The sequence below is a fragment of the Scyliorhinus torazame genome, chromosome 17, assembly GCF_047496885.1.
Source record: "Scyliorhinus torazame isolate Kashiwa2021f chromosome 17, sScyTor2.1, whole genome shotgun sequence".
Taxonomy (NCBI): Eukaryota; Metazoa; Chordata; class Chondrichthyes; order Carcharhiniformes; family Scyliorhinidae; genus Scyliorhinus; species Scyliorhinus torazame.
Genome location: NC_092723.1, coordinates 167548789 through 168479782, shown reverse-complemented (window position 1 = coordinate 168479782; position 930994 = coordinate 167548789). Strand labels below are relative to the sequence as shown.

The following is a 930994-nucleotide window of genomic DNA, read 5'->3' as shown; positions in this document are numbered from 1 at the left end:
TGTTGCCAGTACTTGCAATCATTAGTTTGTATTTTAATATAAGTAGATTTGTTTGATCTCCAGTACAAAAGTTGTACAACAACGATTGTGCTAATCAGTAGAAACCTAACACTATCACATAGTAGCTTGAAATTGTGAGTCTCAATCTCATTTAACATCATGCCTTTGTAAATGAGAAGAACTGGTCTATTAAGACCTAAAACCAGCTTTGGCCTGCTAATTTCAAGAACCAAGGTTACTTCTGATAAGTACAAAAGCAAAGTACTCTGGAGTCTACGTCATATAGATTAGACAAATCAGTTGGCAAAGGAGGCCTTGAAGATTAGTTAATAGAGCGTATTTGGGACAATTTCTTAGAATAGTACATTCTAGTGCCAACTCATAGTAAAAGAGACTCTAAGTAACAGTGATCATCACATGATGATATTTCACAGTCAGTTTGAGGGTGAGAAGTATGGACCTAAGACTAGAGCCTTCAACTTACATTGAGCAATTACAAAGGTATGAGGACAGAATTGCCAAAAGTGAATGGATATTTCCTAACTCTCAATAATGGTACATTCCATTGAGAAAGAAAAAATTGTTGAGAAGGATGCACCATCACTGGTAAAGTAAGGAAGTTAAGGCTCATGTCAAATTAAAAGAAAAAGCATACAGTACTGCGGAAATGACCAGTAGGTCAGATAATTGGACAGACTATGAGAAATCATCCAAAAGATAATGGGTAGAAATTGGAATATGAGAAAATGCTATCTAGAAATCTTTAAAAATAGTCATAGTATCTGCCGGGGTAGCATGGTAGCACAGTGGTTAGCACTGTTGCTTCACGGAGCCAGGGGCCCAAGTTTAATTCACGGCTTGGGTCACTCTCTGTGCGGAGTCTGCAGTTCTCCCCATGTCTGCGTGGGTTTCCTCCGGATGCTCCAGTTTCCTCCCACAAGTCCCGAAATATGTTAGGTGAATTGGACATTCTGAATTCTCCCTCAGTGTACCCAAACAGGTGCCAAAGTGTGGCAATTAGGGGATTTACACAGTAACTTCATTGCAGTTTTAATGTAAGCCTACTTGTGACAATAATAAAGATTATTATGTGGTGACTCCTGTCAGGGCGCTCAATTTTCAGTCCTTTCCGCCCATTGTACGCGTGTTTTTGTTTGAGAAAAGCGAATAAATCAGTAGTATAGGATCCCTCCATTCTTACCATGTCCAGTAGAAGCAGCTCCAAACAGAAGTCGCACAAGGGAACGTCAATGGAGTCCGGAGCTCTTAGAGCCTAAGCAGGGCAGTAGTGGCCTCTGCTGAGGCTGGGGCCCCTCAACGGATGACCGAGAAATTGGTTAGCTTCCTGGCCGATAAATCTAGGGAGCAGCGGCAGGAGATGACCGAGGATCTAAAGAAGGCAATGGAGGTGCCTTTGGCCCAAATCCGGGTGACAATGGAGAAGTTGGACCAGCGGATGGAAGTACATGAGGAAGTACATGAGGAGACCATTCAAAAGCTCTCCGAACATAGTGATTGGATTGCCTCATTGGAGGAAGAGATGACAGTGCTACGGAGGAGTGGAGGGAGCTAAAGGTCAAGGTTGCCAATCAGGAGAACCACTCCAGATGACAAAAGGTAAGGATTGTCAGGTTGCCGGAGGGCCTGGGGGATCCAACTGCATGGACGATATGTCCAAGGTGTTCGGAATGTTGGTGGGGGAGAGGCTCCTCCTGAGTAGGACCATACCCATAGGTCGCTGAGGCAGAAGCCCAGATCGGTAGGTCGGCATGGTGGCACAGTGGTTAGCACTGCTGCCTCATGGCGCCGAGGACCTGGGTTTGATCCCTGCCCCAGGTCACTGTCAGTGTGGAGTTTGCATGTCTGCGTGGGTTTCACCCCCACAACCAAAAAGATGTGCAGGATAGGTGGATTGGCCACGCTAAATTGCCCCTTAATTGGAAGCAATAGAATTAGGTACTCTAAATGTATTTTTAAAACAAGAAGCCCAGATCGGGGGATCCACCTCGACAATCATAGTCAGGATCCTTCGTTATCTGGATAAGGAGTGGGTCCTGAGATGGGCGAAGGATCATTTGGAACTGTAGATGGGAGGGCCATGCCATCAGGATATACCAAAATCTTGGGACATAGCTGGCGAAAAGATGTGCGGCGTTTAATGAGGCCAAGGCTGCGCTGTACAAGAACAACGTGCGGTTTGATGTGGAACACCCACCTCAGCTTCGGGTAACTTTCAAGGACAGAGACTATTATTTTTAAAAATATTTTATTTAAGGCATTTTCATATAAACAAAGAAAAGCAGAAGATCAACCAAACACCATTATAAACAACCAATACCCACTCTCCCCAACTCTAATACCACCCCCTCAAATATCCCACCTCCCCCATTTTATCCCCCACACCCCTCAAGCCTCCTTAAATAAATCAATAAACGGCTTCCATCTCCAGGTAAACCCATCCACCGATCACCTCAAGATGAACTTTGGCCTTCTCTCCAGCCTCAGGTCGCTCACGCACCCCCCCCCCGCTTTCGGCACCTGCAAGTCCCTCCTCCTGAGCAAAATTCACCTCCGGGCTATCAAGGAGGCAAAGGCCTAAACATCGGCCTCTCTCATCCCCTGGACTCCCATGTCTTCTAAAACCTGAATACCTCCACCTCTGGACTCGGGGTCATCTCAGCCCCCAGCACCTCGGACATCACGGCCCTGAATCCCTGCCAGAACCCCTTCAATCCTGGACACCCTCAGAACATGTAGACGTGATTCGCGCCCCCCCCCCCCCCCTCTCCACACACAGCCCAGACCTATCCTCTACCCCCCCGCCCCCCAAAGAACCTACTCATCCTTGCTATTGTCCCTCCCCTGATGCTCCACCCCCGATGGGCTAACTTCCCGACAGCGTCGGTTGCGTATCCTCTCAGTTTTTGGAGACCTCACATGGCGGTTGTGGTCCAGTGCCACCAGTCGGGGTGGGGGTCGTTCTGCTGGCAGGGTGTGGTTTCGGCGGGAGCTGTGGGGAGTGGTGGGTGGGGGGGGGGTTGGCCCGGGGTGGCAAGGGGGGTTACAGGGTGGCACAATCTGGCAGCGGGGGTCTGCGCGCGGCTGGTGCCATGTTGTACGCCACAGCTGCCGCCGTGCGCATGCCACTCTCCATCGGCATCGACAGGTAACGTGGCGCGGCTGTCAGCCCCCAAAGGGCGGAGCATCAGTGTGGGGGCGGCACCAACCTTTTGGTCATAAGACCAGACACTTCCTCTGGACATAGCCTCAGACCGAGAATCCAGTCCCCTATTTTGGCCTATGCCACCATCCCATCCCATCCCACCATCCCATCCCATCCCAGTAATCCCACCTAACCTTTTGGACACTAAGGGACAATTTAACATGGCCTATCCACCTAACCTGTACATCTATGGTCTATGGGAAGAAACCAGCGCACCCAGAGGATGACAGTAAAACAGGTGAGATGGTAAGTTGCAATGAGAAAATAAGAAATTAACAACTAGATATAGGTACGTTAAGTAGATGGGCCAAGATTTGGCAGATGGAGTTTAACGTGGGTAGGTGTGAGGTTCCCTATTTTGGGAAGAAAAATGGAAAGGCAACTTATTATCTAAATAGAGAGTAACTAGAGAATGCTGCAGAGAGGACTGGGTGTCCTCGTGCATGAATCTCATAAAATTAGTATGCAGATACAGCAATTAATAAGGAAGGCAAATGGAATGTTAGACTTCATAGCTAAAGGGATAAAGTATATAAGTCAGGACGTGTTGCTGCAACTATACAAGGCATTGGTGTGACCACACATTGAGTGTTTTGTACAGTTTTGGTCCGTTTATTTGAGGAGGGATGTAGTTGCATTAGAGGCAGTACAGAGGAGGTTCACTAGATTGATTTCAGAGATGAGGGGTTTGTCTAATGAAGAAAGATTGAGCAGTTTAGGCCTATACTCTCTCAGGTTTAGGCAAATTCGAGATCTAATTGAGTATATAAGATGATAAAAGGTGGTGACAACGTAGATGTAGAGCAAATGCTTCCTCTTGTAGGACAATCTAGAACAAGAGGTCATAGTCTTAGAATAAGGGGTAGCAGATTTAAAAGAGATGAGGAAAAATTACATCTCTCAAAGGGTTGTGAATCTGTGGAATTCACTACCCAGAATGCAGTGAATGCTGGTGCTTTGAGTATATTTAAGAATGTGATAGCCAGATTTTTAATTAGTAATGGTTGAAGGGCTATGATGAACCGGCTGTAAAGTGGAGTTGAGGCTGACAGGAAATCAGTCATGATCATATTGAATGGCAGAGTGGGCTCAAGGGGCTGAATTGCCTACTCCTGCTCCTAGTTCTTATGTTCTAACTAGACTGACAACTTCCCAGGACCAGATGGTTTTCTGAAAATAATTGAATGCGGAGTTAGTGGATGCATTGGTTGCAATATTCCAGAATTTCCTAATACTTCCATTCAAGAAAGGGCGGAGATAGAAAACAGGAACTTGTTTTTTCATTTGGTAGTACAGGACGAGTTTTGCTGAAAAATTGAGACATTTTTGTTGAAGCTTTTCATCCTCCATTTATCAGGATTATGGGCAAGAATATACTATAAGGGCAATCAAAAATTCATGTTATATGAGAAGAGAGTGCTGATTGGTTGGCAAGTAGGTTCTAATTGGTAGAGGTGTTGCCCTGGATAATGCACCAGTTGATGGTGATTGACAGTTAACTGCCAAACATTATTTGAAATTTAACCAGGCAGGTTGACTCTGATTGGTCCCTGAGGAATGAATCAGTGAATGGCTGTTCACTTGTTGGTTTAGCTGAAACAGGCGTGATGGTGTTCCCATGCATCTGCTGTCTAAGTCTTTCTAGGTGGTAGAGGTTGTGAATTTGGAGGTTGTCGTCAAATGGAACCTTGATGAATTGCTGTAGTGCACCTTGAAGTTGATACTGCTGCCACCGTATATTGGGGTGGAGGGAGTAAATGATTAAGGTGGCAGATTTGTTGACAACCAAGCAGGTTGCTTTGTCTCAGAGTCTGTCAAGCTTATTGAGTGTTGTTGGAGCTGCACTCAAATAGGCAATTGGAGGGTGTTCCATCCCATTCTTGAATTAGAAACATATGAACAGGGATAGGCCATTCAGCCCCTCGAGCCTGCCCCAGCATTTAATGAGAACATGGCTGATCTGTGGCCTAATATCTTTGCTTAACTGAGGTACCCTCAATAATGATGCTTAGAGATTAAACTGTAAAGAAGGCTTTATTAGGCTAATAACTATGCTACAGATTTGGACGAGAGCTGACTGCTATACAGACCATGAGGCAGGCCTTTATGTATGGCTCCCAGATGGGCGGAGCCAGAGGCGGAGTCCCCAGGGTTTCAAACCTGGTCTTAAAGGGGACATCACCTTACATGATGATAAGGCAGTAACCGTTCATCACATTCACCCCCTGTTTAAAAAAGGAGTCCGGCGGGGGTGAAGTGCCATCATAGGTCCATCCGTCTCGGCGGCCGGATCGTCCTCCTCGATCTCCTCAGTTCGGGCGGTGGTGCGGCGGGCACGGACGTCACGGTTGAGGGCACATCCGGGAGCACAGCGGTCGGAGCTTCGGTCCGGGTCGGGGCAGAGGAACTAGGCAGGGCCGGGGGTAGCGGAGCCGGCGCCGGCGGGGTGTGTAAAGGGGGGGGCGCACGGTAGGAGCTCACCAATGGGTGGTAGGGCCAGAAGGGGGCGTGTTGTAGGGGGCGACGGGTCCTGCAGGGAAGCGGCGCGGGAAGGGGCGTCTGTGGTGGAGGATCCAGCGGGCGCCAGATCCCGGAGGGAAACCGTATCTTGCCTGCCATCGGAGTACTCCACGTAGGCGTAACTGGGGTTGGCGTGGAGCAGTCGGACCTTTTCAACTAGGGGGTCCGTTTTATGGCTCCTCGCGTGCCTCTGGAGAAGAACAGGTCCCGGAGCCGTCAGCCAAGGTGGAAGCGAGACCCCGGAGGTAGACTTCCTGGGGAAGAGAAACAATCGCTCATGAGGGGTCTCATTTGTGGCCGTGCAGAGGAGTGACCTAATGGAGTGTAGGGCATCGGGTAGGACCTCCTGCCAGCGGGTGGTTGGGAGATTTCTCGACCGCAGGGCCAGAAGGACAGCCTTCCACACGGTCGCGTTCTCCCTCTCCACCTGCCCGTTTCCCCGTGGGTTATAGCTGGTCGTTCTGCTCGAGGCGATGCCTTTGCTGAGCAGATACTGACGCAGTTCATCGCTCATGAACGATGTACCCCGGTCGCTGTGGATATAAGCAGGGAAACCGAACAGGGTGAAGATGCTGTGCAGTGCCTTAATCACCGTGGCTGAGGTCATGTCGGTGCAGGGAATGGCGAATGGGAAACGGGAGAACTCATCGATCACGGTGAGGAAATAGGCATAACGGTTGGTGGACGGGAGGGGCCCCTTGAAGTCCACGCTCAGTCGCTCAAAGGGGCCCGAGGCCTTCACGAGCCGAACCTTGTCTGGCCGATAGGAGTGCGGTTTGCACTCCGCACAGACCTGGCAGGCCCTGACCATGGCCTTGACCTCCTTGGTTGAGTAAGGTAGGTTGCGGGACTTGATGAAATGGACGAGCCGGGTAACCCCCGGGTGGCAGAGGTCATTGTGGATGGCTTGCAGGCGGTCCTCCTGCGCGTTGGCGCATGTGCCGCGGGACAGGGCATCTGGGGGCTCGTTGAGCTCCCCTGGACGATACTTGATATCGTACGAGTAGGTGGAGAGTTCGATCCTCCACCTCAAAATTTTATCGTTTTTTATTTTGCCCCGTTGCGTGTTATCGAACATATAGGCGACCGACCGTTGGTCGGTGACGAGGGTAAACCTCCTACCGGCGAGGTAGTGTCTCCAGCACCGCACAGCCTCCACAATGGCTTGTGCCTCCTTTTCGACTGCAGAGTGTCGAATCTCGGAGGCGGTGAGGGTTCGGGAGAAGAACGCTACTGGTCTGCCTCCTTGATTGAGGGTAGCAGCCAGGGCGATGTCACCATCTCTCTCTACCTGGAAAGGGATGGTTTCGTCCACCGCGTGCATGGCGGCCTTGATGATGTCGGCCTTGATGTGGTTGAAGGCCAATTGAGCCTCAGCCGAGAGGGGAAAAGTGGTGGTCTTTAGGAGTGGGCGGGCTTTGTCCGCATACTTGGGGACCCACTGGGCGTAATAGGAGAAAAGCCCCAAGCACCGTTTGAGGGCCTTGAGGCTGCGGGGGAGAGGGAGTTCCTTAAGGGGGCGCATGCGGTCGGGGTCGGGACCTAGGACCCCGTCTTCCACGACATAGCCGAGGATGGCCAGCCGGGTGGTGTGGAAAACGCATTTGCCCTCGTTATAGGTCAGGTTAAGGGCTCGGGCGGTCTGGAGGAACTTTTTGAGGTTAGCGTCATGGTCCTGCTGATCATGGCCGCAGATGGTGACATTGTCCAAGTACGGGTATGTAGCCCGCAAACCGTACTGGTCCACCATTTGGTCCATCGCCCTTTGAAAGACGGAGACCCCATTTGTGACACCAAAGGGGACCCTGAGGAAGTGGAAGAGCCGGCCGGCTGCTTCGAAGGCAGTATAGAGGCGGTCTTTTGGTCGGATGGGGAGCTGGTGGTAGGCAGATTTGAGGTCGACCGTGGAAAAGACTCGGTATTGGGCGATCCGATTTACCATTTCCGCGATGCGAGGAAGGGGGTACGCATCAAGCTGCGTGAATCGGTTTATGGTCTGGCTCCACGACCATCCGTTTCTTCTCCCCGGACCGGACTACCACCACTTGCGCTCTCCAAGGGCTGTTGCTAGCCTCGATGACCCCCTCTCCCAGTAAACGCTGGACCTCTGACTTGATAAAAGCCATATCTTGGGCACTGTAGCGCCGGCTCCTGGTGGCAACGGGCTTACAATCGGGAGTGAGGTTAGCGAATAGCGAGGGGGGTGCGACTTTCAGTGTCGCAAGGCAGCACACCGTGAGGGGGGGCAAGGGTCCACCGAACTTCAGTGTCAGGCTTCGGTGGCTGCACTGGAAATCCAGTCCGAGCAGCAGGGGGACACAGGGGTGAGGGAGGATATAAAATTTGAAACGGGTGTATTTGGCACCCTGGATCGAGAGATCCGCAATACAGTACCCAGTGATTTGTACAGAGTGGGACCCAGATGCGAGGGCTATGGTTTGGGATGTGGGATGGGTGCGTAGGGAGCAGCGCCTTACCGTTTCAGGGTGGATAAAGCTCTCCGTGCTCCCGGAGTCGAAGAGGCATGCAGCGTCGTGCCCGTTGACCTGGACCTGCATCATGGAGTTCTGCAGGTGTTTTGGCCGAGTTTGATCGAGGGTGATCGCACCCAGTCGCGGGTAGTCGGAGTCGTAAAATGGCCGCTGCCGTTGGTCGCACGTGTCGGGTCGAGAAGATGGCCGCCGACCAGATGGCCGCTCCCATGATTCGCACGAGGCTGATGACGCGTCAGAAGAGGACGTGTCGGGTCGGTGCGCAGCAGCATTGTGAGGCCTGCGGGCCTGAGAGCCTGATTTTCGGGCCGGCTGTTCTTTGTTTTTCTGGCCCCTGGGTCTGGCCAGGCAGACCCTCGCAAAGTGCCCTTTCTTCCCGTAGTCGCTGCAGATCGCGGAGCGGGCTGGGCAGCGTGGGCGTGGGTGCTGGCCCTGCCCGCAGAAGTAGCAAGGTGTGCCCCCATGGTGAGCGGGTCGCCGCGTGGCGCAGGCCTGTAATACGGGCGAGTCTGAGGAAGTCCGGGGGGGGGGGGCTGGCAGAGTCCGCGGGGTACGTACCCAAGTTATGTCGGGCCACTTCCAGCGAGGAGGCGAGCGTTAGCGTCTCCTGGAGGTCTTTTGCCCCGTTTTCAAGCAGTCGCTGCCGGATGTAGGTCGAGCGGATGCCGGACACGAAAGAATCTCTGATGTGCAGGTTCATATGGACTTCCCCAGTCACATCCTGATGGTCACAGTCCCTGGCCAGCGCGGTGAGTTTCTCAACAAACTCGTCGAGCGATTCCCCCGAGCGCTGCCGGCAGGTAGAGAGCAGATGCCGGGCGTGCACCTCATTGACGGGTTTGACAAACCGCTTGCGGAGCAACTCAATCGCTTCCTCATAAATCATCGCCTTTTCGAGCGTGGCGGAGATTCTGTGACTCACCCGGGCGTGGAGTAGACGCAGCTTGCGTGGCCCCAGGATGGGAGTCTCTGCGGAGTCCAGGTAGGCCTTGAAGCACCGCAGCCAGTATTTGAAAATTTCCTTTGCCTCCGGCGTTCGTGCTTCCAGATTGAGCTTCTCTGGTTTTAGGCCTGCGTCCATCCTGAATCTAGTTTAGCCTAATAAATTGAGGTACCCTCAATAATGATGCTTAGAGATTAAACTGTAAAGAAGGCTTTATTAGGCTAATAACTATGCTACAGATTTGGACGAGAGCTGACTGCTATACAGACCATGAGGCAGGCCTTTATGTATGGCTCCCAGATGGGCGGAGCCAGAGGCGGAGTCCCCAGGGTTCCAAGCCTGGTCTTAAAGGGGACATCACCTTACATGATGATAAGGCAGTAACCGTTCATCACATTAACACTGGCTTGTAGATGGTGGATAGACTTTGGGGAGTCAGGAAGTGAGTTACTTGCCGCAGAATTCCCAACCTCTGAACTGCTCTTGTAGCCATATTTAAATTGTTGGTCCAGTTCAGCTTCTGGTCAATGGTAATCTCCAGGGTGCTAATGGGGGATTCAGCAATTGTATGCCATTGAATGTCAAGGTGTTATATTTTCTCTTGTTGGAGATGGTTATTGACTAGCACTTGTGTGGTATGAATGTTACTAGCCACATATCAGCTCAAGTGTGAATATTGTCTAGGTCTTGTATCAGGGCAGACAGCTTTTTTATCCGGAGTCAGGAGTTGTCAACTTTTGCAATTATCAATAAACAAACCCACTTCTGGCCTTATAACGGAAGCAGCTGAAGGTCTCAAACACTACCCCAGGTAACTCCTGAAGCAATATCCCGGGACTGAGATCATTGACCTCCATTAACCACAACCAGTATGATTCCAACCAGTTGAAACCCCTGATTCTCATTGACTGCTAGGGCTCCTTGGTGCCACATTTGGTCAAATGCTGCCTTGATATCAAGGGCAGTTATACCTTTGAGTTCAGCTCATTTGTCCATGTTTGAACTAAGGTTATAATGAGGTCAGGAACTTAGTGGCCCAAACTGAGCACCGGGGAACAGGTTATTGCTGAGTAAGTGTCACTTGATAGCACTGCTGTAACCCCTTCCATCACTTCTGACATGCCCAGGTGAGCAGCGATGAACTGGCTCCCCTCTATTCGACCTCGATTGATCGCAACAAAGATTTAAGTTTCTTTTTCACAAGGATATGGTTTCCCCAAATCAGAACATTTAAATCTATTTATGCAGAGCAATAAGGAACCACTCAAACAGTTTTCCTAAGTCAAAGGAAGAACAAATATAGCAACCCCTATACTCAAAAAGAAAACGTAATAAAAACACAATGCCACACACACATTATCAAAAATAAGGAAAGGAGCATCCAATTTTAAAAATGATTAAGCAAGCTATTGATTCTCCTGGTGGCGTGGATTTTTCAACCTAGCGGTCAATTTGGTTTTAGTTGGGCTATTTATTGACTACAGCTCCGCCTTCAACACCATAATCCCAGCCAAGCTCATATCAAAGCTCCAAAACCTAGGACTTGGCTCCCCACTCTGCAACTGGATCCTCGATTTTCTGACCAACAGACCACAATCAGTAAGAATGAACAACAACACCTCCTCCACAATAGTCCTCAACACCGGCGCCCCGCAAGGCTGTGTACTTAGCCCCCTACTCTACTCCCTGTACACACACGACTGCCTGGCAAAACTTGGTTCCAACTCCATCTACAAGTTTGCTGACAATTCGACCATAGTGGGCCGGATCTCGAATAACGATGAGTCCGAATACAGGAGGGAGATAGAGAACCTAGTGGAGTGGTGAAGCGACAACAACCTCTCCCTCAATGCCAGCAAAACTAAAGAGCTGGTAATTGACTTCAGGAAGCAAAGTACTGTACACCCCCTGTCAGCATCAACGGGGCCGAGGTGGAGATGGTTGGCAGTTTCAAATTCCGAGGGGTGCACATCTCCAAAAATCTGTCCTGGTCCACCCACGTCGACACTACCACCAAGAAAGCACAACAGCGCCTATACTTCCTCAGGAAACTAAGGAAATTTGGCATGTCCACATTGACTCTTACCAACTTTTACAGATGCACCATAGAAAGCATCCTATCAGGCTGCATCACAGCCTGGTATGGCAACTGCTCGGCCCAGGACCGCAAGAAACTTCAGAGTCGTGAACACCGCCCAGTCCATCACACGAACCTGCCTCCCATCCATTGACTCCATCTACACCTCCCGCTGCCTGGGGAAAGCGGGCACTGTAATCAAAGATCCCTCCCACCCGGCTTACTCACTCTTCCAACTTCTTCCATCGGGCAGGAGATACAGAAGTCTGAGAACACGCACGAACAGACTAAAAAACAGCTTCTTCCCCGCTGTCACCAAACTCCTAAATGACCCTCTTATGGACTGATTTCATTAACACTACACCCTGTATGCTTCATCCGATGCCAGTGCTTATGTAGTTACATTGTATATGTTGTGTTGCCCTGTTATGTATTTTCTTTTATTCCCTTTTCTTCTCCAAAAGGTCAACTGCTTGAGGATTAGCTCCAATGAATACATCTTCAAAGCTCTGCTTTGGCATATGCAGTAAGGATTGTATGTAGTTTCTACCAGAATCAGATGATATTGTCATCAAAAGTTCTGTTGAGCTGCTCGCAGAAAAATACTTTTCACTGTACCTCGGTACACGTGACAATAAACAAATCCAATCCAATCATGAATGTGGTTGCAATTATTCCGAGACCTCAGTTCACTGTCAGATTTCTAGCAATGTTGGCTTCTAAACTGGTTGAACATTTCTTCCAAAAGGGAGATCTTTCAGTCCGTCTCTTCTCCTGAAGTCTTTCTTGCAATCTCTGCAGTGTCCAAAGCCAGGCCTGTTAGACATAGAGTCAGAGAGTCTACAGCATGAAAACAGGCCCTTCGGCCCAACTGGTCTGTGCTACCCAGATTTTACCACTAAACCAGTCCCAATTGCCCGCATTTGACCCATATCCCTCTACACGCATCTTTCCCATATAACCGTCTCAATGCTTTTTTAAAAGACAAAATTGTACCCGCCTCTACTACTGCCTCTGGCAGCTCATTGAAGACACTCACCACCCTCTGTGAAACAATTACCCCTCTGGAGCCTTTTTGTATCTCTCCCCTCTCAACTTAAATCTATGCCCTCGACTCCCATACCTTTGGGAAAAGATGTTGACTCTCTACCTTATCGAGGCAAGAGTGAGGATCGAACAATAGAGTAAAAGGGTCGAGGGAGAGAAAAAGGTGGGAGGGAGAGCGAAAAAGGTAAGAGGGAGAAAAGGGGGAGGGAGAGAGAAAAAGGTGGAAGGGAGAGAGAAAAAGGAGAGGCGAGAGAAAAAAAGGGAGAGAGAAAAAGAGGGAGAAAGAAAGAGAAAAAAAAAAGAAAAAGGGGAAGAGAAAAAAAGAGGGCTACTGAAGGCATCCCCCTTGGATGGGCCATGTGATGCCCTGCTGGCGGATGGTGCCCAGTTCTGAGGTGAGGCAGCCATACGGCTAGTGTCACTCTGCGTAACCATGGGCCACGGTGGGAGTCCAGTGGGATGCGCAGCAGGATGGCTGCCTTGCAGGGTGTGGCAATGGACGATGGACACCCCGCTGGACAGGCGTGGTCACACCGACCGAACAGCCCATTCCCTGGTCATTCCCTACCTCCCAGCCATGTCAGCTGCCCACGGTCACGCCTCTGGGAACATGACCTACCTCTTCTCTCTCCCTCAGCAACCATGGCGCCGGTTTCCCAGTTTTTAAAACCACAAGTGAAACTCGGTCAGTAATTCCTTCTGGCAGAGGTGGAGCATCGTTGAGGCAATGGAGAATATCAATGGCGTTTACTGTACAAGCAGAGTAGAATGCATTGACGTTGCTGTTAAAGGCACCAGAGCATGGCATTCCATAGGGCACCAGCCACGATTATCAGCTCACGCGCGATTCTCTGCCCAAATCGCTTTTTGCGATTTTGCAGTTGGTGGATGGGGAAGCCTGAGCCATCTCTTTTAATTGGGCAAGTTGCAGCCTTTTGGAATCAACATAGAGGTCAACAACTTCATATCACAACCTCTTGTTCCCAAATTAAATTTTTATTCTTTTTCGATAGTGGTGCTTTTCCAATTTACATCTCCTCCAAACCTTTTTTTGTCTCATTACTGGTCTCATTACCACCTGATTTTGCCTTCCACCACCATCCCTTTCATAATCACCTGCCTCTCATTCAACTGTAATGTTTCCCTTTGTTCCTTTCCCTGCCTCAGTAGTTGCTTAAAACCGGTCATATCACTGAATTTCACATGCTGATAAAAGGTCTCTGAACCGAAACAGTAACTGTTTCACTCTACACAGATACAAAACACAAATGTTTCCAACATTTCCTTTTTCTATTCCCTTCGGTATATGTTCTGCATTATTTGTTACTAAGATTTGCAGACAAAGAGGGTCCTTGAGTCTTTGGTCGATCTCTCAGTTTAGTCATTTACCTCAGTATCCTTATGCATAGGGAATTTAGCAGGGGCCCATCCTAGAGAACGGATGCCAGATGAAATTGAAAATCAGGCTTGGGTGTCATGTGCCTCTACCTCCCCAATCTAGGGTTCAAAACACCAACACTGCTCACACAGGCGCAGAGGTCATGGGGAATTTTCAGCTTAAAAGGGCATGAAATCTATTTTATGTCAAAAACAAGTTGGAACATTGTAATGATACTGCTCGTTCTGCCCCCATATTTACAGTATCTTCAGTTGCCTCGTTTTTGACTGAATTATGCACAATCCAACCCCTAGAGGTCCAGAAAGCGAGAAGCATGTAAAGTTAGTGAAAATAAAGTTAGTGAATGTTAAAAGTAGATATTAGGAAAAACTCAATTACTCAAGAGATTTAAAATAGTATCTAATCCTCGGCTGAGCATGCTGTGTGGTGGAGGGGGTGGGGGAAAGAATTGATCTTTCAAAATATTCTACCATCCTGCAAGGTTGAAGTTGGCTACTATTTATTTCCCATCCACGTCTTTTATCCATTTAAAGAGATTCTGAATTTTGAAATGCTAAATATATAGGAGAGAGCAGTCTATTAAAGCCAATCCTTTCAATGGTCTGTCACCTCCCCTTTGCTATAGGTTAAAACTAAGTATGTCAGCCAGTATGTAAACAGCATAACAACCTGCCAGCTGGTCACTTTACAGTACCAGACAAGATTAATGGAAAACGTGTTATGCTTACCAAAGCTTAAATTATGCTTGGCTAAGCTAACAGGTACTTTATGTTACATTTTTATCTGTAAACAGGTCTCTAAAAAGATCTAGCACCAATGAAATAAGACATTTGTCAGGTAAGACAAATGGAAGAAAAAAAACAAGGTCTTCTAATCTACACCAGGCAGCATTTGGACAAATGATTAGGTGAAATGGTCAGTCATTAATACTGTGGATATCCCCATCTTAAAACTCCCATAACTTAAAACAATGTGCTATGAAAGGAAACACCAGTTTGATGCTTAATTTTGTTAATTTAAATTAATTTTGCATACTCAAAAATACCCAATGAAGTACATACAAAGAGGCAATGAGCAAGTACAAAGCACTGAATACTAGTTTGCCTTTATTTTAGAAGGCTGGCTTTTGTTGACAGAATGAGCCAAGATCTCTCAAACAGTTAAACGTCACACAATTACCAGTTCACAAAAATATCACAAGGATATTTTAAAATGTATACCATGAAGTGTTAGCTACAACCAGAATGACAGTTATCGCTGAAATGCATTTTTTAGATCCAAAGTGCTGCAGAGGAGATACTACCGAATGGTCACCTGGAAAATTAACTTCAATCAAGTCTCTGCTTTTCCAGTTTTTGTTTTATATAAAAGGCCATTTCAGTTTGCATCAAAAATGATTTGAAGGTTTGGAAAACCCTGCGAGCTGAAATTTATATATACACCAAGCACATTATTCCAATCTTTTGTGAACAAACCTCAATCACAAAAATTCTATGAAATCATATTTCACCACAGTAAAATCTTATACATGTATATATATATTTTTTAAAAAGCTTTCCTAGGCAACAACTTCCAAACCCACAACCACCTGGAAGGACAAGGGTGGCAGATTCATGGGAAAACCACCACCTGGAGGTTCCCCTCCAAGTAACTCACCATCCTGACTTGGAAATAGATCACCGTTCCCTTACTGCCACTGGAACTTCCTCCCTAAAAGCACGGAGTACCTACATCATATGGACTGCAGTGGTTCAAGGTAGCAGTTTACTCATCACCTTCTCAAGGGATATTAGGGGTGGGCAATAAGAGGGGCCTACTCAGTGAAACCCATATCCCTTGAATGAATATTAAAGGTGGGATTTTCCAATCCCAGGGCAGTGTCCACACGGTCGTAAATGCCGTCGCGTTTTATGACGGCATGAACGGGCTGCTCCCACGACTAATTCTGGCCCCTCCAGTGGGCCAGCATGGCGCTGGAGCGTTTGCATCGCTCCAGCTTCAGATCCCGGCGCGAACTGTGCGCCTTGGGATCCGCGCATGCGCAGTTGCGCCGCGCCAATGAGGACATGCGCAGTGGCACCGGCGCCAACGCGTTCATGCGCAGTGGCCTCCTTCAACGCGCCGGCCCTGACGCAACATGGCGCAGGACTACAGGAGCCAGCACGTAGGAAAGGAGGCCCCCAGACACAGAGGCCGGCCCGCCGATTGGTGGGCCCCGATTGCGGGCCAGGTCACATTGGAGGCCCCCCCAGGGTCGGACCCCCCCCCCCCCCCCCCCCCCAAAAGTCCACCACCCAATCCTTACACGCTGTAGCCACCTGGGTTGGCGAAGACCCGATTTAAAATGGAGGACAGCAAAGGCTGCAGGGAAATTCAGCCAACACAGGCAGAAACCAGCAGGTGAACGTTACTGTGTATTAAACTCTGCAAAAGCCCAGACAGCATCGATACAAGCAGCCATCTACATACTAATAAGCAATCCCCGGGAACAATCGCAACATTTGGGACAAACAAAGCTAAGCCAGACTCCCCAGTGCCAGCAGGAACCAACACAAGAGGTTAACGGACCCCTCAAGTCCGCCCATCGATCAGGGAACCGCTCCGGTATTGGAGTAATCGAACCAAGCGATTGGAACGAAGTCCAATCACTTGGAACCAGGTACAGGGTCCACCCCGAAAGGCGGGAAGCCCCTGGGGACTATAAAGTTAAGCCCCCAAGTTCAAATCGTTCTTCTTGACCGGGTCCCTCAGCAACGCGAACCAACCCTTGACCGTGACCGGTGCAACTGCCGCCGATATCCAGTAAGTCTTAATTCAATGCTCGCTACGAGATAGGCGCTCCTAGCTACCAATCCGTACCAACTTCGAATCCCGCAGACTCAGAACCCGAACAAAAGGCCATTTGTTCCCCTGACCTGGTGGGCCAGTCCGAAGCTAAGTATAGGCCTGTTAGTTATAGAAGTAGCTTAGACGTAGAATTTGTGCATGAGTAGCGATTACTGTGTATAATAAATGTGCTTTGATTTGAATCTTACTATTCGGTGTATTGAGTTATTGGTCATTACTTGAACTTGAACCTCGTGGCGGGATCATAAAGATACCTGGCGACTCGAGAGCAAAGGTTATAAAACAGAGCCAATTGAACCAACCAAAAGTTAGCAACGACGCCGAGGTCCCGCCGGCCCAGAGCAGGTTAGAACGGCGCCGGCGGGACCCGGCTCTTTTTTTTTACGGCCGCTCGGCCCATCTGGGCCTGAGAATCGGTGGGCGGGCCGCGTAGAGCGGACGGGACCGGCAGCGCGCCAACCACGCCGGCGTCAATTCTCCGCTCTGAAGAGAATAGTGTGCCGACGCCGGGGCGGTGTGGCGCGATTCGCGCGGCCCAACGACGATTCTCCGATCCGGCGGGAGGTCGGAGAATCCCACACCAAGTTGTTTTTTAAAAAAAAAAATAACATTGCAATTTAGTGCCTTTTTCAAACTTTTAATCAATTTTGTTACACTTCAGCTAAATGCAAAACTTACAAACAATTACTAATATTCCATGGAAACATAGCCCAATGACCTTTGTATAGCAACCGATGGGCGATTGCACAGAATCTTTTTGTAGTAGTTTCAAGTGTTTTGCACACCTTTGCACAGCTACATAATGCTCAGGTTCCTATTATAAATATACAAACATTGTCAATGAAACATCAAAATCTGAAAAAATAAATTAAAAGCATACATCTTTCCTATTAAAGCTTTATTTTTGGATATTATCATAACAGCGTTGGCGAGAGATGAAACATAAGTCCTTTTACTTCAGGGACCTTGGTGTTGATTTTGCCCAGGCTCAAAGGCAAAATCTCTCTTCAAGCAGATCAGTCCTACATAAAAAGAATATGAACAACCTCAATTTGTTTTCCAGCAAGGTCCCATTGCAAATTGCCATTGAAAAAAAAAAACACAAGCAGTAGTAACTTACTCTGTCTGTCTATTTGTGTTTTTTTTTTTATTTTGAAGTTTTGGTTCAGTTGAGCAGTAATCACATCAGTGAAACTGGATGGGCGAGTCTGAAAGCACTCAAAAAAGAATACACACAGTTGAAATGAAGTTTTAAAGCCCTTGCATCACTGACCATTACTATTGATCATAACAGCTTGATCAGCAATGGTTCTTTCTGCAAGTCCTTCCAGCCAGTTTCACTGATAAAGAATGCCAGAATTACCTGTAAAACACAAAGTCCAATTTAAAAGGGAGGAGGAGGAGGAGATGGGGGGAGGGGGTGGGAGATGGGATAGTGACGATAAACCGCTCTTTAAATTGACACATTTGCACAGATCAAGTAATAAATACAATAAAATCAAGCAATTAAAATGTCATTTAATGGCAGTACTGCACGACTCCCACTGCCAATTATGTAAATACCAATTTTAAAAATTGTCATGCCAGTCAAATATATATATTTCACCACTGAATAAATTTACCAGCCGATGAGTATATTGGGAATCAAATTATATAAGGTGATAAATTACGTGACATTCAAAGTTTCCTCACACATAAAAAAACACCCTATTTTCTCATGATATTGTCAGTTCTTATTCAGTGTTCAACTACACAGTTCCATCACAGCAATATAATGACCAGATATTTTTTCTCCAGGGAGAATGCTTGATCATCGCAGGCAATGCAAGTTTGACACCCAAACAGGGCATTACTGAAATTGTTTCAGGGCACAGTTAGTGAAGCTCTCAATCTATTAGAAAAGCCAGGGAAACGTTCTGGTTTTGGATTCTCGAGGTGGAGACATTTACTATGCTGTACATGACAGGAGCAGGGGTGTCTTTGGTGCGATCCCTGGGGTCCACTCTTCAGCAACGTTACCTCAAATACACACAAAAAGTCTACCTGCTTCAATGGTCACTTGACCATTAATCAGGAAACTTTCCTGAAGTTTAAAGGAAACAAGAACAGAACACACAAAGTAAAAAGTTACTTTCAAAGACGGCTTATTTTATCTGCACATGACATTTTACAATTATGTACCCCTTCATTAAATTCCCTCATGCATTATTAAAAATGTATTTTATTAAGCTTGCAACTTATTTCCATTAGATTTACAATTTTGAAAGCAACAGCCCAACTACCTTCAGGATCTCTAAACGAGCAAGATTTTCTAAGAAAATTGCTCAGGAGTTTGGATTTCATTCAAATGCTTAAATCATGAAATGAAAATCCAAATAGAAACATGCAACTCCCAGCCACAAAGAAATTAATATCATGCAAAAATTAGTATCACGCAAAAATGAGGGGGTTGCAGGGGTGGATAATTACACAGATTAAAGCGGGGCAGATTGGAATACTTTAATTTTCTCTTGAAGCAATTCCAAATTAAAACTTTCCAAGGTTAAACAAAAACGGCTGGTGGCCAGGTAACCTCCTCCAAGCACAAGACAAGCTGTGAAAAATATTTCCAGATGTAGAGTTGAAAAATACTGTACTGCAATTGAAATAAGGAGGATTGAATTTAACATTAGTCTTTTTCACTAAAGCTAGAGAATTATATGAGCTATGGAAAGTCCCTAGCATGCCAGTTAAAATAAAAATTAGCCCAGTCTGCTCAGAGGAAGTCACTTACAAACTTCAAAGAAAAAGTGTATGACATATGGGTTAGTGCGCGCAATTTTTAGACAACACAGAAACCAGACAAGAATCCCATTCAACGCGGTGAAAAGCGGACCGGAGAACAGTTGAGAAGAAATACGGTGCCCAAATACATGAAAACATTCCCAGTTTTAATATTCAAGCCAATAGTCAATCGTATGAGCTGCTTAAACCTGGTGAAAAGATGAATTAACAGCAAGATAAGCTTTCTGCATTTATTGACATAATAAAGGAACTACTATGGTGTTGCTTGTGGGGTGTTGGAGGATTCGCTATGTTAAGGATAGTGGTAGTGCATTACTTATCATCATCAGCTATCTACTGAAATCGGTTTGCCTTTAAAGGGAAAAAGGTCTAATCTTTCTAAACAGGTCCGGAGGTCAATTAGATGCCACTTCCTTTGATAAGACATCCTGAAGTAATAAGGCAAAGACTGCTGACTACCTATTTGCTACGGATGCCACTGGTTGTAAAACCCAAGCTTCTCACTGTTTAGAAACAACCAGATAGTTTCCTTTTCTCTTTTGATTTTTGTGCCTGTAAAAAACATGACACAATCCCAGTCTGATGGACAGCACTAGATGCAAGATTCCTAAAATATATATCTCCCTGCACAAGCCCACCTTGCCATTATGCAATAGCAACAACTGCTAGTTTTAAATCCTCCAGAGGATGGTGCTGTTACCTCAAGAATAATGAAGCAACATTACCGGTTAGATTTACTTACTCCAAAGATGGTGCTGCAACATCAGCCTGTTACAATAATCACAGGTAAAAGGCGTGCCTGTCCCTCCAACTAACAGTGAGCAAGGTCATAGGAAATTCTTTATTAACAAAACCACCAATGGCGCCCAAACTATCCAAGTACAAAAAAAATATACAAATCTAAGACTTTCAATTTGCTGGGGAGACAAATTAAATATTTGTGGTAGGACATACCACCCAGACCTCCTCAAGTGGCAGGAAGAGGCATTCTCATTAAAATGGGACAGATAGAGACAGGTCCTCACAGAACTCAAAAAGGGCAAGGCAGCTTCTGAAGAACCAAGCGGTGAGTGGTACCAGCAACAGGTTCCTGATCTGTCTTGTTCGATCAGGAAATGGTACATGAAGCCAGAAGCCCAAGACAGCATACTCATTGTGGTTCTCAATTGGAAACTAACAAAGGATCGGGAGAATAAAGTATCCGGTTTCTGTTCGCTGAGGTGTGTTTCCTGCGAGGACCTGCCTCTATCTGTCCCATTTTAATGAGTATGCCTCGTCCCTGCCTCCTACTGCCACTTTCATCTGAGTTCTGGGATAGTATGTCCTTCATATTGGGAAGTCTTCCAAGATTTATTCTTGGGCTGAAAAGTGGCTGTTTAAGTAAATTCAGTACCGAGTCCGCGTTATGTGCTACACATATAATGCCAAACAATTACATCACATTTCAGAAGACACCAACATCCACTTCTGCACCAATAGTTTTCTCCATTAAAGCTGCACGCCCTGCAATTTTCATCCTAGATTTTAAATTATCTGTTACATATCACCATACCGTGTTGCTCATGTAATGTTTACATCTGTAAGTCAATCTCCTTGCAGACCGAAAAGTGTAGAATTACAGCATTAATCATAACACACCAAAAAATGATTCCCTTCAGAATATTTAATCTTCAAATGCTTGAAATCTGTTCATTACCACCATGCCAACATGAGGGTTAATCTCTTCTTCACATGCTGACTGATGGGCTGTGCTGTAATTGATTATGACTGATAGATCAAGGGATTCCTAACTACGTTCCACATTCACTGAAGCAGACCAGCACAAATATAAATTGTACTAAGCTAATTGGTCCCTGTGAATCTCAATAGGTCCAGAGCAGACAGTTCACAAAATGTTCCTTATGGCCCACAGAGGAGGATCCTCGTTGCATGATGAATGAGTGTAAATTATGTGGCAATCTAATATTTTTAGAAAAAAGAACAATCCAAAGTTATGGGAGCACAAGTGCAAACAGCAATCCAATTAAAAAGTAACAAAGCACATATTCGAATATGCGCACTGATCTCGTGTTGATTTATGAGCTAGTGTCTAGACATCTTTGAACACTATTATTTTTAATGGCTCTACAGATTTTACAGAAAGTGTGTCTTCTTTTTTATGAATGATCCAGGCTATAAGCTTGGAAACAAAAATCTTTTGGAATAAAGGTTAAAAACTCTCAACATGGCTTAGTGGATTAATATACCATGTGCGGTGGAATTTAGCAATGAAGTTCAACAGGCTTGCTGATTTATCCTTGGTTTCTGCAGTTTCCTGATCTCTGTAGTTTCCAGGTTCCTTGGGCTACACAGGGCAGATAGAAAGTATAACAAGCTGTCCCACTCTTAAGTTGTTATCCAGTGTATGTCCATGTGCACCCACAGTTACTACATAAGCAGAGTATCTGACTCTTGTGAAGCCTCCCCCACCCCACCCCCGCTGGGCCAAATAAACAGGTGGCACTAGGTGCATAACAACTATTTGAGAACCAGGTTAGCTGCAGAACTGCACCCTTTCAGAAAAAAACAGCACAAAGTAAGAGTTTCATCAGGATCATCTGGCAGGTAGGTGGGTGGGGAGACAACCCAAAACTATCTTGTAACTAAAATGTTAACGGGGTTCAAAGTTGCATGGAACATTCAGAAATGTTATTCCTTACGTAGAAAGGAAAGACCAAGCGGTTCCAATCAATTAATTCATCATGTGGAATATTTAAACATTTACTTAAAAAAAAATCCCAGGTTAAATACATTAGAAAGAACTTGCATTTATAAAGCACCTTTCATGACCGCAGGACATCCCGAAGCACTTTACATCAAAAAATATTTTTGAAGTGTAGTTACTGTGATAATGTAGGAAATTAGCACAATCTAGGTTGGCTATTTCACGTGTTTATGTTTATTACTTTTTATTGTGCTGCCATCAGCCTGAAGCATATTATCTTCAAGAACAAAGATGTAGCTACGATATGAAAACATAGTACAATACTCCTAAATACAAAAGCAATAAAAACAAAGAGGGATTTTGGTCATACTTCTGAGCTTACAAAACAGCAAGGAAATCTGAAGTATCAAATAGATAAGTCTTCATATTCAGCATTGTTTTTCCTAAAAATTCACTTTACAAAGTCGGCCTCTTTTTAAAGACACTTTTTTTGCACCAGTGAATCACGACACTTGCTTGCCAAGTTAGGTAAAGGTACACTTCGAGCTGGCCTTAGGGAACACCATTTCAATCATCCATACCAATATTTCGGAATAGATATGACATTGATTCACCATTGTGGATTCTTCGAATGGCCTCAGACAAGATCATGCTGATGTCAACGGTCTTTATTTTATGGCATTGGAGTTTCTGGATTTCATGCGGGATCGTATTGGTTACTACCACCTGCAGAAGAGCAACGTACATGATTAACAGGAAAATGCTAACTCAATACCCAATCTCTGCCAATGTTTTCCAATAAGTATGTTGAATAGTCAATTACAATTAGGAATGGCTATATTTCTCTAACAAATGGAATGAAACATAGGCCATTTTGCAAAATGGCCTTTGAATTATAACTTTTTCCAAGTACTACGAAAAATAATCTAAAAATGCTTAACTCAATATCGTGAAATACCAATCAACAGACTATGGTTACCTCATCAATTGCTGATTCTTCTATCAATCTGGGTGCATCAGATGACAAAAGACCATGGGTAGCCATTACATAGATTTTGTAAGCTCCTCTTTCCTTCAACGTATCGGCAGCTGCTATAAAGCTAGCAACGTCATCAATTATGTCATCCTGTCAAAATTTCAGATGAAAACAATTTCCATCAGCAAATCCTACTTCACCATAATGGAAGCACAATTCTTTAACTGCAGAAGGGATGGGAACAAACCAGTTTTGTTTATGGAGCAGGGCAATGACATTCTAGAAATGCACCACCTCACTCCAGGTTTACATTTATATTTCCCGAGCTGCATTACAGCAGTATACCCAATGCAAATCCAGTTTACTATACAATAACAGACTACTCTAATACTATTGTCAATGCATGTCTTAAGTTTTGCAATGTGACAATAGATGATAACCGTCCTAAAAAGCAATCAAACTACACCCATTACATTAAGGGCAACTAGGGAAAAGTCTCCAAACTTTCCAGACAGCCACTCTCCATCATTAGCCGTGTATGACAGACAGCAAAGAGATGTCACATGTAGGCTTGTGGTAGTGCCCGCCCTCCCACCACCACAACAAGTTGAAATGAAGTACACAAGTCTCTTCTTACAGAGCTTCTAAGAGGGAAGATGCTACACCACACTGTTCTTCCAACTCCCGGTTTAAGCAGAGATTTAAATTAACCACAAACTGACTGAAACAAGACCAGTACATTTGAAATGGGGTCAGACCACTAATACTTATTTTTCTATACACTAAAAAGTGCCTTTCTTGCATTACATGTCTTGTTTTAGGCTTTTCGACATTAGCACAGGAGTCTCCAGATCCCAACAAAACAGTTTGGAAATAACTGACAAAAGTGAAAGTAGTTTAGAACAACATTAACACTTGTACTTTGCAGGAAACACCAGTCTAAGGCATAAAACTGCTCGCCATTTGGTGCCAACACTAAGAAAACGAGCGATACAGGAAATTGCAACATGTAGCTCTGGAGCAGATAGATGCTCAAAATTAAGGTTAATGTAAACTCCTGCAGCACAGTAGGAGCCTCATTTTACAGGATTTATTGGTTAAAGATCCGTATGATTTCTGTAGAAATGACTACAGTATAGTGGGTTCAAAGTTCATTTAGACGTTAAATAGACAGGCAATTTTCAAGCATTAATTCAATTTAATAATGGGCTATCTCTGGATTGCAATCCAATCTCAAGATTCCAATTAGTTTTTGTTTAAAATTCCCCAGGCTATCCTTCCCTTTCCTACTGCTCCTCCCTCGCTAGATTATTCAAGAGTGATTACAAGCAGCACTGATCATTTCCTTCTACAAAGGAAGCCATTAGGAGTTTGCAGAAAAAAGATTCCAAGAATGGTCAGCATTAAAAAAAATGAACATTCTATTCCCCTCCACTCTTGAAGTCAAAAAACTTGAAAGATACTGACAATTAACTGAAATAGGATGAAAATCCAATTATAGTTATTTGTTTGACAATACAGGACAAACTTAGTACTGTTGCCAACGTAGAATAACAAGAACCTCATTGGTTCAGTGCCAATTTATAGTGAAGCCTGTATGTTACAAAGCCAACTTGTTTATTTACAAAGAAGCATGATGAATTACAGGCTTCACCACCAAACTTCAAGCGTTTAAGTCAAATTAACATGAATGAAATGAATGTTTCTCGTAAAAGGTAATAAACTGCGACTGAATGGTTAGCCCATTTTACAATCATAAAATTCTTCCTCAATATAGTTGTCTGTTTTACCAACTTTAAAACCTAGGTCAAAATTCAGAATGTCCAATTCACCTAACAGCGAATACAGATGTTCCAAAAAGCTGAAATTCTACATCTGAACTTATTCATGTATAATTATTGCACTATTAACTTTTTTTTTTTAAAAAGGGTTTGGGGTGGCAAGCAGTATTAAATTTGACTCACCAAAGTCATTAACTGAATTTAATTAACCTTGAAGGATTCTAAATTTATTCTGGAAGTCCTGGTTTATATCAAGGTTTGGGAATATAAATATACATTTATATGTAAATATCAACATAAAAGACCACTTTGAATTAACTTTCATTCCAAAAGTCAAAAAACAAGTTTATTCTGGAAGTCACCAGTTACTTTGCTCGGAATATTTTTGCAAATGAAATGCCTTCTTTTAAAAAAAAAAGTTTCCTATTTTGCAGTCTCCTTTCCCAGTATTAAACTAGTTGTCTTGTTGCTACAGCGTGCAAGTAAATTCTAAACGATCACAATTAGTAATGTCAAAAAGAATTAACACCCCTCCCCCATTCAATATCATGGCTGATCCCATTGCGGCCTCAGCTCCATATTCCCGCCTCTTAATTTTCTAGTTAATCAAGAATCTACCCACCTCTGCCTTGACCTTGTTATTGCCCCTCTCTGGGGGAAAAAGGTTCCAAACACTCACGACTCAAAAGAAAATTCTTCTCATCTCCACCTTATTTTTAAAACGGTGTCCCCTAGTTCAAGTCTCACCCACAAAGGGTAGATCCTTTCAGCATCTACCCTGTCAAGTCCCAGAATATGTTTCAATAAGGTCACCTCTCATTCTACTAAACTCCAATAGATACAGGCCCAATCTTTCCTGTATATACATGTGTTTACATTTCTTCCTACCTTTTTGCTAGTTAATAAACTTACTCCATCGTAACTCAAGAAAGACTGGTTAAGTTGGCTCATTTTTAAGCATGAAAGGGAAAGGGAACCTTTTTAGATTGTTGCTACCAGGAGACGGCATGTTGGCAGCAAGTCATTCCTCCTCACCCAGGTTCGTAATAATTTTGAGGGTATCCCAGCTGGACAGTGACAAATCGAGGGGTGTTGCTCGTGTAGCCATCTGGGATGGCCCACGTCCCGGTTACAAAATGGACACTTGCAAAGAATGCAGGGAAAATTGGACAATACTAAGAAACAAGCAGGTGCAAGCTCAGTCTGTTGATTAGAACCTTAAACTCTCAGACAGGACAGAAACTGCCAAGCAATCTACATACTAATGAGCCATCTCCGGGGACAAAAGGGAAACATTTAGCTACACAATGTTAAGGCAGACATCCCGGCTCCAGAAGAGGCTAAGACAAAGCAGACCAACGGTCACCAGGACACGCCCAGCAATCAGGGAACCACCCCTCTATTGGAGGAAGATTGATACGACTGATTGGGAAAGACCCAATTAGTTGAGGCCAAGTTCAAGGCCCGCCCAAAAGCACGCAAAGCCCTTTTTAGTATAAAAGGTATTCCCCAAGGGAGAATCTCTCTCCTTTGGCTCTCAGAGAAGAGAGACCAGCCTAGCAGCTACAGCAGACCAAGTAAGTTCCAAGTCAACGCACGCGACGAGATAGACGCTCCTAGTTGCTACCCTGTAAACAGCTCAACCCAGCAGCCTTAGAACTGAGCAACGGCCATTGTTCCTCTGACTGAGTGGGCACCTGAAGCGAAGTGTAGGCTTTAATAATGGTGGTAGTTTAGTTTGTAGAGTTTATGCATGAGTAGATTTGACTGTGTGTAAATAAATGAGCATTGCTTTTGAACTTACTAACTGGTGTATAGAGTCATTGATCAGTATTCGGTTCTGAACCTTGTGGCGGTGTCGAAAGATACCTGGCGACTCTTGAGCAAACGTGATTAAACAGAGCCAAATTAAGAGCCAACCAAAGAGAGCAACATTTGGATGAATAACTTTTGGGGAATCTCACCTAGGGTTGGTCATGACAGTAGCACCACTGCAGATCACCGAGCTTGCCAAGTCCTAAAGGACAAAGCTGCTAGACTAGATGTGTGGCAGGTGGTGAGGGAATCAACACGAGGGAAGAAAATACTTGACCTCATCCTCACCAAACTGCCTGCAAGATTCATCAATCAATCCATGAGTATCGGTAGGAGTGACCACTGCACAGACCTTGTTGAAACAGAGTCCCAGCTTTACATTGAGGATATCCTCCATTGTGTTGTTGGCACTAACTACCGTGCTAAATGGGACAGATTACAAGCAACTCAAAATTGGGATTCATGAAGCGCGGTGGGCAGTAGAATTGTGTTCAACCACAATTTGTAACCTCATGGCCTGGCATACCCCTCACTACCACCACTCCCATGCCAGGGGATCAACTCTGGTTCAACGACGAGTGCAGGAGGGTATGCTGGGAGCCACAACAGGCATAGCTAAAAATGAGGTGTAAACCTGGTGTAGTTACAACACAGGACTACTTGCCTGCAGCAAGCAATAGACAGTACAGTGATTACACAACCAACGGATCAGATAAGCTCTGCAATCCTGCCACGTCCAGTCCTGAATGGTGGTGAACAATTAGGTAACTCACTGGAGGAGGAGGCTCCACAATATCCCCATTCTCAATGATGGAGGAGCCCAACACAGCACAGGGCAAAAGATAAAGCTGAAGCATTTGCAATAATGATCCATCTCCCAAGGTACCCAGAATTACAGGTGCACATCTTCAGCCAATTCGATTCATTCTCGTGATATTAAGAAACAGCCAAAGGCACTGGATAAATAAAGGCAATGGGCCCTGACAATATTACTTAAGATTTCTGCTCTAGATCTTGCTGCGCCCTGAGATAAGCTGTTACAGTACAGCTACAACACTGGCATCTATCCAGTAATGTGGAAAATTGCCCAGGTATGTCCTGTACACAAAGAACAGGCAAATCCAATCCGGCCAATTACCACTCCATCAGTTTGCTCTCGATCAAAGTGATGGGAGGAGTCATCAACAGTGAACAGTGCCATTAAGCAGCACTTGCTTAGCAATAATCTGCTCACTGGCTTTTAGTTTGGATTCTGCAGGGTCACTCAGCTTCTGACCTCATGACATACAGCCTTGGTTCAAACATGAACAAGAACTGAACTTCAGCAGTGTGGTGAGAGTGACTGCTCTTGACATCACAGCAGCATTTGACAAGAGTTTGACATTTAGGAGCCCTGCCAAAACTGGGGTCAATGGAAATCGAGGAGGGAAACTCTCCAATGTTGGTGTCATACTGAGCACCAAGGAAGATAGCTGTGGTTGTTGGAGGTCAATCATTTTAGTTCCAGGCGATTACTGCAGTAGTTCCTCAGGGTACTGTACTCAGTCGTACTATGTTCCCCTGTTTGATCAATGATCTTCCTTCCACCAGTTCAGGTGGGGAAGTTCGCTGATGACTGCACCATTCACAACTCCTCAAGCACTGAAGCAGTCCAAATCCAAATGCAGGAAGACCTGGACAAGATCCAGGCTTCAGCTGATGTAGTCACAACATTTGTGCCACACAAGTGCCAGGCAATGACCATCTCCAACAAGAGAGAATCTAACCATCACCCCATGACGTTCATTTGCATTAACTTCACTGAAACCTCCACTATCAAAATTCTGGGGGATACCATTGACCAAACATTGAACTGAACCTACTGTGGCTGCTAAAGGAAGTCTTGAGGCTAGGAATCCTGGGCGAATACCTCACCTCGTGACTCCCTCAAGTTTGTCAGGAGTGTGATGAAATACTCGCCATTTGCCTGGAGTGCAGCTCCAAGGGAAGGTTAGGTGGATTGGCCATGCTAAATCACCCCTTAGTGCCGAGGGATGCGAGGGTTAAGTGGTGTTATGGGGATAGGGCAGAGGAGTGAACCTAGGTAGGGTGCTCTTTCAGAGGGTCGGTGCAGACTCGATGGATCAAATGGCCTTCTTCTGCGCTGTAGGAATTCTACGGTTCTATATGCCTCCTTAAGGAGGCCAAAACTGTACACAGAACTCCAGATGTGGTCTCATCAATTCCCTCTATAACTATAGTAAAACATCCCTACTTTAACCATTTGCCTTCCTAATTGTTGTATCTCCATACTAACTGTGATCCATGCACCAGAACACCCAGATCCCACAGAATTTCAATTCTGTATTAAACTGCCATTGTAATAATGTGTTGCATTTCTATTCTTCCTGCCAAAGTGGATTATTTCACTTTTCTCCCACATTATACTCCCATCTACCAAACTTTTGTCCACTCACATAACCTATGCCCTCTTGGAGATTCCTTACATCCTCTTCACAACCTGATTTTTTGCATAATCAGCAAATTTAGCAACCGTACCCATTCATCCAAGTTATTGATCATAAATTGTAAGTAGTTGAGATCCCAGCACTGATCCCTGTGGCAGTCCACTCGTCACATCTTGCGAACTGTAAAATGATCCATTTATACATTGATTTCTGAAACCAGTCTATGGCACCTATCAATGTCTTTTGGAAGTACAGTATAATGAATAGTACAGACGCATTTAAGGGGAAACCCTTAAGCCTATCAAGAGGCTTACAATGATCGATTTAGGTGAAGAAGGGTGGTATCTCAAGTGGAATATAAACACCGACAAATCGGCTTGTCGCAATGCTGTATACCCCATTTAAAAATTGCCACGTCAATTTTTTTATTATTTGATATTTTCAGCAAACCTCTGAATGTATTTACTGAAAAGCAGAAAATAACTTTCCTTACTTGCACTTTTACAATAAAGCATTTCCCAATTATGTACAATTTCCATGTTTTGTGTAGACTTTCACGTGCCAACTCACCACAATAATAGCTATTCTTCCTCCTACATCTCCAACAACTGTGATTGGAGGTTTTTCCTTTGGAATGGCCACTGATGAGGAAAAATAAAGTCAAAATAATTACATCTGTTGTACTGCACAAACCCCATTTCAATAGACCTACGCAATCCATTTGCATCAACAAACTCTCACTGCAGCTTCACAGTGGGCTAAACAGCTGGCTTGTAAAGCAGAACAAGGCTAGCAGCGCCGGTTCAATTCCCGTACCAGCCTCCCCGAACAGGTGCCAGAATGTGGCGACTAGGGGCATTTCACTGTAACTTCATTTGAAGCCTACTTGTGACAATAAGCGATTTTCATTTCATTTCAATTATAATTAGAAAGTACAAACATAATATAGAATGTGTCAATGCTTTAAACTCTTCACATCCATCCAATTAACACCATTGTACAGTTACCAATAGATAACTATTTGGACTGGCGATATCAGAATTAGAGATGTTTTTAATAGATATAATGGGCGGGATTCTCCGCAATCGGCGCGATGTCCGCCGATCGGTGCCAAAAACGGCGCAAATCAGTCTGGCTTCGCGCCGTCCCAAAGGTGCGGAATTCTCCGTATCTTGAGGGGCTGAGCCCTCACCTTGAGGGGCTAGGCCCGAGCCGGACTGATTTCCGCCCCGCCAGCTGGCGCGGAAAAGACTTCGCTGGGCGACGCATGTGCGGGAGTGTCAGTGGCCGCTCACGGCATCCCCGCGCATGCGCAGTGGAGGGGGTCTCTTCCGCCTCCGCCATAGTGAAGACCATGGCGGAAGGAAAAGAGTGCCCCCACGGCACAGGCCCGCCCGCGGATCGGTGGGCCCCAATCACGGGCCAGGCCACTGTGGGGGCACCCCCTGGGGCCAGATCGCACCCCCCCCCCCCCCCGGGGCCAGGACCCCGCCCGCGCCATCTGCTCCCGCCGGTAAGAAAGGTGGTTCAATCCACACCGGCTGGTGTGGGTTGACAGCGGCGGGACTTCGGCCCGTCGCGGACCGGAGAATCGCCGGGGGTGGGCCAGCCAACAGGCGCGATTTCCGTCGACCAGCGCGATTCCCGCCCCCGCTGAATCTCTGGTGGCGGAGAATTCGGGATGCGGTGGGGGCGGGATTCACGCCAGCCCCCAGCGATTCTCCGACCCGGTGGCGGGTCGGAGAATCGCACCCCAGGAACCTGGCTTGGAATAATAACCCTAAACTGCTTTATTTCAGCACTCGATTTGCTTATCAAAAATAGCAAGGAGCATGTCACTGTAGACTTACTAGGGATTTCCAGACTGGGATGTATGGCTGCTGCATTTTTCACTGTAGGTGGTGAATGTCGGCCATCTACTAAATCTGACTCTGCATCTTGCACTTCACCATGAATCACTGCGATCCCTAAACGTAACCGTTCAGCAAAAGACTGTGCTCTGAAACAGAACAGAAAAGGCCTTTGAGAAACAGACCTCCAAAAGAAACTCCCTTGCTTGTTACATTATATGGTAGAGGAGTGTCTGCTTTGAATGCGATGGGTGGAATTTTCCCAGAATTTGTCAGTGTTAGACTCTGACTAAAAACTGCCGCGTTTCTGGAGAGAAACAACTGAGTTTGCAGACCAGATTTTCTGGCAGTGCGCAGGAAATCTGGTGTGGTTTACACCGTCACTCTGGCAGGCTGGGGCCTAAAACCAGTTCCACCGAGATCTGATGCCCGATCAGTGTTGGAAGACCACCCCCAACAGGGAGGTATTGGGGGGCAGCACTCTCTTCTCTCTTTCCACCCCCCCCCCCAAACTCTATATGGAGGGTTGCCCTCCCCTGACAGTGCCCACTTGGCACTGCCTCCTGGAAGTGCCCCCTGGCAGAGTGTAGGGGTCAATTCCCAGCCTTGGCTCTCAACTCCTTGGGTCTCTAGGCACCTCCGCACCAAAGGCGTGTCATCATGACTGATTTGCGCTTTTGGAAACCAACAGTAATTCACATCGGCATGATGGGACTGGGTGGTGAATCCAACATGGGAGGACACTCCACGTATAAAGCCATTTCAGTACATTCAAATTTATTCAAATTAATGGAAATCCTTTCTGGGAGTGAGCCTAATCATGTCGTGGTGAAGATCTCAAACAGAGATCTAGCTGGTGAAAATTCAGTTTTCGTCCTCTCACGATTTAATGGCCATAACACAATTTATGCCAGCGGCCAATGGGGCCGCTGGATCTCGCCCAATATGTCTAATTTGAAATTAACGAGTTAGAAACATTAAAAGAATAAGGAAAATATTGTTGCATTTGCTAGGATTTCAGTGGAAACTTAATTACTGTAACCGTATAATATATCAACGTTCCCTCCCTAACAGCGGGTGTAGCTACACCACAAGGATTGCGACGGCTCACCACAACCTTCTCACGGGCAATAAATGGGAACCTTGCCATCAATGCCACATCCCACAAATGAATAAAAAAAATTCCCTATCCTGGTTCACACCTTTTGGCAGATGCAGGTGACTTTGCAACAATAACCGCATTTCTGTAGTCGGGGATCTGCACAATGAGAAAGAGAGAGTCAGGTATGTATTCCTTAAACCCTTACATAGGGTGAATACCACCAACATTATTTGATACTCAACTCATATCACATTATAACTACTGTTTAATATTTTACAACCAACATAGATCTATTACAAAAGGTACATGCTGTAAATGCTGGATTTAGTTACTGGTTTTCAATGCCTTGGAAGTGCAATTTTAAAAAGGTGAAACCAACACATCTGTTAATGGCATATCAAGGCACACCTGATCCTTGCATTTATATTGCGCTATACATATCTGCTGGTCCGTGTTGCCTGGTCAGTGCTTCTTGTACTGTTATAGTTCGCTTTGTACAACAAATTTCAAAATTAGCATTAGAATCCAACCCTGTAATGTGCTTTTCTTAGCAAAGATGCACAATATAGAATAGCAACATGCCATTTTTGTAGCGAGATCACTTTCTCAAGCAGCCTTTCTACCTTAGTTGCTAATGATTGAAGAACAGTGTCGGCTAATTATATGGTTAAAATAAACTTTTGGGGCGAGTTACTCAACATAGAATTCCAGAATTCCTAGCCTTTGACCTGCCCTGGTAGCCACAGTATTAATATGGATCGTCCAATTTAGATTCTCATTAATGGTAACCCCATGGATGTTGATTGTAGGATGTGGATTCAGTGATGGTAATGCCATTGAATGTCAAGGGCGATGATGGTTAGATCCTCTCTTGTAGGGGATGGCTTGTCTGTCACTTGTGTGGCACGAATGCAACTACGCAATAGTACATTTGGTAATCTAGTAAGCATTGCCATCCATGTTGCTACGCTTAAAAGTAATTTTAAAAACCGCACAGCTCTCATATTATACTATATTAATATCATACAAATATTAAAAATAGCTCTCAATATTGACTCACCAGCGACTTTATGTACTTTCAAAGTACAACACTGAGCAGTATGTAAATCTAAAAACCGGTTAAGGAAGTCTTCACATCCTTATTTCAGTAACTCGAAGGCAAGTAACTATAGTTTAGTGTATATTTGATGACAGCTAATTTCTCATATCTGAAAACAGTGCATTGTCATGCAATAACGACATCAACCTCACCTCTTCTTGAATGTATTGTAACAGGAATGGGGACGCTCGCAGGTTATCAACTGGAATATTGAAAAATCCTTGGATTTCTTTCTGATGCAAATCCATTGTAATCAAATGAGTCAAGCCTGAGGAGAGTATGGAAATAAATACAAAACCTGCAACAGAAACTCAGGTTCTTATGCGATCAAATCACATAAAGTCAACTAAATTACTATGGCTGGATTATGGCCCAAAATACCTTTCATGTGCCTTAAAAACTGCATGTGTTTCTTAATGTCTCATTCCTGAGTGTTTCATTCACCTCATACTTTAAAGTGAGACAGCCTCCTACACCAGGAATAGAAAATTTCATAGAATTTACAGTGCAGAAGGAGGCCATTCGGCCCATCGAGTCTGCACCATCCCTCGGAAAGAGCGCCCTACCCAAGCCCACACCTCCTTGTAACCCAGTAACCCCACCTCACCTTTTTAAGGGACAATTTAGCATGACCGATCCACCTAACCTGCACATCTTTGGACTGTGGGAGGAAACTGGAGCACCCGGAGGAAACCCACTCCAACACGGGGAGAACCTGCAGACCCCGCACAGTGACCCAAGCCGGGAATCGAACCAGGGACCCTGGAGCTGTGAAGCAACTGTGCTAACCACTGTGCTACCGTGCTGCCCCAAAATGACGGGACACCGTTACTCTTTCAAAAATAATTTTAGTTTCTGAAGTGCAACCTTCCCCACCTCAGTCTTCATATTCAAAATACTCAAATACTGGGAACAAGATAAATCTGCGAGAAAGAAATCTCCATGATGCATTTTTGTGCCGAAAAAACAATGGTGCCAAAAATGCCCATGATAACATGAAGGTTTGAAGATTTTTTAATGTGATTACTTTATATAGAGGCAATAATGAGTCAGTAAGGTTATGTGAAGTCATGTAGAATAAGCTTCATCTTAGTCTGTTATTGAATTCAATAGATTCACAACACACTTATCTCTATCTGCTGTCACTTGATAATGCAGTAATAAAGTTTTATTGCCCGGTAAACCAAATTGTGCTTAATCCCAAAACTGCAAAAGGGTCTACATTTTTCTCAAAACCTTCACCAACACAAGAGATTTGTACGAAATACTGGATCAGTCAATTCGGTATTAAAACATTTCCAAAGTATCTCAGCATGTGTCCGAAATTCTAACTGACTAAATCCTTCAAAATTGCAAACAAACTGTTCAAATTTATTTTTGAAATACGTTACAGGTGCAAAACCTGGTGAAAAGCAAAACACTGCAGAATTAGCTTCAGCTTATTTTCTGCCTATTGCAACCTGATTACACAGATTTCCATTGTACTCAACATTATTGCAGGAAGAGTGAATTGGACATTCTGAATTCTCCCTCCGTGTACCCAAACAGGCACCGGAGTGTGGCGACGAGGGGCTTTTCACAGTAACTTCATTGCAGTGTTAATGTAAGCCTACTTATGACAATAAGACTCAAATTTTAATTCAGGTTCTGATGAAGGGTCACCAACCAAAATATTAACTCAGTTTCCCTCCACAGATGCTGCCTGATCTGCTGAGTATTTCTAGCTTTTTATTTTCATTTCAGGATTTCTAGCATCTGCACTATTTTGCTTTTATAGGTGCCATTTTCATGTTAAAAGCATTTTTGAGCATCCATGCTAATTACAAAGGTTGGCTGGGGAAGGGGGATTGGGCCTAGGTAGGTGCTCAATCGGAGCAGGGGCCGGTACAGAATCAATGGGCTGAATGGCCTCCTTCTGCACTGTAGGGATTCTATGATTTCTATGATTCTATACATTAAATTTCCAGGCCTGCTGTTCTGGATATAGTAGCATTAACAACTAAATAAGACTACTGATAGTGAGTAGCATCTCAACACATCCAATGCTTAACCAGATGGACAAACAAGGAGAGATTTGAAAGAGCAGATTCATTTAGCCCATCAAATCTGCACCAGTGTTTTCTCCACCATTCACTTGGTCTAATCAAAATCTCTGCTCACTTTTTCCATAACCTTTCATTTTTTTTCAGGCAATAGTGTTTTTTTAAAACAATGCAAGGATCTTGAACTTCAACAAAGTTTGGATTGGATTATTGTCACGTGTATCGAGGTACAGTGAAAAGTATTTTTCTGCGAGCAGCTCAACAGATCATTAAGAAGAAAAGGGAATAAAAGAAAATACATAATAGGGCAACACAACATGTAACTACATAAGCACTGGCATCGGATGAAGCATACAGTGTGTAGTGTTAATGAGGTCAGTCCAAAAGAGGGTCATTTAGTGGCACCACTTAGTTTGCGGCACCAAATTTTAACTACGCTCTGTGGATCTCCCCTGCAATACTTTATAGTATGTGGGCAATGTTCAAAAATATCAAAACCCCCACTTTTTAAATTTGTAAATTAACTAAATAGAAAACTCAGCGATGAGGAAAGATGGCATACATAAATATATACTTTTATGGCTTGTGACCACCATTACTTCCCAGCTCATAGCTCACTCAGTTGGATGAAAATACCATTAGAATTCCTCCCTATAGTGAACTGAACAAGAACATCTTTCCTATTCGCAGACATCCACCCAAGAGGATATGGGGTGGCATGGATAGTTGTCTATTCTCCAAAAGGCTCAAAGAAAAGCCTGAATGTAAATTTAGAATATTCAGACTGTTTCAATGCCCTAGCCACAAATATGCCAGGATATATATTTTACGGTCTCTCTATACCATACCTGAATAGAGTCTTGACTCAGTGTTGGCTCGCTCAGCAAACCAGAAGATCAGACATTCAGTCCCCACTCTAGGATTTGAGCACATAACCTATATTAACACATCAGTGCAGCACAGAGAGTACTACATTGATGGAGGTGTTGTCTTTCAGACAAAGAAATTATCAGCCCTCAACTGAATGCAAGAGCTCCCATGGACAACATTGATCACTTTGTCATCATCATAAACAGATTAACTGGTCATTCAATCAGTGCCATTTGTGGTGTTTGCTGTTGCACTTGCCTACAAGACAATGAACACACTTCAGAAATAATTCACTGGCTATAAACTTGAATGTCTCAAAGGCTACACAAATTAAAGTACTTTTTTTAACTAAAGAAAAAGTATGTTCTCTAAAACAGTGTACAGCTCCCATGAGCAGAGAACTTACCAGCTTGGCACATCATGGATGCCAGAAGCTTGGACACAATAGAACCTCTTTTCCTCATCTTACATTGCTTGCTGTATGGAAAGTAAGGGATTACACCAATGATATTCTTGGCACACGAGGTCTTAGAGGCATAGATCATGATAAGGAGTTCCATAATGTTGGTATTGACATCCCTGTTGTACAAGGAAAAGCAAGTTATAATTTTAAAAATATTTACATACTCATATTAATGACATGTATGTTAATTTAATTCCCCTACTCTCCACCTCATTTTCGCTCTTAAAAAGCTATCCTCAATCAAGAGCAATAGAAGGTCTATTTGCAGGTTATCGTCACCACTCCTTAGGCAAAGGAAGAACGAGTTAAACCTTACACCTGCCTCTCACCTCATTCCAAGAAACTCTACCATGCAAGGTGACTTATGACTAGGCTTCAATGATCTGGTCAAACCTGAAGATTCAGCAAGATAGCTACTAGCTATTCACTATAACACTGTTCTTCTCGTGGTCACTAAAGCTGAAAAATGGAAAATGTAGACATCCTGGGTAGGATTCTCTGGCCTCCCAGCTGCGTGTTTGTCAGTGGCGGGAGGTGGCACTCCGTTCACTGGCGGCTGGATTCCCTGCTCCTGCCACTGTCAATGAGAATTCCCATTGAAGCCATGCCACCAGAGAACTAATGGGTGGGGGTGCGTTGCTGGTGGGACCAGAGAAACCCTCCTGAATGGACCTCTTATAGACTGAACTGATCTTTCTATGCTTATTCTTTACAGTTGGAGCACTATATTCCGTATGCTGCATCCGATGTCTTATGTTTACGTATTTGCATTGTGTATTTATAGTATGTTCTATATATTCATGTATGGCGCATTCTGCCTGGACGGTACACAGAACAATACTTTACACTGTACCTCAGTACACGTGACAATAAAATAAATCAAATCAAATCCCACCACCAGTGAGCTGCCAGCAAATCCCGACCCCCAACTTAAGCCTGCTCAAGTTAGTTTCATTTAAAAAGTTTGTCAACAACGTTTTGGCAATCCAGCATTATGCAGCACCTGTGCACACACATTAGTTTTCGCGCAGTCAGGCAAGTTGAACAAGATCACGAAAAAAAAAGGCACTGTTGCTTGCACTTTTATTTATTTAAGAGGCTTGTGAAACAAAGTAACACTTCTTCGAAACGATCATGGGTTTCAACTTACACCGGAACTGTGGTCGAGACTGGCTTCCTGAATAGTCAGAACAGATGTACAATAGCATGACAAATACTCATGAAAAATAACCCATTAACCCAGATCACTGGAATCAAGATAGATGCTTTATAGACTGATTTTGCCCTGCGTTTCTATTCTAAATTTGGTATTTTGATGCAGCTCAGAGTTCGTACCTTTAAAATGTATGTGCACTACCTGGAGAAGAAAAAGTTACTTAAGTGATCCTTCATCAGAGTTGTACACTGAAGTTACAAACAATCAAAGATATCACAGAAGATAGGAATTCAAGCTTAATTTTCAAACTATGCCTCACTCCCAGATGCAAATTGTACAAGCTCATGTTCACTGCTTAATGAATAAAATGCACAGTAGATCAAGTTACATTTCACCACAGTACTTACTTTGAAACAGTCTGAATAATAAATACATCCTTTCCTCTGACAGACTCCTGAATCTGTACTCTTGTTTCTATCAGAAAGAACAGAAAATCACCAAAAGTTAAGTAACATTAAAATGGAGTTCAAACTAATTTCACATTGCTAATCCCAATCCCTATTCTTCTACAGCTCAATCCAAACAGCTAATGCAACATCATAAACACAGTACAAATGTTACAAATATGGGTGGAGGTAAGAAATAACATGGGGAATATGATGCTGGTGGGAGTAGTCTATAGGCCCTCAAAACAGTAGCTATACTGTAGGACGGAGAATAAATCAGGAGATAATAAAGGCATGTAAAAAAAAAAGGCAGTACTTTAATCATGGGTGACTTAATCTTCATGTAGCTTGAGAAAATCAAATTGACAGAGGTAGCCATGAGGACAAATTCAGAGTGTGTATTCAGTAGTTTCCTAGAACAATATGTTGTGGATCCAACAAGGGGTCAAGCTATTTAATAAACAATCTCCGAGTAAGGAGTAAATTATCCACTAGGAAGCAATGACCATAACATGGGTAGGATTTAGCATTCGATTTGAGAGACTTGGATCAGAAACAACTGCACTACACTTAAATAAAGGTAAAGGAACCACAAAAGAATGAGGGCAGAGCTGGCTGGAGCAGGCTAGGAAAGGAGTTGATCAGCAATGGCAGACCGTTCTGAAATTAGTTCAAGGCTCACAACAAAAATATATCCCAGTGAGGAAGAAAGGGGATTAAATCAACCATGGTTAGCCAAGGAAGTGAAGGACAGCATTAAACTTAAAGAAAAAAAACATAATCTGGCAAATACCAATGGTAAGCCAGAGGATTGGGAAAGTTTTAAAACCAACAAAAGATAACCATAAAATTAAGAGGGAGAAGATAAACTAGCAAGAAAGATAAAAACAGACAGCAAGAGCTTCTTTAAAAACATAAAACGGAAGCGAGAGGCCAGTGAGCGTAGAGAATGAGACTGGGGAAATAATAATGGGGATCCAGGAAATGGCAGGAGTTAAACAAACACTTTAAGTCAGCCTTCATGGTGGAAGACACTAATAACATTCCTAAATATTAAATAATCAAGGTGCAGAAGGGAGGTGGGGAGGGAATAAATACAATACGGAAAATATACTGGGAAACTAAGGGGGCTGAAGGCCATAAGTTCCTTGGACCTGATGCGTTGTATTCCAGGATATTAAAGGAAGTAGCTACAGAGATAGTCGATGCAGTGATAGTAATCTTTCAAGAATCCTTAAATTCTGGAAAAGTCCCAGAGGATTGGACCAATATAATGCCTTTGTTCAAAAAAGGGGGGAGCAAATAACAAGTAACGTTAGGCCAGTTAGCTTAACATTTCCCCAATCACAGAAGTTAAGAGTCCATTACAAAGGATGTAATAGCAGATCATTTAGAAATACATAATATAATCAAGAAAAGCGAGTGTGGCCTCATGAAGGGGAAATCGTGCCTGACAAATTTATTAGAATTCTTTTTGGGGGTAACAAGCTGGGTAGATAAAGAGGAACTAGTTGATGTAATAAACAATTTCTAAAAAGCCTTTAATAAAAGGTACCACACAAAAGACTACTTAAAGATAAGAACCCATGGTGTTGGGGGTAGTATATTAACATGGATAGAGGATTGGCTAACTGATAGAAGACAGAGTTGGGATAAGAGGGGCATTTTCAGGATTGCAACCTGTAACCAGTGGAGTGCCACAGGGATGCAAGCTGGGGCCATAATTATTCACAATATATATTAACGGCTTGGACAAGTGAAGTGAATGCACTATTGCCAAGTTTTCAGATAGCACAAAAATAGTTGGAAGGCAAGTGGTGAGGTGACACAAAGTGTCTTCAGAGGAATATAGACAGATTAGGTAAGTGGGCAAAAACTTGGCAGATGGAATATATGGAATATAATGTAATAAATTGTGAAGTTATGGGCCTGTACTTCATGGAGTTCAGAAGAATGAGAGGCGACCTTATTGAAACATTTAGTATTCGCAGGGACTCGACAGGATAGAATCATAGAATCATAGAAGTTTACAGCATGGAAACAGGCCCTTCGGCCCAACCAGTCCATGCCGCCCAGTTTTTTACCATTAAGCTAGTCCCAGTTGCCCGCACTTGGCCCATAACCCTCTATACCCATCTTACCCATGTAACCATCTAAATGCTTTTTGAAAGACACAATTGTACCCGCTTCTACTACCACCTCTGGCAGCCCATTCCAGACACTCACTACCCTCTGAGTGAAGAAATTGCCCCTCTGGGCCCTTCTGAATCTCTCCCCTCTCACCTTAAACCTATGCCCTCTAGTTTTAGACTCCCCTACCTTTGGGAAAAGATGTTGACTATCTACCTTATCTATGCCCCTCATTATTTTATAGACCTCTATAAGATCACCCCTAAGCCTCCTACGCTCCAGGGAAAAAAGTCCCAGTCTATCCAGCCTCTCCTTATAACTCAAACCATCAAGTCCCGGCAACATCCTAGTAAATCTTTTTTGCACTCTTTCTAGTTTAATAATATCCTTTCTATAATAGGGTGACCAGAACTGCACACAGTATTCCAAGTGTGGCCGTACCAATGTCTTGTACAACTTCAACAAGACGTCCCAACTCCTATATTCAATGTTCTGACCAATGAAACCAAGCATGCCGAATGCCTTCTTCACCACCCTGTCCACCTGCGACTCCACCTTCAAGGAGCTATGAACCTGTACTCCTAGATCTCTTTGTTCTATAACTCTCCCCAACGCCATACCATTAACTGAGTAGGTCCTGGCCTGATTCGATCTGCCAAAATGCATCACCTCACATTTATCTAAATTAAACTCCATCTGCCACTCGTCGGCCCACTGGCCTAATTGATCAAGATCCCGTTGCAATCCTAGATAACCTTCTTCACTATCCACTATGCCACCAATCTTGGTGTCATCTGCAAACTTACTAACCATGCCTCCTAAATTCTCATCCAAATCATTAATATAAATCACAAATAACAGTGGACCCAGCACCGATCCCTGAGGCACACCACTGGTCACAGGCCTCCAGTTTGAAAAACAACCCTCTACAACCACCCTCTGCCTTCTGTCGTCCAGCCAATTTTGAATCCAATTGGCAACCTCACCCTGGATCCCGTGAGCTTTAACCTTCTGCAACAACCTACCATGCGGTACCTTGTCAAAGGCTTTGCTAAAGTCCATGTAGACAACGTCTACTGCACTACCCTCATCTACCTTCTTGGTCACTCCCTCAAAAAACTCAATCAAATTTGTGAGACATGATTTTCCACGCACAAAGCCATGCTGACTGCCCCGAATCAGTCCTTGCCTCTCTAAATGCTTGTAGATCCTGTCTCTCAGAATACCTTCTAGCAACTTACCTACTACAGACGTTAGGCTCACCGGTCTGTAGTTCCCAGGCTTTTCCCTGCTGCCCTTCTTAAACAAGGGCACAACATTCGCCACTCTCCAATCTTCAGGCACCTCACCTGTGGCTGCCGATGATTCAAATATCTCGGTTAGGGGACCCGCAATTTCCTCCCTAGCCTCCCACAACATCCTGGGATACATTTCATCAGGTCCCGGGGATTTATCTACCTTGATGCGCTTTAAGACTTCCAGCACCTCCTCCTCTGTAATATGCACACTTCTCAAGACATCACTATTTATTTCCCTTAGTTTCCTAACATCCATGCCTTTCTCCACCGTGAATACCGATGAGAAATATTCATTCAGGATCTCACCCAACTCTTGTGGCTCTGCACATAAATGCCCTTGTTGATCCTTAAGAGGCCCTACTCTGTCCCTAGTTACTCTTTTCCCCTTTATGTATCTGTAGAATCTCTTTGGATTCTCCCTTGCATTATTTGCCAAAGCAATTTCATGTCCCCTTTTTGCCCTCCTGATTTCCCTCTTAACTCTATTTCGACAATCTCTATACTCTTCAAGGGATCTACTTGATCCCAGTTGCTTATGTACGTCATATGCCTCCTTCTTCTTTTTGACCAGAGTCTCAATATCTCGAGTCATCCAGGGTTCCCTACTTCTACCAGCCTTGCCCTTCACTCTAAAGGGAATGTGCTTACCCTGCACCCTGGTTAACACATTTTTAAAAGCCTCCCATTTACCAGCCGTCCCTTTGTCTGCCAATAGTCTCCCCCAATCTACCTCTGCAAGTTCCTGTCTGATACCATCAAAATTGGCCTTGCCCCAATTAAGAATTTTAACTCTTGGGCCAGACCTATCATTCTCCATAGCTATCTTAAAACTAATGGAATTATGGTCACTTGTCCCAAAGTGATCCCTCACTAGCACTTCTATCACTTGCCCTTCCTTATTTCCCAAGACGAGGTCAAGTTTTGCCCCCTCTCTAGTCGGTCCATCCACATACTGAATGAGAAATTCCTCCTGAATACACTCAACAAATTTCCCTCCATCCAAGCCCCTAATGCTATGACTGTCCCAGTCAATGTTGGGAAAGTTAAAGTCCCCTACTACTACCACCCTATTATTCTTGCAGCTATCTGTAATCTCCTTACATATTTGCTCCTCAATTTCCCGCTGACTATTTGGGGGCCTGTAGTACAGTCCTACCAAGGTGATCTCTCCCTTCTTATTTTTCAGTTCCACCCATAGATGCTGGGAGGATGTTTCCTCTTGCGGTAGAAGCAACAGAAGCTGAACAAAACTAGTTTCAGCACAAGAGTATAGGGACTAGAATTTGAAGAGTAAATAATGGTTCGTACCATCCAGCTGATAATCTCAGATGAGACGAGGAAGAATTTCTTCTCCCAGACGGTAGTGAATCTATAGGATTCTTTACCGCAGAGAGCTGGATCATTATGTCTGTTCAAGATTGAGATGGACAGATTCTTAATCAGTAAGGGAATCAAGGATTATGCGAATAAGGCAGGAAGCTGGAATTGAGGATCATCTCAGATCTGCCATGACTTAATTCAATAGCAGTGCAGATTCATTGGGCTGAATGACCTGCTTCAGCTCCTACGTCTTATGGTCTTATACATGGAAACAAAAAAGATGTTCAAAAGGTTTCAACAATTAAGGAATAAAATCTTTAATGCAGGTGAAAAGATTTCCAACAATCAATAAAATGCAAGTAAATATTGTCCATTAAAAGCAAATGGAGATGGGAAACCCTGGGCGAAATTCTCCCGAAACGGCGCGATGTCTGCCGACTGGCGCCCAAAACGGCGCCAATCAGACAGGCATCGCGCCGCCCCAAAGGTGCGGAATGCTCCACATCTTTGGGGGCCGAGCCCCAACATCGAGGGGCTAGGCCGGCGCCGGAGGAATTTCCGCCCCGCCAGCTGGCGGAAACGGCCTTTGTTGCCCCGCCAGCTGGCGCGGAAATGACATCCCCGGGCGGCGCATGCGCGGGAGCGTCAGCGGCCGCTGACAGTTTCCCACGCATGCACAGTGGAGGGAGTCTCTTCCGCCTCCGCCATGGTGGAGACCGTGGCGGAGGCGGAAGGGAAAGAGTGCCCCCACGGCACAGGCCCGCCCGCGGATCGGTGGGCCCCGATCGCGGGCCAGGCCACCGTGGGGGCACCCCCCGGGGCCAGATCGCCCCGCGCCCCCCCCCCCCCCCCCCCCCCCCCAGAGTCCGCCCACGGTGCCTTGCCCCGCCGTTCAAAAGGTGGTTTAATCCACGCCGGCGGGACAGGCAATTTATCGGCGGGACTTCGGCCCATCCGGGCCGGAGAATCAAGCGGGGGGGGGGGGGCCCGCCAACCGGCGCGGCGCCATTCCCGCCCCTGCCGAATATCCGGTGCCGGAGACTTCGGCAACCGGCGGGGGCGGGATTCACGCCAGCCCCCGGCGATTCTCCGACCCGGCGGGGGGTCGGAGAATGACGCCCCCTATATTGGTAAACTATTCCATGGTTATTTAATCTCCATCAAAGAAAGACATAACAATTTGGGATCACATCCACTGCTGATGTTTTCAGGATGTTATTGCACAAAATAAAAGGAGGCAAGTCATTTGCCAATGTCACAGAGTGATGCAACCTTTTCTTTGCACTTTATTTCAGTTCCTATGCAATGGGCCCCATTTTACAGTGGCATGATAATGACAACAGAACAGTCAGCATTTTCTACCATTAAAAAGATAGCAAGTTCTGGAGTCCACCCATGCACAGAAGAATGTGGAAACCAAGGAGTTGCTGTCAGTGATGTTGAGATTGTGTTAGGCACCTCCAGGCAGCAACCAACTGAATTAATGAAAGCTTCCACTCTTACATAGTCAATATCAGTGCAAAAACAGCATTTTGTTGAATGAGGCCCAACTGGGAAGGGACAAACTGGTACAGGACAACTACACAATTTTTAAAAATTCATTCACAAATGTGGTCAATGGCAAGACTAGCATTTATTGCCCATCCCAAATTACTTTGACAGTGATGATTCTAGAGCATAGCCGAGTGTTTGTTTTTAATTCCTTCATGGGAAGTGGGTTGTCACAGGCGGTGTCAACATTTATTGCCCATCCCTAATTGCCCTTGAGAGGGGGCAGTTAAGAGTCACCCACATTGCTGTGGGTCTGGAGTCACATGTGGGCCAGACCAGGTAAGGATGACAGATTTCCTTCCCTAAAGGACATTAGTGAACCATGGATTTTTACGACAATCGGCAATGGTTTCATGGTCATCATTAGACTTTTAGTTCCAGATATTTTATTGAGTTTAAATTCCATCACCTGCTGCGGTGGGATTTGAACCTGGGTTCCCAGATCATTATCCTGGGTCTTGGATTACTAATCCAACGACAATACTACTATGCCACCGCCTCCCCTATTCAGGGGAGACAGAGGGCAGCTAAGAGTCAACCACACTGTTGTGGGTGTAGAGTCATCTAGCTAATATTTTCACGAGAAAATCATGTTTAGGATAAGCGAGATCAAAAAGGATTCAAATACTTTCAGGAAATTAATTTTAACTCCTCAGCCATAAAATATTTGAATACTTTAGGAGATGAAAGCTGTTGGCAAATACAAATTGGAGAAATACCTTGGGTTGATGATGTATTTTGAAATTCCAAGGTAGATAGATGTCTCACCAAGCAAAAAAGATAAAATGCCCATTGTGAGGAAGGGGAAATGAAGCAAAGAGTTATATAATCAAATTGATTTTTCATTTCGGAGATCTGGTGAAATGTACACCCAAGGGATAAATATATTTTATCTTCTTATGTTTCAGTTATGTGAAGTAAACTGACACCTCTCTATGTCCTACTGGTCAATGGTCCACAGCACAAAACTGCTCACTGTTCACAATTTGGCACTACAACTCACTCATTACAACTGGAGTGAGGAAGGGAAAAATATTATTCTGGCACAGGACACACGCTGTTCTGTGACAAAACTGCTAAAGGCACGGAGTATTTTATTCTGCAATTGACTACAGCGTGTTCAGTCTGGAAGGGATATTTATCTTGCACTTACATTTTGCAAATATACCATTTCACACCAAGAGGGGTTTGGCTTTATTCAGCCATTACATGTTACAGCGATCAGTCCATGCAACCAAATCCACCCACGCAAACCAAGCTCATTAGCACAACATATTCTGGCTTAAGTCAATTTACTACAGACCATTACTTAACGCAAAGAGATATATTTCTGACTGCCAATTTGCAGTTCACACTATTTAGCCCAATTCACAAACAGTTCGAAAGAACCAAATTAAGTGACACTCTGAACAATTTTTCTCCCCAACTTCAATGTAATGGAGCAGTACCAAGTGATTGTTCCCTTTATAGCAGCTGTGTAAGCATGACTTTCCTGTGGAAATATTTACTTTAAAAATACTCTGAAGCATTATCATTGATTAGGAGCACAGATTAGTAAACAAGTGACCTTGAAAACAGGTCCAGGAGACAAAACCTGCAAATTTTGGGCCTCCCTGAGGGTGCGGAGGGGTCGGCGGGAGTTCATTTGTGACCACGATGCTGGGGACTCTGATGGGGACTGGGGCATTCCCTCGGCCTCTGGAACTGGACCTTGGCAGAGTCCTTGTAAGGAAGCACAAGACTAACGAACCGCCGAGGGCGATGGTGGTACGATTTCACCGCTTCTCAGACAAGGAACATGTTTTGCGGTGGGCCAAAAAGGAGCGGAGCAGCAATGGGAGAACAATGTAATTCACATATACCACGATCTGGGAGCAAAACTGGCCAAGAAGCGTGCTGAATTCAACCGTGCTAAGCCGGCCCTCCACAACAAAGGGGTGAAGTTCAGGCTGCTGCATCCGGCGAGGCTTTGGGTCACGTATCAAGACCGGCATTACTACTTCGATACACCGGAAGAGGCGTGGACATTTATTAAACAGGAAAACTTTGATGAAACGCTCTGGTGGGGATGTGTAACATGATGTTGTCCTAACATAAGATCAGGAGTAATGTTAAATGCTTGAGGGGGCTGGGGAGGTGGCTGGAGGGAGCTATGTTCTGTTGTTTCCCTTTTTGTTCCCTGTTTCTCTGGCCATGCTCTCTGCTTTTGCGGAGCTCAGCCACAGAGGGGGGGGAAAGAGGGGTCCTAAACTTAGGGCTGCTCTTCAGGCATCTGGAGCCATTTCTTGTTTCACTGGGGGGAGGGGGGAATTCTTTGGGGGCTGTAAAGGCAGTTAAATTGGGCTTTCCGTGGGAAGAGAGGGGCCCGAATAACGAGACAACAGGATGATCGGAGACAGAGGCGGGATCGTCCAGGGTCAGCTGACTCCGAAGCGTAATGGGGGGAGAATTAGTGTTAAGCTGGTGCTTGACGTGGGGGATTGGGATTGTGGGGCTGCTGGGGCGGGGGGGGGGGGGATGCTGCTTTGCTGACAGAAGAGGAGCCAACTTTGGGGAACAGATGGAGTCGGGTGGGGGCCTCCAGTGGGAGGGCTTGAGTAAGCGGGGGGGCGCGGGCTCGTGGCTGGCCGAAAAAGGAGGATGGCTAGTCGGCAGTGGGTTGGGGGGGGGGGGGGGGGGCTATCCCCCCGTCCAGGCTGATCACGTGGAATGTGAGGGGTCTGAATGGGCCGGTCAAGAGGGCTAGCGTGTTCTCGCACCTAAAAGGGGTTAAAGGCAGACGTAGCCATGCTACAGGAGACTCATTTAAAACTCACAGATCAAACAAGGTTGAGAAAGGGGTGGGTGGTCCAGGTGCTCCATTCGGGGCTGGATTCAAAGACCAGAGGGGTAGCAATTCTGGTCAGTAAACGGGACTTGGGGGAGTATTGTGGCTGATAAAGGGGGCAGGTACTTAATGGTGAGTGGAAAGCTGCAGGGGACCCTGGTGGTTTTTTTGAATGTCTACGCCCCGAGCTGGGATGACGTGGATTTCATGAGACACATGCTGGGTAAAATCCCGGATTTATAGAGTCACATAATTTGATCATGGGGGGTGACTTTAACAGTCATTGACCCTGTATTGGACTGGTCAAAGTCCAGGTCAGGAAAGTGAGAGGCTAAGGAACTGAGGGGTTTCATGGAACAGGTGGGGGCGTAGACCCATGGAGATTCGCTCGGCCGAGGGCAAAGGAGTTCTCTTTTTTTCTCCCACATTCACAAAGTTTATTCTCGTATATATGTTTTTGTTGTGAACAGGGCGTTAATCCCAAGGGTGGAGGGGACGGAGTACGCGGCCATTGGAGCCTCTGACCATGCTCCTCACTGGGTGGACTTGCGCCTTGGTGAAGAGAGAGGGCAGTGCCCACTCTGGAGGCTAGATGTGGGAGTGCTAGCGGATGACGAGGTTTGCGGCCGGATAAACAGGAATATCTGAAACTACTTGGAAACAAATGATACGGGAGAGGTAACAGCGACTACGGTTTGGGAGGCTCTGAAAGCAGTTATCAGAGGGGAGTTAATTTCTATCAGATCCCATAGGGAGAAGAAAGAAAGAGCGGAGAGAGGCTAGGAGAGGAGATACTCAGAGAAGACAGGAGTTACGCGGAGACCCCCGAGACGGGGCTACTGAAGGAGCGCTGGAGACTGCAGGCGGAGTTTGATCTGCTGACCACAGGGAAAGTGGTAGCACAGCTGAGGAAGGTAAAAGGGGCAGTCTATGAGTATGGGGAGAAAGCGAGTAGAATGCTGGCGCACCAACTTCATAGGAGAGAGGCGGCCAGGGAAAATGGGGAGTTGGGGATAAGGAAGGGAACACTGTCTTGGACCCAGAGGAAGTGAACAAAGTTTTAAAGAGTTTTATTGTAAACTGTACGAGTCAGAACCCCCGGCGGGAGGGGAAGGGATGAAGCAATTCATGGACCAATTGAGGTTTCCAAAGGTGGAAGAGGATCTGATGGAGGGACTGGGAGTCCCGATCGAGTTTGAGGAGATTGTTAAAGGCCTAGAGAGCATGCAGTCGGACAAGGCCCCGGGGCCGGATGGCTATCCTGTAGAATTCTACAAGAAATTTTCGGAACTGTTGAGTCCACTACTGCTAAGGACCTTTAACGAGGCTAAAGAGAGAGGAACCCTCCCCCCAACAATGTCACAGGCCTCGATCTCACTCATTCTCAAATGGGAGAAAGATCCGCTACAGGCTGATATCGCTTTTGAATGTAGATGCCAAATTGCTGGCCAGGATTTTGGCCACTAGGGTAGAGGACTGTGTCCCAGGGGTGATGGGGGAGGATCAGACAGGCTTCGTTAAGGGCAGGCAACTGAACACCAATGTCCGGAGGCTCCTAAACATTATCATGCCCTTAGAAGGAGGGGAGGCAGAAGTAGTGGCTGCGATGGATGCAGAGAAAGCCTTTGACCAGGTGGAATGGGAGTACCTGTGGGAAACGCTAAGAAGGTTTGGATTCGGTGAGGGATTCATAGGGTGGGTCAAACTACTTTATCAGGCCCCCGTAGCAAGTATATGGACGAACCGGGTGAGATCGAAGTATTTTAGGCTTCACCGAGGGATAAGGCAGGGGTGCCCCCTCTCCCCGTTACTATTTGCCCTTGCAATAGAGCCGTTGGCCATAGCGCCGAGGGCTTCAAAGAACTGGCAGGGATTGGTTCGGGTGGGGGGGGGGGGGGGGGGCATCGGGTCTCGCTCTACGCGGATGATCTGCTCTTGTATATTTCGGACCCACTGGAGGGGATGGGGAGGTCATGCAGATTCTGAGGGACTTCAGTAGCTTTTCGGGGTACAAATTAAACGAGGGGAAAAGGGAGATGTTCGTGATCCAAGCTAAAGGGCAGGAGAAGAGACTGGGAGTGCTTCTGCTCAAGATGGCAGAGAAGAGCTTTCGGTACCTATAATTTCATTCATTTCATACAGGTGGCTCGAAACTGGGATGCCCTGTATAAGCTTAACTTTTCCCGACTGGTAGAGCAGATGGGGGGGGGACTTTAAAAGGTGGGAGTGGGACATGCTCCCACTTTCTCTAGCGGGGAGGGTGCAGACCATTAAGATGACGGTCCTCCCCAGATTTTTGTTTGTCTTCCAGTGCCTTCCCATCTTCATCCCCAAGACCTTTTTAAAGCAGGTGAACAAGATCATTTCAGGATTTGTATTGGCAAATAAGACCCCACGTGTAAAGAGACCATTTTTAGAGCGCAGTCAGGGGAGCCTCTGTGTGGACCCCGATACGCAACAATCACAGATTTGTTCCGGGCAAGATAGACGGAGGGTTTCAAAGCTGGCATTGTGCAGGTATTAAAAGGATGGGGGACCTGTTCATAGACAGGACTTAGCCCAGCTTGAAGGCGTTGGAGGAGAAATTTAATCTGCCCCCTGGTAATGCCTTCAGATACCTTCAGGTACGCGCCTTTCTAAAAAAAAAAAAACAGGTGGTGGCATTTCCGTTGCTACCCCCACATAGGATACAGGATAGGGTGGTCTCTGGCACCTGGGTACGGGAGGGGAAGGCGTCGGACATCTACCAAGAACTACAGGAGGCGGAGGAAGCCCCAGTGGTGGAATTTAGGGGCAAGTGGGAGGAGGAGCTAAACGGGGAGCTGGATGCGGGCCTGTGGGCTGATGCCCTAAGCAGGGTTAATTTCTCAGCATGTGCCAGACTTAGCTTAATTCAGTTTAAGGTGGTCCATCGGGCACACATGACGGCAGCAAGAATGAGCAAGTTCTTTGGGGTTGAGAATAGATGTGCAAGATGTGTGGAAAGCCAAGCGAACCATGTCCATATGTTCTGGGCATGTCCGGCTCTCAAAGGATTCTGGCAGGGATTCGCTAAGGCAATGTCCAAGATCCTAAACACGCGGGTGGTGCCGAGTCCAGAGATAACGATCTTTGGTGTGTCAGACGATCCAGGAGTTCAGGAAGTGAAAGAGGCCGAGGTTTTGGCCTTTGCTTCCCTGGTAGCCCGGAGACGGATCCTTTTAATGTGGAGAGATTCAAAACCCCCGAGTGTGGAGACCTGGGTTGGTGACATGGCTCGGTTTCTCAATCTTGAGAACATAAAGTTTGCCTTGAGAGGGTCTATGATGGGGTTCTTTCGGAGGTGGCAGCCATTCCTCGACTTTCTAGGAGAGCATTAAAATGTCAGCAGCAGCAGCAATCCGGGGTGGGGTGGGGTGGGGTGGGGGGGGGGGGGGGCGCGTGGGAAAGGTCGGGAAATGTTTACTCACTGCATATTCTTTTTTTAAAAAATATATATATATATATATAGTGTTAACGTTCACCTTGTTTTGTTAAGTGTTGATAATGGTTATGTAAAAATTTTGTTTCGATAAAAACCTGAATAAAAATAATTTTTTAAAAAACAAGTGGCAAGGTTACTGGTTAGAGTTTTCACAGCAATTGCCAGAATGCTAACCATTGTGCCACCCAACGTGTTTAATCACTAATCCAGTAGTTCTTCTGCCTTTTGTTTTAAAAATTAACCGTAAACCTTTGTAATTGAGAAATGTTACTGCATTTGAAAACAAGTGCATTTGAAAACAATTCATCCTCTATTAAAAATGGTCTACAATTCTTTCACTTCTCAAATTCCACCCAAAAGTAATTTTGCTTCGTCATTGTACCATAAAATTCTCCTCCATCATAAAAAAAATTGCACAATTTAGATTTGAACTGGCAACAATTTTTAAAACCTCAAGTTCAGTACTGGGGATAATGATCACCACACAATCTGTACTTCTGAAAGCTGCAAATGCTTCACCCTTGACACTAACTATGAAAACAAAATGTAATGTATTTGGCAAGTGAAGCTCATATGCTTGTGTTCCCAATAAGCCTGTGCAGAGTAACTACAAAATCAGTCTATTCCAAATGTGTTAACTAGCTTCCACTTCACATTTTTGTCTATATAGATCATTCAAGATTTAAAAATTCTGTTTTATGTTTATACATTGTAATGTAAAATTTCAGTTTGCATCTATGAATAGATAAAAATACCAGTTACTGCCACAGAGAGTAGGTCACCTCATGGTCCTCTCTTCCCCAGAATAAAAAGAGCTCCAACTCCCTCAGGTCATCCTGATCAGAATGTAATCATCCTTGCATCGTCTCCAGTGATTCTATATCTTGTGTAATATGGGGAGCAGAACCATGCTGTGTGGTCTAAACAGGGTTCTGCGACACCAATTTAACAATTTTAAATTCTAGTCCTTTAGAAATGAACCTCAGTGCTTTAATTACATTTTTCATATCTTGTTAACACATGTTGCTAATACAAAATAACCTGGATTTCTGCTCTTAAAATGTTCATTGAGCCTGGCCAGTGAGTTGTCACTACACAGTTTGACAAAATAAGAGAGCCAGATTTAAGAGGGGGTCTTCAAAAGGAAGAAGTGAAAGTTTTTTTTTAATTCAGAGGTCAGGATCAGCTGGTCTGTGACACTGGCAGAATTACTGTTGAGAGACTTGTTAAATTAGGATACCGATAGCTCAAAATTGAAATACATGTCTTCATTCTGCCTACACATACAATCTAACTTGAGGAGAGCTAACTTGAGGAGAGCTGACTTGAAATCCAAACCGCAACTCCCAGTATCATTTGGAAACACATTGTATAACTGAACAGGTGCAATCTTTAGTCTATATCCAGTTAAAAGTTCATTTCAACCATGGCAATGATTGCTGACAGCTGGTCCTAGCAGCCTCCTTTAACTAGTGGAGGAGAGCGGGGAGGGTGAACCAGAGTTTCTGCTCCAGAATGCTATGAAACAAATGCTTGTATAATGGGTGAAAACAATATTGATCATGGCCGCAATAGCCCTCATGCTCCATGGCATCAGAGTGTGTGGGACCGAAAGCAAATACACATCAGTTCCTCAGAAACAAATTAAAGACAAATTGAAAGGGGAATCAATTTAGAATACAAGAGCAATCCACATGCACATGGTTGTCAAGAGGCTGACCCTCAAACTTTGGATTCAATCGGTCCTATAAATAACACAAACCAGATTGAACTGATCTAATTAATCAAAATTCAATTCAAATGAAAAAGGGCTCTTGCATTCCAGCTACTAAAAGGATATAATTGTTATAGAGATATATTTAACAATATTGCACTGGCCAAACACCAGTCATCACATAATTCACATCACTCTTCACAAAAGCAGCTGTGATAACAAGACTGTCTCAGAAAAGCTGCTGGACTCTATTCTCTCGGACAATATAACGACTATACTACCAACAAATTAGGCATCAAGTAAGGAAACCATCTGCCCGAGGGAGAAAATGTACAGAACAGGACATTTGGCCCATCATGTCCAGGCCAGCAGAAAAAGAGCTAGTCATACTTTCCAGCTCTTGGTCCTTAAAGTTACAGCAACCCGTTAGGATCCCATATGAGAAATTCCAACAATTTGCAATTTGTAAGACTGAGGGACTAAACCATGGGAGTAATAGCACAGACCAATGGATATCTTATATGAAAACAAACTTCAATTTAAACACAGAATCAAACACAGTAATAGCTTTCCAATTTACAGCTTAAGACTCACTATCAACACCTGCCACTGTATATTCTAGTTCAGTGACCCAATAGCACAGTGGTTAGCACTGTTGCTTCACACTGCCAGGGACCCGGGTTCGATTCCCGGCTTGGGTCACTGTCTGTGCAGATTATGCATTCTCCCAGTGTCTGTGTGGATTTCCTCCGGGTGCTCCGGTTTCCTCCTACAAAGTCCCAAAAAGACATGCTTGTTAGGTGGATTGGACATTCTGAATTTTCTCTCAGTGTACCCGAACAGGCGCTGGAATGTGGCGACTAGGGGATTTTCACAGTGGCTTCATTGCAGTGTTAACATAAGCCTACTTGTGACACTAATAAAGATTATTATTACAGCTCAAATGCCACAATTAGGATTACTTGTCGCGCTGTGCAGACCTTTGGAGACAACACCCTTCAAGAAACAACCTGAAAATTCTTCTCTCCACAGCGGATGCCATCTCCCTGGCCCTACTCTCTTTCCTGGAGCATTTCAACAACAAGGACTCCTACGTCAGAATCTTATTCATTGACTGCAGCTCCACCTTCAACATCAATCCCAGCCAAGCTCATATCAAAGCTCCTAAACCTAGGACTTAGCTTCTTCCACTGCAACTGGATCCTTGACTTCCTGACCCATAGACAACAATCAGCAAGGATAAACAACAACACCTTCTCCACAATGATCAATAATACTGGAGCCCCGCAAGGCTGCGTACTTACCGCTACTATACTCCCTGTACATACACGACTGTGGCAAAATATGGCTCCAACTCCATCTACAAGTTTGCTGATGACATGACCATAGTGGGTCGGATCTCGAACAAAGATGAGTCAGAATGCAGGAGGAAGGTAGAGACCCTAGTGGTGTGGTGTAACGACAACAATCTCTTCCTCAACACCAACAAAACTAAAGAGGTGGTCATTGACTTCAGGAAGCAAAGTATTGTACAAACCTCCGTCTGGATCAATGGTGCAGAGGTGAAGATGGTTAGCAGCTTCAAATTCCTAGGTGTACACGTCACCAACTATCTGTCCTGGTCCACCTACATTGACGCTATGACCAAGAAAGCACAATAGCACCTATACTTCGTCAGGAAACGAAGGAAATTTGGCATGTCCACATTAACTCTTACCAATTTTTACAGATGCACCGTAGAAAGCATCCTGTCTGGCTGCAACACAGCCTGGTATGGCAACTGCTCGGCCCTAGATCGTAAGGAACTAGAGAATCGTGAACGCAGCCCAGTCCATCACACAAACCCGCCTCCCATCCACTGGCTCGGTCTACACCTCCCACTGCCTTGTGAAAGTAGGCAGCATAATCAAAGAGCCCTCCCCTCCAGCTTATTCTTTCTTCCGTTGGGCAGGAGATACAAAAGTCTGAGAACACACACTAACAGGTTCAAAAACAGCTTCTAACCCGCTGTTACCAGACTCCTGAATGACCCTCTTATGGGTCGAACTGATGTCTTCACACATTTCTCTACTGAATAGTACTACAGTCTGTATGCTCACCCGATGCCTCTGCCTATTTACTTATATTATATATTTAAGCATGTCCTATGTTTTTTCATGTATGGAACAATCTCTCTGGACTTAGGCAGAACAATACTTTTCACTGTACCTTGGTACACGTGACAATAAATAAATTTAATTGTCAAACACTCAACTGTTCAACTTAAAAGTCTTATAAGCAGACTGCAAAACTACAGAGACCTGGCTCCTCCCATTAATTATATAATCTTTATCCTCAGCATAAGGCTTTCGCCAGCCTCCTCCACTGAAGGTGTCCCATGACCCGCTTAGCAGAACAAAACACAATTCCTCTTTAATTAATGTACATCCCAAGGAAACTCCAAAAATCGAATGTTCCATCAGCCATTTCAATAAACAAGTAAATGTCTGCTTTACTGCCTACATCTATTGGATCCTAAGTTTTTAAATAATATTACTACAAAATAGGAATATAGAAAAATCTCCGACATTCACACAAGCCATGTTCATAGCAAATGCCTTTTGCAGAACAAAATATGAGAGTACCTGCTTCGGCAATTCAGGCAGCTAGTTTCAGGCAACCATCACACTCTGGGTAAAATCAATTACTCAACTCCCTTCACCAAGTGTTCTGTCAATTACATTAAATCTATGGGGCGGAATTCTCCGTGCCCCGCGCCAAGCCGGAGAATCGGTGTAACCGTGCCGTGCCAACCCGACGCCGGCACGCGATTCTCCGAGGAGCGGAGAATCGGTGCCGTTTGCGCCGGCACGTTTGGCGTGGCGCCGGCCGCTGTTGGCGGCCGGGCCCCCGATTCTCCGGCCTTGTTGGGCCGAGGGGAAACGGCAGAGTCCCGCCGCCGCTGTCCACACCTGCTCGCAGCTGGCGGGAACTCTGCGCGCAAGGTCGGGGGGCAGCCTGTTGGTGGGGGCCTCCGATGGGGTCTGGCCCGCGATCGGGGCACACCAATTGGCGGGCCGGCATCTCCAGCCCCGGCCATGTTGCGTCGGGGCCGGCACGTTGAGGAAGTCCCTCACGCATGCGGGTTGGCGCGGCGCCACTGTGCATGTTGGCGCGGCACCCAGTTGGCGCCGGGAAGAGAGGCTGGTGCGGCATGAACCACTCCAGCACCGTGCTGGCCCCTTGCAGGGGCCAGAATTGGTAGTGCCCGCGCCCATTTCGCGCCGTCGTGAAACGCGCGGCGCGGACACTCGGCCTCCATTTCGGAGAATCCCACCCATTGGACTCTGGCCGTATTGGCCTCTTGGCCAAGGGAAATTGGTCCTGCTGATCCAGCCTATCTGGGCTTTTCTATCTCAATAAAATCTCCTCTCAGCCTCCTCTATTTAAGCCCGTCTAATCTTGCCTAATAACTAAAATTGTTCAGTCCTGGCAATAACCTCAAATCGCTTCTGTACCCGAATGCAATCACATCCTTCCTCTAATGGGGTGACCAGAACTGTATACCGTGCTCTAGTCTAGTGTTCTATACAGTTCCAACACAGCTTATTATATTCTATGCCTAAATATAGGAAATATCCCAAATGCTTTAACTCCCTTATCTGCCTGCTCGATACTTCGGAAGCTGCAGACATGCACTCCAAGGTGCCTATCACTACTTGGTCACTTCCTTTCCCTGTTAATTTACTAATGCAAGACCACAGATTTTCAGATTGAATTCCACTTGCCATGTTTCTGCCCACTTGACCAGTCCATTGTTATATCCTGCACTGCACAGCTTTCTTCTCATCACCTGGAAATTAAGTCTAATCCATGGAATATATCACAAAAAGCAAGGAACCCACCGAGCTCCGCAGAACCCCTTTGGAAACAGTCACAAAAACACCCAATCATAACCCTTTGCTTCCTGTCACTGAACCAATTTTGGATCCATCTTAATACCATGGGTTCTTATTTTATGGACCAGTCTGCCGTGCATCAAAATTCATGCATTCTATGTCGAGTGTGTTGTCCTCAATTACTTAAAAAAATTCAATCAAGTTGTCAAACATGACTTTCCTTTGACAAATCATGTTGACGGCTTGATTAATTTGTGTCTTTATAAAAGGCAATTTATACTGTTCCTCAGAAAGTATCCAATAATTTGCTCACCCCAGGAGGTTAGGCTTACCCAGACTACTCTTTTCTATTTTGTAAGAAATGGTACAATGCTAGCAATCCTCCAGTCCACCACGACCATACCAACAGTAGAAAGAATCGGGAATTTATGGTTGTAATTTTTTCCTCTTGCCCGGTTTCTATTAGCAAGAGATACATTTCATCTGGGCTGACAACGTATCCAATTTCAAAGAAGCCAATTCCTTAATACTTTCTCTCACTATCTATACTGTTCAATTGTTTCACACTTCTCCCTCAACTGCCAAGCCCACATTATCCCCGACTTCTGCGAAGACAGATGCAACGCTTTCATTCAGAACAATGCTCATGTCTTCCACCCCTACACACAAGTTGCCTTTCACATCACATTGGTCATCTCCCTGGTGATTTCCTTCATCCTACGCCTTTGCTTTCTGAATTTCCTTTTTAATTTCAACCCTGCACTTTCTATACTCTAGTTCCCTGCAGCATTGAGCCCTTGGTATTGAACATTATCCCTTTTTCGGCCTCATCGTGTTCTGATGTCATCCAAGGATCTTAATTTGAGAGTCTCATCCTTTTCTTTTATTGCGGCAACATATTTTTCTAAACATTCACTCTCTCTCCTGCTTCAAGTAGCTGTTTCCAACCACAATTGTAAAATTGGTCTTCCCCCCCCCCAATTGAAAGCTTTTATTTTGGGTTATCTTTGTCGTGTTCCATAATTACACCAAATCTAAATGATTATGATCATTACCGACAAAATTCTATTCCACTGACATCGCTACCACCTGCCCAGCTTCTTTTCTTAAAATTAGATCCGGAACAATCCCTTGTCTGGTTGACTTGAAAGGTTCTCCTGATGCATTTTAAGAATTGTGCCTTCTATACCTGGTTAATATTAACTGGCATAAAAACAGTTTGAGGCATTTGAAATACCCTATTGCTGCTCTATTCTTCAATTCTCAATAATTTGCCTACAATTTTGCCCAATCTACGTCAACGGTGTACTCCAACCCCTCTTTTCTTCCCAAATCCATATGGACTCATCCGATGATCCTTCAAACATATCATCCACCCTTCAGCTGTGATTGTTTCATTAACAAATATGGTGACTCCCCAATCCTTTTTTACCCCATCTATCCCATCCTGTCAGTAGGAATGTTGAGTTGTCATTCCTGTCACTCTTTAAAGCATGCTTCTAACAGCTACGATAACATACTTCAAAATCTACCTGTGCCCTTGGCTCATCTGTCCGATTCACAAGATTCCTTGTATTCAAGTGAATGCCGCTAATCACTGGACAACTCGTTTAATTTCTAGCTACTGTTTTCTCTTGCCTTCCAACTTGCATACTAATTTTCTACTTCTTCATCAATGTCATGTCTCTCGTTTCAGAATCTACACAAGTTCTAACCCATCCCCTATGAAGCTAGTTTAAACCCTCCCTACCAGCACTGACAAAATCCCCTGCAAAGGTATTGGTCACAGCCCTGTTGAATTGCAGCCCATCCAACTTGTAAAGATCTTATCTTCCCAGATGTCGTCCAAGTGCCCCAGGAATCAAAAGCCCTGTCTCCCTATCAGTTCGTTATCCATATATTCATCTACACTATCCTCCTTTTTCTGTATTCATTCGCATATGACAAAGTAATCCAGAGATTACTACCTTCAAGATCCTACTGTTAACATTTCCTTCCTAACACCCAACATCTGCCTGTAGGACCCACTTTATTTTTCTACGTAGGTCATTAGTACCGATATGAACCACCACAATCTCCAGCTATTCATTCTCCCCACTTTCAGTTGTTTGACCCTGACACCAGCGAGACAACCTATCATCCTGGAGTCATATGTGCAACTGCATAAAGGCATGTCTACTCTATCCATTAAATCCTCAGCATTACTGTTTTTTCCTAATCTTCTCCCACTAGTACAGCTGAGCCACTTGCAGTGCCATGGTCTTGGCTTCAGTCGTTCTTCCCAAAGGGAACCAACTATTCAGGGAACTCCTGCTCTACCTGCCAGTTGAGTTTTAAAAGTGACTTACAAACCTTGTAGTTGACACAGATATGGCTACACTAAATCCTGCATTTCGAAAAGTGGCAAATGTCAACTTACCGTTTCAAATCCCCAATGACAAAGAAGTACCAAGTGAAACTCAAGCACCACCAAAAATGGAGAGAAGAAAAACCTGGAGGGTAAATCATACCCAGCTTTTTCCTCTATTGCTTCTAGAAGGTAACTGCAGTGCAGCATTGAAAGTATCTGGCGAGCCAATCACTGCTCCACAGGGGCTGGTTTAGCTCACTGGGCTAAATCGCTGGCTTTTAAAGCAGACCAAGGCAGGCCAACAGCACGTTTCAATTCCCGTACCAGCCTCCCCGAACAGGCGCCGGAATGTGGCGACTAGGGGCTTTTCACAGTAACTTCATTGAAGCCTACTCGTGACAATAAGCGATTTTCATTTCATTTCATTCTGGCATCCAAATAATGGGATATGATTGTTACTTTAACAGGTTTGTGAGATTACTCATAATGGCCAGACTCCTATACTTTGGAATTAGATGTTATGAGAACAAGATGTTTCAATTTACAGTTTGAGTTAAGTTAATGCAAGTGGATCATGCAATCATTAATTAACACCAAATGTCAGCCAAGATTCTGCACAGACATGAGCTGTTCAAGAGGTTTTCATTCATTTACACCATCCACACTTATTTGTGGGCAGCTGCCTAAGAGGCACTAATCATTTGCTATTTCCACGGAGGTCAATTATCAAGGCACTGCTTTATAACAGCACCAGCTATTTCAGGCAGCAATGGAAGATCCTTACCATATCACGTACATAGATATTAACAAAACTCAGATTAATTATTCAAATGTAGTAAAATCTCCAAATGTACCAAATAATGTCTTGAAAGTTGGATCTGTACTGCGCTGTTATGATCTATGTGAGCAGCAGATGCCTCCGGGATCATTGGCTTTCTCGGTTGGCCACAGCTGTCCAATTAGATTTAGAATCATGAATCCTTTGTTTCTTATTTCCAGGAGAACAATTTCACTTAAACTAACAGCTGTTTCCAAAATGACTTCTCACAATATTATTAGATATTTTAAAATGTTGCTAGCAGAATTATCCAAGAATACAAAGTCTATTATAAGATCAGATCAGCCATGCTCTTTTTGAATGGTGGAACAGGCTCGAGGAACAGTATAGCCTACTCCTATATTTAAGGTTATAATGCTTTGATGTCTATCATAACTACTCATGCACATGACTGCTAGATGGCATTTTACCATCCTTTGCTAATAGCTGACAAATCACCTTAATATTAGCACTCCCACAATAAGCAATGGGGAATGTATATGGATGCGTGAATTGTACAAAAAAAGCAATTTCAGAATTGGATTCTTCAACCCCAAGCAAAAAGAAAAGTTCATACTATTTATTTACAAGCGAAGACGATACAATTCAGCAGAGAAATTTCCTTTAGGAGTGTACTTCCATTACTTAGCCAGTGGTGATAATTGAACAGCTGCAAAGAGACTACCAAAACAATCTGGTAAAGCTCAACTCCCCAAAAATGACAACTCATCCAGCCATTTACAACCATCAAAAACAATAACTTGGTGTGAAATCACATGGCTCAATATTAGCATATTATATTGCTGCTTCATGATTGATGGGATACCATCTTTGTCTCTATTTACCAACCAGAAGTCAGAAAATGCACCTTTTTTTAAAATTTAAGTGTACTCAATTATTTTTTTCCCAATTAAGGGGCAATGTAGCGTGGCCAATTTACCTACTCAACACAACATTTTGGGTTGTGGGGGTGAGGCCCACACAGACACGGGGAGAATGTGCAAACTCCACACGGACAGTGACCCGGGGTCTGGATCCAACCCGGGTCCTCAGCGTTGTGAAGCAGATGTGCTAACCACTGTCCCACCGTGCTGCTCCAGAAAATGAAAAGTTTCAGAGAGCTTTTCAGACAAGCGAATCTTAAACAAACAAAAACTATCACACCACACAAATAAGTAAGAAAGCAGCAGAGTAATTTGGTTGAGGAACTCTTTTGTGGGTACATTGAAGACAAATTATAGGGATGTAGTTGGAAGAGTTGTGTCTCTGGAAACCCCAGAATGTCAAAAAACAAAGCAAATTTAGTGTTATTTGTGAAGTATTACTAGCAGTTTGGTGCTGTGAACTGCTTCCTCCTAGAATATGGATCAAGGGTGCCCAAACATTTAAATCATGACTCCTGCATTAGTCAGATCATGACACGTCAATCCAATTACACAAATACTGGTTACAGAGCAACTGTTATAAACTTTCAGTAGGAAAATCAAGAGGTTTCAGGCCATGAGGAACCCGGGGAACAAATAAAATAGAAAATCATTTAAACTAAAGGAAAGGAAATGGAAGATCTAATTTACATAATGCCTCATTACATCCTCAGGCTAAAAGTGCTACTCATATTAATTACTTTTACAGGATATTCAATGTTGCTACACAAACACATGCAAAACCAGCCTGTGCAAACGCAAAATGAGCCTGTGCACAATGAGATTCCACAAAGTTAATGGAGTATTGGTCTTGTTTCAATAACTCATTCGTGATTTTTTTTTTTTTTAAAAACACATTTTTCAGTACAAATTGTTGCTATGGCTTCACCACTGGTCTTGGGGGGGTAAATTTATCTTTGAGCTCATGCAGGGTTATTCTGCTCTAGGGGCCCCAAGTATTTATGTTAACCACTTCAACAAAATGTGTGCTTATGACAAATAACCTGCCATCTTAATTCCTTCCCAATTAAAATCCTACATACAAATTTGATCTGTCCCAAAAATAAAACCTGTTGACACATCAGCCACAAGGTCTTTGTAACACATGCATGCACACTGGTTACACAACCACTCTGGCAACAGGCTCATCAGTCGGTCACTGTCCTCCCTTTCAATCACAAAAATGGGATGTGAAGGTGATGAAGAGAGGAGCTTAACCACAAATCAAACATCAGCATACCCGTGGCCGCCTGCGCAGCTTTTAATTTAAAAACCGTCCTCGGAGAAAGCTTGCTGCTACAAATCACACTGAACTTTAAAGGTTGGAGTCTTGTATATTCCTATGTTCCGAACCATGACACTTGTCCAGTAGTACAGGCAATACAGATAAACATTAGCTTTGCTTTACATGTTCCTGAAAATATGCAGTTGTACAACATAGACACTAATAAATGTTCGACCTGGAACCCATGTACAGACTATTGTAGGTCTAATTGCAGGAACAACCACAGTAATTGCAGTGAGGTTTCTGAAGTTAATCCTTTTAAGTAAGTAGAATGTCAGATACAGACTTACTGTAGATGTTGTTAACGGTTAAATTTGGCCCTGTGGTTTTTTTAAAAAATAGCTCAAGAGAAAACTTTTTCTCAGTCTGCGAATGAGATTCAAAATCAGCTTGAGAGGCAAGAGAACCTAGATAACTGAAAACGATCTTGCCCAAACCCTCTGACAGTGAGGCTGGGGGAAATGTCAAAGGGACCTCAAAGCTTCTGTTGAGTCACTCCTGCTAGCCCAGTCTGAAGAAGTATCAGCAGATGTCTGGGAGCAGTACAGTCATTGCGTACTGGTGGAATTTTTATTAAAGCCTATAATAAAACAAAACAGTTAAAATCCAAAGTAGGAAGGATATTCCTGTCATTCCAACAGAACAGTAATTTCCAATATGTACAAATTAAAGGAACAATGCAGATATACTCTGCTACAGGCCTGTAGTTTTATCTAGTTTCACCAGGCAGTACACGGACAAATTAGATAGGGTCATTACTGTATATATCCAAGTACATTACTGTATATATCCAAGTAATAGATCAGCAAGACCATTGTAATGGAATGATTTACTATATTCTGGCCAATTTTCTCTCCCCTTCCTTCTGAAAGCATTAGCCTATCCAGTCATTTGGTATCTTCTAGTATTTCAGCAAAATGGTTGTTCGTTTTCAAATCAAAAATATCTTAAATGGAATGCATAATAAAACATCTGCTCCTTTGACACTTTCTATCAAATGCTTCAAGCTGTGCCAATATTTTGTAGTATGTCTGCTTTGAAAAGTTCTCATTATTTCATCAGTGTTGACCTTACAGAATTCAATTAATCCTTCAAAGTATGCATCTGTCACACTGACTGAGCAATTTCACCTCTTGCATAACCCCAGTGTCAGATCTTATTTTTAAAGAGACAAAAACTATACATGCGCAAGAGCCATTCCTCGTGAAGTAATGCTCACGCTACAGCTAAGCCTTAATGCATCAAAATTCCCAAAAGGCTTTTTGCGACTATAATATGTTACATTGTGCACTTACCTCTGTTAGCTTCTTGGTAGACTTGAACTTTACCCGGTTCTACGCCAAGTCGCCTAAAATTGAAGATGAGGAATAACCCTCAAAAAAATCGTTCCTCAAAAACCACATTGCTGATTTTTACACAAAATTAGGGTAAAGGCACAAGAAATGTCTTCAATAGGGAACTGAAGATATTGAGACAAAAAAAAATATGGGGTAACATAGTTTTCGGAGGGGGGGGGGGGGGGGGAATAGCAGGGAAGTACTAAAATCTTCCCATCAAATCTGCACCAAGTATTGATTATTACCTATAACCATTATATAGAATTACATCGACACCAACAGGCAATCATATTTTTCTCTTGAACACAGAAACCTAAAAAAATCATATTTAATCAATGGCTCAGCAGGTGAGTGGCCCAACATAATGAGCCACATGAGCCCAGCACTGCTTGTTGGTCTGTACTGCAATGCTTTGTTTTAGTGGTGATAACTTGGGTGGGCACTACAAATAGGCTTGATGTTCCAAGAATTGGGCTGGGGGAGGGGGAAAAGAGTGTAAAAGCTTTGACGGCTTCCCGACAACTTGTCACTGACCTCCATTAATGGAAACGGCGAATGCTGCTTTGCGGGGTAAATTACATGTCTAACTTACCTGTAATGGCACACTATGGTCGAATAGCCCACTCCCATTTGAAAACCTGACTATTTAGCTGAAGTAATGGGAGAGTGTCTGCACTGGTGGAACACCTTAATAGGTATTACCATGTTCAGTACAGGAGGAAAGAAAGCTGGAAATGGGGAAAGCCGGAGGTAAAAGGTGCATTTCTATAATACCCCCAAAGCAATAAAGTCATACTGATCAAAACATTTTATCATATTTTTTTTTTTATATATTAAGGGTGGCGTGGAAAGATGAGCCTTATGCTGAATGACTCTAGATGAATAATCTGAATAACTGTGGCAAAAAAGAAAATCAACAGCAAAAATTTACTATCCAGGAAGCCTATTGGGAACTGTTTGCCTGGGCAGGATTTGACGATTCATTCTATAAACAGAAACAATTGACTCACGACACATCATAACAGTTCTGTATCCAGAAGAAGATTTTAAGTGCTTCACAAATCTGGAGATCAATGCCCTTCTGCCCCTCTGAGACAAATCGGACCATTTAAAAGTCCCACCTTCTATGTAAAACGAGCATAAACTGTTTTTTTAAATGCTAAATCTTTTAAACTACTGTAGCATTTATTTCATGCACTTCAGCAGTGATAACTTGCTGAGGCTGGAAGGGCCCTTCCTGTTGATTCCCTAATTTCCTATTTCTTTTACTTTGTCGTTATAACTGAGCATTCGGAAAGCGGGGACAGGATCAGTCCAAGTCAGCATGGATTCACTGAAGGGAAATCATGCTTGACAAATCATCTGGAATTTTTTTGAGAATGTGACCAGTAGAGTGGGCAAGGGTGAACCAGTGAATGTTGTGTATCTCGACTTTCAACATGCTTTCGAGTAGTGAGCAAAATCAAAGCTCATGGTATTGGGGGTAATGTATTGATGTGGATAGAGAACTGGTTGGCAGACAGGAAGCAGAGAGTGTGAATAAACAGGTCATTTTCAGAGTGGCAGGCAGTGGCTAGTGGGGTACCACAGGGTTCAGTGCAAGGACTCCAGCTATTCACACTACACATTAATGATTTGGACAAAGGAATCGCATGCAATATCTCCAAATTTGCAGACGACACTAAGCTTGGTGGCAGTGTGTGCTGTGAGGATGATGCAAAGAGGCTGCAGGATGACTTGGACAGGCTGGCTGAGTGGGCAAATATAATGTGTGAGTGAATGTGAGGTTACCCACTTTGCTGGCAAAAACAGGAAGGCAGATTATCTGAAGGGTAAGAAGTCTTACAACACCAGGTTAAAGTCCAACAGGTTTGTTTCAAACACTAGCTTTCGGAGCACTGCTCCTTCCTCAGGTGAATGAAGAGGTATGTTCCAGAAACATAGATATAGACAAATTCAAAGATGCAGGACAATGCTTAGAATGTGAGCATTTGCAGGTAAGGAAGAAGCAGTGCTCCGAAAGCTAGTGTTTGAAACAAACCTGTTGGACTTTAACCTGGTGTTGTAAGACTTCTTACTGTGCTCACCCCAGTCCAACGCCGGCATCGCCACATCATATCTGAATGATGGCAGTTTAGCAAAAGGGGAAATGGAACGAGACCCGGGTGTCGCTGAAAGTTGGCATGCAGGTACAGCAGGTGGTGAGGAAAACTAATGGCATGCTGTCCTTCATAGCAAGAGGATTTGAGTATAGGAATAAGGATGTCGAACTTCCGGGTGCGGCGATGACCAGCTGAGTCGCACGTTTCGGCAGCTCCCTGTGAAACGGACTTTTGGGCTCTTGATAGGAGCCCCAACGGCAATTTTGACGGCTAAAAACACTGTGCGGTAAACCAGAAGGGAATCCCCCCTGGATACGGATGGAAAAAGGAGGAGAAAGTGGCCAGATTGCAGTGGATCCTTTAGAACAGCGGCAAGGAAGGCAAGCAAAAACCAAGATGGCGTCAGAAGGTGGCAGTTTAACATGGGGCCCTGAACAACAAGAGTTCTTGAAATGCTGTGTGGAAGAGCTCAAAAAGGAAATGAAGAAAGAGCTGTTGGCCCAGATACTACAGGCGATCGAAGGGCTAAAAGAGGAACAAAAGACCCAGGAGCGGGAGCTTCGGGTCGTGAAGGCAAAGGCAGCCGAGAATGAGGACGACATACAGGGCCTGGTGGTGAAGACGGAGACGCAGGAGGCACATCAGAAACGATGTGTGGAAAGGTTGGAGGCACTGGAAAACAACGCAAGGAGGAACAACCTGAGGATTCTTGGTCTTCCTGAAGGTGTGGAGGGAGCGGACGTCGGGGCATATGTGAGCACGATGTTGCACTCGTTAATGGGAGCGGAGGCCCCGGCGGGTCCATTGGAGGTGGAGGGAGCATACCGAGTGATGGCGCGAGGACCGAGAGCAGGAGAAATTCCCAGAGCCATAGTGGTGAGATTCCTCCGTTTTAAGGATAGAGAAATGGTCCTTAGATGGGCGAAGAAAACTCGGAGCAGTAAATGGGAGAACGCGGTGATCCGCGTTTATCAAGACTGGAGTGCGGAGGTGGCGAGAAGGAGGGCGAGCTTTAATCGGGCCAAGGCGGTGCTTCATAAAAAGAAGATAAAATTTGGAATGCTGCAACCGGCAAGACTGTGGGTCACATATCGAGGGAGGCACCACTACTTTGAGACGGCGGATGAAGCGTGGACTTTTATTGTGGAAGAAAAACTGGAATGAGCGGGTTATTAAAAAGAACGTTCGAACAAAGTGGTGGGGCGAATGTGGGGGGCAAAGAGGGGTTTTATGTACTAATCCTGCGATGTGGTAACTTTTCTCTCTCCCACAGGTGGTGATGGGGGGAGGAGGGGAGGTGGAGGAGATGGGGCGTTGGCCATTGGGGGCGGGGCCAAGGGAGAAGCGCGGGCTTGGTTCCCGCGCTATGATACTCATGGCGGGAATAGAGAAGCAGGAAGGAGGGGGCGTCGCACGGTGCGAGCCGAGGTCAGCCAGAGTTTGCTGACTTCTGGGAGCAACATGGGGGGAGTAATTACGCTAGCGGGGGATCTAGCGGGGGGAGTGGGAGGGGGGAATTACTGGGTTGCTGCTGCTGGGGAGAGGGGGGAGCTGGTATGGGAGAGGATGGGCGGGGGGGCACCGCCTGGGGGAGATACAGCTGCGTGGGAACCGGGTGAGGAGCTGGAAAAAGGTGATGGCTAATCGACAAGGGGGGGGGGGGGGGGGGGGGTGGGGGTAGGAAGCCCCCCAACTCGGCTGATCACATGGAACGTGAGAGGGCTGAACGGGCCGATAAAGAGGGCACGGGTACTCGCACACCTTAAGAAACTTAAGGCAGATGTGGTTATGTTACAGGAAACGCACCTGAAACTGATAGACCAGGTTAGGCTACGCAAAGGATGGGTGGGGCAGGTGTTCCATTCGGGGCTAGATGCGAAAAACAGGGGGGGTGGCTATATTAGTGGGGAAGCGGGTAATGTTCGAGGCAAAGACTATAGTGGCGGATAACGGGGGCAGATATGTGATGGTGAGTGGCAAACTACAGGGGGAGACGGTGGTTTTGGTAAACGTATATGCCCCGAACTGGGATGATGCCAATTTTATGAGGCGGATGCTAGGACGCATTCCGGACCTAGAGATGGGAAAGCTGATAATGGGGGGAGATTTTAATACGGTGTTGGAACCAGGGCTGGATAGGTCGAAGTCCAGGACTGGAAGGAGGCCGGCAGCAGCCAAGGTACTTAAAGATTTTATGGAGCAGATGGGAGGTGTAGACCCGTGGAGATTTAGCAGACCTAGGAGTAAGGAGTTCTCGTTTTTCTCCTATGTCCATAAAGTCTACTCGCGAATAGACTTTTGTGTGCTGGGTAGGGCATTGATCCTGAAGGTGAGGGGAACGGAGTATACGGCTATAGCCATTTTGGATCACGCTCCACACTGGGTGGACTTGGAGATAGGGGAGGAAACAGGAGGGCGCCCACCCTGGAGAATGGACATGGGACTAATGGCAGATGAGGGTGTGTGTCTAAGGGTGAGGGGGTGCATTGAAAAGTACTTGGAACTCAATGATAATGGGGAGGTCCAGGTGGGAGTGGTCTGGGAGGCGTTGAAGGCAGTGGTTAGAGGGGAGCGGATATCAATAAGGGCACATAAAAGGGAAGCAGGAGAGTAAGGAACGGGAGCGGTTGCTGCAAGAACTTTTGAGGGTGGACAGACAATATGCGGAAGCACCGGAGGAGGGACTGTACAGGGAAAGGCAAAGGCTACATGTAGAATTTGACTTGCTGACTACAGGCACTGCAGAGGCACAATGGAGGAAGGCACAGGGTGTACAGTACGAATATGGGGAGAAGGCGAGCAGGTTGCTGGCACACCAATTGAGGAAAAGGGGAGCAGCGAGGGAAATAGGGGGAGTGAGGGATGAGGAAGGAGAGATGGAGCGGGGAGCGGAGAGAGTGAATGGAGTGTTCAAGACATTTTATAAAAAATTATATGAAGCTCAACCCCCGGATGGGAGGGAGAGAATGATGGGCTTCTTGGATCGGCTGGAATTTCCCAAGGTGGAAGAGCAGGAAAGGGTGGGACTGGGAGCACAGATCGAGGTAGAAGAAGTGGTGAAAGGAATTAGGAGCATGCAGGCGGGAAAGGCCCCTGGACCGGATGGATTCCCAGTCGAATTCTATAGAAAATATGTGGACTTGCTCGCCCCGGTACTGATGAGGACCTTTAATGAGGCAAAGGAAAGGGGACAACTGCCCCCGACTATGTCTGAAGCAACGATATCGCTTCTCTTAAAGAAGGAAAAGGACCCGCTACAATGCGGGTCCTCTCGACCTATTTCCCTCCTAAATGTAGATGCCAAGGTCCTGGCCAAGGTAATGGCAATGAGAATAGAGGAATGTGTCCCGGGGGTGGTCCACGAGGACCAAACTGGGTTTGTGAAGGGGAGACAGCTGAACACGAATATACGGAGGTTGTTAGGGGTAATGATGATGGCCCCACCAGAGGGAGAAACGGAGATAGTAGTGGCGATGGATGCCGAGAAAGCATTTGATAGAGTGGAGTGGGATTATTTGTGGGAGGTGTTGAGGAGATTTGGTTTTGGAGAGGGGTATGTTAGATGGGTGCAGCTGTTGTATAGGGCCCCAGTGGCGAGCGTGGTCACGAATGGACGGGGATCTGCATATTTTCGGCTCCATAGAGGGACAAGGCAGGGATGCCCTCGGTCCCCATTATTGTTTGCACTGGCGATTGAGCCCCTGGCGATAGCATTGAGGGGTTCCAAGAAGTGGAGGGGAGTCCTTAGGGGAGGAGAAGAACACCGGGTATCTTTGTATGCGGACGATTTGCTACTATACGTGGCGGACCCGGCGGACGGGATGCCAGAAATAATGCGGATACTTGGGGAGTTTGGGGATTTTTCAGGGTATAAATTGAACATGGGGAAAAGTGAGTTGTTTGTGGTGCATCCAGGGGAGCAGAGTAGAGAAATAGAGGACCTACCGTTGAGGAAGGTAACAAGGGACTTTCGTTACTTGGGGATCCAGATAGCTAAGAATTGGGGCACATTGCATAGGTTAAATTTAACGCGGTTGGTGGAACAGATGGAGGACGACTTCAAGAGATGGGATATGGTATCCCTGTCACTGGCAGGGAGGGTGCAGGCGGTTAAGATGGTGGTCCTCCCGAGATTCCTCTTTGTGTTTCAGTGCCTCCCGGTGGTGATCACGAAGGCTTTTTTAAAAAGGATTGAAAAGAGCATCATGGGTTTTGTGTGGGCCGGGAAGACCCCGAGAGTGAGGAAGGGATTCTTACAGCGTAGCAGGGATAGGGGGGGGCTGGCACTACCGAGCCTAAGTGAGTATTATTGGGCCGCTAATATTTCAATGGTGAGTAAGTGGATGGGAGAGGAGGAGGGAGCGGCGTGGAAGAGATTAGAGAGGGCGTCCTGTAGGGGGACTAGCCTACAGGCTATGGTGACAGCCCCATTGCCGTTCTCACCGAGGAACTACACCACAAGCCCGGTGGTGGTGGCTACACTGAAGATTTGGGGACAGTGGAGACGGCATAGGGGAAAGACTGGAGCCTTGGGGGGGGTCCCAGATAAGAAACAATCATAGGTTTGCCCCGGGGGGAATGGATGGGGGATATGGAATGTGGCAAAGAGCAGGAATAACGCAACTGAAAGATCTGTTTGTGGATGGGAAGTTCGCGAGTCTGGGAGCGCTGACCGAGAAATATGGGTTGCCCCAAGGGAATGCATTCAGGTATATGCAACTGAGGGCTTTTGCGAGGCAACAGGTGAGGGAATTCCCGCAGCTCCCGACACAAGAGGTGCAGGACAGAGTGATCTCAAAGACATGGGTGGGGGATGGTAAGGTGTCAAATATATATAGGGAAATGAGGGACGAAGGGGAGACTATGGTAGATGAACTAAAAGGGAAATGGGAAGAAGAGCTGGGGGAGGAGATCGAGGAGGGGCTGTGGGCAGATGCCCTAAGCAGGGTAAACTCATCGTCCTCGTGTGCCAGGCTAAGCCTGATTCAGTTTAAGGTATTACAAAGGGCACATATGACTGGAGCACGGCTCAGTAAATTTTTTGGGGTGGAGGATAGGTGTGCGAGGTGCTCGAGAAGCCCAGCGAATCATACCCAGATGTTTTGGTCATGCCCGGCACTACAGGGGTTTTGGATGGGGGTGACAAAGGTACTTTCAAAAGTAGTAGGAGTCCGGGTCGAACCAAGCTGGGGGTTGGCTATATTTGGGGTTGCACAAGAGCCGGGAGTGCAGGAGGCGAGAGAGGCCGATGTTTTGGCCTTTGCGTCCCTAGTAGCCTGGCGCAGGATATTGCTAATGTGGAAAGAAGCCAAGCCCCCGGGGGTGGAGACCTGGATAAATGACATGGCGGGGTTTATAAAGCTAGAGCGGATTAAGTTCGTCCTAAGGGGGTCCACTCAAGGGTTCACCAGGCGGTGGCAACCGTTCGTCGAATACCTCGCAGAAAGATAGACGGAATGGGAAAAAGAAGGCAGCAGCAGCCCAGGATGGGGGGGGGGGGGGGAGAGAAAGAGGAACAACCAGAAGGACTCTCAGGGTTGTTAATATATACTGTATAGTATGTATAGGTCGTTGCTACAGATAATTATATATTGGACTGTTAAATTATATTTTTGGAGAGTGTTACTTGTGACAAGGCAGTTGCCAATTAGGGCTAGTTTTCATTTTTGTTATTTATTATTTATTCATTTTTTGTTTATAAAATAGGTCATTGTTATTTGTGTTGTTATAATATTGTGTAAAGGATGCACAATGTACTGTGTTGGTTGACCAAAAATTTTCAATAAAATATTTAATTAAAAAAAAGAAAAAAAAAAGGAATAAGGATGTCTTGCTGCAGTTATACAGGGTCTTAGTGAGGCCACACCTTGAGTATTGTGTGCAGTTTTGGTCTCCTAGTTTGAGGAATGACATTCTCGCTATTAAGGGTGTCCAGTGAAGGTTCACCAGACTAATTCCCGGGATGGCAGGATGGACATATGAAGAAAGCCTGGATCGGCTGGGCTTGTTCTCACAGTTTAGAAGAATGCAAGGGAGTCTCACAGAAACATATTAAATCCTGATGGGACTGGACAGGCTAGATACAGGATGAATGTTCCCAATGTTGGGGATGTCCAGAACTAGGGGTTACAGTCTAAGAATAAGGGGTAAGCCATTCAGGGCTGAGATTAGGAAGAACCTCTTCTCTCAAAGTTATGAACTTGCAGAATTCTCTACCACAGAAAGCTGTTGGGGCTAGTTCATTGGATACATTCAAGAGGGAGCTGGACGTGGCCCTTGCAGCTAAAGGGATCAAGGGGTAAGGAGAGAAAGCGGGAGTGGGATACTGAATTTGTGTGATCAGCCATGCTCATATTGAATGGTGGTGCAGGCTCGAAAGGCCGAGTGGCCAACTCCTGTACCTATTTTCTATTATTGTTTTGGTACATGGATCTTTAATGGAGACATACCTTTAAGTCAAGCTGGGGAAGTGAGAAACTCTATAAAGTTGAAAAATAGAACACTGTAGAACAGAAGAACTCAGACTATATGGCACCCAAGAAATTGGAGGGATTCAGTTTGATTGGTTGGCTGATGACCAATGGATGGCCAGGGATCATATTCTGCCCGGCAACCGACAGCGATTGGGTCCTACCAGGTGAGGCTTTTTCAGAGAACCCAGCAGAAAAGCTCCTAGACGTTGAGAGGAGAGGCTGTGTGTTGCTCTCTCTCTCTCAAATGTTTCCGGACCTCTGCTTCGGAGTCTGCAGAGAAGTCTCACGATCCTGATGAGTTTACAGTGAAAATCTTTACAAGACTGAAAGCAAATACATCATCCAAATGCAGGCCTAGATTGAAGAAAAATCAAACTGGAAGACATCCATCTGAAGCAGAGACCTTTATCCTTTTACTTTTAGTATTATTCTTACATCCCTTATTATACACGAGGGTGGGGTGAGTTCAAGAAGGGGAGGGGGTTAGAAATTAAATAATTAACCAATTATATTTGTTGCCTATTTTATTATAGTTATTAATAAAAGTTAATAAAAGTTTAAATTTACAAACTCGGCGGCTGTAGTTATTGGACAGCAAGTCTTTGGGTATTTTTCCAATTTAGAGTTAATTTCAACTGTGTTGCGACTCTGGGTCAAATGGGACTGGAATTGACCGCTCACTATCCCAGGGTGTCGTAACAATGTACATGTACTAATGCAAATCAAGGAGATGTCAGCAGCTGGATAAAAACATTTTTGAGAAACCACCAAGAAATTAAAAGGTACATTCATAAGTTTAAAAAAAAACATTGTCTGGAATTAACTTCTGGCTCAGAATCACGTTAAAAACCACCAAAGAGAGATGGATTGACCACTGCATTTAAATAGTGGGTGGAGATAAAAGTCCCTCCAAAATTTTTTAAAAAGGCACTTATCAATAGAAGCAATGTACATGACATATTGACACAAATTCATTAACGGCTTTTAGCGTTATTATGCAACATAGTCAAAAGACTCAAATTTCCATTGGACACGTTGTCAGTGTTAGCTGAAAGAGGCTTATCCAATCTAATACCACCTCCCAGCACTTGGTCTGTAGCCCTGTAGTGTTTCTACCTCTACCATCTTTCAGACAGTCAGTTCCAGATCCTACCATCCTCAGTCAAACTATTTCTGCTCAACTTCCCTCTAATCCTTTTACCAATAACTTTAAAACTATGCCTCCTGGCTATTGACCTTAAAGATTGGAAACTTTCCCAGCAAAACCATAATTTCAATTTTTAAAAGAAGTTTCATCCATGAAGCTCAAACTTTTATAGCCCTGTACAGCGGCTCCCCTCCCTCGCTTTTCAAAATATTGCAAGACGCCCTTTTCTGAAAACGCAGTCTCATGGCTACATGATTATTGACTGCCCTCTGTTAATCTTCAATTAATTAATAGCTTGCGTACTCTAAGGAGGGTAGATCGGACTTAGCTAATGAACCATTCCCCCATGGAGAAAAGGAGCCGAGTCTTTATGCATTGGGGCCATTATACAGGTGTTTTCACATGGCATCTGCACACACCCACTTACCAAGCAGGTTCACTGGATAGTGAAACAGAGCAGGAAATGCTGCCTACTTTATTAAGTCTGCCAAAATCGAGGGTATGGGTCCCCAAGCACCCCTATTAGAAACTCTTACTGCTGAGGGTCTGGTAACATGGCAGATTCCCAATCTTTACCATTCTATAGCACAGTGGATGGGACAATTGTTCATCGAGTCAGTTGGTAATGGTGCTACACAGAAGAGAAGTACTGGGAAAATGTTAAAAATCAATGCAAAGTTCTCCTGTTACTCCAAATTACTCTCCACAAAAAGACTGCATTACTCAAAAGGGAAACTCAAAAGAAAACCTAGTTTCTCTTACCCAATACCTGAATATTAAATGAAAATGTGTACTTTGCTCTATTGCTATACAACATCTTGCAACCGCAAAAGGCTGAACTTACTAATATGGAATCAAGGGTAAAAATCAACCCTCAATGAAACAAAAAGACACAAATGATAAAAAAGTTGAAATAATTCAATACTTTAGCACTGTTCATTTAGCAAAATATATGAAAATCGAAACAGTACATGGATTGAAGATCCGAACATCAGGAAAACCTTTGTGCCCAAGCAGCACTTTCATGTATTTTGGTTTAAGTAAAACTCTGCAGGCTAATTTATAGTTTATAGAATTTATACTAACCCCGTAAAAATACTGGAGATTTGCAGGAGAGATTTTAACAAAACTATAAAATTTATGCCAATAGGTTAACAAATGCTATAATTGTGGGTGATTTGCAGTTTTAGTACTTTTATCAAACATGGAATGTCAAAAGTGTTGGGCAGTCTCAGGAAGGAAACTATTTTTAATCACCTAATGAGCTGTATTAAACTAGCTGTCTCAAAGCTAAACCCACAAATAGAAAAAAATACGCAACCGGGTGTATAGCTATCAAAACATAAGCTAACATTTTCATACGTATTGAAGAAAAAAAAACTCCGCAATTAGTGATGTCTGCCCACATCACCATGCTTTAAAAAAAGTAAACTGTAAAATACCAAATCTCCTGCTGATTACATGGCACACTCTTTTGGCATGGGTTGGTTGCCCTTAAAAATCACAGATTATTCACAAGAATAAGAATCAGGGTGGGTAAACTGCACCCCTCAATCTGATGTTGCAATGGCTTTGTAAGAAAAAAAAGTCTGTTTACTTACTCTGAAATCTTCTTAGCCAATTCTGTGTAGGCTAGACACGAGTTGGCAGAGAACAGTGCCAGGTCTCCTTTGGTTACATTCATGGCCGATAGGTCCTGTTAAGTTTCCTCACAGGATATTGTTAACCCAATGCCAATTCACCTGCAATATCAAAAAGAGGGAAACATGTATTATATATTTATACACATATTGCACAGTGGGCACCTTTATAATAAAATCACCTGTGAGCTTCAAGAGCAGTAACTACACCTGGGAGGTTGAAACATTTAAGTCTTTGCAAATGTAAAATTCACTTTAATGTTTTTAAAAGAAATTGAAAATAAGACGTGCAGCTGTAGCGGCTGCATCCTCCCAGCTCAGCAGCACACTCTGAACACTTGCAAAGCCACACTGCTGCAGTTCCTGTCACATGTGGCCTGCTTGGAAAGAACCCCTTCACCATGTGATTCGGATCAGCGCCCATTTTAAGGCACCCCGAATATTGGGCGAGGCCCAATAGACCGACATCAACAACCCTCACCATCCCCACCGGCCGGACGCACGCTGCCCACCCCGAGCCTCCCGGTTTACCGATGATCGATTAAACGCGCGTCCCTACCCACTCAGCGGTCTTCTACCTACTGGGCGGGTTGGCCACTGTGGCCGTAATGAGGACCAAGGGGGCCTCCTGAGAAACCGCTTCTCACCTGCCGCCACCGCCAGCTGCCTCGAAGCTGCTGCCGTGCGCTACCCTCCACTCAGCCAGCACGCGCCGCCCCTGGCAACTCGCCCCACCCCCTGGCAACCGAAGCCCCAGCCCCTGACAACTCGCCCCACCCCCTGGCAATCGAGGCCCTGCCCTGACAACTCGCCTCGCCCCCGAGCATCCGAGGCCCCGCCCCCTGACCATTCGCGAGTCACCCCGACCGACTTAGACCCCGTCCCTGACAACAGCCCCTCCATCTGACAACCCAGGCCCTGCCCCTGACAACTCAGGCCCGCCCTCTCGCAACCCAGACCTCGCCCCTGACAACAGCCACTCCATCTGACAACCCAGGCCCTGCCCCTGACAACTCAGGCCCGCCCTCTCGCAACCCAGACCTCGCCCCTGACAACAGCCTCTCCCTCTGACAACTCAGGCCCGCTCTCTCGCAACCCAGGCCTCGCCCCTGACATCTCGCTCCGCCCCTGACAGCCTGCACCCTGACAACTCAGAGTCGTTCCCGGCAACCGTGCCCCGCCTCCCCTAGACCAGCGATACCCACCCGTTCCCCTTGACAGCGCAGGCTCCCCGTACGCCCCTGGCAACTGAGCCCCGCCTCCATGACAACCCAGCCCCGCCCCCTGACAACCCCGCCCCGCCCCCTGACAATCCAGCCCCTCCCTCGCACGTGACAAAGCGTGCCGTCCGCTGACAACTCGGGCCCATGATAACCGCCGTCTCGCCCCGCCCTCCCTCTGACAGCCGGCTCGCCGCGCCCCCCATCCTGCCCCGCTTGGGGGCGGGGACAGGGTTCCTAAGCAACGACGTGGTGTGAGACAGCGCGTCACGCCAGCTCGTAGCGCGAGGCGGGGTTTCGCCGGGCAAGTGCAGGTTGCAACTTCTGTTGTCATGGTCAAGTTGCAAAGATTTGATTTTCCGATTTTGCAATTTTTGTAAATAGATTCTTTCACTGACATAATAAGAATGCAGTCCCGTAGCCGTCTTTTTAAAAATAATTTTGTCCTGTGATTATGCAATTTGGGGAAATTAAAGCCATCAAAGAAAGGCAATCTTCCCTCTAGATACAGGTGCTGATTGCTACATGTTTAGCTATTATCGAGCCAGAATAGCCCAAAAATGTGTTTTTATGTATTGCCCGTTAGTTTGGCAAAATGACCCATCTGCGTGACAACGTTGACCTGCAAAAGACGGTTTTGCGTTGGGGCCAGGCAGATTTTACTAAAATAAGGCAGGATCTGGCCAAAGCTGACTGGTGACAGCTTCTTGCGGGAAAGTCTACTGCAGAGCAGTGGAGGGCATTCAGAAAAGAAATGGGGGAAATTCCAGGTCCGACAAGGTTCCCCACAGGGGGAAATGTAGGAGCAACAAGCCCAGAGGACAATCCAGGACGATAAGGAGGAAGGGAAAGGCTTGTAACAATCCCAATGGGAGAAATTCAACTGCAGTCCTGGAGGAATATAGGAAGTGTAAGAGGGAGCTTAAAACAATTAGAAGAGCAAAAGGGGGGCATGAAAATTACTTGCAAATAAGATTAGGGATAACCCTAAGATATTTTATAAATACATTAAGGGCAAAATATTAACCAGGGAAGGAGCTGATCCAATTAGAGACCAAGGGGGCAATCTGTGTGTGAAGCCACAGGACATTTTGCTAGGGTGTTAAATTAATACTTCTCATCAGTCTTCACTCAGAAGAAGGAGGACGTGGGTACAGAAGTCAGGAAATGTGACTGTGGGGACCTTGAGCAGTTTGACATAGGATGTGAAGAGGTATTGGAGACTTTGACAAGCGTCGGCGGCACGGTAGCACAGTGGTTAGCCCAGTTGCTTCACAGCTCCAGGATCCCAGGTTCGATTCCTGGCTTGGGTCACTGCCTGTGCGGAGTCTGCACGTTCTCCCAATGTCGACGTAGGTTTCCTCCGGGTGCTTCGGTTTCCTCCCACAGTCCAAACATGTGCAGGTTAGATGGGTTGGCCATGCAAAATTGCCGTTAGTGTCCAAAAAGGGTAGGTGAGGGTACTGGGTTACAATAATAGGGTGGAGGTGTGGGCTTGGCTAGGATGTTCTTTCCAAGGGCCGGTGCAGAGTCGATGGGCTGAGTGGCCTCCTGTACTGTAAATTCTATGAATATTGACGGGCTTAAAAATAGACAAATCCACAGGCCCGGATGAATTGCATCCCAGGCTGCTGTGGGAGGCGAGACAGAAAATTGCAGGGGTTCTGAGGCAAGTGTTTAATTCCCCTCTGGCCACAGGGGAAGTGCCAGAGGACCGGAGAACAGCTAATGTTGTTCCACTTTTCAAGAAGGGTGTTAGATATAAATGTTAGATGTAAACCAGGGAATTACAGACAGGTTAGTCTCACGTCAGTGGTAGGGAAACATTTGGAGAAAATTCTGAAGGAGAGAATTAATTTCCACTTGGAAAGGAATAGGTTGGTTCGGGATAGTCAGCATGGCTTTGTCAGAGGGAGATCATTCCTAACAAATTTGATAGAATCATTTGATAAAGTGACTGAGTGTGTGGATGAAGGAAGTGCAGTTGGGAGACTAATTGACAAGGTTGAAGCACATCGAATTTAAGGAAATTTGTCGAGATGGATCGAAAACTGGCTCAGTGATAGGACACAAAGAAGGCTGTTTGAGTAACTGGAGGCCGGTGTCCAGCGTCGTACCACAGGGATGAAATGAAAATGAATGAAAACTTCAAATGAAGTTACTGTGAAAAGCCCCTAGTCACCACATTCCGGCGCCTATTCGGGGAGGCTAGTACGGGAATTGAACCGTGCTGCTGGCCTGCCTTGGTCTGCTTTAAAAGCCAGCTATTTCGCCTGGTGTGATAAACCAGCCCCAGTGCTGGTTTTGGATCAGTGCTGGGTCCCTTATTATTTATTATATATATGTAAATGATATAGATGAGAACGTGGGGGGAATAATTAGTAAGTTGCAGATGACACCATGATTGGTAGGGTGGTCAACTGTGTAGAAGTCGGTCGTAGGCTACAGTAAGATATAGATTGGTTGGTCAGATGGGCAGAGCAGTGGCAGATGGTATTTAATCCTGTTAAGTGCGAGGTGATGCACTTTGGAAGAAGAAACAGGACAAGGGAGTATGTAATTAATGGCAGGACACTAGGAGGCTCAGAAGAACAGATGGATCTTGAGTACTTGTTCACAGATCACTGAAGGCAGTAGAACAGGTGAAAAGGGTAGATAAGAAGGAATATGGGACACTTGCCTTTATCAGTCGTGGCATAGAATATAAGAACAAGGAGGTTGTGTTGGAGCTGTACAGAGCATGGGTTAGGCCACAGCTGGAGTACAGTGCGCAGTTCTGGTCACTTCACTATAGGAAGGAGGTGATTGCACTGGAGGGGGTACAGAGGAACTTCACTAGGATGTTGCCTGGGATGGAGCATCTGAGCTGGATAGGAGAGACTGGATAGGCTTGGATTGTTTTCTTTAGAGCAGAGAAGGCTGAGAGGGAATCTGAGTGAGGTTTGTAAGATCCTGAGGGGTTTGGAGAGAGTAAATAGGAAGCAGCTGTTCCCCTTGTTTGAGAGGTCAAATACAAGGGAGCATAGTTTTATGGGGAGGAGCAGGACGGGATTTGAAAAAATAAATTCACTCGGAGGATGATGAGAATCTGGAATGCAGGGCCTGGGAAGATAGGGGAGGCTGGAAACCTCACAACCTTTAACAAGCACTTGGATGAGAACTTGTAACGCCCCACATTCCAGGATATGGGACAAGTGCTGGTAAGTGGGATTAGTGCGAGATATGGGGTAGTTATTGTAGGTGCAGATTCAATGGGCCAAAGGGCCTTTTCTACGCTGTACGACTCTGTGAGGTATAATTAAACGAACGCCAGACCAATGGACTAGATGCTGCAATCCTCAATTGACGCATCTGTTATGAGCGAGACGATTTCAGAAGCCCAAAATATATCATGGAGTTCAACCAACCTCTCCCTTTAATGGATTTGTTGCTTTTCCTAGCACACGGCTTGTTCCCTAGGTGTGGGATTACAATTATGGACACGTAGGTTTTTAAACACAAAACACTGTTTATTCCATGAACTCAACATCTTAAATAAACATTGGATCTCTTAACACCCCTTACTTCAAAGATAACTCAGAAAATATTGCAACAGTAAATAACTCCTTAAAATGTTCTTAAAAGATATATATATTTTCTGTAGAATGGCAGAGATATATTAGCTTGGTTGATTTCAGCTCCAGCACCTTGCTTTCTTCTTGCAGCTCTCTGGACACACACATACACACAAACTGCTTTTTCCAACTGGCTTTCTCCCTTCAAGCAACTCACAGCAAACCAGAACGTCTCAAGCTGCTGTCCCAAACTGGCTTTCCCCTTTTAATCAGCTCACAGCAAAACAGCCAGGCACTTTTAAACTGCTCTCAGCAAAACCAGCCAGGCACTTTTCAAACTGCTAAACCAAACTGCAAAATGGCTGAACTGAGCTGAGCTCCACCCACTCTATGACAGCACTGTTTTCTTAAATGTACATTGCTTAAACATCCAGTTCTTAAAGGCACTCTCGCATGACACCTCCCCCCCCAAAAAAAAAACAACCATCAACTTCAAGATGGTTTCATTTTTCATCTTTGCGCCATCAATTAAGAAATACACACAAAAAAAACAACACACGCAAACAGGCATAATAATATAGTCCATTTTTCTTTGCTCTTCTTCCTCCAACCAAAATCTTTCTCGATTGACAGTCTCTTTGAACAAAGTTTCTGCACGATCCATCCATTCCTCTACTCCTCGGCATTTCTCTTTGGAATCAGATACTTTAGTTCAATCTGACCACAGAGTCCCTTGCAATTCTCCAGTACAGGAACATTAGTGATCACAGCTTTCAGGCAGTCAAATGCCTGTTGAAAGTCCGCTGTCCATTGAAATTTTTTAGGTTTCTTTAGCAAGTCCATCAGTGCAGTAATCACGCCACAAAACTTTTGCACAAAGGTTCGATCAAATTCATTCATGCTAGGAGATCGCATTATTTCCCTTCGTCTTTAGGGTATCGGAAACTCCGCATGGAAAGTGATTCGGGCTTCTCCAAATTCACTTTCAGCTAGGTTCATCACCAAACCTGCCTCCTGAAGTCGATCGAAGAACTCCATATGATGTTTTAAATGTTCTTTCCATTTCTGGAAGTTGGAAATAAAAGCAGATTGTCCCACTTTCTCAATGCAATCCTTCAAATGTGGGATAGGATAAGAGTCCGTTCTTGTAACTACATTCACCTTTCGATAGTCCACACACAACCGTTGGGTACCATCTGATTTAGGTACCATCACTATGGGTGAGCTCCATTGGCTGCAACCCACTTAAATTATGCCATTCTTCAGTATACTCTCAATCTCTCTGTTAACCTGTGCCAATTTTAAAGGATTAAGTCTATATGGATGTTGCTTGATAGGAACAGCATTTCCCACATCTACATCAGATATAGCCATTTTAATACTTCCCAATTTATCTCTACAAACTTGCCCATGTGATATCAATAACTCTTTCAGGTCAGTTCGTTTTTCCTCTGGAAGGTAACTTAACAATTCATCCCAATTTTTAAGAACATCCTCATTTTCCAATTTAATTTGAGGTATGTCAAATTCACAGTCATCTGGATTTGGTTCATCACTTTGAGTTAGAATCATTAAAACATCCTTTTTCTCTCCTTCCCTTTCAAAGTACCTTTTAAGCATATTCACATGACACACTCGGTGAGTCTCCTTCTATCTGGTGTTTTTACCACATAATTCACCTCACTTAATTTCCTTTCAATCTGATACGGTCCACAAAACCTAGCTTATAAAGGCTCACCTACCACTGGTAACAACACTAAAACTTTATTCCCACTGGCAAAACTACAAACTTTGGATTTCTTGTCCGCTACCCGTTTCATCACATTTTGTGCAACTTACAAATGTTGTCGAGCCAATTCACCTGCTCTATTTAATCGTTCCCTAAAATTTGACACGTAATCCAATAGTGTAATTTCCGATTTCTCACCCACCAATTTTTCCTTAATCAATTTAAGTGGTCCTCTTACCTCATGACAAAAAATTAGTTCAAAAGGACTAAATTTGGTAGACGCATCAGGTGCACCCCTAATTGCAAACAATACGCATGGGATTCCTTTATCCCAATCCTCTGGATAATCTTGACAATACGCCCTCAACATTGTGTTTAATGTCTGATGGCAACTTTCTAACGCTCCCTGCGATTCTGGATGGTACGCAGTTGATTTAAAGTGTTTTATTCCTAAGCTATCCATAACTACTTTGAATAACTTTGAAGTAAAATTTGATCCTTGATCCGATTGAATTTCTGTGGGTAGTCCATATCTAGTAAAGAATTTAAGTAACTCCTCCACAATCCTTTTAGCTGTAATATTACATACTGGAATGGCCTCTGGAAATCTGGTAGACACATCCATTACAGTCAAAAGATATTGATTCCCACTTTTTGTTTTAGGAAGTGGTCCTACACAATCGATTAGGACCCTTGTAAAAGGTTCCTCAAATGCTGGAATGGGTATTAAGGGCGCTGGTTTTATCACTGCTTGAGGTTTCCCTATCACTTGACATGTGTGACATGATTGACAAAATTTAACTACATCTTTATGTAGTCCAGGCCAATAAAAATGTTTCTGGATTTTAGCTTGAGTTTTCCTTATTCCCAAATGGCCTCCCATTGGTACCTCATGTGCAACTCGCAACACCTCCTTTCTATACCCTACCGGCAATATTACTTGGTGAACTTCTGCCCACTTTTCATCCGCCTGCATATGTACAGGACTCCATTTTCTCATCAAGACATCATTTTTACGGTAATAACACTCTGGTATACTCTCAGATTCCTCTTCCGTATATGCTTTCTGATATATCCATTTTATTTCTCCAGCTTTCTGTTGTAACTCCGCCAATTTTCCTGAACTAAAAATATCCACCTCATCCTCCGCCTGTTCTTGTTCTTTTTCAACCATCTGATCAAAAATCGTTTCTGATAATTGCACTTCAACTTCATCTTCACTCTTTGATTTCTCCTCTTGTCTTAACCTGTGTCTTTGCGACCTTGTTACTACACAATCCGGAAAAGTCCCAGGATATTCGTCCTTCAACACTTCAGTTGTCTGATTTTCCAATGGCTTATCAACCACAGCAGGCATCACTCCCACCTGCGATCCAGCTATATCATTACCAAGATAAACTGTATTCCTGGACAAGATAGTTTATCTATTACTCCTACTACCACTTCACCACTCTTCACTGGACTTTCCAACCTTACTTTATATAATGGGACACTACTGCTCTCACCCTGAATTCCACATATCACCGCCTTTTCTGGCAACATTCTTCCCAAACTACATAATTCCTCATCTCTTACCATTAAAGATTGACTAGCCCCTGTATCTCTTAAAATTGTGACTTCTTTACCTGCTCCTCCTGATACACATGAATAAACTTTACCCACACAAGTAAATTCTTTAAAGCCATCTGGCACCTTCTTAACAATTACTTCTTGAACAGGCTGTACAATTGTTTGCACCTCCTTCGCTTCCCTTGGGCTTTCCTTTACCACTCTAACAAACCCCACCGTCTTATCCTGTTTTACCCCATCAGCCTTCCCAGTGCTTTTCTTCAACCACCAACACTGTGACTTTACATGGCCTAGTTTATTACAGTGAAAACATTTGAAACTTTTCATTTCTTTTCCACCCTCCTGGATTTCTTTTTTAATCTGAGGTACACTCTCGTTATTGTCGCCCATCAGATTTACCTTTACCACTTGAGTATTTCTCATGTCCCCAGTTTCTATCCCTCACCGGCTGAAACTGATGTCGGAAACCAATCTTTGATTTATGAACTAATTCATAATCATCTGCCATTTCCGCTGCTAATCTCGCAATTTTAACCCTCTGTTCTTCCACATGAGTTCTCACTACACCAGGAATTGAATTTTTAAACTCCTCCAAAAGTATAATTTCTCTGAGAGCTTCATACGTTTGGTCTATTTTCAAAGCCCTGACCCACCTATCAAAATTACTCTGTTTGAGCCTTTCAAACTCCATGTATGTTTGACCAAATTCTTTCCTTAAATTTCTAAACCTTTGTCTGTATGCTTCAGGCACTAGCTCATATGCACTTAAGATGGATTTCTTCACCTCCTCATACGTTCCCAATACCTCCTCCGGTAGTGATGCAAACACTTCACTAGCTCTACCTATCAGCTTTGTTTGAATCAGTAACACCCACATGTCCTGTGGCCATTTCATTTGTTTAGCTACCTTCTCAAATTAAATGAAAAAGGCTTCCACTTCCTTCTCGTCAAACCTTGGCAATACTTGGACATATTTAAATAGATTCCCACCAAGCCTTCGACTATGACGCTCTTTCTCACTATCCTCATCACTATCATCCAACTGTACGTTTCCCTTTACGTCTGCCAATTTTAACTGATTGTCATGTTTCATGGCCATTTTCTGAAGTTCAAACTCCCTGTCTTTATCTTTTTCCCTGATCTGTATCACCCTTTCTTTTTCTTTTTGTTCTGCTAGGGCTAATCTTTCTTTTCTCCTTTCCTCTCTCCTTTTCTTTTTCCTCTCTCTCTCTTTCTCTTTCTTTTTCCTCTCTCTCACTCTCATATTCCAGCCACTTTAATTCTTTCTGATGTTCCATGTGTTTAATTTGCAACTGAATTTTTGCCATTTCCAATGAGTCAAACTTTATCTCAGGCAATTTTAAATGCTTAACCACTGCCATAATTACCTCACCTTTTCGCATTTTGTCAGGTAATGTTAACTGCAATGTTCTTGCCAAATCTAACAGTCTGCTTTTTGTTTCTGTCCGTAAAGTACCACGTGTGACATTCTCCACCCCCAAAAACTTCTGAGCCTCTGAAAGAGTCATTATTCACAACACTCTCCCCACTTAAATTAAAATACCACACCGGAAAAGCAACAATCCTTCACTGTCTTTAAGTTCACAAAAGCCAATCCAATACATAGACTTTTATCCCCCTCGAGCCCCCAATTGTTATGGGTGAGGGGTGTTCAAAACCCCAAAATGTATCATGGAGTTCAACCAATTTCTCCCTTTAATGGATTTGTTGCTTTTCCTAGCACACGGCTTTTTCCCTAGGTGTGGGATTACAATTATGGACACGTGGGTTTTTAAACACAAAACACTGTTTATTCCATGAACTCAACTTAACATCTTGAATAAACATTGGATCTCTTAACACCCCTTACTTCAAAGATAACTCAGAAAGCATTGCAACAGTAAATAACTCCTTAAAATGTTCCTTCAAACTTCCAAGGGACTTAACACCTTTAAACAGTATCACATCAGTTTAAAGGATATATATATTTTCTGTAGAATGGCAGAGATATATTAGCTTAGTTGATTTCAGCTCCAGCACCTTGCTTTCATCTTGCAGCTCTCTGAACACACACAGACACACACAAACTGCTTTTTCCACCTGGCTTTCTCCCTTCAAGCAACTCACAGCAAACCAGCATTTCTCAAGCTGCTGTCTCAAACTGGCTTTCTCTTTTTAATCAGCTCACAGCAAAACCAGCCAGGCACTTTTCAAACTGCTAAACCAAACTGCAAAATGGCTGAACTGAGCTGAGCTCCACCCACTCTATGACATCACTGTTTTCTTAAAGGTACATTGCTTAAACATCCAGTTCTTCAAGCCACTCTCGCATGACACATCTAATTGGCCTTGATTTTGCCAGTCAGCAGTGAGCCAGCAGCACTCGCCATTCATTCCAGTTACATTTTCCCAAAGATTTTAAGAATCTTTACTGAGGCATGCAGAGTCTGAACCAGAATGTGTCGTTAGAATATTTAATTCAATGTAAAATCATGCACAGAAAGCAAAACAAAGAACAATATTGGAAGAAGAGATTGGGAGAGAGATTTTAAAAAACTCCAACAATAATCAAAATCTGAAGGAATGAGACATCACACCTGTAAAAGTTAATTTTCAGTGCCAAATAGCTGGCTTGGCAATAAATAAGACTTATCGTGACATTAAAGTTCAATGGATAGAACCTTTATGGCAGGTGAAGTGAGCAACGGGATTTTCATAAGGGACCTTAGGGGCTGAGAGTACAAAATCAAGGAAGTTATGATAAACCTGTATAAAACACTGGTTTGGCTTGAACTGGGGTACTCTGCCGTGTTCTGGGTACCACACTGGGCATCACAAGATGGCGCCGGAGCGTGGCGTCTCTGCCAACTCTCCTGAACAGATCCTCTTTTTACATATCTTATAATTATACTAATCTTTTAAAATTGAATTCTAAGACTACATTGTGTACCTTGTGTGGCCCTATTAAGTATTTTATTTTAATTTTATTTTCGTGTACTTAATGATCTGTTTGAGCTGCTCGCAGAAAAATACTTTTCACTGTACCTCGGTACACGTGACAATAAACAAAATCCAAATCCAATTTAGGGAGGTTGCGAAGGCATTAGAGAAGGTGCAGAAAAGGCTCACGGGGATGGTTTCAGAGATAAGAAACTTCAGTTACCCAAATAAATTGTTCTCCTTTGGAGAAAAGAAGGTTAAGAGGAGATTTGATAGAGATATTCAAAATCACGAGAGCACTGAACAGAGTAGATAAAGAGAAACTGTTCCCATTGGTGGGAGGATCGAGAACCTGAGGGCAGAGATTCAGGGTAATTAGCAAGCAAAGCAATGACACGAGTGAAACCTGTTTTATGCAATGGTCTGTCGGATCTGGAATGTGCTTCCTGAGAGTGTGGTAAAGGTAGATCCAAACATGGCATTCATAAAGCAGTTGGATCATTATCTGAAAACAAAAGATCGCGGGCTGTGGGGACAACACGGAAGTGTGCCTCTCAGTGAATTGTTCTTGTAGAGAGCCAGAATAATAATAATAATAATCTTTATTATTGTCACAAGTAAGCTTACATTAACACCGCAATGAAGTTACTGTGAAAATCCCCGAGTCGACACACTCCGGCGCCTTTTGCAGGGCCGATATCTTCCTTCTGTGCGGTAACACATCAATGATTCCAATTGTATTTGAATAGCAAGTTTCTCAGTCAGAAGCGGCAGCATGGTGTAACCTCTGGACGCAGGGCATCTCAAACAACAACCACCTGATTAACTGTGCATTTGTGGTTGCTTCAAGTTGCTGTCCAATTTACTCCTTGCCATTAAGATGTAATTGCAATAGAAGCAGTTCAGAGAAGATTCGCTTGACTGATGTCTGGGATGTGCGGTGGGGAGCAGGATACCTTAAGAGGAAAGGTTGGACAGATTGGGTCTGTATCCATTAGAACATAGAACATACAGTGCAGAAGGAGGCCATTCGGCCCATCGAGTCTTCACCGACCCACTTCAAACCTATCCCCTTACCCCAATAACCCCTCCTAACTTTTTTTGTTTGGACACTAAGGGCAATTTAGCATGGCCAATCCATCTAACCTGCATGTCTTTGGACTGTGGGAGGAAACCGGAGCACCCGGAGGAAACCCACGCAGACATGGGGAGAACGTGCAGACTCCGCACAGACAGTGACCCACCTGGGACCCTGGCGCTGTGAAGCCAAAATGCTAACCACTGTGCTACCGTGCTGCCCTAGAGTTTAGAAGATTGAGAGACAATCTTATTGAAACATGTAAGATCTTGGCAAGGAGGACGCTGAAATAATGTTTCCCCTTTGGGACAGACTAGAACTATAATAGGTTAAAAATAGGGGATCTCCTATTTAAGACAAAGTTGAGAAGAATTTTTTTTTCTCAGAGTCCTTTGGAATTACTGTCTGCCCCAGAGAGCAGTGGAGACAAGGTCATTGAATATTTCTCAGGCAGAGGTAGATAGATTCTTGATTCTCAAGGGAGTCAACGGTCATTGGTAGGCAGAATGTAGAGTTGAGGCTACACTCCGATCAGGCATGATCTTATTGAATGGCAGAGCAGGCCCGAGGGGGCGAATGACCTGTTCCTGCTGCTAATTCAAATGATGGTATTATTTCCATCACAATATCTGGGCCGATGCTTTTTAAATGTTTGCAGGGATTATCACAGTACCCCTCGGCCCAGAAATACATTCTGATCATTTAGCACCATCTGTGTTTGATGGACTTCCATCGTTATGTTTTGTGAGTTTCACAAAGTTTAAAATATTGTTCTGGGTTAACCATTTCCATGCCACTTTATATGATAAAACTATCGCTCAGAAGCGTGCTTTCCAAGCTGAAACCCAAGTCTCTCCGATCTTTTCCTCGAACTGAAATCCTGATGTTAGAGATCAGCCTTATTGTTCTATTTTGTTCTGCTCACAGTAGGTGAATGTGACCAGAACTGGGTCAAGATTAAAACTCAAGATTAAAGTGTGGCCTGGATAGACTACTGCACCATTTATGTGTCCATTATTGCTTTGTACTTCTTATCTTAGAATCATAGCATGATGTTCTTTTTATTCATCCATGGTATGTGTTTTTTGCTGGCTAGGCCAGCATTTAATGCCCATTCCTAACTGCTCTCAAGAAGGTGATGGCTGCATCGATGTGTAGGTACACCCATAGTGCTGTTAAGGCAATTATAGGATTTTGCCCCAGTGACAGTGAAGGAACGCCGATATATTTCCAAGTCAGGGTGGTGACTGGCTTGGAGGGGAACTTCCAGCTGGTGGTGTTTCCATGTGTTTGATGCCCTTGTCCTTCTAGATGGTAGTGGCCTTGTGTTTGGAATGTGCTGTCTAAGGAGCCATGGTGAGTTACTGCAATGCATCTTGTAGATAGTGCACACTGCCGCTACTGTGTGTTGGTGGTGGTGGGGGTGAATGTTTGTGGATGAGATGCCAGTCAAGTGACTTACTTTATCCTGGATGTGTCAAGATTCTTAAGTGTTGTTTTAACTGCACTCATCCAGGCTAGTGTAGAATATTCTATCTGTTATGAACCAGGGTTTAGAGAACCCCAAAGTGTATCATGGAGGTCATCTGACCCACAACGTAATAGATTGTGGTTATGGGGAGCCACGGGCCTACCTTATAGGTGTGATGCACCAGAGATCCACAGTACTTTTAAATTAAAACAATGTTTATTTATGAAACCAGTTAGCACTTTATAAACCCACAATAAACATCTTAACAACTATCAACACCAATAAATCCCCAAAGAATACAGTACACTATAGATAACCCTTAATAAATTCCCAAACAACACCCGGAAGACAAAAGATCCTTTTTGACACAGAGATCAGGTTTAAATTCACTATTGAGAGCAGTCAACACTTTGAAATCACCCAATTGATTTGGAGACAGTCTTTAGTTTGCAGAGAGAGATCTTATACAGCTCCTTGCTTTGCCTGCAGCTATCCCGCTCTCAAAACGAAACTAACCACATCCTGTAGCAAAACAGCCTAAAATGAAAGTAAAGCAGACAGATAGCCCAGCTCCACCCACACTCTGACATCACTGATAAACACCCATTCCTTAAAGGTACATCCAGTACAGCTATTTTTATAAACACCCATTTCTTAAACACCCATTTCTTAAAGGTACTCTCACATGACACATCACACCACCTGACTTGTGCCTCGTAGATTGTGCCTTGTAGATGCAGCATAGCAAGTGGCCATTTAACCCATTGTGCCATTGTTGGACCTCCAATGGGGTTATCCTATTAATTCCCCTCCTCTGCTGTATCTGCATAGTCCTTTAAGTATGTATCAAATTCTTCTGTTTGATACTATCATGGGCGGGATTCCCCATTCCCCCAGTCGCGTGTTTCTCGGAGGCACACCATTCGCTACCGGTGGGATTCTCTCTTCCTGTTGCTCGTCAATGGGATATCCTATTGAAGCCACCCCATGTCTCCGGGAAACCCACGGCTGGCGTGCCCTGCCAGCGGGAAAAGCGAATCCCTACGGCTGGAGAATTCCAGCCCTTGTCTACTTTCACCACCCTCTCAGACATTGCATTCCTGATCGCATCAACCCGCCATGTAAAAGAAAGGATTAGCATAACTTCTTTGCTTTTGCACTCTATCCTTATTGGCACGGTAGCACAGTGGTTAGCAGTGTTGCTTCACAGCTCCAGGGTCCCATGTTCAATTCCCGGCTTGGGTTACTAGCTGTGTGGGGTCTGCACGTTCTCCCTGTGTCTGCGTGAGTTTCCTCCGGGTGCTCCGGTTTCCTCCCACAAGTCCCGAAAGATGTGCTGTTAAGTAATTTGGACATTCTGAATTCTCCCTCTGTGTACCCGAACAGATGCCGGAATGTGGAGACTAGGGGCTTTTCACAGTATCTTCACTGCAGTGTTAATGTAAGTTGCTTGTGACAATAATAAAGATTATTATTATTATTCATGTATCTACCAAAATCATGTTCTTGAGGTGTCAGTGCAGTCTAATGGTATTTCCTCATTAGCAGATGTTCCTGCAAAGTTGATTTGTGCAATACTATCAATTCTGAATCCATAAAAGGAGCGTCTTGAAAATATTGCATTGTGCATTTCTTTTACTCATTCCAATATGGTGCTCTAATTCATTTCTGACACACTTTACAAGGACATTTATAAAGCAGAATGAGACCCTTCCAACTCATGACAATTTAGCTCGCTGGACACCTGACAGCAGGAAGTAGAAGCTGAAGATAATTGCAAAAGCTGCCATTTGGTGATCGTAACTGGTGAAATTCAGCAGATGTGTTTTCTCCGTATCCTGCACCTCACACCATTTGGAAGTGGCAGCTGGTCACTGAGCCCTGTGTGGAGTGCTGCGTTGTTGAAGGTGCCGTCTTTAAGTTGAAACGTAAAACTAAATCTGCTCTTGTGGGTGGGCGCAAAAGGATCCATGGTACCTTGCGAAGAAGAGCGGGCGGATTATTCCTGATGTCCTGGCCAATGTTTATCCCTCAATCAACACCACATAAACAAATGATCTGGCAATTACCATATTTTTGTTGTCGGAGCTTCCTGTACGTAAATTGGCTGTTTTGTCTTTCCTACATTGCAACAATGACTCCACTTCAAAAAGTACCACATTGGCTGTCAGCACTTTGGGACAGTCTGCTGTCATGAAAGATGCTACATAAATGCAAGTTCTTTTTTTTATTAGTTAGTTATCTAACTTGTATTTCCCAGTTACATTTTCTAATGATTTCATTTGTATACTATTTGCTTAATTTTTTTAAAACATCTACATGCAAAGAGTGCTTTGCATAACAATTTGGTCTTCAGATTCCTATATGTCCACTTTACCTGTCTGGTCTGATGATCTCACTGCAGCAATCAAATTATCAGTTTGCAACACAACAGGCTTGAGCTTAAAAAAGCTATTTCAATGAAAATGTAGTTGTTAAAACTGAACATGATATGGATTTTTTTTAAGTCCTCACAGCATATGGAGCTATTTCAATTCTCAAATGTTATCTTTCAAATAAAAACAGATTTGCTGCTTAATGTTAAGAATTGTGCCACATCCGAGTTCTGATTTGAAATGCACTGTAATAGACTCTGCTCAGAATAGAAAGGGGAGTAGAAGGCTATGTGTCATTACCATATTCACGTGCGTCATAAGAGTACTCTAAAATTAAGGAAACAGCAGCACTTTGAAGCCAACTGTGTCAATAATGAATATTCTGATAAGCATAAGAAGGAAGACAAACATTTTACGTGTACTGTACAAAAGAGGGTGGATTAAAATCAGCATCCTGACTGAATGTACTCTTTAGTTTTCTACTTCTTCAACCTTTTAAACTCCACTTAAGCCTGAGCTTGCAGTTGTCCAGTATGTACACTTTATAACTGATTAATTGGACGGATTATTCTGCCCTCATTTTTCAGGATGTTCAGCACATGATTGTCCGTTCATTGGTTCCAGATGCTACAATTGGTCTTTGAAAGAAATGACAAAACATGCAAGTTCAAAGGGCATTCGATACACTTTACTCTCAATCTAGTGTGACCTGGTAAATACTTTCCATCCAGTTCATCTATGAATGGCTATTTTAGACTTCCATAAAAATGGGAAAATTAATGAACAGCAGAACAGCATTTGAGACTAATTGGCCGGGATTCTCCGAGCCCATGCCGGGTCGGAGAATTGGCGGGGAGACAGAATAAACCCTCCACGCTGGCCCGCCGATTCTCCGCGTTGAAAGCAGTCCCCGCGGCGATCCTCCGCGCTCGACGGGCCGAGTGCCCGCCGAGTCCCTCCCGCATGGTTTACATACGGTCCCACCTGGCGGAACCTCGGTGTTCTGGCTGCGGGGGCCGTCCTGGTGGGGGGGTGGGGACCCGACTCTGGAGGGGGGGAGGGGCCTCCACGGTGGCCAGGCCCGCGATCGGGGACTACCGATCGGCGAGTGCGTGCATTCCGGGGAACCTATGTTCCTTCACACCAGGCCCCTGTAGGGCTCCGCCATGTTGCCCGGGGGCCGGCGCGGAGACGGCAACCACGCGCATGCGCCGGCGCGGAGATGGGCATGGTACGCATGCGCGGATCCGTGCTGGTCGTGTAGAGCCGGTTTTCGGCGCCGGAGCAGCGCATGGCACTCCAGCACCATTCTAGTCTCCGAGGAAGAGGAGAATGACTGGGCCTGGAGGCCCGTTGAAGCCGGCGATGCTCACGCCAGTTTTGGCGCTGGTGTCAACACTTGGCCGTGATATCGGTGAATCCCGGCCATTAAGTTTTTTCACCGTTGTAGCTGGTTCCAACAGAGACAATCTGACATAACATTGGCTCCATAATTTACTTTGGCCTAACTGTTTGAGGGAGGCATCGAACAAAATATAGAAACAATTAACATTGAATAAGAAAGGGACCCCTGGCTCATGAGACCTCCACTTGTCCCTTTAAAGGCAACACACCAGCATGATGGTCACATGGCCTATGTGACTAATTGGGACGCTGAGCAGTGAATCGCACCCGGGAGTGGAGTTCTCTTTGGTAAAGAGACACGTTGGGCACGATCTTCCCAAAAGGGAACAAAGCCCCCGAGTGAGCACGTTTGGCCATGTGTTTCCCGACACACTCAGTGCTGAGAAACACATGCCTATTCAACGCGACTTGCTTTGAATAAGGGCCTGAATCGGGAACGCGCAGCCAAGGCCGCACATAGCCCCGTTTTTTACAATGGAAAGATTCCCTCGCCGGAAGATCTCCCCCCTTCCCAGGCCGAACGCAAATATGTGAGGGTCCCCGGCCCCCCTCTGCACCCCCCAACATCCACACCGGGCAATCCCAGCCCGATTGTGCACACACACAAAATGCCACCTTGGCACCGCCAACCTGGCACCTTGGCAGTGCCTTGGCCAGCTGGCAGTGCCACCTGGGCACCTTGGCAATGCCAGGCTGGCACCCAGGTGGCACTGCCATGGTGCCAGGCTGGCACTGCCAGGGTACTCATGTGGTACCAGCAGTGCCAGGGCACCACCTTGCCCAAAGGCCATGCAGCTGGGAGCCGCCAATCCCTTTGGAGACACCCACGAGTGCCGTTCCGTCTGGTCCCTGTTTGAGGGGATCAGTACCAAAAGGCGCTCGCCCGAGGTCCCCAAGGCGAAGGGATTGAATCTCAAAGCCTCAGGTACCTCGGAAAAAGTGCAGGTAAAGAAAAATGAACTTGTCACACATTGGTCATTTAGAAAAATATTTTTTTTAAAACAAGAAGGCATAAAGATTTGGGTAGGTCATGTTGCCATGTCCTGCCGAAAGGTTCAGCTAATTGTTTGCAATTAATTCTGGAAAATCCTATACAACCGACCACCCAACGCTGTACTCCAGCCCAAAGTCAGGTTCCTGAACATTATATATGCAGTTTGTAAATAATATACCAGATATATCTTTCTGTTTGGCAGTGACACTGGAAGTCCCATCTTTGTGACAAAATAAATTACGAGTTCCAGACCTGTTGCAGTGTACACTGAGTTTTATTGCTTCTTGTAAAACCTTCAGATTTCATCATGAATTATTAAGGTATTAGCGGCTTGGTTGTCTCCAGCAGTTTTAATTGTTCCTATCATTGGGTGAAAGATAATGCCCTCCTCCCATAGTGCATTTGGTGGTGAGGGGGCATCAGGCAGTAGGGTGGTGGATCGGGATTCCATCATCTTCCTGCCATTGCCTTGGCCCGGGAATGACCTTCCTACCCTGATGCCAATGGAGACCCTTATGTGTACTTAGTGCCCATTTAAGGGCCTCATGCTCCGCTGGTGCCTATTCACCAAATGGCAGGCAGGGGTCTCACCAGACAGGGACCCTCAAAAGCAAATTCTTTTAGTGTTACTATGGGCTCCAAGTGGGAGGGGGGTCCTTCTTTCAAAGATATTCAGTGCCTCATTGAAGGGTCAGCCCTCAGGAAGGGGGACATCTACTCTCTGCCCTTGCTCCTGAGTGTGACCCCACGACCCCCATCAGGTGATCCTGGGCCTTGAGCGGGTGTAGTACCAGCAGTGGCCACCACCCCCTGGAGGTGTCGCTAAGCAATGAAGAGTCACCGGTCTATGATTGGCCAGCAGCTCATGGTGGGCAGGACTTCCACCCCCCCAGGCTCCATGATCCCTGGGAAGGTTCGCAGCTGCCCAGTTAAGTGCCTTCTTTTTCTTCTTTCATTCCTTCCCCAGTCCAATGCCCTGCTGGAGAACAAATGTAACTCCAGGATGTTACCTTCAAACTTGCACTGGGGGCAATATGTTATTATATGCTCCATGGTTTGGTCAGGGTTCCACTGTTGCAGCCAGACAAAGATTTGAGGTGCCACTTGTACATGAGGTGCTCACATCAGTCATGCCCGGTCTGTATTCTATTGAGCATTGTCCATTTAATAAGGACACGGGGAGTCCACACAGAGTAAAATAAAGAACTTTGATTTATTTACAATTATAGTATATACACTTGCTGGTAGATCCATACCTTGTCTCTTTCTGATTGGTGTCTTACTGGCCGACTTTTTACACAATGCTATTCCTCCGCCCCTCAGCGGGGGAGCTAATACTCCGTGAGAACCACAGGGAAGATAATCATTCACACCCCGTAAGTCCCTTATTACATTCCTGCCAACCTTCCCCCAAAGTTCGAAGACGCCCTCGACGACTGATGGGAAGGAGGAGCAGGTGGAGGACATCGGACTCTATTCAGTTCCGACGAATCATCGTGTACCTGATGTGCTGGCTCAGTTGGCATATACATCGCAGGGGAACATCTGTGGCAAGTATGCCATGGTGGACGATCGGGAGGAAGCAGCTGAATAGTTTAATGGGCATCCGAGACCTCAGATGGCTCCGTCTCCAGTTCGCAATCCGAAGATTCAACGTCGGGCTTGTTGGCATGCACATAGACTGGAGGTGTCAGAGTAGGCTGGTTCGGCAATGGAGTCGGAGGATCCAGAGCAGGTCTCTTCTGAGGAGTGACCAACCTCCGTGAGCAGATATGATCCAAATGTCATCTCAATAGTTGCCCCCGGACTTGCACCTTTTAAGAGACTGGTCCCCTTTGGCGGGCGACAATCGCAGAGAGCCAGCGAGCACCGTCATTGAACTTACGAACGAACACCGCATCGTCGGGTGCGAAGAGTCAGAGAGGTCAGCGTCGAACTGGACAACACCCTTGCAATTCCTGGTTACAGCGCACCTTTGCGCCGATGTCTGGAAAATCAAACTGAGTCGGGGACGAAACGTACAACCCATTAGCATCTCAGCGGGGACTACCCCAGATACTGCGCGCAGCGTGGTCTTGCACGAGAATAGAAAACATGCCAGACTGGTGTCCATCGAGCTCAAAGTCTGCTTCTTTAGCCCCCCGTTTGACTGCATGCGTGGCATGGGGCAGTGTGGACATGCCAAATCCCGTTGACTTTCATGAAGGTGGTGAACTCTTCACTCGTGGAAGAGGCCCCATTATCTGTTACGAGCACCTCCGGGATTCCATGGGTGGAAACAAAATGTGCAATTGCTCGACAGTCGCCCAGGAGGTGATTGTCACCATCTTGTGGACCTCCAGCCACTTGGAGTGGGCATCCACCAGGACGAGAAACATCGAACCCATTAATGAACTGGCACAATCAGAGTGTACGCAGGTCCAAGGGCAACCCGGCCCCTCCCAAGGGTGTATGGGTACCACCGCAGGGTCCATTGAGCCAATGTTTCGATATCCATGTCCAAACCCGGCCACCAGACATAACACCTCGCCAACATCTTCATTTTGGACACTGTGGGGTGCCCACTGCGAAGGTCCTTCAACACGATTGCCTGGTCTTTCGCCAGAACAACACCCCTCATGCCCCACAGAAGGATACCGTCTACAGTCAGCTCTGAGAACTTTGAGGAGAAAGCCTTCAACCCCCCTGGTAGCTGTCGATGCTGGCAACTGTACAGCACCAGATGCCGCACCTTGGCAAGGACAGGGTCAATTTGTGTCCAGTCATGAATACACAATGTAATGACGGGAAAGGAGTGCATAAAATTCAGGACAGCAACCACTTCATCCGCCGTAGGGGGGTTTGTGGATTTGGTCTGGAGAGAAAGATAGCTCAATGCATCAGCATGCACAATCTGAGTCCCTTGGGGTGCTTAAAAGATTATTCATAAGCAGCCAATAGCAAGGCCCAACGCTGGATCCTTGCGCAAGATGACAGAGCCTTATCCTCATGGAAGAGGCCTAGCAACAGCTTGTGATCCGTGACAATAAAGAAATGGCGGCCATAGGCATACTGATGAAATCTCTTCACTCCAAATACGATCGCCAGACCTTCCTTTTGTATTTGAGCCTGCTTTCGCTCAGCCACAGCAAGCGTCCATGAGGCGATCGGACGTTCACAGCTATTGTTCATCCGGTGAGACAGGACTGCACCAATCCCATACGCCATGCATCACATGTGACGAATAATGGCTTTGAAGGATCGAAATGCATCAACTCCCCCAAAGAGGACAACCGCCATTTCATTTTTTTAAATGCCTCATCCTGGGCCTTGCTCCACACTCAAGGCTGGTGCTTTTTGAGGAGCAAATGAAGGGGGGGACCAGGATGGTTGCCAAATTCGGAGCGAACCTGCCATAATAATTGACTGATCCAAGAAAAGAGGTAAGCTCTGTGGCGTTCCACGGAGCGGAGGCCTGTTTTATGGCTCTCACTTTCACAGTGACCGGGTGCAGGCCGTCCCAGTCCAGCTGATACCACAAACATACGGCTTATTTCACTGCGAAACGCGGACTTCGTGCGGTGCAGGCAGACCTCATATTCGGAAAAGTGCTTCAACACTACTTCAAGTTTCTGTAAATGCTCCTAGTCTGTGGTCCCCATGACTAGCACGTCATCTAAATAAACAGCAGGGCAGCAGCACAGTGGTGCAGTGGTTAGTCTCACGGCACCGAGGTCCCAGGTTCGATCCCAGCTCTGGGTCACTGTCCGTGTGGAGTTTGCACATTCTCCCCGTGTCTGCGTGGGTTTCGCCCCCACAACCCAAAGATATGCAGGATAGGTGCATTGGCCACGCTAAATTGCCCCTTATTGAAAAAAATTAATTGGATACTTTAAATTTAAAAAAAAAATCTAAGTAAACAGCAACTCACAGTAATCCACACAGGATGTTCTTCATGATGCGCTGGAAGATTATGCATGCCGAGGATACTCCGAATGGTAGTTAGTTACACTCATGGAGACCCTTGTATGTATTGATCGTGACGTACATCCGTAAGGATTATCAAGCTCCAGCTGTAGATAAGCATTGCTCATATCCAATTTCGTAAATTTGCAGCCACCGGCCAATGTAGCATTAAAATCCTTGATGCAGGGATAACGGCCTAATCTCGCAGTCATGTTCACTGTCAATTTATAGTCTTTGCAGAGGTGGAATGTCTTATCCAGCTTCATGACAAGGAACACGTCCCTGTCCAATCGGCGAAGCACACAGGTTTAATGATGCCCAACCCTTCAAAGCGATGAAGTTTGGTCTCGACTTTCTCCACTAAAGCGCAGGGAACTAGACGGGCACGGAAATATCGGGGCTGGGTCTCTGGGTCCACCTGGATTTTGGTCACGGCCCCTTTAATTGTACCCAAGCCAGGCTGGAAAACTTCGGGGATCTGGCTCAGTACCGCACACAGACTGCCAGATGCCACTTGGAGGATGTGTTGTCAATCCAGCTGCGCCTGGTGTAGCCAATCAGAGTGCAACAGGCTAGGGCAGCTTCCTTTCATGACAATAAGGAAAAGGCGAACCAATTAGCACCCATAAATTATCGGGGTAAGCGCCTCCCCATAATATTAAATTGTTCCCCAGTATAATTGGCCAATCGATCGCCGTGTCAGCCAAAGTCAAGGTGTGTGCACCCCGTTTAATAAGATCAAAGGTACTAAGCACAGGTGCGTTCCAATCCCATCCTCGTCGCCAGTTTAATAAGGACATGGGGAGTCCGCACCGAGTAAAATAAAGCATTTTGATTTATTTACAATTATAGTATATACTATAGCCACCTGGGTTGGCCAAGTCCCGATTTAAAATGGAGGACAGCAAAGGCTGAAGGGAAATTCAGCCAACACAGGAAGAAACTAGCAGGTGCAAGTTACTGTGTATTAAACTCTGCAAAAGCCCAGACAGCATCGATACAAGCAGCCATCAGCATCAGAATGTAGCAGCCATCTACATACCAATGAGCGATCCCCGGGAACAATCAAAACATTTGGGACAAACAAAGCCAAGCCAGACTCCTCGGCACCAGCAGGAGCCAACACAAAAGAGGTTAACGGACACCTCAAGACCGCCCATCGATCAGGGAACCGCTCCAGTATTGGAGAAATTGAACCAAGCGATTGGAACGAAGTCCAATCACTTGGAACCAGGTACAGGGTCCGCCCCGAAAGGCGGGAAGCCCCTGGGGACTATAAAGTTAAGCCCCCAAGTTCAAATCGTTCTTCTTGACCGGGTCACTCAGCAACACGAACCAACCCTTGACCGTGACCGGTGCAGCTGCCGCCGATATCCAGTAAGTCTTAAGTCAACGCTCGCTACGAGAAAGGCGCTCCTAGCTACCAATCCGTACCAACTTTGAATCCCACAGACTCAGAACCCGAACAAAAGGCCATTTGTTCCCCTGACCTGGTGGGCCAGTCCGAAGCTAAGTATAGGCCTGTTAGTTGTAGAAGTAGCTTAGAAGTAGAATTTGTGTATGAGTAGCGATTACTGTGTATAATAAATGTGCTTTGATTTGAATCTTACTAATCGGTGTATTGAGTTATTGATCATTACTTGAATTGAACCTCGTGGCGGTATCATAAAGATACCTGGTGACTCGAGAGCAAAGGTGAAAAAACAGAGCCAATTGAACCAACCAAAAGTTAGCAACAATACACTACCCAGTGGATCTGTACCGGGTCTCTTTCTGGCTGGTGCGTTACTGGCTGACCTTTTACACAATGCTAAATGGAGTTCCCCCACTCCTCAGCGGGGGAGCTTGTACTCCGCGAGAACCACAGGAAAGATAATCATTCCCACCCTGTATGTCCCATGTGGGACAGTACAGTCCTCATGCGCCGGGGGAGATTGAAGGCTGGTTGTTGAGATGTTGGGTTGGAGGCAATTGCTTACTTGGGAGGGAATTTTCTGCCTAAGCTTTCTTCCAGGTTTCAGTGTTCTGGAGTTGGAGATTATTGATTCATGCCCAGAGGTAGTTTTGTAGCGTCATGTGGTGAGTTGGCGGTATTGAAGCTATCTGTGGATGGGGAGGACCAAGTTCCTGCTGATAAGAGTTATTTCTGTGTATGTTGCTGAATCCGGTCCAGCGGAGGGAGGGGAGATATTTGAGAGGACTGGCAACCACTGAATTGGAGTTGATCTCGGAATTCCAGAGATTATCCTCACTACCAACTGAAGTTGTGTGTCGATGGCTGGGATTTTCTGGCCTCCCCGTGGTGCATATTCCGGTGAAGGAAGGTAGCCTGCCACTGGCCTTGGCTGGATTTTCTGGCCTTGCCGAAGGCAATGGCGCTTTCCATGGCTCGCCGGCTGTGTTGCCAGGGAGCCCGCCGTGGAAAATCTGTCCAAAGAATGTGGTGTGTCTGATTGAAACTTCCTTCCTTCCCGAAAAGAGAAGATGGAGGGCTTTCGCCTGCTCTCCAGCCCACAGTTGAGATGCCCGCCACCTCCATTAAGTATCGCCTATTGTGTGAGAGCTATTGCTAATTGTCCAGTAAATCACACCAAAAGTCTTTCTTGGTTGAAGAAGATGTTATCGTTGCATATACGTCGACAATGTGTTTTGGTGCTTCCGGTGGCAAAGTTGTTAAAATATGCAGAAGCTCCAAGAAACTGCTGCCAACATTTGTCATCATAGATTATCATAGAATTTACAGTGCCATTCAGCCCATCAAGTCTGCACCGGCTCTTGGAAAGAGCACCCTACCCAAGGTCAACACCTCCACCCTATCCCCATAACCCAGTCGCCCCACCCAACACTAAGGGCAATTTTGGACACTAAGGGCAATTTATCATGGCCAATCCACCTAAGCTGCACATCTTTGGACTGTGGGAGGAAACCGGAGCACCCGGAGGAAACCCACGCACACACGGAGAGGATGTGCAGACTCCGCACAGACAGTGACCCAAGCCGGAATCGAACCTGGGACCCTGGAGCTGTGAAGCAATTGTGCTATCCACAAGGCTACCGTACTGCCCGCGGTTATCTCTGCTCCCTCGTGGTTACATTCTATTAAGCGAAGTTTAGGCCTCAGGGTTTCTCGACTACTTTTGAATTGCTTGACAAAAAGCTTTTTGAGAAAGTGGATGAAGCCTACAAAAAAATGGCAACAGCAATTTGGAGTTTATTAATAGGTGCACGGGATACAAGAGTGAAATAGCAAATGCTAAGTTGGTGCTAGTTGAGCTAGGTTTAGAATATTACACACAGTTTTTGATGCCCCGTTTTGCAAAGAGTTTTCTGAAAGATCTTTTTCATAAGATGTGAGTGCGGCTGCCTCAACTGTCCATCAATTGTTGCCTTGAGGTGGTAGTAAATGGGCCTGTTCGTGACTTTCCTTGTCACTTTTACAAATATATATTTTATGCAAGATATCTTCATATAAACAAACAAAAGCAGAAGAACAGCAAAAAATATTATGAACAACCCACCCCTACTGCCCTCCCTGCTCCTCTAATACCACCCTCTGCTCATCTTCTGCCTTCCCCATTTTAACCCCCTTACCCCACCCACACCCCCCACACCCCCACCGACCCCTCAAACCTCCTTAAAGAAGTCAATGAACAACTTCCACCTCCGGGCGAACCCATCCACCGATCCCGACATTACATCCGCAAACCCATGCCAGAACCCCTTCAGCCCCGGACATTCTAAAACATGTGGACATGATTCACAGGCCTCCTCGTCCATCACCCACAACCATCCTGTTACCCCCTCAAAGAACCTAGTCATCCTTGCTACTATCATATGCACCCTATGTCTTACTTTCAACTGGATGAGGCTTAACCTCGTGCACAACGAGGATGCATTCACCCTCTGCAGGGCCTCTGCCCAAGTCTCGGCCCCCACCTCCCTTCACAGCTCCTCCTTCCACTTGTGCTTTATGACCCACACCAGGGCCCCCTCCCAATCCATCAGCTCCATATAGACATCGGACAAGCCTTCGCCCCCCCCATCTCGTCCCTCAACAGCACCTAGGTTTGCAACGCCAGGGGCGGCAGCCCAGGAAAGGAGGGCACCTTTCTCCTTCCAAAATCCCGGACCTGCAGGTACCTAAAACTTTCCTTGTTACTTACAGGCCAATGGATCATCCATGGCGTTGCTTGGCTCAAGTCACATGTACACTGGTCTGTAGCAACAAAAGCATTATATTCAAAGCACCATGTATTATTTTGCTGCTGACATGTTGCGTTGAAGGTGGCCTGCCCCTTTAAGGCCACATTTACTTGCTGTAAGTGAACACAGGAAAGTGGGTAACTTCAAGTGCTGTTGCTGCAAATAGACGCAAACCATGAGCCACTTTGATTGTCCAGTAAATCACACCAAAAGTCACACAGTTTAATTGCTGCTGAGGAAGAAATTTCCAGGGCTCTAGATGCTTGTACATTTTCAGTCCAGGTCAAACTGCAACATTTTCCTGCCAGTCGCAATAACTCCATTTATGACCAAATTTGATTTAATTGACTTTCTCTTTAACGTCCGACATCATCACCACCTGTGGTAACAGGCTCGGTACACATGTTCCTTATCATCTTCCTCTATTCCTATTAAAGGTGGTGCCAGTAAACATGCAAAAACACCCAGTGTAGCTGAGTAATCTTCCCCTCTCCTCCTTGTCAAGAATGTCTCTGACAAGTGAATAGCACTTCTCTGAAATACTCCATCTGAGATTGGGAATCATCGGTATTCATTGGGGATTGCAAACTTTTTTCGGGACGTGGGCTTTGTTGGCCAGGCCAGCATTTGTTGCCCATCCCTAATTACCTTTGAGAAGGTGGTGATGGGCTGCCTACTTGAACTGCTGCAATCCATATGGTGTAGGTACACCCACTGTGCTATTAGAGAGGGAGTTCTAGGATTTTGACCCAGCGACAGTGAAGGAACGACGGTATGTTTCCAACTCAGGATGGTGAGTGACTTGGAGGGGAACGTCCAGGGGGTGGTGTTCCCATGTACCTGCTGCCCTTGCCCTTCTGGATGGTAGTGGTCATGGGTTTGGAAGGTGCTGCCTAAGGAGCCGGGTGAGTTCCTGCAGTGCATCTTGCAAATTTACTTTAATACAACATTATCTCGAACAATAAATGGTACCAAGATTACAGATTAATATTTGGAGATTTTAAATTATTCACCATACTGTGACAGAAATATAATAATTAGCAAACTTTTGTTTGAGAAGGTTTATTTAACGTTTGTGGCATTATCAGGTATTGCAGTACCCGAGAGGCTGTAGACCATTGGGTAAACCTAGGAGTTTACCATTGGCTGTTTGGTATGTAGCTCCACCCTGACAGGCGGGGTATAAGAACCGGTGCCGTCCCAGCAGCCCTCATTCTGTACCGAAGCTGCTGGGGAACAGATCTAGTCTATTAAAGCCTTCAGTTATGTTACAACTCGTCTTTGAGTTTAATTGATCGTGCATCAACGTTAAAATGTCTGTCAAAGTTGGTTTTATTTTTATCATTGACGATCATTGGCTTGTGAAAGAGACAGTGACCAGGACACAGCAAGTGGCTGAGGCCACTGGCAAACAGGATGCCGCAAGCTCAAACCAGCACTGCCACCAGTTTCTCAGTGCTGGGTGGGACTGCGTATGTGCCAGTGGACACAGTGGATGTTATAGTCACAGGCGCAACTGTTCCTGTTTGGCATCAGGATTATGCGTCCCACCAAGTGGGGGAAATAGAAATTTCATAATGGAAGAGGCTGGCACAGGAAGTATGAGAAAATTCAAGACATTTATTACAATATAAATTTATATACTTGAATAGCCAAGCAGTTTAAGAAGCAGAAAAATAAAGTTGGTCGCAGGATAAGAATCTCTCTGCAGTGTTGACTCAGCTTGGTGGGAGATGCCAAGTTAAGATACTGCAGTGCCATCAATGGAGGGAGGGTGTAATTGTAATGCGACAATGTCCATGGGCAATGTTCATGTATAAATGTGGACATCGGAATTTATAAAGGAAAAGATTGGCACAGCTGTGAGAGAAGTGCGACAGCAGCATGGTTTAGGAGACAAAAATTGCACAAAGCAGCGGGGGAGGGGGAAAGGAGGGAAAAGTATGTTGGGGTTGGGGAAGTTCTATGAGTTTCCATAACCTGTGTTGAGGAAAGACTGGCTCTAGATTCCTCCTTTACTCAATGAATGAGCAGTGCATTATAACAGATGCATGCAAGGACTGTATGAAGGAAAGTGAGGCAGGAGAAGCCAGGACCAGCAACACTTCTTTCTGTAAACCATCGCTGAAATAGAGTAGGAATCAGAAGGTTTCTTCATGCACTGACCTGCCCTATTCATGAATATTAAACTGTGCACAATTGATTTCTAGACATCACAATTCTCCCAACTGTTGTTAAGCAGTCTGTCTGTAATTAGCCATATTCCACAAGAGAACATGGGCATTGCTCTCTGTTAGAAAGAGAGAGGGAAAGACAAATTATTATACCTTGAGGGACACCACTCCGCACCAAGCATGGTTGATCAGGAATCTCTCCCGCTCTCACCACCTGCCACAGGTGTGTTGAAAGGATCAAACAATTATAAGCCTGTTTGGCTGCATCACATGCTCTGTTTCCTTGGTCAACTAGTCCTGGAGTAGGACTTGAACCAGGAATTTGTGGTTCAAAGACATGGGTGCAACCTACTGAGCCACAGGACCTTCCCGCTTTCAGTAATATCTGTAGTTTTTCCAGAAAATGTTGAGTTCCTCATCATTGTGAAAGTGACAATTCCATTATAATCGCTTTGATAAAAAGTAAATATTTATTGGTTCAATATAAACTTTAAGTGTTCTCATAAAATGTATTTTTGTTCCTTCCAGATATCAATATAAATAGGACAGAGATAGATATTTTAGTGTTCAATTAACTTACTGGAGTTTTTCATAGAGTTGACAGAGAGGGTTGATAAAGAACAAAGAAAAGTACAGCACAGGAACAGGCCCTTTGGCCTTCCAAGCCTGCGCCGACCATGATGCCCGTCTAAACTAAAATCTTCTACATTTCTGGGGTCTGTATCCCTCTCTTCCCATCCTATTCATGAATTTGTCAAGATGCCCCTGAAACGTCACCATCGTCCCTGCTTCCACCACCTCCTCCGGCAGCGAGTTCCAGGCACCCACCACCCTCTGTGTAAAAAACATGCCTCGGATATCTCCTCTAAACCTTGCCCCTCGCACCTTAAACCTATGCCCCCTAGAAATTGACCCCTCTACCCTGGGAAAAAGTCTCTGACTGTCAACCCTGTCTATACCCTCATAATTTTGCAGACCTCTATCAGGTCACCCCTCAACCTCCAGTGAGAACAAACCAAGTTGAGTTAATTTCTCCTTCTTGACTATCTTCTCCACCTGTGTTGCCCCTTTCAGTGACCTGTGGACCTGTACACCTAGATCTCTCTGACTGTCGATACTCTTGAGGGTTCTACCATTCACTGTTTATTCCCTACCTGTATTAGACCTTCCAATATGCATTACCTCACATTTGTCCGGATTAAACTCCATCTGCCATCTCTCCGCACAAGTCTTCAAACGATCTAAATCTTGCTGTATCCTCTGACAGTCCTCATCGCTATCCGCAATTCCACCAACCTTTGTGTCGTCCGCAAACTTATTAATCAGACCAGTTACATTTTCCTCCAAATCATTTATATATACTACGAACAGCAAAGGTCCCAGCACTGATCCCTGCGGAACACCACTAGTCACAGCCCTCCAATCAGAAAAGCACCCTTCCATTGCTACTCTCTGCCTTCTATGACCTAGCCAGTTCTGTATCCATCTTGCCAGGTCACCTCTGATCCCATGTGACTTCACCTTTTGTACCAATCTACCATGAGGGACTTTGTCAAAGACCTTACTGAAGTCCATATAGACAACATCCACTGCCCTACCTGCATCAATAATTTTTGTGACCTCCTCGAAAAATTCTATCAAGTTAGTGAGACACGACCTCCCCTTCACAAAACCATGCTGCCTCTCGCTAATACGTCCACTTGCTTCCAAATGGGAGTAGATCCTGTCTCGAAGAATTCTCTCCAGTAATTTCCCGACCACTGACATAAGGCTCGCCGACCTGTAGTTCCCTGGATTATCCTTGCTACCCTTCTTAAACAAAGGAACAACATTGGCTATTCACCAGTCCTCCGGGACATCACCTGAAGACAGTGAGGATCCAAAGATTTCTGTCAAGGCCTCAGCAATTTCCTCTCTTGCCTCCTTCAGTATTCTGGGGTAGATCCAATGGATGAGGGTAATGTTGTTGATGCTATGTACATGGACTTTCAAAAGGCATTTGAAATAGTGCTGCACCGCAGACATTTGAGGACATTTATAGCTCATGGAATAAAAGGGACAATAGTAACGCGAATACAAACTTGGCTGAATGGCAGGCAAGAGAGTGCAGTGGTTAATGGATGTTTTTTGGGCAGGAGAAAAGTTTGCAGTGGAGTTCCCCAGGTATTGGTATTAGCCCCCTTGCTTTTCCTGGTATACTACTGATCTAGGTCTCGGTGAACAGAGAACAACTTCAAAATTTGAGAGCAATACAAACTGGGAAACATTGTAAACAGTGAGGAAGACTGTTTAGAAGTTCAAAAGGGCATAGGTATGTTGGTGGGATGGGCAGATAGGTGGCAGACGAAGTACAATGTGGAGAATTGTAAGGAAGAGCATTGAAAGACAATATTAAATAAAGGATACTATTCTAAAGTGGGACTTTGGTGTATATATGCATGAAGGTGGCAGGTTGAGAGCGCGGTTAGTAAAGCGTACAGTATCCTGGGCTTTATTAATAGGGACAGAGAGCACAGGAGCAAAGAGGCTATGCTGAACTTCTATAAGGCAAAAGTTAGATCTCTGATGGAGTATTGTGTACAGTTCTGAGAGTCACCTTTTAGGAAGGATGTGAATGTATTGAACAGAGTGCAAAAGAAGTTTATGAGAATGGTTCCGGGGATCAGGAACTTCAGTTATGAAGTAAGATTGAAGAAGTTGAGTCGCTTTTTTTCCTCAGAATAAAGAAGGCCAAGAGGAGATTTGGTCGAAGTATTCAAAATCATGAGGGGTCTGGACAGCGTAGATAGGGAGAAACTGTTCCCACTCGATAAAGGATTGCAGATTTAAAGTAATTGGCAAAAGAAGCAAAAGCGATATGAGAAAAAAACGTTTTCACACAGCGAGCGATGAGGGTCTGGAGTGCACTACTTTAGGATGTGGTGGAGACAGGTTCCATTGAAGCATCCAAGAGGAAATTCGCTGATTATTTGAAAAGAGACAATCTACAGGATTAGCAAGAGAAGACAGGAGAATGGGACTAGATGAAAAGTTCATTCGGAGAATCAGTGCTGATACGATGGGCCAAATAGCCTCATTCTATGCTGTAACAATTCTGTGACGTTTCCCCTGACTGCCTGCCATTATCACATGGGAGCAGGTTAGGTGACATGGTGTCTGTTACAATATGTGAACTGGAATTGATTATTTTGTAAAGTGCAATTTATTACGTTCTGTAATTTTAAGGACTGTTGCCCCCTGTTCAGAAATGCTATCTTTCTCGGCAGTATTTAAAAAAAAAACACAGCTGGAAACTGTTTGAAAGTGCTTCCAAGATTATTTAAATTTGTTTCTTAGTCTGCCAAATGAAATAATCAAAAGTAATTTCCACAGAAACCTGCGACAGAGATTAGTGCCCTGTGGAACTTGAAAGACGCTTAGTCATGGTAATCACTGTGCCTATGCAGAAAGAACTTCGACTTTTGCTGTTCCAGGAACATGAAATAAAATTTTGCTATCACCAATATGCCTAACAGCAAGAATCGAAATTAAGGTCAGGAAATAAAAGCAAAATTATTTTATGTGATGAAGATGCTATTCAAAGAGTGGCTCAACATTAATGAAGGAATTGGATGACCCAAGCAAATGACAATATAACAGCAATCCTTTATTTCTTCAGATCTGCTCGCCATTGACAGCTTGCATCGTTACAGTGCCAGCCTGGCACAGTGGGTAGCACCCTTGTCTCTCAGTCTGAAGGTTGTTGGTTCAATTTTCGTTCCAGAGCCATAAACAGGTCCAGGCTTATACTTTCGTGGAGCTCTGACTGAATGTTACAACATCAGAGATACTATTTTCTGGATGAGGTATTTTTAAAAAAACAATATTTTTCCAATTTAGGGGCGATCCAACTTTATTTGGTCGACCACAAAAGAGTGGCCAATCGACCTACCCTGCTCATCTTTGGGTTGTGGGGGCGATACTCACGCAGACACGGGGTGAATGTGCAAACTCCGCATGGACAGTGACCTGGGGCCGTGATCGAACCCAGGTCCTCGGCGCCGTGAGACAGCAGTGATTTTTTTTTCTTCTTTTTTGAACCGCATTTTGTTAAAACTTGTATCAAAGTAGGTTACAGCAAATAAACACCCCGGGAAACATTCTTCCCAACAATCAACTATACAGTTTGTACAGATTTTTCTTCTTTTTCACCCCCCCCCCCACCTTCCCCATAACCCCCCCCCCCGCCCCCCCCACGACGAACAGCTCCTCAAACACGGTCACAAACATCCCCCACCTTTTCTCAAACTCCCCTGCCGAGACTCACACTTTATCTTCTCTAACTGCAGGAAGTCGTACAGGTCACCCAACCAAGCTGCTACCCCCGGTGGCGATGCCGACCGCCACTCCAGCAAAATTTGTCGCCGTGCAATCAGAGAGGCGAAGGCCAAGACATCGGCCTTCCTCCTCACCATGAGCTCCGGCTTCTCTGAAACCCCAAATATCGCCACCAAAGGGTCCGGGTCCACTCCCTCCTCCACTATCCTGGCTAAGACCGCGAACACTCCCACCCAGAATCTTCCCAATTTTTCACAACCCCAAAACATGTGCCTGTGATTCGCTGGCCCCCGCCCACATCTCTCACACTCATCTGCTACCCCCTGAAAGAACCCACTCATTCTCGCCTGAGTCATATGCACCCTGTGCACCACCTTAAACTGTATCAGGCTCAGCCTTGCACAAGAGGAGGTCCCGTTTACCCTTTGCAGTGCCTCACTCTATACCCCCCAATTGATCTCCATTCCCAACTCCACTTCCTATTTCTCCTTGATCTTCACCACTCGCTCGCCTCCCTGCTCCCCCAGACACTTATATATATCCCCAATTCTTCCCTCCCCTTCCACATCCGGAAGCAGCAGTTGCTCCAGCAGGGTGTATCCCGACAACCTAGGGAACCCCTTCCAGACCATTCGTGCAAAGTCCCTAACCTGTAGATACCTGAACTCACTACACCTCGGCAGCTCTACCCTCTCCCTTAGCTCCTCCAGACTGGCAAACCCTTCCTCCAAATACAAATCCCTCACCTTGACCAGCCCCACTTCCCTCCACCTCCTGTATACACTATCCACCCCCCCCCCCCCGACTCAAACCCATGATTCTCGCACAGCGGCGTTAGCACCGACATCCCTCAGCTGATTCCATATCTTCACCGTGGACTGCACCACTGGGCTTCCTGAGTACCTGCTTGGAGCCATTGGCAATGCTGCCGTCACCATAGCCCTCAAACTAGACCCCTTACAAGATTCCTCCTCCATCCTACCCACTCTACCCCTTCTCCTTCCCACCACCGCCGCACCTTCTCCACATTCGCCGCCCAATAATAATGAAGCAGGTTTGGCTGACTCTGCCTCTGTAGCAGGGTCCTCCCCACCCTCGGCACCTTCCCCGCCCATACAAAGTCAGAGATGATTGTGTCCACTTTCCGAAAAAAGGCCTTTGGTGTAAAGATCGGGAGAGCCTGAAAGATAAACAAGAACCTCGGCAGAATATTCATTTTCACCACTTGGACCCTCCCCGCCAACATTAAGTGCAGTGTATCCCACCTCTTAAGATCCTCCCTGGCCTCATCCACCAGCTTCGTTAAGTTCCACTTATGGAGCCCCGTCCATTCCCTCGTGACCTGAATCCCCAAGTACCTAAACCTATCCCTCGCTACGGTAAATGATATCCCCCTCTAAGTTAGCCCGCTGTGCCAGCTCATTCACCGGGAATACCTCGCTTTTCCCTGCATTCAACTTGTATCCCGAGAACCCTCTAAACCTCCCCAACAGGCCCATAATCCTTCCCATACTCTCCAACAAATCCAAAACATACAGCAAGAGGTCATCGGCATAGAGCGACACCCGATGCTCCCTCCATCCCCTCATTATCACCTGCCACTCTGCCAACCCCCTGAGAGCCATCGGCAATGGCTCTATGGCCAGCGCAAACAGCAGCGGTGACAGCGGGCACCCCTGCCTCGTAACCCTGTGTAAGTCAAAGCTTCGTGAGCTCGTATCATTCGTCCTCACCCTCACTCTTGGCGCCACATACAGCAACCGCACCCATGCCACAAATCCCGGCCCAAACCCAAACCTTCCCAAAACTTCGAACAAGTACCGCCACTCCACCCAATCAAATGCTTTCTCCGCGTCCATAGACACCACCACCACCGGTACCAGAGTTCTCGACGGATTCATCACCACATTCAACAGCGAGCTGCCTGCCCTTCACGAAGCCTGTTTGATCTTCTGCAACCACCTCCGGGACACAATCCTCCATCCACCCCGCCAACAACTTAGCCAATACTTTCACATCCGTGTTCAATAGTGATATGGGTCTATACGTCCCACATTCCACCGGATCCTTCCCTTTTTTGGGGATTAGTGTGATTACTGTCTGCTTCATCGTCTCTGGCAACTCCCCCTTCTCCAGTGCTTCATTAAACGCCCCCAACGGATGTGGTGCCAGGTCCGCCGCAAATTCCTTATAAAATTCTGCCGGGTACCCAGCCGGCCCAGGGGCCTTCCCCGACTTCATACCCCTGATACTATCCAGCACCTCGCTCAGCCCCATGGGCGCCTCCAACACCTGCCTCTTTGCTGCCTCCACCTGGGGAAATTCCAGCTCGTCCAGAAACCGCCCCATGTCCCTCTCCTCTCCTCCTGGGCCTGCCTCATAAAGTCCCTGGTAATACTTTCTAAATGCCTCATTTATCTTCCCTGGCTCTGACAGCACATCCCCAGCCCCAGTCCGGATCTTCAATATTTCCCTGGACGCAGCCTGCCTCCGCAGCTGGTGTGCCAGCATGCGGCTCACCTTCTCCCCATACTCGTATTGCACCCCTCTTGCCCTACGCAGTTACCCTACCACCCTCCCCATTGTCAGCCTGTCAAATTGCCCCAGCAACGTTTTCCTCCTCGCCAATCCCTCCACGGTGGGCACCCTTGAATATTCCCTGTCCACCTCCACCATCTCGCTCACTCGACTGTCATGTTCTGCCCTCCTTTCCTTATTCGCACGAACTGTAAGTAAGATAATTTCTCCCCGGACCACTGCCTTCAGTGCTTCCCAAAAAATGCCCGCCAACACCTCCCCATTCTGATTGAATTCCACATAATCCCTAATTGCCAACCGCACCTTATCACAAAAACCTCCATCCGCCAACAACCCTGAGTCAAACCTCCGCTCCAGCCTCTGCTCTCGTCCCGTTGTCATGTGAGAGTACCTTGAAGAAATGGATGTTTCAGCAATGTACCTTTAAGAAATTGAGCTGATCATATTACTGAAATGATGTCAGAGGGTGGGGTGGGGGGGAGTTGAGCTAACTTCTGCTTTTGGTTTCAGTTTGAGGAGGCAGCTGGGAGTGTCTGGGTGTTTTGCGGAAAGCTGCAGGAAGAAAACACAGAGCTGGTCTGTTGATGTCTGCAAATCCAAAGACTATAAATATATTGAATGTAACCTCATGTCTGTTTTTGAAGGTTTGAAGTCTTTTGGATGTTTAAAGGAACAGTTTGAAGGATTATTTAGTGTTGTAGTCTTTTGGGGTTATCTTTGAAGAAATGGGTGTTAAGATATTCAATGTTTGTTTTTAAAAGGTTAACTTGAGTTCATAGAATAAACATTGTTTTGTTTTAAAAACCATTTGTCCATAATTGCTGTAGCACACCTGGAGAGTACGCTGTGTGCTTCCCACACCACAATCTATTAAAAGTTGTTGGTCGGTTGAACTCCATGAAACACTTTGGAGTTCTGTAAACCCAGACCCATAACACCGTACTGAACCAAATATCCAGCCAGTGGGGTGCATGGTCCGAGATAACTATCCCCGCATATTCTGCCCTTTCCACCCCAACCAAAATCTCCCGACTCACTACAAAGTTATCAATCCTCGAATACACCTTATAGACATGTGTTCTGAATGCGCCATGGATCCACCATACCCATCCTCTCTACAACCCCCCCCCCCCCCCCCCAAGCTCCCTTGCCATTCGTACCCTACCCATCGACCTGGGGCTCGATCTATCCACCCTCGGCTCCAGGACAAAGTTAAAATCTCCTCCCATGATCAACTGGTAGGTGGTCAAATCTGGGATTTCTGCCAGCAAGCCCCTCATAAAACCCACCTCATCCCAATTTCATAGATTATCATAGAATTTACAGTGCAGAAGGAGGCCATTCAGCCCATCGAGTCTGCACCGGCTCTTGGAAAGAGCATCCTACCCAAGGTCAACACCTCCACCCTATCCCCATAAACAAGTAACCCCACCCAACACTAAGGGCAATTTTGGACACTAAGAGCAATTTATCATTGGCCAATCCACCTAACCTGCACATCTTTGGACTGTGGGAGGAAACCGGAGCACCCGGAGGAAACCCACGCACACACGGGGAGGATGCGCAGACTCCGCACAGACAGTGACCCAAGCCGGAATCGAACCTGGGACCCTGGAGCTGTGAAGCAATTGTGCTACCCACAATGCTACCGTGCTGCCCTTTTGGGGCATACACATTTACCAACACTACCGGTGCCCCTTCCAATACCCCACTCTCAATCACATATCTCCCACCTGGATCCCTCACCTCCTTCGCACTCACAAATCCCATTTTTTTGCTTATTAAAATCGCCACACCCCTCGATTTCAAATCAAACCCCGAGTGATAAACCTACCCGACGCAACCCTTCCTTAACCTAACCTGGTCCTTCACACGGAGGTGTGTCTCCTGCAAAAAGACAACCCCCGCTTTCAAGCTCCTGAGGTGCGCGAACACCTGCAACCTTTTAACCGGCCCATTCAGTCCCCAGACGTTCCACGTTACCACCCTTACCGGAGACTTGCTCCTCCAATCCCCTCTACCGTCTGTCATCTTCCCCATTTAACTTGTGCCCCTTTAATTCTACTCTGTACCTAGCCCATCCCAGATGGCCACTTTCTTCGCCCTTAACCATGTCATCTCTCACCCCCTGCCACGCCGCAGAACCCCCCCCCCCCCACCCACTTTTCCCCTTCCTCTTCTTCCCCCCCACTTCCCCTTTCCCCCCTCCCCGGGCCACCCCTCATGGCCTTCATTGATCGTGGATCAATTTATTACAGTCAGATTTTCCACAGAATGGATATCAGAATTAAACCCGATCGCCTGCAGCTGGATCCGCACTCGCCGGATGCCAGAAAAGACTTTACTCACTGGCTAGCATGACCAGATGCAAAATGTGGTCAGTGATAACTGGTGCTGGGTGTGTCAGTGTGTGACACAGAAGGAAAGATAGCAGCAGATCCCTGCAGGTTCTGTGGGAAACTCTCTCGATGATTGCTAAAGCAAGCCAAGTCGGCAAAGCCACAACTGATATGGAAGCGGGTCAGTTTCTCAGCCAAGCTCCAGAACACCAGAATCTCAAAACCAACTATTCACCCGCTGAAGTCAGCACAACTGGAACCACGAATCGCGTTCAGGATATCCAAGGTCCCTCGAGAACCACCACTGTTGTGGTTGCCTCAAAACGCGTTAGCGCTCCTCCCGGCTAGACCACAAATGCAAATAAATTTGCCAATCCCTGCTTGACCCACGCCCTATTGCTTCACTGAGGGCTGTTGTCGGTGAATTAGAAACCTGAAATCTAAATACATTTGCCGGCAAGCTGCTTGTGATCGCACATCAGGGGCGAAATTCTCCGTTATCGGCGGAAACTCCGCCGATCGGCGCAAAAAACGGCGCAAATCCCACTTGCGTCACGTCATAAAAATGGGCCGATAGTCTGCGGCCCGAAATGGGCTAGCAGCGACGTAACGGGATCCGCGCTTGCGTAGTGGTTCATGCCATGCAGCGTCATACGCGCTGCACGGCGTGACGGCTCATAAGGCCGCGCAGCTCCCCCCCACCCGACCGGAACAGCCGACCGCAACACCCGACTTGCTGGCTGGCCGTCGCTCAGCCCCGAGGTTCGAGTCACGCGATGTGGAGGCGCTCCTGGATGCGGTGGAGCAGAGGAGGGACGCCCTGTATCCCGGGCACGGCCGCAGAGTTGCCCCACGCCACAGCCGGCGTCTGTGGAGGGAGGTGGCTGAGGCCATCACCGCTGTGGCCCTAACACCACGGACAGGCACCCAGTGCCACAAGAAGGTGAACGACCTCGTCAGAGCAGGCAGGGTGAGCCTCCCCCATATCCCCCATATCCCCTCTCCCCCAAATCCCCCCCTCCCCCATATCCCCCCCTCCCCCATATCCCCCCTCCCCCATATCCCCCATATCCCCCCCTCCCCCATATCCCCCCTCCCCCATATCTCCCATATCCCCCCTCCCCCATATCCCCCATATTCCCCCCTCCCCCATATCCCCCTCCCCCATATCTCCCATATCCCCCCTCCCCCATATCCCCCATATTCCCCCCTCCCCATATCCCCATATCCCCCATATCCCCCCTCCCCCATATCCCCCATATTCCCCCTCCCCCATATCCCCCTCCCCCATATCCCCCATATCCCCCCTCCCCCATAGCCCCCATATTCCCCCCTCCCCCATATCCCCCCTCCCCCATATCCCCCCTCCCCCATATCCCCCATATCCCCCCTCCCCATATCCCCCATATTCCTCCCTCCCCCATATCCCCCCTCCCCCATATCCCCCATATCCCCCCTCCCCCATATCCCCCCTCCCCCATATCCCCCCTCCCCCATATCCCCCATATCCCCCATATCCCCCCCTCCCCCATATCCCCCCTCCCCCATATCTCCCATATCCCCCCTCCCCCATATTCCCCCCTCCCCCATATCCCCCTCCCCCATATCTCCCATATCCCCCCTCCCCCATATCCCCCATATTCCCCCCTCCCCCATATCCCCCCTCCCCCATATCCCCCATATCCCCCCTCCCCCATATCCCCCATATTCCCCCTCCCCCATATCCCCCTCCCCCATATCCCCCCTCCCCCATAGCCCTCATATTCCCCCCTCCCCCATATCCCCCCTCCCCCATATCCCCCCTCCCCCATATCCCCCCTCCCCATATCCCCCATATTCCTCCCTCCCCCATATCCCCCCTCCCCCATATCCCCCATATCCCCCCTCCACCATATCCCTCATATTCCCCCCTCCCCCATATCCCCCCTCCCCCATATCCCCCCTCCCCCATATCCCCCCTCCCCCATATCCCCCATATTCCCCCTCCCCCATATCCCCCTCCCCCATATCCCCCCTCCCCCATAGCCCTCATATTCCCCCCTCCCCCATATCCCCCCTCCCCCATATCCCCCCTCCCCCATATCCCCCCTCCCCATATCCCCCATATTCCTCCCTCCCCCATATCCCCCCTCCCCCATATCCCCCATATCCCCCCTCCACCATATCCCCCATATTCCCCCCTCCCCCATATCCCCCCTCCCCCATATCCCCCATATTCCCCCCTCCCCCATATCCCCCCTCCCCCATAACCCCCATATCCCCCCTCCCCCATATCCCCCCCATATCCCCCCTCCCCCATATCCCCCTCCCCCATATTCCCCATATCCCCCCTCCCCCATATCCCCCCTCCCCCATATCCCCCATATCCCCCCTCCCCCATATCCCCCATATCCCCCCCTCCACCATATCCCCCATATTCCCCCTCCCCCATATCCCCCATATTCCCCCTCCCCCATATCCCCCCTCCCCATATCCCCCCTCCCCCATATCCCCCATATCCCCCCTCCCCCATATCCCCCATATTCCCCCTCCCCCATATCCCCCCTCCCCATATCCCCCCTCCCCCATATCCCCCATATTCCCCCCTCCCCCATATCCCCCCTCCCCCATATCCCCCCTCCCCCATAACCCCCATATCCCCCCTCCCCATATCCCCCATATTCCTCCCTCCCCCATATCCCCCCTCCCCCATATCCCCCCTCCCCCATATCCCCCATATTCCCCCCTCCCCCATATCCCCCCTCCCCCATATCCCCCCTCCCCCATATCCCCCATATCCCCCCTCCCCATATCCCCCATATTCCTCCCTCCCCCATATCCCACCTCCCCCATATCCCCCATATCCCCCCTCCCCATATCCCCCATATTCCCCCCTCCCCCATATCCCCCTCCCCCATATCCCCCATATTCCCCCCTCCCCCATATCCCCCCTCCCCCATAACCCCCATATCCCCCCTCCCCCATATCCCCCATATCCCCCCCATATCCCCCCTCCCCCATATCCCCCCTCCCCCATATTCCCCATATCCCCCCTCCCCATATCCCCCATATCCCCCCTCCCCCATATCCCCCCTCCCCATATCCCCCCCTCCCCCATATCCCCCCTCCCCATATCCCCCATATCCCCAAGTGAATCCAGCCCTAACCTTAACCTCTGCAATGCACGCGCAACCGATGGCGTGCATTCATATACCTGCCTAACACTGTTGCCTTTTACCCCTGCCACCACCCCCCCCCCCCCCCCCAGGAGAAGCGCGCACACAACAATAGGGAGCATGTGAGGACTGGAGGAGGGCCCGCTGATGAGAGGCCACTGACCGTACACGAGGAAAGGGCCCTGGAACTGGCTGGCGGACCTGAGGACCGGGAGGTTGCTGATGCAGAGGTCGGGGCCCCACGAGCAAGTGAGCCACCAACAGCCCGTCCCCATATCCCCCCTCCCCTATATCCCCCTCTCCCGTATCACCTGATCACTGCCTGATGTCTAACCATGCATGCTTCATTGTGTATCGCAGGACCAAACGTCCAGGCACCCATCCCCGCAGATGCAGACCGCCGCAGGATGCCCCTCGGAGACCACAGGAGACGGAGAGACCCGCACCCTCCAGCATGCGACGCCCGCAGGATGCCCCTCGGAGACCACGGGAGACGGAGAGACCCGCACCCTCCAGCATGCGACGCCCGCAGGATGCCCCTCGGAGACCACGGGAGACGGAGAGACCCGCACCCTCCAGCATGCGACGCCCGCAGGATGCCCCTCGCACACCACGGGAGACGGAGAGACCTGGAGCAACAGGGAGACGACACCCCCGTCACGTGCGGGAGCGACCACCCAGCGATGAGGGGGGCAGCCACAGGCCCCCGTCACACCCGAGCCAGGACACCACTACCCAGGACACCACTATCCAGGACACCCCTACCCGGGACACCACTACCCAGGACACCCCTACCCGGGACAGCACTACCCGGGACAGCACTACCCGGGACAGCACTACCCAGGACACCCCTACCCGGGAAGACGAAATACCGGACAGTGACTCAGAGTGGATGGGTGGAGACGAACCCCCACCCCAAAGTGCCATGGACTCAGAGTGGGACGAAGAGCACGACACAACGCCACTGCTGTCACCAACACCCTCCACCATCGCAGAAACACTCACCACGGTTGGGCACTTTAGTGATGAGGCGTCTGGTACACTCACTGGTGCGCACAACACAGCCGTCCCGGTACAGCAGGTGGAGGTAGGAGCAGCAGAGGGACCGGGCGGTCGGAGGGCAGCCCAGGCCAAGCGAACATCTGCCGCCCAGATGGATCCCGGGTTCCTGCAGTTACCACACCCACACATAGATCCGATGCAACCACTGACACGGAGACGAGCGAATAGGGTGACGGGTGGCTTGCGGCGGCTGCGGTCACAGGTGGAGGAGTCCACCCGCGTCCAGGAGCTGGGAGTGGTCCCGGTCATGCGTGCCACCCAGGCTGACACCGCACGGGTGGCGTCCGCGGTGGAGGCAATGGGTGCGACGGTGTCAGACATGGGGAACGGTTTGCGAGGCCTGGGGCCTTCCGTGCAGGCGGCGTCTGTGGCCCAGGAAATGGCTGCCCTCTCACAGGAGGCCATGAGCCAGTGCCAGCGCCAGATGGCAGAGGCGCTCAACGCCATAGCCCAGTCTCAGCACGCCATAGCCCAGTCTCAGCAGGCCATGGCCCAGTCTCAGCAGGCCATGGCCCAGTCTCAGCAGGCCATAGCCCAGTCTCTGCAGGCCATGGCCCAGTCTCTGCAGACCATCGCTGAGGGCATCGGCGCCAGTGGCCATGTGCGAGCTGGCGTCGCACTGTCGCAGACAGGGTTCGACAACCCCCTGGGCTCCATGGCTGCAAACCTGCAGACCCCTGTCGATACCAGCACGGGCCTCCAGGACTGGCAGCGCCAGATGTCGGGGGCGCGTCGGATGGCCAGTCCGTTCGCATCCCCCACCCATGTAGAGGCCTGGGGGCCATCGGGCACCCCGAGGGAGGAGGAGGTGGTGTGGTCCGTCCCGGCTCCCTCTGTAGGGGAGGTCCCGGTACACCGCGACACCTCGGACTCCCCCCCTTCCGTCCCAGGTGCATCGGGTGGGCAACGGGCAGGACAGGCTGGCAGCTCGCCATCCCAGTCGCCCGGGCCGCAGCCTGGCCCATCTAGGCCAGGACGCCCCAGGAAACGGCCGCCAAAGGGATCCAGTGTCAGAGGGCAGGAATCACAGGAGTCCACCTCCAGTTCTGCTGGACCGTCTGGGGAACCACGTAGACGTAGTCAAAGGGCCCGTAAGGCCAAACAATTAGACACTGAGTAAGTTGGCACGGGTGCAGGGCACAGATGAGTTTTAGGCGCTAGGGCACGTGCATGAACTCCTTTGGTTATTAAAGTCAATGTTACACCTACCGAAGCTGCCTTTGTGCTCTGTCCAAAGTGTGCGGGGGGTGTCATGTACGTTGAGCGCAAGTGTGTGTGTGAGGGGTGGTCTTACCTCAGCCCCAGGTGAGTCTGCCCCCTTCCCCCTGGGCCGCCATCAACATCCCCCGGGCAGAGGACGGGACCGTGCGCTGCAGTGTCACAGCCGCATGCAGGGATGGTCCGGGTGGATGGTGGTACTGTGGCCATGGGTCAGACATAGTCCAACGATGTAGAGCCAGGAGCTCATCGGAGGCGGGTTGTCATCATTCTCCATGGCCTGCGATAGACACGCGTCCACCCGCAACTGGGTGAGCCCGGCCCGTTGTGCCGCCGGTGGATCGGCAAATGGGGGTGGGGGGGTGGTGTGCATGCGGGTGGGGTGTGTGGGGTTGGGGAGGGGGGTGAGGGTGCTGGGTGGGTGGATGGGTGGGGGGTGTGGGTGGTCGGCTGTTGTCATGGTGTGCGGTCTGTGGCCATACTACCCGATTCCCACGCCCATCTAGTCAGTGAAGCGGGCGGCTATCAGTCTGTCCCGTGCCCGCTGGGCCAGCCGGTAACGGTGGACAGCCACCCGTCTGTGTCTACCCCGTCTGCCCTGACCATTGCCCCCATCCCCCTCATCTGGGGAGGACTGGGCCTCTTCCTGCTGCTCCTCCACTCCGCCCTCCTCTGCCTGCGGCACATCGCCCCTCTGCTGGGCTATGTTGTGCAGGACGCAGCACACCACAATGATGCGGCCGACCCTATCTGACCGATACTGGAGGGCGCCCCCAGAGAGGTCCAGGCACCTGAAACGCATCTTCAGCACGCCAAAGCACCTCTCGATCACTCCCCTTGTCGCTACATGGGCATCATTGTAGCGGTTCTCCGCCTCATTGCGTGGCCTCCGTATAGGCGTCATCAGCCACGATCGCAATGGGTAGCCCCTGTCGCCCAGCAACCAGCCCCTCAGCCGGGGATGGCGTCCCTCGTACATGCCGGGGATGGATGACCGCGACAACACGAATGAGTCGTGTACACTGCCTGGGTGACGGGCGCAGACGTGCAGGATCATCATGCGGTGGTCGCAGACCACCTGTACGTTCATCGAATAGGTCCCCTTCCTATTAGTGAACATGGCCCTGTTATCTGCAGGTGGCCGCACGGCGACGTGCATCCCATCGATCGCGCCCTGGACCATGGGGAACCCGGCAATGGCAGAGAAGCCCACGGCCCGGGCATCTTGGCTGGCCCGGTCCACGGGGAAGCGGATGTAGCGGTGCGCCATGGCATAAAGGGCATCTGTCACTGCCCGGATGCACCGATGCACCGATGTCTGCGATATGCCGGACAGGTCCCCACTCGGTGCCTGGAATGACCCCGTTGCATAAAAGTTCAGGGCCACCGTAACCTTGACGGACACGGGGAGAGGGTGTCCCCCGCCAGTGCCACGCGGTGACAGGTGTGCCAGCAGGTGGCAGATGTGTGCCACGGTTTCCTGGCTCATCCGGAGTCTCCTCCTGCATTCCCGGTCCGTGAGGTCCTGGTATGACTGCCGGGGCCGGTACACACGGGGCGCCCTCGGGTGCCTCCGTTGCCGTGGGGCCGCGACGTCCTCCTCCCCCTCCTCGTCCTGTCGGTCAGGTGTCCCTCCAGCCTGGGCGGCTGCCGCCTGCCCCTCTGCGGCAGCCTGCGCCGCCTCTCTGGCACGCTCCTCCTCCTCCTCCTCCTCATCCAGGGCAACATAGACACGAGCGGCTGCCACCACGGCGGCCAACATCGCTGGATGGTCTGAAAACATGACGGCCTGGTGGGGGGGAGGGGAACGACGACATGTCATCATTGCCCATATCCCCTCCTCCCCCCAGCCAGGTGGCATGGACCGCATGGGTCCAACTGTTGGAGGCTGGCACCTGGCCAGGTGGACCAACTCATTTGCCCTCCCATCACCCACCCCAGCACGGACCAACCCCCAACCTCCACCCCGGCACGGACCCCCTCCCCAACCTCCTCCCCCAGCACGGACCCCCCCCCCCCAACCCCCAACCTCCATCCCGGCACGGACCCCCTCCCCAACCTCCACCCCAGTACGGACCCCCCCCCCAACCCCCAACCTCCACCCCGGCACGGACCCCCTCCCCAACCTCCACCCCAGCACGGACACCCCCCCCAACCCCCAACCTCCACCCCGGCACGGACCCCCTCCCCAACCTCCACCCCGGCACGGACCCCCTCCCCAACCCCCAACCTCCACCCCGGCACGGACCCCCCCCCAACCTCCACCCCGGCACGGACCCCCCCCCCCAACCTCCACCCCGGCACGGACCCCCTCCCCAACCTCCACCCCGGCACGCCCCCCCCCCCAACCTCCACCCCGGCACGGACCCCCTCCCCAACCTCCACCCCGGCACGGACCCCCTCCCCAACCTCCACCCCAGCACGGACCCCCCCCCCAACCCCCAACCTCCATCCCAACAAAGAACAAAGAACAAAGAAATGTACAGCACAGGAACAGGCCCTTCGGCCCTCCAAGCCCGTGCCGACCATACTGCCCGACTAAACTACAATCTTCTACACTTCCTGGGTCCGTATCCTTCTATTCCCATCCTATTCATATATTTGTCAAGATGCCCCTTAAATGTCCCTATCGTCCCTGCCTCCACTACCTCCTCCGGTAGTGAGTTCCAGGCACCCACTACCCTCTGCGTAAAAAACTTGCCTCGTACATCTACTCTAAACTTTGCCCCTCTCACCTTAAACCTATGCCCCCTAGTAATTGACCCCTCTACCCTGGGGAAAAGCCTCTGACTATCCACTCTGTCTATGCCCCTCATAATTTTGTATACCTCTATCAGGTCGCCCCTCAACCTCCTTCGTTCCAGTGAGAACAAACCGAGTTTATTCAATCGCTCCTCATAGCTTATGCCCTCCATACCAGGCAACATTCTGGTAAATCTCTTCTGCACCCTCTCTAAAGCCTCCACATCCTTCTGGTAGTGTGGCGACCAGAATTGAACACTATACTCCAAGTGTGGCCTAACTAAGGTTCTATACAGCTGCAACATGACTTGCCAATTCTTATACTCAATGCCCCGGCCAATGAAGGCAAGCATGCCGTATGCCTTCTTGACTACCTTCTCCACCTGTGTAGCCCCTTTCAGTGATCTGTGGACCTGTACTCCTAGATCTCTTTGACTTTCAATACTCTTGAGGGTTCTACCATTCACTGTATATTCCCTACCTGCATTAGCCCTTCCAAAATGCATTACCTCACATTTGTCCAGGTTAAACTCCATCTGCCATCTCTCCGCCCAAGTCTCCAGACAATCTAAATCCTGCTGTATCCTCAGACAGTCCTCATCGCTATCTGCAATTCCACCAACCTTTGTGTCGTCTGCAAACTTACTAATCAGACCAGTTACATTTTCCTCCAAATCATTTATATATACTACAAAGAGCAAAGGTCCCAGCACTGATCCCTGTGGAACACCACTGGTCACAGCCCTCCAATTAGAAAAGCATCCCTCCATTGCTACCCTCTGCCTTCTATGGCCTAGCCAGTTCTGTATCCACCTTGCCAGTTCACCCCTGATCCCGTGTGACTTCACCTTTTGTACTAGTCTACCATGAGGGACCTTGTCAAAGGCCTTACTGAAGTCCATATAGACAACATCTACTGCCCTACCTGCATCAATCATCTTAGTGACCTCCTCGAAAAACTCTATCAAGTTAGTGAGACACGACCTCCCCTTCACAAAACCGTGCTGCCTCTCACTAATACGTCCATTTGCTTCCAAATGGGAGTAGATCCTGTCTCGAAGAATTCTCTCCAGTAATTTCCCTACCACTGAAGTAAGGCTCACCGGCCTGTAGTTCCCGGGATTATCCCTGCCACCCTTCTTAAACAGAGGAACAACATTGGCTATTCTCCAGTCCTCCGGGACATCCCCTGAAGACAGCGAGGATCCAAAGATTTCTGTCAAGGATCCAAAGATTTCTGTCAAACACCCCGGCACGGACCCCCTCCCCAACCTCCACCCCAGCACGGACCCCCCCCCAACCCCCAACCTCCACCCCGGCACGGACCCCCTCCCCAACCTCCACCCCAGCACGGACCCCCCCCAACCCCCAACCTCCATCCCGGCACGGACCCCCTCCCCAACCTCCACCCCAGCACGGACCCCCCCCCCAACCCCCAACCTCCATCCCGGCACGGACCCCCTCCCCAACCTCCACCCCAGCACGGACCCCCCCCCCAACCCCCAACCTCCATCCCGGCACGGACCCCCTCCCCAACCTCCACCCCAGCACGGACCCCCCCCCCCCAACCCCCAACCTCCACCCCGGCACGGACCCCCCCCCCCCCCAACCTCCACCCGGCACGGACCCCCTCCCGGCACTCCCCCGGAGCCCAACCTACTCTAACCACCCCCCACCCTCCCCCCCCCCCCCCCCCCCCCCCCACGGCCGCACACACACACACACACACAAGCCGAGACACACCTCTCCTCAGGCAATCAGTCTGCGGCCACGCCATTTCCTGCCCAGAGCCAACCCCCCAGGCCGTCACTCACCTCCTCGCTGGTCGGCGTGAGCCTGGAGCACCGGGTCACGCCGATGAAAAGGAGGTTTGATTCACGTCGACGTGAACGGTCATCACGTCGACGGGACTTCGGCCCATCCGGAAGGGAGAATATCGGCAGGCCGAAAATCGGCTGCCTTGCGCAGACCCGTGACATTCTCCGCGGCAGCGGCGCCATTAACGCCCCGCCGACTTTCCTCCCTTCGGAGACTTCGGCGGGGGCGGGGGCGGGATTCACGGCGGCCAACGGCCATTCTCCGACCCGGCGGGGGGTCGGAGAATGACGCCCCAGACGTCTGCAGCTTACAGCTGTGAGGTTAATTCAAAGCTGGCACCGTGCTCCTATATTTCTTTCACTGGCTCTTAAGTTTTGAAAGTTTGACCACCGGTAAATGAGAGCAATCAAATGCGTAAACTGTTGCCTCTGATCACCTAACCTGTCCAAATTTTATGTTGCTCTGCCTGTGGTATTGTGCTTTGCCACAAACTTCTTCCGATTATATATGAAACATAATCTTGTAACCCACGTTGCCGTATTCATCTGTGGCTAATTTGGTAGCACATTTGCCTCCGACTCTGAAGATTGTGGGCCCAAGTCCCACTTCAGGATGGGAAGCACTAAAATTAGGCCTACTGACACAATGCATGTGCTGTCTTTTGGATGAGATCTTAAAGCAAGGCCTTGTTTTCCATGTCGGGTGAACGATTGGGTGGCACTATTTCAAAGAGGAGCAGGATAGTAATCCTTGATGTCCTGATCAATAGCTGTACCTCGGTCAACTATGATGGACAACTATCTGATCGCTATCACATTGCTGTTTGTGGGAGCTTGCTGTGCGCATATTAGCTGCCATGTTTCCTACATTGCAGCAGCGATTAAACTTCAAAAATATTTCATTTGCTATAAAGCACTGTGGGATATCCTGAGGAAAGGCACTATATAAATGCAAGTCTTTTTTTTTATTTCCAGTTACACTCAACTAGAGGAAGATTGCAACATTCCTCAAATAGAACACGCTTAGCAAAGAGATTTGTTCATTTTTGCATGAAGCAAACTGATCAGTGGCTCTCTGTAGCTAGTCTGACTAATATCCTTGTTAAATATTATATATTGAATTCGCTTTGGAATATTCCTGCACGCTACTCACTCTGCCTGCTAATTTGTAATTTTACAGAGTGAAATTCTGGTTTGTAACTTGCACCACTGTGAAGCATGGGATTTTTCAGTATTACCACTGTATTCTTCCCTGAGGGTATCTCAGCTGTGATTTCTGTTGTTGGCAGCGAGCCTGTTATTTCTATTCTGCACTATGTTGTCATCTTTGCTGTGCTATCAAAACCCTAAGGGGTTGAAGAGCATCCTTGACCAGCTGATTATGTTTGCTGCTTGTACGTTCCTACCCCCTTCCAATTTTCTCCTAATCCCTGTCTCTGTGGTCCTGTGATTGGGTTAGTTAAATGCAGTGCGATGGAGAATATAACTCTAATCTACAGGGACAAATAACCTCAGTTGCCAGTGGATATAAGGAGGAGAATTTTGAACCCCACCAATACCCCCCAAACAGGTGTTCTTGGGTCAGATGTACGTAAAAATTATTAACGTCCTAGAATTGAAGCTAACACTTGAATCTGCTCACTTCCGGTTTTAACAGAGGCAAGTTGCAGAGCAGGCAACAAACTTTAAAAAAAAAAAAATTTTAGAGGATCCAATTTTTTTTTTCCAATTAGGGGCCCACGCAGACATGGGGAGAATGTGCAAATTCCACACAGACTGTGACCCAGGGCCGGGATTCGAACCCGGGCCCTCAGCGCTGTAGTCCCAGTGCTAAACTCTGCGCCACCGTGCCACCCTAGCAGGCAACAAACCTGATCCCAGGAGGCGGGCCATTCATTTAAATATTTTAATGAGGCTGTGCGCCTCAGACTGTATCTCTCTTCCAGGGTTAACCCTGGCCGACTGGGTTTCACGGGTCTTGGGGAAGACAGCAGCTAAAGGGAAGCAAGTAGCACTGTGCGGAAGTGTTAAGTGCCTTTGCAGCAATGTTTATGGGCCAGGAGGAGCAGGAGTGTTTCCTCCCAGCCCCCAAGATAATCTGTTCTTCTCCCAGGATCAGACACCTCACTGACCCCCTCCCCCACCCCCTCACCAGGATCACCGAACCTCCCCCCACGTTACCCACGTTTCCTTGTTTCATTGAAACCCCTGCAATCACTAACCTCCCCCATGGTGCCTATCCTCTAAAACTCCCATCCATGCCCCTGATATGTCTCTAATGTCCTGTGTTTACTCCCTGATCCTGAAAGCCATACTGTACATAGCCATTCCCCCCACCCTCGCAATCTCTACCAGAGTGACAAGACATGTACCTGCTCTTCAGCTGTAGTCTCTTCTGTTATGCTCTCCACCCTGTCGATAGTGAGCCAAGCCTGTTGGAGATTGAATCTAAAAATCAAAGACAAGTCCTCCAATAATTAAATTAACAAACACTTCTACACGGTATTAGAAGTTTTCAACGCTCTTCCACAAACAGCAGTTGATGCTCGGTCAAGCCTTAAATTTAAATTGAGATGGGTAGATTTTTGTTATTACAGATATTGAGGGATGTGGGGCAAAGGAGGGAATATAGGGTTCGATCGTAGATGAGCTCACATTCATTGAATGGTGGAACAGACTTGAGGGGCTGAATGGCTTCATCCAGTTCCTGTGTTCCTCTCAGGATGGTTTTCGGGCATGCATCCTACGTGGGGAAAAAAACAGGAGCAGTGAATTATGGTAAATGTTGAAATGATTATTTTTCAGATTGGAAGATGGTAGATGGTGATGCTCGCCAAGGGTCAGTGCTAAGGCCACTCCATTGTTGATCTACATAACTGACTGGCATATCGAAATCCAAAGTAAAATGACAACATTTAGCAATAAAGATCAACAGCATGTCACATTTTACAGCAACAACAAGGTTTACCTTAATCTTATTCTCGATTCTCCCACATTTTCTCCCTATCCCTGCCCAGGTCCCTCATGATTTCAATACACCAGTCAAATCTCCTAACTGATGATGTTCCTCATCCCTGGGACAATTTTTGTGAACCTTTTCTGCATGCTGTCTAATACCAACACATCATTCCGAAAGTGCGGTGCCCAGAACTGACGCAATAGTCCATTTGAGGCTGAAGCAATTTGAACATAACTTCATTGCTTATACCCCTATTAAAAAAGCCTAGTCTGCTGTATGCTTTATTAGCATGCTCTCAACCTGTCCTGTTACCTTCAATGACTCATGCACATATACACCCAGCTCCCAGGATCCCATGCACCCCCCTTAGAATTGTACCTTTTTTTATATTGTCGATCCACATTCTTCGTACCTGAATTAATCACTTCACACTTTTCTGCATTAAATTTCACTTCCACTTGTCCGTCCATTCTGCTGACCTGTCCGTACCCTTCTGAAGTTCTCCGCTATCCTCCTCATAATTCGCAATGTTTCTGGGTTTCATACCATCCGCAAATCTGGAAATTATGCCCTGTAACCCTAACCCTTACACATATCAGAAAGAGCAAGGAGTCCAACACCGGCCCCTTGGGAACTCCACGACAAATCTTCCTCCAGTTTGCAAAACAACCATTCACAACTGCTATCAGTTTCCTGTCACTCAACTTCCCTTGCATGCAACCAGTATTGTAGAGCTGATTTGGTCACACAGAGGAAATCTTCGTATAAACTGGCCATTCATAACTGCTTGAAAGCTTGGTCGAGTAAAGGTCGAGACTGGAATCATAGAATTTACAGTGCAGAAGGAGGCCATTCGGTCCATCGAGTCAAAAGTAGCACATAGTGTGAGAGCAATTAATGAGCGAAGAGAAGAAGCAAAATGGCATCTGCTGTTTGTACATTCTGTGCTGTAAACACTTGTTCATAAAGTACAATAATAAAAATGTGGTATTACAATAGGATGAGCACATTAATCAAATGTTGCTGCTCTTTTTCTGAGCGACATATTATTATCCAAACGCTGCCTCCTTCAAAAATCTTTGCAAACAAACAGACTTTTAATGGAAAGGATTGCAAGATGCCTGAATAGGTGGTCAGGAAATGAAGGAGTTTTAAAACCCACTGCAACTAGACTTGTGACTTATTGAATTGTGCAACTTGAGCAATCACCAGCAAGGTAATGTGCAGCTCAGTAACGCTTCGTGCAAGCCAACCGAAAGGCCACACAGTGGAAAAGATAAAATAAAAGACTTGCATTTATAGACTGCTTTGCATGACTACTGGACATAGGGACACAGGAAAAGGAGTACGCCATTCAGCCCGTCGAATCTGCTCCGCCATTCAATGCAATCATGGCTGATCAGACACTTCAATGCCCTTTACACCCGTTATCCTCATAACACTTTATGTCATTGTTAACCAGAAACCTATCAATCTCTACTTTAAACATACACAATGACTTAGCCTCCATGCCCTCTAGGGTCGAGAATTCCAAAGACTCACAGCCCTCTGTGAAAAGAAAATTCTCCTAATCTCGGATTCCCTTTATTTTGAGATTGTGGCCCCTGGTTCTAGACTCCACAAGCAAGGGAAACATCTTACCTACATTTACCCTGTCTAATTCTTTAAGTATTTTGTAGGTTTCAATGAGATCACTTCTCATTCTTTGAAACTCTGGAGAATTTCCCCAATATCTGTGATACAGTCCCGCCATCCCTGGAACAAATCTGGTGAACCTTCGTTGCATTCCCTCTATGACAAATAATATAATTTCTGAGGTAAGGGGGCAAAACTACACACAGTACTCCAGGTGTGGTCCAACCAACCAAGCTCCGACACAATTAAAGCAAGGCCTCACGACTCCTGTACTCAAATCCTCTTGCGATAAAGGCTAACAGTTCATTAGCCTTTCTAATAGCTTGCTGCATCTGCATGTTAGCCTCCACTGACTTATGGACAAGGACACCCATGTCCCTTTACAGCCAATGGAATACTTTTTGAGATGTAGTCATCGTTATGATGCAGGAAACAAGGTGGCTATATCCCTCAAACAGCAATGCCAAAATGATCAAATATTTTGTTTTTATGATGTTGACTGAGGGATAAATATTAACTCATTCAATCATTTTGATTTTATGAATGATCTTAAGCATGTATTTGTATATCGTATGTGGAAAAAATGTACATTGTGATTTAAATGACAAAAAAAATTAGGGTACATTTTACCGCCCTCGAGCGCAGGTTGGCAGGTATTGGGGGAGGTATGTATAATTGCGTGCTATGCCATGGCAAGCTGGTAGCTGGGCAAGAGAGAAGTTGCCACTTTTACATTCCCACTGTGCGATTGGAAGTCCCTACCCATCAAACTCTTCCCATCCTCACGTTTCCCTTCCTCCCGGCCATGCCCACTCTGCCATCCCGCCTCACGTTAAAAAAAAAATGTTATTGAAGCATTTGTAATTTTCACAATTAAACATATTGGCATTTCTAAAACAACCGCGCGGGTCGACGCACAAAATGCCCCCTAAAATAACACCAAACAATAAACCACGTACCCCACTTCTCCCGCCCTATCCCCAATTACCCGTATACTAAATTCCCTGTCCTTATTTAACATTACCATGCCTCCTATTTTCCTCCCCCCCCCCCCTTTTCCCTTTCCCCCCTTACTGCTGACGTTCAGTTTTTGTTAAAGAAATCGATGAACGGCTGCCAACTCCGGGCGAATCCCTGTATTGATCCTCTTAAAGAAAACTTGATTTTCTCCAGACTGAGAAACTCTACCATATCGCTGACCCACACTCCTGATTCCGGGGGGCTCCGAGTCCCTCCATCTCGGCAAGATCCGTCTCCGGGCCACCAGGGAGAAGGGCAGGATACCAGCCTCCCTCCCCCCCCCCTTTGCCCCCGGATCATCCGACACCCCAAATATTGCTAATTCTGGACTCGGAGTTATCCTACCTTCCAGGACGTCCGACATAACATCAGCAAATCCCTGCCAGAATTCTGTCAATTTCGGACATGCCCAAAACATATGAACATGGTTGGCCGGGCTACCCCCACACCGCCCACATCTGTCCTCCACCTCCTCGAAGAACCTACTCATCCAGGCTACTATTATATGAACCTTGTGGACTACCTTGAACTGAATCAAGCAGAGTCTAGCACAGGACGAGGATGCATTTACCCTTTTCAAGGCTTTTCCCCACAGTTCAGTTTCCAGCTCCCCTCCCAACTCCTCTTCCCACTTCCTCTTCACCTCTCTGATAGGGGCCCCTTCCCACTCTAACAATTCCCGGTATATATCCAAAACCTTCCCACCTCCAACCCCTGTTTTTGACAGCACTTTATCCTGTGGTCCCTTCAGGGGGAGGCGAGGAAAGCTTGGGACCTGTCTCCGTACAAAGTCCCGCACTTGAAGATACCGAAACCCGTTCCCTCCCGGCAAGTCAAACTCCTCCCCTAATGTCTCCAAGGTCGGGAAGCCCTCCTGGATGAATAGATCCCCAAACCTCTCAATCCCTGCCCGCTGCCATACCTTAAAGCCCCCATCCAGCCCCCCCGGGGCAAACCGGTGATTGTCACAGATCGGTGACCACACTGACGCCCCCTCCAGTCTCCTATGCTGCCTCCATTGCCCCCACACCCTCAGGGCTGCCACCACCGCAGGACTTGTGGAGTACCGAGCCGGTGAGAACGGCAGGGGCTCCATCAGTAAAGTCTCCAGATTCGTACCTTTCCAGGCTGCTGCCTCCATCTCCCCCAGACCGACCCCTCCCCCACTACCCACTTTCTGACCATCGATATGTTGGCAGCCCAGTAATAGTTAATAAAACTCGGGAGAGGCAATCCCCCTTCCCTGCGGGCCCGTTCCAGGAGCGTCCTCTTTACTCTCGGGGTTTTACCCGTGCATATAAACCTCAATATCGCTGTGGTATTATCAGGTATTGCTGTACCTATGAGGCTGATGACCATTGGTTAAACCTAGGAGTTTACCATTGGCTGTTGATACGTATCTCCACCCTGACAGGCGGAGTATAAGAACTGGTGCCATCCCAGCAGCCTTCACTTTCTGTACCGAAGCTGCTGGGGAACAAGTTCTAGTCGATTAAAGCTTTCAGTTATGAAATCACTTCGTCTTGAGTGTAATTGATCGTGCATCAATTTAATCGACTAGACTTAAGCTGGAAGGATGGATCTCCGAATCAAACCGGAGTGCCTACATACAACTCAGCCCCCACGTGGAGAATTCGGCTGCAATATTTAAACACTAGCTGGCGTGCTTTAAAGGCTACCTCGAGACGGCCGGAGGCACCCCCTCAGAAGAACAGAAAATGCATCTCTTGCGCTCAAGGGTCAGCCCTGGGATCTACACCCTTATTGAAGAGGCGGAGGACTATGATACCGCAATCGAACTGTTAAAAGGACATTATATCCGTCCTGTAAATCAGGTCTACGCACGTCACCTGCTTGCAACTAGACGGCAAAGTCCCGGGAAATCGTTGGGGGATTTCTACCGGGCGCTACTGGTGCTGGGCCGAAACTGTGGCTGCCCGCAGGTTTCGGGGAGCGAGCACATGGAACTTTTAATCAGGGATGCCTTCGTAGCAGGTATGAGCTCCTCAGAGATCCGCCGAAGACTCCGAGAAAAGGACACCCTGGGACTTAGAGAGGCACGGGCCCTGGCAGGGTCCATGGACGTAGCCTCCCAAAACGCGCAGTCCTATGCGCCCGACCGTGCGGTGGCACCCTGGGCTGCGTGGAACCCTGCAGCGGCAGCTCCACAGACCTTCCCCCAACCCCGCAGGCCTGCGCTGCGAGACGGCACGCTAACGCCGCCGGTCCCCACTGTTTCTTTTGTGGGCAGGCGAATCATCCCCGCCCGTGCTGCCCGGCCCGCACCGCCACCTGCAAAGGGTGCGGCAAGAAGGGCCACTTTGTGGGTGTCTGCCAGGCCCACGCCGTGACCGCCGTCTCCAGCGACTCCGGACTGCCGTGGCAACCCCCACTTCAGGGCCCGACTGGCCAGCGCTCACCGCCAGCCCCCTATCCTAGGGCCACGTGCGACCCACGGGCACGGCCATCTTGCCCCCCGGACACCACACTGGATGGGTGGGCGCCGCCATTTTGTCCTTCCCCGCCGCCATCTTGTCCATCCCCGGCCACCATGTGCGACCCATGGGAGACGCCATCTTGGATGGGGCCCCAGGCCCCCAGCACGGCCGACTACACGCTGCCCAATCAGAACTCGCATCTGCTTCATCTGGCCTCGGTGACACTGGACCAAAGTCGACCTCGGACACTCGCAACAGCAACAATGACGGTCTTCATCAACGGCCACGAGACGTCTTGCCTGATTGACTCTGGGAGCACGGAAAGCTTTGTTCACCCCGACACGGTAAGGCGCTGTTCACTTGTTACCCACTCTGTAAACCAAAGGATCTCCCTGGCCTCCGGGTCACACTCGGTGGAGATAAAGGGGTTCTGCCTAGCGAACCTCACTGTCCAAGGCAGGAGATTCAACAATTTCCGCCTTTATGTCCTGCCGCACCTCTGTGCGGCTACCCTCCTGGGGTTGGACTTCCAATGTAACTTGCAAAGCCTGACCTTTAAATTCGGCGGCCCTATACCCCCCCTTACTGTCTGCGGCCTCGCGACCCTTAAGATCGACCCGCCTTCCCTGTTTGCGAACCTCACCACGGATTGCAAACCCGTCGCCACCGGGAGCAGACGGTACAGTGCCCAGGACCGGTACCTTCATCAGGTCAGAGGTCCAAAGGCTGCTGAGGGAAGGGGTCATCGAAGCGAGCAACAGTCCCTGGAGAGCTCAAGTAGTGGTGGTAAAGAGCGGGGAGAAACATAGGATGGTCATTGACTACAGTCAGACCATCAACAGGTTTACGCAGCTGGACGCGTACCCTCTCCCCCGTATAGCCGACCTGGTAAACAGGATCGCTCAATACAAGGTCTTCTCCACGGTGGATCTCAAGTCCGCCTATCACCAGCTACCCCTCCGTAATAGTGTCCGCAAGTACACTGCCTTCGAAACAGATGGGCGGCTCTATCAACTTTTAAGAGTTCCCTTTGGTGTCACTAATGGGGTCTCGGTCTTCCAGCGAGAGATGGACCAAATGGTTGACCGGTACGGCTTACGCGCAACGTTCCCAATGGTCATCTGGATAACTTCACCATCTGCGGCCATGACCAGCAGGACCACGACACCAACCTCCGCAAATTTCTCCAGACCGTGAAAATCCTTAACTTAACGTACAATAAGGATAAATGCATATTTAGCACCGACCGTCTAGCCATTCTAGGCCAAGTAGTGCGAAATGGAGTTATAGGCCCCGACCCTGAGTGCATGCGCCCCCTTATGGAGATCCCCTCCCTCACTGCCACAAGGCCCTGAAGTGCTGCCTAGGGTTTTTCAGTTACTACGTCCAGTGGGTCCCTAACTACGCAGACAAAGCCCGACCCCTAATCCAGTCCACAACCTTCCCCCTGTCGACGGAGGCCCGCCAGGCCTTCAGCCGCATCAAAGCAGACATTGCAAAGGCCACGATGCGCGCCATCGACGAGTCCCTCCCCTTCCAGGTCGAGAGCGATGCGTCCAACGTAGCTCTGGCGGCCACCCACAACCAAGCGGGCAGGCCCGTGGCCTTCTTCTCCCGTACCCTCCATGCTTCCGAAATTCGCCATTCCTCGGTCGAAAAAGAGGCACAAGCCATAGTTGAAGTTGTGAGACATTGGAGGCATTACCTGGCCGGCAGATCCACTCTCCTCACGGACCAACGGTCGGTTGCTTTCATGTTCGATAATGCACAGCGGGGCAAGATTAAAAACGACAAGATCTTGCGGTGGAGTATAGAACTCTCCACCTTCAACTACGAGATCTTGTACCGTCCGGGGAAGCGAAACGAGCCTCCTGATGCCCTGTCCCATGGCACTTGTGCCACTGCACAAGTGGACCGCCTCCGAGCCCTCCACGAGGACCTCTGCCACCCAGGGGTCACTCGTTTCTTCCACTTCATCAAGACCCGCAACCTGCCCTACTCCATCGAGGAGGTCAGGACAGTCACCAGGGACTGCCAAATCTGCGCGGAGTGCAAACCGCACTTCTACCGGCCAGAGAGGGCGCACCTGATAAAGGCTTCCCGTCCCTTTGAACGCCTCAACATGGATTTCAAAGGCCCCCTCCCCTCCACCGACCGCAACACGTATTTCCTGATCGTGATTGACGAGTACTCCCGGTTCCCATTCGCCATCCCCTGCCCAGACATGACCGCAACCACCGTCATCAAGGCCCTCCAGGGTATCTTTACACTGTTCGGTTTCCCCGCATACATTCACAGTGATAGCGGGTCCTCCTTTATGAGCGACGAACTGCGTCAATTCCTGCTCAGCAGGGGCATTGCCTCAAGCAGGACGACCAGTTACAACCCCCGGGGAAACGGACAGGTGGAGGGGGAGAACGGAACGGTCTGGAAGACTGTTCTACTGGCCCTACGGTCCAGGAATCTCCCAGTCTCCCGCTGGCAAGAAGTCCTCCTGGTGGCCCTCCACACCATCCGGTCGCTGCTCTGTACAACTACCAATCAGACACCTCATGAACGTCTCCTTGTTTTCCCCAGGAAGTCCTCCTCCGGGACCTTGCTCCCAACCTGGCTAGCGACACCCGGACCCATCCTGCTTCGGAAGCACGTGCGGGCGCACAAGTTGGACCCGTTGGTCGAGAGGGTCCACCTGCTGCACGCTAACCCCCAGTATGCCTACGTGGTGTTCCCTGACGGCCGGCAAGATACAGTCTCCCTTCGGGACCTGGAGCCCGCCGGAACCCCACGCGCACCCGAACCATTACCCCCCCCCCCCCCCACAGCACCTCACGGGAGGGTCAGTAATCCCGACGCTCCTGCCTAGGCCCGCCCACCCACCGACACCCCTACAGCGCTGCCTAGGGGTGATGAAGCTGCCAGGGAGGCCGAAACCACGCTCCTCTGGAGTTGCAACCACCTGGACCCCCACCAGAATCACCACCAAAGCCCAGACGATCCAGAAGGACGACCAGGCCACCCGATCGACTGATTGCTTCGCTGTGACTTTAACCGTGAACGAACACTTTGTAAATATTCTCGACAGACCTGTAAGGAGGTATCACGGTACCTCCATATCTGATCATACCATGTTAAAGGAGACTGTTACCACTGGCCACCCCCCCCCCCCCCCCCCGCCGGACTCTTTTTTAACAGGGGGTGAATGTGGTATTAGCAGGTATTGCTGTACCTAAGAGGCTGATGACCATTGGTTAAACCTAGGAGTTTACCATTGGCCGTTGATACGTAGCTCCGCCCTGACAGGCGGAGTATAGGAACCAGTGCCGTCCCAGCAGCCTTCACCTTCTGTACCAAAGCTGCTGGGGAACAAGTTCTAGTCGATTAAAGCCTTCAGTTATGAAATCACTTCATCTTGAGTGTAATTGATCGTGCATCAATCGCCACATTCATACTTCTGAAAAAAGCATTTGGGACAAAAATCGGGATACACTGAAAAAGGAAAAGCAGTCTCGGAAGGACAGTTATCTTCACCGTCTGAACCCTCCCCGCCAGCGTCAGTGGGAGCATGTCCCATCTACAAAAATCTCTTCTCATTTCATCCACTGCTTTGCCCAAATTTAACTTGTGAAGCTGCCCCCAATCCTTGGCCACTTGAATCCCCAGATACCTAAAATCCTTCCCAACCACTTTAAAAGGTAGCTCCTTCAGCCTCCTTTCCGGCCATCGTGCCTGAATCACGAACATCTCACTTTTTCCTATGTTTAACTTATAGCCTGAAAATCGCCCAAATTCTCCTAATACCTCCATGATTTCGGTCATCCCCCCCACTGGGTCCGTGATATAAAGCAGCAAATCGTCGGCATAGAGAGAGACCCTGTGCTCCACCCTCCCTCTCACTATTCCCCTCCAGGTATTCGCTGCTCTCAGAGCCATTGCTAAGGGTTCTATGGCCATGGCAAACAGTAATGGGGAGAGCGAGCATCCCTACCTTCTCCCCCAACAAAGACTAAAATATTCTGACCGAACTCGGTTAGTTCTTACATTTGCCACCGGGGCCTGGTACAGTAGCCGGACCCACTGCACAAATCCCTGCCCAAACCCAAACCTGCCTAAAATATCCCATAGATACTTCCACTCCACTCGGTCAAAAGCCTTCTTCGCGTCCATGGCAACGACCACCTCAGCCTCACGCCCCTCCGCTGGCATCATAATTACATTAAGAAGCCGTCTAATGTTGGATGTCAGATGCCTGCCCTTTACAAATCCCGTCAGATCCTCCCCAATTATCTGCGGGACACAATTCTCTATTCGAGTGGCCAGGATCTTTGCCAATAATTTGCCATCTACATTCAAGAAGGAGATTGGCCTGTATGATCCACAGCTCTCCTGATCCTTGTCCTGCTTCAGGATGAGAGAAATTGATGCCTGTTATAACGTTGGGGGGAGTACTCCCAGCTCCTTTGACTCGTTGAAAGCCTTAACCAGGAGCGGCCCCAGTAACCCAGAGAACTTCTTATAAAATTCCACTGGGAACCCATCAGGTCCCGGGGCTTTACCCGATTGCATCGCCCCCAGTCCATCTATCACCTCCCCAAGCCCAATCGGTCTCCCCCGGGCCTCCACCAGCTCCTTATTTACCTTCGGGAACTCTAGCCTCCCCAGGAATTGATTCATGCTCTCCTCCCCATCCGGGGGTTCCGACTAGTATAGTCTCCCACCCTCTGACTGCCAGATTCTATTATACCTAGCAATAAAACAAGCACCCAACACAGTAACAACAATCCCAAAAAGCAAACATACCCTCCCCCAGTGCGCAGGCAAAGAGGCAAACCCCTCCCCCTTTAACCAATTCTTATCAGTCCTATCACCTTCAAACAGAATCCAACACAAAGGAAGAAGCTTCAAGCAGCTTAAGTGAAATTATGCATGCAAGAATCAACCATCATTCTTGCAGAAACTAAAACACCCCATCGCATCTTAAAAGTTCTTCCCTCTGTGATATCATACATAAAGCAGTAAATCAAAATCAAATTACACAAGAGAGGAAAGAAAAAAAAAAAATCAAAACACCAAAACCCTTTTCTTCCCGAACATCGCAACTTAACTCACAGAATTAAAAGACCGAAAATTTAAACAAGACAAGGCAAAACACAGAACCATTTTTCTCACCTCCCCTCCATCCTGTCTCCCTCCCCCAAACTCAGACCCCCACAGTTTGAGTTTAAGAGTCATTACACCAGATTGCCAGGTTCTACCCCTCCCCCTTTGACCGATTCTTATCAGTCCCATCACTTTCAAAGAGAATCAAACACAATAGAAGAAGCTCCAAGCAGCTTGATCAAAATTATGCATGCAAGAATCAACCATCTTTGTTACAGAGTCCAAATCAAAATCAAATTACACAAGACGAGAGAAAAGAAAAGAGCGAAAAACATTTTTTTTGTTGCTATAAAACACCCAAACCCTTTTCTTCTCTAACATCGCAACTTAACTCACAGAATTAAAAGACTGAAATATTAAACAAGATAAAGCTGAACACAGAACCATGTTTCTCTCCTCCTCGCCACTCCATCCCGTCCATCAAACTCAGCCAACCACAGTTAGAATTTAAGAGTCCTTAATTTAAGAGTCCTTAAGCCAGATTATTGTCTTTCATGAAAGTAACCACCTCTTCCGGAGAATCGAAGTACAGCTCCCGGTTCTCGTAGGTCACCCAAAGATGTGCCGGTATAACAGTCCGAATGTAATGTCTTTCTCAAACAGGGCCGCCTTAACTTTGTTGAAACTTGCTCTCCTCTTTGTGAGTTCTGGTCCCCAGTCTTGGTACACCCGGACCTCTGATTCTTCCCACATGTACCATTTTGTCTGCCTGGCCCACTTCATGATACGCTCCTTGTCGAGGAATCGATGTAGCCTCATCACCATGGCCCTGGGGCTTACGTATGAGCACCCTATGTGCCCGGTCCACCTCCAGCGGCTTGTCAAACACATCGGCCCCGACCATCTCCTGCAACATCTTCCCCACATACGCTCCTACATCTGAACCCTCCTTCCCCTCTGGCAGCCCGACGATTCGGATATTTTGCCTGCGAAACCGGTTCTCCAAGTCTTCCAATTTATCTAGCAGTCGTTTCTGGCTGTCCTGTAGTATGTTAATTTCCAAAGCCATTGCAGTGGACTCCTCCTCTCGTTCAGTCGCCAGCTCCTGCAGCTTTTGAATCTCCTGTCCCTGGGTCGTCATTTTCTCCTCCACCCGGTCAACCACCTCCTTAATCGAGGCTATCGCGTGAGTCATGTCTTCTGCACACTCCTTACAATGCCGGGCGAACTTCTCATCCAGGTACTCGACCCATTGCTCCATCGACCAGTGAGCTGGCGTGGACATGCTTTGTCTCGTTACCATTGAGCTCGATGACCTCTGATTCTTGCTTTCATTCATCTTTTGGTTCCTCCTTTTTTGACTCTTATTTGGACACGATTCCATAAATTGAGGGTCACCTCCTTTTCCTCTCCCTTCGATCAACTTATGTTGAGAAATTTTCTGAAAAATCCGGCTTAAACACCATTAAAAAAAACACTAAGGGCGAGAGCTGCTGAATGTGTGACCGTTTACTCCAAGGCCACCACCAGAAGTCCCCATCCCACCTCACTTGCCCACCTCGCCAGTGCCTGCCAGCGTGGCCCTGGCGAGATCCTGGACTCACTTTTCATTCCAGCTCCATTGCAGCACGCCTTTCTCAGGTACTATTGCAATCCCAGCAGCGGCCAGCGCTCCCGGCGGGATGTTGGGACCAGAGAGCTGTCAGCCATTTGATTGGCTGGCAGCTCTTAGGGCAGAACTTCCTTCCCAGCTGGAGGCCGAAGACCCCACCTTAAGCTATGTAATGGCCGAATGACTTTAAATGGCTGCAGGGTGAGCTGGCAAAGCAGGACCAGCCCCTCAGATTTACCACATAAAATCCAGTCCAATGTATGATCATTTGCCGCCGCTTGGATGAATCACTTTGCGATCGGGGGGGTTTCTTTGCAATTTTTTTAATCTTACGATGCATACGTTTGTGCACTTTACATTTTTGACTTTCGTGTCATGCTGTACCAGAGATGAGGTTTATTAGTTTTCTGGAGGCAGAGACGTTGGGATTGTTCTCCTGATAGAAGGCAGAGTTAAGGAGAGATTTAGTACAGGTATTCAAAATTCCGAACAGATTAAGAATCCCACTGATGTTATCTGTGGGAGTATCTCAAAACCCCAAAGATAACTTCTTAGTGATGTATATTTGTTTGGAATAACACTGTACAACCCAGTGAGGAATCAAGCAAGTTAAAGAATAAATAAAGAATATTTATTAAAGTAAAGGAAAATAAAAAAACACAAGACAAAAGATTAATATACACTATGACACTTAAGTATATTAATAACTAAACACTCCATACTATCTGAAATTGTCTCTTGTCCCAAAATATATCCACGTCCCCTGAACTGACTGAGACACCCCTTTTTATAGAATTTTCATAGAATTTACAGTGCAGAAGGAGGCCATTCGGCCCATCGAGTCTGCACCGGCCCTTGGAAAGAGCACCCTACCCAAGCCCACACCTCCACCCTATCCCCATAACCCAGTAACCCCAATTTTGGACACTAAAGGCAATTTACCATGTCTAATCCACCTAACTTGCACATCTTTGGACTGTGGGAGGAAACCGGAGCACCTGGAAGAAACCCACGCACACACAGGGAGAACGTGCAGACTCCGCACAGACAGTGACCCAAGCCAGGAATCGAGCCTGGGACCCTGGAGCTATGAAGCAATTGTGCTAACCACTATGCTACCGTGCTTTTCCCAAGCAATATCCAATATTAGTAACTCAATAAAGGTCAAATCCAGCTAATAGTTACCACATGATACTGCTTTGGTTACCAAGTCTGGGAAAATTCTCTTCCTGGTTCAGCAAAGGCACAAAACTATGTATTTTAGAGGAGAATATCTCCAATCTGATGTGGCTTTAAATGTTAGATGGAACAGGCCTCCATGGCTCGGATCTTAGATGGAATTCATCTGTCTGGTTGTTGGATGGAGAACCAGCCTCTTTCCCCAATGAGGGTGTTAGCAGTTATACTGTTCAGTCTCTTTGCTTTTCCCCTCTGTGAATTCTGTTGTCTGCCTCTCTCAAATACCTTGCCTTTAGAATTTATCATTTGCGTAGCCCCCTGATCCATGGTAAACAATGTTTCTGAGATGACGATTTGCATCTCAAAGTCTCTAGACTCCTGCTAATCTTGTTACTGGGCAATTTGTATCTCATTATTCCCCTAGATGCCTGCTAATCTTGTTACTTGTCTGTTCTTCTGATTTTCCTTTCAAGTTCACTGTTAATCTCATTAACATCCCACATATAGGGGAAAGCATTTCCTCTTGTAGAAAACAAAGGATACAGGTTTAAAATAATTCACAAAAGAGGCAGAGAGTTGATGAAGAGAAACATTTTTGTGATGATCTGGAACACACAGCCTGAAAGGGTGGTGGAAGAAAATTCAAAAGTAACTTTCAAAAGGGATGGGTCTCTATCTCACTCGATCAAAGAGGAAAGGTTTTCATGCCTCGATGGGGTTGGGAAGACCTAGGATTAATTGGTGGCTGTTTTGGAAAACCAGCATGAGATGATGGGCCGAATGGCCTCCTTCTGTGCTCTGTGATTCTATGATTGTTCTAATGCCTTCCAGTCTTGCACACCAGGCAACTGACTACACGCACAGCTGTTTACGCTGAGATTTATGTGCTGCTGTTTAATGTTTAGCAAAGGGAGGCGTGCTCTTCGCTGATTTCAAAAGTGTTGCTGCATGTAACATTATACACAGCCATCTGGTTAATGTAACAGATTACTGAGGTGTGTGTGTGTGGTCCCTATCCTCTGGGACTATCTGTATGTGTCTTTGCGGCAATGCACCTAATAATCGTACCAGCTCAAAACAACCTAGGGAAATACATGCACCAGAAAGTAATAGAAGGATATGCAGACTGGCCTAGATGAAGTAGGATGGGAGAAGACTCACGTAGAGCAAAGCCAGCAGCACAGGCCAGTTGGGCTGAATGGCCTGTTTTGATGCTGTAAATTCAATGTCATTTAAGGTAACAAAGGATTCACTATGGGTTTGCAATTTATCCATTTAGCAATGTGCAATACATACTGAATACTTTCTTTACTGATAATCCATTGTCCCCTCATATTATCAATTAAATAACATCACGTATCAGCATGTCCTACATAATTACTAGCTTGATTACGCTGCCTTTGATCGACATGTAAATACAGAAGACAAACGTTATTTAAACCGTTATAAATTTACGCAAATAGCTGGCAAGCAGATGAAGGTCGTAATTCAATTGCAAGCTCCTATTCTTCATTAAACAATATTCACCATCAATATTCATAATGGTATCAGAACAGCTCAATTGAATTACAGCCCGGTTGCGCACTGTCAGCCAGCCATTATCCCTGTAAGTCTACAGAATCAGTCACAAAAAGAGTGCACATTTCCTTTCGTGATTTGGAGGTACATAGGAAGCCATGTTGTAAATAAATGTGGATGTTGTGCAGTGATGGCAAGATATGCCTGTTCCAGCCCACACTATCCAAGATAATGAGGATCTGTGAGCAGACATGCACAAAGTGTTGTAGTTTGTCTGGGAATTGAAATGCACTCAATCAATTCAATGTGGATTGTTTATGAGAATGGTTTAGCACTAAAACTGGGGATTGAGAGCATTGCAAAACCAATGATCATAAACAGCCAAAGTCTCAGACAAGTCCATGAACCTATTCAGCATAACATCAAAGAATATAGCATTTTTCCCCCCGTAACATCCACAGATGACGGTGAATCAAAAAGTCACGGCAGCTCTGAATGAAACCCAAAATACCCACGGCAAATAGTGCATCATTTGAGTTGAGGCTTCTAGGGAGCAGCCCGTCCTTCCTTGCAAACAAGGCTATATTTACCAGACACAACAGGCTGTATTCTCCGATTTTGGAACGAAGTGCTGACGCCGACGTGGGAACGGTGGTGTTTTACGACCGAAAAAATTCACAAAACGGGCACCGATCCCCCGCCTGGTGGGGGGCTAGCAGGCACGCAGTGTAGAGCACCCAGCTCTAGCTGCGAATACGGCCGGAGAATTGCCAGGTTAGTGGCCGCGCTGCGCACAGCCTGCCAAATAGTGACCCCCTTTGGCCAGGCTTGCCACCCCCGGACCACCCCTACCTGTGCCCCCAGCCCACGCCAAAGCCCCCCCGACCGCGGATCAGCTCCCCCCCCACCGACATGTGGCGGCGCTGGACTTAGTCCGCAGCCGCCATGCCGAGTCCCCGAACAAAATACCACACGTGACCGACGCTGTCGGGAACTCGGTCCATCGGGGGTGGAGCATTGCGGGGCAGAGGGCCTGAGGTTGTGCCGATGGCGTGCAAAGTCCGAGAGTACACCATTTTGGAGAGGGCGGAGCATCGCAAATGCGGCGCCGCCCCCGATTTCGGCACCAACGTGGATTCTCTGGCCTATCGTCGAATGCGATTTCAGCGTCAGAGACCGGAGAATTCCATTTTCAGACCAGTGCTGCCTGACCTGTAGGTTATTAAGTTTCACTCAATGCAATACATAAATGTTAAGTATGGTCCTAAAGTAAAGAAAATTTATGAACTTAACCCTGCCAATAATAATTCTGAAAGGAATGCGAGGAGTTATCTCACATGCTATCCTTTTTTATTACACTGTGGTTCATGTTCTCTCGACTAGTCTGAAATGGGTTCCTTGGGCGGAGGAACGGAATATATTGGCTAGTTGTTCAAGTTCACTTCCCAATGTGTTTGAAGAAATACAGACCGCTCCTCGACAACATTACAAGGTACTGTCCGCAATATACATCAGTTGCTGCAATTCCCACAGGGTTTTTTCTGATTGACAGAAAGAATGGCCATTCACAGAGCATACGTGGATTTACAGGACATCCCCTTTCATTTCCATTTATTGACAAAATTACTGTTTTTTGGAGCATTGAAAATAATTGAAATGAGGGCATTTTTGCATAAAACATTAATTCAATTTTTTATTTAAAAAGAATATTATGTGTGATAAATTAAACTTCTTATTTAATCTTTATAATGGTAACACATTCTAAATGGTTAAACCAGCTGCATTTCTTTTATCTATGTTAACCTCAGAGCACAAAATAGCAAACAATTATGCAATGAAAGCCGTGAATTTAAATATCACAGATTATCATTGAATTTACAGTACAGCAGGAGGCCTTTCGGCCCATCGAGTCTGCACCGGCTCTTGGAAAGAGCACCCTACCCAAGGTCAACACCTCCACCCTATCCCCACAACCCAGCAACCCCACCCAACACTAAGGGCAATTTTGGACACTAAGGGCAATTTTGGACACTAAGGGCAATTTATCGTGGCCAATCCACCTAACCCGCACATCTTTGGACTGTGGGAGGAAACCGGAGCACCCGGAGGAAACCCACGCACACACGGGGGAGGACGTGCAGACTCCGCACAGACAGTGACCCAAGCTGGAATCGAACCTGGGACCCTGGAGCTGTGAAGCAATTGTGCTATCCACAATGCTACCGTGCTGCCCCCTATGTTTAGGTAATCAGAATACTTGAACGATAAATGCACTCGCATGGATTTTGGTTAATAAGGAAGGATGTGACTTAACTTAAATTTGAATTATATCTTAAAGGCACTTCGGCCCTCTCTATAGCGAGCTACGTCTTTATTGGATATAGTGTAAAAGTGAAGAGATGCTCCTCCATTTTATATCCAGAGATTTATTTATTGAACAGACATTCATGAAGTCTCTATTACTGTGTTATCCAATGAATAATTTAAAAGCAAAGATCTTAGAGGATGGTTTAATTTTTCTGTTAAGGCATTTGTTTCTGCACTCGTACTTGAAGTGTAAGAGTTACTATGGCATTTATTGCCCATCCATTGTTACCCTTGAGAACGTGGTGGTGAGCCTTCTTTTCAATCTGCTGCTGTGGTGAAGGTGGTCTCACAATGCTGTCAGGTAAAAAGCTAGAGGATTGTGACCCAATGTCAATGAAGGAACAGTGACATAATTCCAAGTTGGGATAGCGTGTGACTGGGAGAGGATCCTGGAATTGATGGTGTTCCCATTTTTACTTATTCCGTTGCAGATGTGGGCATCACGGACTAGGCCAGCGTTTATTGCCTATTCCTAATTCTCCTTGAGGAGGTGCCTTCTTGAACCATTGCAGTCTGTGTGGTGAAGGTACGTTCACAGTGCTGTTAGGGAGGGAGTTCTAGGATTTTGATCTAGTGACAGTCACGGAAAGGGGATATAGTTCTGATCAGGTTTGGAGGGGCACTTGAATCTTCTGATGTTCCCATGCATTTGCTGCCTTTTTCCTTCTAGGTAGTAGAGGTCGCAGATTTGTGCTGTCAAAGTAGCTTTGGTAATTTGCTGCAGTGAGGGGCACTCACTGCTGTCACTGTGCTTTGGTGGTGGAGGAAGTGAAATTTTAAGATGGCAGATGGGGTGCCAATCAAGCATACTCCTTTGACCTGGATGGTGTTGAAACTTTTGAGTTAGAATGTTGGCCCGACCAGGCAAGAGGAGATTCTTCCATTACACTCTTGACTTGTGCCTTGTAGACAGTGGATAGGCTTTGGGGAAGCAGGAGATGAGTTACTTGTTGCAGAATTCCTAGCTTCTGACTTGCTTTAGTAGCCACAGTATTTATATGACTGGTCCAGTTCAGTTTCTGGTAAATGGTAACCTCAAAAATGTTGACAGTGGAGGTATTCAACTATGGCAAAACCATTGAATATCAAGGGGCAATGGTTTGATTCGCTCTTGTTGGAGTTAAGTCATTGCTTGGCACTCACGTGGTATGAATGTTACTTGTCACTTATCAGCCCAAGTTGACAATATTGCCCAAGTCTTGCTGCATATGACACAGACTACTTCAGTATCTGAGGAATCATGAATGATGTTGAACATTGTGCATAACTCAAGAAGTTCAACACCATCCAGGTCAAAGGAGTATGCTTGATTGGCACCCCATCCGCCATCTTAAAATTTCACTTCCTCCACCAGGTTAGCACACTGGGCTAAATCGCTGGCTTTTAAAAAGCAGACCAAGGAGGCCAGCAGCACGGTTCAATTCCCATACCAGCCTCCCCGAACAGGCACCGGAATGTGGCGACTAGGGGCTTTTCACAGTAACTTCATTGAAGCCTACTTGTGACAATAAGCGATTTTCATCAGCGAACCTCCCCAGTTCTGACCTTATGATGGAAGGAAGGCCATTGATAAAGCAGCTGAAGCTAGTTGGGCCTAGGGCATTATCCTCAGGAACTCCTGCAGAAATGTCCCGTGATTGAAATGATTGTCAACATTTTCTTTTGTGCTAGGTGTGACTCCAACCAGTGGACCTTTCCCCCCGGATTCCCATTGAATCGGTTTTTCCAGGGCTGCCTAATGCTATACTCGATCAATTGCTGCCTTAGTGTCAAGGGCAGTCGCTCTCAACTCATTCATGTGTTCAGCTTTGTGCTGATATGCCTCTAGGCAATATAATAGATGGATGATGTGTGACCTCCAACCAGCAGGTGGCGGTGCAGACACACCATGCGGTCTCAAGACCGTGGTCATGTAACCAGGTACTCCCATATAAATGGAGACACATCTGACCATCACGAGATGGTTGTAGGAGATGGTAGTAAGAGATACAGTTGAACAGTCGTGCTAGGTGTAGTTCCAGAGGAGCATAAAGTAACTCCATGTTAAAGTTCTGTTACGCTTGGTCCACGTTGACTTCTCGGCGCTGGGCAAACTTGGCTCCGGGTGTTTAAATGAATCATTAGGCTCATTTAAATATTCAGATCTAGATCGCGCCCTCACTGGACAAGATCCAGATCGCGCTGGGCAGAGCATGTCGGGTGGCTCGTGATTGGCCCGGCGCCCGGTGGGGTACAATTTGGGACTCGCGTGCGATTCACCTGTTGCACCCGGATCCGCGCCGGGCACAATGGAGTCGCTGAATCGAGACCTTGATTAGTGTTTAAATAGCAACAAAATAAGGGGCGGGATTCTCTGACCACCCGCCAGGTCGGAGAATCACCGGGGGGGGGGGGGGCGGCGTGAATCCCGCCCCCGCCAGCGGCTGAATTCTCTGGCACCGAAAATTCAGCGGGAGCGGGAATCGCACCGTGCCGGTCGGCGGGCCCCCCCCCCGGCGATTCTCTGGCCCGCGATGGGCCGAAGTCCCGCTGCTGTCATGCCAGACCCGCCGACGTGAATCAAACCACCTACCTTATCGGCGAGACTGGCGGCGCGGGCGGACTCCAGAGTCCTGGGGGGGCGCGGGGCGATCTGGCCCCGGGGAGGGGGTGCCCCCACGGTGGTCTAACCCGCGATCGGGCCCACCGATCCGCGGGCGGGTCTGTGCTGTGGGGCACTCTTTTCCCTCTGCCCCGCCCACAGCCTCCACGATGGCCGATGCGTAAGAGACACCCCCCCCGTGCATGCATGACGTCGGCAGCCCCTGACGCTCCCGCGCATGCGCGGACTTCCGCCGCCCAGCGCAGTCCCTTCGGCCCCAGCTGGCGTGGTGCCAAAGGCCTTTCCCGCTGGCTGGTGGCGCGCCAACCACTCCGGCGCGGGGCTAGCCCCTCAAGGTGAGGGCTTGGCCCCTAAAGGTGCGGAGAAATCCGCACCTTTGGGGCGGGGCGACGCCGGAATGGTTCCCCCCACTCCATCCTGCCGGGACCCCCCACCCCGCCGGGTAGGGGAGAATCCCGCCCAAGGTTTCTAATGTTTCCTGAGCATGCCAATTTGAGTGACTGGAGTCTGTTGTGCAGGGGTACAAGGAAAAGGCAGAGAAATGACACAAAATCATGATGCTCGTTTGGAGAGCTGGTGCAGACGCAATGGAGAAAATGGCCTCCTTCTGCGCCGTAACAATTCTGTGATTCTGCGACTGAGTGTGACAGATGCAATCCATTTGAAACATGGAAACGGTGGAAAGAAAACTTGAAGTGGATTCAGCCTCCGTATTCCATTGTTAACTTGAATGATAATCTTCAGACACGTTAAAATCAAAGGAATAACTCATCTAGCTATCCTATATATATCCATATATATATATATATATATATGTTTTATTAAAAACGAATGTTAGCACATGTTTCATCTCCATCATGTCACAATTCAAGTTTGCGTTTTGGTATCACACTTCTTCTATTGTAATATTTTAAAAAAACATCACGGCAGGATTAACAAAGAACAAAGAACAAAGAAATGTACAGCACAGGAATAGGCCCTCCGGCCCTCCAAGCCCGCGCCGACCATGCTGCCCGACTAAACTACAATCTTCTACACTTCCTGGGTCCGTATCCTTCTATTCCCATCCTATTCATGTATTTGTCAAGATGCCCCTTAAATGTCACTATCGTCCCTGCTTCCACCACCTCCTCCGGTAGCGAGTTCCAGGCACCCACTATTCTCTGCGTAAAAAACTTGCCTCGTACATCTACTCTAAACCTTGCCCCTCTCACCTTAAACCTATGCCCCCTAGTAATTGACCCCTCTACCCTGGGGAAAAGCCTCTGACTATCCACTCTGTCTATAGATCCACTCTCCCACCCACTGCTGACACCTCAATGCTCCTTAAAGAAGTCAATGAACGGCTTCCACCTCTGGACGAACCCATCGACCGACCCCCTCAAGATGAACTTGATCATCTACAACCTCAGGAATTACGGTAGGTCGTCACCCACACCTCTGTTGGCTCCGAGTCCCTCCACCCAAGCAGAATCTGTCTCTGGGCTATGAGGGAGGCAAAGGTCAAGACATTGGCCTCTCTGGCTCCCGGGTCTTCCGACACCCAAAATATCACTACCTCTGGGCACGGGGCCACATTCAGCCCAAATACCTCGGATATTACGTCTGCAAACCCCTGCCAGAACCCCTTCAGTTTTGGACATGCCCAAAACATGTGGACATGATTCGTGGGCCGCCCTGTCCTCTACTCCCTCAAAGAACCTACTCATCCTCGCCACCATCATATGCACTTTGTGAACTACTTTAAATTGAATACGACTGAGCCTTCCATACGGCGAGCATGCAGTCACCCTCCGCAGAGCCTCCTCCCACGTCCCGGCCTCCATCTCCCTGCCCCCCCAATTCCCCCTCCCACTTCCATTCCATGTAATGTCTCCCATCAGGGCCCCCTCCCAATCCGTGAGCTCTTTGTAGACCTCAGACACTTTCCCCTCCCCTACCCCCCTCCCTTGACAACACCCTACCTTGCAGTCCCATGGGTGGTAACCGGGAAGGAAGGCACCCCCCTCCTCACAAAATCCCGGACCTGCAAGTGCCTAAAACCATGTGCAACTCATATTGTTCTCCCAGGTCCTCGAATTTTGCAAAGCTGCAAATCTATGATTATCACAGGTCAGTGCCCAAACCGAGGCCCCCTCCAGTCTCATAAGGTGGCTAGCCAACTGGAAGCCATACCAGGATGTGTGGCCACTGCCAATATTGCAGGAGGCCCAGGTTGAACCTGTTGGGCAACACGCTGGATTCAGGCCTTCCTTGCCTCCTGTAAATTCGTAACCGGGTGGGGAGGCCTACAGCAGGCATACTACCAATGACATGTCATCCTAATTTAAGCTTCCACCCGACTCTATTTCCACCCACAGGTGGGCCTGTAAAGTCCAGCCCTTTAAACAGCAATCCAATAATTCCCACTTTCCTGCTCATTTTCTACCTCTTTCAGTAGAAAGATATTTTCTCAGATTTTCACATGTTTGCCTGAGGTGGTCTTCTTGCCAGGGTTTCCTGCTTTGCTGGAGACTCTGTGCCCAGCCAACCCTGTCCTTACACTGGTAAATGCATCTGGCTAGGTTGTGGGGTCTGCTCTGCACTTCATACTTGAGATATTTCATCTTCTGTATTCAAACAGTGAATGTTAGCATTGCACATCTTTTGACAGTATCTTAAATAAAAGCAGAGTGCTGGAAATACTCAACACATCAGGCAGCATCGTTGAAGAGAGAAACAGAGGGCAGAATCCTCCTATCTGGGACTAAACCCTATGGAGGCATGGCTGGCTGTTTCCCGCTGCAGAGGATGATGAGTAACCATGCCATATCTTCTGGTCCTGACCTAAGCAATTATGCATCCGGGAGCTTTGCGCCATCTTCCATGGTTGTGCAGGCTTGATGGCACGTGTCTCGCCTTCATATCTGGGTGCCAGCTTTGAAAAGTGTCCATCATCACTGACCCACCATTAAAAAAAGAAGATGGATCTCTGGAAAAACTCTGAGGCTGGAAGATGGACCTCCTCGAAGGCACGAAAGCTGGAAGATTTTTCCACCTGATGGATGTCCCCCCCACCTCTCCCACTGTTGTGGTGTTCCAGGGTTGTTGGCGGCCTCCATCCTGGATTCCGGAGGCAGCCCCAGCTTTCTTCAGGTATTTTAGCACACTGTGTTGTTCCAGATGTTTTCTGGACTGGCATGGATTCCCGCTGGCTTTGTGGAGAATCGGCCATGAGTGGAAGATTCCGGTCAGGCCTTCATCTGCATCCTATTCGTGGGATACAAATTGGTTTGTTGCAGGCTTCTAGCAGGAGTCCCGATCCCCCACATCTGGCAGTATTGGAAGATCCAGCTATAATGTCATGCCAGCATGAAACTAATTTTCGGGTCTCCCACTGAATTCTTCCCCACCCCACTAGCCATTAATTCCACTGGTGGGGACATGGGAGAATTCCACCTAGAGTTTCCACTTGCCCGCAATTTCAGGTAAATTTAGATGATGCGCTCAGTTTAATGAACAGAAAATTGCCTTGATAACGGGATCTATTCTGTGTTTCCATCAGATCTTCCTGAGGTCGCTGAGAAATATTTAAATGTAACAAAATCAAGATCCTGTTTTGAACTTTCACTGGAATCTATTAATATAGATGAGCGGGCAAATGGATAACAATTCAATGTTTATACACAGAGAGGGAGAGAAAGAGATTGAGAATCTGACAGTGAGTGTTAACCCCTCAGAACAGGAAAAATAATAAATGGCTTTTCATTTGCCACACCAAACTATGGGTGGAATCTTGTCCTTTTGTTCCTGTTGACCCTGGAAGTGGGAAGAGTATGTATTTAAGTGGGATGGTGACGTACTGGAACTTTGCCACCTTCCCAACTCCACCAGAATTAAGCTCTGGGCACAAAGGCCCATGATCAACCTTTACACCCCACCATCAATTGAGGCCCTTAAGTGGCCAATTAATGAAGACTTAAGTGCCTCAACTGACATCATTGGTATTAATTCAGCAGTAGGCGGGTCTGTCACCATAAGCATGCACGCAAGCTAAAACTATGGCTGGCCTCTCTCATCATGAGGGAGGGGATATCTGTCCCTCGATCAAAGGCACGTGGTGCCTGATTGAGGGCTGGACATCAGGAAGGGAAGGGCCTGTTGAGAGCCACTCCCTTTCCCTTGCTGCCAGCCCCCCTGCAACCCTCTACCCGTGATTCTAACCCCATGAAAGTGCCCCCACATTACCAACCTCTGGCCTGGGTTGCTCCGCGATCCTGGGATTCCGGTTCCCATCCTGCTGGCACCAGCCACCACCTCTCCATTAGCACTGCTCAGCACAAGGGCGGCTACCCTCTGATTGGCTGGGAACTCTCGGTCGGCGAGACCTCTGCACCCCCTGGGGCCTTGATTCCAGGGGAAGGCCTGCCGCTGGCCTCGATACTGTGGCCCGGTGGGTCTTCCCAAAATGAAGCAGAGGGGGCCTTCCCCTGGAAGCCAGCAGGCAGACCTCTGACACCTAAACAAAATTCCAGCCAAATGTCTTATAATTTTGTTTTTATATTTACACAGTGATTCTTGGCAACTAAAGTAGCTAATTGGCCTGACATACTTCCTGTCAAAAGTCCAGATTGAGTACTGAATGGGCCGTGCTTACAGACATCACTCAAATAGTTACTGAATTCCCAGTGTTAGGGTTAAAGGACGCAAGAGACTCCTGCACTGCAGTGACATTCAGTCCAGGAGTATGATTAATATTTGGTTCACCCACTATCCTTCATTGGGCTAAGTTTAACTCAGGTTCCACAAACAAAATTGTTTCAGCAGTCCAAATATTAACCACACCCTATAAATCATGGAAATAGTTCCTTCTTGATCCGAGCTCACCATTATCATTTTAACCTTCAATAACATGAATTTCTGATGCTGAGAAGTGATATTCTAAAATAATAGAATACTACAACTGATTAAAAATTGAGCTGGGAAGAGGGTTTCGGAAATAATTTCAATAAATAGGAAACTGTTAAATTTCAATAATAATCTTTATTAGTGTCACAAGTATGCTCAACATTGCAATGAAGTTACTGTGAAAACCCCCTGGTCGACACACTCCGGCGGCGCCTGTTCGGAGGCCTATTGAGAATTCAGAATGTCCAATTCACCTAACAAGCATGTCTTTCTGGACTTGTGGGAAGAAACCGGAGCACCCGGAGGAAACCCATGCAGACACATGGAGAACATGCAGTCTCCACACAGACAGTGACCCAAGCCGGGAATCGAACCTGGGACCCTGGCGCTGTGAAGCCACATTGCTGACCACTATGCTACCATGCTGCCCATGTCGATATGTCGATAATGCATGAAAGAGATTGTGCGTCATTATGTATGTTATGCATTCCATTATCAGGCTCATGAAGAATAGTTCCCTAAAATATTAAATGAAGCTTTATTGATTTTGACACCCCAAGTGTCTCCCGTTGGCCCCCCTTCTGTTTCCCATCTGCATCCTGCACTTAAGTGACATTGGGATGAATATAATGATTGCAGCTCCAACAACACTGGAGAAACCCAACCAGCACAAACCATCAGGCACAAAGCAACCCACTTACTTGGCACCCGTTCCACAAACATTCACTCCCTCCACCACTGACGCACAGTAGCAGCAGTGTGTACCATCTACATGGTGCACTGCAGGAACTCACCAAGGTTCCTTAGCCGGCATCTTCCAAACTGACAACCGTCAGTCACCACCCTGACTTGGAAATATATCGGCCGTTCCTTCTCTGTCGCTGGATCAAAATCCTGGAACTCCCTCCCTAACAGCACCGTGGGTGTACCTACACCTCATGGACTGAAGTGTTCAAGAAGGCCAGCTCACCACCACCTTCTCAAGGGCAATTAGGGATGGGCAATAAATGCTGGCCTTGCCAGCAATTCCCACATCCTGCAAATGACTACTAAAAAATAATGCCAGTGAGTGTGTTGACAGTTTCCAGCTCTACCTCACCAGCACCTCTTTCAGTCCACTGAACTCATTGGGAATACAATTGAGGAGAGATGTAAAGTGAGCTGCCAAATTGCTATGATGCGTTTTACAATACTGCCTAAACTTAAGGTGGGCTGCAGTGTATGGAACTTAACAAGCATGGGTGGAGGAGCAGTGGGGTTAGGTCACAAGAGCGGACGTGAGTGTAGAAAGCAGTGGAGACCAGTAGCTGTCAGTGAATGGCCCCTGTGCCATAACATGGACAGAATTGCAGCTGGAGACCTATTCAGGCACCCATGTGGGTTGCCATTGCATTCGAGCAAAAATATGGTGGTACAGTGGCTCAACATCAAAGCAAATTCAGGGTCAATGGTCAAGTGGAAAAGAGAGAGGCAAGCACTGGAGCTGAGAGGCGAAGGTAGGACTGAATAGAGGTGATCAAAAAGTTGTGAAAGGATTTGAGATGGGAAGTATGAAAGATTCTTAATTGGTGTCTTGGCAATCAGGAGCACACACAGGATTATGATGTGAAGTGTAGAGAGAAGGCTTGAAGGAATTGGATGATGCCAAAAGCATATTGTGTTAGAAGCAGCTATTGAAACTGGAGTTTTGGGAAGGTCACTGATATTGGAGGGTTTGTGAAAGGAGCACGGGGATGGTTTTGCACAGATAGTGCCAACAATACATGTAGCACTGGCTCAGTGAGCCAGATTGAATCCTTCTGCACCAACTTTTTTAAATAATTCTTTATATAAAATGAAATGTTGCCAGCCCTTCAGATCAGATTAGCAGACAGGCATTTTTCTCAGTCAAGATTCAATTTTACAGTGTCAGTACCTCACATTCTTCAAGCTGGGATACACATTGTCCTCCACAGGGCACTTTGGTGGTGGTGATGCTGTGGGACTGGAGACGGAACAATCGCAATGAAAGTTGCAATTATAAACAGGTAACAAAAAACTGGAATGATACTGAACTAAACAAAAGAACTGTTGCCAGTCATCTGTACGAAATTATGTATGTTCTGCACAGGGCCTGAGACTAGGGTTGAGTTGGGTTGTGTGGTATATATGTAATTCCCCTTTGGAACTGGCGTTTACGTGTATTTTCTTTATTTTATTTTCTATCGTAAGGGTGGGTATAAAGAATCCGCAATTGGTTCCTGCATGGGTGCAGAAGGGTTTGATATCCGAGAGGAGAAGGCTGTGGTGTGACATTGGTGCCTTAGGTGCTGCTAGAGTTGAGGGAGATATATATTGGTGCGTGCTGTTACGACACCCTGGGATAGTGAGCGGTCAATTTCAGCCCCACCTGACCCAGAGTCGCAACACAGTTGAAATTAACTCTTAATTTTAACCATACCCAAAGGCTTTAGCCTTTGGCTGCCCATTAACTACAAGGTTTGTAAATTTAAACACAATTAACTTTTATTAATATCAATAACCATAATTAAATACAACTGGTTAACTATTATCTAATTTCCAACCCGCCCTCTTTAACTCACCCCGTCCTCTAGACACACACACAAGACAGACAAACCAAGTGGAAAGAGGAGTGTAAAACAAATAATACTAAATGTAAAAGGATAAAAGTCTCTGATTCAGATTGACGATTTCCAGTTCAATCTTTCTTCAACCTAGGCTCCATTTGGATGACGTCTTTGTTTTCAGTCTTTAATGGTTTTCGCTGTAGACGCATCAGGATCTTGAGGCTTCTCGAGAATTCCCTGTTCGACTCAGACGCAGAGGACAGGTAACATTTGGGAGAGAGAGAGAGCAACTCACAGCCTCTCCTCTCAGTGTCCAGGAGCTTTCACTGTGGGTCCTCTGAATATCCCCACCTGGCAGGACCCAATCGCTGTCTGTTGCCAGCCGAATATGGTCCTTGGCCAAACTATTGGTCATCAGCCAACCAATCAAACTGAATCCCTCCAATCTCTCTTGGGTAAACAAAGGCAGGGAAGCAAGACCAAGTAATCTGCTACATTTTCCCTAGTTCCAGCTGATAAATCCACCAATCGCAAGGACGGCCTGGAGCAGAGTCCTTGGGGTAGTGAAAATAAATCTCAAAGTGACGGGGAAGAGAGAGAATGTTATAGGACTGAAACCCAATTCTGGGCCACTCCGTTGCCAAAGAGTGACAGAAAAACAAAGCCCTCGTGGAAAGTCAGCACCAAAACCTACTCTTGCTTTTTTTGGAATATAAATTGGTTTGGTTTCTTCTTTCTCCACTAGATGTCAGCCTTTGCTCGGAGGCATTCAAGAACCAACATGATGAATCACATTGTGATGTTTCCAGTGTTTTCTAGCCAGTGAGCAATTGTTAGGAACTACATGTAAAAGGTCTAAAAACAAGCGGAAACAATAAATGTTCACATAAAGGTATAAACATAAACTAGAAAGTTGTAATTTGACACAGTTACTGCACTTGGAATCACAGTGAGTGTGATTGAGAATTGCACATTTGCATTTAATTTCTTTTTCAAATTAAGTATCTAACTGGGAGAGTGACATGCTGTATTTCACTTTAATTACTCATATATGTCGTTAGTGGAAACTGCGCTGTCAATGAAGTTGGTGCTCGTGTGAACTTCTTTAGTTATTATTGAGGAAGGAGAAGCTCACGTGTTCAGGAAAAGCCAGTCCTTCATCAGGACACAATGCAGGAATACACAGGATATGTCTTCACCAGGACGAGCAAACTGCAGATGTTGCCAAGTGAGAGGTTGTAAATCAAGATTTGTCTTTAATGAGCAGCATCGAATTGCAATGGTCTCTCCAACTATCATAGTGCAGAAGGAGGCCATTTGGCCCATTGGGTCCGCGTTGACCCTCCGAATGAGCGCCCTATGTAACTCCCCCCTCCTCCCCGCCCTGCCCGATCTCCGTAACCCAGTAATCCCATCTAACTTTTGGACACTTTGGGGCAATTTAGCATGACCAATCCACCTAACCCGCATATCTTTGGACTGTGGGAGGAAACCGGAGCACCCGGAGGAAACCCACGCAGACGTGGGGAGAACGGGCAAACTCCTCACAGACAGTGACCCAAGGCTGGGAATCGAACCCAGGTCCCTGGCACTGTGAGGCAGTAGTGCTAACCCCTGTGCCACTGAATCCTGTGGTGATTTTGTTTTGTTTGGATTGATGGAGCGCGCGCACCGCTGTCGAGGTTAGCATATACTGCCCATTCCTAATTTCCCTTCATAAGGTGGTGGTGCGCCAATGCCGTTCATGTGCTGAAGGAACTCCACAGTGCTGAAATAGGGCCTTCCAGGATATTGATCCAGCAACGATGATTTATTTCCAAGTGAATATGGTGTGTGACTTGGAGGGAGGCTTACAGGGCCTGGTGTTCCCAAGCGTCTGCTGCTCGTATTTGTCTAGTGGGTAAAGGTGGTGGCTTGGAAGATGTTACCTAAACGCTTTGGCAAATTGCAGCAACACATCCTATAGATGGCTCTCACTGTGTGCCGGTAGTAGTGGAGATGAACACTCGCTCCAGTCTAATTTATTCTTTCCCAGATCCTTACTGTTGTGTAACTTCGGACCTTTCTCAGTTCTTTGTCCTTCCCTTCAGGCGCAGATGGTTAAACGTATTGAATTGGGTGCTGCCTTGCAATTCATGGGCCATTTTCTTTAGACTGCATGTTAATGGAACAATTAACTGCACTACCTATACTTCTGCCATTTCAAGTCAGGCCTTCAGCAGTCTATTAGCTTACTCTTTCATCATCATATATTGACACACCCTGCCATGAACACTGACATAACCCAGGTATTAATGTTTTATAACATGTGGAATTACACCTGTTGGAAGGGAAACCACATAATCTCTCTACAGCATTACTGGGTCTCTAATGATTAAGTGCCGTATAATGTAGTCAGTGTAGTGACACCACAAGATCATTTTGTCTTGTAAAGGTTGTATTCTTCCGTCAGTTTTTCTGGTTGTTTCTGATCTGTATATTTTTAGCATCCCCCTGCTGTTTAAAGGTTTTATTTTCACCCGTTTCTAATAAGAAAATTTACAGATCTATTTGCTTTGTGGCATCCGGAGTTTATGAATTAGAAATTGTCACTTTGGTGCTCGCAGGTTGCTTCCCAATATTGTTGAAGTGTGGCACTGGTTTATAAATATTTCAATGGTTGTGAATTTGGAGATACTAATTTCTCAAAAGACTACCTAATACCGATCTCTCTCCGTGACAAATACCAGCCATCTTTACCTATTCTTCAAGTCTTACTCTTCCACCTCCTGCGAGTGATTTTAAAACATTTTTTGACACGGTTTTGGAGAGCAAGTGGAATAGTAAGGGAAATTCTAGGACCAGAGGAACGCAAGGACAGGAAAAGGCCATACAGCCACTCTTCTGGCATTCAGTGGGGTTATGGCTGACTTACAGCCTAACTCCATACACCTGCCTTCACCCCACATCCCCGATAACCTTTAGCTGACAAACAACATCTATCAACTTCAGTTTTCAAATTTAAGGCCATCAGAAATCAGAGCAGGAGGAGGCCATTCGGCCCATCATTCGATCCATCATTTGGCTTTGCCAATCACCAAGATCACGGCTGATCTGGGGAGGGATTCTCCAATCCCTCGGCAGAGTGTCCACGCCGTCGTAAACGCCGTTGCGTTTTATGACAGCGTGAACGGGCCGCTACCACGTCTAATTCTGGCCCCTACAGGGGGCCAGCATGGTGCTGGAGCGGTTCACACCGCTCCAGCTGCAGATCCCGGCGCAAAATGTGCGCCGCAGGATCCGCGCATGCGCAGTTGCGCCGGCGCCACCGAGGACATGCGCAGTGGCGCCGGAGCCAACGCGCGCATGCGCAGTGGCCTCCTTCAACGCACCGGCCCCGACGCAACATGGTGCAGGGCTACAGGGGCCGGCGCGTAGAAATGGAGGCCCCCAGCCACAGAGGCCGGCCCGCCGATCGGTGGATCCCGATCGCGGGCCAGGCCACATCGGAGGCCGCACCCCCCCCGGGGTCGGACCCCTTTCCCCCCCCCCCCCACAGGCCCTTACTCACCGAGGTCCCGCCGGCCCAGAGCAGGTTAGAACGGCGCCGGCGGGACTTGGCTCTTTTCCTACAGCCGCTCGACCCATTCGGGCCAGAGAATCGGCGGGCCAGCTGCGTAGACCGGGTGCCCGCGACCGGCGCCGTGCCAACCACGCCGGCGCCGCTCCAACCACGCGTGCCAGCGGCAGGGCGGCGTGGCCCGTTCTCAGGGATTCTCCAGCCCCGCGCAGGGCTAGGAGAATCCCGCCCCTGATTGTGGCGTTAACTCCACTTTCCTGTCCGTCTCCCATATCCCTCACATGGCAACCCTTTCATCCAAGGAATTAGCCTCGTGAGCCTCCGCTGAGCTGCTTTCAATGAAAGTATATCCCTCATTAAGGGAGCAGACCAAAACTGTACACAGTACTACATTTGCTTCTTCACCAACGCCCTGTACAATTTCAGCAAAATAGTCCTGGCCAGGATTTTTAGGATGACGGTGATGGGTGGAGTCCTGAAGGGAGGGGGTGCCGGAAAGGGGCTTGTGGGCCTGAAGAGGTTGGGGCCCCCAGGGACCCCATAGCGGCGTGTCCTCACTTGGGGGTGTGGGGTAGTGCCCATGTGTGTGGGGGTGACATTGTCTATGGTTGGGGGGGGGTGGGGCCCCACAAGCTCACTCAGAGATCGGGGCACCCTTTCAAAATGGTGGCCCGATCTCTGAGTTTAGCTCCCCAGTGCTGTGTGGGCTCAACCTGTGAGAAACTCCCCAGGGCCCAAAAAAGTGACTTAGCGTCATTGAGTAGCAGTGAGGAACCGAAACTCCCTGTAAAATCTGCCACAAATGAACTTAGAAATCTTTTGGGAGAACCGCATCCAATATATTGTCCATTTCCATTTTTAGTACAGAACCTGCAGTCATAATTATTAGTTTCTGACACCTCAGTTCAGCCTCACAACCAGATTTCAAGGCATGATTGGGTCTCCACACGGTTCAGAAAGACAACCAGCCTTAAAAAAGGCGACTTTAAACAAGGGGACAGGCATGCAAAATTGACGGGCCACAAGTGAGAAGGGATTAGAAGAATCCGTTTTTCTCGACTGATATGCATCGTTAACACAAGGTAAAGTTCTTTCCTAATCACTTCTCAGAAAAGGAGCAGAATTCCCAAAGAGAATTGTATTAAAATTGTGAATGTCAGCAGAAAGAACCTATTTATGATTTTTCTTCGAAAAGCAAAACAGAGGAAGCCTACCACACTGCCTGCAGCCAGGAAAGAGATTGATGTTCATGAGGACAAGCCTCGACATCAAAAAAAGCATTGTGCACGATTGTTCAAGCGCTGTTAAGGCAATATCATTCATGAATGCAATCAGTTAGGAGTGAATAATGCAGATTGCAATGTTAGGTTAACCTCAAATTTGACTCAATTATCTTTTGGTTACAGGAGGAATGATCGAGTTTTTCTTTTCATTCCTGGGATGTCAGCATCACTGGCGAAGCCAGCATTTATTGCCCACGCATAGCTGCCCTTGAGAACCTGCCCAGGTTCGATTCCCTGCTGGATCACTGTCTGTGCGGAGTCTGCACGTTCTCCCCGTGTCTGCGTGGGTTTCCTCCGGGTGCTCCGGTTTCCTCCCACAGTCCAAAGACGTGCAGGTTAGGTGGATTGGCCATGCTTAATTGCCCTTAGTGTCCAAAAAGGTTAGGAGGGGTTATTGGGTTACGGGGATAGGGTGGAAGTGAGGGCTTAAGTGGGTCGGTGCAGACTCGATGGGCCGAATGGCCTCCTTCTGCACGGTATGTTTTATGTTCCATGTTCAGAAGGTGACAGCCAGTAACAGAGAGTAGGTGAACTGAGGCTCTGTTGGTGAATGGAGAATTCGGGTTGGGCTTACTGGTATCTCTTTCTCATGGGTTTCCACGGACAGCCTGGCCAAAAATGGACTGCTGATGGTTGCCACCTCCCTTCGACCTCCCCTTCCTCAGGTGCCCGCTGTAAAGCTGGTGGCTAGGGCTGTTTCCTCGTTATGTCCAGGACCCAGCAGAGACCCAGAAAATCTTGACACTAGCTCCGACTAGTGTTTCCAGGTTATTCACTGGTGGTCCGGGCAGCTGAAACATTGTTTTAGCATGCCAATGGGCCACTCCAACACATTTCATGTGGCAGTATGGTATCCATTGACCGCATGTCACCCACGTATGCGTGGGTTGTGAATGGGCTTGCCATCAACAGAGAGCCCTGGCTGCCCAGTGGGCGACCTTTGGTTTGTCGGGCTGGTTAAAATGCAGATGGCACGCAGAGGACCACCTCAGAATGAAGGCATTATCAGCTGCCAGGATATTGGCATGGCGTGCATAATTTGCTACATATGGTCATGCAACAGCTGGACATTGAGGGAGTGGAGGTGGGAAAGTGGCAGGATTCTGACCTATCGCCCTCCTGTCTGACTAAATGCCCTCCCCCCCCCCCCCCCCCCCCCCCGCCCCCAACCTCACCGCAGGGGAGGGCACAAGATTCCCTCCAGTGTATTAACTTCAGTGACACAAGTTCGCATCAATACAAAGTCCTTTAATTTAATGAAATTACACAATATAAATAACATTTAAAATTAATGCAATTTGGGCCTTTTCTTATTACTTAAAAAATATCAATCTTACAAGCACACCAGTTTCATTTTTACCTCTAAAAGCATCTAAAGGTAAAATCACAAACTGGGACAGACTGAAAAAAATAGATGTTTGGGAAAAGCAAATATGGACACAGTTTTCTGATCTTTGGATTGCAATTTACTATGTGTTTTTATCCTCATGGAGAAACTCCCATGTTTGAATGGATTTCAATCTATGGCATTGCTATGAGACACATTAAAAATTGAATGGTTTCCCCGATAGTGGATCCCTAAATGTATTGAGCTTGTTATGTAAGAATGATGGTGAAATGCTTTGAAGCTTAAATTTCATACATAACAAAATATGTGGGCCTAAATCTTAGAACCATTGAAATGCAGAAGGAGACCATTCGGCCCATCATCTGCACTGACCCTCTGAAAGAGCACCCTACCAAGGCCCACTCCCCTGCTATCCCCGTAATCCCATAACCCTACATAACCTACACATCCTTGTGCACTAAGGGGCAATTTAGCATGACCAATCCACCTAACCTGCACATCTTTGGACTGTGGAAGGAAACCGGAGCACCCGGAGGAAACCCACGCAGACACGGGGAGAACGTGCAGACTCCTCACAGACAGTCATCTGAGGCCGGAATCGTACCCAGGTCCCTGGGGCTGTGAGGCAGCAGTGCTAACCACTGTGCTGCCGCCCCGCCCACACTCCATCCTCATTTGCCACTGGGATTTTCCGGTGCCTCTGACTGCGAATGGCTGGAACGCCAGATTTTCTGTTCTCGCTGCCGACGGGTCCCTCCACGGATGAGTCTGGAGAATCCCGCCCGATGATGCGGGTTCTGCACTCTCCTTCCCCACCCCACAGAAAATAGGTTCCCCTGATCTACTCACAGTTTTAATTTGGACATATTCTAATGAGATTGGGAAGATATTTGAGGCTTACTTGACTTCAACAAAACGCGCCCGCCATTGGGTGTGCCCGTTCATCCAACGTCTGAGCTTTGACCAAGGAGAAAATATGGCCGCTCGTAATTTGGAAACCTCAAGGACATCATAAAGTGCTGAAGATTCTAACAACCGGAGGTTATCCTGTTTTGTTGTTTTATCGCACAGAGGCAGCATCCCAGTTGAAAGCATCTTCTGTTTAAATGATCAAATATTTACACTTGGCACCAGTCTTAAACTATTTGCCAGGTTTAAAGATGCAAAATCTCGACGCTTTTTCATGTGCTTCAGTAACGCAATGGAGAAGTAAATTCTTTAAATAAATTGGAATCCCTATCAACTCTTTTAGTTTTGTTTTCTCACACTGCAGCTTTAAGAAAGAGTCTACATTCGAAATAGTGAAGACTTAATCTCACTGAGGTGCGAGTATCTGCTCTGGTGACAGATGGGATGCCTCTTTAATGGTGGTGTCCGAGAAATCTCCCTTGGAGCTGCTTGTGTCTTTGGTCTCCAGTGGGTGCCAGGGTGATGCAGGCTGGTCGACTGATTGCCCTGCAAGGGAAGGGAGATGGTACTGGTACAACAGGGGGGGGGGGGGGTGATAAATGATGGGACAATATTTACTCATGTGAGGCTTGAGGAATGACTTTGTGTCCTGAGGGTTCTCACTTTTTCCTGCAATCGCCACGTCACCCTCAGAACAGGTGTGGTCTTGCTCCTTGCTGGCCAGTGCAAGTGCTCTTTCTTCAAAGGGTGTGAGGCATCTTAGCTTCTGCATGATTCCGAATGGCTGTGCCTGTTCACGCCTGTTATGCTGTGATTTGTCCTGCAATGAGCAGGGGTGCGAGGAGCAGAGTAGATAGATACTGGGGAGACCATGGGTATTGGGCCGGGGAGGAAAGAGGCCCTCTTGACAAATGTTGACAGCCCGCGGGGTGGCTGAGTAAGAGAAGGCCTTGGAGTTGCAAGGGGTGTGTGAGGGGATGCAGCGAGGGACTGAAGGTAGCAGACTTACCCTGGCTGCACAAAGAAGGTAATTCATCTTCTTGCGGCACTGCTGCCCATTCTCTTCTGCAGTGAGCTGGCACAGACTGGGGCTGCCACTGCCTCCAGGCGGGGGGAAGTGGGGGGGGGGTCACTTTGCTAGAAGGACGTATGCGTGACCGTGGATAGAGGGCATCCCGCCTCTGCTGCACGCCACCCTGGAGTCTGTTCAGGACTCTCTCTGAGAAACTTGGTGCTGGAATCCTGGCAGCTATCCCCTCGAATGAATTCGGAACAACTGCTGAGGAGGTGTTTGTATGGAGTTCCCCACTGATTGCCGAGATTAAGATGCCCAGGGGGCAGTGAATCAGCGGGAAACCATCACGAGCGCGGCGTGGTTCAAAAAAATTTGTTAAATAGGCTCAATATTCCGTGAGGATTCCCCCCGATGACACTGGTGGGATTCACACCGGAACCGACACGTTGCCCAATTCTGGTAAGATACTGCCCCTAATTGCGTTTCACAACATCTCTTCCTTTTGACATTGCTGGCTTCGTTTGCTTTTCCAGGAATGGACATTTTCTTCTGATGAAAAGTGAAGGAGGAAATATAATACCACAGAAAAGAAGACAGAATCTCACTGCAGACTAACTAGCCTCACCCAATCCCTGCAATCGCAAGAGCTCTTACCATGACGATCATATTTTCTAATTGAACAACCTCCTCGAAACAGATGTTGCCTAAGCCCGAGCAGCTGCAATATACTTTTGTTTGCCGAACAGAAAGCAGAGACTCAGTGAAGGGTGAATGCCTGAGTGTTTCTGAAAATTAATTCTTGGGAGGTGGATCATAAGCGAAGGCCAGAATTTATTGGCTATGCCCCCCCCCCCCATCCCCCGCCCCCCGACTGCCCTTGAGAAGGTGATGGGCGGCCTTCTCCTTGAGCCGCTGCAGCCTGTGTGGGTCGAGGTGCTCTCGCAATGCTGTTAAATGAGGAGCTCCACAATTCCGGTGATGAAGGAATGGTGAGATGTGCCCACTTCAGGGTGGTGTGTGCAATCTGGGCGGGAACGTGAAGGTGATGCCATCTCCATGCCCCTTTTCCTTTCTAGCTGGCTGAGGTGCTTTGGTGATGCCGTCGAACAGGCTACCTCCCAAACTCTCTGTACCACAGATAATTTGTCACAAGCAAGTATTCTTATACACACGCTTAGATCAATGGCTGTAATTTTACCCATGCTGATCCACCACAATATTAAAGCTGGCATCTAAAAATGACCTTTCACCTCCCAGTTATTGGCTCTGTGAACTGCCGAATCTAAAGCATTCCTTGTAACATACTCTTCTGTGCTTTAGGCATGTGAGGTCATGCACTTCAGTACGAGGAATCAAAAGGCAGATTATTATCTGAATGGAGAAAGACTGCAAGTGAGTGAAGTACAGAGGGATCTAGGTATTCTAGTGCATGAATCACAAAAATCTGGCAGGCAGGTCCAACAAGTAGTTAAGGCGAATGGCATTTTGGCCTTTATTGCAAAGAGGTTGGAGTTTAAAAATAGGGAGGTTTTGTTGCAATTGTACAGGATGTTGGTGAGGCCTCACCTGGAATACTGCATATAGTTTTAGTCCCCTTACCTAAAAAGGGATCTTGTAACATTGGAGGCAATCCAAAGGAGATTCACCAGGCTAATTCCTGGAATGAGAGGGTTGTCCTAACAAGAGAGACTAATTAGTCTGGGTCTGTATTCCTTGGAGTTTAGAAAAGTGAGGGGTGACCTTATTGAAACATATAAGATCCTGAGGGGGCTTGACAGGGTAGATGATAAGATGTCTTCACTCGTGGAAGAGTCTCGAACAAGGGGGCAGAGCTACAAGATAAAGAGCCGGTTGTTTAAAACTGAGATGCGTAGAAAATCCTTCTCGCAGAGGGTGGTGAATCTCTGGAAGTCTCTGCCTCGGAGGGTGGTGGAGGCTGCATCATTAATCCAGACAAATGTGAGGTAATGCATTTTGGAAGGTCTAATGCAAGTAGGGAATATACAGTGAATGGTGGAACCCTCAAGAGTATTGAAAGTCAGAGAGATCTAGGTGTACAGGTCCACAGGTCACTGAAAGGGGCAACACAGGTGGAGAAGGTGGTCAAGAAGACATACGGCATGCTTGCCTTCATTGGCCGGAGCATTGAGTATAAGAATTGGCAAGTCATGTTGCAGCTGTATAGAACCTGGGTTAGGCCACACTTGGAGGAGAGTGTTCAATTCTGGTCGCCACACTACCAGAAGGATGTGGAGGCTTTAGAGAGGGTGCAGAAGAGATTTACCAGGATGTTGCCTGGTATGGAGGGCATTGGCTATGAGGAGAGGTTGAATAAACTTGATTTGTTCTCACTGGAACGATGGAGGTTGAGGGGCGACCTGATAGAGGTCTACAAAATTATGAGGGGCATAGACAGAGTGGATAGTCAGAGGCTTTTCCCCAGGGTAGAGGGGTCAATTACTAGGGGGCATAGGTTTAAGGTGCGAGGGGCAAGGTTTAGAGGAGATGTACGAGGCAAGTTTTTTACAGAGGGTAGTGGGTGCCTGGAACTCGCTGCCGGAGGAGGTGGTGGAAGCAGGGACGATAGTGATGTTTAAGGGGCATCTTGACAAATACATGAATAGGATGGGAATAAAGGGATTCGGACCCAGGTAATGTAGAAGATTTTAGTTCAGACGGGCAGCATGGTCGGCATGGGCTTGGAGGGCCGAAGGGCCTGTTCCTGTGCTGTACTTTTCTTTGTTCTTTGTTCTTTGTATTCGAAGTGGAGGTGGATAAATATTATCGAACGAGGAATAGAGGGCTATGAGGAAATGGCACGAAAAGGACATGAGGCCGGCATAGATCAGCCATGATGGCATTGAATGGACGGGCAGGCCATGGTCTACTCCTGCTTCTAATTCTTGTGTTGTGTTCTTGCAATATTCACATAAGGCAATATTCCCAGGCAAAATAAAAAGTTTAATGATTTGAGGAAGGTTGAAATGATGGAAGGTTTAAAAACTGAGATAAAAAGAACAGATGATTTGTTTATTTGGCCTTTCAGGGCACAGTGCTTTCCCTCTTTCAACTAAAAAGTGATGATAATTCTGTCTGACATATTCAATGCTAATTTCAAAATAGTAAAAGACGCTCATTTTGTTCATGAATGAGAAGCCCTTTTCTGAGGGAAAGGCATCACAGTGCAGATCACCGCGGGCAAACAAGAGACCCCCACCACTCCAACAAGTTATGTCCAAAAACCATCCGATCGTTTGATCAGGTTAAAGGGGCGGGTGGAAATGACTGTCTTGGTTCAAATCAGCCAATCTCTATCCCGATGTTTAATCCTATTATTGTCCCCTGCATCAACACTTGAAATCAGAGTGATGAACAAACCTTTTCTCTGTGTTTGATGCCTTTCTGCATCTTTAGCACGGCAATTGTCTAAATTCAGTGGAGCTGGTCTGGAGTTGGGGGGGGCTGAGGTGTATAAAATTCCTGGTAATTCTCTGTGTAAAACTCTGCAACCCCAGGGACATTAATGGAAAACCCCTACGATATTTTAAATTCAATATTCAGTGTTGGAGTCAGCAGCTGTTCCACGGGAAGGAAAATAAACACGGTTGATGTGTAGCAGGATTGTGGTAATTCTCAATAAATGGCATTTATTTTTCAGTAATATTTACTTTGCTGAGGTTTCCTTTTATAACCCCATGCTAAAGGCTTTTTTCCCCCTGTCTGACTCTTAATGGCGTGAGCGAAGCAACTTGTTCTCCTTGGCAGGTTTCAGCTAAACCGTTGCCATAGTGACAGATTGGGCACAGCATTATCTTAACAACAAATAAATTATACCTTTATCCAGTGTTGCTATATCCACCTTGCCACATGCTAAAGAAATGCTGTTCCTCACAGCTGCAGTAGACGTACGTAAAGGGAATATGCGTTGAAAAGGATGCTTGAAAGGTTCTTGGTGAATCTTTTCAATCATCCCTCTCAATCATCAAAATGGCACCTCGTTGAGATTTCGAGCGTGCTGACTGATTCCCGAACATTTGGAAGCTACACTTCCAAAAGACGTTGGTCTTGTTTACACTTTGACCAACAACTTGCATTTCCACAGCACCTTTTACAAAGAGCAAACAGCCCGGGGAACTTCCCAGAAGCACAACCAGCCATGGACTGAGGGAAAACCTTGGGCAGGACACCAATTCTTTAATTCTGGCCCCTTCGCCACCATTTGAAGAAGGCCCTGGTTTAACATCCTTGTGGAAAGATGACAGCTCTCGGTTAGTCAGCCCGATTTTGTCACAGGTTTGAACCCAGGATATTCTCAACCAGGAACCGAACAACGGTGTCAGACTATCCACGAAAACATGGCATTAGAAACCTGTACAAATTCCGACGTTCTGACCATGTGCCAATCAGCTGCCTCCCATGGATCAGTGGGCAGAAACTATGAACTCGTGAATGGTGGCACTAATTGATCTTTAAAAAGCGAACCTGCTGAAGGAAGAGCAAAAGTTCATCAGTGCCAGGGTGTATCAGAAACACTTCTTTGTCCTACTTTAAAGTTGTTTCCACTGTGCCTGACAACGCGCAGAGAAACTTTGCATTTAACTGGGAACAGATGTCCCAAGGAACTTCACAGAGGCATAAGCAGAAATTTAATAAAAAGGAGTTGAGAAGATATTGCTTTAGCCTGAGTCGGATTAACCATTCTTCTCCAGTTTCTGGACAATTCCCAAAGAGCTTTCTTTTTTACATCTTCCTTCCACCTGGTACGCAGTTTGTTTGTAAGCTTAAAAGACTCCCTTCACAGTAAGACAACACCTACTTAGTCTCCCATGGGAAGCAACAGAAAATAATACACCCTCATCAAAGATCCAGAACACTTTTATATTCCAAATTAATTTTAGATATGCATGCATCCATCCATGCAACAGCCCTCCATAACCCATATAAACACAGCATATTGCTTTTCATCACAACAACCCTCAGATCAGTTTGTAACTCTCGCCTTGTTTTCTGAAGATTGTGTATTCAAGTTATACTCCAGAGACTCGAGGCACAAAATCTCAGCTGACACTCCCAGCGCAGTGTTGAGGAAGTGTTGCCCTGTTGAAGGGCTGCCTTTTGAATGAGACCTCAATTGGCATCTCGCGTGGGTATAAAAGAGTGCGTGGCAATATTCAAAGAAGAACTGGTATCCCGCCCAATGTTTATTCCTCAACCAACATCGCCTGAAAATAAAACTGATTAGCTGCACATTGTGTGATTTTACTGTGTGCAAATTGACTTCTGTGATTTCTACTGCGATAACCCTCACGGTGACCATGGGGGATCGCTTGATTGATTTCCCCGTGGGCTTTGTAGAATATGAGTTCTCATGGTGGGCGGGCGGAGGTCGTCCCACTGGGGTTTGTTACCGGGACCTTTAAATGTAGCACCCAGACCAACAGTTCCCGATAGCCCTGAGCTGGGAAGATTGTTTTGTGATCCGGGGCAGTAACTTTATTTTCAGTTTATAATAAACCAGTTTGGCTTTTCACTCCGCACCCCTTGGAACTATTACATTGGTGACGAGGATTAAGCACGGAATTCTGAGCCGCCTTTTTGAAACTTCTTGATGACAACTCGGGTAAGAATCAAAGAAAAAGGAATAACCCGGAAATGCCCCTGTTTGGGAAGCTCGAGCCGTATGATGCGGACTTATGGGACTGGTGCCAATATGCCAAACTTAGGCATTACTTCTTCCGCACCAACTGCATAGAAGTGGATGACAGACATAAAGTAATCCTTTTGACAGCATGCGGGGCCCCGATGTTCAGCATTATTAAGAGTTTAACTTATCCTGCAGCCCCTGACACTAATTACATTCACTGAGCTTATGGACCTAGTAAAAGAACCATTACGACCCATAGCCATCCGTACCCCTCCAGCATTACCGATTCAACACAGGTAGAAGGACCCCTGGGGAACCTGTGACAGAATTCCTGGCCCGATTGACAAAGCTGGCTGAATACTGCAGGTTTGGCCCATACCTGACCGAGATGCTACGCAACCGGCTAGTGTGTGGGATCAATAACGGCCTTCCCTTAGACTTTGACTTTGTAAGAAACGTAACCGGTCTTTTCCAGCACAGCTGGATCCATTGAGAGCCATCTCCAAAGTTCTGCATATAGTCGTCTTGTGTGGCGTGGTTCTATAATCAAAGAGGAACTGGCCCAATTTCATATCCAGGGAACCAGCAGGCTGCTTCTTCATCCCGGCTTTGAATGTTTGAACTGCCCATTCGGCCAGGCCGCTAGACGATGGGTGGCACCCCGCAATGCGGCTGTGTTTAATGCCATTCGACTTCTCCACTGGAACAAAGTGGTGGTTGCATTTGCTTGTGGAAAAATAAACCAGAAGATCGCCGTCCTCATGGTGTTGGATTTGCCATTAAAAACAAAACAGTTGGTCGTCTCAGAGACTCTTCTTGCGGGATAAACAAATACGTCCTGACCCTTCAGCTCACCCTAGCCCTGAACCAGTGCACTACAGTCCTCAGTATGTACGACCCAACACCGGAAGCGACAGACAGACCAATAATCTATCACTCCCACATGAGCCCGAGACCGCAGAGTGGATTATTGCCAAGAACCATCTGCTTTTATTAAGCAAGGAAATGTATCAATATCCATAATGGTAATGTTCTCCAAATTGCCTGGACATATAATTTATCACCCTAAAACGTGTTTTCAAGGGCAGCACGGTGGCGTAGTGGGTTAGCCCTACTGCCCCACGGTGCTGAGGTCTCAGGTTCGATCCCGGCTCTGGGTCACTGTCCGTGTGGAGTTTGCACATGAAATGAAAAAAAAATGAAATGAAAATCGCTTATTGTCACAAGTAGGCTTCAAATGAAGTTACTGTGAAAAGCCCCTAGTCGCCACATTCCGGCACCTGTTCAGGGAGGCTGGTACGGGAATTGAACCGTGCTGCTGGCCTGCCTTGGTCTGCTTTAAAAGCCAGCTCTTTAGCCCTGTGCTAAACCAGCGCGTTCTCCCGATGTTTGAGTGGGTTTCGCCCCCACAACCCAAAGATGTGCAGGCTAGGTGGATTGGCCACACTAAGTTGCCCCTTAATTGGAAAAAATGAATTGGGTCCTCAAAATGTTTTGTTTTTAAACTTGTTTTCAAAGGGCAACTGCCATCAATTTGATATAGGTTTCCTTTGCTTAACTCAAGCGTTCCGTATTTTTTGGGCAGCACGACAGCACAGTGGTTAGCACTGTTGCTTCATAGCTCCAGGGACCCAGGTTCGATTCCTGGCTTGGGTCACTGTCTGTGTGGAGTCTGCACATTCTCCCTGTGTCTGCGTGGGTTTCCTCCGGGTGCTCTGGTTTCCTCCCACAAGTTCTGAAAGACGTGCTTGTTCGGTGAATTGGACATTCTGAATTCTCCCTCAGTGTACCCGAACAGGTGCCGGAGTGTGGCGACTAGGGGCTTTTCACAGTAACGTCACTGCAGTGTTAATGTAAGCCTACTTGTGACAATAATAAAGGTTATTTTTATTATTAAACAATTGTTACGCTTGGATATGTGTTTTAAACATTTCCTCGTCTCAAGCACATTGGCCTCCTGATTTTTGAAGCCTTTTACCTAATTCAAGTCTGTTTGTGTGTATGTGACTATTGAGCAAATCAGGTGGGATGTTTGTCTACTTGAATGTGTGAAGAGTTACAGTTGGGTGTTTATTTAATGGTGTCATGTAACCTATGTGCGATGGAAGGGGAAGGCACACATTCTCCTCTTGCCATTCTTTACATAACAAATGAGCTGATATCAACTGATAAGTTGGTGCTGAAAACAGGTAAGTGTTTTCATCAGACAGAATGGAGGGAAATGCAAAGGGCGAGGTGGCCAATGTTACTGGAGGCCTGAGAGACTGGAATATATAAATATAATAATTTTTGTTTCAAGCGTCTTGAGGTTGAGGATAAAACGCCAAATATTGAAGTAAGTAAAAATAAACCAATACCCCAAACTCTCTGAGCTGAAGATTGGACTGTATAAACATGCTGCAGTGTACAGATTCCAGATTCACAGCATAATAAAATCAACTGGAGACATAGAAAGCTGACTTCTGAAATATTAATGTTTGATAAATATAGGAACTTATAGGAACAGGCATAGATCATTTAGAGCCTCTGGCCCATTTCCCAATTCAATGAGATCATGGCTGATCTGTCGCCTAACTTCATATACACACCTTCATCCCTTATCCTTTAATACCATCATACAACAAAAAATCTTGCAATCTCAGTTTTTAAATTATCAGTCGATCCTGCATTAATTGCCATGTGTGGAAGTGAGTTCCAAACATCTACCACCCTTTGTGAAGGAATGTTTCATAATTTCACTCCTGAAAGATCTATCTTTAATTTTTAGGAAATGTCCCCTAGTCCTCAGCCCTCCAACCAGCGAAAATAGTTTCTCACAATCTACTCGGTTACTATCTTATTAAATGGCGGAGCTGGCTCAAGGGGCCGAATGGCCTACACCTGCTCCTTCTTTGTCTGTGCTCTTAATTGTTCCCCTTGATATTTTGAAAACTGTTCCAAAATGTTCCAGCGAAACACAGTCATGGTTTAACGTCATTCACAGAAGTAAACTTAACCCCAGAGAAACAAAATTATACGGTGGAAACAACAGAAATCAGCCAAGACAAATATCTTAAATATGAGTTATTCCCTGCTTGTTGGAATATTACAGATTGTTGCACAAAGCTGATGCACTACAGGGGAAAGGTTCAGGGTGCGATAGAAACAACAAATGAATGTTTTTCTATAGATCTCAATTTACTTTTCTTTGATATGTGTTTTCTCTTACCAAATGATGAACACAAAGATCATTTAAGGTTGGCATTGCAGTAATGTAGTGAGGAGGTGCTGTCCTTCAGTGACATTTAATGGTCACTTTTAATGAAAGATTGAAACAAGGGCCTATTTTCCTCTCCCTATGATTTAGGTGATGTTACAATGGCATCATTGGAAGAGGAGTAGGGAGTTTTCCCAGCGTCCTGTCCAATGCTGTCCCTGCCAGTGAACAGATCAACTAGTCTTTGATCTTATTGCTCTTTGTAGAGTTTTGCTGTGTTGGAAAAAAATGTTTGTCACATTGGCCTACTTAACAATAGCCTCTCCATTTCTAGGGTATCTAATTCCCCACAAAGAACTCGGAGGTCTTTCTGAGAGATGTGTACATATTGTACAATACTTTAATATTTTTCTTTAATCTATTTTTGCTTACAGAATATGGGGCCAGGATTTAATGGAACCTGCTGGAATGGGCTGTGTGTGGGCGGGGCACACATAATTGTGATGCTGGTCACATGGCCCATTCCTGCCAATGGGAATACTGACACAGTTAGCCAATGGCGGGACTAGGCATGAAGAAGGAATCTGCCCCCTTGTTAATTAGACTAATTGTTAAGACATTTAACGGTCACTATTCCTGAGCATGCTGAGATTTAGTGGTGGCTCAGGGAGTCTCCTGCATTTGTTTGGTCTCCCATACCTCCTGAAGGCGATTCAGGAAAGCCCTGCCAGGTTTGCCAGCGGCATCCTGGGTGTTCCTCTTTCAAAGGCATGCAATGCCCATTCGAGGGACCCAGAATTTGGAAGGGGCTGCCCACTGAAAACCAACCCCTGCCCTTGCATCCAACCCATCCCACCAACCCCCCCCCCCCCTCCAAACCACCCCATTGCAGCAAGAACCTTCTGACAACCTCAAACTTGCTCCACTCACCAGATCCAGGGATCCAGCAATGATCCCCGGTAAAGGCCCAATTGCATTACCGACTGTGGCCACTGCTTCCGATGGCGCTGCCTGTGACGTAGAGCTGCTGGGATCTTTGACCAGCCCGATTGGAGCCCTGATTCTGTGGGAGGGCCACACTGCCCACTTAAGTGCCTGATTTTACTTTAAATATAGTTGGTGACCCTGTGATGAACTGACAGATTTCCCACCGGTTCTCCCGCCAGAGACCAGAACCCTTGACACCAACACTAAATCTGCTCTCGGAATCTTCTCAGTCGTGACATTTGGAATCCAGTGCATTAAGCTTTCTGTCACCACTGGGGAACACAGATGTATCCAATTTCCCCGCAAAGCCAGAACAGTGGTCAAAACCTAGACTCCAAAAGATCTATTCTTTATCAGTTTTTTTCTTTTTGCACAACATTTCAACTTGCATGACATCATTTCATTTGAGATTCTGAGACTGTAATTTATTCAATAAAAATACTGCAATTTGATTGCAATCAAATCCGCTTGATTGTGCAGTTGAATAGTTGAATTCAGCCCACAGTTTCCATGGTCATTGCATGCAAGTAAACGTTTTTCTCCCATTGTTCCTGATTGCGGCGGGATCTGATGTGTTTACAAGATCATTCATTTTGCTGATACCCTAACAGTGGAATGTTGAAGGCCAGCATTTTACTGATTGGATACTTTGGGCATAGCGTGGAATTAGCACACTCAAATCTAATGTTATTTCTGTTCATGGTGAAGAGGCCTTCCACGGCAAGATGCTGAGATGGCTATAATTATATTTGTTGCAAGGTAGATGTTACCTAACCTGGAGACGAACTTGCAGTGGAAGGCGGAGTATCCCATTGTCGTGTAGGTACCAACAACGTGGGTAGAATGAGGAAAGAGGTTCTGCATGGAGAGTTTGAGGAGCTAGACACTAAATTAATCAACAGAACCTCCAAGGTTGTGATCACTGGATTATTTCCTGAGCCACGGCAAAGTGACATAGGGTACATCAAATTAAAGAGATGAATACAATGGCTCAAAGACTAGTTTTTGATTTGATTTGATTTATTATTGTCACATGTATATTTATACAGTGAAAAGTATTGTTTCTTGCACGCTGTACAGACAACGCATGCCGTATATAGGGGAGGAAGGAGAGACTGCAGAATATAATGTTACAGTCATAGCAAGGTGTAGAGAAAAGATCAACTTAATACGAGGTAGGTCCATTCAAAAGTCTGATGGCTGTAGGGAAGAAGCTGTTCCTGAGTCGGTTGGTACGTGACCTCAAACGTTTGCATCTTTTTCCTGACGGAAGAAGGTGGAAGAGAGTATGTCTGGGGTGCGTGGGGTCCTTAATTATGCTGGCTGCCTTTCCGAGGCAGCGGGAATTGTAGACAGAGGATATGGATGGGAGGCTGGTTTGCGTGATGGGTTGGGCTACATTCACAACCTTTTACAGTTTCCGGCAGTCTTGGGCAGAGCAGGATCCATACCAAGCTGTGATACAACCAGAAAGAATGCTTTCCATGGTGCATCTGTAAACGTTGGTGAGAGTCGTAGCTGACATTCCAAATTTCCTTCGTCTTCTGAGAAAGTTTTGTACATTGGAGAGCTCCGCTCACTGGAACTCTCCAGCGTAGCGAGAGAACGGGATGCCATTTTAACTGGCATCTCAATCTCCAAGGCCACCTAAATAATCCCCAAGCTCCCCACCCCCCCACACTCCCCAGCCCGAACAAACTATGGGAGGGTCCCCAGCCCACCCCAAAACCCGGCATGCCAGCCTGATCACAAGTGCACAAAAAAATGCCAGATTGGCACTTTGGCAGTGCCAACCTGGCACCACCCATGCCTGCTGACAATGCCACCTGAGCACCTTGACAGTGCTAGAATGGCACTGCCAGGGTGCTAAGCTGGCACTGCTAGGGTACCCAGTTGGCACCAGAGGTACCAAAGCACCACCCTGCCCAAAGGCAGCTGGCAGCTTCCAATCCCCTGGGGACCCCCCACAAGTGCCATTCCATCTGGTCCCCATTTGTGGGGACCAATGTTGAACAGCGCTCATCCAAGGTCTCTGAGGTAGAGTGACATCACAGGAGTCTGTGACCTGATTGGCTGAAAGGCCGGTCAAGGCAGCCTTGAGGAGGAGTTTATAGAATGTGTCCGCGATAGTTTCCTAGAACAGTATGTAATGGAACCTACGAGGGAACAAGCGGTCCTAGATCTGGCCCTGTGTAATGAGACAGGATTGATTAATGATCTCATAGTTAGGGATCCTCTCGGAAGGAGCGATCACAATATGGTGGAATTTAAAATACAGATGGAGGGTGAGAAGGTAAAATCAAACACTAGTGTTTTGTGCTTAAACAAAGGAGATTACAATGGGATGAGAGACGAGCTAGCTAAGGTAGACTAGGAGCAAAGACTTTATGGTGAAACAGTTGAGGAACAGTGGAGAACCTTCCAAGCGATTTTTCACAGTGCTCAGCAAAGGTTTATACCAACAAAAAGGAAGGACCGTAGAAAGAGGGAAAATCGACCGTGGATATCAAAGGAAATAAGGGAGAGTATCAAATTGAAGGAAAAAGCATACAAAGTGACAAAGATTAGTGGGAGACTAGAGGACTGGGAAATCTTTAGGGGGCAACAGAAAGCTACTAAAAAAGCTATAAAGAAGAGTAAGATAGATTATGAGAGTAAACTTGCTCAGAATTTAAAAACAGATAGTAAAAGTTTCTACAAATATATAAAACAAAAAAGAGTGGCTAAGGTAAGTATTGGTCCTTAAGAGGATGAGAAGGGAGATTTAATAATGGGAGATGAGGAAATGGCTGAGGAACTGAACAGGTTTTTTTGGTCGGTCTTCACGGTGGAAGACACAAATAACATGCCAGTGACTGATGGAAATGAGGCTATGACAGGTGAGGACCTTGAGAGGATTGTTATCACCAAGGAGGTAGTGATGGGCAAGCTAATGGGGCTAAAGGTAGACACGTCTCCTGGCCCTGATGGAATGCATCCCAGAGTGCTAAAAGAGATGGCTAGGGAAATTGCAAATGCACTAGTGATAATTTACCAAAATTCACTAGACGCTGGGGTGGTCCGGCGGATTGGAAATTAGCAAACGTGACACCACTGTTTAAAAAAGGAGGTAGGCAGAAAACAGGTAGTTATAGGCAAGTTAGCTTAACTTCAATAGTAGGGAAGATGCTGGAATCTAACATCAAGGAAGAAATAGCAAGGCATCTGGATGGAAATTGTCCCATTGGGCAGGTGCAGCATGGGTTCATAAAGGGTAGGTCATGCCAAACTAATTTAGTGGAATTTTTTGAGGACATTACCAGTGCGGGAGATAATGGGGAGCCAATGGATGTGGTATATTTGGATTTCCAGAAAGCTTTTGACAAGGTGCCACACAAAAGGTTGCTGCATAAGATAAAGATGCATGGCTTTGAGGGTAAAGTAGTAGCATGGATAGAGGGTTGATTAATTAATAGAAAGCAAAGAGTGGGGATTAATGGGTGTTTCTCTGGTTGGCAATCAGTAATGAGTGGTGTCCCTCAGGGATCAGTGTTGGGCCCACAATTGTTCACAATTTACATAGATGATTTGGAGTTGGGGACCAAGTGCAATGTGTCCAAGTTTGCAGACGACACTAAGATGAGTGGTAAAGCAAAAAGTGCAGAGGATACCAGAAGTCTGCAGAGAGATTTGGATAAGTTAAGTGAATGGGCTAGGGTCTGCCAGATGGAATACAATGTTGACAAATGTGAAGTTATCCATTTTGGTAGGAATAACAGCAAAAGGGATTATTATTTAAATGATAAAATATTAAAACATGCTGCTGTACAGAGAGACCTGGGTGTGCTAGTGCATGAGTCACAAAATGTTGGTTTACAGGTGCAACAGGTGATTAAGAAGGCAAATGGAGTTTTGTCCTTCATTGCTAGAGAGATGGAGTTTAAGACTAGGGAGGTTATGCTGCAATTGTGTAAGGTGTTAGTGAGGCCACACCTGGAGTATTGTGTTCAGTTTTGGTCTCCTTACCTGAGAAAGGACGTACTGGCACTGAAGGGTGTGCAGAGGAGATTCACTAGGTTAATCCCAGAGCTGAAGGGGTTGGATTACGAGGAGAGGTTGAGTAGACTGGGACTGTATTTGTTGGAATTTAGAAGGATGCGGGGGGGATCTTATAGAAACATATAAGATTATGAAGGAAATAGATAGGATGCATGCGGGCAGGTTGTTTCCACTGGCGGGTGAAAGCAGAACTAGGGGGCATAGCCTCAAAATAAGGGGAAGTAGATTTAGGACTGAGTTTAGGAGGAACTTCTTCACGCAAAGAGTTGTGAATCTATGGAATTCCTTGCCCAGTGAAGCAGTTGAGGCTCCTTCATTAAATGTTTTTGAGAAATAGATAGATAGTTTTTTGAAGAATAAAGGGATTAAGAGTTATGGTGTTCGGGCCGGAAAGTGGAGCTGAGTCTCAGAAAAGATCAGCCATGATCTCATTGAATGGCAGAGTAGGCTCGAGGGGCCAGATAGCCTACTCCTGCTCCTAGTTCTTATGTTCTTATGTAAAGGGGATGAATCCCAAAGCCTCAGGTACCTCGGGAATCTGCACATTAGAGTGAGGCAAGCTAGCAAAAAGCGATCCCGCCCACAATGGGCAGGATTTACATCGCAACCTCTCGTGAGGTCATATTGGATCTCGCGAGGTGTTGTGAGCTGGGTAGATCCAGGGAGCGGTGTCTCCCGGCTTTCATTGGCAAAGCTGCACCACAGCGAGCTGCTTTTCCTGTGCAGTGTGGCCATTGGATTGCGCCCTCGGTCTTGCACATGCGCAGACAAAAATTGGATTCAGATAAAGATAGTGCACTTTTCCAGATTACAGTTAATTCAGTCTCTGATTTATGATCCACCCCATGGCAGGCCTGTGGTTTCTTGGATGTGTTTGATTATTTAAAGTTGAAGTGAGGGCCTTGTAAACGGCAAAGGATTCACAGCAGGTTGTGAGGTTTCTTGTTGTCGAATATCAAGGAGGTTGGTGTCTCAGGTAAACTTTTGAAACTGGAACAGGTGAAGTACTTTGGCTGCTTGGTGGCTCTGGTTTCAGAGTCTGCTTCTCAGACTGGCTGGCAACTCATGGTTCTGATGGGCGGTACAGTAGCACAGTGGGTAGCACTGGTGCTTCACAGCTCCAGGATCCCAGGTTCGATTCCCGGCTTGGGTCACTGACTGTGCGGAGTCTGCACATTCTCCCTGTGTCCATGTGGATTTCCTCCGGGTGCTCCGGTTTCCTCCCACAAGTCCCGAAAGACGTACTGTTAGGTAATTTGGATATTCTAAATTCTCCCTCTGTGTACTCGAACAGGCGCCGGAATGTGGCGATTAGAATCTTTTCACAGTAACTTCATTACAGTGTTAATGCAAGTCTACTGGTGACAATAAAGATTATTATTATCTGCTGGATCCCAGGGTAATAAGGGAGCAGTGGCTGGGAGCCAGCATTTATCACATGACTGCTGGGGTTAACGTCTCTGAAGTCCACCTGGTGTCGTTTGCATAGGGGATGGCGGGGGGGCGATCGTGATGCAACAACAACGTTGAGTTTCGATCTTCCCTTTCGTTCAGTATAAAACGTGGGGACAGGCAGTCTGGAAAATCCATAGGGCGGGATTCTCCATCCCGCTGCACCAGTTTTCAGCGCCCTCCCCGTCGACAGTGTGATTCTCCGTCCTGCCAGTCGGCCAATGGGGTTTCCCATTGTGGGCAGCCCCACGCCGTTGGGAAATCCCCAGGCCATTGCCGACGCAATGGAGAATCCCGCCAGCAAAGAATCCAGCCCATAGTCTTTAGGTGTTGGTCCATCCTTATAACAATGAGATGAGTGAACTTCACAAATGGCTGTGAGCTGCCCACACCCATGTCCATATTTAATTAGGTAATTGCTGACGACATAACACAGTCTGTGGTCCAAAAATGCCCAAAGTCACATGATTTGTGGCAGCCATTTTAAGGAGTTGGTGTCCCATTTTTAAAACCAAATTGACTGGAGGTTCATAGTATGACATGCCCTGTACTGGGCATGACAATGGCAAGGGCAGGGGAATGGGATTAGCTAAATGGCTCTTGCGCAGGGCCAGCATGGGCACAGCAGGCCAAATGGCCTCCTTCTGTGCTGTGACCAATCTAGAATTTCATGCTTCTAAATCATTTCCTGCATTGCAACAATGGCTGCACTTTAAAAGCACTTTGTTGGCTGTGAAGTGCCTTGGGAAGTCCTGAGGTTTTGAAAGGTATGATGAAAAGTTCTCTTTCCTTTTCTTCAAAGCACACTGTGGAAAAGCCTCAAAGCCCATACATAGTGCATTGCTTTTAGGGAGCACAGTGAACTCTTAATGCCCAGTCATTTAATTCACATGATTCAATAATTTAATTTTTAATCACAAGAATCTCACTTGCCTGTGTTATTCTAACCACCCAAAGAAATGACTGAAAATACAATTTTTCTTTGTGCCGATCAAATTGCCTGAGAATTATCAAGAGTAGTCGAAGCAATTGTAGCAGCCTTTTTGTGCCAGCGACACCTTGCAAGTAGCAATGATGCCAGGAGCTAATTTTCTGGCGACACGTATTGAGAGGGAACCATTTGCCACAATACCAGTTCTTCAAGTAGTGCCAGCAGATCTTTCATATCAATCCGAACAGGAACTCAGGTATACTTCTCTTTGGATAGGTGGCATCTCTAATAAGGGACAGTCAGCCTAGTTTAGTCACAAGCTTGAATCCATGATAGAGTCACAGTCGTAGAAAGATTTACAGCACAAAAAGAGACCTTTTGGCCCATCCGGCCATCAGGCACCTATCTATTCTTATCCCATTTTCCAGCACTTGCTCCATAACCTTGTATGCTACGGTGTTTCAACTGCTCATCTAAATGCTTCTAGGGGTGGAGGGGGGGGGGGGTGGGGGGGTGGAGCACTATTTTTTGTTACTTTGTTAGTTCACTATTTTATTTAAATAATGTTACTTATTAGTTATTGTGTTATCTTTCATGTTGATTTGTAAGGTGGAAAAATTGTGTTTGAAAACTTTAATAAAATATATATATTTTAAAATCTAAATGCTTCTTAAATGTTGTGAGGGTTCCTGTCTCTACCAACCTTTCCGGCAGCGAGTTCCAGATTCCCAGCACCCCCTGGGTGAAACTCGAATCCCCTCCAAATTTCCTGCCCCTTAGCTTAGATCTATCCCCCCTGGTTATTGTCCTCTCCAGTGGGGGAAAAGTCCTTTCCTATCTACCCTGTATATGTCCCTCATAATTTTGTAGACCTCGATCATGTTCTCCCTCAGCCCTCTCTGCTCCAAGGAAAACAACCCCAGCCGAACCAGTCTCTCTTCATAGCTGAATCGTTCCAGCCCAGGCAACATCCTGGTGAATCTCCTCTGCACCCCTTCTAGAGCAATCACATCCTTCCGATGGTCTAATCTACAAGGGAACCGAACTTTAATGACCGAGGAAGCCAGCGGTAGGAAACAAAGATTTATTTTAACTGTTTGTAATAATTTGCTTGTGGCAGTAACTATCCACAATCACAATCCCCGTTGGGACAACCAACTGCCCGAGTCCTGGTTGGGCCAGTATTTATACTGAGTTCCAATAAACCCCAGCTGGGTGGCCCCTGCCCCCTAACAGTGAAGCTCGTACTCCATGCGCCCCATGGGGAGATAGACAGTGGTTACCCTATGGGCCACATGGGGGTTATAACACTCGCCCCCCCGCAAAGTTCAAAAATTCCCCCTCTGCTGCCACCAGTGGGGGCCTTCTGTGCCGCTTTGCCAGAGGCTGAGCTTCCGCTTGCCGCGGTTCTGTGCCGGGTGGCGTATACCAGTTCGTCAATCGGATTTTTCTGGCCAACCTCCCAAGGGCTATCGCTGGAACCTCGGTCTGGACACAACATCGTCCATCTGTGCAGATGCGTCTGTGTCCATATCTGAGCTGGAGTCACCTTCTTCCCGCTGGTCTGGGCGTTGGGTCATGGCCAGTTGGGTTCCCTGGCTGAGGGGCGCTTTGCGCCATGGAGGAGGTGTCGATGTTGTCGGATGGGCATCATTCAGCACGTTCCCCTGCCAGTATCCTCCATGCTTAGCTCCGGAGGTTTCTGGACATGAGACTGTAGGACTACGGGGGAGAGTTTTGCCAGTTTAGGATCCTGCTGTGTCCATGTTTGAACCTGAGCAGCCGTCACTGGCAACGCATCCATAAAATTGTGGACTGCAACCACTTCATGCAGGCAATGTTGGAACGATAACTGGTACGCGGCGAGCAGAAGCACCCAATGCTGAATCCTGGCCTATGCAATGGGTGGAATCCCCTTATCTTCCCTAAAGAGTTCGAGCAAAGGCTTGTGATCAGCCGCAATGGTGAAGAGCCGCTCGTGTTGCTTCACAGCGCCAGGGTCCTGGGTTCGATTCCCGTCTTGAATCACTGTCTGTGCGGAGTCTGCACGTACTCCTCGTGTCTGCGTGGGTTTCCTCCGGGTGCTCCGGTTTCCTCCCACTAGTCCCGAAAGACGTGCTGTTAGGTGAATTGGACATTCTGAATTTTCCCTCAGTGTATCCGAAAGGCGCCTAATGTGGCGACTAGGGGATTTTCATGGTAACTTTATTGCAGTGTTAATGTAAGCCTACTTGTGACAATATTAAAGATTATTATAGACATATTGGTGGAATTTCTTGACTCCAAAGATCACCACCAAGCCTTCTTTCTCTACTTGGGCAGAACGTTGATCCAGGTTTGCCAGGGTCCTTGAAGCAAAAGCAATGGGGCACTCTGTGCCATCGGCCCTACAGTGGGCCAGTGCCACCCCGATGCCATAAGGGAAGTCATTGCACGTTAGGATTAATGGCCAAGCTGGGTCATAATGAGTGAGGAGCTGCATGGACAATAGACGCTTTTTTACTCCGGCGAATGCTTCATCCTGTAAGGCACACCAAACCCAATCTGGTCCTTCTTTAGCAGTATATGGAGGGGCTCCAACAGGGTGGACAAGTTGGAGATGAATTTCCCATAACAATTCAACAGGCCTAAAAACGACCGGAGTTCAGTGGCATTCCTCGGAGTTGGAGTCCCTTTTCTTGCCTGAACCTTTTCCTCCACAGGGTGTAGGCCATCCCTGTCCACCCTGTACTCTGAACGCACACTTGTTCCTCTTCGGCCTGGCAGCCACTTGGGAGAACGGCCTGAGCACCTCCTGCAGGTTGTCCATGTGCTCCTTAATGGTGGCACCCGTGATGAGCTCATCATCTAAGTAAACGGCCACTTTCGTCAGACCCTGAAGACTACGTTCCATCACATGCTGGAAAATTACTGGGGCAAAAGAGACCCTGAACGGGAGGCGGGTGTATTCAAATAATCCTCCATGATGTTTATGGTTGTAATTTCCTGGATGCAGGATCTGATCCACCTGCAGACAAGCATGGTTCATGTCGAGCTTTGTAAAGGAACACCCTCCGATCAGTTATGCACAGAAGTCTTCTACTCTGGGCATCGGGTAATGGTCCAGGCGCGAAGTCCTGTTTACTCTGAGCTTGTAGTCGCCGCAGAGTCAGACATATTTGTCCAACTTTGTTACCGGCACCATGGGTGCAGCAAACTGTACTGCGCATATGATCTCCAGATCCTTTAGGTGTTGTAGTTAAGTGTCAACTTTGGTGAGCAATGCGTAGAGAACAGGCCTCACCCTAAGGTATCTGGATTCAGCCTCAACAACGATGTAGATATGGGCCTTGGCCCCTTATATCTTGCTCAGACCCTCCTGGCACACTTAAAGTTATTTGCCCATGATGTCATATAATTTTACGGTGTTGCCAACTAAAACGGAGGACTCTCAACCAGTCACGCCCAGCAGATTGGGCCCCCGTCCCCGTACCAGCACCAAGGGAAGCCTGACGGTTACTGTCCATGTGTTGCCGGAGTCACACTTGCTCCCATGATGCTTAGCGGCTCACCGGTATAGGTTGCCAACCTCAATGTCAGCAGCAAGATCCCTGCATGAAGCTGGTGAAAGGTACGTTGGCCCACAATGAAGACAGCAGATCCAGTGTCCATTTCCATGACGAAAGGATGCCCATTCACTTGCAATGTAATCCTGATTAGCATTAACAGCTTCGGGGAGTGACGCAGTTCAACTGCACCATACACTCCTCTTCACCTGGAGTGGCCACCTTTGGACGGGGTTCCCTTTGCTGGTTCTGGTGGCTCAGACCACCATGTGGCCTCCAACCACACGTCTGGCTATGTGGTCAGCTCTCCCGTTTGTCCTCAGGGGAGGTATCCTACATGTCAGCAATCGCTCCCGAGTATTGGGCCCGACTGCGGAATTGCGCCTGAGATTGCCTCTTGGGAGATGATCTGGCCAGTCCGGCATTGCCCCACAATGCAGCGGGAGTCCGAAATGGAGGGAGGGCCAACTATGAACGTCCACAGCTACTGCATCCTTTTCTCAGCATTTTGTCAGGACAGTGACAGCTCGATGACCCGCTTCAAGTCTAATGTGGGCTCCAACAGTTGTGTGGTCATGTTGTTTATTCCACAAACTAGGTCATCCCTCAACATTTCCAAGAGCGTCAACCCAAACTGGCAATGCTCTGCCAGTCCCCTAAGGCAGGCCAAAGAGTCAGCGACCGACTCGCTTGTAGACCGCACAGCCGTGTTGAACCTATACCGTTGCGTTATAACATAAGGTTTTGGATCATGATGTTCAGCGACTAGTGCAACCAACTCATCAAATGATTTGGAGTCTGGTGCAGCTGGGGAAGGGAGACTCTTTTTAAGCCAAAGGTTGGTGCCCCGCAGGCGGTCAGGATGGTCACTTTCTGTTGGTCTTCCTCAAGATATCAAGTTGGCCTGAAAGAAGTACCTCATACGTTCAACATCTTGGCTCCAATCTTCCAGACCTGTGTCGAAGACTTCCAGCTGACCAAACAGCAGCATATTTAAACTTTATAACCTCAGATTTTTGCACGGTAATAGTCCGGGGCGGCTGGGCATTTTCACAAGCGAGTCCAGAGTCTCCTTTGTCCTCGTCGCCAGTTAGTGACCGAGGAAGCCAGTGGTAGGAAGCAAAATTTATTGTAATTATTTACAATACTCTGCCCACAGCAGTAACTATCCATAATCACAGTCCCCATTGGGACAACCAACTGCCCGGGCCCTGCTCGGGCCGGCTTTTATGTTTGGTTCTAACGAGCCCCAGCTGGGTGGCCTCTGACCCCCTACCTGGGAAGTTCGTACACCACAAGCCACACAGGGAGATGGATAATGGTTTCCCCTGGGCCTTGTGGGGGAAATGACACAAACTAATCATGAAAATATGGCAGTAAGAACCTTTGCCAATCAATTTGATTAAAATCTGATATTTTGGCCAGATATAATGCTTTTTCAGCAGACAAACAACGTAATATTGCAAACAGCAACAACTTCATCTTTAAAATGTGAATTTCATTAAGGAAGAACTAAAGCTTATCAATATCAGGGTGCATCATAAATAAATTATTGCCCGCCTTTGTAATCTTAACTGAGCTACTGTCCACTCTCAACACCCCAACATGGTTGGACTTATTCACAAACCTCAATATCTACCATAATTTATAATGATGAATAGGAGAAGATGTTCCATCCAGCCTGTCCCACACAACCATGATGACTTGTGTACCATGATATTCACACTCCCACCCCGCTCCAGAACCATGCGATCTCCTAGGAGAGGTGAAAAACCAGGTCAATTTGTATTTTAAAAATTCAGGAAATTGCCTGCAGTAGACATTCCCCCAGGGCAATTAACCACGTTCTTAGCGCACTATCCGGTGGTCAGCACGGTGGCGCAGTAGTTAGCACCGCTGCCTCACGGCGCCGAGGATTTGGTTTGATCCCGGCCCTGGGTCACTATCCATGTGGAGTTTGCACATTCTCCCCGGGTCTGCGTGCGTCTCACCCCCACAACCCAAAGATGTACAGGGTAGGTGGATTCGCCATACTAAATTGCCCTTAATTGGATAGATAGATAGATAGATACATAGATAGATAGATAGATAGATAGATAGATAGATAGATAGATAGATAGATAGATAGATAGATAGATAGATAGATAGATAGATAGATAGATAGATAGATAGATAGATAGATAGATAGATAGATAGATAAACGCGCCATCCTTTGCCAATGGTACACCTGGCTCAGTGGCAGGGATGCTACCCATTATGCCACAGGACCTTCAAGCTGATAGTTTTTTGCTCTACCCATATTTAGTATTAGGTGATTTCCACCCCAGACAGAAAAAGGTTCAGCTCGCACTTACAGTGTTCTTTCGTCTACTTAGTGTTTGATTACTACTGTTGTGAATTATTCCCATCGGTTGAAAGTGAAAGCTGTGAATTTCACAAGAGATCATTAAACATCTTGATGTCAATTGAAAGGAACCAGAGCTGGTAAAATCTTATTCGTAAACACTGATCATAGTTCTCCAGATTTAGTAACTGCTATTTAGTAATTGCTATTTTAAAAGCTCTCACACAGTTGCCTTTCACTGATCATGATTACTCCTCACCTGCCAACAGCCCATGCTGCCTCCTGGGACAGGAAAAAAACATATTTAGAAGAAACTCTGCAATTCAGGGGAAAAGAAGAATTCTAGAAAATTCCGCCGCCCGAATTCTCTACCCTAATGTGTGCCATAATCCCATTCCCATCACCCCTGTGCTCGCTGACCTACATCAGCTCCAAGTTCAGCAAAACCTCAATTTTAAAAATCTCATCCCCGTCTTCAAACCCTGAACCCCTCCCCCGCTCTGTCATGTCCTCGAATCCCACAACCCCTCAGAGGTATCTACACTCCTCTAGTTCAGGCCCTTGAGCAACCTTGACTTTTATCACTTCACTGGCAACTGTGCCTTCAGCTGTTAAGGCACTAAACACTCGGTTTTCCTTCCTAACACACTCCACTTCACAACCTGCCTTTCCTCTTATGGCATTGGGCATGTGCAGGGGCTAAAGGGCAAGGGTAGCAAAGATTCCAGCTCACCAGAGGCCGAGGTCACACACAAGTTCAGCTGCAGAGGATTTGGATGGAGACTGCAATGGGGTGGCCTACAGGACAAGGCCCGATGAAAAGTTTGCTGCATTGTGTCAAGGAGCCTGGACGACTACAGCACCATCCTGGTACAGGGATTTGCCCAGAACGTGGAATCCATTCCCTTCAGCTAACTCCACAGAGACACAAGCAGATCCAGCTGTGACCGATGTCTCAGCTTCCATTGCAGTGTGAGCAGAAGCCACCCAACATCTGGGAGTCGATGTCATGCAAGCTCAGTGTGGTGAACGTATTGTACTAACCATTCACCACTGTATCACGCTGTCGCCCATGTGGGCTCCACCTATGGACCATTGTACTGTACTACATGGAATGTATCATGTCGGTGCCCTTGTGGGCTCCGCCCCTGGCTCCGCCCCTTTGAGGGGAGGTATAAAGAGCAGCTGCTCTGTAGGCGGCTCTCACTAGCAGAGCAGTCGCAGGCAGGCACTGTTCTAGTCGATTAAAGCCACTGTTCACTTCAACTCGCTGTCTCGCGTGAATTGATGGCCGCATCAATCAGGCTGCCGCATCAGGCATGTGGATAGCCTTGCTCAAAGAGAAGGTATCACTGCAGGACCCACAATCTGCCCTCTGGCACATTGCTGCCTCAGGGATTGGGGTGGGGGGGGGGGTGGTACAGTGGTGGGTAGTGACCATCACCATGGAGTATGAATCTACTGTCCGCTCTCAGTGACAGTGCTTGTCCTTCCTAACACCAACACCCCGCCAGTCCCCTTGGTATTGCCTGTCAATCAGCCAGCCCGGGCTGCTGCTCTGCCCATGCAGAAGTGGTACAACCTGAAGACAGGTCTTCTGGAGCCAGAACAGCTCAGGAACATCCTGCAAGGCCGCCTGCTGTCTCCCCCACTGAAAATCAGCAGCCTTCCACCAGGCATGCATCAGCCACTGGGGTAGCACTATGTAGAAGCATAAGGTCGGACAAAAGCACCCACAGGGCCAGTATTAAGGGAATACACAAAGGTGATTAGTTGAACTTACACACAAAATGGTGTACCTTGATTTATGAAGTTGGTATTTATTTTGTGTTGCCTTTTATTTTTGTATTGGATACAAATGAACACACTGAGTAACGGAAGGTGGGTAAGCTGTTGGTAAATTGGAGCTGTGTTTACTGGCGTTACAGTTGGATGAATGGATTACAGACAGTGCAGCCAGAAAGGGGCTGGGTTGATTGCTGCCTGCATTTGTCCGGCTCCTCCTCCTCCACTTCCTTCTCTTCCCTGTAGCTCATGGCAAGGGTGGTGCCCTCATAATACCGAGGCTGTGCAGCCAACAGCAGGCCGCCATGAACCTTGACACCTGCCCTGCTGCTCCTTTAGAGCGCTCAAGGCAGCAGAAGTGCTACTCAATCACCCCAAATGGTCTATTCTTATTACATTTCTTGCAGCAGCATAGAATTTATTATCTGCCTGCTGTCCCTCCGGGTGTGGAATATGCACCAGAGTCATAAATCACGTCATCGCCTGATGGCCAATGTTGCTCAATGTTTTTGTTGTGATGGCTCAAATGCAGATGGCATTTGCAGAATCCTCACAAAGCCATCTCCTCGCTATGTCCGCTGCTCCCTGGCACAGGAAAATGAATTGTGTTCAACTTGTTTGGAATATGGAACCTCAACGTAGAGGCTCAATCAACGGGGGAGAGCAAACTGGGAGATGTTGCAAATATTGTTTCCTCCAGCCTGAAAGAAGCCAGAAACATAAAGGTTCATCCCCCATGGTCGCCTTCACAGCCTCTGGGAATGGCAGCCTCGGCCGGCTCTGAGGATGCAGTGGTGGATGCAGAAAGTGATTGGTTTTCAATGAGGACATCCTTACTGAAGTGGAGAAATCTCACACACAGTTCCTCACTGACCTTCAAACAGGAGAATTGCTCCATTCATACTCTGGGGCGGGGAGGGTGGGGACGGAATACGGCCCCTTGCTGAGAATTCTTCTTCCTCCCTCTTCCAGCAACTTGTCCTACTCTATGCAGCCTCTGTCCATTCTCCCAGTCATGCCTATTTCAGAGGGAATGGCTACTACTGTAGCCATGGCTAGGAGCAATTGGTTTGTGTAGTATCCTCAATCTCAGGACATTGTTCTTCAACACATGCTACGTCACTCGCTCTAGAATCATAGAATTTACAGTGTAGAAGAACCCCATTCAGCCCATTGAAACTGCACCGGCCCTTAGAAAGAGCACCTTACTTAAACCCACACCTCCAGCCTATCCCCGTAACCCAGTAACCCCACCTTACCTTTTGGACACTAAGGGAAATTTAGCATGGCCAATCCACCTAACATGCACGTCTTTGGATTGTCAGTGGAAACTGGAGCACCCGGAGGAAACCCACGCAGATACAGGGGGAAGGTATAAACTCCACACAGACAGTCACCCAAGGCCGGAATTGAACCCGGGTCCCTGGAGCTGTGAGGCAGGAGTGCTAACCACTGTGCCACCGTGCCGCCCTTGGCTTCAGCAAGTAACTCTGGGAACCACCAAATACTTCTACAATTGCAGCACGAGTCAGTTGAAACAAATCAGCAAGAACCTGTAAGTAGTTGATGATAGAATTAAATGATCTTGGAGGTGGGGTGGTGGGGGATCCTTCACCCTGATGAACGCATGCTCAACTGTGCAAGATTAAGAGAGGATTTTAACTGGTGTGTTAAGGTTGGACATTGCACTGCTAGCAGCAAATCAGTGATACACACTGGCTGATATTAGGTCCTTCCTGCTTCCGGCTGAATTTAATCCGTGAGACTGGGGGTCTTGCCAATGGCCGAGAGCCAACGAGAGCCCTGTGTTGCCTCCTTTAGGGAAAGACCAATCTCTCCATTGCAAGCCCGTTCAACTCTGTCTGTTTCTGGCAATGCACCCACCAGAGACATGGGATCAACATGGGACTGAGGTCACTGGTACATGAGGGTCAGAGGGGGGGGAGGGTGGGGGGGGGGGGGCGGAGGTTACAGGGTGAGGACTGCTAGCTAAGGGTTATGGGATTTGGAAGAAAGTGGATGAGGGTGGTTCGAAGTAGGCCCCCATCCTTCCCGATGCTGGGTCTCTCGAACAAACACTGAGCGTCTGACAACAAGGGACCCTCGTCTGGAAGCAGGCAATCAAACCCGTTTGGGTTTCCCTTTCATGCTCCTGTAAGGTAGCTGCCCTGCCCACCATTGGTTGAATACTAGCAGCTCTTAAGTGGATATTGATTAGAGTTAATTAGGGCAGAGCCAGGAAGGTGAGGGCATCATCATCCGTAGCCTCTTGCCCAATGAAAGACATCCTCGCCTTCAAACTCACCTCAGGGGCGGGCATTAAATTCTGTGCTTGCTGTGCCTGACCCAAATGCCCATGCTATTGCCGCACAAAAATGCCATCCTTTGAAACCTGTGCCAGAGGTGGGTGCCCCTACACCATGGGCTGTAACTGTTCCAAGAAGACAGCTCACCAACACTTGCTCAAGGGCAATGAAGGATGGGGAATAAATGCAGGCTGAGCCTGCAATGCCCACAACCTGTAAATGAATAAAAAAGTAGCACCAGAAGTGTGGCTTGGGCCTTGGAGACCACTTTGGATCCAACGCAGCACCAAGAAGAACTGAAAAAAATGGGTACAAAGCAATCGAATTCTGAGCCCATTGAATCTTGAGATGCGGAAAATTATCCATTGAGTTATACAGTCTCTTAAATGAGCAATTTCACAGGTAGTTACATGTGTTTGTCCCAGCAATAGTTTACACATGCGATGGCATACACTTTGAGCCCATCAGTCACTCCCAGTAAACACTCCCAGTTAATTGCCTTTCTGTGCACATTGCACGTTCAAATCCCGATGACAAACATGACCCAGAGTCAGAGGACAACTTCCAGGTTACAAATAATCCATGGAAAAGACGACACTGCGTTTCAGACAGGTGTGCAGTTAACTTGCAAATAGCTAACTTAATCCCAGACCACAGATGTGATGTACAATTATGGGTTATCCAACTCCTACACTGTGCTGGGGACCGAGACTGTTCAATAATAACTGGTTTAGCCAAAAAAGAAGTCAAGGCATGTGTGTGTTCAACAGAATTGAAATGTAATCGTGTGTTAAGTGTAATTGAAGAGGCGTAATGAAGTGGGAGCGGGCTGTGGTGACAGGATGGATGATTGATGGAGTCAAGTTTGCCTCATCTTGTCCACAGTTTATTAAAATAAAAACCTCCGGAGACGCCGGTCTGCTACCTTTCCAAGTGGGAGGCTAATTTTCAGCGCTCTTTGCGCCCGGGCGCAAATTCAAAGCAAAACACTGCGGAAACGCAAAATGTTTTGACTTTTGCTTCTGGCAAGGCAGGTTCATCGCTGAACGACATCACTGCCATTGACAGACAGCGCCAGGTACCAAAAACTGCATCATCTTGCGAAGGAGGTGCAAAGATGGACACAGTCCCCTGTCTGAGATCACTTGATTTAACAGCCTCTGCATTTATATCGATTGCAGTTAAAAAAAAAGGTTGTAATGACATTTTAACTTACAATTTCACCTGTTAAATTCTTGTCCACGGACCAAAAATGATCCGATATAATAATTTTGCAATGGAGTGGAGAATTAGGGGAAACATTGGAAAGTAAAAAGGAAGTTGCAATTTTGAAAATGATTCGAAGCTAAGGGATATTTTTTTTTAAAAGAGGGATTTATTTCTCTCTCTCTGACTCCCTCTTGCAGGTTTCCTTTAAGAGCGTTTCCAGAAATAACCATGCCTTGTCCCAGGCTCTGTCCTATTTGGTATGAGAGGGAGGTGATAGTTTGGAGCATTGTACAATCTCCCTCCGCCATGCGGCAGACTAGGAGCATTGAGAGTGGATCTCAGCTCTTGGTGAGCTGGGGGTGGGGGGCGGTGGAAGGGGAAGGGAAGGCAAATACAGCGATGGGACTGAAGACGGACTGAAGCAAGAGCCAAAGAGGGGGGGTCGCTGGCGTTTATTGGAGTGCTGCCCCCTCTCTCCCCAGAGAGAGAGAGGAGGCTGTGTTGTCCTGTTATTTTTTTTAGAAGGGGTTAGGGGGGGAAGGTTTGCCAAACAAGAGGCGAGGTGTTTGATGCTATGTCATTGACCCATCGGTAGCTCTCCTCTGGCACAGCCTCACAAGCTCTCGCTTACTGCCGTGTACAGCAGCCGGAGGATGCATCGGATGTAACAAAAAAAAAACCTCCACACACACACACAACACAACACGCCACAAGCCATGGGGAAAGATCAGGAATTACTGCAAGCTGTCAAAACGGAAGATATACCTGCAGTGCAGAAGCTGTTGCAGAGGCCGAAACAAGGCAAAGCAAGTGAGTAGCATTTCCATCGATGAATTGTATATGTGAGTGTGTGTGATTTTAATGCCCGGTTGTTGTTCACTGTTGAGAGGAGGGAGTTTGTGTCGCTTGATCAATATGGGCTCCGGCTGCCTGGAGATGCTGTTACCGACTCTGCAACTGAGCAATCGGTGGTGTAGCATTAACCTGGACAGTATCTTCTTTCCCTCTCTCTCTCCCTCTCACACACACTGGTTCGGGCTCTTGTGCATCACTTCACAATACAATCCGGCTTATTGTGGTCCCCCTCCCCCCTCCTGCAGTGTAGTAAGCAGCAGCTTTAATAACGCATGTTGGACGGTGCCATTGATATGGCCAATTCTGGGCTCTGTAACTCCCATCTCACTGTGAATTCTCAATGGAGCAGAGGAGATTGCAGATGGATCGTGTCGAACCCTCAATAATATAGAGCCGTTTAGAATGGGGAGGCGAGGAGCGGTGCGATATTCCTGTTGCAGTAAGAAGGGGTCGGTCAGAGAATCTGGTCAGTGACTTAAAAGTGCCTCGTATTCCAACGGGAAGATGCTTAAAGAGGGCAGGGTGGGAATAGCTGGGAGCCTGTCCTCTTCCCCAGGAGCCGGCTGTGTGTAAACTAGAGGCTGCTGACCTGCTTGCACTGTACAGGTCGGGGCTGCTGTGTTGAAACGGGAGGCTGGGGGCAATTGCATGTGACAATTGGAGTTACTGCACGCCCGAGCAGTGTGTTTGACAACTGATTCAACCCCGTTAGCTCGGAGCATGTCCGCTCACTGCCAGAGGTGGCGGATGCTCGCTAGCTAGCTTGTAAACTAGGCCCTGGCTAGAGCTATTTTAGATTTAACCCCTTGACTGATGGGCTGACAAGTGCGCGTTGATTACAAAGCAATGGATGATGCAGCTCTGGTAATTAAAGAGCATTCTGCCGCGAGACTATTTCAATGATAGATTGCAGCATTGGACAGAGGAAGCGCTGGCGAACTGCATTATGTAGTAATAACAGGAATTTCAGAGGGGTTGTCTGGGATGAAGGAAAGAGGTCTCTCTCCTTTCCACTCTGTCCAGTTGGAGGAACAGATGAAGGTGAATCTATCCCCCTTTTCAAGAAAGGCATAGAGGAGATTACTTAAGAATTTAGGTGTTACTTAACTGCAAACTTGAGACATACATGGCAATGTTTGGGGAAATTGTATTCAATTCTAGATCTGCCCCAAGCTTCACTTGACCAATCGTTTTTTATGTGACATATTGCTTGAAATCATGATTCGAAGATCACATAGAAGTCTGAGAGCATATCGTGAGAAGTCTTTCGGTATAATTTTAGTTGCATGGGAATTAAGTATGTGCTGATTAAGAATGATGGGGTCAGTTAGAAGTATTATTGCTGGAGTGAGATGCTATTGAAGTGTGGAGATGGGCTGCTCCACTTTCCATTTATTCAGAGCGACTGCAATTGTCTTCCAGAAGCATCCAATTGGTGGGATGTCCTTTCAAGAGAGGACATCAAGCCCCATTTAAAAATAGTTCCTTGCTGATTTATCCTTGTACAGGAAGTTTTACACACACACTGCTTTATTATTTTCTGCTGTATTCTTTGAACCCTTCTGGTGTGGAGGACCTCTGAACTGGCTCTCCCTTTGATTTCCGTGTGACCCCCTGTCAGGCATAGTTTTCCAAGGTGAGTCCTGAGGGGACCTCGCGGTTCTACCTGTCAGATTTCTGGGTGAGTTGGCTGAACAACACACTCTTATACACTTTATAGAAGAATTCAAAGGGAGTTGAGGACAAATATTTAGCCTCCAGAGGATGGTGGGAATCTGGAATCTGAAGGATGGTAGAGACATGAACCCTCATCACATTTAAAAATGACTTGGATATGCATTGGCCAAGAGCTTTATAGTAAACTTCTATGATGCTACCAGACCATGTCAACGAGGCTGGATAGATTGGGACTTTTTTCCCTGGAGCGTAGGAGAGTTAGGGGTGATCATCTACAGGTCTACAAATTAATGAGGGGCATAGATAAGGTGGATAGTCAACATCTTTTCCCAAAGGTAGGGGAGTCCAAAACTAGAGGGCGCGAGTTTAAGGGGAGAGATACAAAAGGGTCCAGAGGGGCAAATTTTTCCACACTGAAGGTGGTGAGTGGCTGGAATGAGCTACCAGAGGCAGTAGTAGAGATAGCTACAATTTTGTCTTTTCAAAAGCATTTAGATAGTTATATAGGTAAGATGTGTGAGGGGTATGGGCCAAATGAGGGCAACTGGGACTAATTTAGTGTTAAAAACTGTGCAGCATGGACACGTGGAGCGAAGGGCCTATTTCCATGCTATAAACCTCGATGGTAAAGTGCAACTGTATTCCACTGTCAACTTCGTATAATGATGTATTATCAGCATGCAATTGTCTTGCAAATTGGGACGATGAACTGAACATCACCTCGCTTTTCTGTTTCCCTAAATGGTAAAACACAAAACACCAACTGCAGCAATGCCAACTACTGTGATGTGACACTTGCAGGTTAAAAGCCACAGTCTATTTGAGGGTTATCAAAATGTGGGTCATGACCCCTCCCCCCCACCCCTCGCGGCAGCAGGGTGAGATTATGGGGTCACGAGCTCCGAGACACCAGTGGCTGCTGTGGAGCTCGGACTGGTTGCTAACAACTGAGTAGACCCTTTAAATGTCTGTGCGGTTTTCTAATGTTGGGCATGGCCTCACGGACAGATCTTTGTGGTCTGACTGCTGCTGTAAGAAAAGAGCCAGTGCAAAGGTAGATTGTGTTTCCCCCCCCCCCCCCCCACCCCCACCCCCACCCCCACCCCTACCCACCCTCCACCCAATATTTCACACTCAGGGTCACACAAAGGCTTGGGCATTAAAATGGGGTCACACTGAGGTTTGGGAAGCATTAGTCTATTTCAGCTTAAATGATCCTTGGATTTCTGCCACTCTTTAGCACTGTGGGGTTTGCTGTGATTATATCATGCCTTTCAATCTTCGACACACTCACAATGGAATTACAACACGGTAAAAGGCCTTTTGATGCTTGGGGGCTGTCTCCTTACTGGTCTAAAGCCACCCAGCTCTGGTATTCATTCCTTAAAAGAATGTGTGTGTCTCTCTCTCTCTCTCCTTTTAAGACTCAACTTAAAATGTACTGCTTTGATCAAGTTTCGGTCCCCTCTCCTCCTTACACATAGCTCAGTGCCAAATCCTGTCTGATGGCATTCCCGTGCACCTGCCAGGGACATTTTACGATGTTAAAGGCACGATATAGATGCAACAATTCTTGTTGTATGGATGTAACCAGTGGTCTGGTTTGGTAGAGGTTTTGGTCTCCCTGTCAAATATTGCCGTGGAATCTGCCAAAAAACAACCTTTTCCAACTGTTGACTGATGGAATATCAATCTGCGGAAAACCATCCCCCCCCACATCTCTGAATATCTGCTTATTAGCTCTGTGTCACTTCCTGGCTCATTTCATCCCCGCAAAATGCCTTGGAATGCTTGACTAAATAAATGCAAGTTGTAGTTCCTCTCCCCACCCTAGTTGTGAAACATTTGCACCCTCCACATGGGCAATTCGACATAAATACTAATCGCACATAATAATAATCTTTATTGTCACAAGTAGGCACCCACACTGCAGTAAGGTTACTGTGAAAATCCCCACACTACGGCGCCTGTTTGGGTACACTGAGGGAGAATTCAGAATGTCCAATTCACCTAACAAGCACGTCTTTCAGGGCTTGTGGGAGGAAACCGGAGTGCCCAGAGAAAACCCACGCATAGACAGTGGCCCAAGCCAGGAATCGAACCCGGGTCCCTGGCGCTTTGAATTAACACGCTAATCATTGTGCTACTGTGCCGCCCATAAAGTTATAGAGGACCATAGGCTAGTTACCCTTTGAGAACCTCAGGTGAGGTGCAACGTCAGCAGGTACGGGAATTGAACCCGCACTGCTGGCCTTGCTCTGCATCTCGAACCAGCCATCCAGCCACCTGAGCTTAACCGGCCCCACAGCCACCCTGTTCCTAGAAATCCCGTTATTCACCCTTTCTAGGATCACTGACCTAACCTGTTCTTAAATATTGACACAATCTCTTCTTCAATCATTAATACTGGGTGAAGATTTCACTGCTTTTGAACTCTGCATGTGAAAAAGCTGCAGTTGGAAGCAAGGGCTTGTGATGTCTCACTTATATCATCATAGGAGTTGTTGAATAGTCAATAAAGAAAGGGGAGAACTTGCATTCTAATAATGATAATAGTAATAATAATCTTTATTAGTGTCACAAACAGGCTTACATTAACACTGCAATGCAGACTCCGCATAGACAGTGACCCAAGTGGGAATTGAACCCGGGACCTTGGTGCTATGAAGCAACAGTGCTAACCACTATTATTATTGGAAGGTTTTAGGTTAGGTGGACAGCATGGTCAGCGCAGGCTTGGAGGGCCATAGTTCCCTGTTCCTGTGCTGTGCTTGTCTTTGTTCTTTGTTCTAAAAAGAACAATGTGCGGAGGGACAGGGAAAAAGCAGAGGAGTAGTACTAAGTCATGATGCTCATTTGGAGAGCTGGTGCAGGCAGGATGGGCCAAATGGCCTCCTTCAGCGCCGTAACAATTCCATGATTCTGATTCTGTGAAGCCCCTCTTTCCTGATATTGCGTCTTTCACCACCACGGGACATCCACTTTAAGGTACAGTCACTGTTGTAATGTCGAAAACACGGCAGCCAATTTGCGCAGAGCAAGCTCCCAACACGGCAATGGGATAATGACCAGAAAATCTGTTTTCGGATGTTGGTTCAGAGATGAGTATTGGCCAAGACACCAGCATCACTCCCCACTGGCCACAGGATCTACCTGGGTTTAAGGAGGGAACATCAGATCTCAGCGGCTAGATGGCTGAAAACACAGCCCCCAAGGTTGGTGTGGGTTAGTTAGTTCAAATGGCCAAATCTAAAAGGCAACCCCTCCAACAATGCAGCATGAGGTGCTTTAGTCTAGATTTCTCCTCAAGTCTAGACTCAGATTGGACCACAACATTCTGTCTTAACAGTCAGAATCAAACTCATTGATCCACAGCCAACACGCTATGCTGGTTCTGCACTGGGAGTGGAGGGAAAATAGCAAAGGAGACTTACTCTAGCCTGTTCCTATTCACAGCACTCTTTCAGAAGTCTTTCTTATTAAACCAGGGGAGGTTGAGGGACAAGAAAGTGAAGAGTTGCTTATTCTCATTTTTAAATAAATCTTCTATAAAACTCCTTAGAACTGTTGGGGTGGGGGGGGGGGGGGCTTATTGGTGGGAACTTTCTGTATTATGGTGAGGAAAAAGAGGTGTATTAAGATTGAGGAAATGAATGCTGACCTGGACAGAATGAATTACTTTGCACAGTATCTTATTGATTTTTCTTACCTGTAGAACTTTGCTGTATTTGTCATAAAACTATGTATGACTTCAGATAAGCAGAGTAGCAATTGCTGTGGGGTTTGCAGTACATCTTGGGGTGTATATATGGATTGTTTTTCTTGAAAGGGCTACAAAACCAATTTATTGGAATATTACAGCATTGTACTATAAATCAGTCGGAAATGGGACCATCCAGTTGCTTGTTGAAGCACTTAGCCATTGTTTTGTGCTTTAGCACCTACTTACTCTCCAGGGTGGTGAAAATGGGAGATTCTTACAGCACACAAGGTGACTGTTCAGCCCATTGTGCCTGTGCTAGCTGGTCGACAGTGCTTTCCAATCTCTCTCACTTCCCACTATTTCACCACATCCCTTCAAATTTTCCCCACTTTAAACTACCTCACTCCTCCCCGCCCTGGGAGTGCTGCTTAATGTTGCCCTATAAATATTGGGAACGCCACCGGCAAAATAATTGATTTGTTCGGGATTCCTTTTTATTCATTTATTTGTTTGTGAAATGTCAGCGTCGCTGGCAAGGCCAGCATTTATTGCTCACAAGAAGGTTGCTTTGTAGAACAGTCCATGTGGTGTGGCTACACCCACATCGCTTTTAGGGAGGGAGTGCCTGAATTTTGACCTAGCGATGGTGAAGGAATGGCAGTGTCAGGATTATATGTGAATTGGAGTTGCTGCTGTGCATCTTGTAAATAATGACTGGAGATTCATCCATGGGAAGCCTTATATCTGCATCCTCCCTTGAATTCCCGTGTGTTCTGAATGCGGAGGCCATCAATCGTACTGTCACAGTGTGGTGCAGACTGTTTACACATTGCTGATCAATATAATTTGTTATGAAGAACAAGTTGCATTTGCAGTTCACAATGTATAGATACACAACTGCCTACATTGTTACTGAGTCCAGTGTTGGCTTAGTGGCAGTAACACTCTCTCCTCTGTGTCAGAATTCTAACTGCAGAGATACGAGCATGTAATCCAGGCCAAGTCTCTATTGCAGTACCCAGGGAGTGCTGCATTGTCAAAGGTTTTTCAGATGTGACATTAAACTGAGGCCTGGTTTGAACCAAAATGTACTTCTTTGGCGGTACTGTGAAAGGTGCTCAATAAATCCAGGTTATTTCCAGAGTTGTATTTTCTCAGGAGCTTATTATTGCCTGGCATTTGAAGCTAATATTCGCAGAATTTCAAAATTTACAATCCATTATTAAAATGTTTGGTACAGCTCTAATACACTATGTATTGATCATCTTTTAGAAAAATACATCAAGAGAAATTCTATTGCCTTAGGACACTTTTGTGGCTACTAGAATATTGGACGTAGTATAATTTCCTTTGGAAAATATGATCAGATTGCAAACATATTTAATAACTAAGCACCAGGCTTCACCTCGCAAAGGATATGATAATGTAAGTGACATGGCTTTTTAAAAAATAATGTGGGGTACATTGAGCAATTAAATAATTTTGATGAATGGATTCATCTTTGTAGAGTCTGGTCCCATTAACGAGAATACAGGGACGTTCATTGTGTTTGGACCAAAGATTGGAGGGGAGGGGAAAGCTGAGATCATTTTGTCAGAGTTTATTATTGTTTCCAGAGTGCTGGAGTTTATCAACCCTGAGTATTGCCTGACATGTCAATGTGCTGATTTATCCACTGCTGAAATAGTATATGAAAGTGTACCGAGAGCTGTAATAAAATAAATGAATTCCCATCAATTTCCACCCCCTCCCTCTCAGTACAAACAGTTAATGTGGGTTGTAGTTCAGTGGAGCTTTCAACTTAAAGAAAAAGAGTGCTTTATTCTGCTGAACCATTGGACAAACATCATATCAGTTTGTAGCATTGAGTGACATGTCTTATTGGTGTTTTAAGAATGAATGATCCTTCCTGATAGAAACAAGAGACTCCTGCCCACTGATGCTTGATGGCTGACTGTAGCCAATTACTTGTGAGTGAATTTGAAAAGCTGTCACTCTCCATGGTGGGGCTGCTGCACATTTCAAATTCAGTAATTGTGCTTTGTTACCACACCGGGACTTCCGCATTGAGGCACAAAACCGATCTTCCTCCCTGACCTCTCCTCTTCTGCTGAATACACTGGGGCTGCGGTTCATTATGAAGCAATCACCATCAAGTCACGGGATCTAAAATCATTTCCCAGCCGGCTTCACCCAACTTGGTGAAGCACTGAAAGCGTCGTGTTGCATACCTTTCAAAAAGTTGTCAAAATATAGACTTCTGAAATTGAACTACAGATGGGCTAAAAGTGGGGTAATGCTGTTGAGGTAAAGTATGATGGATATATTTTTTCCAGGAACAGAGCAGGATCCATAGTCTTAAATACTAAGATGCACCACTGTGTGATCTCTTTTTATGAGCTGTCAAGCAAAGGTTAAGAATCATGGCATTTGCATTCAACACAGCACACAGCATACCAGCACAGATCGCAAGGCTCATGTGTCTTTAGCACATTTTATACACCTTTCCTTTGAGAAAGAGCAATGGACAGCCAGCCTCTGGTTCTCCACTTGGGCACCTACTGTTTATAATTGTGACGCCAGACCGTGGGCGGCATTTTCCAGACCTTCCTATTGGCAGGATTTCCATTCCGCCGAAGGTGCCCCCCCCCGCCCCCACAGTGAGTTCCTTAGCGGCGCAGCGAGCAACACAAATGGCCATTGACGTTGGCGGGACGGAAAATCCTGCCGGCGACCAACAGCAAGTCACCTACGCCGCCGGAAACCACAAGCCCTGCCAGGGGGCCAGAAAATCCAAGACCATGTGTTGACCATTTGACTGTGGGGGCGTCACAAGACAATGAATAGTGACTTTATATGTACCCTTCCAAAAAAAGGATACCAATTACGAGCAGGGGCCATGGGTGAAGCTCTGGGGCTGGATTCTCTGCCCCGCCATGCCACATTCCTACCTCGACCCGCCAGCGGGATTCCCCGTTACGTCAGCCGGTCAATGGGGTTTCCCATTGTGGGACAGCCCCACGCCGTCGGGAAACACTCGGGCTGCGGCAAAATGGAGAATCCCGCCCCTGATTTCCATTCCTCCCTTTAACTGGACGCCCCCCCCCCCCCCCCACCCCTTGCTGAAGACTAATTCTCCGCAAAGAAGTCAATGAATGGTTGCCACCTCCGGGCAAACCCTAACAACGACCCTCTCAAGGCGAACTTGATTTTCTCTAGGACCAGGAAACTCGCCATGTCTGACAGCCAGGCTTCCGACTTCGGGGGCTTTGAGTCCCTCCAAGCTAGAAGTATCCGTCTCCAGGCTGCCAGGGAAGCAAAGGCCAATACGTCGGCCTCTTTCTCCCCCTGGACTTCCGGGGCCACTGAAACCCCGAAAATCGCCACCTCTGGACTCATTGCCATCCTCGTGTTCAGTACTCTAGACATGACGTCCTCGAACCCCTGCCAGTATCTCCTAAGTTTTGGACAAGCCCAAAACATGTGGACATGGTCTGCCGGTCCTCACAGACACTTTACACACCTGTCCTCTACGCCGAAGAATCTGCTCATCCGGGACAGTCATGTGGGCCCGGTGGACGACCTTAAATTGAATCAGGCTGAGCCTGGCACATGTTGCAGTCCCATTAACCCTGCTCAACGTGTCTGACCACGGGCCTTCCTCATCCTCTCCTCCCAACTCCTCCTCCCATTTATGCCTCAGCTCCTCGTTCTGCGTCTCCACCGCACCCATGAGCTCCTTCTAAATATCCGAGACACTTCCCTCCCCCACCCATCCTCTAGACACTATCTTGGATCCCCCTTAGTGGCAAGAGTGGAAAAGATGGCATCTGCCTACGCAAAAAGTCCCGCACCTGAATATACCGGAATTCATTCCCCCTCGTCAACCCACACCTGGCCTCCAGCACCCTCAAGCTAGGGAAGCTCCCTTCCAAAAACAAATCTCCCATCCGCTCAATCCCCGCCCTCCGCCATACCCCAAACCCCCTGTCCAACCTCCCCGAGGCAAATCGATGGTTGTCACATATCGGGGACCAGACCGATGCTCCCGTTGCTCCCACGTGCCTCCTCCACTGTCCCCAGATCCGAAGGGCCGCCACCACTACAGGACTGGTGGAGAAGCGCGCCGGCGAGAACGGCAGAGGCGCCGCCACCAATGCCCCCAGACTGGTACCCTTACATGAGGCTGCCTCAACCCGCTCCCAAGCCGACACCCCCCCCCCCCCACTTCCTTATCATGGCGATGTTAGCCGCCCAACAATAGTTGCTGAAATTCGGCAGTGCAAGCCCCCCTTCCCCCCGGTTCCGCTCGAGCATCACTCTCTTCTCTCGCGGGGACTTGCCCACCCATACAAAGCCCAAAATGATCTTGCTTACCCTCTTAAAAAAGGAACGTGGAATGAAAATGGGGAGACACTGGAACACGAATAAGAACCTTGGGAGGACCGTCATTTTAACTGTCTGTACTCTCCCAGCTAACGACAGCAGGAGCGCATCCCACCTCCGGAACTCCCCTCGCATTTGATCTACCAGCCGGGACAGGTTCAGCTTGTGCAGTCAACCCCAATCCCGCGCCACTTGTATTCCCAGGTACCTGAAACTGTCCCCAACTAACCGGAACGTCAGCTCCCTCAGCCAGTCCCCTTGGCCCCTCTCTTGAACTACAAATATTTCACTTTTTGTCATATTCAATTTGTACCCCGAAAACCGGCCGAATTCCCCCAGGGTCGCCATGATTCCGTCCATCCCCGCCATCGGGTCCGAAACGTACAAGAGCAGGTCATCTGCATACAATGAAACTCTATACTCCACCCCCCCCCCCCCCCAACCAGCCCCTTCCAACCCTCTGAAGCCCTCAGAGAAATTGCCAGCGGCTCTATAGCTAGCGCAAACAGCAGTGGGGAGATGGGGCACCCCTGTCTCGTCCCGCGGTGCAGTCTAAAATAGTCGGACGTCGTCCTGTTTGTACTCACACTTGCCTCCAGGGCCAGATATAGCAGCCTGACCCAGTCGATGAAACCCACCCCAAATCCAAACCGTCCCAGCACCTCCCATAAGTACTCCCACTCTACTCGGTCAAACGCCTTCTCCGCATCCATTGCCACCACTACCTCCACCTCCTTTCCCTCTGGGGGCATCACGATCACATTGAGCAATCTTCTTATATTCACCACCAGTTGCCTACCTTTAACAAACCCTGTTTGATCCCCCCTAATAACACTCGGCACACAATCCTCAATCCTAGTGGCCAAAAGCTTTGCCAGCAGTTTAGCATCCACGTTAAGAAGGGAGATCGGCCTATAAGACCCACACAACTCCGGGCTCTTGTCCCGTTTTAGAATCAAGGAGGTGGTAGCCTGCAACATTGTCTGGGGCAACACCCTTCTGTTCCTTGCCTCATTAAAAACCTTGACCAACAGCGGCCCCAATATCCTGGAGAACTTTTTATAAAATTCTACCGGGTACCCATCCGGTCCCGGAGCTTTACCTGACTGCGTGGCCTTTAAGCCCTCTAATAGCTCCTCAGCTCTGATCGGGGTGCCCAGCCTTTCTACTAGCTCCCTGCCCACTTTTGGGAATATCAGGCCATCTAAGAAGCGTCTCATCCCCTCCAGCCCCGCGGGGGGCTCCGAGCTATAGAGTCTGCTATAAAAGTCCTTGGGCAGCACGGTAGCATAGTGGTTAACACAATTGCTTCACAGCTCCAGGGTCCCAGGTTCGATTCCCCGCTGGGTCACTGTCTGTGCGGAGTTGGCACGTTACCCCCGTGTCGGCGGGGGTTTCCTCCGGGTGCTCCGGTTTCCTCCCACTGTCCAAAGACGTGCAGGTTAGGTGGATTGGCCATGCTAAAATTGCCCTTAGTGACCAAAAAGGTTAGGAGGGGTTATTGGGTTACAGGGATAGGGTGGAAGTGAGGGCTTAAGTGGGTCGGTGCAGACGCGATGGGCCTAATGGCCTGCTTCTGCACTGTATGTTCTTATGTTCAAACAAACACACCAGAATACGGCTCATGTTCTGATGCAATTACAGCTTCAACCGGCAACATCAGTGTGGTATAAAAAGCCATTATCATCCCATTGGACTGGACAATGGATAACGGACGATTGACTGACTACTTTGGCCCTTTGTGGCGTTGGTCAATAAAAGTTGCCAGTCAGTCAGCGATTAACAATGATTCATATTGCCGAGTATTTTTATTTCCGATTTATGCTCAACCAAAGAATATCTACAGACACAAATGTTTGCAAATAGATCACTAGTGAGAAAAGGAAAAGATGACTCTCAATGAAACCTAAATGCAAGAGTCCCATTTTTAACGCCTCATATTTCATGAAGAACAAAGTGTTTGTTTTTCTTGAATGAAAAGCTTAGAAGATTTGATTGAATGTTTTTGAACATGTGGCTAGCTGTGTAGATGAGGGTAGTGCAGTTGTTGTAGTTTACAAGGATTTCAGCAAAACCTTTGACAAGGTCCCACATGGGAGACTTATAAAGAAGGCAAATGCATATGGGATACAGGGTATAAGGTGAATTAAAAATTGGCTTAGCTGTATGACACAGAGGGTGATGACAGACGGCTGCTTTAGTGACCTGAAGCCAGTGGCTCCTATTGTTTGTAATTTGTAGAAACGGCATAAATGACTATGTGGGGGATAGGATCATAAGTTTGCGGATGACACAAAGATTGGCCGGATGGTTAACAATGATATTGAGTGTCTTGGGTTACAGGAAGATATAGACGGGATGGTCAAATAGGCAGAAAAGTGGCAGATGGAATTTTACCCTGAAAGGTGTGAGGCGATACACCTTGAAAGGAGTAATGTAACAAGGAAGTATTCAATGAACGGCATGACGTTAGGAAGTTCTGAGGAATAAAGAGGCCTTGGCATGTTTGTCCATAGATCTCTGAAGGCAGAAGAGCAAGTTAATAGGGTGGTGAAAAGGGCATACGGGACACTTGCCTTTATCAATCGAGGCAGAGAATACAAAAGCAGGGAGGTCATATTGGAGTTGTACAGAATTTTGGTGAGGCCACAGCTGGAGTACTTCATGCAAGTCTGGTCGCCATATTATAGGAAGGATTTGATTGCACTGGAGGGGGTTCAGAGACTATCCACCAGAATGTTGCCTTGGATGGAACATTTAAGTTATGAAGAGAGGTTGGATAGGCTTGGGTTGTTTTCACTGGAGCGGAAATGACTGAGGCGCGACCTGATCGAGGTGTACATTATTATGAGGGGCATGGACAGGGTAGATAGGGAGCAGCTGTTCCCCTTAGCTGAAGGGTCAGTTACAAGGGGACACAAGTGTGGTAGTCACCACTGTTGTATTATATTGTATATATGGGTATTACGGTAAGCCCATGTACTACAGGTACGGGGGTAGATCCCTGGCGGAGTATAAATGTGTGTGCTCTCCGAACAGCAGCCATTTCATAAGCTGCTGTAGGAGGCCACACATCTCTGTGTAATAAAGCCTCGATTACATTCTACTCTCGTCTCGTCGTAGTTGATAGTGCATCAACAAGTTCAACGTGAGGGGCAGGAGGTTTGGGGGATTTGAGGAAAAATGTTTTTACCCAGAGGGTGGTGAGGGTCTGGAACGCACTGCCTGGGAGGGTGGTAGAGGCAGGTTGCCTCACATCCTTTATAAACTACCTGGATGAGCACTTGGCTCGTCATAACATTCAAGGCTATGGACCATGTGCTGGCAAATGGGTTTGGTAGACAGGTCAGTTGTTTTTTATGCGTCGGTGCAGATTCGATGGCCTCTTCTGCACTGTATTATTCTGTGATTCTGTGAAGATGCACCAACTATGCCCCACTGTGTGCAAATACATAGAGTTTTGCTTTTATATGACCAACTCATAAGATATAATACAATGGTGTGCATTAGAATTTCAGTGGGAGGATTCTGATTAGCCCGTGGAAAACATATTATTCAAACATTGCCCCAGAGTATTGCCACACTTTCCTTGTGTATATAGGTTAATTTCAAAGGGTATGTTTTGACAACTTAAATATGATACCTCCTATCGTATTAATTTTTTAATTACGGAGGATTGAATTCTCGGTATGGAACTAAAGTAGGTAAACCTGGCTTTTAGATATTATTTCCTCTCTATTCAATTGCTTCATAAATTTGATGGAATTTCTCTGTGCACTGTGTCTGTTTCATATGCATTCCAGGCCTCAACTGCCTTTAGTATTATATTTTATTAATAAGAATAGTACAATCAGACTTATTTAGGGTGGTATTTATTTGGATTGAAGGGATTACTCATTGATAATGATTAAGTACCATTGATGGAATTCCCCCCTCGTTTGTAATGGTTGATGGGTTCTATCTCCTTGTCACTATCAATTCTCATACTATTTTATTGGTCTCTGTATCATCGGAATATGAGGAGACCATTCAGTCTCTTGAGCATCATAGAGTCACGGAGTTTAACAGCACAGAAAGAGGCCCTTCGATGCACCATGTCAGCACTGGCTAGCAAGCACCGATCTATTCTAATCCCATTTTCCAGAACTTAGTCCATAGCTTTGTATGCGTTTCAAGTGCCCATTTAAATGCTTCTTAAATGTTGTGAGGGTTCCCGTCTGTTCAGGCAGCGAGTTCAAGATTCCCACCACCCTCTGGGTGAAAAAGTTTTTCCTCAAATCCACTACGCATTACCGTAAATCTGTGCCCCTCGGTTATTGATAGATGATAATTTCATCGTCACTGATGGAACATTTAAGTTACGAAGAGAGGTTGGTTAGGCCTGGATTGTTTTCGCTGGAGCGGAGAAGACTGAGGGGCGACCTGATCGAGGTGTACAAGATTATGGGGGGCATGGACAGGGTGGATAGGGAGTAGCTGTACCCCTTAGTTGAAGGGTCAGTCACGAGAAGGCTTAACGTACAAGATGAGGGGCAGAAGATTTTGAGGGAATGTGAGGAAAACCCTTTTTACCCAGAGGGCGGTGACGGTCTGGAATGCGCTGCCTGGGAGGGCGGTAGAGGCGGGATGCCTCACATCCTTTAAAAAGTACCTGGATGAGCACTTGGCGCATCACAACATTCAAGGCTATGGGCCAAGTGCTGGGAAATGGGACTAGGTAGTAGGTCAGGCGTTTTTCATGTGTCGGTGTAGTCTCGATGGGCGAAGGGCCTCTTCTGCTCTGTATTTTCTGTGATTCTGATTTCAATTAGAGATTGTGTTATTGGAATTTGAATTCCACCAGCTGCCTGATGGGATTTGAACCCATATCCCCAGAACATTCGCCTGGGTTTATGGATTCCTTGTTCAGTGCCATTACCACTTTACCACTGTCCTCCCACCTGTTTCACCTTTCATTTAGATCATGGATAAACTGTATCTGAACTCAATTTACTTGGTTTGATTCTGTAACCCCCTAACACCGCTGCCTGGTGAAAATCTATTAATCTCTCAGTTTTTAAATCTTCAGTTAAAACTCAACGTGAAAACCATTTTTGGGAGAGATTTCTAGGCTTCCGCTACTGGTGTAAGGAAATGCTTCCTGACATCACCTATGAATGCTTTGCTCTAAGGTAAGGTAGTGGCCACCTTCAGAATGGGTACACTGAGGGAGATTTCAGAATGTCCAATTCACCTAACAAGCACATCTTTCGGGACTTGTGGGAGGAAACTGGAGCACCTGGAGGAAACCCACGCAGACACAGGGAGAACGTGCAGGCTCCGCACAGACAGTGACCCAAACCGGGAATCGAACCTGGGTCCCTGGCACTGTGAAGCACCAGTACTACCGTGCCTTCCTGAATTCTGAATAGGATTCGTAATAGGGGGAGGCTATTTCGCCCCTCGAGACTGTTCCGCTACTCGGTGACCTAACTCCATTTACCCGCCTTTTCCCCATATCCTTTGATATCCTTGGCTAACAAAAATCCATCAATCGCAGTTTTGTATTGAACAATTGTTGAAACGAGTCCCAAACGCGTGTGGCAGTGTTTCCATAGGTTCCCTTGTCTTAGACTCCTCAACCTGCAGAAATGGATTCTCCCAATCTGCCCTATCCGCTCCCCTTAATGGCCTGAAAACTTTGATCAAGCCATCCCTTAAACTTTCTGAATTCCAGGATGTTGGAACACTTCCAGATGTTGAAACTGCTGCATTTATTATCAAGAGCATTAGCCTGAGAAGAAACAACTGATTTTGATCAGGTTAAAATTTGAATATCTGTAAGGTATGTATGTGTCCATTGCGCTGCAGTGCGTAAGAATTCCAACCCTTGTTTGTGTCATCTCTCCTCGTAATTTCACCCTCGGAGTCCAAGTATCATGCTGGTAAATCTCCGCTCCATTCCTTCCCGGGTCAATATATCCTTTCAAAGGCCTGGTCCCCAAAACTACCCACTGAAGGTGTGCCCTAAACAGGGCTTTGTGTAACTGAAGCACAACTTCCAATCCCTTGTATTCTACTCCTCTGAGGGTGAAGACCAGCATTCCATTAACCTTTTTGATTATTTTATCTCTCTCTATCTACACTTTCAATTCCTTGAACCATTTTACACAATATGCAGCTATATGAGATCTGTTGACCTGTTAACCCGGGGTTGGATTTTCCTCGGTGAAAATTGCTTGCCTCAAGTTGCTGTCCTCCTGGTCTGGGTGGCAAGCATGCGGATCTCGGGTAGGTAAAGAAGCCACAGTGTGTCCTTCATTACATGGTTCTGTCGACGGAATTATTTGCTCCTGTGTAGAAATTCAGATTCGATGCACGTTCGACAAATGGAATTCTTTAACTCTCTCCATTTACGACTTTTTCCACTTGAAAACACAAGTTTAGTGTTGGCTTCCCACTGCTCCATTTTCTCTGCTTCTCTTAGCTACGTTGCCCATACATATCCTTCAGGACAAGCCCCAGCCTTTCTATTGGGTGGCACAATGAAAATGGGGCGAGTATCTCAGAGACATGGGTGGGGGATGGTAGGGTGTCGGATATATATAGGGAAATGAGGGACGAGGGGGAGATCATGATAGATGAGCTTTAAGGGAAATGGGAGGAAGAGTTGGGGGAAGAGATCGAAGAGGGGCTATGGGCTGATGCCCTACGTAGGGTAAACTCATCGTCCTCGTGTGCCAGGCTAAGCTTGATACAATTTAAGATTTTACACAGGGCGCATATGACTGGAGCACGGCTCAGTAAATTTTTCGGGGTAGAGGATAGGTGTGGGAGATGCTCGAGAAGCCCAGCGAATCACACCCACATGTTCTGGTCATGTCCGGCACTACAGGGGTTCTGGGTGGGGGTGGCGAAGGTGCTTTCGATGGTGGTGGGGGTCTGGGTCGAGCCAAGCTGGGGGTTGGCTATATTCGGGGTCGCAGAAGAGCCGGGAGTACAGGAGGCGAGAGAGGCTGATGTTTTGGCCTTTGTGTCCCTAGTAGCCCGGCGCAGGATATTGCTTATGTGGAAGGAAGCCAAACCCCCGGGCGTGGAGATCTGGATAAATGACATGGCAGGGTTTATAAAGTTGGAACGGATTAAGTTCGTTCTAAGGGGTTCAGCTCAGGGGTTCACCAGGCGGTGGCAACCGTTCGTCAACTACCTCACAGAACGATAGAGGGAATGGAAAAGAAAGAAGGCAACAGCAGCAACCCAGGGGGGAGGGGGGGGAGGACCCGGGCGGGCTCTCAGGGATGTCATTGTATATGTATAGGCATTTGTTTTAGGTAATGTATATTGAACTGTTAGATTGTACTTTTGGAGAGTAACTATTTTTGATAAGGCAGTTGCCATTTAGTTTTTATTTATATATTATTTATTTATTTGTTTAAAACTGGCCACAGTTATTTATATTGTTTTATTGTTGTTAAAAAGAAAAACTGTGTACTGTTATGTTTGGCCAAAAAATCTTGAATAAAATATATTTAAAAAAAAAGAAAATGGGGCGAGTAGACTTTTGTGGTGGGACCGTATGAATTTTTAAATCACAGTTTGAGGTATTGAACACACCACCATTGCTTATATTTAAAATTCTCATTGTTGTGTCCAAATCCCTCCCGGGGAATTCTTTCTCCCTATATGTGTAACCTCCTCCAGCCTTAAAACCTTCTGAGACATTCTTCCAACCGAGGGCTCCTCTGCATCCCGCATTTTCGTTGCCTCCATCGTTGGTGGGTGTGCCTTCAAATGCTTGGGCCCTAATCTCTGGAATTCCCCTTCTAAACTCTTCAACCGCCTTTATCTGTCTCTCCTCACCTCAGGTGCTCACCATTTGGTCAACTCTCCTAATATACCCTGATGAGGCTCAGTGATGGAATTTGTTCGATAACATACGTGTAAAGCACCTTGGGACACCAAAGGCGCTATATAAATACAAACTGTACTACTTGTACGTTGACAGCGTTTATGGAGTGAGTGGGCTGGCTTTGCAGAGGTTTTAGTCTCCCTTTCCAATATTAATAGAATGTTCATGTGGAAAAACTGTTCCAGATGTTGGAACTGTTGCATTTATTGTAAGGAGCATTAGTTAGAGAAGAAGTGATTGATTTTGATCAGGCTAACATTATAATACCTGGAAGGCAGTGCCATTGCACCGCAGTGCGTATGATCCCAAGACCCCCTCGCACACTCAACGCAAATATAATTGGCTCTGCATTTTTTGTGTGGTTGACCTTATAGCTTAATGACTTAATTATTCATTTAATCAATGCATCAAGGTGCCTTCTAGGTTCCGAACCTTTTGTGTTCCAGTTAATTTGAACCAGCCTCTTTCTCCCGACTTTTATCATGGCTTTATCCTTGCACAGATGGAAAGGTTAAAAGATAGACTAGAAAGAAATGTTCTGCTTTCATGTGACATTTTTCATGTGCTCGGTTTGTCTCAAAGCACTTTTTGTAGCGTAGCCACGGTTGTAGGAACGTGCAACAGAACAAGTTCCACAAACAGCATTGCGATAATGAGCAGGACATCAGTTTTTTTTAGTGGCGTTGGTTAAGGGAACCAAAAAGAACTTGGAAATAGGAGCCATGGGATGGATCTTTTATGCTGACAGGGCCTCCGTTGATTGTCCCGTCTGAAAAACGGCACCATCCAAGTTCAGCACTCTCCCAGTCCTGCACTGCACTGTTAGTCAGACGCCCTGGAGTCTATTTATCAGGTGAGCTGATATTTTACCCACTACCTAGCGTTGGCGGTGGGACTGTTGAAGGCCCTTTGCAATAAGACCAGACATGGATTATCTCTGGGTCCCCATCTCAGGAACATTATGATTCGCCCTATTCTTTCAGAGTCTCCAAATAATCAAATAAACTAAAGGAAAGTAAACAAACCGAGGGACAAATTAAAATGGGCAGACTTAAACAAAAACGAATCACAAATGAAGCTAAAAACATCAAACTAAAACCTGATTAAAAGGCTCAATAAATCACCCCAGTACCTGTTGGGCCCAGCGGGCAGGAAGGCCTCAATGATGCCCGTGGACACCACATGCTCCCTCTCCAGGGACACCCAGCTGAGGAGAGGGGCAGACAGTCAAGTCGGGCAACTCCCTCGGTTGCCCTGGGCCTTTTTATGGCAAGTTTGGCCAACCCCAAGAGCAGATTTCATTCAAGGTCCCCAGTGGAACTTGATTTGCTCTGCCAACATATCAGAGTAATTGAATGAAGCTCGAGTTTCTTTGTTGTAGAACGTTTCATGCTAAATGCATTAAAAAGGGGCTAGTTTATGTTTTGTTTTTATAATGTCATAAAGGCCTGATCATCATAAGGTATTGGGTAAACACATTGTCGATTTGTTTATTAAATCTAGGTAATGGGAACAGACATACAAAGACAGAAAGATTCAAGATACATAAGCAGAATTGTCTACGTTGTCCTCTGCTTAAAAGCAACAGTGAAACTAATCCCCTGAAGACATAGTATAACAGTTTGGTGAAAGCATCTGAATGCTAAGGTGACAAAACCTCCAGTCCTACCCAAAATAACCAGTGCACTTAACATCCCAGAAGCGGCACCTATTTAATTGGTATCAATGGTAATCGCAAACGGATGGTGGCATTTGCCCAATATTGGAGACTGCGGCCAACATATGTGGTGGGAGCTGAGTCAGGATTCATTATGCACTGCACTGCAGCTGCAGTATTCGCTTTCTGCCACGAGTTGTCCTCCAGTGGACAACAGGAAGCCAGAAGTCCCTCCAGTGAGCGAAACCAATGGACACATTCCAATCTCCTCAACAGAACCAACCATCATATGGAAAAATACACCAGTTTATCACAGATATCTTTTGGAACACTACATAGAGTAGAGCACCTTACAGTATAATGACTGGTGTGTAGACAAGGCTGACAGCCACTGATGCACAGGTGAGATCCCACAAACATGGAAAGAGATGAATAGGCAGTTACATTGAATTTCACAATGCAGAAACAGGTCATTCAGGGACCATGTTGTTGCTCTTGGTTGATGCTTATTTTGGTGGTGGTGGGGGTCATGGAAGAATGATTGAAGAAGGACTGTGGTCAAAAACATTAAACAAATGGGAAAAGGGAACTGATTAACGTTTGCTTTTCATCCTTGCTTACAACATGCCAGGTAGATTCTGGTAACAGACTGTAATGTGATTTATCTCATTGTTCTCTGACCAACTGAGATTTGAACACTTGCGGGGGTGGGCTCTCCCAGGTGATTGGAGGCCTGCAGGTGGGGGCTCTCCCAGGTGATTGGAGGCCTGCAGGTGGGGGCTCTCCCAGGTGATTGGAGGCCTGCAGGTGGTCGACCTCTGAGCAGGGGGGGAGGGAGAGGGGGCGGGGGCACAGACCCCCTTATGGTGAGTTGAGGAATGGGGGGGCGGGTGGGGGGTGGTTCAAGGGTCACATTGGGGGGGGGTCAGGAGATCTGGGCGCTTCGTGTAGCGTTCCCTGCAGGGCCCGAAACAGCAACAGAGTGTCGTAAGATAGCGAGGTCATTCTCGGCGCTACAAGCAAATAAAGTGTTTTCTCGTTGATCATTGTAAAGTGGCTGTAATTAACCGAATCTCACATTGTGGGATCATTTTCTGTACGAAAGACACTATATAAATTATTTGTTGTTCGAAGCAAGCAGCCACAAGTTAGTTCTTCGTGGGTGTATGCTGCAGCATTAAGCTGCTCTAATTTGGCATTAATTGCCACTACATTGGCAGTCTTAGAATCCCCAAAGCAGTAGTTAAAGTGATATGATGTACAGTTCAGGGTGGGACCAATCACATTTTGGTTGGATGTTTTAAGTCTCATTTCTGATTCAAATTTTTTCTAAGGCAGTTTCCCTTTAAGGGACTGTCGCTTTAATTTGTCCCTCAGTTTATTTGATTTAGTTTCCTTGATTATTTACATTGATCAAAATAGTTGGGACCAATATTGTACCACAAACTCATCTACTACCTGACCTGGGAGTACTTGTTGTTGCTACCACTCGCAAGAGCGTGAGAATCTTTCCTCTCTCCACTGTGACATCCCTCACCCCTCATAATTTCTGGGACATTTTGAACGGTGCTTAATCAGGTTGAGAATTTCCCCTCTTAAGATGCACGTTCTTGAATAATAGCCGGACAGGAATTGCTCATTGCTTTAAGCGACTCTCTGAAAATAAGCCTCTCGCAGGAAGGATGGCACATTTTAGAGGGGGGGGGGACCTCTGCTGCAGACCTGTTGCTTGGCAACCCCGTCACTAGTTGCCATCAGATCAGCCATTAACGTTTGTTGGAATTACATTCTTAAATAAAAAGAGCATTATATTTTTTTAAACTGAGGGGTTGCAAAGATTTATGCTTTACCTTCTGCAGGGCCTTGAATGATATTTTAAGATCGAACTACTCACAGGAACTAAAAATGCCTGAGCAAAATCCATTTGGTCATACTCAGACACCGTCCCTTTAAAAGATGATTCCACCCCCATCCTCTGGTTGATTATTAGATCACATTGATTTTTTTTTTAATGAAGTGTTTTTGTCATTCTTTCTCCCCAACACTTGAGCAGAGGAGAGCTCTCTACAGCTAATTGGTTTTTTAAAGTTACTGCTAAGAGTGGCAAGATCTGTGATTCGTGTCAGTAAACCTAATTACACAAGATGGGGCTCCACCTTTAAGGAAATATGAAGTGTGCAGCTCTCCCTCTTTCTGCCCCATCCCCCATCTCCCCCCCACCCCCCCCCCCCCCTCCCCTCCCTCTAAACCTTGCTCTGTTCTTTTGCCTTTTGCATGCCAAGAATAATTATAGTTTTGTGGATGGAAGGGGAGGACAGATTTAGAAAGAAATGGAACATTAAGTATACCCCGATCTCGGAGCCTGATGTTTTCCATCCAGACTCACTGATGACCTTAACCAGATGTACAAGTGTATGCTGATCTCGAACAACGTCAGTAATGCTTTTTAAAGAGTGTTGCAGAATTGGTGTTTTATAGTAACAGGGATAATTCTAAGCGCCAGGTTTGACTGATAGTCTGCAAACAAATTCTTGCACTTGAAAGGACATCGTCTGGTGGAAATTAAATGCTTTGCAATGGTGCTCCTAAGCTCTGAGAGGACATTAATGACAATGTAGGATACTGGAGTGCAACAATGCTTTTGAATAATGGCGAGAGCATCGCTGCACAACCAGATTTACATCTGCTAAACAACCTCATTAAATGGCCACTTCTCTCTTTTGCTGACTCTTTGTCGAACACATGAACTGGTATAAGCCATTCAGCCCCACGTGCCTTAGATCAAGACTGAGTAATATTTTAAACTTTGTTATCCCTTAGGACCCTTGACAAAAAAGCCTTCCATAATCTCCGTTTTGACATTTTTAATAATAATAATCTTTATTGTCACAAGTAGGCTTATAGTAACACTGCAATGAAGTTACTGTGAAAAGCCCCTAGTCGCCACATTCCGGCGCCTGTTCGGATACACTGAGGGAGAATTCAGAATGTCCAATTCACCTGACAGCACGTCTATCGGGACTTGTGGGAGAAAACCGGAGCACCCGGAGGAAACCCACGCAGACAGGGGGAGAACGTGCAGACTCCGCACAGACAGTGACCCAAGCCGGGAATCGAACCTGGGACCCTGGCGCTGTGAAGCAACTGTGCTGACCACTGTGCTACTGTGCTGCCCCTTAGCCGCAACAGTTTTTTTGCTTTGAAGATAAAAGCAAATTACTGCGGATGCTGGAATCCGAAGCAAGAATTGAAAATACTGGACAACCTCAGCAGGTCTGATAGCATCTGACTAGAGTCAGCCAGACCCGAAACGTTTGCTCTCTCCTCTCTCCACAGATGCTGTCAGACCTGCTGAGATTGTCCAGTATTTTCAGTTTTTTGCTTGGGGTGGGGGAAGGGGTGTGAGTTCCAGATTTAACCTCTGCAGTGCCCAAAGGCAGGTCCAACCCATAATACCACGACCTGCGCCTTCCATGGCTACCATGTTCTGGAGTGGAACTTGAACCTAGACCTACTGGCTCAGAGGCAGGGCCTATTGTGCACAACAAGACCTCAATGTTGTTATGCCCCTTCATTCTGGACTCTTCCTCTCGAGAAAATTGTTGCTATCTACCGATCAAACCCTTTAATCATTTGAGGCCAATCGATTCGTTCCCCTGTCATCGTAGTTTCAACCCTTTTAGCCCCATCATTTTGGTGTACAGAACACTCTGTTAATCACAAATCGCTGCGACAATCCAGAAGTTTTAAGCAAAACGAAGAGAAGAAACATTAACCTGTGGTTAATTTGTATGTGGGCAGTGTCTATTTAATTTTATTAATGTAAAACTCTCAAATCTTCAAGCTATTGCGGAGGTGGATGTTGAATAATCAGATCCAGAAAAAATTGTCGCCTGACTGTGCAGTGAATAGTTTGAATGACTTAATGTTTTAACAAACACTTGTCTCTGGAGACGCAACATGGCCACCGACACCAGTCTGCACCTGTGTAAAGATCCAGTGCCATCACTACAGGAGCTTACAGAGAAGCGAAAAGAATGAGGAGAGACAATATAGTCCAATGTTCACAGCAACCTACACTCCACTTACATTACTGGGATACTGGGACAGTTTAGAAATAACGACCAGAATGACTGCCGTAAAATATCCCACAAGGAAAAGATCCTACTTTCCCGACTGCAAATCCTACCCTTTTAACCTCCTGTAAAGGGAATTTCCAAAATCCATCACTGTCAGTCCATGATAGGAACTCACAACATTCTCTCCTCCTGCAGCCAGGGACAATGATGATCATGAAAGTGGCCTGCTGCACATTGCTCCGTATAAAGACTGTAGCCGTGAGCCTGGGTCTACCACCTGCATATAACGTATTGGCAGTAAATGCCGCCTTTAAGGTACAGGAAACATTGCCTAACGCATGTGTAGAATTACATTGAATATACAGCACAGAAACAGACCTTTAGACAAAACTAGTTTATGCTCCTCATTAGTCTCCTCCCACCCTCCTCATCTCATCAGCACATCCCCCTATTCCTTTTTAATTCATTCCCAGAATGTGAGCATCACCAGCCAGGCCAGCACTTACTGCCCACCCCTAATTGCCCTTGAGAAAGCGGTGGTGAGCTGTCTTCTTGAAACATTGCCGCAGTCCATGTGGTGTAGGTACACCCTCACTGCTGTGGGAAGGGAGTTCTGGGATTTTGACCCAGCGACATTGAAGGAACGGCATGTTCTCGTCATGTGCAGCATGCAATTCATGCACTGGTCAGTCTTGAATGGTGTTCACCATATGGTAGAGAGTTTTACACTCTTTGCCACTCTCTGGGTAAGGAGGTTTCTCCTCAATTCGGATGTAGCTCCAGGTGATGTGTTATGTACTCTGGGATAACACAGGCTGCAACTCGATGCAGCTTTGACCAAAAGATACTCCAGATGTTGAAATAAGTTCAGTGTGATTTTTTTTAAATTTTAAATGTTTATTAAGAATTTTTAACAAAATTTTCTACCATATAAACAACTCCACCCCCCCCCCACCCCCCCCGGTAACAAAAAAGAAGAAAAAACTCGCATAGCAAGACGTAAACATGGCAAATCAATATGATACAGAACTTTGTACATTGGATTCCTCCCGTATATATCAGTTTTCCGGATTGTTTATGTTTTTCTTGCTCAGATGCTCCCCCGAAGAACCCCCCTTCCCTATCCCTCCCTCTTCCCCCCCCCCCCAGAAAGAGATGTCTCCCCCCCCCCCTCGGTCCGTGTCCCCCCCCCCACCCCACCCCCCAGGTTGCTGCTGCTGTCGACCGAACTCCACCTCACGCTCCGCGAGATAGTCTAGGAACGGTTGCCACCGCCTGGAGAACCCCTGCACAGACCCTCTCAGGGCAAACTTTGTCCTTTCCAACCTGAGAAACCCTGCCATATCATTTATCCAGGCTTCCACACTGGGGGGGCTTCGCATCTTTCCACACTAACAAGATCCTTCGCCGGGCTACCAGGGACGCAAAGGCCAGAATGCCGTCCTCTTTCGCCTCCTACACTCCCGGCTCGTCTGCTACTCCAAATAGTGCTAGCCCCCAGCTTGGCTTGACCTGGACTTTAACCAACTTAGATACTGTTCTCGCAACTCCCCTCCCGAACCCATCCAGTGCCGGGCATGACCAAAACATATGGACATGGTTCGCCAGGCTTCCTGAGCACCTCCCACATCTGTCCTCCACCCCAAAGAACCTACTCAGCCTCTCCCCCATCATATGCACTCTGTGAACAACCTTAAATTGTATCAGGCCAAGCCTGGCACACGACGAAAAGGAATTAACCCTACTTAGGGCATCAGCCCATAGACCCTCCTCAATCTCCTCCCCCAGCTCCTCTTCCCATTTACCCTTCAGCTCCTCTACCAAAGCTTCCCCCTCTTCTTTCATCTCCTGGTATATCGCCGACACCTTGCCCTCTCTGACCCATACGCCCAAAATCACCCTGTCCTGAATCCCCTGTGCCGGGAGCAGCGGGAATTCCCTCACCTGCCGCCTCACAAATGTCCTCACCTGCATGTACCTGAAGGCATTTCCCGGGGGTAGTGCAAATTTCTCCTCCAGCGCCCCTAAGCTCGCAAACGTCCCATCGATGAACAGGTCCCCCATTCTTCTAATCCCTGCCCGGTACCAGCTCTGAAACCCCCCGTCCATCCTTCCTGGGACAAACCGATGGTTATCTCTGATCGGGGACCACACCGAGGCTCCCATCGCGCCCCTATGTCGTCTCCACTGCCCCCAGATCTTTAGCGTTGCCGCCACCACCGGACTCGTGGTGTACCTTGTCGGCGAGAGCGGCAGCGGTGCCATCACCAGCGCCCCCAGGCTCGTTCCTTTGCAGGACGCCATCTCCAACCTCTTCCACGCCGCCCCCTCTCCCTCCATCACCCACTTACGGATCATCGCCACGTTGGCTGCCCAGTAGTAGCCACCCAGATTCGGCAACGCCAACCCTCCTCTATCTCTACTACGCTCCAGGAACCCCCTCCTTACCCTCCGGGTCTTGCTCGCCCACACAAATCCCATAATGCTCCTGCTTACCCTCTTAAAAAAGGTCTTGGTAATCACAATTGGGAGGCATTGGAATACAAAAAGAAACCTCGGGAGGACCACCATTTTAATCGACTGTACCCTGCCCGCTAGCGAGAGTGGCAACATGTCCCACCTTTTAAAGTCCTCCTCCATCTGTTCCACCAGCCACGTCAAATTAAGTTTGTGCAGTCCCCCCCCAGCTCCTAGCTACCTGGATCCCCAAGTATCGAAAGCTCCTTTCCGCCCTCCTCAACGGAAGGTCGTCTATCCCTCTTCCCTGATCCCCAGGATGCACCACAAAGAGCTCACTCTTTCCCACATTGAGCTTATAGCCCGAGAAGTCCCCAAACTCCCTTAGGATCTGCATGACCTCAACCATCCCCTCCACTGGATCCGCCACATACAGCAACAGGTCGTCTGCGTACAGCGACACTCGATGCTCCTCTCCCCCTCGGACCACCCCCCTCCATTTCCCCGACTCCCTTAACGCCATGGCCAAAGGTTCAATTGCTAATGCAAACAGCAGAGGGGACAGGGGGCACCCCTGCCTCGTCCCACGATACAGCCGGAAATACTCCGACCTCCGCCGGTTCGTGACCACACTCGCCACCGGGGCTCTATACAGGAGCTTAACCCAACTAATAAACCCTCCCCCGAACCCAAACCTCCTCAACACTTCCCAGAGATATTCCCACTCTACTCGGTCAAAGGCCTTCTCCGCGTCCATAGCTGCCACTATCTCCGCCTCTCCCTCCACCGATGGCATCATAATCACATTCAGTAGCCTCCGCACATTGGTATTTAGCTGCCTGCCCTTTACAAATCCCGTCTGGTCCTCGTGAATCACCCCCGGGACACAGTCCTCAATCCTCGTAGCTAACACTTTTGCCAGCAACTTAGCATCTACGTTAAGGAGCGAGATCGGTCTATACGACCCACATTGCAGTGGGTCCTTATCCCGCTTCAGGATCAAAGAGATTGTCGCCTCTGACATTGTCGGGGGCAGGGTCCCCCCCTCCCTTGCCTCATTGAAAATCCTTACCAGCAACGGGGCTAACAGGTCTACATACTTCCTATAGAACTCCACCGGGAACCCATCCGGTCCCGGGGCCTTCCCTGCCTGCATGCTCCCCAGTCCTTTAACCAGCTCCTCCACCCCAATTGGCGCCCCAAATCAGCCACCTCCTGCTCCTCCACCCTCGGGAACCTCAGTTGGTCCAAGAATCGCCGCATCCCCTCTTTTCCCCCTGGGGACTGGGACCTATACAGCTCCTCGTAGAAGGCCTTGAATGCCTCATTCACTTTCACCGCACTCAGCACCGTAGTTCCCCTTCCATCCTTGACTCCACCTATTTCCCTCTCTGCCATCCTCTTACGGAGCTGGTGTGCTAGCATCCGGCTCGCCTTCTCCCCATATTCATATATCGCCCCCTGTGCCTTCCTCCACTGTGCCTCTGCCTTCCCTGTAGTCAAAAGGTCAAATTCCGTCTGGAGACTTCGCCGCTCCCTAAGTAGTCCCTCTTCAGGGGCCTCTGCATATCTCCTGTCCACTCTTAAAATCTCCCCCACTAACCTCTCCCTTTCCCTGCCCTCTCTCTTATCCCAATGAGCCCTGATGGAGATTAACTCTCCCCTGACCACCGCCTTCAGCGCCTCCCATACTACTCCCACCTGCACCTCCCCGTTGTCGTTGGCCTCCAGATACCTTTCGATGGACCCCCGCACTCTCCCACACACTTCCTCATCTGCCAACAGTCCCTCATCCAACCGCCACAGCGGGCATTGTTCCCTCTCCTCCCCCAGCTCTTAATTCCACCCAGTGCGGGGCATGGTCTGAAATGGCTGTGGCCGAATACTCCGCCCCCTCCACTTTTGAGGTCAATGCCCTGCCCAGAACAAAAAAATCTATCCGGGAGTAGGCCTTATGTACACGGGAGAAAAAAGAGAATTCTCTGGCCAAAGGCCTGGCAAATCTCCACGGATCTACTCACCCCATCTGGTCCATAAACCCTCTAAGCACCTTGGCTGCAGCCAGCCTCTTTCCGGTCCTGGATCTGGAGCGATCCAGTGCTGGGTCCAACACAGTGTTGAAGTCCTCGCCCATTATCAAACTTCCTACCTCCAAGTCCGGAATACGCCCCAACATACGTTTCATGAATCCAGCGTCGTCCCAATTCGGGGCGTATACATTTACCAATACCACCCCCGTCCCCTGCAACCTGCCACTCACCATCACGTATCGGCCTCCGTTGTCCACCACTATGTTCTTGGCCTCAAACGACACCCGCTTTCCCACCAGTATTGCCACCCTTCTATTCTTCGCATCCAGCCCCGAATGGAACACCTGTCCTACCCATCCCTTTCTTAACCTGACCTGATCTGCCAGCTTCAGATGTGTCTCCTGAAGAATGACCACGTCTGCCTTCAGTCCCTTTAAGTGCGCGAACACTCGGGCCCTCTTAACCGGCCCATTTAGGCCTCTCACATTCTACGTGATCAGCCGGATTGGGGGGCTACCCACCCCCACCCCTGCCGACTAGCCATCTCCTATTTTAGGCCAGTCTCGTGCCCACATCTCCCGCACCCTCCAGTCCCCCAGACGGGGAACCCCCGCCCCGACCACCTCTTCCATTTTCAGTTCCCCCTCGGCCATTGCAGCAGCAACCCTATTGTCGTCCCCCCCCCCCCCCCCTCCGCTAGATCCAAATCTAGCTCTTTTGCTCCCCCCATAATACTTCCGTAAGTCAGCTGACTCCTGCTGACCCCGGCTTCCCCCGCCTTCCCGTTGACCCCCCCCCCCCATGTGGAAATCCCTCCTCCTCCTTGCGCTCCTCCATCCCCCCCCTCCCTAGCGCGGGAAAAAGCCCGCGCTTTCCTAAGCCAGCCCCGCCCCCTGTGGCGCAGCTCCTGTTGCGGCCTTATCCTAATTCCCCCATCCCCGAGTCTCACCTCCCTCCAGCACCGACGCCCACATTCCTCACTGTCCCCCCTTCAAAAACTCTTCCCCCAGCCCCATCCATCGTCCCACCCGTAAAACATTCTTTACCCAGATTTACAACCCTGTATACAGTCAACATCTCCCCCACTACGACAGCCCCTCAGTTCGAGTCCAATTTTTCGGTTTGGATAAAGATCCAAGCCTGTTCTGGCGTTTCGAAATAGTGGTGTCGATCCTGGTACGTGACCCACAGTCGCGCTGGCTGCAGCATTCCGAATCTCACCCTTTTTTTATGCAGCACCGCCTTGGCCCGATTGAAGCCAGCTCTCCTCCTTGCCACCTCTGCGCTCCAGTCCTGGTAGACTCGGATCACCGCATTCTCCCATCTACTGCTCCGCTCCTTCTTGGCCCATCTCAGGACACTCTCTCTGTCCGCGAAACGATGGAACCTCGCCACTATCGCCCTTGGTGGCTCACCAGCCTTGGGTCTCCTCGCCAGGACCCGGTGAGCCCCTTCTAGCTCCAGGAGGCTCGGAGAGGCCTCCGCACCCATCAGCAAATCGAGCATCGTGCTCAAATACACCCCAGCATCAGCCCCCTCCGGGGAGACCCAGAATCCGGAGATTCTTCCTCTGTGACCTTTCTCCAGGACTTCAAATCTCTCGGCCCACCGCTTGTGCAGCGCCTCGTGCGCCTCCATCTTCACCGCCAGGCCCAAGATCTCGTCCTCGTTCTCATTAGTTTTTTCCTTCACCTCTCGGAGCTCTATCGCCCGGGCCTTCTGGGTCGCCTTCAGCCCCTCGATCGGCAACAGCATTGGCGCCAGCACCTCCTTTTTAAGCTCCTCCACGCAGCGCCTGAGAAACTCCTGCTGGTCCGGCCCCCATGCTGCTCGATCTCCGCCCTCAGCCATCTTGTTTTCTCCCCCTCGTTTCTGCCGCTGCTGCAAAGCCTCTTTTTCTGTCCCTCCACTTCCAGTCCCCTCCATACACGACGGAAGGGGGACCTTACTTCACCTTCCCACACGGGATTAGATCAAAAAAGTTCCGTTGGGGCTCCTCCGGAGAGCCCAAAAGTCCGTTCTAGCGGGAGCTGCCGAAATGTGCAGCTTAGCTCCGCATCGCCGCAACCGGAAGTCGTTCAATTTGATTTATTGAACCATTGGCACAGTTCTCTATGAGTTCGACTCTCCTGCTAATCTTGCTATAGTAACTCAGTCTAACTAACCAGTCTGCTCTAAGCCATGCGGTGGGTGTGATGCTTCTGATCTGCCCCTGTCCTTCTCTCTAAGTGTTGCCTGTGGAAAGAGGCAGAGCATGTGTGCCCTGTCCTTTTATATGGGTTGCCCCCTTGTGGTAGTGTCACCTCTGGGTGTCTTGACTGCCCATTGGTCGTGTCTTATTCTATGTGTTCATTGGCTGTATGTCTGCATGTCATGAGATCTCCGGTGCTCCCTCTAGTATTTACTTAGTTTAGTGTATTTACATTAAACCTTTGTGTATATACAGTGATGCATATCACCACACCAGGTAAGGTCAGTGAGTGACTTGGAGGGGAATTTGGAGGTGCTGGTGTTCATGTTCATCCTTGTTTATCTAGCTGGTTGAAGTCACAGTTTTAGAAGGCGATTGAGATCAGTAAGATTTTTTTTGGCAGGCAAGAGTATTCATGATTATGGAACCAAGAGAGGTAGATGGAGTTAAGACACAGAACAGCAACACGTAACTGAGTACTAGATGAAGCTCAAAGGGTGGAATGGCCTCCTGGTCCTATGTTCTACTATCTGGCTAGGTTAAACACTGCACGTGCCCACACAGCTCTGCTCACCTCTGTTCAAATGACCTTCATTCTCATTTAAAAAGACAAAAATGAATTTGTGTTTCACACAATGCCAAAGCTATCAGATTGCAATGTTGAATGCCAATCCTCCCGATTTGGGCACAATGGTTCTTTCTCCTAATTCGTGAATGTTGTTTGCAAGTTTTCTTCTTTGTTCTTTCAATGTACCGTGTATCTATTCGTTTCTCAGTTAAATAAAAATAGCGTCGTCCGGATGAGGCATTAGATTTTCACCTCCAACCCAACAAAACACCATGCACAGATTCAGATGTGACCTATTTTTCAATCAGCTATTGTTTCAAAGGCGCTCCTACTGTTCCAATCTGTCAGAAATCTAATGGCTTTGATGTAGCATTTTATTTTGGAAAGCTGCTGCTGTTTCTAAGACACAAGGAACCTAAAGGTTTGCCGTGACTTAAATAGACCTGCCAACAGCAACACAGCAATGTAACATGCTGACTATTAGTTGCCACTCTTCTACTGACAAAGCAAGTGTTGTTGTTTTGCATTGTAATTAGTTCTGTTGAATGAAATGTGTTTTCTCAGTTAGTTCAATGGGTGCATGAGGATACCTACTCCTGTAGCTCGAGGTAGATATCAGACAAAGGCATTCTGACCTCTCTTTTTCAGGGCAGAATGATTTTTTTGCTTTCTTAATCTATTTCTATTTTGTTCAATCATTATCAAACTTTCTGCTAGAGCAGTCAAAGCTCCGAGTGTGACTATTATTGATAAGTTGATCAAATTAAAGCGTTGAAGATAATGCAACAATGTGGCTCGATCATCACTCAGGGCCAATCTATGGAAGTCTGTCTTTAACATAAATAGAACTGGAAACAACTAACTGTTCACCAGGTTCGTTTGCCTTCCACAACCAAAATTTACATCTATATAATTTTATAGTTTTAATGTCCCAAACGGAATGACTGGCGCGTAATCAGATCCCCCTCTCCCCCCCACCCCCAATAAAATGTGGCTGCTGTGCTTTTCGTACCTACCCAAAATCAAAAATGTTTTTAACCTCGGCTGCTGTTGTACAATAGCTGTTGATTGTTGATACATCGTCCGCATATAATAATAAGAATCCTTATTATTGTCACAAGTCGGCTTACAGTAACACTGCAGTGAAGTTACTGTGAAAATCCCCTAGTCGCCACACTCCGGCGGCTGTTCGGGTACACGGAGGGAGAATTCAGAATGTCCAATTCACCTAACAAGCACGTCTTTCGGGACTTCTGGGAGGAAAGCGGAGCACCCGGAGGAAACCCACATAGACACGGGGAGAACGTGCAGACTCCGCGCAAACAGTGACCCAAGCCGGGAATCGAACTTGGGATCCTGGTGCTGTGAAGCAACGGTGCTAACCTCTGTGCTACCGTGCCGCCCAAATCACTCAGTCTTGCTCAATGATTATTCAGTTCTTGTTCATCAGAAGCTGATTTTCTTCACCTCTGTCCTATTGCTTCCAAGCCAATGCAACTCAATTAACTCGTCCCATTTTCCTTGGTATGTGTTTCCAGATGCTCTGCTGTATCATTTCACATGAGCTCCCCCTCCCACCTCCAACTAGTGGCCTCTTCTTTTCGCACACAATAGCAGACGGTGCCAATACAGCTCTTTGCACGGTCTCCGAGTCCACGTTGGACCTCTTCAGAATACCTTCCTCGCAAGTGCATGTTCTGATGGTACAGGACCAACTTTGGCAGCAGAAAACAGAACTTGTTTACTTCCAATTGTTTCTTGTAATTGTATTGCTTTGTATCAGGTTTTTTATTCAGGAATGGCAAATGATGATTCAACCAACCAATGCCAAATGTACCACGTAAAATGGCTCGGAGGTTCCATCCCTGGGATCTATTACACTCCAGTCTCGCTACAACAACTCACCCTAGGCACCCCAGATATTTTATGCACTAGGCACTATGGAGCTTGTGATCACAGACATACAATGTGCTCGAAGGCTGTGATCATGACGGTATATTCATATTGTAAAGTACTGTACTTCCACCTTGGGGTATTATCATAACTGTAAGAACTGCAAGGGTTAATGAAGTGTCTAGAGTAGCCACTAGAGGGAGCTGCAGTTACAAGTATATAAGGCAGTGATGCTAAGCATTGTGGGAGAGTGCGCACGGGAGTTAGCGAGAGAGAGAGAGTCAGAAGTACCAATAGTGTGAGTGAGAGCAGATAATAGTTTGTATCAGTATAAAGATTAGCTGTAGATGAGTGTTGTTTAAATGTTAATAATCAACTGTGTATTCTTTAGGAGTATGTGTCGAATCCAAATTAGTAGTGTTAATAAATGTATAGCTTTGTTTAAGCTCAAGCTATTGTGTGGTCTTTGTAAACACTATGCCAACCATCCTTAATTTAGCAACACAACAAACACCACACACCTCAATCCAGCCTCACACAAAGTGATGTTTGAGATACTGCAAAATTCCCCCACTGGCAGCTCTAATGCAAAGAACAGCGGAGAACCAGAACCATTGTTTTGATGCAGCTTTCATCAACTGACGTTGAGGAGAGTATTTTTGCCTTGCCTCTAATATTGCAGTGTAATGTTATTTATAGTGTTTGGACGCTAAAAATATTCTTGTGTCCGAATTACGGTGCTTCTGTTTTCCATTATTACTTGATGAATGTCCGAGCTCCTGAAAGCCTGTGCTTGCAGTATTATTACTATGGCTATTATATAAGGAGTCACACATTGTGCTTGATTCCTCATCTCCCTTTAATTGTAGTTCTATTTTATATTATAAGCTATGTCTTCAGACCGAACACAAACTGCACTCCCCAGTCACTGACTTCTTCCTATTCCCTGGTAACTGTCTGAGACTGAACCAGTCGCTTTGCAGCCGTGGTGGGGTCATATTTGATGAGCTTCCAACCACATACCCGTATGGTGATTAAGACTGCCGATTTGAATTTCTGTAAGATCGCCTGACTTTGCTCCTGCCTCAGCCGTTCCCCGTCCCCAACTATCCCGAACATTCGCCAGTTCTGGTGAGAGGACATCGACCTGAATGGTTAACGTGTTCCTCTCTCCGCAGATGCTGCCTGACCTGCTGAGCATTTCCATTACTTCTTTGTTTTATTTTCAGATTTCCAGCAACTGCGGTATTTTGCTTCCACAGAAGTATTTTTGTTTGTGTTGGTTCTGTCTGGCCAGACTTCACAGACGCGTGTCTGTGCAAAAATGGATTTATACGTCTTAAAAACTCTCCGTTACACGCGATGACTCTCCGAAGTCCAGATTCAAATTCCAAATATCACTCATTCACAAATAATGCTCACTAGTCCGTACAAAAGAAAAAGCACAGTATTACTCTATTCAGTCAAGTTGCATTAACTCTGGTCGGGGGTGGAGGGGAAGGGGACGGGGACGGGGTGGGGGGGGGAGGGTGCAGGAATGCAGGAGACTGGATTCTGAAACACATCTGAAATCAATTTCTCATAATCACACTTTCTCGTTGTTTGGTCAATCGCCGTGTGTGAAGCCAGTTCATTCAGAAAAACTTGTTATTGAATTCTGCAATGTGGCTTGATCACTGCCGATGCGAGTGAGTGTTAAAATTACCCCATGAAGTCTTTACTATGAGTGTCTCACATTTTGGATAACGACGATAATCTAAAAACAGCTTCAAAAGTGAAAGGTTGTGAAAATTCTGCGGGCAGTCTATGCACGTTGATTTTTTTAAAACACAAATACTGGTAGAAATTTGGATCTCCCACCATCGGAAGGCTGGAGATACTGAGGGACAAAGAGCTGGATTTTCCTGCTGGCTTTGGGACCCCAACATGGGACCAAATGAGGGCCCTGATAGGTACTTGCCAGCAGTTCGTCCAACAGAAGAGTTTTCTTAGAGGTGGTCTCCTAATTGGCCATCTCCGATTTCAATGTCCTACTAAGGACAATGGGGTTGGAGAGGTGGGGGGTGCTCCCAATGCTGCAGGTCCAATCAGAGGACTGGAGGCTTTGGCTGGGAGAGTTTGGGGCCCGTGAGGGTACTTCAACACGGAGGCATGGTAGCATAGTGGTTAGCACAATTGCTTCATAGCTCCAGGGTACCCGGTTCCATTCCCGGCTTGGGTCACTGTCTGTGCGGAGTCTGCATGTTCTTCCCGTGTGTGCGTGGGCTTCCTCCGGGTGCTCCGGTTTCCTCCCACAGTCCAAAGATGTGCAGGTTAGGTGGATTGTCCTTGCTAAATTGCCCTTAGTGTCCAAAATTTCCCTTAGTGTTGGGTGGGATTACTGGGTTATGGGGAGATGGTGGAGGTGTGGGCTTGGGTAGGGTGCTCTTTCCAAGAGCCGGTGCAGACACGATGGGCCGAATGGCCTCCTTCTGCACTGTAAATTCTATGATTCAATCAAATGGGGCTCTTCTTTTTGGCCTCGCTGGGGAATGCCACGCGGACGCCATACTCACTTCCTCAGCTTGTCAGAAGTCCTCTCGCAACAAAGGTCAACATACCATTTGCCTTCCTAACTGTTTGCTGTACCTGCATGCTTGCTTTTCCTAGCGGACTAGGACACCCAGGTCCCCTTGTATGTCAACATTTCACAATCTATCACCATTCCTTTTCTCCGATCCGAAGTGGATAACTTCACATTTATTCACATTATAATGCATCTGTCAAGTGCGGCATGATGGCCCACTGGTTAGCGCTGCTGCCTCACAGCTGCAGGGACCGGCGTTCAATTCTGGTCTCAGCTGACTGCCTAAGTGGAATTTGCAGGTTCTCCCCATGTCTGCGCGGGTTTCTTCCGGGTGCTCTGGTTTCCTCCCGCAGTCCAAAGATGTGCCGGTTAGGTGGATTGGCCATGCTAAATTGCCTTCATGTCCAAAAGGTTAGGTGGGGTTACTGGGTTACAGGGATAGGGTGGAGGCATGGGCTTAAGCTTAAGTAGGGTGTTTTTTCCAAGGGCCGGTGAAGACCCGATGGGCTGAATGGCCAACTTCTGCACTGTAAGTTCTATGATTCTATTTGCCCATTCACTCAACTTGTCTCTTAACATTCTCCTCACCACGCACATTCCCACCAAGTTTTGTGCCGTCAGCAAATTTGCAAATATTACATGTGGTTCCTGTAGCGCACAAAGACTCCGTGAGACGAATAGAGTGAAGTCGATGAAGCTCTATTAAGCGTGTCTGTTCCCCCGCAGCTCGATAGTAGAATGGCCTGCGGGGGAGGACTCCGGCTTCTTATACTCCGCCTTCAGGGTGGAGCTAGAGGTCAACGGCCAACCAGGACCCGGGATCTGTCAGCCAATGACATTAGGGCTTCCAGTCCCACATGACCCCTAATACATACTACCACATTCACCCCTTGTCAAAAATGAACCCGGCGAGGTGATGCTTCGTATGGTGGTAAGGGTTTACAGGGCTGGTCCTGGGAGGAAAATATTCACATGGCCATACAGTATTGTACAATTTTGTCCTGTTTCAACTATTTACAGAAGGTATCGGGAGAAAAGCAAAATGTTCTTGTGAAAAGTCCATATATTGATTTAGATCGACGCCACGAGTCGGTCGGGCGGTCTGGTCGTCCGTGTCGATCGCCTCGGCCCTAGTGGTGGTGGTGGTGCTTGTACCGGTGTGGTCGTCTCCGCGAGCCTTACGGTTTCAACTTGGGCTTTATTCTTGGTTGGGCCTGAGGGGAGGGGAACCGATCCTCCTGGGAAGGGGGCGGTCGCGGGGTGCGGCGGTGGCAGGAGGGGGGGGGTTGGGTGAATGGTGTCGGGGGGTTGTGTGTGTTGCCGGCGGGCGCCAGATCCCGCAGGGAGACCGTGTCCTGTCGGCCGTCGGGGTACTCCACGTAAGCGTACTGCGGGTTCGCGTGGAGGAGGTGAACCCTTTCGACCAACGGGTCCGCCTTGTGTGCCCGCACATGCTTTCGGAGCAAGATGGGTCCTGGGGCCGCAAGCCAGGTCGGCAGCGACGTTCCAGAGGAGGACCTCCTAGGGAAGACAAGGAGACGCTCATGAGGCGTTTGATTAGTGCTCGTCCATAATAGCGACCGGATGGAGTGGAGGGCGTCCGGGAGGACCTCCTGCCACCGTGAAACTGGGAGGTCCCTGGACCGTAGGGCCAGTAGGACGGTCTTCCAGACCGTGCCGTTCTCCCTCTCTACTTGCCCGTTCCCCCGGGGGTTGTAGCTGGTCGTCCTGCTTGAGGCTATGCCCTTGCTGAGCAGGAACTGGCGCAGCTCGTCACTCATGAAAGAGGACCCCCTGTCGCTGTGGACGTATGCGGGGCAACCGAACAGTGTGAAGATGGTGTTCAGGGCTTTAATGACTGTGGCCGCGGTCATGTCAGAGCAGGGAATGGCGAATGGGAAGCGGGAGTATTCGTCCACCACATTAAGAAAATATGTGTTGCGGTCGGTGGAGGGGAGGGGCCCTTTGAAATCGAGACTAAGGCGTTCAAAGGGGCGGGAAGCCTTAATCAGGTGCGCACCATCCGGCCTGAAAAAATGCGGTTTGCATTCCGCGCAGATGTGGCAGTCCCTTGTGACTGTACGGACCTCCTCTAAAGAGTATGGGAGATTGCGGGACTTGATAAAGTGGAAAAACCGAGTGACCCCCGGGTGGCAGAGGTCCTCGTGGAGCGTTTGGAGGCGGTTAATTTGTGCGTTGGCACATGTGCCGCGGGATAGGGCATCGGACGGCTCGTTCAGCTTTCCGGGACGATACAAAATCTCGTAGTTGAAGGTGGAGAGCTCGCTCCTCCACCTTAAGATCTTGTCGTTTTTGATTTTGCCCCGCAGTGCATTATCGAACATGAAGGCTACCGAGCGTTGGTCGGTGAGGAGAGTGAATCTCCTGCCGGCCAGGTAATGCCTCCAATGTCGCATAGCTTCCACTATGGCTTGGGCTTCCTTTTCCACTGAGGAGTGGCGGATTTCTGAGGCGTGGAGGGTCCGGAAGAAAAAGGCCACGGGTCTGCCCGCTTGGTTAAGGGTGGCCGCTAGAGCTACGTCGGAGGCGTCGCTCTCGACCTGGAAGGGGAGGGACTCGTCGATGGCGCGCATCGTGGCCTTTGCGATATCCGCTTTGATGCGGCTGAAGGCCTGGCAAGCCTGTGTCGACAGAGGGAAGGTCGTGGTCTGTATTAGGGGGCGGGCCTTGTCTGCGTACTGGGGGACCCACTGGGCGTAGTATGAAAAAACCCCAGGCAGCGTTTCAGGGCTTTTGGGCAGTGCGGGAGGGGAAATTCCATGAGGGCGCGCATACGTTCGGGGTCGGGGCCTATTATCCCATTGCGCACTACGTAGCCCAGAATGGCTAGCCGGTTGGTGCTAAAAACGCACTTGTCCTCGTTGTACGTGAGGTTCAAGGCTTTGGCGGTCTGGAGGAATTTTTGGAGGTTGGCGTCGTGGTCCTGCTGGTCGTGGCCGCAGATGGTTACATTGTCGAGATACGGGAACGTGGCCCGCAACCCATGTTGATCAACCATTCGGTCCATCTCCCGTTGGAAGACCGAGACCCCGTTTGTGACGCCAAATGGGACCCTTAGGAAATGGTATAATCGCCCGTCTGCCTCGAAGGCTGTGTACTTCCGGTCACTTGGGCGGATGGGGAGCTGATGGTAGGCGGACTTGAGGTCCACGGTGGAGAAGACTTTATATTGGGCAATCCGATTGACCATGTCGGAAAAGCGGGGGAGAGGGTACGCGTCTAGTTGTGTGTACCTGTTGATGGTCTGGCTATAGCCTATGACCATCCTTTGTTTCTCCCCTGTCTTCACTACTACCACCTGTGCTCTCCAGGGACTATTGCTGGCCTGGATTATGCCTTCCTTTAGTAGCCGCTGGACTTCGGACCGAATGAAGGTCCGGTCCTGGGCGCTGTACCGTCTGCTCCTAGTGGCGACGGGTTTGCAAACCGGGGTGAGGTTCGCAAACAAGGACGGGGGTTGCACCTTGAGGGTTGCGAGGCCGCAGATAGTGAGTGGGGGTATTGGGCCGCCGAATTTGAACGTAAGGCTCTGTAGATTGCACTGGAAATCTAATCCCAGTAAAGTGGGGGCGCAGAGTTGGGGAAGGACGTTTAGTTTGTAGTTTTTGAACTCCCTCCCCTGCACCGTTAGGGTAACTATGCAGAAACCTTGGATCTGTACGGAGTGGGATCCTGCAACTAGGGAAATCTTTTGTGCGCTGGGATAGGTGGTCAAGGAACAGCGTCTTACCGTGTCGGGGTGGATAAACCTCTCCGTGCTCCCGGAGTCGACTAGGCATGGTGTCTCGTGGCCGTTTATTAGCACCGTTGTTGTCGTCGTCTGGAGTGTCCGGGGCCGAGCTTGATCGAGCGTAATTGAAGCGAGACGTGGTTGTAGTAGTGGAGTGGGGTCCGTTGTTGCCGTCCAAGATGGCGTCGGGATGAACAAAATGGCTGCCCCCATACATCGCACATGGCTGGGGGGGTCACAAGATGGCGGCGGGGGTGGACAAAATGGCTGCCCCCACGCGTCGTACAGGTCTGGGGTGGTCCAAGATGGCGGCGCCCTTCCTCCCCTCGTGGTGGCCGGGACCCAAAATGGCGGCATCTGCGGGTCGCACATGGGGCGCTGGGGGGGTTGGGAGCGTTAGGACCGCGCGGGGCTCCCTCATCTCTGGGGACAGCGGTGGTCGGGAACCAAGTTGGTAGTGCCGGCGGGTCAGACGTGGGGCGCGGGGGGGGGGGGTTTGGGGGGCGTTAGAGACGCGCAGAACTCCCTCTTCTCCGGGGAGAGCGGTGGTCGGGACCCAAAGTGGAAGCGCCGGCGGGTCATACGTGGGGGGGGGGGGGGGGGGTGTTGGGGAGTGTAAGCGGCGTGCAGGGCTCCCTGTTCTCCTGGGACCGCGGTGGTCGGGACCCAGAGCGGCTGCGCCTGCGGGTCGTACATGGGGCGCTGGGGGGGTTGGGCAGCGTAAACGGCTTGCAGGGCTCCCTGTTCTCCCGGGACAGCGGCGACCTCGCGGGACCGGCACACAACCGCGAAATGGCCCTTTTTCCCTCAGCTCTTGCAGATTGCTGCGCGGGCCGGGCAGCGCTGCCGGGGGTGTTTTGCCTGGCTGCAGAAATAGCAGAGGGCGCCCCCGGTGCGACTTGGCGTTTGGACCGCGCAAACCTGTGGGGTGTCCAGTGGGGGGGGGGTGGGGTTTGTCGCGATGGGTACATACGGAGCCCAATGGGCTGCCGCGCGGTCGGGGCTGTAGGCGTGGGTATTACGCGCGGCCACGTCTAGGGAGGCTGCTAGGGCCCGGGCCTCTGAGAGTCCTTGCGACTCTCTTTCTAGAAGTCTTTGGCGGATTTGGGAGGAATTCATACCTGCCACAAAAGCATCGCGCATTAACATGTCCGTGTGTGACTTGCTGACCACAGGCACTGCAGAGGCACAATGGAGGAAGGCGCAGGGTGTACAGTATGAATATGGAGAGAAGGCGAGTAGATTGCTGGCACACCAATTGAGGAAAAGGGGAGCAGCGAGGGAAATAGGGGGGGTGAGAGACGAAGATGGAGAGACGGAGCGGGGAGCGGAGAGAGTGAATGAAGTGTTCAAGACATTTTATTAAAAATTGTATGAAGCTCAACCCCCGGATGGGAGGGAGAGAATGATGGATTTTTTGGATCGGCTGGAAATTCCCAAGGTGGAAGAGCAGGAAAGGATGGGATTGGGAGCACAGATCACGGTAGAAGAAGTGGTGAAAGGAATTAGGAACATGCAGACGGGAAAGGCCCCGGGACCGGACGGATTCCCAGTTGAATTTTACAGAAAATATTTGGATTTGCTCGCCCCGCTACTGACGAGGACCTTCAACGAGGCAAAGGAAAGGGGACAACTGCCCCCGACTATGTCAGAAGCAACGATATCGCTTCTTTTAAAGAAGGAAAAGGATCCGCTACAATGCGGGTCCTACAGACCAATTTCCCTCCTCAATGTGGATGCCAAGGTCCTGGCCAAGGTAATGGCAATGAGAATAGAGGAATGTGTCCCGGGGGTGGTTCATGAGGACCAAACTGGGTTTGTGAAGGGGAGACAGCTGAACACGAACATACGGAGGTTGTTAGGGGTAATGATGATGGCTCCACCAGAGGGTGAAACGGAGATAGTAGTGGCGATGGATGCCGAGAAAGCATTTGATAGAGTGGAATGGGATTATCTGTGGGAGGTGTTGAGGAGATTTGGGTTCGGAGAGGGGTATGTTAGATGGGTGCAGCTGTTGTATAGGGCCCCAGTGGCGAGTGTGGTCACGAATGGACGGGGATCGGCATATTTCCGGCTCCATAGAGGGACAAGGCAGGGATGTCCTCTGTCCCCATTACTGTTTGCACTGGCGATTGAGCCCCTGGCGATAGCACTGAGAGGTTCCAAGAGATGGAGGGGAATACTTAGGGGAGGAGAAGAACACCGGGTATCTTTATATGCGGATGATCTGCTACTATATGTGGCGGATCCAGCGGAGGGGATGCCAGAAATAATGCGGATACTTGGGGAATTTGGGGATTTTTCAGGGTATAAACTGAACATGGGGAAGAGTGAGCTATTTGTGGTGCATCCAGGGGAGCAGAGTAGAGAAATAGAAGACCTACCGTTGAGGAAGGTAACAAGAGACTTTCGTTACCTGGGGATCCAGATAGCTAAGAATTGGGGCACATTGCACAGGCTAAATTTGACGCGGTTGGTGGAACAGATGGAGGAAGATTTCAAGAGATGGGATATGGTAGCATTGTCAATGGCAGGGAGGGTGCAGGCGGTTAAGATGGTGGTCCTCCCGAGATTCCTCTTTGTGTTTCGGTGCCTCCCGGTGGTGATCACGAAGGCTTTTTTCAAAAGGATAGAAAAGAGTATCATGGGTTTTGTTTGGGCCGGGAAGACTCCGAGAGTAAGGAAGGGATTCTTACAGCGTAGTAGGGATAGGGGGGGGCTGGCACTACCGAGCCTAAGTGAATATTATTGGGCCGCTAATATTTCAATGGTGAGTAAGTGGATGGGAGAGGAGGAAGGAGCGGCGTGGAAGAGATTAGAGAGGGCGTCCTGTAGGGGGACCAGCCTGCAGGCTATGGTGACAGCCCCATTGCCGTTCTCACCAAGGAACTATACCACGAGTCCGGTGGTGGTAGCTACACTGAAGATTTGGGGACAGTGGAGACGACATAGGGGAAAGACCGGAGCACTGGGGGGGTCCCCGATAAGAAACAATCATAGGTTTGCCCCGGGGGGAATGGATGGGGGATATGGAATGTGGCAAAGAGCAGGTATAACGCAATTGAAAGATCTATTTGTGGATGGGAAGTTTGCGAGTCTGGGAGCGCTGACCGAGAAATATGGGTTGCCCCAAGGGAATGCATTCAGGTATATGCAACTGAGGGCTTTTGCGAGGCAACAGGTGAGGGAATTCCCGCAGCTCCCGACACAAGAGGTGCAGGACAGAGTCATCTCAAAGAAATGGGTGGGGGACGGTAAGGTGTCGGATATATATAGGGAAATGGGAGACGAAGGGGAGACTATGATGGACGAACTAAAAGGGAAATGGGAGGAAGAGCTAGGGGAGGAGATCGAGGAGGGGATGTGGGCAGATGCCCTAAACAGGGTAAACTCGTCGTCCTCGTGCGCCAGGCTAAGCCTGATTCAGTTTAAGGTATTACACAGGGCACATATGACTGGAACACGGCTCAGTAAATTTTTTGGGGTGGAGGATAGGTGTGCGAGGTGCTCGAGAAGCCCAGCGAATCATACCCATATGTTTTGGTCATGCCCGGCACTACAGGGGTTTTGGATGGGGGTGACAAAGGTGCTTTCGAAAGTAGTAGGAGTCCGGGTCGAACCAAGCTGGGGGTTGGCTATATTTGGGGTTGCACAAGAGCCGGGAGTGCAGGAGGCGAAAGAGGCCGATGTTTTGGCCTTTGCGTCCCTAGTAGCCCGGCGCAGAATATTACTAATGTGGAAAGAAGCCAAGCCCCCGGGGGTGGAGACCTGGATAAATGATATGGCGGGGTTCATAAAGTTAGAGCGGATTAAGTTCGTCCTAAGGGGGTCGGCTCAAGGGTTTACTAGGCGGTGGCAACCGTTCGTCGAATACCTTGCGGAAAGATAGATGGGGGAAAACAAAGAAGGCAGCAGCAGCGGCCCAGGATTGGGGGGGGGGGTGGAGGGATGGGGGGGGGATGGGGGGGTGGTGGCCTGAGACAAGGCAGTTGCCAATTAGGGCTAGTTTCTATTTTTTGTTATTTAATATTTATTTATTTGTTGTTGTTTTTGTTTAAATAAAAAAGGTCATTATTATCTGTATTGTTACAATGTTGTGTAAAGGATGCACAATGTACTGTGTTGGTTGACCAAAAATTTTCAATAAAATATTATTTAAAAAAAAAAACATGTCCGTGTGTTCATTTGCGTTCACCGAAGGGCAGCTGCAGGCTCGTCCCAAAATCAGCAGCGCGGCGTAGAATTCGTCCATCGATTCTCCGGGACCTTGCCGTCTCGTCGCGAGCTGGTAGCGAGCGTAGATTTGGTTAACTGGGCGGACATAGAGACTTTTCAGTGCTGCGAACGCCGTCTGGAAATCCTCCGCGTCTTCGATGAGGGAGAAAATCTCCGTGCTCACCCTTGAGTGCAGGACCTGTAGTTTTTGGTCTTCTGTGACCCGGCCGGTGGCCGTTCTGAGGTAGGCCTCGAAACAAGTCTGCCAGTGCTTGAAGGCTGCTGCCGCGTTCACTGCGTGGGGGCTGATCCTCAGGCATTCCGGGATGATCCTGAGCTCCATAGTCCTTTTTAGGCACGCTTAATAAATTGTAGCGCACAAAGACTCCGTGAGACGAATAGAGTGAAGTCGATGAGGCTCTATTAAGCATGTCTGTTCCCCCGCAGCTCGATAGTAGAATGGCCTGCGGGGGAGGACTCCGGCTTCTTATACTCCGCCTTCAGGGCGGAGCTAGAGGTCAACGGCCAACCAGGACCCGGGATCTGTCAGCCAATGACATTAGGGCTTCCAGTCCCACATGACCCCTAATACATACTACCACAGTTCCCTCATCTAAATCATTGATATCTATTGCGAAAAGCTCATTGCCACAGCATTTGTCATTCCTTCGACCTTACTTTAGCCCTTAAAACCTACCACTTTGGCAATCCTAATAGCATTATCTTTCTTCAGCGTTAATTTTTTTGCCTTATTATGCCTCTGCGAGGCACCTTGGAGCATGGGGCTGGTTTAGCACAGGGCTAAGGAGCTGGCTTTTAAAGCAGACCAAGGCAGGCCAGCAGCACGTTTCAATTCCGGTACCAGCCTCCCCGAACAGGCGCCAGAATGTGGCGACTAGGGGCTTTTCACAGTAACTTCATTGAAGCCTACTTGTGACAATAAGTGATTTTCATTTCATTTCGTTTCATTTCATATCGCCGTGTGAGTGTCGCCACGTAATCACAGCTTGCAGCTATGGAGCCGGCAGAGAACAAACCACAGGAAGTGGAGATGGGACTCTGCAGTATCGAGCTCCCTGAATGGCCTGAATCGTGTTGTTAAATTAAATATACTTCAGGCCCTTATTACTGTCCAAAGTGAAAACCTTTCTGCCAGCCTCTTGTGTAATTACTTCCAGGCATCCCATAAGTCAACAATCCTGAGGATGTGGAGTGAAAAGCAGGAAAGCCATTTATAGATAAAAGATAATTAGGCTTCACTTCCAATATTACAGTGTGATTCAATCTGAAGGTATTATTGGCTATAAGACAGAGAGGTGGAATCGAAACACTAAAAGTTGTTGTTTCCATGTAAAAGAGAATAAAAATCCACGGCATGGCAAATTTACAATCAGTAAACCTACCTCGATAAGGTACCACTGAGTAATTGTATATAATGATATACACTGTAAGCATTTTATCCCAGTGAGGTGCTGCTGACTGCGACATGATGGCATGCACACCAGCGGTTTCGTCACCTGCATAATGTTGCCTTCGCTCAATGACACCAGTTTACATAGGAATTGGAAAGAAAAGGGCCATTCAGTCCCCAAGCTTGTTCTGCCATTCAGTTCGATCATGACTGTTGTCCGCCTCAAGTTCTTTTGTCCGTTACTCAATATGGCTTGTCACCCAGAACCACTGAATTCTGACGGCGCAGAAGGAGGTCATTTGGCCCATCGAGTCTCGGCTCTCCAAATGAGCATCATGACTTTAGTGCCGTTCCCCTCCCTTTTCCCCTGCACATTTTTTCCTTTTGCCCGCTTGAATGCATCCTTACCCAACAAAAACCTACCAATCTCCGTCTGATTGACCCCGCACCATAGCTTTTCGGTGAGGGCAGAGTCTATTACTGTGTGCGAAAAGGTGATTCCTGATTTCATTGCAGAATGCCAATCTCTGATTTTAAGTCTATACTGGGATTTTCCCTGTTTTCCATTCAGCACTTCCATTTTCCTTTGGATGACGGGCGTGTTAGGATCCATTGCAAAAGATTGATTGTGGAAAGTTCAAACAAACACCCACATTGACCTATCTGCCAGAATTATCGGGCCAGCGTTGCGTTCTTGTGTGACGATATTGGCAGTGATGCTTGATTCCAGGTCTGAACGCCATGTAGAACATTGGAGAACACAGTAGCTGAGAGTAAGTCACGTAACTCCACAGAATTTAGTACCCTCCCCCATGGTGGGTTTGGTGACGGGAGGGTATTTAATCAGGTGGGAAAGTGCCAAACACCTTCCCAACCACTGCCCCAATTTAGTCCTTGGCAGGACGGCGCATGGACAGACATCTCACACCACCACCTGTGGCTCTTCAGTGGCAATTAATGCCCACTTCCCACCGCCGCTCACCCAATGGCAGGAGGGGGACTCACCCTGCGGGGAGCACACAAAGAAGCCCTGGCATGCTTACTTGCGGGCTCTCGGGGGTGGTCCCTCATTATCAAGCAGTCAGTGGCTTAGTAAGAGACCCAGCATTGGGAAAGATGGTCTGCTGAGAGCCATTCCTCTACCCTTGTTGCTGGCCGCCCTCCCTCATGACCACCACCTGCCTCCCACCATCTCTCACCTATGCCTGGGCGATGGCTGTCCTCGGCCTAGTAAGAAGTCTTACAACACCAGGTTATAGTCCAACAGGTCTGTTTCGAATCACTAACTTTCAGAGCACTGCTCCTTCCTCAGGTGAGTGCTTCCTGAGGAGCAGTGTTCCGAAAGCTAGTGATTCGAAACAAACCTGTTGGACTTTAACCTGGTGTTGTAAGACTTCTTACTGTGCTCACCCCAGTCCAACACCGGCATCTCCATATCATATCCTCGGCCTCGGATAGATGTAGTGTTGGCAACAACCAACAGCTCCCCAGTGACGCTGCTGAGCAATGACGACCTGCTGACCTTTAGCTAACACTTCTTGGTGAGTACAGAGGAGGGAATCTTCCTTCCCGCTCCCACCCGACAGAGTCCGTGAACTTGGGGGGAAATTCCCCCATTGTTTGGTTAAGTTCCAATTGGCATTAATGTGACAAACCTTCCCAAAAAGAGGTGACGCGGGCTCTTGCCAGCTCTCTAACTGCCAGGCAAGAGCCATCACCTCCATGAAATACCACCCAACATGTTAGAGTAAGAGTTCAAATCTGGGACAAGTAAATATCCTTTGGAGAAGTGATTGCTTTCCTCTCCTTCCCCTTTGATACAGTGAGATACCACACAGTTAGCTGTTGTGAAAACAATACTATTACCTGAGTTGATTACTTTCTGCACTTGAGCTCAGGGAGAAAATACAATCATTTTTCCTGTGCATGGTTTCCTTTCTATTCCCTCAGGTAAGAGATTACTTTTCTGAGCTGCGATGGTTTCTGGATCCAGCCCCGTATGACTGAACCAAACATATTTTTGAATTTGTGCTCACTTTTTGTCAGCTGGAGCTTATTCTAATTAGTGTATAACCGCTTCAATTAATAGGGAACATCCCAACTTAACGGACAACAGGGGTGAATAAGAAAGTTCATCGTCTTCGTGAAATAAAAAGAGGAATCCAATCACCAGGAGCAATCCCACAAATAAAACCAGGATTTAATTTAGTCCGTCAGCGCTTTCAAATGATTCTTTCTTTACGAAGTGCGTTCTTAATTAATATGACATTTTGGTGTGCTCAGGTGCACCATCGTCCATTGATACTGTTCCAAAACACGTCCCTCTTCTGGTTATCTCTTCCCTTGTCCCAAGAGTATAGGTTGACATGGTGGTGGGGAATGGGATCACCAGTTCATGAAAGCTGTAAGTTTACACAGGTATAGACTCACGTGGGGTTGAGATCTACAGATGCCAGTAGCCTATTTCCAAGCTCAGAGACATCGTTCTTGGTGTATGAACCCATTGAGTGTCAGAAGGCTATTCAAACAGAGGGCATTACAGAGGAGCACAATTTTATCCTTGCCTATTGATCTGGATAAAAATTGGGGAGCAGGAACTTCTATTAGTTTTCCCCTTCCTACCCACACATTCAGTGACCAATTGTATAACTGTTTCTGCTACTCTGGTGCACATCAATTGAACTGGGACATGTGGAGACCAAACATTTGGACCTCCCGGCTCAATTGTGCCCAGGTCATGCTGAAAAAGGAGGAAGGAATAATTATGTGTTGTTCATGGCAGTTATACTTTGAAAGAGATTGGCATCTTTAAAATTAATCCTATTTTTCTGTAGCCAGTATGATCCTTTCCCCAACCAGTTAGTGGACCTTTTAGTTTGTCTTCCTGACATGTATTTTTCTGCATGGCAAGGTAATCATTGACCTCTACCAGCACCGTTTCTGAGCTTTAATGCAGTGTTAATGTAAGCCTACTTGTGACAATAATAAAGATTATTATAATGTGTTAATTGTTCATATAGTAAGAAGAAACAAAAATAAAAATAAACGCTGGAAATGTTCAACAACTGTGGAGAGGGAAAGTTAAGTTGAATATGACTTTACTCCAGAACTGAAGGCAGGCGATGGGTTATATGCTATTGAACGGGACAGCATCCAAACTATCACATTTCTACCTTACTTCAGTTCTGAAGAGGAGTTATACTCGAAACGTTAACTCTGTTCCTCTCTCCACAGATGCTGCCAGACCTGCTAAGCATCGGATTTTCAGCATTCGCTGTACTTTGCTTTTATGTTAGTAAGAAGGAACCGCTTTAAAAAAAATGTTTTCTGACCCTGGATATGTTGCACTGCTCTGTAACTGATGAGGGATGCATCTAATTCCGATCTTGAATCACAGAATTGGTCCTAATTTCTATATGCCTGGAGGAGTTTGTACACATGTCTGGCCTGCTATAAGAACTGTCTGTCGACTAATGGCTAGGATTGCACTGTCTCCATTATGAAAACACAGCTGTATTGCAGCAGCCAAAGTGCTCAAATATTTGTCTGAACAACCTGTTCAATTCAATAAGGCTGGAAGGAAGGGTCTGTTTCAACTATCCTCAGTAGCGTATGATTATTATTTTATGGTGAACTTAAAATTGTACAAAACAACATTTGCTTTTATAAATCTAGCTGAAGACTTGGTAGACAATTTTGGGCTAAAATATTGAAAAACAAAAACATCTTTCAGAGAAAATCACCACTTCAGGTTGTTTCAATAGCTTGCCTCATTCAGTAACTGCTGCTCAGTGAATGCCTCCCTTGATTTTAGTTTCTGTTACTGCACGTCTCACCCTCTAGAATTCCTTCTTTTTCAACTTTTCCATCTGCCTTTCTTCTTTTGTATGAATCTCCTTGAATTCTAGCTGTTTGAGCTCTTTCAGTGACCCCTCCCGGCCGTGCCACATTTATGCCACATTTCTAGCATGTTTCCATGCTAGCCACTTGACACCATGCACCCATTATCCCTGAGCCCACCACAATTTAGCTTAGGCTTCGGGATTTCACATGGGCCTCCCTTCACCTTCGGAAAGCTGCCCAGTAAAACCTGTTGGGTTATCAGTTGAAAGCCACGTCCTCTTGCTCTCGTCTCTGACCTCTATCCCATGACTTCCACTCGCCCTCATCCATCCTTCACCAGGGTGATCCTCAGTGATCCGAAGTGCAGTACCACCAGCGACCACCGCATCCACTGGTAGCACTGGCGAGCTGCCAGACTGATTGGCTGACAGCTCTCAACAGACAGGGACCTCGAACCGAGGGGGAGGCCCAAAGGTAGCCACTTAAGTGCCTGAAACGCATTTGATTCCATCAGGCCTCCCCGAAAAACCGATGGGGGTTCCCCTGACAACATTCTATCATAGCCTTTTATTTCAGATTTATTTAATGAATTGAATGTAATTTCAAATGGGGTGGATGGTTACATAGTGATCTTGAGACATGAGTTCAAATCTCACCATGGCAACTAGAGGAATTTAAATTCAATAATTAATAAATCTGGAATATAATTCTAGTCTAATTAATAAAGATCATGAGACCGCAGGATTATTGTAAAATCCTATCTGGTTCACCAAAGTCCTATAGGGAAGGAAATCTGTCTTCCTTATCCAGTCTGCTTTATGCGTAACTCCAGACCAACAGTAATCTGCTTGACCTTCTTCAGCCCTAGCATGGTACTCCGCTCCAGGGCAATACAGGGCAATATGTGCTGACCTTGCCAGCAAAACTAAAGAGGTATCGCTGTGGTACTATGGTGTCTCCCAAGCTAGACCCCTGGATTACTAGTCCAGCCACACAACCACTATGCTTTCATATTCCCCCCCCACACACACTGCCCTCTCACTCACTCTCCTCTTGTCCTCTCGCTCACTCCTCGCACTTTTTGGCTGCCCTGGCACAAGATGGCAGAAGCATTTGGAACACACTCGGCAAGTGGGCGATTGAAAGCAGTGGGCGAACGTGCAGCCAGGCAAAGAGAGAGATGGAGTGGGAGAACGGAAGGACGAAAGGAGAGAGGAACTAGAGATCAAGATGAAGCAGGAGGCGATGGGGAGCTGAGAGATTTGGGAAAGGGCAAGATGTGAGCATCAAAGAGAAGATAAATGAGTGTTATAATTGGTCTTTGCAGAAAGTCAAGACTGTTCATTTTTGAACAAAGGGCGCTTTGAATACTTCATTTGGCTGGATAACAGTGAGGTTGTCTTGTATATGGATTACTCTTTACAGATGAGTATATATAAGATGTTAAGCAACTGAGGTAAGAACTCCCCTTGTGATAGCGAGGATGACTGAAGATAGAATAGAGATGATGGAAGATTAAATGGTGAAATAAATCAATGGCCCGAAGTGGGAATTTTCTCTAGTTCTTGTAAAGGAAAGCTAATACGACTAAAATTTGTCCAACTTTACCTAAGACGTTTTCTAAAGTTAAGTGGACTGCTGTTGCCATCTCTCTATCTGTCTTAATGATTCGACCATTGCTTGTCCTAAAGAGGGAGGAGTGAGTCGCCCCTCAGAGTTCTTGGGGAACTAATTGAGTGCACTGTGGAATAGCTGTATTTATCGGCTGGTTATTCTGAGAGTGTCGGTGCACACCTTTCTCTAATTAAATTTGAGCACAAGCTCAAAAGCTATTTATTACTACATTCTGACCCATTAAATGTTCTGGAAATGAGTCCGGCTGTACAACTCCATTGCATCACTTCCTTTGGTGGTTAGGAGGTGACTTAACAACCATTTTGTACAGTGAATAGAAATGGGGCACAGAAGAAGGCCATTCAGCTTACCATGGCCATTCTCTTGCGCAACTCTTCAACTGGGCGATCTTCAATTTCACCTTTTCTTTTTGAAATGAAAGAAATAAAAGTGAAATATAAAGGAACCACAGTGAGCACTGCCATTTAGCTTTGCAAAGGCATTAAATGGAATGAGCATAATTGGAAAACTCAGTATTCAGAAATTCCCGAAATTGTTGTGCCTGATGGTGAACATCATTCCACTGAAGCACTGCTCTTTGCGAAGATCCCGGTTTTCATTTCCTGACCTCTATCAAATTCTACATCAAGCAGGAACCATGAGAGCAAAGGATGTGGTGGAAATACATGATTAATCCATCTGGTCGTGTTCCTCTGTCCTGTCAAAGTGGTGGTAAACCATTTCTAAAATGGCTTCCAAGCATTTAGTGACTGAAATGGCGACTTGGGGTGGATTGTCTGTGTTATAAATATAAACGTCAGAAATATTTGACGAATAATTAGCCGAGTGAAAGGTTATTTCTGAAGGGTAACTATTTTAAATGCTAATTCAGTAGTCAGTGACCTGTATAGGAATGTTGTTTCTAACTGGTGTCAGAAGGGAGTGTATTCTTCTGGCTATGAATTAACTGTGTCAGCACGTGGTCATTTGTTCGCGACCTTTCTGAGGAGAGGAAGTCATTACAAATTGTAGTTTAGGATTGTTGGTGTTCTCATGGGACATGACATTTGCTGATTTGATGCGCCATGAAATCAGGTTGCGGGTTTGAAAATGAAATGAAATGAAAATCGCTTATTGTCACAAGTAGGCTTCAAATGAAGTTACTGTGAAAAGCCCCTAGTTGCCACATTCCGGTGCCTGTTCGGGGAGGCTGGTACGGGAATTGAAACGTGCTGCTGGCCTGCCTTGGTCTGTTTTAAAAGCCAGCTCTTTAGCCCTGTGCTAAACCAGCCCCTTCAGAAATAACCTTTCACTCGGCTAATTATTCATCAAATATTTCTGACGTTCATATTTATAACACAGACAATCCATCCCAAGTCGCCATTTCAGTCACTAAATGCTTGGAAGCCATTTTAGAAATGGTTTAATGATCTTCAAAGAAGTTGTTTGATTTCAGTTGGTGAAATGTCGTTGAAATGCAGGTATTGTCGAGTAATCTTTCGTTTCCATCCATTATGGCATTATTGATGGAAATAGTTGGAACTGTGGTATATATACCGCACCAGAGACTGTGGACAGAACCATGCCGAGGCACCGGGGTCTCGCCTGCCAGCTGGAGAGCCAGCAAGGGATTTGTGCTGCCTCTTTTCGGGAAGGCCCGCTAATCAGGCTATGGCGAGGCCAGTGGCAGATTTTGCCCTGGAATCGCGACCCCAGGGACGGAGGTCTCGCCTAAGAAGAGCTGCCAACCAATTAGAGGTCAGCTGAACTCATGCTCAGAGGCGCCACTGTGGAGGCCGTGGCCGCTGCCGGAAGGACAGGCAACGGAGTTCCTGGATCAGCTCACAGGCCAATAATGTGGGGAATGTGGTGTTTCGCAGGGCGAAGGCACGGGGAGAGTGTTCAAGGAGGTTGGCAGTAAGCACAGGGATGTTCCTCACAGCAGAAGTCCCTCTCAGCGCCCCCCGCCCCCCACCCCGCGCGGCAGAAATGACAAGGTGGTCACAAGGATTTAGCTGCCATGCATGTTGCACGGCAATAGGTGGGGGGTGGGAGGCCATTAAGTAGTGAACCACAGACCTTCCCACTCAGGGTTTAACTTGATGGAGGCAGGAAGGTACGCCACTATCCTGCTCAATCAAATACCTGTCCTACCTCCAGGCTCGCCATCAGACAGAATGGAACATTCTGCCCTATTTCATGCCAAGAACATTCCAGAAGAGTTGATATGCAACTAAAATCTTTTTTTTTTAAATATATTTTTTGAGGCATTTATATATGTACACATCAAACACGCAACTAAAAACTTTAAACGATTATTATTCTTGCATACAGATTTTGCTATATATTACTTGCTTAAATGCTGGTTTCGATATTTTTTTATTAATAAATCTGGGTTTGGGGTTTAGATTGCGCAATCAAACTAGGCCGATCAAACTGCTCCCAAATTAGATTAACCATTTTTTACTCGGGAATTCGAAGTCTTTCTGCTGGAATGGTCACCGTGGCTGGAAATTTGAGGAGAGAGTGATCATTCCAGTAATTCCAGAATGCTAACCATGCTAAAATTATTGAAATCAATAATTAATTAAAGATCCACCTGGCTTAGAACATACAGTGCAGAAGGAGGCCATTCGGCCCATCAAATCTGCACTGACCCACTTAAGCCCTCACTTCCACCCTATCCCCGTAACCCAATAACCCCATCTAACTTTTTTTGGGACACGAAGGGCAATTTAGCATGTCCAATCCACCCAACCTGCATGTCTTTGGACTGTGGGAGGAAACCGGAGCGCCCGGAGGAAACCCACGCAGACACGGGGAGAACGTGCAAACTCCGCACAGACAGTGACCCAGCGGAGAATCGAACCTGGGACCCTGGCGCTGTGAAGCCACACTTGTGCAACCGTGCTGCCCATATTCTCCAGTAATTGGGAGCAGTTTGATCGGCCTAGTTTGATTGCGCAATCTAAACTCCAAACCCAGGGCGGGATTCTCCGCAATCGGCGCGATGTCCGCCGACCGGCGCCAAAAATGGCGTGAATCAGACCGGCATCGCGCCGCCCCAAAGGTGCAGAATCCTCCGCACCTTGAGTGGCCGAGCCCTAACCTTGAAAGGCCTTTGGTGCCCCGCCAGCTGGCGCGGAAATGACATTGCCGGGCGGCGCATGCGCGGGAGCGTCAGCGGCCGCTCACGGCATCCCCGCGCATGCGCAGTGGAGGGAGTCTCTTCCGCCTCCGCCATGGTAGAGACCGTGGCGAAGGCGGAAGGAAAAGAGTGCCCCCACGGCACAGGCCCGCCCGCGGATCGGTGGGCCCCGATCACGGGCCAGGCCACCGTGGGGGTACCCCCCGGGGCCAGATCGCCCCGCGCCCCCCCCAGGACCCCGGAGCCCACCCGCGCCGCCTTGTCCCGCCAGTAAGAGAGGTGGTTTAATCCACGCCGGCGGTACAGGCGTTCCAGCAACGGGACTTCAGCCCATCCGGGCTGGAGAATCGCCGGAGGGGGGGTGCCAACCGGCGCGGCGCGATTCCCGCCCCCGCCGAATATCCGGTGCCGGAGAATTTGGCAACCGGCGGGGGCGGGATTCACGGCAGCCCCTGGCGATTCTCCGACCCGGCGGGGGGTCGGAGAATCTCGCCCCAGTTGTCAGTTCACAATAGACACGTTAAACTATAGAAATGATTTAGAGCTGCTCACTTGAGGCAAGGCGTTGGTGGAGGACTAAAGCCCAATAGTCATTTCCAGCACAAATAATTACTTTGCAAGGTCGCTTGCCTCAGAAGCACTTCCTGGACTGCGTTCTGGAATTATTGGAACGATCACTCTCTCCTCAAGCTTCCGACCACTGGAAACATTCCAGTGGAAAGGCTTTGGATTCTCGAGTGAAGAAGGATTAATCTAATTCTGGAGCAGTTTGGTCGGCCTGCAAGGTAAACAGTGGATCGTTTTTCTCGGCCAAATCTCGGGAATTGTGCTGCCGGGTTTGGAAGCCTTGGCTTCAGAATTTCTTCAAGTTTGGCGCCGGCCTGCAGACTTGGCCACGGAGATATTTGACCTGTTTCCTAATAACAGAATAAAAGAATGGGAGATCGAGGCAGATGAGAGTCAGAGTTTTTGTACTGACTCCACCTTTGTTGCACATGGCATGCACTCAGCAATAACCAGCTGCTTAACTTGGGAAGGAAGGCGAGATATCGCCACTGGTCAAGGGTGAACATCTGTGACATATTGGCGGCTTTAAGTAGTTAATAGGCAAACACAATTTTCTTCCCTCATTTAGAATGTGTGCAATTTGGAATTTGCTGCTTTGTCAGTGAGCTGGTAGAGGGCGTTGTTTACCTGTTATAGAGCCCACCCAATTTCATTTTCATTGCTCAATCAGTTTACTCCCCCAACCAACGCAGGTCAGAATGAGCTCCAATGTGTCCTCATGGCCGAGACATCTACGATCAGAAAGATTCTATCCCAAATCTAAATGGGGATGTTCGGTAGTCTGCCCGGGCATCTTTGCACCAGGCTTTCAAATACACCCAATGCAAGACTGAATTAGTGTGAAGTATATCGCACCTGGCACATAGCGAAAGTCATATGAGACAAAAGGCCTGATTTTAAGGCTCTGTCAGGTCGAGGAGTGGTGTCAGGTGGGTGCTAAAGATAGTGCTGCCGGCCTATGTGGCAGCTGCGTCCCCCCTACCCCCGCCCTGAGCCATATTCCTGGCAGGATGAGGGATGGAGCCATGAGGCAAGGCTTAGATTTTTAGTTGGCCTCTAGCTTCCCGCAAGCCAAGGGGTCAGTTTAACCGTCTTGCGATGGCCTTATGGTGGCAAAGCGGGCAGAGACGGCGCTCCAGGCAGGCTTAGAGGCCCTCCTTGTCTCCCTGGTTTCAAAAGCCATCTTCAATTTAAGGATCGAAAAAGCTGGAGAGCTGATGCCTCCACCTGAATCCTGTTGCTGCTTTCAAGCTCTTACTGGCCCCTCAATTTCAAGACCTAGCCAGCCAAGCCCGTTAACCTGATTGGACAGCAAGGCTGCCTACTGGCTTTTCATTGGCTCTGGGAAAAATCTCATTGTGTTTCCCACACAGGCCAAATCCTTTCTGAGGCAACAGGAGTCTCCCCTGTCGGCTGGAGTGCTGGCGAGAACCCGGCCCAGCCCCTTCAGGAAGGCCCACCAAACCAAAGGCCCCAGGGGTTGAGGTCTCATCTACCAAGAGCGGCCAGACAATTAAAGGCCAATAGCTCTTGGCCAAGGAGCTCTTGTGTTTAGCAGCATTACTGGGGAGGCCGTGACTGCTGCCAGAACGAGAGGCTCCAGCGTCCCGGGATTGTGAAGCGACCCAGGCCACAGAGGAGTAATGAGGCAGGGGGGATGGGTGGGGGTTCGAAGGGTGGGGAGTCAGGGGCAGAGGGGTGCAGGGGGCTATGCAGAAAGGGCTGAGTGGTAGCTCTCATTGGATGTTCAGTCCCTCAATCAGACACTGAACGTTTACGATCGCATCCTCTTCGGCTCTCCGGAGATGACCAGCAGTCCTCACAGGATTAACCGTCATGCACACTGTGGGATGACAGGCCCACTTGCCGCTGGTTAATACCAGTGGTGACAGGATGAGACCTTTAGAACATACATAGAACATACAGTGCAGAAGGAGGCCATTCGGCCCATCGAGTCTGCAGCGACCCACTTAAGCCCTTACCCTATCCCCGTAACCCAAAAACCCCTCCTGAGCTTTTTGGTCTCCAAGGGCAATTTAGCATGGCCAATCCACCTAACCTGCAGGTCTTTGGACTGTGGGAGGAAACCGGAGCACCCGGAGGAAACCCACGCAGACACGGGGAGAACGTGCAGACTCCGCACAGACTGTAAGTGGTCATTAATTGGCCAGTTAAGGGCCTCAATTGGCGGCGGGGTGGGAGAGTTGATGATGGGCTTTCGCACCCAGAACCTAATTCTGGCAGATGCGGGAAGGCAGTGGGGCTGCGGTACGTCACCATCCAACTGAAATACATGTCTTTCGTGCCTCCAAACGCACCACCAATGAGAGCACGAGAGTTCGTCCATGGTGCAGGCTCCTGACACCCTCTTGTTCCTGACAACAGGATTCTGAAGGCAGCAGGGAAAATCCTGCTCAAAATCTCCCCATTTTATGATGCCCAGAAATCCCATCAGACTCTGACTTTTGTCTCACATTGCCCACCTTGCATCAAGCGGGAACGGAGACAGCTTTAGTAAGCTGGTCGTAAAGTGGTTGAAGAGGAACTGGGCAGCTTCTTACGCCCCATCGACTGGAACAGTAGTGAAAATCACAAATACTGTAAAATCAAAACCCCTGACGGCGTTTTGAATTTCAAGAGATAGGTTGAGCAGGGAGATCTTAAGAGGTGGGATACACTGCACTTAACGTTGGCGGGGAGGGTCCAAGTGGTGAAAGTGAATATTCTGCCGAGGTTCTTGTTTATCTTTCAGGCTCTCCCGATCTTTATACCAAAGGCCTTTTTTCGGAAAGTGGACACAATCATCTCTGACTTTGTATGGGCGGGGAAGGTGCCGAGGGTGGGGAGGACCCTACGGCAGAGGCAGCAGGGGGGGTTGGCTTTGCCAAACTTGCTTCATTATTCTTGGGCGGCGAATGTGGACAAGGTGCGGCGGTGGTGGGAAGGAGAAGGGGTAGAGTGGGTTAGGATGGAGGAGGAATCTTGTAAGGGGTCTAGTTTGAGGGCTATGATGACAGCAGCATTGCCAATGGCTCCGAGTAGGTATTCAGGGAGCCCGGTGGAGCAGTCCACGGTGAAGATATGTCGGTGCTAACGCCGCTGTGCGAGAATCATGGGTTTGAGCCGGGGTTGGGGGGGGGGGGGGGGCGGTGGATAGTGTAGACAGGAGGTGGAGGGAAGTGGGGTTGGTCAAGGTGAGGGATTTGTATTTGGAGGAAGGGTTCGCCAGTCTGGAGGAGCTAAGGGAGAGGGTAGAGCTGCCGAGTGGGAGTGAGTTCAGGTATCTACAGGTTAGGGACTTTGCACAAAAGGTCTGGAAGGGGTTCCCTAGATTGCCGGATACACCCTGCTGGAGCGACTGCTGCTTCCGGATGTGGAAGGGGAGGGAAGAATTGGGGATATATATAAGTGGCTGGGGGAACAGGTGGTGAAGATCAAGGAGAAATGGGAAGCGGAGTTGGGAATGGAGATCAATTGGGGAGTATGGAGTGAGGCACTGCGAAGGGTAAATGGGACCTCTTGTGCAAGGATGAACCTGATACAGTTTAAGGTGGTGCACAGGTTGTATATGACTCGGGCGAGAATGAGTGGGTTCTTTCAGGGGGTAGCAGATGAGTGTGAGAGGTGTGGGCGGGGGCCAGCGAATCACAGGCACATGTTTTGGGGTTGTGAAAAATTGGGAAGATTCTGGGTGGGAGTGTTCGCGGTTTTAGCCAGGGTAGTGCAGGCGGAGGTGGACCCGGACCCTTTGGTGGCGATATTTGGGGTTTCAGAGAAGCCGGAGCTCATGGAGAGGAGGAAGGCTGATGTCTTGGCCTTCGCCTCTCTGATTGCACGGCAACGAATTTTGCTGGAGTGGCGGTCGGCATCGCCACCGGGGGTAGCAGCTTGGTTGGGTGACCTGTATGACTTCCTGCGGTTAGAGAAGATAAAGTATGAGTTAAGGGGCTCCGCAGGGGAGTTTGAGAAAAGGTGGGGGATGTTTGTGACTGTGTTTGGGGAGCTGTTCGTCGCAGGGAGTGGGGGGCTGAGTGACGGGGAGTGCGGGGGGGGGGGGGGGGGGGGTGGGGGGTGGGGAGGGGGGAAGGAGAAAACTCTGTACAAACTGTAGAGTTGATTGTTGGGAAGAATGTTTCCCGGGGTGTTTCTTTGCTGTAACCTACTTTGATACAAGTTTGAATAAAATTCGTTTTTAAAAAAAGAGATAAGTTGAGCACCCTTGAAGTGGAATGAGCAAATGATAACTGCCCAGACATCAGGGAGCCAGACTTTTGATTGATTGGTTGGTTATAGTTGAGAGTGGCTTAATTGCTTGGCGTCAAGAAAATTGATGAATTATTGTTTGAAGAGGAATAACAGGGATCATTAAATTTTGAGAAAATGCCCATTATTTGTATCAAATATAAGTACGTAATCATCAGGAAAACTGATATGATTAGCCGGTTTTGGGTCTCTTTTTCTCTGTTTATTTTTCCAGCAGTGTCAGGCTGGAGTACATCATCACAAGAACCCCATGGCCAAATAGTTTTCACCAAGTTCTACCGTCATCCCAAGTCTACGCTCACTCCGTTTCTGCACCGGAGTGTGATCAGGAGTGGGAAGCCCTGCCAATTATCCCCTCATCTTACTACAGGGATGCAAAGCCAGGAGCTTCCCCACCCGGCCTGGCGAACTTGACTCAAGCTTGGGTCTGCAGCTGGTGTTCAGCACCACACCACACCACACCACATTCGAGCCCACTGAGGCAGAAGCAAACGTTGCTTTTGGCTCACTTGGGTTATTCCTGCCTCCTTCCCCACTTGTGCCTTGGGGGAGGCAATGGTGTCTTGGTATTGTCACTGGATTAGTAATCCAGAGACCCTGAGTAATGGTCCGGTTCATTAAAGTCCTTTACCTGATAGCCATTTGTCTGACTCCAAGGACCTCTGTGCCCACGACACTTCCTGGCAGCCGATTCCAAATATTGATTATTGTTTGTGTGAAATCATTAATCCCAATACCAATAAAGTTCCATATTTAATATCCAACAGGAAATAAACTCAATATTAGTATAGAAACCGAAAGGGATGTTTTTTTCGTATGAAGGGGTACTACAATGGGGGAAGCAATGGTACAAGTGGATATTGAGGCTATTAAATCATGACATTTGAAAGGGACTTCGATAAAGGTATGAAAAGAATATAGGGAAATGGCTCGCTTGTTCTGCCCCAGGGAAGCCCCCCCCCCCCCCCCCCCCCCCCCCCGTCCTCCATGAGGGGTCGCCTTTGGTGGGACTGGAAGATTGGAAAACCCTGCCGCGAGTGTTGTTCTGTCCGATTGTTGCATCGGGAAACATCCATGACTGGATTTCTTCATTAAAAGAAAGAGTTAACTTCAATTTTTGTATCATGTTCATGAACCCAACAGGGTGCAAAGAGCTCAATGGATTATCTTCAAAGTGTGGAGTCTCCTGCTGAAATATAGGAAGTGCAGCAGCCATTTTGTGTGCAGCAGGCTCCCACAAACAGCAAAGGAGATAATGGCCAGTTAATGGTCTGGCTTCTCCATAGCCCGTCGCCGAAATCGTGAATGGCAATTGGGCGGAGAATGGATTCCGATGCCGCAATCGGGGCCGGCGCCGGTTTGACGCCAGTCCGCCATGCTCTGCCCCTTCCAAATCGGCATCACCATGACGCGCGCCACGTGCCGTTTCAATGCCGTTGGCGCGCCATCTGCCAACCCACCCGCTATGCTCTGCCCTCGATGGGCCGAGTTCCCGACGGCACAGGCCACGTGTGGCCCCTAGCGCGCGGGAACCCGCCGTGCCGGCTGCAGACAGTGTCCAGCGCTGCCACAATTGACCAGCATCCGTGCCGCTGGCCGGGGGGGCTTCTGCTAGAGCTGCGGGGACTGGTGGGGTGTGACCAGGGGGTGGGGCATGGGGTCGCGGTTGACAGCTTGGGTTCGCACACGGCCGGCGCCATGTTTTACGGCATGACCGGTGGAGGCCGTCAACCGTGCACATGCGTGGCCTGGGACCCGGCCGTTCTCCAGCCGCTTTTGACACGGTCCGTGAGAGTTTCACTAGCGCCGGTGCTAGCCAATCACTGGTACCGGATTCGGTGAAGGTTTAGCGCCGATTTCTCAGTCATGAAAGTTCACACATGCTCTGCTGGCGTCAACACTTAGTCTCCCAAACGGAGAATCCTGTCCAATGTGTTTTGTATCAATGGTGGTCGAGGGATACATTTTGGCCAGGACACTGGGGCGTATACCCTAACATTCAAAAGGACGTAGAGAAATATTTTATTTCCACCTAAAAGGGCAGATAGTGCCTCTAATTTAATGACTCAACTGAATGTAATGAAGGAAATGCCTTGGATTACAAATGACTCTTTATATTGACCTTTAGTCCTGGTTAATTGAGTCTCTGATGCTGAAAATGCCAGTACATTATTTTCTGTATGCAAGAGATGGCATCGTGTCCGCAGAATGTATTGCACACATGGAGCCAGTTTTTCCAAGTTCTGCTATGAATCTGCTGCTTAAAAAAAAGTACGCTGAATGGGAAAGTCTTAGAGAAATCTTGGAGGCAATTTTATCCATCTATTTTGAAACTGGTAGGATTGCATGGGACCCTGGTTGAAGTCAATATTTGGTGGGAGATGAGACTGGCATTAACCAGATCCCGTGGATTTCCTGCTGACCAACCTGAGCTAAAACGGATGCTGTTTTGTTGAGGGCTCGATGCAGGTTTAGGCCAGAGTTTCAAGGGGGGTGGGGTGTGTTGCCCCCAACAACCAGGTGGAGCGCTGAGTGCAAGTCAAAGGTAAATGTTGAGAAATTAGCTTAAACACATAGCGGCAGGGAACCCAGAATAATGAAATGCCAGCATATATTCCTGGAGTTTTTCTCACAGGATCTCTGGCGTCCAACTTCCCCAGCCAACCTCCTCACCACCCACCCATCCCATCATTCCCCTACAACCAGTCCAGTATTCCAGTATTTCCATAACTAATATGAACAAAAACGCTGAATGAAAACAAGAAATAAGCAGGCATATTTATTTTTAATGACCTACCCCCTCCTCCCCGATAAGTTCCCCCCCACATTGTGCTTGTGTGGTTAATTCCTGAAGATGCCCTGGAGGTTTAGCGACCCAGCGTCAAGCCTCGTTCTATTTGGCTGGAATCCACCTCGAGAAACGATCGTCATAAAAATAGCATACCACCGACTGTTAACAGAGCAGTTTCTTTGCAGCATCACAGATGAAAGATTTATTGTAGATAGTGTGCTTAAACCCACACGGGACTCCCTTGTTAGATCCTGCAGCTGCTCACAAGATGACCTGACTGGGAGAGGCAGAAATAGAGATTGTTACAGTAATATACTTTTAATAAGTGATTGCGTATCAGCTTACACAGGAGAACTATCTAACTCATCATCAATGCTGGGAGCCGAGATGTTAACAACACGTGTCCAGGAGTTTAACCAGATGATGTTTCAATTTTTTTCCCCCCCTCAGTGTCACAGAGATCCACTTTTATATGAAGGGTTTGCATTCGGGGAAGAGGCTCGGCAGGGTCAAGGTCAAAGTCTGTCTGGGTTACTGAGAGGGAGCTATGGGGCAGAGATACACCAGAACAGACAGTCACATCGCCATAATTACATGCTTGTCTTACAATAAGAAATTTGTGGCAGGCCTTGCTTTACGATTAGAAGCCGCCTATTTAGCTATCATACATTCAAACGGGGAAAGTAAAACAACACGTATGTTAGAAATTGAGGCAGGACAATGTGGAACATGAGTACCTTTTCAAACGCAAATAAGCGCAACTAAATATGATTCTAATCTCTCTCTTTGTTGACTAGAAGGGAGGTGAGGGTGGCTGCCCTTGACATTAAGGCACGATTTGACCAAGTGCAGCATCAAGGAGCTCTGGCAACATTTAAGTCAAATGGCATTCAGGGGAAAACTGTCCACGGGTTGGAGTTATACCTAGCGCAAAGAAAGATGGTTGTGGTTGTTGGAGACTAATCATCTCAGTCCCAGGGCATCGCTGTTCCTCAGGATGGTGCCCGAGATCCAACTGTCTTCAGTTGACCTTCCCTCTGTCGGATCAGTATTGGGATCTTCTCTAGTGATTCCACAACCACCGCATGCGACTCCTCAGAAACTGAGGCAGTCTGTGTCCATAGACGTCAAGATCTGGACAATGCTCAGGCTTGGGCTGATTAGTGGCATGTATCATTCCATAGAACCATAGAATCTCTCCAGTGCAGAAGAAGGCCATTTGGTTCATCAAGTCTGCACTGACTCTTCAAATGAACATTCTACTCATGCTCACTCCCCCCATAACCCCATAACCTAAGCTGCACATCCCTGGACACTAAGGGGCAATTTATCATGGCTAATTCACCTAGCCTGCACAGCTTTGGACTGTGGGAGGAAACCCACGCAGACACGGGGAGAACATACAAACTCCACACAGACAGTCACCCAAGGCCGGAATCGAATCCGGGTCCCTGGAGTTGTGAGGCAGCAGTGCTGACCACTGTACCATTTGCACCACACAAGTACAAGGCATTGACCATCTGCGACAAGAGAGAATCTAAACATCTCCCCTTGAATTCCCCATTATCAACATCCTGGGGGTTATCATTGACCAGAAACTGACTGGACTCGCCATATAAATAAATAGCAACAAGAACAGGCCAGAGACTAGGAATTCTGAACCGAGTAACTTGTCTCCTGACTCTCCAAAGCCTGTCCACCATATTTTAGAGAGCAAGATCGCACAGATGACAAGAGTGATCTGTTAAATCAGTTGACCGCAAGAGGTCTCACTTCTCTTCGGTGAGTATTGCCACTTACACATGAATGGACAGACGGACCTCGGTTAAACTTCTCCTTCACTGCATGACTGACAACGCAATGCTCCCTTAGCACTGCAGGGGGTTATGAACCAAAATGGGCTTGAATACACAATCTTCAGACTCTTTGGTACAATTCTGTATTCCTCCAACTGCCTCTTGCGCGTTCCCCTATTCCCCTATTCCATCACCTCACTACTGGTTGCCGTGCCTTTGGTTGTGTGAACCCTAACCCTCTCTACCTCTCCTCTTTGCTCCTTGCTACCCCTCTGGCAGTGGCGATTGTCCCTTTAAGGGCAAGACAGCAGAGTCAGCTGGCCCAGGTGACCAATCGGGTCTCAAGTGTGGGGAATCACCCCAGGGGTGGAAGCTCTTTTAGGCCGAGGCTTTCCAGAACTAGCTGCAGACATGTTGCTGCTCTTGTGGATCACGGTAAATAAATCCTTTGTTCTTCACTAATGAAGGCAGAAATCCTCTGGGCATTGGGATTCTCTTTTCCCGCCGGCAGCACACCCCCGCCCATGAGTTTCCTGATGGTGTGGGGCAGCTTCAGTGGGAAATCCCATTGACCAGTGGCGGGAAAATAGAATCCCGCCACCAGCGAATGGCGTGCCGATGAGAAACACGCGACTGGGGGACCCAAGAATCCCGCCCAAAGTCTCTGAAAGTGCATCATTACACTGGCCAAGCATTTGGCCACTTGTCCGAATAGGACTTGTTGCTTGGTGTTAGCTGCTCCTCTGATGGGCTGTGGGATGTTTATCTACCTGAAAGATGCCAGAGAAATGCAAGTAGTTGTTAAAATACCTAAGCTTCCAGGAGATTTGTAAACCTAATCTGAGGGAAAAATTATTTTCCCGTGGTTCACTTCTCAAAATTATTTCTTCCTGAAAGAAGCCTTCACTCCAACGCCAATTTTAGAAATTGGGAAAATATGTCAGGGTGGAAGATTTCGATCCGTGCAGTGAAATCGTAAAACCAGTTTATGGGCGCGATCTTATCGGCCACACTACACCTGAAAAACAGCGCGCATCGGCGCAATATGACTGGTAACAGGGAGCTGTGAGCGCCGGGAAACACACGGTTAAAAATGCTCGCTATGGGACTCTGTTCCCATTTGGTTCGATCGGGCCCTGTTGCTTTCAAATTGACATTTTTGCTCCAAAAGGCAACCTATTTGGCGGACCATAATACTATTCAGATGTGGTTTATTCTGCAGCAGTAGTTTGAGACTGATAGGGTGACAGATAGTTAGCAGACCAAAGGTACGCGGACAGATGTACCAAGGGAAAAGGGGAGCTCTCCCCAAGGCCCTGTCGTCAAAAAACAATGATCCCACGACTATCACAATTGCCTCTTTGGCAACATTATAATTTAGCAATTGCAGTTTTAATAAGTTCAGGCCACTAAGCCTCGTCGGGACTTCTTCAGGTTTCCTTTCAAAGGGGCTATTTAGCACAGGTCTAAATCGCTGGCTTTGAAAGCAGACCAAGGCAGGCCAGCAGCACGGTTCAATTCCCGTACCAGCCTCCCCGAACAGGCGCCGGAATGTGGCGACTAGGGGCTTTTCACAGTAACTTCATTTGAAGCCTACTTGTGACAATAAGCGAATTTCATTTTCAATTGCGAAGCCACGATTGCAGGAGGCGTGGCCTTGAATTCGCTCTCCTCACACTTGGGCCACATTAGATTCTGGGGGTGGGGAGGAGGAGCGGTGCTTGGTGGGGGGAGGGGGTGGTGGGAAGAGAGATATGGGAGGGCGGGCATTCAACACTACTCCAACCTCCTTGTTGCCTATCAACAGATGGTGCTGACCTGTTTGAGCAGGCTGTTTACATTAGCAACACAAACTCAGTTAACCTGTGGAAACACACGCGCACCATCCAACAAAAACAAAGTTTGACATTTCTCCAAACTCTAGACTTTCTCTGATATTTGCTGACTCTCCAGCCCAGGATAAACAGAACCCTCTCCTGTTTGCAAAGGCCCGTCGTGCTTGTGGTATTATTTGCTTTGATTTCTGCCCCGCAGAATCGTGCTCTGCTGTCGGGGAGGGTGGAACTTCCTGAAAATGTGAACAGATACCCAGGGATTTCAAGGTTAAACAGTGCTACATTGTGAACTGTCCTTGGGTATATAGAAGCAAAAATAACAAGCTGGTAGAAGCAATCGATACAGATGTTTCACCATCATAGGCCACCTCCTCTATTGGACCCCCTCGCTGTCTCCAGTTGATGAATCTGGAACATACAGTGTACCAGGAACAACGATATTATTTCTGCAGCAATTTCATATTTCTTTCTGGTGGAGGAGCAATCTGCAGCAATGAAAATCAATAACTTGACATTTACATGGCACCTCGAACAGAGAAAAATGTCTCAAGGCGCCTTACAGAAGTGTATGGCTAAACAATGTAATGGTTGCTGAGTCAAAGAAGGAGACATTAGGAAGGATGACCTCGAGCATAACCAAAGAAGTGGTTCTTCAGGGTCTTAAAGGGAGGATTTAGGGAGGGGACTTGTGTTGCTCTTTTTGGCCTTAGTTTATTAGCTCTGATTATGTCACCTTTGCTCACGAGTCGCCAGGTATCTTTCTGATACCGCCACGTGGTTCAAGCTCGAGTTATGATTAATAAGTCAGCACACCGCTTAGTAAGATTGAAATCAACGGTCATTTATTATATACAACAACTAATGCTTACACAATAATCCTACCAGCTATATCGAAACCTACCACAATTGGCCAATACTTAACTTTAGGAAGGGCCCACCAGGTCAGGGAAACGAATGGCTTATCGAATCGGATCTGGCCCGCGGAATTCAAAAGGCTGATACGGGTCGATGGCTAGGCGTCTTTATCGGGTAGCGATCGCTGGAGTCAAACTTACGGTTCTTTGCTGAAGGTTCTTACGAAGGCTGCGAGCAGGTGAAGAAGGGAGAGAGAGAGATCTGAACTTGGCCCCTCACTTTATAGGGCCCAGGGGCTTCCCGCCTCTCGGGGCGGCCCTTGACCCTGAGTCACAAGTGATTGGACTTGTTCCCAATCACTGGGTTCGATATGCTCCAATATTGGGGCGATTCCTCGATCGGGGGGGGGGGGGGGGGGGGGGGGGGGGTCGTTCACCTGTCTTTGTTTCGGCCACTGCAGGCGCTGACAGGTCTGGCCCGGCATTCAATTGCTAATATGTTGCAATTGTTCCCGGGGATAGCTGATTACACTGCAGATGTCTGGGTTGATGTGCTGCTAATAGTCTTGAGTATCGATCTGGGCCGACTTCCCCAGAGCCAAATACGCTATTCTGTCTGCAGCTGTCCGTTTGTGTCCTGTTGGCTGCTTTTCCCATCAGCCTTTTCGGTTAGCCATTTTAAATCAGGTTTTGGCCAAATTAATAAGGAATCAGCCATTTTAGGTTGGTACACTTGTTAGGTGGTGGAAGGCACAGCCACCGACAGTGGGGTAAAGGGAAGGGCTAGGAATACACAAAAAACTGGAGGCAAAGCAATGAAGTGTTCCGTCGGGGTTTCAGTGTCGGAATAGGGGCAAGGCCATGAAATGATTTAAACACAAAGATGGATGTTTTAAATTTGAGGGGCTGGGGCTGGCAGGATAATTGATATTGGGGGGGTTGTTGCGGGTGGGACCAACCGTTATTAACCACCATTCGAGTTGATGTAAATAAATGTGGCAGCACAAGTTTTTTGAGCCCTTGCCCAGCTTTTATTTGGAGCTGTGAATGTTCTAAAATGCTGTGTAAAATATTTATCTCATGTTGTAAATAAACCAACCTACACTCTGCTTTTTCTCTCTGGGTTCTCAGCACTTGTCAAAGTGCCTCCTGTTCTAACTCATTATTTCCTGTGAATCGAAGCCTCTGGGATCCCTTTACACTGGCTAAGCCTTCCCTTCCTCCTAATATCAGCCAGGCTTCAAACATACGTGGTGGCACCAACTGCAACACTGCTGCAAGCTTCTCCCTTTCCCCTGGGCTCTTGGTGTTGTACAACGGCACCAGCCTTGGCCTGTCAGCATTTTTAGCACGTTTTCCTGAACCCTTACTTGGCCATTGTGGCCAGCAAGCAAACACGATGCCTAGGATTACACTGGTTTGGGAAGGAAATCCCTCCATGCCATTCACACTTCTTGCCGATAGCCATTCTAAACCGCATACTGAAATGGACCTGCCTTTTTTATAACCAGTGCCATTATGTTCCACACATATAATTCGATACACCGGCAATATTTTCGGGGGTCATCCATAAGAGAGAACAGGATCATTGGCTGGGATTGGCTTAAATTCCATTTTGAGAGTCAGTTTTGAATCAATGGCTGAACTCATAACCTTGTTGCAAGTGTTAGCCTCAGCTGAATTTGTACCACTCTTGCCTCAGGGACGTGGAAGTTTTGGGTTTAGGTCCTGTCTAAGGGTTTGCGAATATAACCCAGTGCTCCAATGCGGTAACAATACTGAGGGTGGTGTCACCTTTCAGGGTAAGATGTTAAACTGAGGCATAGTCTGCCTTCTTGGGTGGACACTGATGACTACATGGCACGATTTGCAAGGAAGACCAGGTTCTCTTTGTTAGCCCAGCACATCGGTGCAAAAGACAAGGCTGAAGCATTCGCAACAATCTTCACCTTGAAGTGCCAAGTGGATGACCCATCTCGGTCTCCTCTGAAGGTCCCCACCAACACAGATGTCAATCTTCAGCTAATTCGATTCCCTCCACATGAAACGGCTGCAAGCACTGGATGCTGATGGGCCTTGAGCATATTCCGGCAATAGTACAGAAGACTTGTGCTCCAGAACATGCCGCACCGCTAGTCAAGCTGTTCCAGTACGGCTACAACACTGGCATCTACTCGTCAATGTGGAAAATTGCCCAGGTGTATCCTGTAACAGAACAAGAAACAGGACAAATCCAACCCAGCAATTACCACCCTATCAGTCTACTCTCCATCATCAGCAAAGTGATGGAAAGAGTCATCAACAGTGCTGTCAAGCATCACTTACTCAGCAATAACCTGCTCATGGATGTTCAGTTTGGGTTTCGCCAGGGTCACTTCGCTCCTGACCTCATTACAGCCTTGGTTCAAACATGGGCAAAAAAGCTGAATGCCAGAGGTGAGGCGAGAGTGCTTGTTCTTGACATCAAGGCAGCATTTGACTGAGTATGACATCAAGCAGACCAAGCAAAACTGGAGTCAATCAGGGGGAAAACTCTCCACTGGTTGGAGTCATACCTGGCACAAAGGAAGGTGGTTGGAGGTCAATAATCTCAGCTCCAGGATATACCTGGAGGAGTTCCTCAGGGTAATGTCCTAGGCCCATCTTCAACTGCATCATCAAAGACCACTTTTCCATCATAAGGCCAGAGTGGGGATGTTTACGGATGATTGCACAATGTTCAGCCCCATTCACGATTTCTCAGATAATGAAGCAGTCCATGTTTAAATGCAACAAAACCTGGACAATATCCAGGCTTGGGCTGACAAGTGGCAAGTTACATTTGCGCCACACAAGTGCCAGGCAATGACCACCTCCTACAAGAGGGGATCTAACTATCGCCCTTTGACATTCAATGGCATTACCGTCGCTGAATCCCGCACAATCAACATCCCCCACAATCAACATTGAGCAGAAACTGAACTAGACTAGCCATATTAATACCGTGGCTACCAGGGCAAGTCAAAGGCTAGGAATCCTACGACGAATAGCTCACCTCCTGACTCCCCAATGCCTGTCCACCATCTACAAGGCACACATCAGGAGTGCAATGGAATACTCTCCACTTGCCTGGATGAGTGCAACAACACTCAAGAAGTTCGACACCACCCAGGACAAAGCAGCTCACATAGTTGCTACCCTTTCCACAAAAGTTCAATCCCTCCACCACTGACGCACAGTGGCAGCCGTGTGTACCATTCACAAGATGCACTGCAATAACTCACCAAGGCTCCTTAGGCAGCACCTTCCAAACCCACAACCACTACCACCTAGAAGGACACGAGCAGCAGATACCTGGGAACTCCACCACCTGAAAGTTCTCCTCCAAGTCACTCACCATCCTGATTTGGAAATATATCGCCGTTCCTTCACTGTCACTGGGTCACAATTCTGGAATTCCCTCCATAACAGCACTGTGGGGTCCCTGCACCTCCGAGACTGCGGCAGTTTAAGGAGGCAGCTCACCACCACCTTCTGAAGGGCAACTAGGGATGGGCAATAAATTCTGGTCTAACCAGCGACACCCACATCCCGTAAATGAAGTTTAAAAAAATTATCCCACAATTAAGATCATTAAAAAACAAATTAAATGGTCATTATCTCATTACTGTTTGTGGATTGTTGTATGCAAAATTAGTCACTGTATTTTTAACATTACCACAATGACTAAACTTCAAAAATGGTTGTGAAGCACTTCAATCATTTTGAGGTGCTGAAAAGCTGCTACAAGTCTTGCTTTCTATTGAGCAGAATATACCTCAACATACATCACCCCGTGCAAATTCTACCCTTCATGTCTGATTAAGCAGTCTAATATATTAAACCCCAATAACATGCTACATCCACCGTGACCCTGCCACCATTAAAGGACTATATAGTTGGGTTGTGTGGCAGGTAATTTGATTGGCATGTCTGTGTTTCAATTGATTGTCTCGTCAATGAAATGTTCGATCAATTGTCTGGGAACCCCACCACCTGGATGCATCAATAAGTTTTAACAATGCAGCCAAGGTATATTTTGAACATTTATACCTCTTGGACGTATATGGAGCTCATTACTTACCAAAATGAAGAATTTATATTTTGTAGTTGGGTTATTCATACCCGGGCTTCCCTTCATGAATGGAATTGTGCCCCGGGGTGGCTGAGCAGTCTGGTTTTGTTCATGATGATTGGTTCAGTTCCTGATGATTGCTTCCATCTGAAGGTGCCTGAAAATGAGCTACCGTTTTCAGTCATGAGCCACGGACTTCAAAAATAAATAATAACGTTACACCTAGCTGTCCCAACTGTGGAGCTTGGACACCCCTTTTTTGAGAAGTCATCTAACATCAAACCAAATGGCAGGCTTTGATTCCTCCCCCAGTCACCCGCTCGATCTACCACATCTCCAGGGAGCGGAGGGGGAGGCATGTCGAAGCTGTGATTAATAAATTGCAGCTTTGGCGTGTGGAAATGGTCAGAGTCTCAGCTTTGATGTTTAATAGTCTGACTTTATTGATATCTTTGATGTTTAAAAAGAGCAAATTTTTTTTGAAACCATTTCTAAAACCTGATGTAGAAAAATGATGCCAGCCTAATTGCAACGAGCATTTTCAGCAGTTCACAGTGAATCTGCGGCAGAGAAATTCAGCATCCATGAGGGGACTTTTATGTTCCTTCCCGCCAGCACATTTCCAGGCGGGCAGGGGGGGGGGGGGGGGTGGCGAACATGTAAAATAGAACGAGGCGGCCATCCTCTTACCAAGTGCAGATGGGTGTGCCACCTGTTGCCAATCAACGCTCATGAGAAGGTGAAATGGCAGTGAGCCTGTTGGAGGCAGCAGGGATGCGGTCCTCGCCGACTCCGCATGGCAGGGATTGAGCTCCCACCATCGGGAAAATTTACGCCAATGATTACTTTCCCCTGTAATCCCAGCGCTGGCCACTACATGCTTCTGGCGCTGCTGGGTATACTCTGCTGCCAGGAATCAACATGGCTGGCCACTCTTGAGAGTGGGTCTTCCTTTCCCTGAAGGGCAGAAGTCCCACTCTCAGCTTGCTAAGACTGCCTCAAATGTAATATTGGGGCAGCCTTTTTTTAAATTGGTGGGGCTCAAAATTCACCCCCTGGTGTTTCAATCCTTGTTGCTAGTGATTGAGCGGTTGTAAAGTGTGCCAAGATTTAAGAGTCAAAGCTATATACGAGAAAGCATGCTAAGCCATTGATTATTACATTGTACGGCAATTAGGCTGTTAGTTTATAATTTGGGAAATTGCGCCGCCTGTGGTAGTTTGGCAGCTTTCTAGTATTACTGGAAGAAGCACATTGATCTCCCAGCTTCGTTTACCTTACTTATATTTTGGTCCTGAAAATGAAAAATGAAAATCGCTTATTGTCACGAGTAGGCTTCAGTGAAGTTACTGTGAAAAGCCCCTAGTCGCCACATTCCAGCGCCTGTTCGGGGAGGCTGGTACAGGAATTGAACCGTGCTGCTGGCCTGCCTTGGTCTGCTTTCAAAGCCAGCGATTTAGCCCTGTGCTAAACCAGCCCCTTAAAAGTGCTACTTTAAGTCAGATTTTCCTATTGCAACCAATGTAACAGCTGTTAGAAGATTCCGCAGGATATTTCCGATCAGAAAAGACAATAAAAATTTTTAAATAAAAATAGAAAATGTCAGAAAAACTCAGCAGATCTGGCAGCATCTGTGGTGAAAGAGCAGAGTTAATGTTTTGAGCCTCTTCAGAGCATTTTACCCTTTTATAAATATTGTTTTACTACTGTGTATTCGTTTAAATACTGGACATTGCTAAATTGCTATATAACTGTTTAATAAAAATAAATTTTGAAATATGAACAAATTGTGCGAACTCTTTCTACTTCCTCCTGCCCCCTGACCCTCAAGCTCAGTTATGGGCAACCTAGGCTAGTGAATGGGCCGTATGAGTGTCCCTCCTTCATCTCAATGGGCCGCAAAGTTGAAATCAGGTTTGTTCACTAATCATTACCCCATGAATAGGATCAACTATATTTAATACATGCCAAATATTTCATAACGAGTTGTAGAAAATGCTTAACCATGCATATATTAATTGAACTGTCATCAACTTCAAATGGTGAACACAGAAATATTTACCCTCTGATTGGATGCACAGGGAGTCCACAGCTCTCTCAGTCAATGTTATGTGCAAGCAGCATGCACCTCACTTCACGTGTCCTTGCTTTATGTGCCTAAAGCATAAAAATCTCTGTGGGTAAAAACCAGTGGAATCTGGCAACCTAGCGTGTGGTTAACAGTCAACAAAATGCCTCGTGGCCCACACTAAGTCCCTTGATTGACTGGATGTGCCCCAATGGGCTGCATGCTGCCCACTGTTGCTCCAATTTACTGCCTCTCCCACTTGCCCACCCTCCTGCTCACTGTCCCTCCCATGTGCTGGCCCTCCCTCTGGCACAACCTTCCTCTGGTTGACCCTCTTGCTTGCCGCTTCCCTTTCAACCCTTGCGCTGTGAGTGAGTGTTCAGGAGATGAGCGCGAGAAGCAGGGAGCGACCTACAGAATGAGAGCAGCTTTTGAGTCGTAGGGTTGGAGACGTAAGCCAGAAGGCTGGAGCGATGGCGAGCAGGAGGATCGGCCATCAGGAAGGGTTGAGGAGTGGAGAGGCCAATCCGAAAATGGCACCAATTGGGTCATGTGACTCTATGTCCCACTGGGCATAAAACAACGTTAATACAAATTCACAGTGCTTGACGTGAAAACCAGCCTCATTTAGAACACAGTCAATCAAAACAACTTAGAATGGGACGACTTAAAATGAGGCCTTACTGTCTCTACTTAAAGCATGTTAAAGTCCATCCTATCCTCACCTGCACATGACAAAAACAAAATCATTGGCTGATATTCTATCTCCCTGCTCAAACACTACTTAAAAAAATCACGATGGTGTTACTTTAACAAATGGAAAAATTTGACAAAACCTGAATTTAAAATTATGTATCGTAGATTTGCCTGCAGTCGATATTGTCTTTGTCTTAAAGGCTCTGCCTTAAATAAAGGGTTGATGTATTCCAGCTTTATGTCACCCTCAATAGGAGGACTCCCGAGACTAGTAACTGTCCTCATGTGCTGCTGGCTGTGCTTTGTAGATGTACTACAGAATGCACCCAAACCTTATTGGGCGACATTGCATGGAGTGGTTCCATGAAATATTTATGTGGATTGTTCAATGAATAATTTACATGGATTTTTTTGCATAAGATTAATAATTTCATTTTTCTTAAAAAGGATATCTAAGAGTGCAGAGCAGTTACCTGTGGGTCAACTCTCAGTAGAGAGGTGGTGATGCTGTGGTAATGTCACTGGGATAGTAATTCTGGGGCCCAAGCTAATGTCCTCAAGTTCAAAACCCATCATGGCACCATTTTGCGTTGGATCCCGCGAGGCAATACGAGCCGGGTAGTTCCCGAGCGCGGGGCTTCCCGGATTCTATTGGCTGCGATGCACTGCTTTTCGGGCCCAGCATGGCCATTTGATCACGCCCAATATATTTATGCATTTGAGGTGGTGGGACAAGCAGAGGTGAAAATCCACAGTTCTATTTACAATGATTGGGGAGATGCGCAATGCTCAGTATTAGTAATATTAGTAATATTTCCACCAGCTAGAGATGGAGCTAGTTAATGACTAATGAGGTGTTAAACTGATCTGTTGAGATGACTACTAACTACTTAATCCACTCCATAAGCGTGTGTTCTGCATAAGCAACGGCAAGCCATAAATTTAGATAACCTTCCATCAATGTATTTGCAAGTAATAGGCAAAGGAATTCTCCTAAAGTGAGGGATTAATGGATCCCTGGGAATGACCACATCACACCCATGGCGTTTAAACATGTTCTAAACCATGGTGGGGAAAACCTGCAGCAGATTGTAATTGTTGGCTGAATCTTTGACTAAATCACCATGCAAATCACTGCTGGGGTCAAGCTTCTCTTTCTGCCTTCCTTTTCCAACCCATTTCCCTTTTCTCTTCCTCCTTTTTCTTTTTCATTCTGAAAGTTACGAATGTGTTGGATAGAGTAATTAAGGAATAACTATTTCCAGTGGCAGAAAGGTCACAGCCGGAAGACAGAGACAAATAGGCAATTAGTAAAAGAAGCAGAGAGGAGGTGAGGAGATGCTTTAAAAATGCAGTTGATCTGGAATGTACTGTCTGAAAGGGTGATGGAAGCAGGTTCAGTTGGAGCTTTCCAAAGTGAATTGAATACATAGTTGAGGGAGCCGATTTAGCAGGGATTTGGAAAAAGGGCGGGAAAGTGGGACTAATTGGATGGATCTCCTGAAGTGTTGACACAGGTGTGAAGAGCTGAAGGAACTCCTTTCTGACCTGCATCATTCCATGATTCTGGCATACATTCACTGTATCTCTTTTCCAATAACCAGGGGGCGTAGATTTACAGTAAGGGGCAGGGATTTATGGCGGATTTGAGGAAGAACTTTTCCACCCAGAGAGTGGTGGGAATCTGGAACTCGCTGCCTGAAAGGGTGGCAAAGGCGGGATCGCTCACAACATTTAAGAAGCATTTAGATGAGCAGTTGAAACACCATAGCGTACAAGGCTACGGACCAAGTGCTGGAAAAAGGGATTAGAATAGATAGGTGCTTGATGGCGGAAGCAGACATTTTGTGCTGTAAAGCTCTATGACTCTATCATTCCAGAGGTGTGTACAACCAAGCATCCCTTAGCATGCCCTGAGTACACAAGAAGATCAATGCCATAAAACATAGAGAACAATTAAATTTGCCTCCGTGTGTAGTGTTGCTAAAGAAAAAGGAAGTACTTTTACTGGAGAAGAACGCCAGATACATTCCAATGGTACTATATAATCACTCTATGTCTTCCGCAGCAATATGATTGACTCTTAACTGCCCTCTGAAATGGCAGTTAGGGATGGGGCAAAAATGTTGGCCTTGTCAGCGACGCCCACATACCATGAAAGAATACATTCTTAAAAATTCCTGCTAACTTAGTAAAATGGTCCTTAATCGAGGTTTTGGATATTTAAATTGGCTTCCAGCTTCCTCGTGGTGCCTCTGGTAAAATTCCTTAACGGTTTGGATATGGTGATGCAGCCCATCCACAATAGCTCCCCGTGATTTAAACCCCACCTCCTTGTTCCCACCTCATTTTGGCTGGTAAAATTCTGCCCATTTACTCTGTTTCTCTCTCCGCCCAGGTGCAGCCTGAGGTGCTGAGTATTTGCAGCATTTTCTGTTTTTCTATTGGATAACTAGTAAAAGATGGTAAGTCTAGATGATGAGTGCAAATATTCAATCAGTAGATAAAACAATCTCTTCGGATACCAAGGATTTGGGGTTCAGAAGATGTTGTTTGTTGTGGACATGCATTAACTATAAGGCACAGGAGCACAAGTAGGCCATTCAGCCCATCAATTCTGCTGTGCCATTCAATGAGATCATGACTGATCTGATATGATAATCCTCAAATCCATTTTCCCGCCTTATCTCCATAACCTTTGATCCCCTTACTGTTTAAAAGTCTGTCTCTCTCAGCCTTAAACACTTAACCGTCCAGCCTCTACAGCCCTGTGCAGTAAAGAATTCCACAGATTCACTACCCTCTGGGTGAAGGAGTTCCTCCTCATCTCCGTCTAAAATGGGCGACCCCTTACCCTGAGATTATGCCCTCTGGTCCTGGACTCTCCCACAAGAGGAAACAACCTCTCAGCATCTACCCTGGCAACACGCCTGAGAACCCTATGTTTCAGTAAGGTCACCTCTCATTCTTCTAAACTCCAATGAGTTTAGGCCCAATCTATTCAACCTTTCATCATAACAAAATCCCTCCATACCTGGAGTCAACCTCGTGTACCTTCCCTGGACTGCCTCCAATGTCAGTATATCTTTACTTGAATAAGGGGGTGAAAACTGTTCCCAGTATTCCAGCTGTGGTCGAACTAGTGCCTTGGTTATAATTGGGCCAAGATTAATTCTGAAAGCTTGAAGGGGTGATTAAAAGTAACTTTGCCCACACAGAGTTACTTGGAGGTGGAATCTCACAAATGGTTATTGAAAATGATGTAATTTGAGAGCAATTGGATGAACATTTAATGAAAAAAATAATAAAAGAGGAAAAAGGCAGGAAAATTGCATCGGAACAGAGAAGTTTGCCAGTTAGACGGAAGCTAGAGAACTGCGTAAAATTCTAGCTAACGCGTTACATATGGATCGCACTAGAGAGGAGATTTAAATGGTGATGCCAGGAGTGGCAAATTTTAGCTGTGAGGAAAGATTGGATAGACGGGGTTTAGTTTTTGGAATGGAGGAAGTTTAGGGGAGATTAAGTTGAGGTGTATCAAACTATGAGAAGCCAGGAACGTTTAGGTAGAATGGACTTATTTCTTTAGCAAAGAGATAAATAACCAGAGGCATAGATTTAAAGTTATTGCTTTAAGTTAAAACTGTGGAATACCCTCCATACATCTTTCTGTCTCTCCATCTTGATCTCCTTTAAGACCAAGGTTTTGGGCACCTGTCTTAACATCCACTCATGTGGCTTGATTTCACATTTTGTTTATTATGCCTCTGTGAATCACCTTTGGACATTGTATTATGTGAAAGGCGCTATGTAAATAGAAGTTGTTGTTAAGATTTGACCCCTGTAATGTATTTCTATCTTGGTGAAGTTCCTGGTCTCCACAAACGTGGACCAGGTGTGCCGCCACTTGAGGGGTCTCCCAAGGAATCGGAGGTCCCTGCTTGGCCAAGCTCTGGATAGGGGGTTAACCTGGCACCCCAATGCCACCCAGGCACTGTCACTTGACACTCTGGCAGTACCACCTGGCTGGCCGGGGGTGGGGAGGTGCTCTGCCCTGATGAGGTGGGGTGCGGGGGGCTTGATGACCCCATTCTAGGTGAGTGGGGGCATTAGGGTGGTTCGGAGGCTGCTGTGGGGGGTCTAGAAATCGGGGCGCTATTTAAAAATGGCACCCCAATCTCTTCCTGCATGGTGAGTGGAGCCAATCGTAAACCTTCTTGTTGCAAAGAGAAATTATGGATTAAGTGAGATGTCCTCCTTTTGTTGTGGTGAAGGTTTTCAGCAAGTTGCCCTTTTGACAGCCCCAATCTTTGTGGAATGAGATTACTCATTCACCCTGGTTAATAGGCCATTGTCTATAGATCCAGCGTGATGATCCCTCTCAGGATATGGGATAGACTATTTAGGAGGGAGATGAGGAAATATTTCTTCACTCAAAGGTTAGTGAACCTGTGGAATTCTCTGCCACAGAAGGCTGTGGAGGCCAAGTTACTGGCTATATTCAAGAAAAAGCTAGCCAAACTTTTAGATTTTAATGGCATCATGGGGTACATATATTTTTAATCTTTCCAATTAAGGGGCAATTTAATGTGGCCAATCCAGCTACCCTGCACATCTTTTGGGTTGTGGGGCTGAAACCCACGCAGACACGGGGAGAATGTGCAACTCCACACAGATAGTGACCCGGGGCCGGGATCGAACCCGGGCCCTCAGCACCTTGGGGCAGCAGTGCTAACCACTGTGCCACCGTGCCGCCCTGCTAATTTATATTTTACTCCCTGAGTGTGGGCATTGCTGATATTTATTGCCCATCCCTAGTTTTCCTGTCAAAGTTAGAGCCAACCTTATTGGTTTTGAACTGGAGTCACATATAGGCCAGAACTGGTAAAAAAGCTGAGGGTTTCCTGTCCTGAAGGGCTTTGGGTTCTAGCAGTCTGACAGCTTTGATGGTTAAAAGGGCTTAGTTCAAGAAATGTGCCGATTCTGTGAATATGGCTTGGGGGTCATTTTTAGACCTTATCCCCAGGATCTTTGGGTTACCGGCTATAATTGAATTTTCTTCCTATGGGAAGTGGACATCACTGGCAAAGCCAAAACATACTGTCCATTCCTCACTGCCCTGTGGGGGGGGGGGGGGGGGGGGGGGGGGGGCAATGATGAGGCACCATCTTGACAACTGAGTGGCTTGCTAGGATTGCAGAGGATTGACAAGGGACAACCGCTGTGCTGTGGGCCTGGATATGCATAGAGACCCAACTGGACAAGGACAGCACATTTCCTTTCCTAAAGGGCATTAGCAAACCACATGGGTTTTAATGACAATCCAACAATTTCACGATCAGCATTACAACCAGCAGATTTTTAGTTCTAGGGTTATGTATTTAATTGATTTTAAATTCTCCTGCTGCTGCTGTGGTGAGATTTGAACCCATAGCCTCAGGTTATTAGCGCGGGCCTCTGAATTACTAGTCCAGCCACTACCATGGTACACCTCTGCTGTATTCCTGAGGTTTCATCATTGATCCCTCTTGCCACGATCTGCAACACACAACCTGAAAGAGCGACACAACTAAATTTGATCGTTACCTTCAAAAGGGAGTTAGATATATTCTTGAGAAAGACATATTTGCAAGGTTATGGGGGAAGTAACAGGGATGGCAAATGCCCACAGTTAGAGGGAGGGTGTCTAAGATGCTTCAAACTGTAGCTGATACAGAAGCATTTAATGGAATTATTGATCCTGTAGTTCCTCTGTTTTGCAGGCCTCATCCTGCCCAGAGTGCCAGGATTGAAATCTTGATCTTTAACCAGGAATCTCGATGTAGAACGAGGTCAGGTCGCTCTCTTGGGTTTGTGCCACTTGGTTGAAACTATTAGTGAGTATACTGCCACACTAGAATCACTGGGCAGTAAAGCTGGCCTTCGTATCACCAGACTGCAGTAAGTCAGAAACGTACATGCGAGTCACTCACAAACTCCTTTAGTTCTCCAGTCAGAACTGGTTGCACTGTAACTGTTGAGGGAGTTTTGAGAGTCTTATTGCTATTCATTATCCCTAATCAAAGCATTAGAAATACAAGTGGGAATTGCTGTATTAGGTCTGCAAAATTAACAAACCGCTTCCAGATACAGATGCGATCCAAAATGACCTTGTTAATCACTGGAATGAGCAATGAATAAGTGTAAAAACAAATGCCTCACAGAATTTCATTGAAACTTGCTCCCAAAACATCCTGTTCTAATCTTCCCAGTCTCTTCTCTCAGGTTTGGACTGAATTCTCCCATTTTAAAGTAAGTACCGAGGTGGGGGGCGGGAATGTGGAGCTTTCCTGCTCCGGTAGCCGGCGGGAAAACATGTCAAATCTCCCGGGCCCGACCTCATTAACCATGCACCCGGATGTGGGGGGGGGGGGGGGGGGGGGGGGCGGCCCTGGATGGTGCGTGGTCCGTCGTCATGTCGGGATGCCATTCTAAAAAGGCACCCACATCATTGGCCCACCACTTAAGAAAGAAGGTGGAGATCCTGAAAATGAAGATAGATCTCTGACATAACTCTGAGGCTGGAAGATGGGCCCCCTCCAGGACACTGGATCTGGAAGGACCACCTGCAGATGCACCCCCCACCCACTGCTGTGGTGCTCCAGGTTTCTGGGTTGCCAGGCAGCCTCTAACCTGAACTCAGGAGGCAGCCCCAGGCTTTGCTCAGATGAGTCCTGACATCTGCACGCCACGTTGGCGTGTTTTCCCACCAGCGTCGTGGTGAATCTGGCATGGGGAGGGTGTCAAGCCTTCCCCTGCATCCCATTAACAAGACGCAAATGAGATTCACGCTAGCCCCTCGCAGAGATTCCCACCTACTATGGCGGGCACCAGCAGAAGATCCTGCCGTAAATTCACGTGAACCAATTTCTGGCCCTGCCGCCATATTCTCCCACCGTCCCCGCCACCGAACATGCCGGCGGGGGCTTGGGAGAATTCCACCGCATGTTTTGTGAAGCAGGGGGGGGGAGTGATGATTTTTGTAATATTTTTGAAAAGTAACTTCTGAAATTCTTCAACAGCTTCATCAAGTTAATCTGCTGCTTACTTTCTTTTGCAATAACACTATGAGGCCTATTGTAGATTCTACCGCCAGCTTCAAGCAAGGAAATCTTCAAGCTTCTGTTCCAAACAAGAATTAAACCTGAGATTAAGGTTCATGCGTCTTCCACACGATGAAGCTAGTATTTTACTCTGCTTGCAGTCTCGGCCTGTCTAACTGCCTTCGATTTTAGCTATCTTCCCTCAGAAAGCTGCAAACCACATAAGGTTTAACATAACCACATAAACTTGCAGCAAACATCCAGCCAAACTGAAACCAGGGATCCTTCCTGTGCTTTCGCCCGTGGACATGGGGACATGGCTTGCCCTGGGCTATCTTTAAACTGACCTCCAACCAATTATCCCTCAATTACAATTTCTCTAACTCAGTAAGCTCACCTGCTGTTTATAGCTCTATCTCCTCTATTCTGGCTCTGTTAAACAAACATGAGCAACCTTCTAAACTGCCATCTCTTTAGGTGATCTGGCAGTCACTAAAGCTCAGCATTGTAATAAACTTACCTTTACAACAATATCCTTCCCAGAACTAAACATTACCTCTTAGCATGAACTAGATGTTTGTAACAAAGTCACTGTTGAACCTATTTCCACCACCGTTTCAAGCACCTTCCCAGATCACAACAACTTGCCGTGTTAAAAAAAAAAATCAAAAATACCAATTAAAATCACTTCCACAGCAAGGTGTCCCTGACACAAGTTGCAGGAAGACCCATTATGGACAAATCATAGTTCTGGACTATTTCAACCATCTTAAGAAATCAGAGAGGAATGCTATTTTTCCCGCAAATTGGCCGGGGATTTTTAATCTGTCCATTCTCATCTCTCCCTGGACTTTACCTAGTTTTGAGACAATGTCAAGTGTATATATTGTGGTGCACAAGGCATCACCATTGTGAGGGACAGGCTGGTTGGATTAGTCGGCCTGTTCTTGTCTGTCGTTGTTCGTATGTTGACTTGGTTAAGGCCAGTGCCTTTTCAGGTATGTGCCTGCTCTTTGCTGCAGCAATGGGCCTCATGCAAGACTGCTTTTCAACAGTTAATTTGTAATACCGCTCTCTGCATTTTTCATGACTGTGGTTGACCATGTGATGCTCTTCTCTTGCATTTAATTGAGCAGTGAGCTCCATGTGATGCTAAAGTGCTGTTCCTCAAGGCTGGGGTAATGTGCCCTGTCGGACATTCCTATCCTTTTATGATGGGAGCAATGGTCCCTATGTGACATTATTCTGTTCTCCCTGGAAGGAACAGTGGATTCTCGATAGCTCTAGCTCACTGATCTGATGGCCAGATGTTTTTCAGAGTAAAAGAGTGAATTGTGCAATGCCAACATCACTACAGCTCATTCTGTGTTAGCCTCAAAGAACTCTTGGCATCCATATTGTTCAATGAATTATCCCACCGTCTATTGTTAAGCAAAGCCTTTCAACAGCCAACTGCTAATTACCTAATGTGTAGTGAGTCAGATGATTTGTGGCTTTAATCCCCGACCAGAGACTTGAGAACAACACCCCGGCTGGCACTCTAGCGCAGGACTGAGGGAGCACTGCACTGCCAGAAGTGCCGCTTTTCAGTCAGATGTTAACCCAAGGCCCCGTCTACCCCCACGGCTGGATGAAAGGTCCCGTGGCACTGTTTGAAGAAGGGTCAGTATGCCAGTTGGCTCAGTTGGCTGGACAGCTGGTTCGTGATGGGGAGCCTTCAATTCCCGTACCGGCTGAGGCTTTTCATGAGGGCCCCGCCTTCTCAACCTCACCCCTCACCTGAGGTGTGGTGACCCTCAGGTTAAATCACCGCCAGTCAGCTCTCAAAGGGGCGGGTAGCCTATCGTACTCTGGAGTGTGGTAACCATTACATTTACAATATTTAGCAGGGTATCTCCTTTGAAAACTCTTTGATGGGAGTTGTTCCATTCTGCAAAGGCAATCTGTATTGTTGTGCTGTCATTTCTGTAAAAGTAGATGATACAGGGAGAAAAAAAAAGATTTTCCATAGATTTTCCATGGAGATGAACGGATAGACATCTGCACTTGGGTAATGGAGTCCTGGCAATAATTCAATCGGAGGCTCTTAATTGAGATGTCCGTAATGACATCATGATGAACCACAATAGAAGCATCGCAGGGTTTAGGAATGTCAAGAGAACTGGCTCACAGCCAGTTGCCGGTTGTTCGCTACATGTTGCACTCACATAGGATTACATAGAATTAACAGCAGATCCAGGTCATTTGACCCAATAGGTCTATGCCAGTATGCTTTGCACAAACCTCCTCCTGCTGTTCACTTCATCTCATGGACCCGGCCATTCTCCGACTGTTTCTGACGCGGGAGCCGGGAGTTTTACCCAGTACGGCTGCTAGCCCCTCACCGGTCCCAGGATTGGCGAGGATTCGCACCGGTTTTGCCGTTGTAAATGCCACAGTTCCCACGCTGGCGTTGGCACTTAGCCGCTTTAACGGAAAATCCCGCCCTGTGTGTTCCTCTCTCGACCAACCGGCGGAACGTTTAGATCTTCAGCCACTCTGACAAAAAGTAAATCGGGGGCGTGGTTTATGCCACCTGTCCGGCGGGCAGGACAGGGCCTGATAGAGTTGGCAAGTTGGCTCTGCAGAGATCGGTGCACCATCATCAGCAGTGAAGTTAAGCACCCCCCGCCCCCCGAGAGGACAGGGAAGAACCCCTCTCCCGCAAGTAACGGGGCGACCCCACCGCAAAGGTATAGGGGGCTCTCCCAAAACCCCCCCACCCCCCCAGGTTCTTCCCCTGCCCTCCCCAACCTCACCACATATAATGGGAAGCCCCCCTCCCATGTGGCTCCCAAATGGGCCCGGCACTGACACTGCCCTGACACAGGTTGGCAGTGCCAGGTTGAAAGTGCCAACCTGTGCCAGGGCACTGCTGTGCATGCCCTCTCCTCCCTGGGGGATATACCTACCTTGGCACTCCCGTTGGGACCCCCTCGACCGAAACCCATTCTTCTGAAGCTGATATAAACCTCACTGTTCTGATGTCACATCGGTGAAGTTCGAAAATTTAGTGAGGGTAGATTATATGGCGGGCGGTCCATTAATTATATCAATTTATTAAAATGCATTTAAATGATGGGCGGGAATCTCGTTCTGTCACCGGTGAGGGACGTAGAAAATCGGGAAACAAGATCTTATTGGCGAGAATCTTGGGTAGGATTCTCTGATCCTGAGGCTAAGTGTTGATGCCGTCGGAAACGTTGTCGAGAAACTCGACGGCGTCTACACGGCCCCAGGATCAGCAATTCTGACCCCTACACTGCTCCAGCTGCTGATCCTGGCGTGAACTGGGGCGCCGCGGGGTTCCGCGCATGCACAGTGGCATCGGCGCCAATGCACGCATGCACGGTGTCTCCCTTCTCCGCGCCGGCTCCGACGCATCATGGCGTAGGGCTATAGGGGCCGGCGCAGAAGAAGGAGGCCCTCAGCCAGAGAGGCCGGCCTGCCGATCAGTGGTCGGGCCAGAGGCCCCCCTGGGGTCGGACCCCCCCCCCCTCAGCCCCCACAGGGCCCCCCCCCGACCTTCCACTCCGAGTTCCCGCCGGCTGAGAGCAGGTGTGAATGGCGCCGGCGGGACTCGGGTTTTTTGACACGGCCGTTCTGCCCATCCCAGGCCGTGAATCGCTGGGGGGGGGGGGGGGGGGGGGGGGGGGCCGTAGAGCAGCCCGTGGCCGCGCTGCAACCGATCACGCCGGTGCCAATGACGGCGATTCTCTGCTCTGCGGAGAATCGCGTCCCGGCATCGGGAACGGCATGGGCGCGATTCGCACCGGTCGCAGAGATTCTCTGGCCCAGCCTCGGGCTGAGAGAATCCCGCCCCCTGTTTCCAGACTCGAGGGGGATTTTGTGCCCACATCGCCAATTTACTCGTGGCGAATGTGCGGACAGAATCGCCCCCATTTTGTGATAGCGTTCCTGTTAAAATGTTGCTGCTTTGTGCACAGCCAGTTCATTCAATGTGGTACTTCAAAATATTTTGCCGAGTTCAGCATGGGTGGAGTGAAATATGGAACAGAGCTTGTGTGGTACCTTCCTGACTGCTGTGTGGCCACATATAGATACAGAAGATAGGAGGAGGCTTTTTGGCCCTTCGAGCCTGCTCCGCCATTTATCACGATCATGACTGATCATCCAACTCAATAGCCTAATCCTGCTTTCTCCCCATAACCTTTGTTCCCATTCTCTCCAAGTGCTATATCTAGCCACCTCTTCAGTGTTTCTTCTTCCTGTGATAATGATTCCACAGGCTCACCACTCTTTGTGTGAAGAAATGTTTCCTCATCTCTGTCCGAAATGGTTTATCCTGAATCCTCAGATGTGACCCCCCTGGGGCGACATTCTCCGACCCCCCGCCGGGTCGGAGAATCACCGGGGGCTCGCGTGAATCCCGCCCCCACCGGTTGCCGAAGTCTCCGGCACCAGAGATTCGGCGGGGGCGGGAATCGCGCTGCGCCGGTTGGCGGGCCCCCCCGCTCGATTCTCCGGCCCGATAGGCCGAAGTCCCGCCGATAAATTGCCTGTCCCGCCGGCGCAAATTAAATCACCTACCTTACCAGCGGGACAAGGCGGCGCGGGCGGGCTCCGGGGTCCTGGGGGGGGGGCGCGGGGCGATCTGGCCCCGGGGGATGCCCCCACGGTGGCCTGGCCCGCGATCGGGGCCTACCGATCCGCGGGCGGGCCTGTGCCGTGGGGGCACTCTTTCCCTTCCGCCTCCGCCACGGTCTCCACCATGACGGAGGCGGAAGAGACTCCCTCCACTGCGCATGCGTGGGAATGCTGTCAGCGGCCGCTGACGCTCCTGCGCATGCGCCGCCCGGAGAAGTCATTTCCGCGCCAGCTGGCAGGGCACCAAAGGCCTTTTCCGCCAGCTGGCGGGGCGGAAATTCCTCCGGCGTCGGCCTGGCCCCTCAATGTTGGGGCTCGGCCCCCAAAGATGCGGAGCATTCCGCACCTTTGGGACGGCGCGATTCCCGTCTGATTGGCGCCGTTTTGGGCGCCAGTCGGCGGACATCGCGCAGTTTCCGGAGAATTTCGCCCCTGGTTCTGGACAAACCCATCATTGGTGACATCTTCCCTGCATCTACCCTGTCTAGTCCTGTGAGAATTTTATAAGCCTCTTTGCGATCCTCCCTTATTCTTCTGAACTCCAACGAGAGCAAATCTAACCCAGTCAATCTCTCCTCATATGATAGTCCCGCCATCCCTGGAATCAGTCTGGTAAACCTTCGCTGCACTCCCTCGAGAGCAAGGACAGCCTTCCTCAGAAAAGGAGACCAAAACTGCACACAATATTCTAGGTATGAACTCACCACGCACAAATGCAGCTTAGCAGGGACATCGCTGGCGGACACAGAACCTCATATGAAGTATTGTGGTGATTGTTCCTTTGAGGGCAACACAGCAGAGTAAGGGTCACATGGGCTCTGTGACCAATCGGGACTCAGGGTGTGGAATTACCCCATGTTGAGAGAGGCTCCTAGGCAGAGACATTTTGGGAGTTAGTTACAGCAGTGAGACTGCTTTGCAATTTTTATTAGTAAATAGCTTTTGTGCTCGTTAATGAAGCCTGTGAAAGTGCATCTTTACAAGTACACTGAGCAAAATATGACAGTGCCAAGAATATTAAATGAAGTATACAAGCCATTATATTTGATATTAGAATTCATAAAAGAATGCAAAACATTTGTAAAAATCCGACACACAATATGGGGGATTGAGGTCATTATGTGAGAGGCACAATGCAGGAAGAATAGAAATATCGAAAGTGAGTGCATAATTGTTTTCTAATTTCTTTTTTGAAAAGGATGATTCTTTTGACCCTTTTCAACTCAGTCGGAGCATGACTGAGACTAAAGAACAATAAATGTGGCACCGACATAGGACTTGACCCTATATGGCCACTGGCTGATTGATCTGTCGATCCCTGGCAACAGAGTCATCGGGAAATAAATTATACCTATGTTCATACTCAGCTGTGAAGCCCTTTTACAATGTGAAATGCGGATTAGTAAGGCCACATCAGTGTGCGTGTGTGTGTGTCTGTCAGTCTATCTTGCAACAACCATAGAAAAGTAATGGCACAGAAAGAGACCATTCTGCCCATTGCCGGCCATAGCAAGAGGACTTTGACTGACAGCTTTGGTTGTTCATGCTCATTGGCTGAGGTTAAACTTTGATTTTAAAGTTTAAGAGAAAACAAAGCTGTATTGTAGAATGGCAGAATGTTTTCACAGAGCGTCATGGTGGGACAGTGGTTAGCACCGTTGCCTCAAAGCGACCCGGTTTGATCCCCCCCCCCCCCCCCCCCCCCTGTTTCTCTCCCATAGGCAGATTGGATGGATTGGACATGCTGAATTGACAAAAAGGTGAGGTGGGGCTACTGGGTTACAGGGATAGGATAGGGGCATGGGCCTAGGTCAGGTGCTCTTTCGGAGGGTCGTGCAGACTCGATGGGCCGAATGGCCTCTGTGGTGAACCACTGTTACACCTTTATTATGTGATGTGAGGTAGGACCTGTACTACAGGTTCGCCGGTAGCCCCTGCCTGCTGGCTCCACCCAGTAGGCGGAGTATAAATATGCGTGTCCTCCATTCAGCAGCCATTTCACCAGCTGCTGTGGGAGGCCACACATCTTAGAGCAATAAAGCCTCAGTTGTATCCAACTCTAGTCTTGTTCAATCGATTCGGCAGCTCCCGCGAAAACGGACTTTTGGGGCCGCTAACGGAGCCCCAACGGCACTTTAAAAAAAAAACAACCCGTGGGGAAGGAAGGAGAAAGGTCCCCTACAAACCTGCATGGATCGGACCCGCAGCGAAACGGCGAAAAAAGCGGCCCTGGAGCAGCGGGAGAAGAAAGAAGAAAAAGAAAAAAAACAAAATGGCGGCGCCCACGGACAGAGAGGAGATGAAAGAGTTCATCAAGTGCTGCTTCGAGGAGCTGCGTAAGGAGATGGTGGCGCCTATACTGGCAATGATTGAAAGACTTGGAGCAACCCAGAAAGCCCAAGAGGTGAAGATCCAGGAGATCCAGGAAAAAGTGAGTGAGAACGGCGACGAGCTCGTGGGCCTGGCGGAGAGAGTGGAGCGGCACGAGGCGCTGCACAAGACGTGGGTGGGAAGACTCGAAGAACTGGAGAACAGATCAAGGAGAAACAACTTGAGGATCCTGGGTCTCCCAGAAGGAGTGGAGGGGGCCGATGCCGCGGCATATGCGGGCACAATGACCGGGACGCTGATGGGGGCGGAGGCCCCCCCGGGATTGCTGGAGCTGGATGGGGCGCACCGAGTGCTAGCGAGGAAGCCCAAGGCTAAAGAGCCGCCAAGGGCGATGGTGGTGAGATTTCACCGGTTTACGGACAGAGAGAGGGTCCTGAAATGGGCCAAGAAGGAACGGAGCAGCAAGTGGGACAATGTGGAGATCAGAATATACCCGGACTGGAGCGCGGAGGTCGCTAGGCGGAGAGCGGGTTTCAACCGGGCCAAAGCGGTGCTGCATCGGAAATGAGTGAAATTTGGAATGTTGCAGCCAGCGTGACTGTAGGTTACACATAATGGCCAACACCACTACTTCGAAACGCCCGAAGAGGCATGGACATTTATACTAGCTGAAAAATTGGACTCTAACTGAGGGTTTGTGCGGGAGGGAGGTGTTTGAGGGTTGAAGTATGATGGTTGTTGTACATAGGGGGTCAACCACGCGTAGGAAATGTTATATGGGCTGGGAGAGAGGGACAAGGCCACGACAGGATCTGCGCCATGGGGGCAGGCTTTGGAAAGCGCGGGGGTCTTTCCCGCGCGACAAGAAAGGCGGGAAGGGGAACAAAGGAATGTACATTGATTGGGAGATTCCCACACGGGGGGGTCAAAGGGATGGCGGGGGAAGCCGGGGTCAGCAGGTGTCAGCTGACTTACGGGAGGGATATGGGGGGAGCAAAAAAGCTAGACGGGGATCTAGCGGGGAGGGGGGGGGGGAGAGGGGGGGGAAGGGGGGGGAAAGGGTTGCTGCTGCACTGGCCGAAAGAGAACGGGACACAGAAGAGGTGGCTGGGACGGGGGTCCCCCGGCTGGGGGACTGGAGAGTGAGGGAGACGCGGACAAGGGACTGGCCCAGAAAAGGAGACGGCCGGGGGGGGGGGGGGGGGGGGGGGGGGGGCTGTCCCTCCAATCCGGCTGATAATGTGGAACGTGAGGGGCCTGAATGGGCCGGTGAAGCGGGCTCGAGTGTTCGCGCACTTGAAGGGACTGAAGGCAGACGTGGCAATGCTCCAAGAGACACACCTGAAGGTGGCGGACCAGGTCAGTATAAGAAAGGGATGGGTAGGACAGGTATTTCACTCGGGATTGGACGCAAAAAATAGAGGGGTGGCAATTCTGGTGGGAAAGCATGTGTCATTTGAGGCCAAGACTATCGTAGCGGATAATGGAGGGAGATATGTGATGGTGAGTGGTAGGTTGCAAGGGACGAAAAAAAAAAGAAGAAAAAAAAATAGTTATGGAACCAAGTTGAATAGATGGAGTCACGATGCCCATTTGCAGTGATATAATTGAACCGCAGAACAGGGCAAGGGTTGACAGATTGCTTCTGTCCCTTAGAAGCAATTAGGTCCCATTTAAAGGTTATTTCTGTTCCAAAATTCAAAATGTTCATTAATATATGGTGAAAGCAACTCTGTATCAGAGTCCCTGTTATAATGTGTCTGTGTTTTTATATGTGACATGTTTCAAAATCATATTGGGAGTGCATGTTAAACTTACAGCGAACTTTGGTTCGAGCACACACATGGAGGACTGTGCAGAGTTCCTGATCTCCATGTTAGAAAAAGGAGATAGAGGCACTTGAGAAGGTGCGATATAGATTTTACTGGGACGATACCAGAACTGAGAGGTTGTATCTAGTAGTAAAGATTGAATGAGATGGAACTCTTGTAGTGTCAACTGTGGTTCAGTGGGCAGTGCCCTCAGTTCTGAATGGGAAGGTTGTCGGTTCAATTCCTGTTCCAGGGTTTGAGCACAAAAATAAAAAAGCGAGTGTTACATTGCCCTTTTAGTTGAGATGTCAAACTGAGGCCCTGTCTATCTTTTGAGGTGGGTGTAATAGATTTCTGGCATTATTTCAAAGAAGAGCAGTGTCCTGGACACTATTTACCCCTCAAGTAACATCACACGAACAGATTTTCTGGTGGTTGTGTCCTGTGGCGTTGTCTTTGCAATGATTCACACAGAACTGCTGGTGACTTAACTCGAATGATGATTTATTGATGAACACGTGGAAAGATAAACAGAATACAAAATTAATATAATAATAATAATCGCTTATTGTCACAAGTAGGCTTCAATGAAGTTACTGTGAAAAGCCCCTAGTTGCCACATTCCGGCGTCTGTTCAGGAAGGCCGGGACGGGAATTGAACCCGCGCTGCTGCCTTGTTCTGCAATGCAAGCCAACTATTTAGCCCACTGTGCTAGACCAGCTCCAAAGTTACTATTTGAGTTTTGTGAATGCTCTTGGAACTACCCTATGTGCGACTGTCCTGTTGTCCGCCTTACTATCAACTGGCGAGGGTCGGGTGTCACATGGCTGATGTCTGACGCCACCAGCTGGTTGGAGGTCGCATTGCAATATTATACAATATTATTCACAGGCATATCGCCACACTGGTCATTATCACATTGCTGTTTGTTAGAGCTTGCTGTTGTAAATTGGCTGCTTATATTACAACAGTGACCCCACTTCAAAAGTATTTCATTTGACTGTAAAGCACTTTGCGATATCCTGATTCTCCGGTCCCCCAGCCGTGTGTTTCTCGGGGTTCCGCTGATCGCTGGCAGTGGGATTCTCTACTCCCGTTGCTTGTCCATGGGATTTCCCATTGAAGCCACCCCACGTCGCTGGGAAACCCGAGGGTGGGAGTGCCAGCAGGAAAAGGGAATCCTGTCTCAGGAAAGATGCTAACGAAATGCAAGTCTTTCTTTACTTTCCTCTGGAAAAGAGAAGGTGGACAGCTGACCTGATGGATATCTTTAAAATAAGCAAGATAGTCAACTGGGTAGACATGAGTTTCCATTTGTAGGCGATTCAAAAACCAGGGGCCATAAAGATAAAACAAATGCACCAATAAATCCAATAGGGAATGCAGGAGATTTTCCCAGAGTGAGAAGTGCCTGTCACAAGTAATGGTTGATACAAATAACAGAGAGGCATTTAAAAGGAGGATAGATAAACATAAGAGAAAGAAAGGAAAAGGAGGATATTTTGATTGGATGAGACGAAGAGGGGCAGGAGAAGGTTTGTGCAGATTATAAGTGCCAGCACATGCCAGTTCTAGTCAGGTTGAATGACCTGTTTTTGTGTTGTACAATCGATGTCCTTCGACCTTAATGATGCATTTCAAGCTGTGTTATTAAAGCACTTAAGATGGATATTGTTCAGTGATCTTGGGCTGTTTCCGTGGTTGTTTATCCCTCAGCCGACATCACTAAAAGAGTTTATCTAATGATTATCACATTGCTGTCAGTGGGTCCCTGTTCAATGCAAAATGACTACCCCATTCCCTACATTCCCACAGCACCTACGCATCAGAGGGCCACTTCACTAGCTGTGAAGCACTTTTGGATGCTCAGGGTCATGAATGGTGCTTAATATTGCAATTTCCACATATAAAGGACTATTACTAAAATAAATTGCCCGTTCGATGAAAACTGGGATGGGGTGAAGAGGAGGTTGTTGCGGGAGAGATTGTGGAGGTGGGGCATGAGGGTGACCAGTGTTAGCTTGTTGGATCTGAATGAAACACACCTGCTACTCTTGACTCACAAGCAGTGCTGTAAAGGCTGATGTGTTCAGACTTTCTTGTCTCCTTTTACTTCCCCGATTTCCTGAGAGTAGAGAAACATGGCTGACTGTGGTTAATGGGCTCAGGCATCTTGAGGTTGCGTTTCTTCTTCTTGGTGTGTTTATCTCCTACCAGCTCCAAGGCCAATTCATTTTTGAGGGTTAAAGCTACCGAGGTGTAATTAAAAAATTTATTTGCTCACTTTTGTTTATTAATTCTAAAACATTGGAGATGTGAAATAATTGCTGTATTTTGGGGTGGGTTAGTTGGAGATGGGAGAAAATGTCGAAACAGAGCTGGCAACCCAAAGTTTGGTACGAGGTGCGGAGTGAGGCAATTGAGAAGGTGCTCAGAAATCTGCCCAGAAATGCTTGCCAGGGGAGTTGTGCTGGTGTGTCGATGTTTGGTTGTGAATTCAAAGATCCCCTCTGAAAGCAGTGCTGTGAAATTCTTCCCAGGGGAATAATCACTGCAGACGCCTGTGGATGAGTAATAGATTCCCAACGAAAGCTCGGAAGGCAACACTCTGGAGTAAAATTCCCTAAGGGAGGAGGAAGGACAATCTCTTTCCAGCTTTCAAATTTATGTGTTGCTGACAATCTTTTTTGCGTAGTGTCTTCAACATAATTAATTCTCCTCAAGGTGCTTCAATGGAGTATTAAAGAACAGAATAAAAGACTGAGTCACATCAGGGCATGTTAGGTCAGCTGACCAAACGTTTGGTCAAGGAGGTAGGTTTCAAGGAGTGTCTTAAAGAATAAGCGTGAGGGAGAGAGGTGCAGGGATTGTATTCCAGAGCCTTTTTAGCATTTTAAATTTGAAAGATTAGAAATTTCTTGATTGAAATGCATGAAATTCGATAATACGCAATAAATACAAATTAATCAAACCATTTTTAGGTGCTTGTCAAGGTTATCAGCATCAAGAACACAGGTTATGGATAGCAGGAGTTAAGTATAAGATGCCGCAACTCTTATACTGAATCAAAGCCCAGCCTGAGAAGGGGTACACCCTCATATCACGAGCTCAAGGTTCCCGCTTCTCTGCTTTTTCCATATTTATCGCACCTTTAGTCAGATCACTGCATTTCATGTTGTCCTGTGGACTTCTCTGTGGAGGAAGCATTGTCTCAATCCTTCCCGTTTTGGATTCAATAATGTTCAAAATTTAAGCTAAATGCTTGAGCGGAAAAAGTCGTTCCCTCGATCAAGTCTTCTTTCCTCCGAAAACTATTTTTAAAATTCTTTCGTGGGATGTGGTATTTTATTGCCCATTTCATAATGGCCCTTGAGAAGGTGGTGGTGAATCGCCTTCATGAACCATTTTGGTGTAGGTACATCCACGGTGCTAATAGGAAGTGAATTCCAGGATGCGCAGAATGTATTCTATTCATTTATTTTACCTCCTGAGGGAGGTGTGGCTGATGTCATGCAGGACGATAGTTTGTAGGAGCTCTCTTCGAGATTTCACAAAAGGACCTGGCATAATCCTGGGCTATCAATTTAATCTTACAATACCCAGGTGGGGATTCTCCATTTTGAGTCCGCCCCGCTATCGCTGCGAGTGAGGACGGATAATTTGGCCGTGCCATTGTTGCTGATTTTCTTCTTGGTTCAATTGCTCTGTTTTATTACCTTTGCTCTCGAGTCGCCAGGTATCTTTATGATACCGCCACGAGGTTCAAGTCCGAGTAATGATCAATAATCCAACACACCGATTAGTAAGATTTTAATCAAAGCACATTTATTACACAGAGTAATCGCTACTCATGCACAAATTCTACGTCTAAGCTACTTCTACAACGAACAGGCCTATACTTAACTTCGGACTGGCCCACCAGGTCAGGGGAACAAATGGCCTTTCGTTCGGGTTCTGAGCCTGCGGGATTCAAAGTTGGCACGGATTGGTAGCTAGGAGCACCTATCTCGTCGCGAGCATTGAATTAAGACTTACAATTTCGATGATCACTGGAGTCACTGCACCGGTCACGGTCAATGTTGGTTCGTGTTGCTGGGTGACCCGGGCAGGAAGAAGAGAGCGATTTGAACTTAGGGCTCAACTCTTATAGTCCCCAGGGGCTTCCCGCCTTTCGGGGCAGACCCTGCACCTGGTCCCAAGTGATTGGACTTTGATCCAATCGCTTGGTTTGATTTTCTCCAATACTGGAGCAGTTCCCTGATCGATGGGCTGTCTTGAGGTGCTCGTTCACCTCCTTTGTGTTGGCTCCTGCTGGTGCCGAGGAGTCTGGCTTTGCTTTGTGTGTCAAAATGTTACTTATTGTTCCCGGGGATTGCTCATCAGTATGCAGATGGTTGTTACTTTGTTATGCTGATGGTCGCTGGTATCGATGTTGTCTGGTTTTTGCAGAGGTAAATACACAGCAAACCTGCAGCCGCTGGTTTCTGTCTTGTTGGCTGATTTTCCCATCAGCCTTTGCCGTTCGCCATTTTAAATCGGGAGTTGGCCAATTTAGGTGGCTACAGCATACGCTGGTAGAGGGATTCCCTACTCCCGCTGCCTGTCAATGGGATTTCCCACTGAAACCACCCCATGCCACTGAGTAACCAGCAGGTGGGGGTACCCTACTGGCAGAACCAGAGAATTCTACTGCCAGCAAACTGCTGGAGGACCCCACCCCCAGTGTTCACCTCAGGCCAGTTGGCAATGCGTGACCCCATATTTTCTGGACAATTCAAGAATCTACATTCATATTCTACCCTTCAATTCTATTGTTAAGGAGATGTTTGTTCATTTAAAAAAATAAAAATGAAGTTAATTAATTTAACATTGAGTAGAGCGACTGCACTGGCTTATTACCAGAAATGCAAGGACAATTGCTCTTTGCTACTGTGCCAGCCAGTTTTAATTTACATTTTTAAAACTATTATAAGCATCATCAATCTGTGCAGCCAAGATTTGATTTGACCTGGGTTTTAATGAAAAGTCTCATGGCGAATAATAATGAAGTGGGATAGCTAAGCATTCTTAACGCTCAACAGCTGTGTGGGAGTGAGAATGGATCTGCACAGTACTGAGGGACCGGTGCACTGTTGGAGGTGCCGACTTTTGGCTGGGATCTTATCTGAGGTCTCTCGGGTGGATGTAAAAGATCCCACGGTACTATACGACAAAATGCATTTATATATCACCTTTGAGAGTTTCATACAATGAAACAGTTGAAGTGTAATCACTGTTTTAATCTAGGAAATGCAACCAGCAATTCTGCGCACAGCAAGATCCCGTAAACAGACACGGGGGGGGGGGGTGAATTCTCCGGGCCCCAGCCACAGGTTTCTCGGCAGCGTGTTGTTCGCTGCTGACGGAATTCTCGGCGGGGGCGGGAATCGCGCCGCGCCGGTTGGCGGGCCCCCGCGATTCTCTGGCCCGGATGGGCCGAAGTCCCGCCGCTAAAATACCTGTCCCACCGGCGTGGATGAAACCACCTACCTTACCGGCGGGACAAGGTGGCGCGGGCGGGCTCCGGGGTACTGGGGGGGGGCGATCTGGCCCCGGGGGGTGCTCCCACGGTGGCCTGGCCCGCGATCGGGGCCCACCGATCCGCGGGCGAGCCTGTGCCATGGGGGCACTCTTTCCCTTCCGCCTTTGCCATGGTCTCCACCATGGCGGAGGCGGAAGAGACTCCCTCCACTGCGCATGCGCGGGAATGCCTTCAGCGGAAATGTCATTTCCGCGCCAGCTGGCGGGGCGGAAAATCGTCCGGCGCGGGCATAGCCCCTTAAGGTTGGGGCTCGGCCCCCAAAGATGCGGAGCATTCCGCACCTTTGGGGCGGCGCGATGCCTACTGATTTGCGCCGTTTTGGGCACCAGTCGGCGGACATCACTCCGTTTCCGGAGAATTTTGCCCAAGATATAACAACTTTGCATTGAGACAATAAATGTATGGGATATTTTTTTAAAAGGGGGGTTAAGTTGGAGGAGAAAGGTCACAGTCTGAAGTTGCTGAATTTAATGCTGAGTCCTGAGGGCTGTAATGCGCCCGATTGGAAGATGAGGGGCGCGATTCTCCACTCCCGCGCCTGTTGGGAGAATCGCCTGGGCCGCCAAAATTTCCCGGGACGCTGGTCTGACGCCCTCCCGCGATTCTCCCAAGCAGCGGGAACGGCCCGGTCGAGTTCCACGGGCCGCAGGCTGGAGAATCGCTGGAGACACCCAAAATGGCGATTCTCCGGCACCCCCGCTATTCTCAGGCCCGGATGGGCCGAGCGGCCAGGCCAAAACGGCGGGTTCCCCCCGGCGCCGTCCACACCTGGTCGCTGCCGTCGGGAATAGCGCGCGAACGCTGGGGGGGCGGCCTGCGAGGGGGGGGATCCTGCACTGGGGGGTACCTCAAATGTGGGGTGACCCGCGATCGGTGCCCACCGATCGTCGGGCTGTCCTCTCTGAAGGAGGACCTCCTTCCTTCCGCGGCCCCGCAAGATCCATCCGCCATCTTCTTGTGGGCGGACTTAGAGAGGACGGCAACCACGCATGCGCGGGTGACGCCAGTGTTGCGGCGCCGGCCGCGTCATCTATGCGGCGCCGCCTTTACGCGGCGACAAGGCCTGGCGCGTGTAGATGACGCGGCCCCGATCCTAGCCCATTGCCGGGGCCTGAATCGGTCGGGATAGGGGCCGTTTCGCGCCGTCGTGAACCTCGACGGCGTTCACGACGGCGTGGGCACTTCGGCGCGGGAGTGGAGAATCCCGCCCGAGATGCTGCTCCTCCAGTTTGCGTTTCATTGGAGCACAGCTGCAAGCCAAGGATGGACATAAGTTCATAAGATATAGGAGCAGAATTAGGCCATTCGGCCCATCTTGTCTAGTCAACCATTCTATCATGGCTGATATGTTCCTCATCTGCTACCTACATTGTTACAGATCAAGAGCTAGATTGCGAAATCAGCCAAAGCATCTCCTCCCTCGAACACATGGCCTAGGAGCGGGGAGTGGGCAATTTAGCCTCCCGAGCCTAACACCCTCAATGTGATCATGGCTGATCCCATGTGGGCAGGAGAACAAGATGCTGAGTTGAAATAGCACGCACCAGGGAGGTTGCAGGATGAGCGACGCTGTTCCACAAAGCGGGCACCTAGTCTGCGTTTAGTCTCCCTGATGTAGAGTACCTGTAAACAGACAGCAGATTGATAATGACCAGATCATTTGTTTTGGTGATGTTATTTGAGGAATAAATGTTGAACAGAACGCTGGGGGAGGGAGCATTCCTGATTTTCTTCAATATAGTGCCACTGGGATTTCCTGTCCACCTGAAAAGATAAATTCACTTTAACATCTCGGCCGGAATTCTTCGGCCGTTGGGATTCTCTGCTACCACTGGCAGTGCACTCCACCCGTGGGTTTCCCGGCAGAGTGGGGTGGCTTCAACAGGAATTCCCATTGACAAGCGGCAGGAGTAGAGACTCCCATCGCCAACGAACGGCACATCAAAGTAGTAGCGCTGGCGGAGCAGACTCGCAACGGAGAATCCCGGCCCTCATCTAAAAGGGGACAATTGGCAGTACTGTGCATGAGTAATAGGTGGATCTCTCGTCGACACTTCATTTCTTGTTATGATGGTTGTTTGCAAGGTGTGTGTGCATGATTTCAATTCCGATGGATCAGGCGTTTTTGAGGCTTAGTGACTTGACCTGCTGGATTACAACACCAAAGCTTGGGCGGGATTCTCTCAGCCCTGGAATCACGCAACACTGCCCCGACGCAGGTCCGTCGATTATCCGGAGAGCGGAGGCGTGGCGCCAGTCGGGGTCTGCTCAACGCAGCCCCCCTCGGCTATTCTCCGCCCGGGATGGGCCAAGAGGCCGCACAAAAAATCCGAGTCCCACCGGCGCCGTACACGTGTGGTCTTACCCGGCGGGGCCTCGTCATGCATGCATCCAGGGGCAGCCAGGGGCGGGGGGGGGGGGGGGGGGGGGGGTGAGGGGGGGGCGACCCCGGGGGGGCCTCCGCTGTGGCCTGGCCCACGATCGGGGCCTACCAATCGGCGGGCCGGCCTCTCGGGCTGGGGGCCTCTTTTGTTCCGCGCAGGCCCCTGTAGCCCTACGCCATGTTGCGTCGGGGTCGGTGCGGAGAAGGGAGCCACTGCGCATGCGCGCATTGGCGCCGGTCCCACTGTGCGTGCACGCATTGCCGCTGGTCCCACCCGCGGCGTCCACCTGACACCAGGATCGGCACCTGGAGCGACTTGGGTCGCTCCAGGTACCGTGCTGGCCCCCTGTGTGGGGTCAGAATCGCTGATCCTGAGGGCATGTTGACGCTGTCGTGAAATGTGACGCCGTTTACAATGGCGTCAACACGTAGCCTCAGGATCAGAGAATCACGCCCCCTGTCTAGACTGCTCTTTACCAATCTCATCTTCAGACTTCACACTGTTGGCTTTGTCAGCTCAAGGCTGCAGTATGGGCACACTGATATGGGAAGCTGACTGGATATGCCAAGTTATGTTCATGAAATGTTTGAATTCAAAACCCAGGATGAACACAGGAACTGGAGGCTCACATTCGGCCTCTCACGTCTGTTCCATGATTCAATTAGACCATGGCTGATGAACCATATTTTCACTGCATCAGCCCACACTGAGTCCACAAATGCCCAACAAAAATCTAACAGCTTCCAGTGTGAAAATGTTGAGTTGTCGCGCCTTCTCAACAGGTGTTTTGGGGGAGAGAGTTCCATATTTTTGCGACCATCTCTGTAAAGAAATGTTTCTGGGCATCACCTCTAAATAGCCTAGTTCGAGATTTTGCATTTTGCCCCCTTTTTTCTTGATCATAGAATCATAGAATTTACAGAGCAGAAGGAGGCCAATCGGCCCATCGAGCCTGGAAAGAGCACGCTACTTAGGGCCACACCTTCATAACCCATACCCCATAACCCAGTAACCCCACCTAATCTTTTTGGACACTAAGGGCAATTTAGCATGGCCAATCTACCTAACCTGCACATCTTTGGACTGTGGGAGGAAACCGGAGCACTCGGAGGAAACACGGGGAGAACGTGCAGATTCCGCACAGTCAGCGACCCAAGCCAGGCATCGAACCTGGGACTCTGGAGCTGTGGAACAACAGCACTTACCCCTGTGCCACCGTACCTCCCTTACCCGCCTAAGGGAACTGGATCTCTCTATATTCCCGAGCAAATCCTTCAGATGTCGAGAAAACACAATAGAAAGCAGTGAGTAGACTTGCCAATTACATTTATCCCGTTTCCACTTGAGGAGCTGTTATAATTCACTGCTGTGGAAAGGAGGAATCTGGAGCCAGGGTTTCATTAACCTAGGGTTAGTCACAAAACCCAAAGAACAGAGGTGCAACTCCCTTTTCCTTCTCTCCATCCAGCCCCCCCCCCCCCCCCCCCCCCCCGGCGTAATTAACTATGCATATGGAGATTTTGTAGTGGCTTCTGTGGCGGGGTGCTGTGTCCCATTGCCATATCTGAGTGCCATATTTAAAAAGAGCCCAATCTCACTGATCCACCATTGAAGAAAGAAGATGGATTCCAGGAAAACTCTGAGGCTGGAAGATAGACCTCCTTGATGATAATGAAACTGGAAGATCCACCTGATGGATCCAGCCTGAACTCCGGAGGCAGTCCCAGGCCTTCTTCAGGTAAGTCCACGCCAACTTGGCCCACACATGTTCTGGACCAACATGTTGTCTCACAGGTGTTGTGAAGAGTTGGGCATGGGGGGAAAGATTTCGCTCAGGCCTTTAACTACATCCCATTACCAGGGTGCAAATCACTTTCATGCCGGCCTCGAGTGGGAATCCCGATCTGCCATGGGAAGCAGCATCGGAAGATCCTGCTCTAACTTCACACTGGTGCAAAACTGGTTTTTGGGTTTTCCCGCCGAATTCTTCCCAACCGCAGCTCCCCGCCATAGATCCCACTGGTGGGGGAATGGGAGAATTCTTCCCAGTCTGTGGAGGAACTAAGGGAAGCCCACGCTTTGACAGTAGCTGATTGCTTCACCAGTGCAACTTATTGCCCTATTGAAGCAGGCCGAGACTAGGCCCTGGCTAGATTTGGGGCTGGAGAGGGGCAGCCAAAACATGCAACTGCTTTCAAACAAACAGCTTCTAATTTCTGCCACTCTAGCGAGGAAAGTCCAACATTCAAAAGAAAATGCGTCTTGGCATCACTTTGTGATGTGAATGTTAATTAAAGTCAAACTCTTCCTGTATGTTTAGAACTAAACACAAACATTATTGGTAGGGTGCTAATGTTTGTGCCCACTGCAGTCTCAGTTAATTGTCTGCAAGCTCTTCAAGGTGGGTGGTTTGACAAGGGATTAGCGATGGGCACACTTCAGACAGATTAACTAAGGTCATCGATCTTGTATGGGTGGTAACTGTGTGACCCTTTCAGCCTTTAATATCCACACATGGCCTCGATCACGTAACACCGACAAGAATACGTTTCTGCAACAGGGAAGCATCAGATAACAGCCCATTTGACAGAAGCCCCTCGATTAATCATCGTTGTTGACGTTGACAGAAATGTATTGTTTTGACATAATGTTGTGTAAAATGGTCCTATCCCTGCCTGTTACCTCTTGCGTGCTCTTCTTTCATGTCTGAACAATGTTTTTTCAATTAGGTTTTTCAATTTATTTATACAATGAACCCAACAAAGTAACAATCAAAACAGTGCCAAAACATGCACGGCGTGGAATAAGAGTTACAGTGAACATAGGAACATGCGGGACAGGATAATTTCCACGGTAGCATTGTGGATGTGGGCAGCACGGTAGCATTGTGGATAGCACAATTGCTTCACAGCTCCAGGGTCCCAGGTTCGATTCCCGGCTTGGGTCACTGTCTGTGCGGAGTCTGCACATCCTCCCCGTGTGTGCGTGGGTTTCCTCCGGGTGCTCCGGTTTCCTCCCACAGTCCAAAGATCTGCCGGTTAGGTGGATTGGCCACGATAAATTGCCCTTAGTGTCCAAAATTGCCCTTAGTGTTGGATGGGGTTACTGGGTTATGGGGATAAGGTGTGGAGGTGTTGACCTTGGGTAGGGTGCTCTTTCCAAGAGCCGGTGCAGACTCGATGGGCCGAATGGTCTCCTTCTGCACTGTAAATTCTATGATATGATATTTCAGAACAGTATACTTCAGGAACCGACGCTTATATAGTTTGTATAGCGGATTAACTCAACTAAAGATTCACAAATTGAGTGGAGGAAAGGAAGAACAGTTCAGGACGCTTGCCTTTATGTATTGCGATATCAAGACATGTCATTCCCTGGATTTGGACATGATGGGCAGGGCTGGCATTTATTACTCACCACTCGTTGCCCCTGAGAAGGCGGTGGTGGTGAACCATCTCCTTGAACCGCTGCGGTCCATGCGGTGTAGGTGCTCCCATGGTGCTGCTGGAGCTGCATTAACCCGTCCCCACCTGCACTGCACATTGTGCACGGTAACTATCAGAGTTTAAAAAGGTATTTACAATCTGTCTGCGAAGAGAGGCCTCTGCGTGCTCAATTACTCTAATGGTGCTCAGTAAAGCAGACAGCAATTGAGAATCGGGCAGAAAGTACAGAGACAAATTGTCGACGGATAGAGCCGACTAAATAAAAGAAAGACTTGCGTTTCTTTAGCACCTATTGTGACCTCAAGGCACCCCAAGCATTTCAACAATTGTGTACCTCTTGAAGTGCAGTCGCTGCTGTTGTGCAGGGAACACAGATCCCACGAACAACAATAAGATAATGACTGGAACTTTCTGATTTTAGCAATGTTGATTGAGAGCTAAATATTGCCAGGGCACTGTGGAGAATTCCCCTTCACCTTTTCTTCAGGGCATGAGATCTTCCATGCCCAGCTGAGGGAGAGGCAGGGATTTGGTTTGAATCCTCATATGGCGGATAGCACCTCCTACAGTGCAGTGCTCCCTCGGCTCTGCACTGGGATAATGCACTCACAATTCGAAGCACCCAGCTTGCAATTTTCAGGCTATACTGAGTTTGCTGAGGCTGTATAAAGTGGGAGCGAGCCGGATTGGTTGAGTGAGGGAATTCCGGAAACTAGGGCTCGGGTAGTTGAAAGTTTCCAATGATGGAGTGATTAAAATGGAGAATATGCACATGGCCAGAATCGAGGTAGCACAGATATCTTGGCGGGTTAATGGGCTGGGAGAGGTTACAGAGAGAGAGAGAGAGAAGATACCCCCAAAGAACAATCCCGAGCTTCAGATGTATACGGTGAGATAATTGGCATGAAATATTCCTGCGAAAATGTGTGTAAGATTTTTCCCTAGAAGTCATTATATTCACCAACGTGATTGTAAGAAGTATTTGTCTTGACACTGGGAGGTGTTTCTTTTCAAAAACACAAATCAACATTTTATTCTCCTGACGGATTTCACTGTCTCCCAACGGGATTCTGTGGAAAATCGGCTATGAACGCACTCGGGACCAAAACAGATTTGATAGGCTCCTCGAAATTCCACCCCCACTGCCCTCCCCCCACTTCCACATCCCCATCCCTCTCCACTACTAGCGGCTCAGCTGGTTAAGTGAATACAGGAACTGTACAGATCATGGAAGGTCCCATGTTTGAATCCCACTGCGTTCAGTTAGGAATCTCAGCCCTCCTGAATAGGACAATAACAACTGTCACAATTAAGAGGGTTTGGAATTGTGCCTTCAATTTAATGTAAAATGGTCGGGTTCATGTGACGGGTTCTGAAGTCTGCTTGACAACAGTCCTGAGGTGGTTCGAGATCCAATGGAGGACCAGACTGTTTCCAGGATAAAGGTGCAAGGTGTTCATGGTTTGAGAGAGTGGCAGCACTCTGAGTCTCCCATAGTCCCAGAAAGGTGTCGAAAGTATTCGAATTGTCAGCAGTTGTGCTGTAAACTGTCCATTCCCTTCTAAGATGAAACAGAGTTGGGTCAAGAATGGCTAATCAGCATTTCTAGTTGGATGGGTGCAAGATCAATGTGTTTCACGTTGCTGTGGGGAAAAGTGGAGTGGTTTGAGATCATTCCCTGCAAATCAATGAATATCAGAGACTGACGGGAGCTTTTGTGTCTGCAGGAGAGAGAAGAGGCTGCTTGGCTTTGTGAACTACTACAGCCAGATATGGGAGGGAGGCAGTCTCTAGTTGAAGAGCTGCATCATCGAGCCATCTGAGCATTCGGAGAGGTTCGTCCTGGCCTAGCTGAGAGGTTTGCCCTGGCCTAGCTGAGAGGTTCGTCCTGGCCTAGCGAGATGGGAAGAATCATTGGGACAGGCTTTTAAACTGGTCATCGATTTAGGAAACTTCCCAAAATCTAAGGGAACCTGGACGTTCATTCAATATTACTACTCCGTGAAACTGGGAAATGCAAACCCATTGGTAGGTGGGGACAACTATGGACAGTTCAGTATAGGACTATAATTCCATGGATAGTGTGACGTACGATAAATATAAAAGGGGAATGTTCCATTCTGTAGTTTAAAGTATAAAGTTGCCTACAAAAATAATGGTTAGTCAGTAATGTTGTCCGGTGGCTCAGTGAGTGGCACTCCCACCTCTAAAGCAGAAGGTCATGGGTTCAAGTTCCATTCTAAACTCTTGAACACATTATAGGGCTGAGGGAAGTTCAGCACTGTTGGAGATGCCAACTTTCACATCCATCTGCTCCCTCAAGTGGACTTAATTATTTCGAGAAGGGCAAGGTTGGTTGTCCTTGGTGTCCTGGCCGATATTTTCACTTAAAAGGTATCTAATTGGCTGTAAAGCATTCTGAGATGCCCTGAAGTCATGAAGGGCTAATGAGAAGAAACATCTTTAACCGGAGGGCAGTGTGAATGTCGACTCGCTCCCAAAGGGAGTAGCCGAGGAAAATAGGACAGGTAGATTTAAGTGAAGCTGAATAAGTACAAGGGATAAATGAATAGATGAGTTCAGATAAAGAAGAGTGGGAGGAGGTTCCAGTGGGGCATAAACGCTGATATGGACCAGTTGGATCGAATAACCAATCTCTGTGCTGTAAATACTTCATGTAAGATTAGAAGTACTTTGTAGGTGTTAGTCCTGGTTCATTTGGTAGTGTTGTGATATGCATGTACCTTTAAGGTCCTCTACCTTTCTGAAGAGGAAAGAGCTGTGATAGCTTGTCAAGTTTCCCTGTGGGATTTGCTTTGCGCGGCATTTACCACCTGCTGGATCATAACAAAGCGTATGAGGTACTGAGGGGACTTGACAGGGTGAATCAACATCGCCCATGCAAGAGAGACTAGAATTAGGGGGCACAGTTTAAAAATAAGGGCCGGAATTCTCCGTTCCTGAGGCTCAGTGTCGGCCCCAACGAGGGATCCACGTGTGTTTCGCCATGGGAAAATCGATTCCGGTACCGGATCGCATGGAAAACGGCCGGAGAATCGGCGGGTCCCGGGCTGGGACCATATGTGGTCCCCGCCTTTGGGAACTCGGCCCATCGGGTGCGGAGCATTGCGGTGGGTGGCTGATGACGCGGCAATAGTGTTGCGACTGCGCACACCGCGCGTCCCAGTGACTCCGATTTGGAGGGGTGGAGCATTGCGAACCAGCGTCGATTCCGGTGTCGGAAACCATTCTCCGCCTGATCGCCGAACCCGATTTCAGCATCAGGTTACGGAGAATTGCGCCCAAGGTGTCTCCCATGTAAAACGGAGATGAGAAGACGTTTTGTCTCTCAGAGGGTTGTGAATCTTTGCAACCAGATCCTACCTCAGAGAGCGGTGGAAACAGCGTCACTGAATATTTTGAAGGGAGGGGTAGAAAGATTCTTGACTAACAAGCGAGTCAAAAGTTATTGGGAGCCAGCAGAATGTAGAGTTGAGGCTTGAGGGACTGAATAATCTACTCGTGATCCTAATTCATATGTTCGTATTAGTCCCATGACTTGTAGTCAGCCTGCAAGCAGCAGGATTAGGAATCAGGGGCGGGATTCTGCCGTAATCGGCGGGGCGGGCAACTCTGGCGGGACGGAGTGGTGTGAACCTCTCCGGCGTCGGGCCACCCCAAATGTGCGGAAACATCCACACCTTCAGGGGCAAGGCCCGCCCCGGAGTGGTTTGCGCCCCGCCGGCTGGCGGCAAAGGGGCTTGGCGCCACGCCAACCGGCGCCAAAGGGCCTCCGCCAGCCGGCGCGAGTTGGCGCATGCGCGAGAGTGCCAGCGCATGCTGGCGTCATCCTCGCGCATGTGCACAGGGCTTCGTTTCCACACCGGCCATGGCGAACGGCTACAGCCAGCGGTGCAGAGCAATAGAGTGCCCCCACGGCACAGGCCCGCCCGCGGATCGGTGGGCCCCGATCGCGGGCCAGGCCATCGTGGGGGCACCTCCCGGGGCTAGATCCCCCCGCGCCCTCCAAAAGAACCCCGGAGGTCGCCCGCGCCGCCAGGTCCCGCCGGTAAGGACCTACTCCAATTTACGCCGGTGGGACTGGCAAAAAACGGGCGGGACTTCGGCCCATCGCAGGCCGGAGAATTCGGGCAGCCCCGGGGCCCATTGAGTCGCGCCGGTCCCCGCCATTCTCTGAGGCGGGCGGCGTGATTCACGCCGGGCCGATTTTTTGGGGGGTGGGAGAATTTCGAGGATGGCGGGGGCGGGATTCATGCCGACCCCCGGTGATTCTCCGACCCGGCGGGGCGTCGGAGAATCCCACCCCACATGTCAGACACTTAACCTCCCAGTTAACTCTGTTTATATATGGTCTTATCTTCAAATAAAAAACCCATTCTTTATCACCTGCAAGTAGCCTACGGACTGGGAGCAATTAACTTCCCTGTGCCCCTTGCAGGATATGAGCTCCCCCATTAAGGGGGTGCACATCCTATAAATAATGTACAACTGTACCCTATATAAACCCAGCCAGTATAGGCACTGGCTAGAGAGAAGACCTAGTAGGGAATTACGGAGCTGTATGTGGTAATAATAATTGTAAAATAAAGTAAGTTTGCTTGTTTCGAACTAATCAGTGTGGACACCCTCGTTGCCCTTACAAAACCCACAATATTGTTTCGTCAATCCTTGTAGCGTGATTAGTATGTTTCTATCGAATAGAAGAAAATAGCAGGTCACACTCTTGCCCTCAGACTCAGGAGGTTGTATGTTAGCGATATAAGCCAAGACCTTGCCTGCTCTCCAAGGTGGATGCACCGTGAACACCAGGGGGAGTTCTTGGGCGTCATTCTCCGACCCCCCGCCGGGTCGGAGAATGGCCGTTGGCCGCCGTGAATCCCGCCCCCGCCGAAGTCTCCGCTCCCGGAGATTGGGCGGGGGAGGGAATCTGGCCGCGCCGGTTGGCGGGACCCCCCGCTGGATTCTCCGGCCCGGATGGGCCGAAGTCCCGCCCAGGAATTGCCTGTCCCGCCAACGTAAATCAAACCTGGTATTTACCGGCGGGACCAGGCGGCGTGGGCGGGCTCCGGGGTCCTGGGGGGGGGCACGGGGCGATCTGACCCCGGGGGGTGCCCCCACGGTGGCCTGGCCCACGATCGGGGCCCACCGATCCGCGGGCGGGCCTGTGCCGTGGGGGCACTCTTTCCCTTCCGCCTCCGCTACGGCCTCCACCATGGCGGAGGCGGAAGAGACTCTCCCCACTGCGCATGCGCGGGAAACTGACAGCGGCCGCTGACGCTCCCGCGCATGCGCTGGGAAACTGACAGCGGCCACTGACGCTCCCGCGCATGCGCCGCATTTCCGCGCCAGCTGGCGGGGAAACAAACGCCATTTCCGCCAGCTGGCGGGGTGGAAATCCCTCCGGCGTCGGCCTAGCCCCTCAATGTTGGGGCTAGGCCGCCAAAGATGCGGAGCCTTCCGCACCTTTGGGCCGGCGCGATGCCCATCTGATTGGCGCCGGCCTTGGCGCCAGTCGGCGGACATCCCGCCGTTGGGGGAGAATTTCGCCCCTTATGTCCGGTGTCCTGGCCAATATTTATCTTTCAATCAAGATCAGAAAATCAGATTATCTGGACATTATCACATCCCTATTTGTGGGAGTTAGCTGTGTGCAAATTGGCTGCCATTTTCTCTACATTGCTGCGGTGACTATACTTTATTGGCTGTAAAACACTTGGGGAAGCCCTGAAAGGTGCTATATAAATACACATTTGTCTTTTTTTGCTTCTCTATTCTGTTCTAAGTAGTCCACCAAGCTTTGTTGGACGGTAGGAGGATGTTGAGATGTGATTCAAAGTAGCACAACAGTGAGGTTGAGAATTAGAAAGAAGGTTAACATAACCGACGAGCTTTCCGAGGCTGCGGACTTACAGTTCACAGAAGAGACACAAAACACGTTCTTCTTTCCGCATCTTCACAGCACATCAGCTTGTTCAGATCTAGACAAGCTGCACGATCTCTTGTCTGGAATGAAATTTGCTGTATGGCCAATGGATGCCAAGTCAGCGGCGGTTAGCACAGAACTGCAGAAATGCATTTATCAGTGGCCCCCTTGGAAAACCTCCTTAAATATAGAGAGCCGTGGTCATCTTTTTAAGAGCTATGTAAATCCAAGTAAGTTATGCATTTAAATCACTATAAATAAACAGCATTCTTAATTATTGGCATGTGTTGGATTAGTTGATTATTTTAATCCTTGGTGTCTGGTCCAGATTGTTTTGAAGCAATGCCTGTTATGAGAGCAATTTAGTAAATTAAAGCTAAATTAATGCAAAACTATTTTTGCATTCTGAATTGATGTTTGAAATCATGAATGTATTATAGAGAAACTGTACTCACCAGAGTGCACTCTGAACTTCGAACAGTAAACAGAGTCATCCATTGTGCACCGAGACCTGCTGTGTATGACTGGCCGGAATGGTATGTTAGTGCAAGTTTGATGGTCAGGAAGGCGAAATTCTCCGGTATCGGCGCAATGTCCGCCAACTGGCGCCCAAAACGGCGCAAATCAGTCGGGCATCGCGTCGCCCCAAAGGTGCGGAATGCTCCGCATCTTTGGGGGCCGAGCCCCAACCTTAAGGGGCTAGGCCGGCGCCGGACGAATTTCCACCCCGCCAGCTGGCGGAAAAGGCCTTTGGTGCCCCGCCAGCTGGCGCGGAAATGACATCTCCGGGCGGCGCATGCGCGGGAGCGTCAGCGGCCGCTGACGGCATTCCCGCGCATGCGCAGCGGAGGGAGTCTCTTCCGCCATGGTGGAGACCGTGGCGGAGGCGGAAGGGAAATCCCACACAATGACATACAAATAGGAACATCCTCTTCAGCCCTTCCAAGCTGTTACACCAACTCATAATGCGCCTGAAGTGGCACAGCTCGCCACTCTGCTCGAGGTGGGCAATAAATATGGGCCGAACCATCCTCACGCAAATTCCACCAATTGATAATGAAAGGTCGGCACTGTGCAAAGCCATTGTAAAGGACAAGGCCCCCGGCATTCAGTGGTAATTTTTCCTCTTAATGTAGGCCACCCCCATTAAATTCAGCTTTCAGATTAAGAAGCTGTGCCTCAGTGTTTGAATTTAATTCAGAAATTCTGTGTGTTTCTCACTGAACCGTATCTTCCTGCAGTGTATTCTCAGCCTGTGGCACTATCTCTCTGACAGGGTCCCAGCTATTGCCTGTTCTTTGAATGTAGAAACTTGAAAGTGGTGTCCGCCATCTCGGGCAGATCTGGGACAAAAGTGTTCTTTGGCTATGGGGAAGTCCATTTACATCTCTGGATAATTCCTTAGTGTCCTCAGAGGTGAAATCGGTGAAGTATTTAAAACTATTTACAGTACCCAATTCATTTTTTCCAATTAAGGGGCAATTTAGCGTGGCCAATCCACCTACCCTGCACATCTTTGTGTTGTGGGGGCGAATCCCACGCAAACACGGGGAGAATGTGCAAACTCCACACGGACAGTGACCTGGGGCCGGGATGGAACCTGGGACCTCGGCGCCGTGAGGCTGCAGGGCTAACCCACGAAATAGGTGAAGTTGATGAGGCAGAATGACCGTGAAGACCGTGGGTTCACGTCCCACAGCAGGCAATACCTGACGGGATGCTTCACTGCCTGTGGTAACGTAATTCAGATAAATCCATAGAACCTCAGCAGAGCAGAAGGAGATCATTGGCCCATTGAGTCTGCACCAACCTGCTGAAAGCGCACTCTACCGAGGCCCACTCTACCTGTCCCTGTAAGCCCACCTAAACTGCATGTTTCTGGGAGGACACCGGAGCACCCGGAGGAAACCCACACACACACACGGGGAGAAAGTACAAACTCCACACAGTCACCCGAGGCCGGAATCGAACCCGGTTCCCTGGTGCTGCAGTGCTAACCGCTGTGCCACCGCGCAGCCCTCCCAGATAACCGGGGATGACATCACAGTCCTATTTGAAGAGGAGCTGGAGGTGTTCTTCCTGGTGTTCTGGCCAATATTCCTCCCCCCGCCCAGTAAATATGACTAAAGAAGCACCAGATTTTGTGGGAACTTACCGGTAGGAATTTTCCGTTTGGGAGACTTTGTTCTCCCGCTGCAGCTGAATCACACCTGTGTGAGCGCAAATCTGAAAACCAGTCACAACCCGCTGCAGCTGAATCACACCTGCGAGAGCGCAAATCCGAAAACCAGTCACAATCCTTAGCCATACAAATTTATGGTTCGCGCCCGTGCCGGTGGGGGCCGGGGCGGGGGGGGGGGGGGGGGGGGGGGTGGATCCCGTTTTTTGCCCGACATTGGATTCTCCGTCCGATCGCGAAACAGGGAATCCAGCCCGAGGTCAGTGAATGCTCAGCAAGTAGTCCTCCCGCCTCTGTGACCATCATCACAGTAACTATGAAGGTGTCCACTCATATTTATTACCGGGCAATCAGTCTGAAGGATTTTGTTGAGGGAAAAGTCTAAAAGGTTGAATCTAAAAGGCACAGAAAAGCAAATTATCTCAGATTTCAAATAGCCTTGGCTTCCCTGTCATCTGAAAAAGACTAAAATTCCATCCTTGGTCTGACTATCATCCAATGCTATTTTAAATGTAATTCCCAATTTGTTTCGCTCAACTTGATGTGTCCTGTGCTATTTTATTCTGAATGAAATTTTCCTTTCAATGTCACGAGGTAATATATTACAAGACCATCACCAACATCTTTGCCTTGGTAAACCTTGTCTAGATTACTGGAAATGTGCCCTCAGTTCTCAGCTGACTGCTGGAGTGCTCTGAGTAGATATGTGGACCATCGAATCAGTTACAGACGATGGAAGGATGATAAAATGGCCATAAGATAATCTGCGGGAATTGGATTCGTACTGGTTTGGAGCTGAAAGTTTCTCTTTGTGAACATAAAGTATGTTGGATTTTTCTTGTTGCTCAGCTATGAGAGTATAAATTGTCTTGGGCCGACTAATTGGGGATATGGTAGAAAAATGGTTAGGTCAGTGGATTTGTAATCCTAGTCTTGTGGCACAGCGGTGTTTTTGTTGGAAACTCAGCAGTTCAGGCTGTGGAGGAAGAAACAGGGTTAACGGCCAGAATTTTCCAGCCATTCCGGCCGGATCTTCTCGCCCCACCAAATGGTGATCGCGCACCATGAGTTCCCCGGCGCCGGAGGGTTCAAACAAGCATTGGCAGCAGTGGGACCGGACGATCTTGGTGTCGGCTAGTGGCAGGCCACCTCCACCCCTGCAGAGGGCTGGGGGTCAGAACATCCTGCCCAACGTTTCAATCGTTACCTTTCCGCAGGATGGCAGGAAGGTCGCGACCTGAAACATTCCTCTCCACAGCTCCTGCATGACCTGCTGAGTGTTTCCGCCATTTTCTGTTCCTATGGAATCCCTTTGGCGCAGAAGGAGGCCATTCGGCCCATCGGGTCTGCACCGACCCTCCAAAAGAGCACCCTACCTCGGACCAATCCCCTGCCCCATTCCCGTTACCCCACCCAACTCAACCTTTGGACACTGAGGGGCTGTTTTAGCATGGCCAATCCACCTAACATCCATCTTTGGACTGTGGGAGGAAACTGGAGCACCCAAAGGAAACCCACGCAGACACGGGGAGAACGAGCAAACTGCGCACAGACAGTCACCGGCATCCGTGTCACTGTGAGGCAGCAGTGCTAACCACTGTGCCACCGTGCCGCCCTTATTCCTTTCCAGCCTCCACAGTAGTTTGCTTTTGAGTTGGCCTTTCTTTTTCTTTCTGTGGTATGCTGTTAAAATTAGAAACGCGTGCAGTTGTTGACTGTGATCCTTTATATACCTGCAGCAACCAGTCTGGGGCAGATGAGATGAGGTCGGGGTACAATGAATTGACAAGTGAATTGGGTTAATTTATGACTTAGCGAACCTTTCACCTTAATATGCCACAAACGAGGCCGAATCCAATTTATTTATTTTTTCCATGTGTTGTGAGATTTTTTTTCTCGGCCGGACTGCTGGCTTTGAAAGCAGCATTATTGATTTCAGTGGGGGGAGAAAATGGGAATTTAGATGGCATGCAGCTTTAAACTGCTCGCTGACAGAATGATGGAACATTCCAGAGCACGACGAGTGGCTAAGTGAAACTGAAAAGCAGATTCCTGTTGAACGGGCAAACTGTAGGCAGGCTCAGGTAACACCTGCCCTGAGGCGTGGAGAGGATGCTTCGTAACAGATTTTTATTCCAACCGACGTGTGATGCACGATCAATTGCACAAAGACTAAAGTTGGGTACAACTGTGGCTTTATTACAGTCAGATGTGTGGCCTCCTGCTGCAGCTGGCGAAATGGCAGGGCACTGGAGGTCACGCATATTTATACAGTTCTCACTGGGCGGAGCCAGCCGGCAGGCGCTACCGGCGAACCTGTAGTGCAGGTCCTACCTTACATCCCCTAATACAGTGGTTCACCACAACGTGTATGGGTATAAAAGCAGCTGCTTCGCAGAGAGGACTCTGCAGAAGCAGGAGCATTGCTTTCATTAAGTCACCATCTCCTGCAATGTGGACCCACGCTCACATCAGCACTGTAGTGATAGACCAGTGAGTGCACGAAGTTGGCACGTTCCATTGTTGAGCTTTGATACGGAAGAGAAGAAAAATAATCACTAAGGTTGCAATATTAATTATAATGCCCATGTGCCCTGCTTTCATGCTGAGGGCCTGGGTATCGGCAGCATTGTCGATGCCCGATCGGCCTGGCAAAGCTGGTGGTGAGCTGCCTTCTCGAACCGCAGCACACTGCAAGTTGAAGGTCCTCATTTTGATTCAGCAGTGATGGATGATAGATGTCCAAGATTTGAAGAGAACTCTGGAGTGTGTGCTGTGCAATGTGTTAAGACCCGGAAACAACCCCCCCCCCCCCCCCCCCCCCCCCCTCCCCCCCCCCCCCCCCCCCCCCCCACCACCACCACCACCCCAAAAAGTTTTATGTTGCAGCATATGGGAATTTTAAAATGATGACTAAGCTGCTTGAAAAAGAAATCAGACGAATAAATGCTTCTTCATGCAAAGGTGAGAGGACGCGGAAAGCGCAGACTAGAGGGACAGGATCCTGTCTCCAGTCCACATTTAAGTATTTCTTTGAAACTTAAAACATTTGTTTTTGTTTCAGGCAATCCAGGTTGCACAGTGGTTAGCACTGCTGCCTCACAGCACCAGCGACCCGGGTTTGATTCCGGCCTCGGGTGACTGTGTGGAGTTTGCACTTTCTCCCTGTGTCTGCGTGGGTTTCCTCCGGGTGCTCCGGTTTCCTCCCAGAGAACCAAAGATGTGCAGGGTAGGTGGATTGGCCACGCTGCATTCCCCTTAGTGTGCAAAAGGTTAGGTGGGGTTACGGCGATAGGGCAGGGACGTGGGTCCATGCACGGTGCTCTTTTGGAGGGTCGGTGAAAACTCGATGGGCAGGGCCTCCTTCTGCACTGCAGTGATTCAATGGCATTCAACCTCGCAAGCTATTAATAAATCTGATTCAGTTGCGGTCATTTTTATTTGTTTGTGCGATGTGGCTGTCACTAGCTCGGCCGTCATTCATTGCCCATCCCTAAATACCCTTGAGAAGGTGGTGATGGGCTGTCTTCTTGAAATGTGCAGTCCATATGGTGTAGGTACACCCACTGTGCTGTTAGGGGGGGGGGAGTTCCAGGATTTTAACCCAGCGACCGTGAAGGAATGGTGATTTATTTCTAATCAGGATGATGTGGGCTTAGAATCATAGAATCATAGAAGTTTACAGCATGGAAACAGGCCCTTCAGCCCAACCAGTCCATGCCGCCCAGTTTTTACCATTAAGCTAGACCCAGTTGCCCGCACTTGGCCCATAACCCTCTATACCCATCTTACCCATGTAACTATCTAAATGCTTTTTAAAAGACACAATTGTACCCGCCTCTACTACTACCTCTGGCAGCACATTCCAGACACTCACTACCCTCTGAGTGAAGAAATTGCCCCTCTGGGCCCTTCTGAATCTCTCCCCTCTCACCTTAAACCTATGCCCTCTAGTTTTAGACTCCCCTACCTTTGGGCTTGGAGGGGAACTTGTTGGTGATGAATTTTCCATGCATCTGCTGCCCTTGCCTATCTAGTTGGTAGAGCTTGGTGGTCTGGAAGGTTCTGTTGAAGGAGCCTTGATGAGTTACTGCATTCTATCTTCTAGACAGTACACACTGCTGCCACTGTGGTGGAGGGAGTGAATGTTTGAGGTAGTGGACGGGGTGCCAATCTAGTGACCTGTTTTGTCCTGGGTGGCATGAAGCTTCTTTAGTGTTGTTGGAGCTGCACTTATCCTGGGCATGTTCGAACAGCCTATCCCAGTTCTTATTGTTTCCAATGACTGTTTTATATTTGTTTTGTTCTAGAAGAATTTTAATTGGAATGATACAAAGTCTCAAATTGATGTGTTGTTCCCCTTCCCTGCCCAGCAATTATTCTGTTAAGCACATGTCTTTGAAATAACCACTACAAAGAGCTGGCTCGGAGTTTTCTCAGTCTAAACTTTAAAAAGAATTTAGAGTACCCAATTCATTTTTCCAATTAAGGGGCAATTTAGCGTGGCCACTGCACCTACGCTGCACATCTTTGGGTTGTGGGGGCGAAACCCACTCAACACAGGGAGAATGTGCAAACTCCACATGGACAGTGACCCAGAGCCGGGAACGAACCTGGGACTTTGGCGCCGTGAGGCAGCAATGCTACCCACTGCTCCACCGTGCTGCCCTTGCCTCAGTATAAACAAGGAGGTCAGTGGTAAACCACATGTCTGTCAGTTGACCTTAGCAGATCCTGAGGTCGTGGACTGATCTGGGCATCCAGCAATGATGAACTAGTGCACAATTCCATGACGCCAGGGAAGGAACACTGACATTCTAATTTCTCCATGGGCCAGACATGTCTTATTTTTGCCATACATGGGCGTGAGCACGGTGGCGCAGTGGGTTAGCCCTGTTGCCTCATGGCGCCGAGGTCCCAGGTTCGATCCCGGCTCTGGGTCACTGTCCGTGTGGAGTTTGCACATTCTCCCCATGTCTGCGTGGGTTTCGCCCCCACAACCCAAAGATGTGCAGGGTAGGCGAATTGGCCACGCTAAATTGCCCCTTAATTGGAAATAATGAATAGGGTACTCTAAATGTATTTTTTTTTAAATTTAAATTTAAAATTCTGCCATACATTATCTGCCTGCAGCTATCCTGTGTGCATTTGTAGGGAAATGTCTTTGATATTTCTGGTGCCCATGTTCCCCGTTTGTTTTGATTTGAACTCTCACTTTCCCTTACACTCATGCAGGCTCTTTCCTCCCTCTCTCTCACGCTTGTATTCTTTATCTCTCTTTTATTCCCTCTCTCTCCACCTCTTTTAATCACCTCTCGTTTTCGTTCCCTCTTCCTCTTGCTCTCTTCCTGCTTGCTTTTTCTTCACTCCTCTCTTTCCCCTTTGCATTACCCCCTCTCCCTCTCTTTTTCCCGTTGTTCCTTCCCCCACTCCTGCTTCCTCTCTCTTTCTTCCTCTCTTTTTTCTCCTCTCTCATCCCCTTTCCCTTTTTTGCACTTGCTCTCTTCCTTTTCGCTTTTTCTGCCCCCCCCCTGCCCCCCCCAAGATCTCCTTCTCTTTCCCTTCACTCTCTCCATCTTTGAGCCTTTCTTTTCTTCCCCCTCTGTTTTGCTCTCTTCTGTCCTCTTTTTGTCTCCATTTAATCTTTTGTTCTATCTTGGTTGACTCCAAAATAAACTTCTGCATGTAGCCTAAATTTGACACTTTTGAAGGAGCTTTGCTAATTCAGAAATTATCAAACTAAAGTATGGCAGAAATGAGTATGGGCATAGAGCAAAAGACAATCTAGAAATGTTTTGAAAACTGGGGGTGTTATCACAATTGGAGGAATATGATAGTGGCGTTTCTTACAGAAAAGGAGCTGTGGATTTATAGAACATCTTTCAAGATATCCAAAATGCGATAATGCAGCATGGTCACCGTTGTAATGCACGACATGCAGCAGCTGATCTGCGCACAGAGAAGCTCCCATAGACAGCAATGTGATAATGACTAATAATCTCGTTTAGGGATGTCTGAGAGATACAAAATGACCATTAAACAGGAAAAACTCCCCTGTTCTTTGAAATGATGTAAGAAAATGTTTTACATCAATCTGAGAGAGTAGGCGGATCTAGGGGATGGATGGTGGGGGGGGGGGGGGGGGGGGGGGGATTGGGTGCCTGGTTTCAACTTGTCACCCAAAATTGGCATATCCTATGCCATCAACGATACACTGAGGAGTATTGGCCTGGAATTTTTTTCAGCCAGGAGTGAGACTGTGACTCTCAAATTTGTGAGGCAGACGTGAGAGTGCTGCCCCACAGAGCCATGATGGCACAATCAAAGTAGCGGAGAAGGTTTTAATTCAGCTCCCAGTTTTCTTTCTGCATTCGTCAGATCACACCTCGAACATGGTGTACAGTTTTAGTCTCCTTTATTTGGAAAGGATATAAATGCACTGGAAGCTTCAGAGAAGGTTCACTTGACTGATGCCTGGGATAGGGGAATGGAGGTTATCTTATGGAAAGTGAAAACGTGTGAGGTAATGCACTTCGGTAGGAAGAAGAGAGGCACGGACTATTTTCTAAATGGGGAAAGGCTTTGGTAATCTGAAGCACAAAGGGACTTAGGAGTCTTGGTTCAGGATTCTTTTAAGGTTAATGTGCAGTTCAGTTGGCAGTTAGGAAGGCAAATGCAATGTTAGCATTCATTTTGATAGGGCTAGAATGCAAGAGCAGGATGTACTTCTGAGGCTATATAAGGCTCTGGTCAGACCCCATTTGGAGTATTGTGAGCAGTTTTGGGCCCCGTATCTAAGGAAGGATGTGCTGGACTTGAAAGGGTCCAGAGAAGGTTCACAAGAATGATCCCGAGAATGAAGGACTTATTAAATGGGAAGTGGTTCAGGACCCTGGGTCTGTACTCGATGGAGTTTAGAAGGATGAGGGGGGATCTCATTTAAACTTTCAGATTACTGAGAGGCCTGGATAGAGTGGACATTTCCACTGGTAGGAGAGGATAAACCACCCAAGGGCAGTGCCCTCAAACTGAAGGACAATGTTTTAAAACAGAGATGAGGAGAAATTTATTGAGCCATAGAGTGGTGAATCTGTGGAACTCATTGCTGCAGAAGACTGTGGAGGCCAAATCACTGGGTATCTTTAAGACAGAGGTAGATAGGTTCTTGATTACTGAGGGGATCAGGGTTACGAGGAGAAGGCAGGAGAATGGGGATAAGAAACATATCAGCCATGATCGAATGGCAGAGCAGACCTGATGTGCTGAATGGCCTAATTCAGCTCCTTTGTCTGATGGTCTAATGGTCTTATGGTGGGGCGGCACGGTAGCAGAGTGGGTAGCACTGTGGCTTCACAGTACCAGGGTCCCAGGTTCGATTCCTGGCTTGGGTCACTGTCTGTGCGGAGTCTGTACGTTTTCCCCCATGTCTGTGTGGGTTCCCTCCGGGTGCTCCGGTTTCCTCCCACAAGTCCCGAAAGACGTGCTGTTAGGTGAATTGGACATTCTGAATTCTCCCTCTGTGTACCCAAACAGCGCCGGAGTGTGATGTCTAGGGGATTTTCACACTAACTTCATTGCAGTGTTAGCCTACTTGTGACAATAAAGATTATTATATTATTATTATATTATTATAAAAGGTTGGATAGGCTAGACCTGTATCCATAGGAGTTTAGAACATTGAGAGGTGATCTTATTGAAACATACGCGATCCTGAGGAAGGGACCTTGTTGGTGGTTGCTGAGAGGATCCTGCCCCTTGTGGGACAGACTAGAACTCGGGGACACAGTTTAAAAGTGAACGATTTTCTTTTCTCTCAGACGGTCCACAAATCTTTGCAACTTGCTGATCTTGGGCGGGATTCTCCGACCCACCCCTGGGTCGGAGAATCGTCGGGGACTGCGTGATCCCTCCCCCGCCAGTTGCCGAATTCTCCGGCACCGGATATTCGGCGGGGGCGGGAATCGCACTGGTCGGCGGGCCCCCCCCGGCGATTCTCCAGCCCGTGATGGGCCGAAGTCCCGCTGCTGGAATGCCTGTCCCGCCGGCGAGAATCAAACTACCTCTCTTACCGGCAGGAGTGGCGGCGCGCGAGGCAGGCTGCGGGGTCCTGGGGGGGCGCGGGGCGATCTGGCCCCGGGGGGCCCACCGATCCGCTGGCGGGCCTGTGCCATGGTGGCACTCTTTTCCCTCCACCTCGGCCACAGCCTTCACCATGGCCGACGCGTAAGAGGACACCACCCCCCCCCCGCGCATGCGTGGGGATGACGTCAGCAGCCGCTGACGCTCCCACGCATGCGCGGACTTCCGCCAGCCGGCGAAGACCTTTCGGCCCTGGCTGACGCGGCCAAAGGGCCTTCCACGCCAGCCGGTGGAGCAGAAACCACTCCAGCACGGGCCTAGCCCCTCACGGTGAGGGCTTGGCCCCTAAAGGTGCTGATTTCTCCACACCTTTGGGGCGGCCCGATGCCGGAGTGGTTCCTGCCACTCACCATCCCGCCGGGACCCCCGCCCCGCCAGGTAGGGGAGAATCCCGGCCCTTGCCTCCATTGCTCTCTGGGAAATTAATATGTTTAAGATAGGGGTAGATTCTTGCCTAACAAGGGCGTCAAAGATCATCAGCGTTGACAGAATGTGGAGTTGAGGCCACAATCAGATCAGCCATGACGGAGCAGGCCTGTGGGGCCGAAATGCCTACACCTGCTCCTAATTCGTATCTTCATATGTTCTCCCATGATGGCTGCGCAAGCAGATTCAGGTGTAACTGGACTGGAGACAGTTATCGGCGTGATCTTTACTTCTGTTGCCTTAGCTGGCCTCACTGAGACATGGGGAGGGATTCTCCCATCTGGGACTAAGTCCTACGGCGGGGGTGGGGAGTGTTACCTGCTGTGGGACTGATGGGCACCACGCCATATCGTCCGTCCCTGGTGTAATTAATTATGCGTCCGGGGGTATGGGTTAACGACAAGACTGGGTTTCTCAGGCTCGAAATATTAAGTTCGCCCTAAGAGGATCAAAATTAGGGTTCGTCCGGAGGTTGCAGCATTTATCGACTTCTTCGGAAAAACCATGGGCGAAATTCTCCCCAACGGCGCGATGTCCGCCGACTGGCGTCAAAAACGGCGCCAATCAGACGGGCATCGCGCCGGCCCCAAAGGTGCGGAATGCTCCGCATCTTTGGGGCCGAGCCCCAACATTGAGGGGCTAGGCCGGCGCCGGAGGGATTTCCGCCCCGCCAGCTGGCGGAAATGGCGTTTGGTGCCCCGCCAGCTGGAGCGGAAATGCGGCGCATGCGCGGGAGCGTCAGCGGCCGCCGACAGTTTCCCGCGCATGCGCAGTGGGGAGAGTCTCTTCCGCCTCCGCCATGGTGGAGGCCGTGGCGGAGGCGGAAGGGAAAGAGTGCCCCCCACGGCACAGGCCCGCCCGCGGATCGGTGGGCCCCGATCGCGGGCCAGGCCACCGTGGGGGCACCCCCCAGGGTCAGATCGCCCCGCGCCCCCCCCCCCAGGACCCCGGAGCCCGCACACAGCCGCCTGGTCCCGCCGGTAAATACCAGCTTTGATTTACGCCGGCGGGACAGGCAATTTCTGGGCGGGACTTCGTCCCATCCGGGCCGGAGGAATTGAGCTGGGGGTCCCGCCAACCGGTGCGGCCCGATTCCCGCCCCCCGCCCAATCTCCAGTACCGGAGACTTTGGCGGGGGCGGCGGGGGATTCACGGCGCCCAACGGCCATTCTCCGACCAGGCGGGGGGTCGGAGAATGATGCCCCATAACTGTTAGCAGATACAATAGGGGAGGTGAGAGGTATTAGGGAATGGGGGGGGGGGCGGGGGTAGGGGAGTTGGTGTAGTTTAGGCGGGATTAGCGAGAGGAGGTGGTGGGTCTGGGGAATTGTGTTTAGAAGCCATGTTGGCTGGGTTTGGGCGTTGGTTGGGGGGTGTTATTTACTGAGTTATGTTTACATATGTATTTGTTGTTATAAAATTATAAATGCCTCAATAAAATGTTTGCAAAAAAAAAATGTGTCCGGATTTATCGCGCCATCTTCCATGGCAGCGTGAGCTTGTTGGCACACGGCTTGATGGCCGTCATATCCCGGTGCCATAATTAAAATGTGCCCAACATCACTGATCCACCATTGAAGAAAGAAGATGGATCTCTGACAACACTCTTGAGGCTAGAAGACGGACCTCCTTGAAGACACTAAAGCTGGAAGACTCAATTAATATATGCTCCCCCCCACCCAGGCCTCCACCTTGAACTTCGGAGACAGCCCCAGGCCTTCTTCAGGTTACTCCCGGTTTCTGCACTCTATGTTACTCAAATCTGTTCTGCACTGGTGTGTTTGTCTGCTGGCATCGTGAAGATACAGGCATTAGCGGAAAGATTTCAGTGGGGTCTTCACCTGCATCCATTAGCGGGATGTAGCTCAGTTTCACCCTGGCCTCCAGCAGAATCCCTGATCTGCCCTGAGGGAAGACCCCCACTGTAATTACACATCGGAGCGAAACCAATTTTCAGGGCCTCCCACTGAATTTTTTCCCCCCTTCCTGCCATTGATCCCATCATGAGGGCACCGGAATATTCCGCCCAGGGGATGTGACTAATATAAGAAATTGCCATGCTTTATAATTTGTATTTTTGCGGTAATATTATTAAAAACCGTGGTTAAAATGCTTACAGACAGTCTGCTTGCCAGAGGTGTGATTAGAAGTGAGGTGATCAGTGATTTTTGCTGGGGAAGTGTTTTTCGAATGGATATCAAAAGCCATTTTACCTGTTTGCACATGGAGACCTAATGTAATGTAACAGTTTGAGGCTGGCTAAACAAATCAAGGCACATCTTGTGACAAGAGACATAGGAATGCTGTGGGCTTTGAGTGCTGATGGTGTAGCTAATGAGGCCCAGTCTGTCTAGACGAAGCAATTGCTTCCAGGGCTCTAAGCTGAGCAGAAGTTTTCCAGCTTCGCCCTAAATAAAGGTTTCTCTCTCCAAGGACTCTGCACCAAGATAAGCAAGTAAAACCAGGTTGTTAGCTTTGTATATAAGTGGTTTGGGAAATATATGGGTTGCTTATTTTGAATGTAAAGGCAGGTTTCAGGAAGCAAGTTAAGATGTTGTACCTGTTAACTGTAAAGCTATGTTTGTTGCTAATGTGTTTAATTCTGGGTTAAGACTAAAGCTGTCTACTCTTTTACTCTTGTGGTGCAATAACCTTTCCTTGCAGTTTTACAAAATGCAAAATAGTTAGATGCAGTCCAGGATTTTAACCAAATTGGGGGTCTGGTCTGGACCCATAACAGGGGTAGGAAATTTCAGCTGGCATGTGCTATGTTAAGAGCCTCGCTGATATTAAATGCGAGGGTGTCTAAAAACCCAGAAGGTTAACTTCGAACACTGAGACTCAGTGGTGTATATTTTCAATTTGGTATACTGTGAGAAAAGATGTGCAAACCAGGGAGGAATAGTCTAGTCATTTTGTGATCAATTATAAAGAATATTAATTAACGTGAAAGAAAACCATGTCATGAAGGACTATAATACCCGACAACAATGACTTGACTGCACTGCTGGCTACACACAAACAGTATTACATGAAATTACCCGTGTTCCTATATATCTAAGTTTCCTGAACTCTGAGACGCCCCTTGTTCCCAAACAATATCCAAATTATATAACTCCATGAGCCAAATTCAGCAAAATAATTACCACACATAGGTTATTGGTCCATGTTTGGGAAATTGTCTTCAGTTTCACTGAAGGCGTAATCTTCTTGGTTCGAGATTTGGATTTTAACCGGTTGCCCTTTTAGCAGTATAAACAGCAAATTACCGCGGATGCTGGAATCTGAAACGAAAGAGAAAATGCTGGAAAATCTCAGCAGGTCTGGCAGCATCTGTAGGGAGAGAAAAGAGCTAACGTTTCGAGTCCAATGACTCTTTGTCAAAGCTAACAGACAGAGAAAGTGGGAAATATTTATACTGTGGAGTGAGAATGACTCATCTTTCCCACTTTCTCTGTCTGTTAGCTTTGACAAAGAGTCATCGGACTCGAAACGTTAGCTCTTTCTCTTTCGCCCTTTTAGCAGTAACTTGTTTTCAGGGAGGTTGTTTTGTGCAGCTGGTGTGTCGGCGATGGAAGCTGCTGCTATTGTGTCCCTTTCTCCAGTTATTTTGCTCTGGATGTATCATTCTTTCCCTTTGATGTTACCCACCTTGTGGACCCAGCTTTTCAAGCATATAAGTGTCAATTCCTTTGTCTCTCCACTTTGAAGTTAAGTTGTCTTTACCCCATTGTTTCCCCCTAGTCACATAGGTAAACACTTGCTTTTCTCACTGGCATGCTAATTCGAATATCAAACCCCCTTCAGAAAGCAGCCCTTGTCAATTCCTCTTTTTATTTTATTTTATCCAATTTCATTTTTTAATCTTAATTTTCCCCAATTTCTTAACAGCTAGGCAAAGAAGAATGTAGGTTTCCTGCTTCGGACTTCTGTTTGGTCAACTCTGGCGTTGGACGCACAGGCAAATTGACTCCGTGTGAAGCCTCCTGTAGTTGAAACACCTGTTGACACTTACTGCCAAGGCTTGCAGGTGTAAAATGGCAGCTTGTCAGTTGGGGGGACTTTGTGGCACCAGAAAGATTCAACTCCTTCAGGAGACAACGATTTGAGGAGAGATGTGTGGTTGGGAAGAGAAGAAGAGGATCAAAAGAACACAAGAACATAATTAGTTTGACATGCAGAATGGAACCAATGATGAACTAAAGTAATGTGGTGGAGATTGGGTTCCTGACTTCCAAAAGACATTTGTTAAGTTGCTTGTAAGAAGGTGTAATGGTCGAATGATCCCACCACCAAATACGTCTTAGTATTTCCTCTCAGTTTCGCAGAGGATATTCCCTCTGTAGTATCTTGGGTTCACCCTTCCGCTATTAGTTGCTCTTCCTCCAGCGCCCTTCCCATACAGCTACAACACCTGGGCACCCCTAGCCCCCACTACACGTGTATATCTCCCAAGGCCCCAAACACCCCACTGTGCTGTTGGGTGTCGTGGCACAGTGGTTATGTTGTTGGACTGACAATCTGGAGATCGAGACTAATATCTGGAGCCCATGTGTTCAAATCCCAGCATGTCTGTTTGAAAATATGAGGAATAAGCCTCTATCAGTCAGAATGCCTGTGAACTACTGGATTGTCTTAACAGCAGCCCCCTCCCTCCGCCCCTCCCCCCTCACCACTCCCGGTTGTCCCTTGGAGAATGAACCTTCTTCTTAACTCTGACCTAAGTGTCTCTCCTGGGGTTGGCTCTTACTGGAATGTTGAGCAAACCATGCAGTTAGAACATAAAACATACAATGTAGAAGGAGGCCATTCAGCCATCGAGTCTGCACCAAACCACTTAAGCCCTCACTTCCACCTTATCCCCGTAACCCCTCCTAACCTTTTTGGACACGAAGGGCAATTTGTCATGGCCAATCCACCTAACCTGTACACCTTTGGACTGTGGGAGGGAAACCGGAGCACCGGAGGAAACCGAGTTGGTCCCCTACCAGCACCTTCTCAGTGGCAACTGGGGGTGGGGAGTGGATATTTTAGTTCATTGACACTCGACAATGCAGCAACATGCAGAATACGGCATAGTCCAAAAGGAGCACCCCCCCCCCCCCCCCCCCCCCCCCGTCTCCCAATGGCAGCCCCACATCAGCAGAAAGGTGCCCAACGAGCAGCACAGACCACCGAAAAGGACCGCTATAGGGCACAGTGTGAGAGAGAGAGGGAAAACCTCTCCCTCCCACGAAAGAGCCATGGTTCAATCCAAAACAACAGTTCCTTTAACCAGGCCATCAGCTTCAGAGCCTGCATACGGCCACCTCTCCCCCCCTCCCCGCCGGTAGCCCCAGATTAAAAGAAAACATTAGATAAAAAAAAGAGTTGGTTGCTAGGCTGACAGGTATGCTTAATTAACTGTGCCAGAGGGACACCTGAAACAGCATCCTTGTGTGGGGGGCAGTATAGTCACCAACACTTGAATGGGTGTATTGAAATGGTCAGCTGTAGTAAGCTATAACGCGACAGCTGCACCCAATGAAAGGTGACCTTCAATTGGACAATACATCCATACACTGGGCTGACAGACCACAGCGTTAAAAACAGTCAACGTTTCTTTTGGATGTCCGCTGTGTTTAGTGTGGGAGAATTTTAACCTTGTCTGCAAAGAGTGTTGATTACAGGCTTGCCTGTCTCGTGAATTGCCAGCATGGAATAATGCAATCCTTGTATGTGCCTACAAATCACTCGATTGTACTTAAATTCCAATTTCCATCTTCCTCCACAAATGGTTTTAATTAATTACGGACTAGAAGTCTTGGCTGTGGCAGCATATTAAAAATTAATTAAATTGATGAGCAACTTCAACCCAGTTTCTTTTCAGAGTGAATTATATCCCCCCCCTCCCCCTTCCCAAGCTGGAGACCTTTGATCACATGCTCAGCCATTGCTGCCAGTTCTGGTGCAACTGTGTCAGCTCAGTTTTGTCGTGTTTTTTGAGAGCTGATGATTGCACGTGACAGATCTGCAAGCGCCCCGTATAGTTTTTTGTCTGATCCAGCGCCCGCTGTGCTTCGAACTGTTTTTGCTGGGGCAAAGGATGCTATTTCCAACCAACCTCTCCCCTCTGGTCCCCACTCCTGTCAAATGGCCTGGTGATTGTTAACCTCTGACTGGTTGGCTGTCCGACCTGATTGACCGCACTTGCTTGTCATCAGATGAATATCAAGCACTCCCAGCCTCTGGCTGACTGTTTTTGACGACTGGGATTGCTTTCTGTGGGAACCTCGCCTTCAACTGACTACGTTTCAGTGCAAAGGATTCCGGAGATGAATGTGAATTGTAAATGTGCGGCAGAGGGTGGAGTTCAAGTTGGAGCTTTGCAGGCAGGTGTGTTACTCTCGCAGAATTGAAGGATAATCATCCTTCCCCCGCCCCAATATTCTCCTCATTTAATGTTCCCGTGTTCTCTGACTTATGTGAGGATACAATTAGAATCATAGAAATGAAGCAGCACCAAGTGCCATTTGACCCATGCTGACTCAAAGACTCCCAGGTGCCCTGTCTAATCATGTAGGAAATATGGCGGCTGCCTTGCACACCTCTCGCAAACAGCAATATAATGATTGGGTATCTGTCTTTTGCGAAGTTGGTTGAGAAAGAAATATTGGCCAGGACACCTGGAATAACTCTCCCGTAACAGCCTCCCCGAACAGGCGCCGGAATATGGCGACTAGGGGCTTTTCACAGTAACTTCATTGAAGCCTACTTGTGACAATAAGCGATTTTGTTTCTTTCTTTTCTTTCCTTATCTTTGAAATTGCGCCGTGCGATCTTTCTTTTCACCAGACGTAGAAGGGAGCTTGCTTAATGTCTCTCCTCTGAAAGACGACGCCTCCGACAGTGCAGCACTATCTCAGCGCTGCATTGGAGCATCACCTTTTGCACTGAAGTCCTGGAGCGGGCTTCTCTGCTCTCCCCCCCCCCCCCCCCCCCCCCCCCCCCCGGGGGGATGCCTGAATCTTCTGGTCCTGCTGATGGTAACCCCATCTGCCGCGGCGGCACCCCGGTATTGGAGGGTGCAAACAACGGGAACCCTCCCGTTGACAGCGGCGGGACTTGATGATCTCGCCAGCCACGGGGGTTGGGGGACACGGGAAATCGTATCCCTTGGAATCGGACTTGAATCAGAGACGCAGGGGAAAGGATGCTACCAACTGAACCACAGCTGGTAACACCAAAAGGTGGAGGTCATTCATCCCCTCAAACCTGTTCCACCATCCTGTTAGATCATGGCCAGTCTGTGTGTCAGCTCCTTGCGCAGGGAAATGCAAAGAGTGAAATTAACTAATTGAACACAGACGTGGGGGGTGGGGGTCAAACCTCAGATGGTTCTGGTTTGTATAAACTCGCTGTGTCAGCAGAGGAACAGAGCTGTCAAAATGTTAGTCGCTGCTCGCAAAACATGCCCAGAGAGTCGAGTGCTGACCTCTGGCTCGTATTTCTTGCTCCCACAGCGAGAGCCGGGCCCAGGTGACCGCCTGCCAGGTTTTAATTGAGGAGAGGGAAAGATCAGCTTTCTCGACCGTGCAACCTGGGGTTTAGCTGCTGCTCTCCAAAGCCCACTGACTGCAGTCATTCACATTGACAAACATTCCTGTGTGATTGAAAAAGTGTGGCCCTCTTTACATTTATGGCACTGATTGTAAACGCAGCACTGCATCGTTTTAAATTATTTAATGTAAACGCAGCACTGCATCGCTTAAATTACTTCTTGCAATCTGTGTCATTCTTTGGAACTCATAAATGGCATCATTAAAATGGGACAGCCCTGGTAGCTCTGCCCTGGAACTTTACACATTCTGGTGGGTTCCTCGATCGGTCAATTTTGCCCATCACATCCAACTACACCCCCCCCCTAAAAAACGTGCACGCACCAGACGCGCACACAATAAAACACACAAATGAAATTTCCTGGCAGGCCCTGCGTCTTTCTGACCTTTTGACTGTCACCCAGGGGGGGTCAGAGAGGAATTTTCCATGGATTTCTTTCTGCCTTATTGGCCATGTTTCTTTTACCACCGCCCCAGGAGATGACATGGCTGCATGAGTAGGGCAGGGTTGATGTACCAGTTGATCTTTTCCTGCCTCTTAATAATGTATGCATGCTTGAACGGCACAGTAGCAAAGTGGTTAGCACTGTTACTTCGCAGCGCAAAGGTCCCAGGTTCGATTCCCGGCTTGGGCCACTGTCTGTGCGGAGTCTGCACGTTCTCCCCGTGTCTGCCTGGGTTTCCTCCCACAAGTCCCAAAAGACGTGCTGTTAGGTCATTTGGACATTCTGAATTCTCCCTCGGTATACCCAAACAGGCGCCAGAATGTAGCGACTAGGTTCTTTTTACAGTAACTACATTTCAGTGTTAATGGAAGCCCACTGGTGACAATAAAGATTAATATTATATCCAAGAATTGTGCATTTTCAATAGTGGGGAGAGGGTGGGGGTGAAAATGAGGACAATGGTAGGTGCCAAAATGGCAAAGGGGCTGGCTGAGGGCTGTACAGGTTAACAGGTCGCTCTTAAAATAAATTAAAATAAATAAATAACCTTTATAGTCACAAGTAGGCTCACATTAACACTGCAATGGCGTTACTGTGAAAAGCCCCTCGTAGCCACACTCCGGCGCCTGTTCAAGTACACAGAGGGAGAATTCAGAATTCTCAAACCTTTGGGATGGGCATCAAGTCCATCCCAGATCACTGTGGTGGCTTCTCTGCTTCTGATATGTATGGCATTTGTACTTTGTTAACTCAGAACTAGAAGGCCCTCTGATGGGAATAGGCGCATTATAACAAATACACTTCCCATTTATTACTTTGTTATTCACTGTCAAAATGTTCTAGAGGGCCTGGAAATAAAAGCAGTTGGTTATTAGTGCACCAATTTCATTGTTTACTTGGACATAACGGTTAAGAATTCAGTTCCCATTTGACAGAAGACAAATGGATGAAACTGCCCATAATTTAACAGTTGGCACTAAATCAATAATGTTCACAGAGACTATAAATTGGATCTGGGAGACAGAATTGTCACAGGGCTGCCTTGGGGTTCAGGGACAGGATAACAGTAACTGGAACTTCAATCCTGATACCTAACCTGGAAGTGTTTAGTATTGAATCAGGTGACGAGAATGGAAAGCTGTTGAATTCCCAGGACAGACATCTTGCAAACCAAATTCCCCAGGTGCGTGGCAGGTAAAAGTCTGCATCGACATGATCCTTTTTACAGAAAGTAAAAGCGATGAATAGGCTCAGGCTTCCATTTGGACGCTGTTTCCAGAGGCAGCGTTTCACTGATCAGCTCATTTGTTGGGCGGATTGCCCAGAAGTGCCTAAAATTAAAATTGGACGAAGGAAGTCTGTGTTTTCAGAAGTCTGTTTTCCCACTTAGTGCTTAGTCGCATGATGTGGAGACAGCAGCTTGTAAATGGCAGAATAAATGAATTTCCACAGCCACAGAGAGAAGCTTGCCAACTTGTGTCCTTCCACCCAGTGCGATGGGCCGTTCAGAAAGTGACCCTGTGCAAGCACTCGCTGACAGACCTGCGCCATTACTTTATGCAGTCCATTTTATGCAATGGAATGAACAACCTGAAATGTTGCTACAAACTAACACTAACTAAAACTTCAATCCTGGGAGCCAAAAAGCAGAAATTCGCCAACGTCAAAGTACGCTGCAATTCTCCCAATGGCGGGTCAGTCATCCCATCGGCAGGTGGCACAAACAGCATTTGCATTCATTTGCATATCACGAATGCTCATTAAAGCAGCTGCCCGCTGGTGTCCCGTCGGGCCGTCCAATCTTGCGTCACGCCAGCGGGAAATCACGTCTGCATCAAACCGGATTGCGGTGGGGCGGCACGTTGGCACAGTGATTAGCATTGCTGCCTCATAGCTCCAGGGACATGGGTTCGATTCCGGCCTCGCGTGACTGTCTGTGTGGAGTTTGCTCTTTCTCCCCGTGTCTGCGTGGGTTTCCTCTTGGTGCTCTGGTTTCCCCCCACAATCCAAAGCTGTGCAGGTTAAGTGGATTGGATGTGCCATATTGCCCTTTAGTGGGGTTATGGGGATAGGGTGGGGGCATGGGCCTAGTTGGGGTGCTTTTCTGGAGGGTGATTGCAGACTCGATGGGCTGAATGGTCTCCTTCTGCACCATCTATGATTGCCGTGCACAAGGCGGTCATCAGTTCACCAGAGACCTCGAGGTGAGTGCAACAACTTTCTGCCGTACAGCTGCGCTGCTCCTGATGCACTGGTCACTGCTCTGCTGGGGAACACCGGTTCCTGCCCTCCATCTCTATGGCAAGCTGGTCTTCATGGACAGCATCGTGCTGCTGGACCCATGGGCCCTCTTGTGTCACCGTCTCAGTTCAGTCCTGCACCTGGAGTTGGGGAGTACAGGATTCTCCATTCCCCTCTCCCGGTGCCACACAACAGTGTCCGTCTGGACAGCACCCCCCCCCCCCCCCCCCCCCCCCCCCCCCCACTTTACTGCATTTAGTTTCAAAATGGGAGAATTACACCCTGTCCGTTTAGTTCAGCAGTGCTCAGCAAGTTCCCTCTTTGCTTGTCCAGCAGTTTTTTTTAATGCAGTCGACTGTAACATTCATGGGACTGGCAGGCCTGTCTGTATCTGGGCGAGACACATTCAGATCTGTAATGATTAGACACATACCGGAGCTCAGATTCAAATGCAAACTGTTTAAGTCTGGCTCCAACTCGGGTCTGGTCTGGTCTGTTCTTTTGCACCAGACCTTCTTTTGAGGTGGATTTCAGCAAATTATAAACAGAGCCTCTGTTTTGAAAGTAGTAGGTGGGTGACATCTTTGTTCTTGCTGTTGTTGTGAAGGCAGGTTGCTTCATGGTAAGTTGATTTAATCAAATGCTGCAGTTCTGGTCCCAGCAGAATGGCAACAAAAGAACTTGTGCCATTCACAACATTGGGACATCCCAAAGAACTTCAAAACGAATAATGTATTTTTTGAAGTGTAAGTACCTCTGTTAAGTAGGAAATGCAGCAATTTGCACACAGCGAGCTCCCACAAACAGCAACGGGATAATGACCAAATGAGCTGTTTTTGTGATTTTGGATGAGGCATAATAAATGGTGAAGGTAAAGTTGCCATCGTCCCAGATGACTACTGGTTGCTTTCCCCCTTGACGGGGAAGAGCTTACTGGTGGTGATTTAACCTGAGGATCACCACACCTCAGGTGAGGGGACAAGGTTGAGAAGGCAGACCTTAATGAATAACCTCAGTCGGTACAGGAATTGAACCCGTGTTGTTGGCCTTGTTCTGCATCACGAACCAGCTGTCCAGCCAACTGAGCTAAACTGTTTGTTTGAGTCTCTGCTGAACTGGTTGTAGAATAAACTTGTTGAAGGTAAAAGGCACGCTGCTGTATTACTCCTCCATCATATGCGAGCATTGGAATTAACTTAGGGCAGGGGGACAGTCTGCCTATAATTTTCTCCACAAGATGGCACCTCTGACAGTGCTGCACTGCCTCAGTATCAGCCTAGAATAGATGATATGTTCCTGCCTCTGGAATAGGATTTGAATGCACACCTTTGGATTCAGAGGCAGGAATACCACAGCTGACAATGTAACCTCTATGCTTACTGCCTTTTATGTGCTCAGTCACCAAGACAGGGCCTGGCGAATACTACAGTCATTCACAAACCCCCCCCCAAAAAACCTTAAAACTCCACTGTCGCCAAACAGTTTGTACCTCTGGCTGAAGCCAATGGCAAGAGAGTAAGTAACAGGTTGTTAAATCCTGTTATGCAGGTCCTCACTTGCACGACGCCCAATACAACCAAAGGCCCTGTGATTGCTACTGCATCGGCTCCCTGTACAACATTGTCTCAACTCCCTCCATGGCCTGCTCCCCCGCTCCCCTCCCACCCACACTCGCCCCATCTCCTCCTTCAGCCCTGAAACCCTCTGAAAGCTTCAGCGCTGCTCCAACTCCTCGAACATGCCGCATTGTCATCACTCCACAACTGGTACCTGCGCCTACTTCTGCTGTGACCCGAAACACTGTGATGAAAGCAAATTGCTGCAGATGCTGGAATCTGAAACAATAACAGAAAATTAATTAATTAATTAATTCATAATCTTTATTGTCACAAGTCGGCTTACATTAACACGGCAATGAAGTTACTGTGAAAAGCCCCTAGTCGCCACACTCCGCCGCCAGTTCGGGTACACAGAGGGAGAATTCAGAATGTCCAAATTACCTAACAAGCACGCCTTTCGGGACTTGTGGGAGGAAACCAGAGCACCCGGAGGAAACCCACGGAGACACGGGGAGAATGTGCAGACTGCGCACAGACAGTGACCCAAGCCGGGAATCGAACCTGGGACCCTGATGCTGTGAAGCCACAGTGCTAACCAGCACATCTGACAGCGTCTGTGCAGAGAGAGAGGGGAGCTAACGTTTCGAGTCTGGGTGACTCTTTGTCAAGGCTTTAACAAAGAGTCATCCAGACTCGAAACGTTAGCTCCCTTCTCTGTCCACGGATACTGTCAGACCTGCAGAGATTGTCCAGTACTTTCTGTTTTTGTCCCTAAACTATTCCGTCTCTCTTTTAAGATATTCCTTAAAATCTACCTCGTTGACCAAGCCTCTGGCCGCCTTTGCTCTTGTCACTTCCTGTGGCCGGGTGTCAACATTTGGCTCATTCGGGCCCGTGAATTACTGAGGGACACTTTCCTGCATTAAAGGCATGGTTAAAGACAAGTTGTTGTTGCTGCTGACAGCTGCAAGTGGTTGTAGCACACCAGAACCTTGCAGCACGCGCTGTCGCGAAAACTGCACCAGAATCTAAAACAGCTCGTCACTCATTATTGTTGCAAATTTGCAGCTGAACAATGTGAGGTGCTAATCACTGTAAATGTTGTGTAAACAAGTGACATTCCAGCAAAACTTCCCCCGTTCTCTCGTGCCTTCTGTCTGTACCTGTGTGCAGTGTGGCTGCAGATCAACCTCTTATTTAAATTCACTGCGATATTTACACGTGAGCCATGGGGATGTGGCCACCGTTGGCAAGGGCAGCATTTTGTGCCTATCGTTCGTTGCACTTGAGCAGATGCCGGTGGTCTTGAGCCTCTATTGTGACAAAGGTTCTCCCACCATAATATTTCCGGGTGAGTTTCTCGGACTCAAAGCCGGTGACGAGAAAGGAAAGGGGATATTGGTGGAAGGTAACCCAGCACTCATCGGTCTATACAGAGAGATAACAACACAAACACTGTACAAAATCTGAGAAAGCTGGAAACACCCAGCGAGTCAGTTAGCATCTGTGGAGTATCATGTGAGTGTCCCTTTAAGACAGGTTTGGTCTTACCACATAGCTACAGTGATGTCATTCGTGGGTGGAGCTGGGCTGTGGCTGTCAGATGAGAGGAGGTTTCGTGTTCTGGGTTTCAGTTTCGGTTTGTTGGTTTGGACTGCAGAAGAAAGAAGCTGTGTTTCCCTGATTTCTCTGTTTTTATTTTAAAGCTGTTTCAGTGTACTGAAACCACATTGGGTGTGGCAAACTCTCTTGGTAACTTTTAAGGTAGAGTTGCTTTCCGGAAGGAATTTTGAATCTGCTGGTTGGAGGCTGGACCAGAATCAGGACCAGTCCCATTCAAGTGAGATTATAGTGTTCTGGGCCACGTCCTTGAAAGGGGTTTTGGTTTGTTGGATTTTGTATTAAATTGGAACAGCTACTAAGGGGGATTCATGAAGAGTTATATACATAGATTACTGTAGCTGTTGTGTGTTTTTTTCATGTTTATAATTGAGAACAACGTCTTGATAACCGTTTTATATATGTTAACTACATTCTTATAATAAACTCTGTTTTGATAAAAGCGCCGAAGCAGTTCTAATGAGTCACACCTGAAGTGAAGGCTGTTGTGCTCATCCTAGCCAAATTCAACATAAAAGTTATAGGTCAGGTGAGCTTCTTAATACAGTTTGGAGTTTCTAATCCCTAGCCCATAACAGGAGGAAACAGACCAGTTAATGTGGGCCCTAACCTAGGCCGAGCTAGCACTGTTGCAATGCAGGAAACAAGATAGGCAATTTGCATACATCAAGATCGCACAGACAGCAATGAAATAATGATCAGAAAATCAGTTTGTTTTTACCTTTTGTTGGCTGAGAGCTATGAATTGGCCAAAGACACCAGCCAGAGATTTCATGCCCTTTCAAGTGTGAGAGGATTTTTTGCATGGAATTGGAGGGCGCCTTGTTGAATGCCTCGCCTGAGGGCCAGCACCTCCTCCTGTGCGGTACACCCTCAGTACTGGTTTGGGAGCGTTGGGGTTTACTTCTGTAGAAGGGGCTTAAACCCATGATCTTCTGCCGCAGACTGTCCAAACTATCGAGCCACAGCCATCGGCTCACCTTGCTGATATCAGTGCTCCTCACACTCACCGGGGGGAACTGATTGACCCGTCGGGAGAAGGTGAGGGGTCTGACAGAGGGCGGAAAACCAGCAAATTGTGGTTTACCTCATGCGGTGCAATTGTAACTCCGCATTGCGCGTGTGATGTCAATGCCGGGTTTGCCACCCACAGGTCAGTGGCTGCTGGACCAGTTTAACCTGGGCTTTGACCGAAGGGAGCAGAGCGTGGAGGCCTTGGCGGGGAGTTTGGGGCACAGACTGAAGGAAAGATAGTGTGAGAGAGAGCAGGTCATAGTTAATGTTATAGTGTCGAGATTAGTAGTAGATGAGTGCAGATTATATGTTTATTATCAACTGTGTATTATATAGGAATAAGTGTCGAATCCAAATTAGCAGTGTTAATAAATTTATAGCTTTGTTCAATTTAAAGCTATTTTGTGGTCTTGGTGAACACGACGCCAACCATCCTGAATTTAGCAACACAAAGGACACCACAAGTGTGTTGAAAGGTCGATCAATTCAATATGCTTCGGATTGGATTCCGGATCAGATAGTGAAATGGCCTAGCTTAATCAACATTTACAAATTGGCAATTCTGCTCTGGACACAACTTCTGATCTAAAATGAATTCCACTCTGAGCACAGTGACCTATGACCTACCTGTTCTGAAGTTTCTGAGGATCTGGCTGCACAGTAATACAGTTACCCCCCCCCCCCCCCAAGCCAGCAGCACTGAATATCTTGCCTACGTAGGAAGATGTTTTGTGGAATTTATGCCAATCGGAAACTGGGCCCTAATGGAACCTTTAAAATGCACCCTGTGACTTGATTCTTCCTGACGCATAAATCCTCATTATAACCCAAACAAAAACCCATCCACTTACATCAAGTTAAATTCAGGTCCACATTCGTGCAACCTCTTGACCATTGATCCAAATCTGTTATGATTTGTAATTAATAATGAGGTAAGCCAGGGGGAGTTGGGAGGTCTCCTTACTGTACCAGCCCATTCCTACCCACATCATGGGTCAATGGATTCTTATCGCTTGATTCTGCCAGATGGGGTATAATTTGGGAAAACCTGGGGTGGGATTCTCCGCCGGCGGGATTCTCCCTTTTGCCGGTGCCCAGCGGTTTCCCGACGGCGTTGGGCTGACCCACAATGGGAAACCCCATTGACCAGCCAGCATAATGGAAAATCCCGTTGGCGGGTCGAGGCAGAATTGTGGCGGGGCGGGGTGTAGAATCCAGCCCTGAACTTGTCCACTTCAGCAGGAAGAATAGAAAAAAGCCGTGTATTATTTAAATGGAGAGAGAATCCAGAACTCTTGAGTTACGGAAATTGCTGTCGGTCCTGGTACATGAATCACAAGGAGTTAGTACACAGGTGCAGCAAGTAATTAGAAAGGCAAATGGAATTTTGTTGTTTATTGCTAGGAGAATGGATTATACAAGTAGGGACGTTTTACTACAGCTGTACAGGGCCGTGGTGAGACCACATCTGGAATACTGCGTACAGTTTTGGTCTCCTTATTTGAAAAAAGGTATAATTGCAATAGAAGCTGTTCAGGGAAGATTTACTTGACTTCCTGGGGTGAGGAGCTTATCTCATGGAGAAAGGTTGAACCGATTGGACCTATACCCACTGGAGTTTCGAAGGGCAAGAGGTGATTTAATGAAACATATAAGATTGTGACTGTGAGCGGATTTCATAGTGTGGACACTGGGAGAACATTTCCATTTGTGGGAGAGGCTGAAATCAGGGAGCACAGTTCAAGAATAAGAGGTCGACTATTTAACATGGAGGTAAGGAGAATCTTTTTCTCTCAAAGGGTCGTTATCATACAGAACTCTATTCCCCAAAGAGCAGTGGAGGCTGGGCCATTGTATTTATTCAAGGCAGCATTAGACAGATTTTTGAAGGACAAGGGGGTTGAGGGTTATCGGGGATGCGGGGGGGGGGGGGGGAATGAAGACAGGGAAGTGCAGTTGAGACCAAATGATCATGATCTTATTGAATGACGGAGCAGGCTTGAAGTGCTGAATGCTGACTTCTATTCCTACGTCCGAAGTTGCTGTGATTTCTGTCACGATTATTGTCTGGTGACTGGGCTTTATCACCTCACCTCACAGAATTAGATAATGCTCCATAGAGTGCTACTGTGCAGAAGGAGGCCATTCAGCCCAGTGCTACTACACTGGCTCTCCAAAAGAGCATTCCCCTTAGAACCACATCCCCGCCCTATCCCCGTCACATTGATTATGGCCAATCCACCTGACCCGCACATCTTTGATGCTCACCCACCTCCATTCCCAAACAGCAGTATGATGGAGCACTCTCCAATTGACTGTATGGGTACAGCTCCAATAACACAACATTCACAACAGCAATTAGCATTTATATTCAGCAGTTTCAGCCTATACTCTCTAGGGTTTAGAAGAATGAGAGGCGATCTAACTAAGGTATTTATGATGATGAAAGGTATTGACAAAGTAGACGTAGAGCGGATGCTTTCTCTTGTGGGGACATCTAGAACAAGAGGTCATAGTTTTAGGATAAGGGGTAGCAGATTTAAAACAAGAGATGAGAAGACATTACTTCTCTCAAAGGGTCAGGAATCTGTGGAATTTGGTGCGGTGGATATGGGGACATTGAGTAAATTTAAGAAGGCGATAGACAGATTTTTAATTAGTAATGTGTTGAAGGGTTATGGAGGCCAGGCTGGAAAGTGGAGTTGAGGCCGGGAGGGGATCAGTCATTTACGTATTGAATGGCGGAGCGGGCTTGAGAGGCTGAATTGTCCACTCCTGCTCCTAGTTCTTATGTTCTTACACAGCAAATTTCACATATTGAATGTCTCAAGGCACTTTGTCGTAGCATTATAAAACAGAAATTGACACTAAGTCACATGAAGAGATATTAGGGCAGATGATCAAAACCTTGGTCACGAAGAGATAGGTTTAAAGGATCACCTTTAAGCAGATAAGAGAGGTGGAGAGCTGTATGGGAGGAATTTCAGATCTTAATTCCTCAATAGCTAAATGCATGGCCACCAATGGTAGTGGGATTGAGATGCTCAAGAAGCCACAATTAGAGGAGTTTAGATACCTCGGAAGATTGAGGCAGGAGGAGATAACAGAGTCGGGGATAGGCGAGACCGTGGAGGGATTAAGAAATAGGATACAAATTTTAAAATCAGGGGTTGCCAAACTAGAAACCAATGTAGATCAGCAATACAGGTGTGAGAGGTGAACAAGACTTACAGCAAGTAAGGACACCGGCAATTGGATGGCCTCAAGTTTAAGTAGTGTACAATATGGGAGGCCAGATAAGAGTGCGCTGCGATAATCAAGTCTAGATGTAACAACGGGAAGGGTGAGATTTTCGGCTGCAGTTGAACTGCATGATAAGTATATGGAAATTGATGGTCTTGGTAGTGGTGCCGATATGTGACGAGAAGCTCATCCCAGGGTCCGGGTTGTGGACTGTCATATTTAGCTGTGGATAGTTGCCAAGGAGAAGGATGGAGTTTGTAGCGAAGACAACGGCTTCTGCCTCTCCAACATTTAGCTGAATTAAAACTCAAGAAGCTCAATGCCATCCAGATAAAACCACCTGATCAGCCCCATTCATCACCTTAAACATTCACCCCCTCCACCACTGACACACAGAGGTAGTAGTGTGTACTATCTACAAGATGCTTGCAACAACTCACAAAAGCTCCCTTGACATCACCTTCCAAACCCGTGACCTCTATCACCTGGAAGGACAACGGCAATAGATGCATGGGAACACTGCCACCTGCACGTTGCCCTCCAAGCCACACATGACCTTCACTTGGAACTATACCACGTTCCTTCACTTTCGCTGGGTCAAAATATTGATACTCTCTCCTTCACAGAACTCGTGGGTGCACCCACATCATGTGGACTGCAGCGATTCAGGAGGACGGCTCACCACCATTTTCCCGCGGGCAATCAGGACAATAAATGATGACCTTGTCAGCAATAGTACATCCCATGAATGAATAAGAAGAAAGTTCAAGAGTGTACTGAACTAAAAATAATCGTAAGGAATTTCTGTATTTGGAGAGTTCAATTTGGAATCTCTCTCGTTTTTGGAGGGGGTGGTTGAATTACTTTGTTGGAATTTGAATGTTAAACCACACTTCCACTCTCAATAAGGAGTCGAGTCAGAGACACCTGTTCGATTAATTGTGAAGTAAACTGAAAGCAACAGGTTATGACAATTGGTGAATTCAATTTGGGTGAGATACAGTGTTCTGTCTGAATGTAGCATCCTCATTAAGTTATAACCGTGGCTTAGGTCATGATATCTTCATGGGGCAAAGCAAAGGAGAGAGACCTCAAGAACTCCCTCAACCAGTGCAGGAATTGAATCCACACTTTTGCCTCTATCCTGCACCATCTCTGACCATTTAACCAACTGAGGCCACCGGCCCTGCTCTGCGAGCTTATCATTTTGAATTTCCAAACCATCCTTAGGATAAATCAAGTATGGAGTAATACTATCTTCAAAAATAGTTTTGTAATTCAACTGTGCTCTCACACTCTTTACATTTTGGAAATGAATGGGTTGGAACTTTGTTTCCTGACTAGATGTTAATCGTCCTTCCCCTGCCGCAATGTTGTATGTCCCATTCCCTCCAAATGCAGCAAGATAACACGTGTTCCTCGTTCCTCATCCCAAATGTTGTGAAAACAACTGGAAGTTCAAAGCCTTGAATCTGCCTCATTATCTCTTGTAGTAAGTGCGTGGGAAAGGAGAATGGGAGTGTCATTTTAAAAAAAGACAGAATGGCGGAATGGAAGACAGGAAATGAATGCAAGAGACATACAGATATGTAGAAAGAGAGAAAGAAGGTGCACGCAACAAAAGATAGCCACATATACTGAAAAGGACAAAGTGATTGAGGCATACAGAGATCCTGAGGCATACAGACTAAGGCAGGGATATGATTAGACACATGCAGAGAAAGGTAAATTAAAATTACAAAATGAGAGGAAAGTAGGAAGACATTTATGAAATTGTTGGCCAGGCAACCACTGCAGGAGTTCAACAAATAACTTTTATAATTAATATTGCCTTATCATAGTTTGTGTTAAAACTGAGGTTTGTGGTATAGAGCTTTTGTTTAATAATATTCTGTACATTAAATCTGCACTGTGTTTCGAATAATATTGTTTCGGCTGGAATTTTAATATTCACAGGAGGGAAACTGGAATTAGATGCAGGATAAGTATTTTGACAAGTTGTCAAACGTAATGATCAACAAAAAGGGATTATCCAGTGCGTTGGATTCTACTTATTATCCCAGTCGAACAACAAATGTTTATCAGAGTGGGAAACGGAGTGGTCTGCGGGTGCAGTCGTGTTATTGGCCTAGCTGGTTGGGAGGCATGTTGCCACGGTGATGAGAAGTGCAGCCTGCACTGCATGAAGCACCGTGGCTTACTTCGTAGCATTTCATCCTATCGCTAATTCTGAAGCGGAGAAACGTGCTATTCCATGAACGTTGGCATCTTTTCTTCTGCCAGTTAAAATTAAAATGCATTAAGTCCTCACCCCTGATTTGAAATCACCCTCCCATATCTCTGTAATGTCCCTGAGTCCTACAAACCTCCAGGATCTCTGCGCTCCTCTAAATCTACATCCCCAATTTCCCTCGCTCAAATATTGATGGCCATACCTTCAGTTACCTGGGCCCTAACCTCTGGAATACTCTCCCGAAATCTCTTTGCCTCTCTATTCCTTCAAGTCACTCACTTAAAACATAACTTTTGACAAAGCTTTCAATCACCCATCCTAATATCTCCGTCTTTGACTCGGCATCCGTTTTTGGCTGCTTATATTCCCATGAAAAGCCTTGAGGTTTTTTCTCCCAATGTGAAGGCGTTATATAAGTGCAAGCAGCTGTTGTTGGTGAATGCCAAAATAAACGTTGCAGTGGATCTGGAGTCACAGGTAGACCAGACCAGGTAAGGATGTCAGAGTTCCTTCCCTGACGGACATTCATGAACAAGATGTTTTTTTTATGACAATCGTTTCATGGTCATCATTAGAGTTTTAATTCCAGATTTTTATTGAATTCAGATTTCACCGTGGTGGGACTGGAACCGGGCATTCCCCTGAGTCTCTGGATTTACTAGTCCGGTGACGAATGCAATTACGCCACCGCTTCCCCTTGCTCGATATTGTGCAGTTATTATGAATAAAGACAGTGAAAAATCAGACGTGAATTGTAGGAGAGTTGAGGAGAATGGCCCCTCACATTTATTTCACATCTTCCAATCCCTGGGGTATTGCTCCTCACCTCTGTCCACGCCAAAAACCCTCTAGTTGTTCCTGTGCAATATGACAGGGAAGTCTGAAAGGCTTGACAGGATGTCTCTAGCGGTTTGCCTGGCACCTGATACTACATCCATTCCCTCTCATCCACTGTGCTGGGGAGTCTCCCGTGAGAATTTGTGTATCCCTCCCCCCCCCCCTCCTCTCTCCAGCTCAGGGTGTTAGTGAATTCGTACACTTCTCCAACACAGCTGCACCCATCCTCCGTGAAACTCCGGACTCTCTTCAAACTGGGATGTAGGACGTTGGGCATTCATCCTGCAGTTTCCAAGGTCACGCATGCCTGGAATAATCCCCCTTGGGGATGGGGCTAAATACACCACAGATGACATTGGCTTGACAGAGGAATCTGACCTGGAGCGCAGTGCAACGGTGTTAATTCCTCCCCGGTGGATTCTGAGTCACCTCCTCTCTATACTGAGTGGGGTCCATCAGGTCACCCGAAAGGTGATGAGAGGGCGATTTCAATGGTGAATGTTTAAATAACTGCCATTAATTTGACATTAGTTGGTGACACAGTGAGCTGGCAGTGCAAGCATATGAACAGTGATGACGAGGGAAAGACCCTTTGGCCTTTCCAGCCAGTTCCACACGGTTAGTGATGCTGTATTGACCCATAATAATAATCTTTTATTGTCACAAGTATGAAGTTACTGTGAAAAGCCCCTAGTCGCCACATTCCGGCACCTGTTCGGGTAAGCCAGTGCGGGAATTGAACCCGCGCTGCTGGCCTTGTTCTGCATTACAAACCAGCTGTCTAGCCCACTGAGCTAAACCGGCCCATAATTGACCATTTACGGTTATTTTGTGAGGCGGGGTGGGGGTGCGGTGCTGGTGGTGGTGGTGGTGGGGGGGGGGGGGGGGGGGGGGGGCGCAGAGGGAGGAAAGAACATTCCACAATTTTTCACCATTAAACCCGAGGATAAAAGATTCACTGTTCTTGTCCCTCCCCAATCTTGCAGTGTATGTTTATCACTGACCTTACTTGCTGTTCATCGATTTTACGTGGTGCTTGTCTCTGTGATTGGGGATTTATTGAGAAGTGTTCCTGTTCAAGCTGCAGGGAATCTCTGCAGCACCACAGATCCTCCAATCACAGGGTTCAATGAATCAATATTTTGTGTGGATTCATTTTTGTTTTTGCTTGCACACTCGAGAGGGATAAGATTGGAGAGTCACTTAGAGACATCGAAGCAAGGCATACGCCCATTACAATCTTGAGACCTCAACATCAAGGAGGAAATGAAGAATTTGCATTTATATAGCACCTTCAATGACATTAGGATGTCTCAAAACGCTTTACAGCCAATGAAGTAATTTTGAAGTGTAGTAATGTCGGGAACATGGCAGCCAGGTGTGGTGGCCAATCAAACAGACATTTTAATGTTGAGTTTTAGAGTAGTGGGACATTGCTACATCTGTGACGCCATAAGTTGCATCAGCTCATCTGCCACTTCCATCTGTGTCCTTATCACCTCCAGATGTGACTCTTCCAATAATCCGTAGTTAGAATGCCACTCTACGCCCTCTGAAATCTGCAGCTCTTCAAAATTCTGCAGCCCCTATCCTCTCCCGCACCCGGCAACCATGTCTTTGCGAACTTGCATTGGTTCCCAGTTTAAAATGATCATCCTTGTGTTTGAATTCTTCAGTGGCCTCGCTCCTCCCTATCTCCTTCCTGCCGACAGCCCTCTTATGACTCTCCATTCCTCAGATTGTCCCTCACTTTGGCCCCACCATTTCTGGCCATGCATTTGGCTGTTTAACAGGCCCCAATATCCGGAGTTATTCCCTCCCGTAATCCCTCTGCTTGTCCAACTTACTTCTTTTCCAGGCCCTCTGTAAACCCCATCTTTTTGGCCAAGCTTTTAGACGCAGAAGGAGGCAATTCAGTCCATCTTGTCTGTGTGCTCAATGAATAACATCTAGGTAGTCCTCCTAATATCACTGGCATTAGCTTGGCATCCATTTGTTCTGATTCCAAACAATGAAATGTTGTTGAAGTATGCACATTATGATGCAAAATATTGGACGGGATTCTCCATTAGGGAGACTCCGTTCTCCCGCCGGAGTTGAATTGCAACCTGGTTACAATCCTCCTGGGAGCACAAACTGATAAGTAATTCAGTGTCTCACACCATGCAAATTTATGCACAGCATGGAATACAATGGATTCCCAGGGAATCCCGCTATTCGGCCACCATCTTGAGCGGGCGGCCCGACAGGAAGGTCCCGCAACCAGCCAGCCCCATCCCTGCACCACAAATCGGTCCCCAACAACTCCCCCCGCACCGCACCCCCACCCCCGATTGACTGGGTGCCTCCCCTACCCCCAAGTATGGGGGTGACCTGACTCCCCCCCCCCCCCCCCCCCACACCAGAGACCCCTGAAAATGGGAGACCCCTCCCCCACAGGGATCCTGTAATAGTGAGACCTCCACATGGACCCCCTGCTTAAAGGGACTCCCCCACTCAGACCCCCTCCCCCCAAAAATAGACCCGTTTCAAGAAGTTAGAGAGCAGTTCAGACAGGGGCAGTAAGGAGAATTACAGCTGTAACACTTACCTTTCAGTTCCAAGTTTTCACTTCTTGAAGGAGAGCAGCTGTAATCTGCATTTGGTTCCCATAGATCCATTGGCTGCAAGCCATTCATAGCTTTCTCCTAATGGCCTGTGATTGACAGCTTCTAAACACCATCTGCAAATTTGATTTATTCATCTCCCTTCATGGTTGAGTGGCTAAGTGATGAAATCCCAAGGTTTGTAAACATTGACCACATCAAAGGGAGATAAGTACATCCTAAGCACTAAGTGCATTCGAGTCACTCAACATGTGATTTCACGGTGAGGGGCAAGCTAACTAGATGCAAAGGTATCATTTAAGACACATTTGCATGTATTTACAGGTTCCCGTTGGTGTGCAGTGTGGATCTCGTTCCCGCCACCAGCGGGGGGGGGGGGTCAGAGCATTGCGATCGGGTCGGCGCCTGGCGGCGATCCCGATTTTTCCCCGACGCCTGATTCTCCATCCCATTGGGGAAAGTGATCCAGGCGTCCCAGGAAGGAGAATCCCGCCCATAGTCCTTGAAAGAGATAAAACTAGGGAGGGTTAATTCTTTTGGAAACCTATCAGCAGAAATTTGTAAATGTATCTGTTCAATGTTAATACAAACATTTCCAATAAACTGCCTAACAGAAAATGGGAGTTCTGCAATATTGTTCTTTTTTTTTTAAAAGGCAAATTTGAACTTTACAGCACATTGTTGCAGTCACTAGAAAGTAAATTACGAAGCTCTTAAGCTTTCCTTTCATTATTTAGTATCTCTTCCGCCAACACTTTAGGATAACTTCAAAACACATTGAAGCATTTGTTAGTCAGAATCCAGCATCAGTTGATTATTGAATGGCATGTTCTGAAATGCAGGCAGGACTGTCGACAAGAAGACTGAGTGCAAGCTCCGATCTGCTTGAGGTCGCAGAAGATGACATCTCAATTAATTTTTTCACTGAGTAGCATGTCCTATTTAACATTTAGACTGGCAGTCATATATATATATTTGACCCCGCCGACTCTACCATTTTGATATGAAATCATCATTTTACTAAATTATGTGCCATTGAACGATCATTCATCATGCTCTAATTTATCAAACACACTATTAAAATGAAGGTCTTGAACTACGCTTGATATACAAATGGAACAGAGTATTCAATTCTTCAGATGAAGACTGTCGAGCACCAGGACTTGGGTTATGAGTTCAGGTGCAGTGAAGGAATTTGTGTTTATTTCCGTTTCAGGGGATAGCTTATTGCCTTTTGAAGACATGCCAGGGATGACAAAGGCCTTTACAACCACTTGAAGCCCGCCCCCATCTTGTATGTGAACTCTCCAGTCATGAGAAGTGGCTGCACTTTGAATGACCTGCACTGTTTTTGGCTCTGTTACATTCTGCCGTGGTCGCTTCCCAAACAACCTTCCGTAAAGGCGCCTTGTTTTCCTTGATATCCGTTCGAATTGCAGTTATCGACGATTCTCCTTTGAGACCCTGCTCGAGAAAGAAATTTGGTTACAAACCTGCAATCGGCAACCAGGGAGAAGAGAAGTAAATTGTTTCCTGCTGACACACAGAAGGGGTGCACTTCTGGAAATCTCTCAATCGAAATGCATGACACTTTCTGAGACTGAGATTAATATTTATTAATATGTTTGGGGAGACCAAACGCGCACTGGGTGCTCACTTTTTGGAACATCTGCGCTCAGTTCGCAAGCATGACCCTGACTTTCCCAGTCGTCTGCCATTTCAATTCACCATCTTGCTCTCATGCTCGCACTTCTGTCCTTGGACTGCTCCAATGTTCCAGTCAATCCCCGTTCCAGTTAGACCCATCATGCCTGCGCTAACTTATTGGGAGAGCTATGTAATTAGTCCCACAGCCCTGCCAACGTTTCCTTTTCAAGTATGCGTCCAATTCCCCTTTGGAAATGACAATAAAATCTGCACATGGAACAGGGCCCCTCACTTCATAACAATTCTCTTCCTTCAAAAGATTCCCCCTCATTTCTTCCTGATGCTTTTTGCCCATGACGACAAATCTGTTTCCTCTGGCATGGGGTTTCTGATCAACACAATTTAAATATTACACAAAAATATATTGTGCCCTTGAAGTTGACCAATGGGCCTTCTGCTACCAGGCCTCCGAGACTGGGGTGCACTTTGATAACCAACTGGAACAATAACTAAAGGAGGAAACCTTGCATTTCTATAGCACCTTTCACAACCTCGGGCGATCCGATAGGGCTTCTGAACTTGCGTCATTGTTGTAATGTGGCCAATTTTTGCACAGCAGGTTCTCACAAACAACAGCTTTAGTGATACTGGTTGAGGCATAAACACTGACCAGGGCACCCAGACAGGGGATGGAATTCAGTGCCTTCGTACAAGAGGCCAGTTTGGAGGCGGAGGTGGGCATTTAATCAGGCGGGTGGGTGCAGTTAGGGGATCCTGCTGCCTACCCACCTCCGCCCGATCAAGTCAGCAGATGAGTCGCCATGTGGGGAGCCTGCGGAGCAAACCCCGTGAGCACCTGGGGGCTGCCTCAATCTGTGGCACTCAGTGTTTGATCGAGGGACCCAGCATTGGGAAGGGCGGGACTGCAAAAAGCCACACCCCACATCACGCTTCTGACCTCCCCCCTCCTCCCACTCACAGTCACCACCCCGCCCTCACTCATCTTTGGCCTTGGTCTCGTGTTGATTGTGGACCTCTGTGAGGTGTATTACCAGCAGCTGCCATTGCTTCTTGTGGCACTGATGGGTAGAACATAGAACATACAGTGGATCGAGTCTCCACCGGCCCACTAAAGCCCTCACTTCCACCCTATCCCCATAACCCAATAACACCTAACCTTTTTGGTCACTAAGGGCAATTTATCATGGCCAATCCACCTAACAGCACATCTTTCATAGAATTTACAGTGCAGAAGGAGGCCATTTGGCCCATCGAGTCTGCACCGGCTCTTGGAAAGAGCACCCTACCCAAGGGCAACACCTCCACCCTACCCCCATAACCCAGTAACCCCACCCAACACTAAGGGCAATTTTGGACACTAAGGGTAATTTATCATGGCCAATCCACCTAACCTGCACGTCTTTGGACTGTGGGAGGAAACCGGAACACCCGGAGGAAACCCACGCAGACATGGGGAGAACGTGCAGACTCCGCACAGACAGTGACCCAAGCCGGGAATCGAACCTGGGACCCTGGCGCTGTGAAGCTACAGTGCTATCCACTTGTGCTAACATGCTGCCAGGTTTCTGATTGCCCGACAGATGTCGTGGGGCAGCATTTCCAGCACCGGGGTGGTTAATCGCGGGGAAGGCCCGATGCCGGCGACTTGACAAAGCAGACCATCAGTGGTGGTGCTATGGAGCTCCTGCTGGCTCTCTAGAATGGAAAGTGGGGTCCCACCTTCGCAAGCATTAAATCCCGCCCCACACGTCACATTTACTTCATTGGCTCCACAGCACTTTGGCATGTCCTTAGGGGATGAAAGGCATCACATAAATGCCTTTCAATAATATAGAATAAGCTGAGATAGATGGCTGCCTTAGATTTATTTTATAATGATGTTAAAGGCGGTATGTCAATGTAAAATGTTGTTACTCAATAAATGCTCAGTACAAAAGGGTTCCGCCATCTTGTCTTTTCCCTTGTGTGGTAGATTTGAGAGATTTGAGGTAGTGGGAAAAGGGAATTATAATTACTGGGAGATTTGTGTATTTGCATTAATTATTCTGATGGCACACCTGTTGTCCAGTGTGTTTTACAATAATAACATCTGCTTCATCCACTGGTTTAAAAGCTCCACTTGTACTGAACAACCTAAAGGAGAATTTGCAGCATTGGCCGATTGAATGTTTAATTTCATCTATCAAATGTTAGCAATTAGCCACAGTGATATGTAACTGTTTCCAAAGCCCTCTCTGCCTTTATTAAGGAAGATTACAACTTGAGGAGTGTTCTGTGTAGACTGTGTTGGGACTGGGCCAGAGAATTACAGATGTTTGGTTTAATTAAATCACTGTTTGCACTGGATTATCGCTGGAGCGAATCCAACTACTCATTTCAATAACCTAATAATGCATGTGTGCCAGTGGCAGATGAAATAAAATCATAACTTATAGGAGCAGGAGTAGGCCATTTGGCCCCTCGAGCCTGCTCCGCCATTCAATAAGATCATGGCTGATTTGATTGCGGCCTTAACTTCACTTTCCTGCCTGTCTGCCCCATAACCCTTGACCCTTTTGCACAGAAGTCTGTCTAACTCAGCCTTGAGTCCATTCAGTGACCTAACCTCCACTGCCCGCCGTGGATGGGAATTCCAAAGATTAATGATCCTCTGAGAGAGGAAATTTCTCCTCATCTCGGATTGAAAGGCGAGACCTTTTATTCTGAAACTGTGCCCCCCGCTGGTTCTAGATTTCCCCATGCCGGTGACATCCACTCAGCATCTGTCCTATTAAACCACCTCAGGATCTTATATGGTTCAATAACACCATCACTCAACCTACTAAACTCAAATGAGTATAGGCCCAACCTGCTTAACCTTTCCTCATAAAATAACCCCTTCACCTCAGGAGTCAACTTAGTGAACCTTCTCTGAACTGCTTCCAATGCAAGTACGCCCCTCCTTAATAAGGAGACCAAAACCACACACAGTACTCTAGGTGCAGTCTCATCAATGTTCTGTGCAGCATCCCTACTTCTATTCATAGAATTCATACTGTGCAGAAGGAAGCCATTTGGCTCATCACGTCTGCACCGACCCTCTGAAAGAGTACTCTACCCAGGCCCAGTCCCCTGACTACCCTGTAACCCAAGGCCAATCCACCTAACCTGCACATCTTTGGACTGCGGGAGGAAACCGGAGCACCCGGAGGAAACCCATGCAGACACGGGGAGAAGGTGCAAACCCCACACACACAGATTTTGGGCGGGATTCTCCCAGCCCTGCGCTGGGCCGGAGAATCCCCGCGAACGGGCCACGCCGCCCCGACGCTCAATGCGGCCGGCCCGCCGATTCTACGGGCCGAGGGGCGGTAGGAAAAGAGCCAAGTCCCGCCGGCGCCGTTCTTACTTGCTCTGAGCCGGCGGGACCTTGGCGTGTAAGGGTCGGATGGCGGCATGTGTGTGGGGGGGGGGGGGGGGGCGGGATCCGACCCCAGGGGGTGCCTCCGATGTGGCCTGGCCCGCGATCGGGACACACCAATCGGCGAGCCGGTCTCTATAGCTGGGGGCCTCCTTTCCTACGCGCCGGCCCCTGTAGCCCTGCGCCATGTTGCGTCGGGGCCGGCACATTTAAGGAGGCCTCGTTGGCGCCGGCGCAACTGCGCATGCGCGAATCCCGCGGCGCACAGTTCGCGCCGGAATCTGCAGCTGGAGTGGCGCAAACCGCTCCAGCGTCGTGCCGGCCCCCTGTAGGGGCAAGAATTAGACACGGGAGCGGCATGTTCACACCGTTGTAAAACGCAACGGCATTTACGACAGCGTGGACACTCTGCCGCGGGATTGGAGAATCCCGCCCTTTGTGTCCAAATTTGCACGGAGGAACTTGAATCCACAACCTTCTCACTCAGTAGATGAATGTTACCTAGCCAAGGCTGACACTAAATTGAGGCATCATTTGGTGTGTCCTTCTGGTAATTCACATAATTTTTAACTACGACTTTCTGTTGAAGCATCCCCAATGTTAAATAATATATACAGATATGCCACAGTCTTAGGAAAAGAATCTGAAGGTTTCGCCTGGGCAGAAACATAAGATAAAGTACTTTTCACTCCCATCTTAAACATTTGTGCCCCGGCACCAGCAAACCTCACAGAGATTCAGGAGGAATGGGTAGAGATGTGGGGCGCGATTCTCCGAAATGGAGACTTTGGGCGAAATTCTCCCCCAACGGCACGATGTCCGCCGACTGGCGCCAAAGACGGCGCCAATCAGACGGGCATCGCGCCGGCCCAAAGGTGCGGAATGCTCCGCATCTTTGGGGGCCGAGCCCCAACATTGAGGGGCTAGGCCGGCGCCGGAGGGATTTCCGCCCCGCCAGCTGGCGGAAATGGCGTTTGGTGCCCCGCCAGCTGGCGCGGAAATGCGGCGCATGCGCGGGAGTGTCAGCGGCCGTCAACAGTTTCCCGCGCATGCGCAGTGGGGAGAGTCTCTTCCGCCTCCGCCATGGTGGAGGCCGTGGCGGAGGCGGAAGGGAAAGAGTGCCCCCACGGCACAGACCCGCCCGCGGATCGGTAGGCCCCGATCGCGGGCCAGGCCACCGTGGGGGCACCCCCCGGGGCCAGATCGCCCCGCGCCCCCCCCCCAGGACCCCGGATGCCCGCCCACGCCGCCTGGTCCTGCCAGTAAATACCAGCTGTGATTTACGCCGGCGGGAGAGGCAATTTCTGGGCGGGACTTCGGCCCATCCAGGCCAGAGAATTGAGCGGGGGTTCCAGCCAACCAGCGCGGCCCGATTCCCGCCCCCGCCCAATCTCCGGTACCGGAGACTTCGGCGGGGGCGGGATTCACTGCGGCCAACGGCCGATCTCTGACCCGGCGGGGGGTCAGAGAATGACGCCCTAAGTGTTTGCGCCGTCATGAACGCCGTTGCGTTTCACGACGGCGCGAAACAGGGAGCCAGCATGGCGCTGGAACGGTTCACGCCGCTCCAGCCTCCCTTCCCAGCGCCAAATGGACGGCGCGCCAACCCGTGCATGTGCGGGGGACTTCCTTAGCGCGCCAGCCTCGACGTAACAGGGGGCCCCGATCGCAGGCCAGACAAAATCAGAGGCCCCCCCCGGGGACAGAGCCCCCCTCACCCCCCCCCCACCCATAGACCGCCCCCCTCCACCCTTCACGCAGAGTTCCCCCCAGCAGCGACCAGGGGTGAACGGTGCTGGCGGGACTCTGCTTTTTCCGCACGGCTGCTCGGCCCATTCGGGCCGGAAAATTGGCGGCCCTGCCGCGGACAGCGGCCCACGACGGGCGCCGCGCTACACGCGCCTACGCAAATGGTGCCGATTCTTCGGACCTCGGAGAATCACGCGCCGGCATCGGGGCGGCGCGGTTGCGGCGATTCTCTGGCCCGGCGCGGGGCTGGGAGAATCGCGCCCGTGATCTCCAGTGCAGTCTAACAATGTATTCTGTATCTATTTTAATCAATTATGTCGATTAGGCGGGAGAATTGGGGAGGATGTTCAAGCATCTTTACAACGATGGTCAGTGCTCGGCTGAAGTGCAAAATGTTGAGTTTTAATTTCTTCCCTTGTACATTATTTAAATTGAATTGCAATGTAAATTTGAGACTCCCCCACTCCCCCTGACTGATGAGTGTGCAGGTCGGAAGACATTCAAGGGACATGTTCCAGTGAATAATTCTCCCAATAAATAGCTGACGGTGAAAATGGATTCAAAAGTGAAATCTCATTTCCTACCAAAACAACGTTCTGTCCAAGGACACAATTGATGGTTAATTAAATTCTGCTCTTTGGGCAAAGAATGCTTGCAACAGGATCATCTGTTGTTTCACCGATGGATCTCTCACTGGTCTGTAAGTCCTTTGTTTAGTCCTCTCAATTATTCCTCCCATAGAGTCGCCACCCATGCAGCCAGCTCTCAGCAAAGTTTTCATCAACCTTCTTTTGCTGGTCAACAGAAAAGTGACCATCAACCCCGCTGATTAAATATTTCTTGTAATCTCACCCCCTTCCAAGGGCAGTGCTTTTTGTTGATCGGTGCAGTCACAGATACTCAGAGACCTTTGGATTAACTGGAAATGGCAACAGGTTTAATTTCGAGGACCACTTTGTGCCATTACAGGCAGCCATCACTTGCAGCACCTTCAGCGTAGTCGCGTGACCCGAGACGCTTCACGGGTGTGCTATCAAACAAAAGTTGACACTGAGCTCCACGGAAACTTGGAAGAATTACAGTTCAGAAGGAGGCCATTTCGCCCATCAAGCTATTGACATCTCCTGTGCACCCCTTGCCTCCTTTGGCCCTCCCCAAATGCGTTGGCTCACACTTCTCCGGGTTAAATTCCTCTTGTCAATTTCTGTCCACTTGACCAATCCAGTGGTCTTTCCCTCGGGGCTATGGTTTTCCTCCTCACTATCAACCACACAGGCAATTTTTGCATCTCATCCACAGATTTCTTAATTGTGCCCTGATATTTACGTTTGCATCATTGCTAAATACCATGAAAAGGAGCCTTGCAGAGCCCCACTAGAAACAGCCTTCCTGTCACAAAATACCCCGTCAACCATTACCCTTTGTCACTGAGCCAATCTTGTATCCATTTTGCTCCTACATTTCCTTGGATCCCATGAGATTTTACCAGTCTACCATGTGGGACTTTGATAAAAGCACTTCTTTATACCCACGCAGGCTACATCAACTCCAAGCATGCCCTCCATGTTACCACCTCAAAAAAAATAATTAATTCAAGTTAGTCAGATACGACTGAAACCAGGAAATACCAGAAATACTGTGCAGGTCTGGCAGCCTCCGTGGATAGAGAAACAGCGTTAACATTCCAGGTAAATGATCTTTCTTCAGAGTTATGATGAATACATCCGAATAGCATCTATCGAAGACAACCATCAGCCAAGATTGCTTCTCTGTGAATCAATCTTGAGACTCTCAGAGGAACAGCACAATACGATCAGCGTTACTGTTGTGCAATGCCTGCTGAATCCTTAATGAGTACTTTAGTCTCTTGATCAATGGATGTATCAGAGATGCACTTGAGCTCTCCTTACCTAGTTAGTGCTCCATGGAAAAAGTTGAGGAAAGTTGCTCGCATCTCATAATTTCACTTTTGGAGTCTTCAGCCTTGAGTCCAGAACAAAGAATGTTTCCTAAATATAAATGTAAGAGAGTCACAAATAGATACAACAGGGAATGCAGGGGAAACCTCTTTGCCTAGAGAGTGGTGAGAATGTCAGGGGAAACTTCCTTGCCTAGAGAGTAGTGAGAATGTCAGGGGAAGCTTCTTTGCCTCGAGAGTGGTGAGAATTTGCAAATTGCTACCTCAAGGAGTGGCTGACGTGATAGTGGAGATGCATCTAAGAGGAGGTTAGAGAAGCACATGAGGGAGAAGGGAACAGAAAGTTACACTAATAGGGCTGGATGAAGAAGGGTGGGAGGAGGCTGGTCTGGAGCATAAACACCAGTTTGGGAGGGAACAGTGGCTCAGTGGTAATGCCACTGGATTAGCAATCTGGAGGCCCAGGCTAATTCTCTGGGGACACGGGTTCAAATCTCGCCGTGGCAGCTGGTGGAATTTATATTTTTAAGTTAATAAATCTGGAATTAAAAGCTAGTCTCGGTAATATGGGCAGCACGGTAGCACAGTGGTTAGCACTGTTGCTTCACAGCTCCAGGGTCCCAGATTCGATTCCCGGCTTGGGTCACTGACTTGTGGAGTCTGCACGTTCTCCCCGTGTCTGTGTGGGTTTCCTCCGGGTGCTCCGGTTTCCTCCCACAAGTCCTGAAAGACATGCTGTTAGGTAATTGTAGACATTCTGAATTCTCCCTCTGTGTACCCGAACAGGCACCGGAATGTGGCAACTAGGGGCTTTTCACAGAAACTTAATTGCAGTGTTAATGTAAGCCTACTTGTGACAATAAAGATTATTATTATTATTATTAATAATGCCCCTGAAACCATTGTCAATTGTCAAAAAAACCCATCTGTTTCACTAATGCCCTTGAGGGAAGGAAATCTGCCATCCTTACCTGGTCTGGCCTACATGTCACTCCAGACCCACAGCAATGTGGTTGACGTTTAACCGCCCTCTTCAATGGCCCAACAAGCTACTCAGTTGCAACAAACTGCTACAAAGCCTAAAAAAAGGAATGTAACTGAATGGATCACTTGGCATCGACAGTCTCCTGAAACGACAATGGCAAACCAAGCCCTGTCTGACCTGCAAAATTCTATTTACTAACATCTGGGGGTTTGGGGCAAAATTGGGAGAGCTGTCCCACAGACTAGTCAAGCAACAACCTGACATAGTCACCCTTACGGAATCACATCATACAGATAATGTCCCAGATGCCACCATCACTATTCCTGGGTTTGCCCTATGACAGGGCATACCTACCAGAGGTGGCAGCACAATGTCATACAGTCAGTTGTCATGGGAGTTCTCAACATCGACTGTGGACCCCATGAGGTCACATGGCATCAGGTCAAACATGCCTCATAACGTTCCCTCTCAGCCCTCCTCCATGTTGAACACCACTTGGAGGAAGCACTGAGGGTGGCAAGACTGCAGAATGTACTCTGGGTGGGAACTTCAATGCTCATCACCAAGAACGACTGACCGAGCTGGCCAGGTTCTAAAGGACGTAGCTGCTAGACTGGGACTGTGGCACGTGGTGAGGAAATCAATAAGAGGGCAAAACATACTTGACCTCATCCTCACCAACCTGCCTGCTGCAGATGTATCTGTCCATGACAATATCATAAGGAGTGACCACCGCACAGTCCTTGTGGAGACAAAGATCTGTCTTCACATTGAGGATACCCTCCATCTTGTGTGGCACTACCACCGTGCTTAATAGGACAGACTTCAAATAGATCTAGCAACTCAAGACTGGGTATCCACGAGGCACTGTGGACCATCAGCAGCAGCAGAATTGTACTCAGCCACAATATGTAACCTCATGGCCCGGCATATCCCTGCCATTACCGCCAAGCCAGGGGATCAATCCTGGTTCAATGAAGAGTGCAGGAGAGCATTCCAGGAGCAACATCAGACATATCTGAAACTGAGGTTCCAATCTGGTGAAGCTACAACACAGGACAACTAGAGTCCCAAACAACCGAAGCAGAAGGTAATAGACAAAGCTAAGCAATTCCACAAGACCATAAGACTATAAGACATAGGAGCAGAATTAGGCCACTTGGCCCATCGAGTCTGCTCCGCCATTCAATCATGGCTGATATTTTTCTCAACCTCATTATCCTGCCTTCTCCCCATAACCCCTAATCCCCTAATTGATCGAGAACCTATTTATCTTTGTCTTAAAGACACTCAGTGATTTGGCCTCCACAGCCTTCTGCGGCAAAGAGTTCCACAGATTCACCACCCTCTGGCTGAAGAAATTCCTCCTCATCTCTGTTTTAAACCTGAGGAAGGAGCAGCGCTCCGAAAGCTAGTGACATCGAAACAAACCTGTTGGACTTTAACCTGGTGTTGTAAGACTTCTTGCTGATCTCACCCCAGTCCAACGCCGGCATCTCCACATCATGGCTGTTTTAAAGGATCGTCCCTTCAGTCTGAGATTGTGTCCTCTGGTTCTAGTTTTTCCGACTGGTGGACACATCTTCTCCACATCTACTCTATCCAGGCCACGCAATATCCTGTAAGTTTCAGTAAGATCCCCACTCATCCTTCTAAACTCCAACAAGTACAGACACAGAGTCCTCAATCGCTCCTCATATGACAAGCTCTTCATTCCAGGGACCATTCTTGTGAACCTCTTCTGGACCCTCCCCAAGGCCAGCATATCCTTCCTTAGATAAGGGGCCCAAAACTGCTCTCAATATTTCAAATGGGGTGTGACCAAAGCCTTATACAGCCTCAGCAGTACATCCCTGCTCTTGTATTCTCGCCTTCTCAAAATGAGTGCTAAAATTGCATTTGCCTTCCTAACTGCTGACTGAACCTGCACGTTAACCTTAAAAGAATCGTGAACCAAGGCTCCTAAGTCCCTTTTGTGCTTCAGATTTTCAAAGCCTTTCCCCATTTAGAAAATAGTCTTTGCCTCTATTTTTCCTACCAAAGTGCATAACCTCACACTTCTCTACATTGTATTCCAGCTGTACTTTGCATTGTTTCAACCATTATCCGGGTTAAACCATGTGTTTCTGTTTAAAGTGGTGGTAGTAAATTTTAACCAATGTTCTTTGACGTTGTATATGGAGAGTAAGCAATTTAAATCCTTTTTAACTTTACCCGCCCCCTCATATGTCTAATCTCTCCCTGTTGAACAAGATCATTTTTTGCATGGGTAAACCCATTGGTAAATTGTATGGATTCATTCAGGAGCTAAATTTAACAAAAATGTTAACAAATTGTGAGTATGATTCCTCTTGAGGGTAATTTTACTGAAAAGGTAACAGGTAAGCATTAACATGATTGGTTTTGAAGCACTATGTCAGGACAGGTAGATAGCGGCTACACCCCAATCTTTAATTAGTTCACATTTCACCGGAAATTGGTAAATAAGAGAGTTCCTTACACCCATTCTGTGAACGCATCCCTATTCAACCAGAGGCAATATTACAACAATATACACTTCAAAAAAAGTACTTAGTTGGTTAAAAAGTGCTTCGGTGCTGAGGTTGTGAACGGTGCTCCATAAATTTACTTCATTTCTTTTATTCATAGCCAAAACAGCTCCTTGTGTGCTGATGGGATGTGTCAGCGATAATCCGAACGGTGTCAGTATTACTGGAACCCAAAGTTTCAGATTTAGCCTACTTAGATGCTCAACAGAGCAGCAAGTACCTGGGAACCCAACCACCTGGCGGTTCCCCTCCAAGTCACTCACCACCCCGACTTGGAAATATATCGCTGTTCCTTCACTGTCGCTGGGGGAACATCCTGGAACTCCCTCCCTAACAGCATAGTGGGTGTACCTACACCTGAAGGACTGCAGCGGTTCAAGAAGCAGCTCACCACCACCTTCTGAAGGGCAACTGGGGATGGGCTATAAATGCTGGCCTAACCAGCGACACCCACATCCCCTAAAAAAATGTTTTTAAACACCCTGGGCGGCATTCTCCGACACCCCGCCGGGTCGGAGAATCGCTGGGGGCTGGCGTGAATCCTGCCCCCCGCCGGTTGCCGAAGTCTCCGGCACCGGAGATTGGGCGGGAATCGCGCCGCGCCGGTTGGCGGGCCCCCCCGCTCGATTCTCCGGCCTGGATGGGCCGAAGTCCCGCCGATAAATTACCTGTCCCGCCAGCGTAAATTAAATCACCTACCTTACCGGCGGGACAAGGCGGCGTGGGCGGGCTCCGGGGTCCTGGGGGGGGGGCGCGGGGCGATCTGGCCCCGGGGGGTGCCCCCATGGTGGCCTGGCCTGCGATCGGGGCCCACCGATCCGCGGGCGGGCCTGTGCCGTGGGGGCACTCTTTCCCTTCCACCTCCGCCACGGTTTCCACCATGGCGGAGGCAGAAGAGACTCCCTCCACTGCGCATGCGCGGTAAACTGTCAGCGGCCGCTGACGCTCCCGCGCATGCGCCGCCCGGAGATGTCATTTCCGTGCCAGCTGGCGGGGCAACAAAGGCCGTTTCCGCCAGCTGGCGGGGCGGAAATTCCTCCGGCGTCGGCCTAGCCCCTCAATGTTGGGGCTCGGCCCCCAAAGATGCGGAGCATTCCACACCTTTGGGGTGGCGCGATGCCCGTCTGATTGGCGCCGTTTTGGGCGCCAGTCGGCGGACATTGCGCCGTTTCCGGAGAATTCCGCCCCCTGTCACAACAAGTAACTCACAATGTGCTGATCATTCGAGCAACGGCAAGATAGGAATCTGGTTGGGAATAGTTAATGACTAGTTGGTGCGAACAAAAATTAATACCTATACATGGAGAAGTCAGTGCCAATCAGACGTTGAAGGGAACAATTGGGAGGGGAAATGTTGGAGTTGACATGTATTGGTGATTTGGAGCTGGATAGGATATTCTGGTGTTTTTTTGCACCAAAATAGCTTGCAGAAGAAGTGTTCAGATCGGCGCCCACCAATGCTGGCATCGATACCGATTTTTCGACTCTCTGCTTCATCGCGGGCCCCTCTATCAGCGGTGGGTCGCGGAAAACCCAGGCCCAGATTTATTTAATTAACTGAAATCCATTCACAGACTGCCATGGTGGAATTTGAACTCATGTTTCTAGATTGATAGTGCAGGCTACCGGCTCATTAGTTCAGTAACATAACCACCCTGCTACTGTATCTGTATGTTCTCAGGCTGGGAATAATCAACTCTGTTGATCAACAAATCAGAATCGTGACTTCCGGTAGCGGCCATGACCTGCTAGGTCACGGCAACAGCAGCTCCCGCCGGGATCGGTGTTTCGGGCCGCTAAAAGGAGCGGCGTCGGCAATTAACAGGAGGGCCCGGCGTGGGAACAGACGTGGGAGAGCCCCCCCGCCCCCGCTGGTGCATGGAGAGGACCAGGAGCGGAGCCGGCAGACGCGTGAACCCGGCGATGAAGGTCGAGGAGGTTCGGGAGGACAAAATGGCGGCCGGAGAGGATCGGGAGGTGTGGACCCAGTGGGTCAGAGAACAGCAGGAGCTCCTTAAAAACTGCTTCATGGAGCTGAAAACGGAGGTGCTGCCTCCATGGAAAGAATTGTGGTGACCCAGAAGGCGCAGGAGAAGGAGATCAAGGAGGTGAGGAGGAAGGTGGCGGAGAACGAGGACGTGACCCTGGGCCTGGCAGTGAAAGTGGAGGTGCACGAGGCGCTCCATAAGCGATGGCAGGAGAGGCTGGATGGCCTTGAGTGCAGGTCTCGGAGCCACAATCTGCGGATCCTGGGCCTTCCTGAAGGAGCGGAGGGGGTGGACGTAAGCACGTACGTGGCCACAATGCTGGGGACGCTGATGGGCGTGGGGGCCTTCCCGTGGCCCTTGGAGCTGGATGGGGCGCACAGGGTTCTCGCCAGAAAGCCGAGGGTAAACGAGCCACCGAGGGCGATGGTGATATGGTTTCAGCGCTTGGCAGACTGGGAGCGAGTCCTGCGGTGGGCAAAGAAAGAGCGGAGCAGTAAGTGGGAGAATGGCGAGATCCGAATTTACCAGGACCTGGGAGCTGAGCTGGCGAGGAGGCGTGCAGGTTTTAACCAGGCGAAGGCGGTCCTCCACAGTAAAGGGGTGAAGTTTGGGCTCCTGCACCCGGCGAGACTGTGGGTAACATACCAGGACAGGCACCACTATTTTGATACCCCAGACGAGGCGTGGTCGTTCATCAGGCAGGAGAAGCTGGACCTGAACTAAGGGACTGTTGTGTGGGGTGAAATGTGCGGGTGGGGAGGGACCGAGGGGAGGATGGCGGGTAAAGCATAAGTTTATGGGCATGTCTGCCCTAGTTTGGTTGGGGGTTTTGTTGTTTGTTTTGCTTGTTTTCCAGGTGTTTTGTTTTCCAGGTGTTCAATGCTAGGGGCGGGAAACGCCCTGGACCGGCTGTCCGGCACACGGGGAGATCCCAGATGGCGCTTGCCCCTCTACCCTGCGGGGGAGGGGGGGAGGGTGGCCCGAAGGAGGCAACAAGTTAAGGGTTGGTTTATAGAGGTGGGAGCGGCCGGGGTCAGCATGGGTGAGCTGACTCACGGAAGCACAATGGGGGGGTAACCAGAGCTAAGCGGATGCTTGGCGGGGGGAAGGGGTGCTGCTTTGCTGACTGAAGGGGAGCCAAGTGAGGGGTATGGATGGAGAGTTGGGCGGGGGGTCCGCCGGGGGGAGAGCTGGAGGAGGGAGGCGGGGGCACACGGTTGGCCGAAAAAGGGAGATGGGGGCGTGGTTAACCCCCCCGACCAAGCTGATCACATGGAATGTGAGGGGCCTGAATGGGCCGGTCAAGCGGTCCCGCGTATTCTCGCATTTGAAGGGGTTGAAGGCGGATGTGGCCATGTTTCAAGAGACGCACTTAAAGCTCGCGGACCAGACGAGGCTAAGGAAAGGATGGGTGGGACAGGTGTTTCACTCGGGGTTAGACTCAAAGACCAGAGGAGTGGCCATTTGGTCAGTAAACGAGTGGCGTTTGGGGCGGCAAGGGGGGCAGCTATATAATGGTGAGTGGCAAGCTGCAGGGGGCCCGGGTGGTGTTAGTGAATGTATATGCCCCGAACTGGGAAGATGCGGACTTTATGCGGCGCGTACTGGGTAGGATCCCGGACTTGGAGATAAGTCACCTGATAATGGGAGGGGACTTTAATACAGTCTTGGATCCGAGCTTGGATCGTTCCAAGTCCAGAACGGGAAAGAGGCCGGTGGCGGCCAGGGCCTTGTGGGAGTTCATGGTCCAGATGGGGGGAGTGGACCCCTGGAGGTTTACGTGGCGAAGGACGAAGGAGTTTTCCTTTTTCTCCGTCCATAAAGTCTATTCGCGAATAGACTTCTTTGTGTTAAGTAGGGTGTTAATCCCGAGGGTGGAGGGGGTAGAATACTCGGCCATTGCGGTCTCGGACCATGCCCCGCACTGGGTGGACCTGGGACTGGGGGCGGAACGGGGCCAGCCCTGGCGACTGGATGTGGGGCTGCTGGCGGATGAAGAGGTGTGCGGGCGGATAAGGAGGAGTATTGAGAATTATGTGGGAGCGAATGACACAGGAGAGAGGTGACGGTGGCAGTGGTTTAGGAGGCTCTGAAGGTGGTCATTAGGGGAGAGTTAATCTCCATTAGGTCCCATAGAGAGAAGAAGGAGAGGGCGGAGAGGGAGGGACAGGTGGGAGAGATACTCAGGGTAGATAGGAGGTACGCGGAGGCCCCAGAGGGGGGGCTGTTGAACGAGCGCCGGAAATTACAGGCGGAGTTTGACCTGCTGTCCACTGGGAAGGCGGAGATGCAGCTGAGGAAAGCGAAGGGGGCAGTTTATGAGTATGGGGAGAAGGCGAGTAGGATGCTGGCGCACCAGCTGCGCAGGAGGGAGGCGTCCAGAGAGATTGGGGGAGTACGCGATAGGGAAGGCAACATGGTGCTGAGCCCAGAGAGGGTCAATGAAGTCTTCAGGGAGTTCTACGGAAGGTTTTACGAGTTGGAACCCCCTGGGAAGGGGAAGGGATGAGGCGGTTCATGAACCGGTTGAGGTTCCCAAGGGTGGAAGCAGAGCGGGTGCAGGGACTGGGGCCCCCGATTGGGTTGGAGGAGGTAGTCAGGGGGCTGGCAGGCATGCAGACGGGCAAGGCCCCGGGCCCGGACGGCTTCCCCGTAGAATTTTATAAGAAGTTCTCGGAGCTGTTGAGCCCGCCCCTGATGAGAACCTTCAATGAGGCAAAGGAGAAAGGGACCCTCCCTCCGACAATGTCGCAGGCATTGATCTCGCTTATCCTGAAGAAGGAGAAGGATCAGCGTCAGTGTGGGTCCTACAGGCCGATATCGCTCCTGAACGTGGACGCCAAGCTGTTGGCAAAAATATTGGTCACCAGAATAGAGGACAGTGTCCCGGGAGTGATTGGGGAGGACCAGACGGGTTTTGTTAAGGGCAGGCAGCTGAACGCGAATGTGAGGAGGCTCCTGAATATTATCATGATGCCCTCGGAGAGGGGGGGGGGGGAGGTGGAAGTGGTGGCTGCGATGGACGTGGAGAAGGCCTTTGACAGGGTGGAGTGGGAGTATCTGTGGGAGGCGCAAGGCAGTTTTGGATTTGGGGAGGGATTTATAGGGTGGGTAAAGCTGCTGTATCAGGCCCCTGTAGTGAGTGTGTCCACAAACCGGCCTAGGTCGGAATATTTCAGGCTGCACCAGGGGACGAGACAGGGGTGTCCCCTGTCCCCGTTGCTGTTGCCCTGGCAATCGAGCCGTTGGCCATTGCACTCAGGACTTCGGGGGATTGGAGGGGGCTGATGCGCGGAGGGGAGGAGCACCGGGTCTCCCTCTACGCGGATGACCTGCTGTTGTATATTTGGACCCGTTAGAAGGGATGGGGGAGGTCATGCGGATCCTGGAGGACTTCGGGCAGTTCTCGGGGTATAAGTTGAACGTGGGGAAGAGTGAGCTGTTCGTAGTCCATGGTAGGGGCCAGGAGGAGAGACTGAGGGAGCTCCCGCTCAGGATAGTGAAGAGGAGCTTTCGGTACTTGGGGATACAAGTGGCCAGGAACTGGGATGCCCTGCACAGGCTCAACCTGGTAAAGAAGATTTACCAGGATGTTGCCTGGAATGGAGAGTAGGTCTTACGAGGAAAGGTTGAGGGTGCTAGGCCTTTTCTCATTAGAGCGGAGAAGGATGAGGGGCGACTTGATAGAGGTTTATAAGATGATCAGGGGAATAGATAGAGTAGACAGTCAGAGACTTTTTCCCCGGGTGGAACACACCATTACAAGGGGACATAAATTTAAGGTGAAAGGTGGAAGATATAGGAGGGATATCAGAGGTAGGTTCTTTACCCAGAGAGTAGTGGGGGCATGGAATGCACTGCCTGTGGAAGTAGTTGAGTCGGAAACATTAGGGACCTTCAAGCAGCTATTGGATAGGTACATGGATTACGGTAAAATGATATAGTGTAGATTTATTTGTTCTTAAGGGCAGCACGGTAGCATTGTGGATAGCACAATTGCTTCACAGCTCCATGGTCCCAGGTTCGATTCCGGCTTGGGTCACTGTCTGTGCGGAGTCTGCACGTCCTCCCCGTGTCTGCGTGGGTTTCCTCCGGGTGCTCCGGTTTCCTCCCACAGTCCAAAGATGTGCGGGTCAGGTGAATTGGCCAATGATAAATTGCCCTTAATGTCCAGGTTGCCCCTGGCGTTGGGTGGAGGTGTTGAGTTTGGATGTGGTGCTCTTTCCGGGGGCCGGTGCGGACTCGGGGGGCCGGGTGGCCTCCTTCTGCACTGTAGATTCAATGATAATCTATGATTAATCTAGGACAAAGGTTCGGCACAACATCGTGGGCCGAAGGGCCTGTTCTGTGCTGTATTTTCTATGTTAACTTAACCCGGCTCGTGGAGCAGATGGAGAGAGAGTTTAAAAGGTGGGATAAGCTCCCCCTTTCCCTGGCGGGAAGGGCGCAGGCTGTGAAGATGACGGTTCTCCCCAGGTTCCTCTTCGTATTTCAGTGCCTCCCCATTTTCATCCCCAAGTCGTCCTTTAAGCGGGTGAATAGGATTGTTACGGGATTTGTGTGGACGAATAAAACCCCGTGAGTCAAAAGGGCATTCTTGGAGCGTAGCCAGGGGGAAGGGGAGGACTGGCTCTGCCGAACTTCTGCAGTTATTACTGGGCGGCCAATGTGGCCATGATCAGGAAATGGATGATGGAGGAGGGGGCGGCGTGGGGGCAGTTGGAGGCGGCGTCGTGTAGAGGCACCAGTCTAGGGGCACTTGTTACGGCTCCGCTGCCGTTCTCACTGGCGCGATACACCACTAGTCCGGTGGTGATAGCGGTGTCACAATATACATCAGTATATCATGGTGCAGACACACACTGATGGACACACAGTGGGACCAATCAACACACACAACACCGCAGCCAATCACCAGTGACAGCACACGCACTATAAAGACAGGGGACATCATAGTTCCCGCGTATTCGAGAAGCAGCTAGCTAGGAGCACAGAGCTCACAACCTGCGACACAGACATTCACCATGTGCTGAGTGCATCAACTGGTTAGGACAAGGCAAAGGTCTTTAGTTAAAGCTGGTATCGTATTTACCCACAGTTCAAGTATGTTTAAATAGTTAACCTTTTAATAAAATAGTGTTGCACTACTTCAAGTGTTGGTGACCTGTATGTGATCCCGAACACCCAACACATCAGGCGGCACTGAGGATCTGGGGCAGTGGAGGAGACACAGGGGAGAGGAGGTGGCTTCGGTGTGGACTCCGATACGGAATAGCCACAGATTTGCTCCAGGTAGGTTGGATGGGGGATACCAAGGCTGGTATAGGGCAGGTTTAGGAGGATGGGGGACCTGTTTATAGACGGGGTTCTCCCCAGCATGCAGGTGCTGGAGGAGAGGTTCGGCCTGCCCCCGGGGAATGCATTCAGGTACCTTCAGGTTCGGGACTTCCTTAGAAAACAGGCGGGGACATTCCCACGGCTGCCCCCACGTAGGATCCAGGATAGTCTGGCGTCTGGGTAGGGGAGGGGAAGATGTCTGACATATATCAGGAGCTGCAGGAGGTGGAGGAAGCCTCAGTGGAGGAGTTGAAGGGCAAGTGGGAGGAGGAGCTGGATGAGGAGCTGGATGAAGGCCTGTGGGCCAATGCCCTGGGCAGGGTGAACTCCTCCTCATCATGTGTCAGGCTCGGATTAATCCAGTTTAAGGTGGTGCATTGGGCGCATATAACGGCAGCAAGAATGAGTAGGTTTTTTGGGGTGGAGGACAGGCGCCCGAGGTGTGCCCGGAGTCCGGCGAATCATGCCCATATGTTTTGGGCATGCCCGGCTCTTAAAGGATTCTGGCAGGGGTTTGCAAGGGTGATGTCTAAGGTTTTGGATGCTCGGGTGAAGGCGAGCCCAGCGGTAGCGATATTTGAAGTGGCGGAGGATCTGGGAGGGCAGGAAGTGAAAGAGGCCGAGGTACTGGCCTTTGCCTCCCTGGTAGCCCGGAGACGGATTCTGTCAATGTGGAGGGACTCAAAACCCCCGAGTGTGGAGACCTGGGTTAGCGACATGGCGGGGTTCCTCAGCCTGGAGCGAATAAAGTTCGCCTTGAGAGGGTCCTTGATGGGGTTCTCCCGGCGGTGGCAACCTTTCCTTGACTTTCTAGGGGAGCAGTGTCAGCAGCAGCACCCTGGGGGAGAGGGGGTAGGGGGGGGTTCAGATGGCGGGGGGGGGGGGGGGGGGGGTACTGTTGATATAATGTGAGTTGGGCATGGAGACAAAACCCATCTTGTTCTGTTTAAAAAATGTTTTTCTGTTGTGTAAGTAGTTTCATTGTAAGCTTTTGGGCTATGTTTATTGTTATTTTTTTATTATTATCTGTATTTCTATTTTTGTTATGTGAAAACGCTCATTGGAAAAACTTTAATAAAACATTTATTTTTAATAAACCAAATCAGAATGGTGTAATTCCTCATGGAAAGTGCACTGAGCAAATCTTGGTCACCAGTCTGGACATTGATATTTACTGCCCATCCCCAGCTGTGTCTTGAGAAGGTGGTTCTTTATTCTTTCGTGGGATGGGCATCGCTGACAAGGTCACCGTTTGTTGCCTCTGAACGGCATGTATTGTTAAAGCATTTCAGAGGGCAGTACATGGCCTAGACCAGGTAAGGACAACAGATTTCCTTCCCGAAAGGGGCATGTAGTGAGACCAGATGGGTTTTTGCAACAATAGATGATAGTTTGTTGGTCCCCATTAGTGATCAAACTTTCAAATCTGGACTTATTAATTGAGTTCAAGTTGGACCAACTGCCGTGGTGAGATTTGAATTCATGTAATCATCATAATAATAATCTTTATTGTCACAAGTAGGCTTACATTGCAATGAAGTTACTGTGAAAAGCCCCTAGTCGCCACACTCTGGCTCCTGTTAAGGTACACGGAGGGAGCATTCAGAATGTCCAAATTACCAACAGCACGTCTTTTGGGACTTGTGGGAGGAAACCGGAGCGCACGGAGGAAACCCACGCAGACACAGGGAGAACGTGCAGACTCCGCACAGACAGTGACCCAGCCGGGAATCGAACCTGGGACCCTGGCGCTGTGAAGCCACAGGGCTAACCACTGTGCTACCATGCTGCCCATAGCATTGTCCCCAGCATGGTCCTCTTGATTACGAGTCCAGTGACATTACCACTGCACCATCATCTTCGGTGGTGAGCTTTCTTCTTGAACCACTGGAATCCATGTGATGAAGATGTTCCTACAGTGCTGGAAGTAGGGATCTCCAGAACATTGATCCAGTGACGGTGAAGGAATAGCCGACAGATGTGTAACTCGGGATGGTGCGTGACCTGGAAGGAAAGGTGGGGAGGTGATGTTCTTCCCATATGTTTGTGGGCCTCGGCCCTGCAGGGTGGCGGACGCGCTGTCAAAGAATTCTTGGCGAGTTGCTGGATTGAATCGTGTGGACAGTCCGCACTGCAGCCAGTGGGATCCAGTGTGGGGAGGGGGGATGGTTACTGAAGATAGTCGCTGGGCTGACGTTCAAACGGGCTGCTTTGTCCTAGGTGACCAAATGAAATTTCATGAACTGCTGAGCACACCATTGCATAAATCAGAGCGGTACACTTTGTCAATTGTTTTGTGAGGACAAGTTTACAGTGACAGCAGTGGCCCTATTAAAATGATTTTACTGCCTAATACTGTTCACTGTGTCATCAAATATTGTTCAGATGTTGCACTTTCCCTTTTGGTTTATGCTTACAGATATTGTAGTTATCGCTGCAAATGATGTGTTTTGTGCTCAATTTAAGTCCACTTTGTCTTTGGTTGTCATTTTATTTTGCTTGCCTCAGGCATCATTAGCATATTGTTACCAAAAGCAAATTTAAGCAGACATCTTAACCTTGACTTCAGTCATCAATTAATTGTGGCATTTTATCGCCCAAAAGTTCGATTATTGGCTGTATATCAATCAATTTCCATAATTCCAAGGTATCAATCAACAACTTCTGTCTGTGATATCTACAATTGTAAAATAAGTTCCGTCTTCTGCTTATGATACCGAATGAAATGCCAAAATCCATTACGCGTAAATATGTCATTTTCCGAACTCTGATGGCCCATTACTATCTTTTAAAATCATTTTCCTGATTGTTTTATGGACTATTCATACAATATATGGGTCAGACAGCACAGGCGGCAGAGATGAGAATCACAGCCTAATTCTAAACTCCCCACACATGTTGCAGTCTTAGGCAATAGTCCCACTCATCGGAAACCACCGGCAGATTCCTTTCATGTTAGAAGTTGCCTTAATTTGTACAACTTTAGAACAGATCAACACAGAATGAGGCCATTCAGCCCATCAAGTCTCTGCTGATTCCTTAAAAGAGTAACCCCCATATTTTGCCTTCAAGTTATATCCGATTCACTTTTGAATCTGTTTCCACCATCCTATTAGGGCAGTACATTCCAAATTCGAACCACCTGTTGTTTAAATGGTTTTTCCTCATGTTGGCTCTGATATTCTTCCTTACAAAAGGTCTTCTGCACTGAATTTGTTACACAATGAACCTGGAATTTTGAGAATGAGAGCAAGATTAGGGGAAAATGTGGAATGGACTCATTTCCAAGAGTGATTTTAAGTGATGCACAACAATCTTACGAAATAATCCATTACTCTTATCGAGCAATAAACAATAATGGTGGGAGAGAAGGAACCATAGAATCCCTGCAGTACAGAAGGAGACCATTCGGCCCATTGAGTCTGCACCGACCCTCTGAAAGAGCACTCTGCCTAGGCCCACTCCCCCGCCCTATCCCCGTAACCTCATGCATTGATCATGGTACAAAGGGGCAATTTAGCATGGACAATCCACCTAACCTGCACATCTTTGGACTGTGGGAGGAAACCGGAGCACCTGGAGGAAACTCAGTCAGGCACGGGGAGAAGATGCAAACTCCACACACACAGCTACCCAAGGCCGGAATCATAGCCGTGTTCCTGGCACCGTGAGGCAGCAGTGCTAATCACTGTCATACCCTGAGAAAGGATTCATTTGAGATACTGGGAGCAACGTGATTAGCAGTGATTCTGAGACAGGTTTCTTGAGCTAACAGCTTGTGGGTGATGGAATTGCAGACAGATCTTGAGCAATTTAGCAATGCACACTTCACCAAGTCGCAATGCCACAACAGTGCTCTGCTGCTAAGTGTAGGAAGGGTCTGAAAGATTGAAGTTTGTTAGAAATCTGCTCAAACTTTCTAGTAATCTTGTACAGTAAAAATATCTGCTCTCTTATTTCTCTCACCAGTGGTCGATTATATCACTGCCTTGTACTCTCGTTTTGACAAATTAATACTGCAACCATATCCAGACATTCCTACTCTGACTAGCTCGTGGCACTGGTAGCAATCCTGAGATTACTACCTTTGAGGTCCTACTTTTTAGTTTAACTCCTAACTCCCTGAATTCAGCTTGTAGGATCTCGTCCCGTTTTGTACCTATATCGTTGGTGCCTATGTGCACCACGACAGCTAGCTGTTCACCCCCCCCCCCCCCCCCCCCCCCGGCCCCCCGAATGTCCTGCAGCCGCCCCGAGACATCCTTGACCCTTGCACCAGGGAGGCAAAATGCAATCCTGGAGTCTCGATTGCGTCCGCAGAACCGCCTGTCAGTTCCCCTTACAATTGAGTCCCTTATCACTGTAGCCCTGCCATTCTTCTTCCTGCCCAGCTGCGCAGCAGAGCCAGCCACGGTGCCATGAAGCTGGCTGCTGCTGCCTTCCCCTGGTGAGCCATCTCCCTCCACAATATCCAAAGCGGTATATCTGTTTTGCAGGGAGATGACCGCAGAGAACAGCTGCACTGCCTTCCTACTCTTGCTCTGTCTTTTGGTCACCCATTTTCTATCTCCCTCAGTACCTTTCACCTGCGGTGTGACCAACTCGCTAAACGTGCTATCCACGACGTCCTCAGCATCGCGGATGCTCCAAAGTGAGTCCATCCGCAGCTCCAGAGCCGTCAAGCGGTCTAACAGGAGCTGCAACTGGACACACCTCTTGCACGTGAAGTAGCCAGGGACAGTGGACGTGTCCCTGAGCTCCCACATCGCACACGAGGAGCATGACACGGGTCTGAGATCTCCTGCCATGTCTTAAACCTTCGGTTAACTTCAACAATTACAATTTCCCACCCAAAAATAATAAATAAATAAATAAACAACAAAGAAAAAAATAAATAAACACACCAATGACAAGGAAAAGAAAACAGAAACACTACTTACCAGTCACTTACCAGGGAGAAAAAGCACCTCCTCCCCACCCAGCTTCGAATTCCCACCTAGATTCAAATTCCCAAACTCACTCTTGGTTCTGTCTCACTCTGGCTGTGTCTTCTCTGGCTCACTGGGAGTGAGTTTACAAGTTGCTCTTTTTAAATTGTCCTGAATTGACTTCCCTCCCCCCCACCTGCTGTTAGATGGAAAATGGAAATGGAAAATCACTTATTGTCACAAGTAGGCTTCAAATAAAGTAACTGTGAAAAGCCCCTTGTCTCCACATTCCGGCGCCTGTTCGGGGAGGCTGTTACGGGAATTGAACCGTGCTGCTGGCCTCAAGGTAGGTTTAAGTGACTGACACTTAACTGCCAACCAGTTGACTTCCGGGTGCGGCGATGACCAGCTAAGTTACACGTTTCAGCAGCTCCCGGTGGAACGGACTTTTGGGCTCTTAATAAGAGCCCCAACGGCAATTTTAACGGCTAAAAACACTGTGCGGTAAACCAGAAGGGAATCCCCCCTGGACACGGATGGAAAAAGGAGAGGAAAGTGGCCGGATTGCGGTGGATCCTTTAGAGCAGCGGCAAGGAAGGCAAGCACAAACCAAGATGGCGTCGGAAGGTGGCAGTTTAGTGTGGGGCCCTGATCAACAAGAGTTCTTGAAGCGCTGCATGGAAGAACTTAAAAAGGAGATGAAGAAGGAGCTGTTGGCCCCGATATTACAGGCGATTGAAGGGCTAAAGGAGGAGCAAAAGACCCAGGAGCAGGAGCTTTGGGTCGTGAAGGCAAAGGCTGCCGAGAACGAGGACGATATACAGGGCCTGGTGGTGAAGACGGAGATGCACGAGGCACACCATAAAAGGTGTGTGGAAAGGCTGGAGGTGCTGGAGAATAATGCGAGGAGGAAGAATTTAAGGATTCTTGGTCTTCCCGAGGGTGCAGAGGGGACGGACGTCGGGGCATATGTGAGCACGATGCTGCACTCGTTAATGGGATCGGAGGCCCCGACGGGTCCGTTGGAGGTGGAGGGAGCCTATCGAGTTATGGCGCGAAGACCGAGGGCTGGAGAAATTCCCCGAGCCATAGTGGTGAGATTTCTCCGATATAAGGACAGAGAGATGGTCCTCAGATGGGCAAAGAAAACTCGGAGCAGTAGGTGGGAGAACGCGGTGATCCGCGTATATCAAGATTGGAGTGCGGAGGTGGCGAGAAGGAGGGCGAGCTTTAATCGGGCCAAGGCGGTGCTTCATAAAAGGAAGGTCAAATTTGGAATGCTGCAGCCGGCAAGACTGTGGGTCACACATCAAGGGAAACACCACTACTTTGAAACGGCAGATGAGGCATGGACATTTATTGTCGAAGAGAAATTGGAATAAGTGGGTCATAAAAAAGAACATTTGAGACAAAGTGGTGGGGCGAATATGGGGGGCGAAGAGGGGGGAAAAGGGGGGAGAGATGATTTTTAAGTTGTTCATCCCGCGACCCTGTAACTTTTTTCTCTTCCCCATGTTGTGGGGGAGGGAGGGAGGTGGAGGAGCTGGGGGCGCCGGCCATTGGGGGCGGGGCCAAAAGGGAAGCGCGGGCTTTGTTCCCCCGCTATGATAATTATGGCGGGAACAGGGAAGCAGAAAGGAGGGGGCGTCGCACACTGCGAGCCGAGGTCACGGGGGGAAGCCGAGGTCGGCCAGAGTTTGCTGACTTCTGGGAGCAACATGGGGGGTGCAATTACGCTAGTGAGGGATCTAGCGGGGGGGGGGGGGGTTAACTGGGCTGCTGCTGCTGGGGAGAAGGGGGAGCTGGTATGGGGTGGGGTGGGGTGGGCGGGGCGGGTGGGCGCCGCCTGGGGGGGACACACCTACGTGGGAACCGGGTGAGGCGCTGGATAAAAAAAGGGGATGGCTAGTTGACAAGGGGGGTGGGGGTAAAGAGCCCCCCAACCCGGCTGATCATGTGGAATGTGAGAGGGCTGAACGGGCCGATAAAGAGGGCACGGGTACTCGCACACCTAAAGAAACTTAAGGCAGATGTGGTTATGCTGCAGGAGACGCATTTGAAACTGATAGACCAGGTCAGACTACGCAAAGGATGGGTGGGGCAGGTGTTTCATTCGGGGCTAGGTGCAAAAAACAGGGGGGTGGCTATACTAGTGGGGAAGCGGGTAATGTTTGAGGCAAAGACCATAGTGGCGGATAGTGGGGGCAGATACGTGATGGTGAGTGGCAAATTACAAGGGGAGGCGGTGGTCTTAGTGAACGTATATGCCCCGAACTGGGATGATGCCAACTTTATGAGGCGCATGCTAGGATGTATCCTGGACCTAGAGGCGGGGAAGCTGGTAATGGGTGGAGATTTTAACACGGTGCTGGAACCAGGGCTGGACAGATCGAGGTCCAGGACCGGAAGGAGGCCGGCAGCAGCTAGGGTGCTTAAGGACTTTATGGAGCAGATGGGAGGAGTAGACCCATGGAGATTTAGTAGACCTAGGAGTAAGGAGTTTTCGTTTTTCTCCTATGTCCACAAAGTTTATTCACGGATAGACTTTTTTGTTTTGGGAAGGGCACTGATCCCGAAGGTGACGGGGACGGAGTATACGGCTATAGCTATTTCGGATCACGCTCCACATTGGGTGGACTTGGAGATAGGGGAGGAAAAAGAACAGCGTCCACCCTGGAGAATGGACATGGGATTATTGGCGGACGAGGGGGTGTGCTTAAGGGTGAGGGGGTGTATTGAAAGGTACTTGGAACTCAAGGATAATGGGGAGGTCCAGGTGGGAGTGGTCTGGGAGGCGCTGAAGGCAGTGGTTAAAGGGGAGCTGATATCAATCAGGGCAAATAAAGGAAAGCAGGAGGGTAGGGAACGGGAGCGGTTGTTGAAAGAACTTCTGAGGGTGGACAGGCAATATGCGGAGGCACCGGAGGAGGGACTGTACAGGGAAAGGCAAAGGCTACATGTAGAATTTGATTTGCTGACTACGAGTAATGCGGAGGCACAGTGGAGGAAGGCACAGGGTGTACAGTACGAATATGGGGAGAAGGCGAGCAGGTTGCTGGCCCACCAACTGAGGAAAAGGGGAGCAGCGAGGGAGATAGGGGGAGTGAGTGATGAGGCGGGAGAGATGGAGCGGGGAGCGGAGAGAGTGAATGGAGTGTTCAAGGCATTCTATGAAAGATTATATGAAGCTCAGCCCCCGGATGGGAAGGAGAGAATGATGTGTTTTCTGGACCAGCTGGAATTTCCTAAGGTGGAGGAGCAGGAGAGGGTGGGACTGGGAGCACAGATTGAAACGGAGGAAGTAGTGAAAGGAATTCGGAGCATGCAGGCGGGTAAGGTCCCGGGACCAGACGGATTCCCAGTTGAATTTTATAGGAAATATGTGGACTTGCTGGCCCCGCTACTGATGAGAACCTTTAATGAGGCGAGGGAAAGGGGGCAGCTGCCCCCGACTATGTCAGAGGCAACGATATCGCTCCTCCTAAAGAAGGAAAAAGACCCGCTGCAATGTGGGTCCTATAGGCCTATTTCCCTCCTGAATGTGGACGTAAGATTCTGGCCAAAGTAATGGCAATGAGGATAGAGGATTGTGTCCCGGGGGTGGTCCATGAGGACCAAACTGGGTTTGTGAAGGGGAGACAGCTGAATACGAATATACGGAGGCTGCTAGGGGTAATGATGATGCCCCCACCAGAGGGGGAAGCGGAGATAGTGGTGGCGATGGATGCCGAGAAAGCATTTGATAGAGTGGAGTGGGATTATTTGTGGGAGGTGCTGAGGAGATTTGGCTTTGGAGATGGGTATATTAGATGGGTACAGCTGCTGTATGGGGCCCCGATGGCGAGCGTGGTCACGAATGGACGGGGGTCTGAAAATTTTCGGCTCCATAGAGGGACGAGGCAGGGATGTCCTCTGTCCCCATTATTGTTTGCACTGGCGATTGAGCCCCTGGCAATAGCATTGAGGGGTTCCAGGAAGTTGAGGGGAGTACTCAGGGGAGGAGAAGAACACCGGGTATCTCTGTATGCGGATGATTTGTTGTTGTATGTGGCGGACCCGGCGGAGGGGATGCCAGAGATAATGCGGATACTTGGGGAGTTTGGAGATTTTTCAGGGTATAAATTGAACATGGGGAAAAGTGAGTTGTTTGTGGTGCATCCAGGGGAGCAGAGCAGAGAAATAGAGGATTTACCGTTGAGGAAGGTAACAAGGGACTTTCGGTACTTGGGGATCCAGATAGCCAAGAATTGGGGTACATTGCATAGGCTAAATTTAACGCGGTTGGTGGAACAGATGGAGGAGGACTTTAAGAGATGGGACATGGTGTCCCTATCACTGGCAGGGAGGGTGCAGGCGGTTAAAATGGTGCTCCTTTCGAGATTCCTTTTTGTGTTTCAGTGCTTCCCGGTGGTGGTCACGAAGGCTTTTTTCAAAAGAATTGAGAAGAGTATTATGAGTTTTGTGTGGGCCGGGAAGACCCCGAGAGTGAGGAGGGGATTTTTGCAGCGTAGTAGGGATAGGGGGGGGCTGACACTACCGAGCCTAAGTGAGTACTACTGGGCCGCCAATATCTCAATGGTATGTAAGTGGATGGGAAAAGAGGAGGGAGCGGCGTGGAAGAGATTGGAGAGGGCGTCCTGCAGGGGGACTAGCCTACAAGCTATGGTGACGGCGCCGTTGCCGTTCTCACCGAAGAAATACACCACAAGCCCGGTGGTGGTGGCTACACTGAAAATTTGGGGGCAGTGGAGACGGCACAGGAGAAAGACGGGAGCCTCAGTGCGGTCCCCGATAAGAAATAACCATAGGTTTGTTCCGGGGAGAATGGATGGGGGATTTGGAGCATGGCAAAGAGCAGGGGTAACACAATTGAGAGATCTGTTCGCAGATGGGACGTTTGCGAGTCTGGGAGCGCTGACGGAAAAATATGGGTTGCCCCAAGGGAATGCTTTTCGGTATATGCAACTGAGGGCTTTTGCGAGGCAACAGGTGAGGGAATTCCCGCAGCTCCCGACGCAGGAGGTGCAGGATAGAGTGATCTCAGAGACATGGGTGGGGGACGGTAAGGTGTCAGACATATATAGGGAAATGAGGGACGAGGGGGAGATCATGGTAGATGAGCTGAAAGGGAAATGGGAAGAAGAGCTGGGGAGGAGATTGAGGAGGGGCTGTGGGCTGATGCCCTAAGTAGGGTAAACTCATCGTCCTCGTGTGCCAGGCTAAGCCTGATACAATTTAAGGTGTTACACAGGGCGCATATGACTGGAGCACGGCTCAGTAAATTGTTTGGAGTAGAGGATAGGTGTGCGAGATGCTCGAGAAGCCCAGCGAATCATACCCACATGTTCTGGTCATGCCCGGCACTACAGGGGTTTTGGGTGGGGGTGGCAAAGGTGCTTTCGAAGGTGGTGGGGGTCCAGGTCGAACCAAGCTGGGGGTTGGCTATATTTGGGGTTGCAGAAGAGCCGGGAGTGCAGGAGGGTTCACCAGGCGGTGGCAACCGTTCGTCGAATACCTCACAGAAAGATAGAGGGAATGGAAAAGAAGAAGACAGCAGCAGCAACCCGGGGGGGGGGGGGGGGGGGGGGAGGAATCAGAAGGACTCTCAGGGATGTTATTGTATATGTATAGGTATTTGGTATATGTAATTGTATATTGGATTGTTGGATTGTATTTTTGGAGAGTATTTATTTTGGACAAGGCATTTAGTTTTGTTTTTGATTTTGTTCATATATTATTTATTTATTTGTTTAAAACTGGCCATTGTTATTTATATTGTTTTATTGCTGTGTAAAGGAAACACTATGTGCTGTTATGTTTGGCCAAAAAATCTTGAATAAAATATATTTTTAAAAAAAAAACTGCCAACCAGTTATGTGAGTGGGTGGGGCAGCCCTTGTTAACCTACACTGCACAATTCTAGCTTAATTTAAATTTATTTAAACTCCTGAAATTTAAAAGTAGCTGCCTTACTGATTTGATTCAATTCCCACCTAGATTCAAATTCCCAAACTCACTCTTGGTTCTGTCTCACTCTGGCTGTGTCTTCTCTGGCTCACTGGGAGAACTCAATGACCACTAAAACGAGGTTGTAGTCCAACTGAAGGCTTTAATAAGCTAGATGTTTCCCACAGCAGCTCAGGTACAGAATGAAGGCTGCGGGGGCGGCACGGGTTCTTATACCCCGCCTAGCAGGGCGGAGTTACCATACATTCTAACCAATAGAAAGCATACAGTTTCCACCAATGGTGCTTTAGCCTATCAGGTACCGTAATACCTATAATACCACAGAGGTCTTGTGGCGCAGGTGGGTAGGGTCCGTGTCTCTGAGCCGGAAGCTCCGGGTTCGAGCCCTACCCCAGGACGTAATGGCCAAGGAAGGTGTGTTCATAGCTCGGTCAAACAGGTGAGTGTGTCAGCCGACAAATCCTTCCAACATACCAATGCCTGCTGGTAAGAGCGAGAGAGACTCCTGCTCAGCGGCTCTTTGTGTGGAACGGTGCCCCTCAAGCTATAAGCCTCTGGCAACAGACTAACTACCTGTTCCGGGAATTACGAGCCATGCAAACAGACGGAAATCTGTGGAAAGAGAATTGGAATAGACTTGTGTAAAACAAGACTCCGGTCATTTGGCCGAACCGGTTAATTCCAGTGTTTATACTGCCCTACTTCACCGAACTTGATAACTGTGGTGGAGGGGCAGCACGGTGGTGCAGTGGTTAGCATTGCTGCCTCATGGCGCCGAGGTCCCAGGTTCGATCCCGGCTCTGGGACATGTCCGTGTGGAGTTTGCACATTCTCCCTGTGTTTGTGTGGGTTTCAACCTCACAACCCAAAGATTTGCAGGGTAAGTGGATTGGCCACGCTAAATTGCCCCTTAATTACATAAAATGAATTGGGTACTCTAAATTTGTTTTAAAAACCTGTGGTGGCTCGAGGCAATACTAAGGCGACTTCCGGTATAATGGAACAAGGGTTTATTGGCAAGAAGCAAAGGTAAACTATACACAGGCACAGAGTCACTACACAGACCTTTATGCTTTGATTCCATGGTCCACTCTGCCTGGAACCACTCACGCAGGTTCTCCCATTGGTTGGGATTCACATGCTCTGGCATGATAGGCCCTGAACTGGTCACGTGGACCCCGAGGGCTCACCCCTTAAAGGGACCAGCACGACCACAATAACCATATCCTATTATTATATCCCTCATGCAATTATCTAGTTTCCCTCTCAACTATTCCATAGCCTCATGACTTCCACATTGTAACCACTCTCTGGGTAAAGCATTTCACCCATAAGATTTATTCGTGTCTATCTTACCTGATGGCCTCTCAATTTGGCTTTCACACAACGCCTTCTCTGCATCTACCCTATCAAACCCTTTCATGATTTTAAATCCCTGTATCGGCCATCTTGTCGGAGAAAGAGTAGCAGCCTGTTGGGTCTTTCCTGTTAGCTGTGCATCAAGTTGTTCAGGTATCATCTTTGAAAACCTTATTTGCACCTTCCCCTGTGTTTCCAAATGCTGCTTGCAATAAGGAGACTCCGTGAGTGCACGGTACACGGCCTGCAATTCCCAGTGCCGGCTGGCTGTTCCGTCGTAAAGTGGCGGCTAGTATTGGAGAACAGGATAGACTTCCATCCCAGTGGAAATCTGCCTATGTCAAACCCTAATATAGAGGCTGGAATATGGCCACTTCAAAAAGCTGAGTGTTTAACTGAAATATCAATTTGCAGGGGTGGGTGGGGGGGGGGGGGGGGGGTTCAATCCTATTTGCAGAACGAGGTTTGCTGGGCCAGGGGGCGAGGACATGGGCCTGGGACTAACTGAATGGCTCTTTCAAAGAACAAGATGGCCTCCTTCCATGCTGAACCTTCCAATGGGTGCCCAGGTTGTTGGGTGGTAGTAAATACCCTGGTGCTCGTGGAAAAGCCACGGTTACACGCTGGTAAGAATATTCCATCCATTTGTTAATCATGTTCTTCGACTTCATGTTTTCCCCTTGCCGGCACTTGTTTGTTGTCTGACTGGAAATTTCCCGTATGCGAATTCTTTGAAAGAACAGATGGACCAAGGACGGGATGTCAGGTGGCTCACGATGCTGTGCGTAGTTCACCCCCTGCACACCATCTTACACAATACTGCCAAACAAAGGTGAACCTGCCTTGCTTTGGCAGATGATCTATTGACTTTGGAGAAACAGCAGTCCAGGTTGACAGCAATGACGCCGGGGTTTAAAGGATTGTATTAAGACAGGCTGCACAGAGTTGTTTTGTATTTCCCTGTGTTTAGAGGGTTGCAGAGAGTTTAAAATGATGAAGAGCTTCGATGGTGTGATAACCCTCACGAGGATCATGAGGGATCACTTATTGTTCTCCCTGTGGGGCTCGTGGAGTAAGGGCTCCCATGGTAACGGGTGTGGAGGCCTGTCCAGCTGGGACTCGTTATCGAGCCTTCCCAGACCCAGAAAGGGAGTCCCTGTTAGTCGCGGGCTGGGTCACTAGTGTTTTACGCAACAGGTGCGGTTTTACTTTTCAGCTATAATAAATTTGGTTGAACCTTTATCTTCGTGTCTCCTGGATTACTCCAGATAGGATCTGTCCTGATAAACTATTTCCTCAGGTTTGTGGTTGGGGGGTGGGGGGATGCTGGTCAGAGGCCAGTTTCAACACTAAGATTGATAGATGTTTGTTGGGTAAAGGCATCCTGCCATATGGAGCAAAAAGAAAGTCAAGGTACAGTTCCTCCATGATCTAACTGAATGATGGAACAAACTCAAGCATCAGAATTAACCTCCTCCTGTTCCCATGCTTGGTATGCATGCAGAGAAATCTTATTCTCAAAGAATACTCTGACAGATGACCCCATGGCACCATGAAGGAATATCAGTGTCTCACTAACTACACTTGGATGCTTCATCAGAATTCATCCCACTCACAGCATGTCACACTTTTAGTAGCACTGCATGCAGGAAGCTATGCCAGGGTAATTGGCCAGTGTATCCTGAATGCCCTAACCCTTCAAAATACCGCCAACCATATCTGTCGGCCCTGGCATATCTACTTGGCAACTATTGTGAAGACGCAGGGTCTGTTCAGCAGCGAGCATGGCACTGAGCCATGCCATCTGTTACACGGGTATTTACAACAACCAGCATAGAGCTGGTATATCATGTGAGAGTAGCAGTTAGTTGTGCCCTGTAACCTGGCTCCAACACTTAACACAGAGATAAAGGAAGAAAGACTTGCATTAACGTGGCGCCTTTTACAACTTCAGGGCATGCCAAAAGCCTTTTACAGTACTTTTGAAATATAGGGTGGGATTTTCCAGTTCCACCCGCTGCCGGGATTGTCCAGTCCTGCCGAACGTCAGTGGACTTTAGGCCAGGGCCACCAAGTTTCCCGCGGTGAATACTGCCACGACGGGCAGGGCTGGAAAATCCCAGCCGTAGTCACTTTTGCAGGAAACTGGGCTTCCAATTTTCCCACAGCAAGATCCCACAATCAGCAATGTGATCATGACCAGATAATGTGTTCTTTTATTTTATGTGATGTTCAAACACTCAATTACCCTGGTTTTTGTGCCCTCTGTCAGTGCGGGCATGTCCCATCTGAAAGACAGTGGCCGGGATTCTCCAATCCCGCGGCCAAGTTCCGAAGCCGCCGTGAAAAGTGGTGCCCACCACTCCGGCGTCAACGGTCTCCGATAATGGGGAATGCTCCCCTTCCTAGGAGACTAGGTCTATGCCGGAGTGGTCCCCGCAGCTCCAGCTGACGCGAGTTTGCACATGCCACTATTGGCGGCGTGATTCCGCGCATGTACGGAACGGCCAGCGTGATTCCACGCACGCGCGTGGGTTCCTGTCGCCGCGCCGGCCCCCGGGCAATATGGCGGAGCCATACAGGGGCCGGCGGGGTGGAACATAGGCCCCCGTGGAACCAGCCCGCCCGCCAATCGGTAGGCCCCGATCGCGGGCCAGGACAACGTGGAGCCCCCCTCTCCCCCCCGGGGTTGAATCTCTCCCCCCCCCCTCCTCCCACCAGGACAGCCCCCACAGACACACCTTTCAGATCTCGCCGTGTGGGACCTGAGTGACCCACGCCGGCAGGACTCGGCCAAACTCGCCGGCCACTCGGCCCGGAGAATTGCCGGGGGGGGTGCGCTTTCAACGGCCCCCCCGAGCGGCGCAGCGGCGATCCCGCGGGCGCCCGAGAATCGGCGCCGGAGATCCTGTAATGCGGCGGGGCGCAATTCTTGCATCCCTCCAGGGATTCTCCGACCCGGCGCGGGGTCTGAGAACCCCGGCCAGCATCTCTGACAGTGCAGCGCTCGGAGGGTCAGCCTGGACTGAGTGTTTGAGTCTCTGCAGCAGGACCACTTCTGACTTGAGCATGATGGTGAGTCGCACTGCTCACTATTCCACTCACAACGAACATCTGGGGCTGGCTGTACTCTCTGGGAGGGCTCCAAATGGTCATCTCGCTAATGACCAGCTAGTAACTATTATTTCGACAATTATAGGGCCGAAGGAGGGTCCTTCAGGAAGAGGGCTTGTCTTCCCTTTAAGCACACCTGAGGAAGGCAGCGGAAACCCACCCATGTATTCTTTCCCTTGTCATAATGGTTCCTTCCCCAGGTTTGATTGAAAATTGGAGGCTCTCACAAGCAACCGAAGAGATAAGTGCAAGATTGCGAGGTGTGGAGAAGACCTGCCCTTGGGAAGGTCATGACCATCTACAATTATGGGGGTGAATGGCCTTGAGGGGAGAGGGTGATAGGGGCATGGTGTTGGTGCTTGAAGAATTGAAGTCACTTCAAGATTGCATACCTGACAATGGACATTCAGAACCACGTAACTCTTCACCTGAACCCGGCTGGTTACAGTACTCCAGGCCTCTGATCATTGATTCGCCATCTGTTTCACTATTGGAACCTGAGGAGATAAGCATGTCACCAGGGATTGGAATTCTTCCCAGTCAGCTCCAGACAAAAAAAAGAAACACTTTGCATTTATACAGTGCCTTTGGCACCCTCGACATGTCCCAAAGTGCTTTACAATCAATGAAGTACCTTTACAGCATTGCCACTGTTGTAATGCAGCAAGCTCTGCACAGCAAGATCCCACAAAATAACAATGTGATCACGATAGAGGGATAAATTTGGCCAGCACACCGGGGATACCTCCCTGCTCTTCTTCAAAAATAGTGCGATGGGATCTTCCGCATCCAACCGAGAGGGGAGACATTTAAGCCTCGGCTGAAAAGCAGCACCTCCGGCAATGTGGCACTCCTCCCGTACTGGAGTATCAACTCGAATTCTGCTTAAACGTTTCAGGAGTGGGGCAAACACTCGCTCACAACCACTTGACTCCAAAGCATGACAGCTAACTGCTGAGCCATGGCAACATGACCCAGAATCACCCGAGGTGCTCCTCGCTCAATGAACAACTGGGAGCTCGGCAGGAACTTTTGCAGTTTTAGCTCGGTTAAATCCGCCAGACTCCTCCCTATGTAGATTTCTCAATCTTTGGCTCAGAAACATGGTCACGAGTTTCCCACCGGGATCAGATACCTGACTGAGCAAAAATTGTCGACATTAGGACTAAATGGAAGAGATGGGTTCTTCATTCCATTAGTCTGGGAACATTTAATTGGCCCTCGCCTTCACCGACCTGGTTTGCTTATTTCTCTATCACTTAGCTCATGTAATTATTCAAAAACTGATTGTTAATTAATCTTCAATGGCAATATTTACTTGCCCTCATTTGAAATGACGCTCTTAATTATCTTCTGCTGGTCTTTTATTTAATTTACTCCTCCTCTCCATTCCTGGGGAAGCCTCTCATACTCCCGATGAGGATATGAAAATATTTTGATTACGATCTGTCTCTTGTCCCTTGTTTCCAACGTCTTTTCCATCACATTCCTTGTTGCCTGAGGACCACTATGGTGATTGCCCCCTTGGCTTCCGTGGCAAAAAAATTACATTTTAGTCCCCTGTTTGAGTCTTTTTCATCGGTACTGAATTTCTGGGTATCGGAGGTCGGGCCTTATGAATTGCACCTCTTTTAAGACATCACAAAATGAATTTATGGTCTGGAGTGATCCTGGCACCAAAATTTTCTGGGAAATGCATTTGCATATGCGGAGAGACTAAGTCGGTTAGAATTATATTCATTGGAGTTTAGAAGAGTGAGAGGGGATCACATAGAAACTGACAAAATCCTAACAAGATTAGACAGGCTAGATTCAGGTCGATTGTTCCCGATGGTGGGGGAGTCCAGAACTAAGGGTCATAGTTTGAGGATAAGGGGTAAAACCTTTTAGGACTGAGGTGAGGAGAAATTACTTCTCCCAGAGAGTGGTGAATCTGTGGAATTCACTACCATAGAAAGTAGTTGAGGCCAAAACATTGTGTAATTTTAAGAAAGAATTAGATATCGCTCTGGGGGTTAAAGGGATTAAGGGATTGGGGAGGGGGGGGGTCAGGGTATTGAACTTGATGATCAGCCATCATAGATCATAGAATTTACAGTGCAGAAGAGGCCATTCGGCCCATCGAGTCTGCACCGGCTCTTGGAAAGAGCACCCTACCCAAGGTCAGCACCGCCACCCTATCCCCATAACCCAGTAACCCCACCCAACACTAAGGGCAATTTTGGACACTAAGGGCAATTTATCATGGCCAATCCACCTAACTTGCACATTTTTGGACTGTGGGAGGAAACCGGAACACCCGGAGGAAACCCACGCACACACGGGGAGGATGTGCAGACTCCGCACAGACAGTGACCCAAGCCGGAATCGAACCTGGGACCCTGGAGCTGTGAAGCAATTGTGCTATCCACAATGCTACCGTGCTGCCCAGCCATGATCATAATAAATGGCGGAGAAGACTCAAAGGGCCGAATGGGCTCCTCCTGCTTCTATTTTCCAAGTTTATATGCATTCCCGTTGGAGTAGTGACGGTTATGATGGAAGTGCAGATATGTGCGCAGTGGGGGTGGTAGGGGGGCATGGACGTTAGAGTGTGGAGTGCTTGATGCTGGAGATCATAGCAACCAGCTGGGAGAGCAATGGGTAAGGTGCTTAGCTCAGTCAGTTAGCTTGACTGGACTTTCCCTGCCAAGATCTTCATCCTTTTTGCATCTTTACTGTAGTCAATTTCATTGCGGTGTCTCCTATTCTAACTCAGTTCCGACAAAGCCTACCTCCCTCATTGCCCCCTCCCCCCACTCCTATAGTTAATGGGTTTTCAAAACCAAAGCTTGCAACCAACTCGTATCAATGGCCTTGAAATTCCAGGACATACAAGTGGCTGGGGGAGCAGGGAGGCGAGCGGGTGGTGAAGATCAAGGAGGAATGGGAAGGGGAGTTGGGAGGGGAGATCAATTGGGGAGTATGGAGTGAGGTACTGCGTAGGGTAAACAGGACATCCTCCTGTGCAAGGATGAGCCTGATACAGTTCAAGGTGGTGCACAGGGTGCATACAACTCAGGTGAGTATGAGTGTGTTTTTTCAGGGGGTAGCAGATGAGTGTGAGAGGTGTGGGCGGGGCATGCGAATCACAGGCACATGTTCTGGGGTTGCAAAAACTTGGGAAGATTCTGGGCGGGAGTGCTTGTGGTCTTAGCCAGGGTAGTGGAGGAGGAGGTGGACCCGGACCGTTTGGCGTCAATATTTGGTGTTTCAGAGAAGCCGGAGCTCATGGAGAGGAGGAAGGCCGATGTCGTGGCCTTCGCCTCTCTGATTGCACGGAGCAGAATTTTACTGGAGTGGCGGTCGGCGTCGCCATCGGGAGTAGCGGCTTAGTTGGGTACGATTAAATATGAGTTAAGGGGCTCTGCAGAGGGGTTTGAGAAAAGGTGGGGGATATTTGTGACCATGTTTGAGGAGGTGTTCGCCACAGCAGGGGCGGGGCAGGGGGAGGGTGAAAAAGGGGAAAAGATTTGTATAGACTGTATAGTTGATTGCTGGGAAGTATGTTTTCCGGGTGTTTAGCGAGGCATCTGGATGGAAATTGTCCCATTGGGCAGATGCAGCATGGGTTCATAAAGGGCAGGTCGTGCCTAACTAATTTAGTGGAATTTTTTGAAGACATTACCAGCGCGGTAGATAATGGGGAGCCAATGGATGTGGTATATCTGGATTTACAGAAAGCCTTTGACAAGGTGCCATACAAAAGGTTGCTGCATAAGATAAAGATGCATGGCATTAAGGGGAAAGTAGTAGCATGGAAGAGGATTGGTTAATTAATAGAAATCAAAGAGTGGGGATTAATGGATGTTTCTCTGGTTGGCAATCAGTAGCTAGTGGTGTCCCTCAGGGATCAGTGTTGGGCCCACAAGTGTTCACAATTTACATAGATGATTTGGAGTTGGGGACCAAGGCAATGTGTCCAAGTTTGCAGACAACACTAAGATGAGAGGTAAAGCAAAGGTGCAGAGGATACTGGAAGTCTGCAGAGGGATTTGGATAGGCTAAGTGAACGGGCTAGGGTCTGGCAGATGGAATACAATGTTGACAAATGTGAGGTTATCCATTTTGGTAGGAGTAACAACAAAAGGAATTATTATTTAAGTGATTAAATATTAAAACATGCTGCTGTGCAGAGAGACCTGGGTGTGCTAGTGCATGAGTCGCAAAAAGTTGGTTTACAGGTGCAACAGGTGATTAAGAAGGCAAATGGAATTTTGTCCTTCATTGCTAGAGGGATGGAGTTTAAGACTAGGGCGGTTATGCTGCAATTGTATAAGGTGTTAGTGAGGCCACACCTGGAGTATTGTGTTCAGTTTTGGTCTCCTTAGCTGAGAAAGGATGTACTGGCACTGGAGGGTGTGCAGAGGAGATTCACTAGGTTAATCCCAGAGCTGAAGGTGTTGGATTACGAGGAGAGGTTGAGTAGACTGGGACTGTACTCGTTGGAATTTAGAAGGATGAGGGAACTCTTATAGAAACATATAAAATTATGAAGGGAATAGATAGGATAGATGCGGGCAGGTTGTTTCCACTGGCGGGTGAAAGCAGAACTAGGGGGCATAGCCTCAAAATAAGGGGAAGTAGATTTAGGACTGAGTTTAGGAGGAACTTCTTCACCCAAAGGGTTGTGAATCTATGGAATTCCTTGCCCAGTGAAGCAGCAGAGGCTCCTTCATTAAATGTTTTTAAGATAAAGATAGACAGTTTTTTGAAGAATAAAGGGATTAAGGGTTATGGTGTTCGGGCCGGAAAGTGGAGCTGAGTCCACAAAAGACCAGCCATGATCTCATTGAATGGTGGAGCAGGCTCGAGGGGCCATATCGCCTACTCCTGCTCCTAGTTCTTATGTTCTTATGTGTTGTGACCTGTTTTGATAAATGTTTGTAATAAAAGACATTAAAAATAAAAATAAATTCCAGGACATGGACAATGTAATAGGTTTGATTTTCAAATGGGACGGTGTGAGCATCCATTCAATTCTCTTATACCATTCTATTGATAGCTCAATCTATGAAGACCAATCCTTGCAAAGATTTAATGTTGTAATGACCCTGCTGTCAGCGATGCAACACTTAGTGCATAATGCACAGAATCGTTACAGCGAGCGCCGAAGGAGGCCATTCAGCCCACCATGTTTGCACCAGCTCTCCAAAGGAGCAATTCACTGCGTCCCACCGCCCCACCTAACACCCTGTAACCCTGCACAATTCTTCCTTTTCAGATAATAATAATAATCGCTTATTGTCACAAGTAGGCTTCAATGCAGTTACTGTGGAAAGCCCCTAGTCGCCACATTCCGGCGCCTATTCGGGGAGGCCGGTACGGGAATTGAACCCGCGCTGCTGGCTTTGATCTGCATGACAAGCCAGCTGTTTAGCCCACTGTGCTAAACCAGACCCTGATTCCCTTTTGGGTGCTTTGATTGAATCCGCCACCACCGCACTCTCAGGCAACGCATTCCATGCTCCCAGCGCTCGTTGCGAAAAAGTTTTTTCTCATCTGTCACTTTTTGCAAATGCAGATAGCTTGCATAGCTGGATTTTGCAAGCAACTTGCGAAAGATAAATTCAACCTTTTGGAAACTTGGAAAGCATAACTGTTTTGGGTAGCATGTTGATTAATTATGTTAATTAGACACTATTAACAGTTTTAAATTATGTAAATAGTCCCCTACACTACCTCTAAATCAATTCCATATCTCAAAAATGAATCATGTCACTGTGTAGGTAATCTTACCACTGACCTAAATTGAGGAACTGCGCTGTACTGTAATAAAACATCGTATCAGCCCCGAATATATTTGAGCTGATTAAATTAAATTAAGTGTAATTTACATGTCATGCTGCTGGTAAAGAGGAATCATGTTTAAAGGGATTATACCATCGGAAAAAAAGAACGTACCCAGGGCTTACTGACACTCACAGGAGCCCATTGTCAGGTTCATAGCAAGTTGAACGCTTTGCAAGGACTGTGCAGGAAATACAGCTTTGAACTGGTTCCGAAACTGGTTCCGAAACAGCCTACCAAAGTTCCATGTTGGGTCCAGCTGTGGTGATTTGGCTGAAGTGACGGCTGTGGCTCAGGAGCTGTGGCTTGCTTCCCGTCCCATTGTGGCTAATCAAGCTTGAGACCGGTGTAATACCTGTTCTTATCAGCTTAGATCTAGTGTGTCTCTCCTGTGGGGGTCTGTGAATTGGATTCAATTTGAATTTGTTCTTGGAGCACGCAAGGAAAAAAGCTTTTGTCGAAGAAGGTGACACACAAGCCTCCGGGTCAGAGGGTCATGAGTTCATGTCATATCCCCAAGACCTGAGCATGAAGGTCAGGTAACGTTGCCGCAGTCCCAGGTGACCATAGGCTGCTTTCCCCTTGGAGGGGGAGAGTTGACTGGTGGTGGTTTAACCTGAGGATCACCACACCTCGGGCGAGGGGCAAAGTTAAGAAGGCAGGTCTTCATGAATAGCCTCTGAGCACTAAATCAAGGCTGCAGCTCCGGTTTGATGCTGAAGGAATGACGTATTATTAGAGGTGCTGTGAAGGGCTGCACGTGGCGCAGTGGTTAGCACTGGGACTACAGCACTGAGGACCCGGGTTCGAATCCCAGCCCTGGGTCACTGTCCGTGTGGAGTTTGCACATTCTTCTCGTGCCTGCGTGGGTTTCACCCCCACACCCAAAGATGTGCAGGTTAGGTGGATTGGCCAGGCCAAATTGCCCCTTAATTGGAAAAAAATAATAATTGGGGACTCTAAATTTAAAATAATAAATTAGAGGTGCTGTCTCTCAAAGTAGATGTCAAACTATGGCCCTGTCAACCTTTGGTGGACATAAAAGACCCCATGGTATTATTTCACGAAGAAGGATAAAAAGCCTTATTTTTTAATGGTATAAAGGCACCAGTCACTCATAAGGGACTGGGCAAATAGGTTGAGGGTTCATTTATTAAGACTAGGTACTTGAGAACATTTATGCATAGGCAGAAAGCTTGAGGACATCAGCAGTGGAGGGGAGGGGGGGATTGTGTGTGGTCTAATGATGTGTTTTGCGCAAAAGCAAAAGTAAAACCAAGACTGAAACACACGACACACTTCCTGTCTAGTAATTCCATGCTGATATCCCTTCCCATCTAGTGATGCCATGCTGATATCCCTTAAAGGCATACCAGAACAATATTCACTTCAGGAATAATCTGGGCCCTCTAAATTCTGGGAGAAGAATTCCGCCGCCATGTGAAAGGGATGATGTCTGAGGGCTCTCCCAGGAATTCTGCCTTTTATATCACCTGTTGGCCTGAACACAATAAATGTCAGCAAATGGGATTCTTGCAGAAATGGATGGATTAGTTTCCCCAGCCGACCCCATATGTGCCCTTCAGAACATCCATCATAGGCCTGAATTTGTGTTAGCAAGTTGGGAATGCAAAAAAAAGGGAAGTTCCCATTTCTGTAAACCTGGCTCGGGGGAAAGTGCCCTGGACAGTCAGATTCCCACTGAACTTACGCCTGGTGCATGCATCAGATTATGGATTCATCCAGGTCAGCCATTACAGAGCCCCTGTAATGATTGGGAGCAGAAGGTGGGATACAGAGGAATTTCTCTGGTGCCTTGCTGAACCTCTTGTCCAGTGTTGGCACAGCACAGCACTGCACCCTGATATTTCAGACGGCAAGTGAGAGCGGACAGTCGGGGCCAATCAAACAACACTGGCCCTATCACGTATTCCTTAGCTGCTGTCTTTGAATTTCGGGAGATTTTTGGCAGTGGTTATCCTTATTACTGTTGCATTATTGGCAGATATGCCCTACATCAGTATGCCGAGATTTGATCGTATTAACGGTTTGTATTATCTGCACATCAAAGAGAGACAGTGATTTAACACGATGCCCTTCATGGTATCCCCCTAAGCTTCAGACCAATGGCAGTGGACGCATGCGACTACCACCAACTAGAAGTTCACCTCTAAGCCACACACCATCCTTCGCCATTCCTTCACTATCACTGGGCCAAAAACCTGGGACACTGTTCCTAACAGCACCATGGTTGTACCTACACCACATGGACTGCAGAGGTTCAGGAAGTGGCACACCACCACCTTCTGAAGGGTAAGTAGGAATGGGTAACTCATGCCGGCCTAGCCAATGATGCCCACATACCATGAAGGATTCTGTTTTAAAAAAATCAGTACCATCTGCAAAAATGGCAAATCTTTTCCTATGGATAGAATTCAGATTTGCTCAACATTCTGACATATATCTAACGACAGGTCTACCCAAGTGTGGGCTCTGAGTTCTGACGGTATGACGACACTTAGATTACAGCAGTAGCCCCATAAAACAATGACCAACATGTCTTAAGCAATTGTGCTTGTCATGGGCCTGAGAGAGGAATATGGCATAAGCACTGATGTGTACATTATTTTTCTCTTGCACATCACAGTCTAATCCAGTGACGCATGATCGTCAGTGAAATGTTCTTTCCATACAGGGTTGTATTTGCTATGCTTCACTGTCTAATTGGAGTGACATTCTTCAGTTTTCCATGGAGTTGTGCTGACTGTGTGCATAATGCCGCTTCGAGGGGCTTGTGCTGATTAAAATGGGGACAGATGTAAAATGAGCTGCTGACTGACCATCACTGATTTTATACTGTAGCGTAAGGGCAAATACTCCTTGTGTCTGTTCAATTCGACATGAGACCATGTTAAATCAGCGCTGCAAGAGATGTGCCAATTACTCACAGGGCGAGAAACTCCGGGCTCACGTCCTACTTCATGACCTGATGACCATGAAAGGTGTTCATAACGTAGCCAAACAAGTTGATCATCAGCCTGTAAATCATTCCAACAAATCTGATGGCAGGTGGTATTAGTGGGAGGGTTTCCTGGTTAGCCTTACTGCAATGACAAGGTACTGCAGTGCTTTGCCAAGAATGATCATGGACCAATCCAATGGAAGTCCATGATTGCCAATGCCTTCCAAGGGCACGTTACCAGATTCCTAAACGACCCGCTTATGTCGGAGGCCTCCGACCTGAGTAATACTACACTCCTGTATGCTTCACCCGATGCCAGTGTCTATGGGTACCCGCATGGGTCCTGGCTACACTTGCCTTTTTATGGGGTATGTGGAACATTCCTTGTTTCAGGCCTACCCTGATCCCCTCCCACAGCTCCTTTACCGGTACATTGATGACTTCAGATGCCAGTGTCTATGTATTTCCATTGTGTACCTTGTGCTGCCCTTTTACATATTTTCTTTTCTTGTACTAAGTGATCTGTTGAGCTGCTGGCAGAAAAATACTTTTCACTGTACCTCGGTACACGTGACAATAAACAAATCCAATCCAATCCAACCTGAAGGAGGAGATTGAGGGGGGTTTGTGGCGCGGTGGGTCGAGTCCCTGCCTCTGAGTCAGAAGCTCTGGGTTCCAGACCAACGCGCGATTTGATGGCCAAGAATGGGCAATAAACATTGGCCTAGCCCGCGAGGCCCTCATCCCATGACTGAAAAACAACTGTATAAGTATAAATACACTTGAATATCTGCATGGAGAAGATGGGCAGGATGTCCTGTTTCTGTGCTGCATAATCGATGGGCGGGATTTCCCCCCCCCACTTCCCCATTCCCCCACTCCCGCCTTCTCCTCCCCTCTCCTCTCCCTCCCCCTCCCTTTCCCCCGCCCTTCCCCCTTTCCCCCCTCTTCCACCCTTCTGCCCTCCTCCTTCCCCTCTCCTCCTCCCCCTTCCTTCTCCCCCTCTCCCCCTTCCTCCCCCTCTCCTGCCCCCTTCTCCTCCCCCTCCCTTCCACCCCTTCCTCCCCCTTCTTCCCCCCTTCCACCCCTTCCCTTCTTCCCCCCTTCCACCCCTTCCCTTCTTCCCCCCTTCCTCCCCCTCTCTTCTTCCCCACTTCCTACCCCCTCCCTTCCTCCCCCTTCCATCCCCCTCCCTTCTTTCCCCCTTCCTCCCCCTCCCTTCTTTCCCCCTTCCTCCCCCTCCCTTCTTTCCCCCTTCCTCCCTTCTTTCCCCCTTCCTCCCTTCTTTCCCCCTTCCTCCCTCTCTCTCTCCGTCCCCCCTCCTCCGGTGGGCTCCCTGGCAGTGAGATGGGCGAGCAATGCAGCACACCGTAAACATCGGCAGGACTGGGCGACTCTGCTGATGGCCAATGGCAAGTTGCCTCCGCCGCCTGGGAAACCCCGCCCGATGTCTGAGCGTGGAACTGGGAGCATTCCTTCTTTATTTATATTGCTGATTGCTGCAGTCAGTACATGCCTTTGAATCTCAGTTATGAACATCCTTTTACAAAGTCATGGTTCTTTGAAGCTTATCATTTCTGACAATATAAAACAATCTAATTTAATTTTCCAATTAAAAATTTTAATTGAACTCATCCAAAAAAATCCATCTTTGTTCGAAAGCCCTCGCGGTCAAATATTGGGTAAGTACTCAAAACTTGGCATCTAATTAGATGCGCTGCTCTGTAGCCTATGATAATGTGCAGATGAAATTTGTCATTACTGTTAGTTTGAGGAGCTCCTACTTTTCTTCTGACATTTCTGATCTACTTTACATACAGGTCATCCGATAACTAGAGTAGGCCAGGCAAAGTAGGTAGGCTAATAATAACTCAGCACCTAAACTAAGGCATATGGAAACAGAGGGGTCTGGCCCCTTAACGAGGCGATCGGCCGATAGGGTCCCATGATCAAGGGGCCAGGGTGGGGGTGCACCCCAGCTAGCACGGGCTTTTGCCTCAGATCAATTCCTAATGCTGACGAGCAGCCACAAAGCTGCAAGACTCAGTAAGATAGTACATTGTAAATAAACGTTAATTGTTTCTTCACGAGTTGGTGAGTCAAAGTTATTACTTTGGCGATGAGGGCACAGCAGAGGACGTGTGGTCCCGAGACTGTGACCCAGAGTCCATTGCGGTCGAATTCAGATCGCAAATCAGAATTGTGCAGCAGGAGAAACGTCTCTATTCGGTCAATTTGATCCCTTTGATGCCTCCATTGAGGAATGGACACAGGGGGCTGGATTCTCCACCAGCGGGGTGCTCCATTTTGCCGGTAGCCCAGGGGTTCCCCGACGGCGTGGGGCTGCCCCACAATGGGAAACCCCGTTGACCAGTCGGCATAACGGAGCATCCCGCCAGCGGGTGGAGCCTGAAATGTGGCGCAGCGGGACGGAGACTCCAGCCCAGTATATAGAATGTGTAAATTATCTACGTTATTATTTTATGGCCAATGGAATAAAGAAGGAGGGAATGAAGGGAATCCTTTTAAGAACATGTGGAACCCAGGCCGACAGTCTAATCCACAGTCTTGCGTCCCCAAATGCGTCCGATTTTTGTTCATTCACGGGGGTGGATTTGGTGAAGCACACTATTATCCAAAGCCCTCAGTCATCCAGCAGCGTTTTATGTTTAATTCCACGGCGTGAGCCAGAGGAGAGAGACCATTGAAACCTACATTATAATGGTAAGGCAAATTGGAGAGCCCTGCGACTTTGGGACCATGCTGAAAGATATACTGAGAGATCGCTTAGTTTGTGGAGTCAATAATAGGCCATCCAGAGAAAGCTGTTCGCAGAGACATGCACCAATTTTAGAAAAGGCATTGGGACATAGCACTAGCGATAGAGACCACTTAGAAGGGCGCACAGGGGCCTCAGAGCACAGAAAATGACAGCACGGTTCATCAGTTAGGGTGGGAAGCTGCAGTCAGCAGTGGCACCAAAAGTGAAAATGTTAGTTTTACACTGGAAGCAAATGTAGCAGGAAGCAGAGTTTGAGGATTTAGGAGAGTGAAGGCAACACTAAGGATCGTAGCAGAGTGTTACCGATGTGTGCGAATCACTCACCAGAAGCTTACAGATTTAAGGAATCATAGAATCCCGACAGTGCAGAAGGAGGTCAGTCGGCCCATTGAGTCTGCACCAACCCTCTGAAAGAGCACCCTCCCTCAGCCCAAACCCCAACCCTATCCCTGTAACCCAGTAACCCCACCTAACATTTGGACAATGAGGGGCAATTTAGCATGGCCAATCCACCTAACCTGCACATCTTTGAACTGTGGGAGGAAACCGGAGCATCTGGAAGAAACGCAGACACGGGAAAAGGTGCAAACTCCTCACAGACATTCAACCCAAGGTTGGAATTGAACCTGGGTCCCTGGCGCTGTGAGGCAGCAATGTTAACCTCTGTGCCATGTCTAAAGTGTTATTCTTGTTAATACAAAGAATTAGTATTTTGTATCCCGTGGTACTTGAGTGCAGAAGTATTTTAGAAGCATGTTTTTTATATTGTAACAAACAGCAAATGTATATTTTGTCAAGTGTATGACTAAAGATACCTTAAGGGGCCTTCATCTGCTATTTAGTGACACTTGGGCCTGGCTTTTTGGTTTGCAAAAGCATCAAGTTCTGAACAATTTTGCAGTGTAGCATGACAGAAAGTGATAATTGATACCACTCCTTGAAGCACTGTTACTTGGGCACAGGCGTTACTTGGGCACAGGCTCAGTGAGCTATTTGTAGGAATGCAGAGATTGACAATAGCCCCAAGGAAGCCCTGAACGTGCCATGCGGTTGTATCAAAAAGCTTGACTCGGGTGAAGGTGCTACAAACCCAGGCACAGCTGTGAAGAACTGGCAGTTCAGTCAAAAACCATTGAAAGGCTTTGAGGTTTCACATAAAGCTGAAAGTAATTGTGGTCTCCCTTCCCTGCCTTTACCAAGACCCTCCTTGGCACTTTCCCTCTCTTTCTTCCCATCTAACCCAGCCTTACCTTTGTATCTACCCGAGAGTCGCAATGCTTGGCTGCCTTGTCATGCTCACAATGTTTGAGGCAGATTAATTCCTCCCTCAGTTGCCTCCCTAGAATCCATAGAATTCGTACAGTGCAGGAAGAGGCCATTCGGCCCATCGAATGTACAGCGACCCTCTGAAAGAGTACCTCACCTCGGCCCAATGCCTGACCTATCCCCGAATTCCTGCCTAGACTGCACCCCTTTTTGGACACTAAGGAGCAATTTAGCATGGCCAATCCACCAAACCTGCACATCTTTGGACTGTGGGAGGAAATGGAACACCTGGAGGAAACCCACGCACACACGGGGAGAACGTGCAGACTCCACACAGACAATCACCCAATGCCCTCTCAACAACAACTCATAATTATTTTGGTACACCAAAAAGGGAATTATTTACAAGTCAGTTACAGGAGATACATGCTCGCAGCTAATCCAAAGTGCCTCTGCACGAGGAGAACTCCTCCCCCATGGAGAGATTCCACGAGCTGAGTCCCAATTGGTCACTCAGACCATGTGACCCTTACTCGGTTGTGTTGCCTCTTAAAGGGACAATCACCACAGTGACCAAAAAACACTAAATCTATTCCTCTCCCTGTCTACTGCCTGAGACTGAACCAGCCTGATCGCAACCTTGGTGTTCGACTTGGACCTCAGCTGAGTTCAGGATCCTCTTTGTAGCATCTTTGTTGATCAGCTTTGTAGCATCATCGAACTTTGCCACTGCTGTTGACGAGGCTCTCTTCTAATCAGGTATTCTCTCGAGACTTGGCTATTTATAAAAAAAAAACAGCTGTTTTTCCAACTTTCACAAACTTGAGCTCATCCAAAACTCCATAACCCAGACCCATGCTCGCACCACCAAGCCCTGTGTATGCGCATTGCATGCAGGTCAGGATTTTCACATGTCGGTGCAGATTCAATGGGCTGAAGGGTCTCTCCTGCACTGAGATTCTGAGATTGGCAGCTGAACGTGTTGTCACATTGCCTGTCAGCAGTTAATTGTGAACGGTGCGGCTTTTGACTACCCAGTTAATGACAGAAAAGACATGAGATGAAGGGAGGTGAGTGATGCCTCCATCATTCCTACAGGATATGGAGGTTCCTTACCTGGACTCTGAGGATTGCCAGCAAGTATTTGGGAAACACATGTATTTCTAGAGTGATGGATTGGGTACCCTATCGCCATCACTCTTCCAGGCCACAATTGTCACTGCCAGCTGTTTTCTGTGCCTTGTTCCACTCTTATATGGAAACCAGTGGGCCCGTGTTAGCACAAGCAATACCATTGCCTGAAAAGGGCATGAAATCTTTCTTCCTCGGAGGCGGAAAGAGTGTTGAAAACCACCTTGAGTTCTGATCAAATCCTAGTCATTACCCAAAACTAACACTATCCATTACACGCCATTAAAACAGAGATTCGACAGCAGGATAAATGACAAGGGCAATTGGAAATCATTTAAGAAAGCACAAAATTGTCTGTGTAAAAATATATCATGTCCCTTGATTTATTTATTTTTAATTTAAAAGTTAATATGAGCAACACTCGACAGAAGATGAATGACAAATCTCATACTCATGAATCCGGAATGAAAATCGATCCATATCGAGCACTAACTTGGCACACCATGCAGAATGGGCACAAAGAGACTGACACTGAGATTTGCAGCCTCCATATTGATAATTTTCAGCTATTAAGGATGAAATGAAGACAGACGGAGAGTAAAGTCCTTGTCTTTGGCAAAGTGTGCAAAAAGGATTAACGAGCAGCAAAATGGGAGGATTCCTTGAATTCTCCTGGCCAACTCCAACAAGGGTTCTTGCACATTTTAGCTGATCCCTGCTATTCCTGAAGCTGTTTTATTATTTCTTTGGAGTGTAGTGGTTTCAAAAACAAAATTCTTTCATCGGATGTGGCCGTCGCTGTCGAGGCCGGCATTTGCTGTCCAGCTCTAATTGCCCTTGCTGAGGTAGGTGGTGGTGAGCTGCCTTCTTGAACCGCTGCAGTCCATATGGTGTAGGTACACCCACAGTGCTGTTAAGGAGGGAGTTCCAGGATATTGACCCAGCGACAGTGAAGGAACGGCCGATATATTTCCAAGTCAGGGTGGTGAGTGACTTGGATGGTGTAACAACTCCGCCCGAGACCCATGGAGCTAGATCTCCCCGTGTGACTCAGAGAATATGAGCTTTCCCGCTAGTGGGCGGAGGTCTGCCCAACTGGGGCTCGCTATTTAGCTCATTAAATAACGTTCAAGTTTATAATAAACTTTAGTGATCCTTCTTTCTTTGGTCTCCTGGACCATTATGGAGGAGAACGTGTGGTGTTTCCATGCAGCTGCTACCTTTGTTCTTCAGAGGGATCTTGGGGTCCACGTACATAGATCCCTCAAAGTTGCCATCCAGGTTGATAGGGTTGTTAAGAAAGCGTATGGTGTGTTGGCTTTCATTAACAGGGGGAGTGAGTATCAGAGCCGCGAGGTTTTGCTGCAGCTTTTTAAAACCCTGGTTAGATCACACTTGGAATATTGTGTCCAGTTCTGGTCGCCTCATTATAGGAAGGATGTGGATGCTTTGGAGAGGGTGCAGAGGCGATTTACCAGGATGCTGTCTGGACTGGAGGGCATGTCTTATGAATAAAGTTTGAGGGAGCTAAGGCTTTTCTCACTGGAGCGAAGAAGGCAGAGAGGTGATTTAATTGAGGTGTACAAGGTAATGAGAGGCATGGATAGAGTAGATAGCCAGAGACTTTCCCCCAGGGTGGAAATGGCTGTCACGAGGGGACATAATTTTAAGGTGATTGGAGGAAGGCATATGGGAGATGTCAGAGGTAGGTTCTTTACACAGAGAGTGGTGGGTGTGTGGGATGCACTGCCAGCAGAGGGGGTGGAGTCAGAGTCATTAGGGACATTTAAGCGACTCTTGGACAGGCACATGGACAGCAGTAAATTGAAGTGGTGTAGGTTAGGTTGATCTTAGGTTAGGATAATTGGTTGGCTCAACATCGTGGGCTGAAGGGCCTGTACTGTGCTGTACTGTTCTATGTTCTATGGTAGAGGTGGTGGGTTTAGAAGGTGCTGCCGAAGGAGATGGCATGTTGCTGCAGTGCATTAAGGAGATGGTGCACACCACTGCCACGGCCTGAGTGGTGGAAGGGGTGAATGTTTACGGTGATGGATCAGGCACCAATCAAGCGGGGCTGCTTTGTCCTGTATGGTGTCGAGCTTCTTGAGTGTTGTTGGAGCTGCGCTCATCCAGGCAAGTGGAGAGGAAGCGGTGCTGGGTATTCTCCAGAATTAAATTCTTCCTCAGAATAATCAGGACAATTGGAAGCTGGAAATCCAGACCAATCTCACAAGGACAGAGCGATCCAGATAAATAACAGAGAGAGGCAGCAACTAAGTCATCAACTGATCGCATAAGATCTCATCTCAACTGTACCCTTTGCTGCCAGAAGCTAAGAACATGTTTATAAATCACCCAGACAATAGTATTCATTGAATATGGCATTCCTCACACGAACAGCTACGCACAAAGGACAGTCAGTGAGAAATTCTTTATTGTTGAGCACCCAGGATTCCAAATCAGTCCACAGCGCAGTATGTTCAAAGTGTTTTGACTCATGAAATTTAACTTCAAATTTCCCTCCCATCTGATGATAAACTCCTTGCTTTATATTTGACCAAGCTTCTTAACTGTCGGGGGCATCACCATGTCCCCATATTCCCTTCTCTTCACCAACACCCATCCACTCAACCCATTCTCGCTTAAGGGGAGGGCCATTGTAAACATCGTTACTGCTGCCTCAGCGACAACTAACTATCTAAGCCTGGGCCAATGGCCATCGGATCTGTCTGGTTTGTACGATGCAAGTTCACAAATCCTCAGCAACTTGAACTTTATTCTCAAGGTTTGTGACATTACCAAAACCCAACAATGCAGCAGAATGCCAATCTATTCCTTATCCTTAATGTGATCCATATTTGGTGTATTCTTTCACGGGATGTGGATGTCGTTGGCTGGGCCAACATTTATTGCCCATCCCTAATTGCATGTGAGAAGGTGCTGGTGAGCTGCCTTCTTGAACTGCAGCTGTCCATATCACAGATCACAGAATTTACAGTGCAGAAGGAGGCCATTCGGCCCATCGAGTCTGCACCGGCCCTTTTGGAAAGAGCACCCTACCTAAGCCCGCACCCCCACCCTATCCCCGTAACCCAGTAGCTCCACCCAACCCAACCTTTCTGGACACCCACGGCAATTGATCATGGCCAATCCACCTAACCTGCACATCTTAGGACTGTGGGAGGAAACCGGAGCACCCGGACGAAACCGACGCAGACACGGGGAGAACGTGCAGACTCCGTACAGGCAGTGACCCAAGCCGGGAATCGAACCTGGGACCCTGGAGCTGTGAAGCAACTGTGCTAAACACTATGCCACCGTGCCCCCCCCCCCCTATTGTGTAGGTACACCCACTGTGCTGTTGGGAAGGGATCTCCATAATTGTGACAGCGATCAGTTCCATGTCAAGATAATGTGTGGCTTGAGGGGAACTTGTTGTTGGCAAGTACGTTTACTGATTTCTGATCTGTTTTCTGATCTTGTTCTTCAAGGTGGTAGAGATTATGGGCTTGGAAGGTGCTGTCGAAGGAGCCTTGGTGAGTTGCTGCCACTTATATGGTACGCACTGCTGTCACTGTGCATTGGTGATGAAGGGAGTGAATGTTTGTGCAAAGGGTGCCCATCATGCGGGCTGCTTTGTCCTGGATGGTGTCAAGCTTGTGTGTTGCAGGAGTTGCACTCATCCAGGCAAGTGGAGAGTATTCCACTCCTGACTTGTGATGTGTAGATTGCAGACAGGCCTTGGGGAGTCAGGAGGTGAGTTGTTCGCCACAGGATTCCTAGTGAATGTTGAAGGTAATGGATAAAGTGTCAATCAAGTGGCTTGATTTGTCCTGGATGGTGTTGAGATTCTTGTGTTATTGGAGCTGTATTCCATTGCATACCTGACTCCAGGGGAAGGGTTACTTGCCACAGAATTGACACCCTCTGACCTTCTCTTATAGCCACAGTATTTATATGGCTGGTCCAGCTTCAGGTCGGCACGGTAGCACAGTGGTTAGCACTGCTGCTTCACAGCACTAGGGTGCCAGGTTCGATTCTCAGTTTGGGTCACTGTCTGTGCGGAGTCTGCACGTTCTCCCTGTCTCTGTGTGGGTTTGCTCCGGTTTCCTCCCACAAGTCCCGAAAGACGCGCTTGTTAGGTGAATTGGACATTTTGAATTCTCCCTCTGTGTACCCGAACAGGCGCTGGAATGTGGCGACTCGGGGCTTTTCACAGTAACTTCATTGCAGTGTTAATGGGAGCCTACTTGTGACAATAAAGAGTCAGTGGTGATCCTCAGGATGTTGATAGGGAATTCTGACAATAAGCACTGAACCCGAGTCAATATTTTTGAGGAATGTTACAGAATGTAAACTAATTATTAACTCAGAGAAAGGGGGAGGAGACCAGAGCAGGAGGGGGGAACCATGAATTATTCAGCATCTGTGGTATTATCAGGTATTGCAGTACCCGAGAGGCTGAAGACCATTGGTTAAACCTAGTAGTTTACCATTGACTATTTAGTATGTAGCTCCGCCCTGACAGGTGGGGTATAAGAACCGGTGCCGTCCCAGCAGCCCTCATTCTGTACCGAAGCTGCTGGGGAACAGTTCTAGTTTATTAAAGCCTTCAGTTATGTTACTATCTCGTCTTTAATCGTAATTGAGCGTGCATCAATTTAATAGACTATACATAAGCTGAAGGGATGGATCTACGAATCAAGCCAGAGTGTCTACAACTCAGCCCCCACGCGGCGAACTCGGCGGCGATATTTAAGCACTGGCTGGCGTGTTTTAAAGGCTACCTCGAGACGGCCGGAGTCACCCCCTCAGGAGAACAGAAACTGCATCTCCTGCACTCAAGGGTAAGCCCTGGGATCTACACCCTCATCGAGGAGGCGGAGGACTTCGACGCTGCGATCGAACTGTTCAAAGGACATTATATCCGCCCTGTAAACCAGGTCTACGCACGTCACCTGCTTGCAACTAGACGGCAAAGCCCCGGGGAATCGTTGGAGGAGTTCTACCGCGCTACTGGTGCTGGGCAGAAACTGTGGCTGCCCACAGGTTTCGGGGAGCAGGCACACGGAACTCCTAATTCGGGATGCCTTCGTAGCAGGTATGAGCTCCTCAGAGATCCGCCAGAAAAAGACACCCTGGGACTTAGAGAGGCACGGGCCCTGGCAGGGTCCATGGATGTTGCCTCCAGAAACGTGCAGTCCTATGCGCCCGACCGCGCGGCGGACCCCTGGGCTGCGTGGCATTCTGCTGCGGCAGCCCCACAGACCTTCCCCGTGTCCCCGCAGGCCTGCGCTGTAAGACGGCCCGCTAACTCCGTCGGGGCCCGCTGTTTCTTCTGCGGGCAGGCGAAGCACCCCCGCCAGCGCTGCCCGGCCCGCACTTCCACCTGCAAAGGGTGTGGCAAGAAGGGCCATTTTGTGGGGGTCAGCCAGGCACGAGCCGTGGCCGCGGTCTCCAGCGACTCGGGACCGGCGCGGCAATCTTCCCTTCAGGGCCCAGGCGGCCAGCACTCACCGCCACCCCCCTATCCTAGGGCCACGTGCAACCCACGGGCGCAGCCACCTTGCCCCTCGACACCACGCTTGACGGATGGGCGCCACCATTTTGTCCATCCCCGCCGCCATTTAGTCCATCCCCGACCACCATGTGCGACCCATGGGAGACGCCATCTTGGATGGGGCCCCAGGCCCCCAGCACGGCCGACTACACACTGCCCGATCAAAACCCGCAACTACTTCATCTGGCCTCGGTGACTCTGGACCAAAATCGTCCTCGGACACCCGCAACAGCAACGACGACGGTCTTCATCAACGGCCACGAGACGTCTTGCCTGATCGACTCTGGGAGCACGGAAAGCTTTGTTCACCCCGACACGGTAACGCGCTGTTCACTTGTTACCCACCCTGTAAACCAAAGAATATCCCTGGCCTCCGGGTCACACTCGGTGGAGATAAAGGGGTTCTGCCTAGCGAACCTCACTGTCCAAGGCAGGAAATTCAACAAGTTCCGCCTTTATGTCCTGCTGCACCTCTGCGCGGCTACCCTCCTGGGGTTGGACTTCCAATGTAACTTGCAAAGCCTGACCTTCAAATTCGGCGGCCCTATACCCCCCCCTTACTGTCTGCTACCCTTAAGGTCAACCCGCCTTCCCTGTTTGCGATACTCACCCCGGATTGCAAAACCGTCGCCTCCAGGAGCAGACGGTACAGTGCCCAGGACCGGACCTTCATTATGTCGGAGGTCCAAAGGCTACTAAGGTAAGGGGTCATTGAAGCCAGCAACAGTCCCTGGAGTGCTCAAGTAGTGAAACGTAGGATGGTCATTGACTACAGTCAGACCATCAACAGATTTACGCAGCTGGAATGCGTACCCTCTCCCCCGCATATCCGACCTGGTAAACAGGATCGCGCAATACAAGGTCTTCTCCACGGTGGATCTCAAGTCCGCCTACCATCAGCCCCTCCGTACTAGTGACCGCAAATACACTGCCTTCGAGGCAGATGGGCGGCTATCAATTTTTAAGGGTTCCTTTTGGGGTCACTAACGGGGTCTCGGTCTTCCAACGCGAGGTGGACCAAATGGTTGACCGGTACGGCTAACGCGCTATGTTCCTGTATCTTGATAACGTCACTATCTGCGGCCATGACCAGCAGGACCATGACGCCAACCTCCGAAAATTTCTCCAGACCGCGAAAATCCTTAACTTAACATATAATAAGGATAAATGCGTATTTTGCACTGACCGCCTAGCCATCCTCGGCTACGTAGTGCGAAATGGAGTCATAGGCCCCGACCCTGAATGCATGCGCCCCCTTATGGAATTCCCCCTCCCTCACTGCCCCAAGGCCCTAAAGCGCTGCGACAAAGCCCGACCCCTAATCCAGCCCACAACCTTCCCCCTGTCGATGGAAGCCCGCCAGGCCTTCAGCCGCATCAAAGCAGACATTGCAAAGGTCACGATGCGCGCCATCGATGAGTCCCACCCCTTCCAGGTCGAGAGCGATGCGTCCGATGTAGCTCTGGTTGTCACCCTCAACCAAGCGGGCAGACCCGTGGCCTTCTTCTCCCGTACCCTCCATGCTTCCGAAATTCGCCATTCCTCGGTCTGAAAAGAGGCACAAGCCATAGTAGAAGCTGTGCGACATTGGAGGCATTACCTGGCCGGCAGGAGATTCACTCTCCTCACTGACCAACTGTCAGTGGCGTTCATGTTCGATAATGCACAGCGGGGCAAGATAAAAAACGACAAGATCTTGCGGTGGAGGATCGAACTCTCCACCTACAGCTACGAGATCTTGTACCGTCCTGGGAAGCTAAACGAGCCTCCTGATGCCCTGTCCCGCGGCACATGTGCCACTGCACAAGTGGACTGCCTCTGAGCACTCCACGAGGACCTCTGCCACCTGGGGGTCACTCGTTTTTTCCACTTCGTTAAGACCTGCAACCTGCCCGATTCCATTGAGGAGGTTAGGACAGTCACCAGGGACTACCAAGATGCGCGGAGTGCAAACCGCACTACTACCAGCCAGAGAGGGCGCACCTGATAAAGGCTTCCCGTCCCTTTGAACGCCTCAGCATGGACTTCAAAGGACCCCTCCCCTCCACCGACCGCAACACGTATTTCCTGAACGTGATTGACGAGTACTCCCGGTTCCCATTCGCCATCCCCTGCCCAGACATGACCGCAACCACCGTCATCAAGGCCCTCCAGGGTATCTTTACACTGTTCGGTTTCCCCGCGTACATACACAGCGATAGGGGGTCCTCCTTTATGAGCGACGAACTGCGTCAATTCCTGCTCAACAGGGGCATTGCCTCAAGCAGGACGACCAGTTACAACCCCCCGGGGAAATGGGCAGGTAGAGAGGGAGAACGGAACGGTCTGGAAGACCGTTCTACTGGTCCTGCGATCCAGGAATCTCCCAGTCTCCCGCTGGCAAGAAGTCCTCCTGGAGGCCCTCCACGCCATCCGGTCTGTACAACTACCAACCAGACACCTCATGAACGTCTCCTTGTCTTCCCCAGGAAGTCCTCCTCCGGGACCTCGCTCCCAACCTGGCTAGCAACACCCGGACCCATCCTGCTTCGGAAGCACGTGCAGGCGCACAAGTCGAACCCGTTGGTTGAGAGGGTCCACCTGCTGCACGCTAACCCCCAGTATGCCTACGTGGCGTTCCCTGACGGCCGGCAGGATACAGTCTCCCTTCGGGACCTGGCGCCCGCCGGAACCCCACGCGCACCCGAACCATTAGCCCGCCTCACCCCCCCCCCCTTCCACAGCACCTCACAGGAGGGTCAGTCCTCCCGCCGCTCCTGCCTAGGCCCTCCCACCCACCGACGCCCCCTACAGGCGCCCCCCTCTCGTGTCAACCGTTTGCCCCACCAGCGCCGTCTAGGGGTGACGAAGCTGCCATGGAGGCCGAAGCCACGCTCCCGGAGTCGCAGACGCCCGGACCACCACCAGAATCACCACCGAAGCCCAGACGCTCCAGGAGGACGACCAGGCCACCCAACCATATCTGATCATACCATGTTAGATGCAATTGTAACCACTGGCCACCATCCCGCCGGACTCTTTTTTAACAGGGGGTGAATGTGGTATTATCAGGTGTTGCAGTACCCGAGAGGCTGAAGACCATTGGTTAAACCTAGGAGTTTACCATTGGCTATTTGGTATGTAGCTCCACCCTGACAGCCGGGGTATAAGAACCGGTGCCGTCCCAGCAGCCCTCATTCTGTACCGAAGCTGCTGGGGAACAGGTCGAGCCTATTAAAGCCTTCAGTTATGTTACTATCTCGTCTTTAATCGTAATTGACCGTGCATCAGCATCCCATTACAGCAAGACTAATTTGGTACCATCACTGGCTTGAAGAAAGGCACTTGCATTTTCTTTCTGATAAAGGAATGACAGAAATGGAGTAGGATTGGGGCATAGTGAGATGTAGAGAATAAAACCATTGTGGAGAGTTTAGAGGTGTGAGTGCACTGACTAATACAGAACTGAATCACCCAACTGCAAATGCTTTGTTAAATTTTGCCAAGTGAGTATTGACGTCACCATGCAAGTCCGGGGTTGTCCCTCTTCAGCATATTCAGAGACTCGTAAGGACAAGACACGGAAGATTGCTGCACTGAAGCTCTCAACTAATCTCTGTTCAAAAAATGTACTTGAATTGTGATATTAATGAAGAGTAAATGGTTTGGTGTGTGGGAACTGTGTTAACAAACTCACTATGATCTATATGCGTGTGTAATATTGTTCAACAATAACATATGCCTGACAGTATGTTCCAGCCTGTTCATTCATTTCCAGCATCTGCCATGTTATCTCAAACAAACAAAAATCCAAATAATTACAGGAAAGTTTTCAAAGTTCCAGCAAAGAACATCGAATCTACAGCACAGAAACAGACCACTCAACTCAACAGATCCTTGCTGGTGTGTATGATCATCATGAAACTCCTCCCATCCTCACTTAACTCACCCTATCAGCATGACCATAGAATCCCCACAGTGCAGATGCTCTGAATGAACTCACCACCTCAGCCCACTCTGCTGCCCTGAACCCTTTGGAGGAAACCCACGCAGGCACGGGGAGAAAGTGAAAACTCCACATAGACAGTCACGCAAGGCCGGAATTGAACTCGGGTCCCTGGCGCTGTGAAACAGCGATGTGCCCTTTGCCACACATGACGTTTTTATTCCTTTCTCTCACACATCTTTATTTAGCATCCTCTTAAACACATCTATATGATTTGCCTCAACGACACGGTGGCTGGGATTCTACTCCTCCCTCCCCCAGCCCACCCCCGCGGCAGGTGCAGTGAGCCATTGGCCAATGGCGGGATCATCTGGTCTCACCAAATTGTACGGACCTTTGCACCGTTCCCCTGCCCCACCACCTGAGGACCCGCCACGGGTAGGAGGGGAGGGGCAGCGGGGTGATTGGCTTTGGTGGGACTTGAAGATCTCACCGGTAGGAGGGTCCGGGAAGTGTTCCGTCCTTTGTTTCTCCTGAATTCCCTAATGGATTTATTAAGACTATCTCATACTTGCAGCATCTAATTTTGGTTTTCCCAACAAATGGAAATGTCTTTGATTTGTCTATCATATCGAATCTCTTCACCATTCTGAAGAGCTTGACTTGGACACTTGCACCCTCCTCTTTTCCAGAGGACAGAGCACAATCATTCCAGTCTTTCCTGACGAGTTTCATTAATACCCTCAGCTCTGGTATCAGGGCTTTTCACAGTAACTTCATGGAAGTTACAGCAGCGTGGGTTCGATTCCCGTACCAGCCTCACCGAACAGGTGCCGGAATGTGGCGACTAGGGGCTTTTCACAGTAACTTCATTGAAGCCTACTTGTGACAATAAGCGATTATTATTGTTATCATCCTTGATTACACATTTCCCAAGTGCCTCTATATCCTAGAATATAATGACCAGAACTCCAATCCTCCAGATGCGGCCTAACCCAGGCTTGATACAAAGTTGTGCTGAGTTGCTATTTATAGGATCACTGTGTGCGTTTGTTGTGTTCTGTATGATCCTGTCTGAGGGAGAGTGGTGCTGAAATGTATAAGCGTCCATTCAGTCAGTTACCACGTTATGATGCAAGCAAACCAGATGAAAACAGGTCTTGGAAGTAGATCACCATTCTTTTATCATTGCTGCGTCAGAGTCCTGGAACTCTCTCCCTAATTCAGAGTGACAGCATCTTTGCCACATGGACGGCAGTGCAAGGGTACTTAGCAATGGGCAACAAATGCTGACCTTGGCAGTCATGCTCACATCCTGAGGATTTCTTTTATTACTGTTTATGGGAGCTTGCCGAATTTAAATTGGTTGCAACTTTCCCCACATTGGATGACATTTTGAAAGAGCTTTGTTGGCTGAAATGTGCTTTGGGACTTCCTGGGGCCATGGAAGGTTCTATATAAATGCATTTTCTATTCATTTTTAATTTGTTGCAACAGGCCACTTCCAGGATGGCAAAAAGATGAGTGAGGTGGACCTCAGTCTGTCATCCACCAATTGGCGTGTCATTTGTGTACCCTGCTTTGAACCAAATGCAACACGTAACATGGGAATCAGAGTTATCTGATACACAAGATAGGTTGGGTATCGTGCGGAGCATTAGAAATAAAATTGCATTCAGAATACAGTATCCTCTGAAACACATGTCTTACCCGAGTCCCACGTCGTCCTGTGTTATTGCAAAACGGGCGCCTGTGCATTCGTTTTGAGCGTTGTAGTGAAGTCTTTGTACAAACTGCTCTTTGACACTTTAATCTGTGAGACATAACAAGAGGACACCAGGTGTTCTTCCCAGCTACTCCTGCCCTGCTTTTTGTAAGTAATTCATCCCATATGAAAATCTGCCTCACAACATTGTTCCCCCCACCCACCCTCCACCCAAGCAAATCAAGATACCCAGAAATTGCTGGTGTAATCCAGTAGACCCAGGAGTTTGCAACATCTTTTCAAATGGATTGAATTTGCCAGAACATTCTGTGTATTAACTTTACCAGCTGAGCAAAACTCGGCAAACAGGATAAATCCAAATGAAAAATGAAACGGCATTTTTTTTTCTCCATCTTCCATTCTGCCTGCAGTTTGAATGATTGGATCTATATTATGTAGTTGATTGTGCTTCAGCCAGGAGGTTAAAGGTCATTTGATGCTGTGTCCTTCACGATATAGAGCAACATGTTGTTCCTTCTTTTGACTGAAGGATATCCCACGTGGGTGCAGTAAAAAGATGAAGCAAATGGCAAATGATACAGTCGCTGTGCATGAAATAAGACTCCAGCAGAAGAAACTATCACTTGTGAGCAGACTAGAGTAGAGCTGGGGTGGGCAATCATTACTTAATGACCTTCTTAGCGTGAGGCGACCTGGAGACTGACTGACTGACAGAAACCCTGTGGGACAAAGGAGATTCTCTCAATATTGAGCTTCAGAAATCACATGGGACTCATGTTGGGCAGGATAAAGTAACACACCCTGAAAATCACAGTCCCTTAAAGAGAATAGGCATGATTTCAACTTTGTGTTACAGGACCAATAGTTGATAGTGAGTCAGCAAACTATATTGTTCCTCCTTCCCAATTTTATTTCCATTGGTTTCATTGTGTTGGAAGCTGCGAATTTCACACCAACCCCTTTCAGAATTCTTTGTCTTGACTGCTGTGCAAACTACTCACAATTGCTTTAGCTTTTGATTCCCAGACTGTATTAAAATTGCATCAGATGTTTGTTGTACCTTTGAACGCCGCTGTCCCACTTTAAATCTGGTTACTGCAATTGTCTCTTAACAGTTTGTTTATTCTTCCTTGAATTCTTACGAACAATACTTTCATTTCTGTTCACTTTACTCCAGACTTCTTGGACTCTTCACTTCATTTCTCTAGTTTCCTTAACTAGCTGCTCTTCAGATTTCTGCATTTGTTTTCTTAACCATTACTCCATGCTATGGATTTTCCTATAGAAAAGCTGAGAGAGACGTTCCTTCTCTAGCCTTCTAATATGTGGAGATGCCGATGCTGGAGTGGGGTGGGCACACTAAGAAGTCTCACAAAACCAAGTTAAAGTCCAACAGGTTTATTTGAAATCACAACCTTTTGGAGCGCTGCTCCTTCATCAGCTGCTCCTTCACCTAATGAAGGAACAGTGCTCCGAAAGCTTGTGATTTCAGATAAACCTGTTGGACTTTAATCTGGTGTTGTGAGACTTCTTAAACCAACTACTTCTCGCAGCCCTGTGAGAGTTGCTGTCTCGCTCATGACATACCTCCAACTGCAATCAAATTAGCTAAACTAAAACGTGAAAGTTTTTCTACCTTTCAGGGCCCCAGTTGCTAAGCAACACCCATCTGCTTATGCCTTTTTTTAAATTCTTCATGCCATAGCCCTCTTTATGCACAATAGAAACATATTTGTAGCTTAACCAACCCCCACACATGCAAACACCTTTGTCCAGCATGAATCTAACCACAGGCTTTATCCTTCCAGGTACAGAAACATTAAATTAAACCCACTTAAAACTATACCTTATTTCTAATGTTTACCAATATATATATGTAAATCCCTTAAAACTACCTTTGTTTTCCTAACACAAGATTGGCAGCTTTTACTTATGGTAGAGTTATCATGAAGTAGAATATCACCGCATTGAAGTAGTGCAGAAGGAGCTTAGGAGCATATCCCAAGATAATTTGGAGCAAATGGAACTGAAGCACAGATTGGCTTGATCTGACTGAATGGCAAATCAGACTGAATGAGATACTCCTGCGCCGACCAACCCTGTGAAGGCTTGTTTAGGACACATTGGGTAGGATTGTCCGCACCACCCACCGCGTGTTTCACAGTGGCGGAGGAGGCCTATCACTGTCTGGTCCTATCACTGTCAATGGGGTTTCCTGATTTATGCAACCCCCTCCCCCGCGCCAGGAAACCCGTGGCAAGAGTTGGCCGGTCAATTCCTGCCTTGATTTCAAAGGTGGAAAAGTTTTACATTTCAGGTTCTTCTGAAAAGTGTACATATCATCCACAAACTGGAATTACAGCGCTTGAACTAAACTGCAGCAACATCATGAGCATGTGAAAATAGTGCAGGTAAGGGACTGGGAATTCTGCATTGAGTAACCCACCTCCTGACACCTTACCACCACCTGCAAGGCACAAATCAGGAGTGTGATGGAATGCTGTCCATTTGCCTGCGTGAGTGCAGCTGCAACAACACACAAGAAGCACAACACAGTAAGCAGCTCGCTTGATCAGTGCCCCATCCACTATCTTAAATATTTGCTTCTTCCTCCACTGGCACATCATGTGCTTTCTAGAAGATGCACTGCAGTAACTCAACAAGGCATGTTTCAATGGATCTCCCAATCCCAGCTTGTAAAACCTAGAAAGAAATGACGAGCAGGTGCATAGGAATACCACCATCTCACAGTTCACCTCAACATCACTCAGCATCCTCAGCTGGACCTATATCATCATTGTGTCACTGGACCAACATCCTGGATCTCCCTCCCGAGCAGCACCATGGGTGTATCCACACCACAAGGACTGCAGCGGATCAAGGAGGGGGCTCACTGCTACCTTCTCGAGGTCAATTCGGGGTGGGCAATAAATGTTGGCCTTGCCTGCCCACATCCTACGAATGAATAAAAAAGAAACATTACTCGATGCCAGTTTTCACGGATATTCGGAGAACGGTTCAGCAGTGAAACGGTAGAAGACCTCAGTGGAAATTGTATTTTAGGTTGAGTACAAATGTCGGCCTAGATCACACATTTTGTGCTTGGCAAATAAAGTGGAATCTTGTGATAGATATTAATTTGGCATTTCATTGTTTAATCATTTTTTTCATGTGATCATGATGGACGTTCAATTGACAAGTGGAAGAAGTGCATTTAAACAATGTGTATAAAATCAGGTCTTGGGGTATGAGAGAAGGCCACAGCAGTCTCTCTGTAGCATTGAGCAGAAGATCGATAGTAATGGCGGCTCATTCTTCCAAATCCATTGTTACCAAGTCACAAACAGAGCCACCAATGAAGTAGAGCAAAGGGACGATGTTTATACTGACATACTGATGCTTTGTTGTTAGCTTGTGGAATCCTTTTTTATTGGACCGGAACTTGCATCAAATAGAATAGCTTCATGACTCTAAAGAAGAGTCAACTGACTCGAAACGTTAACCCTGTTTCTCTCCCCACAGATGCTGCCAGACCTGCTGAGTTTTTCCAGTATTTTCAGTTTTTCTCTCAGATTTCCAGCCTCTGCAGGATTTGACTTTTATTTGTACACCTGTGACCCGTGATCTAAAAATACTCGAAGGAATAACAAAATCGCACCCTGCCCAAGAGGTGTAGAATGTAAATTGCAAATGTCTGTTGTTACTTAATTCCCAAACAGAGAGTATTCACAGATAAGACTCGTTCTCTAAAAACACAGTGCAATCTTGTCTCTTACTTACTGCTCAAATTGCACAATGGAGTGACTGAACCAAGCCATCTTTTGCTGGCAGAGATCGACAGAAATAAATACCTTGGCACAGTTTCTCAGCGGACATTAAAGCTGCATCCTGCCACACTGGAAACAGATTGGCAAACTCTGCAGTCCTCAATTATCCTCTGTCTGTTCAGCCTCCTGTCAATACCCTCCCTCACTGAGACAATAAGGAGAATGCTGCAGTTTGTCTCTCCATTAGTACTGTGGCTGTAGAGGTTGGCTGAAGTATCGCTAATAATCACAGCGGCAGCGCTCATCTTTTCCAAATCAAGTTACGTCATTTGAAACATTTCAATCTGCTAATTGTTTTTTCCTTCTTCTTGGGATCGCGAGGGCTTTGAGACTGTCATATTGGTCAGAAAACAAAGGCCCCCCACATTCAGTCGCTGCAACAGTTAAGCGACCACTTGTGGACAGTAAATCAATGAAGTCATTAAGGGATGTTGGGAACCGATTGGGGAATGTCGGAAAAGAGATCTCCGTCACGATCAATATCATTTGCCGGGCCATTACTGACTTAAACACGGCTTTTAATGAGAAAGCATTGATCAGACAACTTTTCAGCAAAGCTTTGAGACAATTTGCAGAGACTTGCAAGTCTTTTCTCCCATATTAATGGCAAATAGTTTTGCACTCTAGCTAATTAGCATCAAGATATCAAGATCTTCAGCTCGGAGACACAGCCGCTCATTAAAGGCTGTTGTCTAGCCTCTAGCTATACAGGATTTCACACTTGCTGTTGTTATTTTATTTATTACATCTTACGCTGTGGCACATCGACCCCGAGAGTCCCTAATAGCAGCCTGAACTGGTAATAAAAACCAGCGACGCTTGACTGTATTGGCTGCCTTGTTCTGGAGCTTTTTCAACCATTTTGCTGCAGTAACGTCATTGCAGCAATTCAGCAGGAGCAGCGTTGTACATTTACACTTTAAAACAAAATCTCCCAATAGCAGTGGAGAAAGTCAAACTGACTACAGAAAGATGGACTGGGTGACGTACATATAAACCAGGCAGTTACCAGTGATCAATGCACAATGTATTCACCACCGACCAGCCTCTCAGTTATGCCTACAGCATTCCTGAGATATTTCCCTTTTCAAGATAGGAGAGAAATTGCTCTGTGTACAAAGAACAAAGAACAAAGAAATGTACAGCACAGGAACAGGCCCTTCGGCCCTCCAAGCCCGTGCCGACCATGCTGCCCGACTAAACTACAATCTTCTACACTTCCTGGGTCCATATCCCTCTATTCCAATCCTATTCATGTATTTGTCAAGATGCCCCTTAAATGTCCCCATCGTCCCTGCTTCCACTACCTCCTCCGGTAGCGAGTTCCAGGCACCCACTACCCTCTGCGTAAAAAACTTGCCTCGTACATCTACTCTAAACCTTGCCCCTCTCACCTTAAACCTATGCCCCCTAGTAATTGACCCCTCTACCCTGGGGAAAAGCCTCTGACTATCCACTCTGTCTATGCCCCTCATAATTTTGTATACCTCTATCAGGTCTCCCCTCTATCAGGTATGCAGCAGCGCCAGGGTCCCAGCTTTGATTCCTGGCTTGGGTCACTGTCTGTGAGGAGTCTGCGCGCTCTCCCGGTGTCTGGGTTTCCTCCGGGTGCTCCGGCTTCCTCGCAGAAGTCCCGAAAGACGTCCTGTTAGGTAATTTGGACATTCTGAATTCTCCCTCCGTGTACCCGAACAGGCGCCGCAATGTGGCGACTGGGGGCTTTTCACAGTAAGTGTTAATAATGTAAGCCTACTTGTGACAATAGAGATTATTATTGTTATGAGGGGTGATGCTGAACCATGACCTTGAAGGTCACCAGTTCAACTGCGGGTTAGAGTAAGCAGAAAGATACTGCAGATGCTGTAAATCTGAAAGTTTGACTCAAAAAAAGGAAAGGCCTGTGCTGAATGAACTGATTTCAATAGGCATGGCGATAGAGGTTAGAATACTCTGAATAGACTCAAGAAAGGTGGTATTATTAAGCAACATTTCCACACCTCAGAGCTAGAAGTTTGACATGTGTAAATATTAGGGAGGGTCTAGACTGAGTTATCTGCAACCCAACTTTCAGATCACATTTACTCTGTCCATCCAAAGTCAGGAGTGTGATGGAATACTCTCCACTTGCCTGGATGAGTGCAGCTCCAACAACACTCAAGAAGCTCGACACCATCCAGGACAAAGCAGCTCCCTTGATTGGCACCCCTTTCATAAACATTCAATTCCTCCACCAGCGACGCACAGTGGCAGCTGTGTGTATCATCTACAACAGTGTTCTTCAAACTCGGGGGCGCGACCTGCAGGTGGGTCGCGGGCGGGTGTCAGGAGGGCCGCGGAGCCATCCTTCATGGCGCACCCGATCGCGCAAATCCCTTTAAAATGGCCGCGAACGTGTAAAAAAATTTGGCAGCATTGCGCATGCGCACACAATCATCGGCGCGCATGCACAAAACTATGCGCATGCGCGCCGATGATCGGGCGTGCATGCGCAGTGCGGCCGCTATTTTTATAAACAGTCGCAGCGTTTTGTTTTACAAGTTTGGGTTTTTTAAAATTCATTTTATTCATTTATTTTATTCATTTTTTTTTATTTTTTTACAAGTTCGGGGGGGTTTTATTTAATAAATATTTACGAGGAAAAATGCAGAACTTTGGACAGATGGAGACTCCATGCTTTCCGACACCGGAAGGCTTCACCTTCATCCAACAGGTTCCATTGGAGGAGCGTGTACGAGGGCCAAAGGGACCCAAAACCATTTCCTCCATTTTTATCAGCAGCAAACAAGGTAAGAGAAAATGGTGGGTTGCTCAGGTCGGCCGGCGTGGGTCGCGATGGTCGGCCAGCGTGGGTCGCGAAGGTCGGCCGGATTGGGTCCAGAAGGTCGGCCGGGTTGGGTCCCGAAGGTTGGTCGGTTGGTAAAAATGGGTCCCCGGACAAAAGGTTTGAAGAACACTGATCTACAAGATGCACTGCAGGAACTCACCAAGGCTCCTTAGGCAGCATCTTCCAAACCCATGACCACTACCATCTAGAAGGACAAGGGCAGCAGATACATGGGAACATCACCGCCTGGAGGTTCCCCTCCAATCCACTCACTATCCAGACTTGGAAATATATCATAGTTCCTTTACTGACACTGGGTCAAAACCCTGGAAGTCCCTCCCTGACAGCAGTGTGGGTGTATCTACACCACGTGGAATGCAGCGGTTCAAAAGGCAGCACACCACCACCTTCTCAAAAGCAATAATAATAATCTTTATTATTGTCACGAGTAGGCTTACATTAACACTGCAATGAAGTTACTGTGAACATCCCCTCGTCGCCACATTCTGGCACCTGTTCGGGCACAATGAGGGACAATTCAGAATGTCCAATTCACCTAACAAGCGCGTCTTTCGAGACCTGTGGGAGGAAACCGGAGCGCCCGGAGGAAACCTACGCAGACATGGGGAGAATGTGCAGACTCCGCACAGGCAGTGACAAGAGCGGGAATCAAACCCGGGACCCTGTCGTTGCGAAGCAACAGTACTAACCGCTGTGCTAATTAGGGATGGGCAACAAATGCTGGTGAAGCCCACATCCCATAAAAATTAATTAAAAATAACTAAAAATGTAAACCACTGATCTTGTCTCAATGTGCAGAGGTGAAAAAGCCCTTTGATCCATTTGTTTTCCTCTTTCCAAAGTAGCAAAATCTCCAATCTTTTTGTTGCAACATCCTGCTAGATCTTAAACCTGCCTGGTGCCTCAGTCTACCTGGCGGCGAGCTATTCCAGCTTCTGTAGTTGTAGTGCATTGAAAAATATTCCATGTTCTCAGTCTTAAACCTTTTCTGTATAATCTGGAACTTTCGACCCCCTTCACCAACTGCTGTTTTCAATATTTGACAGCGTGGTTGCAGTTTACTGCGCTTAACTATTTCCCCATAAATATCTTATAAAACCATTTAAGGATTCTGCCCAGACATGTTCTGCACTGTAAATTCTATGATAAATTCTATGTGTTTTAAGGCTTATTTACTTTGATTTATGTCTGCAATTATGTGTGGCTTTGACTGGCACAAAACGCATAAGGGAAGTGGCAGCCTGGACCTTGTGTAAATACTTGTGTCTCTGAGTCAGACGCTGTAAGTTCAAGTCCCCCCTCCAGGGCTTGAGAAAAGTCACTTTTATTAAAGAAGTGCTGTTGTTTAGATGAGATGTTAAGCTAAGGTGTTGTGTGCTAGCTTGGGCGATGCAAAATGTCGCATATGACTGTGAGGCTGCCAAGTTTGCTACATTACAACAGTAAGTATCCATCAAAAATGGCTCCTTGGGGCGTGCTGAAGACATGAAAGGTGGCATCTAAATAAATGCACTTTCTTGCTATTCTTCACTGGCTACCTTGTGAATGTCAGAAAATATAATCGACTTTGCGTACCGCAGATAAACAATTTGGGGCAAATTTCCCAGGAGCTGCTAGTTTTTAAACACATGTAATCAGAGAGTGGTTGTATGCTGCCATTCAGCTATAAATGCAGCAGTTGATAAAGATTGACGCGCAGCATCCTGCGGAATCATCACTGAAGACTGCTAGGTTATCCCATCAAGTTCCAATCTTAAGATATGAAGTTTAAAAATATATATTTTTATGAAAACGTACACTTAAAAAAATGCGCACAAGACTTCCGGTGGCGGCTATGAAGGGGTAAATTGCACATTTGTTGGCTCCCGCTCGGGTCGGACGTTTGGACCTTTTCCCCCGATTTTCTACCGGACTTGAACTGTAAAACTGAAGACAGAGGCAATTGTGTACTGAATTCCCACATCGGTGCATGGAGAGGAGGACTCGTAAAGGTAGAAACAGAAAGACAGAGAAGGCTTGGGCTGAAGCTGCAGTGGGAGACAGCATGGCGGAGGACCGGACCTCTGGCTGGTCGACCCAGCGGTCAACGGAGCAGCTGATGCAAGTTATTCAGGAAGGCTTCGCTAAGCAGAAACGGGACTGCTTGGACCCGATTAAAGAGTCAATTGAGCGGCTGGAGCTGAGATTGGACACCCAAGATCGGGGATCCAGAAGGTGGAGAAGGCGTAGGCTGAGCAGGAGGAACATCAAACGCAGTGGAGTTGGAGGTGGGGATGCTGAGAGACCAGCAGAGGAAGCTCCTGGAGAAAGTGGAGGACCTAGAGAATAGGCCCTGCTGGCAGAACTTGAGAATCGTTGGGCTCCCGGAGGGGTCCGAAGGAGCGGACGCTGGGGCATACATCGCAGACATGTTTGTGAAGCTGCTGGGGAATGGGGCATTCTCCCGGCCCTTGGAGGTGGAGAGGGCTCACAGAGCACTCGCGAGGAAGCCGCGAACGGGAGATCCCCCCCCCCCCGGGCAGTGGTGGTGAGATTCCACAGGAGCGCATTCTACAGTGGGCCAAACAGACACGGAGCTGTAAATGGGACTATAGTATCCTGCGGGTCTACCAAGATTGAGTGTGGAGGTGGCCAGGAGAAGAGCAGGCTTCAACCAGATTAGCTCGATCCTTTTTAAGAAAAAGGTGAAGTTTGGACTGTTGTATCCGGCCCATCTCTGGGTCACGGACGAGGAACAGCACTTTTATTTTGAGTCGGCTGAGGACACGCTGAACTTCGTGAAAAGTAAAGGACTCGTGGGAGACTGAGAACTTTTGAACTTTGCTGCAGCGTTCATGGTTTTTTTTTTCTCAAAAGTTTCTCGTTTTTCGTTTTGTGGAAGCTGTCTGTAATGCCTTCTGTATTGATTTGGGGCAAGAGCTGAGTGAGTTAAGGTTTTCATTTGCACTGTTGGGGATGGAGGTGTGCTTGTTTAGATTTTGGTGTTTTTCTGTCGGGCAATTATGTGGGGATTGTTTGATGTTGGAGTATGTTTGTATGAGAAGGGGGGAGGGTGGGGAGGGAACAATGGATGGGAGACTATCCGGCACCAGGGATGGGGGCCACCAAACTAGCTGGGCGGGCTAGCTCGCGGAAGCGCAGTGGGGGGTATGCATATGTTCGGGTTATCAAAGGGGTTGGGGTACAGAGTATTGTTACTAGGGGGGGGAGGAGGGGAAATGTTGCTGACGAGGGAGGGACTTGGGCCAAGGGACAGAGAGGGGGCTGGGGGCGGAGGCTGCCTGGGGGCGGGCCGGTGGAGGCGCGGAGCATGGGCTGGATGTGGGCCCAAAAATGGGGATGGCCGATTGGCAAAGGGGGGGCAATGTGCCCCCCAACTAGGCTTATCACCCGGAATGTTTGAGGGTTAAATGGGCCGGTCAAGAGGGCACGTGTGTTCGCGCATCTCAGGGGACTGAAGGCGGACGTGGTAATGTTGCAGGAGACGCACCTTAGAGTAACGGACCAGGTTAGACTGAGGGAAGGTTGGATCAGTCAGGTCTTTCACTCGGGACTAGATTCAAAGACTAGAGGGGTCGCGATCCTGATCAATAAGTGGGTGGTGTTTGAGGCGGGTAGAATAGTCTCGGACGCGGGAGGTCGGTGGGAAGCTAGAGGGGGTGCAGGTGGTATTAGTAAATATGTATGTGCCAAATTGGGATGATGTGGAGTTTATAAAGAGGATGCTGGGGAAGATACCGGACCTTGACTCGCACTGGTTGGTCATGGGAGGGGACTTCAACACAGTTATGGACCCTGGCTTGGACCGGTCAAGCTCAAAAATGGGCAGGGTGCCAGCAATGGCACAGGAACTAAAAGGGTTCATGGAGCAGATGGGTGGGGGGTGGGGGGGGGGATCCATGGAGATTTGGGCAGCCGAGGGTGAAGGAGTTCTCCTTCTACTCACACGTGTATAAAGTGTACTCCCGGATCGATTTCTTCATTCTGAGCAGGGCCTTACTGACAGGGGTGGTGGACACGGGGTACTCAGCGATCACAATCTCAGACCATGCTCCGCACTGGGTTGACCTGCAGGTTAGTAAGGACAGTAACCAGCGCCCACATTGGAGGTTAGATGTGGGGCTTTTAGCTGACGAAGGGGTGTGCGAGCGGCTGAGGAAATGTATTCAGAACTACCTGCGGTTCAACGACACGGGGGAAATGTCAGCAGTGGTGGTGTGGGAAGCACTGAAGGCGGTGGTTAGAGGGGAGCTGATCTCGATACGGGCCTACAGGGAGAAGGTGGACAGGGCAGAGATGGACCGACTGGTTAAGGAGATACTACAGATCGATAGGTGGTATGCGGAGACCCCAGAGGCAGGGCTTTTAAGGGAATGGCGGAGGCTACAGGCGGAGTTCGGCTTGTTAACCACAAGGAGGCGGTGGAGCAGCTGTGAAAGGCCGGGGGGTGATCTATGAGTATGGAGAGAAGGCCAGCAGAATGCTTGCACAGCAGCTTAGAAAGAGGGAGGCAGCCAGGGAGATAGGGAAAGTAAATGATGGAGATGGGAACCTGGTTGGAGATTCAGCAGGGGTGAATAAGGCGTTTAGGGAATTCTACAGTAGGCTGTATAGGTCGGAACCCCCTACGGGGCCGGAGGGGATGAGGCACGTCTTGGGGGGGGGGGGGGGGCTGAATTTCCCAAAGGTGGACGGGGAGCTGGTAGAAGGGCTGGGGGCCCCGATAGGGTTGGAAGAGATAGTGGAGGGTCTGAAGGCCATGCAGTCGGGTAAAGCCCCGGGGCCGGACGGGTACCCAGTGGAGTTTTATAAAAAGTTCTCTGGGATATTGGGGCTGGTGTTGAGGATGTTCAATGAGGCAAGGGAAAGAGGGGTGCTGCCCCCGACGATGTCACAGGCAACGATTTTGCTGATTCTGAAGCGGGACAAGAACACGGAGCTGTGTGGGTCCTACTGGCCGATATCCCTGTTGAATGTGGATGCCAAGTTGCTGGCCAAAATCTTGTCCTCCAGGATTGAGGATTGTGTTCCGGACGTTATTGGGGAGGACCAGACGGGGTTTGTTAAGGGTAGGCAGTTGGTGGCCAATGTCAGAAGGCTATTAAATGGGATCATGATGCCCCCGGAAGGTAGGGAGGTGGAGGTAGTGATCGCAATGAATGCAGAAAAGGCTTTTGATCGGGTAGAATGGGATTATCTGTGTGAGATACTGGGACGGTTTGGGTTTGGGCGGGGCTTTATTGACTGGGTCAGGTTGCTGTATCAGACTCTTGTGGCAAGTGTACGGACGAATAGGACAACATCGGACTATTTTAGACTGCACCGGGGGACGAGACAGGGATGCCCCCTCTCCCCACTGTTGTTCGCGCTAGCAATAGAGCCGTTGGCAATTGCTCTGAGAGCCTCAAGGGGCTGGAGGGGGCTGGTCCGGGGGGGGGAGGGGGGGGGGTGGAGCACAGAGTCTCGCTCTATGCAGATGACCTGCTTCTGTATGTATCGGACCCAATAGAGAGCATGGAATAAATCATGAGGATTCTGGAGGAATTTGGCCGGTTTTTGGGGTATAAGCTAAATATGGGGAAAAGTGAGATGTTTGCGGTCCAGGAGAGGCGATTGGGGGAGCTGCCGTTTAGATTAGTAGGGGGAAGCGTTAGGTACCTATGCATTCAAGTGGCGCAGGAATGGGACCGGCTGCATAAATTAAATCTGACCCGGCTCGTAGGCCAAATGAAGGACGATTTTCAGAGATGGGACACGCTCCCATTGTCATTAGCTGGGAGGGTGCAGACGGTGAAGTTGACGGTCCTCCCGAGATTCCTGTTCGTGTTTCGATGTCTCCCCACCTTTATTCCGCGGTCCTTTTTTAAACGGGTCAACAAAGTGATCTCTGGCTTTGTTTGAGCGGGCAAGACCCCGCGAGTAAGGAAGGTAATGCTTGAGCGGAGTCGGGGAGAGGGTGGGCTGGCGCTGCCAAATTTTAGTAATTATTACTGGGCGGCGAACATAGCCATGATCAGGAAGTGGGTGGGGGGGGAGGGGTCAGCGTGGGTGCGAATGGAGGCGGCTTCATGCAAGGGCACCAGTTTGGGGGTGTTGGTAACTGCGCCTCTGCCGTTCCCGCCGGCACGGTACTCCACTAGCCCCGTGGTGGTGGCAGCCCTGAGAGTCTGGGGGCAATGGAGGAGACATGTGGGAGCAGAGGGAGCATCGGTCTGGTCCCCAATCTGTAATAATCACCGGTTTGCCCTGGGAAGTATGGATGGGGGGTTCCGGATATGGTGGGGAGCAGGGATTGAGAGGATGGGGGATATGTTTAAAGAGGGGAGCTTTCGGAGTATGAGGGCGCTGGAGAAGAAGTTTGGGTTGGCGAGGGGAAATGAATTTAGGTATCTGTAGGTGAGGGACTTCCTACGTAAACAGGTGTCAACCTTCCCGCTCCTACCGCTAAGGGGGATTCAGGACAGGGTAGTTTCCAGAGGGTAGGTAGGAGAAGGGAGCGTCTCGGACATTTACAAGGAACTTGTGGGGTCAGAGGAGATACAGACCGAGGAGCTGAAGCGTAAGTGGGAGGAGGAGCTGGGAGGAGAGATAGAGGATGGTCTATGGGCGGACACGTTGAATAGAGTCAATGCGTCCGCAACATGTGCCAGGCTCAGCCTGATATAATTTAAGGTCATTCACCGGGCTCACATGACAGTGGTCCGGATGAGCAGATTCTTTGGGGTGGAAGACAGGGGCACAAAGTGTGAGGGAGGACCAGCGAACCATGTCCACATGTTCTGGGCATGTCCAAAGCTTAGGGGATTTTGGCAAGGGTTTACAGATGTCATGACTACGGTGTTAAAAACAAGGGTGGCACTGAGTCCAGAGGTGGCGATTTTCGGAGTGTCGGGAGACCCGGGAATCCAGGAGGAGAAAGAGGCAGACGTTCTGGCCTTTGCTTCCCTGGTAGCCCGGAGACGGATACTATTAGCATGGAGGGACGCAAAGCCCCCGAAGTCGGAGGCCATCGGACATGGCTAGCTTTCTCTGTTTGGAGAAAATCAAGTTTGCTTTGAGAGGGTCACTGTTAGAGTTCGCCTGGAGGTGGCAACAGTTTGTCGACTTCTTCGTGGAAAATTAATCGTCAGCAGAGTGGGGGCGGGGGGGGGGGGTTCGTTTAGCTTAGAGTAGGGGGTTAATAAAGGTGGGACCTGTCAGGGAGGGAGACGGCTTTTGCACTATGTTTATAGTTTCATGTACATTGTTTATTGTGTTGTTATAATACCAAAAAATACCTCAATAAAACGTTTATTAAAAAAAAATGTGCACAAAGCCAAAAGCCATTTCGCACCATGATAAAGAGATAGCTGAGGGGTCTCTCCTGATTTTCTTGCTGGACATTTCTCTGTCCCATTGTTACCACAGTTGGTTATGCTCTGCATTCATCGCAGGAAGGGTTTGGTGGTCTGCGTCAATAACCTCTGTATCAGAGGCACCTGGACTCCTCTCAGTCTAACAATCAAGGGTTCAAGGTCAGTGAGTTGAGATGACAAGCATTGAAGCTTTGACAAAGGATCATCTGGACTCAAAACGTTAGCTCTTTTCTCTCCCTACAGATGCCGCCAGGCCTGCTGAGATTTTCCAGCATTTTCTCTTTGGTTTCAGACTCCAGCATCCGCAGTAATTTGCAAGTCAGAGATCCCATGCAATATTTGAAAAAGAGCAGGCAGGTTCTCTCCATGTCCTGGCCAACATTTGTCCTCGGTCAACATTAGTAACAGGTGGTCTGACCATTATTTCATTATGTTATGGGATCTTGCTATTATCTGACCATTACTTCCGACAATGCATGGTTGATTGACTACACTTCAAAAAGTGCTTGGCGATGTCCAGAGGTTGTTAGAGGAACCGTATGATTGTTGTAATGGTTACAGAATAAACATCTTAAACCTATGCCCCCTAGTAATTGATTCATCCATCCTGGGAAAAAGTCTCTGACTATCCACTCGGTCCATGCCCCTCATAATTTTGTAGTTTTCAATTCGGTCGCCCCTCAACCTCCCTCCAAATCGAGTTTATCCAACCTCTCCTCATAGCTAATGCCCTCCTTATCGAGGCAACAGCCTGGTAAACCTCTTCCGCGCCCTCTCCAAAGCCTCCACATCCTTCTGGTAGTGTGGCGACCAGAATTGAACACTATATTCTAAGTGTTCTAAGGAGAAGGAGAAGAGACCGACAGTCAGCAAGGCCATCGACCCCTGAACCCTCAGTAACCCCCCCAACCCACTCTACAACCCCCTGACCTCATGATCCTGGAAGCTGACCACCCATCACTGTGCCTGGTGCTCTCGGCTACCACACAAGCTGCCTGGCCCGTGACCCTCAGCCCCTGCCATTGAGGGAGTCTTCCCCTGACCCAGACTTGGACAATGATGGAGCTGAGAGTGGTGAGGCATAATGGTGATGATGACCAAGTGGTTGTAGTGGCCTGACTCGTTGGACTGTGAGGGGACACACAATCTAACAGCATCAATGAAGGGTGATACAGCTAAACATGGTCAATACCCAAGATCTTATTGCTGTCATGCCATCATACTCAAAGCACCTGGGCAGCCAGAGCTTGCACTCCACCTTCAAACCCAACAGGAAGTCCGTGTTGCAACCCACCCCTGCCCTTAACATGACTATCCCATCTTCTCTCAGAGTGCCATCCAGCGAGCCACTTGTGCTGGCAACCTTTGCTATGCACATTCACCCCCACCCAGATCAGGGGCCCTCACTGCACTTCTGTCAGTAAGCCCCCGTCCATGGAGCCAGACATCCAACTCCTAGGTACTGCCAGCAACATCAGGGAGGCCATGCTCAGCTCTCTTCCGCTCATCCAGTTAATTGACCGTTGTCCGCGAGTGGGTCCTCAGTGGTGAACCCTACTCTTTAATGTATGAGTGTTGCCAGCTGCCTCTATGATGCTGATGCACCGACAGTGCAGGCACGCTGTTCAGACAGCAGAGGCTGCAGGATATCCAGTCGAGAACTATTTCTCGAATATAGAGCACCTGTTCTTTCGAGGAGGCACTTCAGAGTTCAAGGACCATCACGTGATACCATAACTAAACAGGCTAACATCCCTCCTTTGAGATAGTCTTCAGCTATCAGGCTAGAGGCTTGTCACAGTCAATGGGGTGAGAAATGGACTTTAACAAACAAGAACAAAGGGGAAAACATCAAGGGGACTGATATGGACTTTAGACAGGCTAGTACAAAGGGGAAACTTCAAGGGGGCTGAAATTGACTTTAAACAGGCTCAGGGGAAACTTCAAGAGGATTAAATGGACTTCCAAGAGACGAGCTGGAGCATGGCTCTGTCCGTGAGGGTTTTGTACAGGCCGAAGCTGTAGTTTGTCCTGTTATGGGTGTTCACATGAAAGAAGGCAGGCTTCAATGCTTCACAGATAAAAAGCCCCCCGACATGGCCCCCTCCAGCCCCCCAACCCCCTTGAAGGACCCCCCCACCCTCAACAGCACCTGGCCAGCAGCTACTGTGCTCTTGTGCTGCCCCCATGGAGTCCATGGCGCCCGATCCCCGCTTTTGTAGAGCAGTACTGAATGACGACCACGTGGTTTCCCATTGGGGGGGGGGGAGAAAACGGGTGACTCCCGCGAGGCCGGATTTCTACTTCAATCACGCTAATTAAATGAAAATGAATGCAAATGAGGTGTGATCAGGTGCCTGCTCTTTCTGGATGAGATCCTGATCATAGCAGCTGGAGTGGGTCAGGGGAATGGCAAACTGTTTGGCGTCTGCCACAAATCCCGTTTTGCGGCTCTCCCACTATTCTCCCAACATAGCGAGATTGGCACCGGGCGCAACGTGGCCAGAGCATTTCCTCCTAAGTCCGAGTCATGTCCATACATCACTATGTGGGCTGTACCGCACTCAGTCCCACATTAACCCTGTATGTGCCAGACCTTTATACTACACCTCCCCCAAGTCTTTATCGCATGGATATGGAGTTACGTTAGATTACTTCACGTCTTATATCGTTACTAGTATTATGCAATTTCCTTGTGGTAATCATCTTAATATTGTTCCAGCTACTATTAGTGTATTAACATTATTACAACATTCTCACTGCCGCATCTTGCCCCTTCACGTCCTTGAAGTTAGAGGTTCAGGTGGTCTGGATGCTGTATAACCCACATCTCATTCAGAGGAGCGGTAAGCTTTTAAAGTTAGTGGTTCTTGTTGTTGGTTTGGAGTTTGGATTGGCAGTGCTTTCATTCTTTACTTCCATTTCTTTATGTTAAACCATGGAGGTCGGTTCAGCTGTTGCACTGACGAATGGTAGCTCTTACTGTTGCGCATTTCTTACAAGGTGGACAAAGATGGTATTTGCCTCCTTGGCACCCATTTTTTCTCTTGTGTGGGCTGTCTGGAAGCCTTCTGAGACTGAGGAAGAAGAAAGTTGAGTGGTTCGCTCACCTCGGTGTTATATTGCCGTTGGTGATAGACTGGTGTCAAGGTCCCAGCATCCTTTGCGGTTGTGGCATGCTGGTGGAGATTGCAGGATGTGCACAGAGGTTGGTGTGTCGACTCGGCCGTACCATCATCGTAGGTGGAGGTAGAGGCTTCTCAGACTGCAGATCATTCTCTGGTGCCACTTCCATGGTAATCTCGTGGGTGGTAGGTTGGGAATTTCCAGGACCTGGATTGATAACAGCCAAAGCTGCTCCACAAATACAGATGAGAGATCGAAGGTGAAACCCGAGTCTGAATACGCTTTAGTGTTTGAATACTGAGGGCTATGGTGTTCCAATATTGGTATCATTAATTCAATTACTCGGCCTCTCGGAAATGCCATGACCACCTGATTTGGAACACGCAAATTGTTGAACTTGGCTTCCTCATTCCTCATATCAGTAAATCGCTGAACGACATCCTCTGCTGTCTGGAGGAGATCTAGGGTGATGGAGGCATCCCTACTCAGGAGAGAGAAGGCTGGTTATGGATGACATAAATCGGCTCAAAGATCTGTTTTCCACCATTGAGATGACCGGGAGTTAGACTCCCCCTGCTCTGTAAAGTGGAGTGTCCATTGTTCGAAGCCAGGCATCTTGGAGCATGGTTCCCCGTCTGAAAGGACTGTCTAGCAGGTACCTGAGCCTAATTTAAAATTTCTGAGATGGCTATTGACCAAGGGGTCGGCATTCCAAAATGAAAAACTACACTCTTTGACCGCACCCAAGAAGCAGGGCTCTGTGCCCTCTGGGTTTTCAGTCTCGACCTTGTGGATTACTCTTGGGCGATCTGTGCAGAGTTTGGGTTTTGAATTGCACAGTTTGCCAAAATTTGTTGCCGTGGAAGCATTGAGCTGTACTTGCAGGACACCCATCTTTTCTGTGAGGACATTTTGTACCCCAGCACTTGCTCGGGCCCTCTGTTGGGCGGTTCAGGGATTTCTTTCCCTGACTTGGATTGTCACTGCGTCTTTGAGACCTGATAAGCCGGATTGAAAGTTGCCTTCTGTCCCATGTTGTATTATCTCCCCGTAGAAATGTTCCATTTTGTTCACGGAGCTGAGACAATCTAGCGATCGGGATTGCCTTGTCCAGGGTGAGACCACCTTCTGGTTGCGGAGGGTCAGAGAGTAAATTGTCTGCAACACCTACCATTATTCTCACTGATGAGTTCAGACTTTAAATCGTCACATCACCTCCCTTTGTCACCTGGCAGGGAAAATGTACAGGTTCCCTCAGCAGTTGGACTTTATTGCTGAACTTATGTTTCTCTAATATTTTGTTGGATTGCAAGTTGAAATAAATGTCAAAAGATTTTAGAACCTCATCAAATTTGACAGCTGACTCATTAATATCCTGTTGTGCAATGATGGCATCTGCAATTGTCCCTATTGAGTAAAGAAGCGTATTTTCGTGCTCTTCTTATCTTTTATTTAAACCAGAAGCAATGTTTTCCTCCAAAGACCCCAATTTTCTGACTGGTCTGGGCCTCGGGCGAGTCCAAGTGGATTTGGAAATGTGGTATTGTGATCCATTTTAAAGATGTTTCAAGTGTGGGCCTTCACAGACTTTCAAGATGGCGTCACTGTTCGCTGCAGTTCAAAGAATTTCTCGCACTTGCCGGCTTTGGTGAGCTTTGCAAACTGGAGGCGGGGCACTTCTGGAAGAACAATGGCTGTGAGAGTCGGCTGTCTGTTGACTTGGGTCATTCGGCGATTTGCTGTCTGTCGTGAGGAATGAGGCAGCCAAATTGAACGATCCGTTTTTTGCCAAATCAAGTGGTCGTGGCATTCCCGCGAGGCCGAGTAATTTAGTGAATCCTTTAGGCGGTAAACGTTTTGATTTGCCGCTGCTTCGTTGTGTTCAAGGTAGTGATAAGGGGCTTCCTCACACGATGTTGGGGCCTGCCTCTGAAGAGCCTTTCACAGTCCTGCCTCTGGATGTAGCATTGAGCCTATTCGCGAGTGGGATGAAACACCACGTTCGGCAGCTTCATCAGCAGCCTGCTTTCCAACAAGGCATTTAACTAACATCATTTGAGAACAGGCCATTTTGCAGCAGTTGGAGCTGGGGCGGTGTTGACTCTGGGCTGCAACCTTAGAGCTGCCCCAAGAATGGAGGCTAACCGTAAACCTCCTCAATCTTTTTATAAGTACAATACTGACTGGGCCGCAATTTAGCCTGATCAAAATCCGATCACTTTTGGCACATTATTTCCTTGTTGTAACACTCTGTCACAAAAGCATGTGATTTGATATTAAAGGGGGCTATAATGGTTTCTGCAGCATTGTTGCAGCTTCACCTACTGCCAACAAGTGATTTGGGCAATAAGATGTAGTCATCAAACCCATCATTAACATCTTGCCATTTTTTACTTAAGTGCGATATTTAACGTACAACGTTTAGACAGTGAGGTGAATGGGTATAGAATGGCTGGTTTGCCCAGTTCTGAGGGGACGGTTACGCTTCATACCTCGTACTTCCCTCTAATAGAGATCAAGAAGTCGAGATCTGTGGAATCTCAAGAACAAAGTCGTGTTGGGATGCATCCCCATGCTGTCTGCTTCTGGGCACGTTTCCCAGTGGTGGGCAGAAGCCGGGTTTAAGTGTGGTTCAGCTTCCCGCTCCATTTGCACACTAAAGGCCCCAATTCGGGGCCATTAAGCAGGGCAGCCGACATTTAAACAGGTGATCCGACAATTGTTACATAGTTGTTCGTGGGAACTTGCTGTGCAAAAATTGGCTGCCACATTTTCTACCTTATATCAGCGACTACACCCGGCTGTGAGGCCCCGGGGTTGTGAAAGGTGTTGTGTAAAAGTAAGTTCTCTTTTTATTGTTTACTCCTCCTCAAACAGAACTGGGGGAACAATGAAAATAAAAACTGCCGTCATTAATTTCCATTCATGACCACGTGTCTAAATTGTCAAAAAACCAGAGCCGTTATTTATGTGGTAATTGACCAGAATTGCATTCCAATCTGGAAAATACCAATTTGTAGGAATTTAAAAAAAAACAGTAATCAGAGCCCAGTTACGGAAAAGCTTTCCGCTCATCACATCGAAACCTGGAGGGCCGAGCGCAGAATTGCAATTGGTTTAATCAATCCCGTTGGAAGTATTCAGATTACTTTGCGGGTTACACAGTGAGGAGATGGAAGATTACCTGATGTGGCTCTGCCCCTTGCCACCAAACATCACGGATTAGTCTGCTGAACAACAGTGTAACCTGGGGGTTGGGATGTTGGGTTGCAGCAGCCTGAGACAAGGGCCCGAAGAACAGTGGGGGGAAGGGAGGGGGGGGGGAGCGCGGTCACAGCATCCAGAATGCTTGGCCAATAGGGTAGGAGCTCTTATTCCCATCATGCATCAGAGAAAATGAGTACATTTGCTCTGGAAGACAGGAAAAGCAGATTGAAAATAAATTGTCCAAACATTAACCTTAAGCTGAATTCTTTGTGCATGGTATTGATTCACATCCTTGTTCTCCAAGGTCTCCCTTGGCAGGACTTTGGGCTTTAGGTTCAGGACCCTGATGTTGAGGGTCAAATGGGGGCTATGACACTGTGCAGTCAATTGTCAGTGAATTTCCCTGAATTGGCCAATTAATGGCCAGAGAGTAGGCTTACCCTCCAGTTAAGGACAACAGACAAGCTCTCGAAGATGGCAAGGGGTGGGGTGGGAGGGGGGGGGGGGCTGGGGGTTAAAGTGGCATGCCCACCAGTTGTGCAAATTTTCACACACATCCAGCTGTGCACTTGCCTTTCGCCCCCTAGCTCTGTGACCTCCTCCAGTCCTACTACAAGCCTCTCAGATCCCCGAGCTGCTCCAATTATGGCGTTTTTTGCATATCCCCAATTTTCATCATTCCACCATTGGCAGCCCTCCCTGTCTTCAGCTGCCCAGGCGCTAATAGTCCAGAAATCTAGATGATGAAGGATGTTAGTGGAGCCCATCTTTACACACCATTAGACAATTATTTACACAGTTACAGAGTGCTAGCCAGCACCTCGCAACCAGATTTAAGTTAATGTCTATTTCTAGGGGCACAGGGGAATCCCCAGTTAATTCCCACTACCTGCATATAATTAAATACAATGAATATGCAATTAACACTGAGCTCTGGAATTGTCTGCATGGCCTTTTAGCTAAGATCAAGTGTCAGAACCAGCCCAGGATGAGGTGTGATGTCTTTTCTTGCAGTCTTGCATCTTGTAAGCCTCTCTTGTGGAGACCATGAACTGGCTTCAATGTGAATTGGTTTTTGGAGCAGATCATGAGATGGATAAAGGGTTTGCCCTGCCCACTCTGCATGTTGGCTCTGTAACTTTAAGGATGGGCTCAAACATTTAAACCTCCCTACTTCCCTCTCCTCCTCCAAGACGCTCCTTCAAACCCACCTCTTTGACCAAGTTTGTCCGAAGACCTTCTCATGTGACTCGGTGTCAAATTCTGTTTATATAATGCTTTAGCGAGGCGCCTTGGGGCATTTGACTACATTGAAGGCACTAACTGAATGCAAGTTATTCTTTTTCTTGACAAATAGATCTGTGACCTCAAAGTTAAAAATAAAGCAAGCGTATTTTAAGCAGAAATGAATATGCTTTTGAAACAGTTACAGAGCCTTTGAAAACGACAGTGGGAGGACAAAAAGACACAACGAAACATGCAGCAAGTACAAAGTGAAACATCACAGTGTGCTTGCTGGATCAGATTGTATTCAGCCCTGAAGACATTTAATAACCTTTAACCAAACTCTGCTGGTATTGTCTATCTAACCTTTCAATTATCTTCATATCTTGCTCATGAATCCCTGGCGAATGTATTTACGATGCTACTTGCTTAGTTGTGTGTAAGTGTTGGCCAATTTTGATTTTAAAAGTTAGTCCAATTCTGCATTGAGCTCTTCATGCGGCTATAAAATAGAATGCTCTGCAAAGGAGTTACAAATCCTTGTGATAATGAACACTTTGAAGTTTTGGATACCTAATCTATCCCATGGGCTGGAACGTGCAGTTGCTAAGGATCTTGAGCTGCTTCATACTTTAATTATTTAAGTTTTATCCTTTTGGCATAACAATCATTTAAAATAAAGTAACGCATATTTCCGGGCCTGTGAGATTAGGCCCACATCCCAAACTCCCCAAGTTCATTGTGCCAACAGTTTAATGATGCCTATTTTCATGAGGACGGTACCGCTTTCACTATCAGCATCTATCTCGTGGCTCCAGCAGCAAAGAGATAAATGGGGGGTAAATTAGAACGAGAGGATTTTCTCCGTTAACGATCACTATGGGGAGATGCCAGTTCCCTGTAAGTAGTGTCCCATTATTTCTCACACATTGAGAACTGTGGGTGGAAACGAATTGCAGAGGCAGTGAAAATGGATCAATTGGGAAAATGCTGCAGGAGGGTAGGTCGCAGGCAGCTGTGCAATATAAAATAGTCTCTGCCAATGCTCATTTTTGTGCTCATCAATATGAGAAATGCTGTACAGGGAAATGAAACCATTGCATTTCAGCTATCTGCTTTCACCATCAGGGATTGCTTGGTTAAGTATGGCATGGATACATTAAAAAAAATAATTTTAATTTCAGAGTACCCAATTATTTTTTTTCCAAGTAAAGGGCAGTTTAGCATGGCCAATCCACCTAACCTGCACATCTTTGGGATGTGGGGGTGAAACCCATGCAAACACGAAGAGAATGTGCAAACTCCACATGGGCCCAGGGCCAGGATTCGAACCCGGGTCCTCAGTGCCGTAGGCAGCATGGCATGGATACATTCACCTGTAGGTACAGAGTAATTGTCCCTCCGCTACCTCCCAGTCCATAAAGCCAGGCAATCGACACTAGGGGGTAATTGATCGTGGTCAATCCACTGAATGAAGGCGAACCTTCCAAACCTGCGACGCCTGCCACCGAGAAGAACAAGGGCAGCTGATGCACGGGAAGACCCCACCACCTCTACATTCCCCTCCAAGCCATGTATCACCCTGACTGGGTACAATACTGCTGTTCCTTCACTGTCGCTGGGTCAAAATCCTTGACTTCTCTTCCTGACAGCCCAATGGGTGTTCCTACCACAGCAGTTCCTGAAGGCAGGACGCCATCGCTTTCTCAGGGGCAATTATGGATGGGCAATAAATGCAGGACTAGCCAATGACATCCACATCCTTGAACTAATTAAAGAAAAAACAAGTGACTCGTACTTACACACTTACAAGCTTTTATTTACAGGACACACATTACAAACATCACAGAGTGAACATATTCGTCATTATCCATTTGGCTGATTCTTGATTGTCAGTCAAACATTCTTTCTTCCCAATCCAATGTTTTTATAACAAGTAAACCCAGTTTCAGTCTGCTCCTACTGAAAGTCCCCCAGTTTGCATTCAGCATGGCATTTATTCAGTTGCAAATGACTTCAGCATTCAAAACCAAATGGCAAATAAACCAGAATTTTATTTCAATTATTTCTGTGGCAGGGCATGGGTGACTTTTGTAAAGCTAGAATCCATTTATTGCATTTGCAAGAAATAAAACATCTTTGTTGGTGTTACTGGGGTAGTTTCGTATCACTGTGATATTATTCTGAGTGCGGCCCTGCCAGAAATGAAAGATGAATTAGTCAGTGTGGCTGGGATTTTTCTGGGATATGAGATGTAATGAGTTAGCCGTGCTTTGAATCCAGAAACGCACTGCAAGTAAGGGCTCCAACCAGAGATATGGGTTTGGTTTGTTTAAAAGGTCAGGTGCTGAATTCCCGTTGCGACTCCATCCCGTTACCACTGCTAGCAAGGATGGGGAATTTGGCTGCGCCACTCTCTGCGACGGGATTCTCTACTCCCGCAGCGTGTCAATGGGATTTCCCATTGTAGCCAACCCAGGCCTCCAGGAACTCCGCAGGCTGGGGTGCGTTCCCGGCGGGACCAGAGATCCAACCGCCAGAGAACGGCTGGTGAATTCCAGCCCAAGTGTTCCTACACGCAAAAAGATCTATCAGAAATGCACCAAACATCTTCCTTTGGGGGAAAAAGTAGCAAATGTTTTTGCAGAATCACAGAATTGTTACAGCGCAGAAGGAGGCCATTTGGCCCATCTGGTCTGCACCGGCTCTCCGAACGAGCATTTTGGCTTGGTGTCATTCCTCTGCCTTTTCCCTGTTAACTCTGCCAGTGTTTCTAATCAAGTAATCATCTAATGCCCTCTCGAATGCCTTTCAAAAACATTGTGTGGGTTTTATGTGTTTTGACCCAAAGTATCCTTGAAGTGTAGAAAAAGCCTTTTGTGAAAAGACCCTTTGAGGCATTAATTAGTCAGAGTACATTTAACTTTGTGTGAAAACAGATACTACATGTGCCTGCACACGTACATGCATTATGCTGGAATGAATAAGATAGTTGTTTTGATTGTGCAGTGCTGTTGTGTTTGTACAGAATTACATAATCAGAGACACATGCCAAGGCCAGATTACACTCCTGCTTACACTGCAGGTTTTCACCGGGTTTCCCACTCTAGTCTGGACCTTTTTCTTGCATTTGCTCTTCCCCGGTGCATGCATACACACATGCACACACACATGCGTACACACATGTGCACACACATGCACACATACATGCAAACACACATGCATGCATACACACAGGCACACACATGCAAACACACGTGCATACACGCACATGCGCACACACATACATACACACATGCAAATATGCATGCTACATGCGTGTATACACATATGCACCTTTGCATGCTTTACTTGCTAATGGGTGACCAAGATTTTGGGTTGCCGTCAAACTCGGACAGCCAAACCTGCTTTGACATGTTCATGGAGGTCTCATCACGTGACCTCCTGTCTCCATACACCCGTCCCACCCCATCCCACCCACAACATTGGTCATCCAAAAAGCCCATCCTCCCGAATACACCAATCATGTGCGTGAATAGATTCTTCATTATCCACTTGGCTGATTCTTGATTGTCAGTCAAACCTTATTCTTGCAATCTGACTTTTTTTATCACAAGTTAACCAAAGTTTTCAAAGGAAATTGAAATAACCACACAGTTTATTTAATGCCCCAGTGATTTTTCTCCCAGAGTTTTTTTAATAATCTTTTTATAATCGTTTTTGTCACAAGTAGGCTTACATTAACACTGCAATGAAGTTGCTGTGAAAAGCCCCTAGTCGCCACATTCCAGCGCCTGTATGGGTACACAGAGGGAGAATTCAGAATATCCAATTCATCTAACAGCACGTCTTTCGGGATTTGTGAGAGGAAACCAGAGCACCCGGAGAAAACCCACACAGACACGGGGAGAACATGAAGACTCCGCGCAGACAGTGACCCAAGCCGGAAATCGAACCTGGGACCCTGGAGCTGTGAAGCAACAGTGCTAACCACTGTGATACCATTTTGCTGGAATCAGCATTGTGGAGGATGAACCTTTAATTACTGGAATATTCAAGGGCAATCCAAAATCAATCATTAATTTGCTAAAGACTAATTCAGAAACTGCGTATATCTTCAGTGATATCACCAGGAGGTGTGAAATGTATCAATTGTTACATTGCCTCGTAAAGAAATCCACACTTTGGTCATCTTCTCAGGTCCGTTAACATAACAGGAAAATAAGATGCCCAAGTACCTAGGCCTAGAGCTCGACCAATCTTGATGTGCCATTTTCATTTTGTTTTATTCATTCATGGGATGTAAGTCTCTTGTTAAGGCCAGCATTTATTGCCCAACCCCGATTGCCAAGATGGCGTGTGTCATAATATGCACCCATGCACATCATGAGGTAAATGCAGGCAGTGACAGACACCCAGGTGAGCCAATCAACATACAGAACAGAACATGACCAGTCACCAGACAGAACACCAGAGGGGGGCTTCCAACTATAAAACACACGAGACATCAGCACTCCGCCTCTTTCCACTGGTGACAACTGTAGTGACAGTCAGGGTGTACAAATCATTCAACACCTTCTACACGTGGATCAGAGCTAGCCTGGTCTAGATAATTAATGTTAGTTTACTTAGAGTAGTAGAGAGTCAACCCACAGGCTGCTGTGTGCTTCGTTACTGAAGTTCAATACATTTTATTGAACCAACGCCTACGTTTGGTGTATGCTTGATCATTTCACTGCATCATGTTGCAGTCCGTGTTACCCCAGGGTGAATAACACGACAGTGTGTAACTAGAAGGGAGATTTACAGGCAGTGGTCTTCCCATGCGTCTCTTGTCCTTGTTCTGCTAGATACTATGGTGGTTGGTTTGGAAGGTGCTGTCAAAGGGACTTTGGTGAAGAATGAAAGCAGCAGGATCTGTTGATTTTAAGTTTGTCCGTGTCGGGAACCACCAATGCAGTGCTTCCCTCTGGCCATCTCAGTGATTTGCCTGAGATGAGCTATCGCCATGTGAAGAATTGCAAGCATGAACCTGTTTAGGAATGCAGCTTTAAATACAAAGTTATAAGAGAATCCAGTTATAAATAATGAATAATAAGATTAAAAAAGAGTGATTCTCCTAAGAAGTAGGGATTCAAAATTAAAATTCATCTCCTGAACAAAGGTTTATTACCTTGCCTGGAAATAATAATACTCTTTATTAGTGACATAAGTAGACTTATATGAACACTGCAATGAAGTTACTGTGAAAATTCCCTAGTCGCCACACTCCGACGCCTGTTCGGGTACACTGAGTGAGAATTCAGAATGTCCAATTCACCTAACAAGCTCGTCTTTCGGGACTTGTGGGAGGAAACTGGAGGCACCCGGAGTTAAGAAGGCATATGGGATACTTGCCTTTAACAGTCATGGCATTGAATAGAAGAACAAGGAGGTTATGTTGCAGCTGTACAGAATGTTGGTTAGGCCACAGCTGGAGTACTGTGTGCAGTTCTGGTCACCTCACCTCAGGAGGTGATTGCACTGGGGTGATGGGGGAGGTACAGAGGAGATTCACCAGGATATTGCCTGGGATGGAGTATTTGAGCTATAAGGAGAGACTGGATAGACTTGGGTTGTTTTCTTTAGAGCAGAGAAGGCTGATGGGGTCATGTTTGAGGTGTATACGATTATGAGATGTTGGGACAGTGTAAATAGGAAGCAGCTGTTCTCCTTGGTTGAGGAGTCACAAGGGGGCATGCGTTAGGGTGAGGGGCAGGAGATTCCGGGGGGGACTTGAGAAAATGCTTTTTCACTCAGAGGGTGGTGAGAATCTGGAATGCACTGCCTGGGAAGGTAGTGGGGGGTTGGTGCAGATCCGATGGGCTGAATGGCCACCTTCTGCAATGTAGGTATTCTATGGATCAGCAAGATGTTAATAGATCATTTATGCACCACACATGCCTTCTTTTGTGTCACTTCATCTAACTCCATGAACATATCCTTCTATTTCTTTCTCTGTCCACAAAAATGCATCTTTCATCCCAATGGCCCCAACGTTTCTTCTTTCGTTCATGGGACGTGGGAGCCGCAGGCTGTGCTTGCCCATCCCTAATTGCCCTTAAGGGGCATTTAAGAATCAACCTCATTGCTGTGGATTGGAATCAGACCAGGTAAGGATGACAGATTTCCTTCCCTAAGGACATTAGTGAACCAGATGGGTTTTTATGACAATCGATTCATTGTCATCAACAGATTTTTATTGAATTCAAATTTCACCATCTACAGTGGCAAGATTTGAACCTGGTACCCTAGAGCATTAATTTGGGTCTCTGGATTACTAGTCCAGTGACAATACCACTATGCTACCACTCCTTGTGCTGGTAAGTTCCACATTCTAACACATGCATGGATATGGAAATTTCTCCTGAATTCCCAACTAGACTTCTAAGATTGGATATTAGATTCATTTTATCTTCAATGACCTCTAGTTTTGGATGACCCCACAGAGGAAAATATCTTGGGCGGGATTCTCCAGCTGGCGGGTTGGAAATCAGTCCGCCGCGGGCCTAGCCCCTCAAGGTGAGGGCTCGGCCCCTCAGGATGTGGAGAATTCTGCACCTTTGGGGCGGCGCGATGCCGGACTGATTCGCGCCGTTTTTGGCGCCGGTTGGCGGACATCGCGCCGATTGCGGAGAATACCGCCCCTTATCTATGTCTCCCCTATTGAACCAGTTTATGACTTTTAAAATGCCTATTAGGTCTCACTTAAAATTGTAAATTACTAGTCCAGTAACTCGTACTAGTTAAAATAGGGGGATGGGAATCGACGCAGGAAGGCGCAGGGAAGTAAAACAGGGCCAGAAACAAAAAGCAGTAAGGGGGGAAAGTGGAAGGCAGAGAAGCCATAGTCAAAAATCCAAAAGGGCCACAGTCCAGGGTACAGTGACTGAGGAGAAAGTGAAAAGGGAGGTGGCCAATGCAGGATTGAGGGTGTTGTACCTAAATGCACGCAATATACAGAACAAGGTAAATGAGCTTGTTGCGCACATTGAAATTGGCCGCTACGATGTTGTGGGCATCACAGAGACGTGGCTGCAAGGGGATCAGGGCTGGGATCTAAATATCCAAGGATATATGTCCTATCGAAAGGACAGGCAGATGGGCAAAGGGGGCGGTGTTGCATTGTTAGCAAGGAATGAAGTTAAATCGATAGCAAGGAGCGATATAGGATCAGAAGGCATAGAATCTCTGTGGGTGGAGTTGAGGAATCGCAAAGGTAAAAAAACCCTGATGGGAGTTATGTACAGGCCCCCCTAGCAGTAGTCAGGATTTGGGTCAGAAAATAAATCAGGAGATAGAAAAGGCATGTAAAAAAGGCAATATTACAATTAAACATGGGCGACTTCAATATGCAGGTGGACTGGGAAAATCAGGTTGGTAGTGGATCCCAAGAAAAGGAATTTGTGGAACGTCTAAGAGAGAGTTTTTCGAGCACTTGTAACAGAGCCTACTAGGGAACAGGCAATTCTGGATTTGGTGATGTGTAATGAGGCAGACTTGATTAGGGAACTTAAGGTGAAGGAACCCTGAGGGAGCAGTGACCACAATATGATAGAATTTACCCTGCAGTTTGAGAGGGAGAAGCTGGAATCAGATGTAACGGTATTACAATTAAATAAGGGTAACTACAAAGACATGAGGGAGGAGCTGATTGATTGGAAGTAGAGTTGATTGGAAAAGGAGCCGAGCAGGGAAGACAGTGGAACAGCAATGGCAGGAGTTTTTGGAGGTTATTCATGAGGCGCAACAGAAATTCATCCCAAGGAGGAGGAAACATGCTAAGGGAGGACAAGGCATCCATGGCTGACGAGGGATGTCAAGGGCAGCATAAAAGCTAATGAAAAGGCATACAAAGTGGTGAGCATTAGTGGGAAGCTAGAGGATTGGGAAGCCTTTAAAAGTGAGCAGAGGACAACGAAAAAAGCAATAAGGGGGGAGAAGATGAAGTATGGAGTGCAAGCTAGCTAGTAATCTAAAGGAAGATAGTAAGAGTTTTTTTCAATAGATAAAAGGTAAGAGAGAGGCAAAAATAGACATTGGGCCACTGGAAAATGTGGCTGGAGAAGTAATAATAGGAAACAAAGAAATGGCAGACGAACTGAATAGTTACTTTGCATCAGTCTTCACGGTGGAAGACACCAGTGGGATTCCAGAGCTCCAGGAGAACCAGGGGGCAGAGGTGAGTGCAGTGACCATTACTAAGGAGAAGGTTCTGGGGAAACTGAAAGGTCTGAAGGTGGATAAGTCACCTGGACCAGATGGACTACGCCCCAGGGCCCTAAAAGAGATAGCTGAGGCATTGGTGATGATCTTTTAGGAATCACTGGAGGCAGGAAGGGTCCCAGAGGACTGGAAAGTGGCTAATGTAACACCACTGTTTAAGAAGGGAGGGAGGCAGAAGACGGGAAATTATAGGCCGGTTAGCCTGACTTCGGTCATTGGTAAAATTTTAGAGTCTGTTATTAAAGGTGAGATCGCAAAGTACTTGGAAGTGCATGGTAAAATAGGACTGAGTCAGCACAGCTTTGTCAAAGGGAGGCCGTGTCTGACAAATCTGTTAGAGTTCTTTGAGGAGGTAACAAGAAAGTTAGACAAAGGAGAACCAGTGGATGTGATTTAGATTTCCAGAAGGCCTTTGACAAGGCGCCACACAGGAGACTGTTAAATAAGTTAAAAGCCCATGATGTTAAGGGTAAGATCCTGGCATGGATAGAGGATTGACTGACTGGCAGAAGGTAGAGAGTGGGGATAAAGGGGTCTTTTTCAGGATGGCAGCCTGTAACTAGTGGTGTGCCTCAGGGGTCTGTGCTGGGACCACAACTTTTCACAATATACATAAATGATCTGGAAGAAGGAACTGAAGGCACTGTGGCTAAGTTTGCAGATGATACAAAGATCTGTAGAGGGACAGGTAGTATTGAAGAAGCAAGAGGGCTGCAGAAGGATTTGGACAAGCTAGGAGAGTGGGCAATGAAGTGGCAAATGAAATACAATGTGGAAAAGTGTGAGGTTATGCACCTTGGAAGGAGGAATTTAGGCATAGACTATTTTGGAAATGGGGAAATGCTTCGGAAATCAGAAGCACAAAGGGACTTGGTCCTTGTTCACGATTCTCTTAAGGTTAATGTGCAGGTTCAGTCGGCAGTTAGGAAGGCAAATGCAATGTTAGCATTCATGTCAAGAGGGCTAGAATACAAGACGGATGTACTTCTGAGGCTGTATAAGGCTCTGGTCAGACCCCATTTGAAGTATTGTGAGCAGTTTAGGGCCCCGTATCTAAGGAAGGATGTGCTAGCCTTGGAAAGGGTCCAGGGGAGGTTCACAAGAATGATCTCTGGAATGAAGAACTTGTCGTATGAGGAACGGTTGAAGACTCTGGGTCTGTACTCGTTGGAGTTTAGAAGGATGAGGGGGGATCTTATTGAAACTTACAGGACATACTGCGAGGCCTGGATAGAGTGGATGTGGAGAGAATGTTTCCACTTGTAGGAAAAACTAGAACCAGAGGACACCATCTCAGACTAAAGGGACGATCCTTTAAAACTGAGATGAAGAGAAATGTCTTCAGCCAGAGGGTGGTGAATCTGTGGAACTCTTTGCCGCAGAAGGCTGTGGAGACCAATTCACTGAGTGTCTTTAAGACAGAAATAGATAGGTTCTTGATTAATAAGGGGATCGGGGTTATGGGAAAAAGGCAGGAGAATGGGGATGAGAAGAATATCAGCCATGACTGAATGCGGAGCAGACTTGATGGGCCGAGTGGCCTAATTCTGCTCCTATGTCCTATGGTCTTTTGGGTAAAGAACTACTCCCTCTGCATCATGACGGAGACAAGTGAGGAAAAATGGACTGGTTTTAAAAGGGCACATTATAGTGTCAACATTTCCAAACACCTCACTGAAAAGGACTGATTGTCTGGTTCCAACTGGGCAAAGAGTAGTCGTGTATCTGAGCAGCAGACACGACCAGCGACATTGCGCCACTCTGAACACTCCATCCCATTGCCTGCTGTGATAAAGCCGGACAGTCTACCTGTTGGACTGCCAGGCATTTCTCATGTTAACAGATTAAGGATGTCTGTGATGGGATGCTAGGTGCATCCCAATGGCCGGTCGCACATCATCAGTGAACAGTGTTCTGCAGGGGCACACCATCATGAGATTTTTGTGAGCCCTTCATAGAGGAATGTGAGAATAAGCCTGGGGCACAGCCATTTGAGTTTTATTGCTTTCCTAGAAATCTACTGGACTGGGAATAATTTGGAAAATCCCACCGGTCAGCTGCCAGGTAGTCAGGTGTTTTCGAGCACACACATACCTGTTTTGAATGATTGCTTCCCAAACCACTGCCACTGTGCGGCATGGGCTTCTGTGTAGTTGAAAATAAATTAGTGACAGCAACTATGGAGGGGGGGGGGGGGGGATCAGGTATTTATTAAAGCTGCTTCTGCAGAGTGTATGACCTACGCATCAAAGCTGGCTACCTAAGGGAAAATGACAGACACAGTGTAGTTCAGGAATCAAAACAGATACAACACAGGCAGCATCTGACAGTTCATCCTCGTTAACCGAAAGCTACTGTTATTGTGTTAATATTGGTTCATCTTTGTTTAAAATGTAAGAGAGCAGGCCTGGGAGCACATCAGCAGGGATACGATTGCATTGTGCTACATGAAGGAATGGTTTGTTGTTCCTATAGAGACATACAGATTAGTTCTAATGCTGTCTGGTGAGTCATTCATTTATTAGTTTTATTAAACACTCCTGCCTCAGGTTCCAGCCTCATAGTTGGCTAAGGTTAGCAATCTGCCATCTCACCTGCTCATCGTAGAGAAGAGGATAAGATTTGGTTCCCTTTATGTGTAATAAGTGAAATCCTTTGTGACATCAGTAAAAATCATTGTGCATGGTAAGCATTCTCCTCTTTAAAGTAAAAAATAAACCTGTACTGAAATGGATGAATTTCTCTTCCCCAATCCACAATGGTGTGTGGTGTGGAACTAGAAGGTTTGCCCCTTACAGTGCAATATACTAATTGATTAATTTCATTAAGACGCAGAAAACGTAAGCCATTTAAGCTACGTTTTTATCCCCCAACAATGTTTGGGGCTTTTAATTTGCTGCAAATAATATTATTAATCTCCTTTCTGCTACATATGCATTATATATGGATCATTATTAATAAGCGAGGCGATGATATAATAATAATCTTTTATTGTCACAAGTATGAAGTTACTGTGAAAAGCCCCTAGTCGCCACATTCCGGCGCCTGTTCGGGTAAGCCGGTACGGGAATTGAACCCGCGCTGCTGGCCTTGTTCTGCATTACAAACCAGCTGTCTAGCCCACTGAGCTAAACCGGCCCATAATGTAATGCAGTATTAGTTTGTGTGCACCTTATCGGTGATCCCACCGTGACGTTAAACAAACCAGAGAATACAATATCTACTTTACCACCATCGTGCAATATTGTTAATTTGACAGTTAAATATAACACTGTGCAGATGATAACACTGATTTCAGTGACTGTCTCAGCCCTCATTAACATGTTTTGTATGTTGCACTATCTGGCCCAGTGACAGTAACTTCATATTTGGATGAAAGATTCAATATTTGCAACCGGATAACTACACAAGATCTTTCAATTCAGTCGAAGAAGACTTTCTTCTGCCTAGGTGCATGATATTATTCAATATAAATATTTCACAGAAAGGGTGTTTCATCAGCAATCTCATAGAATACAAAGATCAAATGACTCCAGAGCAACAAAGTGGTATGATTGAACAGCATAATTCTTCACTGGAGGTGAGAAGTGTTGTAGCCTTCAGGTGTCTCTGTGTGACAAAGATTTCAAGAGGCCAGAGGACAAAGACTGAATGATTCACAGTTGTATCTGTGTTTTCTTGATTTGCAAGTCTGATGATTGCTGATTCTCACTATAGTATATCTTCTTTTTTTTTAACAAACAATTTTTAATGAGGTATTTTTGGCATAACGAACAACCACAGTACAAAAAGCAATAGAGTACAAAGAACAGTAATCAAAAAACAGCCACCGACATCCGTCCCTCTAAGGCCCGCCTATTTAACCCCCTACTCTATATTATCCTAGCCCCCGCCCCCCCCCGCCCCCCCCCCCCCCGCCCTGCCGACGATTAATTCTCCGCAAAGAAGTCAATGAATGGTTGCCACCTCCGGGCGAACCCTGACACCGACCCTCTCAATGCGAACTTGATCTTTTCCAGGCCAAGAAAACTCGCCATGTCGGTTAACCAGGCCTCTAACCTCGGAGGCCTAGACTCCCTCCAAGCCAGTAGTATCCATCGCCGGGCTACCAAGGAGGAGAAGGCCAGAACATCTGCCTCTCCCTCCTCCTGAACACCCGGGTCCTCCAACACCCCAAAGATCACTACCCCTGTCTTCAATACCCTGGACATGACATCCTCGAACCCCTGCCAATATCCCCTAAGTTTTGGGCATGCCCATAACATATGGACATGCCCAGAACATATGGACATGCCCAGAACATATGGACATGGTTCGCTGGTCCACCCGCACACCTGACACACTTGTCTTCCACCCCAAAAAATCTGCTCATCCGGGCCGCTGTCATGTGTCCCCGGTGCACCACCTTAAACTGGATCAAGCTGAGCCTTGCGCATGTAGCGGTCGCGTTGATCCTGCTCAGCGCCTCCGCCTATAGGCCGTCCTCCATCTCACCCTCCAGTTCCTCCTCCCACTTACGCTTCAGCTCCCCTGTGTGCGTCTCCTCCGCCCCCATTAATTCTTTGTAGATGTCTGAGATGCTCCCCTCCCCCACCCATCCTCTAGACACTACTCTATCTTGGATCCCTCTTCGTGGCAGGAGTGGGAAGGATGGTACCTGCCTGCGCAGAAAGTCCCCCACCTGAAGGTATCTGAAATAATTCGCTGCTGTCAGCCCTAACTTGTCCTCCTGCGCCCTCAAGCTGGGAAAGCTCCCTTCCAGAAACAGGTCCCCCATCGTCTCAATCCCCGCCCTTTGCCATATCCGAAATCCCCCATCTAGGCTCCCCGGAGTGAACCGATGATTGTTACATATTGGGGACCAAACCGACGCCCTCCCTGCACCAACGAATCTCCTCCACTGACCCCAGATCCTCAGGGCCGCCACCACCATGGGGCTGGTGGAATATCTCGCCGGCGGGAACGGCAATGGTGCCGTTATCAACGCTCCCAAGCTGGTGCCCCTGCATGAGGCTGCCTCCATCCGCTCCCAAGCCGCCCCCGTCCCCACCACCCACTTCCTTTTCTTCGCAATATTGGCCGCTCAGTAATAGTTACTAAAATTTGGCCGGGCAAGCTCCCCCTTCCCCCAATTCCTCTCGAGCATCACCTTCTTCACCCGTGGGGACTTACCCGCCCAAACAAAGCCCAAAATGATTTTGTTGATCCTCTTAAAACAAAGGATGAAAATCGGGATGCATTGGAACACAAATAAAAATCTCGGCAATATCGTCATCTTAACCGTCTGCACCCTCCCCGCCAGTGATAGCGGGAGCGCATCCCATCTCCGAAACTCGCCCCTCATCTGTTCAACCAGCCGGGACAAGTTCAACTTGTGTAGCCGGCCCCAGTCGCGCGCCACTTGTATCCCCAGATATCTAAAGCTGTCCCTCACTAACCTGAACGGTAGCTCCCCCAGCCGACCCTCCTGGCTTCTTGCCTGGACTACATAAATCTCACTCTTCGTCATATTCAGTTTGTATCCCGATAACCGGCGAAATTCCCCCAGAATCGTCATAATCTCCCTCATTCCTGCCCCTGGATCCGCCACATGTAGGAGTAAATCATCCACATACAGCGATACCCTATGCTCCATTTCCCCCCCCCCCCCCCCCCCAACCAGCCCTTTCCAGTCCCTAGAAGCTCTCAGAGCAATTGCCAGCGGCTCTATGGCTAGCGCAAACAGCAGCGGGGAGAGGGGACATCCCTGTCTTGTCCCCCGGTACAGCCTAAAATAGTTTGAGGTCGTCTAGTTTGTCCTTAGACTAGCTAGCGGAAAGCCTGACCCAGTCGATAAAGCCCCTACCAAACCCAAAGCGTCCCAACACCTCCCATAAATAGTCCCACTCTACCCGGTCAAACGCCTTCTCTGCATCCATGGCCACAACTACCTCTGCTCCCCTACCCTCCAGTGGCACCATAATCACGTTAAGCAACCTTCTAATATTGGCCACCGACTGCCTACCCTTGACAAATCTGGTTTGGTCCTCCATAATCACCTCAGGCACACAATCTTCAATCCTGGAGGCCAACACTTTGGCCAGCAGCTTAGCGTCCACATTGAGCAATGAGATCGGCCTGTAGGACCCACACAGCTCCGGGTCTTTGTCCCACTTCAATATTAACAAAATGGTGGCCTGTGACATCGTCGGGGGCAGCACCCCTCTATCCCTCGCCTCGTTAAAAACCTTAACCAGCAACGGCCCTAATATCCCCGAAAGTTTCTTGTAAAATTCTACCGGGAACCAATCCGGCCCCGGAGCTTTGCCCGACTGCATTGCCTTCAAGCCCTCGGAAATATCTCCGGCCCAGATCGGAGCCCCCAGCTCACCCACCTGCTCCCTGCCCACCCTTGGGAAAGCCGGCCCGTCCAGAAAACGTTTCATCCCCCCGGGTCCCGAGGGGGGCTACGAGCGGTAAAGTCTGCTATAAAAATCCCTGAACGCCCTATTTAGCCCAGCTGAATCCCCTACCAGGTTCCCATCCCTGTCGACCACCTTATCGATTCCCCTGGCCGCCTCCCTCTTCCTCAACTGCTGTGCCATCATTCTGCTGGCCTTCTCCCCATATTCATACAGCGCCCCCCTCGCCTTTCTAAGCTGCTCCACTGCCTTGCCCGTGGACAGTACCCCAAACTCCGCCTGCAGCCTCTGACGCTCCCTCAACAGTTCCACCCCTGGGGTCACCGCATACCTCCTATCTACCCGTAGGATCTCCTCGATCAGTCCGTCCGTCTCAGCCCTATCCGTCCTGTCTCTATGAGCTCGGATTGAAATCAACTCCCCTCTCACCACTGCCTTCAGCGCCTCCCAGACCACCGCTGTTGAGACTTCCCTTGTGTCGTTGATCTGCAGGTAGTCCTGCATGCACTTCCATACTCTCTCGCACACCGCCTTGTCCGCCAACAAGCCCACGTCCAGTCGCCACTGCGGGCGCTGGAAGCTCTCCTCACTGACCTGCAGTTCCACCCAATGTGGGGCATGGTCCGAGATAGTGATGGCCGAGTATCCCGTGTCCACCACCCTCGCCAGCAGATCCCTACTCAAAATGAAAAAGTCGATCCAGGAATACACTCTGTTTACATGCAAGTAGAAAGAAAACTCCCTAGCCATCGTCTGTCTAAACCTCCATGGGTCGATCCCCCCCATCTGCTCCATGAACCCTATCAACTCCTTTGCCATCGCTGGTACCTTCCCCGTTCTCGAGCACGGCCGGTCTAGGCCGGGGTCGATAACCGTATTAAAATCCCCTCCCATCACCAGCTTGTGCGAGTCCAGATCCGGTATCTTTCCCAGTACCCTCCTAATGAAATCAACATCGTCCCAGTTTGGCGCATAGACGTTAACCAATACCACCTTCCTCCCCTCCAGCTTTCCGCTCACCATGACATAATGGCCCCCCCCCATCCGAAACAATACTACCCGCCTGGAATTGCACCCGCTTATTAATAAAAATCGCCATCCCTCTAGTCTTGGTGTCCAGCCCCAAGTGGAAGACCTGACTGACCCAACCCTTCCTCAGCCTAACTTGATCCGCCACTTTCAGGTGTGTCTCTTGCAGCATCACCACGTCTGCCTTCAGAACCCTCAGGTGCGCGAAACCCCCCCCCGCCAATCAACCATCCCCCTTTCTGGGCCCGCCTCCCGCCCATGCGTTGCGCAACCAACTGCCCGCCTCCAGGCAGCCCCCGATCTCCTTTCCATCCCCAGACCCAAGTCCCTCCCTCGTCGGCAGAATAGCTCACCCCTCCCCCCGCTAGCAACATCTCTCTATAGCACAACCCCTGCCCTGTATGGAACCAGTATACACCCCCCATTGTGCTTCCATGGACTAGCTCGCACAGCTAGCCTAGTGGCCCTCGCCTCCGGCGCCACAAAGTCTCCCACCTATTGTTTCCTACTCCCCTCCCGCCCCGCCCATCGAAACCACTTCTCTCATCAGATCAAGACCGAACAATCTCCTAATTACCATAGGAGACAGCCCAAGACAGACAGAGACCCCCACAGCACACACCTCAATAGTGCAAGTTAAAGTAAAACAAAATAAAACATAGAAAGCCCCCACCAACCACCCCCATCAAAACACCCAAAAAAAAACAACAGCGCCCGAATATCTTTTACTCCCCCGTCATTCACTCAAACGTCAAAGACAAACAAAAAAGAAAGGACAACAATCAAACCATATATACATCGTTCAAATAAGAAAAAAGAGAAAGACGCTGCCGCTTAAGTCTGAAAAAGTCCTCAGTTCTGCGCCAGACTCTTCTTCTTGGCAAAGTCCATCGCCTCTTCGGGCGATTCAAAGTAGTGGTGCTGGTCCTCGTGGGTGACCCAGAGGCGTGCCGGATAGAGGAGCCCAAATTTCACTTTCCTCTTAAACAGGATCTCCTTCACCTGCCTGAAGCCTGCCTTCCTTCTGGCCACCTCCACACTCAGGTCCTGATAGACACGCAGTATACAATTGTCCCACTTGCAGCTCCTGGTACGTTTGGCCCACTAGAGGACACACTCTTTGTCCAGAAATCTGTGGAACCGAACCACCATCGCCCTTGGGGGGACACCGGCCGTGGCTTCCTTGCCATCGCCCTGTACACCCTGTCCACCTCCAGCGGCCTGGAAAAAGCCCCCTCCCCCAGAAGCTTCTGGAACATATTTACCACAGAAACGCCCGCATCAGCCCCATCAGTCCCTTCGGGGAGACCGACAATTTTCAAATGCTGCCAGTGCGCACTGTTCTCCAGCTCTTCCACTTTTTCTAACAGCCTCTTCTGCTGATCCTTCAGCATCCCCACCTCCAGCTCGTGCACCGTTTGGTGCTCTTCCTGGTCCGCCAGCACTTTCTCCAACTTCTGGATCGTCCGATCCTGGCCATCCAGATCAATCGACTCCTTTCGTGGGTCGAGACAGTCTCGTTTCTGGCTGGCGAAGCCCTCTTGAATGACCTGCATCAGCTCCTCCATCGATGGCTGGGCCGTCGCAGCAGGGGTCCGAACCTCGGCCATGTTAACTTCAGCAGCCACTTCTATCCAGCCCTTGCTTATCTTTCTGTTTCTTCCCTTACGGTCCCTTGGGGTTCTCCGTTCCATGCACCACTGTGTGGATCCGGTACTGAAATGTCCGCACTTTCCAAGTCAAGACTCAAAACCATGAAAAAGTCGGGGAAAAAGGTCCAAAAGCCCGGCCAGAGCGGGAGCCACCAAGTATGCGACCTACTCCCTCATAGCTGCCACCGGAAGTCCTATAGTATATCTTCAATATTGACCATGTAACACAACTTTATCACGATGAAATGAAATGAAATGAAAATGAAATGAAAATCGCTTATTGTCAATTCAAATGAAGTTACTGTGAAAAGCCCCTAGTTGCCACATTCCGGCGCCTGTTCGGGGAGGCTGGTACAGGAATTGAACCGTGCTGCTGGCCTGCCTTGGTCTGCTTTAAACGTCAGCTCTTTAGCCCTGTGCTAAACCAGCCCCTCAAAAACTCATAAAAAGCACCAAGATAAAATAGGTTAGTAAGTAGACAAAAGGACAGCTTGAAGTCAATGGAAAAGGCGCCAGAGAATCGTGTGTAGTGTAAAACAGACTGTTGATTCACAACCAGCCATCCCACCATCTTGCCTCCACCCTAAACTACCATCATCCTCCACCCCAACCCCCTCTACACTCCCTCATAGTACCTCCAATCTCGCCCTCAAATCCCTCCCCGAACCTTCATCCAACCTTGCCCCAACCTCTCAGCCCTCCTCTAAACTTCTCCCAACCTGACTGCAACAACCCACCAACCTCCTCCCCCAAGTCCATTCTAACCTCCTCGTAACCTCGCCACAAAGTCCTCAACTCTTTCCCCATCCCCAGAACGTCCTAATAACACCTTCCAATCTCCTTCCAAACTACCCCCCAAACCACTCTAACCTCCCCACCAAACCCCAACTATCACCTTCAAACCCCCTCTAACCTTCTCCCAAAGCTCCCCTCCGACACCCCTGCAAACTCCCTCTAACCTTCTCCCAAAGCTCCCCTCCGACACCCCTGCAAACTCCCTCTACCTTCCTCTGCCAGGCCTTGGTCCTCCAGAGGTTGCCTGCCAAAGTCTTTAAAGATAAGAGGGCAGAGCAGTCAGCAAGCTGCCTGACCTGTGCTGTGGATGTTAGGAAGGCACGGAGACATACTGGTAGGATAAGAAAAATTAAGTATTAAGCTCACACTCGAGCATTGGTGTACCATCAATCGGTAGAGTTATTGCACCTTTGTAAATATATTAATTATTTCATTTCACGGCGGTCTCCTGGGTTTTTCTTGCTACTGATTGTGTTATTGGCTGTGCATACTCCCTTCCCCTTCCAGGGATAATCCAAAGCTGTGTTTATGTCCCTTGGAATGACACTTGCACATGGAAGCATCGCTCTTTGTCAAGGCTCATGTGAGCCATGTGTGAGAGCCTCCCAGCCCTTCCCTTCACTGTCCTTTGGATCCTATGGAGAGGCCTTTATCTTGTCAGAATGGATTGTCAGGGCCAGCTCCACCCACACGATAGCCCACCTCCTATCTGGCATTTGTTGCCTCAGAATGCATGTCATCTTCCAGACAATGTCTTACACCTTCTACCTTCCCCCGTAATCCACCCCTCCCCCATCACCATTGACTCCCCCCCCCCCCCACCTCGTGTTACCCTCACCCTCCCATCAATCACCTTGGAACCTCCCCAATCATCCTAGAGCCCATCATTGTCACCCTTCAAGTGCCTTCCCTCCCCCAATGAGCCCACACCTGTCACAATACCCCATGCCCACCCTAATCCAACCCACTCCCAAGATACATGTTAAACTTCTTACCCCCTCCAACAACTCCTGATGAGAACCACTCTTGTCACAGCCAGACCCTTACCCTTCCACGCATTGCCCCCAATCCCTCTCGCAGTGCCCTCTGTTCAACCCCCACCTCCCCTCCCCCAAAGATTTTAGCATTGACACCACTGGCCTCTCCCTCTGAAAATTCTCCTCACCCACTCCCCCCTTCAAGGCTTTCTGGTTCTCCCTCCCCATGTCTTCCCACACCCTTCACCGTGTGTTCAGACGATCCCAAACCAAACCATTCCCCCCCCCCCCGCCATGTATTTCAACACCCCCACGCCTATTCCCGAATCCCATGGCTTCCAGCAGCCCCACTGGTTGTTTTGTCAGCACGCACCATACCTTGGTTCATGGGACCCATTCGTACTCCAGGCCATGACATCTCAGTTAAGTGCTGTCTCGCCATGTGAACACCACGTTGGCCGGCTCGTGAATGGGACCGGTGTGAATTCTGACTGGAATATGCCGGGCGGGGATGGAGAACATTCCACTCTGTTGCTGATTTAAATAATGTTAATCATATGCAAATCTAATTCCCAACAACCTTCAAAAGGAATGGTGACCCACCATTACCTCGTCGTGAGAGTCAGGCCCACAGGTTCCCGCCATCACTTCTCACCATTGGGAAAACAATTATCTTCCCTCCCGGCATATTATCCGCTGCCGCCCACCGCCAACTCTGGCACTGGCAGCAAGGCAATATTCCAGCTACCATCTCCAGATCATTAGTCCAGGCCTCTGAATTAGCAGTACTATAACATAAACACGGTGCTGCCATTACTTCGTGAATATGGAAAATATACATGTTCCAGATTATTCTCTAATATGTTTTTCCAGAATTTGAGAATCTGCCTCTAATTCCATCGCTATGTTATTATCTGCAAATAGTATGTTTACGGGCACTGAGCGTTTAATACTCAGCACGAGAGGTAACCCAGGACAGTGTTTGCTGTAATCCTAAAGACATTCCATTGAACACAGTCAATGATATTTCTATGGGACCGTGTGTACATGACTATAAGACCATAAGACATAGGAGCAGAATTAGTCCACTCGCCCATCGAGTCTGCTCCGCCATTCAATCATGGCTGATATTTTCTCATCCCCATTCTCCTGCCTTTTACCCATAACCTCGATCCCCTTATTAATCAAGAACCTATCTATCTCTGTCTTAAAGACACTCAGTGAATTGGCCTCCACAGCCTTCTGCGGCAAAGAGTTCCACAGATTCACCACCCTCTGGCTGAAGAAATTCCTCCTCATCTCTGTTTTAAAGAATCGTCCCTTTAGTCTGAGATGGTGTCCTCTGGTTCTAGTTTTTCGTACAAGTGGAAACATCCTCTCCACATCTACTCTATCCAGGCCTCGCAGCATCTTGCAAGTCTCAATAAGATCCTCCCTCATTCTTCTTAACTCCAACAAGTGACATGGTTGCCGGTTTTCTAAATCAGTGTGTTGGCAACTGAACGCATTATGATGTTTTCATGCGCACTAATTGTGAAGCGTTAAGCGCTGGAGGATTACACTCCTTAACTGATTTAAGCACTTAAGCTATTGAACTGCTCACTCTGTAACCTCAGTCACAGAGTTAATAGAGAAGGAAGGTGCGCCCTATTTAACAGACAGTTTCTTCCCCTTTCCAATCGACTCTCCTCCACCTTTCTACCAGGCTGAACAAACTTTACTCTGCCACTTCAACTCTTGGGCCTTTGGAATCCAGGCTCGTCACAAGGGGTAAAATGTCTCTCCTCCCAGCACTTTTTAATGGATCTGAAACTAGTTTGGGCAGTGTTAACCTACTTTTATTTTGAGTGGACAAAGATTTGCAGCATAAAAGTGACCACAATTCAACACTAATTGCTGTACCAGCAGACAGCGCCCCCCCACCCCGCTATCAGAGCAGCTAGTGTTTGAAGAAGGTTTTTGTGCCCCCCCCCCCACCCCACCCCCAGTGCAAAACGTGGTTTTAACATCGTCACCAGATGAATAAAGGGAGTTATTAGGGCGAGGTTGTTCAAACATGTGAATTCTCTATCAGAAACAGTGGTGGGAGCAGAATCCGTGGGTTGGATTTTACGACCCCCCCTGTGGGTGGGCTGACAAGCGGGGTGGGGCTGGGGGGCAGGCTTATACATTGGTGCCATAGCGGATGTACCATTCCTGGTACCTGGCTGCCAACCCCCACCGCAATTGTACCAGCACTGAGAGAAGCATCAGGAAGCCAAAACACCCACGGCCCAATTGAGGCCCTTGAGTGGCCAATTAATGGTCACTCGAGAGCCTTATCCCTTCTAACCTGGAGTGGGAGAGGTCCATTCCAAGTGTGAAGCTGAACAGTTCACAGAGCTCAGCTAGTGGCCAGGCAAGGATGGACCTCCTTTATGCGCCCCTGTGCGCATTTGATGTCCCCATGTGGTATTCCCAAACATGCGTTTCCGCGCTCCCCCCACTGCCCTTTACCTTCATGTCCAGCTTCATCGACGATCGCTGTTGTAGACTGCTTGCAATCACAGAAGTGGCCACCACTGCAGTTGGTGTTATTATAACCAGAGAACTGAGGACCATCTGGCTTGCCATTATCTCTCAAAGGCAGGTCTTCCTCACCAATGAAAAAGAAAGAGGCCAATTAACTAATGAGCTAATTGCCAGCCCAATAGCTCGTAAATGGCTATGGGATGAGCTGGACAAGTGGGGGCCGGCTACCCCCGAATTCCGCCCCCCCCCACACACACACACATACAGAAAATCCAGCCCTATAAGGATGGGTAAGGGATGGATACACATCACTCTTTCAGAGAGATAACATGAGAGAAAGGCAGGTTTCGCACATCCATTCTGGCCAGAGTTGGGAAATTAAAACAAATGGCAGCCGAGCGGCGAAGGCGGAATATCGCCTCCATTTCCGTGTCTGGCTATTTTCAGCAGAGCGGGAATGGTGATCAGGAAACCCCTGTTTAGAAATTGCTGGCATGATTCTGAAAGTGCGCATTTCAGAACTGCTGTAATTTCCAGTGAGGTTGCTGCAGTTTGGAAGACTTCCTGGATCACACCTGCAGAGGGCACTAAAGGTGGGAAGAGTTCTAAATGTGACTACAAATTGTGTTGCCTCCAGTGGTGTTGGACAGTTATCCTGGAACCTGACTAAATGCAAAGATATGTGATAAAGTATAGATTGGCATAGATTAGTACAGATTAGTATAGACTGGTATTTGATGGACAGCATAGACCTGGTGGGCTGAAGGGTCTGTTTCTGTGCTGCATGACTCTCCGGCCTTGTTGTGCTTTTGTTCAAGCGTAACAAGACCGGTGAATAGCGGGAGAGGGCAAAAACGAGATCCACGCCAGGCGCCAAACAGTTTGCGATGCAACCGGCCCGCTGCCGTAGGCGAAATCGGGATGGCGAGAAACCAATTATCACCACTTAAGCCCCATTTCCATACAAGTAATGGGCGCCACCCCATATCCATAGGCCTCCTGTCATTCAGCCGCCTCCCCAGCGAGTGGTCACGCTCGTGCCGATTAGTAAACCTTTTGAAAAACGTGAACCTGGCAGAAGGGCTTCTGTGGGGAGCCGAGGAGGTGAGTCGCCACCTTTGCTCACAGGCAAAGAGTCCGGGGACGCTGGGCTTGCTGACCCAGTGCTTGGCTGGGGAAGTGGGGGACCCTCGGCTGGTGGTGGGGACACTCTGCAGGAGTGGGTCGCAATGGGAGCTTGGGGGGAGGCACTGGGGGGGGTAACCGGAGGGGGCAACCACTCACGGCACCACCATGCCAACCCCTGGATCGTGTGTTCCGGTCCCGGGGCAACCCTTGACCCTGCCCATCTGCCCCAAAACCATCTGACTGGTCATTAGCTCTCAGAGGCAGGGCTTCCTCCCCGATGTAAAAGCAAGAGGCCAAATAACTAATGAGCTGATTAACAGCCCAATAACTCATAAATGGCTACGGGATGTGTGGTGTTCTTTGTGATTTTTATTGTCAGGATGGATGTCGTGGTGTTCACAAAGACCACAGAAGCTGAGTTCAATAACAAAGCTAACATTTATTACACTACTTATTGAAGCTCGGCCACTTACTCCTATAGCAAGCAATAATCTAGTAATCTACACTCTACTAACACGAGTCTCTACACTCTATCTATAACTGTACTCTGCACTCTCTCGACCTCGCCTCTGCACTCTCTCCAGCCCTCTCCCAGAAGCCTGAGAGTCAGTGCTTTGTATAGTTTTGCACCTAGCTCCATCTAGTGGTCAATTATGATATTACATTAACCCTTTATATTCTAGACATTCTACATAATGTCACATCCCCCTTTCTTCGGAAAAAATGTTTGAATACTTTCAAACTTTTGATAGATACATATACGAGAATGCGTTTATACATAACATATACAATGTCATATCAAATATCATATTTACAATTACAGAGTGGCAGGTATCATTGTTTACAAGTTCAGATGATTAGGTTATTTCCTTGTTCTTTTGGACCTTCTTAATACACTCCAAGTGTCATTAGAATTAGCCCTTGTCCGTTCATTAGTTCTATTTGATCAGGTTTACGACTTGTTGAACCACCTTTGTTGTCTGACAAGGTCTTTTTTCTGTGCTTGTGTGTCGATTTCTTGTCTCCTTTGTCTGAAAAAACGGTTTGCTTTCTGGTCTTTGAGCAAATACCAACTCTTTCAATTTATTGGAATGATGCTGTTTTCTAAACAATGTCCTGCAGTCCCTTGCTCGATTGCTATCTGCTTTCCATACTGGATGGTTTGTCAAGTGGGACTGCAAGTCCCAACATTTTGTTTCCACTGAATTGCAATGCATTGGCTAGTCATTCTTTTGATTCATTGCTCAGGATCTGGCAATACCCCAACATCTCAAATGAGTCTATTCCCACAAAGAGAGGCATTCGGGTGAGTACTTCTTTCTTTAGGCTCACAAGAGTCGGGCCAGAGGCAGTGTCATGATAATTCCATCCTTGTCGCCAGGTGTAATGATGTACTTTCACTGACTTTATTAGAAACACAAATATAGTTATTAATAAAAACTGCACAGTAGCCAGCATAGCACAGCACCTCATCCCTTATATGTCTGCTGCCTAGAAGAACACTCCACCTCCTGGGGTAATTCCCTCTCTTGAGTCCTAATTGGTTGTACAGGCCATGTGACCCTTACTCTGCTGAGTTGCCCTTAAAGGGAAAATCACCACAAACACCACACCTTGCATCGACCATTTGGGCCCAATGTCCAGTTTCTGTGCATACATTCTCTGTAACTCCACATAGGATTCAGAGAAATTATTTCTCTGTTGGGTGGGTCCAGCACAAGATGGGATAATCTTAAAGTTAGAACTAGACCAATTCAGGCCTCCAGAAGTACTTCTTCACACAAAAGATTCTAGAAATTCGGTACTGGTTCTCCGCAAGGATGCTGAATCAATTGAAGTTCTTAAACATAGAAAATACAGCACAGAACAGGCCCTTCGACCCACCATGTAGTGCTGAACTTTTGGCCTCGATTAAGAACAAATTAATCTACACCCCATCATTCTATCATAATCCATGTATCTATCCAATAGCTGCTTGAAGGTCCCTAATGTTTCCGACCCAACTACTTCCACAGGGCAGATCATTCCATGCCCCCACCATTCTCTGGGTAAAGAATCTACCTCTGACCTCTCCCCTATATCTTCCACCATTCACCTTAAATTTATGTCCCCTTGTAATGGTTTGTTCTACCTGGGGAAAACCCGGGTTCTACTCTATCTAATTCACTGATCATCTTATAAACCTCTTTAAGACCGAGATAATTGTTTTTGTTGGGCAAGGACATCGAAGGATATGGAGGCACGATGCAAATCAGCCATGAGCTACTTGAATGGGGCAACAGGCTCGTGTTGAAGGATCTACTCCCATTCCTAAAGTTCCAGAAAGGGAGCCAAGATCCACCAGGCATTGGCAGCTTCATACAACGTTACCTTGATAAATTAGATGACATTGCTTTTTAAAAATATGTATTGTGTTTCTAGTGAGGCGGTAGGACTGCTTTGAATAACAATGTGCTGAACAATCAGTCATAATCTCATCGTTTCTACTGAGGTAACCATGGTAACTGTTCGGGGTTGCATTTGGCCAACAGGAGTTGGAGAAGCCAGTTATTCCCTTATCCTCCGAGGTGAACATATTGATGCAGCATAAACACATGCTCCATTCAAAGATGAGTTGCAATAAATACTTATTACTACTTGTCAGTCAACCGCGTGAGATGAATGCCACAAAAGCAGGCGGTTCTGGGAAAGAAGGCCAGTTGCTCTGGGCTTTAATCCTTTTCCAAATCTTGTTATTGGGAATGCCGTAACCTTTTAATGCTTCTCCTGCTAATTTAACAGGCAAGAGGCAACAAGAGCTTTATTAATGGGCTTAAGATTTTTGCAATAAATGTGAACATGTTAATAAGCCAAGAGCAGTGACTGTCTATCTGAAACCAAATATATTAGGGTGGACTGGGCTGGCAGTATGTGAATATTTCGCTGTCTATCCCATGTCAGAGCCAGATAGCCTGATAACGAGCTAACTGGGCTCTCGCCAGTCCACCGAAGGATTCCATACCGGCGTGGTAGCTGCTGAGGGAGAGAGAGCGGTTCCAGAAAGTGTCCAACATCGCCAGCGCTGGGGGGGGAGTAGCAGGGAGTGGCCAGGAGGTGGGCTGTGGGGTCAGGGTGGACAGGCATGGAACACCGTAGCTAGCAAGGCAGCCGTAAAGCTGTGCCCACCACTGACTGCCCACTGTGCATTTAGGCCCATGGTGTCTCCTCAGGCCACCTCTCTGGGTGCCCTCTGGCCTCAGCCGACCCATCAGCTGCATGGGAGCGCTCCAGTGCAACTAGTGCCATCTTGTTGGCTGGGATGAATGTGTGTCGGGATTGTAATATACATGTGTGGCTGCAGCTTGTCAGCCTCACAAGTGTCAATCACGGTCCTGGCGAATCCCGCACTGTTTTTCATTGGAATGGAATGCGGCGCCAATGCTAGCTCCTTAATCGTAGCGGAATCGGTCCAGGTGGGGCGCCAGTTTTTCTGTCTGAACGGCCACTCATTCTGTGTTGTGAGACTCATTCTTAGTCTCAGAAACTGAGAATCCCGCCCAGTGTATTTGGCAAGTGTATAATGGAATGGATTTGGGCCTGGTGCTTCCTGGTAGGATTGGGTTGAAGAGAATGACTGTGGTATGAATATCACCTGAGTGATAGGTGCCTGGGACACTGGTACCATCTATTTATTTATTTTTATTCATGGGGTGTTAGCATCGCTGGACGGGCCAGCATGTATTGCCAATCCCCGAGGGCATTTAAGAGTCAATCACATTGCTGTGAATCTGGAGTCACATGTAGGCCAGACCAGGTAAGGATGACAGATTTCCCACCCTAAAGGACCGTCACCACCTGCCATGGTGGGATTCGAACCCGAGTGCCCAGACCATGACTCTGGACCTCTGGATCATTAGTCCAGCGACAATACCACGACGCCACTTCCCCCTGATTGGTGATTCATTTTGGGGTGTGACACTTTGCCATTTTTCTTTCACTCATTTCTTGAAGATGTAACTCTGCACTCCATGGAATGTTGTACTCGAAAGCTCAAACCCTTTCCGTGCAGATGGTCAACCTACCGTCACATGTATAGTGTTCAATTCTGGTCGCCACACTACCAGAAGGATGTGGAGGCTTTAGAGAGGGTGCAGAAGAGATTTACCAGAATGTTGCCTGGTATGGAGGGCATTAGCTCTGAGGACCAGTTGAATAAACTCGGTTTGTTCTCACTGGAACGAGAGAGGTTGAGGGGCGACCTGATAGAGGTCTACAAAATTATGAGGGGCATAGACAGTGTGGATAGTCAGAGGCTTTTTCCCAGGGTAGAGGGGTCAATTACTAAGGGGCATAGGTTTAAGGTGCGAGGGGCAAGGTTTAGCGGAGATGTACGAGGCACGTTTTTTACACAGAGGGTAGTGGGTGCCTGGAACTCGCTACCGGAGGAGGTGGTGGAGGCAGGGACGATAGTGACATTTAAGGGGCATCTTGCCAAAAACATGAATAGGATGGGAATAGAGGGATACGGACCCAGGAAGTGTAGAAGATTTTAGTTTAGACGGTCAGCACAGGCTTGGAGGCCGAAGGGCCTGTTCCTGTGCTGTAATTTTCTTTGTTCTTTGTTCTTTGTAAAACCAGGATGAAGAGAGATAGGAGGGGAAGTTGAACATGTACAGCCAGCGAAACATGTCAAGGAGAGTGGGTGACTTGGCATGACAGGACAACTTGGGACTTGATATGTCCAAGGGCCTTGTGAATAATCTACTTGACGCCAGGCACTGTGGCATGACCAGCCACGGAAGCCCAGTCTTCCTGGGCAAGCTGGTGCATTCAGCCTGCCAACCAGGGGGAAGCCAGCTAAAGCTGTCATGGATGTCAACAGCCATCTGGTCGGAATTCCTGGCTAATTCACACACAAATGTTGCCTTTGTCAGGGTCTGTCTGGTTAATGGGTCAAGTGGCTGAGCATTTGGCTCCAGGAAGAACGTGGATCGGCAGCTCCAATAAATCAAGGCCGCTGGGAATCCAAATGCACCAACAAAGAGTACAGGGACCTGTCTTGCAGTCTATTCCCCACAATAACTTAACCTGTTAGCTCGAATTGGAGGTAGGCCCGGAGTAGGTGGAGAGCCATTTAATGACTATTGTCAATCAGAAGCCTACCTCTATTTTCAGAAGAAAACCTCTGTTTTTCTTTCACTTGTCTGCTTTTCGATTTTAAGCCGTGGGCGCGGCTCGCAAGCTAACTCTCGTTGCTGTTTCCTGCCGTCAGCAGTTAACGCCAGACACTGGCAATCGTGGGCTGCAGCATGGCAGAATGAGAGATCTTTGCCAACCTGGGTGTAAAATTTAAAAGGAGGGAGGTTGAGTGAATGGGGTGTTCGGTTGGGGTGGAGGGGGGGTGGGGGGGGTTGGGGGGGGGGGGGCACGTACAGGGTGGGTATCTCTTTCTGCGAGAGGGAATGACGGGTATTAAAAATAAATCAGCAAAACCGGCAGGCTTCTCCAATGTTCTTCATGGATATTTGCAGATTGTAGATCGCGAGGAGTCCAAAACTAGGGGCTGTGAAGATAAAAGACAGACATAAATAATTCCATTGGAGAATTGAGGAGAAATGTTTGTTTTCCCAGAGCGTGGTTAGGATGTGGAACTCTTACTGCTGCAAGGAATAGCCGAGGTGAATAGCATGGATGCAGTCAAGTCAAGATAGATAGGTGCACGATGGAGGAAAGAACTGAAGGATGTACGGAAGTTCATCTACCTGAATGGTTAATTCTCTTTCATTCTTCATTGAACTGCCAGATCTGCCGAGCATTTTCAATATTTGCTTCTTTCACTTCCAATTTCCAGCATCTGCTGCCTTTTGCTTTTATAGAAGGGCATGTTGACAGAGTGAGATGGTGAGAGGGAGCTCATGTGCAGCATAAATGTTAGTATTGACCAGACCCCAGTGGCCTATTTCTATGCTGTAAATTCTATCAAATCCTGTGCAGTGCAACATGTGGGCCACACCAGTTTCAATGGCAGTGGCTTCCACACTTTATTAGACTGCCTGCGTAAGGAGGTCCGGTGGTGTGGTGAGCAAGAAGCGCCGGGTTAGGCGGATTGGCCGTGCGAAATTGCCCCGTAGTGCCCAAAACGATGTGCAGGTTAGGTGGGATTATGGGGATAGGGTGGGGCAGTAGGCCTGGGTGGGGTGCTCTTTCGGAGGGTCAGTGCAGACCCGGTGGGCCAAATGGCCTCCTTCTACACTGTAGGGATTCTATGGTTCGTGTCCCACTCTGGGACTTGATGACCACAAAATGTGTGCTGATAGTGTGGCCAAACAGGGTGATTATCAACCTGCAAATCCTTCCGGTGCATCTATGGCAGAGGGTAAAAGTGGAAGGGGCTCCTGGTCAGCCAGAACCCCATGTGCAGTTGAACAACATGTTAAAAGACGGCACACACAGGTTCTTGCCATGGCCGTTCTCCGTGTCACCCGTCCTCTTTACTTTGAGGGACGTCCATGTGAAAAACAGCTTACGTTTCATTCTCTGGATCACATGGTAGGAGGTGCCACATGGTTGACCTCATCATTCTCCAATGGGAGGGGAGGGGCTGAGATTGCCGCCTGAAAAGACCGTGGAAGAGAGAGTCCCTTTCCATCCAACGGGGAATTGTTGCTTCACGTGTTGCTGTGGTCTGGAATACACTGGTGGATGCAGATTCAATAATAATTTTCAGAAGGGAATACTTTGAAAAGAAAATAATGTCAGCCTTTGGGTAAAAGATCAGGGGCTGGATTCTCAGATTTTGAGGCTGGGTCCGTGGCCGCGCATGCACACGGCGCCGACCTGCAGCGGTCGCACCGTACAGCATGCCGTCGGCCGTGCGCCACGACCTGCCCGAAAGTGGCCACTTGGACACCCCCTTGCCATCTCCGGGCCAACCCCCACCAGTCCCTCCAGCCCTCGTCGAAGCCCCCCCCGGGCCAGCGGCATGGCCCCCATCAGTCCGCAGCTGCATGCCGGGTTCATGAAAGCTGAGAGCACACGTGTCCCGCGCCATCGGGAACTCAGTCCATCGAGCGAGGAGCATCGGAGGAGGGCCTTCACGTAACGTCATGAGGCAGTTCCAACGGTGTGCGGCATACTCCATTTTGGAATGGGTGGAGCATCCGAAAACAGGCGCCTCCCTCGATTCGGTTGTAAACAGGGATTCTCTGCTCGATTGCTGATTACGACATTGGCGTTGGGCAATGGAGAATCCCGCCCAGGGAATATGGGACTGATTGAATTCAAGGCAATGGCACAGGTGCAATGGGCCGAATGGCTTCTGATGCTGCTTGATTTTCTGGTTCGAGATTCATGAAGAAACCATTTGTGACGAGTTATAAATTCCTGGATTATTTGGCATGGTTAGCAGTAGTTTGTCTGGAGTTGTGTAGGGTACGCAACGCCAACGAGTGTCATCTTCCGGTTCTGGTTGATTTATTATCACAACTGTTTGGAGGCACTGCAGAGAAGATTTTACAGGGATGATGTGTGGTTAGAAATATCAGGAATATGGCAGCACAGTGGCGCAGTGGGTTAGCCCTGCTGCCTCACGGCACCGAGGTCCCAGGTTCGATCCCGGCTCTGGGTCACCGTCCGTGTGGAGTTTGCACATTCCCCCCGTGCTTGCGTGGGTTTCGCCCCCACAACCCAAAGATGTGCAGGCTAGGTGGATTGGCCGTGCTAAATTGCCCCTTAACTGGAATAAAAATGAATTTGGTACTCTCAATTAAAAAAAAAAGAAATATCAGGAATGGATGGGCAAACAGGATTTGGGTGGGGGGAGGCTGAGGGTGACGACATGGGTTATTTACCTTTCCCAAAGGTTTTGATAGTCTTTGAAAGAGAAATTCTTTGAGTATTTGTTAAATGGTTTGAGGCTGGGAAGTGTTTAACTGGGTGTCCTTGCCCATTAGTCACTGGAAACTAACATGCAAGTACGGCAAGCAATTAGGAAGGCAAAAGGGTTTGTTAACCTTTATTACAAGAGGGTTTGAGTACAGGGGTAAATGTGTCTTGCTGCAATCATATAGAGCCTTGGTGAGGCTGCATCTGGTGCAGTTTGGTCATCTTACTTCAAGAAAGACATACTTGCCATAGAGGAGACGGAACAAAGGTTCTCTCCACTAATTCCTGGGATGGAGGGTGGCTTATGAGGGAAGACTAAATAGACTGGACCTTTATTCTCTGGAGTTGCTAAGCAATCTTATTCAAACATATAAAATTCCTTGATAGAGTAGATGCAGAAAGGTTGCTTCCCCTGGCTTGGAGGGGGTGGCGGTGTCTAGAAACAAGGGGTACAGTCTCCGCTTAAGGAGCAGTCCATTTAGGACTGAGATGAGGAAGAATTTCTTCACTCAGAGGATGGTGATTTCTGGGAATTCTCTGCCCCAGAGGCCTCTGGGGGAACAGTCACTGAATGTGTTCAAGACTGAGATTGATAGATTTCTCCATATTAAGACCTGCCGTTTTTGAATGGCGGTAATCTGAAGATTCGACAGGTAAATAATCCTTGCTAAGTCCAGCTACCCCACTGCCATTCCACACACTCATGAACATTGATTGGCATTCGGCAGGACGTCGGCTCTTCATTCGGGAGAAGGTCTCGTCATGGAGAGCTCTCGGCCAATCAGACGAGGAAGGAAGGAGCTCTGGAGGCCATCGGATCTTAAGGGGAGGGTGTCACCAGCGAGAAGAGGACTGAATTTGAGGGGGAAGGGAACAGAGGGTTACGATGACAGGTTTAGTTGAGTAAATATCAGAGGAGGCTCGAGTGGAACATAAACATGAGCATGGGCTGGTAGAACTGAATATATATCCTACGTAATCCTCCAAAGCAACTTTGTTTCATGTCGACTTTCCACAAACTCAATGAAGAATTTAAAAGTGGAAGTCGCCACAGTCCCAGAGGACCATAGGCCCTTTGAGAGAGGAGAGAGAGGACAGAGAGAGAGAGAGAGACAGAGGGAGCTGACCGGTGATGATTTGACCTGAGGAAATTTAAAAAGCAGCTCGTCTCACGAATTGCCGAAAATCTGAAACAAAATGTTGGAAATATTCAGCAAGGCAGGCAGCATCTGTGGAGAGAAGAGCTGGGGTAAGGATGCAGACCCATCGCTAAAATGGGAAATGCAGCTTTGACTAATAGTTGCTAAATCTGGTTGACTGTATCCCCAGTGCTTGTTACACTTAGGCTCCTCTGTTCCTTGTGGAAGAGAATTCCAAAGACTAACGGCCCTTTGAGAAAATAAATTCCTCCTCATCTCTGTTGTGAATAGCAGACCCTTTATTTTTAGACGCTGTTCCCTAGTTCTAGATTCCCCAGTGAGAGGAAACACTCTCTCAGCCCCTATCTGTCAAGGCCCCCTCAGAATCGTGCGTGTTTTCATAAATTCCCCTTTTGTTTCTCCACTCGATTAAGGACTCCGGCGCGATTCCCGCCCCCGCCAAATCCCCGGTACCGGAGAATTCGGAAGCCAGCGGGAGCGGGGTTCACGCCGCCCCCCCCCCCCCCCCCCGCCGATTCTCCGACCCGGCGGGGGGTCGGAGAATCCCGCCTCGGGTGTCTGTTCAACCTGGAAGCCCTATTTCCTGTCAGCTTGTCGTTACCATAGAGTCTTACTGTTTTGGCTGGTTTAAGCACGGGAACCTCTGATGCCATCCAATTGGCGAACTGTTCCAGCCTGATAATCGCGAGGTCCTCTAACCGGCTCAATTCGGTGTTGACCTTTTGCAATAGTGCATAAGGAACCAGGCGGGCCCAAAAATATTTTGGCTGTGCGTCTGGATCCACCTGTATCGTCCGGACCCACCTGTATCATCCGGATCCACCCGTATCATCCGGATCCACCTGTATTGTCCAGATCAACCTGTTTCGTCCGGACCCACCTGTATCTTCACCAGGGACCTCTTAATTTTTCCTAATCCTGGCTGGAAAACATTGGGATACTTCTCCAACAGCTGGTAGAGGTCTCCAGTACCCATCTGAAAATTTGTTGCCTGTTCAGGTGGAGGCGCTGCAACCAGTCGCGGCCTAATAGGCTGGGACCGTGTCCTTTTACTACAATCAGTCTCAATAGAGCTGCTATTTAAGACCCATTCTTCCATGTAGCCATCCCATCCCTATCTAACAATAACTGAAAAGCCTGACTGAGTTGGTCACGGGCCATTTAATACATCTTGCTTTGTGTCTAACTTGAAATTGACAAGATGCGGGCACAATTCATTTAACGTTATAGCAGCAGTTGTCTACCCACCGTTGGTGCATCATCGGAAGGCCCCACCCGATGCTCCGCCCCCGATGGGCCGAGTTCCCGACCGCGCGGTTGACATGTCCTGAGCGGTCGTGAACCCGGCGTGGCGGCTGCGAACTGTGTCCAGCATCGTCACACTCGGCCGGGAGCCATACCACTGGCCAGGTGGGCTTCCGCAAGGGCTGGGCAGACTGGTGGAGGGTGGCCATGGGTTGGCCAGTGGGGCAGTATTTGGCGGGTCAGGTCCGTGCATGGCTGCCGCCATGTTGTACGGTGCGATCGCTGCAGGTCGCCGCTGTACGCATGCACGACCAGGGACCCGGCAATTCTCTGGCTGGCTTTGGCATGGGAGCCAGGGGTTTTACCCAGCGCCATTGCTGGCCCCTCACTAGTCCCGGAATCGGTGAGGGTTCACCACCAATCTTGGCATCGTAAAGCGCCTAGGAATTCTCAGTTTCAGCCGGTGCTTAGCCGCTGAAATAGAGAATCCAGCCCTTGGTGTCCGGGGCTGCGGGATACATCAGGCTCTTTATCACCCCATAGGCGTGGGCCCACAGGCAGTGAAAAGGATTACCATCTGTCGGTCTTCACCGTGATAGCATTTGCCTGAAAAAAATAACACATATGTCCAGCGTACTGCATCTAATCCTTTATACTCGCATCCAGTCTTCCGAATGGCAACTTTGTGGGAAAAAAAATTCCAACCTTAGCCTAGTGGTGCAGAGTAGTGTTGTTCATCCAATGGTCAGCTGCCTTGACTGTAGCTCCACTTTTATTCTCGTCGCCAGTTTAGTGACCACAAGTGAGTACGAGGCAAGTGGATAAAGAGAAACACCTGGCCGACTTTATATCAAAGACTATCCATGGGCTCCTGCTCCTCAACAAGGGAGCTCATACTCAACAAGGCTCACAGGGAGATTAATTGCTTCAACCCCGGAGGACTCGTGTGGGTTATTGCAGATCCAATGACACTATTTATAAGAAGAGTTCTCCCTCGAGTCCTGGCCAATATATAACCTAAACCAGCATCACTGTCGTGTGTGGGAGCTCGCTCTGTGCAAATTAACTGCTGTGTACCCGACATTACAACAGTGACTACACTTCAAAAAGTGCTTCGGTGGATGTAAAGTGCTGAGGCTTCCTGAGGCTGTGAAAGGCGCTATATCAATGCAAGTTGTTTTTATTATGTCCAATTTGCTCAGTGGACATATTCCAGGATAATTTCTTCCGAGCTAGCTTTAGTTTTCCAGTTATGTTTTATTTGAAGATGGGATAAAAAGGTGATGGCCTTTGATGGTCAAGTCTCCATAGAGCTGCTATTTGAGACCCATTCTTCCATGCAGCCCACCCTACCCTATCTAACAACTGAAAAGCCTGACCGAGTGGTCACGGGCCATTTAATACTTCTTGCTGTGTGCCTAACTTGAAAATGACAAGTTGCGGACACAATTCATTTAACTTTATAGCAGCAGTTGTCTCCCCACCTTCACATACATTCACGTTGAAGAACAAATACATGAGACTCCAAGCACCCCAGTTGGAGTGGCTCTCGTTGGTGGCAATCCTGAACCCAATGTAACTGGAGCCATCATTGAAACGTTTCACAGGTTATTTTGTCACAGGGTCAGACTTGAATGAGTGCAGCCACAGAGGCAGCAATATATCATCGACGCAGTGCTTGCAACCCCATTACCCCCTCAAGGTTTTTATTCGTGTGCACAAAGCAGACTGCCTGCCATGTTAATTAGTGGACGTCGCATCCTGCCCGAGGTACATTGGGTCCCCAAATTTTTAGATAATCTGTGACATTCCCCAGATATCAAAGGAATACCCTCCCCACCAAACCTTATGAAAAAACTACCCTTTCCGTGTTTCCTTAGCAATGAAGGTATTTGAACCTGAAATGTCAGTAGTTCAGGTTGTCATTATGGTTGTGACTTGTGATCTATTTTGAGGCAATTCTCCGCAAAACAAATCCTCTGGGCGGGATTTACCGGCCGTTCACATCGGTGGGAAATTCCAGTCCCATGGCGGCGCACGGGTTTCCCAGCGATGAGGGGGTGCTGACACCAGGAAATCCAGTTGACAACGACGGGGTGGGTAGATACCGCTGACGGGCTGCCTCCGCCGCCGAAAAACACCCGGCGGAGTGGAATCCCACCCTCTATATTTGAATTCCCAGATGGCCCACTATGCAGAGTGTACATATACTCTCTTATGCAAAGGTCTCATGGTCGAGCAAGCAACCATTCAAATTGGTTGTTACATTGATATTCTCCGACCACATCACATTTAATCTCATATGATGCCACGTTTGTCCAATTTACAGGCATCAGTGTTACCGAAATTAATGATAAGGGCAGGTCTAGTTGGCTAATGTGCATTAGTCACTGGTCTGTCATTTTTACATGCATTGCCTAACGTTCTGACTAATTTTTAGTCATTATTTTTCTGGCTCAAATGGCAACTGTCTTGGTACATCACCTAGTTACATGACGTCCACATACCCTGCTGTCCCATTAATTCCACATCTTCCAGACGTCCTGTATGTCATAATATACGCCACTATATCATGGTGCAGACACACACACACACACTGATGGACATGCAGTGGGACCAATCAGCATACACAACACCGCAGCCAATCACCAGTGAGAGCACACGCACTATAAAGACATGGGACAGGAGAGTCCCTGCTCACTCTAGTAGCAGCCAGCTCGGAGCACAGAGCTCACAGCCTGCAACACAGACATTTACCATGTGCTGAGTGCATCACCTGGTTAGGACTAGGCAAGGGTCAACAGTTAAAGCTTGTATTGCATTTACCCACAGTTCAAGTATGTTAATACAGTTAACCTTATAATAAAATAGAGTTGCACCACTTCCAGTGTTGGTGACCTGTTTGTGATCCAGAACACCCAACACATCACTGTACATCTCTTACACCAGACTTCATTCTTCAGGCTATTCGGTGAAGTGTGTGAGAAACAGACCCAGTGCATGTGTGAGCGGGAACAACGGACCAATGTGTGAATGCTAATTAGAGTACTCTGGGCGAATGTGTTCCCGACAAAGAATTGTGCAGAATGTACAGCACAGAAATAGGTCATTCAGCCCAACTGGTCAATGCCAGGTATTTATGCTCCACAGGAGCGTTCTCCCACTCCTCTTCATCCAACTCTATCAGCACATCCTCCCAGTCCTTTCTCCCTTATATACTCATCTACACTTAAATGCACCTCAACTACACTTTATAATACTGAGTTCCACAATCTAACCACTTGCTAACCTATTAAGTTTCTCCTCAATGCCCTTTTGGATTTATTGATTATTGATTTGTTCATCATGTTGGCTGGTTTGATGCGATATCACATTGCTTTTTACATTGAGGAGTAATTCTATCTCTGCTCTCATAAGATTGGGAAAAAATGCCAATTGTACTAGGGGATTTATACTGCAAGAATAAGTTTAGAAGTAACAATTTAGAAGCTGCGATCTGCCTGATAGTACCAAGTCCATAATTTCATTCCTGCACTGGGAGATTAGTTGCTCTGCGATGCCTCTAAGTATTACAAATCTAAGAGTTGGACTGTGCTTCAAAACAATAATCAAATCATTAATTAAAGTCTGCCAGTAACGTGAGACTACTGTAGCAGAAGGCTCAAATGTTTAACCGCACACCGTTTCTCATTGATTTTGCAACTGAACCAATTGAAATTCCAAATCTAGGGAGGCTATATTGACTGTTAGGCCCCTCAAGATATCAAACCTTGCAGTCGGTTCTTTGTTTGACAGCAGACTACATGCTCTTCTTCAGTTCTCTGCCCGGAGACAGGTCTGACCCACAGAGCCACCATCTCCACCAGCGGCAGATCCCGAATCCACCCCAGGAATCCACCCCAGCCAGACTGGTGATCACAGCCTGTTCCGACGCCTCCACACTGCCCGTCCAGCTGACTGAGTCAGTTGACCCACCAAGGATTCCTCAATTGGAATGTCTCTGATTTTAATGTTTTGTCGCCAGGACTTGGACTCTGCCCCGGGCACAATTTCTCTCTCTCTATTTTATCAATTCCTTTCAAAATCCCAAGAACCTCTACCAGGCCACTCCTTTGGAGAATACAGCCTTGTTTAGGCAATCCCATAACCTAACTCTTTGTGCCCTTGGTGACATTCACATGAATCTGTGCTTCAATCCTGCCAAGGCTAATACGTCTTTTCTGGAGCACAATGATCAGAATTATACACAGTGCTCCAAATCTGGCCTAAACCAGAGGTTTTGTTATACAGATTGGAGGGTAGCTAATGTAACCCCGCTATCAGCACGGTAGCACAGTGGTTAGCACTGTTGCTTCACAACGCCAGGGTCCCAGGTTTGATTCCCGGTTTCTGTCACTGTGCTGAGTCTGCACGTTCTCCCCGTGTCTGCGTGGGTTTCCTCCGGGCGCTCCGGTTTCTCCCACAAGTCCCGAAAGACGTGCTGTTAGGTGAATTGGACATTCTGAATTCCCCCTCTGTGTACCCGAACAGGCGCCGAAGTGTGGCGACGAGGGGACTTTCACAGTTACTTCATTGCAGTGTTAATGTAAGCCTACTTGTGACATTAATAAGGATTATTATTATTTTAAAAGGGAGGCAAAGAGAAAACAGGGAATTATAGACCAGTAAGCCTGTTGGCCATTGGGAAAATTCTAGAATCCATTATCAAGGATTTTTAACAGAGCACTTGGAAAACAGTGGCAGGATCGGACAGAGTCAGCATGGATTTATGAAAGGGAAATCAGACTTGACAAATCTACTATAATTCTTCAAGGATGTAACTAGTAGAGGTGATGAAGGGGAGCCAGTGGATGTGGTTTATTTGGGCTTTCAGAAGGCTTTTGACAAAGTCCAACATAAGAGATTAGTGTATAAAATTAAAGTGCATGGGATTAGGGGTAGTGTTTTGAGATGGGTAGAAAACTGGTTGGCAGACAGGAAACAAAGAGTAGGAATCAATGGATCTTTTTCCAAACGGCAGGCGGTGATTAGTGGGGATCGGTGCAGGGACCCCAGCTATTCACAATATATATTAATGATTTAGATAAGGGAACAAAATGTAACGTCTCCAAATTTACAGATGGAGTTGGGTAGGAGGATGAGCTGTGAGGAGGATGGAGAGATCCTTCAGTGTGATTTGGACATGTGGAGTAAGTGGGCAAATGAATGGCAGATGTAGTATAATTTGGAAAAATATAAGGCTTTGGTAGCAAAAACAGGAAGGCAGATTATTATGTGAATGGCCATAAATTAGGAGAGGGGAGTGTGCAGTGAGACCTGGATGTCCTCGTACACCAGTCGCTGAAGGTAAGCATGCAGGTGCAGCAGATGGAAAAGAAGGCAAATGGTATATTGGCCTACATAGCAAGAGGATTAGAGTACAGGAGCAGGCTGCAATTATACAGGGCCTTGGTGAGGCCACACCTGGAATATTCTGTGCAGTTTTGGTCTCCTTATCTGAGGAAGGATGGTCTTGCTATAGAGGGAGTGCAGAGGTTTACCAGACTGATTCTTGGGATGGCTGGGCTGACATAAGAGGAGAGCTTGAATCGGTTAGGAATGTATTCGCTGGAGAATCGTGGGGGGGGGGGGGGGGGGTTAGAAACCTATAAAATTCTATCAGGAGTAGACAGGGTAGATGCAAGAAGGATGTTCCCAATGGTGGGGGTATCCAGAAACAGGGGTCACAGTCTGAGGATACATGCCTAGACCATTTAGGATAGAGATGAGGAGAAATTTCTTTACCCAAAAAGTGGTTGGCCTGTGGAATTTACTCTCACAGAAAGTAGTTGAGGCCAAAACACTGTGGGCCGGATTGTCCGATTCTGAGGCTAAGTCCGGAGGATCCGTGGCATTTTACGTGGACACAATCGGCGGCGCCCGCTCACCGATGCTGTGACCTGTGAGGGGCTAGCAGCCGCGCCGTGTAAAACTCCCGGCCTCCACATAATAAACAGCTGGAGAATTGCCGGGTCCATGGCCACGCACGTGCATGGCAACGCCCTGTAGCGGTCACGCCATGCAACATGGAGCCAGCCATGTGTGGACTCGACCTGCCAGATAGTTCCCCCCTGGCCACCCCCCCCCCACCCATCCCCCAGCCCTTGCAGAATCCCGCTCAGCCAGTAGCACGGCTCCCGCCTGACTGGGGCGGCGCTTGGCACAGTCCGCAGCCGTCACGCCGGGTTCCCGCACGGCTGCGGCCACATGGCCCCCTCACCGTCGTGAACACGGCCCATCGGGGACGGAGCATTGAGGGAGGAGGGCCTTCAGGTGACGCGCTGAGGCCGTCCCAACGCCGTGGGACCTGCGCCGCGATGATGCCATTTCCGAGGGGGCAGAGCAAACGAAACCTGCGTCAAACAGGCGCCGCGCCCGATTTCGGCCTAAAAAGGGATTCTCCGCCCGATCGTTGATTGCGAAATCGGTGTTGGGAAACGGAGAATCTCGCCCTGTATGTTTTTAAGAAGCAGTTAGGTATAGCACTTGGGTTGAAGAAGATCAAAAGATATGGGTGGGAAGGCGGGATCAGACTGTTGAATTGGATGGTTAGCCATGATCATAATGAATGGCAGAGCAAGCTCGAAGGGCTGAATGGCCTACTTCTGCTCCTATTTTCTATGTTTCCCAATCTTAACAGCAGTCAGCACCTTCAGGAAATTGGGAGGTATAGAGGGGAGAGAGACAATTGGGAATGTGGCTCTGATCAGTTCACTGGTACATGTGGACACTGTGCAAGTCAATAGTGAAACGTATTTGGGTAAATATATTACACTGGTGATGATGGCAACACTACACAGGTGACTGAGTTAATTATCGATGCTCATGAGGTCCAGGTTTGTTAGAATGGTCTTATATTTCGGGCGGGATTCTCCAATAATGGGGCTATGTCCCCACGCCCGCGAAAAAACGCGCGGGAATCACTCTGGACTTACCTGGAGAAAGTCCAGGGTGAATCTCCGATTTGCAGGGGGCTTGCAGGGCCCCGGAGTACTCCTTGCAGCTCCGGTTGCCGATACGAAGCCCTGCAAGCCCGGTCGGGGGTCTGCGCATGTCACGGCGGCGGCCTGTGTCAGTGCCGACCCGCACCGTGGACAGATTTCACACGCGCGCGCGCGTGCGCCGATCGGTGGCCCCGATCAGTAGCCCGGACGTCCTGGAGGATCCCCCCCGGTGAATGATCCCCCCCCCCCCCCCACCCATCAGGCCACCATGCCGAGTTCCCGCCTTGTGGAACCATGAGAGAACCACGCTGTCGGGAACCCGGCCAGCTGCACTTGGAGAATCACCGCAGGGGCCGCTTTCAATGGCCCCCGACCGGCGCCGCGTTGACCACGTGCACACGAATCACGGGAGCGGCGTCGGACCCGATCTTTGGTCTGACGCCCATTCTCCGCCCCCGCGCCAAGCGCGATTTCGATGCGGAGCCTCGGAGAATCCCGCCCCTCATGTCATATTGGTTAGAAATGGGCAGCAGCAGCTGCTCCCTCGCTGAGCTGGACAAAACCAAAGGCTTTTCATTTCCCGATTGGATTCGGTGCGGCCATTGGGCATGTTTCTGCTGCGTAATGAGATTTTTCTAACCAGTGAATGTGCCTGCGAACCATTCAAAGGTTTATGTAACATTCTGTGTCCTCAGCAGTCAAAGCAAAGCGTGAGGATTCTCACTCTGCAAACCCCTTGAGACATGCTAAATGACAGCTATTACTATCTGTTATCACTGGTAAGCGAAGTAAGCCCCTTAAGGGTTTGCGAAGCGGGTACCAGCCCTCCGCTTAGTTGAGCTGCATGAGGGACGCATTATAAAGGCAAATTGTTTCCTTTGATTAACCCCAGATTTCACATGCTGCGTTTCTTAAAACATTAGAAGAAAGGGACTTGTGTTGATATAATCTTTCGCAACTGCAGGATGTCTCAAAGTGCCTTACAACAGACTCTTGAAATGCAGTCACTGTTGCGATGCGGGAATCTCTCTCCCGTGCGTCAGGCCGACACAAAGTCCAACCCGAGAGGCTTGAGCACATAATCTAGGCCACCATTCCCAGTGCAGTTACTGAAGGGATGCCCAACTGGAAGAAGAAACATATTTTGGATGAGACTTCAATCTGAGGACCCGTATTTGAAGAAGAGTAGAGGAGTTCCCTCTTGTGTCTGGGCCAATATTTATCCCTCAACCTGCGTCACTAAAACAGATGACCCCGCTCATTCTCACGTCACTGTTTGCACAAAATGGCTGCTGCATTTGTCACATTCCAACACTTCAATAAGTACTTCATTGGCTGTAGCGGGCTAAGAGGCTTATTGAGGTTGTGAGAGGTGCTACTTGAACGCAAGTCTGCCTTTCTGTAGCGCAGCGATGGGATGTCTTGCTGAATAATGCCCGACAGCAGCGAGAAAGAGAGAGGTTCAGGGAGGAAATTCCAGAGATTTGCTCCGAGATTGTTGAAGGCATTGCTGCCAGTGAGGAGACAAAGGGAGTCGGGGAATGAGGCAAGAGATGGAGGAACACAGAGTCCTGGCCAGTAATGTGAGAGAAACTTTCATTCCATCACTTTGGGCTGAATTCCAACACAGCTGCCTGAAGGAAAGGGAACAATATTGCAGTCTGGTGTGACACCTGCTCCTTCGGTTAGTGCCTTTTTAAATTCAGATCCCTTATATGGCACCAAACTTGGAATGAAATATTTTTATTTTACCGCAGTAATACATCAGGAGCATTGTGAGCAAGCTGGTCGAATGGATTTGTGGAATGAGCCCAGGTACATTGATAAGAAGTGTCCAGGGGAGTGCGTGCATTAAAAAAGCTGATGAGGCCGTAGCGCTGAACCAAGAATATGTTTTATGCCTTACGGAGGAAGAAATGGCTGAAGACAATATAGAGAACCTGCTGAGCCACAGGCCTCCTCCCCGTGTGAAGTGGAGCCTGGCTGGTGTGGGTTCAGTCACCGGGCTGCAAGCTCTCATTCGATATCTTCCTGCCGATTTCATCACATGACATGTAATAATAATAATAGTCACTTATTGTCACAAGTAGGCTTCAATGAAGTTACTGTGAAAACCCCCTAGTCGCCACATGGACAGTGAGCAGACTCTTCATCTCCCATATTGACAGGGGTGGATTCAGTCAGCCAGGATGAAGCTGGATGGAGAGGGAGGAGTTTGGGTTGGATGCCTTGGTTTTTCCATATGTGATTGAGGTTTCAACTCCACACGATGTGTCTTTTTTCCTGCACGATCATTGATTGATCGTGATTGACAGCCTTGGCTCCCAGGGGACAATGGCTCTCAGGAGGCACGGTGGCACAGTGGTTAGCACCGCTGCTTCACAGCACCAGGGATGGGGGTTCAATTTTGACACGTTCTCCCCGTGTCTGCGTGGGAGCTCCTTCAGGTGCTCTGGTTTCCTCCCACAGTCCAAAGATGTGCAGGTTAAGTGGATTGGCCATGATAAATTGCCCCTTAGTGTCCGAAGGTTAGGTGGGGTTCTGGGACTGGGCCACGGTAGAGTGCTCGGAAGTTTGGTGCAGACTCAATGTGCCAAATATCCTCCTGTACTGTAGGGACTTTATGATTCTATGAACTCAGAGGAGGAGCATGTGAGGAGTGTGAGGAACCTGCTGGTGCATTACTGAGAACTTGGGGGTGGGGGTTCCATACCAGGGGGTACGAGGCTTTACGTTTGAACCTGATGGTTCTGATACATGATCCCAGTCTGGGGGCTGTCTGATCCATGACCCCGGCATGGAAGGAAAAGCTCCCACTCCTCCCGGCGCACAAGGCGCCAACCTTCTTCATTTCTACATATCTTCATTTGTTTGGGCGGGCAAGACCCCTCGGGTGCGTTGGGTGATTTTTACAGAGGGATAGGCAGGCAGGGAGGTTGGCTAATCTGCTGTGGTATTACTGGGCAGCAAACATTGATAAGACACAGGAATGGTTTAAGGATCGGGCTCTATATGGGGGCAGATAGAAGAGGCTTCTTGTATAGGAACAAGCTTGAGGGCTCTGGTTACCACCTCTTTCCCATTCTCTCCAGTGAGATTGTCGCCGAGCCCAGTGATTATAGCCTCTTTGAGAATTTGGAACCAATTTAGGCAGCATTTTAAATTAGGCACTATGTCACTTTTGGCACCAATCTGTAGGAATCATAGGTTTGTGACGTCAGGGTTACATTCAACATTCAGGGCATGGGAGAGGGAGGGGTTAGAGAGATTGAGGGACCTGTTTTTGAAGTGTAGGTTTGCAGTTTTAAAAGAGATTTCTTTTTGTAATTATAGTTTGAGAGGATTGTTGGATGTGTTTTACTCAAGGGCTGATTTAGCTCAGTGGGCTAGACAGCTGGTTTGTAATGCAGAACAAGGCCAGCAGCACGGGTTCAATTCCCGTACCGGCTTACCTGAACAGGTGCCGGAATGTGGTGACTAGGGGCTTTTCACAGTAACTTCATACTTGTGACAATAAAAGGCTATCGTTGTTATTATTAGGTGGCGGCCATTCATTATCGTTTTCAAGGAGTTGGTTACCGTAAGCTGTTAGAGGGTGGGGGTGTGGAGGAGGGGGAGAGGGGGTAGTCTAGGTACGGGGCTGAGTTAGGTTGGATGGGGTGCCGTTGGGGTTATTTTTGGTTTTTTTAGTTGGTATGTATAAACAAAAAATTTTGAATAAAATATTTTTCAAAAATGAATGGCCATAAGATATGATGTGGAGATGCCGGCGTTGGACTGGGGTGAGCACAGTAAGACATCTTACAACACCAGGTTAAAGTCCAACTGGTGTTGTAAGACTTCTTACTGTGCATAAGATATGGGGTTGCTCTTAGCAGTGTTCAGGACATTGACCTTTCATTTCAGGCAACTATGGGTCAATGCTGGTGCGTTGGCAACATCTACTCACCCACCGGAGATGAAGTGCACCAGAGATTTAGAAACAATAACATTTCATCACGGAGAATGGCAATCTCAGTGTTAGTGCTGTCATGCGAGAGTGCCTTTAAGAACTGGATGTTTAAGCAATGTACCTTTAAGAAAACAGTGATGTCATAGAGTGGGTGGAGCTGAGCTCAGTTCAGCCATTTTGCAGTCTGTGTTTTGCAGGTTTTCAGTTTCAGTTTTGAAAAGAACCTGGCTGGTTTTGCTGAGAGCAGTTTAAAAGTGCCTGGCTGTTTTGCTGTGAGCTGATTAAAAAGTAGAAAGCCAGGTTTGAGAAAGCAGTTTGGGTGTGTCTGTGGGTTTCCAGAGAGCTGAATGAAGAAAAGCAAGGTGCTGGAGCTGCAATCAACCAAGCTAATATATCTCTGCCATTCTACAGAAAATATATATATCCTTTAACCTGATGTGATACTGTTTAAAGGTGTTAAGTCTCTTGGAAGTTTGAAGGAACATTTTAAGGAGTTATTTACTGTTGCAATATTTTCTGAGCTATCTTTGAAGTAAGGGGTGTTAAGAGATCCAATGTTTATTTAAGATGTTAAGTTGAGTTCATGGAATAAACAGTGTTTTGTGTTTAAAAACCCACGTGTCCATAATTGTAATCCCACACCTAGGGAACAAGCCGTGTGCTCGGAAAAACAACAAATCCATTAAAGGGAGAGGTTGGTTGAACTCCATGATACATTTTGGGGTTCTGAAAAGCCTCGCCCATAACAACGCTGAGACCGTATTGGATTCTACAACCTTTTTAGCGGGAAACTGACCGCAATGGTGTTTAACAGCTGCAGGGTTGCTCTGCTAGATGTTATAGTGGTCGGGTTGATGTATCTTTGCACCTGATTGGCATTTCCTGCCCAATATGCCCAAAACCGTTGCGTTCTCTTTTTTTCTTTCCCTGAGCGACACCCTCATGAAGGGGTTTGGCAGAATAAATGAGGAGGAATTGTTTCTTGTGGCAGACAGGTTGGTTACCAGAAAACAGATTTAAGGTAAATGGCCAAGAGGGCCAGAGATGACGCAAGGAAAATAATACTTACACAGCATCTTGTTGTGGATTGGAACGTGCTCCCTGAAAGGCAGATTCAATAATAACTTTCAAAAGGCAATGAGGAGCATTGGAACAGGAGGCAGCTATTTAACCCCCCTGAGCATATTCTTTCTTTCAATGAGATCATGGCTGATCTGCAGTCTATATTCATATACCTGCCTTCGCCCCATACCTCCCAGCAAAAATCAATCAATCCCAGGTTTAAAACAAACATCAGTTTCCATTTGGGGTAGAAATGTTTCTTAATTTCACTTCTGAAAGGTCTGGTTTTAATTTTGAGGTTCTGTCCCCTTGTCCGAGAGTGCACCACCCCGCCCACCCCCACCCACCCCAACACACCTACCCCCACCCCACACAGACACACACACACAGCCAGTGCAAACACATCCTCTCCATCTACTTTATTTGTTCTGCCTTATTATTTTGAAAACGCCTTCAAATCCTCAAATCACCCGTTAACCTTCTTCCAGAGAATGCCAACTTAGTTTGTGTAATCTCTGCTGATAATTTATCCCTTGGGGGTGTCATTGTAGTCCTTCTACACCGTGCATCCTTTAAAATCATTATATCCTTATTAAGGTGCGGTGCTCCCACAGTGCTCACGTTAGTCCACGCGTGGTCTAACCAGGGCCTTGTGTACCTGAGGTATGAATTCTACCCATTTCCCCACTTATGTTCTTGTCCTCTCGAAGTACAGGTCAGCATCCCATTAACCTTTGAGTGTTTCCTGTACCTGTTCATGACATTTTAATAATCTATGTACCTGGACCCTCAAGTCTCTTTGAACCTCCACTGTTTCTCGCTTTCCACCATTTCGAAAGTACTCTTGTTTATCTTTCTCTATCAAAATTGGATAGCCTTACATTTGCTCACATTGAAAACCGTTTCCCCCAGTTTTGCCTGTTCATCCATCCCTTTGTAAATTAATGCTTCCATCTACAGTATTTACAATCCCATTTGGCTTTGTGTCATTGACAGACTTGGGTAGGTGACTTTCTATTCCATCATCCAGATTGTTATGAAGTACAATGAATAGTTGAGGCTCCTGTGGGATACCAACGGACATATCCTGTCAATTGGAACATCTGCCCATTTTCCCTAACTCCTGCCACATAGCCAATTTCATAACCAGGTCAATAATTTGCCTTCAATTCCACAATCTTCAACTCTATCTAACAATCCCGTCAAAGAGACTTTGTGAATGACTTTTGGAAGCTTTGATTGTCAATCAGAAAGGCTGAGGCAAAAACCTGTCACCAAGCTACATTAAAGCGACACGAGAACAGTCGGCCTAAAGATTTGCCAAGAGGTAGATTTCAAGGAGCATTTGAATAGAAGAGAGTGAGAGAGAGGCGGAGAGATTTAGGAACGCAATTCGGGAGTTGAGAACTGAGGCCAATGAGGGTATGGCAGCCAAAGATGGAACAATGAAAATCAGACATGTATAGGATGTCAGAATTGGAGGAGGACAGGAATCTTGAAGGGCTGTAGAGGAGGATAGAGAGGTGGAGAAGGGTGAGGCCATGGAAGGATTTGAAAACAAGGATGGCTATTTTAGACCTCAGGTAGACTGGGAGACAATGTAAGACAGCAAGTACAGGGGGTTGGGGGGATAGCAGTAGGACTTGGTGCAAGTTAGGATGTGGGCAGCAGAGATTAGAAATTTGCTGTTGTAATATGGGCATGGACAGGATGGTGGAAGAGAGAGGCGGACAGTCAGAGTGACCCTCCCCACAAGCAGCATTCATCCTGGACCTGGGGATTGACGATGATCCCAGGAGCAGGCGACAGCTGGCTTAGAAAGATATTAATAGAAATAAAACAGTCATCTGAAGACCAGGTTGTGAATGTCACTGCAGCGACACATTTACCATCTGCTGTGCTGTAAGTTGCGCGGTTCAACCACCATCATCGCCCAGTTTGAGGACGTCATCAGGAAGCAACATTTTCCTCAATGCCCCCAGTGAAATGGGCAGACTGGAAGCTGGCAAGCCCTGCTCGTGCCTTACCAACTCCATCACAATTAGCTGGTGAAATGAGTTGGATTTAAATATGTTTTGTATCTGCCGATCACACTCCAGACTTCCTGGCATTGCCCATAGGGATTGGACCCAGTCTCCAAGACTGCTTTTTAAGTCACATGCGCATGCTAGATGTGGATGTGTTAGCCGAGTGAATTGGCAGCTGCCGCATTGTTTCATTTGAATGCCACGCTCATGCCCAAGGTTAGCCTGTCACGTGCACAACTCTTTGCCAGTCACATCCTGTTGCCAGAGAGATTGGAATTCCTCTCCTGGTCACTGTTTGACATTAAATGAGGCCCACATTCCACCCACAATGCCAGTCTGATGATGTTAATGGGGTAACCCCTCGTTTTGCTTCCTTTGTGTCAACCCTGGCTCGGTGGGTAGCACCCTTGCCTCTGAGTCAGCGGACTGTAGGTTCTGGCCCAGCCCAAGGACCGGAGCACAAAGCACAGCTAGCAATTTGAAGTGCAGCACTGAGGGAGCCCAATATTCCCAGAGATGCCTGTAGGAGAGGACACTGAGCAAAGTGTCATGTGAGAGTACCTTTAAGTTAGTGTTTAAAAATGGGTGTTTATAAAAATATCTGTAGTGGATGTACCTTTAAGAAATGGGTGTTTATCAGAGTGTGGGTGGAGCTGGGCTGTCTGTCTGCTTCACTTTCGTTTTAGGCTGTTTGCTACAGGGTGTGTTTTAGTTTTGTTTTGAGAGCTGGATAGCTGCAGGCAAAACAAGGGGCTGGATAAGGATCTCTGCAAACTAAAGACCGTCTCCAGATCAATTGGGTGATTTCAAAGTGCTGACTGCTCTCAGTAGAGAATTTAAACTTGATCTCTGTGTTAAAAAGGGTCTTTTGTCTTATGGATGTTAATAAGGAAAGATTAAGGTTTATTTATAGAATATTGTATCTGTGGGGAGGATTGGTGTTGATAGTTGTTAAGATGTTTACTGTGGGTTTATAAAGTGTTAACTGGTTTCATAAATAAACATTGTTTTAATTTCAAAGTACTGTGGATCTCTGTTGCATCACACCTGTAAGGTAGGACAGTGTGCTCCCCATACCACAATCTATTCACAGTTACGGGTCAGGTGAACTCCATGATACACTTTGGGGTTCTCTAAATCCTGGCCCATAACAAAGTCCTTGTCTTGTGGGATTTACTATGGGCAAACTAGCTGCCGTGACCAAATTACAATTGGTACATTTCAAAAAGTGCTTCATTGGCTGAAAAATGTTTCCGTTTGGAAAGTTATCTTTTTGCCCAAGTACCCTGCATTGACAGAATTCCTAAAATTTAGGTTCTAACTGGAAATCCCCGTGGTTGACTTGGTTAGTATGAAGAACTCGGTGAGAAGATCACCCTCCCCATGGGACCTCAAAGCTCCCAATTGCACACAAGTTGAGATCTTCCTCACACCATTCTGACCAAATGGGTGCTGGTTGCATTCTGGCCATCTGGTACTTGCATATCTCAGGTTTAATATTACACTGCATTGTCGAGTTATGGTGGGGCTGTTTCACTTTCTGCAATTGGTGGATAATGTCGGGCACAGCTGTCGACCCTCTAGGTGTACTGACATTAGCAGGAGACTGAATGGGCGCACTGTTTTTGGTTAGAAATGTCTAATAGTCTCGTTTAACTGGTGACGTTTTCTCTTCATCTGAATGAGGTGCTGGTAGAAACAAACCCTTCCCTGTGGATCAATGGAAAATCCTGTGAATGCACAAGATACGTGACTTCCCAGCACACATTATCCTAATATGTATTCTAATTGTTCCACTGACTTCCAATGCTATCGCTGCTTTGAGTGCCCAGCAGTGCGTTGCCTTGAGGAGCAACACCAAGCCCATGTACAGGTTCCGTTTGGGGATTTACATAATAATAATAATAATATTTATTGTCACAAGCAGGCTTACATTAACACTGAATTAAGAATTAAACTGCTATAATGTTACTGTGAAAATCCCCTAGTTGCCACATTCCGCCGCCATTTCGGGTACACAGAGGGAGAATTCAGAATATCCAAATTACCTAACAGCACGTCTTTCAGGACTTGTGGGAGGAAACCGGAGCACCCGGACGAAACCCACGCAGACACGGGGAGAACGTGCAAACTCCGCACAGACAGTGACCCAAGCCGGGAATCGAACCTGGGATTCTGGCGCTGTGAAGCAACAGTGCTAACCACTGTGCTACCCTGCTGCTCACATTTTGCTGGACAATGATGCTTGATACTACCGACAGCCAGGTGTCAGATCTGAAACTCATACAGACCTGAAAAGATGAGTTTGAAATATAAAATGGATTAATTTTACTGCATGAAAAAAATTTGCATTTATATAGTGCCTTCCACAAACTCAAGTTACTTTATTGAACTGTTGCAATGTAGGTAATGTGGCAGCCAATTTGCACACCGCAAACTCCCACACACAATTGTGTGATAATATCCAGATCATCTATGCTTGTGACGGTGGATAATGGATGAATATTGGTCAGCACAATGTTCTTCTTTGAAAAGGTGGCATATGGGTTGTTCCCCCAGCCACGTGTTTCTTGGCGGTGCGCCATTCGCTGGTGGCGGGATTCTCTATTCCCGCCGCTTGTCAATGGAATTTCCCATTGAAGCCACCGCACACCCCTGGGGTAAACCCGCGGGTGGGGATGCAATGCCGGTGGGAGCAGAGAATCCCAATGGCCGGAGAATTCCGGCCAAGTTCTTTGATATCCACTTGCGGGACCAAACGACACCTCAGTTTAACATCTCATCCGAAGGAATGGACCTCCAACAATGCAGCCCTCCCTCAGTCTCGCACTTCCAGTGCAGCACTGGATTTTGTACTCAAGTCTAGGGGTGGAACTGAATCCCCCAATCTTCTCAAACAGAGGCGAGTCATAGCACCCATTGAACTTTGGCAACATCTTTAAACCTATCACTCGATCCACTCAGGGCCCCGTGTCTGCACGCATGGGTTCCATATTCCCTATTGCTGCCTGACTTTAGGGCAGCACGGTAGCATTGTGGATAGCACAATTGCTTCACAGCTCCAGGGTCCCAGGTTCGATTCTGGCTTGGGTCCCTGTCTGTGCGGAGTCTGCACATCCTCCCAGTGTGTGTGTGGGTTTCCTCCGGGTGCTCCGGTTTCCTCCCACAGTCCAAAGATGTGCAGGTTAGGTGGACTGGCCATGATAAATTGCCCTTAGTGTCCAAAATTGCCCTTAGTGTTGGGTGGGGTTACTGGGTTATGTGGATAGGGTGGAGGTCTTGACCTTGGGTAGGGTGCTCTTTCCAAGAGCCGGTGCAGACTCGATGGGCCGAATGGCCTCCTTCTGCACTGTAAATTCTATGAAATTCTATGACTCACGTTCAGCGGAGTCTCTGACTCCACAGCTCGGCTCTGTATCCAATGTCGGAATTGTTTCTGGATTCGGCTCTGGCTGCTTCAGGGGGCCAGATGAGGTAGCTGGTGTGCTGCAGACACGATCAGCTAATATTGAGCTGGTGCCACCAATGACAAATCCCCAGCCTCTCTCTCCTTTGTGGAAAAAAAACAAATCGACCGCTCTGAGTAGACTTGCAACGATTGCCAGTTATATGTGGACTGACTTCCCAAGTTCCGGCCCAGCTGCATCCTGACTCTGTTTTTCCGAGGAATCCCTGTGACGAACAAGGGAGTTCAGTCACACAACTAACAACAAGAACACAACAGTGTCAACTTATTTCTTTTTATGAAACGGTGTCCTCAAAATGTCATTGATAATATGCCTGAATTATCACTAAGGTTTTGACTCCACAGATAATTAATTTTGATCATGCACAGCTTGACCAACAAGGAACTGTGTGCAGCCATCCCTTTGCCTCGGGAAGGGTACAAGTACCTTTGAGGAAGTACAATAGAGGTTCACTAGATTGCTTTTTGGAATGCGAGAATAGTCCTATGGAGCGATAGCGTAAAATATTCTCTGGAATTCAGACCAATGTAAAAGGCTGGAATCTCCGATTCTGGGGCTATGTCCCCACTCCGGCATGGGACGGTGGTATTTTACACCATAAAGAATGGCGCAAAACGGCCACCAATTCCCCCTTTTGCTGGGGACTAGCTGGACGGCAGCAGGGAGTACCCAGCTCTAGCTGCCGATAGGCCCTGGAGAATTGCCGGCTCCGTGGCCGCGCATGCGCACGGCGGCGGCCGCTTGCGGACCCGGCCCACGTAATAGCCCCCCCCTCCTGCCAGCTCGCGCGCCCCGGACCACCCGCCCACCGTGCCCCCAGCCCCGAATAATATCCCCCTCTGCCCGCGGCCCCCCCCCCGCACTGGGGCGACGCTGGACTGATCGCGCAGCCATCACGCCGAGTTCCCAAAGTGTGAGACCACACGTGTCCCACGCCGTTGGGAACTCGGCCAGTCGGGGCGGAGTATCGGGAATGTCATGAGGCTGTCGATAATTGGGGCAGCGTACTGTCTGAGTGCGCCGCGTTGGAGGGGGCGGAGCATCGCAATAGCGGCGGCGCCCCCGATTTGGTCGGAATCGGGTAGTCTCCGGCCGATCGCTGAACGCGATTCCGGAGTCAGCGACCGGAGAATCTGGCCCAAGGTCTCAGGGAAGCGTACGCAACTCCTCAGAGACCTCAGTGAGCACCGGTCAGTGCTGGTTCCCACAACCAGGGACCAGACAGAACGGCACTCGCGGGAGTCTCCTAGGGGATCGGAAGCCCCTGGATGGTTGCCCCCTGGGCATCCTGGCACTGCTGGTGCCACCTTGGCACTGCCAGCCTGGCATTGGCACCCTGTCAGTGCACCCAGGTGCCAGCCTGGCATTTGTCCCACGCTGGGGATCAGGCCCGGGGGTGCCTGCCTCTGTGAGGTGGGCCGCAAAGAGGCCCGAGGACACCTTTTAGGTGAGTGGGGGTTGCATCGGGAGGGGGCGGGGTGTAAAACTGGTGTTCCGACCTCCTCCTGCACTGAGGAGTTCTGATTGATTAGATTTAGACTTCTTGTCACGTGTACCGAGGTACAATGAAAAGTATTGTTCTGCGTACAGTCCAGGCAGATCACTCCAGACATGAAAAAATATAGGCCATACGATAAATACACAATGTAAACACATAGACACAGACATCAGGTGAAGAATACAGAGTGTAGTACTACTCAGTAGGGAAATGTGTGAAGAGATCAGTTCAATCCATAAGAGGGTCATTCAGAAGTCTGGTAACAGAGGGGAAGAGGCTGTTTTTGAATCTGTTAGTGCGTCTTCTCAGACTTTTGTGTCTCCTGCCCGATGGAAGAGAGAATAACCCGGATGGGAGGGGCCTTTGATTATGCTGCCCGCTTTCCCCAGGCAGTGGGAGGTGTAGATGGAGTCAATGGATGGGAGGCAGGTTTGTGTAATGGACGGGACGGTGTTCACGACTCTCTGAAGTTTCTTGTGGTCTTGGGCCGAGCAGTTGCCGTACCAGGCTGTGATGCAGCCAGATTAGATGCTTTCTATGGTGCATCTGTAAAAGCTGGTCAGAGTCAATGTGGACATGCCAAATTAATAGTTTCTTGAGGAAGTATAGGCGCCGTTGTGTTTTATTCACAAAGCTCCTCAGTGCAGGAAACAGGACTAAGTGCGGCCTCGACAGGGCATTCCCCGCTGAGGCCCCGGATTACAACAAAGTCCCGTTAGATGGTGTGGTCCTTCTCAGTGCCGCAGGTGCCGGGAAACATCCGGATAAACACGCTCGACTTTGTTGCAATTCGGTTAGATCGCGCCCATTGCATTTCTATGTTAAAGGCACTATGTAAAGGCAGTGGCCCAGTGGTGAGCTCGTAATGCAGAGACCAGGGTGATGCTCTGGGTACCATATCAGATGGTGACATTTGAACTCAATATTGACAGAAAATCTGGAATTAAAACAAAAATAGAAAAAGCTGGACCATCTCAGCAGGTCTGACAGCATCGGAAGAAAGAGAACGGAGCTCAGGTGTAGAGTTGGGACGACTCTTTGTCAAAGGTTTGATTGTCCATCATTTTCTGTTTTTGTTTCCGATTCCAGCATCCGCAGTCATATGCTTTTATCTGGAATTAAATGTCTAATGGTTGTCATTTGTTGTAAAAACCCATCTGGCTCACTAATGTCCTTTAGGGAAGGAAATCTGCCATCCTTACCTCGTCTGGTCTACGTCTGACTTCAGACCCACAACAATGTGGTTGACTCCTTGTTGCCCCCTCAAAGGCAATTAGGGATGGGCAATAAATGCTGGCACCGCCGGCGACGCCCAGGTCTCATGAAAGAATGTTAAAAAAGTTATGAGGCTGGATTCTCCGGTCGCCGACGCCAAAATCGCGTTGGGTGAACGGCCGGAGAATCCGAGTTTTTGACCATTTACAAGTAGGTCTTTCTGCTTGTCCATGACTGGTCTTTATAAATTTCGTGATTACCTTTTAATGGAGAAGTGACGTTACCTTATAGTCTTGCCTACCTCCCAATGTTCGTCAACATCTGCACAAGAGTGGCTTGGGGGCAACATTGTCGAAGATTTAATTTACGTCAAGAATACTTTCAGTGGGTAATAATTACATTCACTCGAGAGACTTGAAGGCCTAATCTTGGCTGGTACTCCCAGTACAGTACTATGGGAGTGCTGCAGTGTCTGGGCTACTGTCTTGCAGATAACAGCCGGGATTCTCCCCTACCCGGCGGGGCAGGGGGTCCCGGCAGGATGGAGTGGCGGGAACCACTCCGGCGTCGGGCCGCCCCAAAAGGTGCGGATCTCTCCGCACCTTTAGGGGCCAAGTGCTCACCTTGAGGGGCTAGGCCCGTGCCGGAGTGGTTGGCGCGCCGCCAGCCGGCGGGAAAGGCATTTGACACCACACCATCCAGGGCCGAAAGGACTTCGCCGGCCGCCGGAAGTCCGCGCATGCGCGGGAGCGTCAGCGGCTGCTGACGTCATCCCCGCGCATGCGCAGGGGGGGTGTCTCTTATGCGCTAGCCATCGCGGAGGCTGTGGCCGAGGCAGAGGGAAAAGAGTGCTCCCACTGCACAGGCCCGCCCGCGGATCGGTGGGCCCCCGGGGCCAGATCGCCCCGCGCCCTACCCAGGACCTCGGAGCCCGCCCGCGCCGCCTAGTCCCGCCGGTAAGAGAGGTGGTTTGATTCTCACCGGCGGGACAGGCATTCCAGCAGCGGGACTTTGGCCCATCGCGGGCCGGAGAATCGCCGGGGGGGGGACCACCGACCGGCGCGACGCGATTCCCGCCCCCGCCGAATATCCGGTGCCGGAGAATTCGGCAACCGGCGGGGGCGGGATTCACGCCAGCCCCCGGCGATTCTCTGACCCGGCAGGGGGTCGGAAAATCCCGCCCAAGATGTTAAACCGAGGTTCCCCTTTGCCCTCTGAGGTGGACGTAAAAGATCCTTATTCCATTATTGGATGGAGGACAAGAGAGTTCTCCTGGTATCCTGGCAACCTTTAACCCCCACAAGAGAAGAGTAGAGAAGACAAGCCAGGAAGAGGCGATCTAAGCATCACCAAGCTTGGGTTTCAAAGAGTTGTCTGGTGCTGGGGAAGAATTCCATAATTGTAAGTCCGGGGGAAGAAGCAAGCTTATTTAAAATACAGAGTCCAGAGTCTTGACTGTGAAGGTGTAGGAAAAGAAAGAATAAATAGAACAACGTATTAAGAATTGGAGTTCCCAAACCCAGTTGAGAGCAGCAGCATCTGGCAGCTGAGTAAAATACGTTGCATTAGAGTAAATTGGATAAGTAAATGGAACTGCCATGATTCAATAACATATCAAACTCTAGTCAGTGCTATCAATCAAACTGAAAGTTCAATAGCATTATAACAGGACCCCAAATGAGCTGCCATTGCTTTGATAGAAACCATTCTTTTGTGACTAAACTGCATTCCTGAATGAATTGATACCACCCGTGTAATAGTCCTGAAAACTTTGTCAATCCTGAAGAACAAAAAACTGAAACAAATACACAAGTGTGGCAACAAGAATGAGTTCAGCCCGATGCTCAGCTCACGTTGACAGCTTCGGGCGGTCAGGAATTAACGGACTACATTGAGTGGCGGAAATCAAATGTATTTGTCATTCTGCAGCCCTGCAGATCCAGAAGGAAAAAATGCATCAGACCAGTATTCTCATTTCCCTGCTTTACTGGTGTTCCGCTTTAAAGCATACAGACCAAGTTCAGACCAGTATCCCTATTTCCCCGTCTTACTGTTATTTGTCTTCCTTCTGGGTTTGCAAGACAGAGCCTTTCTTGGTGGCCGCGATGCAAGATCCAGAATGTACGCAGCCTGCTTGGCGTACACGTTTGATTCATCAGGGGCGGTCCTGTTGGTTTAAATCTCGCTCCTCTGTCCCGATGTTTCACAGTTGTTGGGCACTGTGGGTTTATCAGGAGGGTTGAAACTGGGAAGGCTGTGGCGTAGTGGTATTGTTACTGGACTATTAATCCAGAGGCCCAGGGTAATGCTCTTGGGACACGGGTTCGAGTCCCACCAGGGCAGGTGGTGAAATTTGGATTCAATACAAAAATCTGGGTTTAAAAAAAGTCTAATGATGACTATGAAGCCATTGCCGATTGTTGTAAAAAGCCATCTGGTTCACTAATCCCTTTTAGGGAAAGAAATCTGTCACCCTTACCTGGTCTGGCCTACATGCGACTCCAGACCCACAGCAATGTGGTTGACTCTTTAATGCCCTCAGGGATGGGCAATAAATGATGTCCCAGCCAGCAACACCCACAACCCATGAAGAAATAAAGGAAAAAAAATTAAAGGCAGGCGCAGCGACCATTTTCAGGAGATTCTTTCATTTCTAGCTTTCAGCTTGTCATGGGCAATATTTGCTTGTCACCATGGGGCATGATTGCTTCTTTCCTTGTGCAGTGCGTTTTAGGGATGTGGGATCAGCAAGGACTCGCCCTGTAAGAAATGACCCCAGAATTCACCATCACAGTCATCGGCAGGCTGTCGGAAAGGGCCACTTTTTGATGAAATCTTAAACTGAGATGCTGTTTGCCTGCTCTTAACCGATGCCACAGTGCCACTTTAAGAAAAGCAAGTGATTATCACCTGATGTTCAAACCAACATTTATCCCAGCAACCAACACCGTCAACAAGGTGATATTAGTCACCCAGATGCTTGTGGGACCTCAGCTGTGCAAAATTGGCTGCAAGGTTGGTCTTCAAAAGCAATGGCACCGAGATTTGAACAGAACGTCTTTGGTTGCAAAGCACTTTGGAGGGTCCTGGGGCTGTGAATGGTGCAATATGAAAGAAAGATCTTTCTTTAAATGAAGGTCAGTCTTATTTGAGATGTGGGGCAGCGCACCTACTGAATGCAGTAGTGTTATCCATTCCACAATGAGTTCACTCTTCATGGTTGGCGGTTGCAAATGACATGTTTTCACACCGACAGGCCAGAATATTTGGTAAGAATGGATTTACTGTTTCTCGAACAACAACATCCTTTTTAAATGGGGTGGGAAGATTATAGAACTAAGTGGCACATCGAACCTTTGATTATATAAATCCACAATATGACTACAAATTCACAATTACACTGGGGCTTGCTTGTGAGATGAGATTGAGTGGATTATACTGAAGAATAACTCATTCAGCCTAATTTTGTGATAAGAGGCTGGATTATCCAGCCCCCCGGTTGCGTGTTCCTCGGTGGTGGCCATTCGTTGCCTGAGGGATTCTCTGCTCCCGCCGCTTGACAATGGGATTTCCCATTGAAGTCACCCCACGCCGCCAGGAAATCCGTGGGTGAGGGTGTGCTGCCGCAGGAACAAAGAAACCCGGGGAATTCCGGCCAGCGTGATTGAGTGTAACGTAAACTCCGGGGCCTGAATTCTCTGGAAGGCAAGCACTCTGCACTTCCCTGCCAACTCCTACAGGCCCGATGCCATTTCACACTCCAACAAACATTGATAGGCAGATGGCGGGATTTGTCCAAGCAGATTGTCTGGTAGCTCTCCAGTCCATTCCATTCCAGGAACAGTGCTGCGGTGGGCAGATGAGGCAATGCTGCAAACTGTCTGGAACTAAGTGTCGGGAACTGGTGAAAAGGAAAATGGCAGGGGTCAAGAGGTGAGGGGGTGGGTAGCGAAGGCCAGAGGGTCACAAGGGAGGAAATCGGGGTCTCAGGGGATAGGTGAGGGGGGGGGGGGGGAGGTTGGGAGAACCAGAGGTTGCTAGGCCCTGAGCGAAAGATGCCCCCAGTCAGAATTGGGGCAGGGGCGTCCTACACGTCCTAGACCCTGCCACCCCAGCGTAAGATCGCATCCAGGTCGGGAAGCCGCACTCTTGGAGGGAATATTGCCCATGCAATTTCATGCATGGTCTGTTGGATCAAGCCAAGAGGGCAGCCAAGAGCCTTGATTTAACATTTCACCAGAAAACAGCACTTCCAACATTCCCTCAGGACTGCACTGAGGTGTCAGCCTGGATTACGTGCTCAAAGTGCCTGGAGTGGGACTTGACATTGTGAGGTGTGGGAGGTGAGAGAGAGCTGCCCGCTGAACCACGAGTGTCAAATCTTGCAGAAAGTTACTGCTGAGCTGGTGAACCTTTCCAAGTTTCATCACTGCGCTGACTCATTCAGATACCGTCACACATGTTGTTTACATAGATTAACATAGAATTTACAGTGCAGAAGGAGGCCCATTCGGCTCATCGAGACTGCACCAGCTCTTGGAAAGAGCACCCCACCCAAGGTCAACACCACCACCCTATCCCCATAACCCAGTAATCCCACCTAATACTAAGGGCAATTTTGGACACTAAGGGCAATTTAGCATGGCCAATCCACCTAACCTGCACATCTTTGGACTGTGGGAGGAAACCGGAGCACCCGGAGGAAACCCACGCACACACGGGGAGGATGTGCAGACTCCGCACAGACAGTGACCCAAGCCGGAATCGAACCTGGGACCCTGGAGCTGTGAAGCAATTGTGCTATCCACAATGCTACCGTGCTGCCCCCTAAGTTTATTGAAGTACGCCCAAGGAATCTCATGAATAAAAAACAGTGCACAGCCCTAACACACAGGGTCAATGTATGTGTGTGCAGAATGGGAAAAACCACAAGTGAAATAGGGTTGTTGTCCCATTCACAGGAAAGACAACCCTTTCGAGCATTCTATTACAATATCATTTTGGTACAATAGAAGGAGTTGGAAAACCTCCCATGTTAGGCATTGACTCCTCTCGAACCAGTCAACCATTGTGCTTTCCCTTGAGCATCCGGCACCCAGATTGCTTGTGAACGTACTTCTGGTAACAAGCTTCGAGGCTCAGCTTCTTGACAGTGAGGCAGAATGGTGGCTGCAGAGGAAGGAGAGGGAAGCCAACCAGGGGGTGAATTCCACTCTCCCCCCTCAACAACAGTGGCACGGTGGCACAGTGGTTAGCACTGCTGCCTCACAGCACCAGGGATCCGGGTTCAATTCCTGCCTTAGATGACTGTGTGGAGTTTGCACTTTCCCCCCCGTGTCTGCGTGGGTTTCCTCCAGGTGCTCAGTTTCCTCCCACAATCCAAAGATGTGCAGGTTAGGTGGATTGGCCGTGATAAATTGCCCGTTTCTGTCCAATTATGTGCAGGCTAGGTGGTGTTATAGCGTTAGAGTGGGTGAGTGGGCCTTGGTAGGGTGCTCTTTCGGAGGGTCAGTGCAGACTTGATGGGCTGAATGGCCTCTTTATGCACTGTAGGGATTCTATGGTCAACAATATACCAGCACTACAGAAGAATTTGTAGGTCCAGAGTTGGGCTTCTCAGTCCCAAGCCCAATGGACATATCCTCAATCTTAAGGGACCACCGATGATGTGGACAAACAGATCCTGAGGGAGATGCTCCGATAGTTAACTATTTAACAGCAGCTCCCTGTCTGCTCATGATTGCTCCCATGATTCTCATGGGCCTCACCTCCTCACCCAGCTTTCATTAAGTTTTGTTGTCCTGCAAGACGTGTGGTCGTGCATTTGGAAAACCCAATTGCTTCCCTCAATTCACGTTAACGGTGGAATTGAACCATTGTTGAGAAGTGATGGGCATGGGAGTGGTACAACCAATCAAACCGCCCACTTCTGACCCCCATCTACTGACCCCCTATAATGGAATCGGGGTATAGATTACCTGTGATCCGACTGGACGATGGGACAGGTTCAAGAGGGTCCGAGTGGCCTACTCCGTTCGGATGTTCTCGTTTCTGTCAAAGTCAAGAGGCTGACATCCAGCATCGTCCAGGTGATTGTGGTAAAATGGAAGAATGTACTTTCATATACCACCTTTCACAACCTCAGTATGTTCCAAAGTTCTTTGCAGCCAATCAAATGCCTTTGAAGTGTAGTTACCCGAGGATGGGCGGTAGCTACTTTGCGCAGAGCTTGGCCAAATCGTCATTTAGTCTTGTTGGTTGAGGGATGAATATTAGCAGGACAAAGGGTGAAATTCTCCGCCTCGCTGTGCCGCAAATGCGAACTACGATCGGGCGGAGAATCGGGCGTCCGGCCAAAATTGAGTTCCATGCCCGGCGCCAATTCGGGCACATGCCCCAATCCCGCGCTGGTGGCGATAACGAGGGTTCCACCCGGTGCCGGCGGTGGCACGCAAAACCATCATTTGCATGTGGTTTCAATGTGATTAGCGGGTTGGATACAGTATGCTCCGCCCTCCTCAATGCTCCGCTCCTCCCAGGCAGATGTCTCACAGGCGTGAATTACTACAAATGTTGACAACTGTGGACTGGGAGCCATGGCTGTGGAGGGGGAGCGGGTTGTGGAGGGGGAGCGGAAGGCTTAAAAAACATTGGGAAGAGGATGTCCCTCCACTCCTCACTGGCATGGAGCTGTGGGTCCACGTTGGACACCCGAGCAGGGCGTCTCTGAGCCAACTTTGTGGCTGCAGTCAGTGTGTGGTAAGTGGGGTGTTTAAAAACAGCACCAGCTGCCAGGCTCCTTGGCGCTATCTCCAGCCCCAGCGGTTAGAATGGCCGCTGGGCTGGGAATTGCTCGGAATCCACGTCGGCAGAGTGCTGGCCCATTAGCCTGAGTTGCTCCACAGACAGCGCCCCCAACGGGAATGTGAATCGCACACAATTCAGTCCCGGCATCAACACTTTGGCCGGGATTCTCGCCCAACCGGCGGGCGGGCCGTACCGTCGGCAAAGAGCGGCGTGAACCACTCCGGCGCCGGGCCGCACGGAAGTTACGGAATGCTCCGCACTTCCGGGGGGCTAGGTCGGCGCTGGAGTGGTTGGCCCCGCGGCAACCAGCGCTGAAGGGCCTCCGCCGGCCGGCACAAGTTGGCGCATGCGCGGGAGCGCCAGCGTGTTCTGGCGCATGCGCAAAACCGCTGGCGTGATCCCTGCGCACACGCAGGGGGTTTCTTCTCCGCGCCGGCCATGGCGGAGCTTTACAGAGGCCGACGCGGAGGGAAAGAGTGCCCCCACGGCACAGGCCCGCCCGCAGATCGGTGGGCCCCGATCGCAGGCCAGGCCACCCCCCCCCCTGAGGACTCCGCAGGCCGCCCTCAGAGCCAGGTCCCGCTGCTATCGACCTTGTGTAATCCATGCCGGCAGGACCGGCTGAAAACGGGCGGCCGCTCGGCCCATCGGGGCCCGGAGAATCACCGGGGGGGGGGGGGGGGATCACTGCCAATGGCCCCCGGCCGGCGCGACCAGATCCCCCCGCCCACCAAAAAAAACGGCGCCAGAGAATTCGGCAGCCGGCGCCGGAGCGGCGGGGTGCGATTCATGCCGCCCCCTTCGGCGATCCTCTGACTCAGCAGGGGGTCGGAGAATCCCGCCCTTCGTCTCCTAAATGGAGAATATCGGCCAAAGGGTGAATATTCCTGCTGTTCTTTAAAATAGTGTAATCAAATCTTTTACATCCAGCTAGGAGGACTCGCGTGTTCTTGATGTAACAGCTCACCTGAAAGGCAGAGAGGTGAATTTTTCCAGCCCATTTCTTCACTCGGAGTAGGGAATCTTTGGAATTCTTTACCGCGGAGAGCTGCAGAGGCTGGTTGCTTAAGTATGTTCAAGGCTAAATTAGACCGATATTTAATGTCAGGGAATCGAGGATTTGGGGGATAAGACAGGAAAATGGAGTTGGGGATAAGACGTAAAAGTGGATTTGAGGATTATCACGTAATGGTCTCATTGAATGGTGGCGTGGATTTGATGGGCCGAATGGCCTGCTTCTGCTCCTATGTCGTATGATCTTATTGACGATGGGGTGGGAGATGAGAGTGCTGGTAAAATGCAGGGAGAGGCATCAGCAAAGGAGCTTGGCATGGCCATCGCGCCAGTGTAGGGAAATGCATCCCTCAACTGCCCATCGGGTAAGTGGTCAATTAAAGGCCATTTCCTACCCTGTGGGTATTTGGACTGCCAGTGGTGGCGCTGCTGAGCTGCTCATCCTCTGATCGGGCTGGTAGTTCTTGGGAGCAGCCGCCATCCTTAACCGGATTGGAGGCCGTGCTCTCTCAATTGGCCGCTGACAGCAATATGGCTCCGTTGGGTCCCGGTGCGACAGGGCCATCTCCCGATTTTTGGCACCATAAATGGGACTCGCAGGGAAGCGGCAGAATTTAACTCAGCATCTCCAGCAATGCAGCACTCCCTCAGTACTGCATTGGGAATGTCAGCCTAGATTTTCTGCTAAAGTCTATGAAAAAGGATTTGAGCCCACAATCTTCAGATTCAGGACGTGCTCCCAACTGAGCCATGAATGTACCTGTCCATAGGGACATTGGCTGAGGAACTGAAGGTTATAGAGAACCACATAACAACAAAGTACAGTAACTTCAACAAGGCATAATCCCTTCAACAAGCTGTAGTCCCTTCAACAAACAGTCCCTTCGGGAAAGAGGAGAAAAGATTCTGAGAGAAAATAAATTGCCCCCTCTTTCATTATTTTAATTCATGTAAAAATATGCAAAATCATTTGCATTTCTTCAATCTGGCCATCAACCCCCTGATTAATTCTTACATGTGGACAGATTGTGAAAACGTACTTTCTGATTGGGTTAGAGGGATGGTGTGCATTTTCAATTATCATATTTCAATCCGTTTAATCATTAGCTTTGCAGCAACATCTATAGAAAAAAATGACACAAATCATCGAAATAATGAGAAAACCTCGGAGTTCTCAGCGGCCGTCGCATTTACGGTTAATGAAATGTGGCACTGGAGTGTTTGGGGAGTGCGGATGCTGCGTCGGAATTTTTTTTTAACCGAGGTTTAAATGAAAAGTGATGGGAATTCTGTGCCTGGCATGGATTTGTTTTTAAGATAGGGCGGGTGTGGAGCTGGACCTAACCACATTGACAAAACAGCACGAGGCAGGGAATAGATGAAGGGGAAGATGAAATAAATGTTAGTTGGATGGCCTATCCCCATCAGTCAGAGTGGACGTGGTCCAGCATACTGAATAAGTCAATGGTTGATTAAACTGTCACTCAGCTCTGGCCTATAACCGTTATTTGTCCAATTCCCTGGTAAGTTATTATTTTAATGTCTGGGAAACTTCTTTAATAGCCTGTTGTGCTTCAATTTATTCCATATTAAGGGGATAAGATGGATAAAAATCAATTATATTTCAGTCTATCTTCAAAGCTGGGTTAGCCCCTCCCACTTTGGCTTTCTACAATGCCGAGATTATTTTAGATTTTCTGCCCTTTCCATCTCATTATCCTTTCGTTTCTACTGTCGACTGGATTAGACCGCAAAGCTCTCTAACTCGCGTGTTGACCACTTCAAAGTCATGCTTAACTATGCGTTTGTGTCAGCGTGATGGATTTTTATTTATCGAAAGAAATGGGCCACCTCATATTTTTGCCCTTTGCTTCTCTCGCCACCTCATTCGAAGCTTTATCGCTCGTTGGGTGAGGCGGGTCAAGATGCCAATTGTAGTGCCTTCAGTGGCCCTGGGTGTAGAGTTGCCAACCCTCCAGGATTGCCCCGGCATCATCCGATTAACCTCAAGGACACTGCAGCGAGCAATTTAGGAATAAAATCTTCGGGACATTAAAAGTTGTGAGTTTTTAAAAAATCTTTCCACGCCTTGGTTTATTTGTTATAATAAATATTCCTATGTGGGAAAGAAGGCTGTTTGAATGACAGTCCTGGATCATCTAGGGTCATCCAATCAGGTGAAGAAGGGTATGTTTGGTTTGTGATTGGTCTTGGGAAGGCTGGGCACTGTGAGGATGGATGGTTGGCCGACTAGTGGCGGCAAGCTTTGGAGCGTGGTCGCTTAAAGGCAGGAACAGCTCTGGGAAACCAGGAAAGCTGGCGACCCGAGGCAGGAGTACAACCCGGGAATGTTCAGGAGTAGCCGCCAGCGGGTACAACACGGTGGACCGGATCCTCGTGGTTTCTTGGTGTATGCCCCAGTTGGGCCGCACTCCATGCCAGGAGCGTACATTTGTGACAAAGTTTCCAGGAGCCCTTCCCTACTTCATCGACCCATCGACTTCAACATCCTAGGGCTGTCCAATCGTATCTATTACTGAGCCCTTAATTATAGAATGGTTAGGGCACAGAAGGAGGCCATTTGGCCCGTTGAATCCATGCCAGCTCTCTGCAAGAGCAATCCAGCTTGACCCATTTCCCCATCCTTTTCCCTTAGCCCAGCAATTTTTTCTTGCTTTCAGGTATTTATCCAATTTCGCCTTGAAAGCCGTGATTGAATCCCTCTCCACCACACTCTCAGGCTGTGCATTCCAAATCCTCACCAATTTCCGCATTAAAAAAGGTATTTTTCGTCTCGCCTTTGGTTCAATTGCCATTCACCTTAAATCGTCTGTTTCGTGACCCATCTGCCATTGGGAACAGTTTCTCTAGATTTAATCTGCCTGGACTCCACGTGATTATGAACACCTTTGTTGAACCCCTTCACTTTTCGGATTTAGCAGATCCAGCTCCTCCAATCCCTCCAGATAACTGAAGTCTCTCATCCGTGGAATCATTCTCTGCAATCTACCCCAATACCACTGCATCTGTACGTGCACTACCCGTGACCAGAACGGAAATTGCGGGGAATTATTCCAATTCCTATTCCCAGGCACTGAGGCCAATTTTAATTCCTCCTTACCGGGATTAAGTAACTCTGCACGAAGCAAGAATCAATTCCAGGACCTTTTTAGAAAGGCACTTTTCAAAACAATTATTGAGGCATAGTGTCATACAGCACAGAAGAGAACCTTTGGCCCAGTAAGTTGCTGATATTTTCATGAGAATCTGATAAACTAGCCCTGTCTACCTTGCCAGGTGAATGTATATGGTCCCATGGCACGACTCAAGTCTATCCTGGTCAATATTTATCCCTCAGTCAATATACTTGAAACCATCTATCTGTTCATTTATCCCATTGCTGATTGTGGGAGCTTGAACAATAATCTTTATTATTGTCACAAGTAGGCTCACATTAACACTGCAATGAAGTTACTATGAAAAGCCCCTAGTCGCCAACTCCGGTGCCTGGTCGGGTTCATTGAGGGAGAATTCAGAATGTCCAGTTCACCTAACAAGCACGTCTTTCAGGACATGTGGGAGGAACCCGGAGCGCCCGAAGAAAACCCACACAGACACGGAGAGAACGTGCAGACTTCACACAGTGACCCAAGCTGGGAATCAAACCCGGGTCCCTGGCGCTGTCACGCAACAGTGCTAACCACTGTGCTACCGAGCCGCCCGCACTTCCTGCACTTCAAAAGTACCTTATTGGCTGTGGCACATTCTGATGTCATGAGAGCAAGTGTTCCCTCTCGTTCCTTGTTTTTTTCTGTCTTTCTTGGGCAGGTCCAGGATCCAATCACTCATATTGTCTCAAATCCTGTGGTTAACCTGGAGACATCTTAGGAGGGTTAGCTGTTGGTCTCACTAGTGAGGCCGTTATTCTGAAAGGGCATGTGTGCCTGGGAGGGCTCCGGCAGCCACTGGTGCATGTGTGCCCTTTGTCTGGGGTTAGCTCTGTTAATCCCCTGCTTCCTCTGCTGTGGAGTTGTGCATCAAAGGAGTGCGATGAGGCGTGCAAACCCCTGGAGGTCTGCTGATTCAGCATGGCCACGCCCATCCCCTTGCTTATCTGCCAATACATGAGGATCTCTAGGTGGGCTGGGTAGATAGACATCTACATGACATGGGGGCCTCAAAGCAGTTCAAGGAGACTGGCAGCAGTCCACAGTTTAACCAGCCAGGAGCCTGTAAGTAACCCCTAAGGGCCGATTTACTCTTCTTTCATAGAATGTTTAGAATTTACAGTGCAGAAGGAGGCCATTCAGCCCATCGAGTCTGCACCGGCTCTTGTAAAGAGCACCCCACCCAAGGTCAACACCTCCACCCTATCCCCACAACCCAGTAACCCCACCCAACACTAAGGGCAATTTTGGACACTAAGGGCAATTTATCATGGCCAATCCACCTAACCTGCACATCTTTGGACTGTGGGAGGAAACCGGAGCACCCGGAGGAAACCCACGCAGACACGGGGAGGATGTGCAGACTCCGCACAGACAGTGACCCAAGCCGGAATCGAACCTGGGACCCTGGAGCTGTGAAGCAATTGTGCTATCCACAATGCTACCGTGCTGCCTTTAACAGAAGCTGGGGGAGGTTCAGTCACGGCACCCCGATCCCAAGGGGGACACCCCGAGACCACACACTTGCCTGTGGTTCCACGCACAATTTCCCTCCATTGTCCTTGAGTGGGTCTACTCTTTCTCTTGCCACCCTCTTGCTCCTAATATATGCAGAAAAAGCCCTGGGATTCTCCTTGACCATGTTTGCGAAAGACATTTCATGGCCTCTTAAACCTTCCTCATTCCACGTTTAAGTTCCTTCCTACTTTCACTGTACTCCTCAAGCGCTTCATCAGTTTTTAGATGCCTAGACCTATCGTATACTTCCTTTTTCCTTTTGATTAAGCTTACAATTTCCACATCATCCATGGTTCCCAAATCCTGCTATTTCTATCCTTCATTTTTGCGGGGACATGCTTGTTCTGCACTTCAATCAACAGGCCTTTAAAAGCCTCCCACATGTCAGGCGTGGATTTCCCCTCAAATAGCCGTTCCTAATTCACATTCCCCAAGTCCTGTCTAATTTGGATGTAATTGGCCCTCGCCCAATTAAGCACCCTCACCTGCGGGCCTAGTCATTGTTGTAATGCAGGAAACAGAGCAGCCAATTTGCACACGGCAAGGTCTCGCAAACTGTAATGCAATAATGACAAGATCATCTGTTTTTTGTGATATTGATTGAGGAGACAGTACTGAGCAGAACAATTCTCCAGCTCTTCTTCAAAGAGAAACCCTGTGATCTTTTATATCCACCTGAGAGAACAGAATGGGCCTCAGTTTAACATTTTATCCAAGGTATAACACATCGTGCAGCACTTCCTCAGTTGTGTGAGAAGTGAACCCACAGCCTTATCACTCCCATCAGGTATTGAACTACCATTAACAAGTGGTCACTCTTCAAACCAGAACCATCTCACAACTGTAGCAAGTCCAGTGGAGCTGTGCTCAGTATTTTTATGGACGTGCCGGACAATGCACACTGGATGAAGTGAAGCAAACGCATAAATAGAAGGAATGGGAAGCCGATGGAAAAGAAAATAGAACAAAGTTAAGGCAGGGTACAACTGTCATTGAAATCTAGCCCTTGGAGCATTGTCTGGATCCAGCCACCATCATTTCAGAAATCTGTTCTAATCAATTACTCTGACAGTGAGCCCTACTTCACTAACAAACCACTTTGAAGTGTCAATTTATAAGTGATGAGTTGCTCTGAGTATTAGATTGCGAACTGGAGCCTTTTGTAATTTGAGCTGCAGCCAAATGAACACTGAAACCAATCGAATGATTTCAAGCAGAAATGTATTGGTCGCACATGTTAAATATATATGAGATCCCCAAAACTGAAATTCTGTGAGTTCTGAATGCTGAATATTGAGAGAATAGCAAATGACAAAGGGAAATCCACACTCCCCCTTTGCCCTGACCACACCCACATAGAGCTAACAGAACAGAGGTGAAAATAAACTTCCAACTATTCTCAACTTCAAACTTCATCTATTCTGAAGTTATTGATTCTCCCTATTCTCCCCTGGGCCTGTCTCTTCCGCTGCTTTATATCTAGCCCATCACATTCTGGTTTGCCTTGATAGTGATTGTAGGAATTACAGAATCACGGATTCTTTACAGTGTAGAAAGAGGCCATTCAGCCCATCGAGTCTGCACTGGTTCTGTGATTGAGCATTCTAACTCGGCCCACTCCCCTTGCCGTATCACCGTAACCTTGCACATATGGGGCATCATTCTCCGACCCCCCGCCGGGTCGGAGAATGGCCGTTGGCCGCCGTGAATCCCGCCCACACCCCCGCCGAAGTCTCCGCTCCCGGAGATTGGGCGGGGGCGGGAATCCGGCCGCGCCGGTTGGATGGACCCCCCGCTGGATTCTCCGGCCCGGATGGGCCGAAGTCCCGCCCAGGAATTGCCTGTCCCGCCGGCGTAAATCAAACCTGGTATTTACCGGCGGGACCAGGCAGCGTGGGCGGGCTCCGGGGTCCTGTGGGGGGGCGCGGGGCGATCTGACCCCGGGGGGTGCCCCCACGGTGGCCTGGCCCGCGATCGGGGCCCACCGATCCGCGGGCGGGCCTGTGCTGTGGGGGCACTCTTTCCCTTCCGCCTCCGCCACGGCCTCCACCATGGCGGAGGCGGAAGTGACTTTCCCCACTGCGCATGCGCGGGAAACTGACAGCGGCCGCTGACGCTCCCGCGCACGCGCTGGGAAACTGACAGCGGCCGCTGACGCTCCCGCGCATGCGCCGCATTTCCGCGCCAGCTGGCGGGGCAGAAATCCCTCCGGCGTCGGCCTAGCCCCTCAATGTTGGGGCTAGGCCGCCAAAGATGCGGAGACTTCCGCACCTTTTTGCCGGCGCGATGCCCGTCTGATTTGCGCCGGCTTTGGCGCCAGTCGGCGGGCATCCCGCCGTTGGGGGAGAATTTCGCCCTGTTTCTTTTCAGAAAGCAATCCTTTCGACTACCTCAATTGAACTTGCCTCCTGCCAACCTCTAAGGAAGTTCATTCCAGATGACAGTCACCCTCTGGGTGAAAGACTTTAACTCACATCGCTTTTACTCCTTTTGCCAATTATTTTGAATCGGTGCCCTCTATCGATGCCCTCTTGAGCGGGAACAGTTACTCGCTATTTACCCCGCCTGTTGAATTGCTGAATGAACTAACCCGACGGCCATCTAGATTGCCCTCTACCACTCTGATGCTTGCAGGATATAGGGGTAAATTAGTAAATGGAGTGGGTGACTTAGGACAGAGAGGAATTTATTAAGGTGAGAGAAAGCCCAATGGGGAACATGGGTGGAATTAGATGTGAGGTGGGGTGGGCGATATTGGGGGCAGGAGAAGGGGGGGGGATTCAAAAATGGAAAACCATTAGCTCAGTTGGCTGGATGGCGGGTTTGTGATGTAGAGCGGAGCCAACAGCACAGGTTCAATTCCCATACCGGCTGAGGTTATTGAGGTTAGCCTTGCCACCTTGCCTGAGGTGTGATGACCCTCAAAGGGGGAAGCAGCCTGTGGTCCTATTTAGGTAATGCTCAATGGCTCAACTTTTATCAGCAATTTGCATTTAATGCCTGCAACTTGGGTTTACCAAGCTTTGGGAACCCAGCAGTTAACGGGAGACTGGATCTGCCAGTTGCTATCCTCATTTCCGCCACCCCCCCACCCATCCCCCGAAAAAACCCTCTCTCCCCCTGTATTATTGTTATATTATTGGTAAAGAGTTAGGAAATAAGTGGGCAGCACAGTAGCATTGTGGATCGCACAATCGCTTCACAGCTCCAGGGTCCCAGGTTCGATTCCGGCTTGGGTCACTGTCTGTGTGGAGTCTGCACATCCTCCCCGTGTGTGCGTGGGTTTCCTCCGGGTGCTCCGGTTTCCTCCCACAGTCCAAAGATGTGCAGGTTAGGTGGATCGGCCATGATCAATTGCCCTAGTGTTCTTACAGGGAACAGATCAGTCCGAGGGGGAGTCGTTGAGGAGTCTTGTAGATGCTCAATGCACAGGTTGTTAACACGACGTCCAGTTGGCAGTGAGGAGAACCAGCTGGACACTATAGGAGTTGAGAATGGACAACCATCAGACTGCATAGCCCATTTGATGTCCACTCAGTGTGCAAGGCACGTGTAAGAGAGTTCTGCTCATTCAGCATTTCTCACAACCTGAGCATCTTCCAAAAGCACTCTACAGGCGAGGGAATACTTCCCAAGTCACCATTGCAATGTGGAAGCTAGTTTGTGCGCAGTATGCACCCACAAAGCAATGTGTTAATGCAGATGGTCCGGTTCGAAATTATGTTTGAGGGGTGAATATGAGCCTAACCTTCCCTTCTCTCCGTCAAAATTGTGCCATGGTATCATTTACATCCACTTGAGAGGTCAGATGGGGCCTCATTTGAACACCTCATCCGAAAGATAGCTCCTCCAACAGGGCAGCATTCCTTCAAGACCAGAACTCCTGGCTGTGTTCCCCAGCAAGGGGATGCATTTTTCTGGAATACAGTTCCACTGCCACTGTTAATGCTCCTGCGCATTGCTCAATATTTACTCAGTGAACGGAGACATATCAAACAGACAAATACCTTCCTGGGGAACTGGCAAGGGAAAACAGTGGAAGAAAATTGTTTGATTCTGTTTAGATGGAAAAACTGACACATCTTTGCCAACCTTCCTGAGGCCCTGATGTTCAAAATCTTTGTAATTGGATGCCAGGCTAACGCTGTGTCAACCTGTACAGAAAGAAAACCAACAGCAGTTTGATGCAAACAAAGGAGGATCCTGGCAGGTTTAACCATGTTCTTAAAAGATTATAGCTATTAGTTATTGCAGTGCTTTCTTCCAGAAGGACAAGTCTTTTCTTTTCTGAGTGCTAGCTCTGGTACAGTTGGTAGCACTCTCGCCGTTGAATCAGATTCAAGTCCCACTTCAGAACATGAACCAAAAATCTAAATTGACACTCTGGCAGTACTGAGGGAGTACTGCACTATTGGAATGTCTATACTGTTCAATTCTTATATATTTGATTATGTGTGTCTGTTTACTATTGATGCTTGCTGTGTTTGATTAGTTAAGCCTGGTGTGATGAATCTGAGCGAGTAAACAAATTGGACGCAATATTCTCACCCCGTTACACCCACATGACAACGTGACCGGGAGATGCTGGGAGATCCCTCTTTCGGGAACTACCCGGCTTGCCACGCCTCGTGAGACCTAACACGATCTTGCGAGACTTCGGTATGCGAATCCCGCCCATTGTGGGCGGATCATTTTTTGGAAAATCTGCATATTAGAGTGAGACAGCTCGCTTCACTCTAATATACACTCCCACGATCTACCCAAGGCGATGGGATCTAACCCCCTTGCCTTGGAGATCTCGGGCGAGTGCCATTCAGTGCTGGTGTCCACAAATGTGGGCCAGGTGAAACAACACTCTGGAGGTCTCCCAGGGGATTGGAGACCCCCAAGTGCTTGCTCTCTGGGCGGAGTGACACCCTGGCACTGCTGGTGCTACCTGGGCACCTTGGCACTGCCAATCTGGCACCCTGGCAGTGCCATCTGGGCATCTTGGCAGTGCCAGGTGGCACTCAGGTGGAACTGCCAGCTGGCAGGGGCACTGTCAGGTTGGTACTGCCAAGATTGGCATTACTTGGTGCCGTGGGGGGGGGGGGGGGTATCGAGCGATCGGGCACAATCAGAGCAGAAAACAGGACTAAGTGCAGCCTCATCGGGGCATTCCCTGCTGAGGCCCCGTATCTACCCAAACGGGAGTTCAATAACGTGTTTCTTGGTGCTCCGTGCAGGAATTTGTTCCCATTCGGAGAGATTACGCCCATTATCAAAGGTACTGGACGATAGAGCATGAGTGCAGATACATAACCTGGAGTGTATCATAACTGCCTTGGTCTGAAATATATAATGTTCAATGGCGTTGTCTTTTGGAGAGGCCTGAACTGCCCTTTCAGGTGGACGTAAACCATGGGACTATTTTGAAGAAGATAAGGGGATTGTCCCTTAAGTTCTGGTCAATATTTATCTTCAATCAACATCACAACAATAGAAGATCTTGGGCTGGATTCTCTAGTTTCACAGCCGTGTGTTTCTTGGCGGCGCAATGGTCGCTGATGGCGGTATTCCCTACTCCCGCTATCATAGAATCATAGAATTTACAGAGCAGAAGGAGGCCATTCGGCCCATCGAGTCTGCACCAGCTCTTGGAAAGAGCACCCTACCCAAGCCCACACTTCCACCCTATCCCCATAACCCAGTAACCCGACCCAACACTAAGGGCAATTTTGGACACTAAGGGCAATTTTAGCATGACCAATCCACCTAACCTGCACATCTTTGGACTGTGGGAGGAAACTGGAGCACCCGGAGGAAACCCAGGCAGACATGGGGAGAACGTGCAGACTCCGCACAGACAGTGAACCAAGCCGGGAATTGAACCTGAGACCCTGGAGCTGTGAAGCAATTATGCTAACCACCATGCTACCGTGCTGCCCTTGCTGCTATGTGTCAATGAGATTTCCCAATGAAGCCATCTCACGCCGCTGAGTAACCTCCAGGCGGGGGCTGCACTGCCGGAGGAAGCAGAGAATCCCACGACCGGAGAATTGTGGTCCTGGTCATTATCACATTGTTAGTGAGAGCTTGTTGTGTGCAAACCTGTCTGCCGCAAATTACTGACAAAAGCTGCTTTATTGGTTGTAAAATTCTTTGGGACATCCTCTGGTTTGACGAGGGTTGTATAAATAAACATCTTTTCACATCTCACTGTTATCCATAAATATGTAGTACATTTCAAAAATAAAGTAAGGCAATTTCCCTCTGGTATAACCATAGACACAAAAAACAATGAGGGCTTGTTTCGACCAAATGGGAACAAATTCCCCTAGCGAGCGCTTTAAGCGACTCGTGGACTCGTGTTATATAAGGGCCTGAACAGGGAATGAGCAGCCACGGTCGCGTATAGCCCCGTTTTGAACACTGGGGAATTCTGTCAAGCGATCGGGACGCCATTTTTAAATGATGTCCCGATCTCCAAGGCGCCCGAAGCGAGCCCTGACCCCCCCCCCCCCCCCCCTACTAGCCCAAATGTACTATGGAGGGTCCCTAGGGTCCCTAAAACCCCCAACCCCTCAACACCCACACAGGGCACCTCTGGCCCGATCAGGTGCACAAGAAATGCCAGCTTGGCAGCATCAACCTGACAGTGCTTATGCCAGCTGGCAATGTCACCTGGGCACCTTAGCAGTGCTAGGGTGCTGAGGTGGCACCAGCAGTGCCAGAGTACCACCCTACCCAAACGGCATGCAGCTGGGGGCCTCCGATCCCCTGGGAGACCCTCGCAAATGCCACTCCCATCTCCGTTTGTGGGGACCAATTCTTTTTTAAAAGAATATACTTTATTCATAAAATCTCTAATAAACATTACAGGACATTTCGAATTGTCGTGACTGTACATTTCCATCAAAGTTACATATTCACTTGGCTAACTTACATTCAATTGGGATGACATTCCACACATTTCCCTCTTTACTTTACAATTCTTTTGTAAGTATTTACATAGTCATTTTGCTTTCAATGCCTTTATACATTGGAGTGTTAATGACGCAGACCGAGGGGGGTTTACACTGTTACCCGCCCCTCGGTGTACATTTGTTGGGAGATCTTACACAGTGGTCTTTCCCCATTGCGCCTTGGCGGCAGCTGCCCCAAGCTTGAGTGCGTCCCTCAGCACGTTGTCCTGGACCTTGGAATGTGCCAGTCTGCAACACTCGGTCGAGGACAGCTCTTTGCACTGGAAGATCAGCAAGTTTCGGGCAGACCAAAGGGCGTCTTTCACCAAGTTGATGACCTTCCAGCAGCAGTTGATGTTTGTTTCAGTGTGTGTCCCTGGAAACAGTCCGTAGAGCACAGAGTCCTGTGTCACAGAGCTGCTCGGGATGAACCTTGACAAATACCACTGCATCTCTCTCCAGACGTTCTTTGCAAAGGCACATTCCACAAGGAGGTGTGTGACCGTCTCATAGAACATAGAACATAGAACAATACAGCGCAGTACAGGCCCTTCGGCCCACGATGTTGCACCGAAACAAAAGCCATCTAACCTACACTATGCCATTATCATCCATATGTTTATCCAATAAACTTTTAAATGCCCTCAATGTTGGCGAGTTCACTACTGTAGCAGGTAGGGCATTCCACGGCCTCACTACTCTTTGCGTAAAGAACCTACCTCTGACCTCTGTCCTATATCTATTACCCCTCAGTTTAAAGTTATGTCCCCTCGTGCCAGCCATTTCCATCCACGGGAGAAGGCTCTCACTGTCCACCCTATCCAACCCCCTGATCATTTTGTATGCCTCTATTAAGTCTCCTCTTAACCTTCTTCTCTCCAACGAAAACAACCTCAAGTCCATCAGCCTTTCCTCATAAGATTTTCCCTCCATACCAGGCAACATCCTGGTAAATCTCCTCTGCACCCGCTCCAAAGCCTCCACGTCCTTCCTATAATGCGGTGACCAGAACTGTACGCAATACTCCAAATGCGGCCGTACCAGAGTTCTGTACAGCTGCAACATGACCTCCCGACTCCGGAACTCAATCCCTCTACCAATAAAGGCCAACATCCATAGGCCTTCTTCACAACCCTATCAACCTGGGTGGCAACTTTCAGGGATCTATGTACATGGACACCTAGATCCCTCTGCTCATCCACGCTTTCAAGAACTTTACCATTAGCCAAATATTCCACATTCCTGTTATTCCTTCCAAAGTGAATCACCTCACACTTCTCTACATTAAACTCCATTTGCCACCTCTCAGCCCAGCTCTGCAGCTTATCTATATCCCTCTGTAACCTGCTACATCCTTCCACACTATCGACAACACCACCGACTTTAGTATCGTCTGCAAATTTACTCACCCACCCTTCTGCGCCTTCCTCTAGGTCATTGATAAAAATGACAAACAGCAACGGCCCCAGAACAGATCCTTGTGGTACTCCACTTGTGACTGTACTCCATTCTGAACATTTCCCATCAACCACCACCCTCTGTCTTCTTTCAGCTAGCCAATTTCTGATCCACATCTCTAAATCACCCTCAATCCCCAGCCTCCGTATTTTCTGCAATAGCCTACCGTGGGGAACCTTATCAAACGCTTTGCTGAAATCCATATACACCACATCAACTGCTCTACCCTCATCTACCTGTTCAGTCACCTTCTCAAAGAACTCAATAAGGTTTGTGAGGCATGACCTACCCTTCACAAAGCCATGCTGACTATCCCTGATCATATTATTCTCATTTCTCATTTCCCCCACAGCCACTCCGAGGGCAGCGTGCAACGGCGCTGAGCCCTCGGGTGTACATGAAGAATCTGACGGAGAGGGCCCTTCTCACCACCAGCCAAGCTAGGTCTTGGTGCTTGTTTGAAAGTTCTGGTGATGAGACGTTCTGCCAGATGACTCTGACAGTCTGCTCAGGGAACCATCCAACGTCCTCCACAGACTCCTTTTGCCTGAAGGCCTCGAGGACATTACGTGCTGACCACTGCTTCATTGCCTTGTGGTCAAAGGTGTTTTTCCTCAAAACTCTTTCCACGAGGGACAGGTGGTACGGCACAGTCCAACTACTTGGAGCGTTCCGCGGCAATGAGGCCAGGCCCATCCTTCGTAACACCGGGGACAGGTAGAACCTCAGTATGGATTGACACTTGGTGTTTGCATACCGGGGGTCCACGCACAGCTTGATGCAGCTGCACACAAACGTGGCCATCAGGATGAGGGAAATGTTGGGTACGTTTCTCCCTCCGTTTTCCAGAGGTTTGTACATGGTGTCCCTTCGGATACGGTCCATCTTGGATCTCCAGATTAATTTGAAGATGGCCCGGGTGACTGCTGCGGCGTAGGGTCAGGTAATGGGCCAGACCTGCGCTACGTACAGTAACACCAAGAGTACCTCACACCTGATGACCAGGGTTTTGCCCGCAATGAAGAGGGAGCGTTGCTCCCACATGCCCAGTTTCTGGCTTACCTCGGCTATGCGTTCCTCCCAGTTTTTGGTGCACGCCCCAGCCGCTCCGAACCATATCCCCAGCACCTTCAGGTAATCTGACCTGACGATGAAGGGGACAAAGGACCGATCGGCCCAGTTACCAAAGAACATGGCCTCGCTCTTGCCGCGGTTTACCTTGGCTCCCGAGGCCAGTTCAAACTGGTCGCAGGCATTCAAGAGCCTGCGTACAGACGCGGGATCCGAGCAGAAGACGGCGACGTCGTCCATGTACAGGGAGGTCTTGACTTGCTGGTCTCCGCTGCCTGGGATCGTCACTCCTCTTATACCCGGATCCTTCCTGGAGGACTCTGCAAAAGGTTCTATGCAGCACACAAACAGGGCAGAGGAGAGGGGGCAGCCCTGCCTGACTCCTGATTTGATCTGGAACTTTTCTGATTCCCACCCATTGATTGAGACTGGGCTATCGATGTTTATGTAGAGCAGTTTGAACCAATTGCGAATTCCCACCCCCAAACCCCATTTTGGAGAGCACATCCATCATGTAGGTGTGCGATATTCTGTCAAAAGCCTTCTCCTGGTCAAGGCTGATGAGGCAGGTGTCCACCTTCCTGTCCTGCACATAGGCGATCGTATCCCTAAGTAGCTCGAGGCTATCAGAGATCTTCCTGCCGGGTACAGCACAGGTCTGGTCAGGGTGGATCACGGCTCCAGAGCTGACCTGACCCGATTGGCAATGACCTTGGCTAGAATTTTATAATCCACATTCAACAGTGAAATGGGTTGCCAATTTCGAATTTCCTCCCTTTCCCCCTTCTGCTTGTAGATGAGGGTGATGATGCCTTTCCTCATGGATTCCGACATGCTGCCGTCCAGAAGCATACTCTCGTACACTTCCAGCAGGTCTGGGCCCATCCAGTCCCACAGAGCCGAATACAACTCAACCGGTAAGCCGTCGCTTCCGGGAGTTCTACTCGTCTCAAAGGACTTGACGGCCTTTGTCAGCTCATCCAGAGTTAGCGGTTTGTCCAGGTTTTCCCGGTCACTGTCACCTAAGACCTCCGTGATAGACGACAGGAAGGTCTGGGAAACAGTGCGATCTGTTGGCTTCAGATCATACAGTCCAGCATAAAAGGATTTACTGATCCTCAGGATGTCAGACTGCGATGACTTTACAGAGCCATCTTCTTCCTTCAGGCTGCTGATCACAGAGGTCTCTCTGTGCACCTTTTGGAAGAAGAAGCGTGAGCACTTTTCATCCTGCTCCACTAAGCGGACTCTGGAACGGAAGATAGCCTTGGAGGCCTCCGAGGTGTAGAGCGAGGCTTGCTGGCTCTTCACCTCTTGGAGATTCTCCTTGACATCAACCCCCATCGACTGCAGCTGGAGCAAATTCTGCATACTTTTCTGGAGTCTGGACATGGCCCCTCGTCTCTCTGTCACCTTTTGAGTGCCTTTGAAGATGAAAGACCTTTTGATGTTCCCCTTGATTGCTTCCCACCAGAGGTGTGGAGACTCAAAGAAGGGTTTCACGGTTCTCCAACCTTTGTAATCTCTTTTAAGTTCCTCGAGGTTCTCTGGAGTCAACAGTTTTACAAACAGCTTCCATGTCCCCCTGCCCGCGCCCTGGTTTTCCTGCAGGAGGCAGTGGTCAGAGAAGAACACCGGCTTAATGTCGGTGGACCCGACCGTGAAAGCACGGGACACAAAGAAGAAGTCTATCCTGGAGCGGACGGACCCGTCTGGCCGTGACCATGTGTATCTACGCTGCGCTCCGTCTGCAGGGTTGCTGCAGACGTCGAGCAGCTTGGCGTCTCTTACCATTTCCATCAGGAGTCTGGACGTAGCATCTAGTTTGCTCTCGGCTCTGCCGGATCGTCCTGCCGCATCGATGATGCAGTTGAAGTCACCGCCCAGAATGACCGGCTTGGAGGTGGCCATCAGCAGTGGGAGTTGCTGAAGGACTGCCAGCCGCTCACTTTTTACGGCCGGGGAGTACACATTAATGAGTCTGAGAGGGGTGTTTTTGTATTTGACGTCTGCTACGAGGAGGCGCCCGCCCACCACCTCCTTAACATCGGAGATGCTGAAATTGCCTCCCCGCAGCAGAATACCCAGGCCGGAGGAACGACAGTCCTTTCCTCCTGACCAGATGGATGGCCCGTGGGACCACCAGCTCGACCAGCGCCTGTAGTTTCTGAGGTGAGGAATTCCGCACTCCTGCAGGAACTGTAGGTCGGCTTTCACGTTTGCTAAATAGTTGAGTGTGGCTACACACCACAAAGTACCTTTAATGCTTCGCACATTAATAGATGCAATTTTAAACCCCATTTTAAAAAGGTAGATTTACCAGTCTCAGAGTCCAGAGTCTATGCAGTTGGGTGTTCCAGCTGTTGAATGTTCCCCAGCATGCCAGTAGTGGACCAATGCTAAACAGCACACATCCAAGGTCTCCAAAGCAAAGGGGCTGAATCCCAAAGCCTCAGGTACCTTGGGAACCTGCACATTACAGTGAGGCTCGCTGCCTCGCTATAATATGCAAATTTGCCAAAAAGCGATCCTGCCCACAATGGGTGGGATTTACATTGCGACACATCCCGGGAGCGGGGTCTCCCTGCTTTTATCAGCCCCGTTGCGCTGCAACGAGCTGCTTTTCCGGTGCAGCGCGGCCATTAGACCGTGGCTCTAAACGTTTTGAGGAGCTCTTGGTGTGATTTATTTGTAGACGAGGGTTTGTTTTCAGAGCAAGTTTGGTTACTTCACTGACAGCTGGAAATCTATCATCTGGAAACACCAGATATCTGGAATTGTTTTGAGCAGATCAACGCATTCCTTCAATGTCATCGGCATCAATTTATTACTTTAGTGTTGAACAGAAACATGGAAGATCCAGTATTTGGATAAGGTAGCACAGTGGGTAGCACAGTTGAGTCACAGCTCCAGGGTCCCAGGTTCGATTCCCGGCTTGGGTCACTGTCTGTGCGGAGTCTGCACGTTCTCCCCGTGTGTGCGTGGGTTTCCTCCGGGTGCTCCGGTTTCCTCCCACAGTCCAAAGACGTGCGGGTTAGGTGGATTGGCCATGCTGAATTGCCCTTAGTGTCCAAAAAGGTTATGTGCGGTTACTGGTTTGCAGGGATAGGGTGGAGGCGTGGAGCTTAAGTAGGGTGCTCTTTCCAAGGGCTGGTATAGACTCGATGGGCCGAATGGCCTCCTTCTGCACTGTAAATTCTATAAGTAAATAACTTTTACTGTCGTTTTATAATGTTTTATCGCTGGTTTATGTTTCAGGTCAATATTTGTATGTACGGTGGGGGAGGGCTTCCAGTTAATACTCCTGTGGTTAGGCATTCCCGTGCCATTCTACAATCCAGACAATTCCAAAATCTGGAAATGACTTTGCCCCGAGCATTCTGGACTAGAGAGGTTATACTGTATTATTTTGGTTGGGTGGGAGGAACTTTGAAACTACCACAGGGTTTCACTCCATTAGCAAAATCCTGTGGAAGATCCAAGGATAAATTTCATCCCTCACACCTTTATGAAAGGGTGCTGACGTTGTTAGTGGTGTGTGTGGTATATTCTCCGAACAATTCCAGCAGACATCAAGTCTCCAGTTGTGTGCCAGCCCTCTGCTTTTGCAGGCTAGTATTACCGACAGTAATAGCATCCCACAGAAAACACACACAATCCTTCAGATTGCAAAGCCACTATAACTCCATTACTGAGAGGCAAACCCCTTTGGCTCAGCTTGTGGGACTCACAGCATCTCTCCGGCCTATTTTTAACCAGACTTCGATTAAATTTGCTTTTTAAAAGTCACTAATGACAGCGGGGAGCAAGGGGCTAATCGGCTGCTGTTTCCACGCTGAGAATATACCGGTTCCTAAGGTAGAAATGGGGAAGTGACTTGTTTCGCAGTGGCTCTGCTCACTATATTAAAGGCTGCATTGCCTGCCTTGCCGGAGCATCCGGGTATCAAAGGCCATCTCCTGCAAGCAGCACCTGAGAGAATGTTTGGAGAAGGCCTAGGCTGACTCTTGGGATGGCACATGAGGAAAGGATGAGCAGGCTTGGCCAATATTCGCTGGAGTTTCGAAGAGTAAGAGGTGATCTCACTGAAAACATTCGAGAAGGCTTGACAGGCCGATGCTAAGAGCATGTTTCCTCGGCGATGAGGAGGAATTTCTTCTCTCAGAGGGTTGTTAGTCCCTGGCATTCTCTTCCCCAGAGGGCACTGGAAGCTGGGTCATTGAATATATTAAAGGTTGAGTTCACAGAATGAACAGGATATGACAGCACAGAGGAGGCCCTTCGGCCCATCGAGTCTGCACCGATGCATGAAAAACACCTGATCTGCCTACTTAATCCCATTTATAACAGTGGTTAGCACTGCTGCCTCACAGCGTCAGGGACCCGGGTTCGATTCCGAACTTGGAACTTGACTGCCTGTGTGGAGTTTGTACGTTCTCCCCGTGTCTGCGTGGGTTTCCTCCGGGTGCTCCAGTTTCCTCCCACAGTCCAAAGATGTGCAGGTAAGGTGGATTGGCCATGCTAAATTGTTCTTTAGTGCCCAGGGATGTGCAGGTTAGGTTATGGGAATAGGGTGGGGTGGGTGGGGGAGTGGACATGGGTAGGGTGCTCTTTCGGAGGGTTGGTGCAGACCCGATGAGCCGAATGACCTCCTTTTGCACTGTCGTGATTCTATGATTCGCTGGCACTTGGCCCATCGCCTTGAATGTTATGACGCGCCAAGTGCTCATCCAAGTACTTTTTAAATGACGTGAGGCAACCTGCCTCTACCACCCTCCCAGGCAGCGCATTCCAGACCCTCACCACCCTCTGGGTAAAAAAAGTTGTTCCTCAAATCCCCCCTAAACCTCCTGCTCCTCACTTGAACTTCTGTCCCCTCATAACTGACCCTTCAGCACAGGGGAACAGCAGCTGTCTATCCGCCCCGTCCACGCCCCCATAACCTTTCACACCTCGATCAGGTCGCCTTTCAATCTTCCCCGCTCCAGCGAAAACAACCCCAGCCTATCCAATCTCTCTTCATAACTTAAGAGTTAAACAGATCGACAAGGGTGATGGGCGACAGGTGGGAAGGTGGAGTTAAAACCACAGTCAGACCATCGATGATCTTATTGAACGAGGGAGCTGGCTGGATGGGCCGCAAACCTGCTCCGGTTTCATTTATTGTTAAAAGATCATAGGGGCATCAAAAAACTTGCACTTGAGACAATTTTTCCTTTTACCGCCTTGGACTATTGGACAGAAAAATGTCGGAAACGGGAAGGAACATTATGTTCGACTGACAGTCAAGAACCATCCAATCGCTTCCCAATTGTTTGTGGAAGGACTGGGGCACTGAGAGAATCAATACCTCAAGTGACTAATGACTGGAGTGTGGTACCAGACAATTAGAGGTGAGAGGTCACATGTTGACACCCCTTGGCCTGTCCTGCCAGCGTTGGCCATCCTCGTCAGGAGGGGAAAGTGCTGCACATCAAGCTTCTTTCACATTTATGCAGAAGGGATGCAGTTTGTTATTGAGCTGTTGGAACTGGTTCACTTGGGTGGGTGGTGTATCTATTTAGGGCGAAAAATAATAATAGGCATTTGTGATTTGAGTCATGAAGCTTGGAGTCTGGAACAAATGTTTGTTGTGCATTAGGTGTGCAGAGGGCAGTAATTAAGCTTTCACCTCTGCCGTGGTGGGAGCTTATAATAACAGCAAAGAGGGGCCAACTTGGATTGTCATTAGGAGCACTGTGGTACCTGGGAATAACAACTCAAAAGTTAAATCTGGATAAAGACAACAGTTACCCGTGAACGATCCTTCATTTAGAAATGCCTCACATGTGGTTCCTAGGGACCTCAGTTGGTTTGTTGGCCAAAGATTTGCACTTGAAAGGGCAAATGTTTGCTGGGTTAAGGGGAAGGAGCAGGGGAATGGGACCTGTTTTATCTTTAATATCTCAGATCCATGCAGAGACGACACTAGTTTCTATGCGTGTAAGCGCTTTATTTACAATGCTTTAAAATACCTCTGCAGCCACCAGGGGCGGGATTAAATCGCCAGGGGGTGGCGTGAATCCCGCCCCCGGCGGCTGCCGAATTCTCCGGCGCCGGAGATTTGGCGGGGGCGGGAATCGTGCCGGTCGGCGGGCTCCCCCCCCCCGGCGATTCTCCGGCCCGCGATGGGCCGAAGTCCCGCCCGTACTATGCAGGTCCCGCCGGCGTAAATTGGAGTTGGTCCCTTACCGGTGGGACCTAGCGGCACGGGCGGGCTCGGGGGGGGGGGGCTTGGGGTGATCTGCCCCACGATCGGGGCCCACCAATCTGCAGGCGGGCCTGTGCCGTTGGGGCACTCTATTTCTACACGCCAGCAGTGTAGGCCTCCGCGATGGCCGCGCAAAGGTGCAACCCCCCCTGCACATGCGCGGGGATGAAGTCAGCAGCCGCTGATGCTCCCGCGCATGCGCGGACCTGCGCTGGCCGGCGGAGTCCCTTCGGCCCCGGGTGGCATGGCGCCAAAGGCCTTCCACGCCGGCCGGCAGGGCGCAAACCACTCCAGTGCCGGCCTAGCCCCTGAAGGTGCGGAGGATTCCGCCTCTTTGGGGCGGCCTGACGCCGGAGTGGTTCACGCCACTCCGCCCGCCGGGACCCCCCCGGCTCGCCGGGTACGGGAGAATCCCGCCCCAGTTGTTTGCACTCTTGCTTACAGCTCAGGCTCCCAGGGTCTTGCAACAGTTTGATTTACTTTTCTCAGAGTCCATAACCAGGCTTAACTGATCAAGCACGGTGAGCATCAACAGTAAACAGATTCACACAATCAAACACAGAACAATTGGACCATTGAACTCTGCAGGATCAATCAGGTAGCTCTTTCAAGGACCCGGAACAGACAAAGTGGCACAGTCAAAATGAGTTGAACAGCCTCTCCCTGCGCTGTATGCTTGTGATGACTCTAAGATTCTATGAGTGGAGTTTGCGTGGCGTATAACCACTGGTTTGGGCCAATTGGATCAAACGCCTTCCATTGCATCTGGCCTACGTTGTCCAGCGATTAACCTGTTTCAGTGCAACATTCCACCAATGATCTTCTCTCCTAAAGACATCAGCACCTTGCCACGGTACGGTGCCATGGAATCAGTCACATTCAGTACCTCACCTTAGTTGTAATTTTTCACGGGTGAACCTTCGCCCTGAGCGGATGTGAGGGAATTGCTTTTGCGACGGTTTGTTATGGGGTGGGATGCGCTGCCTGCGAGACTGCCGGAAGCAGATTCAATAACAACTTTCCAAAAAGGAGAATTTGATAAATTCCTGAAAAGGAAACATTTGCTAGGCTGTAATGAAAGAGTGAACATTTTGCGTTAATTGGAAAGCTCTTTCAAAGAGGAACAAGTATAAAAATGGGTTTAATGGCCTCCTACTGCTTTGTAGGATTCTAGTTGAACTTGTATTTAATGTCTTATCCCATCTGCAAATTAGATTTCCTTTGATGGATAATACCTGTCACAATGTGCTGTAGGTTGGGGTAGATCCTGCACTACACCAGATCATAATCAGCCCTTTATTGATCATTGTGGGTGATAGTGAATTCAATCCTGGCCTTCTTGGTTATCAGCACAGCATTAAAAGCAATGCTTTATCCTCTTCCTCTTCAAAGAATAGAGTTTTTAAAAGGGCAGAGATATTTCCTTCAGCGTCTGCTGCCCACATTCTATCATCACTGCCTCAGATTAATACCTCAGCCTGAAAAGTCATGAGCTTAGATATTAATCCTTTTGAGATCTGCACTGAGAGTGAACGAAATGGAAGCAATGCACCTGATGTATCTCTTCCTTTAGTTTTCTTCAGTGTAAATGTTCTTGTTGTCTCTTCCATCCTGCAGGAAGGAGAAGGCTGTGGGTTGATCGGAACAAAGTCTTCGAAGGGGCTCGAAAGAGTAGACAATGTTGCCACTTGTGGGGCAATCTAAAACTAAGGACGATAAATATTCATGGAGAATTCTGAGAACGCCTATACTTCAGGGAGTGGTAGAGAATGTGGAACACATCACCCCAACGTGTGATTGGGGCCAATAGCAAAGATGTATTTTAAGTAGAAGCAGGAGATCAAAGGGAAAGGAACAGGAGGGTGTGTTGATAGGTGGGAGGAGAGGAGGGTAATCGAGACCATAAATACCGGCACAGACCGTGAGGCTGAATGGGTTATATCTGTGTTGTAAATTCTATGTCGTTCTATGTACCACCTCGAATTCGACTTCATTCTTGTGGATGCTTCCTCAATAGATGATTGGTGTGTATTTGGAAAGCCAACAGCGCATTCAGTACTCAGGGATGATCCTCAGCTACAAAGGCAGCAAAACCCACACAAGACAACTTCGGAGAATACTGCACAAAAATTGTGCTGCGTCATTCTCAAACTGACAAGTTTCTGTAACAGTTGAATTAATCTCAGGACATCTTAAAATTGTACTTCAAATACAGACTGCAGAGAGCGGTTTAAATTGTATGGAAAAAAGATGAATAGTCGTGACAACACGAAAAATTCACTCTCGCATAACAATAAAATCGCTTGCTGGTTTTGTCTTTGCTGAGTGAAGAATCAAGGGGATTTTACATAGAAAGTAAGTAAAGTCACCATAGTCCCAGATGACCATAGGCTGCTTTCTCCTTAGAGGGGGAGAACTGACCGGTGGTGATTTAACCGAAGGATCACCACACACCAGGCGAGGGTTAAGGTTGAGAAAGCGGGGCTTTCATGAATAACCTCAGCCGGTACGGGATTTGAACCAGCACTGTTGGCCTCGCTCCACGTCATGAACCAGCTGCCCAGCCAACTGAGTTAAACCGGCCACTGTACACTGCCTATGCCATAGCACAGTTGGTGAGAGCCGTTTGATGGGAATACATGCCGTTTTATAAAAACACTTTTGAACAAAGCGAAAGGGAGTGGGAATGCTATCTTTGCTCTGTAAAACACAATACCCCCATCCCCGTTCGATTGGTCAGCAGTTCCCAAGGACACCACTCCCTCCCCAGTGAGGTGTCCAACAGGCTGTCGGTTGTGGCTGTGGGGGGTGGGCTGGGACCCAGCGAGTCAGCTCCATGTCGATTTTGCTGCTTCCGGGGGTGCGGGGCCAAGCCACCATCCCAAACCCCCTCCGTCCCTTAATATGCAGTCCCTAGTGATTTATTACAGATTAACGTAGTAGGGCAGCACGGTAGCACAGTGATTAGCATAGATGCTTCGCAGCTCCAGGGTCCCAGGTTCGATTCCCGGCTTGGGTCACTGTCTGTGCGGAATCTGCATGTTCTCCCCGTGCATTTCCTCCGGGTGCTCCGGTTTCCTCCCACAGTCCAAAGATGTGCAGGTTAGGTGGATTGGCAATGAGAAATTGCCCCTTAGTGTCAAAAAAGGTTAGGTGGGGTTACTGGGTTACTGGGATGGGATGGAGGCGTCGGCTTAAGTGGGATGCTCTTTCCAAGAGCTGGTGCAGACTCGATAGGCCAAATGGCCTCCTTCTGAACTGTAAATTCTATGATTCTGTGATAAAACATCACAAGATGTGCTTTTGTTACAGGTGCTTTTTAATTGTTTGTTGTGGTATAAATTTTGGCAAATTGACAAGGCAACAAGTTTGACAAAATCTGGTAGGATATACACATCCAATCTAGTCAACCAAGGATATCTGATTCATGTTGTTATCACATTGAGCAGAACATAAGGCCAGCTGGCTTATGTCTGTGGTAGCAAGATATTTCTTTCAAACGGGGGGGGGGGGGGGATTTCTGAATGAATGAAGATTAAGGTCTAAATAGAAGGAAAACACTGAAGATGTGGGAAATCTGGAATAATAATTCCGGAAAAGTTCAGCAGTATCTTTGGCGAGAAAAACATTGAGTTGAATATGACTCTTCGTCTTCAGATCTGTAGTTTCAAAGCCACCCCACCCGTTCTTCCAACAGTTGTTGTTGTATCTCTTCCCCGACCTCGTGTGTGTGTGAGCAACGCTGACTTTCATCTGTTCCCATAGTCTGTCGCTAGAGGCGTATAGCTTGAGGGGCTCCACTCCACATCAAGCGTGACTGACCTCGAGTCCCTCCTGCTCTTACCGCCTGCCATTGGAGTGTTTGAAAGGATTTTGACACTCAAAACGGTTTGGCCACACTATGAACTCACCTTCCTTTGGCCGTCAAGACCTGGGGTGGGCCTCGAACCTGGAGCCTCTGGCTCAGAGGCAGGGGTGCTACCCAATGTGCCACAAAACCTCTCACATGTTGCATTTGCCACAGGTTAAACCTTAAACTACTCACACATTGTCAAATATACAGGTTGCTCACTTATGTTACGGATGAACAATCTGTAAAATATAAAGTTTCAGGTAACTGCCATCAATAGGAATGAATAGGGAAGAGAGGCAGTTCTTCAACTGGTAGGGGAATCAAGGACAAGTGAAAATAACATTAAAATCAGCGCCAGTCCATTCAATGGAGAAGGTGGAAAAACGTTGTTATGATATCCACATCAGCATATCATGGTGCAATCACACACACACTGATGGACAGGTAGTTGGACAAACCAACACACACACAACATCGCAGCCAATCACCAGTGAGAGCACACGCACTATAAAACAGGGAACACCACAGTTCCCGCTCATTCTACCAGGAGATAGCTCAGAGCACAGAGCTCACAGCGTGCCACTCAGACATACACCATGTGCTGAGTGCCTCACCAAGATAGTGCAAGGGCTGGGTCCACAGGTTAGCTGGTGAAGCACGAACCTCAGCCAGAAGTTAATAGTTATTATTGTAGAGAACAATAAAACAGAGTTGTACCAACTACAACCGCGTTGGTTCATTTGTGTATCGGAACACCCAACACGACAAACGTCTTGACATAAAGGGTGATATAAAAAGCAATAGGTGTTAGCTTCAATAATAATTTTGATCTGAGATTGATAGTTCTTTTGCTAGGAACGGATATTAAGGGATACGGAGCCAAGGCGGACATAGAATCCCTGCAGTGCAGAAGGAGGCCATTCAGCCCACTGTGTCTGCACCGACCCTCCGAAACAGCACCCAACCTAGGACCACTCCCTCACCCTATCCCCACCTAACCTTTTGGACACGAATGGGCAATCCAACTAGCCTGCACATCTCAGTCACCCAAGGCCGGATTTGAATCCGGGTCCCTGGTGCTGTGAGGCGACAGTGCTAACCACTGTGCCACCCAGATATGGAGTTAGGATACAGATCGGCCAAAATCTAATTGAATGGTGGCAGAAGCTCAAGAGCTGAATGGCTCATTTCTTGTCCCTATGATGCGTCCTTAGCAAGAGTATAAAATGCCAAAGTATTCTTGAATCACCACATGAATTTGGAACTAATATTGGCCTTTGTTGAGGAAGGTAAACCGTACAAGTAAACAGCAGCACCTTATTGATTCACGTAATATTTAAAACACACAGAAACAAAACAGCATATCAGCATAGTTTTCAGAATTGTTTTAATTGCTCCACCAGATGTGATCCGGTGCTGCAAAAATGGAAATAGATTCAGGGAAGCTCGCAGCTATTTCTAATATTTATTCTTCAGATTCGGGCATTACCGCCAACGTTACCATTTATTGCCCATCCCTCGAGAAACTGGTGGTCCATCTTCTTGAGCCGCTATTTGATACAACTGCACCATATGACTGATGCAGGGCTGGAGTGATACATCGGCTACATCAGGCAGCTTTTCTTCTATAAAGGGCATTAATCAATCGTTGGTCAATTTTACTGACACCAATAACTCGTAACAATTTAAAATTTCAAACTCCGAACTGCTGTGGTGGGATTTGAACCTGGATTACTGGTCTTGGCCTCTGCTCCAGAAACAGAACCGTTGCCCAACCTGAGCTAAATGCAGATCTGAGTGCACTAGACGAAAAAAGTTATTAGCTGCCAGACAGGGGCTCCTTTGCTAAATGCTTTTATTTTTCAATTAGAAGCAGTGTAAACTGGAGCCACTTGCTTTTTCAAAAGTTTCAGATGCAACACCTCCCTCGTGCTTATTGGAATTATGACTGGCATGACGAACTGTTTTGGCTGAATGTCTATTGACATCACTGTATCAGCCGGGAGGCAGGTGAGTGTCACAGCAGGACTTACAGAGGATGGTCCCATTCACAGCAAGCAAAGTGAACAGCTAAAACAAACAAAGTCTATTTACCCAGCCTAATTGAAAAGAGTGTCTCATGCAGGGAAACTGCAGCAAAGTTTCCTGATAAAAGCAGCATCATTCCTCCTGCAAAATGCAGTGAGTGGAGGAGACCGACTCAACACAAGTTATGTGCATAAAATTAATCCCTGTCACTTATCACAGCTAGTCACGATGCACACTAATGATCTGGAAGAAGGAACCGAGGGCACTGTTGCCAAGTTTGCAGATGATGCAAAGATGTGTAGAGGGACAGATAGTGTTGAGGAAGCAGAGAGGCTGCAGAAGGACCTGGACAGGCTAGGTGAGTGGGCAAAAAAGTGGCAGATGGAATACAGTGTGGAAAAGTGTGAGGTTATGCACTTTGATAGGAAGAATGGGGGCATAGACTATTTTCTAAATGGGAAAAGATGTAAATCAGAACCGCAAAGGGACTTAGGAATCCTAGTTCAGGATTCTCTTAATGTTAGCATGGAGGTTTAGTTGGCAGTTAGGAAGGCAAATGCAATGTTAGCGTTCATGTCGAGAGAGCTAGAATACAAGAGCAGGGATGTACCGCTGAGGCTGTATAAGTCTCTGGTCAGACCCCATTTGGAATATTGTGGGCAGTTTTGGGTCCCGCATCTAAGGAATGATGTCCAGGCATGGAGAGGGTTCAGAGGAGGTTCACAAGAATGATCGCTAGAACGAAGGGATTGTCAGACGGGGAGCGGCTGAGGACTCTGGGTCTGTGCTCGATGGAGTTCAGAAGGATGAGGGGAGATATCATTGAAACTTACAGAATACTGAGAGGCCTTGGTAAAGTGAACGTGGAGAGGATGTTTCCACTCGTAAGAGAAACTAGAACCCGAGGGCACAGCCTGAGACTGAAGAGATGATCCTTTAAAACAGAGATGGGGAGGAATTTCTTCAGCCAGAGGGTGGTGAATCTGTGGAACTCATTGCCGCAGAAGGCTGTAGAGGCCAAATCACTTAGTGTCTTTAAGACAGAGATAGATAGGTTCTTGATTCATAAGGGGATCAGGGGTTAGGTGTAGGAGGCAGGAGAATGGGGATGAGAAACATATCAGCCATGATTGAATGGCGGAGCAGACTTTATGGGCCGAATGGCCTAATTCTGCTCCCCGATCTTATCGTCTTACAACAGTACAGCTCCCAGAACAGCATTTTCCGAATGATCTTCAGTCTGGCCAGGAATGGCGGTGTTACAGTATGCAGCCTTCGGTTGATGATTAATGAAATCAACTTTGTCTTCCATCTGGTCAATTTGCACACATTTGTATTTCAAAGATCATGAGATGAAATCGCAAGCCTGGATGACACCCACTCTTCCATCGCTGAAGCACTTTGATCATTGCCTTTCTTCCATCGAACATGGGATCATAGAATCCCGACAGTGCAAAAGGAGGCCATTTGGCCCATCGAGTCTACATCGACCCCCTGAAAGAGCACCCTACCTAAGCCCACCCCCGTTCCCTTCCATCACCGCAAACCTATAACCTTACCTACACATCTATGGACACAAAGGGGCAATTTAGCATGCCCAAACCACCTAACCGGCACATCTTTGGACTGTGGGAGGAAACCGGAGCACCCGGAGGAAACTCACACAGACACGGGAGAATGTGCAAACTCCACACAGATAGTCACCCGAGGCCGGAATTGAACCTGGGTCCCTGGCACTGAGAGGCAACAGTGCTCACCACTGTGTCACCGTCCCCGGTGAAAGTTTTAGATCGATGCTGTTTCTTCAGAACTGGAAGAAGTTTGAGATTTTGCAGTTTACAAGCAGGTAGAGAAGGGGGGGAGTGACTAGGGAATGGGGTAAGAGTGAAGGAAAGAACAAAGGATGTGAACGAAGTTCATCTTCAACACTGTCGATTGTCCTGTGAACTTTGCTGAAGATTTACTTCTGTCACTGGAAGGTTCGGGAATTTCTGAGGGCTTTTGTTGAAAATAATTCCGTATAATTGGAATAAAGCAAAGGAGAACAGGATAGAGAGAGAAATCGACAGTTCTGAGGGTAGTGAATGCTCTTGAGTTCCTCAACCATTCACCATGTGTAATTCTCCAATTCTGATCCTTTGAGCCTTCCCTGATTTTAATTGCTCTCCTACTGGTGGCCATTCCTTCACCTGTCTGTATTCTAAATTCTGAAAATTCCTTTCCAAATTACTGCCCATCGAGTCTGCTCCGCCATTCAATGAGATCATGACTGACCTGACATGATAATCTTCAACTCTACTTTCCCGCCTTATCCCTTTAATCTTTAATTCCCTTTCTGATTAAAAATCTGTCGATCTCAGTCTTAAACATTCTTAACAACCTAAACTCTACAACTCTCTGCGTTAAAGAATTCCACAGATTCTTCTGAGAGAAGAAATTCCTCCTCATCTCTGTGTTAAATGGCCGACCCCTTACTCTGAGATTATGCCCTCTGGTCCTAGACACTCGCACAACAGAAAACAACCTCTCAGTATCTACCCTGTCAAACCTGCTGAGAATCCGATATGTCTCAATAAGGTCGCCTCTCATTCTTCTAAACTCCAATGAGCCCAGGCCCAAGCTACTCAACCTCTCCTCATAAGAAAACCCCTCCATAACAGGAATCAACCGAATGAACCATCTCTGCACTGCCTCCAATGCCTGTATATCTTCCACACACAAAAACAGAAAATACTGGACAATCACAGCAGGTCTGATAGCATCTGTGGCAAGAGAAGGGAGCTAAGGTTTTGAGTCTGGATGGCTCTTTGTCAAAGCTAGAGAGAACTGAAAATAGGGTCAATAGGGGAATAGACCAGTATATCTTTCCTTCGATAAGGGAACCAAAATTATTCATAGTGTTGCAGGTGTGGTCGAACCAGTGCCTTGTATAGTTTTCGCAAGACCTTCCTATTTTTATACTGTGTTCCCTTTGAAACAAAGGACAACATTCCTTTTGTCTTCTCATATTACCTGCTGTACTTGCATGCTAGCTTTTTGAGATTCTTGTCTCCTTATGTGGTGTCAAAGTTTGCTTGAGGATGTTCTCGTGAAGTGCCTTGGATGTTAATGCGTCAAAGGAGCTATGTAAGTGAAAGTTGTTGTTGTGGTTGACAGCAGGGCATCAGCGTTTGGGGACAATCAGAGCATCATCTGAGGTCCGCACTCATTCCAGTCACTCTGACCTGCCTTATATCAGTTGACGTAGCACAGACAAGCCATTTCTTCACTCTGCAATGCTCAGCTTACTCAGTCGCATGATCTTGGGGTCAGCCAGTCTGAGTGAGGACGTCATTTTGCTTCAAGATTTCAACTGCCCGTTTGCACCAAGTTTATTACTTTTTTTGCTATATTGTCCCTTCACTTTGATTAAAGCAGTGGATTTGTGATCTCAATTTGTAGGTGGGTATGCCCAAGCGCTGTTCATTTTTTGTGAAAGGTTAATAGTAAGAGAAAAAAATCATAGCCATCCACTGGCTCATCTCTACCTCCATTTCATTTATCAACCTTTAATCCATATCTCTCGTTATTTTTGCAGAAATCTATCAGCCTCAGTCTTGAAAATAACTTTCCTGAGATTCGGTGCTTAAACCTGACCACATTATTCCAGATACTGCCATAGAATAGAATTCCTACAGTGCAGAAGGAGGCCATTCGGCCCATCGAGGCTGCACCAACCCTCTGAAAGAGAACCCTACCTTGGCCCACCTCCACATCCTATCCCCATAACTCTGCAATCCCACCTAACCCAATCTTTGGACGCTAAGGGGCAATTTTAGCGTGGCCAATCCACCTAAGCTGCACATCTTTGGACTGTGGGAGGAAACATGAGCACCCGGAGGAAACCCACGCTGGCATGGGGAGAACGTGCAGACTCCACGTAGACAGTGACCCAAGACAGGAATCAAACGTATCGCTTCTTCACTTTTAAATTACTGCCCCCCACTACCTCCCCCATGTGAAATAAAGGCTGACATCCATTAGTGTTTTGAGTCGCCGGAGAAAATTGACAGCAGATGAATTCCTGTAGAACTAAACAGGATCAATGACATCCCTTCCCCACCTCCAAATCAAATTACTGATGGGTACTGTACGAGTCACTGGTGGAAATTGGGATGGGGGAAGGACTAGAATGGGTGGCAGGCAGGGAAAGGCATTGTGAGAATCATAAAGCAGAGGGTCACCTCTCCCTGAGTATGGGTTTCCTCCTCAGCTGAGAGCAATTGGATGTATGCTCCCCTTCATTTCATATCCTGAGTGGATCATGTGGAACGCTAACTAATCGGCTTACAACACAGATACACCACGCTACCGTGGTAATTGAATTTATTACAGGGAATCGAGTTGCAGTACAGCTTTAGCAACGTTAGTATTAGAAAGGCTTCTGTGTCTAATTTAACATTATGGGGAGAGTAAAATCTGCGTTTTCCAGAGCAGCTGTCTCAGCAGCATGTCAAAGAAAGTGATTGCATGCTCCCCATTTGAGGTACAAACTCACTAACTTCTAAAGCAATTTTATGTGACAATCCTCCACAGGATATGAGCTATACGGCTGTTTATATAAGATGCTCTTGGGCACTTCTGCCTCATAATTACTTTTTCCTGACTCAGATCAATCCCGGGAATCATATATATCCGATTGAGGTGTGATGCAACACAGTGAAGATTTCACATCGCATTAATGCAAGTGAGGAAATGAAGCAACCAATTTGCACGCACAAACTAGAACCGTAGGACCAAAGAATTCCTACAGTGCAGAAGGAGACCATTCGGCCCATTGAGTCTGTGACCGACCCTCTGAAAGGGCACCCAACCTAGGCCCACCCCCCCTGTCCTATCCCCGGAACCACGCCTAACCCGCACATCTTTTGGCCACTAAGGGGCAATTTGGCATGTTTGATCCAATAACCTGCACATCTTTATTATTCTATAATAACTCACTTTAGTGATACGAAGATTTGGACTCAGGGCAGGAGTGAGCCATACAGTCCCTCGAGCTTGCCCCACCACTCAATATAATGTGGTTGAGGAATAAATATTGGCCAGTCCTCTTGGGCGACCTGCCCTGCCATGTGAGAGGTTTAATCTCTCGCCTGAGCACCAGCAGCACCTCCAACAGTGCAGCACTCCCTCCGAACTGGAGGAGTGGGTCAGCCTAACCTTTGTTCTTAGGTCTCTGGTCCGGGACTCGCTCCTGCAACTTGCTGACTCAGCGGTGAGAGTGCGACCCGCTGATCCGAGGTTGACAATTTGATTGATAAACTTTGACAGGAAACTATTGCTTAATTACCTTCTGTTGACAATATTGCACTTCCTTCCTCAAAATAGCTGCTATGAGAGGCGTGGAGAGAGTCTGAATGTTGGGGAATAATGTGTTTGCTGCAATGTTTCTGTCTGACTGATCAAATTGTAACAAAGGTTTGAGAATTTGGCTTTCGCTTTGTTGAAGGCAGGTACTGTCAAATACTCACGTAATTTGGCCTCAGACTAATTACATCCCATCAAAACTTCACTGATATTGTACTGATTTAGTAACATAACTCTCTGTGCTTTTTTGACTGCTACATCAGTGGATCAGCGTTGGAGCTGAATCCAATACCGATCCCTGAACTCTTTCAGTCTCTTCCCCCATCTGGCTTGACTCCATTCATTAAGTCAGGCTGCCTCCTTCTGTGTTTTTCTTCTAATGTTTAAAACTATATGGAATCTCCTCGGTCACATCTCCACCAGCTTCCAAATAGTGTGTCCGAAGATGTGCGGGTTAGATGGATTGGCTATGATAAAATTCCCCCTTAGTCTCCAAAGGATGTGTGGGTTGGGTGTGGTTATGGGGATGGGACGGAGCTTGGGCCTAGCTAGGGTCTTTCAGAGGGTTGGTGCAGACTTGATAGACCGAATGGCCTTCTTCTGCACTGTAGGGATTCTATGATTCTATCTACAAGGTGCACTGCACAAATTTGTCAAGATTTCTTCAACAGTGTCTCCTTCAGCCTCTACCGCCCAAAACAGACAAAGATGGCAGACACATATAGACACCACCTGGAGGTTTTCCTCTAAGCCACCCACCATCCTAACTGGATTTGTTTAGTGTCACATGTACCGAGGTACAGTGAAAACTTGGAACTATATCACCGTTCCTCCACCCTGGCTGGGTAAAAACCCTGGAACTCCCTCCCTAACTGCACTGTGGATGCACCTACACCATATAGATTGCAGCAGTTCAAGAAGGCTTCTCACCACCACCTCCTCGAGAACAATTGGAGATGGATAGTGAGTTATAGTTTTGCTGGTATGAAGCTGGCATTCAGTGAGTGAATTTTTAAAAAGGCAATTGCACGCACACAACCCAAATGTAAATGGGAATCTATGACGTACATTTGCTTCCTAAAGCTGATTCTTGTAAAACAAAAATGCTGTGGCCAATTATTCATGGGGTGGTCAATCTTGTAACATTTGCGGAAATGTGTGGACTTGCTTCCAGACCAGGGACTAATAGTTTGTCTTTCAGAAAGATTCTTAACCAAGTGCTTCATAACCAGTCATTAGATGAAACCTAACGGTGGGTCGAGGGCGGGTGTCGGGAGGGTCATGGAGCAACCGGTCGCAGCCTTCCCGATTGCGGGAAGAAGTGCCCAACGGCCACGACTGGCTTTTAAAAATGTCGGTCGTCCGTGTATGTGTGCCCCCCCAGCGGGATTTAGCAGTGCGCAGGCTCGGAGCCCAACGGGGCAGATCCCCTCCTCCTCCGGAGGTCAGCGCGCTGTCCCAGGAGCAGAATTTGTGTCTAAATCGATTAGTCTTCCCGCCAGAAGCGGCGGCAGAGAGCAGGTCACGCGCTCGGTACGTTGACGTCATGTACTCTGTGCGCGAAATTACTGAGGAGAAGTTCCTCAGTGTTGTAGCTGCCAGCAAGCAACAGGACTGTGTGAACAATAAAGAGGCATCTTTTTGTAATAAGGAAGAGAGGGCCAGAGACACAAACAGGCCAGGATCTCACAATTGAATCTGCTGGAGAGAGCTTCTCAGGAGAGTCCACGGCAGGACAAAGCAGTGCAGGTGCGTGCCCCAGGGCCTCTGCCCCAGGGCCTCTGATGAACAACCCATACAGAAATGTAACATTGAATGACAAAACAAGTGAGATCATGAGGACCAAGCAGGCTCACCTGCTGCATTAAAGGTAAGCAAAAATGGTGGGTCGCGAAGGTCGGCCTGTTGGTAAAAATGGGTCCCTGGAAACAAAGTTTGAAAAACACTGCTTTACAGTGACAGCTAACAAAAACCTTGTGCATAATTTACATATTCTTAATCAGTTTAGACCAGGAATATTCATTGATTTTAGGCAGAACATAATTACATAACAGTAGTTATTTTGCTCTCCTGTTGAATTGTATAATATCGTGAGTTGTTTCTGCAAAGTTGCTGCAAATCTAATTGTACGGTTGTCACATGACCTGGTCTTGAAGAAACACGCCATATAAACGTCTGAAAACCTAGAACATTCAGCTCTGATAGTCTCTCAGGTAAAGTTACTGCCTTGTTAGTTGAAAGCACATAGTGGTGGGTCTTGTCAACTGATTAGAGTTATGCAAAAATGTTTGTTTGTAACCTCAGAATAAGAAAGTTTGTTTCCTATATATGTTATATATATGCACTATTGCCTCACAGCGCCAGGGATCTGGGTTCAATTCCGGCCATGGGTGACTGTGTGGAGTTTGCACATTCTCCCCGTGTCTGCGTGAGTTTCCTCCAGGTGCTCTGGTTTCCTCCCACAGTCCAAAGATGTGCAAGTTAGGAGAATTAGCCATGTTGAATTGCCCTTAAGTGTTCAAAGAAGATAGATGGGTTTGGGGGAAAGGACGGGGGGGGGGGGCCTAGATCGGAAGCTCTTTCTGATGGGCGGTGTAGCCTCGATGGTCCAAATGGCCTCCTTCTGCACTGTAGGGATTCTATGTAGAGAACAATTCTTGCAAACTCTGAAGAACCTCAGTAGACTGTGCATGTGCTGACCCCTGCACCTCCAACAGTTCTACCTATAGAGTGCAATCTAACAAAAAAAAAGAATCTGTTCTGGGTGGGATTCCGATCTCCCGACCCCCTATTGCAACCTCCGGACTTCTGCAGTGCCCCAACTCACCTACAAAGGGGTCCTCAGTTCCCCGCACCCTACCTCACACAGGTAGGGCACCCCCCAGGCCCGATCCCGGTGTGAGCAAAATGGCAGCTTGGCACTATCGGCCTCGCACCAGGCAGTATATATATATGCACTATATATATGCCTCTACCAGCCTAGTGGTGCCACCTGGGTGCCCTGGCAGTGCCAGGTTTGCACTTAGGTGGCACTGCCATGGTGCCAAGGTGGCACTGCTAGGGTGGCAGTGCCAGTTACCTGGCTGGGGTCTCCTCAATGAGGCCAGTAGAAGCTGGGTGGCCGTTAGACCCGGCGCAAGCACGGCTAAGTGGGTCCTTAAACTCTCTTGGCCGTGCGAGACTGGGTGGCCATTGTGGGCGGGTCCCAGATCGCGGCATCTCACGAAATCTGGTTAGACCTTGCAAGGCGTAATGGCTGCCGGAAATCCTGGGGAAGGCCTATCCCGAAATCTACCGGCCGTGTCCATGTTCCTGCGGGACATGGCCGATAGATCGCGTCCACTTGGACAAATAACCGTTATTCTCCTGATAGCCAGTTAGTGAAGGAGGAAACCAGAGCCAGTCTTTACTTGGGATATATTTTATTCACAGTGAAACATTACAGGTATATATTTCCTGACTCCATCTATACCATCCATGACAGTGAATATCTCTTTATATGTACTCAAGTAACTATCCAATTAGTCCCTTCACCCGTTTTTTCTTAACCTCAGTTGATGCAATTAACAATAACGGGCAATTCCCCCCCCACCCCTGCACCCCCCCTGCATTAATAGCTATGGCTTAAGCCACCTATATCTCTTGAATTTCCTTCCCCATCTTTTTTCGCCTCAAACCTACTTCTCAGGCTCGGTATCAGATTGAGTCTGATTATAGATCATAGAATTTACAGTGCAGAAGGAGGCCATTCGGCCCATCGAGTCTGCACCGGCTCTTGGACAGAGCACCCTACCCAAGGTCAACACCTCCACCCTATCCCCATAACCCAGTAACCCCACACAACACTAAGGGCAATTTTGGACACTATGGGCAATTTAGCATGGCCAGTCCATCTAACCTGCACATCTTTTGACTGTCGGAGGAAACCGGAGCACCCGGAGGAAACCCACGCACACACGGGGAGAATGTGCAGACTCCGCACAGACAGTGACCCAAGACGGTAATCGAACCTGGGACCCTGGAGCTGTGAAGCAATTGTGCTATCCACAATGCTACCGTGATGCCCCTCTGATCCTCTGAAGTACCTCGGGATGTTTTCCAATGCTAAAGGTGCCGTGTAAATGCAAGCTATTGCTGTTGTTGTTAATGTCACGAGGAATGAGATCCCGTCCTCACAAATAACAGAAAGGTTGGAAGTGGCTGCGTGCTGTCAGTCCAATGATCACTGGCCGAATGAAGATCCGTTTGCGGCAACTTTTTCCCCTGCAGTTTCTCTGCAGACATGTTTGTTCCTGCAAAGGGATCTCTCAATGATGTCTAACAGTCATAAGCTTTCTGCCAGTGTAAGGTTGATGCAAGGAATTACTTATGCTGCCCTTCAGTTCTTTGGTCCCTCACCAGGAATGCAATTGATCTTCGGGAAAGCAGGGCATCCATCTCTGTCTCAGCATGGCATTTAGCAGCCTGACAGAATACTGACAGTGGTGCAGCGGCTGAACCTTGGGAAATGGTTACATTTGCCAAGACATTGTCAGACACAGCAGGCCAGTCTTGCAAATATTAATGAATGTTGCGTCCATTTAAAATGCATTGTTTCCCGAATCAATCAGGGATAAGAGAGTCAGGACAATGATAATCCTTTGGCTCTCTCAGATTTAACTGTTCGGGGAGGAGGAGTCACAAGAGGCATTATACATTGTGCAAGAATTTTTGCAGTTTGCCAAGTCTGATATCAGAATTAACTGCGCCAAATTCGTCTTGCAGTGCCTTCACTCTCATATCTATTCATGAGCTTTAGAAGCAATCCAGGCCTTGACTCCAGCCTATCTGCAGCAGTGCACACAGCTGGTTTATCTTCCAGCTTGAACTAGAATGTTCTAGGCATCACGGGAAGAGGCAATATTTAAAGAAACAATGCTTCTGAATTTTTGGTGTACAACATTAAATATTGCTAACTTAAAGGTTTATAATCCCGTTAGTGTTTGCAGGTAAGCAAATACGTATAGACCATGTGGAAATCGCCATGGTTTGCAAGAACTCAGATAGCCAGGTGCTGAAGGTTAGGACACTAGAGCCTATTCTTTATCCATCACCCTGCTCCCTTATATCTGTCTAGGAATCTCTCCCACTCTGACTGCCTCCATTGGCGGGTGGCAAAAGTATTTACAAGCTGATAGAGAACCTGTTTGGCCGCGTTATGAACTCACTTCCCTTGGCTGTCAGGGTCGGGAGTGAGATTTGAAGCTGGAGCTTCTGCCCCAGAGCCAGTGACACTACCCTCTGTGCCGCAGGACGTCCCCTCGCTCCTGTATATATGTACATGTACGCACAGGTGAATCCCCAATTAATGCCTACCATCTGAATACAGTTCACCTCAACTGTCGCACAATTAACATGGAGCGCATCTCCACCTGCCCTGGGCCATACAAAAGTGTCCACTCACCTGAATCTTCTCAGTTATACCCGTGCATTCAGGTGAGAACAGTTCACCACCAAAAAGCGACATGTTTAAGGGACCAAGTTGGTGCTACTCAGCATGGTGACACAACTCGAACCAGCGCAATTTGAGCTTAGTTCAGGCGCTTCTCGTCACAACTGGCAGGACAATCACGGCTGTGACATCTAGCTGCTGGTGTCTATGATCAGGAGCAATTCGGATTACAAGCAGGAAGCCAATTGGGTCTATATTTACTCCACTACACGTTTTCATTTTTAAAGTGCATCAGTGATATATTGGACAATAAACAGAATCACATCAGTGTGTGAAGCACAATTGGGCACACAATCTGGAAGTCATTTTGCTTTAACAATCCTGGCTTCAATTGCCCTGGATGTCTAGTTTTGGAAGAAGGGTGGCATTTTTGCCTGAATTTATAGTAGACCGATAATCTTAATATAGAACGCGTGATATGTCTTTGTGGCATCATTTACGTGTTATCTGAATGGATTACAGAGGAGGCATCTCCAGAGTGGAGGGACAATCGGAAAGAGAATGCTCAAAAACCCATTGCTGGCTCCAGACATAAAGTTTGAAGAATAACCCGCACAATAAATCTGTTTTAATCCCGCAGCAATGCAGATTCTGTGAATACTCCAGCAATGCTGAAGTCTGGCCTGGCTGGGTAGTCATGTGTCAGCCATCAGGGAGTCCGTCAGCAGATCGCATTTCCAGCTGTTTATTTTTCTTCCTCCTAACTTCGGTTCTCTTCCGTGTAGCAGGTCACTGCCTCTCTCTATCCTTGGGTCACGCACGTTCTCCAAGCAGTAGGAATACGTTAACAGGAGGAACAGGAGTAGGCCGTCCAGGCCCTTGAGCCAGTTCCACCGTTCAGGGCAGCACGGTAGCATAGTGGTCAGCACTGTGGCTTCACAGCGCCAGGGTCCCAGGTTCGATTCCTTGCTGGGTCACTGTCTGTGCGGAGTCTGCACGTTCGCCCCGTGTGTGCGTGGGTTTCCTCCGGGGGCTCCGGTTTCCTCCCAAAGATGTGCAGGTTAGGTGGATTGGCCGTGCTGGATTGCCCCTAGTGTCCAGAAAAGGTGAGGAGGGGTTGTTGGGTTGCGGGGATGGTGTGGAAGTGGGGGCTTGGTGGGTCGGTGCAGACTCAATGGGCCAGATGGCCTCCTTCTGCACTGTATGTCCTATGTTCAGAAAAGCGCCCTGCTCCCACCATGCCAAGCAGAGAAACAGCCAATCCTTGCTTGCAGCCTCTGGAATAATGGAAGAACGGACAGGTGTAGTGCGTTCCAGTCGTGGTTTTCAATTTTTAACACTGGTCTACCTCACCCCCATCAACTCTATCCCTCCCTGACTCACAGAATTGTTACAGTACAGGAGGAGACCATTCGGCCCATCGTGTCGGCACCGGCCCTCTGAATGAGCAATGCGCCGAGAGCCATTCTCCTGCCTCCTCTTCCTTTTCGGGTAATAATCCAATTGTCTCTCGAGTGCCTCGGTTGAGTCTGTCACTAGCACACTCTCAGGCAGCGGATTCCAGATCATAACCACTCGCCGCATGAAAAGCCTTCCGTCGTGTCTCTGTTGCTTCTTTTGCCAATTAACTTAAATCTGTGCCCGCTCATTCTCGATCCTTCCAATGGGAACAGTTTTTCCCTATCTACTCTGTCTGGGCCCATCTTGGATCTTGAATTTGAAGGGTCTAATTTAGGGCGTAATATCAAATTGCCTGCATTAGAAACAGCCAGTATACTGTTACATCAATTTACGAAAGACTTGCATTTACATAGCGCCTTCCACGACCTCAGGACATCCCAAAGTGCTTTGCAGCCAATGAAATGTAGCCAGTGTTGGAATGTTGGAAATGTGGCAGCAATGTGGTTGACTCATGATTGCCCTCAAAGGGCATTTACGGACGGGCAACAAATGCTGGCTCTGCCAGCGACGCCCACCTCCGCCAGCGACGCCCACCTCCATGAAAGAATAAGTGGAGCCAATTTGTGCACAGCAGGTTTCCACAAATAGCTATGTGATGACGACTGGATAATCTGTCTCATTAACGATGCTGACTGAGAGCTAAATATTTGCCAGGACACCGGGGAGAGTTTGCCCCCCCCCCCTCCCCCCCACCCCCCTCCCCCCTCCTCCCTCCTCTTCAAAATAGTGGCACGGTTTCTCATGCCGCCACCTGAGACGGCAGATGGGGCCTCAATTCAGTGTCTCATCTGAAATCAAATGTTTATTAGACATAAACAAAAATGTTGGTGAGAAATTAATCAGAGGCCTTGAAGGCTTATCCCTAATCCCACACAAGACTATTCAGGGAAAAGGGATGAGAGGCTCTGAATTACTTTTTCAGTAAATCCGTTATGGGCTCTCTGATGCAGCGAAATTGATGAGTGTGTCATACGACAGCAAAAAAGAGAAAGAAACACTTGCATTTACCACATTTCTCAGAGGTCTGTCACCTAAAGCTGAATCGCAATCATGGTCGTTATCCAGGAGCAATGATTTTGCAACCAGCAAAGTGCTGCAAACAATACTGAGATTAATAAATAAATCCATTTGGTCACTTCAATCTATCTGGCCCATTCGGGGCTATGCCACAGATATAAGATCAGGTTCAGTCTTCAAAATGTTGGCATCTAGAGATGCAAAGGACAATGAGAGTGTTCATAGCATCATAGAATGGTTACAGCGCCGAAGGAGGCCATTCAGCCCATCATATCCATGCTGGCTCTCTGCAAGAGCAACTCAGCTAGTACCACTCCCACATCCTTTCACCATAGCTCTGCAATTTTCTTCTCCGTCATTATCCAATCCTCTTTTGGAAACCACAGTGGATGTTGCATTGGATGGCGAGAAAACATTTATCTCTCTCTCTCTCTCCCCCACTCTTCTCACTCTCTTTCCCCTCTCTCTCTCTCATCTATCATTTACCTCCCTCTCCCAATCTCCTTCCCTCCCTCCCTTTCTGTGCCTCTCTCCCACTCCCGCTCTCCCTCGCCCTCCCACTCTTTCTTTCTCTCCTTTTCAGGCTTTGTTTCCTTCTCTCTCCCCCTCCTCTTCACCATTTACACATGCCAAACCTGGTCACAAGTCACTTCATCATATGGTACCATCTACAACTGTGAGATTCCCAGTATTTTTCAGCGTTCTGCATTGTTCATGACCATAGTTAATGAGCACGAGTACAGGCAGCTCTCCAATACATCACTCAAGTGCTCAGAGGGGCTGGTTTAGCACAGTGGGCTAAACAGCTGGCTTGCAAAGCAGAACAAAACCAGCAGCGCGGGTTCAATTCCCGCACCGGCCTCCCTGAACAGGCGCCGGAATGTGGCGACTAGGGGCTTTTCACAGTATCTTCATTTGAAGCCTACTTGTGACAATAAGCGATTTTCATTTCATTACATTTCATTCTTCCTATAACAGGAGTTAAGGTTTTCTACATATCGGGGCAGATGTAGGTGACCTGTTCTTCTCCTCATCGGACCTGCACCAACCTCCTAACAGGGGTCACCGGTTTTTGATCAGGAGTGCGAACCCTCGCTCCTTTTCGGAACCCAGGAGTAAAGTTGCCAATTCTCCACGATTGCCTTGAATTCAAGAGTAATCTGTGGACACTTCTAGAAGCAAGCTGGCTGAAAACCCCCAGGAATACTAAAGAAATTGTGTGATTTAATTTTCATTTTTCTTTGGCCATTTTACTTTATTAGTTATGTTAATATTGCTGATTGGACAAATAAAACTGACTGAGTGGGCCGGTTGGAAGGTCGTGTGATGAAACCACCAGAGTTGGCAACCATACCCAGGAGCATGATGGTCAGTTGCAGAGCTCCTGCACTCACTCCAACTAACACAAAGGATCATAAGATATAGGAGCAGGAGTGGACCATTTGGCCCATCTAGCCTATTCACTCACTGCCTGATCTGATTGTGGCTTTATTAGCACTTTCCTGCCTCTTCCCCATAACTCTTGACTTCCTTCTCAATCAGAAATCAGTCAAACTCAACGTTGAACATATTCAATGGCCCAGCCTCAACTGTTCATAAATTCCCAAGAGTAACGAGCCTCTTAAGAGAAAAAATACCACCTCGTCTTCATCTTAAATGGGAGACCCAGCATCTTTAAACTTTATCCCCTAGCTCTAGCCCCCAGTCCAAAGATGTACAGGTTAGGCGGATTGGCCATGCTAAATTGCCCTTAGTGTCTAAAAAGGGTGGGTGGGGTTACTGGGTTATGGGGATAGGGCAGCGACATGGGTTTAATAGGGTACTCTTTCTGAGGGCCGGTGCAGACTCGATGGGCCAAATGGCCGCCTTCTGCACTGTAAATTCTATGATTCTAGATTCACTCACGAAAGGAAATATCCTCTCTGTCATGATATTCAGGCACACATCATAGCACATACATACATACATCCTGATGGACAGATCAACGGACCAATCAATACACACAGCACGACAGCCAATCACAGGCAAGAGCATACACAGTACAAAACAGGGAACACAACACTTCCTGGGCACTCGAGCAGGAGACGGCTCAGGGCACAGAGCTCATTGCAGGCCACTCAGACATCCACCATGTGCTGAGTGCCACCACAAGACAGAATTGGGAATAGGTCCACAGAATCAAAGGTCATGATCGAACCTCAGTGAACAGTTCACCAATGTAAATAGTTGTCTGAAATAAAACTGCGTTGTACCATTCACAACCGTGTTGGTTCATCTGTGTGGCAGACCACCCAACACTTCATAGTACCAGGAGTGCCACCCAACACTTCACTCTCAACATCTACCCTGCCAAGCCCCCTCAGAACAAGTTAACCCAGGAGAGATTGGGGATTGAACTGGGGATAGAGACTTGGATCTTCCTGCTCTGTGTGGCTTAGGATCGTAGCTGATCCGTCTGCTTCTCCACTGAGATACTGTGAAGGCCTCTGAACTGTGGAGAGTACAGGATGATTTACAGATCAGTTGAAGTTTTGCCTTTTTAAATGCATACATGGATTGATGTGTGGAAAATGTAGCGATGAAGGAGCAAAATGAAGCCAACTGAGAGGCAGGAAGCTGGTCTCGGAAAGATCCATTTGCGTCTGATTAGAGTCAGACTTTTTTTGCTGTCTTTTCTTTTACCGCAGTCTTTGCCACCAGCAGCAACATGATGATTCCTTCAGGATCTCAGTCTATTGATCACCAACATAATCAGAAAATAATTAATTATTCATCCGAAACACTGAGTAATTACTCCAGAAAATTGTCGCTATAAAGCATAAATGTCTTTGCTAAAGGCCAAGATATTTGTCAGGACGAGTGTGTCGCGAGCCTGTTAATCCACAGGAGGTGGAGGCAGGGAAAGTGTTTAAAGGGACTCTGCCTTTTGGGAAATTTGCAGTAAAGCCATTTTTTATTGGGAATCCATTATCCATTCACTTTCTCGTGGAATAAGGCTCCTTATTCTTCAACTTCCTACAGCAAAAGGAAGATTTGGCCAACGCTCTTTTGATTAATACAGCTCCCCTTTAAAATTGAACTCCAGTGCAGACCCTATTGTCATTAGCCAGAAGAAATTGAGGGGAAGTTCTTTTTTATCATTCCTAATAAGGTGGCCCCCTAGTTTGACCTCTTTACATCATTGAGATAGGGCAGCATTGTGAACAAACAAAATTAATAATTGAAGATAAAAACAGATACACTCAACAGGCCAGGCAGCATCTGTAGAGAGAAACAGAGTTAATGTTTTACGTCGATGAGTCTAACTGTTCGGTAAAGTTGAAAGTAAAGGGCGCACCTGTCTGGCTGTCATTGTGGAGGGGAACCCCTCTACGGGACTGCTTATGGCTGTAGCCCTCTGGTCCGCACGGCTTCATAATAGCGGGAGTAAGAGGGCTGACGACTTGCTGTTGGGGGGAGTACCTCCAGGCACCTGCCACGCTTCAGCGCAGGGTGGGGGTGGGCAGCAGGAAGGGCCCAGTGAGTTCATCCATTTTCCCCAAAATGAGAATCTCGTTCTCCTAATTGGCTGTCCAGTGCTGCTGGGCAGGTTTGACCCGAGATCCTGAGGGGTCTTGACAGAGTGGATGTGGGAAGGATGTTTCATGTTGTGGGAGAATGAAATGGCCAGAAATTCTAAATCCTTACTTCCCAAACCCAACCTCTCCAATCTTCACAGGGCCTGGAGTCAAGCCAGGGTTTGTGTATGCGCCATTTGCGCCGAGAGTAGGCCGTTTAAATCACCAGCTGCCTCCACTGAAGTGGTATTTTGGAAGGACAGGCATGTGGAATCCGGAGTGTGCAGAATAGAACAGGTAAGAGGAAGTCTAAATTTGGCCCCTTTGGAGAGGTCAGGTCCTCCTTTGGATAGGGTTCCAGGGCACCCTTTTGAAGAGGTAAGACACACTTTGGGATTGTTAAAAGTGAAGGTGATTATGCACTTGGTATACACAAATTCATAGGAACTGTCAAGCTGACAAAAAATTGTTGAGCTATTAAGGAACTGTAAAAGAGCTCTCCAGCTGTCAAGGAACTGTCCAGCTGTCTACACTGTCCAGGAAATGTCAACCCTGTCAAGAAACTGCCCAAGTATACTAGGTGAGTTGGTATGGATTGGGTAAGGATAAAGTGTGGTGGGTGAGGGGCATGGTTGGCAGTAGGTTGTAATGGGGGTATGGGGACATGGGGGGCGCGATTCTCCGCTCCCGCACTGGTTGGGAGAATTATCTGGTTCGCCAAATTTTCCCGCGACGCCGGACCAACGCCCTCCCGCGATTCTCCCAAGCGGTGAGAACGGCCCTGTCGAGTTCTGCATGGCGTAGGCCAGAGAATCGCCCGAGACACTCAAAATGGCGATTCTCCGGCACCCCTGCTATTCTCAGGCCTGGATGGGCTGAGCAGCCAGCCCAAAACGACGGGTTTCCCCCGGCGCCGTCCAAACCTGGTCGCTGCCGTCGGGAACAGCGCAGGAACGCAGGGTGGGGGGGGGCCTGTGGGGGGGGGGGGGGGATCCTGCACCAGGGGGGGCCTCAAATGGGGTCTGGCCCGCGATCGGTGGTTGCACCCCGATCGTCGGGCCGGCCTCTCTGAAGGAGGACCTCCTTTCTTCCGCAGCCCCGCAAGATCCGTCTGACATCTTCTTGCGGGGCGGACTCGGAGAGGACGGCAACCACGCATGCGCGGGTGACGCCAGTTATGCGGCGCCGGCCGCGTCATGCTTGCAGCGCCGCCTTTACGTGGCACCAAGGCCTGGCGCGTGTAAATGACGCGGCGCCGCTCCTAGCCCATTATCGGGCCCTGAATGGGTCGGGATAGGGGCCGTTTCACGCCGTCGTGAACCTCGACGGCGTTCACGACAGCGTGAACACTCTGTCTCCATTTCAGAGAATCCCGCCTGGGGAGTCCCCAATAAGCAAAATTCTGTCCTGCAGGTGGATGCTTTTTTTGTTTTATTTTAAATTTAGAGTGCCCAATTAAATTTTTTTCCAATTAAGGCGTGGCCAATCCACCCACCCTGCACATCTTTGGGTTGTGGGGGCGAAACCCACGCAAACATGGGGAGAATGTGCAAACTCCACACGGACAGTGACCCAGAGCCAGGATCAAACCTGGGACCTCAGCGCCGTAAGGCAGCAGTGCTAACCACTGCGCCACCGTGCTGCTCTGGGGTGGACGTTTTTAAGGGTCGGTTTCGCCGAGTGGGGAAATCCCCCGACTTTGCGAATCTGACCCACCGATGAAAATTTGGACTGTTGAGTAGAGTCATTTCCACTTTTAGCTTTATTGCTGTTTAATTTGGTGGGATTATAATATGTGATACAAAAATGATGGGTAATGGAATGTATCTTGCGATTTAATTTCAAGGTTCAGACCCTTAAATAATTTACTGCGTCCATGTGTTTTATGGTGTCATTTGAATACTTGGTGTAATCGATAGCTTCATTAATCAGCCCCAAACATTGGTAATTCTGTAAAATAAACAAGAAGCAATGAAATGTTGCACAAATATTATTCGCTTCACATCCAAATAAATGTTAATTTGAGCTCTGTGTCTGGTTTCGCGGTTGCTTTCATATTTCAAATGCTCTTTAGGGTTTGTTTCTTGGTGTACAGGAATTTTTGCTGTTGTACATCCATTTAAGTCCATGTCGATCAAAGGATCTTGTCTGCCCTAATGAAACATCTGAGGACCGAAGGCTTTTGATGAACGCGCGAGGGCCATTAATCAATATGGACAGATTCCACGCAATGTATGTCCTTGACCTTTCAGCAACATGCAATGGCGTTCATTGATTTGCATGGGGACCTCTGGGGACTGCTCTGAAAATGGTCAGTAAAGCAATCAGCAAGGCTAAAAAACACTGAAAAGCTTTCAAGGGAACGTGTCTAAACTGCAGTGGGCTGTGATGAATTTGTACTCGCCATGGTCACAGTCCTTCACTATCTTGTTCAGATGTCTTTTCAGTCAATACGTGCTTAGAGTTTGGTACAATGACTGTGCAACGGTAGAGATGAATACGGTATACAAATGTTAGAGGATATTCACAGGCCAGGATTTTTGCAAAGCAACATTTATTTCATTCAACTTTTAAACTTATGCAGTGCTGGTCAGACGTCAAGGTCCTAACCTGACTGTGACATGAAACAGTCCTTTGTTCTCTGCTCTGGTATTGTCATTTGAATTTCCATCGCTAAACTCGTTTGGAAATGTATCTCTCTCTCTATCTCCTCCTTTAAGAAGTTACTTAAAGCCTTCCTCTTTGGCCACGTTTTGGATCGCTTGTCCCAATATCTTACCTGGCTTAAAAGCTAATGTTGTTCGAAAACCTCTCCTTTGAAGCACTTTCGGATGTTCTACTGGATGAAAGGCACTACATAAATGCAAGCTGCTGCTGTTATCAATGGAAGTAACAACTTACAATTGGCGAAGTTCACTCTTGAAAGTCAAAGTTGCTCCATACAAAAGATGGCGGCTCAGGATGTAATTTTGCCCATTGTGTTTTTTTCACAATGTGGATATTTGGCAGAAGAACCAAAGGCGACGAGGAGAAATTCCTTTGCACGGGAATAATTGTGGTGATCTTATTTTCACTGCAGGGCACTGGAAGCAGATTAAACAATAACTTTGAAAAGGCAATCAATATATAGTCGAAAAGGAAAAACATTTGCCGGGCTTTGGGGAACGAGCAAGGGAGTAATCGATAACTCTCTCAAGAAAGCCTGTACTGGCATGCGGTGCTAATAGGCCTCCTTCGGAACCGTGTGATTCTGCTTGTCAACAGTTCTTCATTAAAGGGTTTATCTTCATTCTCAAATACTAGTATGAGCGTAAATGTTCAGCTGAAGCTTCCAGAAATCGAACAACGCGTAAAGTCAAAGGAAGGCCGTGTTTGACTATAAACAGGCCTTGAATCCCAGTTCCACCCAGATGGATGCTGCATCCTAATCTCTTTTTGTACGACAGGGATTCTGCAGGAGACGGGAAACTGAGACTCCTCAAGCGTAAATGAAAATACTCTGAGACCTAGAAAAGAAAGAAAATACACAGCTATTGGAAAAAAAGGAATTTTTATATTTTTTGAATCATTTCTATGGTGCCTTTCACAACCTCAGGACATCCCTAATTACGGGCATGAAGCACTTTTGGATTGCGGTCTCTGTTGCCTTGCAGGAAACACGGCATGGGAAGCTCCCCAAAACAGCAGTGCAATATTGGGCAGATAATTGTGGTTTTAGACGTTGGTGAGTGGCAAATACTGGCCAAGGCACTGGGGAAAGCTCCCCTTGCTGTTCCACAAAATAGTTGCCATGGGATCTTCTAATACAAAGGCAGAAAGGGCCTCATTTTAACTCATCATCCAGGAGGCCCATCATGGGTTTCCTCCGGGTGCTCCGGTTTCCTCCCACAGTCCAAAGATGTGCAGGAATAGGTGGATTGGCCATGCTAAATTGCCCTTCGTGTCCAAAAAAGCTTTGGTGGGGTTACTGGGTTACAGGGATAGGGTGGAGGTGTGGGGCTTAAGTTGGGTGCTCTTTCCAAGGGCCGATGCAGAATCGACGGGCCGAATGGCCTCCTTCTGCACTGTAAATTCTATGTTTCCAACAACGCAGCACTCCCTCAGTGCGACACTGGGACTGTCAGCCGAAGATTTTGTGCTCAAGTCTTTGGTGTTGGAATTGAATGCGCCACCATCTTGGCTTACGCGGGGAGAAGGCTACCCCATCGAGCCCCTGATAAAGCCTTGTGCATGATCTGAAGATTGCTCATGATGGCTGCTAACATTTCAGCTGGCACCTGCTAAGAGTCCTTGAGCAAGCATCAAGGACCTAATGACAAAGTCACGTTGTTGGAATAATGGTTATTTAATGACTGGTAAGTGCAGATTCCTTGGTTGCCTGACTTTTCATCATTTTGAGCTGCAGCACATGGTGGGGTGGGGGGGGGATCACATTACTGCAATAATATAGTTTTGGTGCTTTAAAAATAAAGATGCATCAGCATCTCAGTGTCCTTTGTAACATTCCCATTGCCTACAAAGAAAGCAACAGAGATTGCAGCTGTTCACAGACATGAGCAAGAGGAAAAATAACTGCAGTGCCACCTTATCGATTGTTGCTTAAGTCCGCATCAGTCTGGGTAGATCTAAGATGGCAGAGGTAAAGGCACGTTTCTCACTGCCCAGCCTCCAGTCCACTGGTAATGAACATGCTGAAAGATTCAGCAGCTTTGCAGTTGCTGACTGACCCTGGGGGCAAATGCAATCTTATCAAAGTAAAGAGCAGCATTGTGTTAAGAGCTGCATTAATCCTCTCCGAGCTGATCCCAATTACTTTCTCTCTATAGGCTGGATGATCCTATCAGTGAATGTTGCGTGTGCATTTTTTCCCTCTCCCTGGCAATAAACAGGTTCAGGCCAACTCCACGACCTTGCTGATAGCCTTGGTGTGCAAGCAGATTCCTAAATTGTATCATCCGATTAAACACAAGGGTCAGCCATAGCAGTATTCTCTCTTCTGTGTTCAGAAAGTCGTGGGTTCAAGTCTCACTCCAAGGACTGCAGCGCGTGGTGACTAGGAGCTTTTCACAATAACTTCATTGCAGTGTTAATGTAAGCCTACTTGTGACAATAATACAGATTATAATAAAGATTATTGTAACCTCGGCTGACATTGCAGTTCAGTACGTAGGGACTGCTACATTGTCTTTTGGATAGGATATTAAACCGAGGTTCCGTCTGCCTGCTCAGGTGGGTGTCAAAGTTCCCGTGGCACTTTCTAAAGATGGGCAGGGCTGTTCTGTTGGTCTCCTGGCCGATATTTATCCCTCAACCAACATGAGATTATTGGGCAGCATGGTGGCGCAGTGGTTAGTGCTGCTGCCTCACGGCGCCGAGGTCCCAGCTTCGATCTCGGCTCTGGGTCTCTGTCCGTGTGGAGTTTGCACATTCTCCCCGTGTCTGTGTGGGTTTAGCCCCCACAACCCAAAGATGTTCAGGCTAGGTGGATTGGCCACGCTAAATTGCCCCTTAATTGGAAAAAATGAATTGGGTACTCTAAATTTATATATTTTTAAAATGTCAGATTATCTGCCCGTGTATTATATTGCTGTTTGTGGAATCTTTCTATGCGCACACAGCTTGCCACATTTCCTACACTGGGAAGGTGAAAATTCAAAAAGAGTTTAATTGGCTTTGAATTGCTCTGGGACATCCGGAGGGCATAAAAGGTGCGATAGAAATGCAAATCTTTTGACTTTATTTCTTCTTATTTTGAGGCAACAGTTAAGTAGACTAGGAAGCTATTTTTCTTTGGCATTATTTTCTGCCTCTGTTTCATCGTGCTCATTGACCTAAGGCATCTGTCCATATTACATCTCATGTGGAACCCATTAAGGATATTGTATTTGAATAATGCTTATTCCCTTGTCTAATCTCAGCGATGCTATAAATATTTCATATCTCACTCACGTTGGATGTAAATGCTTAACAGACAGTATATGCACAGCATGCCATGATCTTGACTGATAAGCAAATTAGTTCACAACAGCCAAATTTCTTCAAAGGAGAGTGGCGAGTTGTTAGAATTTTCTAGTTTTGATTGTTGCTTATTTTACAATACTGCGTTGGCACAAGCCAAGAAAGAACATGCTGACTTCTTAATAGTTCTAGTTTCACTTCATCCAAAAGTTAGCACATGATGTTAGGTGCGGTGTGGTGTGATCCATTTACTGATAGGAAATACGAGTCATGATTGACACTTTGATAACTTGCCGGGCAAACCTTCAAAAGTGCAGTTTCAGTGGGTGACTCCTTTAATTTGTTCTTGGTTCGAATTTTTGTCACGTTTCAGCTACAATTGGTGATTGCAGAAGAGCCAGAGACGACATGAGGGAACTTTTTTTTTAGCCAGTGGGTGGTTATGATCAGGATTAGGCCAAAGAGGATGGTGGATGCATATTCAATAGTGACTTTTGTCATGATATTCAAACACACACATCATGATAGACACACCAACAGACAAATCAGAACACACAACACCACAACCAATGACAGAAAGATATAAAAGCACAGACACGACCCCCGGTGGTCAGTATTAGCTGCAGAGGAGAACCAGGACACATCTGTTACCAAACACACTCAGGGAGACAGCACGTGCAGAGTATCCAGAACGAACTGTATTATAAGAGTTATAATAAAATAGAGTTGTACCACATACAACTGTGTTGGCTCATCTGTGCACCAGAGCACCCAACACCACATGGTACAGGAGTGGATCGATACCTGCCGGCATACCTCAGTGTACAGAGACAACCAGCAGTGCCCAGGCAAAATGATAGAGCTCCCGGTTCCGCAGCCGCTCCAGTGCTACGGCGATCTCCGCGAAAACTGGCGGCGATTCCGGCAAATGTTCGAATTGTTCCTGGTGGCAGCTGAACTCCAAGACCTGGATGATAGCGAAAAAATTGAATTTCTCCTCACCATCGCCGGTGCAAGGGCAAGAGAAATATTCACAAGGTTCAGGTTCTTCAGGAGGCAGCAAAGGTACGATTACCAGGCAGTCCTGGACAAATTCTCCAAGTACTGTGAAGAAAACGCAATCCAATCGGCAAGTAAAGGTAAGAAAAGCGGCAGTACTCACCTCGTGGCTGGGATCCCGGAGCCCGAATTCCCAGAGGCCGAAATCCCGGGCCTGAGAGAAGGCTGGGTCGAGGTCGGCGGCCATCTTGCTAAAGGTATCACGCTAGCACAGTTGCGCGAGCAGTGCGCAGAACCGGAAGTTTCGTTTGCGCATGCGCGAGATGCTGCGCATGCGCAGTGAAGAAAACGGCCATCGGTAAAGGAACAGCGATCTGAGCATGCGCAGTCGCTTCCTACGTGCTACATACCGAGCGTCAGGATGTCAGAGGCCCCAGACTGCACCAATTTAAAAGGGAAACGTCCCAAATCCAATTTAAAAGGGAAACATCCCAAATCAAAAAAACAAAAATCTGTTAAAGCTGTAAAACAACCTTCCCTCACCTGGAATGACAGCACAGTGCCGCAAATTAACCCAGGAGATGAATTTGACCTCCGAAGAACCCTCCGACAAGCAGTTACCTACGCACAAGCCGATGATTCCGACCTTGAATACTTCGATGACGATCTTTACAGTGTTTCCGGACCTCGCGAGCCCAATGATAGCTCCGTGGTCCTATATGACTATGACTCAGACGAACCTTTCGTGTTGCACATTGGCGGCCCCCACATTGAATCCGACGCAGATGCGGATTCATTTTTTGGATTTGAGGATCTTCAATCCAGCAGATATGACGTTCCAACTTATCAGTACCGGATGATGCTGCAGCCTGACATTAACAGACAGGGAGCGGTGCAAGCACACGGAGAGTGCCCTGCTGCCACACAGAGCGTGGTCCACGTCCCGCTCAACGTTCCCGACTCTATGAAAGAAGACATGCAAGACTCCAGAGTGCAGTCCTCGCATGAACCAGAAGTGACTCCAGTGTCACAAGCTTCCACAGCAAGCTCGTGGACAGACTCCACAATTGCAGAAATGCAAGACTCCAGAGCGCAGTCCTTGCACGGACAAGAAGTGACTCCAGTGTCACAAGCCTCCACAGAGAGCTCGTGGACAGCCTCCACGATAGAGGCAACGCAAGACTCCAGAGCGCAGTCCTTGCACGAACAAGAAGTGACTCCAGTGTCACAAGCCTCCACAGAGAGCTCGTGGACAGCCTCCACGATAGAAGCAACGCAAGACTCCAGAGCGCAGTCCTTGCACGAACAAGAAGTGACTCCAGTGTCACAAGCCTCCACAGAGAGCTCGTGGACAGCCTCCACGATAGAAGCAACGCAAGACTCCAGAGCGCAGTCCTTGCACGAACAAGAAGTGACTCCAGTGTCACAAGCCTCCACAGAGAGCTCGTGGACAGACTCCACGATGGAAGGAACGCAAGACTCCAGAGCGCAGTCCTTGCAGGAACAAGACCATGAGGGTCTAGCAACCTCTCCTGACCAACCAGCGGCAGACGATGCAAGTCTGCCATGCTCACGTGAACAGCAAGAAGGCTATAACAGCCTACCATGCTCCACTACACAGCAGCATGAACATGACGGTCTCTCATGCTACAATGAAGGGCACAGCGCTGAAGACTGTTCAAGCCCAACTGAAGACAAGCCAAAGGAATCGCCTCGTCCAAGCCCGAAGAAAAAAGGTTTATGCGCTGACCTTCAGGATCATTATAGCCGAACAGAGATTAATAATGCTGCACGGCCACAGAAGGATGCTGAGGATTTGCTAACAAAATTAATTGAATGTTTAACTTGCAAGGAGCAGACTGAGAATTGCCAGTGTTTTAGTACGGATCGAAAAAATGGACAAGACATTGATCCTCAGGTAATGGAAATAACACAACCTGAATCATATCTACAGCAGGGACAAATGTCTCCCTTCAACACAACACCGCAAAATCCCAACTTCGGAGACCAGCAGTTAGTCAGTAATGATTCTTCAAACCTTGAGGGGAACATTAATTGCATTGAACCTATACACGCTCCACTGATTATTGAGCAGAACATTGGAGCAAGAATCCTGAGGACACCGACATCGAGTAGCCAGATAACGAATTTAAAACCCACAGCAGTTTCAAGTGAACCAAGTGTGCTTTCCACTAATGGTGAAGATGCAGATAAGGTCGACCCGATTATCCATTGTACCACACTAACCCCAGTGATTAAGCAGTTATGTATGGGGAGTATAATGTGGGCAATTGAGAACAGTAAAAGAGAGACTGTGACCATGCCAGTCCCAGCAAAATCAGACCCAGAGACCATGAAGGCATGTACATTAGACAAAGATACATATGAGGCACCTGAGAAGAAAAGTGAAACGGAATGTTCTTTGGAAAATAGTACAATGTCGATAGAAACATTGGATCCTATATTCGAGACCATACCTATGGGAGAATTTGGGGGTAATAAACAAGGTTCTGCAATGTCTGGGGGAAGATTTAAAATTCCAAAGAAGAAAAGCCCAAATGAAGGACAACGGCAAGACAATGACAGTCCACCGACATGGTGTGCACCACCAGATGAAAACTCTGACAATTTACCCAACCCTAGTGAACAGCAAGCTGCTAATGAGGATCTATCCACGGGATGTGAGACGAGTGACGACAGCATCCCACTTCCCATGCAAAAGGTGCAAGGTGACAGACCTCGCCTAGTGCGTACCGAGGCACTCGACGATCACGGTGGGACCACTGACGACTGCGGTGGCGGCGCACCGCTTCCACCCTCGATGGCTCGACCCTCTCCACTGGTTGGTGCATTCCTGCATGTTCCGACTCCAGAAGTGCAGCTTCAGGGAATCTCGGCTGCCTCCAGTGAACCTGTTGGGACTCCGGACGGGGGGCATCGACGGAAGGCAGACCGGACTCCAGATGGGGAGCAGCCAAGCGCCGACTCTGATTCGCGCACGCCAGACCTTGCTCCGGACGGGCGGTGTCGCGGCCTCGGTGATGGCACGCTCAGGGTGACGGCGGATGCCACGGCGACAGGGAATGGATCGCGTGGCAGTCCCACTGGGTCGGCAGTGGCAACCAGCACCGGCGGTCCAAGATGGACACACCAATTCGCGCCATCGCCAGACGTTGATGCGAGCAACAATTCTCTCTCCAAGGCGACATGCTTCGACGTTTCTCTGCGGAGTCGCCCTTCCGGCACAGCAGGTGGCCGGAACCAGCGTACACGGTCTCAGCCAACTTCCACATCTGGCACAGTCATCGCCTTGCATGATATTAGTGATGGTGCTACTTCGATGGCAACGACCCATCGGCTACAAGATGCCGTCCACCACAAACATAAAAAGAAAAAGACTCCACCTTGTTCCTGGCATGCAGGGCGGATGGATTGGTGCGTAGGCGCAATCAGCGAGCTTTGCGCCGCCTTCCACGCTCGCAACTGAACCGTACGCACACGCCGGATCCTCCACTGGTTCCCAAGGATGACTTCGTGGAGATGCCACGGATCATGCCCCTTCCATCGCCACCAGAACCAAACCACAGCCAAGGCACCACTAACAAAGATGTTGAATGTTATATTTGCACGAATGAAAAAACCAAGCACTGCACGAAGTACAACAAATGGTAAAGTAGAGACTTCGGCAACAGCATCACCTCCAACAGTCCAAGGTGAACCAGTGTGACCCCAAATCTCCACAGCTGAACCGGCTTGAGGACCAGCCCATTCTTGAGGCGGTCACCCATTAGACTGGACTTATAACGCTGTTCATACGTTCAAAAAGTCAAACACTTCTGTATTATAACCTGTTGTTGTTTATTGTTCCAGATATCGTCTGACCAGACCAATGTTCAAGTTTTTTTTTTTTTCTCTCGCATCCAAGTTTTGTTATGGTACAACCTTGTTAGTGTGACGCACCCGACATCGCCCCATGTAAATAGTTACGTCATATACACACGCTGTACATAACACACACACACACTCTTCGATGCACTCACGACACAATTATATTTATAACCACGTAGGCACATATCTTTGTAAAAAGGGGGGATGTCATGATATTCAAACACACACATCATGATAGACACACCAACAGACAAATCAGAACACACAACACCACAACCAATGACAGAAAGATATAAAAGCACAGACACGACCCCCGGTGGTCAGTATTAGCTGCAGAGGAGAACCAGGACACATCTGTTACCAAACACACTCAGGGAGACAGCACGTGCAGAGTATCCAGAACGATCTGTATTATAAGAGTTATAATAAAATAGAGTTGTACCACATACAACTGTGTTGGCTCATCTGTGCACCAGAGCATCCAACACCACAACTTTCAAAAGGGACTAACACATCAAGAGAAAGCTATTGTAGGGCCAAGGCGAAAGAGCAAGGGAGTGGGGATAGCTATATTGCTCTTGCAGACAGCTGGCAATGGACTCAATGGGCTAAATAGTCAAACCTTCTATTCTGTAACCATTCTATGATTCTACGAGGGTGCACACACAGTCTGCTCCTAGTCTCCTGCTGGTGCCCCACGAAGCCAGCTAATAGAATGTACCAGGTATCACCCATGCCTTGTCCATCTTTTTTTCATCTGTACTATACCCCATACCTGTTAAAATGCATATATTACATAGTGTGTACAGCACAGAAACAGGCCATTTATTCCTACGGCTGGATTCTCCGGTACCCCGGCTGTGTGTCTCTCAACACCGCGCCGTTCACTGGTGATGTGATTCTATCTTCCTACTGCTTGCCAATGGGATTTCCCATTGAAGCCATCCCATGCCGCAGGGAAACCCATGGGAGGGGATGCGCTGCCGATAGTAAAAGTGAATCGCAACGGCTGGAGAATTCCGATCAACATGCCTTTGCTGATGTCTATTCTCCACATAAATCTCCCCTCATCCTTCTTTAATTGACCCCATCAAAATATCTTTCTATTCCTTTCTCCTTCACCCATTTAGCTAATCTCCCCTTAAATGCTAGTCTCCTCAGCTCTCAGTAGCAGCGAGATTCAGATAAGGCCAACCGGCAGCTGTTGAACCAAGAAGAAACCTGTTTTTATCAATGGCATTGGATGTTGTCAATATGAAGCAACTAGATCTGTTGGAAGACACATCTAGAGGCTGCCAAAGCTAGTTAAATCAACCTGTTAGTGATCTGAAGCCTGAGGGGACTGTTTATTTTGCCTCCATCTGTTGGTAGTGCCCACATTTGAGGCAGGAAAGGTTTTAAGATGAGCTGATAGTTTCAGAGAACTGGAGTAGCAGAAGTTTTTATTTGGCCGTTGTTCCCTCGGTAGATGCAAATAACAACTGAACTGCAGCTCTAAAGAAACATTTGATGTCCCTCAAGGGCATTTTCTGGAGCTGCCTAATTGTAGCCTTAATTGAACCAAAGTTTATTCAGGATGAGTTGCAGGAAACTTATTTTGAGGTAAGGGAGGTTGCGATTCATCTTGAGCAAGACACTAGGCAGATTTGAAAGTTCTCACGGTCCGGATCAAAGAAAAAGCTGGGCCCTCTCCCCAGTGTCCTGCCCAATATCTGTCCCCGCCCCAACATGTAAAGCGGATGATCTGTCAACTTACTTAATCTCTGATTGTGGGATCTCGCTGTGCACAAATTGGCTGCCGTATTTCATACACTACAACAGTGAATACACCTCAGAATTACTTACGCAGTTGCAAAGAGTTAGTGAATTACTGAGAGTGCTATATGAATGCGATTCTTTATTTTCTGTTTTAAGTTATGATAGCCTGTTAAATTGTAGCAGCAGCCCTTTACTTGCTTCTCCTGCTGACTTAATAGTCCATCGGTTTTGTATTTCTCTAGCACAGTGTATATATGGTGGCAGCAGCAGTCCAGATGGCAAATTGATGGTGATGGGGATGAAGGATCAATGTTTTCAGTGATCGTACATCTTATTGCAGGACTGCGAATTGTGTATGCTTTAGTTGCCAGCTGACACTCTGTTGTTGAAAACGGCATTTCTGCATAGACTATGTAGAGATGCAGTAAGCACTGTGCAACACAGTACAAACAGGAAGGACTCGAATAGGAATGGAGAGTAGAACAGAGAGATCATGACACATGGGTTTGAGATTGTTTCTAACTAGCATGACTGAAATCTAACTCTTCAAAGTAGTTCAGGTTTGGTGTTTACCGTCTGTTAAGTGAAGTTGAATTTCTGAGAGTTTTTCTCATCGTTATGTTTTTTTAAATCGAATGAACCTTGTCCTTTTCATTTCTCATGTAACTGGAGGACGCTTTTCAGGGACCTTAGGTTATTTATAGAATCTATAGAATTCCGACAGTGCAGAAGGAGGTCTGCACCGAGCATCCGAAAGAGCACTCGACCGAGGCCCACTCCCCTGCCCCATCCCTGTAACCCCACCTAACCTTTGGACACTACGGGGCACTTTAGCATGGCCAATCCACCTAAGATGCGCAACTTTGGACTGTGGGAGGAAAACCATGCAGACACAGAAAGTGCAAACTCCACACAGACTGGAATCAAACGTATAGGACTGGTACGTTAGTAAAGGAGACTTTCTGCCTGTTCTACATTCTTCAAGGTCACTAAATAGATTGCAATTGTGGTGGCTTTGCAAAATACAATGTAATATCTGTCTGATTTGTTCAAAATGAAATATTTCAAGTGTTCAAGCATTGGAATCCACTAATTGTTTTTACAAAGGCACAATTAATTGATAAAACGACTTAATCCAAGATGAGAAAATGTTAGAGAAATGCCAAGCCTCATGCAATATTCACCACAGCGAAGGTTTGAAATGTAGGCAAGCAATCTTTCCCCTGACTCTAAACTCCAGAACTAGGGTTCATCAGCTCAGAATAAAGGATCGATCCTTTAAGTCTGGTTGGACGAGCAATTTCGTCACCGTGAGAGTTGCGGATACTTGGAATTCTCTACCCAGGGGAGTTATGAATGCTCTGTCATTAGGCTGGATTTTGGCCGACCATCGACACGTCCACTGACAGACAGACTCAAAAGTAGTCAGGAATCTGGCCTGGGAAGGATTCAGCCGCCTGAGCCTGATCACATGGCGGCAAGTTCCTGAACATGCGTGATACGGGCTTGTTGCCGAATCTGATGTAGGAAGACCCACATCACCTGATCCCCCTCTCGGAGAAGATGCCATATGTAATGGATTGGAACCTCAATCTTCCATCTCTTCCTTTTCAAAGAATGCTCTTCTCCTTCTCCCTATCATTCCATTTCTCTCCCTCTCCCTCTGTCATTGTTTGTGCATCATTGTGGTTCTCTCTGTGCCAGTGTCTGTTTTGTTTTACTTATTGCCAGGCGTTTGTACCATTGCTAAATTCAGCCTTGTACAACTTTATAACAAACAGGCTTCCTGCTGACGAGATGTTCCTATGTACAGAGCGAAGAATGTGTTTGATTGAAGGCCCCTTGTCTGGCTGCATGTGAGGGTGGAAGGTGCTGAAACAAGACTGAAATGATGAAGGGTAGGATTTTCAGTCAGGGTAGGGAAGTGGAAATGGGGTCTAGTTGGGGGCTAACCTGAAAATGTGTGACCCCAACCGTACCTAGTGTGCTTAAGGCACGCCCACCGCAATCTTCAATGATCCAGCCAATTAAAAGCCCAGAAGGGGGCTTGCTCTCCAATCAGGGTTAGCAGGTGGGCTCCTGACACTGGAGGGTTATCTGGAGGTGCTTTAGTACTCAGTGATTGGCAGCCCCAAGGGCCAAGGTGGGAGCTACCAATCTGAGTATGGATATTGTGAGGGTCAAGTGAAGGTAATTGATTATAACTTTTTAAAACTTTCTTGGTTCCCTGGAGCGACAGCCTGCAGCCACGAAGCAGCTGTGATCCAGGAAAGGTATCGCCCATGATTTTTCACCCCACGGCCCTGAGCTCATCACGTTGGCCTGGACAGAGTCCATGCTCATGTGGGCCGCCCACACTGACAACCGGAAATTCCAGTTGATGCGTGTTATGTAACCTTAATAGGCCCCTTAATTTGCAGTAGCTGGTCTCAACTGGCCACCCGCCATTTCCCAATGGACAGCCTATCTGTCCCTGAGTTTCCCTCTTTGAAAACGGCACGAGGTCCAGATCATGGTGATGAACTGGCATGGAGGCTGATGGCGCCAAATTGATCGATCACTTGCTTCTTACCCTGGTCCATTCAAAACCCCTGCCAAAGTGATATTGAGCATCGCCACATAACATGCTAGGCTGACTGCCAACCTTGAGGGCATGAACCTTTTATGTTGCAGAACCTATCATTTGCCATGCGACCTGTCTGGCAGGGGCTGGTTTAGCACAGTGGGCTAAATAGCTGGCTTGTAATGCAGAACAAGGCAGCAGCGATGGTTCAATTCTCGTACCGGCCTCCTCAAACAGGCGCCGGAATGTGGCGACTAGGGGCTTTTCACAGTAACTTTGTTGAAGCCTACTTGTGACAATAAGTGCTTATTATTATTATTTCCCACACCACCCGGTTGTTTGTAGGCTGCCATTGTGACGTCCATTGTTGGCCTTACGGACAAAGCCTGCTTTATCATTGTGTATGTGTGGGCTGAACAAGCAATGATAACACTGCTGTTTGTGGGGGCTTGTTGGGTGCAGATTGGCTAACACATTTCCTACATTATGACAGTGACCACACTTCATCATTGTTTGTAAAGTGCGTTCGACATCCTGTGGCTGTGAAACGCACCGTACCTATACAAATTCTTTCTTTCTTGTCAAGAATGTGCAGCCATCCATTGCGTTATTGAAACCAGCTCGCATTTTACGTATGCAGCTATATCCCCATGACATCCCTTCAGGTTGCAGTGCTCCAGTGAATGAATGGAAGTCTGGCATTTTAATACGGAGATCACGATGAGCGATTTCAACCCATTTTATCTGCATCAAGTCACAGAATTGGTTCATCGCTGATCAACATGGGGGGGGGGGGGGGGGGGGGGGGGAGGTAAAGTGTCACTAATTACAGTAATAAGATGCAGCTCACTTGTACCGAAATGCTATCATTGCTCTGACCGTGTGCTGCTAATTAAACCCTCAGCTAATTGAGTCATCAGTTAAACCAAAATCAAATTATATATTTTAGGTAAATAAAGATGCAGCAGGTTAAGTCTTCTCTCTGTGGCGCCTTTCAAGGATCCCCCCCCCCATGACAGCATGCGCGCGCCATGCAAAATGGTAGCCAGAATTATGCACTTGACAGTTCCACACCGCAACCTCGTCGTGATAGCTCTCGCGGAGAATGACAGAGCCTCGGGACAGATAGGCGATATCAGTCGACAGGTTTTCCAGCTCTTTGTATGGGCTGAGTGACATGCAGCTGGTCATTATTCCGAGCTGACATATGTCAACACATTTACTGGCTGTGTGGAATATTGAATTTGCTCTCCCCGTTTGTCAACTAGATTCAACAAGGAAACTGACATTGGTGGCCATGTAAAACAGGATCACAAACAGAACGGTGCAGACAAGTCTCTGTTGTATGTGTCCGGATGGCTGGAAAGTGTCTCCCCCCCTCCCCCCACTGTTTTCTGAACTCTCACACAGCCAGGGTTCCAGGCAAGGACAAAGTAAACACGTCAAAGACACTCTGAAGCCGTCCTTGAAGTGTGGCAATGTTGACATTACTGACTGGGAGGAGCTTGATCTCCCAATCGTTTATAACGTGTCAACACCTTGTCCATCAAGTTGCACAATGCTTTGAGTCACAATGTTTTAATGATCAGGCAACCCAGCGGCAGAGAAGGAAAGGAAAAGAAATAAACCCTGCTCTCAGGATCCCAGTACCTCACAGGATGTCCTGCCGCATGTGCTCAATGATCTGTAGATCGAGAATTGACTCATCTGGTCGCAGAAAGACCCATTGCACAAACTCATGATTAGTCCTCGAATCGCAGGACAGCCAATGCCTCCTCGAAATCAGTAAACATCCCATGGCAGTATTTTCAAGAGCAGAGATCTTCCCCGAGTCCCAACCTGCATTCATCCCTCAATTAATTAATAATCTTTATTCGTGTCACGAGTAGGCTTACATTATATGACTACACTTTGAGCGAACGGAATAGAGTTCTTCAGATAGTGCTATGGGAGAGTCCCGCTTCAGAGACTCAAGAACAAAATCTAAGCCGACACAAGCGGTGCAGAACTGAAGGCATGCAGCACTGTCAGAGGTGCCGCTTTTCAGAATTCCCATGTGCCCTCTCAGATGGCCGTGACCTCACGGTATTACTCGCAGGAGAACAGCCAGCTCTCCCCGGCGTCCAGGTCCATTTATCCCTCAACCAATACTTTAAAACAAATTATCTGACTATCTATCATCACTGCTATTTGTAGGATCCTGCTGTCCACAAATTAAGTAATAATAATAATCTTTATTGTCACAATAACACTGCAATGAAGTTATTGTGAAAAGCCCCTAGTCGTCACACTGCGGCGCCTGTTCGGGTACACGGAGGGAGAATTCAGAATGTCCAATTCACCTAACAGCACGTCTTTCGGGACTTGTGGGAGGAAACCGGAGCAGCCGGAGGAAACCCACGCAGACACGGGGAGAACGTGCAGACTCCACACAGACAGTGACCCAAGCCGGAATCGAACCTGGGACCCTCGATCTGTGAAGCAAAAGTGTTAACCAGTGTGCTACCGCGCCGCCTCCGCCGCCGTTTTCCCCACAGCCGTAGACTGTGACCCCTGGTTCTGGGCACCTCCCTCCACATCCTTCCTGCCTTGTCTGGTCCTGTTCGAATTTTATAGGCTTCTATGAGACCCAGCAGGCATAGACTTGGGGCAAGACTTCCCTGCCAGTTTGAAAACCCAAACTAAATCTCTCAAGGTTTGGATGGGACCTCAACTGGAGTGAAGCCAGAAACTTGTTGCTGTAAGCTATGAATAAATTGCTGGGGACTTTTAAACTCAATTTCGTCACTGAACCAAATGGGAATCTTCAGGCCTGCAAAGTTTCAAGCTTCCAGCTCAGTGGACTCAAGTGTAACTGTGAATTTTTGGACCTTTGATACCTATGTGCATGCCATCCCTTATGTAATCACTTTAGCTTGTATGTGTGGTTGTCTGTGTATGTGTGGGTATCTGTTTATGTGCAAACGGGTGCATGTTATGAATATATTTGGCCTTTGAGAAATAATCCTCCTGTGATAACCCTCACGAGGCCCACAGAGGTGAGCTGATAAACCTCCCCGTGGGGCTCATGGAATACAAGCACCCCCGCTAATGGTGGCGGTTCATCAGCTGCGGCTCAAGGAATCATCTCTTAAAAGGCTGCCCGCATTGGGGCCAGCCTGGTCGGTTGTCCCAGTTGGGACCTTTGTGCTGTCCGCCTCATTGCGGCCTTTTCTGTCGGCTGAAAATAAACTGACGTTTGGATTTACCTTCTTGGGTCCCCTGAGCTATCATACCTCCTTTATATTCAAACTTTCGAGAAAACCTGGGCGGGTTTCTCCAATCCTCCGGGCCGGGATCACGGGTGGGGAATAGCCGTTCATGTCGGAAATCCGGCGCAACGTCGCTTCCGCGATTCTCCACGGACCCGCCTGTCCCGCATGCGCAGTCGACATGCCACCGGTCGGGGGCCTTTCGAACAGGCCTCCACGCGATTCTCCGCGGTCGACCGGCCGAACTCCCGCCGGCGTGGTTTACATGAGGTACCACCCGGCGGGAGCTGGGGCCTGCGGTCGCGGTCCTGGTGTGGTGCGGGGGGCATCTGACTCCTAGGGGGTCCACAGCGGTGGCCAGGCCTGCGATCGGGGGCCACTGATCGGCGGGCCATCGCAATTTGGGAGGGACCTACCTTCCTCCGCGTGGGCCCGCTGTGTGGCTCCGCCATGTCGGCGGCCCCCGCGCCGAGGTAGGCCGCCGTGCGCATGCATGGACCTGCTAGCCCCCTGGAAAATGGAGAATCACCCCGGACCTTTGAGGAAAAAGTCCAAAGTGATTCTCGCCCATTTTCCGGCCGGCGTGGGGACTTAGTCCCCAGAAGGAAGAATCCCGCCCCCTATCTTTGTTCTTGAAAGTCACAATGCATAAGGGAATAATATGTTTTTTTCTTAAAAACACATCTACCTAAAGTCAGTCGATACGTGGAAAAGGGGGGGAAATCATCCTACCATCTCGCCCCTGTCCGTAAGACTGTACGTGGGAGCCCTGTACAAATTGGCCACTTTTCCTGCATCACACAACAGTGATGCACTTTTAAAGTACTTCATTGTCTGTAAAATGCTTTAGGACATTCTCAGGTTATCAATGGAGTATTAACTTAGATTTGGTGCCCCACTCCCAGGGGTGAACCCATGACCCTGGACCCAAAGGCAAAAGAGCTATCAATTGAAATACAGTATCAACTGGAGAATGTTAGAATTGGAATGGCAAGGGTGGGAGTATAATTTAGAAGCGATTGTTTTCCAAGTTCGAGCTACTGCTGTAACCCTCACCTGCTAATGGCATCTATTTGAAGTCTTTGCATGCATGAAAACCAGGGGAAGTGGCCTTGTTTCCTGGACCAATCAATATTGAATAGTGTTGCCGGCCTCGCTGGGCTAAATGCCAGGAGGCTCGCAGCAGTTCCTGCTCACTTTCACACATAGAAATCTTTCCACAGAATCTTATCTTATCTGGGGCAAAATCTTCCGGTATCGGCGCGATGACCGGCGCCAAAAACGGCGCTAATCAGTCCGGCATCGCGCCGCCCCAAGGGTGCGGAATCCTCCGCATCTTGGGGGGCCCAGCCCTAACCTTGAGGGGCTAGGCCCCCGCCGGGCTGATTTCTGCCCCGCCAGCTGTCGGGAAAGGCCTTTGGTGCCCCGCCAGCTGGCGCGGAAATGATATTGCCGGGCAGGTCATGCGCGGGAGCGTTAGTGGTCGCTCACGGCATCCCCGTGCATGCGCTGTGGAGGGAGTCTCTTCTGCCTCCGCCATGGTGGAGACCGTGGCGAAGGCGGAAGGAAAAGAGTGCCCCCACAGCACAGGCCCGCCCGCGGATCGGTGGGCCCCGATCGCGGGTCAGGCCACCGTGGGGGCACCCCCCGGGGCCAGATAGCCCCGCGCCCCCCCTCAGGACCCTGGAGCTCGCCCGCGCTGCCTTGTCCCGCCAGTAAGGTAGGTGGTTTAATCCACGCCGGCGGGACAGGCATTCTAGCAGCGAGACTTCGGCACATCCAGGCCGGAGAATCGCGGGGGGAGGTGCCCGCCAACCGGCATGGCGCGATCCCCACCCCCGCCGAATCTCCGGTGCCGGAGAATTCGGCAACCGGCGGGGGCGGGATTCACGCCAGCCCCCGGCGATTCTCCGACCCGCCGTGCTGTCGGAGAATCTCGCCCCTGGTCTTTTGCACTCTATTTTGATCGGTCTGTTTTATCTTTTACTCATCTTTGCATCTCTTATTTTTCACAACCACTCAAATACGACACTTACGATATCGTTCATTGGTTGTATGGGGAGCAGATGAAAAATGACATGGTGCCCAGGAGAAGCAATGGCTTTTTGCCTGAAAAAGTGTCTTTCTAAAGATTATCAGCTGCATCTCAAAGAATCTTTTGTTGAAGCAATTTCGTGATGAAAGCAATTTGTATATCCAGTAAAGTGGAAATGTGATACGTTAAAGTTCTTATTGTAGGCACTGTGACTGCAGTGTGTAAACACAGAGGTTGTGCTCTGTCGTAAAGACGCACAGCTACTGTCTCCTGATTTACTGATCTCCAGAAAAACCGCTGCAGAGTTCAAAACAATTAATCTTTGCAGTGTGGCCCTTAGTAAATAAACCTGTCCACGATTCCTGCAGCTAGCTCATGGTCAGGTTGAGTTAACTAATGTTGCCTCTGGATATTCTAATATTGGTCCAGTGCATTTGCATGAAAAATAGTTCTGATATTACGCTATCCAGTTCTGTGTGCCTGTTCTGGCCTCTCAACCTCATTCTCTCTTCTCCTCAAAACCCCTGAAAATCTACCTTTTTGATCCAAATTTTGGCCACCCATCTGAACATCTGCCTCAGAAACTCGCCGCCCAATAATCGTCGCTGCGAAGCACCTTGAGGTGGTTTTACTAGGTTAAAGGGTGCTACAAAAATGCAAGTTGTTGTTGTTGAATGTGACAGTGTGCGTTGGCTACCTAGCAAAAGCAGGGTTGAGCTTACTTGGGATGCCTCTGGTCAACTTTGCATGTTGACCCTGGCTATTTAGGCTTGCAAATGAAGAACAGTCAGAGGGTCTGGGGGTCAGTGGGACCTCATTCAACAACGGGTCAAGATCTGAAGGAGAGGAGAAGGAGAAGGGTGAGATTTGGTAGAATCTTTTAAAAACAGAGATACAAATTTCTGAAATTTCGATTGGGCCATGAAGCACTACGGTCCTACATGCTTCTAAACTATTGTTTAAAAAAAGAACGATTAGTTCTGCAATTTTGTACAGTTAAAATAAAAAACCATCCAGTGTGATCCATGCTCTGTTTCTGAAAATCCATGTACATCACATCAACCACATTACCCTCATCAACCCTTGCTGTTACCTCCTCAAAAAACTCTAGCAAGTTAGTTAAACATGATTTCCCCTTTAGAAATCCATGCTGCCTCTTCCAAGTCAACCCACATTTTTCCGTGTGACTACCACTAATATTTGTATCCCTAATAATTGTTTCTGGAAGCTTGCCCACCACTGATGTTAAGCTTTTCAAAATTAATTTTGTTTACGGGATGTGGGCTTTGCTGGCTAGGCCAGCATTTGTTCCCTGTCCCTAATTGTCCTTGTGGAGGTGGTGGTGAGATACCTTCTTGAACTGCTACAGTCCATATGGTATAGGTACATCCACTGAGCTATTAGCGAGGGAGTTCCAGGATTTTGACCCAGCGACAGTGAAGGAACGGCGATATATTTCCAAGTCAGGATGGTGAGTGACTTGGAGGGGAACCTGCTGCCCAAGGAGCCTTGGTGAGCTCTTGCAGTGCATCTTGTTGATGATACACACCAGGGACGACACAGCGGCGCTATAATTAGCACTACTGCCTCACAGCGCTGACGATCTGGGTTCGATCCTGGCCCCAGGTCACTGTCTGTGTGGAGTTTGCACATTCTTCCAATGTCTACACACCCACAGCCTAAAGCTGTGCAGAGTAGGTGAATTGGCCACACAAATTGCCCCTTAATTGGAAAAATTTAAAAGAAAAAGATGGTACACACTGCTGCTACTGTGTATCAGTGGTGGAGGGAGTGAATGCTTGTGGAAGGGGTAGCATTCAAGCGGGCTGCTTTGGCCTGGATGGTGACAAGCTTCTTTAGTGTTGTTGGAGCTGCACTCATCCAGGCAAGTGGGGAGTATTCCATTACACTCCTGACTTGTGCCTTGTAGATGGTGGACAGGCTTTGGGGAGTCAAGAGGGGAGTTACTTACAGCAGGATTCCTAGTTTCTGATCTGTTTGTGCAGCCACAGTATTTACATGGCTAGTCCAGTTCAGTTTCTGGCCAATGGTAACCACCACAATGTTGATAGTGTGGTATTCAGTGATGGTAATGCCATTGAATGTCAAAGCTGACTGCTCTGTAATTGCTGGAGTTACCCTTACAATGTTTTTGAACAAGGGCATAATATTTGCTATTCTCCAGTCCTCTGGCACCTACCGCCCCGGGGTCTAGAGAAGATTGGAAGATTATGGTCAGGGCCCCTGCAATTTCCATTCTCACTTAATATCCTTGGATGCATCCCATCCGGTCCTGGATCCTTGTCCACTTTCAGCACCAACAGTTGATTCAACAATTCCTCCTTATCAATTTGTAACTCTTCTAGGGACAGATCGTTCTCACCTGTATCCATGGCATCTACCTCCTTGGTAAAGACAGATGCTAAGGGCGGGCTTTACCAGCTGTTCACACCGGCGGTCCCACGCCGGCGCACAGGTTGCCTGGCGACAAGGGGTGCAGTCAACCTTTGACAATGGTGGGACCAGTAGATCCCGCTGAAAAACACGCGGCGGGGAGGTCGGTAGATCAAGCCATAAGTATTCATTTAATACCTCAGTCTTCATCTGTAAATTCCCTTTTTGGTCCCGAATCGACCCTACTCCTCCTTTTACACCATTTTACTACTCACATGCTTGTAAAAGATTTTGGAATTCCCCTTTATGTTGGCTGCCAATCCTTTCTCTCAATCCCTCTTCGCTTCTCTAATGTGCCTTTTCACCTGCCCTCTGAAGTTTCTGTATTCCTCATAGTTCGCAGCTGTATTTTCTACCTGATACCTGCCATAAGCACACTTTTTCTTCCTTGTCCTGATTTCTATCTCCTTTTTCATCCAGGGAGCTCTGCATTTATTTGCCCTCCCATTCCCTTATAAGGGAATATACCATGACTGTGTCCAGACCACGGGCTGGATCGTTCGGCGCGGGGGCAAAGAATCCAATTTCACGCTGAAATCGGTCCCGCCGCCGGTCCCCCCCACCCCCACCCCCGTGTTGGTTTAATGCCCTCCCGACAACACTGGCAAAACGTCCCGCAAGGAGCTTAGTCCCAGCTCTGTTCATCCGTAATCCGGTTTATACAGGAGCCATCACCCTCAGAGTCAGTCCCAGTGTCCCAAAAATTCAAAGCCTTCCCTCCAGCACCATCTTTCTAGGCACACACACACATCTGCCCTATCCTCCTATTTATGTACTCGTACTCACGTGGAACTGGGAGTAATCCAGGGATTACTACATTTGAAGTCCTGCTTGCTAATTTTCGACATGCTCCCTACCCTATCCCCCTTCCTACCTAAATCATTGGTACCAATGTGGACCACAATGTCTGGCTGTTCACCCTCCCCAGAAGAATATCCTGCAGTCCGACAACTTCATTTAATTTTTTTCAGTGCAGGGCAGTCACTGTGAGTCTGACATCGACATGGGTATTGGAAGATGAAATGCCGCATTCTCTCCCTCAGTGGGCCCCTGATTAAATCCAGTGGAGTGTAAAAAGGACAAGGCACACAGGCTCTGCCTCTTTGGCCGGCAGAAACCAAGAGAGCAGGACAGTGTTGATTATCAGCAACATCACACCCTCGCACATGGTCGAGAGCAAGCTTGTACAGTTAGCAGAATAGACTGAGTTACTAGAGGCAGATTAGTAGAGTGTCGAACTCATTTAAGAGCATTGTTAATCATTCAATAAATACGTTAAACTTATCTCCGAGTCTGGAGTATTTTCAGCAGAGCCTACATCAAGTGGCAGCTTATGTTACTGGCAATAACATAACACAACAGGGAGCTGGCCACCTCATGTGTGAATCTTGGAGTGGACTGATTTCTTATCCTTTCCGAGCTCTGTGTCGTTGCAACAAGTTTTGAGTTGTAATGAGGAGCTGACACTAAGGCCACGTAACAACAGATTCAGTGAATGGTCAAGAAAGTGCACCACACTGAAAACTTTTGAAAACTTACTTGACATCGGAAATCTGACATTTGCGGCTTTGGCAGAAGCTCCGAGTGTGCCCTTGGCAACATCGAATGTGAAAGGGCTTCCAGGCACTTGACCAAGACTTTACTCTGGAGCTTTACCCACACAATTCCGACTTTAAAAAAAACCCCACAGTGACACACCACTAAGGTTTTTCAAAGGGTTTCCAACTGTGATTAAATTTATTCCTGGAGGTTACATCACATGATTTACCCTCACACTCCGGCCAGTAAATCCATCCATGTGTCGCACTGCCTTCCTGGGCCCATTGGAAAGCAAAAAGATTCATTACCCAACTGCTTGACTATCAGCCAAACAGACTTTTGTTTTTGCTCCCATTTTCAATCATTTATATCTCGGAAAGAGAAACGGTCAAAGAATTTTTAAAAAAAATACAGTCTTTTTTAATGCCCTGATGATTTTCTCCCAGGATTGCACACGACAATTACCTGGAGATTGATCTTCAATTCCTGGAGACTCCAGACTAATCCTGGAGGACTGGCAACTGTGGTTTTTCAACATGTCACGCACAATTGACTTGGGTCCAGAGTTGTGTAATAACACCTAAATGACCACAAGGGCAATTTACATTACCACTTCTCAACATAATAAAATACCTCAAGGTGTTTCACAGAAGCATGTTAAAGCAGAATTCAACACTGAAGCACGGAAGGCAACATTAGGGCCGGTGGAGAAAGAGAATTGAACAGGTTCAGGGTTGGAATTCCAGAGCTTGTCAACTCAGCAGCGGACAGCACAGACAATACAGGTGCTATGCCTGTACGGTGACTATAATAGTGACAAACAATCTCCATAAATTATGTATTTGTACCCCGGGTAAATTCAGTAATTAGGCTGTGTCTACAGCCTGGAAATTATGTACAAATTTCCTATAACATTGAACACCATTAACCCATATGTTATAATCTGGTTCATGTCTCAGTTAAAGTAGCTGTTTCTGTCATGAACCTGTTAAGTGTATTGTGCAGAAGATGGTGCTGTGTATGTATTTTCCCTGACTGCAATAATTACAATGTCAGATGCCTAAGTGATGTATGTGTATATACATACCTCACCCGTTATAGTGATGGGAATTTGAATAAATCATGTATATCTTTTCTAACTGCATTTGACATGCAAACTCTCTTTCTGGATGATGTTTTCATTTCCTGTAACTATAATGCTTTTACAGATAGATGTCTCTATAATTGATATGTAGATATATTTCCTGTAATTGTAGGAGCTGTAGCGATCATTGTGTCACGAAGCAATGTCATGTGGGTATAACTCCTTTAAGTGCAACAGTATCGAGGCAGGCCTGAATAACATGTATCTCCTGCAGGCACGGTTGTTTAAATGTGACAGCAGTCCCTGTAAGTGATGTGTGTGCCTCCTGTCACGAAAATGGCTGCATCTTTGTCAGAGGTGTGTTTTTATGCCCTGTAGCGGCAGCTTTACATTTGTACACTTTAGCACTCAGAGAGAGACTTCTTCACAATCTATTGTTGAGGCATTCTATTCCTTGAGCGCAAATCACCTCAAAACGAACAATAGTGGGGTAATTTAGTTCCATTTCTGATTCATGTATGCATTGAAGCTGCAGACCCTAAACTTTTCAAGATCTATGAGTGACCTTTTGCTACTTGTGGAACAAATAGATTTAAAATAATTTATTGGCTAAAAAAAAATTTGCATTTATATAATGCCTTCCATTAATTCCGGGCATCCCAAAGTGTTCAACAGTCAATTACATAACTATTCTAAGCGCAAACCGGATGCTCTGGTTTCTTCCCACAGTCCAAAGATGTGCAGGTTAGGTGGATTGGCCATTCTAAATTGCCCCTTAGTGTTCAAAAGGTTAGGTGGGGCTACTGGGTTACGGGGGTAGGGCAGAGGCGTGGGCTTAAGTGGGTGCACTTTCGAAGGGCCAGTGCAAACCCGATGGGCTGAATGACCTCATTCTGCACTGTAAATTCTATGATTCTATGAATTACTGTGGGTGGTATGGTAGCACAGTGGTTAGCACTGTTGCTTCACAGCGCCAGGGTCCCAGTTCGATTCCCGGTTGGGTCACTGTCTGTGTGGAGTTTGCACGTTCTCCCCATGTCTGCGTGGGTTTCCTCCAGGTGCTCCGGTTTCCTCCCACAAGTCCCGAATGATGTGCTTGTTAGGTGAATTAGACATTCTGAATTCTCCCTCCGTGTACCCGAACAGGCGCCGGAATGTGGCGACTAGGGGATTTTCACAGTAACTTCATTGCAATGTTAATGTAAGCCTACTTGTGACAATAAAGATTATTATTATTACTTAATTTGTGGACAGCAGGATCCTACAAATAGCAGTGATGATAGATAGTCAGATAATTTGTTTTAAAGTATTGGTTGAGGGATAAATGGACCTGGACGCCGGGGAGAGCTGGCTGTTCTCCTGCGAGTAATACCGTGAGGTCACAGCCATCTGAGAGGGCACATGGGAATTCTGAAAAGCGGCACCTCTGACAGTGCTGCATGCCTTCAGTTCTGCACCGCTTGTGTCGGCTTAGATTTTGTTCTTGAGTCTCTGAAGCGGGACTCTCCCACAGCACTATCTGAAGAACTCTATTCCGTTCGCTCAAAGTGTAGTCATATTTTCAACAGACTATTCAATGTGTTGAGTAAACAATGAGGAGATTACGTCAGGAGAACATAGACAGACTGGCAAGGAAGGCGGATTAGTGAAGTGTGAAGTGATATATCTTTGTAGGAAGAAGAGAAACAACCCAAACTAAATGGTCTAATTTTAAAAGAAGGTGAGGGAACACCTGAGGGAATGTGCACACAAATCTTTGAACATGGCAGAACTAGTTGACTGAAAAATGCACATGGTTTGTGCCTGGCTTTATCGATAGAGGCCTATGTACAAAATCCAGGAAGATATGGAAAACGCTGGTTCTGGACCTCAGCTGGAGTAAATCCGAAAACCACACTTTCGGAAGAATATCAAAGCCTCGGAAAGGGTGCGGGAGATATTTACTCGAATGGTACCAGGCATGAAGGAGTTCAGTCAGCTGGAGAGACTGGGGAAGCTGGGGTTGTTCCCCTAACAGCAGAGAAGGTAAAGAGGAGATTTGATGGAGATGTTCAAAATCGTAAATCGTTTTGATAGCGTAGATAAGGAGAAGCTGTTTCCAGTGGCTGAATGGTAGTCAACAAGAGGACCCAAACGCATGGTAAAACACAATAGAACCAGAGGGGACGTGAGGAAACATTTTTTTCCACAAAGCAAGTTGTCATGATGTGTAATGCACTGCCTGAATGGGTGGTGGAGGCAGACAAGTTAGTAACATTCAAAAGGGAACTGGATAAATACTTGAAGGGAAGTCTATGGGAAAAGAGAAGGGGAGTAAGATTACAAAGATAACGCGACCAAAAATGGCCTCCTTCCATGTGGTCCCATTCTATGACTTTAAGGAGGAGAATCTTCAAAACGTCAGGCCAAAAAGGAAAATTGGTTGAAAAGGCAGAAGGTAGCCTGAGTTATTGGCAAAAGATGCTGGAAATCTCAAAAAAAAAACAGTAAGTGATGGATAACCCCAGCTAGGCTGCCGCCAGATCGAATGACCACCTGGCATCAGTTGGCTTCGCTGAGGAGACCCCAGCCGGGTGACGTTCAGCACGGGGCCCCACAAATGGGGACCAGGCGGAATGTCACTTGGGGAGTGGGGGTCTTCTGGGGGAGGGGGGGGTCTCCCAGGTGATCGGAGGCCCCTGGGTAGTCAGCCTCTGGGCAGGTTGTCACCCTGGCATTGCTGGTGCCACTGGGGCACCTTGGCAATGCCACCCTGGTACTGCCAGGGTTCCCAGGTGACACTGTCAGGCTGGCAGGGGCACTGCCAGGGTGCCAAGCTGGCAGTGCCAAGGTGCCAAGCTGGCATTTTGCCTGCACCAGAGATGGGCCCAGGGGTTCCTGTCGGTATGTGGTGGGGCGCCGGGGGCAGGGGGGGGGGGTTGCTCGAGGATCTCCCAACAGGTGAGTTGGGGCGCTGGGGGAGTTCTGGGTGCCACGTTGAAGGGTCAAGGGATCGGGGCACCGTTATTAGATTTCTTCCTGCACCGAGGAGCTCCTCTGTGCAGCATACGCAGCTAATTGTGGCCTCAGCTGGGCTTTCTCTGCCGGGGGCCGAAAAAGAAACAGTGCCATTAGAGTACTCCTCAATTTCCGGCCAGAACGGACTTTATTTTAGTCAATTTGCACCCAATGACTTGAGTAGGCCAATCCACCCAACCAACCAACCACATACCTATTTCACTGCCAGTCAATCGATGACCATCCACCTTCCCAGACCTAAACAGCCCCAGTCATTTTCCATAAGAGGCCTGAATGAAATACCAGCACACCCTTAACTTTCTCACTCCTAGCTGCTTCATAGAGTCATAGAGGCCGACAGCACAGAAAAGACCCTTCGGCCCATAGCGTCTGCGCCAGTCAAACACAAACACCTAAGTATTCTAATCGCATTTCCCACCACTTGACTCTGTATGCCTTGGCTTCATTTCATCTCATCCCGGAGACTGGGACGGGAAGGAAAACTCACCCAGGATTGATGAGTGTTGTTCGCTGGAGTGTGAGTGTAGGTGCATGCGTGAAACTGGGCGACATTTGGCCATGATTTATTTTGCTATCTTTCCGCAACAGCCCTTTGGCAGGAAAAGAGTGGGGAAAGAGGAAATGGGGGCTGCATAGAATGTGCAGCACAGACACACCATTTGACCCAACTGATATGTTGGCCTTTATGCTTCAGTTCAGCTGTCCATTCAGCTTCCCGTTAAATCCTGGCCTGTTGTCACCCCCTGATGTTAATCATACCTGCAGCTGCCTCGGTAACGACCTCTGGATTTCCCTCCCTTCCTCTCTGCTTCTACCTCTCTCCACCTTTAAGATGGCACTTAAAATATACCTCTGTAACCAACCTTTTGGCCATCTGGCCTCATATCCTCTTGTATAGCCCAGTGTCAGATGATTAGCCTCCTTTGACTGTATTGTGACATTTTACCACATCAAAGGCACCACACGAATGCAAGTTGCTGTAGTGTAGATATATGCCATTCTATGCCATATTATGTGGTTCACCTCAACCATGCCATGTGGTAGAAAATTTCATATTCTAACCACAGTAGTATGTGGGACTTAGCTATTGCCTGCTGTGACTGGCACCGGTGGCAGTCTATCTTGTGCAGTAAATAAACTACAGTGGCTCTGTGCTATCATTTCTTTACAATATGGGCATGTATATAGCTGTACTGTAATGATATTCAAATGGTGGAAGCACATCATGTTGTGCACCCTTTGCCGTTTGTAACCGAGCAGAGCAGGTTGCCGGGGCAACTGTTCATTCCAGGGCCGGCATTGCGATTAGCAACGGATGGGTGAGGGGCAGAATTTCGAATGCAAAGAGTTGAAAGCTTGTGCAATTGATCCAAGGACTTAGAATGCACCTGCTTTCTGTTAAAAGCCTTGAACCAGCAACCCAGAAGGACGGGCCTCCAAGGTTTGTTGTTGCCAATCTCTGATTTTCCTCTCCCTCCAGGCAGCCTTCATGGCTGAGGCTAGGGAGTCACCATCTTGATGTAAAGTTGACCTTGAAGCTCGAAAATGGTAACTTTCAAAAGGAAATTCGATATTTATAACCTGAAAAGAAACAATATGTAGGGCCAGGGAGTTGGTCAGGCCTGGAAAGGCGTGTCGAAAGGCTCCCTTCATTGTAAGACCCGATGAACCTCTCCGTGATGGGGCATGTCTTACTGGTAGCCAAGCCACTGGGCAAATGTCCAGGCAGAAAATGATTGAGGTACTGAATGACTGCTGGGCCCAAGGGTGAATAGCACCCTCGCGAAAGAGCACAAAATGGAAGGCAGTGAAGGAAATTAGGTGACAATATGAATAGCACACTTAGCCTCCTGTCAGCAATATGCAGAGAGTACTACAGGGAGATGCTCAGAACAGGAGTAGCTCATTCACCCCCTCCACCTTATTCCTCTGGTCAATTAAATCAGAGGTGACTTCTCTCTCTCGAAACTTAACCCTTGCTTAAATAAAATTCACCAATGGCATTGTTGACACTTTTAATTGACCTTCAGCCATATCTGCCTTTTGGGAGAGAGAGTTTCAGATTTCTACTCCCCTCTGTGTGAAGATGTGCTTCATCATCCATGAACACCCTAGTCTGACTTTTAAGGCTATGCCCCACCACTGTCTGGACTCCCTCACCAGAGGAAGTACTCTACACACCTACTCTTATCAACTCCTCTGAAAATCTTAACTCAGTGGTTAGCACTGTTGCTTCACAGCGCCAGGGTCCCAGGTTTGATTCCCGGATTAGGTCACAGTGTGGAGTCTCACGTTCTCCCCGTGCATGCGTGTGTTTCCTCCGGGTGCTCCGGTTTCCTCCCACAAGTCCCGAAAGACGTGCTGAATTCTCCCTCAGTGTACCCGAACAGATGCCGCAGTGTGACCACTCGGGACTTTACATAGTAACTTCATTGCAGTGTTAATGTAAGCCTACTTGTGACAAGAAAGATTATAAATAATAGATGACACCTTAACTGTCTGAGCTCAACTGAAGCCCAGCCTGTGCACCTTCCCTCATTATTTAACCCTTTCGGCCTCAGTACCATTCTGGTGAAGCTCTGTGTTACAATTACATTGCAATGCCTGGTATAAAAGGCACTGAATTTATTGCTTTGGGATTGTTTTCATGGTCTCTGTTCAACCTATGGCAGTGCAAATTTTCCCGACTACATTTAATCTTCAGAGGGATGTGAATAATTACAGGTTTAACAAAAGAAAAATTCCAAAGGGAAAAAAAACTGTGTGACATCTACCCCAGAGGCAATCAACTGGAGGCCTCCAGGTTATTAATTCTAACATTGTAATTCACATTTTCAAACTCTTTAACAGGCAGTTTTCCACAGATAACATTCTGGAGGTGAAGGTTATTTTTTGATTTGATTTATTATTGTCACATGTATTAGTATACAGTGAAAAGTATTGTTTCTTGCATGCTGTACAAACAATGCATACCGTACATAGGAAAGGAAGGAGAGACTGCAGAATATAATGTTACAGTTATAGCAAGGTGTAGAGAAAAGATCAACTTAATACGAGGTAGGTCCATTCAAAAGTCTGATGGCAGTAGGGAAGAAGCTGTTCTTGAGTCGGTTGGTACGTGACCTCAAACTTTGTTATCTTTTTCCTGACAGAAGAAGGTGGAAGAGGGTATGTCCGGGGTGCGTGGGATCCTTAATTATGCTGGTTGCCTTTCCGAGGCAGCGGGAATTGTAGACAGAGTCGATGGATGGGAGGCTGGTTTGCGTGATGGACTGGGCTACATTTACGACCTTTTGTAGTTTCCTGCGGTCTTGGGCAGAGCAGGATCCATACCAAGCTGTGATAAAACCAGAAAGAATGCTTTCTATGGTACAGGCCGGTCATGAATTCTGTGGTGTGGTGCTTGCCAATTAATTATGCTAGGGGAATGGTCTTATAAAGATTATGTTGTTGGTTCCCTAATCCAGTGGCCCAGGTTAATGATCCACCCATTTGCTTTCAAGACTTATTATAGCAACTGAGCAAATTAAATTCGGTTAGTTAAATCAACCTGGAATAAAAAGCTACCATTATTAGTAATTAATGATCCTACTAATTAGTAATGGTGATCATGAAACTACCATATAAAAAGAAAAGTGGTTCACGAAATGTCCTTTGGGGAGGGAAATCTGCCGTTCCTACCTGGTCTGGCCTACTTGAGCCTTCAGACCCACAGCAAAGTGGTTGATTCTTAACTTCCCTCTGAACTGGCTCTGGCAAGCCACTTCATTGTGGTTCATCGCCACCTTCCCAAGGAGAATTAAGGATGGGCAGGAATGCTGGCCTTTCCAGCAATGCCCAATCCCAGAATTAGCAATACAAACAGTTGAGTATTTTCTCCCAATAGGTGGGTTATATAATAATTACATTTTCATTGGAAATGCATTACTATCACCAGTCTGTTGTGATAATCTTGGAATATTTTTATTTCACTCCTTCATTCGCTGATGATTGCTTAATATTCAGCGCCATTCGTGACTCTTCAAATACTGAATGAATCCATGTCCAAATGCAGCAAGACCTGAGCATCATTCAGGCTTGGGTTGGTAAGTGGCAAGTAATATTCATGCCACTATTGTGTCAAGCAATGCCCATCTGTAAGAGGAGGGAATCTAACCATGTTGACGTCAATGGCATTACCATCACTGAATCCCCCCACTATTAACATCCTGAGGGTTATCATTGACCAGAAAGTAAACTGGAACAGGCATATAAATACTGTGGCTACAAGAGCAGGTCAGAGGCTGGAAAGTCTGTGGCGAATACCTCACTTTGTGACTTCCCCAAGCCTGTCCACCGTGCACAAGGCTCAAGTCAGGAGTGTGATGGAACACACTCATTTGCCTGGATGAGCGCAGCTCCAACAACACTCCAAGAAGTTCAGCACTATCCAGGTCAAAGCAACCCACTGGACTGGTACCCCATAACCACCTTAAACATTCACTCCCTCCTCCACCGACGCACAGTGATAGTCATGTGTGTACCATCTTCAAGGTGCACTTCAGCAGCTCACCAAGGCTTCTTTCACAGCACCTTCTAAACCCATAACGTCTACGACTGAGAAGGACAAGGGCAGCAGCGGCAGAGGAACACTACCACCTGCAAGTTCACCTTCAAACCAATCACCATTCTGATTTATTAATATATCACTATTCCTTCACTGTCACTGGGCCAAAATCCTGGAACTCCCTCCCTAACAGCACTGTGGGTGTACCTACACCACATGGACTGCCATGGTTGAAGAAGGCAGCTCACCACCACCTTCACAATCGCAAATATCTTTATTGCTCCATCTCCCGGCACAGAAACTGACTTCTGTGTCCTAGTTAACAGCAACATCATATTTACAGCAATCTCCACCTCACATCGATGATGTGCCATTGTAATTTATTTCTTTTAAACACTTTTGTTCAGGCACAGGAGCTACAAGTTTCCATCACCCCAATTTACTGCTTAAACTGTGGTGAATCTGTATTGTCATTGGAACAGTTTGCATTTTTGGGGCTGTTGAATGCCGATCCAGTTGTTGGGATTTCAAAGGCCAATCTCCAGGGCCCAACAGTGACAAGAACCAGGGGGATGTATCACAGGACCATTAACATAGAACATAGAACAGTACAGCACAGAACAGGCCCTTCGGCCCTCGATGTTGTGCCGAGCCTTGTTCGAAACCAAGATCAAACTATCCCACTTCCCGTCATTCTGGTGTGCTCCATGTTCCTATCCAATAACCGCTTGAAAGTTCCTAAAGTGTCCGACTCCACTATTACAGCAGGCAGTCCATTCCACACCCTAACCACTCTCTGAGTAAAGAACCTATTTGGACAACCCTCCTATATCTCCCACCCTGAACCTTATAGTTGTGCCCCCTTGTAACAGCTATATCCACCTGAGGAAATAGTCTCTGAACGTCCACTCTATCTATCCCCCTCATCATCTTATAAACCTCTATTAAGTCGCCTCTCATCCTCCTGTTGCTAACTTTTGGTTGGCTCGTAATTTGTAATTTGCTCTGTTTGTTTAACCTTTGCTCTAGAGTCGCCAGGTATCTTTATGATACCGCCACGAGGTTCAAGTTCAAGTACTGATCAATAACTCAACACACCAATTAGTAAGATTCAAATCAAAACACATTTATTATATACAGTAAGTCACTACTCATGCATATAACTACTTTCGAGACTATTTCTATCACTAAAAGGCCTATACTTAGCTTCGGAACTGGCCCACCAGGTCAGGGGAACAAATGGCCTTTCATTCAGGTCCTGAGTCTGCAGGATTCAAAATGCTCTCGTAATGAGCGTTGACTGGAGACTTACTTGGTTGATGTGGCCGCTTGGGCAGTTCACACTCAGGGGTTGATTCGCGTTGTTGAGTGACCCTGCCAAGAAGGACGATTTGAACTTGGGGGCTTTACTTTATAGTCCCCAGGGACTTCCTGCCCTTCGGGGCGGACCCCGTACCTGGTTCCAAATTATTGGACTGTGTTCCGATCACTTGGATCGATTTCTCCAATACTGGAGTTGTTCCCTGATCCCTGGGCGGTCCCTAAATATCCGTTGGCCTTCCTTTGTCTTGGCTCCTGAGGAGTTTGGCTTGGCCTTATTCACCTGAAGTGTATCAATTGTGCCTGGGAATCGCTCATTACTATGCAGATGGCTGCTGGTTTCAATGCTGTCTGGTTTTTGCAAGTTCCAATACACAGGATTTCTGCACTTGCTCGTTTTAGCCTGTGTTGGCTGAATTTCCCTTTAGGCTTTGCGGTTCTCCATTTTAAGTCGGGAAGTGGCCAACCCAGGTGGCTACACTCCTCAGCTCCAAAGAGAAAAGCCCTAGCTCCCTCAACCTTTCCTCATAAGACCTATCCTCCGAACCAGGCAGCATCCTGGTAAATCTCCTTTACACCCTTTCCAATGCTTCCACATCCTTCCTATAGTGAGGTGACCAGAACTGTACGCAATACTCCAAATGTGGTCTCACCAGGGTCATGTACAGTTGCAGCATAACCCCACGGCTCTTAAACTCAAGCCCCCTATTAATAAACGCTAACACACTATAGCCCTTCTTCACGGCTCTGTCCACTTGAGTGGCAACCTTCAGAGATCTAAGGGCATGAACCCCAAGATCTCTCTGTTGCTCCACATTCCTCAGAACCCTGCCGTTGACCCTGGAATCCGCATTCAAATTTTTCCTACCAAAATGAATCACCTCACACTTATCAGGGTTAAACTCCATCTGCCATTTTTCGGCCCAGCTCTGCATCCTATCAATTTCTCTTTGCAGCCTACAACAGCCCTCCACCTCATCCACTACTCCACCAATCTTGGTGTCATCAGCAAATTTACTGATCCACCCTTCAGCCCCCTCCTCCAAGTCATTGATAAAAATCACAAAAAGCAGAGGTCCCAGCGCTGATCCCTGTGGTACACCGCTGGTAACTGGTCTCCAGTCTGAACATTTTCCATCCACCACCAGTCTCTGTCTTCTATTTGATAGCCAGTTACTTATCCAATTGGCCAAATTTCCCTCTATCCCACACCTCCTTACTTTCTTCATGAGCCGACCATAGGGAACCTTATCAAACGCCGTACTAAAATCCATGTATACGACATCAACTGCTCTACCTTCATCTACACACTTAGTTACCTCCTCAAAGAATTCAATCAAATTTGTGAGGCAAGATTTACCCTTCACGAATCCGTGTTGACTATCCCGGATTAAGCTGCATCTTTCCAAATGGTCATAAATCCTATCCTTCAGAACCTTTTCCATTAACTTACCGACCACCGAAGTAAGACTAACCAGCCTATAATTACCAGGGTCATTCCTATTCCCTTTCTTGAACAGAGGAACAACATTCGCCACTCTCCAGTCCTCTGGCACTATCTCCATGGACAATGAGGACCCAAAGATCAAAGCCAAAGGCTCTGCAATCTCATCCCTTGCCTCCCAAAGAATCCTAGGATATATCCCATCTGGCTCAGGGGACTTGTCGACCCTAAGGTTTTTCAAAATTGCTAATACATCCTTCCTCAGAACATCTACCTCCTCCAGCCTACCCGCCTGTATCACACTCTCATCCTCAAAAACATGGTCCCTCTCCTTGGTGAACACTAAAGAAAAGTATTTATTCAATGCCTCTCCTATCTCTTCTGACTCCATGCACAAGTTCCCACTACTGTCCTTGACCGGCCCTAACCTCACCCTGGTCATTCTTTTATTTCTCACATAAGAGTAAAAAGCCTTGGGGTTTTCCTTGATCCGACCCGCCAAGGATCTTATTCCTTGATCCGACCATGCCCCCTCCTAGCCCTCCTAATCCCTTTTTTCAGCTCATTCCTTGCTACCTTGTAACCCTCAATCGACCCTACTGAACCTTGTTTTCTCATCCTTACATACGCTTCCTTTTTCCTCTTGACAAGACATTCAACCTCTTTTGTGAACGATGGTTCCCTCACATGGCCATTTCCTCCCTGCCTGACAGGGACATACCTATCAAGGACACGCTCCACTTTTCATTTGTGCCTTTCCCTGACAGTTTCTGTTCCCACCTTGTACTCCCTAATTCTTGGCTAATCGGATCATAATTACCCCTCGCCCAATTATAAACCTTGCCCTGCCGTATGACCCTATCCCTCTCCATTGCAATAGTGAAAGACACCGAATTGTGGTCACTATCTCCAAAGTACTCTCCCACAAACAAATCTAACATTTGGCCCGGTTCATTACCCAGTACCAAATCCAATGTGGCCCCACCTCTTGTCGGCCTATCCACATATTGTGTCAGGAAACTCTCCTGCACACACTGTACAAAAACTGCTCCATCCGAACTGTTCGACCTATAGAGGTTCCAATCAATATTTGGAAAGTTAAAGTCACCCATGACAACTACCCTGTGACCTCCACACCTATCCATAATCTGTTTTGCAATTTCTTCCTCCACATCTCTTACTATTTGGGGGCCAATAGAAAACTCCTAACAACATGACCGCTCCTTTCCTATTTCTAACTTCAGCCCATATTACCTCAGTAGGTAGATCCCCCTCGAACTGCCTTTCTGCAGCCGTTAAACTATCCTTGATTAACAATGCTACTCCTCCACCTCTTTTACCACCTTCCCTACTCTTACTGAAACATCTATACCCCGTAACTTCCAACAACCATTCCTGCTCCTGTTCTAACCATGTCTCCGTAATGCCCACAACATCGTAGTCCCAGGTACCAATCCACGCTCCAAGTTCATCTACCTTATTCCGGATGTTCCTTGCATTGAAGTAGACACACTTCAACCCACCTTCCTGTCTACTGGTACACGCCTGCGACCTTGATACCCTCCTCAGTACCTCACTACTCTCAACACTGGCTTCTGGACTACAGCTCGTTTTCCCAATAATGGGCGGAATTCTCCCATCTGGGACTATGTCCTGTGGCAGGGGTGGGGACGGGGAGTGTTTCCCTCTGTGGAGGCACCCAGAAAACCACGTCACATCTTCTGGTGCCAATGTCAGTAATTGTGCATCCAGGGGTTTGACGCTGTATTCTATGATGGGACGGTCTTGACTGCGCATTTCTCGCTATCATATCCGGATATCATGTTTAAAAGGCGGCCAACATCACTGTCCCACGGCTGAGAAAAGAAGATGGATCGTCTGAAAAAGAAGATAGATCTCCAGGAACACTGCGGCTGGAAGATGGATCTCCTCGATGACACTAAAGCTGGAAGATCTAACTGATAGATGCCCTCCCTCTCCCCACCCACTTCTGTGGTGTCCCAGGATCCAGGATCACTGGCAACCTCCACATCCCAAACTCCGGAGGCAGCCTCAGGCCTCCTTAAGTGAAGTTCCGACTTCTGCACGCCTCGTTGTTCCAGATGTCATGGCGAATCGGGTGTAGGTGGAAGATTCCGGTCAGACCGGACATTAGCCGGATGCAAATCAATTTTACCCTGGATACGAGGCCGCTTTCCTGATCCGCTGTGGCGGGCACCAGCAGAAGAGCACATAGGAGGTGCGTGTCGGCGAAAAAATGACTTCTGGGCTTCCCACTGAATTTTCCCCCTCACCCACCCCCACCCCACCCCAGCTCCCCAAACCCGACATTGAACCCATGTGAGAATTTGGCCCGGTGTTTTTAAAAAAATATTTTTTGGCACTTCTGTTCAATATGTTATAAAAATATTGGACTTGGGGAAACATATGTTTGCCTTGGCATATTTCACACCCGCCTGAGAGGGGACTTCAGTTTAATGTTTCAGTCAATACATTGCACATTTGACAGCGCAGCACTCCCTCAACACTGCACCGGGAGTTTTGGCCTAGATAATGTGCTCAAATCTCTGGACTTGACTCTAACCCAGTCTTTTTCAAACCTTTTTTCCGGGGACCCATTTTTACCAACCGGCCAACCTTCGGGACCCAACCCGGCCGACCTTCACGACCCACGCCAGCCGGCCTTCGCGGCCCACGCCTGCCGACTTTTGCGACCCACGCCAGCCGACCTTCGCGGCCTACGCCGGCTGACCGGCACGACCCACCATTTTCTCTTACCTTGTTTGCTGCTGACAAAATTGGAGGAAATGGTTTTGGGTCCCTTTGGCCCTCGTACACGCTCCTCCGATGGAACCTGTTGGATGAAGGGGAGCCTTCTGGTGTCGGAAAGTATGGAGTCTCCATCTATCCAAAGTTCAGCATTTTTTTCCTGTAAAATCTTATCAAATAAACCCGCCCCCCCCAAACTTGTAAAAAAAATAAAAATCAAATGAATAAAATAAGTGAAAAAAAAATCAAATGAATAAAATAAATGAATAAAACTCCCCCGAACTTGTAAAACAAAAAGTTGCGACCGTTTAAAAAAAAGCGGCCGCACTGTGCATGCGTGCCCGATAATCGGCACGCATGTGCATAGTTTTGCGCATGCGCGCCGATGATCTGGCACGCCTGCGCAGTGCGGCCGCATTTTCTTTACATGTTCGCGGCCATTTTGAAGACCGACTGCAGCCGGCGTTATTAACAGCCGGCTGTTGCGCCCAGATTTGCACGCTCGGGAGCGCCGCGACGGACGGCTCCGCGACCCTCCCGACACCCGCCCGCGACCCACCCGCGGGTCTTGCCCCCGAGTTTGACAATGCCTGCTGTAACCCACAAACCACTTGACTCAGAGGGGATGCCAACTCTATGCCAATCATAGTTCTCGACCAGTCACTGGGGAAGCACACACAAGAAATCCAATGGGACCCTCGATATTATGTTACTTCCCTAACCAGCCAGCCACCCGCAGAGGAATCCTGTATCTGTTTCTTCCCATCAAACAAACGCATCTGAAACCAGGAACACGAAGGACATGGTGGAGGATTCAACAATATAATGCCTCCCTCCACTACACTGTACAATGCTCCATATTCGTGTCCACACGGAGGTTAAGAATAAATATATGACCTTGATAAAGTAGCTCGCTGACCGCCTGAAGATGAGGAATTGCACAGCTTTATCACATTGCCTGCCCAGAGATATCCCTGCAGATTCCCAACTCAACTGTGAAGATTGCAGTCAGCGAGCGGCACTTCCAGTTCTCTGTGAAAGCACGCAGGTGCAAGTGCTGTACTTGTCCTGCAGAAAACCGAAATGATTTTTCGCATCCAAATAATCGCCCCTGCTTGACACGTAATAGAGCATTAGGATCAAGGCTGCCCGCAGCCTGTCGGAATCCGTTTCCATAAGGAAATCAATGGCCGTAACGAGGCCGCAGAGTTTTGGAGGATCCTGGGAAATTCCTGATGGGAAAATCGTCACTGCTGCTGTGGAAAATGCGACCTAACATGAACCCTATTAGCAGACACACCAGAGACATATGCAGTGTTGCTGTGGTGGGCTTAGCACAGCAGAAATAACTGGCAGGCCCAAAGTAATGTCCCACAGTTTTTGCCAATTGTTTTTTTAAATGGTCATTTAACTTTTTCTCACAGTTCCTGACAGGAGAACAAAAGGAATGTTCGCTTCACGCTGAGGGTAATTTTGATTCTTGTTTCCATAGTGGTATTTGATGTGATTTTATTACAGTTACCAGTAGAGTGAAACCAGTTGCGGAACAAAAACCACGCAGTAGCTCCTCGGATACCAAGGGAAATCCTGTGCTATGTGCAAGATCCCTCCCCTTAATCTTAGACCTTCTCGCCCTGCCACCTGCCTGCACTGTTCCGTGTCAGGCCTACGCCGGTAGGCTTCAAGTCACGGGAGGTGATAGGGCTGTCAACCTCCGGAGTCTCCGAGAATGAAAGATTAATCTGCAGGACACTGCCACGAGCAACTCGCGAGCAAAATCATAGGTTGCGATTTATTTTTAATTTTCCTTGAACGCTTTTGTCACAGAGCCCAAATAAACTGAGGTGATGACTGGCAGCGAAATCGCAACCAGATTTATTTACTATTTGTGAAACGGCACAATGTCGAGCGTTTCCGTGTTTATTGTGAGCTGTGTTTTGCTTTTTGACAGCACTTATAGAATCACCAAGTCATAATGGCACAGAAGTGGGCCGCTCAGCCCATCGGGTCCATGCTAGCTCTCTGTAAAGCAATCCAGTCAGTCCCATTCCTGCGGCCCGGTGAGTTTATTTTCCTCAAGGAGCTATCCAGTTTTCTTTTGTAATCATTGACCTGCTCCACTTTCCCCACTTCCACAGGCAGCAACATCTGGGTCTTTACTACTCACTGCATTAAAGAGAAACGTTTTCCTCACACCTCCAGTGTGGGCCAAATTTTCACTATCAAGAGGGATAGCTTGAGTCGGGGAATTTCATGACTCAGCAGACCCGACGCAGTTTAAAGCACCCAGTTCCAGTCAATTTTCACCCCAGAGAGAGGGGGTGGGGGTACGGGGTAGCATCTGCTCACCCCAGAAGGGAATCATAGAGGGTCTCGGGGGCGTCGAAGTGAGTGTCGAGGTGAGATGGATAGAAGGCCCATTTCAAATCTCTAGACTTTGTTCAAGTTGTTTCAGAAGCTGTTAGGTTCTCTAATCCTCAACCACCACCCCCAACCACCACGCAAGTCCCCTCCTACCTTCATGCCACCTTGATGCAGACTCATTCCACCACTCGCTGCCATGCCCCTTCATACTCCCATGCCACCCTATTGCCATCCACCCAGCCTCCACCATGGAAACATTTCCACCAAGGCCGCCGCCGTGCGCATGCGCGGACTCCCGACCAGAAGTGCGGGGCCCCGTATCCGCAGCCAGGGCTGCGAGGAGCACTCCGGGGCCCTGCCAGCCCCCTGCAGATGGGAGAATCACTCAGGACTTTCTTAACGTAGAAACACTGGCGTGGGGACATAGCCCCATTTTTGGAGAATCCAGTCCGAGATCTAGAATTTGCTCCGTATGTCTCACCGCCTGTCTGACTCTCTTCACTTCTTTAAGAGTTCCTTAAAACCTGCCCCATTAACGAAGCTTTCAGTTGTCTCTCTGAATATCTCATTATGTGGGGAAGTGTTTTATAATGATCTCATAAAGTGCCCTGGGCCACTTTACCACATTGAAGGCATTGGGGGCGATTCTCCCAAAAGGGAACGCGTATAGCTGCACGTTTCCTGGCGCTTGCAGTGCTAAGAAACACATAGCTATTCAACACCAGTCGTGCTGATTAAGGGGAATGGGGAACACACAGCCAAGGCCGCACATAGCCCCGTTTTGTACAGTGGGGAGCTCCGTTTGCCAGAATTCCCCATTGCAGCGAGAGACCTGGCGACCGATTACAGAGACCCCCAAAACAATCTCCAGCCCCCACCCCACCCCAAATACCCATGCCGGGCAACCCTGGCCCAATCGCACATGCCCAAAGACTGCCAGCTTGGCATCTTGGCAGTGCCAATCTGGCAGTGCCTATGCCAACTGGCAGTGCCACCCGGGCACCTTGGCAGTGCCAGGCTGTGACCCAGGTGGCATTGCCAGAGTACCCAGGTGGCACCAGCAGTGCCTGGACACTACCCTGCCCAAAGGGCATGGAGCTGGAGGCCCCCTGATACCCTGAGAGCCCCGATGAGTGTCGTTCTGTCTCAACCCCGTTTGTGGGGACCAACGCTGAACGGTGCTCAACCGAGGGTTCTGAGACGAAGGAATTGAATCCCAACACCTCAGGTACCTCGGGAATCTGCATATTAGATTGAGGCTTATTGCCTCGCTCTAATGTGCAGATTTACTAAAAAAGCTCCTTGTGGGCGGGATTCACATCACAACGTCCCGCGAGATTGCGTTGAATCTCGCGAGGCATTGTGAGCCGGGTAGATCCCGGGAGAGGGGTCTCCCGGCTTTCAACGGCTACACTGTGCCCGAAAAGCAGCTCGCCATGGCGCAGCGTGGCCATTGGACCGCGCCCATTATGTAGATTCATATTGTTGCTGCGGTATTCTTACCTGCTTGCCACAAAGTGACTAGGAGGTGGCTATTCAGCCCCTTCAGTCTGTCCCACCAATAAATTGATCTGTCCAATAACTCCATCCATCCGCCTTGACCTCATGACCTTTAACAGGTTTCACAAAAATCTATCTATTTCAGTTTTGAAACTTCAACAGCGCTTTGGGTGACTTCCAGATTTCCCTGAGCCTTTGTGCGGAGAAATGCTTCCTGACATCGCCCCTCAATGGCCTGAATGCCTCACAAAATCCCAGATTTCCTGCCCGCTACCATGATCACTCTGCTGTCTGTGGGATCTTGCTGTGTAAAAATTGGCTGTTGTGTTTCCTCTGTATCGGCGGTGGCCGCACTTCAAAAGTAGTTCATTGGCTGCAAAGGATTTTGGGACATCCTGAGGCCATGAATGGAGTTAAATGAATGCAAGTTCTCTCTCTCTCTCTATTTGAATCACGTGTCTGTCATTTCCTGCATATTGGATTCCTAAGCATCTCACTTTAGGAATTTGGCGCGCGTTGGCCTGGGTACTTACTGAATGGAAATTGAATTGGACGCATGTAGCCTGAAACCCCCATGAATGGATTTTCAGGAGCTGATGGAACAGGAAGCTCAGCAAATGGACTTTGCGTTGTTTTATAAGGACCACTCATTTATAGAGCGGTGTAGTTTGAACAGGGAGACCTCTTATTTAGATTTCAAAAGCATTATCTTAAACCAACTGCAGCAAAATATTTTCACTTTCTTACTAACCTTTTCCGGAGGGAAGTATTGCTGCTGAGGTCTAACAGAATTAGCGTCGATTAAAGACACGATAAGTAGAATAAAAACACTCTTGAGAAAAATTCGTGCATATGTGTATGTGCAGTGTTTTGGGAAAAACAGCAACTTTATATTCATGTGTTTCCCCACAGTGTTCAGTGTTTATACTAGCTGCTCAGTGGGCCTTGAAGAACATCAATGTCCCAGGATCTTGTTCCATGTGGCTGACACTGAAAAGTGTGCATTTATGGAGCATCTTCCATGACCTCAGGATGCCCAAGCGCATTTTGCAGCCAATGAAGCACTTTTGGAAGTGCAGTCGCTGTTGTATTTTGTATTGTGGGAAACATAATCAGGATATCCCAAAGCACTTTGTGAGTGAGAGTGGCCTGTTGCTGTTGACTCATGCCCCCCATGTGGGAGGCTAGACAGTGAATGTCAGCTGACTATTTGACTCTGGGGTACTTCATGCCAAATCCAATCCAACATGCATTTGGCAGCAGGGATGCTTAGTCCTATTATAGTACCTCTAACATTGAACCTGGATAGAATCATCTATGTAGAACCATATGGCTTGATGCCCTGCTGAGCAGTGCTTTGATCAGCTGAACCGACAGGGGAACCAGACATTGCCTGTCTAACAGCTTTCACTTTTAGCACTCTGATGCAGACATGCTCGCACAATAACACAGCAGAGAAAGCAGGCTGATTACACAGCCACTTTATTCATTCAACACGGGCTGATGTCTAATGTGGACAACAGGGCATGTGCCAGTTTGCACATCGTTGCAGTGTTGCCTGGAGGAATGGCTGAGCCTCTCGTCTCTCCTCTGCCCTTATTATCTCAAAGGATTGGTGTGAAGTTCAGCAAGCTAGGGCAGGCAGTGTAAAGCGCAGCAGCACAGCAAATTTGAATTTGTTGCTACCTGACACAGGACATCTCGGACCGGAAAACGCAGGAAGAAAGGAAAGGACAGCTATGGGAGTGGGGGGGAGATCTCCGTGTCGGCTAGCTGGCAGCCGGTTTCACAGCAGCCCGTGGAATCGGGCATCAAGTAAAAGCGGGTTTCACGTCAGGTTCCAAACCCGTTGCAAGTCTCCCGACCCGGACCATTGGTCCCGATGATGTTCCCACCCAGACCCGGTGGGAACGTGCTAATAGCTCATTATGCCTAATTTGGATGGAATTATCGGGCAGGGTGCCTGATGCACCTACCACCTGAGATGCACCAGCCCTCCCGAACGAGGAGTTCTGCTAACGTGAATTGATGCCAGTCCTGAGAAGTGGGGATCTGGCGGTTTGCACTCTGAGGGGTAGCAGGGGAGTGAGTTCCCTCCCTACACTTGCATTCAGGGTGCCAAGGGGGGTCCTTTGTAGGAGGTGAGGGGGTCAGGGGTGCTTGTGTTGGGCTGTAGGGACTCAGGTCGGGGTCTTTCCTACAATGGGAGTTGTTTGGCTGGTCGTTTCATCTGCAGCCTTTATACCCTTTCAAATGTCTATCAGCATGCCAATATTAAAGTTCTCTGAGAATAAGGTGAAAGTCTCCCCATCTGTAGCCTTAAACCCTTTGAACTGGCTGTCAGTATGCCAAGTTCAAACATCTGTAAGATGAAGGTGAAAATATTTCCTTTAGTGTGGTGGAAACCTTGGAAGTGCTTTTTTCACTGTCAATTTCATTACCCTTTATCTTTTTCGAACTTGAATGCAAGCTTAGAAGCCTAAAAGCTTTGAGCTGCATTGTTTACATTCAAATTCACAGACAACTGCCTTTCAAAAGCATCTTGATTGACAAGTCCAGGCAGTTTCAAAGGAAGGTTTACCATTATTTATTTATATAGCGTTACAAGGGTCCATTAACTCTGAGGATCAGCTGTTTTCCAACCACAGTTATTTTTAAAAGAAGCTGGGCAGGATTCTCCCAACGGGTGGCTAAGTGCCGATGGCGGCGTAAAAACGGGAGTGTTTTACTCCAGCGTCCGGGACCTGATTCGGTGGCCCACAGGGGGCTAGGACGGCGCTGGAGAGGCCTCCACCGCCCCAGCTGCCGATCCCGGCCTGAACCCAGCGCCGCGGGGTCCACGCAGGCGCAGTTGAGCCGGCGCCAACTAGCGCATGAGCAGTGCCCTTCTTCCCCACGGTGGTCCCGACGGCAAATGGCACAGGGCTACAGGAGCCAGCGCGGAGGACAGGAGGCCGGGGGGCAGAGAGGCCGGTCCGCTGATCGGTGGGCCCCGCTCGGCCCATCCGGCTCAGAGAATCGGCGCGCCGGCCCATGCCGGAGAGTCGGCACATACCCCGACTGGCGCCACGCCAACCACGCCGGCGCTGATGGCGCCGATTCTGTGCTTTGCGGAGAATTGCGTCCCGGCATTGGGGCGGCGTGGTGCGATTCGCGCGGCGTGGATTCTCCAACCCGGCAGGGGGTCGGAGAAGTCCGCCTGCTGTGTCTTTGCTCTTGAGAACCTCCCGGACTGACGGGGGGGGAAGGGCTAAAGGTAGGGACCGGGGGGGTGGGGGTGGGGGGGGGGGGGGGGGGCTGAGGAGAGGGCGGTCCTTTCCAGCAATCCGGTGGAGGAGCTGAGGGGGGAAATTGCCAGGAGGGGGGGGGGGGGGGGGGGGGGGGGGGCGTCGTACCAGCCATCCAGGATGGCTTCATCAGGATTCTGAAACTGAGGCACCCTGATCTCTGAGGAACAGATCCTGTCAGAGAGATTAGGTCCCGGCCCACTCTGGTCCAGTGAAAACCCCAATCCTCTTATAAAAAATTACTATGTGCCACAGAATGACACAAAAAACACGATCCTGTTAAAAAAAATTCGAAGTGCCATGGAATGGCACGTTAATGTCGCTCTTTGCGCCAGCGGGAATCACTCTGGTTTTTCCGCTGGCAGGAGCATTGAGTCTGCAAACGGGAGAATCACGTCCATGGTCTTTTCAACAGTAGGCTGAATTCCTGTGTTTGACAGGGTTACCCCACCTCCCCACACAATGTTTCTGAGCCCTTCTATCATTGCACTTCATTCAAACTGGACCTGGACACCCCCCACCCCTTTGACCAAGCTGGACGTGAATTGTTGGTGTCAGCCATGGCTCAGTTCTTGAAACCAGGGTTTGGGGTTCAAGTCCCACTCTCGGGCTTGAGCACAAACAAATGAAAGCTGGCACTCCAGTGTGGGGCTGAGGGAGTGCTGCACTGTTGGAGGTGCCGTCTTTCAGGTGAGGTATTGAACTGAGGGCTCATCTGTCTGCTCGAGTGGATGTAAAAGGACCCATGGCGCCATTTTGAAGAAGAGCAGAGGAGCTACCCCCGGTATCCTGGCCAATATTTATCCCTCAATCCACATCACACCAGATTATCTGGTCATTATCGCAATGCTGTTTGTCAGAGTTTGCCATGTGCCGATTAGCTGCTCCGTTTCCTACACTACAACATCGGCCACACTTTTTTAAAAAAACTTAATTGGCTGTAGAGCTTTGAAATTGTTGGTGGAAAGCACTGTATAAATGCAAGTTTATCTTTTTTCACCTCTGACTAAACTTAAGCCTCATGAACTGGAACGGCTTTCAACCCTCACCGCCCCTGCCTGGAATGACCAGATATCTCAGTCTTCTCAGTCGACTGACTGAAAGTAAATCTGGCCAGGCTGAAATGGAAGAATCTAAGGGGCTTACAGTCCATGCTGTGGTTTGAAATTCGCGAGGATGCACAGCGAATCCTCACAGGGGCTCATTGTCACCTTGTTACTTGTGTGCGCTGCACCCCACACCCCACCAAACCTCGATCACCTCAGCAATGTGTGTGGACTCCCCTTAAACGTCTCCAGCCTTCGACCTCTCACTCCGCGAAGCCTGACCGTTTGACCATACTTTGGTCAGCTGCCTTAAGTCTCTTTTTGCGGCTCCCTGTCAAGTTTTATTGAATGACCTCTCCTGTGACGACCCCTTGGATGTTTCACTACAGTAGAGGCAGAGAGTGAATGGCGACGGGTAATAAAAATTCCCTGCTTGACGTTCGGGGTTGGGCCTAGCTTTTGTGCAGCATCAATTGCCCTTTTTGTTTGATAATATGGGGAGAATGTGGCCTTCTCCAGTTTGGATTCTGTTTCTTTGTGTTCTCGGGCAGGATTTTCTGCCCCCCCCCACCCCCCCCCCACCCCCCCCGGCGTGTTTTGCGGCGGTGGAGTTGGCCTGTCATTGGTCAGCGGCGGGATCTCCAGGTCCCATCACTGTCAGAGGGGTTTCCCATAGTTCACACCCTCCGCCGCCGGGGAACCGGGGTTTGCCGTCGACGGGACTGGATCAGCCCCACTGGCAGGGCTGGAAGACACCGCCGGCAGGGCTGGAAGGCACCGCCGGCAGGGCTGGAAGACACCGCCGGCAGGGCTGGAAGACACCGCCAGCAGAAACGGCTGGAAAATCCAGCCCCTTTTTTAAAAATTCCTGCATCTAAAGCAGAATATCTTTAAAAGGTGAGGGACCCGCCACTCTTGGTGGTCTGGTAGAAGAAACACAGAAAGTTAGCATGCAGGTGCAACAAGCAATTAGGAAAGAAAATGTCATGTTCGCCTTTATTGTAAGGGGTTTGGATGTACAAGAGTAAATAAGTCTAGCTGTAGTTGTACAGGGTTTTGGTGAGACCTGGGGAAAGATCTACCGACGGCGTTGTGCCCGAAAAGCAGCGCGGCATGGCTGGTTGATGCCAGGGGATCCCTCTTCCAGATACAACCCGGCTCACCTCGTGATCTCCCAGGACATCGCAATGTGAATCCCGCCCATTGTGGGCAGGATTACTTTCTGGCAGATCTGCATATTGGAGTGAGACAGTGAGTCTCACTCTAATATGCATTTCCGAGATCTAACCAAGGCATGGGTTCTAACTCCCTGGCCTTGGAGACTTCGTCAAGTGCTGTTCAGTGCTGGTCTCCACAAACGGGGACCAAATGGAATGGCTCCTGGGTGACTCCCAGGGGATTGGAGTCACCCTCTGGGCAGGGTGGCACCCTGGTACTGCTGCTGTTACCTGGGCATTGGCAGTGCCACCTATGTGCCAGCCTAGCACTGCCATGATGCCCGCATGGCACTGCCAGTGTGCCAGGCTGGCACCTTTTAAGGTGCCAAGCTGGCATTTTTTGCATGACATGGATCAGACCTGCATGGGTGTGGGGGGGGGGGGATGCGGAAGTGGGTGCCAAGGACCCCTTTATCTGTGAGTTGGGGCTTGGGGGGGGGGGGGTTGCGTGTCGCGTGGTCGAAGGATCGGGATGCCATTTACAATGGTGTCCCGATCTCATCCTGCACTGAGGAGTTCCAGCGAGCGGAGCTCCTCAGTGCAGAAAACGGCTCTAAGTGCGGCCTTGGGCGCGGGTTCCCCACTGAGGCCCCCGAACTACCCAAATTGCCGTTCGATAGCGTGACGTGTCTCCGCGCTCCAAGCACCGGGAAACACCCGACTAATCATGCGCTATGGGTCTCTGTTCCCATTCGGGTAGCTAATATATAATAATAATCTTTATCAAAGATAAAGATAATAATAAAGATGATCTTAATCTTTATACCTGCCAATCATTTAGGACTGACCTAAGGAGAAATTACTTTACAAAATTGAACTGTGAATGTTTGGAATTCTCTATACATAGGGTTGTGGATGCTCTGTTGTTGAATATATTTACGACTGGGATAGACAGATTTTTGTTTGGTTCCTCAGGGAATTAAGGGTCAGAAACAATTGAAAGCAAAAGGCAATATAGAGAATGTGTTAATTTTGAGACAACAGGCCATGGATAACAAGAACAGGAGTAGGCCACTCGGCCCTTCAAGCCTGCTCTGCCATTTAATAAGATCATGGCTGAACCAACATTCTCTAAAGTCCACCCTCCTGACTTCTCTCTGTAACCCTTAATTCTCCGACTGATTAAAAACCAATCGATCACAGGCTTGAAAATGTTCAAGCGTCCGCCATCTATAGCGTCCTGAGGTAAAGAATACAAAGGTTCCCCACTCTTTGAGAGAAGAAGTTCTTCCTCAAATCCATCTTAAATAAGCACCCCTTATTCTACGACTCTGCCCTCTGGTCCCACACTCTCCCATGAGTGGAAATATCCTCCCAACATCAACCCGGTCTCACCCCCTAAGAATCTTCTATGCTTCAAGACCATAAGGGAATTGAGGAACAGAGAGGCAGATTTATGGCGTGGATAGGTCTAGACATCACGCAGACATGTCTGGGTGAAAATGGATTTAAGGCTGAAGATGAGGCAAAGTTGTTCATTGTCTGCTGTGATTCAAAGAAAAGACCCATCACAATCTTCTGGCAGTCAACTAGTCATGGCCAATAAATACCAGGCCTGCCAATTGGCTTGCCAAATTGTTTTCCCCCCAAAAAAGTGAATGGTGCAGAGCTTTATTGAAAAACACAGAATAATGTAAGGTCCAATATTGTTGACAACTTTCTTCATGTGGAGAACTCGATGGACAAGCAAAGGGCTCATTGACCTAAGGTAGGAATTTCCGATTCCGCCAAACTCTCACCCACCAATCTATTGGAGCACGTCTTACCATGTGGTTGCAAGAGAGCAGGCTCATGTGACATTGCATCACTTCCTTTGATGATCTACAGAGTACCTGATTAGCATACTGCAGTTAGAATTAGCCCCACATACAACAAGAATAACTGTAAGTTGGGAAGGGAGGAAGGGGCAGGGCTTGCTGCCGGGAAGCCAGCTTGCCTTGTAGCTGTCATTGGCGGCCTCCTTCATGTCAGGCGGCTATTAATTGGCCATCTGATGTTTGATTGTGCAGAGACGATGGAGATGGGAGCTAGGATACCCCTCAGTCTCCAACCCGCCTCCCTCAGCCCTGCTGCTGAAATCCAGCCCAATGCGCTGAAGTGGATTAATCTCATTATTGCGATACAATGAGCTAAGACTGTGCTTCTGCCCGAAACCAATAACACTGACCAGTGAAAGACACAGCTCCTTTAATCATGTATGTATCTAATTGCAATTTAAGGGGAAAAAATGCTTAGGGGAGGGCAACCTGGCCACTGTGGGCATCAATCCCAACGCATAATATTCTAATCAGCTTCACTCTTTATTGATCACAGGATTTATAGTTGTATCTGACTGAAATGAGGTGCTTGAGAAAAGCCAGCCAGAAAAACTAGCAGGATGACACAATGCATACGGCTTACACAGAGGTTCAGGATCATTAACAAAGACATATTATTCATCTATGGCCAGACAGGGAATCTACAGCTGGATGGTTGGGGGGGGGGGGGGGGGGGGGGGGGGTTAGAATTGGAGGATCCTATAGCTCAGATATATATCCAGATGTAAGACCAGTATATGCACCGTGCTAGATGGTAGAATGGCCTTTGAGCCTGACCTGTCCAGTGCAGTACTGAAGGCGTGATGCACAGTCAGAGGCGCCATCTTTTGGATAAGATATTAAACTGGGTAGCCACCTGCTCTCTCGCAGGTGGCTAGGAAGGAATGCACTGCACCATTTGAAGAAATAGTTACCCTTCAGTCAGCCCATGGAAGGGATGATCTGGTCATGGTTGCTTGTGGGAGTTCCCGCGCTCAAATAGGCTCCCGCGTTTCTGAAGTTACAACTGTGACAACACATCAAAAATAACTTTGTTGGCTGAAAAGCTCTTTGGAACCCGGTGAGGCTGTGAAAGACTCCAGAGAAATGGAAGTCTGTCTTCCTTCATGTTGCAAAGAAAGCTAATTTGCTTTATTGAGTTTTCAGAGTATGGTTTATAATTTGAGTGGGTAAATTAAATTAACCTTTTACTGTCGTTAGACGTTTAGTAACTTGTGATGAGAGTGTTCCAGTGAACTGGTCTCATTTTTTTTCATTTTCAAGCATCTCCTGTTCATTATCTCGCTACATCGATATCTGGAGCTGGAGAACCTAACGCAGTATGAACCCAAAAGAAATATAAGGCACTCTTGGTGTTCTGCTGCTGTGGATAAGCTCGCTGCCTTCGTTTTACTCCTAATTAGAGTGGTGAGCATGGGTATTGTAAGAAAAACTGAGACTATTAAAACAAATGCACTGACCTAACAAGCAAATGACACAAAGAATGAAGTCTGTATCGCAAGAAGCATAGCCAAGCCTGTGGCCTGCACCCTACATATTACAAACAAGTAAATAGCACAGGTTTGGAATCTGTAGCGACTCAATATTCTTCCTCGTCATCTATTACCCAAAACTCCTCCTTATCTTCAACTAGCGCCTGCTCTTTGAGGAGACAGATAAGGAGTGAGGGAGCAGAAGGGAGATCAGTCAGGGGAAAGGATCAAGAGGCAGCTTGGGAACTACAGTTATGCCCAGTGGTTCGTCAATCAATGTCCACCAGTCCAATGGACAACATACTTCTGAGACGGTGCACCTCATTGTAAAGAAACATTCGTACCAAAGTACACATTCTCTCCAATGAACAGACCGTGTGTGAAAACCTCTAAAGGAGCTTTAGAACCCGTGTTATTTTGGTAAAAGAGGAAACAGAATCAATGAAGTTCACCGCACTTGTGCGTGAAGCAGTCTGAGCTGGGAGATGGGGAGATAAGATCACCATCACCATATTGGGATTCTCCGTTGCGCAGGCAGCATCCATGCCTGGGGATTTCCTGACGGCGTGGGGCTGCCCACAATGGGAAACGCTGGCTGGCAAGGCGGAGAATGCCGATGTCGGCGGGGGCTAGTGCAGCGGGGCGGGGAATCCCGCCCAGAGGCTTTCATAAACTCAGGATTTCATAGAATGTTTCACAGTCAGTTTTGGTTGTGGGACGGGATTTTGAGTTCTGGGTTGGAACCCCAGTGTTGCGGTCAAATGGGGGTCACCGCCCTGCATTGTGGGGGAAACAGTCACACAGCAGGAATTTTCCCTGAATTGAAGGAATGCTTACTGTTCCATTAAGGATGGTTGGCGGGCTCTCAAAACTGGAGAGCATAGGGGAGGCCCTTCTTGCATGGGAGGAGCTGCTATCTGCAGGTCAGGTAAGAGAGAGAGAGAAGGTGCCTCCATCTTGAGGGTGGGAGGTAGGTTTGGGTCAGAAAGCAGATTTTCCTGACCTTAACATCCCCACTTGATCCAAATCTGTCCATATTTTCCAATTAAAATTCCCTCACATGGGTTTGTTACAAGGGGGTTGAGATTCAGCATTTTGATGGAAGAGCGCAGATTGTACAAACGTGGCTATGATATACCACTCCCCACCAGAGAGGAAAACTCTGGACAGCAGAATAACTGATTCATTGTCACTGCTTCTGCACCTCTGCAAAAGTTGAATTTCAACTCCCGAGGCCTTCCGATCCCAATTTGATGGGTAGCCCAAGTTTCCACGACACAACCAATCTTCAACATTGAGGAAGTGTGGCCTTCTTCATGTTGAGCGTTCTTCAGAACCCTTCCAACAAACTCTTTTCCCACCCATCGGTGCTTCAATCTAAAATCCGTTACACTGCGATCGAAGCACAAAGTGTGAGTTATATCACTTAGACACCTATTAAAGAGGGTCAACAGGTGATTAAGCAGCATTATTGCTGATTTGCTTTTCAAATGGGTTACTCAGTTGTTCCTGTGTTCATCCAAATTAGTGACTGCATCAGCACCAAGAGAGAAATCAACCCCTGTTTAATACACCATCAAGTTAAATCCCCTAGCGCCAACTAGATCCCACTTAGGACCACTTGAACTATATCCACTTAATGCTGCCAACTTCCAAGACTGTCCTGGAGTCTTCAGGAATCAATGATTAATCTTCCAGGCATTGCTGCAAGGAACCCAGAAGATAACCACAATTTAGAAGTGTTAACAAAAAACTATGCCGCATATTTTCTCTCAATCTTTTTCCTTGTTGGGCCTAGAAATAGTGATGCTGGCTGTTTGACAGGGCAGAGGAGTCAGGGACAGGAGGGCAGGTGACCAAACCTCCAGGAATGCATCAACCCAAAGTTAGCAACCCGAAAGGAATCGGGGCTGGGATGCAATGAAGCATCCTTGCCAGCCGTGACCACATTTCATGAATGATTGAAAAGAGACTCTCATTTCTCGTTAAACCATTACAGATAACACACAGCAGAGGCTTTCACTCCATTAGTCCAAGCTATATTTGTACCTGGGTCCCAGAGGTCCAAATCGAACCCACCACACGAGTCAGTCTCAACTTCAATGCGTACTTGTGCTAAATATCTTGAGTTTTTACTGCTTCCGGCTTTACAATGAACCATCCAACTCAGGAAGTTCCACATAAGAAAAATGAAGTGGAAAGTTAATGTAACTTCTGAAAGATGGGTGTGTTAGAAAAAGATACTTAAAAATCTCAAATCGATGAGAAATAATATGAGGGAAAAAAACGATGTACAGCTCATATCTAAAGCACAAAAGGTGCTTTCTCTATCATTAAACTCCTTGTCCTTATTTTCAAATCTCTCCTTGACCTGGAGCCTGTTCATCTCTGGGACCTCCTACAGGCCTCAGATTTTCTGGGCTCATCCAATTCTGGCCCCTTGCGCACCTCTGATTTTAACCATTGGTGGTTGTGTCTTCAGCAGTGCTGGCACTAGACCCTGGAATTCCCTCCCTAAATCATGCCGGCCTCTCCTCCTCACTCTCCTCCTGAAAACCTATCTCTTTGACCAAGCTTTTGGGCATCTGCCTCCTCTCTCCTTATGTGGCTCGATGTCAAATTTTGTTTCATTACTCGCCCGTGAAGCTCCTTGGAATGTTTGCTATGTAAATGAAGGTTGTTGACACTACAGATGTGCGAGAGTGACACAAAAAGCCACATTTGATGCAAAGCAGGAAGCAAGGCTATTACCCCCTGCACCACCCCCTCCACCACCCTCTCCACGACCCCCTCCCGCACCCCCTCCACCACCCCTTCCAGCACTCTCTCCAGCACCCCTTCCACCCAGTTTGAACACATCAATCAACAAAAATCACAGGGGTTATGGTTGTTAACAACTCGGAGCTAATGATTGACATTTCTGCCATTTCCCTGACATCGCTGCGATCATATAGGAAACAGCTGGAACTTTTCACATTTTTAATCCATTTCCCAGCAAAGCAAATCGATTCTTGGTTTATGATCCCTCGTGGATCTCATAAATTGTGGAAGAATCAATAGTTCAGGTTAATGGTGGATTATCTTCAGACTGACGCTTTTGAAGCTTACCCCATGAGGGAAGCTGTGATTTCCCCATCTCCAAACCTGCTGAGGGCCAACAACACCTCCAGCCACTGTGTTCCAGTAACTGCAGGGCCACCTAATGAATCAGTAAGAAGTGCAGGCTCCACATGAACCATAATGATGGGCATTCAAAGAACTACAATTCTGCAGGCACCAGCTCAAGTTGCCATTATCCCTGAGTGAGCTTGGCAGCCAGACTAATCCTCCAGGGGATTCATCACCATTGTCCTCTGCTATATTGGCGTTACTCAGCTCCCAGGCACGTGAGCTTCCAGAATATGGCGACTCGGAGCAGTGAATTCCTAATTCCCATTTCACTGCTAGGCTTTGCTGCGGCTAATTCTAGAACCCTTCCTCCTGCCTCCCTCTCGCATTGTTGTAGCTCCACCGTACCCAGCAGAGACCCACCGCCACTCCGCACACTGTGGATTGGAGGAATGGAGATTCATTCCGAGCCACTCCATGGTGCAACTAGGGCCAAAGGGACCATTTCTCACTACTTTCTCTCTTCAAATATTTACCTTGTCCCACCCACCAGTGCTGCAACGCACACGGTGAGTGAAGGAAGCAACAGACAATATATAATTATGCCTCAACCATCAACTCTTAAAGGAGCCACTTGTGTAATTAGCTGAGATTCACTGGATAGCCTGCCACTCTATGGACTGCAAGACTGTGGGTTCAAACCCACTCCAGAGACTCGAGCAGAAATTCAAGGCTGACACTCCCAGCGCAGGGCTGAGGGAGTGCAGCTCTGTCGAAGGTGTCATCCACGGGATGAGATATTAAACCCTGTCTGACCTCTGCCATGCATGTAAAAGATTCCATGCCACTATTTTGAGTAAGATCAGTAGAGTTCTGCTAATATTGGCCCCCCAACCAATATCACTGAAAGCAAATGATACAGTCGTTATTACATCGATGTTTGTGAGTGCATTCTGAGTGCAAATTGACTGCTGTGTTTAATTTACAATGACTACACTTTAGGAAATACTTCAATACCAGACTTTGAGAGGTAATGCGGAGTGAAAGGCGCCTATAAAAACACAACTCTTTCTTTTGTTTAACGTCTGATAGATTCTCTCGCGTGTTTCCCCTTTCTCTCTCTGAAGAAGAGTCTTTTTCTCACTCAACATACTCCATCGACAAACCAGCTAAGATTCGAGGCCCCCAGAGATTTGAGGGAGGCTGAGAATTGCTGAGAACCCCAGTGTTCCATGGTAAAACTCATAGAGACGCTAAAGTTACACGTCGCACTCCATTACGGGCATTATCATTCCCCACTCCTTGTGAGTGGAAACCCAAAAGGTATCCTTGAAAAAGGACACAGCTTTAATAATCCTACTCGCAAAAAGAAAACTCTTCTGTCAAGTGAGCTCTTGCGTTCTGAAGAATTTCTTTTCATTTCGGGAGTTGACATTGTTTCTTTTACCGTGCAAAACATTCTGGGAATGAAGGCAAATTATTGCCGGATTATGCTTTGTGATCTCTCCACAGATTTGTAATTTATGAAGAAAATGCTAGCTAGATTTTCTTCCCCCTGTCATCATGAGCTAAGATTCTCAGAAAAAGGCAGAATACACATCAACAATGTTGGCTGAATACTACCCATAAAGCATTGCAACAGTGAGACCAGGGATGCTATTGCCCGAAACATACAAAAAGAGAATGTCACTGTTGAGCGTTGCCTTCGATGCTGAGAGAGTAGGCACTCAAAGCACTTGGTTGATGATTCTAATGGAGAATAAATTATTCACATCTAAAAGGAAATAAAAATAGGGAGAGTAGTTATCCAGCTGTTATGAAGAAAGACAGGAGAAATTTAGACTTTTTGGTATGGAAGGAAGATTTCTGGGGTGAACTTACGGGGATGTACAAGGCTGAGGAATTGAAAAGGCAACTCGGCAATAATATACATTACATCGAATTTACAACACAGAAAGCATCCATTCAGCCCAACAGATCAGTGCTGGCATTTATACTCCACGAGGAGGCCTTGTGGTACAGCGCGTAGCGACCATGTCTCTGAACCAGAAGCTGTGGGTTCGAGTCCCACCCCAGGAATTGATGGCGACACAGGTTGAGTGTGTCAACCTGAAAGTCCTTCTGAACACGTCAATGGCTGGTGGGAAAGGGTGAGAGAGATTCCTGGTCAGCCACACTTGATGTGGAATGGTGCCCCCTCAAAGATACAAGCCCCTGGCGACAGACTAGTGACCTGTACTAGAGATTTCTAGCAATGGAAACATACAGAAATCTGCCTTAGTCCATGATGCACAATCAATTACTCGTGAGACAAGGAGAGTCATACTAATCGGCTTTAATCAGCTAGAACTGTACCCAGCAGCTTCAATACAGAAAGTGACGGCTGCTGGGAAGGCATGGGTTCTTATACCCCGCCTCTCAGGGCGGAGCTACGTACGTTGGCCAATGGTAGACTCCTAGGTCTAGCCAATGGGCATCCACCTCTCAGGTACTGCAATACCTGGTATTACCACAGTCCACCACTAGGTGTGGGAAGAGAATGGGAATTTATACACCGCACGATATCATCTTGTCAATTTTTTTTTTGTACCTCCCCCAGCACCTAAACATCCTTTTGCAGTATGGAGATCAGAATATGCACACCACTCCAAGTTCAGTACTACTTAAATGATACTTCACATTAATTCGGGGGAATAGGACAAGGTTACTCCAGATTCAAGCTAGTAAGAGCAACATTGAGACCGATGATAGAAAATTCTTCTTCATCGAAGACGAGTCAATGAGTGGAATAGACCCCTTTGAATGGTACACAAAATGACAACACTGGATTCATTCAGGAGACAGTTAGAGGCCAAATGCTGGGGCTGTAGGATCTCTCTGCATGGATGAAATAAAATAGGCTGAATGACACATCCATAATTATCTGTGATCGTGTAAAAGATCAAGAAAGCAAACATAATGGTGTCGCCCTGAAACAGCACAGAAACCAATCTTCTTTCGCAGGTCAAAGGCCCAGAGACTGATGTAGGAACATGTGGCATAGGTCTACACCTATCTGCTTCGCAAGTGAGATGAAGTTAAATGTTGAGTAAATGGATCCAGTTAGTGCTACTGATTATATTATTTACGTACAATTATCTGTGCTTGAAGTAATTGGACCAGTTATTGAACCGGTTATTTTCGACATGACTGCACTGTTAAACACAGGCATGTATACAGAATGCAGTGTGAGCAATTCAAATTTACAGTGTCTGGGGCCTGTCAATTCTGCCTTCTGGCCATGGCGTCTGATGTACTCCTAGGCTGGGATTTTCCGGCCCCGACACAGCAGGTTCCTCCATGTTGGAAAATGCAGAGCCATTCAAATCCCCGTCGGCTTCGCCGGATTGGAAGAACCTGCCGGCGGAAGGGGCCGGTAAACCCGACCTCCGGAGTCCATTTTGTGTCAGAGAAGGTATCACGCCTGCTTGCTGCATTCATCTCTCTGGTGTTTTCAATGGGCCTGCTGGGGCCCAGTTGCAGTCACCTCTTGATAGCATCCAAGGACACAATTATTATACTCTAAAATCCTGCTTTCATCGACCATTTTCATCACATCCATCCTTGGCTAGGTGAACCATTGAAAAATATCGGGAGAATTAAAACAAGCCAGATCCCTGGCCCATTAGGGAGCAGTTTATAAGCAAGCTACCCAGACAATGTATTGTCTGGTCCCTCCATCTCCACAATTCAGTCCTGGCCAAAAGGACTATCATCAACCTGCACCTTTAATTAGTACACCATCCCAAGGCACTTCACAGGAGCTATTATTAAATATAATTTGACTCTGAGCCTGATAAAGTGAGATTAGGATTTGTGAGCAGAAAGCTCAAGGGGGTAGGTTCTAAGAAAAGGGGCAGAGCGATTTAGGGCAAGAATTGCGGAGCTTAGGGCCAAGGTGATTAACGGCGCCACCACCAATGGTGCAGCAATAAAAATCAGCGATGCACACGAGGTCCAAATTGGAGAGAGTGCATGGATCTCGGGGAACCACAGGGCTGGAGGAGGTTAGAGAGCTCGGAGGGGGGCAAGGTCAGGGAGGGAATTGAAAACAAGGATGAAAATGTTGAAATCAGGGCATTGGCAGCCCTGGCAGCTGATGTACATCAGCAATGCAGCAGCCTCTCCAAGCAGCGCAGGAGCCATTATCCTCTGCATGGTTGAAAAGGGTAAATTTTTAATCATGCCTGCCTTCATCTCTCCCTGTAACCTTCATTTTGCAGATGTAGCCTTATCGAACTAATGTGTAAGTGAAAACTGATCTGTTAATGTGGTCCTGGGGCACAGTGACATGCATTACTAAGGTGATAAATGTATTGATATCAAAGGTTCTACAGAAACTGAGGAATAACCAGTTTAATTACCTGGCTAAATCAGAAGTCATTGTCCCATAATAATAATCTTTATTGTCACAAGTAAGCTTACATTAACACTGCAATGAGGTTACTGTGAAAAGCCCCTAGTCGCCACATTCCGGCACCTGTTCGGGTACACGGCGGGGGAATTCAGAATGTCCAATTCACCTAACAGCCCGTCTTTCGGGACTTTTGGGAGGAAACCGGAGCAGACATGGGGAGAACGCGCAGACTCCACGCAGACAGTGATCCACGCCGGGAATCGAACCTGGGACCCTGGCGCTGTGTAGCCACAGTGATAACCTCTGTGCTACTGTGCTGCTCTAGCCACATGGAGGACAGAATAGTTGGGGACACCAGCTTCACTTTGTTGCCCTGAGGTTAATGCCCCCTAATGGATTCAAAATACTGCTATGCATCTCCAATCATCCCTTATTCTGTGTAGAGTCTCAGTGTTGGATGTTCCTGCATCAAACTCTGCATGAAATAGTGGATAGTTGGAGATTAATTGTATCATTCTGAGATGGGTTTTGTCCCCATACTCATTGATAATTCATACTCTGATCATTCTTTGTTTTATCATTTACTTTGTGCGACTGTACAATTGAGAGCTATAAATAGTCAGCACTCTAACATCTCCGTTCTTGTCCCATCAAGTGCCAGCTCTCTTACACTTTTACAATAATGCATCTTAGCCTGGCAACACCTTCCCCCCAATCCCCCAAATCAACCTCAGTAAAGCAGTGCCGTTACAACCATGGAGGGAGGGTATTCTGGGGTAACTAGGCCACCACAGGAGAAGCACTCACAATTGGGAATGCACAGGATTAGGGGAGCGCAGAGGGGTGTGGGACTGGAGGAGGTTCCAGATAACAAATGAAAGCGTTAAAGGAAAGTTAAAAGAGCACATTTATTTATTACTGCTCTGATATCTCACGACAGTGTTTGGGAGATTAATGTTCAATTCTTGACGACTCTGGGGCAATTGTGAAAGGTTGGGATTGGGGATTATAAAAACATCTCTAGCAGTCAAATTATAACAGATAGGCAATATTACAAATGTATTTATTTATTTCCTGCTATGTTACAATATTAAGGAATACAGTGTAATCCTCAGATTCAAGGTTATAGTGAAAATACTCATATATAAATATATTGTTCAAATATTAATATTTAGGGTCTGATAAATGCAAATTAACAGATTATTGCTTCAGATTGTAGAGGATTTTGACATTAAATCTTGCCTCTCAGGTATTTCTCATTCCGCTAGATAATACAATCCATAGATATTTGACTCAAAGGCTTTTTCATTGCTGCCCAGAACGACAGGAGATATCTAAAAGCAACGGCTGATGGAATGGTTTGAGATGCTGCTCTTTCTATTTTCTGCCAGAAGAGGGCAGTTCAATAACTCACTGCTGGCCACTAGTGGCAGGAGCTAGTGCTGTACCATTCTGGCACAAAATAGTCAACACCTGGGAACTTTGAACTCTCATGCTGTCTGCATCAATAGACATTTAAAATCAGTGGAAACACGTCCTGCATCTGTTGGCCTACCATCTTCACCATGGCAAAAGAGATGCACAATTAGGTTCCAAAAATGAATGCACACGAACTCGGTTGTCACCGCTCTCACCAATTGGCAAAGCCAACATAAAGTGTGAGCTCAGCATCTATATTTTAAAAATATATATTTTTATTCTCCTCCTTTTTCACATTTTCTCCCAAATGTACACCCACCAATAATAAACAATAATCAGTAACAAATATGTCAATCCGCATATCAATAACAACGATCCCATCCTCCCACCAACCCCCAAACATTAGCCCGCGTGTTCACACAAACAAATGACAAAAAGGAATTAGGGATCACCCATAGTCGCCATTAACACACACAGCCCCCCCTCCCCCCAACCCTCCCAGCCACACGCCCCAACTAATGTTCGATGTTATCCAGTTCTTGAAAGTGCATAATGAATAATGCCCATGAATTGTAGAACCCCTCCATCCTTCCCCTCAGTTCAAACTTAACCTTCTCAAGAGTCAAAAATTCCAACAGGTCCCCCCGCCACGCCAGGGCACAGGTGGAGAGGTTGCTCTCCAACCTATCAGGATCCGCCTTCGGGCGATCAACAAGGCGAAGGCTACAACACCTGCCTCTGCACCCGCTTCCAACCCTGGCAGGTCCGACCACCGAATACGGCCTCCCGGGGGCCCAGGTCCAGTTTCACGTGCACCACTTTAGAAATTACCCTAAAAACTTCCTCCCAGTAACCCTTTAGCTTTGGACAGGACCAAAACATATGAACGTGATTAGCCCCCCCTCCCCGCAACGTTCACACACATCTTCTACTCCTTCAAAGAATTGACTCATCCTCGCCCTCGTGAGGTGTGCTCTCTATACCACCTTCAGCTGTATCAGCCCCAACCTCACGCACGAGGTGGAGGCGTTCACCCTCCGGAGCACCTCACACCAGAACCCCTCCTCCATATCCTCTCCCAACACTTCCTCCCACTTTGCTTTGATCCCTTCCAGTGGTGCCTTCTCCTCTTCCAAAATAGCTCCATAAACTGCTGACACTACCCCCTTCTCCAGACCCCCTGTCATCAGCACCTCCTCCAGCAATGTGGAGGCCGGCTCCACCGGGAAGCTCTGTATCTCCTTTCTGGCAAAATCTCGAACCTGCATGTATCTCAACATTTCCCCCTGCTCGAGCCCATACTTCGCTTCCAGCTTCTTCAAAGCATCTATATTTAAACAAGCTTTGTGGATGAAGTTTAAGATATGCACAGTCTTTTAAAATTCCATCAGGCCAGGTGATGTGTTGCTGTTCACTCAGAGGGTCCATTCTTTTGTGGCAACATGTACTTTTTACAGGCATGTTGTGGTCTGGAGAGCGATGGTAGAAGCTCCAACTTGTTTTCTATTACACGGCTAAACAGTAGTTTCTCCCATTCATACCACCCATACTGTGGCATGCATGGGAAGAAGTTATGAACATACCTTCCTTGGTCCTCAAATCCTGGGGCGGGACTTGAACCTAGACCTTCCAGACCAGATGCAGGGAGCGGGATTCTCTCAGCCCAGGCCGGGCCGGAGAATCGCCGGGCCGGGCATGAATCGCACGGCGCCGCCCCAACGCCGGTCCGACGATTCTGTGGAGAGCGGAGAATCGGCACTATTGGCGATGGCGTGGTCGGCACACCGCTCTACCCCCCCCCCCCCCCCCTGGCGATTCTCCGCCCGGGATGGGCCAAGCGACTGTACAAAAAATCTGAGTCCCGCCGGCGTCATCCACGTGTGGTCTTATCCGGCGGGACCTCAGCGTCCATCCATCCGGGGGCGGCATTGTTGGGGGGGGGGGAGCGACCCCGACCCCAGGGGGGGGCCTCCACTGTGGCTTGGCCCGTGATCGGGGCCTACCGATCGGCGGGCTGGCCTCTTGGGCTGGGGGCCTCTTTTGCTCCGCGCCGGCCCCTGTAACCCTACGCCATGGTGCGTTAGGACTGGCGTGGAGAAGGGATGCGCAGACTCGTGGCGCCCATTTGACGCTGGCATCGGCAGCTGGAGCGGCATGGGTCACTCCAGTGCCGTGCTGGCCCCCTGTAGGGGTCTGAATCACTGCTCCTGAGGGCCTGTTGACGGCGTCAACACTTAGCCTCAGGATCAGAGAATCCTGCCCAGGGACATTACCCCTTCTGCCACAAGACCTCCACCCCATGTCAGGTATGCAGACCCGATATCCATTTCTTCCAGGCCATCCTGTTTTTGACCCTATTCAGAGCCTCCTCTAGTAGTTCTTTCTCCACAGTAAATGGTGGGACTATTCATGCATGTCCATATCTCCCTTCTCAATTGAGTTTCCATATGGCTGCTTGCTGTGATTATTTATCTATTTATTCTCATGATGTGGACATTGCTGGTCAGGGCAGCATTCGCTGTCCATCCTCAGTTGCCCTTAAGGAGGAGGTGGTGTGTCGTCTTGAGCCATTGCAGTTTGCATGGCGGCCACATGGGCCGGGATTCTCCCCTACCCGGCGGGGCGGGGGAATCCGGCATAATGGAGTGGCGGGAACCACTCCGGCGTCGGGCCACCCCAAAGGTGCGGGCCAAGCCCTCACCATGAGGGGCTAGGCCCGCGCCGGAGTGATTTCTGCCCCGCCGGCTGGCGGGAAAGGCCTTTGGCGCCACGCCAGCCGGCACCGAAAGGACTTCGCCGGGCGCCGCATGCGCGGGAGCATCAGCGGACACTCACGGCATCCCCGCGCATGCGCAGGGGAGGGGGGCTCTTCCGCCTTCGCCATAGTGGAGACCATGGCGAAGGCGGAAGAAAAAGAGTGCCTCCACGGCAAAGGCCAGCCCGCGGATCGGTGGGCCCCGGTCGCTGGCCAGGCCACCGTGGGGGCACCCCCCGGGGCCAGATCGCCCCGCACCCCCCCCAGGACCCCGGAGCCCGCCTGCGCCGTCTGCTCCCGCTGGTAAGGTAGGTGGTTCAATCCACGCTGGCTGGCGAGGGTTGACAGCGGCGGGACTTCGGCCCATCGCGGGCCGGAGAATCGCCGGGGAGAGCCCGCCGACCGGCGCGGCGCGATTCCCGCCCCCGCCGATTCCCTGGTGGCGGAGAATCTGGGACACGGCAGGGGCGAGATTCACGCCAGCCCCCAGCGATTCTCCGACCCGGCGGGGGGGTCGGAGAATTGCGCCCATTGTGTCAGTCAGGGAGCTCGAAGATGTTGACCCAACGATAGGGAAGGAAGTGGCGATATAATGCCACTTGGAGATGGTGTGTGATTTTGTGGGGAACTTAGAGGCGGTAGTATTCACCCTTGTCCTTTTAAGTGGAGGGTTTGGGAGTCACTGCAAAAAGACAAGATATTCTGGAGTTCTCCATTCTAAAGACATGTGAAAAACCTTAATACGTGTCAACCTACGAACCTGACAGATATGGACTAATAGCTTAAATAAAAAGCTGATACCATCTCACAAACACTGACAACTCATAAAGTGGCTCAGTATTCACATAACAGTAAATAATAACATGGAATGTGGAGTGAGAGACAAACTCGAAATTTGAGCAGTACATATGCCGAACATTCCCTCACTTCAAATACATGAAAGCCGAAAAGGAGACACAAGAGTTGAAAGCACAAGATTTCATTTCACAGGGATCTGAGAGCACGTCCCTCAGATATTTAGATTTTTGACATTTAATTTGGCTCCATGTCCAGTATTTTTGGAATCTGTTGTGAGAAGGAGCATTGTGCTTTTCTTTGGCTGAAAGTTTTTGAAAAACTCTCCCTCCATTAACCATTTTAGAAATGACTCATTTGTCTTTCCAGTTTGAAATTTCTTTCTCCCAATCGTAGCACATAATCTATTACTCAGCGAAATCTATACCTAGACATTTGGCTGAATATTCCATCCTGAAGCAGGCAAAAAAAAATCAAATCTGAAAGCTTTCCCACTTCTGCCCCTTCCTGCTGGTATCTATCCACTGAGTGTCTTTAAGACAGAGATAGATAGGTTCGTGATCAATAAGGGGATCAGGGGTTATGGGGAGAAGGCGGGAGAATGGGGATGAGAAAATAGCAGCCATGATTGAATGGCGGAGCAGACTCGATGGGCCGAGGGGCCTAATTGTGCTCCTGTGTCTTTTGGTCTTACCGAGGGTGTGGGGGAAAGCTCCTCTTTGACACTAATACGCTTTACAATTGATTTTTAATGTTGAAAAAGGGAAAGGTAATAAAACTTACATGACTTCAGATAATCTCAAAAATGCTTTACAGGGGCAGCAGGGTGGTGCAGTGGGTTAGCGCTGTTGCCGCAAGGTGCCAAGGTCCCAGGTTCGATCCCATCTCTGGGTCATTGTCCGTGTGGAGTTTGCACATTCTCCCCGTGTTTGCGTGGGCTTCACCCCCCACATCCCAAAGATGTGCAAAGTAAGTGGATTGAACACGCTAAATTGCCCCTTAATTGGAAAAAATTAATTGGGTACTCTAAATTTATATTTAAAAAAATGCTTTACAGCCCGTCAGTACTTCCTGAAGTGCAGTCATAGTTCTAATGTGGAAATTGTGACACCCAATTTGTGCTCAGCAAGTTCCCACAAACAACGACCTGATACATGACCAAATAATCTGTTTCAGCGATGTTGGTTGAGGAATGAACATTGGCCAGGGCACCAAGGAAAACTCCTCTACTCTTCTATGAATAATGTCATTAAAATGTCTACACCCGCCTGAAAGGTCACACCGGGCCCTTGGTTTAACGTCGCATCTGAAAATTGGCACTTCAGATAGTGCGGCACCCCCTCACCACATGCAGCCGAGACTTTGTGTTCCAGTCTCTGCAATGTAGTGGGGGTGCACTGGGTAGCAGTAAATTAAATACAATAGCTGGTAGATGATTTACAGTTTATGGGGTGTCCCAACAATAAAGCATTTTCTTTATTTCTTTTGATTACTCAAATTGGTTTGCATACGTTCACTAGAGCTCGGCCTCGTTCACATGCAACGTCAATGTTGAATGTCATAATACCTGCCATTAAGGCAGGGTGCTTATTAGACAATGGCTCAGCAATTGTCATTAATTCCTCTTAAATTAAATCTGTGAGCCTTTGCTCTGGTGAGCTGTGCTCACATCAGAAGCTGCAGTTCGAATTTACATCTTTATCGATAACACATTTGGTTTTACTGACAGCAAATAAATACAAGGACGGTTGCATGCCAGTTTTAAATGAAAAGCTAACTGTTTATTTAGTGCTTGACCTTGGGAAGATAGATTTATCTTGTTGCTTCCTCCACATTTCCTTTCAATGCTCAGTCCTGACCTATGCGGGAGGGGGGGGGGGGGGGGGGGGGGGAACGATCAGCCTGCAACTAATGACAGGAGTCTGCTAGTGCCAACTGTAACGTTTGGCTAGGACTGTGTAAGCCCAGCAGTGAAGATGGCATAGATGGCACTGTCGGTGTTGCTGGTGATATAATACAAGACACCCGTTAAACTTTAACTGGAATATTGTGCACAGTTCTGGGTGCCACACTGTAGGAAGGTTGTGAATGCATTGGAGAGAGCGCAGAAGAGGTTTACAAGAATGGTTCCAGGGATGAGAAACCTCAGTTATAAGGAGAGATTGGCGAGGTTGGCACTGTTCTCCTTGGAGAGAAGAAGGCTGAGAGGAGGTTTGACAGAGAGGGTCAAAATCATGACAGCGTAGATTGGGAGAAATTATTCCGACTTGTAAAAGGATCAAGAACGAGAGAGCATGGATTTAAAGTGATTTGCAAAAGAAGCAAATGTGATGTGAGAAAATACTTCTTCGCACAAAGAGTGGCTCGGGTCTGGAATGCACTGCCTGGAAGTGTGGAGGCAGGTTCGATCGAGGCATTCAAGAGGGAGTTAGATAATTACTTGAATGGAAGCAGTGTGCAGGGATATGGGAAAAAGGCAGGGCAATGGCACTGAGTTATGTTGCCCGTTTGGAGGGCCAGTACAGGTGTGATGGGTCAAATGGCCTCCTTCTGCACCGTAACAGTTCTGTGATTCTGAATGAGCTGGAGATTGTGATGGTGGCAGCAGCAGCGATAGGAAATGGTGATGACGGCGCCAGTGATGGTTGTCACAGCGGTAATAACGGTGAAAGTGAGGTACGTGGCGGGTGTGGCCCAGTCGGCAGAGACTGTCAACTCATCAGGTTGTGTGCCCTACTCATTGCCTACTGAGGAGATAAACAAAGATTTTAATATCGAGGTTTTGCTCCTTATTTTTGTTGCATTATCATATATGCCACCAGTGCTATTCTTTTCTCTTATTGTAAGAGAAAACTTCAAACCAAAAAATTGGTTGATGTTAAACATGTACATGCAGAACCTTGGTTAGACCACATTTGAAGCACTGTCAGTGTATTATAAAACCAATAAAGTGGCACTGGATGAGGTGGAAGATTGGCTGACTAACATGATACCAGAACTGAGGTTGTACCATTTGGGGAAGATTGAACAGGCTGACGCTCTGTTCTCTAGAATATAGGAGACTGAGAGATGAATTGCTGGAGGTTTCAAAGGTTCTGAGGGGATTTGATACGGGTGGTTTTAGAGAAGCAGGCCGTGTGGAACAAGGGGCAGCACCCCTGCCTCTGAGCCAAAAGCCCCGGGTTTGAGTCCCACCCCAGAATTCGATGGCCAGAGAAAGGTGCACAATGCGGGCAAACAGGCTGAGTTGGTACCGCATCTGTAGTACTGCGCAGTTTAGGTTCCCTTACTTGAGAAAGGATAGTAAGAAGGCTTACAACACCAGGTTAAAGTCCAACAGGTTTGTTTCGATGTCACTAGCTTTCAGGAGCGCTGCTCCTTCCTCAGGTCACCTGCGCTCCTGGGGCCAGGCCGGAGAATCGCCGGGACCGGCGCAAATCACGCCACGCCGCCCTGCGCCAGTCTGCCAATTCTCTGGAGAGTGGAGAATCGGCACCGGCGCGGTCAGCACAGCGCCGGTCGGGAGCCGCTCTACGCCCGGAATGGGCCGGGCGGCCACGCAATAAACGCCGAGACCCGCTGTCGCCGTTCACACCTGCTCTTACCCGGCAGGATCTCAGCGTGGATCCATCCGGGGGCGGCCTGGTGCGGGGGGATGGGGGTCTGACCCCGGGGGGTACCTCTGCGGTGGCCTGACCCGCGATCAGGGCCCACCGATCGGCGGGCCGGCCTCTTGGGCTGGGGGCCTCTTTTGTTCCGCGCGGTCCCTGTAGCCCTACGCCATTTTGCGTCGGGGCCGGCGCGCAGAATGGAGCCACTGGGCATGCGCATATTGTCGCCAGTCCCACTGCGCATGCGCAGACCCGTGGCACCCATCTGACATCGGGGATCGGCAGCTGGAGCGGCGTGGGTCACTCCAGGGCCGTTCTGGCCCCCTGTAGGGGTCAGAATCGCTGCTCCTGAGGCCACATTGACGCCATCAAGAAACGCAACGGCGTTAACGACAGCGTCAACACTTTGTCTCAGGATCAGAGAATCCCACCCCACATTTCCTTCATTGCTCAATTATTTCAGAATAGCTAAATACACTGAAATATAATTTTAATTTCTGTATTTAAGATATGTTAAATTATCCTTCGCTGTTGCTGGTCAAAATCCCCAAACTCCCTTCCTATCAGCACTGTGGGTGTACCTACACCATTACCCCTTTCTCAAGGGCAATTAGGGGTGGACAATTAATGCTGGCCTACATCCCATGAATGCTTTTTTTATTAAAATGGTCCTCCCCAAACCATAGAACTTAGAATTGGTTCCAGAGCCAGTCCACCTAACCTGCTCATCTTTGGACTGTGGGAGGAAACGGGAGCACCCGGAGGAAACCCACACTGACACGGGGAGAATGTTTAAACTCCACACAGTCATTTCAAGGCCGGAATTGAACCTGGATCCATGGGGGAGTGCGCCAGCTGTGCTAGCCACTGTGCCACCGTACCGCCCCGATACAAAAAGCACCAAGTCTTAAATCTAAATGGCCATTAATATTAATGTAAATGAAGAATACATTTGCTCCAAATGACTCGAGTGATGAATGATTTGGCCTATTTCTTCCACGGCATCTTCAATCCTATTAGTTCTAAATCATTGGAGAAGACTCCTCTGGTCCGCTCATGTGGATTTGGCTGAATCAGTTTAGATTCCCATCAAACTACTTGCTGAGGGCACTTTTTTAAATCGCTCTCATGATCTGGTGCAATAAATTTGTGGCAGTTGCTATTAGTGAAAGAAATGGTGGGCTCGGTTGGGAGCGGGGAGGGGGGGTGGTTGCGGAGGGAGGGGCGGTTCGGTTTTAGGTGACCTCTCCAAATTCAGCACGGAACCCGTTGCTTAGAATTACCCAGAGCTACTGAGCACCACTCAGACTTCAAAAAATTATGTGGCATTTAAAGAGGAGCTGATTTTGAAGATTAAGAATGAGATTGGAATAAAAAATTGACCTTTTGCTAAGCTTTCACATGCTGGCGCAAAGGTTGGCTTGTGAAAAATGACCACAGGCTTTTAACATCGTTCTTCACCCTTGGCCATCTATATGTACCCGAGTGTGTTCTTTATTCAGCAGTAGGCAAGACACAGATATGAATCATAGTCTGATGTTAAGTGTTGAGGAACCGTCAGCAGCTTGTCAGTGCAACCAGAGAGAAACATTCATATTGTGGATTTAGATTTATGTGCTGGCATGATGCCAACTCTTGTGCCATCTGCTGGGGCGGTAGCCTTTTGCTTGGGGCAGTGTTTAAAAGAAAACAGAAGCCTTGGTTGGCCTTAACATCCATGAAAAGGAGCTGACACAGGAGATGCTGCTTTTGGGAGAGGGTCGGTGCATTTGATACAAGCATCATGCAGATGATTTTGTTTTTCCATGACTGGTCGGAACACTATCCCTGATCGTGGCGATGAATGGATGTGCGAATGGAGGCAGCGAGGTATATGGAGGGAATTCCAGAACTTTGGGGAAAGAGGCTGGGGGAAGACGATGATGTGATGGTAATATCACTGGACTAGTGAGCTAGAGGCCCAGGCTAATGCTCTGACGACATGGCTTCAAATCCCACCACGGAATTTGAATTCAATTAATAAACCTGGCAATGTAAAACTAGTCTCGGTAATGACGACCATGAAACATGGAACATATCATCAAATAAGAAATGATGATCAATTGTCTTAACATCCCCATCTGGTTTGCTAATGCCCCTTTAGGAAAAGAAATCCACCCTATATGTGACCCCAGACCCACAGTAAGACAGTTGACTCTTAACTGCCCTCTGGAAGGTGCTTCACAAACCACTCAGTTCAAATCGCACTTACCCACCCTATTGTTATATACCTTCAACACCCACCATCTCCTCCATCCACCGCGTCCACTGTTCCTGAATATTGGCATAGTTTCTGCCTCAATCATTAAATGTGGGATGGAGCCCCACATCCTCACAACTCTGCATGAAGGAACCTCTCCTGCTTTCCATTCTAATCATCCTGCCTTTCAGCTTGTATCCACGCCGCCCTCGCCCTGAACCCCTGACACGCTGCACAAAATCTGCTTCGATCCACCTCAGAAACGCTCGCAGGCTTTACTGGCTGAGAGAGAGAGAGAGAGAGAGGTGGGGGAAATGCAGGCATTCTGCAGATTACAGCTGAAATGTCAACCCCTGTCCTTCTGTATTAAATTTAATAAAGCTCGAGGTGTCTGTTCAGGGGCCAGATCCTCGCAGCGGCTGAAATAAGCAGCGGTTGTTAGCATTAAATGCTCATTCTGCTGCTCGCCTGGTGAGCTCTTCATTCCGAGTCACTGTGAGAAGGTGACCAACGAGAAGAGATGCAAAATAACATATTTGTCCACAGGTGCAAGGGCTCCTTCAATGTGGAAGATAGCACGGTGCTGTCACATTCTCTATTAGGGAAAATAATTTGCTTGCTGCAATAAATTAATTCGCACAATTAGTAGTCAGGAGACTGAACATTATTGAGTGCCATTCGGATGAACAAAAGTAGCTCAGAAATGGCAGCGAGCTGTAGGTCAGGCAGCATCTGTGAAGAGAGGAAGGGAAGGCTAACGTTCCAGGTCGATGACCTGTCAGCACAGCTCTTCACTGACCTTAAACGTTCACCTTCCCTTCCTCTCTCCGCACAGGCTGCCGAGTGATTCAAGCATCTTTTTTTTTACTGTTTCCATTTCAGATTTCCAGTTCTCCCTGGCCACGCTCCCTGAGGCCACGCCCGGAATTATTCGCAATTTATGTGACCCTGAACTGAGTTTCCGAATACCACAATCAGGGACAGTGCGGGGGAGGTGTGCGATTAATTGGTTAGCTCTATCAAAGGGCCAACGCAGGAACTGTGGGCTGAAGGGCCTGAAAGATACACTATAAAAGCATAGAATTTAGTCCTTCGCCTATGCTGGCCTGTGCAGTGAATTCCCAACTTTGCCCGAAGATGGAGAGCAGCTTTGAAGTGAGAGGTGGGCCTTTCCCACAGGGAATGATCTTGTTACCAAGCCACTAGTTAGGACCAATGCAGGAGCGTGTACTTCGCTCTGCTCCGACCAGAGAGATAATGCGGAGGAGGGAGCATGAAAGAGGGGGGAAAATAAAATATCAAAATTATAGAATTGTACAGCCCAAAAGGAGGCCATTCAGCCTATTAAAAGAACTATCATTCTTAGTCTCCAGCCCCCACCCCACCTTTAAGTGCAATCCTCTCTGTTTCTCATTAAGTACCTGTCCAATTGTCTTGTTAAAATATTTATAGAATTAGCTTCAAGCACTTTTTGAAGCAGAGCATTCCAGAACCTGACAACTCGCTGAATCTACGGGCGGAATTCTCCGACCCCCCGCTGGGTCGGAGAATTGGCGCGGCGCCGCGCGGATCGCACAATGCCGCCCCGACGCCGGGATGCAATTCTCCACAATGCGGAGAATCGGCGCCATTGGTGGTGGCATGGTCAGCACGCCGCCGGTCGTGGTATGCGCCGACTCTTCGGCCCGGGCCGACATGGGCCGGCGCGCCGATTCTCCGGGCCGGATGGGCCGAGCGGCCGTGAACAAAAAGCCGAGTCCCGCCGGCGCCGTTCTAACCTGCTGTGGGCCAGTGGGACCTTGGCGTTGGAGGGTCCGGGTGCGGCCTGTGGGGTGGGGGCCTCCGTAGTGGCCTGGCCCGCGATTGGGGCCCACCGATCGGCGGACCGGCCTCTCTGCCCCCCGGCCTCCTTTCCTCCGCGCTGGCTCCTGTAGCCCTGCACCGTTAGTTGGCGTTGGCTCAACTGCGCATGCGCGGACCCCGTGACGCCGGGATCAGCAGCTGGGGCGGCGGAGGCCACCTGTGGGCCGGAAGGGGCGCTGAGGCCGGAGTAAAACACTCCCATTTTTACTCCGGCGTCGGCACTTAGCCGCCCGTTGGGAGAATCCCGCCCCTCATCTCTCTTCTGGGTTATTTGCCAATTAATTAAAAACCTATGACCTCTAATTACTGACCAGCTGCCAAAGGGACATTTTAGGCAGAATCTACCAAGAATTTGTCAAAGAACAATACGGCGCAGGAACAGGCCCTTCAGCCCACCAAGTCTGTACCGATCCAGATTTCTTATTTAGACCTACTACTCATTGCCCAAACGATCTGTATCCTCCCATTCCCCACCGTTCATGTGTCTGTCAAGATACATCTTGAACGTTGCTATCGTGCCCACCTCTACCACCTCTACTGGCTTCACATTCCAGGCACCCACCACCCTCTGCGTGAAAAATGTTCCCCGCAAATCTCCCCTAAACTTTCCCCCTCTCACCTTGAACCCATGCCCCCTTGTAATTGAGTCTTCCACCCTGGGAAAAAGACTATTCACCCTGTCTATACCTCTCGGAATTTTGTAGACATCAATCAAGTCTCCCCTTAACCTCCGTCTTTCCAACGAAAACAGTCCGAGTTTATTCAACCTCTCCTCATAACTAACACCCCCAGACCAGGCAACATCCTGGCAAACCTTTTTTGCACTCTCTCCAAAGCACCCACGTCCTTTTGGTAGTGTGATGACCAGAACTGCACGCAATATTCCAAATGCGGCCGAACTAAAATTTTATACAACTATAACATGACCTGACAATTCTTGTACCCAATAAACCAACCAATGAAGGCAAGCATGCCATATGCCTTCTTGACCACCTTATCTACCTGCATTGTTACTTTCATGGAGCTATAGACCTGAACGCCCAGATCCCTCTGTATGCCAATGCTCCTAATGGGTTCTGCCATTTACTGTACAATTCACACCTGAATTTAATCTTCCAAAATGCATCACCTCGCATTTGTCCGTACCAAATTCCATCTGCAATTTCTCTGCCCAACTCTCCAATCTATTTATATTCTGCTGTATTCGCTGACAGTCCCCTTCACTGTCTGCAACTCCACCTATCTTAGTGTCATCTGCAAAATTGCGAATCAGATCATCTACATTTTCCTCCAGATCATTTATATATATATATACCGCAAACAACAGTGGTCCCAGCACTGATCCCTGTGGAACACCACTAGTTACAGATCTCCATTCTGAAAAACTCCCTTCCACTGTTACTCTCTGTCTCCTGTTGCCAAGCCAGTTCTTTATCCATCTAGCTAGCACACCCTGAATCCCATGCGACTTTACCTTTTGCATCAGGCTGCCATGGGGAACCTTGTCAAATGTCTTACTAAAGTCCATGTAGATGACATACACAGCCTTTCCCTCATCAATTCATTTTGTCATCTCCTTAACAAACTTACTAACAAGTCCATTTGCTTCAATGTGAATAAATCCTGTCCCTCAGTATCTTCTCCAACAGCTTTCCCACCATTGATGTCAGGCTCACCGACCTATAATTACCTGGATTATCCCTGCTTCCCTTCTTAAAGGGACAATAGTGGCTATTCTCCAGTCCCCTGGAACCTCACCTGTGGTCAAAGATGATACAAAGATATCCGTTAAGGACACAGCTATTTCGTGTCTTGCCTCTCACAGTAACCTGGGATATATTCCATCCAGGGGACTTGCCTGCCTTAATGCATTTTAAGATATCCAGCACTTCCTCCTTCATTATGCTGACAAGATCGAAAGTATTCACACACCCACCCCTAACCTCAACATCCGTCATGTCCCTCTCCTTGGTGAATACTGATGCAAAGTACTGATTAAGGATCTCACCCCCTTCCTCTGACTCCACACATAATGTCCTCCTTTGTCCTTGAGTGGGCCTACTCTTTCCCTAGCTAACCTCTTGCTCCTTATATATGTATAAAATGCCTTGGGATTTTCCTTGATCCTGCTTGCCAATTACATTTCATGGCCCCTTTTAGGGGCCTCCCTGTTTGAACTCCCTGTTTGAATATATTACCACATTCCCTATATTCTTCAAAAGCTTTGTCTGTTTTTAGTAGCCTAGGCCTTATGTATGCTTCCATTTTCTTTTTGACTAGTCTCACAATTTCCCCTGTCATCCATGGTTCCCTAATCCTGCCATTTCTGTCCTCCATTTTCACAGGGACATGCCTGTCCTGCATTCCAATCAACTGGCCTTTAAAAGACTCCCACATATCAAATGTGGATTTACACTCAAACCGCCGCTCCCAATCCACATTCCCCAGCCCTTGCCGAATTCTGTTGTAGTTGGCTTTCCCCCAATTGAGCACCTCACTCGAGGACCACTCTTGTCCTTATCCATGCGTTTTTGAAGACTTATGGAATTATGATCACTATTCTCCAAATGTTCTCCTACTGAAACTTTGGTCACCTGGCTGGGCTCATTCCCCAATACCACGTCCAGTAAGGCACCCCCCGCTGGTCAAACTGTCAGGCTCAGACTGAAAACGGCCATGTAGCTCTCCAGCTGCACAGACCAGTTTTCTCTCCAGCTATTGATCGTCTTTGAAGAAAAAGGCAATGAGTGGACGTGTTTTACGGTGTCACTCTGGCAGGGCGGGGCCTGATACATCCGGCAACCAGCTCGACCACCACTGAGACCTAATGGCTCACAGCCCGCACCATGGAGGTATCGTGGACTCTCCGCTCCCCACCCCACCGCAGCCCCACCCCTGACAATCATCACTGGCGTTCCCTTCCTGTCACCACTGCAGAGGTATCGCCGGCAACTCCCCCCCGCAACCAATGCCCACTCTCTCTTACCATCACCATGCATAAAATAACTCCCCCCCCCCCCACACTCCCCACAGGGGTCCTGTCCCTGACAGTGCCCCCTAGCACTGGTTGGTATGGCCAGGTTGGCACTGTGCCACACTGTGCCGGGAATGCCAGGGCATTGCCAAGGCATGTTCCTCTTGTGATGTCACGTTGGTGAGGTATGAATATTTAATGAGAGGGGATCACGTAGCGGGGGTGCCCGTTAATAACAATTAAATACGTGAAAATCTAAAGGGCATGAACCTTGTGACACCACTGGAGAGGGATGGGGCAAATCAGGGGCTGGATTGTGCAATCCCCGACACCGAAATCGCATTTGGTGACGGGGTGGAGAATCCGCGATGACGACAGAATCGGGGGTGCTGTCGCTTTCACAATGCCCCGCCCCCTTGAATTACGCCGCACGCTGTATCCAATGGCCTGAGGCCTGCCCCGCGATGCTCCGTCCCCAACCGGCCGTGTTCCCAAAGGCGTGGGACATGTGTGGTCTCATCCGTCAGGCACTCAGCGTGGCGGCTGCGGACTCAGTCCAGCGCCGCCACAGTCGGTGGAGGGCCGATCCACGGGCCGGAGGGACACTATTAGGGGCTTGGGGGCATACTGTGGGGGGGCGGTCTGGCGTGCGCGAGCCGGCCGAAGGGGGGGCTATTTTTGCGGTCCGGGTCCACGGGTTGCGTCTGCCATGAAGCACGACGCGGCCGCAGCGGGTGGCCACGGACCCGGCAATGCTCCAGGCCGTATCGGCAGCCAGAGCTGGGAGGTCTCCGCTGCCTGGCTGCTAGCCCACCCCGGAGCAGGGAATCGGTGGCCGTTTTGCGCCAGTTTTCCTGGCGTAAAGCACCACCATTTTCACGCCGCCGTGGGGACTTAGTCTCCCAAACGGAGAATCCAGTCCCAGGAAACGCAATTTCTCCATTGCCTTTCCCGATTCTCTCCGGGTTTTCCGCCCGTGTCACCGATCCCACGTACGGCTAGTGCTGACTCAAAATCACCCCCATTAGGAATGTAGCAATGAAGAGAATCACAACTGCTGCTGTCGTCATAATGTCCCCTGAAAAAATGCTCTTCCTCATGTTCGTCTCCCTCGGCTTGGATGCTGATCTGCTGCCTGATGGATTTGACCTTTTCGAAGGTTCCTTTCTTCACGGGCAGACAGTTGTCTCCACTGCCAGTCTGCCAGGTTCCACCTTGAGGAGATTTCAACATGAGGCCAACTGTACGCAAATGAATCCTGTTGACGGATGTCGATTAATCTTTTTGTGAGCGGATGTGGCATGCATGGAGGGGGGCAGCTACGGGGAGAGGGGAGAAAAGCCTGAGGACGTCAACAAACACCTGGGCACAGTTGATATACGAGGCAGGCTCCCAAACGTTGGGAATCTACAGTAGTTTCATCAGCATTGGAAAGAGTATGGGCCAATTGGGATGAAGAAAATAGAGTTTCCTGGTCTTGCCCCACCCTAACTCTACCCTAAAGTGGCTGGTTTAGCACAGTGGGCTAAAGAGCTGGCTTGTAATGCAGAATAATGCCAGCAGCGCAGGTTCAATTCCTGTTCCGGCCTCCCCAAACAGGCGCCGGGATGTGACGACTAGGGGCTTTTCACAGTAACTTCATTGAAGCCTACTCGTGACAATAAGTGATTATTATTATTATAACTCTGTAATCTCCTACAGGCCCACAACTTTGCGCTCCTCCGATTCTGGTCTCTTGCACATCCACAATCTCCCACACTGCACCTTTGGTGGCGGTACTTTGTTGGCTGGATCCGAAGCTCCGGAATTCCCTCCCTGGACCTCCCCATCTCTTCAACTCCATCTCCTCCTTTAGGACCCAACTTAACACCTACCTCTTTGACCAAATATTTGGTCACGCGCCTTAATCTTTCCCTACGCTGTTATTTCTCTCTATCAACGTTCAAGTGAAGCGCTTCGGAAGCATTAAAAGGCGCTATACAAATGCAAGAGGTTGGACGGGATTGCCTGGTCCCGTCCGTGGCAGGACCCGTTGCGAGCAAGAATGGACAATTTGGCGAACCAGCCAACAATCCATTTACTTTCAGCAGCACTGGAAAATCCCAGGGAAAATTCCAGCCATTGTTGTTTCGGTTGAGGAGTCTTCCCGTGAAGCAGGGAAAAAAACCCGTCATAGTCCACTTGTGTCAAACTGCGGGTTTCTGTGCGGCAAATTCCACACAACATAAAGAAAGTGCAACTCATGTGAATACATTTAATCATGACGGGAATACGTCATTGAAATGGACTGTACATCAACATGGTGCAAGAAGTAAATGTGAATTGGCAGGAAATGTATCGACACACACTCAAGATTTTTCATTCAATTCATCCCCTTGGGCACTTTGACTGAATCAGAGGATGCTCTGTTCTGTAAGGACAGGAACATTGCACTTTGCAACATAGAAGGTATGCTTTGTTCAGTTAAAGTTCTTTGAAACTAGAATGGGGTTAGTTGCAGGTCAGGCTGCAGTTTAGAATCTTAACTTTGTGTGATTGGCAGGCCAAGAAGGATGTTGTGTAACTGGTGTGTCACGAAGGAGGGGAAGTGCAACCATGGGGAGTTTTAAGATCAAAAAAGGTGTCACGTCTCAGAGATAGAAAATGCTTAATTGTATTTGAAATGTTCTGGCATTTACACCTCGCCCGTGTCACAGGATAGTGTTACAAATGTTAACACGAGCCCACGACTATAATATTCCGCATCGTATATTACCGTACAGGATTACCCCAGAGATTAACGTGAGGGAGACGTGCTTTTGAAATATTGAATGTCCTGCATATATAGAACTTGCAACATGGTAAAATCAAATCCTTGACGAGAAAGTGTGCGGTATTGCAGATGGATGTGGTGTTTTGTAGAAACAGGAATGCCAAACCTTGGAAATCACTGTGCATTATTTTTCTGTTAAGGTGCATTTGCCTTTGAAGCTACAAAGACCAGCTCCCAACTGCGACCGCGCCGGCGCGATCGGCGGTCCAGGGCCCGCCGTCAGAGCGTCGTGGCGGGATTCGCTCCCTTCCATGCTGCTGGCACATGTGCACCATCTCAACATGGCCACTGATCTGTGGGAAAGTGGAGCAAATAACACCGAATCTGTAAAGACCTGCGATCCACTGTTGACATTTAAGAGTGCGGGAACAGAAGAAATAGGAGCAAGAGTAAGCCAATCGACCCCTTGAGCCAGCTCTGCCTGTCCATAAGGTTTTGGGCGGGATTTGCATATTTTCCGGTGGCAGGGGTGACCTGGCATTGGCCAGTGGTGGGATCTCCTGCCGCCGCCGCAAGGGAACGTGCCATGGGGGGGGATCGGCGCGATAGAAAGGGCCAGAAAATCTCAGCCAATGATTGATCTCTTCGAGGCTTCAACTCTACTTTCCTGCCTGTTCCCCGCAACTCCCCTGTCGTACAAAAATCTGTCGCTCTCAGCGTTGAATATATTCGCCGACTCAGACTCCAGCTCTCCGGGGTAGGGTGTTGCAAAGATACACCCCACTTTTTGGGAGGAAAATCCTCTTTGAGACACCCTGCTGACATCAGCACAAGCCTGCTGCTCGATATGATAACAACACAAATCGCACAGTTTGGGAGCTGGAATAAAGCACAGCACGAGCTACCAGCTTCTGTATGTCCCTGTGGTGCAGTAACTCCAGCGCGCATTGGTGCGCTGAAAGGGCCTCGTGGACCTGCCTGATTCTGGAATTTCATGCTATCCATTTGGTTTTGGCACCTCCTCTCCCTCGCCCCCAGGCAAAGAATGAAGAGCATAGAAGGCAGCTGATCATTCTACTGCCAATGGAGGTTGTAAATAAGGAAAACTCCTGGAGAGTATTCAGCATGGTGCCAAGTAAACCTGAAGCAGATTAACTGTGTTTGCAAATCAAATGCTTGTACGCACAGCACGTCTCGTTGACACTTGAAGAATGGAGCCATAAAATTGTGGCTTGCTGATCAGGGGCTTCGTGAACCTGTTAGTCGCTGGAGTCAAATCATTTCAAAATTCATTATTTTCCTACAGTGAAGTTGTGAATAAAACAGACCGCATAAAGACTTGTCCAAAAGAAAGATTAATAATGCGCTGGAATCTAAGTTCACAATTTGCATTTCCATGCCTTGACTTTCACCTATAGCTTTCAACTGAGTCAGGAGATCATGGGTTCAGGTCACACTCCGGGGAGTGCCGCATTGTCGGAGGGGACATGTTAAAACTTGTGCCTCTTCAGTGAGCATAAAAGATCACCAAGTTCCAAAGGTGAACAGGAAGGTTATTTCCAGTCACCCAGCTAGCATTTTCCCACCATTAAAACGTAGAACAGATTATCTGGTCGTTACCCCGTCACTGCTTGTGGGAGCTTACTGTGCACAATTTGGCTGCTGCATTTCCTACGTCACAACAGTGATTACGCATCAAACACACTTCATTGGCTGTAAAGTGCTTTGGGGAATCCCGAGGCCAGGAAAGTTGCTATATCAATGCAAGTTCTTTCTTTCCTTCAGCACCATGGCAAAGATTAGCTTACTGGTTAGGGACACCGGGGAGAACCCCGTGACTCTTCTTCAAAATAGTGCCGTGGGATCTTTTACATCCATCCGAGAGGGCAGATGAGGCCTCGGGTTTATCATGTCATCGAAACTCCGCACCTCCCACAGTGCAGCACTCCCTCAGTGCTGGAATGGGGAGACAGCCTTTATTATGTCCCTGGATCTTTGAACCTTCAACTATTGACTTAGGAGGTGAGAGCCATACCCACCGGGTCAAGATTGAGACAACTGCTAGAATGTGGATTGTTGCTGGAGTTGAAGGTCAGCTGCCCCAAACATCCTTCGTGCATTGTTTAATTTGAAAGGGGAGAGATTCCCTCAGCATCATTAGCAGGGCCAAGTAATGGCAGTGCTGTGATCTCAAGGATTTCCACGTGCTCAACCCGCAACAATAAATAACAGGAAGAGGAAATGTGGTTGGCCTCTGATGATTAGGGCATCAACATTGAAAGCAACTCACCCACAGATTCACAAAGTGTTTGTCGAGCTCCTTTCCCTTCAGACACGTCAGAAGGTCGGCCAGTTGGAGCCGTTCCCTTCTATAAATAAAACAGTTTGGAATTCTCCGTCCTGGAGTGTCAGACCACTACTGCTGACCTCTGAGGATGTCGCCCGCACTAGGTCCTGTGCCAGAAAAAGAGAGAACTTGCATTTCGATAGCGCCTTTCATGAACTTCGGCTGTCCTAAAGCGCGTTCCAGAAACACTTTTTGAAGGAAAGCTACTGTTGCAATTTGCGCACAGCAAGCTCCCACAAACAAGAATGTGATAAATGACCAAGAACGTTGACTGTTACGTGACATTTAGGAAGGACAGGGAGCTAGGAAAAAGTGGAGTGGCAGCTCTGCCAATATTAATGGAATTAGCACGATAGAGAAGTTCTGGAAACAAGGATATAGCGGCGAGTTGAGTAGTGATGAGAAATAATGAAGATAAGAAGTCACTTAAGGCAGCGGTGCGCAGGCCCCCTGACAGTAACGGTGTGATAGGACAGGGTATAAAGGGTGAAAAAAATGGGAGATTGTCAGAAAGGCATGGCGATAACCATGGGGGATTTTAAGCTACATATGGACTGGGAATGTCAGATGGGTGACGGTCGTCTAGATGAGGAATTCATAGAATGTTTTCAAGATAGTTTTTGAGGACAGCCAGGGGATAGGTTATAACAGACCTGTTGTGCAATGAAATAGGATTAATTAATGACCTCATTGTGAAGCCGCCCTAGGTCGCAGCGATCATGATATTGTACATTCAATTTGAGGGAAAGAAGAGTGGGTTTAAGATTAGTGTTTTAAACTTAAACAAGTTAATAATGCGGGCAGGAAAGCTGAGCTGGCTACAGTAAACTGTGCTCCAGGAAAGGTATGGGTTCAAGGATTTGTTTTAAAAAACTGTAGGAAAGCCAGTGTGAGCTGTAACATTAGCGCTTTAAACCTCACTCATACCGGAGGAGAAAGTGCGCTGAATAATTTGTCAACTGAAGCAAGAAGTCATCTTTATTTCTTGCCTTAACCCTAATTACTTTCACCCCTTTCCCCTTTCAACACCCCCCGTGTCTGTCTTGTGTGGGTGGGTGGGTGGAGATTGGACAGTTAAAGGGGTAGTAATAGTAGCAGGTACAGCAAGTAATTAGGAAAGCTAATAGAATGTTATAATTTATTACGAGGGGAATTGAACACAGACGTAGCAAGTTTATGCTTCAGTTATACAGGGCGTTGGTGAGACCACATCTGGAGTAGTGTGTACAATTGTGGTCTCCTTATTTAAAGAAGAATGTGAATGCGTTGGGAACAGTTGGGAGAAGATGTACTAAACTCATAACTGGATTGGGTGGGCTGTCTTATGAGGAAGGATTGGGCAGGCTAGGCCTATCCAAGGAGCAAGAGGTGACTTGATTGAAACATGTAAGATCCTGAGGGGTTGACAGGTTCAATATGGAGAGGACGTAGGGGTCACTGTTTAAAAATAAAGGGTTGCCCATTTAAGACGGAGATGCGGTGAAATGCTTTCTCTTGAGAATCATGAGTCTTTGGAACTCTCTTCCTGAAAGGATGATGGAAGCAGAGTTTTTAATATTTTTGAGGCGGGTATAGATAACTTCTTGAGAAGCAAGGGGGTGATAGGTTACTGGGGGTAGGCAGGAATGTGGATCTGAGGTTGAAATTAGATCAGCCATGGTCTTTGTGAATGGCAGAGGAGGCTTGAAGGGCTGAATGGCGACTCCCAATTTGAAATGGAGCAGCAGAATCTTTCACCTCCAGCTGAAAGAGCCAGGACCCTTGTTTAACATCCTGGGTGCGATGAAATGGCCTCGTCGTGCCCGATTCGGTGACGCGACGAGGCACTGTCAGAGTGGCACTGCCAGGGTGCTGGGCTGGCAGAGCCAAGGTGCCCAGGTGTCCAGTTTCCCATGCAACTGATCAGGCCCGGGGGTCGGTGGGGCTAGAGAAGATCACTTGGGTTCGATATAACGAGCAACTTTCAATCTTTGATTGCCCTTATTCAATAGTGAAGGTCTTTGTGCTGCCAAAGTCGCTCCTTTAAAGATTGGACACACTTCGGTTTGGACATCTTCTGTACCGAATGCTAATCATGACAGTATGATTGAAGATCAAGGGTTTTTATTGCACACAGGAGGCTGCGCTTACAACACCAAAATAAATATTTAACACTATTGCCAGAAAACTGCAGACAATACATCTTGTGCCTTTCCTCATGTCCACACAAGTGTACATCCACGCTGATCCTGTCACTCATCCAAGGTCCCTGGAACTATTTCTGACAGTTTTATCTCACTATATTCCAAAGTTGCCGATTATTCCTCTTCAAAGGCCAAGGCTTTCCTGAACGTATAATGACAATCGAAACAAAAATGCAATCTTGCATGGGAAAACAGTCAGTTAATATCTTGGGTTTCACTGTCTCCTTTTTACCCACTCCAGTGTCCACCCCTTTCTGCTTTCCCCCTCATTGCCACATACCGCCTGTTCTCTGAAGAAAAAGGAACAGTGTGCATTTATATAGCACCACTCATGGCCTTAGAGCCGTCCAAAGCACTAAAACAGCCAATGAATTACCTTTGAAGTGCGGTTACTGGTTGGAGTAAAAGGTGGCAGCTAATTTGCATATAGCAAGCTCCCTCCCACAAACATCAGAGTGATCATGGCCGGGTAGTCTTTTTTTTGTTAAATTTGAGATGAAGAACATTTGGGAGACCTCCATGGCTATTCTTCAAAGTGGTGCCACAGGATCTTGTACAACCCTCCCAGAGGAGGTACTGCCTCAATCGAAAGGCAAGACCTCCGATAGTGCAGCATGCTCCTTAACTGGGAGCATCAACCTAAATACCCCTGGAGTGGATCTTGAACCCACAACCTTAAGAAAGCACTCTTAACGAGAGCAGGGTAGGAAACGTGCTTTACAAGATTTTAGTCAAACACAAGGGGCTGGATTCTCAGTTTCTGAAATTAAGTGTTGACGCCGGGCCAGAATTTGTGGACTTTCACGACAGCAAAACTGTCGCCAAACCTGGGTCAATTCAGCGCCATGTGGAGGGACTAGCACCGACATGGAACACAATCGATTCCAATGAAAAACAGTGCGGGATTCGCTGGGTCCGTGGTTGACACTCGGAAGGCTGTCATACAAATTACACTTTCCACACACACTCATTCCAGCCAACTGATGGGTCGGCTGGAACCAGAGGACACCTGGGGGAGGGGAGGTGGCCTGCGGGGACACCTATACAACCCGTGACCCTAAGTTGACTGCGGGCTGTTAGCGGCATGCGCAGCTGCATGGCTGCCTTGCCGGCTGCGGCAATGGTGTTCCGTGCCCTTCCACCCCAACCCCACAGCTCACCTCCTGGCCACCACCCGCTACTCCCCCCAGCCCAGGCAGAAGCCCCACACCAGCGGCACAACTGTCACCAAGCTATGGCCATGTTGGACACTTTCCGAACCCCCTCTCCCTCCCTCAGCTGTCACCACGCTGGTTTCTCAATTTTTAAAAGCACAAGCGAATCGTGACATCGGGAACCCGGCCCATCGGAGGCGGAGCATCGCGGAGGCCCCGGAGAACTCCAGGTTGGGCCCGCTAATGACATGCAAACAGTGTTTACTGTGCATGCGTTCCGGACTGCATTGACGACACTGTCAATGTGACGGAGAATTGCGATTGGCCGTCAAATCGGCGCCCACTGCGATTTTAGTGTCTGAACCTATTCCCAGCCCAATCCCATTTCGCGATTTCGGCATCAGCTAATGGAGAATCCCGCACAAGTTCTTTCCTGGTAGCTGTAACACGTGTAGGTCAGGAGGTGTTAATATAGGCCCTGGATCACTGTTGCAAACTGATTTTCCACCATTGGCGTGGATTTATGGATCAGAAACTGTACTGAAATAATGACATTCGAGCTGTTGTGCGGATTTTAAAGATGTTCTTTGTTCTTTTGTAAATTTCACAGGGTTTTTAGGCTTTTAATCACCATTCTCACTGACGATGTATAAAGCAAAGCATTAATGTTGCAGCAGTCTGAGCACTAATGCTCAGCTCTCTGTTCCTCCACATTGCCGAGACTGCTTCAAGTTAAGTGCAGGAATATATGCATGAACTGCCTCCGGTCTTGATTCTCCGTCTAGTGGCCTGCTGAATAGGAACGAGAGCCCCACCCTCGCGCCAACCTACTTCCATTCGCCCTGGCAACGTTGAAGTGCACCACGCTGCTACAGAATCCCAGCGAGAGGTCAGCATTCTGCTCTTTCAATCATGATCCACTCCGAAGTTGCTGAAGGAATCAGGTCACTTAGAGGGATGAAAGCTTGTAGCTCAAGCCCTTGCCAATGTTTAATCGCACGGAGGTGAGCCCGTCCAGATTCACGTGGGGAGGCATGGCAGATGGCTTCAGGTGGGCAACGCTAGGTACAGATTGCAGCTGATGCCAGGGGCAATGGTCAAAGTCCAGATCATTTCTTTCTGGGCCACGTGCGCAAGCCAATAGGAAATTCAACCCAATCATTTGGCATGATTCTTGCAGTTTATTATCTTACCTTTCAACCCGCATCCCCTTGCTTCCTGCCATGTGCCAAGAAAAAAATCTCCCCTAGCGACAGGTTTAAAAATAATTAACTCCTGTGATTAGAACAGAATATCAGAATCTTTCCTTCTACGATGAGATTTGAAATCACCTCGATGCTTAGGGTTCTCCACGGCCTCACCCCTCCCTATCTCTATAACATCCACCATCCTGTCAAATCGCTAAGATAATCTAAATTCCACTAAACATAGCCTCCTGCACATCCACAATTTCCATCACTCCTCTATTAGCGGCCATGCCTTCATCTGCCTAGGCCCTAAGCTCTGGAATTCCTACCCTAAACCCCTCCAGCTGTAAAGCTAACCACAATGTTTATCATCATCTAGCTATGGTTGATAAGTCCAGACCACATCAAAAGCAGTTAAGTACTTTCTGCTTAGAAAAAGAGGAAGTGAAAGCATTTATCTCCAAGCTGTTCATAAGCATTCTGGTTAGCTTAACAGCAGGGTACTTGAGGTGCATTCAAGCTTGAAGGGAAATGAAAATGAACAATCCAGACACTTGGTTGTCTGGAAACTATTACCCGGTCAATTACAGCCTACTAAAAACTGTTTCTCTTTGAAAGTGAAAGAAGCCTCACAGATCAAAGAATCTGAGGGGATTTGAAGCCTTCTGATGTGTTTTGGCTTCCCATGAAGTAACAGCTGCTATTTTAAACACTTCTGTCTGAGGCAGCAGGTGTAAGGGGCTGGTAAGTGAAAAAGCAGTGATTTGCACAGTTTCTGCCTGGACTGCTATTTAGCTTCCAGGCAGGGGTAACTGATGGAGAGTTCTCTGATATGGGGGTGTCTCTGATAGGGGGCTCTGTTGGGTTTGATATGAGGGTCTAATATTGGGGTCTGATGGGAGGGTCTCTGGGATCTGATGGGGGGTTGGTGGACTGGGTGTCGGGTCACCCTCATGCTTGCGTGCTGTGGGGGGGGGGGTGGCCTGTGATTCTTGTGGTGATGGGGGGAACAATGCCCCTACTTGTTAGCGTGGTGGGGCTGGGCAGGATTTGCACTGTGGGGAGGGAGGGGGCCAGCCGCTGGACCTCGATATCGGGCCACCCGCTCAAAATGCCGGCCTGAAAACGATATTCCGAATGGAATCGCGCAAGCTCCCTGCCATGCATAAATTAGTATGGCAAGGGAGAGGGCATCACTCATGGGAGCAATTCTACTCTGGCAGGAGAACAGTCTCCCAAATGGAGGACTCTGCCAATGATTCATTGTTGTCTGCTGATCCTAACCTCTCCTTCATTTGCTTGTGTTTTCACCTTTCTCTGGTCTCTCCTTGTCCTCAGCTCTGACAGAGGCAGCTGGCCAGTTCTTAGCAGCTGAGTAGCCCAGGGTGAATCAGACTCAAAACTATGCTGCAAACAATCAGCCTTCCCTGTTTTTTTTGGAGGAGAGTGGGGTAGGTTCAGGGGCAAATTTTACAAAAGATCTAAGCATTTACAAGTTAGCATCTGCTACAGTCCAGGCAGTCCCTCAGCGCCAACTGCTAGCGTGTTGTCAGCTTGGATTGTTCATCAGTTGTGGAGCTTGCTGGATGGACTGGTTGAAGTCGATAATCTTGCCTTTCCAAGGGTCCAGTGAAGGAAAGGGCCGGGATTCTCTGAGCCTCCGTGCCTCAATCGTGCTCGGCGCGTGGGCGGAGAGTGGGGCATCAGATCCGCGATCGGGTTCTACGCCGCTCCCCCGATTCTCCGGGGACCGGGAAATCGGCGGCAATAGTGCGTGCGGGGTCCCCGCGGCGATTCTACGCCGACAACTGGCCGAGTTCCCGCCGGCGTGGTTCACTCCTGGTTCCACCCGGCTGGAGCTCGGAGTGGCGGCTGTGGATTCAGTTTTCTTGCGGCCGTGGGGACATAGCCAAATCATCAGAGAATTTCGCCCCTGGTCTTGCTTCCTTTTCTGGCATGGAACCGGGGCTGGATTCTCCAGTCCACCAGCTGCGTGTTTTTCGGGGGGGGCGCCGTTCGCTGGCAGCAAGATTCTGTACTCCAGCCGCTTGCCAATGGGATTTCCCATTGAAGCCAGCAGGAAACCCGTGGGCGGGGGTGCACTGCCGGCGGGAAAAATGAATCACGAGGCGCTGGAGAAAGATCCGCACCATATCACAGGCAAAGACCACCATCTAACCATCTCTTCTCCCATGATTCACCATCACCATTTTGTTAATGCATTCATTCTCAAGATGTGGGCACTGTTGACAAAGCCAGCATTTATTGCCCATTCCTAATTGCCCTTGAGAAGGTGGTGATGACAACTGAGTGATTTTGTTTGACCCTTTCAGAGTGCAGTCAAGAGTCCGCCACAATGTTCCAGGTCAAATATAAACCAAACCAGGTAAGGATGGCAAATTTCCTCCCCTAAAGGGCAAAAGTGAACTCGTCGGGTTTTCTGTCCGACAATCCAATAGCCTCATGGTCACCATTCTTGGTGCTAACTTTTAATTCCAGATGTATTTAACAAGTTGAATATTATCTACCCAACAGCTGTATTGGGAAGTGGACCTTTCTGGAAATCTGAAGTAGAAACAGAACGTGTTGGAAGTGCTCAACATACCTGGCAGCATCTGTGAAGGGAGAAACAGAGTTAACTTCGCCACTGATGCTGCCACGCCTCTGGATTGCAAGACAAGCAAAACAACCACTTTGCTGCCCCTATTCCATCTGGTCAACTTCCATCGGTTTGCTGCCACCGTGGAAAGATCCTTGTGGCCGCTCTTTGATGAGATTCTTGACTGCTCTGGGGTTCGGTCCAGTCTCACCCAATCATAGAATTTACAGTGCAGAAGGAGGCCATTCGGCCCATCAAGTCTGCACCAGCCCTTGGAAAGAGCACCCTACCTAAGCCCACACGTCCACCCGATCCCTGTAACCCAGTAACCCCACCCAACCAAACCTTTTTGGACAATTTATCATGGCCAATCCTCCTAACCTGCACATCTTTGGACTGTGGGAGGAAACCGGAGGAAGCCCATGCAGACACAGGGGGAAAGTGCAAACTCCGCACAGACTGTGACCCAAGCAGGGAATCGAACCTGGGACCCTGGAGCTGTGAAGCAACTGCGCTGACCACTGTGCGATCAGGTCACCACAAGAATTTGCAAGGAATTGGCCCATTCTCTACGTGTAAGAATATCGAAAAATATGAAACATAGGAGCAAGAGTAGTCCACATGGGCTCTACCACCCATTCAATAAGATTATGACTGGTCTTCTACAGTAAAGCCATTTTCTGTACATCCCTCGATTGCCTTTGGCTCTAATTTTCCAGTCCTGCCAGCGGCAGGCATCGTTGTAACTGGGATGGGAAAATTTGTAGAGGTGTCAAAAGTCAGAGAATACAGGCCCCATACATTTTGTGGTATAAGGGTCCAGCCTAGAAAAGGTTAGCATGGGACTGGATATAGTGCCACCCACACTATAAAGAATCACATGACTTGAGTCTCGAGGGCAGTTTTGTATTGGACAGAGACATTTGTAGAGGCAAGCATGGAGCCAGTTCTTAGCTTAGACCTTACACGATATATATGCTATAGATACAAGTAGTTAATAAACACGTACTGTTACCGGGGTGCAGTTTAGCTCAGTTGGCAGGACAGCTGGTTTGTGATGCAGGGCGAGGCCAACAGCATGGATTCAATTCCTGTACTGGCTGAGGTAATTCACGAAGGCCCCACCTTCTCAACCTTGCCTCCTCTTCTGAGGTGTGGTGATCCTCAGGTTAAATCCCCACCTCAAAGAGGAAAGTAGCCTATGGCCATCTGGGACTAGGGCAACTTTACATACTTACTGCTAAATTACCCAAGACTCAGAACCTCTTCCTGAGCCCTACCGAACTACATGCAACATCGTACAAATTTCCTGACTTTTAGTATGGTGTGTTATACACCTACAAGATGCAGACTGTTAACGAACTGTTTCGGCACAAGGAGAGAAAATAGAATTATTTTCCACTGACTCGGTTAGTCTTTATCGTCCCTCTCCTATTGCATATGAGGGGAAGCTAGATGAGATGCACAAGGGAAACGGGGATTCAAGGCAACGCTGATAGATGAAGAGGGGTGGAAGTGGACATTGTATGGAGCCTAAACCCATGGGGCTGATTAATCTGCTACTGCGCTGTAAATTCTGTGTAATTTTATGTCATATGGAGCCAGTAAGGTGGTGTTTGTTGTTGGGAACAGACCATTCTGCTCACAGCTAAATAACATATGAACATACAAAGTAGGAAGAGCAGATCTGGAGCCTGCTCCACCATTCAAATAAACCTGACTAATCTTCAACTTCAATTCTACTTTCCCGACATATACCTTGATGCACTGAGAGAGCTAAAATCTATCTAAGCCTTAAATCCATTCGACAACGGATATTCCACAGCTCTTTGGGGTAGAAAATTCCAAAGCTTCACAACCCTTTGAAGAGATTTCTCCTCATCTCCGTCTTCGATGGTCGACCCCTTATCCTGTGTTCTAGATGCTGCAGGCAGGGGAAACAATCTCTCCCATGTCTATCCTGTTGAGCCACTTTAGAAATAAAGCTAATCATAGAATTCAATCTGTCTGAAAGTTAAGGTCAAATAACCTCTTTTCCACCATCCCTGAACAGTGAGATTCAGAAAGCATTGCTGTCAACGGTTATCATTGACCTGTGCAGTTTCGTGGATGAGGGAGTCAAATAAATAATTTTGTTCTGTGTTTGTCTGAAATAGAAAAACAATTACAGTGATTCATTCACCAAAAATACCATTTGTATTGCGCATTGCCTCTTCTTGGGCAGCACATTGCAGAATGAATTCAAATAGATCTCTCCTGGCATTTATTCGAGAAAATGTTACAGTTTAAATGAAAAGAAAAAGGCACTTAAACTGTGCCAAAGCAAATGTTTATTTTTCAGAGGCATTTCATGACGTTGGGGGTATTCACACTGGCTTCAACTGTACTTCAGCTTTCAAACATTTTGTCATCAAAGGATTTCATCAAAACCAGAACACGCTCAGTGGCTGCAGCAACACTGAGGCACGTCACAAGCAGGATGAATGAATATACGTTTGGAGCCATACCCGTGCCTGGGACCTTTTTTCAATGTTTCATTAAAATCAGTTGTCAACTGTCAGAACTCGTTTTAAGTCAATGGGCAGCATTGTCCCCTCGGTGTCTGAAGGCCAAGGGTTCAAGTCCCACTCCAGGCACTTGAGATCAAATCTCGGCTGATACCTTAGTGCATTACTAAAAGAACGCTGAACTGCCAAAGGTGCTATCTTTCCAATGAAATATTGAACCGAGGCCCCATCTGTCCTCGCCAGTGGTTGGATGAAGATCCAGTGGCAATTTTGGAACGGAGCAAGGGAGTTCTTCTGGTGTTCTGGCGAATAAATATCCCTCAACCAGACGTGTTAAACGGTACGACCCGCTCATTTATTTCATTGCTATTTCTGGGAGCTGGGCAAATTAATTGCCATGTCTCCTACATCAGAATAATGACTGCAATTCAAAACTGCGTTATTGACTGTAAAATACTTCAGGACGTCCTGAGGCTATGACAGGCGCTCTGTGAATGCCATTGCTTTCCTTGTATATGGAAAAGTCATGAATGAAGCGTTTGATCATTGCAAAGTTGGTTGAACTTTGGGAAGAAACAGTTGGCTGAGGTAAACATTCAACCCTAATTTGAACAGGCACATCTTGTTGCTAATAACATTGTGTTCTCAATTCTAAGATGTTCAAAACTAGCTCAGACTAATGACATGGACATTCCATAGATATGGTGACAATGGCCCAATGCAAAATAAGTTTGGGACAGTCTGTATCTTAATTTTAGCTGGACCTGGACCACAAAAAATCCAGTAAACGTTGGTGCTAAATTGATGACTTATTAAATGGACCTATTGAACAGCTACGCCGGAAGTGCAAATAAAAAAGTACAGCTTATATTATCAGAGTAGCTTTCTGAAGGCCCATTGCTGGGAGAGAGCTAAAGGTGACTTTCTCTGTCTCTGTTCTGCTGTAATCTTCAGTACAAGTGGACGAGTGGGCCAACACTGTTTTCCCTCGTCTTCATGTGCACAAACCGTTTCTCAGAAATTAAAAGCAGATACACCTGTATGATGAGTTTCAAATAATTTCTCTGTTTCAGCACTGGGGTGGATGGCACCAGGCGTGTCTGGGATCATTCCCATTCCACAGGATATTCACAAGAATTGCATTTTACACGAAGCAGATGTTCTTTGGCAAATCACTGCTCGGATAAGATTCAATAAAGGATTTCTAGTACAAGATGGCCGAATGACTCACGCCACTGACTCAGAAAGAGTTGCCTTTATAAAGAGTATATTATTCGAGCTGGTTCCCACTCGAACCCAATTCTTCAAGTCTAAGCCCAGCAATTAGATACTTTGGAAAGCATATTTCTCAAGGGAGGGAAAGAGACTTTGTTCAGCTTCTCTGATATTTGTTTTCCCTGAATCTGGCAATGAGCAGCAATGATAATCATTGTGGAATACACAGAATTCAGGATAATAATAGTGCATGAAGATATTTTGCATCATCTGACAGGGTCTGGGATTAGCCACTTAGTCACATTCATTTGTGACAAGGCCAGCACTTATTGCCCATCCCTAACTTCCCTTAAGAAGGAGGTGGTGAGCTGCCTTCTTGAACTGCTGTAACCTGTCTAGTGTAGTTACACCCACAGTGTTGTTAGAGAGAGAGCTTCAGGGTTTTTACAAAGTAGCATGGAAGGAATGGTGATATAGTTCCAGGTCAGGGTGGCATGTAACTTGAAGGAAATATGCAGGTGGTGGTGTTCCCATGCACTCATTGCTTTTGTCCATCTAGAGGTTGTGGATTTCGAAGATGCCATCAAATTAACCTTGGCGAGTTGTTGCAGTGCATCTTGTAGGTGGCGCACACTGGAGCCAAGGTGTGTTGGTGGTGAGAGAAAGTGAATGTTTAAGGTAGTGGATGGGGTGCCAATCAAGCTGGCTGCTTTGTGCCAGATGGTGTTGAGTTTCTTGAGTGTTGTTGGAGCAGCATTCACCCCAAGGCAAGTGGGGAGTATTCCATCACACTCCTGACTTGTGACTTGTAGATGGTGGACAAGTCACAAGGTGAGTTATTCACCGCAGAATTTCCAGCATCTGACCTGACGATGAAGACATATTTTTACAGCTGATACCTGCAGTTGTATGGCCATTCCAATGAAGGTTCTGGTCGGTGGTAACCCCAAGGATGTTGATGGTGGGGGATTTAGTGATGATAATGCTGTTGAATATTAAATGGAGGCGGTTGGATTCCTTCTTGTTAGAGATTGTCTTTGTCTGGTACTTGTGTGGCACAAATGTTACTTGTGTTACGTGAGGGAGATGGGTAAAACAAAACCTGCTAGCACAGAGTCAGTGGATTACACTTAAACCTGGCTGAGTTACACTCTACCAGGCAGACTTAAACTTGTTAGTTGGAATACACAGGGTGATCCAGATCCATTGTTCTTCAGGACATGTCTGTCTGACCAGCTATTAGCCCATTGCAGAGGCTGATGGCCTCTTTGTCCGTCAATAGGAGGTTAGTTGCATATCAATAGCATAGCTCTTCTTTTGTATAAATGAGAATGGGAAATCAAACAGCCAAGATAATGCTGATGGGTTCAAGTATGCAAACCCCAGCAAAAAAACTTTGTTTGAGGGGCTGGACAGAGCTTAGAGAGAAAGAGAAAAGAATCCTGTTTTGAACAGGTACAGTAGAAGGCTTTAGAAAGTGACTGAGAGAGATCATGAAAGTTGCCACCGAGGCACGCTTTGAAAAAGGATCTGAACAAATTTCTCTAACAGAGAGAAAAGTTGCTTCATAAATTCTTTGTCTGTCTGTGTAAGTGGCATGACAGCTGCATGTTCTGTTAAAGTGCTGTTTAATGGGAAATAGTGTGCTGCAGTTAAGAAACTGTATGTAATCTGTTATTGTTAGGGTTGAAGTTTAAAAGTTTAAATATTGTTTTATTTTCTTTTGTTTTAATAAAGTTTGTTTTATATAATAACCAAGCCTTATTTCTTATATTATGATTCCGGAACAAATCAATCTTTTCACACGGCATTGAAACTTTTAAAAGTTCTGGATCTGGTCCAGGCTCTTAGTCACTGTTGGGAGCTGACAAAGCGCCTGTAACATTTGCCACTCATTTATCAACCCCAGCCTGAATGTTGTTTTAACAAAAGCACGGGTGGTCCATGGTGAGTTGGTAAAGACATTTATTAACACAACATTATATACATGAGTGCTGGCTACAACTTACCGGGTCCTCTCTCCTTTGTGGTCAGCCTCACACTGGCTGACCTTATATATCAGTGCTAGCAAGTACCTTGCCCCTAAGGGAGTGGAGTAGCTTGTACTCCCAATGAACAGAGGGAACCAATCATCCTCAACTGGATGTGTCATGTGGAGGTTACTATAGTTGTCCAGCTCCTACTATAAGCAAGCATGGACTGCTTCATTATCCGGTAGTGTACAGGGACTCCAGCATGGTTATCATTGCGCAGTAGGATACGATTTGACTGAGTGGTTCCTTGACATAGTGAGCTGCTGATTCCACCCCACACTGGCCCTGAATCCAGGTAGGAAACGTTGACATGGGCCACTCCTGTGCAACTCCAAGCAACTTATGCAAACGGCATGACGAAAACCACTTTCTGACTTGAGAGTGTGGCAATGCTACATGGGCCGGGATTCTTCGACCCTCCGCGCCGGAATCGTGCCCGGCGCAGGGACAGAGAATAGCTGATGACGCCGGAAATCCAGTGCGACACGTGGTCGACGCGGCACCAGTCGGGGGCCGTTGAGAGAGGCTCCCGCGGCGATTCTTCGAGGAGGCCGGCCAAGTTCCCGCCACGTTCCCGCCAGCGTGGTTTACATCTGGTTCCACCCGATGGGAGCTCATGGTGGCGGCTGGTCGTGGCCGTTCTGGTGGGGGGAGGGGGGATCAGACTCCGGGGAGGGCGGGGGGGCATCCACGATGGCCAGGGCCGCGATCGGGGGTAACCGTGGAGGGACGCCTCTCTTCTGCCCCAGCCGCTGTAGGGCTCCACCATGTTGCACGGGGGCCGATGCGCAAACAGCCGCCACGCACATGCGCGGAGCCACGGCCGGAGGTGCAGGGCCCCGTATCGGCAGCAGGAGCTGCGGGGCACATGCCAGGGCCCTGCTAGCCCTCTTAAAACCGGAGAATCATTCCGGACTTTTTTGAAAAAAGTCCGGAGTGATTCGCCTGTGTTTTTTGGCGGGTGTGGGGACATGGCCCCATTCTTGGAGAATCCGGGCCCTGGTACTTCGGAGACACAATCCACAAAGGGAAAGCCAGTTTAAAAGAGGGGTGAGAGAAAGCAAACAAAAATAAAGCAGCTAGGATCCCCTGTGCTAATTATCATTCGGATAATACCAACAAGCATAAGAGGGCATCAAAAGTACTTGAACACACTCTTCATATATCATTTAAATAATTCCTATTGCGTATCTAATTGGCTGTTAAGTGTTTCTATAAATGAATTCTGATTACAGTGTTAATAAATTAAAACAGAACATGCTGATAATTAAATTGAGCTCAGCCGCTTGGTGGCCTCCTCTGCGAGGATACTTCCCTCATGGTCACCACATGTTGCATTTGTTATATTTCTTCTACCTCTTCAAAATAAGATAAAGAGTTTTTCAGCCACTAAAGGTTAGCAATCCAATTATTTTAATGTCAAATGCAGCCAATTACATTCCAAAAACTCACACTCTCCTACCAGTGAGAGAGTTGAGTGAAGACTTTCTGACAGTTGCTGTAAAACGCCTCACATCTTATTGCTTCTCAAAACGAGTTGATCCTGACTACGTGTCGTGTTGGGTGTTCCGATACACAAACGAACTAACACGGTTGTAGATGGTACAACTCTGTTTTATTATTCTGTACAATAATAACTATTAACTTCTGGCTGTGGTTCGTGCTTCACCAGCTAACCTGTGGACCCAGCCCTAGCACTATCTTGGTGAGGCACTCAGCACATGGTGTATGTCTGAGTGGCACGCTGTGAGCTCTGTGCTCTGAGCTATCTCCTGGTAGAATGAGCGGGAACTGTGGTGTTCCCTGTTTTATAGTGCGTGTGCTCTCACTGGTGATTGGCTGTGATGTTGTGTGTGTGTTGGTTGGTCCATCAGTGTGTGTGTGTGATTGCACCATGATATGTTAATATGGATATCATGACACTACGGTAATTGCTAACAAAAACATTCGGTATGTTGCCTGCAGCAATCATTTTTCCCAATGCCCCAGGAATAGAACAAATATCAGAAAATGCGACCATGAGGTATTTCAGTTCTGTGGAGAGACTGGGAGAAAATGGGTTTATTCACCATGGAGCAGAGAAGCCTCATTCTATGGTGGTGTTCAAAATCCTGAATGGTTCAGAGTACATAAGGAGGGCAGGGGTTTTCTGCATGCCCTCTGCTGCCTGCTTTGCGGCAGCAGAAATGGCCGCCATTGGCCAAAGGCGGGGCCTTCCGCTCCCGCAGCTGTCAACGGGCTTTCCCCGTTTATACCCTCCACCCTCAGGGAAACTGCGGCAGGAGGTCGCTGAGGCCGGGATCGGATGCTCCCGGCAGTCTGAAAACCTTTGGCCGGAGGAATTATTTTTACTGGTAACCAGGGGCACAGATCTGAGGTGATTGGCAAAAGAACCAGAGGTGACAAAGCGGAAACATTTTTACAGGGTGAGTAATGATGATCTGGAATGCACTGTCTGAAAGAGTGGTGGAAGCAGATTTAATAACCGTTCTCAACAGAGAATTGAATAAATACTTGAAGGTAAAAATGTGTGGGGCAAGAGCAAGGGGATTGATTGGATGATTCCTTCAACGTGTTGGCACAGGCATGGTGGCGCGAATGGCCTCACTCTATTCCACAATTCTAATTAAATTTAATCTCCGCATATTGTTTGTGCTTTTCTTCAAACACACTGGGTGGAATTTATTGTCCTCCCTGGGTGGTGTTGCTGGTGGGGGGCGGGGAGGGGTTGGAAATGTGGTGAGCATTAAACCAGGATTGGGCATGAGGGTGGCAGGTACAAACATTACCGCCTTCCTGCCACTGCCCTGATGAAGTTTGTGAGGAGAACGGCCACTTGAAGGCTTCATCCCGCCTCCTGTAATATTCACCCAGTGATGGGACAGGCGATTATGATGCAACAAGCGTGAAAAGCAAACTTTGTCGAGGTTGCTTGCTGGTTCCCGAGGGGGGGTGGAGAGGTTTGGGCCCCTCAAAGGCACAAAGTTCCTGATCAAGGAACCTGACATCAGGAGAAAGGAGGGAGGGATCTGTTGAGAACCGCCCCACTGCCCCCTGATGCTGGTCCCCCTTCCTTAATCGTTCACCTGTGCCCGGGTCCATGGCGATCCGAGATCTTGGGCAGGGATACAATACCGGCAGCAGCCACTGCCTCTTCCGTTGGCGCTGCTGAAGAGTGAGGAGCTTTTGATTGGCCAGCAGCTCTCTTGTTGGTGGGACCTCCATCCCCAGGGTCCTTGAAGGCACACTGCTGCCCGGTTAAGTGCCTGATGAGCACTTAATTCAGCAGGTCTTCCCGAAACGAGAGGATGTGGGGTTCTCGCCAGGTCTCCAATACCGCCCACTGACAGGAACACCCAAATTGTCAGTGTGTGCTGTCTTGGAGTTTTGGCGAGTGAGTGTGCAATTAACTTCACATCAAGGGTAAGATTGAGGGAGAACATACTGAAATGAAGATCGGAAAATTCCAATATTCGTTTCTCCATGTGGGCACTGTTGGCGAGGCTGGCATCTTGTTGCTCATCCCTAATTGCCCTTGAACTGAGTGACTTGCCAGAACATTTCAGAGGGTAGTTAATAGTTAGTCAGTCACATCGCTGTGGATCTGGAGTTACACGCCGGCCAGACCAGGTAAAGATGGCAAATTTCCTTCCCTGATGGGCAGATAGATTTTTACAGCCAGCGGTGATCATAGTCACCACCATTGAGACTAGCTTCCAGATTTATTAACTGAACACAAATTCCAGCAAATGCACATGTTGGGATTTGAGCTCATGTTCCCAGAGCATTAGCCTGGGCCTAGGGTTACTGATATAAAATAAAAGCAAAAGTGTTAGAAAATCCCAGGAGGCTTGGCAGCACTTGTGAAGTGATAAACAGAGTTAACGTATCGAGTTCAATATGACATCTTCAAAACTGAAGGGAATTAGAAATGTTATGGATTTTATGCTGTTGAAAAAGGGCGAGGGTCAGGCAGAACCAAAAGGTAGTCAGGGATAGGTTAGAGGATGGGAAAGATTAAATGACAAAGATGGCAATTGCTGCCCTCTCAGTCTACTCTCAATCATCAGTAAAGTGATGGAAGGTGTCATCAACAGAGCTATCAAGCAGCATTTACTTCGCAATAACCTGCTCACTGTCGCTCAGTTTGGGTTCCACCAGGGTCTTTCAGCTCCTGGCCTCATTGCAGCCTTGGTTCAAACATGGACAAAAGAGCTGACTGCTCATGACATCAAGGCAGCCAGCATCTGATCGAGTATGGCATCAAGGAGCCCTCGCAAAGCTGGAATCAGGGGAAAACTCTCCATTGGTTGGAGTCATCATAGCACAAAGGAAGATGGTTGTGGTTGTTGGAGGTTGTCATCTCAGCCACTGCAGGAGTTCCTCAGGGTAGTGTCCTAGGCCCAACCACCTTCAGCTGCTTCATCAATGACCTGCCTTCCATCATAAGATCAGACGTGGTGATGTTCGCTGATGATTGCACAATGTTCAGCACTTGAAGTAGTCCACATTCAAATGCAGCAAGATCTGGACAATATCCGGGTTTGGGCTGACAAGTGGCAAGTAACATTCATGCCACACAAGTGTCAAGCTATCAGCATCTCCTATAAGAGAGACTCAAACCATCGCCCATTGACATTCATTTACCATCACTGAATCCCTGACTATCAACATTCTGGGGATTACCATTAACCAGAAACTCAACTTGACTAGTCATATAAATACTGTGGCTACAAGAGCAAGTCAGAGTTTAGGAATCCTGCAGTGATTAACTCACCTCCTGACTCCCCAAAGCTTGTCCACAACCTACAAGGCAAAGGACAGGAATATGATAGAATACTCCCCACTTGTCTGGATGAGTCCAACTCCAACAACACTCAAGAAGCTTGTCACCATCCTGGACAAAGCAGCCCGCTTGATTGGCACCCCTTCCACAAACATTTAATCCCTCCACTATCAATGCACAGTGGCAGCCATGTGTACCATCTACAAGATGCACTGCGGGAGCTCACCAAGGCTCCTTAGGCAGCACCTTCTAAATCCACAACCATTACCATCTAGAAGGATAAGGGCAACGGACACATGGGAACACCACCACCTGAAATTCCCGGCCAAGTCACTCACCATATTGACTTGGAAATATATTGCCGTTCCTTTCCTGTTGCTGGGTCAAAATCCAGGAACTCCCTCCCTAACAGCACAGTGGGTGTGCCTGCACCACATGGCCGACAGTAGTTCAAGAAGGCAGCTCACCAACACCTTCTAAAGGGCAATTACGGGTGGTCCACAAATGCTGACCAAACCAGCGATGCCCACGTCCCACAAAAATGAATTAAAGACAAGGCAAAGGAATGGGGACTATTCAGGCACCTGTCCAAGGCAGACGGAGAGAGCCCTCAGACCATCCTGGTAGGGGATGGAGATGTCAAGAAAGTAGGGCATCCATTGTGAAGAGGAGGCAGTTAGGGTCAGGAAACTGGAAATTGTTGAAATGGTGTAGGGTGGCAGAAGAATCACGAATAAAGGTGGGAATAAACTGGACAAGGGGAGAAAAATATAATCAAGATAGGAAGGAGTAAGTTCAGTGGGGTAGGAGCAAGCTGAAACAATAGGCCTAACAGGACAGTCCTGTTAATGGATATTGCGAAGGAGGTAGAAGTGGATTTTCGAGGGGTTGGGTAAGGTGGGGAAGGTTAGTGGGAAATTGGGATTGGGGAGTTGTCTATGTAAGCCATGTTGGCTGGGTTTTGTTGGTTGGGGGATGTTGTTCATCTTGCTCTTTTGATACCTTGTGGTTAAAATTGTTAAAATTATACATGCCTTAATTGTGGTAGTATGTATTGGGGGTCATGTGGGACTGGAAGCCCTAATGTCATTGGCTGACAGATCCCGGGTCCTGGTTGGCCGTTGACCTCTAGCTCCGCCCTGAAGGCGGAGTATAAGAAGCCGGAGTCCTCCCCCGCAGGCCAGTCTACTATTGAGCTGCGGGGGAACAGACACGCTTAATAAAGCCTCATCGACTTCACTCTATTCGTCTCACGGAGTCTTTGTGCGCTACATTATTCAAAAAATATTTTTGAAAAAGAAGTGGATTTTCGAGGTGGGTGGGACAATGAGGTGGAAAGTACAAACCCTTTGGATTACTCGTCCAGTTACGAATTTTGCTTTCTAATACTCTTACAAAGTGTCTAGGGACATTTCATTTCCTTAATGACGCTGTGTAAATACAATTTGTTCTATATATTTTTTTGCTTAAGCACACTTTTACACTAAACTGAATTTAAATTTTTTGCAATAACCACTTAACCGTAACTTTAGCTATTGACACTGACTGCTGCCAGATGATGTCCCCGTGTATCATTGCAACAAACATGATTTTCTGGTTCAGACACCTGAATATATTGAAGTAGAGCCACAGAGATATCAAAATCTCAAAAAACAAGCAAAGTGATAAATTGCCTTGGCTTCAGGTGCACACATATAACAGTCAAGTCCGATTAACACACCAGTCTAACCAAGAGGAAAGGGACTTTGCATTTATAAAGCCACAACCTCAGGAAGTCACAAAGCGCCCTGCAGCCAGTCACTCGTTTTGAAGTGTAGCCAATGTGCAACGTTTCTGTAGGACAGAAAACCACACAGAAAATGAGGTAAATGATCCATTTAATCAGTTCTGGCAATGTTAGCTGAGGAATAAATGTTGAGCAAGGGACCAGGATAAATATTTAAAAAGGAAAAATATGTTGGTCTGTGGGGAAAGAAATGCCAATCGAATGTAAATGAGACACCTGGATGGCCTAAAAACTATAACTCACTCCACATGAAGTCGTTGCAAAATCTTTGTTACATGTAAAATAAATAAGATAACCGCGTAATGTGGGAATAGGTTGCCTATCTGGAAGTTGGGCATTTACTCGTTTAAAGGTCTCGCTCGGAGCCTTTCACCTTGTTTTTTAAAATAACCTAGCTCCAGAGATTTATTGGATTCAATTTCCACCATCTGCGATGGCGGGATTCGAACGCGGGGCCTCAGAGTGTTACCGTGAGTCTCTGGATCACTAGTCCAATGACAATACCACTGCATCACTGACTCCTCTGGGCAATAGCCTTACTCCATCCTTTCCAATTATGAAATTTGTTGCATGTTTTTTTAAAAACACTGTCTCGGACTCGCAATTACCCTCTCCATCGACGAGCTGACACAGCCATGATGATCCAAATGGCCTCCTTCTGCGCTGTGTGATTTTATGATTCTCCAAAGACACTCGGAATACTCCTCTGCCTTCTTTGAAAAGTTTTTTTTTTAATGTCCCTCTGAATGGTTTGAACTGCAATAAGCTGAATAGTTTTCCCTTACGAAGCAGACTTTCTGAATCTAGTGCACCATTAAGACATCAGGGGCGCGATTCTCCGACCCCCCACCGGCGCGGGGATGCCGTGAGCGGCCGCTGACACTCCCGCGCATGCGCCGCCCGGCAGTCATTTCCGTGCCAGCTGGCGGGGCACCAAAGGCCTTTCCCGCCAGCTGGCGGGGCGGAAATCAGTCTGGCGCGGGCCTAGCCCCTCAAGGTAAAGACTCGGCCCCTCAAGATGTGGAGAATTCCGCACCTTTGGGGAGGCGCGATGCTGGACTGATTCGCGCCGTTTTGGGCGCCGATTACGGGGAATCCCGCCCCATATTCATCCGCGCAGCAATGTCTCCAGAAATAGCCCCCCCGCCCGCCCCCCGCACCACCTCCCCACATCTACTTTAACCATACCTTTAATTATCTTGCATATCTCAACTTGATCTGGCTTGCGAGCGGAGTGGCCACGTTAAGAAGAGTCTCCCGCAGGTCCGCGAGCATGGGAAGAATTGCTGGGAGAGGGTATGGAGGAGAGGGTTCTGGTGTGAGGTGCTCTGGAGGGTGAATGCCTCCACCTTGTGCCTGAGGTTGGGGCTGAGACAGCTGAAGGTGGTATATAGAACACACGTCACAAGGGCGAAGATGAGCCGGCTCTTTGAGGGGGTAGAAGATGGGTGTGAACATTGCGGGGGGAGGGCCCCGCAAACCACGTTCATATGTTTTGGTCCTGTCCAAAGCTGGAGGATTACTGGAAGGCGGTTTTTAGGGTAATCTCTAAAGTGGTGCATGTGAAACTGGACCCGGGCCCTCGGAAGGCCATATTCGGGGTGTCTGACCAGCCGGGATTGGAAACGGGTGCGGAGGCAGATGTTGTAGCCTTCGCCTCGTTGATCGCCCCGAAGGCGGATCCTGATGGGTTGGAGAGCAACCTCTCCACCCTGTGCCCTGGCGTGGCGGGGGGACCTGCTGGAATTCTTGACTCTTGAGAAAGTCAAATTTGAACTGAGGGGAAGGATGGAGGGGTTCTACAATTCATGGGCGTTATTCATTATGCATTTTTGAGAATTGGATTACATCGAACATTGGGGTGGGGGCTGGGAGGGTTGGGGGGAGGGGGACTGTGTGTGTTAATGGTGACGATGGGTGATTCCTGATTCCTTTTTGTTATCTGTTTATGTTGACATGCGGGCTAATGTTTTGGGGTTTGGTGGGAGGATGGGATCGTTGTTATTGATATGGGGATCGACATTGCATTCATTACTGATTATTGTTTATTGTTGGTGGGTGTAAATTTGGGAGAAAATGTGAAAAAGGAGAATAATTTTTTTTTAAAAAAAACATCAATTAGATCTCCCCTCATTTTTCTAAACTCTATAGAGAATATAGGCCTAAACTGTTCAATCTCTCCTCCGACGACAAACCCCTCATCTCTGGATTCAACCTAGTGAACCTCCTCTGAACTGCCTCCAATGCCACTACATCTTTCCTCAAATGAGTGGACCAAAACTGTGCACAGTACTCCAGGTGTGGGCTCACCAATGCCTTGTATAGTTGCAACAACACTCCCTTACCTTTATACTCTCTCCCTTTAGCAATATGAAGTAGACTGCCACACGCGGTAGCCCTCTCAGGATGTTCTCCAAAACGTGCTGAATAATTGCACAAGCTGGTGACACGGCAAACGACAGTCTTGTGTGTTCATATAGGCCACTGTGGGTATTAATGGTTACGTGGTGCCTGGAATCAGTGTCCAGCTCCAGCTGGAGATAGGCATGGCTCATGTCAAGCTTGGAAATGAAAGATCCCCAGCTAACTTCACGTACAGGTCTTCTTTCCACGGAATTGGGTACCTGTCCAGATGGCAGGCTTTGTTGACGGACAGCTTATAATCACCACACAGGCATAAGGTTTTGTTAGATTTGCGTGCCAGGACAACTGATGCTGCCCAATTAGTACATCCACTACATCTTTCCTCAAATAAGGGGACCAATACTGTGCACAATACTCCAGGTGCGGTCTCACCAATGCCTTGTATAGTTGCAACAACACTTCCTTACCTTTCTCCTCTCTTCCTTTAGCAATACGAACTAGACTGCCAACTCAAAGCTGTTTCCTTGGGTCTCAATGGGGTTATAACACTTGGGAATTAAGGAAGGTAGGGAATGTTGGAGAAGATGGAATTCAGGTGGAAGATCAACCAAGATCTTGTTGAAAGGCGGAGCAGGCCCGAAGGGTCAACTTGTCTACTCCAGTTTCTATTTCTTACGGTCTTGTGTTTAAGTTTTGAAAACAAATAGTAAAGTAAAGTCGTCATAGTCCCAGATGACCATAGACTGCTTTCCCCTTTGAGGAGGAGAGCTGACCGGTGGTGATTTAACCGGAGGATCACCACACCTCAGGCGAGTGGCAAGGTTGAGAAGTTGGGGCTTTCATGAATAACCTCAGCTGGTACGGGAATTGAACCCGCGCTGTCGGCCTCGTCCTGCCTCACGAACCAGCTGTCCGGCCAACTGAGGTAAACTGGCCGCCGGTGTCCAAAGTGATGAGGGATTATCAAAAGGTTGATGAGGAGAGACTGTTTCCACCGGCAGAAGGATTCACAGACACAGCTTTACGGTAATTGGTGAAAGAACCGGGTGAAGGAGAGGATTTTGTTCATGCAGCTGTTGTTATGATTTGTAATTCACTGCCTGAAAGCCGCAAATTCCAAAAGGGAATTGGATAAATACTTGAAAAGGGGAAATATGCAGATCTATGGGAAAAGAGGAGGGGAGAGTGGCTAATTGGATAGCTCCTTGAAAGCTCCCAAATGGCCTCCTTCTGTGTTGTACGGCTTTGTGGTACATTACTCACCGTTCTATGGTTGAATAGTTGGGAAACCCACTTGCTCACAGGTCCCTCCACATTCTCTCTCCAGACTCCAACCTGGGGTTATGACCTCCCATCTCACACCCAGGGCCTGAATTTTCTGAATGGTGGGGTTTGCTTCCCGCCATCTGAAGAGTGGTCCCATCGACTCTGAATGTCTTACACGCTCGAATGAGTGTTAAGTGGCTCCAGGCAGTACTTTCAGCTCCTCACCCGGGAGGAAGTCCCACCTTGGAGAGCTGTTGGCCAAACTGATTGGCTCGCAGTTCTCTATATTCACTGCAGCGACAGCGCTGCAGTGCACAGATGAAGAAATGCAGGAGGAGGTTGGGGCCTAATCTGGGCACCAGAGGCCCAGGTATGTTCACGGGGTCCCAGGGAATGGGGGAATAGAGAAGACCTGGGGAGTTACAAAGGTGGAGATCGAGGTCTCCCGGCAGAGGCTGCCGGCGGGCAGAGGGTGACCATTGTGGGGGGTTCGGGGCCCGACTTCAGAAGGGGGCTTCTGATGAAAAACCTCCTTGTTGTGCACAAATTAGCAGCCGTGATTCCTCGGTGACAACACTTTGTTGGCTGTGAAAGGACTTGGGGATGTCTTGAGAATGTGAAACGAGCTATATAATATGTAAATGCAATTGGAATGCAAGGGGCAGCACGGTGGCACAGTGGTTAACACTGATGCCTCACAGCACCAAGGTCCCGGGTTCAATTCCGGCCTCGGGTGACTGTCTGTGTGGAGTTTGCACTTTCTCCCTGTGTCTGCGTGGGTTTCCTCCGGGTGCTCCGGTTTCCCCTCACAGTCCAAAGATGTGCAGGGTAGGTGGATTGGCCACGCTAAATTGCCCTTTAGTGTCCAAAAGGTTAGGTGGGGTTACTGGAATAGGGTGAGGGAGTGGGCCTAGGTAGGGGTGCTCGTTCAAAGGGTCGGTGCTGACTCGATGGGCCGAATGGCCTCCTTCTACACTATAGGGATTCTAAGTGCTTGCATTTCATTGATGTTATCCAGCAAGGTGTCTGACCACCACCCCCCCCCCCCCCCCGCACTCTTCACCCCGCCTCCCCCCCCCCCCCCCTCTCTTCAGATGGGTCAGGGCAACTTCATTTCAAGTGGTCCTCGCACCTGGTGGCGTGATTGCTCTGGAACATTCCGAGGCAACTTCATCCCAGCTTGTAACTCGTGCACTCAAAAAAAATTCCACTATTAGAGGTACTAAATGCTGCTTTATTAAATAGAAGCAGAACTGCTATCTTCCTGCCCTTCAAACAGCTGTTGTTCTTGGCCTTCTGCCAAAGCTGTCTCTCTTAACTTCAGTGAGTCTTTCCTTTCCAACTATTTTCCATACCAATACGAGAGCTGCCAGCGCTCTGGGGAAGTGGAGAGAGTATTGTCAGCATTTTGAGTGTATATTAAATGAGAGTAAATATTAGTCCCAGGTTGTTTTAACTTTGCGCAGTGTGGGTTTTGGTGCATTTCTTCTGAATCGTGCCCAAATTAGGAGCGAAGAAGAACCAACTTGCATTTATATAGCACCTGACACAATCCCAGGCTGACCCAAGTGCTCCACAGCCAACAGATACGCCGTCCCTGTTGGTATTGTAGGAAATGCAGCGGGAAAATGTGCACAGCAAGCTCCCACAAACACATCTTTGGACCACAGTCGAAATTTGGAGGGCGTTTTATAAACTTGGGTTGCTAATGTTATTAGGAAGCGGTGTGACGGCCCACTCAGCTGTAACGTGAAGCAAATAGTCACCACAAAACAGGGCTCCCATTGTAAGGGCGGAGACAGGACTATGTCTTGGCAGCAGAATGGAATTTGCAGCCGCCTAGTTATACTCTGGTACTAAACTGTGACTACATTCTGAATGTAAAAGAGCAGGCCACATTCAGTTTTTATGTGCTGACATTTGAAGCCTTAAGCTGCAGAAGTGACACTTTGTTATACCAGGAATTTATCCAGGTCTGTGCAATCAATAGGGCGAATAAGCGACAGTGAAGGAACGGTGATATATTTCCAAGTCAGGGTGGCGGGGGGGGGAACCTCCAGGTGGTGGGGTTCCCAGGTATCTGCTGCTCTTGTCCTTCTAGATGGTAGTGGTCGTGGGTTTGGAAGGTGCTGCCCAAGGAACCTTGGCGGGTTCCTGCAGTGCATCTTTAGATGGTACACACGTCTGCCACTGTTGGTCAGTGGTGGAGGGATTGAATGTTTGTGGAGGGGGGAGCAATCAAGCAGGCTGCTTTGTCCTGGATGGTGTTGACCTTCTTGAGTGTTGGTGGAGTCGCACTCATCCAAGCAAGTGGAGAGTATTCCATCACACATCTGACACATCTGGCGGGGGGGGGGGGGGGGGGGGGTGCAGGAAGTGAGTTACTCGCAGCAGGATTCCAACCTTGGACTTGTTCTGGTAGCCACAGCAAAAAAACGCACCCACCTCCTCAGAAGACAAATACGGGACACAACCGACAGAATACCCTTCATCGTCCAGTACTTCCCCGGAGCGGAGGAACTATGACATCTTCTTTGCAGCCTTCAACACGTCATCGATGAAGATGAACATCTTGCCAAGGTCATCCCCACACCCCTACTACTTGCCTTCAAACAACCGCGCAACCTCAAACAAAGCATTGGTTGCAGCAAACTTCCCAGCCTTCAGAACAGCGACCACGACACCACGCAACCCTGCCATGGCAATCTCTGCAAGACGTGCCAGATCATCGACATGGGTACCACCATTACACGTGAGAACACCACCCACCAGGTACGCGGTACGTTCTCGTGCGGCTTGGCCAACGTTGTCTACCTCATACGCTGCAGGAAAGGATGTCCCGAAGCGTGGTACATTGGCGAGACCATGCAGACGCTGCGACAACGAATGAACGGACATCGCGCAATAATCACCAGGCAGGAATGTTCCCTTCCAGTCGGGGAACACTTCAGCAGTCAAGGGCATTCAGCCTCTGATCTCTGGGTAAGCGTTCTCCAAGGCGGCCTTCAGGACGCACAACAACGCAGAATCGCCGAGCAGAAACTTATAGCCAAGTTCCGCACACATGAGTGCGGCCTCAACCGAATCCTTGGATTCATGTCACATTACATTCATCCCCCACCATCTGGCCTGGGCTTGCAAAATCCTTCCAACTGTCCTGGCTTGAGACAATTCACACCTCTTTAACCTGGGGTTACACCTATCTCTGGATCTGTAAAGATTTAATCACCTGCAAATGCTTGCATTCCAAGCATTGTCTTGCATCTTTGACTTTGTCTATATATTTGTCTCTGGAACCTACCTCTTCATTCACCCGAGGAAGGAGCAGTGCTCCAAAAGCTAGTGATTTGAAACAAACCTGTTGGACTTTAACCTGGTGTTGTAAGACTTCTTACTGATCTCTGATACTAGGAAACCTCTGAAGGAGGCCGAGATGGATCATCCACTCAGCATTTCTGGTTGAAGACGTGCTGGACTCTTCCATTATTGAGGATGGGGATATTTGTGAAGCCTCCTCCTTCATTGAGTTGTTTAATTATCCACCACCATTCACAGCTGGATGTGACAGGACTGCGGAGCTTAGATACGATCCGTTAGTTGTGGGATCACTTAACTCTGTCTATTAATGATAGAGTGGGAGATGTGCCTGGTCATGAGATGACAGATTGTGGCTGCGTTCAATTCTGCTGATGGCCCACAGCACCTCATGGATGCCCAGTCTGGAGTTGCTATATCTGTTCAAAGTCTATTCCATTTAGCACGGTGGTAGTGCCACACAACCCAATGAAGGGTATCCTCAATGTGAAGACGGGGCTTTGTCTCCACAAGCACTGTGCAATGGTCACTCCTGTTGATGCTGCCATGGACAGATGCACCTGCAGCAGGCATGTGAGGATGAGGCTTAGTCTGTTTTACCCTCTTATTGGTTCCCTCGCCGCCTGCCGCATCACCAGTCCAGCAGTCAAATCCTTTAGGATGCAACCAGCTCGGTCTGTGGTGGTACTACCGAACCACTCTTGGGAGTAGACATTGAAGTCCCCCACCCAGAGCATATTCTCTACACATGCCACTCTCAGTGCTTCCTCCAAGTGGTGTTCAACATGGAAGAGGACTGATTCATCAGCTGAGGTGGGATGGAACATGGTAATCAACAGGGGGTTTCCTTGCCTATATTTGACCTGGAGCCACGAGACAGCATGGGTTCCAGAGTCGATGTTGAAGACTCCCAGGGCAACCTCTTCCCGACTATATGCCATTGTGCCGCCACCTCTGCTAGGTATGTCCTGTCAGGAATGGAGATGGTCATATCTGGGACATTGTCTGTAAGGTATGATTCCTTGAGTATGACTATGTCAGGCTGTTGCTTGATCAGTCTGCACAAGCCAGCTCTCCCAATTTTGGCAAAGCCCCCAGATGTTACTAAGGAGGACTTTGCAATGTCGACAGTGCTGGTTTTGCTATTTTCGATGCCAGGTGGTCCGTCCACTTTCAATCCTTTGTAGCAGTTGAATACAACTGAGTGGCTTGCTGGGCAATTTCAGAGGGCATTTAAGAGTCAACCACATGTGGATCTGGAGTCACATGTAGGCCAGACCACGTAAGGACGACCTAAAGAGCATCAGTGAACCAGACGGGTTTTTCAGACAATCGACGATAGTTTCATGGTCATCGTTAGACTTTTAATTCCAGATATTTTATTGAGTTTTTAAATTCCACTACCTGCCTTGGTGCGATTCGAACTCGGGTCCCCAGAGCATTAACCTGGATCTCTGGATTACTAGTCAAGCAACAATACCACTGCCTCCCCTCAAATGGTTTCTGACATATTCTTCTAAATTATTCATGACCAGGATGTGGATGTTGTTAATAAGGCCGGCATTTATTGGTCATCCCTTTTTACCCTTGAGAAGGAGATGGTGAGCCATCTACATTAATGGTCTGCTGACAATGGCTTCGATTCATCTTTGTGTCTTGCCAGCCTGCTTAAGAAAGCAGTTCAGGGTCTACCACATTGGGAGTTGGACTGGAGGTCTTATTGCAAGCTCCGGGAGAATCACTCCTGCTGGGGCACCCTGAGGTCCACCGAGGACCCCCCATAGGCTCCTCACCCCTCGATTCCCTCTGCCCCTTAGCCCCGGGACCTTTCCAAGGCCTGCCTGACTCTGGCCCAGTGAACTGCCCCACTTACCATTTAGCTGGGCCGCCAGGCGGCCCCTGATCCAGTGTCTACTGCAGTTCCAATAGCGGCCCCCATTCCCGGCGGCGCTGCTGAGATCGGAAATCGGCCCGCTCTCTGAATGGCCAGCAGCTCTTAGAGGTGGGACATCCTGCCTCAGAGGGGTGCAGACGCCACAGCCTCAAGCATCAAATTGCTTGAACTACGCAGAATAGTGTTGTGGCTTCCAGGGCTGGCAAACACAGGCTCTCCTCTCACTTTTTGGCCCATCGACAGGGCCACAGCCTCCATGATAAATCCTGGCCTCTAAGTTCGAATCTCTCCAGTCAGGTTTCCGACCCAGCCAAAGTTCCACAACTGTTCTTATCCAAGTCACAAATTATATCCTAGATGAATGAGGCAGTGATAAACTCCCTCTTCACCCACGTTGATCTGTCTGCAGCGATAATATGATTGACCACATCACCTTCCTCCTCCAGTCTCTCTCCCCCATTGTCCTGCGAGTGGAACTGCTCTTACCTGGTTCCATCCTTATTTACCTGACTTTATCCAGAGAATCACTTGCCATGGCTTCTCTTCCTCCACAGTTACCTCTGGTATCCTCGCCTTCCTCCTATTTCTCATCCACATGTTTTATGAGGAAAGACTAGACAGATTGGGCCTTGTTTCCATTTGAGTTTAGAAGAATGAGGGGTGACTTGATTGAAATCTATAAGATGCTGAACGGTCTTGACCAAATGCAGCGAAGACCAGGGCAGCACGGTAGCATAGTGGTTAGCATAATTGCTTCACAGCTCCAGGGTCCCAGGTTCGATTCCGGCTTGGGTCACTGTCTGTGCGGAGTCTGCACATCCTCCCCGTGTGTGCGTGGGTTTCCTCCGGGTGCTCCGGTTTCCTCCCACAGTCCAAAGATGTGCAGGTTAGGTGGATTGGCCATGCTAAATTGCCCTTAGTGTCCAAAATTGCCCTTAGTGTTGGGTGGGGTTACTGGGTTATGGGGATAGAGTGGAGGTGTGGGCTTCGGCAGGGTGCTCTTTCCAGGAGCCGGTGCAGACTCGATGGGCTGAATGGCCTCCTTCTGCACTGTAACTTCTACTTCTATAAGTGGACGTAGAAAGGATGGTTCCTCTTGTGGGTGAGTCCACTGTTTTAAAATGAGGGGCCGCCCTTTTAGCACAGAGATGAGGAGAATGTTCTTTCAGAGGGTTGTGCGACTTTGGACCCCTGCCTCCGAAGGTGGTGGAGGCGGCGTCACTGGGTGTTTTAAGCCAGAGGCAGAAAGATTCTTGTTCGGGAAAGGTTATTGAGGGGCGATGGAAATGCAGAACTTCAAACAGAAACAGATTGGCCAACTGATGCTCCTATTTCATTTGTTCGTATGTACATGCTGTCCCTTGACAACATCATCCAAAAACACTTAATCAGTTTTCACATGTACGCTGATGACACCCAGTTCTACCTCACTGCCACCTCTCTCAACTCCTGTTGTCAAATTAGCAGACTGCTTATCTGACGTCCGGTACTAGATGGGCAGAAATTTCCTTCAATTAAATATTAAGAAGACTGACTGAAGCTTTTGTCTTTCGTCCCCACTCCAAACCTCATTCTCAAGCTGTGGCTCTAGCAGTCTTTCGAGGCTGATCCTGACTGTTCCCAATCATGGTGTCTTTATTTTGACCACACATCCATGCCATCACCATGACTACCTGTTTCTACCTCAGTAATACGACCCGACTCTGCCCCACCTCAGCTATCTGATGGTGAAACCCTCTTTTGGGACTTTGCTACCTCTGGACATAACTATTCCAAAACGTCCCTGACTGGCTTCCCACGTTCCGCCCTCTGTATACGCACTACATGCATGCCATCACCATGACTACCTGTTTCTACCTCTTAACTCTTAAAAGGCAACGCTCAAAAGGAACTCTATCTGATTTCTCAGGTGAATGTAAAAGATCCCAGGGCACTCTTTTGAAGAGAATGGTGTTCTCCCCGAGGCCCTGACCAAGATACACCCCCCTAACAGCACCAAAAAAACCATCCTCCGGCCATTACCACACTGCTGATTGTGTGATTCCCACACTGCAACAGTGACTACATTGCAAAAGTAGATCATTGCCCATAAAGTGCTTCAGAACCTCCTGAGGCTGTGATGTGAGAGTGCCTTTAAAAAATGGGTGTTTATAAATGGGTGTGTATATAAGTATCTGTAGTGAGAGTACCTTTAAGAAATAGGTGTTTATTACTGCAGTGATGTCAGAGAGTGGGTGGAGCTGGGCCGTCGGTCAGCTTTTTACTTTCGTTTTAGGCTGTTTGCTGCAGGGTGTGTTTTAGTTTCGTTTTCAGAGCTGGATAACTGCAGTCACAGCCAGAAGGTGTATGAATCTCTCTCTGTAATCTAAAGACTGTAATTCGATCCTGGTGATTTAAAACTAATAACAGTAGTGACTTTAACCTGATGTGCTTCTGGTAAAAGGTGTTTCAAGTCTTATGGATGTAAAAACAAAAGCTTTCAAGCATTACTTAGTGTTGTATTCTTTGGGGATTGTATTTGTATTGATGGTTGCTAAGATGTTCACTGTATGTTTTAAAAAGGTTAACTTGAGTTCATAGAATAAACATTGTTTTGCTTTAAAAACTACTTTTCCATTTCTGCTCTACCACACCTGTAGAGTGGGCCGTGTGCTCCCCATACCACAATCTAGTAACGTTTGTGGGTCAGGTAAACTCCATGATACACTTTGGGGTTCTCTAAACCCTGGCCCATAACAAGGCCATGAAAGGTGCGATGAAAATGCAAGTCCCTCCTCCCTCCTTTCTTGGTATATATTTGTAAAGAAATTTCAGGGCGGTGGGAAAGGAGTACGGTAACAGAACTAATTGGACAGCTTCTTTCCCCTTAGTGTCCAAAGTTTAGGTGGGGTTACAGGTTTGCGGGGCATGGGCCTAGGCAGGGTGCTCTTTCAGAGGTTGGGTACAGAATCGACGGGCCAAATGGCCTCCTTCTGCGCTGGATGGTTCTTGTGAAGGATTCTCTATTTTTTGCTCACTTCCAACCTTCTTGTTGTTTTTTCTTTTCCAGAGCTCTTGGGATCTGCCAAGAGGGTGAATGTGAACTTTCAAGACTTGGACGGGTAAGTGGATGCATTAGAAAGTGTCTCCGAAGACTTCAGTCACAAGCCACTGCATGAATAAAATTCTACTTTGTACCTCACTCCAGAACTAATCACAGAACAATTTTGGTTGAGGAATGAGATTTATTGTATCGTTTAAAAAAGTGACTGTCATATTTAATCTGACACTCAGCATTTTCAACACTTTGCTGCAGAATCAAGGTTATGTCCTTAATTTGTCTCCCAGTTCATTCTATTCATGGGCATGTACACTTGTGCATTATTCTGAATTCAAAATGCTGGAAGATTTGTCACGGCAATGCACCTGCTTTCCCTTTGTACTGAATAAATAGTCCAATATTGTTCTGTTTAAGAGCACTTCAGGGGTGAGATTCTCCGACCCTGGCGTGAATCCCGCCCCCGCCGGTTGCCGAATTCTCCACCACCGGATATTCGGCGGGGGCGGGAATTGTGCCGCGCCGGTTGGCAGACCCCCCCCCGCGATTCTCAGGCCCGGGTGGGCCGAAGTCCCACCGCTAAAATGCGTGTCCCGCCGGTGTAGATTAAACCCTTACCGGCGGGACAAGGCGGCGCGGGCGGGCTCCGGGGTCCTGGGGGGGGGCTCCCGCGCATGCGCCACCCGGAGATGTCATTTCTGCGCCAGCTGGTGGGCACCAAAGGCCTTTTCCGCCAGCTGGCGGGGCGGAAATTCGTCGGGCGCGGGCCTAGCCCCTTAAGATTAGGGCTCGGCCCCCAAAGATGCGGAGCATTCCGCACCTTTGGGGCGGCGCGATGCCCGACTGATTTGCGCCGTTTTGGGCGCCAGTCGGCGGACATAGCGCCGTTTCTGGAGAATTTTGCCCCAGATAACTGCTCATTTGAAATAATATTAGAGTCTTACATTTATTGCTTAATGACTGTTATCTTTCATATATTGATTATGTAAGGGACAGGACAGAACAAGGTTCAGATGTAGGTGTATATTTTTTGATCTTTAGGGTTTTGGCCAAAGTTAATACTGTGACCGGTACAGGCTTGGAGGGCCAAAGGGCCTGTTCCTGTGCAGTATTGTCCTTTGTTCTTGTTGTAATGAGGACTGGTTGCTTACAAAATTTGTAGGCCGCATTTTAGGTGTCCTGGATGGCGGCCTGCCATGGACGCTAAGCCCCTTGCGAATGTTAATTCGGGACCTAACCTCCATTGAAAAAGCCATTTGTACTACTTGTCCCCTCAGGGGGCAGGATTATCCGACCCCGCGCCGGGTCGGAGTATCGCCGGCGGCCCGCGCAAATCGCGCCATGCCGCCCCGACGCCGGCACGTGATTCTCCGCAGAGTGGAGAACCGGCGCCATTGGCGCTGGCGTGGTTGGCGCGGCGCCGGTTGCGGGCCGCTCTACGCAGCCGGCCCACCGATTCTCCAGCCCGGATGGGCCGAGCGGCCGTAAGAAAAGAGCCAAGTCCCGACGGCGCTGTTCTAACCTGTTCTGGATCGGTGGAACCTCGGCGTGTAAGGGTCGGGTGGCGGCCTTTGGGGGTGAGGGGGGGGTCCGACCCTGTGGGGCCCACCGATCGGCGGGCCGGCCTCTGTGGCTGGGGGTCTCCTTTCCTACGCACTGGCCCCTGTAGTCCTGCGCCATGTTGCGTCGGGGCCGGCACGTTGAAGGAGGCCACTGCGGCACAGTTCACGCCGGGACCTGCAGCTGGAGCAGCACGAACCGCTCCAGCGCAAATTAGTCATGGGAGTAGCCCATCCGCGCCGTCGTAAAACGCGACGGCGTTTACGACGGCGTAGACACTCTGCCGCGGGATTGGAGAATCCTGCCCAGGATTCTTCACCGACCTCAGTTGGCCCACTACTGTGCCCCTCACGGCCCGCTCCACTGTCCCGTGCCCCAATGCAACTCCAACACCTTCCCCCTTTCTCTCTTGGAGTCGGCCCAAGGGCTGGCACTAGCGAGGGCCAAAATGGTATTTTCTCTTGGAGTGAGCTGACCACTGGGGCCCCGTACTCAGCCTGAATGTGCAGATGAGGCCAGATACCCAGGGCGGGATTCTCCCCTACCCGGCGGGACGGCCCGTACCGGCGCCGAGGAGTGGCGTGAACCACTCCAGCGTCGGGCCGCCTGGAAGGTGCGGAATCGTCCGCACCTTCAGGGGCTAGGCCGGCGGCGGCGGGGTTGGCGCCGCGCCAGCCAGCGCGGAAGGGCTTGGCACCATGCCAACTGGCACCAAAGGGCCTCCGCCGGCTGGCGCAAGTTGGCGCAGGCGCGGGTGCACCAGCATGTGCTGGCATCATCCCAGCGCATGCGCAGGGGGGTTCTTCACCGCGCCGGCCATGGCGGTGGTTGACAGCAGCCGGCGCGGAGGGAAAGAGTTCCCCCACGGCACAGGCCCGCCCACGGATCGAAGGGCCCCGATCGCCACCGTGGAGGACCGCCCCCCCCCCCGGGCCAGATCCCTCCTTGCCTCTCCGAGGACTCTGCAGGCCGCCCATAGAGCCAGGTCCCACCGGTACGGACCTGGTTTGATTTACGCCGGCGGCACGGACCGAAAATGAGCGGCCGCTTGGCCCATTGCGGGCGGAGAATCGCCGGGGGGGGGCCGCTGCCAATTTCTGGTGCTCCTCAGGCCCCTTGCTTTTGGGGCCACCATCTCCTAGCTCATGAAGCCTTGATGTCAGTGCATAGGTCAAATTGGGATTATGGGATATCAAAGACAAGCAGAGCAGGGCATCGATTAATGTGGCTCTGTGGCTACTCTACTTGATTTACTGACTGAAATAGGAGGTTCCTCTCTTTGGTCTTCAAGAAACCCTGAAGGAAAAAAACTGTTGAAAACTGGGAAATAAGAATACCGGTCCGAACTGGTACTGTGCACCTTGAAATGGAGCACCAGTAAAAACTGGGAAATAAGGAAACTGGTTTTACACTGTGCCTTTTCCGTTTGGGAAGGGAGGTCAATGGCTCAATGGGTGGGATCATCGCAACCCCATAGAGACAGTTACGGAGACGGGGGGGAATGGCAGGAGTTTCTCAGGGGCAGACGGACAAGGGAATCAGCAACATGCTGTTCAGAGGCAGGCAGCCAATTGAAGGTCCAGTTTGGGGGTCATTTTCTGAACCTGTGCTATTGCTGAGCATAGGACCAGTCACTCCACTGAATTTGGAGTCCAGCACCATCTGGAGGCGTCTTCCCAGCAACCCCACCGAGCGTGCCAGGGAGTTAAGGCCTTGTGCAGCCATAGCCAGTTCTGTGGAAAGGTTCCCCCCCCCACTCCCCACACACACACACACACACACACACTAATGGCCAACACAGTTATGGGCTTTCATTATTTTTAACTCCTCTGCAGCCTCCTTAGAAAGCTTCCTTTTTGTGGTGTTCCTGAGCTCCCATTTCCGCCTCATGCGTGCCTGCTCCTGAGTCACCAGCAGGGTGGGAGCCCATACCCTGTGGCACATTTCATTGCCTCCGAATGTCCCATAGTGCTTTCCAGCCAGTGAAATACTTGTGATGTGCCCACTGTTGTAAGGTCGGAAACATCGCAGCCATCCCCACATTTCAACAGCGACTTCTCAGTCAGCCAGCTACCCAGCGACTTAGTTAGTGCCCACTTTGGAGAATGGCACTCGGTGAATTCATTGGCAGAGCCAGTGGAGACATGATGGGCCGAATGGTCTTTTTCTGTGCTCTAATAATTGATTCGCCGTGAAGCACTTTTGGGATGGTGGGGGATCAAGTTTTTTTTTTTTGCAAGCTCCCGCAATCATAGAATCATAGAATTTACAGCGCAGAAGGAGGCCATTCGGCCTATCGAGTCTGCACCGGCCCTGGGAAAGAGCACTCTACCTAAGCCCACACTTCCACGCTATCCCCGTAACCCAACCTTTTGTAGCTGTTCAGAAATTAGGGGCTGGTTTAGCACAGTGGGCTAGATAGCTGGCATGTAATGCAGAACAATGCCAGCAGCGCGGGTTCAATTCCTGAACCGGCCTCCCCGAACAGGTGCCGGAATGTGGCGACTCGGGGCTTTTCACAGTAACTTCATTGAAGCCTACTTGTGACAATAAGCGATTATTATCATTACTTCATGCACCTATACATCTGTGTGGGTGAAAGTTAATTCTTGTGAGACGGGCATTGGTTTGTCCAGCTTCCGTTCAAGTCATGATGGCTCCACAAATCAGGAATGTAAATTTCTGGAATAATCCTTGTTCTTTCCTGAACTCTCCAAGCTGTAGTGTTCTTTTGAAGTGAAAGCACCCGGACCGATGAAATGTCGTTAATGAGGGTTTACTGATGGTTATTAAAATAGACTCTGGCGATATCATTATTGAGGAGCTTTCATTTCCAGAAACCCAATTGAACTGTTGTTTTACAACTTAGTCATCCAGCAATAATTTTGGCTAAAAATTAATTTTAATTATCCTTGATATCAACCCCTACTCTATTGACATGGGTATTGTTTCTAAGTGAGGGAATGGCATCTTGGTTGGGAATACTTTTTCTTTTGACAGGATCCCTGCCCAGAAGGGCCTGACTACCAGGTGGGTGGGTGTGAGTACTCTGGAGCAGGCCACAGCCACAGGTAGGAGAGCCTGCAGCTGCTTCGAGAAATATAGACAAGGGTCTGATCCTTAAATCCCGGCTGGGGAGACTACAATCACTGAACTTTTTTGGAGGGGGTGGGGGTTTGGGGGATAAGTTCATAAGTTTCTAAGATATAGGAGCAGAATTAGGCCACTTGGACCATCGAGTCTGCTCTGCCATTCGATAATGGCTGATCTCGTCCTGGCCTTGACTCCACCGTCCTGCCCCTTCTCCATAACCCTTCAACCCATCACCAATTAAAAATTTGTCTAACTCTTCCTTACATTTTTGAATGGGGCCATGGTAAAAGAGCCGAGAAGCATGCAGCTTGGAGGAGCAGTGGGAGGCCGGTGGTGGTGGTGGGGGCAAGGTCTACTCTTCTTGACCCACGAGCAACGCTGCAAACCTAGTGTCTCACAATCACTGTCTCCATCTTCCTTGAGCTCTTGGGTTTCCTGAGGAACGGGATATTTCTGGTCAGTCCTGTAAGACTGGTTGGATGTGGGACGTCCAGCTTTGTTATAATATGTAAACAGCGATCCTGCCTTCTGAGCGCTCCCCACTCACATTAACCTTGGAGCGGGCAGGTTGGAGATGGATTAGGATCCGGTTTGAGTGTTTTAATATTTATATTTCTCACCTCACCCCAATCAAAAGATTTTTGGGGGTTAAAATTCCTGCCACCATATTAGATTTAGGCACAATTGGACTAAGCTTCTCTCAGAGTTCAGATGTAATATAACAGGTGTTTATGGCTTTGCCCATTTATTGTCTGTTATGACTCATACCTAGAGCGGTCATTCATTGGGTTTTATATCACACAGTTGGTTTGTCCCATGCCTGGTACCTGACGTCATTCTGTCCAGTATTTTTGGTTTGGGTCACTGGCGATGCCCAGATCCATTGAGGCTCGATTCCAGACTGGTTTGTTGGCCTAGAAATATTGATGAGGTTGTGCCGCTGGCTGCCAATCCCTTGCGGCATGCCTAATTTGCATGGTCACATGTTTCCGACACTCTCCAAGGTAACGAACGATTTGCTTATTCAACACTGACAACGAGACAACAACTCAGAACAACAAGCGGCAGTCAGCACCGGGCAAACATGGACTGATGGGGAATAAAAACAGAAAGTTCTGGAAAATCACAGCAGGTTCGGCAGTATCGATAGAGAGAGCAAAATAGTGTCCCATGTGACTCTTATTCAGAGCTGCAACCTGCAGCTTCTTCTAAAATCATGGAGTTTAGATCTGCATACACATCTGTTCCTCTCTATCCTGCTGGCTGTTGGGAAGCCTATAGTAAACCCCCAACATTGTGACTATACCCTTCCTATTCCTGAGCTCTACCCATATTGCCTCGCAGTATGAGCCCTCCGAGGTATCCTCCCGCAGTACAACTGTGGTATTCTCCTTAACTAGTAGTGCAATTCCCCCACCCCTTTTACGTCCCCTCTATCCCACCTGAAGCAACTGTATCCTGGAATGTTAAGCTGTCAATCATGTCCTTCCCTTAACCAAGTCTCTTGTAATGGCAACAACATAGTATGTTTCTCTTCCCACACCGAGTGGTGTGCAAGGCAGACTTTCATCTGTTCCCATAGCTAGTTATTCCTCGAATAGTTAGTCTGTCACCAGAGGCTTCTATTTTGAGGGCATCATTCCGCATCAAGCATGGCTGACCTGGTGCCTCGCCCCTCTCTTACCACCTGCCATTGGTGTGTGTGGCAAGCATTTTGCAGGTTCATACCCTAACTGGCTGCATTACAAACACACCTTCCTTGGCCATCACGTCGTGGAGTGGGACTCAAACCCAGACCTTGCGGTTCAGAGGCAAGGGTGCTACCCATTGCGCCGCAAGATCTCCACTGGGTGATATATAGTTGCTAATAAATGCAATAGGGAATTCAGAAAAAACCTCTTCAACCAGAAAGTGGTCTGAATTGGCAGATCACTACCACAAGGAGTAGTTGAGGTGAGAAACATAGATGCATTTATGGGAAAGCTAAATAAACAGATGAGGGAGAAAGGAATAGAAGGTGTTGTTGACAGGGTTCGATAAAGAATGGGAGTGAGCTATGTAGAGCAGAAACGCTGATATGGAAATGTAAAGTCAAACAGCCTGTTTCTTTGCTGTAAAAACTGTGAGGGTCACGGTGACATTAAATCCCAAACCAGCACAGACACCTGCCACCAAAACTGATCTGCAGTTCATTCCAGCATCAAGTAAATAATTGAGGTCACGTTTAACAGAGAAAACAGCTTTATCCCTTCCCCAGGAGAAAAGAAAAATCAATGGAAGATCGCAAAGAACATTGATCAGAGTCGAAGACATTCCCAAGAGTGGGTTCTCTATAATCATTCCAAAGGTGACACCAACAGGCAGGATCTTGAAGACAAGAGCCATTCTGCGTAACTCCCTAACTTTACAATTAAGTGTTAGTGTTTTAAACGTTTGGAGTAGTCCCACAATCTGATGCTCCAAATAAGGAGTGATGTATCATTATATTCACAGTGAGCATTATTATATATTTTGGGTCTTACCTCAGATTATTTCGCCTGTCACGTTTTAGATCACGTTCATGAGTGAGTGCTAACCTTTACCCTCGGGACCTAGCCAGTGTTAATCCTAGTTTTGAGATATGACTGGAATTTCAGCAATATGCCGGGGTAATAAACAACAAACCCCGTATGCATCCGATATGTTTATTGGTGTAGTCCTCCTCATTCTCGTTGTCGTTGGATCTATAGATGCTGAGATGTTGGGTGGGATTTACCGGCCTCATCGAGCCTGACTTGATGACGCGATGAGGCCTCTCGCGAGATTCGCGAAGTTTGAGATGTCCCGCACGATTCAACCGAACGTTGCAATCTGGACTTTGCCCACACTGGGCGTGATCCAGATCAGCATATTTAAATGGACCATTAGGCTTATTTAAATATGTCGGCGCCAGATTCTCCCTGCGCTCATTAACTAACGGCTTCCCCAGCGAGGCCTCGACGGGGTGCCGTTTAGCACTGCTCCACACAAGTGGCACCTGGGAGGGTCTTCCAGGCCATTGGAGAGCCTGGGTGGTCAGGCTCTGGGAAGGTTGGTACCCTGGCACTGCCGCTGGTACCTGGGCACCTTGCTACTGCCAGCCTGGCACCTTGGCACTGCCACCTAGGCACCCTGGTGGGGGAACTGTCAGGGTGCCAGGTTGGCAGTGCCAAGTTGCCCGGGTGCCATGTTGCCCATGACAGGGTTCGAACTTAGGGTCTTGCCCTTAACAAGTGGGTGAGGCAGGACTCCTGGAAGAAGTAAATGACTAAAGTGGGGCCTCGATGGGGCATTCCTCGTCAAGGCCCCAAAAAATGGCAAAGTGCTGTTGAATAGCTGTGTGTTTCGCGGTGCTGCAACCGGTGAGAAGCATCCCGTTAAACACACCCAAAAGCGGCATCATTCGTTATTTTCCCTGTTGAATCGCGCCTGTTGTTTCCATTTGTGGGAGTGTCAATGACCACCAAACGGTATAATCTCAGAGTAGAGCGTCACTCATTTAAGAACGGGATGAGGAGGAATTTCTTCTCTCATAGGGTAGTGAATCTGTGGAAATCTTTACCGCAGAGAGTTGTAGAGCATGGGTCATTAAGTATGACCAAGATTGAGTTTGACAGATTTTTAATCAGTAAAGGAATCAAGGATTATGGGGATCAGAGGGGAAAGAGAGTTCAGGATTATCATATCAGATCAGTCATGATCTCATTGACTGGTGGAGCAGATTCGATGGGCCAAATGGCCAATTTCTGCTCCTACATCTTATGGTTTATCATATTTTTTCCCCCATGAAGATTCCAGGCCCTTTTTAGTTAACTAGGTTTAACAAACAGACTGAGCTGCTTGTGTGATCTTTCACTGGTTGCCATGGTTTGCTTGGGCATTTTGACACTTCAATTCAAAAATAATTGGCTGCCGCACATTTAACTGAATACATCGCGCAGTCTGTGCATGTTCAGGACGAGCTTGGTGCCTCCCTCAACCTTTGCAGATCGAATTGCAGTTTGAACCGGCCACATAATTAACGCAAATAATTCAGCCGGGCCCTGGATTTATTTGTTTTCATTCCTAGCTGGCCTCAAACTCGTCGTACCTCAGCTGATCGCAGTCTCGCCTCAGAGTTCAGGACCCGCTCCAGTGACTTGATATCAAAACCCAGACTGGCTCTCTCAGTGAAGTACTGCACACTGAGGGAATGCTGCCCCATGCAGCTGCCATCTTCTGGATGAAATGTTAAACAAGACTCAGTCTGTTGGACATCAAAGATCCCATGACACTACTTTAAAGAAGGGCAAGGCATGTTTTTCACTCTATTTATCCCTTATCCAACTTCATAAAAGAGATGGCCTTGCCGTTCATTATTTGTGAGGGCTTGCTATGCAAGGTGACTGCAGAATTTTATTACAATAGTGACTGCACTTCACAAGCATGTCTTGGCTGTCAAAGATGTTCAGCCTTTCTGACAGGCCTTTGCTGCAACTGGGGCTGGTTTAGCACAGGGCTAAATCGCTGGCTTTGAAAGCAGCCCAAGGCAGGCCAGCAGCACGGTTCAATTGCTGTACCAGCCTCCCCGAACAGGCGGCGGAATGTGGCGACAAGAGGCTTTTCACGGTGACTTCATTTGAAGCCTACTTGAAATGAAAATCGCTTATTGTCACGAGTAGGCTTCAATGAAGTTACTGTGAAAAGCCCCTAGTCACCACATTCCGGCACCTGTTCGGGGAGGCTGGTATGGGAATCGAACCGTGCCTTGGTCTGCATTAAAAGCCAACGATTTAGCCCAGTGTGCTAAACCAGCCCCTGGTTGTGACAATTGTGGCAATATTGTGGCTTATTGTGACAATAAGCGATTTTCATTTCATTTCATTTTTCAATTGGAGGTGGGGTGGGGGCCATGTGTGTTGGAAGGGCCCCGAAATACCAGAGTTATCCTTGTAAAGAGCAAAGGCCACCTAACTCTGAATTGTCATGCAGGGTAACTGAGAGTAAGGGTGAAGGTCGAAGGGAAATGGAAGAGTTGATCAGAAATATTTTCACAACGATCTGTTTGTTTTGGACAGATGTCAATGGGAAAATATATCAAGGTAGGGTTTAAAACGGGTTGGGATTCTCTTTATCACCCTTTATGCACCAATATCCACAACCAATTTTGCCTCCCCCAGATATGTTCTTTAGCCCCATATACATTTCCAGTAGGTACTTAAGTGAACATTCAGATTTACAGGTGGTCGAGTAGTTAAGGGGGGATCTCAACAAACAGTAGCATTGAATGAATTGTTCACAAATTAAGTATGTACAAATTCCGGATCAGTTCAAATTGCCGCAGGAAACATGACCCGGTGCAAAGAGCAACAAGACACGATACATGAGTAAATTGAGATCATTAAACGTACCCAGGAACAGACACGATCATAGGAAAGGAACGAGGAAGTTGCTAAAATTCAAACGATCTGTTCGTACAGGAGATGCCTCGTGACTGGCATTAGCAAACTTAACCCTACTATTTCATAAAAGAAGTGGGACCTATATTGGCGAATTCTAAACAATGAACTAAAAGGAAGACAAGTCGTCTGGAACAGTTTATGAGATGTGACCAATTGATATCTAAAGACTCCAGAGTCCTTAGGGGACAATCAACATGGTTTTAGCACCAATTAACTTTGCATCATAACTCCGTTAGAGCTATTTATAGAAACATACCGGACATAGTCAAGCCATTCAGCCCATCATACCTCTGCCAGCTCTTTGAAAGAATTATCCAATTAGCCCCCACCTCACCTACAAATGCGGTTGCAGCAAAAGCTTGCCAGGAAGGCCAAACATCTCTGGCATCTTTACTCTTGTTTTCCTGGGCTTGCCTTTGGGTCCAGTCAGGCAAAGGCAGAATTGCATTTATATCGTGATTTCACCACCTCAGACCCTCAAAGCACAATTTACAGCCAAGACATGCTTATGAAGTCTGGTCACTATTGTAATTCTGGATTTTCTTCCATTTCAAATACATGCCCAGTCTTGATCTCACTCAAATCGTTTGGGTGACAAAAGGGGTCTCCTCCATTTGAGTGAGATAAAGGCTGGACATGTATTTGAAATGGAAGAAAATCCCGGATTGCAATAGCTATAACTGGATCACATCGATGCGATGATTCGTATCTGTGATTGTGGTTCCTGTGTTGGTCTGCTGTCACTTCTGGGAGATAACTAAACTAAACTAGGGCAGCACGGTAGCATTGTGGATAGCACAAATGCTTCACAGCTCCAGGGTCCCAGGTTCGATTCCGGCTTGGGTCACTGTCTGTGCGGAGTCTGCACATCCTCCCCGTGTGTGCGTGGGTTTCCTCCGGGTGCTCCGGTTTCCTCCCACAGTCCAAAGATGTGCGGGTTAGGTGGATTGGCCATGCTATATTGCCCATAGTGTCCAAAATTGCCCTTAGTGGTGGGTGGGGTTACTGGGTTATGGGGATAGGGTGGACGTGTGGACCTTGGGTAGGGTGCTCTTTCCAAGAGCCGGTGCAGACTCGATGGGCCGAATGGCCTCCTTCTGCACTGTAAATTCTATGATTCTATGATTCTATTGGAATGGGGAATGTGCAGTCATTTCCTTATTATTTCAGAGGCACCTGATCCAGTTGTCCATCATCTTTGTCCATCACTTTGAAAGCTCTGAGCTAAACCATAAATCATAAACTGTTCCAGACGACTTGTCTTCCTTTTGGTTCATTGTTTAGAATTCACCAATATAGGTCCCACTTCTTTTATGAAATATTAGGGTTACGTTTACTAATGCTAGCCACAAGGCATCTCCTGTACGAACAGATCGTTTGAGTTTTAGCAACTTCCTCGGCCTTTCCTATGATCTGGCATGTTCCTGGGTATGTTTAATGGCAGGGGTTTGAGGTGTGGTCGTGCCATTGATATATTCCACCAGGACGCTGCGCATTTTGACGAATAATCTCTGACAACATTGGACGTTTAATAAGCCGTCATTTTTATAGAGCTTACCATCAGGTATTCACTCCCCAGAACAATGTACATGGTTCATAGATCACAGTGCAGAAGGAGGCCATTCGGCCCATCGCATCTGCACCGGCCCTTGGCAATAGCACCCTACTTAAGCCTACTGGTTATATTGCTCCCTCTCCCATTATGACCATGTCCCTTTGCATAATGAACATGTTACAGAATGGTGATCATTAATCTCTTGGAAATGCTGGTCAATGAACTCGCTAGTTTTTTTTGTACAAGCCGCATTTTTTGTAGTCCATGCTGCATCAAGTTCTTATGTTTCATCAGCAAAACAAAAGGATAATTTCCTGCTAAACTGGATGGTGCAATAGACTGATGCAGCTTACAATTACCTATCACAAAGAACAAAGAACAAAGAAAAGTACAGCACAGGAACAGGCCCTTCGGCTCTCCAAGCCCATGCCGACCATGCTGCCCGACTAAACTACAATCTTCTACACTTCCTGGGTCCTCATCAGTCAAAATCTGACACTGAAAGGCTTAAGGAGCTCATAGGACAGGTTACCAAACGTTTGGCCAGAGTTAGGTTTTAAGGAGAAACTTTAAGGAGGGGAGAGAGGTAGCGGAGCGGAGAGGGTTTCGGGAAGGAATTCCAGAATTCGGGCTCAAGGTGGCTGAAGGCACGGCCGCAAAGGAAGTGGAAAAGCACCAGGAGACCAGAGCTGGAGGAATGCAGAGGTGTCAGAGGGTTGGAGGCTGGCGGGGGAGACAGAGATAGGGAGGAGTGAGGCCATGGAGGGATTTGAACGCAGGGATGAGAATTTTTAAATTGAGCCGGCCAATGTAGCTCACCGACAACTGGGCGAATGGGCCTTGAACTCGATCATTGTTCTTTAAATTCAGGTACAAAGATCTGCTGGTTTGAATCTACCCCAGATAGAGAACTTTTTCTGTCAGATAGATGTAAAACTCCTAGATAAAATGAGTTTGATCACTTTTAATCCATTCTCCCAGCACAAAGCCACCGCCGTTCTGTTGGAATCTTAATGTTTCATTTTGACGAAGCACAATGGAGGAAATTCAATAAATTCAGACAGTCTTATTGAGCCTCTGACCCAGTGTATACCTTGGGAGCTTGTCCATAAGTGTCTTTCAAAGAGTTGACACAAGCACAATGGCCAGAATGCCCTCCATTCTATGATTCTGTAAAACGCACTGAAGTCCTAGAAGAGCAAATGCACAATTTCTTGAAAGTGGAAGTACAGGTGGATAAAACGGTATTAAAAAAATAGGATTTGGGGTTTTATAAAGAGTGATGAAGGTTAAATGTGCGAAAAAGTGGTTAATTGCTAACGCTAAAACCTCCCATTTACTAACCAAACAAAATCGATATGGTTGTCACATTGAGCAAAATGTCATTCAGATACGGAATATTAAACAGAGAAAATTTATGATGCAGGGAGAGAACATTCAACCCATCGTAGTTATGGTAGATGATAAAGATATATCCGGTCTAATCCTACTTTCCAGCTCTTGCTCCAGCCTACATCTGCAGGTTATAGCACTTCACGTATGAATCATAATATCTTTTTAAATGCAATGAGGGTTTCTGCCTTTACCAGCATTCAGGCAGCGAGTTCCAGACCCACACCACTCCTCCTCAGCTCCCCCCCACTAATTTCTCTGCCTATTAATTGAAATCTTTGAACCCTCTCTGCTATCAGAAATAACCACTCCATCTTGGATTGTCGCGATTTTATATGTTTCAACTTAATCTCCTTTCCACTTCCTCTCTTCCAAAGGAAACAGCCCAAGCCTATCCAATCCATTGAATCCCTACAGTGCAGAAGGAGGCCATTCGGCCCATCAAGTCTGCACCAACCCTCTGAAAGAGCCCCCTACCGAGGCCCAATTCCTTGCCCTACCCCCCCGTAACCCCACCTAACCTGCACATCTTTGGACTGTGGGAGGAAACCAGAGCACCCGGAGGAAACCTGTGGCAATGCCTCACAGACCAAGGCCGCAATTGAACGCGGGTCCCTGCCGCGATGAGGCAGCCGTGCTAACTGTGCCGCCAATATTTTCTCATGACTCGAATTCTCCTCATAGACAGGCATGGAGACCATCAGTCCTGCAAGATTCCTGCCATGCGTTTCACTGACACTTACAACTGGTACACATTCCCAATCTGGAATTTGCCTGTGGTCCTCATTTGTGAATCGGAGCGCTCCTTCAAAGCTCCTGAAATACATCCAATAGATTTTCCATGTTTTTCCATGTTAGTCCGATTGTGACAAACATTTTAATCAACTGAAGTAAATATAATCAGAACACAGTCTAACAAATATCTGAAATGCTCGGTTGCTCAATGAGACATAAACTACATTTAAAATGAGCAGGTACAATGCTAACAAGAGTAATTCCAGGTAATTGGGCAATAACCGCATGCTAATTTATGACATTTATGACCTAATTTTTTTTATACGCCAAAGGGATTAGCTCGACGATTAGTTCAGCTGAATGCTGGATATGTCAACCGTTGCTGGTAGGGGCTCAATGGAAACGTGTTAAAAAATTAAAACTTGAACAATTGGCTAAAATTGTAAGGGCCGTGGAAACGAGCAGAGATAGGCGAGTCACTGACTGCGAGATCCCCTGCTGCTAATGGTAGTGACGGGAAATGCTGGGCGCTCTGGACCAGCAGCCTTGCTGCCAGCTTCAGACATGAGGGGGAACCTAATGCTCGCTCATGCCGTCAGCAGCAACCAGGTGAAAACCTCCTTCGTATTGGCCAGGGAGACAAAGCTTTTCATTTTCACAGGTTGCTGGTTAAAACCCAACTGGTCTCTGACTTGCTTTCCCCATTCTGTAAATCTCTCTTTTCATTCCATCTGCTCTGTCAGAACTATGCCACGCAAAAGGAAGGAGGCCATTCTGCCCCTCCTTCCTGTACCAGCTCTTTGAAAGAGCCATCCAATTAACTCTACTTCCCCCGGTCTCCCCCCCCCCCCCCCCATATGGCTTTGAAAGCAGACCAAGGCAGACCAGCAGCACGGTTCAATTCCCGTACCAGCCTCCCTGAACAGGCACCGGAATGTGGCGACTAGGGGCTTTTCACAGTAACTTCATTTGAAGCCTTCTTGTGACAATAAGCGATTTTCATTTCATTTCATAGCCCTGCGAGTGTTTCCTCTCACGGGCAGCACGATAGCACTGTGATTAGCACAATTGCTTCACAGCTTCAGGGTCCCAGGTTCGATTCCCGGCTTGGGTCACTGTCTGTGCAGAGTCTACACATTCTCCCCGTGTCTGCGTGGGTTTCCTCCGGGTGCTCCAGTTTCCTCCCACATAGAACATAGAACATAGAAAATACAGCACAGAACAGGCCCTTCGGCCCACGATGTTGTGCCGAACCTTTGTCCGAGATTAATCATAGATTATCATTGAGTTTACAGTGCAGAAGGAGGCCATTCGGCCCTTTGAGTCTGCACCGGCTCTTGGAAAGAGCACCCTACCCAAACTCAACACCTCCACCCAACACCAAGGGCGATTTGGACATTAAGGGCAATTTATCATTGGCCAATTCACCTAACCCGCACATCTTTGGACTGTGGGAGGAAACCGGAGCACAGTCCAAAGATGTGCAGGTTAGGTGGATTGCTAAATTGCCATTAGTGTCCAAAATTGCCCTTAGTGTTGGGTGGGGTTACTGGGTTATGGGGATAGGGTGGAGGTGTGGACCTTGGGTAGGGTGCTCTTTCCAAGAGCCGGTGCAGACTCGATGGGCTGAATGGCCTCCTTCTGCACTGTAAATTCTATGATGATCTTTCCAAGTATTTATCCAAATCCATTTTGAAAGTTGTAATTGAATCTGCTTCCGTCAACCTTTCGCTCGGTGCATTCTTCTTCCAGTCCTTGGACAGTACCTTCCTAACCCGTGACCGCTGCCAACTAGAAGGACAAGGGTAGCAGATGCAAAGGAACTCCACCGCCTTCCCCTCCAAATCACACACCATCCTGACTTGGAAATAAATCGTCCGTTCCTTCACCCTCCCTAATAGCACTGTGGGTGTACCGGCACCACAAGGATTGCAGTGGTTCAAGAAAGCAGCTCACCACCACCTTCCCACAGGCTCTGAGGGATGCCCGCCTTCCCCGAATGAACAACAACAAAAAAATCCAGATCATAATAATTCACTGCATAAAAATATCCTCACCTCCATACCTCTATTAAATCGGAATGGTTCAGTTTAAATTTTAGCGGTGATATAAGGTAGCGAATCGGACATCCAGTATTCACCACACCTGACTCTCCTTTCGAATGATTTGAATTTTGTCTGTAGTGGGACCAGGAGCCCACTACAGACAAAACGACAGCCATGTCTACATGGCAACCCCATTAGCCAGTGCTGCACAGTCCCCAGTCATCCCCATGGCCCTGCACTATAGTTTTCTCTGCTTTTCTCTTCCTTCATTTCCAGAGCTCCCCTCATTATCTCAGGGCATCCAAAAGTGCTTTGCAGGCCATGAAGTAATTTTGAAGTATTACACTCCTGCTGGAATGGAGGAAACGTGGCATGAAAGTGGATTGGCCGCACTAAATTGCCCCTAAAATCGGGGTGGAAATTTAAAAAGTAAATGATGGACGGGTTTGGGGATTCAGGTAACAAATTACTCGCCACAGAATATTAACCTGTATTTGACCTGTTCTTATGGGTTATGGATTTATGGGTTACAGTTCCATGAAGTCAGGGAGACCCTGTGGAGGTGCCAAAATGGTGGCTGGGACCCCATTCCTGGTGCCCCCCAATTGTCACCAGTGCAGGTTAGAGTGCAGGCTGGTGCAGGTCATGAACCCGTACCCTGCATTACCAATCTGTCCGGTTTCATTGCGGGGGGGGGGGGGGCGAGGGTGGGGGGGGGGCATCTCCTGGTCACCTGCAATTTTCATGGTGTTGGGCCAGTGTTTAAAGGACTCCTGGTTCAGACCCCTTCCCGTACCAGCCTCTCCGAACAGGCGCCGGAATGTGGCGGCTAGAGGCTTTTCACAGTAACTTCATTTGAAGCCTACTTGTGACAATAAGCGATTTTCATTTTTCATTTTCAGAGGTGTCCTGAACCATAGTCCAGATGAGTGAGCCTTTTAAAAGGTAAGTTCAAAAGGTCTTACCCATGTCCCCCATGCCAAGCTATGCGCCCCCCCCCCCCCCGCCCCCCTCACCATGGCCCCTCATACCTTTAAACAGTCCCAAACATCCATTCACTTATTGAAACAGCTGCACCTCAGGGAAGAGACTGCGTGATTGACAGATCTTGCCCTCTGGTCTATTTTGCCGATTGCACAATGTTTGTTTACACATGATAAAGAGGTTTAAAATGCTTGCAGTTTCTGCTATTGATACTTGAAAGGGTTGGCACGATTAACACTTCTAAAAGATATTTCGCACAGCCTATGTTTAAAATTCATTGTTTCTGTACAAAGTGTATGGTGGGTAAATGAGAATACAAGGTCATAAGAGCCCATCGGAGGTGTGGGTGGTGGGTCATAGCCTGGCATTGAGGGTATGAGTGGCCTTGGGAGGTGGGTGGAGGGCATAAGGTGGCATGCATAGGGTATGGAGTGTGTGCGAGGGGTGAGGTATAGAGGGTTGTGCTTTGTTTTGCTGTCTCTGTTACAATTGGGACAAAGTCACAGAGCACTAAGCTGGGCCTTTTAAACAGCCTGCCTCGACACTCGGCAGCTCCTCTGGCTGCTTCTGAACTGTTCATGGGTTTGGTTGGCCCAACTCCAGCTACAACCGGTGCCCCGTCTAAGGCCTCCTCCTCCTCCCTAACCCAAACGAAAATCCACAGCCAGATTCTTCGTTCCTGAGGCTAAGTGTTGACGCCGGGGCAGGATTCGTGGAGTTCTACGACAGCACAACTGGTGCCACACCTGGACCAATTGAATGACCGTTGAGGGGCTAGTACCTGTGCCATGTAGAACACAATCGATTCCAATGGGAAATGGTGCGGAATTCATCAGATTCGCGATTGACACTCAGGAGGCTGAAAAGCTGCAGCCGGATATACACACTTCATTCCCCACACACACCATCCCGGCCGTCAAGATGGCAGCGAGGAGAGCGGCCACACGATTTACGAGACCCTGCTGGACGCTGTGGAGGAGAGGCAGGCCACCCTGTACCCCGGCCCGGGAAGGAGGCTGCCATTCGCCGTGCCAGGGCACAGGTGGCAGAGGCTGTCAGCGCCGTCAGCAACACTGTCCGGACTGGCCAGCAGCGCCGGAGGGAACTGCACAACCTCCTTAGGGCAGCCAGAGTGAGTAGGCAGCACTGTACCCCGAGCACCAACCCCATCCCACACACCCATAACCGTACCCCCTCCCCCCACATGGCCGAACCCCCACCCTGTGCCACATGCCGGTACCCATACCGGCCAACATGGCCGGGTGCCCCGGCCACCGAAGCCACCAGCTACCCACCTCCTGGGCTGCATGTGTCGGACTGTCTAACACTGTGTGCTTCCTGTCTTTCCATGCCCCAGGAGAAGGCTGCCCATAACCGCCGAGAGTGGGAAAAGAGTGGAGGGGGACTGCCAGACTGGCGGGCCCTCACCGCGGCAGAGCAGCGGGCCCTGGATGTGAACGGTGAGCCCAAGGAAAGGGCAGCCATCGGGGTGGAGGTCGGCATTGGGAGTGGAAGTGAGACATAGATCTAGACTTCGAATTTATTCGGCCCATCGGGTTTGCACCGGTCCTTGGAAAGAGCCCACACCTGTAACCCAGCAACCTACCCAACCCCTTTGGACACTAAGGGCAATTTAGCATCGCCAATCCACCTAAGATTTTAGAAACTTTTAGTTGAGGTGTAGAAGATTTTAGTTTAGGTGCAGAAGATTTTAGTTTAGACGGGCAGCATGGTCGGCGCAGGCTTGGAGGGCCGAAGGGCCTGTTCCTGTGCTGTACTTTTCTTTGTTCTTAGTTTTAACCTGCGCATTTTTGGTCTGTGGGAGGAAACCGGAGCACCCGGAGGAAACCCACGCAGACAAGGGGAGAAAGTGCAGACTCCGCACAGACAGTGACCCAAGCCGGGAATCGAACCTGGGACCCTGGAGCTACCGTGCTGCCCGAGACACCGCTGAGTTGTCGTTTCCCGTGTAAATCCAACCCCCCCCCACCCAACACCGCCCACTCCACCACCACCCCTACTTCCCCCCACCCCACATCCTGCATCTTGTCTGCAGGACCTGCTGGCAATGGGGCAGTCCCTTCTGGTGTCCCCCACCCACAGCCACAGCCAGAACCACAGGCGTCGACCAGCGACGATGACACCGACACGGATGCGAGCCATAGACCTGAGACCCAGGACACCCCAGAGCTCGAGTCCAGGGATGACACTGATTTTCCATCACGGCTGTCTCCAACACCCTCCACCATCCCAGATACTATCACCTCGGTTGGGCACTTTAGTGAAGAGGCTCCAGGGACACACACTGGTGCGCATCGCACACATGCTCCGGTACAACAGGTGGAGGTAGGAGCAGCTGAGGAAGTGGACAGTCAGAGGGTGGGCCGGCCCCAGGAACTAGCTGACGTCCAGATGGGTTTTGGGCTTCTGGAACAGACAGTCCCATCTATACTGAAGATGCAGTCACAGAGCACCTGCAGGTGCTGGATGCTTGCCGACAACTCCTCATGTAGTCCCTGGCTCTGTGACTGCATCTCCGCTATAGATGGGATTGTCTGTTCCAGATGCCCGAAACCCATCTGGACGGCAGCTAGTTCCTGGGGCTGGCCCAGTGGTGCCTTCCGGGGTGGCGAGGGTTTCCCGTGTCAATCCACCCCCCCTGGATCAGCGTGCCCAAGGCCTGGGGCAATCTGTGCAGGTGGTGGCCGAGGCCCAGGACAGGGCTGCCCTCTCACAGTCAGCCATGTGCTAGAGCCACCTGGACATTGCAGCGCCGATCCTGAGCGTGGCCCAGTCATAGCAGGCCATGGCTGAGAGCATCAGTGGCACTGCCCAGGCCCAAGCAGACATGGCCCAGTCCCAGAGGGTGATGGCACAGTCTCTGGTTCTTGTGGCACAGACCCAGAAGGTGGTGGCACAGTCACATTGTGATGTAGTGCAGTCCCAGACGGAGATGGTCCACTCCCTGTATTCCAATGTCACGAGCATGCCGACCCAGGTCGAGACGGCAGCAGGCCTCCAGGACTGGCAGTGCCAGGTGGCAGTAGAGCCTCAGGGGATAGCTCTGCTTGCACCCCGTCCCATGGAGTACCCGGGAACCATCGGGCACCCCGAGGAAAGAGGAGGCCATGGGGCCTGTGCTGGTGAGCGTGTCATGTGAGAGTGCCTTTAAGACATGGATGTTTAGCAACATACCTTTAGAAATGCAGTGATGTCAGAGTGTGGGTGGAGCTTGGTTTTAGATCAGCCATTTTGCAGTTTAGTTTTAGTTTGAAGAGAGCAGCTGAAAAGTGCCTGGCTAGTTTGAAGGGAACAGCTGAAAAGTGCCTGGCTGGTTTGCTGAGAGCTGCTGAAAAGGAGAAAGCCAGTTTTGAAGAGAAAGCTGGGAGTATTTGTGTGTCTTGCAAAAAGCTGCAAGAAGAAAACACAGCACTGGGCTGTTGATGTCTGAAAATCCAAAGTCTATAAGTATATTGAGTGTAACCTCATGTCTGTTGTTAACGGTGAAGTCTGTTGGAAGTTTGAAGGAACATTTTGAGGGATTTTTTACTGTTGTATTATTTTCGGGGTTATCTTTGAAGTAAGGGTTGTTAAGAGATCCAATGTTTATTTAAAAGGTTAAGTTGAGTTCATGGAATAAACATTGTTTTGTTTTAAAAACCATGTGTCCATAATTGTAATACTACACCTAGGGAACAGGCCGTGTGCTCGGAAAAGCAACAAATACATTAAAGGGGGAGGTTGGTTGAACTCCATGATACATTTTGGAGTTCTGAAAATGCCTCTCCCATAACAAGGGGAAGTGTCAGAACATTGCAGCACGTGGGACCCCCCACACCCCCGTCCTGTCCCTGCCGCATCCGGTGGGCACCGGGCTGAACAGGCTGGCACCACGCCAACTGGGACACCCGAGCAGCAGTCTGGCCCATTCCAGGCCTGGTGGCCCCAGAAGACGCCCGCCAATGGGGACCCAGGTCACAGGGTGGGAATTACAGCAGGCTGCCACCCACCCCCCAATCGGTGAACCTGGAGACGATCAGAGCATGCAGTGCGTGTTGGCTCTGGCACGCACGTTGTGTGGCCTCGCGTGCCCCATGTACTGCCCACCCTCGCCTTCCCCCAAATACTCCTCGTCAGATGAGGTCTGGCATTCACCCTCCACCTCCAGCATGTCGCCCCTCTGCTGCGTGATATTGTGGAGAAACAGAAAGCCATCGCGATGTGGGAGACCCTCCCAGCGCCATGCTGGATGGTCCCTCCAGAGCGGTCCAGGCACCTGAACTGCATCTTCAGGATGCCGAAGCACCGCTCGAGGAAAAGCTCAAGGTGACCGTCACCTTGAAGGCCACTGGGAGCGGATGTCCTCCCCCATTCCCTCGCAGTGTCAGGTGCGCCGTGATCCGACAGTTATGTTGCACTATTCCCCTGCTTAGCCGGAGTCTTCGGCGGCATGCCAGGTCTGGCAGGTCCTCGAATAACAGGTGCTGCTGGTACGCACGAGGCCTCATGATGAGCCTCCTTTGCACCTGCTCCTTATCGGCTTCTCGTACAGCTCCAGGGCTGCGGCGACTGGGAGGAAGGCTACCATTGCTGGTTGTACTCCAATATCCATTGTCTGCAGGAGTGAAAGGCCGACATGACACGTTAGCTTGGTGCGTACCCCCGTTCCCAACCAGGTCCAACGGCCTACATGGTGGCCCCGGTTGGCACTGCAGACCCTGCCCCTGCACTCAAGGCCCCTTCGGTGCCTGGCAGAGTGGGTGCCTTGGGCGCTGGCACCCGTCCCTGCAGCTAGAGGTACCATCAGAATGCCAGCATTACGCTCTGCGGCCCCCGCCCGTCGCCCCCTTTTTGAGCTACTGTGGCCATTGCAGAGCGTTGGGGGTGGTGGGGACACCCATACAGTCGGTGTCACTCTGCAGAACCAGGGGCCAAGGTGGGTGATCAGTGGGACGCACAGTGAGCTGGCTGCCTTCCAGTCCGCGGCAAAAGCGGTCCATGCCTGAACACAGCCCCATTCCTGTGGGGGTCACCCCGGCCCCAAGTCTCTCCCCCCCCCCCCCCATCCTGGCAGCCCTGCCAGTGTGAGGACCGGCAGCCCACGGTCGAGCCTCTGCGTGTTCTACCTCCTCCCTCTCCCTCATCAGCCACGGTGCCTGTTTCCCAATCTTTAAAAGCACAAGTGAACCTCGCCATCGGGAATTCTCCCCAGTGGAGGCGGGAAATCGCGGAGGCCCCGGAGTATACCGGGTCAGGCCCGCCAATGAAATGCAAACAGTGTTCACTGCATATGTGGAGTGGAACGCATTGGCCCCGCTGTCGAGGTCCCGGAGGATTGCGATTTGGTGGGAAACCACAGCCCGCCATGATTTCGGCGTCAAAACCAATTCTCCATCCAATTCCTGACTCCTTCCTGATTCCGACGTCGGCCGACGGAGAATCCGCCCAATCTGTCCTGGTATTTCCTCCTGAGACAGGAAAATTCCCAAACCCCTCTACCCGTCGGGCGGATGAAAGTCCAGCCCTTTGTGACTTGGTCCTGGTAAGTTTTTGGTCGATGATAACTCTGAGGAAGTTGTCTGTGGAGGATTCAGTGATGCTGATGCTGTTGAATGTCAAGGGGAGATGGATATATTCTCTCTTATTGAAATGGTCATTGCCTGGCGCAAATGTTACCTTGACTGTATCCAAGCACGTGGGTGTTACAAATGATAATTGCAATGAGTGCTGTCCGTATAATCACAGTACAGTTTTTAAAAATTAACGTTCATTTATGAAAAATGGATCCTCCAGAATTGCTCATTTCAAAGTTAGACATCTGCGCAATGTCATTGACAGGATGTTAACTCGAAAGAAAATGAGGTGTTCTCTCTCTCCTCTTGTCGATTTTAAAAACAAACAGCGAGACCAAAGAATGTTAAGAATCATGAATCTCTGCTTGTGCAGGCACGTCTGAAATGTTTTGAAGTTAACTGACAGAGAGTCCAGCTTTACTATGTTTCTGGAACGGCCCATCTCATATCTGCTTGAGAACACACCAAAGCTCTTCGAGAAACATTTAAGATTAAGAGCAGATTTCATTTTGCAGGCAGCCAAAGTGCCTAGGCAAGTGAGACAGGGAGTGAAAGAGCTTCTTATCAAACGGTTACACTGTAACTGGAACTTTTAAACATGCTGATAAAATGGCACTAATGGAAAATCTACCCAGGTAAATGTGCTGGTATCTGAAGCAGATGTGTGCAGTGTATATATGTGTCTTTGGTACCAGCCACTAGAATTTAAGATTAACACATGTTCCATTTATCTCTTGGTACGTTCTGAATTTATTTAGTGAGCAAGTCTCGAAAATAAGGCCTAATCTGACACAAGTAAAAGCAGATAATGCTTGGAAAGCTTAGCAACATGTTTGATTTCCCTCGTAAATACCAATGAAAATTGGAGGGAGCCCTATTCTGGTCCTTTGAACCTGCACTGCCGTTCAAGCAGGTCATGGCTGATACTTTACGTCAACTCCATCTTTCCACACTATCCCCCTATCTCTTATAATAATCTTTATTATTGTCACAAGTCGGCTTACATTAACACTGCAATGAAGTTACTGTGAAAAGCCCCTCGTCGCCACACTCCGGCACCTGTTCGGGTACACTGAGGGAGAATTCAGAATGTCCAATTCACCTAACAGCACGCCTTTTGGGACTTGTGGGAGGAAACCGGAGCACCCGGAGGAAACCCACGCAGACAACGTGCAGACTCGCAAGACAGTGACCCAAGCCGGGAATCAAACCCAGGGCTCCTTGGTGCTTTGAAGCAACAGTGCTAACCAATGTGCTACGGTGCCGCCCTCTTAATTCCCTTTTTATGTAACTACCTGCCAATCTCTGACTTGAATAGACACTATGATTCAGCATCCACAACTCTCAGGGGTACCGAAATACAAAGGTTCACGATCTTTTGATTGAAGAAATTTTCCTGATCTCAATCCTAAATGGCTGGGTCCTTATTCTGAAACTGTGACCTGTGATGTAGGAAAAGTCCTCCCAGCATTAACCCTGTCAAACCCCTTGGGAATTTAAGATTTTCCCATTAGATCGCCTCTCATTCTTCTAAACTGTATGGACTATCGTACTCGATCTCTCAACATAGGGCAGTGCCCCAATCCTAAAGATCAGTCTAATGAAGCTTCAACGCACTCCCTCTACAGCAAGTATACCCTTCTTAACGTGAGGAGACCAAACCTTCAGTCAGTACTCCATATGTGGTCGCACCAAAGACTTATTGACTTTCATACTCCAGCCCCTGTATAACAAAGGCTAACATACCATTTGACTTCCTAATTGCTTGCTGTGAACTTGTTAACTTTTCCGCCGTTCCAAACAGGGATAGCAGACTCTCCCTAATACCGAAAATTCCTAGTCCCTCACCATTTAAAATTAATCTGCTTTCCTATTCTTCCTACCATAGCGCAAAACTTCGCAGGCGGGATTCTTCGCCCAGCAACCAGAAATTCCCACCCAAGGTCAACGGACCTCTACACTATCCCCCTCCCATCCGTGGCCGAAGAATCCAGCCCCACAACTCTCTGCATTATATTCCAAATGTCCATAATGCAACGAGGAGCTGCAGAGAACTTTTGCACGGGCAAGAACTGGGCAATGATAGGAGGCAGGTTAGGGGAGGTGACCAAAGTTGATTGAACTGAGGAGGCTTTTGAGGTGGGAAGAGAGTTACCAACGCAGGAAGAATAAGAGGCGCCTATATGTTGTTCAAGTTATTGAACATCACCCCACGATGCCACAGTTTGATTCAGAAGACGTTGGCAAGTTGAGAACTGGAAACCTGACCCCCCATTAAGAATACAGGAGTGGCCTGCTCTGCCATCCATCACCATCACGGTCGATATGCTGTCTCAGGTCCACTTTCCTGCCCATTCCACACATCCCTTGAATCCTTGAGTGACAAAAAAAAAATCTGTCCCTCTCAGCCTTAAATATTGTTGACACGTTAACAAAGAACAGCAAGCTGTGTTTAATAAACAAAGCTAATTTATTACACTACACTGAATTAGTTTCAAACATTTTACTAAGGAATTAGTTAAGCAAAGATGACACTACACATCTACACTATTATTTTTTGAAATTTTGAGTACCCAATTTATTTTTTCCAATTAAGGGGCAATTTAGCGTGGCCAATCCCCCTAGCCTGCACATCTTTGGGTTGTAGGGGGCGAAACCCACACAAACACGGGGAGAATGTGCAAACTCCACACGGACAGTGACCCAGAGCCGGGATCGAACTTGGGACCTCAGCGCCGTGAGGCAGCAGTGCTATCCACTGCGCCACCGTGCTGCCCTACATCTACACTATTAAATATACTATTAGTTCAACTACCTCACAACTACTCTAACTTTACTTCTCTTGCTCTCTCCCAGGAGTCTAGGAGGCATGTGATATTTATATGGTTGCTCTATAGCACTAACTAGTGACTAGAGTAGTCACATTACATTAACCCTTTCTGTACTTTACGATATCCACATATTGTGACACTGTGGACACAGTGAAGCAGTGCTGATTGTGAGGTTGTTCCATGTAAGATCATTTTCGGGTGCTGAAGTCATTGTTGAGGAATAGATTCTGCTTGAATTACTTGCAAAAAAAACTCTTTGAAATTTGGGCTTTCAGATCAATTTCTAGTGTCTGTGAGTAAGCCAGGACCTGGGAGCAAATACACTTTAAACATTTACTACTGGTGCTGGGTCTTCAGCGATTAAAGCCGGGCTCCAGCTGAATAAGGCATCTGCTGTGTGATGAAACGATTAGTCACAACAATCAAGAAGGCTTGGTATAATTAGGTATGTTCGTATCTGGAAAAGGAAAATTGTTTAATTTGACTTCAATTTGAAAGTCTTTTCCCTGTTTTCTTTCCCTCAAAATTAAATAATTTGCTTCGGGTCACAGTGTCAGACAGAAAGAAAGATTACAATATGCTGCTCATACTCCATGGCAAACAAGGGTGAGTAACAGAACCATTCCTGTGACATCATGACCAGCCTTATAGCGGGGGGAGATGGTGGTGTAACGGGGGGAGATGGTGGTAGCCAGGGGAGATGGTGGTGTAGCGGGGGGAGATGGTGGTAGCCAGGGGAGATGGTGGTGTAGCGGGGGGAGATGGTGGTAGCCAGGGGAGATGGTGGTGTAACGGGGGAAGATAGTGGTAGCCAGGGGAGATGGTGGTGTAGCGGGGGGAGATGGTGGTAGCCAGGGGAGATGGTGGTGTAACGGGGGGAGATGGTGGTAGCCAGGGGAGATGGTGGTGTAGCGGGGGGAGATGGTGGTAGCCAGGGGAGATGGTGGTGTAACGGGGGGAGATGGTGGTAGCCAGGGGAGATGGTGGTGTAGCGGGGGAAGATAGTGGTAGCCAGGGGAGATGGTGGTGTAACGGGGGGAGATGGTGGTAGCCAGGGGAGATGGTGGTGTAACGGGGGGAGATGGTGGTAGCCAGGGGAGATGGTGGTGTAGCGGGGGGAGATGGTGGTAGCCAGGGGAGATGGTGGTGTAGCGGGGGGAGATGGTGGTAGCCAGGGGAGATGGTGGTGTGGCGGGGGAAGATAGTGGTAGCCAGAGGAGATGGTGGTGTAACGGGGGGAGATGGTGGTAGCGGGTGGGGGGGGGGGTGGTAGCGGGGGGTGATGGTGTAGCGGTAATGTTGCTGGATTAATAATCCAGACGCCCAGGTGAATGGTCTGGGGACACAGGTTCAGATGCTACCAAGACACCAGGTGGGATTGAAAGCTTGCCTCAACAATGGTGATCATGAAACTATCGTTGATTTTGTTGCAGAAACCCATCTGGTTCACTAACCTCCTTTAGGGAGGAAATCAGCCATCTTTACCTGGCCTGGCAATAATGCGGTTGACTCTTAACTACCATATGAAATGGCCGAGCAAGTCACTCAGTTCAAAGCCAATTAAGGATGGGGAAATAAATACTGGCCTTGGCAGTGACACCCACATACCATGAAAGAATAAAAACGAGCCACATACCCAACTCACTGAATTAACATTGGCAGGAATGAAACCAATGTTGCCGTGCCCAGTATTTATCGCTCGAGCAGTTAAAGGGTAACCATGTTGATCCGGGACTGGAGTCACATAGCCCAAGTAAGGACAATAGACTTCTTTGCCCAAAGCAAATTAGTCAACTAGTTTTATCGTTATGGCAATCCCGTGACTTCATGCTGGATTTTAGCTGACACTCGTGTTTTATTTCCAGATTTTTAAAACTGAATTCAACTTCTTCTCAAACTGCGGTTGTAGGATTTGAACACGCGTCCTCGTTTATTGACACTCCAGTCGTTTTAAAATGGCCACCGTGATGAATGGAACTCTCATGTTGCAGGTTGTAAATGGTCCCGACAACTTCTGTGAACGGTGCGCAGATGCTTCAAACTAATCTCTCCTCGTCTCCAGGCCATGATGGGTGCATCTTGTTCCATCTTCTAAATGTGTTGTCAGAGTTACCTCAATTGCAACATTCAGTGGCCTTAGCAACAACAGCAACTTACACTTGCGTAGCAGCTGTAATATGATAAATACTTTCCAAATCGCATCATACGAGCGTTATCAAGCAAAATTTGACAGCAAGCCACGTACGGCAAAATTAGCTCCAGACTCAATAGCTTTGGAAGTAGGTGTGAAGGAACATCTTAACAAAGGAGAAGGTCAGTGAGGAGATGACATAGCTTCGAGTTTGGACAGTTAAAGGCACAACTGCCATTGGTGGAGGGACAATAATCAGGAATACTCAAGAAACTGAAATTAGAGCTCTCTTTGCATATCTTCAGATTACTACTATTACGAGCAATCATAAGCTAGTCGAATGGCGGAATAGGCTTGAAGGGCCGAATGGCCTACTCATGCTCCTGTGTTCCTGTTACATACAGTATTGTTCACATTGTTGCAAGGAGGGAGTGTTCTGGGATATGCAAACCCAGGAGGCATGTTCACCTACAGTGAAATAATTCCCAAGATGTTTGCCAGCAATCCCTCCAGGGACACTGAAAGAAAGGTTTCCGATTGGTAATTGAAAAATAAATAGACAGCTGCATGAGTAAATCTGTTTATACGGACTATAATGTTTTTCACGCTTTTCAAATTTTCAGCTCTGAAACAGGCGGATGCTGGAACCATTTATTCTGGAATTTGCCTCTTTCATTGATACACTTGTAGGGCCTGGGAATCAATATTCTAGCCATGTCAGGATCTCGAATTTCCTGTTCAGTTACTGCATGGCCAAAGGCAAAGGAAATCTACTTCTACTTGGGTGTAAAGAAATGAAGGCCATTTTAGGGAAGGTACACAAGTTTGGACAGCGAGGGTAGTCCGTAATAGGGAAGGTAGAACATCGTAGGGCTGGAAAAAGGTTTGAGGAGCCTTTTTATATTCTATGTGTTTTTTTAAGAAACTAAAACTGACCAAATACTCCAGCCTCCGAAGAGACTCCGCAATGACGGTGGCAGTGATTAGCACTGTTGCTTCACAGCACCAGGGGACTGGGCGCGATTCCCAGCTTGGACTACTCTCTGTGCGGAGTCGGTACGTTCCCCCTGTGGGTTTTCTCTGGGTGCTCCGGCTTCCTCCCACAGTCCAAAGGTGTACAGGTTAGGTGGATTGGCCATGCTAAAATTGCTCTTAGTGAGCACAAAATTTGGGTGGAGTTGCTGGGTTACAGGGCTAGAGTGGAGGTGGGGGCTTAAGTACGGTGTTCTTTCCATGGGCCGGTGGAGACTCGATGGGACGAATGGCCTCTTTCTGCACTGTAAATCCTATGATTCTATGACACCAGCTGGCAGTGCAGCCTTTGAGTAAGGCGATGAGTCACCAAAGAACCTTCTTTACATCATACAGGTTTCAAAGTTCCACAGATAAATCTTATACTAACTCGGACTGCGTAAATCATCCCACTCCCACAGTTATGTACGTCATCAAAATGTGACTAAGACACCAGTCTCAAAGATATTGCAGCATTGTGCTGCAATGTGGGGGCTCATATTTATTTAGGAGTTGGTTTAAGTTCAGCTGAAGTTATAGTACTTATTGAAAGTCCATCGTGCTGCAATTAGGAGAAGAGATTTTACCTGAAGAAGAACGGACTCGAAACGTTGGGCAAGATCCCGGCCCATGAACTCTATTTGTTCCATTCGCAGAAGCTACCAGACCTGCTGAGTTTTTCAGTTTCTGTTTTGGTTTCAGATTCCAGCGTCCGCAGTATTTTGCTTTTGTTGTATCCCATGGGTCTGGGAAGGGCAGGGGACGAATGTACGACAATACCCGCCACTTCTAATTTCAGCTGTTAATGCGCAACAACTGAGATATGATGCACTATCAATTACCACAAAGACGAGAATAGTGGAATAATCGAGGCTTTATTGAGCAAGGTGTTGTGCCTCCTGTAGCTGGATACAGAATAGCTGCAGCACAGCAGAGCACACACATTTATGTGCCGCCTACTGGGCGGAGCCAGCAGGCGGAGATTTACCCTTGTACCTCTAATATACGGGCAGTGCCGTAATACATCAATATACTACTAGTGGTGACTACCACAAGATAATTAATCCATTGCTTGTACTTCACTCAAATGCGGCAGTATCTTGGAAAATCTAATCCCTATTTTTTTGTAAGATGTACGTTTTTGTTTGGATTGATATTCTGATTGTCAAATTAAATTGCAGTGTGGCTGAAACCTTTAAGTGGATTATTTTTAATCTGGCAAAATCCTTGCCCAGGCCTAATCCCTCGCCGCTGCCTGGCTGTATAGTTTGTAAAATTTAGCAGCAGCTGAATTGCATTTCCAGTATGCAGGTTCCTGCCCATTATTTCTCTCAGTGATCCACAAGGGATACTCCAGGACTTGAAGATTAATCTGTAGGACACATGTTGTGAGCACAGCCTGAGAGAAGAATCCTAGGGCCATTAACAATAGTTACTTTTCATCTTTTATGGTTTTGTTTATTACTCATGAAAACATTGGAAATGGGCAACGCGCCTGTTTGATCTGGCGCGGTCGTCAAAGTTAGGGGGTCACGCGACGCGACTTTCACGCATATGGCCTGCCGTAGCAAGCACGTGATGGTGTGCCAGATCAGATTTTATCACTCATCGACCCACAACTGAAAAGTCACACATCGCGGAGGGAAGGTTAATGATTCGTTTTCAGCCAAATGAATTATTTACATGTTTTTGATGAAAATCTGCAGAAAGGGAACATTTCAGCTGGAACCACCAATGGACTAGGCAAATTGTCAATGGCCCCTCATAGAGACCCAGATCGAAATGCAAACAAATACGTGAGTCAGGTGGTGCAAAATAGCATGGAGATGGAACTAGCTGGTGAGGGGGCAGCACAGCTTGAGTGCAGGAAGTATTATTGGCGATCTGATTTTTCTCATTTGAGTCGCCCTAATTGATTGCGTTGGGAGCGTGCGATCATCTGCGCACAGCATATTCTGTAACATCGAGGCAGGTTTAGTAGACTTTGCTGCTCGGTCTCCATATTTATTAGGAAGCAAGAGAGAGAGAGGAGAAAGAATGCAGGGAGAGAGTATAGAGGAAAGACAGAGGGGTGGGGGAGAGAGAAGATAGGGAGATGAGAGAGAGAGGGAAAAGAGAGAATAGAGGAGAAAGAGGGAAGTCAGGAAGGAGAGGGTGAGAGAAGAGAGGGAAGCAGATGAATGAAATGAAAATGAAAATCGCTTATTGTCACAAGTAAGCTTCAAATGAAGTTACTGTGAAAAGCCCCTAGTCGCCACATTCCGGCGCCTGTTCGGGGAGGCCGGCACGGGAATTGAACCCGCACTGCTGGCCTTGTTCTGCTTTACTAGCCAGCTGTTTAGCCCACTGTGCTAAACCAGCCCCTGATGAAAGTAAGAGAGAGAGAGAGAGCAGAGTGAGAAGAGAGAACAAAAATGCTTCAATCTTTACAGTCTGCACAGAGCTGGGGGAGGGGAGAAGGTAGTGGATGTGATATTAATTGCCAAGAACTGTCCAATATGAGGAACGCTCACAAATTCTCAACTGTTCCTCTCTTGAAACCCAATCCTCAGGTGACAAACGCATTGAAAAAAATATTGTTTCTTTCTTCTAATAGAGACTGCTGGCTCCTTCTGGAGTGAGGTACCCTGCACATAAGTGAATTGATCTATCCGTCTCACTGTGGCTGAAACACCAGGCACCAGTCCTCCTAAAGCTTGTCAGTCGCACAGATTACCATGGGACTGAGGGCTCGCGGGCAACAGCATCCATCTTTACTCATTAATGTGGAAGTTGATGTTGGGAGCTGTTACAGTTGAAACAATCTTGAAATACCTTGAGCTGGATTTTACACTTCTGTACTAGTGAAAGGCAGCGGCATCATAAAAGGCAGTGCATGGCCTTCCCACCACATTCCTGCCCACTCCTGAGCTGTCTTTACAGGTGGAGGGAGGGGGCATCAGCAGCTCGCCCACCCTTGGGCTAATTGAGCTCCTTAGTTGGTCAATTAATGGCCATTTAAGAGCCTTCTTCCACTTATTTTGCCCACAGCATGGGGTGACCCACACCAGGTGGGTAGCCAGGCATCTTCTGCTGCGCTGGCAGGCGTCAGGCAAGGGGGGATCTCCTTTGGGGGGTCCCCTGTGCACAACCCGCCTCCCAAGGTCATTCCCACTTCAATCCTCCCACCCCACCCTCCAACCCTAACCCCACTCATGGAATCTACAGTGCAGAAGGAGGCCATTTGGTCCATCGGGTCTGCACCAGCCCTTGGAAAGAGCACCCTACTTAAGCTTAAACCCACCCCTCCACCCTATCCCCGTAACCTAACCTTTTGGACACTAAGGGGCAATTTAGCGTGGTCAATCCACCTAACCTGCACATCTTTGGACTGTGGGAGGAAACCGGAGCACCCGGAGGGAACCCACGCACACACGGGGAGAATGTGCAGACTCTGCACAGACGGTGACCCGAGGCCGGATTTGAACCCGGGACCCTGGAGCTGTGAGGCGGCAGTGCTAACCACTGTGCCACCGCGCCGCCCTCCTCTCACTCTTCTCTCCGGGATTTGCCTTGGACTTACCTTGACGCCTGGCTCCATAATCTCTTCGGGGACTGGCTGTAGTCCCACCATTTCAAACTGTCAATCAGATTGGCCGGCCGCTCTGGATGCCGGGACCTGCTCCCCAGGTGGGGGTAGAGCTCTCAGCCCTGGGCAATGAACACTGCTAGCAGCATAAAAAAGCTGCGGGGCCACCGGCTCTGTAGGGGCTGCCTCCCCACCAACCTTTAATAGCTCCTTCAATCTCAGCACTTCACAAACTCCTGTCTAGCTTCTCTAATTTGATTTCTCTCACAGTTGAGAGTTCATCGCTCTGTTAGTTTTCTAGATTCCTGCAATAATTCGAACAGGCAGGCTCACTGAAAGCAGACAGTGACTGTGGTTTTTCCTGTTGCAATGCTGAAAATTGCTTTGTAACGCATGCTCACAGTGGATCAGTGAAGCCACATATTGGGTTGGCCCTTGTAGTTTGAGATGTAGATATTTACAAATTGAACACTGCTACCCTTAATAATCTTGACTCACTGCACTGAGCTGTGAATCTTAGCAGAGGAAATGAATAGCCTGCAAATATCACACTGATGGACTCCTTTACAGTTAATTGCCTTCTTCTCCAGTGATTGTGGACGTTTAGGGATTGACTTCACAATGACATTGATAGAATGGAAAAGGGTCAAGTTGAGGGATGGAGTAAGGCAACGGTTACCAAACTGTAAGTCGTGACCCCAATTTGGGGGGGGGGGGGGTGGGGGGTCACAGAAACAGCAGATGGGATCACAAGAAATAAAATCATGTTATAATCTATCACCCCCTTGTGTTTCCCCAGCAGTGGGAAGTAACCAATCACACGATCAACTACCAGCCTGGGACACTTTGATTGGCTGCTTAGGTATGCTGTGACCTAACCATGGGCGGAGCTTTGCGGCGGTGGAGGTGGCCCACCATTGGCCGGTGGTGCGACCTTCCTGTCCCGCTGATGTCAATGGCTTTTTCCACAGCCCGCACTCTCTGTCGCCAGGGCACCCGAGGTTGCCATCGGCGGGACCGGAAGATCTCGCCAGGAGGAAGGGGCAGGGAATTTCGGCCACTTGTGTCTCTGTTAAAACATTTGACGTTTCCTGGAGCGACATCTCAGAGCGGCGGCAATGGAGGCAGATGTGGATTTAGCGACTAGTGACTGATTACTGAGGGCTTTGGATTTTCAGCACACATTTTCATTTTAGACGATGTATTATATGATGACCTATAATAGAGAAATTTAATAATTATATACTGAATGTTAAAAGCAAATTACTGCGGATGCTGGAATCTGAAACGAAAGAGAAAATGCTGGAAAATCTCAGCAGGTCCGGGAGAGAAAGGAGCTAACGTTTCAAGTCCAATCACTCTTTGTCAAAGCTAACAGACAGAGAAAGTGGGAGATATTTATACTGTGGAGTGAGAATGAAAGATGAGTCACAGAAACCCAGGGAAACCGGGTGCTAATAGCCACAGAAACCAAGGGGAAAGAGTGCTAATGGCAGTCCCCAGAGAGAACAAAAGATGTGAAAAGCCAAACAGCAGAGAAACTAACATCAGAGGATGAACTGCAGATGTGGGGGGAGGGGAAGGGGGAAGCAATGAGGAGAAAGGTTAAGGAAAGGTGAATAAGATTATGTGGGGGGGGGGGGGGGGGGGGTTAAATATATGTTAAGAAAGAAAGAAATGGCAAAGGACAGTTAAAATGAAATGGGATGAAAACAAATGGGTCGAGGTGGGGTAGAGCTAATCATCTGAAGTTGTTGAATTCGATGTTGAGACCGGAAGACTGTAGCGTGTCTAACCGGAAGATGAGATGTTGTTCCTCCAGTTTGCGTTGAGCTTCACTGGAACATTGCAGCAGGCCAAGAACAGACATGTGGGCATGGGAGCAGGGTCTTTTGTTAAAATGGCAAGCTTAACATCGCAGGCCCAAAACACTCATTCCAGGTTAAGCAGCATTTCACTTGCATCTCTTCCAATTTAGTCTACTGCATTCGCTGCTCCAAGTATGGTCTCCTCTATATCGGAGAGACCAAACCCAGACTGGGTGATCGCTTTGCTGAGTATCTTCGGTCTGTGCGCATTCAGGACCCTGACCTTCCCGTTGCTTGCCATTTTAACACAAGATCCTGCTCCCATGCCCACATGCCTGTTATTGGCCTGCTGCAATGTTCCAGTGAAGCTCAACGCAAACTAGAGGAACAACACCTCATCTTCCGGTTAGACACGCTACAGCCTTCCGGCCTGAACATCGAATTCAACAACTTCAGATGATTAGCTCTACGCCACCTCGACCCATTTGTTTTCATCTCATTTCATTTTAACTGTCTTTTACCATTTCTTTCTTTCTTAACATATATTTAACCCCCCCACACAATCTTATCCACCTTTCCTTAACCTTTCTCCTCATTGCTGCCCCCTTCCCCTCCCCCACGTCTACAGTTCATCCTCTGATGTTAGTTGCTCTGCTGTTGGGCCTTTCACATCTTTTGTTCTCTCTGGGGACTGCCATTAGCACTCTTTCCCCTTGGTTTCTGTGGCCATTAGCACCCGGTTTCCCTGGGTTTCTGTGGCTATGACTCATCTTTCATTCTCACTCCACAGTATAAATATTTCCCACTTTCTCTGTCTGTTAGCTTTGACAAAGAGTCATCGGACTCGAAACGTTAGCTCTTTTCTCTCCCTATAGATGCTGCCAGACCTCTGAGATTTTCCAGCATTTTCTCTTGTTTCATACACTGAATGTTACTGCCCTGTTTTATTACTTTCTGGTTTTTGTTGGTGTTTGGGGTAACATCTGTTAACATTAGGTCTTTTTGGAAAATCGTTTGGGTAGTTTTAAAGATGCACTTTCACAGACTTCATTAAATGAACATAAAAAGGATTTATTAATGAGAATTGTTCAGCAGCCGCATGGCTATAGCCAGCTCCCTACATGTCCCCTGCCTAAAAGAGCTCTCAAAGTGTCTCTGCCTGGGAGAACTCCACTCACCGGGGTGAGACCCCACTCTGAGTCCCCATTGATCGCACAGGCCATATGACCCTTACTCTGCTGTGTTGCCCTTAAAAGGGACAATCACCACTGTAGTACTGGAGTAAGGAATAGATATCTCAGAATCAAATCTGTGGAGGATTTCATTAAACAGAGTGTCTATATTGTCTTATTTTCCTCCCTCCATACACAGTCCCTCAGGGTCAAGGATGACTTGCTTCCACATTGGCTCAATGGATTCCAGAATGGCTAATAATCCCAATTTACATGTGGGGCAAGTGGTGCTTGAAGGGTCGGGTCGATAAGTCGTTTGGAGGTTTGTGTGTTCCGTCCAATGCCTTGACTTCACTTCTGTGTGTTTCCAACGAAAACCCTTGTGTGCTCGGTGCCTTCCCAAATGAGCCTTCTCCATTTTGGTCAGTCACAAACCAGGGTCTCCCCTGTGTCAGCGGGATGTTTGGCCTCTGTAGGGATGCTGTGAGGACATCCCTTAAGCATTTTTGTCTCCCTCCTCGGAGTCACCTGGCTCCACCGAGTCCCGAGCAGAGCAATTGCCTCGGGCGTCCAGTCTCAGACATCGGAGCGACACGTCCCGCTCAGTAGAGGTGTTTTTGAGTGTGCGTAGTGTCACAGGTGCCATGGGAACCTCGTCAAACTCTGATTGGGGGAAAGAGGAATTGAACAGAATTATGATTCGCTCTGCATGGACAGACAGGATAGACTGGGAGAGTGGGGGTGAGGGGGGTCTCTGTAGGTGAAAGAGGTTGTGATAACTGAGATAGATGTGGATTAACTGGAAAGAGTGTGAGTGAGATGTTTCTTGCTGAGATATTAGACTACAACATGACCCAGAACGATGAAGAATAGCACACATAAAGCGATGGGATATTGAATTTGACACTCGGCAATAACTATGGGATTATGGAGGAGGTTATAGTCTGAAGACACCTCTGATCAATATGGTCGGGCTTAAATTCACATTAAAGGTGTAGAGAACGAAGGACAGAACTTTTTTTCATAAATTTAGACTACCCAATTAATCTTTTCCAATTAAGGGGCAATTTAGCGTGGCCAATTCGCCTAGCTTGCACATCTTTGAGTTGTGGGGGTGAGACCCACGCAAACACGGGGAGAATGTGCAAACTCCACACGGACAGTGACCCAGAGCCGGGATAGAACCTGGGACCTCGGCGCCGTGAGGCAGCAGTGCTTTCTACTGCGCCACCGTGCTGCCCTCAGAACTTGCATTTACGTAGCGCCTTGCATGACCTCTGGATGCCCAAAGCCCTTTACAGAAGGACATTTGAAGTGTTGGCACTGTTGAAATGCAGGAAACATAACAGCCAGGTTATCCACAGCAAGCTCCCCCAATCAGCAACGTGTTAGCAACAAGATAATCCGTTTTTTTAGTGATGATCTAAGAAGCATATTCCAACAAACAAACTTGTCAACTACAGAAACCAGTCCAGAGAAATTGAGTTCAATAAAGGTAGTAAACCCACACAGACACAAGGAGATTGTGCAAACTCCACACGGACAGTCACCTGAGGCCGGAATTCAACCCGGGTCCCTGGCGCTGTGAGGCAGCAGTGCTAACCACGGTGCCACTGTGCTACCCATCAGAGGTGCTTATGCCATGAAAAGTGCTCTTTACCATTAAATTCAATGAGCCAGGAGGTGCAGGTGGAGATATGTTCAGTTCCATTAAACTATGGACTGAACAGCACCCTATCTCATCAAATCCAACACAAACCAAGGCCCTCTGTGCTGCGGCTGGTTGCCAGATTGTTAAGCGGGCACAGGGCGATGTGGCTGGAGAGGTGTTGTGTTCCACTAAATTCTTGGCAGAGAGGTGCTGTGTGCCATTGAACTCACTGGTATTCCTTTCCCTTATGGAGTGTCCTCTTTGTTGGAGAGCTGCACGTTGATTTTTATTTACAACCAGCCTTCATTTGAGTTGTGTGGAATGCTGACTCAGACTCATTGAGAAGCTGTCTGGTCTCTGCAGTCTTTACTACCTGCAGCACATTCATTCTCAACACCAGGCTCCCTTTGAACAGGACAGACCAGTGCAAACAATCCATTAAGTGCTTGCATAGAGTGTTGCAGGCAAAATAATCTAGTCTGTGAAATGTTAGTCCCTCATTCCCAGATGCCCATTCCCTCTGAGAGTGAGTCTCAAGCTGCGCTAACACTGCTACTACTACAGATATGGTTGCCACCTCTGGTTGGACATAGAGCTTTGACAAAGGGCATTTGGACTCGAAACATAGGGGGCGGGATTCTCCTGCAATCGGTGGGATGGCCCGACGCTGGTGCCAAGAACAGCGCGAACCACTCTGACGTCGGGCCACCCGGAAGTTGCGGAATCCTCCACACTTCCGGGGGCTAGGCCGGCGCCGGAAGGGTTGGCGCCCCGCCAACCGGCGCCAAAGGGCCACCGTGGTCCCGTGCATGTGCAGAACCACTGCCGTGTTCTGGCGCATGAGCAGAACCGCCGCCGTGTTCTGGCGCATGCGCAGGGGGTTTCTTCCCTGCCATGGCCGGTGCAGAGGGAAAGAGTGCCCCCACGGCACAGGCCCGCCCGCAGATCGGTGGACCCCGATCGCAGGCCATGCCACCGTGGGCCCACCCCCCCCCCCGGGGCCGGATCCTCCTGCGTCCCCCCGAGAAATCCGGTAGACGGCCTTCTAGCCAGGTCCCGCCGTGATGGACCACGTCCATTTCACGCCGGCGGGACTGGCCGAAAACAGGTGGCCGCTCCGCTCATGGGGGCCCGGAGAATTGCCGGGGGGCCGCTGCCAACAGCTCCCGACCGGCGCGGCATGATACCCGCCCCCCCCCCCCCCCATCCGAAAACCGGTGCCGGAGAATTCAGCAGCTGGTGTCGGAGCAGAGGGGCGGGATACACACCGGCCCCGGCGATTCTCCAACCCGGCAGGGGGTCGGAGAATCCCGCCCTTGCTCTCCCTACAGATGCTGCCAGACCTGCTGAGATTTTCCAGCATTTTCTCTCTGGTTGGACATAGTCCTGGAGGTGTTGTCACATGATGTCCCACCTCCAGGGGAGTTAACAGCCTCTTCCCTTCTCCGGTATTTTATATAGTTTTCAAAGAAATGAAATAGTTTTGTCAAGTTCTCAGCGGTCATGTTTTTATGAAAGCCTTTGCGATTTTCTCCTGGAATCGTGCGCGGGAGTGTCCAGGAGGTCCGTCTTCAATTCCTCGACACTCCAGGACAATCTTCCAGCGTTGGTAACCCCATCTGCAATGTTATGGCACTGTATAAATCTGGATGGAGTCTGAGTACTGTGATGTGAGTGCAGAGCGACCTGAGAAGTGTCAGGCAGGTCAGGTCAGCTCCGCCGAGAGAAACTATTTTAACTGCAGGCCATAAATACTCACTAATAAACCCAACGGGGAATTCTACCCAGAGAATGGTGGTGATGAAACTCACACTACAGTGTCTATCTGAGGCGAATAATGCAGATGCTTTTAAGCGGAAGCTAGATAAAGGCAAGAGTGAAAGGAGTTTCAGGATATGCTGGTTGAGTTTGACGGAGAGGGGTGGGAGACTCGCGTGGAGCATAAGAACTGACATGGCCTAATTGTGTAGAGTGGATTGTTCCTCTGCTGTGGACCCGGACCCAGATTTTCATCGTGATGGAGAGGTCTTCCGTAGTGCTGGAAATGGCTGGAATTTCCAATCATCACAGGCGTGGGACTTTGCGTCGGGCTGTGGTTCACGTATGCACACTTTGCAGAGACAGCTAGTCATTTAACTCATCAGTTGCTTCCAGAGAAATGGTACTTTGGAAGAGCAGGAATGTGAATCCCAACGTGTGCGTATTAGAACAAGCAAGAGGAGCTCTGAACTTGGTAGGTTCGTTTGGATAGTCAGGGTACCGCATTGGAGAGGTAATGTACCCCTTTCGATAGGGTCCCGGGACATCCATGGGAGGTGAACGGCACCCTTTGGGAGAGGAAATGCATGCTTTGGGATTGTTAAGAGAGACCATGATTTTGCAATGTTTGCACATCAACTCACTGCAACTTTCAAATTGTCAAAGAACTGACCAGTTGTCAAGGAATTATTAAAGGGCAGTCCAGCTGCCAAGGAACTTTTCACCGTCAAGGAATTGTTAAAGAGCTGTCCAGCTCTCCAGGGACTTTTAACAAACTGTCCACCTGTCAAGGAATTGTTAAAGGGCTGCCCAGCTGTCACGAAAATGTTACATAGCTGTCCAGCTGTCAACGAACTGTTAAGACCATAAGACATAGGAGCGGAAGTAAGTCCATTCGGCCCATCGAGTCCACTCCACCACTCAATCGTGGCTGATTGCAACTTCATTTACCCTCTCTCTCTCCATAGCCCTTAATTCCTCGAGAAATCAAGAATTTATCAACTTCTGTCTTAAAGACACTCAACGTCCCGGCCTCCACCGCCCTCTGTGGCAATGAATTCCACAGACCCAGCACTCTCTGGCTGAAGAAATGTCTCCTCATCTCTGTCTAAAGTGACTCCCTTTTATTCTAAGGCTGTGCCCCCGGGTCCTAGTCGCCCCTGCTAATGGAAACAACTTCCCTACGTTCGCCCTATCTAAGCCATTCATTATCTTGTAAGTTTCTATTAGATCTCCCCTCAACCTCCTAAACTCCAATGAATATAATCCTAGGATCCTCAGACGTTCATCGTATGTTATGCCTACCATTCCTGGGATCATCCGTGTGAATCGCCACTGGACCCGCTCCAGTGCCAGTATGTCCTTCCTGAGGTGTGGGGCCCAAAATTGCTCACAGTATTCTAAATGGGGCCTAACTAGTGCTTTATAAAGCTTCAGAAGTACATCCCTGCTTTTATATTCCAAGCCTCTTGAGATAAATTACAACATTGCATTTGCTTTCTTAATTACGGATTCAACCTGCAAGTTTACCTTTAAAGTCCCTTTCCACTTCAGCATTATGAATTTTGTCACTGTTTAGAAAATAGTCCATGCCTCTATTCTTTTTTCCAAAGTGCAAGACCTCGCACTTGCCCACATTGAATTTCATCAGCCATTTCTTGGGCCACTCTCCTAAACTGTCTAAATCTTTCTGCAGCCTCCCCACCTCCTCAATACTACCTGCCCCTCCACCTATCTTTGTATCATCGGCAAACTTAGCCAGGATGCACCCAGTCCCGTCATCTAGATCGTTAATATATAAAGAGAACAGCTGTGGCCCCAACACTGAACCCTGCAGGACACCACTCGTCACCGGTTGCCATTCCGAAAAAGAACCTTTTATCCCAACTCTCTGCCTTCCGCCTGACAGCCAATCGTCAATCCATGTTAGTACCTTGCCTCGAATACCATGGGCCCTTATTTTACTCAGCAGTCTCCCGTGAGGCACCTTATCAAAGTCCTTTTGGAAGTCAAGATGGATAACATCCATTGGCTCTCCTTGGTCTAACCTATTTCTTATCTCTTCAAAGAACTCTAACAGGTTTGTCAGGCACGACCTCCCCTTACTAAATCCATGCTGACTTGTCCTAATCCGACCTTGCACTTCCAAGAAATTAGAAATCTCATCCTTAACGATGGATTCTAGAATCTTGCCAACAACCGAGGTTAGGCTAATTGGCCTATAATTTTCCATCTTTTTTCTTGTTCCCTTCTTGAACAGGGGGGTTACAACAGCGATTTTCCAATCCTCTGGGACTTTCCCTGACTCCAGTGACTTTTGAAAGATCATAACTAACGCATCCATTATTTCTTCAGCTATCTCTTTTAGAACTCTAGGATGTAGCCCATCCGGGCCCGGAGATATATCAATTTTTAGACCTCTTAGTTTCTCTAGCACTTTCTCCTTTGTGATGGATACCATATTCAACTCTGCCCCCTGACTCTCCTGAATTTTGGGATATTACTCATGTCTTCTACTGTGAAGACTGACGCAAAGTACTTATTTAGTTCCTCAGCTATTTCCTTGTCTCCCATCACTAGATTACCAGAGTCATTTTGGAGCGGCCCAATGTCTACTTTTGCCTCCCGTTTGTTTTTAATGTATTTAAAGAAACTTTTACTATCATTCCTAATGTTACTGCCTAGCCTACCTTCATATTTGATCCTCTCCTTCCTTATTTCTCTCTTTGTTATCCTCTGTTTGTTTTTGTAGCCTTCCCAATCTTCTGACTTCCCACTACTCTTTGCCACATTATAGGCTTTCTCTTTTGCTTTGATGCATTCCCTGACTTCCTTTGCCAGCCATGGCTGCCTAATCCCCCCTCTGATAACCTTTCTTTTCTTTGGGATGAACCTCTGTACTGTGTCCTCAATTACTCCCAGAAACTCCTGCCATTGCTGTTCTACTGTCTTTCCCACTAGGCTCTGTTCCCAGTTGATTTTCGTCAGTTCCTCCCTCATGCCCCTGTAGTTACCTTTATTTAACTGTAACACCTTTACATCTGATTCTACCTTCTTTCTTTCAAATTGCAGACTGAATTCTACCATATTATGATCACTGCCTCCTAAGTGTTCCCTTACTTTAAGATCTTTTATCAAGTCTGGCTCATTACATAACACTAAGTCCAGAATGGCCTGTTCCCTCGTGGGCTCCATCACAAGCTGTTCCAAAAAGCCCTCCTGTAAACATTCAATGAATTCCCTTTCTTTGGGTCCATTGGCAACATTATTTACCCAGTCCACCTGCATATTGAAGTCCCCCAGGATCACTGTGACCTTGCCTTTCTGACATGCCCTTTCTATTTTGTGGTTCATTTTGTGCCCCTGGTCCTGACCACTGTTAGGAGGCCTGTACATAACTCCCATTATGGTTTTTTTGCCTTTGTGGTTCCTCAACTCTACCCACACAGACTCCACATCATCTGATCCTTTGTCGTTTAGTGCTATTGATTTAATTTCATTCCTAATTAACAAGGCAACCACGCCCCCTCTGCCCTCCTCTCTGTCTTTTCGATAGGTTGTGAATCCCTGGATGTTTAAATGCCAGTCCTGAACCCCCTGCAACCATGTCTGTGATGCCTACCACATCATACCTGCCAGTCACAATCTGGGCCACAAGCTCATCTACCTTGTTCCGTACACTGCGCGCATTTAAATATAGCACCTTTAATTCTCTATTGACCGTCCTTTTTGTTTTCTTAGTGTGGTGGACCTTGGTTTACTGAGCCTTTCCATACACTGTGTCATATTTTGTGAGATGGGGACTATCGTAACCTCTCCTGAGTTCTGTCTTTTCGTGCTTTTTTGTATTCCTAAGCAGCTATGCTTCCCACTGATGACTTCACCTCTTGGTTCCCTGACTTTCCCTTCCCCCGCAATCTCTAGCTTAAAATCCTATTGACCACCCTATTTACTGTTTTCGCCAGAACACTGGTCCCAGCTCGGATTAAGAGCTGGTGCGCAGCAGTCAAAGAATTGTCCAGCTGTCCAGGTACTGCTCAAATGCTCTCCAGCTGTCAAATAATTGTGAAGGAACTGTTAAAAGTCCTGTCCAGCTGTCAAGTAACTGCCCAGCTATCAAGGAACTATACAGCTAATAAGGAACAGTTAAAGAGCTGCCTAGCTGTCAAAGGTCTGTCCAGCTGTCAAAGAACTGTCCAGAAATGAACTCCCCAGTTGTCAAGGGGTGTTAAAGAGCTGCCTGGCTGTCAGGAAACCACCCAGCTATCAGCTGTTCAGCTATCATGGAACTGCCAAAGCGATCCAGGAAATTTCAAAACTGTCAAAGTTGTCCAGGAAGTGTGAAAAATGTCATAGCTGTCCAGGAAAGTTGAAAGTTGTCGAAGAACTATCCATGAATATAAGATGAGTTGGCATGGAGAGGGTAAGGTCAAAGGGTGATGCTTCGGGAGCATGGGTGGCATGAGTTGATGCTAAGTTGGTTAGGGGCTATGCGGCAATGGGGATTGGTAGAGGTGGGTGGAGATATGGCGCAGTGAGGGGTAGGTTGGGGGCATTGGTTGGCATAGGATAGCATGGATGGGGAAAAGTGAGTGTGTGAGGGCTGGAGGGATCTATTTTGTTTTATTTATTTAAACACAGTGCCAGGGCACATCGGAAAGTTTTGTGCTCAGCCCGCACCCAGTAGCCTGCGCCCTTATTTTGGGATCACCCTGCACCCGCCTCACCCCAATCAAATTTCCGACCTGCAGGTAGACATTTTGAAAGGTCAGCTTCACAGAACTGGGAAATCTCCCGACTCCTGACCCAGGGACGAACATCTGGGCCGCAATGTAAGATTTCATGTAGTTCACCTTTCATCTGTTGAGATTCACAGAGTTAGACGGTGTGGTAGTATGTATTAGGTGTCATGTGGGACTGTGAAGCCGTGATGCTATTGGCTGACAGATCCCGGGTCCTGGTTGGCTGTTGACTCCTGGCTCCGCCCTCAAGGCGGAGTATAAGAACCCGAGCTTCTCCCCGCCGCTCCATTCTGTTGCTGAACTGCTGGGGACAAGTCTCGCTCAATAAAGCCTCATCGACTTCATCTCTACTCGTCTCTCTCGTAAGTCATTGTGCGCTACAATTTATTGAGCGAGCTTAAAGGACTATGGAGCTCCGTATCGCCCCGGAATGCCTGCGGATCAGCCCCCACGCAGCGAACTCGGCAGCAGTTTTTAAACACTGGCAAGCTTGTTTCGAAGGCTACCTCCGAACGGCCCCCGGCCGGATCACAGAAGACCAGAAAATGCAGGTCCTGCATTCGAGGGTAAGCCCGGAAATTTACCCTCTCATAGAAGACGCAGAGGATTTCCCGACAGCGCTCGCAGCACTGAAGAGCATGTACATTCGCCCCGTGAACCAGGTCTACGCACGCTACCAACTCGCAACGAGAAGGCAAAGTCCCGGAGAATCGTTAGAGGAATTCTACGCCGCGCTGCTAATTTTGGGACGAGGCTGCAGCTGCCCGCCGGTGAACGCAATTGAACACACGGACATGCTAATTCGCGATGCGTTTGTGGCAGGTATGAACTCTCCCCAAATCCGCCAAAGACTTTTAGAAAAAGTGTTGCTAGGACTCTCAGAGGCACGGGCCATTGCAGCTTCCCTAGATGTGGCCTCGCAAAACGCCCGCGCCTACGGCCCCGACCGCGTGGCAGCCCCTTGGGCTCCGTGGACCCCCATCGCGACAAACCCCCCCCCCGCCTCCCTCACAGGCTTGCACGGTTAAAGCGCCAGATCATCCCGGGGGGGCCCGCTGCTATTTCTGCGGGAAAGCGAAACACCCCCGGCAGCGCTGCCCGGCCCGCACAGCTATTTGCAAAAGCTGCAGCAAGAAGGGCCATTACGCGGCTGTGTGCCGGTCCCGGGGGTCGCCGCAATCCCCGGAGAAGAACGAGCCCAGCGCATCCCAAACGCTCCCCAATCCCCCCAGCGCCCCATGTGTGACCCGCGGGCGCCGCCATTTTGGGTCCCGGCCACCACGAGGGGGGGGATGGGCGCCGCCATCTTGTGACTCCCCAGCCACGTACGATTCATGGGGGCGGCCATTTTGTCCACCCCCGACCACGTGCGATCCATGGGGGCGGCCATTTTGTCCACCCCCGGCCGCGTGCGATTCATGGACGCCGCCATCTTGGATGACAACAAAGGACCCCAGCATCGACGGCTCCACGGGGTCCGAAGAAGACGCCGAGACACTACGACCACGACTGGCTTCAGTGACGCTGGATCAATCATTGCCCCGGACGCTCCAGACGACGACAACAACGGTGCTGATCAACGGACACGAGACATCATGCCTGATCGACTCCGGGAGCACCGAAAGTTTCATTCACCCCGACACGGTAATACGCTGTTTTCTGACCATCCATCCAAGTACGCAAAAGATTTCCCTACCTGCAGGATCCCACTCCGTAGAGATCAAAGGGTTCTGCATCGCGAACCTAACGGTGCAAGGAAGGGAGTTTAAAAACTACAGGCTCTACGTCCTTCCCCAACTCTGCGTGCCCACATTACTGGGATTAGATTTCCAGTGTAACCTGCAGAGCCTAACATTTCAATTTGGTGGCCCAATACCCCCACTCACTATCTGCGGCCTCGCAACCCTCAAGGTTGAACCGCCGTCCTTGTTTGCAAACCTCACCCCGGATTGCAAACCCGTCGCCACTAGGAGCAGACGGTACAGCGCCCAGGACCGGATATTTATTCGGTCTGAAGTCCAGCGGTTGCTGAAGGAAGGCATAATCCAGGCCAGCAATAGTCCCTGGAGAGCCCAGGTGGTAGTAGTAAAGACCAGGAAGAAGCAAAGGATGGTCATAGACTATAGCCAGACCATCAACAGGTACACACAGCTAGATGCGTACCCTCTCCCCCGCATATCCGACATGGTAAATCGGATTGCCCAGTATAAGGTTTTCTCCACCGTGGACCTCAAGTCCGCCTACCACCAGCTCCCCATCCGCCCAGGTGACCGCAAGTACACAGCCTTCGAGGCAGACGGGCGTCTATACCACTTCCTAAGGGTCCCATTTGGTGTCACGAACGGGGTCTCGGTCTTCCAACGGGAGATGGACCGAATGGTTGACCAGCACGGGTTGCAGGCCACGTTCCCGTATCTCGATAACGTAACCATCTGCGGCCACGATCAGCAGGACCACGACGCCAACCTCCAAAAATTCCCCCTGACCGCTAACGCCTTGAACCTCACATACAACGAGGAAAAGTGCGTCTTTAGCACAAACCGGTTGGCCATCCTGGGATACGTAGTGCGCAATGGGATAATAGGCCCCGACCCCGAACGCATGCGCCCCCTCATGGAATTTCCCCTCCCCCACTGCTCCAAAGCCCTGAAACGTTGCCTGGGGTTCTTTTCATATTACGCCCAGTGGGTCCCCCAGTATGCAGACAAGGCCCGCCCACTAATACATACCACTACCTTCCCCCTGTCGACAGAGGCTCGCCAGGCCTTCAGCCGCATCAAAGCGGATATCGCAAAGGCCACGATGCGCGCCATCGACGAGTCCCTCCCCTTCCAGGTCGAGAGCGACGCATCCGACGTAGCTCTGGCGGCCACCCTTAACCAAGCGGGCAGACCCGTGGCCTTTTTCTCCCGAACCCTCCACGCCTCAGAAATCCGCCTCTCCTCAGTGGAAAAGGAAGCCCAAGCCATAGTGGAAGCTGTGCGACATTGGAGGCATTACCTGGCCGGAAGGAGATTCACTCTCCTCACCGACCAACGGTCGGTAGCCTTCATGTTCTATAATGCACAGCGGGGCAAAATTAAAAATGACAAGATCTTAAGGTGGAGGATCGAGCTCTCCACCTTCAACTATGAGATCTTGTACCGTCCCGGAAAGCTGAACGAGCCGTCCGATGCCCTATCCCGCGGCACATGTGCCAACGCACAAATAGACCGTCTCCAAACCCTCCACGAGGACCTCTGCCACCCGGGGGTCACTCGGTTCTACCATTTTATAAAGTCCCGCAACCTCCCCTACTCTGTGGAGGAGGTCCGTACAGTCACCAGGAACTGCCACATCTGCGCGGAGTGCAAACCGCACTTTTTCAGGCCGAATAGAGCGCACCTGATCAAGGCTTCCCGCCCCTTTGAACGCCTCAGTCTGGATTTCAAAGGGCCCCTCCCCTCCACCGACCGCAACACATACTTCCTGAACGTGGTGGACGAGTACTCCCATTTCCCCTTCGCCATCCCCTGCCCCGACATGACAGCGGCCACAGTCATTAAAGCCTTGGCACCATATTCACACTGTTCGGTTGCCCCGCATATATCCATAGCGACAGGGGGTCCTCCTTCATGAGTGACGAGCTGCGCCAGTTCCTGCTCAGCAAGGGCATAGCCTCGAGCAGGACGACCAGCTACAACCCCCGGGGGAACGGGCAAGTAGAGAGGGAGAACGGCACGGTCTGGAAGACCGTCCTACTGGCCCTACGGTCCAGGGATCTCCCAGTTTCCCGGTGGCAGGAGGTCCTCCCGGACGCTCTCCACTCCATCCGGTCGCTGCTGTGTACCACCACTAACCAAACGCCTCATGAGCGCCTCCTTGTCTTCCCCAGGAGGTCCTCCTCCGGAACGTCGCTGCCGACCTGGCTGGCGGCCCCAGGACCCATCTTGCTCCGGAAACATGTGCGGGCGCACAAGTCGGACCCGTTGGTCGAGAGGGTTCACCTCCTCCACGCGAACCCGCAGTACGCCTACGTGGCGTACCCCGATGGCTGACAGGACACGGTCTCCCTGCGAGACCTGGCGCCCGCCGGCAACACACACATTCCCCCGACACTGATCATCCCCTCCCTGCCACCGGCGCACCCCACGACCACCCCCTTCCCGGGAGGATTGGTCCTCCTCCCGTGTCCGCCCAAGAGTCAAACAGGAACAAACACCGAAACACTCCCGGAGACGACAACGCCGGAACAAGCACCTGCACCACCTCCGGGGCTGAGGCGATCGGCGAGGAAGACCAGACCGCCCGCTCGACTCGTGGCATCGGCGTGACATCAAGAATGTTGTTGGACTGTAACAAAAAAAAATTTCTCTTACTAATATTGTGAATAGTTTCACAAACCTTGTACATAGCCCTGTGTACGGCGAAAACTGTAATGACATGCCCGAAATTTTCCTCCCAGGACCAGCCTTGTAAACCCCTACCACCATGCGAACCACCACCCCGCCGGGTTCATTTTTAACAAGGGGTGAATGTGGTAGTATGTATTAGGGGTCATGTGGGACTGTGAAGCCGTGATGCTATTGGCTGACAGATCCCGGGTCCTGGTTGGCTGTTGACTCCTGGCTCCGCCCTGGAGGCGGAGTATAAGAACCCAAGCTTCTCCCCGCCGCTCCATTCTGTTGCTGAACTGCTGGGGACAAGTCTCGCTCAATAAAGCCTCATCGACTTCATCTCTACTCGTCTCTCTCGTAAGTCATTGTGCGCTACAGACGGCCGTTCACTGCAACAGCCTCCTGATGCCTAGCAATTGAGATTGAGGAGGAAACACTGACAGTCTCCACATCAAAACTACCTGATGGAGGGAGCAAGATACTATTAGATATCCCTCCTTCTACCAAAATCAACGCAGAGTGCAAACAAACTTTAAGAATCTAACTGCAAGAGACTTACCCATTGGCTCACCGACGTTACCATTTGGTATGTACATGGAGGGGGAATCAAGGTGGAGGAGCTACCCCCAACAACATGCATTTTAGCATTGGACCTTACCAACGTAGCTCCTCCCCCTCGCAAAGGCCAACCTCACAGAGAAATTACTTCACTCGCCATGGTAATTACTTTATTCTCGGATATCGGGCATCATTAGTGTTTGTTGCCCAAGCCCTACTTCCCCATGGCACAGCAAAATGGTTCACTAGAGAACTTCATTACCAGTCATCCCCCGTTGGTGTGGAACCAGAGTCACGGGCTGGTCCTAAACTAAATAAGGACTGCTTCTCGAGGCAAAGGATGGGCAATTTAACCAAACCTGCGATGCATTGGTGTGTTAGCTACTGATTACCATCCCCTGATTGAGAATGTGCATATACTTAAGATCGTACTTTAGAGGCAAGTTTTTTTACACAGAGGGTGTTGAGTGCCTGGAACGCGCTGCCGGGGGAGGTGGTGGAAGCAGGTACGTTGCGACGTTTAAGAGGCATCTTGACGAATACATGAACAGGATGGGAATAGAGGGATACGGACCCCAGAAGTGCAGGAAGTTTGGGTTGAGATAGGCACCATGATCGGCGCAGGCTGAGAGGGCTGAAGGGCCTGTTCTTATACTGTACTGTTCTTCTTTGAAACTGAGACATTGATGAACTTCCAGCTACTCCTCAAGATGTTTATTATTCAGGCTATTTACTTTAATTGGAAAGCACTTTTATCAATCTGCAATTACAATTTTTTTAAAAATCCAATTGGGCAAGAGGAAAGCAACAACGTTGCATCTCTGTCTAAAACTTTCCTTGATCAATACTGTGACGTTTTTATTAAATTGTGTTGGCCCTTATCCTCCGCTGATTCCCCTGGTGAGGGCAAGCGCTGAATTTTAAAACACCAGCTTCAAACGTTCTTCGAATAATCTGTAAATTCACTCTTCAGAGTGCTAAACACCTTTTGGAATATTTCGCTTGACAGTTTCAAGGGCAAGGAGATCTTTCTGAATGTTGCAAACAGAAGTTATTCGTCGTAATAGTCTTAGCTTTAGGTACCAGAATGAATCTGGTTTCTTCACTTGTTCACCTTATTCAAGCTGTTCAGGAGTAACTTCAAGAAGCGCTTCTTCAAACAAAGGGTAATGGTAATTTGGACCCCCCCCCCCCCCCCCCCCCCCCAAGAACGTCATTTACACTGGTGGTCAATTAATTATGATTGACAGATTTTTGTTCAAAAGGGCCTTAAGGGTTACAGAACCAAGGCGACTAGATGGAAAGTTAAGATAAAGGTGAACCATGAAAAAAGAGGAGGTTTTTTTTTATTGCTGCTCGGATTTTTCTCCCGGGTCACTTGTGGCAGTGTCTTGAAGAATAATCAATTCCTGGCAACGCCAGGATGATTCCAGAGGATTGGCAACTCTTCCTTAGATAGATAACAAACTGAAAGGGGATTCAGACAAGGGATCTTGGTAGATCTTTCTAACCATGCCTTCAGATCTGGGATCTTCAGGCTACAGAGATCCAACAGGATTATCACTGTGCTCAATCTCCTCCCCAGTTCTCGGCTAGAATACGGGACTGTGCTGGGAGTGAGCTAGTAAATGCAGGTGCTGGACATTACTGTTCAGTGCCAGGGTGGGAGAAGTGACCGCACGAACTTCCGGACTTCCACGTCTATTAGGGTCAGGGAGAGAAATTCTGGGCCCTGGTGCGTCTCTTCTTTCTGGGCCCCTTATACCCCACCCCCCACTGAACCGTCCACCTCAACAAGCATGGTATACAGTGCTCAGCACTGTTGCTTCACAGCGCCAGGGTCCCAGGTTTGATTCCCGGCTTGGGTCAGTCTGTGTGGAGTATGCACGTTCTCCCCGTATCTGCGTGGGTCTCCTGCAGGTGCTCCGGTTTCCTCCCACAAGTCTCAAAAGACGTGCTTGTTAGGCAAATTGGGCGTTCTGAATTCTTCCTCTGTGTACCCGAACAGGCGCAGGAATGTGGCGACCAGGGGATTTTCACAGTAACTTCATTGCAGTGCTAATGTAAGCCTAAGTGTGACAATAATAAAGATTATTATTATTATTCCCTCTTTCCAGATTCACCAATCAACTCACCAATTCAAAAAAGGTTATGAGTAAAATGAGAACTCCAATTGTTGACATCTGGCTACAAATATTGTCCAATTATACATGCAGCATGGGTCATTAATATTAAGAGCAATAATGATATAATGCAGTGTTAGTTTGTGGTGATCCCGCCGTGACTGTTAAACAAACAAGAGAGTACTAATTTTACTTTATCACCATCGTGCAATATTGTTAATTTGACAGGAAAATATCCTATTAGTTACTTATAACACTGCACAAATGATAACACTGATTCCTGTGACTGTCTCAACACTAATGAATATGTTCTGTGTGTTGCACTATCTGGATACTGACAGTAAATTCATAATTGGGGGAAAGAGTCAATACTTGCATCCCAGGTAAACTACACAAGATCTTTTCCATTCAGTAGAAGTAGAAGCAGACTTTCTTCTGCCTGGGTGCATGATATTATTCAATATAATTATTTCATAGAAGGGTTGTAATTGGATTCTATTTTATCAGTAATCTCATAGGATAGATCACATGACTCCTGTGCAACAAAGTAGAATGATTGAACAACATAGGTCTTCACAATCAGTGAGAAGCGTTGGAGTCTTTAGCTGTCTCTGTGCGACACAACTTTTAGGAGGCTAGAGGACAAAGACTGGCTGGTTCAGTCTGTGTGTTTTCTTCATCAGCACGCCTGACGACTTTGCTGTTTGCTGCTTCTCACTACTGCATATTTTCAATATCAACTATGCAACACAACTTTATTTAATTCCTGAAGAAAGACATAAAAATGCACCAATTTAGGATAGTGATAACAGGTAAGGAGACAAAAAGAAAAAAGTCGAAAGTCAATGGAAAAGACTCTTGAGAATCATATGCAATGTAAAACAGACCATTGATTCACCATGAATCTGCCCCATGCCACCCTTCAGAACTCCCCCAATGCCTCCCTCCCACCCCACACATTAAATTCCCCTCCCCCACCAAGGTCTCCCTAACTCCTCCAGCATCCCCACAAACTCCCCACTTTCCACCCCTCCGTTGACCCCAGGCTCCACCAGATCCCACACTTCCAACCACCCCCAAACCCTTCCAACCCCCACACTCCAATATTCCCCAAACCCCCGAAACTTACACCCTCCAACCTCCCCCCACCCCACCAGCAAACTCTCCCCAATCACACCAGCACCTCCAACCCCCATCCATTTAAATGTCCCAAACTCCTACAACCAGACCCTGCTAATCGCCGCAAACTCACCCAACCCTCACCCCTCCAATCACCACAAACTCCCTCACCCACCCACACCCCCAAACCACCCAACCCCAACCCTTCCAGCACCCCAACCCCTAACTCTCCAGCACCCCCCAAACTTCCCTAACCCCCAATCCTCAAACACCTCCAATACTTACCCACTCCTACCCATGCAGCATGCCCCAAACTCCCCCAACCCCCACCCCCCAAATTCCCACCCCTCCAGAACCCCCATCCCCCTTCAAAATCCAGCCCCCAACACTCCCCCACCCCCCACCCCTTCAGAACCCCCAAAGTATCCACAACCCCCACCCTCCAGAACCCCCAAACCCTTCCACAATCCACCCCTCCGACACACCCAAAATCCCCCTAACACCCACCCAACAAAACATTCCCCTCCCCCCCCCATGCTCCCAGACCTCCACTCCTCCAACAGCCCCCCTCCCAAACTCCTCTGACCCCTGTCCCCCACCCCTCCAACATCTCCCCCCACGATCCAGTTGGGTGTAAAATGGGGACTGCACTTTCACTTTAGAATCTGGAACACTCGCTTCCCGCACTGCTGCTGTTGATCTGCAGGCAGTTTTGTGGTTTTCTGATGCGCTTTTCAATAAAAGTCGGATGAACGAAGATGCCCGCAGCTGAGAAACAGCCATCGCAGCAACTTAGTAAAACTGACACTGACAGAGCGGCTATTAAAAAAAAAATCCCAGCTCTCAGGCTAACCGCTCCGAATTAAGTGAGTCTTCCAGGTCTGCATCTCTGTCTCTGGCTGCTCAGGCTTCCTGGGGGGGGGGGGCAGGCAACCTCTGTTTGGAGCAACGAGCCCAGACCCCCACAGCCCTGGTGTTTGACATTGTTGGCACTCCCAGACCCTGACATCTATCTGCCAGAAGGCGCGCCTTCTGAATCTCCCGGGTGTTACGTCTGCTGGTTTCCAAAAATTAGAAATAATTGCACTTTCGAGTCAAAATGGTGGAGCTTCATCGAGTATATTTCTTGCTGCTCTGCATGTGGTTGGTCGACTGATAGATGATACATTGTTATGTGACTGCAGTGCACCAGTGAATTCCAGCACCTCGAGATATATATTCACAAAGCAATTAGCTCCTAGCTGTATGTGAACAACATAACAATATGGCATTTCTTTTTTAAAAAGCCTCTAAATCAATATAACGGTTCCAATCATTACCTTTTCCCCCGAAACTAAAGAATATAAACAGTCAATTCTTGTAAATAAACTGAGCAACTTAAAGAGTCTTTTGTAGCTTGCATATTTGCTAAAAATATTATTCACGGTATTTTTTTATGCGGTAGAATTTTGCCTCCACCTTGTAGATTTGGCATTCGTGGCTGTCAGTGATGAGTTGGTCGGCTGAATGGGCAAAGTTGTGTATGTTGTGGATGTGCTTGATGTCGCTGATGTGTCACTCACTGGTGACATTGTTGATGTTGCCTCGATTGTTGGTGATAATGTTAGTGTTGCCTCACTGGCCAGAAATGTTGCTGACGCATTGTTTTCTACTCTTCCCTCTCTGGTCCAGGTCAAATATGGACTCTGTTCCTTCTCATTTCTTTACCGATTTCACTCTGAGTCATGCATGACTGGAGGTGGGCCCCCTCTGCTTCAAACTTTTCCTTTGATCCTTTTGCGGCTTTTGGGGGTGGCTGGGGTTGTATTTCCCTTGGGACCAGGGTTTGTGAGCAAGCTCTTAATTGTCAGTCAAGGTTTCTGCCTGTCTTGACTTTGAATTTGTTTGGTCTTCCGCATGGGCCTTTCTGGAGAGAGGAAGGGAGTTTCTGACCTGCCCAAGGAGAATCACCTCTCCCAGGTTCTCAGAGATGGGATCTATCCATGGGATCGAAAGCAAGTTGCTTATCTCTTTCGAACTTTACGTAAGTTTGTTCAGGCTATTTTCGAAGAGCTCATAATTTTTCGTGGTGTGCCTCCAGTACCAACTCAGAATAGCATTTTTGGGTATCTCATAGTTTGACAAACTCTTGCTGGACGCTAAGGAATAAACCTCAAGGGCTTTTCCTGTTAATTTGCTTTGCAGCGGAAGGGTCCAAACTTCTCTGTTGGTCACTTCAGCTGCTTTGCAAGCTTTAAAAAGTAGATAAAAATGTTTCCACCTTATTTTTATCAGATGTCGAGTGGGAAAATTCCAAGGAAAGAAGAGAAAAGATAAATGTAGTGATCTGTATATCTGAGTGTATGTAAAGGGTTAACATACATAAGCAAGTGCTAGATAACTACTAGATGGCAGCACCAGATATAAGTATAAAAGGTAAACTCAGAGAGAGTTTCCACCTCTTCGTGTTAGGAGTGACTAGTGAACAGAGTTAGAGAGAGATAGCTTGGTGTGCAGGTGTAGTTAATCATCATTATATATATTTAATCTTATTAATCTAATCTACAGTTATAGTTATTGGAGAGTCAACAAACTCATAGTTAATTTGTTATCGTCACTCAATAAACAGTATTTGCTTCATTTGAAGACTTTGGGTGTTACTGAACATCACGCATATGACCATTCTGATGAAAGCAAATGAGTAACAAGATATTACACCACGTAATATAACAATAAAGACAGGAAAGGAGGGAAAAAGAAGAAAGAGGATTCCATGGGAAAGAAAGGAAGAAACAGGAACCAGAACTCCGGGAATTCCAGCTCTAGTCTCCGTTGTTCCACCCGTGTCTTTGCTCACACTAACCGATCTCTTTCAGATTCTATGCCTCTCTGCTGTTCTTCAAGTTTAGTTGCAAAATGGTTGGCCCCAGGTTTTAGGATTTTGTGTTTCCGAGCTTTTGGATGGATGTTTATCTCTATGGACCCAGTTTCACTCCTTAACTCTTCAATGGATAGGGTTTTTAAACTGTCCCGTGTTACTTTACTCTGTCCTCACAAGGTACTGACCTCACATGTGGACATTTGTAATTGAACACCAAAAACCACAGGAGAACCTAACTTGAAGTTTTTTTAAATTTAGTTCAAGGGACCGCTTGGGTTTCCCGCTTCCAATTTCTCTTCTGTCTGTGGATTTGGCCATGGATGCAGCCCCCACATTTCTGTTACAATCAGGTGCGGGGGGTATCAAATGGCTCCCTTTCTCCCCCACTCCTCGTCTAACACAATCGGGTATCTTTTAAACAGGATGTGTTTGCCAGTTCCATGAATGTTTAACTGTTTACATGCTGTGACCAGAAAAGACACAATGAGACAGGTTTTCTTGAGCTTTTAGAAAGAAGAGGATCATTTTTATTGTACTTGACCAGTAAAAGAATGAAAAAACGCTCTGACTTACACACACGCACACACACACACACACACACACACACACACCACCCAAAGCTCACATACATACAAATATATTACAGAGTGGGGAGGACTGATGAAATAATTTAGAGAACAGGAATTAAACAAGTGTACTGGAGTGGTGATTTGGCTGATTTGAGGCTGAATTTGGTGTTGCTGCTGCTTACACTGGATGGCCATGTTATTTTTCAGCATCAAGACAGTTCAAGGATTTAGATGGGTGCTTTATCCGTCCTTCTGGAGACAGTAGCACTGCTTTGAGCTGTTTTCTAATTCTCTGTCTGTGGCAACGTGATGGTCACAATCAACAGACAGGGTTCAAACTTGTAAGTTGGAAGAGAGAGAGAGGGGTAAAGGGAAGGAAGATCTTGTTCAAGCATCACTGTTGCTTTTCCTGTTCTGCAGAGAAAGCAGGTGCTTAACCACACAAAGAGTTGGCTTTCATTTGACATTCTCTCTCCAACTACGAGGTGACCCAAATATGGTCATACCTAGTGTATTCTAGTTACTTTGATTAGATCCTAGTTCCTAGCTCTTTACCAGTAATATAACAATATAACTCTGGGGTATTATCTCCTAGACTATATAGTTGTCAATGCCAGACCTGGAAACCCTGTGTAAGAGCTTTATAAAATTCCTCTGAAAGCCATGGTCCCACAGGAGATTATTTGTCTCTACCCTGTTGAGTACCCAGGTGATTGTCTGGATTATTTGCTAATCGGATAGGAGATGGTCCCCTTTTATCCTCTTTCAAGGTCACGGTTCCTGATGCAGTTTTTCCTACAGATAGTCTCCATTTTGGAATGTAGGAGGTACAGTGATGCAAATGTGTAACCATCATTATGATCCCAGGTCAGAGGGACATGGCTTCAGTCTTTTAAAAAAATCAGTTAGGGGTAAATTAAAAAATCCAAAAGCATGGTTTCACAACACAAGGTTTGAATCTTCCTTTGCTCTCATGAGCCATCATCTCCTTTTTCTGCTTTTTACTTCTGTACTTTTCATAGAATTTACAGTGCAGAAGGAGGCCATTCGACCCATCGAGTCTTCACTGGCCCTTGGAAAGAGCACCCTACTTAACCCCACACTTCCACCCTACCCCTGTAATCCCACCTAACGTTTTTGGACACGAAGGGCAATTTATCATGGCCAGTCCACCTAACCTGCACATCTTTGGACTGTGGGAAGAAACCAGAGCACCCGGAGGAAACCCACGCAGACACGGGGGGGGGTGTGCAGACCCCGCACAGACAGTGATCCAGCTGGGAACCGAACCTGAGACCCTGGATCTGTGAAGCAACTGTGCTAACCACTGAGCTACCGTGCTGCCCTTTTGATGTCTTTGTAGATGCCTACCCAGCCTCAGGTCCCTCAGCCTTCCCTCATAAGATCTTCCCTCCATACCAGGCAACATTCTGGTAAATCTCCTCTGCACCCTTTCCAATGCTTCCACATCCTTCCTACAATGCGGCGACCAGAATTGCACGCAATACTCCAAATGCGGTCACACCAGAGTTTGCAACATGACCTCATGGCTCTGAAACTCAATCCCTCTACCAATAAAAGCTAACACTCCATATGCCTTCTTAACAACCCTCTCAACCTGGGTGGTAACTTTCAGGGATCTATGTACATGGACACCGAGATCTCTCTGCTCATCCACACTGCCAAAAATCTTACCATTAGCCCAGTACTCTGTCTTCCTGTTATTCCTTCCAAAATGAATCACCTCACACTTTTCTGCATTAAACTCCCTTTGCCACCTCTCAGCCCAGCGCTGCAGCTTATCTATGTCCCTCTGTAACTTGGAACATCCTTCCGCACTGTCCACAACTCCACCGACTTTAGTGTCACCTGCAAATTTACTCACCCATCCTTCTACTCCCTCGTCCAGGTCATTTATAAAAATGACAAACAGCAGTGGCCCCAAAACAGATCCTTGTGGTACACCACTAGTAACTGAACTCCAGTCTGAACATTTCCCATCAACCACCACCCTTTGTCTTCTTCCAGCTAGCCAATTTCTGATCCAAACTGCTAAATCACCCTGAATCCCATGCCTCCATATTTTCTGCAATAGCCTACCATGGGGAACCTTATCAAACGCTTTACTGAAATCCATATACACCACATCAACTGTTTTACCCTCATCTGCCTGTTTGGTCACCTTCTCAAAGAACTCAATAAGGTTTGTGAGGCACGCACTACCCTTCACAAAACCGTGTTGACTATCTCTAATCAAATTATTCCTTTCCAGGTGATTATACATCCTATCTCTTATAAACCTTTCCAAGACCTTGCCCACAACAGAAGTAAGGCTCACTGGTCTATAGTTACCAGGGTTGTCTCTACTCCCCTTCTTGAACAAGGGGACAACATTTGCTATCCTCCAGTCTTCTGGCACTATTCCTGTAGACAAAGATGACTGAAAGATCAAAGCCAAAGGCTCAGCAATTTCCTCTCTAGCTTCCCAGAGAATCCTAGGATAAATCCCATCCGGCCCAGGGGATTATCTATTTTCACACTTTCCAGAATTGCTAACACCTCCTCCTTATGAACCTCAAGCACTTCTAGTCTAGTAACCTGAATCTCAGTATTCTCCTCGACAACATTGTCTTTTTCCTGTGTGAATACTGATGAAAAATATTCATTTAGCACCTCTCCTATCTCCTCGGACTCCACGCACAAGTTCCCACTACTGTCCTTGACTGACCCTACTCTTACCCTAGTCATTCTTTTATTCCTGCCATATCTATAGAAAGCTTTAGGTTTATCCTTGATCCTACCTGCCAAAGACTTCTCATGTCCCATCCTGGCTCTTCTTAGCTCTCTCTTTAGGTCCTTCCGAGCTAACTTGTAACTCTCGAGCGCTCTAACTGAACCTTCATGTCTCATCTTTACATAAGGCTCCTTCTTCCTCTTGACAAGTGTTTCGACTGCTTTAGTAAACCACGGTTCCCTCGCTCGACCACTTCCTCCCTGCCTGACAGGTACATACTTATCAAGGACATGCAGTAGCTGTTCCTTGAACAAGCTCCACATTTCCATTGTGCCCATCTCCTGCAGTTTTCCTCTCCATCCGATGCATCCTAAGTCTTGCCTCATCGCATCATAATTGCCTTTCCCCCAGATATAACTCTTGCCCTGCGGTATATACCTATCCCTTTCCATCACTAAAGTAAATGTAATCGAATTGTGGTCACTATCACCAAAGTGCTCACCTATCTCCAAATCTAACACCTGTCCTAGTTCATTACCCAGTACCAAAGCCAATATGGCCTCGCATCTCATTGGCCTATCTACATACTGTGTCAGGAAACCCTCCTGCACACATTGGACAAAAACGGACCCATCTAAAGTACTCGAACTATCGCATTTCCAGTCAATATTTGGAAAGTTAAAGTCCCTCATAGCAACCATAGAGATATGTATGGAATTTCTCACATCCACGAACAACATGCCAAGGCTCTCCCTATGTTGTCATATTGGGTCTCCACTGATGTTAGAGTTTTGGATATGATTGCTCTCAGTTTTCCCTCTTGTATCAGGGTTGCTCCCAGTCCTTTGATAGAATCATCTACTTGCAGAGTGACAGGTTTCTCTCTGTTGTGGTATGATAGACTTGTCTCCTTGCACACCACACTTCTGAGTCTGTTGAGACCCTTGTCGCAAGATTCTCACCACTGGGACTCAACAATTCACTCATCAGTTTGCTGTGGTATATTGATCTGTGAGGTATGAAAGAACTCGTGCTGGATCGAACAGAGGAAACTTTTCAACTCTTCCTTGTCCCTTGGAGCTTCCATCCCAGAGATAGTGAGCTATGGAATCCCTACAGTGCAGAAGGAGGCCATTCGGCCCTTCAAGTCTGCACCAAACCTTTGAAAGACCACCCTATCTAGGCCCAATCCCCTGTCCAATTCCTGCAACCCCACCCTAAGGGGTAATTTAGCATGGCCAAGCCACCCAACCTGCACTTTGGTATTTTTCAGGATGTGGCTTGACTCCCATCAGGTGTCTGCACCATTCCCCCCAAAAAAACTGGCAACCTGTCACTTTCACAATGCATTTATCTGCATTTAGCTTGATCCCAGCTTCCCCGGTTCGTTCCCTGGATTTAGGTAGATGGTAGTCATTATCTCTGCCTACATGAGAAATCTGATTTGATTAGCTGTGCCTCTCCTCAGCATAAGACGGCAGCGCAACAGTGAATGTGGCACACCAGGTTATATATTCACATAACAATTGATTCCTAGCTCTTAACGAGTAATATAACACCAAGGTGTTTCTCCTGCACTATATAGATACCAACTCCAGACCTAACAACCCTGTGTAAGTACTGTATTAAACAACTTTAAAATACAATCTAATAATGCAAATTATCTAGAAAGCTGCAGTGTAATGTTATTAAAGGCTTAGGCAAACTGTTAATGTAGTGTGTAACATGTCTTTCAGTATTCGGATGGTAGCAGCCAACTTGTATTAGCAGCTAAATTAGACAAGAGGGAATTGGACAATAATACAGACATCTATTGCTGGGCTTCTGACACATTCCGTCTGATGTGAAGCTCAGGGAAGTGCTTCACTGTGATCCTGAAACTGTGCGCATACAGAGGAATTAATTGCAACAAACAGGAGCCAGAGTTCCTCACTCGGCATCGAGAACAGCTATCGAGAACAGCTATGCAAGCAACCGTTATCCTGGAATAACTAGATTTAGCTTGTATGCCAGCAGTGGATTGGATTTGTTTATTGTCACGTATATCGAGGTAGGGTGAAAAGTATTTTTCTACGAGCAGCTCAAACAGATCATTTAGTGCATGAAAATAAAATTAAAAGAAAATACATAATAGGGCAACACAAGGTACACAATGTAAATGCATAGACACCGGCATCGGGTGAAAGGTTAGTGATAATGTTAATGTTAGAATTAAATTTTAGAAGATTAGTACGATTATAAGAGATGTAAAAAGAGGATCTGTTTGGGAGAGCACGCAGAGACGCCACGCTCCGGAGCCATCTTGGATTCTGTGGCTGTGGCTCAATGTTCAGCATTCTTGGCTCTAAGTCAGACAATTGTTACAATTACCAGGGAATTAGTTACACCAAAGATTGGAGATAGGTGGGTAACTGTAAGAGGGACTGGGAAAAAGCAGTCAGTGCAGGGATCCCCTGCGGTCGTTCCCCTGAGAAACAAGTATACCGCTTTGGATACTTGTGGGGGGGACGACTTACCAGGGGTAAGCCATGGGGTACGGGCCTCTGGCACGGAGTCTGTCCCTGTTGCTCAGAAGGGAAGGGGGGAGAGGAGTTTTAGTAATTGGGGACTCGATAGTCAGGGGCACAGATAGGAGATTTTGTGGGAGCGTGAGAGACTCACGTTTGGTATGTTGCCTCCCAGGTGCAAGGGTACGTGATGTCTCGGATCGTGTTTTCCGGGTCCTTAGGGGGAGGGGGAGCAGCCCCAAGTCGTGGTCCACATTGGCACTAACGACATAGGTAGGAAAGGGGACAAGGATGTCAGGCAGGCTTTCAGGGAGCTAGGATGGAAGCTCAGAACTAGAACAAACAGAGTTGTTATCTCTGGGTTGTTGCCCGTGCCACGTGATAGTGAGATGAGGAATAGGGAGAGAGAGCATTTAAACACGTGGCTACAGGGATGGTGCAGGCGGGAGGGATTCAGATTTCTGGATAACTGGGGCTCTTTCTGGGGAAGGTGGGACCTCTACAGACAGGATGGTCTACACCTGAACCTGAGGGGCACAAATATCCTGGGGGGGAGATTTGTTAGTGCTCTTTGGGGGGGTTTAAACTAATGCAGCAGGGGCATGGGAACCTGGATTGTAGTTTTAGGGTAAGGGAGAATGAGAGTATAGAGGTCAGGAGCACAGATTTGACGTCGCAGGAGGGGGCCAGTGTTCAGGTAGGTGGTTTGAAGTGTGTCTACTTCAATGCCAGGAGTATACGAAACAAGGTAGGGGAACTGGCAGCATGGGTTGGTACCTGGGACTTCGATGTTGTGGCCATTTCGGAGACATGGATAGAGCAGGGACAGGAATGGATGTTGCAGGTTCCGGGGTTTAGGTGTTTTAGTAAGCTCAGAGAAGGAGGCAAAAGAGGGGGAGGTGTGGCGCTGCTAGTCAAGAGCAGTATTACGGTGGCGGAGAGGATGCTAGATGGGGACTCTTCTTCCGAGGTAGTATGGGCTGAAGTTAGAAACAGGAAAGGAGAGGTCACCCTGTTGGGAGTTTTTTATAGGCCTCCTAATAGTTCTAGGGATGTAGAGGAAAGGATGGCGAAGATGATTCTGGATATGAGCGAAAGTAACAGGGTAGTTATTATGGGAGACTTTAACTTTCCAAATATTGACTGGAAAAGATATAGTTCGAGTACAATAGATGGGTCGTTTTTTGTACAGTGTGTGCAGGAGGGTTTCCTGAAACAATATGTTGACAGGCCAACAAGAGGCGAGGCCACGTTGGATTTGGTTTTGGGTAATGAACCAGGCCAGGTGTTGGATTTGGAGGTAGGAGAGCACTTTGGGGACAGTGACCACAATTCGGTGACGTTTACGTTAATGATGGAAAGGGATAAGTATACACCGCAGGGCAAGAGTTATAGCTGGGGGAAGTGCAATTATGATGCCATTAGACGTGACTTGGGGGGGATAAGGTGGAGAAGTAGGCTGCAAGTGTTGGGCACACTGGATAAGTGGGGCTTGTTCAAGGATCAGCTACTGCGTGTTCTTGATAAGTATGTACCGGTCAGACAGGGAGGAAGGCGTCGAGCGAGGGAACCGTGGTTTACCAAGGAAGTGGAATCTCTTGTTAAGAGGAAGAAGGAGGCCTATGTGAAGATGAAGTGTGAAGTTTCGGTTGGGGCGATGGATAGTTACAAGGTAGCGAGGAAGGATCTAAAGAGAGAGCTAAGACGAGCAAGGAGGGGACATGAGAAGTATTTGGCAGGAAGGATCAAGGAAAACCCAAAAGCTTTCTATAGGTATGTCAGGAATAAGCGAATGACTAGGGAAAGAGTAGGACCAGTCAAGGACAGGGATGGGAAATTGTGTGTGGAGTCTGAAGAGATAGGCGAGATACTAAATGAATATTTTTCGTCAGTATTCACTCAGGAAAAAGATAATGTTGTGGAGGAGAATGCTGAGCCCCAGGCTAATAGAATAGATGGCATTGAGGTACGTAGGGAAGAGGTGTTGACAATTCTGGACAGGCTGAAAATAGATAAGTCCCCGGGACCTGATGGGATTTATCCTAGGATTCTCTGGGAGGCCAGGGAAGAGATTGCTGGACCTTTGGCTTTGATTTTTATGTCATCATTGGCTACAGGAATAGTGCCAGAGGACTGGAGGACAGCAAATGTGGTCCCTTTGTTCAAAAAGGGGAGCAGAGACAACCCCGGCAACTATAGACCGGTGAGCCTCACGTCTGTAGTGGGTAAAGTCTTGGAGGGGATTATAAGAGACAAGATTTATAATCATCTAGATAGGAATAATATGATCAGGGATAGTCAGCATGGCTTTGTGAAGGGTAGGTCATGCCTCACAAACCTTATTGAGTTCTTTGAGAAGGTGACTGAACAGGTAGACGAGGGTAGAGCAGTTGATGTGGTGTATATGGATTTCAGCAAAGCGTTTGATAAGGTTCCCCACGGTAGGCTATTGCAAAAAATACGGAGGCTGGGGATTGAGGGTGATTTAGAGATGTGGATCAGAAATTGGCTAGCTGAAAGAAGACAGAGGGTGGTGGTTGATGGGAAATGTTCAGAATGGAGTACAGTCACAAGTGGAGGACCACAAGGATCTGTTCTGGGGCCGTTGCTGTTTGTCATTTTTTTCAATGACCTTGAGGAAGGCGCAGAAGGGTGGGTGAGTAAATTTGCAGACGATACTAAAGTCGGTGGTGTTGTCGATAGTGTGGAAGGATGTAGCAGGTTACAGAGGGATATAGATAAGCTGCAGAGCTGGGCTGAGAGGTGGCAAATGGAGTTTAATGTAGAGAAGTGTGAGGTGATTCACTTTGGAAGGAATAACAGGAATGCGGAATATTTGGCTAATGGTAAAGTTCTTGAAAGTGTGGATGAGCAGAGGGATCTAGGTGTCCATGTACATAGATCCCTGAAAGTTGCCACCCAGGTTGATAGGGTTGTGAAGAAGGCCTATGGAGTGTTGGCCTTTATTGGTAGAGGGATTGAGTTCCGGAGTCGGGAGGTCATGTTGCAGCTATACAGAACTCTGGTACGGCCGCATTTGGAGTATTGCGTACAGTTCTGGTCACCGCATTATAGGAAGGACGTGGAGGCTTTGGAGCGGGTGCAGAGGAGATTTACCAGGATGTTGCCTGGTATGGAGGGAAAATCTTATGAGAAAAGGCTGATGGACTTGAGGTTGTTTTCGTTGGAGAGAAGAAGGTTAAGAGGAGACTTAATAGAGGCATACAAAATGATCAGGGGGTTGGATAGGGTGGACAGTGAGAGCCTTCTCCCGCGGATGGATATGGCTGGCACGAGGGGACATAACTTTAAACTGAGGGGTAATAGATATAGGACAGAGGTCAGAGGTAGGTTCTTTACGCAAAGAGTAGTGAGGCCGTGGAATGCCCTACCTGCTACAGTAGTGAACTCGCCAACATTGAGGGCATTTAAAAGTTTATTGGATAAACATATGGATGATAATGGCATAGCGTAGGTTAGATGGCTTTTGTTTCGGTGCAACATCGTGGGCCGAAGGGCCTGTACTGCGCTGTATTGTTCTATGTTCTATGTAATTGTGGTTGAGGCCCCATTTTAAGAACGGGCTCATGCTCCACAGCCCGCTGTGGGAGTGCTGCACCGTCAGAGGTGTTATCTACCAGACGAGATGCTAAACGAAGACCCAATCTGCCCTGTGAGCTGTATGTACAGTAAACCCCTGCTTAACATTACTTAACACTAGTATAGTGCCAATATTTTTGTTTAATGTTGCCAGTTTCACTTTAGCGTAATTTGCCAATTTCCTCTTTTGTGGTCTGTGTGCTTACATGACATTTTCCTGTGGTGCTTCTGCCCTTGCCCTCAGTCCCTCTTTCTCCTGAAGCTGCCCTTTCCTCTCCTGCCCTTGCCTCTGTTATGACCTTAGTCTCTGGGATCTGTCCTTTTGCTGCTCCTCTTCTAGTTCCTGGCTTCTGTTCTGAACTCACACTGAAGCCCCGGGTCCCATCTAATGGCAGAAAGTGGTCAGTGAAGCTAGTCCTGGGACTTCGACTGCTACCTGCACTGGCCAACCTCCCCACCAGATGGAGTCTGGTCAATCCAAAAGCACTATACTGGAAATGAGTGTAATTTCAACACTTTACATTGTACTGCATATTGTGTTCCTTTTACATTTATTGAGGCATTTGATTTTGCATGTATCTCAGCTAAGAATGCACAGGATACAGTATTTCAACTCGTATGTTATTTTTTCTGGACGAGAAATGTCTGAAGGAACCTAACTTTGGCTTTAACATTAATTCCTATGGGAAATCGTGATTCACTTAAAGTTGTTTCGCTTAAAGACACAATTTTAAGGATCGCACCCATGGCTTTAAGTGAGGACTTACTGGAAAAGGTTCCCTGGCACTATTCTGAGCAAAAGCAGAGGAGTTATCCCCGGTGCCCTGGCCAATATTTATCCCTCAATCAACATCACAAAAGCAGATTATCTGGTCATCATCACATTGCTGTTTGTGGGAGCTTGCTGTGCACAAATTGTCTCCTGTGTAATATAACACTGACTACGTTTCAAAAGTAGTTCATTGGCTATAAAGCACTTTGAGATATTTTGAGATTGTGAAAGGAGCTATATGAATGCAAGTCTTTCTTTATTTTTAACCAGTACAAAACCAAAAACCACAAATACTTCATATAAATCATGTTTGGATTACAAAGAGGCAAAGAGATGGAGAGCATCGAATTTGCGAAAAAGGCACACCCGCAATTTAATCAAGAGAGAGCCTTTGTTGATTTTACTGGATTAATAATCAGTTGTGCCCTTCCACTGTAGCTTCACTCTTGTTACGATCCCAGTTATAACTGGGTGGGAAGATTCCAGGAATATGGAATCCTGGCTCAAAACTCCGTAACCTTTAGTTTTTTTAAATCAAACATGGAGGAACAGCACCGCTAATTATTTTTAACAACAAAAAAAATATTTATTAAGGGTGGAAAATTTGGATTATAATACAACATTCCTTTACTCCCCCCGCCCCCGTAGATAAACAATTACACGCAGGTTTTAAGATTAACACGGGTGGCACAGTACATTTGAAGTTTCAATGGTCTCATTTGCACATAAAATCCTTTTTTAAAACATACAGATTGGCTGCGGTCATACACACTCCACACTCTGAACCCAGGTTAGTGTCTGTGGAATTCTCCTCAGAATCTCATATGAGATTTTCTAAACTCCATTCCCGAAAACACTTTCTAAACCTTTTCTTGTCATAAGGTTTTCCATGAGCAGGTTACATTCCAAAATCCACGCCAAGGTTTCCAAAGGTCTCTTTTGAACAGAGCTTCCGCTCCACTTTTACCAGCGCTACACTCCAGGTTTTGCACCAACCCTTCTTCGGATTTCTTTGTGTTGATTGCTACTACACACTTTGAGGTCCAGCCATCAACTCCCACAGATATTTCAATTCAAATTCCACAGGCTGTAGTACAATCTCACAACCTAATAAATCACTTCGGATGTCTTTCTGGTGTCTCAGCCTTCCTCTGAACTCTGCCTGCCTTTACTGAACAGTCCGCACTGTTGTACTTTTAACCTCCGACCACCTGAAAACTTATTTCAATTTGTCTAGTTTCCTTAACTAGGTGCACTTTAGGTAACCATTACTCCATTGTATGTTTTTTCTTATAGCAAAGCTGAGAGTGATGTTCCATCTTTAGCTTTATAAAACATTCTATGGGAGCTATTCCCTCTCCAGCTGTCTATCTGCAAACCCTCTGTAGCTTCCTGTTAATATTAAAGAAAGGAAAAAATGTTCCCTTAGAGAGACCTCTAGTTGCCAAGTAACTATATTTACTCTTCTCGCCGCAGCTCTCTGTATTACGTTAGAGTTGCTATTAGATTTGAAACCAAGACTCACAGATACAAACACCTCTGTCCAGCATGGATCTAACTATGGGTTTTACCCTTCCAGGCACAGAAATATGATATTAAACCCACCTAAGACTTTACCTTCTTTCTAATGTAAATATAAATCCCATAAAATTATTTTTGCTTTCTTAACAATCTCAATGGAGCACATGAGGATCAACCCTGACTGCATCAGCCATGGCCTGGTTTCCTGCTTGTTACCACATGCACTGAGCCCAGTGCACTGACCTTGAAGGGGACATCACTGAAATTGCGCATTACAGTCTGTATCGTACCAAAGAGTACAATTCCGTGTTGGGCAAGTAATCCAATCTGAAGTCAATCAATGCCTAGCTGTTGGCCAGCTTAACCTGCCAAATTTACCAAGACGCAGAGTGTTGGGCTGGTATCCCTCTTAACCCTTATGAATCTTTCCAGTCAAGATAATTGACTTTGAAATTCAAGTGTAATTTCTTCAGTCGAATGGCTCGAATCCGAATGAGCAAGTGCTAGACGTTGCGACTGCGAGCAGGGCATTAAATATTCATCCCTTGAGGGGGGAAAAAAGCGAACCTGCTATCGATCTTTTCCTTAACTTATTCAGGCACCCAGTTAGTTTGTTCCCATATTTTATTCATGTATTGACCAGCTATTTTAAGTGTAACTTAAACTTCTAAATCTGATTTATAAAATTTTGAGTATGTCGGTAGTACAGTAACACGGTGGTTAGCACTGTTGCTTCACAGCGCCAGGGTCCCAGGTTCGATTCCCGGCTTGGGTCACTGTCCGTGCGGAGTCTGCACATTCTCCCCGTGTCTGTGTGGGTTTCCTCCGGGCGCTCCGGTTTCTTCCCACAAGTCCTGAAAGACGTGCTGTTAGGTAATTTGCATATTCTGAATTCTCCCTCAGTGAACCCGAACAGGCACCGGAGGGTAGCGATTAGGGGATTTTCACAGTAACTTCATTGCAGTGTTAATGTAAGCCTACTTGTGACAATAAAGATTATTATTAATTATTAGAGCAGTTTCCATATCCTTACATAAAAATTGGTGGAAGTAGAACTTTTTGTCCCTACCCACTTTGGTGAAGGATGGACCAGACTGTGTTTTATACCACTAACATTTTGTTGATGTGGCTCCACAGTCTTGAGAACTAAATGTCTGCCCCTGACAGTAGGGGGATGACCTCCGACCTTAATGGATTGCTGGATTGGCCATCTTTTTATTCAATCATAGGATTTGGGCATCACTAGTGTTACAATCCTTCGCTGGACTCTTGGACATGGTGGTGGTGGGGGAGGGGCAGTTTGCATGCCTGAGCGATCCATTTGGGGCCAATAATGTTGTGTTTGAAGTATATCGGAGGTTGGGATTCAAGACACCTGCTTTCGGAATAAAACCATAATGTTCCACAGGTTTTGAACAGACAGAAACAAATTTTATCAAACAAGTTCAGAAACAATTTACATCTATCTTGTAACCTAACATTCAAGGTATGTATGAGGTACATGTGCAATAACAGATAAACTGTGGTCGGACGCACCACACTACATTCAAAATGACAGATGCAACCAAAACTGATTCCATGGATTTCTCAACTAATCACCCAGACGCTAGTCCCACTGTCAACCAATCTAACTGAAACTTTGTTTTTCTTATGAGAATTTCCAACCTCCAACTTTGAAGATCCTATCTTGCAAATTTTCCCCAAACATCGCTGCCATTGAGATAGCTTTAACAATGGCCTACCTCGCAGGGTTCCAATCTCACCTTCGGAGATTCCTTCTCCCAAGATTCCCAATACACATAAACGCTACCTTTCCAGCACACTTTCAGATCTATATCTGGTTTTTTAAAAAATATATATTTTATTCAAGTTTTTTGGCCAAACATAACAATACGTAGTGTTTCTTTTACACAACAATAAAGCAATATAAATAACCGTGGCCAGTTTTAAACAAATAAATAAGTAATATATAAACAAAAACAAAAAAACAAAACTAAATGGCAACTGCCTTGTCCAAAATAAATACTCTCCAAAAATACAATCCAGCAATCCAATATACAATTACATATACCAAATACCTATACATATACAATAACCTCCCTGAGAGTCCGTCCGATTCCCCGCCCCCCCCCCCCCGGGTTGCTGCTGTTATCTACTTCTTTTCCATTCCCTCTATCTTTCTGTGAGGTGGTCGACGAACGGTTGCCACCGCCTGGTGAACCCCTGAGCCGAACCCCTTAACGTGAACTTAATCCGTTCTAACTTTATGAACCCTGCCATATCGTTTATCCAGGTCTCCACCCCCGGGGGTTTGGCTTCCTTCCACATTAACAACACGTCAGCCTCTCTCGCCTCCTGCACTCCCGGCACTTCTGCAACCCCAAATATAGCCAACCCCCAGCTTGGTTCGACCTGGACCCCCACCACCTTCGAAAGCACCTTTGCCACCCCCACCCAGAACCCCTGTAGTGCCGGGCATGACCAGAACATGTGGGTGTGATTCGCTGGGCCTCTCGAGCATCTCACACATCCATCCTCTACCCCCAAAAATTTACTAAGCCGTGCTCCAGTCATATGCGCCCTGTGTAGCACCTTAAATTGTATCAGGCTTAGCCTGGCACACGAGGACGATGAGTTTACCCTACGTAGGGCATCAGCCCACAGCCCCTCCTCAATCTACTCCCCCAGTTCTTCTTCCCATTTCCCTTTCAGCTCATCTACCATGATCTCCCCCTCGTCCCTCATCTCCTTGTATATGTTCCCCACCTTACCGTCCCCCACCCATGTCTCTGAGATCACTCTATCCTGCACTTCCTGCGTCGGGAGCTGCGGGAATTCCCTCACCTGTTGCCTAGCAAAAGCCCTCAATTGCATATACCGAAATGCATTCCCTTAGGGCAACCCATATTTCTCCGTCAGCGCTCCCAGACTCGCAAACGTCCCATCTACAAATAGATCTCTTAATTGTACTACCCCAGCTCTTTGCCATGCTCCAAATCCCCCATCCATTCTCCCCGGAACGAACCTATGATTGTTTCTTATCGGGGACTGCACCGAAGCTCCCGTCCCTCCCCTATGCCGTCTCCACTGCCCCCAAATTTTCAATGTAGCCACCACCACTGGGCTTGTGGTGTATTTCTTTGGTGAGAACGGCAATGGCGCCGTCACCATTGCTTGCAGGCTAGTCCCCCTGCAGGACGCCCTCTCCAATCTCTTCTACGCCGCTCCCTCCCCTTCTCCCATCCACTTACACACCATTGAAACATTGGCGGCCCAGTAGTACTCACTTAGGCTCGGTAGTGCCAGCCCCCCCCTGTCCCTACTACGCTGCAAGAATCCCCGCCTCACTCTCGGGGTCTTCCCAGCCCACACAAAACTCATAATGCTCTTCTCAATTCTTTTGAAAAAAGCCTTCGTGATCACCACCGGGAGGCACTGGAACACAAAAAGGAATCTCGGGAGGACCACCATTTTAACCGCTTGCACCCTACCTGCCAGTGACAGGGACACCATGTCCCATCTCTTGAAATCCTCCTCCATCTGTTCCACCAACCGTGTTAAATTAAGCCTATGTAATGTACCCCAATTCTTGGCTATCTGGATCCCCAGGTACCGGAAGTCCCTTGTTACCTTCTTCAACGGTAAATCCTCTATCTCTCTGCTCTGCTCCCCCGGATGCACCACAAATAACTCACTTTTCCCCATGTTCAGTTTATACCCTGAAAAATCCCCAAACTTCCCAAGTATCCGCATTATCTCTGGCATCCCCTCCGCCGGGTCCGCCACATATAGCAACAAATCATCCGCATACAGAGATACCCGGTGTTCTTCTCCCCCCCTAAGTACTCCCCTCCACTTCCTGGAACCCCTCAGTGCCATGGCCAGGGGTTCAATCGCCAATGCAAACAATAACGGGGACAGAGGACATCCCTGCCTCGTCCCTCTATGGAGCCGAAAATAGTCAGACCCCCGTCCATTCATGACCACGCTCGCCATCGGGGCCCTATACAGCAACTGTACCCACCTGATATACCCGTCCCCAAAGCCAAATCTCCTCAACACCTCCCACAAATAATCCCACTCCACTCTATCAAATGCTTGCTCGGCATCCATCGCCACCACTATCTCCGCTTCCCCCTCTGGTGGGGGCATCATCATTACCCCTAGCAGCCTCCGTATATTTGTATTTAGCTGTCTCCCCTTCACAAACCCAGTTTGGTCCTCATGGACCACCCCCGGGACACAATTCTCTATCCTCATTGCCATTACCTTGGCCAGAATCTTAGCATCCACATTCAGGAGGGAAATGGGCCTGTATGACCCGCATTGCAGCGAGTCTTTTTCCTTCTTTAGGAGGAGCGATATCGTTGCCTCTGACATAGTCGGGGGCAGCTGCCCCCTTTCCCTCGCCTCATTAAAGGTTCTCATCAGTAGCGGGGCCAGCAAGTCCAAATATTTCTTATAGAATTCAACTGGGAATCCGTCTGGTCCCGGGGCCTTCCCCGCCTGCATGCTTCCAATCCCTTTCACTACTTCCTCCGTCTCAATCTGTGCTCCCAGCCCCACTCTCTCCTGTTCCTCCACCTTAGGAAATTCCAGCTGATCCAGAAAGCACATCATTCTCTCCTTCCCATCCGGGGGCTGAGCTTCATATAATCTTTCGTAAAATGCCTTGAACACTCCATTCACTCTCTCTGCTCCCCGCTCCATCTCTCCCTCCTCATCTCTCACCCCCCCTATCTCCCTCGCTGCTCCCCTTTTCCTCAGTTGGTGGGCCAACAACCTACTCGCCTTCTCCCCATATTCGTACTGTACACCCTGTGCCTTCCTCCATTGTGCCTCTGCCCTACCCGTAGTCAACAAGTCAAATTCTACATGTAGCCTTTGCCTTTCCCTGTATAGTGCCTCCTCCGGTGCCTCCGCGTATTGTCTGTCCACCCTCAGAAGTTCTTTCAACAACCGCTCCCTTTCCCTACCCTCCTGCTTTCCTTTATGTGCCCTAATAGATATCAGCTCCCCTCTAACCACTGCCTTCAGTGCCTCCCAGACCACTCCCACCTGTACCTCCCCATTATCATTGAGTTCCAAGTACCTTTCAATACACCCCCTCACCCTTAAACACCCCCCCTCATCTGCCAATAATCCCATGTCCATTCTCCAGGGTGGAAGCTGTTGTTTTTCTTCCCCTATCTCCAGGTCCACCCAGTGTGGAGCATGATCCGAGATGGCTATAGCCGTGTACTCCGTCCCCGTCACCTTTGGGATCAGTGCCCTTCCCAAAACAAAAAAATCTATTCGTGAAAATACTTTATGTACATAGGAGAAAAACGAAAACTCCTTACTCCTAGGTCTACTAAATCTCCAGGGATCTACTCCTCCCAATTGCACCATAAAATCCTTAAGCACCCCAGCTGGCCTCCTTCCAGTCCTGGACCTCGATCTGTCCAGCCCTGGGTCCAGCACCGTATTAAAGTCTCCACCCATTACCAACTTCCCCACTTCTAGGTCCGGGATTCGTCCTAACATACGCTTCATAAAATTGGCATCATCCCAGTTCGGGGCATACACGTTCACTAACACCACCGCCTCCCCTTGCAGTTTGCCACTCACCATCACGTATCTGCCCCCACTATCCGCCACTATAGTCTTTGCCTCAAACATTACCCGCTTCCCCACTAGTATGGCCACCCCCCTGTTTTTTGCATCTAGCCCCGAATGAAACACCTGCCCCACCCACCCTTTGCGAAGTCTAACCTGGTCTGTCAGCTTCAGATGCGTCTCCTGAAGCATAACCACATCTGCCTTAAGTTTCTTTAGGTGTGCGAGTACCCGTGCCCTCTTAATCGGCCCATTCAGCCCTCTCACATTCCACATGATCAACCGGGTTGGGGGGCTCTTTACCACCACCCCCCCCCTTGACGACTAGCCATTTCCTTTTTCAATCCAGCTCCTCACCCGGTTCCCACGTAGCTGTATCCCCCCCAGGCGGCGCCCCCCTGCCCCGACCCCCCCCCCCTCCCATACCAGCTCCCCCTTCTCCCCAGCAGCAGCTACCCAGTTAACCCCCCCCCCCCCCCGCTAGATCCCAAGCTAGCGTAATTGCACCCCCCATGTTGCTCCCAGAAGTCAGCAAACTCTGGCCGACCTCGGCTTCCCCCGTGACCTCGGCTCACACTGTGCGAGGCCCCCTCCTTCCTGCTTCCCTGTTCCCGCCATGATTACCATAGCGCGGGAACAAAGCCCGCGCTTCGCCTTTTGGCCCCGCCCCCAATGGCCGGCGCCCACAGCTCCTCATCCACCCTCACCCCCTCCTCCACGACATGGGGAAGAGAGAGAAGTTACAGGGTCGCAGGTTTAACAATCTGGGAAGTCCTCTCTTCCCCCTTTTCCCCCCTTCATCCCACAAATTCACCCCCCCACTTTTGTCCCAAACGTTCTTTTTCTGGCCCGCTCACTCCAGCTTCTCCTCGACAATCAATGTCCACGCCTCATCTGCCGTTTCGAAATAGTGGTGTTTCCCTAGATGTGTGACCCACAGTCTTGCTGGTTGCAACATTCCTAATTTGACCTTCCTTTTATGCAACACCGCCTTGGCCCGATTAAAGCTTGCCCTCCTTCTCGCCACCTCCGCACTCCAATCTTGATACACGCGGATCACCGCATTCTCCCACCTACTGTTCCGAGTTTTCTTGGCCCATCTGAGGACCATCTCTCTGTCCTTGTATCGGAGAAATCTCACAACTATTGCTCGAGGAATTTCTCCAGCCCTCGGTCTTCGCGCCATAACCCAATAGGCTCCCTCCACCTCCAGCGGACCCGTCGGGGCCTCCGATCCCATTAACGAATGCAGCATCGTGCTCACATATATATGCCCTGACGTCCGCCCCTTCTGCACCTTCGGGAAGACCAAGAATCCTTAAGTTCTTCCTCCTCGCATTATTCTCCAGCACCTCCAGCCTTTCCACACATCTTTTGTGTTGTGCCTCGTGGATCTCCGTTTTCACCACCAGGCCCTGTATGTCGTCCTCATTCTCAGCAGCCTTTGCCTTCACGACCCGAAGCTCCTGTTCCTGGGTCTTTTGCTCCTCCTTTAGCCCCTCAATCGCTTGTAATATCGGGGCCAACAGCTCCTTCTTCATCTCCTTTTTGAGTTCATCTACGCAACGCCGCAGGAACTCTTGTTGGTCAGGGCCCCATATTAAACTGCCTCCTTCCGACGCCATCTTGCTTTGTGCCTGCCTTCCTGGCCGCTGCTCTTGAGGATCCACCGCAATCCGGCTACTTTCCTCTCTTTTTTCCATCCGTGTCCAGAGGGATTCCCTTCTGGTTTACCGCACATTGTTATTTGCCGTTAAAATTGCCGATGGGGCTCCTATTAAGAGCCCAAAAGTCCGTTCCACCGGGAGCTGCCGAAACGTGCGACTTAGCTGGTCATCGCCGCACCCGGAAGTCCAGATCTATATCTGTACCAAACACATCACCAGGGCTTGAAAGGGATATATTTTCCCCAATAGCCCTCTTTACTTAAAATCTCCTTTCTCTAACTTTTTAACTCAACTTTGACCTCTGCCTGTCTGTGTCTCTGTGGTACTTGTTGGCTGTCAGATTTCATGAAATTGACTGCCTTAAGAAGAGCTTATCACTGACCCTTGAACTGATCTGGTGACCTATCAAAACACTCCCAGAGAGTCCCACTCTTGCTACGAGGCAGGAACCAATGTAAAAAGCATTGGAACAATGTGTACCTTCAATGTTACAATCTCCACAGACTGGTAATTTAGCACCCAAGAGCATAGAGATCAATGGATTTCATGACACCAGCTAGATTAGAAATTATTGTCTATCCCTCACTGTCCTTACCATTGGAGGCCCTGCCTCTGGCTGCGAAGGCCCCTGGCTCCAGATTTCCCTCTTTAAAACTCTTTTCCCCTTTACTTCTCTTACTTCTTTTAGGAATCTCCTTAAAGCGTTCCTTTTTATCCATCGCTGAATGTCTAATTTTGCTTTATAACACCCATGTGGAGTATCCTGGGTCATTTCATTCTGTTAAAGACACTATATAAATGTAAGTCATTGTTGGCGGGTAGGTGGTGCTTCTTGAATATAGCTGACTAGCTTATTAGGCCATTTCAGAGGGCTGTTCAGAGTCAGCTACATTGCTGTGGGTCTGGAGTCAAATATCAGCCAGACCAGGTAAAGATGGCAGATTTCTTTCCCCAAAGGACATTAATAAACCAGATGTCTTTTTACAACAATCTTGTAATTACTGATACTTCCTTTATAAGATCTTAAGACGTAGGAGCAGGAGTAGGCCATTCAACTCATCGAGCCTGTTCCACCATTCAATAAGATCATGACTATCTGAATGCGGCCTCAACTCCAATTTCTTGCCTATCCTCAATGACTCTTGACTCCCTTGTCCAACTCAACATTGAATATATTTAAAAATCCAGCTTCCATTGCTCTCTGTGGATGGGAATTCGAAAGACTAACCATCCTTTGAGAGAAGAAATGCCTTCACATCTGTCTTAGATGGGGGACCACATTACTTTGAAGCTACGTCTCCTAGTTCGAAATTCCTCTACGAGGGGTAGCATCCTCTCTGTACCTATCCTGTCAAACCCCCTCAGAATTTTCAATCAGATCACCTCTCATCCTTCTCAACTTCAATGAATATAGACCCAACCTGCTCAACATTTCTCTCATAGGATAAACCCCTTCACCCCAGGAATTGTCCTCATGAGCATTCTTTGAACTGCTTCCAATCCAAGCGTATCCCTCCTGTAGGAAACCAAAACTGTACGCCGTATTCCAGGTGCAGCCTCATCAATATCCTGTACAGTTTTTGCAAGACTTTCCTACTTTTATACTCCATCCCCTTTGCAATAAAGGGCAACATTCCATTTCCCTTCCTAATTACTTGCTGTACCTGCATGCAAATCTTTTGGGATTCACGAACAACGACATCCAGATCCCTCTGTACTGCAGCATTCTATCGTCTGTCATCATTTAACTCATATTTTGCCAAAGCGGACACCCTCACGTTTTCCCACATTTTATTCCATTTGTCCGATTTTTCCCCAGCCAGTTAATCTATCCAAATCCGTTGCAGACTCTTTACATCCTCCTCACAACTTGCTTCCCAACCTCTCTTTGTATCGTCAGCAAATGTGAAGGCCAAACCTTTTAGTTAACTGGAATTGACTTCCCAGCTTCCGTGATGGGATTTGAACTCACAACTTGGGATTGTGAGTCCACCTGCTCTCTCTTCTACCCGTACAAGCTAAAAAAACAAAAAAATAAAATAAAGAATGAAAGAGAGCCTTGCATAGCATTTCATATGACCTCAGGATGTGTCAAAGAGCCGTGCACAAATGAAATACCTTTTGAAGTGTCGTTCAAACTAGCCCACAATGAACCGAGATAGGAAGTGTCCACGTTATGTGGTATCTTAACATTCTAAATGGCCTACCTCGTGGGGATAGTGAAGTCATTAAGGCTATTTGTTGTTCCTTATCAGAAAACCACAATCTCCAAAATGCTGGCAACCAGTGCATTACCTCTCTGTTTCCATCACATGTTTTCTCAAAGGATCAGACTAGTATTAATCTTAATTAAAGTCGTGATCACTCCAAATGCCAGTTTTGGTCTAATTAAAGCTGATCTGGAATTTATGTTTAGGTTTTACCTTGCGCTCTCACTGCGTTCCCGTATAGATTGAAACGTAGTTGAAAACTTGCCATAGATTGCCCGTCACGAGATTATGTCCCTTTATTTTTGAAAATGTGACCTTTCAGCTGACTACAAATTTTGCAGTTGGAAATGGGACAGAACAGACTACTTAAAAATGCAAGACTTCCATCCAAGATGAATGTGAAAAAGCAAACAAGCCACCCTCGGGGGATCGTTTAGAGAGGGACATTTCCTATAATTCAAAGCTCAGAAGAGACTTACTTGGAGGAACCGCCTGACTGAAGGGACACAATTCTTCCAGGACACCCGACGGCAAGAGGAGGCCTGGAAAAAGAGCCTGAGAAAGGAACACCAGCAATCTAGAGCTCAAGGACCAATCCCACCTCCCAGAAACACTTGCCAAGTGTGCGGTCGAAGATGCACATCCAGGACTGGGCTTATCAGCCACGCAAGAACTCACAGAACCCATCAGTGACACAGAGTTTCCTCAGTGGACAATCATACCCATTAGAGAGCGATCGCCGAAGAAGAAGACTTTGTGCATTGATATGTAAAGCCGCAGTGCATTTAAACATAGTACTGGTTAAAGGCAATAAAGCATGAAAAATATCAAACTCACACCAGAGGCTAGTTCTTGACTTTGTGTGATAGTGTAAAGCAGCTGATGGTTATCAAGTGAAGTCAGTGGAAATAAAAATGCTGAGGCCCTCTTTCGTATATGGTGAAAGACTAGCAACCTGTTCTGGGAAATATTAGCTATGGATACAGACAAATATCTGCCTTAGTGCACCACTAGGAAGAGAACAAAGAAAACTCTGTTGTATAGGGTTGGAATCTATGCTCGCCGCTAGCAGGTCTGAAGGTGGGGATCTCGTAAAACCCAGCGGGCCCCCTGCCTAATGCCTGCCCATCCACCTCCGACCGGAAATTTTACAGGGGGAGGGGGAATTATTGAGTAGCTTGCCCACTCTTGGGCCTATTGAGGCCCTTATTTGGCCTCGTCCAGTTCTGATACTTTACCCATGGTGGCAGGAGGTCCATGCCATGCAGGAGGACCAGCAGGCTTTAGCTGTGCAGGCTGATGTCAGGCAAGAGGAAGGGACTTCCTTTGGGGGTGATCCCCAAAGGTCATTCCCTCCCCTCTAGCCTACCACCCCCACCCCCCCTCCCCCAGCCCTGGTCTCTTGAATCTGGGCTCACCCTTCCACCATCACACCTTTTGCTGAGACCCCTGAATTAGGACTTTACTGGGCTCCCCGGCGCGATGAGATTGCCTTTACTCCCAACATCGGCCACCATGCCTGTCTGTATGGCTCTGGGGTGACAGAACTGCCAACTAATCTGATTCACTAGCAGCTCTCTAAGGCAGGACTTACTGCTGACATAGAGGCAGTGGCCTTGCCTGGAAGCAATTAACACTGCTCCCAGCATAATATTGCTGCAGGAGATTAGTCAGGATCATAGGTGGGGAGAGGGGCAGAGACCACGGTGCCCTGTAAAGTTCGGCTACAGAGTAAAATCTACCTCAAATCCAGGGCGTGATTTTCCCATGCCGTGCCGTATGGGAGAATCGCCGTTCGGGCCATTTTTTTCCACGGCGCCAGTCCGGCGCCGGCAGCTGGTTCTCAAAGGAGCAGAGAATTGGCGCCATTTGTGCCGCCGCCTTTGGCACGGTGCCGGTCGCGGATTCTCCGGCCTCGATGGGCCGAACGGCCGCGTGGAAACAGCAGAGTCCCGCTGGCGCCGTTCACACCTGCTCGCAGCCGGCGCGTAGGGTCGGGGGGCGGCCTGTGTGTGGGGGGGGTTGGCGCTCCTTCACCGGGGGGGGGCCTCCGATGGGGTCTGGCCCGTGATCGGGGCCCACCGATCAGCGGGCCGGCCTCTCCCCCCCCCGGGCCTATTTTATTACGTGGCCGGCCCCTGAACCCCCACGCCATATTGCGTCGGGGCCGGCGGGTTGAGGAAGTCCCCCGCGCATTCGCGGGTTGGCACGTCCCAACTGCGCATGTGCGGGTTGGCGTGGCGCCCAGTTGGTGCCGGGAAGGGAGGCTGGAGCGGGTAGTGCCCGTGCCTGTTTCGCGCCGTCGTGAAACAGCGAACACTCTGCCTCCATTTCGGAGAATCCCGCCCCCGGTCTTTCCCTGTGCTCCAAATGCTCAAAGATCTGTCACACTGACAACACAAGACAAGTCAGTGTCCTTTACTGAGGAACTAAGCCAAGGGTCGACAATCATTGTACAGGACACTAGCAAGGCTAAAGAATGTGGGCTGGATTTTACCATGCCTCTGTGGAGATAAGCTGGGAGGCGGAAAGGCTGACAAAATGGCGGTGGAAGGCATCAGAAGGTGAGCCTGGCACCTTCCCACCACCACAGGATACCGCCCGTGGCATGTTCCTCAGCCACGTGGTTGCCTAGCAGCAAACCAATTAAGTGCCCAATTAAAAGCCACCTCCTTCCCCTCCTGCGTTTTACCAGCATCATGGGGCACTGCCATCCCATATGTAAACAGGCACCTAAACGCTGACAGTCTCCCAGCAAATTCCTGGAAAGAGGCACATCTTAGTGACTGCCCCATAGAGGGGACATCCGTCAGCCCCAGCACGGTAAAATAAACTTACGCTGTCTCCGAGGGTGCTGCAGCATGGAGGCACCTTCTTTAGCTTGCTGCAGCCTCAGAAGTGGCCACCTCTGACGATGGCGCTGTTTAGGCTGCCGAGCCGCTGGCCCTCTGATTGGACTAGCAGCTTTGGGATGGGGTGTGAAGAGGGCGGGGGGGGGGGGGGGGGGGGGGGGGCCACCATCCTCAATTGGATGGTGATCTAAGCAGCAGCCTCTGAATTGGCCACCGCAGGGCAAATGCCACCCAGGGTCCTGCTGTTCGCCCACATGTGCCTGGGTCCTGCTTCGGATCCCCGTGAGGGGACAAAGAAAGCCCAGTCCAGAAGGAAAGTAGGCTATAGACAAATTAAGAAATGGTGAGGTTGCCGGAGAACCGAGTAGACGAAGGAGAGCTTTAGGCCATTTTGATATTGTAAAGCAGGAATTAGACTAGGCTGTGCAATGAGCCTCAATTTACGGCAGTATGGCTGCTGCAGGCAGGTTGAAATATGATCAGGAAGTTGTATTTCCAGGTTTGAAAGAGAGAAGGTCAAAGATGCAATAGCCTCAGCATCTTCAGCATGTACTTAAACATGATACAGCTTACTGGGGAAGCCACTGTGAGGTCCCATAGCTGCAGAATAAAATGACAAATCACCTTTACTTCATGAACAAACTTCCCAAATTCATGGCCCAAAGACAGGGTCGAATGTGGAACTCAGGATCACATGGAGCTTGAGCCAAATAGCAGGCATCCATTTGCAGGAAAACTCGACAAACACGTGTGGGAGAAAGAAACAGAACTGGCCTTGCTGACCCAATGAGATGTAATGAGTGATACAGCATCAATAATACACGACGAGTGATAAACGTAACTGAGGCTTTAATGCACTAAACAGCAAGCATCCTGCCTCTGGACCCGAACTGGGGCCGGAGGCGGAGACTTGCCACTCTTATGCAGAAAGCCCTGAGGGGAGGAGCCACAGGCGGAGCCAACCTGGACAAGCCCAGACATGTATGATACAGTACAGACCAGACAATACAGTCACGTGGTTTACCACAGTGAGATAGGAGCATTCGGAGCATGAACACTGGCACAGATTAGTTGGATCCTGTGGCCTCTTTCTGTGCTGTAGGCTCAGTATACTTTACAAACACCTCTACATAACTCTTGATTTCCGAGAAGGTTGAGCCGAAGAGAAGAGTAAACATGAGCTCGTTACAGCTGTTAAATTGGGCTTTGAAAGCTCCATTATGAAAATATGCAAGTGCTAATTCTGCCTAACAAAATATTCATGATTCAAAGTTTTCACTGGGCTTTTTGAACCCATCGATTCCGATACATAATAGGGGAAAAGAAAGAGGGGGGAAAAAATCATACTTAAAAGGCAGCCCACTTCATTGTGCATCAGTGTGCTTCTCCTGCAGTGTGCTTAATTCATCACCTTGCCCTGCTTTTCCAATTACTTCACCCTAGTGTTAGGCAGATCAAATATAGGCATTCGAAATGAGGAGAGGTTCTGATGAAATGAACTGGAAAAGCTATTTCTCCAGTCAGTGAGTAGAGGCATAGATTTCAGATTGTCGTCAAAGAAACGAGAGCAGAGGGTAGGAGGTATTTCTTTACACAGAATAGTATTGGAGAATCATATAGCACAGAAGGTGACCATTTGGCCCGTCACACATGCTTCTGTGACAGCCCCATTCCCTTACCTTTTCTGTGTGGCCCTGAAATTTTCTGCTTTTCTAGTAAGAAGCTTTTGTGAAAGTTACTACTGAATCTCCTTTCATCCCAGATCATAACCACTCGCTGCGTTTTTCCTCATGTCCTCTCTGGGGTTTGTGCCAATTATCTTAATCCCACCTCCTCTGGTTACAGATGCTCCAGCCAGGAAAAGCTTTTTCTGCCCATCTACTTTGTCATGTTGCTAGGCCACTGGGAATCTTCATCCTCATTTCGCTGCCCGAACATAGGTCCGACCGACGCACAGCGCCGCGATCTCCACCACAGGTAGGGTAAGGCCACAGGTCCCGAACCCACCACAGCCAGAACAGGGATCAAACCCCTTACTGCTGGCAACCAATTTGATCCAATCTGATCCACAACTACTGTCTCGTCAACAGACCCCCCCCCCCCCCACCCCATCCTCCCCTCCTCACTGAGGCTCACTTCATTGAGTCCAGGTTGCGATGATAGCATGCATGTTTATATGCATGTTGTATGTCGTCCAGAGCTATGAACAGTGATAGAAGAGGCTCCAATTGTCCTCCCCATCATGCGTCTGACCTGGAAGTTATCCCCATCTTCATGGGCGTATGTTGGTGTGATTAACAGGTTGTTACTCAATTATGAACGTACGTCCCTTGGCCATCAAGTCCCAGGGCCGGGTCTCAAACCCAGGGCTCCTGGTGCAGAGGTAGGGTTGCTACCCCAGGCACCACAACATCTCTTCACAGGGGAATCCCTGACCAGAAATCATGGTGGAAGCAGAATTCAGGATTGCTTGAAATGGATAAATATTAGAAAAATCTGTTCATTCAGCAGTTTGGGGAAGGGCCAGTGGAGTGGATCATTCTTTCAGCGAGCTAGCACAGCCAGGATGGATTGAATGGTTTCCTGCTGTGCTATAGAATTCTCCAACACTGCGAAGTACTCTCTTGACTCAATATGGGGAACACCACGGGGCTCCTGATTTCAGAGAGTAGTGGTGGGCAGCAGTGGTGGTGAGTCACCTTTTCATTGTCCTTGCTGCCTACTTCTGAGGCAATGAAATCCCCCTCGGGCACGGTTGCCATTCAAAAAACAGGCTTTCAATTTACTTCAAAGATGAAAATATAAGCCAATATTTCCTGGACTGTCCACAAGCTCTGAACTTCAAACCTAATGCGATAGCTTTTTCTCAGGCACTGCCATTTTAAAACCTTATTCCAGAATGGGCCATAAAACACATTTGGTATTATTGGTTAACAGCTGCAGTTAGCCGTGGGGGAGGAGGGGTTAGAGGTCTTTTAATGCTACTCTTGAAACTATCTATGAATACCATTATCGATTGTGATCCGATCGAGCTGTCAAAAAACAATTCATTCATCTCGGAAAGAGACCATTTTTGCCACAGCTACTTCCAGCCTTACATCGGCCTGTCCTTGTTCACATTTTGACCTTTCATTATTCCCCTTGAATTTCAGGAGAGGACAGACAATTCCCAATGTTAGGAACAACAACTTGTGTATACGTAGTGCCGCTGATATAATAAAATATCCCAAGGCACTTCACGAAGGCTCAGTTAAACAAAAGGACACCAAACCACATTAGGAAATATTAGGGAACCAAAAGCTTGGTTTTTTTTCTTTATTTAAAAAATAAATAAATTTAGAGTACCCAATTATTTTTTTCCAATTAAGGAGCTATTTAGCGTGGCCAATCCACCCACACTGTACATCTTTGGGCTGTGGGGGCGAAACCCACACAGACACGGGGAGAATGTGCAAACTCCACACAGACAGTGACCCGGGGCCGGGATCGAACCTGGGACCTCAACGCCGTAGGCAACAGTGCAAATCACTGAGCCACCGTGCTGCCCTCAGAAGCCTGTTTAAAGGGATAGTTTTAAGGAGGGTTTCTCCGGAGGGAAGAGGCAGATGTGGTGATATACATCACTGTAAGTACACAAAGGGTTAATGTACATACACTATACCTAGCTAGACACTAGAGGGAACACCAGAGACATGACACACAGACAGTCAACCAATAGGTCAGTAAGATAGGACATGACCAATGGGCATTCACGATACGCACCGAGGTGACACTACCACAGGGGGGCATTACACCAACCCATATAAAAGGACACAGCACACATGATCTTCCTCTTTCCAGTGGAGACACTCAGTGAGTACAGACACTTGAACATCACACCCACCACGTGGATTGTAGCAGACTGGTTTGTCAGTCTGAGTAGCTATAGAAGGATTAACAGTAGCGTTGAATCCAAGTAGGAGAATTGTTAATAGTTTAATAAACGTGTTAAAGCTATCTCCAAGTCTGAACCTTCCTTTGTCAGAGTGCTCATCAAGGAAGCAGCTTATGCTACATCAAGAGCATAACAAAACAGCAAAGAGGCCGAGAATTTTAGGGCCTGGATAATTACGGCACGGCCGACAAAACGCAATGTTAATGGGGAAAGAGACGAGATATAATACGAATGAAAATGTGCATGAGGATGATGCGTGAATGGCAGAGAAGTGGCAACATGAATGCAAGAGGATTATTTAATCTGACCCTTTCCCAATTTATGTGTTGACATAAAAGTAAGGAAAGCCTCTACGTAATCTGTCATTTTGAAATCGGAAAATAAATGACTACTTGACCTCCAGCTGTATTCGCCTTTTCGTCCTCCTCACCTTGTGCAGGTTTTAGGCTCTCCCACAGAAGGGTTTGCCCTGCCTGATCGCACAGTTCTGCTGATGGGTCGCTAGCTGAAACATAAACATTGTTAGCTTTCAGATGCTGATTGATCTGCAGTTGGCACAAGCTCTGATTCCATTTCTAAATCCCAGTTTCTCCTAGGTTACGTCAGCCACAGTATTTGGTTCCAGCTCACGCTCTCTGGTACAGATTTATGATGCCTCATATTACTCCTCATTTGGACTGGGAAAAGAAATAGGCGGCCGGATTGGAGTTGATCAAGGGAAAGCTCAGACTTGCTCTGTTTGATCTTAACATCGCCTTCATGCTCAGTGTCCAAGTGTGCGTCACTGTAATCACTTTCCTATTGAAGAGTCCATTTCCGAAACTCAGATTTATATTTTGCTATTAGCACCCAAAAGCATGCAAAGTCCAACAATTTCTGAGCTTTGATCTGGTACCTGTGCTCGAGGGAAGAAATGCAAGTAAATAACGAAAGCTGAAGAAGCTTTTCGGTTCCTAATTTGGGTCACAGCAATTGTCTTTCTCTAAGTCTTCCTTTCTTTTTCCCCGGGGGCATGTGCAAAATTTGGCAAGTGCTCCTCTGTACTTTCCTCAAACATGATTCCTACGCATATTTATTGGAAAGAGCTCAATTGGCCAATCTATGCCAATCTAGGTTCGATCCTTTCTGCAGTTTCTCAAATGTTGCTCTTTTTTTTTCAAAGAGTACATTGAGTCACAACATGTAAGGGGTGGCCCGGTAGCACAGCGGTTAGCACTGTTGCTTCACAGCGCCAGGGTCCCAGGTTCGATTCCGGGCTTGGGTCCCTATCTGTGCGGAGCCTGCACGTTCTCCCCGTGTCTGCGTGGGTTTCCTCCGGGAGCTCCGGTTTCCTCCCACAAGTCCCGAAAGACATGCTGTTAGGTAATTTGGAACATTCTGAATTCTCCCTCAGTGTACCCAAACAGGGGTCAGAGTGTGGTGACTAGGGGATTTTCGCAGTAACTTCATTGCAGTGTTAATGTAAGCCTACTTGTGACACTAATAAAGATTATTATTGTGTGTGTTTTCTGTTTCCTTGCCGTTTTCTCTGAGAAATATATATTACATTTGTAGAAATGCTCCTGAGAAACTAGGTTTAGGCAATCTACAAGGTCTAGCAAAGCAGCATTGAGATGAGCAGGCATGTCACATTCCTTTGCCTCATTCTGACCACATACTGGAACACAAAGATCAGTGTGGTGATATGCCTGTGGGCAATGTCATAGATGGATGGTGTGCGACATCCAACCAGCAGGTGACGGTGCAGGCTCACCACATGGTCTGCACTCCTATGACTAGCCCCTCCCATATAAGGGGAGACACATCCGGCCATCAGCAGATGGTTACAGATGGTAGTAAGACATACAGGTGAATGGTCAATTCTAGATGTAGTTCCAGAGGAGTAATAAGGAGACTCCATGATAACGTGCTCTGTCACAGATTGCTATCTTACCACACGAGACTCAAGAAAGTTCCTGGTTTGGACAAGTCAAGGTGTTTGGTGGATTCCTTTGCAAGGTATTGAAGACCAAACACAACAATCAGTGGTTAGAAAGAATATTTGTAACTGTAAAGCAGGGCCAGTAATGAGGCTGGATTAGTTAATGATCTCATAGGCAAAAGATCTTCTCGGGAAGAGTGATCATAACATAGCAGAATTTCATATTAGGTTTGAGGGTGGGAAACTCTTGTCTTGAACTGAATAAAGGTAATTTGCACAGGCATAAAGACAGATTGGGAAAAGTAGACTGGAAAAGTATTTTAGAAGATAAGACATTGGAAAGCGGTGGCATGCATTCAAGGTGATATTTTATTATTCTCAATGAAGATATATTCCACTGAGAAATAAAGACTATGAGAAGAATTAATCATCTGTGGCTAACTATGAAATCAAGAATGATATCAAATTGAAAGAAAAGGCATACATCATTATGGAGATTGGTGATGGGCCAGAGTATTGGGAAGTTTTTAGAAACAAGCAAAGAATGACACACAAAATACAGGGAGAGAAAATAGATTATGAGAGTAAACTAGCAAGAAATGTAAGAACTAGCAAGAAATGTAAGAACAGTTAAGAAGAATGAGAGTTGATCTTTAGAGTTTAGAAGAATTGAAACATATGAGATCCTGTGGGGACTTGACAATGTATTGACTAGGAGGATGTTTCTGCTTGTGGGACAGACTAGAACTAGGTGACCTAGTGTAAGAATACGAGGTCTCCCTTCTAAGACAGACGGACTGTGGACTGAAATTGGCAGATGTTGGAAAACGAATGAAATGAAAATGAAATGAAAATTGCTTATTGTCCCAAGTAGGCTTCAAATGAAGTTACTGTGAAAAGCCCCTAGTCGCCACAGTCCAGCACCTGTTCGGGGAGGCTGGTACAGGAATTGAACCATGCTGCTGGCCTGCCTTGGTCTGCTTTAAAAGCCAGCTCTTTAGCCCTGTGCTAAAATGTGATATTATGCACTTTGGTCAGAAGAAAATATTACTGAATTGGAGAGAGAGTACGGAAAGCTATGATACTAAGTTCATGAAACACATTAAGTGAACATACAGGTAATTAGGAAGAGAAATGGATCATCATTGCAAGGGGGTGGACTACAAAAATATAAAAATTGACAGGACTATACAGAGCTTTGATGAGACTTCACTTGAAGCAGTCATACAGTTTTCTCTCCTTGTTTACAGAGGAATATACTTGCATTGGAGCCAGTTCAGGGAAGGTGAACTGGGTTGATTCATGTATTGTAGGGGTTGTCTTGAGCAGTTTGTTCCTATATTCATTGGCGTTTAGAAGGATGGGAGGTCAACTTATTGAAACCCAGTATAAGATTCTGAAGGGGCATGACAAGGTGGAATCCAAGAGGATGTTTCTGCTTGTGGGAGAATATAGAACTAGGGGGCATAGTTTCAGAATAAAGGGTGTGGTATTATCAGGTATTGCGGTACCTAAGAGGCTGATGACCATTGGTTAAACCTAGGAGTTTACCACTGGCTGTTGATATGTAGCTCCGCCCTGACAGGCGGAGTATAAGAACCGGTGCCGTCCCAGCAGCCTTCACTTTCTGTACCGAAGCTGCTGGGGAACAAGTTCCAGTCGATTAAAGCTTTCAGTTATGAAATCACTTCATCTTGAGTGTAATTGATCGTGCATCAAAGGGTCAGAGGTAAGAAGGCATTTCTGCTCTGAGAGGGTTGTGAATCTTTCCATCCTGGAGAGCTGTGAAAGAAGAGTTATTGAATACATTCAAGGGTGAGACAGACAGCTTTTTGAACAAAAGGAAATAAAGGGTTATGGGGAACAGGCAGGAAAGTGGAGATGGGGCCAAGATCAGGGGGTGCTCTGGACCTCGGCCGCGTGTTTCTTGGCAACGTGCCGTTCCCTGTCAGTGGGATTCTTTACTCCCGCCGTTTGTGAATGGGATTACCCTTTGAAGCCACCCCACGCCGCCGGGAAACCCGTGGGCAGGTTGCACTGCCGGCGGGAAAAGTGAATCACAGTGCCCGGAGAACTCCGGCCCAGACCAGTCATGGTCGTATTGAATGGCAGAGCAGGCTGGAAGGGCCGAATGGCCTACTCTTCCTCCTGTTTCTTATTCTCTTATCTCGACTGCATGTTTTCAGCTGGGAAGTGGCACCAAAGGCTGTGGGGTATCTCGCTAGAAATGTGTCCTGGCAAGGAAAGGGTTTTGCTTACTCATCAAAATGGTGGTTTGTTTGACAACCAAATGACTTCAAAAGTTATCTGCAGACAGTAATGTTTATTAATGTGTTAAGAGCACCTAAAGTAATTAAAAAATGAAACAAGAGAACTCCTCTTCACTCCCCTAATCTTTATGAAGCCCCTTTATATCCCCCATCACCCCCCCCCCACCCCTCAAACCCCCCCTTCATGGGCATAGTCCCCCTTCAAGCCCTGACCATTGGCAGTGCCAAGCTGGAACCCAGACCCCCTGGTACTGCCAGCCTGGCACGCCAGCAGTGCCACCTGGGCACCCTGGTAGGGCCAACCTGGCATTGTCAGGATGCTAGGTTGGCACTGCCTAGGTGTCAGGAGGTGTACCAGGGTACTGCCTTGTCCTGTAGCTGACCACCTGCGGCGCTTTAATGGCCTCCGAGACCGCCAGAATGTCCATCATGCCTGGCCTCTGCTTGTGGCGATCAGTACTAATTGGCGCCAGGGTGACGCCTCGCCGGTGTGACCTGTGACTGCCAGGCGCTGTGAGAATGCAGCCTCAACTAGGCCACGCATATTGAAATAAACCTAATGGCCCATTGAAATATGATTGTCTGGATCATACCCAGCGAGATTTTGCTGCCGGCGCAAAGCCCGATTCGGGCCTCTCCCGCGATGCCCGAGGCGTTCTTGGATCAGTGCCGGCTGCATCACGGGATGGGGAGGGGCAGGCGGGGGGGGGGGGGGGAAATCGCACCCACCATTTCAACTCAGAACAAAACTCAGGCTGCACAACAAACTGTAGGATTGTTTCGTGTAGAATAGAAAAATGAAAAATAGTCTTTTTTATATTATACAAACTGCCTTCCTATGTCTAGCAAAACATTTGGTTTGTGTAAATAAATTGATGCACAATCAATTGCACAAAGACTAAGGTTGGGTACAACTGTGGCTTTATTGCAGTCAGATGCATGGCCTCCTGCTGCAGCTGGCGAAATGGCAGCTGAAGAGAGGACGCGCATATTTATACATCTCCTACTGGGCGGAGCCAGCCGGCAGGGGCTACCGGCGAACCTGTAGTACAGGTCCTACCTTACATCCCCTAATACAGGTGTACAGTGGTTCAACACATTCACCCCCTGTTAAAAATGAGTCCGGCGGGGGTGGTGGTGTAACTATATACAGTGTTGAACATTATTTACAGTGTTGTAGAAACAACACGAAGAGAGAGAGGTAAAAAAATTGTCCATTTTGAAAGTCCAGTTAAAGGTTCAATTTGTCTGGAGCCTTGACGTTCCGCTGGGAGCGGCGTAATGGTGGCGGCGACGGCGGGGCTGGCTGCTGTTAGATGACTCCGGGAGCGTGCCGAAATTTTCGGCGTCCTCTTGCGTGGACAGGGGAAGGAAGGATGGGCCTGGTGGGGACAATGATGGAAGTGCTGGGGAAGGGGAGGATGGCGCCGGGGCGGGGGAGCCTGACAGTGCCAGGTCCCTGAGGGAGACAGTATCTTGGCGGCCGTCGGGGTACGCAACGTAGGCATACTGGGGGTTGGCGTGGAGCAAGAGTGCCCTATCCACCAACGGGTCCGCCTTGTGGAGTCGGACGTGCCTACGGAGCAGGACCGGTCCTGGAGCTGCGAGCCAAGTCGGGAGCGAAACCTCGGATGTGGACTTCCTGGGGAAGATAAAAAGGCGTTTATGGGGTGTGTTTTCGTAGCGGTGCACAGTAGCGACCGGATGGAGTGCCAGCGAGAGGCTGGAAGGTTCCTGGACCATAGGGCCAGCTGATGGCTCTCCAAACACTCCCGTTCTCCCTTTCTACCTGCCCGTTTCCCCGGGGGTTGTAGCTGGTCGTTCTGCTGGAGGCGATACCCCTGCTGAGCAGGAACTGATGCAGCTCATCACTCATGAATGAGGATCCCCTGTCACTGTGGATGTAGGCGGGGAAACCGAACAGGGCGAAGTTGGTGCTGAGGGCCTTGATGACGGTGGCAGACGTCATATCGGGGCATGGGATGGCGAAGGGGAACCTGGAGTACTCATCGACCACACTGAGAATATACCTGTTACGGTCGGTGGAGGGGATGGGCCCTTTGAAATCCACGCTGAGGCGTTCAAAGGGGCGGGAGGCCTTCACCAGGCGCGCACGGTTCGGCCAGTAGAAGTGCGGCTTGCACTCCGCACAGACCTGGCAGTCCCTGGTGACTGTCCGTACCTCCTCGACGGAGTAGGGCAGGTTGCGAGCCTTGATGAGATTGTACAGTCGTGTGACCCCCGGGTGACAAAGGCTGTCGTGTAGGGCCCGGAGTTGGTCTACTTGTGCGCTGGCACATGTACCTCGGGAGAGGGCGTCTGGGGGCTCGTTCAGCTTGCCGGGGCGATACAAAATCTCGTAGTTATAGATGGAGAGCTCGATTCTCCACCGCAAGATTTTATCATTTTTGATCTTGCCCCGCTGCGTGTTGTTGAACATGAAGGCTACCGACCGTTGGTCAGTGAGGAGAGTGAATCTCCTGCCGGCCAGGTAATGCCTCCAATGCCGCACAGCTTCAACGATAGCCTGGTCCTCTTTTTCGACGGACGAGTGCCGAATTTCAGAGGCATGAAGGGTGTGGGAAAAGAACGCCATGGGTCTGCCTGCCTGATTGAGGGTGGCGGCAAGTGCGACATCTGATGCGTTGCTTTCTACTTGAAAGGGCAGTGTCTCGTCTACTGCGTGCATCCCTGCCTTGGCTAAATCAGCTCTGATACGGGCGAAGGCCTGTTGTGCCTCGGTCGTGAGGGCGAACTAGGTGGACTGTGTGAGTGGGCGGGCCTTGTCCGCATAGTTTGGGACCCACTGAATGTAGTACGAAAAGAACCCCAGGCAGCGTTTGTGGGACTTGGGGCAGTGGGGGAGGGGAAGCTCCATGAGGGGGCGCATGCGGTCGGGATCGGGCCCCAGAACGCCATTCTGGACCACATAGCCGATGGCTAAGCGGGTCGTGCTGAACACACACTTCTCTTTGTTATAAGTAAGATTGAGGAGAGTGGCGGTGCGGAGAAATTTAGCGAGGTTGGCATCGTGGTCCTGCTGATCTTGGCCGCAGATGGTGACATTGTCTAGGTCCGGGAATGTGACAAAGAGTCATCGGACTCGAAACGTTAGCTCTTTTCTCTCCCTACAGATGCTGCCAGACTTGCTGAGATTTTCCAACATTTTCTCTGCAGCCATCTTAAGCCTGGAGTGCCGAGTTAATAATCCATCTTGGCCTCCTCTTGAGGCTCCCAGTATTACAGATGCCAATATTCAGCCAATTTGGTTCACTCCACACGATATCAAGAAATGGGCCTACCTGATAAGAGATGATTCGGGGCCTACATTGACCCTCCAGCTGGCGGGCAAGACACCTGCCACCTCCATTCAATCTTTTTGTGAAACATAGCACAATAACCACAACAATCTGCATTTATATCAAACTTTTAAAGTAATAAAATATCCCAGGTCGCTTCACAGGATCATCATTGAACAAAATTCCACATCCAAGCCATAAAAAGGGATTTTACCTCAAGTATCCAAAATCTTAATTAAAGAGGTAGGGCTCATTTCCAAACCGGTATTAAACCATTTCTAGAACTAAATTGTACATTCAAAGGACAACAACAATACTAAGAAAGACCACTTTAAGAATTGTTCTTGTAACTTCTGAAGAACTCTTTAAAATCTATTAAATGCTTTGATTACGTATGAGCTGAAAAGGAATAGAAAATGGTGGACATAATCCTCATAGTACTGGAAGCGAGCAGGATAGGTTGCTGTACGGACAATTTGGCCACAGTGACACTGTGTTGTCTATTCTGAGTGACTGTTTGACTTGTTGGTTAACATACAATGCACTGTAACTAGGGAAGGCCTCATTTCACCAGATTCCTCCCACATTGCTGGAATCCCGCAGCTGTAAGGGCATCACAAGCTGCACATGCGCAACCTGCATGCTCCCTGTCCGCAGCCAGCTCTGTTTCGCAACTGGAAGGGATTCGATGCGTTCAGTCATAAACGTGCCTGTGACCGCTGTAGCGCCTGGTGCCAATCTATGCCCAGTTTGCCAGCAGTAGTTCTGACGCTTTCACACTGCTCTTGTCCTCAGCACCCAGTCTGTTCCATCCTTCTGGAGCTGAAAAAAAAGGACAAGAGTCAACATTTAATGGCATGGCTAAGCAGAGACAGATGGTTGCTTTCTGAAAGCAGCAGCAATTTGCTACACGGCCTGCATTGAGATAACATTTAAGTAGGACGGGAAGTGAATAAAGATGATTTACAACATAGCCTCACCAGATGTCGCGTGTTCCTGAACCCAACCCCCGCCCCCACAACACCCATCACCCACTCTTCAATGTGGGGGCCCGCATCATCACCCCACTCCAGTGGCAGCCGTTTTCCCTCTTTAGTTGAGATTGTCTTCCCAACTGGCTGAGGGAAGCCTTTGGGGGCAGTAGGGTGGAATCTGTTAACAATAGATAGCCAGATGGCTGGAAATTGGCCAAGGTTGGGAGTGCAGCAATCGTATATATTCCATATATTCCCTACAGTGCAGAAGGAGATCATTCGGTCCATCGAGTCTGCAGTCTCTCTGAAAGAGCACCCCAACCATGCTCCCACCCTAGCCCTTCAACCCTGTAACTACACGTAACCTGCATAACTCTGGAAACTAAGGGACAATTTACTACAGCCAATCCATCTAACCTGTGCATCTTTGGACTGTGGGAGGAAACTGGAGCACCCGAAGGAAATCCACACAGACATGGGGAGAAAGTGCAAACTCCACACAGACAGTCTCCCAAGGTCGGAATCGAACCCCGGTCTCTGGAGCTGTGAGACAGCTGTGCTGACCATGCCGTCCAATTGGCACATCAACTATCTAACAGCAAACTAAGTCCTGGTGAACGTTTTGATGTATTTGGCAGAGAGCGCACTAATATTTATATATGTGAATCAAATAATGAATAAATGATTTGTCATTGCATGTGTTTTCATTACTTACAAATGCCAGGGTTGTTAGTGACAGTGCTGAATATCAATGGCAAAAGATTTCCAAACTCTGCTTCAGGTATGGCAATATAGAATCATAGAATTTACAGTGCAGAAGGAGGCCATTCGGCCCATCAAGTCTGCACCAGCCCTCGGAAAGAGCACCCTACTTAAGTCCACGCCTCCACCCTATCCCCGTAACTTAGCAACCCCATCAAACCACTTTGACACTAAGGGCCAATCCACCTAACCTGCACGTCTTTGGACTGTGAGAGGAAGCCGGAGCACCCGGAGGAAACCTACGCAGATACGGGGAGAACGTGCAGACTCTGCACAGTCACCCGAGGCTGGAATCGAACCCGGGTCCCTGGCGCTGTGAGGCAGCAGTGATAACCACTGTGCCACCGTGAAGCCCTATATAAAATATAAAAGAAGGAAGAAAGAATTTTAATTTAGTTAGTGCTTTTCCTAGACTCAAGATGTCCTAAAGCATGTCTCAGTCAATAAATTCCTGTTGAAGTGTGGAAAACAGATTAAATCCTGGTTTACGAGGTATGTTTTCTCAATTTAAATAACTGAAGAAAATGGTGGGAACGAGCAGCAGGTTGACCAGCACTTCAGCCAAGATAAATGAACATTTCAGCAGTGACCCCTTACCAGTTCCCGGGATATTAATATGTCTTGATCTAATTTAATGGCCCTTTGTATCTCTGCCTCTCATCTCAAAGTATAATTAACCTGAGCCAGTGCCATTCTCCAATGGTTGGTGTTGCACATTGCACAACATCAGAAATTTGGGAAGTCCTATTTCGGAGGATCAGTGGCTGAGGAACATCACAACAGGAGGAGGCCATTCGAGTCTGCCTCGCCATTCATGAGATCATGGTTTATCTACATCTTACATTAATCTCCCCCACCTTGGTTGAGTAACCCTCAATACCCTCAGCTAACACAAACCTGTCAATCTCAGTTTAAAATTTTCCAGTTAACCGTCTACCTCAACTGCTTGATGGGGCTGGAGAGTCGCTGTCAAATCTTTTAATTGTCTTAAATCTTCCATACCCAAGGGAATACACGCCTTGTTTGATGGTAAAATCCATTCACTGGGACAGGATGATCAGGAATTAAAGTATGCATTTTCACCATTTGGTTAAGATTGCACAGACATCACTGCCGATTCTACCCTGCACTAATGTAGACATTAACATTTTGAAGACCTGTCAAGCACTATGAGTTATTGTAGCTGTTTACATGATGGAACAGCATCAGAAAAGTAGAGTCCATCTGGTGCTTTATGTGATTGCCTGAATATAATATGTAAAATCATAGAATTCCTACAGTGCAGAAGGAGGCCATTCGGCCCATCAAGACTGCACCAACCCTTTGAAAGAGCACTACACACAAACCCACTCTCCTCCCCTATCCCAATAACCCCTTAATGCAATCTACAAATCTTTGGACACTAAGGGACAATTTAGCATGGCCAATCCACCTAATCTGTACATCTTTGGACTGTGGGAGCAAACAAAAGCACCCGGAGGAAATCCACGGCGACACGGAGAAAACATGCAAACACCACACAGTCACCCAATGCTGGTATGGAACCCTGACGCTGTGAGGCAGCAGTGCTAACCACTGTGCCACCGTGGTCTCAGGACTTCTCAGAGACAGCATTTGAGGAGAGCCAGTCATTGTTAACAATGCTTGTTCGGATGCAAGGATTCTCTGGACAAGGCAATGCAATGATGATGAGAAAAACATCACCATCTAGTGCATGTGTAATGCAAATGCAATGTTAGCATTCATGTCGAGAGGGCTAGAATACAAGAGCAAGGATCTACTGCTGAGGCTGAATAAGGCTCTGGTCACACCTCATTTGGAATATTGTGAGCAGTTTTGGGCCCTGTATCGAAAGAAGGATGTGCTGGTCTTGGAGAGGGTCCAGAGGAGGTTCACAAGAATGATCCGCAGAATGAAGGACTTGTCATATGAGGAGCGGTTGAGGACTCATGGTCTGTACTCAATGAAGTTTAGGAGGATGAGGGGGGATCTCATTAAAGCTTACAGAATACTGAGAGGCCTGGATAGAGTGGACGTGGAGAGGATGTTTCCAGTGGTAGGAAAAACTAGAACCCGAGGGCACAGCCTCAGACTGAAGTGACGATCCTTTAAAACTGAGATGGGGAAGAATTTCTTCAGCCAGAGGGTGGTGAATCTGTGGAACTCATTGCCGCAGAAGGCTGTGGAGGCCAAGTCACTGAGTGTCTTTAAGACAGAGATAGATAGGTTCTTGATTAATAAGGTGATCAGGAACTACGGAGAGAAGGCAAGAGAATGGGGATGAGAAACATATCAGCCATGATTGAATGGCGGAGCAGACTTAATGGGCCGATTGGCCTAATTCTGCTCCTCTATGCTCTAATGGGTAACTATTCACCTTTGAAAAACATCCTATTGCTGAATGGGCTTTGTAGCAATGATCAACATTAGACCATTCATTTGCTATATAACCTTCCTCAAAGACTCCTGTGGTCAGCTGTTTTATTCCAGCATTTTGAATCTGGGAACACTCCACAATCATTTCGCGATTGAGACTTCCCACGAAGCTAGAATAGAACTTGATGGTAGGTTCATTAAAACAGCCCGGGCCCTTTAATTTGTCCCTGCTGAGATTTGCTGTTCACCTAAAACTGTTGGGTTAAATGTATATTTCATAGTTCCATATCGAAGCCTTTCAATACTGGATGTACCGAAAGCAGAAAGTCCAATTGTGAAACCCATCATCAAGAGACACCAATGAGTTTTTACATTTCACTAAGTGTCCTTTCGCCAATGTTCCCTGTTAATCTGAGCTAATGCCCAACTGTGTCAAATTGCTGGTGTTGGGGGCTAAAAGTAGCTCACTTGGATTTCCAAAGAGTTGCTGATGACGGTAATGATGTAGTTGATTTTTTTTCAGCTCCTCTACCCTATAGTTAGCATGGTGGGAACTGTTATTGTGCTGATAAAGGATACCTAGTGCTTGCTGCTTTTAGTAGTGTTTTTTTGAAAAATGCCTAAAGCCAAGAGAAGTTAGCCAAGATGTGAAATTTAGTGCTCAGCATGGGCTGACGGTTTACAGAGCAGATTATCTGTAAGCCAAATGAAGGTTTTTCTTTCCTCTTTTCCTGAAGGTGCAAGTTCATTCTGGCATATGATTCCACGGGTAATAATCGCACTCTGTCCCTGTGACCATTCTTCATGTTTGGGCTGAGGCGGTGCCTATTGTCAGGGTAGCCAGCTGTGGTGGCCATTATAGTCAGTAAAGTTGCCATAGTCCCAGATGACCAGAGACTGCTTTCCCCTTTGAGGGGGGAGAGCTGACTGGTGACGATTTAACCTGAGGTGAGGGGCAAGGTTGAATGACCTCAGCCGGTACGGGTGTTGAACCCGCGCTGTTGACCTTACTCTGCATCACGAACCAACTGAGCTAAACCCGGCCATTAGAATTGAGACCCTGAAAACCACAGAGATGTGTTCTCGACATGGGGGTCAGAGATCAGGCAGATGCTGGCTGCTTATTTCCCTGCTTAAGCCCAAGCTCTCACCTCACCCAAGAGGACTGGTTAACTCATGGCAAAGGTGAGGGGTTGGGAGGAATGAAGCCAGCATCCTCTCAGTTTGGAGTTCTCTAAACCAGATGAGCCAAGATATGTTAAATGCTCTTCTGTTCCGAATTTAACCTCTTTGTGAGGCTGATGTCTTCCTCATTTTTTTGCTTCTGCAGATTTTCTGCTCTGCACCATGTCGCCCTCAATGGGAACACTGAGCTCATCTCTCTGCTCATAGAAGCCCAGGCCACCGTGGATATCAAGGACAACAAAGGTGACGAATAAGATTTCATTTCTACATCTGGGCCCAATAACAAAGTGCTGTGTGCACTGAACAAACCCTGCTTCGAATCTTGCTCGTAGCTTGCGGGGATGGTTTCACTGTGCTGTCTAAATGCCTGATGCACAAAGTTTACTCTGTATAAATGAGGAGATCTCCGTCTGGCCTTAGTAATTTAACACAGTTTTCTCTCACTATAGAGTTCTTTGTATTTACATTTTACAAAATGCAATCCGTTCCCCAACGTTGAGCCAAGCTGAAAGGCAGCGGAAAATGATTATTGTTAACATGGTTGGAACTGATTTGCCTATTGATAGGTTTGAATCCCAATTTACAACTAGCCTCTGAATACACGGTTAGCTATGGTGCTGGCATTAACCATAGTTCTTTATGTCTAGGCTAAGGTCCGAATGTGGCCCTGAGAGGAAGGTGAAGGTAAAGGCTTTCCAGAGAGAGGAGGGAACTCACACCTGAACTAATGCTAGCCAATGCCAGATTCCAGCAGGGCCATTGAACTAGATGATATTTAAACCAAACTGTGCCTCTTAATCTGTGGAAAAGATGCGACTATGAGAAGACCTTGAGTATCTTTCTGACTTTGGGCATTAGTGTTAAGCAGGCAATAGCAATCATCAAAGAACCATAGAATCATAGAATTTACAATGCAGAAGGAGGCCATTCGGCCGATCGAGTCTGCACCGGCCCTTGGAAAGAGCACTCTACCTAAGCCCACACCTCCACCCTATCTCCGTAACCCAGTAACTCCACCTAAACGTTTTGGACACGAAGGGCAATTTAGCATGGCCAATCCACCTAACCTGCACATCTTTGGACTGTGGGAGGAAACCGGAGCACCCGGAGGAAACCCACGCAGACATGGGAGAAAGTGCAAACTCCGCACAGACAGTGACCCAAGCCGGGAATCGAACCTGGGACTCTGGGGCTGTGAAGCAACTGTGCTAGCCACTCTGTTATCATGCCCCCCCCCCCCACCATTGTGCTACCGTGCCCCCCATTTAATGTGATGAGTTCTATTCTATATCTCAAAATCTGACTGACTATGTCCCATTGTTGAGGAAGACAGATAGGGGAACAATCAATCAGTGTCATGGCTGCTTTAGGTTAAAGAGGGGACAACGTTACCAAAGCGAGATATTTTACCACAGAGAAGAGTGTAGCACAGCCAGTAAGATGATATGGTCATTAGTCTGGCCCAACAATCATCCTTTCTTATCTTAATTCTAAACTAAGAGTTAAAATAAAATGAAAATTAAATTTACAAACTCGCACAGCAGGCTGCTGCAATGCCTAACTCGGCTAAACTGATTTTCCATTATAGCCCACTTTTCTTCAGTGAAGAAGTAGGGGCCTGCAAGCGTATATATTCCATACACTGCATGTAAGAAACAATATGAGCAGCATTCTCACAAGAAAGAAAGAACTTGCTCCTTTCAGGAATTCCAGGCACCAAATTAGTCCTTTAAGTCTAATCACTGTGGTAGTGAAGGAAACCTGCCGACCAATTTTTCCACAGCAAGGTTCCACAAACAGCACTGAGTTAAATAACTGGAATACATTTGCGCCACATAAGTGCCAAGCAATGACCATCTCCTATAAGAGAGAATCAAACGATCGCCCCTTGACATTCAATGGCATTGCCATCACTAAATGGTACAATCAACATTCTGGGGGTTACCATTGACCAGGAACTCAACTGAACTAGCCATATAAATACTGTGGCTATAAGAGCAGGTCAGAGGCTAGGAATCCTGCGGCGAGTAACTCACCTCCTGACTCCCCAAAGTCTGTCCGCCATTGACAAGGCACAAGCCAGGAGTGTGATGGAATACTCTCCCCTTGCCTGGATGAGTGCAGCTCCAACAACACTCATGAAGCTCGACACCATCCAGGACAAAGCAGTCCAGTTGATTGGCACCCCTTCCACAAACATTCATTCCCTCCACCACGGATGCACAGTAGCAGCAGTGTGTACCATCTACAAGATGCACTGCAGGAACTCACCAAGGCCCCTTAGAAAGCACCTTCAAAACCCACAACCACTGCCATCTAGAAGGACAAGGGCAGAAGGTACATGCAAACACCACCACTTGGAAATTCCCCTCCAAGTCACTTACCATCCTGACTCGGAAATATATCGTGGCTCCTTCATTGTCACTGATCAAAATCTAGAACTCCCTCCCTAATACCACAGTAGCTGTACCTACATCACATGAACTGCAGCTGTTAAAGAAGGCAGCTCACCACCACCTACTCAAGGGCAATTAGAGATGGGCAGCAAATTCTGACCCAGCCAGATAATCCCACATCCTGTAAAAATGAATTTTAAAAAAGATCTGTTTTTGCGATGTTGGTTAAGGGATAAATATTGGCATGGAGACCAGGAGCATCTTTCCTGTTCTACTCAGAATGGGATCTTTCCCATATGTGTGAGAGGGCTGAAGAGGGCTCCGGTATCTGAAGAACAAAACAACCAACAGTACAACACTCCTCCACGAGCACTGTCGGTCTAGATTATGTGCCAAATCTATGGGATGGGGCTTGAATCTATAGCCAATGTTCCTACTAAACAAAATGAGTGTAGTGACCTGGAATTTACAGTGCAGGACTTTTTCGAAGACAACATCGCAAAAGTCAGCAGCAGAGCAAAAAAGAACATTAAAGGGACTGGGCACTGTGTCATAACCTCCCCGTGGACCAGAGGGGAAACCATTGTTGATCCCCCCCCCCCCCGTAGGACACGTGGAGTACGCGCTTCCCAGATGGGGGGTGGCGCGGAGGCCAACCAGCTGGAGCTCGTTACAAAAGCCGGCCCAAAGCAGGGCCTGGTGTGGTTAGAGATCACAGCAAGGACTGTACTGGGAGTGAGTTGTCGCCTGGAGCAGAATATTGTATATAATTAAAATTAACCTCAGTTCTCTTACCACCGGCTTCCTCAAGTTAAACACTGAAGGAAAAAAATTGGCCCCACACAAAATCTAAATGTTAAAGGGCCCCGCAACCTTCTGAGAATTGGGAGTGCGACCCACTGGCCCACAGCTGATCCTTATCAAGCGTTCAGTTGTCATGAAAATGAATAATTCGTTTTGAATAACTTGCGGTAAAAGTTGGACGGATTCACGCACAGCTTTGCCGCGCTGGGGAATTAAAATGTATGTAACCTCCACCTGGCATTAAAAGTGTCACCCGCCACGCATAAATCTTCATCCAATTTACATTTTCCGCAAAGTTACAGGGAGATACAAGTGAGGTTCATTGAATATTCAGAGGGGAAAATTAATCACTGGCTCAGAAATGTCACCATAAATTTATCATCTCGCTGCACAGGAATGCTGAGGCGTAACGGCAGGTTTCAAAGTCTCTGAATTTAGGATTGATTATTCGCAATTTTGGATTCCAGTCCAGTTTTGAAACTTTTATTTCAATTCTGCATCCACTGTCCCACGAAGGATAAGGATTCAATGCTGCTGCAGAACCTCATGAATATGTTTTAGAATAATCCAAGCACAGGGAAGTGTCTGTGCTAGGAACCAGGGATTTACTTATTATTGGCAGAACGTGAGGACCATCCGTTAGGGAACGACGCAACTTAGCCAAGATGGACTTTATGGTATTTCAGACTCGGTTGAGGTGGAACCAGGAATAGGAGCTGTCGATCGTGGTGTAATTCTTATGGGACTTTTTGGCAGCATAGTGTATGAAAAATGATTAACTTGCGCAGTGTTGAAAAAAAAAAATCACTAATCTGTCCCTTGAGGAAAGCTGTCAGTTTTAATCTTGTTTTTTTTATCTCCTCTCTTCCGATTGGTTGCAGCAATGAGACCTTTGCACTACGCCGCATGGCAAGGGAAGGCTGAGCCAATGAAAATGCTCCTGAAGGCAGGATCGAGTCTCAACTCCCAATCAGACGAAGGTCAAATCCCATTACATCTCGCCGCACAGCATGGACACTATGAAGTGGTGAGGAGGGAATTTTTCTGTCTTCTGCTTTCTGTAAATTTAGAGTGCCCAATTATTTTTTTTTCCAATTAAGGGGCAATTTAGTGTGGCCAATCCACCTAACCTGAACATCATTTGGGTTGTGGGGGTGAAACCCATGCAGACACAGGGAGAATGTGCACACTCCACACGGTCAGTGACCCAGGGCCAAAGGGATAACCATGATGGGCAGGATTTTTCCGGTCCCAACTGCCCGAGACCGGAAATTTCCGCCCGAGCTCCAACGGACCTTCCAACAGTCGGTCAAATTGTCCATCCCCCCCCTTCCCGGCGACGGTTCCCGCATTGGGTGGGGCCGGAAAATTTACTCCAATTTGTTTGTAATCATGTGCCTCCTTATTTTTTCAACGACCATTCCGATGCACAAATCTGTTCCAACTGTAGGACCAAAGTTTCCGAAATGCCAGGTAAAATGACAAATGACCCCCTGTCGTCCCGTCATTAAAATTAATTGGCAAAAGAATCGGGGGATGGGGAAGATGAGGAGAAGTTTGTTTAACGTAGCCAGTTGTTGTGATCTGGAACGCGCTTTCTGAAAGGAGAGGGTGGCATGGGTGGGGGGGGGGGGGGGGGGGGGGGGGTTGGAGAACAGATTCAATAGTAACTTTCAACAGCGAATTGAGTTATACATGGAGAGGAAAAATTAACTGGGCTATGGAGTAGGAATAGCTCATTTAAATGAAAAAGCCGTCCCAGTTCATTAGGCCAAGGGCATATTATGAGAAGAATTGAATTAAAAGTAGGGAGGATCTGCTTCAGTGTGCAGGACACTGGAGAGGGCATCAGTGAGTATTGGTCTCCCTATTTAGAGAAGGATGCAAATGTAGTTTAGAGAAAGTTTGCTAGATTAATCTAAGATTACAGTGCTGAAGGAGGCACATCGAGTCTGCACCGACCCTCCGAAAGAGCACCCTATCTAGGCCCACGGCTCTGCCCTATCCCCGTAATCCCACCTCACCTGGACACTAAGGGGAAATTTAGCATGGCCAATTCACCTAACCTGCACATCTTTGGACTGTGGGAGGAAACCGGAGCACCCGGAGGAAACCTATGCAGACACGGGGAGAATGTGCAAACTCCACACAGCCACACAGGGCCGGAAATGAACCGGGTCCCAGGTGCTGTGAGGCAGCAGTGCTAACCACTGTGCCACCGTGCCGCCCCATGCAAGGAATGGGCGGGTTGTCTTATCAGGGAAGGTTGGACGGTCTACGCTTGTGTCTGTTGGTGTTTAGCAGAGTAAGAGGTGGCCTGATTGAAAGCTTTAAGATGTACGTGGAGAAGATGTTTTCTCTTGTGGGAGAAGCTAGAACTAGGGGGTCACTGTTTCAAAATAAGGGGTCACCCATTTAGGACATGGATGAGGAGAAATGTTTTCTCTGTGAAGCAGTGAAAGCAGTGTGTGAATATTTTCAAAGCAGAAGTAGATATACTCTTGATAAACAAGGGAGTGAAAGGTTACTGGGGGCAACTGGGAGGTTTCAATCATATCAACCATGATCTTATTTAATGGCGGAGAAGGCCGAGTGGTTTACTCCTGTTCCTAATTTGTATGCTCATATGTGCAAATAAGGGGTATAATGCCCAATTGAGAGACTGGGTTAAGCTAAATATAGCTTAACCAATGATCCAATATCAGGCACGCCTCTGGCCTGCATGTTCACGTGCATAGCGAGCACTTCTGAAATTCCTACGCCAAGATGTTTCATTCCAATTTGTGACTCCTGGTATCCCTTTTCCAGCAGAAATCCTCCACTACTGCATCTCAGCCATGTTAGTGATCCTGGGGTGCAGGGTCATTAGGCATTGACTTTCACAGTGGTGGCAAGCACACAGTCGCGGAGGCTCTGACAGCTTTACAATTGGAGTTGTTCCTCAAAATAACATTAAAATGTTTAGGACATGTCCTGTTGAAAATCAGTGCTGTTCCGTCATCGCCGTCCATTCAATGAACAGTCGGCTATTGTGCAGAAAGAGTCAATGCCTCTAAAGCATAGCTACTGGAATTATCCTTTCAACAACGACATCCAGGAAGAAAAAGAAACCTTTTGATACTGGATGGGAACTGATTTACCCTTTTGAAATCTCAAATGTCCTTCTTGGTCTCATTTGCCAAGAATTATTGCTTTCCCAAGAGCTTGGAGCACAGAATGGAGATGGCAATCTCTGTCAAAAAGGTCCTGTCGGAAACGGAGGGAAAAGCCAGGCAAGATCAAACGGAATGCTGAGTGAAGAGCTTTTGCTTCCAGTCCAGTAAATCTTTATTTCAAAATATCACAAAATGTCAATGATTTACCTGTGGATGCTCGTGATCTGATGCCAAGTCGCTGAAGTGATTCATCCAAGGTACCTACATATGAACTCTTCCTTTCTGCTTTGCCCGCAGACCATTCTGACTCTGCGCAATGGACAATGTTTATTCATATGCGCAGATTCTAAGGTATCTAAGGAACTGCTTGAAATATAGCACTTTCGCAGGTGAAATCATTTTTGACCAGCGCTTAGAGCACTCTTGGTGATGGGGCACCACCGTCAAATCAGAAACCTTCAATAGTTGCAAAATACTGCAGATACTGGAAATCTGAAATAAAAGCAGAACATGCTGAAAATACTCAGCAGGCCAGGCAGTGCCTGTGGGAGAGAAACAGAGTTAACGTCTCATTTTTAAAGTAAAAGCTTAGAAACCACGAAGGAACAAAAAACAAGAGCTTTATTGCAAAGGTGTTTTCTCACAGGCTGCTAGATTAGACTTACTGTTAGCCCGGCCAAACTGCCCAATGAAGTCATTGGTATGTCACGTGATCAAACTCTTAAAGTGACCTTGTTCCAACTCGGAGTAAACATGAATACACAACACTTCAGAACTGGGAAAAATTAGAAATGTGGTTGTTTTCTAACCCGTCAAATGGGGAAGCCGTGGAAACAGAACACAAGGGAAGGTCGTGATAAGACGGGAGTGGTTAAATGGCAAACAGGTTGGTGAGGCAGAGCCAGAAGGAGCAGCAATGAGACAAGTAAAGTAACGGATGGTTTGCCCAATGGAGGTGATGAACGGCAGAAAAATGAACAGCTGCCAACCGGAAGCAAAACAAGAATAGAACAAGATTGAGACCAAAACACGCAATGAAAAGGAAACAAAATGGCAGCACGGAGCAATGGTTTGAACGTATTGAACTCAGTGTTGAGTCGAGGAGGAGGCCGCAAGATGTCTAATCAAAAGATGAGAAGCTGGCCTCAAGCCTGAGTGGATGTGTGGTTGTAACGAGAATGGAGTTGCTGGTTGAACTTCTGGGGCCAGTAGTCCCTGAGATCTTAGGCAGCTCAAAATCCCACTGTGAGCTCTGAACACGGCCACCTCATATTGACAAAGCTGGGAAGAAGCCAATAGGAAGAATTCTGTTCTTGCTTTACTGAATCCTTTACCGATTGCGAAGGGTTCGTTCCTCTAGTTGGCATGGATGTGAATAATGAGCCCTGGGACTTTACAGACGAAGTGTGCTGAAATGCAAGAGGAGAGGCTGGAGGGGCTCCCGTTTGTCCTCTTCCTCCGCAGTTCCAATACCGCGTTGCTGCATTTCTGTCCTCATTCGGCTTAATCTACTTGTGGGTAGGTTTGTTTTCTTGGTGAAAGTGGGCACTAGAGCAGGCCCAAAATTTGAATTGACAAGGGTGTTAGCAGAATTAAGAGGATGCAACTGTCAGAAAAGACTGGATAGGCTGCAGGGGCAACCTTTTCTCTAGAAAAGAAAAGAATGAAGCTGTCTGATAGAAGTGTTTAAAATAATAAAGGGGTTTGATAAAGTCAACATGGAAAAGATATTCCCTTTGTGAGGCAGTGCACAACTAGGGGCCATAAATATACATAGAATTTACAGTGCAGAAGGAGGCCATTCGGCCCATCGAGTCTGCACTGGCTCTTGGAAAGAGCACCCTACCCAAGGTCAACACCTCAACCCTACCCCCATAACCCAGTAACCCCACCCAACACTAAGGGCAATTTTGGACACTAAGGGGAATTTATCATGGCCAATCCACCTAACCTGCACATCTTTGGACTGTGGGAGGAAACCGGAGCACCCGGAGGAAACCCACGCACACACGGGGAGGATGTGCAGACTCCGCACAGACAGTGACCCAAGCCGGAATCGAACCTGGGACCCTGGAGCTGTGAAGCAATTGTGCTATCCACCATGCTACCGTGCTGCCCACTAAAACATGTACCTTGACCAACAGGAAACCTCATCAAAGGGCTCGTCCGGGACTTGAACCCATGACCACTTTCGGACTTGACGGCCACACATGTGGACAAATTTTAATCTCTCAGGGAATCAAGTAATTATGGGGAGCAGTCAGGAAATTGAGGCAGAAAATCAGACAGGATGAGGATTGAAAGGCCGCACGCTCCACCCTGTTCCTCTTTCTTATATTCTTATGTCCTTACACCTTGAACTGAATGTCCATGGAGGTTCTTTACCATGACTTTGTCAAAGGGCCATGGGAACATCAGGAAAATGGCATAAATGCTGCCCATTACATTTTTCCAGGCTTTCCCCTAGAATGTCAATGAAAGAGCGGGAATTTCCTCATGGAAATTCCTCTCTGCCCTTACCATCCTGATCCTTTTAACTCTAAACATTGCGGCTTTTACACTGTGAGCACATTTTGGGTCATTTAGATTTTGGGTGACAATATTCAATTAAATGCTGTTGATTCACCGTCCTTTTGACACTATTGCCCCCCTATTCATAGTTACCCTCACCGCTATTTGTTCTTCACAGTGATGGAAAAACCCATCCTGTCTCCCTCAAATCCAAGTGCTTTCTGAATGCTTAGAGCCCTGGCGCTGGAATCTCATTGCAGGTCCTAAAGGATTAGAGTGGATGAAGGTTTCTAATAAATTCCCTTCACTGTACATTTGGGTGCACAAGGCTCCTTGCTGCACTAATCCTGTAACATGCCGTTACTTCAGAACTCTCTTCATCAGTTAATCCTCTTTTCTGCACATGGATCTTCCTGAGCAGCTCAATAATTATTGTGGGAATTGCACTAATCTAATAGATATGGGGACAGGAATGGCCTATTCAGCCCCTTCAGCCTGTTCCACCTTTCAGTTAGATCATGGCTGACCTGAATCTTAATTCCATTTGTCTGCCTTCCTTCCAAATCCTTCAATACCCTTCCCCACCAAAACTACAACAGTCTTATAGTTTTGATTTTTTTCAATTGAACCCCAGCCTTAAAAGCTTTTCTGGGGGAAACAATTCTAGATTTCCACATCCCTTTTTTGTGAAGGAGTGCTTCCTGGCAGCTCGATCTGATCTCAACTACTAGAGGAAATAGCTCCTCTCTATCCTTTCTTCATTCAAGGGATGTGGGCATTGCTGGCTAGGCCGGCATTTATTGCCCATCCTTAATTTCCCTACACTGTCAACTTCTTTAATTATCTTCATCTCAATCTGTTCACCCCTGAACATCTTACACTCCAGGGAATGCGGGCCTAGTCTCTGCAAACTGTCCTCATAATTGAAACCTTTAGCACTATGTCTTATGCACTGTGTACCAATCAGCACACCATCCATTGTTATGTTACTGTCGAATCTACGCTAAGGAGAATACATAGAGAAAATTACAAAAAAGGTTTATTTCGATAAAATTCTAATACTCCTCCATTCCCCTAAGGGTCTTCTTCCCCGACTTGCACCTAGGCTGGTGTTTTTATACAGCCGGGGCTCTCCTTATAGAGGAGAGGCCCTGTCCCTATAAAGGGGAATTCACGCCCCCCCCCCCCCCCCCCTTCCCGCCTTAAAGGGGAAGTTCACATTCCAGGGAGGTCATGGGAAGACATATTATTCTGATCCCAGGACTTCCATTGGGGGTATAACACTTACGTAAAGGGGTTAGGTTGATGTACGGATCAGACTTACAACTGTCCAGTACTGAGAAACCATGCTGGGTGCAATGAGGAGATGCAGGATTTTCAAAAACGGCTGCAAAAGCAGAACCCAGGGGAACCAGCAGTCTCTGAGTTTAAGGGTCAGTCCTATAATTGACGTAATTGTTCCGTGTCCCCAGTTGTAGTTTGCTGTTTCTTCACATGTTTAAGTCATTTAAATTCTATGCATGCGTAGCATCCATATGTGCATTTGCAAACCGTTCAGCCAAGATCTTATTGAATGGCGGAGCGCGCCTGAGGGGCCGAATAGTCTACTTCTGACTCCTACTTAGTATGGTCGTATGTTTGTACTGCTTTCGACTGCACCCAGCTCACTCCCCCTCAGCCCCACATGTTTGCCAGAATGTCTCCCTCCCATCACAGGCCTGCTCGTACAGCCCCCCCCCCCCATGCCAAAGTGTCCCTTAATTTTTTCCCCAAGGAAACCTGACCGTGAAGTGCCGCCCATACTATCTTCCACGTGAGTTCACTTCAGCCACTATCACAGCGGTCTACATCCCACCCCAGGCAGAAGTGAGGAAGGCGCTGGACGAACTGTACACAGTTATAAACAAGTACGAAACAGAACACCCGGAGGCCTTGTTCATCGTGGCCGGAGACTTCAACAAGGCCAACCTCAAGAGTGTACTGCCCAAATTCCACCAGCACATCTCCTGTCCCACCAGGGGCGACAACACTCTTGACCACTGCTACTCAAAAATCAAGGGCGCCTACCGTTCCATCCCCCAACCGCACTTTGGGAAATCAGAACGTAAGACGGTGCTCCTTCTCCCGGCATACAAGTAGAAACTCAAGCGGGAGAATCCAGCTAAGAAGGTTGTGCAGTGCTGGTCTGAGGAGACAGAAGAGCTCTTACGTGCCTGCTTAGAGACAGTGGACTGGTCCATATTTAAGAACTTAGTGTTGGGTGGGGTTACTGGGTTATGGGGATAGAATGGAGGTGTTGACCTTGGGTAGGGTGCTCTTTCCAAGAGCCGGTGCAGACTCGATGGGCCGAATGGCCTCCTTCTGCACTGTAAATTCTATGATAATCTATGAACTCAGCGACCAACTTAAATGAGTATGCCACCACCGTCACAGACTTCATCAGCAAATGTGTGGACGACTGCGTGCCAAAGAAAGCAGTACGTACGTTCCCCAACCGGAAACCATGGCTCAATCGCGAGATTGACACCCTACTGAAGGACAGATCAGAGGCGTTCAAGGCAGATGACCCTGACCTATACAAGAAATCCAGGTACGACCTCCGGAAAGCCATCCGAGATGCCAAGAGAGAATATCAAACCAAGCTAGAGTCACAGACAGACTCTCGGTGGTTGTGGCAAGGACTAAACAACATAACGGGCTATAAAGTGAAGCCAAGCAGTATCTCTGGCAGCAGCACACCCCTCCCCGATGAACTCAATGCATTCTATGCTCGGTTCGAGCAGGTAACCAACAATCCGCTGTCGAGTGCCCCAGCAGCCCATAATTCACCCATACCCACCATCACAGCTTCCAAAGTCAGATCGGCCTTCCTGAAAGTGAACCTTCGGAAGGAGACGGGCCCGGACGGGATCCCTGGTCGTGCACTCAGAGCCTGCGCGGACCAGCTGGCAGAGGTATTTGCAGACATCTTTAACCTGTCCCTACTCCACTCCGAGGTCCCCACCTGCTTCAAGAAGACCACCATCATACCGGTACCAAAGAAGAACCAGGCAACGTGCCTCAATGACTACCATCCTGTGGCCCTGACTTCAGTCGTAATGAAGTGCTTCGAGAGGTTGATCATGAAGCGCATCACCTCCACACTCCCAGAACGTTACAACCGGTCCACATCTGACGCCATTTCCCTGGCCCTACACTCATCCCTAGAGCATCTCAAAAACAAGGACTCCTACATCAGACTCCTATTTATTGACTACAGCTCCGCCTTCAACACCATAATCCCAGCCAAGCTCATATCAAAGCTCCAAAACTAGGACTTGGCTCCCCACTCTGCAACTGGATCCTCGATTTTCTGACCAACTACAATCAGTAAAAATGAACAACAACACCTCCTCCACAATAGTCCTCAATACCGGGGCCCCGCAAGGCTGCATACTTAGCCCTCTACTCTACTCCCTGTACACACACGACTGCGTGGCAAAACTTGGTTCCAACTCCATCTACAAATTTGCTGACGATACGACCATAGTGGGCCGGATCTCGAATAACGACGAGTCAGAATACAGGAGGGAGATAGAGAACCTAGTGGAGTGGTGTAGTGACAACAACCTCTCCCTCAATGCCAGCAAAACTAAAGAGCTGGTCATTGACTTCAGGAAGCAAAGTACTGTACACACCCCTGTCAGCATCAACGGGGCCGAGGTGGAAATGGTTAGCAGTTTCAAATTCCTACGGGTGCACATCTCCAAAAATCTGTCCTGGTCCACCCACGTCGACGCTACCACCAAGAAAGCACAACAGCGCCTATACTTCCTCAGGAAACTAAGGAAATTTGGCATGTCCACATTACCCCTTACCAACTTTTACAGATGCACCATAGAAAGCATCCTATCAGGCTGCATCACAGCCTGGTATGGCAACTGCTCGGCCCAGGACCGCAAGAAACTTCAGAGATCGTGAGCACCGCCCAGTCCATCACACAAACCTGCCTCCCATCCATTGACTCCATCTACACCTCCCGCTGCCTGGGGAAAGCGGGCAGCATAATCAAAGACCCCTCCCACCCGGCTTACTCACTCTTCCAACTTCTTCCATTGGGCAGGAGATACAGAAGTCTGAGAACACGTACGAACAGACTCAAAAACAGTTTCTTCCCCACTGTCACCAGACTCCTAAATGACCCTCTTATGGACTGACCTCATTAACACTACACCCTGTATGCTTCATCCGATGCCAGTGCTTATGTAGTTACATTGTATATGTTGTGTTGCCCTATTATGTATTTTCTTTTATTCCCTTTTCTTCTCATGTACTTAATGATCTGTTGAGCTGCTCGCAGAAAAATACTTTTCACTGTACCTCGGTACACATGACAATAAACAAATCCAATCCAATCCAAGGATTGGTTAACCTGGTGAGGCCAGAGGCAGCTGGGCAGAAAAATCCCTGTGGGGAGAGCGGTGCACCTGTTTCCCAGCATCGCCCCACCTCATGAATTTTTCAGTTGGCTGGACTTGAGGTACAACAGCTAACCGGCGGCAAGCGACAGGTAATCAATTGAAGTGATTAGGAAGCTTATTAAGGCGCTGCCCTGCCTGGAACCTACCAATTGGATGGTGGGCCCCCAGCAGTGACTGAATCACCACCGGTCAAAGGGGGGGACGGATGGGGGGGAGTGATGGGGGGGAAGGATGGGGGGGGAGGGGGGAGGGATGGGATGGGGGGTATAGAATGTGGGGATGGGGGTATAGGGGGAATGGGATGGAGGATGGAGGTATGGGTCGATGGGATGGGGGGATGGTGGTATAGGGGGAATGGGGGTATGGGGGGATGGGATGTGGGGATGGAGGTATAGGGAGGATGGGGGTATAGGGGGGTGGGATGGGAGGATGGTGGTATAGGGGGGATGGGATGGGGGTATAGGGGGGATGGGGGGATGGGATGTGGGGACGAGGGTATAGGGGGGGATGGGATGGGGTGTAGGGAGATGAGGGTATAGGGGAGATGGGATGGGGATATAGGGGGGATGGGATGTGGGGATGGAGGTATAGGGAGGATGGGGGTATAGGGGGGTGGGATGGGAGGATGGTGGTATGGGGGGATGGGATGGGGTGATGGGGGTATTGGGGGGATGGGGTGGGGGGATGGGGGGATTGGGGGGATGGGATGTGGGGACGGGGGTATAGGGGGGGATGGGATGGGGTGTAGGGAGATGAGGGTATAGGGGAGATGGGATGGGGATATAGGGGGGATGGGATGTGGGGATGGAGGTATAGGGAGGATGGGGGTTTAGGGGGGTGGGATGGGAGGATGGTGGTATAGGGGGGTGGGATGGGGGTATAGGGGGGATGGGGTGGGGGGATGGGGGTATAGGGGGGATGGGATGTGGGGACAGGGGTATAGGGGGGGATGGGATGGGGTGTAGGGAGATGAGGGTATAGGGGAGATGGGATGGGGATATAGGGGGGATGGGATGGGGGGGATGGGAGGAGGGAAGGAGGGAATTGGGGGGGTGATCCCCACCACGACTGATGGCCACGCAATGTATGGCCACATCTGTGGCCACAATGATGACCTGGCGGCTGTGGCCATCTTTATATCCAAAGGTATTAAAGTGCTGAGATGGTGCTGCATCCTCAGGCACCTTCTCTCTCTATTGCCTACATCAGCAACCTCCAAATCTGGCAGTGCTGGAGGGCCTCCATTCCACTTGAGGAGCGTTCCCTTTGTGAAGGAAAACTTCCTGATATCAACGCCAAAGTCACCTTTTACCAGTTTAAAGCAATGTTGCCTTGCACTACGCCCACAAGTTAATTTAAAGTAACACTTTGGATTTGATTTTCTTCACACCATTTATGACCTTGTGTAGGTCAATATGATTTCTGGGGGATGGAAGATCGCTGGCCATTTCGCAATCATGCCCTGACTATTTGCAGCAAGTTGAAGCATCCTTGTCCTCTTCATATAACTAGCTGAGCAGTACAACCAACATTTCTTTGGGAACAAGTTGAGGTTGTCGCTACAAGAACCAGACACTTGGAGATAGCACATTGTGAGCAACGGGATTCCATCAGGGACAAAGCCTGACTCGGCCCCCAGCTCATGACATATAAATATCCGCTTAGAGGCCACGGATATTTTGTGATTCTCAGGATCACCCACCTTAACACTGAAAGTCAGGGTTTGATCAGCCTGCAATCCAGGATAACCTGGATTATTGTCCGTGGGTCACTGTCCGTGTGGTGTTTGCACATTCTCCCCGAGATTCCCCACAACCCAAAGATGTGCAGTGTGGGTGGATTGGCCACGCTAAATTGCCCCTGAATTGGAAAAATGAATTGGGCACTCTAAATTTTTTAAAAAGTCATTCTTTGTTTAGGGCAGCGCGGTGGCGCAGTGGTTAGCACTGCTGCCTCACCCTGCTCGGGACCCAGGTTCAATGCCGGCTTTGGGTCAGTGTCTGTGTGGAGTTCGAACGTTGCCCCCCCCTCCGTGTCTGTGTGAGTTTCCTCCGGGTGATCCGGTTTCCTCCTACGGTCCAAAGATGTGCAGGTTAGGTGGGAATGGACCAAGGTAGAGTGTTCTTTCAGAGGGTCGGTGTAGGTTAGCTGGGCCAAATGGCCTCCATCTGCACTATAGGGATTCTATGAAATAATTAGCTGGAATCTCGATATCATGACTCTGAATTTTGGACAGGAGTCACTTGCTTGCAGTGAAAGCGATAAATCTCCCCAATCGTTCCTCAGATCTTACCCATGCCACTTGAGGCCTTGTGGCATTACATAAGGAAGAAATTTCAACAGAATAGTAAATTCATATTGATTGACCCTTTTAAATGGTTACCCCAAGCTATCTTATAGCATAGAATCGATGTAAGTATTAAATACATTATACATGCTCTGCAAATAACTCTGACGATTAGAAATATTCCTGAGCTGTACTAAAACTGGTAAAAGAGCTGTAATATGTTTTTGTAACTGTAGATGTGCTGGCTGGTTCACTGTGTCTCTCTTGATTTTTAAATTCATTAATCTTGGTTTTGCTGATATTGCATGGTACAAATTATAGGTACTTCAAAGTTACCAGTCGATCCAAGTATTCAAAGTCAATGAAAAGGATGTATTTATTTATTTTGTTGTATTGCTTTATCTTTAGCTTGTTCATTTTCTCCCTTTCTCGTCCGAGGGTATCTCTGTCTTGCTTGCCTGTGTTGTACGGGCCTCTTTCCAGTATTGCAGCCAATTATGGCCAACATTTTGCAAATTCTAACTCTTGAGCACCATCGGCTTATTTAAGTGTTGAGGCCCTTGCAGATAAATTCAATCACATCCTCACTGACCTCATACATGTTATGGAGACCTATCCTAGCCCAAACGCTACCTATCAAGAGACCGGCTAATTTAGCAGAGATTGCGGATTATACCTGGTCTATATGCCTCACTAATCCCTGGACTAAGTCACTATCTCAACATTAGAGCCTATTGTATTTATTGGTCATTGACATTCCAGTGATTATCCACTGTAACCTCTCCAGGCTGGAAATTTACTGCTCAGAAACACCAGTTGTCCGGAACATTTTGGAGCAAACCAAGCAACTCACAGACTCGCCACCTGATTGTTTGGGCTCTGCAACAACTTGCGAAGGCTTGAGCTCAGTAAAGATAATGAACATTTCACTCCTTCTTTCTGGGGGAACACATTTGGACTGTTTTGTCATGTTTCATCACTGTTTTTTAAATTCATGAACGGGGTGTGGGCATCATTGGTCAGGCCCCCATTTATTGCCCATCCGTAGTTGCCATTCAGAAGGTGGTGGTGAACTGCCTTCCTGAACCGCTGTAGTCCTTAAGCTGTAGGTACACCCACTGTGCTGTTAGGGAGGGAGTTCCAGGATGTTCCCCCAGCGACAGTGAAGGAACAGCGATATATTTCCAAGTCAGGATGGGGAGTGACTTGGAGGGGAACCTCCAGGTGGTGGGGTTCCCAGGTATCTGCTGCTTTTGCCCTTCCAGGTGGTAGTGGTCATGGGTTTGGAAAGTGCTGTCTGAGGAACCTTCGTGAGTTACTGCAGTGTATCTTGTAGATGGTACACACGGCTGCCACTGTTCGTCGGTGGTGAAGGGTTTGAATGTTTTTAGGAGGGGTGCAATCGAGTGGGCTGCGTTGTCCTGGATGGTGTTGAGCTTTTGAGTGTGGTTGGAGCTGAACTCATCCAGGCAAATGGAGAGTATTACATTACACTAACTTGCGCCTTGTAGATAGTGGACAGGCTTTGGGGGGTCAGGAGGTGAGTTATTCACTGTAGGATTCCTAGCCTTTGACCTACCCTGGTAGCCATAGTATTAATGTGGCTAGTCCAGTTCAGTTTCTGATCAATGGTTGATTGGGGGGGATTCAGCAATGGTAATGTCATTGAATGGCAAGGGGCGATGGTTAGGTCCTCTTTTGTAGGAGATGGTCATTGCCTGGCACTTGTGTGGCGCAAGTGTAATTTGCCACTTGTCAGGCGGCTCAGTGGTGCAGTGGTTGACACTGTTGCCGACAGCGTCTGAGGACACGGGTTCGATCCCGGCCCCGGGTCACTGTCTCTGTGGAGTTTGCACATTCTCCCCGTGTCTACGTGGGTTTCACCCCCACAACCCAAAGATGTGCACATTAGGTGGATTGGCCACATTAAATTGCCCTTAATTGGTAAAAAATAATTGGGTACTCTAAATTTATTTTAAAAAAGAAAACAAAACTTGCCACTTGTCAGCCCAGACCTGGATATTGTCCAGGTCTTCCTGCATTTGGATATGGACTACTTCTTTATCTGAGGAGTTGCGAACAGTGCTGAACATTGTGCAGTCATCGCAAACATCCCCACTTCTGATCCTTATGATGAAAGGAAGGTCATTGATGAAGCAGCTGAAGATGGTTGGGCCTAGGACACTTCCCTGAGGAACTCCTCCACTGACGTCCTGGAGCGGAGATGATTGACCTCCAACCACGACAACCATCTTCCTTTGTTCCATGTATGACTCCAACCAGCAAAGAATTTCCCCTCTGATTCCCATTGACTCCAGTTTAGCTAGGGCTCCTTGATGCCATACTTGGTCAAATGCTGCCTTGATGTCAAGGGCAATCACTCTTACCTCACCTCTGGCATTCAGCTCTTTTGTCCATGTTTGAACCAAGGCTGTAATGAGGTCAGGAACTAACTGACCCTGACAGAACCCAAACTGAGTGTCAGTAAGCAGGTTATTGCTGAGTAAGTGCTGCTTGATAGCACTGTTGATGATTCCTTCCATCTCTTTGCTGATGACGGAGAGTAGACTGATAGGATGGTAATTGGCTGGGTTGGATTTGCCCCGTTTCTTGTGTACAGGACCCACGTGGGCAATTTTCCACATTGCCGGGTAGATGCCAGTGTTATAGTTGTGCTGGAACAACTTGGCTAGGGGTGCGTCAAATTCTGGAGCACAGAGTTTTCTGATTCACACACATGTGATGCTTTCTAACGTCATTCTACAATCCATAAAATTCCAAAATCTAGAAACGACTTGGTCTAAGCATTCCGGAATGGAGAAGTTACAGTGTATTAAGGATTGAACTGAGCATAACTATATTCCAATAACTATATAATATCTGGCAATCTCACTTTTTGTCTTGTGTGGTCTGGGACAGAATGTTCCCAAAATTTACTGCTGTTTTTAAATCTGCTGTTTCTTCATCAAAGAATTACTTACTAAACTGTTCGCATTTGATGAGATTGAGGATACATTTCTTCGGCCCTTTTCCCTCTCCATCACCAGAACTTTGAAGGAAGTCCCTCTGATTAGTATTGCTAAGCAGTTAGCACTGCTGCCTCACAGCGCCAGGGACTCGGTTCAATTCCAGCCTCGGGTGACTGTGTGGAGTTTGCGCATTTTCCCCGTGTCTGCGTGGGTTTCCTCTGGGTGCTCCAGTTTCCTCCCACACCCAATGATGTACAGATTAGGTGGATCGACCAAGCTAGATTGCCGCCTAGTGTCCAGAAAAAAGGATAGGTGGGGTTATGGGGATAGGGCTTGGGCCTGTATGGGGTGCTCCTTCGGCGGGTCGGTGCAGACTTGATGGGCCGAATGGCCTCCTTCTGCATTGTAGGGATTCTATGATATCCTATTTACCCAGGTGCAATAGGCTACCACCAAAGCTGCATAGAACATAGAAAATACAGCACAGAACAGGCCCTTCGGCCCACGATGTTGTGCCGAACCTTTGTCCTAGATTAATCATAGATTATCATTGAATTTACAGTGCAGAAGGAGGCCATTCGGCCCTTTGAGTCTGCACCAGCTCTTGGAAAGAGCACCCTACCCAAACTCAACACCTCCACCCAACACCAAGGACAATTTTGGACATTAAGGGCAATTTATCATGGCCAATCCACCTAACCTGCACATCTTTGGACTGTGGGAGGAAACCGGAGCACCCGGAGGAAACCCACGCAGACACGGGGGGGACATGCAGACTCCGCACAGACAGTGACCCAACCTGGGACCCTGGAGCTGTGAAGCAATTGTGCTATCCACAATGCTACCGTGCTGCCCTTAAGAACAAATAAATCTACACTATATCATTTTACCGTAATCCATGTACCTATCCAATAGCTGCTTGAAGGTCCCTAATGTTTCCGACTCAACTACTTCCACAGGCAGTGCATTCCATGCCCCCACTACTCTCTGGGTAAAGAACCTACCTCTGATATCCCTCCTATATCTTCCACCTTTCACCTTAAATTTATGTCCCCTTGTAATGGTTTGTTCCGCCCGGGGAAAAAGTCTCTGACTGTCTACTCTATCTATTCCCCTGATCATCTTATAAACCTCTATCAAGTCGCCCCTCATCCTTCTCCGTTCTAATGAGAAAAGGCCTAGCACCCTCAACCTTTCCTCGTAAGACCTACTCTCCATTCCAGGCAACATCCTGGTAAATCTTCTTTGCACCTTTTCCAAAGCTTCCACATCCTTCCTAAAATGAGGCGACCAGAACTGTACACAGTACTCCAAATGTGGCCTTACCAAAGTTTTGTACAGCTGCATCATCACCTCATGGCTCTTAAATTCAATCCCTCTGTTAATGAACGCGAGCACACCATAGGCCTTCTTCACAGCTCTATCCACTTGAGTGGCAACTTTCAAAGATGTATGAACATAGACCCCAAGATCTCTCTGCTCCTCCACATTGCCAAGAACTCTACCGTTAGCCCTGTATTCCACATTCATATGTGTCCTTCCAAAATGGACAACCTCACACTTTTCAGGGTTAAACTCCATCTGCCACTTCTCAGCCCAGCTCTGCATCCTAGGAGAGGACCTGAAGAAACTCTGTGGTAGTGTGCAATGAGAAAGTGCCAGGCTTAATCCCCTGTCTTTTCTTCCCTTGTGTTAGTCCGAGATGCTTTTGCAGCACCAGTCGAATCCGTGTATAGTGGACATCGCTGGAAAAACCCCCTTGGACCTGGCTTGTGAATTTGGCAGAGTTGGGGTAAGTTCTAAACATTGAGTTGGCAATTATCACCACGGTGGGACATTATTAGCTATCGAATTTTAGTAAGAGTTTGCAATGGCGTGAGTAGTTTTAGTTCCATCTGAATATGTACATGCCAGAATGCTATCTGTTTTTAGTTCTGCTGTGCCTTCCTCTGAGAAATTGGGTCATCTGCTGTTCAGGACATAGGAAGAGGCCAAGGTAGCGGGGTGGACTAACTTACCTTCCAAATAACCCAGTGTTGTTTTTAATTTGGTGATTTAGAATTCCCACATTTTCTATCCCAAGCCTGTTCACAACTTCCTTTGTAAATACCGCAGTGAAGAAAATCCGCCATTTTGTCTGATCGCTGTAAGAAGCCATTTTCAGATTATGTCCACTTGCTGTGCAACTCAGACCTTCCATTTTGTGATTCAAGACCGATTTCGGATGCTGGTGTTGACACAGTCTCATTGCTCTGGTAACATTTGACACCTGTCTCTGAGCTGTGTAAGCTGTCAGCCTGGGAACGCAGGCTCTGCACCTGGCTACCAGAGGTGATGACACCAGCCCTATGTTCAGACACTGTACCGTGTTCCTGGCAATTCTTGGCTTTTTTTTTACAGAAAATCCACAGGAAATGTTCAGAGACCAGTGATCCTTAGCTTCATTGATAAGCTTATTTAATAATGCAGCATTGTAAGTGATATGCAGGAGCTCCATCCGCAAATGGGTCTCGTTGCCATGACAATGGCAAAAGTGCATTCCTGGCTTACAAACCAAGGTGTAGGTTGAAATGTCAGAACACCAGCCCCAGGAGTGATCTTTACTGTACTCAATTCTCGTTTTCTCAATCTCCGATTTCAATTGCCCCACTGAGCCTTGCCTTTGGGTTTCCCGGTGGTGTGGGGGTGCCTCCAATGGGAAATCCACGAGTAGAGAATCCCGCCTCCAGCGAACAGCGCGCCACCGAGAAACACGCGGCTGGGTGTTCGGAGAATCCCGCCCCTAAGCTCTGGAAGCCCCTGCCTAAACCCTTCCATCTCTCTCCCTACCTTCAACCTGCCTCTGTGGCCAAGCCTGCAAGACCTGCATTCGCAGCTCGGTGTTAAGTTTGGTTTGACAAGCACCGTTTATTATTTTAAAGGTGCTGTATAAACATAAGTTGTTGTCTTGTTCTTGTTCGATACGTTGCTTCTTTCAATTTGAAGGCTCACTGAGAATACCTTGGCTGTTCATCTCAGGTGGTGCAGTTACTCCTAAGCAGCAACATGTGTGCTGCCCTGCTTGAAGCGAAGCCTGGGGACATCACTGATCCCAATAGTACCAGCCCTCTACACCTGGCTGCTAAGAATGGACATATCGACATTATAAGGTTAGTTTGTGCACCTCGTTTCCTCAGATATTTTTCTCAAACTTCTTCATCTCTGAAGTGGTTCCGACATGATCTTTGTGTCCAGTGCTGCTGAATCGGCAAGGGAAACCTGACTGTTCAGATCAAAATGAAAGAGAAATGGAAGAGTAACTGTTAATGCTGAGGTGATATTCTCAACAGACTATTAGCCAAATAGCTTGTTGGACTGTGCCGCTAATGGATAATTCCTTCCGAGATTCCTTGTCATTTAGGATTTCTGTGTATCTGCAGGTGAGACAGAGAAGGTGAATGAATTCAGGTCCCATCAAAGTCACCCCCCCGCCTCCCCCAACCTGGATTCCCAGTGTCATGTGAGAGTACCTTTAAGAAATGGGTGTTTAACAAAAATACCTTTTAAAAAATGGGTGTTTATCAGTGATGTCAGAGTGTGGGTGGAGCTGGGCTGTCTGTCAGCTTTTTACTTCCGTTTTAGATTGTTTGCGGCAGGGTGTGTTTTAGTTTCGTTTTCAGTGCGGGAGCTGAAGTCAGACAGAGCTGCTGTACTGTTGATCTCTCTGCCATCAAAAGACTATCTCTTGATCATTTGGTGAATTCAGAATTATAAATGTTTTCAGTAGTGACTTTAACCCGATGTGCTTCTGTTAAAGGTTTTTATAAGTCGTATGGAAAGCTTAAAGGAATACTTAGTGTTGCAGGCTTTGGGGGTTGTATTTGAATTAATGGTTGCTAAGATGTTCACTGTATGTTTTAAAAAGGTTAACTTGAGTTCATAGAATAAACATTGTTTTGCTTTAAAAAATACTTTTCCATTTCTGCTGTACCACACCTGTAGAGTGGGCCGTGTGCTCCCCATACCACAATCTATTAAAAGTTGTGGGTCAGGTGAACTCCATGATACACTTTGGGGTTCTCTAAACCCTGGCCCATAACACCAGTGGCGGCAGAGGCGATGAATATAAAACGCCATCGATGCGACTGGACGATCCTGCAAGTGTCTGATGGCGAGCTGCTTTTTAAAAATAAATTTACGGGATGTGGGTGTCGCTGGTTAGTCCAGCATTTATTGCCCATCCTTAGTTGCCCTTCAGAAAGTGCCGGTGAGCTGCCTTCTTGAACCGCTGCAGTCCCTGAGTTGTCGGTACACCCACAGTGCTGGTAGTGAGGGAGTTCCAGGATTTAGACCCACTGGCACTGACGGAACGATGATATACTTCCAAGTCGGGGTGGTGAGTGACTTGGAGGGGAACCTCAAGGTGGTGGAGTTCCCAGGCATTTGCTGCTCCTCTCCTTCTAGATGGTAGTCGTTGTGGGTTTGGAAAGAGCTGCCTAAGGAACCTCAGCGAGTTACCTCCATCATGGGAAAACCCACCGCACAAGTGGGGTGGGGGGGTTGCTGGAGATTCAGGCCAATGGCTCTGTTGCTTGGCCAGTGGTCATGAGTAAAATGGAAGAGGCTGGTTCCAGCGGCAGCAACCTGCTATTGACACCAACATTATGGTCAGCTGGTTAACACAGATGGTATTGGAAGGATTGGAGTGGATCGGATCAACTTTGTTGGAAGGTGATGGGACGAGAGGGAATAAATAGAGAATGTGTTTTAATGCAAATGGTTGCGTAATATGTAGTGGGACAGTTCTGAAATATGTGTAATTAATGGACTTGACAATGTAGATGCTGAGAGAAGTTTTACCATCCCTTGCCCACCCTCCGTGGGGGAATCTAAAACTAGGGAGCACAGTTTCAAAATAAGAGGTCTTCCAGTCAAGATGGAGATGAGGAGAAATTCCTTCTCTCAAAGGATTGATTCTCTGCTCCAGCGGGCAATGGAGGCTGCGTCATCGAATATATTCACGGCCAAGTTGGACACATGTTTTGATCTACCTGGGAGTTATGGGGAAAGGCTGGAAAGTAGAGTTGAGGCCACAATCAGATCAACCGTGACCTTATTGAACAGCGGAGCAGGCTCGACGGGCTGAATGGCCTACTCCTGCTCCTATTTCTTATGTAGGTGTGGTTTGTAGTGTGAAAAGGAAATTGAGTTTCAAATGCATATTGATCATTTCATGAAGTTGAAAAGTTGTGTTGATTGGCGTTTTCGAGTTATTAAGGGGAGCAGGTAAGATAGATGGAGAAAAACTATTTGCACTGTGATGCACGGTCAATGACCACTAAAGCGAGGTTGAAGTCCAACTGAAGGCTTTAATAACCTAGATGTTTCCCCCAGCAGCTCAGATACAGAATGAAGGCTGCTGGGGCGGCACCGGTTCTTATACCCCGCCTTGCAGGGCGGAGCTATCATACATTCTAACCAATAGAAAGAATACAGTTCCACCAATGGTGCTTTAGCCTATCAGGTACCGTAATACCTATAATACGACATCCACCCCCTGTTAAAAAAGAGTCCGACGGGGGTGGTGGCCTGAAACTACAAAACATGGCAACGTGGTATAATTAGTTATGGAGGTACCGTAATACCTCCGTACAGTGTTTAGTAACTATTTAGAATTCTGATAGCTATGTACATTTGATGGTTTATATTTACAGTTTACAATTAAAATGCAGCAATCAGTCGATCGGGCCCTGGTCGTCCTCTGTGATCGTCGGAGCTTCGGTGGTGACTCCGGTGGAGGCGCGGGCGTCTGTGACTCCGGGAGTGTGGCTTCAATCTCCATGGCAGCTTCGGCACCCCTAGACGGCGCTGGTGGGGAAAACGGTTGACCTGGGAAGGGACGCCTGCGGGGGGCGTCGGTGGGTGGGGGGGGCCCTAGATGGGGCCGGCGGAAGGACCGATCCTCCTGTAAGGTGCTGTGGAGGAGGGGAGGGTGGGACTGGCGGCTGGGATGTGCATGGGGTTCCGGCGGGCACCAGGTCCCGTAGGGAGACCGTATCTTGTCGGCCGTCGGGGTACGCCACGTAGGCGTACTGGGGATTAGCATGGAGCAGATGGAGCCTCTCGACAAACGGGTCCGACTTGTGCGCCCGCACGTGTTTTCGGAGCAGGATGGGTCCGGGTGCTGCCAGCCAGGTCGCGAGCAAGGCCCCAGAGGAGGACTTCCTGGGGAAGACAAGGAGGCATTCGTGAGGTGTCTGATTGGTGGTCGTACAAAGCAGTGGCCGGATGGAGTGGAGGGCATCCGGGAGGACGTCTTGCCAGTGGGAGACTGGGAGGTTCCTGGACCGTTGGGCCAGTAGGACGGTCTTCCAGACCGTTCTGTTTTCCCTCTCTACCTGTCCGTTTCCCCGGGGGTTGTAACCGGTTGTCTTGGTCGAGGCGATGCCCTTGCTGAGCAGGAATTGACGCAGTTCGTCGCTCATAAAGGAGGACCCACTATCACTGTGTATGTAAGCGGGGAACCCGAACAGTGCAAAGATGCTATGGAGGGCCTTGATGACGGTGGTTGTGGTCATGTCGGGGCAGGGGATGGCGAATGGGAACCGGGAGTACTCGTCAATCACGTTCAGGAAGTACGCGTTGCGGTTGGTGATGGGGAGGGGGCCTTTGAAGTCCATGCTGAGGCGTTCAACGGGACGGGAAGCCTTTATCAGGTGCGCTTTCTCTGGTCGGTAGAAGTGCGGTTTGCACTCTGCGCAGATTTGGCAGTCCCTGGTGGCTGTCTTGACCTCCTCGATGGAGTAGGGCAGGTTGCGGGACTTGACAAAATGGAAAAAGCGAGTGACCCCCGGGTGGCAGAGGTCCTCGTGGATGGCTCGGAGGCGGTTCCCTTGTGCGGTGGCACATGTGCCGCGGTACAGGGCGTCAGGAGGCTTGTTTAGCTTCCCGGGGCGATACAAGATCTTGTAGTTGAAGGTGGAGAGTTCGATCCTCCACCGCAAGATCTTGTCGTTTTTTATCTTGCCCCGCTGTGCATTATCAAACATGAAAGCAACCGACCGTTGGTCCGTGAGGAGAGTGAATCTCCTGCCGGCCAGGTAACGCCTCCAATGTCGCACAGCTTCTACTATGGCCTGGGCCTCCTTTTCGACTGAGGAGTGGCGGATTTCAGAAGCATGGAGGATACGAGAGAAGAAGGCCACGGGTCTGCCCGCTTGGTTGAGGGTGGCCGCCAGAGCTACGTCGGACGCATCGCTCACGACCTGGAAGGGGAGGGACTCGTCGATGGCGTGCATCGTGGCCTTTGCAATGTCTGCTTTGATGCGGCTGAAGGCCTGGCGGGCCTCTATCGACAGGGGAAAAGCTGCGGATTGGATCAGGGGACGGGCCTTGTCCGCATAGTTGGGGACCCACTGGGCGTAGTAGCTGAAAAACCCGAGGAACGTTTCAGGGCCTTGGAGCAGTGATGGAAGGGGAACTCCATAAGGGGGCGCATGCGTTCAGGGTCGGGGCCTTTAACTCCATTTCGCACTACGGAGCCGAGGATGGCTAGTCGGTCGGTGCTAAACACGCATTTATCCTTGTTGTGTGTAAGGTTAAGGATTTTAGCGGTCTGGAGAAATTTTCGGAGGTTGGTGTCGTGGTCCTGCTGGTCATGGCCGCAGATGGTGACATTATCGAGATACGGGAATGTTGCCCGTAAACCGTACCGGTCAACCATTCGGTCCAACTCGCGCTGGAAGACCGAGACCCCATTGGTGACACCGAAGGGAACCCTTAAGAAATGATAGAGCCGCCCATCTGCCTCGAATGCAGTGTATTTGCGGTCACTAGTACGGATGGGGAGCTGGTGGTAGGCGGACTTGAGATCCACCGTGGAGAAGACCTTATAATGCGCAATCCTGTTTCCCAGGTCGGATATGTGGGGGAGAGGGTACGCGTCCAGCTGCGTAAACCTGTTGATGGTCTGACTGTAGTCGATGACCATCCTATGCTTCTCCCCGGTCTTTACCACCACTACTTGAGCTCTCCAGGGGCTGTTGCTGGCTTCAATGACCCCTTCCCTCAGTAGCCTTTGGACCTCTGACCTAATAAAGATCCAGTCCTGGGCACTATAGCGTCTGCTCCTGGTGGCAACGGGTTTGCAATCTGGGGTGAGGTTCGCAAACGGGGAAGGCGGGTCGACCTTAAGGGTCGCGAGGCCGCAGACTGTAAGGCGGGGTATAGGGCCGGCGAATTTGAAGGTCAGACTTTGAAGGTTACGCTGGAAGTCTAAACCCAGGAGTGTAGCCGCGCAGAGGTGGGGAAGGACGTAGAGACGGAAATTTTTGAACTCCCTTCCCTGGACTGTGAGGTTTGCTACACAAAACCCCTTTATCTCCACTGAGTGTGAACTGGAAGCCAGGGAGATTTTTTGATTAATGGGGTGGATGATGGGAGAACAGCACCTTACCGTGTCAGGGTGTATGAAGCTCTTCGTGCTCCCAGAGTCGATTAGGCAGGACGTCTCGTGCCCGTTGATGAATACGGTCGTCGCAGCAGTTGAGACTGTTCGAGGCCGAGACTGATCCAGAGTCACCGAGGCTAATCGCAGCAGTTGAGAGTTCTCTTCGGGCAGTGCGTGGTCAGCCGAGCTGGGGTCCTGGGGGTTCATCCAAGATGGCGGCTCCCATTGGTCGCACATGGCTGGGGGTGCACAAAATGGCGGTGCCCATCCCTCCAACGTGGCATCCGCGGAACAAGCTGGCGGCAACTCGGGTCCACACGTGGCCCTGGAATATGAAGATGGCGGCGACCGCTGGCCGCACGGGGCCCGTGGAGAAGTTTGTGGTTGCGGTCCGCATTCGCCGCCGGAGACCGCGGCAACCGCACAGGCCTGGCATACCCCCATAAAATGGCCCTTTTTGCCGCATCCCTTGCAGGAGGATGCACGGGCCGGGCCGGGCAGCGCTGGCGGGTGTGCTTGGCCTGCCCGCAAAAGTAGCAGCGGGGCCCCTTGGGGTTGCCAGGCTGCCTTGCGCAGGCCTGTGGGGGAATGGGGGAAGTCTCGGGGTTGGCCGCGGAGGGGTTCCACGCTGCCCAGGGGGCTGCAGCGCGGTCAGGAACGTAAGCTCGGGCGTTCCTGGAGGCCACGTCCAGAGAGCCTGCAAGGGCCCGTGCCTCCCTGAGACCCAGGGTGTCTTTCTCTAACAGACGCTGGCTGATTTGTGATGAGTGCACGATAGAATTCCTCCAGCGATTTCCCCAGGGGTTTGTCGCCTTGTTGCAAGCAGGTGCCAGGCATAGACCTGGTTTACCGGGCGAATATAGTGTCCTTTTAGCAGCTCTATTGCTGCATCGAAGTCTTCCGCTTCCTCGATGAGGGTGTAAATCTCCGGGCTCATCCTTGAGTGCAGGACGTGCAGTTTCTGCTCTCCCATGGGTGCGTTTTTGGCCGTCCCGAGATACCCTTTAAAGCACGCCAGCCAGTGCTTAAAGATTGCCGCTGGGTTCGCCGCGTGGGGGCTGAGTTGCAGACACTCCGGCTTGATTCGGAGCTCCATCCTTTCTTCTTAAAAAACTAGCTTATTAAATTGATGCACGATCAATGACCACTAAAGCGAGGTTGTAGTCCAATTGAAGGCTTTAATAAGCTAGATGTTTCCCCCAGCAGCTCAGGTACAGAATGAAGGCTGCTGGGGCGGCACTGGTTCTTATACCCCGCCTAGCAGGGCGTAGCTATCATACATTCTAACCAATAGAAAGCATACAGTTTCCACCAATGGTGCTTTAGCCTATCAGGTACAGTAATACCTATAATACCACACATTGGTTGGTGAGTCTAGGCCTCGGGAGCAAAGTCTAAAAATTAGAGCCAGAACTTTGGGGAATGAAATTAAGAAAACATTCCTTCATGAAAAGGGTGGGAGAAATTTGGAACTTTCTTTCACAAGTGGCAAATAATGCAAGATCAATTGATAATTTGACATCTGAGATTGGTAAAGTTTTGTTATCCAGATCTATTAAGGGATGCGGGGTAAAGGCAAGTATGTAAAATTACATTTCAGATCAAGCGTGGTCTCATTAAATGGTGCAACAGACTGGGGGCAAAATGGTCTCCTGTTCCTGTGCTCCAATGAAGATTTCTCACCAGCATGAGCCTGTTATCATCAAGACTAATTGCACTCTAAGACACATTTCTATAGCAATTAATAATGGTGAAGCAAGTTATTTTTACTTTTAACAAACTCATTAATTGGGCCGTAATTTACAAAGAATTACATAGAATTCACGGTGCAGAAACTGGCCTTTTGGCCCACATGGGTCCCTCCCACTCCAGTATTTCAACCTATCTTCTATTTTTTCTCCTTCATTTACTTACCTAACTTACTCTTAAATGCGACTTTGATATTTGCTTCAAACACTCCTTGTGATACAATGCATATAACCTTGGAGTCATTACATTCAAAATGACAGTGATGTCCAGGGGAGAGTCTAGGGAAGAGCAACAAGCGTTTAAAATACTTACATAACGAATCTTGAGTGCATTTCTTGCACTGAGGGGAAATATAATGCAGATCTTTAAAACACAGAATGGCTGGGATAATGCCAGTTAGTGTTTTATTCAACAATGATGGTAAGACTAAGAGAAAATGAGTACAAACTTTGCAAGACTGGAGTTAAATTTTTCTTCGTTCTGTGTTAGCATTTTGACTGTCAATATAGTAATCCAGAACTTTGTACACAGTGGTAGATTGTTTTCACCCATGTCATTTTGAGAAGGATAGCCTGAAAATACTACACAACACATTTAACCCAAAAGATGGACATTTTGTTTTGTGTTAATTAGAATTCAGTTGGTTAACGTTCAAGTGATTGTATGGGGCTGATTTAAATCTAAAATCAGAGTGCCTACCTGATGTAACTTTCTGCTGATTGCAGCTTCACAGGTGGTATGTGTTCCTTGCAGGTTGAATTCGCAATTTAACAATTTAAAAATCTCCAAGAACTCCATAATATCATCTGACACTGCCCTGCCTCACCTTGCCCTCTGCTGACATCTGTCGCTCAGCCTTTGTCACCTATTAGCCTGGCTATTCCAACACGCACCTGTCAGCCTCGTATCTTCCATAAACCTGTGCTCCATCCCAAGCTCTTCTATTTGTAAGAAGTCTTACAACACCAGGTTAAAGTCCAACAGGTTTGTTTTGAATCACTAGCTTACGGAGCGCAGCTCCTTCATCAGGTGAATGAAGAGGTGGGTTCCACAGATACATATATAGACAAATTCAATGATTCAAGATGATACTTTGAATGGAAATCTTTGCAGGTAATTAAGTCTTTACAGGTCCAGATGGTGTGACTGGAGAGAGGGATAATCACAGGTGATTCGAAACAAACCTGTTGGGCTTTAACCTGGTGTTGTAAGACTTCTTACTGTGCCCACCCCAGTCCAACACCGGCATCTCCACGTCTTCTATTTGTGGCTTACCTCGCAGCAATTCCCATTCGCCCTTCACCCCACATTCTCTTGCCACTTGCACCAATACCCGGCAATGCCTCAAATGTAAAATTCTCAACCTTGTTTTCACATCCCTCCGTCGCCTCACCGCTCTCTGGGATCTCCTCCAGCCCTCTGAGATCCCTGGCCATCTCTAAGTCTGGCCCCTTGCACAGGGCCAATTTTAACCACTCCCTATCGGTGTTCATGCCTTCGGCATTCTCATCCCTTGGCTCCGAATTCCCTCCGCCTCTCAAACACTCTTCAATCTTATCCGATGCCCCTTAAATTTATCCTTTGACTGAGCTTTTGGTCGCCTGCCTTGTTGTCTCCTTCTGTGGCTCAGCGTCAAATTCTGTTTGATATCCCCTTCTGCAAAGTGCTTGGGGGGTCTTGTGGCGCCGTGGGTAGCATCCCTACTTCTGAGTCCTGGGTTCGTGTCCCACTCCAGGACTTGACAGCCAAGGAAGGTTCATTCATAATGCGGCCAAACAGGTTGCGTGTGTCAACCTGCAGCCATGTTTGATGCGGAGTGTCGCCCCTCAAGATATAAGCTCCGAGTGATTGACGAGTGATCTATTCCAGGAATTACTAGCTATGGAAACGGACGGATGTCTGCCTTAGTGCTCCACTAGGTACGAGAAGAGAATTGGAATTGGAAAACTGCTTTGGCGCATTTTGCAATTTTAAACGTGCCATATAAATGCTGTTTTCTGATAATTGCCGCATCGAGCAATGACTAGCAGGCACAAATGGAGCTTTCCACTGACGAGAAGATGGGAATTGATTGTGTTGTTGCACTACTTGTCTGAAAGGCTGCCTGCAAACTAGTGCAGTGTCTATAAACATTACTCAGCTGACACTTTCTTTAGCAGACAAAGCTGCATTTTGATAACCTGTGAAAATTGTATCACACCATCCAAAAGGGGGAAAAGAAACTACTTCACTTGCTTTGCCAGCAATTAAAGATTTTGTTTTGCAAAACCTAAGTGACTATTATGTTGATTCTGAAGCAATTCTTCTGAAAGGTAGTTAATCCATTAAGGCTCGCTCATTTTATTTATTTAACATTGCACTCTATTTAACCAAATGATTTGTGCTTCATATCTTTATTTAAATAAATGCATTAATGGCTGTATGAGTGTTCCATTTATAATGTATCCATTTGAGATGGTTATACTGGTGTAGCTTTAGAGTGCATTGAATGCAGCAAGTGTATTGCTATAAATAAGAGTAAAATGGTCATATCTCCAAAAGCAGATTGTAGATCAAGATCGCCAAGGGAGTTCGGATTGGACAGTCAGGGTTATAACAATATTGATTTTCCTCCAACCAATGTTTTTGTCTTTTAATGTCTCATAATAAACATACAGTCTCGCTCAATATTTATAAAAATTATTACCGCTGACAATTGAAGGGATAAAGTTCGTTATGAAATGGTGAGGATAAAAAAAATAGTTCGATTAAAAATCCCAACTTCGAACAACTTGCAAACACAAAACTCAACAGCACACTTGATCTGAGGAGATACTGGCTCTGATCAGGGTCATTCCATCTGTATCTAGTAGCGTCAAGTCTGAGTGTGCAGGGATAGGGGAAAGTGAGATGAGCCTGCACTTAGCCCCTTTAGAAGGGCCTGCTGCAGGCCTGTGGACATTGCTGGCTCACCCACTAGTTGCACTCTTGTCACTGAGTCAGAGGATTTTCTGGGACCAGAAATTCCCACCTGAAAGCAGCACGGTAGCATTGTGGATAGCACAATTGCTTCACAGCTCCAGGGTCCCAGGTTCGATTCCCGGCTTGGGTCACTGTCTGTGCGGAGTCTGCACATCCTCCCCGTATGTGCGTGAGTTTCCTCCGGGTGCTCCGGTTTCCTCCCACAGTCCAAAGATGTGCAGGTTAGGTGGATTGGCCATGATAAATTGCCCTTAGTGTCCAAAATTGCCCTTAGTGTTGGGTGGGGTTACTGGGTTATGGGGATAGGGTGGAGGTGTTGACCTTGGGTAGGGTGCTCTTTCCAAGAGCCGGTGCAGACTCAATGGGCCGAATGGCCTCCTTCTGCACTGTAAATTCTATGATAATCTAAATCAAGGGACCTTTTGCTGGTCCGTCAAATTATCCATCCCGCCCGCTACAATTCCCACAGCGGGCGGGACTGAAATGTTTATTCAATACCTTTGGGGGTTCCTACCAATTTCAGGAGACTTGAGCACCTGTTCAAGGCTGGGGCTTTGGCGCGCGATGGGGGTGCTGCATTGTCAGAGGTGCTGTCCTTTTGAAATTAAACTGAGACCCTGCCTACCTTCACAACTGGGCAGGAAAGATTTGGTGGCAATATTTCTGAGCTTTCTGACTGTAACGATGGGTTGAAAGTGGGTGCAGAGTTTCCCCCCTCATTCCATATCTAATAGCACGGGTGAAAGATTGCTTCTTGGAGCTTTGTCAAATTAAACAGGAAGTGCAGGATACGTGGGCGTGATTTTCCGAACCCCAGCCGGGTCGGAGAATCCCCGGTGGGAGGCGCGAATCCCGCCCCGCCGCCGGCTGCCGTATTCTCCGGCGCCGTTTTCGGGCAGGGGCGGGATCGCCGCCACGCCGGTCGGGGGCCGTTGACGGCGGCTGCCCCGGCAATTCTCCGGGCCCCGATGGGCCGAGTGGCCAGTCCCACCGACGTGAAGAATTCAACTCACGCACCATCGGGACCTGGCAGGTGAGTATGCGTGGGCGGTCCTTGGGGGGGGGCGCTACGGGGGAGGGGGGGGTGCTACGGGGGGAGGGGGGGGGCTACGGGGGGGCCCACCGAACTGCAGACGGGCTTATTCCGTGGGGGCACCTCTTCCTTATACGCTGGGTCCCTGTAGGGCTCCGCCATATTGCCCGGGGGCCGGCGCAGAGGAGAGAACCCCTCTGCGCATGCGCAAGAATACCCCGGCCGGTCCACGCATGCGCGGAATCATGCCGGCTGTTCCGCTCATGCGCAAACTCGCGCCGTCCCTTCGGCGCCGGCTGAAGTGGCGCCAACCCCTCCGCCGTCAACCTAGCCCCCTAGAAAGGCGTCGTTGGAGCTGGTTTTCCTGCCGGCGTGGGGACTTAGTCCCCAGAAGGGAGGATTCCGGCTCCTGTTTCCCTTCTTAAACCTTTCCGTTGCTCTCCCCCTTTCAAGATGTTCTGCAAACTTTATGCGATGCCCAAGCTTTTCAGCATCTGTTCCTCTGCGTGGGCTTTTCCGACCCCCCCGCCGGGTCGGAGAATCGCTGGGGGCTGGCGTGAATCCCGCCCCCGCCAGTTGACAAATTCTCACGCACCAGATATTCGGCGGGGGCGGGAATAGTGCCACGCCAGTCGGCGAGCCCCCCCCCCCCCCCCCCCCCCCCCCCCCGGTGATTCTCCAGCCCGCAATGGGCTGAAGTCCTGCTGCTGGAATGCCTGCCCCGCCGGCGAGAATCAAACCACCTCTCTTACCAGCGGGACTAGGCGGCATGGGCGGGCTCCAGGGTCCTGGGGGGGGGGCGCAGGGCGATCTGGCCCCTGGGGGTGCCCCCACGATGGCCTGGCCCGCGATTGGGGCCCACCGATCCGCGGGCAGGCCTGTGCCGTGGGGGCACTCTTTTCCCTCCGCCTCGGCCACAGTCTTCACCATGGCCGAAGCGGAAGAGACACCCCCCCCCTGCGCATTTCCCACCGGTCGACGGTGCGCCAACCACTCCAGCGCGCGTCTAGCCCCTCACGGTGAGTGCTTGGGCCCTAAAGGTGTGGAGAAATCCGTACCTTTGGGGCGGCCTGACACCGGAGTGGTTCCTGCCACTCCATCCCGCTGGGACCCCCCGCCCCGCTGGGTAGGGGAGAATCCCGCCCATCTCCTTTGGTTATAAGTGTCAGTTTTTTGACTGGTAACGGCCTGCAAGGCGCTGTGGAACATTCCACTGCATTGAAAGCGGTGCATAAATGCAAGTCATTCTTATTGTTGTTGTCCGAGTTTCGAGAGAGTCTCACATTGATTGTTTTAAATATTGCATGCTGACATGGAGTGAGATTCAAATTGGCACCGATCAACTTCAAATGTGGTTCTTCAAATGGATGTGGAATGAGGTATTTGACTGAGCCTAGATTTGACATGGTAGACTTAACAGAGTAAAGATCGAATCCTACCAAAACCAGAATAGCTAAGCTGTTCCCTGATCCCAGGAAAACAAAAAGCAGCAATAAATCTTTAGAAAAATCCCAATATGTACAAAGCTGCAGAACATTACAATTCAGCCAATTGAAGGAAAAATAAACTTTCATTTATGTAGTGGCTTTCACAACCTCAAACTGTTGCACAGCATTTTACAGCCAATTAAGTAGCTTTTTAAAATGTTGTAGGTTTCGGGGGCTAATTTGCATACAGCAAGGTCCAACCAATAGCGATGTGATAATGACTAGATCATTTGATGGTCAGGGATAAATATTGCTCAGGATAACAGGGAGACTCCCAGCGAGTATTTTTTTAAATTCTTTCACGGGATGTGAACCTCACTGCCTAGATCAGCTTTTTTATTGTCCATTCTTAATTGCCCTTGAGACGGTGGTGGTGAAGCTGCCTTCTTGAGCCACTTGAGTACCATTTGGTGCAGGTACGTCCACAATGTTGTTGGGGAGGGTGTTCCAGGATTTTGAATCAGCGACAGTGAAGGAATAGCGATACATTTCTATGTCAGAATGGTATATGGCTTGGAGGGGAACCTGTAGATGGTGGTGTTCCCATGCATCTGCTGCCCTTGCCCTAGGTAGTCGAGGTCGTGGGTTTGGAAGGCGCTGTTGAAATGAAAAAATGAAATGAAAATCGCTTATTGTCACAAGTAGGCTTCAAATGAAGTTACTGTGAAAAGCCCCTAGTCGCCACATTCCGGCGCCTGTTCGGGGAGGCTGTTACGGGAAGGAGCCTTAGTGAGTTGCTGCAGTGCATCTTGTAGGTGGAACACTTGGCTGCCACTGTACATTGGTAATGTAGTGAGTGGATGTTGGAGGTGGTGGGCTACTTTATCCTGGATGGTGTCGAGCTTCTTGAGTGTTGTTGGAGCCACACTCATCCAGGCAAGTGAGGAGTATTAATTAAACTCTTGGCTTGTGCTTTGTAGATGGTGAACAGGCATTGGGGAGTCAGGAGGTGAGTTAATCTCTGAAACAGCACCACAAGCTTTTCTACATCTGCTTGCGTGTGCAGTCAGTGCCTCAGTATATGCCAGTGCCAGCATCTTCATCAATTCAGCACCCCCTCAGCAGTGGCCGCCTGGACTCTGTGCTCAAGTCTCTGGCTTCAGAGGTCAGTCTGCTACTGACTGGCCGACATGTAACCCCTCCAAAAGCTGAGAAGCAACAGCTGTTGCAAGCCTTCCTTTTCATCATTCCCTCAATGAGATTACTGTCACGGTTGTCTGCCGTTTACGATCCAGATGTTGTCAGGCAGCCCCTAATCACCCAACCCGATTGCTGTGTCTCCTGTTCTCCTCGGGTCAGGAGCAAATTGCTTTTTTAGTGAAGGACGTCACGCGCGTACAGCTGAATGGTGCAGTAGTGTTGATTCAGGCGGTTGAGTGTGTCAGACTGGTGATACTGTCCATGACCTGCTTCAATATAGACAGGGCTGTCAAACTCTGCATGATTGCTGACTGTGGTCCTGCTAACTGTCCTCGCTGCCACCGTACAAAGAGATGGTCAGAGTCTCACGTGCACTCTGATTTTAGCTGCCATGTCTTTTGTTTCTAAAAAAAGGAACTTTGAACTGAAAGTCTCCCTCCTGATTGAGTGTAACAAAATATTTGGCCATCTCACAGCTTGGAGTGAGTGGGAGAGTAGATTCGACTGGAAAAATATCTCTCCATGGGAAAAATGAGGTGATTCACTGTGATACTTTGTGGATTTCAGTGATAAATGAAAAGGAACAAATAAGAGGCATTCATAGAACATTACAGCGCAGTACAGGCCCTTCGAGATGAAACAATCAGCAAGATGTGGAGAGAAATAGGAAAGTGTTAATGACGCCTGCCAGGAAGGGTTGGTCTGCGGGATATTTCCCATATTACAGGCAGTGAAAGTTCAGTTGCTCTCTGGCAAATGGCAGTGAACAAGGTTGTGATCTTCCCCCAGGTCCTAGCCTCCAATATGCACAGAGAGAATTTGCATTTATAAAGCATCTTTCCTGACCAAAACACTTTACAGACATTGAAGGATTTTTGAAGAGTAGTCAGTGTTGTGATCCTAGAATCGCAGGATTCCTGCAATACAGGGGGCCATTCGGCACATCGGGTGTGCACCGACCCTTCGAAAGCCCACCCGACTAGGCCCAATCCCCTGACTCATTCCAGCGACCACATCCTAAGGGGCAATTTTGCACGGCCAATCCACCTAACCTGCTGTGGGAGGAAACTGGAGCACCCGGACGAAACCCACGCAGTCACGGGGAGAATGGGCAAACTGCACACAGATCGTCACCTGAGGCCGGAATCGAACCCAGTTCCGTGGCGCTGTGAGGCAGAAGTGCTAACCACTGTGCCACCGTGCCGCCCATGATGCAGGAAACCATCACCGTGCTGGTGACTGGATAATTGTTTTGGGGTTGAGGTATACACATTGGCCAGGGCTAACTGGGGACTACTCCCCTACTCTTCCTTTAAATAGTATCATGCCATCTTTTATACCCACTTGAGAGGGCAGATTTTGTTTTAAGTATCCCCCAAAAGTGTTCACCATAGAATCCAGACGTTCGGCCCTTCACGTCTGCACCGACCCTCTGAATGAGCACCCAATTTGGCCCACTCCACCCCCCTACCCCCCCCCCCCCCCCGCCGTAGTCTCAACATCTTTGGACACTTGGGGGCAATTTAGCATGCCCAACCCACCTAGCCTGCACATCTTTGAACTGTGGGAGGAGACTGAAGTACCTGGAGGAAACCCACGCACACACGGAGAACGTGCAAACCCCATGTGGTGAATGTACTGCATTAACCATTCACCATGTATGTACTGTATCACGCTATTGCCCATGAGGGCTCCACCTATGGACCATTGTAAGGTATTACCTGTGATGTATCATGTTGGTGCCTTTGTGGGCTCTGCCCCTGGCTCCTCCCCTTGAGGGGAGGTATAAAGAGCAGTAGCCCTGTAGAGACTTCCAGTAGCAGAGCAGTCGCAGGCAGGCATTGTTCTAGTCGATTAAAGCCACAGTTTACTTCTACTCCTTGTTTCGTGTAAATTGATGGTCGCATCGCCCCACACAGACAGTAGAAGTTAATTGAGTTCAGAAATAGCATTCGCTCTTGAGCCATAACATCATTCGGACTTTGGTGTACCCGAGGGTGAGTAGGAGAGGAGAGCTACAATCTATTTGTTACCCGATGCTCTGCTCCTACCAGACAACGTTTGGAGGTGAAATTAAGTAAGAATAAAAATCTTTAGTGTCACAAATAGGCTTACATTAACACTGCAATGAAGTTACTGTGAAAAGCCCCTAGTCGCCACATTCCGGCGCCTGTCCGAGTACACAGAGGGAAAATTCAGAATGTCCAAATTACCTAACAGCATGTCTTTCAGAACTTGTGGGAGCAAACCAGAGCACCCGGAGGAATCCCATGCAGACACAGGGAGAACATGCAGACTCCGCACAGACAGTGACCCAAGCCGTGAATTGAACCCGGGACCCTGTCGCTGTGAAGCAACAGTGCTACCCACTGTGCTACTGTGCTGGCCCCAGTATATTGTTCCCCATTATTTGAAGTGATGACCCCATTATATTGTTCTTGCTGTGCATGTATTGTCGTGGAAATGGAGGTAAATAACAGGAGATGGGAGGGGGATATGCAGCCAGATCTCCCAGCGCTGAAGAAGATCCAAGCTGGCAAGTCCAGAGTGTAGGAAAGTAGTATTCACCCTGTCATGATATTCAAACACACACATCATGATGGACACACTAACAGGCAAATCAGAGTACACAACACCACAACCAATCACAGACAAGAACACCAACCACATAAAAAGCACGAGCACGACACCTGGAGGTCAGTAGGTCTGGGGAGAAGGAAACAAGAAAGAGCTGTTGAAACACCACAAGCAGGGAGCCCCCCACGTGCAGAGTGCAAAGACCAAGTTGTAAATAGTGAGTTTAAATAAAGAAGCGTTGTACCATATGCAACTGTGTTGGCTCTTCTGTGTGTCAGAACACCCAACACCACATGGTACAGGAGTGGATCGATACCTGCCTACCAACCTGCCATTCTGGACATGGACCACACCGGCAAACCGCAGCCGATGCAAGTCACGGGGAACCTAGGCACCAACTGGAAGCTCTACAGGCAGCGATTTGACCTGTACATCCGTGCCACCGAAAAACAGAATGTCTCGGATGATTCGAAGATTGCAATGCTCCTCTTCTACGCAGGCCCCCACCCAAACGATGTCTTTAATTCACTGGTGTTCGAGGAAGGCGAAAACCAGGCCAAATATGACACGGTCATCCTCAAAATGGACCAGCACTTTCAAACTGAAGTAAACGAAACTTTCGAAAGATACATCTTTCAGCAACGCCTGCAAGGTAAGGAGGAGCTTTTTCAACCCTTTTTGACGCACCTCCGGATTCTAGCGCAGTCCTGCGGTTACGGCACCACCACAGAGTCCATGATCAGGGACCAGATTGTTTTTGGCGTTGCCTCTAGTGGCCTACGCCAGCAGCTTCTTAAAATAAAGAGCCTCACCTTAGCGTCTGCTGTGGAAGCCTGTGTCCTCCACGAAAATGCTGCCTGCCGTTTTGCCCGATTTCAGGCGTCCGAGTTGGCACGGAGGGGGTCCCCAGCCGTCGAATCGGCAAGCCAGGCCGCCCACGACGTTGAACGCATCCAGGCCGTCGATTTCTTCCCGCCCCACGGCCCGGACGACAGCGGCCGCTTCCCGCGCTTTTCGCGGTCTCCCGCGCAGGTGCGCGCCAAGAATAACTGCCACAACGAGGGACGCACTGCGCAGGCGCGCCCACCGCAAGATCGCACTGCGCATGCGCAGTGGCGCAACGAACGTCGTGACGTCATGACGTGCAGCAAGTGTGGAGGTCTACACTTAAAAGGGCAATGTCCTGCAAAATACCGACAGTGCAACAGATGTGCCATGATGGGCCACTACGCAGCCCGCTGTCGTGCGGCTCAACCCATGGATCCGGCGCATCCTCGACAACCTCGCGCACGAGTCAGGACCGTCCAGCCCACGCATCACGACTTCCAGTTAAGTGATGCAGATGACCAGGATGACTTCCGAGTTGCCGTCATTGATGTCAACAAGGTCAATGCCATCAATCCAGACGATGAGTGGTGTGCCACCCTGACGGTCAACCGATCGCGCGTCGCCTTCCGTCTGGACACCGGCGCATCCGCCAACCTGATTGCTTACTCTGCAGTCCAGGCCATGAAGGTCAAACCACCCATCACACCATCCCGGCTTAAGATGGTTGACTATAACGGGAACGTTATCCCATCCGTAGGATCTTGCCAGCTACAGGTGACTCACAAGAGGTACACGGCCACACTCCCCTTCGAAGTTGTGGGCTCATCAAAGGACTCGTTACTGGGCGCACAAGCGTGTAAGGTCCTTCACCTGGTACAGCGCATCATGTCTCTCTCTCCAGATGAGATATCCGACTTCCCGGATGCTGAGTTCCACGCGAATCTCCATTCCCTCCTTGCTCACAACCAGGAGGTTTTTGAAGGCATGGGGACATTGCCACACACGTACAAGATTCGACTCAGACCGGACGCCATCCCTGTCGTTCACGCACCTCGCAGGGTTCCTGCGCCTCTCAAAGACCGCCTCAAGGCACAACTGCAGATTCTTCAGGACCAAGGGGTCCTATCCAAGGTCACGGAGCCCACGCCATGGGTCAGCTCCATGGTCTGTGTAAAGAAGCCCTCTGGCGAGCTCCGTATATGTATAGATCCAAAAGATCTGAACAACAACATCATGCGGGAACACTATCCCATCCCGAAACGAGAAGACCTCACCAGCGAGATGGCGCGAGCCAACATATTCACTAAATTGGATGCGTCCAAAGGATTCTGGCAGATCAAACTGGACCCGGCCAGCCGAAGACTATGCACATTCAACACCCCTTTTGGCAGATTCTGCTACAACCGGATGCCATTCGGCATCATTTCGGCATCTGAAGTATTCCACCGCATTATGGAGCAGATGATGGAAGGCATCGAAGGGGTACGTGTATATGTGGACGATATCATCATTTGGTCCACCACTCCGCAGGAACACATGCATCGTCTTCGACGTGTCTTCACCCGCATACGGCAAAATGGCCTGCGTCTCAACCGTGCGAAGTGTGCTTTCGGCCAGACGGAGCTGAAATTCCTCGGGGACCACATCTCAAGGTCCGGGGTCCGTCCCGATGCAGACAAGGTTAGCGCCATCACAGCCATGCCACGACCGGCTGACAAGAAGGCTGTCTTAAGATTCCTGGGCATGGTAAACTTCCTTGGGAAGTTCATTCCCAACCTGGCTTCTCATACAACAAACATGCGCCATCTCGTAAAAAAATCGACGGAATTCAACTGGCACCAGTCGCATCAGCGGGAATGGGAGGAGCTCAAGCACAAACTGGTCACGGCACCAGTGCTGGCCTTCTTTGACACGACTCGCCCTACAAAGATCTCAACAGACGCCAGCCAATCTGGTATTGGAGCGGTACTCCTGCAAAAAGACAGCACGTCATCATGGGCCCCGGTTGCGTATGCCTCACGAGCCATGACCCCTACCGAACAGCGCTACGCGCAAATCGAAAAAGAATGCCTGGGCTTGTTAACTGGACTGGACAAGTTCCACGACTATGTGTATGGCCTGCCACGATTCACGGTCGAAACTGACCACCGCCCCCTGGTCAACATCATTAACAAAGACCTGAACGACATGACTCCTCGCCTCCAGCGCATCTTACTTAAACTCAGGAGGTACGATTTTGAACTGATCTACACTCCGGGGAAGGAACTCATAGTGGCGGACACTCTTTCCCGAGCAGTGAGCACACCACCAGATGCGGAGGGGTTCGTGCGTCAAATTGAGGCACACGTGACTCTGACAGCAGCAAATATGCCAGCTGATGATCCTTGTCTGGCCCACATACGCGCAGAGACGGCGACTGACCCTCTGCTGCAGCGAGTGATGCGCCACATGACGGAAGGGTGGCTAAAAGGGCAGTGCCCCCAGTTTTATAATGTGCGAGATGATCTCACCAATATAGACGGGGTCCTTATGAAATCGCATAGGATCGTCATTCCACACAGTGTGCGCCAGATGATTCTTCGTCAACTACACGAAGGCCACTTGGGCGTCGAAAAATGCAGACGAAGGGCCCGGGAGGCGGTATATTGGCCGGGTATTAATGAAGACATAGCCAACATGGTGCTCAACTGCACAACCTGTCAGAGGTTTCAGCCAGCGCAACCTCCGGAAACACTTCTACCACACGAGATGGTGACGTCCCCCTGGGCGAAGGTGGGTGTTGACCTATTTCACGCGCTCGGCAGAGATTACATTGTTATTATAGACTACTTCTCAAACTACCCGGAAGTCATGCCTCTCCATGATCTGACGTCGTCCGCAGTCATTGGGGCCTGCAAGGAAACGTTTGCTCGCCACGGCATTCCAAGGACTGTCATGTCAGACAATGGACCTTGTTTTGCCAGCCGTGAATGGTCGTCCTTTGCCGCAGCATATGGTTTCACTCATGTGACATCCAGCCCTCTGCATCCACAATCGAACGGGAAGGCTGAAAAGGGTGTCCACATCGCAAAGCGGCTCCTGTGCAAGGCGGCTGATGACGGATCGGACTTTAACCTTGCCTTGCTGGCCTATCGATCGGCCCCGTTGTCCACGGGCCTCTCGCCAGCGCAGCTACTAATGGGTCGCTCCCTCAGGACGACGGTACCTTCCGTCCTGGCACCGACAACAGACCATGAGGCGGTTCTTCGGAACATGCAACTGCAGCATGATCGCCAGAAAGGTCGGTACGACACACGAGCGACGGACCTGCCCCCCCTGTCCTCCGGAGACAAAGTACGCGTCCATCAACCGTATGGTGGCTGGTCAGCACCGGCCGAAGTCCTCCGACAAGTGGCTCCCCGCTCGTTCCTGGTTCGCATGCCGGATGGTTCCGTGCGTCGCCGCAATCGGCGCGCCCTTCGCCGACTTCCACGCTCACAGCCACACAACACGCCAGATCCTCAACAGGCTTCCGAGGATGACTTTGTGGAGCTGCCGCACATCACGCCCTTTCCATCGCCACCCATGGCCATGCCTGCACAGCAGCCGGTGGTTCTTGATCCACCCTTAAGGCGGTCAACCCGAATTCGTCGCAAACCCATTAGAATGGACTTATAATACAGTTCATATGTTTAATAAGTTGGACAATTTTACATGATAACCTGTTGTTGTTTATCGTTCCAGATGTCGTCTGACTGGACAACTGTTCAAATTTTTTTTCTTCTTCTCTCGTTCGCATTTCTGTTATGTTATGGTACAACTGGATTCATGTGACGCACTCGACATCGCCCCATGTACATAGTTCCGTCATAGACACATGCTGCACACGACACACACACACTCTTAGATGCACTCACGTCACGATCATATTTATTACCACGTAGGCACATATCTTTGTAAAAAGGGGGGATGTCATGATATTCAAACACACACATCATGATGGACACACTAACAGGCAAATCAGAGTACACAACACCACAACCAATCACAGACAAGAACACCAACCACATAAAAAGCACGAGCACGACACCTGGAGGTCAGTAGGTCTGGGGAGAAGGAAACAAGAAAGAGCTGTTGAAACACCACAAGCAGGGAGCCCCCCACGTGCAGAGTGCAAAGACCAAGTTGTAAATAGTGAGTTTAAATAAAGAAGCGTTGTACCATATGCAACTGTGTTGGCTCTTCTGTGTGTCAGAACACCCAACACCACACACCCCTTAATTTTAATGAGTATTTTAAAAATAAATGGATCGTTTGGTGTTCACTTCCCCACTGCTGGCACCTAATTACAGTGGAACAGTCGCATAGTGGTATTGTCAGCGGGTTAGTAATCCTGAATCCTTTGCTGGCAACACTAACTCAAACCCCATCACGGCAGCTAGCGCAATTTGAATTTGATTAATTCACAAATCTGGAATACAAGGCGAATCTCATCAATAAAGACCACAAAACTACAAGATTGTCATAAAGGTTTATTCATGCCCCTCAGGTGAAGGAAATCCGCTGATTTACCCCGGTCTGGCCTATATGTGTCTCCAGGCCCCTACCTATGTGGTTGACTCTTAACTACCCTATGGCCAAGCACGTCGCTCAGACACAGGCAGATCCCCACCACCTGGTGATTGGCAGTTAGGGAATGGGTAATAAATGCTGACCTTGCCAGTAATGCTGACATCCTAAGGATGAATAAAGTCACGTTCAGTGAGAGAGATCATTCTTTTCATGAACAGCTCTTAACAGTCTACGCATGTGGTTAAATATTTATTCATTTAAAAAAAATATTTCAGCAGTTCAACTGCAGAGACAGGATTTTGAATTGCCTCTTTATTCTGTGATAAGTTTCAATTTCCTCACTTTGTCACATTTATACAATTTTACTTCCCACGCAGCTGCTCTGCCCCTGAGTCCCAGGCATTCCACATGAAGTCTAAATTGATGCCAGTAACAGTCCTGCATATGGGCACGCACTAACTGGACCGGAATTCTCCGGCCGTTCGCTGGTGGCGGGATTCTCTTGTCCTGCTGGCAGAGTGCCCCCCCCCCCCCCCCCTCGCCCGCGTGTTTCCCGGCAGCATGGGTCCAACTGTAACACTACCAACATGGTGTTAAAAAAGGTGTTCCAGAATTTCCCCAGTTTCACGCACGACCAAAACCTGTGTACATGATTGGCCGGACCTCCCGCATCTGTCACAAATGTCCTCAACCCCTTCAAACATGCAACTCATTTTCGACCCCGTCAAATGTGTGCTGTGTACCACCTTCAATTGTATTAGTGCCAACCTCGCGCACGAGGCCGATGCATTTATCCTTCGATTTTAGGGAGTCTGCGGAGTTTTTATAGCACTTCAGTAGCAGAAAGGTTGAGCATTGCTGCTGTCGATACTCCTTTGGCTTTCAAACAGTGACCTTGAATTGAATACTGGAGGTCTTTGTTACTAATCTGGCTGGCAGGAGAGTGAGTAAGTTGCAACTATCAGACTGTAAAAATGTATGAATGTAGAATTCATGCCTGTCCGGTGGCCTCAGGGCATGAGAACTGTTGACACCGTTTGCCTCAGAGTTCCTCACCTTCGCCTGCACAATGGAATAATTATCCCACTGTACAGGTTTTGTCCATTCACAGAGACACATATTGTACCTTCATTAAACAGATGCCTGAATACAATTGACGCTACAGCAGAATAAAAGGGGATGTTTCCACGGCAACCAGATTTTTGTATTCTGGGTAATGTCCAATTAAATTGGTGCTATTTTTAGACCAGGAAAAATTCCAATTAAAATTTGACCATTATCTCTTACTTTCCGTCAAACTCTAGCCATTGATTGCGCAAAGGGTGACCAACTTGCCGGTGGTAGCTGAACGTTTCATGTGGAAAAGGGTTTGCGTTTGCATAGCGGTCTTCGCATTCTGAGAACGATCCAAGGCACTTAGCGGCCATCGAAGTACTTTCGGAGTGTGGTCACCGTTGTGGTGTAGGAACATGCAGCACTCAATTTGCTCACAGCAAGCTCCTGCATAAAGCCAGACTCAGCTGAAGCTGACGGGGAGGGGGGGGGGGGGAGAAAGGGGGGGGAAGGGGAGGAGAAGGGGGAACACCCCTCCAGACCGACGAGGGAGGGCATAAGGGGGGTGGGCGGGAGGGGGACAGGGAGAGGCGGGATAGGGGGTGGGGGTGCTGGGAGGGCTATACGCCGAGTCGGATGGCGACAGACTGTATATAGAAAAATGTCAGGGAAGAATAGGACAAGCCTTCCTATATTGTCCAGTAAATGAAAACGAGCGGCAATATATATAATTTTGAAAATGCCAATAAAAAGATTTTTTAAAATAAAGCCAGTGTGATAAAACATTAAACAATTAAGGTTGAGGAACAACCAGCTGTTGGACGGGGCCAGTATTGCCACAATATCTTTTACATCGACCCGAGAGTTAAAGAGGGCTTCGGTTTAGGGTCCCACCCAAAAAATCAGACCTCCCCGAAATCCGCCCCCCTCCCCCTTCACTCAGTACCGTTCCAGTATCAGTCTAGATTTTTTTCTATTGCTCCAATCTGTTGATTGGGAGCCGCATCTTTCACCTTCTGATTCAGAGGTGAGGGTATCAATCCTGAACCAAGGCTGACAGGGTGAGCAGCTCATTTGACTCGGTGCATTTGGCAACACTCACGCTGCCAGGCCTACCCGAGAACACAGGTTACCGCGTCGCATGAAAGACTCGGGAAAGGAAATGTGGTAAGAGTTGTTCAAAGCGATTCGGAGACATGGTGAAAATTCCAGCTTCTGAGTGGATCGGAATATTAACAAATCGTTTGTAGTAATAAATAATTTTCTCTGGGTACATGTGTCATCATTACATGATTTTCCATTGCTGAGGTTGTATTTAAAAGTATCAGTGGGAGGATACACTGAAAATCAATGTTCTGAGAAATATTGAGTTGGTGTCACCCCCTAGCGACGGCAGTGGGAAGCTGTAACATTGAAATAATAGAAACAGCTCTGTGGCTCAGTGTAAGATAACCAGAGCAGTATGCAAACTGATGGAATAGCAAAAACTATTGTTCCAAAATTCTGGTATGCAATTTATGTGGTGGATACAGCAGCTTGTTTTGTACATCTGATGTAGTGAAATGTTCCAAGGCACTTCATAGGAGTATCGTCAGACGAAAAAGGTTGACACCAGGCTAAAGGACACATTAAGACTGGTGACCAAATGCTCGGTCAAATTAAAAAAATATATATATTTTATTGTCACAAGTATGAAGTTACTGTGAAACGCCCCTAGTCGCCACATTCCGATGCCTGTCCGGGTAAGCTGGAACAGGAATTGAACCTGCGCTGCTGGCCTTGTTCCGCATTACAAACCAGCTGTCTAGCCCACTGAGCTAAAGCAGCCTCTACAGAGCATCCCGCTGCAAGAGACATGGGTATAGAGGTGGGGAGGAAATCCCAGGGGTCAGGGCGTACGCGGCTGGTGAAGGGAAAGAAGTGAGGGTCGCACAAGAATGTGGATTAGGGAAGAGCAGAAATTTTGAAGGGTTGTGGGACTGGAGGGGATTACAGAGGTAGGAGATGCGATGCCGTGGAGGGATTTTGTGGTGAGCCACGTATGGCTGCGTATGGCTGTTGTATATATGTTCACTATTGTTCAACTGTTCTATTAGTATCGTTATCTCCACTGTTGTATATACTTACTGTTATTGCTGTTCTGTTATTGGTTGTTGCTGTTGTACTGTTGGAATGTTATTATTAGTGCTGCTGTTGGCTCCGCCTGTGGCTCCGCCCAGCTGTGGAGGTATAAAGCCTGTTGATCTGGGTCAGCTCTGCAGTGCAGGAGGAGCTACAGGTCGGCACATATTTAATTTATTAAAGCATCAGTTCACTGCTTCTCAGCGTCTCATCTGAATTGATGTAAATCGGGCAGCACGGTAGCATTGTGGATAGCACAATTGCTTCACAGCTCCAGGGTCCCAGGTTCAATTCCGGCTTGGGTCACTGTCTGTGCGGAGTCTGCACATCCTCCCCGTGTGTGCGTGGGTTTCCTCCGGGTGCTCCGGTTTCCTCCCACAGTCCAAAGATGTGCAGGTTAGGTGGATTGGCCATGATAAATTGCCCTTAGTGTCCAAAATTGCCCTTAGTGTTGGGTTGGGTTATGGGGATAGGGTGGAGGTGTTGACCTTGGGTAGGGTGCTCTTTCCAAGAGCCGGTGCAGACTCGATGGGCCGAATGGCCTCCTTCTGCACTGTAAATTCTATGATACACTATCAGATTTCAACGCGGGGATAAGAATACAAGAATTCACTTGACAACTGTGGCTGCCTACAGCTGGAAACCACCTTCATTTACTCTCCACTTCTTCCTTATCCTCAACAACTTAACAGCACAGATTTTCAAACTGGAATCTTTGTTTAAAAGAACCCTAGAAAGGTGTCAATATTTAGAGGGGCCCGTGGAGGCAATCAGCATTTGCCAGGAGTCCGGGAAATGTGACAGAATTTACCAGGGGACCACACGGATTTGAGAATATTTACCTGTGGTCTTCAGAAATCTACATATTTGCCTAGGGTAGAATGGAAGGGAAATCTCCAGGAATCCGCCTAATATTTGATAGTTTACAAAGTTCCTGAGATTTACTTCGAATTTACAGCACAGCCGCTTAACTCAACTGGCCCATGCTAGTATTTATGCTCCACACTCTTGCACACCTCTGATTTTAATCACCTTACGCTACTTCTATCATGACAATATTTTGCCCGCATGGATTTATCTAGCTTTCCTCTAAAGGTATCTATGCCATTTGTGGTAGTGAGTTCTGTTTTCACAATTCTCTGAGCAAAGAAACATGCCCACTTAGTGTCAGCCTCACCTAAATCTGCTCATTGAGGACTTTGTTCCACACGATGTACGAACGGAACCAACAGGAGGAACAAGGTGGGTGCAATGGCACAGATGCTGGATCCTGTATATGAGCTGGGTCCGGGAGATCGCAGCACTGCCGATCTCCCAAGGTCATGGCGACTTTCCATTTTGTGAGCGCTCGGCGCATTGTGCCACTGAAACTATTGGGTGGGATTTTCCCGCCGCTCCCACCTGTGGAATCTTCCAGTCCCGCCAACAGGGCGCAAACAATGAGGAACCTCATCGACAGTGGCGGGAGCGGAAAATCCCACCACCGGCCAATGAACAGCACCTCTCCTGCTGCAAAACATGGTGGTTGTGGGGTGGGGAGGGTGGGGAGCAGAAACTCCCACCTCTTGAGTGAGACTTGACTACTAAAGTGAGTGGAGCAATCATATAGTTTGAAGAAGCACGGGGAAAAAATGATCTGTGTTTTTTTTAATTCATCCGCTGGCAAGGTTGGCCTTTATTGTCCATCCCTAGTCGCCCTTGAGAAGATGATGGTGGGTGGACCTTCAGCTTGAACCATTGCAGTCCACGTTTTGTGGAATCTGAGCGGCTACTGAGTGGGTTGCTAGGTTACCGCAGACAGCAGTTAAGCGTCAATCATGAGGGTGTGGGACTGGAGTCACATGTAGGCCTCACTGTGTAAGGTCAGCAGGTTTACTTCACGATTTAACAGCGTCACGGTCACTTTTATCAATGCCAGGTTGTTTTTTTTAAACCAAGTCCAAATTCTCAAGTGGCAATGTGAATTACTGCGGGTGCTGGGAATCTTAAAAAGAAGACAGAAAGTGCTGGAAAGTCTCAGCAGCAGGTCTGGCTGGACCTGTGGAGAGAGAGAAAAAGAGTTATTGTTTCCAATCGAATGTGACTCTTCTTCAGAACTCTGGGAAGTAGAAACGTGATGGGTTTGATGTCATTGAAAAAGGGGAGGGGGAAGAACAAGCAGGAAGATTTGGACTAGGGGAGAGGGCAGGAGAGATTAGATGGCAAAAATTCAATGGAACAACAGGAAGTGGGACTGGTAATAGTTGTCGTAAAGAAACAAAGCGTTGGTCCATAGTCGATATTAATGGCAGAATAACCGAAAGCTCTGTGTGAAAGCAAAATGATGACAAACGAGATTTAGACTGGCAATTGGCAACAAAAACCATCAAAATGTGGGACAGAGTACATGGTCTGAAGTTGTTGAACTCAATGTTGAGTCAAGTCTGGGAATTGCCGAATCCGAGCTTGCGTTTGGGCTTCACTGGAGCATTGCAGCAGGTCAACAACTGATATGTGAGTGTGAGAGCAAGGTGGTGAAATAAAATGGCCAGCGGCTGAAGGTCCGTGTCATGCGTGCAGACTGAGCGGATGTGTTCCGCAAAAGCAGTCACCCAATCTGTATTTACTCTCCCTAATACAGAGACCGCCTTGTGAGCAGTGAACACAGAACACTAAATTAAGAGGGTGCAAGTTGCTGCCTCACCTGGAAGGAGTGTTTGGGGCCTTGGACGCTCAGTGAGGAGGCAAACGGGTGGGTGATACACCTCCTGCAATTGCATGGAAGGTACCATGGAAAGTGGACACGGTATTGGAGGGGGCAATAGAAGAATGGAAGAGCGAAGAGTCCCTTCAGAATGCTGGCAGGGGCAGGGAAATGTGCCTGTTGATGGCAACTTGCCTGAAGTGGCAGAAATGGCGGTGGATGATCCTTTGATTATGGAGACTGTTGAGGCTGAAAGTGAGGACAAGGGGAATCCTATCGCAGTTTCAACGGTGGGGCGGGCATGATGGGAGGGGGAGGGATGAGAGCAGAGGTGGGGGAAATGGGTCTGACATGGTTGAGGCCCTGTCAACCACAGTGTAGGGGAGTCCTCGATTGTGGAAAAGAGAAGACATATCAGGAGTGCTGTTGCGTCATCAGAACAGATGTGACGGAGAAACTAGGAGAATGAGATGGAATCTTACACGAAGCAGTTTGCGAGGAAGTGAAGACGACGACACTGTGAGAGTCTATTAGTAGACAACCGATCCCTAGACGCGGAGACAGAGAAGTCAAGGGAGGGAAGTGTTGGAGATAATAACAATCTTTATTGTCACAAGTAGGCTTACATTAACACTGCAATGAAGTTACTGTGAAAAGCCCCTAGTCGCCACATTCCGGCGCCTGTTCGGGTACACGGAGGGAGATTTCAGAATGTCCAATTCACCTAACAGCACGTCTTTCAGGACATGTGGGAGGAAACCAAAGCACCCGGAGGAGACCCACACAGACACGGGGAGAATGTGCAGACTCCGCACAGACAGTGACCCAAACTGGGAATCGAACGTGGGACCCTGGCGCTGTGAAGCAACAGTGCTAACCACTGTGCTATCGTGCCGCCCATGGTCTATGTGAAGGTGAGAGCAGGGTGGAAAATGGAAGCAAATGTAATGACGCTTTCCAGTTCCAAGAGAGAGCAGAAAGCTGCACCGATACAGTCATCGATATACTGGAAAAAGAGTTGGGGGGAGGGGGTTCTGAATAGGATCGGAACAAGGAATGTTCCAGACAGCCATAACTAGGACCCATGCAACCCTTTTTATTTGAGAGAAATGAGACAAGTTAAAGGAGAAATTGTTCAATGAAATAACAGGTTTAGCCAGGCAGAGCAGGGTGTTGATGGATGGGGCTGTTTGGACATCTCTTCGAGGCAGTGAGGGATAACCCTCAGACCATCCTGTGAGGGCAGAGGTGTAGAGAGATTGGACTTCCAGACTGACGAGGAGGCGGTTAGGACCAGGAAACTGGAAATTGTTGAAATGACGTAGGGTGTCAGAAGAGTCTCAGACAGAGCTGGGAAGAGACTAATCAAGGAGAAAGAAAATAGTCAAGATCGGAAGAAATAAGTTCACTGGGGCAGGAAGAGGCTGACACAGTGGGTCAACTAGGGCATCCCTGTTTGTGGATTTTGAGCTGGAGGTCGAGAGCAAGCTGTTTGGGGTCGAGGGACAATGAGGCAGGACAGTGTGAAGGAAAGATCTCCAGAGGAGATGAAGCCAGTGACGGTCCTGAAAATAATGGCTTGATGCTCAGTGGTGGGGCCATGTTTCAGAGGGAGATAGGAAGACGTTTTGGAGAGTTGTTATTCAGTCAAGGTAGAGGTTGGTACACCAGACAACAACAGCAACACCCTTGTTGATGGGTTTGATAACAATGTAAGGGGTTAAAGGTGAGCCCTCTGCCAAGGGCAGATCACAAAGTGTCAGAGAGGGCAAATCAGAGGGCTTTGCAAAACGAAGAAGGGTCAGACGACAGCAAAGGGGAAGGAAGATCTGGACGGGTATTGGTACCTGAAGCTGCCATGATGGGATCCGGACTCACGTTCTCTGAATTACTAGCCCAGTGACATAATCACAATTTATTTCCCTCCCACAACATACTCTGTACCAGTCAGTGAGTTCCCCCAAACCTCACCACAGAACAACTCTGTGCTCAAGTGTATTAGACGCCATCATTGTGTGTCAGGGTCACATATGAAGGATCATATCCACAAACACACACAACACACATGCAAACGTACGCACACAACCCTCGCACAAACACACACACAATACTTGCTATGCAGGCATATCTCACACAAACACACATGCGAACACCCCTCACAAACACACGCACCCTGCACATGCACCATACTCACACACAGATACAGACACAACACCACACACAAACCCCTCGCACATAAATACCTCACACGCACTAAACTCATAAACACATACCACCCCTCACGCACCCCCCCCCCCCCACACACACACACACACACACACAAACACACACATTTGATGAGATTGAAAAGTGCAATCAGAAACAACTTCTAAACAACACACTTTCCTTGGGATAAAGTTTTGATGTAACTTTCAATTTATAATTTTCAGCTGAAGTTGATGTCCTGATATAAAACAGACACGGATCTACTTTTACGTGAAGGGCTCTCTGAGTGGAAGAAATATTGACTGAGTAATTGAAAAATGATTGTTTCCATGTTGGCCCTGATTCCTGCAGTGCTACCTGCTTAATATCTCCTCTTGGTAACATGCCAACTGCATAGTGCTATTGCGAGTGGAAGATAAGAAAGATATTAATCTGATGAAAGGAAAAGTATTATACTTTCAGCGCTGTCACAGAGCAGAGGACAGGTTACGGGAGCGCAGCCAACAACATGTTGATGTATTCTGGTCCCTCATTTTTCTTAAATCCCTTCATATTCGAGTTTGGCTGAATTACTCCCAGTGGAACTGTTTCTCAAACTGTTTCATCCCCTGTTATTCAACAACAACAATCACTTGCTTTGGGTTAACTCCGGGTGCTCCGGTTTCCTCCCACAGTCCTGGGATGTGCAGGTCAGGTGGGGTTACAGGGATAGAGCAGGGGAATGGGCCTGAGGGGGGTGGTCTTTCAGAATGTCGGTGCAGACTCGATGGGCCGAATGGCCTCCTTCAGCACTGTGGAAATTCTATGGTTCGAACATCCAAACATACGAATTAGGAACAGGAGTAGGCCACTCGGCCCCTCGAGCCTGCTCCAGCATTCTATAAGATCATGGCTGCTCTGATTATAACCTCAACCCCACATTCCTGCCTACCCCTGATAACCTTTCACCCCCTTGTTAATCAAGAATCTATCCAGATCTGCCTTAAAAATATTCAAAGATCTGAACATAGGACATACAGTGCAGAAGGAGGCCATTCGGCCCATCGAGTCTGCACCGACCCACTTAAAGCCCTCACTTCCACCCTATCCCCGTAACCCAATAGTCCCTCCTAACCTTTTTTGGTCACTAAGGGCAATTTAGCATGGCCAATCCACCTAACCTGCACATTTTTGGACTGTGGGAGGAAACCGGAGCACCCGGAGGAAACCCACACAGACACGGGGAGGATGTGCACACTCCGCACAGACAGTGACCCAAGCCGGAATCGAACCTGGGACCCTGGAGCTGTGAAGCCACAGTGCTATCCACTTGTGCTACCGTGCCTCCACTTCCTCTTGAGGAAGGGAGTTCCAGAGGCTCACAGCCCTTTGAGAAAAAAAAATTCTCCTCATCTCTGTCGTAAATGAGCGACCCTGTATTTTTAAGCAGTGACCCCTAGTTCTAGATTCTCTACCAAGAGGAAACAGCCTCTTCACATCCACCCTGTCAATACCCTTCAGGATCTTAAAGATTTCGATCTAGTCTCCTCTCACTCTTGACTGCTCCAACCTTTCCTCATAAAACAGCATGTTCATTCCTGGTATTAAGTAAACCTTCTCTGAACTGCTTCTAGCACATTTACACCTTTCCTTAAATAAGGAGACCAATACATAGGCAATACTCTGGATACGGTCTCACCAATGCCCTGTACAACTGACGCATAACCTCCCTACTTTTGTAATCAATTCCCCTCACAATGAACAATAATATTCTATTGGCTACACATCACCCTAAACAATATATCCTAAGGTACTTGAACTGAGCCACATAACAAGATATTAGGGAAGTGACTGAACTTTTATAATAATAATCTTTTTATAATAATCTTTTATTGTCACACGTAGTCACGGAATGTAGAAAGTTAACTTTCCAAAGTTAACTTAGTTTGTCTGTGTCAGTAAGGCTGTTCAACAGTAATTATGACCTTGTGCACCATTAAAAACCGAGTTACACTTCGCTGAACAAGGCGAAGTGAGACGAACAGTGAGACTAGCGATTGTAAAATGATGAACGTCAAATCAATTCAGTGATTTCTAATTGTTTTCCACCTGCCAAAGCATCAGCACTGCACACTATGGAGGAGCAGGAAACCACTGGCAGCTGAATTTCTGCTATTCATGTGCAGACAACAGAAGTCACTGTCAGTTTTGCGGAATAATGACACTGACAGTTTTGCCAGCGTTACAATCGTGAATTCCAAGCCATTAACTCACACAATGTTATTGATTCAGGGACAGGGGTGCTTGCACACAATTGGTGCGATAGCTGCAGCTAATGCACTCACCACAAGGTGGCAGTAGGCTGTGCTTCCAGATGAATCTGTGAAAGCTTTCAAATACTGTGGATGTTTGAGTGCTCAGAAGGGCTTCACCAGTTGCGAGATCGTGAAAAGAACTTAGCAGGTTGCTGCTCAACCGTAACAACTGTGCGGGGAAGCGGAAAATCCATTTTGGTTCTGAGTTTCGTCGAAAATATGCTGGAGGCGGGTCCTACGATGTCATGCTGGTGGGGCAGGCTGTGAATGTGCCCGCCCTGCCAGCAACCTCGCCTTTCAGGGGGAGAAAGGGTCCCCCGACCAAAAAAGATAATATAAAATCAAAAAAGGATCCCTTCCCACGGACGTGGTACCCCCCCTCCCCTCCACCCACCCCACCCCAGAACCCCCCTTACCCCAGAAAACCCTCCCCCACCCCAAGCCTCCCCAACAGAACAGTTTTTAATACAAACAATTTTTGTCCCCTCTGCCCAACGTGCCCAGTCATCATCTGATTCTGGGTGAGGATTTCAGTCACATTTTGAATCCTTCCCTTGACCGCTCTGTAACCGGTTCTTGCTCTTTTGCTGGACCAGCTTCTGTCATTAATTCCTTTTTACAAGTCTACAAGCTTACAGATCTTTGCCGTTTTATTTTCCCCACTGCAAGGCATTTTTCCTTTTTTCTCTCCAGTTTGAGGATTCTTTTGCTGCCAGTCCGAATGAAATGATGAGTCGAACACCTCGTTACTTTAACATATGTTTATTTCTCGGCCGGGGCTAAGACCACTGTATCTCTTGAGAGTTACAACAGCAAGCCAAAGTCAATACATCTAACAGCAGTTCTTATACATTTTTGGTTCATTGCTGAGGGCAGCCCCCACGCATTTCTATCTGTGCTTTCAGCTCAATTATAATTCAGCCCCCTCAATTATAATTACCTTTAAGCCTAGTGCACCCATTCCCAAGGCCGTTACTGCAATTTGTCTGGTACAAAAACATAAGAGATAACTGACACAGACCAAAAAGTTCTTTTTGACATTTCATTTTCCCATCAAGCTTGATTCTAGATCCAAACTAAAACTTGGTTTGACATCCAGTAGCTTGATCCATATTCTCAAGTTCACCATTCCTACTCAGGAATAGATTTTTTTTGGATAGGAAACGTCTTTGGCTTTTAGACCCCTATGAATATCATAACATTGTGACATCTGACCATGCCCCACTATCGGTGAAACTGTGCTTTCCTGAAAATGCACCCTCTCAACACACTTGGCCTTTTGATCCTCTTCTTCTCCCTGATGAAGAACGTATTAAATTTATCTCCTCCCAAACTGATTTGTTCTTAGTTATCAAGACGGCCCCTGATGTAACTTTATCCACTATTTGGGAATCATTTCAGGCTTTTATCCATGGTCAGATTATTTCATTCACTGTAAGGATCAATAAGCAGCGGTCAAATCACCTCTCTGAGTTAGTTGACCTTCTACTGCAAATTGACCGACGATACGCTATTCCTTCAGCTCCTGAGCTCTAGAAAGAAGGACTCAAACTGGTTCATCTCATCAGTGCAGGAAGCGATCGATGCGCCATTTTTAAATGCCACCCTAATCTCTCGGCCCCCCCCCAGCTACCCCACTTCGGCTCCAGAACTCTTCCCCCCCCCCCCCCCCGTCTTTGAACCCCTCTCCCCCACCCCACCTCTGAAGAATAGGGCAGCCCCGAGACCCCAATCCCTGGCACAGGAAACTGTCACCCGGGCACCTTAGCACTGCCAGTGCCACCCTGTGTCAGCCTGTCGTTTGCTGCTTTAAAACCAGGAGCTGTCTTTTCGTTATTCGATAGATAGGTCCTATCTGGCATCTTCTTCCAGAATGGGCCAGTTTCATCTGCGTTGAAGACCTGCCCTGCCTGATAGCCTCTCTGCCTGATGTGTTCCTGCAGCACCTTGGGAAGCTCTCTTGAAGCTGCCTGGACAGCTGAAGCAGCCTCCCTCACTAAACCTCACATTATACAGGTCGAAGCACTTTTTAAAGCGAACAACCCACCCTGTGCTAGCTGAACATCCTGTGAAAGTCGAAGGAGAGGCACCTTCTGCACCACCTCCATCATCACCAGTGGCACTGGCTCAACCCTCTTTCCAACTCTTTATGTCCTGGTACAATTCAAGTGCTTTGTTTCGAATGATTGGACCATTAACAAGGATCCTCCTTTGATGCTGCTGCTCTATCCACACGTTGAACAACTTCGCCGTTTCCTCGAAGTGTGGATCACTCCTTTTTAAATTAAATTTAGAGTGTCCAATTCATTTAAAGGGCAATGTAGCGTGCCCAATCCACCTAGCCTACACATCTTTGGGTTGTGGGGGCGAAACCCACGCAAAGACAGGGAGAATGTGCAAACTCCACACGGAAAGTGACCCAGAGCCAGGATCGAACCTGGGACCTCGGCGCCATGAGGCAGCGATGCTAACCCACTGCGCCGCTAGTGTGGCTCACTCCTGCTCACAAAAGTTAACTTGTCAGGACGACGACCAGAAACACCCACATGGGCCCTAACTTTATTCTTCAGACTGTCAAACGTGCCTGATTGTGGATTCATTCGCAAAGTATTCACTGGTCAACGTGGTAGCACTTATAATGCCCCCCAGTCTATCTAAGATGTGACTTTTTGTTCAAACGCCATCACTTTCCTGGGATGTTTTCTTAGCTTAGCTCCGACTTGCATTTTTCATTCAGCGCTGCAGGTACCTGTACTGGCCGGGAGTTACTGTATCCTGTAAGTCACGGGCAGTTAGGGACTGCACATGTGGAGAGATGGCACGTGCATAGTGCACACTTTTTATGTGGGAAAGACAACAAGAGGTGTTTTTTATTGCCTCTGAATTCAGTGTTTTGTTGACCTTTCAGATCGACATGTGTTTAGGTGCGAAGTTTAACATTTTGAATTGCGGATGAGCAAGGTTTTGGGGACGATGTGTGAACAGGTTCACGCGGATAAACAAATTCTCGATCGAGCGAGTGATGATTGGTGGGAGGCGATTGTTAAACTGTTGGTGGATTGCATACAGGTCCTGTTATAGGAAGGGCATTAGAGCCATGAAGGGTAGACTTTGACATCCACATTATCACTTAAAATGTCAATCTTTCATTAGAATGAACAGTAGGGATTAATGGTTGGAGCCATGACGATTTGGGTCAATGCTTTTTTCTGGTTAAAGCCGTAGCAGCCGTGTGTACCATCTACAAGATGCACTGCAGTAACTCACCAAGGTTCCTTCGACAGCACCTTCCAAACCCACGACCACTACCTCTAGAAGGACCATCGAGAAGGACAAGAACAGCAGATACCTGGGAATCATGCCACCTGGAGGGTCCCCTCCAAGTCACTCACCACCCCAACTTGGAAATATATTACCGTTGCTTCACTGTCACTGAGTCATTCGGCCCTCGAGCCTGCTCCACCAACAGTTGGTTGTTAAGATCTGCAAAGCACTGTCTGGAAGGGCTTTGGAATCAGATTCCTTATCGGAACCTTTGAACGGCAATTGGACATGCACTTGAAGAGGGTAGCAAAGGTGAAAGCGGGGGTGGGGGGTGGAAACGGGATGGTGGGGTGGGCAAGGGGGGGTTTGTAGGTCTAAATGGAGTGGGTCTGGTTTAGCACAGGGCTAAATCGCTGGCTTTGAAAGCAGACCAAGGCAGGCCAGCAGCACGGTTCAATTCCCGTAACAGCCTCCCCGAACAGGCGCCGGAATGTGGCGACTAGGGGCTTTTCACAGTAACTTCATTTGAAGCCTACTTGTGACAATAAGCGATTTTCATTTCATTTCATTTGGAAAGCTCCCTCAAAAGGTTAGCATAAATGTGACTGGCTGTAAGACCACCTCGTGTGCTGTAAGATTTTATGATTCTGTGCAGTCTGCTGCTCAAGCTGAGGGTCTGTGTTCACAGAGCAGTCACATCAGGCTGCTCATGTCTAACCTTCACTGAGCAGTTCAGACCATGTACCAACATTGCTGCTGCTCATGTTGTGCAGCTTCTAACAGCTTGTTGAATTCCCCAATGTGTGAAATTTGCTTTGTGTTGGTAAAAAAGTCAATGTCAGACTGAATGTTCTTTTTCCCCCTGCAATCTGGGCACAAATACAGAAGACTAAAAGAGGTCAGAATAGACGCAAATATTATCAGCTATAAAAGTCTTCGCCATATTTATCTTTATGTTCCCTTCACTTTCTTTCATCGTACTTACAGCACAGAAACAGGCCATTTGGCCCGACTGATTTATGCCAATGTATATGCTCCACACTAGCCTCCTGACATCCCACTTTCTCTTACCCTCTCAGCATAACCTGCTCTTAATTAGGGCAGGATTCTCCGTTTGGGACACAATGGGTGGGATATCGTAATCGGCGATTGGGCGGAGAATCCTTATTGATGACGTAATGGGGGGGCGGCACCAGTTTTTGGATGCTCCGCCCCCTCCGAAATGGCATCATCGGGAGTACGATGCACGCTGTTGGGACGGCCTCAAGACGTCACCTAAAGGCCCTCCCCCGATGCTCCGCCCCCGATGGCCCGACTTCCTGGCGATGCGGGACATGTGTGTTCTGAGTTTTCATCAACCTCGTGTGGCGGCTGCGGACTGTGTCCAGCACCGCCACAGTTGGAGGGGGGAGCCGTTCCGCTGGTAGGGGGGGCTTCAGCGGGGACTGGAGGGACTGGTGGGGGTCGTCCGGAGGTGGCGAAGGGGGCACTAGCCGGCAGACCGGTTCCGTGCGCAGCCGGCTCCATGTTGTATGGCGCGACCATTGCAGGTAGCCGCCGTGCACATGTACAGCCACGGACCCGGCAATTCTCCGGCCGTTTACGTCGGGGACGACGGGAGTTTTACGTGGTGCGGCTGCTAGCCCCCCACCGGGCAGAGCATCGGTGCGGGGCGACGCCAACTTTTTCATCATAAAACGAGACACTTCCTCCAGACATAGCCTCAAAATCGGAGAATCCAGCCCTATGTTCCCTTATGGAAATGAATCTTGTCTGCTTTGCGCTGGCACTAGGAGTGGTGCCGAAAAGTGATTCCTTCTCCCTTGCCATGCAAATTTATGCTTGACGGGGAGCTCAAAGGATTCCATTCTGAAACCGGCTATCGGGCCGCCCGCTGAAAATCACATATAGACATTATAGTTCATTTCAATGCAGAGTACATGAGATGCATTCAAGCGTGAAGGGAAATGAAAATACACAATCCAGATACCTGATTGTCTAGAAGCTATTACCTTGCCAATTACAGCCTACTAAAAGCCATTTGTCTTTGAAAGTGAATAAAAACCTCACAGATCAAAGGATCAGAGCCTTGTGGTGTGTTTTAGCTTTCCATGAAGTAACAGCTGCTGCTTTCTACACATCTGTCTGAGGCAGCAGTTGTAAGGAATTGGAAAGTGAAAAAGCAGTGATTTTTCACTATTTCTGGCTGAACTGCTCTTGAGGTTTATTGACTCTTTAGTGACTTATGAGGGGGGGGTGTCTCTGGTATGGGGTGGTATCTATATGGGGGTCTCTGATCTATGGGGTCTCTGATGGGATGGTCTCTGATATGGGGTTCTGTGGGGTTCACTGATATTGGCAGGTCAGATGGGTGGTTTGTTGAGGGTCTCTTGTGGGGGACTCTGGTGGGAGTCTCTGATAGGGGGTCTTTGATATGGGAGTCTCTGGTGGGGGTCTCAGGTGGGGTCTGATGGGAGTCGCTAGTGTTGGGTCTAATGAGAGTTCCTGGTGGGGAGTCTGATGGCGGGGTCGGATGAGGTGACTGGGTGTGGGATGGGCAGGATTTGTATTGTGGGGGGGAGGGGGTCCATCTGATGGACTTTGGGGGTATCTATGTTAAATATCTACCCACTTGGCCCACCGTGAGGTCCATCACATCAGGGCCACGCCAGCAAGTACTTGCATCAATCCATGCCCGCATGACTCCCAGCCGAGAGGGCCAGAAAGTCCCCGAGATTTGGAGAATCCGGCATTCATTCCGTTAATGGGATGCAAATGGGCTCAAATGACCCATCTGCATCCTCCCATTGGCGCAGGGCGCAAAGAAACTCAATGCCGCTGCCAGCGGGGTACTGGAGCATCGCAACGGGCACTGAGCCCATTTTTGCCCTATGTGAGATTCTCCGCCACATCGGGAACTCCGTTACCGGTAGCAGATGAAGGAGAATCCCAGTGGGCGGGATTCTCCGTTGCCTGATGCCGAAATCGTAACCGGTGACCGGGCGGAGAATCCCTGTTTGTGCCCGAATCGGGGCCGTGCCGTTTTTCTGATGCTCCGCCCCCTCCAAATCGGTGTCATCTGAAGCATGCCGCACGCCGATGTGACGCCGTCAGCGCGTCGCTTTGAGGCCCTCCCCCGATGCTCCCCCCTCCCCCTATAGGCCGAGTTCCCGACTGCGCGGGTCGCGTGTGGTCTGAGTTTGCGTAAACCCGGCGTGGCAGCAACGGACTATGTCCAGCGCTGCCACAGTCGGGGTGGGGGGGGGGGGAGCCGTGCAGCTGGCAGGGGGAGGGTGCTTCGGAGTCGGCTGGGGGGGACTGGTGGGGGGTGGTCCAGCAGTAGCGAGGGGGGGATCCAGGGGGACACTACGTGGCAGGCCGGGTCCCTGCGTGCCGGCGCCATGTTGTACGTCGCGATGGCTGCAGGTCGTCACCATCTACATGCCCGGCCACGGACCCGGCAATTCTCCATTTGGTTATGTCGTGAACGCCGGGAGTTTTGCCCGGCCCGGCTGCTGGCCCCCCACTGGGCGACGTTTTAATTGTAAAACTAGATACTTCCTCCGAGACATAGCCTCACAATCGGAGAATCCAGCCCAATGTGTTTATCTAACCTTTCCTTACATAAATCCCGGGATGAACTCTCCGCCTCCCCAGCCTCGATGGCGTGCCGTGGGATTCTCCATTCCCGCTGATGGCCAATGGGATTTCCCATCGTAGGCACCCCACGCCCCCCGGGAAACCTGTAGGAGGGGGTGTGCTGCTGGCGGATCGGAGAGTCTCGGCGGTGGAGAATTCACCTACACTATTCACCACAATCACTCTTTGTCGTGGCGAGTTTCACATTCCAATGAAATGTCACTCTTTGCAAAATAATTCCTCCTGAATTCCTGATTAGGTTTATTCATTACTATTTTATATTTGCGCCTGATGTACCGTCAATTACCACGAGACGAGAATAGTGAAACAATCGAGGCTTTTTGAACAAGCTGTTGTGCCTCCTGTCGCTGGAACCAGAATGGCAGCAGCGCAGGAGAGCATCCACTTTTATACGCCACCTGCTGGGCGGAGCCAGCAGGCAGGGATTTACCGTTGTACCTGTAATATACGGGCAGTGCCGTAACATGTACAATATCACTAGTGGTGTTTACCACAGTGCCTTCAAGTTTTGCCTATCTGCATGAGTGGAAACAGCACCTCCCTGCCTCCTCTTTTGAACCACTTCATTATCTTAAAAATCTTATCATGGTAAAGAGCATGGTTCAATGGAATAAACATTTTTTTACCTCTTCCGGTGGCACATACCAGAGGCAGAATGAGATCTCTGCCAGAGCTGTTCTGTGGGAAGGGGAAGAGTAGTGAGAAGGACTTTGACTTCTAACCTGCTCCATGTTTTGGTGTCTGGATTCACTCACTAATTCCCTTTTTGGGGACATTCAGAGATTGAGAAGCTCCTGTGTGGGGAGACACTACCAGAGTTGACAGTGCAGTCTGCAGCCTATTATAGCTTTGCAATTTCTCACTAATGCTGAGACCCGTTCAAAGAAATAGAAGAACAGAAAGACCAGAACATAGCTAAAGGAAACAGAATCTTTTTTTAAAACCTCGTTCGGGTTTCATTGGCGCGGCACGGTGACACAGTGGTTAGCACTGCTGCCTCACAGCACCAGGGACCCAGCTTCAATTCCGACCTCGGGTGACTGCTTGTGTGGAGTCTGCACGTTCTCCCCGTGTGTGTGTGGGTTTCCTCCGGGTGCTCCGGTTTCCTCCCACAGTCCAGTGATTGGTGGATTGGCCATGATCAATTGGCTGTAGATGGGGTCATAGGGATTGTGTGGGGTTTAGGCCTCGGTGGGGTGCTCTGTCAGAGGCTCGGTGCAGACTCGATGGGCTGAATGGCCTCCTTCTGTACTGTAGGGATGCTACGATTCTAATGTTTCCAACTCTCGTGTTTTTTCAATGTACAACATTTGGGTATTTTATCATCCCCTGATCGGCCTCGCAGAAACAGGGCAGGAGAGGAGCAGATAAAGAAGAGAGGGTTGGATACTTGCTGCGGGATGAATTAATGCCACTGGTTTAGGTGAAGGATGAAGCATCTGCCAAAGTCCTGCTGGTGTGTGCCATACTGATACTATTCTGGGTGGGATGGGAAACTCAAAACTCATTTATACCCCAAAAGTTTAGGCCAGTGACCAACACGGATTGAATTGTGTCCCTTCAACTATCAATAGGAAGTGGGATGTTTAGAGCCTCTCAGTGGTTTTCTTATTGCAGTGGTTGTGAACATTGTAGTGATCTCTATATGTGCATGTACACAAGGGGTTAAGGTGTAATCAGTAGCACCACATGATCACTAGAGGGCCGGACCAACAGGGGTATAAAAGGCAACCACATTGGGTCTCTCTCTCTCTTGGGTGCACTGTGACCAGGGCAATAGCAGACTAGTTCAGATGGCTAGTGAGTTACGCATAGTTACCGTAGTTAGATCGTGTTAACCTTATCACTACTATCAAAGTTGAAGTAAAGAACTCATGCAATTATTGTTAATAGTTACTCAATAAACCTTTTGTTACGACTGGACGAGTTCAAGTCTTCTTCATCGAGATTCCGAAGACCTCATCACTAACCAAGGTTTGAGTAGCACATGTTACCTACCACACAGGTAACAAAACAAACATCACTGGCAGGGCTGCATTCATTTCCCATCCTTTGTGAAGGGCAGTGGTGGGACCCCTTCTCGAAACGCCGCAGAGTGCCAGGTGACCAACCCGTCCCGCCCATCCCTCCCCCACCCTGTCGTAACCGGTTACCCAGTACATTCTATCTGGCTCAACTCGGGTGATTTTACTTATGACAGGATGCGGGCACGTGCCCCCAGCTCAACATAGCGACTGCGAATGAGCATTAAATAATTTGCGAGGTTAAAACACAGGAATGTGAAAGCACGGGTGATGTGGCCATTTGAAACTGAATTAAACTTCTCAAACTGACAGAGTGGGTTTGGAATTTGTGCCTCTGGATTACGAGGAAGAAAGGTTTGCATTTCCACAGTCAATGGTGTATTCTGGAAGTGTAGTTACTGTTGTAATGTAGGAAACACGGTAACCAATTTACGCACAGCAAGCTCCCACAAAACTGCAATGCCGTAATCACCAGCCAAGCTGCTGTTTGTGATGTTGGTTGAGGGATAAATATCGGCAAGGACACTGGGGATAGGTCAGTCGCTCTTCTTCATGTTATCCTTTACAGCCACCCGAGAGGTCAGGCAGGTCCTCGGTTTAATATTGCACCCAGAAGACTGAGAGCTTCTGGCAACGCACGCTGCAGCGGACTATCAGTTCAGAGGCAAGAGTGCTGCCGAGTGAAGAACACGTGACATTCTGCGCATGCTGAAAATTTGAAGTGAAAATAGAAAAGGCTGGTGAATCTCAGCAGGTCTGGCAGCAGCACAGGGAGAAAGGGAACCAAGAGCGTCCTCCTGAATCTTCTTCAGAACTGTGCTGTTGGCTGAGAAGACCTCCAGATTTCTGGGCATAACCACTGCCCGCCAACGTGATGTGAAAGTGGGAGGACGCACTGCAGTTTTGCATGATTGTCTTCAGGATCCGAGAAAGTTTCTAAAGAAAGGGCTTCCCAAGCTGTGGGTCTCCACCCTGAATGGCTTCATGAGACAGGATTTTGTGGCTGCTTTGGAGCTGCCAGGCTGCCTTCAAATCCTCGGGTTTTTAGTCTATTGGCGGGCGCGCCCTGATGGACTACAGGCTGAGGCCTAGTTGCTGAAACAGAAACTACGTGAAAAGGTAGGTGTCTATCTTTTTTATTCAGGAGACGCCCTGCCTTCTCATCTACTCCCGCAATGCTCAGCTCCTGTTCCCTCCACCTGCGCGACAGCTGAAGTCTCGCCTCTCCCCCCTCTCAAAATCCCCCTCGCCCCCAAATGTTCACTCACACCAGGAAAAAGTTTGGGAGGGACCGTCTGCGAAAAAATATTCGCTTCAGCGGATAATATGAGTGGCGTGGAGTCTTCTGATTGAGTGTCTGAGCAGAGAAGATGGACTAAGTAGCCTTTGCTTTGTGCAGTGCTTTTATGGATTAAATCTGTTGTCAGCCGGTGTCAATCATTCCTTGCCCCCCCCCCCCCCCCCCCCCCCCCCCCCCGCTGATAACAGTTTGGTCTCAACATGTTTGAGAGAGTTAATTTGCTCTCCAGTCATTTCTAAGAGAGGCAGTGCCGGTTAAAGTACCTACTGTACATGGAGTGTGAGCGAATATGATTTCCTCTCAGATTGAGACAGCAATGATAATCCCCCATCCCTCTCGGAGTAGGTGAGAAAATCTTTTGCCGTCTTCAGCTGTATCTTTTTAAAGTGCTGCCCGAACTTTTCTTTGGTTTTTCTTTCTCCCCAGGTAGATGATACAAACGTAAATCGGAATGGTGAAATTTAAATGCACTTTCGCTGTGACGCATGTTTTACTGTTTAATTTATTACTGCCATCGTTACATTTCCCTCAGCATTTTTATTTGTGTTTTTGCAGGCTTCTGCTACAGGCGGGAATAGATATCAATCGCCAGACAAAGGCTGGGACAGCTCTGCATGAAGCCGCACTGTGTGGGAAGACTGACGTGGTCCGTTTGCTCTTGGAAGTAAGGGATTTTGTGAGGGAAGTTACATTGGATCAACTTTGGTGCCGCTTAGGAGACTGTTAAATAAGTTAAAAGCCCATGGTGTTTAGGGTAAGATCCTGGCATGGATAGAGGATTGGCTGACTGGCAGAATACAGAGAGTGGGGATAAAGGGGTCTTTTTCAGGATGGCAGTCGGTGACTAGTGATGTGCCTCAGGGGTCTGTGCTGGGACCACAACTTTTTACAATATACATAAATATTCTAGAAGAAGGAATTGAAGGCACTGTTGCTAAATTTGCAGATGATACAAAGATCTATAGAGGGACAGGTAGTATTGAGGAAGCAAGGGGGCTGCAGAAGGATATGGACAAGCTAGGAGAGTGGGCAATGAAGTGGCAAATGAAATACAATGTGGACAAGTGTGAGGTTATGCACTTTGGAAGGAGGAATTAAGGCATAGACTATTTTCTAAATGGGGAAATGCTTAGGAAATCAGAAGCACAAAGGGACTTGGGAGTCCTTGTTCATGATTCTCTTAAGGTTAATGTGCAGGTTCAGTCGGCAGTTAAGAAGGCAAATGCAATGTTAGCATTCATGTCAAGAGGGCTAGAATACAGGACCAGGGGTGTACTTCTGAGGCTGTATAACACTCTAGTCAGACCCCATTTGGAGCATTGTGAGCAGTTTTGGGTCCCGTATCTAACGAAGGATGTGCTGGCCTTGGAAAGGATCCAGAGGAGATTCACAAGAATGATCCCTGGAATGAAGAACTTGTCATATGAGGAACGGTTGAGGACTCTGGGTCTGTACTAGTTGAAGTTTAGAAGGATGAGGGGGGATTTTATTGAAACTTACAGGATACTGCGAGGCCTGGATCGAGTGGACGTGGAGAGGATGTTTCCACTTGCAGGAAAAACTAGAACTAGAGGACACCACCTCAGACTAAAGGGACGATCCTTTAAAACTGAGATGAGGAGGAATTTCTTCAGCCAGAGGGTGGTGAATCTGTGGAACTCTTTACTGCAGAAGGCTGTGGAGGCCAAATCACTGAGTGTCTTTAAGGCAGGGATAGACAGGTTCTTGATTAATAAGGGGATCAGGGGTTATGGGGAGAAGGCAGGAGAATGGGGATGAGAAAATATAAGCCATGATTAAATGGCGGAGCAGACTTGATGGGCCGAGTGGCCTAATTCTGCTCCTATGTCTTATGGTCTTATGGATCAGCCACACTGGGCCAGCACACAGCGAGCCCTCTGTTAGACCTGATGGTGCGTGTGAAGTGTTTGCCCACATGTGATGCCTGCACAGTTAAATAGCCCAGCTACACGTCTTGTTTAAAGGCAAGGACAGCAGGGAACAGATGGGACAAGCTGGGTATCTCCTTCACTAATTGGGATTCATATTAAGATTTAAGGGAAGGAAGGACCAAAGGAGAGTGAATTAGAGTTTGTGAATAAGGATTAGAGTTTGTGGATACTGAAGAGACGGGGAAAAGATTGAAAGAGGCTGAAAGGAACAGTAAGAAAAAGGGTTGAGCGTAACTGTGATTTTTGTTTTTACATATTTCAAACAACAATTCACACCCTGAAGGAATGAGACTTCACAGATGCTGGTGCATCTATTTTCTGTTGCGCATTCTGTACCCAATTATATCATTAAAACAGCTCATGAGTTCCCCAGTGAAATGTGGGCAATTTCCAAATGAGGGGAAAATAGCACCAATATTGCAATATTTTGGCAGGAATTTGTTCGTTTCTGCAGTATATTTATTCATAAGAACAGGTCCGTGATATTGTTGTCAAGCTGTGGAGAGAATATGAAGTTCTCAGCAAAGAATTTCCTTGCCTCAGTGAGCGCATGCACTGCCTGGTGTCCATAGTGCAAAGTTCAATGAGTGGCCATTTGGGACTCGGTGGAGAAGTCTATAACTGACCTCAGCGTTCTTGGATGGGAGGTGGAATGTCAGTATGGCTCCAACTGTGGACGCACCGTTGCTGGACTGAGCTCAACCGTGATGCCTGTACAGGTCAATCGCCTCAGCAACGGGTGGAATCTTCCAGTCCTGCCAACAGCGGGAAGCAAGGTGGGGGTGGGGATGAAGTTTTGGAATTATGTTCTTGGGACATTAAAGCCGGAATTCTCCGTCCGTACCCGCTGGTGGGATTCTCCAGTCCCGCTGCAGTGAACGGAGTGTTGGCTCAGCACCAGGTTCTCCGCTCTCGCTGGCAGAGGTGCTGGGGTGAAGTCAGATCGGATAATCCCGGCCTAAAGGTGGGTCGAGCTTCCTGGTGAGCAGTGTCGGCCGGTCCGTTTGCGTGCCTAGGCTCATTTAAAGGGATCCTCGTCGGAATTAAATTCCCCCTCCAAATTAAGTTCTCCGGCAGTCAGAAGTTAAAACGTTCAACTTTACGGTTGCGCCTAAGCGAGTTAGACGTCGTCCACGATGAGTTGCCGCTGCATTGTCCTCATTGGGGAATGTCTGTAAATGCCAGCCTAGGCTTGAGACCGGGTAATGGGCCACAAGTCGCATGAAGGGTAACCAAGGAAGGGATGAAGGGTTATTCGGGAAGGGTCGAGCAGTGACCGTGCAGGCTGTCCGGGTGCCCTTTAAATATGGTGCCCAGACCTTTGACCCCATGAGGTAACGGCAGGCGCAGCGACTTCCTGCCAGTCCCCCCCCCCACAAGAATCAGCAAGCTCCTCGCGGAGGCTTACTTAATGAGCTGGACGGCGCAAAAGTGTGCGTAGTCAGCTGTCCGGAAGGCACTGGTTGTGCTGGAGCGCACCCATACAGCCGATGGATCGGCTGGGTCAGAGGGCACCTAGTGGGGTGGCCTGGGAGGGCACCTATACGACCTGTGGCCCTTTGTTCACAGTGTTAGCAGTGTGCGCAGCTGCATGGCTGCCTTTCTAGCAATCCACCCCGACCCCACAGCCCACCTCCTGGCCACCCCCTGCTCCTGTCCCCGGCCCTGGCAGGAGCTCCCGGCCAGCGGCACAACTGTCAGCAAACTATGGCGATATTGGACACCTTCCGTACCCCCTCTCTCTCCCTCTGCAGCCGCCACGCCGGTTCCACGATTTTTAAAAGCACAAGCGAACCGCGCCACCGGGAACTCGCCACATTGGAAGGCGGAGAATTGTGGAGGACCCGGAGAATACCAGGCCGGGCCCACTAATAACATGCAAACGGTGTTCACGGTTCGTGCGTTCTGGACCACATTGACGCCGCTGTCGAGATGACGGAGAATTGCGATTTGGCATCTAAATAGGTGCCTGCCGCGATTTTGGTGTCGGAACCGATTCTGCCCCAATCGCGTTTCGCGATTTCGCCGTCAGCCAATGGAGAATCCCACCACAAAGCTTTAATTATTTGAGTCATTTGATTTCCTCATTCATTGGGAATTTTGAGCATTGTCATTGGTAGACAGAGGAGCTTTAACAGTAATTACACATTTTTCACACCCAAAGCTTGAATTGTGTTTCAGAGTGGGATCAACGCACACATCAAGAACACTTACAGTCAGTCGGCTCTGGACATTGTTCATCAGTTCACAGCAACGCAAGCAAGCAAAGAGATCAAACAAATGCTCCGAGGTAAGTCTGAAAGTATAAAGGTGTTTCAGACTGCTCTGTGGTAGACTCTGCGCCCTACAATAAAGCTTGCATTTATATATCTCCTTGCGTGACCCCTGGACCCAATGTCTTTCACAGTCAGCAAATTATCTTTGAGGTTTTGTAATGTGGGAAGTCTTCCAGCTAAGTTGCAAGCAGCAGTCAACATCTTTAGCACACTGGGCTAAATAGCTGGCTTTTAAAGTAGACCAAGGCAGGCCAGCAGTGTGGGTTCAATTCCCATACCAGCCTCCCCGAACTGGCGCCGGGATGTGGCGACTTGGGGCTTTTCACAGTGATGCACGATCAATTACACAAAGACAAGGTTTGAATGCAAAAGATGTGTGGCCTCCTACAGCAGCTGGCGAAATGGCTGCTGTATGGGGAGCACGCATATTTATACTCCGTCTACTGGGCGGAGCCAGCAGGCAGGGAACTACCCCCGTACCTGTAGTACAGGGCCTTACCACAAATCACCTAATATATACATCAGTGGTGACTACCACATTCACCCCCTGTTAAAATTGAGTCCGGCGGTGGGGGTGGGGGCGGGGGGTGAGAACTATATACAAGTACATGTTTTAACTACAGAGAAAAATGGAGTCCCGATCAAGTTACAGGTTCAGTCAGTCCGGAGCCTTGATCTGCCGTTGGGAGTGCTGCAGTGGCGGTGGCGATTCCGGTGTCGGTCTGGTCCTCGGTGACTCCGGGAGCGTGCCGAAATCCTCGTCGTCCTCGGGCGTGGGCAGGGGGAGGATGGATTGTCCTGGGGCGGGGGCTGCGGTGGGGTGTGCCGGGGAAGGGGAGGGTGGCGCGGGGTCGGAGGGGTGTGTGTGTGGAACCAGCTGGTGCCATGTCCCTGAGAGAGACAGTATCTTGGCGGCCGTCGGGGTACGCTACGTAGGCGTAATGCGGGTTGGCGTGGAGTAGCTGTACCCTTTCAACCAATGGGTCCGCCTTGTGGAGGCGGACGTGCCTACGGAGGAGTACGGGTCCTGGAGCTGCGAGCCAAGTCAGGAGCGACACCCCGGAGGTGGACTTCCTGGGGAAGGCAAAGAGACGTTCATGGGGTGTGTCATTAGTCGCAGTGCATAGAAGCGACCGAAAGGAGTGCAGTGCGTCGGGGAGGAGCTCCTGCCAGCGGGAGGCTGGGAGACTTCTGGACAGTAGGGCCAGCTGGACGGCCCTCCCAACTGTCCCATTCTCCCTCTCCACCTGCCCGTTTCTCCGGGGGTTAAATCTGGTCATCCTGCTCGAGGCGATACCTTTGTTGAGCAGGAACTGACGCAGCTCATCGCTCATGAATGAGGATCCCCTGTCGCTGTGGACATAGGCGGGGAAACCGAACAGAGCAAAGATGGTGTTGAGGGCTTTGATGACGGTGGCAGAGGTCATATCAGGGCATGGGATGGCGAAGGGGAATCTGGAGTACTCATCGACCACACTGAGGAAGTACGTGTTACGGTCAGTGGAGGGGAGGGGCCCTTTGAAGTCCATGCTGAGGCGTTCAAAGGGGCGGGAGGCCTTCACCAGGCGCGCATGGTCTGGCTAGCTGAAGTGCGGTTTGCACTCCGCGCAGACCTAGCAGTCCCTGGTGATAGCCCTGACTTCCTCAACGGAGTAGGGCGGATTGCGGCCCTTGATGAAGTGGTACATGTGTGTGACTCCCGGGTGACAAAGGTTGTCGTGCAGAGTCCGGAGTCGGTCCACCTGTTCGCTGGCACATGTACCTCGGGATAGGGCATCTGGGGGGCTCGTTGAGCTTACCGGGGCGATACAAAATCTCGTAGTTGTAGGTGGAGAGCTCGATCCTCCACCTCAAGATTTTATCGTTTTTGATCTTGCCCCGCTGTGTGTTGTTAAACATGAAAGTTGGTCAGTGAGGAGAGTGAATCTCCTGCTGGCCAGGTAATGCCTCCAATGCCGCACAGCTTCAACAATGGCTTGGGCCTCTTTTTCGACGGAGGAGTGCCGAATTTCGGAGGCATGAAGGGTTCGTGAAAAGAATGCCACGGGCCTGCCTGCTGGTTGAGGGTGGCAGCCAGAGCGACGTCTGATGCATCGCTCTCGACTTGGAAGGGGAGCGTCTCGTCGACTGCGTACATCGCGGCCTTGGCGATGTCGGCCTTAATACGGTTGAAGGCCCTGGTGAGCCTCGGCCGTTAGGGGAAAAAAAGTGGATTGGATGAGTGGGCGGGCCTTGGCCGCATAATTTGGGACCCACTGGGCGTAGTAAGAAAAGAACGCCAGGCAATGTTTGAGGGCCTTGGGGCAGTGGGGGAGGGGGAGTTCCATGAGGGGGCGCATGTTGTCGGGATCGGCCCCAGAACTCCGTTCTGGACCACATAGCCGAGGATGGCTGAGCGGTTCGTGCTGAACACGCACTTCTCCTTGTTGTAAGTGAGGTTGAGGAGGGGCGATGCAGAGAAATTTGGCAAGGTTGGCGTCATGGTCCTGCTGATCGTGGCCGCAGATGGTGACAATGTCAAGGTACGGGAAAGTGGCCCGCAGCCCGTACCGGTCGACCATTCAGTCCATTTCCCGTTGGAAAACCGAGACCCCATTGGTGACGCCGAAAGGAACCCTGAGAAAGTGGTAAAGGCAGCCATCTGCCTCGAAGGCAGTGTATGGGCGGTCCGCCTTACGGATGGGGAGCTGATGGTAGGTGGATTTAAGGTCCACAGTTGAGAAGACCCGGTACTGTGCAATCTGATTGACCATATCAGATATGCGTGGGAGGGCGTACGCGTCGAGCTGCGTGTACCGATTGATGGTCTGGCTGTAGTCCACGACCATTCTGTGTTTCTCCCCAGTTTTCACCACTACCACTTGGGCTCTCCAGGGGCTGTTTCTGGCCTCGATGATGCCTTCCTGAAGCAGTTGCTGGACTTCGGACCTGATGAAGGTCCTGTCCTGGGCGCTGTACCGTCTTCTCCTGGTGGTGATGGGTTTGCAATCTGGGGTTAAGTTTGCAAATAGGGAAGGTGGGTCAACCTTTAGGGTCGCGAAGCCGCAAACAGCAAGGGGTGGTAGGGGCCCGCCGAATTTCAATGTTAGGCTCTGGAGGTTGCACTGGAAGTCCAGGCCGAGTAGCAGGGCAGCGCAGAGGTTGGGGAGGACGTAGAGGCGGAAGCCGGTAAACTCCACGCCCTGGACAGTGAGAGTGGCTATGCAGTCCCCACGGATCGCCACGGAGTGGGACCCGAAGGCCAGGGAGATTCTCTGATTGGCGGGGTGTACCGCATGGGAGCAGCGCCTTACCGTATCGAGATGAATGTAGCTCCCGGAGTCCAGCAGGCAGGTGATCTTGTGCCCATCGAGTTTCACGTTTGTAGAGGCGGTTGCTTGGTTGTGTGGGCGAGACTGGTCAATCGTGACCGAGGCGAGACGCGGCTGATCGTCGATGGTGGCAGACGATGGAGTGCCCAGGGGGCATGGGTCCTGGTAAGATGGCGGTGCCCACGGGCCGCACGTGCCGTGGGGGCGACAAGATGGCGGCGCTTGATGTTCCTGGGAGGGCAAGATGGCGGAGCCCACGGGCCGCACCTGATGGGGATTGAACAAGGTGGCGGCACCCACGGGCCGCATGTGGTCCGAGGAGGGGAAGATGGCGGCGCTCACTGGCCGTACGGGGTGGGGGGGGGGGGGGGCGGAACAATAACGGCGACTGAATGGGCCTGGCACACCGCCGCAAAGTGCCCCTTCTTGCCGCAGGCCTTGCAAAGGGCGCTCCGGGCCGGGCAGCGTTGTCGGGGGTGTTTCGGCTGCCCACAGAAATAACATTTGGGGCGCCCGGGGTTGGTTGGCTGCCGTGCGGCACAAGTGGGAGTGGGGTACCCGATGGGGCGGCCGTCTGCGGAGTCCACGATGCGTAGGAGGGGTGGGCCGCGCGGCCTGGGGTGTAGGCCTGGATGTTGCGCGAGGCGACCGTCAGTGAGAGTGCAAGCTTTTTGGTTGCCGCAAGGTCGAGTGTGGCCCCTTCTAAAAGGCGTGGCAGATGTAATCTGACCCTATCCCCGTAACAAAAGCGTCCCTCATAAGCAAGTTCGAGTGTCCCGTGGCCGTGACGGCCTGACAGTCACAGTCTCTGACTAAGGGAGTTGACTGCGCGTGGAGACGATGCGTTGGCGTAAAGCGTGTTAGTCCGCTGAGCGTAGTTTTCTTTCAGTAGCGCCATGGCTTCCTCGTAGTTCGGCGCGTCCTGGATAAGCGGAAAGACGTTGGAGCTCAGCCGTGTGTAGAGGATCTGAATCTTCTGAGCTTCCGGAATTGGGTCTGGTGCTGACCTGATGTAAGCTTCGAAACAAGCTAGCCAATGTTCAAAGTCCTTTTTGGCGTTGCCTGATTGCGGTCCATCTTCTAAAAACTTTAGTGTAATAAATTGATGCACTATCAATTACACAAAGACGAGAGCTGAATGCAACTGAGGCTTTATTACACTAAGATGTGTGGCCTCCTAGAGCAGCTGGTGAAATGGCTGCTGTATGGGGAGCACACATATTTATACTCCGCCTACTGGGCAGAGCCAGCAGGCAGGAAACTACCCCCGTACCTGTGGTACAGGGTCTTACCACAAATGACTTAATATATACATCAGTGGTGACTACCACACACACTAACTTCATTTGAAGCCTACTTGTGACAATAAGCGATTTTCATTTCAAGATGGCATCGCTGACAATGCAGCACTCCCTCAACCTAGCCCACGCACTCATTGCTAACGGCCCTACCTCCACACTCCCATCGTTGGTCACTCGACCTGCCCACCTTCCCACATCCATTTGGAGAGTGAAGCGACTCCCTATTGACTGGCTGGAGGATTCGCGACAATCAAACGTTTCCCATTGCTAATATTTTAACGCCCCTTGACCAGATGCCTAGAGATAATAAATGTCTCCTCTTCCTGATTTTTCAGATGCCTCTGCTGCCCTGCAGGTCAGGGCTGTGAAGGACTACTGTAACAATTATGACCTGACCAGCCTTAATGTGAAAATGGGGGACGTTATTACAGTAAGTTTGATAAATCAAGCAAATGATTTTGTTGGCCTCCGTTTCGGATTAACATGTGGATTGCCCCAGAAAAATGTGTCATGCATTCAAAACCTCCGAATAAATGTGGAACAATGGCTGTTCGATGAACAAGATTGATTATTGTCGTATTGTGGACTGTAACACTTCCTGGCAACTGTTGTTATGTTGATGCAATTTCGTCTTGAAGCATTTGCTGTTTTGTTCTATAAAAAGGATGTTGATCATCTTTTACAATGGGTGCACCGTGCTTATCACAACGCCCCATTGCTTTGGCCTCCGGCAGTATAGGAAAGGCCATTTGTTTCTAAGGGCTGTGTGTATTAGCAAATTTCCCTCACCTGGATGGGCCTCTCTTGCCCTTAGCTCTTCAATCTCTCTTTCTCTCTCCAACTCACAACCATTCTTGCCTCTCCCTATTTTACTGATAGTGTAAACTTTCTGTCCTTTCCTCGCTCTCACTCCGTCACCGCCTCCAGACTCTTTCCCCTATCCTACATCTCCAAGGTGTTGAAGTCGAAACCCACCACACAAATGGCATTAATTTCCCAGGACCACCAAACCATGTCACCCCTCCGCTCCCTCATTCCTTCATTACTTAAGAGCTACCTCCTGATTACCGTGTACTTTATCGTTGGCAATGTCCCTCGCAGTGGCCCTTCAACTGAGCATTCCAATAAACAAACAGACCCAGCCGCGAAATGTTTGCAGTAGAAAGTAGGACCTCATGAGCACCTTTATGTTGTAGAACCATTCCCCCACTCCCTCCCCTGAACATGTTAAGACAACTGGAACTCCAAGGCAGATAGCTGCAGTCAGGAAGCTTCTCAGCTCCCTTGTCCTACCTCAGTGGTAAGCACAAAGTGAATTGCACAATTTCCACTTCAGGGGACTGTGGGGAACAGAATCTGGCCCACCAACCCCAGAAGCAGATCGTAGGTAGCAACGGATGTGAAGGTGGGCAATTGGTTTTAATATCTAATCAGATGCCAGAGGACTTAAAGGTCATAACATTTCTCAGCTCAGTTGGCCGTAAAACGTTTACGCTGCTACAGAATCTTGTTCACCCAGCAAAAACAGGAGACAAATCCTCCAGTGAATTATGAATTTGGTACAACACTTGATGATACTCTTCGAGACAGGCTGGTTTGTGGATCACGCAGTGAAGCAATTCAGAGGAAGCTGCTGACTGTCAGTGATTTAACTTGAAAGCTGCTGTGGAAGTTGTCAAATCAGTGGGGCGGGATTCTGCGATAAGGGGGCTAAGTGTTGACGCCGTCGTAAACGCCGGAGCGTTTTACGACGGCATCAACTGGCCCCCTAGCAGCAGCGATCCTGCACCGTACAAGGGGCCAGCACGGCGCTGAAGCGCCTCATGCAGCGCCAGCTGCCGATACGGGCACCAGCACGGCCGGCGCGAGTCCGCGCATGCGCGTGGGTTGCCGTCACCACACCGGCCCCGATGCAACATAGGCCGCCACCGGAATAGCCGGCACGCCGATCGGTAGGTCCCGATTGCGGGCCAGGCCACTGTGGAGGCCCCCCCCACCCCCGGAGTCAGATCCCCCCCCACCAGGCTGCCCCCCCCTCCCCCCGCAGCCAGAATGGCGAGGTCCCGCCGGGTAGGACCACACGAGAACGATGCTGTTGGGACTCGGCCGAACTCAGCGGGCACTCAGCCCATCACGCGCGGAGAATCACCGGGGGGGGGGGGCGCATTGAGCGGCCCCCGACCGGCACGTGGCGACCGCGCCGGCGCCATTGGCCCCGATTCTCTGGTCGGCGGAGAATTGGCGGGCCGGCGCTGGAGCGGCGTCGCGGGACTCGTGCCCCCCCCCCGGCGATTCGCTGGCGCGGGATCAGAGAAACCCGCCCATGAAGTTTGCAACGGGAGAAGCTTCACTGATAGGGGCTGGGGCGAAGATTACACAAAATGGATACCTCAAGGAACAAGACTGAAAAGGTGCAACGTGTGATCGTTGTACACAGGTTGGACATTCAGCAAGGAATACTGGGGTAAGTCAAATACTTGTGAGAATGGTGGTAAGAAAGACCACATTGCCAAAGCTTGCTGGGCTCAGAAAACATTTCCCACACTAAGATGGTGCAAGAAGAACAACACAAATAAACAATCTACTCGTGCCTACAAATTAGTGGACGAAGCTCAAGATCACTCAAAAGACAAAAACTGAGCTCCTGCAAGAGTTTAAGCGAGGTGTCTTGTCAATGTGGGGCAGTGAACAATGTTTTTGGACATATCCAAAACTTGAAGGTCATGAAATTAAAATGGAAGTCGGACAGTGCAGCAGTATCGCTAATACCTGAAGCAATTTATCATTATAAGATGAGGCATCTGCTGTTAAAAAACCTCAAATGTGATCCTAAGGACGTACCATTAAAAGTGTTGAAAATAAAAGCAAATGATTTGACGGCAAAGTTGTCTCTTCATGTTGTCTGTGGAAACCTTACTGCTCCATTTGGCAGAGCAGGGTTGGCTAAGATTAGTGTCAACTAGGAAACAGTCATTTAATTAGTGGATTCAAAGGGCAACTTGCAACATCTTCTGAAGAAGTAAGAGAAGGTGTTTCAAGATTCACTGGGCTCTATGACTGGCGTTGAAGTACACAAAAAATCAAGCCTGACAGCACACCCAAATTTCTCAAAGCTGGAACTGTACCAGAAGCCATCAAACTTAAACTTGAGGAAGAACTAGACAGATTAGTAAGGCATTCTATCAAAGCATCAAAAAAATCATGGAAGATTATCAAGAAGAGTAAACAAATTTCTAATATCTATGTATGTTCTATGTAATCTTACCGGAACACTGTTACATGCGAAGTTCACCAGCAATGCTGTTGTTTAAGAGGAAACTACAAATGCAGTTTGATTTGTTAACTCCACCTGATACTTCAGAGATTGTCAAACAACAGCAATTACACATTGCTAGGAGGGAAAAAATCTCTAAAAGATGGGTATTCAACCAGGGAGAGAGAGTGCTAGCTGGGAATTACACCATCAACGAGAAATGGGTACCAGCTATGATCCTAGCAGAGACGGGTCCAATATCTGACACCGTACAGATGGACGATAAAAGAGTTTGGCGACGTCATACTGATCAGTTACTTGCTTCATGAAGTGAGTTTGCAGAAACTTCTCAAGAGGTTTCACCTTTAGAAGATCTCGAGAGCTATACTTTGGAACAGAGACCAGAGACAGTGACGAGTTCAGATTCTATTTCTGAGGACTTTTCAATGCCTATAGTGACAGATACTGCAATAACTATTCAAAAAGTACAGAAAGGAACGAGGATACTTCTGAGGTCACAAGTAGCCTAGTTCATGAACGTCCATGTCTAACAAAAAGGAATAGAGATTGGCCACAAAGACTGTCTTATTGAATTGTATATATGTATAGAAATAACATATCAGGGGATCTGTTGTACAAATGTTCATTGTTGTCGTTGCACTAATTAAGTAAAGTGGGAGGGGTGTTATGTATCTGGGAATACATTATTGCTGGTTCTGCACCATGTGATGTGCAGTGACGTCAGCAGAGTGCTTGCGCGCGTGGGCTTTGAGCAGATCCCCATTTTGATTGTATGAACAACAACCTCTCATCGTGCTTGACCGGAATCCAGAGTGTGGGCGTTTCCATACCTTTTCTCTTTGCGGCAACTATGACGAAACAGAAAAGAGAAAAAAATCCAGGGGCAATGAGGGATAATAATATTCTGGAGAATTTCTCTTCCACCCCTTCAGCTGATCACAACCAAGCCAGAAGATTGGCTGGACCAATTGTTACCTATGAAGACATTTGCCTTCTACTTGATGTGCTGTCTGTTCCAGTCAAGAACTGTTCTGGCCCCTTCTTTAAGGGTAATGCAACACCCACCACACCAGCCGCCAATGTGTTCCGAGGCACAGTGACCGTGGCTTTACGGATTGATGTTTGAGTGGAGATGTGATGCCCTCTGTTAGGAATGAAAGGAAACCCTGAGGAATCCTTTAACTCATTCTGGCTGGTGATAGAATATCACAAGTAAGGATGGAAGTACAGTGGTAATGATATTAGGCCAGTAATTCAGGGGCCTGGAAGCATGAATTAAATCCTATAATAGCACCTGAGAGAATTTATATTTAATTAATAAATCTGGAATAAAATGCTAGTCTCATTAAAAATAATCATGTAACTACCGGATTGTTGCAAAAATCCACCTGGTTCACTCATCGCCTTTGGGGGATGGAATCTGCGTTCCTACCTGGTCTGACCTATACCTGACTCCAGACCCGGTAATGTGGTTGACCCTCAACTGTCCCTAAAATGGCCAAGCAAGAGTGGCACGGTGACGCAGTGGTTAGAATTGCTGCCTCATGGCGCCGAGGTCACAGGTTCGATCCCGGCCCCAGGTCACTGTCCGTGTGGAGTTCGCACATTCTTCCCATATCTTCAGGGGTCTCACCCCCACAACCCAAAAAGATGTGCAGGGTAGGTGGATTGGCCATGCTAAATTGCCCCTTAATTGGAAAAATGGAAAACAATGAAGTGGCCGAGCAAGACACTCAGATGTACCAAACTGCTATAGAAACATGCGTAGAAAATAGAAGCTGGAGGAGGCCGTTCAGCGTATCGAGCCTGCTCATTCACTATGATCATAGCTGATCATCAAGTTCAATACCCTGATCCCGCCTTCCCCCCCCCCCCCCCCCTTATCCCTTCATGTTTAGCCCCAGGAGCTAAAAAAGATACAATAAATAAATTCTGGCCTTGCCAGCAATGCTCACATCCCAGGAACGAGTTGTAAACGAGTGAAGAACAGCGGTTCTGACAGGATAATTTGTTATTTTGAAACTTTGAAGGGGTTTAGGTGATTTGCAAATAAACAAATGTTTAGTTTACCAATGACGGCTGAAGTGATGAAGTAAGCGGCGGGATTCTTCAATCCCGCGGCAGAGTGTCCACGCCGTCGTAAACGCCGTCGCATTTTACGGCAGCGTGAACGGGGCGCTCCCACGTCTAATTCTGGCCCCTCCAGGGGGCCAGCACGGCGCTGGAGCGGTTCGCACCGCTCCAGCTGCAGATCCTGGCACGAACTGGGCGCCGCGGGATCCGCGCATGTGCAGTTGCACCGGCCCCAACATACGCATGCGCAGTGGCCTCCTTCATCGCACTGGCCCCGACATAACATGGCGCAGGGCTACAGGGGCCGGCGAGTAGGAAAGGAGGCCCCCAGCCACAGAGGCCGGCCCGCCGATCGGTGGGTCCCGATCGCGGGCCAGGCCACATCGGAGGCCCCCCTGGGGTCGGACCCCCCTCCACCCCCACAGGCCGCCACCCGACCCTTACACGCCGTGGTCCCAGCGGCTCAGAGCAGGTTAGAACGGCGCAGGCGGGACTCGGCTCTTTTCCTACGGCCGCTCGGCCCATCCGAGCCGGAGAATCAGCGGGCCGGCCGCATGGAGCGGCCCGCGACCGATGCCGCGCCAACCACGCCGGTGCCAATGGCGCCGATTCTCCGCACCGCGGAGAATCACGTGCCGGCATCGGGGCGGCGTGGCCCGTTCGCGGGGATTCTCCGGCCCGGCAGGGGGCTGGGAGAATCCCGCCCAATGAGTCTCTTTTCGGTCAATCCCCAGCAATACAGCAAAAATACAGCAGGTGGTGCTCCACACACAGCCATCACCATTAACAATATCATCAAGGTATTAATCACTCCTCAATCGATAGGCCAACAACCACCACATCAAGCAGGAGTCGAACTGTTCATCATAAGGATCATCCAACAAGGCTTTATTAGTAGTTGGCCTGATACAATTAGGAATACGCTGCAACATTGACAAATTAATTAGAATGCCCAATTACACCTCCTGCAATCTGACAGAAAGCAGGTAGGGTGGGGTTAAATTAAGGCGAGACACCTTTTCTCTTCTCATTGCCTTCATGCTGTGTCCTGACTTAACCTGACCTTTCGGTCTTGATGTTTTTAGATTTATCTTGTCTTTTTTCTTACTTCTATTTTCTCACATCTGTGGGACGAAATTCTCCGGTATCGGCGCGATGTCCGCCGACCGGCGCCAAAAACGGCGCAAATCAGTCCGGCATCGCGCCGCCCCAAAGGTGCGGAATCCTCCGCATCTTGGGAGGCCCAGCCCTAACCTTACGGGGCTAGGCTCGCGCCGGACTGATTTCCATCCCGCCAGCTGGCGGAAAAGGCCTTTGGTGCCCCGCCAGCTGGCGCGGAAATGACATTGCCGGGCGGCGCATGCGCGGGAGCGTTAGTGGCTGCTCACGGCATCCCCGCGCATGCGCTGTGGAGGGAGTCTCTTCCGCCTCCGCCATGGTGGAGACCGTGGCGCAGGCAGAAGGAAAAGAGTGCCCCCACGGCACAGGCCCGCCCGCGGATCGGTGGGCCCCGATCGCGGGCCAGGCCACCGTGGGGGCACTCCCCGGGGCCAGATTGCCCCGCGCCCCCCCAGGACCCCAGAGCCCGTCCGCGCCGCCTTGTCCCGCCGGTAAGGTAGGTGGTTTAATCCATGCCGGCGGGACAGGCATTCCAGCAGCAGGTCTTTGGCGCATCCGGGCCGGAGAATAGCGGGGGGGGGGGGCGGGGGGCCGCCAACCGGGGCGATTCCCGCCCCGCCGAATCTCCGGTGCCGGAGAATTCGGCAACCGGCGGGGGCGGGATTCACGCCAGCCCCCGGCGATTCTCCGACCCGGCGGGGGGTCGGAGAATCTCGTCCCTGATGTTTCATCTTGCTTTCAGCATAATCTGCTTTTGTTATCTTCAACTCTTTCCAAAAACCTGTCCAGGCACAGGACGACACGTAGAACGAATACTCCTGAAGGACGGGAACAACACATCCAGTAGAAATGGCAGCACGATTTCAGACTGTAAATAGTACGGGTGCAGCTTAACCTGCCTTAACGGCTCTTCTAGGCCTCTCAGATTTACAGGCTGCATGTCCTGGACTAAGAGAAGGCCTCAGGCCCATTATATATTTAGCACATGGATTATTCCGTCAAACACAGCCCCCACAGTATACACTGACAGGATCAAAAGTCATCGAAGTTTCTTCCAAAGGTGTCTAAATTTGTACTTTCTTTGATTTCCCTGAAGGTTCTGGAGCAGCATCCTGATGGGAGGTGGAAAGGATGTATCCATGACAACAGAACCGGCAACGACAGAGTGGGATATTTCCCATCATCTATTGCGGAGGTGATTAGCAAGCGATCAGGTAAAACACAAATATTCCTCCTCACCTTTGTCACAGGAAACCTGAATAAATGCACTTCAAATTGCCAAACAAAAAATGTATTCAGGCAATCGAGTATTTTTTTTAAATGAACTGTTTTAATATTGGTTTCTTTGGTACCTGTTATGCATGAGGGAATCTGGTGCGTATTAACATTCATTATTTATTCACATCCAAAATGAGGAATCAAGCAATTGTAACGCCTCCAAGTGTATGATTTGGTAGCTATTCCTTCTAGAAAATAATTTTTCTTGCTATTGTCAGATTTTTATTCTGATGAACGTTAAATTGAGCCTGTTTTATTATTTTATTTATTTGCCAGGAAAACTAAATGTGTTCAAAACCATATATGTTTGCAGTCAGTTCATAAAATACATAGATTTACAAATGAAACTTCACAAAAGGAAGTATCTGCTGAGAGTTCAACAAGTATTATTTGTGCAATTTTGAACATCGGCTCAAGGCCGGACTTTACATTTCCTTGTTAATAATGATTGAGGTGCAAATAGCGAGTGAGGTCGGAGTGTTTGTGTAAACATAGTGCCTGAGGTCAGTGTCAGAAACAAACTGAGAGGTGTTCTATTAAATAACCGGGAGTGGGCGCATTGCCCTGAAATGGAGACTGATGATCGGTCATTGCTCCTATTTCTAGCTGGAGGTGGCATTGCTCGTGAATAGAACCAGTCCCGTAATGTGCAGGCAGGAAATGAGGCCAACATACAAAAGCAACACTAGCCTGGCTTTCTGATTCCGCTGAGTGTCTGGAAGTGATCAATGGGACGGTGGGAGAATGGTGCGCCCGGCATGGGACAAAGTCATGTCACAACCAAGAGCCTCCATGCTGCACCATCACCAACCCCTCACCCCATTTCCCAACCACATTGGCGAGTTAAATCAACAGTAAGTGTAGATGTTCCAATTGCTGGAGATCAGAACCAACCCTCCCTTGAGCCGATTTACAGGTATTTGATATTGTAAACCTTATTTCAATGTAATTAAAGAGCAGACTACCTATTAGCGCAAGGCTCTAGTGACAGATCTCCACTTCCAGATAGCAGGAAAATGGGCGAATCCCACAATGGAATTTCAGGGAGGTGCTGCTTGTACACACATTTCAAAATCTTCTTTTTCCATTCGGACAGTTACCTTTGGTTGGTTTGGAGAGCTATAGCCGTTTAAAATCACATCTCGGCGGAATGATTCAAGATTCCCATATGGTTCATCTCCCATTATTAATGAGGACTGTTTCTATCTGAACTCTGACCTACTGATGGATAGTTTAATGGATTCCGAGCCCGCGCTGGCTCTTTAGACGTGTGAAACAGAACGTGTTGAGAAACCTCAGCAGGCCTGGGTAGCATCTGTGGAGAGAGAAACAGAGTCAATGTTTTTCGAGTCCGGTATGACTCTTCTTTGAACCCTCTAGGCGTCCAGAGTCAAAGAAATCAGTCAGGTGCCCTAAAATGGAGATTGACGATTTCCCTTGCAACAGGGACTTGGAGTTCAATAAAACAATGAGCACAACGTAAGCTTCACATTCCCACTACCACAGATTGCCAGGGTTTATTTATGTCCCCAAATTGTTTGGTGCGAAGTGGTCATTTGATGCGGCTAATGGTTTCATTATCAAATATCTTAATGTTGAGTCGTTTTTGAGATGTGGGCAAGGCCAGTTTTCATTGCTCGTGAAACAGTGGGGAAGAGCTGCTTTCTTGAATGTAACTTGAGGCGGCTTGCTAGGCCGCTCTAGGGGACAGTTACGAGCCTGGAGTCAAACGTAGGCCAGGTCAGGAAAGGACAGCAGGTTTCCTTCCCTAAATGTGATTAAGAAGGTGAATGGAATTTTGTCCTTCATTGCTAGAGGGATGGAGTTTAAGACTAGGAAGCTGCAATTGTATAAGGTGTTAGTGAGGCCACACCTGGAGTATTGTGTTCAGTTTTGATTTCCTTACTTGAGAAAGGACGTACTGGCACTGGAGGGTGTGCAGAGGAGATTCACTAGGTTAATCCCAGAGTTGAAGGGGTTGGATTACGAGGAGAGGTTGAGTAGACTGGGACTATACTCGTTGGAATTTAGAAGGATGAGGGGGGATCTTCTAGAAACATATAAAATTATGAAGGGAATAGATGGGATTGATGCGGGCAGGTTGTTTCCACTGGCGGGTGAAAGCAGAACTAGGGGGCATAGCCTCAAAATAAGGGGAAGTAGATTTAGGACTGAATTTAGGAGGAATTTCTTCACCCAAGGGGTTGTGAATCTATGGAATTCCTTGCCCAGTGAAACAGTAGAGGCTCCTTCATTAAATGTTTTTAAGATAAAGATAGATAGTTTTTTGAAGAATAAAGGGATTAAGGGTTATGGTGTTCGGGCCGGAAAGTGGTGCCGAGTCCACAAAAGATCAGCCACGATCTCATTGAATGGCGGAGCAGGCTCGAGGGGCCAGATGGCCTACTCCTGCTCCTAGTTCTTATGTTCTTATGTTCTAAATGGCATTTGTGAACTGGTTGTGTTTTTAGAACTGTGGTATTTTCAAAGGATAGGCTTGCAGACAAAGTGCAAACAAACAAGAGCTTTATCGGAAAGGCGTTTTCTCACAGGCTGCTAGAATAGACTGATTGTCAGCCCGCCCAATCTGCTGATAAAGTCAATGGGACGTCACCTGGTTGAACTTTTAAAGTTACCCTTGTTCCAGCTAGGGACAAATGTGAATGCACAACAAGAACAATCTGACAAATTCATGGCCATTGTTTATTGATGCCAGCTTCTTATTTCCAAATTATTTAAACTGAGTTCTCAAACTGTCCAGGTGGAATTTGAACTCACAATGTCGGATTTTCGCAATCGAGGCCAGCAGCTCGAGTTGAGAAATTTCCAACTCAGCAAGCCGACCTCATTTTAAAGCGCCCCATTACACCCGATTTCTGCTCTGGAGTGTTAGTGTGGGGTACAATACAATTCTAGCTGGGAGGCAGATCATAGACAGCCACAATTGTGGGGGAGGAAGGGGGGTGCAGCAAAGCAAACCGGTTTGAAGGCCTGCATCGATTCTCTGGGACTTCATCCCAATTTTCAGGAAGCTAGCCCCCTAGCCCTCATTCCTCCAATCCCTGCATTCCCCTACACACTCCCCATGCCCCCTCCATGCAAACTAATACATTTCCTGCCACCTCATACCATCTATGCCATCTCGATAGTCACTTGCCCAGTATTAATTATGGGCAGAGCTCAGGAGCCATGTGTGGATGGAAATAATTAAACTTCTAACAATCTAACAAACCTCTCATTCATACAGTGGAAAAGCTCCTTAATGAAACCCATTCAAAGATTTTAAATCCTCTCAAGTGTTCAATCTGTTATAAAAACAAACAAAAGCATATCCACGTATAACACCAAAGACAGCTAAGTCTTTAATAGCCTTTTTAAACTATCAATCAAAATGTGAACTCAGCAACCCTTGCTAAAATAAGTGCTTTAGGAGTGTTTAAAACTTAGCCAAGCATGCACAATGAATGGTCCTTGGAAAATGGTAACAAAGAACTCTATTGAAACTACAGGAATAGATAGCAATGGTTTCTTCTCACCTACGCCAGATGGCCTGTCAATCAAAGCAGTCCTACAACCGGTGTAATTTAATTCTAACTGACAAATTCAGCCTGCATTGTAGTTTTAAAGGGCTGTGAGGCCATGGGATTGATTGAAAATTTCAGAACCTGAATTGACATATTTGTGTAAAAGGAATTCAGGGTCATGTAACAAATGGAGTCAAGACACAAATCAGCCTTGATTTTATTGAATGATGGAACAGGCCTAGGGATTGGGAGTGTGGGTGGCGGAGGCCTAAATGACATCCTCCTATTCTTATGTTCCCACATAAGCAAAATAGTCAGGATCTTATATGGCACTGTAACTCCCTCCGTGATAGCCAATCTGGTGCTATATAGGGTCACGGATGATTTTATTTTTTCTGAATGTACTAAGATACCTATTGCATACCAATGCCGGCCTCAAAGATTAAGACGCGAAGGTATCAATATGTACTAACCAGCACATTTGTCGTACGAACACATCGTCATTCTGGGACATGGTAACAGTTAAAAGGTGTTAACTATTGTTTGCTTACTACATTTTAAGTTTGAGAATTTTTTTTGCTGTTGCTTCCTATATTTTGCCTTTTCTTTTTCATTTTTTTGTTTCAACATTTTAGGTTCTTGGGATGCAGTTGTTTATGCACACAATTCTCAGCAATATCACAAGATACAGCTCACGGCCTATGGCGCGACAATAGTCAATGGTGACTCCACTCATCACTTTAATTCCCTGTCACCACCCCCTCCACCTCCACCTTTCCATCATCAGCCACTTTTCAGTTCCTTTGGTTATCACAGAGCCAATAGCAGTATAGAAGAATTACCTCACGGACAAGGTAGTCTATTAAACGTTTCTTTCTTTTATTTTGCACCAGGGTTTCCCAAAAGGTCATCTCAATAAGGTGCCTCACAATTTTCCTTTTGGAAACCAATCTGCTAAATACTAAAACGAGACAATATGTTGCTTTACCTCCCCCCATCGTCCTCACGCCTTCGACTTTATTGGTTACTTCTGGGAAACCTTGCGTTAGTCTTATAAGAAACCAATGTGCCTTAATATTTATGTCTTTAATTTTCAAGTTTCTTTGTTTTGCTGAAGGGTGACTCATTTTAAAAGGGCTGACAGGGCCGTGTACTAGAGAGTTACGGTTTTATTTAGGCAACCTCATCATATCAATAAAGAAATTGAGGTGAGGAAACTTTTTTTTTACACCTCAAGCTGGTATGATCTGGAGTGCACTGACAGAAACACTTGAGAGGAAAAAGCAATTGCAAGGTTGCGGTGAAAATGCAGGGTGAATGAGGGCATTTGGAAAGTTCTTTCAAAGAGCCAACACAGGCACGATGGGCCAGAAGGCCTCCTTCTGTGCTGCAAGACGCCATGATTCCATGAAAATGTGTCCAAGCGCTTCACGCAACAATGCAAAACCGGTGGTTCCACCTAATTTATATCTCTCGCAGCTTTTATCTCCATTTTGATGTCAACAGGAATACAGATTTGGATTGGATTGGGTTTGTTTATTGTCACATGTGCCAATATGTGAAAAGTACTTTTCTGTGAGCAGCTCAAACAGATCATTAAGTACATGAAAATGAAATAAAAGAAAAAGAAAATACATAATAGGGCAACACAAGGTACACAATGTAAATACATAGACACTGGCATTGGGTGAAGCATACAGGAGTATAGTATTAATCAGGTCAGCCCATAAGTGAGTCGTTTAGCAGTCTGGTAGCAGCAGGGAAGAAGCTGTTTTTGAATCTGTTCGTGCGTGTTCTCAGACTTTTGTATCTCCTGCCCGATGTAAAGCAGACTATGCCAATTTGGTATCATCCATTTTTCCGCCAACTGCACAGGCTCAAAGTCAACCTTTGAAATAAAGGGGATTGCTACGGCAGGGAGCAAGCCTGGCAACTGGGATTTTGGGAGCGCTGGTTAGGGCCCCATCACATTTATTGTCACTCGGTAACAAATTTTGCCTGCAACGTTCACAGTCTCTTTGGGAAACCTCTTATTAGTATGAAGAGGGACTCCGCATGTTCCTGTGAAACAAATCAGATTGTGTACAAAGCTCACATCCAATAATGCTGAAGGAGACTTTGCCCTTCATTTTTAAAAATTATAATGAGAAATGAAATGAGTTGAGGCAAATAGACATGGGGAAGTTCTTTCTGAAGAAGCTTTAGAGTTAAAGTATGGGGTGTGAATGGAAGCTAATGAAGTCTATTAAGAGCTAAAGGCAGTAAATAATATAATTATTTCAAATTTATAGGATAACTGGTAGGATAAACTTCCTTCTAAAAGTGAATGTGGGTCTATTTTCTCGGGAGCAAATTAATTTACACAAAGCAGAAATGGTCAGCTGCATTGACTGGCAGTACAGTGGCATTGTTCTACACCTCTTCAAGCAATAAAATAGTTACTTTCCTATTATGTATTTTCTTTTATTTCCTTTTCTTTTCATGTTCTTAATGATCTGTTGAGCTGCTCTCAGAAAAATACTTTTCACTGTACCTCGGTACATGTGACAATAAACAAATCCAAATCCGAAGTTACTGTGAAAATCCCCTAGGCGCCCCATTCTGACGCCTGTTCGGGTACACGGAGGGAGAATGCAGAATGTCCAATTCACCTAACGGCACGTCTTTCGGGACTTGTGGGAGGAAACCGGAGCACCCAGAGGAAACCCACGCAGACACAAGGAGAACATGCAGGCTCCGCACAGACAGTGACCCAAGCCAGGAATCGAACCTGGGACCCTGGCGCTATGAAGCAACAGTGCTAACCGCTGTGCTACCGTGCCGCCATAATGATATGAAATACATTGAGTAGAATTTCCTTTGATGTTTCAGTGAGTGGCTGAGTTTATTTTTATTTATTTATTCATGGAACTTGAGCATCGCTGGCAAGGCCAGCATTTATTGCCTATCCCTAATTGCCGCCTTCTTGAACTACTGCAGCCCGTTTGGTGTCGACCCAATCACAGTGCCGTTAGGGATGGAATTCCAGCATTTTGACCAAGCGACATTGAAGGAACAGTGATCTACTTCCATGTCATAATGGAGTGTCACTTAGAGAGGAACGTGGAGATGGCGGTGTTCTTGGGGATGCAACTTTCCTCAATGCCATTTGAAAAGGGAAGGGAAATCAGCCAAGCTTCTTGCTGTTGACCGTTGTTCAATGAACCCTGCTAGAATATGGAACCCAGAAGGTGGCAGAAACAGATTTCTTATGCGATGCCCATCAGCTCTTCAATACAGCTTAATGTCAGGGCGTATATATAGATAGTGGTCATTTAAGCAAGGTAGTAGAAGGCAACCAAAGGGAACAAATGCAGCAAGAGTCAACATCTTCATGAGAGGTGGAGGGAAGAAAGATTGGGAGGAAGATGAAGCAAAATGTAATGCTTAAAAGGAAAGGTACGTATAAATCGACTTTACTCATTTATAGATTATATTTAACCACTATACAAAGTATCTTTAGAGATCTGCTGCATATTTCATAGAAAGATTTTTAAGCTGCTATGCAAAGACAACTAACAGCAAGATTGAAATAGTTGGGTCGGTTGCTTGAGATTTTCCAAGCTTAGCTGAGAGATAGGCCCTTTCAGAGTGAAAGCACTTTTTCACACAAAAGACGAGTGGAAATCAGTAATTCCCTTCTCTCGAAAAGGCTGTGGATGATGGGGTTCCATCAAAATTTTCACAATTATGATCGATAGATTTTTGTTAGTCAAGGGATATAGAGGACAGGTAAGCAGATGTAGTTGAGAGACAGATCAGCCATATGATATGGTTGAACAGGCCTATGCATTTCCCCGAAGTTACTTGTGTGCCCATCTTGAAGACCTTTCGAAACCAGTCAATCATCACCTCCAAATAAAGGATGACTAAAGTGGCCGGACTCGTACTTTCTGCCGCTGAAATCAATAGTTCTATGCAGTCCTTCTGTAATGAAATCTCATTTGCAGCAATAGAATGTCACTATGGAGAGATGTGTTGAAGTATGAGACAGATGGTAATTTAGTGTGAGTCAGACAAAACAGACTTAAATCAATATTTCCAGAGCATAGAAACCTGTTACTGAACACAGATGGAGAAGAATGGGGAAGAGGTGGGTGATTGAAGACTGTCATTATATTGGCACTTTTATCCCAGTGGGCAGTGTATTTTTTACTGCACATTGATTAACTATCATAGCTAACATTTGGGCAGCACGGTAGCACAGTGGTTAACACTGTGGCTTTACAGCACCAGGATGCCAGGTTCAATTCCCGGCTGGGTCACTGTCTGTGCGGAGACAGCACGTTCTCCCTGTGTCTGCGTGGGTTTCCTCCGGGTGCTCCGGTTTCCTCCCACAGTCCAAAGATGTGAAAGCTAGGTGGATTGGCCATGCTAAATTGCCCTTAGTGTTCAAAAAAGGTTAGATGGGGTTATTGGGGAATAGGGTGGAAGTGAGGGCTTAAGTGGGTCAGTGCAGACTCGATGGGCCGAATGGCCTCCTTCTGCACTGTATATTCTATGTTCTATAACACTGGACATAGGAACATAAGGAGCACAGGGACAGGAGGAGGCCATTTAGCCCCTCAAACCTGTTCCTCCATTCAGTGGGATCATGGCTGACCTGTATTTCCATCTTAATGCACTGAAGTCAGGCCTCAACAGAACTCCAAACCACAGTGTTGGGTGACCACCACCCCCCATCCCTGCCCTCAACCCATCATTAATAAACGCAGTCCCACGTCACTTGGGTCTGACACAGTTAACTCCAGTTAAATGTGTGGTCAGGTTTAAAAAGATGTCCAGACAAAGTAGCTCGCACTCACTTCATGAACTTAATAGAGAGGCTTGTTTTAATACTTTGAGAAAGTGGACACTCCTGGCCTGAGTCAAGATCAGTGGTCTGGGAGATGCACTGATATATGTATCTTCTAGGCATCAACAGTACAATTGGTGGCCCAGCAATATAATAGAGGCTTTCGCAAAGTACACCTCTCACTCTGCATCTTAATATCAATACCAGCAAAAGTACATGTATTGGTCAACTCCATGTACTTCCTCCCTTTCCGATCCCCTACCCTCCTGCTCATTTTTACTGGGAATCACATCATGGGCGGGATTCTCCCCTACCCGGCTGGGCAGGGGGTTCCGGCGTAATGGAATGGCGGGATCCGCTCCGGTGTCGGGCCGCCCCAAAGGCGCGGAGAGCCAAGCCTTCACCTTGAGGGGCTAGGCCCGCGCCAGAGTGGTTTGCGCTCCACCGGCTGGCGGGAAAGGCCTTTGGCGCCATGCCAGCCGGGGCCGAAAGGTCTACGCTGGACGACGCGGGTCGGCGCATGCGCGGGAGTGCCAGCAGCTGGTGACGTAATCCCCACGCATGCGCAGGGGAGGGGGTCTCTTCCGCCTCTGACATAGTGAAGGCGTAAGAAAAAGAGTGCCCCCACGGCACAGGCCTGTCCGCGGATCGGTGGGCCCCAATCGCGGGCCAGGCCACTGTGGGGGCACCCCCCCGGGGCCAGATCGCCCCGCGCTCCCCCCCCCCCATTCCCCAGGACCCCGGAGCCTGCCTGCACTGCCTTGTCCCGCCGTTCAAAAGGTGGCTTAATCCATGCTGGCGGGACAGGCATTCCAGCAGCGGGACTTCGGCCCATCGCGGGCCGGAGAATCGGCGGGGGTGGGCCCGCCGACCGGCGCGGTGCGATTCCCGCCCCTGCCGAATCTCTGGTGGCGGAGACTTCGGGACACGGCTGGGGCGGGAGGTCGGAGAATCCCGCCCCATGTTTCCAACTAATTGAATGATGGAAGAAGCAGATGCATTTTAAGCCCTATGATGCATCAGGAAACATTTCTTCTTAATAAGCGACAAGCCAATGCACTTTGGCATTGCCTTGAACGAATCATAGAATAAGAAACCATTCAGCCCATTGTGCATCAAAAGAGCTACCCAATTCGTTTCACTCCCCCTGCTCTTTCTCCAAAGCCCTTCAAGCATTTCCCCTTTGATTATTTATCCGATTCCCCTTTGCAAACTTATTACTGAATCTGCTTCCTTTTCAAGCAGCACGTTTTAGATCATAAGGTCTGCTGCGGAAATACTCTTTTCCTTACGTTGTCTCTGACCCTTTTGACAAGCACCTTAAATCTGTGCCATTTGGTTACTGGCCTTCCTGCCAGTATTCTTCCCTATTTACTCCATCCGAGGGCAGCATACTGGTTAGCGCTGCTGCCTCACAGCTCCAGAGACATGGGTTCAATTCCAGCCTCAGGTGACTGTCTGTGTGGCGTTTGCACTTTCTCCCCCCTATCTGCGTGGGTTTCCTCCGGGTGCTCCGGTTTCCTCCCACAGTCCAAAGACATGCAGGTTAGGTGGATTGGCCATGCAAAATTGCCCCTAAGAGTCCATGTTAGGTTAGGTGGGGTTATCGGGGTACGGGGTTAGGGTGGGCTTAAGTAGGGTGCTCTTTCCAAGGGCCGGTGCAGACTTGATGGGTCGAATGGCCTCCTCCTGCACTGTAGGGATTCTATGAAAAATCTTCATAGGTTTGAACACCTCCGTTAAGCTGCTTCTTAGCCCTCTGTGCTCAGAGGAGCACAACGCCTGCATCTGCAGCCTCTCTGCTTTATTAATCCAATAAAAAGCCAGTTGCACTTTCCATAGTTTGACGCGACAGTAGGTAGCAGTGGGGGGGAGACAAGTTTTTTTTGTTCATTGAAACCGGCAAATGCGATTATTAGCATCATCGCGCCTTGGCAAATATTACACGGTGTAATTAACAGTCGACAAAGCTCCGAAATATAAAGTATGGAGCCCCCCCTACCCCCTCCTCCAGTAGCTAACCTACAGCAGAAAGCAGCACATACTGCATTTCAATTAGATGTTTAAAAAAAACCTCCCCTAGTGCGTGAATTTGAAATGAATAATCTATGTTCTAATGGTCCTCGATGTAACTGGTTTTCCTCAACAGATGTTAAATTATAATCTCGCTGCCCAGATGCGCAGGCTCACTTGAAGGGGGTGATACCCTGTGATTTCTGGGTTGCTTTTGTTGGAAGGTAGCTCATTAAATCTCTGAACATCCTTTTAAAATTTGTGAACATGCTTTGCAAAGCTGCAGCTGTAAATACTGAAACTAAGGATGTGCGCGCTTTTTATCCCCCTGTGCTGGAATACAGATCGTCACGTTCACAACGAAGGCCGCTTTCTCTTTGGCTGAACTGCTTCTGTTGGCTTGTTTGGATCCCGCTTCGGTTTAATGTTAGCTCTCGGGTGCCCTTTTGGGGGGGGGGGGGGGGGGGTACCTGCCTGTGTCCGGTGGTATAGGAGGGTCAGGATAGGCGGCAATGGTCAGCTGAAGCTTTAGCTTCCACAGCAGTATGAGTGTTGTGGTTTCTTCCCTCTGAAAACATTGGAAAATCACCTCAGGAGTCGGGTCATACACGGGCCAATTTAGAGGTAGCAAACACTGTGCTTTCTGGTAAAAGATTCACTTCCAAGTCAGCGTGTGTCCGACAGAATTGCAGTTGCCAGCTGGAACACAGTGCTACAGTTTACGCATGTAAAGTGCAAGAATGCTGTCTCTCTGTAGAGGGAATGGACAAAGGGAACAGCGGAAAGCCAAGCTCCTCGGAAATAAAAACACAATTCTGCGGACTCCTGGAAATCTGAAATTAAAACCGAAAATGTTGGATAAACTCAGCAGGTCTGGCGGAGAGCCTTTTCTGTCTTTATTTGAAGTTCCTCTGATCTGTTTTTGATCTTCAGGGTTTTTAAACCTTATCCCTCGGTGGGTTTTGTTTTCCAAGTTGCATTCGACGACCTCTAAAGTTCAAAATTCAAACGCCATAATGTCAGCTGCCGCTCAGCAGACGGCACTCTCTATATTGACTCTATATTGCAGCATTCAGCGTTCCCAGTCCCACTCCCGGGGTTTGGGCGCCAAATGTAGGCTGATGCTCCGGTGCCAGTGGCCACCGCGCTGAATACACTTCAAAAATACACTTCACTGACTGCAGAGGACTTTGCGAAGTCCTGAGTTCATGAAAGGAGCTATATAAATGCAAGCCTTTATTTACTTTTATTTATTAAATAGTTAACGTCATATGGGCATATCAAATGTAGCTTCTCTCTGGTGTATTAGGACAGTGACTTTGATGGTACCATAACAGCTGTGCAGTGCTCCTTGGCCTACTCTCAGGAGGGGTTTTGAAAGGCACAATACTTTGTATGATAGTGGCTGTCCACCTCTGACTGATATTAGTGTAGGTGGAGATGAATGGATTAATACAGTACAGACACAGTTGGAACAAGTAATTGAATTCCAAGAGCTATGAAACTAGAGTTGCTAAACAATCACGCATTCCTGACCTACTTGCAAGGCCTCAGATATGAACCCACTGAATTGTACTGTAACATCATTGCAATGAAGTAAAATGAAGCAGAACTGCATTTATTTTCTAATCCAGGGAAAAAAACTATAAATGTTCTATTGGTCCCTGTTTTTAAGCTGCGCTGAAAAGGAATATCACAGTGCTTAAACAGACAACTGTGCGTCCATTTCCCCAGCTGAGCGAGCAACCTTTATTCCAATCACCCAGGTGATCTGATGACCTAGTAGCCGATTCTCCAGCTGATCTTTATGTCCTGTTGGCTTTGACCCCATTTCCTGGATGACCTACTACCCTTGTGCTCATGCCCCCTGATGATCGAGTAGTTGTCTACCCATTTTCCCCAAGATCTTGATCCAGTGGTTCTTTCTGACTTTTCCTAGCAATATAATACAATGTGCCCATTGACCAGGCAATCGTTTGACTACATAGAAGCAATACAAAAATGAAAGTGAAGAGGGGCTGGGTTGTGTAAAATATTGTGCACAGTAACTGACTAACCTTCAAGGCTGCTTGTATTCCTGTGTCAAGTATTCCTCCTCCTCATCTGTAATCTGTCTGCTCTCTGTGTCTCTGTGTGTTTTGAAGGATGTTTCTGCTTTTCTAGCTTGGAGCACACATACCGTCTCTTTTCTAGGAGCCTGATAACCTCCCAACACTGAGCTCAGCCCTGTTCAGTCACATAGGTTACAGTGCCAGACATGCTTATGAGAACAATGTACCTTCACTGGAGAGAGTGAGAGGAAAAAAGGCCCATTTGTAGACTAGGCCACAGGTGCACATAGCTCACTGTGGCAGGGTGTGTATTCACCGGGAGCAGTGAAATGGAGGGCTGAGGAAAGACGAGGCCCACCATCATCAAAACAGAGTAGATCATCAAGCCAAAAGGCCCATAAAAAAACAGGACTTGACGAGCATAAAAACAGGATAGAAATAAAGCGGTGGGAATAATCATTCACTAGGCTTAACTATAATACTGTGGGGAAATGGCCTTGATCATGAATGATCAAGATTATTGGTAATTTTAATCTGCTACATTAGTTCTCTTTGCTCCTTTTTGCTAAATTCTACGACTTAAAGTTAGACATGCGGTGGGCTGCTGGGTTTCAAGTCAAATCAATCCCTTTCCACTCTGCCATGACCAAGATTTAGAAGGAAAATGCGAGAGCCTTATTGCTGTTAAGACATCAACATTTGATCTGGAATGTGAAAAGGGATGGTGGAGGGAAAAAGAGGAAAATAAAAGCACATTCAAAATGTGACTGACATTCCCGCAGGTTCTCGAGGTTCTGAGTCAAGTCCTTCCCATCTGTCTCCAGTGCAACCAATCACGACCACGCCTGAGGAGATCTGGGTGCTACGGAAACCATTTGCAGGTAGATTCCGTGAAAATGTCTCCAACCACATTTCATTTCAGCTTCAAAAATGAATTCTGATTGACTCGATATAACCCCTATTGCACCCTAGCCCAAGGCACAGCACTGTTGGCCCCACAAAGTCTTCACGATGCCTTGGCCAGTACTCATCCCTCACCCAACACCTGAAAGAACAGATTATCTGGTCATTGTCACATTGCTGTTTATGGGAGCTTGCTGTGCACAAATTGGCTGCCGCGTTTCCTATTACAAAACAGGAACTTCATCGTGGTTGCAAAGCCATTTGGAACATCTTGAGATTGTGACAGGCGCTAAATAAATGCAAGTCTTTCCTTTTATTGGTTTGGCACTTTGTTGGCCAGTTTCCTGGTGGTCACCTAATTTTCTGGTCACCAAGCGTATCTCGCCTTGTCTGTTCAATTCCAGCATCCAGTTTGCCAAATTCTCCTCAGCAAATAACGCAGGTTACATTATTGCCCTGTTATGTCCTGGAACATTCACGCCCATACCACACTGCCCTAAAAGGATCAGGTGAAGTCCACATCCTGGCCTGGAATCTGCAATGGGAACCCTGGAGCCAGCAGGAACTGGTTCAATTCAATTTGGTGCTGCAACTAGTCAGCACGTGGCTCGCTCATCTGCCAAATCAACCCAATCAAGCTAGGCCGTACATGAGTATGCCGTTGAACCAAAAAGTTTGATGCTCATTGTGTTCCCTGGTAGATGTGTCTCGGAACTAAAGTCAGCCTGCTCCAGTTTGCCTCATTATGTTGATGTCAGCGTTAAACCTTGCATGCATCGTGGTGTCAAATGTAATGTAACTTGCTGTTGTTGAATCAGTGTTTTAGGACTCATAGCAAAAGCCCTGCTGGAGTTGGATTCCACCTGGGGGAGTGGAACTAATTGGATAGCTCTTTCAGAGCCAGGACAAAAAATAATGGGCCAAATGACCTCCTCCTGTGCTGTATCATTCTACGGAGTTGGATTTTAGTTTGAAATATTTGGCCAAGCGATTGTCACGTTTTCACAAAACTGTTGCCAAGTCAGGTTGCTGCCAGGTATGGGTGTGAAAAACAGAAATATTTTCAACAAAATTTGAATTTAATTAAGACATCGAGCCAGACACTTGTAAGCTATATGATGTTCTTTAAAACAGCAGATTCACATGCAGCTACAGAGAGAAACTACCAGAGGAAAAAAATCACGGTTAAGTACCGTAATTGTAGAAAAAGAGCAGAAGCAATAAAAGTCCCTCCCATCTCTTGAGGCGTCAAGACTTTTGCACAGCAGTGTCAAATGTTTCCGTTCTTTGTCATGTGTCCTCTTGTCACCTACCTAAGAGCCAAACCGGACAGAAAATTCTGCGGATTAACGTATTCTAAATTCAAAATTGAATGATAGGTTAATGGAGTCACGTGACCTCCGTTTCAGCAAAACGAACAATTCATTACCCGGATCGTCTACGTGTAACAGGATTAAGACAGGAATCAGTTCAAAATGAGAGGGCCAGTTTTCTTTGCCTCGCTGCGCATGGTAGCATCATGCTGATAGTGGCTCAGCATTTTACCGCCCATTTTTACAGAACCTTGCTGCTGCCATTTTTCTGGTGTCTTGATGGGAGCCATTGAATAGCATGTAAGGACGTAGTGTCACTCATTAATCCATGTTGAAACAGCGTGCTGGGATGTCATTATGACCCTGACAGGCAACCCTTTCATCAGTGTCCTTTTTGGTGGGTGCTTTGATACAGGCAGTCCAGAGACCTCTGGAAACCCTGAGCAGCCTGACTGATGCCCAGTTAATGGAACCCACCAGACGCTTCCAAAGAAAATGGCACTGTTAAACGAAAGTCAACCAGCTACTGCTTGACGCTCCATGGACACTGCCCTCCCCCCCATGATGACACAACCAGATTTTCTGCCCCCCCCCTGATCAGTGAGCATCTCACTGACAGAATGGTAATGGGACCCCCCCCACCCCCCCCCCCCAAGAGGAGGGAAAGAACTATTTTTCCATCCGACCTACGCCTGCCCTGAAAATGCTTGGGTTGTGAATTGAGAACTGTGCTCATCAGCGATAGGCACCGGCGCTGAATCCAAACCATGTCATTTTAGTCATGATGTGTTTTCAGATCGACATGAGCTCCCTCTGCCATCTGATTAGTGATAGTACCCAGATTCTTTTGCAATCTCCGTTCGCTGCGATTTCAAACCAAGCACAGTCTTTGCAGCTCCGAGGAGATGGATCTTACCAACGGCCCATAAATTAGCCTGTGCTTCACGCTCTGGGGGTGTGAAAGAAATAAAAGCACTTACAAATGTACTGCACAGGCCCATTATTCAATATTGTCCTCCTGCGCATGAATTTTTTGGAAAATCTGTTTACATTCCTCAGTAATGCCTGAATTCAAAACTAATGCACAGAGGGTAATATCCGTGTTAGAGATTTATTTGGTTGAAATTTAATATAGAAAATAAAAAATACACTGGACTGTTAATTCTATAATTGCTCCTGGTACTATAGATTTACTCACAGCTATACAATTTATTAGAATCAACAACAACAACTTGCATCTATATAGCACTTTTAATATAATAAAATGCCCTGAGGAATTGGCAGGAGCGCTATAAAGAAATATCTGACAGTGAGCCACATAAGGGAATATTAAAGCAGGTGATCAAATGCTGGTGAGTGTAGCCTTTAAAGAGTGTCTGAGAGGAGGTGAGGGAGATGGAGAAGGTGGAGAGGTTTAGGGAGGGAATTCCAGAGCTTAGGATCTTGGCGGCTAAAGGCAAGGCCGCTGATGGTGAAGGAGTCAAAACCACGGCTGTTCAGGGGGGCAGGATTGGAGGAGCACAGACATTTTGGCGATTTATGAGACTGGAGGAGATTATGGAGTCAGGGAGAGGTGATGCCACTGAGCGATTCGAAAACAAGGGTGAGAATTTTAAACGGAAGCATTGCTTAACCGGGAGTCAACGTCGATCAGCAAACGGAGAGGGGCGATTGGGGAATGAGTAGCAGAGTTTTGAATGAATTCAAGGGAGGTTAAGACCAGGACTGGGTCCCTGCAGTTTTTTTAATTGTTCAAATATTCCACAGTTTTTTTGGGGGAAAAAATCTGGTCCGTTCAAACATGCAGACGTGTAAAGTGGTTAATTCAATTCATTTTGAGGCGAGCTGCTAAACACAACACAGAAAATGTACTGAGTAGACTTTACTTTTTGCACACACGAGCACTCAGAGGCTTTGTGACTGGATCCCATTACTTACACACAAAATACCCGTCGAAACCATCCCATGAAAGGGGATATATGTGCGAAAGATCTTTGGCTCAGTGTTTGAATTGTACTGACAAGGTGTGAATGTAACAACTCCAGTCTGCACGCTTTTTCGCTCCTTATTAATTCTTCACAGAAAGCCGCCCCGTTTTAATTACTGAGGCAATGTCTGGCAAGTTGATCATTTTTGGTTTCATTCTACGGGAGAGTATTTGGAAGCAATTTCACACAGTAGCAGATGAGGCAGTCAGGATACAGCTGTCGCACCTAACAGCATACACAGGCCCTGGCCCCAGGAACAGGGGAATGCTGTAGGCCCACCATTGTGTCTCCACGACAAAATAGGGAGCTGGTTCTTTGCTTTCTGTAATAAGGGGCTGGTTTAGCACAGGGCTAAATCACTGGCTTTGAAAGCAGACCAAGGCAGGCCAGCAGCACGATTCAATTCCCGTACCAGCCTCCCCGAACAGGCGCCAGAATGTGGCGACTAGGGTCTTTTCACAGTAACTTCATTTGAAGCCTACTTGTGACAATAAGCGATTTTCCTTTCATTTCGTTTCATATGGTTTCCAACTCTGGTTGGCTTCATTCTGGAGGGGTCTCACCACAAGGTGATCTCGCCTCTAAGGATCCTGACCCCACCCTCCAACCATTGGTCACCTGGCATGTATGTCTATGTCTCACACCTCCTTCCTGCACCAATTGGGACATGATAGAACTCTCCCCGACCCAAGTGGATGATTCTTGTCAGTCAAGCAGCCTTTCATCTTTTCCATTTGTCTAGTTAACATTCGTCCGACTAATAAACAGCCGCGTAAATGTAAAAAAGGTGAAGAAGAGCATTTTTGTCCCGTGCTCTTGTTATTTTTCTCCTGGGCTGCTCCCTGCAGTGTGCTGGAGGATCATTCTGGGAGACTCCAGGGCGGTTGGCAACTCTAGTCTCCCTATGAAAGCAGAGGTGAGAACAGATACAGAGGGCTGGCTGGTTCGCTCTCCAGCCTGAATCTACAGGTCATGTGCTGACATCTTCCTCAGAACAAGATTCAGTGCCAAACACACAGCCCATGGGCATTGCTAGGAAGGCCGACTTCTACTGCCTATCCTTAGTTGCTTTAAACTGCACCACCACTGCGGAAGGCTATTAGGGGAGATGGTGCTGTAGTGGTAATGTCGCTGGACTGGCAATCCAGATGCTTTGGGAACACTGGTTCAAATCCCACCTTGCAGCTGACGGCGTTAATAGTTTTAAATCAATTAATAGTTTGAAAGAAATTGGAATTGAAAGTTAGTTTTGGCAATGAAGCTTTAACAAAAGAAAAACATCCTGCCCACTAATGTCCTCTGGGGAAGGAAATCTGCCATCTTTACCTGGTCTGGCCTACGTGTAACTCCAGACCCACAGCAATGTGGTTGACTCTGAAATGGCTGAGCAAGGAACTCAGTTCAAGGGCAATTATTGCTGACCTTGCCAGCGATACCCCCCCCCCCCCCATAAAAAAATAAAAGAAATGCCAGGATTGAAGTCACCTCAGAATCATGCTGGCACAGGAGACCATTTGGCCCATCGTGCCTGCACCAGCTCTCCAAACGAGCGTTCCGCTCTAGACCATAATGTGTAAGGACTGGAATCTCCCTTCTGTCAAAGCACATTGGTGAACCAGTTGGGTTTATTTTTTGGCAATCATCCAACAGGGTCAAGCTGGTACTCTTGCTGGTACCAGCTTTTCCCTTTAGAAACTGAATTCGAATTCTCAGCTTGTCAGGGTGGGATTTGGAATCCTCTGGATTACCTGGCCAACAACATGGCCATTGCATTGCATTATAGAATCATAGAATTTACAGTACAGAAGGAGGTCATTCGGCCCATTGAGTCTGCACCAGCCCTTAGAAAGAGCATCCTACTTTTTAAAAATAAATTTAGTGTACCCAATTAATTTTTTTTCCAATTAAGGGGCAATTTAGCGTGGTCAATCCACCTAGCCTGCACATCTTTGGTTTGTGGGGACGAAACCCACGCAGACACGGGGAGAATGTGCAAACTCCACATGGACAGTGACCCAGAGCCGGGATCGAACCTGGGACCTCGGCGCCGTGAAAGAGCACCCTGCTTAAGTCCACACCTCCACCCTACCCGCATAACCCAGTAACCCAACCTAACCTTTTTGGACACTTAAAGGGCAATTTAGCGTGGCCAATCCACCTAACCTGCACAGGGAACCCACGCAGACATGGGGAGAAAGTGCAAATTCCACACAGTCACCCAAGGTCGGAATTGAACTTGGGTCCCTGGAGCTGTGAGGCAGCAGTGCTAACCACTGGGCTACCATGCCACCCCTTCAAGATTATCTTCCAAATTCAACAGTCTGTTTACTCTCCGATGTCACAGTGAGTTGTTCAGCAAGAATATGCTCTTAGGTGGGAATCTAAACAGTTATAGGGTTAGGGTAGCACAGTGTTTACGTTACTGGACCAGTAATCCAGAGACCTGGACTAGTGAACCACTGACATCCGTTCAACACCTCCATGGCAGCTTGGGAATTTAAATTCAGTTCATTAAATAAAATCTGGGATTAAAAAGCCAATATCAGAATGGGTGGCAATGCGGCAGATGCAAGTTAAGAAGAACAATGAATGAGCGATGATATAAATTATAGGATGATTGGCAGGCCGCAGACTGGTAATCGCTGGCCTGGGAATGAGGGGGTGGGGGTGGTTGGAAAGATTTACAACACCAAATTCTGCCCCCAAAAATGTTTTTCCACTGATAGGCCTGTTATGTTTCGGGCACTCACATTTGTCAATCAGCATCTTGATCCCGGCTATGATCTTTTTATTGCAGGTGGGGACCGCAGCAGTGCAGGGAGTACAGGAAGCTTGGCCAGTGCTCGGAGCTCCGGAAGTGGCCAAGGTGCTGGGGGAACCGCGGCAGCCTCGGGTTCCGAGGGGAGTAAGGTACTGCTCAAATCTCACTGGTGGTCTTACTTTCGTGGATAGGTTGCCCGCTACACCGTGGAGGATCAGAAGACCTGCAGGTTACGTGGAGCAATAGTTTAAGCTGTGGAGCAAGGAACCACAAGAAATAGGGGCAGGGATAGGCCATGTGTCCCGTTACGCCTACTCCGCCATTCAGTACAATCATAGCAGATCTTTTTTTTTCTTTTTGACTGATTTATTGTCACATGTCCCGAAGTACAGTGAAAAGTATTTTTCTGTGGCCGAGGGAACGTACACAGTACGTACGTAGTGGACAAAAAAAATAAATCAACAGAGTACATTGACAAATGGTACATCGACAAACAGTGATTGGTTAAAGTGTGGAACAAGAGGCTGTGGTATTATAAGTATTACGGTACCTGAGAGGCTGAAGTACCATTGGTAGAACCTGTATGCTTGCTATTGGCTAGAGTGTATAATAGCTCCGCCCTGATAGGCGGGGTATAAGAACTTGTGCCGTCCCAGCAGCCCTTATTGTTGGGGGAAACATCTAGCTTATTAAAGCCTTCAGTTGGACTACAGCCTCGTTTTAGTGGTCATTGATTGTGCATCAATTTAATAAGCTAGATTTTAAGAAGAAAGGATGGAGCTCCGAATCAAGCCGGAGTGTCTGCAACTTATCCCCCATGCGGCAAACTCAGCGGCGATCTTTAAGCACTGGCTGGCGTGTTTTAAAGGGTATCTCGGGATGGCCGAAAACGCACCCACGGGAGAGCAGAAACTGCACGTCCTGCACTCAAGGGTGAGCCCGGAGATCTACACCCTCTCAAGGAAGCGGAAGACTTCGATGCAGCAATCGAGCTGCTAAAAGGACACTATATTCGCCTGGTAAACCAGGTCTACGCCCGGCATCTGCTTGCAACAAGACAGCAAACCCCTGGGGAATCGTTGGAGGAATTCTACTGCGCACTCCTGGTGCTGGGCAGAAGCTGCGGCTGCCCGCAAGTTTCGGCGAGCAAACACACAAAACTCTTAGTCCGGGACGCTTTTGTGGCAGGTATGCTTTCATCACAAATCCGCCAGCGCCTGGCAGAGAAAGACACCCTGAGTCTTAGGGAGGCACGGGCCCTTGCAGGCTCCCTGGACGTGGCCTCCTGGAACGCCCGCGCCTACGTTCCCGACCCCGCGGCGGCCCCCTGGGCAGCGTGGAACCCCGCAGCTGCCGACCCAGAGACTTCCCCCATTCCCCTACAGGCCTGCGCTGCAAGGCGGCCTGGCAACCCCGAGGGGCCCCGCTGCTACTTTTGCGGGCAGGCCAAGCACCCCCGCCAGCCCTGTCCGGCCCGCGCATCCATCTGCAAGGATTGCGGCAAAAAGGGCCATTTCGTGGGGGTATGTCAGGCCCGTGCGGTGGCCGCGGTCTCCAGCGGCGAATCCGGACAGCCACCACAGACTTCTCCACAGGCCCCGTGTGGCCAGCGGTCGCCGCCATCTTGTTCCACGGACGCCACGCTTGAGGGATGGCCGCCGCCATTTTGTGCACCCCCAGCCATGTGCGACCAATGGGTGACGCCATCTTGGATGAACCCCCAGGACCCCAGCTCGGCCGACCACACACTGCCTGAACAGAATTCCCAACTACTGCGATTGGCCTCGGTGACTCTGGATCAGTCTCGAACTCGAACACTCTCAACCGCTACAACGACCGTTTTCATCAACGGGCACGAGACTTCCTGCTTAATTGACTCTGGGAGCACGGAGAGCTTCATACACCCCGACACGGTAAGGCGCTGTTCCCTCCTCATCCACCCTGTTAATCAAAAAATCTCACTGGCCTCCGGTTCCCACTCAGTGGAGATAAAGGGGTTTTGTTTAGCAAACCTCACAGTCCAAGGAAGGGAGTTCAAGAATTTCCGTCTCTACGTCCTTCCCCACCTCTGCGCGGCTACACTCCTGGGTTTAGACGTCCAGTGTAACCTGCAAAGTCTGACCTTCCAATTCGGCGGCCCTATACCCCCCCTTACTGTCTGCGGCCTCGCGACCCTTAAGGTTTACCCGCCTTCCCTGTTTGCGAACCTTACCCCGGATTGCAAGCCCGTCGCCACCAGGAGCAGATGCTACAGTGCCCAGGACCGGATCTTTATTAGGTCAGAGGTCCAAAGGCTACTGAGGGAAGGGGTCATTGAAGCCAGTAACAGCCCCTGGAGAGCACAAGTAGTGGTGGTAAAGACCGGGGAGAAGCATAGGATAGTCATCGACTACAGTCAGACCATCAACAGGTTTACGCAGCTGGACGCGTACCCTCTCCCCCGCATATCCGACCTGGTAAACAGGATCGCGCATTACAAGGTCTTCTCCACGGTGGATCTCAAGTCCACCTACCACCAGCCTCCCATCCGCACTAGTGACCGCAGATACACTGCCTCCGAGGCAGATGGGCGGCTCTATCACTTCTTAAGGGTTCCCTTCGGTGTCACCAATGGGGTCTCGGTCTTCCAGCGCGAGGTGGACCGAATGGTTGACCGGTACGGTTTACGGGCAACATTTCCGTATCTCGATAATGTCACCATCTGCGGCCACGACCAGCAGGGCCACGACACCAACCTCCGAAAATTTCTCCAGACTGCTAAAATCCTTAACCTAACATACAATAAGGATAAATGCGTGTTTCGCACCGACCGTCTAGCCATTCTCGGCCACATAGTGCGAAATGGAGTTATAGGCCCCGACCCTGAACGCATGCGCCCCCTTGTGGAATTCACCCTCCCTCACTGCTCTAAGGCCCTAAAACGCTGCCACGGGTTTTTCAGCTACTACGCCCAGTAGGTCCCCAACTACGCGGACAAGGCCCGTCCCGATCCAATCCACAGTTTTTCCCGTCGATAGAGGCCCGCCAGGCGTTCAGCCGCATCAAAGCAGACATTGCAAAGGCCACGATGCACGCCATCGACGAGTCCCTCCCCTTTCAGGTCGAGAGCGATGCGTCCGACGTAGCTCTGGCGGCAACACTCAACCAAGCGGGCAGACCTGTGGCCTTCGTCTCCCGTACCCTCCATGCTTCCGAAATCCGCCACTCCTCAGTCGAAAAGGAGGCCCAGGCCATAGTAGAAGCTGTGCGACATTGGAGGCATTACCTGGCCGGCAGGAGATTCACTCTCCTCACGGACCAACGGTTGGTGGCTTTCATGTTCGATAATGCACAGCGGGGCAAGATAAAAAACGACAAGATCTTGCGGTGGAGGATCGAACTCTCCACCTACAACTACGAGATCGTGTATCGTCCCGGGAAGCTAAATGAGCCGCCTGATTCCCTGATCCGCGGCACATGTGCCATTGCACAAGTGAACCGCCTCCGAGCCTTCCACGAGGACCTCTGCCACCTCTGTCACGCGCTTCTTCCATTTCGTCAAGACCCGCAACCTGCCCTACTCCATCGAGGAGGTCAGGACACCCACCAGGGACTGCCAAATCAGCGCGGAGTGCAAACCGCACTTCTAACGGCCAGAGAGAGCGCACCTGATAAAGGCTTCCCGTCCCTTTGAACGCCTCAGCATGGACTTCAAAGGCCCCCTTCCCTCCACCAACCGCAACACGTACTTCCTGAACGTGATTGACGAGTACTCCCGGTTCCCATTCGCCATCCCCTGCCCCGACATGACCGCCTCCACCGTCATCAAGGCCCTCCATAGCATCTTTGCACTGTTCGGGTTCCCCGCTTACATACACAGTGATAGGGGGTCCTCCTTTATGAGCGACGAACTGCATCAATTCCTGCTCAGCAAGGGCATCGCCTCGAGCAGGACGACCAGTTACAACCCCCGGGGTAACGGACAGGTAGAGAGGGAGAACGGAACGGTCTGGAAGACCATCCTACTGGCCCTGCAGTCCAGGAAACTCCCAGTCTCCCGCTGGCAAGAAGTCCTCCCGGATGCCCTCCACTCCATCCGGTCACTTCTTTGTACGACCACCAATCAGACACCTCACGAACATCTCCTTGACTTCCCTAGGAAGTCCTCCTCTGGGACCTCGCTCCCGACCAGGCTGGCAGCACCCGGACCCATCCTGCTCCGAAAACACGTGCGGGCGCACAAGTCGGACCCGTTGGTCGAAAGGGTCCATCTGCTCCATGCTAACCCCCAGTACGCCTACGTGGCGTACCCCGACGGCCGACAAGATACAGTCTCCCTACGGGACCTGGCGCCCGCTGGAACGCCACGCACATTCCAGCCACCAGTCCCACCCTCCCCTCCACCACAGCACTTTACAGGAGGCTCGGTCCTGCCGCCGACCCTGCCTAGGCCCCCCCCCGCCCACCGACGCCCCCCACAGGCGCTACCTCCCCCCCACCAGCGCCATCTAGGGGTGACGAATCTGCCATGGAGATTGAAGCCACACTCCCGGAGTCACAGACGCCCGAGCCTCCACCGGAGTCACCACCGAGGCTCCGATGATCACAGAGGACGACCAGGGCCCCCGATCGACTGATTGCTTCATTTTAATTGTAATCTGTAAATATAAACCATCAAATGTACATAGCTACCAGGCTTGTAAATAGTTACTAAACACTGTACGGAGGTATTACGGTACCTCCATAACTAATTACACCATGTTATGTTTTGTAGTTGCTGGCCACCACTCCCGTCGGACTTTTTTTTAACAGGGGGTGAATGTGGTATTATAGGTATTACGGTACCTGAGAGGCTGAAGTACCATTGGTAGACCTGTATGCTTGCTATTGGCTAGAGTGTATAATAGCTCCGCCCTGATAGGCAGGGTATAAGAACTCGTGCCATCCCAGCAGCCCTCATTCTGCACCTGAGCTGCTGGGGGAAACATCTAGCTTATTAAAGCCTTCAGTTGGACTACAACCTCGCTTTAGTGGTCATTGATCGTGCATCAGAGGCCAAACAAAGCAAATACATGAGCAAGAGCAGCATAGGGCGTCGTGAATATTGTTCTTACAGGGAACAGTTCTAGGCCTTTGACACCACTTTTCCACCTGTTCCCCGCTTACCTTTGTTCCCAAGAGACCAAAATCTGTCCATCTGCAGCTTTAAGTATGTTCAACAATGAAATATCCGCAACCCTCTGAGGATACAGAATTCCAAAGATTCATGAACGTTTGAGTGAAGTAATTTCTCCTCTTCTCTGTCCTAAATGATTGGTCCCTTATCCTGAGGCTGTGCCACATGTTTTAGACTCCTTGTCCAGTGGAAATAATCTCTCGCCGTTCACCCTATCATGTCCCTTCAGAATCATGTATCTTTCAATGAGATTGCCTCTCGTACTTCTAGGGTGCGATTCAACCGGAGAAAATCTATGTCCAGGTTTGGGCGCATTTGTCGGGGTGTTTCATGGCGGCTGCAGAGCCGAGGAACATCCCGCTATTCAGGGGCACTTTGTCATTTTGTTGGCCCCGGGGAGTTTCTCTCCGCAGAGGCTGCACTTGAGTCATTTCCTGCTGGCGAGCCCAGCGGGACAGGTCCCTCACCGATCAGGGCGCCGTTTTGCCTGGCTGCCCCAACCTTTCCCCCATCCCACAGTTCAGCTTCCCCCGCCCCCCGACATTTTCGGCCACCTTCCCCAACCTCGGGGGGGGCCCCGGGAAAACGCACTCATCGCCTCTCCACCTGGTAAGGCCCTCCTGGGCTCAATCCCTGGCAGTGCCAACATCGCACCTGGGAACCCGAGCACTGGCACCCTGGCAGGGTGGCACTGCCAGGTGCCAGGTTGGCAGTGCCAAGGTGCCCAGGTGCCAGAGGGACTGCCAGTGTGACACCCTGCCCTGTCCCCGACCACCCAGGGTCTCTAATGTCCTGGGACCCCCCCCCCCCCCACCAGGTGCTATTATGACTGGTCCACATTTGTGGAAACCAGTACTAAACGACGCCCTGGCGAGGTTTCCCAGTCACGGTCATTCGGTCCCGGATGCTGGGAGAATCACATATTTAAATGAGGCTGGCTCATTTAAATATGCAGATCTGGTTCACACCCAGTGAGGGCGAGATCCAGATCACATTGCCGCATGAAATTTTGTTAAATCTCGTGAGGCGTTTCGAGCATCACAAATCACGCGAGAGGCCTCTGGCAAGATTCAACAGCCTCGCCCCGGCACCAAGTCGGGCGCGACAAGGCCGCTGAATCATGCCCCTAAACTCCAGAGGGCGTTGACATGAATGTTGGGTGGGGAGACTTTCAGAGTCCACATGAACTTCTCACAGTATTCCTCAATAAGTGAGTGACAGCGAGAGGCTCCATGCCCTTAGACATGAGGAGATCAGCACTTAACATCCCGTGGACTTCACTTATTTCACTGGAACCGTGCAATTGGCCAGTGAGGTCCGAAGCTCAACCCCTGCTCTTTGCTCAGTCAGCCACTCTCAACCGGGATGGTTACGACAATCGTCATGCAGGCCCTCTGCTGGACAGGGGCACTTTCTCCTTGAGCACTGTGGGGTTATGTGTGCAGTACCTGTTTGTAGCATGCCAAAAGAGGGCAGCATCAAGGCTGCAATGAAATGAAATGAAAATCGCTTATTGTCACAAGTAGGCTTCTAATGAAGTTACTGTGAAAAGCCCCTAGCCGCCACATTCCGGCGCCTGTTCGGGGAGGCTGGTACAGGAATTGAACCGTGCTGCTGGCCTGCCTTGGTCTGCTTTAAAAGCCAGCTCTTTAGCCCTGTGCTAAACCAGCCCCCCCCCCCGTGATGACCTTCACGGTCAGAATGGTGACACACCTGGGGCGTCACTCTCCGACCCCCCGCCAGGTCGGAGAATGGCCGTTGGCCGCCGTGAATCCCGCCCCTGCCCCCGCTGAAGTCTCCGGTACCGGAGATTGGGCGGGGGCGGGAATCGGGCCGTGCCAGTTGGCGGGACCCCCCGCTCAATTTTCCAGCCTGGATGGGCCGAAGTCCCGCCCAGAAATTGCCTGTCCCGCCGGCGTAAATCAAAGCTGGTATTTACCGGTGGGACCAGGCGGCGTGGGCGGGCTCCGGGTCCTGGGGGGAGCGCGGGGCGATCTGACCCCGGGGGGTGCCCCCACGGCACAGGCCCGCCCGCGGATCGGTATGGTGGAGGCGGAAGAGACTCTCCCCACTGCGCATGCGCGGGAAACTGTCGGCGGCCGCTGCCGCTCCCGCGCATGCGCCGCATTTACGCGCCAGCTGGCGGGGCAACAAACGCCATTTCCGCCAGCTGGCGGGGCGGAAATCCCTCCGGCGTCGGCCTAGCCCCTCAATGTTGGGGCTCGGCCCCCAAAGATGCGGAGCATTCCGCACCTTTGGGCCGGCGAGATGCCCGTCTGATTGGTGCCGTTTTTGGCGCCAGTCGGCGGACATCGTGCCGTTGGGGGAGAATTTCGCCCCTGGTGGCTACTGGAGCCTGCGGAAAGATATCCATGCCTGTAAGGATGAGGGAGAGATCAGCTCCCTAAACAACGTGCCTGTGAAGGTTTATTTTCTCCTCTTTTTAATCTGTCCTAGAGCCTGCACTGTCACGCTGGTGTTGTTTATTGTGCTTGTTGATTCTCTGCTTCCTCCAGGATTCAGTTACAGCAGCCATGAGCTGGTCATTGTGTGTGCGGGATGTGCACCCAGTATTTACCAGGCACTTTGCTATAAACAGCATGAACAAAATAAGCAGCTCATTAGCATGGCAGAATAAGAGCTCCAGAGCCTGGGAGCTAGATACAAAGGAATACAGAGTCCACAAAATCGGGCTGGAAACAAATCCAGAGAGCTATATCTCGAAGCACCATTTCTTATAATTTGATGGATAATTGTCCTTTGATAATCAAGTCGATGTTTGCCATCTGTACAATATTGCTTCATTATCTGCAACTTCAAGACATCAATTGTAGCCTCATTAACCAATAGGTGGGGAGTCTATCCTTGCCACAGGCAATCAACAGAAATTTAGTGATAATGACGCCTCAATATCCCGCCTGCAGTACACATTAAAACATTCCCAGATTTGAAAGTAACTTCATTCCATATTTACGTGCCTCTGAGCACCATTAAAATTACCAATATACCCAGATGACCTGAAAAGCATGGGATTTTCACATTCAAAAAGGACCGATACTGCTTTGCTTGCGAGAGTGCATTTTTAAGCAGATCAGACAACTTACGACTTTAAGTAGGGTGCTCTTTCTAAGGGCCAGTGCAGCCTCGATGGGCTGAATGGCCTCCTTCTCACTGTAGATTCTGTGATTCTATCTGATGAAAGTTGCAGAATCGTCAACGTACACACATCGTTACTGTCAATTATTCACGTGTGTTTTAAATGGACCATCGCTTGGCAGTTTGGAGCTTTTGAGCACCTTTAATTTAATTTTTGCAACCTGCTTAATGTTGTGACAGTGAGGGCCATTTGCCAGGTTTTAGCAATGCTTTGGCCACCTCCCACAGACAATATAATAGGAACCCTGGATAATGACAACACTTTAAAGGCAATTCATGTACCTTAAGAATAGTCAAATGCTTAAATTGGACAGATCCCTGATAATATCTCATTCCAACTGCAAAACATCATCACTGTTGCAGTCTCCCAGAATGTCGGAATCTTAAAATATCTTCCCATGACAAAGTACTGCTGCAGAGTGTTCGGTTAGCGAGTAACATCCACATAGACTGCGAATTGGATTAAGATGCATGATTACCTGACACTAAGTGCCATTGAGGCAGGCAGCAAGCAAACGCTTGTACTGTCTGCTCCTCTGAATGATTGCGGTGTGCAGCCCAGTGCGAAACCTGCTGCTGAATCACTCAACAGGGAGGCTTAGAGCAAGCATGGACCTCTTAAAGGCACCCTGCCCCCTCCAATGAGGAGCCAAACTCAAAGCATAAAAGCTGCTGCGACTGTCTTGGGAAGGGTTGGCTGGAAGATCTGGGACAGCAACCGGGGCTGGGCAGGCCAGCACAAATCAGTCGCTAGCTCTGGTGAAATGGAGGCACCTCACATACAGCTTCTGCCTGAGGCGGAGGTAGGAGACATGTCCCCTAAAGAGCTCGGTGGCTACAGGCCTTTTTATGTATTCTTCGCCCTCTGCCTGCACACTTCGTTCCCTCTGTGCTGTCTGTGTTCCACTTCCAAGTCATGTTGCAGACCCACAAATGTGGCCCCTGTTACTGAAGCAGGCTTTCTCATGACAGGCCAAACAACTTCTCTGGCCTCCAGATCAAGATCCAACAACAGTGAAAATCCAGAGAGTTTGCCAAAACCCTCTAGTAACATCGAACGCGGCGCTTTCACCAATTCTGTACCAGCAAAAGAATCTCCGGAATATTGTACTTCACCTGGATTGGATTGTTGATGCACTATCAATTACGACGAGACGAGAGTCGAGCGTAATCGAGGTTTATTTTTTTTTATTTTTAAAAATAAATTTAGAGTACCCAATTATTATTTTTTCCAATTGAAGGGCAATTTAGTGAGGCCAATCCACCTAACCAGCACATCTTTGTGTTGTGGGGGTGAAACCCACGCAGACATGGGGAGAATGTGCAAACTCCACACGGACAGTGACCCAGGGCCGGGATTCGAGTAATCGAGGCTTTATTAAGCAGAGATGTGTAGCCTCCTGCAGCTGCTGCCGAAATGGCTGCAGCTCGGTGAGCACACACATTTATACTCTGCCTACTGGGCGGAGCCAGCAGGCAGGGATCTACACCCCCGTACCTGTAGTACAGGAGCCTTACCGTACTACATCTCGTATGTGATTATATACAACAGTGGTGACTACCACAATTGTTAACCCTTTAAACAACACTAGCTGGACGATAGGGTTATTTGGGGGTGGGGGTGGGGTGGGGGGGGGGGGGTAGCGGGGGTGCTGGAAGGTTGGCGTTGTGCAGCTATGTTCGACTGGGACTGATGTAGAGAGGGCAGTCCACCAAAGTGACTAATCACGTGTCAAATCAGCGTTAGAGGCTGTTTGACGCCATGATCCAGAAACTCTTTATGCTTCAGGTGCATGTGTGGCATCCCCACCCTCGAGCCCTTATAGTCAGGGTGGCTGTACCGGATATGGGCGGGAAACATTCCAGTCAATAAAAGTTTTGGGATTCTGCAGCGCCAGGTTCCACTGCTCCTGTCTCAATATTATCAACCAAATGTTGCATATCACCTCAGTGTGTTGCTGAGGCAAAATAAGCACTCCAAACGCAGGAGGATTGAGCCTGGGGTATGAGATGCCGTGATCCTGTTACTGAATTAGTAAATAGAGGCCTGAACCAAAGGTCCAGAAACGTGCGTCCAAATCCCACCATAACATCTGACGGAATTTAAATTCAATTCATAAAATCCAGAATAAAATCATCAATGATAATCACGAAACTACCAGATTGCCGTAAAAAGCCATCCGCTTTACAAATGTTCTTCAGGGGAGGAAATCTGCCATCCTTAGCTGGTCTGTCCAACATGTGACTCCATGCCCACAGTGGTGTGGTTTATCTGCCGAAATGGCCCAGCAAGCCGCACAGTTCAAGGACAGTTAGGGACGGGCAATAAATGCCAGGCCGATGATGGTCACATCCCAAGAAAAGATAGAAAAAGGATGAGAATGGCAATCTCTCCAGGAAAGGAGAAAGGTGGCACAGTGATTAATAATAATAATCATCGTTATTCGTGTCAGATGCAGGCTTACATTAAACACTGCAATGAAGTTACTGTGAAAATCCCCCAGTCGCCACATTCCGCCGCCAGTTCAGGTACACTGAGGGAGAATTTAGAATGTCCAATTCACCTAACAGCACATCTTTCGGGATTTGTGGGAGGAAACCAAAGCACCCGGAGGAAACCCACGCAGACACAGGGAGAACGTGCAGACTCCGCACAGACAGTGACCCAAACCAGGAATCGAACCTGGGACCCTGGCGCTGTGAGGCAACAGGGCTAGCCACTGCGCTACTGTGCTGTCAGAGACCCATGTTCGATTCTGACCTTGGGTGACTGTGTGGAGTTTGCACATTCTCCCCGTGTCTGCGTGGGTTTCTTCCGGTGCTCCAGTTTCCTCCCACAGTCCAAAGATGTGCAGGTTAGGGGGATTGGCCATGCTAAATTGCCTCTTAGGGTGCAGTTGCAGGAATAGGGTGGGGGATTGGGCCTAGGTAGTGTGATTGTTTGAAGGGTCAGTGCAGACTCGATGGGCCGAATGGCCTCCACTCGCACTGTAGTGACTCTATGATTTTATGAACGATTGAGAGTTTTGAACTCAATCTGCAAAACTGAAAACGAGAAAGCTGACATCACAATAGGTGACCATGAAACTATCAGATTGTGGTAGAAATCTAAATGGTCCATAAGTGTCCTTTAGGGAAGGAAACCTCTTTATCCCGTCTACCACATGTGACTCCAGCCCCCACCAACGTGCTTGATGCTGAAAGGCCCAGGAAATCGGGTCAAAGTGTGACTAGCGCTTCAAAGAGATGGTGCATTACCACCTCCGAGACAGAGGTAGTGACTGCCGGCCTTGCCAGCTACTTCCACCTTGCAAGAATACATTTGTTGGCAAAGGAGTTGGAAGGAGAAATATGTAGCAGATCATTGGTTCTATATTGTAGAAATTCCATGTGAACACATTAGTTCTTGTGACATACCCAAGACTAATAATTGCTCATTTTGGCTATATAAGAACCAAATAAATAGGGAGCAGGAGTAGACCTTTTGGTCCTTCCAGCCTGCCCCAGCTGATATTCAATCAACACTTTCCTGCCCAATCCCCACATCTCTTCATTTCCTCAATGCCTAAAAACCTATCGATCTCAACCTTGAGCATGCTCCATGACTGATCCTCCTCCGTCCTCTGGGGAAGAGAATTCCAAAGATTCACAACCTCCTGAGTGAAGAAATGTTTCCTCACCACAGTCTTGATTGGCCATCCCCTTATCCCCTTTCCCAGACTCTGCAGCCAGGGGAAGAAGTCTCTCGGGATCTTACTTGGCCGGACCCACTCAGACAGCGGGATTTGGCCCTGCCTACTGGCGGGATTTTCCAGTCCCGATGAAGGCGGCACCACAACGAGATCCCCGACGGTGCTGTTAGCAAGCAACGGCAATGGACATTGAAGTCAAACTGGAAGATCCAGTTGCCAATGGTTAGCCACCTCCGCTGCCTGAGACCCCCAGTCGTTGTGGGGGGGGGGGGGGGGGGGGGGGGGGGAGCTCACAAAATCCCAGCCAGAGTCTTAGATGCTTCCATGAGATCACCTCTCATTCTTCTAAAATCCCAGTACCGGCCCACCCGGCTCAATCTCTCCTCACAGAACAACTGTCTCGTCACGATATTCAATTGAGTGAACCTTTGACATATCCGCTCTGAGGCAAGTATAACTTTCCTTGGGTACGGTGAACCAGAACTGTACACAGTACTCCAGGTGTGGCCTCATCAAAATCCGATACAGCATTTATTGCCCAGCCCTGGCTGTCCTATAGGTTTTAAGTCTTGACTTCTCAGCCCCGAACTGGAGTGGCATGGACATCAGAACTGGTTAAGGACAGTAGGTTTACTTCCCTAAAGGACAAGAGTGAACAAGATGGATTTTCACTCAAGTCTGGCAGCGTGATCATATTTAGGGTCTGCCGGCAAATGATTGGCTATCAAAGTTTGTCATGCTGAGGTTTGAACAACCCAAGGCACAATTTTTTGGGTCCTTTAGCCATGGGTGCAAATCCCCTTATGACCACTAAATATCACGAGAAGGCTATAACGGGATTTGCGGCAGCGAGATTTCGATTTGGGATCTTCCCTGCCCCCCGCCCCGCCGATGGCATGATCGGGGTCACATCCAGAAAGGGTATATTTACATGTATTTAAATATAATTAAACGGCTTTATGCCTTAACGTCCGGCCCCATGGAATGCAACACGCGACAGGTGGAACTGCGCCTCGGTTTCCTTTAACATTTGACATCTGAGATTCTCCAGCCCGAGATAAAAAAAGTAACCCGGGATATCTTTGTGTAAGCGGGTGACTTTCCATTTTCCTGCGCGCCCTTTCTGACGCTGGTGACTGAATAGGTCAATGACGGAGAGAATGCCAGCACATGTGGCTTTAAAGACAAAAGGGATTCGCAGGCAGATTAGCACAAGTCAGTTGCGAGGAGCTGTCTGTATCGAGGCTGTGTTTGTGCTGTGCAACCTGGAGCTATCCCTTAAATAGTAACCAATCCATCGAAGAAGAGCTGTTTTAGCACATATATTGTGACAGAACGGGAACATGCGCTCGAGTCCTGAGCTGTGATAACCGCAGCTGTTTCTGAAGGGAAGCTTCTCTCCCTCCTCCATCTTTCCACCGTTAATCTGTCGAGGTCTTATTTCTGCTAAGGGGGCAACGATAGTTTTTTGAGGCAGTCGGAGGCTGTCCCACAATGAGCCTCTAACCATTCTCCCCCCCCCTTTCCCTTTTTTTTCTTCAATGTTGCAGTTACTACAAACAGTGCTAACCCAGAAGGGATCTGCTCCAGAGACAACAGGAGGCGAAGGAGTTGCCAAATCGGAACAGCCTGCAGGTAGGCCTTGAATATCGAGCTTGGCCCTTTTCATTTAAAGTGGCAAGAGAAACTGCCAGCTGGTCATTTAAAAGCGCCTTCAGCGGGGAAAACATGTAATGAACACCTTTAATCTGTGTAGCGGTCTCTGGGTCCTCGATTCTCCTCGCTAAAGGGGGCTGACATGATGGTGAGTACACCGCAGGTCAAAGGCTAAGAAGTAGATACAAGGACAAATGTCAGGATCTATGTATGAGCGCCAGTGCTGTAATGCAATATTATTAAGCAATTTATAACGAGGCAGTGTATTGACAAGCTTTGTTATGTATTACAAGGAGAGGTCATTTGTCACAAATATAACCTGATTCAATCAGTTTTTAATAATTAATATTTTTAGTTCAAGCTCAGGTGAATGGGTGTCTCACTTTTTGGTGCCAATTCTCTTCATCTCTCCCTTTATGGATAAGGATAGTTTTCTCAGCCACCCAATCTGGGATTTGATAGGATTTAATATGTACTTTAACTTTGCAAAGATAAACTAAAAAAAAAAAATCCTTTCAGATTAATGAGATCAATCGGTTTTATTCTCGGTACTGCTTCCAACAATGGGAGACATTTTTCATGACCAACGTGCGCGGCCTGGCAACATTTCTCTTGTGGGGGCTGGGATGGTGCCGGCAAGTTATTCGACTTTGTGAGGCATCACCCGTACACGTACCCACTGTCTACACCGTCTCCATAAGCAACCTTTACAGCAAGGGGGTGCTGGATGGCAGATTTTTTTCCCTCCTTCCCCTTGGGGAGGGGGGTTCCAGTGGCAGACAAGTCAGCCAAGGTCTCCACTCCTGATGTTGCTCCTGTAACTCCTCCTGGGAAACAAATAATGTAAATGGAGATGAGGTGAGGACAGGAGTGGTGTCCCTGATGCTTGAATAACTTATCATTCAAGGGATCCCAAGGTCACATCTCAAAAGTGACCATTAGGATGTGGGCTATTATCTTTGGACACGTAGGCTCACACACAAATTTATGGTCCAGGCGAACACTCTTTTCCTTCGGAGCTGCGGGATTTCCAGGGAGTCTCTGCATGTTGAAAGGAGAAGGTTGAATCCAGCCATTGGAGGGATCCTCATCAGTAAATCCCCTGGCTTGAACCTCCTGCGTGGGTTTTGCACCGTCACCTTGCATAGAAAGGTGGAACGCGCTCAGGGCACTCTGTACCCTTCTCATCTCGAGAATATGAAAAAGCGACAGCAGAGTTCTTCCCAAATTTTTTCTAGGCATCATTCCATTTGAATGCCCCAGACGTCTTGTGACGCTAGAGTGAAAATATGGGGACGGGTCCGATAAGGATGGGGGGTGGGCTTTATCTGCTGACCAGAGAGGTGGTGGTGAGGGCGGGGTTGTGGTCGGTTGGGTTTGGTAGGAATGTTTAAACAACGGGGTCATTTTTTTTTTTGAAAGACACCTGCCTTTTCACAGGCCTTTTTTGCAACAGCAGCGAGCAGCTCTCAACAATTTTGCCCAATAGACCACACGCTCGACAGTAAAGGGGCCTCACAGTTGTTAACAATGTCCAAGCTCCACTGCAGCCATTGCTACCTTAAAGCACCCGATCTCAAAATCCCATCTTGGGACCCCACTAGGGTTGTGACCCTTGATGTGCAGATACTACTAAAAGTGCAAAAAAATGATTCTCAGGGACGATCCCAGAACTGGGAGGTTATACCTATCAAGAAAGATTGAATGGGCCGGGGCCCCTTCCTCGTACAGGATGACCTGACAGACGCCATTAAATTTCAGAAAGTGTTGGACAGGGTGGATGTAGCGAGGATGATTCCACTTAGGGTGGATACCAGAACTAGGGGAGATAAGTTTACGGTGGCGATGACAGTGGGTGACAGATCATTGAGGGAGTCCAAATTGCCACGGCAACGTGCACCATTCCATGTATGTTGGAGAGTGGAGCTATGGATAGTGATTCCTGACCAGGAATCTCTCCTGCTCTTACCATCTGTCATTGGCATGTGTTGGAAGGATTTTCCCATAGTGAATGGCTCAGCCCCAGCGACACTACCCCCTGTGTCACAATACCACAAGATACACATAATAAGTACAACAGGAATTCAGGAGAAACTTCTTTCAGAATGCGTACTCACGAGGCGCATGGCATTGGTACATTTCGTGGGATGTTAGTTACATTTATAAAATGATTGGTCTGCAACTAACGAGTGCTTTTCATGACCACTGGACCACAAAGACCCGCCTGGACTCATTGTTGTAATGTAAGAAACACGGCAGTCAATTTGCACACAGGAAGCTCCCGTAAACAGCCGTGTGCTAATGACCAAATCCCCCGTTTAGTCTTGTTGATTGAGGGATGATTGTTGGCCGGGTCGCCAGGGAGAGCACCTACTCTCTTCTTTGAAATAACGCCATGAGATCTTTTAAATCCAGGAAGCAGGAAGACGCGGCCTCAGTTTAACGTCACATGCAAAAGACAGCCCCTCCAACAGTGCAGCACTCCCTGAGCACCACAGCGGAGTGTCAGCCCTGGTCTTTGTGTTCAAGCCCCGGAATGGACCCGATCACAGGACCTCGTGACGCAGAGCTAGGAATGCCACCCGCAGAGCCACGATTGGGAACGGAGTTGATGGTTTTGCTGATAGGATGAGATGGAGATGAGTGGGAGGGGAGGTTTTTACGGAGCACAAACACCAGCGTGTACGAGTTGGGGTGCAATGGCCTGTCTTCTTGTGTAATTCTAGTTCAGAGCTGTCGCGCGCACAAGGCTGACGTGCCAATCCAGCCCATTTGATGTTTTGTATCTGCACTGCTTTGTCGCAGGAGCTGGCCGGCACCAGAGTGGATCGAGCTGCCCACTGGCAGAGCAACCGTATAGCGAGCCACAGCAGAAGAAGGCAGAGGCACAGTCAGAAACCAAGGTAAGTGAGTCTGGGAGCACTGACACACTCGTGATAGGAACTCACTGAAATAAAGCTGCAAGGTTTCAAAGCTGTCAGGTTTTTCTCTCCCTGCCTCCCTTCTCTCTCTCTCTCTCTCTCTCTGTCAGTCTCTCTCTCTTTCTCCCTTTCGTTCTGCACAGTTAACTCTCTGGTAGGAGAGGAGCTGAAAGGCGGTGAGTGCCTTTCTTGTAAGAGATTTGTTCAAATTCCTTTCAACAAGCTGACAGACATGACCAATCCAATTTACATTGCATTTCACTTCATTGAGAGACTGATGTATAGATTCTTAAGTTAGTAATTGTCGCCTTTGAGAACATGCATTTAACCCTTCCCTTGTCGAATTTCTGTGCGACTGTACCTTGAATAAGAACGTGTCATCTTCCGCAACGCCGACTGCTCAGTGGAATCATGCGGGGCCCAAGCAGGCCTATCGGCCCATCGTGTTTGCGCTGGCTCTTTGGGCGAGCTATCCGGTTCTGATATGAACAAACAAATCAAGCTTGCTTCTCGATCCTTCTGCTGACCCATCCTGGGTTGTGACATGCCTTTTTCTTAAACCTTGACAGTGGCTTTTGTTCCTGACTGTGACATATGGGCGCTGCTACAGAGAGACGCCACAGACTGACAGATTGCCCCAAACCATGCCAGGAAAACAAACAGTTCATACGCTAGCTAAGTTGTATTGTACAGAGATACGTTACACTTGCTGCTAACCAGTTCACTGTGAAGGCTGAATGATATTCTTAAACTTTTGATTTCCTGACCTTGTTTTCCTGCAGTCGGAATCCCCCCCCGATTCCATTTCATCACGTGCCTATTTGTATTTTTAAACCCAGCAGCGAAATTGGTTTCACTAAAAATGAAGGAGTTCCACTCGGTCTCAGACTGATCGATGCCAGGTTCTTGTATTCTTCCTGATACCTCTTGAGGCCATTTAACTCTGTTTCCGAGTTTAGCTGTAGCTGCTGCTTCTACCCCATTGATATGAATGTGTTAGCCTAATGCATATGGTACTTTGTCCAGCAGATGGCAATTTAAATTCCACGAGGGCACATTGTGAAATTCAGTTCAATAAATCCGAAAAAATCTGGTTCAGCAAAATGACAGTGAAATTATCCAGATTCGTGTAAAGGTCTAGCTGGTCCACAACCTGTTGTTAAGGGGACCTGGTCACATAACCTGCACTCATACCTACACACTTACCTATAGACACACCTCCACACTCGCACACAACCCCCCCCCCCCACACACACACAGATACACCCACAAACACACACATACGCAAATACACCTACACACACCTACTCCCCTACATACACACACACACTACATACACCAGCTACACATGCGAACATACGCATACACATACGAAATACACATCTACACACACCCCTACATATACACCTATATACACACCTACACACACCTACATACATATACACACACACACCTACATACATATACACACACACACACACTTATGTACCCATATGCACACTTAGGTACACACACCTACATATACACACCTATGTACACACCTACACACACCAACATACAAACCTACACACAAACAACTACACACACACTTACCTATACACACCTACATATACACTTACATACACACACCTACATACCTACAGACAGACACATCTACACACATGCCTACATACACACACCTACATACACACCTACACACACACATCTACACACATATACCTACATACACACACCTACATACACACCTACACACACACATCTACACACACATGCCTACATACACACACCTACATATACACCTACCTACACATGCCAACACTCACACCTACATACACAGACCTACAAACATACACCCACACACACACACACACACACATCTACACACAGACCTACAAACACACACATCTACACAACTTCACACAGAATTATTACAGCGCAGGAGGCCACCATTCTGCCGATCATGTCTGCAGCAGCTCTCTGAATGAGCAGTTCACTTAGTGTCATTCTCCTGCCTTCTCCCTGTACCCCGCCACATTCTTCATTTTCAGTTAACAGTCTAATTCCCTTGAATGCTTCGACTGAACCTGCCTCCAAGACACTCTCGGGCAGACTTGCTGTGTGAAAACTTTTTTTCCCAGATCCCTTTTGCTCCTTTTACCAATTCCTTTAAATCAGTGTTTCCTCGGGCACCACGGTGAGGCAGTGGTTAGCACTGCTGCCTCACGGCGCTGAGGTCCCAGGTTCGATCCTGGCTCTGGGTCACTGTCCGTGTGGAGCTTGCAAATTCTCCCTGTGTTTGCGTGGGTTTTGCCCCCTGCGGTGATACACCACTGTACTTCCCTTGCATTGTACATAGTTATATAATAGTTGTGTGTAACGTGGCCCTGTAATCCTGTGTATTGTACTGTGTATTGTACTGTAGCTCTGTAGAGGTTCGGTCACCTGTATGTAACCTGACCTGGCCACGGAGAGCTCCGCCTTGGCCACTCCCCCGGGAGTTAGGTATAAGACCCAGCTTCTGAGACCTGACCCATTTTGTCTGGGGTCGTCGGTGTCGGGTAAGCTTCCTATGTAGTGTATTAAAGCCTTGGTTAAAGTCTCACATGTCTTTGTGGTTCTTGACGCTTAGTGCATCACCCCCACAACCCAAAAGATGTGTAGGGTAGGTGAATTGGCCACGTTAAATTGCCACTTAATTGGAAAATATGAATTGGGTACTCTAAATTTAAAAAAAAAAAATTTAAGTATCTGTGTCTTCTCACTCAATCCTTTCATGAGTGGGAATGGTTTCTCCCTATCTACTTTGTCCAGACCCCTCATGGTTTAAAATAACCTCTATCTACTCTAAAAGGGGTGCAGGAGCAGAGGGACCCGGGTGTATTTGTGCATAGATCATTGAATGTGCCAGGACAGGTAGAGAGAGCATTAAAAAGCATACAGTATCCTGGGCTTTATTATTAGGGGAATAGTATACAAGGACAAGGAGGTTATGCTGAAGTTATACCACACACTAGTTAGACCTCAGCTGGAGTATTGTGTACAGTTGTGGGTGCCACACATGGGAATGTTGTTACTACATTGGAGAGAGTGCAGAAGAGGTTTACAAGAGTGGTTCCATGAATTAGAAACTTCAGTAATGAGGATAGATTGGAGAGGTTGGGACTGTTCTCTTTGGAGAGAAGAAGGCTGAGAGGAGATTTGATAGAAATGTTCAAAACCATGAGGGGGCTGGACAGCGTAGATTGGGAGGAACTGTGCCTGCTTGTCAAAGGACCCAGAACGAGGATTTAAAGTCATTTGCAAAAGGAGCAGTTGTGACGTGAGAAAATACTTTTTCACACAACGAGCGGCTTGGGTCTGGAATGCACTGCCTGGAAGTGTGGTGGAGGCAGGTTCAATCGAGGCATTCAAGAGGGCATTAGATGATTATTTGAATTTTAAAAATATGCAGGGGTACGGGAAAGAGGCAGGGGGATGGCACTGAGTCACAATGCCCATTTGGAGAGTCGGTGCAGACACATAATGCGCCAAATGGCCTCCTTCTGCGCTGTAACTATTGTGTAGAGTCATAGAGCTTTACAGCACAGAAAGAGGCCCTTCAGCTCTTGTGTCTGTGCCAGCCAACAAACACCTATTTACTTGAATCCCATTTTCCCACACTTGGTCTGCTAGCCTTGTGTGTGATGGCATTTCAAGTGCGCATCTAAATGCTTCTTGAATGTTGTCAGAGTTCCTGCCTCCACCACTCTTTCAGACAGCGAGTTCCAGATTCCCACCACCCTCTAGGTGAAAATGTTTTTCCTCAAATCCCCTCTAAATCTCCTGCCCATTATCTCAAATCTATGCCCCCTGGTTACTGACCCTTCAACTAAGGGGAAATGTTCCATCCTACCTACCCTATCTATGTCCCGCATAACTTTGTACACCTTGACCAAGTTCTCCCTCAGTCTTCTCTGAAAACAACCCCAGCCTAACCAGCCTCTCTTCACAGCTGAAGCGCTCCAGCCCAGGCAACATCCTGATGAATCCCCTCTGCACCCTTTCCAGTGCAATCACATCCTTCCTATAGTGTGGCGACGAGAACTACCCTAGCTGTGACCTAACGAGCATTTTATGTAGCTCTATCATAGCCTCCCTGTTCTTATATTCTGTGCCTCAGCTAACAAAGACAAGTATCCCATATGCCTTCTTAACCACCCTATCTAGTGGATAAGGTGGAGCTAACCTACCGGACAAGCGGGAAACTGTTCAACCTCTGACGCCTCCAGGCCAGAACCAAGACCACCCCAACCTCTCTCATCGAGATGTAGTATGCAGATGACACCTGTGTGCTCACTCAGAGGCCAAGATACAAACTATCATCGATGCATTCGCCAAGGCATATGAGAGAGTGGGCCTCAGACTAAATATCCGGAAAACAAAGGTTCTCTACCAGTCCGCTCCTGACACACAAAATTGCCCCCCGACCATCAAAATCCTTGGACAATGTGGATCATTTCCCATACCGCGGGAGCCTCCTCTCGACGCAAGCAAACATCGACGATGAAATCCAGCATCGACTCCAATGGCCCAGTGCAGTCTTCGGACATCTGAGGAACAGAGTGTTCAAAGACCGAGACCTCAAACTCAGCACCAAGCTCATGGTCTACAGAGTAGCCGTGGTCCTCGCCCTCCTGTATGCACCAGAAACAAGAAGAATGTACAGCAGACACCTCAGATCCCTGGAGAGATATCACCAATGTTGCCTCCGCAAAATCCTGCGAATCCCCTGGCAGGATAGACGTACCAATGTGAGCGTCCCCTCCCAGGCCAATATCCCCAATATCGAGGCACTGGTCACCCTTGACCAGCTGCGATGGGCGGGCCACATTGCCCGCATGCTCGACACAAGATTCCCCAAAGAAGTGCTCTAGTCCAAGCTCTGCAATGGAAAGCCATCACTAGGATGGCAGAGGAAGCACCACAAGGACACTCTGAAAGTCTCCCTAAATAAATGTAACATCCCCATCGACACGTGGGAATCACTTGCCTTAGAACGCACAAAAAGCATCCCCAAAAGCATCAATTACCTCGAGCAGCACAGGATGGAGCACACGGAGGCCAAGTGTGAACAGCGGAAAGATAACGCAGAGTCCAGAGCGTCCCACCCACCTCATCAAACATCACCTGCCAAACCTGTGGCAGAGTCTGCGGATCCAGGATTGGACTATTCAGCCACTGCAGAACCCACCTCTCCGGAATAGAAGCACGTTATCCTCGACGCCAAGGGACTGCCCAAGAAGAAGATCTACCTATCCTGCTGGCTTCAGGCATCTGTGGTCCTGGACCTCACAGTCCCTCTGGTTCTCTGTACATCCTAGTGTCCTACTGTTCATCATGTATTCGCTTGCCTTGTCAGTCCTCCCAAAATGCATCACTGCACACTTTTCAGGGTTAAATTCCATTTGGCACTGTTTTGCCCACCTGACCAGCCCATCGACATCGTCCTGTAATCTGAGGCTTTCCTCCTCGCTATTTACCACACCACCAATTTTCGCGTCATCTGTGGACTTACTTATCATAACGCCCACATTCACATCTAGATCATTAATGTACACTAGAAACAGCATGAAACCCAGCACCGATCCCTGCTGTACACCATTGGACACAGGCTTCCAATGACAACAAGAACCTTCGACCATCACACTCTGCCTCTTGCCACTAAGCCAATTTTGGATCCAATTTGCCAAATTTCCCTGGATCCCATAGACTCTTACCTTCTTGATCAGTCTCCCATGTTGGACATTGTCAAAAGCCTGACTGAAGTCCATGTAGACGGCATCAACTGCTCTGCCCTCATCTACACACCTAGTCACCTCCTTGAAAAGTTCAATCACATTTGTTAGACAGGCGGCGAGATTTTCTATTTGTGCTCCTGCCAGAGCTGAATTGCACATGATTTGGGAGCGCAAATCACAGAGATATTCGGTATCCTTCGCCATCCAAATTCATGCATGGCAAGGAATACGAGGGGATTCCCGCGGAATTCCGCTATTGGGCTGCCATTTCTGCTATTGGGCTGCCATTTTGAACGGGTGTCCCAATAGCGCAGTCCCATTGCTGGCCACTGCCACCCCATCCCCCCCCCCCCCACACGTCTCCCCCCCTCCTCACACCATAAAACAGCCCCCATCCCCTTCACCACACATTGCAAAGGAGCCTCCATCTCCAGATTTCCTGGGTGCCCCCCCTTCCCCCAAGTACGGGGGAGACTTGACCTGCCCTAACCCCCCCCAAGGACCACTTAAATAGGGAGACCACCCCAGAGGCCTCGTTATTAGGTAACTAGAGGGACCTCACAGAGGGAACCCCTAACTACAGGGACATTACATAGAGAGCCCCTAACTAGAGGCAACCCTCCAGAGACCCCCTAAATAGGGAGACCCTCCACAGGGACCCTCCAACTAAAGAAACTCTACAAGGACTTCCTAACTAGAGGGACCCCACCAGATCCCCCGCCCTAAGGTATAAGTCAGGACCCCCCCCCCCCCAAGGGTACAAGTCAGGAGTGTGATGGAATACTCTCTACTTGCCTGGATGAGTGCAGCTACAACAACACTCAAGCACGTAGCTCTATGCCATCCAGTACAAAGCATCCCGCTTGATCGACACCCCATCGGCCATCATTCAACATGCACTACCTCCAGCACCGACGAACAATGGCAGCAACTCACCAAGGCTCCTTCAACAGCACCTTCCAAACCTGCATCCTCTAGTACCTAGAACGGTAAGTGCAGCAGATGAATGGGAACACTACCAACTGCAGGTTACCCTCCAAGCCACAACCATCCTGTAACTTCAATGTCGCTGGGTCCAAATCCTGGAACTCCCTCCCTATCAGCCACCTACACCATGTGGACTGCAGTGGTTCAAGAAGGCAGCTCGCCACTACAGCATTTTGAGAGGCTGGCCCAAGCCAGCAACATCTATGATCCAGTAAAGAATAAAAAAAGCAAAGCAAGGGCCCAACATTGACTCCTGAGGAACTCTGCTGCAGATTATCCTGCAGCCTGGAAATTATCCATTAACTAATGCTCTCTGTTTTCTGTCTCTCAGCCAATTCCATATTTATGTTGCTACTGTCCGTTTCATTCCGTAAGTCACAAATTTGCTCGCAAGCTTGTTGACTGTTACTATATCAAATGGACTTTGGAAGTGCAGGTACACCACAGAAATAGCATTTTCCTCATCAACTCTCTGTGTTACCGCTTCAAAAATCTCCAGCAAAGGACGGCACGGTGGCACAGTGGTTAGCACTGCTACCTCACAGCGCCAGGGACCCTGATTCAATTCCAGCCTCGGGTGACTGTCTGCGTGGAGTTTGCATGTTGTCCCCGTGTCTGCGTGGGTTTCCTCCGGGTGCTCCAGTTTCCTCCCACTGCCCAAAGATTTGCAGGTTAGATGGATTGGTCGTGCTAAATTGCCCCTTAGTGTCCAAAAGGTTAAGTGGGGTTTCGGGGATAGGCTGGGGCCCTGGGCCTAGGAAGGGTGCACCTTCAGAGGGTCAGTGCAGACTCGATGGGCCAAATGGTCTCTTTCTGCACTGTAGTGATTCTATGATTCTGAGTTAATGCAAAACGCTTTTCCCTGAAGAAATCAATGTTTTTTTTAAATTAACCCACATTCGCCCCTGTGACTATTAATTTTGTCCCGAATTATAGGGCAGGATTTACCGACGGACCTGCCACGTGTTTTTCGGCGGCGGAGGCACCAGTGAGATTACCGACCTGTCGCCGGGAAACCCATGCGGGACCTATCACGGCCATTGTTTCCCCACCACAGAAGTTAAACTAACTGGCCTATAATTGCTGGGCTTAACGTTACAGCCATTTTTGAACAAACCCTTTTGAACTGCAATTCTCCAGTCCTCTGGCACCATTTGAGTCTAAGGAATACTGAAAAATTATGGCCAGTGTCTCTGAAATTTTCACTTTAATTTCCCTCAGTATCGTTTGAAGCATCTCATCCAGTCCTGGCCTTATCCATTTTAAGTACACCTACCCACTGATTCACACACCTACACGCACACACCCACATGCTCACCTGTGTACACACCTACCCATCTACACACTCAGTCACGTGCACACCTACACACACCTACCACCTCACACATACCTAGGCAGCCACCTACGTACACACCTGTACACACAAACACCTGTTCAAAAATATGCGCACCGAGACACAGCTGCAGACCCATTTATACACACATCTGCACACGCACCTACACACTTGAAGAATCAAAATGATCTGTGGATGAAAGGATATGGATAAATGTCTGAGGTGAAACAAACATGGGATCCTTGGCGATGCAGTGGAAAAGACTAGTGACATCCACAAGACTCAGGTTGTGAAAACCTGAGTTACTGGTGGGGAGTTGGGAGGGTGCACGGCCGAAATAGAAGCTGGAAACACCGACAGAGCAGAGCAGCCTCTTGCAACCCAGGAGCCTTGGTAAAGACGCAGAAAAGCATGTTGACCCCATGCTGCCAGCGATGGATCCGACATCACAACCGCTCAGGGGCCGGAAATCTGGCATTGTCAGGGTGATTTGGAAGCCTGTGCTCTAACAGTCCATTTCGCTGTTGGATGCGACCATTTTGAATTCCACAGTTCTGCCTAAACGAGACGTCTTCAGTACAGTCAAAGCAAAATAGTGCAGATGCTTTGAATCTGAAATGAAAATGGAACATGTTGGGAAATACTCAGCAAGTCGGGCAGCATCTGTGGAGAGAGAAACAAAGATACGAGACTGAATCTTCTGGAGACGGCAGAAGTCCCATCCCACAAAACGGAAAGCAGGAGGTGACCTGGAAGACGCCGGCGACAGGACCTTGAGAGGTATTTTGCCAGAGGCAGACAATGAAGGACAGTAGCCCGCCCCGAATAGTTGCTGGCCCAGTCAGAGGGCCAGCACCTCAGAGAGCTCAACAACTCCACAGCTAACAATGGCCATTCCCGGTTCTGAAAGACCAGGATAAGGACGCTTCAATGGCGGGGCGCCCTAAAGGAAAGGCAAATAGGGTTCATCGACCCTAGGGCCAGGCAGAGAGATTGGGGAGGAGGTGGTAGCCACTGTGCACTATCTGCGTCACCAGTGCTGACTTAGTGCCCCGCTGTGGACGCTGGAGTGCCTGTAAAGAAGGATCACCACATCCCCCTTCTCCAAAGCGCACTGGGCAGTCACCAGGTTTCACCCAGTGCTCTCCCCGTGTGGCATTGGGCCCTCCCAGTGTGGGCAAAATTCTCACACAGGCATCACCTTTCCTGCCACTGGAAAAATGACCTGATGGCGGAAAGATGTCAGGAACGCCCCCACCCCGATGCCTTCCTGTGCCATTTTAGCAACGTCCTGTCACCAAAGGGCCTGGAAAATTCCAGCCACCATTTAGGGTCATTGACCTGCCGTCACACTTGGAGAAACTTAAGTGAGCATTCCCAAGAGGCGATCACTCCATCAGCAAAGGATGCAATCAGAGCCAGGGGGGGGGGGGATTAACACCAGTCATAATTTTGATGGGGTTGGTGGGGTGTAACATTTGTATTGTTGCATTTGTGTCGATATCCAGCTTCCAGTTCCACAATGGCCTATTAATAGTTGCTTATTACACCACTGACATCTCCTTTCAAGAAAGGTGCTGATAAATGTGATAAATAGCCCTTGCATTACCATAAAATGCCTTCCATTATTATGCTACAAATATACTCAGACCATGATATTTCTGACGCCATTCTGCGATTGCAGGACGTGAGGCTTGATTATTGTTCAGTTTGTAATCACTAGTAAAATTGAGTGGCGATTTAACGTTGGGTTGTAAATTCAGCCCCTCGCTGTGTAACACTGTCCCCGTCCTGAGTCACACATTGGCCTCTCCTTCTATTCTGCCTGTGACTTGCTTCAAAACGAATTCTGAAAGACCAAACTTGTGCATGCGTGTGTTGCTATGGGAACGACTAGAGCCTTGCTTCCACCCCTGTCTCTTCCCTTAACGCTCGGTGCCGTACTGCTATTTTAGAAAACATAATCTATTTTATGATTTCTCCTGGAAACAATTTTGAGCGAACCTTTGCTGCAAATAACAGCATAATGGGAGCAACTGAAATATCATTTTAGGTCGAACTGAACAGACTTTGATAGAAAGTTTGCACGCAAGTGAGGAATAACATATGTGCGAATGAATGGGATTGTCGCCTGCCGATCGATTAATTAGAGATTGGTGATATCTAGGAGTGAGCTACAAGAAGTGATCAATCAAATGGTTAATTTGTGATTATCGTACAAATGGAAGTGAGTGAATGGCAGTGTTTAATCACTGGCTTAATTAGGCCTTCATGCATAATTGGCAGTGAGTTAGGACAGCAAATAATTGATGGATTAATTAGTGTTTCAGAGATATCTGGGAGGGGGAGACAGGTAGTAATCTCGAATTGATGTGTTAATTAAAGATTAACAGATATGTGGGAGTGAGTGACAAGTGGTGTTCAATTGGCGGGCTTATTAAGATGAGGTGTCGTAGAGAAAGTAACAGGCACTAATCCATTGCACGGTTAATGATGTTCCAACCTTTGAGGAAGCATCGTGTGGCTCTTTGTCCTCTATTTGTTTGACCACTTTTGTTTGAAAGGCATATGCTTACCAATTCAGTGAGTACTTAACTGTTTACGCACTGTGACCGCAAAAGAACCAATAGAACAGGGTCTCGAATTTACCGAGGAAAGAGGTTAGCTTTATGTTACTTAAGCCGTATTAAGGAAAATAATAAGTTACGCACTGACTTTTGCACACAGACACACACTCGATATTCACACCCACACAAACACAGATTACAGAGCAGGGAAGAACAGGTTGGCCACATTAGAATCCATGAAAAAATTAAAGAGTATACAGTCTGTAGTTTGATGACTCAGCGGGTTTTAGGCAGAATTCAATGTTCTTGATGCTTCTAATTTAACGATGTAGACAAATAAGTTGGTTGTTATTCAGGAGATGGCAGTGCTGGTTTGGATTCTGCTATGACCAGGTGAGAATGGGCGAATAGGCTTCCCTCTGATACATCGCCTCGATTGGTCACGGAAAAGGTTAACGTTTCTTCTTTTTTACAAGGATATGCCTTTTGTAAATTAGAAAGTATTTAATTATTTAAACTGTGAGCAATAAGAAGCCAATGAAAGTAGGTTTTCCTGAGTCGAAGAAAGAGCAAATTTCCGATAAAAACACATCAAACATTGGGCCCTTATGCCGTCAATAGGACACACCCACCCGCACACACGCATGCATCAGAAATGAGAGGGGATTAGAGTCCAAAAAAAAAGTAATGCATGGTCAGTGCCCTTTGATTCTCCTCAAGGCATTGATTTTAAATCGCTGCAGCCAATTTAGGTTAGTTGGTTTCTTAGATGCGGTCAGATTTAGAAGTTGTCGCAATTATTGCAAGATCTCAGTTCATTGTAGGTTTTTGGTAAACTGGGTGACACGTTTATTCAAAAAAAGAGGTGGAGGGAGAGCAGCCCTCAACTTGTTTCTGTCGTGTTGGGTGTTCCGCTATATATACAAATGAGCCAACACGGTTGTAGATGGTATAACTCTGTTTTATTATTCTTGATAACATCTACTGTATACTGTGGTTCGTACTTTACCGGTCAACCTGTGGACCCAGCCCTAGCACTATCTTAGGGAGGCACTCAGCACATGGTGTATGTCTGAGTGGCACGCTGTGAGCTCTGTGCTCTGAGCTATCTCCTGCTGGAATGAGCGGGAACTGTGGTGTTCCCTATTTTATAGTGCGTGTGCTCTCACTGGTGATTGGCTGTGATGTTGCGTGTGTGTTGATTGGTCCGTCGATCTGTCCATCAGTGTGTGTGTGTGATTGCACCATGATATGTTAATATGAATATCATGACATCCCCCCTTTTCACAAGAATATGTGCCTGTATGGTAATAAATATTGGTGTGTAGTGAGTGCAGCTGAATATGTGCGTGCAATATCTACAACATGTACATGAGGCTAAACTATATACATAGGAAGGTGTCAGGTGCAACATAGCAACGAGGTTGTACCACAAACAAAACAAGTGCAATCATCAAATATCGAAAGAGAACTCCTGGAACGACAAAAAGAGAAAAACATTAACATTGTTGCATAACAATTCAGTGAGTCCAATGTGCAAACAGGCTCATAAGTCCAGCCTGGTAGGTGGGTGACAAATTTGGGTTGACTGCCTCAAGGGTGGGTCAGGATCCACGGCTGAGGAATGGGCCTGGCCACAGGCGATAGAGGAATAGACATAGTGGCAGGAAGCTCCACGAAGTCGACATCAGGGACAGCAGGAGGGCGTGGCACCGGTGCATGATCAGGTAGCGAGCGCGGAAGCAGCCGAAGGGCCCGCCGATTACGCCAGCGAATGGAGCCAGCAGGCATGCAAACCAGGAAAGAGCGGGGAGCCACGCGGCGGAGAACTTCGGCAGTTGCCGACCAGCCACCTTCTGGTAGGTGCATGCGGACATTGTCTCCAGGTGCCAGGGCAGGAAGATCAGTTGCCCGAATGTCATGTGCCACCTGCTGAGCACGCTTTCTGCTTTCGCATCCTTTGCAGTACTGGAGCATGGTCGGGTTTAGGAACATGAATGGACGGTACAGTGGTCCTGAGGGAGTGACCCATCAACAGCTGGGCTGGTGAGAGGCCTGTGGACAGTGGGGCCGAGCGATAGGCCAACAGGGCTAAACAGAAGTCAGATCCGGCATCAGCAGCCTTGCAGAGGAGCCGCTTCACGATATGGACGCCCTTTCCCGCCTTGCCATTTGACTGGGGATGCAGAGGGCTGGATGTCACGTGTGTGAAGCCATACGAAGCGGCAAAAAAAAACATTCTTGGCTCGCAAATCAGGGCCCATTGTCCGACACGACGGTAAGCGGAATGCCATGGCGAGCGAAGGTTTCTTTACATGCTCTGATGCCAGCTGGTGATGTCAAGTCGTGCAGGCGTATGACCTCCGGATAATTTGAAAAATAGTCAATTATGATGACAAAGTCCCTGCCGAGCGCATGAAAAAGGTCCACATCCACCTTCGCCCATGGACGTCACCAACTCATGGGGCTGAAGCGTCTCAGGGGGTTGCGCCGGCTGAAACCTTTGGCAGGTGGGGCAGTTGAGCACCATGTTGGCGATGTCGTCGCTGATACCTGGCCAGTACACAGCTTCTCGGGCCCTCCGCCTGCAGTTTTCAACCCCGAGATGGCCTTCGTGTAATTGTTCGACGACCAGCCTGTGCATGCTGTGTGGGATCACAATCCGGTCCAACTTTAGGAGGACACCATCAATGACAGCCAAGTCGTCCCGGACATTGTAGAATTGTGGGCACTGTCCTTTGAGCCACCCTTCCGTCATGTAGAGCATCACACGTTGTAGAAGGGGGTCAGCCACAGTCTCACAGTGAATGCGGGCCAGACTTGCATCATTAGCTGGCAGATTGGCTGATGTGAAGGCCACATGCGCTTCGACCTGACAGACGACCCCCCCTGATTCGGGCGGTGTGCTCACTGCTCTGGACAGGGCATTCGCGATGATGAGGTCCTTTCCCGGGGCGTAGACCAGTTGGAAGTCGTACCACTGGAGCTTGAGCAGAATGCGCTGGAGGCGAGGGGTCATCTCATTAAGGTCCTTTTGTATGATGCCGACCAGGGGGCGATGGTCGGTCTCCACGGTGAACTGAGGGAGACCATACACATAGTCGTGGAATTTATCTATGCCGGTTAACAAACCCAGGCACTCCTTCTCAATCTGCGCATAGCGCTGTTCTGTGGGGGTCATGGCCCGCGAGGCACAGGTGACCGGGGCCCATGATGCAGTGTCGTCCCGTTGCAGGAGTACCGCCCCAATGCCGAACTGGCTGGCATCAGTCGAGATCTTTGTATCTCAAGTAGTGTCGAAGAACGCCAATACTGGGGCTGTGGTGAGCTTGATCTTGAGCTCCTCCCATTCCTTCTGGTGTGCGGGCAGCCACTGGAACTCCGTAGTCTTCTTCACCAGGTGGCGAAGAGCCGTTGTGTGGGAGGCAAGGTTGGGAATGAACTTCCCCAGGAACTTGACCATCCCGAGAAAGCATAGCACTGCCTTCTTGTCTGCCGGCTGCGGCTGTAATAGCTGTCACTTTGTCTGCATCCGGACGCACCCCTGACCGGGATATGTGGTCCACCAGAAACTTTAGCTCAGTTTGGCCAAAAGAACACTTGGCTCGGTTGAGGCGCAGGCCGTGTTCTCGTGTCCGAGCAAAGACGCGCTGGAGACGAACGATGTGCTCCTGTGGTGTGGTGGACCAGATGATGGCGTCATCAACATAGACGCGCACCCCTTCGATGCCCTCCATCATCTGTTCCATGATTCGATGAAACACCTCGGATGCCGATATGATACCAAACGGCATCCTATTGTAGCAGTATCTGCCAAAGGGAGTGTTGAAGGTGCACAGCTTCCTGCTGGACTGATCCAGTTGAATCTGCTAAAAACACTTTGAGGCATCAAGCTTTGTAAAAATTTTAGCCCGGGCCATTTCGCTCGTGATCTCTTCCCGTTTGGGTATGGGGTAGTGTTCCCTCATGATGTTATTGTTCAGGTCTTTCGGGTCGATGCAGATCCGGAGTTCGCCAGAGGGCTTTTTAACGCACACCATGGAGCTGACCCATGGCGTGGGCACAGTGACCCAGGAAAGCACTCCTTGGTCCTGGAGATCCTACAGCTGCTGCTTGAGATGGTCCTTGAGTGGTGCTGGGACTCTACGAGGTGCGTGAATGACCGGGGTGGCGTCCGGTTTGAGCCGTATTCTGTAAGTGTAGGGCAGTGTGCCCATGCCCTCGAAAGCCTCCTGGTTGTGGGCGAGGAGCGAGTGGAGCTGTGCCCTAAAAGTCTGCATCCGGGAAGTCGGACGTGCCTTCTGGAGACAGAGTGTGTACCCGCTGAGCGAGGTGGAGAACCTTGCACGCCTGTGCGCCTAGCAGGGAGTCCTTCGATGATCCAACTATCTCAAAAGACAGTGTGGCTGTGTATGAATTGTGTGTAACCTCAAGCTGGCAGGATCCCATGGTCGGGATAACATTACCGTTGTAATCGACCAACTGACATCGGGATGGCCGAATCGGTGGTTTGACCTTCAAGGCGTAGAAGGCTGACCATGCAATGAGATTGGCGGAGGCACCAGTGTCTAAACGGAATGTGATTGGTGATCGGTTGACCGTTAGGGTGGCACACAATTCATCACCCGGATTGACGCTGTGCACTGGCATCGGCTGGTGGGTCCTACTTGGGGACATCCCATTTCTGTCAATTACCGCAACCCGGAAGGCTTCCCGGTCGTCGGTATCACTGGTCTGTACGTCGTCAGGGTATGACTCGGTGTATGGAGGCTGAATGGCCTGCACATCCCTGCGAGGCTGGCGGAATTGGTGAACGTTGGCAGGTTTAGCTGCTCGACAGCAGGCAGCGTAGTGGCCCATCTTGCCACAGCGGAGGTATTGTCGATCTTTCGCTGGACATTGCCACTTTAAATGTGCGGATCCACAGTTGCCGCACGCGTGATGTCATGCCGATCGTTGCGCCACCGCGCATGCGCAGTTCGGTCCTGCGCGTCACGTCCCTCTGCGTCAACGTCTCTTTTGGCGCGTACAAGCGCGGGAGGCCGCGGAAAGCGCGCGAAATGGCCGCCCTTGTCCGGGCCGCGGGCCGAGAGGAACTCGATGGAGTGGACCTGCTCGGCCTCGTGGGATCCGTGCCGTGCCGATTCGGCCGCCTGGAATTGGGAGTACCGGCTGGTCGCGTTTTTATGGAGGACGCAGGTTTCGATGGCGGTGGCTAGGGTGAGGCTCTTGATTTTGAGGAGCTGCAGGCGTAGGGTGCCTGAGGTGAGCCCAAAAACTACCTGGTCCCGAATCATGGAATCGGAGGTGGCCTCATAGCCACAGGACTGCGTGAGGATACGGAGCTGTGTCAAAAAAGATTGAAAAGGCTCATCCTTACCCTGCAGGCGCTGCTGGAAGAGGTACCTCTCGAAGCTCTCATTCACCTCGACGCTGAAGTGTTGCTCAAGTCTTAGAAGGACCGTCTTGTACTTCGTCTTGTCCTCACCTTCCGCGAACACCAGGGAGTTGTAGATGTGGATGGCGTGTTGCCCTGCCGTGGAGAGGAGGAGGGCGATCTTCCTGGTGTCCGATGCATTCTCCCTGTCTGTGGCTTCTAGGAAGAGCTGAAAGCGCTGTTTAAACAGCTTCCAGTTGACGCCGAGGTTTCCAGCGATTTGGAGCGGCTGCGGCGGACTGATGGTGTCCATGGCGCAGGATGGCGGATCTCTGAAGATGTGCAGGTAGGTCTCACAGTTGCTGGGTTCCAAACCTGGTACTATGTCGTGTTGGGTGTTCCGCTATACAAACGAACCAACACGGTTGTAGATGGTACAACTCTGTTTTATTATTCTTGATAACATCTACTGTATACTTCTGGCTGTGGTTCGTACTTTACCAGTCAACCTGTGGACCCAGCCCTAGCACTATCTTAGAGAGGCACTCAGCACATGGTGTATGTCTGAGTGGCACGCTGTGAGCTCTGTGCTCTGAGCTATCTCCTGCTGGAATGAGCGGGAACTGTGGTGTTCCCTGTTTTATAGCATGTGTGCTCTCACTGGTGATTGGCTGTGATGTTGCGTGTGTGTTGATTGGTCCGTCGATCTGTCCATCAGTGTGTGTGTGTGATTGCATCATGATATGTTAATATGAATACCATGACAGTTTCCTCTGCTGAAGACTTTCTTGACATCACCTGTGTCACTTTCAATCTCTGTCTAGTGGCCGGCAGCCTTGCCGTGAAATACTCCATACATAGTGTATTTGTAAGAGGTTTTAGATGTGCCTGTTGGTGGCAGCCATTGTTTAAATATCCAATGCTTTGCATTTTTAATGTCTCTTCCATAGACACATTTCTTTGGGCACCTGGATTATAGGAAATATTTCTCTTTTCACACTGCCCAGAGGGTGATTTGTTACTTTTTCACCTTCACCTTGGAATGTGGCCTTGCATTTTTAAGCAGTTTGCTCTGTTTCAGTTCGAATTGCAAATTTCCTGTTAGTTGAAAGTTGAAAAATCATATTTGCAAAACTAAAGGGCGTACCCTTAAAACAATTCTTTTTTAGAAAGTTCTGTCTGCAGAAGGGCATCCATTCCTGGATGATCACAGTCAGCAAACAGGGCTCAAAGCTTATCAGGTGGTGGAGAAAATCAAAGGAGGTGCAAGGGACCTGAATTAGGTCTTCTCCCAAAACCGCTTGGCCTCAGTTCTACTGAGAAAATAGGTGCTTAAAACAAACAAAAAGTTGGCCTATTATGTGACGTTCCTTCTCAAACTGCCAGGGAGATTAAAAGAAACACATTGCGTGCGATTTTCCACTCCCACGCCGGTTGGGAGAATCGCCTGGGCCGCCAGAATTTCCGGGGACGTCGGTCCGACGCCCTCCCGCGATTCTCCCAAGCGGCGGGAACGGCCCGGTCGGGCTTCGCAGGCCGGAGAATCGCCGGAGACACCCAAAATGGTGATTCCCCGGCACCCCCGCTATTCTGAGGCCCGGATGGGCCGCGCGTCCAGGCCAAAACGGCGGGTTCCCCCCTGCGCCGTCCACATCTGGTCGCTGCAGTCGTGGGCGGTGCGTGAACGCTGGGGGGGGGGGGGGGCCTGTGGGGGGCGGCCCTTGGGCTGCTGCTGACCTCCTCCTAACGCTCCGCGAGATAGTCTAGGAAAGGTTGCCACCGCCTGAGGAACCCTTGCCCACACCCTCGCAAGGCAAACTTTATCCTCTCCAGCTTGATAAACCCTGCCATGTCATTGATCCAAGCTTCCACACTAGGGGGCTTCGCATCTTTCCATAGTAGCAAAATCCTCCGCCGGGCTACCAGGGACGCAAAGGCCAGAATACCGGCCTCTTTCGCCTCCTGCACTCCCGGCTCGTCCGATATCCCAAATAATGCCAACCCCCAGCTCGGCTTGACCCGGGCTTTCACCACCTTGGACATAGTCCTCGCAAAACCCCTCCAAAACCCATCCAGCGCCGGGCACGACCCGAACATATGGACGTGATTTGCCAGGCTCCCTGAGCACCTCCCACATCTGTCCTCCACCCCAAAGAACCTACTCAACCTCGTCCCTGTCATATGCGCTCTGTGAGTAACTTTGAACTGTATTAGGCTGAGCCTGGAGCAAGAGGAGGAAGAATTAACCCTACTCAGGGCATCAGCCCACAGACCCTCATCTATCTCCTCCCCAAGCTCCTCCTCCCACTTGCCCTTTAACTCCTCCACCGAGGCCTCCTCCTCTTCCTTTAGCTCCTGGTAAATCGCCAAAACCTTGCCTTCTCCAACCCATACACCCGAAATCACCCTGTCCTGAATCCCACGTGCCGGAAGCAGCGGGAATTCCCTCACCTGCCGCCTCACAAACGCCCTCACTTGCATGTACCTGAAAGTGTTTCCCGGGGGTAGCCCAAACTTCTCCTCCAGCGCCCCTAGGCTCGCAAACGTCCCATCGATGAACTGGTCCCCCATTCTTCTAATTCCTGCCCGATGCCAGCTCCGAAAGCCCCCATCCATCCTTCACGGGACGAACCGATGATTCTCCCGAATCGGGGACCAAACCGAGGCTCCCACCTCGCCCCTGTGTCGCCTCCACTGCTCCCAGATCTTCAGCGTCACCGCCACCACCGGACTCGTGGTGTACCTTGTCGGCGAGAGCGCCAACGGTGCCGTCACCAGTGCCCTCAGGCTCATGCCCACACAGGACACCATCTCTAGCTTCTTCCACGCCACCCCCTCTCCCTCCATTACCCACTTACGGACCATCGCCACATTGGCTGCCCAATAATAGCCACACAAATTTGGCAGTGCCAGCCCCCCACTGTCCCTGCTACGCTCCAGAAACACTCTCTTCACCCTCAGGGTCTTATTCGCCCACACAAATCCCATGATGCGCCTACTTACCCGTTTGAAAAAGGCCTTGGGGATCATGATGGGAAGGCACTGGAACACAAAGAGGAACCTCGGGAGGACCGTCATTTTGACCGACTCTACCCTACCCGCTAGTGAGAATGGCAGCATATCCCATCTTTTAAAATCCTCCTCCATCTGCTCCACCAACCACGTCAAATTGAGCTTGTGCAGGGCCCCCCAACTCCTAGCTACTTGGATCCCTAGGTACCGAAAGCTCCTTTCCGCCCTCTTCAGCGGTAGCTCGTCTATCCCCTTTCACCACAAAGAGCTCACTCTTCCCTATGTTGAGTTTATACCCCGAAAAGTCCCCAAACTCCCTAAGGATCCGCATGACCTCCGCCATCCCCTCCACTGGATCCGCCACATACGACAACAGGTCGTCCGCATACAGCGACACCCGATGTTCCTCTCCCCTCCGGACCAGTCCCCTCCATTTCCTGGACTCCCTTAGTGCCATGGCCAGAGGCTCAATTGCTAGTGCAAACAACAAGGGGGATTAGGGGCACCCCTGCCTCGTCCCCCGGTACAGCCGAAAGTACTCCGATCTCTGCCGGTTCGTGGCCACACTCGCCACTGGAGCTCTATATAGCAGCCTGACCCAATCCCTCCCCGAACCCAAACCTCCACAGCACTTCCCAAAGATACTTTTTTTCACTGAAAGGACACGGATAGCAGTATCCCCCAAGGGTCATTGTGGACTGGAAGGTCATGGGCAATAGTATTTACTGGTGGGGTGAGAGAGGGGTAGAGAGGGAAAATCTCCACTTGTTCCTACCCTCAAACAGGATATATTTAGAAGAGTTCCTGGGCTGCCCCAGTAATTCTACCACCACCCCCCCCCCCCCTCCCCACCCAAACCCTTTAAAGATCTCGGAGAAACCTTCTCCAACTACGAACATGTGCGACTCAGAGTAAAACCACCTAAGGACACAGGCAAAATAATCGATCCCTGAGTGAATGGATTATCTTGAGCAATCCTGATAAGTAAAACCAACAAGCTCTTTGGTAGGTTACCCGGATTCCTTGGTCCCATCCTACCACGTTCATTTTCACAGAATGATGTCCGCTAATGGACCCTGCAGGTTGAGTTCTTCCACACCAAGTGTCCCCATAATTTTAGATAGGATCTGGGAGATCGTGACCTGTGAATATTGATTATTATCCCTGTTGGAATTCCAGGCCTCATAAACAGTAAGGAGACTTGCATTTATATAGCACCTTCCACAACCTCAGGATGTCCCATAGCCCTTTATAGCCAACTAAGTATTTTTTGTTCTTTTGCAGGGCGTGGACACCACTGGCTAAGCCATCATTCATTGCCCATCCCTAATTACCCTTGAAAAGGTGGTGCAAGCTGCCTTATTGAACCCCCGCAGAACATGCAGTGTAGGTACGTCCACAGTGCTGTCAGGAAGAGAGTTTGAGGATTTTGACCCAGCGACACTGAAGGAAAGGCGATGCAGTTGCAATCAGGAAGGTGTGTGGCTTGGAGAGGAACTTGCAAGTGGTGGTGTTCCCATGCGTCTGCTGCCCTTGTCGTTCAAGATGGTAGAGGTCATGGCATAGTCACTGTTGAAATGTGGAGAATGTGGCAGCCAACCTGCACACAGCAAGATTCCACAAAAGCAATCTGTTCGTAGTGAAGTTGTGAAATTTACATTTAGAATTATTGTCACGTGTGCTGAGGTACAATGAAAAATGTTGTCCTGCATACAGTCCATGCAAATTGTTCCATACATGAAAAACATAGGACATATGATAAATACACAGACATAGGCATCGGGTGAAACACATGGAGTGTAGTACTACTCAGTAGAGAAGACGAGCAGAGAGATCAGTTCAGCCCATTCAAGGCCTTTTCAGGAGTCTGGTAACAGTGGGGAAGAAGCTGTTTTTGAACCTGTTAGTGAGTGTTCTCAGACTTTTGTATCTTCTGCCCGATGGAAGAGGTTGGAAAAGAGAATAACCCGGGTGGGAGGCGTCTTTGATTATGCTGCCCGCTTTCCCAAGGCAGCGGGAGGTGTAGACAGAGTCAATGGATGGGAGGCTGGTTCGCGTGATAGACTGGGCTGTCTTCACAACTATGTATTTTCGTAGCTGAGCAGTTGCCGTACCAGGCTGTGAAGCAGTCAGATAGGATGCTTTCTTTGGTGCATCTGTAAAAGTTGGTCAGAGTCGGAACACCATGAGAACTGTGGGCGGGATTCCTCCCTACCCGGCGGTGCGGGGGGTCCCGGCGGGATGGAGTGACGGGATCCACTCTGGCGTTGGGGCGCCCCAAAGGTGTGGATTTCTCCACACCTTTAGGGACCAAGCCCTCACCTTGAGGGGCGGGGCCTGCGCCGGAGTGGTTGGCGCTCCACCGGCCGGCGGTAAAGGCCTTTGGCGCCACGCCAGCCGGGGCCGAAAGGTCTTCGCCGGCCGGCGGAAGTCCGCACATGCGCGGGAGCTTCAGCGGCTGCTGACATTATCCCCGCGCATGCGCAAGGGGTCCCTTCCGCATCGGCCATGGTGAAAATTGTGGCCGAGGCGGAGGGAAAAGAGTGCCCCCACGGCACAGGCCCGCCTGCCGATCGGCGGGCTCCGATCGCAGACCAGGCCATCGTGGGGGCACTCCCCGGGGCCAGATCGCCCCGCGCCTCCCCCAGGACCCCGGAGCCCGTTCCCGCTGCCTTTTCCCGCCGGTAAGAGAGGTGGTTTAATCCACGCCGGCGGGACAGCCATTCCAGCAGCGGGACTTCGGCCCATCGGGGGCCGGAGAATCGCCGGGGGGGTCCCGCCGACCGGCGCGGCGCGATTCCCGCCCCCGCCGAATATCCGGTGCCGGAGAATTTGGCAACTGGCGTGGGCGGGATTCACGCCAGCCCCCGGCGATTCTCCGACCCGGCAGGGAGTCAGATAATCCCGCCCTGTTTGTCAAAATGGTGTCATGAGATGATTTGCGTCCAACTGAGAGGGCAGATGGGGCATTGGGTTAACATCTGGGTTGAAAGACAAGGCAGCACTCTTCCAGTTCCGCACGAGTGCCAGCCTGGATTGGGTGGTGAAACCCCCAGTGTGGGGTCCCAAACCCCTGGGCGTCACTGAAGCAAAAAAGTGTCTTAAGGTCAATGATTTAAAAACTAGCATTTTAATTGAATCTGTATTTTAAAAAAATAACTAGCACCTGAATTTAATATTTAAAAAATGTTTTTTTTTAAATAAAGTTAGAGTACCCAATAATTTTTTCTAATTAAGGGGCAATTTAGCGTGGCCAATCCACCTAACCTGGACATCTTTGGGTTGTGGGGGTGAAACCCACGCAGACATGGGGAGAATGTGCAAACTCCACACGGACAGTGATCCAGGGCCAGGATTCGAACCCGGGTCCTCAGTGCCGTAGGCAGCAATGCTAACCACTGCGCCACCGTGCTGCCCTAACATTTAGCATTCGCTTTAATAGCCTTACCTGTAGCAGCGAACCTGTGTATTGTAAGATAATATTCTCTTGCAGCATACAGTCCATCTCACTCAATAAATGACAGCAGTGCTAAAATAAGATGGTATACATCTGCCGACTCTTATTGGCTCCTGATATTCGACTGAACAATCAGATTGTCAGGTCCATACTACACATTTTCTTGAATTGCTGCAGAAATATTATTTTTTAACCACGCTGATATTTTTTGTACAGGCAATTATACATATCATCCAGTTGTCATGTTTATTTGCCATGAGTGAAGTTTGTTTTTTTGCAATGGGTTTTGCTGTATGCTGGTAATAGATGTGTATTACACAATCCTACCCTTGTTGTTTTATTAAGTGGTAATCGGATCTCCTTCCTTGCATTGGCTCAGGTCATGACCAAGTATATTCTTAAGGAGGAGTGAAGTTTGAGAGTCGGAGGATAATTGATCTGTTGTGCAGTCCTAAATTGAGGATCATCTCTTCTGTTCAAATTTTAATCTTGCTGTTGAAAATTCCGCTGTGCGTGTTTGGAATGAAAACTGCCTTCTGGCATACTGTAATTACAGCCTCCTGCCATTGGGGACATTGCAGCTTGTAATTCAGGAATGACATTTAATAGGTACTTTCCTTTATGAATGTGGTCACAAGAACTTAGTGCTGTTATAGCTAAGCTTGACTAATTCAACAAAGCAAGGAGCCTTCCTGGTCTGTGTGCCTCAGTTCCAATTGCCAGAGGTTTTGCTTACTGAGCCTCGGGGCAGCTTGCAATGTTGAAAGTATTGCTATGGCTACTCAAAGTCTACATATATGCATTGCATCACAACCAGAGTCCTTCCTCATTGGTCTTCCTCTCCCCAGCCTCAGGACATTGATATCTTTCTTAGCATCCTCACCAACATCCCAGCTACAATCAGATGAGACCAGGGGTTGAACATGGGATTTTCCTGTGCTTTGCGCCTTGATTCCACGTTGGTAGTACCTTTACTAAGTGAGGTCCTTATTTCAAACCACTGAATGGCGATGGGTACGAATCTAAACTATGAAAAAAATACACTTAGAAATTATACCACCAGCTCGTAAACTGCTCTCCCCTGCGTGTCATTCTCACCTTCAACAACAAGTGGGAGGTGCTCAGCGATGTTCTCCAAATTCAAGGTAAGGATCCATTCATGCCCGACGTGGAAGCTTTGGAGCGGGTGCAGAGGAGATTTACCAGGATGTTGCCTGGTATGGAGGGAAAATCTTATGAGGAAAGGCTGATGGACTTGAGGTTGTTTTCGTTAGAGAGAAGAAGGTTAAGAGGAGACTTAATAGAGGCATACAAAATGATCAGGGGGTTAGATAGGGTGGACAGAGAGAGCCTTCTCCCGCGGATGGAAATGGCTGGCACGAGGGGACATAGCTTTAAACTGAGGGGTAATAGATATAGGACAGAGGTCAGAGGTAGGTTCTTTATGCAAAGAGTGGTGAGGCCGTGGAATGCCCTACCTGCAACAGTAGTGAACTCGCCAACATTGAGGGCATTTAAAAGTTTATTGGATAAGCATATGGATGATAATGGCATAGTGTAGGTTAGATGGCTTTTGTTTCGGTGCAACATCGTGGGCCGAAGGGCCTGTACTGCGCTGTATCGTTCTATGTTCTATGTTCTATTCATCACCTGCCTCTGTTGCTTCTCTTCCATTGCCTTCTAAGCCAAATCTACCCATCAATCCCCGTTCCACAATCGCCCTCAACATGAGGATCTCCCTCATTTTCTTCCTATCTCCTAGTTTTATTCTCATCAAGTTCCTCTCATCAATGTCTTGATCCCTCAACTCTGTTTTCACTAATCTCCTTCCTGTGTGACCACTGTGGTTTCAACAAATATCTGAATGGCTTCATTATTTTCATGCTTTATTTTCACTTTGGATGACGCAATATAGATAGAAGGTTCGTCGCCTACGGAAATGGTCCAAAGGTTAGGTGGGGTTACAGGGATAGGGTGGAGGCATGGGCTTAAGTAGGGTGCTCTTTCCAAGGGGCGGTGCAGACACGATGGGCCGAATGGCCTCCTCCTGCACTGCAAATTCTATGATTCTATGATCTGAGAACACAGTTAATTTTGTTTGGTGGGGTGTGGGTGGGGGTGAAGGATAGGAAACAATTAGCCTGTCCACTGATTTTCCAATTACTCTGGTTTGCTGATCAGAGATAGTTAAGGACTCTAAATCCATACAATAATGCCAGCTTTGTTTGGCTGCCATGAGAACCTGCTTACTTTTGGACCCGGGGCATCTTCAGTCGCAGTCCCTTGACCTATTGTACTGATTGTGGCTTTGCACTATCGTGGCAACAGAAGTTAGTCACCTTTGCAGAAAATGAACTCTTCCTCGACAGAAACCCCACAGGTTTAGAGATCAGGGACTTCCAGGAGAGAATGGAATCCTTGCCAATTGTTAGAATGATGTCCTGAGCAGTTTCAAAGATGGAATGGATGCTCATGAGTGTAAAGTGTGGCTGCCATCACGTCAATCCATTCCTTCATTCAGTTGGCTCGAGAGCTTTGTGCCTAACACTTTCTTTCTGCAACACATCATGGTCCCTCTAACATAGCATTATGGTTACGGGCGTGACTATCTCCAGTGTAAACAGATTTCTGGAGGAAGCAATGTCTTACGGTTAGATTTTTACCACTGGATTCTAACCTGCTTTTCACGTTCCATTTTTTTTTTGTCATCCTTTATCCAGAGCCCAGAGACAGTTTTTAACTGGCTCAGTGAATTCCAACTCCAGCAGTATGCTGCTAACTTTATCAATGCTGGCTATGACATTCCAACCATCAGCCGCATGACCCCTGAGGTAAGTCGACAAACGACAGGAGGAGATAGCAGTAAAAGAGGTGCTGGTGAGAAAAGTCTCTCTCTACGCTATTGGCCTCTGAATGCGTCATGCGTTTGAGCGAAATTGCTTTGCCTGCTACCTTAGCAGTGACAAATTGATTAAATCGACAGGCAAAACAATTTCATGCAAACTCAATAACTGTTCGTATGCTAATACCGCACGCCAACATTTGTGCATTAGACCCTGATGGAATAGAAGAACTAGGTTTTGCTTTCATATTCCGATGCACATCATTCGAAACTGCACGAGTTGAAAATTGTTCTGGATGATTCACTCAGAACAGTTTTAAGGGAAACCACAGGCTCCTTCCAGTGCCTACTTAATTTGCTGAAAACAAGACCTGACTCCTAGCATTAATTAATTTAGCTAATTTCATTTACAGGCTTCCTCTTATTGAGGACTGGCATTGGCTGTTACAAAGATTGTTAGTGGGTTTTCATCATGAAGTGTGATTCAGGCAACACTGCTATACAATCCTCCAGTTTTACCCCACTTCTCTCGCTTTTAGCCAACTTTCCTGACTCCGTAACTCATGCCGATAGGCAGCCATCTGTTGCCCTCCACCACTCCTCAAAGTAGCGACTCTCTGCATGTTGACTGTTGAATTCTACCAGTTCCTTTTTTTCAATCAGAGAAACAAATCCAATGGCCGACATCGTCCACCCTTGTTCGTAGCTGGGATATTCCGGGGCCGCTGAGAGTGAATGGAATTTTGACTGGAATGCCAAATTCTCCGTGTTTGCTCCCTACGGGATCCGCCGTGGACAGGACTGGAGAATCCTGCCCAATGTCCACTGGTCCTCAAATCCAAAATAAGTACAGAGGCTAGGCAATTAAAGTGAGAAAAAGCTTTTTCACCATTTTAAAATCTCTCATCACGGATAGCAATGATGCAGTTCTGGATATTTATATATTTAAGCAAAGACAGAAATAAAACTTGAAAGGGAAAAGCAGAACACTGAAAGAGTTCTTGAGCTTTTGAAAGCAGTGGTGGTTCAGCAGAAGAGGGTCTCTTGATGGACAGTGTGAGGAGAGATTGAGAGGACTGCTGTTGTAGTGCCTTTTTCAGGACCCCAGCGTTACTGAAGTAGATCTAAACCTATATCTGCATCAGCTCCACTTAAACATTCTTTCTCTATTTTCTTTGTTCACCTGACCTGACAAAAATTCCATCTTTCTCAATCTTGAAAGCTCCAGCATCCGCAATCTTTCAGGGGGGGAGAGTTGCAGATTCCTGCCACCCTTTGTGTCGGAAGAAAAATGGATCTCGGTATTTGACCATTCCGAAAGCCTTGGCTTTGGTTTTAAGATTACACCCCCTCATTCTTGATTCTCCCACCAGCCCAAACTATTTCTCCATATCCAATGATTGTGTTGTGGAATCAGATATTGTAAAGAAGTCACTAGAAGCATGGTCAGGCAATCGCTGCGGGGGCAGATTTCTGGAAAAGTGCACCTTTCGTATCAAAGGCTTGCTTACAGTAGTATTGTTAGATGCATTGGAAGAGTAAAGCGTTACGTAGAGCTCCACAAAATGGGTTTTTAGATGTCTGACTGAGGAGCAACGTAACTGAGCCTGGCCCGAAACTGGCCTTGTGCCCACATGCAGGGTCTACCCAATGTGCAGCAGGTACCCCAGATGCTATCCTTTCTTAGGATGCAGGTGTCATGATTCATTGTGCTGCCTGGATTGTTATGTTGGCTGAGATTTGTTGAATATACTTTATTACCAACGTGTATGAACTGTTACAACACATAAACAGTTCGGGAAACAAACTTCCCAACAAACAACTATACGGTTTGTACAAATTTTTCCCCCTTTTCACCCCCCCCCCCCCCCCCCCCCCCCCCTCAACGAACAACTCCTCAAACACGGTCACAAACATCCCCCGCCTCGCCTCTAAACCCTCCGCTGAACCCTTAACTCGTATTTGACCTTTTCCAACCGTAGAAAATCATATAAGTCACCCAGCCAGGTGGCTACCCCTGGTGGCGTTGCTGACTGCCACTCCAATAAAATTTGTTGCCGGGCAATCTGAGAGGCGAAGGCCACAATTTCGGCCTTCCTCCCCTCCATCATCTCCGACATCTCCGATATCCCAAATATCAGCACCGAAGCGTCTGGCCGAACCTCCTCCACTATCCTTGCTAGCACCGCAAACACTCACGTCCCGAACTTCTCCAACTTTACGCAGCCCCAGAACATATGTGCGGCCTTGAACCGGGCCGAATGCCTCCTTCTGCATTGCAGGCATTCTATGATTCTATGACCAGGCAGGAAGCAGGTAGTCAAATAATATCACCCAGAAATGCCACGTGCAGTCAGAAAGTAGCTGCTCTGTGGAGAAGCCTTCATGCCTCCTGTGCTGATGAAATGTTAAAATGAGTTAATGTTGGGAATGATGTTGCATATTGAGTGGAAAGTGTCTGAAGCCTGCAATTTCCATGAAAGGACATGTTAACAACTTCATAATCGTGCAGGGGAGGCTCAGGATATCTGCTTAGTGAAGAAGTCAAACATCTAAAGATAAGTTGAACACAGGGACATGACATTGCAAAGCCATTAAAGCTGTGAGTGATTGACACTGGGCTTTTTATGTACAGTCACACAAAACCGAACTTCGCCCGGTAGCCTGACAGTAGCGCCCCTCAGTCCTCTCAATTAACCTTGTTTTGACAATGACCCTACATACAACTGTCTGCTCTTACTTACTTCCTTCCTTCACATTTTACCCCTGATCTTTCCCCATTTTTCCCTCTCAAAGGCTCCCATCTCCATTCATCCTCCTTCAGCTAAGAGGGAGGGTGAGTGCCGAGCAAGCGATGGACGTCCCCACAACTTTGGCAACAGCTCAATCAACAGGAGGCGTGCTGTCTTAGGGGCGAGACTGTCTAAACCCGATTTACCTGCCCTGAAGGTGAGACATTCTAACAACGTGAGGCAGCCAGTTCAAACAGCTAACCACAAACTAACACATCTCACTCAAAGACTGCCCTAAGAGTCCAGTCTAAAGAACACAGAGTTAGATAGCCCTGGAATTATAATGCCACGCAAAACTAAAACCCACCCAAGCCCCAAATTACAAATTTGAGTCATATACAGCCCCGAGGACAGCGATTCAAGTACTAGACAAAGCATGAAACTCCCAATCTACTGAATTGAGATTATGGGAGATCTTTCATTGTAACCCACCCATCGGGAATTGAGATCGGGTGCAATATGGTTCTACAGTCAGAGGAGAGCAATGTTGGGTGGGGTGTAAAACTGGAATTCCCCCTGAACCCATATGTGCCCGCTCACCCAACTGCCCTGAACAATGACCACCCAAAACCCTCCCCCCGCCCCTCCAACCCCACCCTGCCCACCATGACACCAGTGACCTTGCAGTGGTCATCTTAATCACTACAATCCAGCAGCAGGTTCAAAGAGACTCAGTGACGCCTTCAGGCTCAGCTTAGAATGAATCCAGGCATGAACTGCTGACTCCAGTGTTGTTTCGTGGTCTTTAGATATGGGTCAGACGGAGAATGTCAACAGGACCACGCAGAGTAAAGATCCAGCACAGCTTCACTCTGGTGCTGACACCTTGCAGTTCTCCCACACACACGTTTCAGAGAGATTATGGGATAGCAATCAGAAGTTTGGAATTTGAAGTGATGTCTCGACCCCTTCCTCACCCTGGGATGCCGTGGGCAGCGGTATCGATCCTATTGATTAGCAAACGCAATACAGAGGCTAAACCTGAGATCCTGACACCTATGGCGGGATGTTCATCCACTGAAGCACTCCAGGAACCTATGAGGGCCATTATAGCTGAAACCCACTCAATCAGGACAGTGAAGGCAATGGAGAGTAACAATGTGCCAGGTGGAAAGCTGGCATGCTTTCCGGTTCTGTGGAATTCCCACATGGTGAATTAGGTTAAGGTTGTGCACTGTTGTTGAGTAGAACGCACCTGACCTTCTACAGGGCACTGTGAGGAAATGACATTTTCCAGCTGCAGACATGTTCTCCTGAAATTCATTGGCAACCTCATCCTGAGGTGGTAGGGTTAGGGTTAAAGACACGTTAACTATCTGAACTTTCTTTGACAGGACCGTGCCATTGTCGCATTGTTGTGTTAAAACATGTGCAAACTAACTATTTAGCAAGTCACTGTCGGCACTGGAAGGGTGTCATTTTAGGCCAACCTTTGAAGACCTGCTGAAGTGAACGTAGTTATTGTAAGCTATGGGCGGCCACTGCTTCCACTGTGAATTTCAGGTTCACCAATGGCATCTTCAATTGTAACAAACTCTGTGTTCTAGGACCTAACAGCAATTGGAGTAACAAAACCTGGACATAGGAAAAAGATTGCCATTGAAATAAATCGGCTGAATCTCTCTGAGTGGTTGCCCAACTACCAACCAGTAAGTCTTATCACATGCTTCAGAACCAAAACGCTATTCATTGACAATCAGTGGACTGTATGTCCTTGAGCCTTCCTCCCACCGCTCCAACACGCATCCATAACGTCTTGTTACCCTGAATATCCCAACCCTCACCCAAAGTAAAATCATTTTTCACATCTCAGCCGCCATCTCATCCATTCCAAAATGCTTGAGTCTAATTTGCACTGTCAATCCAGATTGATTCCCAGACTTGAGTGTGCGGTAGATAATAAACAAAGGTAAAATGTACGGTTAAAAAAAAAGGAAATGTGGAGATAAGTCAGGATATGAAAGAGGACGGCAGGATAGTGATTCATCAGAGGAATTACTCTAGAAGTGTCTATAACCATTCACACAACAGTTGGTAACCCTGTGACAGATAACAAAGATCCTAAAAGTTGTATATGAGCAGAACACTCAAATGGAGGGAAATAAGAAATGAAGAAACATTTTTCATTGACTTCAAGGAGAAGGAGATCAAGAGAGATATATATAGCAGGTGCCTGAACTGTTATGATCTATTTAGCACTATCAATGAGAAATTGCTAGGTGAAATAGACCAAGGTCTACCTTCCTGGTAATCGCATGTTACAACGATATCGGAGTTGTTGTCTAATCGACTAATCACAACAATCAATCCCCATCAATTTGTCTACACCAGATCCAGGCACGAGGTGAGGAATACTCCCGGTGGTGGCGGCCTTTGGGGATAAATAGATCGAAAGTCAGCTATTCCGCCAGAGCCTGCTGCACTCGCTACATGTCACGTCACGAATTACTCATTAAGTGTATCCCAAAATGTTATTTTCTGAAAGAAATCTATTTGGTTTGCATTTGGGTGAATTTATTACTGTCTTCTCCCATTGTCTCCCTGGGGAGCCTGTTGCAGAGAATGTCCAACCTACTCCCTGAAATCCAGGGAAAGTTCCCCTCGTTGTTTGATGTGAGTAACAAAGGTAATATCCCCTGTCGTATTGGTTTATCAGCAGGCTAATCCATTTAGTTTACATGGCAGGGAGAGTGATTCCATCTGAAATCTATAATGCATTTCTTATGAGTATTGCACAGCACAATTTGAGGAAGGTCATTTCTTTTTCAACCTCAAATTATTGCATTTTTTATTTCATACAGTGTTGACAAATATAACATCCTTATGAAAGAATTTTATGAAGTGGAATTAGAGGAAACTGAAAAACTTCCTGATTTTATTTGTTTGGGGGCAAAAACACTTTGAAAGTTATTGGGCGGGATTCTGCAGGAATCGGCGGGGGAGGACAATTCCGGCGGGAAGGAGTGGCGTGAACCACTGCGGCGTCGGGCCGCCCTCGGGAATCCTCTGCACCTTCAGGGGCTAGGCCAGCGGCGGAGTGGTTTGCGCCACACCGGCCGGCGCAGAAGGGGCTTGGAGTCACACCAATAAGCGCCGAAGGACCTCCGCCGGCCGGCGCGAGTTGGCGCATGCGCGGGAGTGCCAGCGTGTGCTGACGTCATCCCAGCGCATGCACAGGGGGAGTTCATCTCCGCTTCGGCCATGGCGGAGGTCCACAGCAGCCGACGTGGAGGAATAGAGTGCCCCCACGGCACAGGCCCGCCCGCGGATCGGTGGGCCCCGATCGCGGGCCAGGCCACAGTGGCGGCCTCTCCCAGGGCCAGATCCCCCCCCCAAGGACCCCGGAGGCCGCCCGCCCAGCCAGGTCCCGCCGGTAAGTGCCTGTTGTAATTTACGCCAGTGGGACCGGCCGCCGGAGAATTCGGCAGGAGCAGGATTCACGCCGCCCCCCCGCGATTCTGCAACTCGGCGGGGGGGCGGGGGGGGGGGGGGGTCGGAAAATCCCGCCCATTGGGTTGGAATCGCCCAAAATGGGACTATGTCCCCACATCGGCGTAAAAACGCTGGCGTTGCACTCCCGAGTTTCTTGGAAAAAAAACAATCCGATTCACTTACCTGCAGGGGGCTGGCAGGGACCCGGGAAGCTTCACGTAGCTTTGGCTGCGGATTAGGGCCCCCCGCACTTCTGGATCCGAGTCCACGCATGTGTACGGCGGCGGCCTCCAGCGGCCGCGCCGAACGACAAGGTGGACTTGGACCGCGGACCAACACAAACAGTGTAGGCCCCCCCGATCGGCCTTGCACCCCTGCATCGAACTGGCCCAATCGCACCCCCATCCACCCGTAAGGCGAAGTGCCCCAGTGCTCCTTCCCCCCCCCCTCCCCCCCCCACCCAGTGCTCGATCCCCCCGCCGCCACCAGGGCAGCCGCGGACTGAGTCCGCAGCCGCTGCGCGAGAGCCCCGACCGGCCAGACCATATTATTTCCACACCGTCGGGAACTCGGCCGGTCGGGAGCGGAGTATCGCTCAGCGGAGCTCTGGCAATGGACCCCCAGAGGCCCGCCCATTCTGTGCATGGGCCCCCATCCCGCTGGTCGTCAGGCTGGTAAAGTGGTTTGAGACCAATCTTCTGGCCCCATCTGGGGAGTTAGACCTGCCTCTGTGAGCTGCTGGCTAAGCAAATGGCTGACAGCTCTCTTGGGCCAGCTGCGCCAACAGGGAGCGATGGCCATGTTTGCGTCTGCATCCAGTCCCCAATGCTGATTGTTGCTGGAGCCAGACGCAAAGACAAGTGCAGGGTCAGACTGACAGGTGTGGGCGGTGGGAGTGGGATGCCAGGGTGCACAGGCTAGAGTGGAAGGGGAAACCTGGGATGGGAGGGGGAGACACACACAACAGTCCCACCGAACCCGCAGTTGAGGTACCCCCTCCCTTAATTGTAACTAGACTGAGCAGTGAATGCTCTCAGGCTTCACACTTGAGGTACAAGGATAGTGTGGTAATCTGTGGCGGAATGGGTGCAATTAGGTAGCAATGAATGGGTGACCTGGGGCCTCAACTGCCCATGGGTAAGTGTGTTGTTCGGCACATTCCCTACCATGTGTAAGATTGCGACCGGGTTGCGTGGGGAGGCGCCCGGGAACGGCGTCCATTTCATTCCACCCTCACCTACCAACCTGCCCCTGATGAGAGGGGGTTTGTATAACTAGGAAAGGTTGAGCTGAAATATATATTGTAATAAACTTTCAAGGACTAACTGCATCGAGCCTTCTGTTGGAATAAGACGGCACCAAAGCGGCTTTATCCATTTCCATTTATTTTCACATGAAATTCTGCATAAGCAAACAAACTTTGCCAGCTTGAATTTTGCTTTGCATCAAGGTCAAGGGTATCAGGGGAAAGGGACCTGAAGTGAGAGACTCAGAGTTGAAGCAGTGAAGTACATACAGAAGAAATCTCCCTCTGAACTGCGGAGAGGCTTCTCGGTTTTGGATCATGTGGGTCATTCCCACGTTGTGGCCTAACTGTGGGTAGTTGTTGTCAGTCTCTCAATCTACTTCACTTGGGTGCCAGCGGATTACGCAGGTGAAAGGTCAGCGTGATAAAATGATACCCAGTTGTTGTTGTTGATTCTATTCCCACACCTAGTGATGCACAAGGCAGACTTCCATCCATTCCCATAGCTATGTTCTGGAACAGGTTGCTAAGTCTGTCACGAGAGGCAACAAAGGCCGTTTCCGCCAGCTGGCGGGGCGGAAATCCCTCCGGCGTTCAGGCTGTGGGGAGGTTAGGGATTATTTCGGGGGCCTCGGAGATTGGTACACCATTTAAAAATGACGTCTCAATCTCTCACTACACTGGGGAGTTCCGGCGAGCGGAGCTCCCCAGTGTACCAAACAGGGTATGTGCGGCCTCGGCAACGCGTTCCCCGTTCAGGCCCGTACACGTTTGCAATGAGCAGTCATGTGTTTCTCCGCGTTGTGAGCGTCGGGAAACAAGCGGCTAAACGCGCTCGCTCGGGGACTTTGTTGCCTATTGGGAGAATCGCGCCCTTAGGAATCTTTTGGTCCAGTTCCACCCTGGTGCGAATTCAAGGGCGCAATCGAACGCCCGAAAAGCAGTTTGCTGCAGTGCTACCGTGGTCGATAAGAGGAGGGAGACCCTGCTCCCAGGACCTACCTGGCTAGCAATGCCTCGCGAGATTGCATTAGATTCCATTGTGGACGGGATAACTCTTTAGCAAATCTGTATTTAAAGCGAGACACCTGGGGTGTCATTCTCCGACCCCGCGCCGGGTCGGAGAATGGCCGTTGGCCGCCGTGAATCCCGCCCCCGCCGAAGTCTCCGGTACCAGAGATTGGGCGGGGGCGGGAATCGGGCCGCGCCGGTTGGCGTGACCCCCCCGCTCAATTCTCCGGCCCGTGTGGGCCGAAGTCCCGCCCAGAAATTGCCTGTCCCGCCAGCGTAAATCAAAGTTGGTATTTACCGGCGGGACCAGGCGGCGTGGGCGGGCTCCGGGGTCCTGGGGGGGGGGGCACGGGGCGATCTGACCCCGGGGGGTGCCCCCACGGTGGCCTGGCCCGCAATCGGGGCCCACCGATCCGCGGGCGGGCCTGTGCCGTGGGCGCACTCTTTCCCTTCCGCCTCCGCCACGGCCTCCACCATGGCGGAGGCGGAAGAGACTCTCCCCACTGCGCATGCGCGGGAAACTGTCGGCGGCCGCTGACGCTCCCGCGCATGCGCCGCATTTCCGCGCCAGCTGGCGGGGCAACAAGTGCCATTTCCGCCAGCTGGCGTGGCAACAAACGCCATTTCCGCCAGCTGGCGGGGCGGAAATCCCTCCGGCGTCGGCCTAGCCCCTCAATGTTGGGGCTCGGCCCCCAAAGATGCGGAGCATTCCGCACCTTTGGGCCGGCGCGATGCCCGTCTGATTGGCGCCAGTCGGCGGACATCGCGCCGGTGGGGGAGAATTTCGCCCCTTGTCTCACTTTAATGTGCAGATTCCCGAGGTACCTGAGGTGTGGGGTCAATCTCCCTTACCGTGGAGACATCGGGTGAGCGGCAATCAGCACTGGTCTACATAAATGATGACCAGATGGAATGGCGCTCATAAGGGTCTCAAAGGGGAACAGAAGCCCCCAGGTGCATGTGGTTTGGGCATAGTGGTACCCTGGCACTGCCAGTGCCACCCAGGCATGCTGGCACTGCCAGCCTGGCACCTTGGCAGTGCTGCCTGGGTGACAGTCTGGCAGTGCCCAGGTGGCACCACCAGCTGGCAGGGGCACTGCCATGGTACCAGGTTGGTGGTGCCAAGCTGGCAATGTTTATGTGGGTGCAATCAGGCCATGGATGCCCTGCATGGATGTTGGAGAGATGCGGAGGGGGGACAGGGGAATCTCCCATAGTGTGTTGGGGCTTGGAGGGGGTCGGGGAACACTTCGGGGTCTCGGAGATCGTACGGTATTTAGAAATGGCGTCCCAGTCTCTCGCCACACTGAAGAGTTCCGGCGAACGCAGGTACTCAGTGTACAAAACAGGGCTATGTGCAGCCATGGCTGCACATTCCCAGTTAAGGCCCCTTATCAAACGCGAGTCTCGCGTTTTATAGTCTTGTGTTTCTCGGCGGGCGAGTGCCAGGAAACACGTGGCTAAATGCGCTTGCTATGGGACTTTGTTTCCATTTGGTTAAACCTCGCCCCAAGAGTTTAGAGCCCCACGGTGTGAGAAGACTAACTGTGATGGAACAATAATCAAAATGATTGTGCAATAAGCAGGTGATGTGCTCAATCAATTTACAGCCCAACCAGCAACGTTGAAAATCCCACACACGGCCCAGATTTTCACCAGGAGGCAGAACCTCAGCATCGTGCCGGAAATCCTGGAAATAGCCAAAATTCCGAATGTCCCGCTCCCGAACCCAGCATTTCCCAGCTTTGCAGGGGTGAGACTAGAGTTGGGCCGGAGTTCAGGCTTGTGCGAATTGCAGAGACAGCCGTCCAGGTAAATCAACCAGTTGCCTCCACTGACATTTGAACCCTAGTTGCACAGAGCAGCCTGAACTTGGTGGATTTGTTTACATAGCCAAGGTACCCTCTTTAAATAAGGTCCCTGGACACCATTGGGAGAGGTTAGGCGCACACTTTGAGAGAGGTTTATGATTGTTAGAATTAAACAAGGTTATGCACACTTTACACAAACACATTGTCCAGGAAGTGTCCAAGGATACTAGGTGACCTGACATGGAGGGGATAAGGGCAAAGGGTGGTATGGGGGTGGTGGGAATGAGCTGGCACTAAGTAGGCACAGGGGTTGGGGCAGCTGCCGCCAAGGCGCAATGGGGAAAGACCACTGTGTAAGGTCTTACCAGCAAATGAACACCGAGGGGCGGGTAACAATGGAAACCCCCCTCGGTCTGGGTCATTAACACTCCAATGTATAAAAGAAACATGATAATGTAAATGTTTAAGAAGGAATTGTAACGTAAAGAATAATATGTGTGTACGGTTATCAAAATTGAATGGAAGAAAGTCAAGGGAATGTGTAACTCTGATGGAAATGTACAGTCAAGACAATTCGAAATGTTCTGTAATGTTTATGATAGATTTTATGAATAAAGTATATTTTTGGGGAAAAAAAACTAAGTAGCACAGGGGGCCACAAGGGTGAGTAGAGGGGCAGGGTTGCGCATGGCAGTATGAGGGGCCCTGGGGAGTCAGTAGCAGGGCATCGATTGTCGTACGTTGGCATGGATGGTGAATAGGAAGTCTGTGTTGGGGGAGGGGAAGGTAAGGGCTGGAGGGGACATTTTTAAAATTTAAACACAGTGCTGATGCACAGAGGCAGATCTTGCGCCCAGCCCGCCTCCCCACCCAGCAGCCTCTACATTCATTGGGGGGGGGGTCGCCAGTCCCGACTCCCATTTCAGCCTGCGCCCCTCCCCCCTTAGCTGTGGGCTGACATTTTTGAAGGTGGGGTTCGCCGGGCTGGGAAACCTCCCGGCTCTGTGCACCCGATCCTGGGATGAAATCTGGGCCAGAGAGTCTTCAGAAGAAAAACTGATTTGAATATCAGATCCGCCTGTTGAGCATAAATGTGAAAGAAAACTGCAATTCAAGGCCCATAATGAGTTAGTGTAGTGAGACAGGGTTATTCAGGCGTGATTTCCCAATCGAGTAAACCCAGCAAGGGATTTTCTATTCTCATTTTCTATGAATGCTTTTGATTGTTGATTATGAAAAGATATTGGGGTAAGGGTTCCTGTTTCACTCACAACCAAGGGCAATCAAATCAGGTACCAAAGGGTCCATTCGCTTTCTCATTGACTGCAGGAAGAACATTGCGCCTGGATGAGGAACCAATGGTGTGAATGTTGGGATGGGGGGCAGGAGTGGTTTGAGGTCACGTGATGAAACCTCCAGGAATGCAGAGGACCAGAGTTGACAACTCCTAATTTCAGGAGGCACTGGGGCTTCACATGAACTTGATATCCATCCATTTACCTGGTGGGATGGAAAAGCACGATCTGCAGCAAACAAATCCCCAGGCTGCACAGGTCGCTGTGAATTCTGTTCCTCCGTGAGGTTGGCCAGTCTGAGACTTGTTTTTCACCTTCACAAACACAATGAAACTTTTACAAAGAGCGACTCATTAAACTTTTGGAGTTGAAAGTTAACATTTAGAGTACATTGTCCATAAAGGTAAGCTGAGCCAGGGGATGGATTTAGATACGTAATTTATGCAAGGAGACTCCTCAATTTTCATGGCAATAGATACTCTTTCTACAAGAGGCCATACTCCAGCCCATTGCTTTTTAAAAACCTATGGCCATTACTATAGTCCATATTAATGGTCTTGGCAGCCTTTGTTTGGTTTTGATTGTTCTTCATCTGAACAAGTGGATAAATCTATATACATAAGAAACGGCATTGGATTAAACCAAGGTCATTCATCCATCGAGTCTCCATTTCCACAGACCATGCACAATCTGCTCTCTCATGAACTCTTCCCCCCCCCCCCACCCAAGCATTAAATCACCCACAGAAAATGGATTGTAAATCAAGGCAGAAGCAGAATACCTATGTCATCCTTGCACCCCGCATCACACTTACCTTCCCTGGCAATTAAAAAAGTTCCTGAGGTTAAGAATTAAAGATAGACTTGCTAAGAACTATTCACAGCAGTCCTCATATCATTAAATCTATTTGAAGAGTTGTAAAATAACACTTATTAACTCGGATTTCGTTCTTTTGCATTTAAAAATATTTTAGTCATATTTGTATATCGGAAATGTGCCATTGAAATTTAACAAGTTAAAGATCAAGTTCTACAGAAAATACAAATGGGGCAGTCTCAGACATTGCAAATTGTAGAATTGGATCAAATTTGGACACTTCTGCAGTGCAGTTAGATCAGATGCAGACATATGACCCAGAATGTGCTGATGAGGGGCATTTCATAGTAAGCCCCATTCATTTGATATGTTCCTGCAGCCTTCAGTTCAAAAGCTTTCCCCACCAAGTTCCTGAAAGTGAGAGCTGATAACGGTGTCGTAAGGATAATGAGGAATGTGGGATATTGAGTGATGATCTATCTCCTTGACCGATTGAAACTTTAAAGATTAAATAACAAACTGAGAAGGAGGCTTAATTGAAGGGGTGACATCAATGTCAAATCAGGTGCAGGAAGAAATAACAATAGGGAAAGGAAAATTGTACTGAGGGGATAAAAAAGACGGAAAGGAAAAGGGAGGAAGGTTAAATTGTAATCTTTTACATCTCCAAAAACAATTCTCTACCTGAAGGATTGAGACGGCACACTTTTAATTGTTCACTATCTGCGTCACAAAGGTTGAATGACAATCATTAACAATTATCACATTGTTGAAGTAGTTCTTATGCTATTGATTACTAGATTGAACTTTCTGTGGTCAGTTTTATGGATAATTAATGTGAAAATGCAGAAATTGATGAGATTATGGAAAAGATGCTGCTTTGGTGAATCCAGCAGCACTGTGGGTGCATATCGTCCAGTAGCTTGTGACAATTTGCAATTCAGAGTTCTCTTCCTCTCTCTTGCTGAACTATTTGTACATTAATATCGGCCTGTGTCACGCACTTGCTATTATCATTCAGCCACTTCTGGGGCTGATGCTTTGTGCAAGTAGGTCAGACATAGACCCTATGCGGTATACAACAAGATGCTACTAGATTAATTGAAAATAGACCTGTTACGGACGCTGCCGTGCCAGATTGGTATTGGAAATGAAGGAAGCAAAACTGAAGATTTCTCAGTCAGGCTTTAGGGTTAAATGGTAGAACGTACACTTGCTGCCGGAACATCACTTCACCACCCGAACGTGATTGCCCACTGACTCTCAACCTGCATTCCAGTGTCAGCTTGAATTCCACCTAACTCCATGTGAGTAACGCATTTTAGCATTCGGAATTAATGGTTGAAACCATCACTCAATCCCCAATTTTGCGATTGCTAGTTAGTTTCCTAGTGGTACAATAATCTCCCCATTTTTTAGCCCAGTTTCACTCTATCTCCTCTTTCTCATCCTCTTCTAGCCCAAGTGGCACACCTATGGAGGAGAGGACAGAGGACAACACCACTGATCTTCCAACACCCCTTCACGTCTATGGCCAAATTTTCTTCTAAGTCACTCTATTGCTGCCAGGATTACCCAGTTAGAGACACGCCAGGGTTCCAAGTGACTGATTAATTAGCTGTATCTAAATGTGCACATTCAACTTTTTACTTTGGATCATTCAAAGGATGGTAGTATCAAACAGTAACAGTCTCTAAGACAGCATGACTTCTGATATAAAAAAACTGCTATGTTATCAACCCTTTGCTAATAGTAAATGCATCTAAGATGTATCTATTTATAACACACTGTAAATTTTTCTTTTGTATGGCTCCGAAGGTGACATAACGGAGGAAGCATGACATACTTATAAATCTGTGAAAAGTAAAGCACTTTAACGGAATAAAGATTGCCCTGTGTTTTGATATTTGGGCTAATGCTGTCCAACTCTGTTCTACCTCTCTTCCAGCTTTTGTTCTCTGGAGGTTTAGGGACCCGCACTGCTCAGTGTTGGTCATTCAGAAGCTGCCATTGTTATTTTTCTTTCAATTTGGATGAATCAACCATCCAGAAATAAAAATTGATTATCTGAATGACCAAAACTCTCAATTATGCGCAGAAAGTGGTCATGATCTCACATACTGTGACTACATTTTGTGTTGCTCATTGGCTGTGTAGATGAATAACCAATCATCGTTTGTCCACACACAAGCTGGATGGAGCTGATGATGAAGTAAGGAGGTCAAAAGGCATGTGAGCATTGGGTGGAATTCCATTGTTTTCCTGGTGGAGTACCTTACTGAGCAGAAAGTGAGGACATAAACCCCAAGGAGGTGGATAAAAGATCATTAGCTCCAATGGGCTGTTCTTATGGGTCAGCATTATTTTGTCATTTGTGTCATGGGTGCAGTTTAATGAACTCGGACTGTTTGCTTTGTAAGTTACGACCAAACCAAAAGTCAGTTTATTCATTCCCAAAATGGTTTAATGTCCAAAGCTACTTCAGGGCATTAGTACCTAGAGGTTAAGGCTGCCGTGTATTTTTGCTTGGGGAGATTTTAAACAAGTTCCATTCATTAATCCCTCCGTGAGTGGTCATACGGTGCACTATATGGGAATAATAAATACAATCGATTGAAGTTTAGGCAATCACAGTTTAAGTAAGGGGTGGGGAACTTCAATTATTCCCAACTTCCCAGAATAAAAGAGCTAAAGATTGGAATGCCATCTGAAAATGATAATTGAAGTTACTGAATTGTTCCTGCATGTGTGACTTGAGAGATTTCTGCATATTGTGGCCTGTGTTTAATGTGCTTTCTTGTATTTGTGAAGATTGTAAATCATGTTTCTTTTGCTCAGCATGAAAAGCAATAATATAATCATCTCAAGGAAATAAAAATGTATAAATACTTTTGTGCAACTTGCAGTACAGTATTTTGCATTAATCGCCAAACCTGGATGTTTAATTTTAAAGTTTGATGATCAACACGTTCTTAGCACAATTGCCAGTACAATTAGAGGAAAGAAACTATATTGTTACACCATGTATATTGTTAATGATAATATATGATGATTGCTAATTAATTATTAATATGCAAACTACAATCTATACACTTATCCTGAAGTAGTTTCCACCGTTTTGGTTGACTGGAACAGTGTATCCAGCCTTATCATCTGATCCCTATTGCTGGGTTTAGTTTAAATGACTACATGGTGTTTGTTGTGTATTAGATTTGATTCTCACACAGATGTTACTTTAAAGTGCCAAATTCCCAGCATCTGCAGAAATGTTTAACCAATATTATAAATAAATTACATACCTGTGGAAAGGAGTGTGAATGTTTGCATCGCATGTTTCTGTGCCCCGTTTGCTGTGCGTATATTTTCTGTTCTCAATTCAGTGGTTCGTTGGCTTGCAGGCGCAAAATAAATCTATCGGCAATGTATTGTTTTCTTTTAAAGTTGCATGTCTCCGCCACTGTGCTCACGTTGTTCCAAAAGTACAGTCATTTTCGTTCCCGAGATGTATCCATTTTACGCTAGATGTGTGTGTTTGCCATCGAAGGATTCAGCAACTTGCATTTGTATTGCACATTTAGCGGAACATCCTTCAATGTCCCGCAGGAACATTATCAAACACGAGGGTCAGAAATTTCCCACCCTTCCCGCCTACGGAATCTTCCGGTCCCGCCAATGGCGACTCCCCCCACCACCACCGCAGCACTCTCCCCATAGAGTGGCATGGCCGCCTAACAACGCAAAACGCTGCTGACATCGGAAGGACCTGCCGATGGACAGCACACCGCAGGGGGTGGGGGAGGGGGGGTGGATTATGAGGATGGGTTCCCAAAAATGTAGGTTTTAAGGAGTGTCTTAAGAAAGAAGAGAGATTTGAGAAAGGAATTCCAAAGCTTAGCGCCCAGGCAGCTGCCGATGGTGGAGTGATTAAAATCAGGGATGCACAAGGGACCAACATTGGAGGAACACAGAACTCTTGAAGGGTTGGAAGGCTGTACGACGTTACAGATGTAGGGCGGCACAGTGGTCAGCACTGTTGCTTCACAGCGCCAGGGTCCCAGGTTCGAATCCTGGCTTGGGTCACTGTCTGTGCGGAGTCTGCACATTCTCCGTGTCTGCGTGGGTTTCCACCAGGTGCTCCAGTTTCCTCCCACAAGTATCAAAAGACGTGCTTGTTAGGTGAATTGGACATTCTGAATTCTCCCTCTGTGTACCCGAACAGGCGCCGGAATGTGGCGATGAGGATTTTCACAGTAACTTCATTGCAGTGTTAATGTAAGCCTACTTGTGACAATAAAGATTATTATTATTATTATAGGGATAGAAAAAGTCAGGGAGGGATGTCGAGGCACAGATGGGAATTTTAAAATTGAGATATTGCTGGACGGGGAGCACAAGAGCGACAAGTGAATGGAACGTGGTGCGAGTTAGGACACGGACAGCAGAGTTTTAGATTAGCTCATTAACATGAACTCCAATAACTTACAGGCACTGTTATTTTGCGGTTTGTGTGTCAATGCCAAGTAGTCCTTTTGTATGGTACTGAAGCAGAAAATTGAAAAGAAAAGTAGTTGCCCCTTGTGCACTTTCTACAAGAGGCAGAGAGCTGCGTAGTTAGGTATCAGAGTGAGAAGAGAGGCGTTCGGTGAATGACTTTCATTTATATAGCGCCTTTTATGACCTCAGGACTTCTACAATGCTTCACAGCCTCCAGATCATTCTAAGTGAGGTCACTATTGTAATACAGGCAACACGGCGACCAACTTGTGCGCAGCAAGCTCCCACAAACAGGTACATTGTTATAATGACAGATGTAGCTGGTCCAGGATTGCTCCCCTGCTCTTCTTCAAAATAATGCCACTGGAACTTTTATGTGCAGATTTAACATCCCACTCAAAAGACAGCGTCTCCAGTAATGCAGCACTCCCTCATTACTGCACTGGGACTGCAAGTGTGGTATCGTGTTCAATTCCCTAGAGTGAGGCTTGAATCCATGAAGTTCTGATTGAGAGGCAAATGCTACCGGCTGAGTTACAGCCAAGACCTACTGTTGACTCACGCAACAGATAGCGGACGATACTGAATTGGGGTTTTCAATGTACTATCCCTCACTGGCATGAGCACCAAGCCATTATGTGCAAGGACCACTCATGTACAGGCAATCAAGATGTGTCCGCTTGTAAGGCTTCACATGCCAGTGCTCTTGCCGGCCCCTCCAGTGGCCAAAGAGTGAACATTCCCTTTGCTGTCACTGGTAGGAGTTACCTGGCCGGGCCCACACTGCAACACAAGGTACAGGCCACAATTGTCCTTCGAGAGCAGGGGTCTTTGACGGGCAAAAATAAAATGAATAAAAAAATATTAGATGTGTGAAAACATGCTGAGAAGATGGGGAATCCAAGAACTGGTTCCAATTTTCCTCACAGCACAATCTGTGCTTTAGGTTCTTACATGAACGCGTGTAAAAATTACACAACCGTTTGGGAATGAGAGACTCAATAGATCCTTTGTCTGTCCATTATGCAGACCTGCCTATCAAAATTCCCTCACCACTTTCCGAGCCAAAATAGCAGGAAAGAAAGACTTCTATTATCTTGCCTCAATTACCCACTGTGTGCCTTTTGATTTTTTACTTTGATCTCCTTTGACTGAATGTTGATTTCTAAAGAACAGATCGCACCCCACCCTCGCTTTTATGCAGCTCAGTGGTTAATGTACTTCCTTGAAAGAAAAATACATGGTTTTGAGCTCAGACAGAATTGCCACCAACAATAGGCCTGCAAAAGCCTCAGAGCTCCAGGGGGCTTGGAAAGGAGTGTCTGAAATCTTCCAACTCCTACTTCCAGAGATGCACTTCGCACACAACCCCACCATTCCTCCGACACCCATTCTCCGGCCAACCTGAGGATGCTTTTGTCACTAATACCGAGTTCTAAATTGATGAACTTTGACAGAATTTTATGGAAGTATCCATTTCCATGGTGAGTAATTAAAAGCAGGGGAGGTGTGGAGGAGGAGGGAATGCCGGGGGAGGGGGAAGGATACCCGCATTTGTGTTAGCAATTTATGCTTCCGTCACTTTCTGTCTCCTGCCTCTCGTCTCATCCAAGCGGAGCTGAGGGTGCACGACACAATTGACCAGGCACTTGTCAGAATGAAATGCTTGGCAGGTATAAATTAGGCTGGAATTCAAAATGAATTTAGAAGTAAACGGTTACAATTATGAGGTGATTCGACTTCTGAAATCTGCTGCAACCATGATTGCGAGAAACTTGGGCACCTTAATTAAACAAAACATGGGCAGCTATGTAGCTGGGGTTTATAATTAATTTCCCAGTTTTGATGGGTGAAAGAAGAGATCATTTGCGGCAAAGTTTGCGACGAGGTTTGTGCTGGGTCATGGAAGATTTTATCATTTGTGTTGACGATGATGAATGTTGGTGAAAACTTTGGCTCCAACCTGACCAATGAAATTTCCAGTGCATTTTGGGAGTAATTTCCTGATTTGTCCAAAGCGGAATCTTTACCCCCGCCATTTGGAAGGCGTGACATCAAATAAGAATGTGACATCTCAGGTAATCACATTGCCAGAAGCTCCATCGCGTGAAACGCAAGTCCTCTCTTGCCATTTTCCAAACAGATTGGTTACAATTACATTTTGAGCCCAAGGTCTGACCTGTCGGTTGGCCCCATTGAACCGTGCGAAGAATTGGTTTTCACTTTAAAGTCTTCTTCTCCTAATGCAAAGGTGCCCTCAATACCTTTCTGTTTCCTTTCTCAAGAATGATCTGATGGAATGGCTCTCAATCATTGGTCTTGCTCAATATTACAAGACGCTAGTGGAGAATGGTTACGAGAACATTGAGTTCATCACCGACATCACCTGGGAGGACCTGCAAGAAATTGGCATCACGAAGTTGGGTGAGTGGTGGCCGTTCTTCTCATGCAAGTCATTTTTGGGTTGTTTGAGGCGCTGGATGTATCTGGCTCATGTGTGGGTAGAAAGGGTTAATAAAACCAGGGAGTCTTATTGCACAGCAGGAGCTGCTTCGGCCCATTGTGCCTGTCCTGGCTTCTGAGAAAGAGCAACCCAATTAGTCCATCTTCCTCTTTTCCCCTGAGCTCTGCAAGTTTTTCCTTTACAAGTTTTATCGCTGATTCCGTCTTGCAAGTTACTACCAAATCTGCTACACTACCTTTTCAGGTAGCACATCCCAGATCTCAAAAATGCATTTTTTTAAAAAACTCAAGCAAGTGTTATCGCTATAAATACTAATTGATTTTGAAACCGCTAGGATTCACTGAAAACCCAACCCTATAAAAATTAGCTTTGTACACATTGGGCGGGATGTTCCGGTCCCGGGACCAGAAATGCCCGCTCGAGGTGAACAGACCTTTAAGTGGTCTGTCAAATTGTCCGTCCCGCCCTTGACGATTCACCCCTCAAAAGATTTACCCCCTTGTGTCTCGTTGCTCCCTGCCTTATGTGGGATGTCGTAGAGGCTAATATTCAGGCTCTTAACTAGACAGGAATGGGATGGAAGTTTTCCAGAAATCATAGTGCCACACCGGTTGCTATTTCCCTTTCTTATTATTTGTCCATTGGCAGGTTGTGTCATCTCTGGCTAGGCCTGCATTGGTTGCCCCCATCCCTTGAAAACGTTTGGTGGCGAGCAGCCTTCTTGAGCTGCTGCAGCCCATGTGGTGTCGGTAAACTAACTTGGTAGGAAGTACCAAGAATTTGATCGGGTGACGATGAAGAAATGGCGATATAAAGTTCCAAGTCAGGATGTGTGACTGCGAGATGGTTGAGTTTCCCTGCGTCAGCTACCCTTGGCCTTCTAGGTGGTAGAGGTCTTTTGAGGTCGGGCTTTGATGGAGCACAGCACCAAGTTCATTCCACTCCATGGGGTTAGCTGCAGGATGTCCCACCCATGCTGACATGCGAGCTGCCTGCAGGCACTGCGTATGTACCAACAACCCACAGATCAAATGGAAATGAGAACCATCCCGCAAACCAGCTTAGCCCTGGACAACAGATTGATGGCACAACCACAATGCCTGACCAATGCCCGCACAAAGGGAAAATCAACCCCTTTGTGTCTTCCACGTAGGTAGGAACAGGAATGTCCATTCATCCCCTTGAGCCTGTGCTACCATTCAATTAGATCATGGTTGATCTGTATTTTACTACCCAATCTACTCATCTTGCTACCACAACTCTTGCCTAATAAAAATCTTATCAATCTCAGTTTTGACATTCTCAATTGATCCCTCAGTTCAATAGCTCTTTGGGGAGCAGAGTCTCAGATTTCTACGACACTTTACGTGAAGAAGTGCTTCCTGATGCTACCCTCGAAGAACCTAACTCTAGATTTCAGGGTTTGTTTTGAGGCAAATGATATAAAAGTATGGTCCCCTCATAGGAAGGAGTCTCACGAGCAATTGGACTGCAACAGAGCACAAGAAAGGTTCAGTAGCTGGGTTATTTAGATCCAAGATCTTCACTCTTTCTCTCCACAGACCCTGCCAGACCTGCTAAATTTATCCAGCATTTCTGTTTTGATTTCCGATTTCCTGCATGAACAGTATTTTGCTTTTATTACAAGAAAGGGGCGTTTGTTGAGGTGCCTGTTGTCAGATTATAATTTGGGAATATATTTTACTTGAAAGGTTAAATATTTCTATCATCAGATTTAGGTGCAATGTATGGATATTTTTCCAGAACCCAATTTCTTTATAATTGGCTGCACATTAATCCTAGTTACATTAACAATTCCTCTTTGGTTATGTATATAGGACATGATTCATCAGCAAAGCTAAATTAATGCAATTTAAGAATTATCATTCACAAGGCTGCTTCGGCTGAAGGGCAATAATAGTGATACACAAAGTTGGACACGTGCCTTTATTTCATATTTGGAAAGACTTAGGACGTCCAAAAGTGCTAAACAACCAATTAAGCACTTTTAAAGTGTAGCTACTGTGCTAATGTAGGAGATGCAACAACAAATTTGTGCATAGCAAGCTCCCACAGGCAGCAATGATGAAAAGTTTGCTTCAGTGTTGTTGGTTGAGCAATACTATTGGCCTCGATGACAGGGATAATTCCCCTGCCAAGGGATATTTGTGTCTGCCTGTGAGGGCAGATAGGGCCTCAGTTAGACATGTCATCAGAAAGACTCGTTGACAGTGCAGCATTCCCTCAGTACAGCACTGGGAGTGTCAGCCTAGCGCTTGTGCTCAAGCCTCTGAAGTGGGCCTTGAAACCCCAAATTTCACACTCGAAAGGCAAGTGTGCTCCAAACTGCACACTTAAAGGTGGACTTGGTGAGACAAATTTAGAGGCTGCATTTTAACACTGAGCCCCAAATGTGAGAGCCTTTTTCCTTGGTTGGTGATGTTTAGCACGAGGGGACATACCTTTAAATTGAGGGGAGATAGATATAAGACAGATGTCGGAGGTAGGTTCTTTACTCAGAGAGTAGTAAGGGCGTAGAATGCCCTGCCTGCAACAGTAGTGGACTCGCCAACACTAAGGACATTCAAATGGTCATTGGATAGACAAATGGACAATAAGGGAATAGTGTAGATGGGCTTTAGAGTGGTTTCACAGGTCGGCGCAACATCGAGGGCCGAAGGGCCTGTACTGCGCTGTAATGTTCTATGTTCTAAATGTAGATGAATATAAATGGAGATGCATCATCTGTCAGTATGTCTTGGCTTGTTTTATGCAACTGGACATGATGGAGCTACCAGGAGTATGTCCTGGTACTGGACATACACCACTCACACATAAATATAAAGAGCTCCTTATTGAAGAAGCAAGGGAATGTATGCAGTGCTGGATCACCTTTTGCTCATTAGCACGTTTATTTTCCAGCATACTTTGTCCTGCTTCACAGAACACAAAGCCACAGAACAGATGGAGACTTTTCATTTGCCCTTTTTGCCAGGGCAAGCTCTTCAACTAAAGTTAGAGTGGGAATGAACTAGAATTTAATTAACACTTTTCACATTCTCAGAACGCTGCAAAACACTTCACACAGCCAATGAATTACATTTGCGGCGTAGCCGCTGGTATTTTGAAGGCAATCATGCTGGTCAACATGTCTTTCAAACTGTAATGAGAGGAACGACCAGCTGGTTTGGCATTGGTGGTGGTCGTTGAGGGCTAAATAAAAAGGCGAAGGAAGAAATTGCATTTATATAGGGCCTTTCGCAGCCACAGGATATCCCAAATCGTTTTACAGCTCAAGACGTACTTTTGAATTGTAGGCGCTATCAGGAAAGCCGGTGCCAGGTCCTCCACACAGCTAAGTCCAACAAACAGCCATGCGATAATGACCAGATCATCTGCTTTTAGTTTTGTTAATTGAGGAATAAATAGTTGTCATGACACCAGGGGGAGCCCCGTTCCTTTTCAACATGGTGGTAGAGGATCTTTTCCGTCCAGCTAAGAGGGCAGACAGGGCCTCAGCTTAATGCTTCATCCAAAAGACAGCACCTCTGACAGTGCAGCACTGCACTGGAATGTCAGACAGGAATTTGTTTGTGCTCAAGTGGGACTTGAACCCAGGACCTTCAACTCTGAGAGGCAGGAGTGTACCCATTGAGCCGCAAACCTGATTATGTGGCAGTGCGACAGGGATCGAAGCGAATCAGCAGCTCGTTTTACATCTCTCACCCAATTTGTTTTCCATTGACACAAAATGATCCGCGGCCTCACTGTCGCCTAATCCCACCATGTCAGATTTCACCAAGGTGCCAACATCCACTCTTTCCAGGAAGGCATTTACAATAAAAGAAAAAAAAAATACTGCGGATGCGAGAAAAACTCAGCAGGTCTGGCAGCATTTGTGGGAGAGAAACATTTCAAGTCCAACATGACTCTTCCAAACAATACGTCAATTCTATTTCTCTCTCCACAGACGTTGCCTGATCTGCTGAGTTTTTCCAGAATTTTATTTGTAATAAAAGTTTGAGTTGGACCTTCTTGGACTGGACCACCCCACAGTGTAGACCGTCAGTTGGACTTTCTCTGCACATCCAGCTCAGAAATTCCTTTTCACAATATAACTTGCTGGAAGTGCTGCCTGATAAAGGCCCAGTGAGCTCAATCGGGTATCTCAGTGAATGATGGCACGAACAGTCTATCTTCTAAACCACTGTGAGTTCAGGATTAACAGAGGGATGATGAAAAAGGGGTAACTTTTAACAGAACAATGATTGTCTAAAATATGTCTACAAGAGTGTATCAGTACCAACATTACGATACATTATGACCCACTTTGCAAGCAGGCTGGAAATACCCCATAAGGGGAAACACCCTCTCTGCATTTACCCTGTCAAGCCCCTTAAGAATCCTATATGTTTCAATGAGATCACATATCATTAATCTAAATTCCAATGAATAGAGTCTCAACCTGTTCAACCTTTAGTTGTAAGAAAATCCCTCCATACCGGGGATCATCCCAATGAACCTTCACTGAACCGACTCCAATGAAATAATATCTTTCCTTGTGGGTTAGGGGGATTGGTCATGATAAATTGTCCCATAGTGTCCAGGGATGTGCAGGTTAGGTTTTGGGAGGGCAGCACGGTGGCGCAGTGGTTAGCACTGCTGCCTCACGGTGACGAGGTCCCAGCTTCGATCCCGGCTCTGGATCACTGTCCGTGTGCAGTTTTCACATTCTCCCCGTGTTTGCGTGGGTTTCAACCCCACAACCCAAAGATGTGCAGGATAGATGGATTGGCCACACAAAATTTCCCCTTAATTGGAAAAAAATGAACTGGGTACTCTAAATTTATTTTTTTTAAAGGTTAGGTTATGGGGATAGGGTAGGGTGGACGGGGGGGTGGACCATGGGTAGAGCCTTATTTAAAGGGTTTGTGCAGACTCGATGGGACGAATGGCCCCCTTCTGCACTGGAGGGATTCTATCAAAACTGCTCACAGTACTCGAGATGTGGTCCCATCAGTACCTTGTACAGTTGCAGCAAGACTTCCCTTCTCTTATACTCCAACCCCCTTGGAATAAGGGCCGGCATTCCATTAACCCTTCTCATTAGCTGCTGCACCCATGTGCAAGCTTTCTGTGCTTCGGGCACCAGTGCACCCAAGTCTCTTATGTTGAAGCGTTCTGCAGTTTTTCACCATTTAAATAATACTTTATTCTTTTGTTGTCCCCCCAAAATGCACTTCACATTTTCCCACATTATTCTCCATTTCCCAACTTTTCTGCCCACTTACCTAACCTCTCAATATCTCTTTGCCAACTGTTTGTATCCCTCTCGCAACTTGTCTTTCCACCTATTTTTTTGTGTGGTCTGCAAATTTGGTGACAGTACATGCGCTTTTTTCTCCAAGACATTAATACAAGTTATAAACAGTTGCGATCCCAGCACTGATTCCTCTGGTTACAGGTCGCCAAACTGCAAAAGAACCCGTTATGCCCACTCGCTGATTCCTGCCATTGTCCAGTTCTTTACCCATACTACCTCCAACACCATGGGCTCATATCTTATGACTTAATCTTTTGTGAGGTACCATCTGGAAGTTCAAATGCGGCATTCTACTGCTTCCCCTCTATGAAAAAATGAAATGAAAATCGCTTATTGTCACAAGGAGGCTTCAAATGAAGTTACTGTGAAAAGCCCCGAGTCAACATATTCTGGCGCCTGTTCGGGGAGGCTGGTACGGGAATTGAACCGTGCTGCTGGCCTGCCTTGGTCTGCTTTAAAAGCCAGCTATTTAGCCCAGTGTGCTAGACCAGCCCCTCTATCCACTCTGGTTGAGACTTCCTCGAAAAACTCTAATAAATTAGTCAGATGCGATTGCCTCTTCCTGAAGCCATGCTGACTCTGCTCGATTAGATTATGATTTTCCAAATGTGCTGCTATTACTGCCTTAATAATTGATTCCAACATTTCCCACAATAGATGTGAGGCCAATCAACCTATAGTTGCCTGCTTTTTGACTCCCTCCTTTTTGAATAGGGTATTACATTGGTAGTTTTCCAATCCTCCAGTACAGAATTCAAGGATTTTTGGAAAATTACAACCAATGCATCCACTACCTCTGTAGCTACTTCTTTTAGGATCCTCGGGTACAAGTCATCAGGGCCAGGGGACTTATCTGGCTTTAGCCCCATTAGTTTGTCTGATACTACCTCTCTTGTGATGGTGATGGTATTTAATTCTTTCCTGTATTCATTAGTATTAATGGGGTGTACAAAGTATCTTCCACCATAAAGACTGATGCAAAATATCTATTTGACTCCTTTGCCATTTCCTTGTTCCCCATAGCTAACTCCCCAGATTCATTTTCTAAAGGGCCTATGACCTCTCTCTTCCTTTTTATATATTTAAAGAAGCACTTATTGTCAGTTTCAATATTCAATTCAGTTATGATCACTACCTTCTACTCTGAGGTCATTTATTAAACTTGCCTCATTACCCATTACCAGATCCATGATGGCCTGTTCCCTGGTTGGCTCCATGACGTATTACTCTAGGAAGCTATCGCTAATGGACTCTATGAATTTGTTGTTGTAGCTACCCTTTCCAACTTGATTAATCCAATCAACATGAAGATTAAAATCATACATGATTTGCTCTATTTTTTTTAGATGCTCCTATTTTTTGTTGATTTATATCCTTTCCTACAGTGTGGCTCCTATTTGGGGATCTATGCACTACAACTAACATAGAGCCATAGAATTCCTATAGTGCAGAAGAAGGCTATTCAGCACATCAAGTCTGCACCAACCCTCTTAAATAGCACCCTATCTAGGCCCACTCCCCTGCCTTATACCCATAATCCCATAACCCCACCTAACCTGCACATATTTGGACACTAAAAGGCAATTTCTCATGGCCATTCCACCTAACCTGCTGTTTACCACAGGGCTAAATCGCTGGCTTTGAAAGCAGACCAGGCCAGCAGCACGGTTCAATTCCCATAACAGCCTCCCCGAACAGGCGCCGGAATGTGGCGACTAGGGGCTTTTCACAGTAACTTCATTTGAAGCCTACTTGTGACATTAAGCGATTTTCATTTCATTTTCTTTGGACTGTGGGAGTAAACCGGAGCACCCGAGGAAACCCACGCAGGCACGGGGAGAAAGTGTGAACATCACACAGACAGTCACCCAAGACCGGAATTGAACCTGGGCCTCAGGCGCTCTGAGGCAGCAGTGCTGACCACTGCACCACCATGCCGTCTTCTTTCCTTTGGGGTTTTACCTCCACCCAAATGGACTCTACATCATCTGAGTCTAGATCGTCCCTCACAAATGGCCTCAGTTCATCTGTTATTAACAGTGCTACCCCACCACCTTTTACTTCCCTCCGTCTTTCAGGAAAGTCAAACATCCCTGAATATCCCTGTAACCATGTTTCTGTAATGGCTATGAGATCATATTGATTTGTGCCGTCGGATTGTCTACATTATTCCAAATGCTTTGTGCATTAAGAATCTGAAATCCTCCCTCCCTTGGAGGGTCCCCCATGGGGCTATCCATGATACTCTCTACCTTGCTGATGCTCCTCATTGTCCCCATCTGCCACTTCAAAACCTGGGCTTCCAGGAACTGAAGCTGGAGACACTTCCTCTACATCTTTTTTTTTAAATTTCGAGTACCCAATTATTTTTTTTTCCGATTAAGGGGCAAATTAGTGTGGCCAATCCACCTAACCTGCACATCCTTTGGGTTGTGGGGGTGAAACCCACGCAGACACGGGGAGAATGTGCAAACTCTGCGCGGACAGTGATCCAAGGCCGGGATTCGACCCGGATCCTCAGCGCCGTAGTCCCATGCTAACCACTGTGCCACGTGCTGCCCCTCACTTCCTGCTCACATGCTGGCCACTAGGCACTGAAAACGTACCTAGCTTCCCACATGGAGCAGGAGGAGCTTTGGGCACTCCTGCCATGACTTACCCCCATTGGATTAAACTTTAAAGGACTCATAAAATCAGATAATATCAGGTACTTTAGCGCCTTTCTTCCCTTGACCTCTTTAATACAGAACATAGCCCTCACAAACTATGAACCACAAACTAAAGACTTTGCAAACTGTATGTGATAATAGTAATATAAATGCACACTATCTGTACTCACGCAATCAGCTGCCTCCACTTGCTCCAGGTCACTTTTGAATCCTGACGTCACTTCAGGAACTCAGCCTCTGCATTGGGTGAGGTGGGCAGGGATGGTTCTCCGCATTGGGTGAGGTGGGCAGGGATGCTCCTCTGCATTGGGTGAGGTGGGCAGGGATAGTTCTCTGCATTGGGTGAGGTAGGCAGGGATGCTCCTCTGCATTGGGTGAGGTGGGCAGGGATGGTTCTCTGCATTGGGTAAGGTGGGCAGGGATAGTTCTCTGCATTGGGTGAGGTGGGCAGGGATGGTTCTCTGCAGTGGGTGAGGTGGGCAGGGATGCTCCTCTGCATTGGGTGAGGTGGGCAGGGATGGTTCTCTGCATTGGGTGAGGTGGGCAGGGATGCTCCTCTGCATTGGGTGAGGTGGGCAGGGGTGGTTCTCTGCATTGGGTGAGGTGAGCAGGGATAGTTCTCTGCATTGGGTGAGGTGGGCAGGGTTGGTTCTCTGCATTGGGTGAGGTGGGCAGGGATAGTCCTCTGCATTGGTTGAGGTGGGCAGGGATGGTACTCTGCATTGGTTGAGGTGGGCAGGGATGGTTCTCTGCATTGGGTGAGGTGGGCAGGGATAGTTCCCTGCATTGGGTGAGGTGGGCAGGGATGGTTCTCTGCATTGGGTGAGGTGGTCAGGGATAGTTCTCTGCATTGGGTGAGGTGGGCAGGGATGCTCCTCTGCATTGGGTGAGGTGGGCAGGGATGGTTCTCTGCATTGGGTGAGGTGGGCAGGGATGGTTCTCTGCATTGGGTGAGGTGGGCAGGGATAGTTCTCTGCATTGGGTGAGGTGGGCAGGGATGCTCCATTTAAGGTTTTCCAGCTGCTCTGCTCAGCTGATGCGCACCAGAATCACACTCTCTCTCTAACCTACAGTGCCCTGTACTGTAAGAGTTTCTGAAAGCCCCTCTTTCCCTTTATGCTCCGAATTCCCTTACCTTTATTTTAATAAGCAGAAGTACTCCCTAATCTTACTCACCTTTGAAGAGAAAAGGAAGGACTGAGCATCTCCTCCCTCTTTCAGCTAACTCTTTGTTTCACCCAATGCCAGCTGCACTCTGATGCAACAAGACAGCACTCAGTGCAGACAGAACAGACAGCGTTCAGTTATGGATAGTTTAGTGTTACGTGGAAAGTGTATTTAGAGACCGCTTGACCTGGCCAAAAGGGTGAAGTTGCAGACAGGTTTAAGTTATAGACAGGTTACAGTTTCAAACAGGTCACAGTTACAGAGAGGATGAAGTTGCAGACAGGGTGAAGTGACAGACAGGTTGAAGATACAGACAGGTTGAATTACTTAGAGGTGGAAGTTAAAGAGGAGTTGAAGTTGCAGGCAGGGGGAAGTTACAGACAGCGGCAAGTTACAAACAAGGTGAAGGTACAGACAGGGTGGAGTTACAGGCAGGGTGAAGATACAGGCAGGGTGAAGGTACAGGCAGGGTGAAGATACAGGCAGGGTGAAGATACAGGCAGGGTGAAGGTACAGGCAGGGTGAAGGTACAGACAGGGTGAAGGTACAGGCAGGGTGGAGTTACAGGCAGGGTGAAGATACAGGCAGGGTGAAGATACAGGCTGGGTGAAGATACAGGCTGGGTGAAGATACAGGCAGGGTGAAGGTACAGACAGGGTGGAGTTACAGATAGGGTGGAGTTACAGATAGGGTGGAGTTACAGGCAAGGTGAAGGTACAGGCAGGGTGAAGGTACAGGCAGGGTGAAGATACAGGCAGGGTGAAGTTACAGGCAGGGCGAAGGTACAGACAAGGTGAAGTTACAGGCAGGGCGAAGGTACAGACTAGATGAAGTTACAGACAAGTTGCTGTTTCAAATAGGGTGAAGTTACAGATATGTTGCAGTTACAGACAGTTTCAAGTTAGAGACAGGTTGCATTTACTAACCAGTTAAAGTTTCAAACAGTGTGAAGTTACAAACAGTGTGAAGTTACAAACAGTGTGAAGTTACAGACGGTGAAGATACAGACAGGGTGAAGTTACAAACAGTGTAAAGTTACAAACAGTGTGAAGTTACAAACAGTGTGAAGTTACAAACAGTGTGAAGTTACAAACAGTGTGAAGTTTCAAACAGTGTGAAGATACAGACGGTGAAGATACAGACAGGGTGAAGTTACAAACAGTGTGAAGTTTCAAACAGCGTGAAGATACAGATGGTAAAGATACAGACAGGGTGAAGTTACAGACAGGGTGAAGATACAGACAGGGTGAAGATACAGACAGGGTGAAGATACAGACAGGGTGAAGTTACAGACAGTGTGAAGTTACAAACAGTGTGAAGATACAGATGGTGAAGATACAGACAGGGTGAAGATACAGACAGGGTGAAGTTACAGACAGCCGGATATTACAGACAACTGGAAGTTCCGGACAGAGTGAAGTTCCGGACAGAGTGCAGTTCCGGACAGAGTGAAGTTCCGGACAGAGTGAAGTTCCGGACAGAGTGAAGTTCCGGACAGAGTGAAGTTCCGGACAGAGTGAAGTTCCGGACAGAGTGAAGTTACACTACAGGACGAAGTTACACTACAGGACGAAGTTACACTACAGGCCGAAGATATCGACAGGTCGAAGTTACAGACAGTTTACAGATTCTGACAATTTGCAATTACTGACAAGTTACAATGTCAAACAGTTACAGACAGGTTCATGATAGAGACTGGGTGAAGTTGCTGGCAGGTTGAATTTACTGACAGTGTGAACTTACCAAAGATACTGATAGGTCAAAGTTACAGACAGGTGTAACTGCAATCTGACTTGAACTTACAAACAGGTTACAGTTTGCCAGGTTGCAGTTATACCCAGATTGAAGTTGTAAACAGGGTGAAGTTACAGACAGGCTACAGTTGAGACAGGTTACAGGTTCAGACCTGTTGCGGTTACAGGCAGTGTCAAGTTACAGACAGGTTGTAGTTACAGTCAGGGTGGAGTTACGGGCTGGTTACGTTTACAGACAGGTTACAGTTACAAGCAGTTGCAGACAGAATAAATTTGCAAACAGGTTATATTTACAGACAGGTTATGGTTTAGACATGTTGCTGTTACAGGCAGGTTGAAGTTACAGACAGATTCAAGTTACAGATAGATTGAAGTTACAAACAGATTCACGTTATGGGCAGATTGACTTCACAGAGAGGTTGCAGCTACAGACTGGGTGAACCTACAGACAGGTATATTTACAGACAGGTTATGGTTTCCGACATGTTGTTACAGACAGTTTGCAGTTACAGGCAGGTTGAAGATAAAGACAGGGTTAAGATAGACTGGGTGAAGATGCAGATAGGTGGAAGTTGTAGACAGCTGAAGTTACAATTTCCAGTTAGAGACAGGTTCAAGGTAAAGCAGGTTACGTTTTGAGACAGGCTACATAGAATCATAGAAATATCATGGGATTTACAGTGCAGAAGGAGACTGATGCACGATCAATAACTACTAAAACGAGGTTGTAGTACAACTGAAGGCTTTAATAAGCTAGAAGTGTTCCCCAGCAGCTCAGGTACAGAATGAGGGCTGCTGGGACGGCTCGGGTTCTTATACCCTGCCTATCGGGGCGGAGCTACCATATTCTACAGCCAATGGTAAAACCCCTAAGTTTAACCAATGGCACTTCAGCCTCTCAGGTACCGTAATACCTGATAATACCACAGAGACCATTCGGCCCATCGAGTCTGCAGCGACCCTTAGAAATAGCATCCCACTTAAGACCATGCCCGTAACTCAGTAACCCCCACCTAACCTTTTTGGATACTAGGCCATGGCCAATCCACCTAGCCTTCACATTTTTGGATGTGGGAGGATACCGGAGCACCCGGAGGAAACCCACGCAGACACAGGAAGAACTTGCAGACTCCGCACAGACAGTGACCCAAGCCGGAATCGAACCTGGGACCCTGGAGCTGTGAAGCAACTGTGCTAACCACTGTGCTGCCGGATTGCAGACAGACTGAAGTTAGAGACAGTGTGAAATTACAAACAGGTTACTTTTAGAGCCAAGTTAAGGTTCCATACAGTGTTGAAGTTGAATCTACATGCCGGGTGAAATGACGGAGAGTTTGATGTTACAGGCAGGTTGATGTTACAGACAGGGTGTAGTTACAGATAGGGTGACCTTGTAAACAAGTTACATTTACAGACAGGTTACATTTTCAATCAGAGTGAAATTAAAGACAGGTTACATTTTGAGACAGATTACAGTTGCAGACAAGATGAAGTGACAAGACAGGGTGAAATTACAAACAGGTTACATTTACAGCCAGGTTACAGTTTTAGAGAGGATTAAGTTACAGACAAGTTCAAGTTACAGACAAATTCAAGTTACAGACAAGTTCAAGTTACAGACAGGTTGAAGTCATAGGCATGGTGAAGTTATAGACCGGTTGAAGTTACAGACACACTACAGTTGGACAGGTTGAAGTCATAGGCATGGTGAAGTTATAGACAGGTTGAAGTTACAGACACACTACAGTTGGACAGGTTGAAGTCATAGGCAGGGTGAAGTTACAGACACATTACAGTTAGACAGTTTGCAATTACATATGGTTTGAAGTTATAGGCTGGGTGAAGTTACAGATACGTTACAGTTAGACATTTTGCAGTTACAGACAGGTGAAGTTACAGACAGATTCATGATACAGATAGATTGAAATTACAACCAGATTGAAGTTACAGGCAGATTGAATTTACAGAGAGGTTGAATTTACAGACAGGTTGCAGCTACATACTGGGTGAATTTACAGATAGGTATATTTATAGACAGGTGACGGTATGAGATATATTGTTACAGACAGTTCGCAGTTACAGACAGGTTGAAGATAAAGACAGAGTGAAGATGCAGACAGGTAGAAGTTACAATTTCCAGTTACAGACACGTTCAAGGTAAAGACAGGTTACATTTTGATGCAGGTTACAGTTGCAGACAGGCTGAAGTTAGAGACAGTGTGAAATTACAAACAGGTTACTTTTATAACCAAGTTAAGGTTCCATACAGCGTTGAAGTTGAATCAACATGCCGGGTAAAATGACAGAGAGTTTGATGTTACAGGCAGGTTGATGTTACAGACAGGGTGACCTTATAGACAAGTTACATTTACAGACAGGTTACAGTTTCAGACAGAGTGAAATTAAAGACAGGTTACATTTTGGGACAGATTACAGTTGCAGACAAGATGAAGTGACAGACAGGGTGAAATTACAAACAGGTTACATTTACAGCCAGGTTACAGTTTCAGAGAGGATTAAGTTACAGACAAGTTCAAGTTACAGACAGGTTGAAATTATAGGCACGGTGAAGTTACAGACAGGTTGAAGTTACAGACACACTACAGTTGGACAGGTTGAAGTCATAGGCAGGGTGAAGTTACAGACACATTACAGTTAGACAGTTTGCAATTACATATGGTTTGAAGTTATAGGCTGGGTGAAGTTACAGATACGTTACAGTTAGACATTTTGCAGTTACAGACAGGTGAAGTTACAGACAGATTCATGATACAGATAGATTGAAATTACAACCAGATTGAAGTTACAGGCAGATTGAATTTACAGAGAGGTTGAATTTACAGACAGGTTGCAGCTACATACTGGGTGAATTTACAGATAGGTATATTTATAGACAGGTGACGGTATGAGATATATTGTTACAGACAGTTCGCAGTTACAGACAGGTTGAAGATAAAGACAGAGTGAAGATGCAGACAGGTAGAAGTTACAATTTCCAGTTACAGACACGTTCAAGGTAAAGACAGGTTACATTTTGATGCAGGTTACAGTTGCAGACAGGCTGAAGTTAGAGACAGTGTGAAATTACAAACAGGTTACTTTTATAACCAAGTTAAGGTTCCATACAGCGTTGAAGTTGAATCAACATGCCGGGTAAAATGACAGAGAGTTTGATGTTACAGGCAGGTTGATGTTACAGACAGGGTGACCTTATAGACAAGTTACATTTACAGACAGGTTACAGTTTCAGACAGAGTGAAATTAAAGACAGGTTACATTTTGGGACAGATTACAGTTGCAGACAAGATGAAGTGACAGACAGGGTGAAATTACAAACAGGTTACATTTACAGCCAGGTTACAGTTTCAGAGAGGATTAAGTTACAGACAAGTTCAAGTTACAGACAGGTTGAAATTATAGGCACGGTGAAGTTACAGACAGGTTGAAGTTACAGACACATTACAGTTGGACAGGTTGAAGTCATAGGCAGGGTGAAGTTACAGACAGGTTGAAGTTTCAGACACATTAGTCAGACAGTTTGTAGTTAGACAGGTTGAAGTTACGACAGGGTGAAGTTACAGAAAGGTTGAAGTTACAGGCACATTAGTCAGACAATTTGTTGTTACAGACAGGTTGAAGTTATAGACAGGGTGAAGTTACTGACAGGTTGAAGTTACAGACACATTAGTCAGACAGTTTGTAGTTACAGACAGTTTGGAGTTACAGACAGTTTGCAGTTACTGACAGGTTGAAGTTACAGACACATTAGTCAGACAGTTTGTGGTTACAGACAGGTTGAAGTTACAGACACATTAGTCAGTTTGGAGTTACAGACAGTTTGGAGTTACAGACAGTTTGGAGTTACTGACAGGTTGAAGTTACAGACAGGTTGAAGTTATAGACACATTGGTCAGTTTGGAGTTACAGACAGTTTGGAGTTACAGACAGTTTGCAGTTACTGACAGGTTGAAGTTACAGACAGGTTGAAAATACAGATAGGGCGAAGTTGCAGTTTGAAACCCTTGTGAAGAAAAATTGTTTGAACATCTGAAAATCGGTCTGCAGTGATTTGGACATCTCACCGTTCCATTTAATCCAGGACTGGGTCACAGTCAAGTTGAAATCAGGCCCTCTGAGTATTCGTTCAAATATTTCAATTGCATTGTGCGCAGTTCCTTTGTCTGCTCTTTTTACCAAATGCTAACTCGATTACTGGTATGTGGTCAGACCCTCTGTTTAAACAAGAGTTTCATGCAGCACTTTTGTCATATTCAAAGAGGCTTATTTCAAAGCGCATAATGGTCAAAGTGCAATCAATGGTCTCAAATTGCATTACAGCTCAAATTTGAAACAATATGGAAAACAAAGAATGTTTGACCTGCTGAATATATTTTAGCTTTAGAACCAAAAGCAAGATCAAAGCTTTACCTTTTATTGGTGACACTTTTGTGAAATTTGTCACATTGAAAAAGCGTTTCATTCCAGAGAATAGGTTGCAGAAAGTTTAATTGAAAAATACTGCTAAAGGGGTAGAGAGAAAAACAGAGCCAGAGGGAGTGACAGAGAGAGAGAGAGAGAGAGAGAGCGGCAGAGAGATGGTAGGAGAGAGAGCCAGAACCAGAGAGACAGAGATTGAGAGAGATAGTGACAGGGACATCGAGAGAGGGAGAGAGAGAGGGAGAGACAGTGAGAGAGAGATGGTGAGAGAGAGCCAAAGACAGAGAGGGAGAGATAGAGAGATAGGGAGAGAGGCATCGAGAGACAGAGAGACAGGGAGAGAGACAGTGAGTGAGATAGAGACAGACAGAGAGAGAGACAGAGAGAGAGAGAGAGTGAAAGACACAGAGCAAGAGAGACAGTGAGGCAGAGACATGGATAGCGAGACAGAAAGAGAGATAGAGAGGGAGAGAAACAGACAGACAGAGAGAGAGATGGGGAAAGATAGAAATACTTCATAGCATTGAATATCAGCATTCAGCCTGCCCAGTACTGAGTTACTGTTTACAGTTGGGGGAGTTTGTTTTGGTGTTGATGTATCTGGAAGTTAATTTGTTTGTTATTTTCATTCTCTTAGGTCATCAGAAGAAGTTTATGCTCGCTGTAAAGAAACTGGCTGAAATACAGCGAGCTAGCCGGTATGAGTCTGGCACTCTGAAGAAGAAAGCCCCACAGTCTTTGGAGATTGTGGCTATTGAGTCTCCTCAAGGTGAAAATGCCGAGTGCCAGTCTCCCACGATGTCCACGTTCCAAGACAGCGAGTTGAGCAATGAACTGCAAGCTGCCATGACCAGTGCCGGTGACGCAAAGGACGGCCTTGAGCCACGGCAGGCCAACCATACCGTGGCTGCACCGGAGGGCACAGCATACCAGCAGCACGGGGGCATGCAAGAGAGTGACAACTGCGGCAGCGGCAAGACAAAGCTGAACGGCACAGCTCAAGAAACACCAGGAGGAGGGGGCCAGCTACAAAGAGCAACTCTGTCTAAAAGCCAGGAAAACCTTGAGGGACCGAGCTACCGACCGATCATCACAGAACAAGTTGGCCCCACAAGGCGAAGTCACCGCCACGGGGTTCAAAGAGCTAGTGTACCTCCAGCACCTGGGAAGCCAAGAGAGCCCTTCTCCCACACTCATCAAACTCTGGTCTCAATGTCATCGTTTACCCCACCGCAGACGCCCACCAAGGCTCGGCCGTCCTCTCCACAGACGCTTAACGTTCCTCAGGCAACAGCCAAAGTGAAGCCCATCCCCCAGCTCCTGCAGACAGACCGGCCGATGTCCCCGAGATCACTCCCACAGTCGCCCACGCACAGAGGCTTTGCCTATGTGGTCCCACAGCCTGTGGAAGGCGAGGGAATGACGGGGCCTGGCCATACATCTAGTCTGCTAGCCCAAGCTGTCCCTGTTCTGCCCGTCTCTGTTCCGGTGCTTTGCCTTCCTCCGCACGGAGACGGTCCCGAGGGAGACACTGCAAGGCCAAAGAAGCGGGCGCACAGTTTAAGCCGCTATGCCATGTCGGACAGCGAGCAAGACAAGGATGAGCTCGCCGTGCCCGACGCCGGCCCTTATGCCACCATCCAGAGGCACGTGGCAAGGAGCCACTCGGTGAGAGGTCAATCCACAGTCGAAAAAAACGTTAACCGCAGCCAATCGTTCGCCCTGAGACCAAAGAAAAAAGGACCACCCCCACCACCCCCAAAGCGGTCCAGCTCTGCCATATCCAGCACCAATCTGGCGGACGACCTGTCAAAGGAAAAGGAAATGGGGACCATCAAGGACTTTGATGCCAAAGTGAGGTTCAAGGAGCAGCGGCGAGCCAGCGACTTTGGGGGAACCGTGGACACGGGCAGTGTTGGCAGCGTGAAGAGTATCGCCGCCATGCTGGAGATGTCGTCCATTGGTGGCGGTGCCAGAGCTCTTACCCTGCACCGATCGTTCAAGGCAGAGAGGGGTCTCGGAGTCTCCTACGCCCAAATGATACAGCCAACCAGTTCGGAACATTCCAGAGTGGCCACGGTGCTGGCCACGGTGAAGCGTGGGCCTCTCGACAGGTCCCGGGATGCGATCGGATTAGACGGCGAGATTATTAACAGGAGGCGGACAATCAGTGGTCCTGTCACAGGCCTGATCGCCGCCGCAAAGAAAGATAGGCCCGAAAGTGTCAAACCCGTGGCAGAAACGGAGTCGCCCATGGATAGGCTTCAAGTGAATCAGGCCGGACCGTCCAGGAACAGCTCCTCTGAGAACTTACCGTTTGCTGAAGACGGGAACCTGACAATAAAGCAACGGCCTCGCCAGCCACTGAGGCCTGACATCGCGGAATGTCTACCCCAGCTTCAGGTTAACTCCGAGGCCCTCAGGCAGCAGTATTCCAGCTTCACCGCGTTTGAACTCACGAGCACACTTAAGAGGAGGGGGAAGCCAAGGCCAACCCAGCAGCAGGAGGTCGTAGCGTTCCACTTAACAGAGTCAAACACCGTGAAGCGGCGACCGAAAACCAGGGAGAGGGAGCAACTGGAATCTCCTCAGGAGGCCCACCACCACGCAATGTTTCAGAATGGCACGGGGACCATTAAAAGAAGGCCCGTGTCAGACATGACTGGAGGCGAAACCTATCCGAGCTTCTTGACTGTCGGAGAAATCCCCAGGAGGAACAGCGGGGAGCACTCGTCCCACCTTTCGGATGGGGAGACGAAACGACCTGTTAAACCTCCTGTGTCTCCAAAGCCTTCGCTTACCCAGCCAACAGGCATAAAGAGACATGGGCCACCCTCTGCCAGTACCAAGAAATCTCCATTGCCTGGCCCAGGGAGCCCAGGTACATTTTACAATTTCTCTTAACATTTACAGCAATTAACCGCCTCCATTCCACTTGTCTCCCACAATCCACAAACATTCCTACATTACGGAATTGGCACAGCAGTACCTACACCTCAGCATCATTCATCACCCAGGCACAGACCCACCTTGAGGCAGGATTGAAGACGCGGGCTACCTGCGTCTTATTCTTCCACCACCACCCTTCCCACCCCCAGCTCTCACAATGTGTTGGAGCATCGAAGAGAGGCTCCTCACTACGATAGGGATAAAAGTATTGAGGCAAGGAGTGGCAGATTTGTCCAAGAGTCGATATAAAATGGAGAATGCTAAAAATAAAATACTCAGTAGGTCAGGCAAGGAGGGTGAAACCAAAGTTAACACTTCAGGTCACGTTCTGACGTAAAGTCTTCAACCTGAAACATTGGGCTGGATTTTCACCAAGTTGGGATGACTGGGGAGCCCTTTCACAATGGCGGGGAGGTCCCAAATCCTGGATTCCTGACCCTATTCCCGATATTGCTGATTGAGTGCCTGTTGAGGGTGTGGGCTGGTTCGGGTCGCAGGCCCATATCTGTCTCTTCTGATCTGGCTGGCTCCATTGCAGGGATAGGCATGGGTTAGCCCTCTGTAATTTTCATGGTGTGAGGCTAGGCTTTAAAGGACTCCTGGTTCACAGCTCCGTAGAGCTGTCAGGAATCATAGTATACATGAGGAAACCTTTTGAAAGAGAAGTTCAAAAGATCCTCCTCACGAACCCTTTCCATCCCCCATGCAAAGCTATGTCTCACTACTTAGGCCTCACATGCCTCCCCATGCCAAGGTGTCCCCCCCACACTCCTGTTATGGCCCCTTATACCCCTCTGTCAAACTATGTCACTTTCATGCCTGTACAGAACCAATACACCCTATAGTGACAAGAGGATTTGTTTTAAGAATTGTTTTTTAAAATGTAGTTATTCAATTATAACTTTACACTTTCTTAAAAAAACTCCTCTTTGCTTCAGCTTAGTAGAAGTGCCAATCATCCACATCCTTTAAAGTATAAATAGCAGAAACAGCAAGCACTTGAAGCATATTCAACTTGTGTAAATAAACATTGTGAAATTGACAGCAGCAGTCAGAAAGTCAGAGTTGTCAATCAAGCAAGTCTTTACCTGGGGCTCAATTGTTTCAGAAGGTTAATGGATTTCTGGACTATCAGCCAAGCTTCATTATGTATGCTCAGCTGAGAGCCCTGTCATCCATTAAAGTACAAAAGCACCTGAGCCCGACATTGTTTTGGTACAGTGTACAGTGGGTGAATGGACATGGAAGTGCCAAAGCTTGACATGGGTGGTATACGGGGCCATCTGAGTTGTTTGGGGCGGGGTCATTCCTTGGCGTAGGGGGCATGTGTAGCTTCGGGGATGGTAACAACTGGAGAGTCTTTTGTTTTTATTATAACTAGGGCAAAGTCCCACAGCACCAAGGTGCCATTTTAAACAGCCCACCTCCACACTTGGCAGCCCCTGTGGCAGCTTTCGAGTATTTCTAAATTTGGCTGGGCTGACTGCAGCCCCACACTCGCATCAGCCCCCACCCCCCCCCCCCCCCCCCCACACTATGAAAAGCCTGTCCTTGTGGGCACTTTCTCCCAAGACGGGCGAGTTGAGCCAGGGATTATCCCCACTCCCAGTTGAGGATGAAAAACCCACCCGTCAGCTCTGTTTCTTGCTCCACAAATTCTGCCTGATCTGCCTCGTATTTCCAGCATTTTTTGTTCCTATTGCACGGATATATATCACTGGATCAAATTATGACACTTGCAGGGTTTTTAAGGGTGAGATGAGAAATGGTTTGGCATCTCATTCAAAAGGCAGCACCGCGGGGGTGGCGCAGTGGTTAGCTCTGCTGCCTCAAGTCGCTGGGGACCCGGTTCAATCCCGACCCTGGGTCACAGTCCTTGTGGAGTTTGCACATTCTCCCTGTGTCTGCGTGGGTCTAACCCCATAACCCCAAGATGTGCAGGATAGGTGGATTGGGTATGTAAATTGCCCATTAATTGGAATTTTAAAAAAAATGTGAATAAATGGCACCACTGCTGGCAGTACGACAATCCCTCAGTACTACACAGACGTTAATAAATAAGGCCATGCTGATCAAGTCCACTCCATTATCCAATTAGGTCATGGCATATCTGTTCCTAAGCTTCATTTACCTGCCTAACTCCATATTCTTAATTGCTTTAGCTCAGAGAATCTATCAATCTCAATCTTAAAAGCTCCACTTAGAGTCCATACCTCTATTTGGAGCGAGCTCCAGATCTCTACGACACCTGATGTGGAAAACTTGCTTCCTAATTCGCCCTTAAATGGCCTACCTCTAATTTTAAGATCACGTTCCCTTATTTTTGATTGCCCCACCAGAGGAAGTCATTATTTTGTGTACTTTCAGGTGTCAGTTATCTGGTTAAGGGTTTTTTTTTTTTAAACCTCTCTTTGTTCCCTCATAAATTACAGTTTTATTATAAGTGTTCCTTTTTTTTCCTGAAAATGTCAATTTCTGAGCATGGATCTCTGAGGGTGGTAGGGCATATTGAGAGCTGTTAGCAAAGATCGGGTTTCATAGATAGGGCTATTGAATACAAAAGCAGGGAAGTTTAGCTGAACCTTTTATAAAGCTCTGGTTAGGCCACATCTAGAGTATGTGTCCAGTTCTGCACAGCGCACCTTCGGAAGGATTGAGGGTTCTTGAGAGGGTATGGAGAGGATTTATCAGAATGGATCCAGGGGTAGGGCAGCACGGTGGCGCAGTGGGTTAGCCCTGCTGCCTCATGGCGCCGAGGTCCCAGGTTCGATCCCGGCTCTGGGTCACTGTCCGTGTGGAGTTTGCACATTCTCCCCGTGTTTGCGTGGGTTTTGTCCCCACAACCTAAAAATGTGCAAGCTAGGTGGATTGGCCACACTAAATTGCCCCTTAATTGGAAAAAATGAATTAGGTACTCTAAATTTATTTTAAAAAGAATGGTTCCAGGGGTGAGGAGGTTTTAGCCACAAGATCAAGTTGGAGAAGCTGGGGTTGTTCTCCCGGGTTGGAGAATTGCCGGGAGATGGGGGGGGGGGGGGGGGGGCGACGTGAATCCCGCCCACGCCGACTGCTGAATTCTCCAGCGCCGCAGATTTGGCGGGGGTGGGAATCGCGCCACGCAGGTCGGCGGCCGCTAGGAGCGGCCCCCCGGCGATTCTCCGGCCCGCAATGGGCCGAGTGGCCGCCCGTTTTCGGCCGGTCCCGCCGGCGTAAATTAGAGTAGGTCAATACCGGCGGGACCTGGCGGCGCGGGCGGCCTCCGAGGTCCTTGGGGGGGTGGGCGCGGGGGGGATCAGGCCCCGGGGGGTGCCCCCCCAGTGGCCTAGACCGTGATCGGGGCCCACCGATCCGCGGGTGGGCCTGTGCCCTGGGGGCATTCTATTTCTCCGCGTTGGCCTGTGTGATCCTCCGCGATGGCTGACATGGAGAAGATCCCCCCCTGCACATGCGCTGGGATGGCGCCAGCACACGCTAGCGCTCCCGCGCATGCGCCAACTCGCACCAGCCGGCGGAGGTCCTTTGGCCGGAGTGGTTCACACCACTCTTCGGCGCCGGGAACCCCGCCCTGCCGGGTAGGGGAGAATACCGCCCAAAGTCCCTTTTAAGCACACAAGATTACTGTGGGAAAATACACTCTCCACACTGAACCCCAAGTGAGTGTTTGTGGAAGTCTCCTCAGAATCCCCCCAGATGATTGTCACTTGAGAGTTTCCATATTCCACTCCCAAAAACACACTTTAAAATCTTCTCTCATAAGTATCCTTTTCCTTAATGGTTTGCATGCCAGAATCCAGACCTGGTTTTCCAAATTACACTTTTAAACAAAGCTTCCGCTCCACTTTTAAAAGTGAATCCAGACCAGGATTTTATGCCCTTTTAGGTTTCCTTGTCTTAACGGCTGTACAAGCTGTTCACAATTGCTTTAACTCTCAATTCCCAGACTGTATTAAGATGGTATCAGATGTTTCATCTACCTCTGAAGTCTGCTGCCCCATTTTAAATCTAGTTACAGCAGTTGTCTCTTTAACTCGGAACACGTTGTTTGCTCTTCCTTGAATTAGAACCAAAGAAGTATAGCATTTCTACAGTGCAGAAGGAGACCATTCAGCCCATTGAGTCAGCACCAGCCCTCTGAAAGAACACCCCAAACATGCCCACTCTCCCACCCCATCCCTACCTAACCTGCACATCTTTAGACACTAAGGGGCAATTTAGCATGGCCAATCCACCTAACCTGCACATCTTTGGACACTAAGGGGCAATTTAGCATGGCCAATCCACCTAATCTGCACATGTTTGGACACTAAGGGGGCAATTTAGCATGGCCAATCTACCTCACCTGCACATCTTTGTACTGTGGGAAGAAAACGGAGCACCCGGAGGAAACCCCCGGAGACACAGGGGAAATGTTAAAGCCCCACACAGACAGTCACCCAAGGCTGGAATTAAACCTAGGTTCCTGCCCCTGTGGGGATCAATGCTAACTACTATGTCACCGTTCCACCCTTTCTTCTGGACAATACCTTGATCTCTGTTCTCTTAACGACAGATGCCCTAAATGTGCTTTCTGTCCCAATTCCCTGGTTATCTGGACTGCTGTATGTACATTAGGAAGCCTAATCCGTCTAAAGGTCTTTGCAGCTCCAGTCCTCTTCAGTCTTTCTTCTGGCAGAATGTTCAATCCCCTGTCTCCAACTCCTCTGGCTTCCAGTTAAAACTAAGAGCAAAGGAAAGCCCGCCACTCTAGAAAGTGGCCTCCTGTTGCTCAGTAACGACTTACTTCTATTTACTTTGCCGTAACCCTCTCTATGCAAATTAGAATCACAGTTGGAATTGAAACCAACCCCAATACATACAAACACCTTTGTCCAGCAGGAATCTAACTATAGGTTTTAACCTTCCAGGCACATAAACATTAGATAAACCCACTTAAAAGTCCGCTTTATTTCTAATGTTTACCAAAACCAATATAAATCACTTAAAACTACCTTTGTTTTCCTAACAACCAGCCACATAAATACTGTTGAGTTTTTCAAATGAGACATGGATGCAACTTCAGTACGAGAATCACAAGAGCTGCAAGGGAAATGCCCATTGATTGGGTACATGGAATAACAACAATAACCTTTATTTATATAGCACCTTTGCCACAATGAAACACAGAGGTATTAGGAGAAACCAGGACACAAAGGAGATCTTAGGTCAAATGGCCAAAAGCTGGTCAGAGAGATAGGTTTTAAGAAACGCCTTAAAGGAGGGAAGTGGGGGAGAGAGGTGGGGCGGTGTAGGGTGGGAATTCCAAAGCTTGGTCCCCAGGCAACTGAAGATTCAGCCGCCAACAGGTGGAGTGATTTAACTTGACAATGTTAAAGGCTGCAGAAGTAGAGGAGCACAGATAGAGGAAGGTAGGAACATAGGACCTAGGAGAAGGCCCTTCGAGCCTGTCCGCCATTCAGTAAGATCATGGCTGATGTGGTTGTGGCCTCAACTCCACTTTCATATCTCCCACCCCACACCACCACCGCCATTTAGCCCGTGACTCCCTTGCCTATCAAATCTGTCTAACCCTGCCTTGAATAAATTCAGTGACTCAGACTCCACTGCTTCCTGCCAAAGAATATCCCTCAAACCAATGACCCTCTGAAAGAAACGATTTCTCCTCAAAAGTATCTTGGGAAGATCTGGTGGTTTGGGAGGAATTACAGAGCTGGAGGGGGGGGTTATGGGGGGAATTGAAAACAAGGATCAGAATTTTGAGAAGATTGGCATTGTGCTGCCTGATTGTCCTGTTTGAGATGCTAGAGGGACTGCAGCTACTCCCTTGTATTTGTCTTCAATAACAAAAGCAACTCAGCTTCATGTAGTGCCTTTGGCATAGTGAACCAGCGGCAGGGGCTTCTATGGAGGATTATCAAATAAAATTTCAAAACAATACTCAATGGGATAATAATCTTTATTAGTGTCACAAGCAAGGTTGCATTAACACTGCAATGAGGTCACTGTGAAAATCCCCAAGTCGACACATTCCGGCGCCTGTACGGGTACACTGAGGGAGAATTCAGAATGTCCAATTCACCTAACAAGCACGTCTTTTGGGACTTAACATAGAAAATACCCACGATGTTGTGCCGAACCTTTGTCCTAGATTAATCATAGATTATCATTGAATTTACAGTGCAGTAGGAGGCCATTCGGCCCTTTGAGGCTGCACCGGCTCTTGGAAAGAGCACCCTACCCAAACTCAACACCTCCACCCAACACCAAGGGCAATTTGGACATTAAGGGCAATTTATCATTGGCCAATTCACCTAACCCGCACATCTTTGGACTGTGGGAGGAAACCGGAGCACCCGGAGGAAACCCACGCAGACACGGGGAGGACGTGCAGACTCCGCACAGACAGTGACCCAAGCCGGAATCGAACCTGGGACCCTGGAGCTGTGAAGCAATTGTGCTATCCACAATGCTACCGTGCTGCCCTTAAGAACAAATAAATCTACACTATATCATTTTACCGTAATCCATGTACCTATCCAATAGCTGCTTGAAGGTCCCTAATGTTTCCGACTCAGCTACTTCCACAGGCAGTGCATTCCATGCCCCCACTACTCTCTGGGTAAAGAACCTACCTCTGATATCCCTCCTATATCTTCCACCTTTCACCTTAAATTTATGTCCCCTTGTAATGGTTTGTTCCACTCGGGGAAAAAGTCTCTGACTGTCTACTCTATCTATTCCCCTGATCATCTTATAAACCTCTATCAAGTCACCCCTCATCCTTCTCCGTTCTAATGAGAAAAGGCCGAGCACCCTCAACCTTTCCTCGTAAGACCTACTCTCCATTCCAGGCAACATCCTGGTAAATCTTCTTTGCACCTTTTCCAAAGCTTCCACATCCTTCCTAAAATGAGGCGACCAGAACTGTACACAGTACTCCAAATGTGGCCTTACCAAAGTTTTGTACAGCTGCATCATCACCTCACGGCTCCTAAATTCAATCCCTCTGTTAATGAACGCGAGCACACCATAGGCCTTCTTCACAACTCTATCCACTTGAGTGGCAACTTTCAAAGATGTATGAACATAGACCCCAAGATCTCTCTGCTCCTCCACATTGCCAAGAACTCTACCGTTAACCCTGTATTCCGCATTCATATTTGTCCTTCCAAAATGGACAACCTCACACTTTTCAGGGTTAAACTCCATCTGCCACTTCTCAGCCCAGCTCTGCATCCTATCTATGTCTCTTTGCAGCCAACAACAGCCCTCCTTACTATCCACAACTCCACCAATCTTCGTATCGTCTGCAAATTTACTGACCCACCCTTCAACTCCCTCATCCAAGTCATTAATGAAAATCACAAACAGCAGAGGACCCAGAACTGATCCCTGCGGTACGCCACTGGTAACTGGGATCCAGGCTGAATATTTGCCATCCACCACCACTCTCTGACTTCTATCGGTTAGCCAGTTCGTTATCCAACTGGCCAAATTTCCCACTATCCCATGCCTCCTTACTTTCTGCATAAGCCTACCATGGGGAACTTTATCAAATGCCTTACTAAAATCCATGTACACTACATCCACTGCTTTACCTTCATCCACATGCTTGGTCACCTCCTCAAAGAATTCAAAAAGACTTGTAAGGCAAGACCTACCCCTCACAAATCCATGCTGACTATCCCTAATCAAGCAGTGTCTTTCCAGATGCTCAGAAATCCTATCCTTCAGTACCCTTTCCATTACTTTGCCGACCACCGAAGTAAGACTAACTGGCCTATAATTCCCAGGGTTATCCCTAGTTCCATTTTTGAACAGGGGCACGACATTCGCCACTCTCCAATCCCCTGGTACCACCCCTGTTGACAGTGAGGACGAAAAGATCATTGCCAACGGCTCTGCAATTTCATCTCTTGCTTCCCATAGAATCCTTGGATATATCCCGTCAGGCCCGGGGGACTTGTCTATCCTCAAGTTTTTCAAAATGCCCAACACATCTTCCTTCCTAACAAGTATTTCCTCGAGCTTACCAATCTGTTTCACACTGTCCTCTCCAACAATATCGCCCCTCTCATTTGTAAATACAGAAGAAAAGTACTCGTTCAAGACCTCTCCTATCTCTTCAGACTCAATACACAATCTCCCGCTACTGTCCTTGATCGGACCTACCCTCGCTCTAGTCATTCTCATATTTCTCACATATGTGTAAAAGGCCTTGGGGTTTTCCTTGATCCTACCCGCCAAAGATTGTTCATGCCCGCTCTTAGCTCTCCTAATCCCTTTCTTCAGTTCCCTCCTGGCTATCTTGTATCCCTCCAATGCCCTGTCTGAACCTTGTTTCCTCAGCCTTACATAAGTCTCCTTTTTCCTCTTAACAAGACATTCAACCTCTTGTCAACCATGGTTCCCTCACTCGACCATCTCTTCCTTGCCTGACAGGGACATACATATCAAGGACACGTAGCACCTGTTCCTTGAACAAGTTCCACATTTCACTTGTGTCCTTCCCTGCCAGCCTATGTTCCCAACTTATGCACTTCAATTCTTGTCTGACAACATCGTATTTACCCTTCCCCCAATTGTAAACCTTGCCCTGTTGCACGTACCTATCCCTCTCCATTACTAAAGTGAAAGTCACAGAATTGTGGTCACTATCTCCAAAATGCTCCCCTACTAACAAATCTATCACTTGCCCTGGTTCATTACCCAGTACTAAATCCGATATTGCCCCTCCTCTGGTCGGACAATCTACATACTGTGTTAGAAAAGCTTCCTGGACACACTGCACAAACACCACCCCATCCAAACTATTTGATCTAAAGAGTTCCCACTCAATATTTGGGAAGTTAAAGTCGCCCATGACTACTACCCTATGATTTCTGCACCTTTCCAAAATCTGTTTCCCAATCTGTTCCTCCACATCTCTGCTACTATTGGGGGGCCTATAGAAAACTCCTAACAAGGCGACTGCTCCTTTCCTATTTCTGACTTCAACCCATACTACCTCAATAGGGTGATACTCCTCGAACTGCCTTTCTGCAGCTGTTATACTATCTCTAATTAATAATGCCACCCCCCCACCTCTTTTACCACCCTCCCTAATCTTATTGAAACATCTATAACCAGGGACCTCCAACAACCATTTCTGCCCCTCTTCTATCCAAGTTTCCGTGATGGCCACCACATCGTAGTCCCAAGTACCGATCCATGCCTTAAGTTCACCCACTTTATTCCTGATGCTTCTTGCGTTGAAGTATACACACTTCAACCCATCTCCGTGCCTGCAAGTACTTTCCTTTGTCAGTGTTCCCTTCCCCACTGCCTCATTACACGCTTTGGCGTCCTGAATATCGGCTACCTTAGTTGCTGGACTACAAATCCGGTTCCCATTCCCCTGCCAAATTAGTTTAAAAACTAATTTTAGACTTGTGGGAAGAAACCGGAGAACCTGGAGGAAACCCACGCAGACACGGGGAGAACGTGCAGACTCCGCACAGACAGTGACCCAAGCCGGGAATCGTACCCGGTTCCCTGGCGCTGTGAAGCAACAGTGCTAATAAAGCTGGGTCAAGGAGGTGGGTTTTAAGGGGGTAAATTAAATGAGGAAAAGTGAGGCAAAATCTATTGATCGCTGTTGGGATATAAAACAACCAATCGCACCTCCAACAGATAAAAATTCGAATTGATTAATTTTGTGGACATTTGCTTTGCACACTCATCTAGGTTTTTACATGGACTCTTTCAACCCTTTTAAAAAAAATACAGGTTAATGCCTGCAGAACAGCAATGTAGCTTTGGCCATGTTAAGTGCTCATCTGTAAATTTCGGCACCTGGCTTTTTGTATTTATTTAGCTGTCTGCAGACACCATAGCATTAACAAATTAAGTTTCACAAATTAACTCTAACAGGATTCACACACAGGAGAGTTCAGTATTTTGTTTGGGAGGTCGATATATTTTACTCCCATGGTAATTACCGGGTGGGATTTTCCGCACCCTCACCCCCCTCACCCCGTGGCGTCTGAGGCAGCCTGCCATTGTCCGGGGGCGGGATCTTCCAGTCTCACCACCGGCAACAGGGTTTCTTGTTGATCGCACCCTCTGCCGCTGGGGGAACCACGGCCGTGGGAATCCCAGAAAATCCCGCTCACTGTTTCATCACCGGTTTTCTCTTGCCTTTTTCCGTTTACCATTCAACGGCTGCGCTCAAGAGAGACAGTAATTCTCGGAGACTTTCCCTTTAAATCTACAATGCTACTCTAAAAAGTAACCTGCTTTGAATTGCAGCATAAATAAACCACAATACAACAATTTTTAAAATTAGAACATAGAACATTCCAGCGCAGTACAGGCCCTTCGGCCCTTGATGTTGAGCCGACCTGTGAAACCACTCTAAAGCCCATCTACACTATTCCCTTATCGTCCATATGTCTATCCAATGACCATTTAACTGCCCTTAGTGTTGGCGAGTCCACTACTGTTGCAGGCAGGGCATTCCACACCCTTACTACTCTCTGAGTAAAGAACCTACCTCTGACATCTGTCTTATATCTATCTCCCCTCAATTTAAAGCTATGTCCCCTCTTGCTAGCCATTACCATCCGAGGAAAAAGGCTCTCACTGTCCACCCAATCTAATCCTCTGATCATCTTGTATGCCTCAATTAAGTCACCTCTTAACCTTCTTCTAACAAAAACAACCTTAAGTCCCTCAGCCTTTCCTCATAAGATCTTCCCTCCATACCAGGCAACATTCTGGTAAATCTCCTCTGCACCCTTTCCAATGCTTCCACATCCTTCCTATAATGCGGCGACCAGAACTGCACGCAATACTCCAAATGCGGACACATCAGAGTTTTTAACAGCTGCAATATGACCTCATGGCTCCGAAACTCAAAGCATCTACCAATAAAAGCTAACACACCGTACGCCTTCTTAATAACCCTTTCAACCTGGGTGGCAACTTTCAGGGATCTATGTACATGGACACCGAGATCTCTCTGCTCATCCACACTACCAAGAATCTTACCATTAGCCCAGTACTCTGTATTCCTGTTACTCCTTCCAAAATGAATCACCTCACACTTTTCTGCATTAATCTCCATTTGCCACCTCTCAGCCCAGCTCTGCAGCTTATCTATGTCCCTCTGTAACCTGCAACATCCTTCCGCACTGTCCACAACTCCACCAACTTTAGTGTCATCTGCAAATTTACTCACCCAATCTTCTACACCCTCCTCCAGGTCATTTATAAAAATGACAAACAGCAGTGGCCCAAAACAGATTCTTGTGGTACACCACTAGTAACTGAACTCCAGGCTGAACATTTCCCATCAACCACCACCCTCTGTCTTCTTACAGCTAGCCAAGTTCTGATCCAAACTGCTAAATCACCCTGAATCCCATGCCTCTGTATTTTCTGCAATAGCCTACCATGGGGAACCTTATCAAACGCTTTACTAAAATCCATATACACCACATCAACTGCTTTACCCTCGTCCACCTGTTTGGTCACCGTCTCAAAGAACTCAATAAGGTTTGTGAGGCATGACCTCCCTTTCACAAAACCGTGTTGACTATCCCTAATCAAATTATTCCTTTCCAGATGATTATAAATCCTATCTCTTATAAACCTTTCCAAGACTTTTTCCACAACAGAAGTAAGGCTCACTGGTCTATAGTTACTGGGATTGTCTCTACTCCCCTTCTTGAACAAGGGGACAACATTTGCTATCCTCCAGTCTTCTGGCACTATTCCTGAAGACAATGACGACATAAAGATCAAAGCCAAAGGCTCAGCAATCTCCTCCCTAGCTTCCCAGAGAATCCTAGGATAAATCCAATCTGGCCCAGGAGACTTATCTATTTTCACACTTTCCAGAATTGCTAACACCTCCTCCTTATGAACCTCAAGCCCTTCTAGTCTAGTAGCCTGTATCTGAGTGTTCTCCTCGACAACATTGTCTTTTTCCTGTGTGAATACTGACAAAAGATATTCATTTACCACCTCTCCTATCTCCTCGGACTCCACGCACAACTTCCCACTACTGTCCTTGACTGGCCCTACTCTTACCCTAGTCATTCTTTTTTTCCTGACATACCTATAGAAAGCTTTAGGGTTATCCTTGATCCTACCTGCCAAAGACTTCTCATGTCCTCTCCTGGCTCTTCTTAGCTCTCTCTTTAGGTCCTTCCTAGCTCATTTGTAACTCTCGAGTGCCCTTACTGAACCTTCACGTCTCATCTTTACATAAGCCTACATTTTCCTCTTGACAAGTGGTTCAACTACTTTAGTAAACCATGGTTCCCTCGCTCGACCACTTCCTCCCTGCCTGACAGGTACATACTTATCAAGGACACGCAGTAGCTGTTCCTTGAACAAACTCCACATTTCAATTGTGCCCATCCCCTGCAGTTTCCTTCCCCATCCTATGCATCCTAAGTCTTGCCTCATCGCATCATAATTGCCTTTTCCCCAGATATAACTCTTGCCCTGCGGTATATACCTATCCCTTTCCATCACTAAAGTAAACGTAACCGAATGTGGTCACTATCACCAAAGTGCTCACCAACCTCCAAATCTAACACCTGTCCTGGTTCATTACCCAGTACCAAATCCAATGTGGCCTCGCCTCTTGTTAGCGTATCTACATACTGTGTCAGGAAACCCTCCTGCACACATTGGACAAAAACGGACCCATTTAAAGTACTCGAACTATAGCGTTTCCAGTCATTATTTGGAAAGTTAAAGTCCCCCATAACAACTACCCTGTTACATTCGCTCCTATCCAGAATCATCATTGCAATCCTTTCCTCTACATCTCTGGAACTTTTCGGAGGCCTATAGAAAACTCCCAACAGGGCGACCTCTCCTTTCCTGTTTCTAACCTCAGCCCTCAGCCCATACTACCTCCGTAGATGAGTCCTCATCAAACATCCTTTCTGCCACCGTAATACTGTCCTTGACTAACAATGCCACCCCTCCCCCTCTTTTACCCTCAATTGTTTGTTCAAATTGTGTAGAATTGCCCATTTTAATGCTGATTGTTAGACTGCTGTTTAGCAGTACTGCAGTTGAGATGGTTCCATGACTGGACCATAATCTAGAGATCTGAGCGAAAAGTCCAAGGAACGGGAGTTCAAATCCCGCAGGGCCGTCTGAGAAATTGAATTCAGAAAAGCTGGTTCAGTAAAAGTGACCGTGAAGACTTCAGATGGTCGTTAAAAAAACAACCCACATGGTTCACTCCTGCCCTGTAAGGAAGAGAATCTGCCCGTTCTTACCTGGTCTTGGACTCCAATCCCTCAGCAACACCTTTAACTCGAAACTGTTCTCTGAGGTGACCCAGAAAACCCTGACTGGTTCGAGAAGAAGGCCCAATACCACCGTCAAAGGACAAATAAGGATGAGGCATAATTGAATAGAAAAACAAGCTTGTTCCTCTGCTTGAAGGAGTATGTTTTGTCGCTTGCCCATTTAATTGCCACAATAGTGAGGCCTACTTTCAGAACATAGATTGCGCAACAGCTTAATTTATTTCTGTAAATTTAAAAGGGGAGTACAGTTGTGCTAATCTTACGCTAACATAGACAAATGTGAATGGCAGTATGATTTTTTTTATTAATATCATCAGTTAATCCCAGAGAATAAGCAGCACACTTGGCAATTTTAGGTGCTTTTTTTTAAACGTATGACCATAGGCCTTTTATTATTTTTTTTAATTTAGAGTACCCAACTCATTTTTTCCAGTTAAGGGGCAATTTAGCGTGGCCAATCCACCTACGCTGCACATCTTTTTGGGTTGTGGGGGCGAAACCCACGCAAACACGGGGAGAATGTGCAAACTCCACACGGACAGCGACCCAGAGCCGGGATCGAACCTGGGACCTCGGCACCGTGAGGCTACAGTGCCACTCACTGCGCCACCGTGCTGCCCACCACAGGGCTTTTATGTCCATCCAAGATCTCATACTGTGGGACTTAATGGTGAGTCAAGGGAATGGGGGTCAAGCTACGAAGACAGAGCACACAGGCCCTCACAGCCTTATGAAGGAACAAAAAAAAAAGATATTGAATTGAGATAGCACCTTTCACGACCTCTTGATGTGTTGTCACTGTGATAATGACCAGATAATCTGTTCAGCGAGGGATAACTATTGGCCAGGACACTGGGGAGAACTCCTCTGCTATGCTTCAAATTGATGCCTTGGGATCTTTAATGTCCATTTGAATGGGTAATCATGGTCTTATTTCAATGATTCATCTGAAAGATGGCACCTCTGCCAGTGGAGCAACCCCTCAGTGCTGCAGTGTCAGCCCTGCTTTTGTGCTGGAGTAGGATTCGATCCCATGACCTACTGACCCCGAGACGAGAATGGTACCCATTGAATCAAGCTGGGTTTTGTTGGTGTTTATTTATAACAGAGTGAAGCCGTGATGTTATACATTGCTAAGCAGCATGTCACTGAAGCACATGAGGGTAGGTTCTATGCAGATGAATTTTGAATCAAAAATCTGCAGATATGGAAGGCAATGAAAACCTGTCTTGTTCTGGGCCGATCACTTGGCTATGCTTGACTATGGTCAGTGTTTTCTTTATAGTCAGTCAACATGATATTTCTGTCCATCTTTATTTCAGAAGTGAAACGACCCCCGCCCCCTGTGTCCCCGAAACCAATCCTACCTCCCCCTCTGACTTCACCCAAACCCATCAAACCCCACACCATTCTTCAGTCCCTGAGTGCAGGCCCAACTCCCGTGCCCTCTCCTGCCAAGCAGCCAACCATCAAAGCAGCAAGCACACCACCATCCCTGTGTTCGAGCCCAGCTAAACCCATCACCGGAGGTCAGCCACAACAGGTCCCGGTGAAGCCGCCGAGGTCCTCGATAGCCGGATCGTCCACGGAGATGGCCACCACAGAAGTAGCACAACTGAAACTGGAGGAAACCAGTGCCTCATTGGCAGCAGCATTACAGGCCGTGGAGGAGAAGATTAAACTTGACGAGGGCCAGGTAGCAGAGTAAGTCGATTGATTTTTTTTTTTCCTGCCATGCATGAGTGACCCACGGACGTTGACAGAGTTTGAGTGCAGCTCATGGACCAGACTAACGTGGAATGGTAGACAGGGCAGGTGGGCATTGGGTCCATTGTGTCAGCACCTGCCGACAGGTAATCTAATTCCACTTTCCAGCTCTTGCGTTGTCCACAGTCTTCATAGAGTCATAGAATTTACAGTGCAGAAGGAGGCCATTTGGCCCATCGAGTCTGCACCGGCCCTTGGAAAGAGCACCCTACTTAAGCCCACGCCGCCATCCTATCCCTGCAATCCTACCTAACCTTTTTTGGGGACACTAAGGGCAATTTAGCATGACCACTCCACCTAACCTGCACATCTTTGGACTGTGGGAGGAAACCAGAGCACCCGGAGGAAACCCACGCAGACACGGGGAGGACGTGCAGACTCCGCACAGACAGTGACGCAAGCCTGGAATTGAACCTGGGAGCCTGGAGCTGCGAAGTAACTGTGCTAACCACTGTGCTACCGTGCTGCCCCAGTCTTATGAGTTCGTAACCATAAATCCTCCCAACATCGCTCGCATTCTGACAACAAGAATAAAATATTTGGGAATAATTAATTAGCAATTCCCTTCAGCCCTTCCCACTGCTTTACTCAAACAGGGAAAACATAATCCAAAGTTACCGGGGAAGCTGCAATCCTCTTAAAATTCTACCAAACAATCAGACCTCCCACTGAGGCATCTAACAGGCCAGCCACAGGCCTCCCCTCGCGGGAAGGTCCTGTGGGGGAGTGGGTGGGGTGTAAAAGCCCTGCCCTCCGAAGGCTATATTGAATGGCAGCGCCACGAAGGAGGCGGTGGCTGCAGCCGGTATGACATCAATTTAATAAACTAAACATCTAAGATGAATTCATCGCTTAAGCCTGATCGCTTGGAGCTGGACCCAGAGGCAGCCGACGCCACTGCAACATTCGAGCACTGGCTAAGCTGCTTCGAAGCGTACCTTGGATCCTCCACCAAGACTTCACCGACCTCCAGAAGCAGCAGATCCTCAACGCACGGGTGAGCCCGCAAGTTTTCCTTCTCATCAGGGATGCCCCCTCGTATACGGCGGCGATAATGCTGCTGAAGGGACAATCTATAAAGTCTGTAAACGAGGTGTATGCTAGCACCTTCTTGCCACGAGGCGACAACGCCCTGGGGAGTCACTAGCCGAATTCCTGTGTGCCTTGCGGGTACTCTGCCGGAGCTGTGCTTTCCAGGGAGGCTTATGCCGAACTACATCCGCCAGCGATTGCTGGAAGGGGGTACACTCGGCCTCCCAGAGACAGTGCAGCTCTCAAACTCGCTGGAGTTGGCCTTCCAGAACATGGAGGCCTACACCTCCGACACGCGGCACCCTCGTGGACCTCGTGGGCGCCGCCATTATCTGACTCCAGTGCGGCGCAGGCCTGTGCCGTGCAGCAGCCCGCCAACGCCTGAGGCCCGCAGTGCTACTTTTGCGGCCTGGGTAAGCATCCCAGACAAAGCTGCCCTGCACGCAACGCGACTTGCAACGGGTGTGGGAGGAAGGGCCACTTTGCGAAAGCCTGCCAAGCCCGGTCTCTCCCTAAAACTCCTGGGCCCAGTGGTTCGGAGCCAGCAGAGACAAGCCCAGACATGTAGCAATACAACAGTGCAATACAATACAGTGGTTTACCACAGTGTGTCAGGGAGGGAGATGTGTGTGGCAGAGAGGGAAAGGGAGGTGCATGTGAGAGAGGGAGATATGTGTGTGTGTGAGAGGAAGACAGAGAGGTATGTGTGAGAGAGGGAGATGTGTGTGTGAGAGAGAGGGAGTGAGTTTGTTGTGTGAGAGATGGGAAGATGTGTGAGAGAATGGGCGACTTGTGTATGTGTGAGAAAGGAGTGCTGTGTGAATCATAGAATCATAGAATCATAGAATTTACAGTGCAGAAGGAGGCCATTCGGCCCATCGAGTCTGCACCGGCTCTTGGAAAGAGCACCCTACCCAAGGTCCACACCGCCACCCTATCCCCATAACCCAGTAACCCCACCCTACACTAAGGGCAATTTTGGACACTATGGGCAATTTAGCATGGCCAATCCACCTAACCCGCACATCTTTGGACTGTGGGAGGAAACCGGAACACCCGGAGGAAACCCACGCACACACGGGGAGGATGTGCAGACTCCACAGACAGTGACCCAAGCCGGAATCGAACCTGGGACCCTGGAGCTGTGAAGCATTTGTGCTATCCACAATGCTACCATGCTGCTCCGTGTGTGAGAGAGGGAGATATGTGTGTGTGAGAGAGGGAGATATGTGTTTGTGAGAGAGGGAGAGACGTGTGTGAGAGAGAGTGGGAGACGTGTGTGTGTGAGAGAGAGGGGAGTGGGAGACGTGTGTGTGAGAGAGGGGAGTGGGAGACGTGTGTGTGTGAGAGAGAGGGAGACGTGTGTGTGAGAGAGAGGGACACTGTGTGTGTGTGTGTGTGTGTGTGTGAGAGGGAGACGTGTGTGTGTGAGAGAGAGGGAGACACGTGTGTGAGAGAGTTATACCGTCAATTCACTATGAGACCGTGAGAACGAGTGAATATAAGGCTTTATTATCCAGGAACTCGTCTGCCAGTGTCTGCTGTACAAATGAGTGCCACCCACAGGTGGCCGGTCTGTATATCGTGCCGGGGAGGGCGGAGCCAGAGGCGGAGCTCACCAGGGTTCCAGTACAAGGTCATAGGTCACAGCACTATACAGACAGTTCATACTTAGGTGAATACATTCACCACAGCAACATAAACCAGGAAGGACCCAGGTTTGAGGTGTAATGCTCAGTTTGGTATTGACTTGTTTTAGGTGTGGCCTCTATAATTGACCTCAACTCTAGTGGCTTGAGGAAGGGGGTGAGCGAAGGTTTCACACCCAATGACTTGTATGGAAGCGAGAAATGATTGATCTCCTCTCTAGCGACCCACCGTGATTGAATAACATACTGTCAAGATTCAGAGACCAATGCATGAGGCAGTCAATCCCACGTAGCTATGCTGCAGCAAGGGGTCGGGTGTTGGGGGAGTGATGGTGTGGGGATGTGAAGAAAGCAAGGCCTACACATGTTGATGAGGAAACTATTTGTTCTAAAAGAAAAGAGGAAGGATTAATGTACTGTCTCTCAATGATAGAAAAAGGCACCCCTAAAAACATACGAGCATACATTGAAGAAGGAGCAGGAGTGGGCCATTCGGTCCCTCGAGCCTGCTCTGCCATTTAATACGATCATGGCTGACCTGATAGAAATCTGAAATCTTCAGCCTGCCTTCCCCAATAACCTGGCAGTCCCTTGCCTCCCAATAATCTATCCACCTCAGCCTTAAAAACTCTGCTTTCGTCGCCTATTTGGGAAGTGAGTTCTAAAGACCTGCGACCCTCTGCGAGAAAGAATTTGCCTCATCTCCGTTTTAAATGGGTGACCCGTTAATTTTAAACAGTGACTGCTAGATTCTCCAGCAAGAGGAAACACCCTCTCCACATCCACCCTGTCAAGACCCTCCCCAGGGTCCAACATATTTCAATCAATTTCCTCTTGCTCTTCTAAATTGCAGCAGTTACCTTTCTGCGGAGGATAACCTGCCCATTCTAGGAATTAGTCTGATGAAACAAACTCAACCTCCCTTGAAGTGCTTCCAGTGCTTTCTGTCTCAACGAATGATTCTAAAGTGGGATAAACTTATAAACGTCAAGTTAGTGACTGTGGCAGAGACCGGGGGCGGGATTCACCATTCCCTGGCGCCGATATCGCAATTGGTAGAACAAGAACAAAGAAATGTACAGCACAGGAACAGGCCCTTCGGCCCTCCAAGCCCGTGCCGACCATGCTGCCCGACTAAACTACAATCTTTGACACTTCCTGGGTCCGTATCCCTCTATTCCAATCCTATTCATGTATTTGTCAAGATGCCCCTTAAATGTCACTATCGTCCCTGCTTCCACCACCTCCTTCGGCAGCGAGTTCCAGGCACCCACTACCCTCTGTGTAAAAAACTTGCCTCGTACATCTACTCTAAACCTTGTCCCTCTCACCTTAAACCTATGCCCCCTAGTAATTGACCCCTCTACCCCGGGGAAAAGCCTCTGACTATCCACTCTGTCTATGCCCCTCATAATTTTGTAGACCTCTATCAGGTCGCCCCTCAACCTCCTTCGTTCCAGTGAGAACAAACCGAGTTTATTCAACCTCTCCTCATAGCTAATGCCCTCCATACCAGGCGACATTCTGGTAAATCTCTTCTGCACCCTCTCTAAAGCCTCCACATACTTCTGGTAGTGTGGCGACCAGAATTGAACACTATACTCCAAGTGTGGCCTAACTAAGGTTCCATACCGTAATCGGGTGGAGAATCCCTTCCGACGCACAAACGGGGGCGGCGCCGGTTTGACGCCCGTTTCCGATTCTCCGCCCTCTCCGAAATGGCGTCATTGCGTCGCATGCCATTGGAACGGTGCTGGCGCGTCATCAGAAGGCCCTCCCCCCATGCTCCACCCCCGATCGGCCAATTTCCCCGGCTTGGTGGCTGCGGACTGTGTCCAACGGTGCCACAGTCGGCCGGGAGCCGTGCCGCTGGCCCGGGGTGGGGGGGGGCTCCTGCGAGGGCTGGGGGGACTGGTGGGGGGTGGCCTGTGGGGCCATATTTGGCAGGATATACCATGTTGTACGGCGCGACCGCTGCAGGTCGTCTCGATGAATCGGCTTTGCACTTTTCAAATTCTCCTACAGCTGAAGTGCGTTGGCTTTTCTCTCCACAGGGCTGCATCTGAAGTAAAGAGCACAGGCAGCATCCTGGATGACATTGGCAGCATGTTCGATGACCTGGCTGACCAACTGGACGCCATGTTAGAGTGAAGGAAAAGCGGTAAAACGGCAAGAAAACCTCAGGACTCAAAAGTGGGCACCGTGATCTTTAAAATCCAGACCAGTCTCGGACACAGTTTCCCCTCCGTGAACCCATTTGGTTTTTTTTTTTGGTTTGCACAGATTGAAGGGAGGAAAAAATTAGCTTACCTCAGGATCTCGTCGTACGCGAAGATCTGCTGGATTGAATTTACCGACACCATCTTTCAACCAAAACAATAAAAGAAAAAGGCTAACGATTGGGGAGATATGCAGCAGACAGATGACGCGAGGTTGAATTATAATAATGTAGATCCGAGATATTGCAAATGGGAGGGTGTTTAAACTCTTAGAATTACTTTTTTAAAAAGGTGTTAAACGTGAGATGTACATGTACACTGTAAGCATGAGAAATAAGATAGGTTTGTAAACATTCAGTGCAGATGATGGAAGTTGTGCACAAGGACATGGTTTAATTGTGACACTAAATTTCAAGCTGTTTTTTCTTTTAAATTCCCCCTCCCCCCGGTTGCAATGATAATCACAAAAGCTAATGGGATTTGGGCAGGGCTGCTTTATGTTACTTTCTGTCTAATTGTATTCGTAGTTCTGCAAGTCAGAGGAGATTAAAAACAGAACAATTGCTGAAAATGCTCAGCATCTGTGGAGAGAGAAACCGAGTACACATTTGGGGGCAATGTCTCTGTGTCAGAGCAGCCAGAGGAGAGACAGCACTTCCTGAGGAGCTGGGTGGAGGAGCGATGCTTACACCACAACACTCGATTGGTCAGGGAGGAAGGAAGGCGGGTAATTTGTAAACACTCGGGAGGAATGAGCACTTGACAGTTTTAACAGAGGAAGTGAGCCGCTGTGTGGTTCAGTGGATAAGTGCTACATGCAACTGGCTTGGCGATAAAGGCAGGGCCAGGGAAGATATTCCGTCAGACCTCCTGCTCACTATCCAGTATCTATATGGCACCATTGAGGGCATAATTACAGTTAACGGTAATGCATGCTACAGTAGAACAGACGGCCACCATCCACTGTCCAAGTTCCCATTTGAAGAATGACCAGTCGGGTGGCACGCTGGCTCAGTGGTTAGCACAGCGCCAGGGACCTGGGTTCAATAGTAGCCTTGGGTGACTGTGTGGAATCTGCCCGTGTCTGCGTGGGTTTCTTCCAGGTGCTCCGGTTTCCTCCCACGGTCCAAAGATGTGCAGGTTAGGTGGATTGGCCATGATACACTGCCCCTTAGTGTCCAGGGATGTTCGGATTAGGTTAGGGATGGACAAGGGTGGAGTGGGCTCATTCGAAGGGTCGGTGCAGACTCGATGGGCCGAATGGCCTCCTTCTGCACTGTAGATGTTCTATGATTCTTTGGACAGGTGCCAGAGGACATTCGAACAGTGACCAATGAATCATCACCTTTGGGAAAAGAAGAAAATGACAAAGCAAGGCGCAACAATCTAAAATAAGAGCGGTCAAATGAGTAATAACTTACTGCCTGTCTATAATGTCAATTAATTTTGCCGGGGAGGGAGAGAGGTTAAAACAAATTCAACTGTCTGAATATAAAATGTAATATTCTCAATTCAGCTCATTACAAAAAAATTATTTGATGTCGGGCACCATGTGAAAGAGAAACAAAGATAATTTCAGTGACAGAGAGAACTAGGATTGACAAAATGGCGGTCAAACGTTTTGCCACACCTTTATTAAAGAATAATTGAGGTGCACATGAGGCTGAATGAAGCCAACAGCTGTCAATATAGTTTGAATGAAATCATTCTTTCCAGGCTAAATGTCACTGAGCTTCATTCGGTCAGAATGTGGCCTGTTCCATTTAGTCTAACAATTGGTGAAATCCACTGCACTTACATCAGTTTATCTCTGCACAGGACTTTGTTGAGTTTGAAAATGAACAGTGTCCTGAATTTCACCCCCGTGAATGTTTTATCGCACATCTGAAATATTCTTGCAAATGCTGTGGAAGGTGCCGGTTGCCAGGGTGAGGTTTTAATTCCAAATGATTTTATTGCTGTGGATTTTGTTACATACTCTGCAAGCAGCGTAACGCGAAGGAAGATAGGGCGGGATCTTCCGGGGTCCCCCCCCACCCCCCAGTCCCACCCCCACCAACGCCGCATCCCCCCCCCCCCCCCGGCCGCGGGTTTCCCAACGGCCTGGGGTGGATTCAGTGGGAAACCCCATTGACAGCAGTGGGAGCAGAAGGTCCCGCCGCTGGCCAATGGCGGGCCCCGTCCCATCGCTGGGAGACACGCCCCACGGGGAGGCCACAGTATCCCGCCCATAGAGTTTGCATTTATATAGCGCTTTGCACAATCTCCGGCCTGCAGGCATTTAAATATATTCAAAATGTAATCGCTGGTGGAAATGTAGGAAATATGGCCACCTTTTATTTACACAGCAAGCTCCCACAAACCGCCGCGAGGTAAATTACCAGGTGGTCTGTTTTTAGCAGTTGAGTGAAGTGTGAGGGAGATATATTGGCCAGGCCACCAGGGAGGAGACCCCCCAAAATAGTGCCGGGGGGGGTCTTTTATATCCACCTGAGAGGGCAGACCGCACCTTGCACCTTGGTTTAACTTCTTGTCAGAAAGACAGTCCATCTGCAGTGACAGCCTAGCTAACATCTTCAAATCTCCAGCGTGCCACCACCGTGCCAAGGATGTTGCATTGTGATAAATGGCCAGATAAGCTGGTTTAGTGATGTGAATGAGAGATAAATATTGTTTGAGATACCAGGGGAACTCTCCTGCTCGTTGCTGAATGGTGCTATCGGATCTTTAACATCCACCTATGCAAGCAGGTGGGGCCCTGAGTTTAACTTCTTCTCTGGAACACCCTCGCTCTAAAAGAGGAAACCCCCCACCATCAGTACTGCACTGGAAGTGTCAGTATAGAGTACTCCATTTACCTGACATTCTACGCCAGAAATATGCATTAGGAAAACATACTTCGTAGAGGGCAAAGCAATGGATGGGCATTGATTCCGTGTCCAAGGCTGCAAACGGGTTGGTCCAATTCTCTTGTCATCAGTGTAAAATATCGCCGCCTCCTTTAAACTTGATTGAGACTCATGGGGCAGTTTTGTCCGCCCCGTCACGCCACATTTCTGCCCTGACCCGCCGTCGGGATGCTCCGTCTCGCCGGCCTGTCAATGGGGTTTCCCATTGTGGGGCAGCCCCACGCCGTCGGGAAACCCCCGGGGCTGCCGGCAAAATGGAGCATCCCAGCGGCGGAGAATTCAGCCCCATTGGGTTCCTTTCCGCGTCCAGTAAGACAGATTGTCCTGAAGTAGCTTAAACCAGGAGGGCATTGCAAGCCCAGTCACTGCCAGAGAAGCTGAATTGGCAAAGCGAATGGTTTCAGTTTGCCGAGGTGGGTGGTCAAAGGTCACCCATTTGCCCTCAGCAGAGTAAAAAGCATTCATTGAAAAAGAAAATACGTTTATTGAGTTCGGCAAGTTGGCACAGTGGTTAGCACTGCTGCCTACTGTGCTGAGGGCCTCGCTTCGATCCCGGCCCCGGGTCACTGTCCGTGTGGAGTTTGCACATTCTCCCCATGTCTGCGTGGGTCTCACCCCCACAGCCCAAAGATGTGCAGGCTAGGTGGATTGGCCACGCTGAACTGCCCCTTTATTGGAAAACAGAATTGGTACTTTAAATTTATAAAAATATATATGTTTATTTGCTTGGTTGTGTTTGGTGAATTCAAATCCTGTGCTTGATGTGCATTGTGATTTTGAAGCCGTTCATTAATGCTTCTGACCATTCTCCAGGCCATCTCAATATGCTGTCATACATTGGCCCTGTGTTGAAAAGTGCTTTTGTTTTTATTTTGCAAATTGCTTTCACCAAGAGCCTCCCAAACACGCAATTCAAACATTTCGGTGTTTTAAAGACCTGGAAACCATCATGCATTTTATAGACTGGCACAACGTCCTTCTGTCTGCAGTCAGGCCAACACTAGGTTTTTCTAGTGCGATATCTTTAGTCGGAGTCACTTGTCTCCAAGACCGTAGTAACCAAGGCACCCTGACTCGCTAGAAAGTGAAACGAAACCCAAAATCTCCAGATAATTGTGGCAGCAGTGGCTGAGTGTACTGCTGGGTGTGTTGAGTCGGTGGGCATTCCACGGCCTGCTCTCGGTGACCACAGTCGCACACTGGAGAGATTTTAACGTCCAATCGCACACCGAGCATCTGCGACTGGGCTTGGTTGTGTGCGGACCGGTCAGCGTGTCCCAACTGGGTGTTGCCCGTCGGTTTAACCCCAGCTTCATGGTATTAGTTGGGGTAATCAAATTATCCCTGGAACTTTGCCATACATTCACGGTTCTAAACTGTACTAAACGTGTTTCCTGGCCTGTTTTCAAACTTGAGGGGTTCAGGGTTGGCAACATGAAGGATGAAAACAGCATGGCAGAGCAATGCGCTCTCTGTTATTGCCTTCCCCACCTTTTGAAGGGTTAAGAACAAACAGAAAATGTTATGCACACACACACTTACTTAAACTCCCTGGTTTGGTTGTAAGCTCAAGGATCCCAAAGGACTTTTGCACACGTTCTAATTACACCAGCCTTATCGGTTAGGGTATGTTGGAAGCTTAAAGAAGTTCAGCAAGTTAAGCAATTCCGGATGTGCAACTTTTGCCTCCCTGTGGCAGGTTTAGGTCATTGCAGAAATAGAAGTCCATCACCGCAGGGGCAAGCAAGAGGCAAACGTGATGGTATTTATGAAGTGAAACATTGGCATTTCCCTTCATTGAAATCTAATCTATATCATCATCCTGTTAGATAGAAACAGAAAACATTTAAAATATTTGCAAATGATCCTGTTCACATGAGAGATTTTACTGACCCAAGATTCTATATTAAATTATATATTAAGATGATTTACTCTAGCACAAGCTGGACTCCTGTAAAATGCTACTTTATTTTGAAGCCATTTTTAAATAAGATATATATAAATGATGTTTTTAGGTTATCATTTTAATCGTGTTGTTTTTTTTTCCTTTGGTGTTTTCAATGTTGAAGCAAAAGCATCTTATGCATTTTTTTTTAATGAACAATGACGTGCCTTGTTTAAGTTAAAGATTTATTTTGTCGAATGCTTTATGACATATCGAGTTTTATTTTCAATTTCACCTGTATGTGTGTTGGGGAGGAACACGCCTGTTGTAATATCAAATGTACAAACCGTGTATAAAGTCTGGTTTAAGGCCTGAATTACAATGAATGCATCTATCTGCCTGTGGTTTGAAAAAAAAAAGTGTCAATTGTAATTCTCGGATTTGAGCTATTAATTGTCTTATATCGTGTCCAATGACCCAGTGTGTTTGTCACAGTTTTGAACTTTCTTCAAAGCCTGAAAAAAAAATAACCGATGTAAATTGTAAAAAAACAAAAAATTTAGAAAGCCCATAAAAAAATTGTACGACTGTTATATTTTTATTAAGTTATGAAACTGTATCGTATTTTCATTATGTAAAGCTATGCATCTTGGCGCTTCATGCTACTCTGTGCTCTATTGAAAGTGATTAATGTCCTTAGGTGTGTTGTGCTGTTCGAAGAGGATTCCATTTCTTGTCAGTTTTATCTTCAAGAAGCAACTTCGATCTTACAGAGAGTTAGGAGAGAAAATTGTCCACTTTAATGTATTCTGGGAAGCCAGTTTATTTTTATCTTTTAAAAAAAAAAGGGACTACGTTTTCAGTGGAATTCCTCCAGTGTCAGGCTGCAAAATGTGTATGTCCTGTTAAACTCTGCCAATGACTGTATCATAACCAACATGACAGACATGTGGCAGTGTTGTGCTTGACAGATTGCATTTACTGCCATTGGCTCTAAATAAATGTTTTAAAAAAAAGGTTATTTTGTCCAATTCTACCTTCATTTTAACCTTTAACAGTTTGCCCTTCAAGGAAGAAAAGCCTTGCATTTATATAGAACCTTTGACAGGCGCAGTCGCGCCTCACAGTCAATGAGCTAATCTTTACGACATTGACCTCACTTCAATGTAGGAAGACGCACAGCAAACTGCCCCACTGCTGTCGGTGTGAATAATCAGATTACCTGATTTTGTGACAGTGATTGAAGAATAAATATCGACCAAGCCACTGGGGTGAAATCGCCAGGCATGAGGTCATTTACCTCAGGGGACAGGCGAGGTTTAACATATCTGCGAAAGGATGGCACCTCTAACAGTGCAGCACTCCCTAAGTAGAAGCTAGACATTGGTGTTCAAGTCCATGGACTTGAATCCAGAGTCTCCTGACTCAGAGCTGAGGATGCTACCAACAGAGTTATGGATGACAATAAGGAGTAACTGAAGCAGGAGGGTCGACAACCAGAGGTCCACAGATTAAAGCTAGGGGTGAGGTGTAGTGAATTCTCTTATGCAGAGAGTTATGATCTGGAATGTACTACCTGGCTGGAAGCAGATTCAATACTAACTTTAAAAGATAATTGGATAACTCCTTGAAGGGAAGAAAACTCACTATTTCTTTTCACAAAAAGCTGGCACAGATGGTTTCCATCTTTACTGCAAGCTCCCGTGATAACTGGAACAAACAGTGCAGTGCTGTGCATTCCGCTCATAAAACAACACAAGAGGCACTTCCAACCCAACAAGGTGCTATCTTAGGGATTCTGTGTGCAGCAGTAACCTAGTCAACAGTTAGCAACCTGACATCCTGGGCTAACGTGCTTGACTAAGAGGCAATGTTATAAATTCCAAAAAGACATTTGACCAAGTTCACCATGAAAGACTTTTAGTTAAACTCAAATGTGTTCAAGAGTCAGGGTCAATCTGGAATGGCTAAGAAATTGGTTGAAGGATTGAAAACAATGGGTGCTTGTTGGAGGGGTCACGTTGAGGCAAAAGGAAGTATACCCCAGGGTTCAGCAAATGACATTTCCAAATGACATAAATGACTTGGAGTCAGAAACTCAATGCAAGTTGCAGAGAATATCAATGGCAGCTCAGAAATTGTGGACTAGGCTTGACAAAATGCGTATGTGGGCAGAATAATAGAAAATTGGAGGGATTGCATGTACTCCATGAATGATACTGAATTAATGAAGAATGAAGTAGCAAACCTTAGCAGGCTTGAGGGAGGGTTTAAACTAAAATGGCAGTGGGTGGGGATGGGAACCTATGCATGGAGTCAGAGGAGGGGGAATCCAGGACAAGAACAAATGACACTAAGAGGAATAAGAAAAAGTGATAGGCAGAGAATCAAGGGCCAGAATCAAACAGGGCCTCAGTGAAAAATACTCAGGGAACAGGACAAGGCGTTCTAAAAAGACAAGCCTTAAGACTTTGTGCCTTAATCCGTTGAGCTTACTCAACAAAGTGGATGAATTAACTGCACAAATAGATATACATGGGTATGATATAGTTGGGGTAATGGAGACATGGCTGCAGGGTGTCCAGGGATGGGAATGGAACATCCAGGAGTATTCAGTATTTAGGAAGGACAGTCAAAAAGGAAAAGGCGATAGAGTTGCATTGGTGGTTAAAGAAGAAATTTATAACAATAATCTTTATTGTCACAAGTAGGCTTACATTAACACTGCAATGAAGTTACTGTGAAAATCCCCTAGTCGCCACAGTCCAGTGCCTGTTCGGGTACTGTGGTAGTATGTATTGGGGGTCATGTGGGACTGGAAGCCCTAATGTCATTGGCTGACAGATCCCGGGTCCTGGTTGGCCGTTGGCCTCATGCTCCACCCTGAAGGCGAAGTATAAGAAGCCGGTGCCTTCCCCCGCAGGCCAGTTTACTATCGGGCTGCTGGGGAACCGACACGCTTAATAAAGCCTCATCGACTTCACTCTATTCGTCTCACGGAGTCTTTGTGCGCTACAGGTACACTGAGGGAGAATTCAGAATGTCCAAATTACCTAACAGCACGTCTTTCGGGACTTGTGAGAGGAAACCTGAGCACCCGGAGAAAACCCATGCAGACACAGGGAGAACATGCAGACGCCACACAGACAGTGACCCAAGCCAGGAATCAAACCTGAGACCCTGACGCTGTGAAGCAACAGTGCTAACCACTGTGCTACCGTGTCGCCCACTGCAATAGTGAGGAAAGATATTGGGCAGGATTTATCGACCAACCCGCCACTTATTTTTCAGCAGTGGACACGGCCCGCAAGTGGGATTAACCGACCCCGCCATTGTCAACGGGATTTATGGTGACTGCGCCCCTCATTGTTGGGAAACCCATGCGCCGGCGTGGGACCAGAGTCGTGCCGGCGTGAACAGCTGGTAGATTGCGACAATGTGGAATCTGTATGGGTGGAGCTGAGAAACACTATGGTTCAAAAAACGTTAGTACGGGTTGTATATAGACCCCCAAACCTTAGTGATGATGCTGGAAATGGCATTAAACAGGTGATTAGAGATGCATGTGTTAACATAGAACATAGAACAATACAGCGCAGTACAGGCCCTTCGGCCCACGATGTTGCACCGAAACAAAAGCCATCTAACCTACACTGTGCCATTATCATCCATATATTTATCCAATAAACTTTTAAATGCCCTCAATGTTGGCGAGTTCACTACTGTAGCAGGTAGGGCATTCCACGGCCTCACCACTCTTTGCGTAAAGAACCTACCTCTGACCTCTGTCCTATATCTATTACCCCTCAGTTTAAAGTTATGTCCCCTCGTGCCAGCCATTTCCATCCGCAGGAGAAGGCTCTCACTGTCCACCCTATCCAACCCCCTGATCATTTTATATGCCTCTATTAAGTCTCCTCTTAACCTTCTTCTCTCCAACGAAAACAACCTCAAGTCCATCAGCCTTTCCTCATAAGATTTTCCCTCCATACCAGGCAACATCCTGGTAAATCTCCTCTGCACCCGCTCCAAAGCCTCCACGTCCTTCCTATAATGCGGTGACCAGAACTGTACGCAATACTCCAAATGCGGCCGTACCAGAGTTCTGTACAGCTGCAACATGACGTCCCGACTCCGGAACTCAATCCCTCTACCAATAAAGGCCAACACTCCATAGGCCTTCTTCACAACCCTATCAACCTGGGTGGCAACTTTCAGGGATCTATGTACATGGACACCTAGATCCCTCTGCTCATCCACACTTTCAAGAATTTTACCATTAGCCAAATATTCCGCATTCCTGTTATTCCTTCCAAAGTGAATCACCTCACACGTCTCTACATTAAACTCCATTTGCCACCTCTCAGCCCAGCTCTGCAGCTTATCTATATCCCTCTGTAACCTGTTACATCCTTCCACACTATCGACAACACCACCGACTTTAGTATCGTCTGCAAATTTACTCACCCACCCTTCTGCACCTTCCTCTAGGTCATTGATAAAAATGACAAACAGCAACGGCCCCAGAACAGATCCTTGTGGTATTCCACTTGTGACTGTACTCCATTCTGAACATTTCCCATCAACCACCACCCTCTGTCTTCTTTCAGCTAGCCAATTTCTGATCCACATCTCTAAATCACCCTCAATCCCCAGCCTCCGTATTTTCTGCAATAGCCTACCGTGTGGAACCTTATCAAACGCTACCATTTGTAACTATGGGCGACCTTAATCTGTATATAGATTGGGCAGATCAAATTAGTAACATTACTGTAGAGGAGGAATTCCTGGAGCGTATACAGGATGGTTTTCTGGACCAATACGTTGAGGAAACAACTGGAGAACAGACCCTCCAGGACTGGGTAGTGTGTAATGAGAAAGGAATAATTGACAATCTAGTTGTGTGAGACCCCTTGGGGTGAGCGATCATAATATGATAACATTTTTCATCAAGATGAAAAATGTGATAGTTGATCCTGAGACTAAGGTCCTGAATCTTAATAAAGGAAACTGCATTGTTATTCGGCATGAGTTGGCTCTGATGGATTGGGAAACATTATTAAAGGGATGATGGTGGATAGGCAATGGCAAGTATTCAAACAGCATGTGGATGAACTGCAACAATTGTTTATTGCTGTCTGGTGCAAAAGTAAAACGGGGAAGGTGGTCAAACCACGGCTTCCAAGGAAAATTAGACTTAGTATTAGATTCAAGGAAGAAGCATACTAATTGACCAGAAAAATAACATAGACCTGAGGATTGGGAGCAGTTTAGAATTCAGCAAAGGAGGACCAAGGGATTGATTAAGAAAGGGAAAATAGAGTATGAGAGTCAGCTTGCGGGAAACCATAAAAACTGATTGTATAATTTTCTATAGGTATGTGAAGAGAAAAAGATGGTTGAAGACAAATGTAGGTCCCTTACAGGGGAATTCATAATGTGGAACAAAGAAATGGCCTACCAAATAAATACATACTTTAGTTCTGTCTTCACAAAGGAGGACACGATTAACATACACAATGTTGGGGCACACAGGATTTAGTGAGGGGGGTAGCTGAAAAAAATCAGTATTAGTAAGGAAATGGTGTTGAGGAAATCGATAGGATTGAAGGCCGATAAATCCCCACTGCCTGATAATCTACATCCCAGAGTACTGAAGGAAGTGACCCTAGAAATAGTGGATACATTGGAGGTCAACTTCCAAGATTCTATAGATTCTGCTACAGTTAGAATCATAGAATTCTTACAGCGCAGAATGAGGCCATTTGGCCCATCAAGTCTGCACCTACACTCCGAAAGAGCACCCCACCTAGGCCCACTCCTCAACCCCATCCCCATAACTTTGCCCAACCTACACATTCTTGGACACTAAGGGACAATTTAGCGTGGCCAATCCACCTAGCCTGCACATTTCTTTGAACTGTGGGAGGAATCAGAGCACCCGGAGGAAACCCACGCAGACACGGGAGAAAGTGCAAACTCCACACAGACAGTCACCCAAGGCTGGAATTGAACCTGGGTTGCTGGCACTGTGAGGCAGCAGTGCTAACTAATGCGTCACCATGCAGCCCTCAACATCCAATCTGTTCACTATCAATGGACAGGGATTTTTGAAGTGCAGGTTGCAGGCCCGGCTGTTGGGTGGGTTGGGGAGGATTCAGTCACGCTGTTCCCACAGTGGTCCCAATGACAGAATTATAACAATAATAATAATTCTCGCTTATTGTCACAAGTAGGCTTCAATTAAGTTACTGTGGAAAGCCCCTAGTCGCCACATTCCGGCGCCTGTTCGGAGAGCCCAGTACGGGAATTGAACCCGCGCTGTTGCCATCGTTCTGCATTATTAGCCAGCTGTTTAGCCCACTGTGCTAAACCAGCCCCTAAGAAGTGCCCAATGGCCGCTACCCAAATTTACAATGAGAATTGCGGCCACTGCTGACTTTTAAATGAAAACAAATGAAGCTGCGTGGAGTCTCCCAGCCAGAAGCGGCAGCAGAGAGCAGGTCACACGCCCTACATGTACACTTGACTTCAAGCCCCCCCCCCCTCCATGTATGTGCCATTGGCACTAAATCACAAAGAGTTGTTTCCATTTTCCAACTGCTGGCAAGAGGACTATGAAGATTGATTGTTTTCTTAAAAGTGCGAGACAGCCAGAGACCCAAATAGGCAGTGTACATACTGGACAGGATCTCACAAAAGAATCTGGAGAGAGCTGCACAGGAGAGTCCAGAGCAGGACAGAGTAGTGCTATTGTTAGCTCTGTACAGAGCTTCAGTGCCTCTGGTTAACAGTCTACAAAGAAGAAAACTCGGCTACAAAACAGTATAAAGATAAATTCTTGAGATATGGCTTTGTCAATGCAAATAGGATGCAAAGCACATGTGTGTGATATGCAGAGAAGTACCGGCAAATGAGATGAGAAGTTTCAGATTTTGAAGAAGTGGTGGGTGAAAAATTCTTACAGGTTGGAAGGTAGCTAATGTAAGCATGCTATTTAAAAAGGAGGTAGAAAGAAAACAGAGAATTATAGTCCAGTCAGTCTGACGTCAGTCGTGGGGAAAATTCTAGAGCCCATTATAAAAGATTTAATAGCCGAGCACTTGGAAAACAGCGGCAGAATTGGACAGAACCAGCATAGATTTATGAATTATGATTATGATTAGATTTATGATTTTTGACAACTCTA

General features: G+C 48.2%; 2 protein-coding genes across 15 annotated transcripts; one reads left to right on the top strand and one right to left on the bottom strand.

Moving 5' to 3' along the window:
- Nucleotides 1-17164: 17164 nt before the first annotated feature.
- prpsap2 (phosphoribosyl pyrophosphate synthetase-associated protein 2) lies at nt 17165-75070 on the bottom strand. 6 transcript variants are annotated; one of them, XM_072481616.1, is made up of 12 exons: nt 74986-75070; nt 74300-74440; nt 62935-62987; nt 38045-38111; nt 36425-36597; nt 33259-33374; nt 32108-32163; nt 30906-31054; nt 29626-29696; nt 23016-23162; nt 22651-22762; nt 17165-18631 (listed from the first exon to the last, which is right to left on the bottom strand). In XM_072481616.1, exons 2-12 carry the CDS (start codon nt 74380-74382, stop codon nt 18615-18617), a joined length of 1044 nt encoding a protein of 347 aa, XP_072337717.1. In that variant the 5' UTR covers nt 74383-74440; nt 74986-75070; the 3' UTR covers nt 17165-18614. The 6 variants fall into 6 exon arrangements, with proteins under 6 accessions (XP_072337717.1, XP_072337716.1, XP_072337712.1 ...); XM_072481615.1 differs by having other exon boundaries at nt 17165-17911; XM_072481611.1 differs by having other exon boundaries at nt 17165-17570.
- A 112917-nt stretch (nt 75071-187987) lies between these two features.
- Nucleotides 187988-921081, top strand: caskin1 (CASK interacting protein 1). 9 transcript variants are annotated; one of them, XM_072481602.1, is made up of 22 exons: nt 187988-188424; nt 624683-624734; nt 719671-719768; nt 723607-723752; nt 739804-739899; nt 741126-741256; nt 784021-784129; nt 787599-787707; nt 792641-792735; nt 799868-799985; nt 804209-804427; nt 813254-813352; nt 819473-819585; nt 832990-833074; nt 835901-835998; nt 861247-861357; nt 864165-864317; nt 865708-865809; nt 880551-880689; nt 896717-898960; nt 913667-914048; nt 918847-921081. In XM_072481602.1, the coding sequence occupies exons 1-22, from the start codon at nt 188331-188333 to the stop codon at nt 918941-918943; spliced, it is 4890 nt and encodes a 1629-aa protein (XP_072337703.1). In that variant the 5' UTR covers nt 187988-188330; the 3' UTR covers nt 918944-921081. The 9 variants fall into 9 exon arrangements, with proteins under 9 accessions (XP_072337703.1, XP_072337704.1, XP_072337705.1 ...); XM_072481603.1 differs by lacking the exon at nt 813254-813352; XM_072481604.1 differs by lacking the exon at nt 865708-865809.
- Nucleotides 921082-930994: the final 9913 nt, after the last annotated feature.

What these genes read in the sequence shown, in the direction of transcription:
- prpsap2 (XM_072481611.1), bottom strand. Translation starts at nt 74,382, where the DNA reads ATGAATGTAACCAAAGGAGACCTGGCACTGTTCTCTGCCAACTCGTGT. An exon ending in CTACCAAGAAGCTAACAGAG is followed by an intron (nt 38,112 to 62,934) that starts GTAAGTGCACAA and finishes TCTTTCTGATAG; the next exon opens with AAACAAGAGTACAGATTCAG. An exon ending in TCACCTGCATCTGCCAAAAG is followed by an intron (nt 31,055 to 32,107) that starts GTGTGAACCAGG and finishes GTTCTGTTTCAG; the next exon opens with AGCACAGTCTTTTGCTGAAC.
- caskin1 (XM_072481602.1), top strand. Translation starts at nt 188,331, where the DNA reads ATGGGGAAAGATCAGGAATTACTGCAAGCTGTCAAAACGGAAGATATA. An exon ending in GCCGAAACAAGGCAAAGCAA is followed by an intron (nt 188,425 to 624,682) that starts GTGAGTAGCATT and finishes TTTCTTTTCCAG; the next exon opens with AGCTCTTGGGATCTGCCAAG. An exon ending in GTGAATTTGGCAGAGTTGGG is followed by an intron (nt 739,900 to 741,125) that starts GTAAGTTCTAAA and finishes TGTTCATCTCAG; the next exon opens with GTGGTGCAGTTACTCCTAAG.